The sequence below is a fragment of the Schistocerca serialis genome, chromosome 3 (genome assembly GCF_023864345.2).
Source record: "Schistocerca serialis cubense isolate TAMUIC-IGC-003099 chromosome 3, iqSchSeri2.2, whole genome shotgun sequence".
Taxonomy (NCBI): domain Eukaryota; kingdom Metazoa; phylum Arthropoda; class Insecta; order Orthoptera; family Acrididae; genus Schistocerca; species Schistocerca serialis.
This window is the reverse complement of record NC_064640.1, coordinates 890,736,240-891,889,672: the sequence shown is the minus strand read 5'-3', so window position 1 is coordinate 891,889,672 and position 1,153,433 is coordinate 890,736,240. Positions and strand designations below refer to the sequence as shown.

At 42.6% G+C, this 1,153,433-nt stretch overlaps 3 protein-coding genes, 1 long non-coding RNA gene, 1 other non-coding gene and 2 pseudogenes across 8 annotated transcripts; 1 reads left to right on the top strand and 6 right to left on the bottom strand.

The window, feature by feature from the left end:
* Positions 1 to 93,535: 93,535 nt before the first annotated feature.
* LOC126472215 (5S ribosomal RNA) lies at positions 93,536 to 93,653 on the bottom strand (annotated as a pseudogene).
* Positions 93,654 to 283,547: 189,894 nt separating this feature from the next.
* Positions 283,548 to 283,665, bottom strand: LOC126472363 (5S ribosomal RNA; annotated as a pseudogene).
* Positions 283,666 to 467,422: 183,757 nt separating this feature from the next.
* LOC126471133 (uncharacterized) lies at positions 467,423 to 595,327 on the bottom strand. Its single transcript, XM_050099224.1, has 6 exons — positions 595,187 to 595,327; positions 589,554 to 589,686; positions 581,383 to 581,543; positions 527,797 to 527,915; positions 470,010 to 470,097; positions 467,423 to 469,897 (listed from the first exon to the last, which is right to left on the bottom strand). Exons 2-5 carry the CDS (start codon positions 589,684 to 589,686, stop codon positions 470,073 to 470,075), a joined length of 438 nt encoding a protein of 145 aa, XP_049955181.1. The 5' UTR covers positions 595,187 to 595,327; the 3' UTR covers positions 467,423 to 469,897; positions 470,010 to 470,072.
* LOC126471134 (uncharacterized) lies at positions 467,423 to 697,626 on the bottom strand. The gene is made up of 2 exons (XR_007586294.1): positions 695,700 to 697,626; positions 467,423 to 468,512 (listed from the first exon to the last, which is right to left on the bottom strand). It is a non-coding gene; the product is annotated as an uncharacterized LOC126471134 (long non-coding RNA).
* Positions 594,586 to 594,660, bottom strand: Trnas-cga (transfer RNA serine (anticodon CGA)). Its single transcript has one exon. It is a non-coding gene; the product is annotated as a tRNA-Ser (tRNA).
* Positions 697,627 to 697,743: 117 nt separating the features above from the next.
* Positions 697,744 to 841,550, bottom strand: LOC126471132 (uncharacterized). Of its 4 annotated transcripts, none has more exons than XM_050099223.1 (5): positions 841,326 to 841,550; positions 835,830 to 835,962; positions 819,326 to 819,498; positions 753,806 to 753,924; positions 697,744 to 697,832 (listed from the first exon to the last, which is right to left on the bottom strand). In XM_050099223.1, the coding sequence occupies exons 2-5, from the start codon at positions 835,960 to 835,962 to the stop codon at positions 697,808 to 697,810; spliced, it is 450 nt and encodes a 149-aa protein (XP_049955180.1). In that variant the 5' UTR covers positions 841,326 to 841,550; the 3' UTR covers positions 697,744 to 697,807. The 4 variants fall into 4 exon arrangements, with proteins under 4 accessions (XP_049955180.1, XP_049955177.1, XP_049955176.1 ...); XM_050099220.1 differs by lacking the exon at positions 697,744 to 697,832 and adding an exon at positions 730,701 to 731,405 and having other exon boundaries at positions 841,312 to 841,550; XM_050099219.1 differs by lacking the exon at positions 697,744 to 697,832 and adding an exon at positions 730,701 to 731,405.
* LOC126471131 (uncharacterized) lies at positions 785,982 to 970,965 on the top strand. The gene is made up of 2 exons (XM_050099218.1): positions 785,982 to 786,202; positions 970,318 to 970,965. The coding sequence occupies exons 1-2, from the start codon at positions 786,029 to 786,031 to the stop codon at positions 970,894 to 970,896; spliced, it is 753 nt and encodes a 250-aa protein (XP_049955175.1). The 5' UTR covers positions 785,982 to 786,028; the 3' UTR covers positions 970,897 to 970,965.
* The last annotated feature ends 182,468 nt before the right edge of the window (positions 970,966 to 1,153,433 follow it).

The following is a 1,153,433-nucleotide window of genomic DNA, read 5'->3' as shown; positions in this document are numbered from 1 at the left end:
ATCACACATATTCGGACCTGCGACCGTAGCGGTCACGCGGTTCCAGACTGTCGCGCCTAGAACCGCACGGCCACACTGTCCGGCGGAGTCGAGATGACAGGCATCTTATCCGCATGGCTGTAACGGATCGTACAGCCACGTCTCAATCCCTGACTCAACAGATGGTGAAGTTTGCAAGACAACAACCATCTGCACGGACAGTTCGACGACGTTTGCAGCAGCATCGACTATCAGCTCGGAGACCATGTTGCGGTTACCCTAGACGCTGCATCACAGCCAGGAGCGCCTGCGATTGTGTGCTCTACGACGAACATGGGTGCACGAATGGCAAAACGTCATTTTCTCGGATGACTCCAGGTTCTGTTTACAGCATCATGATGGTCGCATCCGTGTTTGGCGACATCGCGGTGAACGCACATTGGTAGCGTGTATCCGTCATCGCCATACTGGCGTATCATCCGGCGAGATGGTATGGGGTGCCATTGGTTACACATCACTGATAGTGACCGGGTCAAATATCTCACGAAATAAACATCAAGCGAAAAAACTACAAAGAACGAAACTCATCTAGCTTGAAGGGGGAAACCAGACGGCGCTATGGTTGGCCCGCTAGATGGCGCTGCCATGGGTCAAACGGATATCAACAGCGTTTTTTTTAAATAGGAACCTCCATTTTTATTACATATTCGTGTAGTACTTAAATAAATATGAATGTTTTAGTTGGACCACTTTTTTCGCTTTGTGATAGATGGCGCTGTAATAGTCACAAACGTATAAGTACGTGGTATCGCGTAATATTCCACCAGTGCGGACGGTATTTGCTTCGTGATACATTACTCGTGTTAAAATGCACCGTTGACCAATTGCGTAAAGGTCGACATCGTGTTGTTGTATGGCTATTGTGACCAAAATGCCCACGGGCGTGTGCTATGTATGCTGCTCGGTATCCTGGACGACATCATCCAAGTGTCCGGACCTTCGCCGGATAGCTACGTTATTTAAGGAAGCAGGAAGTGTTCAACCACATGTGAAACGTCAACCACGACCTGCAACAAATGATGATGCTCAAGTAGGTGTTTTAGCTGCTTTCGCGGCTAATCCGCACATCAGTAGCAGACAAATTGCTCAAGAATCGGGAATCTCAAAAACGTCGATGTTGATAATGCTACACAACATCGATTTGACTCGTACCATATTTCTATGCACCAGGAATCGCATGGCGACGACTTTGAACGTCGTGTACATTTGTGCCACTGTGCACAAGAGAGATTATGGGACGATGACAGGTTTTCTGCACGCGTTCTATTTAGCGACGAAGCGTCATTCACCAACAGCGGTAACGTAAACCGGCATAATATGCACTACTGGGCAACGGAAAATCCACGATGGTTGCGACAAGGGGGACATGAGCTGCCTTGGCGGGTTAATGTATGGTGCGGCAATACGGGAGGAAGGATAATTGGCCCCCATTTTATCGATGGCAATCTAAACGGTGAAATGTATGCTGATTTCCCACGTAATGTTCTACCGATGTTACTACAAGATGTTTCACTGCATGACAGAATGGTGATGTACTTCCAACATGATGGATGTCCGGCACATAGCTCGCGTGCGGTTGAAGCGGTATTGAATAGCATATTTCATGACAGGTGGACTGGTCGTCGAAACACCATACCATGGCCTGCACGTTCACCGCATTTGACGTCCTCGTATTTCTTTCTGTGGGGAAAGTTGAAGGATATTTGCTGTCGTGATCCACCGACAACGCCTGACAACATGCGTCAGCGCATTGTCAATGCATGTCCGAACATTAAGGAAGGCGAACTACTGGCTATTGAGATGAATGTCGTTACACGTATTACCAAATGCATTGAGGCTGACGGACATCATTTTAGCATTTATTGCATTCATGTGGTATATACAGGTAATCACGCTGTAACAGCATGCGTTCTCAGAAATGATAATTTCACAAAGGTACATGTATCACATTGGAACAACCGAAATAAAATGTTCAAACGTACCTACGTTCTGTATTTTAATTTAAAAAACCTACCTGTTACCAACTGTTCGTCTAAAATTGTGAGCCGTATGTTTGTGATATTACAGCGCCATCTATCAAAAAGCGAAAAAACTGGTCCAACTAAAACATTCATATTTCTTTGCGTACTACACGAATATTTAATAAAAAATGGGGGTTCCTATTTTATAAAACGCAGTTGATATCCGTTTGACCTGCCATCTAGAGGGCCAACCATAGCTCCATCTGGTTTCCCCCTTGAAGCTAGACAAGTTTCGTACTTTGTAGTTTTTTCGTTTGACGCTTATTTCGTGAAATATTTGTCCCGGTCACGATCAATGGACCACCATATGTATTACATACTTCCACGCTAAGTATCCTCCTTCACCACTCAGAAAGAACTTCGTACAAATAGACTTCTATACACAAAATATCGTTTTCGGTGTTATTAATGGTGCTCCCGGTTTCCTACAATTTTTCACTGGGGCGGGAGGTGTCGGAGGGACGTACGAGAGCAATCAGTACTTCTGTTATGGCTGGCACGAGGCGCAAGCGCCTGGCCTCGGCCGGAGGGGTGAGCGTGGGTGGAGCAGGCTGTCTCCATGGTTACGGCCGGTGCGGACGGCTACGGAGGGAGCGGCAGCGCCGGCGAAGGGGTGGAGTCCGCAGGCAGCAGCAGCCGCGGCCAGACGCCTTGCTCGCGCCGCTCTGCAGGTAAGCCACACTCGCAGCCCAAAGTCTGGCCGACAGAACGCACTTCTCCCATTCAGTATTAATTTATCTTTGCGTCGCTTCAGATCGTTTCTTTCGGAGAAATATAGATGCCAAAGGTCGTAGGTAGACTTTCTATTTGGTGCATCAAATCAGTCTGACTTCTAGGTTGCAGCAGCAAAACCGTGATACAGTCTTCGTTTACCGTAGAAGCTAGAAGCAAATTTGACTGAAGTTGTAATACACATAACTTGACAGGTACTTTAAATAGTTAACGATGTTTTGCAATATCTTTAAACGCACAAGGAAATTGTCAGCAAGGAAATCATACTGAAGGGATAATACCTACACTTTTGTTACGCAAAAAGTATCTCAAAATAATTTCATGTTTACTTTTTCACTTCTAAGTCTTAATCCAACTGTCAAGGAAAATTGACCTACTTGTTGATTTATTAAGATCACTAAAGAACTATTTGTCTACACAGCTCCTTGAGTTTTTGTAAATAACTCATGATTTGCTTGACTGATGGTTTCCTACTTGAGGGAAATGCTGTCTTCCTTATAGTAAATAACACATATTTACAAACTGTTGTGTTTCGTTACGTGGGTGTTGTAGGTTGGAGTCACTGCTTGCTCTAAGTGCGAGCTTTCGTGAGTTTTAAAATTGCCACTACTGAGCGAATCCTTCAGACTGACAGAATGTAATCGCGGAAATGATTTAAGGCACATTTAAATGATGAATATGAGATCATACAAGTAAATAATCAAGTTACGATGAGTGTATCAAAAGGTGCATCAAAGTTCACGATGTGAAAACTTTCAGATTGGAATTATGTTGAATATATTCGACTTGTTTGTGCTGTCAAGTAATTCGTGTAAAATGAGCTGCAAATCTTCAAAACTAATCATTTTCATTCGTAAGGTAGTGCGCTACATACCAGATACACAGTGTCAGGAGCTTTCTTGTGTCTTAGGAGAAATACTAGACGGTATGAAGAAAAGTAAGGTCACTGTGAAAGAATTTTTTCTTTCCTTGAAAACATAACTCTCTTATTAAGGAATGCAAATAAATTCATACAATAAATTCGTATAATAAATCCTTGTTCAAAGCAAAAAAGAAAAAAAAATATTTATTTTTTCAGTCAGGTTCTTAATACTCGCAAACAGCTAACACTGCATATATTAATTATTTCTTTGAGTAAAAAGCAGTGGTTTGTTACTTATGGGACTCACTGCTGAAGCCAACGATTATGAGAACGATTTCATAAATTAAAAATTGTAATTTCTGTTAGTACCAAGATAATAAACAATTATTGTTGTTCGTACTTGTTCGCATGCTATTAGCTCAAATTATATCCCATGGCTGCGTAAAACAGGACGTGTTAAAATTTTTCGTACTTACTATTAGATTCTCACTAAAAACAAAACTTGTTTTAGACTGCATAACGTACAGATATTGATTCACATAACAGGTTACAGCTGATAAGGTGTAAAATGAACTTCTAAATAAACAAACCTGACGCAAGATAGATCTGATGTTAAGGGGAATAATTTGTGATATCTCAGACGGTGTAAGCTATCATCTAGTAAACAGTTTGAAAATCTTTGTGTAGAATCAGCAGAGAACTTAGGTTTTATTCAGTCTAATTTCAGGCATATAGAAGTTTTCAACTAAAGACTTGCAGATATTTGTTGCTGATAAACACTAACTGATCGAAAGTATTATTAGGGGTTATTACGGGGTGTGTCCGCCCTTCGTCCTTATAACGGCTTCAGCTCTGCTGGGGACACTTTCAGTGAAGTGAGTCAACGTCTGTAAGGAATGGCAGTCCTCTGCTCCCGAAGGTCCAACACTAGAAAACGTAGTGATGTTGGACACTGGGGCCTGGAGCAAAAGGAACGTTTTAACTCATTCCATTGGTGTCCCATTAGCTTCAAGCCTACATCTACATCTACATATATACTCCGCTAGCCACCAGGCGGTGTGTGGTGGAGGGCACAATTCGCGCCAAAGTCATATTTCCTCCCTTCTGTTCCACTCGCGGATCGCGAGAGGCAAAAACGACTGTCTGAACGCCTCAGTACGAGCTCTTATTTCCCTTATCTTTGAATGGTAATCATTGCGCGATTTGAAAGCTGGTGGTAATAATATATGCTCTACATCCTCGGTGAAGATTGGATTTCGGAATTTAGTGAGCAGCCTCTTCTGTTTAGCGCGCCGTCTATCTGCAAGTGTGTCCCACTTCAAACTCTCTATGAAATTTGTAACGCTCTCGCGATGGCTAAACGTACCAATCACGAATCTTGCAGCTCTTCTTTGGACCTTCTCAATCTCTTGAATCAGACCCAACTGGTAAGGGTCCCATACAGACGAACAATACTCCAAAGCTGGACGAAGTAACGTATTGTAAGCTATTTCCTTTGTTGAAGGACTGCATCACTTCAGGATTCTTCCAATAAACCGCAATCTAGATTTCGCATTACCCGTTACTTATGCAATCTGATCATTTCATTTGAGATCATTTCGAATAGTCATACCCAGATACTTGACGGACGTTACCGCTTCCAAAGACTGGGCATTTATTTTGTACCCGTACATTAATGGGGATTTTCGCCTAGTTATACGCAGTAGGTTACACTTACTACTATTGAGAGATAACTACCAGTCATTACACCACGCATTTATTTTCTGCAAATCCTCATTGATTTGTTCACAACTTTCGTATGATATTGCTTTCCTGTAGACTGCAGAATCATCGGCAATCAGTCCTATCGCATATGTGATCGGATAGACCGTAAGCGCGCATTTTTTGTAGCAAGCGACAGTGTGGAACTGAGTCGAAAGCCTTTCGAAAGTCGATAAATATGGCATCAACCTGGGAGCCGGTACCTAGAGCCTGTTGTATATCATGCGAAAGATGGCCAGCTGTGTCTCGCATGACCGCTGTTTTCTAAAACCGTACTGGTTTCTGCAGATGAGCTTCTCAGTGTCTAGAAAAGTCATTCTGTCTGAACACAAAATATGTTTCATGATTCTACAACAAATCGATGGCAGTGAAATTGGCCGGTAATTGTGTGCATCAGATTTTCTATCCTTTTTATAGATTGATATGACCTGGGCCTTCTTCCAGTCCCGTGGAACTTCCCGCAGTTCCAGTGATCTCGGAACTATAGGCAGAGCAGTCCATTTCGGGAAGGTTGTGTCCAGAAACCATTGTTTCACAGATGCTGCTTTATGACAGGGTGCATTGTCATGCTGATACCAACAATCATCGCCCCCGAACGGTTCCAATACTTTACGCAGTACACAGTGCTGTTAAATGCTTTCATATCCTTCCGCATTTACGTTTTTCTTAGGCCCAAAAGGGAGACCAATCCCATAACCACGAAAAACAGTCCCACACCGTAACATGAAATCCTCCATACTTCACTCTCACACCACACATCAGGTAAGGTTCTCTAGGCATTCGCAAACCAAAACCCTTTCGTCGGGTTCTCGCATACAGCGTGATTCGTGACATCAAATTACTGATTTCCCACCATCCATTGTCCAGTGACAACACTCTTAACACTCAGACACCGCTTGGCATTAATTACAGGAATGAGTGGCTTATGAGAAGCTGCCTGACCATTGTACTACATTCCTTTTAACTCCTAACAAACAGTAACTGTGCCAGTTGGACTGGTGATAGCATTTTTGGACTGATGAGTGGTTTCTTCCACTGACTGTATTAGTTGATTAGTTTTTTTTTTTTTTTTTTTTTTTTTTTTTACAACTACCTTCCATAACGCTTAACGATCACTGTCCGTCAGTGAATTAAGTCTACCTGGTCTCGGTTTAGTTGTGCCTGTTCCCTAACTTTCAACTTCAGAGTACATCGAGATGGGCAGCTTTAGCGTGTACGAAATGTCCCTGATTGATTCGTTACTCAAGTCACACTCAATGAGTAGTCGATGTTCGAAGTCACTGAACTCTCCTGACCAACCCATTCTGCTGTTAGTGCTTCTCTATTGACAATACAATAGTCCCCGCCTCATTTTACACTCTAAGACAGAAAAACGACGCAACTTGAGGAATTATCCGAATGGGACGGAATTTAGTAGGGTTCGGTAAGTATAAAGACGAGTAGGAGAAACTCTCGCCACCTGCCATGAAGAGCAACAAAACGGGGAGTAGAATATCGTCGACGTACCGCTGTGCTTAAGACTGCCACGGATGACAACCGAAGGGGTCCTGCTATGAAGAGACCATCATCCCTGGTTGTCCGGCTGTAAGGCGGGCGACAGTCAGGTCGGTATCCCGCTGGTCACTGCAGCTGGGACATCTCCAAACACGTCTTCGCAGGTCATCAAGACTCCGTTCGAAGCGGGACTCATCACTGAAGACAACTCTACTCCAGTCCATGAGATTACAGGCCGGAGACGTGTCTGGAGACGCCACGGACAGTGGTGAGATACCAATCAGATTGTCGCCCACCGTGCTGTCCGACAACCGTGAGTGATGCTCCGGTGTGCCATTCATTTCACAGCTTGAGATCTTCAGTTGTCATCTGTAGCACTCTTAGAACAAAGCGGTACGTCGACGATATAGTACGCCCCGTTTTGTTGCTCTACATTACAAGAGAACCTGGGCTTACGTTTCAGTAAGCTAATGCCCACACACGGTGAGAGTTTCTACTCCCTGTCTTCACGCTTGCCAAACCTTACCTTTGCCGGCAAGGTCGCCAAATCTCTCCACCAGTTAAGAAAGTCTGGAGCATTATGGGCAATGTCCTCCAACCCAGCTCGGGGTTTTGGCGCTGTAACGAACCAGTTGTACATAATTTGTTGCGATATCCCTCAGGAGGACATTCAACAATTCTGTTAGTCAACGCCAAGACGAATAACTGCTTTCATAAGGCCCAGATGTGGACCAATGCGTTACTGACTTGCTCAGTCTCTGAAGGTCTTTCTGCTGAATAAAGCGTCCAACGTTTTTGAAACAGTAATCATTTGTTTGTGAGTACATGTACTACATTACTTCCACCGATTTCCGTCCCATTTCTTTACAGTTTATATTGGTGTGTCCTCCTCTCGTGCCATCTAACGCTCAGTCCCACATTACCTAGGTGTGTCCGGATACTTTTCGTCTGAAATGTGTAATATGGAGCATTGTCATGTTCAGCAATGCATCCATATCGGAAGTTAGAGGAATGTAATTAGTACAATTAACTGACGTACTTTTTTCTGCTCAAGACATAAACCTTTTGAAAAAATACAGTAAGACCTTTTTGTTTCTATTTTGTGCAAGAGTTTTCTGGTTTGAGTTCGTGTCACTAGTGGCGATTTCTGTGGTGTTACCTACTCCCTACACATCTAAAGATAAAAACGGAAAAGACTCAGCAGTGCACATGAGCAGCCGCGACGCTACGGACTATACCGGCCGCGCGTGTTAGATTACGTCACTCCAGCATTTCCTGCCCCTTGGCAACTCAAGAAGCTAGTTCCAATAAATTACACGAAAACAGTTCTGAATCAACCTAACGGTTTTCATAGTTTGTGTTTTTTTTTTCACAGAGGGAAGTCTTTCTCAGTGCTGTCTTGACTCTAGGAAAGCACAACGTACGACCAGCTGTGTCACTGAGGTAGAGGTCAGTCAGAAGTCAGCTTTCTCTGTAGCTGGCAATGTGCCTCCACTCGTGAACGGGACAGTGGGGCTGGTGAACACTGTTAGGTTTGTCAATGTGCTGCGAAGGATCACATCACGCTTAAGTTCATGCGCTCATTGACACTTCACGGAAGGCAGATGGTCAGCAAACTGGTGTACGTCACAACTACGTCATCCTATAGTTAAGCCGCTACCTTCAGACCCAAAATATTAAAATTCTGCGTATTACTGATCACTGATGACCACTGCGTACAAATTGCGACTCCACACAGTCTGTTTTGCCCATAAACGTCTTTTACGAGGAATAGCACAAGCTCCCCAACACCGTGATACACGAAGTAGTTGGGCACGAGAACATCTCGAATCAAAACTGGAGTAGTGACGTCGAGTTCTCTTGACCGACGAGTACGGTATTTGTATGGCGCCGGATGATCGTCAGTGACGACTGGAGGCGGACAGATATCAATGCCTGTCCCTCAGGTTCTGCATGAAGGTTGGTCAGTCGTGTTATCAGCGGTAAGATGTACGGAGTCGGAAGCCACTTATCACTATTGAGGGTAATTTGAAGGATATGAAGTATTGGGGCGGGATCCTACCACCTCATTTCCAGCGTAACAGGCAACATTTTCGTGATGAATTCGTCTTTCAAAACGGCAATGCAAAAGCGTACAGCGCCCACCTTCCTCAAGGCGTCAGAAGGCAGATGAATGGAATGGCCTGCAATTTCTGCAGTTATAAATACGATTGACCATACTTGAGACCATTGAAACTCATAGCGCTTCTTTGCAAGATCCCTCGACTCACACTGAATGCCGTCAGAAGAGCGTCGAAGAATGGGACATGGTTCAGCAGTAGCATCTGTGCACATTGTGGACAGTATTCCAAGGAGGACATACTCATGTTACAACGATAGTGGCGGAACAAAGCGATACTGAAGTTTCACCCAACAACAAATTTTGATTTCACAGAAATGCGCTTTCGGCTGGACTACATTCATAGATACATATTTTGATTTATCAAAAAACTTAATTTCGTAGTTCCAAAAGGCTTGTGTTTTCATGCTCCCATATACAAATAAAACAGCTACAGGTCGCACACAACCAGATTTTACGCCCGGTTTCACACGTCAAACGCGAGCATCTGTGGGAAACGATTGTCTGATGATGCTCAAGTGTGGCAGCCGAAATCGGTTATAAAACCAAATTTTAGGTGGCTTGTTACTGTTTTATCTGCATATCATTTATAACGGCCGATGTGTCCCCGGCAGGCCATACCTGCATTTACAATATTTTGAATCTCTGTTTCCCTACAATCTAAACACACAAACGCTTTGAGATATGCAGGCAGTGCACACCACATTTGGAGCAGCTGATCTGTCAGCAGTAAAAAGTTTCCAGATGAGCAATACCAGCACTGATCAGTCATCCTGTCGCTGATGGAAATGGAAACTGTTGTAGCATGGGGCACAGTCCGATATTTCTCAGAGTAGCATTTGCAACCTACGTCCTCAATTATTTGCTTGATGTATTCCAATCTCTGCCTTCCTCTACAGTTCTTGTCCTCTACAGCTCCCTCTAGTACCATGGAAGTCATTCTCTGATGTCTTAACATTTGTCCTATTATCCTGTCCTTCATCCTAGTCAGTGTTTTCCACACATTCCTTTCCTCTCCGATTCTACAGTCCATGTGTCACTACCATACAACGCTGCACTCCAACCGTTCATTCTCAGAAATTCCTTCCTCAAATTAAGACCTGTCTTTCATACTCGTAGACTTCTCTAGGCCAGGAATGCCGTTTTTGCCAGTGCTAGTCTGCTTTTGATGTCCATCTTGCTTCGTTCGTCATTGGCTATTTTGCTGCCTAGGGAGTAGAATTCCTTAACTTCATCTACTTCGTGACCATCAATCCTGATGTTAAGTTTCACGCTGTCCTCATTTCTGCTGCTACTCATTACTTTCGTCTTCCTTCGATTTACTCCCAATCCATGTTGTGTACTCATTAGACTGTTCATTCTTTCAGCAGATCATGTAATTCTTCTTCACTTTCACTCAAGATAGTAATGTCCTCAGCGAATCGTACCATTGATATCCTTTCATCTTGAATTTTAATCCCACTCCTGAACCTTTCATTTATTTCCATTATTGCTTCTTCGCTGTAAAGACTTAGCAGAAGGGGCGAAACACTACAACCCTGTCTTACACTCTTCTTGATCCGAGAACTTCGTTCTTGGTCGTCCACTCTTATTATTCCCTCTTGACTCTTTCTCTTGTACTTATTGTATATTACTCGTCTCTCCCTATAGCTTACCCCTCATAATTTCGAACATCTTGCACCATTTTCCAGGTCTACAGATCCTATAAGGGTTTCTTGATTTTTCTTTATTCTTGGTTGCATTATCATCCGCTACGTCAGAACTGCCTCTCTGGTGCTTTTTCTTTTCCTAAAGCCAACTTGATCGTCATCTAACACATCTTGAAATTTCTTTTCCTTTTCTTTTCCTCCTTTAAGAGACTGTAATTTCATCAACATCAATCTTCCGATTGTCATCGTGAGCAATTTCTTGCCATGCCTGAAACACGTGCTGTGTCAGTTCCTGAAGTTTACTAGATGGAGGCTGCTATGAGAGTATATTTCTTTCCATTGCATCCCAGACACTCTGTAAGAATGACTAATCAGAAAACCACGCAGACCATTTGAGGATCCATACGTTTTTCAAGACTTTTATCGAGAGAACTGCGATTTGGGGTCTCCTGTTATCCTGCTGGAATATGCCGTTTGGTACCCTGGCCATAAAGAATATGCCAATGGGTATACATTCTGGCCACGTACTGGCGAACATGTAACCTTCCTTCAGTTATTAAAAAATCAGTCCTTTTGTCATTCAACAGATATCCACACCCTGATTTTAGAAGACTGTGGGGTATGGGTCTCAAGAATCGCCATTTCCTGTGATCTCTCACCAGATCGTCTACGGACATATTGGCGTCTTATTGACAGCCCAAAGAAAAGTGAGACGCATTCCGAACACCACAGAATGTCCCTCTATGCCCCATTTGACTCCCGCTCTAGACAATGTAAGTGTCGATTGTCTCTGATATGGTGTCAAGGCTTAGAGACACATAAGAACTAGAGATCTGATCCCAGCTGTTAGTAATCTGTTCCAGACGGCTCCTGATGGTCTTCTGCCTTTAATTAATGCTCTGATTTCAACAGTTGTCATCCGTCTATTCGTCAAAGCCAGTAATACAATGCTACAATCTTCTCATGATGTAGTCCGAAAGTTAGCTGAGCGTGTCGTCCTCTATGCATGCTGTGTTGTGATCGCTACATGAAACGTTTCAGTAATGTTAGACACACCAAATAGACTTCTTGCACTCACAACATTCTTTATACGAAAAAGAAGTTTTTTTTCGATACTGAAATTAACGAAATTATGCTCCTATGAGGTCGAAATTGTAATCGATATGTCCCACAGACACGTAAATACTGGACGGCCAGTATGGAAACGTTGGGTCAAAATGTTCGTGGTGTAACACTTTCAATTTTCCGCTTTCCTCAGTGCAAATACACAGAACTCTGAGCAAATAAAGTGGAACATATCTCGGCATGGGGTATATTTAACAAAAAAATATATACATAAATTCACTTTTTTATCGTTTATTGTGAATAAACATGAGCTGACATCACTCCTTTATCTGTCGACTCACCGCACAGTTGGTGAAACAAGGGAGGACGGCTGGTGTTAACGGTGTTCTGCGGTAGCTTTAGGATTTGTAGCGACGATGCCGAAACTTGGATGTCCGACGAAATAGTCGACCACAAGAGCTGCAACGCCTGATAATCTCGCCACCTCGGTAGAGTTGCGTTGGCTCTTCTAGTCCAATTGCCGTCGGTGGGTAAATCGTCAGCTGAAAGTCAGAATCTTCATAATTGTTTGGTGTAGTTGCACGTTTATGACGATGAACGAGAAAGAAGCAGTTCAGTTGCGCAAAATAAGAACGTTGGTCGTTGTGAGTATGAAGAAACTAATAGGGTAAGGGGCTCACTATCAAAGCGCGTCGACTCATCTGGAATGCAACGTTAACCTCGCACCACAATGTCCACTAAACGGAATTTCTAAGGCTGAACTTTAGCCTGGTGCGACTTCTCAGTTACAGTTTTTAACTCAACAACGTTTTCCGTGATGTTTCTGTTCTAGTTGCACTGAGAGGGGACATAACCAAAGTCACCACCACCACCACCACCATCATCATCTTCTCCTTCTTCGTCTTCTTCTTCTTCTTCTTCTTCTTCTTCGTCTTCTATTCTCTGCTGAGCGCTTGAAGACAGCGTAGTGTCTGAATTTAAGTCCATCACAGAATCTAGATGATTCTTCCGCGGACTTTCTTTCTTTCCTAAAATCTAAATTTTGGTCAAGAATTCTTTTCTATGGTAGAGATCAATTCCCCAGTCCGGTTTCTTCCCTGAGACCCACTAGCTCGATTTTTTCTCTGTTCAGTTTATTTTGAGAATATATTTGCACTTCAATATTTCCATTCCCTCCAAGTGTTGTATATTATGAATTATTAGGACCAATTTTCACAGCCATGTAACAAAACACTCCAGACAAACATCTTGATTAATTCTTTGTTAATTTTAATACCTGTGTGCCTGCTAGTCAGAAGTTGTTTTTGTCACTGAAGGTCGTTTTAGCAGGGGCAGTTCGCCTACTGATTTTTATGGTGTATCTGTTCTCTTGAGAGACATCACATTCTATCATAACCGACTGCATTGTTTTATGGTTTCATAATCTATCTTGATGTTTGTTTGTTTCTTTATTGGATTTTTTAACTGCCACTGCTATGGCTTCACACGTGTTCATCATAAGTTTGGTACTTTTAGTGGTAATCGAAAACGTCGCAGCATTTTTCTTAGACCCACAAGAAATGTATTCACAGTTCCGAATATGGACTACCATCAGTTGTATAATGGAATGACGTCTATAAAAAATTGAGCCGAACCGGGGCTCGAAGCCGAAGTTCCCGTTTATCGCGAGCGGCCGCCTCACCATTTGACTATTAGAGAACGAATCCTGGCAGACCCGAACGTCCATATGTCGTCAACCATGTGTCTAAGACTTGTACTGGTACGTCCATTATGTACACACATCTAAAAAAAAGTGTTGCATCACCTCTGTTCCGAGAGTTCCGGAACCTGTACAGAAAATTGGAATTGAGGTCAACATAAACATCACTTCCACCCTTTTTACTGCTTATGAAAACCACACATTGCATACTGTACCACCATAGGGCGAGACCTTCAGAGGTGGTGGTCCACATTGTTGTACACACCGGTACCTCTAATACCTAGTGGCACGTCCACTTGTATTGATGCATGCCTGTATTCGTCATGGCGTACTATCCACAAGTTCATCAAGGCACTGTTGGTCCACATTGTCCCACTCCTCAAAGGCGATTCGGCGCAGATCCCTCAGAGTGATTGGTGGGTCACGCCGTCCATAAACAGCCTTTTTCAATCTATCCCAGGCATGTTCGATACGGTTCATGTCTGGAGAACATCGTGGCCACTGTAGTCGAGCAATGTCGTTATCCTGATGGAATTCATTCACAAGATGTGCACGATGAAGGCGCGAATTGTCGTCCATGAACACAAATGCCTCGCCAGTATGCTGCCGATATGGTTGCACTATCGGTCGGAGGATGGCATTCACGTATCGTACAGCCGTTACGGCGATTTCCATGGCCACCAGCGGCGTACGTCGGCCACACATAATGCCACCCCAACACAACAGGGAACATCCACCTTGCTGTACTCGCTGGACAGTGTGTCTAAGGCTTTCAGCCTGACCAGGTTGCCCCCTAACACGTCTCCGACGATTGACTGGTTGAAGGCATATGCGACACTCATCGGTGAAGAGAATGTGATGCCAATCCTGAGTGGTCCATTCGGAATGTCGTTGGGCCCATCTGTACCGCGCTGCATGGTATCGCGGTCGCAAAGATGAACCTCGCCATGGATGTCGGGAGTCAAGTTGCGCATCATGCAGCCTAATGAGCGCAGTTTGAGTCATAACACGACGTCCTGTGACTGCACGAAAAGCATTATTCAACATGGTGACCTTGCTGTCTGGGTTCCTCCGAGCCATAATCCGTAGGTAGCCGTCATCCACTGCAGCAGTAGCCCTTGGGCGGCGTAACCGAGGCATGTCATCGATAGTTCCTGTCTCTCTGTATCTCCTCCATGTCCGAACAACATCGCTTTGGTTCACTCCGAGAAGCCTAGACACTTCCCTTATTCAGAGTCCTTCCTGGCACAAAATAACAATGCGTACGCGATCGAACAACGGTGTTGATCGTCTACGCATAGTTGAACTACAGACAACACGAGCCGTGTACCTCCTTCCTGGTGGAATGACTGGAACTGATGGGCTGTCTAACCCCGTCCGTCTAATAGGCGCTGCTCATGCGTGGTTGCTTACATGTTTGGGAGGGTTTAGTGACATCTCTGAAGTCAAAGGGACTGTGTCTCTGATACAATATCCACAGTCAACGTCTATCTTCAGGAGTTCTGGGAACCGGGTTGATGCAAAACTTTTTTTGATATGTGTATGTTCCCATGCAGGGGATACATTTTACTTGAAAGTCGATTTCCCGGTGACGGCAGATAAATACGATATTGCAGTGCCTGAATTGATTCGAATTACGATCCAAAGTTCCTTTGGACATGCATTCGTGTACCAAGGAACTTTGTGACGTAATTCGGAATAATATAGGCACTACTGTATCATAAATATCGCATTACTTAGTTCCTTCTCCGAATCTGCAGTTAATGCAATGCCATCTGCAAATACTATAGAATGGATTTGCTATCCACTAATTTTGCTGCCTTTCGTCTTTTGCTTGCATTTGATTATGGCCTCCGCAACGAACATGTTGAATGAGTCAGCGGATAGTGCGCAACCTAGTGTCACTCCTCTTGTAATGGAAGCAGTTTTACATTTCCATTAACGTTTGTCTCTACGTTTTTGGTCTTTGTACAGCAACAGAATGAGTCTTTTGTCCCTCCTGTATTTTTCATGGTCTTAAGTAGTTATTTCCAGTTCGTATTATCAAAAGTTTTCTCTATACCCACGAATATTATATATGTCTTCCAATTGAGAGTCAGTCTTCTTTCGAGATTAGTTCTTATTGCTAGAAGAACTTGTTACTTCCCTTTCCAGATGTGACACTGAACTGATCCTGAGATGTATTTTGTTCAATTTTCGTTTTGTAGGAATGCAGAGTCTCGCGGCGATAACATTGAATAAAACATTCTCGGGTTTACAGCGGTGCCAAGTAATTAAAATTACACGAGTTTTCGGCCAAGCACTCCTTGGTCATTGTCAAGTGGTATGACTACCAGTGGGCTTCTGGTGTGCTCCTCATATACACTAGTACACTAACTGCCTGCTGTGACGTCACTGATGCCAGCGGCATCAGCAATATGTTGACTTTGCTTTCGATATGCCCGCTTCAACCACGTGATGGCTGGATCGCACGCCGAGCTGAGCTGCAGGCCTCAGTGTCTATTTAGGGTGTCATCGTCGATTTTTATTTCAATGGATACTTTAGTTCCACAATCGCAGAAGCCGTTTGTGCGAGCCACGATGGATGTTATATCCTATTTAATCCGGTGTCCGTTTTCTAAAGCATGCTCAGCTAAAGCAGATTCCTAGGCGATAAAACCTTTCATGCTTCTTCCTGCGTTGCTCCAGAGAACGCATTGTTTGACCAACGTAAGAGTGGTCACACTCGTAAGATATCTTGTAGACCCCTGGTGTTCTGGGACCTGCTGAGTCTTTAACTGGTCTCACTAATTGAGATATTTGTCGGAGGGCCGAAGATCAATTTGATATTGTGTCGTTTCAGCAGTCGGCTTATCTTCGCCACCACGGAATCACAGAACTGCAAGGAAGCAACTTCCTTTTCCTGCTCGTCGCCGATGGTCTTGTTGTGACTCTTGCTTCAAATCGCTTCATTTATTTGATGGGCGTATTTGTTCCTAAAGGCCTTGCGTAGATGGCCCAGGTCATGGGGAAGGTTATCAGCGTCAGATATCATTCTTGAACGAAGTAACAATGTATGTAATGCACTGCGCTTCTGTGCCGGGTGATGATGGCTGATGGCGTGCGCGTCCATGGTGCCAAGTACAGATCGGTGCAGGTGGGGTTTATATAGACGCTGTGGCTAAGGTATCCACTTCGTTTGCGGTGGACGAGAGCGTCGAGGACAGGCAAATCATCGTCCTTTTCTACCTGCATGTTGAAATGGGTATTACTGTTAATGCCGTTGAGTTGTTCCAAGAACTCGTCAAGTTTCTCACGTCCATGGAGCCAAACGTGTCGTCAACGTATCGAAAGAAACAAATAGGCTAGCTCGACCACTTCACCTTCAAAGGAATGGGACACTAGGTCCAAACAGTCTTTGACAGGTACATTCGTAAACAGCGACACCACATCACAACTGACCATAATGTCACCCTCATTAAGTCGAAGACGGTTAATTCGTTTTCAAAAATCTGCTGACTCTGTAGTATGATGTTCACAGTGTCCCACATATGGAGCGAGGAAATTGGCCAAACATTTCGCCAGCTTGTATGTTACACACGAAATGTATTCGCAGTTGCGAATATGGATAACCATCAGCTGTATAATCGAATGACGACTATGAAAATCCGTACCGGAACGTGACTCGAACCCGTATTTCCCGCTTATGGCGAGCGGTCGCCTTACCATTAGGCTATACGAGCACGACTCACTGTCAGACTCAAATTTCCATATGTCATCAGTCACATGTCTACATCCATTACTCGTTCATTCATTATGTGTATTCCCGTATAGGGATACAGTTCACTTGAAAGTCGCTTTCCCGACATCGGCGGACAAATACGATACGGTAATTGCGAATTACGATGCAGTGTTCCTTCGGATGCCGAGTCAACATATTCCCGAACATAGCGATGGCGCGGGCGTCAGATGCGTCACAGCTGGTTTATATAAGGGGTGTACCAGCAATCCCACTGGCAGTCATACCACTTGACAATGGCCAAGAAATGCTTGGTCGAAAGCTCGTGTGATTTTCGTTACTAGATGCAGCTGGAAAGCCGAGAAATTTTAATTCAGTTTTCATTTTAGTCCGGTTCTTAATTACAATGATCAATGTTTTTGATGCATACGACAACATCGTTAATTTTCTATAATCAGAACACTCACTGACGTATGGCATTTTTGGCCGGCAAGCTCCATGTGAGGGAGTTCGGCCGCCGTATTGAAAGCCTTTTCTTTTCCTTTTTTTCCGGATGTGACAAGACATCTGTTCATGTTGATCGTTGATTCCTCTACTCAGTTTTTTTATTACAGAGGGCGAGCAGCTCTCTGACCGAACACGCTGAGCTACCGTGCCGGCTTTTTAGGTGACGCCACATCGGCGACTTGCGCGTCAGTGATGATGAAGGACACACAACACCCAGTCCCCTGCCGGGAATCGAACCCGGGCCTCCTGCGTGGTAGGCAGTAACGCCACCGCTATGCTATGGAGGCGGACTATCCATTGTAATAGCTTCTTACAACGACGTTGTAAAGTTTTTGCTCAACATTATCTTTTATTCTCTTCAGAAGTGCTGTTGGGATGTTGTCTGTTCCTGTTGCTTTCTTGTCTTTCAACTGCTGAACTGCTGGATCAAATTCTTCTCGTGTGATTATCGGTCTTTTATTATCGTCTTCCACCATATGATCAGGTTAGAGATGGTTGTAATTTCCAATACTTCCTCATAGTAGTTCAGATGGCTCTGAGCACTATGGGACTTAACTTCTGAGGTCATCAGTCCCCTAGAACTTGGAACTACTTAAACCTAACTAACCTAAAGACATCACACACATCCATGCCCGAGGCAGGATTCGAACCTGCGACCGTAGCAGTCCCGCCATTCCGGACTGCTGCGCCTAGAACCGCAAGACCACCGCGGCCGGCAATTAATTGTCCATTCGTATCTTTTATCAGAGTACTTCTTGTTTAAGTATGTGCTGCAGTGGCTTTATTGAGCTATATGCTCTATCTGTCCTTCCTCCCAGTACATCATTCTCTGTTCTTCGCCTAACTTCCGTCATCCATTCTTCTTTGTCCCATTTATATTCTGTCACAACGACATTCAGCATTGTTCTGTATTGCACTTCGCTTTCTTCTGTATTTATTTTCTTATAGTGGTTTCTGTGATATAATACACATAGTATTTCTTCAGTTCGATTTGATCCTTGTTTCAAGATATTTCAATCCATCTCACTATAATTAGCTTCCATGAATGTATTAGTATGCTCCTGCACGTTCTCGTTATGTTTGTTCATTTAGCAACCTGTTAAACTCTCACCTTATATTGTTCTTACTTGCCATCTTTTTTTAAATTTTGCTTTACAAGTGTGTGATCACTGTCTACTTCAGCGCCAGGATATCTGTGGCTCAATTTATTCTGATTTCTTTGGCCAACATGATATAGTCAGGTTGGTATATTTGTTTGTCACCGGGATTTTTTTATGTACGCCTTCTTCTCAAAGGCATTTCAAACATGGTGTCCGTTATTACCATATCTTACTGTTCACAAAAATGTGGTTTGTCTTTCGCCCTCCAGACTTCCTTACTTCAGTTTGGATAGTGCCAGAAGTACTCTGCAGTCACGGGACAAATCACTGATTATAATCTAAGCTGTAGTGAAGAACGATGTCTGTGGGAATCAAAAGTGTTACATGCCCGAACTGAGGTTACAAAATAGACTAGTAAAATTTGATAGCTTTTAACACAAATCTGTTTGCGTTGAAACCATAAAAGAGGTTTCAGTTCATGGGAGAAAATGCAGAGAATTTATAACCTGAACTCTGCTACAATCAGAATTTGTGTTTTATAATTTTAATGTAATACTGTATTGGCAGCTACTTTGAGGAAAATCGGATATTACTTAATTCAAGTCATTGGTGGCTATTATTACGCATGACCTGCACCTTAGAAGCGATTTGAGAACTTGTTCCACAGTTAAAATTTCTACACCAAGAAGAAATGCAGATAATAAAGGGGTATTCATTGGGCAAATATATTATACTTGAACTGAAGCGTGATTACATTTTCACGCAATTTGGGTGCATAGATCTGAGAAATCAGTACCCAGAACAACCACCACTGGCCGTAATAACGGCCTTGATACGCCTGGGCATAGAGTCAAACAGAGCTTGGATGGCGTGTACAGGTACAGATGCCCATGCAGCTTCAATACGATACCGCGGTTCATCATGAGAAGTGACTGGCATATTGTGACGAGCCAGTTGCTCGGACACCATTGACCAGACGTTTTCAGTTGGTGAGAGATCTGGAGAATGTGCTGGCCAAGGCAAGAGTCAAACATTTTCTGTATCCAGAAAGGGCCGTACAGGACCAGCAACATGCGGTTGTGCATTATCCTGCTGAAATGTAGGGCCTCGCTGGGATCGAATGAAGGGTAGAGCCACGGGTCGTAACACATCTGAAATGTAACGTCCACTGTTCAAAGTACAGTCAATGCGAACAAGGGGTGGCCGAGAAGTGTAACCAATGGCACCCCATACTATCACGCCAGGTGAAACGCCAGTATGGCGATGACGAATACACGCTTCCAATGTGCGTTCACCACGATGTCGTCAATAACAGATGCGATCATCATGATGCTGTAAACAGAACCTGTATTCATCCGAAAAAAATGTCGTTTTGCCATTCGTGCACCTAGCTTCGTCGTTTCGTGCACCATCGCAGGCGCTCCTGTTTGTGATGCAGCGTCAAGGGTAACCGCAGCCATGGTCTCCGAGCTGATAGTCCATGCTGCTGCAAACGTCGTCGACCTGTTCGTGCATATGGTTGTTGTCTTGCAAACGTCCTCATCTGTTGACTCAGGGATCGAGAGATGGCTGCACGATCCGTTACAGCCATGCAGGTAAGATGCCTGTCATCTTGACTGCAAGTGACACGAGGCCATTGGGATCCAACACGGCGTTCCGTATTACCCTCCTGAACCGACCGATTCCATATTCTGCTAACAGTCATTGGATCTCGACCAACGCGAGCAGCAATGTTGCGATACGATCAACCGCAATCGCGATAGGCTACAATCCGACCTTTATCGAAGTCGGAAACGTGATGGTACGCATTTCTCCTCCTTACACGAGACATCACAACAACGTTTCAGCAGGCAACGCCAGTAAACTGCTGTTTGTGTATGAGAAGTCGGTTTGAAACTTTCCTCATGTCAGCAAGTTGTAGGTGTCGCCACCGGCGCCAACCTTGTGTGAACGCTCTGAAAAGCTAATCATTTGCATATCACAGCATCTTCGTCCTGTCGGTTAAATTTCGCGTCTGTAGGACTTCATCTTGGTGGTGTAGGAATTTTAATGGCCAGTAGTGTATTTTGACGAGAACATTGCTCGGTTGACGGTTGAACTGATTCTTTGTATCCTCCTCTTTGCCCAAAGTGGGGATGTAGGCAGAGACGAGGATGAGAAAGCTATCACCAGAAACAGGAATTGGAAGAGTCACAATTCTTTTATTGACACAAATAGGGATTAAGCGACGTTGTTCTACTATTTTTGTTTTTAATGCAAATCCTACCCCACGGATGCGTGGTTTTCATGCATCCTTTCCTTTCGAAAAGATGGCGTACCCTGACCTAACTTCTCTCACGTGTTCTTCGCCTGAGAGTCTGGTGCATTTGAAGCCGCAACGTGTACATCTAATCTAGCTAGCTCGTGGTTGATGAGAGTTATTGTTCTTTCTGGTCAGTTACCATTTAAGCCCAGAAGAGTCCTGACATTCCATGTTGCAATAGTCATAGTCATATTGTTCTATCTTGATTTTCGTCCACAATTTATGAGTGACCTTCTGGATGCAGATTCCCAGCTAGGTAAAAGTGCCGCTACCGATGGTTAGACCACCTTTTCTCTTGCCTTCCCCATTCAGGGTGGGCAGCGGTTATCCCAAATAACCCTGCCCATTCACAGGTGCTTGACCAGATACCTGAATAGTCACATGGGTTCTCCGGAAGGCGACCTTCACACCCTTGCCGCTAGTGTGCTGGTCTATATCAATAGCTTCTAGCTTCAATCAAGCCTGCTACCACCGTCTTCATCCCATCGTCACTGGACTTTAAGGAAGATGGCAGGAGAAATTGCCAAACGCGTGGCTTTGTTTAAGGTAGATCTCAACTTACAAGGAAGTAACTCACTCGCTATGATTCTGGAACAATTCATCAGGGCACAGGGATATGAGCTGTGATTTCAGACACCAGAACTACAACGAAGTGCCGTGAACTCAAGGACGGTAGAGCAGTGCGTTCACAGCCAGTTCGTGTGAGAAGTTCTTCTTCCATCCACTTCGCCATTGGGTCCTAGGATGTTGGGGAAAAGGACTGTGGAAAGGGATGCGGAAAAAGATGGGGCATTGTGGGACACACTTTGTCTGGTTCATCCGTTGAGACCTTCAGGCTTGGGAGACCCTGCCAGTAGCTAAGCTACCGCCAGCATAGCCCTCAGTTTGTCATTAACACGCAAACGTCTCTACCCACAAGGACAGTGGTAAAACAATACGGTGTACTTTGAAGAAGGAACGCGTATAGTATCGATGACAATTGCGCATCTTATTCAAAATAAAAGAGGTTCACCACTCACTTCGTTGAAGGCAGGCGATAAATAGTAATTCATCAGCCATTTCTGGAGTGCCTTTTTTTTATACCCACAATTAACAGAAAGTACTTTCCGGTGAAGGAAGGTCGCTCTAATTCCAAATGGGATAAAAACACTGCAGTATCAAAGTAAAAATCTCTTGCAAAAGGGGAGTGGTGAGTGGGATTATGAAAAAAGCATGCAGCATGGCTATGTTTGGTCTGAAAACAGATGGCCACATAATAATCTACCAGTCTGCCTCCCTATATATACCGCAATTGTTAACTGAAATGAAATATAAAAAGAGCATTACAACTGGCATATGCATATGGAAGATCGTAGTACTTTAACCGCAAAATTTTGACAGAAACTCTACGGAACCATCAATGTATGACAAAAGAAAGTGAAAAAAATACTGTAAATATCACGTGAGAAGAACAGAACAGTTCGTTTACTAGTAGCATCCTATTTCCGTATTTCATCCATGTAAAAATAAGTAGCGTGTTTAGTAGGTTCAATGGCAGAATTTTACCGCTTTATTATACCGCAACACGAAATATGGTATAATTTCCGCCAGCAAATCCACATAACATATTTTGGTAAGGTATTTAAGCCTATTTAAAAGACTAAAATTAAATGGAAGAAGCTAAATTTGAGACCAGGAGCACATTAGTAAAACATCAGCCTCGTATTTGCCGTAATGCAAGTTAGTCTATTGCAAAAATGATGTACACTAATGAGCCAAAACATTCTGCCGACTGCCCACTGCAAGGCTGAATGGCTCCTGATGGCGCTGCGGGCACGTGATGCAGTAAGGAAAGAATGTAAGCGGAGGACGCGAATATCGACGATACGGGCCACAAATGCGGAAATCCACTGCTATAAGCGGTTTTCACAAAGGGCACATTGTTGTGGCGCTGCGGAAGGAAACGAGAGTCTCTGAAACAGCGAGGCTGGTTGGCTGTTTGCGTGCTACCGTAGTGAGCACCTTTGGAAAGTGATTGAAGGATGGTGCAATAGCGCATAGGCCGTATGGTACTGGACGTCCACATCTCAGTACAAAACGTAGAGGTCGGAGGATCCCCTACTGTGTAATCCAGGATAGGCAGCGATCTGGGGCAGATGTGACGTCATAGTACAATGCTGGTGCAAGCACAAGTGTTTCGGAGCACATCGTTCAACGGCAAGTGTTGAACATGGAGCTCCACATCACACGGCTCCTACGAATTCCTGTGTTGAGCCAACTACATCATCAGTTACGATTGCAGTGGGGACACCATCACTCGATTTTCACCATGGATCAACAGATATGTTTCGTCTGTCGAATGAATCGCATTTCTTGATACACCTGGTCGATGGCTGGGTCCTTACACGCCGTCATCCAGGCGAATGGCTGCTTGAAACGTGCACCGCGCCACAGTTGCAGGCTGGTGAGAGCAGAATTATGCCATGGGGACATTGAGCTGGGATTCTATGAGACATATGGTAGTACTCGAAGATACCATGACACCAGTGAACTTCTTCTTCTTTCTTGGCTCTACAGCTCATGATGAGGCTTGGCCTCTTCTACAATTTCCTTCCATTTCTCTTAGTCCGTTGCCAATACTCTCCATCTTCCTAAGATTTTCGATTACTCCATCTTCCCATCTGGCTCTTGGTCAACCATGTCCTCTCTGACCTCCTGTCTTTCCTTGTAATATTCTTTTTGGTACTTCTGTATCATTCATGTGAGCCACATGTCTCGCCCACCTCAGTGTGGATGATTTCACTATCCTTCTGATGGGTTGGTCTTTGTATATGATATACAACTCATGGTTTTATCTCCTCCTCCATCTTCCTCTTTCACAGATTGGGCCGATAATTCGTCTAAGTACCTCTCTTTCAAATGCATCCAGTGTTTCAATATCTTTAGTCGTTAATGTCCAGGCTTCAGAGGCATATGTAAGCACTGGTCGTATACGTGATTTATAGATAGTTAATTAGTGCTACGAGTCAGGAGCCTTGAGGATAGAATTCTTGTTAGGGCAAAATAGGCTCTGTTGGCTAGTATTAATATCTGCTTAATTTCATAAGAGGTAGCATTTAGATGTGTAACTGCCGAGCCCAGATACTTGAAATGTTCAACTCTCTCAAATGTATAATTGCCCATTGTTATTGCATTCGGCATATTTTCTCTATGTGCTTTTCCCACTACCATATATTTTGTTTTTCGTTCATTAATAATTAACCCCATGTTCCTACTGGTCTGTTCAAGAGCTGTAAATGTCTCCCATTGCTTTTTGGATTCTTCCTTTTATATCTATGTCATCTGCATAGGTCAGTATCTGCACCGATTTATAGAAGATCGTTCCCCTATTCAGAAGGTTTGGGTTTCTCATCACCTTCTCCAGGTCGGCATTAAAGAGAAGGCATGCCAATGCATCCCCTTCTCGCACTCCATTTTTAATACTCATTCTATTGGACATCATTCCTCGTATTCTTACACTACTTTATGTTTCGCTCATTGTCATTCTCACCAGCCTTATCAACTTTCTAGACATTCCCAGTTCATCTAGAGTTTGATATAACTGCTCTTTATTTATGCTATCATAAGCTGCTTAGAAATCTATAAAGAGGTGATACGTGCCAACTCCGTATTCATTTGTGTTTTCCAGGATTTGTCGTAAGGTGAATATTTGATGTATTGTTGACTTCCCAGGAAGGAATCCGAATTGGTACGGCCCCGTCTCCCTCTGTATGATCGGGAGTATTCTGTCGAATAGTATATTAGAGAGTATTTTATATCCCAAATTAAGTAGTGACAGCAATGAACTACGTGAACATTATTGCGGACCACCTGCATCGGTTCATTCTTGAAGTCTCCCCATACGCCGATGGCATCTTCCAGCAGGAAATTCTCCGTTACACAAGGCCATAATCGTGCTGCAGTGGTTTGAGGAACATGATAATCAACTCACATTAATGTCTTAGCAAGCTAATGCCCTTTATCTGTACCCATTGGAACACATATCGGGCGCCAGCTGTGTGCTCACAAACCACCGTCCCGTAATCTGCGGAAATTGAGAGACCTGTGGGCAGACATCTGGTGTCCCATACATCTGGAAACATAGCAAGGGCTTGCAGAATCCATGCCAAGCAGAATCGCTGCTGCGCTGTGTTTCAAAAGTGGATCAACATGCTATTTAACAGGTGGTCATAATGGTTTGGTTAATCGGTGTAAATCCCAACTATGAAAGTATAACTCAGCCTAACAGCTCAGATTAACCAGTAAGGAGCATAAATGTCTAACGAATAATTTCCAGAACTATCCCATTGTATTACAGACCGAGCCATCGACTTCCAGTAAAAAAAGAGTGCCTTGATAAAAGCACTCTGTCTTGAGGTCACGAGTGGCCTACCGGGACCATCCGACCGCCGTGTCACCCTCAGTGGAGGATGCGGATAGGAGGGGCGTGGGGTCAGCACACCGCTATCCCGGCCGTTATGATGGTATCCTTGACCGAAGCCGCTACTAATCGGTTAAGTAGCTCCTCAATTGGCATCACGAGGCCGAGTACACCCCGAAGATTGGCAACAGCGCATGGCGGCCTGGATGGTCACTCATCCAAGTGCCGACCATGGCCGACAGCGCTTAACTTCTGTGATCTCACGGGAACCGGTGTATCCACTGCGGCAAGGCCATTGCCCACAGTACGTTGATAAAGGCTTCTATTTAACAACAAAATTACCAGATGAACGCAATGTAACTTAATCGTACTGAATCCTAGAAAGATTCTCCATTTTATCATCTTTGATGATGCACAGGCACATCTGCCAGGATTACAATACAGTTCCCTCATTTCCTCTTGAACGGGTCTCATGCTTTCACACGACAGATAGCTTTTACATACACGACGTAAGGAAGATGGAAACCAGCTACAAGCCATTGAAACATTAGTGGTTATGAAAATGGAAGCCCTAGGCACCATCCCCGAAGAATTACACTAACGACTGGAAAATCAAATGTGGAAAAGAATTTACTCACATAGCAGTGAAGAAGAGCTTAACGTGAGAATTACTACAATAGGTACTTCATATCTGACAGAGGCATAACTATAAAAAGTTACAGTGCTTGAGCGAAAGACGCGTATTTCGATAGGATCTATCGCGCGATCCAAAGAAACAACGGACTCTTTCCATGCAACTGCCATATCTCTTCGGACTGTTTCATAGGAACCACATTCTTTGAAAGTACACTGTTGGCCATTAAAATTGCTACACCAAGAAGAAATGCAGATGATAAGTGGGTATTCATTGGACAAATATATTATACTAGATCGGACATGTTATTACATTTTCACGCAATTTGGCCGCATAGATCTGAGAAATCAGTACCCAGAACAACCACCTCTGGCCGTAACAACTGCCTTGATACGCCTGGGCATTGATTCACACAGAGCTTGGATGGCGTGTACAGGTACAGCTGCCCATGCAGCTTCAACACGATATCACAGTTCATCAAGGGTAGTGACTGGCGAATTGTGACGAGCCAGTTGTTCGGCCGCCATTGACCAGAAGTTTTCGATTGGTGAGAGATCTTGAGAATGTGCTGGCCAGGGCGGCAGTCGAACATTTTCCGTATCCAGAAAGGCCCATACAGGACCTGCAACATGCGTTCATGCATTATCCTGCTGAAGTGTCGGCTTTCGTAGGGATCTAATGAAGGGTAGAGCCACAGATCGTAACACATCTGAAATGTAACGTCCACTGTTCAAGTGCCGTCAATGTGAACAAGAGGTGACCGAGACGTGTAACCAATGCCACCCCATATCATCACGCCAGGTGATACGCTAGTATGGCCATGACGAATACACGCTTCCAATGTGCGTTCACCGTGATGTCGCCAAACACCGTCGTTGAGTACACCATCGCAGGCGCTCCTGTTTGTGATGCAGCTTCAAGGGTAACCACAGCCGTTGGGATCCAGCACGGCGTTCCGTATTACCCTCCTAAACCCACCGATTCCTTATTCTGCTAACAGTCATTCGATCTGGACCAACGCGAGCAGCAATGTCGCGATACGATAAACTGCAATCGCGATAGGCTACAACCCGACCTTTATCAAAGTCGGAATCGTGACGGTACGCATTTCTCCTCCTTACACGAGGCATCACAACATCGTTTCACCAAGCAACGCCGGTCAACTGCTGTTTGTGTATGAGAAATCGCTTGGAAACTTCCCTCATGTCAGCACGATGTAGGTGTCGCCACCGCCGCCAACCTTGTATGAATGCTCTGAAAAGCTAATCATTTGCATATCACAGTATCTTCTTCCTGTCCGTTAAATTTCGCGTCTGTAGCACATCATCTTTGTGGTGTAGCAATTTTAACTACCAGTAGTGTAGTTAATAAAAACAAATACATATTAGAAAGAAGTTCAAAAATTCTGATATTCGGCTTGATGATAAAATATATTTTAATTATGTTGCAAAGATATATCTTTCAGCGAATAGGAATTGAAATTACAGAGGGGACTGAAATCGGACGTGAACATGGGCCATCGGACGAAACCAGACATTCAAAATGCTAAAATAGTCACTCATGTTATTGAATGATGGTGCAACATGGTCGAGTATGGAAAATAAATATTAAATGCTAATGAAATTCAGTACTAGATGCGAAGTCTGCAGTAAAACACGATAAAGACAATTCTAGCGTGAGGTAAATTGACAGGAAAAGTATAAATGGTAGTATGACAGAGACAGAAAGTGTTGAGGCGTAATGTCAAGCGCCGGCACACCAGTCGGGAACGTTGGAGCACAGAGGGCTGTGAAGAAAACATCAGCCAAACCGACCCCTCTCTAGGACGACAACCCAACGGCAACGCCCTCGACACGAAGAGGACATATGCGCCACGCCTGCTGGCCGCGGCCCAGTTGAAGATTAGGAGTTCTAAGAGTTCCACAGCGGCGTGAAGAATGGGCACTTGTATAGAAGCGACTTAGGAATTGTATTACTTCTCTTGTATTAAGAATTGTACATACTTGTTTGTCTGCCGTCCTTTGATCGCGACACGTCTGTATCTCACAAAGCTAAATATTGTAATCATTTCCTTTTGTAATAAAATTTACTAACGCGATTTGGTTGAATTGTTGTCTGTCGAACCGAGAAAGTAGTTTTCCTAGGCACCCGATATTTGACGAGCAGACACAACAGAAAGAACAAAAAAGCAATACCAAGAACTGAGTTACGAAAAAATCTGAAGGGATATGAAAGAAACATTCGTCCTTCGAAAGTAACGAATTTGAGAAATGAAGAGAAACTCAGGATAGTACAGAACAGGTCTTTCAGTTAAGTTAATTTACTGTCGTGGCACATATTCCAGCAAACTTTGATAAACTGTACACGTAGATAACATGAAACAGTTTCTTTCAGCAGTAGCAACCGAAAGTACCAAATGACTGATTAAAGCATAATCTGAGACACCAGTGAAAAAGTTGCCATGAAAAGTAACATCAGTGAAAGATTTGCCAATGAAGAAAGAAACTTCAAGTTAAAACGCAATAATGTATATGGCTTCAACTAGACAGGTATCAAAGGGCACAGTATACCATACGTCCCAAAAACTAAAAAACAAGCAGTAATGACATAAATTTCATTTACTGACACAGTGAAAATGGAGATGACTATGAACACTCATTATTATTCAATTAACAAAGAAATGTTCAAATGTGTGTGAAATCTTACGGGACTTCACTGCTAAGATCACCAGTCCCTAAGCTTACACACTACGTAACCTAAATTATCGTAAGGACAAACATACACACCTATACCCGAGGGAGGACTCGAACCTCCGCCGGGACCAGCCGCACAGTCCATGACTGCTGCGCTGCAGACCGCTCGGCTAATCCCGTGCGGCGTTTCAATTAACTTTTCGCGTGGCTCATGCTCAAAGCTTCTATCATAAAAAGATATGTAACTGATGATAAAGAAGCACAATTTCACTAAGGAAAAAATCGAATTAACTACAGAGCATCAAACCGTTAAAGAAAAGGATCGCAGTATTCATTTTTCAAGCTTAGAATACGTCAGAAAAGACATACTTATTAACAAAGAAAAACTGCCTTGGATCCTGCGCTTACCAACTTTGGTCATCATTTTCAAAAAGCGGGTAATACACTGAACCCTCAAAGGAAATGTTATAGGAATGCGAATTCAAATATAGAGAGATGAAACACGCAGAATACGGCGCTGTGGTCGGCAACGCCTATATAAGACAGCAAGTGTCTCCCGCAGTTAGATCGGTTACCGCTGCTGCAATGGCAAGATTTAAGTGAGTTTGAACGTGGTGTTATAGTCGGCGAGAGAACGATGGGGTACAGCATCTCCGAGGTAGCGATGAAGTGGGGATTTTCCCAAACGACCATTTCACGAGTGTACCGTAATATCACGAATCCGGTAAAACATCAAATCCGGTTAACCTCCTTTCGGAAAGTGGGTGCACTCAGCGACTGTTATGTGACTTATAAATTATAGAGTACAGGAATCAGTCGTCCTTATTTTAGATTTTATTGCGCAAATCCAGATTTCGGCTAGTAGCTAGCCAGTCTCAATGCACTATTTTCTATTCTCAATGCACCTAAGTCCCCGTTGTTCGGGCGTCAGTCACAGTTCTATGACTAAATGTAATTGACGCCCGAACGACAGTGACTTACATGCATTGAGAATAGAAAATAGTGTATTGAGAAAGGCTACCTACTAGCCGAAATCTGGATTTGCGTAGTAAAATCTAAAAAAAAAAAAGGACGACTGATTGCTGCGCTCTATAATTTATATATATTTAAAAAATCATCAAATCTCCAACATGGCTGCGGCCGGAAAAAGATCCTGCAAGAAAAGGACCAACGACGACTGAAGAGAATCGTTCAGCGTGACAGAAGTGCAACACTTAACGCAAACTGTCGCAGATTTCAATCCCGGGCCATCAACAATTGTCAGCGTACGAACCATTCAGCGAAGCATCATCGTTATGGCCTTTCGGAGCCGAAGGCCCACTCGTGTACCCTTGATGACTGCACGACACAAAGCTTTATTCCTCGCCTGGGCCCGCCAACCCCGACATTGAACTGTTGATGACCGGAAACACCCTGCATGTCAACAGGGGACTGTTAAAGCTGGTGGAGGCTCTATCACGGTGTGGGGCGTATGCAGCTGGAGTGATATGGGACCCCTGATACGTCTAGATACGACTCTGACAAGTGACACGTACATAAGCATCCTGTCTGTTCACCTGCATCCACTGCGACACCCCACACGTCCAGAATTGCTGCTTCCATTCACCTCGAAATCGATCCAAAATTTTGGGAAACAGTTGCCATTAATATCGACGTTTCACAGGCTATACTAGAGCAAATCCATTTCTTGTTGCTATTTCTCGTTAAAGTTCCTACAACCTTCAAAAAACGTCCACGAATAATTTTCGCCAAATGGCCTTACGTATTTAAGAAATAAAGATTTCTCCTCTATGTTGAGACCACAAAACTCAAGGTAGGGGTCTTAGGCGGTCTCTACCATGACTTAGGTCTTCAAAAACAAGTACTACTGCCGAAGGTACATCGTAATACCATAAAGAAAAGAGCGTTTTTAGAAGTTGCTTCCTCTACTAGAGAGGAACAAAGTTCGAGATTCTTGCTGTGGTAGGTATACAATTTCTTTAGAAACAGTTGGTGAGCAGTATCACTCAACATAAGAAGGAAGCACTAGCGTCGATACATGAAAGATACCGTGTGCCACATTATCCGTAGTCTCGTAACTTACCGATAGTGGCAGAGGTGATGCCTCGACGTACACTACTGGTCATTAAAATTGCTACACCACGAAGATGACGTGTTACAGACGCGAAATTTAACCGACAGGAAGAAGATGCTGTGATATGCAAAAGATTAGCTTTTCAGAGCATTCACACAAGGTTGGCGCCGGTGGCGACACCTACAACGTGCTGACATGAGGAAAGTTTCCAGCTGATTTCTCATACACAAACAGCAGATGACCGGCGCTGCCTGGTCAAACGTTGTCGTGATGCGTCGTGTAAGGAGAAGAAATGCGTACCATCACGTTTCCGATGAAGTTGGGATTGTAGCCTATCGCAATTGCGGTTTATCGTATCGCGACATTGCTGCTCGCGTTGGTCGGGATCCAATGACTGTTGGCAGAATATGGATTCGGTGGGTTCAGGAGGGTAATACGGAACGCCGTGCTGGATCCCAATGGCCTCGTATCACTAGCAGTCGAGATGACAGGCATCTTATCCGCATCGCTGTAACGGATCGCGCAGCCACGTCTCGATCCCTGAGTCAACAGATGGGGACGTTTGCAAGACGACAACCATCTGCACGAAAAGTTCGACGACGTTTGCAACACCATGGACTGTAAGCTCGGAGACCACGGCTACGGTTACTCTTGACGCTGCATCGCGCAGTCCGGAACCATGCGACTGCTACGGTCGCAGGTTCGAATCCTGCCTCTAAGTTCTAGGGGACTGATGACCACAATAGTTAAGTCCCATAGCGCTCAGAGCCACTTTTTTTGACGCTGCATCACAGACAGGAGCGCCAGCGATGGTGTACTCAACGACGAACCTCGGCGCACGAATGGCAAAACGTCATTTTTTCGGATGAATCCCGGTTCTGTTTACAGCATCATGATGGTCGCACCCGTGTTTGGCGACATGGCGGTGAACGCACATTGGAAGAGTGTATTCGTAATCGTCATACTGGCGTATCACTCGGCGTGGTTGTATGGGGTGCATTGGTTACACGTCTCGGTCACCTGTTGTTGGCATTGGCGGTACTTTGAATAGTGGACGTTACATTTCAGATGTGTTACGACCCGTGGCTCTACCCTTCATTCGATTCCGGCCAAACCCTACATTTCAGCAGGATAATGCACGACCGCATGTTACAGGTCCTGCACGGGCCTTTCTGGATACGGAAAATGTTCGACTGCTGCCCTGGCCAGCACATTCTCCAGATCTCTCACCAATTGAAAACGTCTGGTCAATGGTGGCCGAGCAACTGGCTCGTCACAAGACGCCAGTCACTACTCTTGATGAACTGTGGTATCGTGTTGAAGCTGCATGGGCAGCTGTACCCGTACACGCCATCCAAGCTCTGTGTGAATCAATGCCCAGGCGTATCAAGGCCGTTGTTACGGCCAGAGGTGGTTGTTCTGGGCACTGATTTCTCAGATCTATGCACCCAAATTGCGTGAAAATGTAATCACATGGCAGTTCTAGTGTAATATATTTGTCCAATAAATACCAGTTTATCATCTGCATTTCTTCTTGGTGTAGAAATTTTAATGGCCAGTAGTGTATATACCTCCGGACGCACTTACTAGCGCCGGCCGCGATGGCCGTGCGGTTCTTTCGCTGCAGTCCGGAACCGCGGGACTGCTACGGTCGCTGGTTCGAATCCTGCCTCGGGCATGGGTGTTGTGTGATGTCCTTAGGTTAGTTAGGTTTAAGTAGTTCTAAGTTCTAGGGGGCTTATTACCTAAGATGTTGAGTCCCATAGTGCTCAGAGCCATTTGAACTATTTTGAAGTACTTCCAAGCACCTGATGGATTAGCTGCGCACCACCAGACGCGGGACGAAGCTTTACTGCTCTTCTTGTAATCCTGAAATCCCCCCACCTCCACCGAGCGAGGTGGCGCAGTAGTTAGACACTGGACTCGCATTCGGGAGGACGACGGTTCAATCCCGCGTCCGGCCATCCTGATTTAGGTTTTCCTTGATTTCCCTAAATCGCTCCAGGCAAATGCCGGGATGGTTCCTTTCAAAGGGCACGGCCGGCCGACTTCCCTCCCCGTCCTTCCCTAATCCGATGCGACCGATGACCTCGCCGTCAGGTCTCCTTCCCCGAAACAACCAACCAACCCCCACCTCCCCCCCCCCCCCCGGAACGGCGCATCGCTAGTGGAATTCCTTCATGGATGGAGCCACCGCACTGTGCTCCATTTGCTCGGTTGCTGCGCCTACCACGGTGGCTGGTGCCTGCTCCACTCCCTCATGTTATGAGTCAAACTAATGAGTCAATTATTTTCAGATCATATAGCGATCGGAAGTGCTGGGACGCGGCTTCGTTGCAAAGTTGCTTGCATGTTTTTGACAGAGGGTCCAGGCGCATTGCAGCGACAGCACCAGAATCGAATTCACACCTGTAAATTGCGTTATTCAGCCACTGACTCTTTGTTCACAGATTCATTGCCTGACCGGATGATGCAGCCTGCATCCCCTCTGGCTACCTAGATTGCATCGCCAGCACCTGGCGATGAACCTATGGTCCTGGACCCTACAGCTCATCCGACGCCTAGTGTACGGCAGACGTCCACAGGCGTTGGTCCCCTCCACTCCACGGCCGGCCAGGAAGCCGACGCACCAATTCAAGAAGCCGTATCGGTTCGACCACCTGGAGACCTTCCACTAACGCTGGATCCAGAGACGCACATTCCGTCTCGTTTCTCGGCTACCGTTCCGGACGGCGTCAAAGCGAATGCCGGGGCGTGGACAGGTGCTCGGCACCAGCCACAGCCTCGGCTCCTGCCTTCTCATCGCTTCCAGTGTCCAAGCCTCCCGCCCCGCTGTTGCTGCAGTTGTCGTCACTACACGACAATGGAGAGGGGGTTAGAGGGGAGGAGTGTAGTATCGTTGCTTATTGATAGTGACAGAGCTGGTGTCTCGATGAAAAATTCCTGCGGGCGCTGTGAGTGGTGCTTTGAGCACTGTCACCAATAGGATGACTTGACCAATGAAGAACATACAGGCCGCCGACTAACGAAGACTGCCAGGACGGTGTTATAAGCGATGGCCACGTGGGCACTAGTCATCAAGTTCGAGATTAGTTCCGTGCTGCTAGGTGGTACCGAACATTAGATCGAGCTGTTGATAGTTAGCTCTACTGGCAAGTATTCATTGTACATAGACGCACACATCACTGTGCTTCCCTTGGCGACTACTTTTTTTATCGCTTTCTGGATATTTTTGCTTGCGCTTTCACCATTAGTGCTCTTCGATATACACTCCTGGAAATGGAAAAAAGAACACATTGACACCGGTGTGTCAGACCCACCATACTTGCTCCGGACACTGCGAGAGGGCTGTACAAGCAATGATCACACGCACGGCACAACGGACACACCAGGAACCGTGGTGTTGGCCGTCGAATGGCGCTAGCTGCCCAGCATTTGTGCACCGCCGCCGTCAGTGTCAGCCAGTTTGCCGTGGCATACGGAGCTCCATCGCAGTCTTTAACACTGGTAGCGTGCCGCGACAGCGTGGACGTGAACCGTATGTGCAGTTGACGGACATCGAGCGAGGGCGTATAGTGGGCATGCGGGAGGCCGGGTGGACGTACCGCCGAATTGCTCAACACGTGGGGCGTGAGGTCTCCACAGTACATCGATGTTGTCGCCAGTGGTCGGCGGAAGGTGCACGTGCCCGTCGACCTGGGACCGGATCGCAGCGACGCACGGATGCACGCCAAGACCGTAGGATCCTACGCAGTGCCGTAAGGGACCGCACCGCCACTTCCCAGCAAATTAGGGACACTGTTGCTCCTGGGGTATCGGCGAGGACCATTCGCAACCGTCTCCATGAAGCTGGGCTACGGTCCCGCACACCGTTAGGCCGTCTTCCGCTCACGCCCCAACATCGTGCAGCCCGCCTCCAGTGGTGTCGCGACAGGCGTGAATGGAGGGACGAATGGAGACGTGTCGTCTTCAGCGATGAGAGTCGCTTCTGCCTTGGTGCCAATGATGGTCGTATGCGTGTTTGGCGCCGTGCAGGTGAGCGCCACAATCAGGACTGCATACGACCGAGGCACACAGGGCCAACACCCGGCATCATGGTGTGGGGAGCGATCTCCTACACTGGCCGTACACCACTGGTGATCGTCGAGGGGACACTGAATAGTGCACGGAGCATCCAAACCGTCATCGAACCCATCGTTCTACCATTCCTAGACCGGCAAGGGAACTTGCTGTTCCAACAGGACAATGCACGTCCGCATGTATCCCGTGCCACCCAACGTGCTCTAGAAGGTGTAAGTCAACTACCCTGGCCAGCAAGATCTCCGGATCTGTCCCCCATTGAGCATGTTTGGGACTGGATGAAGCGTCGTCTCACGCAGTCTGCACGTCCAGCACGAACGCTGGTCCAACTGAGGCGCCAGGTGGAAATGGGATGGCAAGCCGTTCCACAGGACTACATCCAGCATCTCTACGATCGTCTCCATGGGAGAATAGCAGCCTGCATTGCTGCGAAAGGTGGATACACACTGTACTAGTGCCGACATTGTGCATGCTCTGTTGCCTGTGTCTATGTGCCTGTGGTTCTGTCAGTGTGATCATGTGATGTATCTGACCCCAGGAATGTGTCTATAAAGTTTCCCCTTCCTGGGACAATGAATTCACGGTGTTCTTATTTCAATTTCCAGGAGTGTATCTGCTTCAGACCCGTGCATGCCATTTTCTCTCATTTTTCTTGTTTTGCTGCCACATATTGATTTAGCTTTATCTATTTTTGCTTTGCCATGGCTACCGCATCGCCGCAAGCTAGCCTGCCTCGCAGTTAACGCTGCCACAATTGCAAGCGCCTTTGGCACCAAAGCTCGACCTAACACAGCTTCTTCAGTTATAGACGCCACAAATGATGCAACTTAGTGAGATGATGAAGGGCTTCATTCAAATGCAGACGACAGCGAATGGGAATCATCATCTGACACCACCAATTACGTTAGTGCCACAGCTTACGCAGTCGTCATTAGTGCTTCCGTTTCGCCCATTTCAAGAGGACAAAGAACAGTGGCTTGAGTAACTGACCCAGTTTGAAGCTCATCTATCTGCAGCAATGTCAAGTACAGTTAAACAGTCATTTTTTATTTATTATTTTTATTTTTATTTTTTCAATTTTTTTATTTTATTTTATTTTATTTTATTTTATTTTATATTTTTTACAACGGCCGGTGTGTCAGTTAATAGGATGTGCTGCACATTGTTCCCCCCTTCGCGGCCAGAACTTGTGATCTATGAAGAATTGATCCACGCTTGGAATACATACTATGAAGAGGAATTCCTTATGGTGGCTGCTGGGTTTAAATATTCCAGACTAAAGAAGCAGCCAGGACAGTGTGCGACAGACTTACAAGGACTTACTACGAATCGTTAAGATTAAATGTGACTGTGGCAAGTATTATACTGACCTCATGATATTATTATATCCCAACCAATGGCATAACAGAATGCTTCGTAAGAACGACTGGAGAAAGACAGACTACTAAGCAGGTAGAAGAATGAAGGCATGAAGAAAAGAAATCGACAAGAAGAACATGGAAAACACAGCACGAAGTTATTAAGCTTTCCCTCCGTTAGCCTACAAATATCAAAGAATACTTCCACAGGAAGCCCGTTTAAGAATGCAACAGAATGAGATTTTTGCGTAAATTCCAAATCGGAATGCAAGAAAATTTTGATTCATCATAAAATGCTGGCTGGACTTGTTACCTGACCGGCAGATCCCCAGAGACAGTGACAGAAAGGACGGTATGTTTGCATGATTTGCATGCTACGTTACAGTCTGTTGCGACTGATCTGTGTGCGTTGGAAGTTCCAAGGGTTGTGTGTGGTAATCTCAGCTGATCTGTGTGTGTTGCAGAGCCAAAGAATTTTGTGTTGAAATCTGTCTAGTGATAATATATGAGGGCTGGAACTTAAATAGTGGCAACTATTTATTCACAACCGATACAAAAGAGTTACATGTTTGCACCTGTTACTGTCTTTCAGAGTAGTCACCAGCGGTGTGTAGAACCTGTTGCCAGCGATGTGGAAGGCGTAGTATACCGTTAGCAGAGCCTGTTCTGTTGATGGTGCGAATGGAGCGGTCTACTGCCTGTCGAATCTCTGGAACAGCTCTGAAGCGAATGCCACGAATTGGTTCCTTCATCTTCAGAATCAAATCAAAGCCACAAGGACTTAAGTCCGGGGAATATGGTGGATGGTACAGTACTTCCCAGTCCGATCGACCGAACAGAGTAGCCACATCTTACGCTGTATGCGCCCGCGCGTTGTCGTGCAAAATGATGGGTGGGTTGCGCAGAAAATGTTACCGCTTCTTCGCATAGCTGGTCGCAGGTGATGCTCCAAAAACGAACAGTAATACCGTGCATTGACGGTCTGCAGTGGAGGAACGTAATGCGTTAGGGTAACACCATCTCAGTGGTACATGAGAATCACCATAACTTTAGACTGCTCCATTCTACATCTACATTTATATCCATACTCCGCAAGCGGTGTGTGGTGGAGGGTACTTTGAGTACCTCTATCGATTCTCCCTTCTATTCCAGTCTCGTATTGTTCGTGGAAAGAAAGATTGTCGGTATGCCTCTGTGTGGGCTTTAATATCTCTGATTTTATACTCATGGTCTCTTCGCGATATATACGTCGGAGGGATCAATATACTGCTTGTCTCCTCGGTGAAGGTATGTTGTCGAAACTTCAACAAAAGCCCGTACAGGCTACTGAGCGTCTCTCCTGAAAAGTCTTCCACTGGAGTTTATCTATCATCTCTGTAACGCTTTAGCGATTACTAAATGATCCTGTACCGAAGCGCGCTGCTCTCCGTTGGATCTTCTCTATCTCTTCTATCAACTCTATCTGGTATGGATGCCACACTGCTGAGCAATATTCAAGCAGTGGGCGAACAGGTGTACTGTAAGCTACTTCCTTTGTTTTCGGATTGCATTTCCTTAGGATTCTTCCAATGAATCTCAGTCTGGCATCTGCTTTACCGACGATCAACTTTATATGATCATTCCATTTAAAATCACTCCTAATGCGTACTCCCAGATAATTTATGGAATTAACTGCTCCCAGTTGCTGACCTGCTATATTGTAGCTAAATGATAAAGGATCTTTCTTTCTATGTATTCGCAGCACATTATACTTGTCTACATTGAGATTCAATTGCCATTCCATGCACCATGCGTCAATTCGTTGCAGATCCTCCTGCATTTCAGTACAATTTTCCATTGTTACAACCTCTCGATATACTACAGCATCATCCGCAAAAAGCCTCAGTGAACATCCGATGTGCCGGCCGGTGCGGCCGAGTGGTTCTAGGCGCTTCAGTCTGAAAACGCGCGACCGCTACGGTCGCAGGTTCGAATCCTGCCTTGGGCATGGATGTGTGTGATGTTCTTAGGTTAGTTAGGTTTAAGTAGTTCCAAGTTCTAGGGGACTGATGACCTCAGCAGTTACGTCCCATAGTGCTCAGAGCCATTTGAACCATTTTTGAACTTCCGATGTTATCCACAGGGTCATTTATGTATACTGTGAATAGCGACGTTCCTACGCCACTTTCGCACCATCAACAGAACAGGATCTGCTAACGGTATACTACGCCTTCAGCATCGCTGGCAACGGTTTCTACACAACACTGGTGACTACTTTGAAGGACAGTAACAGGTGCAAAGATATTACTTTTTTGTATCATTGGTGAATAAATAGTTGCCACTATTTAAGTTCCAAGCCTTGTACATTTACATTTCTTGAATGAAATGCAATGTTTTAAATACTTTTAAAAGCTCTAAAAAGAAATATTTATTTTTGGATAATTAGGAAGATTGATACAAAGGGCAGCAGTCGAATCACTGTGGATCTGTCGCCCTGTACTGTCCTAAACCCACGATGAAAAATTTTTTGGCTGTGCATTCATTGCATAAACTGGAAAATAAAAGAGGACCAGCTCCAACAAATTAAAGCGCTTGAAATTTGATAGAAGACTACTTTCAAAAGAAAAAGCGGATAACTGAGTTTACTTTTTAAGAAGAAGAAGATCGTGCACCTGTTCTGCCTGTGTGCATCCACTACAGAGGTACAGCATGCCCAGTGCTGTAAGATGATATGGTCAGCTGCTGTAAGCACGAAATAGGTATCGAGTCTGCTGACCCTAATACTACTATCGAGCTGCAAGCAGCGAGCACGGCCGATCACATACCCTCAAAGAGCGCTGTGGTCGCCCACACCGTCGAGACACCAGCAAGGAAGACAAAGCCGATGCCAAATCAACGTGAGAAGCCCACCAAGGCTTCCCTGTTAAGGCGGAAGCTCACCCTCAGGACCTCGACCCTAAGCCCCATTGCTTCAGGTGCCAGGGAGGGGACCTTGTGGCACAGACTGCCGCAACGCGCCGATATGAGTCAGAAGCTCGCGATGACACGGCCGCGCTTGCAGCCGACACACGGAAAACGACACGTAGACGCAGGAGAAAACCACGACACCAGGAGGCAACAACCCCCCCCCTTCCCCTTAGCGGCCGGAATGTCCCACCAATAGTGGGGAGGACCGGCCGCAAGTGGGAGGGCGGGTACAGAAGCACGGATCTGGGAAGATGCAGCAGCAACAGCAGAAGACCGTCCACATGTGTACCACAATGCGCATTGTCGTCTGAGAAACGACTACGGCCCTCCAAGCCATCATGGCGTAGAGAGGACTTAGTTCTTAGCCACACTGGCTGCACAGAAGGAAAACGCCTTGCAGAAACTGCATCCAGAGTTTCCTCGCGACCTCCGAGCAGGCAGAGTGGTACCAGCCTCCGCCATTGCCATAGAAGCGTCGTAGAAGCTCGCCGCCAAGCAGACACCCACTCCTCATGCCGCCGAAAGCCACTAGGGCTGTCCCTGACGAGGTAAGTGTGATAAGATTGCTGCTGTTCTGTATATACATAAATGATTTGGCGGACAGGGTGGGCAGCAATCTGCAGTTGTTTGCTTATGATGCTGTGATCTAAGGTAAGGTTCCGAAGTTGACTGACTATAGGAAGATACAAGACGACTTAGACAAAATTTCTAGTTGTGTGATGGATGGCAGCTAGCTCTAAATGTGGAACAATGTAAGTAAATGCGGATGAGTAGGGGTGTAAATGTGGAAACCCAGTTTGTTTTTGCTGTATAAAAGAAATGTTTACTTCTCTTTCAGCTTCAAAAATCAGCCAAAGCTAACTCATAATGTTTTAGCAATGAATTAAAATTATGAAACACAAAAACTAAATATGTTAAAAATTAAAAACCGTTTTCTGTTTGCACAACAACTCACTAATTTTTCAAGGAGTGCGAAAATGTGGGAACGCCTTAAAATTGTGGGAAACTGACTACTTCAAACGAAAACTATTGAAAATGTTAGAAACTATTTTATTTTATACTAAACTTAAATTATACAAAAATATTTTTAAACGTAGCTGTATTAGAAAAATGCTTCATAAGCGAAGTTCACTTGCAAAAATCTCATATGTAAATATCTCCTTCATTTCCGGCACACAAAGAGTGACTCCACTCCTCACACACTACACACTTAATCCACAATTCTCCACGAATGGAAAATGCGTCTTCACAAAAAATTCAAATTGCATCTTCTTCAGTAGGTTTTTCTTCCCCAACTGCGAGATCCAAATGTGACTCGCCTGAAGAGACAGTTGGTGCATTGGGCTCTTCACCTGAATCCTCAGATAACTTAAGCCGTTTTTTGGACGGTTTTCTAGGAGGAGCTTCACGTTTTTTCTTGCTTTCGGCAGGTGCCTCAGGAAGCTTCTGTTTACCCTTCAGTAAGGAGTCTTCAAGCCGTGTTTTATAAGGCGAAGATGTCAAAACAGCTGATGAAACTGGCTTACGACCTCTGTTGGAAACCGTCCTCTTTAGAGGAGGGACTGGCATGATATCTTGTGGAGACACACACGTATTTGATGAGGTATTTGACAACGATGTTGACCTTGTGTTTTATCCATTTCAATGAGATACTGTACCAACTGTTTCTCAATAGCATCAGGTAGTACAAGCTTACGTCCAAGTCTCAAAGAAACACGTTCTTCAGGTGACATATCACTATGCACAAACCTTTGAAATGTCATCTGAGATACACTGAAAGGTTTTGCTGCTCTTCTTAGCCCCACCTGCTTTCCCCTGAGGCTATTATAGCCTTAATCATGTTCTGTGCATCCCACTTCTTCACAATAGCTCTTGGTTTCCGATCAGTTAACTTTCGTGGCATCTAGGAACAGACGCTAAACGTATTAGAAGTAATGTATTTGATGGTGGCATTGTGGAAACGTTTCCACAATGCCAACGTATGTATGCTTCCACATTACCTACACAATGGCCACTTTAAATTTCCGTAGATTACATTAAGCAACTATCCATTTAAGGTTGACAAAGGGCTGCTAAAACCTTCTATGCACCTCGCTTTATAAGCTATCAGACGTAAAGAAAGATAACTACAAAATATAGATAAATATTATAGCACAACTTACCTCGAAAAAGGTTTAAAAAATGCGCGAACGTAAATTCATCACTGTCACGGCGTCTCTTGCTCAACTGACTTCTAACCCTCTACCGTGACAAATAGCAACTGTTGCAACAATTTTTGGCTGCCCCACTACAGCAGCACTCTGCAGGCCAGATACTAGACGTTTCCACATTACCCACACGCTTCCACATTTACGCCCCTACCTCTATTACTAGTGTCCTGCTTGACACAGGCAAGTCGTTTAAATATCTGGGCGTACGCTGCAAGACGATATGATATGAAACGTGAATGTGGAAACTGTGGTAGGGAAGGCGAATGGTCGACTTCGATTTACTGGGAGAATTCTGGGAAAGTGTGGTTCACATATAAATGAGACCGCATATAGGACGCTGATGTCATCTATTCTTGAGTACTGCTAGAATGTTTGGGATCCGTACAAGGTCGGATTGAAGGAGACATGGAACCAATTCAGAGGCGGGCTGCTGAATTTGTTACCGGTGGGTTCGAACAACAGGTAAGTGTTACAGAGATGCTTCGGGAACTCAAATGGGAATCCCTTGTAAGAAAGCGGCTTTCATTTCAAGAAACACTATTGAGAAAATTTAGAGAATAGACATTTGAAGCTGTCTGCCGAACGATTCTACTGCCGCCAAAATACATTGCGCGTAAGGACGACGAAGATAAGACACAAGAAATGAGGGCTGATACGGAGGCATAACAGACTGTCGTTTTTCGCCCACTCTCTTTGCGAGTGGAACAGGAAAGGAAGTAACTAGCAGTGGCACAGGGTACCATAGACGCTCTCACGATGGTGACTATAAGTGCTGTCCGATCTTCCTCACCAGTTACCTGGTGGTACGTGGGGGAAGGGGGTGCCCGCTGCGAATACGGCAGCCGAGGAGAAGATGTCGGACGACGACTGCAGTTGCTGCTGCCCCAGTACCGCCGACGCAGCGCAGTGCTAGGATCCCACAACAGCGCACTGTGCTGCCACAAAGATTCGGACAGACCTCATTATGAAGAACAGATGGCTATGACTCGGTGTAGAGCTGCATGATACCCACTATTAACATAACCCACCCCCGCATGATAAGTCGTAGATTGCAAGAAATCCGCTAGTGCTCGTACTAGCCATCCACACTCTAGTAGAAATTTTTTCCCTTTGCACTTGCCTTGGCAGTTTCCTCCATCTGCCCTTAAAACCACTCTTCTTTCAAACGAATTTCGATCACATTCTATCACCCGATGGGCCTGTATTAAGGGGTAATGGGTAATTCCCCGCCCCCCCCCCCCCAATTTATTTTATTTGCCGTTCAGTATTCTCCGGACTCTGGTCACAGCCTTCACCATTTATACTTATATACATATATACTTATATTTCACAAAACAATCATAATTAACTACCGAAATGACACTGTCTAACAACCCACACGTAAGTTCACCATTAAGGGTGGCCCTTAAAAACGGCAACCACTGACCCGTCTTTTCGCGGATCGTACTCATAGCCTTTCCCTGGCCGTTAATAAATTGTCATAATGCTAGCTGCTCCCATTGCGTCTCAACACACTCAACCTTTATGTATCGCTGCTTATCGCAGCGCCAGCAGCCCAAATTACGCACTCCTTAACACCATTCTAGCGAGTGTCGATTATTCTGGTCAGACCTTCCGTGCGCTACCATACCGCACCATTTCAAGTGTCTGTTGTGATTCACACTGGCTGTTCCGTGTCTACCCTGTGTCTCCCTCTGGGTATGAAGAAAGTCTATGGCCTGTGCCTGTCTTAAGATTTCTTCTAATTATGTCAATCCTTTCCGAATTCTACAAATACGGCACATTGCTTAGTTACAGGGTTTAATCCCCCTAAAATATGCTTTACCACCTGCTCCTCCGTATACAGGGGAGCAAAGGCTACCACACTCTTTCTAACCCGTTCCACATATTCTGCTAATCATTCACCAAGGCCTTGTTCACGTTCGTAACACTGGAAAATTAATTCTTGTAAGGGCCGAGGTGGAATTAGCCTAACAATATTCTCGCAAAATTGTTCCCAAGTATTACTTACTTTCATGGTGCGCATTACTTCGCCGCACAACCTATCTTACACCTTAACCGCCATAATTTTTAACGCGTCAACATCATCAATTTGACAAACCTGCATCTTGTCCTGAGACTGAAACGTGAAATAGCACGCCCGACTGACCTCAATGACAATTTAGCACGCTCCAGGACTGTTTCCTGTAAAGTGCTGGGTACTTTATGAAACAAGGTTTCAAGGACGTTTCGCACCACTTCCTTCTCCCTGCAGCTAGGGCACTTGAATATTGCTATTACGTTAGAACTATTCCTGAATCGCATTGCTGTAAGCTTGCAACTGCTAAGCCTGAGTCTTCTCTACTCCGACCAAATCACTCATTCTGTCTAACCAGTGACTGAAACGAGCCTTTAGTCGCCGCATTTAATTGGTAGTAATACCACCTTAACCTTGCAGACCTTCAATGTTTCTCTCAAATGCGTCATAAATAGTGCCGGCAGCAAGACTTACCTCCTTGATGTCCGAAATCGTAAATTTGGGTGGCACATGGCTATTTTGATTTACTGCTTTCATCAGTTCCCGAACAGTACCTTCCGCTTGAAGATTCCTTCTTTAATACTTACCGGTTGTAAACAAGTCCCACCGCAGACATACTGAAATCATAACGACCGAACAGCTTTCAACAAACAATAATACTAAAAATAAATATATTTCCGTAACTGCAATAATTATACCTCAGTCAATCAACCGCACTCTGCTAATAAAGTGTTATGGAAGCAGGGAGTTGTGGTCTCTCTTGGGGAAGATTGATTGAGTATACAATACAAGGTCAAATTCATTTATCAAATTACACAATAGTGAGCTCAAGTATTAATAGCATACGAAGTAAAACGTAACGACTGCAGGTTAATATAAGAATCGCTAACAGCATAAAGCTACTAAAAACCACTACAGCAAAATCTTATCAAAACTTCCGTAATACAGTTTCTGATAATCAAAGACAACAGGATGTTAAGACAAGAATCTTTAAAAACAACAAATACGAAATACAAAATTATTATTTTTATAAAACCATAGAACAATCATCTTGATTTGTGCCTGAACAAATCATAATCGTGGAACCCCCTGGTCTTTCGATCCAGGTTGGAACCTCGTAGGTGAACACCCTTTACAGAAACACAGAAATCTGTAATGAATGCAGAATGATGCTCCCCTTCTGTTGCAGCATGCCAATACCGCTGTCACTATCCTGTCCAGTAATTCAGCAGCACAGGACGTGTATATAGTGTGTTTTCCTTTTACAGAAGCAACCTCCTATGGAGTTCATCGGCGCAGACCGTGCCCGCATATACGTAGTACTTGGACACTGGTTTCTTTAACCTTAATTCAGAAGTCGGTTTCGTGCGTGCTTACGTCACAACAAAAGCAGCTATCACGTTTTCCGATCAAGCACTGACACTTCTGCAATAACACTAATTTAAGCATGGCTCCAAGTACGCCATTGGCCCCGGTCAGTTCCCCCGACCTACCAGCCACTGCTTCCGGCTTGCCCCACTCCAGTTGACAACCACCTCTCTCGCCGCCGACCATCGTACCAGAGAGCCCCCCAGAGCTTCCGAGATAAGCGATTGCCCCTTGATGCGACTGTCGATAAGTGCCAACATTGTACAACGAAGAGAGAATTTTAAATACGTGTGTTGTTGTTGTGGTCATCAGTCCAGAGACTGGTTTGATGCAGCTCTCCATGCTACACTACCCCGTACAAGCTTCTTCATCTCCCAGTACCTACTGCAACCTACATCCTTCTGAACGTGTAAGACGTCATAAAAGTAAAAGACCAAATGCCTTGCTAATGATTTCGTCGTTTTAGATGCTGTCGTTCCATTTTGCATTTCACATCTTGATAGTGTCGCTTATCTGCGATTCATCGGCCTTAGCGAGAAATTCCATCCTGTGAATACTGTATTGCAGATATTTCCAAGCTTCACAGTTCTTCCATTATTAGAATGGGAGGCACAGAAAGACACACACACTTCATCCCAAAGGTATTAAACACTTATCCTTCATCAAGTTTCTGTTTGTAGATTCAGTTGTTTGATAGCCAACAAATTTCTGTTGCCCTCAACATGTATTTGTACAATTTAGTTAGAGTTTGGCATTTGGTCGCCAGTAAACTGCAAACGGTCCAAAGAGCATACGTCTCTACACATGCCTTGAGCATAAGGTAGGAATGTAGGCTCTTGGATTTTGGGTGGCTTACTGGTCCCCCCCTATGGACCCCAGACCTTGCCGAGGTGGGGGGGCTTAACTGTTCCGTCCTCAATAAACCTGACAGTCTCTTGAGGGCTGTACAGGCCTGGGGACGGACCAGGACCAACGAGGGGTTCATAGAAAATCTGTATAGAGAAAGTGTGGCCAACTTTCCGACTGCCGCCATTCTAGGACCATCGTGCTGCTTGTCATACATTGACCACATTGATATTTGAAGAGTGGAAATGAATAACGTTCTAGGTGTCAAATCCTATGCAAAAATTTGAGTGTGTATCCTGTGACTAGTGAAGTTTACTGTGTAAGCAGGCTGTTAAGGTTTTTATGTTGGTAACGCCACGTAGCGCTCTGTATGAAAATCACTGACTGTGCTGTGTGCAGTCTGTGGCTGGTTGGCATTGTTGGAATATTCACTATTGTAGTGTTGGGCAGTTGGATAGGAACAGCGCATAGCGTTGCGCAGTTGGAGGAGAGCCGCCAGCATTGGTGGATGTGGAGAGAGAAATGCCAGAGATTTCAGAGGTCACTATAAGCGGACGATCTGGACGTGTGTCCGCCAGAAAAAGGAAATTTGTAAAAAAAACCATAAGAAAATGCACGGAAGTATGTTTTTTAAATTTATGCGTCCTCCACGTCCTATGAAACGCCCGTCGAACGTGTACCTCACCCCTCATGGTAATATACTTGTGCGTCAGTGAAAAAGACCAATAAAAAGGTGTTAGCATGTGGATGTAATGTGCTGTTCCAGTCTCTTCTGTACCTAAGGTTCATCACCGTTCCCTTTGGATCCCTACGTAATTCGGTGCTCTCCGATACACACGATCGGACAGCGGAGGAGTGGTACTCGAGCGTCAACTTTAGGTTACAATATCTCCGGATGTAATTAACATTTTACAATGGAAGAAACGGCACTGATTATGTATTTGTTTATATGTTCAGATGTGCTAACAAAGCTAACGGGGTTCCAGTTAAAAAAACGTAGGTTTGTGTTAAAAAACATACTTCCGTGCATTTTTTTATGGTTTGTATGGATTGTATTAACCAATTACACTAGCCCCTCTCCTCACGTTCGTTCTTTGGGATCGGTTCGTCAGTATTTGATGTGGTTTACGAAATATAGCCAGCGATAACGTTAGGTGACTCACCCTATATATATATACAGGGTGTTTCAAAAATGACCGGTATATTTGAAACGGCAATAAAAACTAAACGAGCAGCGATAGAAATACATCGTTTGTTGCAATATGCTTGGGACAACAGTACATTTTCAGGAGGACAAACTTTCGAAATTATAGTAGTTACAATTTTCAACAACAGATGGCGCTGCAAGTGATGTGAAAGATATAGAAGACAACGCAGTCTGTGGGTGCGCCATTCTCTACGTCGTCTTTCTGCTGTAAGCGTGTGCTGTTCACATCGTGCAAGTGTGCTGCAGACAACATGGTTTATTTCTTAGAACAGAGGATTTTTCTGGTGTTGGAATTCCACCGCCTGGAACACAGTGTTGTTGCAACAAGACGAAGTTTTCAACAGAGGTTTAATGTAATCAAAGGACCGAAAAGCGATACAATAAAGGATCTGTTTGAAAAATTTCCACAGACTGGGAACGTGACGGATGAACGTGCTGGAAAGGTAGGGCGACCACGTACAGCAACCACAGAGGGCAACGCGCAGCTAGTGCAGCAGGTGATCCAACAGCGGCCTCGGGTTTCCGTTCGCCGTGTTGCAGCTGCGGTCCAAATGATGCCAACGTCCACGTATCGTCTCATGCGCCTGAGTTTACACCTCTATCCATACAAAATTCAAATGCGGCAAAACCTCAGCGCCGCTACCATTGCTGCACGAAAGACATTCGCTAAAGATATAGTGCACAGGATTGATGACGGCGATATGCATGTGGGCAGCATTTGGTTTACTGACGAAGCTTATTTTTACCTGGACGGCTTCGTCAATAAACAGAACTGGCGCATATGGGGAACCGAAAAGCCCCATGTTGCAGTCCCATCGTCCCTGCATCCTCAAAAAGTACTGGTCTGGGCCGCCATTTCTTCCAAAGGAATCATTGGCGCATTTTTCAGATCCGAAACGATTACTGCATCACGCTATCTGGACATTCTTCGTGAATTTGTGGCGGTACAAACTGCCTTAGACGACACTGCGAACACCTCGTGGTTTATATATATATATATATATATATATATATATATATATATATATATATATATATATAATGACTTTTGAAGATTATTAAGGTAAATACATTGTTTGTTCTCTATCAAAATCTTCCATTTGCTAACTATGCCTATCAGTAGATAGTGCCTTCAGTAGTTAGAATCGTTTGTTTAGGTGGCAGTATTGGCGCTCGCTGTATTGCAGATTTCGAGTAACGAAGATTTTTGTGAGGTAAGTGATTCATGAAAGGTACAGGTTATTGTTAGCCACAGCCATTCTTTTGTAGGGATTACTGAAAGTCAGATTCCGCTGGGCTAAAAATATTGTGTGTCAGTTTAGTGATGATCAGAATAAGTAAAGAGAAAACTGTTTGAGTACGTTGAGTTTTGCTCAGCTGTTTGAAAATCAAATAATGTAGAAGTTTACCAGCACAGTCATTCATAATTTTTCTAAGGGGACGTTTCAGCTGTTTTCCGCATAGTTGCAAAAAAGAGGCAAATTAGAAATAAATATTTCATTAATAATTTTATAAATACCATACAAAGAAACTGATCGGTTGTAGGAGCCAACAAGTTGATTCTTGCAAAGAAGAAAACAGCAAGCAGTTTATTTACAGAAATGGCACTGTTACTGGTTTGGAACTGACAGGTTCATCTTCACGCGTCTGTTCATGTTTATATTACATTTATTATTGTTTACAATAGTTGTTGGTTTTCTTTTCAACAACAAATGTAACATAAACGTGGGCAGCTATCGGAGGGTGAACCTCCGGCTAGAAAACGGTACCACGCTATTTGTATGAATAAAAAGCATTATGAACAGTGGCTGGTTACTACGAGGGCCGTTCAGAAAGTAACCTCCGGTTGATTTAAAAAAATACACCAAGTTAAATAAAAATATTTTAATATATACATCTTACAACTACATCGTTGCACTATTTTTCTACATAGTCTCCATAGCGATTGAGGCACTTATCGTATCCCTTCACAAGCTTTGAAATTCCTTCTGCATAAAAATCACCCGCTTTTGCCTGGAGCCAGCCTGTGACCGCATCTTTGAGCTCTTCGTCGTCATCAAACCGCTGTGACCCGAGCCATTTCTTCAAATGCATGAAGAGGTGATAATTACTTCGCGCCAGGTCTGGGCTGTAAGGTGGATGGTTGATAACGTCCCACTTGAAGGACTCAAGAAGGGCCGTTGTTCTGCGAGCAGAGTGAGGACGGGCGTTATCGTGCAAAAAAACGATACCGGAAGTCAGCATACAACGGCGTTTGTTCTGTATAGCCCGTTGTAACTTTTTTATTGTTTCACAGTACACGTCTTGATTAATGGTCGTACCACGTTCCATGAATTCAACCAACAACACCCCTTTGGTATCCCAAAACACCGTTGCCATCAGTTTTCTGGCAGAAAAATCTTGCGAGGCTTTTCTTGGTTTGGTAGGCGAATTTGAATGTGCCCACATCTTTGATTGTTCTTTTGTCTCAGGGTTCACGTACTTAATCCAGGTTTCGTCACCGGTAACGATTCTGTTTAACAATGGTTCTCCTTCGTCCTCATAACGTGACAGAAAGTCTAATGCAGAGGCCATTCTTTGAGTTTTGTGGTGGTCGGTAAGAATTTTGGGCACCCATCGTGCACAGAACTTACGGTAACCCAATCTTGCTGTCACTATCTTGTCCAAGAGTGTCTTAGAAATCTGTGGAAAACCAGTAGACAACTCCGACATTGAGAAACGTCGATTTTCACGAACTTTTGCATCAACTGTCTGAACGAGTTCGTCAGTCACCAATGATGGTCTACCACTCCTCTCTTCATCATGAACGTTTTCTCGTCCACTTTTAAATAAACGTACCCATTCACGGACAACTCCTTCACTCATAACTCTTGGTCCGTACACGGCACAAAGCTCACGATGAATAGCTGCTGCAGAATATCCTTTGGCTGTAAAAAACCTTATGACAGCACTCACTTCACATTTGGCGGGGTTTTCTATTGCAGCACACATTTCAAACTGCCACAAAAACTAAACTAGCGCCGGTACGACTTTCACTCGACCACGGCTTGATGCCGACTGACCTCTTGAATGCGTGAACGCACAAATGGCGTCGCTACTCCCCCCACAACCCACACTGTGACCAATCGGAGGATACTTTCGGAACCGCCCTCGTATTTTGTTCACTGCATGAATCAGCTTGTATTCTGTTCACAACCACAGTCTCAAAAATGTCATTTTTCAACAAAATATCAAGAGGAAAGCATTTGTTCGAAGTGCCGTTAATAATGGGATATAAAGCATTAAGTGTTTAAATGGTAGATCTGTAGTCAATAAAAACCACTTCTCGTATCTATTACATTTTTAAACTCCAGAGGTAAAACCAGCTTGGCACAAAGACCATGCACCATCTACTAATGCATACTTGAAATACTGTTCCCATGGTTTGGCACCTGGATCAGGTCTCGGCTCATGCAGAGTACCGCGAACACAGTAGCTCTGAAAAAGCATTGTGTGAAATAATGGCACGTAGAATGACAAACAGTCTGTTGGCTTGTGTCTCGGGTTCTTTTTCCGACGTTCGTCTGATGATTTTCTTGACATTTTGGCAGCACGAGTGGCTGGCATTGTCGAAGTTTCACCCTCCATTGCTGGTGGTTGACTGGAGCCGAGCTCGCGGCCGCTAACTGTGTGTACCTGGCGCGCCAACGTCCAAGGACTTCCCCGCGGTCATTTCCGGTGCTGTTCTATTGCTACCTGCGACGGTCGTTGGCTGCATTACGGGAAGCCAGGATCCGTTCTTCTTGAGACTTTCTTCTTTCCTGTTGAAGCTGTTCTCGTGTTCGTGTATTTCTATAGCTTGTCTGAATAAGCGAGTGTGATAGTTCTTCCTTACAGCCAGAACTTCCGGCTCTAGGCGCTACGGTCGCAGGCTCTAATCCTGCCTCGATCATGGATGTGTGTTATGTCCTTAGGTTAGATAGGTTTAAGTAGTTCTAAGTTCTAGGGGACTGATGACGTCAGCAGTTAAGTCTCATAGTGCTCAGAGCCATTTGAACCATAACTTCGGTGACAGCAAATTTCACTACGTGGTCGGTGTCCCACAGCCCGTTCTCTGCCACAGCCGATTTCTCCACCTGCCCCAACGTTCAATGTCGCTTATTTTCTGTGAACCTGAGTTGATTAATCGTTTAGTCATTCAAAAAAATGGCTCTGAGCACTATGGGACTGGGATCTGAGGTTATCAGTCCCCTAGAACTTAGAACTACGTAACCTAACTAACCTAAGGACGTCACACACGTCCATGCCCGAGGCAGGATTCGAACCTGCCACTGTAGCGGTTGCGCGGTTCCGGACTGAGGCGCCTAGAACCACTTGGCCACACCGGCCGGCTCCAGTCATTCCAACAGATACATTTCCACTTACGGAAGACCTTCATCAGACATATATATGAACGTTGGTTATATTCATCTGTGTCTTTGTCTTCGTGACATATAATTACGTTTTATTTTTCCAAGCAACATACAGGAATGGTTAACGCTGGTCGAGGACGCTCCCCAGTCATCAGAAGCATCGACGAACAGTGTGACAGAAACAGTCTGAAAAGCTTCTGAGGCTATTGTAGGATAGGTTGTACTGACGAAAAACTGTTAAGAAAAAATTCTGTTTATTGCGCCATTTACGAGTTAATTAGCACTGAAGTTGGCCAACCATGTGTAGCGCTCGCAAATTCAGGCGGCCCGCCAGATACGTTTACTTCATATGGTTTCCTAAAACCGAACAGGGCAGCGATGCAAAAATTGGACGTGCGAGGGTAGTGAGGGTCCAATCCGAGCCAAAGGTTGACCAGTCTCGTGCACTATCATCTACGCTATTAGAACAACTGACACTAATTGTATCTGGCAGTCTCCTTCAATTTACGCGCACAGATGCCTGATTCGGTAACTTCTGTGCTAAATAACTCGGAAACGGCGCAAGGTATCGAATTTTTTTAATAATTGCAGTACAATCTCCCCTGAAATACTTTCACAAGCTTTCCAGACTCTTTGTGACCACTCTGTGTAGACTGCGGTATAACTGTACGCAGGTGTACATGGCTTTTGCGAAGAAAATACTGAAAGTGAACAGTGAGGCACAAAAGCAATTGTCAGTAATAAACACATTAACTGTACTGGGACACGCTTTGCAACGAGAAAAACATAAGACTCTCTTTGATAATACCTGCGTCGTCTTAGCCACGAACGGATACTATCGTCGGCTGTGCACAAAGGCGAGAGAACCAGTAGCTTTAACCATAAAGAGGGAAGGTGCTGATAATTAGTTACGATGACGAAGGGCATCAGTAACTAGTCTTACAATGGTGTCTTCTATCGGTAGTGTTCACAATAACCAATAATGACAAAATGACTCCCTAAATTAAAATGAAGTAACATAACGTCTCTGTGCCGAGATATGTGGCAAATACTATCGTCAGTCAGTACCGAGGCCCTCCTCCATATGCAAAAAAATGTCCCAAACGTGCCATATTCATTTACAACAACAAAATATTTAAAAGCGTGCACTTCAGGTATGTCACTGTGCAGACAACAAATTCAGGAAAAAGTTCGGAACTCATGACACAGACGCTCAGAAATACAGCAAATTAGGGATCTACCAATTAACATGCCACTCTCGTCAGTGTATTTATACAGGCCAGACATGCAGAAACTTCAAAACAAGGTATATGACTATCTCAGAAAGAAGCAACAGCTCACATCCCACGTTTACTGTATGCGCAATGTAACTTGGCACGGTCTGTTGGGAGCGGTCGTAAGAGATTTTGCCTATTACATCCATTACAAAATACTCACAATTATTACACAAAAAAACTAGATGTAGGCTTAACAATACTTCAAACCATGTATAGTCTGTAGCAAAAACTAATCATTCGAGACGATTAACAGTTGAATATCGGACCAGCCGTACACATAACACAAACATACACACGCTGTATTATTAAACTAGTGCCTGCTGAATCAGAGTGCGGCTGATTAACGATATTTACCGTGTTTTGTGGCTGCTTCTCACACGAGAAACACGTGGATGAGAAAAATAACAGAAAAAACGGTATCTACGGAGAAAACGGTCACACAACACTTAGAGGTTGTCAGTTTCATATGTTTGATTCATCTTCCAGAACAATCACGTTGTTGCAGGTGACATGCTATCCAGCCAAAACCAATGAATGTGTTACAAATCGTAAGGTCAAGCTGCCATTTAACCGGAGGTAATATTTTTACAACTTGGTGAGACATATGATATTGTTTTATAAGGTAACATAACATTACCACGTCTGCAACTGGTGGATATGAGGCTACGGAAACAGATGCATTTCTTCAACTGATAAGACAGTGCTACTCTTCCTGGCTTCTCATTGGCTGGGGGACAAGGAAGAGAGGTTTGCGTTAAGCTGAAGAAACACAAAAGTGTGATACTGAAATTGGCAATGGAAGATTGTAGATGCGTCAGGAGCGGTCGCGCTTCTGCGAACAAGGCAGATAAATGTTTACAATTTGGAACAGTACTGTACAATTCCTTTTGTGGACCTGTCAAATTCGTGTGCAGTAAGTGACCAGGGCATTCTGAACAGTTTCATTAATTATTCAGTCGAATTAAGTGTAAAATATCTTGACGTCCTAAACGATTAGTTGAATCATTGTCAGCTGTGACTTAGTTAACTTATAACATTTAACTGTTGTTAGTATTATTAGTACTGTCACACGAAAAAATGACGTGTAGCATTAAAGCCTCCTGTCACACAGAGACAAATATAACACTACCAATGTGTAACCTTCTCTTCTAAGCCGGCCGCGGTGGTCTCGCGGTTCTAGGCGCGCAGTCCGGAACCGCGCGACTGCTACGGTCGCAGGTTCGAGTCCTGCCTCGGGCATGGATGTGTGTGATGTCCTTAGGTTAGTTAGGTTTAAGTAGTTCTAAGTTCTAGGGGACTGATGACCACAGCTGTTAAGTCCCATAGTGCTCAGAGCCTATTAATATTTCAAATCCTGAAGAGATGACTGTATAGAATAGTATTATAGTTAATAAGGGATCGAACCAGAAGCCTTTTCGTTCCAGGACTTTTATTTGATCAAGACTATTAATGAACGGTCGCCAGCCTAAACGAGCAAGAAATTACCTTCTGTGGCTTATTTTAAAGGGTAATTGTGATTTGCTATTTTGTATATGTATTACTGTACTTTAGAAAGCAGAACAAGTTTCTCACGCTTAGCTCAACAGTTAACTTTCATTCTTACTTTGGCAGCTCCAGAGGAATTATAGTACAGCACCCAGATACATTAACACTTTCTCTATTCATTGTGTAGCTAATATTATTCAAGTGTAGACAAAGGAATATAGACCTTGAGGAGTCTCTGCACCTGAGATTTGAAGAACCAGTTATTATTCTAACTTAGTTAATCAAAATTACTATGTTATGATACTAACACAATATTAACACACACTTTGAAATTTATCATTCATTCATTTATGGTCCATCTCAACAATCAGCCAAAACATGGCCCTTAAACTCTACTTTGTGTGAGAATGGTAAAAACTTTCAGCTCTTATGAAATGTTCACTAAATACCATTCAAAAGATAAGACAAACGTAACTGATTAAGTTCTCTTTTGGTTATAGCACTGGAGTTGAGCAGTTTAACCTTTATACCACAGTATAGTCAGACGTATAGTGTCTCTTACACTACCCAATTTCAGTATACTACTTTACTTTATATGAACAGGATATGTAACAAACGAAGTTATTTATCAAAATAGCAGGATTATTTGTTTAAAATAAACAATTTTCCATCGTGTTTTTATTTTCATTCAGCAGATATTTTTCTTTCATTTCATAAAGAAAACATGGACTTCAGCAAAATTGCTTCCAGAAGACTTTAAATTTAATTGCCTGAACGAAATGGCTCTGAGCACTACGGGACTCAACATCTATGGTCATCAGTCCCCTAGAACTTAGAACTACTTAAACCTAACTAACCTAAGAACATCACACAACACCCAGTCATCACGAGGCAGAGAAAATCCCTGACCCCGCCGGGAATCGAACCCGGGAACCCGGGCGCGTTTAAATTTAATTCTCCACAAACAACATTTACTGATTATATAAAAAACGCTTTCAAAATATTTTACTAGAATAACTTTTCAAAATTACAGTTCTTTAAAATTGTAGGATTATCTTCACTCGGATCCTGTCTAGGTATATATCTTAGGAAAATGAATTTCTTTGAACCAGTGTATGGTAGTAACAAATTGTTACTTCTAAAAAGACGCATAAAAATTTAGTGGTTCAAGCTTTTATTAGAGTTCTAAATAAAGTTCTTAACCTTTTGCCGTAGGCGACGAGTATGCTTTTTCAATGTGACGACTACACAACCCTTGCATTAGGAGCCATGGCTCTTGATGTTTTTGGGCTTAATATATTCTTCTTTTGGCGTAGATTTATATATAACATAGCCCAATTGTAAATGCCGTGCTACTATAAAACAGAAGTCTCCATCTGAGACTAATTAGGCAACGATTGATGCATAACCAATTGTCTCGCTAAGCCTACAATGTTGATTCTGTCGTCAGTGCTGCCTACACATCATCCCGCCTTTCCATGCTACCTGAGATTGGAACCACTACCTCTTTTACATTTCATTTATAAAACTCTAATGCCCTCGGGATGAACCTGTTTTGAAATTGACATAATTTCATTTAACACATTTACCTTTTCAGAAATAAGTTTTTTTAAAAAAAAGTTATACAATAATCTTTCACAAATTCATCTTATTACAATTTAGACATAAATGTGAACTACAGTAGTTTTATTAAAAGCTAACAAAATGGTTCAAATGGCTCTTAGCACTGTGGAACTTAACATCTGAGGTCATCAGTCCCCTAGAACTTAGAACTTCTTAAACCTAACTAACCTAAGGACATCACACACATCCATGCCCGAGACAGGATTCGAACCTGCGACCGTAACGGTCGCACGGTTCCTGACTGACGCGCCTAGAACCGCTCGGCCACAACGACCAGCCGATAGCTAACATCTTTCACAGATAAGCTATAATACTTACGACCGATTATTATAAGTTTTAAACAATTATTTTCATCAGAAATTAACATATGCATCAGAGACAATTGTGGTACACGCTATTCGTAGCGATCAACGTGGCATCAAAGGTAAGTGACCTACTAACGGGCGAGCACAGGCTTCCTACTGTAATATAGAATATTGCATGAAGATTCGATGTGAGTGCAAATAAGAAACCCCGCGAGATGTGCCTGAATAGCACATCCCGTGCCAATAATAAAACCATCACAGCCACTGGTACTTTCACTTACTAGCAAGTAATACCATACGGGATAACTGTCTGGAACTGTCACACTGCTACCTTGACGAGCTGTTTCATTCACAAGCAGTAGTCCAACAGTCTCCTTTTCCCCATTTACAGTGTTGTTCCACTACCCGTAATCAGGCATATCTGACTCGAAAATACTAACTAGCGCGCTTTTCGCAAAACGGTTAGTACGGTAGGCTTGGGATGTCAAGTGTGAAATTAATTGTTATCCATTTTTTCACGGCATTCCTTATTTTTCCTTCCATTCATTTCCAGTCCACTTTTACAGTGAAACAACGGACTAACTCTACATGTACAAGAACAGCATTACCTATAGCAGCTGCCAGTTCACACACAACACAGAATGTCACGTGGACGAGAAACTTATAGAATGAATACGAATATAAACTACAGATATGCCAACAGAAGGTTTGCACAATTTTTTGTACAAACGGTGAGGACCGACTCAGCTCTTCTTAAGCTATACTTGCAAGCAATGTATAATTAAACCAACTGCCCATAAGGAATAATTTTATTTTGGTTGTAGAATTTGCTTTGCTATTTGTCAGACTCACATGCCAGAGAGCGAGCAAATAATGATTTTTGTGGCTCACTATTAGGTTCCTTTATAAGACAGTGACAGCTGTAGTAACAACTGATCAAAGTCTTCAGTTCTTTTAGTGTTGAAGCTGTGGACATCACTATTCTTTCCAGGTTGTGAGGGACTCTTAAAGACGAATTTACTTAGTGAAATTGCATTACATGGCGGAGAGTTTAAAATTCCCAACTTACTGACGAAGAGTCTACAAAATTGTTGTCAGTGGATACATGTCTTTTTATTTATTTATTTATTTACACGTCAAGTTCCGTAGGACCAAATTGAGGAGCATATCTCCAATGTCATGGAACGTGTCAGTACATTAAATTACAACATAAAAGTAATAACAGATAAAAATAAATGTTCGTGAACCCGAAAAAGGCCAGTCCATAAGTTTAAGTAAACGCAATCTTCGATACAATAAGAATCAGCGTAATTTTTCAAGGAACTCCTCGACAGAATAGAAGGCGTGACCCATGAGGATACTCTTCAGTTTCGATTTGAAAGCGCGTGGATTGTTGCTAAGATTTTTGAATTCGAGTCGTAGTTTATTGAAAATGGATGCAGCAGTATACTGCAAACCTTTTTGCACAAGAGTTATGGAAGTCCGATCCGAATGCACGTTTGATTTCTGGCGAGTATTAACCGAATGAAAGCTGCTTATTCTTGGGAATAAGCTAATATTGTTAAAAGAAATGACAGTAAGGAGTATATATATATTGAGAGGCCAATGTCAAAATATCCAGACTCATGAAGAGTGGTCGACAAAAGGTTCGTGAACTTACACTACTTACTGCCTGAACCGCCCGTTTCTGAGCCAAAAATTTCCTTTTAGAATGGGAAGAGTTACCTCAAAATATATTACCATACGACATAAACGAATGAAAATAAGCAAAGTACTCTAATTTTCGTGTCGAACGATCACTCACTTCTGATACCATTCGAATAGTAAAAATGGCAGTATTAAGTCTTTGAACAAGATCCAGAAACTGGGCATTCCACGACAGCTTACTATCCATCTGAACACCCAGAAATTTGAAAAAGCCATGAACTTAGGTCATTTAGTGCACTATTTGAAACCGACCCAATGTTGCACACAATATCCTTTACTACAAAGCCAGTGTAATCAGCAAAAAGAAATATTTTAGAGTTACCCGTAATACTGGAGGGAATGTCACTTATGCACTACTGGCCATTAAAATTGCTACACCACGAAGATGACGTGGTACAGACGCGAAATTTAACCGAAAGGAAGAAGATGCTGTGATATGCAAATGATTAGCTTTTCAGAGCATTCACACAAGGTTGGCGCCGGTGGCGACACCTACAACGTGCTGACATGAAGAAAAAAATAAATAAATGGCTCTGAGCACTATGGGACTTAACATCTGTGGTCATCAGTCCCCTAGAACTTAGAACTACTTAAACCGAACTAACCTAAGGACATCACACACATTCGAACCTGCGACCGTAACGGTCACGCGGTTCCAGACTGTCGCCCCTAGAACCGCACGGCCACACTGTCCGGCGGAGTCGAGATGACAGGCATCTTATCCGCATGACTGTAACGGATCGTACAGCCACGTCTCAATCCCTGACTCAACAGATGGGGAAGTTTGCAAGACAACTACCATCTGCACGGACAGTTCGACGACGTTTGCAGCAGCATCGACAATCAGCTCGGAGACCATAATGCGGTTACCCTAGACGCTGCATCACAGCCAGGAGCGCCTCCGATTGTGTACTCTACGACGAACATGGGTGCACGAATGACAAAACGTCATTTTCTCGGATGACTCCAGGTTCTGTTTACAGCATCATGATGGTCGCATCCGTGTTTGGCGACATCGCGGTGAACGCACATTGGAAGCGTGTATCCGTCATCGCCATACTGGCGTATCATCCGGCGAGATGGTATGGGGTGCCATTGGTTACACATCACTGATAGTGACCGGGTCAAAGATCTCACGAAATAAACATCAAGCGAAAAAACTACAAAGAACGAAACTCATCTAGCTTGAAGGGGGAAACCAGATGGCGCTATGGTTGGCCCGCTAGATGGCGCTGCCATGGGTCAAACGGATATCAACAGCGTTTTTTTTTTTTTTAATAGGAACCTCCATTTTTATTACATATTCGTGTAGTACGTAAATAAATATGAATGTTTTAGTTGGACCACTTTTTTCGCTTTGTGATAGATGGCGCTGTAATAGTCAGAAACGTATAAGTACGTGGTATCGCGTATTATTCCGCCAGTGCGGACGGTATTTGCTTCGTGATACATTACTCGTGTTAAAATGGACCGTTGACCAATTGCGTAAAGGTCGACATCGTGTTGATGTATGGCTATTGTGACCAAAATGCCCACGGGCGTGTGCTATGTATACTGCTCGGTATCCTGGACGACATCATCCATGTGTCCGGACCTTCGCCGGATAGTTACGTTATTTAAGGAAGCAGGAAGTGTTCAACCACATGTGAAACGTCAACCACGACCTGCAACAAATGATGATGCCCAAGTAGGTGTTTTAGCTACTTTCGCAGCTAATCCGCACATCAGTAGCAGACAAATTGCTCGAGAATCGGGAATCTCAAAAACGTCGATGTTGAGAATGCTACACAACATCGATTTGACTCGTACCATACTTCTATGCACCAGGAATTGCATGGCGACGACTTTGAACGTCGTGTACATTTGTGCCACTGGGCACAAGAGAAATTATAGGACGATGACAGGTTATCTGCACGCGTTCTATTTAGCGACGAAGCGTCATTCACCAACAGCGGTAACGTAAACCGGCATAATATGCACTACTGGGCAACGGAAAATCCACGATGGTTGCGACAAGTGGGACATCAGCTGCCTTGGCGGGTTAATGTATGGTGCGGCAATAAGGGAGGAAGGATAATTGGCCCCCATTTTATCGATGGCAATCTAAACGGTGCAATGTATGCTGATTTCCCACGTAATGTTCTACCGATGTTACTACAAGATGTTTCACTGCATGACAGAATGGTGATGTACTTCCAACATGATGGATGTCCGGCACATAGCTCGCGTGCGGTTGAAGCGGTATTGAATAGCATATTTCATGAAAGGTGGAGTGGTCGTCGAAACACCATACCATGGCCTGCACGTTCACCGGATTTGACGTCCTCGGATTTCTTTCTGTGGGGAAAGTTGAAGGATATTTGCTGTCGTGATCCACCGACAACGCCTGACAACATGCGTCAGCGCATTGTCAATGCATGTGCGAACATTAAGGAAGGCGAACTACTGGCTATTGAGATGAATGTCGTTACACGTATTACCAAATGCATTGAGGCTGACGGACATCATTTTGAGCATTTATTGCATTAATGTGGTATTTACAGGTAATCACGCTGTAACAGCATGCGTTCTCAGCAATGATAATTTCACAAAGGTACATGTATCACATTGGAACAACCGAAATAAAATGTTCAAACGTACCTACGTTCTGTATTTTAATTTAAAAAACCTACCTGTTACCAACTGTTCGTCTAAAATTGTGAGCCGTATGTTTGTGACTATTACAGCGCCATCTATCAAAAAGCGAAAAAAGTGGTCCAACTAAAACATTTATATTTCTTTGCGTACTACACGAATATTTTGATAAAAAATGGGGGTTCCTATTTTATAAAACGCAGTTGATATCCGTTTGACCTGCCATTTAGAGGGCTAACCATAACTCCATCTGGTTTCCCCCTTCAAGCTAGACAAGTTTCGTACTTTGTAGTTTTTTCGTTTGACGCTAATTTCGTGAAATATTTGTCCCGGTCACGATCAATGGACCACCATGTGTATTACATACTTCCACGCTAAGTATCCTCCTTCACCACTTCTATACACAAAATATCGTTTTCGGGGTTATTTCGGAAACGTATGACAGCAACGAAGTTAATTGGTGTCAATCCCCAGAAAAAAATATTTAGTAGTGACATACCTTACCAAAGCCTGATTATACGGATTAGTTACACTACGAAAGTAAGGTTACCAGCAGTTATGCTTGGGGAGCAACAGCTATCATGTGAACCGACAGAAGTATCTAGAAACTGATACTGTTCTATCACTGCTCTGCTCTAGGCTTGTTACAGCCTAATGGTGCTCCCGGTTTCCTACAATTTTTCACTGGGGCGGGAGGTGTCGGAGGGACGAACGAGAGCAATCAGTACTTCTGTTATGGCTGGCACGAGGCGCAAGCGCCTGGCCTCGGCCGGAGGCGCGTGGGTGGAGCAGGCTGTCTCCATGGTTACGGCCGGTGCGGTCGGCTACTCAGGGCGCTGCAGCGCCGGCGAAGGGGTGGAGTCCGCAGGCAGCAGCAGCCGCGGCCAGACGCCTTGCTCGCGCCGCTCTGCAGGTAAGCCACACCCGCAGCCCAAAGTCTGGCCGACAGAACGCACTTCTCCCATTCAGTATTAATTTATCTTTGCGTCGCTTCAGATCGTTTCTTTCGCAGAAATATAGATGCCAAAGGTCATAGGTAGACTTTCTATTTGGAGCATCAAATCAGTCTGACTTCTAGGTTGCAGCAGCAAAACCGTGATACGATCTTCGTTTACCGTAGAAGCTAGAAGCAAATTTGACTGAAGTTGTAATACACATAACTTGACAGGTACTTTAAATAGTTAACGATGTTTTGCAATATCTTTAAACGCACAAGGAAATTGTCAGCAAGGAAATCATACTGAAGGGATAATACCTTCACTTTTGTTACGCCAAAAGTATCTCAAAATAATTTCATGTTTACTTTTTCACTTCTAAGTCTTAATCCAACTGTCATGGAAAATTGACCTACTTGTTGATTTATTAAGATCACTCTAGAACTATTTGTCTACACAGCTCCTTGAGTTTTTGTAAATAACTCATGATTTGCTTGACTGATGGTTTCCTACTTGAGGGAAATGCTGTCTTCCTTATAGTAAATAACACATATTTACAAACTGTTGTGTTTCGTTACGTGGGTGTTGTAGGTTGGAGTCACTGCTTGCTCTAAGTGCGAGCTTTCGTGAGTTTTAAAATTGCCACTACTAAGAGAATCCTTCAGACTGACAGAATGTAATCGCGGAAATGACTTCAGGCACATTTAAATGATGAATATGAGATCATACAAGTAAATAATCAAGTTATGATGAGTGTATCAAAAGGTGCATCAAAGTTCACGATGTGAAAACTTTCAGATTGGAATTATGTTGAATATATTCGACTTCTTTGTGCTGTCAAGTAATTCGTGCAAAATGAGCTGCAAATTTTCAAAACTAATCATTTTCATTCGTAAGGTAGTGCGCTACATACCAGATACACAGTGTCAGGAGCTTTCTTGTGTGTTAGGAGAAAGACTAGACGGTATGAAGAAAAATAAGGTCACTGTGAAAGAATTTTTTCTTTCCTTGAAAACATAACTCTCATATTAAGGAATGCAAATATATTCATACAATAAATTCATATAATAAATCCTTGTTCAAAGTAAAAAAGAAAAAAATATTTATTTTTCCAGTCAGGTTCTTAATACATGCAAACAGCTGACACTGCATATATTAATTATTTCTTTGAGTAAAAAGCAGTGGTTTGTTACTTATGGGACTATCTGCTGAAGCCAACGATTATGAGAACGATTTCATAAATTAAAAATTGTAATTTCTGTTAGTACCAAGATAATAAACAATTATTGTTGTTCGTACTTGTTCGCATGCTATTAGCTCGATTTATATTCCATGGCTGCGTAAAACAGGACGTGTTAAAATTTTTCGTACTTACTATTACATTCTCACTAAAAACAAAACACGTTTTAGACTGCATAACGTACAGATATTGATTCACATAACAGGTTACAGCTGATAAGGTGTAAAATGAACTTCGAAATAAACAAACCGGACGCAAGATAGATCTGATGTTAAGGGGAATAATCTGTGATATCTCAGACGGTGTAAGCTATCATCTAGTAAACAGTTAGAAAATCCTTGTGTAGAATCAGCAGAGAACTTAGGTTTTATTCAGTCTAATTTCAGGCATATAGAAGTTTTCAACTAAAGACTTGCAGATATTTGTTGCTGATAAACACTAACGGACCGAAAGTATTATTAGGGGTCATTACGGGGTGTGTCCGCCCTTCGTCCTTATAACGGCTTCAGCTCTGCTGGGGACACTTTCAGTGAAGTGAGTCAACGTCTGTAAGGAATGGCAGTCCTCTGTTCCCCAAGGTCCAACACTAGAAAACGTAGTGATGTTGGACACTGGGGCCTGGAGCAAAAGGAAAGTTTTAACTCATTCCATTGGTGTCCCATTAGCTTCAAGCTCATATCTACATCTACATATATACTCCGCTAGCCACCAGGCGGTGTGTGGCGGAGGGCACTATTCGCGCCAAAGTCATATTTCCTCCCTTCTGTTCCACTCGCGGATCGCGAGAGGCAAAAACGACTGTCTGAACGCCTCAGTACGAGCTCTTATTTCCCTTATCTTTCAATGGTGATCATTGCGCGATTTGAAAGCTGGTGGTAATAATATATGCTCTACATCTTCGGTGAAGATTGGATTTCGGAATTTGGTGAGCAGCCCCTTCCTTTTAGCGGGCCGTCTATCTGCAAGTGTGTCCCACTTCAAACTCTCTATGAAATTTGTAACGCTCTCGCGATGGCTAAACGTACCAATCACGAATCTTGCAGCTCTTCTTTGGACCTTCTCAATCTCTTGAATCAGACCCAACTGGTAAGCGTCCCATACAGACGAACAATACTCCAAGGCTGGACGAAGTAACGTATTGTAAGCTATTTCCTTTGTTGAAGGACTGCATCACTTCAAGATTCTCCCAATAAACCGCAATCTAGATTTCGCCTTATCCGTTACTTATGTAATCTGATCATTTCATTTGAGATCATTTCGAATAGTCATACCCAGATACTTGACGGACGTTACCGCTTCCAAAGACTGGGCATTTATTTTGTACCCGTACATTAATGGAGATTTTCGCCTAGTTATACGCAGTAGGTTACACTTACTACTATTGAGAGATAACTACCAGTCATTACACCACGCATTTATTTTCTGCAAATCTTCATTGATTTGTTCACAACTTTCGTATGAAACTGCTTTCCTGTAGACTGCAGAATCATCGGCAATCAGTCCTATCGCATATGTGATCGGATAGACCGTAAGCGCGCATTTTTTGTAGCAAGCGACAGTGTGGAACTGAGTCGAAAGCCTTTCGAAAGTCGATAAATATGGCATCAACCTGGGAGCCGGTACCTAGAGCCTGTTGTATATCATGCGAAAGATGGCCAGCTGTGTCTCGCATGACCGCTGTTTTCTAAAACCGTACTGGTTTCTGCAGATGAGCTTCTCAGAGTCTAGAAAAGTCATTCTGTCTGAACACAAAATACACTCCTGGAAATGGAAAAAAGAACACATTGACACCGGTGTGTCAGACCCACCATACTTGCTCCGGACACTGCGAGAGGGCTGTACAAGCAATGATCTCACGCACGGCACAGCGGACACACCAGGAACCGCGGTGTTGGCCGTCGAATGACGCTAGCTGCGCAGCATTTGTGCACCGCCGCCGTCAGTGTCAGCCAGTTTGCCGTGGCATACGGAGCTCCATCGCAGTCTTTAACACAGGTAGCATGCCGCGACAGCGTGGACGTGAACCGTATGTGCAGTTGACGGACTTTGAGCGAGGGCGTATAGTGGGCATGTGGGAGGCCGGGTGGACGTACCGCCGAATTGCTCAACACGTGGGGCGTGAGGTCTCCACAGTACATCGATGTTGTCGCCAGTGGTCGGCGGAAGGTGCACGTGCCCGTCGACCTGGGACCGGACCGCAGCGACGCACGGATGCACGCCAAGACCGTAGGATCCTACGCAGTGCCGTAGGGAACCGCACCGCCACTTCCCAGCAAATTAGGGACACTGTTGCTCCTGGGGTATCGGCGACGACCATTCGCAACCGTGTCCATGAAGCTGGGCTACGGTCCCGCACACCGTTAGGCCGTCTTCCGCTCACGCCCCAACATCGTGCAGCCCGCCTCCAGTGGTGTCGCGACAGGCGTGAATGGAGGGACGAATGGAGACGTGTCGGCTTCAGCGATGAGAGTCGCTTCTGCCTTGGTGCCAATGATGGTCGTATGCGTGTTTGGCGCCGTGCAGGTGAGCGCCACAATCAGGACTGCATACGACCGAGGCACACAGGGCCAACACCAGGCATCATGGTGTGGGGAGCGATCTCCTACACTGGCCGTACACCACTGGTGATCGTCGAGGGGACACTGAATAGTGCACGGTACATCCAAACCGTCATCGAACCCATCGTTCTACCATTCCTAGACCGGCAAGGGAACTTGCTGTTCCAACAGGACAATGAACGTCCGCATGTATCCCGTGCCACCCAACGTGCTCTAGAAGGTGTAAGTCAACTACCCTGGCCAGCAAGATCTCCGGATCTGTCCCCCATTGAGCATGTTTGGGACTGGATGAAGCGTCGTCTCACGCGGTCTGCACGTCCAGCACGAACGCTGGTCCAACTGAGGCGCCAGGTGGAAATGGCATGGCAAGCCGTTCCACAGGACTACATCCAGCATCTCTATGATCGTCTCCATGGGAGACTAGCAGCCTGCATTGCTGCGAAAGGTGGATATACACTGTACTAGTGCCGACATTGTGCATGCTCTGTTGCCTGTGTCTATGTGCCTGTGGTTCTGTCAGTGTGATCATGTGATGTATCTGACCCCAGGAATGTGTCAATAAAGTTTCCCCTTCCTGGGACAATGAATTCACGGTGTTCTTATTTCAATTTCCAGGAGTGTATGTTTCATGATTCTACAACAAATCGATGGCAGTGAAATTGGCCGGTAATTGTGTGCATCAGATTTTCTATCCTTTTTATAGATTGATATGACCTGGGCCTTCTTCCAGTCCCGTGGAACTTCCCGCAGTTCCAGTGATCTCGGAACTATAGGCAGAGCAGTCCATTTCGGGAAGGTTGTAGTCCAGAAACCATTGTTTCACAGATGCTGCTTTATGACAGGGTGCATTGTCATGCTGATACCAACAATCATCGCCTCCGAACGGTTCCAATACTGTACGCAGTACACAGTGCTGTTAAATGATTTCATATCCTTAAGCATTTACGTTTTTATTAGGCCCAAAAGGGAGACCAATCCCATAACCACGAAAAACAGTCCCACACCGTAACATGAAATCCTCCATACTTCACTCTCACACCACACATCAGGTAAGGTTCTCTAGGCATTCGCAAACCCAAACCCTTTCGTCGGGTTCTCGCATACAGCGTGATTCGTGACATCAAATTACTGATTTTCCACCATCCATTGTCCAGTGACATCACTCTTAACACTCAGACACCGCTTGGCATTAATTACAGGAATGAGTGGCTTATGAGAAGCTGCCTGACGATTGTACCACATTCTTTTTAACTCCTAACAAACAGTCACTGTGCCAGTTTGACTGCTGGTAGCATTTTTGGACTGACGAGTGGTTTCTTCCACTGACTGCATTAGTTGATTAGGGTTTTTTTTTTTTTTTTTTTTTTTTTTTTTTACTACTACCTTCCATAACGCTTAACGATCACGGTCTGTCAGTGAATTAAGTCTACCTGGTCTCGAAGTCACTGAACTCTCCTGACCAACCCATTCTGCTGTTGGTGCTTCTCTATTGACAATACAATAGTCCCCGCCTCATTTTACACTCTAAGACTGAAAAACGACACAACTTGAAGGAATTATCCGAATGGGACGGAATTTAGTACGGTTCGGTAAGTATAAAGATGAGTAGTAGAAACTCTCGCCACGTGCTGGCGGGCGTTAGCCTGCTCAAATGTAAGCCCATGTTCACCTGCCATGAGGAGCAACAAAACGGGGGGTAGAATATCGTCGACGTACCGCTGTGCTTAAGACTGCCACGGGTGACAACCGAAGGGGTCCTGCTATGAAGAGACCATCATCCCTGGTTGTCAGGCTGTAAGGCGGGCGACAGTCAGGTCGGTATCCCGCTGGTCACTGCAGCTGGGACATCTCCAAACACGTCTTCGCAGGTCATCAAGACTCCGTTCGAAGCGGGACTCATCACTGAAGACAACTCTACTCCAGTCAATGAGATTACAGGCCGGAGACGTGTCTGGAGACGCCACGGACAGTGGTGAGATACCAATCAGATTGTCGCCCACCGTGCTGTCCGACAACCGTGAGTGACGCTCTGGTGTGCCATTCATTTCACAGCTTGAGATCTTCAGTTGTTATCTGTAGCACTCTTAGAACAAAGCGGTACGTCGACGATATAGTACGCCCCGTTTTGTTGCTCTACATTACAAGAGAACCTGGGCTTACGTTTCAGTAAGCTAATGCCCACACACGGTGAGAGTTTCTACTCCCTGTCTTAACACTTGCCAAACCTTACCTTTGCCGGCAAGGTCGCCAAATCTCTCCACCAGTTAAGAAAGTCTGGAGCATTATGGGCAATGCCCTCCAACCCAGCTCGGGGTTTTGGCGCTGTAACGCACCAGTTGTACATAATTTGTCGCGATATCCCTCAGGAGGACATTCAACAATTCTGTTAGTCAATGCCAAGACGAATAACTGCTTTCAAAGGCCCAGATGTGGACCAACGCGTTACTGACATGCTCAGTTTCTGAAGGTCTTTTTGCTGAATAAAGCGTCCAACGTTTTTGAAACAGTAATCATTTGTTTGTGAGTACATGTACTACATTACTTCCACCGATTTCCGTCCCATTTCTTTACAGTTTATATTGGTGTGTCCTCCTCTCGTGCCATCTAATGCTCAGTCCCACATTACCTAGGTGTGTCCGGATACTTTTCGTCTGAAATGTGTAATATGGAGCATTGTCATGTTCAGCAATGCATCCATACCAGAAGTTAGAGGAATGTCATTAGTACAATTAACTGACGTACTTTTTCTGCTCAAGACATAAGCCTTTTGAAAAAATACAGTAAGACCTTTTTGTTTCTATTTTGTGCAAGAGTTTTCTGCTTTGAGTTCGTGTCACTAGTGGCGATTTCTGTGGTGTTACCTACTTCCTACACATCTAAAGACAAAAACGGAAAAGACTCAGCAGTGCACATGAGCAGCAGCGACGCTACGGACTATACCGGCCGCGCGTGTTAGATTACGTCACTCCAGCATTTCCTGACCCTTGGCAACTCAAGAAGCTAGTTCCAATAAATTACACGAAAACAGTTCTGAATCAACCTAACGGTTTTCATAGTTTGTGTGGTTTTTTTTTTTCACAGAGGGAAGTCTTTCTCAGTGCTGTCTTGACTCCAGGAAAGCACAACGTACGACCAGCTGTGTCACTGAGGTAGAGGTCAGTCAGAAGTCAGCTTTCTCTGTAGCTGGCAATGTGCCTCCACTCGTGAACGGGACAGTGGGGCTGGTGAACACTGTTAGGCTTGTCAATGTGCTTCGAAGGATCACATCACGCTTAAGTTCATGCGCTCATTGACACTTCACGGAAGGCAGATGGTCAGCAAACTGGTGTACGTCACTGCTACGTCATCCTATAGTTAAGCCGCTATCTTCAGACCCAAAATATTAAAATTCTGCGTATTACTGATCACTGATGACCACTGCGTACAAATTGCGACTCCACACAGTCTGTTTTGCCCATAAACGTCTCTTACGAGGAATAGCACAAGCTCCCCAACACCGTGATACACGAAGTAGTTGGGCACGAGAACATCTCGAATCAAAACTGGAGTAGTGACGTCGAGTTCTCTTGACCGACGAGTACGGTATTTGTATGGCGCCGGATGATCGTCAGTGATGACTGGAGGCGGACAGATATCAATGCCTGTCCCTCAGGTTCTGCATGAGGGTTAGTCAGTCGTGTTCTGAGCGGTAAGATGTACGGAGTCGGAAGCCACTCATCGCTATTGAGGGTAATTTCAAGGATATGAAGTATTGAGGCAGGATCCTACCACCTCATGTCCAGCGTAACAGGCAACATTTTCGTGATGAATTCGTCTTTCAAAACGGCAATGCAAAAGCGTACAGCGCCCACCTTCCTCAAGGCGTCAGAAGGCAGTTGAATGGAATGGCCTGCAATTTTTGCAGTTATAAATAGGATTGACCATACTTGAGACCATTGAAACTCATAGCGTTTCTTTGCAAGATCCCTCGACTCACACTGAATGCCGTCAGAAGAGCGTCGAAGAATGGGACATGGTTCAGCAGTAACATCTGTGCATATTGTGGACAGTATTTCCAGGACATACTGATGTTACAACGATAGTGGCGGAACAAAGCGATACTGAAGTTTCACCCAACAACAAATTTTGATTTCACAGAAATGCGCTTTCGGGTGGACTACATTCACAGATACATATTTTGATTTATCAAAAATATTAATTTCGTAGTTCCAAAAGCCTTGTGTTTTCATGCTCCCATATACAAATAAAACAGCTACAGGTCGCACACAACCAGATTTTACGCCCGGTTTCACCCGTCAAAGGCGAGCATCTGTGGGAAACGATTGTCTGATGAGGCACAAGTCTGGCAGCCGAAATCGGTTATAAAACCAAATTTTAGGTGGCTTGTTACTGTTTTATCTGCATATCATTTATAACGGCCGATGTGTCCCCGGCAGGCCATACCTGCATTTACAATATTTGAACCTCTGTTTCCCTACAATCTAAACACACAAACGCTTTCAGATATGCAGGCAGTGCACACCACCCTTGGAGCAGCTCATCTGTCAGCAGTAAAAAGTTTCCAGATGAGCAATACCAGCACTGATCAGTCATCCTGTCGCTGATGGATATGGAAACTGTTGTAGCATGAGGCATCAGTCCGATATTTCTCAGAGTATCATTTGCAACCTACGTCCTCAATTATTTGCTTGATGTATTCCAATCTCTGCCTTCCTCTACAGTTCTTGTCATCTACAGCTCCCTCTAGTACCATGGAAGTCATTCTCTGATGTCTTAACATTTGTCCTATTATCCTGTCCTTCATCCTAGTCAGTGTTTTCCACACATTCCTTTCCTCTCCGATTCTCCACAGAAACTCCCCATACCTTATCTTATCAGTCCACCTAATTTTCAACATTCGTCTATAGTACCACATCTCAAATGTTTCGATTCTCTGTGTGTTCCGGTTTTCCTACAGTCCATGTGTCACTACCATACAACGCTGCACTCCAACCGTTCATTCTCAGAAATTCCTTCCTCAAATTAAGACCTGTCTTTCATACTCGTAGACTTCTCTAGGCCAGGAATGCCCTTTTTGCCAGTGCTAGCCTGCTTTTGATATCCATCTTGCTTCGTTCGTCATTGGCTATTTTGCTGCCTAGGGAGTAGAATTCCTTAACTTCATCTACTTCGTGACCATCAATCCTGATGTTGTTTCTCGCTGTTCTCATTTCTGCTGCTACTCATTACTTTCGTCTTCCTTCGATTTACTCCCAATCCATGATGTTTACTCATTAGACTGTTCATTCTTTCAGCAGATCATGTAATTCTTCTTCACTTTCACTCAAGATAGTAATGTCCTCAGCGAATCGTACCATTGATATCCTTTCATCTTGAATTTTAATCCCACTCCTGAACCTTTCATTTATTTCCATTATTGCTTCTTCGCTGTAAAGACTTAGCAGAAGGGGCGAAACACTACAACCCTGTCTTACACTCTTCTTGATCCGAGTACTTCGTTCTTGGCCGTCCACTCTTATTATTCCCTCTTGGCTCTTTCTTTTGTACTTATTGCATATTACTCGTCTCTCCCTATAGATTACCCCTCATAATTTCGAGCATCTTGCACCATTTTCCAGGTCTACAGATCCTATAAGGGTTTCTTGATTTTTCTTTATTCTTGGTTCCATTATCATCCGCTACGTCAGAACTGCCTCTCTGATGCTTTTTCTTTTCCTAAAGCCAAACTGATCATCATCTAACACATCTTGAAATTTCTTTTCCTTTTCTTTTCCTCCTTTAAGAGACTGTAATTTCATCAACATCAGTATGAGGTGTGACCTCCACGGGCACGAATACACACTTGTATTCGTTGAAGTATGGAAGCGAACATCTTCCGATTGTCATCGTGAGCAATTTCTTGCCATGCCTTAAACACGTGCTGTGTCAGTTCCTGAAGTTTACTAGATGGAGGCTGCTATGAGAGTATATTTCTTTCCATTGCATCCCAGACACCCTGTAAGAATGACTAATGAGAAAACCACGCAGACCATTTGAGGATCCATACGTTTTTCAAGACTTTTATCGAGAGAACTGCGATTTGGGGTCTCCCATTACCCTGCTGGAATATGCCGTTTGGTACCCTGGCCATAAAGAGTATGCCAATGGGTATACATTCTTGCCACGTACTGGCGAACTTGTAACCTTCCTTCAGTTATTAAAAAATCAGTCCTATTGTCATTCAACAGATATCCACACCCTGATTTTAGAAGACTGTGGGGTATGGGTCTCAAGAATCGCCATTTCCTGTGATCTCTCACCAGATCGTCTACGGACATATTGGCGTCTTATTGACAGCCCAAAGAAAAGTGAGACGCATTGCTGAACACCACATAATGTCCCTCTATGCCCCATTTGACTCCCGCTCTAGACAATGTAAGTGTCGATTGTCTCTGATATGGTGTCAAGGGTTAGAGACACATAAGAACTAGAGATCTGATCCCAGTTGTTAGTAATCTGTTCCAGATGGCTCCTGACGGTCTTCTGCCTTTAATTAATGCTCTGATTTCAACAGTTGTCATCCGTCTATTTCTCAGAGCCAGCAATACAATGCTACAATCTTCTCATGATGTAGTCCGAAGGTTAGCTGAGCGTGTCGTCCCCTATGCATGCTGTGTTGTGATCTCTGCCTGACACGTTTCAGTAATGTTAGACACACCAAATAGACTTCTTGCACTCACAACATTCTTTATACGAAAAAGAAGTTTTTTTTTCTATACTGAAATTAACGAAATTATGCTCCTATGAGGTCGAATTTGTAATCGATATGTCCCACAGACACGTAAATACTGGACGGCCAGTATGGAAACGTTGGGTCAAAATGTTCGTGGTGTAACACTTTCAATTTTCCGTTTTCCTCAGTGTGAATACACAGAACTCTGGGCAAAGAAAGTGGAACAAATCTCGGTAAGGGGTATATTTAACAAAAAAATATATACGTAAATTCACTTTTTTATCGTTTATTGTGAATAAACGTGAGCTGACATCACTCCTTTATCTGTCGACTGACCGCACAGTTGGTGAAACAAGGGAGGACGGCTGGTGTTAACGGTGATCTGCGGTAGCTTTGAGATTTGTAGCGACGATGCCGAAACTTGGATGTCCGATGAACTAGTCGACCACAAGAGCTGCAACGCCTGGTATTCTCGCCACCTCGATAGAGTTGCGTTGGCCCTTCTAGTCCAATTGCCATCGGTGGGTAAATCGTCAGCTGAAAGTCAGAATCTTCATAATTGTTTGGTGTAGTTGCACGTTTATGACGATGGGCAAGAAAGAAGCAGTTCAGTTGCGCGAAATAAGAAAGTTGGTGGTTGTGAGTATGAAGAAACTAATAGGGTAAAGGGGCTCACTATCAAAGCGCGTCGACTCATCTGGAATGCAACATTAACCTCGCACCACAATGTCCACCAAACGGAATTTCTAAGGCTGAACTTAAACTACTTCTCCATATTCTGTAGACAATACTTGACACACTGAGCTACTCACTCCTTCCCTAGGAACTTAATATCAGCTTTAGCCTGGTGCGACGTCTCATTTACAGTTTTTAACTCAACAACGTTTTCCCTTTTGTTCCTGTTCTAGTTGCACTGAGAGGGGAAATAACCAAAGTTACTACCACCACCACCACCACCATCATCATCTTCTCCTTCTTCGTCTTCTTCTTCTTCTTCGTCTTCTATCCTCTGCTGAGCGCTTGAAGACAGCGTAGTGTCTGAATTTAAGTTCATCACAGAATCTAGATGATTCTTCCGCGGCCTTTCTTTCTTTCCTAAATTCTAACTTTTGCTCAAGAATTCTTTTCTGTGGTAGAGATCAAATCCCCCGTCCGGTTTCTTCCCTGAGACCCACTAGCTCGATTTTTTCTCTGTTCAGTTTATTTTGCGAATATATTTGCACGTCAATATTTCCATTCCCTCCAAGTGTTGTATATTATGAATTATTAGGACCAATTTTCACAGCCATGTAACAAAACACTCCATACAAACATCTTGATTAATTCTTTGTTAATTTTAATACATGTGTGCCTGCTAGTCAGAAGTTGTTTTTTGTCACTGAAGGTCGTTTTAGCAGGGGCAGTTCTCCTACTGATTTTTATGGTGTATCTGTTCTCTTGAGAGACATCACATTCTATCATAACCGACTGCATTGTTTTATGGTTTCATAATCTATCTTGATGTTTGTTTGTTTCTTTATTGGATTTTTTAACTGCCACTGCTATGGCTTCACACGTGTTCATCATAAGTTTGGTACTTTTAGTGGTAATGGAAAACGTCGCAGCATTTTTCTTAGACCCACAAGAAATGTATTCACAGTTCCGAATATGGACTACCATCAGTTGTATAATGGAATGACGTCTATAAAAAATTGAGCCGAACCGGGGCTCGAAGCCGAAGTTCCCGTTTATCGCGAGTGGCCGCCTCACCATTTGACTATTAGAGCACGAATCCTAGCAGACTCGAACGTCCATATGTCGTCAACCATGTGTCTACAACTTGTACTGGTACGTCCATTATGTACACACATCTAAAAAAAGTTTTGCATCACCTCTGTTCCGAGAGTTCCGGAACCTGTACAGAAAATTGGAATTGAGGTCAACATAAACATCACTTCCACCCTTTTTACTGCTTATGAAAACCACACATTGCATACTGTACCACCATAGAGCGAGACCTTCAGAGGTGATGGTCCACATTGTTGTACACACCGGTAGCTCTAATACCTAGTGACACGTCCTCTTGTATTGATGCATGCCTGTATTCGTCATGGCGTACTATCCACAAGTTCATCAAGGCACTGTTGGTCCACATTGTCCCACTCCTCAAAGGCGATTCGGTGTAGATCCCTCAGAGTGATTGGTGGGTCACGCCGTCCATAAACAGCCTTTTTCAATCTATCCCAGGCATGTTCGATACGGTTCATCTCTGGAGAACATCGTGGCCACTCTAGTCGAGCGATGTCGTTATCCTGATGGAAGTCATTCACAAGATGTGCAAGATGTAGGCGCGAATTGTCGTCCATGAACACAAATGCCTCGCCAGTATGCTGCCGATATGGTTGCACTATCGGTCGGAGGATGGTATTCACGTATCGTACAGCCGTTACGGCGATTTCCATGACCACCAGCGGCGTACGTCGGCGACACATAATGCCACCCCAACACAACAGGGAACATCCACCTTGCTGTACTCGCTGGACAGTGTGTCTAAGGCTTTCAGCCTGACCAGGTTACCCCAAAACACGTCTCCGACGATTGACTGGTTGAAGGCATATGCGACACTCATCGGTGAAGAGAATGTGATGCCAATCCTGAGTGGCCCATTCGGAATGTCGTCGGGCCCATCTGTACCGCGCTGCATGGTATCGCGGTCGCAAAGATGGACCTCGCCTTGGATGTCGGGAGTGAAGTTGCGCATCATGCAGCCTAATGAGCACAGTTTGAGTCTTAACACGACGTCCTGTGACTGCACGAAAAGCATTATTCAACATGGTGACCTTGCTGTCTGGGTTCCTCCGAGCCATAATCCGTAGGTAGCCGTCATCCACTGCAGCAGTAGCCCTTGGGCGACGTAAGCGAGGCATGTCATCGATAGTTCCTGTCTCTCTGTATCTCCTCCATGTCCGAACAACATCGCTTTGGTTCACTCCGAGAAGCCTAGACACTTCCCTTATTGACAGTCCTTCCTGGCACAAAATAACAATGCGAACGCGATCGAACAACGGTGTTGATCGTCTACGCTTAGTTGAACTACAGACAACACGAGCCGTGTGCCTCCTTCCTGGTGGAATGACTGGAACTGATGGGCTGTCTAACCCCGTCCGTCTAATAGGCGCTGCTCATGCGTGGTTGCTTACATATTTGGGAGGGTTTAGTGACATCTCTGAAGTCAAAGGGACTGTGTCTCTGATACAATATCCACAGTCAACGTCCATCTTCAGGAGTTCTGGGAACCGGGTTGATGCAAAACTTTTTTTGATATGTGTATGTTCCCATGCAGGGGAGACATTTTATTTGAAAGTCGCTTGCCCGGTGACGGCAGATAATTACGATATTGCAGTGCCTGAATTGATTCGAATTACGATCCAAAGTTTCTTTGGACAGTCATTCACGTACCAAGGAACTTTGTGTCGTAATTCGGAATAATACAGGCACTACTGTATCATAAATATCTCATTACTTAGTTCCTTCTCTGAATTTGCAGTTAATGCAATGTCATCCGCAAATACTATAGAATGGATTTGCTATCCACTGATTTTGCTGCCTTTCGTCTTTTGCTTGCATTTGATTATGGCCTCCGCAACGAACATGTTGAATGAGTCAGCGGATAGTGCGCAACCTAGTGTCACTCCTCTTCTAATGGAAGCAGTTTTACATTTCCATTAACGTTTGTCTCTACGTTTTTGGTCTTTGTAATGCAACAGAATGAGTCATTTGTCCCTCCTGTATTTTTCATGGTCTTAAGTAGTTATTTCCAGTAAGTATTATCAAAAGTTTTCTCTATACCCACGAATATTATATATATCTCCCTGTTGATACTCAGTCTTCTTTCGAGATTAGTTCTTATTGCTAGAAGAACTTGTTACTAACCTTTCCAGATGTAACACTGAACTCATCCTGAGATGAATTTTGTTCAATTTTCGTTTTGTAGGAATGCAGAGTCTCGCGGCGGTAACATAGAATAAAACATTCTCGGGTTTACAGCGGTGTCAAGTAATTAAAATTACACGAGATTTCGGCCAAGCACTCCTTGGTCATTGTCAAGTGGTATGACTACCAGTGGGCTGCTGGTGTGCTCCTCATATACACTAGTACACTAACTGCCTGCTGTGACGTCACTGATGCCAGCGGCATCGCCGTATGTTGACTTTGCTTTCGATATGCCCGCTTCAACCACGTGATGGCTGGATCGCACGCCGAGCTGAGCTGCAGGCCTCAGTGTCTATTTAGGGTGTTATCGTCGATTTTTATTTCAATGGATACTTTAGTTCCACAATCGCAGAAGCCGTTTGTGCGAGCCACGACGGATGTTATATCCTATTTAATCCGGTGTCCGTTTTCTAAAGCATGCTCAGCTAAAGCAGATTCCTAGGCGATAAAACCTTTCATGCTCCTTCCTGCGTTGTTCCACAGAACGCATTATTTGTCCAACGTAAGAGTGGTCACACTCGTAAGATATCTTGTAGACCCCTGGTGTTCTGGGACCTGCTGAGTCTTTAACTGGTCTCACTAATTGAGATATTTGTCGGAGGGCCGAAGATCAATTTGATATTGTGTCGTTTCAGCAGGCGGCTTATCTTCGCCACCACGGAATCACAGAACTGCAAGGAAGCAACTTCCTTTTCCTGCTCGTCGCCGATGGTCTTGTTGTGACTCTTGCTTCAAATCGCTTCATTTATTTGATGGGCGTATTTGTTCCTAAAGGCCTTGCGCAGATGGCCCAGGTCATGGGGAAGGTTATCAGCGTCAGATATCATTCCTGCACGAAGTACCAATGTATGTAATGCACTGCGCTTCTGTGCCGGGTGATGATGGCTGATGGCGTGCGCGTCCATGGTGCCAAGTACAGATCGGTGCAGGTGGGGTTTATATAGACGCTGTGGCCAAGGCATCCACTTCGTTTGCGGTGGACGAGAGCGTCGAGGACAGGCAAATCATCGTGCTTTTCTACCTGCATGTTGAAATGGGTATTACTGTTAATGCCGTTGAGTTGTTCCAAGAACTCGTCAAGTTTCTCACGTCCATGGGGCCAAACGTGTCGCCAACGTATCGAAAGAAACAAATAGGCTAGCTCGACCACTTCACCTACAAAGGAATGGGACACTAGGTCCAAACAGTCTTTGACAGGTACATTCGTAAACAGCGACACCACATCACAACTGACCATAATGTCACCCTCATTAAGTCGAAGACGGTTAATTCGTTTTCAAAAATCTGCTGACTCTGTAGTATGATGTTCACAGTGTCCCACATATGGAGCGAGGAAATTGGCCAAACATTTCGCCAGCTTGTATGTTACACATGAAATGTATTCGCAGTTGCGAATATGGATAACCATCAGCTGTATAATCGAATGACGACTATGAATATCCGTACCGGAACGTGACTCGAACCCGTATTTCCCGCTTATGGCGAGCGGTCGCCTTACCATTAGGCTATACGAGCACGACTCACTGTCAGACTCAAATTTCCATATGTCATCAGTCACATGTCTACATCCATTACTCGTTCATTCATTATGTGTATTCCCGTATAGGGATACAGTTCACTTGAAAGTCGCTTTTCCGACATCGGCGGACAAATACGATACGGTAATTGCGAATTACGATGCAGTGTTCCTTCGGATGCCGAGTCAACATCTGCCCGAACATCGCGATGCCGCGGGCATCAGATGCGTCACAGCGGGTGTACATAAAGGGGTGTACCAGCAATCCCACTGGCAGTCATACCACTTGACAATGGCCAAGAAATGCTTGGTCGAAAGCTCGTGTGATTTTCGTTACTAGATGCAGCTGGAAAGCCGAGAAATTTTAATTCAGTTTTCATTTTCGTCCGGTTCTTAATTACAATGAGCAATGTTTTTGATGCATGCGACAACATCGTTAATTTTCTATAGTCAGAACACTCACTGACGTGTGGCATTTTTGGCCGGCAAGCCCCATGTGAGGGAGTTCGGCCGCCGTATTGAAAGCCTTTTCTTTTCCTTTTTTTCCGGATGTGACAAGACATCTGTTCATGTTGATCGTTGATTCCTCTACTCAGTTTTTTTATTAGAGAGGGCGAGCAGCTCTCTGACCGAACACGCTGAGCTACCGTGCCGGCTTTTTAGGTGACGCCACATCGGCGACTTGTGCGTCAGTGATGATGAAGGACACACAACACCCAATCCCCTGCCGGGAATCGAACCCGGGCCTCCTGCGAGGTAGGCAGTAACGCCACCGCTATGCTATGGAGGCGGACTATCCATTGTAATAGCTTCTTACAACGACGTTGTAAAGTTTTTGCTCAACATTATCTTTTATTCTCTTCAGAAGTGCTGTTGGGATGTTGTCTGTTCCTGTTGCTTTCTTGTCTTTCAACTGCTGAACTGCTGAATCAAATTCTTCTCATGTGATTATCGGTCTTTTATTATCTTCTTCCACCATATGATCAGGTTAGAGATGATTGTAATTTCCAATACTTCCTCATAGTAGTTCAGATGGCTCTGAGAACTATGGGACTTAACTTCTGAGGTCATCAGTCCCCTAGAACTTGGAACTACTTAAACCTAGCTAACCTACGGACATCACACACATCCATGCCCGAGGCAGGATTCGAACCTGCGACCGTAACGGTCGCGCGGTTCCAGACTGTAGCGCCTAGAACCTCTCGGCCACTCCGGCCGGCTCCTCATAGTAGTACAAGTCTTCAAGATATACATTCGAACTGTATGTCATATGTTCTCTATCAGTAATTAATTGTCCATTCGTATCTTTTATCAGAGTACTTCTTGTTTAAGTATGTGCTGCAGTGGCTTTATTGCGCAATATGCTCTATCTGTCCTTGCTCCCAGTACATCATTCTCTGTTCTTCGCCTAACTTCCTTCATCCATTCTTCTTTGTCCCATTTATATTCTGTCACAACGACATTCAGCATTGTTCTATATTGCACTTCGCTTTCTTCTGTATTTATTTTCTTATAGTGGTTTCTATGATATAATACATGTGGTGTCACCGTCAGACACCACACTTACTAGGTGGTAGCTTTAAATCGGCCGCGGTCCATTAGTACATGTCGGACCCGCGTGTCGCCACTGTCAGGGATCACAGACCGAGCGCCACCACAAGGCAGGTCTCGAGATACGGACTAGCACTCGCCCCAGTTGTACGGACGACTTTGCTAGCGACTACACTGAAGAAGCCTCGCTCATTTGCAGAGCAGATAGTTAGAATAGCCTTCAGCTAAGTCAATGGCTACGACCTAGCAAGGCGCCATTAGTAACATTGCATTTATCTAAAGAGTCTCACTTGTATCGCCACAATCTCCAGATGTACCAAAAGGATGGATTTAAGTTAAGTATTCCAGCAGCTACGTACTTTTCTTTATAGCATTCATTACGTATCCTGTTTCAGACCTCACGCCATCCAGCTTTAGCTTAGCGCGTGCCTTTCGGCTTCCTCTCATTGTGTCTAGGCTCTCTTGTCTAGACACAACAATACACATAGTATTTCTTCAGTTCGATTTGATCCTTGTTTCAAGATATTTCAATCCATCTCTCTATAATTAGCTTCCTTGAATGTATTAGTATGCTCCTGCACGTTCTCGTTATGTTTGTTCATTTAGTAACTTATTAAACTCTCACCTTATTTTGTTCTTACTTACCATCTTTTTTTAAATTTTGCTTTACAAGTGTGTGATCACTGTCTCCTTCAGCGCCAGGATATCTGTGGCTCAATTTATTTTGTTTTCTTTGGCCAACATGATATAGTCAGGTTGGTATATTTGTTTGTCACCGGGATTTTTTTATGTATGCCTTCTTCTCAAAGGCATTTCAAACATGGTGTCCGTTATTACCATATCTTACTGTTCACGGAAATGTGGTTTCTCATTCGCCCTCCAGACTTCCTTATTTCTGTTTGGATAGTGCCAGCAGTACTCTGCAGTCACGGGACAAATCACTGATTATAATCTAAGCTGTAGTGAAGAACGATGTCTGTGGGAATCAAAAGTGTTACAAGCCCGAACTGAGGTTACAAAATAGACTAATAACATTTGATAGCTTTTAACACAAATCTGTTTGCGTAGAAACCATAAAAGAGGTTGCAGTTCATGGGAGAATATGCAGAGAATTTATAACCTGAACTCTGCTACAATCAGAATTTGTGTTTTATAATTTTAATGTAATTCTGTTTTGGCAGCTACTTTGAGGAAAATCGCATATTACTTAATTCAAGTCATTGGTGGCTATTATTACGCATGACCTGCACCTTAGAAGCGATTTCAGAACTTGTTCCACAGTTAAAATTTCTACACCAAGAAGAAATGCAGATAATAAACGGGTATTCATTGGGCAAATATATTATACTTGAACTGACATGTGATTACATTTTCATACAATTTGGGTGCATAGATCTGAGAAATCAGTACCCAGAACAACCACCTCTGGCCGTAATAAAGGCCTTGATACGCCTGGGCATTGAGTCAAACAGAGCTTGGATGGCGTGTACAGGTACAGATGCCCATGCAGCTTCAATACGATACCGCGGTTCATCAAGAGAAGTGACTGGCGTATTGTGACGAGCCAGTTGCTCGGCCACCATTGACCAGACGTTTTCAGTTAGTGAGAGATCTGGAGAATGTGCTGGCCAGGGCAACAGTCTAACATTTTCTGTATCCAGAAAGGCCCGTACAGGACCAGCAACATGCGGTTGTGCATTATCCTGCTGAAATGTAGGGCTTCGCAGGGATCGAATGAAGGGTAGAGCCACGGGTCGTAACACATCTGAAATGTAACATCCACTGTTGAAAGTACCGTCAATGCGAAGAAGAGGTGACCGAGACGTGTAACCAATGGCACACCATACCATCACGCCGAGTGATACGCTAGTATGGCGATTACGAATACACGCTTCCAATGTGCGTTCATCGCGATGTCGCTAAACACGGATGCGACCATCATGATGCTGTAAACAGAAGCGGGATTCATCAGAAAAAATGACGTTTTGCCATTCGTATACCCAGGTTCGTCGTTGAGTGCACCATCGCAGGCGCTCCTGTTTCTGATGCAGCGTCAAGGGTAACCGCAGCCATGGTCTCCGAGCTGATAGTCCACGCTGCTGCAAACGTCGTCGAACTGTTCGTGCAGATGATTGTTGTCTTGCAAACGTCCTCATCTGTTGACTCAGGGATCGAGAGATGGCTGCACGATCCGTTACAGCCATGCGGATAAGATACCTATCATCTCGACTGCTAGGGATACGAGGCCGTTGGGATCCAGCACGGCGTTCCGTATTACCGTCCTAACCCACCGATTCCATATTCTGCTAACAGTCATTGGATCTCGACCAACACGAACAGCAATGTCGCTATACGATAAACCGCAATCGTGATAGGCTACAATCCGACCTTTATCAAAGTCGGAAACCTGATGGTACGCATTTCTCCTCCTTACACGACGCATCACAACAACGTTTCACCAAGCAACGCCCGTCAACTGCTGTTTGTGTATGAGAAATCGGTTGGAAACTTTTCTCATGTCAGCAACTTGTAGGTGTCGCCACCGGCGCCAACCTTGTATGAATGCTCTGAAAAGCCAATCATTTGCATATCACAGCATCTTCTTCCTGTCGGGTAAATTTCGCGTCTGTAGCACATCATCTTGGTGGTGTAGCAATTTTAATGGCCAGCAGTGCACTTTTGTAGCTCTCTCTCTCTCTCTCTCTTTGCTGGAATATGTCTCTGATAGTCTGTTCAGAGTAGCACGTGCTTCTCTCTCACGTATAACATCAGACAAACTACGATTTATTAAACAGCCGTCCGCAGCTAGTGGTCTCGCGGTCGCGTTCTCGCTTTCCGAGCTCGGGGTACCGGGTTCGACCCCCGTCATGGTCAGGGATATTCACCTGCCTCGAGATGACTGGCTGTTTGTGTTGTCCTCATCATTTCATCATCATTCATTCAAGTGGCGAGATTGGATTGAGCAAAGTTTGGGAATTTGTACGGGCACTGGTAACCGCGTAGTTGAGCGCCCTACAATCCAAAGATCATCATCTTAGACAGCCTGTCTTTGTATCACCTGCGAGCCTGTGATAGAGGTACCACTACGTGTTCAGGTATTCCCGTTTCTCTATGAGTGCAAGTGCCATTGAATGTACAGAGATGACTGTGATACAATCTGTGTCCTGTCAGCATGTGGATCATTCCCTTCGAAAGAATCAGATGAGTCATTTCTACATGTTCCCTAACGTCTGGGGGAGAACCATGAGAACTATATCCGCTTCTTCCGCTATTGCCTACATCCTTATATTGGTTACTATTCATTAGTCAGCCATCATTCTAGAAAATTTCTTGTCAGATATTAGTATATCAGCTGTATACATAGTTTTACCAGTATTGCGTTTTCTGAGAAAATATTCTTCAACCTTTCTTTTGATCTGCATGTCTGTCGGGGAGAGCTCTACCTGGAAGGACGAAGATGGAACTGATACGGACTGAATTCATGGGCTGGTTGAAAGCCAACAGCCTTGTGCAGCGGCCATTCTGACCTGTTTCCCGCAAACCCATGTTGTTTCCCCAGAAACGCACAAACATTTAAATTAAGAAAACACAGAGATTAAGAGCTGACATGTTTTGGTTCAAATGTATCTGAGCTCTATGGGACTTAACATCTTAGGTCATCAGTCCCCTAGAACTTAGAACTTCTTAAACCTAACTAACCTAAGGACACCACACACATCCAATCCCGAGGCAAGATTCGAATCTGCGACCGTAGCAGTCGCGCGGTTCCAGACTGAAGTGCCTAGAACCGGTCGGCCACCACGCGCGGCTGTCATGTTTTGCGGGGCATCTCTCTTTACGTCCTCCTTCAACAAACGCTGGCTTAGTAACGTCATCAAGTGGGCTGCCCGTGGTACATCCACGCACACCACGTTAGTTAGAAAGTAAAGCCATCGTATCTTGTACCGAGCTAAACATATAGGTCAAACAGGAATATGAAAAGCTCAAATTTATGCTAAACGAATAATAATGTAAGTGTGTTGATTAATCTAATTTATTTCATTATATATTTTCCATATGTTTATTTGTGTTAATTATTTTGAAGTCAGAGGACCTTTAGGCAGAGAATAGGATAATAAACATCTGTAATAAACATTTATCATACGGGGGGAGGGGGGGGGGGGACAGTAAGTAGAAGTTGTACAAACAATCGCACATTCAGCCGATATGCTGTCGATAATCCCATTAGGTAATATTTCATACCGATTTTGAGACTGTGAACAAAGTAGCATTTGATTCTTCGTCCTACGTGTGGTGCGGTATGTAAGTTATGTAACCAGATCATTATTTCTGCTACTACTCTAACACTCGACGTAAAGATGTGCAATAGCAGAAAAAATAAAATGAACACGTATCGTAGTCGTCGGCTGATATTCTTACCCGTGTTTTCATTTTTCACCTGTATTTCGTTGATTGCGTCGCATTTCAGATGTCTATGGTGACTTAGTAGCCGGCCAGGGTGGCCGAGCGGTTCTAGGCGCTACAGTTTGGAACCACGCGACCACTACGGTCGCAGGTTCGAATCCCGCCTCGGGCATGGATGTGTGTGATGTCCTTAGGTTAGTTAGGTTTAAGTAGTTCTGAGTTCTAGGAGACTGATGACCTCAGATGTTAAGCCCCATAGTGCTCAGAGCCATTTGAAACATTTTTTTGACTTAGTAGACCAGTCCTGGCATGAAACATGTGGCCACACAGGCTGAAGCGCCAAAGAAACTGGTGTAGGTATGGGTATTCAAATACAGCGATGTGTAAACAGGCAGAATACGGCGCTGTAGTCGGCAACACCTATATAAGACAGCAAGAGTCTCCCGCAGTTGTTAGATCGCTTACTGCTGCTGCAATGACAGGTTATCAAGATTTAAGTGAGTCTGAACGTGGTGTTATAGTCAGCGCACGAGCGATGAGACACAGCATCTCAGAAGTAGGGATGAAGTGGGGATTTTCCCATACGACTGTTTCACAAGTGTACCGTGAATATCACGAATCCGGTAAAACATCAAATCTCCGACATCACTGCGGTCGGAAAGAGATCCTGCAAGAATGGGATCAACGAGGACTGATGAGAATCGTTCAACAGGACAAAAGCGCAACCCTTCCGCAAATTGATGCAGATTTCAATGCTGGGCCATCAACAAGTGTCACCGTGCGAATCATTCAACGAAATAACATGGATATGGGATTTCGCAGCCGATGGCTCACTCGTGTACCCTCGATGACTCCACGCCACAAAGCTTTACGCCTCGCCTGGGCCCGTCAACATCGACATTAGACTGTTTACGACTGGAAACATGTTGCCCGGACGAGTCTCATTTCAAATTGTATCGAGCATATGCACGTGTACGGGTGCGAAGACAACCTCATGAACCCATTGGCCTGCATGTCAGCAGGAGACTGTTCAAGCTGGTGGATGCTCTGTAATGGTGTGGGGCGTGTGCAGTTGGAGTGATATAGGACTCCTGATACGTCTAGGTACGACTCTGGCAGATGACGCGTACGTAAGCACCATGTCTGATCACCTGCATCGATTATGGTCTATTGTGCATGCAGACGGACTTGGGCAAGTGCAGTAGGACAGTGCGACACCTTACACATCCTAAATTGCTACAGAATGGTTCCAGGAACACTTCCGCTGGCCGCCAATCTTCCCAGACATGAGCATTATTGAGCATATCTGGGATCCCTTGCAACGTGCAGTTCAGAAGAGATCTCCACACCCTCGTAATCTTACGGACATAGGGGCAGCCCATCAGGATTCATGGTGTCAATTTCCTGCAGCACTACTTCAGACCTTAGTCGAGTCCATGCCACATCCTGTTGTGGCAGTTCTTCTTGCTCGCGGGGGCTCTACACGATATTAGACAGGTATACCAGTTTCTTTGGCTCTTCAGTGTGTATGATGCATAATAGATCGTGGAGGGCGTGGCTCGGCCTGGTGAAGTTTGCACCTCTAACGTTTTTCATTTTCCCGCCTCCGACGTTCCTGTTCTAAATGTAAGACCGCAGATGAAGTAGTTGTGCGCCAATATTTACCATCATCTGCTACGGCCCACAAATTACTATGGTCAATGGTCAAACTCCTTAAGTTATTCTTGAATTGGTCCTTACAACGCTTGAGACGAGCACCATGGGGCCTTTTACCTGTGCTCACTTCGCTATACAAAATTTGTCGGGTAAGTCTGTTGTTTCTCATCCCTGGACATGCCCAAACTACCTGAGTTGGTGACGATTAACGGTAGCTTCTAAGCTACACATATTTGCCCCCTCAGGAACTGTAGTGTCTGATACGAAGTAACCTCATTTGATGTTCGTGATGTATCTAACCTTCTGTTGATTATTGTGTTCTAGTTTCTTAAGATCACGGTGATATAGTGTCCAGGTTTCGCAACCATAGAGCAGGGCCGAAAGAACAACTGTTCAATCTGCCATCAGTTTCGTTCATAGTGCAAGATCTTTATTCAGGAAGACCCGATGTAGAAGACGTCCGAAAGCAACATGTACGGTATGCAGCCGGTTCTTCACGTCCTTTTCCGATGAGCAATTACTTGATAATATATTTCCTAGTCAGAGAAAGTGCTCTACTTGTTCCAAAAAGATATTGATGGAAATAGAGATACTGAAATCCGGAAAGAACGTTCCAGGAGCAGACTGGTGGCCAGGCCAAACCGTTTATATGCATTACCGAGACAATTTACATACAGTTGCAGCTCTTTGGGTGTGTGAGCTAGAGAAACGTTGTCGTCAGTGTAGTTGAGTTACTTGAGTGTGACTTGTGAACCTTTCCGAGTGCAGTCTGGACTGAGTAAATAGCCCTCCGTCATATCTGTATTTAAGTTCTCCTTCTACGTCGTTTACAACTGATGTCTCGTAAAGCATAGCTCAGACATATCATCATGAAAAGCTTGAATTATTCGAACAAAGTGTTCGTGGCAGCCAAAGCGTTTTAAGACCCTCCGTAAAGCTTCTCTGGGCCTTTTCTAGGTAATAGAACACAAGTAGTAAAGACTTATGTTGTGAACAGCACTTCTCCTGCAGCTGCTGCGGACGGAAAATCTCATCTGTTGATCTTATGGAGGGACGAAATCCGTACTGAGATTAGGAAAGTACTGTCTCTGAAAGTCTGGAGGCGATTCAACAAAATCCTTACAAAAATTTTACCAGTCACGGAGAGCAAGGATATATCAGGGTTATTGCCACGTATGCTTCGGTCGCCTTTTTTAAAGACAGTGACAATTGTGGAGTTTTACGTGTCAGCTGGTACATTACGGGTTCCTCACATTAGAATAAACAGGGAGAAGAGACTGGTTCATAGAGGCAAGCCTCCATTTTGAAGGTCTTCAGGGGGATGCTGTCAGGTCTAGGTGTCTTTCTCGGTTTCATGCTATCTAGAGCCTTGTCGAATTCAAGAATTGTCATTGGGACTGCCATACAAAATTGTGTTGGATGTTGTGGGACATGCTCGAGAAAGTCGGCAGCAGCTGTAGAACTACGATGCAAAAATGAGCTGAAATGCTCTTTCCAGCCGTTTAAGATGTCCTGTTACGGTCAGTAAGGATGGTCATGCTGTCGGCGGCTTTCAGAGTTCCTGATGAGGAACGAACAGGTCCATATTTTTTTTTTTTTTTTTTTTTGTTCAAGCATAAAACCCTGGCAGGTCCCTGGCATCTGACAGACTGAAGTTTCTTGGCTTTTTGTTGTCATTAGTTGTTCCTGATTGCTCTTATTTCACTTTGATATTTCTGCTTGAGGTCTTGGAAGTGTTGGAAATTTGGAAAAATTTTGTAACGTCTTATGGGACCAAACTGCTGAGGTCATCAGTCCCTAAGCATACACACTACTTAATCTAACTTAAACTAACTTACGCTTTGGACAGCACACACACCGAATCCCGAGCGAAGTCTCGAACCTCCAGCGTGGGGGGCCGCATGGACCGTGCAAGGCGGTTGAGACCCCGCGGCTACCCTGCGCGGCTCTTGGAAGTGTGTTTTCTTTTCCAGGGGGGATAGATATTGAGCAGGACATAGAAATGCATCCCGCTCATTACTTATGAGGTCCTTAATCACTTCATTGTTGTCACTAAACCAGTCATTTGTCTACTTCGCATCAAAACCAGTGACCTCCTCTGCAGCCTTCTTGATCGTGCTTGAAGCTGTCAGGTGCTTAAAAAGGAATCCGTTATTCAGCAATAAAAATCTTTCATCATTTGCCCAACAACATAAAGTTTCTGGTAGGTAGCAGATCAAGCTTTAAATCTAGCTAAAAATCATTTCTTTTCGACAACTCCTTCCATTCCATGGACGAGTTTCTGTTTCAGAACTGGTAAAAAAAAAAAGCAGTATTCGTGTGTGTGTATATATATCTTGTAATCTGACTTGTTCCACATCATATCGATAAAATAACTGTAAAAATGATCTACAGAACATGACATAACTAAAGTGGACCATTCCATGCGTCCGGAGGTATATACACTATTGGCCATTAAAATTGCTACACCAAGAAGAAATGCAGATGACAAACGGTATTCATAGAACGAACATATTATACCAGAACTGACATGTGATTATATTTTCACGCAATTTGGGTGCATAGATCCTGAGAAATCAGTACCCAGAACAACCACCTCTGGCCATAATAACGGCCTTGATACGCCTGAGCATTGAGTAAAACAGAGCTTGGATGGCGTGTACAGGTACAGATGCCCATGCAGCTTCAACACGATACCACACTTCATCAAGAGTAGTGACTGGCGTATTGTGTCGAACCAGTTGTTCGGCCACCATTGACCAGACGTTTTCAATTGGTGAGAGATCTGGAGAACGTGTTAGCAAGGGCAGCAGTCGAACATTTTCTGTATCCAGAAAGACCCATACAGGACCTGCAACATGCGGTCGTGCATTATCCTGCTGAAATGTAGGGTTTCGCAGGGATCGAATGAAGGGTAGAGCCTTGGGTCGTAACACATCTGAAATGTAACGTCCACTGTTCAAAGTACTGTCAATGCGAACAAGAGGTGGCCGAGACGTGTAACCAATGGCACCCCATACTATCACGCCAGGTGAAACACCAGTATGGCGATGACGAATACACGCTTCCAATGTACGTTCACCACGATGTCGTCAATAACAGATGCGATCATCATGATGCTGTAAACAGAACCTGTATTCATCCGAAAAAAATGTCGTTTTGCCATTCGTGCACCTAGGTTCGTCGTTTCGTGCACCATCGCAGGCGCTCCTGTTTCTGATGCAGCGTCAATGGTAACCGCAGCCATTGTCTCCGAGCTGATGGTCCATGCTGCTGCAAACGTCGTCGAACTGTTCGTGCATATGGTTGTTGTCTTGCAAACGTCCCTATCTGTTGACTTAGGGATCTAGAGGTGGCTACACGAGCCGTTACAGCCATGCGGATAAGATGCCTGTCATCTCGACTGCCAGTGACACGAAGCCATTGCGATCCAGCACGGCGTTCCGTATTACCCTCCTGAACCGACCGATTCCATATTCTGCTAACAATCATTGGATCTCGACCAACGCGAGCAGCAATGTTGCGATACGATCAACCGCAATCGCGATAGGCTACAATCCGACCTTTATCAAAGTCGGAAACGTGATGGTACGCATTTCCCCTCCTTACACGAGACATCACAACAACGTTTCACCAGGCAACGCCAATCAACTGCTGTTTGTGTATGAGAAATCGGTTGGAAACTTTCCTCATGTTAGCAACTTGTTGGTGTCGCCACCGGCGCCAACCTTGTGCGAACGCTCTGAAAAGCTAATCATTTGCATATCACAGCATCTTCGTCCTGTCGGTTAAATTTCGAGGCTGTAGCACGTCATCTTGGTGGTGTAGCAATTTTAATGGCCAGTAGTGTATTTTGACGAGAACATTGCTTGGTTGACGGTTGAACTGATTCTTTGTATCCTCCTCTTTGCCTAAAGTGGGGATGTAGGCAGAGATGAGGATGAGAAAGCTATCACCGGAAACAGGAATTGGAAGAGTCACAATTCTTTTATTGACATAAATAGGGATTAAGCGACGTTGTTCCACTATTTTTGTTTTTAATGCAAATCCTACCCCACGGGTGCGTGGTTTTCATGTATCCTTTCCTTTCGAAAAGATGGCGTACCCTGACCTAACTTCACTCACGTGTTCTTCGCCTGAGAGTCTGGTGCATTTGAAGCCGCAACGTGTACATCTAATCTAGCTAGCTCGTGGTTGATGAGAGTTATTGTTCTTTCTGGTCAGTTACCATTTAAGTCCAGAAGAGTCCTGACATTCCATGTTGCAATAGTCATAGTCATATTGTTCTATCTTGATTTTCGTCCACAATTTATAAGTGACCTTCTGGATGCAGATTCCCAGCTAGGTAAAAGTGCCGCTACCGATGGTTAGACCACCTTTTCTAGTGCCTTCCCCATTCAGGGTGGGCAGCGGTTATCCCAAATAGCCCTGCCCATTCACAGGTGCATGACCATATACCTGAGTAGTCACATGAGTTCTCCGGAAGGCGACCTTCACACCCTTGCCGCTAGTGTGCTGTTCTATATCAATAGCTTCTAGCTTCAATCAAACCTGCTACCACCGTCTTCATCCCATCGCCACTGGACTTTAAGGAAGATGGCAGGAGAAATTGCCAAACGCATGGCTTTGTTTAAGGTAGATCTCAACTTACAAGGAAGTAACTCACTCGCTATGATTCTGGAACAATTCATCAGGGCACAGGGATATGAGCTGTGATTTCAGACACCAGAACTGCAACGAAGTGCCGCGAACTCAAGGACAGTAGAGCAGCGCGTTTACAGCCAGTTCATGTGAGAAGTTCTTCTTCCATCCACTTCGCCATTGGGTCCTAGGATGTTGGGGAAAAGGACTGTGGAAAGGGATGCGGAAAAAGATGGGGCTTTGTGGGACACACTTTGTCTGGTTCATCCGTTGAGACCTTCCGGCTTGGGAGACCCTGCCAGTAGCTAAGCTACCGCCAGCATAGCCCTCAGTTTGTCATTAACACGCAAACGTCTCTACCCGCAAGGACAGTGCTAAAACAATGCAGTGTACTTTGGAGAAGGAACGCGTATAGTATCGATGACAATTGTGCATCTTATTCAAAATAAAAGAGGTTCACCACTCACTTCGTTGAAGGCAGGCGAAAAAAGAGTAATTCATCAGCCGTTTCCGGAGTCCTTTTTTTTTATACCCACAATTAACGGAAAGTATTTTCCGGTGAAGGAAGGTCGCTCTAATTCCAAATGGGATAAAAACACTGCAGTATCAAAGTAAAAATCTCTTGCAAAATGCGAATGGTGATTGGGATTATGAAAAAAGCATGCAGCATGGCTATGTTTGGTCTGAAAACAGACGGCCACATAATAATCTACCAGTCTGCCTCCTTATATATACCGCAATTGTTAACTGAAATGAAATATAAAAGAAGCATTACAACTGGCATATGCATATGGAAGATCGTAGTACTTTAACCGCAAAATTGTGACAGAAACTCTAGGGAACCATCAATGTATGACAAAAGAAAGTGAAAAAATACTGTAAATATCACGTGAGAAGAACAGAACAGTTCGTTTACTAGTAACATCCTATTTCCGTATTTCATCCATGTAAAAATAAGCAGCGTGTTGAGTAGGTTCAATGTCAGAATTTTACCACTTTATTATACCGCAACACGAAATATGGTATAATTTCCGCCAGCAAATCCACATAACTTATTTTGGTAAGGTATTTAAGCCTATTTAAAAGACTAAAATTAAATGGAAGAAGCTAAATTTGAGACCAGGAGCACATTAGTAAAACATCAGCCTCGTATTTGCCTTAATGCAAGTTAGTCTATTGCAAAAATTATGTACACTAACGAGCCAAAACATTCTGCCGACTGCCCACTGCAAGGCTGAATGGCTCCTGATGGCACTGCGGGCACGTGACGCAGTAAGGAAAGAATGTAAGCGGAGGACGCGAATATCGACGATACGGGCCACAAATGCGGAAATCCACTGCTATAAGCGGTTTTGACAAAGGGCACATTGTTGTGGCGCTGCGGAAAGAAACGAGAGTCTCTGAAACAGCGAGGCTGGTTGGCTGTTTGCGTGCTACCGTAGTGAGCACCTTTGGAAAGTGATTGAAGGAAGGTGCAATAGGGCATAGGCCGTATGGTACTGGACGTCCACGTCTCAGTACAAAACGTAGAGGTCGGAGGATCCCCCACTGTGTAATCCAGGATAGGCAGCGATCTGGGGCAGATGTGACGTCATAGTACAATGCTGGTGCAAGCACAAGTGTTTCGGAGCACATCGTTCAACGGCAAGTGTTGAACATGGAGCTCCACATCACATGGCTCCTACGAATTCCTGTGTTGAGCCAACTACATCGTCAGTTACGATTGCAGTGGGGACACCATCACTCGATTTTCACCATGGATCAACAGATATGTTTCGCCTGTCGAATGAATCGCACTTCTTGATACACCTGGTCGATGGCTGGGTCCTTACATGCCGTCATCCAGGCGAATGGCTGCTTGAAACATGCACCGCGCCACAGTTGCAGGCTGGTGAGAGCAGAATTATGCCATGGGGACATTGAGCTGGGATTCTATGAGACATATGGTAGTACTCGAAGATACCATGACACCAGTGAACTTCTTCTTCTTTCTTGGCTCTACAGCTCATGATGAGGCTTGGCCTCTTCTACAATTTCCTTCCATTTCTCTTAGTCCGTTGCCAATACTCTCCATCTTCCTAAGATCTTCGATTACTCCATCTTCCCATCTGGCTCTTGGTCGACCATGTCCTCTCTGACCTCCTGTCTTTCCTTGTAATATTCTTTTTGGTACTTCTGTATCATTCATGTGAGCCACATGTCCCGCCCACCTCAGTCTGGATGATTTCACTATTCTTCTGATGGGTTGGTCTTTGTATATGATATACAACTCATGGTTGTATCTCCTCCTCCACCTCCTCTTTCACAGATTGGGCCGATAATTCATCTAAGTACCTTTCTTTCAAATGCATCCAGTGTTGCAATATCTTTAGTCGTTAATGTCCAGGCTTCAGAGGCATATGTAAGTACTGGTCGTGTACGTGATTTATAGATAGTTAATTAGTGCTACAAGTCAGGAGCCTTGAGGGTAGAAGTCTTGTTAGGGCAAAATAGGCTCTGTTGGCTAGTATTAATCTCTGCTTAATTTCATAGGAGGTAGCATTTAGACGTTTAACTGCCGAGCCCAGATACTTGAAATGTTCAACTCTCTCAAATGTATAATTGCCCATTGTTATTGCATTCGGCATATTTTCTCTATGTGCTTTTCCCGCTACCATATATTTTGTTTTTCGTTCATTAATAATTAACCCCATGTTCCTACTGGCCTGTTCAAGAGCTGTAAATGTCTCCCATTGCTTTTTGGGTTCTTCCTTCTATATCTATGTCATCTGCGTAGGCCAGTATCTGCACCAATTTATAGAAGATCGTTCCCCTATTCAAAAGGTTTGCGTTTCTCATCACCTTCTCCAGGTCGGCATTAAAGAGAACACATGCCAATGCATCCCCTTCTCGCACTCCATTTTTAATACTCATTCTATTGGACATCATTCCTCCTATTCTTACACTACTTCGTGTTTCGCTCATTGTCATTCTCACCAGCCTTATCAACTTTCTAGAGATTCCCAGTTCATCTAGAGTTTGATATAACTGCTCACTATTTATGCTATCATAAGCTGCTTTGAAATCTATAAAGAGGTGATACGTGCCAACTCCGTATTCGTTTGTGTTTTCCAGGATTTGTCTTAAGGTGAATATTTGATGTATTGTTGACTTCTCAGGAAGGAATCCGCATTGGTACGGCCCCGTCTCCCTCTGTATGATCGGGAGTATTCTGTCGAATAGTATATTAGAGAGTATTTTATATCCCAAATTAAGCAGTGACAGCAGTGAACTACGTGAACATTATTGCGGACCACCTGCATCGCTTCATTCTTGAAGTCTCCCGCTACGCCGATGGCATCTTCCAGCAGGAAATTCTCCGTGACACAAGCCCTCAATCGTGCTGCAGTGGTTTGACGAACATGATAACCAACTCACATTGATGTCTTAGCAAGCTAATATCCCTTATCTGTACCCATTGGAAAACATATCGAGCGCTAGCTGTGTGCCCACAAACCACCGTCCCGTAATCTGCGGAAATTGAGAGACCTGTGAGCAGACATCTGGTGCCCCATACATCTGGAAACATAGCAAGGGCTTGCAGAATCCATGCCAAGCAGAATCGCTGCTGCGCTGTGTTTCAAAAGTGGATCAACACGCTATTTAACAGGTGGTCATAATGTTTTGGTTAATCGGTGTAAATTCCAACTATGAAAGTATAACTCAGCCTATCAGCTCAGATTAACCAGTAAGGAGCATAAATGTCTAACGAATAATTCCCAGAACTATCCCATTGTATTACAGACCGATCCATTGACTTGCAGTAAAAAAAGAGTGCCTTGATAAAAGCACTCCGTCTTCAGGCCACGATTGACCTACCGGGACCATCCGACCGCTTTGTCACCCTCAGTGGAGGATGCGGATAGGAGGGGTGTGGGGTCAGCACACCGCTCTCCCGGCCGTTATGATGGTATCTTTGACCGAAGCCGCTACTAATCGGTTAAGTAGCTCCTCAACTGGCATCACGAGGCCGAGTACACCCCGAAAAATGGCAACAGCACATGGCGGCCTGGATGGTCACCCATCCAAGTGCCAGCCATGGCCGACAGCGCTTAACTTCTGTGATCTCACGGGAACCGGTGTATCCACTGCGGCAAGGCCGTTGCCCACAGTACGTTGACAAAGGCTTCTATTTAACAACAAAATTACCAGATGAATGCAATGTAACTGAATCGTACTGAATCCTACAAAGATTCTCCATTTTATCATCTTTCATGATGCACAGGAACATCTGCCAGGATTACAATACAATTCCCTCATTTCGTCTTGAACGGGTCTCATGCTTTCACACGACAGATAGCTTTTACATACACGACGTAAGGAAGATGGAAACCAGCTACAAGCCATTGAAACATTAGTGGTTATGAAAATGTAAGCCCTAGGCACCATCCCCGGAAATAACACTAACGACTGCAAAATCAAATGTGTAAAAGAATTTACTCACATAGCAGTGAAGAAGAGCTTAACGTGAGAATTACAACAATAGGTACTTCATATCTGACAGAGGCATAACTATAAAAAGTAACAGTGCTTGAGCGAAAGACGCATATTTCGATAGGATCTATCGCGCGATCCAAACAAACAACGGACTCTTTCCATTCAACTGCCATATCTCTTCGGACTGTTTCATAGGAACCACATTCTTTGAAAGTACACTACTGGCCATTAAAATTGATACACCGAGAAGAAATGCAGATGATAAGCGTGTATTCACTGGACAAATATATTATACTAGAACGGACATGTGATTACATTTTCACGCAATTTGGGTGCACAGATCTGAGAAATCAGTACCCAGAACAACCACCTCTGGCCGTAACAACGGCCTTGATACGCCTGGGCATTGTTTCACACAGAGCTTGGATGGCGTGTACAGGCACAGCTGCCCATGCAGCTTCAACACGATATCACAGTTCATCAAGGGTAGTGACTGGCGAATTGTGACGAGCCAGTTGATCGGCCACCACTGACCAGAAGTTTTCGATTGGTGAGAGATCTGGACAATGTGCTGGCCAGGGCGGCAGTCGAACATTTTCCGTATCCAGAAAGGCCCTTACAGGACCTGCAACATGCGTTCGTGCATTATCCTGCTGAAATGTAGGCTTTCGCAGGGATCGAATGAAGGGTAGAGCCACAGATCGTAAAACATCTGAAATGTAACGTCCACTGTTCAAATGCCGTCAATGCAAACATGAGGTGATCGAGACGTGTAAACAATGGCACCCCATATCATCACGCCACGTGAATTGCCAGTATGGCGATGACGAATACACGCTTTCAAAGTGCGTTCACCGCCATGTCCCCAAACACGGATGCGAGCATCATGATGCTGCAAACGAACCCATCTGTTGACTTAGGGATCGAGACGTGGCTGCACGATCCGTTACAGCCATGCGGATAAAATGCCTGTCATCTCGACTGATACTGATACGAGGCCGTTGGGATCCAGCACGGCGTTTCGTATTACCCTCCTAAACCCACCGATTCCATATTCTGCTAACAGTCATTCGATCTGGATCAACGCGAGCAGCAATGTCGCGATACGATAAACTGCAATCGCGATAGGCTACAACCCGAACTTCATCAAAGTCGGAAACGTGATGGTACGCATTTCTCCTCCTTACACGACGCATCACAACAACGTTTCAACAGGCAACGCCTGTCAACTGCTGTTTGTGTATGAGAAATCGCTCGGAAACTTTCCTCATGTCAGCACGATGTAGGTGTCGCCACCGGCGCCAACCTGGTGTGAATGCTCTGAAAAGCTAATCTTTTGCATATCACAGCATCTTCTTCCTGTCGGTTAAATTTCGCGTCTGCAGCACGTCTTCTTTGTGGTGTAGCAATTTTAACGGCCAGTAGTGTAGTTAATAAAAACAAATACATATTAGAAAGGAGTTCAAAAATTTTGATATTCGGCTTTATGATAAAAAATATTTTAATTATGTTGCAAAGATATATCTGTCAGCGAATAGGAATTGATATTACAGAGGGGACTGAAATCGTACGTGAACATGGGCCATCGGACGAAACCAGACATTCAAAATGGTAAAATAGTCACTCATGTTATTGAATGATGGTGCAACAGTGTCGAGTATGGAAAATAAATATTAAATGCTAATGAAACTCATTACTAGATGCCAAGTCTGCAGTAAAACACTATAAAGAAAATTCGAGCGTGAGGTAAATTGACAGGAAAAGTATAAATGGTAGTATGACAGAGACAGAAAGTGTTGAGGCGTAATGTCAAGCGCCGGCACACCAGTCGGGAACGTTGGAGCACAGAGGGCTGTGAAGAAAACATCAGCCAAACCGACCCCTCTCTAGGACGACAACCCGACGGCAGCGCCCCGACACGAAGAGGACATATGCGCCACGCCTGCTGGCCGCGGCCCAGTTGAAGACTAGGAGTTCTAAGAGTTCCACAGCGGCATGAAGAACGGGCACTTGTATAGAAGCGACTTAGGAATTGTATTACTTCTCGTGTATTAAGAATTGTACATATTTGTTTGTCTGTCGTCCTTTGATCGCGACACGTCTGTTTCCCCCAAAGATAAATATTGCAATCATTTCCTTTTGTAATAAAATTTACTAACGCGATTTGGTTGAATTGTTGTCTGTCGATCCGAGAAAGTAGTTTTCCTAGGCACCCCATATTTGACGAGCAGACACAACAGAAAGAACAAAAAAGCAATACCAAGAACTGAGTTACGAAAATATCTGAAGGGATATGAAAGAAACATTCTTCCTTCGAAAGTAACTAATTTGAGAAATGAAGAGAAACTCAGGATAGTACAGAACAGGTCTTTCAGTTAAGTTAATTTACTGTCGTAGCACATATTCCAGCAAACTTTGATAAACTGTACACGTAGATAACATGAAACAGTTTCTTTCAGCAGTAGCAAGCGAAAGTACCAAATGACTGATTAAAGCATAATCTGAGACACCAGTGAAAAAGTTGCCATGAAAAGTAACATCAGTGAAAGATTTGACAATGAAGAAAGAAACTTCAAGTTAAAACGCAATAATGTATATGGCTTCAACTAGACAGGTATCAAAGGGTACAGTATACCATACGTCCCAAAAACTGCAAACAAGCAGTAATGACAGAAAGTTCATTTACTGACACAGTGAAAATGGAGATGACTATGAACACGCATTATTATTCAATTAACAAAAAAATGTTCAAATGTGTGTGAAATCTTACGGGACTTCAACGCTAAGGTCACCAGTCCCTAAGCTTACACACTACGTAACCTAAATTATCCTAAGGACAAACACACACACCTATACCCGAGGGAGGACTCGAACCTCCGCCGGGACCAGCCGCACAGTCCATGACTGCTGCGCTGCAGACCGCTCGGCTAATCCCGTGCGGCGTTTCAATTAACTTTTCGCGTGGCTCATGCTCAAAGCTTCTATCATAAAAAGATATGTAACTGATGATAAAGAAGCACAATTTCACTAAGGGAAAAATCGAATTAACTACAGAGCATCAAACCGTTAAAGAAAAGGATCGCAGTATTCATTTTTCAAGCTTAGAATACGTCAGAAATGACATACTTTTTAACAAAGCAAAACTGCCTTGGATCCTGCGCTTACCAACTTTGGTCATCATTTTCAAAAAGCGGGTAATACACTGAACCCTCAAAGGAAATGTTATAGGAATGTGAATTCAAATGTAGAGAGATGTAAACACGCAGAATACGGCACTGTGGTCGGCAACGCCTATATAAAACAGCAAGTGTCTCCCGCAGTTAGATCGGTTACTGCTGCTGCAATGGCAAGATTTAAGTGAGTTTGAACGTGGTGTTATAGTCGGCGAGAGAACGATGGGGTACAGCATCTCCGAGGTAGCGATGAAGTGGGGATTTTCCCAAACGACCATTTCACGAGTGTACCGTAATATCACGAATCCGGTAAAACATCAAATCAGGTTAACCTCCATTCGGAAAGTGGGTGCACTCAGCGACTGTTATGTGACTTATAAATTATAGAGTACAGGAATCAGTCGTCCTTATTTTAGATTTTATAGCGCAAATCCAGATTTCTGCAAGTAGCTAGCCAGTCTCAATGCACTATTTTCTATTCTCAGTGCACGTAAGTCCCCGTTGATCGGGCGTCAGTCACATTCCAAGACTAAATGTAATTGACGCCCGAACGACAGTGACTTACATGCATTGAGAATAGAAAATAGTGTATTGAGAAAGGCTACCTACTAGCCGAAATATGGATTTGTGTAATAAAATCTAAAAAATAAAAGGACGACTGATTGCTGCGCTCTATAATTTATATATATTTAACAAAATCATCAAATCTCCAACATCGCTGCGGCCGGAAAAAGATCCTGCAAGAAAAGGACCAACGACGACTGAAGAGAATCGTTCAGCGTGACAGAAGTGCAACACTTAACGCAAACTGCTGCAGATTTCAATCCCGGGCCATCAACAATTGTCAGCGTACGAACCATTCAGCGAAGCATCATCGTTATGGCCTTTCGGAGCCGAAGGCCCACTCGTGTACCCTTGATGACTGCACGACACAAAGCTTTATTCCTCGCCTGGGCCCGCCAACCCCGACATTGAACTGTTGATGACCGGAAACACCCTGCATGTCAACAGGGGACTGTTAAAGCTGGTGGAGGCTGTATCACGGTGTGGGGCGTGTGCAGCTGGAGTGATATGGGACCCCTGATACGTCTAGATACGACTCTGACAAGTGACACGTACATAAGCATCCTGTCTGTTCACCTGCATCCACTCATGTCCACTGTGCAGTCCGACGGACTTGGGCAATTCCAGCAGGACAATGCGACACCCCACACGTCCAGAATTGCTGCTTCCATTCACCTCGAAATCGATCCGAATTTTTGGGAAACAGTTGCCATTATTATCGACGTTTCACAGGCTATACTAGAGCAAATCCATTTCTTGTTGCTATTTCTCGTTAAAGTTCCTACAAGCTTCAAAAAACATCCACGAATAATTTTCGCCAAATGGCCTTACGTATTTAAGAAATAAAGATTGCTCCTCTATGTTGAGACCACAAAAATCATCGTAGGGGGTCGTAGGCGGTCTCTACCATGACTTAGGTCTTCAAAAACAAGTACTACTGCCGAAGGTACATCGTAATACCATAAAGAAAAGAGCTTTTTTAGAAGTTGCTTCCTCTACTAGAAAGGAACAAAGTTCGAGATTCTTGCTGTGGTAGGTATACAATTTCTTTAGAAACAGTTGGTGAACAGTATCACTCAACATAAGAAGGAAGCACTAGCGTCGATACATGAAAGATACCGTGTGCCACATTATCCGTAGTCTCGTAACTTACCGATAGTGCCAGAGGTGATGCCTCGACGTACACTACTGGTCATTAAAATTGCTACACCACGAAGATGACGTGTTACAGACGCGAAATTTAACCGACAGGAAGAAGATGCTGTGATATGCAAAAGATTAGCTTTTCAGAGCATTCACACCAGGTTGGCGCCGGTGGCGACACCTACAACGTGCTGACATGAGGAAAGTTTCCAGCTGATTTCTCATACACAAACAGCAGATGACCGGCGTTGCCTGGTCAAACGTTGTCGTGATGCGTCGTGTAAGGGGAAGAAATGCGTACCATCACGTTTCCGATGAAGTTTATTGTATCGCGACATTGCTGCTCGCGTTGGTCGGGATCCAATGACTGTTAGCAGAATATGGATTCGGTGGGTTCAGGAGGGTAATACGGAACGCCGTGCTGGATCCCAATGGCCTCGTATCACTAGCAGTCGAGATGACAGGCATCTTATCCGCATGACTGTATCGGATCGCGCAGCCACGTCTCGATCCCTGAGTCAACAGATGGGGACGTTTGCAAGACGACAACCATCTGCACGAAAAGTTCGACGACGTTTGTAACAGCATGGACTGTAAGCTCGGAGACCACGGCTACGGTTACTCTCGACGCTGCATCGCGCAGTCCGGAACCGCGCGACTGCTATGGTCGCAGGTTCGAATCCTGCCTCTAAGTTCTAGGGGACTGATGACCACAGTAGTTAAGTCCCATAGTGCTCAGAGCCATTTTTTTTTGACGCTGCATCACAGACAGGAGCGCCTGCGATGGTGTACCCAACGACGAACATCGGCAAAACGTCATTTTTTCGGATGAATCCCGGTTCTGTTTACAGCATCATGATGGTCGCACCCGTGTTTGGCGACATGGCGGTGAACGCACATTGGAAGAGTGTATTCGTAATCATCATACTGGCGTATCACTCGGCGTGGTTGTATGGGGTGCATTGGTTACACGTCTCGGTCACCTGTTGTTGGCATTGGCGGTACTTTGAATAGTGGACGTTACATTTCAGATGTGTTACGACCCGTGGCTCTACCCTTCATTCGATTCCGGCCAAACCCTACATTTCAGCAGGATAATGCACGACCGCATGTTACAGGTCCTGCACGGGCCTTTCTGGATACGGAAAATGTTCGACTGCTGCCCTGGCCAGCACATTCTCCAGATCTCTCACCAATTGAAAACGTCTGGTCAATGGTGGCCGAGCAACTGACTCGTCACAAGACGCCAGTCACTACTCTTGATGAACTGTGGTATCATGTTGAAGCTGCATGGGCAGCTGTACCTGTACACGCCAACCAAGCTCTGTTTGACTCAATGCCCCGGCGTATCAAGGCCGCTATTACGGCCAGAGGTGGTTGTTCTGGGCACTGATTTCTCAGATCTATGCACCCAAATTGCGTGAAAATGTAATCACATGTCAGTTCTAGTATAATATATTTGTCCAATGAATACCTGTTTATCATCTGTATTTCTTCTTGGTGTAGAAATTATAATGGCCAGTAGTGTATATACCTCCGGACGCACTTACAAGCGCCGGCCGCGATGGCCGTGCGGTTCTGGCGCTGCAGTCCGGAACCGCGGGACTGCTACGGTCGCAGGTTCGAATCCTGCCTCGGGCATGGGTGTTGTGTGATGTCCTTAGGTTAGTTAGGTTTAAGTAGTTCTAAGTTCTAGGGGACTTATGACCTAAGATGTTGAGTCCCATAGTGCTCAGAGCCATTTGAACCATTTTGAAGTACTTACAAGCACCTGATGGATTAGCTGCGCACCACCAGACGCAGGACGAAGCTTTACTGCTCTTCTTGTAATCCTGCCATCCCCCCACCTCCACCGAGTGAGGTGGCGCAGACACTGGACTCGCATTCGGGAGGACGACGGTTCAATCCCGAGTCCGGACATCCTGATTCAGGTTTTCCTTGATTTCCCTAAATCGCTCCAGGCAATGCCGGGATGGTTCCTTTCAAAGGGCACGGCCGAATTTCTTCCCCGTCTGGACACCTTCCCCGAAACAACCAACCAACCCCACCTAACACCCCCCCCCCCCCCCTCCCCCGTGGAACGGCGCATCGATCGCTGGTGGAGTTCCTTCATCGATGGAGCCACCGCAGTTTGCTCCAGTTGCTCGGTTGCTGCGCCTACCACGGTGGCCGGTGCCTGCTCTACTCCCTCATGCTATGAGTCAAACTAATGAGTCAATTTTTTTCAGATCATATAGCGATCGGAAGTGCTGGGACGCGGCTTCATTGCAAGGTTGCTTTTATGTTTTTGACAGAGGGTCCAGGCGGATTGCAGCGACGGCACCAGAATCGAATTCACACCTGTAAATTGCGTTATTCAGCCACTGACTCTTTGTTCACAGATTCATTGCCTGACCGGATGATGCAGCCTGCATCCCCTCTGGCTACCTAGATTGCATCGACAGCACCTGGCGATGAACCTATGGTCCTGGACCCTACAGCTCATCCGACGCCTAGCGGACGGCAGACGTCCACAGGCGTTGGTCCCCTCCACTCCACGGCCCGCCAGGAAGCCGACGCACCAATTCAAGAAGCTGTATCGGTTCGACCACTAGGAGACCTTCCACTAACGCTGGATCCAGAGACGCACATTCCGTCTCGTTTCTCGGCTGCCGTTCCGGACGGCGTCAAAGCGAATGCCGGGGCGTGGACAGGTGTTCGGCACCAGCCACAGCTTCGGCTCCTGCCTTCTCATCGCTTCCAGTGTCCAAGCCTCCCGCCCCGCTGTTGCTGCAGTTGTCGTCACTACACGACAATGGAGAGGGGGTTAGAGGGGAGGAGTGTAGTATCGTTGCTTATTGATAGTGACAGAGCTGGTGTCTCGATGAAAATTCCTGCGGGCGCTGTGAGTGGTGCTTTGAGCACTGTCACCAATAGGATGACTTGACCAATGACGAACATACAGGCTGCCGACTAACGAAGACTGCCAGGACGGTGTTATAAGCGGTGGCCACGTGGGCACTAGTCATCAAGTTCGAGATTAGTTCCGTGCTGCTAGGTGGTACCGAACATTAGATCGAGCTGTTGATAGCTAGCTCTACTGGCAAGTATTCATTGTACGTAGACGCACACAATACTGTGCTTCCCTTGGCAACTACTTTTTTTATCGCTTTCTGGATATTTTTGCTAGCGGTTTTACGATTAGTGCTCTTCGATATATCTGCTTCAGACCCTTGCATGCCATTTTCTCTCATTTTTCTTGTTTTGCTGCCTCATATTGATTTAGCTTTATCTATTTTTGCTTTGCCATGGCTACCGCATCGCCGCAAGCTAGCCTGCCTCGCAGTTAACGCCGCCACAATTGCAAGCGCCTTTGGCACCAAAGCTCGACCTAACACAGCTTCTTCAGTTATAGACGCCACAAATGATGCAACTTAGTGAGATGATGAAGGGCTTCATTCAAATGCAGACGACAGCGAATGGGAATCATCATCTGACACCACAAATTACGTTAGCGCCACAGCTTACGCAGTCGTCATTAGTGCTTCCGTTTCGCCCATTTCAAGAGGACAAAGAAGAGTGGCTTGAGTAACTGACCCAGTTTGAAGCTCATCTATCTGCAGCAATGTCAAGTACAGTTAAACAGTCATTTTTTTATTTATTTTTTTTATTTTTATTTTATTAATTTTTTTCTTTTTTTTATTTTATTTTATTTTTTTTTTTTCTTTTACAACGGCCGGTGTGTCAGTTAATAGTATGTGCTGCACATTGTTCCCCCCTTCGCGGCCAGAACTTGTGATCTATGAAGAATTGATCCACGCTTGGAATACATACTATGAAGAGGAATTCCTTATGGTGGCTGCTGGGTTTAAATATTCCAGACTAAAGAAGCAGCCAGGACAGTGTGCGACACACTTACAAGGACTTACTACGAATCGTAAGATTAAATGTGACTGTGGCAAGTATTATACTGACCTCATGATATTATTATATCCCAACCAATGGCATAACAGAATGCTTCGTAAGAACGACTGGAGAAAGACAGACTACTAAGCAGGTAGAAGAATGAAGGCATGAAGAAAAGAAATCGACAAGAAGAACTTGGAAAACACAGCACGAAGTTATTAAGCTCTCCCTCCGTTAGCCTACAAATATCAAAGAATACTTCGACAGGAAGCCCGTTTAAGAATGCAACAGAATGAGATTTTTGCGTAAATTCCAAATCGGAATGCAAGAAAATTTTGATTCATCATAAAATGCTGGCTGGACTTGTTACCTGACCGGCAGATCCCCAGAGACAGTGACAGAAAGGACGGAATGTTTGCAAGATTTGCATGCTACGTTACAGTCTGTTGCGACTGATCTGTGTGTGTTGGAAGTTCCAAGGGTTGTGTGTGGTAATCTCAGCCGATCTGTGTGTGTTGCAGAGCCAAAGAATTTTGTGTTGAAATCTGTCTAGTGATAATATATGAGGGCTGGAACTTAAATAGTGGCAACAATTTATTCACAACCGATACAAAAGAGTTACAAAAAATGGTTCAAATGGCTCTGAGCACTATGGGACTCAACTGCTGAGGTCATTAGTCCCCTAGAACTTAGAACTAGTTAAACCTAACTAACCTAAGGACATCACAAACATCCATGCCCGATGCAGGATTCGAACCTGCGACCGTAGTGGTCTTGCGGTTCCAGACTGCAGCGCCTTTAACCGCACGCAAAAGAGTTACATGTTTTCACCTGTTACTGTCTTTCAGAGTAGTCACCAGCGGTGTGTAGAACCTGTTGCCAGCGATGTGGAAGGCGTAGTACACCGTTAGCAGAGCCTGCTCTGTTGATGGTGCGAATGGAGCGGTCTACTGCCTGTCGAATCTCTGGAACAGCTCTGAAGCGAATGCCAAGAATTGGTTCCTTCATCTTCAGAATCAAATCAAAGCCACAAGGACTTAAGTCTGGGGAGTATGGTGGATGGTACAGTACTTCCCAGTCCGATCGACCGAACAGAGCAGCCACATCTTACGCTGTATGCGCCCGCGCATTGTCGTGCAAATGATGGGTGGGTTGCGCAGAAAATGTTACCGCTTCTTCGCATAGCTGGTCGCAGGTGATGCTCCAAAAACGAACAGTAATACCGTGCATTGACGGTCTGCAGTGGAGGAACGTAATGCGTTAGGGTAACACCATCACAGTGGTACACGAGAAACACCATAACTTTAGACCACTCCATTCTACATCTACATTTACATCCATACTCCGCAAGCGGTGTGTGGTGGAGGGTACTTTGAGTACCTCTATCGATTCTCCCTTCTATTCCAGTCTCGTATTGTTCGTGGAAAGAAAGATTGTCGGTATGCCTCTGTGTGGGCTCTAATCTCTCTGATTTTATCCTCATGGTCTCTTCGCGAGATATACGTCGGAGGGATCAATATACTGCTTGTCTCCTCGGTGAAGGTATGTTCTCGAAACTTCAACAAAAGCCCGTACAGAGCTACTCAGCGTCTCTCCTGAAAAGTCTTCCACTGGAGTTTATCTATCATCTCTGTAACGCTTTAGCGATTACTAAATGATCCTGTACCGAAGCGCGCTGCTCTCCGTTGGATCTTCTCTATCTCTTCTATCAACTCTATCTGGTATGAATGCCACACTGCTGAGCAATATTCAAGCAATGGGCCAACAGGTGTACTGTAAGCTACTTCCTTTGATTTCGGATTGCATTTCCTTAGGATTCTTCCAATGAATCTCAGTCTGGCATCTGCTTTACCGACGATCAACTTTATATGATCATTCCATTTTAAATCACTCCTAATGCGTACTGCCAGATAATTTATGGAATTAACTGCTCCCAGTTGCTGACCTGCTATATTGTAGCTAAATGATAAAGAATCTTTCTTTCTATGTATTCGCAGCACATTATACTTGTCTACATTGAGATTCAATAGCCATTCCATGCACCATGCGTCAATTCGTTGCAGATCCTCCTGCATTTCAGTACAATTTTCCATTGTTACAACCTCTCGATATACTACAGCATCATCCGCAAAAAGCCTCAGTGAACATCCGATGTGCCGGCCAGTGTGGCCGAGTGGTTCTAGGCGCTTCAGTCTGGAACCGCGCGACCGCTACGGTCGCAGGTTCGAATCCTGCTTTGGGCATGGATGTGTGTGATGTTCTTAGGTTAGTTAGGTTTAAGTAAGTTCTAGGGGACTGATGACCTCAGCAGTTAAGTCCCATAGAGCTCAGAGCCATTTGAACCATTTTTGAACTTCCGATGTTATCCACAGGGTCATTTATGTATACTGTGAATAGCGACAGTCCTACGCCACTTTCGCACCATCAACAGAACAGGATCTGCTAACGGTATACTACGTCTTCCACATCGCTGGCAACGGTTTCTACACAACACTGGTGACTACTTTGAAGGACAGTAACAGGTGCAAAGATATTACTTTTTTGTATCATTGGTGAATAAATAGTTGCCACTATTTAAGTTCCAAGCCTCGTACATTTACATTTCTTGAGTGAAATGCAATATTTTAAATACTTTTAAAAGCTCTAAAAGGAAATATTTATTTTTGGATAATCAGGAAGATTGATACAAAGGGCAGCAGTCGAATCACTGTGGATCTGTCGCCCTGTACTGTCCTAAACCCACGATGAAAAATTTTTTGGCTGTGCATTCATTGCATAAACTGGAAAATAAAAGAGGGCCAGCTCCAACAAATTAAAGCGCTTGAAATTTGATAGAAGACTACTTTCAAAAGAAAAAGCGGATAACTGAGTTTACTTTTTAAGAAGATGAAGATCGTGCACCTGTTCTGCCTGTGTGCATCCACTACAGAGGTACAGCACAGCCAGTGCTGTAAGATGATATGGTCGGCTGCTGTAAGCACGAAATAGGTATCGAGTCTGCTGACCCTAATACTACTATCGAGCTGCAAGCAGCGAGCACGGCCGATCACATACCCTCAAAGAGCGCTGTGGTCGCCCACACCGTCGAGACACCAGCAAGGAAGACAAAGCCGATGCCAAATCAGTGTGAGAAGCCCACCAAGGCTTCCCTGTTAAGGCGGAAGCTCACCCTCAGGACCTGGACCCTAAGCCCCATTGCTTCAGGTGCCAGGGAGGGGACCTTGTGGCACAGACTACCGCAACGCGCCGATGTGAGTCAGAAGCTCGCGATGACACGGCCGCGCTTGCAGCCGACACACGGAAAACGACACGTAGACGCAGGAGAAAACGACGACACCAGCAGGCAGCAACCCCCCCCCCCCCCTTTCCCCTTAGCGGCCGGAATGTCCCACCAATAGTGGGGAGGACCGGCCGCAAGTGGGAAGGCGAGTACAGAAGCACGGATCTGGGAACATGCAGCAGCAACAGCAGAAGACAGTCCACATGCGTACCACAATGCGCATTGTCGTCTGAGAAACGACTACGGCCCTCCAAGCCATCATGGCGTAGAGAGGACTTCGTTCTTAGCCACACTGGCTGCACAAAAGGAAAACGCCTTGCAGAAACTGCATCCAGAGTTTCCTCACGACCTCCGAGCAGGCAGAGTGGTACCTGCTCCCGCCATTGCCATAGAAGCGTCGTAGAAGCTCGCCGCCAAGCAGACACCCACTCCTCATGCCGCCGAAAGCCACTAGGGCTGTCCCTGACGAGGTAAGTGTGATAAGATTGCTGCTGCTCTGTATATACATAAATGATTTGGCGGACAGGGTGGGCAGCAATCTGCGGTTGTTTGCTTATGATGCTGTGATCTAAGGTAAGGTTCCAAAGTTGAGTGACTATAGGAAGATACAAGACGACTTAGACAAAATTTCTAGTTGTGTGATGGATGGCAGCTAGCTCTAAATGTGGAACAATGTAAGTAAATGCAGATGAGTAGGGGTGTAAATCTGGAAAGCCAGTTTGTTTTTGCTGTATAAAAGAAATGTTTACTTCTCTGTCAGCTTCAAAAACCAGCCAAAGCTAATTCATAATGTTTTAGCAATGAATTAAAATTATGAAACACAAAAACTAAATATGTTAAAAATTAAAAGACGTTTTCTGCTTGCACAACAACTCACTAATTTTCCAAGGAGTGCGAAAATGTGGGAACGCCTTAAAATTGTGGGAAACTGACTACTTCAAACGAAAACTATTGAAAATGTTAGAAACTATTTTATTTTATATTAAACTTAAATTATACAAAAATATTTTTAAGCGTAGCTGTATTAGAAAAATGCTTCATAAGCGAAGTTCACTTGCAAAAATCTCATATGTAAATATCTCCTTCATTTCCAGCACACAAAGAGTGACTCCACTCCTCACACACTACACACTTAATCCACAATTCTCCACGAATGTCTTTGGAAAATGCGCCTTCACAAAAAATACAAATTGCATCTTCTTCAGTAGGTTTTTCTTCCCCAACTGCGAGATCCAAATGTGACTCGCCTGAAGAGACAGTTGGTACATTGGGCTCTTCACCTGAATCCTCAGATAACTTAAGCCGTTTTTTGGACGGTTTTCTAGGAGGAGCTTCACGTTTTTTCTTGCTTTCGGCAGGTGCCTCAGGAAGCTTCTGTTTACCCTTCAGTAAGGAGTCTTCAAGGCGTGTTTTATAAGGCGAAGATGTCAAAACAGCTGATGAAAGTGGCTTACGACTTCTGTTGGAAACCGTCCTCTTTAGAGGAGGGACTGGCATGATATCTTGTGGAGACACACACGTATTTGATGAGGTATTTGACAACGATGTTAACCTTCTGTTTTATCCATTTCAATGAGATACTATACCAACTGTTTCTCAATAGCATCAGGTAGTACAAGCTTACGTCCAAGTCTCAAAGAAACACGTTCTTCAGGTGACATATCACTATGCACAAACCTTTGAAATGTCGTCTGAGATACACTGAAAGCTTTTGCTGCTCTTCTTAGCCCCACCTGCTTTCCCCTGAGGCTATTATAGCCTTAATCATGTTTTGTGCATCCTACTTCTTCACAACAGCTCTTGGTTTCCGATCAGTTAACTTTCGTGCCATCTAGGAACAGACGCAAAACGTATTAGAAGTAATGTATTTGATGGTGGCATTGTGGAAACGTTTCCACAATGCTAACGTATGTATGCTTCCACATTACCTACACAATGGCCACTTTAAATTTCGGTAGATTACATTAAGCAACTAACCATTTAAGGTTGACAAAGGACTGCTAAAACCTTCTGTGCACCTCGCTTTATAAGCTATCAGACGTAAAGAAAGATAACTACAAAGTATATAGATAAATATTATAGCACAACTTACCTCGAAAAAGGTTTAGAAAATGCGCGAACGTAAATTCATCACTGTCACGGCGTCTCTTGCTCAACTGACTTCTAACCCTCTACCGTGACAAATAGCAACTGTTGCAACAATTTTTGGCTGCCTCACTACAGCAGCACTCTGCAGGCCAGATACTAGACGTTTCCACATTACCCACACGCTTCCACATTTACACCCCTACCTCTATTACTAGTGTCCTGCTTGACACGGTCAAGTCGTTTAAATATCTGGGCGTACGCTGCAAGACGATATGATATGAAACGTGAATGTGGAAACTGTGGTAGGGAAGGCGAATGGTCGACTTCGATTTACTCGGAGAATTCTGGGAAAGTGTGGTTCACATATAAATGAGACCGCATATAGGACGCTGATGCCATCTATTCTTGAGTACTGCTAGAATGTTTGGGATCCGTACAAGGTCGGATTGAAGGAGACATGGAACCAATTCAGAGACGGGCTGCTAGATTTGTTACCGGTGGGTTCGAACAACATGTAAGTGTTACAGAGATGCTTCGGGAACTCAAATGGGAATCCCTTGTAAGAAAGCGGCTTTCATTTCAAGAAACACTATTGAGAAAATTTAGAGAATAGACATTTGAAGCTGTCTGCCGAACGATTCTACTGCCGCCAAAATACATTGCGCGTAAGGACGACGAAGATAAGACACAAGAAATGAGGGCTGATACGGAGGCATAACAGGCTGTCGTTTTTCGCCCACTCTCTTTGCGAGTGGAACAGGAAAGGAAGTAACTAGCAGTGGCACAGGGTACCATAGACGCTCTCACGATGGTGACTATAAGTGCTGTCCGATCTTCCTCACCAGTTACCTGGTGGTACGTGGGGGAAGGGGGTGCCCGCTGCGAATACGGCAGCCGAGGAGAAGATGTCGGACGACGACTGCAGTTGCTGCTGCCCCAGTACCGCCGACGCAGCGCAGTGGTAGGATCCCACAACAGCGCACTGTGCTGCCGCACAGATTCGGACAGACCTCATTATGAAGAACAGATGGCTATGACTCAGTGTAGAGCTGCATGATACCCACTATTAACATAACCCACCCCCGCATGATAAGTCGTAGACTGCAAGAAATCCACTAGTGCTCGTACTAGCCATCCACACTCTAGTAGAAATTTTTTCCCTTTGCACTTGACTTGGCAGTTTCCTCCATCTACCCTTAAAACCACTTTTCTTTCAAACGAATTTCGATCACATTCTATCACCCGATGGGCCTGTATTAAGGGGTAATCTCACCCTGATGTACGGGCCTAATCACAGATCTGGCTCCTGTGAACTCCTCGATGTAATTACGAACGGAAGCAAAGGCGCCAGCAGATCTATTGAGATGGTCAGCATGCTAGTGCGGGTCTCGAGGGTCTCCTCTCTTCTGTTAACTTTCCTTCACTCTGTGCTTCCCAGTGTAATTATCCATTGGGCCAAGGATGACATTCACCCCCCTCCTCGTTTCGCACTAAAAGCTACTTGTGTTTTCAAAATTATGTGGAGGGACATCAAAAAGTATATTACACATTATTATGACAGACCGAGTAACTTTTAATGATGCTACACTTCAAAGTGACCCAGAGAAGGCACTATCACTCAACATAGTCACCAAGTCTCTGTAAATAAAGGTCAGGACGTTTTACCAATCATTCAATTCGTCCACGATAGAGATTCGCTTCTTAGTCACGAAGCCATCGGAGAACAGCTGTGTGAGCGTTTTTATTGTTCGAAATCTTTTTCCCCCTGATGTTGTTCCTCGATACCTGGACATAGTCGTCTATAGTCGATGTCAATTGCATTTTTTGACGATCGGCATAACCCACGTCATTGAAACCTGGGTGAAATTGTTGTAACCATTTCACTATGTCTGGACGCGACACATACCGCCAGAATTTCACGTTGAATATGAGCAATTTAGACAACTTCAACACAAGAATCCTACTATCCGCCGTACCCGTACTTCAACTTGGGACTACGTTTCCATTGTATCCACCATCCTCCACTCCCACCCCCCCCCCCCCCCCAATCGCCATCATCCGTTATGCAGTTGTTATCCGTATCCCAGTAGAACTCATGGCAAACTCCTTTGATTTGCTTCCTTAATGCCTCAACCAAGCGAGCCAATTGTTCTTCCAATAGTTCGACCTTACCTTGACCACGCTTTTTGCCCTTCTGTGCCGTGCGTGAGGCAAACACGGTGTACTGTTCATCTGCGCATAAGCACATACTTTGGGGACGAAATTTAAAATAAAAGTTTGGCACTAGACCAACCGAGAATTAATCCTTCCATAGCAATCCAGTCGGCTCCGAGGTTACAACTGGCAACTAAATTTTCTGTCACGTTCGTGTCCACCCTCCAGTCAACTTTCCAACACAGTTTTTAATCTTAACACAAGCATTCACTCATAAATTTATTTTATTTGCCGTTCAGTATTCTCCGGACTCTGGTCACAGGCTTCACCATTTATACTTATATACATATAGACTTATATTTCACAAAACAATGATAATTAACTACCGAAATGACACTGTCTAACAACCCACACGTAAGTTCCCCATTAAGGGTGGCCCTTAAAAACGGCAACCGCTGACCCGTCTTTTCGCGGATCGTACTCATAGCCTTTCCCTGGCCGTTAATAAATTGTCATAATGCTAGCTGCTCCCTTTGCGTCTCAACACACTCAACCTTTATGTATCGCTGCTTATCGCAGCGCCAGCAGCCCAAATTACGCACTCCTTAACACCATTCTTGCGAGTGTCGATTATTCTGGTCAGACCTTCCGTGCTCTACCATACCGCTCCATTTCAAATGTCTGTTGTGATTCACACTGGCTGTTCCGTGTCTACCCTGTGTCTCCCTCAGGGTATGAAGAAAGTCTATGGCCTGTACCTGTCTTAAGATTTCTTCTAATTATGTCAATCCTTTCCGAATTCTACAGATACGGCACATTGCTTAGTTACAGGGTTTAATCCCCCTAAAATATGCTTTACCACCTGCTCCTCCGTATACAGGGGAGCAAAGGCTACCACACTCTTTCTAACCCGTTCCACATATTCTGCTAATCATTCACCAAGGCCTTGTTCACGTTTGTAACACTGGAAAATTAATTCTTGTAAGGCCCGAGGTGGAATTAGCCTAACAATATTCTCGCAAAATTGTTTCCAAGTATTACTTACTTTCATGGTGCGCATTACTTCGCCGCACAACCTATCTTACACCTTAACCGCCATAATTTTTAACGCGTCAACATCATCAATTTGACAAACCTGCATCTTGTCCTGAGACTGAAACGTGAAATAGCACAGATGTGCTATTGCCCGACTGACCTCAATGACAATTTAGCACACGCCAGGACTGTTTCCTGTAAAGTGCTGGGTAGTTTATCAAACAAGGTTTCAAGGACGTTTCGCACCACTTCCTTCTCCCTGCAGCTAGGGCACTTGAATATTGCTATTGCGTTAGAACTATTCCTGAATCGCATTGCTGTAAGCTTGCAACTGCTAAGCCTGAGTCTTCTCTACTCCGACCAAATCACTCATTCTGTCTAACCAGTGACTGAAACGAGCCTTTAGTCGCCGCATTTAATTGGTAGTAATACCACCTTAACCTTGCAGACCTTCAATGTTTCTCTCAAATGCGTCAGAAATAGTGCCGGCAGCAAGACTTACCTCCGTGAGGTCCGAAATCGTAAATTTGGGTGGCACATGGCTATTTTGATTTACTGCTTTCATCAGTTCCCGAACAGTACCTTCCGCTTGAAGATTCCTTCTTCAATACTTACCAGTTGTAAACAAGTCCCACCCCAGACATACTGAAATCATAACGACCGAACAGCTTTCAACAAACAACAATACTAAAAATAAATATATTTCCGTAACTGCAATAATTATACCTCAGTCAATCAACCGCACTCTGCTAATAAAGTGTTATGGAAGCAGGGAGTTGTGGTCTCTCTTGGGGAAGATTGATTGAGTATACAATACAAGGTCAAATTCATTTATCAAATTACACAATAGTGAGCTCAAGTATTAATAGCATACGAAGTAAAACGTAACGACTGCAGGTTAATATAAGAATCGCTAACAGCATAAAGCTACTAAAAACCGCTACAGCAAAATCTTATCAAAACTTCCGTAATACAGTTTCTGATAATCAAAGACAACAGGATGTTAAGACAAGAATCTTTAAAAACAACAAATACGAAATACAGAATTATTATTTTATACCATAGAACAATCATCTTGATTTGTGCCTGAACAAAGCATAACCGTGGAACCCCCTGGTCTTTCGATCCAGGTTGGAACCTCGTAGGTGAACGCCCTTTACAGAAACACAGAAATCTGTAATGAATTCAGAATGATTCTCCCCTTCTGTTGCAGCATGCCAATACCGCTGTCACTATCCTGTCCAGTAATTCAGCAGCACAGGACGTGTATATAGTGTGTTTTCCTTTTACAGAAGCAACCTCCTATGGAGTTCATCGGCGCAGACCGTGCCCGCATATACGTAGTACTTGGACACTGGTTTCTTTAACCTTAATTCAGAAGTCGGTTTCGTGCGTGCTTACGTCACAACAAAAGCAGCTATCACGTTTTCCGATCAAGCACTGACACTTCTGCAATAACGCTATTTGAGCATGGCTCCAAGTACACCATTGTCCGCGGTCAGTTCCCCCGACCTACCAGCCACTGCTTCCGGCTTGCCCCACTCCAGTTGACAACCACCTCTCCGCCGCCGACCATCGTACCAGAGAGCCCCTCAGAGCTTCCGAGATAAGCGATTGCCCCTTGATGCGACTGTCGATAAGTGCCAACATTGTACAACGAAGAGAGAATTTTAAATGCGTATGTTGTTGTTGTGGTCTTCAGTCCAGATACTGGTTTGATGCAGCTCTCCATGCTACACTACCCCGTACAAGCTTCTTCATCTCCCAGTGCCTACTGCAACCTACATCCTTCCGAACGTGTAAGAGGTCATAAAAGTAAAAGACCAAATGCCTTGCTAATGATTTCGTCGTTTTAGATGCTGTCGTTCCATTTTGCATTTCACATCTTGATAGTGTCGCTTATCTGCGATTCATCGGCCTTAGTGAGAAATTCCATCCTGTGAATATTGTATTGCAGATATTTCCAAGCTTCACAGTTCTTCTATTATTAGAATGGGAGGCACAGAAAGACACACACACTTCATCCCAAAGGTATTAAACACTTATCCTTCATCAAGTTTTTGTTTGTAGATTCAGTTGTTTGATAGCCAATAAACTTCTGTTGCCCTCAACGTGTATTTGTACAATTTAGTTAGAGTTTGGCATTTGGTCGCCAGTAAACTGCAAACGGTCCAAAGAGCATACGTCTCTACACATGCCTTGAGCATAAGGTAGGGATGTAGGCTCTTGGATTTTGGGTGGCTTACTGGTCCCCCCCTATGGACCCCAGACCTTGCCGAGGTGGGGGGGCTTAACTGTTCCGTCCTCAATAAACCTGACAGTCTCTTGAGGGCTGTACAGGCCTGGGTACGGACCAGGACCAACGAGGGGTTCATAGAAAATCTGTATAGAGAAAGTGAGGCCAACTTTCCGACTGCTGCCATTCTAGGACCATCGTGCTGCTTGTCATACATTGACCACATTGATATTTGAAGAGTGGAAATGAATAACCTTCTAAATGTCAAATCCTATGCATTAATTTGAGAGTGTATCCTGAGACTAGTGAAGTTTACTGTGTAAGCAGGCTGTTTAGGTTTTTATGTTGGTAACGCCACGTAGCGCTCTGTATGAAAATCACTGACTGTGCTGTGTGCAGTCTGTGGCTGGTTGGCATTGTTGGAATATTCACTATTGTAGTGTTGGGCAGTCGGATAGGAACAGCGCATAGCGTTGCGCAGTTGGAGGAGAGCCGCCAGCATTGGTGGATGTGGAGAGAGAAATGCCAGAGTTTTGAGAGGTCACTACAAGCGGACGATCTGGACGTGTGTCCGCCAGAAAAAGGAAATTTGTAAAGATGGATGTCTGAATTTATATATATATATATATATATATATATATATATGTTTTTTAAATTTATGCGTCCTCCACGTCCTATGAAACGCCCGTCGAACGTGTACCTCACCCCTCATGGTAATGTACTTGTGCGTCAGTGAAACAGACCAATAAAAAGGTGTTAGCATGTGGACGTAATGTGCTGTTCCAGTCTCTTCTGTACCTAAGGTCCATCACCGTTCCCTTTGGATCCCTACGTAACTCGGTGCTCTCCGATACACACTATCGGACAGCGGAGGAGTGGTACTCAAGCGTCAACTTTAGGTTACAATAACTCCGGATGTAATTAACATTTTACAATGCAACAAACGGCACTGATTACGTATTTGTTTATATGTTCAGATGTGCTAACAAAGCTAACGGGGTTACATTTAAAAAAACCTAGGTTTGTGTTAAAAAACATACTTCCGTGCATTTTTGTATGGATTGTATTAACCAATTACACTAGCCCCTCTCCTCACGTTCGGTCTTTGGAATCGGTTCGTCAGTATTTGATGTGGTTTACGAAATATATCCAGCGGTAACGTTAGGTGACTCACCCTATATATATAATGACTTTTTAAGATTATTAAGGTAAATACATTGTTTGTTCTCTATCAAAATCTTCCATTTGCTAACTATGCCTATCAGTAGTTAGTGCCTTCAGTAGTTAGAATTGTTTGTTTAGGTGGCAGTATTGGCGCTCGCTGTATTGCAGATTTCGAGTAACGAAGATTTTTGTGAGGTAAGTGATTCATGAAAGGTACAGGTTATTGTTAGCCGCAGCCATTCTTTTGTAGGGATTACTGAAAGTCAGATTCCGCTGGGCTAAAAATATTGTGAGTCAGTTTAGTGATGATCAGAATAAGTAAAGAGAAAACTGTTTGAGTACGTTGAGTTTTGCTCAGCTGTTTGAAAATCAAATAATGTAGAAGTTTACCAGCACAGTCATTCATAATTTTTCTAAGGGGACGTTTCAGCTGTTTTCCGCATAGTCGCAAAAAAGAGGCAAATTAGAAATAAATATTTCTTTAATAATTTTATAAATACCATACCAAGAAACTGATCGGTTGTAAGAGCCAACAAGTTGATTCTTGCAAAGAAGAAAACAGCAAGCAGTTTATTTACAGAAATGGCACTGTTACTGGTTTGAAACTGACAGGTTCATCTTCACGCATCTGTTCATGTTTATATTACATTTATTATTGTTTACAATAGTTGTTGGTTTTCTTTTCAACAACTAATGCAACATAAACGTGGGCAGCTCTCGGAGGGTGAACCTCCGGCTAGAAAACGGTACCACGCTATTTGTATGAATAAAAAGCATTATGAACAGTGGCTGGTTACTATTTTGTTCACTGCATGAATCAGCTTGTATTCTGTTCACAACCACAGTCTCAAAAATGTCATTTTTCAACAAAATATCAAGAAGAAAGCATTTGTTCGAAGTGCCGTTAATACTGGGATATAAGGCATTAAGTGTTTAAATGGTAGATCTGTAGTCAATAAAAACCACTTCTCGTATCTATTACATTTTTAAACTCCAGAGGTAAGACCAGCTTGGCACAAAGACCATGCACCATCTACTAAAGCATACTTGAAATACTGTTCCCATGGTTTGGCACCTGGATCAGGTCTCGGCTCATGCAGAGTACCGCGAACACAGTAGCTCTGAAAAAGCATTGTGTGAAATAATGGCACGTAGAATGACAAACAGTCTGTTGGCTTGTGTCTCGGGTTATTTTTCCGACGTTCGTCTGATGATTTTCTTGACATTTTGGCAGCACGAGTGGCTGGCATTGTCGAAGTTTCACCCTCCATTGCTGGTGGTTGACTGGAGCCGAGCTCGCAGCCGCTAACTGTGTGTACCTGGCGCGCCAACGTCCAAGGACTTCCCCGCGGTCATTTCCGGTGCTGTTCTATTGCTACCTGCGATGGTCGTTCGCTGCAGTACGGGAAGCCAGGATCCGTTCTTCTTGAGACTTTCTCCTTTCCTGTTGAAGCTGTTCTCGTGTTCGTGTATTTCTATAGCTTCTCTGAATAAGCGAGTGTGATAGTTCTTCCTTACAGCCAGAACTTCCGGCTCTAGGCGCTACGGTCGCAGGCTCGAATGCTGCCTCGATCATTGATGCGTGTTATGCCCTTAGGTTAGTTAGGTTTAAGTAGTTCTAAGTTCTAGGGGACTGATGACCTCAGCAGTTAAGTCCCATAGTGCTCAGAGCCATTTGAACCATAACTTCGGTGACGGCAAATTTCACTACGTGGTCGGTGTCCCACAGCCCGTTCTCTGCCACAGCCAATTTCTCCACCTGCCCCAACCTTCAATGTCGCTTATTTTCTGTGAACCTGAGTTGATTAATCGTCCAGTCATTCAAAAAAATGGCTCTGAGCACTATGGGACTTAACATCTGAGGTCCTCAGTCCCCTAGAACATAGAACTACGTAACCTAACTAACCTGAGGACGTCACACACGTCCATGCCCGAGGCAGGATTCGAACCTGCCACCGTAGCGGTTGCGCGGTTCCGGACTGAGATGCCTAGAACAACTTGGCCACACCGGCCGGTTCCGTTGGTTATATTCATCTGTGTCTTTGTCTTCGTGACATATAATTACGTTTTATTTTTCCAAGCAACATACAGGAATGGTTAACGCTGGTCGAGGACGCTCCCCAGTCATCAGAAGCATCGACGAACAGTTTGACAGAAACAGTCTGAAAAGCTTCTGAGGCTATTGTAGGATAGGTTGTACTGACGAATAACTGTTAAGAAAAAATTCTGTTTATTGCGCCATTTACGAGTTAATTAGCACTGAAGTTAGCCAACCATGTGTAGCGCTCGCAAATTCAGGCGGCCCGCCAGATACGTTTACTTCATATGGTTTCCTAAAACCTAACAGGGCAGCGATGAAAAAATTGGACGTGCGAGGGTAGTGAGGGTCCAATCCGAGCCAAAGGTTGACCAGTCTCGTGCACTATCATCTACGCTATTAGAACAACTGACACTAACTGTATCTGGCAGTCTCCTTCAATTTACGCGCACAGATGCCTGATTCGGTAACTTCTGTGCTAAATAACTCGGAAACGGCGCAAGGTATCGAATTTTTTTAATAATTGCAGTACAATCTCCCCTGAAATACTTTCACAAGCTTTTCAGACTGTTTGTGACCACTGTGTAGACTGCGGTATAACTGTACGCAGGTGTACATGGCTTTTGAGATGAAAATACTGAAAGTGAACAGTGGGGCACAAAAGCAATTGTCAGTAATAAACACATTAGCTCTACTGGGACACGGTTTGCAACGAGAAAAACATAAGACTCTCTTTGATAATACCAGCGTCGTTTTAGCCACGAACGGATACTATCGTCGGCTGTGCACAAAGGCGAGAGAACCAGTAGCTTTAACCATAAAGAGGGAAGGTGCTGATAATTAGTTACGATGACGAAGGGCATCAGTAACTAGTCTTACAATGGTGTCTTGTATCGGTAGTGTTCACAATAACCAATAATGACAAAATGACTCCCTAAATTAAAATGAAGTAACATAACATCTCTGTGCCGAGATATGTGGCAAATACTATCGTCAGTCAGTACCGAGGCCCTCCTCCATATGCAAAAAAATGTCCCAAACGTGCCATATTCATTTACAACAACAAAATATTTAAAAGCGGCACTTCAGATATGTCGCTGTGCAGACAACAAATTCAGGAAAAATTTCGGAACTCATGACACAGACGCTCAGAATTACAGCAAATTAGGGATCTACCAATTAACATGCCACTCTCGTCAGTGTATTTATACAGGCCAGACATGGAGAAACTTCAAAACAAGGTATATGACTATCTCAGAAAGAAGCAACAGCTCACATCCCACGTTTACTGTATGCGCAATGTAAATTGGCACGGTCTGTTGGGAGCGGTCGTAAGAGATTTTGCCTATTACATCCATTACAAAATACAATTATTACACAAGAAAACTAGATGTAGGCTTAACAATACTTCAAACCATATATAGTCAGTAGCAAAAACTAATCATTCGAGACGATTAACAGTTGAATATCGGACCAGCCGTACACATAACACAAACATACACACGCTGTATTATTAAACTAGTGCCTGATGAATCAGAGTGCCGCTGATTAACGATATTTACCGTGTTTTGTGGCTGCTTCTCACACGAGAAACACGTGGATGAGAAAAATAACATAGAAAAAACGGTATCTACGGAGAAAACGATCACACAACACTTAGAGGTTGTCAGTTTCATATGTTTGAGTCATCTTCCAGAACAATCACGCTGTTGCAGGAGACATGCTATCCAGCCAAAACCAATGAATGTGTTACAAATCGTAAGGTCAAGCTGCCATTTAACCGGAGGTAATATTTTTACAACTTGGTGAGACATATGATAATGTTTTATAAAGTAACATAACATTACCACGTCTGCAACTGGTGGATTTGAGGCTACGGAAACAGATGCATTTCTTCAGCTGATAAGACAGTGCGACTCTTCACGGCTTCTCATTGGCTGGGGGACAAGAAACAGAGGTTTGCGTTAAGCTGAAGAAACACAAAAGTGTGAGACTGGAATTGGCAATGGAAGATTGTAGATGCGTCAGGAGCGGTCGAGCATCTGCGAACAAGGCAGATAAATGTTTACAATTTTGAACAGTACTGTACAATTCCTTTTGTGGACCTGTCAAATTCGTGTGCAGTAAGTGACCAGGGCATTGTGAACAGTTTCATTAATTATTCAGTCGAATTAAGTGTAAAATATCTTGACGTCCTAAACGATTAGTTGAATCATTGTCAGCTGTGACTTAGTTAACTTATAACATTTAACTGTTGTTAGTATTATTAGTACTGTCACACGAAAAAACGACGTGTAGCATTAAAGCGTCCTGTCACACAGAGACAAATATAACACTACCAATGTGTAACCTTCTCTTCTAAACCGGCCGCGGTGGTCTCGCGGTTCTAGGCGCGCAGTCCGGAACCGCGCGACTGCTACGGTCGCAGGTTCGAATCCTGCCTCGGGCATGGATGTGTGTGATGTCCTTAGGTTAGTTAGGTTTAAGTAGTTCTAAGTTCTAGGGGACTGATGATCACAGCTGTTAAGTCCCATAGTGCTCAGAGCCATCTTTTTCCTCTTCTAAACGTGGCCTTCTGTCAGTATAATCGGATCAGTAACTTCTATGACAATCCCTATAAAAGTTATTCCAAAGTAGATTCTAAATCTTAAATTTCTTAAGTTAATGTTATCCCTTTTACAGGAATTTTAAAACTTTGTTTGACCATGTAATATATGCCTATTAATATTTCAAATCCTGAGGAGATGACTGTATAGAATAGTATTATAGTTAATAAGGGATCAAACCGGAAGCCTTTTCGTTCCAGGACTTTTATTTGGTCAAGACTATTTATGAACGGTCGCCAGCCTAATCGAGCAAGAAATTACCTTCTTTGGCTTATTTTAAAGAGTAATTGTGATTTGCTATTTTCTATATATATTACTGTACTTTAGAAAGCAGAACAAGTTTCTCACGCTTAGCTCAACAGTTAACTTTCATTCTTACTTTGGCAGCTCCAGAGGAATTATAGTACAGCACCCAGATACATTAACACTTTCTCTATTCATTGTGTAGATAATATTATTCAAGTGTAGACAAAGGAATATAGGCCTTGAGGAGTCTCTGCACCTGAGATTTGAAGAACCAGTTATTATTCTAACTTAGTTAATCAAAATTACTATGTTATGATACTAACACAATATTAACACACACTTTGAAATTATCATTCTTTCATTTATGGACCATCTCAACAATCAGCCAAAACATGGCCCTTAAACTCTACTTTGTGTGAGAATGGTAAAAACTTTCAGCTCTTATGAAATGTTCACTAAATACCATTCAAAAGATAAGACAAACGTAACTGATTAAGTTCTCTTTTGGTTATAGCATTGGAGTTGAGCAATTTAACCTTTATACCACAGTATAGTCAGACGTATAGTGTCTCTTACACTACCCAATTTCAGTATACTACTTTACTTTATATGAACAGGATATGTACACACGAAGTTATTTATCAAAATAGCAGGATTATTTGTTTAAAATAAACAATTTTCCATCGTGTTTTTATTTTCATTAATCAGATATTTTCTTTCATTTCATAAAGAACACGTGGACTTCAGTAAAATTGCTTCCAGAAGACTTTAAATTTAATTGGCTGAACGAAATGGCTCTGAGCACTATGGGACTCAACATCTATGGTCATCAGTCCCTTAGAACTTAGAACTACTTAAACCTAACTAACCTAAGGACATCACACAACACCCAGTCATCACAAGGCAGAGAAAATCCCTGACCCCGCCGGGAATCGAACCCAGGAACCCGGGCGCGTTTAAATTTAATTCTCCACAAACAACATTTACTGATTATATAAAAAACGCTTTCAAAATATTTTACTAGAATAACTTTTCAAAATTACAGTTCTTTAAAATTGTAGGATTATCTTCACTCGGATCCTGTCTAGGTATATATCTTAGGAAAATGAATTTCTTTGAACTAGTGTATGGTAGTTACAAATTATTACTTCTAAAAAGACGCATAAAAATTTAGTGGTTCAAGCTTTTATTAGAGTTCTAAATAAAGTTCTTAACATTTTGCTGTATGCGACGAGTATGCTTTTTCAGTGTGACGACTACACAACCCTTGCATTAGGAGCCATGGCTCTTGATGTTTTTGGGCTTAATATATTCTTCTTTTGGCGTAGATTTATATATAACATAGCCCAATTGTAAATGCCGTGCTACTATAAAACAGAAGTCTCCATCTGAGACTAATTAGGCAATGATTGATGCATAACCAATTGTCACGCTAAGCCTACAATGTTGATTCTGTCGTCAGTGCTGCCTACACATCATCCCGCCTTCCCATGCCACTTGAGATTGGAACCACTACCTCTTTTACATTTCATTTATAAAACTCTAATGCCCTCGGGATGAACCTGTTTTGAAATTGACATAATATCATTTAACACATTTACCTTTTCAGAAATAAGTTTTTTTAAAAAAATTTATACAATAATCTTTCACAAATTCGTCTTATTACAATTTAGACATAAATGTGAACTACAGTAGTTTTATTAAAAGCTAACAAAATGGTTCAAATGGCTCTTAGCACTGTGGAACTTAACATCTGAGGTCATCAGTCCCCTAGAACTTAGAACTTCTTAAACCTAACTAACCTAAGGACATCACACACATCCATGCCCGAGGCAGGATTCGAACCTGCGACCGTAGCGGTCGCACGGTTTCCTGACTGACGCGCCTAGAACGGCTCGGCCACAACGACCAGCCGATAGCTAACATCTTTCACAGATAAGCTATAATACTTACGACCGATTATTATAAGTTTTAAACAATTATTTTCATCAGAAATTTACATATGCATCAGAGACAATTGTGGTACACGCTATTCGTAGCGATCAACGTGGCATCAAAGGTAAGTGACCTACTAACGGGCGAGCACAGGCTTCCTACTGTAATATAGAATATTGCATGAAGATTCGATGTGAGTGCAAATAAGAAACCCCGCGAGATGTGCCTGAATAGCACATCCCGTGCCAATAATAAAACCATTACAGCCACTCGTACTTTCACTTACTAGCAAGTAATACCATACGGGGTAACTGTCTGGAACTGTCACATTGCTATCTTCACGAGCTGTTTCATTCACAAGCAGTAGTCCAACAGTCTCCTTTTCCCCATTTACAGTGTTGATCCACTACCCGTAATCAGGCATATTTGACTCGAAAATACTAACTCGCGCGCTTTTCGCAAAACGGTTAGTACGGTAGGCTTGGGATGTCAAGTGTGAAATTAATTGTTATTCATTTTTTCTCGGCATTCCTTATTTTTCCTTCCATTCATTTCCAGTCCACTTTTACAGTGAAACAACGGACTAACTCTACATGTACAAGAACAGCATTACCTATAGCAGCTGCCAGTTCACACACAACACAGAATGTCACGTGGACGAGAAACTTATAGAATGAATACGAATATAAACTACAGATATGCCAGCAGAAGGTTTGCACAATGTTTTGTACAAACGGTGAGGAACGACTCAGTGTACACACTGTTTGTGAATATGACTACTTGCTGACCGTTTACAGATTACTAATCAGCAGAGCAGCATAAATTTAAGAAGACTGACCATATTACTCTTAAATACTGCTCATTTAACGAGTAATACGCTACAATTCAGCTCTTTTTAAGCTATACTTGCAAGCAATGTATAATTAAACCAACTGCCCATAAGGAATAATTTTATTTTGGTTATAGAATTTGCTTTGCTATTTGTCAGACTCACATGCCAGAAAGCGAACAAATAATGACTTTTGTGGCTCACTATTAGGTTCCTTTATAAGAAGTGACAGCTGTAGTAACAACTGATCAAAGTCTTCAGTTCCTTTAGTGTTGAAGCTGTGGACATCACTATTCTTTTCAGGTTGTGAGGGACTCTTTAAGATGAATTTACTTAGTGAAATTGCATTACATGGTGGAGAGTTTAAAATTCCCAACTTACTGACGAAGAGTCTACAAAATTGTTGTCAGTGGATACATGTCTTGTTATTTATTTATTTATTTACACGTCAAGTTCCGTAGGACCAAATTGAGGAGCAGATCTCCAAGGTCATGGAACGTGTCAGTACATTAAATTACAACATAAAAGTAATAACAGATAAAAATAAATGTTCGTGAACCCGAAAAAGGCCAGTCCATAAGTTTAAGTAAACGCAATCATCAATACAATAAGAATCAGCTTAATTTTTCAAGGAACTCCTCGACAGAATAGAAGGCGTGACCCATGAGGAAACTCTTCAGTTTCGATTTGAAAGCGCGTGGATTGTTGCTAAGATTTTTGAATTCGAGTCGTAGTTTATTGAAAATGGATGCAGCAGTATAATGCACACCTTTTTGCACAAGAGTTATGGAAGTCCGATCCGAATGCACGTTTGATTTCTGCCGAATATTAACCGAATGGAAGCTGCTTATTCTTGGGAATAAGCTAATATTGTTAAAAGAAATGACAGTAAGGAGTATATATATATTGAGAGGCCGATGTCAAAATACCCAGACTCATGAAGAGTGGTCGACAAAAGGTTCGTGAACTTACACCACTTACTGCCTGAACCGCCCGTTTCTGAGCCAAAAATTTCCTTTTAGAATGGGAAGAGATACCCCAAAATATATTACCATACGACATAAACGAATGAAAATAAGCAAAGAACACTAATTTTCGTGTCGAACGATCACTCACTTCTGATACCATTCGAATAGTAAAAATGGCAGTATTAAATCTTTGAACAAGATCCAGGACGTGGGCTTTCCACGACAGCTTACTATCTATCTGAACACCAAGAAATTTGAACTGTTCAGTTTCACTAATCAAATGCTCGTTCTGTGAAATTAAAGCGTCAAGTTTTTTTGAATTGTGTGTTAGAAACTGTAAAAACTGAGTCTTACTGTAATTTGGTTTAGTTTATTTTCTACAAGCCATGAACTTAGGTCATGTAGTGCACTATTTGAAACCGACCCAATGTTGCACACAACATCCTTTACTACCAAGCTAGTGTAATCAGCAAAAAGAAATATTATAGAGTTACCCGTAATACTGGAGGGTATGTCACTTATGCACTACTGGCCATTAAAATTGCTGCACCACGAAGATGACGTGGTACAGACGCGAAATTTAACCGATGGTGGTTGTTGGTATGTTTAAGGGGGACTAAACAGCGAAGGTCATCAGTCCCCCGAAATTTAACCGACAGGAAGAAGATGCTGTGATATGCAAATGATTAGCTTTTCAGAGCATTCACACAAGGTTGGCGCCGGTGGCGACACCTACAACGTGCTGACATGAGGAAAAAAATAAATAAATGGCTCTGAGCACTATGGGACTTAACATCTGTGGTCATCATTCCCCTAGAACTTAGAACTACTTAAACCGAACTAACCTAAGGACATCACACACATTCGAGCCTGCGACCGTAGCGGTCACGCGGTTCCAGACTGTCGCCCCTAGAACCGAACGGCCACACTGTCCGGCGGAGTCGAAATGACAGGCATCTTATCCGCATGGCTGTAACGGATCGTACAGCCACGTCTCAATCCCTGACTCAACAGATGGGGAAGTTTGCAACACAACAACCGTCTGCACGGACAGTTCGACGACGTTTGCAGCAGCATCGACTATCAGCTCGGAGACCATGTTGCGGTTACCCTAGACGCTGCATCACAGTCAGGAGCGCCTGCGATTGTGTGCTCTACGACGAACATGGGTGCACGAATGGCAAAACGTCATTTTCTCGGATGACTCGAGGTTCTGTTTACAGCATCATGATGGTCGCACGCGTGTTTGGCGACATCGCGGTGAACGCACATTGGAAGCGTGTATCCGTCATCGCCATACTGGCGTATCATGCGGCGAGATGGTATGGGGTGCCATTGGTTACACATCACTGATAGTGACCGGGCCAAATATCTCACGAAATAAACATCAGGCGAAAAAACTACAAAGAACGAAAGTCATCTAGCTTGAAGGGGGAAACCAGACGGCGCTATGGTTGGCCCGCTAGATGGCGCTGCCATGGGTCAAACGGATATCAACAGCGTTTTTTTTAAATAGGAACCTCCATTTTTATTACATATTCGTGTAGTACGTAAATAAATATGAATGTTTTAGTTGGACCACTTTTATCGCTTTGTGATAGATGGCGCTGTAATAGTCACAAACGTATAAGTACGTGGTATCGCGTAACATTCCGCCAGTGCGGACGGTATTTGCTTCGTGATACATTACTCGTGTTAAAATGGACCGTTGACCAATTGCGTAAAGGTCGACATCGTGTTGATGTATGGCTATTGTGACCAAAATGCCCACGGGCGTGTGCTATGTATGCTGCTCGGTATCCTGGACGACATCATCCAAGTGTCCGGACCTTCGCCGGATAGCTACGTTATTTAAGGAAGCAGGAAGTGTTCAGCCACATGTGAAACGTCAACCACGACCTGCAACAAATGATGATGCCCAAGTAGGTGTTTTAGCTGCTTTCGCGGCTAATCCGCACATCAGTAGCAGACAAATTGCTCGAGAATCGGGAATCTCAAAAACGTCGATGTTGAGAATGCTACACAACATCGATTTGACTCGTATCATATTTCTATGCACCAGAAATTGCATGGCGACGACTTTGAACGTCGTGTACATTTGTGCCACTGGACACAAGAGAAATTATGGGACGATGACAGGTTTTCTGCACGCGTTCTATTTAGCGACGAAGCGTCATTCACCAACAGCGGTAACGTAAACCGGCATAATATGCACTACTGGGCAACGGAAAATCCACGATGGTTGCGACAAGTGGGACATCAGCTGCCTTGGCGGGTTAATGTATGGTGCGGCAATAAGGGAGGAAGGATAATTGGCCCCCATTTTATCGATGGCAATCTAAACGGTGCAATGTATGCTGATTTCCCACGTAATGTTCTACCGATGTTACTACAAGATGTTTCACTGCATGACAGAATGGTGATGTACTTCCAACATGATGGATGTCCGGCACATAGCTCGCGTGCGGTTGAAGCGGTATTGAATAGCATATTTCATGACAGGTGGACTGGTCGTCGAAACACCATACCATGGCCTGCACGTTCACCGGATTTGACGTCCTCGGATTTCTTTCTGTGGGGAAAGTTGAAGGATATTTGCTGTCGTGATCCACCGACAATGCCTGACAACATGCGTCAGCGCATTGTCAATGCATGTGCGAACATTAAGGAAGGCGAACTACTGGCTATTGAGATGAATGTCGTTACACGTATTACCAAATGCATTGAGGCTGACGGACATCATTTTGAGCATTTATTGCATTAATGTGGTATTTACAGGTAATCACGCTGTAACAGCATGCGTTCTCAGAAATGATAATTTCACAAAGGTACATGTATCACATTGGAACAACCGAAATAAAATGTTCAAACGTACCTACGTTCTGTATTTTAATTTAAAAAACCTACCTGTTACCAACTGTTCGTCTAAAATTGTGAGCCGTATGTTTGTGACTATTACAGCGCCATCTATCAAAAAGCGAAAAAAGTGGTCCAACTAAAACATTCATATTTCTTTGCGTACTACACGAATATTTAATAAAAAATGGGTGTTCCTATTTTATCAAACGCAGTTGATATCCGTTTGACCTGCCATCTAGGGGGCCAACCATAGCTCCATCTGGTTTCCCCCTTCAAGCTAGACAAGTTTCGTACTTCGTAGTTTTTTCGTTTGACGCTTATTTCGTGAAATATTTGTCCCGGTCACGATCAATGGACCACCATGTGTATTACATACTTCCACGCTAAGTATCCTCCTTCACCACTCAGAAAGAACTTCGTACAAATAGACTTCTATACACAAAATATCGTTTTCGGTGTTATTTCGGAAACGTATGACAGCAACGCAGTTAATTGGTGTCAATCCCCAGAAAAAAATATTTAGTAGAGACATACCTTACCAAAACCTGATTATATGGATTAGTTACACTACGAAAGTAAGGTTGCCAGCAGTTATGTTTGGGGAGCAACAGCTATCATGTGAACCGGCAGAAGTATCTAGAACCTGATACTGTTCTATCACTGCTCTGCTCTAGGCTTGTTACAGCCTAATGGTGCTCCCGGTTTCCTACAATTTTTCACTGGGGCCGGATGTGTCGGAGGGACGAACGAGAGCAATCAGTACTTCTGTTATGGCTGGCACGAAGCGCAAGCGCCTGGCCTCGGCCAGAGGGGAGAGCGTGGGTGGAGCAGTAGGCTGTCTCCATGGTTACGGCCGGTGCGGACGGCTACTGAGGGCGCGGCAGCGCCGGCGAAGGGGTGGAGTCCGCAGGCAGCAGCAGCCGCGGCCAGACGCCTTGCTCGCGCCGCTCTGCAGGTAAGCCACACTCGCAGCCCAAAGTCTGGCCGACAGAACGCACTTCTCCCATTCAGTATTAATTTATCTTTGCGTCGCTTCAGATCGTTTCTTTCGCAGAAATATAGATGCCAAAGGTCATAGGTAGACTTTCTATTTGGTGCATCAAATCAGTCTCACTTCTAGGTTGCAGCAGCAAAACCGTGATACGGTCTTCGTTTACCGTAGAAGCTAGAACCAAATTTGACTGAAGTTGTAATACACATAACTTGACAGGTACTTTAAATAGTTAATGATGTTTTGCAATATCTTTAAACGCACAAGGAAATTGTCAGCAAGGAAATCATACTGAAGGGATAATACCTTCACTTTTGTTACGCAAAAAGTATCTCAAAATAATCTGATGTTTACTTTTTCACTTCTAAGTCTTAATCCAACTGTCAAGGAAAATTGACCTACTTGTTGATTTATTAAGATCACTAAAGAACTATTTGTCTACACAGCTCCTTGAGATTTTGTAAATAACTCATGATTTGCTTGACTGATGGTTTCCTACTTGAGGGAAATGCTGTCTTCCTTATAGTAAATAACACATATTTACAAACTGTTGTGTTTCGTTACGTGGATGTTGGAGGTTGGAGTCACTGCTTGCTCTAAGTGCGAGCTTTCGTGAGTTTTAAAATTGCCACTACTGAGCGAATCCTTCAGACTGACAGAATGTAATCGCGGAAATGATTTCAGGCACATTTAAATGATGAATATGAGATCATACAAGTAAATAATCAAGTTATAATGAGTGTATCAAAAGGTTCATCAAAGTTCACGATGTGAAAACTTTCAGATTGGAATTATGTTGAATATATTCGACTTGTTTGTGCTGTCAAGTAATTCGTGCAAAATAAGCTGCAAATTTTCAAAATTAATCATTTTCATTCGTAAGGTAGTGCGCTACATACCAGATACACAGTGTCAGGAGCTTTCTTGTGTCTTAGGAGCAAGAGTAGACGGTATGAAGAAAAATAAGGTCACTGTGAAAGAATTTTTTCTTTCCTTGAAAACATAACTCTCTTATTAAGGAATGCAAATAAATTCATACAATAAATTCATATAATAAATTCTTGTTCAATGCAAAAAAGAAAAAAATATTTATTTTTTCAGTCAAGTTCTTAATACACGCAAACAGCTAACACTGCATATATTAATTATTTCTTTGAGTAAAAAGCAGTGGTTTGTTACTTATGGGACTCACTGCTGAAGCCAACGATTATGAGAACGATTTCATAAATTAAAAATTGTAATTTCTGTTAGTACCAAGATAATAAACAATTATTGTTGTTCGTACTTGTTCGCATGCTATTAGCTCAATTTATATTCCATGGCTGCGTAAAACAGGACGTGTTAAAATTTTTCGTACTTACTATTAGATTCTCACTAAAAACAAAACCGGTTTTAGACTGCATAACGTACAGATATTGATTCACATAACAGGTTACAGCTGATAAGGTGTAAAATGAACTTCGAAATAAACAAACCGGACGCAAGATAGATCTGATGTTAAGGGGAATAATCTGTGATATCTCAGACGGTGTAAGCTATCATCTAGTATACAGTTTGAAAATCCTTGTGTAGAATCAGCAGAGAACTTAGGTTTTATTCAGTCTAATTTCAGGCATATAGAAGTTTTCAACTAAAGACTTGCAGATATTTGTTGCTGATAAACACTAACTGACCGAAAGTATTATTAGGGGTCATTACGGGGTGTGTCCGCCCTTCGTCCTTATAACTGCTTCAGCTCTGCTGGGGACACTTTCAGTGAAGTGAGTCAACGTCTGTAAGGAATGGCAGTCCTCTGTTCCCCAAGGTCCAACACTAGAAAACGTAGTGATGTTGGACACTGGGGCCTGGAGCAAAAGGAACGTTTTAACTCATTCCATTGGTGTCCCATTAGCTTCAAGCCTACATCTACATCTACATATATACTCCGCTAGCCACCAGGCGGTGTGTGGCGGAGGGCACAATTCGCGCCAAAGTCATATTTCCTCCCTTCTGTTCCACTCGCGGATCGCGAGAGGCAAAAACGACTGTCTGAACGCCTCAGTACGAGCTCTTATCTTTGAATGGTGATCATTGCGCGATTTGAAAGCTGGTGGTAATAATATATGCTCTACATCCTCGGTGAAGATTGGATTTCGGAAATTAGTGAGCAGCCCCTTCCGTTTAGCGAGCCGTCTATCTGCAAGTGTGTCCCACTTCAAACTCTCTATGAAATTTGTAACGCTCTCGCGATGGCTAAACTTACCAATCACGAATCTTGCAGCTCTTCTTTGGACCTTCTCAATCTCTTGAATCAGACCCAACTGGTAAGGGTCCCATACAGATGAACAATACTCCAAGGCTGGACGAAATAACGTATTGTAAGCTATTTCCTTTGTTGAAGGACTGCATCACTTCAAGATTCTTCCAATAAACCGCAATCTAGAGTTCGCCTTACCCGTTACTTATGTAATCCGATCATTTCATTTGAGATCATTTCGAATAGTCATACCCAGATACTTGACGGACGTTACCGCTTCCAAAGACTGGGCATTTATTTTGTACCCGTACATTAATGGGGATTTTCGCCTAGTTATACGCAGTAGGTTACACTTACTACTATTGAGAGATAACTACCAGTCATTACACCACGCATTTATTTTCTGCAAATCCTCATTGATTTGTTCACAACTGTCGTATGATACTGCTTTCCTGTAGACTGCAGAATCATCGGCAATCAGTCCTATCGCATATGTGATCGGATAGACCGTAAGCGCGCATTTTTTGTAGCAAGCGACAGTGTGGAACTGAGTCGAAAGCCTTTCGAAAGTCGATAAATATGGCATCAACCTGGGAGCCGGTACCTAGAGCCTGTTGTATATCATGCGAAAGATGGCCAGCTGTGTCTCGCATGAGCGCTGTTTTCTAAAACCGTACTGGTTTCTGCAGATGAGCTTCTCAGAGTCTAGAAAAGTCATTCTGTCTGAACACAAAATATGTTCCATGATTCTACAACAAATCGATGGCAGTGAAATTGGCCGGTAATTGTTGCATCAGATTTTCTATCCTGTTTATAGATTGATATGACCTGGGCCTTCTTCCAGTCCCGTGGAACTTCCCGCAGTTCCAGTGATCTCGGAACTATAGGCAGAGCAGTCCATTTCGGGAAGGTTGTGTCCATAAACCATTGTTTCACAGATGCTGCTTTATGACAGGGTGCATTGTCATGCTGATACCAACAATCATCGCCTCCGAACGGTTCCAATACTGTACGCAGTACACAGTGCTGTTAAATGCTTTCATATCCTTCCGCCTTTACGTTTTTCTTAGGCCCAAAAGGGAGACCAATCCCATAACCACGAAAAACAGTCCCACACCGTAACATCAAATCCTCCATACTTCACTCTCACACCACACATCAGGTAAGGTTCTCTAGGCATTCGCAAACCCAAACCCTTTCGTCGGGTTCTCGCATACAGCGTGATTCGTGACATCAAATTACTGATTTCCCACCATCCATTGTCCAGTGGCATCACTCTTAACGCTCAGACACTGCTTGGCATTAATTACAGGAATGAGTGGCTTATGAGAAGCTGCCTGACCATTGTACCACATTCTTTTTAACTCCTAACAAACAGTAACTGTGCCAGTTGGACTGGTGATAGCATTTTTGGACTGACGAGTGGTTTCTTCCACTGACTGCATTAGTTGATTAGTTTTTTTTTTTTTTTTTTTTTTTTTTTTTTTACAACTACCTTCCATAACGTTTAACGATCACAGTCCGTCAAGGAATTAAGTCTACCTGGTCTCGGTTTAGTTGTGCCTGTTCCCTAACTTTCAACTTCACAGTACATCGAGATGGGCAGCTTTAGCGTGTACGAAATGTCCCTGATTGATTCGTTACTCAAGTCACACTCAATGAGTAGTCGATGTTCGAAGTCACTGAACTCTCCTGACCAACCCATTCTGCTGTTTGTGCTTCTCTATTGACAATACAATAATCCCCGCCTCATTTTACACTCTAAGACAGAAAAACGACACAACTTGAAGGAATTATCGGAATGGGACGGAATTTAGTAGGGTTCGGTAAGTATAAAGACGAGTAGTAGAAACTCTCGCCACGTGCTGGTGGGCGTTAGCCTCCTCAAATGTAAGCCCATGTTCACCTGCCATGAAGAGCAACAAAACGGGGGGTAGAATATCGTCGACGTACCGCTGTGCTTAAGACTGCCACGGATGACAACCGAAGGGGTCCAGCTATGAAGAGACCATCATCCCTGGTTGTCAGGCTGTAAGACGGGAGACAGTCAGGTCGGTATCCCGCTGGTCACTGCAGCTGGGACATCTCCAAACACGTCTTCGCAGGTCAGCAAGACTCCTTTCGAAGCGGGACTCATCACTGAAGACAACTCTACTCCAGTCAATGAGATTACAGGCCGGAGACGTGTCTGGAGACGCCACGGACAGTGGTGAGATACCAATCAGATTGTCGCCCACCGTGCTGTCCGACAACCGTGAGTGACGCTCTGGTGTGCCATTCATTTCACAGCTTGAGATCTTCAGTTGTTATCTGTAGCAATCTTAGAACAAAGCGGTACGTCGACGATATAGTACGCCCCGTTTTGTTGCTCTTCATTGCAAGTGAACCTGGGCTTACTTTTCAGTAAGCTAATGCCCACACACGGTGAGAGTTTCTACTCCCTGTCTTCACGCTTGCCAAACCTTACCTTTGCCGGCAAGGTCGCCTAATCTCTCCACCAGTTAAGAAAGTCTGGAGCATTATGGGCAATGCCCTCCAACCCAGCTCGGGGTTTTGGCGCTGTAACGCACCAATTGTACATAATTTGTCGCGATATCCCTCAGGAGGACATTCAACAATTCTGTTAGTCAATGCCAAGACGAATAACTGCTTTCATAAGGCCCAGATGTAGACCAACGCGTTACTGACTTGCTCAGTCTCTGAAGGTCTTTCTGCTGAATAAAGCGTCCAACGTTTTTGAAACAGTAATCATTTGTTTGTGAGTACATGTACTACATTACTTCCACCGATTTCCGTCCCATTTCTTTACAGTTTATATTGGTTTGTCCTCCTCTCGTGCCATCTAATGCTCAGACCCACATTACCTAGGTGTGTCCGGATACTTTCCGTCTGAAATGTGTAATATGGAGCATTGTCATGTTCAGCAATGCATCCATACCGGAAGTTAGAGGAATGTCATTAGTACAATTAACTGACGTACTTTTTCTGCTCAAGACATAAGCCTTTTGAAAAAATATAGTAAGACCTTTTTGTTTCTATTTTGTGCAAGAGTTTTCTGCTTTGAGTTCGTGTCACTAGTGGCGATTTCTGTGGTGTTACCTACTTCCTACACATCTAAAGACAAAAACGGAAAAGACTCAGCAGTGCACATGAGCAGCAGCGACGCTACGGACTATACCGGCCGCGCGTGTTAGATTACGTCACTCCAGCATTTCCTGCCCCTTGGCAACTCAAGAAGCTAGTTCCAATAAATTACACGAAAACAGTTCTGAATCAACCTAACGGTTTTCATAGTTTGTGTTTTTTTTCCATAGAGGGAAGTCTTTCTCAGCGCTGTCTTGACTCTAGGAAAGCACAACGTACGACCAGCTGTGTCACTGAGGTAGAGGTCAGTCAGAAGTCAGCTTTCTCTGTAGCTGGCAATGTGCCTCCACTCGTGAACGGGACAGTGGGGCTGGTGAACACTGTTAGGCTTGTCAATGTGCTTCGAAGGATCACATCACGCTGAAGTTCATGCGCTTATTGACACTTCACGGAGGGCAGATGGTCAGCAAACTGGTGTACGTCACAGCTACGTCATCCTATAGTTAAGCCGCTATCTTCAGACCCAAAATATTAAAATTCTGCGTATTACTGATCACTGATGACCACTGCGTACAAATTGCGACTCCACACAGTCTGTTTTGCCCATAAACGTCTTTTACGAGGAATAGCACAAGCTTCCCAACACCGTGATACACGAAGTAGTTGGGCACGAGAACATCTCGAATGGAAACTGGAATAGTGACGTCGAGTTCTCTTGACCGACGAGTACGGTATTTGTATGGCGCCGGATGATCGTCAGTGATGACTGGAGGCGGACAGATATCAATGCCTGTCCCTCAGGTTCTGCATGAAGGTTGGTCAGTCGTGTTCTGAGCGGTAAGATGTACGGAGTCGGAAGCCACTCATCGCTATTGAGGCTAATTTGAAGGATATGAAGTATTGGGGCGGGATCCTACCACCTCATGTCCAGCGTAACAGGCAACATTTTAGTGATGAATTCGTCTTTCAAAACGGCAATGCAAAAGCGTACAGCGCCCACCTTCCTCAAGGCGTCAGAAGGCAGTTGAATGGAATGGCCTGCAATTTTTGCAGTTATAAATACGATTGACCATACTTGAGACCATTGAAACTCATAGCGCTTCTTTGCAAGATCCCTCGACTCACACTGAATGCCGTCAGAAGGGCGTCGAAGAATGGGACATGGTTCAGCAGTAACATCTGTGCACATTGTGGACAGTATTTCAAGGAGGACATACTCATGTTACAACGATAGTGGCGGAACAAAGCGATACTGAAGTTTCACCCAACAACAAATTTTGATTTCACAGAAATGCGCTTTCTTCTGGACTACATTCATAGATACATATTTTGATTTATCAAAAAACTTAATTTCGTAGTTCCAAAAGGCTTGTGTTTTCATGCTCCCATATACAAATAAAACAGCTACAGGTCGCACACAATCAGTTTTTACGCCCGGTTTCACCCGTCAAACGCGAGCATCTGTGGGAAACGATTGTCTGATGATGCTCAAGTCTGGCAGCCGAAATCGGTTATAAAACCAAATTTTAGGTGGCTTGTTACTGTTTAATCTGTATATCATTTATAACGGCCGATGTGTCCCCGACAGGCCATACCTGCATTTACTATATTTTGAATCTCTGTTTCCCTACAATCTAAACACACAAACGCTTTCAGATATGCAGGCAGTGCACACCACCGTTGGAGCAGCTCATCTGTCAGCAGTAAAAAGTTTCCGGAAGAGCAATACCAGCACTGATCAGTCATCCTGTCGCTGATGGAAATGGAAACTGTTGTAGCATGAGGCATCAGTCCGATATTTCTCAGAGTAGCATTTGCAACCTACGTCCTCAATTATTTGCTTGATGTATTCCAATCTCTGCCTTCCTCTACAGTTCTTGTCCTCTACAGCTCCCTCTAGTACCATGGAAGTCATTCTCTGATGTCTTAACATTTGTCCATTATCCTGTCCTTCATCCTTGTCAGTGTTTTCCACACATTCCTTTCCTCTCCGATTCTGCACAGAAACTCCTCATACCTTATCTTATCAGTCCACCTAATTTTCAACATTCGTCTGTAGTACCATATCTCAAATGTTTCGATTCTCTGTGTGTTCCGGTTTTCCTACAGTCCATGTGTCACTACCATACAACGCTGCACTCCAAACGTTCATTCTCAGAAATTTCTTCCTCAAATTAAGACCTGTCTTTCATACTCGTAGACTTCCCTAGGCCAGGAATGCCCTTTTTGCCAGAGCTAGTCTCTTTTTGATGTCCATCTTGCTTCGTTCGTTCAAACTGGTTCAAATGGCTCTGAGCACTATGGGACTCAACGGCTGTGGTCATCAGTCCCCTAGAACTTAGAACTACTGAAACCTAACTAACTTAAGGACATCACACACATCCATGCCCGAGGCAGGATTCGAACCTGCGACCGTAGCAGTCGCACGGTTCCGGACTGCGCGCCTAGAACCGCGAGACCACCGCGGCCGGCGCTTCGTTCGTCATTGGCTATTTTGCTGCCTAGGGAGTAGAATTCCTTAACTTCATCTACTTCGTCACCATCAATCCTGATGTTGTTTCTCGCAATTCTCATTTCTGCTGCTACTCATTACTTTCGTCTTCCTTCGATTTAATCCCAATCCATGATGTTTACTCATTAGACTGTTCATTCTTTCAGCAGATCATGTAATTCTTCTTCACTTTCACTCAAGATAGTAATGTCGTCAACGAATCGTACCATTGATATCCTTTCATCTTGAATTTTAATCCCACTCCTGAACATTTCATTTATTTCCATTATTGCTTCTTCGATGTAGAGACTTAGCAGAATGGGCGAAACACTACAACCCTGTCTTACACTCTTCTTGATCCGAGCACTTCGTTCTTGGTCGTCCACTCTTATTATTCCCTCTTGGCTCTTTCTCTTGTACTTATTGTATATTACTCGTCGCTCCCTATAGCTTACCCCTCATAATTTCGAACATCTTGCACCATTTTCCAGGTCTACAGATCCTATAAGGGTTTCTTGATTTTTCTTTATTCTTGATTCCATTATCATCCGCTACGTCAGAACTACCTCTCTGGTGCTTTTTCTTTTCCTAAAGCCAAACTGATCGTCATCTAACATATCTTAAAATTTCTTTTCCTTTTCTTTTCCTCCTTTAAGAGACTGTAATTCCATCAACATCAGTCTGAGATGTGAACTCCACGAGCACGATTACTCTCTTGGCATGGAAGCAAACATCTTCCGATTGTCATCGTGAGCAATTTCTTGCCATGCCTGAAACACGTACTGTGTCAGTTCCTGAAGTTTACTAGATGGAGGCTGCTATGAGAGTATATTTCTTTCCATTGCATCCCAGACACTCTGTAAGAATGACTAATCAGAAAACCACGCAGACCATTTGAGGATCCATACGTTTTTCAAGACTTTTATCGAGAGAACTGCGATTTGGGGTCTCCTATTATCCTGCTGGAATATGCCGTTTTGTGCCCTGGCCATAAAGAATATGCCAATGGGTATACATTCTTGCCACGTACTGGCGAACATGTAACCTTCCTTCAGTTATTAAAAATCAGTCCTATTGTCATTCAACAGATATCCACACCCTGATTTTAGAAGACTGTGGGGTATGGTTCTCAAGAATCGCCATTTCCTGTGATCTCTCACCAGATCGTCTACGGACATATTGGCGTCTTATTGACAGCCCAAAGAAAAGTGAGACGCATTGCTGAATACCTCAGAATGACCCTCTATGCCCCATTTGACTCCCGCTCTAGACAATATAAGTGTCGATTGTCTCTGATATGGTGTTAAGGGTTAGAGACACATAAGAACTAGAGATCTGATCCCAGCTATTAGTAATCTGTTCCAGACGGCTCCTGATGGTCTTCTGCCTTTAATTAATGCTCTGATTTCAACAGTTGTCATCCGTCTATTCGTCAGAGCCAGTAATACAATGCTACAATCTTCTCAAGGATGTAGTCCGAAAGTTAGCTGAGCGTGTCGTCCTCTATGCATGCTGTGTTGTGATCTCTACCTGAAACGTTTCAGTAAAGTTAGACACACCAAATAGACTTCTTGCATTCACAACATTATTTATACGAAAGAGAAGTTTTTTTTTTCTTTACTGAAATTAACGAAATTATGCTCCTATGAGGTCGAAATTGTAATCGATATGTCCCACAGACACGTAAATACTGGACGGCCAGTATGGAAACGTTGGGTCAAAATGTCCGTGGTGTAACACTTTCAATTTTCCGTTTTCCTCAGTGCAAATACACAGAGCAAAGAAAGTGGAACAAATCTCGGTATGGGGTATATTTAACAAAATAATATATACGTAAATTCACTTTTTTATCGGTTATTGTGAATAAACATGAGCTGACATCACTCCTTTATCTGTCGACTGACCGCACAGTTGGTGAAAAAAGGGAGGACGGCTGGTGTTAACGGTGATCTGCGGTAGCTTTGGGATTTGTAGCGACGATGCCGAAACTTGGATGTCCGATGAACTAGTCGACCACAAGAGCTGCAACGCCTGATATTCTCGCCACCTCGGTAGAGTTGCGTTGGCTCTTCTAGTCCACTTGCCGTCGGTGGGTAAATCGTCAGCTGAAAGTCAGAATCTTCATAATTGTTTGGTTTAGTTGCACGTTTATGACGATGGGCAAGAAAGAAGCAGTTCAGTTGCGCGAAATAAGAACGTTGGTGGTTGTGAGTATGAAGAAACTAATAGGGTAAGGGGCTCACTATCAAAGCGCGTCGACTCATCTGGAATGCAACGTTAACCTCGCATCACAATGTCCACTAAACGGAATTTCTAAGACTTGACACACTGAGCTACTCACTCCTTCCCTAGGAACTTAATATCAGCTTTAGCCTAGTGCGACTTCTCAGTTACAGTTTTTAACTCAACAACGTTTTCCGTGATGTTCCTGTTCCAGTTGCACTGAGAGGGGACATAACCAAAGTCACCACCACCACCACCACCATCATCATCTTCTCCTTCTTCGTCTTCTTCTTCTTCTTCTTCTTCTTCTTCTTCGTCTTCTATCCTCTGCTGAGCTCTTGAAGACAGCGTAGTGTCTGAATTTAAGTCCATCACAGAATCTAGATGATTCTTCCGCGGACTTTCTTTCTTTCCTAAAATCTAAATTTTGGTCAAGAATTCTTTTCTATGGTAGAGATCAATTCCCCCGTCCGGTTTCTTCCCTGAGACCCACTAGCTCGATTTTTTCTCTGTTCAGTTTATTTTGAGAATATATTTGCATGTCAATATTTCCATTACCACCAAGTGTTGTATATTATGAATTATTAGGACCAATTTTCACAGCCACGTAAGAAAACACTCCAGACAAACATCTTGATTAATTCTTTGTTAATTTTAATACATGTGTGCCTGCTAGTCAGAAGTTGTTTTTTGTCACTGAAGGTCGTTTTAGCAGGGGCAGTTCTCCTACTGATTTTTATGGTGTATCTGTTCTCTTGAGAGACATCACATAACCGACTGCATTGTTCTATGGTTTCATAATCTATCTTGATGTTTGTTTGTTTCTTTATTGGATTTTTTAACTGCCACTGCTATGGCTTCACACGTGTTCATCATAAGTTTGGTACTTTTAGTGGTAATGGAAAACGTCGCAGCATTTTTCTTAGACCCACAAGAAATGTATTCACAGTTCCGAATATGGACTACCATCAGTTGTATAATGGAATGACGTCTATAAAAAATTGAGCCGAACCGGGGCTCGAAGCCGAAGTTCCCGTTTATCGCGAGCGGCCGCCTCACCATTTGACTATTAGAGCACGAATCCTGGCAGACCCGAACGTCCATATGTCGTCAACCATGTGTCTACAAGTTGTACTGGTACGTCCATTATGTACACACATCTAAAAAAAGTTTTGCATCACCTCTGTTCCGAGAGTTCCGGAACCTGTACAGAAAATTGGAATTGAGGTCAACATAAACATCACTTCCACCCTTTTTACTGCTTATGAAAACCACACATTGCATACTTTACCACCATAGAGCGAGACCTTCAGAGGTGGTGGTCCACATTGTTGTACACACCGGTACCTCTAATACCTAGTGGCACGTCCTCTTGTATTGATGCATGCCTGAATTCGTCATGGCGTACTATCCACAAGTTCATCAAGGCACTGTTGGTCCACATTGTCCCACTCCTCAAAGGCGATTCAGCGCAGATCCCTCAGAGTGATTGGTAGGTCACGCCGTTCATAAACAGCCTTTTTCAATCTATCCCAGGCATGTTCGATACGGTTCATGTCTGGAGAACATCGTGGCCACTCTAGTCGAGCGATGTCGTTATCCTGATGGAAGTCATTCACAAGATGTGCACGATGAAGGCGCGAATTGTCGTCCATGAACACAAATGCCTCGCCAGTATGCTGCCGATATGGTTGCACTATCGGTCGGAGGATGGCATTCACGTATCGTACAGCCGTTACGGCGATTTCCATGACCACCAGCGGCTTACGTCGGCCACACATAATGCCACCCCAACACAACTGGGAACATCCACCTTGCTGTACTCGCTGGACAGTGTGTCTAAGGCTTTCAACCTGACCAGGTTGCCCCCAAACACGTCTACGATTGACTGGTTGAAGGCATATGCGACACTCATCGGCGAAAAGAATGTGATGCCAATCCTGAGTGGTCCATTCGGAATGTCGTTGGGCCCATCTGTACCGCGCTGCATGGTATCGCGGTCGCAAAGATGGACCTCGCCATGGATGTCGGGAGTAAAGTTGCGCATCATGCAGCCTAATGAGCACAGTTTGAGTCATAACACGACGTCCTGTGACTGCACGAAACGCATTATTCAACATGGTGACCTTGCTGTCTGGGTTCCTCCGAGCCATAATCCGTAGGTAGCCATCATCCACTGCAGCAGTAGCCCTTGGGCGGCGTAAGCGAGGCATGTCATCGATAGTTCCTGTCTCCCTGTATCTCCTCCATGTCCGAACAACATCGCTTTGGTTCACTCCGAGAAGCCTAGACACTTCCCTTATTGACAGTCCTTCCTGGCACAAAATAACAATGCGAACGCGATCGAACAACGGTGTTGATCGTCTACGCTTAGTTGAACTACAGACAACACGAGTCGTGTGCCTCCTTCCTGGTGGAATGACTGGAACTGATGGGCTGTCTAACCCCCTCCGTCTAATAGGCGCTGCTCATGCGTGGTTGCTTACATCTTTGGCAGGGTTTAGTGACATCTCTGAAGTCAAAGGGACTGTGTCTCTGATACAATATCCACAGTCAACGTCCATCTTCAGGAGTTCTGGGAACCGGGTTGATGCAAAACTTTTTTTGATATGTGTATGTTCCCATGCAGGGGATACATTTTACTTGAAAGTCGCTTGCCCGGTGACGGCAGATAAATACGATATTGCAGTGACTGAATTGATTCGAATTACGATCCAAAGTTCCTTTGGACATGCATTCATGTACCAAGGAACTTTGTGTCGTAATTCGGAATAATACAGGCACTACCGTATCATAAATATCTCATTACTTAGTTCCTTCTCCGAATCTGCAGTTAATGCAATGTCATCTGCAAATACTATAGAATGGATTTGCTATCCACTGATTTTGCTGCCTTCCGTCTTTTGCTTGCATTTGATTATGGCCTCCGCAACGAACATGTTGAATGAGTCAGCGGATAGCGCGCAACCTAGTGTCACTCCTCTTCTAATGGAAGCAGTTTTACATTTCCATTAACGTTTGTCTCTACGTTTTTGGTCTTTGTACAGCAACAGAATGAGTCATTTGTCCCTCCTGTATTTTTCATGGTGTTAAGTAGTTATTTCCAGTTCGTATTATCAAAAGTTTTCTCTATACCCACGAATATTATATATGTCTCCCTGTTGATACTCAGTCTTCTTTCGAGATTAGTTCTTATTGCTAGAAGAACTTGTTACTACCCTTTCCAGATGTAACACTGAACTGATCCTGAGATGAATTTTGTTCAATTTTCGTTTTGTAGGATTGCAGAGTCTCGCGGCGATAACATTGAGTAAAACATTCTCGGGTTTACAGCGGTGCCAAGTAATTAAAATTACACGAGTTTTCGGCCAAGCACTCCTTGGTCTTTGTCAAGTGGTATGACTACCAGTGGGCTGCTGGTGTGCTCCTCATATACACTAGTACACTAGCTGCCTGCTGTGACGTCACTGATGCCAGCGGCATCGCCATATGTTGACTTTGCCCGCTTCAACCACGTGATGGCTGGATCGCACGCCGAGCTGAGCTGCAGGCCTCAGTGTCTATTTAGGGTGTTATCGTCGATTTTTATTTCAATGGACACTTTAGTTCCACAATCGCAGAAGCCGTTTGTGCGAGCCACGACGGATGTTATAACCAATTTAATCCGGTGTCCGTTTTCTAAAGCATGCTCAGCTAAAGCAGATTCCTAGGCGATAAAACCTTTCATGCTCCTTCCTGCGGTGTACCACAGAACGCATTATTTGTCCAACGTAAGAGTGGTCAAACTCGTAAGATATCTGGTAGACCCCTGGTGTTCTGGGACCTGCTGAGTCTTTAACTGGTCTCACTAATTGAGATATTTGTCGGAGGGCCGAAATCGATTTGATATTGTGTCGTTTCAGCAGGCGGCTTGTCTTCGCCACCACGGAATCACAGAACTGCAGGGAAGCAACTTCCTTTTCCTGCTCGTCGCCGATGGTCTTGTTGTGACTCTTGCTTCAAATCGCTTCATTTATATGATGGGCGTATTTGTTCCTAAAGGCCTTGCGTAGATGGCCCAGGTCATATGGAAGGTTATCAGCGTCAGATATCATTCTTGCACGAAGTACCAATGTATGTAATGCACTGCGCTTCTGTGCCGGGTGATGATGGCTGATGGCGTGCGCGTCCATGGTGCCAAGTACAGATCGGTGCAGGTGGGGTTTCTATAGACACTGTGGCCAAGGCATCCACTTCGTTTGCGGTGGACGAGAGCGTCGAGGACAGGCAAATCATCGTCCTTTTCTACCTGCATGTTGAAATGGGTATTACTGTTAATGCCGTTGAGTTGTTCCAAGAACTCGTCAAGTTTCTCACGTCCATGGGGCCAAACGTGTCGTCAGCGTATCGAAAGAAACAACTAGGCTAGCTCGACCACTTCACCTACAAAGGAATGGGACACTAGGTCCAAACAGCCTTTGACAGGTACATTCGTAAACAGCGACACCACATCACAAATGACCATAATGTCACCCTCATTAAGTCGAAGACGGTTAATTCGTTTTCAAAAATCTGCTGACTCTGTAGTATGATGTTCACAGTGTCCCACATATGGAGCGAGGAAATTGGCCAAACATTTCGCCAGCTTGTATGTTACACATGAAATGTATTCGCAGTTGCGAATATGGATAACCATCAGCTGTATAATCGAATGACGACTATGAAAATTCGTACCGGAACGTGACTCGAACCCGTATTTCCCGCTTATGGCGAGCGGTCGCCTTACCATTAGGCTATACGAGCACGACTCACTGTCAGACTCAAATTTCCATATGTCATCAGTCACATGTCTACATCCATTACTCGTTCATTCATTATGTGTATTCCCGTATAGGGATACAGTTCACTTGAAAGTCGCTTTCTCGACATCGGCGGACAAATACGATACGATAATTGCGAATTACGATGCAGTGTTCCTTCGGATGCCGAGTCAACATATGCCCGAACATGGCGATGGCGCGGGCATCAGATGCGTCACAGCTGGTGTATATAAGGGGTGTACCAGCAATCCCACTGGCAGTCATACCACTTGACAATGGCCAAGAAATGCTTGGTCGAAAGCTCGTGTGATTTTCGTTACTAGATGCAACTGGAAAGCCGAGAAATTTTAATTCAGTTTTAATTTTAGTCCGGTTCTTAATTACAATGAGCAATGTTTTTGATGCATGCGACAACATCGTTAATTTTCTATAGTCAGAACACTCACTGACGTATGGCATTTTTGGCCGGCAAGCCCCATGTGAGGGGGCTAACTTCCGTCATCCATTCTTCTTTGTCCCATTTATATTCTGTCACAACGACATTCAGCATTGTTCTGTATCGCACTTCGCTTTCTCCTGTATTTATTTTCTTATAGTGGTTTCTGTGATATAATATACATAGTATTTCTTCAGTTCGATTTGATCCTTGTTTCAAGATATTTCAATCCATCTCACTATAATTAGCTTCCATGAATGTATTAGTATGCTCCTGCACGTTCTCGTTATGTTTGTTCATTTAGCAACTTATTAAACTCTCACCTTATTTTGTTCTTACTTACCATCTTTTTTTTAAATTTTGCTTTACAAGTGTGTGATCACTGTCTACTTCAGCGCCAGGATATCTGTGGCTCAATTTATTTTGATTTCTTTCGCCAACATGATATAGTCAGGTTGGTATATTTGTTTGTCACCGGGATTTTTTTGTGTATGCCTTCTTCTCAAAGGCATTTCAAACATGGTGTCCGTTATTACCATATCTTACTGTTCACAAAAATGTGGTTTCTCTTTCGCCCTCCAGACTTCCTTATTTCTGTTTGGATAGTGCCAGAAGTACTCTGCAGTCACGGGACAAATCACTGATTATAATCTAAGCTGTAGTGAAGAACGATGTCTGTGGGAATCAAAAGTGTTACATGCCCGAACTGAGGTTACAAAATAGACTAGTAAAATTTGATAGCTTTTAACATAAATCTATTTGCGTATAAACCATAAAAGAGGTTGCAGTTCATGGTAGCAAATGCAGAGAATTTATAACCTGAACTCCGCTACAATCAGAATTTGTGGTTTATAATTTTGATGTAATTCTGTTTTGGCAGCTGCTTTGAGGAAAATCGGATATTACTTAATTCAAGTCATTGGTTGCTATTATTACGCATGACCTGCACCTTAGAAGCGATTTCAGAACTTGTTCCACGGTTAAAATTTCTACACCAAGAAGAAATGCAGATAATAAACGGGTATTCATTGGGCAAATATATTATACTTGAACTGACATGTGATTACATTTTCATGCAATTTGGGTGCATAGATCTGAAAAATCAGTACCCAGAACAACCACCTCTGGCCGTAATAACGGCCTTGATACGCCTGGGCATTGAGTCAAACAGAGCTTGGATGGCGTGTACAGGTACAGATGCCCATGCAGCTTCAGTACGATACCGCGGTTCATCAAGAGAAGTGACTGGCGTATTGTGACGAGTCAGTTGCTCGGCCACCATTGACCAGACGTTTTCAATTGGTGAGAGATCTGGAGAATGTGCTGGCCAGGGCAACAGTCAAACATTTTCTGTATCCAGAAAGGCCCGTACAGGACCAGCAACATGCGGTTGTGCATTATCCTGCTGAAATGTAGGGCTTCGCAGGGATCGAATGAAGGGTAGAGCCACGGGTCGTAACACATCTGAAATGTAACATCCACTGTTCAAAGTACCGTCAATGCGAACAAGAGGTGACCGAGACGTGTAACCAATGGTACACCATACCATCACACCGAGTGATACGCCAGTATGGCGATTACGAATACACGCTTCCAATGTGCGTTCATCGCGATGTTGCTAAACACGGATGCGACCATCATGATGCTGTAAACAGAACCGGGATTCATCAGAAAAAATTACGTTTTGCCATTCGTATACCCAGGTTCGTCGTTGAGTGCACCATCGCAGGCGCTCCTGTTTCTGATGCAGCGTCAAGGGTAACCGCAGCCATGGTCTCCGAGCTGATAGTCCACACTGCTGCAAACGTCGTCGAACTGTTCGTGCAGATGATTGTTGTCTTGTAAACGTCCTCATCTGTTGACTCAGGGATCGAGAGATGGCTGCACGATCCGTTACAGCCATGCGGATAAGATACCTATCATTTCGACTGCTAGGGATACGAGGCCGTTGGGATCCAGCACGGCGTTCCGTATTACCGTCCTAACCCACCGATTCCATATTCTGCTAACAGTCATTGGATCTCGACAAACACGAACAGCAATGTCGCTGTACGATAAACCGCAATCGTGATAGGCTACAATCCGATCTTTATCAAAGTCGGAAACCTGATGGTACGCATTTCTCCTCCTTACACGACGCATCACAATAACGTTTCACCAAGCAACGCCCGTCAACTGCTGTTTGTGTATGAGAAATCGGTTGGAAACTTTTCTCATGTCAGCACGTTGTAGGTGTCGCCACCGGCGCCAACCTTGTATGAATGCTCTGAAAAGCCAATCATTTGCATATCGCAGCATCTTCTTCCTGTCGGGTAAATTTCGCGTCTGTAGCACATCATCTTGGTGGTGTAGCAATTTTAATGGCCAGCAGTGCACTTTTGTAGCTCTCTCTCTCTCTCTCTCTTTGCTGGAATATGTCTCTGAATGTCTGTTCAGAGTAGCACGTGCTTCTCTCTCACGTATAACATCAGACAAACTACGATTTATTAAACAGCCGTCCGCAGCTAGTGGTCTCGCGGTCGCGTTCTCGCTTTCCGAGCTCGGGTTACCGGGTTCGATCCCCGTCGGGGTCAGGGATATTCACCTGCCTCGAGATGACTGGCTGTTTGTGATGTCCTCATCATTTCATCATCATTCATTCAAGTGGCGAGATTGGATTGAGCAAAGTTTGGGAATTTGTACGGGCGCTGGTAACCGCGTAGTTGAGCGCCCTACAATCCAAACATCATCATCTTAGACAGCCTGTCTTTGCATCACCTGCGAGCCTTTGATAGAGGTACCACTGCGTGTTCTGGTGTTCCCGTTTCTCTATGAATGCAAGTGCCATTGAATGTACAGAGATGACTGTGATACAATCTGTGTCCTGTCAGCATGTGGATCATTCCCTTCGAAAGAATCAGATGAGTCATTTCTACATGTTCCCTAACGTCTGGGGGAGAACCATGAGAACTATATCCGCTTCTTCCGCTATTGCCTACGTCCTTATATTGGTTACTATTCATTAGTCAGCCATCATTCTAGAAAATTTCTTGTCAGATATTAGTATATCAGCTGTATACATAGTTTTACTAGTATTGCGTTTTCTGAGAAAATATTCTTCAACCTTTCTTTTGATCTGCATGTCTGTCGGGGAGAGCTCTACCTGGAAGGACGAAGATGGAACTTATACGGACTGAATTCATGGGCTGGTTGAAAGCCAACAGCCTTGTGCAGCGGCCATTCTGACCTGTTTCCCGCAAACCCATGTTGTTTCCCCAGAAACGCACAAACATTTAAATTAAGAAAACACAGAGATTAAGAGCTGACATGTTTTGGTTCAAATGTATCTGAGCTCTATGGGACTTAACATCTTAGGTCATCAGTCCCCTAGAACTTAGAACTTCTTAAACCTAACTAACCTAAGGACACCACACACATCCAATCTCGAGGCAAGATTCGAATCTGCGACCGTAGCAATCGCGTGGTTCCGGACTTAAGTGCCTAGAACCGGTCGGCCACCGCGCGCGGCTGTGATGTTTTGCAGGGCATCTCTCTCCACTTCCTCCTTCAACAAACGCTGGCTTAGTAACGTCATCAAGTGGTCTGCCCGTGGTACACCACGTTAGTTAGATAGTAAAGCCATCGTATCTTGTACCGAGCTAAACATATAGGTCAAACAGTAATATGGAAAGCTCAAATTTACGCCAAACGAATAATAATGTAAGTGTGTTGATTAATCTAATTTATTTCATTATATATTTTCCATGTGTTTATTTGTGTTAATTATTTTGAAGTCAGAGAACCTTTAGGCAGAGAATAGGATAATAAACATCTGTAATAAATATTTATCATACGGGGGGAGGTGGGGGGCAGTAAGTAGAAGTTGTACAAACAATCGCACACTCAGCCAATATGCTGTCGATAATCCCATTAGGTAATATTTCATACCGATTTAGAGACTGTGAACAAAGTAGCATTTGATTCTTCGTCCTACGTGTGGTGCGGTATGCAAGTTATGTAACCAGATCATTATTTCTGCTACTACTCTAACACTCGACGTAAAGATGTGCAATAGCAGAAAAAATAAAATGAACACGTATTGTAGTCGTCGGCTGATATTCTTACCCGTGTTTTCATTTTTCACCTGCATTTCGTTGATTGCGTCGCATTTCAGATGTCTATGGTGACTTAGTAGCCGGCCAGAGTGGCCGAGCGGTTCTAGGCGCTACAGTTTGGAACCACGCGACCACTACGGTCGCAGGTTCGAATCCTGCCTCGGGCATGGATGTGTGTGATGTCCTTAGGTTAGTTAGGTTTAAGTAGTTCTGAGTTCTAGGAGACTCATGACCTCAGATGTTAAGCCCCATAGTGCTCAGAGCCATTTGAAACATTTTTTTGACTTAGTAGACCAGTACTGGCATGAAACATGTGGCCACATAGGCTGAAGCGCCAAAGAAACTGGTCTAGGTATGGGTATTCAAATACAGCGATGTGTAAACAGGCAGAATACGGCGCTGTAGTCGGCAACACCTATATAAGACAGCAAGAGTCTCCCGCAGTTGTTAGATCGCTTACTGCTGCTGCAATGACAGGTTATCAAGATTTAAGTGAGTCTGAACGAGGTGTTATAGTCAGCGCACGAGCGATGAGACACAGCATCTCAGAGGAAGGGATGAAGTGGGGATTTTCCCATACGACTATTTCACAAGTGTACCGTGAATATCACGAATCCGGTAAAACATCAAATCTCCGACATCACTGCGGTCGGAAAGAGATCCTGCAAGAATGGGATCAACGAGGACTGATGAGAATCGTTCAACGGGACAAAAGCGCAACCCTTCCGAAAATTGATGCAGATTTCAATGCTGGGCCATCAACAAGTGTCACCGTGCGAATCATTCAACGAAATATCATGGATATGGGATTTCGGAGCCGATGGCTCACTCGTGTACCCTCGATGACTCCACGACACAAAGCTTTACGCCTCGCCTGGGCCCGTCAGCATCGACATTAGACTGTTTACGACTGGAAACATGTTGCCCGGACGAGTCTCATTTCAAATTGTATCGAGCATATGCACGTGTACGGGTGCGAAGACAACCTCATGAACCCATTGGCCTGCATGTCAGCAGGAGACTGTTCAAGCTGGTGGATGCTCTGTAATGGTGTGGGGCGTGTGCAGTTGGAGTGATATAGGACTCCTGATACGTCTAGGTACGACTCTGGCAGATGACGCACACGTTAGCACCATATCTGATCACCTGCATCGATTATGGTCTATTGTGCATGCAGACGGACTTGGGCAAGTGCAGTAGGACAGTGCGACACCTTACACATCCTAAATTGCTACAGAGTGGTTCCAGGAACACTTCCGCTGGCCGCCAATATTCCCAGACATGAGCATTATTGAGCATATCTGGGATCCCTTGCAACGTGCTGTTCAGTAGAGATCTCCACACCCTCATAATCTTACGGACATAGGGGCAGCCCAGCAGGATTCATGGTGTCAGTTCCCTGCAGCACTACTTCAGACTTTAGTCGAGTCCATGCCACATCCTGTTGCGGCACTTCTTCTTGCTCGCGGGGGCTCTACACGATATTAGACAGGTATACCAGTTTCTTTGGCTCTTCAGTGTGTATGATGCATAATAGATCGTGGAGGGCGTGGCTCGGCCTGGTGAAGTTTGCACCTCTAACGTTTTTCATTTTCCCACCTCCGACGTTTCTGTTCTAAATGTAAGACCGCAGCTGAGGTAGTTGTTCGCCAATATTTACCATCATCTGCTACGGCCCACAAATTACTATGGTCAATGGTCAAACTCCTTAAGTTATTCTTGAATTGGTCCTTACAACGCTTGAGACGAGCACCGTGGGGCCTTTTACCTGTGCTCACTAAGCTATACAAAATTTGTCGGGTAAGTCTGTTGTTTCTCATCCCTGGACATGCCCAAACTACCTGAGTTGGTGACGATTAACGGTAGCTTCTAAGCTACACATATTTGCCCCCTCAGGAACTGTAGTGTCTGATACGAAGTAACCTCATTTGATGTTCGTGATGTATCTAACCTTCTGTTGATTATTGTGTTCTAGTTTCTTAAGATCACGGTGATATAGTGTCCAGGTTTCGCAACCATAGAGCAGGGCAGAAAGAACAGCTGTTCAATACACCATCAGTTCATAGTGCAAGATCTTTATTCAGGAAGACCCGATGTAGAAGACGTCCGAAAGCAACATGTACGGTATGCAGCCGGTTCTTCACGTCCTTTTCCGATGAGCAATTATTTGATAATATATTTCCTAGTCAGAGAAAGTGCTCTACTTGTTCCAAAAAGATATTGATGGAAATAGAGATACTGAAATCCGGAAAGGCCGTTCCAGGAGCAGGCTGGTGGCCAGGCCAAACCGTTTATATGCATTACTGAGACAATTTACAGACAGTTGCAGCTCTTCGGGTGTGTGAGCTAGAGAAACATTGTCGTCAGTGTAGTTGAGTTACCTGAGTGTGACTTGTGAACCTTTCCGAGTGCAGTCTGGACTGAGTAAATAGCCCTCCGTCATATCTGTATTTAAGTTCTCCTTCTACGTTGTTTACAACTGATGTCTCGTAAAGTATAGCTCAGACATATCATCATGAAAAGCTTGAATCATTCGAACAAAGTGTTCGTGGCAGCCAAAGCGTTTTAAGACCTTCCGTAAAGCTTCTCTGGGCCTTTTCTAGGTAATAGAACACAAGTAGTAAAGACTTATGTTGTGGCCAGCACTTCTCCTGCAGCTGCTGCGGACGGAAAATCTCATCCGTTGATCTTATGGAGGGACGAAATCCGTACTGAGATTGAGAAAGTACTGTCTCTGAAAGTCTGGAGGCGATTCAGCAAAATCCTTACAAAAATTTTACCAGTCACAGAGAGCAAAGATATATCAGGGTTATTGCCACGTATGCTTCGGTCGCCTTTTTTAAAGACAGTGACAATTGTGGAGTTTTACGTGTCAGCTGGTACATTACGGGTTCCTCACATTAGAATAAACAGGGAGAAGAGACTGGTTTATAGAGGCAAGTCACCATTTTGAAGGTCTTCAGGGGGATGCTGTCAGGTCTAGGTGTCTTTCTCGGTTTCATGCTATCTAGAGCCTTGTCGAATTCAAGAATTGTCATTGGGACTGCCATACAAAATTGTGTTGGATGTTGTGGGACATGCTCGAGAAAGTCGGCAGCAGCAGTAGAACTACGATGCAAAAATGAGCTGAAATGCTCTTTCCAGCCGTTTCAGATGTCCTGTTACGGTCAGTAAGGATGGTCATGCTGTGGGCGGCTTTCAGAGTTCCTGATGAGGAACGAACAGGTCCATATTTTTTTTTTGTTCCAGCATAAAACCCTGGCAAGTCCCTGGCATCTGACAGACTGAAGTTTCTTGGCTTTTTGTTGTCATTAGATGTTCCTGATTGCTGTTATTTCACTTTGATATTTCTGCTTGAGGTCTTGGAAGTGTTGGAAATTTGGAAAAATTTTGTAACGTCTTATGGGACCAAACTGCTGAGGTCATCAGTCCCTAAGCATACACACTACTTAATCTAACTTAAACTAACTTACGCTTTGGACAGCACACACACCCAATCCCGAGCGAAGACTCGAACCTCCAACGTGGGGAGCCGCATGGACCGTGCAAGGCGGTTTAGACCCCGCGGCTACCCTGCGCGGCTCTTGGAAGTGTGTTTTCTTTTACATGGGGGATAGATTTTGAGCAAGACATAGAAATGCATCCCGCTCATTACTTATGAGGTCCTTAGTCACTTCATTGTTGTCACTAAACCAGTCATTTGTCTACTTCGCATCAAAACCAGTGACCTCCTCTGCAGCCTTCTTGATCGTGCTTGAAGCTGTCAGGTGCTTAAAAAGGAGTACGTTATTCAGCAATAAGAATCTTTCATCATTTGCCCAACAACATAAAGTTTCTGGCAGGTAGCAGATCAAGCTTTAAATCTAGCTAAAAATCATTTCTTTTCGACAACTCCTTCCATTCATGGACGACTTTCTGTTTCAGAACTGGTAAAAAAAAAAGCAGTATTTGTGTGTGTATATACACTCCTGGAAATTGAAATAAGAACACCGTGAATCCATTGTCCCAGGAAGGGGAAACTTTATTGACACATTCCTGGGGTCAGATACATCACATGATCACACTGACAGAACCACAGGCACATAGACACAGGCAACAGAGCATGCACAATGTCGGCACTAGTACAGTGTATATCCACCTTTCGCAGCAATGCAGGCTGCTATTCTCCCATGGAGACGATCGTAGAGATGCTGGATGTAGTCCTGTGGAACGGCTTGCCATGCCATTTCCACCTGGCGCCTCAGTTGGACCAGCGTTCGTGCTGGACGTGCAGACCGCGTGAGACGACGCTTCATCCAGTCCCAAACATGCTCAATGGGGGACAGATCCCGAGATCTTGCTGGCCAGGGTAGTTGACTTACACCTTCTAGAGCACGTTGGGTGGCACGGGATACATGCGGACGTGCATTGTCCTGTTTGAACAGCAAGTTCCCTTGCCGGTCTAGGAATGGTAGAACGATGGGTTCGATGACGGTTTGGATGTACCGTGCACTATTCAGTGTCCCCTCGACGATCACCAGTGGTGTACGGCCAGTGTAGGAGATCGCTCCCCACGCCATGATGCCGGGTGTTGGCCCTGTGTGCCTCGGTCGTATGCAGTCCTGATTGTGGCGCTCACCTGCACGGCGCCAAACACGCATACGACCATCATTGGCACCAAGGCAGAAGCGACTCTCATCGCTGAAGACGACACGTCTCCATTCGTCCCTCCATTCACGCCTGTCGCGACACCACTGGAGGCGGGCTGCACGATGTTGGGGCGTGAGCGGAAGACGGCCTAACGGTGTGCGGGACCGTAGCCCAGCTTCATGGACACGGTTGCGAATGGTCCTCGCCGATACCCCAGGAGCAACAGTGTCCCTAATTTGCTGGGAAGTGGCGGTGCGGTCCCCTACGGCACTGCGTAGGATCCTACGGTCTTGGCGTGCATCCGTGCGTCGCTGCGGTCCGGTCCCAGGTCGACGGGCACGTGCACCTTCCGCCGACCACTGGCGACAACATCGATGTACTGTGGAGACCTCACGCCCCACGTGTTGAGCAATTCGGCGGTACGTCCACCCGGCCTCCCGCATGCCCACTATACGCCCTCGCTCAAAGTCCGTCAACTGCACATACGGTTCACGTCCACGCTGTCGCGGCATGCTACCAGTGTTAAAGACTGCGATGGAGCTCCGTATGCCACGGCAAACTGGCTGACACTGACGGCGGCGGTGCACAAATGCTGCGCAGCTAGCGCCATTCGACGGCCAACACCGCGGTTCCTGGTGTGTCCGCTGTGCCGTGCGTGTGATCATTGCTTGTACAGCCCTCTCGCAGTGTCCGGAGCAAGTATGGTGGGTCTGACACACCGGTGTCAATGTGTTCTTTTTTCCATTTCCAGGAGTGTATATCTTGTAATCTGACTTGTTCCACATCATATCGATAAAATAACCGTAAAAATGATCTACGGAACATGACATAACTAAACTAAAGTGGACCATTCCATATGTCCGGAGGTATATACACTATTGGCCATTAAAATTGCTACACCAAGGCGAAATGCAGATGATAAACGGGTATTCATTGGACAAATATATTATACTAGAACTGACATGTGATTATTTTTCACGAAATTTGGGTGCATAGATCTGAGAAATCAGTACCCAGAACAACCACCTCTGGCCGTAATAACGGCATTGATACGCCGGGGCATTGAGTCAAACAGAGCTTGGATGGCGTGTACGGGTACAGCTGCCCATGCAGCTTCAACACGATACCACAGTTCATCAAGAGTAGTGACTGGCGTCTTGTGACGAGCCAGTTGCTCGGCCACCATTGACCAGACGTTTTCAATTGGTGAGAGATCTGGAGAATGTGCTGGCCAGGGCAGCAGTCGAACATTTTCCGTATCCAGAAAGGCCCGTGCAGGACCTGTAACATGCGGCCGTGCATTATCCTGCTGAAATGTAGGGTTTGGCCGGAATCGAATGAAGGGTAGAGCCACGGGTCGTAACACATCTGAAATGTAACGTCCACTATTCAAAGTACCGCCAATGCCAACAACAGGTGACCGAGACGTGTAACCAATGCACCCCATACAACCACGCCGAGTGATACGCCAGTATGACGATTACGAATACACTCTTCCAATGTGCGTTCACCGCCATGTCGCCAAACACGGGTGCGACCATCATGATGCTGTAAACAGAACCGGGATTCATCCGAAAAAATGACGTTTTGCCATTCGTGCGCCGAGGTTCGTCGTTGAGTACACCATCGCTGGCGCTCCTGTCTGTGATGCAGCGTCAAAAAAAAATGGCTCTGAGCACTATGGGACTTAACTACTGTGGTCATCAGTCCCCTAGAACTTAGAGGCAGGATTCGAACCTGCGACCGTAGCAGTCGCGCCGTTCCGGACTGCGCGATGCAGCGTCAAGAGTAACCGTAGACGTGGTCTCCGAGCTTACGGCCCATGCTGTTGCAAACGTCGTCGTTCTTTTCGTGCAGATGGTTGTTGTTTTGTAAACGTCCCCATCTGTTGACTCAGGGATCGAGACGTGGCTGCGCGATCCGTTACAGCCATGCGGATAAGATGCCTGTCATCTCGACTGCTAGTGATACGAGGCCATTGGGATCCAGCACGGCGTTCCGTATTACCCTCCTTAACCCACCGAATCCATATTCTGCTAACAGTCATTGGATCCCAACCAACGCGAGCAGCAATGTCGCGATACGATAAACCGCAATTGCGATAGGCTACAATCCCAACTTCATCGGAAACGTGGTGGTACGCATTTCTTCTCCTTACACGACACATCACGACAACGTTTGACCAGGCAACGCCGGTCATCTGCTGTTTGTGTATGAGAAATCAGCTGGAAACTTTCCTCATGTCAGCACGTTGTAGGTGTCGCCACCGGCGCCAACCTGGTGTGAATGCTCTGAAAAGCTAATCTTTTGCATATTACAGCATCTTCTTCCTGTCCGTTAAATTTCGCGTCTGTAACACGTCATCTTCGTGGTGTAGCAATTTTAATGACCAGTAGTGTACGTCGAGGCATCACCTCTGCCACTATCGGTAAGTTACGAGACTACGGATAATGTGGCACACGGTATCATTCATGTATCGACGCTAGTGCTTCCTTCTTATGTTGAGTGATACTGCTCACCAACTGTTTCTAAAGAAATTGTATACCTACCACAGCAAGAATCTCGAACTTCGTTCCTCTCTAGTAGAGGAAGCAACTTCTAAAAAAGCTCTTTTCTTTATGGTATTACGATGTACCTTCGGCAGTAGTACTTGTTTTTGAAGACCTAAGTCATGGTAGAGACCGCCTACGACCCCCTACGATGATTTTTGTGGTCTCAACATAGAGGAGAAATCTTTATTTCTTAAATACGTAAGGCCATTTGGCGAAAATTATTCGTGGATGTTTTTTGAAGCTTGTAGGAACTTTAACGAGAAATAGCAACAAGAAATGGATTTGCTCTAGTATAGCCTGTGAAACGTAGATATTAATGGCAATTGTTTCCCAAAATTTCGGATCGATTTCGAGGTGAATGGAAGTAGCGATTCTGGACGTGTGGAGTGTCGCATTGTCCTGCTGGAATTGCCCAAGTCCGTCGGACTGCACAGTGAACATGAGTGGATGCAGGTGAACAGACAGGATGCTCATGTACGTGTCATTTGTCAGAGTCGTATCTAGACGTATCAGGGGTCCCATATCACTCCAGCTGCACACGCCCCACACCGTGACAGTGCCTCCACCAGCTTTAACAGTCCCCTGTTGACATGCAGGGTGTTTCCGGTCATCAACTGTTCAATGTCGTGGTTGGCGGGCCCAGGCGAGGAATAAAGCTTTGTGTCGTGCAGTCATCAAGGGTACACGAGTGGGCCTTCGGCTCCGAAAGGCCATAACGATGATGCTTCGCTGAATGGTTCGTACGCTGACAATTGTTGATGGCCCGGGATTGAAATCTGCGGCAGTTTGCGTTAAGTGTTGCACTTCTGTCACGCTGAACGATTCTCTTCAGTCGTCGTTGGTCCTTTTCTTGCAGGATCTTTTTCCGGCCGCAGCGATGTTGGAGATTTGATGATTTTTTAAAATATATATAAATTATAGAGCGCAGCAATCAGTCGTCCTTTTTCTTTAGATTTTATTACGCAAATCCAGATTTCGGCTAGTAGGTAGCCTTTCTCAATACACTATTTTCTATTCTCAATGCATATAAGTCACTGTCGTTCGGGCGTCAATTACATTTAGTCATAGAACTGTGACTGACGCCTGAACAACGGGGACTTACGTGCATTGAGAATAGAAAATAGTGCATTGAGACTGGCTAGCTACTAGCCGAAATCTGGATTTGCGCAATAAAATCTAAAATAAGGACGACTGATTCCTGTACTCTATAATTTATAAGCCACATAACAGTCGCTGAGTGCACCCACTTTCGGAAAGGAGGTTAACCTGATTTGATGTTTTACCGGATTCGTGATATTACGGTACACTCGTGAAATGGTCGTTTGGGAAAATCCCCACTTCATCGCTACCTCGGAGATGCTGTACCCCATCGTTCTCTCGCCGACTATAACACCACGTTCAAACCCACTTAAATCTTGCCATTGCAGCAGCAGTAATCGATCTAACTGCGGGAGACACTTGCTGTTTTATATAGGCGTTGCCGACCACAGCGCCGTAATCTGCGTGTTTACATCTCTCTATATTTGAATTCGCATTCCTATAACATTTCCTTTGCGGGTTCAGTGTATTACCCGCTTTTTGAAAATGATGACGAAAGTTGGTAAGCGCAGGATCCAAGGCAGTTTTGCTTTGTTAAAAAGTATGTCATTCCTGACGTATTCTAAGCTTGAAAAATGAATACTGCGATCCTTTTCTTTAACGGTTTGATGCTCTGTAGTTAATTCGATTTTTTCGTTAGTGAAATTGTGCTTCTTTATCATCAGTTACATATCTTTTTATGATAGAAGCTTTGAGCATGAGCCACGCGAAAAGTTAATTGAAGCGCCGCACGGGATTAGCCGAGCGGTCTGCAGCGCAGCAGTCACGGACTGTGCGGATGGTCCCGGCGGAGGTTCGAGTCCTCCCTCGGGTATAGGTGTGTGTGTTTGTCCTTAGGATAATTTAGGTTGCGTAGTGTGTAAGCTTAGGGACTGGTGACCTTAGCAGTCAAGTCCCGTAAGATTTCACACACATTTGAACATTTTTTTGTTAATTGAATAATAATGCGTGTTCATAGTCATCTCCATTTTCACTGTGTCAGTAAATGAACTTTCTGTCATTACTGCTTGTTTGCAGTTTTTGGGACGTATGGTATACTGTACCCTTTGATACCTGTCTAGTTGAAGCCATATACATAATTGCGTTTTAACTTGAAGTTTCTTTCTTCATTGGCAAATCTTTCACTGATGTTACTTTTCATGGCAACTTTTCACTGGTGTCTCAGATTATGCTTTAATCAGTCATTTGGTACTTTCGGTTGCTACTGCTGAAAGAAACTGTTTCATGTTATCTACGTGTACAGTTTATCAAAGTTTGCTGGAATATGTGCTACGACAGTAAATTAACTTAACTGAAAGACCTGTTCTGTACTATCCGGAGTTTCTCTTCATTTCTCAAATTCGTTACTTTCGAAGGAAGAATGTTTCTTTCATATCCCTTCAGATTTTTTCGTAACTCAGTTCTTGGTATTGCTTTTTTGTTCTTTCTGTTGTGTCTGCTCGTCAAATATGGGGTGCCTAGGAAAACTACTTTCTCGGATCGACAGACAACATTTCAACCAAATCGCGTTAGTAAATTTTATTACAAAAGGAAATGATTGCAATATTTAGCTTTGTGAGAAACAGACGTGTCGTGATCAAAGGACGACAGACCAAGTATGTACAATTCTTAATACAAGAGAAGTAATACAATTCCTAAGTCGCTTCTATACAAGTGCCCATTCTTCATGACGCGGCCGCGATGGCCGTGCGGCTCTGGCGCTGCAGTCCGGAACCGCGGGACTGCTACGGTCGCAGGTTCGAATCCTGCCTCGGGCATGGGTGTTGTGTGATGTCCTTAGGTTAGTTAGGTTTAAGTAGTTCTAAGTTCTAGGGGACTTATGACCTAAGATGTTGAGTCCCATAGTGCTCAGAGCCATTTGAGCCATTTTGAAGTACTTACAAGCACCTGATGGATTAGCTGCGCACCACCAGACGCAGGACGAAGCTTTACTGCTCTTCTTGTAATCCTGCCATCCCCCCACCTCCACCGAGTGAGGTGGCGCAGTGGTTAGACACTGGACTCGCATTCGGGAGGACGACGGTTCAATCCCGCGTCCGGCCATCCTGATTTAGGTTTTCCTTGATTTCCCTAAATCGCTCCAGGCAAATACCGGGATGGTTCCTTTCAAAGGGCACGGCCGTCTTCCTTCCCCGTCCTTCCCTAATCCGATGCGACCGATGACCTCGCCGTCTGGTCTCCTTCCCCGAAACAACCAACCAACCCCCACCTCCCCCCCCCCCCCCCCCCGGAACGGCGCATCGCTGGTGGAGATCCTTCATGGATGGAGCCACCGCAGTTTGCTCCAGTTGCTCGGTTGCTGCGCCTACCACGGTGGCCTGTGCCTGCTCCACTCCCTCATGCTATGAGTCAAACTAATGAGTCAGTTTTTTTCAGATCATATAGCGATCGGAAGTGCTGGGACGCGGCTTCGTTGCAAAGTTGCTTGCATGTTTTTGACAGAGGGTCCAGGCGGATTGCAGCGACGGCACCAGAATCGAATTCACACCTGTAAATTGCGTTATTCAGCCACTGACTCTTTGTTCACAGATTCATTGCCTGACCGGATGATGCAGCCTGCATCCCCTCTGGCTACCCAGATTGCATCGCCAGCACCTGGCGATGAACCTATGGTCCTGGACCCTACAGCTCATCCGACGCCTAGCGGACGGCAGACGTCCACAGGCGTTGGTCCCCTCCACTCCACGGCCGGCTAGTAAGCCGACACACCAATTCAAGAAGCCGTATCGGTTCGACCACCAGGAGACCTTCCACTAACGCTGGATCCAGAGACGCACATTCCGTCTCGTTTCTCGGCTGCCGTTCCGGACGGCGTCAAAGCGAATGCCGGGGCGTGGACAGGTGCTCGGCACCAGCCACAGCTTCGGCTCCTGCCTTCTCATCGCTTCCAGTGTCCAAGCCTCCCGCCCCGCAGTTGCTGCAGTTGTCGTCACTACACGACAATGGAGAGGGGGTTAGAGGGGAGGAGTGTAGTATCGTTGCTTATTGATAGTGACAGAGCTGGTGTCTCGATGAAAATTCCTGCGGGCGCTGTGAGTGGTGCTTTGAGCACTGTCACCAATAGGATGACTTGACCAATGAAGAACATACAGGCCGCCGACTAACGAAGACTGCCAGGACGGTGTTATAAGCGATGGCCACGTGGGCACTAGTCATCAAGTTCGAGATTAGTTCCGTGCTGCTAGGTTAGATCGAGCTGTTGATAGCTAGCTCTACTGGCAAGTATTCATTGTACATAGACGCACACATCACTGTGCTTCCCTTGGCAACTACTTTTTTTTATCGCTTTCTGGATATTTTTGCTTGCGCTTTTACCATTTGTGCTCTTCGATATATCTGCTTCAGACTCGTGCATGCCATTTTCTCTCATTTTTCTTGTTTTGCTGCCACATATTGATTTAGCTTTATCTATTTTTGCTTTGCCATGGCTACCGCATCGCCGCAAGCTAGCCTGCCTCGCAGTTAACGCCGCCACAATTGCAAGCGCCTTTGGCACCAAAGCTCGACCTAACACAGCTTCTTCAGTTATAGACGCCACAAATGATGCAACTTAGTGAGATGATGAAGGGCTTCATACAAATGCAGACGGCAGCGAATGGGAATCATCATCTGACACCACCAATTACGTTAGCGCCACAGCTTACGCAGTCGTCATTAGTGCTTCCGTTTCGCCCATTTCAAGAGGACAAAGAAGAGTGACTTGAGTAACCCAGTTTGAAGCTCATCTATCTGCAGCAATGTCAAGTACAGTTAAACAGTCATTTTTTTTTTTTTTTTACAACGGCCGGTGTGTCAGTTAATAGGATGTGCTGCACATTATTCCCCCCTTCGCGGCCAGAACTTGTGTGATCTATGAAGAATTAATCGACGCTTGGAATACATACTACGAAGAGGTATTTCTTATGGTGGCTGCTGGGTTTAAATATTCCAGACTAAAGAAGCAGCCAGGACAGTGTGCGACAGACTTACAAGGACTTACTACGAATCGTAAGATTAAATGTGACTGTGGCAAGTATTATACTGACCTCATGATATTATTATATCACAACCAATAGCATAACAGAATGCTTCGTAAGAACGACTGGAGAAAGACAGACTACTAAGCAGGTAGAAGAACGAAGGCATGAAGAAAAGAAATCGATAAGAAGAACATGGAAAACACAGCACGAAGTTATTAAGCTCTCCCTCCGTTAGGCTACAAATATCAAAGAATACTTCCACAGGAAGCCCGTTTAAGAATGCAACAGAATGAGATTTTTGCGTAAATTCCAAATCGGAATGCAAGAAAATGTTGATTCAACATAAAATGCTGGCTGGACTTGTTACCTGACCGGCAAATCCCCAGAGACAGTGACAGAAAGGACGGAATGTTTGCAAGATTTGCATGCTACGTTACAGTCTGTTGCGACTGATCTGTGTGTGTTGGAAGTTCCAAGGGTTGTGTGTGGTAATCTCAGCTGATCTGTGTGTGTTGCAGAGCCAAAGAATTTTGTGTTGAAATCTGTCTAGTGATAATATACGAAGGCTGGAACTTAAATAGTGGCAACTATTTATTCACAACCGATACAAAAGAGTTACATGTTTGCACCTGTTACTGTCTTTCAGAGTAGTCACCAGCGGTGTGTAGAACCTGTTGCCAGCGATGTGGAAGGCGTAGTATACCGTTAGCAGAGCCTGTTCTGTTGATGGTGCGAATGGAGCGGTCTACTGCCTGTCGAATCCCTGGAACAACTCTGAAGCGAATGCCACGAATTGGTTCCTTCATCTTCAGAATCAAATCAAAGCCACAAGGACTTAAGTCCGGGAAGTATGGTGGATGGTACAGTACTTCCCAGTCCGATCGACAGAACAGAGCAGCCACATCTTACGCTGTATGCGCCCGTGCATTGTCGTGCAAAATGATGGGTGGGTTGCGCAGAAAATGTTACCGCTTCTTCGCATAGCTGGACGCAGGTGATGCTCCAAAAACGAACAGTAATACTGTGCATTGACGGTCTGCAGTGGAGGAACGTAATGCGTTGGGGTAACACCATCACAGTCGTACACGAGAATCACCATAACTTTAGACCGCTCCGTCCTACATCTACATCTACATCCATATTCCACAAGCGGTGTGTGGTGGAGGGTACTTTGAGTACATCTATCGATTCTCCCTTCTATTCCAGTCTCGTATTGTTCGTGGAAAGAAAGATTGTCGGTATGCCTCTGTGTGAGCTCTAATCTCTCTTATTTTATCCTCATGGTCTCTTCGCGAGATATACGTCGGAGGGATCAATATACTGCTTGTCTCTTCGGTGAAGGTATGCTCTCGAAACTTCAACAAAAGCCCGTACCGAGCTACTGAACGTCTCTCCTGCAAAGTCTTCCACTGGAGTTTATCTATCATCTCCATAACGCTTTAGCGATTACTAAATGATCCTGTAACGAAGAGCGCTGCTCTCCGTTGGATCTTCTCTATCTCTTCTATCAACTCTATCTGGTACGGATGCCACACTGCTGAGCAATATTCAAGCAGTGGGCGAACAGGTGTACTGCAACCTACTTCTTTTGTTTTCGGATTGCATTTCCTTAGGATTCTTCCAATGAATCTCAGTCTAGCATCTGCTTTACCGACGATCAACTTTATATGATCATTCCATTTTGCATCGCTCCTAATGCCTACTCCCAAATAATTTATGGAATTAACTGCTTCCATCTGCTGACCTGCTATATTGTAGCTAAATGATAAAGAATCTTTCTTTCTATATATTCGCAGCACATTACACTTGTCTACATTGAGATTCAATTGCCATTCCATGCACCATGCGTCAATTCGTTGCAGATCCTCCTGCATTTCAGTTCAATTTTCCATTGTTACAACCTCTCGATATACTACATCATCATCCGCAAGAGCCTCAGTGAACTTCCGATGTGCCGGCTGGTGTGGCCGAGCGGTTCTAGGCACTTCAGACTGGAACCGCGCGACCGCTACGGTCGCAGGTTTGAATCCTGCCTTGGGCATGGATGTGTGTGGTGTTCTTAGGTTAGTTAGGTTTAAGTAGTTCCAAGTTCTAGGGGACTGATGACCTCAGCAGTTAAGTCCCATAGTGCTCAGAGCCATTTGAACCGTTTTTGAACTTCCGATGTTATCCACAAGGTCATTTACGTATATTGTGAATAGCGGCGGTCTTGCGCCACTTTCGCACCATCAACAGAACAGGATCTGCTAACGGTATACTACGCCTTCAACATCGCTGGCAACGGTTTCTACACAACGCTGGTGACTACTTTGAAAGACAGTAACAGGTGCAAAGATATAACTTTTTTGTATCATTGTTGAATAAATAGTTGCCACTATTTAAGTTCCAAGCATCGTACATTTACATTTCTTGAGTGAAATGCAATATTTTAAATACTTTTAAAAGCTCTAAAAAGAAATATTTATTTTTGGATAATCAGGAAGATTGATACAAAGGGCAGCAGACGAATCACTGTGGATCTGTCGCCCTGTACTGTCCTAAACCCACGATGAAAAATTTTTTGGCTGTGCATTCATTTGCATAAACTGGAAAATAAAAGAGGACCAGCTCCAACAAATTAAAGCGCTTGAAATTTGATAGAAGACTCCTTTCAAAAGAAAAAGCGGATAACTGACTTTACTTTTTAAGAAGAAGAAGATCGTGCACCTGTTCTGCCTGTGTGCATCCACTACAGAGGTACAGCACGCCCAGTGCTGTAAGATGATATGGTCGGCTGCTGTAAGCACGAAATAGGTATCGAGTCTGCTGACCCTAATACTACTATCGAGCTGCAAGCAGCGAGCACGGCCGATCACATACCCTCAAAGAGCGCTGTGGTCGCCCACACCGTCGAGACACCAGCAAGGAAGACAAAGCCGGTGCCAAATCAGCGTGAGAAGCCCACCAAAGCTTCCCTGTTAAGGCGGAAGCTCACCCTCAGGACCTGGACCCTAAGCCCCATTGCTTCAGGTGCCAGGGAGGGGACCTTGTGGCACAGACTGCCGCAACGCGCCGATTTGAGTCAGCAGCTCGCGAGCACACGGCCGCGCTTGCAGCCGACACACGGGAAACGACACGTAGACGCAGGAGAAAACGACGACGCCAGCAGGCAGCAACCACCCCCCCCCCCTTGCCCCTTAGCGGCCGGAATGTCCCACCAATAGTGGGGAGGACCGGCCGCAAGTGGGAGGGCGGGTACAGAAGCACGGATCTGGGAAGATGCAGCAGCAACAGCAGAAGACCGTCCACATGTGTACCACAATGCGCATTGTCGTCTGAGAAACGACTACGGCCCTCCAAGCCGTCATGGCTGCACAGAAGGAAAACGCCTTGCAGAAACTGCATCCAGAGTTCCTCGCGACCTCCGAGCAGGCAGAGTGGTACCTGCACCCGCCATTGCCATAGAAGCGTCGTAGAAGCTCGCCGCCAAGCAGACACCCACTCCTCAGGCCGCCGAAAGCCACTAGGGCTGTCCCTGACGAGGTAAGTGTGATAAGATTGCTGCTGTTCTGTATATACAAAAATGATTTGGCGGACAGGGTGAGCAGCAATCTGCGGTTGTTGGCTTATGATGCTGTGATCTAAGGTAAGGTTCCAAAGTTGAGTGACTATAGGAAGATACAAGACGACTTAGACAAAATTTCTAGTTGGTGTGATGGATGGCAGCTAGCTCTAAATGTGGAACAATGTAAGTAAATGCGGATGAGTAGGAAGAACAAATCTGCAATGTTCGGATACAGTAGAGGTAGGTGTGTAAATGTGGAAACCCAGTTTGTCTTTGCTGTATAGAAGAAATGTTTACTTCTCTTTCAGCTTCAAAAATCAGCCAAAGCTAATTCATAATGTTTGAGCAATGAATTAAAATTATGAAACACAAAAACTAAATATGTTAAAAATTTAAAAAACATTTTCTGCTTGCACAACAACTCACTAATTTTTCAAGGAGTGCGAAAATGTGGGAACGCCTTAAAATTGTGGGAAACTGACTACTTCAAACGAAAACTATTGAAAATGTTAGACACTATTTTATTATATATTAAACTTAAATTATAGAAAATATTTTTAAACGTAGCTGTATTAGAAAAATGCTTCATAAGCGAAGTTCACTTGCAAAAATCGCATATGTAAATATCTCCTTCATTTCCGGCACACAAAGAGTGACTTTACTCCTCACACACTACACACTTAATCCACAATTCTCCACGAATGTCTTTGGAAAATGCGCCTTCACAAAAAATACAAATTGCATTTTCTTCAGTAGGTTTTTCTTCCCAAACTGCGAGATCCAAATGTGACTCGCATGAAGAGACAGTTGATGCATTGGGCTCTTCACCTGAATCCTCAGATAACTTAAGCCGTTTTTTGGACGGTTTTCTAGGAGGAGCTTCACGTTTTTTCTTGCTTTCGGCAGGTGCCTCAGGAAGCTTCTGTTTACCATTCAGTAAGGAGTCTTCAAGGCGTGTTTTATAAGGCGAAGATGTCAAAACAGCTGATGAAACTGGCTTACGACCTCTGTTGGAAACCGACCTCTTTAGAGGAGGGACTGGCATGATATTTTGTGGAGACACACACGTATTTGATGAGGTATTTGTCAACGAGCTTGACCTTCTGTTTTATCCATTTCAATGATATACTGTACCAGCTGTTTCTCAATAGCATCAGGTAGTACAAGCTTACGTCCAAGTCTCAAAGAAACACGTTCTTCAGGTGACATATCACTATGTACAAACCTTTGAAATGTCGTCTGAGATACACTGAAAGCTTTTGCTGCTCTTCTTAGCCCCACCTGCTTTTCCCTGACTCTATTATAGCCTTAATCATGTTTTGTGCATCCCACTTCTTCACAATAGCTCTTGGTTTCCGATCAGTTAACTTTCGTGGCATCTAGGAACAGACGCAAAACGTATTAGAAGTAATGTATTTGATGGTGGCATTGTGGAAACGTTTCCACAATGCCAACGTATGTATGCTTCCACATTACCTACACAATGGCCACTTTAAATTTCGGTAGATTACATTAAGCAGCTTTCCATTTAACGACTGCTAAAACCTTCTATGCACCTCCCTTTATAAGCTATCAGACGTAAAGAAAGATAACTACAAAGTATATAGATAAATATTATAGCACAACTTACCTCGAAAAAGGTTTAGAAAATTCGCGAACGTAAGTTGCATCACTGTCACAGCATCTCTTGCTCAACTGTTTTCTAACCCTCTACCGTGACAAATAGCAACTGTTGCAACAATTTTTGGCTGCCCCACTACAGCAGCACTCTGCAGGCCAGATACTAGACGTTTCCACATTACCGACACGCTTCCACATTTACACCCCTACCTCTATTACAAGTGTCCTGCTTGACACAGTCAAGTCGTTTAAATATCTGGGAATCCCTTGTAAGAAAGCGGCTTTCATTTCAAGAAATACTATTGAGAAAATTTAGAGAATAGACATTTGAAGCTGTCTGCCGAACGATTCTACTGCCGTCAAAATACATTGGGCGTAAGGACGACGAAGATAAGATACAAGAAATGAGAGCTGATACGGAGGCATAACAGACTGTCGTTTTTCGCCCACTCTCTTTGCGAGTGGAACAGGAAAGGAAGTAACTAGCAGTGGCACAGGGTACCATAGACGCTCTCACGATGGTGACTATAAGTGCTGTCCGATCTTCCTCACCAGTTACCTGGTGGTACGTGGGGGAAGGGGGTGCCCGCTGCGAATACGGCAGCCGAGGAGAAGATGTCGGACGACGACTGCAGTTGCTGCTGCCCCAGTACCGCCGACGCAGCGCAGTGGTAGGATCCCACAACAGCGCACTGTGCTGCCGCACAGATTCGGACAGACCTCATTATGAAGAACAGATGGCTATGACTCGGTGTAGAGCTGCATCATACCCACTATTAACATAACCCACCCCCGCATGATAAGTCGTAGACTGCAAGAAATCCGCTAGTGCTCGTACTAGCCATCCACACTCTAGTAGAAATTTTTTCCCTTTGCACTTGCCTTGGCAGTTTCCTCCATCTGGCCTTAAAACCACTCATCTTTCAAACGAATTTCGATCACATTCCATCACCCGATGGGCCTGTATCAAGGGGCAATCTCACCCAGATGTACGGGCCTAATCACAGATCTGGCTCCTGTGAACTCCTCAATGTAATTACGAACAGAAGCAAAGGCGACAGCAGATCTTTTGAGATGGTCAGCATGCTAGTGCGGATGTCGAGGGTCTCCTCTCTTCTGTTAACTTCCCTTCACTCTGTGCATCCCAGTGTAATTATCCATTGGGCCAAGGATGACATTCGCCCCCTTCCTCGTTTCGCACTAAAAGCTACTTGTGTTTTCAAAATTATGTGGAGGGACATCAAAAAGTATGTTACACATTATTATGACAGACCGAGTAACTTTTAATGATGCTACACTTCAAAGTGACCCAGAGAAGGCACTATCACTCAACATAGTCACCAAGTCTCTGTAAATAAAGGTCAGGACGTTTTACTAATCATTCAATTCGTCCACGATAGAGATCCGCTTCTTAGTCATGAAGCCATCCGAGAACAGCTGTGTGATCGTTTTCATTGTAAGAAATCTTTTTCCCCCAGATGTTGTTCCTCGATACCTGGACATTGTCGTCTATGGTCGATGTCAATGGCATTTTTTGACGATCGGCATAACCCACGTCATTGAAACCTGGGTGAAATTGTTGTAACCATTTCACTATGTCTGGACGCGACACATACCGCCAGAATTTCACGGTGAATATGAGCAATTTAGACACATTCATTACAAGAATCTTACTATCCGCCGTACCCGAACTTCAACTTGGGAGTACGTTTCCATTTTATCCCCCCCTTCCCCCACTCCCCACTCCCCCAATCCCCCCCCACCGCCATCATCCGTTATGCAGTTGTTATCCCTATCGCAGTAGAACTCATCGCAAACTCCTTTGATTTGCTTCCTTAATGCCTCAACCAAGCGAGCCAATTGTTCTTCCAATAGTTCGACCTTACCTTGACCACACTTTTTGCCCTTCTGTGCTGTACGTGAGGCAAACACGGTGTACTGTTCATCCGCGCATAAGAACATTGTTTGGGGACGAAATTTAAAATGAAAGTTTGACACTAGACCAACCGAGAATTAATCCTTCCATAGCAATCCAGTCGGCTCCGAGGATACAACTGGCAACTAAATTTTCTGTCACGTTCGTGTCCACCCTCCAGTCAACTTTCCAATACTGTTTTTAATCTTAACACAAGCATTCACACATAAATTTATTTTATTTGCCGTTCAGTATTCTCTGGACTCTGGTCACAGCCTTCACCATTTGCGTATATACTTATATTTCACAAAACAATTATAATTAACTACCGACATGACACTGTCTAAGTCTAACAACCCACATGTAAGTTCCCCATTAAGGGTGGCCCTTAAAAACGGCAACCGCTGACCCGTCTTTTCGCGGATCGTACTCGTAGCCTTTCCCTGGCCGTTAATAAATTGTCATAATGCTAGCTGCTCCCTTTGCGTCTCAACACACTCAACCTTTATGTATCGCTGCTTATCGCAGCGCCAGCAGCCCAAATTACGCACTCCTTAACACCATTCTTGCGAGTGTCGATTATTCTGGTCAGACCTTCCGTGCGCTACCATACCGCACCATTTCAAGTGTCTGTTGTGATTCACACTGGCTGTTCCGTGTCTACCCTGTGTCTCCCTCTGGGTATGAAGAAAGTCTATGGCCTGTACCTGTCTTGACATTTCTTCTAATTATGTCAAGCCTTTCGGAATTCTACAAAATACGGCACATTGCTTAGTTACAGGGTTTAATCCTCCTAAAATATGCTGTACCAACAGCTCCTCCGTATACAGGGGAGCAAAGGCTACCACACTCTTTCTAACCCGTTCCACATATTCCGCTAATCATTCACCAAGGCCTTGTTCACGTTCGCAACACTGGAAAATTAATTCTTGTAAGGTCCGAGGTGGAATTAGCCTAACAATATTCTCGCAAAATTGTTCCCAAGTATTACTTACTTTCATGGTGCGCATTACTTCGCCGTACAACCTATCTTACACCTTAACCGCCATAATTTTTAACGCGTCAACATCATCAATTTGACAAACCTGCATCTTGTCCTGAGACTGAAACGTGAAATAGCACAGATGTGCTATTGCCCGACTGACCTGAATGACAATTTAGCACACTCCAGAACTGTTTCCTGTAAAGTGCTGGGTAGTTTATCAAACAAGGCTTCAAGGACGTTTCGCACCACTTCCTTCTCCCTGCACCTAGGGCACTTGAATATTGCTATTACGTTAGAACTATTCCTGAATCGCATTGCTGTAAGCTTGCAACTGCTAAGCCTGAGTCTTCTCTACTCCGACCAAATCACTCATCCTGTCTAACCAGTGACTGAAACGAGCCTTTAGTCGCCGCATTTAATTGGTAGTAATACCACCTTAACCTTGCAGACCTTCAATGTTTCTCTCAAATGCGTCATAAATAGTGCCGGCAGCAAGACTTACCTCCTTGATGTCCGAAATCGTAAATTTGGGTGGCACATGGCTATTTTGATTTACTGCTTTCATCAGTTCCCGAACAGTACCTTCCGCTTGAAGATTCCTTCTTTGATACTTACCAGTTGTAAACAAGTCCCACCCCAGACATACTGTAATCATAACGACCGAACAGCTTTCAACAAACAACAATACTAAAAATAAATATATTTCCGTAACTGCAATAATCATACCTCAGTCAATCAACCACACTCTGCTAATAAAGTGTTATGGAAGCAGGGAGTTGTGGTCTCTCTTGGGGAAGATTGATTGAGTATACAATACAAGGTCAAGTTCATTTATCAAATTACACAATAGTGAGCTCAAGTATTAATAGCATACGAAGTAAAACGTAACGACTGCAGGTTAATATAAGAATCGCTAACAGCATAAAGCTACTAAAAACCGCTACAGCAAAATCTTATCAAAACTTCCGTAATACAGTTTCTGATAATCAAAGACAACAGGATGTTAAGACAAGAATCTTCAAAAACAACTAAAACGAAATACAAAATTATTATTTTTATAAAACCATAGAACAATCATCTTGATTTGTGCCTGAACAAATCATAATCGTGGAACCCCCTGGTCTTTCGATCCAGGTTGGAACCTCATAGGTGAACACCCTTTACAGAAACACAGAAATCTGTAATGAATGCAGAATGATGCTCCCCTTCTGTTGCAGCATGCCAATACCGCTGTCACTATCCTGTCCAGTAATTCAGCAGCACAGGACGTGTATATAGTGTGTTTTCCTTTTACAGAGGCAACCTCCTATGGCGTTCATCGGCACAGACCGTGCCCGCATATACGTAGTACTTGGACACTGGTTTCGTTAACCTTAATTCAAAAGTCGGTTTCGTACGTGCTCACGTCACCACAAAAGCAGCTATCACGTTTTCCGATCAAGCACTGACACTTCTGCAATAACACTATTTGAGCATGGCTCCAAGTACACCACTGTCCCCGGTCAGTTCCCCCGACCTACCAGCCACTGCTTCCGGCTTTCCCCACTCCAGTTGACAACCACCTCTCTCGCCGCCGACCATCGTACCAGAGAGCCCCCCAGAGCTTCCGAGCCCGAAGATAAGCGATTGCCCCTTGATACCACTGTCGATAAGTGCCAACATTGTACAACGAAGAGAGAATTTTAAATACGTGTGTTGTTGTTGTGGTCTTCAGTCCAGAGGCTGGTTTGATGCAGTTCTCCATGCTACTCTACCCTGTGCAAGCTTCTTCATCTCCCAGTACCTACTGCAACCTACATCCTTCTGAACGTGTAAGACGTCATAAAAGTAAAAGACCAAATGCCTTGCTAATGATTTCGTCGTTTTAGATGCTGTCGTTCCATTTTGCATTTCACATCTTGATAGTGTCGCTTATCTGCGATTCATCGGCCTTAGCGAGAAATTCCATCCGGTGAATACTGTATTGCAGATATTTCCAAGCGTCACAGTTCTTCTATTATTAGAATGGGAGGCACAGAAAGACACACACACTGCATCCCAAAGGTATTAAACACTTATCCTTCATCAAGTTTCTGTTTGTAGATTCAGTCGTTTGATAGCCAATAAATTTCTGTTGCCCTCAACATGTATTTGTACAATTTAGTTAGAGTTTGGCATTTTGTCGCCAGTAAACTGCAAACGGTCCAAAGAGCATACGTCTCTACACATGCCTTGAGCATAAGGTAGGGATGTAGGCTCTTGGATTTTGGGTGGCTTACTGGTCCCCCCCTATGGACCCCAGACCTTGCCGAGGTGGGGGGGCTTAACTGTTCCGTCCTCAATAAACCTGACAGTCTCTTGAGGGCTGTACAGGCCTGGGGACGGACCAGGACCAACGAGGGGTTCATAGAAAATCTGTATAGAGAAAGTGTGGCCAACTTTCCGACTGCCGCCATTCTAGGACCATCGTGCTGCTTGTCATACATTGACCACATTGATATTTGAAGAGTGGAAATGAATAACGTTCTAAGTGTCAAATCCTATGCAAAAATTTGAGAGTGTATCCTGAGACTAGTGAAGTTTACTGTGTAAGCAGGCTGTTTAGGTTTTTATGTTGGTAACGCCACGTAGCGCTCTGTATGAAAATCACTGACTGTGCTGTGTGCAGTCTGTGGCTGGTTGGCATTGTTGGAATATTCACATTTGTAGTGTTGGGCAGTTGGATAGGAACAGCGCATAGCGTTGCGCAGTTGGAGGAGAGCCGCCAGCATTGATGGATGTGGAGAGAGAAATGCCAGAGTTTTGAGAGGTCACCCCATTAGTTTTGTTAGCACATCTGAACATATAAGCAAATACGTAATCAGCGCCGTTTGTTGTATTGTAATATGTTAATTACATCCGGAGATACTGTAACCTAAAGTTGACGCTTGAGTAGCACTCCTCCGCTGTTCGATCGTGTGTATCGGAGAGCACCGAATTACATACGCATCCAAAGGGAACGGTGATGGACCTTAGGTACAGAAGAGACTGGAACAGCAAATTACGTCCACATGCTAACACCTTTTTATTGGTCTGTTTCACTGACGCACATGTACATTACCATGAGGGGTGAGGTACACGTTCGACGGGCGTTTCATAGGACGTGGAGGACGCATAAATTGGCCAGCCCGTTCTCCTGATCTTACACCTCTGGACTTCTTTCTGTGGTGTACGTTAAAGGAGAATGTGTACCGTGTTGTGCCTACAACCCCAGAGGATATGAAACACTGCATTGTGGCAGCCTGCGGCGACATTACACCAGATGCACTGCGGCGTGTACGACATTCATTACGCCAGAGATTGCAATTGTGTGCAGCAAATGATGGCCACCACATTGAACATCGATTGACCTGACATGTGGGGACACACTCTATTCCACTCCGTAATTGAAAACGGAAACCACGTGTGTACGTGTACCTCACCCCTCACGGCACGTGTGTATGTGTACCTCACCCCTCATGGTAATGTACATTTGTTTATATGTTCAGATGTGCTAACAAAGCTAACGGGGTTCCATTTAAAAAAACGTAGGTTTGTGTTAAAAAACATAGTTCCGTGCATTTTTGTATGGTTTGTATTAACCAATTACACTAGCCCCTCTCCTCACGTTCGGTCTGTGGAATCGGTTCGTCAGTATTTGATGTGGTTTACGAAATATATCCAGCGGTAACGTTAGGTGACTCACCCTATATATATATATATATATATATATATATATATATATATATATATATATGTGGCAGTATTAGCGCTCGCTGTATTGCAGATTTCGAGTAACGAAGATTTTTGTGAGGTAAGTGATTCATGAAAGGTACAGGTTATTGTTAGCCGCAGCCATTCTTTTGTAGGGATTACTGAAAGTCAGATTCTGCTGCGCTAAAAATATTGTGTGTCAGTTTAGTGATGATCAGAATAAGTAAAGAGAAAACTGTTTGAGTACGTTTAGTTTTGCTCAGCTGTTTGAAAATCAAATAATGTAGAAGTTTACCTGCACAGTCATTCCTAATTTTTCTAAGAGTACGTTTCAGCTGTTTTCCGCATAGTCGCAAAAAAGAGGCAAATTAGAAATAAATATTTCATTAATAATTTTATAAATACCATACCAAGAAACTGATCGGTTGTAAGAGCCAACAAGTTGATTCTTCCAAAGAATAAAACAGCAAGCAGTTTATTTACAGAAATGGCACTGTTACTGGTTTGGAACTGACAGGTTCATCTTCACGCGTCTGTTCATGTTTATATTACATTTATTATTGTTTACAATAGTTGTTGGTTTTCTTTTCAACAACTAATATAACATAAACGTAGGCAGCTGTCGGAGGGTGAACCTCCGGCTAGTAAACGGTACCACGCTATTTGTATGAATAAAAAGCATTATGAACAGTGGCTGGTTACTATTTTGTTCACTGCATGAATCAGCTTGTATTCTGTTCACAACCACAGTCTCAAAAATGTCATTTTTCAACAAAATATCAAGAAGAAAGCATTTGTTCGAAGTGCCGTTAATACTGGGATATAAAGCATTAAGTGTTTAAATGGTAGATCTGTAGTCAATAAAAACCACTTCTCGTATCTATTACATTTTTAAACTCCAGAGGTAAGACCAGCTTGGCTCAAAGACCATGCACCATCTACTAAAGCATACTTGAAATCCTGTTCCCATGGTTTGGCACCTGGATCAAGTCTAGGCTCATGCAGTGTACCGCAAACACAGTAGCTCGGAAAAAGCATTGTGTGAAATAATGGCACGTAGAATGACAAACAGTCTGTTGGCTTGTGTCTCGGGTTCTTTTTCCGACGTTCGTCTGATGATTTTCTTGACATTTTGGCAGCACGAGTGGCTGGCATTGTCGAAGTTTCACCCTCCATTGCTGGTGTTTGACTGGAGCCGAGCTCGCGGCCGCTAACTGTATGTACCTGGCGCGCCAACGTCCAAGGACTTCCCCGCGGTCATTTCCGGTGCTGTTCTATTGCTACCTGCGACGGTCGTTCGCTGCAGTACGGGAAGCCAGGATCCGTTCTTCTTGAGACTTTCTTCTTTCCTGTTGAAGCTGTTCTCGTGTTCGTGTATTTCTATAGCTTCCCTGAATAAGCGAGTGTGATAGTTCTTCCTTACAGACAGAACTTCCGGCTCTAGGCGCTACGGTCGCAGGTTCGAATCCGGCCTCGATCATGGATGTGTGTTATGTCCTTAGGTTAGTTAGGTTGAAGTAGTTCTAAGTTCTAGGGGACTGATGACCTCAGCAGTTAAGTCCCATAGTGCTCAGAGCCATTTGAACCATAACTTCCGTGACGGCAAATTTCACTACGTGGTCGGTGTCCCACAGCCCGTTCTCTGCCACAGCCGATTTCTCCACCTGCCCCAACCTTCAATGTCGCTTATTTTCTGTGAACCTGAGTTGATTAATCGTCCAGTCATTCAAAAAAATGCCTCTGAGCACTATGGGACTTAACATCTGAGGTCATCAGTCCCCTAGAACTTAGAACTACGTAACCTAACTAACCTAAGGACGTCACACACGTCCATGCCCGAGGCAGGATTCGAACCTGCCACCGTAGCGGTTGCGCGGTTCCGGACTGAAGCGCCTAGAACCACTTGGCCACACCGGCCGGATCCAGTCATTCCAACAGATACATTTCCACTTACGGAGGACCTTCATCAGACATATATATGAACGTTGGTTATATTCATCTGTGTCTTTGTCTTCGTGACATATAATTACGTTTTATTTTTCCAAGCAACATACAGGAATGGTTAACGCTGGTCGAGGCCGCTCCCCAGTCGTCAGAAGCATCGACGAACAGTTTGACAGAAACAGTCTGAAAAGCTTCTGAGAATATTGTAGGATAGGTTGTGCTGACGAATAACTGTTAAGAACAAATTCTATTTATTGCGCCATTTAGTGTTAATTAGCATTGAAGTTAGCCAACCATGTGTAGCGCTCGCAAATTCAGGCGGCCCGCCAGATACGTTTACTTCGTATGGTTTCCTAAAACCGAACAGGGCAGCGATACAAAAATTGGACATGCGAGGGTAGTGAGGGTCCAATCCGAGCCAAAGGTCGACCAGTCTCGTGCACTATCATCTACGCTATTAGAACAACTGACACTAATTGTATCTGGAAGTCTCCTTCAATTTACGCGCACAGATGCCTAATTCGGTAACTTCTGTGCTAAATAACTCGGAAATGGCGCAAGGTATCGAATTTTTTTAATAATTGCAGTACAATCTCCCCTGAAGTACTTTCACAAGCTTTTCAGACTGTTTGTGACCACTCTGTTTAGACTGCGGTATAACTGTGCGCTGGTGTACATGGATTTTGCGAAGAAAATAGTGAAAGTGAACAATGGGGCACAAAAGCAATTGTCAGTAATAGACACATTAGCTGTACTGGGACACGCTTTGCAACGAGAAAAACATAAGACTCTCTTTGATAATACCAGCGTCGTTTTAGCCACGAACGGATACTATCGTCGGCTGTGCACTAAGGCGAGAGAACCAGTAGCTTTAACCATAAAGAGGGAAGGTGCTGATAATTAGTTACGATGACGAAGAGCATCAGTAAATAGTCTTACAATGGTGTCTTGTATCGGTAGTGTTCACAATAACCAATAATGACAAAATGACTCCCTAAATTAAAATGAAGTAACATAACGTCTCGGTGCCGAGATATGTGGCAAATACTATCGTCAGTCAGTACCGAGGCCCTCCTCCATATGCAAAAAAATATCCCAAACGTACCATATTTATTTACAACAACAAAATACACTCCTGGAAACTGAAATAAGAACACCGTGAATTCATTGTCCCAGGAAGGGGAAACTTTATTGACACATTCCTGGTGTCAGATACATCACATGATCACACTGACAGAACCACAGGTACATAGACACAGGCAACAGAGAATGCACAATGTCGGCACTAGTACAGTGTATATCCACCTTTCGCAGCAATGCAGGCTGCTATTCTCCCATGGAGACGATCGTAGAGATGCTGGATGTAGTCCTGTGGAACGGCTTGCCATGCCATTTCCACCTGGCGCCTCAGTTGGACCAGCGTTCGTGCTGGACGTGCAGACCGCGTGAGACGACGCTTCATCCAGTCCCAAACATGCTCAATGGGGGACAGATCCGGAGATCTTGCTGGCCAGGGTAGTTGACATGCACCTTCTAGAGCACGTTAGGTGGCACGGGATACATGCGGACGTGCATTGTCCTGTTGGAACAGCAAGTTCCCTTGCCGGTCTAGGAATGGTAGAACGATGGGTTCGATGACGGTTTGGATGTACCGTGCACTATTCAGTGCACTATTCGACGATCACCAGTGGTGTACGGCCAGTGTAGGAGATCGCTCCCCACACCATGATGCCGGGTGTTGGCCCTGTGTGCCTCGGTCGTATGCAGTCCTGATTGTGGCGCTCACCTGCACGGCGCCAAACACGCATACGACCATCATTGGCACCAAGGCAGAAGCGACTCTCATCGCTGAAGACGACACGTCTCCATTCGTACCTCCATTCACGCCTGTCGCGACACCACTGGAGGCGGGCTGCACGATGTTGGGGCGTGAGCGGAAGACGGCCTAACGGTGTGCGGGACCGTAGCCCAGCTTCATGGAGACGGTTGCGAATGGTCCTCGCCGATACCCCAGGAGCAACAGTGTCCCTAATTTGCTGGGAAGTGGCGGTGCGGTCCCCTACGGCACTGCGTAGGATCCTACGGTCTTGGCGTGCATCCGTGCGTCGCTGCGGTCCGGTCCTCGGTCGACGGGCACGTGCACCTTCCGCCGACCACTGGCGACAACATCGATGTACTGTGGAGACCTCACGCCCCACGTGTTGAGCAATTCGGCGGTACGTCCACCCGGCCTCCCGCATGCCCACTATACGCCCTCGCTCAAAGTCCGTCAACTGCACATACGGTTCACGTCCACGCTGTCGCGGCATGCTACCAGTGTTAAAGACTGCGATGGAGCTCCGTATGCCACGGCAAACTGGCTGACACTGACGGCGGCGGTGCACAAATGTTGCGCAGCTAGCGCCATTCGACGGCCAACACCGCGGTTCCTGGTGTGTCCGCTGTGCCGTGCGTGTGATCATTGCTTGTACAGCCCTCTCGCAGTGTCCGGAGCAAGTATGGTGGGTCTGACACACCGGTGTCAATGTGTTCTTTTTTCCATTTCCAGGAGTGTATTTAAAAGCGTGCACTTCAGATATGACGCTGTGCAGACAACAAATTCAGGAAAAAGTTCGGAACTCATCACACAGACGCTCAGAAATACAGCAAATTAGGGATCTACCAATTAACATGCCACTCTCGTCAGTGTATTTATACAGGCCAGACATGCAGAAACTTCAAAACAAGGTATATGACTATCTCAGAGAGAAGCATCAGCTCACATCCCACGTTTACTCTATGCGCAATGTAACTTGGCACGTTCTGTTGGGAGCGGTCGTAAGAGATTTTGCCTATTACATCCATTACAAAATACTCACAATTATTACACAAAAAAACAAGATGTAGGCTTAACAATACTTCAATCCATGTATAGTCTGTAGCAAAAACTAATCATTCGAGACGATTAACAGTTGAATATCGGACCAGCCGTACACATAACACAAACATACACACGCTGTATTATTAAACTAGTGCCTGATGAATCAGAGTGCCGCTGATTAACGATATTTACCGTGTTTTGTGGCTGCTTCTCACACGAGAAACACGTGGATGAGAAAAATAATAGAAAAAACGGTATCTACGGAGAAAACGATCACACAACACTTAGAGGTTGTCAGTTTCATATGTTTGAGTCATCTTCCAGAACAATCACGTTGTTGCAGGTGACATGCTATCCAGCCAAAACCAATGAATGTGTTACACATCGTATAACATTACCACGACTGCAACTGGTGGATTTGAGGCTACGGAAACAGATGCATTTCCTCAGCTGATAAGACAGTGCGACTCTTCCTGGCTTCTCATTAGAGTTCTAAATAAAGTTCTTAACCTTTTGCTGTAGGCGACGAGTATGCTTTTTCAATGTGACGACTACACAACCCTTGCATTAGGAACCATGACTCTTGATGTTTTTGGGCTTAATATATTCTTCTTTTGGCGTAGATTTATATATAACATAGCCCAATTGTAAATGCCGTGCTACTGTAAAACAGAAGTCTCCATCTGAGACTAATTAGGCAATGATTGATGCATAACCAATTGTCACGCTAAGCCTACAATGTTGATTCTGTCGTCAGTGCTGCCTACACATCATCCCGCCTTTCCATGCCACTTGAGATTGGAACCACTACCTCTTTTACATTTCATTTATAAAACTCTAATGCCCTCGGGATGAACCTGTTTTGAAATTGACATAATATCATTTAACACATTTACCTTTTCAGAAATAAGTTTTTTTAAAAAAAGTTATACAATAATCTTTCACAAATTCATCTTATTACAATTTAGACATAAATGTGAACTACAGTAGTTTTATTAAAAGCTAACAAAATGGTTCAAATGGCTCTTAGCACTGTGGAACTTAACATCTGAGGTCATCAGTCCCCTAGAACTTAGAACTTCTTAATCCTAACTAACCTAAGGACATCACACACATCCATGCCCGAGGCAGGATTCGAACCTTCGACCGTAGCGGTCGCACTGTTCCTGACTGACGCGCCTAGAACCGCTCGGCCACAACGAACAGCCGATAGCTAACATCTTTCACAGATAAGCTATAATACTTACGACCGATTATTATAAGTTTTAAACAATTATTTTCATCAGAAATTAACATATGCATCAGAGACAATTGTGGTACACGCTATTCGTAGCGATCAACGTGGCATCAAAGGTAAGTGACCTACTAACGGGCGAGCACAGGCTTCCTACTGTAATATAGATTATTGCATGAAGATTCGATGTGAGTGCAAATAAGAAACCCCGCGAGATGTGCCTGAATAGCACATCCCGTGCCAATAATAAAACCATCACAGCCACTCGTACTTTCACTTAATAGCAAGTAATACCATACGGGGTAACTGTCTGGAACTGTCACATTGCTATCTTGACGAGCTGTTTCATTCACAAGCAGTAGTCCAACAGTCTCCTTTTCCCCATTTACAGTGTTGTTCCACTACCCGTAATCAGGCATATTTGACTCGAAAATACTAACTCGCGCGCTTTTCGCAAAACGGTTAGTACGGTAGGCTTGGGATGTCAAGTGTGAAATTAATTGTTACCCATTTTTTCTCGGCATTCCTTATTTTTCCTTCCATTCATTTCCAGTCCACTTTTACAGTGAAACAACGGACTAACTCTACATGTACAAGAACAGCATTACCTATAGCAGCTGCCAGTTCACACACAACACAGAATGTCACGTGGACGAGAAACTTATAGAATTAATACGAATATAAACTACAGATATGCCAACAGAAGGTTTGCACAATTTTTTGTACAAACGGTGAGGAACGACTCAGTGTACACACTGTTTGTGAATATGACTACTTGCTGACCGTTTACAGATTACTAATCAGCAGAGCAGCATAAATTTAAGAAGACTGACCATATTACTCTTAAATACTGCTCATTTAACGAGTAATACGCTACAATTCAGCTCTTTTAAAGCTATACTTGCAAGCAATGTATAATTAAACCAACTGCCCATAAGGAATAATTTTATTTTGGTTGTAGAATTTGCTTTGCTATTTGTCAGACTCACATGCCAGAGAGCGAGCAAATTATGATTTTTGTGGCTCACTGTTAGGTTCCTTTATAAGACAGTGACAGCTGTAGTAACACCTGATCAAAGTCTTCAGTTCTTTTAGTGTTGAAGCTGTGGACATCACTATTCTTTTCAGGTTGTGAGGGACTCTTTAAGACGAATTTACTTAGTGAAATTGCATTACATGGCGGAGAGTTTAAAATTCCCAACTTACTGACGAAGAGTCTACAAAATTGTTGTCAGTGGATACATGTCTTGTTATTTATTTATTTATTTACACGTCAAGTTCCGTAGGACCAAATTGAGGAGCAAATCTCCAAGGTCATGGAACGTGTCAGTACATTAAATTACAACATAAAAGTAATAACAGATAAAAATAAATGTTCGTGAACCCGACAAAGGCCAGTCCATAAGTTTAAGTAAACGCAATCATCAATACAATAAGAATCAGCTTAATTTTTCAAGGAACTCCTCGACAGAATAGAAGGCGTGACCCATGAGGAAACTCTTCAGTTTCGATTTGAAAGCGCGTGGATTGTTGCTAAGATTTTTGAATTCGAGTGGTAGTTTATTGAAAATGGATGCAGCAGTATACTGCACACCTTTTTGCACAATAGTTATGGAAGTCCGATCCGAATGCACGTTTGATTTCTGCCGAGTATTAACCGAATGAAAGCTGCTTATTCTTGGGAATAAGCTAATATTGTTAAAAGAAATGACAGTAAGGAGTATATATATACTGAGAGGCCAATGTTAAAATACCCAGACTCATGAAGAATGGTCGACAAAAGGTTCGTGAACTTACACCACTTACTGCCTGAACCGCCCGTTTCTGAGCCAAAAATTTCCTTTTAGAATGGGAAGAGTTACCCCAAAATATATTACCATACGACATAAACGAATGAAAATAAGCAAAGTACTCTAATTTTCGTGTCGAACGATCACTCACTTCTGATACCATTCGAATAGTAAAAATGGCAGTATTAAGTCTTTGAACAAGATCCAGAAAGTGGGCTTTCCACGACAGCTTACTATCTATCTGAACACCCAGAAATTTGAACAAGCCATGAACTTCGGTCATGTAGTGCACTATTTGAAACCGACCCAATGTTGCACACAACATCCTTTACTACCAAGCTAGTGTAATCAGCAAAAAGAAATATTTTAGAGTTACCCGTAATACTGGAGCGTATGTCACTTATGCACTACTGGTCATTAAAATTGCTACACCACGAAGATGACGTGGTACAGACGCGAAATTTAACCGACAGGAAGAAGATGCTGTGATATGCAAACGATTAGCATTCACACAAGGTTGGCGCCGGTGGCGACACCTACAACGTGCTGACATGAGGAAAAAAATAAATAAATGGCTCTGAGCACTATGGGACTTAACATCTGTGGTCATCAGTCCCCTAGAACTTAGAACTACTTAAACCGAACTAACCTAAGGACATCACACACATTCGAACCTGCGACCGTAGCGGTGACGCGGTTCCAGATTGTCGCCCCTAGAACTGCACGGCCACACTGTCCGGCGGAGTCGAGATGACAGGCGTGTTATCCGCATGGCTGTAACGGATCGTACCGCCACGTCTCAATCCCTGACTCAACAGATGGGGAAGTTTGCAAGACAACAACCATCTGCACGGACAGTTCGACGACATTTGCAGCAGCATCGACTATCAGCTCGGAGACCATAATGCGGTTACCCTAGACGCAGCATCACAGCCAGGAGCGCCTGCGATTGTGTACTCTACGACGAACCTGGGTGCACGAATGGCAAAACGTCATTTTCTCGGATGACTCCAGGTTCTGTTTACAGCATCATGATGGTCGCATCCGTGTTTGGCGACATCGCGGTGAACGCACATTGGAAGCGTGTATCCGTCATCGCCATACTGGCGTATCATCCGGCGAGATAGTATGGGGTTCCATTGGGTACACATCACTGATAGTGACCGGGCCAGATATCTCACGAAATAAATATCAAGCGAAAAAACTAGAAAGAACGAAACTCATCTAGCTTGAAGGGGGAAACCAGATGGCGCTATGGTTGGCCCGCTAGATGGCGCTGCCATGGGTCAAACGGATATCAACAGCGTTTTTTTTAAATAGGAACCTCCATTTTTATTACATATTCGTGTAGTACGTAAATAAATATGAATGTTTTAGTTGGACCACTTTTTTCGCTTTGTGATAGATGGCGCTGTAATAGTCACAAACGTATAAGTACGTGGTATCGCGTAACATTCCGCCAGTGCGGACGGTATTTGCTTCGTGATACATTACTCGTGTTAAAATGTACCGTTGACCAATTGCGTAAAGGTCGACATCGTATTGATGTATGGCTATTGTGACCAAAATGCCCACGGGTGTGTGCTATGTATGCTGCTCGGTATCCTGGACGACATCATCCAAGTGTCCGGACCTTCGCGGGATAGTTACGTTATTTAAGGAAGCAGGAAGTGTTCAGCCACATGTGAAACGTCAACCACGACCTGCAACAAATGATGATGCCCAAGTAGGTGTTTTAACTGCTTTCGCGGCTAATCCGCACATTAATAGCAGACAAATTGCTCGAGAATCGGGAATCTCAAAAACGTCGATGTTGAGAATGCTACACAACATCGATTTGACTCGTACCATATTTCTATGCACCAGGAATTGCATGGCGACGACTTCGAACGTCGTGTACATTTGTGCCACTGGGCACAAGAGAAATTACGGGACGATGACAGGTTTTCTGCACGCGTTCTATTTAGCGACGAAGCGTCATTCACCAACAGCGGTAACGTAAACAGACATAATATACACTACTGGGCAACGGAAAATCCACGATGGTTGCGACAAGCGGGACATCAGCTGCCTTGGCGGGTTAATGTATGGTGCGGCAATAAGGGAGGAAGGATAATTGGCCCCCATTTTATCGATGGCAATCTAAACGGTGCAATGTATGCTGATTTCCCACGTAATGTTCTACCGATGTTACTACAAGATGTTTCACTGCATGACAGAATGGTGATGTACTTCCAACATGATGGATGTCCGGCACATAGCTCGCGTGCGCTTGAAGCGGTATTGAATATCATATTTCATGACAGGTGGACTGGTCGTCGAAACACCATACCATGGCCTGCACGTTCACCGGATTTGACGTCCTCGGATTTCTTTCTGTGGGGAAATTTGAAGGATATTTGCTGTCGTGATCCACCGACAACGCCTGACAACATGCGTCAGCGCATTGTCAATGCATGTGCGAACATTAAAGAAGGCGAACTACTGGCTATTGAAATGAATGTCGTTACACGTATTACCAAATGCATTGAGGCTGACGGACATCATTTTGAGCATTTATTGCATTAATGTGGTATTTACAGGTAATCACGCTGTAACAGCATGCGTTCTCAGGAATGATAATTTCACAAAGGTACATGTATCACATTGGAACAACCGAAAGGAAATGTTCAAACGTACCTATGTTCTGTATTTTAATTTAAAAAACCTACCTGTTACCAACTGTTCGTCTAAAATTGTGAGCCGTATGTTTGTGACTATTACAGCCCCATCTATCAAAAAGCGAAAAAAGTGGTCCAACTAAAACATTCATATTTCTTTGCGTACTACACGAATATTTAATAAAAAATGGGGGTTCCTATTTTATCAAACGCAGTTGATATCCGTTTGAGCTGCCATCTAGAGGGCCAACCATAGCTCCATCTGGTTTCCCCCTTCAAGCTAGACAAGTTTCGTACTTTGTAGTTTTTTCGTTTGACGCTCATTTCGTGAAATATTTGTCCCAGTCACGATCAATGGACCACCATGTGTATTACATACTTCCACGCTAAGTATCCTCCTTCACCACTCAGAAAGAACTTCGTACAAATAGACTTCTATACACAAAATATCGTTTTCGGTGTTATTTCGGAAACGTATGACAGCAACGCAGTTAATTGGTGTCAATCCCCAGAAAAAAATATTTAGTAGTGACATACCTTACCAAAGCCTGATTATATGGATTAGTTACACTACGAAAGTAAGGTTGCCAGCAGTTATGTTTGGGGAGCAACAGCTATCATGTGAACCGGCAGAAGTATCTAGAACCTGATACTGTTCTATCACTGCTCTGCTCTAGGCTTGTTACAGCCTAATGGTGCTCCCGGTTCCTACAATTTTTCACTGGGGCGGGAGGTGTCGGAGGGACGAACGAGAGCAATCAGTACTTCTGTTATGGCTGGCACGAGGCGCAAGCGCCTGGCCTCGGCCGGAGAGGAGAGCGTGGGGGGAGCAGTAGGCTGTCTCCATGGTTACGGCCGGTGCGGACGGCTACTGAGGGCGCGGCAGCGCCGGCGAAGGGGTGGAGTCCGCAGGCAGCAGCAGCCGCGGCCAGACGCCTTGCTCGCGCCGCTCTGCAGGTAAGCCACACTCGCAGCCCAAAGTCTGGCCGACAGAACGCACTTCTCCCATTCAGTATTAATTTATCTTTGCGTCGCTTCAGATCGTTTCTTTCGCAGAAATATAGATGCCAAAGGTCATAGGTAGACTTTCTATTTGGTGCATCAAATCAGTCTCACTTCTAGGTTGCAGCAGCAAAACCGTGATACGGTCTTCGTTTACCGTAGAAGCTAGAAGCAAATTTGACTGAAGTTGTAATACACATAACTTGTTGCAGCAGCAAAACCGTGATACGGTCTTCGTTTACCGTAGAAGCTAGAAGCAAATTTGACTGAAGTTGTAATACACATAACTTGACAGGTACTTTAAATAGTTAACGATGTTTTGCAATATCTTTAAACGCACAAGGAAATTGTCAGCAAGGAAATCATACTGAAGGGATAATACCTTCACTTTTGTTACGCAAAAAGTATCTCAAAATAATTTGATGTTTACTTTTTCACTTCTAAGTCTTAATCCAACTGTCAAGGAAAATTGACCTACTTGTTGATTTATTAAGATCACTAAAGAACTATTTGTCTACACAGCTCCTTGAGTTTTTGTAAATAACTCATGATTTGCTTGACTGATGGTTTCCTACTTGAGGGAAATGCTGTCTTCCTTATAGTAAATAACACATATTTACAAACTGTTGTGTTTCGTTCCGTGGATGTTGTAGGTTGGAGTCACTGCTTGCTCTAAGTGCGAGCTTTCGTGAGTTTTAAAATTGCCACTACTGAGCGAATCCTTCAGACTGGCAGAATGTAATCGCGAAAATGATTTCAGGCACATTTAAATGATGAATATGATATTATACAAGTAAATAATCAAGTTATGATGAGTGTATCAAAAAGTGCATCAAAGTTCACGATGTGAAAACTTTCAGATTGGAATTATGTTGAATATATTCGACTTGTTTGTGCTGTCAAGTAATTCGTGCAAAATGAGCTGCAAATTTTCAAAATTAATCATTTTCATTCGTAAGGTAGTGCGCTACATACCAGATACACAGTGTCAGGAGCTTTCTTGTGTCTTAGGAGAAAGACTAGACGGTATAAAGAAATATAAGGTCACTGTGAAAGAATTTTTTCTTTCCTTGAAAACATAACTCTCTTATTAAGGAATGCAAATAAATTCATACAATAAATTCATATAATAAATCCTTGTTCAAAGCAAAAAAGAAAAAAATATTTATTTTTTCAGTCAGGTTCTTAATACACGCAAACAGCTAACACTGCATATATTTATTATTTCTTTGAGTAAAAAGCAGTGGTTTGTTACTTATGGGACTCACTGCTGAAGCCAACGATTATGAGAACGATTTCATAAATTAAAAATTGTAATTTCTGTTAGTACCAAGATAAGAAACAATTATTGTAGTTCGTACTTGTTCGCATGCTATTAGCTCAATTTATATCCCATGGCTGCGTAAAACAGGACGTGTTAAAATTTTTCGTACTTACTATTAGATTCTCACTAAAAACAAAACCGGTTTTAGACTGCATAACGTACAGATATTGGTTCACATAACAGGTTACAGCTGATAAGGTGTAAAATGAACTTCGAAATAAACAAACCGGACGCAAGATAGATCAGATGTTAAGGGGAATAATCTGTGATATCTCAAACGGTGTAAGCTATCATCTAGTAAACAGTTAGAAAATCCTTGTGTAGAATCAGCAGAGAACTTAGGTTTTATTCAGTCTAATTTCAGGCATATGGAAGTTTTCAACTAAAGACTTGCAGATATTTGTTGCTGATAAACACTAACGGACCGAAAGTATTATTAGGGGTCATTACGGGGTGTGTCCGCCCTTCGTCCTTATAACGGCTTCAGCTCTGCTGGGGACACTTTCAGTGAAGTGAGTCAACGTCTGTAAGGAATGGCAGTCCTCTGTTCCCCAAGGTCCAACACTAGAAAACGTAGTGATGTTGGACACTGGGGCCTGGAGCAAAAGGAACGTTTTAACTCATTCCATTGGTGTCCCATTAGCTTCAAGCCTACATCTACATCTACATATATACTCCGCTAGCCACCAGGCGGTGTGTGGCGGAGGGCACAATTCGCGCCAAAGTCATATTTCCTCCCTTCTGTTCCACTCGCGGATCGCGAGAGGCAAAAACGACTGTCTGAACGCCTCAGTACGAGCTCTTATCTTTGAATGGTGATCATTGCGCGATTTGAAAGCTGGTGGTAATAATATATGCTCTACATCCTCGGTGAAGATTGGATTTCGGAATTTAGTGAGCAGCCCCTTCCTTTTAGCGGGCCGTCTATCTGCAAGTGTGTCCCACTTCAAACTCTCTATGAAATTTGTAACGCTCTCGCGATGGCTAAACGTACCAATCACGAATCTTGCAGCTCTTCTTTGGACCTTCTCAATCTCTTGAATCAGACCCAACTGGTAAGCGTCCCATACAGACGAACAATACTCCAAGGCTGGACGAAGTAACGTATTGTAAGCTATTTCCTTTGTTGAAGGACTGCATCACTACAAGATTCTTCCAATAAACCGCAATCTAGATTTCGCCTTATCCGTTACTTATGCAATCTGATCATTTCGTTTGAGATCATTTCGAATAGTCATACCCAGATACTTGACGGACGTTACCGCTTCCAAAGACTGGGCATTTATTTTGTACCCGTACATTAATGGGGATTTTCGCCTAGTTATACGCAGTAGGTTACACTTACTACTATTGAGAGATAACTACCAGTCATTACACCACGCATTTATTTTCTGCAAATCTTCATTGATTTGTTCACAACTTTCGTATGAAACTGCTTTCCTGTAGACTGCAGAATCATCGGCAATCAGTCCTATCGCATATGTGATCGGATAGACCGTAAGCGCGCATTTTTTGTAGCAAGCGACAGTGTGGAACTGAGTCGAAAGCCTTTCGAAAGTCGATAAATATGGCATCAACCTGGGAGCCGGTACCTAGAGCCTGTTGTATATCATGCGAAAGATGACCAGCTGTGTCTCGCATGACCGCTGTTTTCTAAAACCGTACTGGTTTCTGCAGATGAGCTTCTCAGAGTCTAGAAAAGTCATTCTGTCTGAACACAAAATACACTCCTGGAAATGGAAAAAAGAACACATTGACACCGGTGTGTCAGACCCACCATACTTGCTCCGGACACTGCGAGAGGGCTGTACAAGCAATGATCACACGCACGGCACAGCGGACACACCAGGAACCGCGGTGTTGGCCGTCGAATGGCGCTAGCTGCGCAGCATTTGTGCACCGCCGCCGTCAGTGTCAGCCAGTTTGCCGTGGCATACGGAGCTCCATCGCAGTCTTTAACACTGGTAGCATGGGGTATCGGCGAGGACCATTCGCAACCGTCTCCATGAAGCTGGGCTACGGTCCCGCACACCGTTAGGCCGTCTTGCGCTCACGCCCCAACATCGTGCAGCCCGCCTCCAGTGGTGTCGCGACAGGCGTGAATGGAGGTACGAATGGAGACGTGTCGGCTTGAGCGATGAGAGTCGCTTCTGCCTTGGTGCCAATGATGGTCGTATGCGTGTTTGGCGCCGTGCAGGTGAGCGCCACAATCAGGACTGCATACGACCGAGGCACACAGGGCCAACACCAGGCATCATGGTGTGGGGAGCGATCTCCTACACTGGCCGTACACCACTGGTGATCGTCGAGGGGACACTGAATAGTGCACGGTACATCCAAACCGTCATCGAACCCATCGTTCTACCATTCCTAGACCGGCAAGGGAACTTGCTGTTCCAACAGGACAATGCACGTCCGCATGTATCCCGTGCCACCCAAGGTGCTCTAGAAGGTGTAAGTCAACTACCCTGGCCAGCAAGATCTCCGGATCTGTCCCCCATTGAGCATGTTTGGGACTGGAAGAAGCGTCGTCTCACGCGGTCTGCACGTCCAGCACGAACGCTGGTCCAACTGAGGCGCCAGGTGGAAATGGCATGGCAAGCCGTTCCACAGGACTACATCCAGCATCTCTACGATCGTCTCCATGGGAGAATAGCAGCCTGCATTGCTGCGAAAGGTGGATATACACTGTACTAGTGCCGACATTGTGCATGCTCTGTTGCCTGTGTCTATGTGCCTGTGGTTCTGTCAGTGTGATCATGTGATGTATCTGACCCCAGGAATGTGTCAATAAAGTTTCCCCTTCCTGGGACAATGAATTCACGGTGTTCTTATTTCAATTTCCAGGAGTATATGTTTCATGATTCTACAACAAATCGATGGCAGTGAAATTGGCCGGTAATTGTGTGCATCAGATTTTCTATCCTTTTTATAGATTGATATGACCTGGGCCTTCTTCCAGTCCCGTGGAACTTCCCGCAGTTCCAGTGATCTCGGAACTATAGGCAGAGCAGTCCATTTCGGGAAGGTTGTAGTCCAGAAACCATTGTTTCACAGATGCTGCTTTATTACAGGGTGCATTGTCATGCTGATACCAACAAGCATCGCCTCCGAACGGTTCCAATACTGTACGCAGTACACAGTGCTGTTAAATGATTTCATATCCTTAAGCATTTACGTTTTTCTTGGGCCCAAAAGGGAGACCAATCCCATAACCACGAAAAACAGTCCCACACCGTAACATGAAATCCTCCATACTTCACTCTCACACCACACATCAGGTAAGGTTCTCTAGGCATTCGCAAACCCAAACCCTTTCGTCGGGTTCTCGCATACAGCGTGATTCGTGACATCAAATTACTGATTTCCCACCATCCATTGTCCAGTGACATCACTCTTAACACTCAGACACCGCTTGGCATTAATTACAGGAATGACTGGCTTATGAGAAGCTGCCTGACCATTGTACCACATTCTTTTTAACTCCTAACAAACAGTCACTGTGCCAGTTTGACTGGTGGTAGCATTTTTGGACTGACGAGTGATTTCTTCCACTGACTGCATTAGTTGATTAGGTTTTTTTTTTTTTTTTTTTTTTTTTTTTTTTTTTACAACTACCTTCCATAAAGCTTAACGATCACGGTCCGTCAGTGAATTAAGTCTACCTGGTTCCGGTTTAGTTCTGCCTGTTCCCTAACTTTCAACTTCACAGTACATCGAGATGGGCAGCTTTAGCATGTACGAAATGTCCCCGATTGATTCGTTACTCAAGTCACATTCAATGAGTAGTCGATGTTCGAAGTCACTGAACTCTCCTGACCAACCCATTCTGCTGTTAGTGCTTCTCTATTGACAATACAATAGTCCCCGCCTCATTTTACACTCTAAGACTGAAAAACGACACAACTTGAAGGAATTATCCGAATGGGACGGAATTTAGTACGGTTCGGTAAGTATAAAGACGAGTAGTAGAAACTCTCGCCACGTGCTGGCGGGCGTTAGCCTGCTCAAATGTAAGCCCATGTTCACCTGCCATGAGGAGCAACAAAACGGGGGGTAGAATATCGTCGACGTACCGCTGTGCTTAAGACTGCCACGGGTGACAACCGAAGGGGTCCTGCTATGAAGAGACCATCATCCCTGGTTGTCAGGCTGTAAGGCGGGCGACAGTCAGGTCGGTATCCCGCTGGTCACTGCAGCTGGGACATCTCCAAACACGTCTTCGCAGGTCATCAAGACTCCGTTCGAAGCGGGACTCATCACTGAAGACAACTCTACTCCAGTCAATGAGATTACAGACCGGAGACGTGTCTGGAGACGCCACGGACAGTGGTGAGATACCAATCAGATTGTCGCCCACCGTGCTGTCCGACAACCGTGAGTGATGCTCCGGTGTGCCATTCATTTCACAGCTTGAGATCTTCAGTTGTCATCTGTAGCACTCTTAGAACAAAGCGGTACGTCGACGATATAGTACGCCCCGTTTTGTTTCTCTACATTACAAGAGAACCTGGGCTTACGTCTCAGTAAGCTAATGCCCACACACGGTGAGAGTTTCTACTCCCTGTCTTCACGCTTGCCAAACCTTACCTTTGCCGGCAAGGTCGCCAAATCTCTCCACCAGTTAAGAAAGTCTGGAGCATTATGGGCAATGCCCTCCAACCCAGCTCGGGGTTTTGGCGCTGTAACGCACCAGTTGTACATAATTTGTCGCGATATCCCTCAGGAGGACATTCAACAATTCTGTTAGTCAATGCCAAGACGAATAACTGCTTTCATAAGGCCCAGATGTGGACCAACGCGTTACTGACATGCTCAGTTTCTGAAGGTCTTTTTGCTGAATAAAGCGTCCAACGTTTTTGAAACAGTAATCATTTGTTTGTGAGTACATGTACTACATTACTTCCACCGATTTCCGTCCCATTTCTTTACAGTTTATATTGGTGTGTCCTCCTCTCGTGCCATCTAATGCTCAGTCCCACATTACCTAGGTGTGTCCGGATACTTTTCGTCTGAAATGTGTAATATGGAGCATTGTCATGTTCAGCAATGCATCCATACCAGAAGTTAGAAGAATGTCATTAGTACAATTAACTGACGTACTTTTTTCTGCTCAAGACATAAACCTTTTGAAAAAATATAGTAAGACCTTCTTGTTTCTATTTTTTGCAAGAGTTTTCTGCTTTGAGTTCGTGTCACTAGTGGCGATTTCTGTGGTGTTACCTACTTCCTACACATCTAAAGATAAAAAGGGAAAAGACTCAGCAGTGCACATGAGCAGCAGCGACGCTACGGACTATACCGGCCGCGCGTGTTAGATTAAGTCACTCCAGCATTTCCTGACCCTTGGCACCTCAAGAAGCTAGTTCCAATAAATTACATGAAAACAGTTCTGAATCAACCTAACGGTTTTCATAGTTTGTGTGGTTTTTTTTCACAGAGGGAAGTCTTTCTCAGTGCTGTCTTGACTCTAGGAAAGCACAACGTACGACCAGCTGTGTCACTGAGGTAGAGGTCAGTCAGAAGTCAGCTTTCTCTGTAGCTGGCAATGTGCCTCCACTCGTGAACGGGACAGTGGGGCTGGTGAACACTGTTAGGCTTGTCAATGTGCTGCGAAGGATCACATCACGCTTAAGTTCATGCGCTCATTGACACTTCACGGAAGGCAGATGGTCAGCAAACTGGTGTACGTCACAGCTACGTCATCCTATAGTTAAGCCGCTATCTTCAGACCCAAAATATTAAAATTCTGCGTATTACTGATCACTGATGACCACTGCGTACAAATTGCGACTCCACACAGTCTGTTTTGCCCATAAACGTCTTTTACGAGGAATAGCACAAGCTCCCCAACACCGTGATACACGAAGTAGTTGGGCACGAGAAAATCTCGAATGGAAACTGGAATAGTGACGTCGAGTTCTCTTGACCGACGAGTACGGTATTTGTATGGCGCCGGATGATCGTCAGTGATGACTGGAGGCGGACAGATATCAATGCCTGTCCCTCAGGTTCTGCATGAAGGTTGGTCAGTCGTGTTCTGAGCGGTAAGACGTACGGAGTCGGAAGCCACTCATCGCTATTGAGGGTAATTTGAAGGATATGAAGTATTGGGGCAGGATCCTACCACCTCATGTCCAGCGTAACAGGCAACATTTTCGTGATGAATTCGTCTTTCAAAACGGCAATGCAAAAGCGTACAGCGCCCACCTTCCTCAAGGCGTCAGAAGGCAGTTGAATGGAATGGCCTGCAATTTCTGCAGTTATAAATACGATTCACCATACTTGAGACCATTGAAACTCATAGCGCTTCTTTGCAAGCTTACTCCTCATTATTTCGAACATCTTGCACCATTTTCCAGGTCTACAGATCCTATAAGGGTTTCTTGATTTTTCTTTATTCTTGGTTCCATTATCATCCGCAACGTCAGAACTGTCTCTCTGGTGCTTTTTCTTTTCCTAAAGCCAAACTGATCGTCATCTAACACATCTTGAAATTTCTTTTCATTTTCTTTTCCTCCTTTAAGAGACTGAAATTTAATCAACATCAGTATGAGGTGTGACCTCCACGGGCACGAAAACACTCTTGTATTCGTTGAGGCATGGAAGCAAACATCTTCCGATTGTCATCGTGAGCAATTTCTTGCCATGCCTGAAACACGTGCTGTGTCAGTTCCTGAAGTTTACTAGATGGAGGCTGCTATGAGAGTATATTTCATTCCATTGCATCCCAGACACTCTGTAAGAATGACTAATCAGAAAACCACGCAGACCATTTGAGGATCCATACGTTTTTCAAGACTTTTATCGAGAGAACTGCGATTTGGGGTCTCCTATTATCCTTCTGGAATATGCCGTTTGGTTCCCTGGCCATAAAGAATATGCCAATGGGTATACATTCTTGCCACGTACTGGTGAACATGTAACCTTCCTTCAGTTATTAAAAAATCAGTCCTATTGTCATTCAACAGATATCCACACCCTGATTTTAGAAGACTGTGGGGTATGGGTCTCAAGAATCGCCATTTCTTGTGATCTCTCACCAGATCGTCTACGGACATATTGGCGTCTTATTGACAGCCCAAAGAAAAGTGAGACGCATTGCTGAACACCACAGAATGTCCCTCTATGCCCCATTTGACTCCCGCTCTAGACAATGTAAGTGTCGATTGTCTCTGATATGGTGTCAAGGGTTAGAGACACATAAGAACTAGAGATCTGATCCCAGCTGTTAGTAATCTGTTCCAGACGGCTCCTGATGGTCTTCTGCCTTTAATTAATGCTCTGATTTCAACAGTTGTCATCCGTCTATTCGTCAGAGCCAGTAATACAATACTACAATCTTCTCATGATGTAGTCCGAAAGTTAGCTGAGCGTGTCGTCCTCTATGCATCCTGTGTTGTGATCTCTACCTGAAACGTTTCAGTAAAGTTAGACACACCAAATAGACTTCTTGCACTCACAACATTTTTTATACGAAAGAGAAGTTTTTTTTCTGTACTGAAATTAACGAAATTATGCTCCTATGAGGTCGAAATTGTAATCGATATGTCCCACAGACACGTAAATACTGGACGGCCAGTATGGAAACGTTGGGTCAAAATGTTCGTGGTGTAACACTTTCAATTTTCCGTTTTCCTCAGTGCAAATACACAGAACTCTGGGCAAAGAAAGTGGAACAAATCTCGGTATGGGGTACATTTAACAAAAAAATATATACGTAAATTCACTTTTTTATCGGTTATTGTGAATAAACATGAGCTGACATCACTCCTTTATCTGTCGACTGACCGCACAGTTGGTGAAACAAGGGAGGACGGCTGGTGTTAACGGTGATCTGCGGTAGCTTTGGGATTTGTAGCGACGATGCCGAAACTTGGATGTGCGATGAACTAGTCGACCACAAGAGCTGCAACGCCTGATATTCTCGCCACCTCGGTAGAGTTGCGTTGGCTCTTCTAGTCCAATTGCCGTCGGTGGGTAAATCGTCAGCTGAAAGTCAGAATCTTCATAATTGTTTGGTGTAGTTGCACGTTTATGACGATGAACAAGAAAGATGTAGTTCAGTTGCGCGAAATAAGAACGTTGGTCGTTGTGAGTATGAAGAAACTAATAGGGTAAGGGGCTCACTATCAAAGCGCGTCGACTCATCTGGAATGCAACGTTAACCTCGCACCACAATGTCCACTAAACGGAATTTCTAAGGCTGAACTTTAGCCTGGTGCGACTTCTCAGTTACAGTTTTTAACTCAACAACGTTTTCCCTGATGTTTCTGTTCTAGTTGCACTGAGAGGGGAAATAACCAAAGTCACTACCACCACCACCACCACCATCATCTTCTCCTTCTTCGTCTTTTTCTTCTTCTTCTTCTTCTTCGTCTTCTATCCTCTGCTGAGCGCTTGAAGACAGCGTAGTGTCTGAATTTAAGTCCATCACAGAATCTAGATGATTCTTCCGCGGCCTTTCTTTCTTTCCTAAATTCTAACTTTTGCTCAAGAATTTTTTTCTATGGTAGAGATCAATTCCCCCGTCCGGTTTCTTCCCTGAGACCCTCTAGCTCAATTTTTTCTCTGTTCAGTTTATTTTGAGAATATATTTGCACGTCAATATTTCCATTCCCTCCAAGTGTTGTATATTATGAATTATTAGGACCAATTTTCACAGCCATGTAACAAAACACTCCAGACAAACATCTTGATTAATTCTTTGTTAATTTTAATACATGTGTGCCTGTTAGTCAGAAGTTGTTTTTTGTCACTGAAGGTCGTTTTAGCAGGGGCAGTTCTCCTACTGATTTTTATGGTGTATCTGTTCTCTTGAGAGACATCACATTCTATCATAACCGACTGCATTGTTTTATGGTTTCATAATCTATTTTGATGTTTGTTTGTTTCTTTATTGGATTTTTTAACTGCCACTGCTATGGCTTCATACGTCTTGATCATAAGTTTGGTACTTTTAGTGGTAATGGAAAACGTCGCAGCATTTTTCTTAGACCCACAAGAAATGTATTCACAGTTCCGAATATGGACTACCATCAGTTATATAATGGAATGACATCTATAAAAAATTGAGCCGAACCGGGGCTCGAAGCCGAAGTTCCCGTTTATCGCGAGCGGCCGTCTCACCATTTGACTATTAGAGCACGAATCCTGGAAGACTCGAACGTCCATATGTCGTCAACCATGTGTCTACAACTTGTACTGGTACGTCCATTATGTACACACATCTAAAAAAAGTTTTGCATCACATCTGTTCCGAGAGTTCCGGAACCTGTACAGAAAATTGGAATTGAGGTCAACATAAACATCACTTCCACCCTTTTTACTGCTTATGAAAACCACACATTGCATACTGTACCACCATAGAGCCAGACCTTCAGAGGTGGTGGTCCACATTGTTGTACACACCGGTACCTCTAATACCTAGTGGCACGTCCTCTTGTATTGATGCATGCCTGTATTCGTCATGGCGTACTATCCACAAGTTCATCAAGGCACTGTTGGTCCACATTGTCCCACTCCTCAAAGGCGATTCGGTGCAGATCCCTCAGAGTGATTGGTGGGTCACGCCGTCCATAATCAGCCTTTTTCAATCTATCCCAGGCATGTTCGATACGGTTCATGTCTGAAGAACATCGTGGCCACTCTAGTCGAGCGTTGTCGTTATCCTGATGGAAGTCATTCACAAGATGTGCAAGATGGAGGCGCGAATTGTCGTCCATGAACACAAATGCCTCGCCAGTATGCTGCCGATATGGTTGCACTATCGGTCGGAAGATGGCATTCACGTATCGTACAGCCGTTACGGCCATTTCCATGACCACCAGCGGCGTACGTCGGCCACACATAATGCCACCCCAACACAACAGGGAACATCCACCTTGCTGTACTCTCTGAACAGTGTGTCTAAGGCTTTCAGCCTGACCAGGTTGCCCCCAAACACGTCTCCGACGATTGACTGGTTGAAGGCATATGCGACACTCATCGGTGAAGAGAATGTGATGCCAATCCTGAGTGGCCCATTCGGAATGTCGTTGGGCCCATCTGTACCGCGCTGCATGGTATCGCGGTCGCAAAGATGGACCTCGCCTTGGATGTCGGGAGTGAAGTTGCGCATCATGCAGCCTAATGAGCACAGTTTGAGTCTTAACACGACGTCCTGTGACTGCAAGATTCAGAATGTCGTTGGGCCCATCTGTACCGCGCTGCATGGTATCGCGGTCGCAAAGATGGACCTCGCCTTGGATGTCGGGAGTGAAGTTGCGCATCGTGCAGCCTAATGAGCACAGTTTGAGTCTTAACACGACGTCCTGTGACTGCACGGAAAGCATTATTCAACATGGTGACCTTGCTGTCTGGGTTCCTCCGAGCCATAATCCGTAGGTAGCCGTCATCCACTGCAGCAGTAGCCCTTGGGCGGCGTAAGCGAGGCATGTCATCGATAGTTCCTGTCTCTCTGTATCTCCTCCATGTCCGAACAACATCGCTTTGGTTCACTCCGAGAAGCCTAGACACTTCCCTTATTGAGAGTCCTTCCTGGCACAAAATAACAATGCGAACGCGATCAAACAACGGTGTTGATCGTCTACGCTTAGTTGAACTACAGACAACACGAGCCGTGTGCCTCCAACTGATGGGCTGTCTAACCCCCTCCGTCTAATAGGCGCTGCTCATGCGTGGTTGCTTACATCTTTGGGAGGGTTTAGTGACATCTCTGAAGTCAAAGGGACTGTGTCTCTGATACAATATCCACAGTCAACGTCCATCTTCAGGAGTTCTGGGAACCGGGTTGATGTAAAACTTTTTTTGATATGTGTATGTTCCCATGCAGGGGAGACATTTTACTTGAAAGTCGCTTGCCCGGTGACGGCAGATAATTACGATATTGCAGTGCCTGAATTGATTCGAATTACGATCCAAAGTTTCTTTGGACATGCATTCATGTACCAAGGAACTTTGTGTCGTAATTCGGAATAATACAGGCACTACTGTATCATAAATATCTCATTACTTAGTTCCTTCTCCGAATCTGCAGTTAATGCAATGTCATCTGCAAATACTATAGAATGGATTTGCTTTCCACTGATTTTGCTGCCTTTCGTCTTTTGCTTGCGTTTGATTATGGCCTCCGCAACGAACATGTTGAATGAGTCAGCGGATAGTGCGCAACCTAGTGTCACTCCTCTTCTAATGGAAGCAGTTTTACATTTCCATTAACGTTTGTCTCTACGTTTTTGGTCTTTGTACAGCATGAGTCAGAATGAGTCATTTGTCCCTCCTGTATTTTTCATGGTCTTAAGTAGTTATTTCCAGTTCGTATTATCAAAAGTTTTCTCTATACCCACGAATATTATATATGTCTCCCTGTTGATACTCAGTCTTCTTTCGAGATTAGTTCTTATTGCTAGAAGAACTTGTTACTACCCTTTCCAGATGTAACACTGAACTCATCCTGAGATGAATTTTGTTCAATTTTCGTTTTGTAGGAATGCAGAGTCTCGCGGCGATAACATTGAATAAAACATTCTCGGGTTTACAGCGGTGCCAAGTAATTAAAATTACACGAGATTTCGGCAAAGCACTCCTTGGTCATTGTCAAGTGGTATGACTATCAGTGGGCTGCTGGTGTGCTCCTCATACACACTAGTACACTAACTGCCTGCTGTGACGTCACTGATGCCAGCGGCATCGCCATATGTTGACTTTGCTTTCGATATGCCCGCTTCAACCACGTGATGGTTGGCTCGCACGCCGAGCTGAGCTGCGGGCCTCAGTGTCTATTTAGGGTGTTATCGTCGATTTTTATTTCAATGGATACTTTAGTTCCACAATCGCAGAAGCCGTTTGTGCGAGCCACGACGGATGTTATATCCAATTTAATCCGGTGTCCGTTTTCTAAAGCATGCTCAGCTAAAGCAGATTCCTAGGCGATAAAACCTTTCATGCTCCTTCCAGCGTTGTTCCACAGAACGCATTATTTGTCCAACGTAAGAGTGGTCACACTCGTAAGATATCTTGTAGACCCCTGGTGTTCTGGGACCTGCTGAGTCTTTAACTGGTCTCACTAATTGAGATTTTTGTCGGATGGCCGAAGATCAATTTGATATTGTGTCGTTTCAGCAGGCGACTTATCTTCGCCACCAAGGAATCACAGAACTGCAAGGAAGCAACTTCCTTTTCCTGCTCGTCGCCGATGGTCTTGTTGTGACTCTTGCTTCAAATCGCTTCATTTATTTGATGGGCGTATTTGTTCCTAAAGGCCTTGCGTAGATGGCCCAGGTAATGGGGAAGGTTATCAGCGTCAGATATCATTCCTGCACGAAGTACCCATGTATGTAATGCACTGCGCTTCTGTGCCGGGTGATGATGGCTGATGGCGCGCGCGTCCATGGTGCCAAGTACAGATCGGTGCAGGTGGGGTTTCTATAGACGCTGTGGCCAAGGCATCCACTTCGTTTGCGGTGGACGAGAGCGTCGAGGACAGGCAAATCATCGTCCTTTTCTACCTGCATGTTGAAATGGGTATTACTGTTAATGCCGTTGAGTTGTTCCAAGAACTCGCCAAGTTTCTCACGTCCATGGGGCCAAACGTGTCGTCGACGTATCGAAAGAAACAAATAGGCTAGCTCGACCACTTCACCTACAAAGGAATGGGACACTAGGTCCAAACAGTCTTTGACAGGTACATTCGTAAACAGCGACACCACATCACAACTGACCATAATGTCACCCTCATTAAGTCGAAGACGGTTAATTCGTTTTCAAAAATCTGCTGACTCTGTAGTATGATGTTCACAGTGTCCCACATATGGAGCGAGGAAATTGGCCAAACATTTCGCCAGCTTGTATGTTACACATGAAATGTATTCGCAGTTGCGAATATGGATAACCATCAGCTGTATAATCGAATGACGACTATGAAAATCCGTACCGGAACGTGACTCGAACCCGTATTTCCCGCTTATGGCGAGCGGTCGCTTTACCATTAGGCTATACGAGCACGACTCACTGTCAGACTCAAATTTCCATATGTCATCAGTCACATGTCTACATCCATTACTCGTTCATTCATTATGTGTATTCCCGTATAGGGATACAGTTCACTTGAAAGTCGCTTTCCCGACATCGGCGGACAAATACGATACGGTAATTGCGAATTACGATGCAGTGTTCCTTCCGATGCCGAGTCAACATATGCCCGAACATGGCGATGCCGCGGGCATCAGATGCGTCACAGCTGGTGTATATAAGGGGTGTACCAGCAATCCCACTGGCAGTCATACCACTTGACAATGGCCAAGAAATGCTTGGTCGAATGCTCGTGTGATTTTCGTTACTAGATGCAGCTGGAAAGCCGAGAAATTTTAATTTAGTTTTCATTTTAGTCCGGTTCTTAATTACAATGAGCAATGTTTTTGATGCATGCGACAACATCGTTAATTTTCTATAGTCAGAACACTCACTGACGTATGGCATTTTTGGCTGGCAAGCCCCATGTGAGGGAGTTCGGCCGCCGTATTGAAAGCCTTTTCTTTTCCTTTTTTTCCGGATGTGACAAGACATCTGTTCATGTTGATCGTTGATTCCTCTACTCAGTTTTTTTATTACAGAGGGCGAGCAGCTCTCTGACCGAACACGCTGAGCTACCGTGCCGGCTTTTTAGGTGACGCCACATCGGCGACTTGTGCGTCAGTGATGATGAAGGACACACAACACCCAATCCCCTGCCGGGAATCGAACCCGGGCCTCCTGCGAGGTAGGCAGTAACGCCACCGCTATGCTATGGAGGCGGACTATCCATTGTAATAGCTTCTTACAACGACGTTGTAAAGTTTTTGCTCAACATTATCTTTTATTCTCTTCAGAAGTGCTGTTGGGATGTTGTCTGTTCCTGTTGCTTTCTTGTCTTTCAACTGCTGAACTGCTGAATCAAATTCTTCTCGTCTGATTATCGGCCTTGTATTATCTTCTTCCACCATATGATCAGGTTAGAGATGGTTGTAATTTCCAATACTTCCTCATAGTAGTTCAGATGGCTCTGAGCACTACAGGACTTAACTTCTGAGGTCATCAGTCCCCTAGAACTTGGAACTACTTAAACCTAGCTAACCTACGGACATCACACACATCCATGCCCGAGGCAGGATTCGAACCTGCGACCGTAGCGGTCGCGCGGTTCCAGACTGTAGCGCCTAGAACCTCTCGGCCACTCCGGCCGGCTCCTCATAGTAGTACAAGTCTTCAAGATATACATTCGAAGTGTATGTCATATGTTCTCTATCAGTAATTAATTGTCCATTCGTATCTTTTATCAGAGTACTTCTTGTTTAAGTATGTGCTGCAGTGGCTTTATTGCGCAATATGCTCTATCTGTCCTTCCTCCCAGTACATCATTCTCTGCTCTTCGCCTAACTTCCTTCATCCATTCTTCTTTGTCACATTTATATTCTGTCACAACGACATTCAGCATTGTTCTGTATTGCACTTCGCTTTCTTCTGTATTTATTTTCTTATAGTGGTTTCTGTGATATAATACATGTGGTGTCACCGTCAGACACCTTACTTACTAGGTGGTAGCTTTAAATCAGCCGCCGTCCATTAGTACATGTCGGACCCGCGTGTCGCCACTGTCAGGGATCACATACCGAGCGCCACCACAAGGCGGGTCTCGAGATACGGACTAGCACTCGCCCCAGTTGTACGGACGACTTTGCTAGCGACTACACTGAAGAAGCCTCGCTCATTTGCAGAGCAGATAGTTTAAATAGCCTTCAGCTAAGTCAATGGCTACGACCTAGCAAGGCGCCATTAGTAACATTGCATGTATCTAAAGAGTCTCACTTGTATCGCCACAATCTCCAGATTTACCAAAAGGATGGATTAAAGTTAAGTATTCCAGCAGCTACGTACTTTTCTTTATAGCTTTCATTACGTATCCTGTTTCAGACCTCACGCCATCCAGCTTTAGCTTAGCGCGTGCCTTTCGGCTTCCTCTCATTGTGTCTAGGCTGCCTTGTCTAGACACAACAATACACATAGTATTTCTTCAGTTCGATTTGATCCTTGTTTCAAGATATTTCAATCCATCTCACTATAATTAGCTTCCATGAATGTATTAGTATACTCCTGCACGTTCTCGTTATGTTTGTTCATTTAGCAACTTATTAAACTCTCACCTTATTTTGTTCTTACTTACCATCTTTTTTTAAATCTTGCTTTACAAGTGTGTGATCACTGTCTACTTCAGCGCCAGGATATCTGTGGCTCAATTTATTTTGATTTCCTTGGCCAACATGATATAGTCAGGTTGGTATATTTGTTTGTCACCGGGATTTTTTTATGTATGCCTTCTTCTCAAAGGCATTTCAAACATGGTGTCCGTTATTACCATATCTTACTGTTCACAAAAATGTGGTTTCTCTTTCGCCCTCCAGACTTCCTTATTTCTGTTTGGATAGTGCCAGAAGTACTCTGCAGTCACGGGACAAATCACTGATTATAATCTAAGCTGTAGTGAAGAACGATGTCTGTGGGAATCAAAAGTGTTACATGCCCGAACTGAGGTTACAAAATAGACTAGTAAAATTTGATAGCTTTTAACACAAATCTGTTTGCGTAGAAACCATAAAAGAGGTTGCAGTTCATGGGAGAAAATGCAGAGATTTATAACCTGAACTCTGCTACAATCAGAATTTGTGTTTTATAATTTTAATGTAATTCTGTTTTGGCAGCTACTTTGAGGAAAATCGGATATTACTTAATTCAAGTCATTGGTTGCTATTATTACGCATGACCTGCACCTTAGAAGCGATTTGAGAACTTGTTCCACAGTTAAAATTTCTACACCAAGAAGAAATGCAGATAACAAACGGGTATTCATTGGGCAAATATATTATTCTTGAACTGACATGTGATTATATTTTCATGCAATTTGTGTGCATAGATCTGAGAAATCAGTACCCAGAACAGATGCCCATGCAGCTTCAATACGATACCGCGGTTCATCAAGAGACGTGACTGGCGTATTGTGACGAGCCAGTTGCTCGGCCACCATTGACCAGACGTTTTCAGTTGGTGAGAGATCTGGAGAATGTGCTGGGCAGGGCAACAGTCAAACATTTTCTGTATCCAGAAAGGCCCGTACAGGACCAGCAACATGCGGTTGTGCATTATCCTGCTTAAATGTAGGGCTTCGCAGGGATCGAATGAAGGGTAGAGCCACGAGTCGTAACACATCTGAAATGTAACATCCACTGTTCAAAGTACCGTCAATGCGGACAAGAGGTGACCGAGACGTGTAACCAATGGCACACCATACCATCACGCCGAGTGATACGCCAGTATGGCGATTACGAATACACGCTTCCAATGTGCGTTCATCGCGATGTCGCTAAACACGGATGCGACCATCATGATGCTGTAAACAGAACCGGGATTCATCAGAAAAAATTACGTTTTGCCATTCGTGCACCCAGGTACGTCGTTGAGTATACCATCGCAGGCGCTTCTGTCTGTGATGCAGCGTCAAGGGTAACCGCAGCCATGGTCTCCGAGCTGATAGTCCACGATGCTGCAAACGTCGTCGAACTGTTCGTGCAGATGATTGTTGTCTTGCAAACGTCCTCATCTGTTGACTCAGGGATCGAGAGATGGCTGCACGATCCGTTACAGCCATGCGGATAAGATACCTATCATCTCGACTGCTAGGGATACGAGGCCGTTGGGATCCAGCACGGCGTTCCGTATTACCGTCCTGAACCCACCGATTCCATATTCTGCTAAGAGTCATTGGATCTCGACCAACACGAACAGCAATGTCGCTATACGATAAACCGCAATCGTGATAGGCTACAATCCGACCTTTATCAAAGTCGGAAACGTGATGGTACGCATTTCTCCTCCTTACACGAGACATCACATTAACGTTTCCCCAAGCAACGCCGGTCAACTGCTGTTTGTGTATGAGAAATCGGTTGGAAACTTTTCTCATGTCAGCACGTTGTAGGTGTCGCCACCGGCGCCAACCTTGTATGAATGCTCTGAAAAGCCAATCATTTGCATATCACAGCATCTTCTTCCTGTCGGGTAAATTTCGCGTCTGTAGCACATCATCTTCGTGGTGTAGCAATTTTAATGGCCAGCAGTGCACTTTTGTAGCTCTCTCTCTCTCTCTCTTTGCTGGAATATGTCTCTGATAGTCTGTTCAGAGTAGCACGTGCTTCTCTCTCACGTATAACATCAGACAAACTACGATTTATTAAACAGCCGTCCGCAGCTAGTGGTCTCGCGGTCGCGTTCTCGCTTTCCGAGCTCGGGGTACCGCGTGCGATCCCCGTCGAGGTCAGGGATATTCACCTGCCTCGAGATGACTGGCTGTTTGTGTTGTCCTCATCATTTCATCATGATTCATTCAAGTGGCGAGATTGGATTGAGCAAAGTTTGGGAATTTGTACGGGCGCTAGTAACCGCGTAGTTGAGCGCCCTACAATCCAAACATCATCATCTTAGACAGCCTGTCTTTGCATCACCTGCGAGCCTTTGATAGAGGTACCACTACGTGTTCAGGTGTTCCCGTTTCTCTATGAATGCAAGTGCCATTGAATGTACAGAGATGACTGTGATACAATCTGTGTCCTGTCAGCATGTGGATCATTCCCTTCGAAAGAATCAGATGAGTCATTTCTACATGTTCCCTAACGTCTGGGGAAGAACCATGAGAACTATATCCGCTTCTTCCGCTATTGCCTACGTCCTTATATTGGTTACTATTCATTAGTCAGCCACCATTCTAGAAAATTTCTTGTCAGATATTAGTATATCAGCTGTATACATAGTTTTACCAGTATTGCGTTTTCTGAGAAAATATTCTTCAACCTTTCTTTTGATCTGCATGTCTGTCGGGGAGAGCTCTACCTGGAAGGACGAAGATGGAACTGATACGGACTGAATTCATGGGCTGGTTGAAAGCCAACAGCCTTGTGCAGCGGCCATTCTGACCTGTTTCCCGGAAACCCATGTTGTTTCCCCAGAAACGCACAAACATTTAAATTAAGAAAACACAGAGATTAAGAGCTGACATGTTTTGGTTCAAATGTATCTGAGCTCTATGGGACTTAACATCTTAGGTCATCAGTCCCCTAGAACTTAGAACTTCTTAAACCTAACTAACCTAAGGACACCACACACATCCAATCCAGAGGCAAGATTCGAATCTGCGACCGTAGCAGTCGCGCGGTTCCGGACTGAAGTGCCTAGAACCGGTCGGCCACCACGCGCGGCTGTCATGATTTGCAGGGCATCTCTCTCCACGTCCTCCTTCAACAAACGCTGGCTTAGTAACGTCATCAAGTGGGCTGCCCGTGGTACATCCACGCACACCACGTTAGTTAGAAAGTAAAGCCATCGTATCTTGTACCGAGCTAAACATATAGGTCAAACAGGAATATGGAAAGCTCAAATTTACGCTAAACGAATAATAATGTAAGTGTGTTGATTAATCTAATTTATTTCATTATATATTTTCCATATGTTTATTTGTGTTAATTATTTTGAAGTCAGAGAACCTTTAGGCAGAGAATAGGATAATAAACATCTGTAATAAACATTTATCATACGGGGTGAGTGGCGGGGGGGGGGGGGGGTACAGTAAGTAGAAGTTGTACAAACAATCGCACATTCAGCCAATATGCTGTCGATAATCCCATTAGGTAATATTTCATACCGATTTTGAGACTGTGAACAAAGTAGCATTTGATTCTTCGTCCTACGTGTGGTGCGGTATGTAAGTTATGTAACCAGATCATTATTTCTGCTGCTACTCTAACACTCGACGTAAAGATGTGCAATAGCAGAAAAAATAAAATGAACACGTATCGTAGTCGTCGGCTGATATTCTTGCCCGTGTTTTCATTTTTCACCTGCATTTCGATGATTGCGTCGCATTTCAGATGTCTATGGTGACTTAGTAGCCGGCCAGGGTGGCCGAGCGGTTCTAGGCGCTACAGTTTGGAACCACGCTACCACTACGGTCGCAGGTTCGAATCCTGCCTCGGGCATGGATGTGTGTGATGTCCTTAGGTTAGTTAGGTTTAAGTAGTTCTGAGTTCTAGGAGACTCATGACCTCAGATGTTAAGCCCCATAGTGCTAAGAGCCATTTGAAGCATTTTTTTGACTTAGTAGACCAGTATTGGCATGAAACATGTGGCCACATAGGCTGAAGCACCAAAGAAACTGGTGTAGGTATGGGTATTCAAATACAGCGATGTGTAAACAGGCAGAATACGGCGCTGTAGTCGGCAACACCTATATAAGACAGCAAGAGTCTCCCGCAGTTGTTAGATCGGTTACTGCTGCTGCAATGACAGGTTATCAAGATTTAAGTGAGTCTGAAAGCGGTGTTATAGTCAGCGCACGAGCGATGAGACACAGCATCTCAGAGGTAGGGATGAAGTGGGGATTTTCCCATACGACTGTTTCACAAGTGTACCGTGAATATCACGAATCCGGTAAAACATGAAATCTCCGACATCACTGCGGTCGGAAAGAGATCCTGCAAGAATGGGATCAACGAGGACTGATGAGAATCGTTCAACGGGACAAAAGCGCAACCCTTCCGCAAATTGATGCAGATTTCAATGCTGGGCCATCAACAAGTGTCACCGTGTGAATCATTCAACGAAATATCATGGATATGGGATTTCGGAGCCGATGGCTCACTCGTGTACCCTCGATGACTCCACGACACAAAGCTTTACGCCTCGCCTGGGCCCGTCAGCATCGACATTAGACTTTTTACGACTGGAAACATGTTGCCGGGACGAGTCTCATTTCAAATTGTATCGAGCATATGGACGTGTACGGGTGCGAAGACAACCTCATGAACCCATTGGCCCTGCATGTCAGCAGGAGACTGTTGAAGCTGGTGGATGCTCTGTAATGGTGTGGGGCGTGTGCAGTTGGAGTGATATAGGACTCCTGATACGACTCTGGCAGATGAGGCGTACGTAAGCACCATGTCTGATCACCTGCATCGATTCTGGTCTATTGTGCATGCAGACGGACTTGGGCAAGTGCAGCAGGACAGTGCGACACCTTACACATCCTAAATTGCTACAGAGTGGTTCCAGGAAAACTTCCGCTGGCCGCCAATCTTCTCAGACATGAGCATTATTGGGCATATCTGGGATCCCTTGCAACGTGCTGTTCAGAAGAGATCTCCACACCCTCATAATCTTACGGACATAGGGGCAGCCCAGCAGGATTCATGGTGTCAGTTCCCTGCAGCACTACTTCAGACTTTAGTCGAGTCCATGCCACATCCTGTTGCGGCACTTCTTCTTGCTCGCGAGGGCTCTGCACGATATTAGACAGGTATACCAGTTTCTTTGGCTCTTCAGTGTGTATGATACATAATAGATCGTGGAGGGCGTGGCTCGGCCTGGTGAAGTTTGCACCTCTAACGTTTTTCATTTTCCCGCCTCCGACGTTCCTGTTCTAAATGTAAGACCGCAGCTGAAGTAGTTGTGCGCCAATATTTACCATCATCTGCTACGGCCCACAAATTACTATGGTCAATGGTCAAACTCCTAAAGCTATTCTTGAATTGGTCCTTACAACGCTTGAGACGAGCACCGTGGGGCCTTTTACCTGTGCTCACTTCGCTATACAAAATTTGTCGGGTAAGTCTGTTGTTTCTCATCCCTGGACATGCCCAAACTACCTGAGTTGGTGACGATTAACGGTAGCTTCTAAGCTACACATATTTGCCCCCTCAGGAACTGTAGTGTCTGATACGAAGTAACCTCATTTGATGTTCGTGATGTATCTAACCTTCCGTTGATTATTGTGTTCTAGTTTCTTAGGTTCACGGTGATATAGTGTCCAGGTTTCGCAACCATAGAGCAGGGCAGAAAGAACAACTGTTCAATACGCCATCAGTTTCGTTCATAGTGCAAGATCTTTATTCAGGAAGACCCGATGTAGAAGACGTCCGAAAGCAACATGTACGGTATGCAGCCGGTTCTTCACGTCCTTTTCCGATGAGCAATTACTTGATAATATATTTCCTAGTCAGAGAAAGTGCTCTACTTGTTCCAAAAAGATATTGATGGAAATAGAGATACTGAAATCCGGAAAGGCCGTTCCAGGAGCAGGCTGGTGGCCAGGCCAAACCGTTTATATGCATTACCGAGACAATTTACAGACAGTTGCAGCTCTTTGGGTGTGTGAGCTAGAGAAACATTGTCGTCAGTGTAGTTGAGTTACCTGAGTGTGACTTGTGAACCTTTCCGAGTGCAGTCTGGACTGAGTAAATAGCCCTCCGTCATATCTGTATTTAAGTTCTCCTTCTACGTTGTTTACAGCTGACGTCTCGTGAAGCATAGCTCAGACATATCATCATGAAAAGCTTGAATCATTCGAACAAAGTGTTCGTGGCAGCCAAAGCGTTTTAAGACCTTCCGTAAAGCTTCTCTGGGCCTTTTCTAGGTAATAGAACACAAGTAGTAAAGACTTCTATTGTGGCCAGCACTTCTCCTGCAGCTGCTGCGGACGGAAAATCTCATCTGTTGATCTTATGGAGGGACGAAATCCGTACTCAGATTGAGAAAGTACTGTCTCTGAAAGTCTGGAGGCGATTCAACAGAATCCTTACAAAAATTTTACCAGTCACGGAGAGCAAGGATATATCAGGGTTATTGCCACGTATGTTTCGGTCGCCTTTTTTAAAGACATTGACAATTGTGGTGTTTTACGTGTCAGCTGGTACATTACGGGTTCCTCACATTAGAATAAACAGGGAGAAGAGACTGGTTTATAGAGGCAAGCCACCATTTTGAAGGTCTTCAGGGGGATGCTGTCAGGTCTAGGTGTCTTTCTCGGTTTCATGCTATCTAGAGCCTTGTCGAATTCAAGAATTGTCATTGGGACTGCCATACAAAATTGTGTTGGATGTTGTGGGACATGCTCGAGAAAGTCGGCAGCAGCAGTAGAACTACGATGCAAAAATGAGCTGAAATGCTCTTTCCAGCCGTTTAAGATGTCCTGTTACGGTCAGTAAGGATGGTCATGCTGTCGGCGGCTTTCAGAGTTCCTGATGAGGAAGGAACAGGTCCTTTTTTTTTCTTTTTTTTTTTTTTGTTGCAGCATAAAACACTGGCAAGTCCCTGGCATCTGACAGACTGAAGTTTCTTGGCTTTATGTTGTCATTAGTTGTTCCTGATTGCTCTTATTTCACTTTGATATTTCTGCTTGAGGTCTTGGAAGTGTTGGAAATTTGGAAAAATTTTGTGACGTCTTATGGGACAAAACTGCTGAGGTCATCAGTCCCTAAGCATACACCCTACTTAATCTAACTTAAACTAACTTACGCTTCGGACAGCACACACACCCAATCCCGAGCGAAGACTCGAACCTCCAATGTGGGGAGCCGCATGGACCGTGCAAGGCGGTTGAGACCCCGCGGCTACCCTGCGCGGTTCTTGGAAGTGTGTTTTCTTTTCCAGGGGGGATAGATTTTGAGCAAGACATAGAAATGCATCCCGCTCATTACTTATGAGGTCCTTAATCACTTCATTGTTGTCACTAAACCAGTCATTTGTCTACTTCGCATCAAAACCAGTGACCTCCTCTGCAGCCTTCTTGATCGTACTTGAAGCTGTCAGGTGCTTAAAAAGGAGTACGTTATTCAGCAATAAAAATCTTTCATCATTTGCCCAACAACATAAAGTTTCTGGCAGGTAGCAGATCAAGCTTTAAATCTAGCTAAAAATCATTTCTTTTCGACAACTCCTTCCATTTCATGGACGAGTTTCTGTTTCAGAACTGGTAAAAAAAAGCAGTATTCGTGTGTGTGTATATATATCTTGTAATCTGACTTGCTCCACATCATATCGATAAAATAACCGTAAAAATGATCTACGGAACATGACATAACTAAACTAAAGTGGACCATTCCATGCGTCCGGAGGTATATACACTATTGGCCATTAAAATTGCTACACCAAGAAGAAATGCAGATTGTGGTGTCACCGCCAGACACCACACTTGCTAGGTGGTTGTTTTAAATCGGCCGCGGTCCATTAGTACATGTCGAACCCGCGTGTCGCCACTGTGTGATCGCAGACCGAGCGCCACCACAAGGCAGGTCTCGAGATACGGAATAGCACTCGCCCCAGTTGTACGGACGACGTAGCTAGCGATGCACACTGACGAAGACTCGCTCATTTGCAGAGCAGATAGTTAGAATAGCCTTCAGCTAAGTCAATGGCTACGACCTAGCAAGGCGCCATTAGTAACATTGCATGTATCTATGGAGTCTCACTTATATCGTCAATAGCGATGTACCAAGGATGATTTAAAGTTAAGTATTCCAGAAGCTACATACTTTTCTTTATAGCATTCATTACGTATCCTGTTACAGAGCTATCTCTTGCCTGCGTGAACTAAACGCGTGCCTTTCGGCTACTTCCGTGGCGTGGTTGTCTTGCTACGCCACAATACAGATAACAAACGGTATTCATAGAACGAATATATTATACCAGAACTGACAGGTGATTGTATTTTCACGCAATTTGGGTGCATAGATCCTGAGAAATCAGTACCCAGAACAACCACCTCTGGCCGAAATAACGGCCTTGATACGCCTGAACATTGAGTAAAACAGAGCTTGGATGGCGTGTACAGGTACAGATGCCCAAGCAGCTTCAACACGATACCACACTTCATCAAGAGTAGTGACTCGCCTATTGTGTCGAGCCAGTTGTTCGGCCACCATTGACCAGACGTTTTCAATTGGTGAGAGATTTGGAGAACGTGTTAGCAAGGGCCGCAGTCGAACATTTTCTGTATCCAGAATGACCCGTACAGGACCAGCAACATGCGGTCGTGCATTATCCTGCTGAAATGTAGGGTTTCGCAGGGATCGAATGAAGGGTAGAGTCACGGGTCGTAACACATCTGAAATGTAACGTCCACTGTTCAAAGTACCGTCAATGCGAAGAAGAGGTGGCCGAGACGCGTAACCAATGGCACGCCATACTATCACGCCAGGTGAAACGCCAGTATGGCGATGACGAATACACGCTTCCAATGTGCGTTCACCACGATGTCGTCAATAACAGATGCGATCATCATGATGCTGTAAACAGAACCTGTATTCATCCGGAAAAAATGTCGTTTTGCCATTCGTGCACCTAGGTTCGTCGTTTCGTGCACCATTGCAGGCGCTCCTGTTTCTGATGCAGCGTCAAGGGTAACCGCAGCCATGGTCTCCGAGCTGATAGTCCATGCTGCTGCAAACGTCGTCGAACTGTTCGTGCATATGGTTGTTGTCTTGCAAACGTCCCCATCTGTTGACTCAGGGATCGAGACGTGGCTACACGAGCCGTTACAGCCATGTGAATAAGATGCCTGTCATCTCGACTGCCAGTTACACGAGGCCATTGGGATCCAACACGGCGTTCCGTATTACCCTCCTGAACCGACCGATTCCATATTCTGCTAACAGTCATTGGATCTCGACCAACGCGAGCAGCAATGTTGCGATACGATCAACCGCAATCGCGATAGGCTACAATCCGACCTTTATCAAAGTCGGAAACGTGATGGTACGCATTTCTCTTCCTTACACGAGACATCACAACAACGTTTCACCAGGCAACGCCAGTCAACTGCTGTTTGTGTATGAGAAATCGGTTGGCAACTTTCCTCATGTCAGCAAGTTGTAGGTGTCGCCACCGGCGCCAACCTTGTGTGAACGCTCTGAAAAGCTAATCATTTGCATATCACAGCATCTTCGTCCTGTCGGTTAAATTTCGCGTCTGTAGTACGTCATCTTGGTGGTGTAGCAATTTTAATGGCCAGTAGTGTATTTTGACTAGAACATTGCTCGGTTGACGGTTGAACTGCTTCTTTTTATCCTCCTCTTTGCCTAAAGTGGGGATGTAGGCAGAGATGAGGATGAGAAAGCTATCACCGGAAACAGGAATTGGAAGAGTCACAATTCTTTTATTGACATAAATAGGGATTAAGCGACGTTGTTCCACTATTTTTGTTTTTAATGCAAATCCTACCCCATGGGTGCGTGGTTTTCATGTATCCTTTCCTTTCGAAAAGATCGCGTACCCTGACCTAACTTCACTCACGTGTTTTTCGCCTGAGAGTCTGGTGCATTTGAAGCCGCAACGTGTACATCTAATCTAGCTAGCTCGTGGTTGATGAGAGTTATTGTTCTTTCTGGTCAGTTACCATTTAAGTCCAGAAGAGTCCTGACATTCCATGTTGCAATAGTCATGGTCATATTGTTCTATCTTGATTTTCGTCCACAATTTATAAGTGACCTTCTGGATGCAGATTCCCAGCTAGGTAAATGTGCCGCTACCGATGGTTAGACCACCTTTTCTAGTGCCTTCCCCATTCAGGGTGGGCAGCGGTTATCCCAAATAGCCCTGCCCATACACAGGTGCATGACCATATACCTGAGCAGTCACATGAGTTCGCCGGAAGGCGACTTTCACATCCTTGCCGCTAGTGTGCTGGTCTATATCAATAGCTTCTAGCTTCAATCAAGCCTGCTACCACCGTCTTCATCCCATCGCCACAGGACTTTAAGGACGATGGCAGGAGAAATTGCCAAACACGTGGGTTTGTTTAATGTAGATCTCAACTTACAAGGAAGTAACTCACTCGCTATGATTCTGGAACAATTCATCAGGGCACAGGGATATGAGCTGTGATTTCAGACACCAGAACTGCAACGAAGTGCCGCGAACTCAAGGACGGTAGAGCAGCGCGTTTACAGCCAGTTCGTGTGAGAAGTTCTTCTTCCATCCACTTCGCCATTGGGTCCTAGGATGTTGGGGAAAAGGACTGTGGAAAGGGATGCGGAAAAAGATGGGGCGTTGTGGGACACACTTTGTCTGGTTCATCCGTTGAGACCTTCAGGCTTGGGAGACCCTGCCAGTAGCTAAGCTACCGCCAGCATAGCCCTCAGTTTGTCATTAACACGCAAACGTCTCTACCCGCAAGGACAGTGCTAAAACAATGCGGTGTACTTTGGAGAAGAAACGCGTGTAGTATCGATGACAATTGCGCATCTTATTCAAAATAAAAGAGGTTCACCACTCACTTCGTTGAAGGCAGGCGATAAATAGTAATTCATCAGCCATTTCCGGAGTGCCTTTTTTTATACCCACAATTAACAGAAAGTATTTTCCGGTGAAGGAAGGTCGCTCTAATTCAAAATGGGATAAAAACACTGCAGTATCAAAGTAAAAATCTCTTGCAAAAGGCGAGTGGTGAGTGGGATTATGAAAAAAGCATGCAGCATGGCTATGTTTGGTCTGAAAACAGACGGCCACATAATAATCTACCAGTCTGCCTCCCTATATATATACCGCAATTGTTAACTGAAATGAAATATAAAAAGAGCATTACAACTGGCATATGCATATGGAAGATCGTAGTTCTTTAACCGCAAAATTGTGACAGAAACTCTAGGAACCATCAATGTATGACAAAAGAAAGTGAAAAAATACTGTAAATATCACGTGAGAAGAACAGAACAGTTCGTTTACTAGTAACATCCTATTTCCGTATTTCATCCATGTAAAAATACGTAGCGTGTTGAGTAGGTTCAATGTCAGAATTTTACCGCTTTATTATACCGCAACACGAAATATGGTATAATTTCCGCCAGCAGATCCACATAACTTATTTTGGTAAGGTATTTAAGCCTATTTAAAAGACTAAAATTAAATGGAAGAAGCTAAATTTGAGACCAGGAGCGCATTAGTAAAACATCAGCCTCGTATTTGCCGTAATGCAAGTTAGTCTATTGCAAAAATGATGTACACTAATGAGCAAAAACATTCTGCCGACTGCCCACTGCAAGGCTGAATGGCTCCTGATGGCGCTGCGGGCACGTGACGCAGTAAGGAAAGAATGTAAGTGGAGGACACGAATATCGACGATACGGGCCACAAATGCGGAAATCCACTGCTATAAGCGGTTTTCACAAAGGGCACATTGTTGTGGCGCTGCAGAAGGACACGAGAGTCTCTGAAACAGCGAGGCTGGTTGGCTGTTTGCGTGCGACCGTAGTGAGCACCTTTGGAAAGTGATTGAAGGATGGTGCAATAGCGCATAGGCCGTATGGTACTGGACGTCCACGTCTCAGTACAAAACGTAGAGGTCGAAGGATCCCCCACTGTGTAATCCAGAATAGGCAGCGATCTGGGGCAGATGGGACGTCATAGTACAATGCTGGTGCAAGCACAAGTGTTTTGGAGCACATCGTTCAACGGCAAGTGTTGAACATGGAGCTCCACATCACACGGCTCCTACGAATTCCTGTGTTGAGCCTACTACATCATCAGTTACGATTGCAGTGGGGACACCATCACTCGATTTTCACCATGGATCAACAGATATGTTTCGCCTGTCGAATGAATCGCATTTCTTGATACACCTGGTCGATGGCTGGGTCCTTACACGCCGTCATCCAGGCGAATGGCTGCTTGAAACGTGCACCGCGCCACAGTTGCAGGCTGGTGAGAGCAGAATTATGCCATGGGGACATTGAGCTGGGATTGTATGAGACATATGGTAGTACTCGAAGATACCATGACACCAGTGAACTTCTTCTTCTTTCTTGGCTCTACAGCTCATGATGAGGCTTGGCCTCTTCTACAATTTCCTTCCATTTCTCTTAGTCTGTTGCCAATACTCTCCATCTTCCTAAGATCTTCGATTACTCCATCTTCCCATCTGGCTCTTGGTCGACCATGTCCTCTCTGACCTCCTGGCTTTCCTTGTAATATTCTTTTTGGTACTTCTGTATCATTCATGTCAGCCACATGTCCCACCCACCTCAGTCTGGATGATTTCACTATCCTTCTGATGGGTCGGTCTTTGTATATGATATACAACTCATGGTTGTATCTCCTCCTCCATCTTCCTCTTTCACAGATTGGGCCGATAATTTATCTAAGTACCTTTCTTTCAAATACATCCAGTGTTTCAATATCTGTAGTCGTTAATGTCCAGGCTTCAGAGGCATATGTAAGCACTGGTTGTATACGTGATTTATAGATAGTTAATTAGTGCTACGAGTCAGGAGCCTTGAGGGTAGAAGTCTTGTTAGGGCAAAATAGGCTTTGTTGGCTAGTATTAATCTCTGCTTAATTTCATAGGAAGTAGCATTTAGATGTATAACTGCCGAACCCATATACTTGAAATGTTCAACTCTCTCAAATGTATAATTGCCCATTGTTATTGCATTCGGCATATTTTCTCTATGTGCTTTTCCCGCTACCATATATTTTGTTTTTCGTTCATTAATAATTAACCCCATGTTCCTACTGGCCTGGTCAAGAGCTGTAAATGTCTCCCATTGCTTTTTGGGTTCTTCCTTTTATATCTATGTCATCTGCGTAGGTCAGTATCTGCACCGATTTATAGAAGATCGTTCCCCTATTCAAAAGGTTTGCGTTTCTCATCACCTTCTCCAGGTCGGCATTAAAGAGAAGGCATGCCAATGCATCCCCTTCTCGAACTCCATTTTTAATACTCATTCTATTGGACATCATTCCTCCTATTCTTACACTACTTTGTGTTTCGCTCATCGTCATTCTCACCAGCCTTATCAACTTTCTAGAGATTCCCAGTTCATCTAGAGTTTGATATAACTGCTCACTATTTATGCTATCATAAGCTGCTTTGAAATCTATAAAGAGGTGATACGTGCCAACTTCGTATTCGTTTGTGTTTTCCAGGATTTGTCTTAAGGTGAATATTTGATGTATTGTTGACTTCCCAGAAAGGAATCCGCATTGGTACGGCCCCGTCTCCCTCTGTATGATCGGGAGTGTTCTGTCGAATAGTATATTAGAGAGTATTTTATATCCCAAATTAAGTAGTGATAGCAGGCGAACTACGTGAACATTATTGCGGACCACCTGCATCGCTTCATTCTTGAAGTCTCCCCCTACGCCGATGGCATCTTCCAGCAGGAAATTCTCCGTAACACAAGTCGTCAATCGTGCTGCAGTGGTTTGAGGAACATGATAACCAACTCACATTGATGTCTTAGCAAGCTAATACCCCTTATCTGTACCCACTGGAACACATATCGAGCGCTAGCTGTGTGCCCACAAACCACCGTCCCGTAATCTGCGGAAATTGAGAGACCTGTGAGCAGACATCTGGTGCCCCATACATCTGGAAACATAGCAAGGGCTTGCAGAATCCATGCCAAGCAGAATCGCTGCTGCACTGTGTTTCAAAAGTGGATCAACACGCTGTTTAACAGGTGGTCATAATGTTTTGGTTAATCGGTGTAAATTACAACTATGAAAGTATAACTCAGCCTATCAGCTCAGATTAACCAGTAAGGAGCATAAATGTCTAACGAATAATTCCCAGAACTATCCCATTGTATTACAGACCGAACCATCGACTTCCAGTAAAAAAAGAGTGCCTTGATAAAAGCACTTCGTCTTCAGGCCACGAGTGGCCTACCGGGACCATCCGACCGCCGTGTCACCCTCAGTGGTGGATGCGGATAGGAGGGGCGTGGGGTCAGCACACCGCTCTCCCTGCCGTTATGATGGTATCCTTGACCGAAGCCGCTACTAATCGGTTGAGTAGCTCCTCAATTGGCATCACGAGGCCGAGTGCACCCCGAAAAATGGCAACAGCGCATGGCGGCCTGGATGTTCACCCATCCAAGTGCCGACCATGGCCGACAGCGCTTAACTTCAGTGATCTCACAGGAACCGGTGTATCCACTGCGGCAAGGCCGTTGCCCACAGTACGTTGACAAAGGCTTCTATTTAACAACAAAATTACAAGATGAATGCAATGTAACTTAATCGTACTGAATCCTACAAAGATTCTCCATTTTATCATCTTTGATGATGCACAGGAACATCTGCCAGGATTACAATACAATTCCCTCATTTCCTCTTGAACGGGTCTCATGCTTTCACACGACAGATAGCTTTTAAATACACGACGTAAGGAAGATGGAAACCAGCTACAAGCCATTGAAACATTAGTGGTTATGAAAATGGAAGCCCTAGGCACCATCCCCGAAGAATTACACTAACGACTGGAAAATCAAACGTGGAAAAGAATTTACTCACATAGCAGTGAAGAAGAGCTTAACGTGAGAATTACATCAATAGGTACTTCATATCTGACAGAGGCATAACTATAAAAAGTTACAGTGCTTGAGAGAAAGACGCGTATTTCGATAGGATCTATCGCGCGATCCAAAGAAACAACGGACTCTTTCCATTCAACTGCCATATCTCTTCGGAATGTTTCATAGGAACCACATTCTTTGAAAGTACACTACTGGCCATTAAAACTGCTACACCAAGAAGAAATGAAGATGATAAGTGGGTATTCATTGGACAAATATATTATACTAGATCGGACATGTGATTACATTTTCACGCAATTTGGGCGCATAGATCTGAGAAATCAGTACCCAGAACAACCACCTCTGGCCGTAACAACGGCCTTGATACGCCTGGGCATTGATTCACGCAGAGCTTGGATGGCGTGTACAGGTACAGCTGCCCATGCAGCTTCAACACGATATCACAGTTCATCAAGGGTAGTGACTGGCGAATTGTGACGAGCCAGTTGTTCGGCCGCCATTGACCAGAAGTTTTCGATTGGTGAGAGATCTGGAGAATGTGCTGGCCAGGGCGGCAGTCGAACATTTTCCGTATCCAGAAAGGCCTTTACAGGACCTGCAACATGCGTTCGTCATTATCCTGCTGAAATGTAGGCTTTCGTAGGGATCTAATGAAGGGTAGAGCCACAGATCGTAACACATCTGAAATGTAGCGTCCACTGTTCAAGTGCCGTCAATGTGAACAAGAGGTGACCGAGACGTGTAACCAATGGCACCCCATATCATCACGCCAGGTGATACGCCAGTATGGCGATGACGAATACACGCTTCCAATGTGCGTTCACCTTGATGTCGCCAAACACGGATGCGACCATCATGATGCTGTAAACAGAACCTGGATTCATCCGAAAAAATGAAGCTTTGCTATTCGTGCACCCAGGTTCGTCGTTGAGTACACCATCGCAGGCGCTCCTGTTTGTGATGCAGCTTCAAGGGTAACCACAGCCATAGTCTCCGAGCTGATAGTCCATGCTGTTGCAAACGTCGTCGAACTGTTCGTGCAGATGGTTGTTGTCTTGCAAACGATCCCATCTGTTGACTCAGGGATCGAGACGTGGCTGCACGATCCGTTACAGCCATGAGAATAAGATGCCTGTCATCTCGACTGATACTGATACGAGGCCGTTGGGATCCAGCACGGCGTTCCGTATTACCCTCCTAAACCCACCGATTCCATATTCTGCTAACAGTCATTCGATCTGGACCAACGCGAGCAGCAATGCCGCGATACGATGAACTGCAATCGCGATAGGCTACAACCCGACCTTTATCAAAGTCGTAAACGTGATAGTACGCATTTCTCCTCCTTACACGAGGCATCACAACATCGTTTCACCAAGCAACGCCGGTCAACTGCTGTTTGTGTATGAGAAATCGCTTGGAAACTTCCCTCATGTCAGCACGATGTAGGTGTCGCCACCGCCGCCAACCTTGTATGAATGCTCTGAAAAGCTAATCATTTGCATATCACAGTATCTTCTTCCTGTCCGTTAAATTTCGCGTCTGTAGCACATCATCTTTGTGATGTAGCAATTTTAACTGCCAGTAGTGTAGTTAATAAAAAGAAATATATATTAGAAAGAAGTTCAAAAATTTTGATATTCGGCTTTATGATAAAATATATTTTAATTATGTTGCAAAGATATATCTTTCAGCGAATAGGAATTGATATTACAGAGGGGACTGAAATCGGACGTGAACATGTGCCATCGGACGAAACCAGACATTCAAAATGCTAAAATAGTCACTGATGTTATTGAATGATGGTGCAACATGGTCGAGTATGGAAAATAAATATTAAATGCTAATGAAATCCAGTACTAGATGCGAAGTCTGCAGTAAAACACGATAAAGAAAATTCGAGCGTGAGGTAAATTGACAGGAAAAGTATAAATGATAGTATGACAGAGACAGAAAGTGTTGAGGCGTAATGTCAAGCGCCGGCACACCAGTCGGGAACGTTGGAGTTCAATGGGCTGTGAAGAAAACATCAGCCAAACCGACCCCTCTCTAGGACGACAACCCGACGGCAGCGCCCTCGACACGAAAAGGACATATGCGCCACGCCTGTTGGCCGCGGCCAAGTTGAAGACTAGGAGTTCTAAGAGTTCCACAGCGGCATGAAGAATGGGCACTTGTATAGAAGCGACTTAGGAATTGTATTACTTCTCTTGTATTAAGAATTGTACATACTTGGTCTGTCGTCCTTTGATCACGACACGTCTGTTTCTCACAAAGCTAAATATTGTAATCATTTCCTTTTGTAATAAAATTTACTAACGCGATTTGGTTGAATTGTTGTCTGTCGATCCGAGAAAGTAGTTTTCCTAGGCACCCCATATTTGACGAGCAGACACAACAGAAAGAACAAAAAAGCAATACCAAGAACTGAGTTACGAAAAAATCTGAAGTGATATGATAGAAACATTCTTCCTTCGAAAGTAACGAATTTGAGAAATGAAGAGAAACTCAGGATAGTACAGAACAGGTCTTTCAGTTAAGTTAATTTAGTGTCGTAGCACATATTCCAGCAAACGTTGATAAACTGTACACGTAGATAACATGAAACAGTTTCTTTCAGCAGTAGCAACCGAAAGTACCAAATGACTGATTAAAGCATAATCTGAGACACCAGTGAAAAAGTTGCCATGAAAAGTAACATCATTGAAACATTTGCAAATGAAGAAAGAAACTTCAAGTTAAAATGCAATAATGTATATGGCTTCAACTAGACAGCTATCAAAGGGTACACTATACCATACGTCCCAAAAACTGCAAACAAGCAGTAATGACAGAAATCTCATTTACTGACACAGTGAAGATGGAGATGACTATGAACACGCATTATTATTCAATCAACAAAATATATGTTCAAATGTGTGTGAAATCTTACGGGACTTCACTGCTAAGGTCACCAGTCCCTAAACTTACACACTACGTAACCTAAATTATCCTAAGGACAAACACACATACCTATACCCGAGGGAGGACTCGAACCTCCGCCGGGACCAGCCGCACAGTCCGTGACCGCTGCGCTGCAGACCGCTCGGCTAATCCTGTGCGGCGTTTCAATTAACTTTTCGCGTGGCTCATGCTCAGAGCTTCTATCATTAAAAGATATGTAACTGATGATAAAGAAGCACAATTTCACTAAGGAAAAAATCGAATTGACTACAGACCATCAAACCGTTAAAGAAAAGGATCGCAGTATTCATTTTTCAAGCTTAGAATACGTCAGAAATGACATACTTTTTAACAAAGCAAAACTATCTTGGATCCTGCGCTTACCAACTTCAGTCACCATTTTCAAAAAGCGGGAAATACACTGAACCCTCAAAGGAAATGTTACAGGAATGCGAATTCAAATATAGAGACAATTTTGGTAAACATTTTTGGAAAGCAGTGATCAATTAATTGTTATATTTTGACTAAAGTTCAGTCTTGATCACGTCATGTATGTTTTAATGATACAGGTAACCGGTTTCGGTTCTTTCTACAAAACCATCATCAGACCTGTGGATAAATTTTAAGAAATACTAGATACCAATCTTTAAATAAGATGAAAGTGTCTAATGATATCAAAATTTAACTAGATAAAATAAAATTAATTATACCCATGGCTCCCTTAGAATGGTAGGCATATTTAAGCCCGTGCTCAGCACTCATAACCATCAGTTGACTGTGTAGCAGCGAGGAGAGCTCCGCCTACCATCCTAAGGGAGCCATGGGTATAATTAATTTTATTTTATCTTGTTAAATTTTGATATCATTAGACACTTTCATCTTATTTAAAGATTGGTATCTAGTATTTCTTAAAATTTATCCACAGGTCTGATGATGGTTTTGTAGAAAGAACCGAAACCGGTTACCTGTATCATTAAAACATACATGACGTGATCAAGACTGAACTTTAGTCAAAATATATCAAATATAGAGAGATGTAAACACGCAGAATACGGCGCTGTGGTCGGCAACATCTATATAAGACAGCAAGTGTCTCCCGCAGTTAGATCGGTTACTGCTGCTGCAATGGCAAGATTTAAGTGAGTTTGAACGTGGTGTTATAGTCGGCGAGAGAACGATGGGGTACAGCATCTCCGAGGTAGCGATGAAGTGGGGATTTTCCCAAACGACCATTTCACGAGTGTACCGTAATATCACGAATCCGGTAAAACATCAAATCAGGTTAACCTCTTTTCGGAAAGTGGGTGCACTCAGCGACTGTTATGTGACTTATAAATTATAGAGTACAGGAATCAGTCGTCCTTATTTTAGATTTTATTGCGCAAATCCAGATTTCGGCTAGTAGCTAGCCAGTCTCAATGCACTATTTTCTATTCTCAATGCACCTAAGTCCCCGTTGTTCGGGCGTCAGTCACAGTTCTATGACTAAATGTAATTGACGCCCGAACGACAGTGACTTACATGCATTGAGAATAGAAAATAGTGTATTGAGAAAGGCTACCTACTAGCCGAAATCTGGATTTGCGTAATAAAATCTAAAAAAAAAGGACGACTGATTGCTGCGCTCTATAATTTATATATATTTAAAAAATCATCAAATCTCCAACATCGCTGCGGCCGGAAAAAGATCCTGCAAGAAAAGGACCAACGACGACTGAAGAGAATCGTTCAGCGTGACAGAAGTGCAACACTTAACGCAAACTGCTGCAGGTTTCAATCCCGGGCCATCAACAATTGTCAGTGTACGAACCATTCAGCGAAGTATCATCGTTATGGCCTTTCGGAGCCGAAGGCCCACTCGTGTACCCTTGATGACTGCACGACACAAAGCTTTACTCCTCGCCTGGGCCCGCCAACCCCGACATTGAACTGTTGATGACCGGAAATACCCTGCATGTCAACAGGGGACTGTTAAAGCTGGTGGAGACTCTATCATGGTGTGGGGCGTGTGCAGCTGGAGTGATATGGGACCCCTGATACGTCTAGATACGACTCTGACAAGTGACACGTACATAAGCATCCTGTCTGTTCACCTGCATCCACTCATGTCCACTGTGCAGTCCGACGGACTTGGGCAATTCCAGCAGGACAATGCGACACCACACACGTCCAGAATTGCTGCTTCCATTCACCTCGAAATCGATCCGAAATTTTGGGAAACAGTTGCCATTAATATCGACGTTTCACAGGCTATACTAGAGCAAATCCATTTCTTGTTGCTATTTCTCGTTAAAGTTCCTACAAGCTTCAAAAAACATCCACGAATAATTTTCGCCAAATGGCCTTACGTATTTAAGAAATAAAGATTTCTCCTCTATGTTGAGACCACAAAAATCATCGTAGGGGCTCGTAGGCGGTCTCTACCATGACTTAGGTCTTAAAAAACAAGTACTACTGCCGAAGGTACATCGTAATACCATAAAGAAAAGAGCTTTTTTAGAAGTTGCTTCCTCTACTAGAGAGGAACAAAGTTCGAGATTCTTGCTGTGGTAGGTATACAATTTCTTTAGAAACAGTTGGTGAGCAGTATCACTCAACATAAGAAGGAAGCACTAGCGTCGATACATGAAAGATACCGTGTGCCACATTATCCCTAGTCTCGTAACTTACCGATAGTGCCAGAGGTGATGCCTCGACGTACACTACTGGTCATTAAAATTGCTACACCACGAAGATGACGTGTTACAGACGCGAAATTTAACCGACAGGAAGAAGATGCTGTGATATGCAAAAGATTAGCTTTTCAAAGCATTCACACCAGGTTGGCGCCGGTGGTGACACCTACAACGTGCTGACATGAGGAAAGTTTCCAGCTGATTTCTCATACACAAACAGCAGATGACCGGCGTTGCCTGGTCAAACGTTGTCGTGATGCGTCGTGTAAGGAGAAGAAATGCGTTCCATCACGTTTCCGATGAAGTTGGGATTGTAGCCTATCGCAATTGCGGTTTATCGTATCGCGACATTGCTGCTCGCGTTGGTCGGGATCCAATGACTGTTAGCAGAATATGGATTCGGTGGGTTCAGGAGGGTAATACGGAACGCCGTGCTGGATCCTAATGGCCTCGTATCACTAGCAGTCGAGATGACAGGCATCTTATCCGCATGGCTGTAACGGATCGCGCAGCCACGTCTCGATCCCTGAGTCAACAGATGGGGACGTTTGCAAGACGACAACCATCTGCACGAAAAGTTCGACGACGTTTGCAACAGCATGGACTGTAAGCTCGGAGACCACGGCTACGGTTACTCTTGACGCTGAATCGCGCAATCCGGAACCGCGTGACTGCTACGGTCGCAGGTTCGAATCCTGCCTCTAAGTTCTAGGGGACTGATGACCACAGTAGTTAAGTCCCATAGTGCTCAGAGCCATTTTTTTTGACGCTGCATCGCAGACAGGAGCGCCAGCGATGGTGTACTCAACGACGAACCTCGGCGCACGAATCGCAAAACGTCATTTTTTCGGATGAATCCCGGTTCTGTTTACAGCATCATGATGGTCGCACCCGTGTTTCGCGACATGGCGGTGAACGCACGTTGGAAGAGTGTATTCGTAATCGTCATACTGGCGTATCACTCGGCGTGGTTGTATGGGGTACATTGGTTACACGTCTCGGTCACCTGTTGTTGGCATTGGCGGTACATTTCAGATGTGTTACGATCTGTGGCTCTACCCTTCATTCGATTCCGGCCAAACCCTACATTTCAGCAGGATAATACACGGCCGCATGTTACAGGTCCTGCACGGGCCTTTCTGGATACGGAAAATGTTCGACTGCTGCCCTGGCCAGCACATTCTCCAGATCTCTCACCAATTGAAAACGTCTGGTCAATGGTGGCCGAGCAACTGGCTCGTCACAAGACGCCAGTCACTACTCTTGATGAACTGTGGTATCGTGTTGAAGCTGCATTGGCAGCTGTACCTGTACACGCCATCCAAGCTCTGTTTGACTCAATGCCCAGGCGTATCAAGGCCGTTATTACGGCCAGAGGTGGTTGTTCTGGGCACTGATTTCTCAGATCTATGCACCCAAATTGCGTGAAATGTAATCACATGTCAGTTCTAGTATAATATATTTGTCCAATGAATATCCGTTTATCATCTGCATTTCTTCTTGGTGTAGAAATTTTAATGGCCAGTAGTGTATATACCTCCGGACGCACTTACAAGCGCCGGCCGCGATGGCCGTGCGGTTCTGGCGCTGCAGTCCGGAACCGCGGGACTGCTACGGTCGCAGGTTCGAATCCTGCCTCGGGCATGGGTGTTGTGTGATGTCCTTAGGTTAGTTAGGTTTAAGTAGTTCTAAGTTCCAGGGGACTTATGACCTAAGATGTTGAGTCCCATAGTGCTCAGAGCCATTTGAACCATTTTGAAGTACTTACAAGCACCTGATGGATTAGCTGCGCACCACCAGACGCGGGACGAAGCTTTACTGCTCTTCTTGTAATCCTGCCATCTCCCCACCTCCCCCCCCCCCCCCCCCCGGAACGATCGCTGGTGGAGTTCCTTCATGGATGATGGAGCCACCGCAGTTTGCTCCAGTTTTGCTCGGTTGCTGCGCCTACCACGGTGGCCGGTGCCTGCTCCACTCCCTCATGCTATGAGTCAAACTAAAGAGTCAATTTTTTTCAGATCATATAGCGATCGGAAGTGCTGGGACGCGGCTTCGTTGCAAAGTTGCTTGCATGTTTTTGACAGAGGGTCCAGGCGGATTGCAGCGACGGCACCAGAATCGAATTCACACCTGTAAATTGCGTTATTCAGCAACTGACTCTTTGTTCACAGATTCATTGCCTGACCGGATGATGCAGCCTGCATCCCCTCTGGCTACCTAGATTGCATCGCCAGCACCTGGCGATGAACCTATGGTCCTGGACCCTACAGCTCATCCGACGCCTAGCGGACGGCAGACGTCCACAGGCGTTGGTTCCCTCCACTCCACGGCCGGCCAGGAAGCCGACGCACCAATTCAAGAAGCCGTATCGGTTCGACCACCAGGAGACCTTCCACTAACGCTGGATCCAGAGACGCACATTCCGTCTCGTTTCTCGGCTGCCGTTCCGGACGGCGTCAAAGCGAATGCCGGGGCGTGGACAGGTGCTCGGCACCAGCCACAGCTTCGGCTCCTGCCTTCTCATCGCTTCCAGTGTCCAAGCCTCCCGCCCCGCTGTTGCTGCAGTTGTCGTCACTACACGACAATGGAGAGGGGGTTAGAGGGGAGGAGTGTAGTATCGTTGCTTATTGATAGTGACAGAGCTGGTGTCTCGATGAAAATTCCTGTGGGCGCTGTGAGTGGTGTTTTGAGCACTGTCACCAATAGGATGACTTGACCAATGAAGAACATACAGGCCGCCGACTAACGAAGACTGCCAGGACGGTGTTATAAGCGATGGCCACGTGGGCACTAGTCATCAAGTTCGAGATTAGTTCCGTGCTGCTAGGTGGTACCGAACATTAGATCGAGCTGTTGATAGCTAGCTCTACTGGCAAGTATTCATTGTACATAGATGCACACATCACTGTGCTTCCCTTGGCAACTACTTTTTTTATCGCTTTCTGGATATTTTTGCTTGTGGTTTTACCATTAGTGCTCTTCGATATATCTGCTTCAGACCCGTACATGCCATTTTCTCTCATTTTTCTACTTTTGCTGCCACATATTGATTTAGCTTTATCTGTTTTTGCTTTGCCATGGCTACCGCATCGCCGCAAGCTAGCCTGCCTAGCAGTTAACGCCGCCACAATTGCAAGCGCCTTTGGCACCAAAGCTCGACCTAACACAGCTTCTTCAGTTATAGACGCCACAAATGATGCAACTTAGTAAGATGATCAAGGGCTTCACTCAAATGCAGACGACAGCGAATGGGAATCATCATCTGACACCACCAATTACGTTAGCGCCACAGCTTACGCAGTCGTCATTAGTGCTTCCGTTTCGCCCATTTCAAGAGGACAAAGAAGAGTGGCTTGAGTAACTGACCCAGTTTGAAGCTCATCTATCTGCAGCAATGTCAAGTACAGTTAAACAGTCATTTTTTTATTTATTATTTTTATTTTTATTTTTTTAATTTTTTTGTTTTATTTTATTTTATTTTTTTTTCTTTTACAACGGCCGGTGTGTCAGTTAATAGGATGTGCTGCACATTGTTCCCCCCTTCGCGGCCAGAACTTGTGATCTATGAAGAATTGATCCACGCTTGGAATACATACTACGAAGAGGTATTCCTTATGGTGGCTGCTGGGTTTAAATATTCCAGACTAAAGAAGCAGCCAGGACAGTGTGCGACAGACTTACAAGGACTTACTACGAATCGTAAGATTAAATGTGACTGTGCCAAGTATTATACTGACCTCATGATATTATTATATCCCAACCAATGGCATAACAGAATGCTTCGTAAGAACGACTGGAGAAAGACAGACCACTAAGCAGGTAGAAGAATGAAGGCATGAAAAAAAGAAATCGAAAAGAAGAACATGGAAAACACAGCACGAAGTTATTAAGCTTTCCCTCCGTTAGCCTACAAATATAAAAGAATACTTCCACAGGAAGCCCGTTTAAGAATGCAACAGAATGAGATTTTTGCGTAAATTCCAAATCGGAATGCAAGAAAATTTTGATTCATCATAAAATGCTGGCTGGACCTGTTACCTGACCGGCAGATCCCCAGAGACAGTGACAGAAAGGACGGAATGTTTGCAAGATTTGCATGCTACGTTACAGTCTGTTGCGACTGATCTGTGTGTGTTGGAAGTTCCAAGGGTTGTGTGTGGTAATCTCAGCTGATCTGTGTGTGTTGCAGAGCCAAAGAATTTTGTGTTGAAATCTGTCTAGTGATAATATATGAGGGCTGAAACTTAAATAGTGGCAACTATTTATTCACAACCGATACAAAAGAGTTACATGTTTGCACCTGTTACTGTCTTTCAGAGTAGTCACCAGCGGTGTGTAGAACCTGTTGCCAGCGATGTGGAAGGCGTAGTATACCGTTAGCAGAGCCTGTTCTGTTGATGGTGCGAATGGAGCGGTCTACTGCCTGTCGAATCTCTGGAACAGCTCTGAAGCGAATGCCACGAACTGGTTCCTTCATCTTCAGAATCAAATCAAAGCCACAAGGACTTAAGTCCGGGGAGTATGGTGGATGGTACAGTACTTCCCAGTCCGATGGACCGAACAGAGCAACCACATCTTACGCTGTACTCGCCCGCGCATTGACGTGCGAAATGATGGGTGGGTTGCGCAGAAAATGTTACCGCTTCTTCGCATAGCTGGTCGCAGATGATGCTCCAAAAACGAACAGTAATACCGTGCATTGACGGTCTGCAGTGGAGGAACGTAATGCGTTAGGGTAACACCATCACAGTGGTACACGAGAATCACCATAACTTTAGACCGCTCCATTCTACATCTACATTTACATCCATACTCCGCAACCGGTGTGTGGTGGAGGGTACTTTGAGTACCTCTATCGATTCTCCCTTCTATTCCAGTCTCGTATTGTTCGTGGAAAGAAAGATTGTCGGTATGCCTCTGTGTGGGCTCTAATCTCTCTGATTTTATCCTCATGGTCTCTTCGCGAGATATACGTCGGAGGGATCAATATACTGCTTGTCTCCTCGGTGAAGGTATGTTCTCGAAACTTCAACAAAAGCCCGTACAGAGCTACTGAGCGTCTCTCCTGAAAAGTCTTCCACTGGAGTTTATCTATCATCTCTGTAACGCTTTAGCGATTACTAAATGATCCTGTACCGAAGCGCGCTGCTCTCCGTTGGATCTTCTCTATCTCTTCTATCAACTCTATCTGGTATGGATGCCACACTGCTGAGCAATATTCAAGCAGTGGGAGAACAGGTGTACTGCAACCTACTTCCTTTGTTTTCGGATTGCATTTCCTTAGGATTCTTCCAATGAATCTCAGTCTGGCATCTGCTTTACCGACGATCAACTTTATATGATGATTCCATTTTAAACCACTCCTAATGGGTACTCCCAGATAATATATGGAATTAACTGCTTCCAGTTGCTGACCTGCTATATTGTAGCTAAATGATAAAGGATCTTTCTTTCTATGTATTCGCAGCACATTATAGTTGTCTACATTGAGATTCAATTGCCATTCCATGCACCATGCGTCAATTCGTTGCAGATCCTCCTGCATTTCAGTACAATTTTCCATTGTTACAACCTCTCGATATGCTACAGCATCATCCGCAAAAAGCCTCAGTGAACTTCCGATGTGCCGGCCGGTGTGGCCGTGTGGTTCTAGGCGCTTCAGTCTGGAACCGCGCGACCGCTACGGTCGCAGGTTTGAATCCTGCCTTGGGCATGGATGTGTGTGATGTTCTTAGGTTAGTTAGGTTTAAGTAGTTCCAAGTTCTAGGGGACTGATGACCTCAGCAGTTAAGTCCCATAGTGCTCAGAGCCATTTGAACCATTTTTGAACTTCCGATATTATCCACAGGGTCATTTATGTATACTGTGAATAGCGACGGTCCTACGCCACTTTCGCACCATCAACAGAACAGGATCTGCTAACGGTATACTAATTCTTCCACATCGCTGGCAACGGTTTCTACACAATACTGGTGACTACTTTGAAGGACAGTAACAGGTGCAAAGATATTACTTTTTTGTATCATTGGTGAATAAATAGTTGCCACTATTTTAGTTCCAAGCCTCGTACATTTACATTTCTTGAGTGAAATGCAATATTTCAAATACTTTTAAAAGCTCTAAAAAGAAATATTTATTTTTGGATAATCAGGAAGATTGATACAAAGGGCAGCAGTGGAATCACTGTGGATCTGTCGCCCTGTACTGTCCTAAACCTACGATGAAAAATTTTTTGGCTGTGCATCCATTGCATAAACTAGAAAATAAAAGAGGACCAGCTCCAACAAATTAAAGCGCTTGAAATTTGATAGATGACTACTTTCAAAAGAAAAAGCGGATAACTGAGTTTACTTTTTAAGAAGAAGAAGATCGTGCACCTGTTCTGCCTCTGTGCATCCACTACAGAGGTACAGCACGGCCAGTGCAGTAAGATGATATGGTCGGCTGCTGTAAGCACGAAATAGGTATCGAGTCTGCTGACCCTAATACTACTATCGAGCTGCAAGCAGCGAGCATGGCCGATCACATACCCTCAAAGAGCGCTGTGGTCGCCCACACCGTCGAGACACCAGCAAGGAAGACAAAGCCGATGCCAAATCAGCGTGAGAAGCCCATCAAGGCTTCCCTGTTATGGCCGAAGCTCACCCTCAGGACCTCGACCCTAAGCCCCATTGCTTCAGATGCCAGGGAGGGGACCTTGTGGCACAGACTGCCGCAACGCGCCGATATGAGTCAGAAGCTCGCGATGACACAGCCGCACTTGCAGCCGACACACGGAAAACGACACGTAGACGCAGCAGAAAACGACGACACCAGCAGGCAGCAACCCCCCCCCCCCCTTTCCCCTTAGCGGCCGGAATGTCCCACCAATAGTGGGGAGGACCGGCCGCAAGTGGGAGGGCGGGTACAGAAGCACGGATCTGGGAAGATGTAGCAGCAACAGCAGAAGACCGTCCACATGTGTACCACAATGTGCATTGTCGTCTGAGAAACGACTACGGCCCTCCAAGCCGTCATGGCGTAGAGAGGACTTCGTTCTTAGCCACACTGGCTGCACAGAAGGAAAACGCCTTGCAGAAACTGCATCCAGAGTTTCCTCGCGACCTCCGAGCAGGCAGAGTGGTACCTGCCCCCGCCATTGCCATAGAAGCGTCGTAGAAGCTCGCCGCCAAGCAGACACCCACTCCTCATGCCGCCGAAAGCCACTAGGGCTGTCCCTGACGAGGTAAGTGTGATAAGATTGCTGCTGTTCTGTATATACATAAATGATTTGGCGGACAGGGTGGGCAGCAATCTGCGGTTGTTTGCTTATGATGCTGTGATCTAAGGTAAGGTTCCAAAGTTGAGTGACAATAATAAGATACAAGACGACTTCGACAAAATTTCTAGTTGTGTGATGGATGGCAGCTAGCTCTAAATGTGGAACAATGTAAGTAAATGCGGATGAGTAGGGGTGTAAATGTGGAAACCCAATTTGTTTTTGCTGTATAAAAGAAATGTTTACTTCTCTTTCAGCTGCAAAAATCAGCCAAAGCTAATTCATAATATTTTAGCAATGAATTAAAATTATGAAACTCAAAAACTAAATATGTTAAAAATTAAAAAACTTTTCTGCTTGCACAACAACTCACTAATTTTTCAAGGAGTGCGAAAATGTGGGAACGCCTTAAAATTGTGGGAAACTGACTACTTCAAACGAAAACTATTGAAAATGTTAGAAACTATTTTATTTTATATTAAACTTAAATTATACAAAAATATTTTTAAACGTAGCTGTATTAGAAAAATGCTTCATAAGCGAGGTTCACTTGCAAAAATCTCATATGTAAATATCTCCTTCATTTCCGGCACACAAAGAGTGACTCCACTCCTCACACACTACACACTTAATCCACAATTCTCCACGAATGGAAAATGCGCCTTCACAAAAAATACAAATTTCATCTTCTTCAGTAGGTTTTTCTTCCCCAAGTGCGAGATCCAAATGTGACTCGCCTCAAGAGACAGTTGGTGCATTGGGCTCTTCACCTGAACCCTCAGATAACTTAAGCCGTTTTTTGGACGGTTTTCTAGGAGGAGCTTCACGTTTTTTCTTGCTTTCGGCAGGTGCCTCAGGAAGCTTCTGTTTACCCTTCAGTAAGGAGTCTTCAAGGCGTGTTTTATAAGGCGAAGATGTCAAAACAGCTGATGAAACTGGCTTACGACCCCTGTTGGAAACCGTCCTCTTTAGAGGAGGGACTGGCATGATATCTTGTGGAGACACACACGTATTTGATGAGGTATTTGACAACGGTGTTGACCTTCTGTTTTATCCATTTCAATGATATACTGTACCAACTGTTTCTCAATAGCATCAGGTAGTACAAGCTTACGTCCAAGTCTCAAAGAAACACGTTCATCAGGTGACATATCACTATGCACAAACCTTTGAAATGTCGTCTGAGATACACTGAAAGCTTTTGCTGCTCTTCTTAGCCCCACCTGCTTTACCCTGAGGCTATTATAGCCTTAATCATGTTTTGTGCATCCCACTTCTTCACAATAGCTCTTGGTTTCCGATCAGTTAACTTTCGTGGCATCTAGGAACAGACGCAAAACGTATTAGAAGTAATGTATTTGATGGTGGCATTGTGGAAACGTTTCCACAATGCCAACGTATGTATGCGTCCACATTACCTACACAATGGCCACTTTAAATTTCGGTAGATTACATTAAGCAACTATACATTTAAGGTTGACAAAGAACTGCTAAAACCTTCTATGCACCTCGCTTTATAAGCTATCAGACGTAAAGAAAGATATCTACAAAGTATATAGATAAATATTATAGCACAACTTACCTCGGAAAAGGTTAAGAAAATGCGCGAACGTAAATTCATCACTGTCACGGCGTCTCTTGCTCAACTGACTTCTAACCCTCTACCGTGACAAATAGCAACTGTTGCAACAATTTTTGGCTGCCCCACTACAGCAGCACTCTGCAGGCCAGATACTAGACGTTTCCACATTACCCACACGCTTCCACATTTACACGCCTACCTCTATTACTAGTGTCCTGCTTGACACAGTCAAGTCGTTTAAATATCTGGGCGTACGCTGCAAGACGATATGATATGAAACGTGAATGTGGAAACTGTAGTAGGGAAGGCGAATGGTCGACTTCGATTTACTGGGAGAATTCTGGGAAAGTGTGGTTCGCATATAAATGAGACCGCATATAGGACGCTGATGCCATCTATTCTTGAGTACTGCTAGAATGTTTGGGATCCGTACAAGGTCGGATTGAAGGAGACATGGAACCAATTCATAGGCGGGCTGCTGGATTTGTTACCGGTGGGTTCGAAGAATATGTAAGTGTTACAGAGATGCTTCGGGAACTCAAATAGGAATCCCTTGTAAGAAAGCGGCTTTCATTTCAAGAAACACTATTGAGAAAATTTAGAGAATAGACATTTGAAGCTGTCTGCCGAACGATTCTACTGCCGCCAAAATACATTGCGCGTAAGGACGACGAAGATAAGACACAAGAAATGAGGGCTGATACGGAGGCATAACAGACTGTCGTTTTTCGCCCACTCTCTTTGCGAGTGGAACAGGAAAGGAAGTAACTAGCAGTGGCACAGGGTACCATAGACGCTCTCACGATGGTGACTATAAGTGCTGTCCGATCTTCCTCACCAGTTACCTGGTGGTACGTGGGGGAAGGGGGTGCCCGCTGCGAATACGGCAGCCGAGGAGAAGATGTCGGACGACGACTGCAGTTGCTGCTGCCCCAGTACCGCCGACGCAGCGCAGTGCTAGGATCCCACAACAGCGCACTGTGCTGCCGCACAGATTCGGACAGACCTCATTATGAAGAACAGATGGCTATGACTCGGTGTAGAGCTGCATGATACCCATTATTAACATAACCCACCCCCGCATGATAAGTCGTAGACTGCAAGAAATCCGCTAGTGCTCGTACTAGCCATCCACACTCTAGTAGAAATTTTTTCCCTTTGCACTTGCCTTGGCAGTTTCCTCCATCTGCCCTTAAAACCACTCTTCTTTCAAACGAATTTCGATCACATTCTATCACCCGATGGGCCTGTATTAAGGGGTAATCTCACCCAGATGTACGGGCCTAATCACAGATCTGGCTCCTGTGAACTCCTCGATGTAATTACGAACAGAAGCAAAGGCGACAGCAGATCTATTGAGATGGTCAGCGTGCTAGTACGGGTGTCGAAGGTCTCCTCTCTTCTGTTAACTTCCCTTCACTCTGTGCATCCCAGTGTAATTATCCATTGGGCCAAGGATGACATTCGCCCCCCTCCTCGTTTCGCACTAAAAGCTACTTGTGTTTTCAAAATTATGTGGAGGGACATCAAAAAGTATATTACACATTATTATGACAGACCGAGTAACTTTTAATGATGCTACACTTCAAAGTGACCCAGAGAAGGCACTATCACTCAACATAGTCACCAAGTTCAATTCGACCACGATAGAGATTCGCTTCTTAGTCACGAAGCCATCGGAGAACAGCTGTGTGAGCGTTTTTATTGTTCGAAATCTTTTTCCCCCTGATGTTGTTCCTCGATACCTGGACATTGTCGTCTATGGTCGATGTCAATTGCATTTTTTGACGATCGGCATAACCCACGTCATTGAAACCTGGGTAATATTGTAACCATTTCACTATGTCTGGACGCGACACATACCGCCAGAATTTCACGTTGAATATGAGCAATTTAGACAACTTCATTACAAGAATCTTACTACCCGCCGTACCCGTACTTCAACTTGGGACTACGTTTCCATTGTATCCCCCATCCTCCACTCCCCCCCCCCCCACCCCCTCCCCTCACCACCACCATCATCCGTTATGCAGTTGTTATCCGTATCGCAGTAGAACTCATCGCAAACTCCTTTGATTTGCTTCCTTAATGCCTCAACCAAGCGAGCCAATTGTTCTTCCAATAGTTCGACCTTACCTTGACCACGCTTTTTGCCCTTCTGTGCCGTGCGTGAGACAAACACGGTGTACTGTTCATCCGCGCATAAGCACATTCTTTGGGGACGAAATTTAAAATAAAAGTTTGGCACTAGACCAACCGAGAATTAATCCTTCCATAGCAATCCAGTCGGCTCCGAGGATACAACTGGCAACTAAATTTTCTGTCACGTTCGTGTCCACCCTCCAGTCAACTTTCCAACACTGTTTTTAATCTTAACACAAGCATTCACTCATAAATTTATTTTATTTGCCGTTCAGTATTCTCCGGACTCTGGTCACAGCCTTCACCATTTATACTTATATACTTATATTTCACAAAACAATCATAATTAACTACCGAAATGACACTGTCTAACAACCCACTCGTAAGTTCCCCATTAAGGGTGGCCCTTAAAAACGGCAACCACTGACTCGTCTTTTCGCGGATCGCACTCATAGCCTTTCCCTGGCCGTTAATAAATTGTCATAATGTTAGCTGCTCCCTTTGCGTCTCAACACACTCAACCTTTATGTATCGCTGCTTATCGCAGCCCCAGCAGCCCAAATTACGCACTCCTTAACACCATTCTTGCGAGTGTCGATTATTCTGGTCAGACCTTCCGTGCGCTACCATACCGCACCATTTCAAGTGTCTGTTGTGATTCACACTGGCTGTTCCGTGTCTACCCTGTGTCTCCCTCAGGGTATGAAGAAAGTCTATGGCCTGTACCTGTCTTAAGATTTCTTCTAATTATGTCAATCCTTTCCGAATTCTACAAATACGGCACATTGCTTATTTACAGGGTTTAATCCCCCTAAAATATGCTTTACCACCTGCTCCTCCGTATACAGGGGAGCAAAGCCTACCACACTCTTTCTAACCCGTTCCACATATTCTGCTAATCATTCACCAAGGCCTTGTTCACGTTCGTAACACTGGAAAATTAATTCTTGTAAGGCCCGAGGTGGAATTAGCCTAACAATATTCTCGCAAAATTGTTCCCAAGTATTACTTACTTTCATGGTGCGCATTACTTCGCCGCACAACCTACCTTACATCTTAACCGCCATATTTTTTAACGCGTCAACATCATCAATTTGACAAACCTGCATCTTGTCCTGAGACTGAAACGTGAAATAGCACAGATGTGCTATTGCCCGACTGACCTCAATGACAATTTAGTACACTCCAGGACTGTTTCCTGTAAAGTGCTGGGTACTTTATCAAACAAGGTTTCAAGGACGTTTCGCACCACTTCCTTCTCCCTCCAGCTAGGGCACTTGTATATTGCTATTACGTTAGAACTATTCCTGAATCGCATTGCTGTAAGCTTGCAACTGCTAAGCCTGAGTCTTCTCTACTCCGACCAAATCACTCATTCTGTCTAACCAGTGACTGAAACGAGCCTTTAGTCGCCGCATTTAATTGGTAGTAATACCACCTTAACCTTGCAGACCTTCAATGTTTCTCTCAAATGCGTCAGAAATAGTGCCGGCAGCAAGTTTTACCTCCTTGAGGTCCGAAATCGTAAATTTGGGTGGCACATGGCTATTTTGATTTACTGCTTTCATCAGTTCCCGAACAGTACCTTCCGCTTGAAGATTCCTTCTTTGATACTTACCAGTTGTAAACAAGTCCCACCCCAGACATACTGAAATCATAACGACCGAACAGCTTTCAACAAACAACAATACTAAAAATAAATATATTTCCGTAACTGGAATAATTATACCTCAGTCAATCAACCGCACTCTGCTAATAAAGTGTTATGGAAGCAGGGAGTTGTGGTCTCTCTTGGGGAAGATTGATTGAGTATACAATACAAGGTCAAATTCATTTATCAAATTACACAATAGTGAGCTCAAGTATTAATAGCATACGAAGTAAAACGTAACGACTGCAGGTTAATATAAGAATCGCTAACAGCATAAAGCTACTAAAAACCGCTACAGCAAAATCTTATCAAAACTTCCGTAATACAGTTTCTGATAATCAAAGACAACAGGATGTTAAGACAAGAATCTTTAAAAACAACAAATACGAAATACAAAATTATTATTTTTATAAAACCATAGAACAATCATCTTGATTTGTGCCTGAACAAATCATAACCGTGGAACCCCCTGGTCTTTCGATCCAGGTTGGAACCTCGTAGGTGAACACCCTTTACAGAAACACAGAAATCTGTAATGAACGCAGAATGATGCTCCCCTTCTGTTGCAGCATGCCAATACCGCTGTCACTATCCTGTCCAGTAATTCAGCAGCACAGGACGTGTATATAGTGTGTTTTCCTTTTACAGAAGCAACCTCCTATGGAGTTCATCGGCGCAGACCGTGCCCGCATATACGTAGTACTTGGACACTGGTTTCTTTAACCTTAATTCAGAAGTCGGTTTCGTACGTGCTTACGTCACCACAAAAGCAGCTGTCACGTTTTCCGATCAAGCACTGACACTTCTGGAATAACACTATTTGAGCATGGCTCCAAGTACACCATTGTCCCCGGTCAGTTCCCCCGACCTACCAGCCACTGCTTCCGGCTTGCCCCACTCCAGTTGACAACCACCTCTCTCGCCGCCGACCATCGTACCAGAGAGCCCCCCAGAGCTTCCGAGATAAGCGATTGCCCCTTGATGCGACTGTCGATAAGTGCCAACATTGTACAACGAAGAGAGAATTTTAAATACGTGTGTTGTTGTTGTGGTCTTCAGTCCAGAGACTGGTTTGATGCAGCTCTCCATGCTACACTACCCCGTACAAGCTTCTTTATCTCCCAGTACCTACTGCAACCTACATCCTTCTGAACGTGTAAGAGGTCATAAAAGTAAAAGACCAAATGCCTTGCTAATGATTTCGTCGTTATAGATGCTGTCGTTCCATTTTGCATTTCACGTCTTGATAGCGTCGCTTATCTGCGATTCATCGGCCTTAGCGAGAAATTCCATCCGGTGAATACTGTATTGCAGATATTTCCAAGCTTCACAGTTTTTCTATTATTAGAATGGGAGGCACAGAAAGACACACACACTTCATCCCGAAGGTATTAAACACTTATCCTTCATCAAGTTTCTGTTTGTAGATTCAGTTGTTTGATAGCCAATAAATTTCTGTTGCCCTCAACATGTATTTGTACAATTTAGTTGGAGTTTGGCATTTGGTCGCCAGTAAACTGCAAACGGTCCAAAGAGCATACGTCTCTACACATGCCTTGAGCATAAGGTAGGGATGTAGGCTCTTGGATTTTGGGTGGCTTACTGGTCCCCCTCTATGGTCCCCAGACCTTGCCGAGGTGGGGGGGCTTAACTGTTCCGTCCTCAATAAACCTGACAGTCTCTTGAGGGCTGTACAGGCCTGGGGACGGACCAGGACCAACGAGGGGTTCATAGAAAATCTGTATAGACAAAGTGTGGCCAACTTTCCGACTGCCGCCATTCTAGGACCATCGTGCTGCTTGTCATACATTGACCACATTGATATTTGAAGAGTGGAAATGAATAACGTTCTAAGTGTCAAATCCTATGCAAAAATTTGAGAGTGTATGCTGAGACTAGTGAAGTTTACTGTGTAAGCAGGCTGTTTAGGTTTTTATGTTGGTAACGCCACGTAGCGCTCTGTATGAAAATCACTGACTGTGCTGTGTGCAGTCTCTGGCTGGTTGGCATTGTTGGAATATTCACTATTGTAGTGTTGGGCAGTTGGATAGGAACAGCGCATAGCGTTGCGCAGTTGGAGGAGAGCCGCCAGCATTGGTGGATGTGGAGAGAGAAATGCCAGAGTTTTGAGAGGTCACTATAAGCGGACGATCTGGACGTGTGTCCGCCAGAAAAAGGAAATTTGTTAATATGGATGTCATGAATTTATATATATATATATATATATATATATATATATATATAGGGTGAGTCACCTAACATTACCGCTGGATATATTTCGTAAACCACATCAAATACTGACGAATCGATTCCACAGACCGAACGTGAGGAGAGGGGCCAGTGTAATTGGTTAACACAAACCATACAAAAATGCACGGAAGTATGTTTTTCAAATTTATGCGTTCTCCACGTCCTATGCAACGCCCGTCGAACGTGTACCTCACCCCTCATGGTAATGTACTTGTGCGTCAGTGAAAAAGACCAATAAAAAGGTGTTAGCATGTGGACGTAATGTGCTGTTCGAGTCTCTTCTGTACCTAAGGTCCATCACCGTTCCCTTTGGATCCCTACGTAATTCGGTGCTCTCCGATACACACGATCGGACAGCGGAGGAGTGATACTCAAGCGTCAACTTTAGATTACAATATCTCTGGATGTAATTAACATTTTACAATGCAACAAACGGCACTGATTACGTATTTGTTTATATGTTCAGATGTGCTAACAAAGCTAACGGGGTTCCATTTAAAAAAACGTAGCTTTGTGTTAAAAAACATACTTCTGCGCATTTTTGTATGGATTGTATTAACCAATTACCGTAGCCCCTCTCCTCACGTTCGGTCTTTGGAAATCGGTTCGTCAGTATTTGTTGTGGTTTACGAAATATATCCAGCGGTAACGTTAGGTGACTCACCCTATATATATATATATATATATATATATATAAAATGACTTTTGAAGATTATTAAGGTAAATACACTCCTGGAAATTGAAATAAGAACACCGTGAATTCATTGTCCCAGGAAGGCGAAACTTTATTGACACATTCCTGGGGTCAGATACATCACATGATCACACTGACAGAACCACAGGCACATAGACACAGGCAACAGAGCATGCACAATGTCGGCACTAGTACAGTGTATATCCACCTTTCGCAGCAATGCAGGCTGCTATTCTCGCATGGAGACGATCGTAGAGATGCTGGATGTAGTCCTGTGGAACGGCTTGCCATGCCATTTCCACCTAGCGCCTCAGTTGGACCAGCGTTCGTGCTGGATGTGCAGACCGCGTGAGACGACGCTTCATCCAGTCCCAAACATGCTCAATGGGGGACAGATCTGGAGATCTTGCTGGCCAGGGTAGTTGACTTACACCTTCTAGAGCACGTTGGGTGGCACGGGATACATGCGGACGAGCATTGTCCTGTTGGAACAGCAAGTTCCCTTGCCGGTCTAGGAATGGTAGAGCGATGGGTTCGATGACGGTTTGGATGTACCGTGCACTATTCAGTGTCCCCTCGACCATCACCAGTGGTGTACGGCCAGTGTAGGAGATCGCTCCCCACACCATGATGCCGGGTGTTGGCCCTGTGTGCCTCGGTCGTATGCAGTCCTGATTGTGACGCTCACCTGCACGGCGCCAAACACGCTTACGACCATCATTGGCACCAAGGCAGAAGCGACTCTCATCGCTGAAGACGACACGCCTCCATTTGTCCCTCCATTCACGCCTGTCGCGACACCACTGGAGGCGGGCTGCACGATGTTGGGGCATGAGCGGAAGACGGCCTAACGGTGTGCGGGACCGTAGCCCAGCTTCATGGAGACGGTTGCGAATGGTCCTCGCCGATACCCCAGGAGCAACAGTGTCCCTAATTTGCTGGGAAGTGGCGGTGCGGTCCCCTACGGCACTGCGTAGGATCCTACGGTCTTGGCGTGCATCCGTGCGTCGCTGCGGTCCGGTCTCAGGTCGACGGGCACGTGCACCTTCCGCCGACCACTGGCGACAACATCGATGTACTGTGGAGGCCTCACGCCCCACGTGTTGAGCAATTCGGCGGTACGTCCACCCGGCCTCCCGCATGCCCACTATACGCCCTCGCTCAAAGTCCGTCAACTGCACATACAGTTCACGTCCACGCTGTCGCGGCATGCTACCAGTGTTAAAGACTGCGATGGAGCTCCGTATGCCACGGCAAACTGGCTGATACTGACGGCGGCGGTGCAGAAATGCTGCGCAGCTAGCGCCATTCGACGGCCAACATCGCGGTTCCTGGTGTGTCCACTGTGCCGTGCGTGTGATCATTGCTTGTACAGCCCTCTCGCAGTGTCCGGAGCAAGTATGGTGGGTCTGACACACCGGTGTCAATGTGTTCTTTTTTCCATTTCCAGGAGTGTACATTGTTTGTTCTCTATCAAAATCTTCCATTTCGTAACTATGCCTATCAGTAGTTAGTGCCTTCAGTAGTTAGAATTGTTTGTTTAGGTGGCAGTATTGGCGCTCGCTGTATTGCAGATTTCGAGTAACGAAGATTTTTGTGAGGTAAGTGATTCATGAAAGGTACAGGTTATTGTTAGCCGCAGCCATTCTTTTGTGGGGATTACTGAAAGTTAGATTCCGCTGCGCTAAAAATATTGTGTGTCAGTTTAGTGATGATCAGAATAAGTAAAGAGAAAACTGTTTGAGTACGTTGAGTTTTGCTCAGCTGTTTGAAAATCAAATAATGTAGAAGTTTACCAGCACAGTCATTCATAATTTTTCTAAGGGGACGTTTCAGCTGTTTTCCGCATAGTTGCAAAATAGAGGCAAATTAGAAATAAATATTCCATTAATCATTTTATAAATACCATACCGAGAAACTGATCGGTTGTAAGAGCCAACAAGTTGATTCTTGCAAAGAAGAAAACAGCAAGCAGTTTATTTACAGAAATGGCCCTGTTACTGGTTTGGAACTGACAGGTTCATCTTCACGCATCTGTTCATGTTTATATTACATTTATTATTGTTTACAATAGTTGTTGGTTTTCTTTTCAACAACTAATGTAACATAAACGTGGGCAGCTGTCGGAGGGTGAACCTCCGGCTAGAAAACGGTACCACGCTATTTGTATGAATAAAAAGCATTGTGAACAGTGGCTGATTACTATTTTGTTCACTGCATGAATCAGCTTGTATTCTGTTCACAACCACAGTCTCAAAAATGTCATTTTTCAACAAAATATCAAGAAGAAAGCATTTGTTCGAAGTGCCGTTAATACTGGGATATAAAGCATTAAGTGTTTAAATGGTAGATCTGTAGCCAATAAAAACCACTTCTCGTATCTATTACATTTTTAAACTCCAGAGGTAAGACCAGCTTGGCACAAAGACCATGCACCATCTACTAACGCATACTTGCAATACTGTTCCCATGGTTTGGCACCTGGATCAGGTCTCGGCTCATGCAGGGTACCGCGAACACAGTAGCTCTGAAAAAGCATTGTGTGAAATAATGGCACGTAGAATGACAAACAGTCTGTTGGCTTGTGTCTCGAGTTCTTTTTCCGACGTTCGTCTGATGATTTTCTTGACATTTTGGCAGCACGAGTGGCTGGCATTGTCGAAGTTTCACCCTCCATTGCTGGTGGTTGACTGGAGCCGAGCTCGCGGCCGCTAACTGTGTGTACCTGGCGCGCCAACGTCCAAGGACTTCCCCGCGGTCATTTCCGGTGCTGTTCTATTGCTACCTGCGACGGTCGTTCGCTGCAGTACGGGAAGCCAGGATCCGTTCTTCTTGAGACTTTCTTCTTTCCTGTTGAAGCTGTTCTCGTGTTCGTGTATTTCTATAGCTTCTCTGAATACGCGAGTGTGATAGTTCTTCCTTACAGCCAGAACTTCCGGCTCTAGGCGCTACGGTCGCAGGCTCGAATCATGCCTCGATCATGGATGTGTGTTATGTCCTTAGGTTAGTTAGGTTTAAGTAGTTCTAAGTTCTAGGGGACTGATGACCTCAGCAGTTAAGTCCCATAGTGCTCAGAGCCATTTGAACCATAACTTCGGTGACGGCAAATTTCACTACGTGGTCGGTGTCCCACAGCCCGTTCTCTGCCACAGCCGATTTCTCCACCTGCCCCAACCTTCAATGTCGCTTATTTTCTGTGAACCTGAGTTGATTAATCGTCCAGTCATTCAAAAAAATGCCTCTGAGCACTATGGGACTTAACATCTGAGGTTATCAGTCCCCTAGAACTTAGAACTACGTAACCTAACTAACCTAAGGACGTCACACACGTCCATGCCCGAGGCAGGATTCGAACCGGCAACCGTAGCGGTTGCGCGGTTCCGGACTGAGATGCCTAGAACCACTTGGCCACACCGGCCGGCTCCAGTCACTCCAACAGAAACATTTCCACTTACGGAAGACCTTCATCAGACATATATATGAACGTTGGTTATATTCATCTGTGTCCTTGTCTTCGTGACATATAATTACGTTTTATTTTTCCAAGCAACATACAGGAATGGTTAACGCTGGTCGAGGACGCTCCCCAGTCATCAGAAGCATCGACAAACAGTTTGACAGAAACAGTCTGAAAAGCTTCTGTGGCTATTGTAGGATAGGTTGTACTGACGAATAACTGTTAAGAAAAAATTCTGTTTATTGCGCCATTTACGAGTTAATTAGCACTGAAGTTAGCCAACCATGTGTAGCGCTCGCAAATTCAGGCGGCCCGCCAGATACGTATGGTTTCCTAAAACCGAACAGGGCAGCGATGCAAAAATTGGACGTGCGAGGGTAGTGAGGGTCCAATCCGAGCCAAAGGTCGACCAGTCTCGTGCACTATCATCTACGCTATTAGAACAACTGACACTAATTGTATCTGGCAGTCTCCTTCAATTTACGCGCACAGATGCCTGATTCGGTAACTTCTGTGCTAAATAACTTGGAAACGGCGCAAGGTATCGAATTTTTTTAATAATTGCAGTACCATCTCCCCTGAAATACTTTCACAAGCTTTTCAGACTGTTTCTGACCACTCTGTGTAGACTGCGGTATAACTGTACGTAGGAGTACATGGCTTTTGCGAAGAAAATACTGAAAGTGAACAGTGAGGCACAAAAGCAATTGTCAGTAATAGACACATTAGCTGTACTGGGACACGCTTTGCAACGAGAAAAACATAAGACTCTCTTTGATAATACCAGCGTCGTTTTAGCCACGAACGGATACTATCGTCGGCTGTGCACAAAGGCGAGAGAATTAGTAGCTTTAACCATAAAGAGGGAAGGTGCTGAAAATTAGTTACGATGACTAAGGGCATCGGTAACTAGTCTTACAATGGTGTCTTGTATCGGTAGTGTTCACAATAACCAATAATGACAAAATGACTCCTTAAATTAAACTGAAGTAACATAACGTCTCTGTGCCGAGATATGTGGCAAATACTATCGTCAGTCAGTACCGAGGCCCTCCTCCATATGCAAAAAAATGTCCCAAACGTGCCATATTCATTTACAACAACAAAATATTTAAAAGCGGCACTTCAGATATGACGCTGTGCAGACAACAAATTCAGGAAAAAGTTCGGAACTCATGACACAGACGCTCAGAAATACAGCAAATTAGGGATCTACCAATTAACATGCCACTCTCGTCAATGTATTTATACAGGCCAGACATGCAGAAACTTCAAAACAAGGTATATGACTATCTCAGAAAGAAGCAACAGCTCACATCCCACGTTTACTGTATGCGCAATGTAAATTGTCACGGTCTGTTGGGAGCGGTCGTAAGAGATTTTGCCTATTAATCCATTACAAAATACTCACAATTATTACACAAAAAAACTAGATGTAGGATAACAATACTTCAAACCATGTATAGTCTGTAGCAAAAACTAATCATTCGAGACGATTAACAGTTGAATATCGGACCAGCCGTACACATAACACAAACATACACACGCTGTATTATTAAACTAGTGCCTGATGAATCAGAGTGCCGCTGATTAACGATATTTACCGTGTTTTGTGGCTGCTTCTCACACGAGATACACGTGGATGAGAAAAATAACAGAAAAAACGGTATCTACGGAGAAAACGATCACACAACACTTAGAGGTTGTCAGTTTCATATGTTTGATTCATCTTCCAGAACAATCACGTTGTTGCAGGTGACATGCTATCCAGCCAAAACCAATGAATGTGTTACAAATCGTATAACATTACCACGTCTGCAACTGGTGGATTTGAGGCTACGGAAACAGATGCATTTCTTTAGCTGATAAGACAGTGCGACTCTTCCTGGCTTCTCATTGGCTGGGAGACAAGAAACAGAGGTTTGCGTTAAGCTGAAGAAACACAAAAGTGTGAGACTGGAATTGGCAATGGAAGATTGTAGATGCGTCAGGAGCGGTCGCGCATCTGCGAACAAGGCAGATAAATGTTTACAATTTGGAACAGTACTGTACAATTCCTTTTGTGGACCTGTCAAATTCGTGTGCAGTAAGTGACCAGGGCATTGTGAACAGTTTCATTAATTATTCAGTCGAATTAAGTGTAAAATATCTTGACGTCCTAAACGATTAGTTGAATCATTGTCAGCTGTGACTTAGTTAACTTATAACATTTAACTGCTGTTAGTATTATTAGTACTGTCACACGAAAAAACGACGTGTAGCATTAAAGCATCCTGTCACACAGAGACAAATATAACACTACCATTGTGTAACCCTCTCTTCTAAGCCGGCCGCGGTGGCCGTGCGGTTCTGGCGCTGCAGTCCGGAACCGCGCGACTGCTACGGTTGCAGGTTCGAATCCTGCCTCGGGCATGGATGTGTGTGATGTCCTTAGGTTAGTTAGGTTTAAGTAGTTCTAAGTTCTAGGGGACTGATGACCACAGCTGTTAAGCCCCATAGTGCTCAGAGCCATTTTTTTTTCTGTTCTAATCATGGCCTCCTGTCAGTATAATCGGATCAGTAACTTCCCTGACAATCCCTATAAAAGTTATTCCAAAGTAGATTCTAAATCTTAAATTTCCTAAGTTAACGTTATCCCTTTTACAGGAATTTTAAAACTTTGTTTGACCATGTAGTATATGCCTATTAATATTTCAAATCCTGAAGAGATGACTGTATAGAATAGTATTATAGTTAATAAGGGATCAAACCAGAAGCCTTTTCGTTCCAGGACTTTTATTTGGTCAAGACTATTTATGAACGGTCGCCAGCCTAATCGAGCAAGAAATTACCTTCTTTGGCTTATTTTAAAGGGTAATTGTGATTTGCTATTTTGTATATATATTACTGTACTTTAGAAAGCAGAACAAGTTTCTCACGCTTAGCTCAACAGTTAACTTTCATTCTTACTTTGGCAGCTCCAGAGGAATTATAGTACAGCACCCAGATACATTAACACTTTCTCTATTCATTGTGTAGATAACATTATTCAAATGTAGACAAAGGAATATAGACCTTGAGGAGTCTCTGCACCTGAGATTTGAAGAACCAGTTATTATTCTAACTTAGTTAATCAAAATTACTATGTTATGATACTAACACAATATTAACACACAATTTGAAATTTATCATTCTTTCATTTATGGACCATCTCAACAATCAGCCAAAACATGGCCCTTAAACTCTACTTTGTGTGAGAATCGTAAAAACTTTCAGCTCTTATGAAATGTTCACTAAATACCATTCAAAAGATAAGACAAACGTAACTGATTAAGTTCTCTTTTGGTTATAGCACTGGAGTTGAGCAGTTTAACCTTTATACCACAGTATAGTCAGACGTATAGTGTCTCTTACACTACCCAATTTTAGTATACTACTTTACTTTATATGAAGAGTATATGTAACACACGAAGTTATTTATCAAAATAGCAGGATTATTTGTTTAAAATAAACAATTTTCCATCGTGTTTTTATTTTCATTCAGCAGATATTTTTCTTTCATTTCATAAAGAACACGTGGACTTCAGCAAAATTGCTTCCAGAAGACTTTAAATTTAATTTCCTGAACGAAATGACTCTGAGCACTATGGGACTCAACATCTATGGTCATCAGTCCCCTAGAACTTAGAACTACTTAAACCTAACTAACCTAAGAACATCACACAACACCCAGTCATCACGACGCAGAGAAAATCCCTGACGCCGCCGGGAATCGAACCCAGGAACCCGGGCGCGTTTAGATTTAATTCTCCACAAACAACATTTACTGATTATATAAAAAACGCTTTCAAAATATTTTACTAGAATAAGTTTTCAAAATTACAGTTCTTTACAATTGTAGGATTATCTTCACTCGGATCCTGTCTAGGTATATATCTTAGGAAAAAGAATTTCTTTGAACCAGTGTATGGTAGTAACAAATTATTACTTCTAAAAAGACGCATAAAAATTTAGTGGTTCAAGCTTTTATTAGAGTTCTAAATAAAGTTCTTAGCCTTTTGCTGTAGGCGACGAGTATGCTTTTTCAATGTGACGACTACACAACCCTTGCATTAGGAACCATGGCTCTTGATGTTTTTGGGCTTAATATATTCTTCTTTTGGCGTCGATTTATGTATAAGATAGCCCAATTGTAAATGCCGTGCTACTATAAAACAGAAGTCTCCATCTGAGACTAATTAGGCAATGATTGATGCATAACCAATTATCACGCTAAGCCTACAATGTTGATTCTGTCGTCAGTGCTGCCTACACATCATCCCGCCTTTCCATGCCACTTGAGATTGGAACCACTACCTCTTTTACATTTCATTTATAAAACTCTAATGCCCTCGGGATGAACCTGTTTTGAAATTGACATAATTTCATTTAACACATTTACCTTTTCAGAAATATGTTTTTTTAAAAAAAAGTTATACAATAATCTTTCACAAATTCATCTTATTACAATTTAGACATAAATGTGAACTACAGTAGTTTTATTAAAAGCTAACAAAATGGTTCAAATGGCTCTTAGCACTGTGGAACTTAACATCTGAGGTCATCAGTCCCCTAGAACTTAGAACTTCTTAAACCTAACTAAACTAAGGACATCACACACATCCATGCCCGAGGCAGGATTCGAACCTGCGACCGTAGCGGTCGCACGGTTCCTGACTGACGCGCCTAGAACCGCTCGGCCACAACGACCAGCCGATAGCTAACATCTTTCACAGATGAGTTATAATACTTACGACCGATTATTATAAGTTTTAAACAATTATTTTCATCAGAAATTTACATATGCATCAGAGACAATTGTGGTACACGCTATTCGTAGCGATCAATGTGGCATCAAAGGTAAGTGACCTACTAACGGGCGAGCACAGGCTTCCTACTGTAATATAGAATATTGCATGAAGATTCGATGTGAGTGCAAATAAGAAACCCCGCGAGATCTGCCTGAATAGCACATCCCGTGCCAATAATAAAACCATCACAGCCACTCGTACTTTCACTTACTAGCAAGTAATACCATACGGGGTAACTGTCTGGAACTGTCACATTGCTATCTTGACGAGCTGTCTCATTCACAAGCAGTAGTCCAACAGTCTCCTTTTCCCCATTTACAGTGTTGTTCCACTACCCGTAATCAGGCATATTTGACTCGAAAATACTAACTCGCGCGCTTTTCGCAAAACGGTTAGTACGGTAGGCTTGGGATGTCAAGTGTGAAATTAATTGTTATCCATTTTTTCTCGGCATTCCTTGTTTTTCCTTCCATTCATTTGCAGTCCACTTTTACAGTGAAACAACGGACTAACTCTACATGTACAAGAACAGCATTACCTATAGCAGCTGCCAGTTCACACACAACACAGAATGTCACGTGGACGAGAAACTTATAGAATGAATACGAATATAAACTACAGATATGCCAACAGAAGGTTTGCACAGTTTTTTGTACAAACGGTGAGGAACGACTCAGTGTACACACTGTTTGTGAACATGACTACTTGCTGACCGTTTACAGATTACTAATCAGCAGAGCAGCATAAATTTAAGAAGACTGACCATATTACTCTTAAATACTGCTCATTTAACGAGTAATACGCTACAAAAATGGTTCAAATGGCTCTGAGCACTATGGGACTCAACTGCTGTGGTTATCAGTCCCCTAGAACTTAGAACTACTTAAACCTAACTAACCTAAGGACATCACACACATCCATGCCCGAGGCAGGATTCGAACCTGAGACCGTAGCAGTCGCACGGTTCCGGACTGCGCGCCTAGAACCGCGAGACCACCGCGGCCGGCAATACGCTACAATTCAGCTCTTTTTAAGCTATACTTGCAAGCAATGTATAATCAAACCAACTGCCCATAAGGAATAATTTTATTTTGGTTGTAGAATTTGCTTTGCTATTTGTCAGACTCACATGCCAGAGAGCGAGCAAATAATGATTTTTGTGGCTCACTATTAGGTTCCTTTATAAGACAGTGACAGCTGTAGTAACAACTGATCAAAGTCTTCAGTTCTTTTAGTGTTGAAGCTGTGGACATCACTATTCTTTTCAGGTTGTGAGGGACTCTTTAAGACGAATTTACTTAGTGAAATTGCATTACATGGCGGAGAGTTTACAATTCCCAACTTACTGACGAAGAGTCTACAAAATTGTTGTCAGTGAATACATGTCTTGTTATTTATTTATTTATTTACACGTCAAGTTCCGTAGGACCAAATTGAGGAGCAAATCTCCAAGGTCAGGGAACGTGTCAGTACATTAAATAACAACATAAAAGTAATAACAGATAAAAATAAATGTTCGTGAACCCGAAAAAGGCCAGTCCATAAGTTTAAGTAAACGCAATCATCAATACAATAAGAATCAGCTTAATTTTTCAAGGAACTCCTCGACAGAATAGAAGGCGTGACCCATGAGGAAACTCTTCAGTTTCGATTTGAAAGCGCGTGGATTGGTGCTAAGATTTTTGAATTCGAGTGGTAGTTTATTGAAAATGGATGCAGCAGTATACTGAACACCTTCTTGCACAAGAGTGATGGAAGTCCGATCCGAATGCACGTGTGATTTCTGCCGAGTATTAACCGAATGAAAGCTGCTTATTCTTGGGAATAAGCTAATATTGTTAAAAGAAATGACAGTAAGGAGTATATATATATTGAGAGGCGAATGTCAAAATATCCAGACTCATGAAGAGTGGTCGACAAAAGGTTCGTGAACTTACACCACTTACTGCCTGAACCGCCCGTTTCTGAGCCAAAAATTTCCTTTTAGAATAGGAAGAGTTACCCCAAAATATATTACCATACGACATAAACGAATGAAAATAAGCAAAGTACTCTAATTTTCGTGTCGAACGATCACTCACTTCTGATACCATTCGAATAGTAAAAATGGCAGTATTAAATCTTTGAACAAGATCCAGATCGTGGGCTTTCCACGACAGCTTACTATCTATCTGAACACCCAGAAATTTGAACTGTTCAGTTTCACTAATCAAATGCTCGTTCTGTGAAATTAAAGCGTCAAGATTTGTTGAATTGTGCGTTAGAAACTGTAAAAACTGAGTCTTACTGTAATTTGGTTTAGTTTATTTTCTACAAGCCACGAACTTAGGTCATGTAGTGCACTATTTGAAACCGACCCAATGTTGCACACAACATCCTTTACTACCAAGCTAGTGTAATCAGCAAAAAGAAATATTTTAGAGTTACCCGTAATACTGGAGGGTATGTCACTTATGCACTACTGGCCATTAAAATTGCTACACCACGAAGATGACGTAGTACAGACGCGAAATTTAACCGACAGGAAGAAGATGCTGTGATATGCAAATGATTAGCTTTTCAGAGCATTCACACAAGGTTGTCGCTGGTGGCGACACCTACAACGTGCTGACATGAGGAAAAAAATAAATAAATGGCTCTGAGCACTATGGGACTTAACATCTGTGGTCATCAGTCCCCTAGAACTTAGAACTACTTAAACCGAACTAACCTAAGGACATCACACACATTCGAGCCTGCGACCGTAGCGGTCACGCGGTTCCAGACTGTCGCCCCTAGAACCGCACGGCCACACTGTCCGGCGGAGTCGAGATGACAGGCATCTTATCCGCATGGCTGTAACGGATCGCACAGCCACGTCTCAATCCCTGACTCAACAGATGGGGAAGTTTTCAAGACAACAACCATCTGCACGGACAGTTCGACGACGTTTGCAGCAGCATCGACTATCAGCTCGGAGACCATGTTGCGGTTACCCTAGACGCTGCATCACAGCCAGGAGCGCCTGCGATTGTGTACTCTACGACGAACATGGGTGCACGAATGGCAAAACGTCATTTTCTCGGATGACTCCAGGTTCTGTTTACAGCATCATTATGGTCGCATCCGTGTTTGGCGACATCGCGGTGAACGCACGTTGGAAGCGTGTATCCGTCATCGCCATACTCGCGAATCATCCGGCGAGATGGTATGGGGTGCCATTGGTTACACATCACTGATAGTGACCGGGCCAAATATCTCACGAAAAAAACATCAAGCGAAAAAACTACAAAGAACGAAACTCATCTAGCTTCAAGGGGGAAACCAGATGGTGCTATGGTTGGCCCGCTAGATGGCGCTGCCATGGGTCAAACGGATATCAACAGCGTTTTTTTTAAATAGGAACCTCCATTTTTATTACATATTCGTGTAGTACGTAAATAAATATGAATGTTTTAGTTGGACCACTTTTTTCGCTTTGTGATAGATGGCGCTGTAATAGTCACAAACGTATAAGTACGTGGTATCGCGTAACATTCCGCCAGTGCGGACGGTATTTGCTTCGTGATACATTACTCGTGTTAAAATGGACCGTTGACCAATTGCGTAAAGGTCGACATCGTGTTGATGTATGGCTATTGTGACCAAAATGCCCACGGGCGTGTGCTATGTATGCTGCTCGGTATCCTGGACGACATCATCCAAGTGTCCGGACCTTAGCCGGATATTTACGTTATTTAAGGAAGCAGGAAGTGTTCAGCCACATGTGAAACGTCAACCACGACCTGCAACAAATGATGATGCCCAAGTAGTGTTTTAACTGCTTTCGCGGCTAATCCGCACATCAGTAGCAGACAAATTGCTCGAGAATCGGGAATCTCAAAAACGTCGATGTTGAGAATGCTACACAACATCGATTTGACTCGTACCATATTTCTATGCACCAGGAATTGCATGGCGACGACTTTGAACGTCGTGTACATTTGTGCCACTCGGCACAAGAGAAATTATGGGACGATGAAAGGTTTTCTGCACGCGTTCTATTTAGCGACGAAGCGTCATTCACCAACAGCGGTAACGTAAACCGGCATAATATGCACTACTGGGCAACGGAAAATCCACGATGGTTGCGACAAGTGGGACATCAGCTGCCTTGGCAGGTTAATGTATGGTGCGGCAATAAGGGAGGAAGGATAATTGGCCCCCATTTTATCGATGGCAATCTAAATGGTGCAATGTATGCTGATTTCCCACGTAATGTTCTACCGATGTTACTACAAGATGTTTCACTGCATGACAGAATGGTGATGTACTTCCAACATGATGGATGTCCGGCACATAGCTCGCGTGCGGTTGAAGCGGTATTGAATAGCATATTTCATGACAGGTGGACTGGCGTCGAAACACCGTACCATGGCCTGCACGTTCACCGGATTTGACGTCCTCGGATTTCTTTCTGTGGGGAAAGTTGAAGGATATCCGCTGTCGTGATCCACCGACAACGCCTGACAACATGCGTCAGCGCATTGTCAATGCATGTGCGAACATTAAGGAAGGCGAACTACTGGCTATTGAGATGAATGTCGTCACACGTATTACCAAATGCATTGAGGCTGACGGACATCATTTTGAGCATTTATTGCATTAATGCGGTATTTACAGGTAATCACGCTGTAACAGCATGCGTTCTCAGAAATGATAATTTCACAAAGGTACATGCATCACATTGGAACAACCGAAATAAAATGTTCAAACGTACCTACGTTCTGTATTTTAATTTAAAAAACCTACCTGTTACCAACTGTTCGTCTAAAATTGTGAGCCGTATGTTTGTGACTATTACAGCGCCATCTATCAAAATGCGAAAAAAGTGGTCCAACTAAAACATTCATATTTTTTTGCGTACTACACGAATATTTAATAAAAAATGGGGGTTCCTATTTTATAAAACGTAGTTGATATCCGTTTGACCTGCCATCTAGAGGGCCAACCATAGCTCCATCTGGTTTCCCCCTTCAAGCTAGACAAGTTTCGTACTTTGTAGTTTTTTCGTTTGACGCTTATTTCGTGAAATATTTGTCCCGGTCTCGATCAATGGACCACCATGTGTATTACATACTTCCACGCTAAGTATCCTCCTTCACCACTCAGAAAGAACTTCGTACAAATAGACTTCTATACACAAAATATCGTTTTCTGTGTTATTTCGGAAACGTATGACAGCAACGCAGTTAATTGGTGTCAATCCCCAGGAAAAAATATTTAGTACTAACATACCTTACCAAAGCCTGATTATACGGATTAGTTACAGTACGAAAGTAAGGTTGCCAGCAGTTATGTTTGGGGAGCAACAGCTATCATGTGAACCGGCAGAAGTATCTACACTCCTGGAAAGAACACATTGACACCGGTGTGTCAGACCCACCATACTTGCTCCGGACACTGCGAGAGGGCTGTACAAGCAATGATCACACGCACGGCACAGCGGACACACCAGGAACCGCGGTGTTGGCCGTCGAATGGCGCTAGCTGCGCAGCATTTGTGCACCGCCGCCGTCAGTGTCAGCCAGTTTGCCGTGGCATACGGAGCTCCATCGCAGTCTTTAACACTGGCAGCATGCCGCGACAGCGTGGACGTGAACCGTATGTGCAGTTGACGGACTTTGAGCGAGGGCGTATAGTGGGCATGCGGGAGGCCGGGTGGACGTACCGCCGAATTGCTCAACACGTGGGGCCTGAGGTCTCCACAGTACATCGATGTTGTCGCCAGTGGTCGGCGGAAGGTGCACGTGCCCGTCGACCTGGGACCGGACCGCAGCGACGCACGGATGCACGCCATGACCGTAGGATCCTACGCAGTGCCGTAGGGGACCGCACCGCCACTTCCCAGCAAATTAGGGACACTGTTGCTCCTGGGGTATCGGCGAGGACCATTCGCAACCGTCTCCATGAAGCTGGGCTACGGTCCCGCACACCGTTAGGCCGTCTTCCGCTCACGCCCCAACATCGTGCAGCCCGCATCCTGTGGTGTCGTGACAGGCGTGAATGGAGGGACGAATGGAGACGTGTCGTCTTCAGCGATGAGAGTCGCTTCTGCCTTGGTACCAATGATGGTCGTATGCGTGTTTGCCGCCATGCAGGTGAGCGCCACAATCAGGACTGCATACGACCGAGGCACACAGGGCCAACACCCGGCATCATGGTGTGGGGAGCGATCTCCTACACTGGCCGTACACCACTGGTGATCGTCGAGGGGACACTGAATAGTGCACGGTACATCCAAACCGTCATCGAACCCATCGTTCTACCATTCCTAGACCGGCAAGGGAACTTGCTGTTCCAACAGGACAATGCACGTCCGCATGTATCCCGTGCCACCCAACGTGCTCTAGAAGGTGTAAGTCAACTACCCTGGCCAGCAAGATCTCCGGATCTGTCCCCCATTGAGCATGTTTGGGACTGGATGAAGCGTCGTCTCACGCGGTCTGCACGTCCAGCACGAACGCTGGTCCAACTGAGGCGCCAGGTGAAAATGGCATGGCAAGGCGTACCACAGGACTACATCCAGCATCTCTACGATCGTCTCCATGGGAGAATAGCAGCCTGCATTGCTGCGAAAGGTGGATATACACTGTACTAGTGCCGACAATGTACATGCTCTGTTGCCTGTGTCTATGTGCCTGTGGTTCTGTCAGTGTGATCATGTGATGTATCTGACCCCAGGAATGTGTCAATAAAGTTTCCCCTTCCTGGGACAATGAATTCACGGTGTTCTTATTTCAATTTCCAGGAGTGTAGAACCTGATACTGTTCTATCACTGCTCTGCTCTAGGCTTGTTACAGCCTAATGGTGCTCCCGGTTTCCTACAATTTTTCACTGTGGTGGGAGGTGTCGGAGGGACGAACGAGAGCAATCAGTACTTCTGTTATGGCTGGCACGAGGCGCAAGCGCCTGGCCTCGGCCGGAGGGGTGAGCGTGGGTGGAGCAGGCTGTCTCCATGGTTACGGCCGGTGAGGACGGCTACTGAGGGCGCGGCAGCGCCGGCGAAGGGGTGGAGTCCGCAGGCAGCAGCAGCCGCGGCCAGACGCCTTGCTCGCGCCGCTCTGCAGGTAAGCCGCACCCGCAGCCCAAAGTCTGGCCGACAGAACGCACTTCTCCCATTCAGTATTAATTTATCTTTGCGTCGCTTCAGATCGTTTCTTTCGCAGAAATATAGATGCCAAAGGTCATATGCCCGCATCTCGTGGTCGTGCGGTAGCGTTCTCGCTTCCCACGCCCGGGTTTCCGGGTTCGATTCCCGGCGGGGTCAGGGATTTTCTCTGCCTCGTGATGGCTGGGTGTTGTGTGCTGTCCTTAGGTTAGTTAGGTTTAAGTAGTTCTAAGTTCTAGGGGACTGATGACCATAGATGTTAAGTCCCATAGCGCTCAGAGCCATTTGAGCCAAAGGTCATAGGTAGACTTTCTATTTGGTGCATCAAATCAGTCTGACTTCTAGGTTGCAGCAGCAAAACCGTGATACGGTCTTCGTTTACCGTAGAAGCTAGAAGCAAATTTGACTGAAGTTGTAATACACATAACTTGACAGGTACTTTAAATAGTTAACGATGTTTTGCAATATCTTTAAACGCACAAGGAAATTGTCAGCAAGGAAATCATACTGAAGGGATAATACCTTCGCTTTTGTTACGCAAAAAGTATCTCAAAATAATTTGATGTTTACTTTTTCACTTCTAAGTCTTAATCCAACTGTCAAGGAAAATTGACCTACTTGTTGATTTATTAAGATCACTAAAGAACTATTTGTCTACACAGCTCCTTGAGTTTTTGTAAATAACTCATGATTTGCTTGACTGATGGTTTCCTACTTGAGGGAAATGCTGTCTTTCTTATAGTAAATAACACATATTTACAAACTGTTGTGTTTTGATACGTGGATGTTGTAGGTTGGAGTCACTGCTTGCTCTAAGTGCGAGCTTTCGTGAGTTTTAAAATTGGCACTACTGAGCGAATCCTTCAGACTGACAGAATGTAATCGCGGAAATGATTTCAGGCACATTTAAATGATGAATATGATATCATACAAGTAAATAATCAAGTTACGATGAGTGTATCAAAAGGTGCATCAAAGTTCACGATGTGAAAACTTTCAGATTGGAATTATGTTGAATATATTCGACTTGTTTGTGCTGTCAAGTAATTCGTGCAAAATGAGCTGCAAATTTTCAAAATTAATCATTTTCATTCGTAAGGTATTGCGCAACATACCAGATACACAGTGTCAGGAGCTTTCTTGTGTCTTAGGAGAAAGACTAGACGGTATGAAGAAAAATAAGGTCACTGTGAAAGAATTTTTTCTTTCCTTGAAAACATAACTCTCTTATTAAGGAATGCACATAAATTCATACAATAAATTCATATAATAAATTCTTGTTCAAAGCAAAAAAGAAAAAAAATATTTATTTTTTCAGTCAGGTTCTTAATACAAGCAAATAGCTAACACTGCATATATTAATTATTTCTTTGAGTAAAAAGCAGTGGTTTGTTACTTATGGGACTCACTGCTGAAGCCAACGATTATGAGAACGATTTCATAAATTAAAAATTGTAATTTCTGTTAGTACCAAGATAAGAAACAATTATTGTTGTTCGTACTTGTTCGCATGCTATTAGCTCAATTTATATCCCATGGCTGCGTAAAACAGGACGTGTTAAAATTTTTCGTACTTACTATTAGATTCTCACTAAAAACAAAACCGGTTTTAGACTGCATAACGTACAGATATTGATTCACATAACAGATTACAGCTGATAAGGTGTAAAATGAACTTAGAAATAAACAAACCGGACGCAAGATAGATCTGATGTTAAGGGGAATAATTTGTGATATCTCAGACGCTGTAAGCTATCATCTAGTAAACAGTTTGAAAATCCTTGTGTAGAATCAGCAGAGAACTTAAGTTTTATTCAGTCTAATTTCAAGCATATAGAAATTTTCAACTAAAGACTTGCAGATATTTGTTGCTGATAAACACTAACTGATCGATAGTATTATTAGGGGTCATTACGGGGTGTGTCCACCCTTCGTCCTTATAACGGCTTCAGCTCTGCTGGGGACGCTTTCAGTGAAGTGAGTCAACGTCTGTAAGGAATGGCAATCCTCTGTTCCCCAAGTTCCAACACTAGAAAAAGTAGTGATGTTGGACACTGGGGCCTGGAGCAAAAAGAACGTTTTAACTCATTCCATTGGTGTCCCATTAGCTTCAAGCCTACATCTACATCTACATATATACTCCGCTAGCCACCAGGCGGTGTGTGGCGGAGGGCACAATTCGCGCCAAAGTCATATTTCCTCCCTTCTGTTCCACTCGCGGATCGCGAGAGGCAAAAACGACTGTCTGAAAGCCTCAGTACGAGCTCTTATTTCCATTATCCTTGAATGGTGATCATTGCGCGATTTGAAAGCTGGTGGTAATAATATATGCTCTACATCCTCGGTGAAGAATGGATTTCGGAATTTAGTGAGCAGCCCCTTCTGTTTAGCGCGCCGTCTATCTGCAAGTGTGTCCCACTTCAAACTCTCTATGAAATTTGTAACGCTCTCGCGATGGCTAAACGTACCAATCACGAATCTTGCAGCTCTTCTTTGGACCTTCTCAATCTCTTGAATCAGACCCAACTGGTAAGGGTCCCATACAGACGAACAATACTCCAAGGCTGGACGAAGTAACGTATTGTAAGCTATTTCCTTTGTTGAAGGACTGCATCACTTCAAGATTCTTCCAATAAACCGCAATCTAGATTTCGCCTTACCCGTTACTTATGCAATCTGATCATTTCATTTGAGATCATTTCGAATAGTCATATCCAGATACTTGACGGACGTTACCGCTTCCAAAGACTGGGCATTTATTTTGTACCCGTACATTAATGGGGATTTTCGCCTAGTTATACGCAGTAGGTTACACTTACTACTATTGAGAGATAACTACCAGTCATTACACCACGCATTTATTTTCTGCAAATCCTCATTGATTTGTTCACAACTTTCGTATGATACTGCTTTCCTGTAGACTGCAGAATCATCGGCAATCAGTCCTATCGCATATGTGATCGGATAGACCGTAAGCGCGCATTTTTTGTAGCAAGCGACAGTGTGGAACTGAGTCGAACGCCTTTCGAAAGTCGATAAATATGGCATCAACCTGGGAGCCGGTACCTAGAGCCTGTTGTATATCATGCGAAAGATGGCCCGCTGTTTCTCGCATGACCGCTGTTTTCTAAAACCGTACTGGTTTCTGCAGATGAGCTTCTCAGAGTCTAGAAAAGTCATTCTGTCTGAACACAAAATATGTTCCATGATTCTACAACAAATCGATGGCAGTGAAATTGGCCGGTAATTGTGTGCATCAGATTTTCTATCCTTTTTATAGATTGATATGACCTGGGCCTTCTTCCAGTCCCGTGGAACTTCCCGCAGTTCCAGTGATCTCGGAACTATAGGCAGAGCAGTCCATTTCGGGAAGGTTGTGTCCATAAACCATTGTTTCACAGATGCTGCTTTATGACAGGGTGCATTGTCATGCTGATACCAACAATCATCGCCTCCGAACGGTTCCAATACTGTACGCAGTACACAGTGCTGTTAAATGCTTTCATATCCTTCCGCCTTTACGTTTTTCTTAGGCCCAAAAGGGAGACCAATCCCATAACCACGAAAAACAGTCCCACACCGTAACATCAAATCCTCCATACTTCCCTCTCACACCACACATCAGGTAAGGTTCTCTAGGCATTCGCAAACCCAAACCCTTTCGTCGGGTTCTCGCATGCAGCGTGATTCGTGACATCAAATTACTGATTTCCCACCATCCATTGTCCAGTGGCATCACTCTTAACGCTCAGACACTGCTTGGCATTAATTACAGGAATGAGTGGCTTATGAGAAGCTGCCTGACCATTGTACCACATTCTTTTTAACTCCTAACAAACAGTAACCGTGCCAGTTGGACTGGTGATAGCATTTTTGGACTGACGAGTGGTTTCTTCCACTGACTGCATTAGTTGATTACTCTTTTTTTTTTTTTTTTTTTTTTTTTTTTTTACAACTACCTTCCATAACGCTTAACGATCACTGTCCGTCAGTGAATTAAGTCTACCTGGTCTCGGTTTAGTTTTGCCTGTTGCCTAACTTTCAACTTCACAGTACATCGAGATGGGCAGCTTTAGCGTGTACGAAATGTCCCTGATTGATTCGTTACCCAAGTCACACTCAATGAGTAGTCGATGTTCGTAGTCACTGAACTCTCCTGACCAACCCATTCTGCTGTTAGTGCTTCTCTATTGACAATACAATAGTCCCCGCCTCATTTTACACTCTAAGACAGAAAAACGACACAACTTGAAGGAATTATCGGAATGGGACGGAATTTAGTAGGGTTCGGTAAGTATAAAGACGAGTAGTAGAAACTCTCGCCACGTGCTGGCGGGCGTTAGCCTGCTCAAATGTAAGCCCATGTTCACCTGCCATGAAGAGCAACAAAACGGGGGGTAGAATATCGTCGACGTACCGCTGTGCTTAAGACTGCCACGGATGACAACCGAAGGGGTCCTGCTATGAAGAGACCATCATCCCTGGTTGTCAGGCTGTAAGGCGGGCGACAGTCAGGTCGGTATCCCGCTGGTCACTGCAGCTGGGACATCTCCAAACACGTCTTCGCAGGTCATCAAGACTCCGTTCGAAGCGGGACTCATCACTGAAGACAACTCTACTCCAGTCAATGAGATTACAGGCCGGAGACGTGTCTGGAGACTCCACGGACAGTGGTGAGATACCAATTAGAATGTCGCCCACCGTGCTGTCCGACAACCGTGAGTGACGCTCTGGTGTGCCATTCATTTCACAGCTTGAGATCTTCAGTTGTCATCTGTAGCACTCTTAGAACAAAGCGGTACGTCGACGATATAGTACGCCCCGTTCTGTTGCTCTTCATTGCAAGTGAACCTGGGCTTACGTTTCAGTAAGCTAATGCCCAAACACGGTGAGAGTTTCTACTCCCTGTCTTCACGCTTGCCAAACCTTATCTTTGCCGGCAAGGTCGCCAAATCTCTCCACCAGTTAAGAAAGTCTGGAGCATTATGGGCAATGCCCTCCAACCCAGCTCGGGGTTTTGGCGCTATAACGCACCAATTGTACATAATTTGTCGCGATATCCCTCAGGAGGACATTCAACAATTCTGTTAGTCAATGCCAAGACGAATAACTGCTTTCATAAGGCCCAGATGTGGACCAACGCGTTACTGACATGCTCAGTTTCTGAAGGTCTTTTTGCTGAATAAAGCGTCCAACGTTTTTGAAACAGTAATCATTTGTTTGTGAGTACATGTACTACATTACTTCCACCGATTTCCGTCCCATTTCTTTACAGTTTATATTGGTGTGTCCTCCTCTCGTGCCATCTAATGCTCAGTCCCACATTACCTAGGTGTGTCCGGATACTTTTCGTCTGAAATGTGTAATATGGAGCATTGTCATGTTCAGCAATGCATCCATACCGGAAGTTAGAGGAATGTCATTAGTACAATTAACTGACGTACTGTTTTCTGCTCAAGACATAAACCTTTTGAAAAAATACAGTAAGACCTTTTTGTTTCTATTTTGTGCAAGAGTTTTCTGCTTTGAGTTCGTGTCACTAGTGGCGATTTCTGTGGTGTTACCTACTTCCTACACATCTAAAGATAAAAACGGAAGAGACTCAGCAGTGCACATGAGCAGCAGCGACGCTACGGACTATACCGGCCGCGCGTGTTAGATTACGTCACACCAGCATTTCCTGCCCCTTGGCAACTCAAGAAGCTAGTTCCAATAAATTACACGAAAACAGTTCTGAATCAACCTAACGGTTTTCATAGTTTGTGTTTTTTTTTTTCACAGAGGGAAGTCTTTCTCAGTGCTGTCTTGACTCTAGGAAAGCACAACGTACGACCCGCTGTGTCACTGAGGTAGAGGTCAGTCAGAAGTCAGCTTTCTCTGTAGCTGGCAATGTGCCACCACTCGTGAACGGGACAGTGGGGCTGGTGAACACTGTTAGGTTTGTCAATGTGCTTCGAAGGATCACATCACGCGTAAGTTCATGCGCTCATTGACACTTCACGGAAGGCAGATGGTCAGCAAACTGGTGTACGTCACAGCTACGTCATCGTATAGTTAAGGCGCTATCTTCAGACCCAAAATATTAAAATTCTGTGTATTACTGATCACTGATGACCACTGCGTACAAATTGCGACTCCACACAGTCTGTTTTGCCCATAAACGTCTTTTACGAGGAATAGCACAAGCTCCCTAACACCGTGATACACGAAGTAGTTGGGCACGAGAACATCTCGAATGAAAACCGGAGTAGTGACGTCGAGTTCTCTTGACCGACGAGTACGGTATTTGTATGGCGCCGGATGATCGTCAGTGATGACTGGAGGCGGACAGATATCAATGCCTGTCCCTCAGGTTCTGCATGAAGGTTGGTCAGTCGTGTTCTGAGCGGTAAGATGTACGGAGTCGGAAGCCACTCATCGCTATTGAGGGTAATTTGAAGGATATGAAGTATTGAGCCAGGATCCTACCACCTCATGTCCAGCGTAACAGGCAACATTTTCGTGATGAATTCGTCTTTCAAAACGGCAATGCAAAAGCGTACAGCGCCCACCTTCCTCAAGGGGTCAGAAGGCAGTTGAATGGAATGGCCTGCAATTTCTGCAGTCATAAATACGATTGACCATACTTGAGACCATTGAAACTCATAGCGCTTCTTTGCAAGATCCCTCGACTCACACTGAATGCCGTCAGAAGAGCGTCGAAGAATGGGACATGGTTCAGCAGTAACATCTGTGCACATTGTGGACAGTATTTCAAGGAGGACATACTCATGTTACAACGATAGTGGCGGAACAAAGCGATACTGAAGTTTCACCCAACAACAAATTTTGATTTCACAGAAATGCGCTTTCTGGTGGACTGCATTCATAGACGCATATTTTGATTTATCAAAAAACTTAATTTCGTAGTTCCAAAAGGCTTGTGTTTTCATGTTCCCATATACAAATAAAACAGCTACAGGTAGCACACAACCAGATTTTACGCCCGGTTTCACCCGTCAAACGCGAGCATCTGTGGGAAACGATTGTCTGATGATGCTTAATTCTGGCAGCCGAAATCGGTTATAAAACCAAATTTTAGGTGGCTTGTTACTGTTTTATCTGTATATCATTTATAACGGCCGATGTGTCCCCGGCAGGCCATACCTGCATTTACTATATTCTGAATCTCTGTTTCCCTAGAATCTAAACACACAAACGCTTTCAGATATACAGGCAGTGCACACCACCGTTGGAGCAACTCATCTGTCAGCAGTAAAAAGTTTTCAGAAGAGCAATACCAGCACTGATCAGTCATCCTGTCGCTGATGGAAATGGAAACTGTTGTAGCATGAGGCATCAGTCCGATATTTCTCAGAGTAGCATTTGCAACCTACGCCCTCAATTATTTGCTTGATGTATTCCAATCTCTGCCTTCCTCTACAGTTCTTGTCCTCTACAGCTCCCTCTTGTACCATGGAAGTCATTTTCTGATGTTTTAACATTTGTCCTATTATCCTGTCCTTCATCCTAGTCAGTGTTTTCCACACATTCCTTTCCTCTCCGATTCTGCGCAGAAACTCCCCATACCTTATCTTATCAGTCCACCTAATTTTCAACATTCGTCTGTAGTACCACATCTCAAATGTTTCGATTCTCTGTGTGTTCCGGTTTTCCTACAGTCCATGTGTCACTACCATACAACGCTGCACTCCAACCGTTCATTCTCAGAAATTCCTTCCTCAAATTAAGACCTGTCTTTCATACTCGTAGACATCTCTAGGCCAGGCATGCCCTTTTTTCCCAGTACTAGCCTGCTTTTGATGTCCATCTTGCTTCGTTCGTCATTGGCTATTTTGCTGCCTAGGGAGTAGAATTCCTTAACTTCATCTACTTCGTGATCATCAATCCTGATTTTAAGTTTCTCGCTGTCCTCATTTCTGCTGCTACTCATTACTTTCGTCTTCCTTCGATTTACTCCCAATCCATGTTGTGTACTCATTAGACTGTTCATTCTTTCGGCAGATCATGTAATAATTCTTCACTTTCACTCAAGATAGTAATGTCCTCAGCGAATCGTACCATTGATATCCTTTCATCTTGAATTTTAATCCCACTCCTGAACCTTTCATTTATTTCCATTATTGCTTCTTCGATGTAGAGACTTAGCAGAAGGGGCGAAACACTACAACCCTGTCTTGCACTCTTCTTGATCCGAGCACTTCGTTCTTGGTCATCCACTCTTATTATTCCCTCTTGGCTCTTTCTCTTGTACTTATTGTATATTACTCGTCTCTCCCTATAGCTTACCCCTCATAATTTCGAACATCTTGCACCATTTTCCAGGTCTACAGATCCTATAAGGGTTTCTTGATTTTTCTTTATTCTTGGTTCCATTATCATCCGCTACGTCAGAACTGCCTCTCTGGTGCTTTTTCTTTTCCTAAAGCCAAACTGATGGTAATCTAACACATCTTGAAATTCCTTTTCCTTTTCTTTTCCTCCTTTAAGAGACTGTAATTTCATCAACATCAGTATGAGGTGTGACCTCCACGGGCACGAATACACTCTTGTATTCGTTGAGGCATGGAAGCAAACATCTTCCGATTGTCATCGTGAGCAATTTCTTGCCATGCCTGAAACACGTGCTCTGTCAGTTCCTGAAGTTTACTAGATGGAGGCTGCTATGAGAGTATATTTCTTTCCATTGCATCCCAGACACTCTGTAAGAATGACTAATCAGAAAACCACGCAGACCATTTGAGGATCCATACGTTTTTAAAGACTTTTATCGAGAGAACTGCGATTTGGGGTCTCCTATTATCCTGCTGGAATATGCCGTTTGGTACCCTGGCCATAAAGAATATGCCAATGGGTATACATTCTTGCCACTTACTGGTGAACATGTAACCTTCCTTCAGTTATTAAAAATCAGTCCTATTGTCATTCAACAGATATCCACACCCTGATTTTAGAAGACTGTGAGGTATGGGTCTCAAGAATCGCCATTTCCTGTGATCTCTCACCAGATCGTCTACGGACATATTGGCGTCTTATTGACAGCCGAAAGTGAGACGCATTGCTGAACACCACAGAATGTCCCTCTATGCCCCATTTGACTCCCGCTCTAGAGAATGTAAGCGTCGATTGTCTCTGATATGGTGTCAAGGATAGATATCTGATCCCAGCTGTTAGTAATCTGTTCCACACGGCTCCTGATGGTCTTCTGCCTTTAATTAATGCTCTGATTTCAACAGTTGTCATCCGTCTATTCGTCAGAGCCAGTAATACAATGCTACAATCTTCTCATGATGTAGTCCGAAAGGTAGCTGAGCGTGTCGTCCTCTATGCATGCTGTGTTGTTATCTCTACCTGAAACGTTTCAGTAATGTTAGACACACCAAATAGACTTCTTGCAGTCACAACATTATTTATACGAAAGAGAAGTTTTTTTTCTATACTGAAATTAACGAAATTATGCTCCTATGAGGTCGAAATTGTAATCGATATGTCCCACAGACACGTAAATACTGGACGGCCAGTATGGAAACGTTGGGTCAAAATGTTCGTGGTGTAACACTTTCAATTTTCCGTTTTCCTCAGTGTAAATACACAGAACTCTGGGCAAAGAAAGTGGAACAAATCTCGGTATGGGGTATATTTAACAAAAAAATATATACATAAATTCACTTTTTTATCGGTTATTGTGAATAAACATGAGCTGACATCACTCCTTTATCTGTCGACTGACCGCACAGTTGGTGAAACAAGGGAGGACGGCTGGTGTTAACGGTGATCTGCGGTAGCTTTCGGATTTGTAGCGACGATGCCGAAACTTGGATGTCCGATGAACTGGTCGACCACAAGAGCTGCAACGCCTGATACTCTCGCCACCTCGGTAAAGTTGCGTTGGCTCTTCTAGTCCAATTGCCGTCGGTGGGTAAATCGTCAGCTGAAAATCAGAATCTTCATAATTGTTTGGTGTAGTTGCACGTTTATGACGATGAACAAGAAAGATGTAGTTCAGTTGCGCGAAATAAGAACGTTGTCGTTGTGAGCATGAAGAAACTAATAGGGTAAGGGGCTCACTATCAAAGCGCGTCGACTCATCTGGAATGCAACGTTAACCTCGCACCACAATGTCCACTAAACGGAATTTCTAAGGCTGAACTTAAACTAGTTCTCCATATTCTGTAGAAAATACTTGACACACTAAACTACTCACTCCTTCCCTAGGAACTTAATATCAGCTTTAGCCTGGTGCGACTTCTCAGTTACAGTTTTCAACGCAACAACGTTTTCCGTGATGTTTCTGTTCTAGTTGCACTGAGAGGGGACATAACCAAAGTCACCACCACCACCACCATCATCTTCTCCTTCTTCGTCTTCTTCTTCTTCTTCTTCGTCTTCTATCCTCTGCTGAGCGCTTGAAGACAGCGTAGTGTCTGTATTTAAGTCCATCACAGAATCTAGATGACTCTTCCGCGGACTTTCTTTCTTTCCTAAAATCTAAATTTTGGTCATGAATTCTTTTCTATGGTAGAGATCAATTCCCCCGTCCAGTTTCTTCCCTGAGACCCACTAGCTCGATTTTTTCTCTCTTCAGTTTATTTTGAGAATATACACTCCCGGAAATGGAAAAAAGAACACATTGACACCGGTGTGTCAGACCCACCATACTTGCTCCGGACACTGCGAGAGGGCTGTACAAGCAATGATCACACGCACGGCACAGCGGACACACCAGGAACAGCGGTGTTGGCCGTCGAATGGCGCTAGCTGCGCAGCATTTGTGCACCGCCGCCGTCAGTGTCGGCCAGTTTGCCGTGGCATACGGAGCTCCATCGCAGTCTTTAACACTGGCAGCATGCCGCGACAGCGCGGACGTGAACCGTATGTGCAGTTGACGGACTTTGAGCGAGGGCGTATAGTGGGCATGCGGGAGGCCGGGTGGACGTACCGCCGAATTGCTCAACACGTGGGGCCTGAGGTCTCCACAGTACATCGATGTTGTCGCCAGTGGTCGGCGGAAGGTGCACGTGCCCGTCGACCTGGGACCGGACCGCAGCGACGCACGGATGCACGCCAAGACCGTAGGATCCTACGCAGTGGCGTAGGGGACCGCACCGCCACTTCCCAGCAAATTAGGGACACTGTTGCTCCTGGGGTATCGGCGAGGTCCATTCGCAACCGTCTCCATGAAGCTGGGCTACGGTCCCGCACACCGTTAGGCCGTCTTCCGCTCACGCCCCAACATCGTGCAGCCCGCCTCCAGTGGCGTCGCGACAGGCGTGAATGGAGGAACGAATGGAGACGTGTCGTCTTCAGCGATGAGAGTCGCTTCTGCCTTGGTGCCAATGATGGTCGTATGCGTGTTTGGCGCCGTGCAGGTGAGCGCCACAATCAGGACTGCATACGACCGAGGCACACAGGGCCAACACCCAGCATCATGGTCTGGGGAGCGATCTCCTACACTGGCCGTACACCACTGGTGATCGTAGAGGGGACACTGAATAGTGCACGGTACATCCAAACCGTCATCGAACCCATCGTTCTACCATTCCTAGACCGGCAAGGGAACTTGCTGTTCCAACAGGACAATGCACGTCCGCATGTATCCCGTGCCACCCAACGTGCTCTAGAAGGTGTAAGTCAACTACCCTGGCCAGCAAGATCTCCGGATCTGTCCCCCATTGAGCATGTTTGGGACTGGATGAAGCGTCGTCTCACGCGGTCTGCACGTCCAGCACGAACGCTGGTCCAACTGAGGCGCCAGGTGGAAATGGCATGGCAAGCCGTTCCACAGGACTACATCCAGCATCTCTACGATCGTCTTCATGGGAGAATAGCAGCCTGCATTGCTGCGAAAGGTGGATATACACTGTACTAGTGCCGACATTGTGCATGCTCTGTTGCCTGTGTCTATGTGCCTGTGGTTCTGTCAGTGTGATCATGTGATGTATCTGACCCCAGGAATGTGTCAATAAAGTTTCCCCTTCCTGGGACAATGAATTCACGGTGTTCTTATTTCAATTTCCAGGAGTGTATTTGCACGTCAATATTTCCATTCCCTCCAAGTGTTGTATATTATGAATTATTAGGACCAATTTTCACAGCCATGTAACAAAACACTCCAGACAAACATCTTGATTAATTCTTTGTTAATTTTAATACATGTGTGCCTGCTAGTAAGAAGTTGTTTTTTGTCACTGAAGGTCGTTTCAGCAGGGGCAGTTCTCCTACTGATTTTTATGGTGTATCTGTTCTCTTGAGAGACATCACATTCTGTCATAACCGACTGCATTGTTTTATGGTTTCATAATCTATCTTGATGTTTGTTTGTTTCTTTATTGGATTTTTTAACTGCCACTGCTATGGCTTCACACGTGTTCATCATAAGTTTGGTACTTTTAGTGGTAATGGAAAACGTCGCATCATTTTTCTTAGACCCACAAGAAATGTATTCACAGTTCCGAATATGGACGACCATCAGTTGTATAATGGAATGACGTCTATAAAAAATTGAGCCGAACCGGGGCTCGAAGCCGAAGGTCCCGTTTATCGCGAGCGGCCGCCTCACCATTTGACTATTAGAGCACGAATCCTGGCAGACCCGAACGTCCATATGTCGTCAACCATGTGTCTACAACTTGTACTGGTACGTCCATTATGTACACACATCTAAAAAAAGTTTTGCATCACCTCTGTTCCGAGAGTTCCGGAACCTGTACGGAAAATTGGAATTGAGGTCAACATAAACATCACTTCCACCCTTTTTACTGCTTATGAAAACCACACATTGCATACTGTACCACCATAGGGCGAGACCTTCAGAGGTGGTGGTCCACATTGTTGTACACACCGGTACCTCTAATACCTAGTGGCACGTCCTCTTGTATTGATGCATGCCTGTATTCGTCATGGCGTACTATCCACAAGTTCATCAAGGCACTGTTGGTCCACATTGTCCCACTCCTCAAAGGCGATCCGGCGCAGATCCCTCAGAGTGATTGGTGGGTCACGCCGTCCATAAACAGCCCTTTTCAATCTATCCCAGGCATGTTCGATACAGTTCATGTCTGGAGAACATCGTGGCCACTCTAGTCGAGCGATGTCGTTATCCTGATGGAAGTCATTCACAAGATGTGCACGATGGAGGCGCGAATTGTCGTCCATGAACACAAATGCCTCGCCAGTATGCTGCCGATATGGTTGCACTATCGGTCGGAGGATGGCATTCACGTATCGTACAGCCGTTACGGCGATTTCCATGACCACCAGCGGCGTACGTCGGCCACACATAATGCCACCCCAACACAACAGGGAACATCCACCTTGCTGTACTCGCTGGACAGTGTGTCTAAGGATTCAGCCTGACCAGGTTGCCCCCCAACACGTCTCCGACGATTGATTGGTTGAAGGCATATGCTACACTCATCGGTGAAGAGAATGTGATGCCAATCCTGAGTGGTCCATTCGGAATGTCGTTGGGCCCATCTGTACCGCGCTGCATGGTATCGCGGTCGCAAAGATGGACCTCGCCATGGATGTCGGGAGTGAAGTTGCGCATCATGCAGCCTAATGAGCACAGTTTGAGTCATAACACGACGTCCTGTGACTGCACGAAAAGCATTATTCAACATGGTGACCTTGCTGTCTGGGTTCCTCCGAGCCATAATCCGTAGGTAGCCGTCATCCACTGCAGCAGTAGCCCTTGGGCGGCGTAAGCGAGGCATGTCATCGATAGTTCCTGTCTCTCTGTATCTCCTCCATGTCCGAACAACATCGCTTTTGTTCACTCCGAGAAGCCTAGACACTTCCCTTATTGAGAGCCCTTCCTGGCACAAAATAACAATGCGAACGCGATCGAACAACGGTGTTGATCGTCTACGCTTAGTTGAACTACAGACAACACGAGCCGTGTGCCTCCTTCCTGGTGGAATGACTGGATCTGATGGGCTGTCTAACCCCCTCCGTCTAATAAGCGCTGCTCATGCGTGGTTGCTTACATCTTTGGGAGGATTTAGTGACATCTCTGAAGTCAAAGGGACTGTGTCTCTGATACAATCTCCACAGTCAACGTCCATCTTCAGGAGTTCTGGGAACCGGGTTGATGCTAAACTTTTTTTGATATGTGTATGTTCCCATGCAGGGGAGACATTTTACTTGAAAGTCGCTTGCCCGGTGACGGCAGATAAATACGGTATTGCAGTGCCTGAATTGATTCGAATTACGATTCAAAGTTACTTTGGACATGCATTCATGTACCAAGGAACTTTGTGTCGTAATTCGGGATAATACAGGCACTACTGTATCATAAATATCTCATTACTTAGTTCCTTCTCCGAATCTGCAGTTAATGCAATGTCATCTGCAAATACTATAGAATGGATATGCTATCCACTGATTTTGCTGCCTTTCGTCTTTTGCTTGCGTTTGATTATTGCCTCCGCAACGAACATGTTGAATGAGTCAGCGGATAGTGCGCAACCTAGTGTCACTCCTCTTCTAATGGAAGCAGTTTTACATTTCCATTAACGTTTGTCTCTACGTTTTTGGTCTTTGTACAGTAACAGAATGAGTCATTTGTCCCTCCTGTATTTTTCATGGTCTTAAGTAGTTATTTCCAGTTCGTACTATCAAAAGTTTTCTCTATACCCACGAATATTATATATGTCTCCCTGTTGATGCTCAGTCTTCTTTCCAGATTAGTTCCTATTGCAAGAAGAACTTGTTACTACCCTTTCCAGATGTAACACTGAACTGATCCTGAGATGTATTTTGTTCAATTTTCGTTTTGTAGGAATGCAGAGTCTCGCGGCGATAACATTGAATAAAACATCCTCGGGTTTACAGCGGTGCCAAGTAATTAAAATTACACGAGCTTTCGGCCAAGCACTCCTTGGTCATTGTCAAGTGGTATGACTACCAGTGGGCTGCTGGTGTGCTCCTTATATACACTAGTACACTAGCTGCCTGCTGTGACGTCACTGATGCCAGCGGCATCGCCATATGTTGACTTTGCTTTCGATATGCCCGCTTCAACCACGTGATGGCTGGATCGCACGCCGAGCTGAGCTGCAGGCCTCAGTGTCTATTTAGGGTGTTATCGTCGATTTTTATTTCAATGGATACTTTAGTTCCACAATCGCAGAAGCCGTTTGTGCGAGCCACGACGGATGTTATATCCGGTGTCCGTTTTCTAAAGCATGCTCAGCTAAAGCAGATTCCTAGGCGATAAAACCTTTCATGCTCCTTCCTGCGGTGTTCCACAGAACGCATTATTTGTCCAACGTAAGAGTGGTCACACTCGTAAGATATCTTGTAGACCCCTGGTGTTCTGGGACCTGCTGAGTCTTTAACTGGTCTCACTAATTGAGATATTTGTCGGAGGGCCGAAGATCGATTTGATATTGTGTCGTTTCAGCAGGCGGCTTATCTTCGCCACCACGGAATCACAGAACTGCAAGGAAGCCACTACCTTTTCCTGCTCGTCGCCGATGGTCTTGTTGTGACTCTTGCTTCAAATCGCTTCATTTATTTGATGGGCGTATTTGTTCCCAAAGGCCTTGCGTAGATGGCCCAGGTCATGGGGAAGGTTATCCGCGTAAGATATCATTCTTGCACGAAGTACCAATGTATGTAATGCACTGCACTTCTGTGCCGGGTGATGATGGCTGATGGCGTGCGCGTCCATGGTGCCAAGTACAGATCGGTGCAGGTGGGGTTTATATAGACGCTGTGGCCAAGGCATCCACTTCGTTTGCGGTGGACGAGAGCGTCGAGGACAGGCAAATCATCGTCCTTTTCTACCTGCATGTTGAAATGGGTATTACTGTTAATGCCGTTGAGTTGTTCCAAGAACTCGTCAAGTTTCTCACGTCCATGGGGCCAAACGTGTCGTCAACGTATCGAAAGAAACAACTAGGCTAGCTCGACCACTTCACCTACAAAGGAGTGGGACACTAGGTCCAAACAGTCTTTGACAGGTACATTCGTAAACAGCGACACCACATCACAACTGACCATAATGTCACCCTCATTAAGTCGAAGACGGTTAATTCGTTTTCAAAAATCTGCTGACTCTGTAGTATGATGTTCACAGTGTCCCACATATGGAGCGAGAAATTGGCCAAACATTTCGCCAGCTTGTATGTTACACATGAAATGTATTCGCAGTTGCGAATATGGATAACCATCAGCTGTATAATCGAATGACGACTATGAAAATCCGTACCGGAACGTGACTCGAACCCGTATTTCCCGCTTATGGCGAGCGGTCGTCTTACCATTAGGCTATACGAGCACGACTCACTGTCAGACTCAAATTTCCATATGTCATCAGTCACATGTCTACCCGACATCGGCGGACAAATACGATACGGTAATTGCGAATTACGATGCAGTGTTCCTTCGGATGCCGAGTCAACATATGCCCGAACATGACGATGCCGCGGGCATCAGATGCGTCACAGCTGGTGTATATATGGGGTGTACCAGCAATCCCACTGGCAGTCATACCACTTGACAATGGCCAAGAAATGCTTGGTCGAAAGCTCGTGTGATTTTCGTTACTAGATGCAGCTGGAAAGCCGAGAAATTTTAATTCAGTTTTCATTTTAGTCCGGTTCTTAATTACAATGAGCAATGTTTTTGATGCATGCGACAACATCGTTAATTTTCTATAGTCAGAACACTCACTGACGTATGGCATTTTGGCCAGCAAGCCCCATGTGAGGGAGTTCGGCCGCCGTATTGAAAGCCTTTTCTTTTCCTTTTTTTCCGGATGTGACAAGACATCTGTTCATGTTGATCGTTGATTCCTCTACTCAGTTTTTTTTTATTACAGAGGGCGAGCAGCTCTCTGACCGGACACGCTGAGCTACCGTGCCGGCTTTTTAGGTGACGCCACATCGGCGAGTTGCGCGTCAGTGATGATGAAGGACACACAACACCCAGTCCCCTGCCGGGAATCGAACCCGGGCCTCCTGCGTGGTAGGCAGTAACGCCACCGCTATGCTATGGAGGCGGACTATCCATTGTAATAGCTTCTTACAACGACGTTGTAAAGTTTTTGCTCAACATTATCTTTTATTCTCTTCAGAAGTGCTGTTGGGATGTTGTCTGTTCCTGTTGCTTTCTTGTCTTTCAACTGCTGAACTGCTGGATCAAATTATTCTCGTGTGATTATCTGTCTTTTATTATCTTCTTCCACCATATGATCAGGTTAGAGATGGTTGTAATTTCCAATACTTCCTCATAGTAGTTCAGATGGCTCTGAGCACTATGGGACTTAACTTCTGAGGTCATCAGTCCCCTAGAACTTGGAACTACTTAAACCTAGCTAACCTACGGACATCACACACATCCATGCCCGAGGCAGGATTCGAACCTGCGACCGTAGCGGTCGCGCGGTTCCAGACTGTAGCGCCTAGAACCTCTCGGCCACTCCGGCCGGCTCCTCATAGTAGTACAAGTCTTCAAGATATACATTCGAACTGTATGTCATATGTTCTCTATCAGTAATTAATTGTCCATTCGTATCTTTTATCAGAGTACTTCTTGTTTAAGTATGTGCTGCAGTGGCTTTATTGCACAATATGCTCTATCTGTCCTTCCTCCCAGTACATCATTCTCTGTTCTTCGCCTAACTTCCGTCATCCATTCTTCTTTGTCCCATTTATATTCTGTCACAACGACATTCAGCATTGTTCTGTATTGCACTTCGCTTTCTTCTGAATTTTTTTTCTTATAGTGGTTTCTGTTATATAATACACATAGTATTTCTTCAGTTCGATTTGATCCTTGTTTCAAGATATTTCAATCCATCTCACTATAATTAGCTTCCATGAATGTATTAGTATGCTCCTGCACGTTCTCGTTATGTTTGTTCATTTAGCAACTTATTAAACTCTCACCTTATTTTGTTCTTACTTACCATCTTTTTTTAAATTTTGCTTTACAAGTGTGTGATCACTGTCTACTTCAGCGCCAGGATATCTGTGGCTCAATTTATTTTGATTTCTTTGGCAAACATGATATAGTCAGGTTGGTATATTTGTTTGTCACCGGGATTTTTTTATGTATGCCTTCTTCTCAAAGGCATTTCAAACATGGTGTCCGTTATTACCATATCTTACTGTTCACAAAAATGTGGTTTCTCTTTCGCCCTCCAGACTTCCTTATTTCTGTGTGGATAGTGCCAGAAGTACTCTGCAGTTACGGGACAAATCACTGATTATAATCTAAGCTGTAGTGAAGAACGATGTCTGTGGGAATCAGAAGTGTTACATGCCCGAACTGAGGTTACAAAATAGACTAGTATAATTTGATAGCTTTTAACACAAATCTGTTTGCGTAGAAACCATAAAAGAGGTTGCAGTTCATGGGAGCATATGCAGAGAATTTATAACCTGAACTCTGCTACAATCAGAACTTGTGTTTTATAATTTTAATGTAATTCTGTATTGGCAGCTACTTTGAGGAAAATCGGATATTACTTAATTCAAGTCATTGGTTGCTATTATTACGCATGACCTGCACCTTAGAAGCGATTTCAGAACTTGTTCCACAGTTAAAATTTCTACACCAAGAAGAAATGCAGATAATAAACGGGTATTCATTGGGCAAATATATTATACCTGAACTGACATGTGATTACATTTTCATGCAATTTGGGTGCATAGATCTGAGAAATCAGTACCCAGAACAACCACCTCTGGCCGTAATAACGGCCTTGATACACCTGGGCATTGAGTCAAACAGAGCTTGGATGGCGTGTACAGGTACAGATGCCCGTGCAGCTTCAATACGATACCGCGGTTCATCAGGAAAAGTGACTGGCGTATTGTGACGAGCCAGTTGCTTGGCCACCATTGACCAGACGTTTTCAATTGGTGAGAGATCTGGAGAATGTGCTGGCCAGGGCAACAGTCAAACATTTTCTGTATCCAGAAAGGCCCGTACAGGACCAGCAACATGTGGCTGTGCATTATCTTGCTGAAATGTAGGGCTTCGCAGGGATCGAATGAAGGGTAGAGCCAAGGGTCCTAACACATCTGAAATGTAACATCCACTGTTCACAGTACCGTCAATGCGAACAAGAGGTGACCGAGACGTGTAACCAATGGCACACCATACCATCACGCCGACTGATACGCCAGTATGGCGATTACGAATACACGCTTCCAATGTGCGTTCATCGCGATGTCGCTAAACACGGATGCGACCATCATGATGCTGTAAACAGAACCGGGATTCATCAGAAAAAATGACGTTTTGCCATTCGTATACCCAGGTTCGTCGTTGAGTTAACCATCGCAGGCGCTCCTGTTTCTGATGCAGCGTCAAGGGTAACCGCAGCCATGGTCTCCGAGCTGATAGTCCACGCTGCTGCAAACGTCGTCGAACTGTTCGTGCAGATGATTGTTGTCTTGCAAACGTCCTCATCTGTTGGCTCAGGGATCGAGGGATGGCTGCACGATCCGTTACAGCCATGCGGATAAGATACCTATCATCTCGACTGCTAGGGATACGAGGCCGTTGGGATCCAGCACGGCGTTCCGTATTACCGTCCTGAACCCACCGATTCCATATTCTGCTAACAGTCATTGGATCTCGACCAACACGAACAGCAATGTCGCTATATGATAAACCGCAATCGTGATAGGCTACAATCCGACCTTTATCAAAGTCGGAAACGTGATGGTACGCATTTCTCCTCCTTACACGAGACATCACATTAACGTTTCCCCAAGCAACGCCGGTCAACTGCTGTTTGTGTATGAGAAATCGGTTGGAATCTTTTCTCATGTCAGCACGTTGTAGGTGTCGCCACCGGCGCCAACCTTGTATGAATGCTCTGAAAAGCCAATCATTTGCATATCACAGCATCTTCTTCCTGTCGGGTAAATTTCGCGTCTGTAACACATCATCTTCGTGGTGTAGCAATTTTAATGGCCAGCAGTGCACTTTTGTAGCTCTCTCTCTCTCTCTCTTTGCTGGAATATGTCTCTGATAGTCTGTTCAGAGTAGCACGTGCTTCTCTCTCACGTATAACATCAGACAAACTACGATTTATTAAACAGCCGTCCGCAGCTAGTGGTCTCGCGGTCGCGTTCTCGCTTTCCGAGCTCGGGGTACCGGGTTCGATCCCCGTCGGGGTCAGGGATATTCACCTGCCTCGAGATGACTGGCTGTTTGTGTTGTCCTCATCATTTCATCATCATTCATTCAAGTGGCGAGATTGGATTGAGCAAAGTTTGGGAATTTGTACGGGCGCTGGTAACCGCGTAGTTGAGCGCCCTACAATCCAAACATCATCATCTTAGACAGCCTGTCTTTGCATCACCTGCGAGCCTTTGATAGAGGTACCACTACGTGTTCAGGTGTTCCCGTTTCTCTATGAATGCAAGTGCCATTGAATGTACAGAGATGACTGTGATACAATCTGTGTCCTGTCAGCATGTGGATCATTCCCTTCGAAAGAATCAGATGAGTCATTTCTACATGTTCCCTAACGTCTGGGGGAGAACCATGAGAACTATATCCGCTTCTTCCGCTATTGCCTACGTCCTTATATTGGTTACTATTCATTAGTCAGCCATCATTCTAGAAAATTTCTTGTCAGATATTAGTATATCAGCTGTACACATAGTTTTACCAGTATTGCGTTTTCTGAGAAAATATTCTTCAACCTTTCTTTTGATCTGCATGTCTGTCGGGGAGAGCTCTACCTGGAAGGACGAAGATGGAACTGATACGGACTGAATTCATGGGCTGGTTGAAAGCCAACAGCCTTGTGCAGCGGCCATTCTGACCTGTTTCCCGGAAACCCATGTTGTTTCCCCAGAAACGCACAAACATTTAAATTAAGAAAACACAGAGATTAAGAGCTGACATGTTTTGGTTCAAATGTATCTGAGCTCTATGGGACTTAACATCTTAGGTCATCAGTCCCCTAGAACTTAGAACTTCTTAAACCTAACTAACCTAAGGACACCACACACATCCAATCCCGAGGCAAGATTCGAATCTGCGACCGTAGCAGTCGCGCGGTTCCGGACTGAAGTGCCTAGAACCGGTCGGCCACCACGCACGGCTGTCATGTTGTGCAGGGCATCTCTCTCCACGTCCTCCTTCAACAAACGCTGGCTTAGTAACGTCATCAAGTGGGCTGCCCGTGGTACATCCACGCACACCACGTTAGTTAGAAAGTAAAGCCATCGTATCTTGTACCGAGCTAAACATATAGGTCAAACAGGAATATGGAAAGCTCAAATTTACGCTAAACGAATAATAATGTAAGTGTGTTGATTAATCTAATGTACTTCATTATATATTTTCCATGTGTTTATTTGTGTTAATTATTTTGAAGTCAGAGAACCTTTAGGCAGAGAATAGGATAATAAACATCTGTAATAAACATTTATCATACGGGGGGAGGGGGAGGGGCACAGTAAGTAGAAGTTGTACAAACAATCGCACATTCAGCCAATATGCTGTCGATAATCCCATTAGGTAATATTTCATACCGATTTTGAGACTGTGAACAAAGTAGCATTTGATTCTTCGTCCTACGTGTGGTGCGGTATGCAAGTTATGTAACCAGATCATTATTTCTGCTACTACTCTAACACTCGACGTAAAGATGTGCAATAGCAGAAAAAATAAAATGAACACGTATCCTAGTCGTCGGCTGATATTCTTACCCGTGTTTTCATTTTTCACCTACATTTCGTTGATTGCGTCGCATTTCAGATGTCTATGGTGACTTAGTAGCCGGCCAGGGTGGCCGAGCGGTTCTAGGCGCTACAGTTTGGAACCACGCGACCACTACGGTCGCAGGTTCGAATCCCGCCTCGGGCATGGACGTGTGTGATGTCCTTAGGTTAGTTAGGTTTAAGTAGTTCTGAGTTCTAGGAGACTGATGACCTCAGATGGTAAGCCCCATAGTGCTCAGAGCCATTTGAACCATTTTTTTGACTTAGTAGACCAGTCCTGGCATGAAACATGTGACCACATAGGCTGAAGCGCCAAAGAAACTGGTGTAGGTATGGGTATTCAAATACAGCGATGTGTAAACAGGCAGAATACGGCGCTGTAGTCGGCAATACCTATATAAGACAGCAAGAGTCTCCCGCAGTTGTTAGATCGGTTACTGCTGCTACAATGACAGGTTATCAAAATTTAAGTGAGTCTGAACGTGGTGTTATAGACAGCGCACGAGCGATGAGACACAGCATCTCAGAGGTAGGGATGAAGTGGGGATTTTCCCATACGATTATTTCACAAGTGTACCGTGAATATCACAAATCCGGTAAAACATCAAATCTCCCACATCACTGCGGTCGGAAAGAGATCCTCCAAGAATGGGATCAACGAGGACTGATGAGAATCGTTCAACGGGACAAAAGCGCAACCCTTCCGCAAATTGATTCAGATTTCAATGCTGGGCCATCAACAAGTGTCACCGTGCGAATCATTCAACGAAATATCATGGATATGGGATTTCGGAGCCGATGGCTCACTCGTGTACCCTCGATGACTCCACGACACAAAGCTTTACGCCTCGCCTGGGCCCGTCAACATCGACATTAGACTTTTTACGACTGGAAACATGTTGCCCGGACGAGTCTCATTTCAATTTGTATCGAGGATATGGACGTGTACGGGTGCGAAGACAACCTCATGAACCCATTGGCCCTGCATGTCAGCAGGAGACTGTTCAAGCTGGTGGATGCTCTGTAATGGTGTGGGGCGTGTGCAGTTGGAGTGATATAGGACTCCTGATACGTCTAGGTACGACTCTGGCAGATGACGCGTACGTAAGCACTATGTCTTATCACCTGCATCGATTATGGTCTATTGTGCATGCAGTCGGACTTGGGCAAGTGCAGTAGGACAGTGCGACACCTTACACATCCTAGATTGCTACAGAGTGGTTCCAGGAACACTTCCGCTGGCCGCCAATATTCCCAGACATGAGCATTATTAAGCATATCTGGGATCCCTTGCAACGTGCTGTGCAGAAGAGATCTCCACACCCTCATAATCGTACGGACATAGGGGCAGCCCAGCAGGATTCATGGTGTCAGTTCCCTGCAGCACTACTTCAGACTTTAGTCGAGTCCATGCCACATCCTGTTGCGGCACTTCTTCTTGCTCGCGGGGACTCAACACGATATTAGACAGGTATACCAGTTTCTTTGGCTCTTCAGTGTGTATGATGCATAATAGATCGTGGAGGGCGTGGCTCGGCCTGGTGAAGTTTGCACCTCTAACGTTTTTCATTTTCCCGCCTCCGACGTTCCTGTTCTAAATGTAAGACCGCAGCTGAAGTAGTTGTGCGCCAATATTTACCATCATCTGCTACGGCCCACAAATTACTATGGTCAATGGTCAAACTCCTTAAGTTATTCTTGAATTGGTCCTTACAACGCTTGAGACGAGCACCATGGGCCTTTTACCTGTGCTCACTTCGCTATACAAAATTTGTCGGGTAAGTCTGTTGTTTCTCATCCCTGGACATGCCCAAACTACCTGAGTTGGTGACGATTAACGGTAGCTTCTAAGCTACACATATTTGCCCCCTCAGGAACTGTAGTGTCTGATACGAAGTAACCTCATTTGATGTTCGTGATGTATCTAACCTTCTGTTGATTATTGTGTTCTAGTTTCTTAAGATCACGGTGATATAGTGTCCAGGTTTCGCAACCATAGAGCAGGGCAGAAAGAACAATTGTTCAATACGCCATCAGTTTCGCTCATAGTGCAAGATCTTTATTCAGGAAGACCCGATGTAGAAGGCGTCCGAAAGCAACATGTACGGTATGCAGCCGGTTCTTCACGTCCTTTTCCGATGAGCAATTACTTGATAATATATTTCCTAGTCAGAGAAAGTGCTCTACTTGTTCCAAAAAGATATTAATGGAAATAGAGATACTGAAATCCGGAAAGGCCGTTCCAGGAGCAGGCTGGTGGCCAGGCCAAACCGTTTATATGCATTACCGAGACAATTTACAGACAGTTGCAGCTCTTTGGGTGTGTGAGCTAGAGAAACATTGTCGTCAGTGTAGTTGAGTTACCTGAGTGTGACTTGTGAACCTTTCCGAGTGCTGGACTGAGTAAATAGCCCTCCGTCATATCTGTATTTAAGTTCTCCTTCTACGTTGTTTACAACTGATGTCTCGTAAAGCATAGCTCAGACATATCATCATGAAAAGCTTGAATCATTCGAACAAAGTGTTCGTGGCAGCCAAAGCGTTTTAAGACCTTCCGTAAAGCTTCTCTGGGCCTTTTCTAGGTAATAGAACACAAGTAGTAAAGACTTATGTTGTGGACAGCACTTCTCCTGCAGCTGCTGCGGACGGAAAATCTCATCTGTTGATCTTATGGAGGGACGAAATCCGTACTAAGATTGGGAAAGTACTGTCTCTGAAAGTCTGGAGGCGATTCAACAAAATCCTTACAAAAATTTTACCAGTCACGGGGAGCAAGGATATATCAGGGTTATTGCCACGTATGCTTCGGTCGCCTTTTTTAAAGACAGTGACAATTGTGGAGTTTTACGTGTCAGCTGGTACATTATGGGTGTGTCACATTAGAATAAACAGGGAGAAGAGACTGGTTTATAGAGGCAAGCCACCATTTTGAAGGTCTTCAGGGGGATGCTGTCAGGTCTAGGTGTCTTTCTCGGTTTCATGCTATCTAGAGCCTTGTCGAATTCAAGAATTGTCATTGGGACTGCCATACAAAATTGTGTTGGATGTTGTGGGACATGCTCGAGAAAGTCGGCAGCAGCAGTAGAACTACGATGCAAAAATGAGCTGAAATGCTCTTTCCAGCCGTTTAAGATGTCCTGTTACGGTCAGTAAGGATGGTCATGCTGTCGGCGGCTTTCAGAGTTCCTGATGAGGAACGAACAGGTCCATATATTTTTTTTTTTTTTCCAGCATAAAATCCTGGCAAGTCCCTGGCATCTGACAGACTGAAGTTTCTTTGCTTTTTGTTGTCATTAGTTGTTCCTGATTGCTCTTATTTCACTTTGATATTTCTGCTTGAGGTCTTGGAAGTGTTGGAAATTTGGAAAAATTTTGTGACGTCTTATGGGACCAAACTGCTGAGGTCATCATTCCCTAAGCATACACACTACTTAATCTAACTTACACTAACTTACGCTTTGGACAGCACACACACCCAATCCCGAGCGAAGATTCGAACCTCCGACGTGGGGAGCCGCATGGGCCGTGCAAGGCGGTTCAGACCCCGCGGCTACCCTGCGCGGCTCTTGGAAGTGTGTTTTCTTTTCCAGGGGGGATAGATTTTGAGCAAGACATAGAAATGCATCCCGCTCATTACTTATGAGGTCCTTAATCACTTCATTGTTGTCACTAAACCAGTCATTTGTCTACTTCGCATCAAAACCAGTGACCTCCTCTGCAGCCTTCTTGATCGTGCTTGAAGCTGTCAGGTGCTTAAAAAGGAGAACGTTATTCAGCAGTAAAAATCTTTCATCATTTGCCCAACAACATAAAGTTTCTGGCAGGTAGCAGATCAAGCTTTAAATCTAGCTAAAAATCATTTCTTTTCGACAACTCCTTCCATTCCATGGACGAGTTTCTGTTTCAGAACTAGTAAAAAAAAGTAGTATTCGTGTGTGTGTGTATATATATCTTGTAATCTGCCTTGTTCCACATCATATCGATAAAATAACCGTAAAAATGATCTACGGAACATGACATAACTAAACTAAAGTGGACCATTCCATGCGTCGGGAGGTATATACACTATTGGCCATTAGAATTGCTACACCAAGAAGAAATGCAGATGACAAACGGTATTCATAGAACGAATATATTATACCAGAACTGACATGTGATTATATTTTCACGCAATTTGGGTGCATAGATCCTGAGAAATCAGTACCCAGAACAACCACCTCTGGCGTAATAACGGCCTTGATACGCCTGAGCATTGAGTAAAACAGAGCTTGGATGGCGTGTACAAGTACAGATGCCCATGCAGCTTCAACACGATACCACACTTCATCAAGACTAGTGACTGGCGTATTGTGTCGAGCCAGTTGTCGGCCACCATTGACCAGACGTTTTCAATTGGTGAGAGATCTGGAGAACGTGTTAGCAAGGGCAGCAGTCGAACATTTTCTGTACAGGACCTGCAACATGCGGTCGTGCATTATCCTGCTGAAATGTAGGGGTTTCGCAGGGATCGAATGAAGGGGAGAGCCACGGGTCGTAACACATCTGAAATGTAACGTCCACTGTTCAAAGTACCGTCAATGCGAACAAGAGGTGGCCGAGACGTGTAACCAATGGCACCCCATACTATCACGCCAGGTGAAACGCCAGTATGGCGATGACGAATACACGCTTCCAATGTGCGTTCACCACGATGTCGTCAATAACAGATGCGATCATCATGATGCTGTAAACAGAACCTGTATTCATCCGAAAAAAATGTCGTTTTGCCATTCGTGCACCTAGGTTCGTCGTTTCGTGCACCATCGCAGGCGCTCCTGTTTCTGATGCAGCGTCAAGGGTAACCGCAGCCATGGTCTCCGAGCTGATAGTCCATGCTGCTGCAAACGTCGTCGAACTGTTCGTGCATATGGTTGTTGTCTTGCAAACGTCCCCATCTGTTCACTCAGGGATCGAGACGTGGCTACACGAGCCGTTACAGCCATGCAGACAAGATGCCTGTCATCTCGACTGCCAGTGACACGAGGCCATTGGGATCCAACACGGCGTTCCGTATTACCCTCCTGAACCGACCGATTCCATATTCTGCTAACAGTCATTGGATCTCGACCAACGCGAGCAGCAATGTTGCGATACGATCAACCGCAATCGCGATAGGCTACAATCCGACCTTTATCAAAGTCGGAAACGTGATGGTACGCATTTCTCCTCCTTACACGAGACATCACAACAACGTTTCACCAGGCAACGCCAGTCAACTGCTGTTTGTGTATGAGAAATCGGTTGGAAACTTTCCTCATGTCAGCAAGTTGTAGGTGTCGCCACCGGCGTCAACCTTGTGTGAACGCTCTGAAAAGCTAATCAATTGCATATCACAGCATCTTCGTCCTGTCGGTTAAATTTCGCGTCTGTAGCACGTCATCTTGGTGGTGTAGCAATTTTAATGGGCAGTAGTGTACACTCCTGGAAATTGAAATAAGAACACCGTGAATTCATTGTCCCAGGAAGGGGAAACTTTATTGACACATTCCTGGGGTCAGATACATCACATGATCACACTGACAGAACCACAGGCACATAGACACAGGCAACAGAGCATGCACAATGTTGGCACTAGTACAGTGTATATCCACCTTTCGCAGCAATGCAGGCTGCTATTCTCCCATGGAGACGATCTTAGAGATGCTGGATGTAGTCCTGTGGAACGGCTTTCCATGCCATTTCCACCTGGCGCCTCAGTTGGACCAGCGTTCGTGCTGGACGTGCAGACCGCGTGAGACGACGCTTCATCCAGTCCCAAACATGCTCAATGGGGGACAGATAAGGAGATCTTGTTGGCCAGGGTAGTTGACTTACACCTTCTAGAGCACGTTGGGTGGCACGGGATACATGCGGACGTGCATTGTCCTGTTGGAACAGCAAGTTCCCTTGCCGGTCTATGAATGGTAGAACGATGGGTTCGATGACGGTTTGGATGTACCGTGCACTATTCAGTGTCCCCTCGACGATGACCAGTGGTGTACGGCCAGTGTAGGAGATCGCTCCCCACACCATGATGCCGGGTGTTGGCCCTGTGTGCCTCGGTCGTATGCAGTCCTGATTGTGGCGCTCACCTGCACGGCGCCAAACACGCATACGACCATCATTGGCACCAAGGCAGAAGCGACTCTCATCGCTGAAGACGACACGTCTCCATTCGTCCCTCCATTCACGCCTGTCGCGACACCACTGGAGGCGGGCTGCACGATGTTGGGGCGTGAGCGGAAGACGGCCTAAAGGTGTGCGGGACCGTAGCCCAGCTTCATGGAGACGGTTGCGAATGGTCCTCGCCGATACCCCAGGAGCAACAGTGTACCTAATTTGCTGGGAAGTGGCGGTGCGGTCCCCTACGGCACTGCGTAGGATCCTACAGTCTTGGCGTGCATTCGTGCGTCGCTGCGGTCCGGTCCCAGGTCGACGGGCACGTGCACCTTCCGCCGACCACTGGCGACAACATCGATGTACTGTGGAGACCTCACGCCCCACGTGTTGAGCAATTCGGCGGTACGTCCACCCGGCCTCCCGCATGCCCACTATACGCCCTCGCTCAAAGTCCGTCAACTGCACATACGGTTCACGTCCACGCTGTCGCGGCATGCTACCAGTGTTAAAGACTGCGATGGAGCTCCGTATGCCACGACAAACTGGCTGACCCTGACGGCGGCGGTGCACAAATGCTGCGCAGCTAGCGCCATTCGACGGCCAACACCGCGGTTCCTGGTGTATCCGCTGTGCCGTGCGTTTGATCATTGCTTGTACAGCCCTCTCGCAGTGTCCGGAGCAAGTATGGTGGGTCTGACACACCGGTGTCAATGTGTTCTTTTTTCCTTTTCCAGGAGTGTATTTTGACGAGAACATTGCTCGGTTGACGGTTGAACTGATTCTTTGTATCCTCCTCTTTGCCTAAAGTGGGGATGTAGGCAGAGATGAGGATGAGAAAGCTATCACCAGAAACAGGAAGTGGAAGAGTCACAATTCTTTTATTGACACAAATAGGGATTAAGCGACGTTGTTCCACTATTTTTGTTTTTTATGCAAATACTACCCCACGGGTGCGTGGTTTTCATGCATCCTTTCCTTTCGAAAAGATCGCGTACCCTGACCTAACTTCACTCACGTGTTCTTCGCCTGAGAGTCTGGTGCATTTGAAGCCGCAACGTGTACATCTAATCTAGCTAGCTCGTGGTTGATGAGAGTTATTGTTCTTTCTGCTCAGTTACCATTTAAGTCCAGAAGAGTCCTGACATTCCATGTTGCAATAGTCATAGTCATATCGTTCTATCTTGATTTTCGTCCACAATTTATGAGTGACTTTCTGGATGCAGATTCCCAGCTAGGTAAAAGTGCCGCTACCGATGGTTAGACCACCTTTTCTAGTGCCTTCCCCATTCAGGGTGGGCAGCGGTTATCCCAAATAGCCCTGCCCATTCACAGGTGCATGACCAGATACCTGAGTAGTCACATGAGTTCTCCGGAAGGCGACCTTCACACCCTTGCCGCTAGTGTGCTGGTTTATATCAATAGCTTCTAGCTTCAATCAAGCCTGCTACCACCGTCTTCATCCCATCGCCACTGGACATTAAGGAAGATGGCAGGAGAAATTGCCAAACGCGTGGCTTTGTTTAAGGTAGATCTCAACTTACAAGGAAGTAACTCACTCGCTATGATTCTGGAACAATTCATCAGGGCACAGGGATATGAGCTGTGATTTCAGACACCAGAACTGCAACGAAGTGCCGCGAACTCAAGGACAGTAGAGCAGCGCGTTTACAGCCAGTTCGTGTGAGAAGTTCTTCTTCCATCCACTTCGCCATTGGGTCCTAGGATGTTGGGGAAAAGGACTGTGGAAAGGGATGCGGAAAAAGATGGGGCGTTGTGGGACACACTTTGTCTGGTTCATCTGTTGAGACCTTCAGGCTTGGGAGACCCTGCCAGTAGCTAAGCTACCGCCAGCATAGCCCTCAGTTTGTCATTAACACGCAAACGTCTCTACCCGCAAGGACAGTGCTAAAACAATGCGGTGTACTTTGAAGAAGGAACGCGTATAGTATCGATGACAATTGCGCATCTTATTCAAAATAAAAGAGGTTCACCACTCACTTCGTTGAAGGCAGGCGATAAATAGTAATTCATCAGCCATTTCCGGAGTGCCTTTTTTTTTATACGCACAATTAACAGAAAGTATTTTCCGGTGAAGGAAGGTCGCTCTAATTCCAAATGGGATAAAAACACTGCAGTATCAAAGTAAAAATCTCTTGCAAAAGGCGAGTGGTGAGTGGGATTATGAAAAAAGTATGCAGCATGGCTATGTTTGGTCTGAAAACAGACGGCCACATAATAATCTACCAGTCGTCCTCCCTATATATACCGCAATTGTTAACTGAAATGAAATATAAAAAGAGCATTACAACTGGCATATGCATATGGAAGATCGTAGTACTTTAACCGCAAAATTGTGACAGAAACTCTAGGGAACCATCAATGTATGACAAAAGAAAGTGAAAAAATACTGTAAATATCACGTGAGAAGAACAGAACAGTTCGTTTACTAGTAACATCCTATTTCCGTATTTCATCCATGTAAAAATACGTAGCGTGTTGAGTAGGTTCAATGTCAGAATTTTACCGCTTTATTATATCGCAACACGAAATATGGTATAATTTCCGCCAGCAAATCCACATAACTTATTTTGGTAAGGAATTTAAGCCTATTTAAAAGACTAAAATTAAATGGAAGAAGCTAAATTTGAGACCAGGAGCACATTAGTAAAACCTCAGCCTCGTATTTGCCGTAATGCAAGTTAGTCTATTGCAAAAATGATGTACACTAATGAGCCAAAACATTCTGCCGACTGCCCACTGCAAGGCTGAATGGCTCCTGATGGCGCTGCGGGCACGTGACGCAGTAAGGAAAGAATGTAAGTGGAGGACGCGAATATCGACGATACGGGCCACAAATGCGGAAATCCACTGCTATAAGCGGTTTTCACAAAGGGCACATAGTTGTGGCACTGCGGAAGGAAATGAGAGTCTCTGAAACAGCGAGGCTGGTTGGCTGTTTGCATGCTACCGTAGTGAGCACCTTTGGAAAGTGATTGATGGATGGTGCAATAGCGCATAGGCCGTATGTTACTGGACGTCCACGTCTCAGTACAAAACGTAGAGGTCGGAGGATCAACCACAGTGTAATCCAGGATAGGCAGCGATCTGGGGCAGATGTGACGTCATAGTACAATGCTGGTGCAAGCACAAGTGTTTCGGAGCATATCGTTCAACGGCAAGTGTTGAACATGGAGCTCCACATCACACGGCTCCTACGAATTCCTGTGTTGAGCCAACTACATCATCAGTTACGATTGCAGTGGAGACACCATCACTCGATTTTCACCATGGATCAACAGATATGTTTCGCCTGTCGAATGAATCGCATTTCTTGATACACCTGGTCGATGGCTGGGTCCTTACACGCCGTCATCCAGGCGAATGGCTGCTTGAAACGTGCACCGCGCCACAGTTGCAGGCTGGTGAGAGCAGAATTATGCCATGGGGACATTGAGCTGGGATTCTATGAGACATATGGTAGTACTCGAAGATACCATGACACCAGTGAACTTCTTCTTCTTTCTTGGCTCTACAGCTCATGATGAGGCTTGGCCTCTTCTACAATTTCCTTCCATTTCTCTTAGTCCGTTGCCAATACTCTCCATCTTCCTAAGATCTTCGATTACTCCATCTTCCCATCTGGCTCTTGGTCGACCATGTCCTCTCTGACCTCCTGGCTTTCCTTGTAATATTCTTTTTGGTACTTCTGTATCATTCATGTGAGCCACATGTCCCGCCCACCTCAGTGTGGATGATTTCACTATCCTTCTGATGGGTTGGTCTTTGTATATGATATACAACTCATGGTTGTATCTCCTCCTCCATCTTCCTCTTTCACAGATTGGGCCGATAATTCATCTAAGTACCTTTCTTTCAAATGCATCCAGTGTTTCAATATCTTTAGTCGTTAATGTCCAGGCTTCAGAGGCATATGTAAGCACTGGTCGTATAAGTGATTTATAGATAGTTAATTAGTGCTACGAGTCAGGAGCCTTGAGGGTAGAAGTCTTGTTAGGGCAAAATAGGCTCTGTTGGCTAGTACTAATCTCTGCTTAATTTCATAGGAGGTAGCATTTAGACGTGTAACTGCCGAGCCCAGATACTTGAAATGTTCAACTCTCTCAAATGTATAATTTCCCATTGTTATTGCATTCGGCATATTTTCTCTATGTGCTTTTCCCACTACCATATATTTTGTTTTTCGTTCATTAATAATTAACCCCATGTTCCTACTGGCCTGTTCAAGAGCTGTAAATGTCTCCCATTGCATTTTGGGTTCTTCCTTTTATATCTATGTCATCTGCGTAGGCCAGTATCTGCACCGATTTATAGAAGATCGTTCCCCTATTCAAAAGGTTTGCGTTTCTCATCACCTTCTCCAGGTCGGCATTAAAGAGAAGGCATGCCAATGCATCCCCTTCTCGCACTCCATTTTTAATACTCATTCTATTGGACATCATTCCTCCTATTCTTACACTACTTTGTGTTTCGCTCATTGTCATTCTCACCAGCCTTATCAACTTTCTAGAGATTCCCAGTTCATCTAGAGTTTGATATAACTGCTCACTATTTATGCTATCATAAGCTGCTTTGAAATCTATAAAGAGGTGATACGTGCCAACTCCGTATTCGTTTGTATTTTCCAGGATTTGTCTTAAGGTGAATATTTGATGTATTGTTGACTTCCCAGGAAGGAATCCGCATTGGTACGGCCCCGTCTCCCTCTGTATGATAGGGAGTATTCTGTCGAATAGTATATTAGAGAGTATTTTATATCCCAAATTAAGTAGTGACAGCAATGAACTACGTGAACATTATTGCGGACCACCTGCATCGCTTCATTCTTGAAGTCTCCCCCTACGCCGATGGCATCTTCCAGCAGGAAATTCTCCGTTACACAAGGCCTCAATCGTGCTGCAGTGGTTTGAGGAACATGATAATCAACTCACATTGATGTCTTAGCAAGCTAATGCCCTTTATCTGTACCCATTGGAACACATATCGGGCACCAGCTGTGTGCCCACAAACCACCGTCCCGTAATCTGCGGAAATTGAGAGACCTGTGAGTAGACATCTGGTGCCCCATACATCTGGAAACATAGCAAGGGCTTTCAGAATCCATGCCAAGCAGAATCGCTGCTGCGCTGTGTTTCAAAAGTGGATCAACACGCTATTTAACAGGTGGTCATAATGTTTTGGTTAATCGGTGTAAATTCCAACTATGAAAGTATAACTCAGCCTAACAGCTCAGATTAACCAGTAAGGAGCATAAATGTCTAACGAATAATTCCCAGAACTATCCCATTGTATTACAGACCGAGCCATCGACTTCCAGTAAAAAAAGAGTGCCTTGATAAAAGTACTCCGTCTTCAGGCCACGAGTGCCCTACCGGGACCATCCGACCGCCGTGTCACCCTCAGTGGTGGATGTGGATAGGAGGGGCGTGGGGTCAGCACACCGCTCTCCCTGCCGTTATGATGGTATCCTTGACCGAAGCCGCTACTAATCGGTTGAGTAGCTCCTCAATTGGCATCACGAGGCCGAGTGCACCCCGATAAATGGCAACAGCGCATGGTGGCCTGGATGGTCACCCATCCAAGTGCCGACCATGGCCGACAGCGCTTAATTTCAGTGATCTCACGGGAACCGGTGTATCCACTGCGGCAAGGCCGTTGCCCACAGTACGTTGATAAAGGCTTCTATTTAACAACAAAATTACCAGATGAACGCAATGTAACTTAATCGTACTGAATCCTACAAAGATTCTCCATTTTATCATCTTTGATAATGCACAGGAACATCTGCCAGGATTACAATACAGTTCCCTCATTTCCTCTTGAACGGGTCTCATGCTTTCACACGACAGATAGCTTTTACATACACGACGTAAGGAAGATGGAAACCAGCTACAAGCCATTGAAACATTAGTGGTTATGAAAATGGAAGCCCTAGGCACCATCCCCGAAGAATTACACTAACGACTGGAAAATCAAATGTGGAAAAGAATTTACTCACATAGCAGTGAAGAAGAGCTTAACGTGAGAATTACAACAATAGGTACTTCATATCTGACAGAGGCATAACTATAAAAAGTTACAGTGCTTGAGCGAAAGACGCGTATTTCGATAGGATCTATCGCGCGATCCAAAGAAACAACGGACTCTTTCCATTCAACTGCCATATCTCTTCGGACTGTTTCATAGGAACCACATTCTTTGAAAGTACACTACTGGCCATTAAAATTGCTACACCAAGAAGAAATGCAGATGATAAGTGGGTATTCATTGGACAAATATATTATACTAGATCGGACATGTGATTACATTTTCACGCAATTTGGGCGCATAGATCTGAGAAATCAGTACCCAGAACAACCACCTCTGGCCGTAACAACGGCCTTGATACGCCTGGGCATTGATTCACACAGAGTTTGGATGGCGTGTACAGGTACAGCTGCCCATGCAGCTTCAACACGATATCACAGTTCATCAAGGGTAGTGACTGGCGAATTGTGACGTGCCAGTTGTTCGGCCGCCATTGACCAGAAGTTTTCGATTGGTGAGAGATCTGGACAATGTGCTGCCCAGGGCGACAGTCCAACATTTTCCGTATCCAGAAAGGCCCTTACAGGACATGCAACATGCGTTCGTGCATTATCCTGCTGAAATGTAGGCTTTAGTAGGTATCTAATGAAGGGTAGAGCCACAGATCGTAACACATCTGAAATGTAACGTCCACTGTTCAAGTGCCGTCAATGTGAACAAGAGGTGACCGAGACGTGTAACCAATGGCACCCCATATCATCACGCCAGGTGATACGCCAGTATGGCGATGACGAATACACGCTTCCAATGTGCGTTCGCCATGATGTCGCCAAACATGGATGCGACCATCATGATGCTGTAAACAGAACCGGGACTCATCAGAAAAAATGACGTTTTGCCATTCGTATACCCAGGTTCGTCGTTGAGTGCACCATCGCTTGATGATAAAATATATTTTAATTATGTTGCAAAGATATATCTTTCAGCGAATAGGAATTGACATTACAGAGGGGACTGAAATCGGACGTGAACATGGGCCATCGGACGAAACCAGACATTCAAAATGCTAAAATAGTCACTCATGTTATTGAATGATGGTGCAACTGTGTCGAGTATGGAAAATAAATATTAAATGCTAATGAAATTCAGTACTAGATCCGAAGTCTGCAGTAAAACACGATAAAGAAAATTCGAGCGTGAGGTAAATTGACAGGAAAAGTATAAAAGGTAGTATGACAGAGACAGAAAGTGTTGAGGCGTAATGTCAAGCGCCGGCACACCAGTCGGGAACGTTGGAGCACAGAGGGCTGTGAAGAAAACATCAGCCAAACCGACCCCTCTCTAGGACGACAACCCGACCTCAGCGCCGTCGACACGAAGAGGACATTTGCGCCACGCCTTCTGGCCGCGGCCCAGTTGAAGACTAGGAGTTCTGAGACTTCCACAGCGGCATAAAGAATGGGCACTTGTATAGAAGCGACTTAGGAATTGTATTACTTCTCTTGTATTAAGAATTGTACATACTTGTTTGTCTGTCGTCCTTTGATCGCGACACGTCTGTATCTCACAAAGCTAAATATTGTAATCATTTCCTTTTGTAATAAAATTTACTAACGCGATTAGGTTGAATTGTTGTCTGTCGATCCGAGAAAGTAGTTTTCCTAGGCACCCCATATTTGACGAGCAGACACAACAGAAAGAACAAAAAAGCAATACCAAGAACTGAGTTACGAAAAAATCTGAAGGGATATGAAAGAAACATTCTTCCTTCGAAAGTAACGAATTTGAGAAGTGAAGAGAAACTCAGGATAGTACAGAATAGGTCTTTCAGTTAAGTTAATTTACTGTCGTGGCACATATTCCAGCAAACTTTGATAAACTGTACACATAGATAACATGAAACAGTTTCTTTCAGCAGTAGCAACCGAAAGTACCAAATGACTGATTAAAGCATAATCTGAGCCACCAGTGAAAAAGTTGCCATGAAAAGTAACATCAGTGAAAGATTTGCCAATGAAGAAAGAAACTTCAAGTTAAAACGCAATAATGTATATGGCTTCAACTAGACAGGTATCAAAGGGTACAGTATACCATACGTCCCAAAAACTAAAAAACAAGCAGTAATGACAGAAATTTCATTTACTGACACAGTGAAAATGGAGATGACTATCAACACGCATTATTATTCAATTAACAAAAAAATGTTCAAATGTGTGTGAAATCTTACGTGACTTGACTGCTAAGGTCACCAGTCCCTAAGCTTACACACTACGTAACCTAAATTATCCTAAGGACAAACACACACACCTATACCCGAGGGAGGACTCGAACCTCCGCCGGGACCAGCCGCACAGTCCATGACTGCTGCGCTGCAGACCGTTCGGCTAATCCCGTGCGGCGTTTCAATTAACTTTTCGCGTGGCTCATGCTCAAAGCTTCTATCATAAAAAGATATGTAACTGATGATAAAGAAGCACAATTTCACTAATGAAAAAATCGAATTAACTACAGAGCATCAAACCGTTAAAGAAAAGGATCGCAGTATTCATTTTTCAAGCTTAGAATACGTCAGAAATGACATACTTTTTAACAAAGCAAAACTGCCTTGGATCCTGCGCTTACCAACTTTCGTCATCATTTTCAAAAAGCGGGTAATACACTGAACCCTCAAAGGAAATGTTATAGGAATGCGAATTCAAATATAGAGAGATGTAAACACGCAGAATACGGCGCTGTGGTCGGCAACGCCTATATAAGACAGCAAGTATCTCCCGCAGTCAGATCGGTTACTGCTGCTGCAATGGCAAGATTTAAGTGAGTTTGAACGTGGTGTTATAGTCGGCGAGAGAACGATGGGGTACAGCATCTCCGAGGTAGCGATGAAGTGGGGATTTTCCCAAACGAACATTTTGTGGTGTCACCGCCAGACACCACACTTGCTAGGTGGTAGATTAAATCGGCCGCGGTCCATTTAGTACATGTCGGACCCGCGTGTCGCCACTGTGTGATCGCAGACCTAGCGCCACCACAAGGCAGGTCTCGTGATACGAACAAGCACTCGTCCCAGTCGTACGGACGACCTAGCTAGCGACTAGATGTACGAAGCCTTTCTCTCTCATTAGCCGAGAGACAGAATAGCCTTCAGCTAAGTTAATGGCTACGAACTAGCAAGGCGCCATTAGCCTTACAGTGATTGTAATTAAAGTCTCCTGTGTATAGTCAAGAGCCATGTACCACAATGATTGATTAAAGATAAGTATTAATCCAGCTACGTACTTTTCTTCATAGCATTAATTACGTAGCCTGTTCCAGTACTTCACGCCCGTCTGCGTTAGTCTAGCGTGCATTTTCAGCCATGTCGATCTACAAGGTGTTGGCCCAGCTGCCGACACATCACATTTCACGAGTGTACCGTAATATCACGAATGCAGTAAAACATCAAATCAGGTTAACCTCCTTTCGGAAAGTGGGTGCACTCAGCGACTGTTATGTGACATAAATTATAGAGTACAGGAATCAGTCGTCCTTATTTTATATTTTATTGCGCAAATCCAGATTTCGGCTAGTAGCTAGCCAGTCTCAATGCACTATTTTCTATTCTCAATGCACCTAAGTCCCCGTTGTTCGAGCGTCAGTCACAGTTCTATGACTAAATGTAATTGACGCCCGAACGACAGTGACTTACATGCATTGAGAATAGAAAATAGTGTATTGAGAAAGGCTACCTACTAGCCGAAATCTGGATTTGCGTAATAAAATCTAAAAAAAAGGACGACTGATTGCTGCGCTCTATAATTTATATATATTTAAAAAATCATCAAATCTCCAACATCGCTGCGGCCGGAAAAAGATCCTGCAAGAAAAGGACCAACGACGACTGAAGAGAATCGTTCAGCGTGACAGAAGTGCAACACTTAACGCAAACTGCTGCAGATTTCAATCCCGGGCCATCAACAATTGTCAGCGTACGAACCATTCAGCGAAGCATCATCGTTATGGCCTTTCGGAGCCGAAGGCCCATTCGTGTACCCTTGATGACTGCACGACACAAAGCTTTATTCCTCGCCTGGGACCGCCAACCCCGACATTGAACTGTTGATGACCTGAAACACCCTGCATGTCAACAGGGGACTGTTAAAGCTGGTGGAGGCTCTACCACGGTGTGGGGCGTGTGCAGCAGGAGTGATATGGGACCCCTGATACGTCTAGATACGACTCTGACAAGTGACACGTACATAAGCATCCTGTCTGTTCACCTGCATCCACTCATGTCCACTGTGCAGTCCGACGGACTTGGGCAATTCCAGCAGGACAATGCGACACCCCACACGTCCAGAATTGCTGCTTCCATTCACCTCGAAATCGATCCGAAATTTTGGGAAACAGTTGCCATTAATATCGACGTTCCACAGGCTATACTAGAGCAAATCCATTTCTTGTTGCTATTTCTCGTTAAAGTTCCTACAAGCTTCAAAAAACATCCACGAATATTTTTCGCCAAATGGCCTTACGTATTTAAGAAATAAAGATTTCTCCTCTATGTTGAGATCACAAAAATCATCGTAGGGGGTCGTAGGCGGTCTCTACCATGACTTAGGTCTTCAAAAACAAGTACTACTGCCGAAGGTACATCTTAATACCATAAAGAAAAGAGCTTTTTTAGAAGTTGCTTCATCTACTAGAGAGGAACAAAGTTCGAGATTCTTGCTGTGGTAGGTATACAATTTCTTTAGAAACAGTTGGTGAGCAGTATCACTCAACATAAGAAGGAAGCACTAGCGTCGATAAATGAAAGATACCGTGTGCCACATTATCCGTAGTCTCGTAACTTACCGATAGTGCCAGAGGTGATGCCTCGACGTACACTACTGGTCATTAAAATTGCTACACCACGAAGATGACGTGTTACAGACGCGAAATTTAACCGACAGGAAGAAGATGCTGTGATATGCAAAAGATTAGCTTTTCAGAGCATTCACACCAGGTTGGCGCCGGTGGCGACACCTACAACGTGCTGACATGAGGAAAGTTTCCAGCTGATTTCTCATACACAAACAGCAGATGACCGGCGTTGCCTGGTCAAACGTTGTCGTGATGCGTCGTGTAAGGAGAAGAAATGCGTACCATCACGTTTCCGATGAAGTTGGGATTGTAGCCTATCGCAATTGCGGTTTATCGTATCGCGACATTGCTGCTCGCGTTGGTCGGGATCCAATGACTGTTAGCAGAATATGGATTCGGGGGGTTCAGGAGGGTAATACGGAACGCCGTGCTGGATCCTAATGGCCTCGTATCACTAGCAGTCGAGATGACAGGCATCTTATCCGCATGGCTGTAACGGATCGCGCAGCCACGTCTCGATCCCTGAGTCAACAGATGGGGACGTTTGGAAGACGACATCCATCTGCACGAAAAGTTCGACGACGTTTGCAACAGCATGGACTGTAATCTCGGAGACCACGGCTACGGTTACTCTTGACGCTGCATCGCGCAGTCCGGAACCGCGTGACTGCTACGGTCGCAGGTTCGAATCCTGCCTCTAAGTTCTAGGGGACTGATGACCACTGTAGTTAAGTCCCATAGTGCTCAGAGCCATTTTTTTTGACGCTGCATCACAGACAGGAGCGCCAGCGATGGTGTACTCAACGACGAACCTCGGCGCACGCATGGCAAAACGTCATTTTTTCGGATGAATCCCGGTTCTGTTTACAGCATCATGATGGTCGCACCTGTGTTTGGCGACATGGCGGTGAACGCACATTGGAAGAGTGTATTCGTAATCGTCATACTGGCGTATCACTCGGCGTGGTTGTATGGGGTGCATTGGTTACACGTCTCGGTCACCTGTTGTTGGCATTGGCGGTACTTTGAATAGTGGACGTTACATTTCAGATGTGTTACGATCTGTGGCTCTACCCTTCATTCGATTCCGGCCAAACCCTACATTTCAGCAGGATAATGCACGACCGCATGTTACAGGTCCTGCACGGGCCTTTCTGGATACGGAAAATGTTCGACTGCTGCCCTGGCCAGCACATTCTCCAGATCTCTCACCAATTGAAAACGTCTGGTCAATGGTGGCCGAGCAACTGGCTCGTCACAAGACGCCAGTCACTACTCTTGATGAACTGTGGTATCGTGTTGAAGCTGCATGGGCAGCTGTACCTGTACACGCCATCCAAGCTCTGTTTGACTCAATGCCCCGGCCTATCAAGGCCGTTATTACGGCCAGAGGTGGTTGTTCTGGGCACTGATTTCTCAGATCTATGCACCCAAATTGAGCGAAAATGTCATCACATGTCAGTTCTAGTATAATATATTTGTCCAATGAATACCCGTTTATCATCTTCTTCTTGGTGTAGAAATTTTAATGGCCAGTAGTGTATATACCTCCGGACGCACTTACAGGCGCCGGCCGCGATGGCCGTGCGGTTCTGGCGCTGCAGTCTGGAACCGCGGGACTGCTACGGTCGCAGGTTCGAATCCTGCCTCGGGCATGGGTGTTGTGTGATGTCCTTAGGTTAGTTAGGTTTAAGTAGTTCTAAGTTCTAGGGGACTTATGACCTAAGATGTTGAGTCCCATAGTGCTCAGAGCCATTTGAACCATTTTGAAGTACTTACAAGCACCTGATGGATTAGCTGCGCACCACCAGACGCGGGACGAAGCTTCACTGCTCTTCTTGTAATCCTGCCATCCCCCCACCTCCACCGAGCGAGGTGGCGCAGTGGTTAGACACTGGACTCGCATTCGGGAGGACGACGGTTCAATACCGCGTCCGGCCATCCTGATTTAGGTTTTCCTTGATTTCCCTAAATCGCTCCAGGCAAATGCCGGGATGGTTCCTTTCAAAGGGCACGGCCGACTTCCTTCCCCGTCCTTCCCTAATCCAATGTGACCGATGACCTCGCCGTCTGGTCTCCTTCCCCGAAACAACCAACCAACCCCCACCTAACCCCCCCTCCCCCCCCCCCTCCCGGAACGGCGCATCGCTGATGGAGTTCCTTCATGGATGGAGCCACCGCAGTTTGCCCCAGTTGCTCGGTTGCTGCGCCTACCACGGTGGCCGGTGCCTGCTCCACTCCCTCATGCTATGAGTCAAACTAATGAGTCAATTGTTTTCAGATCATATAGCGATCGGAAGTGCTGCGACGCGGCTTCTTTGCAACGTTGCTTGCATGTTTTTGACAGAGGGTCCAGGCGGATTGCAGCGACGGCACCAGAATCGAATTCACACCTGTAAATTGCGTTATTCAGCCACTGACTCTTTGTTCACAGATTCATTGCCTGACCGGATGATGCAGCCTGCATCCCCTCTGGCTACCTAGATTGCATCGCCAGCACCTGGCGATGAACCTATGGTCCTGGACCCTACAGCTTATCCGACGCCTAGCGGACGGCAGACGTCCACAGGCGTTGGTCCCCTCCACTCCACGGCCGGCCAGGAAGCCGACGCACCAATTCAAGAAGCCGTATCGGTTCGACCACCAGGAGACCTTCCACTAACGCTGGATCCAGAGACGCACATTCCGTCTCGTTTCTCGGCTGCCGTTCCGGACGGCGTCAAAGCGAATGCCGGGGCGTGGACAGGTGCTCGGCACCAGCCACAGCTTCGGCTCCTGCCTTCTCATCGCTTCCAGTGTTCAAGCCTCCCGCCCCGCTGTTGCTGCAGTTGTCGTCACTACACGACAATGGAGAGGGGGTTAGAGGGGAGGAGTGTAGTATCGTTGCTTATTGATAGTGACAGAGCTGGTGTCTCGATGAAAATTCCTGCGGGCGCTGTGAGTGGTGCTTTGAGCACTGTCACCAATAGGATGACTTGACCAATGAAGAACATACAGGCCGCCGACTAACGAAGACTGCCAGGACGGTGTTATAAGCGATGGCCACGTGGGCACTAGTCATCAAGTTCGAGATTAGTTCCGTGCTGCTAAGTGGTACCGAACATTAGATCGAGCTGTTGATAGCTAGCTCTACTGGCAAGTATTCATTGTACATAGACGCACACATCACTGTGCTTCCCTTGGCAACTACTTTTTTTATCGCTTTCTGGATATTTTTGCTAGCGCTTTTACCATTTGTGCTCTTCGATATATCTGCTTCAGACCCGTGCATGCCATTTTCTCTCATTTTTCTTGTTTTGCTGCCACATATTGATTTAGCTTTATCTATTTTTGCTTTGCCATGGCTACCGCATCGCCGCAAGCTAGCCTGCCTCGCAGTTAACGCCGCCACAATTGCAAGCGCCTTTGGCACCAAAGCTCGACCTAACACAGCTTCTTCAGTTATAGACGCCACAAATGATGCAACTTAGTGAGATGATGAAGGGCTTCATTCAAATGCAGACGACAGCGAATGGGAATCATCATCTGACACCACAAATTACGTTAGCGCCACAGCTTACGCAGTCGTCATTAGTGCTCCCGTTTCGCCCATTTCAAGAGGACAAAGAAGAGTGGCTTGAGTAACTGACCCAGTTTGAAGCTCATCTATCTGCAGCAATGTGAAGTACAGTCATTTTTTTATTTATTATTTTTATTTTTATTTATATATATATATATATATATATATATATATTTTTTTTTTTTTTTTTTTTTTTTTTTTACAACGGCCGGTGTGTCAGTTAATAGGATGTGCTGCACATTGTTCCCCCCTTCGCGGCCAGAACTTGTGATCTATGAAGAATTGATCCACGCTTGGAATACATACTATGAAGAGGAATTCCTTATGGTGGCTGCTGGGTTTAAATATTCCAGACTAAAGAAGCAGCCAGGACAGTGTGCGACAGACTTACAAGGACTTACTACGAATCGTAAGATTAAATGTGACTGTGGCAAGTATTATACTGACCTCACGATATTATTATATCCCAACCAATGGCATAACAGAATGCTTCGTAAGAACGACTGGAGAAAGACAGACTACCAAGCAGGTAGAAGAATGAAGGCATGAAGAAAAGAAATCGAAAAGAAGAACATGGAAAACACAGCACGAAGTTATTAAGCTTTCCCTCCGTTAGCCTACAAATATCAAAGAATACTTCCACAGGAAGCCCGTTTAAGAATGCAACAGAATGAGAATTTTGCGTAAATTCCAAATCGGAATGCAAGAAAAGTTTGATTCATCATAAAATGCTGGCTGGACTTGTTACCTGACCGGCAGATCCCCAGAGACAGTGACAGAAAGGACGGTATGTTTGCAAGATTTGCATGCTACGTTACAATCTGTTGCGACTGATCTGTGTGTGTTGGAAGTTCCAAGGGTTGTGTGTGGTAATCTCAGCTGATCTGTGTGTGTTGCAGAGCCAAAGAATTTTGTGTTGAAATCTGTCTAGTGATAATATATGAGGGCTGAAACTTAAATAGTGGCAACTATTTATTCACAACCGATACAAAAGAGTTACATGTTTGCACCTGTTACTGTCTTTCAGAGTAGTCACCAGCGGTGTGTAGAACCTGTTGCCAGCGATGTGGAAGGCGTAGTATACCGTTAGCAGAGCCTGTTCTGTTGATGGTGCGAATGGAGCGGTCTACTGCCTGTCGAATCTCTGGAACAGCTCTGAAGCGAATGCCACGATTTGGTTCCTTCATCTTCAGAATCAAATCAAAGCCACAAGGACTTAAGTCCGGGGAGTATGGTGGATGGTACAGTACTTCCCAGTCCGATCGACCGAACAGAGCAGCCACATCTTACGCTGTATGCGCCCGCGCATTGTCGTGCAAAATGATGGGTGGGTTGCGCAGAAAATGTTACCGCTTCTTCGCATAGCTGGTCGCAGGTGATGCTCCAAAAACGAACAGTAATACCGTGCATTGACGGTCTGCAGTGGAGGAACGTAATGCGTTAGGGTAACACCATCACAGTGGTACACGAGAATCACCATAACTTTAGACCGCTCCATTCTACATCTACATTTACATCCATACTCCGCAAGCGGTGTGTGGTGGATGGTACTTTGAGTACCTCTATCGATTCTCCCTTCTATTCCAGTCTCGTATTGTTCGTGGAAAGAAAGATTGTCGGTATGCCTCTGTGTGGGCTCTAATCTCTCTGATTTTATCCTCATGGTCTCTTCGCGAAATATACCTCGGAGGGATCAATATACTGCTTGTCTCCTCGGTGAAGATATGTTCTCGAAACTTCAACAAAAGCCCGTACAGAGCTACTGAGCGTCTCTCCTGAAAAGTCTTCCACTGGAGTTTATCTATCATCTCTGTAACGCTTTAGCGATTACTAAATGATCCTGTACCGAAGCGCGCTGCTCTCCGTTGGATCTTTTCTATCTCTTCTATCAACTCTATCTGGTATGGATGCCACACTGCTGAGCAATATTCAAGCAGTGGGCGAACAGGTGTACTGTAAGCTACTTCCTTTGTTTTCGGATTGCATTTCCTTAGGATTCTTCCAATGAATCTCAGTCTGGCATCTGCTTTACCGACGATCAACTTTTTATGATCATTCCATTTTAAATCACTCCTAATGCGTACTCCCAGATAATTTATGGAATTAACTGCTCCCAGTTGCTGACCTGCTATATTGTAGCTAAATGATAAAGGATCTCTCTTTCTATGTATTCGCAGCACATTATAGTTGTCTACATTGAGATTCAATTGCCATTCCATGCACCATGCGTCAATTCTTTGCAGATCCTCCTGCATTTCAGTACAATTTTCCATTGTTACAACCTCTCGATATACTACAGCATCATCCGCAAAAAGCCTCAGTGAACTTCCGATGTGCCGAGTGGTTCTAGGCGCTTCAGTCTGGAACCGCGCGACCGCTACGGTCGCAGGTTCGAATCCTGCCTTGGACATGGATGTGTGTGATGTTCTTAGGTTAGTTGGGTTTAAGTAGTTCCAAGTTCTAGGGGACTGATGACTTCAGCAGTTACGTGCCATAGTGCTCAGAGCCATTTGAACCATTTTTGAAATTCCGATGTTATCCACAGGGTCATTTATGTATACTGTGAATAGCGACGGTCCTACGCCACTTTCGCACCATCAACAGAACAGGATCTGCTAACGGTATACTACGCCTTCAATATCGCTGGCAACGGTTTCTACATAACACTGGTGACTACTTTGAAGGACAGTAACAGGTGCAAAGATATTACTTTTTTGTATCATTGGTGAATAAATAGTTGCCACTATTTAAGTTCCAAGCCTCGTACATTTACTTTTCTTGAGTGAAATGCAATATTTTAAATACTTTTAAAAGCTCTAAGAAGAAATATTTATTTTTGGATAATCAGGAAGATTGATACAAAGGGCAGCAGTCGAATCACTGTGGATTTGTCGCCCTGTACTGTCCTAAACCCACGATGAAAAATTTTTTGGCTGTGCATTCATTGCATAAACTGGAAAATAAAAGAGGACCAGCTCCAACAAATTAAAGCGCTTGAAATTTGATAGAAGACTGCTTTCAAAAGAAAAAGCGGATAACTGAGTTTACTTTTTAAGAAGAAGAAGATCGTGCACCTGTTCTGCCTCTGTGCATCCACTACAGAGGTACAGCACGGCCAGTGCTGTAAGATGATATGGTCGGCTGCTGTAAGCACGAAATAGGTATCGAGTCTGCTGACCCTAATACAACTATCGAGCTGCAAGCAGCGATCACGGTCGATCACGTACCCTCAAAGAGCGCTGTGGTCGCCCACACCGTCGAGACACCAGCAAGGAAGACAAAGCCGATGCCAAATCAGCGTGAGCCCACCAAGGCTTCCCTGTTAAGGCGGAAGCTCACCCTCAGGACCTCGACCCTAAGCCCCATTGCTTCAGGTGACAGGGAGGGGACCTTGTGGCACAGACTGCCGCAACGTGCCGATATGAGTCAGAAGCTCGCGATGACACGGCCGCGCTTGCAGCCGACACACGGAGACGCAGGAGAAAACGACGACACCAGCAGGCAGCAACCCCCCCCCCCCTTTTCCCCTTAGCGGCCGGAATGTCCCACCAATAGTGGGGAGGACCGGCCGCAAGTGGGAGGGCGGGTACAGAAGCACGGATCTCGGAAGATGCAGCAGCAACAGCAGAAGACCGTCCACATGCGTGCCACAATGCGCATTGTCGTCTGAGAAACGACTACGGCCCTCCAAGCCATCATGGCGTAGAGAGGACTTCGTTCTTAGCCACACTGGCTGCACAAAAGGAAAACGCCTTGCAGAAACTGCATCCAGAGTTTCCTCGCGACCTCCGAGCAGGCAGAGTGGTACCTGCCCCCGCCATTGCCATAGAAGCGTCGTAGAAGCTCGCCGCCAAGCAGACACCCACTCCTCATGCCGCCGAGAGCCACTAGGGCTGTCCCTGACGAGGTAAGTGTGATAAGATTGCTGCTGTTCTGTATATACATAAATGATTTGGCGGACAGGGTGGGCAGCAATCTGCGGTTGTTTGCTTATGATGCTGTGATCTAAGGTAAGGTTCCGAAGTTGAGTGACTATAGGAAGATACAAGACGACTTAGACAAAATTTCTAGTTGTGTGATGGATGGCAGCTAGCTCTAAATGTGGAACAATGTAAGTAAATGCGGATGAGTAGGGGTGTAAATGTGGAAACCCAGTTTGTTTTTGCTGTATAAAAGAAATGTTTACTTCTCTTTCAGCTTCAAAAATCAGCCAAAGCTAATTCATAATGTTTCAGCAATGAATTAAAATTATGAAACACAAAAACTAAATATGTTAAAAATTAAAAAACGTTTTCTGCTTGCACAACAACTCACTAATTTTTCAAGGAGTGCGAAAATGTGGGAATGCCTTAAAATTGTGGGAAACTGACTACTTCAAACGAAAACTATTGAAAATGTTAGAAACTATTTTATTTTATATTAAACTTAAATTATACAAAAGTATTTTTAAACATAGCTGTATTAGAAAAATGCTTCATAAGCGAAGTTCACTTGCAAAAATCGCATATGTAAATATCTCCTTCATTTCCGGCACACAAAGAGTGACTCCACTCCTCACACACTACACACTTAATCCACGATTCTCCACGAATGTCGTTGGAAAATGCGCCTTCACAAAAAATACAAATTGCATTTTCTTCAGTAGGTTTTTCTTCCCCAACTGCGAGATCCAAATGTGACTCGCCTGAAGAGACAGTTGGTGCATTGGGCTCTTCACCTGAATCCTCAGATAACTTAAGCCGTTTTTTGGACGGTTTTCTAGGAGGAGCTTCACGTTTTTTCTTGCTTTTGGCAGGTGCCTCAGGAAGCTTCTGTTTACCCTTCAGTAAGGAGTCTTCAAGGCGTGTTTTATAAGGCGAAGATGTCAAAACAGCTGATGAACCTGGCTTACGACCTCTGTTGGAAACTGTCCTCTTTAGAGGAGGGACTGGCATGATATCTTGTGGAGACACACACGTATTTGATGAGGTATTTGACAACGATGTTGACCTTCTGTTTTATCCATTTCAATGATATACTATACCAACTGTTTCTCAATAGCATCAGGTAGTACAAGCTTACGTCCAAATCTCAAAGAAACACGTTCTTCAGGTGACATATCACTATGCACAAACCTTTAAAATGTCGTCTGAGATACACTGAAAGCTTCTGCTGCTCGTCTTAGCCCCACCTGCTTTCCCCTGAGGCTTAATCATGTTTTGTGCATCCCACTTCTTCACAATAGCTCTTGGTTTCCGATCAGTGGCATCTAGGAACAGACGCAAAACGTATTAGAAGTAATGTATTTGATGGTGGCATTGTGGAAACGTTTCCACAATGCCAACATATGTATGCTTCCACATTACCTACACAATGGCCACTTTAAATTTCGGTAGATTACATTAAGCAGATATCCATTTAAGGTTGACAAACGACTGCTAAAACCTTCTATGCACCTCCCTTTATAAGCTATCAGACGTAAAGAAAGATAACTACAAAGTATATAGATAAATATTATAGCACAACTTACCTCGGAAAAGGTTTAGAAAATGCGCGAATGTAAATTGCATCACTGTCACGGCGTCTCTTGCTCAACTGTTTTCTAACCCTCTGCCGTAACAAATAGCAACTGTTGCAACAATTTTTGGCTGCCCCACTACAGCAGCACTCTGCAGGCCAGATACTAGACGTTTCCACATTACCCACACGCTTCCACATTTACACGCCTACCCCTATTACTAGTGTCCTGCTTGACACAGTCAAGTCGTTTAAATATCTGGGCGTACGTTGCAAGACGATATGATATGAAACGTGAATGTGGAAACTGTGGTAGGGAAAGCGAATGGTCGACTTCGATTTACTGGGAGAATTCTGGGAAAGTGTGGTTCACATATAAATGAGACTGCATATAGGACGCTGATGCCATCTATTCTTGAGTACTGCTAGAATGTTTGGGATCTGTACAAGGTCGGATTGAAGGAGACATGGAACCAATTCATAGGCGGGTTGCTAGATTTGTTACCGGTGGGTTCGAACAACACGTAAGTGTTACAGAGGAGCTTCGGGAACTCAAATGGGAATCCCTTGTAAGAAAGCGGCTTTCATTTCAAGAAATACTATTGAGAAAATTTAGAGAATAGACATTTGAAGCTGTCTGCCGAACGATTCTACTGCCGCCAAAATACATTGCGCGTAAGGACGACGAAGATAAGATACAAGAAATGAGGGCTGATACGGAGGCATAACAGACTGTCGTTTTTCGCCCACTCTCTTTGCGAGTGGAACAGGAAAGGAAGTAAATAGCAGTGGCACAGGGTACCATAGACGCTCTCACGTTGGTGACTATAAGTGCTGTCCGATCTTCCTCACTAGTTACCTGGTGGTACGTGGGGGAAGGGGGTGCCCGATGCGAATACGGCAGCCGAGGAGAAGATGTCGGACGACGACTGCAGTTGCTGCTGCCCCAGTACCGCCGACGCAGCGCAGTGCTAGGATCCCACAACAGCGCACTGTGCTGCCGCACAGATTCGGACAGACCTCATTATGAAGAACAGATGGCTATGACTCGGTGTAGAGCTGCATGATACCCATTATTAACATAACCCACCCCCGCATGATAAGTCGTAGACTGCAAGAAATCCGCTAGTGCTCGTACTAGCCATCCACACTCTAGTAGACATTTTTTCCCTTGGCACTTGCCTTGGCAGTTTCCTCCAACTGCCCTTAAAACCATTCTTCTTTCAAACGAATTTCGATCACATTCCATCACCCGATGGGTAATCTCACCCAGATGTACGGGCCTAATCACAGATCTGGCTCCTGTGAACTCCTCAATGTAATTATGAACAGAAGCAAAGGCGACAGCAGATCTTTTGAGATGGTCAGCATGCTAGTGCGGGTGTCGAGGGTCTCCTCTCTTCTGTTAACTTCCCTTCACTCTGTGCATCCCAGTGTAATTATGCATTGGGCCAAGGATGACATTCGCCCCCCTCCTCGTTTCGCACTAGAAGCTACTTGTGTTTTCAAAATTATGTGGAGGGACATCAAAAAGTATGTTACACATTATTATGACAGACCGAGTAACTTTTAATGATGCTACACTTCAAAGTGACCCAGAGAAGGCACTATCACTCAACATAGTCACCAAGTCTCTGTAAATAAAGGTCAGGACGTTTTACCAATCATTCAATTCGTCCACGATAGAGATCCGCTTCTTAGTCACGAAGCCATCCGAGAACAGCTGTGTGAACGTTTTCATTGTTCGAAATCTTTTTCCCCCTGATGTTGTTCCTCGATACCTGGACATTGTCGTCTATGGTCGATGTCAATGGCATTTTTTGACGATCGGCATAACTCACGTCATTGAAACCTGGGTGAAATTGTTGTAACCATTTCACTATGTCTGGACGCGACACATACCGCCAGAATTTCACGGTGAATATGAGCAATTTAGACACCTTCATTACAAGAATCTTACTATCCGCCGTACCCGAACTTCAACTTGGGAGTACGTTTCCATTTTATCCCCCCCTCCCCCCACTCCCCCCCTCCCCCAATCACCCCCCCCCCCCCGCCATCATCCGTTATGCAGTTGTTATCCGTATCGCAGTAGAACTCATCGCAAACTCCTTTGATTTGCTTCCTTAATGCCTCAACCAAGCGAGCCAATTGTTCTTCCAATAGTTCGACCTTACCTTGACCACGCTTTTTGCCCTTCTGTGCTGTACGTGAGACAAACACGGTGTACTGTTCATCCGCGCATAAGAACATTCTTTGGAGACGAAATTTAAAATAAAAGTTTGGCACTAGACCAACCGAGAATTAATACTTCCATAACAATCCAGTCGGCTCCGAGGATACAACTGGCAACTAAATTTTCTGTCACGTTCGTGTCCACCCTCCAGTCAACTTTCCAACAATGTTTTTAATCTTGACACAAGCATTCACTCATAAATTTATTTTATTTGCCGTTCAGTATTCTCCGGACTCTGGTCACAGCCTTCACCATTTGCGTATATACTTATATTTCACAAAACAATCATAATTAACTACCGACATGACACTGTCTAACAACCCACACGTAAGTTCCCCATTAAGGGTGGCCCTTAAAAACGGCAACCGCTGACCCGTCTTTTCACGGATCGTACTCATAGCCTTTCCCTGGCCGTTAATAAATTGTCATAATGCTAGCTGCTCCCTTTGCGTCTCAACACACTCAACCTTTATGTATCGCTGCTTACCGCAGCGTCAGCAGCCCAAATTACGCACTCCTTAACACCATTCTTGCGAGTGTCGATTATTCTGGTCAGACCTTCCGTGCGCTACCATACCGCACCATTTCAAGTGTCTGTTGTGATTCACACTGGCTGTTCCGTGTCTACCCTGTGTCTCCCTCAGGGTATGAAGAAAGTCTTTGGCCTGTACCTGTCTTAACATTTCTTCTAATTATGTCAAGCCTTTCGGAATTCTACAAAATACAGCACATTGCTTAGTTACAGGGTTTAATCCTCCTAAAATATGCTGTACCAACTGCTCCTCCGTATACAGGGGAGCAAAGGCTTCCACACTCTTTCTAACCCGTTCCACATATTCTGATAATCATTCACCAAGGCCTTGTTGACGTTCGCAACACTGGAAAATTAATTCTTGTAAGGTCAGAGGTGGAATTAGCCTAAAAATATTCTCGCAAAATTGTTCCCAACTATTACTTACTTTCATGGTGCGCATTACTTCGCCGCACAACCTATCTTACACCTTAACCGCCATAATTTTTAACGCGTCAACATCATCAATTTGACAAACCTGCATCTTGTCCTGAGACTGAAACGCACAGATGTGCTATTGCCCGACTGACCTCAATGACAATTTAGCACACTCCAGGACTGTTTCCTGTAAAGTGCTGGGTACTTTATCAAACAAGGTTTCAAGGACGTTTCGCACCACTTCCTTCTCCCTCCAGCTAGGGCACTTGTATATTGCTATTACGTTAGAACTATTCCTGAATCGCATTGCTGTAAGCTTGCAACTCCTAAGCCTGAGTCTTCTCTACTCCGACCAAATCACTCATTCTGTCTAACCAGTGACTGAAACGAGCCTTTAGTCACCGCATTTAATTGGTAGTAATACCACCTTAACCTTGCAGACCTTCAATGTTTCTCTCAAATGCGTCAGAAATAGTGCCGGCAGCAAGACTTACCTCCGTGAGGTCCGAAATCGTAAATTTGGGTGGCACATGGCTATTTTGATTTACTGCTTTCATCAGTTCCCGAACAGTACCTTCCGCTTGAAGATTCCTTCTTTGATACTTACCAGTTGTAAACAAGTCCCACCCCAGACATACTGTAATCATAACGACCGAACATCTTTCAACAAACAACAATACTAAAAATAAATATATTTCCGTAACTGCAATAATCATACCTCAGTCAATCAACCACACTCTGCTAATAAAGTGTTATGGAAGCAGGGAGTTGTGGTCTCTCTTGGGGAAGATTGATTGAGTATACGATACAAGGTCAAATTCATTTATCAAATTACACAATAGTGAGCTCAAGTATTAATAGCATACGAAGCAAAACGTAACGACTGCAGGTTAATATAAGAATCGCTAACAGCATAAAGCTACTAAAAACCGCTACAGCAAAATCTTATCAAAACTTCCGTAATATAGTTTCTGATAATCAAAGACAACAGGATGTTAAGACAAGAATCTTTAAAAACATCAAATACGAAATACAAAATTATTATTTTTATAAAACCATAGAACAATTATCTTGATTTGTGCCTGAACAAATCATAACCGTGGAACCCCCTGATCTTTCGATCCAGGTTGGAACCTCGTAGGTGAACACCCTTTACAGATACACAGAAATCTGTAATGAATGCAGAATGATGCTCCCCTTCTGTTGCAGCACGCCAATACCGCTGTCACTATCCTGTCCAGTAATTCAGCAGCACAGGACGTGTATACAGTGTGTTTTCCTTTTACAGAAGCAACCTCCTATGGAGTTCATCGGCGCGGACCGTGCCCGCATATACGTAATACTTGGACACTGGTTTCTTTAACCTTAATTCAGAAGTCGGTTTCGTACGTGCTTACGTCACCACAAAAGCAGCTATCACGTTTTCCGATCAAGCACTGACACTTCTGCAATAACACTATTTGAGCATGGCTCCAAGTACACCATTGTCCCCGGTCAGTTCCCCCGACCTACCAGCCACTGCTTCCGGCTTGCCCCACTCCAGTTGACAACCACCTCTCTCGCCGCCGACCATCGTACCAGAGAGCCCCCCAGAGCTTCCGAGCCCGAAGATAAGCGATTGCCCCTTGATACCACTGTCGGTAAGTGCCAACATTGTACAACGAAGAGAGAATTTTAAATACGTGTGTTGTTGTTGTGGTCTTCAGTCCAGAGACTGGTTTGATGCAGTTCTCCATGCTACTCTACCCTGTGCAAGCTTCTTCATCTCCCAGTACCTACTGCAACCTACATCCTTCTGAACGTGTAAGAGGTCATAAAAGTAAAAGACCAAATGCCTTGCTAATGATTTCGTCGTTTTAGATCCTGTCGTTCCATTTTGCATTTCACATCTTGATAGTGTCGCTTATCTGCGATTCATTGGCATTAGCGAGAAATTCCATCCGATGAATACTGTATTTCAGATATTTCCAAGCTTCACAGTTCTTCTATTATTAGAATGGGAGGCACAGAAAGACACACACACTTCATCCCAAAGGTATTAAACACTTATCCTTCATCAAGTTTCTGTTTGTAGATTCAGTCGTTTGATAGCCAATAAATTTCTGTTGCCCTCAACATGTATTTGTACAATTTAGTTAGAGTTTGGCATTTGGTCGCCAGTAAACTGCAAACGGTCCAAAGAGCATACGTCTCTACACATGCCTTGAGCATAAGGTAGGGATGTAGGCTCTTGGATTTTGGGTGGCTTACTGGTCCCCCCCTATGGACCCCAGACCTTGCCGAGGTGGGGGGGCTTAACTGTTCCGTCCTCAATAAACCTGACAGTCTCTTGAGGGCTGTACAGGCCTGGGGACGGACCAGGACCAACGAGGGGTTCATAGAAAATCTGTATAGAGAAAGTGTGGCCAACTTTCCGACTGCCGCCATTCTAGGACCATTATGCTGCTTGTCATACATTGACCACTATAGTAAGTTAGCAGTTTCTGCTGAAGGAGCTCCACTAACGCACATTTTCCTAATACAGAGCAACAGGTTCAAACCAAACGTTTTGAATCTTCAGCAACAGAAATGTAAGTAAAATGTGTCGAAAAATATATTTTGTGATGAGGATGATCCCCAGTTTTCACGTTACTAATATTTGAAGAGTGGAAATGGATAACGTGCTAAGTGTCAAATCCTATGCAAAAATTTGAGTGTATATCCTGAGACTAGTGAAGTTTACTGTGTAAGCAGGCTGTTTAGGTTTTTACGTTGGTAACGCCACGTAGCGCTCTGTATGAAAATCACTGACTGTGCTGTGTGCAGTCTGTGGCTGGTTGGCATTGTTGGAATATTCACTATTGTAGTGTTGGGCAGTTGGATAGGAACAGCGCATAGCGTTGCGCAGTTGGAGGAGAGCCGCCAGCATTGATGGATGTGGAGAGAGAAATGCCAGAGTTTTGAGAGGTCACTATAAGCGGACGATCTGGACGTGTGTCCGCCAGAAAAAGGAAATTTGTAATGTTCTATGTCATGAATTTTTATATATATATATATATATATATATATATATATATATGGTGAGTCACCTAACGTTACCGCTGGATATATTTCGTAAACCACATCAAATACTGACGAACCGATTCCACAGACCGAACGTGAGGAGAGGGCCTAGTGTAATTGGTTAATACAAACCATAAAAAAATGCACGGAAGTATGTTTTTTAACTCAAACCTACGCTTTTTTAAATGGAACCCCGTTAGTTTTGTTAGCACATCTGAACATATAAGCAAATACGTAATCAGCGCCGTTTGTTGCATTGTAAAATGTTAATTACATCCGGAGATATTGTAACCTAAAGTTGACGCTTGAGTAACACTCCTCCGCTGTTCGATCGTGTGTATCGGAGAGCACTGAATTACGTACGCATCCAAAGGGAACGGTGATGGACCTTAGGTACATAAGAGACTGGAACAGCACATTACGTCCACATGCTAACACCTTTTTATTGGTCTTTTTCACTGACGCACATGTACATTACCATGAGGGGTGAGGTACACGTTCGACGGGCGTTTCATAGGATGTGGAGGACACATAAATTGGCCAGCCCGTTCTCCTGATCTTACACCTCTGGACTTCTTTCTGTGGGGTACGTTAAAGGAGAATGTGTACCGTGATGTGCCTACAACCCCAGAGGATATGAAACAATGTATTGTGGCAGCCTGCGGCGACATTACACCAGATGCACTGCGGCGTGTACGACATTCATTACGCCAGAGATTGCAATTGTGTGCAGCAAATGATGGCCACCACATTGAACATCGATTGGCCTGACATGTGGGGACACACTCTATTCCACTCCGTAATTGAAAACGGAATCCACGTGTGTACGTGTACCTCACCCCTCACGGCACGTGTGTAAGTGTACCTCACCCCTCATGGTAATGTACTTGTGCGTCAGTGAAAAAGACCAATAAAAAGGAGTTAGCATGTGGACATAAAGTGCTGTTCCAGTCTCTTCTGTACCTAAGGTCCATCACCGTTCCCTATGGATGCGTACGTAATTCGGTGCTCTCCGATACACACGATCGGACAGCGGAGGAGTGGTACTCAAGCGTCAACCTTAGGTTACAATATCTCCGGATGTAATTAACATTTTACAATGCAACAAACGGCACTGATTACGTATTTGTTTATATGTTCAGATGTGCTAACAAAGCTAACGGGGTTCCATTTAAAAAAACGTAGGTTTGTGTTAAAAAACATACTTCCGTGCATTTTTGTATGGTTTGTATTAACCAATTACACTAGCCCCTCTCCTCACGTTCGGTCTGTGGAATCGGTTCGTCAGTATTTGATGTGGTTTACGAAATATATCCAGCGGTAACGTTAGGTGACTCACCCTATATATATATATATATATATATATATATATATATATATATATATATATATATATATATATAAAATGACTTTTGAAGATTATTAAGGTAAATACATTGTTTGTTCTCTATCAAAATCTTCCATTTCGTAACTATGCCTATCAGTAGTTAGTGCCTTCAGTAGTTAGAATCTTTTATTTAGGTGGCAGTATTGGCGCTCGCTGTATTGCAGATTTCGAGTAACGAAGATTTTTGTGAGGTAAGTGATTCATGAAAGGTACAGGTTATTGTTAGCCGCAGCCATTCTTTTGTAGGGATTACTGAAAGTCAGATTCCGCTGCGCTAAAAATATTGTGTGTCAGTTTAGTGATGATCAGAATAAGTGAAGAGAGAACTGTTTGAGTACGTTGAGTTTTGCTCAGCTGTTTGAAAATCAAATAATGTAGAAGTTTACCTGCACAGCCATTCATAATTTTTCTAAGAGGACGTTTCAGCTGTTTTCCGCATAGTCGCAAAAAAGAGGCAAATTAGAAATAAATATTTCATTAATAATTTTATAAATACCATACCAAGAAACTGATCGGTTGTAAGAGCCAACAAGTTGATTCTTGCAAAGAAGAAAACAGCAAGAAGTTTATTTACAGAAATGGCACTGTTACTGGTTTGGAACTGACAGGTTCATCTTCACGCGTCTGTTCATGTTTATATTACATTTATTATTGTTTACAATAATTGTTGGTTTTCTTTTCAACAACTAATATAACATAAACGTAGGCAGCTGTCGGAGGGTGAACCTCCGGCTACAAAATGGTACCACGCTATTTGTATGAATAAAAAGCATTATGAACAGTGGCTGGTTACTATTTTGTTCACTGCATGAATCAGCTTGTATTCTGTTCACAACCACAGTCTCAAAAATGTCATTTTTCAACAAAATATCAAGAAGAAAGCATTTGTTCGAAGTGCCGTTAATACTGGGATATAAAGCATTAAGTGTTTAAATGGTAGATCTGTAGCCAATAAAAACCACTTCTCGTATCTATTACATTTTTAAACTCCAGAGGTAAGACCAGCTTGGCAAAAAGACCAAGCACCATCTACTAACGCATACTTGAAATCCTGTTCCCATGGTTTGGCACCTGGATCAAGTCTAGGCTCATGCAGAGTACCGCGGACACAATAGCTCTGAAAAAGCATTGTGTGAAATAATGGCACGTAGAATGACAAACAGTCTGTTGGCTTGTGTCTCGGGTTCTTTTTCCGACGTTCGTCTGATGATTTTCTTGACATTTTGGCAGCACGAGTGGCTGGCATTGTCGAAGTTTCACCCTCCATTGCTGGAGGTTGACTGGAGCCGAGCTCGCGGCCGCTGACTGTGTGTACCTGGCGCGCGAACGTCCGAGGGCTTCCTCGCGGTCATTTCCGGTGCTGTTCTATTGCTACCTGCGACGGTCGTTCGCTGCAGTACGGGAAGCCAGGATCCGTTCTTCTTGAGACTTTCTTCTTTCCTGTTGAAGCTGTTCTCGTGTTCGTGTATTTCTATAGCTTCTCTGAATAAGCGAGTGTGATAGTTCTTCCTTACAGCCAGAACTTCCGGCTCTAGGCGCTTCGGTCGAAGGTTCGAATCCTGCCTCGATCATGGATGTGTGTTATGTCCTTAGGTTAGTTAGGTTTAAGTAATTCTAAGTTCTAGGGGACTGATGACCTCAGCAGTTAAGTCCCATAGTGCTCAGAGCCATTTGAACCATAACTTCGGTGACGGCAAATTTCACTACGTGGTCGATGTCCCACAGCCCGTTCTCTGCCACAGCCGATTTCTCCACCTGCCCCAACCTTCAATGTCGCTTATTTTCTGTGAACCTGAGTTGATTAATCGTCCAGTCATTCAAAAAAATGGCTCTGAGCACTATGGGACTTAACATCTGAGGTCATCAGTCCCCTAGAACTTAGAACTACGTAACCTAACTAACCTAAGGACGTCACACACGTCCATGCCCGAGGCAGGATTCGAACCTGCCACCGTAGCGGTTGCGCGGTTCCGGACTGAAGCGCCTAGAACCACTTGGCCACACCGGCCGGCTCCAGTCATTCCAACAGATACATTTCCACTTACGGAAGACCTTCAACAGACATAGATATGAACGTTGGTTATATTCATCTGTGTCTTTGTCTTCGTGACATATAATAACGTTTTATTTTTCCAAGCAACATACAGGAATGGTTAACGCTGGTCGTGGCCGCTCCCCAGTCGTCAGAAGCATCGACGAACAGTTTGACAGAAACAGTCTGAAAAGCTTCTGAGGCTATTGTAGGATAGGTTGTGCTGACGAATAACTGTTAAGAAAAAATTCTGTTTATTGCGCCATTTACGAGTTAATTAGCATTGAAGTTAGCCAACCATGTGTAGCGCTCGCAAATTCAGGCGGCCCGCCAGATACGTTTACCTCGTATGGTTTCCTAAAACGTAACAGGGCAGCGATGCAGAAATTGGACGTGCGAGGGTAGTGAGGGTCCAATCCGAGCCAAAGGTTGACCAGTCTCGTGCACTATCATCTACGCTATTAGAACAACTGACACTAATTGTATCTGGCAGTCTCCTTCAATTTACGCGCACAGATGCCTGATTCGGTAACTTCTGTGCTAAATAACTCGGAAACGGCGCAAGGTATCGAATTTTTTTAATAATTGCAGTACAACCTCCCCTGAAGTACTTTCACAAGCTTTTCAGACTGTTTGTGACCACTCTGTGTAGACTGCGGTATAACTGTGCGCAGGTGTACATGGATTTTGCGAAGAAAATAGTGAAAGTGAACAGTGGGGCACAAAAGCAATTGTCAGTAATAGACACATTAGCTGTACTGGGACACGCTTTGCAACGAGAAAAACATAAGACTCTCTTTGATAATACCTGCGTCGTCTTAGCCACGAACGGATACTATCGTCGGCTGTGCACAAAGGCGAGAGAACCAGTAGCTTTAACCATAAAGAGGGAAGATGCTGATAATTAGTTACGATGACGAAGGTCATCAGTAACTAGTCTTACAATGGTGTCTTGTATCGGTACTGTTCACCATAACCAATAATGACAAAATGACTCCCTAAATTAAAATGAAGTAACATAACATCTCTGTGCCGAGATATGTGGCAAATACTATCGTCAGTCAGTACCGAGGCCCTCCTCCATATGCAAAAAAATGTCCCAAACGTGCCATATTCATTTACAACAACAAAATATTTAAAAGCGTGCACTTCAGATATGATGCTGTGCAGACAACAAATTCAGGAAAAAGTTCGGAACTCATGACACAGACGCTCAGAAATACAGCAAATTAGGGATCTACCAATTAACATGCCACTCTCGTCAGTGTATTTATACATGCCAGACATGGAGAAACTTCAAAACAAGGTATATGACTATCTCAGAAAGAAGCTACAGCTCACATCCCACGTTTACTGTATGCGCAATGTAACTTGGCACGGTCTGTTGGGAGCGGTCGTAAGAGATTTTGCCTATTACATCCATTACAAAATACTCACAATTATTACACAAACAAACTAGATGTAGGCTTAACAATACTTCAAACCATGTGTAGTCTGTAGCAAAAACTAATCATTCGACACGATTAACAGTTGAATATCGGACCAGCCGTACACATAACACAAACATACACACGCTGTATTATTAAACTAGTGCCTGATGAATCAGAGTGCCGCTGATTAACGATATTTACCGTGTTTTGTCTCTGCTTCTCACACGAGAAACACGTGGATGAGAAAAATAACAGAAAAAACGGTATCTACGGAGAAAACAATCTCACAACACTTAGAGGTTGTCAGTTTCATATGTTTGAGTCATCTTCCAGAACAATCACGTTGTTGCAGGTGACATGCTATCCAGCCAAAACCAATGAATGTGTTACAAATCGTAAGGTCAAGCTGCCATTTAACCGGAGGTAATATTTTTACAACTTGGTGAGACATATGATATTGTTTTATAAGGTAACATAACATTACCACGTCTGCAACTGGTGGATTTGAGGCTACGGAAACAGATGCATTTCTTCAACTGATAAGACAGTGCGACTCTTCCTGGCTTCTCATTGGCTGGGGGACAAGAAACAGAGGTTTGCGTTAAGCTGAAGAAACACAAAAGTGTGAGACTGGAATTGGCAATGGAAGATTGTAGATGCGTCAGGAGCGGTCGCGCACCTGCGAACAAGGCAGATAAATGTTTACAATTTGGAACAGTACTGTACAATTCCTTTTGTGGACCTGTCAAATTCGTGTGCAGTAAGTGACCAGGGCATTGTGAACAGTTTCATTAATTATTCAGTCGAATTAAGTGTAAAATATCTTGACGTCCTAAACGATTAGTTGAATCATTGTCAGCTGTGACTTAGTTAACTTATAACATTTAACTGTTGTTAGTATTATTAGTACTGTCACACGAAAAAACGACGTGTAGCATTAAAGCGTCCTGTCACACAGAGACAAATATAACACTACCAATGTGTAACCTTCTCTTCTAAGCCGGCCGCGGTGGTCTCGCGGTTCTAGGCGCGCAGTCCGGAACCTCGCGACTGCTATGGTCGCATGTTCGAATCCTGCCTCGGGCATGGATGTGTGTGATGTCCTTAGGTTAGTTAGGTTTAAGTAGTTCTAAGTTCTAGGGGACTGATGACCACAGCTGTTAAGCCCCATAGTGCTCAGAGCCATTTTTTTTTCTCTTCTAAACATGGCCTCCTGTCAGTATAATCGGATCAGTAACTTCTCTGACAATCCCTATAACAGTTATTCCAAAGTAGATTCTAAATCTTAAATTTCCTAAGTTAACGTTATCCCTTTTACAGGAATTTTAAAACTTTGTTTGACCATGTAGTATATGCCTATTAATATTTCAAATCCTGAAGAGATGACTGTATAGAATAGTATTATAGTTAATAAGGGATCAAACCAGAAGCCTTTTCGTTCCAGGACTTTTATTTGGTCAAGACTATTTATGAACGGTCGCCAGCCTAATCGAGCAAGAAATTACCTTCTTTGGCTTATTTTAAAGGGTAATTGTGATTTGCTATTTTGTATATATATTACTGTACTTTGGAAAGCAGAACAAGTTTCTCACGCTTAGCTCAACAGTTAACTTTCATTCTTACTTTGGCAGCTCCAGAGGAATTATAGTACAGCACCCAGATACATTAACACTTTCTCTATTCATTGTGTAGATAATATTATTCAAATGTAGACAAAGGAATATAGACCTTGAGGAGTCTCTGCACCTGAGATTTGAAGAACCAGTTATTATTCTAACTTAGTTAATCAAAATTACTATGTTATGATACTAACACAATATTAACACACACTTTGAAATTATCATTCTTTCATTTATGGACCATCTCAACAATCAGCCAAAACATGGCCCTTAAACTCTACTTTGCGTGAGAATGGTAAAAACTTTCAACTCTTATGAAATGTTCACTAAATACCGTTCAAAAGATAAGACAAACGTAAGTGATTAAGTTCTCTTTTGGTTATAGCACTGGAGTTGAGCAGTTTAACCTTTATACCACAGTATAGTCAGACGTATAGTGTCTCTTACACTACCCAATTTCAGTATACTACTTTACTTTATATGAAGAGTATATGCAACACACGAAGTTATTTATCAAAATAGCAGGATTATTTGTTTAAAATAAACAATTTTCCATCGTGTTTTTATTTTCATTAATCAGATTTTTTCTTTCATTTCATAAAGAACACGTGGACTTTAGCAAAATTGCTTCCAGAAGACTTTAAATTTAATTGGCAGAACGAAATGGCTCTGAGCACTATGGGACTCAACATCTATGGTCATCAATCCCCTAGAACTTAGAACTACTTAAACCTAACTAACCTAAGGACGTCACACAACACCCAGTCATCACGAGGCAGAGAAAATCCATGACTCCGCCGGGAATCGAACCCGGGAACCCGGGCGCGTTTAAATTTAATTCTCCACAAACAACATTTACTGATTATATAAAAAACGCTTTCAAAATATTTTACTAGAATAAGTTTTCAAAATTACAGTTCTTTAAAATTGTAGGATTATCTTCATTCGGATCCTGTCTAGGTATATATCATAGGAAAATGAATTTCTTTGAACCAGTGTATGGTAGTAACAAATTATTACTTCTAAAAAGACGCATAAAAATTTAGTGGTTCAAGCTTTTATTAGAGTTCTGAATAAAGTTCTTAACCTTTTGCTGTAGGCGACGAGTATGCTTTTTCAATGTGACGACTACACAACCCTTGCATTAGGAACCATGGCTCTTGATGTTTTTGGGCTTCATATATTCTTCTTTTGGCGTAGATTTATATATAACATAGCCCAATTGTAAATGCCGTGCTACTATAAAACAGAAGTCTCCATCTGAGACTAATTAGGCAATGATTGATGCATAACCAATTGTCACGCTAAGCCTACAATGTTGATTCTGTCGTCAGTGCTGCCTACACATCATCCCGCCTTTCCATGCCACTTGAGATTGGAACCACTACCTCTTTTACATTTCATTTATAAAACTCTAATGCCCTCGGGATGAACCTGTTTTGATATTGACATAATTTCATTTAACACATTTACCTTTTCAGAAATAAGTTTTTTTTAAAAAAAGTTATACAATAATCTTTCACAAATTCATCTTATTACAATTTAGACATACATGTGAACTACAGTAGTTTTATTAAAAGCTAACAAAATGGTTCAAATGGCTCTTAGCACTGTGGAACTTAACATCTGAGGTCATCAGTCCCCTAGAACTTAGAACTTCTTAAACCTAACTAACCTAAGGACATCACACACATCCATGCCCGAGGCAGGATTCGAACCTGCGATCGTAGCGGTCGCATGGTTCCTGACTGACGCGCCTAGAACCGCTCGGCCACAACGGCCAGCCGATAGCTAACAACTTTCACAGATAAGCTATAATACTTACGACCGATTATTATAAGTTTTAAACAATTATTTTCATCAGAAATTTACATATGCATCAGAGACAATTGTGGTACACGCTATTCGCAGCGATCAACGTGGCATCAAAGGTAAGTGACCTACTAACGGGCGAGCACAGGCTTCCTACTGTAATATGGAATATTGCATGAAGATTCGATGTGAGTGCAAATAAGAAATCCCACGAGATGTGCCTGAATAGCACATCCCGTGCCAATAATAAAACCATCACAGCCACTCGTACTTTCACTTACTTGCAAGTAATCAGGCATATTTGACTCGAAAATACTAACTCGCGCGCTTTTCGCAAAACGGTTAGTACGGTAGGCTTGGGATGTCAAGTGTGAAATTAATTGTTATCAATTTTTTCTCGGCATTCCTTATTTTTCCTTCCATTCATTTCCAGTCCACTTTTACAGTGAAACAACGGACTAACTCTACATGTACAAGAACAGCATTACCTATAGCAGCTGCCAGTTCACACACAACACAGAATGTCACATAGACGAGAAACTTATAGAATGAATACGAATATAAACTACAGATATGCCAACAGAAAGTTTGCACAATTTTTTGTACAAACGGTGAGGAACGACTCAGTGTACACACTGTTTGTGAATATGACTACTTGCTGACCGTTTACAGATTACTAATCAGCAGAGCAGCATAAATTTAAGAAGACTGAGCATATTACTCTTAAATACTGCTCATTTAACGAGTAATACGCTACAATTCAGCTCTTTTTAAGCTATACTTGCAAGCAATGTATAATTAAACCAACGGCCCATAAGGAATAATTTTATTTTGGTTGTAGAATTTGCTTTGCTATTTGTCGGACTCACATGCCAGAGAGCGAGCAAATAATGATTTTTGTGGCTCACTATTAGGTTCCTTTATAAGACAGTGACAGCTGTAGTAACACCTAATCAAAGTCTTCAGTTTTTTAGTGTTGAAGCTGTGGACATCACTATTCTTTTCAGGTTGTGAGGGACTCTTTAAGACGAATTTACTTAGTGAAATTGCATTACATGGCGGAGAGTTTAAAATTCCTAACTTACTGACGAAGAGTCTACAAAATTGTTGTCAGTCGATACATGTCTTGTTATTTATTTATTTATTTACACGTCAAGTTCCGTAGGATCAAATTGAGGAGCAAATCTCCAAGGTCATGGAACGTGTCAGAACATTAAATTACAACATAAAAGTAATAACAGATAAAAATAAATGTTCGTGATCCCGAAAAAGGCCAGTCCATAAATTTAAGTAAACGCAATCATCAATACAATAAGAATCAGCTTAATTTTTCAAGGAACTCCTCGACAGAATAGAAGGCGTGACCCATGAGGAAACTCTTCAGTTTCGGTTTGAAAGCGAGGGGATTGTTGCTAAGATTTTTGAATTCGAGTGGTAGTTTATTGAAAATGAATGTAGCAGTATACTGCACACCTTTTTGCATAAGAGTTATGGAAATCCGATCCGAATGCAGGTTTCATTTCTGCCGAGTATTAACCGAATGAAAGCTGCTTAGTCTTGGGAATAAGCTAATATTGTTAAAAGAAATGACAGTAAGGAGTATATATATATTGAGAGGCCAATATCAAAATATCCAGACTCATGAAGAGTGGTCGACAAAAGGTTCGTGAATTTACACCACTTACTGCCTGAACCGCCCGTTTCTGAGTCAAAAATTACCTTTTAGAATGGGAAGAGTTACCCCAAAATATATTACCATACGACATAAACGAATGAAAATAAGCAAAGTACTCTAATTTTCGTGTCGAACGATCACTCACTTCTGATACCATTCGAATAGTAAAAATGGCAGTATTAAGTCTTTTAACAAGATCCAGAACGTGGGCTTTCCACGACAGCTTACTATCTATCTGAACACCCAGAAATTTGAACTGTTCAGTTTCACTAATCAAATGCTCGTTCTGTGAAATTAAAGCGTCAGGTTTTGTTGAATTGTGTGTTAGAAACTGTAAAAACTGAGTGTTACTGTAATTTGGTTTAGTTTATTTTCTACAAGCCATGAACTTAAGTCATGTATTGCACTATTTGAAACCGACCCAATGTTGCACACAACATCCTTTACTACCAAGCTAGTGTAATCAGCAAACAGAAATATTTTAGAGTTACCCGTATTACTGGAGGGTATGTCACTTATGCACTACTGGCCATTAAAATTGCTACACCACGAAGATGACGTGGTACAGACGCGAAATTTAACCGACAGGAAGAAGATGCTGTGATATGCAAATGATTAGCTTTTCAGAGCATTCACACAAGGTTGGCGCCGGTGGCGACAGCTACAACGTGCCGACATGAGGAAAAAAATAAATAAATGGCTCTGAGCACTATGGGACTTAACATCTGTGGTCATCAGTCCCCTAGAACTTAGAACTACTTAAACCTAACTAACCTAAGGATATCACACACATCCATGACCGAGGCAGGATTCGAACCTGCGACCGTAGCAGTCGCGCGGGACATGAGGAAAGTTTCCAACCGATTTCTCATACAAAAACAGCATTGACCGGCGTTGCCTGGTGAAACGTAGTTGTGATGCCTCGTGTAAGGAGGAGAAATGCGTACCATCACGTTTCCGACTTTGATAAAGGTCGCAATGTAGCCTATCGCGATTGCGGTTTATCGTATCGCGACATTGCTGCTCGCGTTGGTCGAGATCCAATGACTGTTAGCAGAATATGGAATCGGTGGGTTCAGGAGGGTAATACAGAACGCCAGGCTGGATCCCAACGGCCTCGTATCACTAGCAGTCGAGATGGTTCAAATGGCTCTGAGCACTATGGACTTAACATCTGTGGTCATCAGTCCCGTAGAACTTAGAACTACTTAAATCGAACTAACCTAAGGACATCACACACATCCATGCCCGAGGCAGGATTCGAACCTGCGACCGTAGCGGTCAGGCGGTTCCAGACTGTCGCGCCTAGAACCGCACGGCCACACTGGCCGGCGCAGTCGAGATGACAGGCATCTTATCCGCATGGCTGTAACGGATCGTACAGCCACGTCTCAATCCCTGACTCAACAGATGGGGAAGTTTGCAAGACAACAACCATTTGCACGGACAGTTCGACGACGTTTGCAGCAGCATCGACTATCAGCTAGGAGTCCATATTGCGGTTACCCTTGACGCTGCATCACAGCCAGGAGCGCCTGCGATTGTGTACTCAACGACGAACCTGGGTGCACGAATGGCAAAACGTCATTTTCTCGGATGACTCCAGGTTCTGTTTACAGCATCATGATGGTCGCATCTGTGTTTGGCGACATAGCGGTGAACGCACATTGGAAGCGTGTATCCGTCATCCCCATACTGGCGTATCATCCGGCGAGATGGTATGGGGTGCCATTGGTTACACATCTCGGTCACCCCTTGTTCGCATTGACGGCACTTTGAACAGTGGACATTACATTTCAGATGTCTTACGACCCGTGGCTCTACCCTTCATTCGATCTCTGCGAAACCCTACATTTAAGGAGGTTAATGCACGACCGCATGTTGCTGGTCCCGTGCGGGCCTTTGTGGATACAGAAAATGTTCGACTGTTGCCCTGGCCTGCACATTCTCCAGATCTCTCACCAGTTGAAAACGTCTGGTCAATGGTGGCCGAGCAACTGGCTCGTCACAATACGTCAGTCACTACTCTTGATGAACTGTGGTATCGTGTTGAAGCTGCATGGGCAGCTGTACCTGTACACGCCATCCGAGATCTGTTTGACTCAATGCCTAGGCGTATCAAGGCCTTTATTACAGCCAGAGGTGGTTGTTCTGGGTACTGATTTCTCAAGATCTATGGACCCAAATTGTGTGAAAATGTAATCACATGTCCGTTCTAGTATAATATTTTTGTCCAATGAATACCCGTTTATCATCTTCATTTCTTCTTGGTGTAGCAATTTTAATGGCCAGTAGTGTATAAATAAGGAAGAGGAGCGGCCACAACACTGAACCCTGGGGCACCCCCCACTTGATAGTACCCCAGTCAGACCCCCCATCACAGCCGTTATCAACATTGTGAATAATGACCTTCTGTTGCCTTTTGCTAAAGTAAGAGGTGAACCAATTGTGAGTTACTCCCCATATTCCGTAATGGTCCAACTTCTGGAACAATATTTTGTGATGAGCACAATCAAATGCCTGAGTTAAATCAAAAAATATGCCTAGCGTTCTAAACCTAAATGATGAGCTACCACAGGAAATTATTTTACTCGCCTCGGGACATTAGGAGTATGCGTTATAAACGAACTCTGCTCTGACCGGCTCCTGTGCAAAACGGGCAGTGAAATCTAGGGTAATGTCTTGTGCTACCGGACGGGTCAGCCACGTGTCACTCGCGCCCACGCGGCGAGGCGCAGCAGGGAGGGGGCTGGGTCGGCAGCGCCACACGTGGCGGGTCAAGGCCAACTCGCACCCCTCGCCGCAGCCCCTCTATCGGAAAATCAGAGGTTCACTCTTGGCAGCATTGATGACCCACGAGTATAGTGTTATTCCCAAAGGGAACACATAATTTACACTACAACACTTAAAGACAGGTTGCCAGTACCGCAGGGGCGTTCACGCTAATGGTCTGTAGACCATGGATATTGTTCTTTGCTCCTTGATGTACTGGGTCTGACAGTATGAACACTCATTGCCTGAAGACACATAATGCAGTCACACGTGTGTCTTCAAATATGTCATGCGGCGCACGCTGCGCGGAAGTTCATTCTATCGCCGAAGATGTTGTGAATTAATGGACTCTGTAGCAGTCGGTTCACACATAAAAACGTCCCTCACTGTGCCACTACCACAACGTGTGGAATGGGTCTTGCTATTTGTCTCCACCCCACGTCACAGGCATTCACATATAAGCTTCGCTTCGGAGCACACACACGTCGCGTGCTATTTAGTCATACAATAGGCATGGCGGCACAGTATTCGTTTGAAGAACAACGAGATATATGTTTTGTTTATGGTCTAGCTGACAGTAATGCGCATGAAGATCGACGGTTGTATGAGGAACGGTACCCAGCAAGACGCCACCCACACCCGCAAACGTTTACAGCAATTCACCGGCGACTTGGTGAAACAGTTTCGTTGGCGGAATATCATGGTGATGCTCGAAGACCTCGAACACGACAGGATGCTGCTTTTGAAGAGACTGTTCTCGAGCGCTTCGATAAAGCACCTACGACAAATACTCGAGCGATTGGACACGACATGGGGGTCATTCATCGATTACTGTGGGAGGTTTTGAGGAATGACGGTCAGCATCCATTTAGTTTCTACCCTGACCAAGACCTAAATCCTGTGGTGCACTATGAACACAGGCTAGAGTTTTGCCGGTGTTTTCTGCGACGTGTTGCTCGAGCTCCCGACATCCCCGCCGTTCTGTTGTTTACCGACGAGTGCACCTTCCATCGGGATGGCCTTTACAACACTCACAACGTTCATTACGGGGCAAGGGCCTTACGTCACGTCACGTACGTCCACTGACACCAGGAACGATTTTTGCTCAGCATTAGGGCAGGCATTGTGGGTGACCATCTGATTGGGCTGGTCCGCCTAACTCCTCCACTTACTGAGGAAAATTACCTTCATTTTTTGCAAGAAACTATACCCGGCCTGCTGGAAGATGTTCCCTTGGACATACGGCTACGCACGTGGTGGCAGTATGATGGGGCGCCCGAACTTAACAGACGTGTTGTGTGCGGATATTTAAATGAACTCTTCGACGGCCGGGTAATTGGCAGAGTTGTCGGAGAACACGGCCCCCGCGATCACCAGACCTCACGCCACAGAACTTTTTCCTGCTAGGATTCTTCGAGGTTCTAGTTTACCCACCCGGAAGCGAACCATCTAGAGAAGAAGAAGAATTAATGGATTACATTTAACATGGCGCCAGTCACATCATGGTAATGCCAGGAACCTTTGAAAGAGTTCGGCAAAACACCGTTCGAAGTTACCAAGCTTGTATCGCGTTAGAGGGTCGCCAGTTCGAGCACTTGCTTTAAGTAAACAATGTCCTAGCTACAAAAAGGCCCTCTTCAGAGCCGACACAATTTGTAAAAGACGCTCTGTACGTGAACTAACAGCTGTTGACGGGTTTCTTCCCGGTACGTCTTATCATTAAACTACACTATTGGCCATTAAAATTGCTACACCAAGATGAAATGCAGATGATAAACGGGTATTCATTGGACAAACGTATTATACTACAACTGACATGTGATTACATTTTCACGCAATTTGGGTACATAAAAAGATGATTCAAATAGCTCTGAGTGCTATGAGACTTAACATCTGAGGTCATCAGTCCCCTAGAACTTAGAACTACTTAAACCCAACTAACCTAAGGACATCACACAAATCCATGCCCGTGGCAGGATTCGAACCTGCTACCACAGCGGTCGCGCGGTTCCAGACTAAAGCGTCTAGAACCGCTCGGCCACAGCGGCCGGCTTTGGGTACATAGATCCTGAGAAATCAGTACCCAGAACAACCACCTCTGTCGTAATAACGGCCTTCATGCGCCTGGGCATTGAGTCAAACAGAGCTTGGATGGTGTGTACAGGTACAGCTGCCTATGCAGTTTCAACACGATACCACAGTTCATCAAGAGTCGTGACTGGCGTACTGTGACGAGCCAGTTTCTCGGCCACCATTGACCAGACGTTTTCAATTGGTGGGAGATCTGGAGAATGTGCTGGCCAGGGCAGCTGTCGAACATTTTCTGTATCCAGAAAGGCCCGTACAGGACCTGCAACATGTGGCCATGCATTATCCTGCTGAAATGTAAGGTTTCGAAGGGATCGAGTGAAGGGTAGAGCCACGGGTCGTAACACATTGAAATGTAATGTCCAATGTTCAAAGTGCCGTCAATGCGAACAAGAGGTGACCGAGACGTGTAACCATTGGTACCCCAAATGTGCGTTCGCCGCGATGTCTCCAAACACGGATGCGACCATCATGATGCAGTAAGCAGAACCTGGATTCATCCGAAAAAATGACGTTTTGTCATTCGTGCACCCAGGTTCGTCGTTGAGTACACCATCGCAGGCGCTCCTGTCTGTGATGCAGCGTCAAGGGTAACCGCAGCCATGGTCTCCGAGCTGATAGTCCATGCTGCTGCAAACGTCGTCGAACTATCCGTGCAGATGGTTGTTGTCTTGCAAACGTCCCCATGTGTTAACTAAGGGATCGAGACGTGGCTGCACGATCCTTTACAGCCATGCGGATAAGATGCCTATCATCTCGACTGCTAGTGACACGAGGCCGTTGGGACCCAGCACGGCGTTCCGTATTACCCTTCTGAACCCACCGATTGCATATTCCGCTAACAGTTATTGGATCTGGACCAACGCGAGTAGCAATGTCGCGATGTATTAAAACGCAGTCGCGATAAGCTACAATCCGACCTTTATCAAAGTCGGAAACGTGATAATACGCATCTCTCCTTCTTACACGAGGCATCACAACAACGTTTCACCAGACAACGCTGGGCAACTGCTGTTGGTGTATGAGAAATCGGTTGGAAACTTTCCTGATGTCAGCACGTTGCAGGTGTCGCCACCGGCGCCAACCTTGTGAAAACGGTCGCAAGTTCGAATCCTGCCTCGGGCATGGATGTGTGTGATGTCCTTAGGTTAGTTAGGTTTAAGTAGTTCTAAGTTCTAGGGGACTGATGACCACAGATGTTAAGTCCCATAGTGCTCAGAGCCATTTGAACCACTTGAACCTTGTGAAAAGCTAATCATTTGCATATCACAGCATCTTCTTCCTGTCGGTTAAATTTCGCGTCTGTAGCACGTCTTCTTCGTGGTGTAGCAGTTTTAATGGCCAGTAGTGTACAATAGATGTGTCGGGACCCAGGAGGATTCGCTTCCAGGCCCCCGGAGTGGAAGGCTGGCGCACTACCACAGAGGGTGCGGGCCGCCTTGGATACATCGTGATATCCGGCAGGCAAAGCATTCGCGTTCATGTGTTGTCCAGAGCATCCGGCAACACGGCAATACCCCTGCCAATCGGAGTGCGCGGCGCCAAGTTTCCGTAGTTTTATAGGATGGAGAAAAATTGCGTCACGAAATTTTTATCCTGGTTAGCTGATGGCAGTAGGAACCAAAATTACTAATGTTGTGTACATCGACAACGCACAAATTTTAAACTACGGATACTTGGCGCCGTGCTCTCGGATTATATATACCTGTGCGTGTGTGTGTGTGTGTGTGTGTGTGTGTGTGTGTGTGTGTAAACTAAAATCACCCTTTCGCGTCCATCTGTATGTGCAGGCAAATCTCAGGAACTGGTGCAGGCATTTTGATCCGGTTTTCATTAATAATTACACTAATTTATGAGGAAGATGTTTGCAACTAATTTATAAATATTTCGTACAAACAGTCTGAATTACGGGAATTAAATTTTAGTTATGAAAGCGACGTCATTGCCGTCCAGCGAGCAGCCGTCGTAATTCTTGATAGGAGCTGTTCCTTGAGACGTCGCGATAAGTAACACAGTTCATATACAGTTTGGTAGTCTGGTGGCCCGGCAAGGTAGCTCAAAGTCTGCATTAAAAAGAAGTGAATGAAATATTCAACGATGGATTTGAAGGGGTGTCATGTGACTTCTGCCCAGACCAAATGATAATAACAATGACAAACAAAATCAAGAAGAAAAAAAAGGATGTATAGTGTGTGGCTAGAAACAGAAAGCTTGTAGGATCGAATCTGTCTGCCTCACTTCTTATCACTTTGCCTTTTAACCTGACATTCACCTCTCAATCATATAGAGGTTTCCCAGAAACTAAATGTGACTCACATTTCACGTTACCTGGTAGCTCCCCCTGCTTAGTTGGAAAACTAGTTAGGGATGTGCAAGGCTCCCAAGTGAAGTCCAGGTGATTGCCATCGTTTCTGGACAACAGCATAGTGAAAATGACATGTGAATCCAAAACCTGTGGTATTCAACTCTTTATGCATAAATTAAAACGCAGCATGGGATGTAGATTTGCTTCATTCATATAAAGAAGGTTTCACAGCAGAGCAGCATATGACACACCGTTCACATTTCTGCTTTCCTTGAGTCAAACGTAGATGTAAACACGTTTCTCTGCATCGTGTGACGAAAGATATTATTTGTATGGACACTTTCAAATTATGCAGAAGACTTATAAACCAATCTGTACAGGTGACGCATTTAGAAATGTGATGATAATTTCAGACAGCCATTTTATGCTTCCTTCACTTTAGCAATCGCAGCTCTCATTCTAATTCACCACCGTCTGGAGCCGCGCGACCGCTGCGGTCGCAGGTTCGAATCCTGCCTCGGGCATGGATGTGTGTGAGGTCCGTAGGTTAGTTAGGTTTAAATAGTTCTAAGTTCTAGGGGACTGATGACCTTGGAAGTTAAGTCACATAGAGCTCAGAGCCATTTGAACCATTTTAATTCACCGCAAATCATTCGAACAACGGGCAGTGAGTTCCTCGGTCTTCAAGTATTCTAATAAATATGACCAATACCAAAAAGACAACTACCTCATCATGTAATGTGACCCTTACAATTCCAGATAATAAAATATTTTTAATCAACAGAATCCCTGCATTCGTTTGCGTAGCGAAAACCATGCGAATCCGAAATATGCCGTTTGTAATTTTTTACGTTAAAACTGACCGTTTTCCGAAAACTTACTTCAGCAACTTTGCTTCATTTACATGCACTACGTTACTTTAGTATCGCAGCAGATGACTCAGCTTCCGGCTTTCCTTAAATCAAACATAGATGTGACAAATTCTTTGCGTGGCACGGCGAAGAAATCTGCCATAAAGTGCGCACGACAAAGAATTGCGGCAATGACTCTCAACAATGTATCACAGTGCGTATTAAGCTTCACAAGAGGTCTGCTGTAACACGAGCTAAACATGTACATCATGCGTCTTTTTTTATTTTTTTCATTTATTTGTGCCACCTCAGCCAGCCTTCGATACATACTGAATCAATCATCCTCGCATATATTCGTGATTGCACGACAATATTTACATTGGTTTGAAACATATTACTTGCATCACAATATGCTCCAGTCATTACCATGGGATGTCGCTCCAAACACATTCCATTCTGTATGGAACACATAAAATTCATGCCTCCAGGCAACTCTCCTGGCACGCACTGCTTACATCGCGTGGTTTTATGAAAGTTATGATATTTATTTTCTCTGAATAATTTTATTCGTGGCCTTCAAACTAAATACACTACGTCAGTCGAGTCGTCCGGCTCTACAAACTTAACGCTACCCGTAGGAACGTGGGCCGGATGGCAAATCATCATAAAGTAACAGAAACAATTGCAAGTAAACATCATCATTAAATACACGCCTGACAAGAAAAGGGATGCACCCAGAACACATGCTCGGATGTCAATGTAGCTTTGGACACACACAAACCATTACTGGGTAAGTAAATTATTAGAGTTGCAATTTTCTGTGACAGGTAGAAGAGCCACCGCAGTGCATTAGCGTTTTTTTTGCGTTTAATGTTGTTGCCACGCCTGGTAGGATATACAGTATAAGGGGCATGAACAGTCAGACGTTGAGTGATCTCTATGAGCGGCAAGAGATTCAACGTACTGGTGTGAGAAAGCGTAATCTGCACCTGACGGTTTTCAAGGGAGTCTTAGTGTGAGTCTTCATTTGACCGGCTAGTCGAATCGTGCGCTAGCTATATCTGCGGGGCATACGGATGAAACAGTGGCCTGATGCTGGACTCCAAGAAACCGTGAAGGCAACACCACTCATCGTGAAGGTTGCGACACACCATTTCTGACCATCACAAGGGAGGATCGCCATATTGTGCACCAAGGACATCGTAACCCTTTCACACCTTCTCGTGGCATGTGACAACAAGGAAGGTACTCCCTGCAACAGTATGCCGTCCTGTACCACTAGTCGGAGTATGATGGACTTACTCTCTCAGATGCTAACTGCTGTTAACACCAGGAGGCAGATGGCTGCGTTTGGAGTGGTGCCCTGACCGGGAAGCATAGATTGCTCATGAATGGCACCGCATTGTGTTCAGCAGTCAATCGTAGTTCCGCACTAACCCGGATGACTATCATCGGCGAGTCTGGTGGCGACCTGGGTAGCATAAGACTGCAAATGTTGGGAAACAGTTGTGGGCAAAATTCTCCGCCGCTGTTAAAATACAATCCATAATGAAGTCGCCCTCGGAACATGGTTTCTAATCAACAGTTATCTTACGAAAAATTTTGTAGCTAATTATGATTGCAGAGTCTCTTTTTGTGATATTAGTAGCCTACAAAAAGCTGTACATCTTTCATCAAAACGCATCAGTTCCGAAAGCTCAACAAACTAAGTCGCCATTGTTGCAAAAGCGAAAAATGGATTTATTTCATGCTATTGCCTTATCAAAATGACCTATTTTTAACTTACGTGGTACTTTTCTTCATTCAATGGGCAGGACGGTGTTGGCGACCGTAGCGGATTCCCACTACTCATAGCGGAGTTTTTTTACCTTTACAGCGAAGCGGCGAAACACAAAACTCGATAAAAATGCAGCTTAGTTTATCCTGCTTTGGCTGAATGCAAACCCTCCCAAATCTCCATCCGAAAGCACAAAACAATATTCAATTCACTGTTACGTTATTTGAAAAACTATAGTAATTTTCAAAATTACGACACCTAGATGACTTGTAAATAGGATGAGCTTTTATAGTTCGTAATTTTTCTATGTTCAGGTGGGTATAGAATAACGATGATAAGATGTTGGGGATCTGTAGTACTTGTATCTAGCTTGGGTACACACCACATCGCACGCATTTCCACCGAATGCTCAAAACACGGTCCTGTTGTGGTAACTCAGCTCGATCTGTTTCTACACGGGTTGCAGAAGGTGTTTGCTATGTCTTTCTCCGACTTAAATTGGAACTAGCACTTGTGAAAAGCTGTAGAAATGGGTGCGACTGGAGGATGTGTAGAATGTGATTAAAAGGAGGTTGTAATTTTACTGTAGGAGACAGATTCGAGGAAGGTGACTCGTTTAGAGACATGAGAGTGCGTGAAATACACTCCTGGAAATGGAAAAAAGAACACATTGACACCGGTGTGTCAGACCCACCATGCTTGCTCCGGACACTGCGAGAGGGCTGTACAAGCAATGATCACACGCACGGCACAGCGGACACACCACGAACCGCGGTGTTGGCCGTCGAATGGCGCTAACTGCGCAGCATTTGTGCACCGCCGCCGTCAGTGTCAGCCAGTTTGCCGTGGCATACGGAGCTCCATCGCAGTCTTTAACACTGGTAGCATGCCGCGACAGCGTGGACGTGAACCGTATGTTCAGTTGACGGACTTTGAGCGAGGGCGTATAGTGGGCATGCGGGAGGCCGGGTGGACGTACCGCCGAATTGCTCAACACGTGGGCGTGAGGTTTCCACAGTACATCGATGTTGTCGCCAGTGGACCGCAGCGACGCACGGATGCACGCCAAGACCGTAGGATCCTACGCAGTGCCGTAGGGGACCGCACCGCCACTTCCCAGCAAATTAGGGACACTGTTGCTCCTGGGGTATCGGCGAGGACCATTCGCAACCGTCTCCATGAAGCTGGGCTATGGTCCCGCACACCGTTAGGCCGTCTTCCGCTCACGCCCCAACATCGTGCAGCCCGCCTCCAGTGGTGTCGCGACGGGCGTGAATGGAGGGACGAATGGAGACGTGTCGTTTTCAGCGATGAGAGTCGCTTCTGCCTTGGTGCCAATGATGGTAGTATGCGTGTTTGGCGCCGTGCAGGTGAGCGCCACAATCAGGACTGCATACGACCGAGGCACACAGGGCCAACACCCGGCATCATGGTGTGGGGAGCGATCTCCTACACTGGCCGTACACCACTGGTGATCGTCGAGGGGACACTGAATAGTGCACGGTACATCCAAACCGTCATCGAACCCATCGTTCTACCATTCCTAGACCGGCAAGGGAACTTGCTGTTCCAACAGGACAATGCACGTCCGCATGTATCCCGTGCCACCCAACGTGCTCTAGAAGGTGTAAGTCAACTACCCTGGCCAGCAAGATCTCCGGATCTGTCCCCCATTGAGCATGTTTGGGACTGGATGAAGCGTCGTCTCACGCGGTCTGCACGTCCAGCACGAACGCTGGTCCAACTGAGGCGCCAGGTGGAAATGGCATGGCAAGCCGTTCCACAGGACTACATCCAGCATCTCTACGATCGTCTCCATGGGAGAATAGCAGCCTGCATTGCTGCGAAAGGTGGATATACACTGTACTAGTGCCGACATTGTGCATGCTCTGTTGCCTGTGTCTATGTGCCTGTGGTTCTGTCAGTGTGATCATGTGATGTATCTGACCCCAGGAATGTGTCAATAAAGTTTCCCCTTCCTGGGACAATGAATTCACGGTGTTCTTATTTCAATTTCCAGGAGTGTATGATTTACTTGTGGGTGTGAGCCTATGCAAGTATGTACTTGAATGGATGTGCGTAAGGCTAGAAATCTGAGAAGTGGGTGCATATTTTTCTTCTTAGGACCTCAATCAGCACATCTTCTACTACTGCTGTCTGTCATCGCCTATAACTCAGCAGATATATCGCGGAATGTCTGATATGGTCTCGAGACAGAATGCGTTGCAAAAACTAATGAATTATGCAGTTGCGTGCGGTGTGATGGAGTCGCAAATAGCCTTTGCGTACGATGTTCCTTAGCTGAATGTCTTTCAAACTTCATTGAGTTTATCACGAGGTTGCATCGTTGGCTCTCAATACACGTTTCTACGATCACCGACAGGGTATTTGTCCGGAAAACACCACCTCATTCAGAGGTAATGTCGAACCTCGATTCGTAAAGCGGTTAAATGTTTTAACATGGATGTGCACCTGTAGTACGACAAGTGCTTGTGAGAGTAACATGCAGTAGTTGTTGGGATCGAGATTTTTTCTTTAACACGTGCTCGATTACGTCTATGACACGGTGGTAAGACTCGCATGAAGAACATAAGACATGCACACCCATCGTTGATTTTCGGTCGGTATTATTTGGTATCGTATGCATCTAGTTATTGAGGAGGTAATGTTATACTTAGTATTAGTACTGGGTGTGTAATATGTTCGCATTTGAGCATCAGGTTTATAAAGTATATCTGTTTGTGTAAAGGAAATGTCTATGTACTGTTGTAAGGAGGATATGGATTTGACTTGGAGTACTGTGATAGCGAAGGGAAGACTTTGTCTAGTGGTAAGGAAAGTACAGGTATTTCCAGAGCCACAGCGTTCAACAGAGTGTATTTCCAATACTTCGCTCATTGCCGAATACCGTTTAGTTCAGACCGCGATCGTAAGATTTAACTGTAAGTGAGGGGTTTTGTAGAATGTGTTCGTGTATGAGAAGTCTGTGATGGTATTGATTCGCGTTCCTATGTTAATGGTAGCAGTCTTCCGAATGCAGAGGCCTGTTGAAGTGTAGGAATGTATCATAGTTAACTTTACCATCTTCTAGACGACCGAATAGCGAACTAATACTTAGTGTGTAACGGTCAGCTTTGGTGATCAGGTGTAACTTTGAGAAGATGGTGCGTTTGCGGTGGAGCGTTATTCCCTTCCACGTAAATCGTTCGGTCGACTGCTTCTGTACATTTGGTGCCTTTATTTAGTTGAGGGAATATCGATTGTGGTGTGTTGGAGACACGTTTGCCTGTTGTCTAGACGCGGGACAGACCGTAGTTGGTTTGTAAATAATATTGATCATCTGGATCTGTTACATCACCGACTTCGGTATTAGAGAGTGCAAATATAAGTTTACTGCATTTTTTTCTAGTTAGTCAATGGTTTACAGCATGCTGCACCTCGCTAAAGTTTGGTGTTTGTGGAGAAATAATTTACAGTCTATATCTCGTGCTTTATGTCGTGTTAGTGATCGGGAGGCTACTTCTGTCTGCTTGATATCGAGAAGTACGGCGAAAATTGTATAATATTATGACGAAAATATGGTTGTTCTTTTAATCGAGGAGTATGGAGATGTCTGTAGAAATGCGAGCAGGAAAGCGGAAACAGTAACGCGTTTGTGCCGGGGTGAAACGAACCTGCCTTTGCACATCAGTTCTGAGAGAGTGACTTCGGTTCGCTGATGTATAGGGGATGATTTGGTATGGCGGGGGATATGAATTGCATGTTTACTAGATCGAGACAGTACTCGGTGATATATTCCCTGGTTGGAGATCGGTTTGACGCTCCAATATTCTTGCAAGTATCGTATGTATTTGATGACCTGTAGACAATTTTGCGATGTTTAGTTTCGGTGCGAAATGGTGATCAGTGTATAATAGGGTATTACCACTGAGTGTAACGTCTGTAGAAAGAAAGAACAGGTTGGGGGTGTATAGATTGAGGGAACTGTCATTGCAGTTAACAATCTTTGCAAAATAACGACAGAAAGCCCTAGAAAGAAAATGCTCGATTGATTGTGGTGTGATATAGGAGCGGTGAGAACATTTGCGTATGTTGAGAGCAGGAAGGCTATCACGTTATGTCCAGGAGGAAGACTGGATTCGGCGATATTTTGGTAAACAGGTTCTGTTAGGGCAGGAATTTTGGCGCATGCAAGCTGAGACAGCAAGAAAGCGAGCGTTAACTATTTCTGAGGCACTATAAAATTACGGAGAGCTGGACTTAGCTGATTTTTTTTTTTTCCACGAAGCTATGTGATGTAAGAATTACATTGAGAATGTTTCAGATGGCGATGTGTCAGTCAAGATGGGGCAGGTACGTGCGGTTGAACATGTGTGTCAACACGCTCTGTGGATTTCTGCCTTCAATGGTAAACACAAGTGGCGGCTGGAGATGCCTCGAATATGACACTGGCGTCAACGTGCTTTGGAATGCTATGACAGTATAATGGTGACTGTGTAGAGCCATGCAACTTTCAACGGTGTTCGACGACGCCATCTCGGGGACTGTGACGGAGTGCGCGAGACCCGAACTGCAGCTGCCTCACTTCGCATGTGTTGTGGCGTGCGGCCCTAAATGGAGGTCTGTGAGTGCTTTGACAGCTGACGTCAGCGTCGGCTATACGTGCAATTGCGTCATCATCGGTGTCTAGCGGATAGGAATTTCTCAGGTGTTACGTATGAATGAGGGTGCCGCCACCTCATGCTTGCAGAAGCCGAGCACGGGCTGTGCGCAGTTTGACATCTGACTGATGCATCACTTATCGCTACCTCCTGTGTACTCTACTCTGCTTGTGCGCGTTGATTGCATTATTTCGCGAGTGGCTCTGTAGGCCCTGCTATGTGCTATTTGGACAGTTAACGAATACTGAGGGTGTGTACACATCAGTGTGAAAAATTATTTAGGAGCAGTTTGTTATTGTGTACTGAAATTACGAGTTGGTTGCGTGTCTGTGGGCTGTGCAACATGGCCCCAAGCACATCAGGGTGGATCTTTTATATCAGTGTGATGCATATACTCTATTGTTAAAGAAGTCGTTTGAAAATAAATAGAGTGCACTCCATACTTACTCTCCCCAGCAGCCCAGAGCAGGCTGAGTCTTTTTGCCACCATTTTCCCACACCATCTTGGTTTACATCACGAAAAGGACGACAGCGTCCTCTGCTGGTGGTACTGAGCATCAGACCTCGTGGAGAACATACGGTTTGCCGCCATCATGGATAAGTGTACTTGTCTCATCAGCTGGTGTTACGGAGGCGTCCTCTGGCGGCGACGAAATGTACTAAGACAGTTGGGGTCTGGAGCTCGTGGTGAACCCACTAGGTGGCGCCATCTTAGACCACGCTACTTGCGTCATCACCTGACGTCACTACAGCGTCCTCTAGTGGCATGGATATGAACTAAGTCAGTTGGGCTATGGAATCAGTGGCGAATATACTTGGTGGTGGTACTGCTGCCTCTAATTCTTTAAAAAAAAGTTTGTGTATGATTTCGACAGTTGACGATTAGCAAGCAGAGTCTTTTAGATGGATTATTATTTTGACAATTTACGAATTGTTTGGCTATCTGGACGTAAATGCTTTTCATTATTTACTAGTGGCTCACATGTCTGCAGGTTGTGCAATGTGTTATTTTTGACGGTTTACAATTAGCAAGTGTGTGTGTGTGTGTAGAGCATTATAGATGAGTTATGTAGGAGTAGTCTGCTGTTCTGTATGATGTGGGGCATGTCTGAGCGTGTGTTCCGTGATACATATACTCCACCACTAAATAAATTGCTTCCACATAAATAAAGTACATTCCTTCCTCTCTCCATCAGCCTAGTGCAGGCTGAGTCCTTTTACCAGCAACCCCTACGAAGAGGTTGCACTCTGGAGGCTTGAGTTAGTGGTGGTGAGCTTCGTTTGCAACAGTTTTCTTAGGTTGATGGCGAAAGCGCAACTGACGTTTCTTTACTGCCAGAATTCAAACTCCGCGGCGGCTCCTAGGAAGTGGTGGCGGTGTGGACCTTGAAAAGTAGTTGAAACTTGGTAGTTGAAAGTATAGTGAACATCTTTTCGTACCTATATGAAGTCAAATCACGTGGCCAATAAGAGTGCAGCATTCTTGGGGGGGGGGGGGGGCTAGGTCATGAAGGAACACCGCGCCCCTAGTGGGAAAATGTGAAACTTGTCAGTTGTTCATTGAATATCGAAGTGGTAAATTAAAATTTAAATGGAATAAGTACTTGGGCAATTCATACGTTAGATGCGGGATGTGAGTGTTAGAATATTTACGAAAGACTATGTCCAGAGCGTGTATGGAGGGAGCGCTCGGCCGTTCGCGGGTCTGTGATGTCAAGAGATGACTGAGGATCGTCAGCTTTCTCTCTCGCACCGCGTCACGGTGGTGTCCTCTGATGGCACGGATATGAACTAAGCCAGTTGCAGTCCAGACTCAGTGGCGAACACATCTGCTTGAAACTGGTTAAATCATAAAGACAAGTCCCTTTTTCTCGCCATTATCGTACTCGAATTTGAACTTCCCACCATATCTGGGGTGGGGGGGGGGGGGGCTAGGTTAGTGGAGGTAGGCCGTATCTTCTCGCAAAAATCCACCATCTTGGATGACATCACGGTGGCGCTCTGTGGTGGCCATGATATGAACTAAGTCAGTTGGAGTCCAGACCCAGTGGCGAACACATGTGCTTGCAACTGGTTAAATAATAAAGACAAGTCCATTTTTCCCGCATTTTCCTAGGTGTGACGCATTATCAAATTGGAATTTGAAATTCGTGCCATTTTTCTGGCCGAGGGGAGGGGGGGGCGTGGCACTTTCCCGCTAGAATTCAAACTTCCCGCTAAAATCCACCATCTTGGATGACGTCATCGCCGCCATCTTGGATAACGATACTTTGGAATAAAATCGGTGTTGTTTCAATACCAACCTTTTGCACATAATCTATCTTTAAAGCAGTTAACTTTTCTCTCAGAATTCTGCTTCACACAATAAACCCACTTACATCCAACTGCCTTGTAGTTGTGTGGTAATGGTACTAGATCCCAAGTTTTGTCCTTCATGGATATCATTTCCTCTTCCATTGCTTGTTTCCACTTTGATGACTCTTCTGATGCCATTGCATCTTCAAAAGTTTGAGGTTCATAGATAATGGCAGAACAAGCTATATCTTCGTCCCGAAAACGAGCAGGTGCATCCCCTTCGGATTCCTGTCGAAAATATTTTTGATTTTTTTTCGTTTGTTCACCAGTATCATCCTCTTCAAATCCCTCTTGAATGTCTTCTGCAGCATGGTCTCCCAGGTAAAATTCAGTATATCTTTGTTCTATGTTTAAGCTATGGGTTTGTTCTTCACCGAAAAAGACATTGCAGGAGATTGTAATTTTCTTTGTCTCAGGATCGTAGAGGTGATAATTGGTATATACCCATCACAGCCAACCATGATCAATTTCTTTGATTTACTATCCCACTTTGATCTAAATTTATCAGGAATGTGTACGTAATGTGCTGATCCAAACTTCCTCATGTGTCCTAATGAAGGAGGTTTCCCAAACCATTTTTCATATGCCGTAACATTGTCGTTTGCCCTATATGTTCAGCGATTTAAGATATATGCAACACAATTTGCTGCCTCTGCCCACAATTCGTGAGACAAGTCAGTCCTTAATAACATAGTGCGTGCACACACAGCAATGGGCCTGTTTTCTGGTTCAATTTGGCCATTCTGATGAGGTGTATAGGGATCTATTTTCTCATGTATTATACCATTTTGCTTGAAATAATCTTCAAATTGCTTATTTATGAATTCGGTTTCATTGTCATTTCTCAGAACTTCGATCTTGCTTACAGTTTGTCTTTCAATCAGTCTCTGAAATTCCAGAAACACAGGGAAAGTATCATGCTTACTTTTAAGAAAATACACGAACCGGTATGAAGTGGAATCATTCTTGAAAACTATGTACAAATGGGCACCTCCATGAGACGGTTTACTCATCCATCCACTCAGAAACACGTGAATAAATCCTCCAGTAACTTTCAGTTTTGATTCCAAGTTTGAATTGAAAGATTTTCTTTTCATCTTGCCATTCTGACACGCTTCGTAATGAAGATTTTCAACTTTCTTCATATTGAACCCAGGTATTAAGTCAGATCAACCATATTCTTGAGATCACGTAAATGAATGTGCCCAGGTCTCTCATGCAAGATCATGGTGGAATTCGGGGAAGTAGGATTTGCCTGTAGTACATCTGGACATTTAAACAACATTTGATAATACTGATTGTCCATCTTAATTCCTGCTGCCATTAGACCTGAACTGCGAAATTCCATTCTCTTGTCGTCAGAAATAACTTTTATTCCTCTTTTTGTGACTGCTCCCACTGAAAATAAATTCTCTTTAACTGAGGAATATATATATAATGTGTTTTCCAAAGTGCGGAGTTGCCATTTGCCCTCAACTAATGACAATACTTCAATTGATCCAATGCCTTCTGCTTTGACGATCGAATTGGTTCCAATCTGGACAAATGAGTCATCCGACTGAATTGGCTTAAATGTGTTGAACCACTCTTTGTGTGATGTCATATGTTTTGACGCAGCACTGTCAGCTAACCAAATGTTTTCGCAGCCTGGAGCAAAAACATTCGCATGTTCTGCACTGAAAGCTTGGTGCTCAGACGTATCACTATTCGTATTAAGTTTTGCTAAAAGTTTCTTGCAATCCGATTTAATGTTATTACTTTTGTTTTCAGATATGTAACTCAGAGAAAGAGCAAAAGAATGCTACAGTGGCTGACAGAAGACTGGATTCATCAGTGAAAAAAACAGTAATTCAGAGTCGCGCAAAATGCACAAGCATTGTTAAGAATGCACTCTCAGCAAATATTAGGGACGAGTTAAGTAACGGTCTAAGAAACAACGCATTTACCATCCTTGTAGATGAGAGTTTAGATATCAGGAATATCAGGTTAGTGAGAATCTTAGTGAGATACATAGACAATTCTGAAGTCAAAACAACTTTTTGATGTCATTCCCATAGGTGGAGACGAAGGTCTGTACAACATTTTCAAAAACTGTACAGAGAGGTTCAAGTTATCTGTTGATGATGTTGTTGGGTTTTGTGCTCATAATGCACACGTCATTTTAGGTAAGAATCAATAAGCGAAGACTTCGACATAACTGTCAACGGTTGTTTTTGCCACTCAGTTAATTTGGTTGCCATAACTGCTTCACAAGAAATCCATAGCTATGTCGAATATTTACAGCTTTTTCTCGCCTCCAAAGCGCCAGAATATATTAGAAGATTTTCAGAAGTCCATGCGTTCTCCTCAATCAAAAATTTAAGGCCCAAGGTATGTAGCACGTTCGAACTGTGTTAATCATGCACGGCAACACTGGGACGTTCTTGTTGAGGTATTTATGGTACCGGCATTCGAGAATACGAATGTTGTAAAGAAAAATATATTTTCTGAACTTCAAAATCCCTACAGAAAGGCTTCTCTTCATTTTTTTTAAACCACGTACTTGCACTCATTAATCAGTTCAATGCGACGCTTCAGTCACAGGAAGTTTCTGTGCAAGAAAAATGTGCAGAGAGTAATAGATTTATCATAATTTTTGAGGTCAGTTTTATCAAATGTTCGTTTCTAAGAAAGAACGAGAAGTTACAGAATTTAAATCTATATGACCCTTAAGTATGGCTCGGTACTGAAGAAGTTAAGGCACTGAAAGATTCTACTGGGAAGGACAAAATGCCTTTTGGGCTAGATTGTGGAAATTTTAGCAAAAGTGTGTGAGTGATGCCTACAAGAGATTTCTAGTAAACATCAGTTTTTATAAGAACATGACATTTGTGAATTCAAAGAAATTATGAAATATAGGGGAACAGGGGGCGGAATGGGATACTTAACGTTTAACAATTTTGGAATTGTAAAGGAACACTTCTTAGAGGTATAAAAATAACGTTGTAGTGTACCCTAACATTCCCTACTTGAAAATCACTTAAAACTCTATGTTATGTACTTTTTCACATTTTGCAAAGAAATGTTTGCGTGTTTCCAATTCTGCTCCACCCATGGATCAGATTGACACAAGGCAGTTTTGTTTTGAAATTATTGCATGGATGTTGAAATACTTAGGAATATCACCTTAAAACTAAGACATTAAGTTTTTTAATGAACAGCTTATTATTAGGAAAAAGAATCTTCAATAAATAGTTAACAGTAAGAAAACATTGTAATGCCATTTTTAAAAATGTCCTGGTTACTATTACTTTTCCTGTTACTTTATTGAATACCACCACTCACGCACCAGGTGTACTTTATATCTTACAGATAGACAATTTAAGCTCCATCGTACTAACTCATATATCCCAATCCTGCCCAGCTAGACAAGTTTCTTTGTCCAATCTGTATGGTAAGCGAATACTATCTGCTAGTCGTTTTGTTAATGATGTCAATATGATATGTTTCATCGTTGGACACAAGAGTCTGCTCTCTATTGACTACAGTTATGCTATCAGATCGTATTCGTGTTCTGCTGTGAACACATTTTTAAATTTTACGCTTGATTTGTCAACTCTTTAGTTGATAACATTCTTAGATTTACGAAAGCATCACTCGAAAGTTAATTTGGGTATGTTAAACCCCTTGGATGCTTCTAAAACTCCAATTTCAGAAGATAAAACGAACGGAACTGCAATTTCCACTGATTTAATATTAGTCTTTCCAGTTTAAGTTCACACTATCTGGAAAAGCTAAGAGGAAAACAGAAAGAAATAATCTGAAATCTACTAACATCAAAAAATAACTGAGCAGAACGGGAAATTACCCCAGTCTGACCTGTCCCGTTACGTCCCAAAAGCGCTTTTCAGGTTAGAAGCTGTTATGGAGCATATAACTCACTAACTGAAACATATTATACAACTAACACACAGTGAATGGCATTCACTTTAAGATTACATTTCATTTAGGAGCTTACAATTAACATTTAATAGCTTATCTTGAGTTAAAATTCACCAAAAGTTATAAAAAAGTAATTGAAATCGTGAAGGACAACCGTTCGCTTACAAATAGCTTTCCAGATCAAGTCAAAATGGCTCTAGCACCTTTCCTTCCATTCAGAGACATAACTACATGTCACTATAATAGGTCACAGCAGTCTCAAATTTAGAAAACAACACAATCCCGTTATTGCCCACTATCCCATTGTGCTCCGAGTTCTCCTAACAGTAGGGGAACATGAGGTGGAGCGAAACAAATAATATATATTTAGTTGTAAATACATTTTGATTTATTACAATAACAGTGTAATATATAGGATAAACAAATACCTGTTAGCACATTATAGAATACAACTTTCAAAGCAGAGAAATTTTTCTATCTGCAATTATAATTTTAAATCAATCTTAAATTTGTTTCACTGCGTCCCATGTATGGGCTACACTGAAACAGGTGATGGACACGGCAATACAACCATTTTAGCATTTAAATTTGTATCATTTATCCGGTTTTCCCAGAAACACATTAGCATAATAATTATTGGACATTATCACCTAAAAAACTACACTATTAACCCTGAAATGATATAGGCTACCTTGGGCTTTGTATATAAAAACTTGATTGACTCGCTGTAGTAAACCAAAAATATCCACAACTACGAAATTAATACTCAAATGGCTCAAATGGCTCTGAGCACTATGGGACTTAAGATCTGAGGTCATCAGTCCCCTAGAACTTAGAACTACTTAGACCTAACTAACCTAAGGACATCACAAACATCCATGTCCGAGGCAGGATTCGAACCTGCGGCCGTAGCGGTTGCGCGGTTCCAGACTGAAGCGCCTAGAACCGTTCGGCCACTCCGGCCGGTGAAATTAATACAAAACTTGAATAACTTTAAGGAAATACTCATTGAGATTTGTCCCATATTTACAGAAGGTAAGTCGTTTCTAATTTATAAGTAATCCTTGTGTCTTATTGTTTGCCCACACAGAATAGGTTTCGGGAGAATCATTTTTATTTGACTATCACGCATTGATACTACGTCTTCAACACGCGGTTTGGCACTGGCAGGAACGTATGTTAACTGTGACATTGCCTAGCAGAATTTCCACTCCACTGGCCCTAGTTCTGCTCGGTGTTGTTGTGCGGTTTTTATACAGAAGAGATTATCGTGAACGCGTCTGCAAACTGCCTGAACCTATTAATACCCGAGTGCCCGCCACGAGGCAACAGCTAGTAAAGCTTGGAGTCCCCCCCCCCCCCCCCCATTACATACGCATGGATAGGTATGAGATTATTAATATGAAGTGTTTTTAAAATGGGACACTTAGTTTTAAATCAGTACCGTTGTACCTAAAACTAAACTCTAAAGTACGTCAGAATAGGCCTTGGAAGGCCCAACGGTACCGACGGCCGCCGTGTCACCCTCAGCCCACAGGCGTCACTGAATGTGGATATGGAGGGGCATGTGATCAGCACACCCCCTCTCCCGGCCGTACGTCAATTTACGAGACCGGAGCCGCTACTTTTCAATCAAGTAGGTCCTGAGTTTGCCTCACAAAGGCTGAGTGCACCCCGCCAGCCAACAGTCCTCGGCAGACCGGATGGTCATCCATCCAAGCGCTAGCCCAGCCCAACAGCGCCTAACTTCGGTGATCTGACGGGAACCGGTGTTACCACTGCGGATAGGCCGTTGGAACCTTTGTACCCAGTGGAAAAAAATTAGGTTCATATTGTCAGTAGCAAAGAAAAGACTAGTTTACAACTTAATTACTACTAGTTTTCTTCCGTCACTGGTGGAAGTAATGTAACCTCAGGGGAAAGCACGGCTATTGCATGTAACTCATTTCATTTTGTAAACGCTCCCCCTGGGTCTCTTAGTATTAATCACCAGATGGTGTGCTGCAGTTTTGGGGACTTTTCTTGCCGTGACACCATCTAGGGCATACACCACGACAACTGTGCAGCTCAGCTACGCCCTGCGGCCATACACAGAGGCCTACCTCGCAGCTGTGTCCACTGCACCTGTGCAGCATCGCCCCTACACGCAATGCTCTCCCCGCTGCCGCTAGCACTAGCTAGCCGTCGACCAGACCAACCATCTGAGCGTTTGAGGTAAGACGTGGCAAGGCCAAAGTTTTGTAATCGAATGAAAAAACAAGGCAAGGAGACCCAAAAGATGTAACAAAAATAAACCGATTGTAACCATTACCGTCGACTTTTCTCAAAACATTGTGTCAAATGTATGAAGCTATACAATACGCCCGCTATTTATTTTTAATGCGATAATAATAATGATACCCCCACCCCGTTAGTACACAACGCCCTGTTCCCACACTGTCTGTCCAAGGAAGCCATAATATTCAGTCATTAAACTTTGTTAAACATTGATACTCGGGGAAAGAGTGTGCAGGGGCCACCCGCTCGATGAAGGTAGAGACAGTAATTTTTTTCTTAAACTCGCTTTATTTGTTCATGAGACCCAGAAAATATTAGATACAGGCTCCCAGGTAGATGCCATTTTCCTTGACTTCCGGAAGGCGTTCGATACAGTTCCGCACTGTCGCCTGATAAACAAAAACACAGCATATTGTTCTCAATGGAGAGACGTCTACAGACGTTAAAGTAACCTCTTGCGTGCCACAGGGGAGTGTTATGGGACCATTGCTTTTCACAATATATATAAATGACCTAGTAGATAGTGTCGGAAGTTCCATGCCGTTTTTCGCGGATGATGCTGTAGTATAAAGAGAAGTTGCAGCATTAGAAAATTGCACCGAAATGCAGGAAGATCTGCAGCGGTTAGGCACTTGGTGCAGGGAGTGGCAACTGACCCTTAACATAGACAAATGTAATGTATTGCGAATACATAGAAAGAAGGATTCTTTATTGTATGATTATATGATAGCGGAAGAGACACTGGTAGCAGTTACTTCTGTAAAATATGTGGGAGTATGCGTACGGAACGATTTGAAGTGGAATTATATAAAATTTATTGTTGGTAAGGCGGGTGCCAGGTTGAGATTCATTGGGAGAGTCCTTAGAAAGTGTAGTCCATCATCAAAGGAGGTGGCTTACAAAACACTCGTTCGACCTATACTTGAGTATTGCTCATCAGTGTGGGATCCGTACCAGGTCAGCTTGACAGAGGAGATAGAGAAGATCCAAAGAAGAGCGGCGCGTTTCGTCACAGGGTTATTTGGTAAGCGTGATAGCGTTACGGAGATGTTTAGCAAACTCAAGCGGCAGACTCTGCAAGAGAGGCGCTTTGCATCGCGGTGTAGCTTGCTGTCCAGGTTTCGAGATGGTGCGTTTCTGGGTGAGGTATCGAATATATTGCTTCCCCCTACTTATACCTACCGAGGAGATTACGAATGTAAAATTAGAGAGATTCGAGCGCGCACGGAGGCTTTCCGGCAGTCGTTCTTCCCGCGAACCATACGCGACTGGAACAGGAAAGGGAGGTAATGACAGTGGCACGTAAAGTGCCCTCCGCCACACACCGTTGGGTGGCTTGCGGATTATAAATGTAGATGTAGATGTAGATATTGAGATTTCGTAATTCTTTGCTACAAGCTTGGATGCTGGGCAGACCACCCACAGTCTCCCATGGCTTCAGAGCATGGGGCCGACCTGCTAAGGTTCTCACAGTAATGATCACTAAAAAAGGGACTCTTTTAGTGGACTTTGGTCACTCTCCACGGTCAACGGAGTCGCGTGGTGCCTGCATGGGCGGAGTGAAGACGCTACACTCTCTTGTTCGCCGGCGCTTGACCACCGAACATGTTGCTTTGCCACTCTCCCAAGCCATCCCAACATTTTGCTCTTAGTGGCCACCTCTCGAGACAGTGGTTGGTTCCATAAGTGCCTCAAATGTATACCCTTCGGAGTGTTTTTTTATTTTATTTTTTAAATCGCTCCAGAAAAACGCCGGGATGGTTGCCTTGAAAGGGCACGACCGATTTCCTTCCCCCATCCTTGGCACCATTCGATCGGGTGCTCAACTCTAATGACCTCGATGTCGACGGTACGTTAAACACAATCTCCCTTCCTTCGTTTCTTCTTTATGCTTATGAAGCTATTGAAATACAGCTTCAAAGTGCCAAAATTTCCTTAACCAAACCTTTAAAGGTCTTAACGATTTTGTCAACTGAAGTGACAAGTGTTCGTCTGGGCAGCCCTGGGAACATAGTTTAATGCTGCTTTAATTCATATCAGCTGTCCACCGAAAAATTCAGCCTAATGAATCCATAGGAAACATTTACGTCAACCTCTTTTACGATTATACAAGGACTTACCTCACAAATATTGAAACAAAGACTTTTGAATTCTGAATTAGAGTGATGTGGGCCGTTACGCTGCAGCTTAGATGACTTGCGGCCCTGTTTTTATATGTGAGGATATATAGGTAACCATAGATTTTTACAATGGGACAATGTAACCTTTTAAAGGGTAATCGACAGCTGGTGAAGTTAGAATTCGTATGGGTCTGTATCAGCGTAAGTGACAAAAATGACAGGTTTATTTTTTAATAACAATGGGCTTTCTCTTACGTTACCGACCTATCTTGTCCTTAGTTGCTCGTTTAATAGTGCTCTGTTTCATGGTGCCTCCGCAACAGCAACTGCATTAGCGTGTTATTGTTGGGCTGTTTTGTAATCTCCTCTGTGTTTTGGTAAAAGAAATAAAATTTTACACGAAGCCACGATTTCAAACATCGTCACTTATTCTGCTTCTCTGAAAGAATAATAGGTTAACAAGTCAAGTGAAATTACTCTAAATCTCTCCATCGATTGTAATTCCGGTGTAATACTGTAACTCAGTGTGTTTTTAACAATGAACGTCTGGAATTCAAACGCACCCAAAGATTTTCTTTCTACACCTCAGTGATTCAACAAAAATGAAAAAAATCACACCAGGTATTGTACCTTGTCTTTGTTCCTTCTTCTTACAGAGTAAGGGTCTGAACGTACTCACCTCAAACTTCGTTCAGTTTCTCAAAGATACTGATAACCTTTTTACCTGAATAGGTAGTCGCCAGGGTTCTGCAAGTTATCACAGTCACCACAGTTACAGAACTACGTTTCTCGGACTAAAAAGCAGCATAGTTCCATTCGAAAAAAACATGACTGATTCGTTTCACGAGCCACTTGCAACTACTATCCTAGAGGAAAATTTATTATATATTTTACCATTGTGGGGTCAGGACGTTATCCTTACGGTGACTAGATAATGGCTGATAGCAACCCAGGATGGAGAGCCGTCTTCCCACATGCACATGGGCTGTGGGTGTTGCGGTGACTGCACTCATACAACCAACCATGAACGTACCATCCGTGGTTGTAATAACATTTTATTCATGAAAGTTACAAAGATAGAGTAGTCTCAGTCACATACACTATGTGATCAAAAGTATCCGGACACCTGACAGAAAATGACTTACAAGTTCGTAGCGCCCTCCATCGGTAATGCTGGAATTCAATGTGGTGTTGGCCCACCCTTCGCCTTGATGATAGCTTCCGCTCTCGCAGGCATACATTCAATCAGGTGCTGGAAGGTTTCTTGGGGAATGACAGCCCATTCTTCTCGGAGTGCTGCACTGAAATGTATCAATGTCGTTCGGTAAGGCCTGGCACGAAGTCGGCGTTCCAAAACATCCCATGGTGTTCTATAGGATTCAGGTCAGGACTCTGTGCAGGCCAGTCCATTACAGGAATGTTATTGCCGTGTAACCACTCCGCCACAGGCCGTGCATTATGAGCAGGTGTTCGATCGTGTTGAAAGATGCAATCGTCATCCCCGAATTGCTCTTCAACAGTGGGAAGCAAGAAGGTGCTTAAAACATCAATGTAGGCCTGTGCTGTGATAGTGCCACGTAGAACAACAAGGGGTGCAAGCCCCCTCCATGAAAAACACGACCACACCATAACACGACCGCCTCCGAATTTTACTGTTGGCACTACACACGCTGGCAGACGACGTTCACCGGGCATTTGCCATATCACACCCTGACATCGAATCGCCACTTTGTGTACCGTGATTCGTCACTCCACACAACGTTTTTGTACTGTTCTTTCGTCCAATGTTTATGCTCCTTACACCAAGCGAGGCGTCGTTTGCCATTTACCGGCGTGATGTGTGGCTTATGAGCAGCCGCTCGAACATGATATCCAAGTTTTCTCACCTCCCGCCTAACTGTCATAGTACTTGCAGTGGTTCCTGATGCAGTCTGGAATTCCAGTGTGATGGTTGGATAAATGTCTGCCTGTTACACATTACGACCTTCTTCAATTGCCGACGGTCTCTGTCAGTCAACAGACGAGGTCGGCCTGTTGGCTTTTGTGCTGTAGATGTCCCTTCACGTTTCCACTTCATTACCACATCGGAAATAGTGGATCTAGGAATGATTAGTAGTGTGGAAATCTCACTTACAGACGTATGATAAAAGTGCCACCCAGTCATCTGACCACGTTCGAAGTCCGTTAGTTCCGCGGAGCGTCCCATTTTGCTCTCTCACGACGTCTAATGACTACTGAGGTCGCTGATGTGAAGTACCTGGCAGTAGGTGGCAGCACAATGCACTTAAAATGAAAAACGTATGTTTTGGGGGTGTCCGGATACTTTTGATCACGTAGTGTAGGATGCCGTAAGCGCATGGCGAGTTGGTGTTAGCGTTTCGTCTGCTGGCAGGCAAACTGCACGACAAACAGCTGCTGCTGACGTTCGCGCTGCCGTGCAGCCTTGACGCCTAATGCCTTCACACTGGTACGGGAAGGTTATGATCGCTCGGCGGCCCCAGCGACAACACACTGTAACTGAAAGTGTGGTATCCAGCATGTCCGATGTCGAAGGTCCGATGCTTGCAGTGGTCGGCAATCAGTAACAACGATGGCCCAGAAAGAGAAATGAACAGCAGCAGTGTAGCTCGGAAGCCCCTAGCCCGGGCTCGAGCCCATGAGCCGCCAGCGACACGATCACCAGAAGAAGGAAGTCACGCAGAAGGTTAACCCAATGATGCGAAGACGCTAAGTTGTCTGCACACAAACTCCAGCTCAGGCGGACATGTGCAGCTATTGGAATCGAAGTCAATAGAATTTGTCTGTTTGCTTCGTTTGGTCTTCGTGTCGAAGTTTACGGCTGGCGTAGGCTGTGATGTTCTGCATCACTGAGACCCCTGGATACCACCTGGAAGCATTCGACAGGGGAATGGTCTAATCCGACATGCCGAAACCGACCCTAACATTTTTCATGCAGGTGGAATACAGCTAAGGAAATGCAATGCCAAAATTTTAGCTGCTAAGGCGCACTGAAAGTACTTTTAAAAATATTAAAGTTTCTCATTTTGTCATACGAAAAAGAGCCTACAACAGCCATTGTTTCTACAGGCATTCCTGCCCAGTGTACGAACCGGCGAATAAGCAGACGCAGTCAAGACAACAGGACGCTGTGTGAAGCACAAAGTGCACCCACGTTAACTTAAGCAGTCAAACAATTCCAAAAATGTCTCAGATCATTAGTTTTTTTTATAACTTGAAGTTCATATCGACTGTCAAACTGTTTCAGAGGTGTGACTGTCATACAATTGACAGTTTGAATAATAATTTGTTGATATCAAACATTTTCTAACGGTTTCTGTAGCAGTGTGAATATTCTGTATTTTGCTAGCAATGAAACAGTTTGTTGTTCATTCCCTGTAGTCATCACAAAAACGAGAAGTGTCTACTGATGACAAAAACAAGTATTTTTCGTACACTAGGCACACCTGATAAAACAAAAATCAATGCATTTCAGCACTTCACAGTAATTACTGGTGTTTTATTTAGATAGAACGGGAATGTAGTAAGAAATGGTAGTGGCCGTTGTTCTGCATATTGTGCAGCGTACCAGGCAGACGTGATCAAATTCACGAAGTGTGACGATGCAAATTGACAATGCAGAGGTGACTGAAGTTTAACAATAGTGTTCCGCTGATAAATCTAAAATGACGAATATCTGTCTGAAGTTATATTGTCCGTCAATTATCTGAAAAATGCTTAACACTGTTGAAAGCTTTTTTTTTTTTTTTTTTTTTTTACTGAGAGGCTGAATCACTCTATTAGCTCGGCCGAATTATATTTCGTCGTCATCCTAAAGACCGAGGTTTCCTTTTGTCCAGGACAAGAGTCCATCAAAAGCAATGAACTATTTTCTGCAAACGGTAAGATTAAGTTTCGGATGTAACACTGAAAATTATTCTTTCCCATTTTTCCAGATTTTGCAACGTCGATTTCAAGACTTTTGCAAGTAGATAGTCCTTTGTCTTAATTTTTTGTCCTAATTCACCTTGATGCTCCTGAAGACAGAGATAAAGTTTCGGAAACAGTAACCCAGTGATACTTATCACTGACATTGTTGTATACAAATGTGTCATAGCATTCATTGACTGCAACGTGATTCTGTCTTTTTTCGCTTAAAATGATAAGGTGCAGCTTGCATTTAATTCTTGAACGAAACCTGACTGATCGGCTTCAAACGCAACATTTTAGAGGCTAACAACAAGCTTCCGGCCGGCCGGTGTGGCCGTGCGGTTCTGGGCGCTACAGTCTGGAACCGCGTGACCGCTACGGTCGCAGGTTCGAATCCTGCCTCGGGCATGGATGTGTGTGATGTCCTTAGGTTAGTTAGGTTTAAGTAGTTCTAAGTTCTAGGGGACTGATGACCACCGATGTTAAGTCCCATAGTGCTCAGAGCCATTTGAACCATTTGAACAAGCTTCCTCTTCACACCAACCACGAATTTTTCTATAGTATTACCTCTTCACGACATCTTTTCTAGATGAAACTTCCTGGCAGATTAAAACTGTGTGCAGGCCCGAAACTCGAACTCGGGACCTTTGCCCATCGCGGGCAAGTGCTCTACCAACTGAGCTACCCAAGCACGACTCACGACCCGCCCTCACAGGTTTAATTCCGCCAGTACTTCGTCTTCTACGGACAGGTCGTGACTCGTGCTTGGGTAGCTCAGTTGTTAGAGCACTTGCCCGCGAAAGGCAAAGGTCCCGAGTTCGAGTCTCGGACCGGCACACAGTTTTAATCTGCCAGGAAGTTTCATATCAGCGCACACTCCGCTGCAGAGTGAAAATCTCATCTTCTCTAGATGTTTACTCTAAGTAAACTCGTAATTTCGTGACATATTTTCCGTATAGTTTCCAGAATCTGTTTAACTAGATTAAAGAAGCCTGATAATCAGTAATGTCATCTCATTTTCAATTCAGAGAGCCCATTCTCATAGATCTCGCTCAATAACATTGCGTTGACTCTCACAAGAATTTCTAAATATTTAGAAGAGTTTTCCTTTCAAGTTTTTGCGAGTTTCATTTTGGTGCATATTTCATAGTTCATGGAAACCTTTCTTCCATTTATAGAATTCAAGTCCAGATTTTACGAAACGAAACCGGCTTTGCGTACTGCTTAAGTGTAAGCGTCTTCTCCCTCCTTTGTTTAACCAAAAAATTTACTGCCTTCTTTTGTCACTCTCAGCTATTACTCTAACGTTTCATCTGGCCTAGGAAGGTACTATATTTTGGTTCTGGACTTTAATTAACACAACAGTCACTGTTCTAACCACAATCCACGAAATCTTCCGACTTATTTACTGTTTCCACAGCTTCTAGCGAAACGTCGACATCATTGGAATGAATGTCCAATTCACTTATATAGGTCTTCAGGTGAAGTAGGTGGTTTCGATTGCATACTGAATTCTTCATATTTCATCTTTGCAAGGTTGAAAACATTAATTGGGGTCCACATTATTGTGAAACTCTTGAAGCTACGCAAAGACAGGTGCTATTAGCAAGCATACGTCAAGAAATAACAAAGAAAATTAATTCAGTTTTATCTCTGTTGTTAACATTTAGTGATACCGCGAAGGCAACTGCTAATTATAACAAATATTAAATGAGGTGGAAATCCGAGAGAATAGTAACTGTGAATAAATGTGTCAGAGAAACTTCCAACGGAAACTGAAATTCCCTATGCAGATTACGATCACATTGTGCTATGTTAGCTGTTCACCGACGTGCCGTCAACCAAGTACATGTACCCACGGTTTGCACATGCTGCGTGTGCTGCAGCTACGGCAGGGGTGTACGTGTCTCCAGCCGCCTGCGAATTTGACAAGTTTCAAAATTTTTAATAAAACAAATACTTGCAGTGTGCCTTAGCAGCTAAAATTTTGAGACTGGGTTTCTTTCGGTGTATTCTTCCTGTATATAAAGTTTCAGAACATGTTTCATCATGTCGGATTGGTCGGTTCGATTGTGAGAGCATCTGAGACTGAGGGTCTGATTTGGTGGTATAGACACTGATCAGCCAAGACATTACGACCGCCTATCTAATAGCCGGTATGTCCACCTTTGGCACGGATAACAGTGGAAACGCGTCGTGGCATGGAAGCACTGAGGCCTTGGTAGGTCGCTGGAGGGAGTTGGCACCACATCAGCACACATAAGTCACCTGATTCCCGTAGATTCCATGGAGAGGAGCGCTGAGCTCTGATGCCACGTTCAATCACATCCCAGATGTATTCGATCGGTTTCAGATCTTGCGAGTTGGGAGGCCAACACGTCAACTGGAAATCGCCATTGTGTTGCTCGAACTACTCTATCACATTCCTGAACTCGTGACATGGCGCAGTATCTTGCTGAAAAATGCCACTACCGTCTGGAAACATGATCGTCATGAAGAGGTGTAAGTGGCCTGCAACCAGTGTACGATACTCCGTGGTTGTCATGGTGCCTTGCACGAGCTCCACTGCATCCTTGCATGCCCTCGTGCCGGCCGTGGTGGCCGAGCGGTTCTATGCACTTCAGTCCGGAACCACGCGACATCTACGGTCGCAGGTTCGAATCCTGCCTCGGGCATGGATGTATGTCATGTCCTTAGGTTAGTTACGCCCATTTCATTCGTAGTTGCCGATGTCGTGGTATTGGTACATACATGGGTCGTCGGCTGCGGAGGCCCATTGTTACCCACACTTGTACTCTGCTCAGCATTAAAGTCTGATCTTAGTTCAGCCACAGTTCGCCACATGTCCTGTTTTACCAGTCTGCCCAAACTACGACGTTTGACATCTGTAACATGGGTGGCCGCCAACCCCACGACGTCTGCACGTGGTCTCACCTTGGCTTCGCCACGTGTTGATGACACTCACCACAGCGCTCCTAGAACACCCGAAAAGTCTTGTAGTTTCCAAAATGCTCGTGCCGAGCCTTCAGTCTGCACTCGGTAAGAGCCAATTGCATCGCACGTCTTCCCCATTCTACATACGGACAGCACTCGCACTGATACCACATGCCCCTTGTGTGTGTGTCTGACTAGGAGTCATTCTTCTCCAGGTGACGTTGCTGTCGCTTGGGCGGGTTTATAAAAGGCTCTGAGCACTATGCGACTTAACTTCTGAGGTCATCAGTCGCCTAGAACTTAGAACTAATTAAGCCTAACTAACCTAAGGACATCACACACATCCATGCCCGAGGCAGGATTCGAACCTGCGACCGGAGCGGTCGCTCAGCTCCAGACTGTAGCGCCTAGAACCGCACGGCCACTCCGGCTGGCGGCGGGTTTATATCGATAGCAGGCTGATTATCTGAGCCAGTTACTGAGTATTTCTCCAATGCTTACACTTCCATCTCGTATCTCGTATCGGACTGAAGTGGCAAGGCGGCGACACTGGACGGTGATGACTTCATTTGATCTAGTCTTCTTGTTTGGCCAGATGCTCCAGAATCCTGTAAGATATCCCAACATTGCCTTTCAGAGGTACTGATCGGCGCTTTCTGCACTGTCAATGTCCTGAATGAGTGTTCCCGCGCTCTGAATACACAGTCTTGTGAAACAGGATCTAGACATCGCGCTGACGACTGCTCCCTCCTCTATGACGTCGTTTTACTGATCGCTGAAGGAACAGTACATAGCCGCTGCCGAAGTCATGGTGCAACAACATATCAAAACATTTTTTAGGTTAGTTTAGGAATTCACGTTAAACAGGGATGTTAACAAAAATATTATGCGTTATGTGCTGCGAATGGTTGTCATATTTTTTTAATTATTAAAGAATGGAAATTATATTCGTTGGTAGATTTCAGTTGGAGACGTTCAGTATTAAAATATACTTCGTTACAGGATTCCGACGAAATTGTAACAAAAAAAGCGATTAGCTTCCGCAGACTTCGTACCTATTTCCTCTTCAGAAAAGTGTCATCAGTGGTGAGAATGAAGTGACACCTACACTTTTCTTATTGTCATGCTAAAATTTACTTCTTTTCCCAAAACACAGCAGAATTTCCCAGACGTAACGTGTTAATGCTGTTGTAACCGCGGTACAATTCAGAAGAAGTGTGTATTATTTCTTCTGTCCTATTCAGTATAAATAGAATACAGTATATGATCATCCGCACTGAGTGTGATGCAGAGGCCGAGGAATACACATTCGATTCCTGCGGTCAGAGTTGACAGAGTTCATAAGGGGAATGGTTCCTCATAGGTGAGGTGCAACCATGTAAAATTTCAGCCTTGCTACGCCCATTTACAGGCGTGGACCGGTAAGTTGAGAGTAAGCTTGTAAGTGCTTCCCTAGAGTCTGCTGTCGTCATTATATCGCGCGTCTGCGATCTGAAGATCCTGACCGTAAACTTCACTCTTGAAATTGACGCTGGATGGAAAGGGACGGTACTCGGGTTGTAACGTGTTACTATCTTTACGACGTTTCTCATCGAACCATATACGTTATCTCGCATTTCTCGTTGCTTCTCTCACACAAATAATGATAAACATTCAAAAATTCAGGGTCGCCACCATCCCAAGCCCTTCCTAACCATTTAGAAAAAACGGAACTGGAAAATTATTAGTTTAATTACTTTAATAATTTAATTGCAAGTATGCAAATTTCTTTAAGTAGCCAGATAAATAGCACTCTATGTCGTGCATGAAGCAACTTGATTAATTCAGGATTGGAAATCGGAGTAAGTAGGTAAGATCAACACCACAGAATTTATCTTTCAAGTAGATTATTTATTGTATCTAAGTATTTGATTGCACATCCTAACTACACAGAACTGGCGCTTGACTAGAAATATTTAAGTTAGAATTACAAATTGACAAAATATTAATAAATATTATTATAACACACTGAATGACAGTATACAGCAACTGCATGATGTATGAGTATTTACACGGAGGGCGGAATAGGGGGTGGGTTGGTGGGTCCTGCCCGGACGCCCCAGCGCGCTGCTAAAGAGACTACAGCGCATACGGGATAACACATTTTGACCAAAAATAAATTTCATAATTTCCAAAAACTAATATCGGCATGTATCCTTTATTTTATTTGCTCATTCACGTGGGAAAGTTTATTTTCATTTAAACTAATATTTACTATTACTTTGTAGTATAGTAGTGCACGCCAGCGGAACCATTCCGCTGTCACCTCTCTCTGCAACAGCATTGAAGCAATATGCCTCGTCGTCGTGTGTATCGTCAACGTCGTCACTGCATTCCTGTCTACAAACATATCATTATCCTTGAGAATAAACTTGGAGGAAATGGAACAGTCCAAGCTGTTATACTGAATGGACCTATATTCTTCCGTGGCTGCAGGATGAATTTTACTTTGGATGTCGCTACAGGAAATTCTGGTTGTGATTGGTTTACCCTAGGCATTGTACGTTGTGGAAACGCTTCACTTCCTGGAATTGAGTCGTTCGCCGATCGAGATGTGGGAGACAATGATACTGTCATCTCCTTTGCGTTCATACCATAAAAGTATCTCACTGAGAATCGCATTATGATTCTACGCATGCACTATTCTGTACAGAGGTTTAAACAATGCACGAAGTTGTGCGATAATTATTCAACATACTAACTGCGTCTGCTGCTTGCCAACGGCCGAACTAGATCACGTGGTGCATTCCGAATCAAACTGTTGTGCTGCTTTGTAGAAAGCGCACGAAAGAACAGATATTCTTACAGAAATTATCGACACAAAAAGACAAATGCAGCTTCAACACTTTTAACTCAAACACGAAAAAATCGCCTATTTAAAGCAATATAATTATGGCACATTCGGAAAAATAACTCGCTTCACACGCTTCAGTTAAGCTGAAGTTCTTAAGTATTTCAACAGTTAAACATAACGAAGTCCTAACTCAAGTTGCTTCCTATCACCTGAAACCCCCCTTAAGAGCTACGATCCGTGCTCACTAAGCGTTCACCGAAGAGTGCCCCTTTCTCTTTCGAGATTACCTAGCTCCCCGTGCAGCGGAAGCCACCAGAGGGGTAGCCCTCCGTCACCAACCTCACACACAATAACAGCGTTCGACACAGCCTTCGACTAAGATAAGTAAACCTCTCTGTTCAGGTATTGGAAACCTAAGTTGGTCATCCTGTGCTTTCCTTCGAACGAGAAGCAACATCGTCTGCTCCCAGCAGGCGATGACCAACTCATCGTTTCCCACAAAACAAAACCCCACATTAAAACATACATAATATTCAATAGGCCTTATTTGAGTACTCAGTCTTTCTGGAAGAGTTCATGAATTGAGCTAAAATCTGGTAGTAAAGTGAATAAGTTGTACGGAATTTGACAAGCGTCTTATGAAACGACTTCACAGAGACGTTTCAAGGTTCTCAGTGCCGTTGTGTTTATAAAACAACTCAGACGCAGATACCGTTCCATGAAAGCTGTTGGAAATCAGGGTGGAAAGCGCTCCTTCTGTTGTAAATATGATGGAGAAGGGACGGATGATAATTGATGTGGTGGCGGTAATTATCCGTGCCTTATATGGAAAGTAAAGAGGAGGTCAGCTACTAGCAACCACACTGATCCACAGAATGGTCCTACGAAACGAATATGTACTCTTTTTCCAGGAATGGTCAGGGCATGTCGATGAGTTTCAACATCGCGCCGGGGCTGACTCACTGTGAACACAGGCCTAGCTGTTCCAGTTCGTTTGTTATGTTTCCCATCAAGTAAATAAGGGAACGGAATAGTGGAATTTTCCAAGTTCGAACAGAACTGTATTGTTCAAGCAAACGGAAGTACCAAAACGAGGTTGCTGCTAAGCACAAACAGTTCGACACAGTCTGTCACTGGAGCGAGGCATCGACACTTCTGTGTATAAGTGCGAGCGAGCTGAGTGGGACACTGTTTGACGATTGCCGACCAACCTCTCGTGGCAAATTGTTAGATGACTGCAGACCAACCTACCTCCGCTACTCTCGTAGTTGTATGTAAGAAACGCTAAGGACGCAACAACACATATCAGCGGTTGCAGTTTAAACACTAAAACAAATTGGTTAAGCAAATGTAACATAACGGAAGACCGCTGACAACTGTTAAAGAGCAGAACCGATTCGGTCATGACGAATGACATCAAAAAGCAGACCCTCTCCTTGATGTCATAAATACTCCGCCTCATTAGGCTACAGTCAGGCGATCAGTAGGAGCGATGGCTTTTGGTTGTTCGCACGCGATTCTCTGATTATTGTCCTGTGACATCTTGCGTATGAGATTGTTCCAGTACTGGTCATACTCCTGCCGTCTTACGAGATGACCACTGATCCGTAGCCATGGATGATAGAAGACAGCTTCCAGTACCAGTAGCCACTAAATGGTAGTCCAGAGGCATACCGGCACCGTGCCAGCATGGGGCACAAACTTCTCTAATCCCCAGCGTCGCTTGAAGCAGTCGGCCTACCGAACTGGGGGCTAGGATTATCATTCTACATGACCTCATGGCATCCGACATCGTAGTCCATCTGATGGGACAATACGGGCAGTGACCTGGGAGGGACAGCGGATGGCAACCAGCTTACTAGAAGTCACCGGTCTATGCAAAAGTCTGATGCAGCGAACTACAGCAACCTGATTTAGCCGCTGGATTCTTTAGATTATTTGCTGGCTTGGAAAGCCACAAGTCACCGCCGAAGATACAGAAACGAGCTGTATACGGAGAAATAAATGAAGTAATATTTAATTCCCTTTTATTGCGTCTACCGACGCCACATAGGTTCTTCGACCTTCATCCTGGAAAAACAGTAGGGGTTTCCAGCCAGGGAGTGGGCGGCCCCTATAGCTATGTGGTGGCATCAACACTGATCCAATATACATGATACCACATTATAGCCCTCATTCTGTACTCTCCCCAGTGTGCAGTGTGGAGGAACTTCAGCATGTGGCAGCGAAGTGTGGGATGAATTACCACCTTAAATTGAGATTCGTCCGTGAGTAAAATAAGATATCATCAATTGCGTTAGCTGGTATTGTAATGAAGAAAGTGTGTAACGTGCCAGGTCTATGACCTTAGGCAAGTGCTCAGGCCGAGCCCGCTGTACAGCGGACGGCACTCTGTGTAGCAACCGACCATGGCCTATGTGTGTTGCTACTTTGCAGGCCGGAATTGAAAATTCGTCGAAGGTGTGTCACTGTCTGGCGTCTGAGGCAAAAGAACCGTACAATATGCCTTTTTCCTTAAATTAAGTGGGCCGTGTTGGGAATAAATATCATATAATAATCAACTTCGTCCAGGAACGACTATTGCGTCCACAAGGTCCTACATGGGAGTGGGCCCATCTTTACTTAATATACACTCCTGGAAATGGAAAAAAGAACACATTGACACCGGTGTGTCAGACCCACCATACTTGCTCCGGACACTGCGAGAGGGCTGTAGAAGCAATGATCACACGCACGGCACAGCGGACACACCAGGAACCGCGGTGTTGGCCGTCGAATGGCGCTAGCTGCGCAGCATTTGTGCACCGCCGCCGTCAGTGTCAGCCAGTTTGCCGTGGCATACGGAGCTCCATCGCAGTCTTTAACACTGGTAGCATGCCGCGACAGCGTGAACGTGAACCGTATGTGCAGTTGACGGACTTTGAGCGAGGGCGTATAGTGGGCATGCGGGAGGCCGGGTGGACGTACCGCCGAATTGCTCAACACGTGGGGCGTGAGGTCTCCACAGTACATCGATGTTGTCGCCAGTGGTCGGCGGAAGGTGCACGTGCCCGTCGACCTGGGACTGGACCGCAGCGACGCACGGATGCACGCCAAGACCGTACGATCCTACGCAGTGCCGTAGGGGACCGCACCGCCACTTCCCAGCAAATTAGGGACACTGTTGCTCCTGGGGTATCGGCGAGGACCATTCGCAACCGTCTCCATGAAGCTGGGCTACGGTCCCGCACACCGTTAGGCCGTCTTCCGCTCACGCCCCAACATCGTGCAGCCCGCCTCCAGTGGTGTCGCGACAGGCGTGAATGGAGGAACGAATGGAGACGTGTCGTCTTCAGCGATGAGAGTCGCTTCTGCCTTGGTGCCAATGATGGTCGTATGCGTGTTTGGCGCCGTGCAGGTGAGCGCCACAATCAGGACTGCATACGACCGAGGCACACAGGGCCAACACCCGGCATCATGGTGTGGGGAGCGATCTCCTACACTGGCCGTACACCACTGGTCATCGTCGAGGGGACACTGAATAGTGCACGGTACATCCAAACCGTCATCGAACCCATCGTTCTACCATTCCTAGACCGGCAAGGGAACTTGCTGTTCCAACAGGACAATGCACGTCCGCATGTATCCTGTGCCACCCAACGTGCTCTAGAAGGGGTAAGTCAACTACCCTGGCCAGCAAGATCTCCGGATCTGTCCCCCATTGAGCATGTTTGGGACTGGATGAAGCGTCGTCTCACGCGGTCTGCACGTCCAGCACGAACGCTGGTCCAACTGAGGCGCCAGGTGGAAATGGCATGGCAAGCCGTTCCACAGGACTACATCCAGCATCTCTACGATCGTCTTCATGGGAGAATAGCAGCCTGCATTGCTGCGAAAGGTGGATATACACTGTACTAGTGCCGACATTGTGCATGCTCTGTTGCCTGTGTCTATGTGCCTGTGGTTCTGTCAGTGTGATCATGTGATGTATCTGACCCCAGGAATGTGTCAATAAAGTTTCCCCTTCCTGGGACAATGAATTCACGGTGTTCTTATTTCAATTTCCAGGAGTGTATGTCCTAGGAAATTACAAAAAAAACGGCTCTGAGCACTATGGGTATTAACATCTGAGGTCATCAGTCCCCTAAAACTTAGAACTACTTAAACCTAACTAACCTAAGGACATCACACACATCCATGCCCGAGGCAGGATTCGAACCTGCGACCATAGCAGTCGCGCGGTTCCAGACTGAAGCGCCTAGAACCGCTTGGCCACCCCGGCCGGCAGAAACTTTACACTTGACTCAAAGATACTCCATTTTTTTACATCTACATCCACACTCCGTAAGCCACCTGACGGTGTGTGGCGGAGGGTACTTTGAGTACCTCTATCGGTTCTCCCTACTATTCCAGTCTCGTATTGTTCGTGGAAAGAAAGATTGTTGGTATACCTCTGTGTGCGCTCTAATCTCTCTGATTTTATCCTCATGGTCTCTTCGTGAGATATACTTAGGAGGGAGCAATATATACTGCTTGACTACTCGGTGAAGGCATATTCTCGAAACTTCAACAAAAGCCAGTACCGAGCTACTGAGCGTCTGTCCTGCAGTCTTCCACTGGAGTTTATCTATCATCTCCGTAACGCTTTCGCGATTACTAAATGATCCTGTAACGAAGCGCGCTGCACTCCGTTGGATCTTCTCTATCTCTTCTATCAACCCTATCTGGTGCGGATCCCACACTGCTGAGCAATATTCAAGCAGTGGGCGAACAAATGTACTGTAACCTACTTCCTTTGTTTTCGGGTTGCATTTCCTTAGGATTCTTCCAATGAATCTCAGTCTGGAATCTGCTTTACCAACGATCAACTTTATTTGATCATTCCATTTTAAATCACTCCTAATGCCTACTCCCAGATAATTTATGGAATTTACTGCTTCCATTTGCTGACCTGCTATATTGTAGCTAAATGATAAAGGATCTTTCTTTCTGTGTATTCGCAGCACATTAGACTTGTCTACATTGAGATTTAATTGCCCTTCCCTGCACCATGCGTCAATTCGTTGCAGATCCTCCTGCATTTCAGTACAATTTTCCATTGTTACAGCCTTTCTATATACCACAGCATCATCCGCAAAAACCCTCAGTGAACTTCCGATGTTATCCACAAGGTCATATATGTATATTGTGAATAACAACGGTCCTACGACACTCCCCTGCGGCACACCTGAAATCACTCTTACTTCGAAAGACTTCTCTCCATTGAGAATGACATGCTGCGTTCTGTTTTCTAGGAACTCTTCAATCCAATCACACAATTGGTCTAATAGTCTATATGCTCTTACTTTGTTCATTAAACGAATGTAACAACGCTTAAAGTCGGTTTGAAATCGTTCACACGACTACTGCATATGTTGCAGGTGCTGCTCCGACGTGGTCCCAGTAATTATCAAGTCACCGAAATAATTAATACAACTGGTGATACCTTGCAAGATTTGATCAAGGTACCTCTGAAATACTGTGCGAGCACTTGTGACCACAAATGGCATTTAACTATTATGATACATGGTGAATAACATACTCGTCACTAAATACTGTTCTGTCTAATCATCTAGAAATAACTGAAAACAAACATCAGCGAGATGTATTTTAGAAAAATAATGGCCTCCAGGAAATCTTGCCAACAGTTCCTCTACCTTGGAAATTGGATACGGATCTATATTAGCCAGAGCATTAATGGTAGGCTTGTTAACTACTACCAAGGGGATTGTTCACTGGTTAGATGATACTGTGGATATTATTCCCATATTTTGTAATCTTCGTAGTCCTGCTTTAACTTGATCACATATGGCGAAAGATACGGCACGTGCTACACAAAACTTAGGCGCTGCTGATTGCTTTAAGGACATGTAGCCTTGGAACGGTAATGTAGGCTGCTTATTTTGTAAACATAACGTGTCAAGTTCCTTGAATGGGAATACGACTGAAACGAGGTTAAGTCTGTCTTTAATTTGAAAGCAAAAAAAAAATTGCAAAAATGTCTAAGCCAAAAATGTTAATTGACTTCCAAAAGTTTACTACCAGCACGGTTATTAGTTGCATGGTGCCCACGCTTTCCTGACCTATTTACACTACTGGCCATTAAAATTGCTACACCACGAATATGACGTGCTACAGACGCGAAATTTCGCCGACAGGAAGAACATGCTGTGGTATGCAAAAGATTCGCTTTTCAGAGAATTCACACAAGGTTGGCGCCGGTGGTGACACCTACAACGTGCTGACAAGAGAAAAGTTTCCAACCGATTTCTCATACACAAACAGCAGTTGACCAGCGTTGCTTGGTGAAACGTTGTTGTGATGCCTCGTGTAAGGACGAGAAATGCGTACCATCACGTTTCCGACTTTGATAAAGGTCGGATTGTAGCCTATCACGATTGCGGTTTATCGTATAGCGACATTGCTGTTCGTGTTGGTCGAGATCCAATGACTGTTAGCAGAATATGGAATCGGTGGGTTCAGGACGGTAATACGGAACGCCGTGCTGGATCCCAACGGCCTCGTATCCCTAGCAGTCGAGATGATAGGTATCTTATCCGCATGGCTGTAACGGATCGTGGAGCCATCTCTCGATCCCTGAGTCAACAGATGAGGACGTTTGCAAGACAACAATCATCTGCACGAACAGTTCGACGACGTTTGCAGCAGCGTGGACTATCAGCTCGGAGACCATGGCTGCGGTTACCCTTGACGCTGCATCAGAAACAGGAGCGCCTGCGATGGTGCACTCAACGACGAACCTGGGTATACGAATGGCAAAACGTCATTTTTTCTGATGAATCCCGGTTCTGTTTACAGCATCATGATGGTCGCATCTGTGTTTAGCGACATCGCGATGAACGCACATTGGAAGCGTGTATTCGTAATCGCCATTCTGGCGTATCACTCGGCGTGATGGTATGGGGTGCCATTGGTTACATGTCTCGGTCACCTCTTGTTCACATTGACGGCACTTTCAATAGTGGACGTTACATTTCAGATGTGTTACGACCCGTGGCTCTACCCTTCATTCGATCCCTGCGAAACCCTACATTTCAGCAGGATAATGCACGACCGCATGTCGGGCCTTTCTGGATACAGAAAATGTCGACTGCTGCCCTGGCCAGCACATTCTCCAGATCTCTTACCAATTGAAAACGTCTGGTCAATGGTGGCCGAGCAACTGGGTCGTCACAATACGCCAGTCGCTACTCTTGATGAACTGTGCTATCGTGTTGAAGCTTCATGGGCAGCTGTACCTGTATACGTCATCCAAGCTCTGTTTGACTCAATGCCCAGGCATATCAAGGCCGTTATTACGGGCAGAGGTGGTTGTTCTGGGTACTCATTTCTCAGGATCTATGCACCCAAATTGCGTGAAAATGTAATCACATGTCAATTCTAGTATAATATATTTGTCCAATGGATACCCGTTTATCATCTGCATTTCTTCTTGGGCCAGTAGTGCAGATACAGAGGGGGTTCATCTGTTGCCCTGGCTAGAACGTTGTCCACGTCTGTCACAGACTCAAGACGTCTGGTCGTGGGTTGCCGAAAGACTGGCATACCATCACTTCCCAACCACTACGAATGACGAATTCTTGCGAAGACCTGAACCAGAATGGAATGATGTAGCGGTATCTGTCGTCCAAGCTCAGTTCGAGTTAGAGCCATTGTTGCCGTGGGAGGTGTCAACTCTGTACTACATTTCATACCGAGTATGTCATCAAATCACCGGCTATTTGAATCGTTTATTCTTCCTACTGTACTGTACATGTAGAGTGAATAACATTTTGTTACTTGCTATCTTCTTGGTGTTGTGATTTTCATGGTCAGTAGTGTACCATCACATTATAATTTAGCTAGATAACGTGCAAACTTACATGCATTCCGTTTTATTAAACAGAGGATATTTTTTTAAAAAAAGTATGTGGAAAGATTTTAACACAGAATGAATGAATTGGTTGACAGCGACTGAGGCAGGAAAGTAACCGGGAGGAGCAAGTGGAGGTGCAGAGACGATCGGCGGCTGCTGCGCAGTTTCTGGGTTTGTCGATAATCTGGGACGCTCCATGGTAGGGGGAGGCTGGCAGCCACAGGTGGCCAGACCAGCCGTACCGACGTACGGAGGACTTGGAGAATCTGGCACTCGGAAAGGAGACAGGCACAGAGAGGGCGCAAAAACTGACGGTGGAAAAAAAAATTAACACAATTAACACAGAGAGCTACGTGAGTTCTCTTACCCTCGTGCTCCTATCTCCTGCTTACGAAAAGAAGTCATTTTCCCTCACCCGCGATCGTAAAAGCGCGCTGTTGTCGCAGTCTCATTTCGTCCAGGTAGAATCATAAGAAAACGACAACTACCGAATAGATTTCTACCGCTAACACGATTTCCGTGGCAACGGTCTGCTCGGTTCATAGCTGCCACCCGCATATCTCGCTCTTGCTCAACAGCGGAGTTCTTGCTGCTACTTCGTTGTTGTTCTGTAGGACCTGAAAGGTCGCCGAGCGCGTGTTGGATCAAATATGCTATTTGACCGGAGTCTCCCGATTTTTGTCGATTCCTGCCGACTGAGTTCTGCAGCGAGGCGCGACGGTGAGGGAAGCAAGCATAAAAAGTAGAAGAGATGTGTGGTTTACTTGTCCCCAGGAAAAGGCAGCTCCGCATGACAAACTTGTCAACGACTCTATTCTACGGCCGCTAACGTTAGTTCTACGGAGATGTATCGCTTCACGGTGGCTAATTAATGTCTTTCGTGGCAAATTTATTTTCAAATTGTGACGTACTGATGACAAATGACATTGAAATGAAACTTATTTTTCTTTCAAGCTAAGAACATGGCGTAGCTAAGAATGAAACATGATATTACTTACGATTGTTGCAGCATTATGATGAATGCCGTTTTCGGACGAAGTTTAAATTGACATAAACTTGTATTTCGTGACCATTTTATTCACACGTTTAACACGGAATTACTGGATGTCAACGAATATTACTTATTTTGTTTCACTAAAGCGTGGATGTCTGATACCACTTTCTGAGGACAAGCAATTCGAAGATAATTTTTTAAGGCGAAGTCTGTTTGAGCCTCTGTGGGTAGATTTCGTTCTCTTCTTGAAGAAAAAAGTTGTTCGCATAAGTCGAACAATCGTTGCCGCAAACCTGTAAAGGTGGGAATTTATGTCAAGGATAAAAGTATACGACACATATTTTATTATCAAACTTACCACGCAACTACTTCTCAATGTATGAGTATGTAAGTTCTAACAATAGCTAGGCATCTTACACCGACATGTTGTAAACTGATGTTGCCATGTCTGAACTCTCTTTGAAGTTCCTAACCCGGGAACTGTACTGTTCACCATCAATTTAAAATAAGTTACTATACACTTCAAGCACTACACCATAAATACACTCCTGGAAATGGAAAAAAGAACACATCGACACCGGTGTGTCAGACCCACCATACTTGCTCCGGACACTGCGAGAGGGCTGTACAAGCAATGATCACACGCACGGCACAGCGGACACACCAGGAACCGCGGTGTTGGCCGTCGAATGGCGCTAGCTGCGCAGCATTTGTGCACCGCCGCCGTCAGTGTCAGCCAGTTTGCCGTGGCATACGGAGCTCCATCGCAGTCTTTAACACTGGTAGCATGCCGCGACAGCGTGGACGTGAACCGTATGTGCAGTTGACGGACTTTGAGCGAGGGCGTATAGTGGGCATGCGGGAGGCCGGGTGGACTTACCGCCGAATTGCTCAACACGTGGGGCGTGAGGTCTCCACAGTACATCGATGTTGTCGCCAGTGGTCGGCGGAAGGTGCACGTGCCCGTCGACCTGGGACTGGACCGCAGCGACGCACGGATGCACGCCAAGACCGTAGGATCCTACGCATTGCCGTAGGGGACCGCACCGCCACTTCCCAGCAAATTAGGGACACTGTTGCTCCTGGGGTATCGGCGAGGACCATTCGCAACCGTCTCCATGAAGCTGGGCTACGGTCCCGCACACCGTTAGGCCGTCTTCCGCTCACGCCCCAACATCGTGCAGCCCGCCTCCAGTGGTGTCGCGACAGGCGTGAATGGAGGGACGAATGGAGACGTGTCGTCTTCAGTGATGAGAGTCGCTTCTGCCTTGGTGCCAATGATGGTCGTATGCGTGTTTGGCGCCGTGCAGGTGAGCGCCACAATCAGGACTGCATACGACCGAGGCACACAGGGCCAACACGCGGCATCATGGTGTGGGGTGCGATCTCCTACACTGGCCGTACACCACTGGTGATCGTCGAGGGGACACTGAATAGTGCACGGTACATCCAAACCGTCATCGAACCCATCGTTCTACCATTCCTAGACCGGCAAGGGAACTTGCTGTTCCAACAGGACAATGCACGTCCGCATGTATCCCGTGCCACCCAACGTGCTCTAGAAGGGGTAAGTCAACTACCCTGGCCAGCAAGATCTCCGGATCTGTCCCCCATTGAGCATGTTTGGGACTGGATGAAGCGTCGTCTCACGCGGTCTGCACGTCCAGCACGAACGCTGGTCCAACTGAGGCGCCAGGTGGAAATGGCATGGCAAGCCGTTCCACAGGACTACATCCAGCATCTCCACGATCGTCTCCATGGGAGAATAGCAGCCTGCATTGCTGCGAAAGGTGGATATACACTGTACTAGTGCCGACATTGTGCATGCTCTGTTGCCTGTGTCTATGTGCCTGTGGTTATGTCAGTGTGATCATGTGATGTATCTGACCCCAGGAATGTGTCAATAAAGTTTCCCCTTCCTGGGACAATGAATTCACGGTGTTCTTATTTCAATTTCCAGGAGTGTATATCTGCTTGTAAGGCTAATGGCACACTAGGCGATTTTCGCGCGACCGCTACGGTCGCAGGTTCGAATCCTGCCTCGTGCATGGATGTGTGTGTTGTCCTTAGGTTAGTTAGGTTTAAGTAGTTCTAAGTTCTAGGGGACTGATGACCTCAGCAGTTAAATCCCATAATGCACAGAGCCATTTGAAGCATTTGAACTAGGCGATTTTCTCCCCTCGATAATAATCGCTGCTGAAATAGTCGCCTAGGGTGCCACACTTCAAACGATTATAATCGCGGCGGATGAAGTCGCGCAGACGTAACTGTGTGCCGCACTAACGACAAAAATCGGTGACTTCTGCAGTTGTGTTGTAACCAGCCACGAGAGACACCATGCATAATGACCTGTCATTCAAAACTGAAATATTTAGCTGCAGTAGCATTATATGTCGTTCGACGTCGCAGAAGGCGTAACCGCCAACGAAAATGATGGATCCATTCAATTATTATGAATCGTCCTAGTGAAAGGAAGTTAGTGTTGTTACACAAGAATTTAAGGAGTTATCCGGAGAAATTCATCAGTTATTACCGCATGTCCGTAACACCTTAAGACTTACTGCTCTCGAATATAGAAACTAAGTTACGAAAGAAGGTAACCAAGTTACATGACTGTGTTGGTGTGGAAGGAAAACTTGCAGTAATGTTGAGGTACGTTTTTTAATTAAATAGAGTAAGTAATTCATGGCCATGAACATACACTTAACATAACGTTAACATAAACTAGGTTAGAATGAAAGAGTTTACATTAGATGGTCATGTCAGCTGCCTAATAACTGTTAACATTCTTCAAATGAAAAGACAGAGTCTTCATCCGGAGGTACTGTAACTGGTGAAAAGTAAGTGATAAGACTCTCAGGTGTAAGGCTTTGTGTGCTTGTCGATGTCAACGCATCCGACGGCGAAGTATTTATGGAGTCAGTAGTAGTGCTGCTCTCTACAGTTTTTGGCTGTAAGATTTTATTAATTGTAATGTTTTTATTTGAAAGTGTAGTTTATCGTAGGTAGTCATTTATTTTAATTAATGCAAAAGAGATGTCAGAAACAAATGATCAGGATCCTCTTGTGGTACAGCACAAGTTGAACTATGTGTCAAAACTCTTATCAACTCTCTTTCAAATGGGTCCTGAAATTGCTTTAGCAGTGGAAGACTTAGCAGCAGTGTTAGGTGGCGGTGCACTGTCTTCATGATGCTTTTCTGCTTCATCATCCTCAAGAATAGAGGCATCAGTCATATTTACTGAGGTCCTGAAATTAAAAGAAACATTTTTGGAAAAACCCACATGCCACTTGTAATGTGCAAGTATATATGATGTGATACATATTTAGTAAGTCGATATTAAGTTGGTAATTAACTACCATATCTATTGGAAATACGTTTAAATGTTACAAAACTAAAGAAGAACGCTTTTACTTACTGCCTCAATACCATGGCTTCTTGGAGAAAAGATATCTACAGAGTGTATACATGGACAAGGAAAAAAATTCCCGGATTTCCCGGTTGAAAATACACTTTTTCCGTCTTAAGTGACAGTTTACTTTTCCTCGGCGCTGTAAAACTTATCAATCCTCAGAATGTTTATGGTTTTCTACACAAACGTAGAATTTTCCGGCATTTTAGAAAACGAAACCCAGAGGGGAAAAAAACACGTTTTGGAAAGATCTTTGACGTGCAGCAACATGTACGCTGCATTTTTCCTTGTTACGGAGGTATAAATTCGAATTCCACCAAACACTGCATGTTACTTTCCGAAGCAATGAAATCGAGATTGCAACGCGCTTTTGTAAGCCAGTCATAGCTCATGTCACGTGATCTCGCCAGCTGATGACAGCATAGGACACGTGATGTAGTCAACCAATAGCAAGATTACTCTTAAGTAGCGCGAACGCACAAAAAAGAAAAGTTAATGGTTTCAATTAATATACATAGTGTTGCTACAAGAAAGACAAAGCTTTCACAAATAATATTGGTCTCGAAGATTAATAAGCTGCAAGAGAAGCTAAGCTTCCACATATAATGCTGATCATTTTTGCGCGTGTTACACTTTAAGATACATCACACAAATGTGCCAGTAAAATTTTTCATAGCGACGTAAATGTCTGATCTTCTGGGCTCGAAATTCTTCTAGATGGTCGTCCTCAAAGAGTTGATTTTTAAATGAGTGTCAAACGCTCTGTGATTTAAGAAAGTCATCGTACATTCTCGCACATATGGTAGTTCATCTTGCCTAAAAGGAAATTTACTTTGAAAGTAACACTTTTCAAACCACCATTCACAACATTTTCCCGTGAACTGTTAGAAATTGGTTCGTTTCAGCAGTGGCCAGAGAGCGCCAGATAACAGCCGTCACTGCGCTTGCGTAGCTACGATGACGCAGGAAGCCCGCATGTTCGTACGTGTAAAACATAAAAAGATCTTGTATTATGTCATAAAAGAAATAAGACATCAAAGGACACTTCAAGAGCATCGGAATTTCGTGAACCATACCAAAATGCATAATTCGGCTTTAAGTGCACAATCCTGTGTCCAGATTCGGATGTAAATTTTCTTGAGTACCATGTTTGGTTCTTTATTATGGCATAATGCCATACGAACTAGAAGATAGAAAACGTGCACTTGAAATGCAGCGAACAGTTGAAACTAGCCAACAGTGTGAAATTAAACACTTCATTTCAAATAAATTGACTGCCTCAGCGCAAAAGATTAATAAAAGGCAAATCTCTTTAGCAAACCGACAAAAATAACTTCATTGTTCTGCAAGGCGATTAATGCTTTACTGTCAGAAAGGTGGAAATAAAACCTGAAACTAACAACATATTTTAGCCTTCCGTAATTATGAGAACGTATTTTAATTCATTTGGTAGCTCCCGGCCACAGAAATCCGTTTTGTTTTCATTTAATGTGAGAGCAATAAACGAAGAGGAAACAGCAAAATCACCGGAGACTACCCACCTCCCCACTATAACTCAGACTGCTCTGTGCATCAGGTCCGGATCTACGATATTTCCGAACCGGAGCAATTTAGATAGTGGCGCCCAGCCACACCACATCTGTAGCCAGAAGCGGGAGAAGGTACTACTCATACGCGACTCAACTGCGCATGCGCAAGAGCCCGCCCGCAACTGCTCAAATGAATCTAATGTAAAAAGCTGTCACGTCACGCTCATCAGAGGCAATTTGTTGTTAGGAAGCACTGCATATTCTTCCTAAAGCCTTTGACGCACTTTGGTTGGCAGACGCTTGTATGAGCACTGTGTTTTGTTGTTGTGTATGGGGCATTTCCTTTGCGACTTAAGTTTTATTTTCGTTTTTTTTCTCTCGTTCATATTTTGTTGCTGCAGTATTATTCTGCAGAAGCGGGATACAGTAATATCCTTGGTTAGAGTATTGGTTCTTACCAGTCAAAATCACAAAAATTTAACTGGTTACTAAAACAATGAAAAATTCCCGGAATTCTAAAAAGTTCCCGGGTTTTTCCCGGTTTTCTCCCGGACGAAAAATTTCCCGGGTTTTTCCCGGATCTCCCGGATGTCCCGGGTCGTATACACCCTGATCTATCTATAGTAGTCATAAGGTTTTTTGTGATCGTACTGCCACTCTTTATTTTTTTGTAATACTTTCAGGCTGCCGCTGTATGCATCACGCGTATTTTTCCATCGTTTTTGTACTTCTTTTCCTGTAGGAAGGTTAAAAATAATTATTCTTACATCTGCTCGTTGAAATTAATTAATTTCCATCAACCTGATATTGTGTTTTATACTCCACTTATTTATAACATGTATCTATCGACGGGGTGCTCCATGAAGTCTCTGCACTTTGAGTTTTTACTAGGACACTCAACTACTGCATCCATAATTGAAGATACATGCAGAGAAATTTGGAACTGCTTACAGCCAAAGTACATGCAAATGCCAAAGAAAAAGGACTTACAAGAAATAGCTCTGAATTTTGAGAAAACTACAAATTTTCCTCACTGCATAGATGCCATTGACAGTAAGCATGTGCGGTTGTTGAAGCCCTGGAAGTGAATTTTTTTGTCATAAACTGTAACATTCCGTACTGCTTATGGCAGTTGCGAATTGTAACTATTGCTTCCGATACATTGATATAGGAGGATATGGACACAATGGTGATTCACATATTTTAAAAGGAACTAACTTCGGAAGAGCATTTTACAATGGATGATTAACTTTTCCAGACGTCAAACATTTGACTAATGAACTAAACAATCAAAACGTGCCTCTCGTATTTATAGGAGACGAAGGTTTTGCTCTTGATAAACACTTGATGTGGCCTTTTGCAAGAAAATCACTCACATTCTCAAAGAGGGTGTTTAATTATTGGCTGAGTAGGGCAAGGGGTGTAGTAGAATGTTGGTTTGCATCCTTGCTAGCAAGTGGCGAATTTTCCACTGGGCCATAGATGTTAATATTAACTTGGCTGAAAGTATTATGAAGATGGCGGCATGTAGACTTGGCAACAGCGCATGATGTCATCCAAGATGGCGGCTTTTGGCGGGAAAATAGGCCAATTGTGGTACGTCCACTAACCTAACCTCAAGAAAAAATGGCGGGAAGTTTGAATTTTGGCGGGAAAATAGACCACTTGGGCTACGTCCACTAAACTATGCCTCCAGAAGAAAAAATGGTGGGAAGTTTGAATTCCAACACGAAAATGCATGTAAAAACCGTACTTGTCTTTCTTAATATTGATTATCATTTATTAACATTAATTATCATTTATTATTATTTATTATCATTTATTATTGTTGACCTGCCTCTACTAGAAAATTGCGCCAAATTCAAATTCCAACACGATAATGTCTCGAAAACTGTACTTCTATTTATTATTATCATTTATTATTTATTCAAGATGTCCGATTTTATCAGCAAGAAAGCCATTTTCCTTACATCCATAACAAAAATCTATCACAACTTCAAATCCCAACACCATAATTGATCACACGTACAAACTTTCTCCGTCACTTATCTTTTTTGACTGGTGGCCTATCATAATCGCATCAAATAATAAACTGCTCTTATACTAACATAAGTCACATCCTTTGATTTTGCAGGGGGGAAGGGACTGAAGACTTTATTTCAAGCAGTGCGGTCATCACTTGTTCTCCAACACAGTCAGCACACACATCTTTGATATCGCAGTGCAGTCACCACAATGTCCGCGCTCCAACTGAATTAGTTCAAATTCTTGCCACCCCCTGGCCAGCGCGCGGAGACACTGCCGACGCCTGTCACGTGAGGCTGCCGCCCGCGCGCGTCATAAACATGTTTTCGCTGGACATGCTGGAACTTGCCCAGTTTGATGTCACAGCGGTCCCTTGTCCACTCACCACGTGTATTCGTCGCCTCCACACGTTTCCCGCCAAATTTGTTTGCCTCGGAGCTGAATCACACAACGGTCAGCTGTTCCCTGCCACACTTTTGGCGCCAACGTTGTTTTCCTGGGCACATTCAAACCTGTTGATGCTGGCCGCCACCGCCCACCACATGTCCCTGTGCGAGCGAGAATGCAGTGGTACACTTTTGGCAGCAAAGTTTGCTCAACAGTGGAATCCGCCATGACTATATAACAGCATGTTTGGACTGCACTAGAACACTTGCTAATTGACTCTCCCTCGTGCGCGCGTAATAACTGTACAATCGCTGTGCCGCCACCCCACATACATCACACACCCTCCATACACGCGACGGACCTAGTCTTCTGTAAATACCTAAGTACTTAATTCCATTTCGATTTTAATCATATTAAATAATTCAATTTACAATTTCATATACATATGCAAAGGTGTTCAACTATCTAATTTCAACTACTTTTCGAGGACCAGACAGCCATCTGTTCCTAGGAGTTTGAATTGTGGCAGTAAAGAAAGGTCACTTCTGCTTTCTCTACCAACCTAACAAAATTGTTGTAAATAAACGGCACTTGTACTAACCTCAGCAACCCGACCGCCATGTCCTCCTAGGAACCAGCGCCAAGTTTGAAATCTGCCATTAAACAAAGCTCACTGGCGCTTCCGCCACCAACCTAAGAAAATTGTTGCAAACCAAGCTCATCACCGCTAAACTAAGCCACCAGCACTCAACCTCTTCGTACACGCTTCGGGTAAAAGGACTCACCCTGCACTAGGCCCATGGATGGAGAGACCAATTTACTTTATTTAGGAATGGAGTATATGTATCACACCGACATGCTCCACACCATACAGACCTGCAAAACACTCCTACATAACTCACTTATAATGTTCTAGACACACGCTTGCTAATTGTAAACAGTTAAAAACTCATAGCCCAGCCTACAGACATGCGAACCGCTCGTAAGTAATGCAAAACATTTACGTCCAAATAGCCAAACAACTACTAATTTTCGGAAATAATTTCAGTGCATAGGCTGATGGAAGGAGGAACAATTATACTTCATTTATTTGCGACATATCTTTTTGAAACTTTTACTTCTCATAGGTTTCGACATGTAAGGTTGACCTAAGGCAATTTCTGAACTCCAGTAGTGCACTACACTTGGCAACACAACCACACCCATCAAGACATTCATTCCAATCCAGACCTGTAACTCCTCTACAGATAAATTTGTCCAGTTATTTGTCTACTCACTCACATTCTGACCAGATTGCCGTTATTGCCCAAAAACAGCTCAGACTGTGCTGTGCTGTTCGGGGAAGTAAAGAAGTCTGACGCGCCCAAACACCCCCAGCTGCCAAACCGACCAAACGCCCCCCCCCCCCCACCCCACTCCAAACATGACCATAACACAGTCGCATTCGTGCCTAACACCGGGGAAATTGATATCGCCTATGCACCTTAGATTACGCTCCAAGGCAGGCGGGAGAGAGGGTTCCAGAGACTCCACCCAAGTTGCTTCCGCGCTCGCTCGTGACAGCCGACCAGAAAGGGCAATTCACGCGCCATAATCTCTGGAAAACCGTACTTCTATTTATTATTGTTATCATTTACTATTATTTATTAGCATTTATTATTGTGGTGTCACCGCCAGACGCCACACTTTCTAGGTGGCAGCCTTTAAATCGGCCGCGGTCCGTAAGTATACGTCGGACCCGCGTGTCGCCACTATCAGTGATTGCAGACCGAGCGCCGCCACACGGCAGGTCTAGAGAGATTTCCTAGCACTCGCCCCAGTTGTACAGCCGACTTTGCTAGCGATGGTTCACTGACAAAATACGCTCTCATTTGCCGAGACGATAGTTAGCATAGCCTTCAGCTACGTCATATGCTACGACCTAGCAAGGCGCCATTACCAGTTACTATTGATGCTGTAAAATATGTACCGTCAAGAACGATGTTCACCAATTATGGATTAAAGTTAAATATTCCAGCATCTACGTACGTTTTTTGTTAGTCTCATTTCCTTGACCTTTTCCAGACCTCACGCCAGCCTGCGTGAGCTAAAACGCGTGCCTTTCGGCTTCCTCTCATAGTGGGTTGGCTGTCTTGCCAATCCACAACAATTAACATTTATTATTATTTATTCAAGATGGTCGATTTTTGCGGCAAGAAAGACAATTCCCTTACAACCATAACAAAAAATCTCTCACAAATTCAAATTCAAACACGATAATCTGTCACACCTACGAAAAAAAAATAGATCAATTGGGGCCATGTGCACTAACCTAAGTCCACCTCATCCTACGAAGTTCGAATTTTTCGCCCCCACTTATTTTTTCACTCCTAAGCTATGAAAATCGCATCAAATAGTAATAAAGTGCACTTTTACTAACGTAAGTCACCTCCTGTGAATTCGTAGGAAAAGGACTGAAGTCTTTACTTCAAACAGTACCGTCATGACTTGTTCTCCGATACATTTAGTACACATCTTAGATCGCAGTCTAACCGCCACGAGGCCCCCAGTCCAACTGAATTAGTTCATATGGTCGCTGCCGACCGGCGCGCCACCGGCAAGCCAGAGGTGGCCTCACGTGACGATCTTCAGCTGCGTCCGCCCCGCTGCCCGTCCAGCGGCCCGCCCACGTCACAGCCCACTGCCGCCGACTCGCGTCACAGGCCTGCGCTGGTCCAGCGATGTTAACATGTTTTCGTGGACAGTGGAGTCCACCCCCACCGACCAGTTGGCGCCAAAGCTGTTCGCTGGACAAGTTGGAATCTGCCGATTTCATAACGGTCGGTCGGTTGATCCAGCACCTGGTTGACAAAGAATGCCCTGCCGCACGACTGACGCCAAAGTTTGCTCGAGAGTGGAATCCGTCACGACGTCACACATGTGGTCCAGCACATGTGCTCGCCACGACGTCCCTCGCTAAGTTAATTGATCAACCGACTCTCATTATTCAATCCACATTCTGCACTTACCTAATCGAACATCGTCACGAAAACACACGCCCGTACACGTGAACCTTCGCGCGCGCCGAGCTTAGTACCTCCGCAAGTGAATGTCACAAAGTTCCCATCACTACTTAATTAAATTGATCAATTAATTAACCTCTCTGATGCGGAAAACTGCCACGTCCACCTAGACCGGGAATCAATTTTCCACCAGCACCACGCCCACCTGGACTCGGAATGAAATAGTTAAAGCCCCTACCGACCACCACGGCCCCTTACCGACCCATGTTCGTCGGCTGACATGTACTAATGTGTACTGCCGTTTACTAACGTGCACCAACCTACATTAACGTATATCACATTTTTTCTATACAAATAAGCCAAGTTTGATTTCTGATGGTCAGTTCGTGTTTCGCTACCAACACAAGAAAATTGTGGCAAACGAAGCCACTAACCTAAGTTACCTGTGATGATTCAAAATCGTCTGCTTTGCCTCTCTCACACATCACGAGCGCGAGACTGCCCACGTCACAACCTGGACCTTTATACTCGCGTCGCACACACTCCTCTGTAAACATTCTAGCTAACTATTACGCGAATACTGTTGTTCAATCCACACGGTCTAGGACATGGCCAGAGCACACTTCCAGTACCCAAGCCGAGAACATCGCTCGCCCCACCTGTAGGTAACCGCTGAGAGTTGGAGATATGCTGCAATCACATCCCTCGCGCTCTCGTAGCTACTTGCATCAGCAATTCCATCTAACAAAACCTCCAAGTAGAAAAAAATAATAACCAACTCTCTCATATTCTATATCATCCCACAAATACTTAACCTACATTTTATTTAGTCATCGAGTATATCTATCATTCTCAAACAAAAAACACTCTCCCTGACGGACCTGGTGTCATGTTGCACAGACACGCAAACAACACCTAATTTCAGTGCACAGTATCAAACTGCTCCTACATAGTGCAGTACACATAACAGTAAACATCATCAGTACTCGTAATCTGCCCAAATAACGCACAGCAAAATAACTCAATAAACGCGCGCGTTGAACCTGTCCCACACTAAGTCACACGTCCGACAGCTCTCAGTTCGCTCAAAGGTCTCTGTTCGAACCCTCAAACATGACTTGATGACAGCCACATTCACACCTAACACCTGAGAAATTCATATCACCTAGACGCCGAACATGACTATCCAACCCAGGCCACGCGCGTCGTCTGTCACCGTCCTAACTCAGTGCAATCCAACACACATGTTAAGGCCGCATTGCACTGCTTGCCGGCCTATTTGCGACACATCTCCATATTCACGTCTGTTGTCAGAATAGCCGAGAGCGAGTTCACACACACACACACACACACACACACACACACACACACACACACACCATCCACACACATTCCAGTGCTGCCCTCCCCTCACAATCTAAAACGATCATCATACTATGGAAAAAAAAGTAAGAGCCCAGTCAACCTCTCCGAAATTGTATATTACCCCCAGAAATAGTTAACGCTCGCTTTCATGTTTTCTCAGCTTATTTGTAAATTCAAATTCTTACCCTAACAGAACTTGTTCACGAAAATAATACTGAATGCGCTCCTAACCTCCTACCCTTCCAGCTCTCAACATACGCAAATGGTCTCAACCCTCCTATATCCCAGAACAACCGATTAATCATTCTTATTCCTTTTTAACGAGTTTACAGGTCTAATTTCCTAAGGACCCGTTATCGAAGTAGCATACTGCTTTTCTTTCTGAGGCTTTCTGTGCTTACTTTTACAGAGATAGCTAAATTACCTCCACAGCCCCCTCAATACACACACACACACACACACACACACACACACACACACACACACACACACACAAACACACAGACACACACGCACACGGTCATCCTCTCTACTCATCCCATAACATAATTAATACTAACTTTACAAGCCGTTATATACAAACCCTACACAATGTAAGCCACGGTAATTTTACAATACCGACTATATGCCCCAATGCTCTCCATTCCTAAGGAAGCGCTGTGAACGTGCTATTTCTTTCTACACACGTGACACTCAGCGGTAATCAGCCCTTCTACATCAACGGACAGAAGCCCCTCTCAGAATTGTTGCGTTACTTTCTCTTCTTCCTTGCCTTCTCGCTTTCTTTTTTTTTTTTTTTTTTTTATACAAACATGTCCAGACTCATAGACTACAAGAACACACCAAAATTTTTCGAAGTACAGTATCCTGTAAACCACTCTCGGCTATTCTGACAACAGACGTGAATGTGGAGATGTGTCGCAAATAGTCCGGCAAGCAATGGAATGCGGCCTTAACATGTGTGTTGGACTGCACTGAGTTAGGACAAACAAGTCATGTTTGAGGGGTCGAACAGAGACCTTTGAGCGAACTGAGAGCTGTCGGACGTGTGACTTAGTGTGGGACAGGTTCAATGCGCGCGTTTGTTGAGTTATTTTGCTATGCGTTATTTGGGCGGATTACGAGTACTGATGATGTTTACTGTTATGTGTACTGCATTATGCAGGAGCAGTTTGATATTGTGCACTGAAATTAGGTGTTGTTTGCGTGTCTGTGCAACATGACACCAGGTCCGTTCAAATGGTTCAAATCACTCTGAGCACTATGGGACTCAACTGCTGTGGTCATCAGTCCCCTAGAACTTAGAACTACTTAAACCTAACTAACCTAAGGACATCACACACACCCATGCCCGAAGCAGGATTCCAACCTGCGACCGTAGCAGCAGCGCGGCTCCGACTGGAGCGCCTAGAACCGCACAGCCACCGCGGCCGGCCCAGGTCCGTCAGGGAGAGTGTTTTCTGTTTGAGAGTGATAGATATACTCGATGACTAAATAAAATGTAGGTAAAGTATTTGTGGGATGATATAGAATATGAGAGAGTTGGTTATTATTTTTTCTACTTGGAGGTTTTGTTAGATGGAACTGCTGATGCAAGTAGCTACGAGAGCGCGAGGGATGTGATTGCAGCATATCTCCATCTCTCAGCAGTTAGCTACAGGTGGGGCGAGCGATGTTCTCGGCTTGGGTACTGGAAGTGTGCTCTGGCCATGTCCTAGACCGTGTGGATTGAACAACAGTATTTGGGTCACAGTTTAGCTAGAATATTTACAGAGGAGTATGTCCGACGCGAGTATAAAGGTCCAGGCTGTGACGTGGGCGGTCTCGCGCTCGTGGTGTGTGAGATAGGCAAAGCAGACGATTTTGAATCATCTTTATTACTTTATTACTATTTGATGCGATTTTCATAGCTTAGAAGTGAAAAAATAAGTGAGGGCGGAAAATTCAAACATCGTAGGATGAGGTGGACGTAGGTTAGTGCACATGGCCCCAATTGATCTGTTTTTTTTTTCAGAGGTGTGACAGATTATCGTGTTTGAATTTGAATTTGTGAGAGATTTTTTGTTATGGTTGTAAGGGAATTGTCTTTCTTGCCGCAAAAATCGACCTTCTTGAATAAATAATAGTAAATGATAATAAATGCTAATAAATAATAGCGGAAGCAACTTGGGTGGAGGCTCTGGAACCCTCTCTCCCGCCTGCCTTGGAGCGTAATCTAAGGTGCAGAGGCGATATCAATTTCCCTGATGTTAGGCGCGAATGCGACTGTGTTGTGGTCATGTTTCTGGGGGGGGGGGGGGGGGGGGGCGAGCAGAGACTCCTCTACCAAGCAAAGGGCTTGAAATAAATAGAGTGCAGTCCTTCCTTACTTCCCCGAGCAGCACAGCACAGTCTGAGCTGTTTTTGGGCAATAACGGCAATCTGGTCAGAATGTGAGTGAGTAGACAAATAACTGGACAAATTTATCTGTAGAGGAGTTACAGGTCTGGATTGGAATGAATATCTTGATGAGTGTGGTTGTGTTGCCAAGTGTAGTGCACTACTGGAGTTCAGAAACTGCCTTAGGTCAGCCTTACATGTCGAAACCTACGAGAAGTAAAAGTTTCAAAAAGATATGTCGCAAATAAATAAAGTACACTCGTTCCTCCTTCCATCAGCCTATGCACTGAAATTATTTCCGAAAATTAGCAGTTGTTTGGCTATTTGGACGTAAATGTTTTGCATTATTTACGAGCGGTTCGCATGTCTGTAGGCTGGGCTATGAGTTTTTAACTGTTTACAATTAGCAAGCGTGTGTCTAGAACATTATAAGTGAGTTATGTAGGAGTGTCTTGCTGGTCTGTATGGTCTGGAACATGTCAGTGTGATACATATACTCCATTCCTAAAGAAAGTAAATTGCTTCCTCCATCCATTGGCCTAGTGCAGGGTGAGTCCTTTTAGCCGATGTGTGTACGAAGAGGTTGAGTCCTGGTGGCTTAGTTTAGCGGTGATGAGCTTGGTTTGCAACAATTTTCTTAGGTTGCTGGCAGAAGCGCCAGTGAGCTTTGTTTAATGGCAGATTTCAAACTTGGTGCTGGTTCCTAGGAGGACGTGGTGGTCGGGTTGCTGAGGTTAGTACAAGTGCCGTTTATTTACAACAATTTTGTTAGGTTGGTAGAGAAAGCAGAAGTGACCTTTCTTTACTGCCACAATTCAAACTCAGCGCTGGTTCCTAGGAAGAGATGGCTGTCTGGTCCTCGAAAAGTAGTTGAAATTAGGTAGTTGAACACCTTTGCATATGTATATGAAATTGTAAATTGAATTATTTAATGTGATTAAAAACGAAATGGAATTAAGTACTTAGGTATTTACAGAAGACTAGGTCCGTCGCGTGTATGGAGGATGTGTGATGTAAGTGGGGCAGCGAAGCAGCGATTGTACAGTTATTATGCGTACGCGAGAGAGAGTCAATTAGCAAGCGTTCTAGTGCAGTCCAAACGTGCTGTTATATAGTCAATGCGGATTCCACTGTTGAGCAAACTTTGCTGCCAAAAGTGTAGCTCTGCATTCTCGCTCGCACAGGGACACGTGGTGGACAGTGAGCGGTCGGCATCAACAGGTTTGAACGTGTGCAGGAAAACAACGTTGGCGCCAAAAGTGTGGCAGGGAACAGCTGACCGTTGTGTGATTCAGCTCCGAGACAAACAAAATTGGCGGGAAACTTGCGGAGGAGACGAATACACATGGTGAGTGGACAAGGGACTGCTGTGACGTCAAACTCGGCAAGTTCCAACATGTCCAGCGAAAACATGTTTATGACGTGCGCGGGCGGCCGCCTCACGTGACAGCCGTCGGCAGTGTCTCCGCGCGCTGGCCAGGGGGTGGCAAGAATTTGAAATAATTTAGTTGGAGCTCGGACATCGTGGTGACTGCACTGCGATATCAAAGATATGTGTGCTGACTGTGTTGGAGAACAAGTGATGACCGCACTGCTTGAAATAAAGGCTTCAGTCCCTTCCCCCCTGCAAAATCAAAGGACGTGACTTACATTACTATAAGAGCAGTTTATTATTTGACGCTATTGTGATAGGCTACCAGTGAAAAAAGATAAGTGATGGAGAAAGTTCTCTCGTGTGATCAATTATGGTGTTGGGATTTGAAGTTGTGATAGATTTTTGTTATGGATGTAAGGAAAATGGCTTTCTTGCTGATAAAATCGGACATCTTGAATAAATAATAAATGATAATAATAAATAGAAGTACAGTTTTCGAGACATTATCGTGTTGGAATTTGAATTTGACGCAATTTTCTAGTGGAGGTAGGCCTATAATAATAAATAATAATAATAATAAATGATAATGAATGATTATAAATGATAATGAATGATAATAAATGACAATGAATGATAATGAATGTTAATAAATGATAATGAATAATATTAAACACAAGTAAGGTTTTGTAGCCATTATCGTGTTGGAATTTAAATTTGGATGGAATTTTCTAGTGGAGGCAGGTCAATAATAATAAATGATAATAAATAATAATAAATGATAATAAGTAATAATACATGATAATGAATGTTAATAAATTATAATCAATAATAATAAAGACAAGTACTGTTTTTGCATGCATTTTCGTGTTGGAATTCAAACTTCCCGCCATTTTTTTCTTCTGGAGGCATAGGTTAGTGGACGTAGCCCAATTGGTCTATTTTCCCTCCAAAATTCAAAATTCCCGCCATTTTTTCTTGAGGTTAGTTTAGTGGATGTACCACAATTGGCCTATTTTCCCGCCAAAAGCCGCCATCTTGGATGATGTCATGGGCTGTTGCCAAGTCTACATGCCGCCATCTTGGATGACATCATCGCCGCCATTTTGAATAAATTTGGCAACAATGGAGAGTGTGGTTTCACAAACCTTGCCCTACTATGTATGTCGGTCTAGTAATGGCTTCTGCCGGTAACATCTTGAAAATGGGGGTGCGGCATCTGTCCCTATGAAAACGGACAGATGACGCACTATTACTGTGGGACAGATGCCGCAATGCTTGCAATGCTAACAGGAGTCCATACGTTTTTCTTTTACAGGAAAATGCTGAGAAAACGCATTAGGACAACAGAGAGGGGAAAATGGACCGCAGAACATCTATTAGAGCCAGGGAAACTAGTCGAAGAGGAAAGTTATGCTAATAGGAAGGCAGCTCGAATGAAAAACATACCAGAAGTAACATTAAGGAGAAGACTTGCTACGCATAATTTCATGAAAGCAGTGTGTGCACCATCATCATACTTGGGTGAAGATGCATAAAGGAAATTAGTTGCCCATATAAAGAAATTGCAATCATGTGGCTTTGTTCCCAAATCGTTAGACGTCAGGCAAATAGCTTTCAATTTAGCTGATCAGATGGGACTGAAAAGCAAATTCAACAAGGAAAAGAAACTTGCTGGGAAAAGATTGGTTTCTCTCATTTTTAGAACGTAATGAGGGCTTAAGCATCAGAAAAGCGCAAGGGTTTTCTGTAGCCAGAGAGACTGGAATGAAGAGAGACCAAAGCATCAGAAAATCGCAAGGGCTTTCTGTAGTAGCCAAAGCGATAGGAATGAACAGAGACGAAGTCAGTTCTTACTTTGATCTGTTAACACAAACGTTGACCGAACATGGGCTTTTGGATAAACCAGGTGGTATCTGCAACGTAGACGAAACTGGTCTACAGTTAAAGAATGAGCTTGAGAATGTTGTTGCGCCAAAAGGAAGCAGATATGTCCATGTCATCATTTCTTCTGAAAGAGGAGAGACAATAACAGTTATTGCATGCTGTAATGGCGAGAGAAATTTCTTACCACCTTACTGCATCTACAAAGGAGTGAATAAAAAACAAGACGCTGAAGACAACATGCCTCCAGGATCAGTTGTTGTTATGGGGAGAGAATCCGCTTATGTCAACAGTGATATTTTCATGGATTGGTTCAAAAACCATGTCCTTCCTAGAAAGGCGCCTGGCCCTGTTCTGCTTCTGTTTGATGGTCATGCCTCTCATATGACTTGTGTCACCCTTTTGGATATAGCTGTTGAAAATGAAGTGTTGATAATTTGTTTGTCTAGCCACACGACACCCTTTTTACAGCCACTAGATCGATCATTCTTCAAGCCGCTGAAATCCTACTTTAAAGAGGCTTGGCATTCATGGATTGTAGGTAATACAAGTACAGGTAGAAGTATTACAAGGCAGCAATTTTGAGAGATTCTCTTCAAAGCACTGACTCGTGCTGCGACTGTCCAGATTGGTGTATCCGGATTTAGAGCTACTGGAATTATCCTGCTGGACAAAGCAGTAGTTCTAAACCATGCCTTTGTTTCAGACATTAATAATACTTAACTCCCAACTACTGCAGATGTCTCTAATGATCTGACTCCAGGTGAGCCATCAACATCAAGGTCTGAAATAAATGTGTTGAGAGAACACCCTCTGGCCTGCAAACCTAGCACAAATTTGGCTACTCATCGACCAACTGATCAAGGCAGCTGCTGTGTAAATGACAAGTCAGTGACACCTCATGGAGAGGCTCCATCAAAATTGCTGAAAAGATTTCACCTGTTCTTATACTGCCAGAGATAAATCAATCAAAAAGAAAACAATCAGCAACAGATATAACATCCGACGATTTTATGTCAACGAAAAGAAAGAAAATCACCGAAAGAAGCAATAAAGGAAACGCTCTTGCCCACAAAAATGTAGCAGCTAAAAGAAATCAAATCCCCAAAACCAGAGGGAAAAAACCGCCAAAGAGGCGTCTGTTTGAAGACTCAGTTTCAGAAGAAGATGATGATGATATTTCCCCAGACAGTAGTTCCTCCGATGAATTAAATTTCGAAGAAAACGAATGTGTAGAGTGCCTTGAACTTTATCAAGAAACAACGCCTACCTCTGACTGGATTCATGTGTAGGATGTTCTAGGTGGCTTCATGAATCATGCACTCTCTATGGGAACGTGTCTCGTTTGTGTGGATGACTTAAAAATAAACTTGAAAAAAAAAACATCAAAGTGAATTTCATTTTCAATGTATTTTGCCATTGGGCATCTGTCCCTCCCTTCTGCAGCATCTTGCCCGCCACTTAATAATTAATTGAAATTTACAAACCTTTGTACATCATAAGAATGTTCCTTTGTTATAAAGTTTTTTGCAATCCGATGCCATCTATAATAAAATACAATGTTCAAACCATCAATCTTGTCTTATTTTATTGTGATTTAAGTCTTTATATATTGATAAAAATTAATTTGAAAGAATGTGCGGCGTCTGTCCCGCCTTTACCTTATAGAAAACGTAGGACTAAGAGGTAGCGACCGTGGTTGTGACATGAGAAATACATTTTGGAACTACATCTGCTCTGTGGAAGGATCAGTTCCTTGACAAAATGCATACATTGTCGGCAAAGATAATTAGAGGTCTGCAGATGAGGATGTAATTGTTGTCATAAGCTGTACTTAATAGTTGATACATTTCATTTGGTTTATGACTTCAATACATAATGCTACGAATACGTTCCGCATCTACATATACACTCTGTTAGCCAACAAGCGGTGTGTGGTGGAGGGCACAATTCGCGCCAAAGTCATATTCCCCCCCTCTGTTCCACTCGCGGATCACGCGAGGGAAAAACGACTGTCTGAACGACTCAGCACGAGCTCTAATTTCCCTTATCTTTGAATAGTGATGATTGCGCGATTTTAAAGTTGGTGGTAATAATATATGCTCTATATCCTCGGCGAAGATCGGATTTCGGAATTTAGTGAGCAGCCCCTTCCGTTCAGCGCGTCGTCTATCTGCAAGTGTGTCCCACTTCAAACTTTCAATGAGATTTGTAACGCTCTCGCGACGGTTTAATGTACCAGCCAATAATCTTGCCGCTCTTCTTTGGACCTTCTCAATCTCTTGAATCAGACCCAACTGGTAAGGGTCCCATACAGACGAACAATACTGTAATATTGGATGAACTAACGTATTGTTAGCAATTTCCTTTGTTGAAGGACTGCATCGCTTCAGGATTCTACTAATAAACACCAACATAGAGTTCGCCTTGTGTAATCTGATCATTCCATTTGAGATCATTAATACAGTCACACCCAGATACTTGACGGATGTTACCGCTTCCAAAGACTGGGCATTTATTTTGTGCTCGTACATTAATGGCGATTTTCGCCTTGTTATACGCAGTAGGTTGTGTTGTGACTTGGCAAGACAGCCAAGCCACTAGGAGATAGCCGAAAGGCACACGTTTAAGCTCACACAGGCTGGCGTGAGGTCTGGAACAGGTAAAGTAATTATACTAGCAAAAGAAGCTACGTAGCTTCTGAAATACTTAACTTTAATCCATAATTGGTGAACATCGGTCTGAAGGTACATGCATCACAAGATAAATAGCAAATGATAATGGCGCCTTGCTAGGTCGTAGCAAATGACGTAGCTGAAGGCTATGCTAACTATAGTCTCGGCAAATGAGAGCGTAATTTGTCAGTGAACCATCGCTAGCAAAGTCGGTTGTACAACTGGGGCGAGTGCTAGGACGTCTCTCTAGACCTGCCGTGTGGCGGCGCTCGGTCTGCAATCACTGATAGTGGCGACACGCGGGTCCGACGTATACTAGCGGACCGCGGCTGATTGAAAGGCTACCACCTAGCAAGTGTGGTGTCTGGCGGTGACACCACAGGTTGCACTTACTAATATTGAGAGATAACTGCCAGTCATTACACCACGCATTTATTTGCATTGATTTGTTCACAACTTTCGTGTGATACTACTTTCGTGTAAACTACAGCATCATCGGCAAACAGTCTAATGCCGCTGTCAATACCATCAACCAGATCGTTTACGTAAATCGTAAACAGCAGCGGACCTATTACACTACCCTGGGGCACACCTGAAGTTACGCTTGTTTCTGTTGAAGTCATCCCGTTCAGGACGACATACTGCTCTCTGTCTGTTAGAAAACTTTCTATCCAAACGCATATGTCATCGGATAGACCATAAGCGCGCACTTTTTGGAGCAAGCGACAGTGCGGAACTGAGTCGAACGCCTTTCGAAAGTCAAGGAATATGGCAAACTGGGAGCGGGTATCTAGAGCCTGTTGTATATCATGTACAAAGATGCTCGCATGACCGCTGTTTCCTAAAACCGTGCTGGTTTCTGCAGATGAGCTTCTCAGAGTCTAGAAAGGTCATTATGTCTGAACACAAAATATGTACCATGATTCTACAACAAATCGACGCCAGTGAAATTGGCTGGTAATTATGTGCATCCGATTTTCTACCCTTTTTTATAGATTTCTGTGACCTAGACCTTCTTCCAGTCCAGTGGAACTTTCTGCTGTTCCAATGATCTCTGATAGATGATGGATCAGAATGGTGCTACATTTGTAGCATAGTCGACATATAATCTTACGGGGATACCGTCTGGGCCAGATGCCTTCCTGGATATTAACTATTTTACATTCCCAGATACACTAACCACTATGTCAGCCATCCTTGCATTTGTTCGATAGTTGAAAGAGGGAATGGAAAGCTAGGTTTAGAATTTCGGCCTTCTGTTTATCATCCTCCGTTACGTTATCCGTACTGTCAGCAAGAGAAGGTATTGAATTATTTGTAACGTTCCAAGATTTTACGCACGACCAAAATTTTTTGGGGCTATTTTTTTGAATTTGCAGATAAGATTTTGCTTTCAAATTTGTTTAAAAAATCTCTCATTGACCTTTTGACAGCTGCTTTCATTGCGCATAATTTCTGTTTGATAGCGAGGCAGTGACTATGTTTAAAACGACTGTGCAAAATTCTCTGCTTTCTCAGCAACTTCCTAATATTTTTGTTTTACCAAAGTTGACCTTTCCCTCCCCTATATTTTTGCTAGGCACATACTTCTCTAGCCCGTGGTCGACAATACCTTTAAATTCCAACCAAAGATACTCAATATCTTTGTGTCCCGGGGAGAATGCTTGGAACTGACTATGAAGATATTCATTAATGACACTTTTATTTGCTTTCCCAAACAAGAAAACTCTACGTTCACAAGAATACCGTTCTTTCAAACAAACAACCCTTTGTAGTTTCCCTTTTAACTTTTGAAATAACTTAGTCCATCAAACCCTTAGTTTTCGATGTTTTTCAACTGTATCCTCATAACTGTTATTTTTTACCTTAGGCAATATTATGTTAAGATATTAGTAAGAAAAATTTGTGCAAATTCAGAGTATTTATTTTTCTGATTTTTTTAAAATATTGAAAATAGTCTGAAAATACCTCTTACCTCTAAAAACATTATATTAAGTCGTACAAAGTTTCAACACAAGTAATTTCATTGTTTTGGCGCAGCAAGTTTGTATGCATGCCAAACTATTAGATGGAGGAGGAAAAATAAAAATTAAATTACTTTTTTAGTATTTGTCTACGTGAAAGTTACGCCAATTGTCATGAAACTTTGCATGCTCCTATATACAAGTATGTACCTATATCATCTTACCTACTGCATTTTGTGCATCCAGTGATAACGAGCTCCACTTCTCAGCCCCAGCAACATCTGCACACACCTTCTTTCATGCGTCTGCCTTCAGCAGACGATGTTTATAACCTTGCGATTTTATGTTGTAGGGACAGGGATGTTTCTCCACCTCAATTATTATCAGTTCACTGTCCAAATGATACTTTGGAACGACATTCACAAAGTTTTCGGACATTGCCACACACAGACGAAACAGAACTGAGTGCAGTATCCTCGTGGCTGCTGTGCGATTGGCGATAATAACAGTCTGTTGTAGCAGGGGTACTGATGATTATTGCCGCCCCAAAAACAGGCCCTGAACCATTCGACAGCGACAGCTGCGAGCGACAATTACAGCCCAGTGTGGCACCTTCCGTTTGGAGCATGGAGATCCATTTCTAGGGCGACAAAAATCGTTGACCTTCAATGGAGAAAATCACCTAGTGTGGCATTAGCCTAAGGCTACGGCGAACCTAACATAGTCATTCCTCTGAAAGCTGCGCATGGTTTGCCCTTCCCCTGCGCTATGTAATGACGTCTGACCGCTCAATTTTACAACGTACGCTCATTTTTCCGGATGTGCCACATGAACACGCCTGCAGTTTTGTCGACATTTGTCTGCTTTATTTATTAGAGGTCAGATCTGATTTGAGTACGGAAGTGCCGCTTTCTATGTCCGGATGGAAAGTTAGCTGTTAATTGTTCAAAGTTCTGATAACTTGTTTTAATTCTGTAGTGAACGGAACTCGTCGTTTCATCTTTTTAGTTTTACTGGTAAGGTTTCCAGGTATAAGTATTGAAGTAATTGTCTTCATTTTCAGGTTTTATAATCGAACCATATCTAATGCACTGACATCATCGTTGACCCTGAATTACAGTATCTGACAGCTAGTTTTGCAGTACGCTGTTCAGTAATGATTGACACGTTTACAAAAGATTTAAATCTCGTACAACTTGACCAAGCGAAATGCTTTCCTGGAGTGTCAATGGCGTATTTTCGATATAGAGTCAGTTGCGCAGTCTGCACGAGTACATCATAGACGACAGTTGAAGCAGTCAGCGGAAGAAAGTGCTAACCCGCAACAACTTAATTTGAGATGTTCCATGTTATGTATTTGGTTAAACTGAAAAACAATCTTTCTAGCAGCACATGTGGAAAAACTTGTTACTAGCATGAGCTCCATTCGAAAATACAACATAATAAACTGAGGCTCAAAGAATCTAGCATAGGCATGTGTAGTCATATACAGAGATACGTAAACAGGCAAAATACGACACTGCGGTTGGCAGCGCCTGTGTAAGACAACAAGTGTCTGGCGCAGTTGTTGGATTGGTCACTGCTGCTACAATGGCAGATTACAGAGGCCAACGATGGAAAATTTTTTTGCTGAAAACACCTTAATCCTATGTTTTTTAGGGTGGGAAATCCAAATATGATACTTAAAAAATAACAGCTCTTATGTAGTTGAAATTATTTTAAAAGGAGGTGTAATGAATGTAGATGATGTTGGTAGCACTGCTCAAAAACATTTGCTGGCAAAAAAAGGTCGATTCTATTTTTGTGTTAACAGACGGTGTTTTGTTTACTGTCAACCTAACCTCACTTTCCCATTTCCTGTACATGTGCTCAGTACAATATCTACTTGTGGTTGTAAAAACTCTGCTGACAGTTTTTATTATATTTGTGGTGAATTTGTGAATAAAAAACACCAAAGAAACATTACACACGTTGTGAAAAGGTTTATCTATCATACTTTGGATCTAAACTTGGTGATCAAGATAAATCTTGGGCGCCGCATAAGGTATGTTATGTGTGTGTTCACGATCTGAGAAAATGGTCCAAAAAGGAGAAAAAAGCCTTTAGATTTCCTGTTCCTATGATATGGAGGAAGCCAAGAAATCATTCTGATGATTGCTACTTTTGCAGTGTTTATATTACTGGTCACAATTCGAGAAATACACTCCTGGAAATGGAAAAAAGAACACATTGACACCGGTGTGTCAGACCCACCATACTTGCTCCGGACACTGCGAGAGGGCTGTACAAGCAGTGATCACACGCACGGCACAGTGGACACACCAGGAACCGCGGTGTTGGCCGTCGAATGGCGCTAGCTGCGCAGCATTTGTGCACCGCCGCCGTCAGTGTCAGCCAGTTTGCCGTGGCATACGGAGCTCCATCGCAGTCTTTAACACTGGTAGCATGCCGCGACAGCGTGGACGTGAACCGTATGTGCAGTTGACGGACTTTGAGCGAGGGCGTATAGTGGGCATGCGGGAGGCCGGGTGGACGTACCGCCGAGTTGCTCAACACGTGGGGCGTGAGGTCTCCACAGTACATCGATGTTGTCGCCAGTGGTCGGCGGAAGGTGCACGTGCCCGTCGACCTGGGACCGGACCGCAGCGATGCACGGATGCACGCCAAGACCGTAGGATCCTACGCAGTGCCGTAGGGGACCGCACCGCCACTTCCCAGCAAATTAGGGACACTGTTGCTCATGGGGTATCGGCGAGGACCATTCGCAACCGTCTCCATGAAGCTGGGCTACGGTCCCGCACACCGTTAGGCCGTCTTCCGCTCACGCCCCAACATCGTGCAGCCCGCCTCCAGTGGTGTCGCGACAGGCGTGAATGGAGGGACGAATGGAGACGTGTCGTCTTCAGCGATGAGAGTCGCTTCTGCCTTGGTGCCAATGATGGTCGTATGCGTGTTTGGCGCCGTGCAGGTGAGCGCCACAATCAGGACTGCATACGACCGAGGCACACAGGGCCAACACCCGGCATCATGGTGTGGGGAGCGATCTCCTACACTGGCTGTACACCACTGGTGATCGTCGAGGGGACACTGAATAGTGCACGGTACATCCAAACCGTCATCGAACCCATCGTTCTACCATTCCTAGACCGGCAAGGGAACTTGCTGTTCCAACAGGACAATGCACGTCCGCATGTATCCCGTGCCACCCAACGTGCTCTAGAAGGTGTAAGTCAACTACCCTGGCCAGCAAGATCTCCGGATCTGCCTCCCATTGAGCATGTTTGGGACTGGATGAAGCGTCGTCTCACGCGGTCTGCACGTCCAGCACGAACGCTGGTCCAACTGAGGCGCCAGGTGGAAATGGCATGGCAAGCCGTTCCACAGGACTACATCCAGCATCTCTACGATCGTCTCCATGGGAGAATAGCAGCCTGCATTGCTGCGAAAGGTGGATATACACTGTACTAGTGCCGACATTGTGCATGCTCTGTTGCCTGTGTCTATGTGCCTGTGGTTCTGTCAGTGTGATCATGTGATGTATCTGACCCCAGGAATGTGTCAATAAAGTTTCCCCTTCCTGGGACAATGAATTCATGGTGTTCTTATTTCAATTTCCAGGAGTGTAGAATTCTAACCTTCTGTCCGCCATACGACCATTAGGGCATGGTGTAGGTCTGCCAGTTCCTGAACCACCAGATGATTTAAATTCTATTCCAACAGATGTATTTTCTGATGTACAATCTGATTTTGATGAACCAGATGATGATGAATTCCATTGCAATACAGAAAGTCTAGAGCCCAAATTGTTTACTCAGACCAAACGTAACGATTTGGTTAGGTATCTGGGCTTAACGAAAGAAAAAGCTGAATTGCTTGGTTCTAGATTAAAAGAAAAGAACTTATTGGCAGTTGGAACCAGCATATGCATGTATAGAAAGAGAGAGCAGCAATTTTCTAAGTTATTTCAACAAGAAGGTGATTTAGAGTACTGCTCAGACATTCCAAGTATGGTGAATGAGTTTGGCATTGAATACAGAAACGAAGACTGGAGGCTGTTATTGATTCATCCAAAACTAGTTTAAAGGCTGTTTTATTACACAGTGGTAACATGTATGCATCTATACCCGTTGGACAGTCTGCACATATGAAAGAAAGCTTTGAAAATCTAGAAGTAGTGCTAAATCAAATAGGCTATTCTGCTCATGGTTGGATGGTATGTGGCGATCTAAAAGTAACATGCATGCTCCTTGGTCAGCCGAGGTGGCTTTACCAAGTTTCCATGTTTCTTGTGTGAATGGGAAAGTAGGGCTAGGGATCAACATCGGTGCAGAAAGAACTGGCTTGTGAGGGAGTCTTTAAAACCTGGTGAGAAGAAAATTCTACGCAGAAACCTAGTAGATTCAAAAAACGTCCTCCTACCACCTCTGCATATAAAGTTAGGCCTACTGAAACGTTTGTAAAGGCTTTGCCTAAGGATGGGCCATGTTTTAAGTATCTCTGCCAAAAGTTTCCACACTTTCCAGAAGCAAAACTAAAAGAAGGCGCCTTTCTCGTATCTGATGTTAGAAAATTGATGTTCAATGTTAACTTTGAATCCACAATGAACTTACATGAGAAATACGCATGGGCATCATTCAAGCAAGTCGTTACACAGTTCTTAGGACATTAAAAAGACCCAGAATATGGTTCTATTATAGCTACAATGTTAAAGAAGTTTAAAACTTTATAATGTTTAATGAGCCTGAAAGTTCACTTTTGAACAGTCACCCAGACGATATGGGAGACGTTAGTGAGGAGCAAGGAGAGAGTTTTCACCAGGACATTTAAGTGATGGAAAAACGCTACCAAGGCTGCTGGAATACCAACATGATGGGGGGCTACTATTGGTCACATCACCAAGCCGAGACGTTCAGCAAGCAACTCATCGTAGAAAAAGCAACATAAGAAGCTTCAAAGAAAAAAGAGAAAGAAAATGCAAACTAATTCCAGCTGACAAGTGAAATCTCTATTAACACATATCATGGTTTTATGTAGCTTACTGTACAAACAAACCATGCATATACTGTAACAAAGCGTTTCATTAATTTCACTGTTTACTGTATAGCATAGGATTTTTATACTATATAGTGAAAAACATATTGCTCGAAAACTATGGGTCATACAAAAAACTAAGGCTAGATTTGGATTCAGCTCATAAAAATCTATAAAGATCAGCTCTCAAAGTAAAAAAAAATTTTTCAAAAAGAGTTTTAAAAAAAATTTTCAAAAAAATTTTTCGTTGGCATGTGTCATCAAGATTTAAGTGGGTTTGAATGTGGTGTTATAGTCGGCGAACGAGCAGTGGGGCACAGTATCTCCGAGGTAGCGATGCAGTGAGGATTTTCTCGTACGACCATTTAACGAGTGCACCGTGAATATCAGGAATCAGGTAAAACATCAAATCGTCGACATCGCTGCGGTCGGAAAAAGATCCTACAAGAATAGGATCAACGACGATTGAAGAAAATTGTTCAATGTAACAGAAGTGCAACCCTTCCGCAAACTGCTGCAGATTTCAATGCTGGGCCATCAACAAGTGTTACCGTGCGAACCATTCAAAGAAACAGCATCGATATGGGCTTTCGAAGCCGAAGGCCTGCTCTTGCACCCTTGATGACTGCACGATACAAAGCTTTACATCTCGCCTGGGCCTGTCAACACCGACATTGGACTGTTGGAAAATAGTTCAAATGGCTCTGAGCACTATGCGACTTAACTTCGGAGGTCAACAGTGGCCTAGAACTTAGAACTAATTAAACCTAACTAACCTAAGGACATCACACACATCCCTGGCCGAGGCAGGATTCGAGCCTGCGACTGTAGCGGTCGCCCGGCTCCAGACTGTAGCGCCCAGAACCGCACGGCCACTCCGGCCGGCATTGGACTGTTGATGACTGGAAACATGTTGCCTGGTCGGACGAGTCTTGTTTCAAATTGTATCGGGTGGATGGACGTGTACGCGTATGGAGACAACCTCACGAATCCATGGACCCTGTATGTCAGCAGGGGACTGTTCAAGCTCTTGGAGGCTCTGGAATGGTGTGGGGTGTGTGAAGTTGGAGTGATATGGGACCTCTGATAAGTCTACATACAATTTTGACAGGTGACACGTACGTAAGTCTGATCACCTGCATCCATCCACGTCCATTGTGCATTTCGATGGACTTATATCTGGGATGCCTTGCAACGTGCTGTTCAGAATATATCGTCACTCCTCGTACTCTTACGGATTTATGGACAGCCCTGCAGGATTCATGGTGTCATTTCCTTCCAACACTATTTCAGACATTAGTCGAGTCCATGCCACATCGTGTTGCGGCACTTCTGCGTGCTCAGGGGGGCCCTACACGAAATTAGGCAGATGCATCAGTTTCTTTGCCTCTTCAATGTAGTATGATCACTCTAATCCTTACATTGATGGTTAGCACTTTCTTCAGCCGATCCCTTCAATTATGAGCTCTCTGCGCATGGGGGAACAAACACGAAGATTCAGCATAATCATTCTCTATTTGTTCTGCCCTCAAAAGTATTTGTCTAGCCATCACTTATTCTTTCGTTCAACGTTGCTCCTTATGTGTTTCGATTTGACTCTTGAGCAATATCTTTAATATTCTGATCCTATCCGTTCTTGGCACATGTTCCTTCCATTTTCTTCCGTATTTTATTATTTTTTCATGGACGTTAAATGCCTTCAGTTGTCCTCCAAGATCCCCCAGCAAAGTACAACCCATCACACTTCTAAGGTGGCTTATTTCTTAGTGTACGACCAGAATGCACTTCCACAAAGTAGTAGTGGCACTGCCGTTACTTTGTGAAATTTTAGGAGAGTCTCTTGTCTGATATTCCGAAAGTTCCACTTGACTGTGCCACACAAATCTGAAACAAAAGTTTTGAAGTGATTTCACGATATGATGATTAGGTAACGCTGTAACTCTTTGTTGCATATAAGAACTTGTTGAACTGCTATACTGTTTTGTTGTTTTAACTATGCTGGTCTGCACTGGCTCACTTTCTCTGAATGCCATCACTTTGGTCTTTGTTGCTAAAATGTTATAATTATATTCCCTGCTACCTTCATAAGTATCTGCAGCCTTCGTTGGAAATCGTCCTCTGAGTCCACTAAAATCACTTGGCCAACTGTAGAAAGCGTTGTGTTTAAGAGTGATGTCGTTAATTTTAAAATATGTACCAATTTTCTTTTGCCAGTCATTAATGTCATCAATAAAAAAATAAAATAGTGTGGATGACGGAGGTCACTTTTCTAATGCCATTGGTTGTCTCAGCTTATGGGTGTCATCTAGACTTACGATATTAGTTTTCTTGTACTTGCTTTCTGTTTCTTTTACTAAATGTTGTGAGAGACTTATTCACTAAGACGTTACTCTTTTTACTCTCACGAATGCTTGTTCATGATAAGTTTATTGAAGTACATTTGACATTGCTATGTACATTGGCAAATAGTATTCTCCATGTGTTTTGTTAACTGTGCCAAAGTGAATGAACAGACTGCGCACAATCTCTCTTTGGGAAGCCATTCTGAGTATCATTTTTGAGTGCTTTGAATTACCGTACAGTGAATCACCAAAAATTAAACATTTACCTTTAGTATTACTGTATACATATATTATTTCCTCTTCAATAAATCGTTTTCAGTAATACCAAGACTCTTGTGTTACACATATGTATTCCTTCTTTGCAATGGAGAATAAAACGAACTGTTCTATTTTTCGTTTTCACTGAGTTCTCGGCTAGCTCTTTCTCTACCTCGCTGCCTCACAATGCGTCACTGTGCTGTCTCCATGCACACACTTCGTTTGGACAAGATGTACTTCTATTTCCACTTACATACTTCTTCAAACATCGCCTGTGAGTATTTTGTCTTCACCAGAAGATCCACAGAGAGTAGCCCCGTAACGTCGGTCACAGTGCGATCTTAAGCGGCATGAAGATTTCATTACGGTTAGTACTACTCAACCAAGCGATCTGTGGATGCGGCCACAGTGGGATCTGACCACGTCGCTATGCTTCGTGCAGCCACTTCCTGTTAGAAGCATTGCGCGTTGTCAAATCGCTTTACAAATAGGAAAGTCTTTGGGGTCAGGCATCGGAATTTGCTGTCCATGCCGTTACATTTATAAAAACGAAGGAAGATTAAGATTTAACCTCTTGTCAAAAACAAGGTCACTAGAGATGGAGCAGAAGCTCGGATTAAGGAAGGATGGTTCAAAGGAACCATCCCAGAGTTTCCCTTAAGCGATTGGCAGAAATCACTGGAAACCTAAATCTGAATGGCCGGAAGGTGTTCTGAACTGCAGTCCTCCCGAATACGAGTCCAGTGTCTGACCACCGTGCGATCTTGCTTGGTTTTAAATTTGTTGATGATGAGCAGAAGGCGAAAGTGCCGACAGAAAAGGTGACGAACAGCCAAGGAAAAGTTTCAATCAAATAAGTCGATACACTTCTCTCCGTTGCGGAAGCAAGCAGCAGACACAGGTGTATGATTTGTGACACAGGCATAATCGTCGTTGGAGGCATGTAAAGCCTTCGAAATTTAGAGTGAAGAAATTGCTTATAGAAGTCTAAGTGTGTTATTTTATGACAGAAATATTATACCATAAAGAGAGAAAATATTTACTGTCATCACAGTGCGGTGAGTATTATCGATTGTGGTTGATGCTGAAACGAATTTATCAGATGGACATGCCTCAGCACATCTTCACCAACACTTGCACGTTTGCACCGCCTGATCCGTGTCACCATAGAGAGCGCCCATGGCGACGTAATAGAGCGTCTCCTGCCGAGAGGGCCTTTGAGAGAGCACTCGTTAATTACATAAATTCGCCAGTCGGATTACATGCTGTTATTACTCCGTTTCTCTCTTTCTCAGCTACAAATACGACTTCCCTGTCAACATGGTCAGATCTAAAGTTTGCTTAGCCAGGTAATATTCATTACTATGTAAGCTGTTATTACCCAAACTTAATAATTTCCCGTGCTGGCGTTGTGTTTCGGTTTTGGCTACCCCACCCACCTGTCACCATCTGGGTGTAATGCAGTTTACTTATAAGATACAAACTTATTGTATTCTAAATGTATTCAACATTGACATTTCAACTGGGCATACATTTTTCGTTGGCACTTAAAGAAAGTTCCTTGCGTGCAAATTCTCTATTCAATTGAAAATTGATAATGGTATAAAATGTTCAAGTTTGCATTAACCATAATCTTGACTCTGAACATTTCAAAATAGGGTGAACTGTATTGGAAATAGCAAAACAAAAACTTTAAACTCCCTTCTTAGCCCCCCCTTCCTCCCTCTGACATGTGTTTCAAACTGTCGAATAACGCAGTTTTTAAACTCAGGAACTTACAAACAGAACAAAATTTCGTAACCCTAGGTAGGTCGTGTGGATATGCAGATGGTTATTTTTACGTTCTATTACAAATTGGTTTCTTTTCAGGAACGGGCCCAAAAAGACCTTCTGGCTGTCAAATTAGTAACACCAAAAGAAAAACATAGCAAAAAACTATCATTATGGCTTGAAAATTGCCTGCTGAATGAACAAAAGAAGAAACAGATCTGTTAGAAGTAAATCGAAACAACAGTACTGTTTTACAAGAACAAGATCATAAGACTGAATCGGAAGAACAAGCACAGACAGATTGTTCCAACTGACGTGGTCACCAACTATGAAGAAGGAAGTGAATCTGAGCTAAGACATGTTAGAATGGCTGCACACATTGGAAAAGTCTCCACATCTAAAGTAAATTATAGATTTAAGTCAATTAATGAGGGAATACAAATAATCTATGATGATAACAAAAACTGGCTGGCAAATTTTCGACCCAACACAGTAAGTCGTAAACGAGGTGAATGAGGCCCACAAACGATTGAAATATATAATTACACATTTACCTACATATCTAAGGAAGGCACTTTCTCCGAAATGGTTTTCTAAATTCTACCAAACAGTGAAAGGTAAAGAAAGGTAATGGATGGTGTACAGTGAGTCTAAGGCCATGTTATTTTGTTTCCTTTGCCTGCTTTTATTCAGAAGACGACAAATCCTCATTTTCTGATGTGGGGAAAGGAGTCAATGATTGGAAACACTTGAACCCCTTCGTTCATGCTCACAGGACATCGCCAACTTACTGAAACTCGCACGTCAAGTGGAAAGAATTAGGGAATGGAAAGGAAACGGGTACTTCTCTTGACACTGACTTCCACAAGCGCATACTATCTGAACGAGAAAAGTGACATTGTGTTCTCAAATGTGGCTAGGATTTAAATCTTTATTGTTCCAGCAACAACCCGCCTTCAAGAGGAGGTTTAGAATCCATCAGTGACAACAGATGTGGTGTATTTTTGAGTACTTTGGAGCTTATTAGTCACTACAATCCTCAAATGTCTGAACACAAACAAAAAGTTAGAAGAGAAAAATATGTTCCAAGCTAATTTTTTCCTAAAATTCAGGATGAGGCTATACAGATTTTGGAAAATTAGGTTCGATAGGAAATAATGAGCAAGGTAAAAAATGCTAAGTACTTCTCTGTTATTTCTGATTTTACCACAGAAACAGCGAACTTAGAACAGAGGAGTCTACATTAAGGATGAGAAATGTTTGTTAATTTAATTAAAGGCCATCAAAACGCTGGAAGAGGAATATCGGAAGAAATAGTGAGGAAGCTGAGCAGTGATGGCTTGCACATTCAAAACTGTTTAGGCTAAGGTTTTGATAACGATTCGCACTTGATAGGAAAATATGAAGGCATTCAAGCACATATATGCCAAATAAACGACCTTGCTAAATTTATGGCTTTTGCAGTGCACAGTCTAAATCTTGTTGGCGTGCACGCCACGGAAATGTCTCTCCTAATGATAACTTTCTTGGAAGAATTCTGCAACTGTTCAACTATTTCTGGAACCCAACTTTCAGGGGGAAGGCTTTACCTAATTGTCTTAAAACGACTCTCAAGAGACAATGCGATAAAAGGTGGTACTCTAGGTGTCAAGCTGAACATCTCTTCAGAGGTATTTAGTGTCTGTGCACAAGGATATGACCAACAGAGACAAACGGATCTCTGAAACAACTACAGGTGCTACAGTCCTTCTTAGAGAACTTAATTATAAATTTGTGTGTCTTTGAGAGTGACCATCTGATATATTAATAAAAGTGGACTGTACTAACAAATCGCTGCAAGGAAAGAGTGCTACCTTTGGTGCAGCATTGAGGTTTCTATCTTACTTCATTTACAAAGCGATTGTAACACAATAACATGTATTAGTTAACAAAAGTAAGTTATTTTAAAAATTTTAAACTGTGAACATACGTAAGTTAATTAAAATGTATGACTTAACTAAGATTATTTTAAACATTTTGCATTGTGAATGTAAGTAAATTAATTAAAATTTATTAGTTAACAAAGTACATTATTTTAAAAATCACATTGTGAACATAAGTAAATTAATTCAAATGTATTAGTTGATAAAAGTAAATTATATTAAAAATTTCATTTTTTATTTTTTCTAACTTTCTTAAATTTTTCAGAAATGTATATAAGCATGAAGTTAAAACTTTTATAAATTTAATAAGTTTCTCATTCATTTTAATAAAAGCAAATGTTAATAATTAAAAATTTGAGTAAGTAATCTATGTTCTGCATCATATGAAAGATTCTTCTTACCATCATTATTACATAAGCAAATGTATCGTTTGGAATTTTATCATTAAAAGTTGCACAAAGTTTCATATTTGTTTTTGTGTAGTTATAACACTCTTTCTATGTTTCATATTGATTTCATAATTTGGATAATTAGTTATAAAACTAAATGGATTAGTATCAACATCTGATTTTACTAAAGTAATTCTTTTAAAATCAAGAAATGTATCATATGCTTTTAGAAAATTGTTTGCTGCATTAACATTCCACATTTATTGAGGAAAAACATCATTTTTACTACTTTGAATATATATTTTGTAGTTTAACATGATCAAAAATTAAGACTCAACTAACTGATTATTTTTATGATTTGTTTGAAATACAACACAAACAAAATATGGCATATTAAATTGTGTAGAGTTGTAGTAATTTGTTATATCTAATTCAAAATTGTTTTTACCAGAGAATCCAGACACTTTTTCTGTTTGAAGTTCATAAAAGGAAATAAGAGTTTCAGATTTTTTAAAATATTTGTACATTGTTGAAATTCGTAGTTTGCTTCATATTTAACAACTTTTACACGTATTTCCATAGATTCTATACCTACTTTACCTTCTTTAGGAAGTGTATCTTTTATTTCAACACCAGCATCACTTTCCTTCAAACATAATTTATTTATAATCTTAACAAAATCCACCAAGCTTTGACAATGTATAAAGTAATTCATTTATTTTACTATTTATTTTTCCTATATTGAAAATAAATCCTTATAAACTTATTTTGTCAGTAACAGATGAAGTCGGATGTAGTAAAACTGTTGATGAAATAAGAGGATGTTCAAATCTCGATAATATATTACTTCCTTTTTTATTATTATAAACTCATACAATTTTGTTACAAAATTATCAATTAATTTTCTGTTGATTTTCCATCATAAGTTGGATAATCTGTACCATCTATTCCAATAATACTAGAATTCATGTACAATTGTGCATGATTTGGATGAAGCCAACTATCACAAATACTTATGTCAATTTCTGTGTTTTTCTTGGGAACATTTAAATTATTTTTAGTTTTTTCATTAACAGGAAATGAACAAAACCGATAACTTTGAATTTAATCAGGATTGTTTCAGCAATAACTTATTTATTAAGGAAAAAATTTATTATGATATTTCTAAAATAACTATTACAGTAGTGCCATTAAAGTAAATTGAATTATCCTTTCATCAGTTATAATAACATCTAAAACTTCAATTGTATTAAAAATAAGAACATTTACAGGATAATTTGGTTCATAAATTATTGGACCACCAAACGCTGCATTATGTTTAAATGAAGTAATAATGTTAGTTTCTTTATGAAAATGTACATTATGTTTTACATACATTATATCAGCAAGATTGCAATAATATTGAATAATTCAAATGTAATTATTTTAGATTCATCTTTAGCTACAGCTTTTTCATTAGCTTGAACAAATTCATTATTAAAATCAAGTAAACTTAAATACTAACTGCTATTGTCATATACAATTTTACATCACATTCAATAACAATTCTGTTTAAAATTTCATCTGCTTTAATGTGTATATTGGGTTTTTTCAAAGGTATAAATTTTAAAAATTTTTTTAACTATGTTGAACTATAGGAATTTCTATTGTTTCTCCATCACCATAAAGTTTATTATTTTTTGTTGTAATATTTGGTGTTAAAAAAGTTGAATAAAACCCAACTAATGAAACATTAGTATAATATTCACATTTTGGAAGAATTAATCGTTTTCCAGGTATAGATGCTTAATCACTAAGCTGAAATAACCTACTCACTTACTACTGACAAATTATTAATAAGTGAAACATGATTAATAAATGAAAACATTATTAATTAATGAAAAATAATTAATCAATGAAAAAGTATAAATAAATGAAAAATTATTAACAAAAGAAGAAATTATTTGCAAATGAAAATATTTATTAATACATGAACAAAACAGATTTGGATACTACAGTAAGAATTCCAGAAGTTAAGTTAAAAATAAATTATTGGAGACTTCTATCAATTTCTATAAGATGTCCAATAATTTGACCAAGTAGTTGTCGAAAAAAGTATTAAAGATTGATAATTATATTTTAGCTACAAAATGGTTGAATTGGAATAAATTTAAATATTTGTATGTTTATTCAAAAAGTTTAGAACAGCCGAAATATCAAGAATTGTTAAAACAATGTAAAAAATTGAAGATAAAATTAATAAACGAATTAATAGTTTTATTGAAAATAAAGAACAAATTATTCCAGTAGATGAATGTAAAATAATTAACTTGTTGCAGTTGATGATTACATTCTAGAAAAGCAAGATATTACTGGAAATTATTTTACTAGAGGTAGACACAAAGGTATAGAATGCTTTTACTTAGCGAAAACTTATCCAAAAATACGAAAACAAATTTTAAAATATTTTTAGACAAGATGATACAAATTTAAATCATACTTACCACGAGTTTGTTGGTGCATATTTAAAACCTGATAATTTTAAAGAAATGTGTATTACATGTTGGAATGATGAATTTGGTTTTTCAACAAAAGGTATGTGTAGAAAACGAAATGAAGGTAAATTTAGAAATAAAATACATTTTGTAGAAACATAAACATTATACAAAAACAGTAAACATTAATAATAACATTGAAATTAACTTTAACATTAACTGTAACAATAATTTAAACATTAATTTTACCATTAACATTAAACTACAGCATTAAACATAAATATAAACATAAACATAAACATTAAACATAAACATAATTAATGTTTTTTCCTCATTAATAAACATTTGCAAAGTATGATGAGAAAGTTGTTAAACAATCTAATCAAAAGAGGAAGAAATTTAAAGAACTTAAAGAACAATTCAAGTTATGGAAAACGCAACAATAACAGAATATAAGAATTATAAAAAGAGAGATCAACCTGTTATTAATCTTATTAAAAAAGTAAAACAAGGTATTGAATGTTTATGTGATAATGTTTTAAAAGCAATTGAACAAAACAGAGAAATTGAAAAAAAAAATCCATATAGTCATCATATAGAAGCGTTTGGAGATTTACCACCAATTAAACAATTAACAGATTGGTGTGATGATATTCCTGGAAAATATGATTATACATTAAGTGAAACAGAAATACAAGATGTACTGAATATATATGAAGAAGAAAATGAAAGTAAAAAGATAAATGAAACAAAAAAGATAAATGTTAGTGAAAGAATGTTAAAGTATATTAATCATAGTAAAGATAAAGTATTTGGTTTAAAACCTGTTGGTATATTTAAATATGTTAGTAAATTACCTATAGAATTCAATGGTGATAAATTAACAATAGGTAAAAAAACATATGAAAGTATACGTGGATTAATGAGACTTTTAACTGTAAAACAATTTACTATAGAAGATTAAAATGAAATGTGTAATGGTGAAGATCTATCAAATTATGCAGATATATTATTATATTCAGGAACATTATATTCTGATAATAATACAAATAATAGAAGATCAAGTAAATGTAATAAATATAAAGATTTAACAAAATCAATTGTTGATGATTATTTTCCAAACTTAAGAAGAACAACAATAGAGGATTCAGATATTAGTTCTCCTGAAAAACAAAACACAGGTGAAAGTTTGGTTAAAAAATGTAAAGATAAAGCAATTTAATATGTTTTGTCGACTGATGTTAGACAATTCATTGTTAGATTACCAGTAATTCATTGTGAAGAATTAGCTGAAAATAACAGTTCTCATAATGAAAAAGTTAGTACTGCACAAATGTTAACATATAAATTTAGTGATTTTATAAATGATAATAGAAAAGGTATTACATATTAATTTAGATGTTCCACATACATTTTCGAAAAGTGATAAATATGGAAAAGGATTAGTAAATACTTTAATTAACAAATTACAATTTGATATGTATCTTCCAGGTTATAAATTTTGAGGTCCAGCTACAGAATTAGAAGAGAGATTAGCTAAAGGTGGTGAGGTATAAATCCATTAGATGAAGCTTGTAAAAACCATTATATTGCTTACAGAGATACTAAAGATTTAGAAAAGTACATATAGCTCATAATAAACTTCAGTTACCTGCAAAAGAAAAAATGTATGAAAATGATGCTTCATTTTGTGAAAAAGTTGCAGTAACAGCTGTTAGAGAGACAATGTATGGAACAAGATAATTAGTTATAAATTTTTAGTTTATAAATTTTTAAAACATATAAAAAATCTTAATAAAATCTTGAACTAATTAAAAAGCCTTCACAAAATTTTTAACTACATAAAAACCATTATACATTTTGAACTACATAAAAAAATTTATAAATTTTTAACTATATGAAAAATCTTTATCTATTTTTAAATATATATAAAAAATCTATATAAATTTTTAACTATATAAAAAAATCCTTACAAAATTAATAAACTAAAAAAGTTTTTAACTATACAGATAACCATTATAAAATTTTTAAATTATATGAAGAATCTTTACACATTTTTAATATATATAAAGTCTTTATAAATTTTAATCTATTTAAAAAATCTTTATAAATTTTTAAATATGTAAAAAAATCTTTATTAAATGTTTCAATTGATGCAAAATATGTAGTTAGCAAACAATACTAAGAAAAAGAATATCTTCCAAGCACATTCAGTTATTATGATAATAAAGAGGATTATAACCAGATTCTTTCAGATTTAAAGCAAATATATGGTACTATGGAGTGTTATGGAATATAATACTAAAGAAATAAACAAAACGATAAATAGTCTCCTTAATGCATTATTTAAAATTGATAAGTAGAAAAAAAGGGTAAATCAGTAAAATCTCAAATTAATAAAAACATAGACAAAAATGTAGACGAAATTCTAAAAGTATTGGAATCATTAGATTAATTTCAACTTTTAAAAAATTTTTAATATATAAATTTTTATCTATATAAATTTTTTATATACAAATGGAAAATCATAGTTCTCATTTAGTTCTTAAAGAACATCATATTTATTGTATCAAATGTAAAAAGTTTACAGAAACACATATCCACATAGAAGAACAACTAAAAATAAAAGACAAAATATTGAAGATATTTGTACAATTTGTAAATCTAAAAAGATCAAATTCATTAAAAAAATTGTAGATGTTGACAGTTTAAATAATATTCGTAAAAATATAATTAATGAATTATGTAAAAAAATTAAAATGAATTTTAGAAGAATAAATATTGTTTCACTTGATATACATGATTTATGGCAAGTTGATTTCGTTTAACTGCATTCAGGTAACTCAAAAGGTATTTCTAAAATAAATAAAGGTTATAAATATATATTAACAATAAATGATTTTTTTCAAAATATACATTTGCTGTGCCTATTACAGATAAAACAACTGAAAATATAGTTGATGCTTTTCAAAAATTTTAGAATTTTGAAAGCCAAATAATTAATAACAGATAATGGTAAAAAATTCCAGAACAAAGAATTTAAAGAATTAATGAGAAAATATAACATTAATCATTATTCAACTTTTTCAAATTTAAATGAATCTTTTCTTGAACAATTTAACAGAACACTTAAAGAAAAATGTGGAACAAATTTGCTTTACAGCGAAATTATAAATGGTAAACTTAGTTATAAATCTAATTAGTGAATACAATAACACCAAACATTCTACAATAATAATGAAACCAATAGAAGTTACTAAAAAAATTTGAAAATAAATAACATTCTATCTAAAGAAAATGCTACATTTGAAAAAGGTGATAAAGTAACAATTACAAACATAAAGGTCTTTTTGAAAAGGATATACAGCTTATTGGTTAACAGATATAATTGAATATGAACCCAATTACGTTTAAATTGAAAGTTATAAAAGCAAATTTTTATGATCAAGAACTATACAAAACAAAATATCCAGATTTATACTTAGTTGAAAAAGTTTTAAGAAACAAAAAAATCAAGTTTATGTTAATTGTTTAGGTTCTGATAACTCACACAACAGTTGATAAATGAAGGAATAGTAATTTTATAATGAGAAACAATTTTATAAAGAATTAGTTTATTATTTAGTTTAACAATTACTTTTTAAACGATTAGTTTTTAAGCAAATTAGTTAATTATTTCGTATACTATTTAGATAACAAGTTTTTGAACAATTAGTATTTAAAAGAATTAGTTTAATATTTAACTTTAAAATCAATAAGTTTTTAATTAAGTATGTAATATTTTCATCAAATTTGGAATTTCAACCTATTTTGTTTTTATTATTTCATCTTTTACGTTAATTCTTTCATCATGTACTTTAATACTTTCATCTTTGATTTTAATTCTTTTGCTTTAATTATTTCATTGTTTATTTTATGCAATGTTTATAGTTTTTGTATACAAAAATCTTCGTGTTTTATATATAGAAACATTTTATATATATAAAAACTTTATTAATTTTATATAGAAAATTTTTATAAATTTTGTATGTAAAAAATTATATTACATTTTTAACAACTTATAATGACCATATGGTAAAGTAACAATATTATTTTCCAATACATATCTTCCATTATCATGAGGACTTAGTGCTTTTTTATTGACCTGAATTGTTTATACTTTATGTTTTTCAATTTTAATTAAATTAATTTTTCTGTATAGTTCTATATTGTTAAACAAACAATCTTTGCAATCTTCTAAACTTACTTTGTTTTTAACAACATATTTCTTAGTATCTTCAGATTTTTAATATATTGTCACCAATTCTATAAGCATATATTTTTCGATTACTGTTCCATTACATTCATCTTTCAGTTTACCAACAACTTTTTTGTTAACATGTGGAACATTATATATATTATCTGTTGGATAATGTATCAAAGTAATCGATAATTGATTTTATATCTTCATTACCTACCTCCAGTTTTAAAATAGTAAATTTAAAAATCTGTACCTTCATAAAATAATTCAATATTTTCTCCATATTTAGGTTATATAATTCTACAGTGAAAATCGTATATTAATTCTTTAGATATATATTATGTATACTTAATCAAACATAAATAGGATTATCAAATGTAATTTTTAGTGTTATACATATGAATAGCAGCTAGATTTTCATTAAATATAGTGCTACACTAAAAATTTGGTTTACCTATAAGTTTATCAAATACTATACTATTTAAAACCAATTATATATCTTGTCTATTTTTTAGTTTCTCCATTGTCTCACCATATACAGAATTATTTATTAGAAATCTTTTTCACAATCATTTGTATCTTTAGTTCTCAACTGTTTGTTTAAAACTATATACTTCTTTAACCAATTAGATTGTTTAAATTCGAAAACTTTATGTATTTTTGTAAGTGGCATTCCTAGAGACATATATTGTTCAAGATTCTATAATGTACTACATAATTATGATTTTTATCTAAAGTAGTTATTAATTTACTTTCACTTGTACCTGGAACAAGTTTTGATAAGGAGGCAATGCCAAATGTTTTTGAAAATCATGTACATTTTTTGGATTTTCTAGATCTACTTCGAATATATAACCATTTTCACATGTTTTTCTAAACTTTCCAAAAACATCTTGTAACAATAGTACATCAGATTCAAATCATGATATTCACCAAGATTTTTTATACTGAATTTTTATCAAATGAAGTACCTATAAATTTAAATGTATCAAGAAATCAATTTTTTAATTTTTTGTATGTTTACCAAAAGTAATGTATTTATTTTCATTGTTTGGTATTAGTTCTATTTCTTTATTATCACTACTGAAATCTTTTACAAAAAGATGTGTATCATAACCAGATTAATTATGTAAATAAATAGGTACAAAATCAGGTTGTTATAGTTATAAATTACAATTGTGGCGCAATGGAGCAATATATTTTCCAGTTAGATGATCATGACAATGAATTTCTTTTGTTATTTATTTATAATGATATCTTCATAATATACAGAATTTAGAATTATTATGTAGTTCGTTTTCGTCAAATGTAACTGGTTCTATTTCTTCAATTTCAGAATAAATTATTCCAATTTCTTCAACTTCTTGTTTTATAAATTAAATAAATTTTGTATGACAATTTGATCATCTACAAACAACAGGATGTTTATAATTTTCATACTTGTATTTTATGTATTAACGTAATCAACTTGGTTTACATTTTCGATATTTCATTGCATACGATTTTTCTGGATTTTGTTCACAATTGTCCATATTTAAAAGTAAACTTTCAAAATCACCATAAATTGCAAATGGAACTTTGTGTGAATATTGATAATTTTTAAAATGTAGACATTGTCCTCTACTTGGCATTTCAGCTTTTATTGGTTTTTTTAGTTAAACAATTTTGTTTAAGATTATCTTATTTTTCTTTAATATTGAAATGTAGTAAAAATAAAGCAAAATAAATTTCCTATTTGTATTATATTGATCTGACTTGATACCAGTCTAGACAAATTTTTTATGAAGCAATAGTGTGAATTATGTCTTTCTTTTTTTCCTTTTTACATTTTACTGCATACGCTTTATATTTTTCATCATCAAATGTAAAAACATATTTAGACACGCTAATTATATTTTTTATTTTCGGAATATGATCAGCTAATACAGGAAATTCAATATTGTCAAGATTTTTATCAAGAATAAGACCAACCTTTTTTATATTTTGTTATTCTTTCAGCATCTTTATCTACAGGAAACAAAGCTGCTTTTATAGACCATAAAAAACATCCTTATTTTGTACATTAATACAAGCTTTCTTTTATTCCAATAGATAAATCAATGTAAGATGATCCTTTTAGTTCAATATATTTTATTATTTGCTAGTTGTAAACCAATAATATTATTTAATGTGCGTCCTGATAACTTGTGCTTCAAAATTAAATATTTTTGTTAAAATATCTCTTTTACCTTGTGCAAATATTTTACTAAAATCTATTTCGGTCATAATAGTGTAATTTCGTGTTTTTGTCCAAATTCTTGAAGTTTTTCAATTATTTCACTTGTTTGTAGTTTATATTCACAATATAAACTAAAATTTCTCTTTAAACTTCGATCTACTTTCAAATAGTCTTTAACAATTTCAAAAGAAGTTTTTTACTGCAGTTAAGAAATGATTAGGATCAAGTATATCTATAATATATTTTCAAAATTAATACTTTGCAATCTGTTTTCAAATGCGTTTTGGCCTAAGTACTCTTTAATTGTTTTTCTATGTTTCATTTCAGTTTTACAATTATATTTGTATAAAATGGAAATATTCTTTTTACTGGTTTATCTTCTTTAGTTAGGAAACCGCCATCAATATTATAATATGATAACTTTTTCCAAAGATTGTCATTTACTTCAGGTGTATAATTTCTAACAATATTTGTATGATTTTCACTTACTCCAAGTGTATAATTTGTAACAATATTTGTGTCATTTTCTCTTACTTGAGGTGTATTATTTCTAACAATAATCGAACAATTTCTAATAATAAATCTAATTAAATCAGCTAATGTAAATTTGAATATCAATGTAAATTATTTATTCAGTAAAATTCACATAGACTTGCAACAGTAAATTGTTGTAGTTCATAAGTAATGTTTCCATGTTGTTCTTTTATTTATTTCAACAAAAATTTCTTTACATTTGTAAAAAATATTTTTTAACAAAATGATATTTCTTTAATAGATGGATTAAAGATTATTTTTAATAGATATTTAATCAAAAAGAAAATTAGTTTATAATTTAGTTTAACAATGAATTTGTTTGTAAACAAATAGTTTTTATAAAAGGATTAATTTATTATTTATTTTAACAATCATTTAGATTACTATTTAGTGTAGCAATCAATTTACTTTTAATAATTTATTGAATTAATCATAAAGGATTATTATTTAATAGATAATAAATCTTAAAGTTAATGCTTTCTTGTTCTTAATATATTCTGAAGTACACTTCTTACATTTATTGTTATGTTTATCTTTATGTGAAGGATTTATATAAAAACAATTTAAATTTCTAATCTCTTGACAACTTTTACATTTCTTTGTATGTGTAGTTATTTCTTCAGTTACAACATCTTCGTTATTCATTGTAGATGTAGATTTTTCTTCACTATTAATTATTAATAATATTTGTGAATGATCTTCACTTGGATTTCATCGTTCATTAAGATAATATTTAGCAATACTTTTGCACATAACCAGGAATTCGATTTTTATTGTAATTTTTTACATGATATTTACTAACACATTGTCTACATATAGTTCTATAACCATATTGTATATATCTGTAAAGTAAAATTATCAGTTGATCACTCTGTATTACAATATTCACAAAATTTAGATTTCACAGAAAACTTTTGTTGAACTTGTTCCATTTATATATATAAAAATTAATTACACTTTTGAGAAAGCAAATTTTTACAATTTTTTTAACATAAAAATATAAATAATCACCATAGTATGATGCTTCATCTTGAGCATCAAACAAAACAAAAATATTAATCATTTTAACTGTGTCTGGTACATATTTTTAATAATAATTCTCCAATGTCCAGAATTTTCTTTTCCCTTTAACCATTCATCAATACATTTTTTATGAAAAATTTGATAAAAATTTGTTTTAACAAATTGATTATTATTTTCATTACTTAAACAAATAGGAAAATCAATATCTTTTTTGGATTGCTCAATTAGTTCATAAGTTTCTTTTAGTTTAGTTTGCATTTCGTTTAGGTTCTCCATTTATAAGAAATAATTTTTATTAGATTTATAACAAATAAAAAAGAACTATTTTTAGTGTATCATTTAGTTATACATTCAAAATTACAATTTTTTTTAAAAAGATGTTGAATACAAACTACAAATTTATTTTTGTAAAACTAATAAAAATTTTTTCTACATAAATGGAAACTAGATTTAATCAAGAAGCTCAACAATATAAGTCTCTCCAAAGAAATAAAAAAGAAAGTGAGCTAGAAATAAATGATTTATATAATATTCCGATTTGTGAATATTTAAATACTAGATATGGAGAACAACTTTCTCTGGAACTCAATAATGATTTTGAAGTAATTTTACCAAATAGATTTTCTAAATTAATTGATGATTTTGATTTTGAAATAATTAAAAAATGGCAAATTATATTGAAATACAAAGGAATGAAGAAACTTACAAATAGAAATAATGAATTTCATGATACAGAATTCACAATGTTAAATTTTTAAAATAATGTACTTTTGTTAACTAATAGACTTTATTTATTTAATTATGTTCACAATGTAAAATTTTTAAAATTACTGACTTTTGTTTTAACTGACACATTTTATTCTTTTACAATCACATTGTAATATTTTTATAATTTACTTTTCTTAACTATCAATGTTAATTATTTACTTACATTCACATTGTGATTTTTTTTAAATAATGTTCTTTCTTAACTAATAGATTTTATTTATTTACTTACATTCACAATGTGATTTTTAAAAAATAATGTACTTTATTTACTAATACTTTTTAAATAATTTTTTAAAACAATGTACTTTGTTAACTAATACATTTTAATCAATTTACTTACATTCACAGTTTAAAGTTTTTTAAAAATAACTTACTTTTGTTATCTAATACATGTTATTGTGTTACAGTCATGTTGCAATTGAAATAATGAAGTTAAAAATCAGTGGGTTATTATAACCATCATGCATATCTTGTAAATGACTTCCTTCAGATGGTGGCATCACTCGACTAGAGTTGCCACGTTCTTCTCCACATATGAACCCTATCACATACTCCTGGAATAGATTGAAAAGGGCTGTTTATGGACAATGTGATCCACCAATCCCTCTGAGGGATCTACACTGAACTGCCATTCAGTAGTGGGACAATGTGGACCAAAAGTGCCTTGATGAATTTGTTGATAGTATGTCATGACGAATACAGACATGCATCAATGCAAGAGGACATGCTACTGGCTTCAGAGGTATCAGTGTGTTCAGCAATCTGGATCACAACCTCTGAAGGTCTTGCTGTATGATGGGACACCATGCAATGTTTGGTTTTCATGAGCAATAAAAAGGGTGGAAATAATGTTTATGTTGATCTCTATTCCATTTTTCTGTACAGGTTCCCAAACTCTGTTAACTGAGGTGATGCATAACGTTTTTTATATGTGTATGTGCAGAAATACATAACCACAGTTAAAGACATTTGTAATTTTATGTCCATCAAATGGAGTTTTGCTGCTAGGAGATTCAGATAGACGAAGGGGATGACTCGAAGATGCTGCATGGGCTGCACATTTGACTTGTGCTGTGAAAGTGTTTTAGGTAAAATGCTGCAAAGTGTATGATAGATTGATAAATCAGATTTCTCATATATCACACCATTTTGTCAGATTTTAATTTCCCATCAGAAAATGCAGTAAATGAAAACTCTATATTGTGTCCAGAAAAATGTGCAGCCTTCAAGTTCCAGCTCAAAGGGTTGTTTAAGGACATTGACACAGCATCCTGTTTAGATATCTTGTGGGTTTCTTCCAAATATATCTCCTGAAATGCTTATACCAACATTAAAATTATCTTAAGGATATTTTTGACAGTATCTGCAGGTCTTGGCTACAATAAGATAGTAAATCAGTTTGTTTCGCTCAAAGCAAGGAAATGCAGAATACAGTTGTAATAAGAACACAGATCCTGAAAGGAATGTTTTCTGAACTCTTAATTGTATCTTCTTTTATTCATGATTGGCAGTTTATCGACTATCAATAATGTATGAGAAGCAAATCAAATATTTTTTGTATTATAAGTAAAAATAAAATCCAATGTGATACAATGATACATTTAATTTGTAGTGTCCAACATGTCTCATCAATACATTTCATTTGAGTAATATTCTTCAATAATGCTTCATTATTGTAAAGGTAGTTATAAAATTATAAAATATGCTTAACCCATGTAGAAAAAACTGCAGAGGAAAAAACGGGACAAAGATAATCTGATAGGTTGACTTTGAGGGAGGAGTAGGGGTGGGGGTGCAGCTTTGGCAGTTCCGCAAGGGGCGCAGGATTACCTGGGTACAGCCCTGAGCTTGGCTGATGCAGGTGCTGTACATACTCTGCATCCTGCAATGCACATCATCAAACCATCTTGTGCTCACTTTCAGGACTGTTCGTACTGTGTTTTTCCTCAATCTTCCTCTGCAGGCCAGTCACGGACCTCATTTACAGAGCTTACAAAGAGAGGTCGCCTACTCGTTATCGCCGAATTCGTTCAAATTGATGGTACATGTAGGGTGTGATGAGACATGGAGGTGCCCCAAATGGGAACTTCAGCCAGCTGCTGTGGCCGAGCGGTTCTAGGCGCATCAATCTGGAACTGCGCGACTGCTACAGTCGCAGGTTCGAATCCTGCCACAGGCATAGATGTATGTAATGTCCTTAGGTTAGTTAGGTTTAAGTAGTTATAAGTTCTAGGGGACTGATGACCTCAGATGTTAAGTTCCATATTGCTCAGAGCCATTTGGGAACTTCAGATGGCCAAGTGTTTAGGAAATACAAGGAATTATGAAACGGATCTATCGTCATGTGCACCGGTGTCTGGCTCAGCGGTAAGAGAACGGTTTCGTATTGAAAGAGTTGTGGGTTCGACTACTCCCAGTGGCAAATGTTTTTGTGCTCCTTGGCAAATATACGACGAACTGTTCCAAGATGAAGACGGATTGCCAACATGCAGTATCAAAGCAATTCCTCCAAAATGTACACCACTAGTGCAACTCTGCCATTTGCATTTTTATCATCATATAAAAAAACCTAATAAAAATGTCAAAACTGCACTTATCTCATCGAGAAAGAAGGAGAAATCACTTCCTGAGAAGCTTGTATCAAACTACACTCCATTATACACCACCAGCTATCCTCGCACGTATTGAGTGACATGCTGCATTACGCGTGGTTCGCTGATAGCCTGTGCGATGAAAGAAGCATTTTTCAGAATGTCAATCAAGTTTCTTTTTCTGTGGAGACATAAAAAAACAGTCACTGCAAAAAGGCAGCCTTTATAACATGCACAAGATGTGGTCAAAATTATTGCTTACCTCCTTTTTGTGCTTATATAAATTAATAAAATAACCTATACAATGTTGTGGTGAATTGTGATGTCAGGAGGGTACGCATTGCCAGGGGAAAAAATATATTTGCTACTCGGCGGAGTCGAGCCTGTGAGGCTTTCAATGCGAATGCTATCTCTTACCACTTCTTTTTTTTATTTTGTTCGTTATTTTTCGATCTGTTTGTTCGGGACGGACGTCCCATGACACTTGTTCTAATTCATCATTGATCCATTGCCTCATTCTTTTTCTTTCAGAGGGCAGCTAACTCTCTGACGAATATGCTGAGCTACCATGCCGGCACTGCGCCATCACCGCTTCCTAAACACATTGTCACAGCGACAATTGATAAGGTGCACATGGTGAAAGATCCAAATCAAAATTCCATTTATTTCCTAAACGCTTGTCCATCTGGGGCACTTTCTTGTCTTACCATGCACCACATGTACCATAAATTTGGATGAATTCAGCGATGACGAGTAGGCGTCCTCTCCTTGTTAGTCAGACAGATAGTTTCATCAACGCTCCTTCAACTGATAATTTTTTTCCGTAACTACTCAGCGTCTAATTACATATTCAATAACGCCCCTTTTTACGTTATCATAAAAGTGGTGCATCGTTCGAAGTTCTCCCACTATAACTCGCCCCTTGTTGTATGAGATCACTTCTGCTAACGAGCACTTTCCTTAGCTTGGGTTTAACGGTCAGTTAGTCACATGTTTCACGGATCGTTTGCGTGACACAAAAATGTGGAAGCAATCAGGTTACAAACTACCACAGCAATTCGTTTTTTAGGTGTGAGTAAATGCTGCTTAGTTACAGACTGGTAAAGACAAGCAACTAGCATTAAAAATGGCTCTGAGCACTATGCGACTTAACTTCTGAGATCATCAGTCGCCTAGAATTTAGAACTAATTAAACCTAACTAACCTAAGGACATCACACACATCCATGCCCGAAGCAGGATTCGAACCTGCGACCGTAGTGGTCAACTAGCATCAAAAATGGTTCACAAGCTCTGAGCACTATGGGACTTAACATCTATGCTCATCAGTCCCCTAGAACTTAGAACTACTTAAACCTAACTAACCTAAGGATGTCTCACAAAACCCAGTCATCACGAGGCAGAGAAAATCCCTAACCCCGCCTGGAATTGAACCCGAGAACCTGGGCGCGGGATTTCGACTTTCAGCACGCCTTTTTAATTAAGATTAGCAACGCTAAGTACACACTCCATACTTTGAAACGGTCCTGTAGCCACCTTTCATTAGTCCGGTAGCCCATTTTCACTAGTATGTCTCTTTTCTTCCTTGTTTCTCTTTTCTCGTAATTATCATAGTGGTGTGATTGAATGAATGTGGTTGTGTGTCACATTGCTAGATGGTGGTGTAGTCTGCTGCAGAAAGTCTGCGATAGTCGTACAGATTCAGCAGCATTTGTACAGAATAGCCACCTCTGGTAGTGGTCAAGTAGGCAAAGAGGTTTTCGCTACTTGTAAGAAATCCACCTGCGTTAGGTTGGTGGCGGAAATGGCATCTTTGGGTTTTCCGGGCCATGCAGAGCGTGGAAGAGGCTGGAGAAGAAGCGGGAGGCAGTCTGCCGCCACTACGGGAAGCGTCCACAACTGTGCTCCAGTCGAAGAAGGGCGAGTTAGACTGACCGCGTGGCGCGTTGTTACTTGGCGAGGGGAGAGCTGTTAGCTTTTGGTCTCGCTTTTCAACTCTGAAAGATTGCGTTGCCTTGTCGCAGCGAGGAATGCAAAACTTTGGCAGATTTTTCTTTTAGTAAATTTCTGTAGCAGACTTGGATCCACCGGAAGAGCGCCACACAAAGGTGTTGATAAGAAGTGAGCCCTCGCTTCTGTATGAATGTCTGTTTGCCTTCAGCTGTGGCTGAATAAGCTTTCAATTTCCTTGCTTTATGTATCTTTCGTCCATGGAGAGCCGACCACGTGGTTCAACATTAAAGTTTTGTTGGGCTACCGTCATCACTAACTGGACGGTCTCATGTTTGTTTTAAAGAACGTTAACTCTTCATGATTGGGTGATGTGATATTGTTGCAACTTGGCCACGATACCTAGAAATTGTGTCTCCACAAATCACATGGGCATGCGGGTGTACTGCGAAACGTGTACCGTTTCACGAGTTATTGCGATCAGTTATCAGGCAACAGCAGTTGTATGAATGATTCTCACCAATGATTTTAGTTGTAGATTATAGCGGTGAACGTATCGACGCTTTTCTTTGATGTTTTAGGAATTAATGTTATCAGGAATTGTGTACATGCCTCACATCCTTATCTTAGGAATAAATGATTTTATCTACAATTTTCTCTTGTGTTCCGAGATTACGTTTTTGCACCTAAGCCCCTCACCTCGTAGCTTTCCTGTTAGCTCATCCAACGCGTTTCCTGATACACAGGTCCAGTGATTAGTCTCCCCCTGTATTTTATAACAAATGCTTTAGATTAAGTCTTATTTTCAGGTGTGCTGCTGGGAGTTGATCTTATGCAGTTTTCATGCATTTTCTATTTTATTTTAAATGTTTGATTGTCGTGAACAATGCACAGGCGATACTATTAATTACATCGTATCCGCTATGAGCGACATCACAATATATGCATTTTTGTGAGTCTTTGGTCTGTGATCAAATTAATTCATTTTCCGACTCGACAAAAACTTCGATTAATTGTATGGTTAGAGTCGGTGGCGACCCTAATCTTCTCACGTTAACTTCACAAGTAATAAGTATTTACATCCCCAATAATAACGTAATAACCCGTAGAAACAGGTTAGTTATACATGGCTTACCCTGCTCACGGATGTCGGTTAACCAGAGATCTTCTGATGCGCACTGAGGATTAGTTATTTTCGGTTGGATGTGCTAATTGGTTTATTGTCTTTCTGTTATAGAGTATTTACGGGAATTTATGATATAGGTGTGCATTTTCTTACATGTTTTATCTTGTTTATGTATTACTGTATAGGCATTGTGATTTAGTATTCAATTGTGTTACAAGAGTGGGTTGATTCTCGTCCTGTGGCGTGTATCAGTGTCATACAGTAAATCTTGGGTGCTTTGTGGGGACTGTGAGTCCATTAGGAGACTTTGGCATTATTCTTGTTCTATTTTGGAGCACAGAGTAACTGTCCTTATTATGGAGACGCGTAGCTGTTCAGGGAGCCGCGATCGGAAAAACCAGCCAGACAATAACCCTGAAGAAGGACGAGCTCAAAACGTCGAGTCCGACCAGGAGCGAAACGCGGAAAACGCAAGTACAAGTGTTGTCCATCCTGAGCCCACTGTAGTGATTTAAAATCATTCAATAGATGCAAATTCATTACAGACTATGCTACGACAATTACTAGACAGTAATAGGAGACATATCGAGGAAGTGAATAAAAAACAAGCAGAAGAAAATAGGAGGCATATCGAGGAAGCAAATAAAAGATTGACTAGTGAAATAGTACAGGGTGTTTGGGAGGAACTGGCGATCATTGACCAACGCATCTCCGCCTTTGAAGAGGGGCAGCAAGTCATTAGCAAGCAGGTGATGGAGCAAGAAGAAAGGTGCGCGGGGAATGTACGTATGCTAGCAGAACAATGCCAGAGTGAACAAGCGGCTCTTGAGTCCGGAGTAGGACAAAATTCCTCCAGGGATCTCCACGCGTTAGCATAACAATGCCAGAGTGACCACGCGGCTCTTGTGTCCCGAATAGAGGATACTGCGGCTAAGTGCCCGGTCCACCTTAGCGCGCACGTAGAAACCCTCAGCCAGGCGATAATAGCTCTCGAGCGAGAGCAAGGGCTTATGCAAACACAACAAGACACAGCCCATCTAGAGATGCGAAAAGAAATAGCCAGAATCTCAGATGCAGTGGTGCGTAAGTCTGACAATAATAGGGAAACGATTACCTCGTCATCAGCGGATGCAGACGAAATACCGTCGATAACGAAATGCCCGCATGGTCAGTGTGAAATAAATATACAACAAAGACGGGTTACCAAGGGACTATGTGAGCGCATGGCCCGTATAGAACTTCACCTAAAAGGGTTAATGGCCCATGAAGTTGAAAGAAATGAACGAAAGGGCCATTATTCCGACGATGATTCCGGGAACGATGGCGAATTTGATCATCGTCACGATCATGGATCTCGTACCAGGTGGGAACGGCGCTGATACCCTCAGGAACGTTCGCCAAGGGAGACTCAAGAATTTGACTTTAAACATTTTCTGACGGTGAGGAAGTTCGAAGTCTTCCGTAGCTCGGCTACGGGGATTCACCCGCGGGCCTGGTTACAGCAGTTCGAGTTCTCCCTTCCTCCTATATGGCCCAGTGCGCACAAAATAGAGTATATGTGCGGCCACCTCGAAGGTTAGCCAGCGGTGCGGATGAGGTCAACTGCACGCAATTGCTACACTGTTGGGGAGTTTCGACAACACTTCCTGTCGATCTATTGGTCAGTGGCAGCGCAAAGTCGCGTAAAACACGGACTCATTATGCTACCAGAGTTAAACCGGTCGAAATTCTCCAGCCCTGTGCAGATGTTCGAGCACATGCTGCAGGCGAATGAACATCTTGATGATCCTTATGGACCTGCGGAAATTATTCGTATTTGCCTGGGAAAGTTTCCAATGCAGTTGCGGCACGTTATCCTTGCAGCACGATGTAAGGATGACGTAGAGGGGTTTCGCAATTTCCTTTTAGAGCTTGAGTGCGATGCGAATGGCACCACGCAGAATTGCGGTCAGAGCGCCTACGAGCAGCGGCCGCGCGAGCGAAGCCGCAGCCGTAGAGACAGGTGGCACTCCAGACGTTACGGGTCGCCTGATAGTTACAGAGCGCACGAGCGTTGGCAGCGTCGCGACTCCTCACGGAATGCGGGCAGAATAAAACGATGCCAATGGTCATCATTCGCCGAGAGTAAATCAGAGACACCCCGGGCAGTTTAGAAGATATGGTAATGAGCAGAGATTTAGGCGCAATTATAGCAGACCTAGGAATGGTAGTCGTGATCGACAACAGAATAATTATCGAACAAGCAACAACAGGGGTGCCGTAAACAGTACGGGTGGTCCGCCAGTGGGTGTTGAAATTCGTCCCGCAAACCCGCGTCACAATCCGTCACATGATCCTAATCAAAGGGATCAATGACTAGCGGCTGACTCGGTTAGCGTCAACTTAATGAGGACCAGTGATATTGATGTGCATTTGATAGAGGAAGACGATATTAGGGAAGATTTGTTCAGGGAGGGCCACAGTATTGGTGTGCCTGAGGTAAACCCAGTCGTGTCTGTTTAGTAAAATTACAGTGTATATTTTCCAATGTTTTGATTCACTCTGGTGTGATTAAAATTAAAGTGTTTATTTTCTATGAGTTGTAAGGGGTTCCCCAATATGTGTGTAGTTATTTCTTCTTCTCAGCAGAAAGGAGTAGTGTTGTACAGCTTCAAAACGTCTGAATGTGAATGATTATGAGGCTCATATGAAGCGTTTCCTATTACAGTAAGATGGCTTTCGTTTTTGATGACTAAAATGGTATCGGGTGTGTTGGCGTGGCGAGTCATTGGACGTAAGGTAAGTCTTTATGATAAATTACAGTTGTAATGTTCTTATTCCCCTTAGGTGAGCATGATTCAGTGAGATTTTTCAAATGTACTGCGATGTTGTTGAAGCGACTTGGTGACTTGTAGGCGAAGGATTTGTATACAAAGGGAGATTAATAGTGTTTGATTTTCAGAGTTGCCATCTTATAAGATATTTGGAAAGTGTAACTTGCCGCCACATACTACTAGGTATGGTTGAGGGCGCCAGAATGTGAAACCCCAGAAGACGTATATGGAAACAGCTTATTAACTCAAGCAACTTGATATTTAATAGAGAATCTGTGCGACTACCTCCAAGCTGAAATAACATGACGGTAGGTGAGGACGCCTGGAGACATGTGGTGAGTAATTGTGTAATCATTATGAGTATCTTATGACAGCAGTAAGTTGGGTACTCATGGCCCTGGAAAATGGATTTCTTTTGACAGTCTTTTTTGTGTACTTATAGGACGAAGTGTTTTTGTGTTTGCTAATAGGATAGGATGATTTTTATTTCCATTTTTATGCCCACTGACCTTTTGGATTAGTCTGATGAATAGATGTTGAAACATTTACCATTCCAGATGTGACTTGAATGAACCTTCTGTGTCTCATTAATCATAACTTTTATTATGCAATGTCCATAGCAAAGAAGTCTCGGAAATTTTTCACAGATCAGCAAATGTGTACTGCAAACCTTGGAGGAGCAGTCAATGAACAACGATATGGGTATTGGTGTTGAAAGGAATATTTTGTCTATATGTGGGAATTGTAGTCAGGCTATATGGTGATGGTGACTAGTACGAGCTGTGTAGATTGTGTGTGAGAGTGAAGTAAGGAGTAGGTAGAGTTTTGTGTGTGTAGTTAGCAGCGGCGCCAAATCCTATCCAAATCCTGACCAAATCTTGTACAAGGTCTGCCCTGAATGATTGACAGCAGATGTAATGCTGGAACTATATTTTATAAAAAGGATTTTTTGTGTATTTGAATATTGGTTATATAATTTTCCTCATCTTTTTTTGGGTATTGTTTACAAGGCCCTTCTTGTCAAGTTAATTTTGGGCAATATTCCACGTATTGATCAGGAGTAAGAAACTCCACTGATTTTGTGGTAATCTGTACACATGATATTTTGTAACGATCTCTGTGAGTGCAGTTCTTAAGTGGGAGCAAGGCCGCCTAGGGAGCCTCCACGTCAGAAAGCACAGGGCTTGGTCCACCGGCAGGAGTTGCAGAACCCTGCTATCAATGGCGAGGCAGTGGTGCGGCGAGCGGTCACAGCTGTTTCCTCGTCAGAGGGGAGGGGATGCTGGTCTTCCCCCAAGCCCAGGCTCACACCGGGGCCCGCAGGCGTGTCACCACGGCAGCGCCAGCTGATGGCTGGCGTTCCACTCCATGCGCTAGTCATCTGACAAGCGAAAGGGAAAGTATGACGCACGCCAGGCGAGGCCGCCGATCCCTGAGCGCCGCTAGTCCAGACGGCCGCTGCGGTGAGGTAACGCCCACTGCCCGGAGGGACACGGGTCCCACCACTGACGCATCAGCTGAGACGGTGCAAAGAGGCGATTAGCGGGTCTCAAGCCCGACACCCGCACGAGTTTACGTCGACCTCGATGCGACGGAGAAGAGCACGTGTCTCCCCATTGACATGACAGGAGACAGGAGCATGTGTCGTAAAACAAGGACGACGACCGCCAAGCCACCTGCTTGATGATGAGGCAGGGCCCACAAGCGGCGATGTCCCGCAAATCTGCAACGTCGAACCATCCTACAGTATGGACGCAGAGGGTGGAAACGGGCACGAGGCAACGTCGCGGGGTGCTGTCTAGGATGAACAACCTGGGTTACAACGGACGTTACAATCAACGCCTCTGCGAACTCCCCAGTTCAGTGTTGTGGTCCCCTAGTAGCTTATCCTCCAAGTCGCCTTTAGAAGAGACGCCCACCCCAGCACCTAAAGAGAATACCCAGTGAAACTACCATGGGACGAAACTGAAAAATGACAGCGTGTCAACGAGCTGGTTTCTGGACGTGTTTTTGTACTCATGTCTCATTTTCCATAGGTGATTATTTACCAGCTGTCATTCCACTGGGTTCATTAATGATTTTGTACCGCTGTATTTGTTGTGCACGTTGTGTTTTGCACCTTCACTTAGATTTTTTTATATATGTCACCACCAGCTGATACTGCTTTGGTCTGTGGTGTTTTTGCATCATTTTATTTGTTTATATATGTATATATATTGTCTACCTGTTCATCTATGTCACTATGTTAACTTTTGATAATTGGTTAAAGCAATTTTAAAATAATATCTCATGTTTGTGGTCGTAGTAGGTCAGATGACATGATGTTAGCGTACAATATCACACTTAATTTAATTTGTTTTGTTTGCCTTGCGGACCACATGAGGTCACAATTATTGACTAAGGTCAGATAAAACTCATTTGGATATAAGAGATCAATCAATTCTTTTGTGCTGCTGTTTGCCTGTTGCAATGGTTGCTTGTTAGGGTATGTTTGTTTCGAAGACTGTTGGCGAATCTCCTAGTAAGGCGAGAAAATTCGCGGCACAGTCTTCTCCGGGACGTTTGGGGTGATGAAAGGGTCTTGTAGACACCTTTCATTAGTCCGGTAGCCCATTTTCACTAGTACTTCTCTTTCCGTCCTTGTTTCTCTTTTCTCATAATTATCATAGTGGTGTGATTCAATGAATGTGGTTGTGTGTCACGTTGCTAAACGGTGGCGTAGTCTGCTGCAGAAAGTCTGCGATAGTCGTATAGATTCAGCAGCAGTTGTACGGAATAGCCACCTCTGGTAGTGGTCAAGTAGGCAAAGAGGTTTTCGCTACTTGTGAGAAATCCACCTGCGTTAGGTTGGTGGCGGAAATGGCATCTTTGGGTTTCAGGGCCACGCGGAGCGTGGAAGAGGCTGGAGAAGAAGCGGGAGGTAGTCTGCCGCCGGTACGGGAAGCGTCCACAGCTGTGCTCCAGTCGAAGAAGGGTGGGTTAGACTGACCACGTGGCGCGTTGTTACTTGGCGAGGGGAGAGCTGTTAGCTTTTGGTCTCGCTTTTCAACTCTGAAAGATTGCGTTGCCTTGTCGCAGCGAGGAATGAAAAACTTTGGCAGACTTTTCTTTTAGTACATTTCTATAGCAGACTTGGATCCACCGGAGGAGCGCCACACAAAGGTGTTGATAAGAAGTGAGCACTTTCTTCTGTATGAATGTCTGTTTGCCTTCAGCTGTGCCTGTATAAGGTTTCATTTTTCTAAATATTAATAGCTTTGCCTTCTCGTAAATTTTCCTTGCTTTATGTATCTTTTGACCATGGAGAGCCGACCACGTGGTTCAACATTAAAGTTTTGTTGGGCTACCGTCATCACTAACTGGCCGGTCTCATGTTTGTTTTAAAGAACGTTAACTCTTCATGATTGGGTGATGTGATATTGTTGCAACTTGGCCACGATACCTAGAAATTGTGTCTCCACAAATCACGTGGGCACGCAGGTGTACTGCGAAACGTGTACCGTTTCACGAGTTATTGCGATCAGTTATCAGGCAACAGCAGCTGTATGAATGATTCTCACCAATGATTTTAGTTGTAGATTATAGCGGTGAACGTATCGACGCTTTTCTTTAATGTTTTAGGAATTAATGTTATCAGGAATTGTGTACATGCCTCACATCCTTATCTTAGGAATAAATGATTTTATCTACAATTTTCTCTTGTGTTCCGAGATTACGTTTTTGCACCTAAGCCCCTCACCTCGTAGTTTTCCTGTTAGCACATCCAACGCGTTTCCTGACGCACAGGTCCAGTGATTAGTCTCCCCTTGTATTTTATAACAAATACTTTAGATTAAGTCTTATTTTCAGGTGTGCTGCTGGGAGTTGATCTTATGCAGTGTTCATGCATTTTCTATTTTATTTTAAATGTTTGATTGTCGTGAAAAGTGCACGGGCAATACTATTAATTACATCGTATCCGCTATGAGCGACATCACAACGTATGCTTTTTTGTGAGTTTTTGGTCTGTGTTCAAATTAATTTATTTTCCGACTCGACCAAACCTTCGATTAATTGTATGGTTAGAGTCGGTGGCGGCCCTAATCTTCTCACGTTAACTTCACAAGCAATAAGTATTTACATCCCCAATAATAATGTGATAAACCGTAGAAACAGGTTAGTTACAACTTTTACATTAAGTAACAACGCAGGTAGGTCATTTCAAAGGCACACCATCTAATGTTTTTGCTGTGACTTCATTAAGACGTTTTTAGTTAATGGTAACTTCAGAGAAGAGTAATGATTACCGTCGTCATTATGGTCAAGAGTACCTTAGCCAAACAGTCTTGCAAATTACACAGACAACAGTATTTTGTGCTCCAAATGGAAGGTACGTTAATAGGATTGCAGGGCCGGTGCAAGCAGAGATAATGATCTAATCACATCCAATGTCATGTGTCATATCCGGTGTCAGGTCACACACTTGGGCTCCTTGATGCCCCCACTCCTTCTCCACTGGGGAACCACAGGGAATGCACCAAGGTCCCACAGGGGAATCACCCAGGCCGTTGTGCTACCCTTAATTCAAGGTCATGACGTAATTCTATAATACTCACGAGTCACAAAAATGTCGGGAACTACCTTTGCCTTCCCCTCGCCTCCAGTCCCCACCCCTTCCCTTTCCCTGTACCAATGACAGCTGGTACATTTGATTGGGAGGGTTTATTCTGGAACTGGACAGCATAGGGAGAGGATGTGGTTGATAACAATATTACGTGTCTTTGGCAGATACAACGCCGTCCTGGGTAGCCTAGCGGTCTGAGGCATCTTGTCACGGTCCGCGCGACTTTCCCCGTGGGAGCTTCGAATCCTCCCTCGTGCATGGGTCGCCCTTCACGTAAGTTAGTTTAAGCTCAATTAAGTTGTGTGTAAGCTTAGGGACCGATGACCTCAGCAGTTTGGTCCTATAAGACCTTACCACAACTTCCCAATTTTTTTGCAGAGACCACATTCAGGCAGATATGTAGGTAAACTCATTTTAACGTGATATTCACTATTTTCCTCAAGTTTAGTGTATTTACCGGTTTTTTCTATTTTATAACTGTGGAGGGAACTCTGAAGCTGAGATACATGAGGAGAAGTAGAATCTATATGTTAACAACAAATTACGGCACTCTATGTCTATTTGTCAATAACAATTTAGTGCTACGTAGTACCAGCAGAGACCACTCCAAGGCAGATATGTAAGTACTTTCGTAATTCCATATTTTCAAGTAGTTTACACATTTTTCCCATTTTAGAATTTTGTCCAATCATGCAATATCTGCCCCTCTGTTCCAGTCGTTATGATGCACCCAGACAATTTCGGCACTGTAAGTGTCTCAATCAGATATCACTGATACTGAGACACACCGTGAAAGTAATTCTTTCTACTAGTGTCGTCATTATAGTCATAAGTACCTTTGCCAAACAGTCTTTCAGATTCCACTGTATGTTTCTGTATACATCTAAACTGTACATACAGAGTGTTGTACATCTCCTCTTAAAAGCTGCTAGGTACTGTAGAGCGGACTTGTAGATAAACCTCTGACAAGGAACCCGTGTCCGGAACCATACCGTTTGCATCTACAGGGTGTTCCAAAAATGACCGGTATATTTGAAACGGCAATAAAAACTAAACGAGCAGCGATAGAAATACACTGTTTGTTGCAATATGTTTGGGACAACAGTACATTTTCAGGTAGACAAACTTTCGAAATTACAGTAGTTACAATTTTCAACAACAGATGGCGCTGCAAGTGATGTGAAAGATATAGAAGACAACGCAGTCTGTGGGTGCGCCATTCTGTACGTCGTCTTTCTGCTGTAAGCGTGTGCTGTTCACAACGTGCAAGTGTGCTGTAGACAACATGGTTTATTCCTTAGAACAGAGGATTTTTCTGGTGTTGGAATTCCACCGCCTAGAACACAGTGTTGTTGCAACAAGACAAAGTTTTCAACGGAGGTTTAATGTAACCAAAGGACCGAAAAGCGATACAATAAAGGATCTGTTTGAAAAATTTCAACGGACTGGGAACGTGACGGATGAACGTGCTGGAAAGGTAGGGCGACCGCGTATGGCAACCACAGAGGGCAACGTGCAGCTAGTGCAGCAGGTGATCCAACAGCAGCCTCGGGTTTCCGTTCGCCGTGTTGCAGCTGCAGTCCAAATGACGCCAACATCCACGTATCGTCTCATGCGCCAGAGTTTACACCTCTATCCATACAAAATTCAAATGCGGCAACCCCTCAGCGCTGCTACCATTGCTGCACGAGAGACATTCGATAACGATATAGTGCACAGGATTGATGACGGCGATATGCATGTGGGCAGCATTTGGTTTACTGACGAAGCTTATTTTTACCTGGACGGCTTCGTCAATAAACAGAACTGGCGCATATGGGGAACCGAAAAGCCCCATGTTGCAGTCCCATCGTCCCTGCATCCTCAAAAAGTACTGGTCTGGGCCGCCATTTCTTCCAAAGGAATCATTGGCCCATTTTTCAGATCCGAAACGATTACTGCATCACGCTATCTGGACATTCTTCGTGAATTTGTGGCGGTACAAACTGCCTTAGACGACACTGCGAACACCTCGTGGTTTATGCAAGATGGTGCCCGGCCACATCGCACGGCCGACGTCTTTAATTTCCTGAATGAATATTTCGATGATCGTGTGATTGCTTTGGGCTATCCGAAACATACAGGAGGCGGCGTGGATTGGCCTCCCTATTCGCCAGACATGAACCCCTGTGACTTCTTTCTGTGGGGACACTTGAAAGACCAGGTGTACCGCCAGAATCCAGAAACAATTGAACAGCTGAAGCAGTACATCTCATCTGCATGTGAAGCCATTCCGCCAGACACGTTGTCAAAGGTTTCGGGTAATTTCATTCAGAGACTACGCCATATTATTGCTACGCATGGTGGATATGTGGAAAATATCGTACTATAGAGTTTCCCAGACCGCAGCGCCATCTGTTGTTGAAAATTGTAACTACTGTAATTTCGAAAGTTTGTCTGCCTGAAAATGTACTGTTGTCCCAAGCATATTGCAACAAACGGTGTATTTCTATCGCTGTTCGTTTAGTTTTTATTGCCGTTTCAAATATACCGGTCATTTTTGAAACACCCTGTAAAATCAATTTGAAGATCGCATCACTTCCACGATACGCTCTCATAGGAGACAGTAAGCGGTGACTCTACAGGAGTCCATCGTACGGGCAGTGTTTCGAATACTCGTCGTTGGGATTTCTCCTACGAAACAGAGTACGTTCTCTAGGGTGCGGCGCGTCTATGGAGTACCACAGTCAACCATGCTAGCTCTAACCATGCTAATTTCTCGCGGCCGTTATTACTGACGGACGAACATGGTATATGTTGTCATAATTACAACAGAGAGTGACGACGGCGCCGTCTTCTCAGTTCGTGTGCGTAACACGAAGCGGGAGTTTTGAAAGCGATACGATCTTCAAAGTTATTTTACATTGCCTGACAGAAAGAAGTGATGCACCCAGAAATCGAGAAGGAAACGAAATGAAATTTCACGTCCAGAGAAAGTATGTTATGTTATTTCAGTGATTGCAAATTCGCGTCATATTTAGAAATAACTCGGAAGGTTGAGCCAACTTATCAGTATGACGTGGCTCCCCTCTCTGACTGCGACGCTTTCAGTGATTCGTTTGGGAAGGGTATCATTTCTTTATATCCTCCTTCAGATAAGCTGGTCCACAACTGTTGCAACTTGTCCTTGATATTCTCAATACTTGTACGTGGATGAAGTTGACGCCCAAGCTGGTACCACATATGCTCCACCGGGGACAAATCTGGGGATCTCGTGGTCCACGGATGTACTCAACATAACACAGGCAGTTCATGTAGACACGTGCCATATACAGGGTGTTACAAAAAGGTACGGCCAAACTTTCAGGAAACATTCCTCACACACGAATAAAGAAAAGATGTTATGTGGACATGTGCCCGGAAACGCTTAATTTCCATGTTAGAGCTCATTTTTGTTTCTTCCACCTACGCTCAATGGAGAACGTTATCATGATTTCATACGGGATACTCTACCTGGCTGCTAGAACATGTGCCTTTACAAGTACGACACAACATGTGGTTCATGCACGATGGAGCTCCTGCACATTTCAGTCGAAGTGTTCGTACGCTTCTCAACATCAGATTCGGTGACCGATGGATTGGTGGAGGCACACCAATTCCATGGCCTCCACGCTCTCCTGACCTCAACCCTCTTGACTTTCATTTATGGGGGCATTTGAAAGCCCTTGTCTACGCAACACCGGTACCAAATGTAGATACTCTTCGTGCGCGTATTGTGGACGGTTGTGATACAATACGCCATTCTCCAGGGCTGCATCAGCGCATCAGGGATTCCATGCGACGGAGGGTGGATGCATGTATCCTCGCTAACGGAGGACATTTTGAACATTTCCTGTAACAAAGTGTTTGAAGTCACGCTGGTACGTTCTGTTGCTGTGTGTTTCCATTCCATGATTAATGTGATTTGAAGAGAAGTAATAAAATGAGTTCTAACATAACATATTTTCTTTCTTTGCGTGTGAGGAATGTTTCCTGAAAGTTTGGCCGTACCTTTTTGTAACACCCTGTATGTACGTACATTGTCCTGTTTAAAAATGGCAGCAAGATACTGCAAGGTAATGCATGAGGACGCAGGGTGCGTGGGACGTACCGTTGCACCGCCAGATCTCCTCAGTTACTGCAGGTATGACCTGAAGCCATACCCGAAGGGTCCCTATACCGGGCCGCCAGGCGTATCATTGCTGTGCTCTCCAAACATGGTACTTCGTCGACTGGAACCTTAACGTCGAGGATACTTGCCTTCGCGTTCGCATGCAGTCCAACATTGGGCCACTGTCGCATCTAAATGCCCCACAAATCCGGATATTACACGATTCGAGCAGCCAGCCAAATCAGCACCCACAACGAGGTCACTTACAAATACCGACAGCTATTACACGAGTACGTGGCATCTTCATGTCCTTCACAGTAATCTCTCAAAATTTGACGCTGTTCACACCCTTATATATCCTACCAAGCCTGGTGGCAACATTATACATGAAAACCACTAATGCGTACTGGTGGCCGCTCTACTTGTCACAGAAAATTGCAGTTCTTATCACTTACATACACGCCGAAGATGTATACTTTAACGTACGTACAATGGCATCCGACCATGTCTTCGTCGTGGTTCACTTTTTTTGTCAGCAGTGTCAGCAGCGTGTATGCTAACGGTGCAATTCCGGATATGGGGTCCTTATCAAAATTTTAGCTGTTAAGTCTGTAAAACACCTAGAATAACCCCTGGAACCGTATTTAATGTTTTCGTATCTTAGAATGATTCATACTGTTTATGTGAGTCGGGAGAAAGAATCGAGATCAATATCCACCAGAAAGTAATGAGCAGACAATGTGGAGCAGAAGACACACTCAATTAAACTGGGAATCGGAATCCATCACTTGTCAACTCATCTTTTGTTTCCAAGAGAGCGTTGCTACACTACACTATCTGAGTAGATACAAGCATGTTGACCGCAAAACATAGTACCCCGTAGTAAAACTCAGAAACAGGGAAGGAAAACTAGAATAATCTGAAAACAACATGTTATTGTTACCAGTAGATAGTATATAGTTATTCGATTGGGTAGTTTGTAGCACAATAATTTTTCTTATATTATGTGAGATATCTGCAGTTATTTTAGTGTCGTATGATTATCGCCACCGTATCGAACTACTACCATTCGAAACTATATTCATAAAGACTAAGAGTGATTAATATCTTTCCCTTCTGTTAATATTTAGCCATTTAAACCCCCCAGAACCTGCACTGAGGTTTAACTTACATTTACTCATTTGTTCTGATACGTTTTGTGACCATAGCTTTGTCTGATATCTTTTTTCCAAGATTTGGGAGGAGGAAAGTGAATCTTGTTCCCTAATCCCTTTCAGATTTGTGATGTCTTGTCCACGATTCTAAGGTTTTGTCAGCTACATAATCTAAACAATTAACATGTTCCATTAGGAAACACGGTTGACGCACTCACATTTAATATTTCCGTAATTATCAACCGTCAAGTCAAGGGTGGCACTACTCAATAGTTAGTGATTACACTGGCCAACAGAAAAACTATTTTTGAATGTTTCCTGCACTTCATGAGTAAATTCTTACTAATTTTGGGTCGAGAAAAACGAATATGACATTGAAAAATTTTCCTTAGCTCTAGTTTCTGTGATACATACTAGGTGGAAGTATTTCATATTAACGGATTAAGAGAAAAAGATACATTTTGATTTCGTGTGCTAACAACATCGAAAGGGTATTTGAATTTTTTTAAATGGTAGTTACATTTCAGTTGCTGGAAGAATACCTCGCAGATGGTTGGGTCTGAAGAGAATCACGTAGTGGCTGCTGAGATCGTCTTTTAGCCTGCCTCTTGTAACGGAGTTCCGGAGCATCCCTACACAAAGTCCCATAGTAATCTGCAAGCAATGCTTCATTCCAATGGTCCTGATATCTTTGTCCCATAACAGAAATGTCCTGATGGAATCTTTCTCCATGTTCATTACTGACGGCTCCACAACTACGAGGGAAAAAATCTAGGTGGCAGTGGCGAAAATGGATTTTAAGGGACATGTTGCATCCAAGATTACGGTGTCTTTGCAGGAGCACTGTCACCAACTTTGTGTAGTTATAATCTATTCTTCTTTTATGTTTTTATTTATTTATTTATTTATTTATTTTTGTTTAAAAATCCACGAAGAACTCCATTGAAGGATTCCCAAGGTTTCTTTTCCTTACCCTCCAAAACTTGGTCAAATGCAGTATCCTTTACAAGTTCTCGGATTTGTGTCCCGATAAAAATACCTTCCTTAACGTTTGCATCACTTAATTTCGGAAATTTCTCTCTTATATACTTAAAGTCACGTCCTTCTTGTTTCATACCTTTGACAGAACCTTTCAACCAAACCCAGATTTATATGCAGAGGTGGAAGAAGTACATCTTTTGGGTCCAAGAGAAGCTCGGCAACGAGATTTTTCTCGCTAAGATTAAGATTTATTGCAGGCTAGTCTGATTTAATATAGTGCGATTTCCTATCCATACTGCCCCACATACATAAGAAGCGGCAAGTTTTTTGTCCCGTTGCATCCCTAAGAGTATGGCAATGACTTTTTCATCATCGCAGACTTTCCATTTGTGTTTATGGTATTTGATTGAGTCCATGAGGGCTGTCATATTTGCATATGTCTCCTTCATGCGAACTGCATGAGCTATGGGACTAGTAGGAAGACGGCTGCCATTATGTAGCAACACAGCTTTCAGACTAAACGTGGAGGAGTCTATGAATAGCCTCCTTTCAGTAGGATTATCGTTAAAATTCACAGATTTCATCTAGTCATTAATGTTGCAGCAAACAATAAGATGGTTTTCTTCTCCAAAAAGGAAAGCAGTTTCAGCTGACGTTTTCTGTTCTGTGATACTGTGACATCACATTAGTGAAGAGTCCATTGCTGTAGTCGAGACCCAAGAATATCTGCCTTTTCCTTTGACAGGTCAAGGTCTCTAATGAGATCACTCAATTCCGCTTGGCTCAGTCTGTACGGATTATCATCTTTCCCTCAAAATCAGGGTCACGGGATGTGGAAGGCTTGTTTAGTTCTTCTTCTTCCTCTTCTTCTTCTTCTTCTTCCTCATCTTCCACATTATCGCCATTTTCTACTTCAAACACGCAATTTTCGGGTGGAGTAGGAACTAGTAAACTATCTGAATACGGAATGGGTCGATTAGCAGATCGAAGATTCGGGTACTGACCTGTTCTTTTCTTCATAGACAAACCTGCCTTTATGAGCAGAGTCAAGCAGAAATAGCAGTCATCTGTATGGTTTGTAGGCTCCCGACAAACAATAGGCACAGCAAGAGCCATAGAGCGTTTCTTATTTCCCAGCCATTCTTGCAGTGTAACTGAACATGCGTTGCAACATATACGCGGAGCCCAAGATTTATCCTTGCCCCCTACTTTGATACCGAAATAATGCTGATAGGCACTCTTCACAAGAGGCATCAGATTACGTTTCTGTGAAGAAAATTTTATCTCAACACAAAAATTATTCATCTTATTTACACATTTTCGTGGCATTTTTACAAATTTTACACTACAAAAGCACTCTCAGACCAGAAATTCAGCTTTAATTACAGCAGAAATTATATGAAACTCACAGCCACAGCAGTAGTATCTATGTTTATGTTTTACAAACAGCTTAAAAACATTTGTGTTTTGTTATTGGATACTGAGAAAACAAAATTTCGTCCAAACTGAAAATGTTGGCTATAAGAATGGAATGTCACTTTTTCTCCAAAGCAAGAGCTAATATGTCATTTTTATGGTGATTTCTTTGATTCAACAGATAGAAATACATAAGAATTAACTATTTTTGAGCCCATAACATTGTCATTGTTGGCCAGTGTTATACGAAGGCTCTTTTTGGCCTGCAGGCGTTTTATTCACTGAATTTCCGAATGTGAAAATGTAATGTTCTACGACATTGTTGACTGAGATATCTGACGGGGTGGGTTCAGCCGCCTGTCGGAAAAGGTGTTCTTCCCCCGCGTACATTGGGACCTATCTATGTGTATATGTGACAGTTGTGTCGTATGTGTCATTGTAGAGTGCAGATGCATGAAGGGATGGATATATAGTGTGATCTTCATGTTTTATGATGAAAATGATGATTATGATAATGATGAGACAAGCATAGGCTGAAACCCATGCCAGCACATAGCCTTTTAATTTCGAATAACACCAAGGCGGCCACAGAGCCTTACGTCCCTATCCGATGGACAGATCACCATCAGGTATCACAAGCCCTCACTTCATGTGATACTACAAAGAACTTTGGTCTTTAATAGAGCACTTGCGGTCAGAAATTTTACACCGCCACCTCTCCTCCCCTTACCTGTCAAATACTGCAGCTAGAATTTGATCCACCACTAGGATTCGAAGCGGCCTACCTCCGAGTCGAGCGCCCCAGCAGAGGGGTGCGCTAGCGACCATGGCTAAGGAGATGGATAATCGATCCATCCAACGCCGAGAGTGTACTTGCACTCCATATTCTACGGTATTTTCCCATTCTGACAATGTATGAGTGATCAAATAAGGCTCTTTGTAACAAACTATATGTCGTTAATATTTATGACCGATTATACTTTTGCAGCAGACGTTTTCCTCTCTCGGTAAATGCTCTGTGCTTTTCAGCATGAGCCATAAACACACGCATCGAATCTGCACGGAACCAGACACGCCTTCAGTTGGTCGGGGAGAGTAGCTGGGACCTGTGCGGGGGTGTCGGCGGGACGCATAGCAACAATCAATACTTCAAATAGGGCTGGCCCGTTGCACGTCACCTGGCCACGGCTGGAGGGGTGAGCGTGGGTGGGGCAGGTGGCTGTCTTCATGGTTACGGCCGATGCAGATAACTATTGAGCGCGCATCAGCGCCTGTGGAGGGAAATCTTGTCTTCCTTACAATAAATAATGTAATATACTCAAAGTACACTGCCTTGTAACGACTGACGTAGGTTTGAGTCCCTCCTTGATCACAAGTGTGAGAATTAGAATTTCCACTACTGAGTAAATCCTTCAAGCTGGCAAAAAGTAATCACGGAAATGATCTGCAAATGTATTTAAGGAACGAATATAGGACTATACAAGTAAATAATCAAGACTATAACGTAGTGACTACAATTTATGATGAGTGTATGAAAAGGTGTGCTGTCTGCATGACCGAGTAGCGAAAAGTCTATTTTAGATAAATATAATTTTAGAAGCTACTGTGTGCACACGAAAGAGAGTAGCCGAGGGCATTTGGCTCACTATTCAGATTAGAATTATGTTGAAGTTCTTGTTTCGTCTGTGAAATAATTTATGCAAAATGAGCAGGAAATTTTCAAAGTTAAATTTGTAAGGTAATGTGCTACACACCAGATATACAGCGTCAGGAACTTTGTTGATTCTTAGGGACAAGACTAGCACGGTAAATAGAAAAAACAACGTCGCAGTGAGGGACTTTTCTTTTCTTGCAAAACGTCACTCCATTTATGAAGTAAAGCAAACAGAAAACACTACATACGAGGATTGGAACTTTAATAGTGGCAACTATTTATTTACAGCTCGTACAGAATAGATAAGTGTTTCAAAGTTTTACTGACCTTCAAAGTAGTCACCAGCGTTGTGTATAACCCGTTTCCAGCGATGTGGGTGTCGTAGGATACTCCTAGCAGTGCAAATTGTGTTTACAGTTCTGAAGCGAATGACGTGAAGTGTTACCTTCAATTTAGAAATCGAGTTGGACTTACGAGGGCTTAAGTCCGGGGAGTGTAGTAGGTGGTATAGAAATTAGCTGCCCCACCAGTCAAACAAACCACTAACAGCTTGCACTGTACGTGCTTGAGCATTGTCCTGCAAAATGATGGTCACGTTCTGCAGAAAATGTCATCACTTCTGTTTCTAAGCTGGTCGTAGGTTGTGTTCCAAAACTGAACGGCATAGAGACAGAAGTGATGACACTTTCTGCTGGGTATTAGAGGTACCAGTGTCTACACGAATCTGGACCACTACCTCTGAAGGTCTCGCTGCATGGTGGTACAATATGCAATGTGTGGTTTTCATTAGCAATGAAAAAGGCGGAAATGATGTTTATGTTGATCTCTATACTAACTCCAAGTTCTGGAACTCTCGGAACCGGGGTGATGCAAAACTTTTTTTGTTGTGTGTGTAGATTTATTATTAGTCTCCTCAAAACTTTAAACACTTGAAAACAGATAGAGTTCAGGAAACTTTAAACAAACTTTGATAACCAGCATTAAATAATATTATTAAGTTTACAACTCTGATTGGGGACAGTAAAATAATTTTGACAACGAGTTCCAAGAAGCTTCAAGTATGTCCTTTTCTCCATAAAATAATTACACCTCGTAATTTCACAAATTACTAACTCGAGAAATCGCTCAAGACAATCAATTAAACAACAGATATAATCATTGCGATTCCATTCACAACCAGGGGATAAACAGCAGTACTTATTTGGGGGGGGGGGGGAGGGCTTATGCGCCACGATATTGGTTTTAGTCTTACAAATGGTAGGTCCTGCAGTGCACTTGCTGGTGTTTCTCTTTACAATAGTCCATGTTAGTACCAGGCATAGAAAAGAAGTCATAAGGCTTAATTAAGATGTTTAATAACGACAACCAACTTACGTAATCCCACGCACGCACACACACACACACACACACACACACACACACACGCACACACACACACACACACACACACACACACACACACACACACACACACACACACACACACACACACACACACACACACACAGTTCGCAATGAAAAGCACTTACAAGTATTAGAATTATCTCTTGGCATTAAACGCCCCAAACCCACTTAATTTAATCTTTTAATTTAGCTGTCTGTGAAAGAAGCAAATAGATGATTGCTGGATCTGATAAAAAGTTACGAACCCAACAATCTGAATGTCTTCCAGACAGTCAAGTAAGAAGTAACTACTTGACCAATGCGGACAAGAACACTCGACTTAATGAAACAACTACGGATGAACAGCAGTGCAAACAGTTTAAGCCAATACTCATATTCCACACACACCTATTTGGTCAACAGCTATTTCACAAATACCTCCTCGGTTTACGAGAAGCAACAGGGTCAGTCCACTTAGTCGTACTAGAATTATAAACAATCCAGTGATCATCCACCCAGCTAAACTATACGTAATGGTTGAGTAAAAGGAACTCTTTAAAGCACAAAATATCTGAAGTACACTAAAACAAGAAAAACAGCACATGATATTTCTTTAAATATGCACACCGTACTAAACTACAGCCAGCTGAACTTAAGCCAGTTCTTAACAAGCAAGAGAAACTTGAACAGTACAACATGGGCAAATTACCAATATTAAATCACTTAGACCAACCAGCTGTTTCATAACATAAATGCTCAGTAGAGTAATCAGGTCACAGAAGAGTACACATATAAACTACTGGCCATTAAAATTGCTGCACCACGAAGATGACATGCTACAGACGCGAAATTTAACCGACAGGAAGAAGATGCTGTGATATGCAAATGATTAGCTTTTCAGAGTATTCACACACGGTTGGCACCGGTGGCGACACCTACAACGTGCTGATATGAGGAAAGTTTCCAACCGATTTCTCATACACAAACAGCAGTTGACCGGAGTTGCCTGGTGAAACGTTGTTGTGATGCCTTGTGTAAGGAGGAGAAATGCGTACCATCATGTTTCCGACTTTGATAAAGATTGGATTTTAGCCTATCGCGATTGCGGTTTATCGTATCGCGACATTGCTGCTCGCGTTGGTCGAGATCCAATGACTGTTAGCACAATATGGAATCGGTGGGTTCAGAAGGGTAATAAGGAACGCCGTGCTGGATCCCAACGGTCTCATATCACTAGCAGTCGAGATGACAGGCATCTTATCCGCACGGCTGTAGCGGATCGTGCAGCCACGTCTCGATCCCTGAGTCAACAAATAGGGACGTTTGCAAGACAACAACCATCTGCACCAACAGTTCGACGACGTTTGCAGCAGCATGGACTATCAGCTCGGAGACCATGGCTGCGGTGACCCTTGACGCTGCATCACAGACAGGAGCGCCTGCGATGACTCAACGACGAACCTGGATGCACGAATGGCAAAACGTCATTTTTTCGGATGAATCCAGGTTATGTTCACAGCATCATGATGGCCGCATCCGTGTTTGGCGATATTGCGGTGAACGCACATTGAAAGCGCGTATTCGTCTTCGCCATACTGGCGTATCAGCCGGCGTGATGGTATGAGGTGCCATTGGCTACACGTCTCGGTCATCTCTTGTTCGCAGTGACGGCACTTTGCACAGTGGACGTTACATTTCAGATGTGTTACGACACGTGACTCTACCCTTCATTCAATCCCTGCGAAACCCTACATTTCAGCAGGATAATGCACGACCGCATGTTGCAGATCCTGTACGGGTCTTTCTGGATACAGAAAATGTTCAACTGCTGCCCTGGCCAACACATTCTCCAGATCTCTCACCAATTGAAAATGTGTGGTCAATGGTGGCCGAGCAACTGGCTCGTCACAATACGCTAGTCACTACTCTTGATGAACTGTGGTATCGTGTTGAAGCTGCACGGGCAGCTGTACCTGTACACGCAGGCCAAGCTCTGTTTGACTCAATGCCAGGCGTATCAAGGCTGTTATCACGGCCAGAGGTGGTTGTTCTGGGCACTGATTTCTCAGTATCTACGCACCCAAATTGCGTGGAAATGTAATCACATGTCATTTCTAGTATAATATATTTGTCCAATGAATACCCGTTTATCGCCTGCATATCTTCTTGGTGTAGCAATTTTAAAGGCCATACACTATTACCATACACTATTGTCCCACGAAAGTCAAATAAAGAATTACTTCTATGTTTGTGTGGGCATGTGTGTGTGGGGGGGGGGGGGGAGGAGGAGGTTGGGGAGGGAAGGAGTATGGTCGTGAGGAAGACGAAGAGGAGTGGCAGGCGGGAGGGATCAAGAATCATGTTCAATTAAGTGCCCAATCAAAATGTCAAATAGATCCTGTTTGAGAATATGCAGGAATAATATAATCGCGGATAATGCCTGAAGGTCGTGCAGTGAGGGTGCTAGTAGTGACTATAGCGCCACACCTGGGTAAAGGGTGGAGGGGTTGTCTGCAAACCAGTTCTTGTAGGGTACAGCACCTAGAGTTAAATTCGGTTGGATCGGGTCAAAATTTGATAAAATGTAAATAAAAGACACATTTTCATATGATAAAATTTTGGAAATTTGTGGTAAGTTCCTTCGGGACCAAACTACTGAGGTCATCGGTCCCTAGGCTTACACACTACTTAATCTAACGTAAACTAACTTACGCTAAGGACAACACACACACCCATGCCCGAGGGAGGACTCGAACCTCCGACGGGGAGAGCCGCGCTAACCGTGACAAGACGCCCAAGACCGCGCGGCTACCCTGCGTGGCTTCGTATGATCAAATTTTAATTGTAAATACTTAAGTTGTTTACAAATTCATATTAACACTACGTGAATGTTGTTCATAGTCTCACAAAATTAATCTGAAGAATGAGGTGCATGACCCTATTCGCATTCTTCAAGTAAGGCGAATCGGGTTATAAATCTTCGTCCCCACCGAACCAACACAGTTCTCATGGTACCATTCCCTGCCATTGCCTTGACACTGAATCCAGTCACCAAGTTTCGCCGATATTGGATCGCTTTATTAATCTTGCAGAGTTCACAAGACGTGTCATTACCGTCATCTGTTTCTTCGGAGGATTCTGATGAACCTGACCTTGATGATTCATGGTGTAGGTGTTCTCTGTTTTAACCTGGTGTTTCTTCAACTGTTGGGCTGGGATGGAATTTTTCTATTCTTCTCCAATCTTTTTTTTTTTTTTTGCATTTTTATTTCCTGTGGATGTAAAAGAGAAGGTAGTGCTTTCTGTTTCCTGACAGAAGAGTTTTCTGTAGTCTTCTTTGGAGACGGCAACAAGTCTTGGAATGAAACAGAAGACTTTGGCGTGTCATTGTTTGGCCTTTCATGAACTTGGCTAGTTGAAGGAGACACAGACTGAAGTTCAGTTTCCTATGGTGTGTTTTCTTGGGCTCGACAATATACTAGTCGATGAGAACTCATATTGAGCCACCGCGTTTTCATTTGACAGAAAAACACCATTTGAACGAAATGCATTTTCTGCAATCGTTGGTGTTATTGCTTTCATCCATGCAACCTTGAAAATGTTTCCAAATGTGACATTGTTGATATTCATTGTCCCTCTTGTGTTACGAATGAAGTTCATACACTCACTGTCATAATATGACTTTAGTGGCTTAAAAAACGACCTGTCTAATGGCTGTAGGCGGTAAGTTGTGTGGCTTTGTAGGCATATCGTATATGTTATTCTCTTCGCAAAATTAGAGCGCTTCTAAAGTTTTATGAGACGCATGACAAGCCACAAGTAAAATGCAGTGCCCAGGAATGGGCGCCGACTTATAAATAATATTGGGGGGGGGGGGAGGGGGAGGGATGGGAGAGGACATACTGGGGGTCTTTCTAAATTTTAGATGAAAAACAGTGAGTTTTAAAGTTTATTTAAGCCTTTTAGAGTCATGTGATCAACATTAGAACCCCGAGAACTGGACTCTCGATAACTTGACACTCCCGAAAACTGGTAAAGCCTGACATTTTTTGGCTTTTAAAAGAGAAACAAAACACAAACACACACGGTATTTTCGTAAAAAGATAATTTAATTCACAGTGATAATCATGCTTATAGAGTATTACAGAGCAGCGGATATATAGCTCTGAAAAGACTAAAATTATATTTAAATAAATCCTATACTATCATTAAAATATAAAACATAAAATATTGCTGTCACACAGTAATAGCACTTCGATTAATAAGTGAAATAGTAAATTTAAGGTTACTCTGATTATTCAAAGGGTTCATTAAATAAAAACAATATCTCAAAGTTAATGTTGTAATACAGTTAATAAAGTTAATACACTATGCCTAATACTTTCAGTCAAAAAGTATGTGTATAGTGGATTTTAATTTGGTCTTACACCCTAAAAATATTTAAGTATTTGAAAATAACTGTTGTAATATAGCAATACGGTACTAAACTGGTACTAATATTCGAAATTGAAAATTTAACATTATGTATGTATTTAATTCCTAATTTTATAAAGATTTTTAATATTGCTCTAAATGCCATTATTAGTCTAGAATGTCTTTAGAAAGGTGCAAATGTCGACCGTCTGACTGGATTACTGAATATAAAGTCGTTGATGACTGGTCGGATATCCAATTCACCCAAAACATCTCGGTGGGCATGAAGAACAGCCAAGCTATTCAATCGCTTCTGTCCCATGTAAGAGGTATGCGCTGCCTGCGATATAGAATCGCTGACCAGAGAGCAGTGTTGACTGCAGTACAAACTGTGGAACTGTAGCACTTAGTTGTTGCTAGTCGCTTGTCTGAGGTTGTCTGCGCTTGTCTGCAGTCTGCTCTGGTCGGCAATCTGGAGATGGAGTATTATTGGATAAGGTAAAGAAGCAGCATCGCGCATATCTAGTAATGTATCTGAACTGTCATCCAAATGTTTTAAAAATGTCCTAATAATAATTTTTGGTAATATAAAGTAATTTTTTTTAAAAGAAAGCATTCATTTTTAAAAAAATCAGTTGCTTCCTTTCACAAATCACAAATGTATAGGCCAGCATTGCACGGAGCTGTGCCAAAAAAATTTTTAGGTAAGAGCAGATATATTCGCCGTTTTTTTTTTATTGAGGTAAGAATTTTTGCTTTTATTCAGAATGATCTTACAGGGCCACGACGCAGCACTGCTGTCGTCCAAATTTTACCAGGTTACTGAATTTATTTTTATTATGAGGTTTAGGAACATTTCTGTTTCGAGCTTACATTAAATGAGAAAAGAATTTTGTGGGTACATTAAATGTGGATGCATTTGTGCACGGAGATTATAAATGGGAACCAATTTTGTTCTGAGGTCACACAAAAATTAGAATCGCTATCCATAATAATTATTTAATTTCAATTTCATTTATCTGTGGGGAGGTTACACTTGGCGACATCCGGCCAGGATCGGATTTCCTTTGTGAATTTCTGAGAAGTAGTCATATATCTGCTCTTATTTACTTAAATGTAGTTTGCATCTGGCGCAACGCATTTACTAATTTGTCACTCTTGCTTTCACAGATCATCGGCAATTTATTGCTCTTTGTTGTAATTGTGTTTGTTCCATTTTTGCTTTGTCTTTGTTTCATTTTGTGCTTAATTTTGATTTGTGAAAAATGCCGCGAAAAACTGTAACAGTACATCGCGATGTGCAATGAGTGAAATAGCCGACTCGAATAATTTGACCGATAATACTTGCGACACTCAGTGTCTTAATGATAGTCCTCCATTTACAGACAATCAGTGCGTACCAATCACTAATAATGATTTTAATGCTAATTATGAGCAAAGAAATTCAATTGTGTCCTCTGTTAATTTAACGACATTTGATGACGCGGCACGTTCTGATACAATGAACGCTGCCCAGTTTGACACGCCTAATTTGCAAAATTTGAATAGTGAACAGATAAATTTTTCTCACAAAGATGAACAATGTAGTCAAAATACGTCAGATTTATTTGATTCCGGTGTAGTGACCAACTGTGCACATCTGATTAGCAAACATTTTCAAGAATCACAGAATAACCAAATGGTTATACAAAGCGTGACACATGCAGATACACCATCACACAGTACAGAGAATAGAGTCGGTAATTTTGGCTTGGATCAAATTATGGCAGTATTGCTACAGTTTAAGAAAGAACAAGACGACAATTTTAAACAACTTAATGAATCGTGCAAACAATTTAATGAAAGTTTCAAACAGTCGAACGAAAAACACGACAACCCTAATGAACAGAACAAACAACTTAGTGAACAGATTATAGCCGTTACCGTGCAACGTCATGATACTAAAGAACAAGTATGTGAGGAAATTAAGGCTTGTGCTAGTAACAGTAGTGAAGAAATTAGATCTGTTGCACAAGAATTAAGTAATACACATGCAGCCGTAACAGAATCACTTAGAGATGAAATTAATGCAGTCACTGAACAATGTTCAGAAAACGCAAGCCGGCCGAAGTAGCCGTGCGGTTAAAGGCGCTGCAGTCTGGAACCGCATGACCGCTACGATCGCAGGTTCGAATCCTGCCTCGGGCATGTATGTTTGTGATGTCCTTAGGTTAGTTAGGTTTAACTAGTTCTACGTTCTAGGGGACTAATGACCTCAGCAGTTGAGTCCCATAGTGCTCAGAGCCATTTGAACCATTTTTTTTTTTGAAAACGCAACACAGATACGCGACGAGTTTAAATTAATGTCAGCAGAAGTTTCACGCACTCGGGATACGGAAGTCGATAAGGAATTTGAACAACAGAACAGCCAAATTGACGAACTTTTTAAAGTGACAGAAATGAAAAGTGTTTCAGTCACTAACACATCACAGCATACGCCACATTCCGAACATTTCTCACAGTCACACAGCCAGTATAATTTAGGTAATTTACAGAGACCACGCGACTTAGAATCCGAAGTGACACAGACAAACAGATTCTCATGCAATCCTAAAGCTGTTTACACATTCAGAGACGATAACATTGATTACAAGCAATTTTTATCCGCAAAAAAATCTAAAGTATTTAAAAATGACAGAGCACAGGTACACGCTTTGGACTGGATACGACAATTTGCTTTTCTATTTTCATCAGCATTGCCTGTAACGCAGAAACTGAAATTTATTTGCAGTGCGTAATAGACCTCAGGGGATTCATTACACTTCGATGAATATGTGCCATAGCGTGCACAGGGGCCCAAGCCGTAGTAGTGCTATATCATCTTTAGTTTTCTGCACTGCTGCCTTCTCTTCTACTATCCTTTATATCTGTCAAAACAGCTCTTCAACTATCGATCTATCTAGAATTAGGAATGAGTAAAGAAAACCTGATATGACAAGTTTTATCTGAAAGTGACATTTATCATTATACGCTCCCGAAATGAAAAGAAATACCACCAGAATTTTAATATCAGACAAAATTTTAATCATCAGTATGTACAAAATTTTCAGCGGTCGCAATCACATTTTTGTAACAATAGAGGTTTTTGCCAACAACAGCAACAAAACCAACCGGTTAGCATACCTAACCAACAATGTAGTCTACAAGGTCAACCAAGCTTTAATGTTTCGCCACCTACACGTATAGAGTCAGCTCCAACAAATAGTAACGCACAGCAACAAGGAAATCAGTACGTACAGAAAACACACTATTTCAGCTCATATCGCAATGCACCGTATAGAAATGACTATTATGACAGACGTAAAAATAATGACCACAATTTTTAGCGTACGTTTAATAACAGTCGGTCTTACCAACAACAAAATCATCCGCAACAACAAATTATCATGAATGAACCAGACAGTAGATATCATCCAGAACGTAATACGTCAGGAAGAAATAACAGAACAGTACAAATAGTTGAAATGCCACAGCATCCTCCCGAAAATAATAGCACGTCAGATGGAATTTGACTAGATACAGTACAGGTTGCATCTTCCAGCAACGCAAGCAATACTTCAGATACGCAGAATCTTGTCCACGAAAATGTTATTACTTTTGACGACATCCGATACACACTTTTGCATTAAAAGACAGAATCACAACATATGTAGACGACATTCTTATTGCAGAAGCTAACTGGTCTGAACACAATCTGATTCTTGAACAACTGTCACAAACTTTTCGTGCACAAGGACTCACAGTTAATCTCAGTAAATCGCACTTTGCCAAAACTTCTATAAAATTTCTTGGACATGTAATTTCAGCAGAAGGCATTGCGCTTGACCCGGAAAAACTTCAAGCTTTAAGTGACATTACTGTTCCTACGACGAAGAAACAACTACGCAGCTTTTTGGGTTTAATTAACTTTTTTCGTAAATTTATTCATTACTCTGCTTTAGACACCCCTAGATTATGTCAATTGACGGGTAAAAACACTATTTGGTCCTGGGATAGGCAAGCACATTCTAAATTTATGAACCTGAAAGAAGCTTTGTTGAATGCACCACCTTTATCACATCCAAATCTTACTAGAAATTTTTCCATTGCCACCGACAGTTCTAACACCGCTTTAGTCGTACACATTTTTCAGGAAATTGAAGAAGATGGCACTACAGTAATTAAAAACATCGCCTTTGCAAGTCGCATTCTGTCACCTGCTGAACGCAATTATTCTGTTACAGAACTTGAAACACTATGTGTTGTTTGGGCATTTACGAGATTTCGGCATTTTCTTTATGGAAGACACACTACCGTTTACACAGATCATAGAGCTATACAGTTTTTACTTTCCGCTAAATTTACACACGACAGATTAAGCAGATGGAAACTTTATTTACAGGAATTTAATTTTACAATTGTTCACATTCCCGGCACACAAAATATTGTAGCAGACGCACTATCCCGTTCTCTCAGCAACAATCAGCAAGACATCGCAACCAACTTCTGCAAAGCAAATTTCATGGTCATGTACATTCAACAAGTTGCATTTGAAAATTTCATTTCGTTGTCATTACAAGACATAGCACAAGAGCAGAGTAAAGACAACGTATGGAAAGAAATTAAACACCTTTGGCATGGTAGGAATAATGTTACTATTAGAAACCATTACATTGTACGGAATAATATTCTGTTTCGCCGCTCTCACCCTGACAGCAACAATTGGTTATTATGTATTCCTGACGAGCTTGTTAACAAATTAATTTGGTATACTCATTTAAGTTACACACATTACGGAGCCAGAAAATGTTTTCTTATACTGAGACAGAACTGTTATTTTACCAACATGGAGAAACGTATTCGACGAGATTTAGCGTCATGTAAAATCTGCCAGAAAGCTAAGTCAGATACGACTTCACATATTCCTCCGTAACATCCCATTGTACCTGTGAAATTGAGACACATGGCCGCTGTAGACATTTTTGGTCCGATTCCCAGAACTAATAGAGGTTTTTGCTACATCTTTGTCGCTGTTGAACTCACTTCAGAATTTGTTACCTTCACTCTGTTACGCAAAGCTACTGCTAAAACTGTTTCGAAAGCATTTGTAAAACATTTTCTATTCCATGTAGGGCATGTATTGAAAGTAATTTCCGACAATGGATCACAGTTTCGATCTGCTATATGGACACATATGTTACGAGCTAGAAACATTTCTCCGATCTATATATCCAGGTACCATGCTTCTTCGAGCCCTTGTGAACGACTAATGAAATAAATTGGTAAACTATGTAGAATATACTGCCATAAAAAACATATTGATTGGGACACACACATACTCTCATTCCTAGATGTAATTAATTCCATACCACATGAATCTACTATGCTATCTCCAACTGTTATACTGAAAAATGTTGAACCACCTAACAAAATTAAAGAATTAGTAACCTTTCCTACATCTCGTCGACTACGACACCATGAAATAATTGAAATTGCGCTGAAAAACATCAAACGTGCCGCAGAGCGCCGGAGAAGATAGCAAGGACAGGTTTGTACACGCCGTGATTTTCACATTGGACAGAAGATATTAGTACGCACACATTATTTATCCAACAGAGGAAAGAATGGGTGTAGTAAATTTCAGCTTCTATACGCAGGTTCATATCGAATTCGCAGCATTCCTCACCCCAATGTAGTACACGTCGAAGCTTTGAGAACCAGAAAAAGTAAAGGCAATCACCATGTCTCCAATATTAAACCCTTTATTAAATTAATGTACTTTATGATTTATCACATTGTAATGCCATTTCCTGATTTTTATATGACCAATGATGCAATTATATTTATGTGACTACTTACTGATGATTATCGTATTTTTTCTCGGCAAGTGCCCGGCGAGGTAAGGTTAGCAGGTCGCTTTTCTTGTCGTTACACATCAGACCGTGCACATTTTCCATTCTTCATGTATGTATGATTGTTTTCCTGTTTTGTTCGTATGCACTATGAAATATTTAAGATATAACAAACACCAGTTGACTTTGACATTTTGCCTTATGATATCTCAACATCGTGACTATTTTACATTTTTTTTTTTTTTTTGCTGCTACAGTGTGATACTCTGTGTACATTTTTGCACCTGCACACTGTCTATGTTTTTGACATATTACGTCTTCTGTCATGCTATGCTGTATGCTCAATTATATCACTAGAAACCAGTTTTTATTTAATGGGTATATGATTTAAATGCAAGACATTAATCATTGTTCATCATTTTCAGAAAGCAATAACGTGTCAAAGAAATAAATTAAACAAACCACAGTGGATTACTATGAAATCGGAATTTCACCTTCGGAATGAACGGAAGAAGATGCAATACCTCGTCACGAAGAGTAAATGGATCAGAATTAACAAGCATTAACAAGAATATACTATACACATCGTATGATAGCGCTCTTAACTAATTTTTTCTTTCAGAATACGAGGCGATTGATGCAGACTGTCAGACAGAACTACACATCTTAGTCTTAGTGATGAAATATGCTAGAAATAAGGAACTCTATACTATGAATAGTTGTATGATGAAGTGTCTTTTTGCAGATGATAATGAATGGTGATGAATAGTGATGAAGAATATAGTAATATGAATAATGAAGTTTTTCTTTACAGGTGATGATTATAATGGAGTTATGGTGATATGAATAATGAAGTTTTTGTTTACAGGTCTTGATAGTGATAAACTTTATCTGGCCACTAAACGCACCACTTTTAAGTTTTTCTTTGCAGATGAGGATAATAATGAAGTTTATGTATTTATGCTATGTAGTTATTTAAGTATTTGTTGCAGTTCGTTTTGACAGTATGTCTTATGTCGAATGGTATGATGACTGAAGGTTTTGGAAAGGACAGCTAGAGAACATATATATTTAATACACATTTCATTACCTGTTAATTCGAAGTTCATTACTTTTCAGCATAATATGCGTTTCTTCTTTCAGCTTAATAGTCCATTTTGTATTTTTTTTAGGAGAAGCTATTCATGAAATTGATGTACTATAGGCAGTTGGTCATTAAACCTGGTCTAGTACTTGCATTTTTTTACCCATTTGTGTATGTCATTCATGAATGTGATCACATATACTTTATTTGTTTCATAACCTTGCTACAGCTGACTCATGACGAATGACGTTACCTATCCTCATTTGCAGCAATAAGTCAAGAGTAAATATTGTTATGCCCCAGCAATTAAATATCGATCCCAAGGCAATGCATTGCTAATATAAAAAAAATGTATTAACAGTCGCAAATAATGCTACCAGATTAAGAGAGTTGTGAGTAATACTGAATGATGTTTTTCTAATCACAGACCTTGCGTAATAGTTACAGTGTGTTACATTTTAAATATGTCATATGTCACTTGAATGATGAGTTCTGAGTAATAGTGAATGATATTTTGTAATAATGCATACATACTCTACACTCATTAACTCCTGTTTTGAAGGATGACTTCTGATGTTTTGTAACTGGCCAATGAGTGCCAATAATTATTTTAAATATGTCATATGTCATTTGAATGATGAAAAACGTTTTGTAATATTTAATACTTGCTATATGTTTAGTAACTGGCCAATGAATGCCACTGTTTCTTATATTTGTACTATGTCACCTACATGCTATTATATATGAATACCAGTAGCTTGATGCTACACTAATTAGCTCCTGTTTTGAAGGATGACTTCTGATGATTTGTAACTGGCCAATGAGTGCCAATAATTATTTTAAATATGTCGTATGTCACTTGAATGATGAAAAATGTTTTGTAATATTTAATACTTGCTATATGTTTAGTAACTGGCCAATGAGTGCCAATAATTATTTTAAATATGTCGTATGTCACTTGAATGATGAAAAATGTTTTGTAATATTTAATACTTGCTATATGTTTAGTAACTGGCCAATGAGTGCCAATAATTATTTTAAATATGTCGTATGTCACTTCAATGATGAAAAATGTTTTGTAATATTCAATACTTGCTATATGTTTAGTAACTGGCCAATGAATGCCACTGTTTCTTATATTTGTATTATGTCACTTACATGCTATATATATATGAATACTAGTAGCTTGATGCTACACTCTTTAACTCCTGTTTTGAAGGATGACTTCTGATGGTTTGTAACTGGCCAATGAGTGCCAATGATTACTATAACTAGCTGAATTATGTAAATAGTATGCCACTAATTAACTCTTGTTGAATGATCACTTTTGAATAATGCATAAAATAGTTTGCAACTGGGCAATGAGTGCCAATGTTCACTATAATCAGATGACTTATGAACATTATTCTGTAATACTTCATACATAGTACAGAAATGTTCAGTAACTAGGCGATGAGTGCCACCAATTACTCAAATCAGTTGATGGACTAGTGTAATTCTCAATGATGACTGGCATAAGACTTAATGTCCTTCACCTTCTGACCTAATTACCAGGAATTACTGCAATATCCGTTTGTCCTGTCTACGCTCATGATCATGGAGCACTATATTTGGTTTTTGCACTAATTCTACGTTGGTGTACCTTAAAAGAACGTGGTGTCCACCACCTTGAGCGATGGAGATGTTATTATTGTCCCACTGTTTGGTGTACCTAATGTACTACCACAATGATAACTTTGAATATTAATATGACATTTCAGTGTCTTGGATACACTGGTTAATACTTCAGGGAAGAGAACTTCAGATTGTCTCACTTGGTGTTGTGCTTCTGTAGAAAGATATGGACTTTCAGTGCAGCTACGTGCAAGCTACTGTGCTACAACCATGATGCAATCCTTCCCTTTCCTATCCTAGTTCTTGTAAAATGGTAAAAAAAAATACTACAGTGTGTATGCACTTTATGTCAGTTATTAATATGATTTGTACTCATTGCATATATATTTTATGATTTATTGATATGTTCTGTACTACAGTGTGTGTGCACTTTACGTCATTTGTTAATATGTTTTGTACTCATTGCGATTACATTTTGTCATTGCCTGATATGTTCTGTACTCAGTGCATGTGCACTATATTTTATTTCATGTTCTGCACTTATATATATGTATATATTCTGTGACTGTAAACTTAGTTAATTAAGAAAAATTTGTTACTCATGGCAAGTCCAATTGACTGACCATCGCTGCCAAATGTTTGCCCCCCCCCCCCCCCCCCAGTGGAGGATTATGTAAGAGGTATGCGCTGCCTGCGATATAGAATCGCTGACCAGAGAGCAGTGTTGACTGCAGTACGAACTGTGGAACTGTAGCACTTAGTTGTTGCTAGTCGCTTGTCTGAGGTTGTCTGTGCTTGTCTGCAGTCTGCTCTGGTCAGCAATCTGGAGATGGAGTATTATTGGATAAGGTAAAGAAGCAGCGTCGCGCATATCTAGTAATGTATCTGAACTGTCATCCAAATGTTTTAAAAATGTCCTAATAATAATTTTTGGTAATATAAAGTAATTTTTTTAAAAAAAAGCATTCATTTAAAAAAATCAGTTGCTTTCTTCCACAAATCACAAATGTATAAGCCAGCGTTGCACGGAGCTGTGCCAAAAAAATTTTAGGTGAGAGCAGATATATTCGCCGTTTTTTTTTATTGAGGTAAGAATTTTTGCTTTTATTCAGAATGATCTTACAGGGCCACGACGCAGCACTGCTGTCGTCCAAATTTTACCAGGTTACTGAATTTATTTTTATTATGAGGTTTAGGAACTTTTCTGTTTCGAGCTTACATTGGGATCCGTACCAGGTCGGTTTGACGAAGGAGATAGAGAAGATCCAAAGAAGAGCGGCGCGTTTCGTCACAGGGTTATTTGGTAACCGTGATAGCGTTACGGAGATGTTTAATAAACTCAAGTGGCAGACTCTGCAAGAGAGGCGCTCTGCATCGCGGTGAAGATTGCTCGCCAGGTTTCGAGAGGGTGCGTTTCTGGATGAGGTATCGAATATATTGCTTCCCCCTACTTATACCTCCCGAGGAGATCACGAATGTAAAATTAGAGAGATTAGAGCGCGCACGGAGGCTTTCAGACAGTCGTTCTTCCCGCGAATCAAACGCGACTGGAACAGGAAAGGGAGGTAATGACAGTGGCACGTAAAGTGCCCTCCGCCACACACCGTTGGGTGGCTTGCCGAGTATAAATGTATATGTAGATGTAGATGTAAATGAGAAAAGAATTTTGTGGGTACATTAAATGTGGATGCATTTGTGCACGGAGATTATAAATGGGAACCAATTTTGTTCTGAGGTCACACAAAAATTAGAATCGCTATCCATAATAATTATTTAATTTCAATTTCATTTATCTGTGGGTAGGTTACACCCATTGTTGATCGGAGATATGACTCCAGATGTTTAAGGGCGCTAAATGATCGTTCTGCTGTTACTGTCGTCATTGGAACTAAATGGTTCAAATCGCTCTGAGCACTATGGGACTTTACATCTGAGGTCATCAGTCCCCTAGAACTTAGAACTACTTAAACCTAACTAACCTAAGGACATCACACACATCCATGCCCGAGGCAGGATTCGAACCTGCGACCGTAGCGGTCTCGCGTTTCCAGACTGTAGCGCATAGAACCGCACGGCCACTCCGGCCAGCCTCATTGGAACTACCGGGAGATGCTAAATGCACTTCACTACTTCACATAACATTCCTCCAACTGCAAGCTCTTGTGTAATGTACTTTCTTACATCACCAGTTGTTTTTTTATTAGCAATATCGGCTAACATAAAATGAATATTATTCAAGCGATAGCCCAGTCTCTCAATGTCTAGGTCATTTTTGAAAAACTCAATTGATTTTTACAAATTTGTTTCACCTCTGTTTACTAAAAGCAAGCACTCTTGTTCAAATGCAATGACATGTGTGATTCCAGTTGAAGCAAACCGCTCAGTAACGCAAGATTGCACCATTTCACAGACTTCAATGTAAATAGCTTTCAGTATTCCTTTGAGGTTTTGAAAGTATGCGGTGAGTTAGCTTCTTTGTTTTCATACTTCTTTGGTATACTTCAGTTACGAGGAAGCGAAGGATCATCAACTTGTGAAGGTTTTTCTTTCAAACACAATTCCCAAAAGTGTTCAAAACTATCACGCCTTCCATTCAACATACAAATCAAGCCCTCATATATTTTTTTCCTGATCAGCAACACTTCTCACATTCGAGGCACCATCATTGTCCTCTTAAGTTATCCATTGACAAGTCAAGACAAGCAAAAACGTCGTTTAAAATACTAAACAGAGTTTGTGCTTCAGTGTTAGGGGTCTCGTATAAGCCAATAAAGTCTTGTTGATGATTAAGAAATCATCGACAGTACGAACACAAAATGACACTTGTTCGTGAATTGAAGAATCACTTGTTTCGTCAACCATAATAGAAAAATGTTCAGTCTTCTTGACTGAAGCCAATACCTTTCTCAACACAGGCTTTCCTAGTAGATCAATGATATCATTTTGAATATCGTGGGACGTCCACTTATACCCCGAACGCCCTAACCAATCTTTAAACTCAGGTATGTTATTCTTTCGGAGTTCCGACAACTGAAAAAAAATTGAATTTACATCTTCATGCCTTCTAATTGCTAGTCCTTGCTGGCATAGAAATTGCACGGTAGTAAAAATTGTCTCAAGAGTTAACCGGCATTTCTTCATATCACTCTGTAACCGTTCATTCAATTTGGAGGCCACACTTCGGTTAGTGATAGAATTAAGTTTCAGAACACCTTCTTCATGCGTAAGCGTATTTCCATGAAGACGGAACTTTTCCAAAGCCTTTTTCCAGTTTGGAAACCCTACGAAAGTAAATGCAACTTCTTTTTTTCTTTTAAGAAAGTTGTAATAGATTTTTAGCATCTGCCTCTTCGCATGTTTTGCAAAAAACTTTTTCGGTAGATGCTTCATATTTTAGTCATGTATATGAAGTCATCTTCCCTTACCGGATTGTCCAGGTTTCGGCTGTGAACGGTTCTCACCTAAAGACGACGAAGCAATTGGCGACACAGTAATTGTTGGAGGTTGACTTGGAGAATCATCAACTTCCAAGCGCGCCCTTTTGGTAACAAATTTATCCATTAGAAAACTTAATTCACAATATACTAAGAGACTAAAGTAAACGAATAAAATATAATCATATAAAATAGTCCAGTAGACAATAATGTCGGAACACTAAACACGTATGCAGCATGCACTGAACGAAACTATACACAGTGAATGACTGCGACAGCAGGGTGAGCTTTATGTAGCCACGGCGTCGTAATGTCTCGAAGCGTCAAGGCGACGTGAGGCAAAGCGTTCCAGGCACTTCTGCTCCAGTCCTTTTGATGTTGCTGCGCACCAGCACAAATTCTAAGTGTACCTACAGCACCGTGACATTATCACACCACTCATTTTCAGTTAACCTGCTTACTACCGTAATAATTATTTGTTTTAACTCATTACTGAATGTACTTTAAAAGATAACTATCGTCAAACAAGGAAAATAAAAAAATTCCAACATAATTTTGTGATTTTACAAAACATTATATAACTAATAATTACCTTAAATTATTGGGGGGGAGGGGAGGGGGGTGGCTCCACATGCATGTCATACCTTCCCACCGTGAGACAGACGCAGTTCCAAGGGGAGAAACGAGAACAGAAGCCGAGAGCAGAACCGTGTTAAGCTAGAAGGCCCTACAATAAGGGATGGACACCCACGTCGCCAGCTAACTGCTAGGACCACCCCCCAGCCCATGTTAAAAGCTAGAGCCCTTCAGAAGAACAGTATAGATCTTACGATAACACCGGCCGCGGTGGTCTAGCGGTTCTAGACGCGCAGTCCGGAACCGCGCGGCTGCTACGGTCGCAGGTTCGAATCCTGCCTCGGGCATGGATGTGTGTGATGTCCTTAGGTTAGTTAGGTTTAAGTAGTTCTAAGTTCTAGGGGACTGATGACCACAGATGTTAAGTCCCATAGTGCTCAGAGCCATTTGAACCATTTGAATCTTACGATAACACTAAAAGGGCCACCCCAGCCGCAAGTTTTAGCGTGAGACTTTTTCGCGTCTCTGTTACGTCAGGACCACCCCCCAGCCCATGTTAAAAGATAGAGCCCTCAAGAAGAACAGTATAGATCTTACGATAACACTAAAAGGACCACACCAGCTGCAAGTTTTAGTGTGAGACTTTTTCGCGTCTCTGTTACGTTGCAAACTTTAAAAACATTGCCCCACCACGAAAAGTATAACGTTTCTCATTGGATAGACAGAATTTTTGTAGGCGGAGCTTAAGGTTAACATTGAGACCCTGATTGGTCAGATGATAACACAGCCAGATAGTTTTTTTAAACCAACTTCGATAAATTGTAGTAAGGAGAAGTTAGGAGAGAGTTGCTTCCGAGACGGCGAGGTGAGCGGAGCTGTGCTGTCCGCCGCCCCCTGACGAACACTGACAAGGTAATGAATGAACGCATGTGATTACGCATAACAGCGCATAAAGCTTCACTCAGAACTGCAGAAGTCTCATCTGTTACACTCCCTTTTTGCGTAATACTAGTGTCGATCGTCTATTAAAGCTCATGGTGTTTACATTTACCACTTGAAGTAAAAATCTGAAACGCGATGATTTTTCTGTTATATAGTATTGAGAAGCCACATCAGCCACTGTAATTTACAAGTTAGATAAGTAATTAAAGATGATTGCTGGTCACTGTAGACCATTTTGATAGTTTTCTCTCTTGTGAAACTTAATTTAAACCTAAATTATAGATGTGATATGGCATAGGTCATCCTTCGATACATTGTAGAACTTGGAAACCCATTCAGGGAATATTCTTTCACATTTTTGTTGAACGCAGTTGGTTTTTACCATCCTGTATTAAAACATTTCCTTTTATCAATAGTGCAATTTATAAACAATGTTTTGTGAGTAGAATAAAATTTCCAATGGTAAACTTAACTGCTTTTCCGACGTTATTTTACCAGCTAACTAACAATAGGAAAGCCTTGAACACCTTCCACTAAATTTAGTTAGTATTAAGATTCTATTACAGGTAGTGCAGTGGAGCTGACGCTGAAATCATTAAGTATTTGGTTATATCATCGCTAGTCTCACTGAACTCTTCTGAACTCTACATGTCATGTGTGGTCTGGCGTCTCCTTACCAGCAACAGGTCCCAGGTTCAAACTAGTCAATTCCCTAAAAAACACACTCAGAGCGTCGTTGCGCGAAAGTGGTAGGGAGACACGATGTAGAACAAACAGACACCACGCAGACTGTTAGAAGACATCTGTACATAAACAGCTTTGCTCCCATTTTCAGCAAAACCTTTTCTTGTGGACTTGTTGTTCATTTGGCAACAAGATCTATCTGGAGAATCTTTTCCATTTTGCAGTTGTCTTTGTAGACAGGAAATTTTTTTTATTTGGAAATTTGTGGTAAGTTCCTATGGGACCAAACTGCTGAGGTCATGGGTCCCTAGGCTTACACGCTACTTAATCTAACTTAAACTAACTTATGTTTAGGACAAACACACATCCATGACCGGAGGAGGACTCTAACCTCCGACGAGGGGAGCCAAAGGCGCGTCAGATCGCAGGGCTACTCCGCGCGGCTGCAGACAGGAATGTGACACCCCCAAGCACTTCCCCTGCATAACGCTGACTCCTACCCTCACGGTGAACTATAATCGCATTTTGCAGGTGATCCTCGGTCCACAAAGTAACAGAGTTTTCTTTATACACTCCTGGAAATTGAAATAAGAACACCGTGAATTCGTTGTCCCAGGAAGGGGAAACTTTATTGACACATTCCTGGGGTCAGATACATCACGTGATCACACTGACAGAACCACAGGCACATAGACACAGGCAACAGAGCATGCACAATGTCGGCACTAGTACAGTGTATATCCACCTTTCGCAGCAATGCATGCTGCTATTCTCCCATGGAGACGATCGTAGAGATGCTGGATGTAGTCCTGTGGAACGGCTTGCCATGCCATTTCCACCTGGCGCCTCAGTTGGACCAGCGTTCGTGCTGGACGTGCAGACCGCGTGAGACGACGCTTCATCCAGTCCCAAACATGCTCAATGGGGGACAGATCCGGAGATCTTGCTGGCCAGGGTAGTTGACTTACACCTTCTAGAGCACGTTGGGTGGCACGGGATACATGCGGACGTGCATTGTCCTGTTGGAACAGCAAGTTCCCTTGCCGGTCTAGGAACGGTAGAACGATGGGTTCGATGACGGTTTGGATGTACCGTGCACTATTCAGTGTCCCCTCGACGATCACCAGTGGTGTACGGCCAGTGTAGGAGATCGCTCCCCACACCATGATGCCGGGTGTTGGCCCTGTGTGCCTCGGTCGTATGCAGTCCTGATTGTGGCGCTCACCTGCACGGCGCCGAACACGCATACGATCATCATTGGCACCAAGGCAGAAGCGACTCTCATCGCTGAAGACGACACGTCTCCATTCGTCCCTCCATTCACGCCTGTCGCGACACCACTGGAGGCGGGCTGCACGATGTTGGGGCGTGAGCGGAAGACGGCCTAACGGTGTGCGGGACCGTAGCCCAGCTTCATGGGGACGGTTGCGAATGGTCCTCGCCGATACCCCAGGAGCAACAGTGTCCCTAATTTGCTGGGAAGTGGCGGTGCGGTCCCCTACGGCACTGCGTAGGATCCTACGGTCTTGGCGTGCATCCGTGCGTCGCTGCGGTCCGGTCCCAGGTCGACGGGCACGTGCACCTTCCGCCGACCACTGGCGACAACATCGATGTACTGTGGAGACCTCACGCCCCACGTGTTGAGCAATTCGGCGGTACGTCCACCCGGCCTCCCGCATGCCCACTATACGCCCTCGCTCAAAGTCCGTCAACTGCACATACGGTTCACGTCCACGCTGTCGCGGCATGCTACCAGTGTTAAAGACTGCGATGGAGCTCCGTATGTCACGGCAAACTGGCTGACACTGACGGCGGCGGTGCACAAATGCTGCGCAGCTAGCGCCATTCGACGGCCAACACCGCGGTTCCTGGTGTGTCCGCTGTGCCGTGCGTGTGATCATTGCTTGTACAGCCCTCTCGCAGTGTCCGGAGCAAGTATGGTGGGTCTGACACACCGGTGTCAATGTGTTCTTTTTTCCATTTCCAGGAGTGTATTATCCTATCTACAATAAAAAGACAGCAAAATAATAAAAGACAAAAAAGTATAATAATTGCAATGAATCGAAGTAAAAGTATTGACCCTTTTCACCCAGACTGTATTGACGCGATTCGACGAAAGCGCATATTATCTTTCCCCATATTGGTAGTGTTGCAGAAGCTTATTTACGCGCCGGTAACACCATAATCTCCTCTCTAGTATATAAATTTGTGTAACGAATACTTAACAAATTACTAAACGAATTACCGCGCGGAATTTGCCGAGCAGTCTTAGGCGCTGCAGTCATGGACTGTGCGGCTTATCCCGGCGGAGGTTCGAGTCCTCCCTCGGGCATGGGTGTGTGTGTTTGTCCTTAGGATAATTTAGGTTAAGTAGTGTGTAAGCTTAGGGACTGATGACCTTAGCAGTTAAGTCCCATAAGATTTCACACACATTTTTGAACTGAACGAATTATCACAGATATATTAATCTGAATCCGTAGCTATTTTACAACGCAGAATATTTTCAGAAAACTTAAATCGCATTTTGCAGGTGATCCACGGTCCACAAAGTAACAGAGTTTCTTTTATATTATCCCATCTACAATAAAAAGACGACAAAAAAATACAAAACGTAAAAAGTATAATAATTGCAATGAATCGATGTAAAAGTATTGATCCTTTTTACCCAGACTGTATTGACGCGATTCGACGAAAGCGCAGATTATCTTTCCCTACATTGTTAGTGTTGCGGAAGCTTATTTACGCACCGGTAACACCATAACCTCCTCTCTAGTATATAAACTTCTTGTGTAACGGATGCTTAACAAATTACTAAACGAATTATCAGGGATATATTAATCTGAATCCGAAGCTATTGCCGGCGGTGTGGCCGAGCGGTTCTAGGCGCTTCAGTCTGGAACCGCGCGACCGCTACGGTCGCAGGTTCGAATCCTGCCTCGGGCATGGATGTGTGTGATGTCCTTAGGTTAGTTAGGTTTAAGTAGTTCTAAGTTCTAGGGGACTGATGAACTCAGATGTTAAGTCCCATAGTGCTCAGAGCCTAAGAAAAACAAGCAAAAAACAAGGGCCCAAGCTATTTTACAAAGTAGAATATTTTCAGAACTTGCCACAAACAGCACAAATTTTTACGCAGCAGCGAACACACCTGACAATGTTTTCCACTTTCTAACTCATACACCTGGTTCGAACATTCACCGCCATGTGGCAGCACTTCCTACACCACTTCGTATGTGACGATTACGTCGGAATTTGTAAAATTTACCAGATTCCTCTGCCGACTAGATTCGGCCGACCTTACATTATTCAATACGTTGTTGTTTCATCGGCTGTATTAGTACATTCTACTGTGAAATCTCCATGCTGAGCAACAGTACGAGACAACGTCGGTATTTTGGTAACTTTCTTCCCCCATACTTTCAAGACCAACCTGTATTACTGATTTTTAAACTTCGTAATATACACTGAAACGCCAAAGAAACTAGTATAGGCATGCGTATTTATATACAGAAATATGTAAAGAGGCAGAATACGGCTGTGCGATCGGCAACCCCTATATAAGACAACAAGTGTCTGGAGCAGTTACTAGATCGGTTACTGCTGCTACAATAGCAGGTTATCAACATTGAAGTGAGTTTGAACACGGTGTCATAGTCGGGGGCTCGGGCGATAGGACACAGGATTTCCGAGGAAGCGATGAAGTGGGCATTTCCCCGTACAACCATTTCACGAGTGTACGGTGAATATCAGGAATCGGGTAAAATATCAAATCCCCGACATCGCTGCGGCCGGAAAAAGACCCATCAAGAACGGAACCAACGACGACTGAAGAGAATCGTTCAATGTGGCAGAAGTGCAACCATTCCACAAGTTGCTGCAGATTTCAGCGCTGGGCCATCAACAAGCATCAGCGTGCGAACCATTCAACGGAACGTAATCGATAGGGATTTCGTAGCCGAAGGCCCACTCGTGTACCCTTGACTACACGACACAAAGCTTTACGCCTCTCCTGGGCCCGTCAGCACCGACATTGGACGGTTGATGACTGGAAACATGTTGCCTGGTCGGACAAGTCTCGTTTCAAATTGTATCTAGCGGATGGACGTGTACGGGCAGGGAGTTAACATCATGAATTCATGGACCCTACATGTCAGTAGGGGACTGTTCAAACTGGTGGAGGCTATGTAATGGTGTGTGGCGTGTGCAACTGGAGTGACATGGGACCTAATACGTCTAAATACGACTGTGACAGGTGACAACTACGTAAGCATCTTTTCTGATCATCTGCATCCATTCATGTCCATTGTGCATTCTGACGGATTTGGGCAATTCCAACAGGACAATGCGACACCCCACACGTCCAGAAGTGCTACAGAGTGGCTCCAGGAACACTCTACTGGGGGGCTGGCCACCAAACTCCCCAGACATGAACATTACTGAGCATATCCGGGATGCCTTGCAACGTGCTGTTCGGAAGCGATCACACCCCCCCCCCCCCCAATCCCACCCCCTTACTCTGACGGATTTATGGACAGCCCTGCAGGATTCATGATGTCAGTTCCCTCCAGCACTACTTTAGATATTATTCGAGTCAATGCCACGTCGTGTTGCGGGATTTCTGCGTGCTAGTGTGGCCCTACACGATATTAGACAGGTGTACCAGTTTCTTTGGCTCTTCAGTGTATTAAGATATCGCAGTCTCTAAGCTACTTTTAAATAACTTAAGGTTGTGCACTTACTTTCTCCCAGTCTTCTACAGCAATGTACCTTATTCGATCTAATTTCAGGCGTATCAGAGTTCTCAGCTAAGGACTGGCAGATATTTGTTGCTGGTATACACTATATGATAGAATGTTTTGTTAGTGGTCATTATGGAGTGTGTCCACCCTTCTCCTTTATGACGGCTTGAATTCTGCTAGGGACTCTTTCAATGAACCGTGACAAGGCTTCGAAGGAATGGCAGGCCTTTCTTTTTCTAGATCGAAAACCAGAGAAGTTGGTGATGGACGCTGTGGCATGGAGCAAAGGCAACGTTTTAACTCATTCCAGTGGTTTTACATTGGGTTCAAATCGGGACTCTGGACAGACTAGTCCATTTCAGGTATGTTATTGTCCTCAAATCATAGCCTCACAGACTTTGGGTTATGACGCGGTGCGTTGTCTTGCTGATACAAACAATCATTGTCTCTAAACTGCTCTTCTACAGTACACAGAACACACTGCTGTTAAATGTGTTCATATCCTTCCGCATTTACCGTTTTCCTAAGCACAATAAGAAGACCAAAACGTAACCACGAAAAACTACCTTACAAAGAAAAACCGCCTTCTCCATACGTCACTGTTGGGTCACTGTTGGCACTATGCATGAGGCAGGGAACGTTCTCAAAGCATTCATACAATTCAAACCCTTCCATCGGATTTCTACATATGGCGTGATTCATCACTCCAGTCACCCGTTGTCAAGTGACGACGCCTTTACGCCACCTCAAACGTGGCTTGGCATTCACTACAGCAACGAGTGGCCGACCATGGTACCTCAATTCTTTTTAGCTCCCTACACACAGTCATTGCGCCAGTTGACCTGATAGCAGCGCTTGAGAGCGCATGAGTTTTTCCTCCCACTGATTTCATGCGTTTTTTACGACCACATTCCACAATGCTTGACGGTCCCTTTCCGTCAGTGCATGAGGTCTGCTTGGTCTAGGTGTGGTTGTTCCTTCACTTTCAACTCGACAATCACATCTACTTGGACAGCCTTAGAAGAGTTGAAAGGTCCCTGTTGGATTTATTCCTGGTGACATTCAGTGACTAGTCCACGATCGACGTCACTGAGCCCTCCAGACCGACCCATTCTTCCGTTAACGCTTCTCTACTGACAACACAGCCTCCTTCTGTATTGCTGGGTCCACCTCTCGTGAAATTTAGTAGAAAAAATTGGAAATTTGTGCCAAGGACTGTGGGACCAAACTGCTGAGGTCATCGGTCCCTAGGCTTATGCACTACTTAATCTAGCTTAAACTAACTTATGCTAAGGACAACACACACACCCATGCCCGAGGGAGGACTCGAACCTCCGACGCGGGCAGCCGCGCGAACCGCTACAAGACGCCTTAGACCGCACGGCTACCCAGCGCGGCTGACATTTAGTGGTCAATTCCGCATTACGTAAGGGTGTCCAGATACTTTTGATCAGATAGTAATTGCTGTCAGTTCTCGACTGCTCGTACCTTCTGTCACTCAGATGGTGTTTTTGTCAATCACGACAATGTATTTAATTTTTGGGAAGTGACGATGGGAGTGTCATTTTAGTCAAATGTTTAATATGGAGCATTGTTATGTTTAGCAATGCACCCATACAGGAAGTGTCAGGTACGTATTTGATACAATTATATGACGTAATTTGTGCTATTCTCTCAAACGCCCGTTAAAACGAAGTAGTGAGGCATTTCAATTTCTATTATGTACGAGGGTGGTTCAGAAAATAAGTTCCGATCGGTGGCGAAATGGAAACCACTGTGAAAATCCGATGAAGTTTTACACAGATGTGTTTGGTAATGTCTCTAGTATGCCCGTCGATCGCAGCACGTCGCTCTTTTCAATTCTGAGAGCATAGTGAACATAAAAAACTGCCTAGAAAATAATGTCCCCCGCCAAGTATGAGGACCTGGTGTGAGATTTCGCCTGATGTCCTGCAACCCACATTACACAACTGTCATTCTTGGCCGCACTCTGAAGGGGCAATATAGATCCTACTGCAGCGTTTTCGGTGGGAAGTGTTTGATCATCCACAATACAGTCTGTAATTTGGTCTTCCTGAGTTTCAGCTCTGCTGAAATGAACCGCTAGCTATGAGGATCACATTTTGGCACAGACAACGAGCGTAGAGGATTGGCGGGAAGTACAGGCGGCTGCCTTCTATGACGAGGGTATTGAAAAGTTGATACAACGCTACGACATACGCCTAAGTCGGAGCGGCGGCTACGTAGAAAAGCAGCTGTAAGGTGTAACTAACTATTGCAAATAAAATATTTTTGATTTTCGCAGTGGTTTCCATTTCGCGAACGATCGGAATTTTCTTTCTGAATAGCCCCCGTACACGAGTTTTCTGCTTTGAGATCGTATTACTAGTCGCGATTTCTGTGGCGTCTACTTCCTGCATATCTAAGGAGAAATACAGACGAGAATCAGCAGTGCACATGAACAAGAGCTGCGCTACAGACTATAACGGCCACGCATGGGTTGGTACGCCACTCCCCCATTTCCTGGCCTTCGTCAGATAGTTCCAATAGACTACACAAAACAGTTCTGAATTATCTTAACGGTTTGCATAGTACGTGTGTTTTTCATAGTGGGAACTCTTTCTCAATGCTTTATTCACTCCAGGAAATCACTATGTACCACCTGTGTCACTGAGGTAAAATTAAGTCATCGTTCTCAGCAGCGGGAGCTGTGTCTCCAGTCGTGAGTCGACAATGCGTCTTATGAACATTGTTCAGTTTGCGAACAAGCCTCGATGGATCATTTCATGCTTAATCCATACGCACGTTGCCACTCCACGGAAGGCGGATGGCCAGCAAAGCGGCGTACATCACAGCTATAGGCAAACCATTATCGTGAGACACAAAACGTTAAGATTCTGTCTCTTAGTGAACGCTGATGACCACTATCAACAAATTATTCCTCGTAGATACCCCGAGGAGAAGGCAACGTAAGTACCCCCTGCCATTTTGAACGCAACTAAGATGGCTGTATCGACTCAAACAGCACGCAACCATCTCCGTAGGACAAGCTTTGCCTTTAAAGGTCTTTACGAACCATAGTGTAAGCATTCTTACAACGAATGCATGAAAGAGGTAGGCAAGAGAACATCTCAAATGAAAACTGCAATAATGGCATCTTCACCGACGAGTATAGGACTGGTCTGACACCTGATGGTCGACTTTGGAGTCAGATCTGCATCAATGAACGTCTTACAGTTTCAGCATTAAGTTGGATCAATCGTGTTTTGGGCGATAACATGTACGGATATCTGAATCAAATGGTTCAAATGGCTCTGAGCACTATGGGACTCAACTGCTGAGGTCATTAGTCCCCTAGAACTTAGAACTAGTTAAACCTAACTAACCTAAGGACATCACACACATCCATGCCCGAGGCAGGATTCGAACCTGCGACCGTAGCGGTCTCGCGGTTCCAGACTGCAGCGCCAGAACCGCGCGGCCACTTCGGCCGGCTGATATCTGAATCCACTCATCGCTATCGAGGGTAAATTGAGTGACTTGCAGTATTGGGACTGGATCCAAACACCTCATGTCCAGCACTAAAGTCAACATTTCGGTGATGAACTCACCTTACAAAACAATGCAAAATCATACAGCGACCATCTTCCTCCAGGAGTCGGGAGGCTGCCGAATGGAGTGGTCTGCGGTATCTGCAGACATAAATACGATTGACCATACTTGGGAGCCGTTGAAACTAGTAGTGCGTCATCGCAGGGACCCTCCTCTCACACCGAATGCCGCCAGAAGAGCCGTCGAAGAATGGGAGAGGCTTGAGCACTAATATCTCGATGACATTGTGGACAGCATTCGATGGGGGATCTAAGTATGTTAAAACGCACAGAAGTGTCACCCAGCAACAGATTATGATTTCACAGAAGTGCGCTTACGAACGGACTAAATGCATATCTTTATTCAGTTTCACAAAATAATTATTTTCCTAGTTTCACAAGGCTTGTATTTTCATTCCCTACCATACAGATAAAACATTTACAGGCTGCAAACAATAATGCAATTTTACCCGTCAACACGAGCATAATCAGACAATCTTCGCTCGGATGGCAACTCGTTTGGGTGTTAAAATTACGCTTCAGTAAAACAGTCACACTGTTTATCTATACTACCGATGGATACTTTTAACTCCCCTAACGGGCCACCTGGGCTCGTATTGCCGAATGACGTTCGCGTATGGCGAGGGAAACCGGTTATAAAATTAAGTTGTGGATGGCTTCTAGTTGATTTATCTGCGTGTTGGGTGATGGATCCACGGTAGGTCATGCCTGCATTTACTAAATTTTCAATCCCTGTTCCCTTCAAATCTAAGCACAGAGACGCTCTCAGGTATCTGGTGGTGCACATCGCGCCTGGAGAAATCATTTACAGCCAGTAAAGATGTATCAGACCAACAGTACAAGCACTCATCATTCATCCTCATGACATACAATGACAGAAAAGAAAGCTGATAGAACATAAGGCACCAGACCCGTATTTACGAAACTTTTGCGAGGTGTTCATAACATAACAGGTTTTAAGTGATTGAACGTTCATCAACATCAGTATGAGGTGCAACCCTCACGTGCACGAATACACTCTTGTATTCCGAATGTCATCTAGAGGAATTTCTTGTTATGCCTTGACACATTCTGTCTCAATTCTTGAAGACTGCTGGCTGGAAGTGGCTAAGAAAGTATACATCTTCTCATTGCATCCCAGACGCTCTGTAAGAATGACAAATTACAACCCAGGCATACAAATGTATGGGTTTATCGAGTGAACCAAGAATGTCATTTGGTACCCTGGTCATGAAAGATATGACAACAGGGTATACCATTCTTGCCACCTCTTGGCGAGCAAATACACTCCTTTCAATAACTCCCAAATCAACCGTCTTATCGTAGCCAAGAGCTCCCCACAAGATGATTTCAGGAGATTGTGAGTTGTGGATCTCGAGAATCGCCACTTCCTATGACCTCTCAGCAGCTCGTCTACTTACACATCGGCGTCTGACTGCCACAAACAGAAGTGAGACTCATTGCTGAACACCACAGAATGTCACTCAATGTCCCATTTGAATCTCGCTGTTGACGATGGTACTGCTTCCCTGTGTCCATCTCGTGATCGCTCCTTCTGTAGCCATTGCATTGTCTGTGCTATCTGTCGGTATAATTGTAATATTCCCTTGTCTACATGTCATCTTTCCCGAAGTCCGAAAGAGATCAATAAGCTAAGTGTGCCGTCATCAGCGCATATTGTGTCGCGACCTCCACCTGGGAAGTTTCAGTCAAGTTTGACACATCAAATAGCATTCTTGTACTCACATCATTCTTCATCTACAGAAAATATTTTTCTCTATACTGAAAATAAAGAAAATGTGCTCTCACAAAGATGAAATTGGAATCAGTATGTCCCACAGGCACATAAAGGTTATATGGGAGCCCGCCCGGTTGGCCGTGCGGTCTTACGCACGGCTTTCCGGGCGGGAAGGAGCGCCTGGTCCCCGGCACGCATCCGCCCGGCGGATTTGTGTCGAGGTCCGGTGAACCAGCCAGTCTGTGGATGATTTTTAGGTTGTTTTCCATCTGCCTCGGCGCATGCGGGCTGGTTCCCCTCATTCCGCCTCAGTTACACTATGTCGGCGATTGCTGCGCAAACAAGTTCTCCACGTACGCGTACACCATCATTACTCTACCACGCTAACATAGGGATCATACTCGTCTGGTGTGAGACTTTCTCTGGGGCGTCCACCGGGGGCCGAACCGCACAATAACACTGGGTTCGGTGTGGGGCGGAAGAGGGGTGAAGTGGACTGCGATAGTCGTCGTGGGGTTGTGGACCACTGCGGCTGAGGCGGGGACGCAGCCTCTCCGACGTTTCTAGGTCCCCGTTTAACATACAATACAATACAAGATTATACGGGAAGTCGCGCTTTTTATCGATTACGGTGAATAAACAATAAACTGACTTCACTTCTTTATTTGTCGATGGGCCATACAACTGGTGAAACTACGGACGCCCGCTGCTAGCGGTGTAGAGTGGGACGTCTAAGAACCCAGAGGCCGAGCGTCAACACTCAGTGACGGATGTCTAGGGCTGTCACGCCACTGTGTATAGCTACAGCCGGTAGTGCACCGTCCGACCACCCAGCGGTCCCGATTGGAGTCCGGCGGCGTGCCAAGAATAGAGGAACAAGGATCATCTAAACTCTAGTTTTTAACACACGAACATTTTCTGTGTTTTTTCTAGTCTAGAGGCAATGAGAGGTGAAGGGACCTTTTTTTCTTTTCAATCTTGAATAGTACCAGGATACTTCGTAGTCACAGGACAAACCACTTATCATAATCTTCGTTGTGCCGAAAAACGATGTACATCATAAAAATCTCTTTTCAGTCAAAACGATTGCAGATTCGAACTGATGTTGAGAATCTCATAAGCAAAATCTGATAGCTTGTTTACCATTTATAAGTAGTTATCTGTACAGCCGAAGTCCAACATTCTATCACAACTCTGAACTGTAGTTGATGAAAATAAATTGAACCAGAGATGGGGGAAGGATAGATGTGAAAGAGCGAATAAGGCTGGGAAGGGCAAAGTACTATCCAACTATAAACTAATGTCAAAAATAATGATTAGATGTTACTAGTATTGGCAAAAAAGGTTAAAGTGATTAGTTAGATACTACTGGGCATTACTAATTGTGCATGATGCTGTTATTGTTGAAGCTACGCATCATGAAAAACAACCCACTAATCGCAGTCCATGGCTCCGTACCCATAGCGCTGCACTCGTTGTCGGACTCGGCAAAAGTCGCCTCCTTGGTTCTGGCAGTGCTCTCGTTGGTCTTCACGCTTTGGAACGTTGGGTGTACACTTTATGGAGCTATTGACATGTGGCGCAGTCTCCCCTTTCTCTGGCAAAGTGCGCACCAAGCCAGGACTGGTACTCAGAACAAACTCAGGAGTCACGATCTTGGTACGCCTGGGAATGTCATGCTTTCCATACCTAGTACTGATGTCAGTCATAATTTACTTGTTTCCTCTGATGCTGGGTAGACATTGATGGAGCGCTGTTACTCATTACAAAAGTTCATGGTCTCTTCCTCTTTAAGGCTTAAGTAACACTACCCAGGAAAATACGTCTGGTAGTCTGTTCAGAACATCACATGCTTCTATATAACGTAAAATATCATACTGACTCTGACCTCTTAAAAGACCTGTCTCTGCATTACCTGTGAACATTTGATCGAGGCACTCACTAACTGAGGTGGGACAAGGGCGGCATCAGTGCAATTTGTTAGTGCGGGTGGTCTACATCAGAGGCAAGTATACATTAAGGGGCAAACCTGCTGTTCTCCTTTGAATGACAGGTCCATAACACGTTCGCTGCCAATGTAATTGGCCTTGTGTTGCCACATAACCAATTCTTTTTTTAATAGAATCTCTAACTGTATTGCTAAAATTAATATAAAATGTATTTATTTTATAAGTAAAAGATGAAATTTACTCTTGGGAGTCAAATTTCTTTTGGGGTGCACTAAGGCGTCAGTGGCATATTAGGCCACATTCTGTAGTGGGTGGTCATGGATGCGCTAGTGCGTCTCGTTTATTTTTGCTGAAAATTGTGACAGTTTAGAGTATTAGACTTCTATTTTATATTCAAAAATAAAACGAAACATCCTACTGACAAACGATATATTTATTGAACAAAAAATATAATAGAAACATCATTCAAAAACAAACACAAGATCTTGAAGAAACTTTTGAAATACAATGTATGTCAAACCTCAGAAAAGATACAATCAAGAACTTTACCGATTACACTCAAACAAATAAAATAAATACAAAGTTCAAGAATAGTACCTACACATAACTGTCGAAAAATGAATGAACAACGAAAGTGCTATCTGCCTTTAGAGGTGGTGAATAACACAACAGGCTGGCCGAAGTGGCCGTGCAGTTAAAGGCGCTGCAGTCTGGTACGGCAAGACCGCTACGGTCGCAGGTTCGAATCCTGCCTCGGGCATGGATGTTTGTGATGTCCTTAGGTTAGTTAAGTTTAACTAGTTCTAAGTTCTAGGGGACTAATGACATCAGCAGTTGAGTCCCATAGTGCTCAGAGCCATTTGAACCATTTTTTTAACACAACAATTCAAACAATACCCTACCTTATTTGAGCAATCTGGGCACTCTTAAATCGTGTCTGTTCAATGTCCTCAGCTGGCGCATAATCTGCACTCTTTTCTCGGTGTTTTTGATTTTCAAGTTGATTCTCGTTTTACATGTTGGGGATTTGTGACTGGCCGTTCTACCTGCTTTTGTGGCAATAGTGCTCCTATTACACTGAGTCTGAATTTTTGGAGGGGCATTTTTGTGCCAGAATATTTATTGTGTAGGGCATCATTTCCATAACGTGGATAAAAAGTTTCTTGTACCAGCGTATGGTTTTTCGTTCCGAGAGGTAATATGATAACATCTGATAGGGCCGATCAACTCCCGACATAAATTTATGTTAGTTTATAATGGCCATGGGCTTAGATTTCTTCTCCTTTCTTTTGTTTTCAACCTCAACCATTTAATTTGTAAATGCATTAGAAATGTACCAAACCTCCCTCTTATAATGTCACTTATCTATCATAACTCCTTCCACAAATCTGTTAACGTCTTCACCTTTTCGTAATTTTGCATTCTGTATTTCTTGGGTGTATCCTTCCTGTTCGCCCTCAGAGTTCCCGCGCAGTAAGTCTTCTTATCCAGGAGCAACTTAGCCAATGTGAAGCTATTATAGTAATTGTCCATGTACAAGTGGTGACCAGCATTCAACTTTTCATCCAGCAAATGAAGAACAATTTTTTGCGCATGGCCTCTTCCTCCTAAATCGTCCAGCATGCCAGTGTATACAGCGAATTTTAGGACCATTCCAGTGGGAATTGTCAAAATATATAGCTTTATGCCATATTTGTGTTTTTTATTTTTGATGTATTGGCGGAAAAGTAATCTTCCACGCCAAAGGATCATTGATTCGTCCAGTGACAGTTCCCGTCCACGGTAGTGCACTTGGTACATCCTTTCATTGAAAAAATTGATAACTGGACGTATTTTATACAACCTGTCGTATGGTTTTGGTTCGCCCTGTTTTGGATTTTCAGAAAAATGCAATGAACGTAGTTTTAGAATAATACGATTTCTTGAAATACCATCGCCAATTCCTTTCACGTGAAATAAGGATCCTTTTTCCAATAGTCCTGCAACTTCCTCATCTTTACATTTCCCATGTGCAGGAAAACTCCCAAGAACACTAACAATTCGCCAACCGTCACATCTTTCCAACAATTTATTCGTGATTGTTCTTTGGTTCCCACAGAAAGGAATAATTCAATTGCGTTTCGATTTGTTCCTTCTACAACTTTCAATAGGAATTAATTCGTCAGCAAAAGACGAAAATAATCTAAGAGAGTGCTTCCCGTTGGTTGAATTAGCAGTCCCTCATTTCTTATAAACGGGCAATTTAGCATTCCAACTGGCTCGCTTTCCCATGCAACACTTGTATCAGCTACGTTACCACTTGTTACCACTTCTTACCTCCCCCAATGAACCATGGACCTTGCCGTTGGTGGGGAGGCTTGCGTGCCTCAACGATACAGATAGCCGTACCGTAGGTGCAACCACAACGGAGGGGTGTCTGTTGACAGGCCAGATAAACGTGTGGTTCCTGAAGAGGGGCAGCAGCCTTTTCAGTAGTTGCAGGGACAATAGTCTGGATGATTGACTGATTTGGCCCTGTAACACTAACCAAAACCGTCTTGCTGTTTTGGTACTGCGAACGGCTGAAAGCAAGGGGCAACTACAGCCGTAATTTTTCCCGAGGGCATGCAGTTTACTGTATGATTAATTGATGATGGCGTCCTCTCGGGTAAAATATTCCGGAGGTAAAATAGTCCCCCATTCGGATCTCCTGGCGGGGACTACTCAAGAGGACATCGTTATCAGGAGAAAGAAAACTGGCGTTCTATGGATAGGAGCGTGGAATGTCAGATCCCTTAATCGGGCAGGTAGGTTAGAAAATTTAAAATGGGAAATGGATAGGTTAAAGTTAGATATAGTGGGAATTAGTGAAGTTCGGTGGCAGGAGGGACAAGACTTTTGGTCAGGTGAATACAGGGTTATAAATACAAAATCAAATAGGGGTAATGCAGGAGTAGGTTTAATAATGAATAAAAAAATAGGAGTGCGGGTAAGCTACTACAAACAGCATAGTGACCGCATTATTGTGGCCAAGATAGACACGAAGCCCACGCCTACCACAGTAGTACAAGTTTATATGCCAACTATCTCTGCAGATGATGAAGAAATTGATGAAATATATGATGAGATAAAAGAAATTATTCAGGTAGTGAAGGGAGATGAAAATTTAACACTCATGGGTGACTGGAATTCGACAGTAGGAAAAAGAAGAGAAGGAAATGTAGTAGGTGAATATGGATTGGGGCTAAGAAATGAAAGAGGAAGCCGCCTGGTAGAATTTTGCACAGAGCATAACTTAATCATAGCTAACACTTGGTTCAAGAATCATAAAAGAAGGTTGTATACATGGAAGAACCCTGGAGATACTAAAAGGTTTCAGATAGATTATATAATGGTAAGACAGAGATATAGGAACCAGATTTTAAATTGTAAGACATTTCCAGGGGCAGATGTGGACTCTGACCACAATCTATTGGTTATGAACTGTAGATTAAAACTGAAGAAACTGCAAAAAGGTGGGAATTTAAGGAGATGGGACCTGGATAAACTGAAAGAACCAGAGGTTGTACACAGTTTCAGGAAGAGCATAAGGGAACAATTGACAGGAATGGGGGAAAGAAATACAGTAGAAGAAGAATGGGTAGCTTTGAGGAATGAAATAGTGAAGGCAGCAGAGGATCCAGTAGGTAAAAAGACGAGGGCTAGTAGAAATCCCTGGGTAATACAAGAGATACTGAATTTAATTGATGAAAGGAGAAAATACAAAAATGCAGCAAGTGAAGCAGGCAAAAAGGAATACAAACGTTTCAAAAATGAGATCGACAGGAAGTGCAAAATGGCTAAGCAGGTATGGCTAGCGGACAAATGTACGGATGTAGAGGCTTATCTCACTAGGTGTAAGATAGATACTGCCTACAGGAAAATTAAAGAGACCTTTGGAGAAAAGAGAACCACTTGCATGAATATCAAGAGCTCAGATGGAAACCCAGCTCTAAGCAAAGAAGGGAAAGCAGAAAGGTGGAAGGAGTATATAGAGGGTATATACAAGGGCGATGTACTTGAGGACAATATTATGGAAATGGAAGAGGATGTAGATCAAGATGAAATGGGAGATATGATACTGCGTGAAGAGTTTGACAGAGCACTGGAAGACCTAAGTCGAAACAAGGCCCCAGGAGTAGACAACATTCCATTAGAACTACTGACAGCCTTGGGAGAGCCAGTACTGACAAATCTCTACCATCTGGTGAGCAAGATGTATGAGACAGGCGAAATACCCTCAGACTTCAAGAAGAATATAACAATTACAATCCCAAAGAAAAAACGTGTTGACAGAGGTGAAAATTACCGAACTATCAGTTTAATAAGTCACAGCTGCAAAATACTAACGCGAATTCTTTACAGACGAATGGAAAAATTGGTAGAAGCCGACCTCGGGGAAGATCAGTTTGGATTCCGTAGAAATGTTGGAACACGTGAGGCAATACTGACCCTACGATTTATCTTAGAAGAAAGTTTAAGGAAAGGCAAACCTACGTTTCTAGTATTTGCAGACTTAGAGATAGCTTTTGACAATGTTGATTGGAAATTCTGAAGGTGGCAGGGGTAAAATACAGGGAGCGAAAGTCTATTTACAATTTGTACAGAAACCAGATGGCAGTTATAAGAGTTGAGGGACATGAAAGGGAAGCAGTGGTTGCGAAGGGAGTGAGCCGGGTTGTAGCCTCTCCCCAATGCTATTCAATCTTTATATTGAGCAAGCAGTAAAGGAAACAAAAGAAAAGTTCGGAGTCGGTATTAAAATCCATGGAGAAGAAATAGAAACTTTGAGGTTCGCCGATGACATTGTAATTCTGTCAGAGACAGCAAAGGACTTGGAAGAACAGTTGAATGGAATGGACAGCGTCTTGAAAGGAGGGTATAAGATGAATATCAACAAAAGCAAAACGAGGATAATGGAATGTAGTCGAATTAAGTCGGATGATGTTGCGGGAATTAGATTAGGAAATGAGACACTTAAAGTAGTAAAGGAGTTTTGATATTTGGGGAGCAAAATAACTGATGATGGTCGAAGTAGAGAGGATATAAAATGTAGACTGGCAATGGCAAGGAAAGCGTTTCTGAAGAAGAGAAATTTGTTAACATCGAGTATTGATTTAAGTGTCAGGAAGTCGTTTCTGAAAGTATTTGTATGGAGTGTAGCCATGTATGGAAGTTAAACATGGACGATAAATAGTTTAGAGAAGAAGAGAATAGAAGCTATCAAAATGTGGTGCTACAGAAGAATGCTGAAGATTAGATGGGTAGATCACATAACTAATGAGGAGGTATTGAATAGAATTGGGGAGAAGAGGAGTTTGTGGCACAACTTGACTAGAAGAAGGAATCGGTTGGTAGTACATGTTCTGAGGCATCAAGGGATCACCAATTTAGTACTGTAGGGCAACATGGAGGGTAAAAATCGTAGAGGGAGACCAAGAGATGAATACACTAAACAGATTCAGAAGGATGTAGGCTGCAGCAGGTACTGGGAGATGAAGAGGCTTGCGCAGGATAGAGTAGCATGGAGAGCTGCATCAAACCAGTCTCAGGACTGAAGACCACAACAACAACAACCACTTCTTCTGCCCTTTCCCTGTCGCTTGGATTCACAGCCATTTCTGCAGTCTCATCTAAAGCAAACTCGGCTCCGTCAGACTCTTCACTGGATTATCACCAGTCCTTCACACTGGCCAATTCCGTTTCCGAATCGCTTTCTTCCAATATTCGTAATAATTCCGCATCTGTTGGTTTTTGCACGTTTATTGTGTCCCGTATTTTACGTTTCATAGGTTCTGAAGGGCCCGCCGTGTCACGATTGTTTTCCATTTTCAGTCCCACAACAGAGAAAAACTGTAGGGAAAAAACGCGAACCGCACCCGTAAAAACTGAAAACAATACGTTCTTAGAGTGCCTGCGCAATAAACCACACCGAACGGCTGTAACCGACTACACCGTGGTGCTTCGCAACAGCTGAGTCTCTCGCCGCGCAGGCGAGTCCACGGCATGTGCACCAGTATCGGCCGGGCGCACTGGTGCGCCGATGGTAGCGAACGTGTTAACCGGTTGTTCTGCTAATAGGATTAAGAACCCCAGGGGATAATCCATCCTTTTGATTGACAGGTTATGATCCCCTGCGGATAATCCTTCCTTTTGATTGACAGGTCTTCAAACTACTGTTCCCTCATCCCTCTCCCTCCTCCACCATCCCCTCCACCTCCTCCTCCATCAATCAGGGAACTTCCCTCGTCGATACAAGCACACTTTTGAAATCAGTTTGATTGACTAATTCATTAAATCGATCAATTAATTAAATCCACCACCTGGGAAACCCCATAGCACTCCCCCTCCCGGAAATTGGTGGGAAAAAGAGTCAGTTGATCGGTCATTTAGCGGGAAATCGATTAAAGTGTACGGAATATTGTTTAAACAATTTAGATAATGTGTGGAAAATCGTGTATTTAAACAATTTATTGCATTCAAGGCGGTGTATGAAACATAGGTTATTGATTTAGATAAATAATTTGTCAGGAAATCGATTGCAGTGTATGGAGCATTGTTTAAACAATTTAGGTAATGTGTGGAATATTGTTTATTTAAACAATTTACGTCATACCAGGCGATGTTGCGAAAATAGTTCATTTATTTAGTTAAAGAATTTGTCAGGAAATTGACTGCAGTATATGGAATACTGTTTATTTAAACAATTTACAGAATACAAGATGGTGTACGGAATATAGTTTATTTAAAGAATTTGTCAGTAAATCGGTCACAGTATGAAATATTTAAACAATTGCGGCGCTTTTTTATTCTGAGCCCGCTTGGAAACGCTGAGTAGGCTTAGTTTATATTTGCTGCCAGAGTCAGGGATGTTAAGGCTCTTATTATTAATCTTCCTCAGCTTTCAAAGCACACTGGTGTCCTGGTGTCCAAGCACAGATGGGAAAATCAGAACTATTACACTTCTGAAAGTTCATGACAGGTTTCGAAACCCACTGTCACTTTCTGCACATGGACAAATTACTAGAATTTCAGCGGCATTTTTTTTTTTTTTTTTTTTTGTAACTTCAAGAAACATACAGCAGTCATGTTGTACTGACAGTGCAAAAGTGGTCTACAGATCATGAAAAGATGCCTATCGTCAGGGCACTGCAACAAAGGCTAAAACCGCCCAGTGTCCTAATTACAGATCACGATAGTAAACACCACCGAGAAAGGACCACATATTGGCATCCTTTGATCTCGAGGCCTCCAAACAAAGCATCAGGTGGCGGTATTCTGTTGATCGTGAAATACCAGACTCGTTTCCTGTTTCTGTCTTTCTCATGAAGCCACTCCCTGATTATCTGTGTGACCCAACGTTTCGAAACATTCAGATGGACGTTTGCATCTCTCCTCAGAATACAGTGTTCCTATTGGCTGATACTGGAGACAAAGGGAGAGCTCATGTAATTCCGACATCAAAAATAGAGTGAAATAAGCCACTTGCATTACCCTTTCAAATTAACTGCTTAACAATTTACAGGAGTCAAATAGCTCGCTTGAAACACTCACCTCCACCTTACAATGATCCTTCTTCGTAATAAAACATGTTTTCAAAGTTTGAGTATCACACAAAAACATTATGCAAACCAAGTAATAGCATTTCCACAAGATTTAGATTGTGGCGCTAAATATATCCGAGATCTTGCACGGAGCAGCGTTTGAGTGCACAAACACCCTCCTCCACCACGACGTTCATCTAAACGTATCTCATGGAAAAAGAATCCTACCGATCATATAAATTAGCGATCGCGAGGCGCGCGCCGTTCACCGTCTACAGTGTAGCCTCCGTCCGCACCGCCCGGGAGAGGGACTCACAACCGAACGCATTACAACTATCAGTAACAATAAATTGATCAATCGGGAATCTGACGTCGCGACTGGGTTTTTCAAGCACTATAGTCGACAGAGATAGTCATGAATTAGGAATCTGATGCCGTGATTGGGAGTTTTCGAGTACAATAGAATTCCTAGATTGGTTCTCTTCGATATATCAGGCAGAAGGAGGATGAGGATGGTTCTAGTGCGCGATAGGATAAAGACAACAGCAAATATCACCGCAAGTCAGAGTGCACTGCGACGTATTTAGAAGCTCTAAACACGACACACTTAAATCACGATCCAATCCGTAGTGGTATTAGTTGTCGTGGTTAGATGTCGGAGATAGTTGAAAACACTCGCACATTCTGCGTGCTCCTGTCCCGAGGTCCCCACACAGCGCGCCCGCCCCCATGTACGCCGCCAGCGATAAAGAAGTCGGTGAAAATTACCGCTGCACCCGCTGACGCAGTCGTGGAGGCACATGTATGACAGAGTGCTTAACCCCCGGCTATGGAGAGCATCCGGGGATGATTGGAGTGGTAGGAATTCGAATGTTATCAATTGTAAGTAGGCTGTTTAGGTTTTTATGTTGGTAACGCCACGTAGCGCTCTGTATGAAAATCACTGACTGTGCTGTGTGCAGTCTGAGGATGGTTTGCGTTGTTGGAATATTTGCTATTGTAGTGTTGGGCAGTTGGATGTGAACAGCGCGTAGCGCTGCGCAGTTGACGGTGAGCCGCCAGCAGTGGTGGATGTGGGGAGAGAGATGGCAAAGTTTTGAGAGCGGACGATCTGGACGCGTGTCCGTCAGAAAAAGGAAATTTGTAAGTCTGGTTGTCATGAACTGATATATATATATTATGACTTTTGAACACTATTAAGGTAAATACATTGTTTCTTCTCTATCAAAATCTTTCATTTGCTAACTATGCCTATTAGTAGTTAGTGCCTTCAGTAGTTAGAATCCTTTATTTAGCTGGCAGTATTGGCGCTCGGTGTATTGCAGATTTCGAGTAACGAAGATTTTTGTGAGGTAAGTGATTCATGAAAGGTACAGGTTATTGTTAGTCGCAGCCATTCTTTTGTAGGGATTACTGAAAGTCAGATTCCGCTGGGCTAAAAATATTGTGTGTCAGTTTAGTGATGATCAAAATAAGTAAAGAGAGAAATGTCTGAGTACGTTCAGTTCTGCTCAGCTATTTGAAAATTAAATGACGTAAGGGGTTTACCAGCACAGTAATTCATTTAAAATTTTTCTAAGGGGATGTTTCATATGTCGACCCTTAACCGAGGATAGCTCACTGGAATCTTCTGATGTTTTCTTGTAGTTTGTGTAATTAGTGTAGCTATTGTTTATTGCTAGAGCGTAATTGTAGAGAGAATTTCCTTTGTAGTTGTAGTTTTTCATTGTTGTACTAAAACAGTTGTGGCATGCATGTAGATTTGCACCAAGTATTTCGCAGCTGCGCTTGCAATTAACTATATATTATTTTCAGTGCTATGTTAATGTGTTTTCCTATTTTTCCTCTTCAGATTGTTCTTTTCTTGTTATCATGTGAAATACGTGATAATTATCACTTGTGAAAAACGTGACACTAGGCTCCAAAGTAAATTGAGAAATTATAATGACGACGAGCGTAGCTTGTCAGCACCTCCGTGTAACAGACATTCAAAGTAGTAATTTGGTAATTGTGCATAGGGAAATGGAGAAGGCGGCAAATAATGGTGTAGACAGTGAAACAATTAGTGAACAGGGAAGCATTACCGATCGATCGGTCGGCAACAGCTCGCCTCAGGATTCCGAAATGAGACGACACAATCTTGCAAATACTGTAGATTCAGGCATTGTGTCCTCACCGTTTTCTCAAATAAGTCAAGACACAAGTCAAGACACATTGTTGTGGAGCTGAGCAAAGACACATCAAGAGAGGAAATAGTAGATGGCGTTTTGCTGAAACTTACTGAATAGTTTTGCACAAATGGGTTAACATTGAACTTTAAAAAATGCTGTACTTTCAGAGCCAGTTTTGTACTGTCAAAAATATACTACCTCCTATTAATCTAGTATAGCAAGAAGTAATAAAAAGGGTAGAAAATTTGTAAGTACTTAGATGTGCATGTAGATTAAACTTTAATTGGAAAAAAAACATATACTAGATCTGCTAAAATATTTAGGTTTTGTGGCAGTTGCCATAAGATTAATTGCCAACTTTGGGGATAGACGAGTCAGTACATTAATGTATTTTAGATCTTTCACTCATTTATGTTTCATGTGATATTATTCTGCGGTAGGCGAAACTAATAATATTGTTGCTGTCTCATATAGGTTTATTGCAAATTAATCCATAATACATTTAACTCTCACTGCGTATCAACATGAAAGTATTAATAACTCCACAAATGATTACTCTGAAAATAATAATAGTAATAAAATAATAACAAAAACAATAAAATATTTACAGAACGTTAAAGCACACAGTTTCTGGCATCCCAGTAATATTTTCAGAAACACATCATGAGCCAAAACAATGCTATATTCAAAGACCTTTTATACAATGTTATTTTTACGTGCTACAAACTTATTTCGGTTCCATGCTCTTTATCAGGCTATTTTCATAGCACATTGTTAATGCAGTCACTGTCTGATTTTCCGATATGAGAGCATTTTATTTTATTTCCAGTTTTGCTATTTCACATATGTGAAGTAAATGTAGTAGCGCTGCAGTATGTATAGAGTAAGGAGGGAGTGGTAGGTTCCCATGCTGGCTATCAGAAGTGGTTGGCCATCTGGCACTTTCAGAGCCAATGGGATGAGATGCCAATGTTAAAATTTATCATAGTGTGAAAAATTTAGAAACTAAAAAATTTTGTGTGGAGCAACATATAGAAGAATGTGTGTGTGAGCTTAAACTAAATAATGGTACCTATATAATTGTAGCTGTGTATAGTTCCTCACTGGGAAATATTCAGTTATTTTTGAAAAACTTGGATTTTTTGTTGTGCTATCTGTCAGACAGAGGGAAGCAAATTATAGTTTGTGGTGATATCAATGCAGATTTACTGATAAAGTCCAGTAGAAAGCATGACCTTGAAATATTACTTGGTTCTTTCACTTTGACATCAGTCATTGATTTTCCTACTTGGGTGGTACAGGAAAGCAGCATGCTGATAGATAATGTTTTTAAGACCAAGATAAATTTTCTCTTAAGAATGGTCTGTCTGATCTTGATGCACAGCTAGTTATAGTATATGACATAACTCAAAGAGTAATTCAATACATTCCTCCAAAATAGTGTGTTCAATTAACGATTTCAGAATTGCAGATTTCAGGGAAAGCTTCCAACAGTTGGATTGGGATGAGGTGTACAGGGAACCTGAGGATACTTTAAAATTTGACCTATTTCATGATACTTTTGTGAATATATCTGAAAATAGTAACCCTAAGAAAACAGTGAAATTTAATTGTAAGAAACTGTCAAAAAATCCATAGCTTACTAAAGGGATAAAAATTCTAGTAAAAAAAAAAGAAAAGTGTATCTTACAGCTAGAAAGAGTAATAATCCAGAAACAGTGAAACATTATAAAAACTACTGAACTGTATTAAGGAAAGTTACTGAAAAGTTCAGAAGTGTGTACATTATGTTTGAGATAAGCACCTCTGACAATAAAATTAAAGCAATTTGGAATATTGTTAAAAGGGAACCAGGGCAACTGAGTGGGACAGTGCGCAATTGTTTGAATTCATATCTAACTGGAAAAATGCAGAAGGTTTAAATTAACAGTACAGATAGTCTGCAAAAATCAGCAGAGACCTCTAACTGAGGAGGCGTCAAGAATGTTGTTGCACGGGGTTCAGTCTTGGGTTCCTTTTGTTCTTAATATATATCAATGGTTTGCCGCTCTATATTCATGAAGATGGAAACCTAGTTATTTTTGCTGATGATACGAGTATAGTAATCATACCCAACAAACAAGAATCAGATGAGGAAATTGTAAATAATGTCTTTCAGAAAATTATTAAGTGGTTCTCTGCAAATGGACTCTCATGAAATTTTGAGAAAACACAGTACACTCAATTTTGTACAGTAAATGGCATAACACCATAGATATACATAGACTTTGAACAGAAGTCTTTTGCTAAGGCAGAATATTAAAAATTACTGGGTGTGTGCACTAATAATAAATTGAATTGGAAGAAACACACTGATAATCTGCTGATGTGGTTAGGATAATAAAGCATCTTTGAATATAGCAGCATTTAGGCTAACATGTAAAAATTGTAAAATTTGCAGTTGAGACAGAGGTTGTGGCTGTTGCCAGTAGAATGGTGTTATGGATACAGTTATAATTTTTAACCAAATGTGTGTTGTTACACTAATTTTTATGAAGACAGGAATTAATTGAAATATTTCTAAAAAGAAACACCTGGTAAGATTTATGATGTCTTTCACTTCCAAAGGAAAGTACCTGATAAATTCAGTTTCACTAGTGAATTATGAAAAACATTTAAGTTATTAAAGCATTAAGTATGACTGCAGCTTAAAGGTACCTGATGAATCTGACATCTGACATCTGGCATTCTGTTATTCCAGAACTGATATTTTTATAAAGCATTAAAACATCAATAGCTTATGAATATTAATAGCAGATAACACACAACTGTGAAACACTTCAGATGGCTGAGCTTTTTGATCTGTGATGACAGTGGAATTTAGACTTATGTCAGTAAACCCATACTTTTGCTGAAGGGGACGAAGCTGACTACGTGACACTATATGTATCCTGTAACAAAAAACGGAATAATAATTTGGTACCAGTTCTTACACACACGAAATTCAATGTAAGAAAATAATATTGTCACTGTAACTGCCAATGACTTTTGTTGTATACTTACTATGAGGGTTCTCTTAAATTATAACAAGTTGTGTATTTCACTTCAAATGCTCCTCCTCTTAATTTATTTTCTGTTCACCTCCGAAAACCTGTAACAAAAATATGCAGTTAAAATCAAGATACTGACTTTATACAGAAAACATGTAGTAACTAAATGTCTTGTATACTTCCATAAATGGTTCCTATAAAAAAGGAACACATAATTAACGTGGGTTAGTGGTCGTCGAGGTGCAAGTTGTGCTTGTGCCAATGTGCATGTGTTTTCTACATCTGAAGAATGTCTTTTGGTCAAAATCTAAGATGTATAGCAGTCTTTTCATTGTGCCTATATGCGACACAGTGTCTTCTCTATACAGTGCATAGCAATTTATCCTTTCATAGTACTGTTACACTAAGGTCCTCGTATTCAGTGTTGAGTATAATATAAAATTGAAATCTGAAATGTGTAATGTTTGAGAATAGGACCACATTTTAAAGGTGAGAAATTAAGGGGAGTTAGAACATTAAAAAAAATCACACATTTTCGGATTTTATAAATTTATATTTTATTATAAAATTTGCAATTTTCCGAATAAAATGATATATATATGTCACTTATAAACTCACATGGGAAATATTTTATGTTATATTTTAAATATAACATACATAACTTGAAAATGATAAAATTTTTACGTGCATTACTTCAAGATCTAATAAAATCGGTAATTTTTTATATATAGAAGACTGTGGATTTCTGTGTTATAAAGATAAAATTACGTGTTTGTATTGGTAGAACTGTCAAAAACAGTATCGCATCGTATCATAGTATAAACACGCGTTGTATGTCGAAGTGCTAACGTTTTTCTGAGGAAGAGTGACGAATAGATTGATAAATCTCTCAAAAAGTAAAGTATGACACCAAAACGATGTGTTTTTAAGAAACTTGGGTTTACTGGTAATAAATTTTCGAATAAATGGAAACACTGGAAACACTGTGTTCAACATGTGGCATGTGAAGTTACAGACAATGAAATACAGGCAAACTCATCGCTATTAGTTCTTTGAAGATTAAAGTAAAACGGTGTGATACACAGTTTTCTCAAAACTAAAGTGATGTAAATGGTAGGATACGTTACGTTCTGATAGGTTTACACACCCTAACAATGGTGTTAGGTGAATGTGTGTGTTGTAAAATATGTGGAGGGCCAGTTACTTTACATGACGACAGTAAAGTATCAAATGGACTACCCAGGAAACTTATCATTAATTGCGCCAGTTGTAAATATACGCATTCATTTTGGAATTATGATAAGTGTAAGATAATTATTTTGAAGCAAATGTTAGGTGGTTTTATGGATTGCGAGCTATTGGCAAAGCACATACTGCAGCAGAAACAATGTGTGCCATGATGAATATGCCACACCCACCTTGTCAAATCGACAAGTATGCAGGATTTATTGGAGCTGCTATGGAATCTGTTGCATGATAGTCAATGAAGGGTGCTGCAAACGAAGCTGTTGAAAAAAATGATGGTATGACTGACATACCAGTAGCTTTTGATGGCATTTGGCTGAAGTGCAGCTACAGTTCTGAGAATTCTGCTGCTACAGTGGCCGACGTGGATACTGGAAAGGTAAGAGATTTCCAGATTTTAACCAAACACTGTTATAAGTGTAAATCAGGGAATGAAGAAGGGCATTATCTGTGACAGAAATTTTGAAGGAACAAGTGGTGGTACGGAGGCCTCTGCAGCTATTGAAATTTTTAGTCGATCTGTGAAGGAAAGGGGAGTGTGTTACACTACGTTCTTAGGTGAGACTCAAAAGCATATAACAGTGTAATTGCCGCTCAGCCTTATGTTGAGAAGATTATCACAAAACTGGAATGTGTTGGTGACGTCCAGAAACGGATGGGCAACATGTTGAGGAAGTTGAAACCAAGTTTGATATACAGGAAACTTTCTGATGGTAAAACCATAAGAGGCAGGCTAACAGACAAAATGATTGATGAACTACAGCAGTTTTATGGGATGGCCATTAGAAATAATACTGAGGATTTGTTAAATATGAAGCAGGCATTATGGGCTACCTTGTTTCACAAACTGTCAACTGATGAAAAACCAGTACACCACCTTTACCCTCCTGGACCTGATTCATGGTGCTATTACCGCAATGCCCAGTACTCAAATAGTTCATACAGCCATAAACATTCCATCCCAGCAGCAGTCATGGATATGATAATACCCATTTACAGAGACCTGGCAAATCCTGAATTACTGAAGAAGTATCTGAATGGTCAGACTCAAAATCCCAATGAGTCGTTCAGTAATCTTATATGGACTCGCTTACAAAAAATGTTTTTGTTGGAATGAAGACACTAAACTGGGGATCAGTGAAGCTGTTATTGCTTTTGATGACGGCAACATAGGTAGGGTGAAAGTGCTACAGCGTATGGGAATTAATCCTGGATCAAACTGCATCAGAGAACTTGAATGGATGGACAAGTTTCGCATTGATAAAGGAGAATGTGCAGCACCACTAAGGAGTCCAAAAAGAAGGAAAAAAATGCAAAAAGATCAAGAGAATGATATACAGTATGGTTCAGGGTGCTTCTGAGATACTAAAAATAAAAAATTAAGCATATATTAAGTGAGTTACAGTCTTTTGGAACTTTAGAAGCTCTTCCTGAAAATTTACATTTTCTGTTGGATTTTCCCCTAAATCTCAGAAACCACTTTGAGTAGAGTATTCAAATTTTCATGGAGTAATAACATACATATTCTGAGTCTACTGAACTACAAGAAGAACATAATGTTATGTATAACTAAAATTATTTATGATAACGTACAAAAAAGCACCAAAAATTTTAACTGTGTAATAAAAAAATTGTATTTGCAAAATCAGTGACTGAAATGCAATTATTGTACTTCAGTAGACTCAGAACATACAGTTTAATGTCGAGTAAAACTTCCATGTCAAAGGCTACAGTGGTTCCTAAAGACAACAATACACAAAATTTAACATTGTCAGGATAGGGCGTTCCAACTCGCCTTAAAGTGAATAATTTACAGGGAAGTGAAACATAAGTAAAACAGTATGACTGATCTGCCAAGGCCAACTGATTAAGAGGACAGTAGAACAGAAAAAACTGTGTGAGGACAACACAAAAGGGAAGAGAAAAGGCGAATAAAAAGGAAAGAGATCTGGAAGATGGCATTCTACAATGGGAATGCACATTACCTAATGGGCAGTGAAACACATAGAAGTCAGTCAGCAATAATCGAACTGTTAGACTTCTCTGTCACAAGTTTGTAATAATACCTGCTATTTTTCGTATTGACCTCTTTGACCTAGCCCTTTCCTTGGCAGCTAAATGTCAATATTTTACAAACGACTTGAAGTCTTTAGTTAAAGAAAATGATTTACGTTTTCCTTGCAGAACTCTTTTTCTTAGCCTGTATAAAACTGAAAAAAACATATTAAATACCGCCAAAAAGAATGCACTGCCACTGACTGATCTCAAAATTAGCTACAATGGATAACTGACAGACAGTGAATTTGTTGCTGAAGTTACATATGGTTCACATATACTGGGAGATAACACAAATGTGTGACTTTTAAAAAAAGGATTTACTGGCAAAGAAAATGGAAAGAACAGCAATCGATCACAAAACCTGTCATTTTATTACATCAGATCGATATCTCAACTATAACATCGTCATCTTCAGTATTAAAAATTGCTCTGCAAAACAGGATAATAAGGAACAAATATAAGATAGTTGACAATGTATCATAAAAACAAACATCAGCACTACACAGTTGCACACACACACACACACACACACACACACACACACACACACACACACACTCCAGACACACTGCTGGCCATCCAAAGTGCAACAACAAGAAGGGCTGGAGGTATCACAGGCAAACTGATTTGGGAGGTAATACATGGTACAAAGATCACATGACTGAAAATACAGCCCAATGTGAAGTGATAAAGATGATGAAATCAGCACTGTGTGTTACCACCATTTCTGTTTATAACTGCCGCTACATGCCTTGGCATTGAACGAAAAACAGGCTCTGAATGTGTTGGGGTATAGCAGTCCATGCTGCTTCCACATATTTCCAAAGCTGATCTAGTGTAGCAGTAGATGATGTATCCCAGGCCAGTCGCTCCAAATCATCGAAAAAACGTTTTCGATGGGCGAGAGATCAGGAGAACAGGAAGGCAGAGGTAGCAGTGCAATCCAGTGGGCAATGAAGAAGTCCTGAACATTGCATGCCACATGTGGTCACCCATTATCCTGTTGCAATGTAGCTGTCAGCTAGCTCTGAAGGTATCAGAGGACAACAGGCTTCCACATTTCAGAGATGTAACGCTGGCTGGTTAGTGTAGTGGCAATGCATACTAGGGTGTGGTGGGAGTGGAATTCAGTACTACCCCAAACCTTAATATTGGGCACAGGACCAGTATGGCAATGCAGAAGGCAACAGTTCGACAATGTCTCACAGTGTCTCCAGGCTCTAATTCGGGGAGAATTGGGATTTGCCAAAAAAACAAAGTTATTCTATTCAGTTGTCCATGTCTGTCGTTCATCACACCATTGCAGGCACAATTACTCAGTGGTAAATGCAGCAATGGATGCCTTGTGGACAGCCTCCTCTGCTGCAAACAACATTGAATGGTACACGTGGAGACTGTTTGTTGTGCAACATACTGAATTTGTTGTGATATGATTATTATGTGGCAGAGTGATACATCAATGTCTAGCAGACAATATGCCTATCAACATGTCTAGGGGTGCAATGAGGTGGATGCAATCAGTCCCATCGGTTTGTGATTCCTCCTGTATCCAGCAATTACAGATCTGCATCCCACAGTTGCTTGGTTCCGACCGACACGATCACTGACTTCTCTGAACTATTCTTCCTTGGCAGAACTCCAAAATGTGCTCGAAAGACACTTGCCGTCTTCTGCAAAGTATACTGAAGCTGCTTACGCAAAAAAACAACACTAAAGAACAATTCCAGCATGTCCACACAGTTGTCTGTTCTCCCTTTCTATAGCGCTTGCAGGTGGTACTACTGGCAACCATAATGTGTGCCTGCACTGAAATGCTAATCCTGTGCATCCCTCACTACCACAGTTGTATGCTGCAAATTTCAGCTGATTTGGATGCTTCCGTCTGTGTGTTGCATTTTCGGTGGCCAGCAGTGTGTTTGGTGTGTATGTTTATATAAAAAAGAGAAATATTGCTAGCAAAAATCTAAAAAAGTTTTCACCAATTTACTTCAGATTTCTAATAAATGTTCGGACAGAATTTGGCTACATATATTTAGGGGTAAACGTTGTTAGCAAAGATCTTGAAAGGTTCTATGGATAAAGGCCACATTGGAGTATGTTGTTAGCAAATATCTCGAGAAGTTCTTGACCAATTTACTTCATATTTTTAAATGATAAAATATGTATAGAATCTATAAAGGCAAATTTTGTTAGGTAAACACTCAAAAAGTTCGTGCCTTATGTACTTCAAATAGTTACAAAATACGCTAATAACTGCATGGACAGGTGCGCATATCTATCTATCTATCTATCTATCTATCTATCTATCTATATATATCTATATATCTATATATATATATATATATATATATATATATATATATATATATATATATATATATGTGTGTGTGTGTGTGTGTGTGAGTGTGTGTGTGTGTGTGTGTGTGTGTGTGTGTGTGTGTGTGTGTGTGTGTGTGTGTGTTTTCTTGATTAGTATTTTCACTTGACACACTAGTAAAAAATTTGGACAGACACTGGCATGAACAGGTCCCTTACAGAGAAATATGTATAAAGAATCTAGCAAGAATGGGTTTCAAAATACATATTTTAAGAGCTATGAACACTTGTTCACTTTTGTTAGTGTGAAACACATCTACTGAACAAGTGCTCATAGCTCTTAAGGTATACATTTTAGACCCAACAATTACTGGACTTTTTCATTGTTTTGGTCCGTACGATCTCTCCCCAAAATATGAAAATTAAAGAGCTGTGTTTCATATTACCCAGATGAAAAAGTTTCTAATATCACTTAAGGTATGTGCTTTAGAGCTCTTATTTACGTTAGAGCCCTTACTTACGACTTTTTATTCTTTTTTTGGTGTAAGGAACCTGCCCCTAAGCTTTGTCACTGTTTCTTTGGGGCTTCCCATTATAAACTTCAAGGGCTCAGAGAGGGGAGTGAGTAAATAATATTTTGAACAGGAACCCATGTCCGGAAATTTATCGTTTCCTTGCTAAGCTGTTTGGAAACATGTCTGCTAGGAAGGTTTACAACAGGGTAGTCATGGTGGGAGGTGATTACATCAGATAGGTTCTAGCAACATGGATTTTATGGATGCCTTAGTTTACGCCCAGAGGAGACACACCATGATTTATTGTACTATTGTCACTGCTTTAAATTGTAAATATTTTGCTACATTAATTTAACATTGCACTTTTCGTGTTACATGGAACTGTAAATGGATCTTCTTCCACTGATCTGAAATGCAAAAACATATAACAGACTGTCCTGTACATAATGTCATTGAATGAGATATACTTATGGTCATGGACATATATAAGGTAGGAGGGGTTCAGGTGGTCTGGACACCCTCTCCAGCCATCCCCTTAACTTGCGCAGAAAACGCGAATGTTACCCGAATATCCACTTTGTGAAACCCCATGTCCCAAGTTAGTAGTCATGCACCACAGTTGGTTGAGATAGAAACAAACCATAGAGTTGTGATGGAACAAACGATAGCTGTGCCCTGAACTGGGGTTTCTCTTCCCCCCCCCCTTCCCACCACCACACCCCTCCCACACACCCTCCCTCCCCATCACTATGCGCGCCACGGACTGAAGGCAGTCGGATGTGTAGCTTCCTTTGGGCAATCAACAATTAACGGCGAAAGTTTCGGGCGTCGTGAATCAGCCGAGCATAATCTTCGCGTGCGCGTGTTTGACTACTCACGAACTAAGAAATGGACAAATCAGAAATCTCTCTTCGTCTTTTATCCTAAAAACAGAGACCGAATTCTCATGAACTTATTTGAAAAGAAAGTGGCGTGGTTCCACGTGATGCGGAATCCCACCATGAAGAATTAGTGGCAGCGGGCCCATCCAGAAAACCTGACAATGAAGCAAACAAAAGTGAATCTCTTATTTACCACTGAACGTTCATTTGATTTTGACCCCTAATTCTGTAAGAAAAAAGCTTATTTCTCCATTACCTTTTCATCTAATCTGTTGTTTATAGGTATTTCAAGTTGTAATGATTAGTTTTTCGAGTATTGTGCAGAGTAGTTTGTTCAGAAAGTATGGGTTTGCTTTGAAGATCTTTTTAGTGGTAATCTTGAAACTACAACCAATGAGACTGTACAGTGTGATACGGATTTTATAAAGAGTAATATTGAAGAGTCGTTGTGCGAACACTGGACTGTGCTGAAGCAGCTCCATGCTTTCTGCGTCAGGGCTCTGCATAAGAATGCTGAGTGTCTGGTGGCTGAAAACTATCAGTGAAAAAGTTACAGGCAAGTTAGACGATAATCAGTCCAACTTTTCTTGAGAGATGACACTTGAACTGTGCGCTATGCAGAGATGGAAGAGTTAAGAACCTTTAGAGTTGTGAATGTTGTGTGGGTGGGGAAAGATCTTCTTCAGTCCTGAAGCTGGTGATACGTTCTGACCACCTGCTGTGATTGGAATGATGAGCAGACACAACAATGTTTCTTGACAGTGGATTGCAACGATATTCACTGTAAGACGTCAGGATGGCAGGTCAGCATGGGAGGCCAGAACGGTTGGCCAAGTTGGTGGGGAAAGCCACAGCATGGACAACAGCCAACCCAGCTTGAGAGGGGGCCGGTCCATGGAGACAGCCAGAACAGGCACAGCAGTCAGTCCCGCTTCAGCGGCAAACATCCAGTGCCTTCCAAGAAAGAGGAATCGTGTGATGGCTGACTACCGCAGCCACAGCGTCGATTTGCATAGCTAAAAAATTATGCAGTTGTGTACAAAGAAGAACTATTATAACTGAAGCCAATACCCACACCGAATCATTCATAACACGTAAGGAGCTGTGTATCTTGAATTCACGCGTTCAGTACAGCAGTGAACAGCTGTATGACTTCTAGTTCATGAGTAACACAGCTTTTTACAACTGCCACTTGACAAATATATTAAGCTAAACTATCGATAAATGAATACAACTACACCCTTCCCTGACGAGCCAAATTCTAGCACTTAGATACTCTGAATGCATAGTAACTTGGTTTACATGAAACTCAAATGATATGAGAGTAAAGATTATGTTAATTAATACGATTAAAATGAATCAGAGCTCAAAATAATTCACAGAAACTCGTAGCATGGCATCAGCTTGTGTTCTATCCCAAGGAAACAAATAGAAATGAGCGTTTGGCGTCATTGGCCAGGAGGCCCCTTGCAGGACAGGTCCGGCAGCCTTGGTCCATTCCAAGAGCTGCGAGCGCAGCTGAGTCTGCTAAGCACCCCCGTCGCCCACCACTCTGATATTCCGACCAGGTGCATGACTCAGACGCCCATAAGCTGAAGGTTGCACACACGGGAATCTTTGGATGATGTGTTTGCAACACTACTTCTAAGAGGTGAATATTGCAGCATACTTTTATAAGTAGGATTTGATCATGTGTATTTATTTTCATCTTTTTATTTTTCTACGAAAGCAATATCTTTTGTTACAAGATTAAATATTAGCCAATATGGTACGCAAAACCACAAAAAATTTTACATACAGGAATTTAACATTACTTTGTGATGTTTATTAATTTACACATTTTATATTTTAGAATATGTAATACATCATCGTCAAATGTGGCTAGTGATAAAGTCAAACGCATGGAGTTACATATATTAAAATCTATTAAACCCAAGAATCTCAAATGCTGGCGGAACTATCACAGTTTCATAACAGAAAAAAAGTTCTCACACGTGTTGAAGGAAACACTGAATAAACATTAGCGGATCGTCAGTGCGGTCTAGGACATTGCTCCTGGTGTAACATTTTATAAAAGAATGGTTAAACTCCTGGATTGAACAAACTGGTCGTTGAATGGGGTGTTACACTGTACATCTATCAACTCAAGCTGGAAGTAATGAGGTACATTAGCAACCGGACAGCCGGACACGAGAGCAGGCTGACAAATAAATCGAAAACTGTGTTCAGTTGTGTATTGTTCTAGATGTTCTTTGAGAATGGCTGGGTGACCGTTGCTCTAGTAAGTTGTCCTAAAGTAGAAAAAGTACCAGGACTCGAATTATGTAACAGTCGTGACGTCATCGCATATCGCATATCGCACATTTCAGGTTTGTGAAGTCTACAACAGAGACATGGGAAAATCGTATTACATGTCTATCCCACAACTGACTGCCATAAGTTAAGGGAAATGTTCCACGTCTTGAATGTAAAGCTGCTTAGAACTCCTTCTGTTTGATAGCATCAATCTGGTCTGCCGTATCTGTTACCGGATGATTATCCTCTTGCATAGAGATTTTTATCGACTTCAAATAATTGGTGATGTTGAAAACAAAAGATTTTGTTACATTCTGCTGTCCGGTTGCTAATGTACCTCAGTACTTCCAGCTAATGTCTTGTATGTCTTCAGTTCAGCGATCATTCACTGTCGTTCATCAGAAAACAAGAGCATCTTATCATATTTGTCGACAAGTGCTTATACGCAATAGTATTCCTAATGGAAAACGTAAATCTTTTTTAACGAGAGTAGTATTGTCAGCAAATTGCTTCGCGTGTGAAAAACCGACTGTTTCTCTCTGGTAGCTTCCAACTGCAACCTTTATTTTCATCTTTCTCCTCTCCCGTCAGCCCTACTCGCTCCTGCGCTCGGAGCGCTGGGCAGGAGCATGGCCAGAGCACTCTAAAACGTGGAGCGTTGTTTGGTCGGAGCTGTAGCACAACCTTTAACAATTTTCTAAATATAATTAATATTAATTTTAAATGGCAATTATGTGTCAAATTATGTATGATGGTAGTGGAGTGAAACAGTGCTTTATGTAAATCGGCCATAATCCAAATACGATGTATGTTACCTATGAACTATGTGTGTCACAATATCGAATAGCAGAGTGTCTTCCTTTTTGATGTGGCACGGTCATTTATATGCATATATTTCTTCATTGCTATTCATTCTAGACTAGTGTATGACGGCACCACTCAAATGGCTATTGCCACAAGCAATCATCATCAACGACGTTTTTATTGATAACTTTTATGATATTCATGTTAGATTGGTTTGCAAGGTGAGAGTAATCAGCGTGAGAAGACGCTCATGGTGATATGCTTTACGGGAAATGAAATCCACGTAATTGTTGATGATGATAATTTAGCAGTTCAGAAACAAGTCGTGAAAATGAGAGATGTGGTCTGGATTCCGAGCTTTGAAATAGGTAGCCCCGGAGCGCCTATGGGTCTTTTGGTTTGGCAGCATACACTGGAGACGGACAATGCTGACTCGCAGTTTTCAAAACGTTTTGACGCGAGTAGGATTTGGTTTCCCTGAGCAGTTCAGAAGCGCTCTTCCAACGTTGGAGGGTGTGGTTATCACACTGCTTTCATATGTTGGGTTATATATCGCAATGAACGTTTACGAATAGTAATGCAAATAACTGAGGGAGGTTCCCCGTCCCATTTCGCTGGAATGTGAACTTTGAGATTACAACTGGATTAGTGGAACTGGAATGTATGGGGGACTGCCACATAGTTCGCTATCTTACGCGACTTCGCAGCACTCACTGCACTTTCGAACATTCTGCTTGAGGCGGAACAGACATGCTTGTAATAGTCTCACGTTAAGGCCATTATCATATATGAGTTAGTTTCTTTTTTGGCAATACAGTATCTCAGTTTTAATCAATTTCTATACTGTGCTAGAGTACGTTATTCAGTCATCTGCCCATCTATTTTTTCAAATGTGTTACAAGCGTTTTATCGATTATTTATTTTTATTTGTAATATTGCCTGACTTCATTTATGTGTGATTGATGCTTGCCTGTAAAACCTTTCGAGTACACAGTGGATGCTGTGAAGAGGGTAAAAAGCAGTGTGGCGTGCATTCCACCCTTCAGCTACAGGAGTAAGTAAAAATGGATGACACAATATGTCGGCAATATTGCTTGTAGAAATGGTTCAAATGGCTCTGAGCACTATGGGACTTAACATCTATGGTCATCAGTCCCCTAGAACTTAGAACTACTTAAACCTAACTAACCTAAGGACATCACACAACACCCAGTCATCACGAGGCAGAGAAAATCCCTGACCCCGCCGGGAATCGCACCCGGGAACCCGGGCGCGGGAAGCGAGAATGCTATCGCACGATATTACTTGTAGAGAGTACCACTGTATTCAACTCAGTTTAATCTTAGGCAACATAGAAAGAAATCTTATTGATTTCGTGTTAGTTCTCCAAGTACGTTCCCTCTAAAATGCCTGTTTTGAGGTGTAGGAATTTACAGCATTAGTAGGATGAAGTTACAAAAATTCTGATATCTTCTACGTAAAATTTGATTTTGATTAATTCACACTGCACAAGCCGAATTACAAAATGTTTTAAGACCAATGTTACCAAAATTTTAACATTGCCCTTCCACATAATCATGTTGGAATCCTTGAACATAAAAAAGAAAGCAGACTTTCTCTGTCTTGAACAGGGAATTACGAACAACTCATATGAAAAATGAATACAAATTATATAAAGATATCATGAAACATATTTTATTGTAGTACAACCGTCGTCATTTCTTTAAGAAGAGCTATACAGCTATTTCTATTGCCAATTTCGTGGTGCTCATTCTGGGTGATCCCGCCAATAAAACTCAAAGCACATTAATGCTGGATGTTAATAGAGGACCCATACGACTGTCACATTTACAGTCAGTTGCAGTTCAGTCACTGGCATTATTTTTGACACAGGCCGCCTGGAATAGGTATGCTCTACCCTGTGAGAGAGTCATATGTATTTAGTATAAAGTGTGTCACAGACATATTCGTAAGACAAAAATATCCATGATAATGTAGCACACTGTGGTTTATCGACCATTGCTCTAACTAGCTGTACAAAAACAAAAATGGATGCATGTTATTCTAGTGTTTAATATTAATTCTTATCTTTCTTTTACTGCCAGGGTGGATTTATCTGTGTCTACGTCCATGATTTATGATACTGGGAGGTATGTTGGTCATCCACCAATCAATGATGAGGAAAACAGGACATCTGTCAATTTGATGTTTACATAGGGATTGCAGTACCTCACAAACACGAGCCACTAACTTAGAGTCATCATAGTTATGAAAATGAACTCTCGATTTTATGACCCAAGATACGGCAGGGCAATGGGATGTGTCACATAAATTTTTGTTCGTCCAGAGGAGGGCGCAGAAACAGGACAGATGTGAGTAGGGAGACTAAGTATGTGCCAGGCCACGCTGCATTGTTGCCAAATTTATTCAAGATGGCGGCGATGACGTCATCCAAGATGGTGGCATGTAGACTTGGCAACATCACATGACGTCATCCAAGATGGCGGCTTTTGGCGGGAAAATAATCTTACTGTGCTATGTCCACTAACCTCACCTCAAGAAAAAATGGCGGCAAGTTTGAATTTTGGCGGGAAAATAGCCCAATTGTGCTATGTCCACTAACCTACGTCTCCAGAAGAAAAAATGGCGGCAAGTTTGAATTCCAACACGATAATGCATGCAAAAAACCGTACTTTTCTTTATTATTATTGATTATCATTTATTAACATTCATTATAGTTTATTATAATTTGTTGTCATTTATTATTATTTATCATCATTTATTATTATTTATTATCATTTATTATTATTTATTATCATTTATTATTATTGACCTGTCTCCACTATAAAATTCCCCCAAAACCAATTCCAACACGATAATGGCTGCAAAACATTACTTTTGTTTATTATTATTCATTATCATTTATTAACATTCATTATCATTCATTGTCATTTATCATTCATTATCATTTATTATCATTCATTATCATTTATTGTTATAGGCCTGCCTCCACTACAAAATTGAGCCAAATTCAAATTCCAACACGATATTGTCTCGAAAACTGTACTTCTATTTATTATTATCTTTTATTATTTATTCAAGATGTCCAATTTTCTCGGCGAGAAAGCCATTTTCCTTACATCCATAACAAAAATCTATCACAATTTCAAATCCCAACACCATAATTGATCACACGTACGAACTTTCTCCCTCACTTATCTTTTTTCACTGGTAGCCTATCATAATCGTGTCAAATAATAAACTGCTCTTATAGTAACGTAATTCACGTCCTTTGATTTTGCAGGGGGGAAAGGACTGAAGACTTTATTTCAAGCAGTACGGTCATCACTTGTTCTCCAACACAGTCAGCACACACATCTTTGATATCGCAGTGCAGTCACCACGACGTCCGTGCTCCAACTGAAGTAGTTCAACTCCTCGCCACCCCTTGGCCAGCGCGTGGAGTCACTGCCTACGCCTGTCATGTGAGGCGGCCGGCCACTAGCGCGGGAGGGGAGCCCAGCAATCGCTCCCACGTCGTAAACATGTTTTCGCTGGACACACTGGAACTTGTCGAGTTTGACGTCACAGTGGCCCCTTGTCCGCTCACCATGTGTATTCGTCGCCTCCACACGTTTCCCGCCAAAATTGTCTGCCTCATAGCTGAATCGCACAATGATTGGCCGTTTCCCTGCAACACTTTAGCCCACGTTCAAACCTGTCGATGCCAACCGCTCACCGTCCACCACGTGTCCCTGTGCGAGCGGGATCACAGTGCTACGCGTTTGGCGGCAAAGTTTGCTCGACAGTGGAATCCGCCATGACTATATAACAGCACGTTTGGACCGCACTAGAATGCCTGCTAATTGACTCACTCTCGCACGCACGTAATAACTGTACAATCGCTGCGCCGCCGCCCCACTTACGTCACACACCCTCCATACACGCGACGGACATAGCCTTCTGTAAATACCTGGAAAATTACTTTTTATTTCAGACATTATGGTCATGCAGGTGTGTTCCAACTGACTTCTCCATGCTCACACAGCGAAACTCCAGAGCGCAGCTGACGTACGCGCGGCCGGCTGAGCCCGCTCCATCGACAGCTCCCTGGCTGGCTGATGTCAAGCGACCGGTGGTGCCCGCACACCCCCACGGCCAACGCGCCAGGTAGGCGGCCAGCGGCGTCTCAGAGTCCGACTACGTAAACATCTTTCCGTGACCGTGAGCACTTAACATCGGACACGATGGAACCTGTCGACCGCGTGCCGGACAAAGGATACGTTTGGCGCCAGAGTTTGACCGACAGTGGAATCCACCATGACCATATAACAGCGTGTCTGCTCCTCCCGAGAACGCTCGCTAATTCACTCTCACCACCTCGCTATATTAAATAATTGAATTTACAATTTCATATGCATATGCAAATGTGTTCAACTCCGTAATTTCAACAAGCATAGATGAGTATGCATTTATCTTCACCCATCTGCTCAATTTAAGTCAGAGAAAGACATATCTATTACCTTCTGCAACCTGTCTATAAACAGAACGATCTCAGTTACTACAACAGGAGCTTGTTTTGACCATTCGCCGGAAATGTGCGCAATGTTGTACGCCTCAAACTAGGTACAAGTACAACAGATCCTCAACACCCTATCATCTTTATCCTCTACCATCAAACAGTGATAAAGTCACGAAGGTACTAATGCGATCCACCTCCAGCGCAGACAAACGGAATTCACAATAACCCCCTCGAATAACTCAGAGTGCAACCATCCAAGAATTCCTAACAGCTCACCAAATCCAACACCTCAAACTACAGATGCTTATATGAACAAGATCATATTAAATCTACACACATGCTGCAGAGACTCCTTTAAAGTTTGATCACCCATACTCTAAGCGAATGAGAAGCTGCCTCTGGCCCTTGTTCAAACAGTGTTTTCAAACACGCTTTTGCATACTGCCGAGCATTTCGTCTTTCTGCCGCTACTTCGAAGTCATTGTCTGATTCTTAATAGACATTAACATGAACTGATGCACGGTCTCTCACAGGAAACTATACGTTGCGCCTTATAAATCATATTCTTACAGTCGATAGCACAACATTGAAGGATTTTAAATAAAGGACAGCCACAACACAACGAAAATAGAAGAGCCTGCTGGCGTTGAAGCGATTTCCCTCGAAAGTGATTGACCACCTCTACATTTAAACTTATATGTCGCAGTGACCAAATAGTTTATAACCCTGCATTCCATTTCTAGTGATTGGTCATTTTTGCACACAAGTACAGGATCACCGTTTTCGGTGCTAGCAACCCTGGAAGTTGCAGTCCATCAACCAAAATTTCTCCCCCAACTCAAGCAAGCATTGTCAGTCAATCATTATGCCATACCCAATGCACAGATGCGATGGATAAGAAACCACCAATCTACTGTAAAATTATCCATCACAGCTGATATCGTGAAAAATTTTACAGTAAGTCCAACACTGGCCAATCATGTGACAGCTTGTTTTCTTAATTTCAGTATCATAGCTAAACCATACATCCTCTACTTTGCAAGTATCATTGCGACCATTCATAGATGACTGCTCAGCGCGTCCATTCACACTTAATTCTCGAACGCATAAAGACAATCAAATTATACCAGACAACGCTATACATATTTCTAAGACCTCGCGCATAGTACCCAATCAGTCTCTCTGTGTATGGTGGTCACAGAGATATCTAGTCCTCTTACGTTAAAAGACCATCCTCACCTTGGCATTGACCTACCTACCCCGCAACATCGCTACCCAATTATTCCTCAACTGAGCAGATGAATACAGCTACACTCCACCTCTCTTGACTGAATAGAGCTATCCTAGTCCTAACCCATCCAACTGCATCACATTTCTCTAAATGTAACCAAGTCTTGGAGCTTAGCACACCATATCGATATATAGTAACGGATCTCAAAGTGCCTTAATTTAATAGCATACAGTTAACAAGAAGAAGGAGAACGGAGCGATATTTATACACAACATAGTTCGATAGGTTTTTAAGCAAATCATCCAATCTATCATGTGTAAAGTATTGTTCTAGAGTCCATGATCAGTGCATCGAAGGTTCCGGTAGGAGAGAGAGAGAGAGAGAGAGAGAGAGAGAGAGAGAGAGAGAGAGAGAGAGAGAGAACATAAACACATACTCCTAAGACTACAGCGTTCAGCACTTAAAAACGGGCAATAACCTTAGATCGCTTACTTTTCCGTCCTGTCAGACATACATCCTTCTCCCTGGTCACCCTATGCTGAGCTATCTCTATCCCAATCGTAAAACTTTTCCTTTCTATGATACGAGCCCAATATAGCCCTGTGGACACGTCTCGTGCCCAATGATCACACCAGATCACAAGTCAGAAATAATACTATTACTCCATCAGCTCTATATAAAAAATGATAGTTATTAGCAGCCGGTACATCCTACAAGCAAACAGATACATATAACAGCAGCGTCCAACATGTGAAAATTACAACTCATCCCATCTCTTGGGTGTGTACACAATGATTACAGCCCCTCACAAATACCCACAGCTAACTTACTTATTACGTTGAAGTCTCGATTTTATACCAAGCATGCGACAGGGTGGGGATCGCGTAAATCAAAGTACGTTTAGAGGATTGTGTCAACTTTCGTCACACATGAGATGGAAGTCCTCTGATGACCGACGGGGTTCACCGTTAACGATCGCAAGTAGACAGCGCTTTAAACCACATACCGAACACGTACCCACATACAACTAGAATGCTGGCTATATCACGTGACTAAAGCATCCAAATAGAATACTCGAAAAAAAAATCTACCATCAGCAACTTGTCCTTCTCTAGAATAAATGAGTCAACGTTTGAATCGTACCTAGTTGCAGCTCTGTCTCAATCGATCATCCCGTACACCCTCTGTTATCATTTAACACAGATGTGAGAAAGTTTAGACGTGAATGATTCTCTGTCCTCCTGAAAAGCAGTATTCAACTCGCGTGTATCACTGCTACCTCAGTAGACATACACTATAATACGAACTCAACGAGAAAAAATTGACTGCCTTCCTTATTCGGCTCGCTTCAACGTGATCGTTTTCCTGCATTCTCCTTGTTGCCTCATACTTCACTCCATGTAAAAATTCCCCCCTGCGAACCAGAAGATAAGGAAGTATGTTCTCATTTTCACCGCATTTCGGTGTATATTAGGTTAGTTTATATCTATGCGAAAATCAGTTTTCGCATTTGTTTCGATTTTATGTCAGATCCATCCATGCGACCGCAAGGCGTATCCAGTCACCTCCACATTCAGAGAGCACTTGCTCTGTTTTCTGTATCTCTATGTACATGCATGTTAATCAAGTGTGTCAACGAGCTATGAGCTATTCTGAGAATAGACATGAAGGCAGGTCCAGACCTGAGACGCCGGCGGTATACATGAGAAGAACAATGCAGCTTTCACATGTGTCGGCTGTCACGAGCGCTTGGAAGCTGAACTTGGCTGGAGACTCTGGAATCCGCTTCCCCGCCGACCGCACGCGCGCGAAGCCTGCCTTGGAGCGTAATCTAAGGCGCATAAGTGATATCAATTTCTCCGGTGATAGGTGCGAATGCGACTGTGTTGAGGTCATGTTTGGGGGAGGCCGAGCAGAGACTTTTGGTCGATTTGGTAGCTGGTGGTGTTTGGGCGCGTCTGTTACACTATTTTGCGAGCATGTCTGTGCACTGTGCGGTGCTTTATTTGGAGAGTTTAAGAGTACAGAGCTCGTCTGCTGATATTGTGTACTGCATTATTTAAGAGCCGTTTGCTATTGTGTGGTGAAATTAGGAGCTGTTTACGTGTTTGTGGGCTGTCAGATGTCCACAGTGGGATCAGTGCGGGTGATTTGTGACAAATATACTCCACGACTAAATAACAGGGCTGCAAATAAATAGAGTGCAGCCCTTCCTTACTTCCCCGAGCAGCACAGCGCAGTCTGAGATGTTTTTGCGCAATAACGGCAATCTGGTCAGAATGTGAGTGAGGAGACAAATAACTGGACAAATTTATCTGTAGAGGAGTTACAGGTCTGAATTGGAACGAATATCTTGATGGGTGTGGTTGTGTTGCCCAGTGTAGTGCACTACTGGAGTTCAGAAACTGCCTTATGTGAGCATTACATATCGAAACCTATGAGAAGTAAAAGTTTCAAAAAGATATGTCGCAAATAAATAAAGTACACTCGTTCCTCCTTCCATCAGCCTATGCATTGAAATTATTTCCGAAAATTAGCAGTTGTTTGGCTATTTGGAGGTAAATGTTTTGCATTATTTATGAGTGGTACGCATGTCTGTAGGCTGTGCTATGAGCTATTTTTAACTCTTTACAATTAGCAAGCGTGTGTCTAGAACATTATAAATGAGTTATGTAGGAGTGTTCTGCAGGTCTGTATGATGTGGGATATGTCAGTGTGATACATATACTCCATTCCTAAATAAAGTAAATTCGTTCCTCCATCCACGGACCTAGTGCAGGGTGAGTCCGTTTACCAGAAACGTGTAGGAAGAGGTTGAGTGCTGGTGGCTAAGTTTGAAACAATTTTGTTAGGTTGGTAGGGGAAGGGAAATGAGCTTTGTTTATTGGCAGATTTCAAACTTGGCGCTGGTTCCTAGGAGGATGAGGTGGCGGTCTGGTCCTTGAAAAGTAGTTGAAATTAGGTAGTTGAACATGTTTGCATATGTATATGAAATTGTAAATTCAGTTATTTAATATAGTGGGGTGGTGAGAGTGAATTAGCGAGCGTCCTCACGACGAGCACACGTGCTGTTATACAGTCATGGTGGATTCCACTGTCGGTCAAACTCTGGCGCCAAACATATCCTTTGTCCAGCACACGGTCGACAGGTTCCATCGTGTCCGATGTTAAGTGCTCACGGTCGTGGAAAGAAGTTTACGTACTCGGACTCTGAGACGCCGCTCGCCATCTACCTGGCGCACTGGCCGTGGGTGTGTGCGGGCACCGCTGGTTGCTTGACATCAGCCAGCCAGGGAGCTGCCGATGGAGCGGGCTCAGCCGGCTGTGTGTAAATAAGCTGCGCTCTGGAGTTTCGTTGTGTGAGCATGGAGAAGACAGTTGGAACACACCTGCATGACCGTAATGTCTGAAATAAAGAGTAATTTTCCAGGTATTTGCAGAAGGATATGTCCGTCGCGTGTATGGAGGGTGTGTGACGTAAGTGGGGCGGCGGCGCAGCGATTGTACAGTTATTACGCGCGTGTGAGAGCGAGTCAATTAGCGGGCGTTCTAGTATGGTCCAACGTGCTGTTATATAATCATGGCGGATTCCACTGTCGAGCAAACTTTGTTGCCAATAGTGTAGCACTGCGTTCTCGCTTGCACAGGGGCACGTGGTGGACAGTGAGCGGTTGGCATCGACAGGTTTGAACATGGCGCCAAAAGTGTTGCAGGGAGATGGCCAACCATTGTGCGATTCAGCTATGAGGCAGACAATTTTGGCGGGAAACGTGTGGAGGCGACGAATACACATGGTGAGAGGACAAGGGGCCGCTGTGACGTCAAACTCGACAAGTTCCAGCGTGTCCAGCGAAAACATGTTTACGACATGGGAGCGATTGCTGGGCTCGCCCCCCTGCGCTAGTGGCCGGCTGCCTCACGTGACACGCGTAGGCAGTGTCTCCGTGTGCTGGCCACGGGGTGGCGAGGATTTGAACTAATTCAGTTTGAGCACGGACATCGTGGTGACTGTACTGTGATATCAAAGATGTGTGTGCTGACTGTGTTGGAGAACAAGTGATGACCGTACTGCTTGAAATAAAGTCTTCAGTCCCTTCCCCCCTGCAAAATCAAAGGACATTAATTACGTTACTATAAGAGCAGTTTATTATTTGACACGATTATGATAGGCTACCAGTGAAAAAAGATAAGTGAGGGAGAAAGTTCGTACGTGTGATCAATTATGGTGTTGGGATTTGAAATTGTGATAGATTTTTGTTATGGATGCAAGGAAAATGGCTTTCTTGCCGAGAAAATTGGACATCTTGAATAAATAATAAATGATAATAATAAATAGAAGTACAGTTCTCGAGACAATATCGTGTTGGAATTTGAATTTGGCGCAATTTTGTAGTGGAGGCAGGCCTATAACAATACATGATAATGAATGATAATAAATGATAATGAATGATAATAAATGACAATGAATGATAATGAATGTTAATAAATGATAATGAATAATAATACACAAAAGTAATGTTTTGCAGCCATTATCGTGTTGGAATTTGATTTTGGGGGGAATTTTCTAGTGGAGACAGGTCAATAATAATAAATAATAATAAATGATAATAAATAATAATAAATGATAATAAACTATAATAAATTGTAATGAATGTTAATAAATGATCATCAATAATAATAAAGAAAAGTATGGTCTTTTGCATGCATTATCATGTTGGAATTCAAACTTGCCGCCATTTTTTCTTCTGGAAGTTTAGGTTAGAGGACATAGCGCAATTGGGCTATTTTCCCACCAAAATTCAAACTTGCTGCCATTTTTTCTTGAGGTTAGGTTAGTGGACGTAGCACAATTGGCCTATTTTCACGCCAAAAGCCGCCATCTTGGATGACGTCATGTGAAGTTGCCAAGTCTACATGCCACCATCTTGGATGACGTCATTGCAGCCATCTTGAATAAATTTGGCAACAATGCAGCGTGGCCTGGCACATACTTAGTCCCCCTACTGACGTGTTTCATCATCATCACACATGAGTTGGAAGTCCTCTGGTGACTGAGAGGTTTGCTGGTAACGATCGCACGTAGATAACGCTCTAAGTCGCCCACACACAGAACACACAGTTGTATTTGAGTTCAACGCAAGTAATGCCACACCATTGATACACCCAGACAGAACAACGACAAAAATGGTTAAATGACCTGCAGCAACATATCCCTCTTTCTAGAATGCATCACAGTCTACCAATATGCCGGATCCCAAGCCCAAATTTGATTCCAAAGTTACTGGCAACCATGTTACAGATTTCTATAAAGTGTCCTTAGCTAAAGAGCGTTGCATTACCAGCTGTGGGACTGCAGTGTACAACTACAGAATGAATATCATGTTTGATCCTGTGCAGGACTGATTAAATGTTTTAAACCCTAACAAACGGTATTTACAATGAGCTTCTCTGTACTCTCCGCCAATCACAACTTTGCAGTGTCAGCTAACAAACAGTTATTGTATGGCAACATTCTACTGTATGTCTATTAAGGTAACAGTGACACATGCGAGTTGACTGCTATCTTTGATGTATTCCTGGAAGAAAGAGAGCCCTCTGCCTCTATACTGAGTTTCATCTACCTTAAAGGATGACAGAAAGTGATGGAGTGATCGGTTGAGATGTGCTTGTAACAAGGCAGACCGATGAAGTATTCTAGAGAGAGAGGGAGATGTTGAAGCAGGTCATTTAACCATTTTTTCCGTTGTTCTATCGAAGTGTATCAGTTTTGTGGCATAACATGCATTCAACTCCTATACAACTACGCGTTCTGTGTGCAGGTGTCATCGAACACTATCTACCTGTGTTCCTTAACAGCAAACCTCTCAGTCATCAGAGGACTTCAAACTCATGTGGGATTATGATAAAACATGTCCGCTTTGTTTTGGCACCCTCCTCTACATAACTAGAGATCTATGTGATGTAATCCATTCCCCTGCCACATCTTGAATCATAAAATCAACGCTTCAGTTTCGTAACTACGGCGATTCTAAGTTAGTGGCAGGTGTTTTGGAGGTACTGCAGTCCTCGTGTATACATCTGCCTGATGGATGTCCTGTTTATGGAGTTGGTGGTAGCATGGTGTGCAATTGCACATGTCAACGCTGCTGCTATGCAGGCATTCTCCATTAATGACGATCATTTCATACAGGACTGATGCAAGCATAGTATAATTTCTCAACTGTTATCGAATGTAAACAGTGAACGCTATGCACCTCTCGAAAGTTATATTGTGCTTGTATGATAAACACTGTACATGTTTTTTCTTTAGTGTAGATGGAAGTGGTTTTATCTTCTTACAGTTGGTCACCATAGTGAGTGAGATAGAAGACTTGCAGGGTGAATGTATGTCAGATGCTGAACATTTATTAAAGTGCATGTGTTTATGTTCTTCGATCATTTCTGTCTCTTACCAGTACCGTCTTGGTGCTGAACCCACACACTAGAACAATACTTAAGAATTGAAAGCACAGTTGATATACGTAAGATGCTTCAAACTCCATCTGTCTGAAGCTTCATCATGCATAAAACCACGCGGTTTCTTCTTCTCAACCGTCTGTTATATCATCACAATGCTTTCATATCTAGTACATGCTGATAAGGGGTGCTAATTTCCTTAACGTCCACACATCTGGAGAGATTTTGTACACTTGGATGGGTGATGAACAGTCTTCGCTGAACAGCAGTTAAAGACTCGGCTCACTCTGTTGCTTCACAAGACGTGGAATGTAGCAGTCTACTTCTGGTCAGCTGCAAATTAAATCGTTGGCAGTGCTGTAATGAGGGTTGGTCAAAGACAATGCTAGATGATCTTTTAATCTGTAACTTTATTCTAAGGATGCGAGAATACTCTGTAACAGCCGTCCATATAGGGAAAGATGGACAATCGTAATCATAAATCCTGCTTTGTGATCAAAGTGCTGCAAATATGTAGATCGGTATAGGACACAGGCCGGTATACTTTGGTGTATATCTTCGAGAATTAACAATGAAGGACATACTGCACAGTCATCTATCTACATTCGCAATCTATTATATAGGGAAAGATGGACAATCGTAATCATAAATCCTGCTTTGTGATCAAAGTGCTGCAAATATGTAGATCGGTATAGGACACAGGCCGGTATACTTTGGTGTATATCTTCGAGAATTAACAATGAAGGACATACTGCACAGTCATCTATCTACATTCGCAATCTAGTATATAGGGAAAGATGGACAATCGTAATCATAAATCCTGCTTTGTGATCAAAGTGCTGCAAATATGTAGATCGGTATAGGACACAGGCCGGTATACTTTGGTGTATATCTTCGAGAATTAACAATGAAGGACATACTGCACAGTCATCTATCTACATTCGCAATCTAGTATATAGGGAAAGATGGACAATCGTAATCATAAATCCTGCTTTGTGATCAAAGTGCTGCAAATATGTAGATCGGTATAGGACACAGGCCGGTATACTTTGGTGTATATCTTCGAGAATTAACAATGAAGGACATACTGCACAGTCATCTATCTACATTCGCAATCTAGTATATAGGGAAAGATGGACAATCGTAATCATAAATCCCGCTTTGTGATCAAAGTGCTGCAAATATGTAGATCGGTATAGGACACAGGCCGGTATACTTTGGTGTATATCTTCGAGAATTAACAATGAAGGACATACTGCACAGTCATCTATCTACATTCGCAATCTAGTATATAGGGAAAGATGGACAATCGTAATCATAAATCCCGCTTTGTGATCAAAGTGCTGCAAATATGTAGATCGGTATAGGACACAGGCCGGTATACTTTGGTGTATATCTTCGAGAATTAACAATGAAGGACATACTGCACAGTCATCTATCTACATTCGCAATCTAGTATATAGGGAAAGATGGACAATCGTAATCATAAATCCTGCTTTGTGATCAAAGTGCTGCAAATATGTAGATCGGTATAGGACACAGGCCGGTATACTTTGGTGTATATCTTCGAGAATTAACAATGAAGGACATACTGCACAGTCATCTATCTACATTCGCAATCTAGTATATAGGGAAAGATGGACAATCGTAATCATAAATCCCGCTTTGTGATCAAAGTGCTGCAAATATGTAGATCGGTATAGGACACAGGCCGGTATACTTTGGTGTATATCTTCGAGAACTAACAATGAAGGACATACTGCACAGTCATCTATCTACATTCGCAATCTAGTATATGGTACTCACAAGGTAGTTTAGCGATGATATAGAAATTGAGAAGCATGCAGCTGTGTCACTGGTTGGCGTTGAAATGGCAGAAAAACTGGGAAAATTGCTAAAATTGATCGCATTATCAAGTGTAACGCATATTACAGTACATCGATGGTGTCTTTTCCATCCCATCCGTCCCCTGGTATTCTGTTGATTACCACATAATGATTGACTGACATCGCTTGTTTGAGACACAGAAAGAGTACTGGTGGATGACTAGCACTGAAACAGTGTCTGCAACATGAGGAATCAATTGAGACAGAACACCGTGATATCAGCTAACCAATCAATGTGAAAGATGAGTTTAAATGTAGAGATCGTCAGCCATCTTTGGACAGCTGTTTGGAAATGCTTCAAAATGCCGCAAAACTCTTACAACTTCCATATGTTTCCACTGTCTTTTATTTTTACCATCCTGCGTGTGTGATGTAGGAGGAGCAGCATAATTTACACCATGCGATATCCAGCTATCAGTCAGAGCGAGTGAATGAAAAGTGTTAATTTCAGTTTAGAACCTGACACAGGCCTCACAGTCATGATGGAAAAAACAAAATGCGTGGTGGTGTGCAAAGCTGTAGTCATACACTGCTTGGATGTGTTATAGCACCAGAAAAAACAATGTATCAAACAACAAAAAAGGAACCTCTCTTGCAGCTGATAGTCTGTGGGGTATGGTTCTCATACAGGGGATGAATACCTGTGTATTTAATAGGATCGCCACATATGCTCAATGTCAGCACACAGATGGTATTTGTTTTCGATATTATATATATATATATATATATATATATATATATATATATATATATATAACGATGATAGAGACAACGTTTGGGTGACAGACATGACTGCACTGTGAGAGACGCAAATCTCCTTTGGAATGCAGGAGCTCTGTGTAGTTTGGACACACATTGCAATGCAGTAGCAAAATCCTCGTCCTTCTCCCAGTTCCTATAACTGCTTGTACTGTCTTTTTCTACTGCTACCTCGTGTTGCAGGAGAAAGCTTTGTTGGCAATGGCCTTACACGACGTAAACAGTTAGCAGAGTGGCCAAAACATGGTCCTGTCGCATTAACTCAGCTCACCCTGTTTCTATATGGGTTGCAGAAGATGATAGATATAGTGCTCACCGACTTCTGCTCAGTTCCATCTTAAATTGGTACGATCACATGGAAAAAGCTGCAAGGATGGGCAGGAGGGGGGGGGGGGGGACAAGAGACTGGGGAAAAGTTACAAGACGCAGAGGGACTGTCTAAAAATCTATGTTAGAGTTTTACTATAACAGTTTCAAAAAAAGGTGACTCGTTTCGAGATATGATAGTGCCACCAATATGATTCACTAGTGACTGTAATCATTAAAAGATATCTCCATACGGACCAATGCAGGTATGTGATTGAATGGAAAGACATGATTATAAATCGCAGACAGCATTTCTACCAGAAAGCATAACACTACAGGTCTGAAAAACCAGTGTATTGGTCATAGGATTTTGGACATTTCTTATGACCTCAATCTAGTGTTACATTTTTTGAAGTGATAGCACATAGCCTATAACGCAGTGGGTATTTTGCAGAACCTCTGATAAGGCATGAGGATAGAATGTGTTACAAATATTGTCTGTTAGCGTGAGAAATATCTAACGGCGGCATGAGGGAGTTGCAAATACCTGCTTTATACAACATTCCTTAGCCGAATTACTTTCTGAATTCGGTGATTTTATTACAAGCTTACACCGCCGGCGACATGCTCTCACACTTTTGGTCTGTTAATAAACACCGCAGCAAACACTGTCTGTATTCCATGTCACGGTATTTGTGTGGAAAACCACTTCATTCATAGGTAGTGCCGTATCTCGATTTATAAAGCTTGTACAGTTTATAACATGAATATCGTTAGTGATACTTGTATATAGTGGTAGAACCAAGACCACTTTTTATGCAGGGTGGCACAAACATAACCAATGCAATCGTGATTTTAACAGCTGGTTGCTTATAGGACGATTACATCTCTCTTCCTAAGACACACACGTAACATTCACAAGAAAAACAAATCAGGCATGTCCATTTATCGCGGATTTTCACTCAGTATTGTTTGGTGTCACCAGCAAACAGTTACGTAGTTGGGTGTGTGTGACAGATTCACTATGATCAGCAGGCTTATAAAGTATGTGGACTGTGATCAGTGTTCTGATATGTGCAAAGAAATTGACTGTCTTAAGGAAGGTATGGATTTGACATGGAATACTGTGATTTCAACACATCAATAGCTATAAGTGGATGAAATATTCTTTTACGTTGAAAATTATGTCCAGTCATAGGAAGAATATAGAGATTTGTATTTCCACAGCCACTGGTATCACGAAGCAATATTTCCGATACTTCGCTTATTGTTGAATGTCTTCAGATTGAGGCTGCAGTCGTTAATATTTAATTGTAAGTACAGTGATTAATATGTGGCTGGTTTCCTAGGACGGTTCTGACTGGGTGCTGGGAGCCTGTGGCCAAGTTAGCCTGTGGCCAGATTTATTGACATTTATGGCTTATGGTGGGAGCCACCCGGACTGGAGAGGTTGGAGTACAAGAATGCACCTGACCTGTGTCGCGCTCTAGGCAGGTGAATGGTAAACTAATACTCAGTATGTGTTGCGTAGCCTTCATGATCAAGTATGTTCTCCGTGAAAATTTGAGAAGATTCAATATGGACATGTGTTTGCACTGGGCAATTATTTCTTCCCATGTAGAATGACTGGTTGACTGCTTCTACACATTTCCCGTCTTTATTTGGTTGAGAGAATATCAGTTGTGGTGCATGCTGTGTGCATCTAGAGGGTGAAAAATAGGTGGAAGAAACATTTGCAGGTTCTCCAGATATGATAAGCGCCTTAGTTGATTTTGTAAAGTACAAGGATGATTTGAAATCTGTTATATCATTTCTTAAAAAATACAAGTGGAACTAACAGACTCCCCTATATTTTTCGAGTTTCCACTTAAGGATCTTCACAGATGAGCTAAGTTTCTAGTTACTTAGTAGTTTGCAGCATGTCCCACCTCGCTAAAATTTTGGGTTTCTAGAGACATAATTTCCACTCTTTATCTTCGCAAATATACTGTGCATGAGATCGGTAGCATACTGCTATGCGGCTAATATCGAGAACTATCGCGTAAATGGTATGATATCTGGAAGTCTCTTCGGGTTTGCTGCCGGATCCTAAAATCAACTTGACTCGATATTTCGGCGATCCAACTGGTCGCCATCTTCAGGAAAATGCTACTTCTGCTGATGAGTCCCGCTGAGAACTGACGCCAGGTTGCAAATCGACGTCCTGTATAGGCCACCGTTCAGTACACGGCGCATGCGCCGCCCATCACGGTTTCTGCCTTCCAAAACAGGGAGGTGGCGCCGTCTTTAGTGAAACACTGCTGGCAACCATATATCGCAATCAAGGCAGGACCGAAGAACGTTCAGTTTTGATGCGAGATAATACAGGATTCCACGTTTTGCTAAGAGGAAACCCATTGTCTCTGTTGATTAAATTATCAGCCAACCTAATTTCAATCGCCTCTTTATAAACACTGTTCCAAAAACCGGAAATGTTGGCAACCACAACAGTTTCCTCAAATTTCATTTTGTGTCCCTCATTTAGGCAGTGTTCTGCTACCGCAGATTTTTCCGGCTGTTGTAGCCTCGTATGACGGCGATGTTCCACACACCTGTCATGCACTGTGCGAATAGAACGGCCAACGTAAGTTTTCCCACATTGACACGGAATTTTGTACACCCGGGTTTCCTAAGCCCCAAATCATCCTTCACAGAACCTAATCTTAGAAGGTGGTCGGAACACACTATAAATGTTAAAATTCCTTAAAATTCGTCCAATCTTAAACGATAAGCATCCAGCATAAGGAAGAAAGGCCACAGATCTATGTTTCTCTTCGTACACCTCCGGAGATGGTCCAAACTCCATAGCCCGACGAATCTGCTTCTCGGTGTATCCATTTTCCTTAAAAACAGTCATCAAATACTCAAGTTCTTGGGTTAAGCTGTCTGCGTCGGAAATGGCATACGAGGTGCGGCTAGAAAAAAACCGGACTGATGCTGGAAAAAACATTTATTTACAATTATTTACAATTTCATGTTATCTCCTTCAATGTACTCTCCTCCTCGATCTCTACACCGCTCCATACGAATTTTCCACTGTTCTTAGCAATGCTGCAGATCATTTTCGGTAAGTCCATACATTACTTCCGTCGCTTTTTCTTTTACTGCTTCAACAGTCTCAAATCTAGTTCCTTTCAAAGCTGACTTGACTTTAGGGAAAAGAAAAAAATCACAGGGGGCCAAATCAGGTGAGTAGGGTGGATGATCTAAGATGGGAATGTTGTGTTTTGCCAAAAACGTCTTCACTGACAACGCACTGGGAGCTGGGGCATTGTCTTGGTGAAGGATCCACGACTGTTTTCTCCACAAATCGTTCCGTTTTCTCCGTACTCGCTCACGTAGGGTAGCCAGGACGCTAATGTAGTAATGCTGATTCACTGTTTGTCCCTCTGGTACCCAATCAATGTGCACAATCCCTTTGATGTCAAAAAAAAACAATCATCATTGCCTTCAATTTCGATTTTGACATTCGTGCTTTTTTTGTCGTGGAGAACCAGGAGTTTTCCAATGCATCGATTGGTGTTTAGTTTCGGGATCGTAAGTAAAAAACCACGATTCATCGCAAGTAATAACATTTTGTAAGAAGGTGGGATCACTTTCAATGTTTTCCAGGATGTCAGAACAAATCACTCTTCGGCGTTCCTTCTGTTCAATTGTGAGACACTTTGGAACCATTTTTGAACACACTTTGTTCATGTTGAAACTTTCATGAAGAATCTGCCTAACACTTTCCTTGTCAACTCCTGTTAACTCAGACACTGCTCTGATTGTTAAACGGCGATCTTGCCGAACAAGTTTACCGATTTTTTCAATGTTTGCATCAGTTTTTGCTGACAATGGTCTGCCAGTGCGAGTGTCATCACTGGTGTCTTCGCGGCCATCTTTAAATCGTTGAAACCACTCAAACACTTGTGTTCGCGATAAACAATCATCGCCGTACACTTGTTGTAACATTACAAACGTTTCACTTGCAGATTTTCCTAATTTGAAACAAAATTTGATGTTAACACGCTGTTCTTTCTGTACACTCAACATTTTCCGACGCACAGACAAAACGTCAACTACTTAAAACAGACGCCACGGGCAGACTGAGTGCAGGAGGCAGATGAAACTCGAGCAGTAGGCGGAGCGAGATTCACGTGACAGGCCACGCGACTTTCAGCCTTATTGCATTCGTTTTATTGTTTCACCAGTACTAGTCCGGTTTTTTTCTAGCCACACCTCGTATGCTCTCCGTGCCAAGACTTATTACGCCGGGAAAGCCTACGTAATCACGGTATGGTATCTGGTAAACCATGGGAAACTACATATGTTCTCGTAATCCCATAGTCTGGAGATGCCTGTAGAAAGAATGGCAGTAAGCAAGGAAGCAAGTCAGGGCTGCAAACAATAATGCCTTTGTGCCAGAGGAGCTAGCCCATTACCAGTTCAGAAAGTGACCACTATCCGTGGAGGGTACACTGATTGTGCATGAGACCAGCGTGTCAGCAAGCAGTTATCTTGTGACCGTTGACCGCGGTGGATGGCCGACCGACCTTGTGGGAAATATCTAGATCTGTAACTATATATATGGTGAATACGCTTATGTTTTTGGGATCTGTCTGTATTCGCGATATATGTACGAGTGTTTGGTGGTCGATAGCTGTATACAGGATGCAGAAGTGACAATTTTGTATGGTGAAGGATACGAATTGTGTTTACTAGATCGGTACTGTTTGATGATAGAATCGTTTGTGGTGATATAGCTCGGTTGGAGAGCGGTTTCACACCAAAAAATTCAAGCTTTCCTCAACATTAGCAGAGCAGTGTAATTGAGGAAGTGTTTTTGGCGATAGTTTCCGTATTTCAAGATCTGAAGACCACTTTTCAGGGTTTAACTATCAGTGCAATATGATTGCTGTATGTTGTTTCGATCTGTACAAAATAGTTTTGCCGCTAAAAGTCTCTTAATTTGTCCGTCTACAGAAAATGGCAGACAGTGCTACCACAACAGCAGCGGTAGCAGTTTGACTGGTGAGTTCAGTAGGAACCAATCAGAATGCTGCATTCACAGGAAGTCCCACGATGTAAGAATCACATGACATCCTCTGTGCAGGGCATAGGAGCCTCTACAGATTGGTTTGAACAAGAGAGGGGTTAGGTATCTATGGAAAGTTCCATGACCTCTGAGAGTCATGCAGTGTCTTCTTTGCTTGTTTATTTGAGTGTTCAGAGATAAGTCCAAGCAGATCATCCTCCTTTGGTTTGGACAGGCGGGATGCTGTCCCTCCTCCCATTGTCGTGGCTTTAGAGCATCTCTAGGCCAGAACTGTAGGACATTGAAAATTCACCGGAAACACCAACCATTTTTCTCATCTGTAGGACACTGCTTCGAATTCCGATTGTGTTCTTTTCATGATCTTTTGTGGGATTCGAAATATGTCATGAACTGGTAACTGTTCTGGTTTTCCCATCTGTACTTAAACACCAGTGTGTGCTTCGAGAAGTGAGGAAAAAGGAAAATAACATCCCTGACTCCAGCAGCAAAAGATAAACTAAGCCCACTCAGCATTTCAGAAAAGTCACGAACACCACAGTATCTGTAGGACTCAGAAATTTCTCTCTCTCTCTGGTAGTGCATTCAAACAAGCAGCGTTAACTCGAAAAGTGGTGAGCGTCCAGTTTTTAGAGTTACAGAGAGACATTTATTTCGACTTCCATATATCGTCGTTTTGATGTGTAAAATAGTATATTGCAGCTGATATCGGTTTTGGGATCTATTTCCGGAAAAAGCAGGTGAAGTGTCTCAAGCAGGTTTCACAAGTGTGCAGCTATCTTTTTAGGGTCTGAGTTCAAGTGTGGTGGTATACATTGCAAAAATGAAGCAAACTACTTTGCAGCAATCTTTTTGCAAATGTATTTAGAGACATATTCAATTGGATTTAATAACTCCTGAAGCAGGTGCTCCTCAAAGACAAGGTAAGGCTGTGGCATTTCTTACAAAAGGGCGCAAAGTGTCTCAGGGATGGCTTCACAAGTGCGCTGCAATCTATTTTTGTAGAGTCTATGTTCAAGTGCGGTGGTGGTGGTATTCCTCGGAATAAGACGTGTAATTACATCACAAATTGTTTAAATATTCTTGCGTCATCTGCAAAGCTCTCTCTCTTTGTGCAGTGGTACATCTAGTTCGTTTGACATATTCAAGTTATGTACAGTATGTGACAACATTCCGCACATTGCTTAAACACCAGATGTACTAACTCCTGAAAGAGTTTGTGTTCAATGACAAGAGGTGTCCGTGCACCAGGGGTGAGAAGAGAAAGGCTGTGGGTATTTCCAGTGGAGCAGGGAGCACTTAGTGTAGCCGCCCTGCAGCTACCACGTTCCAGCACGTGGCAGATGTTGAGACTCCAGGGTGAATGCCTTGCCTCTTGCACTTGGAAGACTAACCGGATTTTTATCGAATGATCTTCAGTTACAGATCACGCATTTATCAACATGAGTTATGAAGTGTAACTTAGCCCTATCCCGCTACATCTTCATTATTTGATGAAGCGTATTCATCTCCTTCATACATTCATCAAATATAATTCCTTTCCAAACCTTATGTAGGTGGCTACAGACACACTGCTCAGCTGCATGATTACAGCTAACATACCCATCGAACTCACCCTTCTCCTGCACAGACATATCATCCATTGAACACATAGTACACACAGTAAACAAGTACATCTGTCCTCCCAGTCCAGCAGCTAGACACACGGATTATGTTACAGGAAGGGAGGGGATGGAAGGAGGAAGGGCCAACAGTGCCCTCTGGTGATGGTGTTGTGAACTAAGTCAGTTGGACTCCAGACCTCAAGGTGCACACATTGGAGGAGCTACTGTCAATGACAAATCAAATCATTTAAATAAACAATGCATAAAAAATACTTATGTCCATCCTGTCTGGCAGCCCAGCACAGACTCAGTCCTTTTCCCACCAATTTCCTGATGGAGAATGGAGAGGAGGGGAGGAGGCAGGAGGGCGGGGGGTTGAGTTAGGTTAGTGGAGGTAGCCCAATTGACTTATTTTCCCGGCAAAATTTCAAATTCGCGTCATGACATCACTGCGACGTTGCCTCATCTATATCTGTCATCTTGGATCCACCATCTTGAATAAATCTAGCAACAAGCAGAGTGAGGTGACACATAGGTTATCACACTACTCAGAATACCTCTTCAGGAATTCAAAATGATATTATTGAATTTTGTGCTAATGCCAGTCAATCACAAGTCTTTAAAACGGTCATAGAAGCAGGTTTTTTTACTGTACTGGCTGATGAAACAGGAGTCATAGCAGGATGAGAGGAACTAGTGTTGTGTTTATGATACATAAATTCCTCATCTGGAAAATCGATCACCAGGGAGGATTTTCTTGAATTTATTTACATAGAAGACGTTTCTGCCCAAGCACTAGCAACAACGATTATAACGCACTTCATATCTTATAACTTGCATATGAACAGATTTACTGGGCAAGGCTTTGATGGCGCTGCAGTGATGAGCAGCTTGTTATGTAGTGTGAGATCAATACTTGCAGAGTGATACCAAAAAGCGCAATTCATACACTGTGTGGTGCATGCTCTTGATTTAGTTCTAGCGCGTTCATGTGAGATATGTATGAAACGGAACTGATCGGAACTATAAAAATTGCAGTAAACTTTTTTCGACAATCTCCACTTGGAGACAAAATTTTGAAGAAAGTTACAGAACAAATTAACTCTTCTCGAATCGTTTTTACCCTTTTATTGAACATGTGATTACAGAACTCAATTCTCGTTTTAAACTACATGAAGAAATGATGGACGGGATTCACATGCTTTTCCCTGAGAAAACTAGTAATGACTCCAGGACAAAAGAAATTCTTAAAAAGATAGCACTAATATTTCTGGGTGAAAATGCAAGAACAGTATTTCTGAGTGAGTGTAAGATATGGCAAAATCACTGGAAAACTTAAGACCAAAAACCTGCCACTGCAATAGAAACTATTGATCAGTGCAATGAACATTTTCTCTTTGATAAAAAGGGTTCTCATCATTTTACCCACATTCCAGTGTCTACTGCGACCTCAGAAACATGTTTCTCCACTCTAAACAGGCTAAAAACTTCCATCATAAAGAAAATGAAAGATGACAGCCTTACTGGTCTTGCTATAATGAGTGTTCATTTCGATCTGGCAGTGCTACTACACTCTGAACAAATTATAAATAAGTTGGCAATACAATGTAAAAGGTTAAATACTTGAAAGTAAAACCTTTTTTGTTATTTATTAAATTACAATAACTTATGACCTATAATTATACCCAAACGACCGAGTGTCACAAACTTAAATATAAACAAATCGTACCATAACAATACTGTAACATTTTGTTACATAATACAATTAATTGTATAATTTAATAACATATAAATACTTACAATTTTAGATTTGTTTCTTTGGTCATCCATAAGTACCTTATTACATACATTACATATTTTTTATCTGAAGGCGCCTGCATTAATTAGTGCTATTTAGTGGTAGTTAGTCTATATAGGTCGCCAGATGGTGATGTAAATTTGTTTATTGAAAAATGTGAATTAATACTTAAAAAGATATTGAAAAGTAAGACAAGAATTGCTATGAGTGGTGATTTCAACATAGAAATGGCAAACACACAGAGGCCAGTTGTTCGGACATTTTTGAATATGCTAAGATCATTAGACATCTATTGTGCAAAAACCACGCCACATGTAAGAATGCCTGCATAGACAATATAGTTGTGAATTTCCATAGGGATGATTTTACAGTCAGCTTGCAGGAAGAGGACTTGCAGATCATGAGCCACTACTCCTTACACTCTGTAAGGGGCAGCCAGTTAAAATTGAAGAACCTAAAGTAGTAATGGTATGAGGACAAAAGGAAGAGTTCATTAGTATGTTTGTTGATAGATTAGGAAGTGCAGATTGGGACTTTATATATAATTGTCAATCTGTAAAAAGGGAAGCTGAAATTACCTTTGATAACTTCTTTAAAAAGTCCACATATTTATGGCATTCTTGTTCACCAGTAAAAAAAAATTAGATATCCATATGAAATCAAAAAGAAAAGTCTGAACTGGTCTACAGAAGAGCTAGCAGAAATTAGAGGAAACATGCATATACTGTACCAGATGCATACGCAAGCCACTAACCATGGAGCAGAACAGAGTGTGAACATTCATAGATCATATCTGAAATGCAAAAAATTCTACAAAGCGAAATTTCTTCTGGCAAAAAAGCAAGCAGTGGAAAACTACATAGAAAGGGCTCCCAATAAATGCAAGACAGCATGGCAAATAATAAAACAAGAGAATACACCAAAATGCACAGAAACAGCTCTGCTTGAACCTGAGGAACTAAATCAGTACTTTTCAAACTCAGATAAAGAAATAAGTATCAGTATTAAAGCGACAAATTCATCTGCAATGGACCTTGTTGGACCACCACTGCCTGTTAACCTGGTATTTCAATGGAGGGCTGTCCCACCTGCTGATGTTATAAAAGCTGTATCCAAATTTTCTGATTCTAAAAGTATGTACTGTTATTGGTTATCAAATAACATAATTAAAAAGACAATACACTCTATCTCCAAACCTTTGGAGTTTTTTCAGATGCATTTAAGGTAACAAAAGTTGTCCCAGTTTTTAAAAAAGAGGACAAACATCTTCCCCAAAGCTACAGACCAGTCTCCATTGTTCCAATATTCTCAAGGATATTTGAGGCACTGATACACACACAAATAAGCAGCTTCTTTGAAAAACACAATATCCTGTGTAACAATCAGTTTGGTTTTCGCAAGGAGAAAAACACAAAACACAACAGGGGCCATCTTGGAAATCACTGGCCAAACCTTAACAGCTTTTGAAAACAATAATACGGTATCACTGGTATTATGTGCCCTAAGTAAAGCTTTCGATTACATTCCTGTTGATGTACTACTGGGGAAACTAGAGTTTTATAGGGTGAGAGGGAGTATTTTAGCTGTGATAAATTCTTATTTACGTAACTGAAAACAATTCGTTTCAGCGAGAAATGTAAATTCTTCCGTAATGGAAATCAGCACAGGTGTACCACAAGGGTCTATCCTTGGGGCCCCACTTCTTCATTGTAGCTATTAATTAATTTCCTTAAAACATACCCCACCTGTCGTGTGTTATACTGATGATACAACACTACTTACCCCGCATCAGAACATTTCAGACCTGAATAGCCTAACAAAAGAAACATTTGATACGGCCCTGGACTGGTTTGCAGCCAATAAGCTCCTGTGCAATCCTGATGATGGGAATATCAAATGAAGTAGGCAATAAGTCGGTAAAACTCTTAGGTATTCACATTGACTCAAAACTCTATTGGGAGGAACATGTCAATGACATATGTGAAAAAATATCTTGGATGGCATACCTCATCTTGAAACTAAGGGAGGTAGTCAGCTTGGCATACCTTATGGTGACATACTTCGGGCTATTCCAGTCACATATTACATTTGGTCTGATTATATGGGGGCACTCCCCTCACATAAAGAACATCTTGAAATTACAACAAAAAAAGTCTTACTCATAATATGTAGAAGAGGTCATAGGGAGCACTGTCGTCCTCTTTTTTCCAGACTCAGAATACTCACAATTATAAATTTATACATCTATTTGTCTGCACTATATATTAAAAATAATATTTTAGAATTTATTGGCAGAGGGGAAATACATGAACACAACACCAGGGCTGAAGGTAATTTAGACATACCGTGCCACAGATTAGCAAGAACAGGAAATTCCCACAAAGTAAACCTGCTCTAAATGTTCAATAAACTGCCAATTCATGTTCAGTCTATGGATATAATTTCTTTTAAAATTAAGTGGTACAGATGTCTGTCATTGTCTGTCTACGACATTGAAGAATTCTTTGAGATGACTGAGGACGATATTAGCATCTAAAATTGTTTGTAGTTAAACATATTATTGTGTTCTGTGGTTACTTGTGTGTAATTACATAGTGTACACAATAAACAATACAATACTATATTATATTATAATACAGTATAGCTTACTGCATTAACTTTTGGAAACTATCCTGGTGTAATTTGGTACACTGTCATTACTCTATAATGTACTGACACTAGTCTATCTCATTATTCTGTATGTACTAGTACATCCTCTATGACGAAGCCAATATCATTGTAAAATGACCTATGGTGAACAAAATTTTGGATTCTTGATTCTTAACTGCAGCTTTACTTGCATGTTATGTGGATTGTAATGTGCTTACGGGATTTTTTAATTTCTAGTTGACTGATTTTATTGGGGGTAGACAACAGCATCTTTTTACATCATGAACGAAGTTATGGGCAAAATATACTTCACCTTCCTAAAGTGCAGTGATGGACCCCCCCTTTCGAAAGCTATAGATACATCACTGCTTATGGCTCTATGCATGTGATTAGTTTTCCATGGTTTAATCATTGCCCATGGTTTTATTGTTCAGCACATTTCAATTTTTTTAAGAAAATTATGATGCTTTACTATTATTTAACTATTCACTGGCACCTTGATAGAGGGCATGACACTGTTCTGACATCACATTTTCTCTCTGGTCAACCATGTAAGCGATGGCTTCAGTTCATGTTAAATTCCTGTATGCTCTACACCAGGAGTGACCAACTTGTTTACAGCCATGATCTGCTGTTTACTGAAGAAACCCAGTTCGATCTACCACTTACATATTTCTTGAAATTTTAAACGAAACAGTTCAGTTCAGTATATAGTTATGTAGTATTTTTTTATTTTATTAAGAGAGAAAACATAAAACTGAAAACTATTCTTACTAACTACTTGTTCATAGTAATGTGAGCACTGTGTCTGAGCATCTTCCGCTAGATTATCAAATCATGTTTGTAGCTGGATACTGTCAACCTTAAAGAATCCAATGTATGAGCATCTGTGAAGTGATAACAGTGTTTACTTTTTGTTTGTTTTACATACGAAAATGCTGATTCACTTAAATATGTTGAACCAAAACAGGAATATCAGTTGTTCAATACATTTCTTCAAATGTGGATATTCCTCGTTGGAAACCAATGCCCAGAAATCTAGACCAAAGGACAGCTTTGTTTTTAGAAATATATCACAGTGCAGAGTAATAATTTCCTTTGCCGTATCATGGGGTCAATTTGAAAGATAACTGCAAATTTTTTGCCATTTTATAGATGTCACTATGATAAATGGAATTATTAAACGGATAACTGATGAATTCCATTAACTTCTCAATTTTTTTTTCAATTCACTGAAGCGAATTTCGAAGTCTGATACCATTGCCGTAATTTCCTCATGTACTTGTTAGAAATGAAACGGTAGGTAGGATGTTTTTCTATATGATCCTTGACGTTTACAAGTTGTTGAAAGTTTTTCTTTCTCGATGGCAACTATCATAGGCGCTGTTTGACTTTGGAACGCCACAATAGAACTCAACATTTCTGCTACTGTTTTATTCTTGCCTTGTGATTCCAGATTTATTGTGATCAGTTTTCTGGTAAAATCTGCTGAAAATGCTAAATCACAGCAGTCTAAATCTCGCAGTTGCTGATAATAATCACTTCTCTCCTCACGAAATTTTATTATTTTGTCCAATAGATCTCGAAATCTTTGCAAAATCTTGTTTTGACTCAGCCACTTCATCTCAGTGTGCAATGCCAAATCTGGTTCCTTCATATCTAATTACTGCTTAAAGAGCCACCTTTGGAGAGATTTTTCCTTTTATGGAATTTACAATCTTGAAACAAATATCCATTACATGTTTTGTATTTGGTATCTTATTAGCCTGTACTTGTTGATGAGTTATACAATTGCAGATAATGAAGACTGAAAAGTTTTCCTCATTGTGACAAAGAGCAATAAAACCATAATGGATACCTGTCATTGTAGGAGTTTGTACAAAGGTAGCTTATCTTGCTAATACACTCCTGGAAATTGAAATAAGAACACCGTGAATTCATTGTCCCAGGAAGGGGAAACTTTATTGACGCATTCCTGGGGTCAGATACATCACATGATCACACTGACAGAACCACAGGCACATAGACACAGGCAACAGAGCATGCACAATGTCGGCACTAGTACAGTGTATATCCACCTTTCGCAGCAATGCAGGCTGCTATTCTCCCATGGAGACGATCGTAGAGATGCTGGATGTAGTCCTGTAGAACGGCTTGCCATGCCATTTCCACCTGGCGCCTCAGTTGGACCAGCGTTCGTGCTGGACGTGCAGACCCCGTGAGACGACGCTTCATCCAGTCCCAAACATGCTCAATGGGGGACAGATCCGGAGATCTTGCTGGCCAGGGTAGTTGACTTACACCTTCTAGAGCACGTTGGGTGGCACGGGATACATGCCGACATGCATTGTCCTGTTGGAACAGCAAGTTCCCTTGCCGGTCTAGGAATGGTAGAACGATGGGTTCGATGACGGTTTGGATGTACCGTGCACTATTCAGTGTCCCCTCGACGATCACCAGTGGTGTACGGCCAGTGTAGGAGATCGCTCCCCACACCATGATGCCGGGTGTTGGCCCTGTGTGCCTCGGTCGTATGCAGTCCTGATTGTGGCGCTCACCTGCACGGCGCCAAACACGCATACGACCATCATTGGCACCAAGGCAGAAGCGACTCTCATCGCTGAAGACGACACGTCTCCATTCGTCCCTCCATTCACGCCTGTCGCGACACCACTGGAGGCGGGCTGCACGATGTTGGGGCGTGAGCGGAAGACGACCTAACGGTGTGCGGGACCGTAGCACAGTTTCATGGAGACGGTTGCGACTGGTCCTCGCCGATACCCCAGGAGCAACAGTGTCCCTAATTTGCTGGGAAGTGGCGGTGCGGTCCCCTACGGCACTGCGTAGGATCCTACGGCCTTGGCGTGCATCCATGCGTCGCTGCGGTCCGGTCCCAGGTCGACGGGCACGTGCACCTTCCGCCGACCACTGGCGACAACATCGATGTACTGTGGAGACCTCACGCCCCACGTGTTGAGCAATTCGGCGGTACGTCCACCCGGCCTCCCGCATGCCCACTATACGCCCTCGCTCAAAGTCCGTCAACTGCACATACGGTTCACGTCCACGCTGTCGCGGCATGCTACCAGTGTTAAAGACTGCGATGGAGCTCTGTATGCCACAGCAAACTGGCTGACACTGACGGCGGCGGTGCACAAATGCTGCGCAGCTAGCGCCATTCGACGGCCAACACCGCGGTTCCTGGTGTGTCCGCTGTGCCGTGCGTGTGATCATTGCTTGTACAGCCCTCTCGCAGTGTCCGGAGCAAGTATGGTGGGTCTGGCACACCGGTGTCAATGTGTTCTTTTTTCCATTTCCAGGAGTGTATGTTTGTATGCTCTTTGTTTCTTTTGCCCCACACCAGTATCCTTCGCGGTTGGGTGTCATCAGTAAATTGTGAACGTAGCTATCTAAAAGACGTTTTCAACTATCTAAAACATATTATCAATGACAAACGATATCTTAAAGTGTGTGCACTTATTTTTGATAGTATGTCAATTAGGAAGCAGCTTGTGTGGAAAAACAAAAAAGTGTATACTGGGTATGTTGATCTGGGCAACACTATGAATACAGAGGCAAAAAACTGGCTACTGAAGCTTTAGTTTTTCAGACAGTGTCATATACTGAAAAGTTTCTGTGCCCAATTGCATATTTCTTTGTGAAACCTGAACCAGATATAATGACTGAAATTGTGAGAGTTTGTATACTGAAACTATTTTCTTTAGGTATTCTTGTGAGGTCAGTGACATGTGTCCACCCCCAGTAGCTGAGTGGTCAGCGTGAGAGAATGTCAATCCTGACGGCCCGGGTTCGATTCCCGGCTAGATTGGAGATTTTCTCCACTCAGGGACTTGGTGTTGTTGTCCTAATCATCATCATTTCATCTCCATCGACGCGCAGGTCGCCGAAGTGGCGTCAACTCGGAAGACCTACACCCAGCGAACGGTCTACCGAATGGAAGGCCCTAGCCACACGACATTCATTCATTCAGTGACATGTGATGGTGCTGCTATCAACATTCAGACACTGACGGATCTTGGGTGCTGACTGAATCTGGAAAATTTTGTCCCTTACCGCAAATATCCTGCCAATGACAGTAATATCCATGCAATTCTTGATCCATACCTTAAGCAAATTGATTCATAATACTTTAGCTGAAAAGGAAATTACTAACTGTGAAGCTGGAGATGTGTAGTGGGGATCTATTTTGAAGTTACATTATCTGCAAGAATGTGAATTTTTAAAATTTACCAGTTCATTCTCTGGTTCACATGTGAAGTTCTATAATAAGAAAATTAATTTCTCTTTAGCAGCCCGGACAATGAGCCCCAGTGTTGCTGATGCCATTGAATTAGTGTTCCTGGCACCCAGATTTTCAGGACCCCTCTGCCACTATAGAATTCATCAGAATTATGGAGAAACTCATTGATGAGTGCTACTCTAGGAATTTTCATGCTAAGGACTTTTAACAACCATTGAGAACTGAAAATTTAAATTATTGGATTGAATTTCTTTGTCATGCAGAAAACTTCCTTCAAACATTGAGGACTGATGGTGTGTGTGCATTAGTACATCCACGAAAACATTTGTGCTGAGACTTTTGATGTGCAAAAATGGTGTTAGAAGCCTCTATTTTAGGATACTGAACCTCTAAAGTATTTTTTAACATACAAACCCTCTTAAGAACTTCTAGACCTTTTTTCCCTTGCATCAGATCTAGGTTTTGTTGGTACAATAATCCCACTGCATTACAGTTACAATCTGCTCTGAGAAAAATGTTGCCCAAGAACAATGTTACTCTAAGTGACAAGTAATGTAGATGATGTGTTCATGAATTCATTTGCCATAAGAAGCATAATGATAAGTTCCCTGATGATGGTGAAGATACTAGTTACTCTAAGGGTCTTGATTCAACACTACACAGAGAAGGCCACGAGAACATTACGTAGAAAGATATGCTGTGAGAGAGATTATGCAAATGTTAAGATATTCTGAGTGGAAAGAACTTACTAATGTTCTCAACATGTACCCAAATGATCACACTTACTGCAAGACTCCTGTGGCAAAACCAGCTGCCTTTACTATGAAGATTGAGAAAGGTGGTTTGCTTCATCCATCTGTAGCATTGTTTAAAATAGTACAGCATACAGAAATATGCTTTCATTTCACTCTAGTGAGATTTGCTTTAAACTCTAACCCTTTTTAACAGGTTTATTAAGTCTGTTTGTTGTTTCTTTAGTAAACAAGCCAGTGTGTTTGGCAATGTCCATATGCTAGTCTCTACCACTGAGTGTGAAGATGTGCATGAGTCACAGTTCATACAACGTATTGCTGCTGTGTACCTTCAGATTAGAATAAAGGCACACACTAAAAAAACAACAACTGCTGCACAGGGTAACTATTCTGGCATGAGGCAGAGGTTGGGAAGCTAATTACATTTTTCAATGTTTGACATTGAATGAAGCAAAACAATAAACAAAAATTAAAATTTGATGTTCATGTGTTGCCAGTTTGACCACTTCTGTCCTTTCCCAAAACTCTTGCTTGTAAATTGGTAACATAACAACCTGTAAAGTGATATTAACATTGCAGATTTTCCTCTGTTAGCAGCTGAAATTTGCAACGAAGCAATGGTTTAGCAGTTTTGTTACCTAATGATGTGTAAAGATATCTTCTCGTTAGGTTCAGAGAGAAATGCACTTTGCATCAAATGTGTTATTGTGTGAAAGTTCGCCACATGTCAGATTAAGAAACTATAATAAGAAATTTTTCATGTCAATATTTTGGTCATTTTGTATCACTCTATAGTTTCTTCATACAGGAAATAAAATGCGAAAAGTGAAAGCAAAAAATCTCTTGCACATAGGTAAGATTTTTGAGAAATATAATTTGTCAACAGCCTTAGCGGCGGCATGGAAATTACATATGTAAATGCAGCAGACTAATTGCAAAATTGATCTTGCAATGAAAGGTTACAAGGTACGCCAACGTGAGTAACTTACAAGTAGATATCCTTCGAGTAGTGGAGTAACTTGCATCACTAAATAAAAGCATGTTTTCCAGTCCAGACAGTTTACCAATTAGGTTCCTTTCAATGTGGATGCAAGGGCCCCATACTTAACATCTACATCTATGTGATTACTCTGATATTCACAATAAAGTGCCTGGCAGAGGGTTCAATGAACCACCTTCATGCTGCCTCTCTACCGTTCCACTCTCGAACGGCATGCGGGAAAAACGAGCACTTAAAATTTTGTGTACGAGCCCTGATTTCTCTTAATTTTATCGTGATGGTCACTACTCCCTATGTCGGTGGGTGCCAACAGAACGTTTTCGCAATCGGAGGAAAAAACTGGCGATTGAAACTTCATGAGAAGTTCCCATCGCAACGAAAATCGCCTTTGTTTTAATGACTGCCACTCCAATTCACATATCATGTCTGTGACACTATCTCCCCTATTTCGCGATAATACAAAACGAGCTGCCCTTCTTTGTACTTTTTCGGTGTCACCTCCAAGTCTCACCTGATGTGGAACCCACACCACACAGCAGTACTCCAGAATAGGGCGGACAAGCGTAGTGTAAGTAGTTTCTTTGGTAGACCTGTTGCACCTTCTAAGTGTTCTGCCAATGAATTACAGTCTTTGGTTTGCTCTACCCACAATATTATGTATGTGAGCGTTCCAATTTAGGTTATTTGTAATTGTAATCCCTAAGTATTTAGTTGAATTTACAGCCCTCAGATTTATGTGACATATCGCATAATCAAAATTTAGCTGATTTCTTTTAGTACTCATGTGAATAACTTCACACTTTTGTGTCTATTTCTATAAATTTGTGAGAGTTTTGCATTATTATTATTATTATTATTATTATTATTATTATTATTTCTTATTTCTTTCCTAAATGAAAAGGTGAATGCTAGGAATAGCTATATAAGGTAAAATTAAATATAGTATGCTCATAATGATCCAGGTAACAGACAACCCAAGACTGCAGAGATAGCAGGAAAATATAGATTATCATAAAATAAACATTTTTACCAAAAATTGCTATTTACTGCATTCACAAAACATGCTTCACATCACATGTAAATGCCCAGTGCATTACTTATATGGTACTTGCCAGATACTGACAACTTACTTACAAAACTAGATGTGGTGCACAATATTTCGTATCATTCACCTTCAGCTTACTTTTAAGAACTACACATCCAGTTTTTTCTATCTCTGTTTTCTTGATCACCTAATGTTTGCTGTCTTCCTCTATTGGACACACTTGTTCACTGTATCCACATCACTCAGCTCCTCAAATCCTGGTTCACAGTCATCACCAGTTAACCATTTCTGGATTTTTCATCATCCACTGTATGTCTTCACAAAAAACCTTTTTCATCAGTCCCAGTATCTCATTCATCGCTACTAGAATCTTCAAAGCCACTTACAGCAGAAAGTGTTTCAGTTTTCTTCCACAAGCAAACAATGGTCGTTTTGTTAACATTGTCTCAAACCTTGCAAATACCTTGTGGTTATAATTAAACTTTCCCTATTTAACACATTATAACATGGAAACTAATTGCTGTATGAGTACCAAACTTGGTACCATTAATGTCAAGGACATGGGGAAGAGAAGTAATGCAGAATTAATTCATCTGAAACACTTTTAATGTGCTGCTATGGTACATCATAACAATACATACCAGTACCATTGCTGCTACAAAAGGGGCTCAATATGGCGCCCATCAGTGTCCAAAAGAGCCTGTAAGTACAGGATTGCATTTTGCACAGCAGAACAAAGCATGTCCGTAGGTATGCAAGCTACCTCTCTTGATATGCTGTGCTTCAGATCAGCATATGTGAATGTTCCCCTGGTAAAACCTGTGCTTCAGGTACCCCCACAACCAGAAATCACAGGGAGTGAGATGAGGCAATCGTGCCGGCCAAGCATTTGGAAACAATCAGCTAATAGTTCAGTTGTTTCCAAATGTTTTTCGGAGAAGCAGGTGAACCTAATGAGCGGTGGACCGACATCTTGCACGAAACCTGTTGAATTCAATGCATCTCTCTCCTGTAGGGTAGTTATGACATGAGGCAAAGCATATTGCAATAATGCTGGCCAGCCGCGCTGCACACCTTTGGTCCTTGAGCGCCAACCTGTTCAAAACAGAATGGGCCCATGATGAATATAGCTGTGAACCCACACAATACCGTGACACATTCGCCATACAGAGGAACTTCATACATAGTGACCTGAGGTGAAGATCCCAACACTCAGCAATTCTGTGTGTTCACCCCACTCATCAGAGAAAAATGAGCTTTGTCTGTCCATAGGATGGTCCAGCCATCGTAAACTCCAATCCTTGTGGGAAAATGAAGGGTGAAGTGAACATGTCGTTCTGCATCCTGTGGTGCAAGCTGCTGTATGATATGGATGTCGTACGAATATCATTTGAGAATGGTTCGAAGAACCTTCCATACAGTGGGCCACAGGATGTTCAACTGTCATGACACAGCACCCCACTGCCTGACGATTGGTAATTTCCTGCAGCATTGTATGTCATAGCAATAGCAATTTCATCCACCACCAGTCATCGCCCTCCTCCCAGAGTGACATCCAGTTCTCCAGTTGATTCAAACTTTTTCATCGTGCTCCGCACAGCAGGTGGAGAAAGAGGACCCTTCTGTAAGCCTGTCAGCCAGTGATATTCTCAAAACGGAGGCGCAACATTACTGTTGTTTTGATAGTAGAGCTTCACCAAAAATACCCTGTTCCTTTTGTCCAAGCTCATGTTGACACATCAAGAAGTGCACTGTGACTGGTCAGGTGTGTGAGACTGTGAATAACGATGACTGATCATGGCACCTGGTGGCCATAATTGGAACTGGACACTGGCGCTGTGACAGATGGAAGTCATGCACCTCATACTCTTGACATTAACGCTACTAAGTTTGGTACTCATGCAGTAAATAGTTTCCATGCTATAATGTGTTAAATGGGGAATGTTTAATTACAGCCACCTGGTATTGTGAATTGCACCAAGCACATTCAGGAGTTACTGGTAACTGAGGGTATCTGAGCCTTCTTGCACAAGCTGTTTCATGATATTTGATAGGTAATGTTGTTTCGCAGCTGCTAGCATCTTTTGTCCATTGTCCATACTAGTGATGTAATGTAAGGTACCTCACAAAAATTATTGTCATCTTCTCCAGGATGACAAGGTGCATTGTCTAGTTAATCAACAACTCTCTTAGGTAGTGAATATGCCTCGTATGTTTTCCATGTCTTTGGAGAGTGGAGGATTTGAAGTTTACGATAAATGTTTTGGGACAAATATTTGTTATATATGAGATGGATTGTAAATGCAATTGTATTGTTTTCAAGTCAATACAAAAAAAAAGGGAAGAAACTTCATTTTAAGGAAGAAATCAAAATTTAGCATGCTTTTCTTTACAGCCAATCACTGGATAATTTCTTAAAAAGCCAAATGCGGTTGTGAAACTAAAGATAAGCTTAAATAAATAATAGCCCAATTGGAAAATCTCGTGTTCAGTTATTAAGCATATTGCTACGGTACGCTTGATGAAGAAATCTTTCAGGTAAGCCTTCCCCTCGAAACATATATGAACAACAGGAACAAATGTAGAACGGAACCAGTCTCTGAAGATAGCAGTATATCTACACTATACATCTACACTGTGCAAATCACACTTAAGTGCTTGGCACGGAGTTCATTGAACCACCTTAACAATAATTCTTTATTATTTCAATCTCAAACAGTTTGTGGTAAAAACGAACATGTATATCTGTCTGTACGAGCTCTGATTTCCCTTATTCTGTTATGAGTTTCTCCCTATGTAGGTCGATGTCAAAAAAAAACATTTTCGCATTCGGAGGAGAAAGTTGGTGATTGAAATTTCGTGAGCGGCTCTCCCTATGTAGGTCGGAGTCAACAAAATATTTTCGCATTCGGAGGAGAAAGTTGGCAATTGAAATTTCGTGAGATGATTCCACCACACCGAAAAATGCCTCTGTCTTGATGTCCACCCGAAGTCCTGTATCATAACAGTGACACACTCTCCCCTATTTCGTGATAGTAAAAAATGTGCTGCTCATCTTTGAACTTTCTCGATGTACTCCGTCAATCCTATTTGGTAAGGATCCCGCATGGTGCAGCAGTATTCTAAAAGAGGATGGGCAAGCATAGTGTAGGGAGTGTCTCTTTAGTAGATCTGTTACATTTTCTAAGTGTTCTGCCAATAAAATGCATTCTTTGATTTACCTTACCCACAACATTTTTTGTGTTCTTTCCAATTTAAGTTGTTCGTAATCGTAATTGCTAGATATTTAGTTGAATTTACCGACTTTATATTTGACTGATTTATTGTGTAACCGAAGTTCAACAGATTCCATTTAGCACTCATGTGGATGACCTCACACTTTTCATTATTTACTATCAACTGCCAATTTTCGCACCATACAGATATCTTTTCTAAATCTTTTTGCAATTTGTTTTGATCTTCTGATGGCTTTACTAGACGATAAACGACAACGTCATCTGTAAACAACCTAAGACAGCTGCTCAGATTGTCTCCCAAATCATTTATATAGATAAGGAACAGCAGAGGGCCTGTAACACTTCCTTGGGGAACGCCAGAAATCACTTCTGTTTCACTCGATGGCTTTCCATCAGTAACTACGAACTGTGACCTCTCAGACAGGAACTAACGAATGCAGTCACACAACTGAGATAATATTCCGTAAGCACACAATTTCACTACGAGCAGCTTGTGTGGTATAGTGTCAAAAGCCTTGTGGAAATCCCTTGTCAGTAGCGCTCAACACTTTGTGTATGTAAAGACCTAGTTGTGTTTCACAAGAACGATGTTTTCTAAATCCGAGTTGACTGTATGTCGATAGACCATTTTCTTTGAGGTCATTCATAATGTTCGAACATAATATTACTCCTATTACCTTTTTTGAATAATGGTGTGACCTGTACAACTTTCCAGTCTTTGGGTACGGATCTTTCGTCGAGCGAACGCTTGTATATGATTGTTATACAGTGTCAGTTAGACCGTCAGCGAGAGCGCACCGCTAGTTCCTGCTACTAATAAGCCGAGTACACCGTTCGCTTGTTACATATTTTTACGTTCTTCAAACAGGAGCGACTTATTTTCAGTTATCTGTGTAGTTACTAGTTTATTTTTGTAATTTCTTGAGTGTTTGAGTGCTTACTAGGCACAACCTTTTATTTATATAACAGTGTAGTGTAAAGTACCGCCGTTGCTATCGACCGTTGTATCGACTCTCATATCGTGCAGGCTTCTGTTTGTTTGGTTAGAACAGTCAGAGTCGGTTAGACCGTCAGCGAGTTCGCACCGCTAGTACCGGCTACTACTAAGGCGAGTACACCGTTCGCTTGTTACATATTTTTACGAGCTTCAAACAGGAGTGACTACAGTAATGGATAGGAACTGTGATTGTCAGCGAGTTCGCACCGCTAGTTCCGGCTACTACTAAGGCGAGTACACCGTTCGCTTGTTACATATTTTTACGAGCTTCAAACAGGAGTGACTACAGTAATGGATAGGAACTGTGATTGTTGTGTACAGATGCGAGCTGAGCTGGCGACCCTTCGCTCACAGCTTCAGGCTGCGTTGGCTTGCGCCACACAGCTTGAGGTTGCTGCCAAGGGGCTTCACTGTGGGGGATCGGACGCGTGGAAGCGAGGGACATCGAGCACGTCCCATGTGTCCTTTGATCGGTCCACTGCTGTGACCTCCCTGGATACTGCCTGAACTGAGGTTGACCCCTCACCTGTGGTCGAGTGGGAGATCATTCCAAAGTCTGGCAGGCAGCGAAAAACTTTCCGAGGGGCCGATCGTAGGGCCTCCCCGGCTCGTTCGACGAACAGGTTTCAGGCGTTATCTTTGGCTAACGATGTCTCTCAGCCGGATGCAGTCGTCCTCCCTGTTCCAGACGAAGCTTCTCGGCCCGCAAGGTCTGTGCATTCACAGAGGGTAGGTTTGCTGGCAGTTGGGAGCTCCAACGTTAGGCGCGTAATGGGCCCCTTAGGATTGGATTGTTTGGGGGAAGAGACCAAACAGCAAGGTCATCGGTCTCACCAGATTAGGGAAGGATGGGGAAGGAAGTCGGCCGTGCCCTTTCAAAGGAACAATCCCGGCATTTGCCTGGAGCGATTTAGGGAAATCACGAAAAACCTAAATCAGGATGGCCGGACACGGGAGGGTCCCTTAGGAAAATGGCTGCCAAGGAGGGGAAGGAAGCCAGTGTGCACTCCGCGTGCATTCCAGGGGGAGTCATTCCGCATGTGGAAAGGGTGCTTCTGGATTCCGTGAAGAGTACAGGGTGCAGCCAACTGCAGGTGGCTCATGTCGGTACTAATGGTGTGTGTCGCTTTGGATCTGAGCAGATTCTGTCTGGTTTCGGGCGGCGTGCGGAAATGGTAAAGACTGCCAGTCTTGCTTCCGAGATTAAGGCGGAGCTCACCATCAACAGCATCGTCGATAGAGCCGACTGTGGTCCTTTGGTGTAGAGCCGAGTGGAGGGACTGAATCAAAGGCTCAGGCGGTTCTGTGACAGTGTAGGCTGCAGATTCCTTGACTTGCGCCATCGGGTGGTGGGTTTCCGGGTTCCGCTTAATAGGTCAGGAGTCCACTACACACAGGAGGCGGCTACACGGGTAGCAGGGGCTGTGTGGTAGGGACTGGGTGGTTTTTTTAGGTTAGACGGTCTCAGGGATCCACAGAAGGGGCGTCCGTCTAAAAGTAGGCAGGTAAAACACAATAAGGTAGTAGTAGAAACGATTGGTATTGTAGGTGTAAATTGTCGTAGCTGTGTTGGGAAAGAACCAGAGCTCGAAGCCCTAATGGAAAGCACTGAAGCTCAAATAGTTGTAGGTACAGAGAGCTGGCTAAAGCCGGAAAGAAGTTCAGCCGAAATTTTTTCAAACGATCTAACAGTGTTCAGAAAGGATTGATAAATACAATTGGTGGTGGAGTATTTATTGCTGTCAGAGGTAGTTTGCCTTGTAGCAAAATTGAAGTAGATAGTTCGTGTGAAATAGTATGGGTAAAAACTTGAGTCTCATTTCAAATAAGTACCCCGCTCATACAATTATAGTCGGTGGTGACTTCAATCTACCCTCAATATGCTGCAAAAATTATACGTTTAAAGCCGGTGGCAGGAATAAAACATCATTCGAAATTGTAGTGAATGCTTTCTGAGAAAATTTTTGAACAATTAGTTCATGAGCCCACTCAAAGCGTAAATGGTTGCGAAAGCATACTTGACCTTTTAGCAACAAATAATCCTGGACAAATAGTGAGTGTTGTGATGAATACAGGGATTAGCGACCACAAGGCAGTTGCTGCTAGGCTGAATACCGTAGCACCTACAACCATCAAAAATAAACACAAAGTATATATATTTGAAAAAGCTGATAAAAATGCTCTTAACGCCTTTTTAAGAGACAGTCTTCACTCCTGCCCATCTGATAATGTAAGTTTAGAAAAGTTGTGGAATGTTTTCAAGAGAGATATATACCACATAAATTAAAAAGTGATGGTACTGATCCCCCATGGTACACAAAACGGGTCAGATCGTTGTTGCAGAAGCATCGAAAAAAGCATGCCAAATTTAAAAGAACGCAAAAGCCCCAAGATTGGCAAAGTTTTACACAAGTTCGAAATATAGCGCGTACTTCAATGCGAGATGCTTTTAATAATTTCCACAACGAAATTCTGTCTCGAAATCTGGCAGAAAACTCAAAAAGATTCTGGTCATACATAAAGCACACCAGTGACAAGACGCAGTCAATACATTCACTGCGCGATAACAACGGTGAAGTCACTGATGACAGTGCCACTAAAGCAGAGTTATTAAACACGGTTTTCCGAAACTCGAAGTAAATATTCCTGAATTCCGATCAAGGACAACTGCCAAAATGAGAAACATAGAAGCTTGAATCACTTAATAAAGGCAAGGCCTCCGGGCCAGACTGTATACCAGTTAGGTTCCTCTCAGAGTATGCTGATAAAATACCTCCATATTTAGCAATTATATACAACCACTCGCTCATAGAAAGATCTGTACCTAAAGACTGGAAAATTGCTCAAGCCACACCAATACTCAAAAAGGGAAGTAGGAGTAATCTGCTGAATTACAGGCCTATACCACTAACGTCGATTTGCAGTAGGGTTTTAGAGCATATATTGTATTTGTACATTTTGAAGTACCTCAATGAAAACAATTTATTGACATATAGTGAGCAAGGATTCAGAAAATATCGTTCTTGTGAAACACAACTAGTTCTTTATACTCATGAAGTAATAAGTGCTAACGACAGGGGATGTCAAATTGATTCCATATTTTTAGATTTCCAGAAGGCTTTCGATACCGTTCCTCACAAGCGTCTTCTAACCAAACTGCGCGCCTATGGAGTATCGCCTCAGTTGTGCGACTGGATTTGTGATTTCCTGTCTGAAAGGTCACAGTTCGTAGTAACAGACGGAAAGTCATGGAGTAAAACAGAAGTAATATCTGGCGTTCCCCAAGGAAGTGTTATAGGCCCTCTAGTGTTCCTGATCTATATTAACGACATAGGAGACAATCTGAGTAGCTGTCTTAGATTGTTTGCAGATGATGCTGTCATTTACCATATTCTATAGTCATCAGATGATCAAAACGACTTGCAAAATGATTTAGATAAGGTATCTGTATAGTGCGAAAAGTGGCAATTGACCCTGCGTTGGCTTCCGTCACACAGCTTGAGGTTGCTGCCAGGGGTTTTACCAGGGGAACATTCACATATGCTGATCTGAAGCACAGCATATCAAGAGAGGTAGCTTGCATACCTACGGACATGCTTTGTTCTGCTGTGCAAAATGCAATCCTGTACTTACGGGCTCTTTTAGACACTGATGGGCGCCATATTGAGCCCCTTTTGTAGCAGCAATGGTACTGGTATGTATTGTTATGATGTACCATAGCAGCACATTAAAAGTGTTTCAGATGAATTAATTCTGCATTACTTCTCTTCCCCATGTCCTTGACATTAATGGTACCAAGTTTGGTACTCATACAGCAATTAGTTTCCATGTTATAATGTGTTAAATAGGGAAAGTTTAATTATAACCACAAGGTATTTGCAAGGTTTGAGACAATGTTAACAAAACGACCATTGTTTGCTTGTGGAAGAAAACTGAAACACTTTCTGCTGTAAGTGGCTTTGAAGATTCTAGTAGCGATGAATGAGATACTGGGACTGATGAAAAAGGTTTTTTGTGAAGACATACAGTGGATGATGAAAAATCCAGAAATGGTTAACTGGTGATGGCTGTGAACCAGGATTTGAGGGGCTGAGTGATGTGGATACAGTGAACAAGTGTGTCCAATAGAGGAAGACAGCAAACATTAGGTGATCAAGAAAACAGAGAAAGAAAAAACTGGATGTGTAGTTCTTAAAAGTAAGCTGAAGGTGAATGATACGAAATATTGTGCAACACATCTAGTTTTGTAAGTAAGTTGTCAGTATCTGGCAAGTACCATATAAGTAATGCACTGGGCTTTTAAATGTGATGTGAAGCATGTTTTGTGAATGCAGTAAATAGCAATTTTTGGTAAAAATGTTTATTTTATGATAATCTATATTTTCCTGTTATCTCTGCAGTCTTGGGTTGTCTGTTACCTGGATCATTATGAGCATACTATATTTAATTTTACCTTATATAGCTATTCCTAGCATTCACCTTTTCATTTAGGAAAGAAATAAGAAATAATAATAATAATAATAATAATAATAATGCAAAACTCTCACAAATTTATAGAAATAGATTTCCTCTTGTAAAAAGAAGTGGGAAAGTTTTAAACACAGGTTATCCTGAATGTAAGACAAAAATCTAATAAATAAATGCAAGCCAGGTGGTACATAGAAAAATGAGAAATGAAAAATACACCAATGTTTTGCACAGGTATCTGAGATATACTATACAATTACAGTGTAGTAAAAAGCAGTAACTGGAGATGTCAGTTATGCATGTATATAAATATCTTGTCTGCAGTGCACCCTATTTAGTTAATTTACATTGATGCATGTGGTTTAACTCAAGGATACAGACAAATATAACCAAAAATGGAAGGGAAATTATTTTTTTTATAACAAGCAGCTCTGCCATTTCCTCTATTGTCTGCACGATAAGGTACAATTCACCAGATCTTGCATGCACTGCTGCTACACTTAAATGCAAGTTCAAAATGGTCACGTTGATTCCAAATCCCATCTGTACCTAGTGTGTACTGTGATAGACCACTGGGGCTACAATGATCGATAGCGAAACCTGTGTAGTTCTTGATACCAACTGGGAGTGTGAGACAACCAGTGGGATGACACACAACAATACAGAAGTTACAAAACTCAAATTAATTCTGCAAAACTGAGTATATTTAAGAGCACTTATAGTTGGATTTTTGCCTTATAGTCATACCACCCATACTGATTTATATTGTGAGATGTTGCAAAAAAACTACACAAAATTAATAGTTGGGAACACTGTACTCAGAATTTTTCATCTTGGAGAGTTTAAATGCATGCATCACAAGATGAAAAGAAGTGACTGTACTTTTAAAGCAATCTCACATTTTTGTGGGTAAATAAGTAAAAACAGAGTACAAACAAAAATAAAAATGCAGGGCACTTCTTCCAAAATGAGTTCAACGTCTCTCTTGAAAATCAGGTGTGTGTGTTACCTAGTTCGTTGAAACTTGATACAAAACTCTATTTTCAAAAATTGCTATTGCACACAATTCTAGAAACAATTTATAAAAATACCCAATACAGGAGAGGGCAATGTGACAATGTTCAGCTACACACGGCATATCCTCCTTTAAAGTATGTTTTACAGTATTCAAACAAGAAGTCTTTCATGACTCACAGAATTACCTGAGGCTGGTTTTTTGAGTCTGAATGATTTGAGAGCTCAAGAAGCTATCACAAATATAACTGACATCAGATGCTTCATAATAGTTTTTCACTCCTATTTTGTGTACAACGGTACTATTCTCTCTCTCTCTCTCTCTCTCTCTCTCTCTCTCTCTCTCTCTCTCTTTACATTGTGCTGGCTGACTATGTGGTAGCTGGGACAATGTGTAGCAATACATGTTACAAGAGAGAAAGAGAGAGATAGATAGGGGGAGGGGGGGGGGGAGAGAGAGAGAGAGAGAGAGAGAGAGAGAGAGAGAGAGAGAGAGAGAGAGAGAGAGAGAGAGAGAGAGAGAGAGAGCTTCTTTTTTCTTTTCCAAAAAGAATTTGTCCAAAATCTAGCTATGTTTTCTCTCTTGTGTATCTACCTACATGGCTACTCTGCAATAGACACTTGAAAGGGGCACTGCAACCTTTGAGGTTATGAAGTAATGATACTTTATTGCTTACTCATCGACTTCTGGAATTTTTGATGCTGAGTGCACTTTTTCTCTGGAGGGGACATTGTCTTGCTATTTAACAACACCAATGGTCCAGCACATTATCTACGTGATGCTTTCAATTTACATAGCTTGTAACTAATCTCTAGGTGTTTGGTTTAATCAACAACCTTTAAATTGTGATTTATCATGTAGCCAAAATTTAACAGATTGTTTTAGTATTCATTACACGGCATTATACTTTACTGTTGGGGTCAACTGCTGCTTTTTGCACCCAGCATATATCTTGCCTTTATGTGCTTTGACAGCTCAATGCCAGTACTACTGGGTGAGATTTTAGCTTTACCCCTTAAATTATTTACATTCCACCAGGACCTTCCATTACCATATTTAAATAGTAATTTGTTCATCTTAGGTATCATAGCTGTTGACAAATTCTGATTACTCCTAGTAGAAGAAACCAACAAAACTGATAGGAATGTGTTTACATTTTTTACATCACCAGTACTAGTATTGGGCTATTTTCCACTGTTTTGGCGACCATTGGCAAGGTAAGAAAATGATCCAAGATACAATACAATCTAAAAACCCAATCATTATAAGGTAATTAGAAATATAAATATTAATTATAGAAAGACAGGAAATGGAAAAAAGATAAAGATATGAAATAAATAAAACTAAAAGCCTATTTTGATGGTTTTTGTTCACAAGAAATGGTTTCTGTTCATAAGAGCTATACATTCAGAAATCTAGTTATGATATTGAGACATCATTAGTGGAGGAGAACAGGCAATGTCAAACATCCTCAGCAAAGCTGCTGATGAAATTAAATGGGGCACATGCTTCATTTTGGCTGGATTCCATTTACAGAGTTTTACACCACTTCAGCACAAAGGACTCTCGCATTCACTAATTGCAAGCATGCTGCACTACATCTGTTTATGGTTAACAATAAACAAATTTGACAAGATTTGGCTGCCTCTGTCACCTACAGCTCCACTCACCTTTAGCAGTGACCCCCTCCCTCCCTTCATTGTCCTCAGCACCATTACAATTTACTGCCCAAGCATGTAACGTGGTGCAAGACTGGTGTGATGTTCATTGTCATCTTTCTCACCTGTCCCAACAACATGATTTTGCAATAGCACAGCATTACCTTAGCACAGAATGCCGTGTGATGTATGAGAAGAGAATGAGTGTATCCTCAGTTTCATTCTCCTGGGACTGTGTGATAAAAGAGGTGGATAACTATCAACTTTCCAGTTAAGTACAGTCTAGAGCCCCACATCTGCAGCTATTATAATTTCAATAGTTTGACCAGAACATATTGAAGAGCCCACCTAGTAACCAACTTCGGTTTGGCTCATGGTCACAGTGACACTCAGCAGCAGCTCCCAGTGCACATGCGAAAGGCCACTGCTCTGTTTGCAGTAGGGGCTCTGGAAACCCTACTACCATGCACTTGGGAGTAACTCTGCCACACACACACATTACTTCTGAATAGGGCTTCCATAAGAAAAGTGCCACAGTGTGGACACTGGCAGGTGCTACTTGTCTGCAGTAACCTGCAGCAACCACTCGAAACGTCAAGCATTTATTTCAAAGGAATTCTGTGGAATTTGCACAATGTGATCTGGTGGCAGATCAGCAGTAACCTGCAGCAATCACCTGAAATGTCAAGCATTTGTTTCAAAGGAATTCTGTGGAATTTGCACAATGTGATCTGGTGGCAGATCCAGCTGCCACATATTCATCATATCTCAAAAATCTTGGAATGAAAATAAGTTTCATGGGATTTATACAAACACAACAAAACACAGAAAAATAACAATCAGGCTTTGCCTCCCTGTCTAGAACTAACAGCAGAGTTCACTATTCCAGTGCAAACATCTCCAATACAAAAACAAGAAACTGAAAATACCGATAAATTGAAAACAAAATTAAAATAGTGTATTACTAACAATTTCATCAATAAACCATCTGATTAACTAGATTGAATTATTGAATTATCCTGTTAGCTGTGTGACAAGTAGCAATGACAACTGTAAATGAATATGTTGTTCCACAAACTGACAAATATTGTAGTTGTCAGGTAGAAGTTAGCTAGCAGTACAGAAGGCATCACCTACTTAATGTCTGACAAAATGAAGGTAGCACATACTTTTTTTTCTCTGAAGTAGTGGTATTTGTAATTTTAGCTTAGATATTCACAAATAAATGTAAATTAGTCATGAAACTGAAAGTTGGTTAGAACAAAAAAGTGCTTTTATAGATCACATATTGGTAGAGGCAGAAGGAGTGGATGAGGCTTAACAAGAGGAAGCTGAATTTCTACATGCCTCACATATCTGCAGTTCATAATAAGCCACACAGGTTTGCAGCAGCCTCTTACAGTGCAACTAATAGCATACAATAATCTCTTTCAGCCACAGTAGATGTTAAATATGCCTCAGTATCTCAGGATTCTTCCAGGTGGTGAAGCTCTGTTGGTAAGATAAGAATGGTACATTCTAGTAGTCTGAACATTAGCAAGTAGGTTCATTGCTACAAGCTATTATGACTTTACAGTTAACCACCTGTAAACCGTAGAGGCAAAATTACCAGGCATTTATCTCCTCAGGACAGAAATGGAACCAGTTTCTCGAAACAACTCGGGAAACTGTTTAAATTCAACTCATTTATGAATGAAAATTGTAGTTACAGTGGAGCCAGACTGGAGAGAACTGTGGAAGTTCTCTGGTCCAGGAGCAGCTGGGGACATATTTTGGAATATGATCCTACACTGACAATAAATATCTGCAATAGCAGAACTGATAAAATGACTTATGTTGACATGGCTGTTTCGTAGAATGCTCAGCCACACAACAACAGCAGTGGGCTGAACTGTGGCTGCTAGGAGTGACAATTGAGAACCAAATGAGCAAATCAAATCAAGGCATTTTGATTTGCTCATGTTTTGTGGCAAGCAAGTCCTGACTCATGTTACCAATTCAGAAATAGCAATTGGTTCACAGCTATGATGGAATTCAGCCTAACACATTGTTTAGCCTCTATATTTACATGTTTCATCCGACCATTGGTCCCTATCATGACTTCCCTGCATGAGCGTAAGCATTACTGGTCAGTGGGTTTTGAGTTAGCCTGTGACTCAGGTATCCTTGCACTTTGAAAGTTAGAATTTAAAGAGGGATATCATTTGAAATAAAAAGCATAAAAATGAAAACAAAGATAGTGTCGTTAGAGGATTCAGTGTAATTTACTACGCATGGTCTTATTGGGGGCGGTATGCCATTGCCTCCCTCTGACCTTTGAACTGACTTACCTGACCAATTAAAGGGGTAACTACAGTTGATTTTGGATTCTAAACTAGAGTGTCACTTATTTTTCCCATCAACAAACATCGCTAGAGGTGAAAGCAGCGATGAACACAAGAGCTGCATAAGATGTAGTGTACCTCAAATGCAGGATTACTTCTACATACAGTCCATCCTCAATGAAATTTCTAAAGCAATTAACCCTGAAACACATATGGTGTTTAATTTCACCAGATCTGTACAGTGACATTATTAAATAGTCGTAGCTAATGGACTGTAGGAGTAGAAGAACAACACTTACTATTATTGTCTTAATTCGAATCCTTAAAACAAATATCTTTATGTTTCCATTAAGATTTACACCCCTCGGTATGCAGTACAGTACAGCTGCACCAACAAACCTGTTTTGTCAATGGCGCTATTCCCACACATATAGTGAATAAACCTCTGGGTTTTGAAGTTGTAAGAGGGAAACATCAGATACACTGAAATGGAGCTGTGGCCAGGCCATTTCATTGGTTATAGCAACAGCTCACGATAAACATATCTGTAATTTAATTCTGGTCTGGCACAAATTCAGTTATCATAGGTAAATAATATAGAAGTAAAAAAACAAATCTATGATTTCAATATAGGTATATAGCTTACCGATTTTTGTAATCTTGCAGTTTGGCAGTACCATCATTTAGTTCTGCCACACTTTGCTCAAGTATTGAAATTCCTGTAAGACAGCATTTTTCTATTTCTTTTTCTATAAGAGCATCAACCTGGAAGAAAAGTTATGATTAACAAATCTGCAAATGAAAAAGACTGCTTATGATAAGTACTGAACATTAATTTTTTTACTGAAAAATCAACAAAAACTTGCCACACATGATATAAAAGGGTGTTTACATCACTTTCTTTTGAAGAACAGAAGAAGAAAATGCAGACAATAAATGCAAGAAAAATAAATGTACCGAAAAGTAATGCCTCTGAATTTTTAATTTGAAACTCTAAAAGCGTTTCGTAAATAAAACGAATGCTGTTAACACTCTACATCTTTATTCATCATTTCTACATATTTGCAGCCTTCTGCCACTAGAAGGGCTCCAAACTGTAATGTGTAACGTTAACTGTTGCTACATTGAGTTTCGAGTAGTTCATCCACATATGGAGCACTCTCTCCTTCAGCATGACAATGCCAGAACACACACAACCAATTCTGTTGTAACAGGGACCAGAATGGTCGCGGGGTTGATGTGATGGAAAGTGCAGCAGGACCCGCAGAGCGGCCCGCGCACAACAACACAACGGGAGAGGACAGACACGAACAACAAAGGACAGAATGAACAACAAGAAGATTGAAACAACGGAGTCACAAGAATACCTAACAACCACATCCACTCATATACATAACAAGAAAGTAAAGAAGCTGTCTAAGGTGAGGCGATGTGCCCAGAGACGTACGCAAGATTAGACTAGCTGGCTGAGCAAGAGGCAGGTGCTTAAATACTCTATCGGGGGCGCCGCTATTGGCTGCTGGAACCACGTGTTCCACTGTGGCACACTCACACTAAATGTGGGCCAGGAGGCGCACGCCACCACAGCTTACGGCGCGATGGTGCAGAGACCTCTTGGGGTCTTCGACGTCCATGATGTCTGGTGGGGATTCAAATTCTGCACCGCACGGTACCAGATCCCTCCCCTGAAACTTGCGCGTAGGGGCCGAAACGTCCCGAATGGTGCTGAGCTGGGCGGTAGTGGGAGGGGGAGCCAGGCTCATCAACCACTATTGGAAGGGATGCCCAAGGTATTCATGACAGCCATGACAGCCGATCCAGAGTCCAGGGTGGGGGAGCGAGCCGCCGATCCACCCGTAGGTGGATAGGGCTGGTGGCAGGCCTGTGCCAGGAGCAGGGATGGTGACTCGAGGACCACGTCCACACCTGAAGGAGGTAGGGAAAGAGGTGGCAGCAAGAGTCCCGTATTGGCATCTGGGTGGTGCTGATTATGATGGTGGTGCTCTGACCCTGTTGACGTCTGCACTGATGTCACAAGCTGCCCATGGGCCGCAACGACTGTGGCGTGTGTCCAACCCACCTTGCGCCCATACTTGCGAGCCCACACCGCTGTGCCAGGGGCATACCGCTGCAAAGACTGGGAGCAGGGGTGGGAGGAGGATGGCATCAGCAAATGGATCAGGGTCCGTGGCTGTCGCCCATGAAGGAGCCTGCTGGACTGCGTCCATCAATTGGCATAGTGTGGTAGGTGCTCAAAAACAGGGTGAGGGCCGACTTGGATGGAGATGTATAGACCGCCTTAGTCAACTGGTGTTTAAAAGTGCGGTCAAGCCTCTCCGCCACGCCATTGGAAGAAGGGTGGAAAGGGGGGCTACGGATATGTTTTATACCATTGGCCTGACAGAAGTCGTGGAAGGAGGACACTGTGCTTGTACTTATACAATCCGAAAGGCATGTTGATAACCATGATGTTCTGAGATTCGGCATCCAAGGGCAACTGGTGGTATGCCTCAGCCAGGTTGATCTTTGAAAAATACTCTCCCACAACAAGCTTGGCAAGAAGGTCTTCCTTGCAGGGAATGGGGTAAGTGTCAACGAGAGACTGAGCATTGACTGTAGCGCCGAAGTCCCCACACAGCCGAAGGGACCCATTGGGTTTCCGTATGACCACCAGTGGTGTCGCCCATGCACTGTAAGTTACAGGCTCCAGCATGGCAGTGACCTGGAGCTGATCAAGTTCCTGCTTGACCACTGGCTGCAAGGACACCGGAAGAGGCCGGGCCCAGAAAAAGCAAGGCTGTGCATCCGGCTGTAGGGTGATGCTTGCCTGAAAGCTGGAAGCACATCCGAGATCCATTGCAAACAATGACGCAAAAGCGACGCATAGATCGTCCAAGTCCTGAAAAGGAACAGCCATGGAAACGACCTTAACTTCGACGGTAATTAAAAAGCCAAACAGTTGAAATGCATGCAGGCCAAAAATATTCAAAGCCAATGGATGGTCGATGACAAGGAGGGTAAGGAGCTGGGGAACATGCTTGTACGCTGCCTGGATGACGAACTGCCCACAAAAGAGAATGGAACCGTCTCCATAGGCGACCAAACGGCGAGAGGGAGGTGACAATGCACGAGAGCCCATTTGGGTATATGTCGCCATATTAATCAGGGAGATGGTGGCCCCAGTATCGACCTGAAAACTGACTCCTCAGTGAAACTGTGGAGCATGAGGAAAAGCTTCTGTGCTGACGGGTTGTCCTGTGCGACAATTGATTGCAGAGCATGGACTGTATCTTGAGGCCCACGAGGGGCAGGACTGGAGCGAGATGAGTGACTATGACAGACTGATTGGACATGGCCCTCCTTGTTACACAGCGAGCATGTTTTCCAGTGGTGGAGACAATCAGCCCGCAAATGGGTGGTAAAGCACTGTGGGCAAGATGGAAGTGGGCCGCTCGACAGGTGACGAGGGACGACCGAAGGTGCCGATGCCATAGAGACGTCGGACAATGAGGAGTCCCGACAGCACTGGCCTCTGTCGGACAGGCCACATTGCGAGGGTGGAACCCGCTGTGAAGCCACGATTGCCACCACCTGCAGTTGCGCAATACGATGCTCGTTAGCTGCTTGAGGAATTTCAAAGGAGCGGGCAATGGGGAGAATCTCTTCCAAGGAGGGATTGTCAAGTTTCAACGCCGCAGTACAGAGCTCAGGATTGGGAGCCAGCTGAACCACCACATCCCGGATCAGGGAGTCCACATACGAAGCCTTACACTGCTGACTGGTGCACGTAAAATCGCATTGACGGCTGAGACCCTGCAAGTCCATGACCCAGGAATGATATGATTGACCAGGTTGTTTATGGTACTGGTGGAACTCCAGCCAAGAGGCGACCACATGGTAGCACTGGGAATAATAGTTTGTCAGCAAAAGGCATATCTCCTGGAAAGAGAGAGCCACAGGATCAGACAATGGTGCCAACTTGCGGAGAAGAAAGAACATGTCTGGGGAGGCCCAAGACAAAAACAACGAGCACTGCAAGGAGTTGTCTGTGACTTGAAAAGCTGTGACATGTTGTTTCAGCCAGTGTAAGTAGGTTTGCCAGTCCTCTTTAGCGTCATTAACGGGTGGAAACGACAGCGGATGTGGGAAAGCATCAGACACCTGAGGACTCTCAAGCTGTTGTGGTAACATGTCCCGGGCATCGACTTCGTCCGTTAGCAACTGCAGCAACTTTTTTAAGATGTGTAACTGGAGCTGCTGCTGCTGCTGCATGGGCTGCTGCTGTTTCTCCAACAGACAGACCAACTTCGTCTCCATACCAACGATGACCACCATTTACCTCGTCGCCAAAATGTTGTAATGGCGACCAGAACGGTCGCAGATTGAAGTGACAGAAAGCGCGGTGGGACCCGCAGATTGGCCCATGAACAACAGCACAACGGGAGAGGACAGACACGATCGACAGACAGAATGAACAACAACATCGAAACAACGGAGTCACAAGAAAACCTAACAACCACGTCAACTCATACACAGAAAAGGAAATTAAAGAAGCTGTCTAGGTTAGGTGATGTGTCCAGAGATGTACGCAAGATTTAGCTGGCTGAGTGAGAGGCAGGCGCTTAAATGCTCTATTGGGGGCGCCGCTATTGGCCGTTGGAACCACGTGTTCCACTGTGGCACCCTCACACTAAATGTGGGCCAGGAGGTGCACGCCGCCACAGCTTATGGTGCGATGGTGCAGAGACCTCTACGGGTCTTCGATGTCCATGACGTCTGGCGGGGATTCAAATTCCGTGGCGCGCGGTGCCAGAAATTCGACACCTGCAACAATCCAACACCCTGGGTTTTGTTATTGATCATCTTCCATACAGTCACAACTTGGCTGCTCTATCCAATTTTCATCTGTTTCCAAAACTTAAAGTACAGCTTCAATGACTTCATTTTGATAATGATGGAAGCAGTGCAAGCAGAGGTGAGGTTGTGGCTCTACCAACAAAGTGAAACATTCTATAGTGACGGTACCAACAAATTGGTCTCTCAATGGGAGAAATGTGTTTGTTGCAAGAATGACTGTTGAGAAATAAATATGTAGATACGAAGACTAAAGATATAGAGGGTTAAAATCAATTGATTTACTTAAAAACCTTAAAGTATTTTCACATGAAAAGTTCAGAGGCATTACTTTTCAGCATGTCCTCACAGACCAAAGGAATATCCAGCTTTTAGGCAGAGTTGACATGTCATTATTTCTTTCTATGATAGTATAGTTGACAAATCAGTTAATGACTTGTCTTGGCATTGCCTCAAAGGGTTTCATCCCAAATATCACATGGGGGAGTAATAATTATTGGCTGCATGCCTGAAAACAGACAGTATATGTCTTTCCTTGAGGAAACTTCATGAATTACAATAGGATACAGATATTGAATAAGATTGTATAAGGGATTTAAAATAAACTGCATTCAGGTACAAATATTTATGAATATGATTTACAGCACTAAATATTACACAGTACCAAATTTTGACACAAGTACAAGAGTAGAGCTAAAAAAAAGTATATATGCAAAGTTCTTGCAGCACATAAAAAGATGTTGATTGTTTTAATTCTGGACAAGTGTATTTGTATGAGCTTCAAACACATCTGAGTACACAGCAAACATACAAGCGGGGACCAAAAAATAACCGGAATTTCTTTCTAGAAAGTATATACTTTACTGTTTTCAAATACAATCCTAATCTCCTTCGAAGTACTCTCCATTAGCATTAATACACTTGTCCAAACGTTCATTCCAGTGTTCGAAGCACCTTTTAAATTCGTCCTCTTTGATACCTGCTAGCACTTTCATGACATTGTGTTTTACGTCTTCCATATCCGCAAAACGCTTCCCTCTTCCCTCTCAAGTCTCTTTTCATCCTCGGGAATTGGAAAAAGTCCGAGGGTGCTAAATTTGGCGAACAGGGCGCGTGGGTCAAGGTAGTCATCTTTGTCGAGGCCAAAAACTGGCGAATGCTGAGAGCCGTGTGTGCGGGAGCATTGTCGTGATGCAGGAACCACAGTCCAGAATCCCACTAAGCCAGACATTTTCACGACAGACTTCTGCGAAGCCATTTCATAGCCTCCAAATAGAATTGTTGGTTTACTGTCTGGTTTTCAGGGACAAATTCAGAATGTATGATCCCTTTGACGTAAAAAAAAAAAAAAAAAAAAAAAAAAAAAAAAAAAAAAAAACAGGTCAACATAGCATCATGACTCATCACCTGTAATGATTTTGTTGAAAAAATGTGGATCATCTTTGAACGCATCCTTGTTTTTGAGACATTCTTGAACATGACGATCCCTTTGATCTCTGATAAGAAGCTTCGGCACGAATTTTGCTGCCACTCTTTGCATCCCCAAATCAACGGTCAAGATGCGCTGAATTGAGCTCCAAGATAACCCGGACAAGTTCTCGAGTTGGTCGATTGTCCTGCGTCGATCTTCACTGATGAGATCACTGATTTTGTCGACGTTGTCTTTGCTTCGAGAAGTTGAAGGTCGACTGTAACAGGGCTGATCTTCAACCACCATTTCTCCTTTTTTAAACCGAGAAAACTATTCGTACACTTACGTTTTACTAATAGCATGGTCTTTGTAGGCTGTCTGAATCATCGCTACAGTTTCTGCTCCGTTCTTGTCGAGCAAGAAACAAAACTTCACTGCCGCACATTGTTAGTAAGAACTAGCCATTTCCTCGCGTCACATCTGCACTGTACACACACTCAAAGAACTGCCAAAGAAACCACACTTCTCACTGTTTGATGATGCTACGTGGCAGAATGACTCAGCAGAGCTCCTACTACAACCCTCTGGCGGCGCAATATGTTACTACAAGTACACGATGTGCAGCATAACGATTCCAGTTACTTTTGGGTTACCCCTCGTAGATAGCAGAAGCAAAGATCAATGGACACACTGGGAGAGACTTCATGAGTGAAGTTCATTGGTACCCACATGGATAATAAACTGTGGCGGCAACAATATGTGGATAAGTTAAGTGAAGAAGCTCAGTTCGGCCTGCTTTGCACTCTGAAATCTCTCCCAATGTGTTGATCTGCATACAGAATTGCTAGCATATTTTCAGTTCTATCCTATGCTATAATCTTCAGGGACGTTGCAGCTAAGGTTAAAAAACGCTATTTACTTCAAAAAATGGCTCTGAGAAGTATGGGACTTAACATCTGAGGTCATCAGTCCCCTAGAAATTAGAACTACTTAAACCTAACTAACCTAAGGACATCACACACATCCACGCCCGAGGCAGGATTCGAACCTGCGACCGTAGCGGCCACACGGTTCCAGACTGAAGCACCTAGAACCACTCGGCCACTCTGGCCACCAATACTATTTATTCTACAGAGGCACATACTAAGAATACAATTTGATGTTGATATTCTTCCACGTACATGACAGTACATATACCTCATAATCAGGTTTGTGGTTAATAACAAGACTGAACTTAGAATGAACACAGCTGTTTACAAATGCAATAACCTGAAGTAGAAATAATTTCTATAAGGACTAAATGTATCTCTCTAGGATTCAAAAAGAAGTATTATACTCTGGGGCAAAAAATCTCCAGGAGGTTATCAGGCAGGAAATTTAAAACCCACAAATATTTAAACACAAAGTAAAAGAATACCACATTAGCCACTCCTACAATTTACGTGAGTTCAGGAATATACACTCTTACATCTCCAATGATATATGTATCGGATAGCTTCTAACATTGACAGTATTCCTGAACCTTAAAAAAACTGACAAACAGGGATGGATGCCTGACTGGAAATGGAGGAAAACAGGTCCTATGAACATGTGTCCAGAAATGCATTTTTGACACGGTAGATGTTGTGGATGAATGGAAGTTCCTCTGACCACATGCCATGTGTTCCTTGAGTGTTTCAGGTTATGTGGTTCACACCACATACTGTAAGTAGCAGAATGGTCTAGTATTCATGTCGAGAAGTCAATGTGGTGTTTCTGTATGTATGGCCAAGCAGATGGAAACTGTCAAGAAGCTGTACCCTGGACTAAAACAAGTACCCTCACATACACCAATTAAATCACATTTAAGTGCCTGGCAGAGGGTTCATCGAACCACCTTCACAATAATTCTCTACTTTTCCTATCTCGTACAGCATGCAGAGAAAAAACGCCTATATCTTTCCGTGAAAGCTCTGATTTTCTTTATTTTATTACGATGATCGTTTCTCCCTATGTAGGTTGGTATCAACAAAATATTTTCGCATTCAGAGGAGAAAGTTGGTGATTGAAATACCGTGAGAGTATTTCGCTGCAACGAAAAATGCATTTCTTTTAATGATGTCCACCCCAAGTCCTGTATCATTTCAGTGACACTGTCTCCCTTATTTTACGATAATACAAATTGTGCTGCCTTTCCTTGAACTTTCTCAATGTGCTCTGTAAATCCCATCTGGTAAGTATCCCAAATCGTGCAGCAGTATTCTAAAAGAGGACGGACAAGCGTAGTGTAGGCAGTCTCTTTAGTAGCTCTGTTACATATTCTAAGTGTCTTGATAAATAACACACAGGCTTTGTTTAGCCTTTCTAACAACATTTTGTGTGTGTTCCTTACAATTTAAGTTGACCATAATTGTAATTTCTAGGTATTTAGTCGAATTTATGGCCTTTAGATTTGTCTGATTTATCGTGTAACTGAAGTTTAATGGATTCCTTTTAGCACTTGTGTGGATGACCTCACACTTTTCGTTATTTAGGGTCAACTTCCAATTTTCGTACCATAAAGATATCTTTCTTAAATTGTTTTGCAATTTGTTTTGTTCTTCTGGTGGCTTTACTAGTTGATAAACGGCAGCATCATCTGCAAACAACCTAAGACAGCGCTCAGATAAATCATTTATCTAGATAAGGAACAGCAAAGGGCCTATAACACTACCTTGGGGAACGCTAGAAATCATTTCTGTTTTACTCAATCACTTTCTATTAATTACTATGAACTGTGACCTCTCAGAAAGGAAATCATGAATGCCAGTTACGTAACTGAGACGATATTCCATTAGCATGCAATTTCACTACTAGCTACTTGTGTCGTACAGTGTCAAAAGCCTTCTGTAAATCTAAAAATATGGAATCAATTTGAAATCTCTTGTCAATAGCACTCAACAATTCTAGCCCTGTTTGGTAATTTATGTGACTGTGGGCCCTTTCAGACAGATGAAATATGCAGGGAGGCGGCAGATTGCGTGCAGCAGATTTGGAGGACCAGGTTGTACAGGGTATTGAGATGAATCTTAGTATTAGCTCCAGGCAAGTGGCCGACATGAATGGTGTATGCCAAAGTAAGATGCAACAGGTGAATGAGTGCACTGCATCCCATGGAGGCCACTTTGAACAACTGTTGTAAGGTGGATGCACTGTAATACGTTCCAGGATGATTAGTTCTTGTTGTACACGCATGTCTCATTTCTGGACACATGTTCATAAGAACTTTTTCCTCCATTTCCAGTGAGGAATCTGTCCCTGGAGTTTGTCGGTGTTATCAATGTTCACCCTGTACAGACAGTTAATAGTGCTCTATGTAATGTTAAAATGTTTCGTTTGAAGTGTTAGATAATAGCAGCTTAGAAGTGTACAAGGTGAGTCTCTTGCCATTCTATGAGGTACGATCTCGTGTGGTGGTGTGGAGGTGGAAGTGGGGCTTTCACACTTGCTATCTGGTTGACAGCCAGCTGTGATCTGGAAAATAATACCTAACACTGATTAAATGTATACCTAGGATACATCTCAAGAAGGGATTGGCAGTTCCAAAATCAATCACGTAATAACTTTTTAAAATCACTGCTGCTGCCACAGATTATTTTATTTATAATTACAAACAACAGAAACTCCAGGGTGGAATAAAACTGTATTATGAAAAGGGCAGATAGAGTGCTCCTCACCACATTGAGTTGAAGACAGGCATACTGAAAGAACTGTTACACACTGAGCTTTCAAAGCCTTCTTCAGAAGAAAACACACAAATACATATTTGCACAAGCAGGCATACCTCAAGCACACAAGACCACTATCTCTAACTGCTCTGGCCACACTGCAACTGTTGTATTGAATGAAAGCAGGAATCTGTAGTGGGGCAAGTAAGGGGAGAGATAGTAGGCTATGAGTGATGGGAGAGAAGAGTGTTATCTGGTGGAGCAAGCAGGGATTAGAATGCATTGGGAGGGGGGAGGGGGGGAGGGAATGGAAAAGAAAAGGAGCAGAAAGGGAAATAAACTGATGGGTGTGTTGGCAGAGAGCAATGCACAGTGTGGGTGAGAGGATGTAATCTGGGAGTAAGTGATAGGACAGAGAGGGCAGAACTATTGGGTGCAGGGTGTTGGCCCTTAGGTTATTGTAGGTTGAGGCCAGACTAATCTCAGAAGCAAAGAATGCGTTTTAAGGGTAACTATCATCCATGCAGTTCAGAAAAGCAGGTGGTGGACAGGAGGATACAGATGGCCCAATTTGTGAAGCAGTCATTGAAATCAAGCATGTTATGTACAGCTGCATGTTGGCCTTAGGGTGGTCCGCTTTGCTCTTGCGACAGTCTGGCAGTGGCAATTCATTCTGGTGGACAGCTGGTTGGTAGTCATAGCAACACAAAAAGGTGTGCAACGATTGCAGCTGAGCTGGTATATGACATGGCTTCTTTTGGGTGGCTCAGTCCTTGATGGTGGAGGATCTCCCAAGTTCACAAGTCTGCATTCCGAAGTATTTATATCTCTCGCAACCACGTGCAAACCCCTCCACACTCCAAGGCTTTCCCGCAACTGTGCGTCCCTCGCGACGTACCATCCCGGCACTTCCCGTGTCGTCTACGACTGTCCAGGAGTGCCTCCTGCTCAGAACTACCTCGTAACCTCTCTGGAAACTCGCTTCCATCCAGTCTGCCCATTCACGAACGCTGTGATCGGCTAGAGCACTCGCGCCATGTCTTCATGCCAACGCAGTCACAAACATAATGAAACATATTCCAAATACTGGATTTACAATTAAATACTTAAAATTAAATAAATATTCCTAAGGCTGGACCATAAACACGCTCTAACACACATTATTAAATACATAAACAATTAAACATATATCAAAAGAAAAGAAGCAAAAGGTAGGCCAGTAGCCTAATGACTAGGTACTTTCTAAAACACAGTAAATATTTAACCAATTTCTTCTTGAACAGCATATATCGGATATTAACAAAGACATGGATGAATCAATATATTTATAAGAATGCTGCTACCGTTTTTTCGTATAACTGTGGAGTACTTATGGCCTGACGCCATCGATAATAATCGGCCACTTTGACCTCAAATAACTCATGTACTTTTCAAGTTACATGCCTGTAATTTATACCAATTTAGGTTAACACTAACAGCTTTCTAAAGACACGGCGATCGACAAATCAGATGAAGAGTTAATATTTTAGAAATTCGTCGCTGGGTGTTACCTGTATAATTTACCATCAGATACTAAACTTTAAACTAATAAAGATATTGAAAATCTGATTACACCATTGGAATCATCGTGAAAATAATAGTAATGTACATGTTTCTTTTTGAGGTATAATGATTCATCTGCTACTATTAATTTCTATACAAACTGTGAAATGTCTGCCATTAAGGTTTCACAAAGTCCGCCATCTTTGGCACTCCTGGCAAAGACATCTCCTTCATTGACACAAAGCACCAACCTCATCACAGTGGAATTCCCAGCCACATGGGTGGACGATGCACTGGGGCTACCCCTCTCGTCCGGTTAACGTTTGCCACCACATGTTTGCTGCTGGGACCTGGCTTTGATGAGCGCCTGTGCGGCCGCCCCTATTCCGAACATATGATATTTCCAGGGCGCCACAACTCGCCCGTTACCTCACAAGGGGGACCAGAAAACAGCAAAATCGTACATAAATAAGGAGCACTGTAAAGGACTCATTATTGTACAGTTGATACTGTTGATGGCTATGGAAAAGGGGATAACATTAAAACACTGTCTCGAGGGGCACCTTCTCCTGCTCAAATCAACCAGACAGCGTGTTACCAATTCGGTCCTAAAAAACCCCTGAGACAGGAAAGACCATACGAAGATTGGGAGGTAGCCATGAAAGCCCCATTCATGCAGCTGTATGAGAATACAGAGTCTCCAAGTAGTACTGTATGTGTTATTTATATTGAAGAAAATGACGATACAGTGAAGCTTACAGAGGAAAGCCTGCTGAATAGCCGCCTCTAGGAGGGTCAGGTCGTCGGCAGTGGACCAAAATCTTCAGAACCCACACTGAGAGCAGTTAAGAAGTTGACTGGTTTCTAACAACCAGACCAGATGACAGTTAACCTGTCTCTTGATGGTCTTTCCTACACAGCTCGTTAAGGCAATGTTCCGATAACTACTGGGACATGAGCGGTCCCTTCCTGGTTTGAGGAGAGGTATCAGAATTTCATCCCTTCACGAGTTGGGGAAGTTGCTTGTCTGCCATATTAGATTAAAACATCCAAGGAGGATTTCCTTTGATGTCTCTGGCAAATGTCGAAGCATGCAGTACCAGATGTGGTTGCGACTGGGTGCAGTGTCATAATTCTCAGTCTGTGCCAATTTGAGCTCCCACATGGAAAAACGGGAGTTGTAGGCCTCAGAACGGTTGGACCTAAAGCCCAATTTTTCCCTCTCTACAGTCATACGGTAGCTATGAAACACCGGATCCTGGCTTGCACTGGCAGTAGTTTGTGCAAAATGCTCAGCCACCATCTGAGCAATGTCTCTGGTGATATCTGGAGGCACCCCTGTTTCAGCACTGCAACTATTGGTAATCAGCTGTGTTTATCAGAAATCCTCCAGATAACTTCCCATACTTTTGTGCAACAAGTGGAACAGTTCAAAGAGTCCAGGAACTCTTGACATAACCATTTCTTTTGCTCTCTTTAATGACACAGTGAACCTTGGCTCTCGCAGTTTGAAAGGTGGTGACATTGTCCGCTGTTGGGTGGCATTTAAACCGTCATAGAGCTGCACGCCTGTCCCAGATGGCTGAATGGCACTTGTCTGTCCACCAAGGTACAGGTTGCCTCTTAAGAGGGCTGAAAGACTTTGGTATGGATAGGTCGGCAGCATGACGGATCACATTCCTGGACATTGTCACAGTGTTCAAACACAGCCAACTGGCTGAACAGCATCCTGTTATCCCTGCCAGTCATCCATGTTGGTGGCTTCTGTTCCAGCAACACGCCATTCAGTAGGTGAATGAAGATGGGGAAGTGGTCGCTGGAATGATGGTCGTCCATGACATCCCAGTGAACAGAGTCAGCGATGGCTGGAGAGCAGAGAGATAGGTCGATGGTGACCCAGTAGCATCACAGAAATGAGTCTGAGTACCAGTGTTTAGAGGTTGAGCCCAAAGGACGTGATGGGCATTGAAGTCTACCGGGAGCAGAACTGGTCAAGGGAGTTGTTCCATACAATATGTGAGAGCCTCAGAGTCTCCTGCATCCAGTGGAGGTAAATAAAGAGGGGAAACTGTAAGCCTCTGACTTGCATGAATTTCAACTGGAACTGCTTGCAGGTCAGTATCCACGAGAGAGCAGAGGAGGGGGACCCATTATTGACAAACATGGCGACCCCTAATTTGCCCCTTGACCCAGTCATGTCATCCTTGAGATACAGCATATAGCCCCACAGTATGAGCACCAGATACTTTTAAATGAGTTTCCTGTAAACACAAGCACAGGGGGCGCATGTGTCCTGAATCAATTCATGTTCCACTGTATAATGGGAGCCATCTATCAGGGTGGTAGTACCCTCATCTTGATCTTTTGACAAGGAGGTGAACCCACAATGGGTGGAGACTCAGTTCTATGCCAACATGATTGCCCCAGTGCAACATCAACCTCCATAATATTTCTCCAACTCTAGGCTCTTGTGCAATGTACTTTCTTACAACAAGCATGTTTTTTAAGACCAGCTGTTTTTTATTAGCAATATAGGCTAACATATTCATGTGTAAGCACAGTCTCTCAATGTCTACGTCATTTTTGAAAAACTCAGTTGACTTTTCCAAATTTGTTTCACCTCTGTTTACTAAAATCAAGCGTTCAAATGAAATTACCTGTGTGAGTCCAGTTGAAGCAAACCACTCAGTAATGTAAGATTGCACTATTTCACAAACGTCAATGTAAATAACTCTGTAGTATTCCCTTGGGGTTTTGAAAGTGTGCAGTGAGCTAGTTTCGTTGTTTTCATACTTCTATGGTATACGTCAATTCCAAGGAAGCAAAGGATCATCAACTTGTGAAGCTTTTTCTTTTAAACACAATTCCCAAGTGTTTAAAACTATCACGCCTTCCATTCAATATACAAATCAAGCCCTTATATATTTTTTCCAGATCAGCAACACTTAGATCAGGGCACTGAATTTTTTCATTGACATCCTCTACTGGAGTCACTGCATGGCAATAAAGACATAAAAAGAAATAAGTCTTGAATTGTAACATTGACTCAAGGTAGCCTGCACATTTGTAACCTGCCTCTGTTTTTTCCTCTGCAGAAAATGTTTCAAAAATCTCTAGAAGTTCTACAAAGTTTCTCAATATTCTCAAGGTACTAGAAGCTCGCATAGTCCATCAAGTCATGCAAAGAGGTCGTAGACTAGCTCAGTTGTTGGTGCTCAGACAGCGTATGCTTCTGAGAAGTTCCATCCTTTTGTTGGGTTCCCTTACGGTGTTTATTAAGTCCTTGGCTACAGCCACAATATCCCCCACAGACGTAAGATGGTGAGGACTGTCTACAACTGCCAAGTTTAAACTGTGAGCAGTGCAGTGCACATAATGTGCTTTGGGTTGTGTATCCAAAACTAACTTTGTTATTCCTTTGAACTTACCTCTCATATTCGAGGCACCATTATAGAACTGTCCTCTTAAGTTATCCACTGACAAATCAAGACGATAAAAACGTCTTTTAAAAGACTAAACAGAGTTTGTGGTTTAGTGTTGGGGGTCTCGTATAAGCCAATAAAGTCTTTGTTGATGATTAATGAAGCATCAACAGTATGAATACAAAATGACACTTGTTCGTAAATCGAAGAATCACTTGTTTCTTCAGCCATGATAGAAAAATGTTGTCTTCTTGATTGAAGCCAATACCTTTCTCAACAAAGACTTTCCTAGTAGGTCAATGATCTCGTTTTGAATATTGTGGGACATCCACTTATACCCTGAACGCCCTAACCAATCTTTAAACTCACCTAGGTCATTCTTTGGTAGTTCCAACAATTCAAAAAAAAATTGAGTTTACCTCTTCGTGCCTTCTAATTGCTAATCCTTGTTGGTATAGAAATTGTACAGTAGTAAAAATTGTCTCAAGAGCTAACCGGCCTTTCTTCATATCACTATCTAACAGTTCATTCAATTGGGAGGCCACACTTCAGTTAGTGACAGAATTTAGTTTCAGAACACCTTCTTTACGCGTAAACGTATTTCCATGAACACAGAATTTTTTCAAAGCCTTTTTCCAGTTAGAAAACCCTACAGATGTAAATGCATCTATTTTTGAAGAAACTTGTAATAGATTTTTAGCATCTGCCTCTTTGCAGGTTTTGCAAAAAACTTTTTTGGTAGATGCTTCATATTCTAGCCATGTATATTTGATCAACCGAGACTTCTAAAAGAATCCTCCCTTACCGGATTGTTCAGGTTTCGGCAGTGAATGGTTTCCGCCTGAAGATGACGAAGCAACTGATGACACAATAATTGTTGGAGGTTGACTTCAACTTCCAAGCATGCCTTTTTGGTAACAAATTTATCCATTGCAAACTTAATTCACGATACACTAAGAGACGAAAGTAAACGAATAAAATATAGTCATATAAAATAGTTCACTAGACACTAAAGTCGGAACACTAAACATGCCTGCAGCATGCACTGAACGAAACTATCCACGACACTGAATGACTGCAACAGCAGGGTGGGCTTTATATAGCCACGACGTCGTAATGTCTTGATGCATCGAGGTGATGCGAGGCAGAGGGTTCCAGGCATTTCTGCTCCAGTTCTTTATTAAGTTGCTGTGACCGAAGTGCTGGCCCAGTGGCATCAAACTTTACCCGAAGGTTCACACACTACAAAAAATTCTGTGTGTACCTGCAGCATCGCAACACCATCATCATTCACACCACTCGTTTTCAGTTAACCTGGTTAATGCCATAATAACTATTTGTTTTAACTCATTACTGAATGTATTTTAAAAGGTAACTATCGTCGAACAAGGAAAATAAAAAATTCCAACATAATTTTGTGATTTTACAAAGCATAACATAACTAATATTTTTCTTTAATTATTGGGAGGGGGTCTGCCCCCCAAACGAATTTTTGAGGGGGCTTGGGCTCCCTCAGGTCCCCTGGAGTCAGCATCTGTGAACGCATCTGAAGAAGATTCGAGATACGACAGATAGAATGGCATTGACATCATCGGACTGTGTATCTCCTGTCTCCTTCAGCAGGCGAGTCTTTGATTTCGATTTTTTGGACTGAGGCGGCTTTGGACCCACAATCTCAGAAGTGACAAGAAGTGTAGCAATGCTAGGCAGTGCACAAGACTTGACCTATGGAGGGGTAGGAAGGTTCATGATGTCAGCAACCACAACCTTTTCTGAAGTTAGAGGGGAAGGGGCAGGTTCTAAAGGAACCGCAGCAGCACATATGCATTAACAAACGCAGATGCTAGTGCTTACATTAGCAACCTCTGTTTGTGTAGCGGCATTAGTTTTCAGGATAGGCTGTTTCAGAATGGAAGAAAAGGAGGCAGCGAATGTGGGTAGCTGCACGGACTTGCATAACTTCTTGGCTTCACCATATAGGTTGAGCTTTGTCGTTTTGATCTCCTGGATCTTCCACTCCTCAAGAAAAACTCTGCAGTCCCTGCTCCACACAGGGTGAGTCCCAAAGCAGCCGACACACTTTTGAGAGGAGCAACCAACTCCCTCCTGGGCAACTTTACCAAATTTCCTGCAAGTGGCTTCTCCCTCACAGCCAAGAGCAGTGTGCTCAAACTGCTGGCATTTAAAACACCACGTTGGATTTGGGTAACAAGGTTGTACACTGAGGCGTAGGAAACTTGTCTTCACATGCTCTTGTAGTTTGATACTTTTAAATGTGAGGATAAACGAGTCTGATTTTACGAGATTGCCATCCATCCATTCCACAATATGTTGCACGTCGACAACCCCTTCTTGGGACCATTTTGCTTCAGTTCTTCTCCAGGAATGTCAACTAATTACCTGCAAGTCACAACACTTTTGCTGTAGTTAGAGGCATTGTGCAATTCAGTTTCTATCGCATACTCCCTGAGGCACTGAGCATTCTGAAGTTTCTTGACCTGTTGGGAGCTAGATGTTTCAACCAACAGGGTCCCATTTCGCAACTGCTTGACAGATTTTAAGGTGACAGTAATGCCTTCTAAGCCTTTCTGTATGTAAAATGGCGGAACTTTTTCAAAACTTCCCTCTTTTCTTTTAACTATAAGAAACACATTCTCCAAAGTGGCATGCATTCTGTTATTACTGACTGAATCAGGACTGGCTGCATGAGCGCTCTTGTTAGACTGGGTGTTGGTACCTTCCAGTGGCCCACCCTTTCCACTGGGAGGGGGTAAAGAAAATTTCAGCGGATCTATTTTGGGCCCACATGGAGCTAGAAAAATAAAGGTCCACTCAGACAGAGCCCTGCGTGCCTGAGTAAGCCTTATACAACTGAGGTGTGGCAGGTTTCCCTAAGGTTGCCCGCTAATGACTATTCCACTTCAACAGCCGTGCATCCCATCAGCGCGCATCGCACCTTGAGGTTGAGGGCTTTTTATAGAGGTTTGTTCTGTCCTTGCAACCTAGGCGGTCAAGCCAAGAGCCCTATACCCTGAGACACACAACATTCCACCACCGCACCACACAGTGGTAACTGAAGCATGCCCAGAGCTTATGGTGACAGAGGACTGGTGGCGCTTACCAGTCCCCAGCTCAGGAATCGCGGGGTCGCCAAGCCCATACTCAGCAAACAAATGCTGAGCCTCTGTGGGCGGCGTGAGTGGAAAGGGAGAGGTGAAAGGAGACAGGAGAAAGGGGTAAAGACTTGCAGGTGGCCAGAATAAAAGATGTGTGTAGAGCCGGAGAGGGAGCATGGAAGGGGACAGGTAGGTCAAGGAGGGCACAACTGTGAAGGGTGAAGCTGGCGAGGTGGGTTACATGAACAAAGGATATGTTGTAGGGAGAGTGCCCACCTGTGCAATTCAGAAAAACTGGTGTTGGTAGGAAGTATCCAGATGGCACAGGCTGTGAAGCAGACATTAAAGTGAAGCACATTGCCTTTGTAAATCATACGGCTGCTTTCAAGGGTAGTCAGAGACAGTGGTCATCTGTGTGTGTGTGTGTGTGTGTGTGTGTGTGTGTGTGTGTGTGTGTGTGTGTGTGTGTGTGTGTGTGTGTACAGCTTGAGTGCATGTATGTCTTTTTTTTATTTCCAAAGAAAGTCTTTTGGCTGAACACTTTCATGATTAGCAATCTTCCCATTGTCTCTGTCTATAACTCATCACCACATTCATGTGGTGGGTAGCAACGTATCCTTTTCATAATATTGTTATTTATAATTACTAACCCTATATAGCTGCATTACCACCATCCTCTACAATGGATAGCCAAGATTTATGGGAATCGTGTGGCCTATGCACATACGTTTTGTGCCACATACCCTCGAAACCTATGAAGTACTTCAATCCATGCCACAAAGACTCACTACTGTATTGCGTACCAAAGGTGAACCAACATACTATTAAGAAGGTGGTTATAATGTTTTGGCTCTTCAGCCTATATCACTCATTTTTCCCAATGGGACATTTGAACATGAAACTCATCATTTCTGCTTTTGCTTTGCTACTGTCAGCTTCAGTTCCTGGGTCATCCATGTGTGTCTGGACACTAACTTTCATGCCAGTGACAGCCTTTATACACGATCAGAATTTCTTTGGGTTCTACATCTACATCTACATCCATACTCCGCAAGCCACCTGACGGTGTGTGGCGGAGGGTACCTTGAGTACCTCTATCGGTTCTCCCTTCTATTCCAGTCTCGTATTGTTCGTGGAAAGAAGGATTGTCGGTATGCCTCTATGTGGGCCCTAATCTCTCTGATTTTATCCTCACGGTCTCTTCGCGAGATATACATAGGAGGGAGCAATATACTGCTTGATTCTTCGGTGAAGGTATGTTCTCGAAAGTTCAACGAAAGCCCGTACCGAGCTACTGAGCGTCTCTCTTGCAGACTCTTCCACTGGAGTTTATCTATCATCTCCGTAACACTTTCGCGATTACTAAATGATCCTGTAACGAAGCACGCTGCTCTCCGCTGGATCCTCTCTATCCCCTCTATCAACCCTGTCTGGTACGGATCCCACACTGCTGAGCAGGATTCAAGCAGCGGGCGAACAAGCGTACTGTAACCTACTTCCTTTGTTTTCGGATTGCATTTCCTTAGGATTCTTCCAATGAATCTCAGTCTGGCATCTGCTTTACCAACGATCAACTTTATATGATCATTCCATTTTAATTCACTCTTAATGCGTACTCCCAGATAATTTATGGCATTAACTGCTTCCAGTTGCTGACATGCTATTTTGTAGTTAAATGATAAGGGATCTTTCTTTATATGTATTTGCAGCACATTATGCTTGTTTACACTGAGATTCAATTGCCATTCCCTGCACCATGCGTCAATTCGCTGCAGATCCTCCTGTATTTCAGTACAATTTTCCATTGTTACAACCTCTCGATACACCACAGCATCATCCACAAAAAGCCTCAGTGAACTTCCGATGTCATCCACAAGGTCATTTATGTATACTGTGAATAGCAACGCTCCTACGACACTGCCCTGCGGCACACCTGAAATCACTCTTACTTCGGAAGACTTCTCTCCATTGAGAATGACATGCTGCGTTCTGTTATCTAGGAACTCTTCAATCGAATCACACAATTGGTCTGATAGTCCATATGCTCTTACTTTGTTCATTAAACGACTGTGGGGAACTGTATCGAACGCCTTGCGGAAGTCAAGAAACACGACATCTACCTGTGAACCCGTTTCTATGGTCCTCTGAGTCTCGTGGACGAATAGCGCGAGCTGGGTTTCACACGAGCATCTTTTTCGAAACCCATGCTGATTCCTACAGAGTAGATTTCTAGTCTCCAGAAAAGTCATTGTACTCAAACATAATACGTGTTCCACAATTCTACAACTGGTCGACGTTAGAGATATAGGTCTATAGTTCTGCACATCTGTTCGACGTCCCTTCTTGAAAACGGGGATGACCTGTGCCCTTTTCCAATCCTTGGGATCGCTGCGCTCTTCTAGAGACCTACGGTACACCGCTGCAAAAGGGAGGCAAGTTCCTTCGCGTACTCTGTAAGTTTAGGAAATCTTCCAATGAGATTCTACTATGTTGGTTACTGAATGCTGCACACATCGCCCTCTTGACAGCCAAATGCATTTCATTCAGCATCTCTACAACTGGTAAGTAGTACTACTATCGAAAATGGCATGACATAGGAAATCGTACCCCTTATGCATCACTGGTTCTCTCAAACTTCCTGTGACAAGTGTGTGTTTTTTTTTTTTTCAACATGAGCACTGTCTCGTCATTTTATGTTCAACTACGCTAAGCATTAAAAGTCATGCACTATAATGCAAGGAGTCATTGTTAGGGTTGCACAAAAATTATTTTAGCAGTTTACTGATGTGACACAATATGAACCTGGATGTTTTCCATCAATTGGTAAGGCAACAATGAGTAAGGATCCTGTTTATTTGTGGAGGATGTGAATAACTACACACAAAATCAGTGAATCTAGCAGTATTGACGTTTTCAGCTAGTAGCATCAATTGTCAGTACAGTATTACTTGAACAGTTACGAATACCACCATGGACTGTCAGAGCAATAGACTTTTTTTGGGAAAGTCATACAGAAATGGGCAAACTTCAGCGTGGAGGTGGAAATTTAACTATTAATGTAAGCATGGTTGGATCTAGGCATTGAAGCAAGTGTGTTATTTGCATATTCAATAAATAAAGTAAAATGATATATGTTTCAATGCAACATTTTTCAATCTTAATAGGAGGATCTTTAAAATTGATTAAGTAAAGAGGGACATATCGTTTTAGGTAACGCAGTCATACTTCAAAACGAAGTAGATTCTTTCTGTCACTCAAGTGTGACAGCCACAAACAATAATTTGAAATGAATAATGAGGTAAAAAGGGGGGATGGGGAAGTTACAAGCCCTGTAGTTTGTTTTACAGCTTCTATGCACCAATCACTATTTCTGTAGTAGTTTCTTTACAGTGACTGTACACCATGGGGTGCCCTATCATGAACTGTTCCATTATGTACATATCTATCAAAAAATGGTTCAAATGGCTCTGAGCACTATGGGACTCAACTGCTGAGGTTATTAGTCCCCTAGAACGTAGAACTAGTTAAACCTAACTAACCTAAGGACATCACAAACATCCATGCCCGAGGCAGGATTCGAACCTGCGACCGTAGCGGTCTTGCGGTTCCAGACTGCAGCGCCTAGAACCGCATGGCCACTGAGGCCGGCGGGGAAGTTTTCAATTTCACATTTATGAAATCATTCACCCAGGAGAATCGTACAAATATACCATCGTTTGACCACATGGATGACATACTAATAAGCATCTATGACATAGAGAAATGACGACTGAAAGAGTTGAAAATAAATACGTCTCCAGGTCTGGATGGAATCCCAATTCAGATTTACAAAGGTACGCTACAGCATTGCCCCTTACTTAAATTGCATTTATCGTGAATCTTTCATCCAGTGTGAATCCCCAAGGGATTGGAAAAAACGCAGGTGACTCTTGCATACAAGAAGGATAAAAGAACAGACCTGCAAAATTACAGAACAGTATCCCTAACACCGATCTACTGTAGAGTCCCTGAACGTACTTTTGGTATGAATATAACAAATTTCCTTGAGGTTAAGAAGCTTATGGTCACAGATCAGCATGGTTTTAGAAAGCATTCCTTACCCTTTACTCACAAGATACACTGCGAACTATGGATGAAGGACAACAAGCAAATTCTATATTTCTAGATTTCCAGAACGCATTTGATACTATGAGCAACTGCAGACTGTTAATGAGGGTAAGAGCAAATGGAAAAGGTTGCCAGATATGAGAGTAGCTTGAAAACTTCTTAAGTAACAGAACCCAGTACCTTGTCCTTGATGGCCAGTGTTCATCAAAGGCAAGGGTATAGGCAGGACTGCCTCAGGGAAGTGTGACAGGACCACTGTTATTTTCTGTATACATAAATGATATGGCGGACAGGGTGGGCAGCAATCTGTGGTTGTTTGTTGTTTGCTGACAGTAATGTCGTGTATGAGAAGGTATCAAAGTTGAGTGACTGCAGGAGGATAGAAAATTTCTAGTTGGTGTAATGGGTGGCAGCTAGCTCAAACTGTAGAAAAATGTTAATTTAAAGTGGATGAGTAGGGAAAAATAAACCTGTAATGTTTGGATACAGCATTACTAGTGTTCTGCTTGACACAGTCATGTTGTTTAAGTATCTGGGCATAAAGTTGAAATGGAATGAGCATATGAGGATTGTGGTACCGGAGGTGAGTGGTCAACTTCGGTTTATTGGAAGAATTTTAGGGAAGTGTGGCTCTTAAAGAAGACCACATAGAGGACGCTAGTGTGACCTATTCTCGAGTACTGCTCAAGTGCTTTGGATTACCAGATCAAATTAAAGGAAGACATCGAAGCAATTCAGAGATGGGCTGCTATGTTTGTTACCAGTAGGTTAACTGGTAACTGGCAGGTATTACAGAGATGCTTAGGGAACTCAAATAGAGATCCCTGGAGGAAAGGCTATGTTCTTTTTGGGGAATGACATTGAGAAAATTTAGAGAATTGGCATTTAAAGCAGATTGCAGAAAGATTCTACTGCCACGAACATACATTTTGTGTAAGGACCACGAAGATGAGATATAAGCAGTTAGGGCTCGTATGGAAGCATATACTCAACGGTTTTTCCCTTGTTCTATTTGTGAGTGGAACAGTGCAGGAAATGACTTGTACTAGTACAGGATATCCTCTGTCATGACCGTGTGGTGGCATGTGGAGTATTATGCAGATGTAGATACAGGTCAGGACTGTATGTAGGTCACAGTAATGTGAGTGGTCCCCAACTGCCCATTATAGCAATAGAAACCCCAAATGCATCTCACACCTACCAACCTGATGAAGTGCAAAGACAGTTACGAGCAAAGAATGCCTTGTAATCAGGAAATTCAGAACAGTAAACGTGAGAAGGCTAAAGCGGTTACAAGTTCGTGGAACCCTCCATCGGTAATGTTGGCATTCAGTATGGTGTTGGCCCACCCTTAGCCTTAATGAAAGCTTCCACTCTCGCAGGCATACGTTCAATCAAGTGCTGGAAGGTTTCTTGGGGAATGGCTGCCCATTCTTCATGGACTGCTGCATTGAGGAGAGGTGTCGATATCGGTTGGTGAGGCTTGACACGAAGATGGTATTCCAAAACATCCCAAAGGTGTTCTATATGATTCAGGTCAGGACTCTGTGCAAGCCAGTCCATTACAGGGATGTTATTGTCGTGTAACCATTCCACCACAGGCTGTGCATTATGAACAGGTACTCAATCGTGCTGAAAGATGCAACCGCCATTCCCGAATTGCTCTCAGCAGTGGGAAGCAAGATGGTACTTAAAACATCAATGTAGGCCTGTGCTGTGATAGTGCCACATAAAACAACAAGTGGTGCAAGCCCCCTCCATGAAAAAAATGACCACACCATAAAACCAACACCTCCGAATTTTACTCTTGGCACTACACACGCTGGCAGAAGACATTCACAGGGAATTTGCCATACCAACACCCTGCCATTGGATTGCCACATCGTGTACCGTAATTCGTCACTCCACACAATGTTTTTCGACTGTTCAATCCTCTAATGTTTACGCTCCTTACACCATGCAAGGGGTCATTTGGCATTTACCGGCGTGATGTGTGGTTTATGAGCAGCCTCTCGATCATGAATTCCAAATTTTCTCACCTCCCACCTAACTGTCACAGTACTTGCAGTGATTCCTGATGCACTTTGGAATTCCTGGGTGATGGTCTAGACAGATGTCTGCCTATTAGACATTACAACCATCTTCAACTGTCGGCGGTCTCTGTCAGTCAACAGACAAGGTCGGCCTGTACATGTCCCCTCACGTTTTCATTTCACTATCATGTTTGAAACAGTGGACCTAGGGTTGTTTAGGAATGTGGAAATCTCACGTAGAGATGTATGACACAAGTGACACCCAATCACCTGACCATGTTCAGTGTCCGTGAGTTCCACAGAGCGCCCCAATCTGCTCTCTCACGATGTCTAATGACTGCTGGGGTCGCTGATATGGATTACCTGGCAGTAGGTGGCAGTACAATGCACCTAATATGAAAAACGTATGTTTTTGGGGGTGTCTGGATACTTTTGATCATATAGTATAGGTATTTGCGTACAGAAGCAAGCAGACATACATGAAACTGGACATATTTCCTTGTTGGTTCTTTCTTGTTTGTATTTGACAAAAATTCTCGAAAATGTCTGGCTATAGGAAGACGAATTTTGATGTCAGAGATGGGCATCCACCTCATAACCCTTGTTGCAGAGAGGATGCAGCCAACTCTACCCCAAGATGAATCACAAATTCTATTTCTTTTTTCTACATACAGAACACAGGCACTGAAGCATACAAAATCCAATAAACGATGAAAAATCATTTGATAACATTTTTACAGTCTGCTCATGGTCATTTTGTAGCTTTGTAACCAAGAATCACTCCTACTGACCCCTCCTCACCCCACCCCCATATCTACTCATATGTTACTAAACCACTACCAGAGAATCCACAACCAGCAGCAGGTTGCCTACCTAACGGCTTCCAGGGGCTACAAAAATTTGATTTTTAATATTTGGCTCAGATACTGATCAAATTTAAAATGCTGCCATAATCTACTAATTAAGATGTATAATCATAAATTAAAAATTTAACACAATAAGACAAGTATTACAGTTACAAACTACGTGTGTGTGTGTGTGTGTGTGTGTGTGTGTGTGTGTGTGTGTGTGTGTGGTGTGTGTGTGTGTGTGTGTGCGCGTTTTTCTGAGGCACCATAACTGATGGCGTGGACAACACACCTGGACTATATTCATCCACTCTTGGGGAACGAAAGCACTTTGAGACTTCCAAAAAACTTAACGTACAATTTAAACCTTTTGAAACTTTTCTCGCAATATCCTCCACAAAATGATGGAAGGTGAACAGTTTATCACTTACTACATTTCCACAGATCACGTTGTAAAACTTCAGCATGTGTTGTGATTTATTATTTCATTACTACCGACTGTTCCAAACACAGTTTGCAGACAGTGTCCAAATACACCACTGAATGTACATGTCAAATTTCGTCATTGTATAACACATGGTTCAAGAGAGATGACTCCATGTGCATTTTGATGGATGAGAAACTAGGTTTTGCTTAAAATGGAGTGCAAATTTCCAAGACCATATTCATCTAGTGTTTTATAACGAGACTACTTAGCAACTTCCAACTAACTTTAAGCATAATTTCAAACTTTTCCTCACTTGCATGTTAATAGGAAAAATTTAACACATTAACTCATTCGTAAAATAATCAGATGTTAGAAGCTGTTCTGTGCCTGGGAGTTAGATTTTTTAAGGAATTGGGGGTTTTCTGGTTCTTGTTGTGATCCATGACAACACTTGGTTTTTGCACAAAGCCAATCTTGCTTCTTACTTCCTTTAAATGCATCATCACAGGATGTGCAGCTCTTCACGTTCTCTCTCTTTGAAGAGAGACATCCAACTGATGTGCAGAATGTGAATCAAACACCACTGACATAAATTTTGGTATTCCACAGGCGTCAATATTAGGACCACTTCTTTTTATTATCTATGTAAATGATATTCAGTCCATAACAAACCATGCAACAGCTATCTTATATGCAGATGATACCACGTTAATATGCAGCAATCCAAGTTATTCACAGCTCGAAGTTGAAACCAATACTGCAGCAGGCTTAATTCTGCAGTATTTTAATGAAAACAAACTAAAATTAAACACAAATAAATCTTTCTATATTGAATTTGATCTTGAAAACCAAATCTTAATGGGTGACGAATACATTAAAAAACAATACTCGACCAAATTTCTTGGCCTGACACTAGATGCAGAGTGAAACTGGTCTAATCATGTGAATGATATTTGCAAAAAGCTATGTACTACCATATATGTCCGAAGAAAACTAACACCTTTTTGTAACATCACCACTCTGAGGCAAATATATTTTGCACTATTTGAATCCCGTCTAAGTTATGGGATAGAGGTATGGGGATCCAGCAGTGAAGGTAATATGAAAAGTGTACTTACCTTAGAAAAGAAGGCACTTAGAATTATGGGAAAGAAATATGCCAGGGAGTCCTGCAGAAATTTGTTTAAAGAATTTAAAATACTAACTGTTCATAACCTGTATGTGCTAAAGATGATCATTATGGCAGTAAAAAGTAACAAAACACTTAATAAAGAAATACACGATCACAACACTAGAGGTAGACAGAGACCCCACATCATCTCTCATAGAACACCACTTTATGAGAAAAGCCCTCACTATGCAGGCATAAAACTACTGAATTGCTTCCATCCTAATATCTCCAAATTGCCCATTACAAAACTAAAAATGAAATTAAAATTATGGCTCCTAAACAATCCTGTATATTCAATAGATGAGTTTCTAGATTTAGTACACTCATATGATGATAGACCATCTATCTAAAAACATATGTAATCTCAGATCTTAGACTGTGTCACAAACTGTAAATATCTGAATGTCAGATATGAATACTGTGTTTCAAACTGTAGATTCCTTAATCTAAGTATGGCAACAACATTTTTTATGTATAGTCCATATATGTAACTCTGTTCTCTCAACTAAATTTAGAAAAAGTTGTGTAGATATAAGTGCCAGCCAATAATATGTAACCCTAGTAAGTAAGGCTCTGACTTATCCAGAAGACTGGAACAAAAAAAAAACTTTTTTGTAATCAGTTGATGTTGGATCAAAATAAAATAAATAAATAAGTACCTTCTGTGCAGTGCAATGTTTTAAAATATTTCACACAGAAAACAATATGTAATTAAATCAAATTTTCATCCAGTCTTTAATACATTATACTCCACTTTATTTTTGTCCATTAATAAAAATCAAGAAATAAATGATTTAACAAGTGTGCAAGGTATGTGGCACAACTGCGCCGACCAGCGTTATGGAATTACCCTCGGAGACACAGGACAGTTCACAAAAAATATCCACTTACCCCCTATAAGTAAAGTAAAGTAGTCACCAATCAAGTAAAGTAGTAGTCAGTGGTTTAGTAGGCATGGTCCCGCTCGAGGTGCTATGTCCTTGCCTTCCTATAGCCTTTGAAATAACTGACCCAGCCAGTTATAAGGGGACCTACTAAGCACTGACACCCACCTACAAACATTCAATTAACCCTTTAACTACTCTGGATGTGTTAACGCGCACCTGTCTACCTGTCCCTGTGGGCTCTGAACGTATTTACGCCCGCCATCAGTCCTTCTAACTGGTACCCTGAACGTGTTTACGAGCGCCGCCTTAAGCCGTCGGCACATGGACCGTGCATCCGAACGTTGAGCGTGCAGAGTTTCTGACGTCATAGCGTGGAATAGCACGTTCGGGACTCTTTCCGAACGTGCAGAGCAATATCTGGCATGTCAGATATTCTGAGCGTGCGCCTGAGCGTTGACCAATGAGATGGCACAACGCTAACTACGTCACACGCACGCCGCCTCACTTCAGTACAGAGTTGTGAGGCGCCATATTGCCATTCATTTCAAGCCTATATGTATATATGCCGTTTCTGAGCATCAGCAAATTGAGAATCACTGCAAAACCCATTGTTAACTGTGTGATTCGTTCCAATAAAATAATGAGAAACATCATATTCGTGGCAAAGGAATTATTGTAACTTGCGTATTATGAGAGTAGGCTATTTGAAGGCACTGACACACTGAAGATCCACCCAAAACGCATTGTTCTTGGTACAATTTGTTTTAATTAAATTTCAATTAGTAACATATCTACGATTAAGGTTTTCAGCAAAGGGTAACTAAATATGATTAGTGAGAGAACCTGTGATGTTGATTTAGCGTAATAAGTAGCGTTTCAATCCTGAAATGAGTTGTTGGATGGGGGGGGGGGGGGGGGGGGTGGTTCGCATCTTTTTCCCTAACATTCGCGTTTTTATTAGGTTATGATACTTATTAGTTTAATATAAGTATATACTATAATATTTGATGTTATGTAAACGTAAGTTCACCTTTTCTTGAGGGGTGACTTTGTTCGACTGGCTTAATCTACAGGACAGCTTGCGCTACTTGTATAAAGATATTTTGCTCCTTTTTCTTTTACGCTTCGTAATTCACATGTTGCAAAGATTCTGCTACTGGGTAGGAACAGTGATCAAGTAAGACTGACCTTGGGGTTTTACTAAAATGTGGAAACGATGAAATAATGTTTATCTTATGTGGAAAAGAATTCCAAATTTTTAACGCACTGTTTGTAATGGAACTTATATAAGCCTGTGTCCTTATTGATGGTACTTTCCTTTTTGTGCACGATGGAAGAAATATGCGTTTTAATAGAGCTAACGTGGGAATTTTACGCGCGCCCATTGTGTAAACAGTGTGATTTACGAACTAGAAACATACCTCAACTGCCACCTGAGTGTGTTGCGTTCGCGTATACCACGTTGGGGCCCACGTACCGTATGCGCAAGTCGCATCGTTCCTGAGCGTTCAGCTGCACGTTGAGCTTGGCACGTTCAACGCTAACATTCGACAGCGCGGTCCGTGTGCCGACGGCTTTAAGTGTCACCTGTGTGCTCCTGACGTACTGAGATGGGCTGCCGCTTCTTCCGCCGTCGCCTCTGGCCGCGTTAACGCGCCCAGCCGTATATTCGTGCCGAGCGCCTAGTAGCTCTTCAGCGTTCTGCCGGCACGGTTGAGTTGGGTTGTTTTGGGGAAGGAAACCAGACAGCGAGGTCATCGGTCTCATCGGATTAGGGAAGGACGGGGAAGGAAGTCGGCCGTGCCCTTTGAAAGGAACCATCCCGGCATTTGCCTGGAGCGATTTAGGAAAATCACGGAAAACCTAAATCAGGATGGCCGGACGCGGGATTGAACCGTCGTCCTCCCGAAAGGGCACGGTTGAAGTCTCATGAGCGTTTGCTCCTGTGTTCTTGTGTTGCAGTTTTCGTCTGTGCATTTACTGACTGTTGACGCCGTTACCGTTTTGAGAAGAAAATGACACGCTAAGGTGATTGTACAGACGAAGAAATCATCGAAATTTTCACTAGAAGAGACAGTGAGAATGAAATTGTCGACAGCGATGGTAGAGATTATTCTTCGACTGAATTTCGAAGTAACAGTCCTGTGCCGTGTACTTCAGCTGGAACAACGCATCTGTCAACAAGGGAGGGATATCATTCAGAATCTTATCAGTCTGAGAGTGATAGTGAAGTGCCATTGAAAAGAGCTCGCCTCAGCGACACGTTTGATTGAAAGAAAAGTGATTTTCGTCCATCTATGCATGCGCTCGATGCTTCAGCTTCTGGACACAACAGTGGTTTAGGGCCAGATGCAAGTGCTTTATCATATTTCCTAGTATTTTTAACGGCAGAATTGATGAAAATTGTAGCAGATGAAACCAACAGATATTTTCTCATTTGTCCAGATGGAAAGAAACGGGTTTCGAGGAACTGCATTCCTTCGTCGCTGTTTTTATGCTAATGGCTCGTGCGAAAAACCTGAAAGTCAGTGACTACTGGTCCACAGACATACTCTTGAACACTCCTGTTTTCCCCGAAATTATGCCCGGGGACCGTTTTCTGTTAATTTTAAGAATGCTTCACTTCAGTGACATCTATGTCAGCAATGAAGGAGACAGGTTATTTAAACTGAGGTATATTGTTGATAAAATTCGCGCAATATTTCGCAGCACATTTCATCTATATCAAAAGCTCTGCATTGACGAAAGCCTCTTGTTGTTCAAAGGGCGATTATCGTCCAATCTGTACATTCCCTCCAAAAGAAGTAGGTTTGGAATAAAAACATCTGTGCTATGCGACTGCCAAACAGGTTAAAGCCTGGATTTCATTGTTTACACGGGCACAAATACTGCAACTGACGTCCACAATCTGGGGAAAAGTGGCGACATAGTAAAAACATTGATGAAACCATTTTTAGGAAGGGGACATATGATCTATGTCGATAATTGGTACTGAAGCCAAGACCTGTTGCTTTGGCTCCGTAACCATGGAACAAACGCATGTGGTACTGTTCGCAGAAACAAAATGCCAAAATTAGAAAACAAACTAAAACGAGCAGAAATACAATTTATGTCCACTGACACAATCCTTGCCATGAAATGGTGTGACAAAAGAGAAGAATGGGTGCTGGACACCTTTAATAGTGCAGAAATGGTTGAGATGGAAAAGACAAACAGAAATATAGGGGAAAGATTAAGGAAACCACATTTTGTTGCAGATTACAAGAGTATGGGTGCTGTTGACCGCTGTGATATGCTGCTGAGTTCAGTGCAATCAATACGAAAGACTGTCAAGTGGAACAAAAAGTTCTTTTTCCACGTACTGGATCTGTGTATTTTAAATGCCCATGCTCTCCACACAGTAGTAACAGGACGAAAAATGCAACTAGCGGAATTTCGTTTGTGTCTGGTAAGAGAGCTTGTTGAAACTTACGCAAAATAACGGAGGAAAGCTGGCAGAGGAAGGCGCTCTGAAGACGAGAATCCTCAAAGATTTACTGGGAGGCATTTTCCAAAGGCCATTGAGATGGAAAACTCTAAGAAACTTACGCCAATGCGTCGATGCACAGTATACTCGAAGCAGAAAGTGCGCCGAGAAACGAATACAAATGTAGAGCATGCAACATACCACTGAGGCCTACCACACTAAACAAAACTATTAACCGTCTGTAATCACTTAGAAGAGAAGAAGCGACATTAATAACTTTCTAAAAGCAAAGGATAACAAAAAGGAAATAAATATAAAAAATACAAAAATTGTATACAAAAAATATATTTTTAACTTCGCCAGTGCCCGTCCAAAGCCTGGATCGAAAAGAAGGATGGAAAATGTATTCAGAAGCTGTAAAAGATACTCCAACACTTCTAATTTCTGACTTTGAAGCCATTTTACAGAATTGTTAATGCACTCTCAAAAACACGAACTGCATTTCTCAGATGTCATTAAATCTATGACATACGTTAAGCATAAAATTAAAACAAGCATAGTGCTACATTGCTGATTTAAACAAACATAACGTTTGTTTGCATGGCCATCTTCCGCAGCAGCTCTGACAATTAATTATTGTTAGCACTGACGTCTTAATCTTACTGCAATTAATGAAGAAGAATTTCACATTAGACGCGTTTCGCTTTTATTTACAAAGCATCTTCTGTGTTCACTGGTTTTCCTGCTTCATGTCAACCTCCGCTAACGAATAGAGGGAAAGCAATGGTGGGCAAAGGATGTAGACATGAAGCAGGAAAACCAGTGAATACAGAAAGTACTTTGTAAATAAAAGCGAAACGCGTCTGGTGTGAAATTCTTTTTCATTAATTGCAGTAAGCTTAAGACGGCAAAGCTAACAATAATTAATTCTACATATAGTTTATTATAGTGGTTCTTAGCAACACAAGCAGTTTCAATGCACATCATGTGTGTCCAGTAATTCATCTACAGATTCACAGTCGTGGAAAAAGTATCGAGATACATCGCGTCTCAGTGATCACACGCAGAAGGTGAGACGGCCGTGGACGCACTGGATCGAGAAATATTCAGCACAGATCGTGCTTGGCCAAGCGGCGAGCTCAGCCGCAGACAAAGGAAGGTCCGTGGGGAAAGCCATTAGCGCAGGTACCAGGATTAGGCGGCCTCAACGGCGCGCTCCACCCTGCTAGATGGATGCACGGCTGCAGGAGCCAAAGGGTTAAGAAAGGTAAATGGTAAACTTGCAACATTTGTGCAACGAGGATGTCCTATATTACACACAAACCAATTTTAGTTTCATCCATTTTGTACGTGAATAACAAAGTTTTAGCCTTCACAAGATGGGCACATTTCATTGATAAATCACAACAAATTTATGACATAGTGAGATTAATGTGTATGTCAAAGAAGCGAACTGTCTTGTCATGGTTCTGTTGTTGTCTTCAGTCCATAGACTGTGTACCTCGTTCATTTTTGTGTAACTACTGCAACCTACATCCATTTCAATTTGCTACATGTAGTCAAATCTTGTACTCCCTCTACAATATTAACATCTCCACCTCCCCCCCCCCCCCTCACTAAACTGACAATTTCTTGACACCTCAGGATGTGCCTTATCAACCTGTATCTTCTTTTAGTCAAATTGTACCTTAAAGTTATTTTCTGCTCGACTCAGTTCAGAGCCTCTGATGCAGCCATCTAATCTTCAGCATTTTCCTATGGCATCACATTTAAAAAGCTCCTGTACTCTTTTTGTGTGAACATTATCAAACAAGTTTCACTTTTCTACCAAGTTGGACTTCAGACATATACCTTTAGGAAAGGTTTCCTAAGACTAATGTTATGAAATTTACCTTATTCAGAAATGCTTTTCTTGCTAATGCCATGTACTCTACTTTGGCCATCAACAGATTCTATAGCTGATTGGCTAGTGTTGCTGTCCTTGATGCAGAAGGATCCCAGTTCTAATCCTGGTACCACCTCAGATTTTTTTCTGAGACAGGAAAATCTGGAACAGGGCCCACATGAAGCCATATGGAGAGTTGCTCAACTGAAGAAACATCAGGATTCATCTATTGGCAATAACCGCCAATCACACATCCCATGACCATGTGAGCAGCAGCTGGACACGCCTAAGGCCTAATCTATGAGGGGTATTTACGTTTACTTTGACCATCAGTTACTTTGCTGCTCAAATAGCAAAACTGATGCACCACTTTAAGAATTTTAATTCCTCCTCTGTTTCCCACAGAACTGGCTGTTTTAATATGACTACATTCCTTCATTCTTGTTTTACATTTGTTGATATTCCCCTTACCAACTCTTTCCAAGACACAGATCACATATCATTGGGGATAGCTTACAACACTGTCTCATCCCTTTGCAATTACTGCTTCCCTTGCAAATCCTTTCAACTCATAACAGCTGCCTCATTGTTTTAAAACCTATAGACAATCTTTTCTCCCTGCATTTTATCCCTATTACCTGCAGAATTTCAATAAGTATTTTCTCATCAGCCTTGTCGAAAGAATCATCTAATTCTACAAATGCTATAAATGTAAATTTGCCTTTCTTCAGCCCATCTTCTATGATAAGTCACAACATCATTATTACCTTCCGTGTTCCTACATTCTTCCAGAACCCAAACTAGTCTTCCATATAGTCAGCTCCTACAAGTCTCTCCATTCTTCTGGAAGTGATGTGTCTCAGATTGTTCTGTATGCCGTTACTCCAAAGTGCCAGTTCTCACTTATGGTTCAGAGCACAGGTGGGCAACTGGAGGCCTGCGAAGAAGATCTAGCCTGCAATTGGTTTGAATCTGGCCCATGGATGAAATTCGCAAAATTACTCCTAACTGTTTGTTAGCTGAGATTTCCTATTGCCTTTCTGTATTTTGTTTTTTATTCTTTCTTGTATTAACATTAGTAAATAATTCATGTCCTTTGTATATGTATTACAAAACAGCAACACTTGAAACTGAAGGTAATTTATAATAAATTAGCTGCATACAATTGCTGTTATAGGCGTTTATTTTTACATGATAATTTTTAAGATGCCTGGAAACCTATCTTCACATGTTTACACTTATTTGTGTGTCGTCAACTATTGTTTCTTTATTAACGACGTAGAAAAACTTTGTAATGGAAGTCTTTAAGACAGCCATTGTAAAATGTTGAAAGTAAAGATACAATGTCCATGATGCATAAATCAGTGTAAACCTCTGAAGATGGGATGAACATAAAATGTACTGTCAAAAACATTGTTTTGAGGCATTATTTTTTGAAATGGCATGTTGGTTTCAGGGGACGGTATTCATACTGGTGTGTTAACTTCATAAAAGCTATAGTTGTCAGTTTATGCACTAGGAGTGCTGCTGTCACATCGTGTGTTCATTGCGGTGAGTACCTTGTACCACTGAGTCATTTCCTTTCTCGTTCCTCTCATGAATGGATTAAGGGGAAAATTATGGCCTATATGCCTCTGTACTAGCCCTAAATTCTCTTCTTTTGTCTTTGCAGTCCATCCATGAAATTTATGTTGGCAGCAGTAGAATCATTCTGCAGTCTGCTGTAAATGCCAGTTCTATAATTTTCTGAATAGTGTTTCATGAAACAATGCCATCTTCTCTCCAGGGACTCCCATTTGAGTTCATGAAGCATCCCTGTAATACATCTGTGTTGATCGAACGTACAAGTAATAAACCTAGTGGCATGCCTCTGAACTGCTATGATGTCTTTCCTCGATCTGATCTGGTGGGATTTCCAAGCACTCAGGCAGTACTGAAGAATGTGTTGCACCAGTGTTCCATATGTGATCTCCTTTATAAATGAGTTACACTTTCTTAAAATTCTCCCAATAAACAGAAGCCAAATACTCACCTTTCCTACAGCAACCTTTCACGCTTGTTCCATTTCATATCATTGTGCAACATTTTATGCCTAGATATTTTCTGTATTCTAACATGGAATTTTTTTGTGTTTATGTGCATTGATTTCGATTTTTATACATTTAGAGCAAGCTACTATTCACTAGAAATTCTGTCCAAGCCATTCTGTACATCCCTACAGTCACTAAACGATGATTCTTTCCCATATACTAGATCACTGCCAATAGCTGTTCACCCTACCCATCACATCATTTACATACATAGATACCACAAGCAGTTGTATCACACTTCCCTGGGGCACTCCTGATGATACCCTCATCTCTTATGAACACCAATCATCCAGGACAACACACTGGGTTCCATTACTTACTAAGTCTTCAATTCACTCACATTTCAAGGAACTTATTCTGTATGCTCAGACCTTCATTCATAGTCTGCAGTAGGGCATAGCATCAAACACTTTCTGGAAACCTCGTAATATTGTTATCTACATCTTCATCTATGGTCTGTAGGGTATTGTAGTGCATCAACTGTGTTCAGGCAAAGAATACATCAGAGCGAAGTGAGTTGCAACAGATCCTGCCACATGTGGGTGACAGTGTTATGCATTGCAAAGCAAAATACAGCAGACTGGCAACATCAAGTGGAGCCAGGTGGGTGTGGTACAGCAACAGCCAACACTGCAATCCACTAGTGGAAGGATGGAAGCCTTTCCTTGCTTGCCTCCATGGAAGTGTTTAGAGTATGTGCCTTAAGCCCTAAATGAACATAGTCAGGAGCATATATGTACTCAGCCATTTGTGTATTAAATGAGTCTCATCTCAGTATCACAGCCCACATCACGAGCCTGTAACACTCATAACGGCATCCTGGAATGCAGAACGGGGTCTGCTATTCAACCAAAAGATAGGACAGCCTGCCCTGAGTCATGAGGGAGTTGCCCACACACTGGAGGAAGATCATCGTCATAGTCAGCTGCGCTGCCATGCTGTCATCACGGTCGCAACTGAAGACATCGCTGACAGCAGCAGTCGAGTGACGCCATGCTTGGTCCCACTCTTTGCACTGTCAGCAATGCCGGACGTCTATTATTTTGCATAAGAGGAAACTGAACATCTCCACCAAGCTGTTCCTGATGCACTATAGCTGAGGCCCAGAATAAACAAATTAATTGAACAAATCTACTGTTGTCCTGACGTCTCATTTCACTCTCCATGGGTAACAATGTAAAGGTCATTTCACAGTATCATGTGAGAAAAAGGCACATCAAGTTTCAAATGAGTGAAGTTTTCTAAATTTGTGCCAATTTGCAGATGGAAGCTTTTCTACCTCATGGACATTTAAGATATTTGAACACAGAATACGTTTAATAATTCTGCTGCAACACAATGTTAAGGATATTAGCCTGTAATTTTCAGAGTCTGTTCTTTCACCCTACAGGAGTCACCTGCACTTCTTTCAGTCACTTGGAACTCTGGACAGAGCAAGAGATTTACATTAAATGCAAGCCAAGTAAGGGGCCAATGCCGTATAGTTTTCTGTAATGCCAAACTGTGATTTTATTCGGATCCATAAAACCGAATTGGGATTCCATCTGGGCCTGGCAAATTATTTGCTTTCAACTCTTTCAGTTGTTTCTCTACATCAGAGATGCCTACAACTGTGTCGTCCATATGTGATTCAGTCTAAGGGTATCTATATAATCATCCTGCATGAATGAATTCTTAAATGCAAAATTTACAACTTGTTTTCCTTTTGCTGTTTTCTGTTGCCACACCACACTTGTAGGTGCCCAACTCGACAGAGGCTTTGGACCTGCTTAGTGATTTTACATATGGTCAGAATTTTCTCAAGTTCTCAGCTAGATCTTTTGCTAAGGTATGATGCTGGAAGATTATGAATGCATCGGGCATCATTCTTTTTACAAATATATGAATATCTATTAACGTTTCCACATGCTTTTTTGAACGGAGACTGCAATAATTTCTGCTTCCTCTGTTTTGTTATAGAATTACGATGGGTCTTTTTTATCCACTTACTCAGGCGCATACTTTTCTAGAGCGGGATTTACAATCAGTTTAAACTTTACCCATAATTCCTCTACATTCACCATATTGGAACTAACTAATGTCCATTCATTGTATAAATAGGATGCTAACAACTGCATATCTGCTCTTTCCAGCATAACAACTCTCCTAGACTTTTTGATGGGTTTATTAACATTAGTAACCAATGTCACTCTGACACCATGAACACTAATCCCTGTCTCTATAGTGACACTGTTGATAAAGTCAGGTCTGCTTGTACATACAAGGTATAAAATATTTCCAATGTGTGTGGGTTGCATAACTGGCTGCTCAATAATTTTGAGAAAATGTGTCCATACCACTAGCAATGAATCCAAGTGCCCCAGTCTATACTCTGGAGGTTTTATCTGTCCATACTACTGGCAATGAATCTAAGTGTTCCAGTCTATATTCTAAAGGTTTAAGTCTCCCGCACAACTGGGCGTGGACTTTCCTTGAATCATTCTATGACTTACAGTGAAACTGGGTGGCTTGTAAGAACTTCCACTGATTAACTTGAGTTCACTTAGGCCAGTTAGTTGTGTCCAGGTACACTATGTGATCAGAAGTATCTGGACACTCCAAAAACATATGTTTTTCATATTAGGTGCGCTGTGCTGCCACCTACTGCCACGTACTCCATATCAGTGATCTCAGTAGCCATTAGACATCATGAGAGAGCACAATGGGGCACTCTGTGGAACTCACGGACTTTGAAAGTGGTCAGGTGATTGGGTGTCAATTCTGTCATACATCTTTATGTGAGATTTCCACACTCCTAAACATCCCTCGGACCACTGTTTCTGATGTGGTAGTGATGTGGAAACGTGAAGGGGCACACATAGCCCAAAAGCAAACACGCCGACCTCGTCTGTTGACTGATAGAGACCACCGACAACTGAAGAGGGTCCTAATGTGTAATAGGCAGACATCTATCCAGAACATCACACAGGAATTCCAAACTGCATCAGAATCCACTACAAGTACTATGACAGTTATGTGGGAGGTGAGAAAACTTTGATTTCATGGTTGAGCGGTTGCTTATAAGCCACACATCACACCAGTAAATGCCAAATGACGCCTCACTTGGTGTAAGTAGTGTAAACATTGGATGACTGAACAGTGGAAAAAATGTTGCGTGGAGTGACAAATCATGGTACACAATGTGGTAATCTGATGGAAGTGTGTGGATATGGTGAATGCCCGGTGAACGTCATCTGCCAGCGTGTTTAGTGCCAACAGTGAAATTTGGAGGCAGTGGTGTTATGGTGTGGTCGTATTTTTCGTGGAGGGGGCTTGCACCCCTTGTTATTTTCCATGGCACTATCACAGCACAGGCCTACATTGATGTTTTAAGCACCTTCTCGCTTCCCACTGCTGAAGAGCAATTCAAGGACAGTGACTGCATCTTTCAACATGATCGAGCACCTGTTCATAATGCACAGCCTGTGGTGGAGTGGTTACACGACAATAACATCCCTGTAATGGACTGGCCTGCATATAGTCCTGAGCTGAATCCTATAGAACACCTTTGGATGTTTAGGAATGCAAACTTCGTGCCTGGCCTCACCGACCACCGTCGATACCTCTCCTCAGTGCAGCACTCCATGAAGAATGGGCTGCCATTTCCCACGAAACTTTCCAGCACCTGTGAGAGTGTAAGCTGTTGTCAAGGCTACTTCACAGTCGGACTCAATTTTGACCTGGATAGATAATATTTTTTGTCAATTGCAATGAACACTCCCCTTCCTATGGCATCTAATGTCTTTTCAATATACGTTCCATGCGCCATTAAATATTTTGGAGTTCTCTAATATGGGTTTCATCCAGATCTTAGTTTTGGGATAATCTGTGTGTGACAATTTCCTGGACAACATTGGATTCGGGAAATTTGTTATGAGTGATTTGGCAATTTACTGTTAAAATTTTTATAGCCAAAGTATCTTTACTTTATATGTGATCTGATTTCACTATCTGTGAATTGATACTCCATAGATGAATATCTTAACAGACTGTTAACCCAGCTTAAGTGAAAATATTGGTTAGATTTCAGTTCTGACAACACTTGGTCACAACAGTCAAGATTAGGTATTTTGTGTATGATAAATTTATTAACATTGCATAACAGTGTTTCATTCTGACGGCGTGTTAATTCTGTAAATATTAGCTGTTCCAGTTTACTGCACTGTGTTAATCTATTTCGACTATCTCCTGACAAATGATCAGGGTAGTATGTTTTTATGTTATACTTTCTGACATGTTCCACACCCATGAGAATCATCTCATTTTTTTGGGTATATGGAACGAAAACTGAATCTAATCTAATTGCTAAGCATTCAGAGGACTTCAAACTATGGCCTTGCATAAGGAAAAAACCATGTGCACTCTGCAAGTACTCTGCTAGCTTTGCTGCTTCCTTTGTGTAGTGCATCCCTGCTGTATGAAGGGGAGTCCTACAATTCTCCAATCCATAACACATTCCCAGAAATCTAAAGCCCAGATCGTCACAGAATCAATGGAACCTATGGTTCAGACCCTCCACTTGCCTCCAAGCCAAAGGACACCTGTCAGTTTGGGTACAATAATGTAAATCATAATCACTGCTTGCACCCCACAAACAAGGCTAGAGCCTTCACAACTTACATCAGCTGCCAGTATCGACTGAAGATGGCCTCAAAACTCTAGCAACAGGCATCGCCAGTGCCAACATGATCCAGAACTTACAGATGACTGCACCCTGTACCCTCGACAGATACATGTAGGGCTGCCTGCACATTTCAGATGAGGCCCCACTTACTTCCAGCTCTGGACACTATTTTCTAAGGGGCTCCATAACATGTCTAACATTGGAGCTCCTGATAATTAGCAATGATCTTCCCGTGTACCTGCTTGAACTCTGCTGAAGGAGTGGCCACTTGTCCACTCACAGGGTGAAGGGGCAAAACCAAATATTCAATCCCCATATTGAATCTGCACCTAAAGCAATGCTATGTGCTACAACTTTCCATTCACTTGATGGTGAGTGCAGATCTCCTGTATTGGGTACACTATAAGGTGCTAGGTAGCACAGCCCGTGGGTAAACCAAGTGACATCTGATGTGTCCCATGCGATGTGCCAGATTATCCACTGCCACTAAACTTGAGGCGGCAGCCAGCCTATGGTTGACCATGGGCCAAAGAAGTCTTCAGCTATTCGCAGACTGCAGCCAGATTCAATCTGTACACAGCATGCTCACATTCATTCATCCAACTATCACTAATTTAAGAATTAAACTATAAAAACACATAGATAAAACTAATTATGTAAGTTGCTGCTCTTCTGGTGGGGAGAAAACTGCTAAATAACTAGAAAAGACAAGACCAAAAATGAGGTCAACAGGAATGTAGCCACCATCAAATTCCAGACTGCTATGTAATAAAGAAATGCAGACTGCAGTGTTATGGGAATATTATGAGAATGGGTGAGGAAAGATCAGCCAGGAAATATAGTGTTCCAAGACAAAAGACCATGTGGAAGGATTAGAAAACACTCAATAAATCAAGTGAAATCAGATGTGGAAGAGGGTACACCTTCAGAAACAGAAGACCAATTAAAACAAGTGGAGATGGTGAGTGCTTTTACATCACACCTGGGAAACTGGAGCTGGGAAATGATGCTGATGACCCTCAAAAGATCTTAATGACTCAGAGAGATTGTCATCTACCCCCAAATTTTTCTCACAGTATCATATCTCATCTTTATTTACTTCCTCTTCTATTTCCATTATACTGTCTTTGAATCTGTTTCCTTTGTGTAGTCTCATATCTTCTTTTCACCTTTCAGCATTCGTTTCTTTGCTTAATACTGGACTGCCATTCAACCTCTTTATAATTGCTTCTCTTTCCCCATACAATTTCTTTGATTTTTGTAGGGGCAGCATCTATCTTTCCCATCTTGCATGCTTTTGCAACTTTTTGCATCTCATCATTCCTCCTTTGTCATTTTGCACACACTGTTGATTTTTTTAATTCCCTTTTGCCTGCATCATTTTTGTGTTATCTGCTTTTGTCAATTGAATCTAATCTATCACCAGGATATCTACTGGGTCTGGTCTTAGTGCACATTTGATCCTCAGCTGCTCTCACTGTTTCATCTCTCTAAGCTGTCTGCTATTGTTTTCCTTTCCTCATTTCAGTCACCCGTGGACTGATGCTCCAAAAGTCATAAAACCTAGTAGTTCTTTTAATACATCCATACATCATCTGCTCAATGTCCCACCTTTCTGTATTTTTTTAGTTTTAATTAGTAGTCCATAACCAATTAATTGGGCACAGGAAATGACTTTGGGGGGGTGGGGGGGGGGGGGGAGGGGGGGGGGGGGGAGGGTCTCTGCAGACACCATGAGACTCTGGCATAAAATGCGGGTGATACACGATTACAAGAACCCAGCAAGACAGTTCTCACAGCCTCTGTCACCTCAATTCTCCAACTTCCTACCTACACGTGGTGCCCCTGTTAAGCTGAGCAACTCAGCAGAAGGTTGGGTAACCAACCCCAGCGGGGAAACTGAGTCGGTGAGCAGATAGGAGTTGGAGGACAGTGGATGGCAACAGGAAATCACCACTGAACTATCCCAAGGAAACCCCATGGCTTCGCTCAGCTCAAAATGTTCCGGAGTTTCAAGTTCCCCGATCGGATCTCCGGGGGGAACCAGGTTGAGAGGAGCTTCATGAAGAGTAAGATGGTGCAAAGAGAAGCACTGCATAGGAACATGGAATGTAAGATCCATATATCTAGGAAAACTAGACATAGTGAAAAGAGAAAAGGAGAAAATTAACATTGACAGATTGGGAATAAGTGAAATGAGGTGGACTGGCATGGCAGAATTTGCTTCGGATGGCCATATGGTGTATTATTCTGGACACGATAACAACAGAAGTAATGGAGTAGCCTTCATAGTTAGTGATAAAGTGAGAAAAGTTGTAATGGGATGCAAATATAAAAATGATAGAATTATGTCCATCAGACTTCAAGGTCAGCCCCTCAACATCACAGTAATTCAAGTTTATGCACCAACAACCAATGCTGAAAAGAAAATTATTGACCAGTTCTATGGAGACTTACAGGAATTACTACTGTCAACACCAAAATAGGATATCGTCTTCATAGTTGGAGACTGGAATGCAAAAGTGGGAAATCAAGCTGTAGAAGGTATAACAGGGAAATATGGTCTTGGTACAACAAATGAAGCAGGACAGAGGCTCCTAGAATTCTGCCAAGAAAATTCATTGATAATTACTAATACGCTGTTTCAACTACCAAAACGACACCTATATACCTGGACTTCGCCAGATGGCCAACACCGGAACCAAATTGATTACATACTTTGTAATCAGAGGTGGAAGAGCGCGGTTCAGTCAGCTACAACAAGACCTGGGGCTGACTGTGGATCAGATCATGAGCTCCTGATTGTAAAATTTTGGCTGAAACTTCAGAATGAAGCAAAAAGTATCCCAACTTGCAGATACGACCATAACTCTATACCCTCCGACTACACAGTAGAGGTGCAAAACAGATTTAATGTATTAGAGCTGGAGGACAAAAGCTCACAAGAGATGTGGACAGAACTAGCTAATACTGTCAAGGAGGCCGCAGAGAAACACATTCCCAAGAAAAGGAACAGCAAGAAGGCTAGATGGCTATCAGTTGAGGCACTGCAAGTTGCAGAAGAATGAAGGAAAGGAAAAATCAAGGGAGATAGATCAGCTATGTTTGAATTAAACAAAGATTTTCAGAAATTAGCTAGAAGAGATAAAAATATATTCTTTAATGAATAGTGCAAGGATGTTGAAGAGAGTAACAGAATGGGGAAGAAAAGAGATCTTTATAAGAAAATTAGAGAAATTAAAGGAAAATTCCAGGCAAAAATTGGAATGATAAAAAGATAGAAACGGGAAAAATCTGAGTGAAGCAGAGGATGTTAAGGAAAGATGGGCAGAATATGTAGAAGACCTATACAAGAAAGAACTGCATAATGACAGGGCTCCTACTGCTGATGTTAATGTTAATTTAGAACTAGAGTCAGATATTTTGGAGAGCGAAATCCAGTGGGCCCTTGAAAATATGGCTGATAACAAAACTAGTGCACATGATGAAATACCAGCAGACTTGTTTAAATTCACTGGAAAGGATGCATTGAAAGTGCTGCACTCAATATGTCAAAAAAATATGGATCACGCAGCAGTGGCCAGAAGACTGGAAAAGATCAGTATTCATCCCCATTCCAAAGAAGAGAAGTTCTAAGGAATGCTCAGATTACTGAACAATCGCACTTATCTCACATGCTAGCAAAGTCATGTTGAAAATCTTACAAAATAGACTTCGCCAATATCTAGATCGAGAGCTACCAGAAGAACAAGCTGGATTTAGGAAAGGAAGAGGAACTGGAGATCAAATTGCTAACATTCGGTGGATTATGGAAAAAGCAAGAGAATTCCAGAGAGATGTGAACCTCTGCTTTATTGACTACGCCAAAGCCTTTGACTGTGTCGATCACAACAAATTATGGAATGTACTGAAAAACATGGGTGTACCAGATCACCTCATTCATCTGATATGGAGTTTATACCTTGACCAAGAAGCCACGGTGAGAACTATGTATGGAACAACGAAATGGATAAGGATTCAGAAAGGGGTCCGGCAAGGCTGCATACTGTCACCGTACTTATTCAATCTGTATGCAGAACATGTTATGAGGAATGCAAGGCTAGATGATGGAGAAACAGGAATTAAAATAGCTGGAATAAATGTAAACAACCTCAGGTACGTGGATGATACAATCTTGTTGGCAGAAAGTGAAGAAGAATTGAGAACACACTTGCTGAAGGTGAAAGACGAAAGTGAAAAGGCCGGTATTAGGCTGAATGTGAAGAAAAAGAAAATTATGGCAACTACACCTACCAATTTGTGGGATATTGCAGGAGAAACCATGGAGGTAGTGACCACATTCAGTTAGCTCAGTTCCCAGATCTCTGCTGATGGCAACTGCAGCACGAAATCCGGAGATGCCTGTTGCTCGGTAGACAGGCGATGTCAAACCTTGACAAGGTTATAAGGTCCAGAGATATAAGACTAGTAACAAAGATCCGTATTGTGAGGGTTATGGTCTTTCCAGTTGTGATGTATGGATGTGGACCTGGACCACTAGAAAAACTGAACGGCGAAGAATTGACTCCTTCGAATTGTGGAGTTGGAGGAAACTTCTTAGAGTTCCATGGACTGCAAAGAGAATGAACAGATCAATATTGGAGCAAATAAAACCAGATTTCTCCCTGGAAGGTCTAATGCTACAACAAAAGCTGACCTACTTTGGACACACAATGTGAAGGCATGCCTCACTGTAAAAAACATTAATGCTGGGGAAGATTGAAGGAACTAGAAGAAGAGGATGTCAGAGGATGAGATGGATCGATGGCATCACAGAAGCAATGTGTTCCAACCTGGAAGGTCTATGGGAGACAGTGCAAGACAGGAAAAAGTGGCGTGATTTGGTTCATGGGGTCACGAAAAGTCGGAACAGACTAAATGAATAGAGAGAGAGAGAGAGAGAGAGAGAGAGAGAGAGAGAGAGAGAGAGAGAGAGAGAGAGAGAGAGAGAACCAATTAACTATGGTTAGGCTCTTTACTTGTCTTGTCTGGCAGTTTAAAATGTAGTTTTGAAACCTCTATCTGAACGTCTTGCAGGATTCTTTCATGTATATACCCTACTTTCAAAATTCTTGAGTTCCAACTACTTTGAAAGCTCACAGACTTCTACTGTTTGCCAGAAAAAGCACATGCGCTAATGGTGTCAGTCTGAGCTGAAACTTAAAACCATTTCTGATACTGATTGGCGGTTTGTGGCACAACAGGCACAGCTCTAACAAAGTATGAAGGTGCTTCAGTATGTGATCCAACTCATTTTTTTCTCAGGGCAGGATTGTTTTATTCACAGTTTAAATACTACACATTATTCCCCAATTGTATGGTTATTAACCCTGCTTTTCATGTTAATCTCCTTCCAATTCTACGGCCTTACACTACCTTCATGTGGGAGCCTGTTTGCCACCATTGTTTGCTCTACTGGTCTTCATCTCAACTATGTTCTTCCTGCATCAATAACTTCCACATCATTTCTTTACTGCTTGTTGTGGAGTCAGTCCTTCACTGGGTCAAAGAGATGGAAGTTAGAAGATGCAAACTCCAAGCATTATGATGGATGAGGAAGAACAATCCCACTAAGTTTTGTGATCCCCTCCTGGATGCACAGACTTGAATGTGGCCTTGTATTATCATGGAAAAGGAGAACTGCATTCACATTTTAGTGGCCACAAACATGCTGCAATCATTTCTTCAATTCCCTATGAGTCTCACAGAAGACATTGGAGTTGATCATTTGACCACAAGAGAGGAGATAATAATTCCTACAAAATCCCACAACACTGTAGCCTTGACTATCAGCTGAGGATACTGTTCTCAACTACTTTTTTGAAGGAGACAATGTGTGGTGTCACTCCATCGATTGCAGTTTTGTTTCAGGTTCAATGTGGTGAAGCCATGTTTCACTGCCTGTGACAATGTTTGATGAGAAATTGTCACCATTAGTGTCATAATGAGCAAGCAACTCAGTACACATTTTCCTTCATTCCTCTTTATGCTCCTCAGTTAGGCTTTGAAGAACCCAGTTGGCACAAACCTTTGAATACACTAACTGGTGGACAAGTGTGTCAGCACCAACAACACGGATGTCATGTCAAGCCCTGCGTCGCACAATTGTTATTTGTTAATGACATCAAGTGTACTGAATCACCTAAAGTGGTAACTATATAATAAATAAAACTGAAACAATGGCTGCAGGTGTTCCATTTTATTACATACTCAAGTAAGAGAGTCTGCACGCTGCATCACTACAGGCCTTCCAGTTGTGTGGGGACAGCCTGCACATAGGAGATTCGATAGATACATAGTTTAGCTAAAATCGGATAAAATAAAGTTGAAGGGTGACATGGTCACTCTGAAGGTGACAGCAATCCGAAGTTACACACTACTGGCCATTAAAATTGCTACACCACGAAGATGACGTGCTACAGACGCGAAATTTAACCGACAGGAAGAAGATGCTGTGATATGCAAATGATTAGCTTTTCAGAGCGTTCACACAAGGTTGTCGCTAGTGTTAACACCTACAATGTGCTGACATGGGGAAATTTTCCAACTGATTTCTCATACACAAACAGCAGTCGACCGGTGTTGCCTGGTGAAACATTGTTGTGATGGCTTGTGTAAGGAGGAGAAATGCGTACCATCACATTTCCGACTTTGATAAAGGTCCCATTGTAGCCTATCGCGATTGCGGTTTATCGTATTGCGACATTGCTGCTCGCGTTGGTCGAGATCCAATGACTGTTAGCAGAATATGGAATTGGTGGGTTCAGGAGGGTAATATGGAACGCTGTGCTGGATCCCAACGGCCTCGTATCACTAGCAGTCGAGATGACAGGCATCTTATCCGCATGGCTGTAATGGATCATGCAGCCACGTCTCGATCCCTGAGTCAACAGATGGGGGCATTTGCAAGACAACCACCATCTGCACGAACAGTTTGACAACGTTTGCAGCAGCATGGACTATCAGCTTGAAGACCATGACTGCGGTTACCCTTGATGCTGCATCACAGACAGGAGCGCCAGTGATGGTGTACTAAATGCCAAACCTGGTTGCACGGATGGCAAAACGTCATTTTTTCAGATGAATCCAGGTTCTGTTTACAGCATCATGACAGTCACATCCATGTTTGGCAACATCGCGGTGAACGCACATTGGAATCATGTATTCGTCATAGCCATACTGGCGTATCACCCGGCGTGATGGTATGGGGTGCCATTGGTTACACGTCTCGGTCACCTCTTGTTCGTATTGACGGCACTTTGAACAGTGGACGTTACATAATCCAAAACCAGTCTATGTTCAGAACTAAGAATTTGCAGTGAAATAGCTACACTGATTGATAGCAATGTCAACAACCCTGCTGTGATGGAGACCGCAGAACTAGCACCACTGCTGTGTAGACAATGCTATTTGTAAAAACATGTAACATTGAAAATGTGCCTCATAATGGTGTGTGTATATGTGTGTGTGTGTGTGTGTGTGTGTGTGTGTGTGTGTGTGTGTGTGTTTCGTTATCTATGTTTGATGAATGATTTAAATTAGTATCTGAGACGTATAAAAAAAATAGAGGCACAACACCACAGAAATTTCTCTCAAATTCTATAGAGCATTCACCTATATGGAGCATTTTTAACAAAGCTGTTTTTGAAGATTATGCAGTTCATATTTTGTTTCTTTCTCAAGACTATAACAACATTCTATCTCAACATGAGAAACTCCATGTACACCACTGTTCTCAAACTGAAACATCTCGAGCTCCAGATTAGGTTCCTCAACATAGCATAAAAATTGCAGGGGCCTTTGGATGATTTTCAAATAAAAATAGAACAATAAATACAGAAATAGTGTTGGTAGCTGGCTATGTTTGGAAAGATTGTAGGAAGTGCCAGAAAAACAGTCTACAAACATTTAATACTCTTTATTAGTGTATCCTGCCACTGTCCAGTACAGAATGCCACAACTTGGATAAGGAATTCTGCTGTCTCAGGTGTTGTTCATTCCCAGGATTACTGACGGAGTGTGGCATCAGTTGACAGTTGCCTTCATGACACAACCTCCTCCGCCAGTGGCGCTACTTTGTTGTCAGCAGCCGCAGCAAGGCCCCTCATGTTGTGGCAGCATGTTCCTCACCTCCTCACAGTGTCGGGAGGCAACTGACCAGTGACTTGGCACTGACCCCCAAGACCAGTGCTGGTGGTCATAGCTGCTATCCTGGGTCAGCGTTGGTCCACTGCAGCAGCAATTCCATGATCAAACAGCTTTAGGGCAGGTTGCCCAGATGTACATGTGAACTGTGGTCCTAGATCAGCATCCAATATGGTGGTCAGGTGACACAGCCCCATTGTAGTAGAGCTGTGGTACTGACAGAAGTGATTTTAGAACAGCTAGCTTGGGTATATATACTCATCCGTGCTATGCATGTTCGGCCTGTGCTAAGCCTTTTGGCACATCCCTTAAACACTTCAGCAGCTGCCAGTATGGAAAAGCTTCTGACACCTTACTGCTTGAGTACTGCTGTACTATTTCCAGTGAGTATTAGGCAGGGCCGCCTCACAACATTGCAATGGCTACATTATATTTCATAAAGCACAAGACCTGTGTTCGCCTGTGGATGGCGCTGCTGTCATCCTCTTCTCTCTTTCTAACTTAGTTCATTTATGAGCAAATATGATTGGTGCACTTCATTGCCCTGTCTAACACCAGGATCCAGTCCCTTGGATCTTCTGAAAACTATCTTCCATTCATACGCTCTAAAGCAACAAGTTCTCTGGTAGCTGGCCTAAATGCACCTATTATGCTTTCACCTCAGTTTTAGTCTAACCACTATTATTTTCTTATGCACTACTTATCCTAAGCTCCGACAGTTTCTTCTTGGCCTCGTCGGGCCCATCCACAATCTGCTTAACCTGCATTTACAATTTCCTCTGTTGCCTCCTATGATCTAGGAATCCAGTCCATTGGCATTTAAACAGTAGTTGGTTCTGTCCATCATTTCACTTCTTGTACATTAAAATAAAGACTACGCACAACAGTGTAAGTGTTGCTCTGGCACTTGGTACGACAATAGTCAAAGTGGTCCCCTTTTGGTACTGGTCATTTCATTGTATCGCTCTACATGCTCTATAAACATCTCCACAAAGATTCATCCCAAATGCTTGTTAATAAGTTTTAAGTATGGAATGAATTAACTCTGGTCTCTAAGTCTGATTTAGGATAGTGAAATTCATGTCTGGTAGCACTTCTACAGGCTCCTCTGGCAATACAACTGAGGCTGAGAAATGCTCAGTTGTGTCATTCCTGAGATTGTGGCACGTAGTCAGAGAGTAGGTCCCACAACTTCACATGACGCCCCATTTATCACTAATGCACTCCAGTTCCATTCCATCCTTTCTGCTGCACTACTCAAGGAACTGGCTACTGCTATTATTTTATCGTAAATAGAGTACAACCAGCGTGCCTCAGTCTGCTGGAAGTGCAACTCATGCCTGAGTACTTCTTTCATACAATCTTTCGCTCTTTTTCTGTCCCAACAATAATTTCAATGCACACACATTCTGGCCATCCCTCACAATGCTGTTTGGACACACTGCGATCTTCCCCCACAGCACATCTGCAACTCTACTTCTTTCATTTCTGCATACCTGATTTTATTCTCCGAAATTAATGGCAACTGCTGCATCTTTACATGGACAAACTTCTTCATCAGTCCTCATTTGACTGGATACACATCAAACAAGAGCAAAGGGATTTTTATTACCCTTTCCTCCCCCTCAAAAACCCTGCTGCAATCCATTTCGCTTGGACTACAACAATGTATCACACTTATACAAAAGAAACCATACACCTTCTCTTATCTCCTAGGTCTAAACACATAAGAGCCCCCTCGCCTCAGCTCGTTCGCATCTACCTGCTCGTCTTCCACATCTTCCTTTTCCTTTTTCCCAGTTATACAAATGGAATATGCTTTGGACTTCTCTCAAAATGTTTCAGTCATCCCATATGTAAAATCATCATCATATATGACTGGATCTCAATGTTTACTGATGACACAATTTCTACAACCTGATATCCCTGATACTCCATAATGAATTTTTTCATCATCCCTTTCAGAGTAAAAGGAGGCCAACATGACCCACTGCAGCACTCTTGTACACAAAACTACAATTTCTTACAACACTGTTTATAACTGTCATCCATCCTCTGTACTGCTTGCCACTCCATAAGTTCATTACCTTCTTTCTGTGAACCCATCACTTTTTTACTTTATTCATCCTCATTTCCATGATTTTCCCCAGGTCTGTATCATAATATATCTCACTCAACTGTACAGCCATTGTATCAGTCTACTAGATGGATGCTTCAAACCCAGCAACCATTTCAACACTACATGATCCGTTATGACTCTATACCTCCTCCCACAGATATAACACAAAGTAAGGGATTCCATACACACATAAGATTCAACATTTCTTTTTCTTTTCTGGAGTAATTCTCTTCCACTGTATACATATGTCTCAATGCATAGGCTACTGTATGTTCCACACACTCAACTTCTGGAGTCAACACACAACCAAGTGCACTGTTGGACACATCACATGACAGAATAAACTCCTTGAAATTAGGAAACACCAAAATTGCGTCTTACCATCATATCTTCTTTCAGTTCCTCAAATGCTTGCTGACAACACAGATTCTGAACATTTCTTCTAATTGTGTTAATATCTACAAATCTTTTTACAAACCTCCCATAGTAATTTGCATCTCCAAGAAATGATTGCAGTTTCTTCACCAATTAAGGCACAGGAAATTCATGCATGGCCTTCACTAACCTCGGGTCTATCTTACCCCATCTTTACTAATTATGTGACCAAGATACACCACCACTTCTAACACAAAATCACATTTCAATGTGAAATTAGTGGCCCTAAATCTCAAGAATACCTCCCTTAAGCACTGTCTGTGTTGCTCTATGTCACTCACAAATTTCATCCTGCTACAACATACACTGAAACTCTTTTAAATCTCTTAGGACCCCATCCAACAATCTCTGAAGCATGACAGGTGTGTTTTTCAATCCAAAATGCTTCCTCCTGAACTGATAATGTACCCATAGTGAAGAAAATGCTATCTTGGGCCGGTCTTCCAGAACTGCTTCTAGAAACATATTTCTATTGACTCCAATGGTCTGACATCACTAATCCGCATAACCTATACTGTGGTGGGTTCCACTGTTTCTGTTTCACCACATCTCTACTGGCAATGACAAATGTGCCCTGTGTCTCCCAACATCCTGCAATTCTTCTCTCCCACTAATCGTTCCATCACACAATTCATCTCTGTATATGCCTTCAAAGCCCCTAATTTTACTATGAATGTCCATAGATGGACTTTGGGTCCCCTGCAGCATTTAACATGTTTTTCCCTGATCCACTACCCCTGAAACACTGACACCTGCCTTTACTTCGATTGTTTTGTGGCTGGCGACATTGCCTCCACAGGCCCTGTCCGCCCTTATATCAGCTAAAAATACTCCACACCTGCATTCTATTCTGGTCAACAATCAGTTTCCTTGCATTCTACTGCTAACCTAACGGCTGCATGCAAATAAACCAGAACTCCTGTTTGCACTGTTTTCAACCACTCTGAAGGTAAACCCCTTAAAAATGTACCAAGCACCCTTTGCTCAGCCTCCTGTAAGATTACTCCTGCCACTACTGCATCCTACCCAGCTCTTATGTACAAGGTTTGTTCAAAAAATTCTGGAACTTGGTATGTCTCTTGCTGGATCAAGCGAAGCATTGTCTGCAAATTTTCTATTATCTCATCTATCACTGCAAATCTTCATCCTTTCAATGGGGTTTTCAGTTTTGGAGACAAAAAGAAATCCACAGGAGCCAGCTAGGTCTGGAGAGTACGGAGGTTGAGGCAGCACAGTGATTTCATTTTCTGTGAAATAGTCATGCAGCAACAGGGATGAATGTGAGGGTGTGTTATTGTGATGAAAGAGCTATGAATTGTCTCGTCACATTTCAGGCTGTTTTCTTCTCGCATTTTCTTGTAGGTGTCGTAACACGTCCCAATAGTACCACTGATTAACAGTTTGCCCTGTGGCACGAATTCATGATGAACTAATCCTCCAAAGTGAAAGAAAACTAACAGCATGGCTTTGACATTTGATCTGACCTGGTGAGCTGTTTTGTATCTTGGGGAACCTTTCTCGATCCACTGTGAACATTGAATCTTGGCTTCAACATCATAACCTTAGGCCCACGTCTCATCACCGGTTATGATTCTCTTAAGGTACACCTTGCTCTCATTTGTGCACTGCAAAGGCTCTTTACAGATTGTGAGGCGATGGTCTTTCTCCTTGTGGCCTGTGGGACAAACTTGGCAGCAACACAATGGAGTCTGAGATGCTGTGTCATGATTTCATGACATGATCCAACTGAAATGTTAATGTTACCTTCTTCTGCAATCTCTTGGACAGTCAGTCTTTGATTGGTACCCACAATTTTGTTCATATCCTTGACATGAGCATCATTGGTAGACGTTGAAAAGTGTCCCGAATGAGGGCCATTTTTAATTTATGTCCAACCATAAACTGTGTGCACCATTCGTAACACCAAGTATGGCTTAAGCACTCATCATCGTAGGCTTCTTGCATCATTTGGTGCCTTTTTGTGAAGCTTTTTTATAGTTTTTAATAAAATTTAATGCAGACACATTGCTCCTCTAACTCTGCCATGTTAAAATTCACAAACTGTACGACGTGACATTCTACTCAATCAAACATGGAACAATGACTAACAGACATACAACAATGAAACTTCTGGCAGCTACACATTACACACAGGCATGAGCAGGGATGCCAATTGTATTTTGCTCCAACACATCATTGGCACAAAATTATGATTAAAATCTCCACATCAGTCCAACCTTTCTCCATCTCTGCCAAATTCTTAAGAACACCAACAAATGCTTGCTCATGCTTGGTCGATTTAGCAGAGAAAGGCGCAACTAGACATGCAACTGACAGATCTACACCTCACTGTGGTGATTGAGCTTCCAGTAGACCATGCATCTCTCTATTAAATACTGTTAATTGTGCTAACTTTTCCAACAACATATGCACTGGCTTTGTCAGTGACACTCCTTGCATCCCTGTTGCTGCCATACCATTGCCTGTATCTTTACTCATTTTGTAAAACCAATTAATTATAAACACAACCGAACAAAGCATAACAACTTAATTCTTGCATTTAATCATTAACCATTTTCACCCCTGTCTTTATCTAGCCATGCACCCATAATGTTTGCATATGAAATGTAACACTGCTACTGACTGTACATAGTGCTGAATAATACAGCAGGAAATTGCACTGCTTACATCTGACAGGTACTAACAAACCCTGTTTACCATTACCTCTAAGGCCTGGTACATCCACAGATACCTCACTTTTAACCAAACTAACTCCCCACATAGCGTGGTAGTCAAGCTCTTTCCATGACAAATACACTCTCCACAATACACAATCAAATCTCTTGACTCACAACATAGGCTGTAGGTTTGGACGTCATGCTGAAAAGACAACGCAGTGCTCTGACACCACATATACAGGTGATGGCAGCTGGATATGGTGGAATGGACACCAGGTAATGCCAGAGAAATTGTCTACAAATACTTAATTCTATTTTTCACTGCATCTTGCTGCACCCCAGTCAAGGTCGGCAGAAACTTGGATGAGGAATTCTGCTACCTTTGGTCTTACTGATGCCCAGGATTGCGGATGGAGTATGGCATCATGACACAATCTCCTCTGCCAGTAGCAATACTTCATGCTCAGTAGCCCCTGCAAGGTCCCTTGTGAGGCAGCAGTGTGTTCCTTGCCTCATCTCCCAACGGTGTCTGAAGGTGGCTGACGTGATGTAGTGGGCAGTGGCCCACTGCCCACCAACTGGTGGTTGCAGCTGCTACTCTGCAAATGCATTGGCTCCAGGACTGAACAGCTTCAGGGAGGGCTCATCCAGCATATATGCAAATTGTGGTCCTTAATCAGCATCCTTTACAGTGGCCATGTGATACAGTCCCATGGTGGTACAACTGTGGTACTGACAGAAGTTATTTTAGTACAAATGGTTTGTGTATACATACTTTTCTGTGCTGCACATGTTTGGCCTGTGCTACACCTTTTGGCACATACTTTAAGCCACCAGTGTATAAAGGCTTTTGACACCTTGCTACTTGAGTACTGCAGCAATAACTATTTGACACAGTGCCAGACAGGCCCCTCATGACACTGCAGTGACTACATTTTATTTCATGAAGCACAACACCCATGCTTGCCTGTGACTGACACAGCTGCAATCCTCTTCCTAACTTCGCACTTTTACGATTGAACATGGTTTGTGCACTACAATACATTAGAATTTCCACTGCAACACACAAAACCGTGTAAGGATTGTGAATCCTATCATAATGGATTAAAGCATTTTCTCACATCTGCATCTGCCTCAACAAACAATACTCACACATTCGATCAGCTGTATGTCGCACACAAGTTTATTAAAATACCTGTCAAACAAACCTCTTTTTTAAGTTTTGATGTTTTTCCAACTTTTGTGGATGAGGTTTCCTTCCATGATGAACGTGACTGCTCATCCACATTTGTTATCTCTTTCAGTTCCACAGTCATTTCTTGTCCCTCTGGTCCCTGAATCTCTGGTTCTCTTTTATTGTTAGACTCCTCTGAAAAGAAACAAATTAAGTTACTAAATAATGAAAGTCCGGGAGGGAATAACAACAACAACAAAAAACACACACACACACACACACACACACACACACACACACACACACACACACACACACACACACAGTAGTCTCCAGGTGCTGAGGCACGACTGCAACTGCATCAGACGTGATGAGTAGCAATCTAGGCTGGCATGGGTGGTGAAGGTAAAGAAGAGGCATGGGGCATGGATAGCAGGAAAGAGGTGATGAATATGCTAATGCTGTCTGTGATGGGACTGTCCAAGGGCACGGTGGGGAACAGGACAGAGTTGCTAGGCTAACAATGTCAGTTTGGAAGGCTGTGCTGGCTGTGGGGAGGGATGTAAAGTGTGTAGTACTGGAGTGAGAGCATGGAAAGGGTTAGACAAGTGGGGGACAGGCACTAACAAATGTTGAGGCCAGGGGGGTTACAGGAATTAAGGGTATGTTGCAGGGAGATTTCCCATCTGTGCAATTCAGAAAAGCTGGTGCCGTTGGGAAGAATCCAGATCATACAGGCTCGGAAGCAGTCATTGAACTGAAGCAGATCGTGTAAACAAAGCTTGTTAGTTGTGCCTGTATAGAATGTGGCACAGTGGGTGCAGCTGCATTGGTAGATAACATGGCTGTTTGCACAGAAGGCTCTGCCTGTGATGAGGTAGGAGTGGCTGCCCAACCCCACGACGTCTGGATGTGGTTTCACCTTGGTTTCGCCATGTATTGAAGACACTCACCACAGCACTCCTCGAACACCTGACAAGTCGTGCAGTTTCCACAATGCTCATGCTGAGCCTCCAGGCCATCACAATCTTCCCTTAGTCAAACCCAGATAGACTGCACATCTTCCCCATTCTACACACGGACAGCACACTCATTGATATTACATGCAGTGTGTGTCTGACTAGTAGTCATTCCTCACCAGCTGATGCTGCTATTGCCTGGATAGGTTTATACTGATAGAAAATCACTGGTCATAATGTTCTGGCTGATCAGTGTACATAACAGAGTGTATATAGCTAAAATATGCTGCCCTCATGATCTTTCATAACTAATATGAGGAAGTATTCTTAAAGCAAAAGCATCTCTTGACACTGAAGTATGTGAGGTTTTCAGTTCAGTTTTCAGTCTAAGTGAAGGCACTATCTATTCTCTGTACAGTCTGCTTGTTACTGAAGGTCACTGTACATTCTACTAGGTCTTTACAACTACAGCAAAACTAGATAATGTGGGTCTTGCTTAGGTTGGCTGAAAAGGAAATGGTGGTAACCCATTTAAACACATTGGAAAGGTGGTCACTTTTTAAGATTACACTGGAGTTTTATTAGATGGTGCAAGAATCTATAACAGGTTGCCAGTTGGCAGCAGAACAGGAAATTCCAAAGTACAATACATCTTCATTAGTCACCACTCCTACAATTTATAAGAATATTTGGGCTCCGGGATATAAATTTTGGTGAACACTAATGTTCATATTAAACAGGCTTTTAATTTTTCAGGTATAATGGTCTCTGATAACAGTATAGTAACATAAATGTCTAGTATGAAGTAATAGATAAATCGGCATCCAAATTAGGGAACAGTGGATTTTTCACTGCAGCCATTTTTCACCTCAAATAAATATATGAAGTAATCTAAAAATATTACAAATAACTGGGGGTCTACGTGGATGTGGATATCTGCACACATTTCCACATTAACAGTTTGTTGCGTATAAAAGCTTGTGGGAATGGATACTGATGGGCCCATCTGCGGATATCCTTAAATTATGGCATCCATATGTAAAATGTTACAAAGACTGTGTATGAAATTTCTTCTCAGCAATAGTCGTTTAACATCAACAAGGAACAAAAATGTTTTATGACACTTTTTCATGCAGAAATTAATCAATTTAAATTTGATATGACTGAAACTGTAGCACGTCCACCCATAAATTCGCAACAAAGCTTCATAGCCGACAAGTGTGGACTTCAGTAGATGAAAATTGTTCTGAATGCACTGAAGGGCTTTATGAAACATTAATATCCATTAATGTCCATCAAAGACTTACAGATGTGGTTGCAAATAAGAGGTTTGCACAGGCCTGTACATGAAATGTAGAGTACACCAATGTGAGTACACTAACACTAGTCACAATCTGTTGTTAGTATGCTTTACAGAACTAGCCCACAGTGGATTCTTCTAATTGTTAATAAATAACATGACTTGTTTCAGACCCTGAAGACATTGCTTCATGACAGGACTTACATAACAACTAAACAAATGGTTGCTGCCATCATCTGCAACATTGATTATTTACAACAATGAGCCTCAAAAAATCATTCAGTTGGCACAGAATAGCTTTAATATGAATATTTTGATTCCTGATTATTATTTCACAGGGTCAACTGACTGCAATGAAGCCACCATGAAGCTTGCAAATAGGTACAGAGAAAGAAATAGAGATGGAGATAAGAGCACCAGGACAACTGAAAGCAGATACTGCAGTCTGTGTAAGTTTACTATGAAATGGAAGAATAATCAGATGCCTTACAGCCTACTGGGTGAACAGGACAGCTACAGTATGAAAATAAATATAGCTCAAATGGAGGAAAAGGCATCCAGTTCTTCAACTGTACTTTTAAAGATATCTAATAATTAAATAAAATTGTTAGAATGTATGAAGTTTCAGAAAGTTGCTTCCTCCTTCACCAACTTATTTACCTAAGCTTCCTGCTAATGTAAACAGCAAAACATGATGCAAGTACAATGGAAGAAAAACAAAAAAAATGGGATCAGGTAGCTATCACAGAGAGGGAAAGACTAATTCAAAATAGAAAAAAATGCTGAATAAAAAAAACTATCTGGAACATCTTTTACTAAAGAATTTGGTAACAAACAACTGGAAGCAACAGCAGTACAAAGAAAATGGGATGCAAAAAACAACAAATTATGATGGCTAGTTGACACGAAGAAGGACACTGAAGTTGCTGTTGACCAGTGGCAACTACAAAACTGGCATACAGACAGAAGATTAATACTCATAAGTTTACATCCATCCAACTAATAGAAGGAAGTCAAACTAAAAGTGCATAGAAACTAGACTGATAGACTGGATTAACAATTTTTGGGAAGAAAAGGATGGGAAAACTAAAGCTAACAGGTGGTTCTACATGACTGTTAAGGGGTCAAACAATATGATAGCAAACCAGGCCTCAGCCTACAGTAAATTACTGTCCCACATGCCCCACCCACCAGTTTCCACCCTCTCATCCTATCACCTCCTTCCTTTTCACATTCCCTCACCCTCTGTGAATATATTTGCTTGTCCTTTCCCCTTCCCTGCTCCTTTTCTTTTCTGCTCCACATCCCCCCCCCCCTCCCCACCTCCGGACTCTGCACCTGGCAATCTCTAGTCCCTGCATGCCCCGCCAGACAGCACTCTCTCTCCTCCCACCCATACCCTGCTATCCCACTGACTCCAGATTGCTTTTCACACGAGAACTATAATGTGTCTTTTTGTCATGCCTGTCTGCAACTCATGATGTCATCTTTACTTTGAGTGGCAATATATCCTTTTCCTGATATTGTTAATAATACAGAAGATTATATTCAGTGTAATGAATCAAACTCAGGTAGATAATAATGAAAATAAAGATTTCCTGGAAGTTACACCATATGAGTTGTATAAAGCCATTTGAGGAAGTCACCAGGAGATGGTGTTTCAATAGAGGTGATTGCAGCTAGAGGAAAAATACTACAGTATGAACCTACAAAGTTATTTACAGAATGCCTGTACAGCAGGATAAAGGACCCCCCCCCCCCACACACACACACATATACACTTGAAGAATCTACTATACTTCCCAAGAATGGAGACACGCACGATATAGGCAACTGGCCAGTCAGTCTTATCTCCAAAATGTAAGCGATATTTACAAATTCAATGAAGCAGGCTTCAGAATTTGATCTAGTACAATGGATTATATGATAGGTAACAACACATGATACTTTGAATTGGATTGTGACTGTATCTCATCACACGAACAATTTCATTCCTGCTATGGCCAGGTTACAACTTCATCTTGCCAATTACTACGTACTGGCCAGCATGAATGAATCTTTCAGTCTGAAGTGGAGCACTTGATGTTCTAGAACTTCTTGCCTGGGAGTGTCAATATTTATGTATGCAACACTATAATTATTCATCTATTCCACAACATTTACATTAATTCAGAATGACAATATATTTCACACTATACCAACTGCAATAATAATGATGTATGCTCAGCAGTCTTATTCAGTGTTTAGTTTAGTTTCAAATAACGCTTATCCAATGTATAACTGCTTATAAATATTCAATCATAATAATGGTAAAAATAGCTATACTGAATGCATCATTTAATGGTATCTCACAATCAAAAGGTGTCTAATTTATTGTTCCATGCACTAATCAGCATAAAAACATACAAAAAACTTCATTACCCTTTATTTTTAAGTGTATTAGACAGTTTTATGAGGAAAATACTGGACTGACAACATGCAGAATATATCCCTAAAAGGTATAATGGGCCATTCTGCCCATGCATTTAAGTAATTTGAAACGTCTAAAAGGCAGTATACAGAAAGTCCTAGTAACAGGACGCAAAAATCCCATTGTCACATTCACTGATCACCATGGACATCAAAGCAGGTGAGTGGCGCCATGCAATGACACTGACACCACTGCTATGTCAAATGGGCACACAAAGAAGGTAACATGAAGACACTACATAGCATTAAAACCCCTACAATCTGTGAAGTCAAGCTTAATATTACTATAAGCATTTATTGCCTTGTATATTTGAACTGACTGTAAAACAAGTCAAGATTTAATTCTTGAAATGTTATGGCAGTAGAAATGCAGAGTTGTTTAGCAATATACCACTCTTTAAAAAATCAAACTCCACATGTAAAACAGCTTCAAATGTATGATTACTTCGCAAATGAGTTAATGTGTTAAATATTTGACATTAATCATGTAAAACCTTTATTGATGAAGATACAAAACCCTAATTGTGGTAATTTTATTAGTTTCAGATTATTTACCCAAATACTAATAACGAAAAGTCAAAACCAAAACTGGGTGAATATTGTCTGGGCAGTTTGTACTCCATTTTAATAAAATCTAGTTTTTCACGCACGTCAATGTTTGAGATGCCATAACTCCAGAACTGTGTTTCATACAATTATACTTTTGCAGGTACATTCAGTGGTATAAGTGGATATACTGTCTGCAAAATGTGTTGCAAATACTTCATACTAAGGAGAAATTAAAATGTCACTAACACAGAAGTTTTACTGCATCAACTGTGAAAATGTAAGTGATAAACTTATTTCTCCTTTTATTATTTTCTGTGTGTGTGTGTGGGGGGGGGGGGGGGTGACAGTGAGAAAAAGTTTCTGGTGTAAAGTTTGTTGGATGTGAACTGGCTAAGTGCTCTCATTCACAAATACTGGACGAATGTAATCTCAGTAATTTGCGTGCTGTTACATTGCCTCAAGACAATATACACCGTTTATAACTTCAATACTTGCCTTGTAGTGTTAAAATTTTAATGCAATATTATCCCTCTTAATGGGTATCTTATGTCAGCATTCGAAATTTATAAGTTCGGACAATAATTATAAGAAATATTGAAACTCAAACTTTTTGTTTCTCCTAGAAGCCATTAGAGAGGCAGCCTGCAATGGGTGCTTGTGCCATTTTAGCCATATATTATGAGAGGTTAAGAATCAAGATGTCAGTGTAAGGTTCCATGTCCAGCACTAACTTTTCAAAGTAGGGGAACATTTGGTTCAGTTCATGAAGGTTTCTTCTACTATCTTTCTATTTGCCTTTCCATTCTTCTACTTTTAGTGTCATTGTGTTCTTGGATAAAAGTTTTTTTTTCCTATATCTGTAAGTTATTTTCAAATAAATAGAGTTTCTATTTTTGTCAATTCTTTCATCAAAATTTTGAAATCACAATTCAGTATGTGTGTTAAGACAACAAGCCAAACGTTAAGTAATAAATGAAATGAATTCACCTTGTATGCAATATAATAATGAAGAAAACAAAACAAAAATCTATCTGTATCAGCTCAACTACTGCAATACATATCAAAAGAATGACACAGTAACAAAAATAACAGACAGACAAGATGGTTGGACAGTACTTACTCTTCAGCAGGTGAAATTCCAGTAGTGTCAATAAGAGCAAAAATGTTAAAAACATTAGTTATAACTTTTGGAACTGTTAGAGGTGTAGGTTAGGAAGGAGTGACAGCTCACTCAGAGAGACGCACAGTTTATGTGTTCCTGACTGAATGTGAAAGACATTTATGTACATAATCTATGTGCCATTTACACAATATTAAACATGGTCCAGTCACATTAATGTGACCACGACCAATGTTTGATGGCAACAAGCAATAACCACTCATTGACAGCAGGTGGTAGCACTAGCAGTTGAGGCCACATAAAGTGTGTCTGGGGGACTCGGAAAACAGTGCAGTCGTTGTCATAATGCAGAAACAGAGCACATTATCTATCATCCAAAAGAGCATGAACATTGGCTTTTGGACCAAGGCAGGAAGCATTTCCAAAATGGTTAAGTTTGTGAACTGTTCATGTACCACTGTGGTTAAAGTATACCTTGCATTGCAAACTGGCATATCCAAAACTGGTGCTGAGACAACTGCGGTGCACCATGGGCCAAAGATAACACGGGTGAATGACTGAATGACTGCTGCAGCGATGTGTACAGGTGAATAGACATGCAACTGCTGAGCAACTGACCCCAGATGAACCATGGGACTACCAACAGCCTCTCCTCAATGTCCATTCATGTTGTGTATGGATCTCCACAATAGGAGCCTGATTCATGCACACACGCTGAATGCTGCTCATTCACTACAAAGGCTTGAATCTAGATGCCAATACTGCTACTGTATATCCTCTGGATGGGTACAGGTGGCCTTTTGAGATTAATCACATTTTATACTCCATTTTACACTATGGCCATTGGTGTGTACGGTCCTCCAACAATCGTCGGAGGACACAAGGGGTAGCATTATGCTGTGGGGAATATTTTTACAGCATTCCCTGGGTGATCTCCGCCATCCTGGAAGGCCCACTGCATTAACAAAAGTATACATCTATCCTTGGAGACCACGCCCATCCCAACATGCAGTTTGTTTTCTCCTTGGCACCAGGGCATCTACCAGCATGTGAATGCAGTGTGTCACACAGCTGCCAGTGGACGTGCATGGTTCAAAGAAAGCCAGGATTAGTTTCACTTACTCCCCTGCTATTAAACTCCCTGAATTTAAACCCAATTGAAAATTCTGTGGGACCATCTCGATCGGGCTGTTCGTGCCACAGATCCTAATCAAAGAAATCTAGTACAGCTGGCAAAGGCACTAGAGTCATCTGACTCCATATCCATGTAAGTACTTTCCAGAACCTCACCGACTCTTATTGCACATCCGTGTTGCAAAAAGTGGTTATTCAGGCACATTAATGTGACTGGACAATGTACTTCAGTACTAGTTGAAATAAGCAGTATGTATACAATTTCCCTTTTTGTTGTACAGCTAATACAGTTAATATCCACAAGGGTTCCACGATCATGGTACTTGATCGTCGGGAGTGTGAGGCTGAGGGACTGCGTCAGCTTTCAGACAACACTACATACAAAGTTTGCCAAGGTAATCCCATTCCTGATGTCCAGGCGGAGCTTCAAGGAATCCTCAGAACCTTAGGCCCCCTACAAAACCTTTCACCTGACTCCATCAACCTCCTCACCCCACCGACACCCCGCACCCCTACCTACTTCCTAAAATTCACAAACCCAATCATCCCGGCCGCCCCATTGTAGCTGGTTACCAAGCCCCCACAGAACGGTCTGGTATTTGGCATTACCCCTAATATCCACTTTTATTACTCTCACTACAGCCACCTGTGAGAAGAATATGGATTTTACTTACCAAGTAAATGTAATTCAGTTTTTGTATTTTCAATCTGGGTTTCCATTTCTTTTTTTTCATTTTTTGTTTTGTCTGTTGTCAACAGTGGTGTATCCTCTTTATAATATATCTTTCTCTCCATTACTTTTGGCATCTAGAATAAAAGTGTGTGAAAAATATTTTATTAGCTATAAAGAAACACACATTCAAGTTCTCTTGTGAAAACATCCAATAAATCAGAATGCTATAGTCCAGCACCAAACAGTTGCAAAAAAATTAGAACAAAGTATTCTGCAACTGAGAACTTCACGTAGGTAGGTCAAATTGAGGGCAGACATTATGTGCTAAGATTCATTTCACATCACACATGTAATGATTACAATACCTTTCTAATCAGAGTGATTTCATTTACAATAAATAAATAAATAAATAAAATGAAAATTAAGGGCATGTGGCCTAAATTATTTAATAATTAAAATGTTATTTATTTAATAAAAATGCTGCAGAATGTAATGCCAGTAGTTCATCCCTTCTGCTTCTAGTTTTCTCTCATACTGAGAGAGTTGCAGAGCGAATAGTCAATGAAAACTCTGGAGAGATGGTGGAAAGTCCATCTTACTACTATTATTTTTTTTCATGTTCCAATATTTATATTTCTCATGGGTCTGCAGCATTGTAAATCTGTTGTAAAGACTTTTAACCAATAACTCTGCGGTGATAGTATTTTATTCAGCTGTTCTTATGGCTATGGGCTAATTTCGACACCATGGGCATTTTCAAGGTATCTGCAAAACTTATAAGTTGTTGGTGCATAACTTTTGTATGTTTTCATTAAGTATACATTGTGATACAATTTTAACATTACAATTTGGAAGTACTTGCAACCTAGCACATTTTTATGGTTTGTGCTGTCAAAATTTATTATATGTTAATAAGTTGATGGAGTTTTATTTATCACACATCAAGCAACAGAAATTAAAGTAGATAAAGCGAACAGCCTTGTCATAATGAAACATAATGATTACATAAATAAAATACAGAATTTTTTGCATGTGACAATATCACATAAATAAACAAAAACTCAACTAACAAACATACTGCCAAAAACAAAAATGTAATAAAGACCTGGAACACAATCATCACCGATTTTGAGAAAACGAAATACATCTCCATGAACCCAAGAACACCCCCCATTAGACGGATAACCTAAGATCCACAAACCTCAAATTTCTATATGTCCTACAGTCAATTATGTAGATAGTCCAACATACCTTATCATCAGAAAATTGAACAATATGTTAAATAAATACTACACTTACCAAAAATATATATACAATAAAAAATTCCAACAATACCAAAGATATAAAAATACCCGTAAACAGTGAATTTGTATCCTTATGTGCTATGCACCTACATAACAACAATCCACCTAGAGTCAGCTGCCTATGTACTATTTAATGGAGAGTGTGTAGATAAACATAAATTCGGCACTGGTTTTGTGATTAATGACAAAGTAGGAAATTTGGTTCAATAATTTAAAGCTGTTACCAAAAGAATATCCTACACAGTACTTGGAAACCAAGTGTCAGAATCACACTTATCTTTGTTCAAACCCTGACAGAAGATAAAACAGATGAGGAAGAGTTTGATGACCAACTGGAAATCATAACTGAGAACACATAGACTAGAAATACCAAGATAATCTGGGATATTTTAACACAAAAGCCGGAAAAGAATGATAGAAAGGTGCGGATTGCATGACAAGAATGATCAGTGGATGATTAACTTAGCTGTCTCAAAGAATCTGAGTGTAAAATCTTAAATATTGCTGCAATTCTGCAACTGTATAAATTTGAAGAGGTTGAAAAAATCAGCCAAACAGTTGCAAACCAAACGTTTATTCAGCCCTTGACGTAAGCTTCAAAATTTATAAAAAATATCTTCTTCAGAAGAAGTGGGCCTTGTTACATCAAATGGTGGTAAATTAGATTAGCTTAAGCCAAGTGACACGTGTCATATATAAAATTTATATAAAAACCAGAAACATCACATGCCATGGCTCTTAAGATAGCAGCTAGATTACACTCATCACATGCCAGAATAATTCCAAACTTTATTTGCCCACTGGCAAAGGCTCTTGTCTATATAAATTTGTAATAGGAGTCCAAAGAATACTTATGCAAGTATTTGCATAACATAAGTATTTACCATGCAAGAGACAAAGGCCAATGAGATATATTCCATCTTGATGGTCCAAAGCAGCTGTCACAGAGTCATGAATATCAGGAGGCCGACTGTGCATCAGGCCTTTTCCTTGATGCATGTAGACTTAAACTGATGTACATCTGTATGTATAGGAAGAAGAAGAAAGGGACAATAGAACCTGCTTTGAATGTTGGGAAACCGTGAGAAATTACAATTAAAGCTCAATATACTTTATAAATCAAAAACCATTTTGAGGCCCTAGAAAATCTAGAAGCAAGAGAAAATGTACAGGAAAAGTGGAAGAAATAAAGGCCAGAGTACTAAGAGTAGTGGAGAATACTTTGGGAAGAAAGATGAGAATGAAGAGGAGAGGATGGTTCTATGAGACAAGTCAGAAGGAAGATGTGGGAGGAGTGGCTGGCTGACAGGAAGAACCAGCAGAAAAGGAAACATTTTCTTGATACCAGATGGCAGACAAAGTGAATCCCGAGAACAGAGCTAAGCAGTCTATTAGAACAAGTTGCGGCAGAGAGCCACAAAAGAATTCAAGACAATTTTTCCAACACATAAAAAATCACAAACATGGACTTCAGAGTCCAACCTATCACATTGGAGATAAGAACAGCAACTTGATAAATGACCAGAAAAGAATTGTAGACAGATGGCACTAATACTAATCAGAACTCTTGAATTGTCCAGACCCAGATGAGATGCTACCTGCAGACACCACAGAAGAAAGGAAAGGTGAAGAAGAGTGGGAAGTGACTGAAGGTGTGAAGACCACAATCAAAACAGTCAGAAAAAACACGGCCTCATGGGTGGGGGCAGATAATTGGAGAATTAATCAAAGCGGGAGGTCAGAGCTTGCACTTAGAAATATATCAACTGGTCCAGCTGAAATGAAAGAATGAGACACTGCCAGAAGAATGGAATTTGGTCATAATATGCCTATTATACATGAGGGGAAAGAAAATGGACTGTGGAAACTATAGAGATGTCAGTATACTTAATGTAACCTACAAGGTAGTGTCTGTCATTATCTTTGGAAAATTACAACCACTCATAGAGAACAACATACAGAAATACCAAGCTGGCATTCAACCACAACAGTCAACAATATATCACATTTTCACCCTAAGACAACAGTCTGAAAAACACTTGAGAAAATGATAAATATATCCATAGCCTATTCGTCGATTTTCAACGTGTGTACAATAGTATCTATAGGAATAGCCTAACAATGTAGGCCTACTGCATGATTACAGAATCCCTGAGAAACTACTGAGAACTGTGCAATCTTGTATGGTTGGATCAAGGGCAGCACTGTGTTTCTAAGAGTCATGTCAGTAAGATTCAAGATAGAGAAAGGTATCAGACAAGGGGATATTCTCTCATATGTTCTGTTCAATGTCATCTTAAAAAAAGTAATAAGGGAATTGTAGGCAACAAGAACAGGCTAGAGTACAAATGGGTGGTAACTTCAATTTCCTCCAATATGCAGATAATATAGTACTGCTAAGTGAGTCAATCCATGAATTGTAGCAAATGTACCAAAAAGTGACAACAGTGCACAGAATATTGGGCTAAAGGTGGATCAAGACAAAATGGAGCTCATGCAATTAGAAAGAAGGTTCAAGGGAGTTTACCAGTTCAAATACAAGCAATCTTAGTTTATCAGCAACAACAGCATAGAAATGGACGTCAAGGAGAGAACAGCTTTTGGAATGAAATGCATGTAATCATTCAGGGAGACACTCAACTCAAATTCAGTACCAGCGAATACTAAGATGAGATTCTATAACACAGCAATAGGCCCTGCAGGCATGTACGGTTCTGAAACCTGGAACATGACAACATGCATAAAGGAAAAACTATTAATATTTGAAAGAAGACCAATGAGGAAAATATGGGGACCAATTGTAGATAAAGGGAAATGGAGAAGGAGCATGAATGGGGACGTCTACCACTCTATGCCACAACCAACAATACTACAGAAGCAGAAGAGGAAAAGAATACAGTGGGCTGGCCATGTATCCCAGATGGCAAAAGAAAGACAGGCAAAAAAAGCATCTGAGTGAAAACCAAACACCAGATGCCCCACAGGAAGACCAATGAAATGCTGGATGGGTGACCTGGCAGTCCTAAAGACAGCTGGAGGAACTGTGCACAAAACAGAAAGAAATGGAGGCAGTTTGTGGAGGGAGCATGTGGTCTGCGGGCCCTGCGATTGCTGGATATGCATATATGTATGTAAGTATGAATACATCAACATACCAATAAATGAAGCAATTGATATCATAGAAAACAACCTACTACAATATTGAAAATTGCCAATCTCAGGAATACAAGAAATAACAGAACTACTAAAACTGGTACTCAACCAGAACTATTTAGAATTTAATAACAAATTATACAATCAGAAAGATGGAGTCGCAGTGGAGCATAGTACTGCAGGTAACTTCGCCAACACTTTACTCGAAACCTTTGGAGAAAAATTATTCAGCCCCATGGTTATTAAGAAAATCATATACTAATTTCGTTATGTAGATGACACATTGCTACACAGACATACAACGCATCCATGATATACTAAAAAATCTACACAGAAACATGAAATTCATCCTAGAACTAGAAAATAACAAAGCAATTAAATTCCTAGACTTAATAAAAAAAATATAGTCCTACACAACGAGTATGTATTCGAAATTTACAGGAAACATACTACAACAGACAATATCATAGACTCACACTCTTGCCTTCCCAGAATACACAAAAATGCATAATTCCACACCATGTGGGACAGATTAACAAAGTTTCCATTTGAAACTTCCTGGCAGATTAAAACTGTGTGCCCGACCGAGACTCGAACTCGGGACCTTTGCCTTTCGAGGGCAAGTGCTCTACCAACTGAGCTACCGAAGCACGACTCACGCCCGGTACTCACAGCTTTGCTTCTGCCAGTACCTCGTCTCCTACCTTCCAAACTTTACAGAAGCTCTCCTGCGGCCACCTATACGAAAAATACACTTTGGCCAGCACACAACTCAATACACGATGACATAAAATTGGCAAGAGAAACAAACAACAAGCTAAAATTCACCTACATACCACAAACATATATAGAAGTCATGCCTGATAAGCTGAACACTATAGTTAAGAAAACCACTGTACGGTTTGTGTTTTGCACCGCACACAACATTAAAACACAAATCCGAAATGGAAAAACAAAACCACCAATCCAAACACACGCCGGTGTATATAAAATCAATTGTAACGACTGTGAAAATTTCTACGTATACCAAACGGAAAGGATCTTCAACATAGATATCAAGAGAACATCTAAATTTACTGGAAAAAATATAAATTTACATTCATACGCGCAAATACCCGAACAAAATCTTAAACCAACAAACTGAATTACGACATAAAAATTACATGGACAACTTTACCGTAATTACAGAAAACGATCCAGGAAAGTAACGTAGGCACAGATAAATTCCACCAGTAAATACACAGACTGCTTGTCAGTAAACAAAACAATGTTTGTGCACACAGATCAATACACAGCCAGAACTTCTGTCGTCTGCGAATCAATAAAATAACAAACCAGAGATGTAACCATAGTAAATCCTTAATACAGAGACATACCAATTAACGACACTTACAACACTTCGCCACCGTTCTGTTGCCTACTGCGCCAGTAGCGCGCCAAGTAAATCTATTGAGTTCGGCGCGACCGTGAAAGCGAATAGTAGTTTTTTATTTTGCTTTGTACAATTGTTTTTACCAGCGGGAGCTTCTGCAGCGCAATAAATTGCAGCAATAAGAATAAGAAGACACCTCATCTGCCTGTTTGTGGGTTTCCTAAGGACCGTGAGAGGTAAATACCATCATGTTACTAAACTATATCGCCAGGATTCGCATGCAAACTACGTGTGTGTTAATGATTAATGTTTCGTTTTAGGAGCAGAAAATGGCTAGTGAATAGCAGACGAGAAGATCTTCAGAAAAACGACTCTGTTTACCTTGTCATGTAATGCTAAGTTTTTTTCGCTACACTTCGAATAAAACCAGTTCATGAATGCAGACAATAATAAACTCGTGTGGAATGCAGAGCCCACACTGTTTGACATCCCAAATAAGCCACCTCAACTCATGACAAGGAGGATACTGCCACGAAGGTTCGACAATTCGTCTAAAACTGTAAAATATTCCTACGGTGCAGAAGCAGCCATTTAAACTCCATATCTCAGTGCCAGATTCATCTGAATCGTCAACACAGACCTGCTTTGACGATGAAGTGGTTAGCTTAAGTGCAGCTATTTGTGTCTCGCAAAAGCGCGTGAAGTGTCAGAATATGCAGATCGCTAGACTTCGCGCAAAACTATTACGGGGCCTATAATTTTAAGTACAGACAGCAACAGAAACTGTATCAGAAGTATCAAGTGAAGGACAAACAAATTTTGAAGACTATAGGATCGCGATCTTTAAAAACAGATGCCCTTGACTTGTTAATCCAGATTAGGATGCCACTGAAGGATAAACGTGCTGCAAGATTGAAAGACGAAAATAAGCTGTTTGCTCTAAATTTATTTTATTACAGCCTCTCAGGCATACAGGTTTTGTCAGAATGTTTTATGCTTCGATCAGAGCATACATTACAAAGGGGTGTGGGAGGCAGACAAATGAAATGGGTGGAAGTGACAATGTATTCCACTTTTTAAAGCAGAAGGTACAACATTTTTCCAACACTGATAAACTAGTGAATATGTCACTGAATAAAATTTCTCTACTGGCTTATGACTGCATTTCTGACAGTGTTATTGGCTTTGAGAACTTGGGATTTACACTCACTGCATATAGCTCCCACTGTTGGCTGTTGCTTGTCCCATTTAGGATAATATAAACATGAAGGTTGTATTAGTGGCAACAGGTGACAATGACTATCATTTTTAGAAACATATATGTCTTCCGATATTACACAAACTCTTGGAGGCTATAAAATAATTCAAATATTTCTTAAATCATGTCGGAAAGGGATACAAAACAAACATGCTTACGACGCATCTGACGTTCTCCTATATCGCCGCTTGGAGCAATAGTGTCGCTCCAGCAGTGAAACTGTAACAACTTTTACAGCAGGGAGTGTCGCGACTGTTATGTTAGACTCTGAACATACCAAAGTCTAATAAATACAGTCGCGACACTCTCTGGAGCGAAAGTTGTTACTGTTTGATACCTGCAAGATCTGGAACAGCTGGAACGACATTAGCGCTCCAATCGGTGATGAAATAGTCACAGAGTCGTGAGGATAACGTTTGTTTTTAACTATTTTATACTCAATTAATGGTAGAGTTGTTACATTTGTGCGTTTCAAGCGTTAGTAAGTTACTAAGAGACAGGAATTATCACGAAACACATCTAAAACAGCCGAATCACACTGATTCAATGTCATAAGCTATAACTCATTAATGAAGAAATACTTTCGAATTTGTCTATATTTGCTGCTTATTCCACCGAAAACAAGAGAAGCATATATTTGTGTTGTCTGTTGTTATTATCGTAGGCACTTTTCTTGACAGTTAAAATTTTTTTACGGAGTCCAATGATTCGCCCTTTCTTACACGTCACTTGACTTTCTAATACACGAAAAATTTTGAAAATGTAATTCCTGTTTCATGAAAAGCGAATGTGTTAAAGATTCATGCCGAGTTATGATTTTGTAATATTTGTTTCAGAAGAGCTAGATTTAGCAACAATTGTGGAATTTGTTTCCCCCATGCTGAGAAACAGCCCTATGCTCTTGAGGATTTATTGTCATTTCTGTGTGGTTTTCCCTTATGCTACAGCTGTGGTGGCTTATTCGATACATTGAATAGTATAGGTATTATATTCCATGTTGGTTTCTTAAGTTACACATTGACTGATGTGGCTGAAAGTGTAGCGAACAAAATTCTGCTTTGTTGGATAGATGTATGACGTCTTTCTGTAAAAGGTCAGGTCTTTTGGTGTCTACTAGCAATTTTTTGTTATTAAAGGAAGCAGACGTTATTCAGTAAATGTCTGTATGTTACACAAGTATCTTAAATAACCTGTCCTGTAATTCACCGTTTCGTATCTCCCATCGTCCTTAGGAAACTAAATAAACACAAATGTGGCGTAATTTTTTTAGTTATTGTTGATTTCTGTGGCACTATATATACAATCTTTTATAAAAACTGTGTTACAAGTCAATACAAACGTTAGTATTTGAACTCCTACGATAGTGTATTCAGAAGCGTCACTTGCTGGCTGCTTGGGGCGCTGCTATCGCTGGAGGTAACGAAAGACGAGATGGAGTGTCATGACTATTATGTTAGACTGTGGACATACTGTCTGCAAGATAATACATAGAGTATGTGTATGTATAGAGTGAGCATAGTCCTGTGTGACAGCCTCCTAAACAGTCTCCTTCTTGAAGGATGCCGTACTAGTGCGCATGTTCTCTACATGAAACCGGGCTAGTCATGTGATTTTAGGACGACACTGGTTGTCTACAATTTGTGGTAATAGCGAAACTTAAATATTATACGTATTCACCTTGTTTTATAAACGTTTCTGCAGGTTTTACTTTCAGTAATAGCAATGGTGCAGTGTTGTTGTTCCTATGGATGTAAAGAGAAGTGTGTGAAGGGAGGGCCAGTTTCTTTTCATAAGTGTTTACGACAAATGTCTAATTGTAAATGTCACATTTAATGTGAGACACTTTATCTGTTGAAAAACACCGACACAACGTTATAAACTCACGTATTATAGAGATAATTTGATGCGTTTTTTTAGTTTCTGGTATTTGTAAAACGCAGTGAAATTAGCAAAAGTCAAATTGGTATTGCCTCATGTCAATGGCCTCACACTTTTGTGGGACCTGTATCTGACAGAAGCGAGATCGACAGATACACAGTTCAGAGAGAGTGGCCAGATCATAGGTAACTTGTGCTTGCCCAAAACAATCGCAAGTCACTGTTAAATGATCTGCAAATAATCTGAGGGACATGTTTTGCTTATACCAGAAAGAAATTAATGGCTGAAGCATTCAGCACATTGTGTCTCTTTGCCATGATCTGCTGAGCTCGCAATTCCAGCTAGCTTTTCTGAAACAAATGTTACAAAATCATAATTTGTGTACAACCAATAATTGCAGGGAGAACCTTTAATTATAAATGACAACAAGAATATTACAGTTTTTAACGTATTTAAATATAAATGAAATCTATATCCACTATGGAAATACTTACACAAAATAAGTCAGCTCTGTTTGAGGGAAAAAAGTACACATATTGGTGCTATGTTCATATGCAAATAGAATTTATACATGACAGTCTGTTTAGTTTGCACTAGTTTATGCAAGTTTTCAAACCCTTATGTGTATCTAAATATTTCTGCATGAGACAGTTTCCTATAGTGTCATTCTTATTAATTGGAACTATGTCGACAATATGAATCAGTAAAACAGAAAACCTAAAAATATATTGTTAGCAGTCAATTCTTATATTAGCCTACTTTAAGATTTCAGCATTGATCTTTTTTTTTTTTTGTGCATAGTATATGGTTTTACTTTTCTGATGAGATGGCAGAAAAATGTTATAGATATTTTAACTGTCCATAAAAATCAATGAAGTAAACAAAGAAAAATTTAAAATTATAATGGGCAAGCAGGTGGTGGAAATCGTTTACTGTATTTACTGTAACAGTTTCATGGTTCCAAATGAATTGTTCCTTTGTGACACTTTGACGCCATCTACAGTGTCGTTGTAATGTAATTAGTTAGAACAGAAATGATGTTCTCCATGTAATGCTTCAATGCCCTCTTAAAAACTTGAAGCCATTGTGTAGCTATCTTGAAGGCTTCAACAAAACTTTTGGAAAACATTCATTAATTTGAGTTGAATTTAAAAAATTGTCTTTCCATTGCAATGTTTGATTATTAGTTGTGTGGGGTATGCTTACTTTTAAATATTTGATATTACTTTCGTACTAAAATTAGTGACAATTACGTTTATACATGTGACAAATGAAAACAGTAATTTTCATAAAGATACATATTGCTTGACTTTATAAGTTGATACATACTGAATTATTGGCAAGTAAACAATCTTTTCTTTTTTTTTTGTTAAGAGTTCTTTCATTTGACTTTATAACAAATGGTGAATAGTTCACTCAATTTTGTTTCGTTTTTGGAAATGTATAGAGTTTTGAATGGTCTTTTGATTATGCAATGCTATGCAGACCCCATGAATCCAGATGGTAGATGGGTTTACAGTTAATTGGTGAGACATTTAGGTTTCCTGTGGGTTTGTTATTGCTTTGACATTCCAGGTGCCACACAACCTGTAGCCGGGCAGTTGGCATTGGGAATTCGCCAGTACGTGAGTGGATCAGCTGTCATAGGTTGCATTGACATATGACAATCAGTGATACACAGGCATGCTACACTAATGTTACCAATCCCTCCATTGACATCTGTATTTGATTATGAAAAGATGAAACAGCAGTATCAGTTGTATGACAATGGTTGTAAACCACTAATCTGCCAACACAGATATCATTGTAAAACTGTTTATGAGGTAAGATAATGATGTGATCATGATGTGCGGGTGTGGGCACTAGTGTTCTACACAGATTCAAAGTTGGTATTGGCTTGTGCCAGTGGATTCATAAAATACATCTTTCAAACTAAATCTGTTAGTTTTGTTGCATCAGCAGTTGATTATTTAATGTTTTCACTTCAAAATAAACTAATTTCTGCGTGTACATGAGTGTTTTGTCCTATATACATTGTCACCTGAATACAGATAAGTGGTTTAAATTCAAAAAGACACTTAACACCACACTCTAACAACAAGTTCCTGTAGCAGAGAGCAGTATTGGCGGTGGCAATTTACACCAGATATCTCTCACAGTTTTACTATATATGCATTGGTGCAAGTGCAGAATTTGTGTCTGCAGTTGCATCATCTTAGCGATTCACAGGCTACTGTGATGTCGACTTCATCTGTCGTTTCTATTCATCACATCTGAGCAGAGGTGTGTAACTTTTACAACAGATGTTCACGTTTTTTTAATTTCACTAGCCTGACTTGTTTCACTTTGGTAACACAGGTTGTCATATTAAAATATCTTGGTTGTGCATTTTTTTTCTGTAAGTGCATTTCCTATTTACACTGTCTGTGCATTTACACACTAAACTTTGATTTTTGTGAGGAACTAGTACCGTTTTTGTTATTAGACCAGATTATAACAATTATTTACAGGATACAATTCACTGTAGAGGTTTTTGTATCTACTACAACGATAGGATACAGTTTGTTTTCTTGAATCTGAATATTCACATATTTATAGTTCTTCAGGTGTGGAACATTTCGGCCAGATACTTTTGTTTTGGCCTAATTCTCTACATGCTAGATTTATTTACATGGAAATGGTTAGGACACAGGTTCCGCAGACCAGCCAATAGTGTCATACTAAGCTCCTATCAGTATGAAACAGAAAAATCAGAATATCAGCAAAACCAAATGTCACATGGCTTACCTTTGCCTATGATACCATGGATACACATACATACACAAATAAATGCAATGAAATTGTAGAAAAAGGAACAAGTCATATCTTGTATCTAACATAGTTTAATGAAAATTGATAATCTTAGGGCCGATTGTATAAAGCATTTAACCTTAGGTTAAGAGAGAAAATGACCTTAGCTCAATCTCAACCTGGAAATCTGCTTTGTATAAACTTTAATTCTACATCATCATCTCATCCCCATCAACACGCAAGTCGCCAATGTTGCGTCAACTAAAAAGACTTGCACCAGGTGACTGGTCTACCCGACGAGAAGTCCTACCCACACTACATTTCATTTCACCATATTTGATGAAAATGCTCAGTTGAATGTCAGGTTCACCTCTGATTTGTCAGCTTATAGTGTAGTCGCAATACGGTTCATCGCTTTTGTTTCCAGCTGATACCAGCTGAAATAATAAAAAAGTTGTGATTAAAAAGATGTGGCAAGTAAATATCTGACTACGGCATTCCCCCGCCGCCGATGCTCAAAATACTTTTTTTCGATCTGGAAGGTTAGGTTAAGGAGATTACTGGCTAAGGTGTGTACTTAATGATCAATCTCATAACAGCCCTTGGGAGACAACTCGTAATTTACGTGATTGGTTCAAAAACATTTGTGGTAAGGTATTATGGGACCAAACTACTAAGGTCATCAGTCCCTAAGATTAAGCACTACTTAATGTAACTTAGAGTAAATTACACTAAGAACAACACACACACCCATGACTGAGGGAGGACTCAAACATCCAACGGAGTAGCCTCCCGGATCGTGACAAGACGCCTCAGACAGTGCGGCATGTTTAGTTCAGAGGCATTTTATAGACACTCAGCAGCAGAGCAAGAAAGGAAAATTCGAAACATTTGCAGTGAACGGTTAAGTATGGGAATTTTGAAAGCAGCCAATAACGATTTAACATAACTTGTATGTGTTCTCTTTGAAGGAGCAATAACTATGCAATTCGCATTGAATTTTTAACTAGTGGACACGTCCTTACGCTGCTATGACAATTCCACGTCCGTTAATAAATAGAACATGAGCAAGAATGTTGAAGAATGTTTCATGGCGACAGTCGATGTTCCCCATTGCAAGAAAGGGTGTGATCACAGCTCGACCGCTCAAGACGAACATGTTCAGATACTGTAAGAGCAGTGGCGTCACCTGCAGTTGCTGCGATGGTAGCGTTATTGGAACTGTAGACATGGTGTACATTAGTGTCAAATTATGTTCTTTATGTTCAACAGCACAATCGTCTGCATATATATTACTGTATTACGACCCGTTAAGGAACAAGTACACTCTTATGATTGCTGTGAAGTATTCAGTACCCTTCACGCTCATATAATAAATTTACAGGTATATTTCAGCCTTCGCACACACACACATTAAAGTAATTACACAGTTCATGGAAAACTCGTTTTTAAATGTTTACAGGCGATCACTTTCTGAATAACCTTGTTTTAATAAGGCACATTGTATATTTTTTGTTATATACCCTACATATTTCCTAGATTTCGAAATTTCAGTATTTTCTCAATAGTGGCCTGTAGAATACAGAAATTTAATGAGAAGCTTATCCCACAGGTGATAGGAGGAGGATAGCTACACGAGATATCAGCCTGAATACAGAAAAACAGATTCTGGATAACCAATAGACTGGATGACAATTTTAATTAGTAATATTTATAAGAAGAATTCGTTTCTGACAGAGGAAATGTCTAGCTAAGTATCTCAGTGTTAGGCCCAATTGTGGCATTATTAAAATACAGTAAACTTCAAGTGTCGCTATACAAAGACAGTGAAGGAGCCACACTGAGCCACGTATGTTCGTTCAGTAATGTGGTAAGTACATCAGTCTATTCTTAGATATAATTTAGCTGAGACCTCAATGTTTGCTATGAGCATAATCGTTTTCCATTTTCGGTCTAGTCATGTTTACTGACAGCCAGTTAGTGAAGAGATGTTCGTAGTTTTAATTACAGTGAATGCACCAGGATGGCCTCCAGATTTTACCATCTCTTAGTGGTAGTAATCTGCAGTACTGTCATAAGCCGCCACACTTCATTAGTTTGCAGTATGAAAAGTGGCCGAGAGTCAGTCGGAATGAGCTGCATGGTCAAAATGGTAAGAGACTGCGCTATCTGATCAGAGGCATCTGGATACCCTTGTAAAATACATAAATGAACATTGTTGATTGGCTGGTTGATTGGGGTTGAAGGGACTAACGAGCAAGGTCATCAGTCCCTCGTTTCAAAGGTGGTCCATTTGGACTGATTTACATCTCAGAAGAGTCATAACAATAAAAGGTAAAAGGCTAAAAAACGTAAAAGTGCAGTTGCATTGTCAATGGTGAAAACAAAAGTAGAGAAGTCAGCAGGTGGGCAACCCCAAGGATATGCTAGGGGCAGGAAATATACCACCTCTGATGCAGTACAGGCAAGACCACCCACTATTCAAAAGGGTTCAACCAACAGAATGTAAAAGTGCCTATTGTAAAAGGAAAATAATCAAATCTAATAAACGATAAAAACAGAGTAAAATGGAGAGAAAAGAGGATCTTGGCCAGGGAGGGGAGTCAGGAATCTCCAAACACAGCTTACAGTGGGAGACACTCCAACTGTCACCGCCCTGTCCCAATCCAGAGGGAGATTAAAAACCTCAGAACTGGAAATAAAAACCACTTTCACGGAGAAAACTGAGAACCAGTTCAACAATCAGGAAATCGTCTGCCAGTATTAAAGGTAAAGTGCGGGGAAGTCTGTACCTAGTACACAGAGCCAATAGAAGGGGGCTTTCCACCGAAATGTGGGCAACTGACTGGAAGGCTCCACAACCACAAAGTGGGGGTGGATCATTACGCAAAAAAAAATCGTGGGTCAGCCTGGTATGGCTGATGCAGAGGTGACACAGGGTGGTCAAGTCCTTTCGGGAGAGGTGGAAGGAAGAATGCCATGGAGCAGGTGTCTCCTTAATTGCATGAAGTTTATTAGACAGGGAGGTAGCCTCCCAAGAACTGACCCATGATTGTGCGACGTGGAATTTGATATGAAGCCGTAAATCCACCGCAGGAGGGGTGACAGAGAAGGGGTGGGGGTAAGTGACTGCTCCCCAGCCAAACGATAAGCAAGTTCATTACCTGGGATACCCACATGGCCAGGGACCCAAAGGAACTCAAAGGAACAAGCAGCACAGCGAAGATCAGCGAGATGATCATGGTTGGCCAAGACCAAGGGATGGCGGGAGAAACACAGGGCAATAACCTGAAGGCCACTGATTGAGGCCATACATAACAAAACGCATTTGAGTTGGGACTGTTTAATAATGGTAAGGGCTTGGGAAATTGGCATAAATTCCACAGTAAATACCCCACATGCAGTTGGCAGGAGATGATTTTCCATGCCAACAGAGGACGTTAAGGCATTTCCCACATGTTCAACAGATTTAGAGCCATTGATGTAAAAAACAACAGCATCGCAAAACTCCCACAAAATTCGGCGGAAAAACAACGGAACACAATCAGGGGAACAGAATCTTTTGGACCTCGGTGGAGATCCATCTGATTCTGGGGCTGAGGAACTAACGAAGGGGAGGGGGCTGTTGGGGAGGGAACATGGGAGACAGGACAAAGAAGGAAGCTGCAAATCACGGCGAACAGACGCAAGGCAGGGCCCAACCGGTAAACCTGCCCAAGGGCAGGAATCAGGTGGTCGACGTCCTTGGTCTGGGAACAAGATAGAATAGGAAGGATGAGTGGGAGAGGAACGGACAGCGACTGCATAAGAAACCAGAAGCTGGGATCCCAGCTTCAACCAGGAGACTATCAACGGGACTAGTAGGGAAGGCACCGGTGGCCAAATGGAGACCACGATGGTGGACCGGATCCAGGAGGTGCAGTGTGGAAGGAACAGCTGAACCATAAACTGGACAACCATAGTCCAAGTGAGACAGCACTAAAGCCCGATAAAGGTGGAGAAGAGTGGAACTATCCGCACCCCAAGGGGTATGGGCAAGGAAGCAAAGAACACTGAGTTTACGGAAACATCCTATCTTCAGAAGTCGGATATGAGGCAGCCAAGTGAGCTTGTTGTCGAAAAGAAGACCCAGGAAACGAAACTGTGGGATCACAGGTAATTGTTGTGCATCGAGGTAGATCTCCAGATTGGGGTTGACCGTACTACAGCAACAGAAGTGGACCACCTGCGATATTAAAGGAGAGAAGTGAAACCCGTGTGAGAGGGTCCATACAGAGACATGCCATATAGCACCCTGGAGCTGCCGCTCTGCAGAGACCATCGAAGAGGAACTAACCCAAATGCGCCGGCCGGTGTGGCCGAGCGGTTCTAGGCGCTACAGTCTGGAACCGCGCAACCGCTACGGTCGCAGTTTCGAATCCTGCCTTGGGCATGGATGTGTGTGATGTCCTTAGGTAAGTTAGGTTTAGGTAGTTTTAAGTTCTAGGGGACTGATGACCTTAGAAGTTAAGTCCCATAGTGCTCAGAGCCATTTGACCTATAGCCCAAATGCAAAAATCATCCACATACAGTGCAGGGGTGTCCAAAGGACCGATGGAGGCCACAAGTCCATCTATAGCAATGAGGAAAAGAAGTACACTCAATATGGAACCTTGTTGGATGCCATTCTCCTGGGTCCACGGAGAACTAAAAACAGTACCAACTTGAACCCTGAACGACCGATGGAACAGGAACTGGCGGATAAAAATCGGGAGTGGACCCCGAAGACTCCACCCATGAAGTGTAAGTAAGATAAGATGGCGCCAAGCCATGTCATAGGCTTTGTGAAGGTCGAAAAATACTGCAACCAAATGATGGGTCTGAGAAAAAGCCTTCCAATCTGCGGATTCCAACTGAAGTGAATCATCGATCAGAGACCATCCCTCTCGGCAGCCACACTGGTAAGGGGACAATAGATCCTGAGATTCGAGGACCACCATCCATTCAAGTAACTTGCAAACAACGTTTGTCAGACTAATTAGCTGATAGCTTTCGACAAACAGGGCTTTCTTACCAGGATTAAGGACGGGAACCACGATGCTATCCCTCCATTGAGAAGTGAAGTCAGCCAGGAGCCCCATACGGTTAAGCACTCGGGGAAGATTCGTCGTTGTGGAGTACTGAGACGTTGAAGCAATCGGTTATGGAGGTTATGGAATCTGGGCCAGAGGCCGTATCATGAGAATAAGAAAGTGCAGAAAGAAGTTCCCATCCAGTAAAAGGTTCGTTGTAAGATTCTGACTGACAAGGGATAAAACATAAGGCAGAAGCTTCAGCCCGCTCTTTCTGGTGAAGAAAAGCTGCCGGATAGGAGGTTGATGCTGATGCTGTTGCAAAATAGGTCGCAAGATGTTCTGCAAGAATCAACGGGTCCATGCAAAGGCCATCTAGGAGGGCAAGGCCGAGGAGGGTAGACTGCCAATGTCAACCTTGAAGAGAGTGAAGTGAAGCCCATACCTGTAACATAGGGACAGCAGAACCGAGGGAAGAAACAAAGCGTTCCCAACACACCAGTTTCCTCCATTTGATTAAGTAACGGGCTTTGGCGCAAAGGCGTTTAAAGGTAATAAGACTGGCAGTGGATGGATACCCCTTGAGGTGTTGCAAAGCTCGACGGCGATCACGGATGGCAATGGCAATGGCCGTACTTCACCACGGGACTTGCTGGCGGCGAAAACGTCCAGATGAGTGTGGGGTAGCAAGCCTAGCAGCGCGAACAATCTCATCAGACACGTCACATAGGACGTCATCAATACAAAATGGCTCTGAGCACTATGGGACTTAGTCATCAATACAACCCTACAAAGAGGGAGAAAAAACGACCTGTGCAGTATATAGAGGACAATTGGCCGCTTGGAAAGACCAACGAGGTAACCTGTCCATCGGGAAGCGGGAAGGGAGCTAGAGAATCAACGGGAATTGGTCACTATCACAAAGGTCGTCGGGTGTGGCGACCAGTGTAATGAAGAGAGGAGGGAGAGAGAAGAAAGCAGAAGATCAATGGCAGAAAAGGTACCATGACTGGCACTGAAATGGGTAGCAGAGCCATCATTAAGGTGGCACAAGTCGTGGTCTGCAAGAAACTGGTCTATGAGAACTAGATGGAAATGCACTGCTCCACAAGGGATGATAAGCATTAAAATCCCTGGGAAGGAGGAAGGGAGGAGGAAGTTGCTGAAGAAGGGCAGTTAAGGCAGAGTCCTGTCAGGAGGCAGTTAAGCAAACTGTGACCCCAGAGTCCAGGTCGACCCTAACAGCAACTGCTTCCAATGTGGTTTGAAGAGGAATCCACGTGCTAGCAATGTCCGTATGGACCAACGTACAAACGCCACCAGAGGCCCACAGGAGGCCAGCCTGATTTCGGCAAAAAGCATAGAACCCATGGAAGGTCAGTGAGTTATCATCAGCAAAATGATATTCATGTAGAACCACACAAGCTGCAGAGTAAAACGAAATGAGGGATTTCAACTCCGGAAGGTGATGGTAATATCCATTGCGACTCCATTGGATAACCACAGAATGATGGTTGGTTGGTTTAAAGGCGGGAGAAGGGACCAAACTAGGAGGTCATTGGTCCCTTGTTCCTAATAAAACAATGCTAAAAGCGTGAGAATAAAACAGACGAAACATACACTCCTGGAAATTGAAATAAGAACACCGTGAATTCATTGTCCCAGGAAGGGGAAACTTTATTGACACATTCCTGGGGTCAGATACATCACATGATCACACTGACAGAACCACAGGCACATACACACAGGCAACAGAGCATGCACAATGTCGGCACTAGTACAGTGTATATCCACCTTTCGCAGCAATGCAGGCTGCTATTCTCCCATGGAGACGATCGTAGAGATGCTGGATGTAGTCCTGTGGAACGGCTTGCCATGCCATTTCCACCTGGCGCCTCAGTTGGACCAGCGTTCGTGCTGGACGTGCAGACCGCGTGAGACGACGCTTCATCCAGTCCCAAACATGCTCAATGGGGGACAGATCCGGAGATCTTGCTGGCCAGGGTAGTTGACTTACACCTTCTAGAGCACGTTGGGTGGCACGCGATACATGTGGACGTGCATTGTCCTGTTGGAACAGCAAGTTCCCTTGCCGGTCTTGGAATGGTAGAACGATGGGTTCGATGACGGTTTGGATGTACCGTGCACTATTCAGTGTCCCCTCGACGATCACCAGTGGTGTACGGCCAGTGTAGGAGATCGCTCCCCACACCATGATGCCGGGTGTTGGCCCTGTGTGCCTCGGTCGTATGCAGTCCTGATTGTGGCGCTCACCTGCACGGCGCCAAACACGCATACGACCATCATTGGCACCAAGGCAGAAGCGACTCTCATCGCTGAAGACGACACGTCTCCATTCGTCCCTCCATTCACGCCTGTCGCGACACCACTGGAGGCGGGCTGCACGATGTTGGGGCGTGAGCGGAAGACGGCCTAACGGTGTGCGGGACCGTAGCCCAGCTTCATGGAGACGGTTGCGAATGGTCCTCGCCGATACCCTAGTAGCAACAGTGTCCCTAATTTGCTGGGAAGTGGCGGTGCGGTCCCCTACGGCACTGCGTAGGATCCTACGGTCTTGGCGTGCATCCGTGCGTCGCTGCGGTCCGGTCTCAGGTCGACGGGCACGTGCACCTTCCTCCGACCACTGGCGACAACATCGATGTACTGTGGAGACCTCACGCCCCACGTGTTGAGCAATTCGGCGGTACGTCCACCCGGCCTCCCGCATGCCCACTATACGCCCTCGCTCAAAGTCCGTCAACTGCACATACGGTTCACGTCCACGCTGTCGCGGCATGCTACCAGTGTTAAAAGACTGCGATGGAGCTCCTTATGCCACGGCAAACTGGCTGACACTGACGGCGGCGGTGCACAAATGCTGCGCAGCTAGCGCCATTCGACGGCCAACACCGCGGTTCCTGGTGTGTCCGCTGTGCCGTGCGTGTGATCATTGCTTGTACAGCCCTCTCGCAGTGTCCGGAGCAAGTATGGTGGGTCTGACACACCGGTGTCAATGTGTTCTTTTTTCCATATCCAGGAGTGTATAACACAAAATGGAAAGAAAGAAAAAGTCACATGAACGAAGGGAAGGCAAAGAACACTAAAAGGAACAAAAGAGGACAAGAAAACAACAGAGAGACGCTAGAAACAGAAGAGAGTAAAACATGGAAGCAGATTACAGGTGGCTGGCCAACTACGAGAATAAAAAGAGAAAGCCAGCCACTCTGCTACACAATAAACCTCCACCCTGTAAGCACTTGGATGGAGGACACAGAGGGACAAAGGATATGCACTAAAACCTACTCTCATTGATAAAACGTAAAACTAAAGCTGCTGTGGAGGCATTGTCGCTCAACACCGAAGGCAGGGTGCTGGGAAAGTAAAAAGTATGCTGCAGATCGGCTAAAAGTGGGCAGTCCATCAAGAGGTGGACGACTGTCATTTGGGAGCCACAGCAACACTGAGTTGGGTCCTCGCGACGGAGTAGGTAACCATGCGTTAGCCACATATGGCCAATGCAGAGCCAGCAGAGGGCAACTGATACCCCGCGAGAGGCTTGCACGGAAGACTTCCACAAATTCATAGTCTCCTTAATGACACGCAGTTTGTTGTGCATGCTGCTATGCCATTCCATCTCCCAAAGCTGGAAAACCCTGCGGTGTAAGACAGAACACAGGTCAGCTTCGGAGATACCTATCTCCAGAAGCGGTTTCCGCTTCGCCTGTTTGGCCAGCCTCTCGGCAAGTTCGTTGCGGGGATTCCAACGTCTCCTGGGGTCCACACAAACACCACGGAACGGCGGGACTGTTCCAGGGCATAGATATAGATGGACCCCTGAATGGACGCTACCAGAGGGTGGCAAGGGTAGCAATGGTCGATAGCTTGTAGGCTGCTCAATGAGTGAGTACACGGGAGAGATGACTCGCCAGGGCATGAGCGGATGTACTCACGAGCACGAGAAATGGTCGCCAGCTCTGCAGTGAAAACACTGCAGCCAACTGGCAAGGAGTGCTGTTAAATATGTCCTCCATGAACATATGCGAAGCCTATGGGACCATCAGTCATTGAGCCGTCGGTTTAAACCGCTTCAGAGCCCCGGAACACGTCAAGAATCGAGATAAGTGACAGTGGAGAGCGGCAGGGTTAACGGAGTCCATAGGGCCATGCAAAAGGTCCAGACGAAGCTGCAGCCGGGGCGACACCATGGAGGCGTGCGTGAACAGACCGCAAGTACAGGTGGTAAAGGGAAGGACTCCAGTTCGGAGAGAAGGGACTGCACGCGAACCGCAATTGTTAGCCCCAATCTGGGCCACCAATGTGGGAGATTGCCTGCCGCGGGCGGGAAAAGGAGACGGTTATTCGGGTGCTCAGGGGAACTATGAATGTGTGCTGCGTAACTGGCGAGCAGTTGCGCACGTCTGATCTGCAGTGGAGGGACACCAGCCTCCACGAGTAAGCTGGTCACCGAAATCGTCCTAAAAGCTCCTGTCGCTAATCGAACTCCACAGTCGTGCACAGTGTCGAGTAAATGCTATGCTGAAGGCGCTGCCGAACCATAAACCACATTCCCATAGTCAATTTTGGATTGGAAAAGGGCTCTGTAGAGCTGCAGCAGCGTACAGCGATCTGCACCCAAATTGGTGTTGCTTAGGCAACAGAGAGCATTGAGGTGCTGACAGCACTTCTACTTAAGCTGACGAAGATGAGGGAGCTAAGTTAATCGAGCATCGAAAACCAGTACTAGTAAATGATATGTCTCCACTACAGTGGGTGGATCGTCATTAAGGTAAAGTGTGGGTTCCAGATGAACGGTATGACGCCGACAGAAGCACATGACACACGACTTTGCAGCTGAGAACTGGAATCCATGACTGTGGCTCCCTGGAGGTGCCACTCAGCAACAACAGCACTGGAGCAGCAGTAGGAAATGCAGAAGTCGTCTGCATACGGAGAAGGTGAGACAGAGGGCCTGACAGCGGCTGCTAGACCGTTATCGGCCACTAAAAATAGAGAGACACTCAATACAGAGCCCTGCGGGACTCCATTCTCCTGGATAGGGATGAAACTATGGGAGTCACCAAGAAAAGGCTGTTCGGATGGCAGATTTGATGAACACAAGATTATCAGTGGTAGAGCGACCCCGGTGGATCCCACCCTGACATGGAGCCAGCAAGCCACGTGACTCCAGGACCCAACCCAACTGCTGGCATACCATACATTCCAGCAGATTACAAAGAACGTTGGTCAGGTAGATGGGTCGGTAGCTATCCACATCAAGCGGGTTTTTACTGGGTTTGAGCACCGAAATGATGGTGCTCTCCTGCCATTGCGATGGAAAGACGCCATCGCACCAGAGCCAGTTGAAGATGATGAGAAGATGTCGCTTGCAGTCAGATGAGAGATGTTTAATCATCTGGTTGTGAATGCGATCAGGCCCATGAGCTGTGTCGGGGCAATGTGCAAGGGCACTGAGCAGTTCCCACTCTGTAAATGGGGCGTTTTAGGCTTCACTGCAGCATGTAGTGAATGAGAGGACGTTCCCTTCTAGCTGCCGTTTGAGTGTGTGAAAGGCAGAGGCTCGAGCAAAGTGCTCAGCAAAGTGCTAGGCAATCGCATTTGCGTCAGTACATTACTAGCCATTTATGGTAACATCAGGGATAGCTGTTGGAGCCTGGTACCCAAAAAGACGTTGATCTTTGCCCAGACTTGGTAAGGTGACGTGTGACACCCAATTAGGGAGACATATCTCTCCCAAGAGTCCTTCTTCCGTTGTTTGATAAGGTAGTGAACATGCGCAGAGAGCCGTTTAAAGGCTATGAGGTGCTCAAGGGAAGGTTGCCGCTTATGCCGCTGTAGAGCTCATCGAAGCTCCTTAATTGCTTCAGAGACTTATGGCGACCACCAAGGGACTGCCTTACGCCTCGGGCACCCTAAAGAGCAAGGGATCGCGTTTTCTGCTGCTCAACCATCACATCGATGTTACCGTGTGGGGGAGACTCATCGGTGACAGCAGAGGTGAAAGTTCCCCAGCCCAACTTGTTCAATGCCCATCTGGGCAGGCGTCGGTGTGCTTGATGCTGGTGACAGGAAGATGGGGAAGTGGTCACTATGACACTGGTCGTCATGTGCTCTCCAGTGGACAGATGGGAGAAGTCCTGGGCTGGAAATTGATAAAGGAATGGCCAAGTAACTACAATGAGCCACACTGAAAAGTGTGGCGGCCCCAGTATTTAAGAGACAGAGGTCGAATTCCGTCAGTGAAGTTTCGACATCTCTGCCTCGGCCAGTAAGCATGGTACCACCCCACAAGGGGTTATGGGCATTAAAATCTAACAGAAGTAGGAAAGGTTTAGGGAGTTGATCAATCAGTGTAGCTAATACATTCAAGGGTACTGTACCATCTGGAGGAAAATATACATTGCAGACAGTTATTTAGTGTGTCGACCTTATTCTGACAGCCACAGCCTCAAAGGGGGTTTGAAGGGGCACATGTTCACTACAGACTGAGTTTAGGACATAAACGCAAACTCCACCTGACACATAATTATAGTCACTTCGGTTCCTGTAATATCCCTTATAGCCACGGAGGGCAGTGGTCTGCATTGCTGGGAACCAGGTTTCCTGGAGGGTAATGCAGATAGCAGGTGTAAAGCTTAACAGTTGCCGTAGCTCAGCCAGGCGGTGGAAAAAACCGCCGCAATTCCACAGGAGAATGACGTCGTGAGACTGAGAAGGCATGGAACATTCAATGAGGCAGTTTATGCCTCAGAGTCACCTGCTGCCACCGATTTATTGCCTGAGCAGTCTATATCCATTGAGTCTGAGGGTCTGGTGAGATCTAGGTTGTCAGTGGACGCCAAAATCTCCACCCCATCCTCAGCCGCAGAGCTTGTAGCTAGCGGTGGTGTGGGTGCCATGGCAATTTCCTTGGTCTTAGGGGTTTTCTTTTTGGATTTCTCTCGCTGCTCCTTGAGTTTCCCTGGCTGGGAGGACTTCACTGGCTCAGTCTCTGGCACTGAGGATGAGCGTGGAGCCCTATGACCAGCTGCTTTTGGGCTCTTCAGCCACTGATGGGTGTCGTCTTTCCCACTAGAAGAAACCTTGGAAGGGAGTGAGCCAAGGGACCCCTTCCTAGCGAGAGAAGCCAAAGAAGACCTACGCTTCTCTGGCTTAGAAGTGGGGACGGACGTCCCCGATGGTTGGAGGGGGTGTTGCTCCTGAAGTAGATGATGCAGGAGCAACAGGGAGGGAAATGCCCCCCACCATCAAGGGGGCAGGGGTAGTCTTCCAGCTCTGAGCTGTTACCTGAGTTGGCGGAGCTGATGGTGCCAGAACTGTAATAGCGACGGCGTAAGACGATATCATATGCACAGGATGCAGGCATTCAAATTTTCTCTTAGCCTCAGTATAGGTCAGTCGGTCCAGGCTCTTGTACTCTATGATTTTCCTTTCTTTCTGGAGGTTGCTGCAGTCAGGCGAGCAAAGCGAATGATGCTCTCTGCGGTTGACACAGATGGGAGATGGGGCACATGGAGTATTGGGATGTAATGGGCATCCAAAAGTGGAGCTGGAAGGTACAGTGGCATGACATATGGCCGAACTTCAGGCACTTAATGCACCGCATCGCAGAAGTGATATAGGGCTTTACACCACCTTGACCTTCTCTGGCAATGTATCAGCCTCGAAGGATAAGATGAAGGCACCAGTAGCAACCTGATTATCCCTCGGACCCCGGTGGACATGCCGGACAAAATGTACACTTCGCCACTCTAAATTGGTTCACAGCCTATCGTCAGACTCCAAAAGAAGGTCCCTGTGAAATATGATACTGTGGACTATATTTAAGATTTTATTGGGCATGATGGTTACAGAAACATTCCCCAGCTTGTCACAAGCGAGTAACGTCCATAACTGGGCAGAGGAAGCGGTTTTGATCAAGACTGACTCAGAGCGCATTTTGGAAAATCCCTCTCAAAACTTGTCCTCTAAATGCTCAACAAAAAACTGAGGCTTCATTGTCATGGAAGATTCCCCACAAGCTCTTGAACATATAAGGTACTGGGGTGAGTACTTTGAAGGACTATGCTTCATCGTGTATCATCCACCCTGATGCCACCCACTCTGATGAGGAGCTCTCCCCACGGGAGCCACCCAGCCGCAGCTATAAGGCCAACTGGCCGGATGGCCATTGCCAGGAGTCCTGATGCCCTATGGGGATGGGCCTCTACCCCTTGGCATATGTGGGGAGTTAATGGCGCAGGCATCAGCAGAGTGATCCCTGTATGGTCAGGGGGCTACAACCAATAGGGTATATGGCGGCCCCACCACAACAGACTGGTGGCTACTGTGCTGGATATCAGGTGCAAAGATTTCCACAGTCATCTTCGACGCAGAAATCGACACTGAATAGTGCATGGTGGAAAACGTACCCAGGAAGGTGTCCTGACCCAAGAGATGGAGAATGGGCAGGACTGCAATGTGACGACGAGAAAGTGGGCTAAAGATCTCAATGCACAATGGACACGATGCACCTTGTAAGGCGCCCTTCCCCAACTGGCTCGCACTTCCGGAAAATTTTGAAGAATGGAAGTGAAACCCTACAGGGGACCACCACATAAGGGCCGAAACGTGTGGAACTTCTCTTAGGCGCCTCGTACGACAGGCAGGAATACCTCGGGCCTATTCTAACCCCCAGACAAAAAGGGGTCAGAACGATGATTCAAACAGGGGGTGAACAGGATAAAGCCAGTCATGCTGCTGGGTCACCATCCATCACCAACTAGGAGGGGGCGACATCCGTGAACACCAGGTCAGAGTCAGGTTGCAAAGGTGGGGATGGGACTACTGGCGACACCACAGGCTCCTTGTCGCAGGACTTACGTTTCTTCTTCTTTCCTGTTTGAGATCGAGGAGGGCTGTGCTGCAAAAAGGAGCCAGCTGCAGCAAGATCTTAAACAGAAAGAGAGTGGGCCACCTGGGGCCCACAGACTGTGGTTCGTTTGGTCATCGTGTGGCAGCAGACCTTTGGCCTGGAAGATGCCAGGAAGGGGGGTCCTGGGAGAGGCGCACTTGACTGGCAGATGCTGAAGAAGTGAGACACTTCTCCGGCTGGAAGGGAGAGTGGCACCCAAAGGGGAGGGTGTGGGAACTGAGGAGGAGGGGGAGAGGAGAGGGGTTTCGGACTTGGGTAAGGAAGGGAGGAATGAGTGAAGATGTAACTAAAGCATAGCTAGACATCATTGACACAGGATGAAGATGTGCATAAGTCTTACGAGCCTCAGTGTAGGTTAGATGATCAAGGGACTTCTGCTCCTGTATCTTCTTTTCCTTACTATAAGCCGGGCAGTCTAGTGAACGTTGAGAATGATTGCCATGACAATTAACACACACAGGAGTGCGAACACAGGAACTCCCCTCATGGAGTGGACGTCCACAGTCACCACAGAGAGGGGTCTGTGAACAGTGGGAAGAATGTCCAAAACGCAAGCACTTAAAACGTCTCGTAGGTAATGGGATGTACAGCTTCTCATCACATTGATAAACCATAATCTTGACCTTCTCAGGGAGGGTATCCCCTTCAAAGGCCAGAATAAAGACACCAGTGTCAATACGATTGTCCTTTGGGCACTAGGAAGTGAACACTCTGCCATCCGATATTGTCCCTAATTTCCTTATCAGCTTGAATTATGAGGACCCTGTGGAGAATTACACTTCAACCATATTCAAAGACTGGTGGGGGGGGGGGGGGGGGGTAATGGACACAGGAATTGTGCCAAGATGGTCACAGGCATGAAGGGCCGCAGACTGGTCAGATGAAAGTTTTGATGAACAACAAATCCGACCGCATCTTGCTCAGAGAGTTCATTTCACCAAAGTTATCTTCAATGTGTTCCACAAAAAATGAAGTTTTGGTAGTGGTGAAAGTCTCCCATGAGTCCTGGTGCAAACCAGATAGTGGGGGAAAGGTTTCACCCCTAGCCGACGAGCTTGACCCCTCCTCCCAGGGGTAGCCATGGAAGAGAAGACCAAAGGGGCAGAAGAAGCAGCACCAAAAGAATCATTTCCATTCAAAGAGACGACCATATAAGAATGGCCAGAGTTCTGCACCCTTATGCATTTCATTTGTATAGCATCCACCCTGATACCACACACTCAGATCAGGGGCTCTCCCCACGGGCGCCACCCAGGCACAACAAGGGCTGTCTGGCACGGTGGCCATTGCTAGGAGTTCCAATGCTCCAGGATGACCAGCAACCACTCCTAGGCTTACGTGGGGAGGTCACAGCTCAGGCATCAGAAGTGTGATTCCTGCGTTTTCAGGGGACTCAGCCAAAAGGGTAGATGGCGACCCCACTACACAGTCTGGCTATCATGCTTGCTATGTACCCTAGCATCAGACAACAGCGTGAAGGAAAAGATGGAAGAGACTAGGAGGACACATGCCGGAGACACTTGGTAAGGTGCTCTTCCCCAAATGGCTCACACTGCGGAATAGAAATTTAGTAACAGAGGTCAAACCACAGAGGGGGACCAGAGAATGCCAAAAGGATAAGGTAATTACCCAACAAAACCAAATCCCAAAGCCAACATAACCAGGAGGATAGCAGGGCCAACATAAACAAGGACACCAAGAGAGGGAGAGGAGATGGCGGAGAAGAAGGAGTAAGGACAGGAAACGAGGGGAAGGGAAAGGAGATGCAGCCCAGGAAAAGGAGGGCTGCAAATAGCTTGGGGCCCCGTGCTCACCACACACATATGAAAGAACCTTGAGCCCCAGCGGGGGGGGGGGGGGGAATGACCACTGTACGTGGTGCGAGGCAGTGCCATCTGTACAAAAGGATTCGAGCAGTATTGTGTTCCGAGTAGACAAGCATTAACAGTAGAATGGATTCGTCAGAACACCTCACTGACTTCGAACATGGACTGGTTGTCACTTATGTAACAAATCCAGAAATCCATCAGAGACATTAAAACCTTTCTGAAGTTGTCCAAGTCCATCGTTGGTGATGTGATATGGGAACACGAAGGAACAACTACAGCTAAACCAACCACAGACAGACTTAATGTAGACTACTGACGAGCAGTGACCGTCGAGAATCGCGGAGAGTGGTTGAGAAAAATTTAGTACATGAACAGAAGGAGTCATTCGTGCATTCCATCATGCTATCAGAAGACCAGCTAGTGCAGTGACTATGCATTTGGAGTTAAAAAGAATGAAGTAGAAGGGTGGAGCCACTCCTCGTGAGCCACTAATTTCAGTATTCAGTACTAAGCGATGGTTGCGGTGGTGTAAAGGACGACGCCAATGGGCAGTGTTTAATTGAAAACAACTGATTTTGAATGAAAAATCACACTGTACCCTGCGTCAATCCGCAGAAAGGGTTTGGGTTTGACGAATTTCTGGAGAACGTTACCTGCCATCACGTGTAGTGACAATAGTGAAGTACGAAAGAAGTGTTTTAGGATAGGGGTGTGTATTTTATGGTTAGGGTGTGATCCCCCACCGGGATTAAGAAAATGCTAAATGGCGACGAACATCAACATATTTTAGAGTATTGCATACTGCATACAGTAGAGAAACAGTTACTAGACAACGACTGACTATGAGGATGTGAACACACCCATTTATAAAGCAGCATCTGAGAGAGAATTGTTTTGTAGACAATAAGATCCCCGAAAGATTAGCCTCCCCAAAACCCCATTTGAAACCAGTGGCACTATTCTGAGATGGGTTAGAACGTTGACCTCGTTCCAGAAGGCAGTGTCCAATGTCATCACCACCTCTGGTGGTAAAATATAGGCACTGAAGGCGGCACTGATGCCAAAGATGGGAAATAAACAGAAGTATGTGGGTCAAGCTGAGACATAGGTCGGAGACGACGTACAGAATGGCGCACCCACAGACTGCGTTGTCTTCTATATCTTTCACATCACTTGCAGCGCCATCTGTTGTTGAAAATTGAACTACTGTAATTTCGAAAGTTTGTCCTCCTGAAAATGTACTGTTGTCCCAAGCATATTGCAACAAAGGGTGTATTTCTATCGCTGCTCGTTTAGTTTTTATTGCCGTTTCAAATATACCGGTCATTTTTGAAACACCCTGTATATGCCCATAATGAAAGTTGCAGTTTGAAAACGCTGTAGAAACAGAACAATTACTAAGAATGACGTCCAATTTGACCAGCATATTTTTAAAAAAAAATTCTTTATTGACACAACAATACTAATCATACATATTTGGCCCACCTCCTAACATGATTAGTGGGCCATTAATTGTTACATAAAACTAAGTTATTGCAGCTTAATATTACAATTATGTTAGTGAACTACAGTTTAAGTTACTAAAGTATGGTTAGATTCCTATTACAACAATGGGCAGTTTAGTTTAGTTTTACCTACTTATAACCTAGAAATGACTACTAACTGCAGCGTCACAGGTGTGCCAGTAAAATACAAACCTACTTAGAGTGGCCAGGCTCCTCGAGCTAACCCCGGGGAGCATGCCCCTGGCACTGGGCCAGCTAAGGTTAGTATTCGCTGCAGTTTCCTATGTTAGTGTTCTAAACTAAGTCCTACTACTACTAACTTATCCTATGTCATCATTGGTGCTTTAGTCGCAATCGGTGTGATTGACCCCCCCCCCCCCTAATCCCGCACGTGGCGGTTTCCAACTGATGGAAGTCGGCCATTCCACGCACAGGCGGTATGGGAATGGGATCAGGTCTTAATCGGTTGGTTTATGAATTTGGTGTCTATTCTTGGTCCCTCAATTATTCTATTAACACTTTTCGCGATACCTCATCTGCCAGAACATTCAAAGTATGGAAAGTGTCTTCTTGTCTTAGGAGATTGTATGTCTCGTTGTTTGGAAGTCTGTGTCGGAGTGTTGTCGCAACGTCGTTGAAGAGAGGGCACTCGAAAACCACATGATCAGGAGTTCCTTCCACCGCGCCACAGTCACACTCGGGGGTTGCCCTTTTCCCAAACTGACATAAGTATGTCGGATAGGGTCCATGACCAGTGAGAAAGTGGATGAGTCCTCGTGTAGGTTCAAAATATTTCATGGCCCCGCGTTCTTTAACGTCAGGTAAAAACTGGAATGTTCTTCTCCCCGTTTCATCTTCCTCCCAATCCCTCTGCCACAGTTCCTCCCCTCTGTTTCTTATTTCCCTCTTATCCTCTACTCTCACACCCATGATATCTATTATTTTCTCCCCATTCCCCTTTTTAGCCCAGTACCTTGCCGCTTGTTCACATATCTTGATATCTAACGGGCAGAGCCCCATTATGACTAACAGAGCTCCCCCTGGTGATGTCCTGTAGGCCCCTGCTGATCTTAGAATCATGTTTCTTTGGACTCTTCTCACTATCATGGCGGGCACGACCCGCGTGAGCCTGTGCACCCAGACTCCTGAGCCGTAACCCACTACTGAGGTCATGATACTATTGTGATAGAGTTTGATGAGATGAGGGGGGAGATGAAATCGTTTATGTCCAATGGAAATGAGATTATTTAATAATTAGAGGGCTCTCTGGGTTACGGTTTCTATGTGTTTTCCAAAGTTCCATCTCTCGTCAATTATGACTCCCAGATACCGCGCCTCCCATCGCTGAAGAACTGGTGAGCCATCGATTCTGACAGTGGGATTCCTGATAAGCTGACCTTTTAGCAGTAAGTATGTGGATTTACTCGGAGATATTTTCATCTTCGTGTTAAGGCATCATTGGTGCAGTTTTTCAATGGCCCTTTCGATCTTTGGCTCGATGTCCTCTCGGCTACGACCGCCGACCAGCAGGAGGAGGTCGTCTGCATAGGCTATCACCTCTACCACTTCTTCACTTTGTTGTTGTCCGTCTAGTAATGGTTCCATATGGATATCCCAGAAAAGGGGCCCCAGAACAGAGCCTTGGGGACACCCCTTGGTAATTACTTTTCCAATTCTCCCGCCAGGGGATGATAGCCAAACCTCCCTGTCCTTACAATAGCTCCTCAGACACCCATAAAGCGGCCCTGGACACTCCTTCTCCCGTAAACAGGAGAAGAGCGAAGGCCACCACGGGTTGTCAAAGGCGCCACTGACATCCACCATGATGCCGACGACGTACTTATGTGGGGTTGAGCCGCAGACCTCAGCCGCCAGAGCGATAGCATCAGATGCCGACCACACCCGCCTAAAGCCAAACTGCCTGCTGCTCATCCCATACAGAACCTGGTGAGCCGTCAATCTGTCAGCCAGCAGTTTCTCCAGAAGCTTCCCGAACAGGTCCAATAGGCAGATTGGCCTGTTAGATTTAACTTCGGCTGGATCTTTTTCTGGTCCTTTTTTTATTATTACCACACTCGCGGTTTTCCACCTCTTGGGAAACCTCCTTTTTCTAAGACACTCGTTGAATAGGTGGGTCAGTGGTGCGACTAACTGGGGTGCCAGAAATTGCACCACCTCAGCCACAATGCCATCTGGTCCTGGAGCTTTCCCTCTTTTTAGGGATCTTATTTGTGCAGCCACCTCCTCTTCCGAGAATGGGTAGACTGCCGTGTTGTTATTGTAATCTACTAGATATGCGTGTCGCAGTTGCTTCTGGCTTTCGGTTTCTCCATCTGCATTGTCGTCAGGCAGCAGGGATTGGAGAAGGACCTCAGCAGTTTCCTGCCAAGATTCTGTCATCCCATCCCCCTGCCTGACTGTTGATAGCTCCAGGGGAGAGCGGATTTTTTCCCTTACTAATTTATAAGGGAGACCCCACGGATCTAAAGCCAACTGGTTCAGCACGTAGCTTTCCCAGCTACGCATTCTCACTTCGCGTAACTCCTTCTGGAATCTCTGCTTGGCCTCCCTATATCGCAACTGCCATCTTTGCCTTTCCAGCCAGACGACACTGCTCTGGTAGTTCCTCCTTAGCCTTCTGACAGATTGACGTAATTCCTCTAATTCGGCCGACCATGGTGACGGCGAGACCGCCACGGCCTTCCTCCTGGTTGGTACAGCGGCCCTCACCGCTCTATGTACTGCACCCACCAGTTCCTCAGCTCTTTCGTCTACGTCTAGGTCTTGATGTACATCACCTTCCGGTAAGGCAGGAATGTCGCACTCCCTTGCTAGTAGTTCCCAATTCGCTTTGTTGTAGTTAAATTGTACATCCCACCCCATGGTCCAGCGGCACTCTCTTTCACCTAAAGTGAAGATTATTAAGTTGTGGTCACTCGTGGTGGCATTGCTTACGACTTTTCAACTCTTTATAAGGTTTGCTGCATTATGTGATGTTAGGGTTACATCTATATATTCGTGCCTTGTCCTCCTCCTGCTGTGTAGGTAAGAGGATTGCGCGGCCTGTTGGCCACCACGAGCTGCGAAGCCATAAGAAAATCGTCCACTTTATCACCGTTTGTGTCTCTGGTGCCGCTGTACCACAGGGGGGGGGGGGGTTTGCATTGATGTCAGCGGTTATGATTATCTTCCGTCCCCGCAACGCCGCGGTAACTCTTGCCAGGTGTTCTAGGTGTTGTTCAATCTCGTCTCCGTATTGAAAATACATATTTATGAGAATAATTACTCCCATCAGGGACTGAAGGTCCACGACGTTGCAGTGACGAGTTTAAATTGTGAGAGCGTGGCTACCCTCAAGAGTTTGTTTGTAACTACTATTGCCGCTCTAGGGTCCTCACCTCTGCTGACAATCTGCCAAGTTGTGGCAGCAAAAGCTATTTTTCCAGCTTGGGAGTACGGCTCCTGTAGGCAGAGCACGTCCAGTCTCCTCTCCTCCACCTCTTTGCGGAGCTCCTGCATAACAAGTCGGCTGTTGTGCGTATTTAATTGTCCAATTGTTATCTCAGTCGTCATGGGAGGTATGTGTGTATGTGGTCATCCGGCCAGGTCTTACTCCAGTCAAAAGCAATTCGTCTGTTTGCCAGTATGGCCTGTTCATAAATGTCCTGAAGGTCAAACTTCTCACCACGTCTCTCTAAAACTTTTTTTCAGTAGGTCCCGCAGGGCTTCGAAATCAGTGGGGAGATTCACTGACTTGAGCTGAACTCTGTCCACAGCCTCCATTACCGAGAAGGTTACCTTTCTACCCTCTTCATGTCCTACACGGACCACATGTCGTAAGGCAGTGGCCAGGGTAATCGGCTCTTCCAGCCTGGCCTGTTGCATTGTGTACTCGATGTTGGGGTACACCTTTACCGGGTCCACAGGTGGCAATCTGACCACTGGAGTGTTCCGCGTAGTGGACTTCAGGCTTGTGCTTGTGACAGCATTGTCTTGGATGGGTTGGCTTTCTTTGAATTTTGTCGGGGTTGTTGCAGTCATAGGATGCCCTTGCCGCTTCCGATGGACTGTCGGCATCGTTTCCTGGCGTTGAAGGGCGGGATCTGTGCTCAGTACGGGGAAATCTGTTTGTATAATTATATCAATCATATAAGGCTCTGTTAGGATGGCCTTGTCTGTTGTTACTGTCTTAGTGGCACCCGAAAGCGCCATCAAGAAGTTCTTAAACCTGGTTGCCCTCATAGCGTCCCGCCTCCTCTTGCTCGGGGATTTGCGCTTTGGCATCCTCTTTGGTGGGCTGTGATCAGCCATAATCGATTTTGGAGATCAATCGTTGTTCTAACATTCTATATGTTGGGCAATTACGTCCCGTGGCTCCACATGACTTTTTCCCGCGGCTTTTGCAGGGAATACAGACCGTTGCTGCTTTGCAGTCTTTGTGGTTATGTCCATTAGTGCCACACTTCGTACAAGCCGACTCCCTGGTACAAAGCCTTAGGATGTGGTCCAGGTCACCACAATTGTGGCAGCGAGGTACCACGATGTAGTCTCTGACGTTGACTGAATGGAATCCTACATATAGTCTGCCCATTGCTGTGATCTTCCTCCACATTGGTGCCGTGATCTCAGCAACGTGATGAACCACATCACGCCCACAAGGCCCTGTCTTGAATCTCAATTTGAAGCTATTCCGAAATTCCTCCTAATTTAGATCAAAATTTTGTTCTTTTATTGTGTTCGTCAGTTCGTCATCAGTCATTATAGTGGGCACGTCATAAAGGATTACTAAAGGATTTCTTTTCTTTGGAGGTTCACAGTTTACTAGTGAGTTTAGTTTTTGATTGTTTAATAATTTGTCTTTGTCTTCCTCCGATGCTACTTCCACAATTACCGAGTTTCTGCTAGGTTTAATTCTCTTTATCTTAAGTTTATCTTTAGCTGGGTTTATTGTTTTTGTGAACAGCTCCTGGATTTTCTTTACGCTGGTGTCTTGCCCAGGCAGTGTCCTGAGAAAGACCGCAGTGTCTGTTCTTTGACTACTTTATCTATGGTTTCTTTGGTTGTGTGCGGCTTGGTTGGCACTTGCGCAGCCACCGCCGCCCAGGTCTTGACCGGTTGGTTCCTCAGTCTACTGTTTTCTTTCTCTAACTCTTCCACCTGGCCTTCAAGTTTTGCATGGGCGATAGCCCATGCTGTGAGTTCATTTTTAGTGATTGACAGAGCCGCTTGGCTTATTTTACCATTTTTGACATTCTGCTCTAGGAGCAGTGAAATTCTAGCGTGTCTCTGCGTTACAGATTCGCCTCCTGCCTGTCCCAGCTCGTCCTGGGGAGAGGGATCAGGCGCAATAGAAGCGCGTTTGGACGCACAAGAATCACTCGTTTCAGTTGCCGCCATGATGAGTAAACGAGTGATAAAAGATGGGAGCCCGTCTCTTGCCTCGGACCGGCTCCTCTGGCATGGGAGGGGGGGTGGGGGACATGAGGCAGCTTGCCCACCGGCCTATTATTGATGCAGTGAGAAACTTCATGGACGAAAAAAATTTCGCAATAGCTCGCGCGGTGACGTCAGAATATGCAATACAACAGACGCGCGGCACACGGCTGTTAAGAGTTTGCGTCTGAGACGCCCAATATTAGTGTCTCCACGAAGGATCACGTGCTGCTGGTAATGCGCTTTTATAACAACAGTGACTGCGCCAGTAGCCCCCCATAAACTCTGGACAGTCAAGGGTACGAATAAAGATGTTGTCCCGATGTCTGCTAAGGGTGTGGAGAAAATGTTAACAAAATTTGAAATTACAGGATGTTTTGAGCAGCAGTGTGGCAGAGGGAGGAAAACGGTTGATCCGACGTCTGTCGAAGGTGTGGCCACAGCAATGCAGGAGAGGTCGAGGGGTGGTGTGCAAACAAGCACTGCATGAGGATTGCCCGAACGTTGGAAATGTCTGAGAATACGGTGCATGAAATCCCACTAAACATCCTGCGCTGTTATCCACACAAAATCCTTCATGTTCAGTAGCTGCTTCCTGCTGACCTGCCAACAAGACAAACTTTCGCTCTGGAATTTCTCGCTCGAATGGAAGTGGACAACGAACGGTCATGGAACACACTGCGGACAGGCTTCATTCAGAAAAAGTGACTGTAGTGCTGGCTGACGGCGTCGTTTTTCATAGGGCCGTAGTTTTTCGAGTAGATAGGTCCTCCAGGTCCCGTTACCTGTACCATTACTGATAAACTACAACGTGGAGGCGTGGAAGGATCATTTTTATGCAAGATGGTGCTCTTCCACACATGAAACAGCAAGTGAAGAGGCTTCTGCAAAGGCCTTTTGGAATTACTAGGATTATCAGCCGTCATTTCCCTACAACCTGGTCGTCCAGATCACCTGATCTTACTCCGTGTGACCTCTGGAAGATGTGCTCAGTGCTCTGATTACAAACTTAGTTGAACTGAAGAGAGACACTGGGCAACGCATTCTGAACGTGAATCGAGAGACAATCCATGCTGTTGTGGAATATACTGTTTCTGTGTTTCAATTTGCGGCAGATAACGGTGGACAGCATACTGAACAGGTCTTGTATCAGTCTCAAGACAATTACAAACCGATGTCCTTATGCTTTTTGTGCGGTTTTTGGCCTCAGGACAATCAGTAACCGATTGCTCCCATTCGATGTGGTACGGCCTTGCTTATGGATGGGCTTACCTAACAGTGCCACAACTGTTGATTGCCGAACGTGTGCAGTCATGCACAATGAACATTACAGATGTGCAACTCAAACCACAGCCGTTGTATCGCGATTCGGTTGTTATTTGTAGCCGACACCATTTACCTGAAGAAGCTTACACCACTAACAACTGGTAAAATTTTCGTTAAATTTTTTGTTTCATGACGTTTCCCCCAGTGCCTATAATACGCTGTACAAATATGATGTCATTCTGAGTACTGGTTCTATGTCTACAGGGTTTTGAAACAGGAACTTTAAACACCCTGTATTTTTGCAATGAAAACTTCAATTGTTAGTGCAATATATAATTAGAAATAAGGTGCTTTTCGTGTAACTGATAATTGAACGTGTGTTAATTAGCGCAAAGATGACGAATTTTATGTTGACGTGACATTTGTATTAGAATTGATAGCAAAAAGTTCGAAAAAATAATGACCGAAAGAACACCCCAACAAGCTGTTCCGATCTCGAGCAGATTAATTTCTTTTTTTCATCTCCATGTATTTTATGCATCATGGAAATGCTCGTAAAGCCTGCACCCATGTATAAAAATGTGCATCGGCTGAAAATCGAACCTGGGCTGTCCACCGTGAAGAAGCGAATTTTAACACTGCGGCACTTGGCCCATCAAAAATTGACCTAGCTTTAGCGAATTCAAGGTGCTCGGAAAGCTCCAAAGTCAATAATTCCCAGAATTTTCGGGAGTTGTAGTGAGTTTCTTTGGCTGATTCATATTTCAAATGGTTAAAATGGCTCTGAGCACTATGGGACTTAACTTCTAAGGTCATCAGTCCCCAAGAACTTAGAACTACTTAAACATAACTAACCTAAGGACATCACACACATCCTTGCCCAAGTGAGGATTCGAACTTGCGACCATAGCGGTCGCGCGGTTCCAGATTGTAGAGCCTAAAACCACTCAGCCACACCGGCCGGCATTGATATTTCAGTTCTGAACTTCACGGACCATAATATAAATAAATTACGAAAGTGCTTTTGTCGTGTTGGCTCCATGTTAGTAACTTTACTGGATGCCAGGATGCCCAAACTCAGTTACGTAACATACACATTTCTTCACATTTCTTCAGCTCTGCGCCAGGTGAGATGTGCTAGTTTTGTGTACTCACAAGTATAAGTTTTACCTTGTAAATACTCTTAGTTCAGTATGCAGCACATATTAAAATCGTCTGCTAGTTAATGTCTTAAACCTCCTATTAAACGTTTCCGCTTATTTATTGCTGGAGTAATCGAGTAGTTAGATTTTGTAGGTTCTGGATCCCTAGACCAAGACCTATAAAAAATTACTCGTTAACACTCGTAATTTTTTGTTTTCCATAAGATTGATCTAATGATCCAGAACCTACAAAATCTAACTACTATCCCTTTTACCTAATAATAATATAATATAATATAATAATAACTATAATAAAAAATCATTTATCTTGCATACATTTCCCACGGGGGAATGTAATGTAAATAAATAAATTAGCTAATTAACTATTATTTTTTAAAAATGCATTTTTATAACATTTTCTTAGCCCCAAAAATGTCAATTTTCGACTTTTGTGAAAGACGTGTTTTTTAAAATTATATTTAAAACAAATTTTCAAAAAAGCATTTTTTGGAACATTTTCTTAGCCCCAAAAATGTTCTATTTTCGACTTCTGTGAAAGAATAAGTATATATAATTATTTTCTTTCTGGTTTAGCAGCCATAAAATTATAATGAACTGTTAATAAATGTTTTTTGAAGGAAGATTTATTTACAGTTCTGCCACATTTACAAGTAACTTTAATTTTCTGACGTTCATTCTAACATTCTTTACATACATAAGAATGTCCACCAGTTCGATATTTATCTTTATATAACTCTACAATACTTTTTTAAGTTATACATTCACTACACTGTGGCTTCGCACAGCATAAAGATTGCTTTAGCTGTCGCTTAGTGTTGTTCATTTAAATAAAATAAAATTAATGAGAAAAAATAATTTTTTAAAAATTTCACATCGTGAATTCTATATGATGAAATTCATTATTTCTACTTTTAAGTTTCTTCATTCCTTTATATTTCAGTTTCATTTGTCCTTTTTTAATTATTTCAAGTTCTCAAGGATCAATTAATGTGTAATATCTATCTGGTAAAATAACTTTAAAATCATTATTAAGTTCCATACATATTTTTTTCTCCATATCTAGTATTTAAATATTCACAGTCAGTAACATTATATAAAACATTAGTCTCTAGTTCAGTTATTTTTCTAATCTCTTTCAAGACACTAACACCATTGAATTTATTGATTATAGTCTCCATTTATATAGAAAATTTTTTATTAGATTTATACATAATAATTATTTATTAGATTTTCAGTAATGAGTAATGACCATATGGTAATGTATCTATTCTAATTTCTAAAACACATCTTTTATTATCATGAGGACTTAGTGCTTTTTGTTTACTTGAATTGTAAATATTTCACGTTTTTCACTTTTAATTAAATTAAATTTTCTATATTGTTCTATGTTATTAAACAAGCAATCGTTATAATCTTCTAAACTTATTTTGTCTTTAAGAAGACATTTTTTAATTCCTTTATATTTCTTTTCTATTTTGTCACCAGCAGTATAAGTGTACATCTTTGTTGTTAAACCGCAAAATTCTTCCATTATTTTTCCATTACATTCATCAACAACTTTCTTGTTTACTAATGGAATATTATATATATTATCTGTTGGATAATCACTTCTATCAAAATAATCCATCATTGATTTCATATCTTTGTAGAAATCTTCAGTTTTAATATGGTAACTATAACTATCTGTATGTTGAAAACATAATTCATTGTTTTCTCCATATTTAGGTTTCATAACTTTGTAGTGAAAATCATACATTAATTCTTTAGATAAATCAAGTATACTTAATCAGACATAAATAGTTTTTTAAATATTATTTTAGTTTTATTCATATGAATAGCAGCTAGATTTTCAGTAAATATAGTTCTATGTTTAAAGCTTGGCTTAGCTACAAGTTTATCACATACTTTACTATCTAAAACTAATTTATTATCTTGTCTATTTCTTATATTTTCCATAGTTTTACCAAATACAGAATTAATCATTAATTTATAGAAATCTTTTTCAAAATCATTTGTGGCTTTTGTTCTTATCAGTGTGTTTAGATCTATATACTTCTTTATCCATTTAGATTGTTTAAATTTTAAAATTTTATGAATTTTTGTAAGTTTCATTCCTAAAGCTAAATATTGTTTAAGATATCTATAATGTACTACATAATTATGTTTTTTATCTAAAGTAGTTATTAATTTACTTTCATTTGAACCTGGAACACATTTATATTCAGGAGCTAGCGGTAAATCTTCATGTAAATCTTGTAATTCTTTTGGATATTCTAGATCTACTTCAAATATATATCCATCTTGACTATTGTTTGACATTTCACTTATTTTTGTAGAATTAAAATTATTCGGTTCGTCCCATTTAAATCCACCATATGTTGGTTAATAACATAACTATATAAATTATTTGCATCTAGATACATTGTATAATATGATATTTCTTTATTATTATAATCTTTTAAATATTTATTATTTGCTTTTGCATATCTTTTACAACATTGTGAAATTCAACCTCGTATTCTCTTTTCAACTACTAGCAGCATATGATAGTCATATAATTATTCAAATTTTTGATTAGTAATTATTAACATTGCATCCCAAGATAAACCTGGTGCTGTAAAATATCAAGATCGATCTAAATTGTATGTATTTATACATGTTTTTCTATCATTTTCAAAAACATCACTTAACAACAATACGTCAGTTTTAAGATAAAAATCATGATATTAGCCAAGATATTTAATATTGAAATTTTCCCAAACTAATTTTGCATATTCATAATCTTCATCACTTATGTCACAACCATTTAATTGAATATGAAATTTATCTTTTGTTGGTAAATGTGTTTCTTCAAATTTTTTCCAAGAATCCATGTAATCATATGGATAAAAACCTTTTCTAATTACGAAGTTAAATAATTCTGGAGAAACATGCTTCTTAATATTTTTTTACTGATTTTTCTTTAAATTTGATGAAAGTTTATCACGTGAAAAGCCATAAATCTAAATGTATCAACAAATCTCATTTTTAAAGGTTTTTTATGTTTACTAAAAGTAATATATTTATTTTCATTATTCAGTATTAATTCTATTTCTTTATTATCATAACCAAGTTCCTTTACGAAAAGATGTAAATCATAACCTGATAAATTATGTAAATAAATAGGTACAAAATCAGGTTGTCATAGTGTTAAATTACACATATTACATAATGGAGCAATATTTTTTCCTGTTAAATGATCATGATGATATACTTTATATTCTTTTTTGCATAAGGACATTTACATAGTGTACAAACTGTAGACTTATGAAACATTGTGTATTCTTCAAGTGTAACTGGTTTCATTTCTTCAATTTCAGAATAAATACTTCCAATTTCTTCAACTTCTTGTCTTATACATTCTATACATTTTTTATGACAATTTGGTCTTCTATAAACAACAGGATATTTATAATTTCCGTATATATTTTTAATATAATAACAAAATCCACTTGGTTCATGTTGTTGATATTTCATTGTATATGGTGTTTTTGGATTCGGTTCACAATTATCCATTTTTAAAAGTTAACTTTGAAAATCAACATAAATTACAAATTGAAATTTTTGTGTAAATTGATAATTTTTGAAATTTACAGATTCTCCTTCACCTGGCATTTGAACTGTTAATGGTTTATTAGTTAAACAATTTTTTGTGTGTTCATCTAATTTTTTCATTACTATTAAAATGTATTTAACATAAATCACAAATAAATTTTACTGTTTCATGTTTGGTAATTTGACTTGATACAAGTTTAGATTAATTTTTTATATATCAACAATATGAATTATTACCTTTCTTAAAATAAAGCAGCATTACATGTTTGTCATTTTTAGATTTTGTTATTTTTAATGGATACACTTGATAATTTTCATCTTCATCATCAAATGAATAAACATTAATAGATACATTAATTATTTTTTCTAGTTTTGGAATATGATCAACTAGTACAGGAAATTCAATATTTTCAAGTTTTTTTATCAAGATCAAGACCAACACTTTTATATTTTGTTATTCTGTCAGAATGATCATCTACAGGAAACAAAGCTTATTTTATAGACCACAGAAAACATATTTGATCATTATTTTTCATATTGATACATGCTTTTTTTATTTATAATATTATCTGGTAAATCAATGTAAGATGATCCTCCTAGTGGAACACATTTGTTAATTGCTAATTGTACACCAATTATTCTATTTAATGACCATTCAGATCCCGGTGCTTAAAAATTAGACATTTTTTCTAAAATATGTCTTTTACCATATTTGAATTTTTTATTAAAATCTTTTTCTGTTGCAATTGTGTAGTTTGGTGTTTGTTGTCCAAATTCTTGAACTTTTTCATTTGTTTCATCTGTTTGTAGTTTATATTCAGAATATAAATTAGAATTTATCTTTACACCATGATGTACTTTCGAATAATCTTCAACAATTTAAAAAAATTTTGTTTTTAAAGCATTTAAGAAATGATTAGAATCAAGTACATCTATATTATATTCTAAATTTTTAGTTTGTAATCTGCATCCAAATGCCTTTTCAACTAAGTAATCTTTAATTGTTTTTCTATCTTTTCGTTTTACAAATATATTTCTAGAAAATGGAAATATTCCTTTTAATGGTTTGTCTTCTTTAGTGAGAAAAAAATCATAAATATCTTAAATGGTAACTTTTACCAAAGATTTTCACTAGGTTCAGGTTTATTATTTTTAACAATATTTGTTTGATTATCACTTCTTCAGTGACAGCTGTCACAGTCTTAGTACTGTGCTCAAGTATATAAATATTAATGATATTTTTATATTTTTACTTACTTCAGCTAATAATTTTTATGATTTTCACTTATTTTACACATATTACTTTTAACAATATTTGTATTATTTTCACTTACTACAGGTGTATACTTCTAACAATATTATAATGATTTACACATATTACTTTTAACAATATTTGTATTGTTTTCACTTACTACAGGTGTATTACTTCTAACAATATTATAATGATTACTGATAATAATTGAATGATTACTAATAATAAATCTAATTAAATCAGCTTTATGTAAACTCGAATATCCTTGAAAATTGTTTATTCTACAAAATTCATGAATTCTTCCAACAGGAAATTGTTGTAGTTGATTAGCAAGTTGTTCTTGTTGAGCAGCAACGTTACTTTCCATTTAGTTCTTCTATTTATAACAAAAAAATTTAATTGGTTTGTAAAAATTATCTGTATTAATATATTGAAAAAGATTTAATAGATAGATAAGGATTATTATTTAATAAATAATTAATCAAAAAGAGAATTAGCTTATTATGTAGTTTAACAATCAATTAGTGTTTAAATGATTTGTTTATTATTTAGTTTAACAACCAGTTAAATATTAAACAAGTAGTTTATTATTTAATTTAAGAATCATGTAGTTTGCTCTTCTATTTAATACAAAAAATTCATTATATTTGTAAAAATTATTTTCATAAAATAAAATGATAATTCTTTAATAGATGGATAGATAATTAATCATTAAAGATTATTATTTAAAGCTAAAGCTTACTTATTCTTAATATATTCTAAAGCACATTTCTTACATTAACTACTATCTTTATACTTATGTGATAGATTTATATAAAAAATTTAAATCTTTAATTCGTTGACATTTTTCACATTTCTTTTTTTCTTCCCTTATAACTTCTTTATTATTCATCATAGATTTAGATTTTACTTCATTTTCCATTTTTGTACGTACTTCAGTTGGATTTTGTTTTAAATGTTCTTTAAAAGAATATTTAGCAACACTTTCCACATACACAAGGAATTCGATTTTTATTATAATTTTCTACATGATATTTATTTAAACATGGCTTACATATAACCACCTCTTGTAATTTTCTACATGATATTTATTTAAACATGGCTTACATATAACCACCTCTTGTATACTTTTGTAAAGTGAATCGTCAATTGATTTCTCTGTATTACAATATTTACAAAATTTAGTTTTTGGGGAACAATTTTGTTGAATTTGAATGTGCTTCATTTATATAGAAAAAATTTATTAGAATTGTAAAAAAGCAATTTTCTTATATTTTGAATTATTCATATAAATTATTTTAAAACTAAACATCACCAATTATCATTATCTTAATCATCATCAGATTCATAGTCCTTATTTCTAAATGGTCGATTTACATCAAATAAAGGATTAAAGAGCTTGTAGTTATTGGTAAAGAATCAAGTGCAGCTAATATATTTTTAATGTTGGTACTTTATTTTTAATAATAGTTCTACAAAGTGGACAACTTTCTTTTTCCTTTAACCATCATCAATGCATTCTTTATGAGAAATATGGACCTTGTTTTGACAAATTGATTGTTATTTTCATCACTTTAACAAATCAATATCTTTTTCACATAGCTCAATTATTTGAGAAGAATCTTTTTCTTTAACTTGCATCTTTTTGGTTCTCTATTTAAAAGAAATAATTTTAATAGATTTATAAAAAAGTTAAATTTTCTAATTTAATTTAATCTTAAATACAAACTACAAATTTCACATAATGTTTATTTTTTGCAAAACTATTAAAAAATATTTCTCTTAAATGGTATCGATTGGAGATCTGTCTAACAACAAGCTTACATACAACAATAAACAAGATTTTCTGATAATTGATGAAGAAAATAATCCATGGTTTAAAGCCAAAGACGTTGCTATACTTTTGGAATATAGTCAAACACATAAAGCTTTTAAGCATATTGATGAAGATGATAAGAAAACATTTGGTAAATTAAAAAAAATTTCAGATACAAACAAACACATACAAAATCGTACATTGTTCATTAATAAAAAAGGCGTAAATTCATTAGTTCAAAAACATAGGACAATTACTTCAAAAAGTGAAATAGAAAAACTTGTGAAGGAGTTTGATATGAAACTAAATTTAGTTTCGCGAACAAAAGAATAAGAATTCATTAGCATTATCATCAATTGTTTCAAGAATGAAAAATTTGAAACACAATCCCTATTGGATTATACAGAATTGATTTATATATCTCAGAATGTAGAATTGCAGTTGAATGGGACGAAAATGGTCATAATGACCGAAGTATAACAGAAGAAACTAAAAGACACAAATTCATAGAAGAGCAATTAAAGTGTAAATGTATTCGATTTAATCCTGATGGAGAAAATTTTAATATTTATGATGTCATCAATGCAATACATAAAAATATTTTATAAAGAGTGAAGATGAATAAATGAAACTTGAAAAAAATAAATGTCAGACAATAAATATTTTTCTTAAATGGGGTCAATTGTAGATCTGTTCAACAACAAGCTTACATACAAAAATAAACAAGTTTTTATGATTATTGGCGAAGAAAATAATCCATGGTTTAAAGTAAAAGAAGTTGCTGAAATTCTTGAAAACTATCAGAGTAAATGTAGATTCAGATGATAAAGCTTAATTTGAAAAAATTGTTAGACCCCTATGCCATAAGGGTCCAACTTATCACGAAAAAAGAACGATATTTATTATTGAAGCAGGACTATATTCACTAATCTTATCATCCAAGAAAGAAAAAGCAAAACAATTTAAAAGATGGGTTACTCATGAAGTTTTACCATCAATTAGAAAACATGGTGAATATAAGATTAGAAAAGATATGATTGATGCTTGTAAATATCATATAACACACAAAGATAATTGTATACAACAACTACAACAATTGAATAAATTGAACTCAGAAATAATTCAATTAAAAGATGATAGAATTAAATGAATTTGAGAGAAATAGTTAATATTGTTTCGGAAATAATAGGTAAAAGAAACGAAGAAATAAATAATTTATAGCCACATGTAGTATCTAAAACAATTAATGAATACTTAAGACCAACATTCATTCTTTTTAAATTATTTGATGATGAATGTGAATATGTTTATTATGTCAATAGAACACTACGAAAACATTTACAGAAACAACTATATAAAATCAAAGATAGACATCCACATTGTGATGTAATCTTAAGATTGAATTATAATTCTAATTCAATAAATCTGTATCAAAGAAAATTTAAGGATCGACTGTCTTACGATCTGTTTCAATATTTCGAATAACTATTCACAAGAACATTTGATTCCTGATATAATTAGTCTTAATCAAACTGAACTACTATACAATAAATTTATCTTTATTTTCCCAACTGTAATGCGAATTATCAAAACCCAACCAATCAACATGAACTTGATTATCTTCTTTCTTAAAACTTTTTCAACTAAGTATACATCTGGATATTTCGTTTTCTGTAGTTCTTGTTGACAAAAATTTCCTTTTATATCTTTTATTTGATATGTAATTGGATTAGAATGAATAAAATCTTCAATTTCAAATACCTCTGTTGACCAGTTAGCTGTATAACCTTTATCAAAAATACCTTTAAGTTTACTAATTCTAACTTTATCACCATTTTCAAATTTAACTTGTTCATTAGACACAATGTTACCTATTTTTTAATTTTTTTCAGTTACTTCTATAGGCTTCATTTTTATTGTAGAATGTTTTGTGTTATTATATTCATCAATTAGATCTTTAACTAAATTTATCCATTTATAATTTCCTTGTAAAGAAAATTTATTAAACATCTTTTCTTTAAGTCTTCTGTTAAAATGTTCAACAACAGATACTTTTAATTCTGAAATAGTAGAATAATGATTAACGTTATTTTTTTTGTTAACTCTTTAAATTCTTTTTTATTGAATTCTTTGCCATTATCTGTCTGTAAATTAAGTGGTCGTCCATCTATAAAATTTTTTTGAATAGCATCAACTATAATTTTAGCTATTTTATCTTTAATAGGAACAGCAAATGCATATTTAGAAAAAACATCTATTATTGTCGATAAATATTTATATCCTTTATTTATTTTAGAAATACATTTTAAATTACCTGAATCCATTTCAACTAAATCAGCTTGCCAAAAATCATCTATACTGAAAGAAACAACATTTCTTCTTTTAAAATTCTTTATCATTGGTTTATGTAATACATTAATTATTTCTTCACGAATATTATTATTATTTAAACCATCACCATCGACTGCCTAAGCAGGTGCCTTCTTCATCTACAAATTTTTTTTGACAAATTTACTCTTTTTAGATTTACAAACTGTACAAAGACCTTGAATTCTTTGTCTTTCATTTTTAGTTGTTGTTCTATGTGGATTACGTGTATTAGTAAACTTTTTACACTTTAAACAATAAATATGATAGTTATGCACAGTATGATTTTCCATTTACATAGATACAAAATTTATTAAAGTTTAAAATTGTAAATTATTTCACCAAATACAATTATATTTACATCTACAGGAACAGTTTTAACAGAATCGTTCAATATTACAGTTAAAAAATTTGATTAATGTACCATTATTCTTGGAATATTATTATTTATTTTCTATAGTTTATCAGCTACATTGACTGTTATATCGAAATCATCGAAGTTCAAATCTCTATTTATTTTTTTACCAACAATAATAATTACTTAAGTATCCAACCATATTCAAAATTGTACATTTCTTGTTCACCACCTATTATAAAAGTAAATTCAATTATTTGTTTATCAAATACTTCTTCTTTGAGATTACTTAACTGTTCTAAGTATGGAGTTAAATCTATTTTTGTGAAATTATCTGAAAAAGCTTTTTCTACTTCGTTTTTTGTAAACAAATTCTTGAAAGTGTTGTGGTTATCTTGATGAATCTGATTAATTTTTTCATTAAACTGTGTATTGGTAACATAGTTATTTAATTGTGTTAGAATGCATATGTGTTCTGGTTTAGTAACATATTCTTTTTCTAAGTATTGTTTGTTAACTACATCTTTTGCATCAATTGGATCATTTACATTAGCAAGTCTTCTATTTTTAAAACCAATATATCCTTTAGTTACTTTAAAAATAGCATTAAATTCCTTTTGAAATTGTTTAATTGCATTAGTTTTCTTTGAATCAAATAGTTCAATCATATTTTCAATTTTTTCTAGATCGAATGTAGATGTATTAACTACATGTTAAATTTTTTAAATAAGTGTATCTTATTTCCAAAAATGTCTATTTATTAAATCTAAAATATCATTAAAAATTATAATTTTCACAAAGCAAATTTAAAACAATAAGACACAAATGATCACATATTACTTCATTAAGATTTTGTGTTCTTTCTGTATTGTAATATAGTTCGTTTTTTCCTAAATAGTTAACTAATTGTTTTGGTATATTACTACCAAATGAATCAAAAACAAATGTTTTATCTTCATTTTTATAGTAACAAATCCAATGTGTACCAGGATTATCAGATGTATCTAAATTAACTATACCACATTCAATTTTAAATGGCTTACTTGGTAATACATCAATCATATTTACACAACTAAAGTGTTTAATTTTTAATTGTTTAGTAAGTTTTTCTATATGAAAATTATGTAATGCATTAAGATATTTATTAATTACTTTTTCGAAATTTTTGTGTTTTTCTTTATTCCATTATCACCTTTTTTCTCCATTTCTAAGTTATGTCTTTCTTGTTCTTCTAATTCTATATCAGCTTTCTTTTTGTTTATAACTGTATTTGCAATTGCTGCAGATCCACCAGCTAAAGATCCAATTGTTGCTAAATATGGTAATGCAGCTGATAATAATGGTAAAAATACGCCTTCATGTTGAGTTAGTCCTTTACCATCTTTCTTTTTTGTTAAATATTCAATAATTTTTTAACAACAGGAATACCTAATGTAATAAGTAAATTTCCATCAACTTTCATTTCTTTTTTCCTTTTTTGAACCTCGGTTACTTATGGTTCAATTGCATTTAATTGTTCATTATTTAACTTTAATTTAATTGACTTTGGTTTGTTTTGCCACTAGGCAGCAGAGTATAATCAGTTGTAAAGTTATTCATTTGTATAGTTAAAAATTTTAATAAAGATTTCTTATATAGTTTAGAAATTTATAATCCTCAACCATTTTCATCAACACTAATTCCCATACCTAACTTTCGTTTTCTATACATTATTCTTCTAACTGCTGTTGCTGCAACGTTTTCACCAAATGAGCATCATTTGCATACATTCTTTCTCTTGCAGCTAACTGAAGTTCTTTATCAGCTATATGTCTTTTTTCTAAATATTTATTGTCTCTCTAAGCAATATCATGTTTTTTACAAGCTTCATCTAATGGATTTATACCTTTATTTCCTTTAGCTTATCATTCTTCTAATTTTATACTTGGACCACAATAATTATAACGAGGAATAAGGATTTCAAATTGCAATTTGTTAATTAAAGTATTTACTAATCCTTTTCCATATTTATCACTTTTCCAAAATGTATGTGGAAGATTATTTAAAAATCTAATTATATATGGAATTCCTTTTGGATTATCGATTATAAAATCACTAAATTTATTTGTTAACATTTGTGCAATACTAATTTTTCATTATGCTAATTCTTATTTCCAGCTAGTTCTTCACCATGAATAACTGCAAATCTATCAATTAGTTGAAACTTCCTGGCAGATTAAAACTGTGTACCCGACCGAGACTCGAACTCGGGACCTTTGCCTTTTGCGGGCAAGTGCTCTACCATCTGAGCTACTGAAGCACGACTCACGCCCGGTCCCCACTGCTTTACTTCTGCCAGTATCTCGTCTCCTACCTTCCAAACTTTACAGAAGCTCTCCTGCGAAACTTGCAGAACTAGCACTCCTGAAAGAAAGGATATTGCGGAGACATGGCTTAGCCACAGCCTGGGGGATGTTTCCAGAATAAGATTTTCACTCTGCATCTTGTCTAAAGATATTAAAAAAATTTAGATTGTCTCTAAGTAACTATTTAGGAATTTTCGAATAAGTCTGAGCTAAATAAATGCAATCTATACCTTCGTGTCTACCTCTAGTAAATTATTCTCTTACAATATCTTGATTTTCTAAAATGAAATCATCAAATACCACAACTGAATTATCTTCACATTCATCTAAAGGAATAATTTCTTCGTTATTTTCAATAAAACTAATAATATTTTCATTAATTTCAGGAGAGCTTCTGTAAAGTTTGGAAGGTAGGAGACAAGATACTGGCAGAAGTAACGCTGTGAGGACTGGACGTGAGTCGTGCTTCGGTAGCTCAGTTGGTAGAGCTCTTGCCCGCAAAAGGCAATGGTCCCGAGTTAGAGTCTCGGTCGGGCACACAGTTTTAATCTGCCAGGAAGTTTCATATCAGCACACACTCCGCTGCAGAGTGAAAACCTAATTCTATTAATTAGTTGTCTGACATTATTCATCCAAACATATTCAATTGATTTATCTGTATATTAAATTTGTCATTCATATCATCTATAGTAATTAGTTTTTTAGTTAAAAGATTCATTAATCCATCCGTACCTTCATACACTACTGGAAATGGAAAAAAGAACACATTGACACCGGTGTGTCAGACCCACCATACTTGCTCCGGACACTGCGAGAGGGCTGTACAAGCAATGATCACACGCACGGCACAGCGGACACACCAGGAACCGCGGTGTTGGCCGTCGAATGGCGCTAGCTGCGCAGCATTTGTGCACCGCTGCCGTCAGTGTCAGCCAGTTTACCGTGGCATACGGAGCTCCATCGCAGTCTTTAACACTGGTAGCATGCCGTGACAGCGTGGACGTGAACCGTATGTGCAGTGACGGACTTTGAGCGAGGGCGTATAGTGGGCATGCGGGAGGCCGGGTGGACGTACCGCCGAATTGCTCAACACGTGGGGCGTGAGGTCTCCACAGTACATCGATGTTGTCGCCAGTGGTCGGCGGAAGGTGTACGTACCTGTCGGCCTAGGACCGCACCACAGCGATGCACGGATGCACGCCAAGACCGTAGGATCCTACGCAGTGCCGTAGCGGACCGCACCGCCACTTCCCAGCAAATTAGGGACACTGTTGCTCCTGGGGTATCGGCGAGGACCATTCGCAACCGTCTCCATGAAGCTGGGCTACGGTCCCACACACCGTTAGGCCGTCTTCCGCTCACGCCCCAACATCGTGCAGCCCGCCTCCAGTGGTGTCGCGACAGGCGTGAATGGAGGGACGAATGGAGTCGTGTCGTCTTCAGCGATGAGAGTCGCTTCTGCCTTGGTGCCAATGATGGTCGTATGCGTGTTTGGCGCCGTGCAGGTGAGCGCCACAATCAGGACTGCATACGACCGAGGCACACAGGGCCAACACCCGGCATCATGGTGTGGGGAGCGATCTCCTACACTGGCCGTACACCACTGGTGATCGTCGAGGGGACACTGAATAGTGCACGGTACATCCAAACCGTCATCGAACCCATCGTTCTACCATTCCTAGACCGGCAAGGGAACTTGCTGTTCCCACAGGACAATGCACGTCCGCATGTATCCCGTGCCACCCAACGTGCTCTAGAAGGTGTAAGTCAACTACCCTGGCCAGCAAGATCTCCGGATCTGTCCCCCATTGAGCATGTTTGGGACTGGATGAAGCATCGTCTCACGCGGTCTGCACGTCCAGCACGAACGCTGGTCCAACTGAGGCGCCAGGTAGAAATGGCATGGCAAGCTGTTCCACAGGACTACATCCAGCATCTCTACGATCGTCTCCATGGGAGAATAGCAGCCTGCATCGCTGCGAAAGGTGGATATACACTGTACTAGTGCCGACATTGTGCATGCTCTGTTGCCTGTGTCTATGTGCCTGTGGTTCTGTCAGTGTGATCATGTGATGTATCTGACCCCAGGAATGTGTCAATAAAGTTTCCCCTTCCTGGGACAATGAATTCACGATGTTCTTATTTCAATTTCCAGGAGTGTATTATTTTGCACGAACTTTTAATCTATCACCATTAAATATTACAGGTAATTTACCAACAAATTTAAATGCTCCAACAGGTTTTTATCCGAAAGTTGGATCTTCACTATGATTAATATACTTTAACATTCTTCCAGTTACGTCTATTAACATTTTTTAACATTTGCTTGTGCTTCATCAACATTATCATTATCATAATGTACCTCTTTAATTTTTGTAGCATTATCAGATGGTTTCACTTCTGTTGTTTTCCTTTATTTTTTCTCATGTTCATATTTATCAAATATATCTTTAACTTCTGATTCACTTAATGTATAATCATATTATCCAGAAATATTATCATCAGACTTATCTTTTATAGTTTAATTGGTTATACATCTGCAAACTCTTCTATATGATGACGATATGGAATCATTTGATTTTCAACTCTGTTTTCTTCAATTGCTTTCAGAACATTATATCCTAATCCTTCAATACCTTGCTTTACTTTTTCAATAGCGTCAATAGCAGGTTGATCTTCCTTTTTATATTTTTCGTATTCTGTTCTTGGTTGCTTTTTCGAAACCTTTAATTCTTCTTTTAATTCTTCAGATTTCTTTTTATTTTGTTTAACTTGTTTAACAATTTTTTCATCATACTTTGCAAACATTTATTAAGGAAGAAGAAACATTAATTATGTTTGTGTTTGTGTTTAATATTTATGTTTAATATTTGATGTTTATGTTTATATTTACATTTATGCTTAATGTTTATGTTTATGTTTATGTTTATGTTTATATTTATAAAAATTAATAAGGTAACACATTTTCCTTATACATTTATCATAATAATAACAACAAGTGTCTGGTCCAAATGTAGCATTATTGTTAGACCATGAACAATTTGTATAATTTTGACAATAAATTAATTTTTTACATAATCAAGAGCTTATTTAATTCATTTATATGTTGAGGTAAAGCTCTATCATCATGGCCTAATAGATACGTAATTTATTATAGATAAAAATATTTAAAGATATATAAAATGTTGTATTTTATTTCTAAACTTACCTTAATTTGGTTTTCTAGACATATCTATTGTGAAAAATCCAATCTATTCATTCCAACATTTATTACATATTTCTTTAAAATTATCAAACTTTAAATCTCCACCGAAAAATTCTTTATAAATATGATTTAAATTTCTATCACCTTGTCTAACGATATTTAAAAAATTTAGATTGTCTCTAAGTAACTATTGAGGTATTTTCGAATAAGTCTGAGCTAAATAAAAGCAATCTATACCTTCGTGTCTGCCTCTAGTAAAATATTCTCTTATAATATCTTGATTTTCAATAATGAAATCATCAAATAGCACAATTGAATTATCTTCACATTCATCTAAAGGAATAATGTCTTCGTTATTTTCAATAAAACTAATAATATTTTCATTAATTTTATCTCCAATTTTTTACATTGTTTTATAAATTCTTGATACTTTGGCTGATCTAAGCTTTTTGAATAAACATAAATGATAAATTTTATTCCAATTTAACCATCCTGGAGCTAAAATATAATTATCAGTCATTAATGTTGTTTTTGCATAACCACTTGGTCCAATTATCGCACATCTTATAGAATTTGGTAACGGTTTACCGTGTTTGTTTTACAACATCTTTTCTGGAATTCTTACTTTAGGTTCCCAATATGTTTTATTCATTTATTTAATAATTTTTCAGTAGTAAATGAGTATATTGACACAGTCTAAAAACGGCTTTGGCTGTCACTTATTTCAACTTAGTGATACATCTTCAATACTTAGAAAAAGATTAACTGGTCCAATATAAGATAGTTATACTAACGTTTCAGTAGTTGGTTTTTATTCAACTTTCTTAACACCAAATATTACAACAAAAAATAATAAACTTTATTGTGATGGAGAAACGCCATAAATTCTTATAGGTCAATATAGCTTTAAAAATTTAGAAAAATTTATTCGTTCGAAAAACCTAATATACATATTAAAGAAGATGAAATTTTAAACAGAATTGTTATTGAAAGTGATGTAAAGTTATATATGGATATAGAAGATAGTATTAGAAGTTTACTTGGTTTTAGTAATCAAATCATTTTATGTAAAAAAAAAGCTGTAGCTAAAGATGTTTCTTTTCAGTTAATAAACATAAATTTTAATCTTAATGATGGAATGTATGTAAAACATAATTATCAGATTCATAAAGAAACTAATATTATTGCTTCATTTAAACATAATGCAGAATTTGGTGGACCAGTAATTTATGAACCAAAATATCCTGTAAATTTTCCTTTTTTGTGATACAATTCAAGATTTATAAGTTACTATAACTGATGAAAATTAGAATTTAATTGTATTCAATGGTGCTACTGTAACACTTGTTTTAGAAATATTTTAATAAATTTTTTCCTTAATAAATAAGTAACTGCTAAAACAATCCTAGACTGTGTCATGAATAAAATTGGAAGTTATTAGTTCTATTCATTCCCTGTGAATGAGAAAACTAAAAATAATTTAAATGTTCCTAAAAAGATTCAGAAATTGAAATAAATGTTGCTGATGGTTGGATTCATTCAAATCATGCACAGTTATACATGAAGTTTAGTATTGGAAATGATGGCACAGATTATCCAACTTATGATGGAAAATCAAACAAAAAATTAATTGATAACTATGTAGCAAAACTTTTATCTGGAATTGAACATCCTTTTATTTCTTCATCTTTTTTACTTCATCTAACTTCATCTTTTACTGACAAAATAAGTTTTGAAGGACATATAATTAATACAAGAAATATAAATAGTAAAAGAAATGAAGTACTTTATCCGCTATCATTACTTGATGGATTTTTTAAAGATTATAAAGAAATTATGTGGGCAGGAGATTTGAGTGTAATTTTTACACGTAATTGATCTTCTGGAGATGTAATTCTTCGTTGGTCAGATAAAAATGATGCTGGAATTGAAATAAAAGATACTCTTCCTAAAGAAGGTAAAATTATTATAGAATCTATGTAAATTCGTGTACCAGTTGTTGAATATGAACTTGACCAACGTGAAATTATTCTTAAAAATCCGAAAATTCCGATTTCTTTTTTATGAACTTCAAACACAAGAAGTCGCTGGTTTTCTGGTAAAAACAGTTTTGAACTAGATATTACAAATTACTATAACTCTACAGAATTTGATGTGCCATACTTCATACTTCGTTAAATAATCAATTAGTTGATTCCTCATTATTTGATCATGTTAACCTACAGAATATGTCTTTAAAAATGGTAGAAATGAAATTTTTCCACAAGAAATGTGGAATCTTAATCCGCCAAATAATTTTCTGAAAGCATATGATGCATTTCTTGAGTTTAAAAGAATTACTTTATTGAAATCAGATATTGATATTAGTCGATTTAGTTTTATAAATAATTATCCAATTTATGTAATCAATATGACATGCAGAAAGAATGTTGTAGCTACACAGAAAACTACTATGAAACTTCGTGCAACTTTTAATGATAAAATTCTAAATGATACCTTTGCTTATGTAATTATGTATGGCAAAAAGAATTTTACATACGATGCACAACATAGATTATTTACTGAAAATTTTTAATTATTAACATTTGCTTCACTAAATGAATCAGAAACTTAAAAAATTTATAAAAGTGTTAACTTCTTGCTTATATACATTTCTGAAACACTTTAAGAAAGATAGAAAAAATAAAAACTGAAAATTTTAGTATCTTACTTATTAAATGATTTCCGATTTGTTTTATTACATTTTTTCTAGATAGCTCTTTTTATGTAGATTATGTTAGCACTTTGAATTTTTAAAATCGGTTAATATTTGACTGAGAAATTGTCACTTAATGTAAAGTCAAAAAGTGCTGAGGCACGAAAATCAACGTTTTTGTTTATTAAGTTATTTTGATGAAATTCGGAATACAGCCTACTGTGACTATGGGACAAACGTATTTGAAGAAAAAAATCAGTTTGTTGCATTTTAAAACAAAAAATTGGGTTTGTTGCATTTTATATGTTTAAATCTGTCCACTTGTTGCATTTTATATGTTTTGAGCTGTACTTTGAGACCTGTAGAGACGTCTGTGAAAAGTAGTTTGAACTAACTAGATTCCAACTTCTGTCAACAGATAGCACTGGTGTATGTTCAATTGAAAATAACTTGGGAACATACTTCACTTTAGATGTAAGTTTCTCTATTTTTTGGATCTAATTTTGTTGTTCGAATCACATTAATCAATTGTTCAGGCTTGTTCTCCAATTTTAAAATGGAATAATGTTAAGAAAATAATGAATTTGAGCCATAAATATATTGATGAAGACGTTGATTATTAAAAGATACTTTGTTAGTATAACTCCAACTATATATGCATTCTTCATGCTCCTGTACTTCAGCCAAACTTAACACAATCGTCATTATAATGTATTTGTGTGGAAAGTGCTAGCCATTTGGCTAAAATATCCAACACACTCGCCTATGTACTTAAAAACAGCCCAAATAAAAGAAGCAGTTCTGTTAATTCAGCGCTGTGTACATAGGGTCAGAAAAGTCCGAAATACAGAAAATGTGTAGGACACTGTGTTGGATGTTTTGCAATTTTCAGATAGTGAAAAAAAATTTATATTCTTTAAATGAACAACACTAAGCGACAGCTAAAGCAGACTTTAGGCTGCGCCAAGCCACAATTAAGACAGTGTAGTAAATGTATGATTAAAAAAGTATTGAAGAATTTTATAAAGATATATATCGAACTGGTGGACATTCTTATGTATGTAAAGAATGCTCGAATGAACGTCAGAAAATTAAAGTTACTTGTAAATGTGGTTGGACTGGAAATAAGTCTTCATTCAAAAAACATTTACAAACAACAGCTCATAATTACATATACTTATTCTTTAATATAACTTTTAAGAAACATGTTTTTCACAGAAGTCAAAAATAGAACATGTTTTGGGGCTAAGAAAATGATATAAAAAATGCTTTTTTAAAAATTTGTTTTAAAAATACTTTTAAAAAACACGTTTTTCACAAAAGTCGAAAATAAGACTTTTTGGGGGCTAAGAAAATGTTATAAAATGCTTTTTTAAGAATAATAGTTAATTATGTAATTTATTTATTTACATTACATACACCTATCGGAAATGTATGCAAGATAAATGATTTTTTTATTATAGTTATTATTACATTATATTATTATTAGGTAAAAAGGATAGTAGTTAGATTTTGTAGGTTCTGGATCATTAGATCAATCTTATGGAAAATAAAAAATTGCGAGTGTTAACGAGTAATTTTTTATTTTTTATAAGATTGGTCCAGTGGTCCAGAACCTACAAAATCTAACTACTTAACGTGTTATGTTGCCTGTTATGCTAAACTGACACCGAACCTAAATGTCATTCTTTCACTCATTCATTCACTCATTCCATGTAGGAGGCCCGTAAAGTTACATTACGAGTAGTGGAGTTGAGTATGTATGCAAGTACAAGTATTACAATGATTCAAAATCCTTTTAGTTTCTCTTATTTCACACAGAAGTGCTTTCTTTCTGCTAACAACATAGGCGAGCTGCCGTGGGACATTTCCAAGCAACAGGCGCCATACGCTATCATAAATGTGTTTCTTTCTGGAAACTCAGAAGAGGCAGTCGTTGCAATTTTGTCCGAGGGAGACTGCCTATATCCAGAGGTCGCAACAAGAGGCAGCGCCCTGGCGAAACGAGGAGACTGCCAAACTTCAGAGCCGCCCTGAGTTTTAGAAACACTTTTTACATAGATACAGATCTTCAGTGTGGGGAAAACACCAAACTCCTTGGAAGCCAGAAACGTTGTAGTAGCGAGAAAGGAGGAAGGCAGATGTTCTTAAACTTGTAAAACAAATTCCGAATGGTTCAAGAAAATTGTTTCGGTAGTCGGAGGAAAGACTTGCATGTATAATATGTACATGGCTACCCTGTCATTGGCCAAGGGAGAAAATCACGCGCTAGGCGAATGAGAAACCAGAACTCCTGCCCCCAATTTTAGAAATGGTTAACATCATTGGGTAATTAGGTACAAATACATAAGGGAAGGGATTTTTGTAACATATTTTTGAATTTTTCGTTGGGCGGAGCTCGCAGTCCTCACCATAATTTGCTGGGGCGTTTCCAGCTCTGGAATAGCCAACACAATTTCTATAACAGTGAACAGAGAACTCTACCTGTTGGGCAGACAGAGAAACAATTCATCTGAGGCGGGCACTGAGAACACCGTCTTACGAAGGTCAGCAGCCACCTTTACCTCCATATTTAAGAGTTTGGACTCCGTCGCAAAATGGATGCAGATGTCATGACCATACTTTAAATGTTTTTCCACCCACTCACACCAAGGTCTTAAGGGGGGTAGCCCTCTTCGAACATGTCAAAACACCGATTTTTTTTGCTTAAAATGTTCTCTGAGATGTCTCCTTTTATTGTAGCACTCATCCAAAGTTCGCCAGAAATTTTGTTATTGAGTTGCACGACAGTTAGTGCAAAAATGTCTCCGAAAACTATCCGGAACGGGAACAAAAAGGTCAACATGTATTTGCTGTGATGACCTGACAGACCCTACGGAAATTATAAACGTGCTCGAATTTGTGAATGTACGAGCCGATTATAAATGCTGCTCAAAAGCGGACTGAGAACATATCAAGTGAGCAGAACAGTGGAAGACAGAAGCTGCCGAAAAGGCCCGCAGGACCTCCTTTTGGATTTCGAAGGATTGGGACTCGATCAAGGATCGCTGACAAGAGGTATGTTTAAGTTTATCCCAAATTTTAACCAAAGACTTTAAACGCTTTTTCTGGAATATTTTTTTTTTTCAAATTAGCAGAAAACTTAACTTGAGAATGGTACACACGAGTTTGATCGGAATTTGACGACAGCACTCTAAACTGAATTTTCTATCAGCGTGCATAGCCATTTCGCGATATATTCGAAAGCCTATTTTCGACGCATGCTTTCGTCTCAACTATACGGGCAAGAAAAAGATGTTTGTTACAACATGTCACCAATTTGATGGATCTTAATTTTGAATTATCCTCGTGTGCTGATAGAAAACATACTGCAAATGACATACAAAACTATTTTGTACAAGTCCAAAAGGAGGGATTGGAGAAGTGACGCGAATGACCAGTATTCCGGCTGCAAGGGGTCTTTCCACATACTACAGCGGCTACATGGAGCACTCGCCGTGGACAAAAAATTGATTTCTCAATGACTAAAATGAAAGGAATGGAACTCTATAATCAGATTTAGTGTTACTTTTTCATTTAGTTGAAAGAAAATCTCTAAGATCACATTTTAATTAGTTCAAAGTTAATATGTCCTTTCGTGAATCTGTTTGAATCCCTGTGCCTTCTATGCCGACCCTAAATACAATCCGTGTTTGTTAACATACTTCTGCATTTATATGATAGACTGAATTTTGTGTGAGGTTTACCTTCGTTTGGTAGCTTTAATGTTTCTATGCGAGCTATTGACCCATGTTATGTTTGTGAGCGCCACACCTTTTTGCACTCCAAATTGCAGTAGTTACTGTTTCTCGATATCTTGTTAATTTCACATGATTTCATGCTTGAGGTGAACTGTTTGGTGATTATTTCACCAGCTACAAGGGCTACTAGTATTATAGGGGGGTCTTCGGAGCGCCCAGACGTAGTCTCAAGCTGTTTTGCTTTGTTTTTTTTTAAGGTTTTTTGACTATGAGTTTTAGTCGTTTTTCCTTTGCAGCATAATTATTTGAATCTTGCCACTTGATTATTTTGTTCGTATTTTCCAAAGGTAGTGTAAGTTTTGATTTAACAGTCAGCTGATTTGCACAGGTAGTCTGCTTAATATAGCTATTCATGGGCCAGAGTCGCAAGTTTCTTCTTTCCCAATAGTTTACTTATTCTTGACAAATCATACTTTATGAGTGAGGAGGGCCAGCTTGTAGTAGAATTCTTGGATCTGGGATATAGCGTCACCCCCAAGTACCTTTATCCAAGATGACGGCTTGTAGATTTTTACACAGCGCATGACGGCATCCATGATGGCGGCCGTGAGTTAGGCTGATGAGGCGAGTACCGTTATCCAAGATGGTTGTCAACATGGCTACCTCTACTAACTTACAAAAATGGCGGGACACAAGGTCACTTGTGCTAACTCCACTAACCTAAGTCACCTCTTCTTAGGAACTGGTGAGGAAAGGACTCAGCCTGTGCTGGATGTGTGTCTTTATTTAAACAATTTGAGGGAGTACCTTCATGGATATGTGTGATGTCCTTAGGTTTGTTAGGTTTAAGTAGTTCTACGTTCTAGGGGACTGATGACCACAGATGTTAAGTCCCATAGTGCTCAGAGCCATCATAGTACCTCCATGCAGTGTGTTCATCACGAGGTCTGGAGTCCACCTGACCTAGTACACAGTACTGCCACCAGAAGGCACTGTCGCCCCTTCCATGACGTAATCCTAGATGGCGTTCTGGGGGGGGGGGAATATGGTGGGGGAAAGGACTGATCCTGTTCTGAGCTGCTGGAGAGAGGAAGATGTGTATTTATTTTTGGAACAATGTATTTAGGGATGGATTTGACATAGTATATTTATTTGACTGATACAAAACACTCGCCATGCCATGTTCGGAGTCACAATACACAGTCTGTAGACCTGCAGACTACTCGTAAATAATGCAGTACACTGATGTGCAGACACTCAAACAACTCCTAAATATTCAAAATAACGCATGTAAAACGCTCTGCAGGCACGCTCCCTACTAGTAAACTGTCCAAATAACGCATAGGATAGCCTACAGACCTGCTCACAAAGTAATGTAACAGACACACAAAAACTCATAAAAAAAGGCTCCAGTATGTGCACTCATCACCCGTCGCCCCCTGTCTACTGGACCGCACTGGACGCTACCGCACATATTCCCAGTATTCAGGATGCACTGGCAGCCCCCACAAAGTGACGACGCGGCCATTTTGACTTGGGCACATATGACCCAAGTTGTTTTTTTGCGCCCTAGAAAACAATAAACGAACTGTTACCTCAATAGATGTACAGTAGAATTCTGCCTCGATGGAAAAAAGTGACAGTTTCCCGGGTTCCCTTCGCTTCCATGTCGACGTTTTCTTGGAGTCCTCTTGGTGTAGCATACTTGTTCCCATGAAGAAAGACACGCAAGTACATAATTTCCCCACATTTCGGTGTATATTTCTTCAATTTATGTTTTTCCCAAGTCTATAGAGTTTTCTTTTTGTCAGTTCTACCCATGCTATCATGACAACCTCTGGTTGTGTGTTCTAAAATTGCTTGTAAATGTAGTACAGCTGCCAACACCTAGCGCAAATGCACTGATCGGGAGGTGTAGTTGAGCACTGTACTCGACTGCATCCAGTTACCTCTGTTCTCTGTATGTCTGTTTATGTGTCGTAGGTGGCTCCAAGGACACGCAGTAGACTCGAGTAGACCCGAGTTAGTGTTAGCGGGTGGATCCGCCATGTGTTATATCCGGAGCAATGTTGGGTTGTGGATCCACAATGCGCCACATCTGGGACAGGGTTTGCAGGTGGATCCGCCACATAGAATTTACAGAGCGATGTTGGGATGCAGATCCACATTATACCACATGCAGGTTAGCGTTAGAGTGTGGATCTGCCATGCACTATATATCCAGACCGATGTTCAGAGGTGGATCCACCACACGTCACATCTGGGATCAGGTTGCATGTGGACCAACCACACATTCAGTCCGAGGACGTGTTCTATATTCGAAGTTGGGTCTAACAGTGTCAGGACCTGAGGAAGGATGTATGTCATGCACTTGAAATATATTTCTTACATTGGAACATTGGAATATTAAGAGCGCTACTTTCCATACAATTGAAAGGTCAGAAGCGCAAGCGATCTAACATTGTAGCATGTTTTAAGTATGGAACGTTGTAGCCTTAGGAGTGCGTGTGTTTATGTTCTCTCTCTTACATATACCTTCAAGGTACTGATTCTGGACGCTGGAATAATGCTTTAAAACTTATAGCTTGGTTGATTTAGGTAAAAATGATTCGAACTCCATCCATCTGGAGCTCCATGGCACATAAAAATCACCCGTTCCTTGTTCTTCTTAACCGTCTGCTATCACATCAGAACACTTTCAAATCTGTCACTATACACCGATAAGGAGTGCTGAACCCCTCGACATGGGCGCATCTCGAGAAATCTGGTGCACTTGAATGGGTAAGGACTCGGGAAGCTCCATTCATTCACGAGATGTGGAATGTAACAGTCTACTTCTGGTTGGCTGCAGATTAAATCGTTACCAGCGCTGCAGGGCAGCTTGATGAATGACCGTGTCAGGGGGTCTTTCAGTCTTTCATTTTACCCTAAGACTCTGAGAATGCTCTGTGACTCCCATCAGCATAGCGATAGACTGTAAATGAAGCACTATGCTCAAAGTGTTAGAAATATGTAAAGCACTGTCGGATATACTTCTATGATGTATGTGTTCGAGAATTAACAATGAATGGACTTCCTGCACAGTCATATATCTACATTTGCAATGATACTTGCAAAGACGAGAAGGGGTGATTTAGCTGTGATACTGAAATTGGGAAACATGCTGCCACATCATTGGTCAGTGTCGAAATTACTGTAAAATTGCTAAAATTGTTCACACTATCAACTGTAATGCATACTATTTCAGTACATCGGCGGTGTCTCTCCCATCCCATCCGTCCACTGCCATGCTGTTGGTTACCACATAATGACTGACTGACAATGCTTGTTTGAATTGGAGAAAGAGTTTTATGGAGGGATGACACCTTCTGGGGACGGCTAGCACTGAAACAATGATCGCGAACATGACTGCAATATGAGGAATCAGTCGAAACGGAACACAGACCCATAAGCCTGGGCTTAACAACTGGCTGGTTTTGAGCGCGAGTACTCGCGTCTGCTCAGGCACGTGCTCGCGAGCAGGTGCAAGATCGTGGAGTAGGGAAGCAGGGGAGGGAGGGGAAATGCGCGCGCACGTTTGAATAGGGCCGCAGCATGCCTATTGAATTAGCACCGACTGTGTAACGCTTAAAGTACTACGATCAGCTCTAACAGTCACTTCGCTGGTTAAGAATCATGTCAAGTCGCCGTTGTGTAACCTCAATCATGCTTTCGCAGTTCAACCCCCATTGGGAGGTATTGTATCTGTTTACATAAAAAGATGGAGTTGCAAAATGTTTAGTATGTCACAAAACGCTGAATTCTTTTAGGAAATTTAATTTGCTGCGACATTATATGTCGTACCACGCGAAAGACTACGGAAGTGGAAAATGTGATGGACCAGATCGTGCACAGGAAGTTATTAAACTTAAAAGGAAGCTATCTGAAGAAGATCTGGACGACGAAGAAAAATCAACTGAGGCAGCTCTCAGAGTGAGTTACAAAATTGCTTTGCTTTTAGCAAAATCCCTGCGCCCCTTCACTGATGGCGATTTAATAAAAGAATGTTTGGTAGCTGCAGCGGAACATTTGTGTCAATCTCAAGTTGAACAGTTTCTGATTGTGCCATTATCTAACATGACTATTATGCGTCGCATACAGGCCATGGCAGACGACGTCCAGAGCCAGCTTGCCAATGTCTGTAAAGATTTTATGGCGTATTCTCTAGCTCTGGACGAAAGTGTTGATATCACTGGAACAGACAGCTTGCCATATTTATTAGAGGTGTTAATACAGATCTTCAGGTGAGGGAGGAGCTCCTCGATGTAGTAGTCATAAAGAACACTGCAACTGGAGGTGATATTTTAAGTAGTGTTGAAGAAAGTGTTGAAAATATAGGATTGTCGTGGAATTCTTTAGTTTCAGTGTCTACAGACGCTGCACCAGCGAAGACAGGGAAAAAATCAGGTTTCGTTGCGCTGTTGAAGGAGAAAATGCAAAAACTGACTGTGCCGAATGAAATAAGCGGCGTTCACTGTGTGGTCCACCACGAAAACTTATGTGCAAAGAGTATCACTCTAAAAAAGTGATGAGTGTTGTTGTTCGTACAACCAATTAATATAAGGAAGCATGGGCTGCAACACAGACAATTTAAAAGCTTTCTTGAGGATGTAGAAAACCAGTATGGTAGCCTGCCTTATTACAGCGAGGTCCGCTGGCTTAGTCGTGGCAAATTATTAAATCGATTTTTTTTGCCTATTAGATGAGATAAATATGTTCATGGAAATAAATAACATGTGTGTTCCTGAATTGAAAGAGGCTTCATGGAAATGTGATCTCGCGTTCTTAGCAGATTTAACTAGCCATCTGAATGCTTTGAACATTTCACTACAAGGTAAAGATCTGCTAATTACTCATTTCATAGATCGAATACGAGCTTTTAAAATGAAATTGACACTTTGGGTGAGTCAGCTGGAAACAGGAAATCTAGCTCATTTTCCTAAATTACCAGCCATGCAAGATGTTCACAAAAACTGTGAACGTTATTCACATAGTTTAATTGCCCTTAAGGAAGAATTTGATCAACGCTTTCAAAATCTGACAGCACTAGACAGTGATTTTGATCTGTTCTCCTCTCCATATTCAGCGAATATTGAAGAGATTCGTCCTGAGCTGCAACTAGAAATTATTGACCTGCAGTGTGACAGCGAATACGGAGACAAATTTCAAAACAAGAAAAACATTTTGGAATTCTACAGACACTTCCCTCAGCATAGATTTCCTCGTTTGCACAAACTGGCGGCTACAATAATATCAATGTTTGGTTCCACGTATGTTTGTGAACAACTGTTCTCTGCAATGAAATGTAACAAGACGCGCCTGAGAAACTCATTTTCTGATCGAAATTTAAACTGCACGCTACGCCTACAGTGCACAAGAACAATTACTCCGAACATAAACGCAATTGTAAAGGGCAAAAAGTACAAAATAACCGAGAATCTCACACTTCAGTGACACCTTTTATTGTGTAACAGTTCACAAATTAATACGAATGTAGAGGCATACACTAAGCTAATAAAATTATCTGGCACATGTACATTCTCCTTTATTTGTTTCATTTGTCGAAGTATAATTCGTGAGTGATATCCCTGCAAGTGGCTGCGGATTTACATTGACTGGCGGAAGCTGTTGTGTGCCTTGCATGACTCTCCTCACTCTCCGCTCTGGTCCGGTAGTGAGGGTAGCGTGCTCGCGCTACTCCGTGCTCGCGTCTTGCTGCTCACAGCTTGCTCCGCGAGCACGTATGTTGTGAAGCCCTGCCATAAGCTATTCTGTCACTGTGACAGATGAGTTTAAATGTAGAGCTCGTGAATCACATTCGGACTGTAGTTTGGAAACCTCCCCACAACGCCACAAAACTCTTCCAATTTCCTTATGTTGTAATTGACATTTATTTACAATCATCCAATGTGTGTGGTGTGTTATGGTAACAGCAGTAACAACATGATTTTTGCTGTACGTTGTCTAGTTTCCTGCTAGAGGCTGCAGATAAGAACATGTTAATGTCAGTTTAGAAAATGACACAGACCTTGAAGTCGTGGCGGAAAAACAAAATTTATGTCAGTGTACAAAGCGTGTTAGAGAAGAAAAAGAAACAATATTTCAAACAACGAGACAGGGTCATGGGGCATGTGTCTTGTGATGTACAGTATAGTCCGTGGGATACGATCCTCCTCCTACAGTGCAGGTGACAAAGCTTTAAACTGGTCTGAGCAGTTGAGCAATACCAGTATGTTTAATAGGATCGTCACATGTGCTCGATGCCTGCACACATGCGGTATTTATTTCGACATATGGGAGGAGAGAGATGCGATAAAAATCTTAGAGTTCTCTATTAGATGACGTTAGTGGAGCTTTCATATTTGGTAATGTTTCTCTGTTGGATGGTGCAGAATAACGAAGGTAGCATGTTGGAAAGATAGATGTGAATGGACATGGGTCTGTAGTATTTGGATGTTGTCTGGGGACGCACCACAGTGCAATAGCAAAAATCTTTGTCCTCCTACCAGTTCCCATTTCCATCGAATAGTCAAAACACACTCCTGTCGCAGTAACGCAGCTTAGCCTGTTTCTACATGGGTTGCAGAAGGTGGTAGATATATTTTCCTCTGACTCCTATTCAGTTTCAACTTAAATTGTAACGATCACATGTGTAAAGCTGGAGAAATGGCAGCAGCTGCAAGATACATGGGAGCTACCTAAAATGAGGTTGGAATTTTACTGCAGCAGATAGGTTCGAGATAGGTAACTCGTTTCAAGATATGAGAGTGCCAGAAATATGCTTCACTAGTGGCTTTAATCAATTAAGGACTTCTCCATAGGATCCAACACAGGTATGTGTTTGAAAGGGAGGACTTGATTCCAAATCCCAGAAAATATTTCTAGGAGATAGCGTAGCACTAGAACTCTGAAAAGCTAGTGTACATTTCTTACAACCTCAATCAGCATGGCATCCACTGTTTGTGATCCTTCTCAATCAAGCATCGCCTATAGCCCAGTCGATATATCACTGAACCTCTGACATGGCATCGAGACAGAATGAGTAACAAATGCTGGAGAAACATCTAGTGGCGGTGGCGTGAGGGAGTTGCAAATACCGGTTCCATACCACATTCCTTAACCACATCATTTTCTAAATTGGGTAATTTTATTATGAGGTTGCACTGTCGGCGACGTGTAAGTGCACTGTTGGTCTGTTACTATATACTCCAGCAATCACCGTTTATATTCAATGTTACAGTCTGGACAAAAGAACCACCTCATTCAGAGGTAATGTCGTACCTCGATTTGTAAAATGGGGATAACTTTTAACATGGATACTTGTATGCACCTGTAGAACCAAGACCGCTTGTCATGGTAATATGGTTGTGATTTTTAACATCTCGCTGTTTTTAAGACGATTACGCCTCTCTTTCTAGGATACAGAGGTACCACTTGCAAGAAAACTTATTAGACATCTCCACTCATTGTTGATTTTCGGTCAGTGTTATTTCGTATCGCCGGTAATCAGTTATTGAAGAAATATTATATTTAGTAGTAGGGAATGTGTCATAGGTTCGCATTGAGCATCAGACTTATAAAGTATATGTTTGTGTTCAGACATGTCCAAAGGAAATGACTATGTCCAGTCGTAAGGAAGGTATGGATTTGCCATGGAATACAATGATGGCGAAAGAAGGCGTATGACAAGTCATAAGGATGGCACAGATATTTCTATTTCCAGAGACATAGCTGTCAGTAGGGTGTATTTCCGATACCTCACTCATTGTCGAATGTCATTCAACTGAAACAGCAATCCTAACATTTAATTGTAAGTATAATGGTCAAATATATATGTGACCAATTTCGTAGGATGATTCTGTCTATGTGTGGCCTGTGCTGGGAATGATTCACGTTTCCCACTGAAGGCAGGGACCATCCGAATGGAGAGACCTGTTCCATTGTGGGAATGTTGTTGACTTAACCGTGTAGTCCTCTAAATGAGCGAATAGCGAACTAATACTTAGTATGTGTTGGACAGCTTTCGTAATCAAGTGGAAATCTGACAAAATTCAATATGGACGTGTGTTTGCACTGGGTCATTGTTCCCTCCCATGTAAATTTTTCGGTTGGCTGCTTCTTCACATTTCGCGTCTTTATTTAGCTGAGAGAACATAGAGTGTGGTGTGTGCATCTAGCAGGTGAGAGACAAGTGGCAGACATTTGCTACTTCTCTAAACATGGGAAACACGTTAGTTGACTTTGTAAATTATAGGGATGATTTGGAATCTGTTCTGATAATGACTTCGATCCACTGAGAGCACTCCATCCACGCACTGGGAGTGGATGACTACCCGACGTCGCGGGAAATATCTAGTGCCGTGAGTATACCTACAGTGCATGTACTTATGCTGTCTGTCTTCGTGATATATGTAGGAATGATGTAAAAACATGGTACTCAGTGATACATTACTGGGTTGGAGATTCGTTTCACGCTCCAATATTCAAGCTCCTGCCGTCAGTGGGAGAGCAGTTTAATTGAGTAAGAGCCTTTCCGTATTTGATGATATGTAAGGGCACTTTGAAGTGTTTAATTGTTGGTGCAATATGGCTATCAGTGTAAAATGTTTTTTTGCCACTGAAAGTCTTGTCTGCAGAAAGAAAGGAAAGGTGGACAGTGCTTCCACGTGGGTGGCATCAGTAATGGCTCTATTCACATGACATCATTTGTGCTGGGATATAGGAGTCTCTATGTAGTGGTGAGAACGTTTGCATATGTTAAAAGCAGGAAGAGTAAGACGTGATGGAATGGGTGCAACGCTAGGACCGTGAGGAAGAATGCATTCGACGTTATTCTGCACTATTTTCGTAAACAGGTTCTGTTAAGGCAAGAATATCCATGCAGACATGCTGAGAGATCACGAAAGCTCCTCCAAAAGAGAGCGTTAAATATTTCTGGGACACTATAAAATTTCCAAGAGGTGGACTTGGTTCATATTTTACATAGCCATGAGACATCAGTATAAGATGGAGAACCTTTCTAAATGCACTTGCGATGGTGTGCAGGTACGCGCACGCATTTCGCGGCTATGCGTCAGCCACGCTGGGCAGGTAAGCACGCGTGCACGGCAGGACGTAGCTAGAATATCCCATTAGGATTGCGAGGAAGAGAAAGTAGCCTATACTATTCTGGGAAGTAATGGGATGGATTTCTGCAGCATTTGCGAGGGTGAATCCCTCTGCAATTAGGTCTTTGCTCCCATCCTCAGTGACTGAGCATTGTAATAGAGTAAGATTCTTTCCATATTTGACGATATGTAGGGCTCTTTTTCAGGATTTAACTGTCAGTGCAATACGGCGATCAGTAAAAAAATAGTTTTCTGCAACTGAAAGTTTCGTCTACAGAAAACAATGGTAAACTGTGCTCCCACACTCGCAGCAGTTTGATGGGTAACTTCAGTGATGAATGGACTGTACCATTAGGATCGCTGTCGAACATATTTCTATAGCGCGACCTGTGACGTCAGTATAGTATTGCAAACCTTTTGGCTGCTATGCAAACATTTCTCTCGGTGCTGAACCGGCACTGCAACTATGCATCATCGCGTCAGGAACAGTGCCTAGGTAAACACGTGTTTCAGCAGAAATTTCTCACGTGTCAAGTATGAAAGGGATGTCACTGCCTAATGGTTACGGGACCCAAATGGGCACTTGTGCATGGCTTGGCAGCTGACGGCTGCGTCGTCACTTTGTGGGGGCTGCCACTGCATCCCAAATACTGGGAACATGTGCAGTAGTGTCCTGCGTGGTCCAGTAGACGGGGCGGCGGGTGGTAAGTGCGTATGTTGGAGCCTTTTTTTATGGGTTTTTGTGTGTCTGTTGTATTACATTGCAAGCAGGTCTGTAGGCTATCCAATGCATTATTTGGACAGTTTACTAGTAGGGAGCGTGTCTGCAGAGCATTCTACATGCGTTAATTTGATTATTCAGGAGTTGTTTGCGTGTCTGCACATCAGTATACTGCATTATTTACGAGTAGTTTGCAGGTCTACAGACTGTGTATAGTGACTCCAAGCATTGCAGGGCGAGTGTTTTGTATCAGTCAAATAAATATACTATATCAAATCCATCCCTAAATACATTGTTCCAAAAATAAATACACTTCTTCCTCTCTCCAGCAGCCCAGAACAGGATCAGTCCTATCCCCCACAATATTCCCCCCTCATCGCCATCTTGGATTACGTCACGAGAGGGGGTGTGGTGCCTTGTGGTGGCAGTACTATGTACTAGGTCAGATGGACTCCAGACCTCGGGATGAACACACTGCATGGAGGTGTTGTTGTTGTGGTCTTCAGTCCTGAGACTGGTTTGATGCAGCTCTCCATGCTACCCTATCCTGTGCAATTTTCTTCATCTCCCAGTACCTACTGCAACCTACAATCTTCTAAATCTGCTTAGTGTATTCATCTCTTGGTCTCCCTCTACGATTTTTACCCTCCACACTGCCCTCCAATGCTAAATTTGTGATCCCTTCATGCCTGAGAACATGTCCTACCAACCGGTCCCTTCTTCTCGTCAAGTTGTGTCACAAACTCCTCTTCTCCCCAATTCTATTCAATACCTCCTCATTAGCTATGTGATCTACCCATCTAATCTTCAGCATTCTTCTGTAGCACCACATTTCAAAAGCTTCTATTCTCTTCTTGTCCAAACTATTTATCATCCATGTTTCACTTCCATACATGGCTACACTCCATACAAGTACTTTCAGAAACGACTTCCTGACACTTAAATCTATACTCGATGTTAACAAATTTCTCTTCTTCAGAAACGCTTTCCTTGCCATTGCCAGTCTACATTTTATATCTTCTCTACTTCGACCATCATCAGTTATTTTGCTCCCCAAATAGCAAAACTCCTTTACTACTTTAAGTGTCTCATTTCCTAATCTAATTCCCTCAGCATCACCCGATTTAATTCGACTACATTCCATTATCCTCGTTTTGGTTTTGTTGATGTTCACCTTATATCCTCCTTTCAAGACACTGTCCATTCCATTCAAATGCCCTTCCAAGTCCTTTGCTTTCTCTGACAGGATTACAATGTCATCGGCGAACCTCAAAGTTTTTATTTCTTCTCCATGGATTTTAATACCTACTCCGAATTTTTCTTTTGTTTCCTTTACTGCTTGCTCAATATACAGATCGAATAACATTGGGGAGAGGCTACAACCCTGTCTCACTCCCTTCCCAACCAATGCTTCCCTTTCATGCCCCTCGACTCTTATAACTGCCATCTGGTTTCTGTACAAATTGTAAATAGCCTTTCGCTCCCTGTATTTTACCCCTGCCACCTTTAGAATTTGGAAGAGAGTATTCCAGTCAACATCGTCAAAAGCTTTCTCTAAGTCTACAAATGCTAGAAACGTAGGTTTGCCTTTTCTTAATCTTTCTTCTAACGTAAGTCGTAAGGTCAGTATTGCCTCACGTGTTCCAATATTTCTACGGAATCCAAACTGATCTTCCCCGAGGTGGGCTTCTACCAGTTTTTCCATTCGTCTGTAAAGAATTCGTGTTAGTATTTTGCAGCTGTGACTTATTAAACTGATAGTTCGGTAATTTTCACATCTGTCAACACCTGCTTTCCTTGGGATTGGAATTATTATACTCTTCTTGAAGTCTGAGGGTACTTCGCCTGTCTCATACATCTCCTCACCAGATGGTAGAGTTTTGTCAGGACTGGCTCTCCCAAGGCCGTCAGTAGTTATAATGGAATGTTGTCTACTCCGGGGACCTTGTTTCGACTCAGGTCTTTCAGTGCTCTGTCAAACTCTTCACTCAGTATCGTATCTCCCATTTCATCTTCATCTACATTCTCTTCCATTTCTATAATATTGTCCTCAAGTACATCGCCCTTGGACAGACCCTCTATATACTCCTTCCTTCTCTCTGCTTTTCCTTCTTTGGTTAGAACTGGGTCTCCATCTGAGCTCTTGATATTCATACAAGTGATTCTCTTTTCTCCAAAGGTCTCTTTAATTTTCCTGTAGGCGGTATCTATCTTACACCTAGTGAGATAAGCCTCTACATCCTTACATTTGTCCTCTAGCCATTCCTGCTTAGCCATTTTGCACTTCCTGTCGATCTCATTTTTGAGACGTTTGTATTCCTTTTTGCCTGCTTCATTTACTGCATTTTTATATTTACTCCTTTCATCAATTAAATTCAATATATCTTCTGTTACCGAAGGATTTCTACTAGCCCTCGTCTTTTTACCTACTTGATCCTCTGCTGCCTTCACTACTTCATCCCTCAGAGCTACCCATTCTTCTTCTACTGTACTTCTTTCCCTCACTGCTGTCAATTGTTCCCTTATGCTCTCCCTGAAACTCTGTACAACCTCTGGTTTAGTCAGTTTATCCAGGTCCCATCTCCTTAAATTCCCATCTTTTTGCAGTTTCTTCAATTTTATTCTGCAGTTCATAACCAATAGATTGTGGTCAGAGTCCACATCTGCCCCTGGAAATGTCTTACAATTTAAAACCTGGTTCCTAAATCTCTGTCTCACCATTATATAATCTATCTGATACCATTTAGTATCTCTGGGATTCTTCCATGTATACAACCTTCTTTTATGATTTTTGAACCAAGTGTTAGCTATGATTAAGTTATGCTCTGTGCAAAATTCTACCAGATGGCTTCCTCTTTCATTTCTTCCTCGCAATCCATATTCACCTACTATGTTTCCTTCTCTCCCTTTTCCTACACTCGAATTCCAGTCACCCATGACTATTAAATTTTCGTCTCCCTTCACTATCCGAATAATTTCTTTTATCTCATCATCCATTTCATCAATTTCTCCGTCATCTGCAGAGCTAGTAGGCATATAAACTTGTACAACGGTAGTAGGCGAGGGCTCCGTGTCTATCTTGGCCACAAGAATGCGTTCAGTATGCTGTTTGTCGTAGCTTACCCGCACGCCTATTTTTTATTCATTATTAAACCTACTCCTGCATTACCCCTATTTGATTTTGTATTTATAACCCTGTATTCACCTGACCAAAAGTCTTGTTCCTCCTGCCACCAAACTTCACTAATTCCCACTATATCTAACTTTAACCTATCCATTTCCCTTTTTAAATTTTCGAACCTACCTGCTCGATTAAGGGATCTGACATTCCACGCTCCGATACGCAGAACAGCAGTTTTCTTTCTCCTGATAACAACGTCCTCTTGAGTAGTCCCTACCCGGAGATCTGAATGGGGGACTATTTTACCTCTGGAATATTTTACCCAAGAGGACGCCATCATCATTTAACCATACAGTAAAGCTGCATGCCCTCGGGAAAAATTATAGCTGTAGTTTCCCCTTGCTTTCAGCCGTTCGCAGTACCAGCACAGCAAGGCCGTTTTGGTTATTGTTACAAGGCCAGATCAGTCAATCATCCAGACTGTTGCCCCTCCAACTACTGAAAAGGCTGCTGCCCCTCTTCAGGAACCACACGTTTGTCTGGCCTCTCAACAGATACCCCTCCGTTGTGGTTGTACCTACGGTACGGCCATCTGTATCGCTGAGGCATGCAAGCCTTCCCACCAACAGCAAGGTCCATGGTTCATGGAGGTACTCCCTCAAATTGTTTAAATAAAGACATACATCCAGCACAGGCTCAGTCCTTTCCCCACCAGTTCCTATGAAGAGGTATCTTAGGTTGGTGGAGGTAGCACAAGTGACCTACTTTCTCGCCATTTCTTTAAGTTAGTGGAGGTGGCCACGGTGTGTTGCATTGTCCTGATGGAATTTGAATTTACCGCCAGGGGGCGTGGCAGAGGGCATGGCACTTCCCCACCAAAAACCGCCAACTTGGATAACAGTACTCGCCTCATCAGTCTAAGTCACGGCCGTCATAATAGATGATGTCATGCACTGTGGCGAAGTCTACAGGCCGCCATCTTGGATGATGTCATCGACGCCATCTTGGATAACGGTACTTGGGGGTTACGCCTGCCTTGTCCCCCTACTTCCCAGATCCAAGAATTCTACTACAAGCTGACACTCCTCTCTCATAAAGAATGATCTGCCAAGAATAAGTAAACTATTGGGGAAGGAGAAATTTGGACGTGAATTTTGGTCTGTGAACCGCTATATTAAGCAGACTACCTCTGCAAATCAGCTGACTATTAAATCAAAACTTACACTACCTTTCGAAACTACGAACAAAATAATCAAGTGGCATGATTTAAATAATTATGCTGCAAAGGAAAAAAGAATAAAACTGATAATCCAGAAACCTTAAGAAAAAAAAGCAAAACAGCTTGAGACTACGTTTGGGTGCTCCAAAGACCCCCTTATGATACTAGTAGCCCTTGTAACTGGTGACATAATCAGCAAACAGTTCACCCCAGGCATGAAATCATGTGCAATTAACAAGCAATCGAGAAACGGTAACTACTGCAATTTGGAGTGAAAATCGATGTGGCCCTCACAAACATAACACGGGTCCATAGCTCGTATAAAAACATTAAAGCTACCGAACGAAACTAAACCTCACAAAAAATTCAGTTTATCATATAAATGCAGAAGTACGTTAACAAACACGGATTGTATTTACGGTCGGCATAGAAGGCACAGGGATTCAAACAGATTCACCGAAGGACATATTAACTTCGAACTAATTAAAATGTGATTTTAGTGATTTTCTTTCAAATAAATGAAAAAGTAACACTAAATCTGATTATATAGCTTCATTACTTTCATTTTTGTCTTTAAGAAATCAGTTTTGTGTCCACATCGGGCGCTCCATGTAGCCGCTGTACCAGGTGAAAGGACCCCTTGCAGCCGGAACACAAGTCATCGGCGGCACTTCTCGAATCCCTCCTTTTGGACTTGTACAGAATAGTTTTGTATGTCATTTTCAGTATGTTTTCTATCAGCACACGAGGATAATTCAAAATTAAGATCCAACAAAATGGTGATGTGTTGTAACACATATGTTGCCCATAAATTTGAGACGAAAGTGTGCATCGAAAATAGACTTTCGAATATATCGCGAAACGGCTATGCACGCTGATAGAAAATTCAGTTTAGACTGCTGCCATCAAATTCCGATCAAACTCGTGTCTACCGTTCTCAAGTTATGTTTTCTGCTAATTTGAAAAAAAAACTGTTCCCAGAAAAGCGTGTAAAGTTTTTGGTTAAAATTTGTGCTAAATTTAAACATACCTCTTGTCAGCGTTCCTTGAACCATGTATCATCCTTCGAAATCCAAAAGGAGGTCCTGCGGGCCTCTTCGTCAGCTTCTGTCTTCCGCTGTTCTGCTCACTCGAAACGTTCTCAGTCCGCTTTTGAGCAGCATTTGTAACAGGCTCGTCCAATCACAAATTCAAGCACGTTTATAATTTCCATAGTGTCTGTCAGACCATCGCTGGAATTACATGTTGACCTTTTTGATCCCGTTGCGCATAGTTTTCGGAGACATTTTTGCACTAACTGTCTTGTAACTCAATAACGAAGTTTGTGGCGAACTTTGGATGAATACTACAATAAAAGGAGACATCTCAGAGAACACTTTAAGCCAAAAAAATCGGTGTTTTGATATGTTCGAAGAGGGCTACCCCCTTTAGGACCTTGGTGTGAGTGGGTGGAAGTAACATTTAAAGTAAAATTATTAAAAGTACCCACGTAACGTCTGGTCATGGCATCTGCATCCATTTTGCGACAGAGTCCAGACTCTTAAAGACGGAGGTAAAGGTGGCTCCTAACCTTCGTTAAGTCGGTGTTCTCAGTGCCCGCCTCAGATGAATTGTTTCTCTGCCTGCCCAACAGGCATAGTTCTCTGTTCACTGTTATAGAAATTAGGCTGGCTATTCCAGAGCTGGAAAAGCCCCAGCAAATTACGGTGAAGAGTGCGAGCTCCGTCCAACGAAAAATTCAGAAATATGTCACAAAAATCACTTCCATTATGTATTTTTACTTAATTAACCAACGATGTTAACCATTTCTGAAATTGAAGGCAGGAGTTCTGTTTTCTCTCTCGCCTAGAGCTTGATTTTCTACCTTGCCCAATGACAGGGGAGACACGTACATATTACACATACTAGTCCATCCTCCGACTACCGAAACAATTTTCTTGAAGCATTCGGAATTTGTTTTACAAGTTTAAGAACATCTGCCTTCCTCCTTTCTCGCTACTACAACGTTTTTGGCTTCCAAGGCGTGTCGTGTTTTTCCCTCACACTGAAGATCTGTATCTATGTAAAAGCGTTCCTAAGACTCAGGGCGGCTCTTAAGTATGACAGTCTCCTTATTTCACCAGGGTGCCGCTTCTTATTACGACTTCTGGTTATAGGAAGTATCCCTCGGCCCCAATTGTAACGACTGCCTCTTCTGAGTTTCCAGAACGAAACACATTTATGATAGCGTATGGCACCTCTTGCTTGGAAATGTCCCACGGTAGCTCGCCTAACTTGCTGGCAGAAAGAAAGGACTTCTGTATAAAAGGAGAGAAACTAAGCCGGCCGAAGTGGCCGTGCGGTTCTAGGCGCTACAGTCTAGAACCGAGCGACCGCTACGGTCGCAGGTTCAAATCCTGCCTCGGGCATGCATGTGTGTCATGTCCTTAGGTTACTTAGGTTTAATTAGTTCTAAGTTCTAGGCGACTGATGACCTCAGAAGTTAAGTCGCATAGTGCTCAGAGCCATTTTTTTAGAGAAACTAAACGGATGTGGAATCATTGTAATAACTCGTACTTGCGTACATACGCAACTCCACTACTCGTAATATGACTTTACGGGGCCTCCTACATGGAGTGAGTGAATGAATGAATGAATTAATAAATGACATTTAGGTTCGGAGTCAGTTTGGCATAACAGGCAACATAACACGGTTTCACGATTACTCCAGCATTAAATAAGCGGAAACGTTTAATAGGAGGTTTAAGACACGATTTTAATATGTGCTGCATACTGAAGGTAATTTGCAAGGTAAAAAACGTAAATTTGTGAGTACACCAAACTAGCGCATCTCATATGGCACGGAGCTTCCGACTGAAGAAATGTGTACGTTACGAGGTTAATTCAAGTTCTAAGGCCTCCGTTTTTTTTTCTAATTAACTACTCACCCGAAATCGATGAAACTGGCGTTACTTCTCGACGTAATCGCCCTGCAGACGTACACATTTTTCACAACACTGATGCCATGATTCCATGGCAGCGGCGAAGGCTTCTTTAGGAGTCTGTTTTGACCACTGGAAAATCGCTGAGGCAATAGCAGCACGGCTGGTGAATGTGCGGCCACGGGGAGTGTCTTTCATTGTTGGAAAAAGCCAAAAGTCACTAGGAGCCAGGTCAGGTGAGTAGGGAGCATGAGGAATCACTTCAAAGTTGCGTAACATTAGCTCGATGTGCGGGTGCGCTGTCTTGGTGAAACAGCACACGCGCAGCCCTTCCCGGACGTTTTTGTTGCAGTGCAGGAAGGAATTTGTTCTTCAAACATTTTCGTAGGATGCACCTGTTACCGTGGTGCCGTTTGGAACGCAATGGGTAAGGATTACGCCCTCGCTGTCCCAGAACATGGACACCATCATTTTTTCAGCACTGGCGGTTACCCGAAATTTTTTTTGTGGTGGTCAATCTGTGTGCTTCCATTGAGCTGACTGGCGCTTTGTTTCTGGATTGAAAAATGGCATCCACGTCTCATCCATGGTCACAACCGACGAAAAGAAAGTCCCATTCATGCTGTCATTGCGCGTCAACGTTGCTTGGCAACATGCCACATGTTCGTGGCACCCACCTGGATGACACTTTTCGCATTTTCAGGTCGTCATGCAGGATTGTGTGCACAGAACCCACAGAAATGCCAACTCTGGAGATGATCTGTTCAACAGTCATTCGGCGATCCCCCAAAACAATTCTCTCCACTTTCTCGATCATGTCGTCAGACCGGCTTGTGCAAGCCCGAGGTTGTTTCGGTTAGTTGTCACACGATGTTCTACCTTCATTAAACTGTCGCACCCACGAACGCACTTTCGACACATGCATAACTCCATCACCACATGTCTCCTTCAACTGTCGATGAATTTCAATTGGTTTCACACCACGCAAATTCAGAAAACGAATGATTGCACGCTGTTCAAGTAAGGAAAACGTCGCCATTTTAAGTATTTAAAACAGTTCTCATTCTCGCCGCTGGCGGTAAAATTCCATCTGCTGTACAGTGCTGCCATCTCTGGGACGTATTGACAATGAACACGGCCTCATTTTGAAACAATGTGCATGTTTCTATCTCTTTCCAGTCCGGAGAAAAAAAATCGGAGGCCTTAGAACTTGAATGCACCTCATACATCAGTGATTTTGGGCTTCTGGGCATCCAGTAAAGTTACTAACATGGAGCCAACACGATCAAAGGACTTTCGTAATTTCTTTATATTATGGTCTGCGAAGTTCAGAACTGAAATATGAATCAGCCTAAGAAAGTCAATACAACTCCCAAAAATTCTGGGAATTATTGACTTTGGAGCTTTATGAGCATCTTGAATTAGCTAATGCTAGGTCAATTTTAATGGGCCACGTGCCGCTGTAGTAAAATTCTCTTCTTCACGGTGGACAGCCCAGGTTCGATTTTAAGCCGACGCACATTTTTAAACACAGGTGCAGGTTCAAAAGCATTTCCACGAAGCGTAAAATACATTGAGATGAAAATAAGAAATTAATCTGTTCGAGATAAGAACCGCTTGTTGGGGCATTCTTTCTGTCATTATTTTTTAGAATTTTTTGCTATCAGTTTGAATACAAACGTCACTTAAAGATAAAATTAATCAGATTTACGCTAATTAACACACGTCTATTATCAGTTACACGGAAAACTCCTTATTTCTTATTGCACTAATAATTCAAGTTTTCATTGCAAACATACAGGGTGTTTAAAGTTACAGTATGAAAACCCTGTAGACATAGAACCACTACTCAGAACGACATTAGATTTGTACAGCATATTATTGACACTGGGGGAAACGTCAAGAAACAAAAAATTTAACGAAAATTTTACTAGTTCATAGTGGCGTAAGCTTCTTAAGGTAAATGGTGTCGGCTACAAATAACAAACGAATCGTGATACGACAGCTGTGGTTTGAGTTGCACGTTACACCATCCCTAATGTTCACTGTGCATGACTGCACACGTTCGGCAATCAACAGTTGTGGCACTGTTAGCAAAGTCCATCCATAACAGCAAGGTCGTACCACATCGAATAGGAGCAATCGGGTTTTTGATTGTCCTGAGGCCAAAAACCGCACAAAAAGCAAAAAAGGACATCGGTTTGTAATTGTCTTGAGACTGATACAAGACCTGTTCAGTATGCTGTCCACCGTTTTCTGCCGCAAGTTGAAACACAGAAACAGTATATTCCACAACAGGCTGGAGTGTCTCATGATTCACGTTCAGAATGCGTTGCACAGTGTCTCTCTTCAGTTCAACTAAGTTTTTAATCGAAGCACTGAGCACATCTTCCAAAGGTCACTCGGAGTAAGATCAGGTGATCTGGACGGCCAGGCTGTAGGAAAATGACGGCTGATAATCCTAGTATTTCCAAAAGGCCTTTGCAGCAGCCTCTTCACTCGCTGTTTCATGTGTGGAGGAGCACCATCTTACATAAAAATGATCCTACCACGTCTCCACGTTGTAGTTTACCAGTGACGGTACAGGTAACAGGAGCTGGAGGACTCGTCTACTCGAAAAACTACGGCTCTAGGAGAAACGATGCCGTCAACCCGCACTATAGTCACTTTTGCAAAATGAAGCCTGTCCGCAGTGTGTTCCATGACCATTCATTGCCCACTTCCATGCGAGCGAGAAATTCCAGAACGAAAGTTTGTCTTGTTGGCAGGTCAGCAGGAAGCAGCTACTGAACATGAATGAATTTGTATGGATAACAGCGCAGGATGTTTCGTGGGATTCCAGGCACCGTATTCGCAGACATTTCCAACTTTCAGGCAATCCGCGTGCAGTGCATGTTTGCACATCACCGCTTGACCCCTCCTGCATTGCTGTGGCCACACCTTCGACAGACGTCGGATCAACTGCTTCCCTCCCTCTGCCACATTGCAGCTCAGATCCTGTAATTTCAAATTTTGTAAACATTTTCTCCACACCCTTAGCAGACATCGGGGCAACGCCTTTTTTCATACCCTTGACTGTCCAGAATTTCTGGAGGGCTACTGGCGCAGTCACTGTTCTTATAAAAGCCCATTACCAGCAGCACGTGATCCTTCGTGGAGACACTAATGTTGGGCGTCTCGGACGCAAACTCTTAACAGCCGTGTGCCGCGCATGTGTTGGTTTGCATATTCTGACGTCACAGCGCCAGCTATTGGTCAAATCTTTTTCGTCCATGATGTTTCCCACTGCATCAATAATATGTTGGTCAAAATGGACGTCATTCTTACAAGGGAACCTCCCCATCACACCCCCCTCAGATTTAGTTATAAGTTGGTACAGTGCATAGGCCCTGAAAAAGTGAACACAGATCAAAAGAGAAAACAGGAAGAAATTGTGTGGAACTATGAAAAATATTAGTAAAATATACAAACTGAATAGTCCATTGGCAAGATAAGCAACATCAAGGCGAATGTGAGATCAGGAGTGCCGTGGTCCCGTGGTTAGCGTGGGTAGCTGCGGAGCGAGAGGTTCTTGGTTCAAGTCTTCGCTCGACTGAAAATTTTGCTTTCTTTATTTTCGCAAAGTTATGATCTGTCCGTTCGTTCATTGACGTCTCTGTTCACTGTAATAAGTTCAGTGTCTGTGTTTTGCGACCGCACCGCAAAACCGTGCGATTAGTAGACGAAAGGACGCGCCTCTCCAATGGGAACCGAAAACATTTGATCGCAAGGTCATAGGTCAACCGATTCCTCCACAGGAAAACACGTCTGATATACTCTATACGACACTGGTGACGGCAAGTGCGTCACATGATAGGAATATGTTGTCGACCCATCTAATTTGTACACTTAGTGAATAAGTAAAAAGATTCTTCTACCTCGCCCGATTTAGGTTTTTTTATGGATGTGATAACCACTCCCAAAAAAGTGATGAAAACATAAGAGTTTGTCACATAAACTGAAAATAAAGAAAGTAAATTTTTTACTTGAGGGAAGACTTGAACGTAGGACCTCCCGTTCCGTAGCTGCTCTCGCTAACCACGGGACCACGGCGCTGCTTAACTACAATTCTCCTTGATGTTGCCCATCTTCGCATAGACTACTCAGTTTGTATATTTTACTAATTTTTTTCATAGTTCCACACAACTTCTTCCTGTTTTCTCGATTGATCTGTGTTCAGTTTTTCAAGGGCTATCCACTGTGCCAACTTATAACTAAATCTGAGGGGGGGTGCGTTGGGGAGGTTCCCTTGTTAGCAATGGTTCTGTTTCTACAGCGTTTTCAAACTGTAACTTTCATTATGGGCACATTGTAAATACTTAAATACCGACATGTTATAAAATGTGCGAATTAAAAAATTATTTAATAATTTTTTTGTCTTTGTGATTCACGCTTCATGGAAATGCTCATAAAATATGCATCTTTGTTTAATAATTGGTATCAGCTGGAAACCGAACTTCAGCCACCAGCCACCGACAAAGCAATCGAGAGCATTCTAGAACAGATCCCCCACCGAGTTTCATCGAAAACTTAGGATGATTGCTATTTCAGTTCCGAACTTCACGTACTATAAATATAAAAAAATTACAAAAACCTAATTGCTGCGTGGTCTTCCTGTAAATGAAAAGGTGTCCCTGCTTCAGTCTCACTAAGGATAACTAATACTCATACCAAAAGCGTTAAAATCTTGTTTGTGTATACACTTCGATCATCTAGAGAAAAACTGAAATTCTTCGGAGGAGCTGCATGTTAATTTACTTAATAAAATTGTTATAAATTGACAGTGATCACGAAATTACATTAATTTTAAGAATCCCAAGCGAAGTATTTCAAAGTTTGAGTTGAGACGTGCTGCTTAGTGGCTCTGTAAAACGCGCAGCCTTGGCGAATCAAAAAGCACTGTTAGCAACTTTGTGATGGGATAGACAGGGTGAGTCACTAACTGTTGCCACCTAGAATAACTCCGAAAGTATGACAGTAGCTGAAACGTTTGTCGGACAGAAGTTGCATGGTACAATGGGGGCCATAATATGAAATTTGTATTTTGTTGCTAGGTGGAGGCGCTTCAGAGATATGAAGGTCAACTTTGTTTTTTTTTTCTTTTTTTTTAATGGTATGCTGTAGTCTGATGCTTATATTCTGATGGCGGCTATCGAGACGACTCCAATGAAGTGTTACAGTAAGGTCTTTGAAGGTCAACGAAGATCACAAAGGTGGCATGAACGTCCATTTACATAAGGTGATACCATTGGTATCAATGCAGTGCTGCAATCTTCTTATCACGGACTGAGTGGCATTCCTTTTCACATCGGCACTTATCGAAGCACATGCTCAGACAATTGTCTCGCTTATATCGTGCAAATAGCAAATATTCGCCGAATACGGCGTATCCATCTAACGTGACATTGACATGCAAACACCATTCGACGGTTTCGCAATACAAAATTAATAGGAACGGTAAGACGAGAATCGTCGAATCAAGTGAATGTGAATGATGTATTCCTTCGAAGAACAAGTCGAGTTGTTTCTCATTTACGGAGAATGCCAACGAAATTCAGTGAGAATTGGAGTCTTATACGCTGAAAGATATCTTCAACGTACTCGCCCTACACGTCGTACATTTAAATATGAGTATGATAAATTGAGAACTGGATCTGAACCACATCGACAATGTATCCGGTAAAGGAAAGCTACTAACCAGGAAATGGAAACTGGTACTCTTGCCACAGTGGTTAGAGATCCTTGTGTTAGCGTCAAATCACAAGTGAATCTGGTATGAGCCAGAGTAGTATTGTTTGTGCTCTGCATCGCCATAAATATCATCCTTACCATATCAGTCTCCACCAAGAATTAACTGGTCCGCACTGCATGCGTCGCTTTGAATTCGGCCGATGGGCTCAACTTCAGATTCAGAGGGATCACACAGTTATCAATTTTATTTTATTTACTGATGAGGCTACATTCACGAACCATGTAAATGTTAATTTGCATAACATGCATTACTGAGCAACTGAAAATCCATGTTGACTGTGGCAAGTTGTATACCACAAACCGTGGTAAGTGAATGTATGGTGTGGTATTCTGGAGGACAGAATTATAGGCCCCTGTTTATTCGAAGGAAATCTTAATGGTAGGAAGTACACCACATTGCTGCAAGAAACATTTTGCTGTCATCGGAAGAAATACCTTCGGGAACAAAGAACAGAATGTGGTGTCAACACAGTTGGTGTCCGCTACATTTTTCACTGATGAACAGAAATGAGTTGCAGAGACAATTCCCAAATCGTTCGATTGGACGCGGAGCAGATGTGTCGTGGCCAGCTCGTTTGCCAGACTTGACGCCTCTGGATTTTTCTTGTGGGGATTCGTAAAAGACATTGTTTATAAAGACATTCCAACTACACCTGAAGATATGCGAGAGAGAATTGTCAGATCATATGCTTCGATAAGTGTCTATGTGATAGGGAATACCATTCAATCCGTGATAAGAAGATTGCAACACTGCATTGATATCAATGGTCATCACTTCGAATACCTTCCGTAAATGGACGTTAATGCCACCTTTGTTACCTTCTTTGACCTTCAAAGACCTTACTGTTACACATCATCGGATTCGTCTTGATAGCCACTATCAGAAAATAAGTACCAAACTATAGCACCCCATTTAAAAAAACAAAGTTAACCTTCATATCTCTGAAGCGACTCCACCTAGCAACAAAAAACCAACGCATATTATGGTCCCCGTTGTACCATGCAACTTTTCTCCCACCAACTTTTCAGATCCTACCATACTTTCGGAGTTATTCTTGGCGGCAATAGTTAGTGACTCACGATGTATATAAGTGCATCTATGATGAAATTCGCTTGGTTTGCCAGCTCTCCATTGATCTGTTAGCATCATCAGTAACATGGTGGCAGTCGCATGCCTGTTAAGCACAAGATATACGTAAAGTATAATCTCACGACGGGCAACATAGTTCCAAATGATCAGTGTCAATCTTTATTGACTCGTCGAAAGTTGGGCGTTCTCGGGGATCAGGGAGGGATTGATCAACGTTTGAGATCTGTGTTTTTACAAGTGAAGTTCGTTCTTAGCTTGTCCGGACGCACTGGGATACTTAAAAAAAAAAACAAAAAAAAAAACACTTCTCCCCATTTTGAGACATGTACCTGAACCTCAAATACCGAACTTGTTTAGCGGTAAAAAGTTTATGTAGAAGTACGATACTGCAGTGCTTGTGCTGTTAACAACACCGATGCAATGTTCCTTCTTACATGCATGCATGCATGTCTGAAGGAACGGGCACTGTGTCGACTACGGTCGTTTTGAAATACATGAAACGTATTGCGCAGTTGAGAATATAGACAACCATCTGCTGTATAGTGGAATGACGACAGTGAAAATATGTGCCGGACCGGCACTCGAATCCGGAATGCTCGCTTTACACGAGCGGTCCCTTAACCACTGTGGCTATACGTGCACCACTCATAGCCAGACCCAAAATTCCATACGTCATTGTTCGTGCATCACAACCTGTACTCGTACAAACGCTATGTAATTCGCGAACGGGAGGACATTTTAATTGAAAGTAGCAATATCTTACTCATCCACTGATACCAGGCAGCCGCTAAAAATTACAATGTCCTCCCCTGTACGGGAATTACGTCATGTGTGTAAGAGTACAAGATGGGACGCAGGCTCTGGCCGTGAGTCGTGCGTCGATAGCCAAAGCGGTTTAGGCGACCGGTCGCGTAGAGCGGGAAATCTGGGTTCGAGTCCCGATCTGACAAATTTTCACTGTCGTCGTTCCGTTATACAGCTGATGATTGTACGTATTCCCAACTGCGAATAAGTCTTGTATTATGATACAAAGACATTAATGTGACTTCAAAATGGTTCAAATGGCTCTGAGCACTATGCGACTTAACTTCTGAGGTCATCAGTCGCCTAGAACTTAGAACTAATTAAACCTGACTAACCTAAGGACATCACACACATCCATGCCCGAGGCAGGATTCGAACCTGCGACCGTAGCGGTCACTCGGTTCCAGACTGTAGCGCCCAGAACCGCACGGCCACTCCGGCCGGCTAATGTGACTTCTTACTGATTGTAACTCACTACATAAAAAGCTGGTTACTTCGTACTGTCACATTCTGTCGTGGTCGTGGTCGTGGTGAGTCCGAAGATCGGATTGATGCACCTCTCCACGCTGATCTATCCTCATCTCTTCATGATCACTGCACACTACATCCATTTCAACACGTTTACCGTATTCAATTCTGGTCATCCTACAGTTTTTACCATCGCACACTCACTTCCAGTAATAAAGTTGTGATTCCTTGCTACTTCAGGATGTATATTCTCAACAGATTCCTTCCTCTATTTGAACAGTGCCATTAATTTCTTTCCTCCCCAATAGATTACATACCTCTTTATTAATTATATGATACTCATCTAATCTCCAACATTATTCTACATCACCCCACTTAAAAAGGTTCTATTCCTTCCTTGTCTAAACTGGTTATCGGCCACGTTTCATTTACGTACAGGGTTACACTGCGAACCATTACATTCAGAGACGACTTCTTAAAACTTCAATCTATATTAGACGTCAACAAATTTCTGTTCAGAAACGGTTTTCTTGTCATTTTCAGTCAACATTTTATAAACTCTCTGCTTCGGCCATCGTTAGCTCTATCACTGCCCAAATAACCAAACCTCCTCCGCCTTTGGTGTCTTATTTCCTAATCTAATTCCCTCAGCGTCGCCTAACATAATTAGGCTTCATATAATTACCATTAATTTGCTTTTATTAATGTTCATCGTATCTCTCTTCAACCATTCTCTAAGAACGGCACAAGGCGGCAACCCTATTGCGCGCAATCTGACCGTTTTGGAGTGTTAGCGCGACGCCAATTTTTGCTGTGTTATACAGGATGGAACCACTAGGCACCGTTCAAAAACATTCTACAAAATTTGAACGTGACCCAAAGCAGCAACGCGCGCTCTTGTGTGGCAATCATGCAGGGGCGAATCCCTGGAACGTGTGTGAATAAAACGGCAAAGGATCCCTCTAAGAGACCACAGTCCGGCAACACCCCCAGTGCCACAGGAGCATCTTTGTTGAGCACTACAAAATGTTCATGTATAGAAACTTCTACACTCATTCAGATAAGTGGTGCATCTCCTGTTGCTCTAGTGTCTGCATGCTAACACGCATAATCTAAGGGATGTCGAAAGGGTTACATGACCTCAGAACAGCTTAGCTAGGTGCGTCGGTGCCACTGCTGAGTGTGTTACAGAACAGGGAGATCTGAGAGTGACCCTTTGTACCATTTTAGTGGCGCAGGTGTCAATGTTGAACTCCCTGCTCACACCCCTCTCCGAGAAACATGCCATAGAGGGGGGGGGGGGGCGGGGGGTCGAAATAGGTAGGCTCAGAAAGCATAAACACCCTTTAGTTCTTGATGTTGTTGTTGTTGTTGTGGTCTTCAGTCCTGAGACTGGTTTGATGCAGCTCTCCAGCTCTCCATGCTACTCTATCCTGTGCAAGCTTCTTCATCTCCCAATAACTACTGCAACCTACATCCTTCTGAATCTGCTTAGCGTATTCATCTCTTGGTCTCCCTCTACGATTTTCACCCTCCACGCTGCCCTCCAATACTAAATTGGTGATCCCTTGATGCCTCAGAACATGTCCTACCAACCGATCCCTTCTTCTAGTCAAGTTTTGCCACAAATTTCTCTTCTCCCCAATCCTATTCAATACCTCCTCATTAGTTATGTGATCTACCCATCTAATCTTCAGCATTCTTCTGTAGCACCACATTTCAAAAGCTTCTATTCTCTTCTTGTCCAAACTATTTATCGTCCATGTTTCACTTCCATACATGGCTATACTCCATACAAATACTTTCAGAAACGACTTTCTGACACTTAAATCTATACTCGATGTTAACAAATTTCTCTTCTTCAGAAACGCTTTCCTTGCCATTGCCAGTCTACATTTTATATCCTCTCTACTTCGACCATCATCAGTTATTTTGCTCCCCAAATAGCAAAACTCCTTTACTACTTTAAGTGTCTCATTTCCTAATCTAATTCCCTCAGCATCACCCAACTTAATTCGACTACATTCCATTATCCTCGTTTTGCTTTTGTTGATGTTCATCTTATATACTCCTTTCAGGGCACTATCCATTCCGTTCAACTGCTCTTCCAAGTCCTTTGTTGTCTCTGACAGAATTACAATGTCATCGGCAAACCTCAAAGTTTTTATTTCTTCTCCGTGGATTTTAATACCTACTCCGAATTTTTCTTTTGTTTCCTTTACTGCTTGCTCAATATACAGATTGAATAACATCGGGGAGAGGCTACAACCCTGTCTCACTCCCTTCCCAATCACTGCTTCCCTTTCGTGTCCCTCGACTCTTATAACTGCCATCTGGTTTCTGTACAAATTGTAAATAGCCATTCGCTCCCTGTATTTTACCCCTGCTACCTTCAGAATTTGAAAGAGAGTATTCCAGTCAACATTGTCAAAAGCTTTCTCTAAGTCTACAAATGCTAGAAACGTAGGTTTGCCTTTCCATAATCTAAGATAAGTCGTATGGTCAGTATTGCCTCATGTGTTCCAATATTTCTACGCAATCCAAATTGATCTTCCCCAAGGTGGGCTTCTATTAGTTTTTCCATTCGTCTGTAAGGAATTCGCGTTAGTATTTTGCAGCCGTGACTTATTAAACTGATAGTTCGGTAATTCTCACATCTGTCAACACCTGCTTTCTTTGGGATTGGAAGTATTATATTCTTCTTGAAGTCTGAGGGTATTTCCCCTGTCTCATATATCTTGCTCACCAGATGGTAGAGTTTTGTCATGACTGGCACTCCCAAGGCTGTCAGTAGTTCTAATGGAATGTTGTCTACTCCCGGGGCCTTGTTTCGACTCAGGTCTTTCAGTGCTCTGTCAAACTCTTCACGCAGTATCATATCTCACATTTCATCTTCATCTACATCCTCTTCCATTTCCATAATATTGTCTTCAAGTACATCGCCCTTGTATAAACCCTCTATATACTCCTCCCACCTTTCTGTTTTCCCTTCTTTGGTTAGAACTGGGTTTCCATCTGAGCTCTTGATATTCATACAAGTGGCTCTCTTTTCTCCAAAGGTCTCTTTAATTTTCCTGTAGGCAGTATCTATCTTACCCCTAGTGAGATAAGCCTCTACATCCTTTCATTTGTCCTCTAGCCATCCCTGCTTAGCCATTTTGCACTTCCTGTCGATCTCACTTTTGAGACGTTTGTGTTCCTTTTTGCCTGCTTCATTACGCTAAGAGTAAATGGAAGAAGCTAAATCTGAGACTAGGAGGATAGTTATAAAACAGCCTCACAAGAACTAAGATTATCCATCATATTCGCTGTAATGGAAGATAGTTTGTAAAAAAATGTACAAGATCGAAATCCGGCATAAGAGCATAATGCGTCCTAACAGCTCAAATTAGACATTAAGGAGCAGACATTTACAACCAAAAATTCTCAAAATTTTCCTGTTGGCTTGCAAACTGAACCATTGACCTCCAGGAGAAAAGAGGTGCATCGAATAAGGGCTTCCGTTTAATAACTAAACTGCGAAATGACTGTGATGTAACTGAATTCTTTACTGAATCTTCTAACAGCTCTCCATTTCAGCTTATTTGAGAAAGCACAGGAATATTTACCACATACATGTTACTGCGTGATTCATATTTTCATAAAGCAGGTAAAGTCTAAATAAATGAGCTAAAGAAGATGAAACCTGGTCTAAGATATTAAAACATCAGTAGCTTTGAGAATGGTAGACGCAAAAACTCATCCACAGAGAAACAAATTACTTGAAGACTGAAAAGTCATATATCAAAATAATTTACTAGAAAACACAGTTACGGAGAGGGTAAAATGAGACCAACAACGATAGAAACTTCATATTTCATAGACGCACAACTATAAATTATTAAGGTGATGAACTTAAATACACATATTTTGAAATAAACATTTATACGATGCAAAGGAACAATGTACTCTGTCTGTTCAACTGTCACGTTTCTTAGGACTGAAGAAACAGCATAGAACCACATTGTATGAAAATAGTTAATCAAACAACCTACATACTAACAGAAAAAAGTTGCAGAATATTAATGTTCTGATTAAGGATTAAGAATGTTTTCATGATGTTTAAAATGTAATGGAAATTGATATCACAAAGGTGATTGAAATCAGGCATCAACATAGGACTTCAGACGAAACAAGACTTTCAAAATCGTAACATAGTGCCGAATAGCACTCATTTTCTTGTATAATGGTGCAATGGTTTTCAGGCATAATAAATAAATAATAAATCCAAGGTAAATTTAGCTCTGGATAGAAAGTCTGCAGTAAAACACGATTAATGAAATGGGTGTGTGGAGTAAATTGAAAGTAAAAGTAAGAACATGGTATGATAAGCACAGGAGTTAAAAAGAAAAGCAATAACAAGAACTGAGTTATTGAAAACCTTAAAGGATATGAAGGAAGTATTATTTCTTCAAAACACTGCTGTCGTGCCTCGTAAAGTAACGAAGTAAAAAAATTAAAGGGAACTCAAAGAAACCAAATTATTTTCGGTGATTCAGTTGACTCACAATGTGAGGCTAGTACAGAACAGATGTTTCATACAAGGTAATTTCCTGTTGTAGCAAATATTCCAGTAAATGGTGATGAACAGTATGCGTACACAATATGAAGCGTCTTCTTTCAATAAATGCAACGAAAAACGATAAATAAAATGATATTAATGGTAAGAGTACAGCATAGTTGTTACAATACCTCATATTAATTCCATGCAGGTACAGATGAATTTATACATCCAGTATGATTCTTTTGAAAAGTTGAAATAGAAATAGGATTTTCAATGAACAGTTATGTAATTTTGTCATAAAAATCTCAAATGACTGTTTTAATAAATGTGAAATATCAACGAAACAGTTGCAGTGAAGAGAGAAACTCTAAGCTAAAAGATAACAAGGCGTATAGCTTCAACTGGAGAAGGTATAAAAGATAGGAAGAGGTATGTTTGTTCCATAAACTTTTCCCATGACTGACGTTGCAAAACTTTTATCATAAAAGGACAAGATTTTGTTCAATGTAAAAAAGTATAATTTCGTTAAGGAAAAAAGTAATTAACCACAAAACACAAAAACGTTCAAGAAAAGAATCGCAATAGTTATTTGTCAACCTTAGACATACGATAGAAATTACATGCGTTGTACCAATGCAAGGCAAAACAATCTTGGATCCTAATGTCATCGACTTCAGTCATCATTTTAAACCACTAGGAAATGTTAATATAGCATCTCAAAACTTTAGACGATCTGCAGAACAATCTAAAACAAGTAAGATGGACAGCTGAGTAGACAGGAAACGTTTTTGCTGCTTACGACTTGTATTCATCACGAAAATGATACAAATCTGAAGGAAGCTGAATTTTTGGATAATCTCCTCGTTTCACAAGCTCTGTTCTGAAAGATTTATTCCTTATCATTATTTTTAAAATTTACAAATTATCATCAAAGGACATTAATGTGGTTTATCAGAAATTTATCTCAAGTGCAAAATTATTTCTCGAGCTAGATGCTCGTCTTGCTTCATGCATTGCATGTAACATATTAACGTTAAAGTTCATATATCTTTCTCAACACAGCCGTGAATAACGCTTTTCTGCAGATTTCTACTTGATAATATTTTTACCGGACTTTCTTCTGTGTATAAGAAATTAAGATTTTATATATCTTGTGTACGTTGAGACCATAAAACTCATTGTAGAGGCTTATAGCAGGCAACTACGGTGGCTTAGGTCCTCAGAAACAAAAACTAGTACTGAAGGTACATTGTGGTGCCATAAAGTGAACGAGAGCCTTGCGATGCTGCTTCAACTTGTAGAATATTTAAAAAATCGTTATTCTTGCTGTTTTAGGTGTTCCATTTCTTCAGAAACTGACAAATGCTTTAAAACAGTTACCGATCCCCTTCAGGCAGTATAAGAAACAAGCATTAGCGTCAATACTTGAAGCATTGTGGTACCTAACTGGAGATAAAAAATATTTTCTGAAGCAATAGGTTCATGAGAAGTGTTGAATTTAGTCACCACTATTGCATATACGTATGTTTCTTTCAGTTCAGCACCATAATATTTTACAGTTGTGGTTCTATTAAATATGAAGTTTCTATCGCTGTAGTTCTCATTTTACCCTCTCCATAACTTTGTTATATGGCTTTAAAGTCTTCAAGTAATTTGTTTCTCCATGGATGAGTGTTTGCATCAACCATTTTCAAAGATACTGATGTCTTAATGTCTTAGACCAGGTTTCATCTTCTTTAGCTCATTTATTTAGACTTTACCTGCTTTATGAAAGTATGAATCACGCACAAAGCGAAATGCAGTAACATGTGTGTGGTAAATATTCCTGTGCTTTCTCAAATACGGTGAAATGGAGAGTCGTTACAAGAGTCAGTACAGAATTCAGTTTCTGAAGCAATGGGTTCAGTTTCTGAAGCAATAGGTTCGTGATAAGTGTTGAATTCAGTCGCTAATATGGCATATATGTATGTGTCTTTCATTTCAGCACCATAATATTTTCAGTTGCGCTTCTATTAAATATGAAGTTTCTATCGCTGTAGTTCTCATTTTACTCTCTCCATAACTGTGTTATATGACTTTAAAGTCTTCATGTAATTTGTTTCTCCATGGATGAGTGTTTGCATCTATCATTCTCAATGTTTTAATGTCTTAGACCAGATTTCATCTTCTTTAGCTCATTTATTTATACTTTACCTGCTTTGTGAATGTATGAATCACGCACAAAGCGAAATGCAGTAACTTGTATCTGGTAAATATTCCTGTGCTTTCGCAAATACGGTGAAATGGAGTGTCGTTACAAGATTCAGTACAGAATTCAGTTACATCACAGTTGTTGTTTTTGGGGGAGGAGACAAGACAGCAAGGTTATTGGTCTCATCGGATTGCGGAAGGATGGAGAAGGAAGTCGGCCGTGCCCTTTCAAAGGAACTGTCCCGGCATTTGCCTGGAGAGATTTAGGGAAATTACGAAAAACCTAAATCAGGATGGGCGGACTCGGGATTGAACCGTCGTCCTCCCGAATGCGAGTCCAGTGTGCTACCCACTTCGCCAACTCGCTCGGTTATTACATCATAGTCATCGCGCAGTTTAGTTATTAAACAGTAGCCCTTATTCGATGCACCTCTTTTCTTCTGGAAGTCAATGGTTCAGTTTGCAAGCCAACAGGAAAATTTTGAGAATAATTGGTTGTAAATGTCTGCTCCTTAATGGCTAATTTGAGCTGTTAGGACGCATTTCGATCTTGTACATTTTTTTCACAAACTAACTTCCATTACAGCGAATATGATGGATGATCTTAGTTCTTGTGAGGCTGTTTTATAGCTATCCTCCTAGTCTCAGATTTAGCTTCTTCCATTTACTCATAGCGTTTTACGTAAGTCCTAAAATTTCAGACTTCTACAAGGAACATTTTGAAGTGTATGAGTCGTCTGGGTAGAACAGCTTGCACACGTCATATTAGGTTTAGGTGCTCTGAGGTGGACAGAGGAACTGTGACAGTGCAAACAAATTAGTGACACATAAATGTACATTTTATTGCGCTATAATACTTAATTAAAGTTGTACAGCAACTCGTTGGATCTACTTGCGGATAGATACAACTAAGCAGTGGCCTGTCAAGAAGGCATGCTTTACTGGATACAATGTCAACAAGACTATGAACATCCAGGCCGCCACTTCGTCAGCCATTGCTGTAAACACTTGTAGCTATGCGAAGACTATAGGTGACCCCACTTGTAGACAAGGTCTCGCAGGCTGACCTCCACTACGAACTGTAGCTTTAAACTGCAACCCTGTAGCTCTGTACTAGAATTGTCGTATGTCGACGCCGAGTATGAACACCCTTGCCACCTGTTGCCGCCGCTTGTCACGACACGGAAGTCCTGTCTCACTGGCGACAACACGGAGGTTGTCGATTGGGCCTCGCTTGTGGTTGGTGGTGAACTTCAAAAGCGGCTTTCGTGGCGCCAATCGAAAACTGTCTCAGCCGTCCAGCTCCGGTTGCGTCCATTGGCGAGGACACAACACTCCTCCCCAGACCTCCTCACTGTCATGTAATGTCGCTTGCTGCTATGACGAGGGGTGGTGGTGGCAGCAGGTGTGGATTGTGGATGCAGCAAGTGATAAGTGAATGGGAGCCGCGTCCTTATTCGTTGCCTAGCCCCTGTTTGTGCCCCGGCATTCGCCTTGTGACTGCCCCTCAACTCCAGCCAAGAAATGATGATGATTATGAGAAGTATTGTGAGAAATATAATGAAGTTGGTAGTGGGGGTTAATTTCTGTGAAATGCAGTGGAGTGTATTCATTAAGTCATATGAATTTTATTTACAGAGAAGTGCAATTAATTTGTGAGATTAATTAAAGGTACGATTAGTGAGAAGGTGGAGTTTAACGTAATATCTGTGGATGTGTTGATTTTGGTGATAGTGAGTAGTTACATTGCTTAAAATGTTAACTTAATAATGATTGCAAGAATGTGGTATAATGAATAATAGTGATTAACTGGAGTAATTAATAATTACTCTATAATTATTAATGATGATGTTACTGTATATTATAGAGTACCATATTAAAGTAAGGTATAAACCAGTTCTGACAGACAAAAAGTTAACTGCAATTAAGATAGTGACTGATGCGTCAGTGGAGTGTTATGAAAAAGAAATCCCTTATTATCATGGATTCATTTAGATGACCTTATTATACAATTTCGCTAAGCAACAACATTTTATGGCATTTATTGAGGTCATTGTTGATGATTTGGCTACAACTTGCTTTCATATTTAGTATATATTTGCAGTTAATTGGCATTTGTGGGATTAGTCTTGCTTAAGGCTTCTTCAATTAGTGGCCATACCAGTAAATCCCCCAATTCTTTAAAGAATCGTATTCCCATGTGTGAAACAGCTTCAAACACCTGATTAGTTTACAAATGTGTTAATAAGTTAAATCATGAAGTTAAGGAAAGTTTTGAAATTATGTGTAATCCTTATTGGACGTCCTCATATTCTCTCATTCTCAAATACTCTATGAAGTAAAACCTGGGTATTAGAGCACCATTAGTTACATAACCTCAAGACAAAAATAGTTACCAACTGTAATACTTGTCTTACTGTGTTAAATTTTAATGTAAGATTATATCTCTTAAAGAGTGGATTATGACAGCATTTTAAATCCGGTCAGTAATTACATGAAATACAAAAGATCACATTTTTGTTGTCCCTGGAACCTGCAGGATAATGGTAGCTTGTATCGTGAATGGGTTAGCCGTCTAGTAAGACAGATGTACATATGATGCACTTAGGACTTCTATAGCTCTCTCAATAAGTCAATGAAAGAGCTATTGCTCATTAATTTTGTGAAGAACTGCCTTTTCTATGAAATGATTGATGAGGGAGTAATTCTGATAATAAATGTATACACTAAGAATTAATATCGACCAATTTAATGCCGAATACTGATGAATTTTTCATTCCTTTGTTACTAATGAACATACTAATCAGTAATTTTAATTCTGTAGAATAATCTGTGTATGAATCTCACCTGTAATCCTGGTAGTAACTATGATTCTATTCCAACACTCTAATGACAGTACCTAAGTGCTGGAGAGATGCTGTTGTTTGCTCACATCCTGACACACATACCACCCACAATTGGCATAACCCGTCAGTCCAAAAAGTTTCAAGACTGGATTAACAATAAGTACAGACAAGTTAAGATGATGGTGTTCTAGTAAAAAACTTAGAACTTTCATACAACCATGTGAAACTGCCAGAAAAGTCTTTCTTTGGGATGCTGTTCAATTCAAGCATCACAGTCGCAACTTCTTTGATCTTGGCAAACCATAAGAGATCCATCCTGCACATTATTGTTTGTGGTAGGTTTGTATTGATAACAACAAGTCTCAACACCTGTGATGATTTCTTTCCAGAAAAGAATTGTCCACAACTTTCATTTCAATACTTCTGCTGCAGATGCCTGAACATTGTTTTTGTTCAGGAATCAAGGTGTGCATGACAAACTTTATGCATTCTTGTCTCTTCTTCAAAACAATGATAGAGATCAAAATGGTAGTATGCTGCCAAAAAAGGAGGAAACGAAAGAAGGAGGAAGCTTAATGTATTTCACGAAAAATAAAAATGTACAAGTAACTATATAGTGACATGACTTTACTTGTTCTTCAAACCTTTATCCAAGTAATTTCACACTTCTCTCTCATATATATGATTCTGGTTTTTCCCTATTCATTCTTCTGATTTATAAAATGTGGTATTGTGTTATGAAAAGTATAAAGTTTATACTAATGTCAAATCACACTATGTAAAATTTTTCTACTACAAAACTTTCAAGGCAGTTACTGAAATGGACGTTATGTTCACAAAGCACCTTTCCCTTCCATTACTAATTTTTAAGACCACTCAAAATGAGGATACACATTTTGCAAATCACAAGCACTGACATACAAAATTCAAGCAAAACATACAAGAAATGGCACATGATCAAACAATGAATTAAATAGCTATAGACATGCCTGGACCAAGTTCAATCAGGACACCAAAGTTTAAATCTAAACATAATGAGAAACACATGCATACACAGATTGACACAATGAAAAAATCACTGTTTGGGGCAGGGACACAACTTGGCTATGGGCCTTTTAAACTTACCCCTTCACCACCTTCACTAACACCACATGTACACACTTGTCAGGACCAGGAAATAGCTCGATGATGACACCCAGCTTTCACATCAGGGGTCTCAAGTTGTCTTCCTTGATTAACACATGGTTGCCGATCTGTGGTTGCCAGGCTGTCTCCGAAGTCCATTTAGTGTCCTGTTGCAGGTTGTGTGTGTATTCTGTTGACCACCTCCTCCAGAATGATTGGTACAATTGCTGTGTGAGTTGCCACCAGAGCAACCGGTTGGCAGGTATTTTCAGGACGGAAGGTTCATGGCAAATACAAAGAGGTTGATCAATTAGGAAGTGAAAAGGAGTGAATGCAGCAGGAGAATCAGGATTTTCAGAGAGAGAACATAATGGCACTGAGTTCAAGCATGCTTCTATCTGGCTCAGTACGGTGGTTATTTCTTCAAACGTTAAGGACGCATTGCCAATGACATGTTTCAAGTGCGACTTCATTGATTTGACTCCTGCCTCCTACAGTCCGCCAAAGTGAGAAGCGGAAGGTGGAATGAACTCCCAACTAATCCCTTCTGACGTCGAGAAATTCACCACATCCTCAATAGTGCTTTTATTGGAGAAAAACCGTTTGAGCTCATTGTGCACTCGCACAAATGTAGTGCCATTGTCGCTGTATAGGTGAGAGGGCTTGCCTCGCCTGGAAATGAACCTTCTCAAAGCCGCTATGAACGAGTTGCTTTCCAAATCACTTACTACTTCTCAGTAGATGGCCTCGGTTGCCATACAGACAAATAATGCAATACAAGCCTTGGTGGTGACCTTACTTCGTCAGCCACCATGCTTCACAGTTATGGGACCTGCATAATCCAATCAACAATGTTGGAAGGTGCGTGACTGATTGATTCTAGCAGCAGGTAGCTGACTCAATAACTGAAGTGCTCTCTTGGCCTTAAATCTAAGACACCTTAGGCATTTCTGATGATTCCGTTGACGATGTTTCATCCACTTGGGATCCAAAATCTCTTACGTAACATAGTCAATACGAGTTGTGATCCACCATGTGACAGATGCTCATGCTCGTAGTTTATGTTAAGCCTAGCTAGGTGATGCTTAGGCGGTACAATGATTGGGTGGCGCTCGTCATAAGGTATGTTGGCATTCATCAGTCTCCCTCCCACTCTCACTATGCCGACGGCACCAATTATGTGATGTAGGTTGTTCAGTTTGTTGTTGTGTGGCAGAGGTGAGGTGGCCTTCAACAGAGAGATTTCGTCACCATAAGCACCGAGTTGCGCAATGCCAAAGGCCTTATTAATAGCCCTTTGGCATTCTCGAGGGGTTCTGTTAACTAGCAAACGCCTAGCATTACTGACAAATCTCAGAACATAAGCTAATATCCTAAATGTCCTTTTAAATGAGAAATACCTGCAAAAAAGTTCATCATCAAGTGCAATCACTGACGCCAAGGTTACTTGCGTACACCTCCTATTTGGCAGTTCTTCTGATTTCTGGGGCATGAAAGCTGTGTAGTCAAGGTCAATACTAGGTAGCCATGACGGACCAGACCACCATTGGGCAAGCAAGCTTAAAGCACTTAGATATATGCCACATGACAAGTGGTCAGCAGTGTCGTCCTCAGACCTTATGTGACTCCAGTTAGCAACTGAAGTCAGTTCTTGTATCTAGCGACTCTGTTGGCCACAAAGGTTTTCCAGTGACCAGGATCACGGTACAACCAACAGAGGACAGTCGTCGAGTCTGTCCGCAAATGGATGTCACAAGCATTGATGATACCCAACGCACTAGCTACCCTCTGAATGAATCATGCTAGAGGTTGACAACCACATAATTCCAGTCGTAGCAGTGTCTGCTGTTTTATGGGAGCAGTCCTGGATTATGCTGTTACCAAAGAGAATTACACATCTTCATTGGCGAACACACACCTTGTGTATATACATGCACCATATGCCAACTGTGAGGCATCACAGAATTCATGAATTTCTAATTTGACAGAATGTGGACTAGGAATAATCTTACGACTAATTACAATGTCATTTAAGAGGGCCACTGCTCAGCAATATCATTCCATTCCTCAATCAAACTTGATGCAAGAGCTTCATCCCAGTCAAGGTTTGATTGCCAAAAACGCTGCATATACAATTTACATTTCACTACTGCTGGGCCTAGCAGTCCCAGTGGGTCGCAGATTGCTGCTTTTACAGAGAAGACATTACGCTTTGTAATGTTAGTCAGCTGATGACTCTTCAGTTGCACCTCACACTGGGAGGTATCAGAATCAGGATGCCAGTATATACCCAAGGTTTTTTTTTGTTTGTTCCCCAGTAAGGTGGCACTACTGAAGACCACAACAACAACAAGGTGGCAGGGCAAGGACGTTTCTCTGTCCTGCGCTGGAATGGTTTCCATAACCCATTGACTGTTCGAACACCACTTCCTCACTGGAAATCCTCACGACGTGAGTAACTCTGTTAAGTGAGTTTGCAGTAGATGAGCTTCAGCTTCCGTATCAGACCCCCCGACACCTGTATGTACATTTTGGCTATGTCAGCTGACAAGGCCACATTGAAGGAGCGAAACCTTAAAACAATGGAAAGTAAGTCTGGCTGGACGGTGGGACCAACCATCAACATGTCGTTGATAGAAACTCCCGTGGAAGTGGCGGCAGAGCCATCAAACACTACTTTCAAACTTGTAGTGGAGCTGCATTCTTTGAAAACAGTGTGATGTGGAAGATAGAACATTGAACCAACCACATCTGGAGAGTTACAAATCTCCATATGTCCTAGTTCAGCATATTCACTCATGAACACAGAATATTCCCCTTTCAAATTCGGCTGCCGCTCAATCGCCTCTTTAGATGCTCCAACCTACGAGAGGCCTGCTGTCGTGATTCACCCAATGGTTTGCAGTCAGATTTAAAATGGCTCTGAGCACTATGGGACTCAACTGCTGTGGTCATCAGTTCCCTAGAACTTAGAACTACTTCAACCTAACTAACCTAAGGACATCACACACACCCATGCCCGAGGCAGGGTTTGCAGTCAGGTTTCACTAGCAGTAGTACTACAGATCTCCCTTCTTCATTACGTGTTGTGTGGCACTGGAAGTGAGCCTCACACAACTTGTCCTGTTTACTCAATGCCTTCTAATTCCCAAAACCTTTGCAATTTGGTATCTAGATCATCATCTCTCACAAAGCAAGGTGTCATAGTGGAAGAAGGCATGTTGCGTGGAGTAGCCGGTATTCATCTAGACAAAATCCAACCAAACTTTGTCTCAAAGAGTGATGGATGATTTGGCTGCACCAACCTTTCACTAGATAACACGTCAAAGAAGACTTCTGCTTCAAGCATTAAGTCTGTGGGGGCAGGTCTGTTGAATTCCGGATCAGCAAATCGAAGCTGACACTGAATATTCCAGGCAACTTTGTTTATATAGCTCGCTGGTAGGTTGTTAGTAACATTATCTACAACGACACAATTAGTTTTAACATGAAAATCACTAAACCTAGATGACAATTCAACATTACAAGTATGTGACACTGAAGCTGCAAAGGCATTGTTTATGCCATTTACGGGAAATGACTGTTTGTTACGCTTTAGTTTCAAATTATCTGCCAAACACTTAATATGAATGATAGCAGACTTGCACTGTCGAGCAAAACCCTGCAAGAGTGCTGCCTGCCTTGATGACGATAGCCGTTGCCAACAACGCATTGCAGTGGGTGTTTGTGTTTGCATTTATAGTTTGGTGGGCTACATACTTAATTGTAGCTTCACCGTTTTTACCGTGTTTAGGATCAGCGGCTTGGTGGAGCAGGACATTGTGCCTTCCCTTGCAGAACTTGCAAACGGGAAGCTTGCAATTGCGCGCATAATGACCACTAATGCAGCACAGGGAACAAAACCTTAATCATAGTTACGTGATCGCCTCTCTCACTGACTCTTAATTCAATAAATCGTTTGCAGTCACTGAGTGTGTGATGCTTATTACAATAATTACAAGTCACTTCGGTATCAGGGGACTGATGACCACAGATGTTTAGTCCCGCCGGCCGGTGTGGCCGTGCGGTTAAAGGCGCTTCAGTCTGGAACTGCGTGACCGCTACGGTCGCAGGTTCGAATCCTGCCTCGGGCATGGATGTGTGTGATGTCCTTAGGTTCGTTAGGTTTACGTAGTTCTAAGTTCTAGGGGACTGATGACCACAGATGTTAAGTCCCATAGTGCTCAGAGCCATTTGAACCATTTGTTAAGTCCCATGGTACTCAGAGCCATTTGAACCACTTTAACTTCAGTATCAGCATTGGCTAGATGAGCTCTACTTACATGTTTCACTTGATTAGCACTGCTCAGATCACTCCTGAACTCCTTAGGTGTAGTGTCCCTAAATATGATCAATTATAAGGCTTGACATTTTGTCTCTAAGAAATCTACGAGCTGCTTCAATGTGGTGAACGTCTACCCAGACATGTTTACTTCCCACTCCTGACGATCTTTGGGATTCATACCAGTCAAGATTTGTTCCGAAAGGATAACCTCATGAAGTGGCACATCGGGTTTGAGAGCTTCTAAAGCTTTCAAATGGCTACATACAAAGTTGATCAACTGTCGACAATCGGATGACGTACCGTGCCTGATGGTTGGTAAGTTTGACAAAGCCTTAGCATGTTTGGCTGCGACTATCTTAGGATTATTGTACCTTTGTGTGATAAGTCCCCAAGCTATTGACGAATTTTCTGACATGACCAGTATATGTTTTAAAAGGTCCCTTGCTTCACCTCGCGAAGTCGAATTTAAGTAATGAAATTTCTGAACATTGTCAAGCGAGTCATAATTCATTATTAGACTTGAGAACGTATCTCTGTAGGAAGGCCATTGGAGGTAATCCCCTTCAGAGATTGGCAAATTGATGGAGGGTAATTTCAGACTGCTAACGCTGCCTGACGGATTCGAATGAGCAGGCTCAGACTCTTGAGCGTGCCTCTTCATTAAACGTCCCATTGTACGTTCAACGATTTTACATGACTTCTCAAAATCCGTCCTGCCAACACTTTGATCAGTTAAATCATCCTCCATTTCGAGTTGGCACTAGGGCGATTCAAATTCCGCTTGGATTTGCGTCAATTTGTTTAACCTATACTCTAAGGTTTCAGTGCTAAGAGTCTCTGCATCCTTCACTGAATTATTTAAGTATGAAATCCACGCACTGACGCCATTACAGTTTGATTCTTCCTTGTTTGCGTTGTGTACTGAGTGTTTAAAATGCCTCCGATAATCGCGATTCCCCCCTACTGTGAAGTACGGGCTGTTATAAGATTTCTTAGTGCTAAAGGGCTATATGCGATCGATATTCATAGTGAGATCTGTGCAGTTTACGGAGAAAACATAATGAGTGATGGAATGGTAAGAAAGTGGGCGAGAGCATTTAAAGATGGCCGCACAAATGTGCATGATGAACAACGGAGCGGGCATCCTTGGGTCGTTAATGAAAGTTTGGTGCAGGAAGTGGACAATAAGGTGAGAGAAAACAGGCGCTTAACGATTTCCTCCTTGCGGGATGACTTTCCCAATGTTTCTCGTAGTGTTCTGTATGGCATTGTGACAGAGCACTTGAATTACCGAAAATTGTGCGCACGTTGGGTACCGAAAATGTTGACGGATGTACACAAAATAAATCGTTTAGACAGTGCATTGACTTTCCTTGAGTGGTGCCATAACGACAGTGATGATTTCTTAAGCCAAATTGTTATGGGCGATGAAACATGAGTGGCCTATGTCACACCAGAATCAAAGCAACAGTCCATGGAAATTGAGCAAGGGCATCGTTTTGCTGCAAGACAATGCCCGTCCGCATATGGCGAATCAGACCAAATATCTCATCACATCTTTTCGATGGGAAAGTCTACATCATCCTCCGTACAGCCCCGATGTTGCGCCCAGTGACTACCATCTGTTCCTGCACTTCAAGAAACACCTGGACGGTCAGCGTCTTCAAGACGCTGACGAAGTCAAAACAGTGATGAAGCAGTGGTTAACAAGTCAGGCGGCAGACTTCTATGAGAAGGGTATTGAAAAACTGGTACAACGTCATGACAAGTGCCTCAATATTGACGGAAATTATGTAGAAAAGTAGTTTAAGGTACAGGCTTTTATGTAAAAATAAAATTATTGAGATATCTTAGGACGTCTATTTTTAATTTCAAAATGGTACTTACCTAAAAAAACACGCCTCGTAATGACACTGTGATTGCTAATCCCCGTTTCTACACGATAAGGTCCGGTGTAATTGTAGCTACAAGGTCTAAGATATTTCTATTGTGTGTGGGCTGCCGAGCCAGCTGTGCAAGACAGTTCTCATAAAATGCGTTCGAAAGTATTTCACATGACTGTCTGTAGGCCCCACAATGAATCCATAGACATCCCTGTCTATAACTCGATAGGCTAAAGTCGTCTCCAACTAGGACTGCAAGATCTGGGATTTACGCGATATTGACCCTAGAGTTTCTTTGAATGACTATAACTGTCACAGCAGAATCAAGTGGCCGGTAAAAACATCCAACAGTTAACTTCGTTCCACCTACAACTGATATACGCAACTAGATAATTTCAATGTCACATTCAACTTTGACGGCCGTTGTGACCGTGCGGTTATAGGCGGTTTAGTCTGGAACCGCCCGCCATTACGGTCGCAGGTTCGAATCCTGCCTCAGGCATGGATGTGTGTGATGTCCTTAGGTTAGTTAGGTTTCAGTAGTTGTAAGTTCTAGAGGACTCATGACCTCAGATGTTGAGTGCCATAGTGCTCAGAGCCATTTGACATTCAACTTTGACCTCATTAGATACAATGTTTTTGTCAATTGCAATGAAGACTCCCTTTCCTACGGTCTCAAATCTGTCTTTCCTATACACGTTCCACGACTCGCTAAATATCTCAGAGCTTTCCACTTCGGGATTCAGCTAGCTCTCGGTCCCAATTTGAGGGCGAGAATTTTCCTGGAGGACAGTAAATTCGGCAAATGTGTTACAAATTCTTCGACAGTTTACTGATAAAATTATGTCAGTCGAAATGTTTTTATTCTGAACGCTTCCCCTGTTGCATATCGATTAGCGAATGTTCATCAGAGAACCTGAAACTACTGCCTAGCCTAAAAGCCCCTCATGTGCACTCCACAAGTACTCTGCTACCCGAGAACCTGCTTCCTTTGTGTAGTGCACACCTGGCCTGTCAAGAGGTGTCCTACACATAGCCGCATGATAACGCAGGTCTATAAACCTGCAGCCAAGACCGTCACAGAGTCGACGAAGCCTTTGGTTGACACCATCCACTCGGCTCCTAACCAAAGGACCCGTAATAGATGAAACTGAATATATAAATAAAAAGAGCTGTTCAATGGGAATAACATTACTGACATAAATAAAGATGTAACTGTAGAAACACAAAGAATTACTGGAAAACTGAAGAACTGCAACAAAATTTTTCTCGCCAAAAGGAAATTATCACCTACAGGCAACGAAGCCATGCACTCACATACTTACAGCTCAGGCAAAGGTCTATCAGGAACATATGCAATTTGCCCAATAGTGAAGAGTAGAGGTGGACCCTTTCATAAGGTATCTAGTAAATGCTTTGATTTTTATAAAAAGCACTTTTTATTCCGCCAACAATATTCAATGGAAAATGGCTGAGAGTTGACACAAAAAAATAAGATGTGACAGTGCCTAACGACACGAAATTTATCTCGTTAGACGTTACCAATTTATACACTAATATTTCGATAAATGAAACTACAAAGATTATTAAATAACACTTTCTAATGCAAAATATACAGTCTAATGATGAAGTAAGAGAATTTCTTGAGGTGCTTACACTAATTTAGATTACAACTACTTTAAATTCAAAGGAGAACTATTCTTACAAGAAGATGGTTTAAGTATAGGTAGCCTACTATCAGGTTTCATAGAAGGTATTTTTATCAATTTATTGGAAAACAAATTGTTTCAAGATAGTCCAGAAGCGGCAAACAGACTTATATTTTACCTTATGTATGAAAATGATACATCGCTCCTTGTGAAAAGTGATGACAATGACACCAAAATGATTGTCAACAGGTTTATGACTTACATATGAAAATTGGGTTTACTTGTGAAATGAATTCAAACAGATCCATAATTTTCTAGACTTAACCACCAGTATTTGTGGTGGTAACCATGATAACCATACCTTTGCTAGCTATAGTAAAAAAAAAAAACAGATGTACTGATAAAATTATCAACTACACCTCAAACCACCCAAGCCAACATAAGTAGGTCTTTTTCCATTCTAGATTTAAGTTGTTAATTAGAGCCCCACTTTCTAATACAGAATAAAAATCCGAGTTGAACATAATAAAATATATTGAGAAAGACAACAATTACCCACACAATTACATCAGTAACATCTACAATAACACAGTTAAGAGAAGTAAAGTTAAGTGTTTCTAGGGCTGATGATAGTGCTCACAATAAATTTGTCTAGCCTGTTATGGAAAAATTGGTGGCTGAATTGTTCCAGTTAAAAAAATACAATAAAAACATGGTATTTTCAGCCACAGATAATCTGGGCTTAATCTTGCCTGCCAGGGATCTGGTGTATACAAGACTGAATGTGCAGACTGTGGGAGAGACTGGCAGATGATTAGAGGTTATATTTGGCAGGAATGTCGCTCTGGAGCAGAGTGGTGCGACTGATAGGTCAAATTTCGCTTCCTATCTGATTTCAGGTACCCATGGTGTGCTTATGAAGTCCTCACACATGAGGATGTTCCATCCATGTAAGAGGTTACACATATGGATTTGTTGAAAGGTGTTGAGACTTTTCACCATCAAGCATCTCTATATGGGACACTACACAATGGGCAGGTAACCATGAGAGCTTCCCATTTTTGGGAACCATTTTAAGATCTGTGGCAGTTGACCAAAAAAGGCGAGCACTGAAGACGAATGGATATGGCATGAATGTCACATGTAAAGCACAAACATCTAAAAATCAGTTCACATCTGTGTTATTATGGATCTTTCTCTGTCCACTGCCAACAGCCAACATCAGAGTGCTTACAGCCTGACGATGGTCTAAATTATACACCAAAACTGGATGCCAATCAAAATAAACATATGTTGCAACCAAGACTGCTTTTACTGAATTTTAATATACACAGCTATTCACCTGAAATACTATTTATGATTATGTGTTCTGTGAGCTTCCAGAATTGAATTTTTATGCATTTAAGTAGTTTATCTAATAGTTTTCTATTTATAACATTAATTAGTACCATAATGGCCTGCACCCCTATATTAGTTTGGATGGGAGGACATCTTATCTCATATAAGCACTTGCTTAGCTCAGCAACTAGCTATCATTATGCTCACTAATTAGCTTTAATAGCATTTTGTTCCATTATTTATTAAACTGGAAATAATGTACTTTAAATCTATATCTATTTGGATCTTATGTTTGTTTTAGAACTGGATGTGCAGTATTTCTAGATACATTTATACATAATGTACTTCTTTGATACAATATGAGCAGCATTTGTGTAAACATCAATATCAAGCTACACAAAGTGGTTTACATTACTTCTGCTTTGACTGTAACGAGTTTTTACCACTTTAACATCAGTCACCATTGTATTCACTTCTATTTTACATTGGTAAAAATGTTTTCCTTAAAATGTAACAACATTACTATGGGGCAGAATGCAGTACATAAATATAGCATTTTTTCCTGGAGTTGTTGCAGCCTATCTGTGCCACCATCTCTACATTCACATAGAGCTGCTTATGGAAGTCAACTGTGTGGAATTCCACTTACTGATGTTTATATATAATCGACAAATGTACCAGTTAAACCTGCCTATAATTTGATCAACAGACTCTGCCCAAAGACACCACCGCCTACTGCACTGCTCTGCCAGTATAACATGAAGCTGCCGCCCTCTCTATTATTTCATTACAGTTATTCTACTGAGTCATCTAATTATATATTCACTGGACACACAATAAAATCTTAAATGAAAGGCATCACCAACTGGTATCTTCTGGGACTTATCAATGGCATTTGATTGTATCAGTCACGATATTCTATTAGTGAAGTTAAGTTTTTATGGAATACATAATTCACATGTGCCTGGTTTAGGTCTTATTTAAAAAACAGAATGCAGAAAGTTGTCCTTGGCTGTGCAAAAAACATGAAGAGGGATGCCATGCCATCATCTTGAGGAGAAATTACAATGGGCTCCCAGAAGGTTCGATCATTGGCCCACTGCTGTTTTTGCTTTACATTAATGATCTGCCACTTTATTTGAATCAGGAGGTAAAATTAGTCCTGTCTGCAGATGATAAAATCGTTGTTGTTGAGCTGAGCAAAGACACATCAAGAGAGGAAATAGTAAATGGCGTTTTGCTGAAACTTACTGAACAGTTTTGCACAAATGGGTGAGCATTGAACTTTAAAAACTGCTGTATGTCCAGAGCCAGTATTGTACAGTCAAAAACATTCCACCTCATATTAACCTAGTATACCAAGAAGTAATAAAATTGTAAGTTCTTAGCTGTGTATGTAGATTAAACTTAAATTGAAAAAAAAAAAACATTTGCTACCAGATCTGTTAAAATATTTAGGTTTTGTGACAGTTGCCATAAGATTAATTGCCAACTTTGGGGATAGAGGAGTCAGTACATTAACGTAGTTTAGATCATTTCACTCATTTATGTTTCATGTGATATTATTCTGCGGGAGGCGAAATTAATAATATTGTTGCTGTCTTATATAGGTTTATTGCAAATTAATTCATAATACATTTAACTCTCACTGCATATCAACATGAAAGTATTAATAACTCAACAAATGATTACACTGAAAATAATAAAAACAATAAAACATTTACAGAAAGTTAAAGCATACAGTTTCTGGCATCCCAGTAATATTTTCAGAAACCCATAATGAGCCAAAACGCTGCTACATTTAAAGTCTTTTTATTACAATGTTATTTTTTCATGCTACAAATTTATTTTGGTTCCATGCTCATTAGCAGGCTATTTTCATAGCACATTGTTAATGCAGTAACTGTCTGATACCTTTGTAAGGTACCCTGTTATCGGATAAGAGAGCATTTTATTTTATTTGCAGTTTTGCTATTTCACATGTGTGAAGTAAATGTATTAGAGCTGCAGTATGTATAGAGTAAGGAGTGAGTAGTAGGTTCCCATGCTGGTTAGGAGAAGTGGTTGGCCATCTGGCACTTTCAGAGCCAATGGGATGAGATGCCAATGTTAAGATTTATCATAGTGTGAAAAATTTAGAAACTAAAAAATTTTGTGAGGAACAACATATAGAAGCATGTATGTGTGAGCTTAAACTAAATAATGGTACCTATATAATTCCCCATTGGGAAATATTCAGCTATTTTTGAAAAACTTGGATTTTTTATTGTGCTATCTGTCAGACAGAGAGAAGCAAATTATAGTTTGTGGTGATATCAATGCAGATTTACTAAAAAAGTCCATTAGAAAGCTTGACCTTGAAATATTACTTGGTTCTTTCACTTTGACATCAGTCATTGATTTTCCTACTTGGGTGATACAGGAAAGCAGCACACTGATAGATAATGTTTTTAAGACCAAGACAAATTTTCCATTAAGAATGGTCTGTCTGATCGTCATGCACAGCTAGTTACAGTATATGACATAACTCAAAGAGTAATTCAATACGTTCCTCCAAAATAGTGTGTTCAATTAACGATTTAAGAATTGCAAATTTCAGGGAAAGCTTGCAACAGTTGGATTGGGCTGAGGTGTACAGGGAACCTGAGGCTACTTTAAATTTTAACCTATTTCATGATACTTTTGTGAATATATCTGAAAATAGTAACCCTAAGTAAACAGTGAAATATAATTATAAGAAACTGTCAAAAAATCAATGGATTACTAAAGGGATAAAAATGTCTACTAAAAAGAAAAAGGAAGTGTATCTTACAGCTAGAAGGAGTAATAATCCAGAAACAGTGAAACATTATAAAAACTACTGAACTGTATTAAGAAAAGTTACTTAAAAGTTCAGAAGTGTGTACATTATGTCTGAGATAAGCACTTCTGATAATAAAATTAAAACAATTTGGAATATTATTAAGAGGGAACCAGGGCAACTGAGTGGGATAGTGCACAAATGTTTTAATTCATATTTAACTAGAAAAATGCAGAAGGTTGAAATTAACAGTACAGATAGTCTGCAAAAATCAGCAGAGACCTCTAACCGGGGAGGTGTCAAGAATGGTGTTGCATGGGGTTCAGTCTTGGGTCCCTTATTGTTCTTAATATATATTAATGGTTTGCCACTCTATATTCATGAAGATGCAAAGCTAGTTGTTTTTGCTGATGATACGAGTACAATAATCATACCCAACAAACAAGAATGAGCTGAGGAAACTGTAAATAATGTCTTTGAAAAAATTATTATGTGGAAATGGACTCTCATCATTTGAAAACGTCATATTCATGGCCTATGGAACAAGTGTTAATGTAATGTAGAAATTGCTCACGACATCAGCAAAGAGATACATAGGGAAAGTATATTTATTGTAGTGCAAATCAAGTAATAATTATTACGAAATATTTGCTAACAGAAATCGCCTTTTGCTACTCAGATATTAGGAGGAGTCCATAGGTCATAAATACTAGCTTTCAGTAATTTTCAATTCCAGGAAACGTTGATACTGATAAATAAATGAATAACTATAGCATAACTGAAGATGTATGATTTCATGCAAGGTTCAGTACGAGTGGTGGGTTCTTGCACCTTCTACTGCTGCATTTTGTAGATGTAGCACAGACAAAATTTTACATGTGTAATGTCACTGCTGTGGAATTCGTTGCTGAGCATTATTCGTTAATACTGTTTAATTTTTTTTTTACAGCTTCAGTTGATAGCTAAGTCAACAGTGTTACATCTTTTTTTCATGTTCAGTTTTGGTTGTAAATCATATTAAACGCCCTTATGACGTAATTTTTGTTCATCAGTTGTGAAGTTGATATCCATTACATGCGGTTCTTGTGTGGAACTGGAAAGGCGATGTACGTGTCTGTTTGTCTGCACTACATCCATGATACACAGCAGCAGCAGGTCCCAGACAGTGACAGTGTTGACAGTTTACTATGGAAAGAGCTCGATAATGGCCATAGAGCCTAAATATGCTTATAGCACGAAAAAGTAACAGGATAATAAGACATCTTTGAATATAGCACCGTTTTGGCTACCTAAACATGTAAAAATTGTAAAATTTACAGTTGTGACAGAGTGTGTGGCTGTTGCCAATAGAATAGTGTTATGGATACTGTTATAATTTTTAACCAAATGTGTGTTGTTACACTCATTTTTATGAAGACTCGAATTAATTTAAATCTTTTGAAAAAGGAACATCTGATAAGATTTATGATGTCTTTCACTTCCAAAAGAAAGTATCTGCTAAATTCAGTTTCACTAGTGAATTATAAAAAACATTTATGTCAATAAAGCATGCAGTATGGCTGCAGCTTAAAGGTACCTGATGAGTCTGACATCTGGCATATTGTTATTTCAGAACTGATATTTTTAAAAAGCATTAAAACATCAATAGTTTATGAATATTAATAGCACATAACACAAACTTTTTACTACTGTGAAACACTACAGATAGCTGAGCTTTTTGATCTGTGATGACAGTGGAATTTAGATTTATGTCAGTAAACTGAAGGGGATGAAGTTGACTATGTGACACTACAGGTATCCTGTAAGAGAAAACGAAATAATAATTTGGTACCAGTTCTTACACACAAAAAATGCAATGTAGGAAAATAATATTGTCACTATAACTATCAATGACTTTTGTTGTATGCTTACTCTGGGGGCTCTCTTAAATTATAACAAGTTGTGTATTTCACTTCAAATGCTCCTCCTCTTATTTTATTTATTTTCATCTTCAGGACACCTGTAACAAAAATATGCATTTAAAATCAAGATACCGACTTTACACAGAAAACTTGTAGTAACTAAATGTCTTGTTTACTTCCAGAAATGGTTCCTATAAAAAAGGAACACATAACTGACATGGGTTAGTGGTCGTCTATGTGCAAGTTGTGCTTGTGCCAATGTGCAAGTGTTTTCTACGTCAGAAGAAGGTCTTTTGGTCAAAAGCTAAGATGTATAGCAGTCTTTTCATTGTGGCTATATGCGACTCAGTGTCTCCTGTATACAGTGCATAGCAATTTATCCTTTTCAATGTACTGTTTCTCTAAGGTACTCATATTCAGTGTTGAGTATAATACAAAATTGAAATCTCAATTGTGCACTGTTTGAGAAAAGGATAACATTTTAAAGGAAGTTAAGGGGAGTTAGAACATTAAAAAAATTCCACATTTTCGGATTTTATATATATATATATATATATATATATATATATATATATATATATATATATATATCACTTATAAACTCACATAGGAAATATTTTATTTTATATTTTAAATATAATACACACTAATTGAAAATGATAACATTTTTATGGGCATTACTTCAAGATCTAGTAAGATTGGTAATTTTTTTATTTAGAAGGCTGTGGATTTCTGTGTTATAAAGATTAAATTACGTGTTTGTACTGGTAGCACTGTCAAAAACAGTATTGCATCGTTTCATAGTATAAACACATGTTGTATGTCGAAGTGATAACGCTTTTCTGAGGAAAAGTGACGAATAGATTGATAAATCTCTCAAAAAGTAAAGTATGACACCAAAACGATGTATTTTTTAGAAACATGAGTTTCCTGGTAATAGAGTTCGAATAAAGGGAAACACTGTGTTCAACATGTAGTGTGTGAAATTCCAGACAATGAAATACAGGCAAACTCGTGAGTATTAGCTTTTTGAAGATTAAAATAAAACGTTGTGAGACACAGTTTTCTCAAAACGAAAGTTATGTAAATAGTAGGTAAGGCTCTATTCTGATAGGTTTACACAACCTAAAAGGGTGTTAGGTGATGTGTGTGTTGTAAAATATGTGTAGGGCCAGTTACTTTACATGAAGCCAGTGAGGTATCAAATGGACTAGCCAGGAAACTTATCATTAATTGTGCCAGTTGTAAATATATGCATTCATTTTGGAATTATTATAAGTCTAAGATAGATATTTTGAAGCAAATGTTAGGTGGTTTTATGGGTTGCGAGGATTGCGAGCTACTGGCAAAGAACACACTGCAGCAGAAAGATTGTGTGCCATGATGAATACGCCACGCCCACCTTGTAAAATCTACCAGTTTGCAGGATTTATTGGAGCTGCTGCGGAATCTGTTTCATGTGAGTCAATGAAGGGTGCTGCAAACGAAGCTGTTGAAATAAATGATGGTATGACTGACATACCAATAGCTTTTGATGGTACTTGGCAGAAGTGACGCTATAGTTTTAAGAATTCTGTTGCTACAGTGACCGGTGTGGATACTGGAAAGGTAATAGAGTTCCAGATTTTAACCAAACACTGTTATAAGTGTAACTCAGGGGATGAAGAAGGGCATATCTGTGACAGAAATTTTGTAGGAACAAGTGGTGTTACAGAGGCCTCTGTAGTTACTGAAATTTTTAGTCGATCTGTGAATGAAAGGGGAGTTTGTTACACTAAGTTCTTAGGTGAGACTCAAAAGCATATAACAGTGTAGTTGCCGCTCAGCCTTATGTTGAGAAGATTATCACGAAACTGGAATGTGTTGGTGTTGTCCAGAAACTAATGGGCACCATGTTGAAGAAGTTGAAACGAAGTCTGATGGACAGGAAACTTTCTGATGGTAAAACCATAAGAGGCAGGCTGACAGACAAAATGATTGATAGATGGACATTAGAAATAATGCTGAGGATTTGTTGAATATGAAGCAGGCAGTATGGACTACCTTCTTCCACAAACTGTCAATTGATGAAAAACCAGTACACCACTTTTACCCTCCTGGACCTGATCCATGGTCCAATTACCGCAATGCCCAGTACTCAGACAGTTCATACAGCCATAAACATTCCATCCCAGCAGCAGTCATGGGTTCAAAATACCTATTTTCTGAGAGCTGATAATTCCTGAATTATTGAAGAAGTATCTGCATGTTCAGACTCAAAATCTCAATGAGTCGCCCAGTAATCTTATATGGACTCGTCTATAAAAATGTTTTTGTTGGAATGAAGACACTAAACTGGGGGTCAGTGAAGCTGTTATTGCTTTTAATGATGGCAACATTGGTAGGGTGAAAATGCTACAGCGTATGGGAATTAATCCTGGAGCAAACTGCATCAGAGAACTTGAATGCATGGACAAGGTTCGCATTGATAAAACAGATTGTGCAGCACAGTTGGCCACTAAGGAGTCGAAAAAGAAGAAAAAACTTGCAAAAAGATCAAGAGGATAATATACAGTACGGTGCAGGGTGCTTCTGAGAGACTAAAATTAAAAAATTAAGCATATATTGAGTTACAGTCTTTTGAAACTTTAGAAGCTATTCCCGAAAATTTACATTTTCTGTTGCATTTTTCCCTAAATCTCAGAAACCACCTTGAGTAGAGTATTCAGATTTTCATGGAGTAGTTACATACATATCCTGAGTCTACTGAACTAAAAGAACATAATGTTATGTATAATTAAAATTATTTATGATAACGTACAAAAAAGCACACAAAATTTTAACTGTGTAATTAAAAAATTGTATTTCCAAAATCAATGGCTGAAATGCAATTATTGTAATTCTTTAGACTCAGAACATACAGTTTAATGTCCTGTAAAAGTTTCATGTCAATGACTCCTAAATACAGGGTAGCCAAGATACTAAATTTAACATTGTTAGGATAGGGCGTTCCAACTCGCCTTAAAATGAATAATTTGCAGGGAGGTGAAACATAAGTAAAACAGTGTGGCTGATCTGCCAATGCCAACTGATTAAGATGACAGCAGAACAGAAAAAAAGTGTCTAAGGACAACACAAAAGGGAAGAGTAAAGGCGAATAAAAAGGAAAGAGATCTAGAAGACGGCATTCTACAATGGTGTTGCACATCACCTAATGGGCGGTGAAACACATAGAAGTCAGTCAGCAATAATCGAACTGTTAGACTTCTCTGTCATAAGTTTGTAATAATATCTGCTATTTTTTGTACTGACCTCTTAAGTTTGAATGACTTTTATGACTACAACAAGCTCCCAATTACCAGGTGCAAATTATCCAGTTTGTGCAATATGCATGTACAGATGATCAATTTTGAAAATATGAAAATTACAGGCTGAAATTTTCTGTGGTAATTACATTGATTAGAACATGCATGTGTCATGATTTACCTCAGTAAGACGATGCAGGACCCAATAGGACTGTTGGACAGAGCTGAAATATTTTTCCAAATTTTGTTAATTCATTTTCAGGTAAAAGCAAGACTCTAACCCTGTAACATGTATACAGGTGATTTCCTGTCTGTATAGCTGCCTAGCCTTTTCCTTGGGAGCTAAAAGTCAATATTTTACAAATGACTTGAAGACTTTAGTTAAAGAAAATCATCTACGTGTCCCTTGCAGCACTCTTGTTCTTTGCCTGTTTAAAACTGAAACAACCTGTTAAATACGATCAAGAAAATTAGCTACAATTGGTAAGTGACAGACAGTGAATTTGTCTCACATATTACTACTTGTTGCTGAAGTTAGATATGGTTCACATGTACTGGGAGATAACGCAAATGTGGACTTGGAAAAAAAAAGGAGTTACTGGTAAAGAAAATGAAAAGAACATCAATCGATCACAAAAACTGTCATTTCATTACAGAAGATCTAGATTTCAACTATAAAATCGTCATCTTCAGTGTCGAAAATTGCATTGCAAAACAGGATAATCAGGAACAAATATAAGATAGTTGACAATGTATCATAAAAGCAAACATCAGCACTACACAGTTACACACACACACACACACACACACACACACACACACACACACACACACACACTCCAGACACACTGCTGGCCATCCAAAGTGCAACAACAAGAAGGGCTGGAGGTATCACAAGCAAACTGATTTGGGAGATAACACATTGTACAAAGATTACTTGACTGAAAATCCAGCCCAATGTCAAGTGAGAAAGATGATGAAATTAGCACTGAATTTTACCATCATTTCTGTTTATAACCGCCGCTACATGCCTTGGCATTCAATCAAACAGGCTCTGAATGTGTAGTTGGGGTACAGCAGTCCATGCTGCTTCCACATATTTCCAAAGCTGATCCAGTGTAGCAGCGGATGGTATATCCCAGGCCAGTTGCTCTAAATCATCAAAAAACGTTTTCGATGGGCGAGAGATCAGGAGAATGGGGAGGCTGAGGTAGCAGTGCAATCCAGTGGGCAATGAAGAAGACCTGAACACTGCATGTCACATTTGGTCACCCATTATCCTGTTGCAATGTGGCGGTCAGCAAGCTCCGAAGAGGACAACAGGCTTCCACATTTCAGAGATGTAACGCTGGTTGGTTAGTGTAGTGTAGTGGCAATGTGTACTAGGGCGTGGTGAGAGTGGAATTCAGTACTACCCCAAACCTTAATATTGGGTGCAGGACCAGTATGGCAACGCAGAAGGCAACAGTTCGACAATGTCTCCAGACTCTAATTTGGAGAGAATAGGGATTCGCAAAAAAAAAAAAAAAAAAAAAAAAAGAAATCCACTCTGTTGTCCATGTCTGTGGTTCATCGTATCATTGCAGGCACACATACCTCTGGCACTGACTCAGTGGTAAATGCAGCAATGGATGCCTTGTGGACAGCCCCCTCTGCTGCAAACGACATTGCATGGTACACATGGACACTGCTTGTTGTGCAACAGACTGAATTTGTTGTGATATGATAATGATGTGGCAGAGTGATACATCAATGTCTGGTGCACTATATGCCTACCAACGTGCCTAGGTGCCTAGTGGTGGAATGAGGTGGGTGCAATCAGTCCCGTCAGTCCGTGATTTCCTCCTGTATCCAGCAATTACAGATCTGCATCACAGTTGGTTGGTTCCGACCGACACGATCACAGACTTCTCTGAACCATTCTTCCTTGGTAGAACTCCAAAACATGTTCGAAAGACACTCGCTGTCTTCTGCAAGGCATACTGAAGCTGCTTACTCAAAACAACAACACGAAAGAACAATTCCAGTATGTCCACACAGTTGTCTGTTCCCCCTTTGTATAGCGCTAGCAGGTGATACTACTGGCAGCCATAGGGGTACCTGCACTGAAATGTTAATCCTGTACATCCCTCACTACCACAAACACATGCTGAAAATTTCAGCTGATTTGGATGCTTCTGTCTGTGTGCTGCATTTTGGGTGGCCAGCAGTGTATGTGGTGTGTATGTTTATATAAAAAAGAGAAATATTGCTAGCAAAAATCTAAGAAACTTTTCACCAATTTACTTCAGATTTCTAATAAATGTTTGGACAGAAATTGGCTACGTATATTTAGGGGTAAAAGTTGTTAGCAAAGATCTCGAAACGTTCTATGGATATAGGCCAAATGTTTTAATATGTATTTAATGTATAAAGGGGGTATGTTGTTAGCAAATATCTCGAGAAGTTCTTGACCAATTTACTTCATATTTTTAAATGATAAAATATGTATAGAATCTATAAAGGCAAGTTTTGTTAGGAAAATACTCAAATAATTAGTGACCTATGTACTTCAAATATTTACAAAATACGCTAATAACTGCATATATATATATATATATATATATATATATATATATATATATATATATATGTGTGTGTGTGTGTGTGTGTGTGTGTGTGTGTGTGTGTGTGTGTGTGTGGTATCCAAAAAACACAGCAGCAAACTTTATGAACAGTTCCCTTACACAGAAATATGTAAAAAGAAATCTAGCAAGAATGGGTTTTAAAATACATATCTTAAGAGCTATGAGCACTTGTTCACTTTTGTTAGTGTGAAACACATCTACTGAACAAGTGCTCATAGCTCTTAATGTATACATTTTAGACCCAACAATTACTGGACTTTTTTCATTGTTTTGGTCCATACGATCTCTCCCCAAAATATGAAAATTAAAGAGCTTGCAATAGTAGAGATGTGTTTCATATTACCCAGATGAAAAAGTTCTCATATCTTTTAAGCTATGTGCTTTAGAGCCCTTATTTACGACTTTTTTTGGTGTAAGGAACCTGCCCATAAACTTTGTCAGTGTTTTTTTGGGGCTTCCCATTATAAACTTCTAGGGCTCAGAGAGGGGAGTAGGTAACTAATATTTTGAACAGGAACCCATGTCGGGAAATTTATCGTCACCTTGCTACAGCTGTTTGGAAACATGTTTTCTAGGAAGGTTTGCAACAGGGTAGTCATGGTGGGAGGTGATTACATCACATAGGGTGATGCCATTTGACGACTATTCTACCTCTCTCACCTGGTTCGTGCCTCATTGTTGGAGCGACACAGATTTTTTGGATGCCTTAGTTTATGCCCAGAGGAGACACACCATGTTTTATTGTACTATTGTCATTGCTTTAAATTGTAAATATTTTGCTACATTAATTTAACATTGCACTTTTCGTGTTACATGGAACTGTAAATGGATCTTATTCCATTGCTCTGAAATGCAAAAACATATGACAGACTGTCCTGTCATTGAATGAGTTATATTTATGGTCATGAACGTTTATAAAGTAGGTGGGGTTCTGGTGGTCCAGACACTCTTCCAGCCACCCCCTTATCTTGTGCAGAAAACGCGAATGTTACCCGAATATCCACTTTGTGAAACCCCATGTCCCAATTTAGTAGTCATGCGCCTCAGTTGGTAGAAATAGCAACAAACCATGGAGTTGTGGTGCAACAAACGATAGCTGTGCTCTTAATTGGAGTTTCTCTTCCCCCCCTACCCCCACCCCTCCTGCACCCCCTCCCACCTCATCGCTATGCACACCATTGACTGAAGGCAGTCGGATGTGTAGCTTCCTTTGGACAATCAACAATTAACGGCGAAAGTTTCGGGCGTCGTGAATCAGCCAATCCAGAAAACCTGATAATGAAGCAAACAAAAGTAGGTCTCTTATTTACCACTGAAGGTTTATTTCATTTTGAACCGTAATTCTGTAAGAAAAAAGCTTATTTCTCCATTACCTTCTCATCTGATCTGTTGTTTATAGGTATTTCAAGTTGTAATGATTAGTTTTTCGAGTATTGTGCAGAGTAGTTTGTTTTGTGATTGTAATTTGGTTGTGATAAGAAGATGGATTGTTATATTATGGGTACGGACATTGGAGTTTAGTCTTTAATTACAAGCGAATGAGTTAGAGAAATATTTTTCTTGTTTATTTATGCATGAGAAAATTTGGTTTTTACGTTCAATAACTATTTTTATGTACGATTGTAGCAAGAGCAGTGTGGGTTTTGGGTGTCTACGAATGTGGCTACTCACTTCGAAACTCCTGTTAAGGATTGGTGTGGTGTTAATGAAATTTTAATAGTTTATAGGCACATGTATTACTAGAGTCAATCTCAACTTACAAAATTTTTCAATCATCAGAAAAAGGTTTTATAATTTTTCTAAAGTAACCTTTTCTTAGCCCAATACAAAAGTATAAGAGAAAGAATGGGTTTGCTTTGAATCTCTTTTTAGTGGTAATTTGGAAACTACAACCACTGAGACTGTACAGTGTGATACCGATTTTATAAAGAGTAATATTGAAGATTCGTTGTGACAACACTGGACCGTGTTGAAGCAGCTCTGTGCTTTCTATGTCAGAAGCTCTAGAAAAGAATGCTTAGTGTCTGGTGTCTGAAAACTATCATTGAAAAAGTTACAGGCAAGTTAGACGATAATCAGTCCAACTTTTCTTGAGAGATGACACAGCTGTGCGCTATGCAGAGATGGAAGGGGTAAGAACCTTTAGAGTTGTGAATGTTGTGTGGGTAGGGGAAGATATTCCTCAGTCCTGAAGCTGGTGATATGTTCTGACACCTGCTATGATTGGAATGATGAGCAGAAACAACAATGTTTCACATTGCAGTGACATTCACTGTAAGACATCAGGACGGCTGGTCAGCATGGCCAGAACGGCTGGCCAAGTTGGTGGGGAAAGTCAGAAAAGGGACAACAGCCAACCCAGCTTGAGAGGGGGCCAGTCGGTGGAGACAGCCAGAACAGGCACAGCAGACAGTCCCGCTTGAGCGGCAAACATCCGGTGCCTTCCAAGAAAGAGGAATCGTGGGATGGCTGTCTATCACAGCCACAGCGTTGGCTTGCATAGCTAAAAAATTACGAAGTTGTGTACAAAGAAGCAGTATTATAACTGAAGCCAGTACTCACGCAAAACCATTCATGACACATCAGAAGATGTGCATCTTGAATTCACGCGTTCGTTATAGCATTGCACAGCTGTATGACTTCTAGTTCTTGAGTAACACAGCTTTTTATAACTGCCACTTGACAAACATTTTAAGTTAAACTATTGTCTAATGATCACAGCTACACCCTTCCCTGATAAGCCAAATTCTAGCACTTAGATACCGTAAATGCCTAATAACTTGGTTTTTATGAAACTCAAAAGATATGAGAGTAAATATTATGTTAATTAATACGATTAAAATGAACCAGAGCTCAATGTAATTCACAGAAACACGTAGCATGACACCAGCTGGTGTTCCATTCTACGAGCTGCGAGCGCAGCTAAACCTGCTAGGCACCCCGGGCTCCCACCACTCTGCTATTCCGACCAGGTGCGTGAATCAGACGCCCATAAGCTGAAGGCTGCACACACGGGAAACTTTGGAAGATGTGTTTGCAACACTACTTCTAAGAGGTGAATATTGCGGCATACTTTTATAAGCAGGATTCAATCATGGGTATTTACTTCCAACTTTTTATTTTTCTATGAAAGCAGTATCTTTTATTACACGATTAAATATTAGCCAATACGGTAAGCAAAACTACAAAAAGTTTTACAAACAGGCATTTAACTTTACGTTCTGATGTTTATTAATTTATACATTTTATACGTTAGAATATGTAATACATCGTCGGTAAATGTGGCTAGTGATAAAGTCAAAACGCATGGAATTACACAGATTAAAATCTGTTAAGCCCAAGAATCTCAAATGTTGGCGGAACTATCTCAGTTTCATAACAGAAAAAAAGTTCCCACACGTGTTGAAGGAAACATTAAACAAACTTCAGCGGATCGTCTGTGCAGTCTAGGATATTGCTCCTGGTGTAACATTTTATAAAAGTCTAGTAAACTCCTAGATTAAACAAACTTGTCGCTGAGTGGGGTGTTACACTGTACATCGATCAGCTCAAGCTGAAAGTAATGAGGTACATTAGCAGCCGAACAAGAGAGCAAGTTGACAAATAAATCGAAAACTGACTTCAGTCGTGTATTCTCCTAGAAGCTCTTTGAGAATAGCTGGGTGAGCGTTGCTCTAGTACGTGGTCATAAAGTAGAAAAAGTACCAGGACTCTGATCATTTAACAGTCGCGACGTCATCGCATATCGCACATTTCAGATCATTGAAGTCTTCAACAGACATGGGAAATCGTATTACATGTCTGGTCCACAACTGACTATTATAAGTTAAGGGAAATGTTCCATGTCATGAATGTAAAGCTGCTTTTTCCATATGACTACCTTTTGTTTGATAGCATCAAACTGGTCTGCCATATCTGTTACCGAATGATTATCCTCTTGCTTCGAGGTTCTTATTGACTTCAAGTAATTGGTGATGTTGACAACAAAAATTTTGTCACATTCTGCTAACAGATAACTGAGATTTTTCTCTAATGTCTTCAGTTCAGCCATCATTCATTGTCGTTCATAAGAAAACAAGAGCATCTTATCATATTTGTGGACAAGTGCGTATACGCAATAATATTCCTAATGGAAAACGTAAATCTTTTTTAACGAGAGTGCTATTGTCAGCAAATTGCTTCGCGTGTGAAAAAGCGACTGTTTCTCTCTGGTGGCTTCCAACTGCAACCTTTATTATCATCTTTCTCCTCTCCTGTCAGCCCTACTCGCTCCTGCGCTCGGAGCGCTGGACAGGGGCATGGCCAGAGCACTCTAAAACGTGGAGCGTTGTTTGGCTGGACCTGTAGTACAACCTTTAATCATTTTCCAAATATAATTATTATTAATTTTAAATGATAATTATGTGTCAAATTATGTATGATGGTAGTGGAGTGAAACAGTGCTTTTTGTAAATCGGCCATAATTCAGATATGATGTATGTTACCTATAAACTTTGTGTGTCACAATATCGAATAGCAGAGTGTCTTCCTTTTTGATGTGGTACGGTCATTTATATGCATATATTTCTTCATGTGCTATTCATTCTAGACTAGTGTATGACGGCACCACTCAAATGGCCGTTGCCACATGGAATCATCATCAACAATGTTTTTGTTGATAACTTTTATGATATTCATATTAGATTGATTTGCAAGGTGAGAGTAATCAGTGTGAGAAGACGCTCACAGTGATATGCTTTACGGGAAATGAAATCTACGTGATTGTTGATGATGATAATTTTAACAGTTCAGAAACAAGTCGTGAAAATGACAGATGTGGTCTGGATTCCGAGCTTTGAAATAGGCAACCCTGGAGCACCTATGGGTCTTTTGGTTTGTCAGCATACACTGGAGATGTACAATGCTGACTCGCAGTTTGCATAACGTTTTGACGCGAGTAGGATTTGGTTTTCCTGAGCAGTTCAGCCGTGCTCTTCCAACGTTGGACGGTGTCGTTATCACACTGCTTTCATATGTTGGGTTGTATATCGTAATGAGCGTTTACGAATAGTAATGTAGATAACAGAGGGAGGATTCCGGTTCCATTTCGTTGAAATTTGGACTTTGAGATTACAACTGGGTTAGTGGAATTGGAATGTATGGCGGACTCTGCCACATAGTTCGACATCTTACACGACTTCACAGCACTCACTGCACTTTCGAACATTTAGCTTGAGGAACAGACATGCTTGTAATAATCTTACGTTAAGGCCATTATGAGATTTGAGTTAGTTTGTTTTTAGACAATACAGTATCTCAGTTTCAATCAATTTCTATAATGTACTAGAGTACATCTGTCCATCTATTTTTTCAAATTTGTTACAGGGGTTTTATCGATTATTTATTTTTATTTGCAATATTGCCTGACTTTATTTATGTGTGCTTGGTGCTTGCCAGTAAAACCTTTCGAGTAAACAGTGGATGCTGTGACTAGGGTAAAAAGTAGTGTGGCGCTCATCCCACCCTTCAGCTAAAGGAGTAAGTAAAAATGGATCACACAATATGTCAGCAATATTGCTTGTAGAGTATTGATTTCGTGTTAGTTCTCAAAGTACATTCTCTCTAAAATGCCTGTTTTGAGGTCTAGGAATTTACAGCATTAGTAGAATAAAGTTGCAAAAATGGATGCATGTTATTCTAGTGTTTAATATTAATTCTTAACTTACTTTTACTGCCAATGGTTTATAATACTGGGACGTATGTTGGTCATCCTCCAATCAATGATGAGGAAAAGCTGAGAGCACTAAAAGAGCCTTGGTCCCCATCAGATACCTTCACATTTCAAATCTCTGGCAAGGACAAGCTTTCTTCCCAACGTCATCGGAATACTAGGCACTCATGGCTTGTGTATTCAGATGTCATGCAGGGAGCATTTTTCTAAGTATGTGTTCAAAAATGGTTTAAATGGCTCTGAGCACTATGTGACTTAACTTCTGAGGCCATCAGTCGCCTAGAACTTAGAACTACTTAAACCTAACTAACCTAAGGACATCACACACATCCATGCCCGAGGCAGGATTCGAACCTGCGACCATAGCGGTCGCTCGGCTCCAGACTGTAGCGCCTAGAACCACATGGCCATTCAGGCCGGCTAAGTATGTGTTTTGTTTGGTAAAATACAAGGTGGTTGTGTCCATCAGGGACTCAGAACTTTGTTAGAAAGCCATTTACTAACTGGAAGAAAGCCTTAAAGAGGTTTTATCACCATGCAGATACAAAAAATTATAAATTAGTGCCAAGCAGGGAGCAAGTTTTGTAAACGTTGCAAACGGCAAAGTACTTAATGTTACTGAGTCCATCAGTGTGGAAAATAGTAAAATAGCTGAAGAAACAGAAAAAGGTTAAAAGCTATAGTGGAAACAATTCTTCTGCATGGAAAACAGGAAATTGCCCTGGGAGGATCCCATGATTCTGGAGATGTTGGAATAAATGAACCCGCAGATAATGATGGTAATTTTAGAGCATTACTTTGTGTTTGTGCTCGATCCAATGATGAAGCATTTAAGAATCACTCCTTTGCACAAAATATCCACAGTAGCAGTGTGTCACCTCACTCTGCATTGTTGCCAAGTTTATTCAAGATGATGGATCCAACATAGTAGCCATAGATGTGGCAACATTGCAGTGACGTCATGGCGCGAATTTCAAATTTTGGCGGGAAAATAGGTCAATTGGCTTACCTCCACAAACCCAACCCCACACCCTCCCCTCCTCTGCCTCCTCCCCTTCCCTCCATTCCGCCAACTGTAAATTGGTGGGAAAAGGACTCAGTCTGTGCTGGGTTGCCAGATAGAATGGACATAAGTCTTTACTTTTTATGTGTTGTTTGTTTAAACAATTTGAGTTGTCATTGACAGTAGCTCCTCCAATGTGTTCACCTTGAGGTCCAGAGTCGAACTGACTTAGTTCAAAAACCACCACCAGAGGGCACTGTTGGCTCTTTCCCCTCCCCTCCCCTCACTTCTCGTAACATAATCCAAGATGGTGGTCTGGGGAAAAATTAGTGGGAAAATCTCTCAGTCTGTGTCGAGCTGCTGAACTGGGAGGGCAGACATAGTTGTCTACTGTGTGTAATATGTGTTCAATGGATGAGATGTCTGTGCTGAAGACAGAGGAGTTCGATGGGTATATAAGCTGAAATCATGCATGTGCTGTATTGTGCCTGTTACCACCTGCACAATGTTTGGAAAGGAATTACATTTGGTGAATTTATGAAGAAGACAAATACGCTTCATCAGATAATGAAGATGCAGCAGGATGGGGCTAAGTCACACTTCACAACTCGTGCTGATAAATGTATGTTCTGTAACTGCAAATTATTTGATACAAGTCCAGTCAGTCTTCCGAAATGCAAGGGTGTCTATGTGTGCTGGTAGAAGCAATGTGCCGGAGTGCGGTAGCTGCAGGGTAGATGCGCTAAGTGCTCCCTGTCGTGTTGGAAATACCCACACACTTCCTCTTCTCATCCCTGGTGCATGGATATCCCTTGTTGTTAAACTAGAACTTTTTTGACATGACAGTGAGCTTCCCAGTTTCTGTTTCATGACTCAACCACCCTTCCACTACTTTGCAAATACCATACACTAGATTGCGAATGTAGACAGATGACTGTGCAGTACGTCCATTCATTGTTAATTTTAGAACATATATACCAAAGTATACCAGACAGCATATTATGCCGATCTATACATTTCTAGCACTTCGATCATAGGGCGTAATTTACGTTTATGATTGTTCATTATGGAGACAAACTTCAAAAAGATAAAACTACTTCATTCTCCACAAGAAAAAAAAACACTTAGTGTCCCTATACATATGGGAGTCACAGAGCATTCTTGCATCTTTAGGATAACGTTAGAGATTAAAAGATCACCTCTCATTGTCTTTGACCAACCCTCGCTGCAACGCTGTCACCAATTTGATTTGCAACTGGCCAGAAATAGACTGCTACATTCCACATCTTGTGAAGGAACAGAGTGAGCCAAGTCCTTAACTGCTGTTCAGCAAAGACTGTTCTGCACCCATCAAAGTGCACAAAATCTCTCCAGATGCGTGAATGTTGAGGAGTTTAGCACCCCTTATCAGTGTATAGTAGACATGAATATGTTGTGATGATATAACAGACGCTTAGGAAGAACACAACACGTGGTTTTATGTATGATGAAGCTCAAGATGGGCACAGTTTGAAGCATTTTACACAAATCAGCTGCACTATCTGTTCTATGACGTACACCCACACCACAAGCTTTTTATCCCACTCACTATGGTGACAGACTTTAAGAAGATAAAACTACTTCCTTGTATGGCAAAGATAAAACACATAGACTGTTGGTCATAAAACCACAATATAGCTACCCAGCGTCCACTGTTCACATCCAATCATGGTTAAGAAATTATAGTATGATCGCATCAGTACTATATAAAATGGTCGTCAGCAATGCAGAATGGCTCTTACAAGGAAACAGACAAACTCATAACAGCAGTGTTTCACATGTACAATTGCATGCCATACTATCACTAATTCCGTAAACAGGACATCTGCCAAGTAGATGTTTACACAAGGATTGCAGTACCTCACAAACGCCTGCCACTAACTTAGAATCGTTATAGTTATGTAACTGAAGCCTCGATTTTATGACCCAAGACGTGGCAGGGTAATGGGGTATGTATTTTTGCTTGTCCAGAGGAAGGCGCAGAAACAGGACAGACATGTTTCATCATCATCACACATCAGTTGTAAGTCCTCTGGTGACTGAGAGATTTGCTGTTAACGATCGCAGGTAGATAATGCTCTGAAGTCACCCACACACAGAACACACAGTTGTATTCGAGTTCAATGCAGGTTATGCCACACAGTTGATACACCCAGACAGAACAAAGAGAAAAATGGTTAAAGGACCTGCAGCAACATCACCCTCTTTCTAGAATGCATCACAGTCTACCATTCAATCATACCTCATTACAAGCCCATCTCAACAGACCATTTCATCAACTTTCTGTCACCTTTTAACGCAGATACAAATCAATTTACAGGCAGATGGTTCTCTTTTTTCCAGGGAAGCATCAAAGACAGCAGTCAACTCGCAAGTATCACTATTACCTGAATAGAAATACTGTACAATGTTTTCAAACAGCTACTATTTGTTAGCTGACACTGCAGGTTTGTGATGGACGGAAAGTACAGAAAAGCATATTGTAAATACTGCTTGTTATGGCTCAAAACACCCAATCAGTCCTGCACAGGGTCAAAGATGCAATACATCTGTAATTGCATATTGCTGTCCCACAGCAGGTAATACAACACTCTTTAGCTAAGGACACATAGCAGCCAGCCGTTTGCTGGGTGGTAACACGCATTGGCTGCCACGTCACACAACACTGGCAGAGCCTGAAAAGTAGTGGCAGGCTTGGGCATGCATTAATCCTAACCACACTTCATGTTGTGCACGCAATACCTCAGACATTCCCTCTCTGTGGCACACGAACCACGCCACGTGAAGTCAACAGCAGACCTGAAGCCACACTGCCTTTCTCCATGGGCCATCCATGACACACGCACAGACACACAGAAAGGAGAGCAAATGCACTGCATCTGGAGAATATGTGATTGAATGTATTTGAGTACAGTGCTATTCTATACTGTCCACCAGAAAAAATAGTGTATTTTCGATAGATGTTGAGTGCTGTACTACGTACACTTACAAGCAGCTTTAGAATACGTGGCTATAAGTGATGACATGATCGCATGGCCACAAGTGACATAAAATTGCGAAAAAATTGACAGAAAAGTACGTATTAATTGAGGGAAAATACTCCGAAATGCTAGAGTACTTGCATATCTTTTGCTCGGTGCAGGACAGTTCTTGTATGTGAAAGCAAGAAGAAGAATACGAGAAAAAGTTTACATGGAAACACCAAGAACTAGGGAAAAAAGTTTGTTTTTTCTTCGACAGCGATACGACGGCTGGAATAGAATATTTAACGTGATTCACCACCAAATGTAGAGTAATACGCCGGATCACAAGCCCAAATGTGACCCCAAAGTTATCGGCAACCACCTTACAGATTTTTATAAAATGTTCTTAGTTATCCTTAGCTAAAGAGCGTTGCATTACGCGCTGTGGGACTGCAATATAAGACTGTAGAATGAATAGCATGTTTGATCCTCTGCAGGACTGATTAGATGTTTTAAACCACAACAAACAGTATTTACAATGAGCGTCACCGTACTCTCCGCCAATCACAACCTTGCAGTGTCAGCTAACAAACAGTTATTGTATGGCAACATTTTACTGTATGTCTATTGAGTTAATAGTGACACATGTGAGTTGACTCCTCTTTGATGTATTCCTGGAAGAAAGAGAGCCCTCTGCCTCTACACTGACTTGCATCCACCTTAAAGGATGATAGAAAGTGATGGATTGATCGGTTGAGAGGTGCTTGTAACGCGGTAGACCGATGAAGTATTCTATAGAGAGAGGGAGATGTTGAAACAGGTCAATTTAACCGTTTTTCAGTTGTTTTATCGGGTGCATCAGTTTTGTGCCATAACATGCATTCGACTCCTATACAATTGCGTGTTCTGTGTATGGCTGACTTAGAACACTACCTACCTGTGTTCCTTAACAGCAAACCTATCAGTCATCAGAGAACTTCAAACTCAGGTGGGATTATGATAAAACATGTCCAACCTGTTTCGGCACCCTCCTCTAGATAACCGAAGACCTATGTGACGTACTCCACTTCCCTGCCACATCATGGGTTATAAAATCAAGGCTTCAGTTTCATAACTATGGTGATTCTAAGTTAGTGGCAGGTATTTGTGAGGTACTGCAATCCTTGTGTATAGATGTGCCGGAGAGATGTCCTGTTTATGGAGTTGGTGGTAGCATGGTGTGCAATTGCACATGCCAGTGCTGCTGCTATGCATTTATCTGTTTCCTTGTAAGAGGCATTATCCATCAATGACGATCATTTCATACAGGACTGATGCAATCATAGCATAATTTCTCAACTGTGATCGGATGTAAACAGTGAACGCTATACACTTCTGGAAAGTTATACCATGCTTGTATGACAAAGACTGTATGTGTTTTTTCTTTAGTATAGAAGGAAGTAGTTTTATCTTCTTACAGCTGGTCACCATAGTGAGTGAGATAGAATACTTGTGGGGTGAATGTATGTCAGATGCTGGACATTTATGTCCTGCATTAGAGTGCATGTGTTTATGTTCTTCTATCATTTCTGTCTCTTAACAATACCTTCTTGGTAGTGAACTCACACACTAGAACAATACTTTAGAATTGAAAGCAGTTGATATACGTAATATGCTTCAAACTCCATCTGTCTGAAGCTTCATCATGCATAAAACCACACGTTTTCTTCTTCTTAACTGTCTGTTATATCATCACAATGTTTTCATATCTACTACACGCTGATAAGGGGTGCTAATTTCCTTAACATCCACACACCTGGAGAGATTTTGTACACTTGGATGGGTGCAGAACAGTCTTTGCTGAACAGCAGTTAAGGACTTGGCTCACTCTGTTCCTTCACAAGACATAGAATGAAGCAGTCTACTTTTGGTCAGCTGCAAATTAAATTGTTGGCAGTGTTGTAATGAGGGTTGGTGAAAGACAATGCGGGATGGTATTTTAATCTGTAACTTTGTCCTAAGGGTGTGAGAATGCTCTGTGGCTGCCATCCATATAGGAAGAGATGGGCAATCGTAATAATAAATTATACTTTATGATCAAAATGGTACAAGTATATAGATCGGTATAGGACACGGTCCGGTATACTTTGGTGCATATGTTCGAGAATTAACAATGAAGGTCATACTTCACAGTCATCTATCTACATTCGCAATCTAATATATGGTACTCACAAGGTAGTAGAGGAGTAGTTTAGCGATGATACAGAAATTGGGAAGCATGCAGCTGTGCCACTGGTCGGCATTGAAATTACTTAAAAACTAGTAAAATTGCCAAAACTGATAGCATTATCAAGTGTGATGCCTATTACAGTACATCGATGGTGTCTTTTCCATCCAATCTGTCCCCCGGTATGCTGTTGATTACCATAAAATGATTGACTGACAGCGATTGTTTGAGACAGAGAAACAGTCTTGGTGGATGACTACCACTGAAACAGTTACTGCAGTATGAGGAATCAATTGAGACAGTACACCGAGACATCAGCTATCCCATCACTGTGAAAGATGAGTTTAAATGCAGAAGTTGTCAGCCATCTTTGGACAGCTGTTTGGAAATGCTCCACAATGCTGCAAAACTCTTCCAGCTTCCATATGTTTCCACTGTCTTTTATTTTTATCATCCTGTGTGTGTGATATGGGAGCAGCAGCATAATTCACACCATGAAATATCCAGCTATCAGACAGAGCCAGTGAATGAAATCGTGTTAATTTCAGTTCAGAACCTGACACAGACCTCAAAGTCATGGCGGAAAAAAACCAAATGCATGGTGGTGTGCAAATCTGTGGTCATACATCATACACTGCTTGGATTTTTTACAGCAGCAAAAAAAAAAAAAAAAAAAAAAAAAAAAAAAAAAAAAAAAAAAAAAAAAACAATGTATCAAATAACAAAACAAGGACCATCTCTTGCAGCTGATAGTCTGTGAGGTATGGTTCTCATACAGGGGATCAATACCTGTATATTTAATAGGACCGCCACATATGCTCAATGACAGCACACAGATGATTTTTGTTTTCGATGTATATCAGAAGAGAGGGATGTGGTAATATCTTATCGAGTTCTCTACCAGATGATAGTGGAGTTTTTATAGTTCATGATTTTCTTTTCGGTTGGATGGTACAAAATAACGACGATAGAGAGAATGTTTGGGTGATAGACATGAGTGCACTGTGAGACACACATATCTCCTTCAGACTGCTGTAAAAATGGTTCAAATGGCTCTGAGCACTATGGGACTTAACATCTATGGTCATCAGTCCCCTAGAACTTAGAACTACTTAAACCTAACTAACCTAAGGACATCACACAACACCCAGCCATCACGAGGCAGAGAAAATCCCTGACCCCGCCGGGAATCGAACCCAGGAACCCGGGCTTCAGACTGCTGTACCTCTGTGTAGGTTGGACACACATTGCAATGCAGTGGCAAAATCCTCATCCTTCTCCCAGTTCCTATAACTGCTTGTACTGTCTTTTTCCACTGCTACCTCGTGTTGCAGGAGAAAGCTTTGTTTGGCAATGGCCTTACACATTGCAAACAGTTAGCAGAGCTATGACATGCTCCCATGTCCACCGAGTGGTCAAAACATGGCACTGTCGCATTAACTCAGTTCACCCTGTTTCTATATGGGTTGCAGAAGATGGTAGATATAGTGCTCACCAACTTCTGCTCGTTCCAACTTAAATTGGTACGATCACATGGAAAAATCTGCAGGAACGGGGGGGATGGGGGGCAGAGACTGACGAACAGTTACAAGATACAAAGGGACTGTCTAAAAAACTATGTTAGAGTTTTACTAAAACAGATAGTTTCAAAAAAGGTGTCTCGTTTCGAGATATGAGAGTGCCATCAATATGATGCACTAGTGACCGTAACCATTAAAAGATATCTCCATACAAAGAAATGCAGGTATGTGGTTGAACGGAAAGACAGGATTCCACATCACAGACAGCATTTCTACCAGAAAGCGTAACACTATAGGTCTGTGTATTGGTCATAGGATTTTGTACATTTTTTATGACCTCAATCCACTGTTGCATTTTTTAAAGTGATAGCACACCATCTACCGTATGTGGTCATTCTCAATCAACCATCATCTTCCCTTGCCTATAATGTGCAGTGGGTATATCGCAGAACCTCTGATAAGGCATCGGGATAGACTGTGTTACAAATACTGTTTTTTAGCGTGAGAAATATGTAGCGGCGGCATGAGGGAGTTGCAAATAACTGCTTTATACAACATTCCTTAGCCGAATTACTTTCTGAATTCGGTGATTTTATTACAAGCTTACACCGCTGGCGACATGCACCCGCTCCTTTGGTCTGTTAATAAACACCCCAGCAATCACTGTCTGTATTCCATGTCACGGTATTTGTGTGGAAAACCACTTCATTCAGAGGCAGTGCCATATCTCGATTTATAAAGCTTGTATGGTTTTTAACACGGATATTGTTAGTGATACTTGTATATGCTGGTAGAACCAAGACCACTTTTTATGAAGGGTGGCAGTAACATAACCATTACAATCGTGATTTTAACAGCTGGTCGCTTATACGACGATTACATCTCTCATCGTAAGACACACACGTAGCACTCGCAAGAAAAACAAATGAGACATGTCCATTCCTCACGGATTTTCGCTCAGTATTGTTTGGTGTCACCAGCATTCAGTTACTGGCGAAGTATTATACTTAGTAGGGTGTGTGTGAGAGATTCATTGTGATTAGCAGGCTTATAAAGTATGTGGACTGTGGTCAGTGTTCCGACATGTGCAAAGAAATTGACTATGTAGTAAGGAAGATATGGATTTTATATGGAAAACAGTGATTTCAACACATCGATAGCTGTAAGGGAATGAAACATTCTTTTACGCTGAAAATTATCTCCAGTCGTAGGAAGAATATGGATATTTGTATTTACACAGACAGTGTCGTCATAAAGCAGTATTTTCGATACTTCGCTCATTGTTGAATGTCTTCAGATTGAGGCTGCAGTCGTTAACGTTTAATTGTAAGTACAATGATTGATATGTGGCTGGTTTCCTAGGACGAGTCTGACTGGGTGCTGGGGGCCTGTGGCCAAGTTAGCCAGTGGCCAGATTTATTGACATTTTTGGCTTACGGTGGGAGCTTCCCAGACTGGAGAGGTTGGAGTACAAGAATGCACCTGACCTGTGTCGCCCTCTAGGCAGGTGAATAGTTCAAATGGTTCAAATGGCTCTGAGCACTATGGGACTCAACTGCTGAGGTCATTAGTCCCCTAGAACTTAGAACTAGTTAAACCGAACTAACCTAAGGACATCACAAACATCCATGCCCGAGGCAGGATTCGAACCTGCGACCGTAGCGGTCTTGCGGTTCCAGACTGTAGCGCCTTTAACCGCACGGCCACTTCGGCCGGCTCAGGTGAATAGTAAACCAATACTCAGTATGTGTTGGGCAGCCTTCATGATCACATATGTTCTCCACGGAAATCTGAGAAGATCCAATATGGACATGTGTTTGCACTGGAAAATTATTCCTTCCCATGTAGACTGACTGGTTGAATGCTTCTTTATTTGGTTGAGAGAACATCAGTTGTGGTGCGTGCTGTGTGCCTCTAGAGCGTGAAAAACAGGTGGAAGAAACATATGCTGCTTCTCCAGACACGAGAAGCGCCTTAGTTGATTTTGTAAAGTACAAGGATGATTTGAAATCTGTTATATCATTGACATAGGTATTCGTTAAAAAATACAAGGGGAATTACCAGTCTCATCTATTTTTTTTTTCGAGTTTCCAAGTAAGGAGCTTCACAGATGAGCTAAGTTTCTAGTTACTTAGTGCTTTGTAGCATGTACCACATCGCTAAAGTTTTGGGTTTCCAGAGATATAATTTCCACTCTTTATCTTCGTAATTACACTGTGCAAGCGATCGGTAGCATATTGCTGTGTGGTTAATATCGAGAACTATCGCAAAAATTGTATGATATTCTGGCAAACCATGGGAAACTACATATGTTCTTCTAATCCCATAGTCTGCAGACGGCTGTAGAAAGCATGGCAGCAAGCAAGTAAGCAAGTCAGGGCTGGAAACAATAATGCCTTTGACCAGAGTAACTAGCCCAGCAAGTGTACACTAGTTCAGAGAGTGACCACTATCTGTGGTGGGAGCTCTGATTGCGCATGAGACCAGCGTGTGCGGCAGGCAGTTATCTTGTGACACTTGACCACGGTGGATGGTCGAACAACCTTGTGGGAAATAACTAGTGCTGCAACTACATATACGATGAATATGCTTATGTTTTGGGATCTGTCTGTATTCGCGGTATATGTACGAGTGTTTGGTGGTCGATAGCTGCATGCAGGCTGCATAAGTGACAATTTTTTATGGTGCAGGATACGAATTGTGTTTACTACATCGATACTGTATGGTGATACAATCGTTTGTGGTGACATAGCCCGGTTAGAGAGCGGTTTCACTCCGAAAAATTCAAGCTTTCCTCAACAGGAGCAGAGCAGTGTAATTGAGGAAGTGTTTTTGGCGATAGTTTGCATATTCCAAGATCTCTAGACCACTTTTGCAGGGTTTAACTGTCAGTGCAATATGATTGCTGTATGTTTTCTTGATCTGCACAAAACAGTCTTGCTGCTCAAAGTCTCGTAATTTGTCCGTCTACAGAAAATGGCAGACAGTGCTCCCACACCGGCAGCAGCAGCAGTTTGGCTGGTGAATTCAGCAGGAACCAATCAGAATGCTCAATTCACGGGCAGTCCCACGATGTAAGAGTCACAAGACATCCTTTGTGCAGGGCATAGGAGCCTCTACAGATTGGTTTGAACAAAAGAGGGGCTACGTATCTATGGAAAGTTTCATGACCTCAGAGAGTCTTCTTTGTTTGACTGTTCAGAGATAAGTCCAAGCAGACCATCCTCCTTTGGTTTGGACAGGCGGGATGCTGTCCCTCCCCCCACTGTGGTGGCTTCAGAGTATCTCTAGACCAGAACTGTAGGGCATCGAAAATTCACCGAAAATATCAGCCATTTTTCTCGTTTTTAGGACACTGCTTCGAATTCTGCTCGTATTTTTTCCATGATCTGTTGTGGGATTCGAAATATGTCATGAACTGGTAACTGTTCTGGTTTTGCCGGCTGAAGTGACCGTGTGGTTCTAGGTGCTGCAGTCTGGAACCGCGAGACCGCTTCGGTCGCAGGCTGGAATCCTGCCTCAGGCATGGATGTGTGTGATGTCCTTAGGTTAGTTAGGTTTAAGTAGTTCTAAGTTCTAGGGGACTAATGACGTCAGAAGTTGAGTCCCATAGTGCTCAGAGCCATTTTGTTCTGGTTTTCCCATCTGTACTTAAACACCAGTGTGTGCTTCGAGAAGTGAAGAAAAAGGAAAATAACGTCCCTGACTCCAGCAGAAAACATAAGCTAAGACCACTCAACATTCCAGAAAAGTCATGAACACCACAGTAGCTGTAGGACTCTGAAATTTCTCTCTCTGGCAGTGCCTTCAAACAAGCAGCGAAAACTGGAAAAGTGGTGAGTGTCCAGTTTTTAGAGTTACATAGAGATATTTATTTCGACTTCCAAATATCGTCGCTTTGATGTGTAAAATAGTATATTTCAGTTGATATCGGTTTTAGGATCTAATTCCCACAAAAGCATGTGAGGTGTCTCAGGCAGGTTTCACAAGTGTTCAGCTATCTTTTTAGAGTCTGTGTTCAAGTGTGGCTGTGTACATCGCAAAACTGAAGCAAACTACTGTGCAGCGATCTTTTTGAAAATGTATTTAGAGACATATTCAATTGGGTTTGGTAACTTCTGAAGCAGATGCTGCTGTGGCATTTCCCACAAAAGGGCACAAAGTGTCTCAGGGATGGCTTCACAAGTGTGCTGCGATCTTTTTTTTTTTTTTTTTTTTTTTTTACAGTCCGTATTCAAGTGCGGCGGTGGTGGTATTCCTCGCAATAACACGCGTAATTACATCACAAATTGTTTAAATATTCTTGTGTCATCTGCACAGCTCTCTCTCTCTTTGTGCAGTGGTACATTTAGTTCCTTTGGCATCTTCAAGTTATGTACAGTACGTGAGAATATTCTGCACATTGCTTAAACACCAGATGTACTAATTCCTGAAACAGTTTGTGATCAATGACTAGAGGTATCCGTGCACCAGGGGTGAGAAGAGGAAGGCTGCGGGTATTTCCAATGGAACAGGGAGCACTTAGTGCAGCCGCCCTGCAGTTACCACGTTCCAGTACATGGCCTCTACAAGTAGATGTGGAGACTCCAGTGTGAATGTCTTGCCTCTTGCACTTCAGAAGACTGACTGGATTTTCATCGAATGATCTGCAGTTACAGAACACACATTTATCAGCATGAGTTATGAACTGTAACTTAGCCCTATCCTACTACTTCTTCATTATTTGATGAAGGGTATTCATCTCCTTCATGCATTCATCAAATATAATTCTTTTCCAAACATCGTGTAGGTGGCTACAGACACACTCAGCTGTATGACTACAGCTACCATACCCATTGAACTCATCCTTCTCCAGCACAGACATCTCATCCATTGAACACATAGTACACACAGTAAGCAATTATATGTGTCTTCCCACTCCAGCAGCTAGACACATGGATTATGTTACAGGAAAGGAAGGGAGGGGAGGGAGGGAGGAATGGCCAACAGCTCCCTCTGGTGATGGTGTTGTGAACTAAGTCAGTTGGACTCCAGACCTCAAGGTGAACACATTGGAGGAGCTACTGTCAATGACAAATCAAATCGTTTAAATAAACAATGCATAAAAAATACTTATGTCCATCCTGTCTGGCAGCCCAGCACAGACTCAGTCCTTTTCCCACCAATTTCCTGATGGAGAATGGAGAGGAGGGGAGGAGGCAGGAGGGCGGGGGTTGAGTTAGGTTAGTGGAGGTAGCCCAATTGACTTATTTTCCCAGCAAAATTTCAAATTCGCTCCATGACATCACTGCGACATTGCCACATCTTTAGCTGTCATCTTGGATCCACCATTTTGAATAAATCTGGCAACATGCAGAGTGGGGTGACCCACAGATTGTCCCAATACTCAGGATACCTCTTCAGTAATTCAAAATGAAATTATTGAAATTTGTGGTAATGCTATTCAATCAGAAGTCCTTAAAACGGGCAAAGAAGCAGTTTTTTTACTGTACTGGCTGATGAAATAGGAGACATGACACGATGAGAGGAACTAGTGTTTCGCTTATGATATGTAGATTCCTCATCTGGAAAATCGATCACCAGGGGGATTTTCTTGAATTTATCTACATAGAAGATGTTTCTGCTCAATCACTGGCAACAACGATTACAACGCACCCCATATCTTATAACTTGTATATGAATAAATTTATTGGGCAAGGGTTTGATGGCGCTGCAGTGATGAGCGGCTTGTTATAGTGTGACAACAATACTTGCAGAATGATACCCAAAAGCGCAATTCATCCACTTAGAGACTACATTTTGAAGAAAACTGCAGAACAATTAACTCTTCTCATTCGACGCTTACCTCCCTTTTTGAGATGCAGTGAACTGAAAATCATTTGGCTGTTGAAGGGTTTGCAGAAATGCTTCCAAATTACACGCAATACTTGAGACACTTCAAGACGCTGCTAGTACAGATGTCGCCACTCAAGCAGACCAACTGCAGAACACCTTAGAAAACAGCCAGTTTACTGTGTCGTTAGCTATATTAAGAAAGGTTTTCTCACAGAGCAATGCATGAGGTCATTGTGAACTTCACCAACACTTGAAGCTAAGCGAAAACAATAAAAACTACTTTGCAAAACATTTGGAATGAAAGTCATTTCTCAATCATTTGCGAACAGGCAAAACAGAAAGGTCCAAGTGACAGTTGCTCCAAGATTGACTGGAAGACAAACCCAGGTTCAAAAAAAAATGGTTCAAATGGCTCTGAGCACTATGGGACTGAACTGTTGTGGTCATCAGTCCCCTAGAACTTAGAACTACTTAAACCTAACTAACCTAAGGACATCACACACATCCATGCCCGAGGCAGGATTCGAACCTGCGACCGTAGCGGTCGCGCGGTTCCAGACTGTAGCGCCTAGAACTGCTCGGCCACTCCGGCCGGCAGACAAACCCAGGACAAACTGCCAAAATGTATTACCGCCGAATCGTTCTCTAGCCTTTTATTGAACATGTGATTACAGAACTCAATACTCGTTTTAAACCACATGAAGAAACGATTGAAAAGACTCACATTCTTTTCCCTGAGAAAACTAGTGTGACTCCAGGCCAAAGGAATTTTTAAAAAGATAGCACGAATATTTGTGTGTGAAAATGCAAGCACAGTAATTCTGTGTGAGTATCAGATATCACTGGAAAACTTTAGACCAAAAACCTGCCACTGCAATAGAAACTATTGATTAGTGCAATGAACATTTTTCTCTTTGATAAAAAAGCTTCTCATCATTTTACTCACACCCCACTGCCTACTGCGGCTAAAAACTTAAATCAGAAAGAAAATGGAAGATGACGGCCTTACTGCTCTTGCTCTAATGAGTGTTCATTTCGATTTGGCAGTGCAACTCTATTCCAAAAAAATTATAAATAAGTTGGCAATAAGATGTAAAAGGTTAAATACTTTAAAGTAAAGCCTTTTTTGTTATTTAATAAATTACATTAACTTATGACCTAAGGTTATACCCAAATGATGACATGTCACAAACTTAAATATAAACAAATCGTACTGTAATAATATTGTAATATTTTCTTATATAATACAATTAATTATATAATTTAATAATATATAAATACTTACAATTTTAGATTTGTTTCTTTTGTCATCCATAAGTACCTTATTACATACATATTTTTTATCAGAAGGTGCCTAGATCAATTAGTGCTTTTTAGTGCTAGTTAGTCTAAATAGGTCGCGAGATGGTGATGTAAATTTGTTTATTGGAAAATGTGAATTCATAGTTAAAAAGATATTGAAGAGTAAGACAAGAATTGCTATCTGTGGTGATTTCAACAAAGTAATGGCAAACACATACAGGCCAGTTGCTAGGACATTTTTGAATATGTTAAGATCATTAGATCTCTATTGTACAAATAACCGTGATACATGTAAGAATGCCTGCATAGACAATATTGTTGCAAATTTCCATAGGGAAGATTTTACAGTCAGACTTGCAGGAAGTGGACTTGCAGATCATGAACCACTACTCCTTACACTCTGTAAGAGGCCTAAAATTGAAGAACCTAAAGTAGTAATGCTATGAGGGCAAAAGGGAGATTATATATGTACGTTTGTTGATAGATTAGGAAGTGCAGATTGGGACTGTTTATATAATTGTCAATCAGGAAAAAGGGAAGCTGAAATTATCTTTGATAACTTCTTTAAAAAGTACACAGATTTATGGTATTCTTGCTCACCAGTAAAAAAAAATAGATATCCAAATGATATGAAAAAGAAAAGTCTGAATTGGTTTACACAAGAGCTAGCAGAAATTAGAGGAAACACACATATGCTGTACCAGATGCAAAAGCAAACCGCTAACCAAGGAGCAGAACAGAGAGTGAACATTCATAGGTCATATCTGAAATGCAAAAAAAGTCTACACAGCAAAACTTCTTTGGGCAAAAAAGCAAGCAGTGGAAAACAATATAGAAAGGGCTCCTGGTAAATGCAAGGCAGCATGGCAAATAGTGAAAAAAGAGAATACACCAAAATGTACAGAAACAGCTCTGCTTGAACCTGAGGCATTAAATCAGTGCTTTTTAAACTCAGTTAAAGAAATAAGTAACAGTATTAAAGCAACAAATTCATCTGCAATGGACTGTGTTGGAACACCACTGCCTGTTAACCCGGTATTTCAACGGAGATCTGTCACACCTGCTGATGTTATAAAAGCTGTATACAAATTTTCAGGTTCTAAAAGTATGGACTGTTATTTGTTATGAAATAACATGAATAAAAAGACAATACACTCAATTGCCAAACCATTAGCTTTTATTTTTAATAAATGTGTAGAATCTGGAGTTTTTCCTGATGCACTTAATGTGTCAAAAGTTGTCCCAGTTTTTAAAAAACGGGACAAACATCTTCCCCAAAGCTAAAGACCAGTCTCCATTGTCCCAATATTCTCAAAGATATTTAAGGCACTGATGCACACACAAATAAGCAGCTTCTTTGAAAAACACAATATCCTGTGTAACAATCAGCTTGGTTTTCGCAAGGAGAAACACACAGCAGGGGCAATCTTGGAAATCGTTGACAAAACCTTAGCAGCTTTTGAAAACAGTAACATGTTCTAACTGGTATTATGTGCCCTAAGCAAAGCTTTCGATTGCATTCCTGTTGACGTACTACTGGGGAAACTAGAGTTTTATGGGGTGAGAGGGAGCACTTTAGCTGTGATAAATTCTTATTTACGTAGCTGAAAACAATTCACTTCAGTGAGAAATGTAAATTCTTCCGTAATGGAAATCAGCACAGGTGAACCACAAGGGTCTATCCTTGGACCCTTCTCCTTCATTGTAGCTAATAATGAATTACGTAAAAACATAGCCCACCCCATCGAGTGTTATGCTGATGATACAACACTACTTACCCCACATCAGAACATTTCAGATCTGAATAGCCTTTCAAAAGAAAGACTTGATAAGGCCATGGACTGGTTTGCAGCCAATAAGCTCCTGTGCAATCCTGATAAAACCCAACAACTTTAAATAGGAATATCAAATGAAGTAGGCAACAAGTCAGTAAAACTCTTAGGTATTCACATTGACTCAAAACTCTATTGGGAGGAACATGTCAATCACATATGTGAAAAAAATATCTTGGGTGGCATACCTCATCTTGAAACTAAGGGAGGTAGTCAGCTTGGAGCATCTTAGGGTGACATACTTTGGGCCATTCCAGTCAAATATTTCATATGGTACTCATGAGGGTACTCCCCTCACATCAAGAACATCTTGAAATTACAAAAAAAGTTTTACACATAATATGTAGAAGAGGTCATAGGGAGCACTGTTGTCCTCTTTTTTCCAGACTCAGAATACTCACAATTATAAATTTATGCAGCTATGTGTCTGTACTCTATATTAAAAATAATATAATATATTAAATAATATATAATTATTATTAAATATAATTATTATAATTATTATTAAATAATAATATAATATATTAAAAATAATATTTCAGAATTTATTGCCAGAGGGGAAATATATGAACACAACATCAGGGCTAAGGGTAATTTAGACACACCGTACCAAGGATTAGCAAGAACAGGACATTCCCACAAAGTAAACCCACTCAAAATGTTCAATAAACTGCCAATTCATGTTCAGTCTATGGATATATATTTTTTAAATTAAGTGGTACAGCTGTCTGTCAGATCATCCATTCTATGACATTAAAGAATTCTTTGAGATGCCTGAGGACGATATTAGCATTTAAAAGTTGTCTGTAGTTAAACATACTATTGTGTGCTGTGGTTAATCGTGTGTAATTTCATAGTGTACACAAAAACAATACAATACTATACTATATTATATTATATTATAGTATAGCTTATTGCATTAAATTTTAGAAGCTTTCCTGGTGTAATTTTGTATACTGTCATTCTTAAAATGTATTCTACAATGTACTGACACTAGTTTATTTTATTATTCTGTATGTACTAGTACATCCTGTATGATGAAGCCAATATCATTGTAAAATGATCTATGATGAATAAAATTCTTGATTCTTACCTGCACCTTCACTTGCATGTGATGTGGATTCTGATGTGCTTATGCGATTTTTTTTAAATTTCCAGCTGACTGATTTTAGTGAGGGTAAACAACAGCATCTGTTTACAGTGTGAACGAAGTTACGGACAAAATATACTTTACCTTCCTAAAGCCCAGTGATGGACACCTCCCTCCCCCTTTTGAAAGCTATAGGTACATCACTGCTTATGGCTCTATGCATGTGATTTGTTTTCCATGGTTTAATCAGTACTTGTGGTTTTACTGTTCAGCACAAGTCAATTTTTTTTTAAATTATGTTGCTTTACTATTATTCAACTATTCACAGGCACCTTGATAGAGGGCATGCCACTGTTTTCACATCACATTTTCTCTCTTGTCAACCATGTTAGCAATGGCTTCAGTTTACCTTAGATTCCTGTAAGCTCTACACCAGGGGTGGCCAACTTGATTATACCCATGAGCTGCTGTTTACTGAAAAAACGTAGTTCCATCTACCACTTACATATTTTTTGAAATTTTAAATGAAACAGTATAGCTCAGTGTATAGTTATGTAGTATTTTTTATTTTATTAAGAGAGAAAACATAAAACTGAAAACTGTTCTTACTAACGTCTTGTTAATAGTAGTGTGAGCACTGTATCTGAGCATCTTCTGATAGAGTGTCAAATCACATTTGTAGCTGGATATTGCCAACCTTAAAGAATCCAATGTATGAGCATCTGTGAAGTAATAACAGTATTTACTTTTTGTTTGTTTTACATAGGAAAATGCTGATTCACTTAAATATGTTGAACCGAAACAGGAACATCAGTTGTTCAATACATTTCTTCAAATGTGGATATTCCTCGTTGGAAAAAAATGTCCAGAAATCTAGAACAAAGGACGGAAATGTTTTTAGAAATATATCACAGTGCAGAGTAATAATTTCCTTTGCAGTATCATGTGGTCAGTTTGAAAGATAACTGCCAATTTTTTAGCCATTTTATAGATGTCAGTATAACAAACGGAATTATTAAACGGATAACTGGTGAATTCCACCAACTTCTCAATTTTTTTTTCTATTCTCTGAAGCAAATTTCAAAGTCTGATACCGTTGCCTTAATTTCTGCCATGTACTTGTTAGGAATGAAACTGTAGGTGGGATGTTTTCCCGTATGATCTTTGATGTTTACAAATTGCTGAAAGTTTTTTTTCTTGATGTCAACTATCATAGGCGCTGTTTGACTTTGGAATGCCGCAGTAGACCTCATCATTTCTGCTCCTGTTTTATTCTTGCCTTGTGATTCCAGATTTAATGTGCTCAGTTTTCTGGCAAAATCTGCTGGAAATGCAAAATCACGGCAGTCTAAATTTCGTAGTGGCGGATAATAATCACTTCTCTCTTCACGAAATTTTATTATTTTGTCCAATAGATCTCGAAACCTTTGCAAAAACTTGTTTTGACTCAGCCACCTCACGTCAGTGTGCAATGCCAAATCTGGTTCATTCACATCTAATTGCTGTTTAAAGAGCCGCATTTGGAGAGATTTTCCTTTTATAGAATTTACAATCCTGAAACAAATATCCATTACATGTATTTGTTTGGTCTATTACTAGCCTGTACTTATTGACGAGTTATGCAGTTGCAGCTAATGAAGTCTGAAAAGTCTTCCTCTCTGTGACAAAGAGCAATAAAAACACTATGAATACCTGTCATTGTAAGAGTTTCTATAAAGGTAGCTTAATCTTGCTAATATATGCTTTGAATTCCGTGAATATATCAAGGCCACGAGTTTTTCCATTGAAGGAAATCATTTTTAGTACTTGTTCTTTCATTGACAAATCTTCAAGGACCATCCGATTAAATACACTCCTGGAAATTGAAATAAGAACACCGTGAATTCATTGTCCCAGGAAGGGGAAACTTTATTCACACATTCCTGGGGTCAGATACATCACATGATCACACTGACAGAACCACGGGCACATAGACACAGGCAACAGAGCATGCACAATGTCGGCACTAGTACACTGTATATCCACCTTTCGCAGCAATGCAGGCTGCTATTCTCCCATGGAGACGATCGTAGAGATGCTGGATGTAGTCCTGTGGAACGGCTTGCCATGCCATTTCCACCTGGCGCCTCAGTTGGACCAGCGTTCGTGCTGGACGTGCAGACCGCGTGAGACGACGCTTCATCCAGTCCCAAACATGCTCAATGGGGGACAGATCCGGAGATCTTGCTGGCCAGGGTAGTTGACTTACACCTTCTAGAGCACGTTGGGTGGCACGGGATACATGCGAACGTGCATTGTCCTGTTGGAACAGCAAGTTCCCTTGCCGGTCTAGGAATGGTAGAACGATGGGTTCGATGACGGTTTGGATGTACCGTGCACTATTCAGTGTCCCCTCGACGATCACCAGTGGTGTACGGCCAGTGTAGGAGATCGCTCCCCACACCATGATGCCGGGTGTTGGCTCTGTGTGCCTCGGTCGTATGCAGTCCTGATTGTGGCGCTCACCTGCACGGCGCCAAACACGCATACGACCATCATTAGCACCAAGGCAGAAGCGACTCTCATCGCTGAAGACGACACGTCTCCATTCGTCCCTCCATTCACGCCTGTCGCGACACCACTGGAGGCGGGCTGCACGATGTTGGGGCGTGAGCGGAAGACGGCCTAACGGTGTGCGGGACTGTAGCCCAGCTTCATGGAGACGGTTGCGAATGGTCCTCGCCGATACCCCAGGAGCAACAGTGTCCCTAATTTGCTGGGAAGTGGCGGTGCGGTCCCCTACGGCACTGCGTAGGATCCTACGGTCTTGGCGTGCATCTGTGCGTCGCTGCGGTCTGGTCCCAGGTCGACGGGCACGTGCACCTTCCGCCGACCACTGGCGACAACATCGATGTACTGTGGAGACCTCACGCCCCACGTGTTGAGCAATTCGGCGGTACGTCCACCCGGCCTCCCGCATGCCCACTATACGCCCTCGCTCAAAGTCCGTCAACTGCACATATGGTTCACGTCCATGCTGTCGCGGCATGCTACCAGTGTTAAAGACTGCGATGGAGCTCCGTATGCCACGGCAAACTGGCTGACACTGACGACGGCGGTGCACAAATGCTGCGCAGCTAGCGCCATTCGACGGCCAACACCGCGGTTCCTGGTGTGTCCGCTGTGCCGTGCGTGTGATCATTGCTTGTACAGCCCTCTCGCAGTGTCCGGAGCAAGTATGGTGGGTCTGACACACCGGTGTCAATGTGTTCTTTTTTCCATTTCCAGGAGTGTATAAATAATGGCGCGGTAGCAGTGGTATCTGTTGGATCATCAAGTTGTAGAGAAAAAACAATGCAGTGGACGATATCTCTTCGTAGTTGTTTGTTTATGAATTCACTCATCGTTTCGATATGGCACATCACAGTATTTCAAGACAGTTGTAAACCATGAACAGTTTTTTAATTTAATTTTTATTTCTGAAATTGACAAACAGCGAAGCTGACACTTCTTCAAAAAATTTCCTTGATGTATTCTCCATCAGAAAAAAGTTTGCACTTCAGTGCAATTCTGTTACTAACTTGGAAAGAAGCTTCAGTTGCAGACTTACATTGTTCAATATGCCTAAAAACATATTTTCTTCGACTGATAATGGCGATTCCAATGCTTGCAATTTACTCTTCTTTATTTTGCTGCTATGTGAAGAGTCTGTCTGATCATCATCATCATTTTCTTGGGCCTTTGTCCCACTTCAATGTGGGGTGGGCCCTGTTACTATGGATTTGGCAATGTTAGTGTCAGAGGATGCCCAGATGCCCTTCCTGTCGCCACCACATACTCCCGGGATGGAAGTAGTGCACCCCAGCTGTCTGTGTCTAGTGTAAGTCATGAAATAGTACAAACATTATCAAATGTCTGCGAGCCATGAAACTGAGGCGAAACATGGGTACCAGCCCAGTATTCACCTAGTGTGATGTGGAAAACCGCCTAAAAACCACATCCAGGCTGGCTGGCACACCAGCCCTGGTCGTCAGTCTAAATGGGGAAGGCACGTCTACCCAAGTCCCTCGGCTAACCTGGCAGGTGTGAAGAGTCTGTCTGATATTTACTATGAATTGTGTTCAAATGTTGCTCTAAATTTCCTTTTTTTAGTATGGCCACAGATGTATTGCATATTAAGCAGCAACAGTCTTCTTTCACCATAGTAAAGAAATAATCCAGTTCCCGTCCTTGGTGAGAGTGATAAGTTTTTGATTTCTTTGGATCACATTTTTCGAGGATCTACAAAAATAAAATGTCAGTAAGATAATTTGTATAATAATAAAAGTAGAGATATACTACCACTAACTGTGCATTAAATTTCTTTTAGTAATGATGGCAAAAACTTAGCGAGTGAGAATTATTTCTAAGTTTTTATTTCTTTGCACTTTTGGTCAAAAAGGACGATTTAGAACACAGGGGGGATTTCGGACAGTATGGCTTATCTTCTCACTCCCACTGCATAGCACCAAATTGTTGCTGTTACCTTCATGCACTGCTTATTTTAAGCACGAGACTGCATTTCCCGCGTTCCACGACTTGTATGTTGGCACGATTGTTAACCTACTAATTATCTGATGAACAGTCTGACTGTTGAAAGTTTACACAGTATAATGAAATGGAAATTTTCTGTTGTTGTGGCCAGTGAAAAAGTATTGTAGCTGGAGTTGTCAACTACATCGGTGGCCTAGGGTAAAGTGGCAATTGCTGTAGAAGTTTGTCAAGATTTTGGTGTAAAGTTATAAAATAACAGAGGTTTCTACAAGATGGTGGGCTGTGAAGGGTTATTTCGTTATACATATACACCACTACTTCTGAAACAAACATAGGTAATACAACAAAACCTGTGAAAGTTAAGGCGAAAATAATCTGAAAACCGTCTGAAATCACCCCATTTGACTTAGTAGGTAGGTAATTCACCTGATCCACCGAGTAAAATAACACTGAAAATATTGTCTTACTTTATCTGATGAAAAGTATTTCTTTCTTCATTTGAAGTTCGTTCAGTGGTTCTCTTCAACCACTTACCCATAGCGTATGTGGCATGATGAAGAGTCTGACCCTGATTTACACGGGAAGTCGCTGATGTCATAACTCCGCTAGTCCCTGTCGTCATCTGACGGATTGAAACCAGCCCCACCCCGCGTCCCAAATGCTTCCCGCCTACTTCTAATGTGTGCCGCAAGCAAAGGAGAGGTACTGCGTGGAAGAGAGGATAAATAACGTGACGGAACGGGTACTGAAAAATGATACACAAGATTATTTGCACAGCAGTTGGTGATTACATTGTGCAGTATGCTCTATGTACTTTTTACGTGTAACTATTATCATTAGGTATATTAAACTTACTTCTTTTTGCCTTTCCACAGTCGGTTGAACTAACAGCCGCGATCGAATAGTCAGTTGCAATCGACCAGTTGACCACCTCTGCTCTACATCAACCAAAATTTATTACGCTCTTCACGGGTATGCTGCCAGATATGCTCGTCTTCAGTACACGATATTTCGGCGAGCCATCTGACCGTCATCTTCTGGTGCGACTGCTGAGACACCATCACGCCGGCACTGAATGAACATCAGAAACGGCGGCTCCTTTATACCCCAGGTCCAGGCCGCTGTGCCTGCACGAGAAGCAGAAGAGCTGCCCCCTGCGAATCGAAGAATTGCAGCGCCGATGGCGGTAGACACTGGCGAAAGTGATAAATCGCAAATTAAAACGTAGCGGGTCGGAAACCAGCCCGTTGTTGTTTTATATCAGACCAAATAGGGTTACATATCTTGCTTAAAGGAAAACTTCTGTCTCTATTAATAATGTCATCGGATAATCGTATTTCGATGGATTCCTTGAGTACACAATCCCAGTAACGAGAAGGCAGAGCAACAATTTGCGTCTCTTTAAACGACATGTTATGTCCTTCGTTGAGACAATGTTCGATGACGGCAGATTTTTCAGGCTGGAGCAAACGCATGCGACGCTGATGTTCCACACATTGGTCGTTTAAAGAGACGCGAACTGTTGCTCCGGCTTCTCGTTACTGGGACTATGTACTCAATGAAGTCATCGAAATACGATTATCCGATGACATTTTTAATAGTGACAGAAGTTTTCCTTTAAGGAGGTGTGGAACCCTATTTTATCTGATATAAAACAACAACGGTCTGGTTTTCGACCCGCTACATTTTAATTTGCGATTTATCACTTTCGCCAGTGTCTACCGCCATCGGCGCTGCAATTCTTCGATTCGCAGGGGGCAGCTCTTCTGCTTCTCGTGCAGGCACAGCGGCCTGGACCTGGGGTATAAAGGAGCCGCCGTTTCTGATGTTCATTCAGTGCCGGCGTGATGGTGTCTCAGCAGTCGCACCAGAAGATGGCGGTCAGATGGCTCGCCGAAATATCGTGTACTGAAGACGAGCATATCTGGCAGCATACCCGTGAAGAGCGTAATAAATTTTGGTTGATGTAGAGCAGAGGTGGTCAACTGGTCGATTGCAACTGACTATTCGATCGCGGCTGTTAGTTCAACCGACTGTGGAAAGGCAAAAAGAAGTAAGTTTAATATACCTAATGATAATAGTTACACGTAAAAAGTACATAGAGCATACTGCACAATGTAATCACCAACTGCTGTGCAAATAATCTTGTGTATCAATCTGTCGTTATATGGTATTTAACTGTGTCATCAACTAGCTTATGGCAACGGCCTTGCCGCAGTGGATACACCAGTTCCCGTGAGATCACCGACGTTAAGTGCTGTCGGGCGTAGTGGGCACTTGAATGGGTGACCATCCACGCCGCCACGTGCTGTTGCCATTTTCCGGGGTGCACTCAGCCTCGTGATGCCAATTGAGGAGCTGTTCGACCGATTCGGTCAAGAATACCATCATAACGACCGGGGGAGTGGTGTTCTGACACCACGCCCCTCCTATCCGCATCCACCTCTGAGGATGACACGGCGGTCGGATGGTGCTGGTAAGTCACTCGTGGCCTGAAGACGGAGTGCTTTTGTCAACTAGCTCATATTTGTTACTGATTCTCCAGTTTTGTAGTTTTTGGCACTGAAGATGATTATGTAATAGTTGAAATCTAGATCTGCTGCAATAAAATAACGGATTTCGCGATCGATTGCTGTTCTTTTCTCCACTGTCTATATTTGGCTATCGCTGCACACAGTGGGATCATGTGGATTCCAATCAGATTAAGTGCCAGCCGGTGTGACCGAGCGGTTCTAGGCGCTACAGTCCGGAACCGCGCGACCGCTACGGTCGCATGTTCGAATCCTACCTCAGGCATGGATGTGTGTGATGTCCTTAGGTTAGTTAGGTTTAAGTAGTTCTAAGTTCTAGGGGACTGATAACCTCAGCAGTTAAGTCCCATAGTGCTCAGGGCCATTTGAACCATTTTTTCTGATTAAGTTACTGATAAGTTGCAAATGGGAAACAATGCAGAAATACTTTCTCAGGATTATGGGATAGGCATACTAACAGTTAGATACTTGAAGACAACTAAATAAAAGCTCTTAAATTTTGCAACCAAAGCTGACAGTAAAGCTGGACTGTCTAAGCTTAACTGTCTGAAACTTACACAGAACTTGATGTAACACTGCAATTGTGGTTCCAGAAGAAGAGAGCAGGAGGAGTTCCCATAGCAGATACGATGGAAATAGATAAATCAGGAAGGTTTCATGAAACTATGAAGACTGACGAGAAATTTCATGTATTTTCAGGATGGCTGACTATTCAAACATCCCAAATATTGTTACCGCTGACAAAGGCAAAGCTGAAGATTTTTGTGATAAATTCATTAGTTAAACTGAGCAGAACAACTTTCTCTCAGAGCAGATTTACAATGCTAACAAAACTGAAATGGGAGGAAATGCTCACACAAACGTTTGCCTCTCTGGCTGAAGAGCCTGCTACTGGACATAAAGCTAGTAAAGAAAGCCTAACTAGTTTTTTCTGCGCAAACTGAACGGATGGTCACAAACTGAAATCACTCAGTATTGGAAAATCCAAAAGACCACATGCCTCAAAGGAATAACAAACTTATATCTTTATTACCATGAGCGTCTGCAGAAAATTTCACAAGAGGGGCAAAATTTTAAAATTTACACTCCTGATGTAACTGTTTCGGTTGGTCTGAAACTGTGTCGCCCTCACGGATTAAATCTGAGAAGTACATAAAACATATTGCATGTCAAATGATTGATAGTTATCTCCTTGGTACATCGTGCTAGAAACCTTCACGCCATGGTGCCAGACTAGTCCCTTTCCGCATGTCAGTAAGTGTCGTGTGACAGAGAAAAGACTGAGGACACTATCTCAACACTGTTCCGTAAAGATTGACTGCAGAGAGCGCTGAAACTGCCATCGCACCAAGCAACTGGTAAAATTTCCCACGGACAACGTGACAACCAAAAATGCCCAAACAAGAAGTGACTGCTAAATTAACTGTACGAGATCTGTTCAAAAAATTCCGAAAAATTCGTAATTTCACGCCAGTGGTGTGTTGGAGCGAATTGCAGTTGGAATCCCTACAATGCCTGTGTTTAATGTGTAACTGCGGAAGTTTCATTGTTGTATTCCTGTTAATTATTGTTCAGTGCTGAATTGAGTAGAACGTTGTCTCACACAGTTTGGGAATTTCGAGGTGGCAGAGTTAGAGGAGCAACGCGTTTACATTAAATTTTGGGTGAAACTCAAGAAAACCTTTACTGTGACTCACCAAATGATGCAGGAAGCCTATGGTGATGAGTGCTTAAGCCGTACACGGTGTTACGAATAGTTCATCCCACAACTCACAAGTCAAGAACAGAAAGACATCCGCCTCGCAATCCGTGAAGACCTTTTGGATCGCGCAAGTGAAAACTAGATGTTCCTTAAGAGAATCATAACTGGTGATGAGACGTGGGTCTACAGTTTCGATGTTGAGACCAAAGTTCAGTCTTCACAATGGGTCGGGAAAAGTTCCCCAAGACCCAAAAAAAAAGGTTGTCGGGTCAGATTAAATGTCAAAGCCATGCTGACAGTGTTGAGTTTTACGAATTAGTTCATCATGATTTCGTTCCACAGGAACATACTATTAATCGATGGTACTATTGTGACGTCTGCGAGAAAATATGAGAAGGAAACGGCCTGAAATGTGGCGAGACAATTCATGGCTCTTGCATCACGATAACGCAGCCACACATTCATATCTGTTGGTGCGTAACTATTGCACAAGAAACGAAATCACTGTGCTACCTCACCCTCTGTACTCTCCAGACCTGGCCCCTGTGGCCTTTTTTTTTCATTTTCAAAATTGAAAACCCCGTCGAAAGAACGAAGATTTGCAACGACAGACGAGATAAAAGAAAATTCGCAGAGGGCGCTTCACGCGATCCTACAAGAGGCATACCACAACAACTGCTTCCGGAAGTGGGAACGGCGCTGGGATGGTGTATCAATTGTAGAGGAGAGTATTTCGACGGAGCCATGCACGATAAGTAAAAGGTAAGCATAGAAAAACTTAGTAGACAAAGTTCCGGAGTTTTTTGAATAGTCCTCATATTTCCCGTAGTGCTCACCAATATTAAATCTGTAGGTGCCCTCTCTTGCCCCTCATTGTGGATGCCTCTGTTTATTACATGCATTAGCAGGAAGACTCACGCAATTACAGTTGGTGATGAATTTTAATTTACCGTTGATATGTTGGCGAAAATAGATGTTAATTCCGCAGGTAAGCATAAAACATCATCCATAATTGTGCTAAATACAAACTCTAAAAATGATTTCGAGCAGTTAGTTCATGAGCCCACGCGAATAGTCAACGGTTGTGTAAACACATTTGACCTCTTAGCAACAAATAATCCTGAACTAATAACGAGCATTAACCCGGTTACAGGGATTAGTGATCACAGGGTTGTCGTAGCGAGACTGAATATTGAACCCTCATATGCTCCAAAAATAAGCGGAAAATACACATTTTCAAAAAAGTTGATAAAAATTCACTTGACGCCTTCCTCAGAGAATCTCCACTCCTTCGAAATTAACAATGTAAGTGTAGACCAGATGTAGCTTGAATTCAAAGAAATAGTGTCGACAGCAACTGAGATATTTATATGAAATAAATTAACAAACGACGGAGCTGATCCCCCTTGGTACACAAAACGGGTCAGAACACTGCGGAAAAAAAGCCAAATTCAAACGAAAGCAGAATTTCCAAGATTGGCGGTCTGGTACAGAAGCTCGAATTTCGAAATTTAGTGCGGACTTCAGTGCGAGATACTGATAATAGTTTGCGCAACGAAACTTTGCCTCGAAACATGGCAGGAAATCCAAAGAGATTCTGGTCGTTTATAAACCTATTGTACCGGCAAGACACAACCAATGCCTTCTCTGCGCGATAGCAATGGAAATACTATCGACGACAGAGGTCAATACTAAGGCGTTTTTGCCTAGAAAACCGTGAAGCTGTTTGATGGAGCCCCATGTTGCAAGGGAACGGTAGTAATTCTTGTCGTTCTTCTGCTTGTGACTTTAAAGTCATTGTTTCTTTTTTTTTTAACAAACATGATCCGGAGTTGTGTTGCATACGGATGCAGTAACCGACGGACAACAGGATGTGGTATTCAATTCCACCTGTAAGTTACATAACCTGTAATACATGGGAAAGGAAATAGTGTTCGAGAAATTCAAATAATGTAAAAAGATATCCAAAATCTTTTAAGTTTTCCTCTCTCGCGTCCAGAACTTTTAATGAAATAGGTGCCAGAAGTACGAAGGGAATACTGGACTCCATCGAAACGTAATGTCATTTGTAGCTCTTATTTTACAAAAGACACCTGCAAGTTTCGACTAGGAGCTGATACATAGCTGCTGAATGATGACGCTATACCCAGTTTATTCAGTTTTACAGGCTATTCGCAAGTGAAAATCATTCAGGGTTTTTTGAAGTAAAACCACAGTCTAACACAACGTTAGCCTGTGGTAAAACCATGTATTTATCTAGCAACAAAAATACACAATGCTCTTAATGTATCTTCTTGAATTTCTAGTAGTAACTTGTAATTGTTGCTGATGGGTTCTTTTAATTTTGTTTCAAGAAATAAATGAGATCCAAACGACAGTTACGGTGTGTGAATCCGATGACAACCATGAGAACTGTGTTGCCAGTATTCAGACTGTTGTGCGTCAGAGAACTGTGACCCTTAGGAAAAGAGAGACAATTGCTGATTAAACTGAAGCGGCGTGAAAAAAAGATGGAAACAATGGCAGAATTGATAACAGTGCTGAAAGAAAAGAAACTGTGTAAATGACAACTTGGAAAGTGTGTTTCAGGAACATTTTGGTGGCCTTTCCTTAGACTTTGTCACGCAACTGAAAAACAGTGGGGCGAAGAAGCAATCCAGGCGATACAGTGAACTGACCAAAAATTTACCCTCACTGTGCACTGCATACAGATTTTTATGCCCTGTGTTTCTTTTGCCCCGCAACAGTATTCTTCATGGTTGGGTGGTATCAGTAAATTGTGAACGTAGCTATCTAAAAGACGTTTTCAACTAAATAAAACATATTATCATTGACAAACTATATCTTAAAGTGTGTGCACTTATTTTTGATAGTATGTCAATTAGGAAGCAGCTTGTGTGGAGCAACATAAAAGTGTATGCAGGCTACGTTGGTTTGGACAACATTATGAATATAGATGCAGAAAAATTGGCTACTGAAGCTTTAGTTTTTCAGACAGTGTCATATACGGAAATGTTTAAGTGCCCAATTGGATATTTCTTTGTGAAAACTGTCATCAGATGTAATGACTGAAACCGTAGGAGTTTGTATACTGAAGCTATTTTCTGTAGGTGTTCTTGTAAGGTTAGTGACATGTGATGGTACTGCTGTCAACATTCAGACACTGAACAATCTTGGGTGCTCACTGAATGTGGAAAATTTTTCCCCTTACCTCGAGCATCCTGCCAATTACAGTAATGTTCATGCAATTCTTGATCCATACCTTAAGCAAATTAATTCGTAATACTTTAGCTGAAAAGGAAATTACTAACTGTGAAGCTGGAGATGTGAAATGGGACTTTATTTTGAAGTTACATTATCTGCAAGAATGTGAATCTTTAAAATTTGCCAATTCATTCTCTGCTTCACATATGATTTTCTATAATAAAAAAATTAACTTCTCTTTAGCAGCCCAGGCAATGAGCTCCAGTGTTGCTGATGCCATTGAATTAGTGTTCCTAGCTCCCAGATTTTCAGGACCCCTCTGCCACTATAGAATTCATCAGAATTATTGATAAACTCTAGGAATGTTCATTTAACAACCAATGAAAACTGAAAATGTAAATTATTGGATTGAATTTCTTTGTCATGCAGGAGACTTCCTTCAAACATTAAGGACTAATTGTTTGTGTGCATTAGTACATCCACAAAAACATTTGTGCTGGGATTTTCGACGTTTAAAAATGGTGTTACAAGCCCCTATTTTGGGATACTGAAACTCTAAAGTATTTTTTAACATAAAAACTGTCACAAGACCTTCTAGAACTTTTGTCCCTTGCATCAGATCTAGATTTAGTTGGTACAATAAACCCACTGCATTACAGTTCCAATCTGCTCTGAGAAAAATGTTGCCCAAGAACAATGTTAGTATAAGTGACAAGAAATATAGATGATGTGTTCATGAATTCATGTGCCATAAGAAGTGTAGTGATAAGTTCCCTCATGATGGTGAAAATACTATTTATTTATTTATTTAATCCTTCAAATCCTACATGTATAGAATACATACAAGGATATTGGACATGGTTTGGTCTTTACAAGATAAAATACAGTTTGTATTGCATTCCTAACGAGAAGATATTGAAGTAATTTGGCAAATAATCATATATACAACAAACATTAGAGGCAACATACAAAGTAGAATATTCATAATGCATCTCTAGTTTTGTTGTATGGTTTCTAGGTACTCTGTCAGACTGTAAAAGCAATGATCAATTAAATATGCCTTTAGTTCAGCCTTAAAACTACTGAGCTTACTTACTTATTTAATATGGTTAGGCAGATTATTGTAAATTTTTATCCCAGTATGTAGAGTGTCTTTTTGACACAGTGATGTTCTCACCTGTTTCATATGAAGGTCAGATTTTTACCTGGTATTGTATGCATGTATATCTTCATTTTTTAATAAGATATCTGGGTGCCTATCAATGTATTGTTTGATGAGAACTGATGTTTAACAGATAAAAATTCAAGAAAGAGGAAGACCTGACAGTTTTTTGAATATTGGTCTGCATGATTTCGTATTGTTTACCCTTTCAGTAATTCTTAATATTCTCTTTTGCATCCTGAAAAGTTTAATATTTGTTGTTGCATTGCCCCAGAAGATTATGCCATATTTAATTACAGAATGCACATAGGAGCAGTATACATTTAACAAGCTGGCTTTGCTGCAACAAGTTTTTAAGATCCTTACCGTGTAGCAGGGTTTCGTTAGTTTTCTTTGCGAATATTCAATGTGTACCTCCCGTTTTGTGTTGTTCTGGAGCCAGACTCACAGAAATTTTGTGCTGTCAACACTTTCAAGAACTCTGTCTCTTAGTTCTATTTCTGTGTTTGGGTTGTGTCTTCCTTTTAGATTATATAAGTTCAGTGCTACTGTCTTTTCTTTGTTTATAATTAGCTTGTTATAGCTGAAACACTGTTCTACACTGTTCATTGTTTGGATAGCGGAGTATTTTAGTTTTTCTTCTGTTTTATCAATAATAAGGAAGCTTGTATCGTTGCAAATTGGAGGATAGTTTGGCAATACTTGTTGTACGTAAGAACAATGACATGGAGGAGAAACAGAATGGGTCCTAATACTGATCCTTGAGGGACGCCCTATTTCACATTTTCACATCCTGAATAGTAGTTGCTGATTTTGTTATGGTCAGTATATTGCACTTCAACCACTTGTTTGCGACCCCATGGGTATGTCCTGAGCCACTCATTGGATATACCTCTAATTCCTAATAGGTCAAGCTTCTGTAGTAGGCCATTATGGTCAATGATGTCAAAAGCTTTGGATAAATCAAGACATATGCCCATCACAAACTCACTTGCATCCAGTATAGTATAGATTTCATTAATAAATTCAAATATTGCACTTTCAGTTGAATAGCCTTTCCTGAAACCATACTGTGAGGGAGAGAGAATTTTATTTTTATTTAGGAAATCAGACAATCTCTTATAAAAAAAAATTCTAAAATTCTTGAAAATACAGGCAGTAGGGCTATTGGTCTATTATTTGAAACACATCCTGGATTTCCTTTTTCGAGCAGTGGTTTCAAACTTGCTGTTTTTAAGCAGGAAAGGAAGATTCCTGATGCCAGTGAGCTGTTGCACAAGTGTGTCAAGGGTTCATCTAAGGCAAGAAAGCGTTTTTTAATAATTGCATCTGGTATTCCATCAATCCCACATGAGTACCCTGTTTTCACAGTTTTTATAACTGATAAAATTTCTTCAGTATTTGTGAGTGAAAGGAGCAATGAAGTACACACATTTCTCACACTATTGGATGATGGAGGTGATATTTTGTTGTGTTCTTCCAGTCCACTCATCAACTGTTCTCTTATGTTTGTAAAATATTTGTTGAAGGTCCCTGCAATTTTTGTTGGGAATAGTGACCATAACAAAATCAGCAACTACTATTCAGGATGTGAAAATGTGAAATATGGCGTCCCTCAAGGATCAGTATTAGGACCCATTCTGTTTCTCCTCCATGTCATTGTTCTTACGTACAACAAGTATTGCCAAAATATCCTCCATTGTTTCCTTCATAATACAAGTTTATATTTTTATATAGTTTAGTTTCAGTTGTTTGATTTTTTTTTGTAACTTCCCATACAGCTTTAGATTAGTTTTTTTAATTTTCAATGTATTTGTCATTTGCCATCGTTTTAGCTTTCCTTACAACATTTTTGAGGACCCTCTTGTAATTTTTCAAGTAAAAATGAAATTCATGAGGCATGTTCTGTGTCTATGCTATATGGTGTAATCTTCCTTTCTCTGCACAAGAGGTTCTAATACATGATGTAATCCATTTGTTCTTTTGGAAGTTAGGTTGACAGTTTTTTTTAATGGAAATGCAGCTTCAAAGTATGACATGAAGATTTCCATGAAGTTTTCAAACTTTTTGTTGGTATTTTCACAAGTATACACTTCATACCAGGTTTCTTCACTTAGTCTCTGTATAAAAACGTTTATTTGTTTGTTAGTGAATTTTCTTGTTTCTTTTACTCTTTCTCATTTGTTTCACATGGGGTGTGTAAAGCAATAAACTGTGCATAGTGATCACTGAAGCCAGTATTAAGATTTCCAGGACAGAAATTGTGATTTACATTTGTGTTTATTAATATCTGATCGATTGTTGAGCTAATTGTTGGTGTAACCCTTGTAGGAGAATCTATGGTGGCTTTTATGTTATATGTTTCCAGTATGGGCATTAAGCTTTGCACGTCTTTTGAGATTTCTTAAAAATCAAAATTAAAATCTCCACAAATGATCACTGTTTTGTTGAACTTTTTTCATAGTATTTAAAGCTGCTTCTAGTTGATGACAGAAATCATTTAAGTTCCCATCAGGGCTCCTATATACACAGATGATTATTAATTTTAATGCAGAGAGTTCAATTGCACATACTTCAAAAACTTTCTCTTTAGTTAACAGTTCAATGGGTTTTATGTTACAATAATCAATACCAGTTTTAACAAATATACATGACCCTCCATGACTGGATGCAATTCTAGAGAATGATGATGAAAGATTGAAGTCTGCAACTTTTGTGACTGACATTGCAACTTTAGGCAGCCAGTGTTCAGTTACATTACAGAAGTGTTTTTTAGCTCATCAGTACATAAAATTTCAAGTTCACCTAATTTGTTTAGCAATGATTGGACATTTTGATGAATCAGTATGAAATTAAAAGATTTGTTAGACTTTGGATTATTGTCAGACTTTGGCATATTTAATTGATCACTTACCTTTATCTTATCAATAAAAAATCATTCAGGTGTGCTGGAAGTACTGCTTTTCCTTTCCTAACTGCACTTATTCTTCTATTATCATCTGCAGCAGAATTTTCTTCTGTGTCAGGCTCCCCTGTTCCAGTTGTTGATTCTGCTGCTGATCCTACTGTTGATAACATTGCTGCTGGTGTTAGAGCTGGGTCTGCAATTGGTGGAGCGGTTACTGCATTCATTGTTGTTGCTGTGCCTAAATATTGGAGGCACCTTGTTCCTTCTTTTGTTGTTGTTGTTGATGTTGGTAAGTGAGGTGTTGCTGGCATTGTTTCCTTCGAAAATGGGGGGGGGGGGGGGGGCAATCCAGGATGATTTTGCTTTTGAGTGTTTAATGCCTCTAGTTGATAATCTCTTTAATTTTTCCAACAAACAGTTTTTTTCCCATGTTGTTAACGTGCAATCCATATAACGCGTGGATTCTGCGCACAATATTGTTAACATTTACGAGTTCTACATTTTTGAAATGTTTGCAAAGTAATGAAATTTGTTCATTGGCATTGATTATTTCTTTATTCATGAATGACCAAGATGGTAGTAAGTCATGCCGATGTGGGATGTTCAGCACTAAACCATTTGTGTATGTCAACTGTCCTAAGCACCTTTTTAGTTCTTGTTTTGCTTTGTGAGTTTCGTTTTTCTACACGTCATTTGACCCACCAAATTGCACAACAAAATCTTCAGAGGATAAGTCAGCAACATCTGTGGATCGTACATCCTTGCAAACTTCCGACATAGAAGCACCTGGCTTTATATAAGCGATTGTTTGTCCACTGGACTGACCGCTCAGAAGGTGAGCAAATCCACGACCATGACTGTCTGCAATCACAACTGCTCTTCTTTGTTTAGGTTTCTTTGCATATTTAGAAGGGCCACTGACGTTATAGCTAAAAAATTTAGTATCAGCGCTGGACAAACACGCAAGTGTTCATGTCTTTCAGATTCATTTTCTTTCATAACAGTAATTGAGTTGTTAGGCAATCTTTTGGGTGTATCACTCCGCGTGTTTGTAGTTTCATATTCAGCTCGGAAATTAGTTTTATCACATGCAAAATGTTTCTTATCTTCCACAGCTGATTGCACACTGAAACTGCTTGTAAACATGATATTAGATTCATATAATAAGCTTCGTTGAGAATGTGGCACTTTGTTTTTCACTTTGCCCAGAATTTCGAGGTTATTGTGAGGCAAGTTTGCTGTCGGTTAATACTTTCCGGATATAAGTTTTTTTAGTTCGCTCATCAGAATATTAATGGTTAGTTGCAGACTACTTACACGATCATTTAACTTTCTGATTTCATCATTACAATTCGTGCACAGGCTGTTTTTATCGGTATAATTTTAACTTTTTTTCGCATGAACACTATGTATATCAACACTAGCTGACATGTTTTTGTTGCCACCTAGTTACTCTGAGCCACTTGATTCAACATTACACAGTCAAGGCCAGGAGAATATTATGTAGCAAGATATGCTGTGAGAGAGATTACACAAATGTTAAGATATGCTGAGTGGAAGGAACTTATTAATGTTCCCTACATGTACCCAAATGATCACACTTACTGCAAGACTCCTGTGGCAAAACCAGCTGCCTTTACTATGAAGTTTGAGAAAGGTAGTTTGCATCACACATCTGTAGCAATGTTTAAAATAGTAAAGCATACAGAAATATGCTTTCATTTCACTCTAGGGAGATTTGCTTAAAACTCGAACCCTTTTTGACAGGTTTATTAATACTGTATGTTGTTTCTTTAGTAAACAAGCCAGTGATTTGGCAATGTCCATACGCTAGTCTCTGCCACTGACTGTGAAGACATGCATGAGTCACAGTTAATACGACGTATTGCTGATTTGTACCTTCAGATTAGAATAAAGGCACACCCCAAAAAAGCAACAGCTGCTGCACAGGGTCACCATTCTGGCAGGAAGCAGAGGTTGGGGAAGCTAATTACATCTGTCAGTGTTTGACATGTGAATATATATTGAATGAAGCAAAAAAATAAACAAAAATTAAAATTTGATGTTCACATGTTGCCAGTTTGACCACTTCACTCTTGCCTGTGAATTGGTAACATAACAACCTGTACAGTACAGATTTTCCCCTGTTAGAAGCTGAAAGTTGCAACAAAGCAATGGTTTAGCAGTTTTGTTATCTAATGATGTGTACAAAAATCTTCTCGTTAGGTTTAAAGAGAAATGCACTTTGTATCAAATGTGTTATTGTGTGAAAGTTCGCCACTTGTCAGAGTAAGTAACTATAAGAAATTTTTCATGTCAATGTGTTGGTCATTTTGTATCACTCTATAGTTTCGTCAGACAAGAAATAAAATGCCAAAAGTGAATGCAAAAAATCTATCGCACACAGGTAAGATTTCTGAGAAGCATAATTTGTCAGCAGCCTTAGCGGCTGCATGGAAATTACATGTGTAAATGGAGCAGACTAATTGCAAAATTGATCTTGCAGGGAAAGGTTGGAAGGTATGCCAACATGAGTAACTTAGAAGTAGATATCCTTGGAGTCGTGGAGCAACTTGCAACTTAATAAATTCATGTCTTCCACTTTACCAATTAGGTTCCTTTCAGGCTATGCTGATGCAATAGTCCCATACTTAACAATCATATACAAGTGCTCGCTTGACGAAAGATCCCTACCCAAAGACTGGAAAGTTGCACAGGTCACGCCATTATTCACAAAATGTAATAGGAGTAATATTATGATAGAACATTATGAATAACCTCAAAAAACCATGGTCTATCGACATACAATCAACTCGAATTTAGAAAACATAGTTCTTGTGAAACACAACTAGCTCTTTACACACACACACACACACACACACACAAAGTGTTGACTGCTACTGTCAAGGAATTTCCACAAGGCTTTTGACACTATACCACACAAGCGGCTCATAGTGAAATTGTGTGCTTTTGGAATATTACCTCAGTTGCGTGACTGCATTCGTTATTTCCTGTCTGAAAGATCACAGTTCATAGTAATCGATGGATAGCCATCGAGTAAAACAGAAGTGATTTCTGGCGTTCCCCAAGGTAGTGTTACACGCCCTCTGCTGTTCCTTATCTATATAAATGATATGGGAGACAATCTGAGCAGCTGTCTTAGGTTGTTTACAGATGACGTTGTCGTTTATCGTCTAGTAAAGCCATCAGAAGATCAAAACAAATTGCAAAACGATTTAGAAAAGATATGGTGCGAAAATTGGCAGTTGATTCTAAATTATGAAAAATGTGAGGCCATCCACATGAGTGCTAAAAGGAATCTGGCTAAGCCATGTCTTCGCAATATCCTTTCTTTTAGGAGTGCTAGTTCTGCAAGGTTCGCAGGAGGGCTTCTGTGAAGTATGAAAGGTAGGAGATGAGGTACTGGAAGAAGTAAAGCTGTGAGGACGGGGCATGAGTCATGCTTGGGTAGCTCAGTTGGTAGAGCACTTGCCCACGAAAGGCAAAGGTCCCGAGTTCGAGTCTCAGTCCGGCACACAGTTTTAATCTCCCAGGAAGTTTCATATCAGCGCACACTCCAATCAAATATAAAGTCAGTAAATTCAACTAAATACCTAGGAATTACAATTACAAACAACTTAAATTGGAAGGAACACAGAAAATGTTGCGGGTAGGGCAAAACAAAGAATGCATTTTATTGGCAGAACGCTTAGAAAATGTAACAGATCTACTAAAGAGACTGCCTACACTATGCTTACCCATCCTCTTTTAAAATACTGCTGCACCTTGTGGAATCCTTACCATATGGGATTGACGGAGTACATCGAGAAAGTTCAAAGATGAGCAGCACATTTTGTATTATCACGAAATAAGGGAGCGTGTGTCACTGATATGATACAGGATTTCGGGTGGACATGAAAACAGAGGCATTTTTCGTTGAGGTTGAATCATCTCACAAAATTTTAAACACCAACTTTCTCCACTCAATGAGGAAATATTTTGTTGACACTGACCTACATAGGGAGAAACTGTCATCATAACAGAATAAGGGAAATCAGAGTTCGAACGGAAAGATATACATCTTTGCACAGATGTGTTGCACAGTGTCTTTAGTGTGCCTGTCAATTGCTTCACATTGCTCTTTTTAGTTCAGAGTGCAAAATGATCACAGAAATTCCTGAAACAACAGAGTCTCTCGACAAATATGTGGATCTGGTGAGAGATTTCGCCTGAGGCTATGCAGCCCACAAAACATAAATGTCATGCATTTCTTTCTTCAAGACAATTCTCAGCTGCATTCTGCAGGGGCAATGAAACTCCTGCAGCATTTTCGATGGGAAATGTTTGATCGCCCGCAATACAGCCCCTAATTAGCTCACTCTGATGTTCATCTCTGCTCACATGAACCACTGCCTATGAAGACAACATGTTGGCACAAACAACAAAAGGCAGACCAGCATAGAGAACTGGTGGAAAGTGCAGGTGGCTGATTTCTGTGATGAGGATACTGGGAAGTTTTTACAACACTACAACAAATGTCTAAGTCAAGCGTCAACTATTTAGAGAGGTAGCTGGAGGGTATGGCTAGCTCTTCCAAAAAAGAACTTTTTGATTTTCACTGTGGTTTCCATTCTGCAACTGATCTAACCTTACTTTCCATACACCCCTCGTTTTTATTCTCTGGTCAATGTTTTATCTTTGCACTTTTCCTGTCGCATGTGCACCAATTAACTGTCAAAACACAAACAGCTAAATTTGTAAACCAAATCAAATGGAAAAACAAAATGTGAATACACTGTCATTTTTCAGCGTATGGCAACTCCTCTAGGAAAGTCCTGTTAATTTATTTTCACATCATTATGTTCCCATTTCGAATTGGTAATATAATGTGTGTTTCTATATAGTTAATCACGGTAATGGCTTAAACAGCCAAAATCACTTGTAAAACATAGAAAAAGTCAAAATAAATATTATCCTGAGTGTAAAAGTGCTATATTTATTTACCTAAGAGAGTTGCTGATTAACTGGACAATGCACCTTGTCATACTGGAGAAGATAACAATAACTTTTGTGAGGTGCCTTACATTACGTCATTAGTATAGTCAATGGACAAAAATAAGATAGCAGCTGCAAAACAACATTGTCTATCAAATTTCATGAAACAACTAGTGCAAGAAGGCTCAGATATCCTCAGTTTCCAGTAACTCCTGAATGTGCTAGATGCAATTCACAATACCGGGTCATTGTAATTAAACTTTCCCTATATAACACATTATAGAGTACCAAGCTTAGCAGCATTAATGTCAAGAGTATGAGGTGTGTGATTTCCATATGTCACAGTGCCACTGTCCAGTTCCAATTATGGCCACCAGGTGCCATGATCGGTTATCGTGATTCACAGTCTCACACACCTGTCCAGTCACAGTGCACTTTTTGACATGTCAACATGAGCTTGGACAAAAGGCGCAGGGTATTATTGGTGAAGCTCTACTATCAAAACAACAGTAATGCTGCAGCTCCATTTTGACAATATCACTGACTGAAAGGATTAAAGAAGGGTCTTCTTTCTCCACCTGCTGTGTGGAGCATGATGAAGAAGTTCAAATCAGCTGGAGAATTGGGTGTCACTCTGAAAGGACGGTGATGACTGGTGGCACCACAGGTGGTTGATGAATTCGCTATTGCTATGACAGACAATGCTGCATGCAATTCCCAATCATCAAGCTGTGGAGTGCTGTGTCACGACAGTTGAACATCCCGTGGCCCTCTGTACAGAAGGTTCTTTGAACCATTCTCAAATGCTGTTCGTACATACAAGATCCATATCATACAGCAGCTTGCACCACAGGATGCACAACGACGTGTTGACTTCACTCTTCACTTTCCCACAAGGATTGGAGTTTATGAGGGCTGGCCCTGGACCATCCTATGGACAGACGAAGCTCATTTTTCTCTGATGGGTGAGGTGAACTCACACAATTGCTGAGTGTGGGGATCTTCACCTCCGGTCACTATATATGAAGTTCCTCTCTATGGCGAATATGTCACTGTATGATGTGGGTTCACAGCTACGTTCATCATGGGCCCATTCTGTTTTGCACAGTCAAGGACCAAAGATATGCAGTGTAGCTGGCCAGCAATACTGCGATATCCTTCAGCAGCATGTCATATCCACCCTACAGGAGAAAGATGCATTGAATTCTACCACTTTTGCGCAAGATGGTGGTGCACCGCACATCGCTCATGAAGTTCACTTGCTTCTCCAAAAAATATTTGGAAACAATCGAATTATTAGCTGATCGTTTCCAAATGCTTGGCCGGCACAAATACCTGATCTCACTCTCTGTGATTTCTAGTTTTGGGGCTATCTGAAGCACAGGGTACATTTGCATGTGCTGATCTGAAGCACAGCATATCAAGAGAGGTAGCTCGCATACCTACGGACATGCTTTGTTCTGCTGTGCAGAATGCAATCCTGCACTTACAGGCTCTTGTGGACACAGAGGGGAGCCATATTGAGCCCCTTTTGTAGCAGTAATGGTACTGGTATGTAGTGTTATGATATCCGTGTTTCAACCACATCTTTATAATCACCGAATTTTGTTCTTGATTTTCGTCCTTGGATTATGGCAACCCTAAGATGAGTCATGTGGATATAGTGAACAAGTGTGTTCAATAGAGAAAGACAGCAAACATGAGGTGATCAAAAAAGTAGAAAAAGAAAAAACTGGATGTGTAGCTCTCAAAAGTAAGCTGAAGGTGAATGACACGAAATATTGTGCAACACATCTAGTTTGTAACTAATCTCTAGGTGTTTGGTTTAGTCGACAACCTTTAAATTGTGATTTATCATGTAGCCAAAATTTAACAGATTGTTTCAGTATTCATTCCAGGGCCTTACACTTTACTGTTGTGGTGTCAACTGCTGCTTTTTGCACCCTGCATATATCTTGCCTTTATGTGTCTAGACAGAGTTTTACACCACTTCAGCACAAAGGACTCTCACATTCACTAATTGCAAGCATGCTGCACTACATCTGTTTATGGTTAGCAATAAACAAATTTGACAACATTTGGGTGCCTCTGTCACCTAAAGTCCCACCCACCTCCAACAGTGATCCCCCTCCCTCCCTTCACTGTCCTCAGTACCATTACAATTTACTGGCCAAGCATGTAACATGGTGCAAGACTGGTATGATGTTCATTGTCATCTTACTCACCTGTCCCAACCACATGAATTAGCAATTGCAGACCATTACCTTAGCACAGAATGCCGTGTGATGTATGAGAAGAGAATGATTATATCCTCAGTTTCATTCTTGTGGTGGATCACTATCAACTATCCAATTAAGTACAGTCTAGAACCCCCCATCTGCAGCTATTATAATTTCAATATTTGACCAGAATTTATTCAAGGGCCCACCTAGTAACCAACTTTGTTTTGGTTCATGGTCACAGTGACACTGCAGCAGCACCCAGTGCACATGCGAAAGGCCACTGCTCTGTTTGCAGTACGGGCTCTGGAAACCCTACTACCATGCACTTGAAAGCAACTCTGCCACACACGCATTACTTCTGCGTGGGGCCTCCATAAGAAAAGTGCTACAGTGTGGACACTGGCAGGTGCTACTTGTCAGCAGTAACCTGCAGCAACCACCTGAAATTTCAAGCATTTGTTTCAAAGAAATTCTGTGGAATTTGCACAATGTGATTGGGGGGCAGATCCAGGAACCACATGTTCATCATATCTCAAAAATCTTGGAATTTTAGCCAATCCATCCACTTCTGATTGGTATTTGTTGCTACTGATGAAAATAAGTTGCATGGGATTTATACAAACACAACAGAACATAGAAAAATAACATTCAGGCTTTGCCTCCCTGTCTAGAACTAACAGCAAAGTTCACTATTCCAGTGCAAACATCTTCAATACAGAAACAAGAAACTGAAAATATCTATAAATTGAAAACAAAATTAAAATAGTGTATTACTAACAATTTCATCAATAATCCATCTGATTATCTAGATTGAATGATTGAATTATCCTGTTAGTTGTGTGACAAGTAGCAATGACAACTGTAAACAGTTATGTTGTGACACAAACTGACAAATATTGGAGTTGCCAGGTAGAAGTTAGCTAGCAGCAGAGAAGACATTAGCCACTTAATGTTTGACATAATGGAGCAAGCACACACTTTTTTTCTCTGAAGTAGTGGTATTTGTGATAATTTTAGCTTAGATATTCACAAGTAAATGTAAATCAGTCATCAAACTGGAGGCTGACAAAGAGTGCAAATGTTTTTTATTCCAGTCTTTGATCACAATATGAAATCTTTAGACAATGACCGGTTTCAGTCCGTAATGACCATCCTCAGATCTTTCTTACACCATGTCCTAAAGTGAGTTGCGAGTTGCAATAATGACTGTGTGGATGATGCGGTCTATTCTACACCCTATTTTAGATCTATATGACGATGCTATGATGATTATATTTATGTGTTTTGATGATGCCATTATGGCCTTATCACTTTAGGACATGATGTGAAAAAGATCTCATTACAGACTGAAACTGGTCATCGTCTAAAGAATTCATATTGTGATCAAAGACTGGAATAAAAAACATTTGACAGTATTGGATCACTGTTTGTATACGTGACCATGTCGCAGTTGGTGAAACAAAAGAGTGCTTTTATAGACCACAAATTGGTAGAGGCAGAAGGAGTGGATGAGTCCTAACAAGAGGAGGCTGAATTCCTACATGCCCCACATATTTTCAGTTCATCATAAGTGGCACAGGTTTGCAGTAGTCTCTTACAATGCTACTAACAGCATACAATAATCTCTTTCAGCCACAGTAGATGTTAAATATATCTCAGGATTCTTTTAGGTGGTGAAGCTCTGTTGGTAAGATAAGAATGGTACATTCTAGTAGTCTGGTAGATAGGTAGGTTCATTGCTACAAGCTATTACAACGTTATAGTTAACCACCCATAAACTGTAGAGGCTAAATTACAGGCATTTATCTCTTCAGGACAGACTTGGAACCAGTTTGTCAAACCAACTCGGGAAACAGTTAGATTCAACTCATTTATGAATGAAAATTGTAGTTACAGTGGAGCCAGACTGGAGAGAACTGTGGAAATTCTCTGGTCCGGGAGCAGCTGGGGAGGTATTTTGGAATAGGATCCTACACTGCCAATAAATATCTGCGGTGGCAGCTCTGATAAAATGACTTATGTTGACGTGGCTGTTTCATAGGATGCTCAGCCACACAACAACAGCAGTGGGCTGAGCTGTGGCTGCTAGGAGTGACAATTGAGAACTAAATGAGCAAACGAAACCAAGGCATTTCCATGTGCCCATTTTTTGTGGCAAACAAGTCCTGAATCATGTTACCAATTCAGAATCACCAATTGGTTCACACGTATCTGCTATGGTGGAATCCAGTCTAACACGTTATTTAGCCTCTATATTTACATGTTTCACCTGGCCATTGGTTCCTATCATGACTTCCCTGCATGAGCATGAGCATTACTGATCAGTGGGCTTTGAGTTAACCTGTGACTCAGGCATCCTTGCACTTAGAAAGTTAGAATTTCAAGAGGGATATCACTTGAAATAAAAAGCATAAAAATGAAAACAGAGATAGTGTGGTTAGAGGTTTCAGTGTAATTTACTAGGTATGGTCTTACTGGGGGTGGTATGCCATTGCCTTCCTCTGACCTGACTTACCTGATCTGTTATAGGGGGACCTACAGTTGATTTTGGATTCTAAACTAGAGTGCAACTTATTTTTCACTTCAACAAACATTGCTGGAGGTGAAAGAAGTGATGGATGATGGATTAAAATCTTAGGACTGGCTAAGAATCAAACTCCAGAGTTTTGGATTCATCATCTGGCACTTAAACACAACATTTATTGCAATTTAACAACAGTTATTACTTTTTTAGATTGTAACAGCTAGTTCACATTGTTACTGTATACCTTGGTCAAGGGAATGTGATCAGTTAATGAATAAACCAACAGACACATACTAATAATTTAAAATTACATGTTTTTGCAACATAAGTACACTGTTTTGTTATGGTTGCATGTAAGCATCTAGTCACTAGCATGGACTGAACATACTACACAAGAGCTGCATAAGATGTGGTGTACCTCAAATGAAGGATTACTTCTACATACAGTCCATCCTCAATGAAATTTCTAAAGCAATTAACCTCAAAACATGTATGGTGTTTAATTTCACCAATAACATTATTAAATAGTCATAGCTAATGGACTGTAGGAGTAGAGGAACAAATCCTTCAAACAAATATATTTATGTTTCCATTAATATTTACACCCCTCGGTCTGCAGTACAGTACAGCTGCACCAACAAACCTGTTTTGTTAATGACGCTATTCCCACACAGATAGTGAATAAATCTCTGGGTTTTGAAGTTGTAAGAGGGAAACATCAGATACACTGAAATGGAGGTGTGACCAGGCCATTTCATTGGTTAAAGCAACAGCTCACGATAAACATATCTGTAATTGAATTCTATTCTGGCACAAATTCAGTTATCATAGGTAAATAATATAGAAGTAAGAACACAAATGAACCAATATCTTTGATTTCAGTATAGGTATATAACTTACTGTTTTTTGTAATCTCCCATTTTGGCAATAGCATCATTTAGTTCTGCCAGACTTTGCTCGATTATTGAAATTCCTGTAAGACAGCATTTTTGTATTTCTTTTTCTATAAGTTCATCAACCTGGAAGAAAAGTTATAATTAACAAATCTGCAAATGAAAAATATTGCTTATGATAAGTACTGAACATTAATTTTTTTACTGAAAAATCAGCAAAAATGTGCCACAAATGAGATGAAAAGGTGTTTACATCACTTTCTTTTGAAGAACAGAAGAAGAAAATGGAGACAATAAATGCAAGAAAAATAAATGTACAGAAAAGAAATGACACTGAATTTTTTTATCTGAAACTCTAAAAGCTTTCTTAAATAAAATGATTGTTGTTAACACTCTACATCTTTATTCAGCATTTCTACATATTTGCAGCCTTCTATGACTAGAAGGGCTCCAAATTGTAATGTGTAAGACAGCAGTGTGGAATGTTAACTGTTGCTACATGGGAAACAGTGAGCTGTAATCGAGTTTTGACTAGTTCATCCACACATGGAGCACTCTCTCCTTCAGCATAAAAGTGACAGAACACACACAAGCAATGCGACATCTACAACAATCCAAGACCTTGGGTTCACTGTTATTGATCGTCCTAACTTGACTGCTCTATCCAATTTTCCAAAACTAAAAGAACACCTTCAATGACTTCACTTTGATGATGATGGAAGCAGTGCAAGCAGAGGTGAGGTTGTGGCTCTACCAACAAAGTGAAACATTCTATAGTGACGGTACCAACAAATTGGCCTCTCAGTGGGAGAAATATGTTTGTTGCAAGAATGACTGTTGAGAAATAAATATGTAGATATGAAGACTAAAGATGTAGAGGGTTAATAGCAACTGATTTACTTAAAAACCTTAATGTATTTTCACATGAAAAGTTCAGAGGCATTACTTTTCAGCATGTCCTCATAGACCAAAGGAATAGCCAGCTTTTGGGCACAGAGTTGACACGTCATTATTTCTTTCTATGATAGTATAGTTGACAAATCAATTAATGACTTGTCTTGGCATTGGCTGGAAAGTTCTTGCAACAAATAAGAAAGATGATGATTGTTTTAATTCTGGACAAGTGTATTTGTATGAGGTTCAAACAAGTCTGAGTACACAGTAAACACAGATACCAGAAGCAAAGATCAATGGACACACACTGGGAGAGACTTCAAGAGTGAAGTTCATCGGTACCCACATGGATAATAAACCATGGCGGCAACAATATGTGGATAAGTTAAATGAAGAAGCTCAGTTCGCCTGCTTTGCACTCTGAAATCTCTCCCAATGTGTTGACCTGCAAACAGAATTGTTAGCACATTTTCAGTACTGTCACATGCTATAATCTCGAGGGACATTGCAGCTAAGGTGAAAAAAATACTATTTACTCTACAGAGGCACATAGTAAGAATACAATGTAATGTTGGTAACTGGACACCTTGTAGAAGCCTCTTCAGGGACCGATGGATTCTTCCACTTACATGACAATACATACACTCCCTAATCGTGTTTGTGGTTAATAACAAGAGTGAACTTAGAATGAACACAGCTGTTTACAACTGCAATACCTGAAGTAGAAATAATTTTTATAAGGACTAGATGTATCTCTCTAGGATTCAAAATGGAATATTATACTCTGGGGCAAAAGTCTCCAGGAGGGTATCAGGCAGGAAATTTAAAACCCACAAATATTTAAACACAAAGTAAAAGAATACCTCATTAGCGACTCCTACAACTTACGTGAGTAAAGGAATATTCATTCTTACTATCTCCAATGATATATGTATCAGATAGCTTCTAACATTGACAGTATACAGGATGAACCTTAATAAAGCTGACAAACAGGGATGGATTCCTGACTAAATGGAGGAAAACAAGTGCTATTAACATGTGTGCAGAAATACATTGTTGGCACGGTAGATGGTGTGGATGAATGGGAGTACCTCTGGCCACATGACGTGTTCCTTGTGTGTTGCAGGTTGTGTGATTTACACCACATACTGTAAGGAGCAGAATGGTCAATTATTCATGTAGAGAAGCCAAGATGATGTTTCAGTATGGCGAAGCAGATGGAAACTGTCAAGAAGCAGTACCCTGAAGTAAAACAAGTACCCTCACAGACACCGGATAAATCACATTTAAGTGCCTGGCAGAGGGTTCATCAAACCACTTTCACAATAATTCTCCACTATTCCAGTCCCGTACAGCATGCAAAAAAAAAAACACCCTATATCTTTCCATGCGAGCTCTGATTTTCCTTATTTTATTATAATGATCATTTCTCCCTATGTAGGTTTGTATCCACAAAACATTTTTGCATTCAGAGGAGAAAGTTTGTGACTGAAATGTCTTGAGAAGATTCCACTACAATGGAAAATGCATTTGTTTTAATGATGTCCACCCCAAATCCCGTATCATTTCAGTGACACTGTCTCCCTATTTCGTGATAATACAAAACATGCTTATTTTCCTTGAAGTTTCTCAATGTACTCTGTCGATCCTATCTGGTAAGGATCCCAAATCGTGCAGCAGTATTCTTAAAGAGGACAGACAAGTGTAGTGTAGGCAGTCTCTTTAGTAGCTCTGTTACATTATCTAAGTGTCTTGCTAATACCACACATCCTTTGTTTAGCCTTTCCTACAACGTTTTCTGTGTGTTCCTTACAATTTAAGTTAACCGTAATTGTAATTCCTAGGTATTTAGTTGAATTTATGAGCTTTAAATCTGACTGATTTATTGTGCAACCAAAGTTTAATGGATTCCTTTTAGCACTCATGTCGATGACCTCACTTTTCATTATGTAGGGTCAATTTCCAATTTTTGCACCAAACAGATATCTTTTCTAAATCGTTTTGCAATTTGTGTTGACCTTCTGATGGATTTACTAGTCGATAAATTGCAACGTCATCTGGAAACAACCTAAGACAGCTGCTCAGATTCTCTCCTAAATCATTTATATAGATAAGGAACAGCAAAGAGCCTATAACACTACCTTGGGGAACACAAGAAGTCATTTCTGTTTTACTCTTTGACTTTGCATTAATTACTACGAACTGTGACCTCTCAGACAGGAAATCGTGAATCCAGTTACATAACTGAGACAATATTCCATTAGCATGCAATTTCACTACAAGACGCTTGTGTTGTACAATGTCAAAAGCCTTCTGGAAATCTAGAAATACAGAATCAATTTGAAATCTCTTGTCAATAGCACTCAACACTTCAAGCCCTGTTTGGGCATTTATGTGACCATGGGCACTTTCAGGCAGATCAAACACGCAGGGAGGCTGTGGATCATGCATACACCATATTTGGAGGACTGTGTTGTGCAGGGTATTGAGACAAACGAACCCTAGTACAAGCTCGAGGCAAGTGACCCACAAGCATGGTGAATGCCAAAGTATGATGCAACAGGTGAATGTGTGCATTGCAGCCCACGAAGGCCACTTTGAACATCTGTTGTGAGGTGGATGCACTGTACCATGTTCCAGGATGATTAGTTCTTGTTGTACAAACACTGTCTCATTTCTGGATGCATGTTCATAAGAACTTTTTCCACCATTTCCACTCAGGAATCTGTTCCTGGAGTTTGACAGTTTTATGGATGTTCACCCTGTATAGACAGTTAATAGTGGTCTATGTAAAGTTAAAATGCTTCATTTGAAGTGTTAGATAATAGCAGCTTAGAAGTGTACACGCCGAGTCTCTTGCCAGTCTATGAGGTATAATGTTGTGTGGTGGTATGGAGGTGGAAGTGGAGCTTTCACACTTTCTATGTGGCTGACATCCAGCTGTGATCTGAAAAATAATACCTAACACTGATTAAATGTATACCTAGGATACATCTCAAGAAGGGATTGGCTGTTCCAAAATCGATCACCTAATAACTTTTTAAAATCATTGCTGCAGCCAGAGATTATTTTATTTATAATTACAAACAATAGAAACTCCAGGATGGGATAAAAACTGTATTATGAAAAGTACAGCTAGAGTGCTCCTCACCATAAAGATGACACATTGAGTTGCAGACAGGCATACTGAAAGAACTGTTAAACACTGAGGTTTCAGTCAAAGCCTTCTTCAGAAAAAAAAAAGAAAACACACACACCCAAATATTTGCACAATCAGGCATACCTCAAGCACACAAGACCACTATCTCTAACCACTCTGGCCACACTGCAACTGTTGTATTGAATGAAAGCAGGAATCTGGAGTAAAGTCATAAAGTCATGAAGAAGAGGGATAGCAGGGTATGAATGGTGGGAGAGAAGAGTGCTGTCTGGTGGAGCAAGAAGGGATTAGAATTCTTTGGGGGGGGGGGGGGGGGAATGGAAAAGAAAAGGAGCAGAGAGGGAAAAAGGGAAGAGAAGAGTGCTGTCTGGTGGAGCAAGCAGGGATTAGAATTCATTGGGGGGGGGGAGGGGGGGGGGAATGGAAAAGGAAAGGAGCAGGGAGGGAAAAAGACTGCTTGGTGTGCTGGCAGAGAGTGATGCACAGTAAGGGTGAGAGGAAGTAAACTGAGAGTAGGTGATAGGACAGAGGGGGCAGAAACTATTGGGTGGAAGGTGTTGGACCTTAAGTTATTGTAGGTTGAGGCCAGGCTAATTTCAGAAGCAAAGAATGTGTTTTAAGGGTAACTATCATCTGTGCAGTTCAGGAAAGCAGGTCGTGGACAGGAGGATACAGATGGCCCAGTTTGTGGAGCAGCCATTGAAATCAAGCGTGTTATTTTCAGCTGCATCTTGGCCATAGGGTGGTCCACTTTGCTCTTTGACACAGTCTGGCAGTGGCCATTAATTCTGGTGGACAGCTGGTTTGTAATCATAGCAATACAAAAATGTGTGCAACGATTGCAGCTGAGCTGGTATAGGGTGTGGCTGCTTTTTGGTGGCTCAGCCCTTGATGGTGGAGGACAAGCCTGTGACAAGACTGGAGCAGGAAGTGCTTAGTGGGTGATTGGGTAAGTCTTTCATCTGGGTCTTCCACAAGGATATCATCCCTGTGGCAAGGGGCTGGGATTGGGAGTGGCATAGGGATCGACTAGGATGTCATAGAGTTGGTGAGCACGGAACATCACTTTGGGAGTGATGGGAAGAATCTTGGGTAGGATGTCTCTCATTTCAGGGCACATACACGATCAAAGCCCTGACAAAGAATGTGGTTTAGATGTTCCAGTCTGGGGTGGTACTGATTGAGAAAGGGAGCACTCCTTTGTAGCTGGTTCTTTGGGGTGGGGGAAGAATGAAGGTGCATGGGGATATGGAATGGGAAATCTGTTTGAAAACTAGGTCTGGGGTAGAGTGCCTGTCTGTGAAAGCCTTTGTGAGACCTACAGCGTACTGGGCAAGGGTGTTGTTACTGCAGATATGCTGCCCCCAGGTGGCCAGGATGTATGGGAGGGATGTTTTTGTGTGAAATGGATGGCAGTGGTCGAAGTGCAAGTACTGTTGGGGGCTGGTGGGTTTAATGTGCACAGAGGTGTGGATGGAGCTATCAGAGAGGAGGAGGGCAACATCCAGGAATGTGGCACACAGGGTTTAGGAGGACTGGTGAAGAAGCTGGGAGAGAAGGGATTGAGGTTGCGAAGGAATGAGGATATGGTGTCTTGACCTTGAGTCCAGATCATGAAGATATCATCAATGAACCTGAACCACACTAGGGTTTTGGGGTTTTGGGAGACTAGGAAGATTTCCTCTAGATGGCCCATAAACAGGTTCACATAGGATGGTGCCATGTGGGTGCCCATGGCTGTGCCACAGATTTGTTTGTATACCTTTCCTTCAAAGGAAATGTAATTGTATGTTAGTACAGGGTCTGGCATAAAAAACTCCCCGATTACAAAGTAACGTGCAGCGGACAGTAGAAGGAGCAGAGTGGTGGGGGGCGCGTCGTTAAGTAGCTGCCTACGTGCCGTTTTCAGTGTACGCCATGGCGTGGTCTGGTGAACATCGTGCCTTCGTAGTGGAAGATTTTATTCAAAATGGCGAATCGCCTATTAATACTCAACGTGCTTTTCGCGTTCGCTTTGCGCTCGGACGACGGGACCCTGTTCCCGATAAGAAAACAATTTATTCTTGGGTTGCTAACTTTCGTGAGATAGGTTCCTCATTAAAAAGGAAACCACCTGGACGACCACGGACTGCAACAGGCCCCGGAAATGTTGATGCAGTTAGAGCTTCAGTTCAACAATCTCCTCGACGATCCGCTAAAAAGCGTGCGGCAGCATTACGGATATCTGATCGAAGTGTGAGAAGAATCTTGCATCGAGATCTTAAAATGCATCCTTACAAACTTGTAACTACGCAGGAACTGAGTGAACGAGACTGTGGTGTCCGTGTAAGTTTGTGCCAAGACCTTCTTCGGAACATTCGTCCCAATGATATTGTGATTTTTTCTGATGAAGCACACTTTCACCTTGCCGGAACAGTGAACAGCCAAAATTGCAGGTACTGGTGTGAACACAATCCCCAAGAACTTCATCAACGACCACTTCATAGCCCTAAAGTAACAGTATGGTGTGCTGTTTACAATTCCGGAGTGATCGGTCCTCACTTTTTCAAAGAAAATGACAGGAATTTAACCGTCAACAGTGAACGCTATTGTGCCATGCTCCACGACTTTCTCCAACCGCAACTAAGGGAGCTTTTTGGTGAAATAGAGAATGTGTGGTTCCAGCAAGATGGTGCTACAGCCCACACAGCGCGGCAGTCACTGGCATTGGTGAAGGAAATGTTTCCTGGACATGTGATCTCGTTGCGTGGAGACATTGGCTGGCCCCCACGATCGCCGGACTTAACGCCCTGTGATTTCTTTCTTTGGGGCTATTTAAAAGCAAAAGTTTATGAATAACGTCCACAATCTTTATGAGCCCTGAAAGAAGCAATTACACAAGAGGTTGAAGCTATTCCACCTGAAATGACTCAAAGAGTAATGAATAACTTCAGGGAAAGACTCAATCAGTGTGTCGACAGTGCAGGAAGCCATTTAAGGGATGTTTTATTTAAAAAGTAAGACCATAAGAGTATTTTCTAAAATGGCATAATATGTACTTTTATTTAGTATAAATAAAATTGTTCTACCTTATTTGGTTTTGTTTTTATTAGCTTTCCTTAAAGGGGAGGTTTTTCTGCCGGACCTTGTATAAAGGTACTAAGGTGTATCAGGAATGAGGTAGTGGGTTTGGGTTCTGAAAGATGTTGGGGGAGGTAATGTCCAATAGTGGTAAGATCATGGGCATGAGGGATATTCGTGTATAGGGAAGTGGTGTAAACAGTGATGAGTAAGTGTCCATGAAGTAAAAGATGGGGATGGTGGAGAGTCAGTGAAAGATTTGGTTGGTATCTTTGCCCTTGCGGGCTAGATTTTTGGCACTTGGTTGGAGGTGCTGATAAATGAAGACCAAAATTCTTTCAGTGGGAGCACAGTAACCACCTATTGTTGCAGTGTCCAGGAATGTTGGTTTGGTTGGTTTTAGGTAGCTTGTAGAAAGCGAGTGTGTGGGCTATCATAGTGGTGAAAAGGAAAATGGATTCATGGGAGAGGTTCTGTCAAGGATCTAAGGCTTTAAGTACGGGTTGCAGGTTATGTTGAATTTCTGGGATGGGGCTGGCCGGAGTGGCCTAGCGGTTCTAGGCGCTACAGTCTGGAACCGGGCGACCACTACGGTCGCAGGTTCAAATCCTGCCTCGGGCATGGATGTGTGTGATGTCCTTAGGTTAGTTAGTTTTAAGTAGTTCTAAGTTCTAGGGGACTGATGACCTCAGCAGTTAAGTCCCATAGTGCTCAGAGCCATTTTTGAATTTCTGGGATGGAATCAACATGGCAGAGGTTAAACGTGGAGGAGTCATACGATTGGCAGAGATCTTCTGCCAGGTAGTCACTGTGATTAATAGTGACAGTGGGGGAACCTGTGTCTGCAGATAGGATGATTAGGTGAGGATCTGTTTTGAGGATGTGTATAGCTGTCATTTCTTCAACTGAAAGGCTAGTGTTCTTAGGAAGGGATTGGGGAAGGATGGTGAGACCAGATTGGATGTAAGGAATTTGTGGAAAATGACCAGGGGGTGATTAGGTGGAAGGGTGGAGGGAGGATCATGATTGGATGGTGGCTTGGACTAAGACAGACAAGATCCAATATTGGGATTAGGCTTGGTTTCGCTGGAGGGAGTGTTTCCATTGCAAGGATTAGGAGAATGACAGTATGTCTTTGACAAGTTCTATGTGGTTAAATTTGGGTGTAGGCTGAAAGTGAGGCCTCTGGATAGGACTGAAACTTCCATGGGGCTTCAGATTTTGGTGGAAGGGTTATCAACAGCTTTCCAGAATTTTTCTGGCTCCAGATTTAGTGGAGTGTTGGTAGGGAGATTTGGGGGACGTGGGAAGCTGAAGAGGTCAGCTAGTCAGTTTCTGGATGCTATAAGGGGTTGATGATGAGGAACACTGTGGGTAGGACATGAGTTGGATAGTGGTGCTCAAAGCGGCAGCAGGATGTCAGCAGGTTGGATAACTTATGAAGTTGGTGTCTGGAATGCTCTTGCAGGTGCTATAGAGAAAGGGATTCAGTTTCAGATATATGGTGTACATAGTAGGGACCGCACAGTACCACTATCTTGTGGAGGTAGTAGAGGTGGTTCTGGGATGCCTGTGCCATGGAGATATGTTTCTGTAGCACCAGGTTTGTGAAGGACAAGAACTGGTGGACTCTGAAAATGTAAATGTCATTATGAAAGAAGAGCTGACATCAAGAGAAAGGAATTTGTATGGTTAGGCCGTTTGATGGGGAGGGGGGAGGATAATATGGTTTAGGCATCATTTAAGGAACAGGGTTTGGGACTGGGTTTTGACCAGGGAAAGGGAATTTTTCTGAAGCGATACAGAAAGATCGATCTGCTGTTCATTGTGGAAGGGATGACGTTGAAGAAACGGGGTAATGACGTAGGAAATGGGAAACTGAAGGCATTAGGTAGTTGTGAGGGAGGCTGGATAACAGAAAAAGGCGTGTGAAAATACACACAGTCATACACAAATACGTAAAGATGTGCAAAAATATGCAAGAATACACACAAATAGGTGCAAATATGTAAAAACACGCGCAAACAATACGTAAAAAACCTGGGAAAAAAGTATGGAACAGTTGAGGTATGGGAATATGCACGTGTTGGGATAAGGGAAGAGAGAGATTCTGATGCTCTTTGAATGACGTGTATACACTGCAAGCTGTGCGACACATCGCTCTGTCCTGCTGGTGTTGCCATCGTGCCAAGGAAAAGCAAACTGAATTTAGGGGTTGACATGGTCACTCTGAGAATGCCAAGAAAATTTTCCTATTCTGACGATTCTTGCAGGGTGTTTGCATTCAGACATTTCATGTTGTACATTCTAACAGCCATCTAGCTTATGGAACATAAAACGTGATTCATCTGAAAAGGCCACCTGTCACCATTTAGTGGACTTCTAGTTGAGGTACTGGCATGCAAATTCTGGCCTTCGTCGCCGATGATCAGTCATTATCAAGCATGAATGAGCCACACACCTGCTGTGGAGGCCTATATGCAGCAAGGTTTGCTGAATGGTCATTAAGAAGTAACTGTAGGTAGCCCCTTGGTTCATCTGCCGGTCAGTTGCTCAACAGCTGCATGTCTATTCGCCCATACACATCTCCATAGCCATTGTTCAGCCATCATCTATGGTCTGTTGTGCACCACAGTTGCCTTTGAATCTAGACATGCTTTATATACTTTAGGTACGGTGGCATGTGAACAGTTTACAAACTTAGCCATTTTAGAAATGGTTCCACCCTTGGCCCAAAAGCCAATGATCATACACTTTTCCACATCTGATAAATCACTCTATTTCCTCATTCTGACAACGACTGCATGGTTTTTTTAGACACCCTGCCATGCTTCATGCATTTTCCACTGCTGGTGCTGCCACCTGCAGTCCGAGTGGTTACTGGATATAGATATGAAACTTACCCAATGGTCACATTAATGTGATAGGACATTTGCAAAACACACACACACACACACACACACACACACACACACACACACACACACACACACACAGCAACTATCTCCAACAGTTGTGACCTGACTGCAGACTGCAGCTACATCTGATTTGAACAGCAATGCTGGGTGGGTGGGGGGGTAAGGAGAAGGCATAGGGTAGGAGGGGGAGGGATAACAGGGTAGGGGTGAGGGAAGGTGGTCTCCTGCCTTTGAGAGTGTGCAGGGACATGGATGAGTTAGAGACAGGATAGGGCCACTAGATGCAGAATTAGGAGCCTGTTCTAGTAGTGGTGTGTGTGTGTGTGTGTGTGTGTGTGTGTGTGTGTGTGTGTGTGTGTTTGGATCGTATGGGTGCCCAATGGCTAGGTCATCAGCGCCCTTATTAAAACTAACAAATGTGGTGATGAACTAAAATTGTTGTACATGCATGCACTCGAAATGACCACACAGTCACTCTATCTCACATGCACTCTCGCATGCACTAAAACCAGTTAGGAGGGAAGATAGCTAATCAAGAAATTAAAACCAAACACAGGCGAGCTAAGAGAAAAGCACATGGAATGTGACTGGCTGACCACTTACAAAAACCTTGAGTCAGCCAACCACCTTGTTGACATATTGAAAACATCTCCCTAGAATCTTGTTAAAATTGTTGGACAATTCACAAAACTTTAAAACTCGAACCACATTCATTTGATCACTACAAAAAAGAGACTGCAGATCCGCTGGCAAATCTGCTGCAGTCCATTAGTCAGCACATAAAATTCAGTCCAACAAAATGTGGCGCACCGTGGTTTGCACGCCACAGGCACCACACATTGGAGGGTGTTCTTGCTGAAGTAAGAACCCATGCATCATGGGGCTGTGGCCTGTGTGAAGATGAGTAAGAAGGATCTCGTCCTGTGGCTGGGAGAAAGTACTCCACTGCCGAGTTGTGGGATTTACTACACAGAGGTTGTTCTCAGTCACTTCCAGCCACTCATCTTCCCATTGCCACAGGACTTTATACCTCAACAGCAGGGTGAGAGCGCAGAGGGATAGCACACTGAAATAACTGAGAATCATGACACACCTCCTTGGCTGTTCGATCCACCCTTGCCCCACAATTCCCATGTGCCCTGGTACCCAGCAGAAATACACCTCCTTCCCCAGTCATAGTTGGAGGAGGGCATCCTGGATATTCTTGCCCAAATGGCATTGTGGCTCATGGATGGTTGGAAAAAGGCACTCCAGAGGCAGGCAACCAATAGTATGGTGTGCGAATGAAGTTGGAACTGTGAGGAACTTACACACCTGCCTCGCCATGAGGAGCTGGTGTTGGATGGCAAGTGGCAGTTCCCCCACCTCAGCACAGAGGCTGAGTACAGGACTGATCCAATAAGTGGCCATGGACAGCTGAATTCCTTCATGGTGGACAGCATCAATGACCTGTAAATAAGAGCTGGCTGGGGTGGCCGAGCGGTTCTAGGCACTTCAGTCTGGAGCCACAAGACCGCTACGGTTGCAGGTTCGAATCCTGCCAAGGGCATGGATGTGTGTGATGTCCTTAGGTTAGTTAGGTTTAAGTAGTTCTGAGTTCTAGGGGACTGATGACGTCAGAAGTTAAGTCTCATAGTGCTCAGAGCCATTTTGTAAGTAAGAGGGCCTCACTGACCCATACACCGTTCACATAGTCCAGCCATGAACGCACAAAAGCCCGATAAAACTGGAGGAAATCCACCATGTCCGCTCCCCAAGACCCTTGGCTAACGCACTTGATGATGTTCAGTGCCTTCAGGTCTCACAGGTGTGACAATCTTGAGAATCTGGAGTCAAAAATGAGGCCTAGAAGCCGCACTATATGACTAAAATGTAGGATGTTGTCCCCCATATTCAAGGCAGGCAAATTAAGAAGACAATGAGAATGATTAAAATGAACACACAAACACTTATCTGCAGAAAACCGAAAACCCGTCCTAGCAGCCCACTCCTTTAACCTCCGCACTGGAAGTTGCAACTGACGGTTCGCCATTGCAACACTGGAGGGGGAACAGAAAACAGCAAAATCTTACACAGATAAGGAGCACTGTACGGGACTCCTTACCGTAGACATGATACTGTTGATAGCTATGGCACAGAGGGTAACACTTAAAACACTGTGCTGTGGGACACCATTCTTCTGCTCAAATCAATCAGACAGTGTGTCACCAACTTGGTCCTAAAAAACTGCTGAGACAAGAAAGACCTTATGAAGATTGGGAGGTGGCCATGAAGCCCCACTGATGCAGCTGTACGAGAATACAGTGTCTCCAAGTAGTATTGTATGCGTTACTTATATTGAAGAAAATGCCAATACAGTGATGCTTCCAGAGGAAAACCTGCTGAATAGTCGCCTCTAGGAGGGTCAGACTGTCAGCAGTGGACCGAAGTCTTCAGAACCATCACTGAGAGCAGCTAAAAGTTGAATGGTCTCTAACAACCAGACCAGATGACAGTTAACCTTTCGCTCCACGGTCTTTCCTACACAGCTTGTTAAGGCGATGTTCCGATAACTACTGGGACGTGAGCAGTCCTTTCCTGGTTTGAGGAGAGGTATCAGAATTGACTCACTTCATGAGTTGGGGAAGTTGCCTGTCTGCCATATTAGATTAAAACATTCGAGGAGGATTTCCTTTGACGGCACTGGCAAATGTCAAAACAGGCAGTACCGGATGTGGTTGTGACTGGATACAGTGTCATAAATTTCAGTCAGTGCCGATTCGAGTTCTCACATGGAGGAAGAGGAGAGGTAGCCCTCAGAACTGTTGGACCTAAAGTTCAATTTTTCTCTCTCTACAGTCGTATGGTAGCTATGAAACACCGGATCCTGGCTTGCATTGGCAGTAGTTTGTGCAAAATGCTCAGCCAGCATCTGAACAATGTCTCTGGTGTTGTCTTCAGGCACTCCTGTTTCAGCACTGATGCTATCGGTAATCAGCTGTGTTTACCATAAATCCTCCAGATGGCTTCCCATGCTTTTGTGGAGCAAGTGGAACGGTTCAAAGAGTCCAGGAACTCTTGCCATAACCGTTTCTTTTGCTCTCTTTAATGACACAGTGAGCCTTGGCTCTCGCAGTTCGAAAGGCGGTGACATTGTCCGCTTTTGGGTGGCATTTGATCCGTCATAGAGCTGCACGCCTGTCTCAGATGGCTGAATGGCACTCGTCTGTCCATCAAGGTACAGGTCGCCTCTTAAGAGGGATGAAAGACTTTTGTATGGATAGGTCAGCAGCATGATGGATCACATTCCTGGACGTTGTCACGGTGTTCAAACACAGCCAACTGGCTGAACAGCATCCAGTTATCCCTGCCAGTCATCGATATTGATGGCTTCTGTTCCAACAACACACCATTCAGTAGGTGAATGCAGATGGAGAAGTGGTTGCTGGGACGAAGGTCGTCAATGGCATGCCATTGAATAGAGTTGGTGAGGGCTGGAGAGCAGAGAGATAGGTCGATGGCCGAGACTGACCCAGGAGCGTCACAGAAATGAGTCTGTGTACTAGTGTTTAGGATGGACAGCTCTTGAGATGTCAGAAGGCTCTGTAAAACTTGACCCCGAGGGCAAGTAGAGGTTGAGCCCCACAGTACACAATGGGCATTGAGGTCTACAAGGAGGAGAACTGGTCAAGGGAGTTGATCCATACGATCTCTGAGAGCCTCAGAGTCTACTGCATCCAGTGAAGTTAAATAAAGAGTGCAAACTGTAAGCCTCTGACGTGCATGAATTTCAACTGGAACTGCTTGCAGGTCAGTATCCAGGGGAGAGTAGAAGAGTGGTGCCCATTATAGACAAAAATGGCCACCCCTCCCATGGCCCTTTACCCAGTCAGGTCATCCAAGCGATATAGCATATAGCCCCACAGTATAGGAGCATCAGATACTTTTAAATGAGTTTCCAGTAAACACAAGCACAGGGGCCGTTGCTGTGGTGGTAGTACCCTCATCTTGATTTTCTGCCAGGGAGGGGAGCCCACAATGGGTGGAGACGCAGTTTTAGTTCGATATGATTGCCCCAGTGCGACATCAACCTCCATCACCTGCAGGGGAGCCGAATTATAAAAAATATTGGGGAGGGGATGGAGCATACTGGGGGTCCTGCCCTGGGAAATTTTCTATGTTTTAGATAAAAAATAGTGAGTTTTAAAGTTGTTTTAAGCATTTTAGAGTCATATGTTCAACATTAGAACCCCGAAAACTGGACTCTCGATAACTCAACACTCCAGGAAACTCGACAAACCTAACACATTTTTTGGCTTCCAAAAAAGAAACAAAACATAAACACGCACAGTATTTTCGTAAAAAGCTAATTTAATTTACAGTAATAATCATTCTTATAAACTACTACAGACAGTGAATATATAGCTCTGAAAAGACTGAAATTATATTTAAATAAATCCTAAACTATCATTAAAAGGATAAAACATAAAATATTGCTGTCGCATAGTGATAGCACTTTGATTAATAAGTGAAATAGCTAATTTAAGCTTACTTTTGCATAAGGCTTAGGGTTCATTAAATAAAAACAATATCTCAAAGTTAATGCTTTAATACAGTTAATACAGTATGCCTAATACTTTCAGTTGAAAAGTATGTAAATAGCGGGTTTTAATTGGGTCTTACACGCTAAAATATTTAAGTATTTGAAAATAACTATACAGTACTATAGTAATACTGTACTAAACTAGTATCAATATTTCGTAACTGAAAATTTAACATTATGTTGTATTTAATTCTCTATTTTCTAAAGATTTTTAATATTGCTCTAAATGCCATTATTAGGGCTAGAGTGTCTTTAGAAAGGTGCAAATGTCGACCGCCAGACTGGAATACTGCATATGAAGTCGTTGATGACGGGTCAGATATCAAATTCATCATAAACATCTCGGTGGGCATTAAGAACAGCCAAGTTGTTCAATCGCTTCTGTCCCATTGTTGATTGGAGATATGACTTCAGACGTCTAAGGGCGCTAAATGACCATTCTGCCATTGCTGTCGTGATTCGAACGACTTGGAGAAGCTTAATGCACTTCACTACTTCACATAACATTTCTCGAAATGCAGGCTCTCGTGTAATGTACTTTCTTACATCAAGCATGTTTTTAAGACCAGTCGTTTTTATTAGCGATATTAGCCAACGTGTAAGGGCAGTCTCTCAATGTTTAGGTCATTTTTGAGAAACTCAGATGATTTTTCCAAATTTGTTTCACATCTGTTTACTAAAAGCAAGCGTTCAAATGAAATGATGTGAGTGTCCAGTTGAAGCAAACCGCTCAGTAATGCAAGATTGCACCATTTCACAATCTTCAATGTAAATAACTTTCTAGTATTCCTTTGGGGTTGGAAAGTGTGTGGTGAGCTAACTTTATTGTTTTCATACTTCTTTGATGTACGTCAATTCCAAGGAAGCAAAGGATCATCAACTTGTGAAGCTTTTTCTTTTAAACACAATTCCCAAAAGTGTTCAAAACTATCACACCTTCATTCAATGTACAACTCAAGCCCTCGAATATTTTTTCCAGATCAGCAACACTTAAACGAGGGCACTGAATATTTTCATTGACATCCTCTACTGGGTTCAATGCATGGCAATAAAGACATGAAAAGAAATAAGTCTTGAATTATAACATTGACTCAAGGAAGCCTGCACATTTGTAACCACCGAGCGAGGTGGCGCAGTGTTTAGACACTGGACTCGCATTCGGGAGGACGACCGTTCAATCCCGCGTCCAGCCATCCCGATTTACGTTTTCCGTGATTTCCCAAAATCACTCCAGGTAAATGCCGGGATGGTTCCTTTCAAAGGGCATGGCCGACTTCCTTCCCCATCCTTCCCTAATCCGATGAGTCCAATGACCTCGCTGTATGGTCTCCTTTCCCAAACAACCCAACCCAACACAACCCATTTGTAACCTGCCTCTGTTATGTCCTCTGAAAAAAATGTTTCAAAAAACTCTAAAAGTTCTTCAAAGTCCTTGGCTAAAGCCATAATATTCCCCATAGACGTAAGATGGCAGAGACTGTCTGCAACTGTCAAGTCTAAACTGTGAGCAGTGCAGCGCACATAACGTGCTTTTGGTTCTGTATCCCAAACTAACTTTTTTATTCCTTTGAACTTACCTCTCATATTCGAGGCACCATCATAGCACTGTCGTCTTAAGTGATCCATTGACAAATCAAGACGAAGAAAAATGTCTTTTAAAATACTAAATAGAGTTTGTGATTCAGTGTTGGGGGTCCCATATAAGCCAATAAAGCCTTTGTTGATGATTAATTAATCAACAGTATGAATACAAAATAAGACTTCTTCATGAATCGAAGAATCACTAGTTTCGTCAACCACGATAGAAAAATGTTCAGTCTTCTTGATTGAAGCCAATACCTTTCTCAACACAGACTTTCCTAGTAGATCAATGATATCGTTTTGAATATCGTGGAACATCCACTTATACCCTGAACGCCGTAACCAATCTTTAAACTCAGCTATGTCATTCTTTCGGAGTTCCAACAATTGAAAAATATTTGAGTTTACATCTTTGTGCCTCCTAATTGCTAGTCCTTGTCGGCATAGAAACTGCACGGTAGTAAAAATTGTCTCAAGAGCTAACCGACCTTTCTTCATATCACTATCTAACAGTTCATTCAATTGGGAGGCCACACTTCAGTTAGTGACAGAATTTAGTTTCAGAACACCTTCTTTACGCGTAAACGTATTTCCATGAAGACGGAATTTTTGCAAAGCCTTCTTCCACTTAGAAAATACTACGGAAGTAAATGCAACGCCTTTCTGTGAAGAAAATTGTAATAGATTTTTAGCATCTGCCTCTTCGCAGGTTTTGCAAAAAACTTTTTCGTTAGATGCTTCATATTCTAGCCACGTAATTTGATCAACCAAGACTTCTGAAATAATCCTCCCTTACCGGATTGTCCAGGTTTCGGCTGTGAATGGTTCTCGCCTAAAGATGATGAAGCAATTGATGACAGAATAATTGTTGGAGGCTGACTTCAACTTCCAAGCGCGCCTTTTTGGTAGCAAATTTATCCATTGCAAACTTAAGTCGCAATACACTACGAGACTACAGTAAATGAATAAAATATAGTCATATAAAATAGTCCACTAGACACTAAAGTCGGAACACTAAACACTTCTGCAGCATGCACTCAACGAAACTATCCACACTGAATGACTGCGACAGCAGGGTTGGCTTTATATAGCCGCGTCGTCGTGAAGTCTCAAAGCATCAAGGCGATGCGAGGTGGAGGGTTCCAGGCACTTCTGCTCCAGATCTTTTGATGTCGCTACGGCCACAGCGATGGCCCACTGGCGCCAAACTTTACCTGAAGGTTCGCGCATTGGGACAAATTCTAAGTGTGCCCGCAGCACCGTAACACCGTCATTCACATTACTCGTTTTCAGTTAACCTGGTTACTACAGTAATAATTGTTTGCTGTAACTCATTGCTGAATGTATTTTAAAAGGTAACTATCGTCAAACAAGGAAAATAAAAAATTCCAACATAATTTTGTGATTTTACAAAGTATAATATAACTAATAATTTTCTTAAATTATTGGGAGGCTATGCCCCACCAAACGAATTTTTGAGGGGCCCCAGATCCCCTCAGATCCCCTGGAGTTGGCACTTGTGATTGTCTCTGAAGAAGATTCGAGAGAGACGTCAGATAGAATGACATTGACATCATCAGACTGTGTACCTCCTGTTTCCTTCAGCAAGTGAGGTCTTTGAGTTCGATTTTTTGGTCTCAGGTGGCTTCGGAGCCACAACCTCAAGAGTGATAGGGCGTGTAGCAGTGCTGGGCAGTGCACAAGACTTGAACTGTGGAGGGGCAGGAAGGTTCATGATGTCAGAAACCACAACCTTTTCTGAAGTTAGAGGGGGGAGGGGCAGGTTTTAAAGGAACTGCAGCAGTATATGTGCACTGACAAATGCAGGTGCTAGCGGTGGCATTGGCAACCTCTGTTTGTGTAGCAGCATCAGTTTTCAGGATTGGCTGTTTAGAATGGAAGATAAGGAGGCAGCGAATGTGGGTTCTTGGCTTCACCATATGGGTTGAACTTTGTAGTTTTGATCTCCTGGATCTTCCAGTACTCAAGGAAAACTCTGCAGTCCCTGCTCCACGCAGGGTGATTCCCAAAGCAGTCAACACACTTTTGAGGAGAGGAGCAACCAACTCCCTCCTGGGCGACTTTACCAAATTTCCCACAAGTGGCTTCTCCTTCACAGCTGAGAGTAGTGTGCCCAACATGCTGGCATTTAAAACACCACGTTGGATTTGAGTAACAAGGTCGTACAATGAGGTGTAGGAAACCTGCCTTCACATGCTCTGGTAGTTTCGTGCTGTTAAATGTGAGGGTAAACGAGTCTGATTTTACGAGATTGCCATCCATCCATTTCGCAATGTGTTTCATGTTGACAATCCCTTCTTGGGACCATTTTGCTTCAGGTCTTCTCTGGGAATGTCAACTAGTTACTTGCAAGTCACAAAACATTTGCTGTAGTTCAAGGTGTTGTGCAATTCAGTTTCTATCACATACTCCCTGACGCATTGAGCTTTCTGAAGCTTCTTGACCTGTTGGGAGCTAGATGTTTCAACCAACAGGGTCCCATTTCGCAACCGCTTGACGGATTTTAAGGTGCCAGTAACGCCTTCTAAGGCTTTTTGCATGTAAAATGGCGAAATTTTTTCAAAACTCCCCTCTTTTCCTTTAACTATAAGAAACACTTTCTCTGAAGCGGCTTGCATTCTGTTACTACTGACTGAATCAGGAGGACTGCCTGCATGAGCCCTCTTGTTAGACTCACACCTTCAGATTGAGGGCTTTTTATAGAGGTTTATTCCGTCCTCGCGACATGGGCAGTTAAGCCAAGAGCCCTGTTTCCTGACACACACAACGTTCCACTGCCACACCACCCAGTGGTTGCTGAAGCATGCCCAGAGCTTATGGTGACAGAAGACTGGTGGCGCTTACCAGTCCCTGGCTCGGGAATCATAGAGTCGCCAAGCCCATACTCAGCAAACAAATGCTGATCCTCTGTGGGTGGCGGGAGTGGAAAGGGAGAGGGGAGAGGAGACAGGAGAAAGGGGAAAAGACTTGCAGGTGCATTGCCAGAATAGAAGATGTGTGTAGAGCTGGAGAGGGAGCACAGAAGGGGACAGGTAGGTCAAGGAGGGCATAATTGTGAAGGTTGAAGCTGGGGAGGTGGGTTACATGAACAAAGGATACGTTGTAAGGAGAGTTCCCACCAGTTCAATTCAGAAAAACTGGTGTTGGTACGAAGTATCCAGATGGCACAGGCTGTGAAGCAGTCACTGAAGTGCAGCACATCTCCTTTGTAAATCAGATGGCTGCTTCCAAGGGTAGTCATCTGTGTGTGTGTGTGTGTGTGTGTGTCTTTTTTTATTTCCAAAGGAAGTCTTTTGGCCAAACACTTTCATGATTAGCAACCTTCCCATTGTCTCTGTCTGTAACTCATCACCACATTCATGTGGTGAGTAGCAACGTATCCTTTTCATAATATTGTTATTTATAATTACTAACCCTATATGGCTGCATTACCACTATCCTCTACAATGGATAGTCAAGATTTATGGGAATTGTGTGGCCTATGCATATACGTTTTGTGCCACATACCCTCGAAACCTATGAAGGACTTGAATCCATGCCACAAAGACTCACTACTATATTGCATACCAAAGGTGAACAAACATGCTATTAAGAAGGTGGTCATAATGTTTTGGCTCTTCAGCCTATATCACTCATTTTTCCCAATGGAACATTAGAAGATGAAATTCATCATTTCTGTTTTTGCTCTGCTACTGTCAGCTTCAGTTCCTGGGTCATCCATGAGTGTCTGAACACAAACTTTCATGCCACTGACAGCCTTTATACACAATCAGAATTTCTTTGGGTTTAGGAAATCTTTCAATGAGATTGTGCTATGTTGGTTACTGAACGCTGCACACATCGCCCCCTTGACTGCCAAATGCATTTCATTGTGCTATGTTGGTCACTGAACGCTGCACACATCGCCCCCTTGACTGCCAAATGCATTTCATTCAGCATCTCTCAATCTACAGCTGGTAAATAGTACTACTATCGACAGTGGCATGACATAGGAAATTGTACCCCTCACGCATCACTGGTTCTCTCAAACTTTCTGTGTCTAGTCGTTTTACGTTTAACTACCCTAATCATTAAAAGTCATGCACTGTCATGCAAGGAGTCATTGTTAGGGTTGCACAAAAAATATTTAAGCAGTTTCCTGATGTGATGAAATATGAGCCTAGATGTTTTGCATCAATTGGTACGGCACCAATGAGTAATTATCCTGTTTATTTGTGGAGGATGTCCGTAACTACACACAAAATCACTGAATCAAGCAGTATTGACGTTCTCAGCTAGTAGCATTCACTGTTAGTACATTATTCGTTGAACAGTTACGAATACCCCCATGGACTGTTACAGTAATAGAATTTTTCTGGGAAAGTCATACAGAAGTGGGCAAACTTCAGTGTGGAGGTGGAAATTTAATTGTTAATGTAAGCATGGTTGGGTCTAGGCATTGTTAGCAAGTGTGTTATTTGCATAATCAAAGTAAAATGATGTAAGTTTCAAATCAACATTTTTAAATCTTAATTGGAGGATCTTTAAAATTCATTAGTAGGCAAAGAGGGACATTTCGTTTTAGGTAACACAGTTAGACTTCTTAAAAACGAAGTAGATTCTTTGTGTCACTCAAATGTGACAGCCACAAATAATAATTTGAAATGAAGAACGAAGAAAAAAAGGAGGGATAGGAAAGTTACAAGCCCTGTAGCTTGTATTACAGCTACTACGCACCAATCATTATTTCTGTAGTAGTTTCTTTATACTGACTGTATAACACGAACTGTTCTAAAAGGTACATATCTATCCAGTCCATGGTCAACTATTCTTCTATACTTGAGTCACTGCGGCTCTGAATGCTCCTGACCAGAGGTAAGCGTTCTGATGGTTGTTTGGAGTTAATGGATTAAACAGTGAGGTCATAAAACCCTTGGTCCACGGATAGTTCATCTGGAGTTAGTGACATCCATCAGGAAAGTTTTCTGATGGTGAAAGTAAATTAGTGCATTAAAATCGAGTTATTGGTGGCAATACCGATGCCAGAGCCTAGAAACAATGTATGGAGAAGTACACTACTCGCCATTAAAATTGCTACACCAAGAAGAAATGCAGATGATAAACGGGTATTCAATGGACAAATATATTATACTATAACTGAAATGCGATTACATTTTCACGCAATTTGGGTGCATAGATCCTGAGAAATGAGTACCCACAACAACCACCTCTGGCCATAATAACAGTCATGATACGCCTGGGCATTGAGTCAAACAGAGCTTGGATGGCGTTTACATGTACAGCTGCCCATGCAGCTTCAACACGTTACCACAGTTCATCAAGTGTAGTGACTGGCGTATTGTGATGAGCGAGTTGCATGGCCACCACTGAGCAGACGTTTTCAAATGGTGAGAGATATGGAGAATGTGCTGGCCAGGGCAGCAGTCAAAAATTTTCTGTATCCAGAAAGTCATTTACAGGACCTGCAACATGCGGTCGTGCATTATCCTGCTGAAATGTATGGTTTAGCACGGATCAAATGAAGGGTAGAGCCACGGGTCATAACACATCTGAAATGTAGCGTCCACTGTTCAAAGTGCCGTCAATGCGAACAAGAGGTGACCGAGACGTGTAACGAATGGCACCCCATACCATCACGCCGGGTGATAAGGCAGTATGGCGATGACGAATACACGCTTCAAATGTGTGTTCACCGCGATGTCGCCAAACACGAATGCGACCATCATGATGCCGTAAACAGAACCTGGATTCATCTGAAAAAATAACGTTTCGCCATTCGTGCACCCAGGTTCGTCGTTAAGAACACCATCACAGGCGCTCCTGTCTGTGATGCAGCTTCAAGGGTAACCACAGCCATGGTCTCCGAACTGATAGCAGATGCTGCTGCTAACGTCGTCAAATTGTTCGTGCAGATGGTTGTTGTGTTGCAAACGTCCCCATCTGTTGACTCAGGGATCGAGACGTGGCTGCACGATCCATTACAGCCATGCAGATAAGATGCCTGTCATCTCGACTGCTAGTGATACGTGGCTGTTGGGATCCAGCACGGCATTCTGTATTACCCCTCCGAACCCACCGATTCCATATTCTGCTAACAGTAATTGGATCTCGACCAACGCGAGCAGCAATGTCGCGATACGATAAACCGCAATCGCGATACGCTACAATCCGACCTTTATCAAAGTCGGAAACGTGATGGTACACATTTGTCCTCCTTACACGAGGTTCAAATGGCTCTGAGCACTATGGGACTTAACATCTGAGGTCATCAGTCGCCTAGAACTTAGAACTAATTAAACCTAACTAACATAAGGACATCACACACATCCATGCCCGAGGCAGGATTCGAACCTGCGACCGTAGCGGTCGATTGACTCCAGATTGAAGCGCCTAGAACCGCACGGCCACTCCGGCCGGCCCTTACACGAGGCATCACAACAATGTTTCACCAGGCAACAACAGTCAACTGCTGTTTGTGTATGAGAAATCAGTTGGAAACTTTCACCATGTCAGCAAGTTGTAGGTGTCGCCACCGGCGCCAATCTGAATGCTCTGAAAAGCTAATCATTTGCATATCACAGCATATTCTTCCTGTCCGTTACATTTAGCGTCTGTAGCATCTCATCTTTGTAGTGTAGCAATTTTAATGGCCAGTAGTGTATATACAGATCTGCACACCTGTGAAAAAAACTGTGTGTGAAGCATACAACAACTACCACCCTCATATCTTAGTAAAATATCTGGTTGAGATGCCTGGAAAATTCTGGTACTATGTAAAATCGCTAAGCAACTGTGGGGTTTCACTTGTTGGTCAGACTGGTGTGGCAGCTGAAGATAGGCGAAGTTTTCAATTTCGCATTTACGAAATCATTCACCCAGGAGAGTCGTATAAATATACAATCGTTTGACCACTTGGATGACATACTAATAAGCATGTATGACATAGAGAAATGACTGAAAGAGTTGAAAATAAATCAGTTTCCAGGTCTGGATGGAATCCCAATTCAGATTTACAATGAGTGCTCTACAGCAATGCCCCCTTACTTAGACTGCATTTATCATGAATCTTTCATCCAGTGTGAAGCCGCAAGGGATAGGCAAAAAATGCAGGTGACTCAAACAAGAAGGATAAAAGAACAGACCTGCAAAATTACGGACCAGTATCCTTAACACCAATTTGCTGTAGAGTCCCTGAACATATTTTTGGTAAGAATATAACAAAATTCCTTGAAGCCATGAAGCTTATGGCCACAGATCAGCACGGTTTTAGAAAGCATTACTTGTGCAAAACTCAGCTTATCCTTTCCTATATGATACACTGCGAACTATGGATGAATGGCAACAAGCAGATTCTATATTTCTAGATTTCCGGAACGCATTTGACACTGTGAGCAACTGCAGACTGTTAATGAGGGTAAGAGCATAAGGAATACGTTACCAGATATGTGAGTACTTTGAAAACTTCTTAAGTAACAGAACCCAGTACCTTGTCCTTGATGGCCAGTGTTCATGAGAGACAAGGGTATCGTTAGGACTGCCACAAGGAACTGTGACAGAACCACTTTTATTTTCTGTATACATAAACGATCTGGTGGACAGGGTGAGCAGCAATCTGTGGTTGTTTGCTGATGGTACTGTGGTGTATGGGAAAGTGTCAACGTTGAGTGACGGTAGGAGGATACAAAAGAAGACTTAGACAAAATTTCTAGTCGATGTGATGAATGGCAGCTAGCTCAAACTGTAGAAAAATGTTAATTTAAAGTGGATGAGTAGGGAAAAATAAACCTGCAGTGTTTGGATACAGCATTAGTAGCGTTCTGCTTGACACAGTCATGCTGTTTTAGTATCTGGGCATAAAGTTGAAAAGTGATATGAAACGGAATGACCATGTGAGGATTGTGGTAGCAGAGGTGAATGGTCGACTTCGGTTTATTGGAAGAATTTTAGGGAAGTGTGGTTCATCCGTAAAGAAGACCACATAAAGGACGCTAGTGTGACCTATTCTCGAGTACTGCTCAAGTGTTTGGGATCACCAGGTCAGATAAAATGAAGACACCGAAGCAATTCAGATATGGGCAGCTAGATTTGTTACCAGTAGGTGCAAACAACTGGCAAGTGTTACAGAGATGCTTTGGGAACTCAAATAGAAATCCGTGGAGGAAAGGCGATGTTCTTTTCAAGGAATGGCATTGAGAAAATTTAGAGAATTGGCATTTAAAGCAGACCGCAGAACGATTCTACTGCCACGAACATACATTCTGTGTAAGTACCACAAACATAAGATACAAGAAATTAGGGCTCATACGGAAGCATATACACAATTGTTTTTCCCTTGTTCTATTTGTGAGTGGAACAGTGCAGGAAATGACCTGTAGTAATACAGGATATCCTCTGTCATGACCGTGTGGTGGCATGTGGAGTATTGTGTAGACGTAGATACAGGTCAGGAATGTATGTAGGTCAGAGTAAGTGAGGGATCACCAAGGACTCATTAATGCAATGGAAACGCCACATGCATCTCACACCTATGAACCTGATGAAGGGCAAAGACAGTTACGAGCAAAGAATGTGTTGTAGTCAGGAAATTCAGAACTGTAAAAGTGATAAGGCTAAAATGGTAATAAACATTAGTTCGACCATTAACAATACATACACTATGTGATTTGTATCTGGACACCTGGCTGAAAATGACTTACAAGTTCGTGGCACCCTCCATAGTTAATGCTGGCATTCAGTATGGTGTTGGTCCACCCCTTAGCCTTGATGACAGCTTCCAATCTCGCAGGCATACGCTCAATCAGGTGCTGGAAGGTTTCTTGGGGATTGGCAGCCCGTCCTTCAAGGAGTGCTGCACTGAGGAGAGGTATCGACGGCGGTCGGTGAAGCCTGGCACGAAGTCAGAATCCCAAAACATCCAAAGGTGTTCTATAGGATTCAGGTCAGGACTCTGTGCAGGCCAGTCCATTACAGGGGTGTTATTGTCTTGTAACCACTTCACCAAAGGCTGTGCATTATAAACAGGTACTCAACTGTGCTGAAAGATGCAATGCCATCCCCGAATCGCTCTTCAGTAGTGGGAAGCAAGAAGGTGCTTAAAACATCAATGTAGGCTTGCGCTGTTATAGTGCCACATGACACAACAAGTAGTGCAAGGAACCTCTATGAAAAACATGACCACACCATACAACCAACACCTCCGAATTTTACTCTTCGCATTACAAACGCTCGCAGAAGACATTCACTGGGTATTAGCCTTACCAACACCCTGCCATTGGATCGCCACATCGTGTACCGCGATTCGTCATTCCACACAATGTTTTTCGACTGTTCAATCCTCTAATGTTTACACTCCTTACACCACGCAAGGGGTCGTTTGGCATTTACTGGTGTGACGTGTGACTTATGAGCATCCGCTCGGATCATGAATTCCAAATTTTCTCATCTCCCACCTTACTGTCACAGTACTTGCAGTGAATCCTGATGCAGTTTTGAATTCTTGGGTGATGGTCTGGATAGATGTCTGCCTATTAGACATTACAACCCTCTTCAACTGTCGGTGGTCTCTGTCAGTCAACAGACGAGGTCGGCCTGTACGCTTTTGTGCAGTACATATCCCTTCATGTTTCCATTTCACTATCACGTTGGAAACAGTGGACCTATGGATGTTTAGGAGTGTGGAAATCTAACATATAGATGTATGACACAAGTGACACCCAATCACCTGACCACGTTCGGTGTCCATGAGTTCCGCATAGTTCCCCAATCTGCTCTCTCACGATGTCTAATAACTGCTGAGGTCGCTGATATGTAGTACCTGGCAGTAGGTGCCAGCACAATGCACCTAGTATGAAAAATGTACGTTTTTGGGGGTGTCTGGATACTTTTGATCACATAGTGTAGGTATCTGCGTACAGAAGCAAGCAGATGTAGACGAAACTGGACATGTTTCCTTGTTAGTTCTTTCCTGTTTGTGTTTGAAAAAAATTCTCGAAATTGCCTGGCTATAGGAAAACGAATTTTGGTGTCAGAGATGGACATCCACCAGATAACCCTTGTTGTAGAGAGGATGCAACCAACTCTGCCGCACGATGAATCACAAATTCTAATTCTTTTTTCTACATACAGAACACAGGCACTGAAGCATACAAAATCCAATAAACGAAGAAAAATTATTTATAACATTTTTACAGTCTGCTTGTGGTCATTCGGTAGCTTTGCAGCCGAGAGTCACTCCTACTAACCCCTCCCCACCCCACTCCCATATCTACTCATATGTCATTAAACCACTATTCCAGAACCCACAACCAGCAGCAGGTCGCCTATCTAATGGCTTCCAGGAGCTACAAAAATTGAGTTTTAATACTTGACTCAGATATTGATCAAATTTAAAATGCTGCCATAATCTACTAATTACGATGTATAATCAAAAATTAAAAATTTAACACAATAAGACAAGTATTACAGTTAGAAACTAAGTGAATGTGTGTGTGTGTGTGTGTGTGTGTGTGTGTGTGTGTGTGTGTGTGTGTGTGTGTGTGTGTGTGTGTGGTTTTTTTCTGAGGTCCGTAACTGATGGCGTGGACAACACACCTGGACTATATTCATCCACTCTTGGGGAATGAAAGCATTTTGAGACTTCCAAAAAACTTAACATACAATTTAAACCTTTTGAAACTTTTCTCGCAACATCCTCCACAAAATGATGGAAGAAAAACAGTTTATCACTTACTACACTTCCACCGTTCACACTGTAAAATTTCAGCATGTGTTGTAATTTATTATTTCATTACTACCAACTGTTCCAAACACAGTGTTTGCAGACAGTGTCCAAATACATCACTGAATGTACATGTCTAATTTCATCATTGTATAACACATAGTTCAAGAGATATGACTCCATGTGCATTTTGATGGATGAGAAACTAGCTTTTGCTTAAAATGGAGTGCAAATTTCCAAGACCATATTCATCTAGTATTTTATAATGAGACTACTTAGCAACTTCCATCTAACTTTAAGCATAATTTCAAACTTTTCCTCACTTGCATGTTAATAGGAAAAATTTAACACATTAACTCATTTGTAAAAGTAATCAGATGTTTGAAGCTGTTCTGTGCCTGGGAGTTAGATTTTTTAAGGAATTGGGTGTTTTCTGGTTCTTGTTGTGATCCATGACAACACTTGGTTTTTGCACAAAGCTAATCTTGCTTCTTACTTCCTTTAAATGCATCATCACAGGATGTGCAGCTCTTCACGTTCTCTCTCTTTGAAGTGAGACATCCAGCTGATGTGCAGAATGTGAAGTGCCTTCTGCCCAGTGCAATGTTTTAAAATATTTCACACAGAAAACAATTAGTAATTATGTGGAAATCAAATTTTCATCTAGTCTTTAGTACATTATATTCCACTTTATTTTTGTCCATTAATAAAAATGAAGAAACAAATGATTTAACAGGTGTGCAAGGTATGTGGCAAAACTGCGCCGACCACCATTAGGGAATTACCCACAGAGACACAGGAGAGTTCACAAAAAATATCCACTTACCCCCTATAAGTAAAGTAAAGTAGTCACCAATCAAGTAAAGTAGTAGTCAGTGGTTTAGTAGGCATGGTCCTGTTCAAGGTGCTATGTCTTTGCCTTCCTATTGCCTTTGAAATAACTGACCCAGCCAGTTATAAGGGGACCTACTAAGCACTGACACCCACCTACAAACATTCAATTAACCCTTTAACTACTCTGGATGTGTTAACGCGCGCCTTTCTACCTGTCCCTGTGGGCTCTGAACGTATTTACGCCCGCCATCAGTCCTTCTAACTGGTACTCTGAACGTGTTTATGAGCGCCGCCTTAAGCCGTCGGTATACGGACCGTGCATCCGAACGTTGAACGTGACGAGTTTCTGACGTCATAGTGTGGAATAGCACGTTCCGGAGTCTATTCGAACGTGCAGAGCAATATCTGGCATGTCAGATATTCTGAGCGTGCGTCCGAGCGTTGACTAATGAGATAGCACAATGCCACCTACGTCACCTGCACAAAGCAGTACAGAGTTGTGAGGCGCCATATTGGCATTCATTTCAAGCCTATATGTATATATGCTGTTTCTGAGCACCAGCAAATTGAGAATCACTGGAAAACCTGCCGTTAGTTGTGTGATTCGTGTGGTGTCACCGCCAGACACCACACTTGCTAGGTGGTAGCTTAAATCGGCCGCGGTCCATTTAGTACATGTCGGACCCGCGTGTCGCCACTGTGTGATCGCAGACCGAGCGCCACCACAAGGCAGGTCTCGAGATACGGGATAGCATTTGCCCCAGTTGTACAACGACTTTGCTAGCGACTACACTGACGAAGCCTTTCTCTCATTTGCCGAGAGACAGTTAGAATAGCCTTCAGCTAAGTCCATGGCTACGACCTAGCAAGGCACCATTAGCCTTACATAGTTTGATAGTTATCGTATGAAATGTCTCATCAAGAACGTTGTAAACCAAAGGACTAGATAAAAGTTAAGTATTCCCAAAGCAACATACTTTTCTTGCTACCATTCACTACTTATCCTGTTCCAGAATTCACGCCCGTCTGCGTTAGATAGCGTGCATTTCGGCCTCCTCTATCTACAAGGTGTTGGCACATTTGCCAACACATCATTGGCGACGAGGATGGGATTGTGCGTTTGAATGTGACTGTGGCCTTCCTTATTCAGATACAATGGTATGTGATGCAATTGCACAGAACGTTTCTGATGTTCGTATACGGGAGCAAATTTTGAAACTAGTTAATCCCTCCCTTCAACAAGTGATAGACATATTGGATAGACAAGACACACTTGACTGTGCTCAGGAATCTTTTGAAACTTCGCCAGCAGTGTGTAACATTAACCGGCACGCCGGGCGCGCTGCGCGGCCCGGTAAACTGCCCTCGCGCGCGTCCGCGCAGCTGCCGCCACGCTCTACACCAGGTGTGCCGCGCCAGCACACAAATGCAGTGAAATCATGCCCGCGGTGTGCAACTAGACATTCGCGTGACAATTGCCCGTCACGCCAAGCTATTTGTTTTTACTGTAATAAGAAAGGACATGTTCAAAGTGTTTGCCAGAAAAAGCTCCGATCACACAATCATAATCATTCCAGGCCTTTTGCTTCGCGCCGGAATCGAACCAAGGACACTCAGGCTCGTGGACCTTCCCCCATGGACATTCATGTAGTTAATTCCGCTTCGTCCAGTGCCACTTTCTCTAACAGTGACTGTGTTCGTCCCACAAAAAGTGTGCGTCGACGTCGCCGGAAATCACGTCAATTAGCAAGTGCTGCTGTACCTGTATCAGTTCAAATTGCACGAGACAGTCGCTCTTGTCGTCCGCAGGACAATAAACTTTTTGTAGATTTGGACTTTAATGGCAAGGTCATACCATTCCAGCTCGATACCGGAGCTGCAGTTTCATTGCTCAATCACGACACGTACAAACAACTGGGCAAACCTCCGTTGCGTGCCGCAAATGTTCAGTTAAAAAGTTATTCAGGACAGCAGATCCCTGTGTTAGGACAGTGCACTCTTCTTGCAACATAGAAGGGCCAAACAAAACTTGTGTCATTTTACGTTCTTTGACTGCAGTGAACTTGTTTGGTTTAGATTTATTTCAATTGTTTAACTTGTCTGTAGTAAATCAGGTCCTATCAGTGAACCAGACTGTGCCTTCAGACAGTGTTTCTCGGCTATGTGAAGAATTTGCAGACATTTTTGCACCGGGCTTAGGTTGCGCTAAAAACTATGCAGCACATTTGGAACTGAAAGTCAACGCGCAACCGAAAGTTTTCCGAGCGCGCAATGTTCCTCACGCATTGCGTGATGAGGTCGCAAGAACATTAAACGATTTAGAATCACAAGGTGTAATTGAACGTGTGCAAGCTTCTCTCTGGGCCTCACCCTTAGTAATTTTGCCAAAACCTTCCGGAAAACTGAGACTTTGTGTGGACTTCAAGGCAACAGTGAATCCACAACTCGTGATTGCAACTTTTCCCTTACCCTGCCCGGAAGATCTTTTTGATAAACTGTGCCCGGGTCAATACTTTTCCAAGTTGGACCTAGCAGATGCGTAATTGCAAATCCCAGTGGACGCAGAATCCCAGCGCGTCTTGGTGGTTAACATGCATCTGGGTTTGTACCGATTCAAAAGACTGCCATTCTAATGTGCATCTGCCCCTGCATTGTTTCAGCAATATTTACAAACTATCTGTGCATCGGTCCCTACTGCTGCGAACCATCTGGACGATATTGTGATCTCCGGAAAGACGGCAGACGAGCATTTAACACACCTACGAACATTATTTCAGGTTTTGCGCCAACATGGTCTTCGCTTGCGGAAGGACAAATGTGTGTTTTTTGCTCGTGACTTACCGTACCTGGGCCATGTCATCAATGCCCAAGGCATACATCCGAGTCCAGAGCACCTCCGTGCCATACAAGATTTGCCTTCGCCACAGGATATGAAACAGCTACAGAGTGTATTGGGTAAAATTAACTATTATCATCGCTTTCTGCGCAATGCCTCTTCTATTTCAGCTCCGCTTCATAGCTTACGCCGTAAGGGTGTTCCGTTCGTCTGGACGACGGAATGCGAACGCGCCTTTCGCCAGTTGAAATCGGCGTTGCTTTCTAATGCTTACCTTACGCCATTCGATCCCCAGAAACCCCTTTTGTTGATGGTAGATGCATCGGATTTCGGGATCGGTGCTGTGCTTGCGCACAAAGTTGGCTCGCATGATCGCCCTATTGCCTTTGCGTCCAAATTGCTCTCATCTGCGCAAAGAAATTATTCACAGATAGAGAAAGAAGCTTTGGCTCTCGTGTTTGGTGTTACTAAGTTCCTTGATTTCGTGTATGGTCGTCGCTTTACCATCATCACAGACCACAAGCCTTTGACATCGCTTTTTCATCCGCACAAGCCTGTACCTTCGCGTACAGTGCAGAAATTCATTCGCTGGTCTATTTTCCTCTCGCAGTACCGCTACGATATCTTGTATCGGTCCACTGCTAAGCACGGAAACGCCGATGCGTTGTCCCGTTTGCCTGTTGCTGAGGATAAAGCATTCGATTCTTCCGAACTTGCTTGCATGTTCATTGATTCGGAAACCGATGAAGTGGTCGAATCGTTTCCGATTGATTTTCGTCGAGTAGCTACAGCCACAGCTGCTGACCCTGTCCTTGCTACCGTTTTGCGTTTTGTTGCTACGCAATGGCCTTTGTCAAAGTCTCGGATCGATGATCCGTTGGTTCGCCGATTTTTTGCTCACAAGGAGAGACTTTTTGTTCAACGTGGTGTTTTGTTGTTGCGTTCTGATAATGATCAGTCCAGAGTCGTGGTCCCACGTTCGTTACAGTCCTCTGTTTTACGGCTTCTTCACCAAGGACATTGGGGTATAGTGCGAACGAAACAACTTGCTCGTCAGCACTGTACTTGGTTCGGAATCGATGCTGCGATTACGACTATGTGTTCTTCTTGCATGGCGTGTGCCAACCAACAATCCGCACCGCCGCAGAAAGTCTTTGCATGGCCAAAAGCCACTTCCCCTTGGCAACGCTTGCATCTAGATTTTGCTGGTCCATTCTGGAATGCTCGATGGTTGGTTCTGGTAGATGCCTTCAGTAATTTTCCTTTTGTTGTCCGGATGTCTTCCACGACGTCCTCTGCCACCATCCAAGCATTGTCTGCTATCTTTTGCATTGAAGGTCTTCCGCAGACTATTGTTTCCGGCAATGGCCCACAATTCATGTCCGCAGAATTTCAGTCATTCTGCCAGGCCAATGGTATTCAACATCTGACATCCGCGCCGTTTTCGCCTCAGTCAAACGGTGCCGCTGAACGATTGGTCTGGACTTTCAAGTCACAGATGTTGAAGTTGAAAGAGTCGCATTCTCGGGAGGACGCGTAGTTGCTCTTTTTGTCTTCGTATCGCTCTCAGCCCCGAGATGGTCGCTCGCCGGCTGAGTTGTTCCACGGTCGTCCTCATCGAACCTTGATGTCTTTGCTGCATCCGCCGCATCAGGTTCCTGTGCAGCGGCAGAATCCTGCTTTTGCTCCAGGCGACGTTGTATTTTATCGCAACTATCGAGGTTCACGGCGTTGGCTCGCAGGGCGCATTCTTCGCTGCCTCGGCCGCGCGATGTATTTGGTTTTGGGGGCCTCTGGTGAGGTGCGTCGGCATCTCAATCAGCTGCGCCTCTGTCGTCGCATGGGTTCTGCCGCTCCCCGTCTGCTTTCAGCGACGGTGCCGTCCGGTCAGCGCCCTAGGGACCCATCTACTGGCTCGCCTCATCCCCAGGTGTTACCAACGATGCCTTCCATTTAGCCCCATGGCGACGCGCCGCCACAGCCGCCGCCTGTTCTCCCGCCGGCGCCGCCCGCATTCGACGCTTCGCTGCACCCGCCAAGCGCCTCCCTGGGTCACGTGCCGCCGATCGCTTCCCGTGACCAGCTGTCCTCCGCCATGGAACTCTTGCCCGCTCCGGACCACATGATGTCATCGCACGTCGGGTACCCCGACGCAATGGAGGTCGACCCTTTGGCCCCTCCTGGCTCTGTACGGGCGCATACACCGCATGTTGACATGCACCCTGGACTAGGTTTTCAGGCGTTTCCTAGCTCCCCTTGGACCGAATGGCCGGGTGCGGGTGGCACAGCCTCGCCTGTTGTTAGGCTCCCCACCTCATCGCATACGTCAACATGGGGTCCTCCCCACGGCGGGCGGAAGCCTTATCACACGACCGTTCGCCGATTTGCGGGGGAGGAATGTGGTGTCACTGCCAGACACCACACTTGCTAGGTGGTAGCTTAAATCGGCCGCGGTCCATTTAGTACATGTCGGACCCGCGTGTCGCCACTGTGTGATCGCAGACCGAGCGCCACCACAAGGCAGGTCTCGAGATACGGGATAGCACTCGCCCCAGTTGTACGACGACTTTGCTAGCGACTACACTGACGAAGCCTTTCTCTCATTTGCCGAGAGACAGTTAGAATAGCCTTCAGCTAAGTCCATGGCTACGACCTAGCAAGGCACCATTAGCCTTACATAGTTTGACAGTTATCGTATGAAATGTCTCATCAAGAACGTTGTAAACCAAAGGACTATATAAAAGTTAAGTATTCCCAAAGCAACGTACTTTTCTTGCTACCATTCACTACTTATCCTGTTCCAGAATTCACGCCCGTCTGCGTTAGATAGCGTGCATTTCGGCCTCCTCTATCTACAAGGTGTTGGCACATTTGCCAACACATCAATTCGTTCCAATAAAATAACGAGGAACATCATATTCGTGGCAAAAGAATTATTGTAACTTGCGTATTATGAGAGTTGGCTATTTGAAGGCAGCGACACATTCAAGATGCACCCAAAACGCACTGTTCTTGGTACAATTTGTTATAATTAAATTTCAATTAGTAACATAATTATCTACGATTAACGTTTTTAGCAATAGTAATATAATATGAGTAAGTACAAAGAGCGTGTTGTTTGTTTAGCGTAATGAATAGCGTGTCTATCCAGCAATGATTTTTTGTTGGGGCGGTGGATCGCGTCTTAAAACTCCCAATTTTTTCTCCTAACATTCGCGTTTTTATTAGGTTCTGATACTTTATTATTAGTTTAATATAAGTATATGCTATAATATTTGATGTTACGTAAATAAAAGTTCACCTGTTTTTGAGAGGTGACTTTGTTCGATTGGCTTAATCTGCAGGACAGCTTGCGCTACTTGTATAAAGATATTTTGCTCCTTTTTCTTTTATGCTTCGTAATTCATATGTTGCAAAGATTCTGCTACTGGTTAGGAAGAGTGATCAACTAAGACTGACCTTGGGGTTTTACTAAAATGTGAGAATGATGAAATAATTATCTTATGTGGAGAAGTATTCCAAATCTACCGCACTGTTTGTAATGGAACTTTTATAAACCTGTGTCCTTATTGATTGGGCATGGTACTTTCCTTTTCGTGGACGATGGAGGAAATGTGCGTTTTAATAGAGCTAACGTCGGAATTTTACGCGCACTCGTTGAGTAATCAGTGCGATTTACGAACTAGAAACATCCCTCAACTGCCGCTGGAGTGCGTTGCGATCGCGTATACCACGTTGGGGCCCACGCACCGTATGCACAAGTCGCATCGTTCCTGAGCGTTCAGCAGCACGTTGACCCGGGCACGTTCAACGTTAACGTTCGACAGCACGGCCTATGTGCCGACAGCTTTAGTGGCACCTGTGTGCTCCTGACGTGCTGAGATGGGCTGCCGCTTCTTCCGCCGTGGCCTCTGGCCGCGTTAACGCGCCCAGCCGTATATTCGTGCCGAGCGCCTAGTAGCTCTTCAGCGTTCTGCCGGCACGGTTGAAGTCTCGTGAGCGTTTGCTGCTGTGTTCTTGTGTTGCAGTTTTCGTCTGCGCATTTACTGACTGTTGACACCGTTACCGTTCTGAGAAGAAAATGGCACGCTGTCATGGTTGTACAGCCGAAGAAATCATAGAAAGTCTCGCTAGAAGAGACAGTGAGAATGAAATTTTCGACAGTGATGGTAGTGATTATTCTTCGACTGAATCTCGAAGTAACAGTCCTGTGCCGTGTACTTCAGCAGGAAAAACGCATCTGTCAACAAGGGAGGGATATCATTCAGAATCTTATCAGTCTGAGAGTAATAGTGAAGTGCCATTGAAAAGACCTCGCCTTAGCGACACATTTGACTGAAAGAAAAGTGATTTTCGTCCATCTATGCATGCGTTCGATGCTTCAGCTTTTGGACACAACAGTGGTTTAGGGCCAGATCCAAGTGTTTTATCATATTTCCTAGTATTTTTAACGGAAGGATTGATGAAAATTGTAGCAGATGAAACCAACAGATTTTTTTGTATACGAAAGAAAATACGCCAAAATAAGAGCATTCTCGTTTGTCCAGATGGAAAGAAACGGGTTTAGAGAAACTGTATTCCTTCGTCGCTGTTTGTATGCTAATGGCTCGTGCGAAAAAGCTGAAAATCAGTTATATTGGTCCACAGACATACTCTTGAACACTCCTGTTTTCGGCGGAATTACGCCCAGGGACAGTTTCCTGTTAATTTTAACTCTGTCAGCAGTGAAGGAGACAGGTTATTTAAACTGAGGTATATTGTTGATAAAATTCGCTCAAAATTTCGCAGCACATTTTATCCATATCAAAAGCTCTACATTGACGAAAGCCTCTTGCTGTTCAAAAGGCGATTATTGTTCAAACAGTACATTCCCTCCAAAAGAAATAGGTTTGGAATAAAAACATCTGTGCTATGCGACTGCCGGACGGGTTATATCCTGGATTTCATTGTTTACACGGGCACAAATAATGCAATTGACTTTCACAATCTGGGGAAAAGTGGTGACATAATAGCAACATTGATGAAACCATTTTTAGGAACGGGACATACGATCTACATCGATAATTGGTATTGAAGCCCAGACCTGTTCCTTTGGCTTCATAACCATGGAACAAACGCATGTGGTACTGTTCGCAAAAACTGACGCAATATGCCAAAATTAGAAAACAAACTAAAACGAGCAGAAATACATTTTATATCCACTGACACAATCCTTGCCATGAAATGATGTGACAAAAGAGAAGTGTGGATGCTGACCACCTGTAACAGTGCAGAAATGGTGGAGATGAAAAAGACATACACAAAGATAGGTGAAGGATTAACGAAACCACAATGTGTTGCAGATTACAACAAGAGTATGCGTGCTGTTGACCCCTGTGACATGCCGCTGAGTTCAGTTCAATCAATACGAAAAACTATCAAGTGGAACAAAAAGTTCTTTTTCCACGTACTGGATCTGTGTATTTTAAATGCCCATGCTCTGCACAGAGTAGTAACAGGACGAAAACTGCAACTAGCGGACCTTCATTTGTGTCTGGTAAGAGAGCTTGTTGAAACTTACACAAAAGAATGGAGGAAAGCTGGCAGAGGAAGGCGCTCTGAAGACGAGAATCCTCTAACATTTACTTGGAGGCATTTTCCAAAGGTCACTGAGATGGAAAGCTCGAAGAAACTTACCCCAATGCGTCGATCCACAGTATGCTCGAAGCAGAAAGTGCGCCGAGAAACGAGATACAAATGTAGAGCATGCAACATACCACTACGTGTAGTGCCATGTTTTGAGGCCTATCACACTAACCAAAAATATTAACCGTGTATAATCACTCAGAAGAGAAGAAGCGACATTAATAACTTTCTAAAAGTAAAGGACAACAAAAAGGAAATAAATATAAAAAATACAAAAATTGTATACAAAATAAAATAAAAACAAAAAAATATATTTTTAACTTCTCCAGCGCCCGTCCAAAGCCTGGATCAAAAAAAAGGATGGAAAATATATTCAGAAGCTGTAAAAGGGACTCCAACACTTATTATTTCTGACTTTAAAGGCATTTTTCAGTAGTGTTACTGCGCTCTCAAAAACACAAACTGCATTTCTCAGATGCCATTAAATCTATGACATACGTTAAGCATAAAATTAAAACAAGCATTGTGCTACATTGTTGATTTAAACAGACAACACGTTTGTTTGGATGGCCGTCTTCCGCAGCAGCTTTAACAATTAAGTATTGTTAGATTTGCTGTCTTAATCATACTGGAATTAATGAAGAAGAATTTCACACTAGACACGTTTCGCTTTTATTTACAAAGCATCTGCTGTGTTCACTGGTTTTCCTGCTTCATGTCAACCTCCGCTAATGAAGAGAGGAAAAGCAATGGTGCGCAAAGGATGTAAACATGAAGCAGGAAAACCAGTAAACACAGAAGATGCTAAAAATAAAAGTGAAACGCGTCTCGCGTGAAATTCCTTTTTATTAATTTCAGTAAGCTTAAGACGGCAAAGCTAACAATAATTAATTCTACATATAGTTTATTATAGTGATTCTTAGCAACATAAGCATCGCGTTTTAGTACCTGAATAGTGTACATTCGCGTAGTCGTTTGTCTTCTGTTTTCGTTTTGGACCGCCAGTGTCGGTTGGTCACAGTCAGTGTGCTCCCTGTCGCCATTGGATAAGCAGCTGCAGCAGCAAGTCGTATACTCCTAGCTCACTCATTTGTTACATAGTTTAATTCTTAATTTCTTTGCGTGTTTTTGGTATTTGCATTGTTTAATTCATAAATTTCGGGCGTATTATAGTATTTGAGAGTTGTAGCATCGCGTTTTAGTACCTGAATAGTGTAAAATCGCGTAGTCTCCTTCCGCCGCCGAGCAGTGTGTCAGCAGTGCGCAAGTAGCAGCATTACTGCATTTACTAGGCAATCTTGTATTTTAATAACCATTTAAATTTTGTGTCGATTTGTTTGCGCTCTCTGTAGATTAGTTCAGACGTTCTTTGCACAACAGTTTTTAGCATGGATAGGGACTGCAACTGCTGTGTTCGCGTGCAGGCTGAGTTGGCATCCCTTCGCTCCCAGCTTCAGGCAGTGTTGGCTTCGGTCACACAGCTTGAGGCTGTTGCCAATGGGCATCACTGTGGGGGTCCGGATGGGGGTTTGTCGGGGATGGCCAGCTCGTCCCACGCATCCCCCGATTGGACTACAACTGTGGTTGCCCGGGATACTGCCCGCATTGAGGCTGATCCCTCACCTGTGGTAGAGTGGGAGGTAGTCTCAAGGTGTGGCAGGGAGCGAAAGATATTCCAGAGGGCTGAACGGAAGGCCTCTCCAGTTTGTCTGACGAACCGGTTTCAGGCTATGTCTCAGGCTGATACTGATCTTCAGCCTGACATGGCTGCTTGTCCTGTTCCCGAGGTTACCCCTTAGTCTGCAAGATCCGGGCAGTCGCGGAGGGTGGGCTTACTGGTAGTTGGGAGCTCCAACGTCAGGCGCGTAATGGGGCCCGTTAGGGATATGGCAGCAAGAGAGGGGAAGAAAACCAATGTGCACTCCGTGTGCATATGGGGGGGGGGAGTCATTCCAGATGTGGATAGGGTCTTTCCGGATGCCATGAAGGGTACGGGGTGCACCCATCTGCAGGTGGTCACTCATGTCGGCACCAATGATGTGTGTTGCTATGGATCGGAGGAAATCCTCTCTGGCTTCCGGCGGCTATCTGATTTGGTGAAGACTGCCAGTCTCGCTAGCGGGATGAAAGCAGAGCTCACCATCTGCAGCATCGTCGACAGGACTGACTGCGGACCTTTGGTACAGAGCCAAGTGGAGGCTCTGAATCAGAGGCTGAGAAGGTCTGCGACCGTGTGGGCTGCAGATTCCTCGACTTACGCCATAGGGTGGTGGGGTTTCGGGTTCCGCTGGATAGGTCAGGAGTCCACTACACGCAGCAAGCGGCTACACGGGTAGCAGGGGTTGTGTGGCGTGGACTGGGCGGTTTTTTAGGTTAGATGGCCTTGGGCAAGTACAGAAAGGGCAACAGCCTCAACAGGTGCGGGGCAAAGTCAGGACATGCGGGGACCAAGCAGCAATCGGTATTGTAATTGTAAACTGTTGAAGCTGTGTTGGTAAAGTACTGGAACTTCAAGCACTGATAGAAAGCACCGAAGCTGAAATTGTTATAGGTACAGAAAGCTGGCTCAAGCCAGAGATAAATTCTGCCGAAATTTTTACAAAGGTAGAGACGGTGTTTAGAAAGGATAGATTGCATGCAACCGGTGGTGGAGAGTTCGTCGCTGTTAGTAGTAGTTTATCCTGTAGTGAAGTAGAAGTGGATAGTTCCTGTGAATTATTATGGGTGGAGGTTACACTCAACAACCGAGCTCGGTTAATAATTGGCTCCTTTTACCGACCTCCCGACTCAGCAGCATTAGTCGCAGAACAACTGAGAGAAAATTTGGAATACATTTCACATAAATTTTCTCAGCATGTTATAGTCTTGGGTGGACATTTCAATTTACCAGATATAGACTGGGACACTCAGATGTTTAGGACGGGTGGTAGGGACAGAGCATCGAGTGACATTATACTGAGTGCACTATCTGAAAATTACCTCGAGCAATTAAACAGAGAACTGACTCGTGAAGATAACATCTTGGACCTACTGATAACAAACAGACCCGAACTTTTCGACTCTGTATGTGCAGAACAGGAAATCAGTGATCATGAGGACGTTGCAGCATCCCTGAATATGGAAGTTAATAGGAATATAAAAAAAGGGAGGATGGTTTAACTGACTACCTAACAGATCAAAACGAAAATTTCTGTTCCGACACTGACAATGTTGAGTGTTTATGGAAAAAGTTCAAGGCAATCGTAAAATGCGTTTCAGACAGGTACGTGCCGAGTAAAACTGTGAGGGACGGGAAAAACCCATTGTGGTACAACAACAAAGTTAGGAAACTACTGTGAAAGCAAAGAGAGCTTCACTCCAAGTTTAAACGCAGCCAAAACCTCTCAGACAAACAGAAGCTAAACGATGTCAAAGTTAGCGTAAGGAGGGCTATGCATGAAGGAAGCGTTCAGTGAATTCGAAAGTAAAATTCTATGTACCGACTTGACAGAAAATCCTAGGAAGTTCTGGTCTTACATTAAATCAGTAAGTGGCTTGAAACAGCATATCCAGACACTCCGGGATGATGATGGCATTGAAACAGAGGATGACACGCGTAAAGCTGAAATACTAAACACCTTTTTCCAAAGCTGTTTCACAGAGGAAGACCGCACTGCAGTTCCTTCTCTAAATCCTCGCACAAACGAAAAAATGGCTGACATCGAAATAAGTGTCCAAGGAATAGAAAAGCAACTGAAATCACTCAACAGAGGAAAGTCCACTGGTCCTGACGAGGTAGTTCCAGTTTTCAAGAAGGGTCGTCGAGCAGATGCGCAAAACTATAGGCCTATATCTCTCACATCAATCTGTTGTAGAATTTCAGAACATGATTTTTGCTCGCGTATCATGTCATTTCTGGAAACCCAGAATCTACTCTGTAGGAATCAACATGGATTCCGGAAACAGCAACCGTGTGAGACCCAACTCGCTTTATTTGTTCATGAGACCCAGAAAATATTAGATATAGGCTCCCAGGTAGATGCTACTTTTATTGACTTCCGGAAGGCGTTCGATACAGTTCCGCACTGTCGCCTGATAAACAAAGTAAGAGCCTACGGAATATCAGAGCAGCTGTGTGGCTGGATTGAAGAGTTTTTAGCAAACAGAACACAGCGTGTTGTTATCAATGGAGAGACGTCTACAGACGTTAAAGTAACTTCTGGCGTGCCACAGGGGAGTGTTATGGGACCATTGCTTTTCACAATATATATAAATGACCTAGTAGATTGTGTCGGAAGTTCCATGCGGCTTTTCGCGGATGATGCTGTAGTATACAGAGAAGTTGCAGCATTAGAAAATTGTAGCGAAATGCAGGAATATCTGCAGCAGATAGACACTTGGTGCAGGGAGTGGCAACTGACCCTTAACATAGACAAATGTAATGTATTGCGAATACATAGAAAGAAGTATCCTTTATTGTATGATTATATGATAGCGGAACAAACACTGGTAGCAGTTACTTCTGTAAAATATCTGGGAGTATGCGTGTGGAACAATTTGAAGTGGAATGATCATATAAAATTGTTGGTCAGGCTGGTGCCAGGTTGAGATTCATTGGGAGAGTCCTTAGAAAATGTAGTCCATCAACAAAGGAGGTGGCTTACAAAACACTCGTTCGACCTATACTTGAATATTGCTCATCAGTGTGGGATCCGTACCAGATCGGGTTGATGGAGGAGATAGAGAAGATCCAAAGAAGAGCGGCGCGTTTCGTCACAGGGTTATTTGGTAACCGTGAAAGCGTTAGGAGATGTTTAACAAACTCAAGTGGCAGATTCTGCAAGAGAGGCGCTCTGCATCGTGGTGTAGCTTGCTCACCAGGTTTCGAGAGGGTGCGTTTCTGGATGAGGTATCGAATATATTGCTTCCCCCTACTTATACCTCCAGAGGAGATCACGAATGTAAAATTAGAGAGATTAGAGCGCGCACGGAGGCTTTCAGACAGTCGTTCTTCCCGCGAACCACACGCGACTGGAACAGGAAAGGTAGGTAATGACAGTGGCACGTAAAGTGCCCTCTGCCACACACCGTTGGGTGGCTTGCGGAGTATAAATGTAGATGTAGATGAAGCAGTTTCAATGCACATCATGTGTGTCCAGTAATTCATCTGCTGATTCACAGTCACGGAAAAAGTATCGAATACTTTGTGTGTCAGTGATCACACTCTGAAGGCGAGACAGCCGCGGATGCCCTCGCTCGAGAAATATTCAGCACAGGGCGTGCTTGGCCAAGAGGCGAGCTCAGCTCCAGGCAACGGTCCGTGGGGAAAGCCATTAGCACAGGTACCAGGATTAGGCAGTCTCAACGGCGCGTTCCACCCTGCTACATGGATGCACGGCTGCAGCAGCCAAAGGGTTAAGGAAGGTAAATGGTAAACTTGCAACATTTGTGCAACAGGGATGTCCTATATTACACACAAACAAATTTTAGTTTCACCTATTTTGCACATGAATAACAAAGTTTTAGACTTCACAAGATGGGTACATTTCATTGATAAATCACAACAAATTTATGACATAGTGAGACTAATGTGTATATCAAAGAAGCAGACTCCCTTGTCATGGTTCTGTTGTGGTCTTCAGTCCATCGACTGTGTACCTCGTTCATCTTGCGTAACTACTGCAACCTACATCCATTCCAATTTGATAAATGTAGTCAAATCTTGTAGTCCCTCTACAATATTAACATATCCACCTCCCCCCATCAAACTGGCAATTTCTTGACACCTCAGGATGTTGCTTATCAACCATTATCTTCTTTTAGTCAAATTGTACCTTAACCCTTCGGTGGGCACGCCTGCGGCAGATAGCCGCAAGATTTAGTTTTCTGTTAGTATCACAGATAGTGTTATAGTTGCGTCCACGTCCAGATACGTATTTGTTGTTCTCAACGGATGTTACCACTTACTATATTTGCGCTATTCATGCTTTCAGCAGTTTGGTCGCTATTGTTGTTTGAAACGCGAGTGTTGCGTTTGCAGTGTTTTTGCCGCTATGTGCCTTGTGATGTAAGTATTTTCTATACTTGTGTTTTTCTTTTGCCTCAAGGCAATCTTTCTTTTATATTAGTATATAATGAATATTTGAATCAAATCAAAGTTCCCATATGCCATTTTCATTACTTTTTACACTCTTGGATATTGATTTGCTACAATATATTACTTTCACAAAAACATGTGTTTCATTAGGTCTCATAAAAGCGTGGAAATGGAGAAAATGAAGGCATTTGAAAGGCACCGTCTACTTGTATGTCCTGAAGAATATGAGAAAGTACTGCGTGAATTGTCAGAAGACGAATTACAATAACTGTCAGATTCATGTGAATCTGAGTCAGAAGAGGAACTTATTGAAGAAGAAAACCACAGCAGTGACTCCGAAAATCAACAGAGGAAACACATGACCACCTGATTGGAGAGGGGAGATAACACACAGAGGATTACCGATTTTATGTAGGAAAAGATAAAGAAACTATTTGGATAAGTGAACCGCTACCTTCTTCTCCTAAAACCAGTGCCAAGAACATTCTAAAAGGTTTGCCAGGTCCAAAAGCAAGTGCTGAAATTACAGAAAAAGAAATTGATGCATTTTACCTATTTATTACTGATGGGATGATTATTTTTCCTTAGGTTAAAAATGTAAAAGTAATTGCGGTGCAAAAGCTGCAACGCAACCACTCATGGAAGTATGAAAGCCGTGCCACCGAAGGGTTAAATTTATTTTCTGCTGAACTCACTTCAGAGACTCCTATCTGATGCAGGCATCTAATCTTCAGCATTTTCCTGTAGCATCACATTTAAAAAGCTCCTCTTTTTGTGTGAACCTTATCAAACAAGTTTCACTTTTCTACCAAGTTGGACTTCAGACATATACCTTTAGGAAAGGCTTCCTAAGACTAATGTTATGAAATTTACCTTGTTCAGAAATGCTTTTCTTGTTAATGCCATTTACTCTTCTTTGCCCATCAACAGCCTCTGTAGCTGATTGGCTATTGTTGCTGTCCTTGGTGCAGAAGGATCCCAGTTCTAATCCTGGTGCCACCTCAGATTTTTTTCAGAGGCAGGAAGGTCTGGAACAGGGGCCACTCAGCCTCATGAGGCCATATGGAGAGTTGCTCGACTGAAGAAATATCAGGATTCATCTATTGGCAATAACCACCAATCACATATCCCATGACAATGTAAGCAGCAAATGGTCAGTTGGACACACCTAAGGCCTAATCCATAAGTGGTATTTACGTTTACTTTGGCCATCAGTTATTTTGCTGCTCAAATAGCAAAACTGATGCACCACTTTAAGAATTTTAATTCCTCCTCTATTTCCCATAGAACTGGATGTTTTAATATGACTACATTCCTGCACTCTTGTTTTACATTTGTTGATGTTCCCCTTAGCAACTCTTTCCAAGACACAGATCACATATCATTGGTATAGGCTACAACAGTGTCTCATCCCTCTGCAATTACTGCTTCCTTTGCAAATCCTTCAACTCATAACAGCTGCCTCATTGTTTTAAAACCTACAATCTTTTGCTCCCTGCATTTTATCCCTATTATCTGCAGAATTTCAATAAGTATTTTCTCATCAGCATTATCAAAAGAATCATCTAATTCTACAAATGCTATAAATGTAAATTTGCCTTTCTTCAGCCTATATTCTGAGATAAGCCACATCATCATTATTACCTTCTGTGTTCCTACATTCTTCCAGAACCCAAACTGGTCTTTCACATGGTCAGCTCCTACAAGTCTCTCCATTGGTTTGAATCTGGCCCATGGATGAAATTCGCAAATTACTCCTAACTGTTTGTTAACTGGGATTGCCTACTGCCTTTCTGTTTTTTTTTTAAATTCTTTTTTGTATTAACATTAGTAAATAATTCATGTCCACTTCGGATGTATTACAACACAGAAACTCTTGAAACTGAAGGTAATTTATAATGAATTACCCGCAAACAATTGCTGTTATAGGCGTTAATTTTTACATGATAACGATTAAGATGCCTGGAAACCTATCTTCTGATTTTACACTTATTTGTGTGTCATCAACTATTGTTTCTTTACTAACGACATAGCAAAATTTTGTAATGGAAGTCTTTAAGACAGCCATTGTAAAATGTCGAAAGTATAGAGACAGTGTTAATGATGCATAAATCAATGTAAATCTCTGAAGATGGATGAACATAAAATGAATGTACTGTCAAAAACGTTTTGGATAGTACCTTGTACCAATGAGTCATTTCCTTTCCTGTTCCTCTCATGAATGGATCAAGGGGAAAACTATGGCCTATATGCCACTGTACAAGCCCTAAATTATCTTTTGTCTTTGCAGTCCCTACATGAAATTTATGTTTGCAGCAGTAGAATCATTCCGCAGTCAGCTGCAAATGCCAATTATCTAAATTTTCTGAATAGCATTTCATGAAACAATGCCATCTTCTCTCCAGACATTCCCATTTGAGTTCATGAAGCATCCCTGTAACACATCTGTGTTGATCGAACGTACTAGTAATAAACCTAGTGGTATGCCTCTGAACTGTTATGATGTCTTTTCTTAATCTGATCTGGTGGTATTACCAAGCACTCAGGCAGTACTGAAGAATGTGTTGCACCAATATTCCATATGTGGTCTCCTTTACAAATGAGTTACACTTTCTTAAAATTCTCCCAATACACTGAAGCCAAACACTCACCTTTCCTACAGCAACCTTTCACGCTAGTTCCATTTCATATCACTTTGCCACATTATGCTTAGATATTTAATCAACTGACAGTCTAGCAGCACACCACTAATGCTGTATTCTAACATCAAGGAATTGTTTTTCTGTTCATCTGCATTTTGAATTTTATACATTTAGAGCAAGCTAATATTTGCTGGAAATTCTGTCCAAGTCATTCTGTACATCCCTAGAGTCACTAAGCGATGATCCTTTCCCATACACTAAATCACTGCAAATAGCTGTTCACCCTACCCATCACATCATTTACATACATAGATACCACAAGCAGTTGTATCACACTTCCCTGGGGCACTAATGATGATACCCTCATCTCTTATGAACACTCATCATCCAGGACAACATACTGGGTTCCATTACTTACTAAGTTTTCAATCCACTCACATATATCAAGGAACATATTCTATATGCTCAGACCTTCATTAATAGTTTGCATCAAACTCTTTCTGGAAATCTCATACTATTGTATCTACCTGTTGCCATTCATCTATGGTCTGTAGGGTATCGTAGCGTATCAACTGTGTTCGGACAAAAAATACATCAGCGTGAAGTGAGTTGCAACAGATCCTGCCACATGTGGGTGACAGTGTTATGCATTGCAAAGCAAAATACAACCAACTGGCATTGTAAAGTGGAGCAAGCTGGGTGCAGTACAGCAGCAGCCGACGCTGCAATATGCTAGTGGAAGGATGGAAGCCTTTCCTCACTTGCCTCCATGGAAGTGTTTAGAGTATGTGCCTTAAGCCCTAAACGAACATTGTCAGGAGCGTATATCTACTCAGCCATTTGTGTACTAAATGATTCTCATCTCAGTATCACAGTCCACATCACGAGCCTGTAACACTCAGAGCGACATCCTGGAATGCACAACGGGGTCCGCTCTTCAACCAAAAGATAGGACAGCCTGCCCTGAGTCATGAGGGAGTTGCCCACTCACTGGAGGAAGATCACCGTCATAGTCAGCTGCGCTGCCATGCTGTCATCACGGTCGCAGCTGAAGACATCGCTGACAGCAGCATTCGAGTGAAGCCATGCTTGGTCCCACTCTTTGCACTGTCAGCAATGCTGGACATCTATTGTTTTGCGTGAGAGGCAACTGCACACCTCCACCAAGCTGTTCCTGATGTACTATGGCTGAGACACAGAATAAACAAATTAACTGAACAAAGCTACTGTTGTTCTGACGTCTCATTTCACTCTCCATGGGTAACAATGTAAAGGTCATTTCACAGTAACGTGAGAAAAAGGCACACCCAGTTTCAAATGAGTCAAGCTTTCTAAATTTGTGCCAATTTGTAGATGGAAGCTTTTCTACCTCATGGGCATTTACGATATTCGAACATAGAATATGTTTAATAATTCTGTTGCAACACAATATTAAGAATATTAGCCTGTAATTTTCAGGGTCTGTTCTTTCACCATAGAGGAGTCATCTGCACTTCTTTCAGTCACTTGGAACTTTGAACAGAACAAGAGATTTACATTAAATGCAAGCCAAGTAAGGGGCCAATGCCATATAGTTCTCTGTAAAGCCAAACTGTTATTCCATTTGGATCCGTAAAACTGAACTGGGATTCCATCTGGGCCTGGTAAATTATTTGCTTTCAACTCTTTCAGTTGTTTCTTTACGTCAGAGATGCCTACAACTATGTGCTCCATATGGGAGTCTGTCCAAGGGTATCCACACAATCCTCCTGCATGAATGAATTCGTACATGAAAAATTTAAAACTTGCTTTCCTTTTGCTGCTTTCTGTTGCCACACCAGACTGGTAGGTGCCCAACTCGATTGAAGCTTTCGACCTGCTTAGTGATTTTACATATGGTCAGAATTTTCTCAAGTTCTCAGATAGATCTTTTGCTAAGGTATGATGGTGCAAGATTATGCATGCTTTGAGCATCAATCTTTTCACAGATATATGAATTTCTATTAACATTTCCACATGCTTTTTCGAATGGAGACTGCAACAATTTCTGCTTCCACAGTTTTGTTATAGAACCACAATGGGTCTTTTTCATTCACTTACTCTGGCACATACTAGAGTGGGATTTACAGTCAGTTTAAACTTTGCCCGTAATTCCACTACATTCACCATATTGGAACTAACTAACGTCCATTCATTGTCTAAATAGCACGCTAACAACTGCATATCTGCTCTTTCCAGCAAACAACTCTCCTAGATTTATAAACATTAGTAACCAATGTCACTCTGACACCATTAACACTAATCCCTGTCTCTATATTGACGCTGCTGATAAAGTCAGGTCTGTTTGTACAAGGTATAAAATATTTCAATTGTGTGTGGGTTGTCTAACTAGCTGCTCAATAATTTTGAGAAAATGTGTACATACCACTTGCAATGAATCCAAGTGCCCAATCTATACTCTGGAGGTTTTACCTGTCCACACCACCGGCAATGAATCCAAGTGTCCCAGTCTATATTCTAGAGGTTTAAGTCTCCTGCAGCTAACATCGACTGAACTGGGTACTTCTGTAGAACTGGATATGGACTTTCCTTGAATTATTCTATGACTTACAGTGAAATTGAGTAGCTGGTAAGAACTTCCACAGATTAACTTGAGTTCACCTAAGCCAGTTAGTTGTGTCCAGGTACACTATGTGATCAGAAGTATCTAAACACCTCCAAAAACATACGTTTTTCATATTAGGTGCATTGTGCTGCCACCTACTGCCGGTACTCCGTATCAACGATCTCAGTAGTCATTAGACACCATGAGAGAGCAGAATGGGGCACTCTGCAGAACTCACGGACTTTCAAAGTGGTCAGGTGATTGGGTGTCACTTCTGTCATACTTCTTTACGTGAGATTTCCACACTCTTAAACATCCCTAGGTCCACTGTTTCCAATGTGATAGTGAAGTGGAAACATGAAGGGGCACATACAGCACAAAAATGAACAGACAAACCTTGTCTGTTGACTGACAGACACCACTGACAGTTGAAGAGGGTCCTAATGTGTAATAGGCAGACATCTATCCAGACCATCATACAGGAATTCCAAACTGCATCAGGATCCACTGCAAGTACTATGACAGTTATGTGGGAGGTGAGAAAATTTTGATTTCCTGGTCGAGCGGTTGCTCATACGCCACACATCACACCAGTAAATGCCAAATGACGCCTCACTTGGTGTAAGGAGCATAAACATTGGATGATTGAACAGTGGAAAAACATTATGTGGAGTGACGAATCACAATACACAATGTGGCGATCTAATGGCAGGTTGTGGTTATGGCGAATGCCTGGTGACCGTCTTCTGCCAGCTTGTGTAGTGCCAACAGTGAAATTCAGAGGCAGTGGTGTTGTGGCATGGTCATATTTTTCATGGAGGGGGTTTGCAACCCTCGCTATTTTGGATGGCACTATCACAGCACAGGCCTACTCTGATGTTTTAAGCACCTTCTTGCTTCCCACTGCTGAAGAGCAATTCGGGGATAGTGATTGCATCTTTCAACATGATCGAGCACCTGTTCATAATGCATGGCCTGTGGCGGAGTGGTTACATGACAATAACATCCCTGTAATGGTCTGCCCTGCACAGAGTCCTGATCTGAATACTATAGAACACCTTTGGATGATTTGGAATGCCAACTCCGTGCCAGGCTTCACCGACCACTGTCAATACCTCTCCTCAGTGCAGCACTCTGTGAAGAATGGGTTGCCATTCCCCACAAAACCTTCCAGCACCTGATTGAACATATGCCTATAAGAGAGGAAGCTGTCATCAAGGCTAAGGGTGGGCCAACACCATACTGAATTCCAGCATTACCGATGCAGGGTGCCACAAACTTGTAAGTCATTTTCAGCCAGGTGTTCAGATACTTTTGATCACATAGTGTAACTTCGCAGATGGTTACTCACATCCAGATAACTTCACAGTCGGACTCAATTTTGACCTCAGTAGACAATATTTTTAGTCAATTGCAATAAACAGTCCCCTTCCTATGGCATCTAATCTGTCTTTTTGATATACGTTCCACGCACCATTAAATACTTTGGAGCTCTCTACTATGGTTTCATCCACATCTTGGTTCCAGGAAAATCTGTGTGTGACAATTTCCTGGACAATACTGAGTTCAGGAAATTTGTTACGAGTGATTTGGCAATTTACTGTTAAAATTTTGATAGGCAGAGTGTCTTTACTTTATATGTGATCTGGTTTCACTATCTGTGAATTGATTATCCATAGATGAATATCTTAACAGAGACTGTTATGCCAGCTTCAGTAAAAATATTGGTTAGATTTCAGTTTTGACAACACTTGGTCACAACAGTCAAGATTAGGTATTTTGTGTATGATAAATTTATTAATAGTGCATAACAATGTTTCATTCTGACAGCATGTTATTTCTGTAAATATTAGCTGTTCCATTTTACTGCAGTGTATAATCCTATTTTGACTATCTCCTGACAAATGATCAGGGTAGTAAGTATTATATTCACATGTTTTATGTTATACTTCTGACATGTTCCACACCCACGAAAATCATCTCATTTTTTGGGTCTATGGAACAACAAGTGAATCTTGTCTAATCTAATTGGTAAGCATTCAGAGGACTTCAAACTATGGCCTAGCGTAAAGAAAAAACCATGTGCGCTCTACAAGTACTCTGCTAGCTTTGCTGCTTCCTTTGTGTAGTGCATCCCTGCTGTATGAAGGGGAGTCCTACAATTCTACAGTCCATAACACATGCCCAGATATCTACAGCCCAGATCGTCACAGAATCAATGGAGCCTATGTTTCAAACCCTTCACTTGCCTCCAAACCGAAGGACACCTATCAGTTTGGGTACGATAATGTAAATCATAATCTCTGCTTGCACCCCACAAACAAGGCTAGAGCCTTCACAACTTCCATCAGCTGCCAGTATCGACTGAAGATGGCCTCAGAACTCTAGCAACAGGCATCACCAGTGCCGATATGATCCAGAACTTGCAGATGACTGCACCCTGTACCCTCGACAGATACATTAGGGCTGCCTGCACATTTCAGATGAGGCCCCACTTACTTCCAGCTCTGGACACTATTTTCTAAGGGGCTCCATAACATGTCTAACATTGGAGCTACTGATAATTAGCAATGCTCTTCCCATGTACCTGCTTGAACTCTGCTGAAGGAGTGGCCACTTGTCCACTCACAGGGTGAAGGGGCAAAACCAGATATTCAATCCCCATATTGACTCTGCACCTTTAGCAATGCTATGTGGTACAACTTTCCACTCACTTGGTGGTGAGTGCAGATCTCCTGTATTGGGTACACTACAAGATGCCAGGTAGCACAGCCCGTGGGTAAACCAAGTGACATCTGACGTGTCCCACGCGATGTGCCAGATTATCCACTGCCACTAAACTTTAGGTGGCAGCCAGCCTACGGTTGACCATGGGCCAAAGAAGTCTTCAGCTGTTCGCAAACTGCAGCCAGCTTCAATCTGTACACGGCATGCCCACATTCATTCATCCAACTATTACTAATTTAAGAATTAAACTATAAAAGCACATAGATAATACTAATTATGTAAGTTGCTGCTCTCCTGGTGGGGAGAAAACTGCTAAATAACTAGAAAAGACAAGACCAAAAATGAGGTCAACAGGAATGTAGCCACCATCAAATTCCAGACTGCTATGTAATAAAGAAATGCAGACTGCAGCGTTACAGGAATATTATGAGAATGGGCGAGGAAAGACCAGCCAGGAATAAATCAAGTGAAATCAGATGTGGAAGAGGGAACACCTTCAGAAACAGAAGATCAATTAAAACAAGTGGAGATGGTGAGCACTTTTACACCACACCTGGGAAACTGGAGCTGGGAAATGATGCTGATGACCCCAAAAAGATCTCAATAACTCAGAGAGATTGTCATCTATCCCCAAATTTTTCTCACATCATCATATTTCACCTTTATTTACTTCCTTTTGCATTTCCATTATACTTTCTTTGAATCTGTTTCCTTAGTGTAGTCTCCTATCTTCTTTTCACCTTTCAGCATTCCTTTCTTTGCTTAATACTGGATTGCCATTAAAGCTCTTTATATTTACACAATTGCTTCTCTTTCACCATACAATTTCTTTGATTTTTGTACGGGTAGCATCTATCTTTCCCATCATGCATGCTTTTGCAGCTTTTTGCATCTCATCATTCCTCCTTTGTCATTTTGCACACACTGTTGATTTTTTAAATCCCCTTTTGCCTGCATCATTTGCTGCATTTTTGTGTTATCTGTTTTTGTCAACTGAATCTAATCTATCATTAGGATTCCCACTGGGTCTGGTCTTATTGCGCATTTGATCATCAGCTGCCCTCACTGTTTCATCTGTCTAAGCTGTCTGATATTGTTTTCCTTTCCACATTTCAGTCACCCGTGGCCTGATCCTCCAAAGTCCTAACTAGTGGTTCTTTCAATATATCCATACATCATCTGCTCAATGTCCCACCTTTCTGTATTTATTTAGTTTCAATTAGTAGTCCATAACCAATTAATTATGGTTAGAACCTTTACCTGTCCTGTCTGGCAGTTTAAAATCTAGTTTCGAAACCTCTATCTGAATGTCTTATGTATATACCCTCCTTTCAAAATTCTTGAGTTCCAACTACTTTGAAAGCATTCTGCGCCTCTTCCATCTTCAAAACGCATATAAGGGACGCTCATAGACTTCTCCCTTTTGCCAGAAAAAGTACATGTGCAAATGGTGTCAGTCTGAGCTGAAACTTAAAATCATTTCTGATACTGATTGACAGTTTGTGGCACAATGGGCAAAGCTCTAACAAAGTATGAAGATGCTTCAGTATGTGATCGGACTCATGTTTTTCTCAGGGCAGGATTGTTTTATTCACAATTTAAATACACCACATTATTCCCCCAATTGTTTGGCTATAAAGCCTATTTTTCAAGTTAATCTCCTTCGAATTCTATGGCCTTACACTACCTTCATGTGGAAGCCTGTTTGCCACCATGGTTTGCTCTACTGGTCTGCATCTCAACTATGTTCTTCATGCATCAATAACTTCCCCATCATTTCTTTACTGCTTGCTGTGGAGTCAGTCCTTCAGTGGGCCAAAGAGATGGAAGCTAGAAGATGCAAAATCCAAGTAGTAGGATGGATGAGGATGCTCAGACTTGCATGTGGCCTTGCGTTATCATGGAGAAGGAGAACTGCATTCACATTTTAGTGGCCACAAACATGCTGCAATCATTTCTTCAGTTCCTTGAGTCTCACAGTAGACACTGGAGTTGATCATTTGACCACAAGAGAGGAGATTGGACAGAATAATTCCTACAACATCCCACAAGACTGTAGCCATGACTGTCAGCTGAGGGTACTGTTCCCAACTACTTTTTTGAAGGAGACAATGTGTGGTGCCACTCCATTGATTGCAGTTTTGTTTCAGGTTCAATGTGGTGAAGCCATGTTTCACTGCCTGTGACAATGTCTGATGAGAAATTGTCACTATTAGTGTCATAATGAGCAAGCAACTCAATACATATGTTCCTTCTTTCCTCTTTATGCTCCTCAGTAAGGCTTCGAAGAACCTAGGGGGCACAAACCTTGCAATACACTAACTGGTGGACAAGTGTGTCAGCACCAACAACATGGATGTCATGTCAAGCCCTGAGTTGCACAATTGTTATTTGTTAATGACATCAAGTGTACTGAATCACTGAAACTGGTAGCTATATACTAAATAACATCAAAACAATGGCTGCAGGTGTTCCATTTTATTACATACTCAAGTAACAGGGTCTGCACACTGTATCACTGCATGCCTTCCAGTTGGTGGGGCCAGCCTGCACATGGGAGATCCGATAGATTTCCTCCTTGTTCTGTTGATGACAGAAACTTCACAGAGCCACTTGCCATGCTTTTATCTACACATCCCACTACCTGTAGACATTCTGTAAATGTCTGTGAAAGTTTGTGATCATCTGGTTTGCTGCAAAAAGAAATTCAAGAACTGTTCTTTGCTTGGAATGCACCTCTGGTGCAGGTGCTATCTTGAAGACTTGTTCATACACTGCCATCTATCAGGAGTTAATGAAAATACATGAGACAATATGGGATGTTTAAGGATGACGTAAACAAAATTTTTAAAAGTTTAACTAAAATCAGATAAAATAAAGTTGAGGGGTGAAATGGTCACTCTGAAGGTGACAGCAGTCCGAAGTTATAAAATTACGTAAGAACCACAACAGTCTCTCATTGCAAATGTTTGTTTATTCAATTACCCCTCGTCACTCATAAAGATCATCTTCAGATTGATCTAAAGAAGAGTGATTATGTTTATGAGAGCACATAACAGGCTAAAGGCTATAAACATTACAAGGAGTATTGCAGTTCACACAGTCTGGAAAGCTAACAAACATACTTGTCTTCATGAAGTTAACAGAGTATGCAAATAAAATATAGTGTCACATAACAGGCATCGCCCCATAGATTAAGAACATGATAAAATAGTAAACACTCATGACCCATAATGTCATGGCATGGTTAGCACAATGTGCTTATCGCTACAGTACAAACCGCTGAGGGGGCTTGTGCACTAGGTCTCGCTGACAGAAAACAGTTTACAATTGTGTAACACGGGGCTTGTGCACTAGGTCTCGCTGACAGAAAACAGTTTACAATTGTGTAACACAAAGTCATGAATGTGATCTTATACATTCTGCATAAAAAAATAGGATACATTAAAATGCAGTTGGTCAGTCAGATTTTAAACATGGATCCACAGTAAAATATTAATTCAGATTATAAAAGCTAGCTCCAAATAAAGTCTGCAAAGTATACAGTACACAACGAAGTGAACTGAAAGCAGCATATCAAAGAAAACAGCTGTGCACACAGCGGGTTCATCGAATCAGAGTGAATAAAATGTGGGCAGCAAAGGATCAGGGCAGAAACCAAATAAGCAGATACAGAGCATAATGATGAGTGGAGTCTTTTGCAATGGCAAGGGAAGACTGCCGGCATCAGGATTCAACCTGCTGCTCTCTGTCAGAAGTCTGGCGCTGTGGTAGTAAGTCCTGGGGAGGGACCTCAGTGCTGGCGGCCACAAATCTCGACAGCTGGTTGGCATGAAATCCCATGAGGAACTTAGTGCTGGCTGAGACATGTGCAACCCGGTGTCATACCCATGCTGGTGATGCCCAGTCGTATCATCGTCTTGCATAGTCCTGACATCGTGGTGGTGCAGCCAGACAACGGTGATGAAAAGTGTCCCTGCCGCAAAATTCAGACATTTACATTACTCCAAGGTTCATATGATTCACTAAAACCTAGCACCTAGTCACTTTGCCCGTAAAAATATACTTGCACTGGTGTTGCAACATCAGTCCACCCGCTATGGTCATTACTGCTGTGCAGTGCAGTTTTCCATTGAGCACGGCTAGCCTTGTCTTGCAATCCTCTTATGTGTATGTTATTCTGACACACGTCACCACATTGCGGCTCTAACTGCCTGTGGCTGCTAATGCGATACTTCATGGCGGCTTTCCAACTACTATTGTTACTTCAGCTACAAGATTCATTGCTTTGCTAAAAGACATTACTTTTGCTAAAAGATTATTTATTACTTTTGCTAAGAGACTTGTTAGCAACATTACAATACGACAGACCTATAACAGCCTGTTAAACAATGAAAAATAGGCTATGTGTGTAAATTCATTTTGTTCATTCAGAAGTTAAGTAGAGTGGCAATTCCTATTACCGTAAATGCATATTTCTTCCACAAGGTTCAGTAGATGGCACAATGGCACAGTGTGTATGACTGAAATATTGTAGTGTATGTTGGTTACAGTATGCTTGTGCGCAGTCAGATGTTGTCCAAATGCAGTTTTGTTTTGTGCATGGGTGTGTTCCCTAACCCTGTGTTAAAATTCCTGCCTGTCAGTCCAACGTAAAACTTCACACAGACATCGGAATGTATTTTACAGATGCCCAAATTTAAAACTTTTTTACTTTTGTCAACTATCCTGTGTCTGAGCTGCAGTTTCAGAGTATTACTTATTTGAAAACTACATCTGATGGTTGTGTCCTGTAATTGCTTTTCTAGCCGTTGAGAAATTTTTACATAATAAGTCATCTGGGCAAAATTACTGTTTTGAAAAGGTCAGGTCCAGACTAGTTGCTTAGCTAACTATACTTTGTAAACATATAGCATCAGAGTAAGTGAGCTGTCAGTTAAATGTCAAATTGTACTTTATAGTAAATGAACTTTTAAGCAGGTGACAAAATGTATTCCACGCATTTGTAATTACTACATGTCACCTAATCTCTATGAACTAGATAATGACAGTTTACTATTTCTGCAATATGGATGTCAAATCAAACTAGATGTAAATGTTGTTGTTGTGTTCTTCAGTCCTGACACTGGTTTGATGCAGCTCTCCATGCTACTCTATCCTGTGCAAGCTTCTTCATCTCCCAGTACTTACTGCAACCTACATCCTTCTGAATCTGCTTAGTGTATTCATCTCTTGGTCTCCCTCTACGATTTTTACCCTCCACGCTGCCCTCCAATGCTAAACTTGTGATCCCTTGATGCCTCAGAACATGTCCTACCAACCGGTCCCTTCTTCTTGTCAAGTTGTGCCACAAACTCCTCTTCTCCCCAATTCTGTTCAATACCTCCTCATTAGTTATGTGATCTACCCATCTAATCTTCAGCAGTCTTCTGTAGCACCACATTTTGAAAGCTTCTATTCTCTTCTTGTCCAAACTATTTATCGTCCATGTTTCATTTCCATACATGGCTACACTCCATACAAATACTTTCAGAAACGACTTCCTGACACTTAAATCTATACTTGATGTTAACAAATTTCTCTTCTTCAGAAGTGCTTTCCTTGCCATTGCCAGTCTACATTTTATATCCTCTCTACTTTGACCATCATCAGTTATTTTGCTCCCCAAATAGCAAAACTCCTTTACTACTTTAAGTATCTCATTTCCTAATTTAATTCCCTCAGCATCACCCGATTTAATTAAACTACATTCCATTATCCTCGTTTTGATTTTGTTGACGTTCATCTTATATCCTCTTTTCAAGACACTGTCCATTCCATTCAACTGCTCTTCCAAGTCCTTTGCTGTCTCTGACAGAATTACAATGTCATCGGCGAACCTCAAAGTTTTTATTTCTTCTCCATGGATTTTAATACCTACTATGAACTTTTCTTTTGTTTCCTTTCCTGCTTGCTCAATATACAGATTGAATAACATCGGGCATAGGCTACAACCCTGTTCACTCCCTTCCCAACCACTGCTTCCCTTTCATGTCCCTCAACTCTTATAACTGCCATCTGGTTTCTGTACAAATTGTAAATAGCCTTTTGGTCTCTGTATTTTACCCCTGCCACCTTCCAAATTTGAAAGAGAGTATTCCAGTCAATATTGTCAAAAGCTTTCTCTAAGTCTACAAATGCTAGAAACGTAGGTTTGCCTTTTCTTAATCTAGCTTCTAAAATAAGTTGTAGGGTCAGTATTGCCTCACGTGTTCCAACATTTCTACGGAATCCAAACTGATCTTCCCCAAGGTCAGCCTCTACCAGTTTTTCCATTCGTCTGTAAAGAATTCATGTTAGTATTTTGCAGCTGTGACTTATTCAACTTATAGATGTAAATACCAAAGTACTATTCCAATGTATAATTATATGCATGGGCAATCACCATATCTACAGATCATTTCACCAATGTTGTATTCGCAGGTTACTTAAGAATGGAAATAAAACCAAAACAGCTGTCACAATAAAGAATATTAAACTTATTGCAGCTAGTCTGGACGTTTCCTTTTCTAAACAAGAATTTTGTCAGGATGACATATTATGGAAAAATTTCTCAACAGCTACAGAAGCAATTAAAGAACAGAACCATCAAAAACAGTTTTCAACTAAATAATACTATGAAACTGCAGTTTAGACACAAGATGGGCGACATATGTGTTAAATTTTAAAATTAGAGAATCTATTTAAAAAAAGGTTGTGATGATTGCGAGATGTTTTATGTTGGGCAGACAGGCAGGAATTTTAATATTAGGTTTAGGGAACACACAATCCACAACATCAAACTGCATTTGGACAACACCTGACTGCACACGAGTATACTGTAGCCATACATATTACAACATATAAGTCATACACACGGCGCTGAAGTGCTGTCTACTAAACCTTATGGAAGAAGTAGCCATTTATGGAAACAGGAAAGGCTACCTTACTAAACTTCTGAATTAACAAAATGAATTTACATCCAACACCTCCTTTTCATTGCATGAGCAGCTATTGCAGGTCTTGCACATCATGATGCTCTTTATCTGCCAATACGCTTTGTACCCTGGCCCTGTGGCACCCACATTGTCTTGGCTCTGATTTGATAAGCCTGCTGTGCCTACAGCTTTTATTGTGTTTTGATATGCTGCTTTCATTTCACTTCACTGTGTACTGTATACTTTGCAGATACCTGGTTAGAGCTAGTTTTTATAATGTGAACTAATGTTTTACTGTGGATTCATGTTTAAAATCTAGCTCTTTAAATAATTGCATTTTAACGTAACCTACTTTGTTTTATGCAGAATTTTTAAGATCATATTCCTAACTTCGTATTATGTCACTGTAAACTGCTTTCAGTCAAAATCACCTAGTGGCCAAGATCCCTGAATTGTTTGTACTGCAGTAATAAGCACACTGTGCTGACAACACAACATTATGGGTCCTGAGTGTTGAGCATTTTATCATGTTTGTAATCTACGTGATGATGCCAATTATGGTCATATATTTTAATTGCTTACTCTGTTAACTTCTTGAAGACTGGTATGTTTGTTAGATTCCTAGACTATGTGAATCACGATACAACTTTTAATGTTTATAACCTATTATTACGTACTTTTTCATAAACACGCACATTCTCTATTTTAGATCAATCTGAAGATGGTCACTGTGGCTGAAACTGGTAATTGAATAAACTAATATTTCCAAACAGAGAATATTTTGGAAAAAAGTGTTGCGTTACTTACTGAAAGCCCCTTCTAGATATTGGAAGATGAGAGGAACAATGATGGAATTGTGAAACCACACAGGGTACCTGGATGTGTAAGATGTTGTCCACAGTTGTTTTTCTCCATACCAATATGTGAATTTCTCCTTTTGAAACAATGGAATCCAAAACCAGTGTATGTTCAGAACTAAGAATTTGCAGTGAAATAGCTACACTGATTGATAGCAACGTCAAGAACCCTGCTGCAATGGAGACAGCAGAACTAGCACCACTGCTGTGTAGGCAATGCTATTTGTAACCACATGTAACATTGGCCATGTGCCTGCCTCATAACGGGGTGTGTGTGTGTGTGTGTGTGTGTGTGTGTGTGTGTGCGCGCGCGCGCGCGCGCGCGCGCGCAAGCATGGGGAGGGGGGGGGGAGGAAGGGTGTTTCGTTATCTATGTTTGATGAATGACTTAAATTAGTATCTGAGACATATAAAAAAAACAGAGGCACAATACCACAGAACTTTCTTTCTCTTAAATTCTACAGAGCAGTCTCCTAGATGGAGTGTTTTTAACAAAGATGTTTTTTAAGATTATGCACTTCACATTTTGTTTCTATCTCAAGACTATAACAACATTCTATCTCAACATGAGAAACTCCAGGTACATCACTGTTCTCAAACTGAAACGTCTCGAGCTCCAGATTAGGATCGTCAACATAACATAAAAATTGCAGGGGCCTTTGGATGATTTTCAAATAAAAATAGAACAATAAATACAGAAATAGTGTTGGTAGCTGGCTATGTTTGGATAGATGGTAGGCAGTGCCAGAAAAACAGTCTACAAACATTTAATACTCTTTATTAGTGCATCCTGCCACTGCCCAGTACAGAATGCCACAACTTGGCCAAGGAATTCTGCTGTCTCAGGTGTTGTTTATTCCTAGGATTACAGATGGAGCGTGGCATCAGGTGACAGTTGCCTTCGTGACACAACCTCCTCCGCCAGCGGTGCTACTTTGTTATCAGCAGCCTCAGCAAGGGCCCTCGTGTTGTGGCAGCATGTTCCTCACCTCCCCACAGTGTCAGCAGGCGACTGACCAGTGACTTAGTTGGCAGTGACCCCCGACACCAGTGCTGGTGGTTGTAGCTGCTACCCTGGGCCAGCGTTGGTCCGCTGCAGCAGCAATTCCATGATCAAACAGCTTTAGGGCAGGTTGCCCAGATGTACACGTGAACTGCGGTCCTAGATCAGCATCCCATATGGTGGTCAGGTGACACAGCCCCATGGTAGTAGAACTGTGGTACTGCCAGAAGTGATTTTAGTACAAATAGCTTGAGTATATATACTCATCCGTGCTCTGCATGTTTGGCCTGTGCTACGCCTTTTGGCACATCCATTAAACACTTACAGCAGCTGCCAGTATGGTAAAGCTTCTCACACCTTACTGCTGTACTATTTCCACAGAGTATCAGGCAGCGCCATCTCACAACACTGCAATTGTTACATTATATTTCATAAAGTACAACATCTGTGTTCGCCTGTGGCTGGTGCTTCTGTCATCCTCTTCTCTCTTTCTAAATTAGTTCATTTATGACCAAATACGACTGGCACACTTCATTACCCTCTCCCACAGCAAGATCCAGCCCCTTGGACCTCCTGAAAACAATCTTCCATTTGTACGCTCTAAAGCAACAAGTTCTCTGGTAGCTGGCCTATATGGATCTATTTTGCTTTCAGCTCAGTTTTAGTCTAACCACTATTATTTTCTTATGTGCTACTTATCCTAATCTCCAACAGTTTCTTCTTTGCCTCCTCTGGCCCATCCTCACTCAGCTTAACCTGCATTTACAATTTCCTTTGTTGCCTCCTATGATCTAGGAATCCAATCCATTGGCATTTAAACAGTAGTTGGTTCTGTCCATCATTTCACTTCTTGTACATGAAAATAAAGACTACGCATAACACTGTAAGTGTCACTCTGACACTTGGTATGACAATAGTGAATGTGGTCCCCTTTTGGTACTAGTCATGTCATTGTATCACTCTACAGGCTCCATAAGCATCTCGACAAAGATTCATCCCAAATACTTGTTAATAAGTTTATGTACGGAATGAATTAACTCTGGTCACTAAGTCTGATTTAGGATAGTCAAATTCATGTCTGATAGCACTTCTACAGGCTCCTCTAGCAATACAGCTGAGGCTGAGAAATGCTCAGTTTTGTGTCATTCCTGAGATTGTGGTAAGTAGTCAGAGGGTACGTTCAACAGCTTCACATGAGATCCCATTTATCACTAATCAACTCCTGTTCCTCTCTATCCTTTCTGCTGCACTACTCAAGGAACTGGCTATTGCTATTATTTTATCATAAATGGAGTACAACCAGTATGTCTCAACCCACTGGCAGTGCAACTCATGCCTGAGTACTTCTTTGATACAATCTTTCCCTCTTTTTCTGTCCCAACAATAATTTCATTACACACACGTTCTGGCCTTCCCTCACAATGCTGTTTGGACACACTGTGATCTTCCCCCATAGCACATCTGCAATTCTGCTTCTTTCATTTCTGCATACCTGCTTTTATTCTCCGAAATTAACGACAACTGCTGCATCTTTACATGGACAAACTTCTTCAGCAGTCCCCATTTGATTTGATACACATCAAACAAGAGCAAAGGGATTTCTATTACCCTTTCCTCCCCCTCAAAACACTGCAGTAATCCATTTCGCTTGGACTACAACAATATATTACACTTATATAAAAGAAACCATACACCTTCTCTTATCCTCTAGGTCTTAACACATAAGAGACCCCTCGCCTCTGCTCATTCGCATCTACCCGCTCGTCTTCCACATCTTCCTTTTCCTTCCTTCTTTTTCCCAGTTACAAACTGAAATAAGCTTTGGACTCCCCTGAAAACGTTTCAGTCATGCCATATGTAAAATTGTCATCCTTATAGATCACTGGATCTCGATGTTTACTGGTGACACAATTTCTACAACCTGATACCCCATAATGAATTTTTTCATCATTCCTTTCAGAGTAAAAGGAGGCCAACATGGCCCACTGCAGTACTCTTGTACACAAAACTACAATTTCTCACAAAACTGTTTATAACTGTCATCCATCCTCTGTACTGCTTGCCACTCCATAAGTTCATTACCTTCTTTCTGTGACACCATCATTTTTTTTACTTTATTCACCCTCATTTCCACAATTTTCCCCAGATCTGTATCATAATATATCTCACCCAACTGTATAGCCATTGCATCAGTCTACTAGATGGATGCTTCAAACCCAGCAACCATTTCAACACTAGATGATCCGTTATGACTCTATACTTCCTCCCACAGATATAACACAAAGTAAGGGAGTCCATAAATAAGATTAAATATTTCTTTTTCTGTTCTGGAGTAATTCTTTTCCACTGTATTCATATGTATCAATGCGTAGGCTACTGTATGTTCCACACACTCAACTTCTTGAATCAACACACAACCAAGTGCACCGTTGGACACATCACATGACAGAATAAACTCCTTGAAATTAGGAAACACCAAAATTGCACTTAGCATCAAAACTTCTTTCAGTTTCTCAAATGCGAAAGCACACAACTCTGAACATTTCTTCTAATTGTGTTAATGGTCTGGCAATATCCACAAATCTTTTTACAAATCTCCTATACTAATTTGCAACTCCAAGAAATGATTGCAGTTCCTTCACCAATTCAGGCATAGGAAATTCATGCATGGCCTTCACTAACCTCGGGTCTATCTTACCCCATCTTTACTAATTATGTGACCAAGATACAGCACCTCTTCTAACACAAAATCAAATTTCAATGTGAAATTAGTGGCCCTAAATCTCAAGAATACCTCCTTTAAGCACTGTCTGTGTTGCTCTATGTCACTCACAAATTTCATCCTGCTACAACATACACTGAAACTCTTTTAAATCTCTTAGGACCCCATCCAACAATCTCTGAAGCATGACAGGTGTGTTTTTTAATCCAAAATGCTTCCTCCTGAACTGATGATGTCCCCATAGTGAAGAAAATGCTGTCTTGGGCCAGTCTTCCAGAACCACTTCTAGAAACATATTTCTACTGACTCCAATGGTCGACATCCCCAATCCACATACTCTATACTGTGGTGGGTTCCACTGTTTCTGTTTCACCGCATCTCTACTGGCAATGACAAATGTGCCCTGTGTCTCACAACATCCTGCAATTCTTCTCCCCCACTAACCCTTCCATTGCACAATCCATATCTGTATATGCCTTCACAGCATTTAATTTTACTGTGAACACCCATATATGGACTTTGGGTACCATGTAGCATTTAACATCTGTTTTTTCCCTGATCCACTACCACTGAAACTACTGCTATTGTTATATTGACACCTGCCTTTACTTCCGTTGTTTTGTAGCTGGTGACATTGCCTCCACACATCCTGTACGCCCTTATATTAGCTAAAAATACTCCATACCTGCCTACTAATCTGGTCAACAATCAGTTTCCTTGCATTCTACTGCTAATCCAACAGCTACATGCAAATAAACCAGAATTCCTGTTTGCACTGTTTTTGACAACTCTGAAGGTAAACCCCTTAAAAATGCATCAAGCACCCTTTGCTCAGCCTCCTGTAATATTACTCCAGCCACTACTCCATCCTCCTCAACTCTTATGTACAAGGTCTGTTCAAAAAATTCTGGAACTTGGTATGTCACTTGCTGGATCGAGCAAAGCACTGTCTGCAAATTTTCTTTTATCTCATCTATCATTGCAAATCTTCATCCTTTCAATGGGGTTTTCAGTTTTGGAAATAAAAAGAAATCCACAGGGGCCAGTCAGGTCTGGAGAGTATGGAGGTTGAGGCAGCACAGTGATTTCATTTTCTGTGAAATAGTCATGCACCTGTAGGGATGAATGTGAGGGTGCATTATTGTGATGAAAGAGCCATGAATTGTCTTGTCACATTTCAGGCTGTTTTCTTCTCGCATTTTCTTGTAGGCATCGTAACACGTCCCAATAGTACCACTGATTAACAGTTTGTCCCTGTGGCATGAATTCATGATGAACTAATCCTCCAAAGTGAAAGAAAACTATCAGCATGGCTTTGACATTTGATCTGACCTGGTGAGCTGTTTTGGGTCTTGAAGAACCTTTCTCGATCCACTGTGAACATTGAATCTTGGCTTCAACATCATAACATTAGGCCCACGTCTCATCACCGGTTATGATTCTCTTAAGGTACACCTTGCTCTCATTTGTGCACTGCAAAAGCCCTTCACAGATTGTGAGGTGATGGTCTTTCTCCTTGTGACCTGTGGGATGAACTTGGCAGCAACGCAATACAGTCAGAGATGCTGTGTCAGGATTTCATGACATGATCCAACTGAAATGTTAATATTACCTTCTTCTGCAATCTCTTGGACAGTCAGTCTTTGATTGGTACCCACCTTTTTGTTCATATCCTTGACATAAGCATCATTGGTAGACACTGAAAAGCGTCCCGAATGGGGTCAGCTTTAATTTCTGTCCTGCCATTTTTAAACCATGTGCACCACTCGTAACATTATGTACGGCTTAAGCACTCATCATCGTAGGCTTCTTGCATCATTTGGTGTCTTTTTGTAAAGCTTTTCTTGAGTTTCTAACAAAATTTAATGCAGACACATTGCTCCTCTAAGTCTGCCATGTTAAAACTCACAAACTGTGCAACATGACATTCTACTCAATCAAACATGGAACAATAACTAACAGACATACAACAATGAAACTTCTGGCAGTTACACATAACACACAGGCATGTGCAGGGATGCCACTTGTATTTTGCTCCAACACACCATTGACACAAAATTACGATTAAAAGTGCCACATCAGTCCAACCTTTCTCCATCTCTGCCAAATTCTTAAGAACACCAACAAATGCTTGCTCATGCTTGGTCGATTTAGCAGAGAAAGGTGCAACTGTACATGCAACTGACAGATCTACACCTCACTGTGGTGATTGAGCTTCCAACAGACCATGCATCTCTCTATTAACTGCTGTTAAATGTGCTAACTTTTCCAACGACGTATGCACTGTCTTTGTCAGTGAGACTCCTTGCGTCCCTCACGGTGCCATATCATTGCCTGTATCTTTACTCATTTTGTAAAACCAATCAATTATAAATACAACAGAAAAAAGCATAACAACTTAATTCTTACATTTAATTATTGACCATTTTCATTTCTGTCTTTATCTAGCCATGTGCCCGTAATGTTTGCATATGAAATGTAACACTGCTACTGACTGTACATGGTGCTGAATAATACAGCACGAAATTGCACTGCTTGCATCTAACAGGTACTAACAAATCCTGTTTACCATTACCTCTAAAGCCTGGTACATCCACAAATACCTCACTTCTAACCAAACTAACTCCCAGCATAGCATGGTAGTCAAGCTCTCTCCATGACAAATACACTCTCCACAATACACAATCAAATCTCTTGACTCACAACATAGGCTGTAGGTTTGGACGTCATGCTGAAAAGACAACACAGTGCTCTGACACCACATATACAGGTGATGGCAGCTGGATATGGTGGAATGGACACCAGGTAGTGCCGGAGAAATTGTCTACAAATCCTTAATTCTATTTATCACTGCATCTTGCTGCACCCCAGTACAGGTCGGCGGAGACTTGGATGATAAATTCTGCTATCTTTGGTCTTATTGAAGCCCAGGATTGCTGATGGAGTATGGCATCACGACAAAATCTCCTCTGCCAGTGGTAATAGTTCATGCTCAGTAGCCCCTGCAAGGTCCCTTGAGTGGCAGCGGTGTGTTCCTTGCCTCATCTCCCCACAGTGTCTGAACGTGGCTGACGTGATGTAGTGGGCAGTGGCCCACTGCCCACCTGCTGGTGGTCGCAGCTGCTACTCTGCAAACGCATTGGCTCCAGGACTGAACAGCTCCAGGGAGGGCTCATCCAGTGTATATGCAAATTGTGGTCCTCAATCAGCATCCTTTACAGTGGCCATGCGATACAGCCCCATGGTGTGAGAACTGTGGTACTGACAGAAGTTAGTACAAATGGTTTGCGTATACATACTTTTCTGTGCTGCACATGTTTGGCCTGTGCTACACCTTTTGGCACATACTTTAAGCCACCAGCGTATAAAGGCTTGTGACACCTTGCTACTTGAGTACTGCAGCAATAACTATTTAACACAGTGCCAGACAGGCCCCTCACGACACTGCAATGACTACATTTTATTTCATGAAGAACAACACCCATGCTTGCCTGTGACTGACACTGCTGCAATCCTCTTTCTAACTTCGCACTTTTACGACCGAACATGGTTTGTGCACTACAATACATTAGGATTTCCACAGCAACACACAAAACCGTGTAAGGAGTGTGAATCCTATCATAATGGATTAAAGCATTTTCTCACATCTGCATCTGCCTCAACAAACAATACTCACACATTCGATAAGCTGCATGGCACACACACATTTATTAAAATACCTGTCAAACAAACCTCTTTTTTAAGTTTTGATGTTTTTCTAATTTTTGTGGATGAGGTTTCCTTCCGTGATGAACGCATCAACTCATCTTCTTTTGTTCTCTCTTTCAGTTCCACAGTCATTTCCTGTATGCTGCATAGTCCCTCTGGTCTCTGAATCTCTGATCCTCTTTTATTATTAGGCTCCTCTGAAAAGAAACAAATTAAGTTACTAAATAATGAAAGTCCAGGAGGGAATAACAACAATGTGTAAAGGATAGACTTCTATTTACGACACAGAGGTGGTCTTGGGTCACAGATAGGCACAATGGAAAAGAGCACTAGAAATACCCAGATTTCAGACACACACACACAGTAATCTCCAGGTGCTGAGGCATGACTGTTACTGCATCAGAGGTGAGTATCAATGTAGGCTGGCATGGGTGGTGAAGGTAAAGAAGAGGCATGGGGCATGGATAGCAGGAAAGAGGTGGGGAATATGCTAATACTGTCTGTGATGGGACTGTCCAAGGGCACGGTGGGGAACAGGACAGAGTTGCTAGGTCAACAATGTCAGTGTTGGAAGGCTGTGCTGGCTGTGGGGAGGGATGTAAAGTGTGTAGTACTGGTGTGAGAGCATGGAAAGGGATAGACAAGTGGGGGACAGGCACTAACATATGTTGAGGCCACGGAGGTTACAGGAATTAAGGGTATGTTGCAGGGAGATTTCCCTTCTGTGCAATTCAGATAAGCTGGTGCTCTTGGGAAGAATCCAGATCGTACAAGCTGTGAAGCAGACGTTGAACTGAAGCAGACTGTGCAGACAAAGCTTGTTAGTTGTGCCTGTATAGAATGTGGCATAGTGGGTGCAGCTGAATTGGTAGATCACACAGCTGTTTTCACAGAAGGCTCTGCCTTTGATGAGGTAGGAGATTCCTGTAACAGGACTGTAGAAAGTGGTAGTAGGAGAATGAAGGGGATAGATCTCGCATCTAGGTCTATTGCAGGTGTATGAGCCATGAGACAAGGGTTGTAAGCAGGAGTGGAGTACGGACAGACAAGGATATTGGGTAGGTTGGACAAGTGCAGAATATTATGGTGGGAGGAGTGGGGCAAATAGTGGGAAAGATATTTCTCATTTCAGGGTAAAATGAGAGGTACTCTAAACTTTGGCAGAGAATATGATTCAGGTTCTAGATTTCCAGGTGATACTGAGTCACAAGAGAGGTGCTCCTTTGTGGCATGACAATGGGTATGTGGCAGAAGGTAGGTGACTGGGAAGACAAGGCACGGGAGATCAGTTTCTGGACAAGATCAGGACGGTAATTTTGGTTTATGAGGGCCTCACCTCAGTGAGACTCTTGATATATTTGGAGACGGGCAGCTTGTCACAACAGATACGATGCCTACAGGTACCTATCCTGTATGGAAGGGCCTTCTTGGTGTGAAATGGGTGACAGCTGCCGAAGTGGAGGTACTGTTGGTTGTTGGTATGTTTGATGTGGATGGAGGTATTGATGTAGCCATCCTTGAAATGGAGCTGACATTGAGGAAAGTGGCTTGTTGGGATTAGGATGAACAGATGAAGCAAATGAGGGAGAAGCTATTGAGATTCTGGTGGAATGTGGATAAGCTGTCCTTACCTTAATTTCAGACAATGAAGATGTCATCAATGAATCTCAGTACGGTGAGGGGTTTGGAATTCTGGATGGTTAGAAAGGACCAGTAAACCCCTGATTCTTTAAAGAATTGAACTCTCAGGCTCCCATGTATAGAACAGCTTTAAATGTCTGATTACTTGACAAATGAGTTAATGTATTAGATATTCGCCTTTAAGCATGTAAATCAGAAAAGGTTTAGGAAAAGTTTGAAATTATGCATAAATTTAGTTGGAAGTCACTATGTCCTTTCATTATGAAACAATGGATTAACTGGATTAATATGGTACCTGGAAAGTTGTGCTCCACTTGAGGCAAAAGCTAGTTCTTCACACATCACAATGTTTATGACATATTATCTCCTGAATTGTGTGTCATACAACAGAGTCAGTAGTAAAGAACTGATAAATTAAAACGTCATGTCTCATGGTATACTTCATGAATGGTGAGAGTTTAGTAAGTGATAGACTTTTTCTTTTCATCATTTGGTGTGGGGGCTCGAGTGTGGGGAGGGGAAGTTGTTATACTGTAGGGTAGAGGGAGGTGGCATTGGCAGTGACAAGCAGGTGCCAGGTGGTCAGAAAACAAGAACTGTGGAGAGTTCATAGAGAAAATGGTTTATGTCTTTTACATAGGAGGGTAGGTTACAGGCAAGGTGGGGGAGGGGGGAGGGGGGGGGGCAGGGAGACTCAGGGGAGCAATGTGGGATGAACCTAAAGATTTAAAGAAGGGCTGGAGATCCTATTGGATTTCTGGAATAGAGGAATAGTCATGGTGGCAGGGTTTCCAGGTGGATGTATCTGATAGCTGGCAGGGTCCCTCCACCAAATAACCCCTATGGTTCAAAACCACAGTGATGGTGCCTTTGTTATTAGGGAGGATTATAAGGTCTGGATCAGTATTTAGATGGCAGATCATGGTTCTTTCTGTGGATGTGAGATTGGTTTTCATGTTGAGAGATTTGGGGAATGATGGTGAGACAAAGTTCAAGGTTAGAAAATTCTGGGAAGTTAACATGGGCAATGTCGGCAAGTTGGGGGCAATGGGGGTGGGATCATTGTTAGATGGAGGACTAAATGGAGTCAAGAAGGATTCAGTATTGGTTTTGGATTGAGACTGAATTATGGGGTTAGTGGCACTGTGGGCACCAGAAGGACTTCTGCAAGCTCTGCATGAATGAATTTGGGAATGGGTAAAAAGGTAAGGCCTTTGGAAAGGGCTGAAACTGCAGTGGGCCTGAGGCTTTTGGAGGACAGGTGCCTGCCTGTGTTGCAGGTCTGTTTAGGCTCTGGGTTTGGTAGGGTGGGAAGGGAGTTTCTGAGGGTCTGGTAAATGTAATACACCTGCAATCAGGGTTTGGGGGTTAACCTGCAAGCAGGGTTTGGGGGTTAAGAGAGGATGTGGGGGAGGTTTGATGAGGGATCTTGTAGAGGTGGTGGATTGTGGTAGTCCAAGGCGGGAGTTTGAAATGAATAAATTGGACACTTTTATGGTGGTGTCATAACTGCTGCTCTAATTCCTGGAGGGAAAGGGTTTTAATATGGGAGCTGGAATGTGGGAATTTGGGATTGCAGAGCAGAATTTTATGGATGGGTAATGGGTAGTGCAAGGTGGTTTGTGTCTGATTTATATGGTTTTGCAGGACTACCTTGGTGAGGACTATGGTCTGACAAAATCTGAAGAAATAAAGGTCATTTTGGAAGATGGGTTGCAGCTAGATATTGTTAATTTGATCATCGGGCCATTTGGGGGGATTCCATGAAGTAGGCAACACTGCAGGAAAAGTATGTTGGACTGTGTTCTGGCTAGGGATAGGAAAACTTAACTATTTGCACAGATGGATGGAGCAAGGATCGACAGCAGAGAATAAAAAACTCATTAAAATGTAAAATCATGTAAAAATACACCCTGAGACAACAGTGGTCATGCGTGTGTTTTCTACTTCTGTTGAAGGCCTTACACCCAAAGCTGAATGTTTCTAGCATTAATTTTAATTATGCCTTTCTGCAACTCATCGCCTCCTCTAAATTAAGCTCACTGCATATAAAAGCCCACAAGGGCTGATTGGCATTAAAATCCCCACCAAGGAGGAAAGGAGGTGTGAGTTGCTGAAGGAGGGCAGTCGGGGCAGCAGGCGTAGGTGGCCTGCAAGATCCATGTACCAAAAACGTCCATACAGATCAACATGCAAACACCACCGGAAGCCTTCAAAGGATCAATCCAGTTCCAAAAGAAAGCACAGAACTCATGAAGAGTCATTGAGTGAGCATCTGTAAAATGAGATTTCTGAAGAATGACACACACTGTGGAGTAAAAGGAAATAAGGGACTGAAACTCTGGAGGGTGACAGTAGTATCCATCACAATTCCATGGAATAAGTGTGAAACTGGGATCAAAGTGTCAAATGAATTGACCTAAGTTGGTCATGCTGCCAGGTCACCTTCCATCATCAACAAGTACGGGGTGACATCCATAAACAAGAGGTCAAGCTCTGGTTGTGAGGGAGGAACGTACAGCTTCACATCACACCTATAAATCACAACCTCCACCTTCTCCATGAAGTTATCCCCCTCAAATGGCACAATAAAGGTACTGGCATCAATGGCATTGTCCTTATGGCTTTTCTGAACATGCCGAGCAAAATGAATAACCTGCTATTCCAGACTGGCCCTGAGATTCATTAGTTTGAAGGATGAGGACCCTATGACAAATGACACCTTGAACCATACTCAAAGAATGGTGATGAGTAATGGACACCAAAATGCCATCAAGATGGTCACAGGCATGAAGGGCTGCAGACTGTGTGGCAGAAGTAGTTTTGATTAATGGCAAACCTGACCACATCTTACTCAGAGCGTCCACTTTGCCAAATTTGTCATTGATAGTTTCCATGAAAAATAACAGCTTGGTGTTGATGAAAGTATCCCTGTCAGGCCTGGTGCAGACCATGTAATGGAGAAAGGGTTTCACACCAAGCTGGTGAGCCTGGCACTCCTCCCAGAGGAGTAGTTAGGGAAGAGAAGGCAGCAGGGTCATAAGAAGCAGCATTAAAGGATCCATTCTGCTTCATACACAAAGTGCCCACCCTTATACCACCCACTCCAATCAGGAGCTCTACCCATGGGTGACACCCAGCCACAGCAAGGGCCGTCTCGCACAGTGGACACTGCCATGAGTTCCCCTGCTCAAAAATGACAAGCAACCACGCCTAAGAATATGCGGGGAGGTAACAGTTCAGGTATCAGAAATGTGAGCTCTCTGTCGCCATGTGGCTCAACCAAAAGGATACATAACAATGTCACCACACAAACTAGCTAACATGCTGGCCACATAGTGTTAACGGACAACAGTGTTGAGGCAAAGACGGATAATGTGGTAAGTCTACACATCAACACATCTACATTAGGCATCCTTGCCCAGTTGGCTCACTATGGAGACAAAATGCTTTAAGGGGCTGTAAGACCAAAAATGCTGCAAGGGGCAGCAGTGCCAATGTAAGCAAGGACACTGAGAGAGGGAAAGAAGTGAGGAAAGAGAGAGAGGGGCATGGGGAAGAGTATGCAGCCTGGGAAGGAAGATAGGGTTGCAATAGCTCGGGGAACCACACGTGCCACACAAACTTGTGAGCCCCCTGGGGGAAATTTTGGCATCAGCTTAATACTTATTTGCTTTAATTACACTTGTTTTAATTCATGGTGGATATCGTTCTTGTGTCTGGTGTTGTGCATGTAGACCTTTAAATTGTTGTCAGACAGTAAATTCTATAAAATGAAGCATGTGAAAGAAAGGACATATTGAGAGGTAGTGATACGTGTTTCCAACTTACTCTACACATTATTGTAATCACTCACTTCTGGGCAGTGTTTGTAATGAAAATAGTAATGACTCACTCAAAAAATAAAAGTTGCATGATATACTGATCAGCCACAACATTATGATCACCTACCTAATAGCCAGTATGTCCACCTTTGGCACACATAACAGCAGTGATGTGTCATGGCATGGAAGAAAGGGAGTTGGTACCACATCTGCACAAACAAGTCACCTAATTCCTGTAAATTTCTGAGAGGAGAGCGATGACCACTGCTGCCAAGTTCAATCAAATCCCAGCTGTGTTTGGTGGGTTCAGATCTGACGAGTTGGGACGGGGGGGGGGGGGGGGGGGGGGGGCAGAACATCAACTGAAACTCACCACTGTGTTCCTTGTTCCTTGAACCACTCCATCACACTCTAGGCCTTGTGACATGGCGCATTATCTTGTTGAAAAATGCCGTTGCTCTGGGAAACATGATCATTACGAAGGGGTGTATGTCCATAACCAGTGCACAATACTCCTTGGCTGTCATGGTGCCTTGCATGAGCTTCACTGGGCCCATGGATGCCCACGTGAATGTTCCCCAGACCATAATTGAGCTGCCACCAGCTTGTCTGTGTCTCACAGTACAGGTGCCAAAGGAGCTGTTCCCCTGGAAGACAATGGATTCATACCCTTCCATCAGCATGATGAAGAAGGTATCAGGATTCGTCAGACCATGCAATGCTCTTCCACTGCGCCAATGTCCAGTGCCAACAGTCGTGTGCCTTTTCAGTCATAGTTGCCGATGTTGTGGTGTTAACATTGGCACATGCATGGCTCACTGGCTGTGGAGGCCCAGTGCAGTGCATGTTCAGACACACTTTTACTCTGCCCAGCATTCAAGTCTGATGTCCGTTGTGTCACAGTTTGCTGCCTGTCCTGTTTTATCAGTCTGCCCAACCAATGGTACCTGACATCTGTAACGAGGGGTGGCTGCCCAACTCCATGACGTCTGGATGTGGTTTCACCTTGGTTTCGCCATGTATTGAAGACACTCACCACAGCACTCCTCAAACACCTGACAAGTCATGCAGTTTCCACAATGTTCATGCTGAGCTTCCAGGCCATCACAATCCTTCCTCAGTCAAACCCAGACACATTGCACGTCTTCCCCATTCTACAAAGGGACAGCACACTCACTGATATTACATGCACTGTGTGCCGGACTAACAGTCATTCCTCACAAGCTGATGCTGCTATTGCCTGGATAGGTTTATATGATAGAACAACAGTGGTCATAGTGTTCTGGCTGATCAGCGTACACAACAGAGTGTGTATTAGCTAAAATATGCTCCCCTCGTGACCTTTCATAACTAATACAAGAAAGTATTCTTAAAGCAAAACCGAGCGAGGTGGCGCAGTGGTTAGCACACTGGACTCGCATTCGGGAGGACGACAGTTCAATCCCGTCTCCGGCCATCCTGATTTAGGTTTTCCATGATTTCCCTAAATTGCTTCAGGCAAATGCCGGGATGGTTCCTTTGAAAGGGCATGGCCGATTTCCTTCCCCATCCTTCCCTCACCCGAGCTTGCGCTCCGTCTCTAATGACCTCGTTGTCGACGGGACGTTAAACACTAATATCCTCCTCCTCCTCCTTAAAGCAAAAGCATCTCTTGACACTGAAGTATGTGAGGTTTTCAGTCTAAGTGAAGGCACTATCTATTCTCTGTACAGCCTGCTTGTTACTGAAGGTCACTGTACATTCTACTGGGTCTTTACAACTACAGTGAAACTAGATAATGTGGGTCTTGCTTAGGTTGGCTGAAAAGGAAATGGTGGTAACTCATTTAAACATATTGAAAAGGTGGTCACTTTTTAAGATTACACTGGAGTTTTATTACGTGGTGCAAGAATCTGTAACAGGTTGCCAGTTGACAGCAGAACAGGAAAATGATTTTGAATTCCAAAGTACAATAAATCTTCATTAGTCACCACTCCTACAATTTATAAGAATATCTGGACTGTTGGATATAAATTTTGGTGAACACTAATGTTCATATTAAACAGGCTTTTAATTTTTCAGGTATACTGGTCTCTGATAACAGTAAAGTGATATAAATCTCTAATATGAAATAATAGAAAATTGGCATCCAAATTAGGGAAAAGTGGATTTTTCACTGCACCCATTTTTCTCCTCAAATAAATATATGAAGTAACCTAAAAATATTACAAATAACTGGGGGTCTGGCTATTCATCAGCCAGGGTCTCCTCATAGATCAGTTTTTGTGGACCCCAATCTGTGTATCATTAATGCTGCTTATGGCACTTTCTCAGCCATTAATCTTTTGCTCACTTCCCCACCCCTTCTCCTTTCACTACACTTATTGCCACACGATGACCTCTGTGGTAGTGACCACTTCCTATTCATTCTGTCATGCCCTTCCCGCCTCCCGATGGCAAGCTTATCCCACTGGGCTTTCCATCAAGCTGATTGGCCTCTTTATACCTCCAGGTCTTTTTACCCTCTCTTTGTCAATTTGTATTGATGAAGTCATCAGTGACGCGTCCAATATGAGTATTTGCACCACTGGCATTGCCGTCCCCCTTTCGATTGGCCCCTTTTTCTGCTGGCTGATTCCGGTGGTGGAGCACAACCATCACTATCCATGATTGCCACTGAGCCATGCAATGCCTGAAGTAGCACCTGTCCTCTGCTGGACTTACAACCTTTAAACGTATTTGCACTGTGCCCATTACTTAATTAAACAGAGCAAGCAAGACTGTTTGTCTCCTGACCAGTATGGCTATCAGGATGGATGGTTTCAGATCGATCATCTGCTTCAACATAAAATCACAGTTCGGCAGAGCTTTTTCTCTGCTCCACCATCTTGTTGCAATTTTCTTCAATCTCCATAAGGCGTATGACATTGCTTGGTGCAATCACATCTTAGTTACACTCCAATCTTTATTTGGCCGTTTCTGTCCCACCAGTTGTTACCAGTTTGGGTTGGCACTGTTATCAGCTCTCCACTAATCCAGGAGAAAGACATTCCAAAATATTCCATAGTAAGTGAACTTCAGTTTGTCAGAATTCTGTCTGCGGATAATTTTTGTATCTAGGCTAGTTCCCATTCAGCTGTGGAGTGACAGCTCCAGTGTGCCATCTGTGGACTCTCTCACAAGATTTCAGTTATGTCCCCTTAAATTGCAAGTGATGCATTTCTCTTGCCGTACTACCGTCAATCCTGATCTGGAGCTCTAACGTGACAGCTGGCTGTGGTTCACCACTTCTGTACCTTGGGTCTTCTTTTTGACAATCAACTTACTTGGTTGCCTCATATCCACCTTTTCAAGAATGGCTGTTTCTGTAAACTCTGTGTCCTTCACTTCCTGGCCCACATCTCTTGGGGTGCAGATCGTTTGACATTTCTCTGCCTTTATCAGGCCTTAGTTCTGTCCCATCTGGACATTGGTTGTCAAGTTCACAGCTCAGCTGCCCCTTCCACAGTACTCCTCTTAGACGGATCCACCATTGTGGTATCTGTTTGGCCCTCCATGCCTTTTGCAATAGCCCTGTCGGTAGGCTTCCAGTTGATGCTGGGATCCTCCCCCTTTTGGTTTGATGGTCCCAGCTCCAGGTTTCCTGTGCCATTACTATCCACTCTTTTCCTGCTCAACTCTCTCATTAAATTCTTTTTGTGGCTTTGGTACATGACCTGCTCACTGCCTGCTCTCAGGTGGTTTTACTGGTTGGGTTCTGCCTCACTTCTTTTTGCTGCAATTTCCATCTTCCCCCTTTGTCATGATCCTCACAATCTCTCCGGAACACTATCCCCCCTCTGTTAGTTTCTTGGCACTAGATTCGGATAGATCTCTTCTGGCGTCCGAATTCCTCCATCACTCAAATGATATTCTGTTGTTTGTTTCGCCCACTCTTCTGGGAGTTTTGGCATGCTGTTGTCTTTTACACCAATGGCTCTAAATCTGCCGGTCATGTGGGATGTACCTTTACATCTTCTTTTGGCACAGAACGTCTCTTGCCTGCCATGTGTGGGGTATTTACTGTGGAACTGATGGCTGTTCCCCGGACCTCTGCTTTATTAAACTGTCCTCCCTCAGCTGAGTTTTGTTGTGTTTGACTCAGTGAATGGCCATCAGGCTATGGGCCATTGTTTACCCTGTCACCCCTTTGGTCTGTGCCATTTACGACCTTCTAGTCAATCTTGACCATGCTGCTTGCTCAGTTGATCTTCTTTGGATTCCTAGCTATGTGGGTATCCTCGGAGGCAGATTTCTGGCTTTACATCAAATTCCTTTTCATTCTGTCATGGGCAAACTCTTGAGCGGGGCCCACGCCATCTAATAAATTTTGTGTGACTAAGGGTACTCCTGCCCGCAGTGATCTTCCATCCTTTCTTATTTTCGTATTGGCCATACCAGGTTGATCCATGAATTTGTCTTCCCATATTTACGTACCTGAATTTCCTTCCAGAATTGAAGTTCCTTGGATGGCATCGACATTGACTTGGGTGGCCTTCAGCCATTCCTCCATGCTGGCCAGCTTTCCCCTTTCCTTTTTCCCTATGTTTGGTCTGGTCTTTTGTCCCATTTTGTTTCCTTTTTTCTTGTGCCTCCTTTCCCTGGTGGTGTCCACCTTGTGTCATGACCATTGTATGGTGTGGGGATAAGGATGGGTCAACGGTGGAGCTGGAGCCGCCTCACGCCTCTGGGGTGCCCCCTGTTCTCGCCCCTCTGCCTTCCTGTTCCATACTCTTCCTGCCACACTGATGTTCCTTCTGCTTCTGTGTTTGCTTGTTTTACTTTCCCATTGACTGGATTGTGCTGGCAGTGTTGTTGCTCCCTTAGTCTCTGCCATCTTGGATTATGGGACCAATGATGTTGCATATAAAAGCTTGTGTGGATGGATACTGATGAGCCCATCTGCGGATAGCCTTAAATTATGGCATACATATGTAAAATGTTACAAAAACTGTGTATGAAATTTTTTCTCAGCAACAGTCGTTTAACATCAACAAGGAACAAAAATGTTTTATGCCACTCTTTCATGCAGAAATTAATCAATTTATATTTGATTATGCTGAAACTGAAGCACATCCACCCATAAATTCGCAATGAAGCTTCATAGCTGCCAATTCGGACTTCAGTATATGAAAATTGTTCTGAATGCACTGAAGTGCTACATGAAACATTAATATTCACTAATGTCCATCAAAGAGTTACAGATGTGGTTACAGATAAGAGGTTTGCATAGGCCTCTACATGAAATGTAGAGGACACTAATGTGAGTACACTAACACTAGTCACAATCTGTTGTTGTACACTTTACAGAAGTAGCCCACAGTGGATTCTTCTACTTGTTAATAAATAACACGACTCTTTTCAGACCCCGAAGACACTGCTTCATGATAGGACTTAAATAACAACTAAACAAATGGTTACTGTCATCATCTGTAACATTGATAATTTACAACAATGAGCCTAAAAAATCATAGAGATGGCACAGAATACATTTAATATGAATGTTTTGATTCCTGATTATCATATCACAGGGTCAAATGACGGCAATGAAGCTTGGAAATAGGTGCAGAGAAAGAAATAGAGATGGAGATAAGACCACCAGGACAACAGAAAGCAGATAGAGCAGTCTGTGTAAGTTTACTATGAAATGGAAGAATGATCAGATACCTTACAGCCTACTGGATGGACAGAATAGCTGCAGTATGAAAATAAAGATAGCTCAAATGGAGGAAAAGGCATCCAGTTCTTCAACTGTACTTTCAACAACATCTAATAATTAAATAAAATTGTTAGAATGTATGAAGTTTCAGAAAGTTGCTTCCTCCTTCACCAACTTATTTACCTAAGATTCCTGCTAATGTAAACAGCAAAACATGATGCAAGTACAATGAAAGAAAGAAAAATAATGGAATCAGGCAGCTATCACAGTGAGGGAAAGACTAATTTAAAATAGAAAAAATACTGAAAAAAAACGACGTGGAAAATCTTTTACTAAAGAATTTGGTAACAAACAACTGGAAGCAACAGCAGTACAAAGAAAATGGGATGCAAAAAAACAAACTATGATGGCTAGTTGACACCCAAAAGGACATAGAAGTTGCTGTTGACCATTGGCAACTACAAAAATGGCATACAGACAGAAGACTAATTCTCAGAAGTTTACATCCATCGAACTAATAGAAGGAAGTCAAACTAAAAGTGCATTGAATGATAGACTGGGTTAACAATTTTTGGGAAGACAAGAATGGGAAAACTAAAGCTAACAAGTGGTTCTACATGATTGTTAAGGTCAAACAATACGATAGCAAACCAGGCCTCAGCCTACAGTAACTTACTGTCCCACATGCCCCACCCAACAGTTTCCACCCCCTCATCCTATCACCTCCTTCTTTTTCACATTACCTCATCCTCTTTGTTTGCCACCCTCTGTGAATGTACTTTCCTGTCCTTTCCCCTTCACTGCTCTGCATGCCCCACCAGACAGCACTCCTCCCCCCCCCCCCCCCCCCCAATACCCTGGTATCCCACTGACTCCAGATTGCTCTTCACATGACAGTCCCATTATGGTTGGAGCTGGTGGTAGTAGTGGTCACGTTTGCACGAATTGTGCTTGCTTGCTTTTGTGTGTGTGTGTGTGTGTGTGTGTGTGTGTGTGTGTGTGTGTGTGTGTGTGTCCTCTGCTGAAGAAGGCTTTGGCTTTGGCTTTGGCCAAGAACTAAACTATAATGCGTCTTTTTGTTATGCTTGTCTGCAACTCATGATGTCATCTTTACTTTGAGTGGCAATATATCCTTTTCCTGATATTGTTAATAATAAAGAAAATGAGACAGAAGATTATATTCAGTGAAATCAAATTCGGGTAGATAATAATGAAAATAAAGATTTCCTGGATGTTATACCATATGAGTTGTATAAAGCCATTTGAGGAAGCCACCAGGAGATGGTGTTTCAATAGAGGTGATTGAAGCTAGAGGAAAAATACTACATTATGGACCTACAAAGTTATTTACAGAATGCCTGTACATCAAGACAAAGGACTCCCCCCCCCCCACGCACACACACACATATACTTGAAGAATCTACTATACTTCCCAAGAATGGAGACAGGCACGATATAAGAAACTGGTCCAATCAGTCTTCTCTCCAAAATATAAGCGACATTCACAAATTCAATGACGCAGGCTTCAAAATTTGATCTAGCACAATGGATTATATGATAGGTAACAACACATGATACTTTCAATTGGATTGTGAATGTATTTCATCACACGAACAATTTCATTCCTGCTATGGCCAGGTCACAACTTCATCTTGCCAATTACTATGTACTGGCCAGCATGAATGAATCTTTCAGTCTGAAGTGGAGCGCTTGATGTTTTAGAACTTCTTGCCTGGGAGTGTCAAAATTTATGTATGTAACACTATAATTATTTATCTATTCCACAACATTTACATTAATTCAGAATGACAATACATTTCACACTATACCAACTGCAATAATAATGATGTATGCTCAGCAGTCTTATTCAGTGTTTAGTTTAGTTTCAAGTAACGCTTATCCAATGTATAACTGCTTATAAATATTCAATTGTAATAACGGTAAAAATAGCTATATTGAATGCATCATTTAATGGTATCTCACAATCAAAAGGTGTCTAATTTATTGTTCCATGCACTAATCAGCATAAAAACATACAAAAAACTTCATGACCCTTTATTTTTAAGTGTATTAGACAGTTTTATGTGGAAAATACTGGACTGGCAACATGCAGAATGTATCCCTAAAAGGTAAAATGGGCTATTCTCCCCATGCATTCATGTCATGAGGAAGGTCTAAAAGAGAGTATATGGAAAGTCCTAGTAACAGGACAGCAAAAATCGCATTGTCACATTCACTGATCACCATGGACATCAAAGCAGGTGAGTGGCGCCATGCAATGACACTGACACCACTGCTATGTCAAATAGGCACACAAAGAAGGTAACATGAAGACACTACATAGCATTAAAACCCCTACAATCTGTGAAGTCAAGCTTAATATTACTATAAGCATTTATTGCTTTGTATATTTGAACTGACTGTAAAACAAGTCAAGATTTAATTCTTGAAATGTTATGGTAATAGAAATGCAGAGTTGTTTAGCAATATACCACTCTATAAAGAATCAAACTCCACGTGTAAAACAGCTTCAAATGTACAATTACTTTACAAATGAGTTGATGTGTTAAATATTTGACGTCAATCATGTAAAAGCTTTATTGATGAAGATACAAAATCCTAACTGTGGTAATTTTATTAGTTGTTTCAAAGAATGGTCAAATGAGTGTGAAATCTTATGGGACTTAACTGCTATGGTCATCAGTCCCTAAGCTTATCCTAAATTATCCTAAGGACAAACACACATACCCATGCCCGAGGGAGGACTCGAACCTCCGCCGGGACCAGCCACACAGTCCATGACTGCAGTGCCTTAGGCCGCTCGGCTAATCCTGTGTGGTTGTTAGTTTCATATTATTTATCCAAAGACTAATAAAAAAAAGTTAAAATCAAAACTGTGTGAATATTGTCTGGGCAGTTTGTACTCCATTTTAAGAAAATATAGTTTTTCATGCATGTCAATGTTTGAGATGCCATATGCCGATACGTTCAGTGGTACAAGTGGATATACTGTCTGTAAAAAGTGTTGCAAATACTCCATACTAAAGAAAAATTAAAATGTCGCTTCTGACACAGACGTTTTACTGCATAAACTGTGAAAATTTAAGTGATACACTTGTTTCTCCTTTCATCCTTTTCTCTGCGTGTGGATGGGTGGGGAATGACAGTGAGAAAAAGTTTCTGGTGTAAAGTTTGTTGGATGTGAACTGGCTAAGTGCTCTCATTCACAAATACTGGACGAATGTAATCTCAGTAATTTGCGTGCTGTTACATTGCCTCAAGACAATATACACCGTTTATAACTTCAATACTTGCCTTGTAGTGTTAAAATTTTAATGCAATATTATCCCTCTTAATGGGTATCTTATGTCAGCATTCGAAATTTATAAGTTCGGACAATAATTATAAGAAATATTGAAACTCAAACTTTTTGTTTCTCCTGGAAGTCATTAGAGAGGCAGCCTGCAATGGGTGCTTGTACTGTTTTAGCCATATATTAAGAAAGGTTAAGAATCATGACGTCAGTGTAAGATTCCATGTCCAGCACCAACTTTTCAAAGTAGGGGAACATATGGTTCAGTTCATGAAGGGTTCTTCTACTATCTTTCTATTTGCCTTTCCATACTACTACTTTTAGTCTCATTGTGTTCTTGGATAAAAGTTTTTTTTTTCTATAAGTTATTTTCAAATAAACAGACTTTCTGTTTTTGTCAATTCTTTCATCAAAATTTTGTAATCACAATTCAGTACGCCTACATGTGTTAAGACAATGAAATGAAGAAATGAAACGAATTCACCTTGTATGCAATGAATTCACCTTGTATGCAATATAATAATGAAGAAAACAAAACAAAAATCTATCTGTAGCAGCTTAACTATGGCAATACATATTAAAAGAATGACACAGTAACAAAAATAACAGACAGACAGTAGTGTCAATAAGAGTGAAAATGTTAAAAACATTAATTATAGCTTTGGAACTGTTAGAGGTATAGGTTAGGAAGGAGTGGCAGCTCACTCAGAGAGACCTACAGTTTGTGTGTTCCTGACTGAATGTGAAAGACATTAATGTATATAATCTATGTGCCATTTACATAATATCATACATGGTCCAGTCACATTAATGTAACCACGACCAATGTTTGATGGCAACAAGCAATAACCACTCACTGACAGCAGGTGGTAGCACTAGCAGTTGAGGCCACACAAAGTGTGTCTGGGGGACACGGAAAACAGTGCAGTCGTTGTCATAATGCAGAAACAGAGCACATTATCTGACATCCAAAAGAGCATGAACACTGGCTTTTGGACCAAGGCTGGAAGCATTTCCAAAATGGTTAAGTTTGTGAACTGTTCATGTACCACTGCAGTTAAAGTATACCTTGCATTACAAACTGGCATATCCAAAATTGAAAACTGGTGCTGAGACAACTGTGGTGCACCATGGACCACAGATAACATGGGTGAATGACTGCTGCAGAGATGTGTACAGGTGTAGACATGCAACTGACACCCCCCCCAGATGAACCACATGACTACCAACAGCCTCTCCTCAATGTCCATTCATGCGGTGTGTGGATCTCTGCAATAGGAGCCTGATTCATGCACACACACTGAATGCTGCTCATTCACTACAGAGGCTCAAATCTAGATGCCAATATCGCTACTGTACGTCCTCTGGATGGGTACAGGTGGCCTTTTCAGATTAATCACATTTTGTGCTCCATTTCACACTATGGCTGTTGGTGTTTACGGTCCTCAAACAATCGTCGGAGGATACAAGGGGTAGCATCATGGTGTGGGGAATGTTTTTACAGCATTCCCTGGGTGATCTCTGCCATCCTGGAAGGCCCATTGCATTAACAAAAGTATACATCTATCCTTGGAGACCATGTCCATCCCAACATGCAGTTTGTTTTCTCCTTGGCACCAGGGCATCTACCAGCATGTGAATACAGTGTGTCACACAGCTGCCAGTGGACGTGCATGGTTCAAAGAGAGCAAGGATTAATTTCACTTACTCCCCTGCCATCAAACTCCCAGGATTTAAACCCAATTAAGAATTCTGTGGGACCATCTCGATCGGGCTGTTCATGCCACAGATCCTCAACAAAGAAATCTAGTACAGCTGGCTAAGGCACTGGAGTCATCTCACTCCATATCCATGTAGGTACTTTCCAGAACCTCATCGACTCTTATTGCACATCCGTGCTGCAAAAACTGGTTATTCAGGCACATTAATGTGATTGGACAATGTACTTCAGCACTAGTTGAAATAAGCAGTATGAATACAATTTCCCTTTTCGTTGTACAGCTAATACAGTTAATATCCACTTTCATTAGTCTCAATACAGCCGCTTGTGAGAAGAATATGGATTTTACTTACCAAGTGAATGTAATTTATTTTTTTTATTTTCAATTTGCCTTTCCATTTCCTTTTTTCCATGTTTCGTTTTGTCTGTTGTCAACAGCGGTGTATCCTGTTTATTACATAACTTTCTCTCCTTTACTTTCGGCATCTAGAATAAAAGTGTGTGAAAAATATTTTATTAGCTATGAAGAAACACACATTCAAGTTCTCTTGTGAAAACATCCAATAAATCAAAATGCTATAGTTCAGCACCAAATAGTTGCAAAAAATTAGAACAAAGTATTCTGCAGCTGAGAATTTCACGTAGGTAGGTCAAATTGAGGGTAGACATTATGTGCTAAGATTCATTTCACATCACACATGTAATGATTACAATACCTTTCTAATCTGAGTGGTTTCATTTACAAAAAATAAATAAATAAATAAAGTGAAAATCAAGGGCATGTGGCCTAAATTATTTAATAATTAAAATGTTATTTATTTAATACAAAGGCGGCAGAACGTAATGCCAGTAGTTCATCCCTTCTTCTAGTTTTCTCTCATACTGAGAGATACAGAGTGGACAGTCAATGACAACTCTGGAGATATGGTGGAAAGTCCATCTTACTACTATTATTTTTCTCAAGTACCAATATTTTTATTTCTCATGGGTCTGCAGCAATGTTGCAAAGACTTTTAACCACTAACACTGCTGTGATAGTATTTTATTCAGCTGTTCTTATTACTATGGGCATTTTCAAGGTATCTGCAAAACATATAAGTTGTTGGTGCATAGCTTTTGTATGTTTTCATTAGGTATACATTGTGTTACAATTTTTACATTACAGTTTGGATGTACTTATAACCTAGCACATTTTTATGGCTGGTGCTGCCAAAATTTATTATATGTTAATAAGTTGATGGAGTTTTATTAATCACATATCAAGCAACAGAAATTAAAGTAGATAAGGCGAACAGCCTTGTCATAATGAAACATAATGATTACATAAATAAAATACAGAATTTTTTGCATCTGACAATATCACATAAATAAACAAAAACTCAACTAACAAACATACTGCCAAAAACGAAAAATGTAATAAAGACCCGGAACACAATCCACACCGATTTTAAGAAAAAGAAATACATCTCCATGAACCCAAGAACACCCCCCCCCCCCCCCACCTAAGATCCAAAAACCTCAAATTTCTATGTCCTATAGTCAATTGTGTAGATAGTCCAACATACCTTGTCATCAGAAAATTGAACAATATGTTAAATAAATACTACACTTACCAAAAATATATATACAATAAAAAATTCCAACAATACCAAAGATATAAAAATACCCATAAACAGTGAATTTGTATCCTTATGTGCTATGCACCTACATAACAACAATCCACCTAGAGTCAGCTGCCTATGTACTATTTAATGGAGACTGTGTAGATAAACATAAATTCGGCACTGGTTTTGTGATTAATGACAAAGTAGGAAATTTGGTTCAATAATTTAAAGCTGTTACCAAAAGAATATCCTATACAGTATTTGGAAACCAAGTGTCAGTATCACACTTATCTTTGTTCAAACCCTGACAGAAGATAAAACAGATGAGGAAGAGTTCGACAACCAACTGGAAAACATAACTGAGAACACACAGATTAGAAATACCAAAATAATCTGGGAGATTTTAACACAAAAGCACGAAAAGAACTATAGAAAGGCGCAGACTGCATGACAAGAATGGTCGGTGGATGATTAACTTAGCTGTCTCAAAGAACCTGAGAGTAAAATCTTAAACATGGCTGCAATTCAGCAACTGTATAAATTTGAAGACATTGAAAACAATCAGCCAACCAGTTTCTAACCAAAGGTTTATTTAGCCCTTGACCTAGGCTTCGAAATTTATAAAAATATCTTCTTCAGAAGAAGTGGGCCTTGTTACATCAAATGGTGGTAAATTAGATTAACTGAAGCCAAGTGACTCTTGTCATATATAAAATTTATATAAAAACAAGAAACATCACATGCCATGGCTCTTAAGATAGCAGCCAGATTACACTCATCATACGTCAGAATAAATCCACAACTGTATTTGCCCATTGACAAAGGCTCTTGTCTATATAAAATTATAACAGGAGTCCAAAGAATAAAATATTTGCATAACCTAAGTATTTACCATGCAAGAGACAAAGGCCAATCAGATACATTACACCTTGATGGACCAAAGCTGCTGTCACAGATTCATCATCAGGTCATATAGAGAGGCCGACTGTGCATCAGGCCTTTTCCTTGATGCATGTAGACTTAAACTGATGTACATCTGTATGTATAGGATGAAGAAGAAAGGGACAATAGAACCTGCTCTGAATGTTGGGAAACTGTGAGAAAGTACAATTAAAGCTCAATATGCCATATAAATCAAATGCCATTTTGAGGCCCTAGAAAATCTAGAAGCAAGAGAGAATGTACAGGAAAAGTGGAAGAAATAAAGGGCCAGAGTACTAAAAGTAGTGGAGAATACTTTGGGAAGAAAGATGAGAATGAAGAGGAGAGGATGGTTCTATGAGACTTGTCAGAAGGAAGATGTGGGAGTGCTGACAGGGAGAATCAGCAGAAAAGGAAACATTTTCATGATGCCAGATAGCAGACAAAGTGAATCCTGAGAACAGAGATGAGAATACAGCTAAGCAGTATATTAGCACAAGTTGTGGCAGAAAGCCACAAAATAATTCAAGACAATTTTTCCAACACATAAAAAAATCACAAACATGGACTTCAGAGTCCAACCTGTCCAATTAGAGATAAGAACAGCAACTTGATAAATGACAAGGAAAGAATTGTAGACAGATGGCACTAATACTTCTCAGAACTCTTGAATTGTCCAGACCCAGATGAGATGCTACCTCCAGACACCACAGAAGAAAGGAAAGGTGAAGAAGAGTGGGAAGTGACTGAAGGTGTGAAGACCACAATCAAAACAGTCAGAAAAAACACGGCTTCATGGGTGGGGGCAGATAATTGGAGAATTAATCAAAGTGGGAGGTCAGAGCTTGAACTTAGAAATATATCAATTGGTCCAGTTGAAATGAAAGAATGAGACACTGCCAGAAGAATGGAATTTGGTCATAATAGGCCCTATGCCTATTATACATGAGGGGAAAGAAAATGGACTGTGGAAACTATAGAGATGTCAGTATGCTTAATGTAACCTACGAGGTAGTGTCTGTCATTAACTTTGGAAAATTACAACCATTCATAAAGAACAACATACAGAAATACCAATCTGGCATTAAACCAAAACAGTCAATAATATATCACATTTCCACCCTAAGACAACTGTCTGAAAAACACTTGAGAAAATGATAAATATATCCATAGCCTATTCGTCGATTTTCACCGTGTGTACAATAGTATCTATAGGAATAGCCTAACAATGTAGGCCTACTGCATGATTACAGAATCCCTGAGAAACTACTGAGAACTGTGCAATCTTGTATGGTTGGATCAAGGGCAGCACTGTGTTTCTAAGAGTCATGTCAGAAAGGTTCAAGATAGAGAAAGGTATCAGACAAGGGTTCTCTCATATGTTCTGTTCAATGTCATCTTAAAAAAAGTAATAAGGGAATTGTAGGCAACAAGAACAGGCTAGAGTACAAATGGGTGGTAACTTCAATTGCCTCCAATATGCAGATAATATAGTACTGCTAAGTGAGTCAATCCATGAATTGTAATAAATGTACCGAAAAGTGACAATAGTGCACAGAATATTGGGCTAAAGGTGGATCAAGACAAAATGGAGCTAATGCAATTAGAAAGAAGGTTCAAGGGAGTTTACCAGTTCAAATACACGAAATCTTAGTTTATCAGCAAAAAAAGTATAGAAATGGATATCAAGGAGAGAACAGCTGTTGGAATGAAACACATGTAACCATTCAGGGAGACACTCAACTCAAATTCAGTACCAGCGAATACTAAGATGAGAATCTATAACACAGCAATAGGCCCTGCAGGCATGTACGGTTCAGAAACCTGGAACATGACAACATGCAAAAAGGAAAAACTATTAATATTTGAAAGAAGAGCAATGAGGAAAATATGGGGACCAATTGTACATAAAGGGAAATGGAGAAGGAGCATGAATGAGGAAGTCTACCATTCAATGCCACAACCAACAATATTACAGAAGCAGAAGAGCAAAAGAATACAGTGGGCTGGCTTGTATCCCAGATGGCAGAAGAAAGAAAGGTAAAGAAAGCATCTGAGTGAAAACCAAACACCAGATGCCCCACAGGAAGACCAAGGAAATGCTGGATGGGTGACCTGGCAGTGCTGAAGACACCCGGAGGAACTGTGCACAAAACAGAAAAGAATGCAGGCAGTTTGTGGAAGCAGCATGTGGTCTGCGGGCCCTGTGATTGCTGGATATGTATATATGTATGTAAGTATGAATATATCAACATACCAATAAATGAAGCGATTGATATCATAGAAAACAACCTACTACAATATTGAAAATTGCCAATCTCAGGAATAAAGAAATAACAGAACTACTAAAACTGGTACTCAACCAGAACTATTTAGAATTTAACAACAAATTATACAATCAGAAAGATGGAGTCGCAGTGGGGCGTAGTACTGCAGGTAACTTCGCCAACACTTTACTCAATACCTCTGGACAAAAATTATTCAGCCCCAAAAACATGGTTATTAAGAAAATCATTTTGTTATGTAGATGATACACTGCTACACAGACATAGAACACATCCATGGTATACTAAAAATCTGCACACAAACATGAAATTCACCCTACAACTAGAAAATAACAAAGCAATTAAATTCCTAGACTTAATATAAAATACAGGCCTACACAACGATTATGTTTTCGTAATTTATAGGAAACGCACTACAACAGACAATATCATAGATTCACACTCTTGCCTTCCCAGAATACACAAAAATGCATAATTCCACACCATCATGAACAGATTAACAAAGTTTCCATTATAAAATTTCGCAATAAAAAAAGAACTAGCAACTCTCAAATACATAGGATACACAAGCAAACTTTAACCCCACTATAATCGACCACCTATATGAAAAATACACAAAGCCAGCACACAACATAATACATGATGACATAAAACTGGCAATAAAAACAAACAACAAGCAAAAGTTCACCTACAAACCACAAACATATACAGAAGTCATGCCTGACAAGCTGAACACTATATTTAAGAAAACCACTGTACAGTTTGTGTTTTGCACCGCACACAACATCAAAACACAAAATCCGATATAGAAAAACAAAACCACCAGTCCTAACATACGCCGGTATATATAAAGTCAATTGTAACGACTGTGAAAAGTTCTCCATATACCAAACCGGGGAGGAGCTTCAACATAGATATCAAAGGAACATCTAAATTTTCTGGAAAAAATATAAATTTACATTCATATGCGCAAATACCCGAACACAATCTTAAATGAACAAAAGGAATTAAAACATAAAAATTACATCGACAACTTTACCGTGATAACACAAAACGATCACGGAAAACAACGCAGGTACACACAATCTACCAGTACCACCAGTAAATACACCGACTGCTTGTCAGGGGACAAAACAATGTTTGTACACACAGATCAATACACAGCCAGAACGTCTGTCGGCTGCGAATCAATACAATAACAAACCAGAGATGTAACCATAGTAAATCTTTAATACAGAACAACAGGTGCGACACTTCGCATCAGTTCCGTTGCCTACTGCGCCAGCAGCGCGCCAAGTGGCCAGTAAGTAAATCTGTTGAGTTCGGCACGACCGTGAAAGTGAATAGTAGGTTTTTATTTAGGTTTCCTTTTGCAATCGGGAGCGTCTGCGGCGCTATAAACTTCAGTAATAAAAATAAGGAGGTACCTCATCTGTCTTTTTGTGGGTTTTCTAAGGACCCTGAGAGGTAAATACCACCATGTTTCTAAACTATATCGTCAGGATTCGCTTGCAAACTACGTGTGTGTTAATGATTAATGTTTAGTTTTAGGAGCAGAAAATGGCTAGTGAATAGCAGACGAGAAGATCTTAAGAAAAAAGACCCTATTTACCTTTTCATATAATGCTAAGTTTTTTTCGCTACACTTCGAATAAATCCTGTTCATGAATGCAGTCAATGATTAACTGGTGTGGAATGCGGAACCCCCACTGTTTGACATCCCAAATAAGCCACATCAACTGATGACAAGGAGGATACTTCCACAAAGGTTCGACTATTCATCTAAAGCTGTAAAATAGTCCTATGGTGCAGAAGCAGCCATTTAACCTCTCCATATGTCAGTGCCAGATTCATCTGAATCGTCAACAAAGATCTGCTTTGACGATGAAGTAGTTAGATTAAGTGCAGATATTTTTGTCTCGCAAAAGCACGTGAAGTGTCAGGATGTGCAGATCGCTAGTCTTCGTGCAAAACTATTACATGACAAGGAAAGTGCCCATCATTTTAAGTACAGACAGCAACAGAAACTGTATCAGAAGTATCAAGTGAAGGATAAACAAATTTTGAAGACTATAGGATCCCGATATTTAAAAACAGATGCCTTTGACTTGTTGTTAAGCCAGATTAGGATGCCACTGAAGGAAAAACGTGCTGCAAGATGGAAAGACGAAGATAAGCTGTTTGCTCTAAATTTATTGTATTTCAGCTTTCATTATCCAACGTCAAAAGTGTTTCTCCATGAATGTGTTGAAGCTTGCCACTGGATTCATGATTTCTTATCCCAACTTGTGCTTATTTTAGAATCATTTTTAGAAACATCTATGTCGTCTGATATTTCACAAACTCTGGCAGACAATAAAATAATTCAAATATTCCGTAAATCACGTAGGAAAGGGATACAAAACAAACATCATGTTTACAATGCGTCTGACGTTCCCCTTTCTCGCTGTTTGGAGCCCTAGTTTCGCTCCAGCAGTCAAACAGTAACAATTTTTACAGCAGTGAGTGTCGCGAGTGTTATGTTAGACTCTGGACATACCAAAGTCTAATAAATACAGTCACGACACTCTCTAGAGCGAAACCTGTTACTGTTTGATATCTCCAAGATCTAGGACAGCTGGAACGATACTAGCGCTCCAAGCAGTGCTGAAACAGACAGTCACAGAGTCGTGAGGATAACGTTTGTTTTTAACTACTTTCTACTCAATTAACGGAAGAGTTGTAATATTTGTGCGTTTCAAGCGTTTTTAAGTTACTGAGAGGCTTGAATTATGAAATATATCAAAAACAGCCAAATACCACTGATTCAATTTCATAAGCTATAACTCACTAATGAAGAAATACTTTCGAATTTGTCCATATTTGTAGCTTATTCCGTCGAAAGCAAGAGAAGCATGTATTTGTGTTGTTGTGTGTCCTTCTTATCATAGCCACTTTTCTTGACAGTTAAAATTTTTTCACCGAGTCCAATGATTCGCCCTTTCTTACACTTCACTCGACTTTCTAATACATGAAAATTTTTGCAAATGTAATTACTTTTGCTTGAAAAGCGAATGTGTTAATGATTCTTGCCGAATTATGATTTTGTAATATTTGTTTCAGAAAATCTAGATTTAGCAACAACTGTGGAATTTGTTTCCCCTGTGTTGAGTAACAGCTTTATGCTTTTGAGGATTTATTATCATTTCTGTGTGGTTTTCCCTTAAGCTACAGCTGTGGTGGCTTATTCGATTCATTGAATAGTGTAGGTATTATATTCCATGTTACACATTCACTGATGTGGCTGAAAGTGTAGTGAGCAAAACTCTGCTTTGTTGGATAGATGTATGATGCCTTTCTGAAAAAGGTCAGGTCTTCTCGTGTCTACTAGCAATTTTTTTTATTAAAGGAAAACGACGTTATTCAGTAAATGTCTGTATGTTACACAAGTATCTTAAATAACCTGTTCTGTAATTGACCGTTTCATATCTCCTAGGGTCCTTAGGAAACTAAATAAAGACAAATCTGGCGCAATTTTTTAGTTATTGTTGATTTCTGTGGCACTATATAAACAGTCTTTTGTAAAAACTATGTTACAAGTCAATACAAACATTAGGATTGGCACTCATCTGATACTGTATTCAGAAGCATCACTTGCTGGCTGCTTGGGGCGCTGCTATCACTGCAGGTAACGAAAGACGAGATGGAGTGTTGTGACTTATGTTAGACTGTGGACATACTGTCTGCAAGATAATATATAGAGTATGTGTATCTATGGAGTGAGCATAGTCCTCTGCCACAGCCTCCTAAACAGTCACCTTCTTGAAGGATGCCGTGCTACTGCGCATGTTCTCTACATCAGACTGGGCTAGTCATGTGGTTTTGGGACGACACTGGTTGTCTAAAGTTTCTGGTTATAGCGAAACTTAAATATTATACGTATTCGCCTTGTTTTATATACGCTTCTGCAAGGTTTACTTTCAGTAATATCTATGGTGCAGTATTGTTGTTCCTGTAGATGTAAAGAGAAGTATGTGAAAGGAGGACCAGTTCCTTTCCTAAGTGTGTACGACAAATGTCTAATTGTAAATTTCATATTTATGTGAGGCCCTTTATCTCTTGAAAAACATCGGCACAGCATTATAAACTCATGAATTGTAGAGATAATTTGACGCGTTTTTTTTAGTCTCTGGTATTTGTATAACATAGTGAAATTAGTAAAAGTCAAATTGGTATTTACTCGTATCAGTGGCTTCACACTTTTGTGGAGCCTGTATCTGACAGAAGCTAGATCGACAGATTCACAGTTCAGAGACAGTGGTGAGATCATAGGTAACTTGTGCTTGCTCAAAATAATCGCAAGTCACTGTTAAATGATCTGCAAATAATCTGAGGGACATGATTTGCTTATACCAGAAAGAAATTAATGGCTGAAGGGAATTACATTCAGCACATTGTGTCTCTTTGGCATGATCTGCTGAGCTCGCAGTTCCAGCTAGCTTTTCTGAAACAAATATTACAAAATCATAATTTGTGTACAACCAATAATTGCAGGGAGAAGTTTTAATTATAAATTGCAACAAGAATATAACAGTATTTAGGATATTTAATTATAAATGAAATCTATATCCACTATGGAGACACACAAAATAAGTCAGCTCAGTTTGAGGGAAAAAAGTGGGGATGTTCAGTTTGTTGAGAGGAGTTTCATTCCTCGATTTTCCTAAAGCATATGAAAATACAATTCCTCTGATTCCTTTCAGCTATAGGCTGATTTCTTCTAATATCATTGATATGAATTTACAGTTCATACACTTTAATTATATTTTTTGTAGGCAATGTAAAATAGTTTTTGATAAAAGAGCACATTCACACAGAAAAATACTTTGAAGTAATCCATACATAAAAGAGATGACATGCTTCAAGTTATGCTTCAAATTTCTGGATCTTATGGCCATATGTATATGAGACGAAGTACTAGACAAATTTGCAAGTGTGCTTCAGTAAACTGTCAGTCAGTGTAGACATATTGGTGCTATGTTCATATGCAGATAAAATTTATACATGAAAGTCTGATTAATTTCCACTAGTTTATACAAGTTTTCAAACCCTTATGTTTGTCTAAATATTTCGGCATGGGACAGTTTCCTATCATGTCATTGTTATTAATTGGAACTAATTCGACAATATGAATCAGTAAAACAGAAAATTTAAGAGAATATTGTTGGCAGTCACTTCTTATATTATTCTAAGATTCCAGCATTGATCTTTTATTGCTGCACGGGATTAGCTGAGCAGTCTAAGGCGCTGCAGTCATTGACTGTGCGGATGATCCCGGTGGAGGTTCGAGTCCTCCCATGGGCATGGATGTGTGTGTTTGTCCTTAGGATAATTTAGGTTATGTAGTGCGTAAGCTTAGGGACTGATGACCTTAGCAGTTAAGTCCCATAAGATTTCATACACATTTGAACATTTTTGATCTTTTATTTTTTTATTTTTTGTGCATATTATATGGTTTAACTTTTCTGATGAGATGGCCGAAAGATGTTATAGATATTTTAATTGTACATAAAAATCAGAGAAGTAAACAAAGAAAAATTTAAAATTATAATGGGCAAGCAGGTGGTGGAAATAGTTTACTGTATTTACTGTAACAGTTTCATGGCTCCAAATGCAGTGTTTTTCATGACACTTTGACTCCATCTACAGTGTTATTGTAACATAATTAATTAGAACAAAAATTCGACAATTCAAATAAAGGGGGTCACACATGAAAAGAGATGATGTTCTCGATGTAATGCTTCAGTGCCCTATTAAGAACTTGAAGCTATTTTATACGTATCTTGAAGGCTTCTTTTGGAAAATGTTCATTAATTTGAGTTGAGTTAAAAATTTGTCTTTTCATTGCAATGTTTGATTATTAGTTGTGTGGGGTATGCTTACTTTTAAATATTTGGTATTACTTTTGTACTCAAATCAGTGACAATTACGTTTATGCATGTGGCAAAGGAAAACAGTAATTTACATAAACATACATATTGCTTGATTGAATAAGTTGATACATACTGAATTATTGGCAAGTAAACAATTGTTTCTTTTTTTGTTAAGAGTTCTTTCATTTGACTTTACAACAAATGGTGAATAGTTCACTCAATTTTGCTTCGTTTATGGAAATGTACAGAGTTTTGAATGGTCTTTCGCTTATGCAATGCTATGAAGACCCCATGAATTCAGACGATAGTTGGTTTTACAGTTAATTGGTGATACATTTTGGTTTCATGCGAGTTTGTTATTGTTTTGACGTTTGAGGAGCCACACACCCTCTAGTCGGGCAGTTGGCATTGGGAATGTGCCAGCATATGAGTGGATCAGCTGTCACAGTTTGAATTGACATCTGACAATCAGTGATACACAAGCATACTACACTATTGTTACCAATCCCTCCATCGACATCTGAGTTTGATTATTAAAAGATGAAACAGTAGTGTCAGTTTTATGACAATGGTTATAAATCACTAATCTGCAAACACAAATATCAATGTCAAACTGTTTATGAGGTAAAATAATGATCTATAGGCTCGTGCCAGTGGATTCATAAAATACATCTTTCAAACTAAATCAGTTCGTTTTGTTGCTTCAGCAGTTGATTATTTAGTGTTTTCACTTCAAAATAAACTAATTTCTGCATGTAAATGAGTGTATTGCCCTGTATATATTGCCACTCGATTACAGATAAGTGGTTTAAATTCAAAAAGACACTTAACACCGCACTGTAGCACAAAGCAGTATTGGCGGTGGTAAGTTACACCAGCGGTCTCTCACAGTTTTACTACATATGCGTTAGTGCAAATGTTGTAGAATTTATGTCTGTAGTTGCTGCATATTACCGATTCACAGGGTACTGTGATTTCGAGTTCGTCATTCGTTTCTACTCATCACATCTGAGGAGAGGTGTGTAACTTTTTCAATACATGTTCACATTTTTTAATTTCGCTAGCCTGACTTGTTTCACTTCGGTAACAGAGGTTGTCATATTAAAATATCTTGGCTGTGCATTTTTTTCTGTAGGCTAAGTGCATTTCTTATTTACACTGTCTGTGCATTTACACATTCCACTTTGATTTTTGTAAGAAACTAGTACCGTTTTTGTTATTAGACCAGATTGTAATAATTATTTACAGGATACAATTTACTGCAGAGGTTTTTGTATCTACTACAACGATAGGATACAGTTTGTTTCCTTGAATCTGAATGTTCACATATTTATAGTTCTTCAGGTGTGGAACATTTCGGTCAGATACTTTTGTCTTGGCCTAATTCTCTACATGCTAGATTTATTTCCATGGAAAAGGTTAGGATACAGCTTCTGTACACCAGCCAATAGTGTCATACAAAGCTCCTATCAGTATGAAACAGAAAAATCTAAATGCCAGAATGTCAGCAAAACCGAATGTCACATGGCTTACGTTTGCCTATGAAACCATGGATACACATACATACACAAATAAATGCAATGAAATTGTAGAAAAAGGAACAAGTCATATCTTGTATATAACATAGTTTAATGAAAATTGACAATGTTAAGGCCGATTGCATAAAGTATTTAACCTTAGGTTAAGAGAGAAAATGACCTTAATTCAACCTCAACCTGGAAATGTGCTTTGTATAAACCTCAATTCTATATCATCATCGCATCCCCATCAAGACACAAGTCGCCAATGTTGCGTCAACTAAAAAGACTTACAACAGGTGACCACTCTACCTGACGAGAGGTCCTTCCCACACTACATTTCATTTCATCATATTTGATGAAAATCCTCAGTTCAATGTCAGGTTCACGTCTGATTTGTCAGTTTATAGTGTAGCAGCAGTACGATTCATCGCTTTTGTTTCCAGCACATACCAGCTGAAATAATAAAAACGTTCTCATGAACACAAAAAATGGCAAGTAAATATCTGACTACTGCAGTCCCACTCCGTTGATGCTCAAAATACTTTTTTTCGCTCTGGAAGTTAGGTTAAGGAGATTACTGGCTAACGTGTGTACTTAATGCTCAATCTCATAACAGCCCTTCGGAGACAACTCGTAATTTACGTGATTAGTTCAAAAACATTTGTGGTCAGGTCTTATGGCACCAAACTACTAAGGTCATCAGTCCCTACGCTTATGCACTACTTAATCTAATTTATGCTAAATTACGCTAAGAACAACATACACACCCATGACCGAGGGAGGACTTGAAACTCCGACAGGGTAGTAGCCTGGACCGTGACAAGACGCCTTAGACCGCGCGGCTACCCCACGTGGCGTGATGAGTCAAAGGCATTTTATAGACACTCACAAGGGAACCTCCCCATCGCACCCCCCCTCAGATTTAGTTATAAATTGACACAGTGGATAGGCCTTGAAAAACTGAACACAGATCAATCGAGAAAACAGGAAGAAGTTGTGTGGAACTATGAAAAAATAAGCAAAACATACAAACTGATTAGTCCATGAACAAGATAGGCAATATCAAGGACAGTATAAACTCACGAGCGCCGTGGTCCCGTGGTTAGAGTGAGCAACTGCGAAACAAGGGGGCTTGGGTTCGAGTCCTCCCTCAAGTGAAAATTTCACTTTCTTTATTTTCGCAAAGTTACGATCTGACCGTTCGTTCATTGACGTCTCTGTTCACTGTAATAAGTTTAGTGTCTGCGTTTTGCGACCGCACCGCAAAACCGTGCGATTAGCAGACGAAAGGACGTGCCTCTCCAATGGGAACCGAAAACATTTGATCACAAGTTCATAGGTCAACCGATTCCTCCACAGGAAAACACGCCTGATATATTCTATGCGACACTGGTGACGGCATGTGCGTCACATGACAGGAATATGTTGTCGACCCACCTAACTTGCACACTAGGCGAATGGGTAAAAAGATTCTTCTACCTTGCCCGATTTAGGTTTTCTTGTGTATGTGATAATCACTCCCAAAAAAGTGATGAAAACACAAGAGTTTGTCACATAAACTGCAACAAATGAATACAACAGTTTAACAGTCGCACAGTTTTCCCTGTGCTCTGTCAAAACATATGTTTTTTACGTTTTCAAATGTTTCCGTGTGTAGACCGTAAAACTGTGCATATGTCCAAGCAAATCTGAACACGCCCTGGAATTTTGAAGAGCGAAGTTAATTATGTGTGAGAGCCTGAACTTTGATAATTGTCTGAAAATAAAAAATGAAACTTTTCTCTCGAGAGAAGATTCGAACCGAGGATCTCTCGTTCTGCAGCTGCTCACGCTAACCACGGGACCACGGCGCTCGTAAGCTGGCACTCTCCTAAATGTTGCATACATTGCGCATGGACTACTCAGTTTGTATATTTTGCTTATTTTTTCATAGTTCCACACAACTTCCTGTTTTCTCGATTGATCTGTGTTCAGTTTTTCATGGCCTATCCCTGTGCCAACTTATAACTAAATCTGAGGGGGGTGCGATGGGGAGGTTCCCTTGTCAGCAGCAGAGTAAGAAAGGAAAATTCGAAATATTTGCAATGAACAGTTAAGTATGGGAATTTCGAAAGCAGCCAATAACGATTCAACATAGCTTGTATATGTTCTATTTCGGTTTAAGAAGCAGTAAGTATGCAATTCGCATTAAATTTTTAACTACCGAACACGTCCTTAAGCTGCTATGACAATTCCACGTTCGTTAATAAATAGAACATGTGCAAATATGTTGAAGTACACGAACCACATAACGCTTCTTCATTGACTTCAGTGGCTCAGATTGTGCCGGCATGGTACCTCGGCATGTTTGGTCAGAGGGCTGTATGCCCACTGTAATATAAAAGCTGAGTAAAGGAATGAACGATCAACCTGAACAGATGAAACTTCCTGGCAGATTAAAACTGTGTGCCGGACCGAGACTCAAACTTGGGACCTTTGCCTTCTGCAGGCAAGTGCTCTACCATCTGAGCTCTCCAAGCACTACTCACGACCCGTCCTCACAGCTTCAATTCCACCAGTACCTCGTCTCCTGCCTTCCAAACTTCACAGAAGCTCTTCTGCAAACCTTGCAGAACAAGCACTCCTGGAAGAAAGGATATTGCGGAGATATGGCTTTGTCACAGCCTGGGAAATGTTTCCATAATGAAATTTTCACTCTGCAGCGGAGTGTGCGCTGATATGAAACTTCATGGCAGATTAAAACTGTGTGCTGGACCGAGACTCGAAATCGGGACCTTTGCCTTCCGCACATGATCACACAAACGCCCACAAAGAGCTTGAAATGTTGTGTGATCGTTAGTGTCTGTGAGGATACTTGTTTCGGTATAGCCATACTATCTCTCGACTTGGTCCATCTGCTTAGACATGCACAAACACCATCTTGGCTGTTCCCTACATGAATACTGGGCGATTTTGCTGTTTACAGTATGCTGCATCAGTCACATAGCATGCAACATACAAGGAAGATATGCCACGCAGTCAGAGGAACTTTCATTCGTCAGCACCATCTGTCATGGCAATGATGCATTTCGAGACACATGTTCATCTGACCTTTTTTTCCTACATTTCCAGTCAGGAAATGCAGTTCGTCGGTATTGTTAATGTTCACCCTGCATACATATGTAAGATTTACAAAATAAATTGTCATTGACAGGTTTCTTTATTTTAGGAAGATACCACTTTACTCGATATAACTTTTTAGATCTCAGTGATGGTACAAGTCTTTGATCTTGTTAGAGTTGGGATATGCTAACAAGAATTTTAGCGAGCTTGAATGGATTGTTGTACAGTAACTGTCATTTCTTCTTATTAAGTTTGTCCATACATAGTTTGGGATGACTTTTAAGTAAAACAAATCTCCTGCACAGTATTTTTCAATGCAAGCTAACCATCTGTTATAAGCATTTTTCCTTTTCGCACACATGCGTTTAAGGAAATTATTGTTTGATGTATCTTGTCTTGAGAAGATATTGGTTGTATTTGAGAAGCGCATCTACCCATTCATTTCGTTGTTCTTTGCACAACACAAGCTTGTCTGTGGAAGGGTGTGGCAAACCATTCATGATCTGTTCAAAGAGATTGACAAATTCTACCCTTTTGGTTTCTCAATTAGGTGTATATGTAGGTATAAACTGGTTAAATTTTTGTAAAATCCTTTCAGTCGGGTTTGTTTCTGGATAAAAGAGGGATATTTAAAATCTGTTTAATTTCATCTTCCTTTAGGAAAGTTCGTCAGGTTTTAGTAGCAAAATTTGAGGCATTGTCAAACAGAACAGCCTTGGGCGCATCAAATCGTTGGAAACAGTCTTCTTTCAAGCTTTTGACAATAGGTGTTGGTTTTGTTTGTTTTGTAGTGTATAAGCATAAACGTTTCGTGAGCAAATCGTGTACCGCCATATGTCCTCTACATGTCCTCTACATTGAGGTGCATCATATACCTTAATGTGAAATGGTAAGCTACACAAGCTAATGGGTTCATACCCCATTTATAGAGGTATCAATCCTCTCCTTTTTAATGACCAACAACTCTACAAAACTTCTCTTCCTATCAACATTAATGATAGGAACGATCCTGTCCATTTCATCAAATTCCTGATTTGGAGTTGATCGAGCAATGTCATTAGCCATTATTTCCCCAGGTTTAGTTGTCAGAATGGGGTGCAGCAGTATCTTGGTAGATATGTCTATTGACTTAGCTCTTTCACAGATGTAGTAGGGCCTCAACAATTGGTGTACACGTCTGTGTATATTTGAGTGATAATAATACAATCCTATTTTTTATTTACTGTTCTATACTTGCACATGCCCCCCACACCAAGAGCATGTATCAAATGGGTTGTTCTTCATGTCCTGTGGTATACAAACATGCCAAAATTCAGATTTGGCATTAATATGATGGAACAAAACATTATTGTATAACCTATAAAGTTTCTGTTTCTTGTGGTTGTGCTGATATTGAATGATGAATTATCTTTTTCCATCTGGGGTCCGCATTCTGTAAAGCACTCATGTTTTTACACATCTTACAATACTACTTGTGGTGTTCTGTGGCTTTTATCAAGTGCATTTTCCAATCACTTATGTCTTCTACTAGTTCAGCAAATGCAGATAGCTCTTGGGACAACCTGGAAAGTGCATCAGCTATATTTTCACTACTTGAATATAAACAATTTCAAAATCATATTCCTGGAAGAAGAGAGACACTCTATTTAAGCTTTGATGAATCAAATTACATGTTAGCAAAAAACTCAATGCTTTGTGATCACAGAAAACTTTTATGTGATAACCATAGATGTAATAATTGAATTTATGAAACGACCACACAGCAGCAAGTGCCTCTAATTCTGTTTCTGAGTAAGCTCTTTCACACTCATACAACACTCAGTTCACAAAGCAAGTCATATGTATCTCAGTCTTCCATCCATTCTCTATTATTAGAAAGAGGCATGAGCCAAGTTCTGAGCTGGAAGCATCTGACACAGTACAAAAGTTCTTACTCATGTCTGGATGGTGAAGTATTTTGGAAAATACTAATACCTTCTTGATGCTATCAAAAGCTTCCTGGCATTTTTCTGACCATTCCCAGGGAACATTTTTCTTCAACAAATTTAATAGTTCCTGATTGTTCAGCCGCTGATTAGGAACAAATTTCCTGAATAATGATGTGAGGCTATAAAATCCCTTTAATTGTCTTTTTTTGTAGTAGTAGGAGGAAAGATTTTATCACACATATTCTTTCTGGATCAGGTGTGATACCAGAAGAAGACGTGGCATGGCCTAAGAATTTTATTTCTTTCATGGCAGTATTTTTTCTGGATCAGGTGTGATACCAGAAGAAGATATGGCATGGCCTAAGAATTTTATTTCTTCTGTGGCAAATTTAGATTTGTCAAGGTTGACAGTGACATCTGATTCTGAAAGTTTTATAAGTTCTCCTTTGAACAATAAAATATGCTCTTCCTATGTAGGCACAGTGATCAGTAAATCATCAAGCTACACTGGTAATTTGTGTAACAAATCATGCTCTAAAATGGTGTCAAGGGCTGCAATAAACACCCCAAGACTAACATTTAATCCAAAAGGTAGTACTTTGAACCGATAAAAAGTCCAGAAAAATGAATGGAACATTCTTTCATGATTCTTCCGATAATGCAACCTGCCAAAACGACAATCGCAGATCGATTGTGCATAAGTATTTTACTCCTTTGAATCCCTGAAGTTATTCTTTGAGCACTCCTGGTCTGGTAGTAACTGGTATCATGGTATTATTTATGTTGCAAGCATCCAAAACTAAACACACACGTCCTCCTGATTTAGTGAGTGCTAACAATGGACTGCTGTACGATGACATCAAAGTTTCTATGATGTTACAAGTTAGCATATTGCGTATTGCCTGTTTCAATACCTCCTCCTGCACCCACAGATTGGAATAGGTTGTCAACTAAAAGTCTCATGGGGAATGACATTCATCTTGTATACATAACCTCTGATGAATCCCAGTCTATGGGAAAATACATTTACAAATAATAATATTAATAATATTAATAATAATAATTCAGGCAGTTTAGTGAGATTCTTGTGTCTTAGCGAGAATTTCATGTGTATCAGATAAACATGAATTTACATCAGTTGACATGCATTCGCCATTTCCATACTCAACAAGATCAGACTGCCTACAGCCCCTTGCTGGCTTTTATCTTTAGTTTTACGTTCAGTCAAAATTTGCCTTGGTGTGCCTTAGTGCGTATAAAATTCAAAATTATTTCTTTCCCCCGAACATTCAAATGGCGTGTCCCACTCTGGAGGTCAACTGATGCACCGCTCCTTCGTAGAAACTGAATATCGAGTATGTAGGACACAGGTGAATCCTTAACTATGAAAAACGTTCATTCTATCCCTCCGCTTTCAAACGACACGTCAATTTGTGCCTGCTTTTCAACCCTTTGTGTTTCTGTAAAGAAGTGGCTCCTCAGACAACAGAATTTTGCACTGCAAAGTCGGAACCTTTTTTTTTCTTCACATACTTTACTGAAAAATGTGAGGCAAGAACATTTAATGTAGCCACTGTGTCAGTAACAATGGTGGTTAGTATATCTCCCACTACAGCGTTTACTGATGCCTGCACTTGTCTTCATAACACTCTGCAGTTGACATAGAGTAGTTACATAATTCGTCTCTTATGTCCACCCCCCCCCCCTTTTTTTTCAGCCAGTCATGTTGGTCACTGCATTATTTGTTTCGCCTCCATTCCATTCCGCAGCAGGATAGGACCACCTCTAGTTTAGGGCCTGATTCGTGGGTTGAGGTCGCTCTTCCGTTGTCTCAATCAAACGTACTGGTTCAGTGTGATGTTGTTGCTCGTTTTGCCAGTCGAGAGGTGGTTGAAAATAGTCTGTCGTTTGTAGCCCCCAAAAATTTGGTTGCGACTGAATCCCGTTTCCTATTTTGTTGCCTTCAGTATCGTTGATTATAGGTATGTCTATTATTCTGATACCCAAGCTGATTCCGGTTATGATTATTTTTGCAACCAGAAATCTTGTGATGATGATTTTGCTCGTTGTCAGTTCTGTAATCTGCAGTATACTACCAGTATGATTCCGTTCATTATTGTGTTGACTTGTGGAATGCTGTGTGTTCGCGCCACCATTGCCATTCAAATGTTTTGCGTCTTCTTGAATTAAATCAAGAGAGTCTACAACTGGTAGAAATGAGTTGCGTGGGTGAGATTTTCTCGAATACTAATAGGCAATTTGCCTTTTAGTATTCCAATTACATCCTTATGCACTATTGGATTATCCCAATAGCGTGTTTTTCCTAAAAAATTTTCGAAGTACTTCCTGAGACATTATACGCCCCAGGATTATACACTTCTCTCCTCAAACGCACTTGAATATGAGACGACAAATATTTGTTTAAGAATGCCTGTTCAAATTATTCAAATGTTGAACAGGATTCTGGTGCAGCCACTGTACACGACGCAGATTTGTCTTGCATGTACGAGACTGCTAATTGAATCATTGGTCTTTTTAGCAAATATTCCTTTTAAAACTGCGAATGAAAATCACTAGATTGAAAATTTCTTCTCAGGTATATACACACAGAATTCCTGATGATTCAGAATACTGTCTTTTAGAAGTACAGCTGCCAATGTGGGTGTCGCTGCCGCAGAATCATAGCTACATCTTGCACATGGGCTCCTAGGTCCTAAATCGATCGAAATGCGCTGATTGTATGGTGGAACATTTTCGTACGTTTGTGTCATGTGTGTGGGACTGTATGTTGTTTTACACGGTGTGTTACTTACTTGTTTTAGCTGTTGGTTTAGGTCTGTTACCTAGTTGTCAAGCTCTCTGCGCCACTATGGTAATTCACCTGATAAAACCTGTCTTATTTGACCAAATTCTGTGCGAACATTTCCGCCTCTGGTTCTTGGTTCTGATACTAGTTCATCAGTAACGGCCTGGACCGCTGCGTGTATCTCTTTTTCCGCCTTTTTCGTAATATCTGTGTTTTTCTTAGAAATCCACTCGTCAAAAGTCTCACTAAATTTTTCACCTCGAGCTTTCAGGCTCTGAGATAGTTCTTAGTTTGCTCGACTGACAATATTTTGACTTCATGGGTAAGATTTGATATGTTAGATTCTATTTCATTTTGTATGGTTTTTAACTTTTTCACATCATTCCATAACCAACAATACCTGCTATTTTACGATATGTATCGGTTAAATTGGAAATTTCTGTTGTGACCTCATTTAATGTCATAGTTATCTGTGTTTTAATGTCTTTTACCATGGTATCTAATTTGTTAGTCGTTCTTACCAATTGTACCTTGGAAAATTGACGTACCAAATTTTCTTTCATTTTATCTTACTGCTGCTTGTAAATTTGAGCAAAATTTTCTTTCATTTTATCTGATCGTTCTCTTAACCTGTCTTCCATTTTCTCAGACTGTTCTTTTAGAATACGAGTAAAATTCGCAGTTATTCGCCTAATAACTCATCGAGTGGTGTTAATGGTTGTGTCGATGGCATAACTTCCGCGCAAATTTGCGGTTGTATGCCTGCTTCTTCAAACAAATCGCTTACATTCACGACGCCAGATTCTGACACTTCAGTACCGGAATCTGTCATTTCTTTAGTCGGCTAGACTGTACTGCCACCACCGACTGGAATTTGCTTTTCTGTGTCTGGATCCATTTCCATTTTCACCAGTTTTCCGAGCTTCGTCTTATTATTACAAATGGATCACTGAATTTCAGTACTGTTTTGCGAATTAAAAAAAAAAGGCTAATCAGTGACTCCATGGAACACTGAAATGCATATGCAACGCAACACTGTTACATAATCTAATATGACTTAATGGACCCTCATTTGAAAGTTAGAAGAATGACTAGCAATATATCTTATCGGTGTATTGCTTCATACGGCCATGTTGGACAATTTAAAATTTCACTGTTGTGCGAGTTCACGGCCTCAACGTGCTTTGAGAGTGAAAACACGATCCATGCAGGCTTTATTATTTTGTTCTTTATTATTACTGTCCATGTAATTTGCCATGTGTAGCACAAAAACAATATACTACTGCACATGGTTACGTCTATTAGCTGACACCAATATTAAAGATATGTGCTTGAAAATGATCAAAGGTCGAAATTAGAGAGTGGATCATGTTTTCATTCTCAACACATGTTGGACAACTGCAGTTTTAACGATGCTTTGTATAATTTACTATTTAAACATAATAAATAGATGTTCATAAACTTTAAAAGACTGAGCCATACTTAATTACGCGAATTTTGTCGAACACGCTAAGTTAGGGCTATCTGTGCTAGTGTGCTTTACCTTTTCTTTACAGTTTATTTTCAGGCTAATAATAGATTTTCCTTTCAGTTATGTGTCCATCTGACATCAAGATTCTTATCTGGACAACAATAGCTTCATATCTGACTTTTGTTTCCACAGTTTGGATACACGAGAATGAAAATACAACGTATATTAGAAGTACTAATTTTGGTATCGTGTCCCACGTTGGTCGCCAGAATAACAGTCTTTAACGGAGTTAGTTCTTTTGTCATTAAGCAAAGGAGCAACGGTCATAATTGCTGGTGGCACCCATTCTTCTTACTGCCTCTCATACGGATCTAAAAATAACGCAATGATTTCAGAATAAAATTAGCTCCTGAAATTTTACCATGTACGAGGCATAGTAATTTAACACCACCATCACTTTTGTGGGGCCTGTATCTGACAGAAGCGAGAGCAGCAGATTCACAGTTCGGAGACAGTGGCCGGGCCATATATAATTTGCGCTAGCTGAAAATAATTGCAAGTCTTTGTTAAATGATCTACAAATGATCTCAGGGACACGCTTTGCATATAGCAGAATGAAATCAGTGGCTGAGAGCGGATTGCATTCGGTACATTGTATCTATTTGACATGATATGCTGAGCTCGTGGTTTCACCTAGCCTTACCGAAACAAATATTACAGAGTCGGAATTCGTGTACAACTTCATAATTGCGAGGATAGCTTTTAGTTATAAATGATAACAAGAATTTAAACCGTTTTTAACATATTTAATTATCAATGAAATATTCTCTGAAGAGCCAAAGAAACTGGTACACCTGCCTAATATTGTGTAAGGCCTTCTCGAGCGCGCAGAAGTGCCGCAACACGACGTGGCGTGGACTCGATTATTTTCTGAAGTAGTGCTGGAGGGAACTGACACCATGAATCCTGCAGGGCTGTCCATAAATCCGCAAGAGTACGAGGCGGTGGAGATCTTTCTGAACACGACGTTGCAAGGCATCCCAGATATGCTCAATAATTTTGATGTCTGAGGAGTTTGGTGGACAGCAGATGTGTTTAAACTCAGAAGAGTGTCCTGGAGTCACTCTGTAGCAATTCTGGGTGTGTGGGGTGTCGCTTGTCCTGCTGGAATTGCCCAAACTCCGTCGGAATGCACAGTGGACATGAACTGATTCAGTTGATCAGACAGGATGCTTATATGCATGTCACCTGTCAGAATCATATCTGCATGTATCAGGGGTCCCATACCACTCCAACTGCACACGCCCCATACCATTATAGAGCCTCCACCAGCTTGAACAGTCCCCTGCAGACACAGATTCATGAGGATGTTTCCATACCCATACACGTCCATTTGCTCAATACAATTTGAAACGAGACTCTTCTGACCAAGCAAAATGTTTCGGCTCTGAAAACCCATATCAATGATGCTCTGTTGAATGGTTCCCCTGACACTTGTTGATGACCCAGCATTGAAATCAGCAGCAGTTTGTTAAAGGATTGCAATTCTGTCACGTGGAATGATTCTCTTCAGTCGTCGTTGGTCCGTTCTTGCAGGATCTTTTTCCGGCTACAGCGATGATGAGGATTTGACGTTTTACCGTGTCCTGATATTCATGGCACACTCGTGAATTGGTCGTATGGGAAATTCTCCACTTCATCCTACCTCAGAGATGCTGCGTCCCATCACTAGTGTGCCGACTATAACATGACATAAAAATTCATTTATATCTTGAAAAACCTGCCACTGTAGCAGCAGTAACCGATCCAACAACTGCACCAGACACTTTTTGTCTTATATAGGTGTTGCCGACAGTAGTGGAACAAAGTGGCCATGACCGCACTCTCCACTGTTGAGAGATGTATCCAAGATGACGGCGATGACGTTATCCAAGATGGCGGCATATAGACTTGGCAACAGTGCATGACATAATCCAAGATGGCAGCTGTAATGTCATCCAAGATAGCAGATTTTGGCGGAAAGATAGGTCAATTGGGCTACCTCTACTAACCTTATCCCCCTCCCCTCCACTACCACAGAAAACTGGCGTGAAGTTCAAATTCCAACAGGATAATGAATCACACCTCTACTAACCTAAGAAAATATCGGGAAGATAGGTCACTTGGGCTACCACCACTAACCTAAATCATCCAACCGCCACCTCTTCCCAGGAACTGGCGCCTAGTTTAAATTTTGGCAGTAAGAAAAGTCAATTCGCATAGCTCTACTAAGCTAAGAAACCGTCTTGAAAGAAACGACACTTGGACTAACATAAGTCACTCGACCGCCATCTCCTACTAGGGATTCATTGAAAAAGGACACAGCCTGCACTAGACTGCTGAAGAGAAGAAGGAGTGTACTTTATTTACTTTTGGACAATTTATTTAGGGATGGAGTATATTTATCACAATGATACAGAACATACACTCTGACATGCCACACAGCATACAGACCTCAAAACTACTCCTAAAAAACTCATGTATAATGCTCTGTCAAAATAACACATTGCACAGTGTAGAGACATGCAAACCACTCATAAATAACGCAATACATTTCCCTCCAGAGAGTCAAACAACTCGTAAATTGTCAAAATACTATTCCATCTCAAAAACTCTGCACACATTCTTGCTAGTCATCAACAGTCAAAATCATGCACCAGTCTTTACATAAACAATTTGAGTCACTACCACTATCCAGTGTGCCCACCACAAGGTACAGAACCCAACTGCCCTAGTACACAATATCACCACCAAAGGGCGCTGTTGTCCATTCTGTGACGTAATACAATATGGCAGCCATGATGTCAGCTGATGATGCAACTACCGTTATCTAAGATGGTGACAAATAGTGTGTTCACCACAAGATCTAGACCTAGTACACAGTATGACTACCAGAGACAGCTGTCGTCTGTTCAGTGATGTAATCCAAGATGACGGGGGAAAATCTCTTCACCAAGAGATCTGGAGTCTAACTGACCTAGTACACAGTACTGCCACCAGAAGGCACTGTCGTCTGTTCTGTGACATACCCCAAGATGGCGGTCTGGGGTGGGGGACAATGGTGGGAAAAGGAACCTGCCTGTGCTGGACATGAGTATTTATTTTGCAAGCAGTCTCTCCACCATGAGATGTAGAGTATAACTGATCTACTACACAGAACTGCCGTTAGAGGGTGCTGCCATCCCTCCTGTGACATAATCCAAGATGGTGGCTCTGGAGGGGAAAATGGCACGAAAATGACTTGTTGTGCACTGGGCTGCTGGGAAGAGTAAGGAAGGAGTGTACTCGATGTATTTTGGAAATTTTTTTTTTAGGAATGGAGTATATTTATCACTCTGATACAAAACTCCGCCATTGCCGGTCCCAAGCCCGGATGAGAAAGGAGGAGGGTTAGAGGATGGGCCAACCCCCCATCCTCTGTAAAAAAAAAGATTCTGGTTAAAGAAAAAGACAAAAGGAAAAACTGGACGGATCAAAATGGTGACGAAACTGGATACGTAAATGGATTTTCTGGATTTAGAATTGGAACATGGAATGTAAGGTCAATCATGACGGGGGGAATGAAACAACTTGGAGGAGAACTGAGTAAATATCAATGCATAGTGGCAGCAATTCAAGAAACAAGACTTCCTCAGGGTGTTATGAAGATTGGAGATACTCACACGCTCTTTAACAGCAATGAGCTAAGCCCAGCCTGGACTTCTGGAGTTGGTTTTGCTGTACACAATAAAATGATATCGGCTGTCAACAAATGGTCTCCTGTAAACGACCGAATCTGTTGGATGATTTTACACGCTAAACCATATAAGATCTGCCTAGTCAACTGTCATGCCCCATCAGAGGATGCCGATGAAGAAACAAAGAATAACTTCTATCTAGAACTAGAGAATGTAGTAGACAAACTCCCAAGACACTCAATTCAGTTGATAATGGGAGACTTCAATGCCCAAGTGGGAAGAGAAGTGCAGTATCGTCCAACGATAGGGCCTAATAGTATCCATGAAACAAGCAACGAGAATGGTATCAAATTAATTAACCTTGCCGATACAAGGAGAATGATCGTTAGAAGCACATACTTCCCCCGCAAAGCAGTGCATAAAGTAACCTGGATATCCCCAGATGGAAGTACGATGAACCAGATCGATCACGTTCTTGTTGACCGAAGACATCATTGTAGTGTCGAGCATGTAAGATCCTTTCGCGGGGCAGATATGAATTCAGACCATTTCTTAGTGGTAGTCAAACTACGTCTGAAACTTTCAACCATGTGGAGAAGAAATTCTGAAATGATGGTCCGCTTCGACAAGAATAAGTTGAAAGATGTAGAAGTGAGACAGCGCTATCAAGAAAAAATTGCAGAACATCTCACAATAACAGAGAACCCTACCAGTGTGGAGAACGCATGGATGCTGCTGAGGAATGCAGTGTTAGAAAGTGCAAATGAAGAACTAGTTTGCGATGCAAAACGAAGAAGTAAACCTTGGTTCGATGAACAATGTCGAGAATCTGTTGAGATTAGATCAGCGAAGAGGATAAAATGGCTACAGCAACTCTCGGAAGAAGCAAGGGTAGCTTACTACGAAGCGAGGCGTAACACGGACCAACTCATGAGAAAGAAGAAACGGGACCACCACAAAAGTCTGTTGATTGCAGTCGAAGAAGCAAAGTCGTCACGCTCGTTTTTCCAGGCCTCAAGATTCGCCAGAGGCGCATACAGACAACGTACATTGGTCCTAACGAATGAGACGGGTGAAGTTGTACCGCCAGAAGAGCAAGCAACCCTATTTAAAAAACATTTTGAAAACCTATTGAATCCCGACAACCCACCAGTAGGGACAACACAGACGGATGCCCGTTTTGACAGAGTTGAAGTCCCTGAACCATCTGAGGAAGAAATCAGTGTTGCCCTAAAAGCACTCAAGAACAACAAGGCTCCAGGAGGTAGTGGTATCACAGCTGAGATGCTTCGCTTGGGAGGGGAAACACTGGTGGGTGCTTTGAAACGATTAATTTCTACCATCTGGGAAGCAGAAGTTATTCCTGAGGAATGGAAGGGAGCAATCATATGTCCCATATTCAAGAAGGGAGATGCTACTCATGTATCCAACTACCGAGGGATTTCGTTACTTGAAATTGGCTACAAAGTTTTTACAACACTGCTACTAAACCGCATGAAACCACTGGCTGAAGGAATTGTAGGGACCTATCAATGTGGGTTCGTTGCTGGACGATCGACAATTGATCACATATTTACTCTGAGGCAGTTGATAGAAAAATTCTACGAATTCAATAAGGATCTGCACCTCATCTTCATCGATTTTCGACAAGCTTATGACAGCATTGACCGCGCCACGTTATGGGAAACGTTAGAGGAACTTGGCATCCCATCAAAATACATCCGCTTAATTGCTGCTTGCTACTCTCAGTCTACGGCCCAAGTGCGGTTTGGTAATCAACTATCACCATCATTCAGTATACAAAATGGATTGAGACAAGGAGATCCATTGGCGCCAATATTATTCAATTTGGCCCTGGAAAAAGTAAGCCGTGACACTTGTCGAACCAGAGAGATGGAGATGGTGGGAGCAGACACAATCTTGGCATTTGCTGATGATGTTGTGATCCTTGGCGACACTCTAGAGCAAGTACGCAGGGATACTTCCCGATTCCTCCACAATGCAGAGAAAATTGGGCTGGTGGTGAACGAGGAAAAAACTAAATATCTTGTTGTATCACGCCGCCGAGATCTCCCTCCTTCCATTGATGTCGACAGGCATACCTTCGAACGAGTTGAAGAGTTCAAGTACCTGGGCTCCATACTAACAAATAGAAGTGAAGTAACGAAAGAAGTACAGCAACGTATAACAAATGCTAATCGCATGTTCTTTAGCCTGAACAATCTTTTCAGATCTCGGCTGATATCGCAGAAGAACAAGATCCACCTATACACGACACTGGTGAGACCAGTACTTTTATACGGCTGTGAAACTTGGGCAACATCAGCAACAGCAGAAGAAGCAATATGTGCATTTGAAAGGAAGGTACTTCGGAAGATATATGGACCCATCTACAATGCCATGGAAGGTAAATGGGAACGAAGAAAAAAAGAAGATTTATACCAGCGGTATGGAAAGCCACACATTGGACGAATATTGGCGCAGAAGAGACTCCAATGGTTTGGCCACATCCTACGGGCAGACGGATCCCTTCCAAACAGAGTCCTCCACTCTCAACCCACAGGAAAACGCCCTAGAGGACGCCCAAGAACTCGATGGAAGGATAGGATAACAACGATCCTGAAAGAAGTGGAACCAGCAGCCGTGGAGGAGGACGCCAACGACCGGATGAGATGGACTGCCATCTGCAACAGCTCCCTCCTCTCGTGTAATTGACAGACACTGCGTGTGTGTTTTTTTTTTTTTTTTTGTTTTTTTGTTTCTGTAATGTATCCCTCTTGCCTTTTAAACCTTTGATTGAATGCCCTGTTTATTTTTTCGTTTTTCTTTAAGCTGTAATGTACATATGTAACTTTTACTACTGTATAGAGTACTTTTGTAAGTCTTTTTGTCTTTACTTTTCCTTTTGTTCTTCTTGCTGTAGGCCTTAAAGGCCCGATAAGGCAATAAATGATGATGATGATGATGATGATGATACAAAACACATGCTCTGACATTCTTGGGGTCACACCACACAGCCCACAGATCTGTAAACTACTTCTAAATAATGCTCTGCAGACATGCAAATAATTCCTAATTTACCAAAATAATTTCAGTACAGACATACAGACTTCTCCTAAACAATACAGTATACTGATGCGCAAACACAAAATCGTAAACTGTCCAAATAGTTCATAGCATAGCCTACAGACCTGCTCGCAAAATAGTGCAACAGACAGGCAATCAACGTGTGCAAGCACCCTCTGCCACCCCCTGTCCACTAGACCGCACATGAGGCTTCAGGCAGCCCCAGTGAAGTGATGCAGCTGTCAGCTGTCATACGGCGCACGGCTGCCTCCCAAGCATGAGGCAGCGACATCCCTTTTATACTTGATACCTGAGAAATTCCTCTCGAAATGCGTGTTCACCTAGGCACCATTGTTGACGTGAGCAGACGGGAGTGAAGACTTATTTCCAAAGTGCAGATGCTCCAAAGTGGGCCGTAGGTCCATGTGTTCGCCGCTGCTGGTGTGAACCTGCCCTCTACTTGCGGTCCGGCGAGGAACTAATTGCCAAGTGACGCTGCAGAAATCCGTTCCAGAATATCACAAGCTGCTATCCCCCTAGCAATTCTAAAGGGCCATGCATGATGTGTGCCTGACGCATCGCTGCGCATAGCTATATAGCAGCGCAAGTGCATCTAACGATGTTCTAAATGCCATACTGATATCACACGGCTATGTAAAATAAGAGCCAAGTCGACCTCTCGAAAATTGTATAGCGTCCCAGAAATAGTGAACGGTCGCTTTAGTAAGAGCTTTTCTGATGTCTCGTCTTGTATGGCTGGAAAAACAAAACCTGTTTACAAAAATAGGGCATAACAACCCAGTCCATCACGTATTACCCTTCCTGCTCTCAACATATGCAAACGTTCACACCACTATGAAGAGACCCCTATATGCCAGCACAAAGAATGTCTTGTGAATGAATCGAGCATTATGATCCATCCACTTTTTCTTTCTTTCTGCAGACGGGACTTTCAGCAGTAAAATTATTTTGCACAGATTGCTAAAGCGCATTGGCACTTAAACCTCCAAGTTGTCTACAGAGCATCAAATACATACGAGACTCACAAGAATATGGGGAGCCAGGAACATATTTGCCAGTGTAACTACAATTAAATATTACGATTGCTGCTACAGTCTGAAACCGATCGATGTACATGTAATGTCTCCTCTTGACGACTGTGCTTCTGGAACAAATCTCACTATCTATAACGCACATAATTTTCCTCATAAAAAATCTCTTTCATGCCCTCACAGTTATTGATGTGCTGAATCTATACATCCCTCTCGATAGGACACGCAATCATCCTCTCTTGTTATGCCACAATACAATCTGCAGTAACTTTACAATGCAATGTATACACATTTTACACAACATAAGCCAGAGTAACTTTCCAATACAATATATACACATTTTACACAAACACAGCAGTCATCTTTTATATCTGTACAGCACCTGAAAAATGCATACACTCACACCGTCTATATGTCACGATGCTCTTCAGTCCTAGGGAAGCACTGTCAGCCTTTTCTTTCTTCCTACAGACGTGACAGTCAGCGGCAATAAACTATTTTACACTGATCACCATATTGCACGGACAACTAAACCTCGCAAAGTGCCATACATATCGTCAAATATAGAAAGACTCTTACTCAATTACACTGCTCTCCCAGTGAGGACAGGAGCTTGAATATTAGAGTGTGAAACCGATCTCCAACCCAGCAATATATCACTGCATACCATGTCGATGTAGTAAACATACAATTCGTATCCTCTGCCATACAAAATCATCCCTTTTACATCGGAAAGCCATCAATGGATCGAACTAACTCTCAGAACTATTGTGCAAATACTGGCTCATTCTCGTCCACCCACTCCCCCCCCCCCCCCCTGCTTGGTACAAACGCATTACTGTTTCTGGTACAGACCTGCCTGCATGCCCGCGTTTCTATACCCATCTCCAGACTCTGGGTTTACAAGAATATATCTAATTTCGAATGGTTCGCACACAGCAGTATCCTACCGATCGCTCACACAACATAATTCCAAAGATATATTCGTAGACTGGGAATTATTTCTGTACAACCCAAAACTTGAGCTAGGTGGAGCATGCTCTAGACCACAGAGTAACTAGAAACAAATAGACGAAAAATGATATTTCCACCCATGAATGCAGATCTCGGAGATGTAACAGATTCTAAATCATCCCTATAATTTACAAGGTCAACTAAGATGTTTATCATGTCCAGAGAATCGGCAAATGTGTATTCCGCATGCTAGATGCACACTCCAAAATAGATCTTTTCTCAAGTAAATAAAGGGGCGAAATGTGCAGAAGCAGTCAACTGAACAATTTACATGGGAGGGAATAATGGTCCAGCACAAATGCACCACCATATTCATTCTCAAATTTCCACATGATCACGAAAGCTATCCAACACATACTAAGTATTAGTTCGCTATTCAGTAGTATAGAGGACAATACCTTAATTCATCTACATTCCTACACTCCAACGCTGGCTGGTGTGGTCAAGTGGTTCTAGGCACTACAGTCTGGAACTGCACGACAACTACTGTTGCAGGTTCCAACCCTGCCTCGGGCATGGATCTGTGTGATGTCCTTAGCTTAGTTAGGTTTAAATAGTTCTAAGTTCTAGGGGACTGATGACCTCATAAGTTAAGTCCTATAGTGCGCTGAGCCATTTGAACAGCCTACACTCCAACAGGTCTCTCCATTCTCAGAGCACCTACCGTTAAAGGGAAACGTAAATCACCCCCTCACAGGTCACTGACATTGCAGGCCGAGCATGCACAGGTAGAATCAATCATCCTAAGAAATCGTTCAAATATATATTTCATCCCTCCACTTACAACTAAATGTTTTGATTGCAAGCTCAGCTGAACGACATTTGACAATGAGTGAAGTGTCCAAAATACACCCTGTTGATGGCTATGGCTCTGGAAATAGAATCATCAGTACCATTCTTACGACTTGACATACTCTTCCCTTTGTTGTCACAAGTGGTCTTGGTTCTACAGATGCATACAAGTATCAATGTTAAAAGCTATACCCGCTTTCCAAATCGGAGTATGACATTACCTCTGAATGAGGTGGTTTTTCCAGACAAATACCGAGACGCTGATTGTAGGAATGTGTATTATCAGTCCAGCGCTCCGGTTACGCGTAACCCATGATGCAACCTCGTGATAAAATCACTGAATTTTGAAAGTGATTCCGCTAAGGAACATGATATGTAAGCGGTATTTGCGACTCCCTCATGCCCCCCCCCCCCCCCCCAAGCTTGATATTTCTATAGCACTTTTAACGTATTCTGACTCCATATCAGAGGTTCTGTGATATATCCACTGTGTTATACTTACTTTCTAGGTATCGATCCTAGACTGCAGAACAATACTTTCGAGTTGATATCATGGTTGATTTACGTAAAAATGCGTCGAACTCCATCCGTCTGGAGCTCCATCACGCATAAAAATCATTCCTTTATTGATCTTATTAACCATCTGCTATTTCATCATGACACTTTGAAATCTGTTACTATACATAAATAAGGAGTGCTAAGCATCTCGATATGGGCACATCTTGAGAAATCTCATGCACTTGGATGGGTGAGGACTTGGAAGCCTCCATTCATTCACGAGACGTGGAGCATAACGTTATACTTCTGCGGTGCTAGGTGCCTAGGTGAACACGTATTTTGAGAGGAATTTCTCAGGTATGAAGTATGAAAGGGATGTCGCTGCGTCACGCTGGGGGGTGGGGGTGGGGGGGGGGCAGTTGTGCGTGGTTTGACAGGTGACGGCTGCGCCACTTCGCTGGGGTGATTGGTGTTTTGTGATAGCATGATATATACACTGTATGGTTAAATTAGTTGTTCGAAATAAGTAGAGTGTTCTCAATGATTACATGCGTCTGCAGCGCAGTCCAGAGTGATTGGTTTTCCGTCACCATCTCGGTTGCATGCGAGTAGTAAATTATTTTCCCAGCCGCGTTAATCGTGTGTGTCATCGAGCTATCAGCTATTCTGACAATAGACGTGAAGGCAGGTCCAGACCTGAGACGCCTGCGGTATACATGAGAAGAGCAATTGAGCTTTCACATGTGTCGGCTGTCACGAGCGCTCGGTAGCTGAACTTTGCTGGAGACTCTGGAACCCCCTTCCCCACCGACCGCACGCGCGCGAGATCTGCCTTGGTGCGTAATCTAAATCGCATAGGCGATATCAATTTCTCAGGTGTTAGGTACGAATGCGACTGTGTTGAGGTCATGTTTGGGGGAGGCCGAGCAGATACTTTCGGTCGGTTTGGCAACTGAGGGTGTTTGGGCGCGTCTGTTACAATATTTTGCGAGCATGTCTGTGCACTGTGCGGTGCATTATTAGGAAAGTTTAAGAGTACAGAGCTCGTCTGCTGATATTGTGTACTGCATTATTTAAGAGCTGTTTGCTATTGTGTGGTGAAATTAGGAGTTGTTTACATGTTTGTGACCTGTGTCAGATGACCACAGTCGGATCAGTGTGAGTGTTTTGTGACAAATATACTCCACGACTAAATAAAAGGGCTCCAGATAAATAGAGTGCAGCCCTTCCTTACTTTCCCGAGCAGCACAGCGCAGTCTGAGTGGTTTTTGCGCAAAAACTGCAATCTGGTCAAACTGTGAGTGAGTCAACAAATAAATGGACAAATTTATCTGTAGTGGAGTTAGAGGTCTGGATTGGAATGAATAGCTTGGTGGGTGTGGTTGTGTTGCCACGTGTAGTGCACTACTGGAGTTCAGAAGCTGCCTTATATCGAATCCTATGAGAAGCAAAAGTTTCAGAAAGATATGTCGCAAATTAATAAAGTACACTCGTTCCTACTTCCATCAGCCTATGCACTGAAATTATTGCGGAAAATTGGCGGTTGCTTGGCTATTTGGACGTAAATGTTTTGCATTATTTTCGAGCGGTTCGCATGTCTGTAGGCTGTCCTATGAGTTATTTTTAACTGTTTACAGTTAGCAAGCGTGTGTCTAGAACATTACAAATGAGTTATGTAGGAGTGTTTTGCAGGTCTGTATAGTGTGGGACATGTTGGTGTGATACACATACTCCATTCCTAAATAAAGTAAATTCGAAATGGCTATGCGACTTAACGTCTGAGGTCATCAGTCGTCTAGAACTTAGAACTAATTAAACCTATCTAACCTAAGGACATCACACACATCCATGCCCAAGGCAGGATTCGAACCTGCGACCGCAGCGGTCGCTCAGTTCCAGACTGTAGCGCCTAGAACCGCACGGCCACTCCGGCTGGCTAAGTAAATTCGTTCCTCCATCCATGGACCTAGTGCAGGGTGAGTCCATTTACCAGAAACTTTTAGGAAGTGATTCAGCTCTGAGGCAGACAATTTTGGTGGGAAATGTGCGGAGGCGACAAATACATGTGGTGAGCGGACAAGGGGCCACTGTGATGTCAAACTCAGCAAGTTCCAGTGTGTCCAGCGAAAACATGTTTACGATGTGGGAGCGATTGCTGGGCTTCCCCCCCGCACTAGTGGCCAGCCGCCTCACGTGACAAGCGTAGGCAGTGTCTCTGCGTGCTAGCCAGGGGGTGGCGAGGATTTGAACAAATTCAGTTGGAGCGCAGACGTCGTGGTGACTGCACTGCGACATCAAAGATGTGTGTGCTGACTGTGTTGGAGAACAAGTGATGACCGTACTGCTTGAAATAAAGTCTTCAGTCGCTTCCCACCTGCAAAATCAAAGGACGTGAATCACGTTACTGTAAGTGCAGTTTATTATTTGACGCGATTATGATAGGCTACCAATGAAAAAAGATAAGTGACGGAGAAAGCTCGTACATGTGATCAATTATGGCGTTGGGATTTGAACTTGTGATAGATTTTTGTTATGGATGTAAGGAAATTGGCTTTCTCACCGAGAAAATCGAACATCTTGAATAAATAATAAATGATAATAATAAATAGAAGTACAGTTTTCGAGACGTTATCGTTTTGGAATTTGAATTTGGAGCAATTTTCTAGTGGAGGTAGGCCTATAATAATAAATAATAATAATAATAAATGATAATGAATGATACGAGGGCAGTTCAATAAGTAATGCAACACTTTTTTTTCTCGGCCAATTTTGGTTGAAAAAACCGGAAATTTCTTGTGGAATATTTTCAAACATTCCCGCTTCGTCTCGTATAGTTTCATTGACTTCCGACACGTGGCAGCGCTGTACGGAGCTGTTAAAATGGCGTCTGTAACGGATGTGCGTTGCAAACAACGGGCAGTGATCGAGTTTCTTTTGGCGGAAAACCAGGGCATCTCAGATATTCATAGGCGCTTGCAGAATGTCTACGGTGATCTGGCAGTGGACAAAAGCACGGTGAGTCGTTGGGCAAAGCGTGTGTCATCATCGTCGCAAGGCCAAGCAAGACTGTCTGATCTCCCGCGTGCGGGCCGGCCGTGCACAGCTGTGACTCCTGCAATGGCGGAGCGTGCGAACACACTCGTTCGAGATGATCGACGGATCACCATCAAACAACTCAGTGCTCAACTTGACATCTCTGTTGGTAGTGCTGTCACAATTGTTCACCAATTGGGATATTCAAAGGTTTGTTCCCGCTGGGTCCCTCGTTGTCTAACCGAACACCATAAAGAGCAAAGGAGAACCATCTGTGCGGAATTGCTTGCTCGTCATGTGGCTGAGGGTGACAATTTCTTGTCAAAGATTGTTACAGGCGATGAAACATGGGTTCATCACTTCGAACCTGAAACAAAACGGCAATCAATGGAGTGGCGCCACACCCACTCCCCTACCAAGAAAAAGTTTAAAGCCATACCTTCAGCCTGTAAAGTCATGGTTACAGTCTTCTGGGACGCTGAAGGGGTTATTCTGTTCGATGCCCTTCCCCATGGTCAAACGATCAACTCTGAAGTGTATTGTGCTACTCTTCAGAAATTGAAGAAACGACTTCAGCGTGTTCGTAGGCACAAAAATCTGAACGAACTTCACCTTCTTCATGACAACGCAAGACCTCACACAAGTCTTTGCATCCGAGAGGAGCTCACAAAACTTCAGTGGACTGTTCTTCCTCATGCACCCTACAGCCCCGATCTCGCACCGTCGGATTTCCATATGTTTGGCCCAATGAAGGACGCAATCCGTGGGAGGCACTACGCGGATGATGAAGAAGTTATTGATGCAGTACGACGCTGGCTCCGACATCGACCAGTGGAATGGTACCGTGCAGGCATACAGGCCCTCATTTCAAGGTGGCGTAAGGCCGTAGCATTGAATGGAGATTACGTTGAAAAATAGTGTTGTGTAGCTAAAAGATTGGGGAATAACCTGGTGTATTTCAATGCTGAATAAAACAACCCCTGTTTCAGAAAAAAATGTGTTGCATTACTTATTGAACTGCCCTCGTAATAAATGAAAATGAATGATAATAAATGGCAATGAATGATAATGAATGTTAATAAATAATAATGAATAATAATAAATAAAAGTGAGGTTTTGCAGCCATTATCGTGTTGGAATTTGATTTTGGAGGGATTTTTCTAGTGGAGGCAGGTCAATAATAATAAATAATAATAAATGATAATGAATGATAATCAATAATAATAATAAAGATAAGTACGGTTTTTGCATGCATTATCCTGTTGGAATTCAACTTCCCGCCATTTTTCCTTCTAGAGTGTTAGGTTAGAGGATGTAGTCCAACTGGTCTATTTCCCCACCAAAATTCAAAATTCCCGCCATTTTTTCTGGAGGTTAGGTTAGTGGACATAGCATAATTAGCCTATTTTCCCACCAAAAGCTGCCATCTTGGATGACGTCATGCGCTGTTGCCGAGTCTACATGCCGCCATCTTGGATGATGTCATCACCGCCGTCTTGAATAAATTTGGCAACAATGCAGCGTGTCTTGATGCGAAGGTTGTCCCACTACTCTGGGCTACCTCCACTAACGTGAATCATCTGACCGCCACCTCTTCCTAGAAACTGGCGCCAAGTTTGAATTTCAAAAAGGTCAATTTGCGTATCTCTATTAAGCTAAGATAATGCAGCGAAAGAAAGTACACTTGGACTAACCTAAGTCACCCGAGCACCACCTCCTCCTAGGGACTCTTGGGAATAGGACACAGCCTGCACTAGACTGCTGGAGAGAGGAAGGAGTGTACTTTATTTTCTTTTGGACAATTTATTTAGGGATGGAGTATATTTATCACAGTGATACAGAACACATGCTCTGACATGCCACACAGCATACAGACCTGCAAACTACTCCTAAAGAACTTATATATAATGTTCTACATACACGCTTGCTAATTTTAAACTGCCAAAATAATGTATTGCACAGCATACGGACATGCAAACCACTCATTAATAATGCAACATGTTTATGTCCAGAGAGCCAAACAACTCGTAAATTGTCAAAATAATAATCCATCTAAAAAACTCTGCAAAAATGCATGATAATCGCTATTTGTCAAAATCATGCACCAGTCTTTATTTAAACAATTTGAACCACTACCACCATCCAGTGTGGTCGCCACGAGGTCCAGAGCCCAACTGACCTAGTACACAGTACCACCAACAGAGGGCGCTGTCATCCATTCCATGACATAATCCAAGATGGCAGCTTTGATGTCAGCTGATGAATCAAGTACCATAATCGAAAATGGCGGCAAAAAGTGTCTTTACCACGAGGTCTAGACCTAGTATACAGTACCACCACCAGAGCCGGCTGTCATCCATTCAGTGACGTAATCAAAGATAGGGGGGAAAAGTGGTGGGAAACAGTGCCTTCACCAAGAGATCTAGAGTCCATCTGACCTAGTACACAGCAGTGCCACCAGAAGGCACTGTCATCTGTTCTGTGACATACCCCAAGATGGTGGTCTGGGGTGGGGGACAATGGTGGGAAAAGGAACCTGCCTGCACTGGACATGAATCTTTATTTTGCAAGCAGTGTCTCCATCACGAGATCTAGAGTATAACTAATCTATTACACAGAACTGCCATCAGAGGGTGCTGTCATCCCTCCTGTGACATAATCTAAGATGGCGGTCTGGAGCGGGAAAATGGCGTGAATATGACTTGACCTGCACTGTGCTGCTGGGAAGAGTAAGGAAGGAGTGTACTCTATGTAATTTGGAAATTTTTTTTAGCAATGGAGTATAGTTATCACTCTGATACAAAACACATGCTCTGACATGCTTAGGGTCATGCCACACATTCCACAGATCTGTAAACTACTTCTAAGTAATGCTCTGCAGATACGCAAATAATTCCTAATTTACCAAAATAATTTCAGTACAGACATGCAGACTTCTCCAAAATAATGCAATACACTGATGTGCAAACGCTAAATCGTAAACTGTCCAAATAATGGATAGCATAACCTACAGAACTGCTTGCAAAATAATGCAAACCAATGTGCACAAGCACCCTCCGCCACGCCATGTCCAGATGAGGCTTCAGGCACCGCAGCGAAGTGGCGCAGCCGTCAGCTGTCAAACCATGCACAAATGCCCCCCCCCCCCCCCCCCAGCGTGATGCGGTGACATCCCTTTCATAATTGATAGCTGAGAAATTCCTCTCAAAATACGTGTTCACCTAGGCACCTAGCGCCGCAGAAGTATAACGTTATGCTCCACGTCTCGTGAATGAATGGAGGCTTCCAAGTCCTCACCCATCCAAGTGCATGAGATTTCTCAAGATGTGCCCATACCAAGACGCTTAGCACTCCTTATTTATGTATAGTAACAGATTTCAAAGTGTCATGATGAAATAGCAGATGGTTAATAAGATTAATAAAGGAATGATTTTTATGCGTGATGGAGCTCCAGACGGATGGAGTTCGACGCATTTTTACGTAAATCAACCATGATATCAACTCGAAAGTATTGTTCGGCAGTCTAGGATCGATACCTGGAAAGTACGTATAACACAGTGGATATATCACAGAACCTCTGACATGATATGGAGTCAGAATACGTTAAAAGTACTATAGAAATATCAAGCTGGGGCGGCATGAGGGAGTCGCAAATACCGCTTACATATCATGTTCCTTAGCGGAATCACTTTCAAAATTCAGTGATTTTATCACGAGGTTGCATCATGGGCTACGTGTAACCGTTGTGCTGGACTGATAATACACATTCCTACAATCAGCATCTCGGTATTTGTCTGGAAAAACCACCTCATTCAGAGGTAATGTCGTACCCCGATTTGGAAAGCGGGTATAGCTTTTAACATTGATACTTATATGCATCTGTAAAACCAAGACCGCTTGTGACAAGAAAGGGAAGAGTATGTCAACTTATGAGGTCATCAGTCCCCTAGAACTTAGAACTACTTAAACCTAACTAAGCTAAGGCCATCACACAGATCCATGCCCGAGGCAGGGTTCGAACCTGCAACAGTAGTTGTCGTGCGTTTCCAGACTGTAGTGCCTAGAACCACTTGGCCACAGCAGCCGGCGTTGGAGTGTAGGAATGTAGATGAATTAAGGTATTGTCCTCTATACTACCGAATAGCGAACTAATACTTAGTATGTGTTGCATAGCTTTCGTGATCATGTGGAAATTTGAGAATGAATATGGTGGTGCATTTGTGCTGGACCATTATTCCCTCCCATGTAAATTGTTCAGTTGACTGCTTCTGCACATTTCGCACCTTTATTTACTTGAGAAAAGATCGATTGTGGAGTGTGCATCTAGCATGCGGAATACACATTTGCCAGTTCTCTGGACATGATAAACATCTTAGTTGATCTTGTAAATTATAGGGATGATTTAGAATCTGTTACATAACCGAGATCGGCATTCATGGGTGGAAATATCATTTTTCGTCTATTTGTTTCTAGTTACTCTGTGGTCTAGAGCATGCTCCACCTAGCTCAAGTTTTGGGTTGTATAGAAATAATTCCCAGTCTACGAGTATATCTTTGGAATTATGTTGTGTGAGCGATCGGTAGGATACTGCTGTGTGCGAACCATTCGAAATTAGTTATATTCTTGTAAACCCAGAGTCTGGAGATGGGTGTAGAAACGTGGGCATGCAGGCAGTTCCATACCAGAAACAGTAATGCGTTTGTACCGAGCAAGGGGGGGGGGGGAGTGGGTGGACGAGAATGAGACAGTATTTGCACAACAGTTCTGACAGTGAGTTCGATTCATTGATGGCTTTCCGATGTAAAAGGGATGATTTTGCATGGCAGAGGATACGAATTGTATGTTTACTACATCGACATGGTATGCAGTGATATATTGCTGGGTTGGAGATCGGTATCACACTCTAATATTCAAGCTCCTGTCCTCACTGGGAGAGCAGTGTAATTGAGTCTTTCTGTATTTGACGATATGTATGGCACTTTGCGAGGTTTAGTTGTCCGTGCAATATGGTGATCAGTGTAAAATAGTTTATTGCCGCTGACTGTCACGTCTGTAGGAAGAAAGAAAAGGCTGTCAGTGCTTCCCTAGGACTGAAGAGCATCGTGACATATAGGCGGTGTGAGTGTATGCATACCATAATGTTTTCAGGTGCTGTACAGATATAAAAGATGACTGCTGTGTCTGTGTAAAATGTGTATATATTGTATTGGAGAGTTACTGTGGCTTACGTTGTGTAAAATGTGTATACATTGCATTGTAAAGTTACTGTGGTTTGTATTGTGGCATGACAAGAGAGGATGATTGCATGTCCTATCGAGAGGGATGTAGTGGGAAGGTTCACACCAGCAGCGGCGAACACATGGACATGCAGCCCACCTTGGAGCATCTGCACTTTGGAAATAGGTCTTCACTCCCGTCTGCTCACGTCAACAATGGTGCCTAGGTGAATACGTATTTTGAGAGGAATTTCTCAGGTATCTAGTATAAAAGGGATGTCACTGCCTCATGCTTGGGGGGCAGCTGTGCACGGCATGACAGCTGACGGCTGCATCACTTCACTGGGGCTGCCTGAAGCCTCATGTGCGGCTCAGCGGACATGGGGTGGCAGAGGGTGCTTGCACACATTGATTGCCTGTCTGTTGCATTATTTTGCGAGCAGGTCTGAAGGCTATGCTATGAACTATTTGGACAGTTTACGATTTTGTGTTTGCGCATCAGAATACTGTATTGTTTAGGAGACGTCTGCATGTCTGTACTGAAATTATTTTGGTAAATTAGGAATTATTTGCGTGTCTGCAGAGCATTATTTAGAAGTAGTTTACAGATCTGTGGGCGTGTGGTGTGACGCCAAGAATGTCAGAGCGTGTGTTTTGTATCAGCTTGATAAATATACTCCATTGCTAAAAAATTTTTCCAAAATGCATATAGTACACTTCTTCCTTACTCTTCCCAGCAGCGCAGTGAAGGCTAAGTCATTTTCGTGCCATTTTCCCCTCCAGAGCCACCATCTTGGACTATGTCACAGGAGGGATGGCAGCACCCTCTAATGGCAGTTCTGTGTACTAGATCAGTTATACTCTAGATCTAGTGGTGGAGAGACTGCTTGCAAAATAAATACTCATGTCCAGCACAGGCAGGTTCCTTTTCCCACCATCGTCCCCCACTCCAGACCGCCATCTTGGGATATGTCACAGAATGGACAACAGTGCCCTTTGGTGGTGGTATTGTGTACTAGGGCAGTTGGGCTCTGGACCTCATTGTGGGCACACTGGATGCTGGTAGTGGCTCAAATTGTTTATATAAAGACTGGTGCATGATTTTGACAGTTGATGATTAGCAAGAATGTGTGCAGAGTCTTTTAGATGGATTATTGTTTTGACAGTTTACGAGTTGTTTGACTCTCTGGACGGAAATATATTGCGTTATTTGTGATTGGTTTGCATGTCTGTACACTGTGCAATGTGTTATTTTGACAGAGCATTATACATGAGTTTTTTAGGAGTAGTTTGGAGGTCTGTATGCTGTGTGGAATGTCAAGGCGTATGTTCTGTACCACTGTGATAAATATACTCCATCCCTAAATAAATTGTCCAAGAGTAAATAAAGTACACTGCTTCCTCTCACCAGCAGTCTAGTGCAGGCTGTGTCCTTTTCCCACGAATCCCTATTAGGAGGTGGCAGTAGAGTGACTCATGTTAGTCCAAGTGTCGTTTCTTTCGCGACGGTTTCTTAGCTTAGTAGAGCTATGCGAACTGACTTTTCTTACCGCCAAAAATTAAAGTTGGCGCCAGTTCCTAGGAAGAGGTGGCGGTCGGATGACTTAGGTTAGTGGGGGTAGCCAAAGTGATCTATCTTCCTGCGATTTTCTTAGTTTAGTAGAGGTGTGACGCATTATCCTCTTGGAATTTGAGCTTGCCCCGATTTTTCTGGTGGAGGGGAGGGGAGGGGGATTAGGTTAGTGGCGGTAGCCCAGTTGACCTGTTTCTCGCCAAATTCCGCCACCTTAAATGAGGTCACAGCCGCCATCTTGGATACAGCTGGCAACAATGGAGAGTGGGGTGACAACCGATTTGTTTCACTACTGCAGACCTCAGCGCCGTCTCCTACCTGTTTGCATGTCTCTGTATTTGAAAATGCTTGCCTATACCAGTTTCTTTGGCGTGTCAATGTATATCTACTACCTATATACTTATACAAAATACGTCTGCTCAGTTTGATGGAGACAAGAGGGGAGATTCAGTTTGAGAGAAGCTTCACTCCTCTCCTTTTCTAAAGCATATGAAAATACAATTCCTCCGATTCGTTTCAGCCACTGGCTGATATCATTAATCTGAATTTACAATTCACACAAGTTTTATTATATTTTTCATAGACAATTTGGAATATTTCTTAAATAAAAGAGCACACATGCACACAAGAAAAATACTTTAAAGTAATTCAAACATAAAGAGAGCTGACATGCTTCAAGTTATGCTTCAAATTTCTGGATGTTACGGCCATGTGTTTACGAGACAAGTGCTAGACAAATTTGCAAGTGTGCTTCAGTAAACTGTCAGAAAAGCTAAAAAAATATTGTAGGCAGTCTCTTCTTTTATTACTCTAAGATTCGAACATTGATGTGTTTTTGTGCATAGTATATGGTTTTACGTTTCTGATGAGATGGCGGAAAGATGTTATAGATATTTTAACTGTCCATAAAAATCAGAAAAGGAAACAAAGAAAAATTTTAAATTATAATGCACAAGCAGGTGGTGGAAATCGTTTACTGTAGTTACTGTAACAGTTTCATGATTCCAAACGCATTGTTTTTTCGTGACACTTTGGCTCCATCTACAGTGTCATTGTAACGTAATTAATTAGAACAGAAATTACACAATGCGAAGAAGTGCAATAGAAAAATTAAAGATATACTGTAGGCTGTCACTTCTTACCCCTTACTGAAAAAAAACGTAAATCTAGTGGAATCTGATCTATAATTCTGTGGCGAAAAAGCATGGTACTATTACTCTTCACATCTTTCAGCCAACTTCTGTTCCTGATATCATATTGTTAAGATGGCTGTAAAAAGCTTATACAAAATTTGAAGGTACTTTTGAAGGTGATCTGTCTGTAGCAACGAGGTAATAACATTCAAAATACGCTAAGCACCATGTGGGCTAAAATTCACCATCCCAAAATCACGTGACTTGAGCTGCAGGTGATGATATGGACGAATTCTTCTTTTGTGCATATTAATGTTCACTCCATAAATTACTCTGTGACATAATACCATCGGTAAGCAATAGAAAGATAATAATATCAGACAAAAATCCACAGATTAATAAACCAGAGATGTAACCACTGTGCCCAGTCAAGGAAGACAAAAAATGGCGATTAGGAAAAAAAATTCGTGTAGTAGCAAATTTTTGTACAGTGTTAGCGGAGAGTGTCATGAACAGCACACTAAAAATCCTGACCTGTAGGGTGTGAGCGTTGGGGTGGGGGAGCCTTTGAAGTTCACTTTTTTACGTTATTCTTGATAACTCGAAAACATGGCTTCTAGAGAAAATGTTTTCCAGTAAAAAATTAAAGTGCCCTGAATTACCTACAAACGAGGTCTAGTCAGCCTTTCTCTAGGACCAATAGTTTTCACGTTACAAGGGGTGAAAAATAGCAAATTTATGAAAACAATGTTTTAATGTTATAAAATTAATGTTTATTGTTAAATGAAGTTGACCAAGACCAAATATTAAATGGCTGTAACTCGTTTATGTACAGTTGAACAGTACTGAGGGATAAATTTTCTTCTGGGGATGCGACAGGTGGCAGCGGGTGAGGGTGGGGTTTGTGGTGGTGGTGGGGGGGGGGGGGGGGGCGCTAGAGGGTAGAAGAGGATTGAAGGCATGACGTGGAACGATGTCGAACACTTCCCGAATTTTTGCATCTGCAAAACGATGAGCGAATTAGTGAGTCCTCACTCCACCAACCCATTACGTTGCAAGAAGCAACTACAGGATGTTTTAGCAAGCTAGACCGACCCTCCCACAGTGCATCTCGTAAATCACTGGCGACGCAGTGCGCGGACACACCTGGAGATTTTTGATATTTCACAAAATGCGTTGTACGAGGACTCGTTAGAAGTTTTTATTTTCCACAAATGTATTAACCAAAAGAGAATACAGATATTAATTATTAATAGAACTACACATACGAACAGATTCTGCGTACATCTCTGCACACCACCATGCACCGGTAGGCTGGAAACTGATTGCTGGAGACACTGTACGTTTGTTGTGGCTTTTTTCTGGGAAAGGGCTCTTCCTCCACCACGAGAACGGCTCGCTCTTCGATGTACACACGGCATTTTCTGTCCCGTTCTGTTATGTAAGTAGGCAAAACAACTTCAGTGTTGTGCGAGGTGAGTGGTTCCCTCTACCTTTATAAGGTATGTTTGTGCCTCACTCTTTTATTTATTCTGCCATTTAATGGTTTAGATCGGTTCACGAATCAAAAGGATCATGGAATAATTACGTCATCACCTGTTGCAGTTTATGTGATGGTATGGTAAGAGCAAGAAACGCGTTATTGATTATTAAATATTGCAGCAGAGGCTGGTAAGAAAATTTTTCTTGAAATGTATCAAGCAAATGAATATCAGCAAGATTTAAATAAGCCCTGATATGAAGCATTCTTAAAGGCGTCAACGAAGCCAAAACCAGACCTTGCCTCACTACTGCCAACTATAGGAGCTGCACACCAGCACTCTTTTATAGTCTATTAACAGGTAAATTAATTTTGTTAATTGTCTGTTTTTATATAATAATTTTTACAATACCATTTCTTGTTACTTACTGATGTTTGGTTACTTACAGATACAACAGTGGCTCAATAGCCCCCTACTGCCGACTGAATGGGGATGGAAGCGAAGGGAGGACGGATCGCTCCATTTACTGACTACCAAAGACACATAGCACCTGAAGCTATACTGAACGACTTCTTTTCCCGGTGTTCTACTGGGTGTGGGGGACGATGTGGGTGCCGAAAAGCAGGAATAATATGTTCAATGGTTTGCGGAAAGTGCCATGGTATGTGTACAAATGGTGCACCGTTGTTTGATCTGGAAGATGATGACGATGATGATGATACAGCTGTTGATTCTTGAAAGGCACAAATTTAAGATAAGATGTTGCTTTATAATAAACGATGTATATTTTCTGTTATTTACAAGTTCATCGGGCATTAAACATTAATTTTATGACATTAAAATTTAAAAAAAAAACAATTGTTTCATTTACACTCCTTGTAACGCGGAAACTATTAGTCCTAGAGAAAAAATTAATAGGACTTTGTTTATAGGAAATTCAACGTACTTTAATTTTGTACTGGGAAACAGTTTCGCTGGAGGCCATGGTTTTCTAGTTATTCAAGGAAACGTGAAAAAGCGCCCTTTAAAGGCTCCCAACCCAACGCTCACACCGTAGAGGTCAGCATTTTTAGTATGTTGATCATGACACTTCGACCTACCATTGCACAAAAATTTGCGACTACAGGAACTTTTTACCTTAATTTTCCTTCTTTGACTGGGCTAATAGTACATCGTTACCAAGCTGTCGAGAGAAGCTGACAAACCTAAAAACGAATCAAACATTTTGAAAGGAATGCTGAGCAAATGCAGATTAATAAAACTCCATCAACTTATTGACCTATTACAAATTTATACAGCAGCAGAGATAACGATGTGTTAAGATTTAAGCATTTCCAAATTGTAGCATAAAAATTATATCTTAATTTATATCTAATGAAAATGTAATAAATCATGTACCAACATCTTATATGTTTTGCACATAGCTGCAAAATGACCATGGTGTCAAAATGATCTCATAACCATAAGAACAGCTGAACAAAATACTATTACAGCAACGTTAATGGTTAAAATTATTTAATGTCTTTGCAAGAGGTAATTACTAAACGGATTAAGTGCTCACGAATTACGCAATACTTTTGGTGACTACAAACACCTTTCATGTCCACAATGCAGGAGGGCCTCTTTGAAGTTGGAAAGTAGGAGAGGAGACACAGGTATATTGAAACTTTGAGTTGGACTGATACGTTTGGCTTAAAATTCCCAGAGTTTGAGTTCTAGTATTTGGACGCAGTCTTGATTTGCCAGCAACTATTGACTTTCCTAAGCAATCTAATAGTCCATTTCATCTACTTGGGTCCCAATTTAACGAAAACCTATTGTAGTGAACTCGAGAAAGTATTTTGTGACATCAGATACCATGAAAATTACCAATCAGGTCGCCCACTGGGCGCCAAAATGTAGTGAACTGTGAATTCTTCTCTCTGCCGTCGGATGTGAAATGTGTCCCTCCATGAGCGAGGCGAGGGCATCCACTCAGTCTCCCGCTGTGTCCTTGCAAGAATGAGCGCGGTGTTCTCTCCTCGGGTCTAACCCCAGGGTATCCGACTCCCTTCTCCTCGGCCGCTCGCGGCGAGTTGGCGAAAGTGGCCGTGGTCGGATGTATTACACAGCTCCTTGTCATGACTATTAAGCTTCTGATATGGATGGTTGAAAGTCATGGCAAAGTGGCACATCTATGTTCACTTGGCCTATAGCACACACACTTCAAAGAGAAACTAAAGTCTTCACTCCCTAACAGTTACAGTAGCACTTCAGTCACTGATGTGGGTATCGTGGGGATATTACGTTTTCAGTTGCGCCATAGCGTGATACACCCAGTCGACCCTTACGTATATGGCTGCCATTACTAAAGACGTACAAGACATGTACACATAAAGAAACTTTCTGTTCATGAAGAACATCGTTACATTGAACGTGATGATAATGTCGCAAGACATGCACAAATGAATGAAGATCAAAATATGTAAATATTACATGAGGAACGCAAATAACATTGAACACAGTGAATGTGATAATGTCATATATGTACATTAGACAAGACAGGCACAAATATATGAAGATCAAATCAAGTAAACAATTTGTAACACAAATAACATTGAACACAATGAACGTGATAACGTCATAGACGTACACAAGATGTATACAATATAAACATATATTCAAGACGAGTGAAAATCAAAAATAAACTGTTCGCAATAATCCTGTTTATCACATCACAGATGTGATCTAGACTACACATAGTCTAAAGACATGTGAAACAAATGTGCACTTTACACAGTAATAATGTTTATAACAGACTTATTTGTCAGTAATGCCATCAACATGGAAATTACACAAGACAGAATTAAGGCAAGTGACATAAGAGTTGGCCTTAAGTGGCATTGTTCATAGAAGAGCTCTATAACATCGATAAAGAATAGATGTCAGTTCAAACATTTGGTGACACAAAACAATAAATTTTCCGATGACACACTTTGTTGAACTGATAAGGATATGATAGATAGGATGGGACGGGTAGCATCTTCACATTTTCTTCAACTGTGCACATGTTTTTTTACCTTGCAGGACGTACAAATTTGTACAGATTTCTAACTTTTCTTCTTCAACAGAACCCACAATCAATATGTATAAAGTACTCCTCAGTGAGCTTTGGGAGGTCTCCTTCTCATTTACTAAGTTGCATGGTGTCAAGCAAGGCCAGCCGCGTGGACTGACTCAAATGTCAAGAAAAAGAAATTGCTCATGTACTTAACTTTCTAGTTCCTTAACTTAAGCATGCAATTTTCTTAACTGCACTACTGGCCATTAAAATTGCTAAACCAAGAAGAAATGTAGATGATAAACGAGTATTCATTGGACAAATATATTATACTAGAACTGACATCTGATTACATTTTCACGTAATTTGGGTGCATAGATCCTGAGAAATCAATACCCAGAACAACCACCTCTGGCCGTAATAACGGCCTTCATACACCTGGGCATTGAGTCAAACAGAGCTTGGATGGGGTGTACAGGTACAGCTGCCCATGCAGCTTCAACACCAGACCACAGTTCATCAAGAGTAGTGACTGGCGTATTGTGGAGAGCCAGTTGCTCGGCCACCACTGACCAGACGTTTTCAATTGGTGAAAGATCTGGTGAATGTGCTGGCCATGGCAGCAGTCGAACATTTTCTGTATCCTGAAAGGCAGTACAGGACCTGCAACATTCGGTCGTGCATTATCCTGCTGAAATGTAGGGTTTCACAGGGATTGAATGAAGGGTAGAGCCACGTCCACTGTTCAAAGTGCCGTCAATGCGAACAAGAGATGACCGAGACGTGTAACCAATGGCACCCCATACCATCACACCGCGCGATACACCAGTATTGCGATGACGAATACACGCTTCCAATGTGCGTTCACCGCAATGTCGCCAAACACGGATGCGACCATCATGATGCTGTAAACAGAACCTGGATCCATCCGAAAAAATGACGTTTTTCCATTCGTGCACCCAGGTTCGTCGTTGAGTACACCATCGCAGGCGCTCCTGTCTGTGGTGCAGCGTCATGGGTAACCTCAGCCATGGTCTCCAAGCTGAGTCCATGCTGCTGCAAACGTCGTCGAACTGTTCGTGCAGATGGTTGTTGTCTTGCAAACGTCCCCATCTGTTGACTCAGGGATGGAGACGAGGCTGCACGATCCGTTACATCCATGCGGATAAGATGCCTGTCATCTTGACTGCCAGTGATACGAGGCCGTTGGGATCCAGCACGGCGTTCCGTATTACCCAACTGAACACACCGATTCCATATTCTGCTAACAGTCATTGGACCTCGACCAACGCGAGCAGCAATGTCGCGATACGATAAACCGCAATCGCGATAGGATACAATCCGAACTTTATCAAAGTCGGAAACGTGATGGTACGCATTTCTCCTTACACGAGACATCACAACAACGTTTCACCATGCAACGCCGGTCAACTGCTGTTTGTGTATGAGAAATCGGTTGGAAACTTTCCTCATGACAGCACGTTGTAGGTGTCGCCACCGGCGCCAGCCTTATGTGAATGCTCTGAAAAGATAATCATTTGCATATCACAGCATCTTCTTCCTGTCGGTTAAATTTAGCGTCTGTAGCACGTCATTTTCGTGGTGTAGCAATTTTAATGGCCAGTAGTGTAAGTTCAATAGAGTCAGCTGTGCGAACCGTGCTGACGCCTAGATTGTCTATAATCTAAAAACAAATGTTTTGAGTACTTTACTTTGTACACTTTCGATATTTTTCCCAATCCTTAAACTCTAACATGCAGACTAATCCTAACATGCTGCAATCACCCTATCATGCGCTACTTTGCAAAGGTAAAATGTCTTCTGCGCCAACTGCAGGGTAGCTTTGTTGTGCCTCTGTAGGCTGCAACAGAAATCTCATCAAATATTTGTGCGTGTCTGGTTTTCACCTTTCACACTAGTCATTACCCTGAACACCTCGCATGGTAATACAATAAAACATTGATCCATCGCACTGCGTTACAATTAAGTATACACAACAAACAAAAATTGAAAGACATGGAAATGGCAATGCGATTGCTTGAGCTGCATGATAATCCCGCCCTATGGGAAGCACCATACTGTCGATTGCGAATTGCTCCTCTCAGCCTTGCGCTGCACGTCGTGACAGCGCACGGAACCCATGCACACACACATGCAACAGTCATATCATCTCTCCACGTTCACACAAAGTGGCTCACTGTCCAAACACACTCAAGAATGACAATCTAAGCACAGAAACTACGTATTAATTATTACAACAGAAAGTCTATTCACAAAATACGACGTGTTATTAATAGTCATCAACAATATTATTCGGCAGTGCCAACATACGAGTATGCTCTCAGGCTGCGCTCTCAAACGTCATAAACAACATCAGAAATCGTTGTTTTCTGCAGCCTCCCTTGCTTCCGAGCGTGACGTCAGTTTTTCTCGCTACATGGATGCATGGAAACAGCTGCAGTCCTCCGAAAACCGTCTGACTTGCACATATTGCGACCGTGGAGGGAGCAACATTGTCTTCTACTTCTGGCGAGTGGGCGTTTATACTTCTGTGGTGCACTTCACAGTGCTTCTCTTTCGCTTTTTATACTCCGCATGAGCTTCTCTGTTGCTGTGGGGGCTTCACCTTCAACGTTTTTCATTGTCTCGGCGCGCTTGTCGCCACGGCATTTGACTGTGGTTTCGCTCTGCATATTATCATGTTCCTTTTTGAGCGTGTCACCAGTAACCGCATGGGCTGCTTGCGGTATCACGGGAGCGTACTCATTTACGGCCTCTGGCCTTTCTAAGCCCTAATAAAACACGTGCGAGGGTCTCCAACCCACGACCAATCGCATCATGTCCGTCAGATTCACTTTTGTCGGCTGTGTGCGTGTAATTCTCATCACGACTTGCGGATGGCAAACTGACTTCACCTGGAACCCCTGTTCCTTCTAATAAATCGCCTTTTAGCTACCGTGGCCTATCTATGAAAATTTCCTCGTTCTTCCCACTTTTTTAAAATATAAATTAACTGTGCCTTTTGTGCCCTCTGAACCCTATGCGACTGGGTCTTCGAATAAACTGACCATGGTTTTAGTGGTCCAAACCATGACCACCGCTCTACTCGGGAGTATGCCATTCCTGATTATAAAATCGAGGGACAACCCACAGGTCACAAGTGCATTCACCTGGAAGGTACTTCTTTCTTCGCTTAACGACACCAAGACCCGTTTCTCTACCTTCTTTCTTTTCGCACCAAAAGCGGGAATTAGTGAGATTCCTTTTACGGCTATCTCAGCTAATTTACTGCCACTTTCTACCAGCTTTGAGTAAAAAGACGTTGAAAGTGCTGTCACTTCCGACCCAGGATCCAGACATGCTCTCGTCTTAATTCCTTTCACGGTTATTTCAGTGAGGGGGTACCGATGGTCCGCTTTTTCCGGCAGCTCTGGGTCATCACAGTACTGGTCAACGTCGTCTTGCATTTGTTATTGCCAGTACCTCACATTGCATATGTGATGGCCTTTCTCTACCGTGGTGTCCCCTGCAATATCTCATTTTCTCTTATCATTCATTTGCGTGATCTCACGCTCCTCTGCCTGAGGTGGGGGTCAGAGGTTGTGAACCTGCATTGTTCTCACTGTCTCTCCCATAATGAGACGCTTACACGCAGTTGGTTGGCACTTTTTTCCTGCTTTGTTCTCCATGGTGTGGACCATGACGTCTATCTCGCTTTCGCATATTCCCGTCTTCTCTCCTTCGTCCGTTATTGTGCCAATTCTGTCTGTCGTTGCAGTGCACAATCCCTTGCGGTGTCCCATTTTCTGTCCTAATTGCGTGTCCATTTGCTGTCCTTTGATTCTCCTGCTCTTCGATTTCATCCAAGGACCTTAAAATACCGAGGAGCTATTCTCTCGACATTGCCCTGACGAGTGCACGTTGTACATGAGCAGGAAAAAGTGAACTCATCGCGCTGCACCATTCCTCATGTGCCATTTTGTCATCCAAGTATCCTGCCAGAACGACAAAGTGAGCAGTGTAGGTTGCCATGGATTGGCGTGACTGTGGCACATACACACCCCGATATACAGGGTGGTCCATTGATCGTGACCGGGCCAAATATCTCACGAAATAAGTGTCAAACGAAAAAACTACAAAGAACGAAACTTGTCTAGCTTGAAGGGGGAAACCAGAAGGCGCTATGGTTGGCCTGCTAGATGGCGCTGGCATAGGTCAAACGGATATCAACTGCAATTTTTAAAATAGGAACCCCCATTTTGTTTACATATTCGTGTAGTACATAAAGAAATAGGAATGTTTTAACACTTTTTTCGCTTTGTGATAGGTGGCGCTGTAATAGTCACAAGCATATGGCCCACAATTTTAGACGAACAGTTGGTAACAGGTAGGTTTTTTAAATTAAAATACAGAACGAAGGTACGTTTGAACATTTTATTTCGATTGTTCCAATGTGATACATGTACCTTTGTGAACTTATCATTCCTGAGAACGGATGCTGTTACAGCGTGATTACCTGTAAATACCACATTAATGCAATAAATGCTCAAAATGATGTCCGTCAATCTCAGTGCATTTCGCAGTACGTGTAATGACATTCCTCTCAACAGCGAGTAGTTCGCCTTCTGTAATGTTCACACATGCATTGACAATGCGCTGACGCATGTTGTCAGGCGTTGTCGGTGGATCACGATAGCAAATATCCTTCAACTTTTCCCACAGAAAGAAATCCGGGGACGTCAGATCCGTTGAACGTGCGGGCCATGGTATGGTGCTTCGACAACCAATCCACCTGTCATGAAATATGCTATTCAATACCGCTTCAACCGCACGCGAGCTATGTGCCGGACATCCATCATGCCGGAAGTACATCGCCATTCTGTAATGCAGTGAAACATCTTGTAGTAACATCGGTAGAACATTACGTAGGAAATCAGCATACATTGCACCATTTAGATTGCCCTCGATAAAATGGGAGCATATTATCCTTCCTCCCATAATGTAACTACAGTTTTTCAGAAGGGATGGATGAATTTTTTTAAATAGAATTTAATAACATGTGGAATGAGAAGTTAAACCGATGCTAATTTGCTGGTATGTCATAAGATGTAATTTGCTAAGTATCTAGAGCTATTGATTATTGCCTTTGGTAAGTAACAAACGTTTTTTTCTTTATCTAGTGCACTTTATTGATTCAAGACGCGTTTCGCCTTTTACTTTAAGGCATCTTCGGTGGAATCTAGAATGATTCAGTCTTGTTTTGATATGTGATACTTGCAGATTATAAAACAGTTCACATCTTTTTTTTTTACGTGAATAACTGCTTACTTACAGTGAATGGAGTTTTTGGCGGACATCTGCGTTTCCCCTCACCTGCTGGATGTTGAACTAAAACTTAGATTATGGAACATAAGCACATTTTCATGTTCGCTCTTTTTTCTTCTGTCACTATCTGTAGACATTTTACCGAAAACGCCGATTTGAAGTCGTAACTACAGTGTGTTCACTTCATGTCCTTTCCTGTTTGGTTTGTTTATGTACATGATGCCAACCTAAAGAATTATATGCTGAAAACTAATGTTTGTTTATTTCTGTTCTCCTTATATCTGTATGTGTGTGTGGCTAGCCAGTGATAGTTGAAAGTGAATGCAGTAGTTGTCAGACAGTGGTTGAAAGATTTGGTGTTCAGCTGATTTCAGTTTTGGTTTAAATCTTTTGTGGAGGATTGCATGGAAGAGTAAATTCACTGCTTACATTAATAGATAAAATAGTAGAATAGCATTTCAACAGATGATTATTATCAGAATACTACCCTTTGTCCTCACTCTTTGACGCCTCATAATATGTCCTGTCAACTTACCCCTCTTGTAGTCAAAGTCTTTCCGTAATTTCCTCTTCCTCCTCTATTTAATTCCGTACCTCTTCTTTAGTTACACGATCCTCATATCTAATCTTCAGCATTCCTATTGATCACCACGTTTTGAAAGCGTCCATTGTATTCTTGGCAGAACTGTTCATCGTCCACGTTTCACTTACATACAAGGCTGCACTCCATACAAATACCGCACTCCACACAAATACCTTAGTAAAAGGGTATGCAACCATTAGAGTTTATATTCGATGTGAACAAATTTTCTTTTTCAGAACGCTTTTCTTGCTATTCACAGTCTTCATTTTATATCCTCTCTCCTTCTGCCTTCTCAATTACTGCTTCCCTTTCAAGTCATTGAAGTCTTAGAAATGCAGTTTGGTTTCTGTACAAGTTGTAAATAATCTTGTGGCCCTGTGTTTTATCGATGACATCTCCAGAGCTTCAAAGAATGTTTTAATTAAGATTGTCAAAATCTTTCTCTAAACATGCAAATGCTATAAACACAGTTTCGCAGTTCTTCAGTGTGTCTACTTAGCTAAGTGGTAGGATCAGTATTGCCTTGCGTGTCCAGACATTTCACAGGAATCTAACATTGTGCTTATGTTAGTTTGTACAACCCCTCCCCCTCTCCTCTCTACATATTCCTTCCACTTTCTAGCCTTCTCTTATTTGCTTAGTTCTGGCTTGCCAAATGAGTTCTTGACAGTTGCTTCTCCTTTGAGCAAAGTTTTCTTTCTTCTTTCTCATTTTCATTCTCCTATGTTTTCCAAGTTCAAAATTGCGTTGCAATTTTGATCTTACTGTCAATCTCATGTTTAGACATTTCTATTTCCCATGGCCTGCATTTTTATATTTTTCCCTCTTGTCAAATTCAATATACCGCGTTTTATCTAACGATTTCTACTGCATCTTTTTCCCGTTCACATACTCTGCTGCATTCACCACTTCTTCTCTCAAAGATATCCATTCGTATTCTAGCGGATTCCTTCCTCTGTCGTGCATTACGGTCGATGCATTATGGTAACTTTAAGATTATCGAAAAACTGTGGGTCTAGACTTACTCAAGTTCCATCTCCTTAATTTGTACCGTTTACTGTCTCTTTAGTTGTAAACTGCAGCTCGTAACCAATAAATTATTGTAGGTTTGCTTCTGCACCGGGAAATGTCTTATAATTTGAAATCTGGTTTCGAAAACTCTGTTCCAAATATATACTATTCTTTCGTGATTCTTAAGCAAGGTGCTGGCGATGATTACATTATGCTCTGTGGGAAATACTATCAGGTGGCTTCCACTTTCATCCCTTCCCCCTAGCTTTTGTGTTCTTACTGTTTTCGTATACCTGCTATCGTATCAGATTTTAAATTTTTGTCTTGCTTAACTATCTGAATAATCTCTCTTATCGTTTATTGTTTCATTGTGTCAGGAGATAGTGAACAATCATGAACGGTAGTCATGAAATCTGTTTATGGTGAAATGAGAAAACATGAATAATGAAATATGTGAAAGAGTACATTGTACAGAAAATGAAAAATTGGTATGTCTTCACCCAACTTCGTCTTTCCTTCGTGTAGGAGTAAGATCAAACGCACCGGGCGTTTCAGTGGGTCCCTCCCCGTACGTCAGTGGCTGTCCGTCATTGGCTACCGCTAGCGTCTGCCGCTTCCAGATGATAACGTCAATTCCGCGAGCCGCCGCGTCAAAGCGGAAAACGCTTGCCGCTGCCGTTACCGCACACCGCTCTGCTGCGCTCTAGTGGGAACCGGTCGTAAAGCGTTTCTTGAGGTACACCTTCGGGTGAGTGCTGCGCGTGCGGCCGAACTTGGACAGGGACAGTGGTGTGTCCACCGCATGCATCGGAAGTGCGGCCTGCAAATTCGTTGGCGTGACGTGCGTTACAAGGAAATTACTTTGTCGCATTGTATACACTTCTTCCTCGAGGACTGACACTCGTGCCTGTGTTTCCTTGGATGATTTACTTTCCTCATCTACGCGCACAGAGATATCAGTCATCTTTGCGTTTACCCGCGTTTCTAAGTTGTCAACCTTCGTTTCACACTCTTTACTCACCTCGTCCAGTCTGTTGGTGACCTCCATCGGTACCGTTTCCGTTTCGGTCTCCAATTCGTGCCTAACTTCAGTGATCTGCGGTTCAAGCTTTTGACTGCAAAGCTTTAGAGCAGTTTCTAATCTTTCAAACCGTGTTTTACTCTCCTCACTTATGGCTGTTAACTCTGATGTGCGGTTCTCTAACATCGCGAAAATTCGACTTAGTGGACTCTGACTTTGCGTATCTCCCATGAATGTGCCTTGTGTTTCCTCGCACTCCCCGGAACTTTACACAACTGGCTTGACTGTTTACATATTTATCAGTCTCCCAGACCTCAGTTGCATGAAGAACGAAAGCTAAAAAGTAAAGGCAGTCCAACGAAGGAACAGAGGCAGTACAACGCTGATGACAACCCTGGTAACAGCGAACAGAACAACGGAAATCGTGGAGCAGAATTTTCACAACAACAAACAACACATTCTACAACTACATAAAAAAAAAGGAGGAGGCTGTGGGAACCAAAACTGACTACAGTAGCTACCGCTATATCCACTTTATATGCTCATTTGCAACGCACTTAGCACACAAACACACCATCCGTGCGCCTGACATTTCATACAATGAGGTTAACATATGCTAATAATGGAATGGGGATTCTTCCTGAGTTGCGGAACATGGAAGTTCTCATCCTAACAACAATATGAGAATGAAATCAGATCGAAGCCCAGCGTTGGTCGCCAAAAATGTAATGAACCCGAGAAATTATTTTATGACATCAGATACCATGAAAATTACCAATCAGGTCGCCCCACGCTGGGCGCCAAAATGTAGTGAACTGTGAATTCTTCTCTCTGCCATCGGAAGTGAAGTGACGAGCAGATGACTGATGTGATTGCCCCACGTTAGGAGCCAACAATTAATTGACAGAAATAATTAAATGAAATCAAACGCAAAGGGTTCAAAATTAAGGGGTTCATGTATGAATATAAGAGACTGCTTATATGATCAAAACATGAACGAAATGTATTTATTTACGTGCTGTTTACACAAATCAACCCCGGGTTCGATTCCCGACGGGGCTAGGGATTTTCTCTGCCTCGTTATGACTGGGTGTTGTGTGATGTCCTTAGGTTAGTTAGGTTTAAGTAGTGCTAAGTTCTAGGGGACTGATGACCATAGATGTTAAGTCCCATAGTGCTCAGAGCCATTTGAACCATTTTTGAACACAAATCAAAACAAAATTATAAATCTCAAGGCCGATTTGACTGGACGTGGACACAACTCAGTTATGAAGTGGAAGGAGGAGGGAATGAATCGTCTCACCATTCTTCGTTATCGTTGGCCGTATACTGCGTCGGTACGTCGCTTCGCCTCGGAGCTGTGCAGCGCGAGTTGGCTGTTCTGATCAGCAATCGCAGCGCTGCGGCGGGGCCCAGGTACGATCTCCGCGTTCTCTCACTGTTTTCGGTCTCGTGGCCGAAGCTGTGCTATGACGGTGTCAGAAGGCGGATGTTGACGATGGTGGAAGAGCGCCCATGTCTTCTCGCTTCTGCGGTGTCTCCACGACTCCTTTATCAATTCTCCTCCTTCTCTCAGCTCAATTTCTCTTCGATATATTTTTGTTTTCGGCGTTGTCACTGGGGGGGAAAAAATTTTCAATGCAACCCAATCACAGATCGCCGTTTCACAGCCAAGCCTGTCCGTGTGGGGTGAAAATTTCGTATTTGGCGTGGGCTGACGTGTGGCTCGTAGTCGACATCTTTCTCACGATTTCACATTCTGAAGATGTTTTCCTGCATTCCGAGGCTGTTGGGAGTGCAGCTACACAACACTTCTTTATAACCGCCCTTTGTGCATGATGCGTGGACAGACTCACGTTTGGGCTCCGTCTCAAAAGCTGCTGGCGTCCGTGATGTATAAGGAATGTCCTCACTGAGGAGGAGAGCATCTTCTTAACAACGCTGACTTCTTTCACACGCCCCCCTGCGCCAATTCCCCGCTCTTTGTGTACGATCCTCGCTGTGCCCGTGGGGTGGTGGAAATGTTGGCACATTTCTGCTTTCTAAGGCAGGTATAATGATTGCCGCCAGGCAAGAAGAACTCAGATGCTTTCGCGCATTCTTGGCATTCCGTCGTAATGGCTGCAGATGTCCATCAGTTGTCGGCACACTTCTCATTGTCAGATGTGAGCCTTGAGCAGCCGCTGGTGAAGTATCAGTGCAGTAGCGAGTCGCATATTTAGCTTTCATATTTGGTTTGTAGTTTGATTCTTAATTCCTTTGCGATTGTTGGTGCGCTTGCATATTTAATTACATAAAATCTGATGTGTTGGCAAATGTGCCAACACCTTGTAGATAGAGGAGGCCCAAATGCACGCTATCTAACGCAGACGGGCGTGAATTCTGGAACAGGATAAGTAGTGAATTCTAATAAGAAAAGTATGCAGCTCCTCCAATACTTAACTTTTATCTATCCTTGTTGTATACATCGTTCTTCTTGTTGAGACATTTCATACGATAACTATCAAACTATGTAAGGCTAATGGCGCCTTGCTAGGTCGTGGCCATGGACTTAGCTGAAGGCTATTCTAACTGTCTCTCGGCAAATGAGAGAAAGGTTTCGTCAGTGTAGTCGCTAGCAAAGTCGTCGTACAACTGGGGCGAGTGCTATCCCGTATCTCGACACCTGCCTTGTGGTGGCGCTCGGTCTACGATCACACAGTGGCGACACGTGGGTCCGACATGTACTAAATGGACCGCGGCCGATTTAAGCTACCACCTAGCAAGTGTGGTGTCTGGCGGTGACACCACAAAATCCTTGCGTATTCTCGTATTTGAGAGGAGTAATATTGCTTATTGATAGCTGTAGAGTATAAATTCGCGGAGTCGTTAGTCAGTTGTTTGTTTTGGACAGCCAGTGCACTTTTGACACAGCTCAGTGAACATTGAGCAGCCGCTGGTGAGGTATCACTGAAGGAGCAGTGCAGTAGCAAGTCGCATATTTAGATTTCATATTTGTTTTGTAGTTTCATTGTTAATTTCTTTCCGAGTGTTTGTGCGCCTGCATATTTAATTACATAAAATCCTAGCGTATTCGCGTATTTGAGAGGAGTAATATTGCTTGTTGATAGCCGTAGAGGATAAATTCGCGGAGTCGTTTGATATTAGCAGTAGGATGGACAGGGTGTGTGCGTGCTGTGTGCGGGCGCAGGAGGAACTGGCCGCGGTTCGCGTGCTGTTGGCGACGGTCAGCCGCCTTCAGGCTGCTGCCTCGAGGTGCAGTGACGGCGGAGGGTCTGGCGCGTCGCTTGAGACACCCCAGGTGTCGCTTGCTGCGTCCGCTGACTCAGCCGCCGAGGCACCTTCTAGTGTACCCATCGCGTTGGGGCCGCCCTCACCTCAGGGTGGTTGGCGGACTGAAACGCGTTCGCGTCGCTCGAGGCGGAGGGCCAATGTGGAGGCTGGCCGGCTGGCCAGCTGGCCTCGCCCGTTCATCTTGTCAGTGGGCAGGTGGCCGCTCCTTCAGCAGGGCCCGAGCAGGCACACGGGGGCAAAGGCATGCTGGTTATTGGGAGCTCCAACGTTAGGCGAGTGATGGAACCCCTTAGGGAAATAGCATAAAGGGCTGGAAAGAAATCCAACGTGCACTCGGTTTGTCTGTCGGGGGGCCTGATCCAAGATGTGGAGGCGGCCTTGCCTGCAGCTATCGAGCGTACAGGGTGCAGTCGTCTGCAAGTAGTTGCTCACGTTGGCACCAATGACGCCTGTCGCTTGGGTTCTGAGGCGATCCTCAGTTCGTACAGGCGGCTGGCGGATTTGGTGAAGACCGCTGGCCTCGCACGCGGGGTGCAAGCAGAGCTCTCTATTTGCAGCATCGTTCCCAGAATGGATTCCGGTCCTTTGGTTTGGAGCCGAGTGGAGGGTCTCAACCAGAGGCTTTGTCGACTCTGTGACGGTCTTGGTTGCAGATTTCTAGACTTGCGCTATTGGGTGGGGAATTGTAAGACGCCCCTACATAGGTCAGGGGTGTACTACACAAAGGAAGTGGCTACTCGGGTAGCAGAGTACTTGTGGCGTGCACATGGGGTTTTTTTAGGCTAGGCAGTAGTGCGAGGTGTCCTGATGAACACTCACCAGTCGACGTGCAGGCAGGGAAATCAGGACGCGCTCAGTGTAAAGACACTTCAGCTATCAAGATATTAGCAATAAATTCTCAGAGTGTTTGGAATATAGTTCCTGAATTTACTGCCCTCCAGGAAGCGTGTGGCGCGCAAATTATTCTCGGGACTGAGACCTGCCTGAACCCTGAGATAGGAAGTTCTGAAATATTTAGTGAAGGTTGAAATGTGTATCGGAAAGACAGATTAGACACAGTCCCACTACTTTGGGCTACCTCCACTAACGTGAGTCATCTGACCGCCACCTCTTCCTAGAAACAGGTGCCAAGTTTGAATTTCAAATAGGTCAATTTGCGTATCTCTATTAAGCTAAGATAATGCCGCGAAAGAAAGTACACTTGGACTAACCTAAGTCACCCGAGCACCACCTCCTCCTAGGGACTCGTGGGAATAGGACACAGCCTGCACTAGACTGCTGGAGAGAGGAAGGAGTGTACTTTATTTACTTTTGGACAATTTATTTAGGGATGGAGTATATTTATCACAGTGATACACAACACATGCTCTGACATGCCACACAGCATACAGACCTGGAAACTACTCCTAAAGATCTAATGTATAATGTTCTACATACACGCTTGCTAATTTTAAACTGTCAAAATAATGTATTGCACAGCATACGGACATGCAAACCACTCGTTAATAATGCAATATGTTTACGTCCAGAGAGCCAAACAACTCGTAAATTGTCAAAATAATAATCCATCTAAAAAAACTCTGCAAAAATGCATGATAATCGCTATTTGTCAAAATCATGCACCAGTCTTTATTTAAAGAATTTGAACCACTACCACCATCCAGTGTGGTCACCACGAGGTCCAGAGCCCAACTGACCTAGTACACAGTACCACCAACAGAGGGCGCTGTCGTCCATTCCATGACATAATCCAAGATGGCTGCTTTGATGTCAGCTGATGAATCAAGTACCATTATCGAAGATGGCGGCAAACAGTGTCTTCACCTCGAGGTCTAGACCTAGTATACAGTACCACCACCAGGGCCGGCTGTCATCCATTCAGTGACATAATCAAAGATAGTGGGGGAAAGTGGTGGGAAACAGTGCCTTCACCAAGAGATCTAGAGTCCATCTGACCTAGTACACAGCAGTGCCACCAGAAGGCACTGTCGTCTGTTCTGTGACATACCCCAAGATGGTGGTCTGCGGTAAAAGGAACCTGCCTGCACGGGACATGAATCTTTATTTTGCAAGCAGTGTCTCCAGCACGAGATCTAGAGTATAACTAATCTTTTACACAGAACTGCCATCAGAGGGTGCTGTCATCCCTCCTGTGACATAATCTAAGATGGCGGTCTGGAGGGGGAAAATGGCGTGAAAATGACTTGGCCTGCACTGTGCTGCTGGGAAGAGTAAGGAAGGAGTGTACTCTATGTAATTTGGAAATTTTTTTTAGCAATGGAGTATATTTATCACTCTGATACAAAACACATGCTCTGACATGCTTGGGGTCATGCCACACAGCCCACAGATCTGTAAACTACTTCTAATTAATGCTCTGCAGATACGCAAATAATTCCTAATTTACCAAAATAATTTCAGTACAGACATGCAGACTTCTCCAAAATAATGCAGTACACTGATGTGCAAACGCTAAATCGTAAACTGTCCAAATAATGGATAGCATAACCTACAGAACTGCTTGCAAAATAATGCAAATCAACGTGCACAAGCACCCTCCGCCACGCCATGTCCACATGAGGCATAAGGCACCCCAGCGAAGTGGCGCAGCCATCAGCTGTCAAACCACGCACAACTGCCCCCCCCCCCCACCCCCACCCCCCAGCGTGATGCGGCGACATCCCTTTCATACTTGATAGCTGAGAAATTCCTCTCAAAATACGTGTTCACCTAGGCACCTAGCGCCGCAGAAGTATAACGTTATGCTCCATGTCTCGTGAATGAATGGAGGCTTCCGAGTCCTCACCCATCCAAGTGCATGAGATTTCTCAAGATGTGCCCATATCGAGATGCTTAGCACTCCTTATTTATGTATAGTAACAGATTTCAAAGTGTCATGATGAAATAGCAGATGGTTAATAAGATCAATAAAGGAATGATTTTTATGCGTGATGGAGCTCCAGACGGATGGAGTTCGACGCATTTTTACGTAAATCAACCATGATATCAACTCGAAAGTATTGTTCTGCAGTCTAGGATCGATACCTAGAAAGTAAGTATAACACAGTGGATATATCACAGAACCTCTGATATGGAGTCAGAATACGTTAAAAGTGCTATAGAAATATCAAGCTGGGGGGGGGGGGGGGCATGAGGGAGTCGCAAATACCGCTTACATATCATGTTCCTTAGCGGAATCACTTTCAAAATTCAGTGATTTTATCACGAGGTTGCATCATGGGCTACGTGTAACCATTGTGCTGGACTGATAATACACATTCCTACAATCAGCGTCTCTGTATTTGTCTGGAAAAATCACCTCATTCAGTGGTAATGTCATACCCTGATTTGGAAAGCGGGTATAGCTTTTAACATTGATACTTGTATGCATCTGTAGAACCAAGACCGCTTGTGACAAAAAAGGGAAGAGTATGTCAACTTATGAGGTCATCAGTCCCCTAGAACTTAGAACTACTTAAACCTAACTAAGCTAAGGGCATCACACAGATCCATGCCCGAAGCAGGGTTCGAACCTGCAACAGTAGTTGTCGTGTGGTTCCAGACTGTAGTGCCTAGAACAACTTGGCCACACCAGCCGGCGTTGGAGTGTAGGAATGTAGATGAATTAAGGTATTGTCCTCTATACTACCGAATAGCGAACTAATACTTAGTATGTGTTGCATAGCTTTCGTGATCACGTGGAAATTTGAGAATGAATATGGTGGTGCATTTGTGCTGGACCATTATTCCCTCCCATGTAAATTGTTCAGTTGACTGCTTCTGCACATTTCGCACCTTTATTTACTTGAGAAAAGATCGATTGTGGAGTGTGCATCTAGCATGCGGAATACACATTTGCCGGTTCTCTGGACATGATAAACATCTTAGTTGACCTTGTAAATTATAGGGGTTATTTAGAATCTGTTACATAACCGAGATCGGCATTCATGGGTGGAAATATCATTTTTCGTCTATTTGTTTCTAGTTACTCTGTGGTCTAGAGCATGCTCCACCTAGCTCAAGTTTTGGGTTGTATAGAAATAATTCCCAGTCTACGAGTATATCTTTGGAATTATGTTGTGTGAGCGATCGGTAGGATACTGCTGTGTGCGAACCATTCGAAATTAGATATATTCTTGTAAACCCAGAGTCTGGAGATGGGTGTAGAAACGTGGGCATGCAGGCAGGTCCATACCAGAAACAGTAATGCGTTTGTACCGAGCAAGGGGGAGGGGGGGAGTGGGTGGACGAGAATGAGCCAGTATTTGCACAATAGTTCTAAGAGTGAGTTCGATTCATTGATGGCTTCCGATGTAAAAGGGATGATTTTGTATGGCAGAGGATACGAATTGTATGTTTACTACGTCGACATGGTATGCAGTGATATATTACTGGGTTGGAGATCGGTTTCACACTCTAATATTCAAGCTCCTGTCCTCAATGGGATAGCAGTGTAATTGGGTCTTTCTGTATTTGACGATATGTATGGCACTTTGCGAGGTTTAGTTGTCCGTGCATTATCGTGATCAGTGTAAAATAGTTTGTTGCCGCTGACTGTCACGTCTGTAGGAAGAAAGAAAAGGCTGACCGTGCTTCCCTAGGACTGAAGAGCATCGTGACATATAGACGGTGTGAGTGTATGCATACCATAATGTTTTTAGGTGCTGTACAGATATAAAAGATGACTGCTGTGTCTGTGTAAAATGTGTATATATTGTATTGGAAAGTTACTTTGGCTTACATTGTGTAAAATGTGTATACATTGCATTGTAAAGTTACTGTGGTTTGTATTGTGGCATGACAAGAGAGGATGATTGCATGACCTATCGAGAGGGATGTAGAGGGAAGGTTCACACCAGCAGCGGCGAACACATGGACATGCATCCCACCTTGGAGCATCTGCACTTTGGAAATAGGTCATCACTCCCGTCTGCTCACGTCAACAATGGTGCCTAGGTGAACACGTATTTTGAGAGGAATTTCTCAGGTATCAAGTACAAAAGGGATGTCGCTGCCTCATGCTTGGGGGGCAGCTGTGCACGGCATGACAGCTGACGGCTGCATCACTTCACTGGGGCTGCCTGAAGCCTCATGTGCGGCTCAGCGGACAGGGGGTGGCAGAGGGTGCTTGCACACATTGATTGCCTGTCTGTTGCATTATTTTGCAAGCGGGTCTGTAGGCTATGCTATGAACTATTTGGACAGTTTACGATTTTGTGTTTGCGCATCAGTATACTGTATTGTTTAGGAGACGTCTGCATGACTGTACTGAAATTATTTTGGTAAATTAGGAATTATTTGCGTGTCTGCAGAGCATTATTTAGAAGTAGTTTACAGATCTGTGGGCGTGTGGTGTGACGCCAAGAATGTCAGAGTGTGTGTTTCGTATCAGCTTGATAAATATACTCCATTGCTAAAAAAATTTTCCAAAATACATAGAGTACACTCCTTCCTTACTCTTCCCAGCAGCACAGTGAAGGCTAAGTCATTTTCGTGCCATTTTCCCCTCCAGAGCCACCATCTTGGACTATGTCACAGGAGGGATGGCAGCACCCTCTAATGGCCGTTCTGTGTACTAGATCAGTTATACTCTAGATCTAGTGGTGGAGAGACTGCTTGCAAAATAAAGACTCATGTCCAGCACAGGCAGGTTCCTTTTCCCACCATCGTCCCCCCCCCCCCAGACCGCCATCTTGGGATATGTCACAGAATGGACAACAGTGCCCTTTGGTGGTGGTATTGTGTACTAGGGCAGTTGGGCTCTTGACCTCGTTGTGGGCACACTGGACGCTGGTAGTGGCTCAAATTGTTTATATAAAGACTGGTGCATGATTTTGACAGTTGATGATTAGCAAGAATGTGGGCAGAGTCTTTTAGATGGATTATTATTTTGACAGTTTACGAGTTGTTTGACTCTCTGGACGGAAATATATTGCATTATTTATGAGTGGTTTGCATGTCTGTACACTGTGCAATGTGTTATTTTGACAGAGCATTATACATGAGTATTTTAGGAGTAGTTTGGAGGTCTGTATGCTGTGTGGAATGTCAAAGTGTATGTTCTGTATCACTGTGATAAATATACTCCATCCCTAAATAAATTGTCCAAAAGTAAATAAAGTACACTGCTTCCTCTCACCAGCAGTCTAGTGCAGGCTGTGTCGTTTTCCCACGAATCCCTATTAGGAGGTGGCAGTAGAGTGACTCATGTTAGTCCAAGTGTCATTTCTTTCGCGACGGTTTCTTAGCTTAGTAGAGCTATGCGAACTGACTTTTCTTACCGTCAAAAATTAAAGTTGGCGCCAGTTCCTAGGAAGAGGTGGCGGTCGGATGACTTAGGTTAGTGGGGGTAGCCAAAGTGATCTATCTTCCTGCGATTTTCTTAGTTTAGTAGAGGTGTGACGCATTATCCTCTTGGAATTTGAGCTTCCTGCGATTTTTCTGGTGGAGGGGCGGGGAGGGGAGGGGGATTAGGTTAGTTGCGGTAGCCCAGTTGACCTGTCTTCCCGCCAAAATCCGCCACCTTAAATGAGGTCACAGCCGCCATCTTGGATACATCTGGCAACAATTGAGAGTGGGGTGACAACCGATTTGTTTCACTACTGCAGACATCAGCGCCGTCTTCTACCTGTTTGCATGTCTCTGTATTTGAAAATGCTTGCCTATAACAGTTTCTTTGGCGTGTCAATGTATATCTACTACCTATATACTTATACAAAATACGTCTGCTCAGTTTGATGGAGACAAGAGAGGAGATTCAGTTTGAGAGAAGCTTCACTCCTCTCCTTTTCTAAAGCATATGAAAATACAATTCCTCCGATTCGTTTCAGCCACTGGCTGATATCATTAATCTGAATTTACAATTTATTATATTTTTCATAGACAATTTGGAATATTTCTTAAATAAAAGAGCACACATGCACACAAGAAAAATACTTTAAAGTAATTCAAAGATAAAGAGAGCTGACATTCTTCAAGTTATGCTTCAAATTTCTGGATGTTACGGTCATGTGTTTACGAGACAAGTGCTAGAGAAATTTGCAAGTGTGCTTCAGTAAACTGTCAGTCAGTGTAGAAAATCAGTAAAACAGAAAAGCTAAAAAAATATTGTAGGCAGTCTCTTCTTTTATTACTCTAAGATTCGAACATTGATGTGTTTTTGTGCATAGTATATGGTTTTACGTTTCTGATGAGATGGCGGAAAGATGTTATAGATATTTTAACTGTCCATAAAAATCAGAAAAGGAAACAAAGAAAAATTTTAAATTTTAATGGACAAGCAGGTGGTGGAAATCGTTTACTGTAGTTACTGTAACAGTTTCATGGTTCCAAACGCATTGTTTTTTCGTGACACTTTGGCTCCATCTACAGTGTCATTGTAACGTAATTAATTAGAACAGAAATTACACAATACGAAGAAGTGCAATAGAAAAATTAAAGATATACTGTAGGCTGTCACTTCTTACCCCTTACTGAAAAAAAACGTAAATCGAGTGGAATCTGATCTATAATTCTGTGGCGAAAAAGCATGGTACTATTACTATTCACATCTTTCAGCCAACTTCTGTTCCTGATATCATATTGTTAAGATGGCTGTAAAACGCTTATACAAAATTTGAAGGTACTTTTGAAGGTGATCTGTCTGTAGCAACGAGGTAATAACATTCAAAATACGCTAAGCACCATGTGGGCTAAAATTCACCATCCCAAAATCACGTGACTTGAGCTGCAGGAGATGATATGGACGAATTATTCTTCTGTGCATATGAATGTTCACTCCATAAATTACTCTGTGAGATAATACCAGCAGTAAGCAATAGAAAGATAATAATATCAGACAAAAATCCACAGATTAATAAACCAGAGATGTAACCACTGTGCCCAGTCAACGAAGACAAAAAATGACGATTAGGAAAAAAAATTCGTGTAGTAGCAAATTTTTGTACAGTGTTAGCGGAGAGTGTCATGAACAGCACACTAAAAATCCTGACCTGTAGGGTGTGAGCGTTGGGGTGGGGGAGCCTTTGAAGTTCACTTTTTTACGTTATTCTTGATAACTCGAAAACATGGCTTCTAGAGAAAATGTTTTCCAGTAGAAAATTAAAGTGCCCTGAATTACCTACAAACGAGGTCTAGTCAGTCTTTCTCTAGGACCAACAGTTTTCACGTTACAAGGGGTGAAAAACAGCAAATTTATGAAAACAATGTTTTAATGTTATAAAATTAATGTTTATTGTTAAATGAAGTTGACCAAGACCAAATATTAAATGGCTGTAACTCATTTATGTACAGTTGAACAGTACTGAGGGATAAATTTTCTTCTGGGGATGCGACAGGTGGCAGCGGGTGAAGGTGGGGTTTGTGGTGGTGGAGGTGGTAGTGGGGGGGGGGGGGTGCTAGAGGGTAGAAGAGGATTGAAGGCATGACGTGGAACGATGTCGAGCACTTCCCGTATTTTTGCATCTGCAAAACGATGAGCGAATTAGTGAGTCCTCACTCCACCAACCCATTACGTTGCAAGAAGCAACTACAGGATGTTTTAGCAAGCTAGACCGACCCTCCCACAGTGCATCTCGTGAATCACTGGCAAACGCAGTGCGCGGACACACCTGGAGATTTTTGATATTTCACAAAATGCGTTGTACGAGGACTCGTTAGAAGTTTTTATTTTCCACAAATGTATTAACCAAAAGAGAATACAGATATTAATTATTAATAGAACTACACATACGAACAGATTCTGCGTACATCTCTGCCCACCACCTTGCACCGGTAGGCTGGAAACTGATTGCTGGAGACACTGTACGTTTGTTGTGGCTTTTTTCTGGGAAAGGGCTCTTCCTCCACCATGAGAACGGCTCGCTCTTCGATGTACACACGGCATTTTCTGTCCCGTTCTGTTATGTAAGTAGGCAAAACAACTTCAGTGTTGTGCGAGGTGAGTGGTTCCCTCTACCTTTATAAGGTATGTTTGTGCCTCACTCTTTTATTTATTCTGCCATTTAATGGTTTAGATCGGTTCACGAATCAAAAGGATCATGGAATAATTACGTCACCACCTGTTGCAGTTTATGTGACGGTGTGGTAAGAGTACGAAACGCGTTATTGATTATTAAATATTGCAGCAGAGGCTGGTGAGAAAATTTTTCTTGAAATGTATCAAGCAAATGAATATCAGCAAGATTTAAATAAGCCCCGATATAAAGCATTCTTAAAGGCGTCAACGAAGCCAAAACCAGACCTTGCCTCACTACTGCCAACTATAGGAGCTGCACACCAGCACTCTTTTATAGTCTATTTACAGGTAAATTAATTTTGTTAATTGTCTGCTTTTATATAATAATTTTTACAATACCATTTCTTGTTACTTACTGATGTTAGGTTATTTACAGATACAACAGTGGCTCAATAGCCCCCTACTGCCGACTGAATGGGGATGGAAGCGAAGGGAGGACGAATCGCTCCATTTACTGACTACCAAAGACATATAGCACCTGAAGCTATACTGAACGACATCTTTTCCCGGTGTTCTACTGGGTGTGGGGGACGATGTGGGTGCCGAAAAGCAGGAATAATATGTTCAATGGTTTGCGGAAAGTGCCATGGTATGTGTACAAATGGTGCACCGTTGTTTGATCTGGAAGATGATGACGATGATGATGATACAGCTGTTGATTCTTGAAAGGCACAAATTTAAGATAAGATGTTGCTTTATAATAAACGATGTATATTTTCTGTTATTTACAAGTTCATCGGGCATTAAACATTAATTTTATGACATTAAAATTTAAATAAAAAACAATTGTTTCATTTACACTCCATGTAACGCGGAAACTATTAGTCCTAGAGAAAAAATTAATAGGACTTTGTTTATAGGAAATTCAACGTACTTTAATTTTGTACTGGGAAACAGTTTCGCTGGAGGCCATGGTTTTCTAGTTATTCAAGGAAACGTGAAAAAGCGCCCTTTAAAGGCTCCCAACCCAACGCTCACACCGTAGAGGTCAGCATTTTTAGTATGTTGATCATGACACTTCGACCTACCATTGCACAAAAATTTGCGACTACAGGAACTTTTTACCTTAATTTTCCTTCTTTGACTGGGCTAATAGTACATCGTTACCAAGCTGTCGAGAGAAGCTGACAAACCTAAAAACGAATCAAACATTTTGAAAGGAATGCTTAGCAAATGCAGATTAATAAAACCCCATCAACTTATTGACCTATTACAAATTTATACAGCAGCAGAGATAACGATGTGTTAAGATTTAAGCATTTCCAAATTGTAGCATAAAAATTATATCTTAATTTATATCTAATGAAAATGTAATAAATCATGTACCAACATCATATATGTTTTGCACATAGCTGCAAAATGACCATGGTGTCGAAATGATCTCATAACCATAAGAACAGCTGAACAAAATACTATTACAGCAACGTTAATGGTTAAAATTATTTAATGTCTTTGCAAGAGGTAATTACTAAACGGATTAAGTGCTCACGAATTACGCAATACTTTTGGTGACTACAAACACCTTTCATGTCCACAATGCAGGAGGGCCTCTTTGAAGTTGGAAAGTAGGAGAGGAGACACAGGTATATTGAAACTTTGAGTTGGACTGATACGTTTGGCTTAAAATTCCCAGAGTTTGAGTTCTAGTATTTGGACGCAGTCTTGATTTGCCAGCAACTATTGACTTTCCTAAGCAATCTAATAGTCCATTTCATCTACTTGGGTCCCAATTTAACGAAAACCTATTGTAGTGAACTCGAGAAAGTATTTTGTGACATCAGATACCATGAAAATTACCAATCAGGTCGCCCCGCTGGGCGCCAAAATGTAGTGAACTGTGAATTCTCTCTGCCGTCGTATGTGAAATGTGTCCCTCCATGAGCGAGGTGAGGGCATCCACTCGGTCTCCCGCTGTGTCCTTGCAAGAATGAGCGCGGTGTTCTCTCCTCGGGTCTAACCCCAGGGTATCCGACTCCCTTCTCCTCGGCCGCTCGCGGCGAGTTGGCGAAAGTGGCCGTGGTCTGATGTATTACACAGCTCTTTGTCATGACTATTAAGCTTCTGATACAGATGGTTGAAAGTCATGGCAAAGTGGCACATCTATGTTCACTTGGCCTATAGCACACACACTTCAAAGAAAAACAGAAGTCTTCACTCCCTAACAGTTACAGTAGCACTTCAGTCACTGATGTGGGTATCATGGGGATATTACGTTTTCAGTTGCGCCATAGCGTGTTACACCCAGTCGACCATTTACGTATATGGCTGCCATTAGTAAAGACGTACAAGACATGTACACATAAAGAAACTTTCTGTTCATGAAGAACACCGTTACATTGAACGTGATGATAATGTCGCAAGGCATGCACAAATAAATGAAGATCAAAATATGTAAATATTACATGAGGAACGCAAATAACATTGAACACAGTGAATGTGATAATGTCATATATGTACATTAGACAAGACAGGCACAAATATATGAAGATCAAATCAAGTAAACAATTTGTAACACAAATAACATTGAACACAATGAACGTGATGATAACGTCATAGACGTACACAAGATGTATACAATATAAACATATATTCAAGATGAAGTGTAAATCAAAAATAAACTGTTCACAATAATCCTGTTTATCACATCACAGATGTGATCTAGACTACACATAGTCTAAAGACATGTGAAACAAATGAGCACTTTACACAGTAATAATGTTTATAACAGACTTATTTGTCAGTAATGCCATCAACATGGAAATTACACAAGACAGAATTAAGGCAAGTGACATAAGAGTTTGCCTTAAGTGGCATTGTTCATAGAAGAGCTCTATAACATCGATAAAGAATAGATGTCAGTTCAAACATTTGGTGACACAAAACAATAAATTTTCCGATGACACACTTTGTTGAACTAATAAGGATATGATAGATAGGATGGGACGGGTAGCACCTTCACATTTTCTTCAACTGTGCACATGTTTTTTTACCTTGCAGGACGTACAAATTTGTACAGATTTCTAACTTTTCTTCTTCAACAGAACCCACAATCAATATGTATAAAGTACTCCTCAGTGAGCTTTGGGAGGTCTCCTTCTCATTTACTAAGTTGCATGGTGTCAAGCAAGGCCAGCCGCGTGGACTGACTCAAATGTCAAGAAAAAGAAATTGCTCATGTACTTAACTTTCTAGTTCCTTAACTTAAGCATGCAATTTTCTTAACTGAACTACTGGCCATTAAAATTGCTAAACCAAGAAGAAATGTAGATGATAAACGAGTATTCATTGGACAAATATATTATACTAGAACTGACATATGATTACATTTTCACGTAATTTGGGTGCATAGATCCTGAGAAATCAATACCCAGAACAACCACCTCTGGCCGTAATAACGGCCTTCATACACCTGGGCATTGAGTCAAACAGAGCTTGGATGGGGTGTACAGGTACAGCTGCCCATGCAGCTTCAACACCATACCACAGTTCATCAAGAGTAGTGACTGGCGTATTGTGGCGAGCCAGTTGCTCGGCCACCACTGACCAGTCGTTTTCAATTGGTGAAAGATCTGGAGAATGTGCTGGCCATGGCAGCAGTCGAACATTTTCTGTATCCAGAAAGGCCGGTACAGGACCTGCAACATGCGGTCGTGCATTATCCTGCTGAAATGTAGGGTTTCACAGGGATTGAATGAAGGGTAGAGCCATGTCCACTGTTCAAAGTGCCGTCAATGCGAACAAGAGATGACCGAGACGTGTAACCAATGGCACCCCATACCATCACACCGCGCGATACACCAGTATTGGGATGACGAATACACGCTTCCAATGTGCGTTCACCGCAATGTCGCCAAACACCATCATGATGCTGTAAACAGAACCTTGATCCATCCGAGAAAATGACGTTTTTCCATTCGTGCACCCAGGTTCGTCGTTGAGTACACCATCGCAGGCGCTCCTGTCTGTGGTGCAGCGTCAAGGGTAACCGCAGCCATGGTCTCCAAGCTGAGTCCATGCTGCTGCAAACGTCGTCGAACTGTTCGTGCAGATGGTTGTTGTCTTGCAAACGTCCCCATCTGTTGACTCAGGGATGGAGACGAGGCTGCACGATCCGTTACATCCATGCGGATAAGATGCCTGTCATCTTGACTGCCAGTGATACGAGGCCGTTGGGATCCAGCACGGCGTTCCGTATTACCCAACTGAACACACCGATTCCATATTCTGCTAACAGTCATTGGACCTCGACCAACGCGAGCAGCAATGTCGCGATACGATAAACCGCAATCGCGATAGGATACAATCCGAACTTTATCAAAGTCGGAAACGTGATGGTACGCATTTCTCCTTACACGAGACATCACAACAACGTTTCACCATGCAACGCCGGTCAACTGCTGTTTGTGTATGAGAAATCGGTTGGAAACTTTCCTCATGACAGCACGTTGTAGATGTCGCCACCGGCGCCAGCCTTATGTGAATCACAGCATCTTCTCCCTGTCGGTTAAATTTAGCGTCTGTAGCACGTCAGTTTCGTGGTGTAGCAATTTTAATGGCCAGTAGTGTAAGTTCAATAGAGTCAGCTGTGCGAACCGTGCTGACGCCTAGATTGTCTATAATCTAAAAACAAATGTTTTGAATACTTTACTTTGTACACTTTCAATATTTTTCCCAATCCTTAAACTCTAACATGCAGACTAATCCTAACATGCTGCAATCACCCTTTCATGCACTACTTTGCAAAGGTAAAATGTCTTCTGTGCCAACTGCAGGGTAGCTTTGTTGTGCCTCTGTAGGCTGCAACAGAAATCTCATCAAATATTTGTGCGTGTCTGGTTTTCACCTTTCACACTAGTCATTACCCGGAACACCTCGCATGGTAATACAATAAAACATTGATCCATCGCACTGCGTTACAATTAAGTACACACAACAAACAAAAATTGAAAGACATGGAAATGGCAATGCGATTGCTTGAGCTGCATGATAATCCCGCCCTATGGGAAGCACCATTCTTTCGATTGCGAACTGCTCCTCTCAGCCTTGCGCTGCACGTCGCGACAGCGCACGGAACCCATGCACACACACATGGAACCGTCATATCATCTCTCCACGTTCACACCAAGTGGCTCACTGTCCAAACACACTCAAGAATGACAATCTAAGCACAGAAACTACGTATTAATTATTACAACAGAAAGTCTATTCACAAAATACTACGTATTATTAATAGTCATCAACAATATTATTCGGCAGTGCCAACATACGAGTATGCTCTCAGGCTGCGCTCTCAAACGTCATAAACAACATCAGAAATCGTTGTTTTCTGCAGCCTCCCTTGCTTCCGAGCGTGACGTCAGTTTTTCTTGCTACATGGATGCATGGAAACAGCTGCAGTCCTCCGAAAACCGTCTGACTTGCACATATTGCGACCGTGGAGGGAGCAACATTGTCTTCTACTTCTGGCGAGTGGGCGTTTATACTTCTGTGGTGCACTTCACAGTGCTTCTCTTTCGCTTTTTATACTCCGCATGAGCTTATCTGTTGCTGTGGGGGCTTCACCTTCAACGTTTTTCATTGTCTCGGCGCGCTTGTCGCCACGGCATTTGACTGTGGTTTCGCTCTGCATATTATCATGTTCCTTTTTGAGCGTGTCACCAGTAACCGCATGGGCCGCTTGCGGTATCACGGGAGCGTACTCATTTACGGCCTCTGGCCTTTCTAAGCCCTAATAAAACACGTGCGAGGGTCTCCAACCCACGACCAGTCGCATCATGTCCGTCAGATTCACTTTTGTCGGCTGTGTGCGTGTAATTCTCATCACGACTTGCGGATGGCAAACTGACTTCATCTGGAACCCCTGTTCCTTCTAATAAATCGCCTTTTAGCTACCGTGGCCTATCTATGAAAATTTCCTCGTTCTACCCACTTTTTTAAAATATAAATTAACTGTGCCTTTTGTGCCCTCTGAACCCTATGCGACTGGGTCTTCGAATAAACTGACCATGGTTTTAGTGGTCCAAACCATGACCACCGCTCTACTCGGGAGTATGCCATTCCTGATTATAAAATCGAGGGACAACCCACAGGTCACAAGTGCATTCACCTGGAAGGTACTTCTTTCTTCGCTTAACGACACCAAGACCCGTTTCTCTACCTTCTTTCTTTTCGCACCAAAAGCGGGAATTAGTGAGATTCCTTTTACGGCTATCTCAGCTAATTTACTACCACTTTCTACCAGCTTTGAGTAAAAAGACGTTGAAAGTGCTGTCACTTCCGACCCAGGATCCAGACATGCTCTCGTCTTAATTCCTTTCACGGTTATTTCAGTGAGGGGGCACCGATGGTCCGCTTTTTCCGGCAGCTCTGGGTGATCACAGTACTGGTCAACGTCGTCTTGCATTTGTTATTGCCAGTACCTCACATTGCATATGTGATGGCCTTTCTCTACCGTGGTGTCCCCTGCAATATCTCATTTTCTCTTATCATTCATTTGCGTGATCTCACGCTCCTCTGCCTGAGGTGGGGGTCAGAGGTTGTGAACCTGCATTGTTCTCACTGTCTCTCCCATAATGAGACGCTTACACGCAGTTGGTTGGCACTTTTTTCCTGCCTTGTTCTCCATGGTGTGGACCATGACGTCTATCTCGCTTTCGCATATTCCCGTCTTCTCTCCTTCGTCCGTTATTGTGCCAATTCTGTCTGTCGTTGCAGTGCACAATCGATCGTGACCGGGCCAAATATCTCACGAAATAAGTGTCAAACGAAAAAACTACAAAGAACGAAACTTGTCTAGCTTGAAGGGGGAAACCAGAAGGCGCTATGGTTGGCCTGCTAGATGGCGCTGGCATAGGTCAAACGGATATCAACTGCAATTTTTAAAATAGGAACCCCCATTTTGTTTACATATTCGTGTAGTACATAAAGAAATAGGAATGTTTTAACACTTTTTTCGCTTTGTGATAGGTGGCGCTGTAATAGTCACAAGCATATGGCCCACAATTTTAGACGAACAGTTGGTAACAGGTAGGTTTTTTAAATTAAAATACAGAACGAAGGTACGTTTGAACATTTTATTTCGATTGTTCCAATGTGATACATGTACCTTTGTGAACTTATCATTCCTGAGAACGGATGCTGTTACAGCGTGATTACCTGTAAATACCACATTAATGCAATAAATGCTCAAAATGATGTCCGTCAATCTCAGTGCATTTCGCAGTACGTGTAATGACATTCCTCTCAACAGCGAGTAGTTCGCCTTCCGTAATGTTCACACATGCATTGACAATGCGCTGACGCATGTTGTCAGGCGTTGTCGGTGGATCACGATAGCAAATATCCTTCAACTTTTCCCACAGAAAGAAATCCGGGGACGTCAGATCCGTTGAACGTGCGGGCCATGGTATGGTGCTTCGACAACCAATCCACCTGTCATGAAATATGCTATTCAATACCGCTTCAACCGCACGCGAGCTATGTGCCGGACATCCATCATGCCGGAAGTACATCGCCATTCTGTAATGCAGTGAAACATCTTGTAGTAACATCGGTAGAACATTACGTAGGAAATCAGCATACATTGCACCATTTAGATTGCCCTCGATAAAATGGGAGCATATTATCCTTCCTCCCATAATGTAACTACAGTTTTTCAGAAGGGATGGATGAATTTTTTTAAATAGAATTTAATAACATGTGGAATGAGAAGTTAAACCGATACTAATTTGCTGGTATGTCATAAGATGTAATTTGCTATGTATCTAGAGCTATTGATTATTTACTTTGGTAAGTAACAAACGTTTTTTTCTTTATCTAGTGCACTTTATTGATTCAAGACGCGTTTCGCCTTTTACTTTAAGGCATCTTCGGTGGAATCTAGAATGATTCAGTTTTGTTTTGATATGTGATACTTGCAGATTATAAAACAGTTCACATCTTTTTTTTTTACGTGAATAACTGCTTACTTACAGTGAATGGAGTTTTTGGCGGACATCTGCGTTTCCCCTCACCTGCTGGATGTTGAACTAAAACTTAGATTATGGAACATAAGCACATTTTCATGTTCGCTCTTTTTTCTTCTGTCACTATCTGTAGACATTTTACCGAAAACGCTGATTTGAAGTCGTAACTACAGTGTGTTCACTTCATGTCCTTTCCTGTTTGGTTTGTTTATGTACATGATGCCAACCTAAAGAATTATATGCTGAAAACTAATGTTTGTTTATTTCTGTTCTCCTTATATCTGTATGTGTGTGTGGCTAGCCAGTGATAGTTGAAAGTGGATGCAGTAGTTGTCAGACAGTGGTTGAAAGATTTGGTGTTCAGCTGATTTCAGTTTTGGTTTAAATCTTTTGTGGAGGATTGCATGGAAGAGTAAATTCACTGCTTACATTAATAGATAAAATAGTAGAATAGCATTTCAACAGATGATTATTATCAGAATACTACCCTTTGTCCTCACTCTTTGACGCCTCATAATATGTCCTGTCAACTTACCCCTCTTGTAGTCAAAGTCTTTCCGTAATTTCCTCTTCCTCCTCTATTTAATTCCGTACCTCTTCTTTAGTTACACGATCCTCATATCTAATCTTCAGCATTCCTATTGATCACCACGTTTTGAAAGCGTCCATTGTCTTCTTGGCAGAACCGTTCATCGTCCACGTTTCACTTACATACAAGGCTGCACTCCATACAAATACCGCACTCCACACAAATACCTTAGTAAAAGGGTATGCAACCATTAGAGTTTATATTCGATGTGAACAAATTTTCTTTTTCAGAACGCTTTTCTTGCTATTCACAGTCTTCATTTTATATCCTCTCTCCTTCTGCCTTCTCAATTACTGCTTCCCTTTCAAGTCATTGAAGTCTTAGAAATGCAGTTTGGTTTCTGCACAAGTTGTAGATAATCTTGTGGCCCTGTGTTTTATCGATGACATTTCCAGAGCTTCAAAGAATGTTTTAATTAAGATTGTCAAAATCTTTCTCTAAACATGCAAATGCTATAAACACAGTTTCGCAGTTCTTCAGTGTGTCTACTTAGCTAAGTGGTAGGATCAGTATTGCCTTGCGTGTCCAGACATTTCACAGGAATCTAACATTGTGCTTATGTTAGTTTGTACAACCCCTCCCCCTCTCCTCTCTACATATTCCTTCCACTTTCTAGCCTTCTCTTATTTGCTTAGTTCTGGCTTGCCAAATGAGTTCTTGACAGTTGCTTCTCCTTTGAGCAAAGTTTTCTTTCTTCTTTCTCATTTTCATTCTCCTATGTTTTCCAAGTTCAAAATTGCGTTGCAATTTTGATCTTACTGTCAATCTCATGTTTAGACATTTCTATTTCCCATGGCCTGCATTTTTATATTTTTCCCTCTTGTCAAATTCAATATACCACGTTTTATCTAACGATTTCTACTGCATCTTTTTCCCGTTCACATACTCTGCTGCATTCACCACTTCTTCTCTCAGAGATATCCATTCGTATTCTAGCGGATTCCTTCCTCTGTCGTGCATTACGGTCGTTGCATTATGGTAACTTTAAGATTATCGAAAAACTGTGGGTCTGGACTTACTCAAGTTCCATCTCCTTAATTTGTACCGTTTACTGTCTCTTTAGTTGTAAACTGCAGCTCGTAACCATTAAATTGTTATAGGTTTGCGTCTGCACCGGGAAATGTCTTATAATTTGAAATCTGGTTTCGAAAACTCTGTTCCAAATATATACTATTCTTTCGTGATTCTTAAGCAATGTGCTGGCGATGATTACATTATGCTCTGTGGGAAATACTATCAGGTGGTTTCCACTTTCATCCGTTCCCCCTAGCCTTTGCGTTCTTACTGTTTTCGTATACCTGCTACCGTATCAGATTTTAAATTTTTGTCTTGCTTAACTATCTGAATAATCTCTCTTATCGTATATTGTTTCATTGTGTCAGGAGATAGTGAACAATCATGAACGGTAGTCATGAAATCTGTTTATGGTGAAATGAGAAAAAATGAATAATGAAATATGTGAAAGAGTACATTGTACAGAAAATGAAAAATTGGTATGTCTTCACCCAACTTCGTCTTTCCTTCGTGTAGGTGTAAGATATAGTTTATCAAACGCACCGGGCGTTTCAGTGGGTCCCTCCCCGTACGTCAGTGGCTGTCCGTCATTGGCTACCGCTAGCGTCTGCCGCTTCCAGATGGGAACGTCAATTCCTCGAGCCCCCGCGTCAAAGCGGAAAACGCTTGCCGCTGCCGTTACCGCACACCGCTCTGCCGCGCTCTAGTGGGAACCGGTCGTAAAGCGTTTCTTTATTTACGCCTTCGGGTGAGTGCTGCGCGTGCGGCCGAACTTGGACAGGGACAGTGGTATGTCCACCGTATGCATCGGAAGTGCGGCCTGCAAATTCATTGGCGTGACGTGCGTTACAAGGAAATTACTTTGTCGCATTGTACACACTTCTTCCTCGAGGACTGACACTCGTGCCTGTGTTTCCTTGGATGATTTACTTTCCTCATCTACGCGCACAGAGATATCAGTCATCTTTGCGTTTACCCGCGTTTCTAAGTTGTCAACCTTCGTTTCACACTCTTTACTCACCTCGTCCAGTCTGTTGGTGACCTCCATCGGTACCGTTTCGGTCTCCAATTCGTGCCTAACTTCAGTGATCTGCGGTTCAAGCTTTTGACTGCAAAGCTTTAGAGCAGTTTCTAATCTTTCAAACCGTGTTTTACTCTCCTCACTTATGGCTGTTAACTCTGATGTGCGGTTCTCTAACATCGCGAAAATTCGACTTAGTGGACTCTGACTTTGCGTATCTCCCATGAATGTGCCTTGTGTTTCCTCGCACTCCCCGGAACTTTACACAGCTGGCTTGACTGTTTACGTATTTATCAGTCTCCCAGACCTCAGTTGCATGGAGAACGAAAGCTAAAAACTAAAGGCAGTCCAAAGAAGGAACAGAGGCAGTACAACGCTGATGACAACCCTGGTAACAGCGAACAGAACAACGGAAATCGTGGAGCAGAATTTTCACAACAACAAACAACACATTCTACAACTACATAAAAAAAAAGGAGGAGGCTGTGGGAACCAAAACTGACTACAGTAGCTACCGCTATATCCACTTTATATGCTCATTTGCAACGCACTTAGCACACAAACACATCATCCGTGCGCCTGACATCTCATACAATGAGGTTAACATATGCTAATAATGGAATGGGGATTCTTCCTGAGTCGCGGAACATGGAAGTTCTCACCCTAACAACAACATGAGAATGAAATCAGATCGAAGCCCGGCGTTGGTCGCCAAAAATGTAATAAACCCGAGAAATTATTTTGTGTCATCAGATACCATGAAAATTACCAATCAGGTTGTAACCTCCCCCTCACTTATCGACCTTAATGACAGTGAAAAATGAAACCGCGTGTACCTAATGGGAATTTTGGAAAAGCAATCGTCACCGAAGTTAACCTGTCGGTAAAGAGGGAGGAAAGGGTTACATCTAAATGAAAGGAAAAATACAAGTCAAACTGGTGGAAATTAATTTTGAAATAGGGATAAAGTTAATAAAGGAAGTAAATGTGCGGCCGTTACGTTAACAATCAACTAGTGGTAATTAGATATTTGAGATTTGGGGGAAATTACGGTCGCCAGTCCTATGGACAATTACTATAATAACTGAAAAAGAAAGGTTATTACACATATAATTAGCACTAGAAGCGTGGCAACTAAAGGTTGACACGTGTAGTGTGAAAACTGAAAGTTTGTCAGAAGTAATAAATTTCGCTACACTTAATTTAGCAAAAGAATTAATGAAACCGGAAAATCGAAAGTTAATTTAGTGACTGAAGTTAATAGTGAGCTTTCTTTCTGAAGCACATCGAAATACAGTTAGTCTTGGACTACCTCAACAATCATTTCTAAAGCTACTTGAATCTACGCAATTTAGAAAGAAGGGATTTAACTTTGAACTTGAATTAAACGATTCTGAACAATTAACAATAGTAAAATTTAGTACGTACCAAGCTGAGCTGCAGTCACAGGTAAGCAAAAATACGGTAACAAAACTCGCACTCTTAATTTGTGCTTGTGTAATCTAACTATTGTAGCCAGCTATGAATACTTAAATTGAACTTTGAAATTAAAGCAGTGAAATGGAATTATGCTGGCGTTTGAATTTCAACGACACTCGGGTTCATTTCGGAAAAGGAAGGGACCCTGCTTGGCAATGCAATTGGGACAATGAGCAACAAAGGTTCATGCTAAGTTGCTGTAATTTTGCGAGGCAAATGGAACAATTTGAAAAGCTGAGGTCTGCCATACAGTTCTGAAACTTTACGTGCTTTTAGTCTTCCTTGTTGGTTGATTGAAGGTTTGAAGCCGTCGATCGAGGAGGTGGCGACAGTCACTCATTGTCGGCCGTCGCTGTTGCAGAAGCTGGATGTTGGCGCGCCTTCTTCTCGACACGGTCACCAGGCGAAACGGGCTCTTGATGTGCGCCAGCTAATGCTTCCCGTCCGAGACACCATGTCAGAAACTATCATCGCGAGTCGAGCGCAATTACATGCTGCCAAACCCCGAAAGCGCGGCAACTCGCGGGAGCGACACACAACACACCTGCTCCACTCGCTACTCCAGCCAGACTCCCTCTCGCACTGCCCGCGCTCCACGGGACGATGCTAAGTTCACCGGACTTGGATACGATGTGACGTCATTATGACGTATACACGCTACATCGAAAACGATAGAAACCGTATATCGACTATTCGACTTTTGTGAACTTTCGAGAGGTTGTGACAGGGTAGCGCTGTGCTCTGCGCCATTCGTTTAAATGTGCTTTGCGCTCCTTGCGTTTAAATCATGTATTGTACTGTGCTTGTGTCCTGTGCGTTGTTTTTCGTTTGCTCGTCTCTAATTATGTGTTCAGCATTCGAGAGACTAATGAGAGAAAATCTGAAAGAGTTCAGCATCGATGACGACGGGCAATTGCGTGGTTATTGTGAATCTCAAGCAGAAATTGATGTACTTCTGACCCAGCTGAAGTGCGTCGGTTATTCGTACTCAGAGCGAAGAAGCACTCAGCAGCCAAAATCTTTAGATGCGTCAAGACACTAACCTTTGGTTAAGATTACATTGAGAAATCCACTTCCCCTCATATTTCATCTCCGGTCGACGATTTTTCTTCAACAATGCCTCATATTTTTCTTTTTAAGTTCGAAATTCAATCATTCTACACACCAGTCATTACTGGACACTAAGGTACCTGTCTCTGCGGTCCGAGTGTAAAATTACTTGGAATTATGGTTGATAAGAGACTATCTTGGGATGGACATATAAATTACTTAGCTAACAAACTTGCACGAGTTCTCTTTCAGCTATATAAATTAAGAAAAAAAAGTCAGCAAGAGTATGCTGCTACAATGTAATATGTACTGACAAGACCAATTGTATGAAACCATACTAAAATATTGATAATAAATAAATATTATTTTCGATGTAAGCGTTTAACACAACAATCACACAATCAGATCTGGTCGGGACATAAGAAGACTTCACTTTTTTACGAAACGTATTGTCTGTGGTGTTTTCAAGGCCACAGTCAGGAATATTTCTATTAATATCCAGCTCTTTTATTTTGGCGAAATACATATACGCTGCCACACTGAGCTGTTATCAGACTCGCACGTGTCAAAACAAACCACTAGCTGACGACAGTTTAGAATCTCGAACGTTCGTAAAAGTCGATAGGTGTGTTAATCGACTAAAGCGTATATACGTCATAATGACGTCACATCATATCCAGGTTGGGTGAACTTAGCATCCTTCCGCTCCACGCGGCAGAGTTCACTACCAAAGATCCTACACACTGAGTCTTCACACGACCTATCGATGTAATCGTTCGATAGCAGTTTTCCCTAGGCAAGACCCAGCGTAAAAATACAAATAATATTTCCGAAACAAACCAATTATACATCGACATAAATGCATAAATATATATATACAAATAGTAAAACAATTACAATATGTAAAGACACAAATGTCATATATTCAGGTAACAAAAATAAGGAAAACAAATTATAGTACAATAGATGGAAATAGGAGGATATGCATTTCCGGCGTTACACGTGCCCCACATTGTCTGAGGATGTTCGTGTAATGTAAACAGACTCAGAAAATGTCCAAAAAAAAAAAAAAAAAAAAAAAAGAAACAGCGGAAATGCATATGCTCAAAACATCAACAAAATTTAGCATTCGCCTAATTAACCATAAACCAATTTTTCGACGATAATAATTGAGTGGAGACACTCCTAATCTTATTCCACTCTGTCATCTTGTTCAAAATAAAACAGGTTGACAACATATTAAAATTCATAGAAAACATAGAAAATGGTTTAGCTATTCTAAAAATCTAAATTCCTAGCAGTATCAAGAAATGGAATACTATTTACAAAATTAATCAGATTACATGGTCATAGATAACAGGTATATCAAAATACGCAAATTAATAATTAATTACATAGAATTCGTATTTTATATAAACTTTTCATAATTAATATTCTCGTTATGAGTGTGCACTTAACGCTAAACAAGAAAATAATATACAGCAGATCGACAAAAACATAAATATTGACAACAGAATTCTTTCATATCAGCTGTCCGGGAAGAAAAACAACTCCGCCTTCCGTACTCGCAAGTACAAAGAATGCCGACAGCGGCACAAGGGCCGACAGCGGCACAAGAGCCGACAGCGGTTCCGCCCCGCCAGTATTGTTGCGCCCGCCTGTGCGGCACGCTTGATCTCTCTCGCCCTCTTTCCAGAACGTCCGTTTCACTGAATTCTTTCGGTAAAACTCACTCCCGAGTAATCTCAAGGAGTCCATAAACACTATCACGGTGGATAACTCAACACTGTCCATCATCGCCGGCCGGTGTGGCCGTGCGGTTCAAGGCGCTTCAGTCTGGAACCGCGTGACCGCTACGGTCGCAGGTTCGAATCCTGCCTCGGGCATGGATGTGTGTGATGTCCTTAGGTTAGTTAGGTTTAATTAGTTCTAAGTTCTAGGCGACTGATGACCTCAGAAGTTAAGTCGCATAGTGCTCAGAACCATTTGAACCATTTGTCCATCATCACACGCATGTACTAGCCTGAAACTTAAAACAGCGTCTAAGTACATCGGCAATGACTAGTAAATCACATATTTATGGAATCTTACAGCTATTTACAAAATCATATTTACATTCCTTAATCTACTGTGATTCAGCTGAAAACTTAAACTAGCAGCTTGGAATTTCAGTTGAGTAGATCATGATTAAATTGATTAAAATTAACTTGATTAATCAAAATTAATTACTTATTAATTACAACTTCTTTAATGACCGTGGTCAGTCAAAAGAATGGCAATCTAGCAAATCGTTAAATCTTACACACTATTTTACATTCTGTACAAATTACCCATGCTGTGGTGTTAATCAATCCTAGGTTGGTACAATTTCAGGTCTACAGTGTTCCGTATACCTAATAGTTTTCCAGAGCTTGGATACTCTAAGCAATAAGCATTTGTGTGAGGTATACCAATGACTTTATATGGTCCATTATAAACAAACTTAAATTTAGAGATTTCATTGTCTATCTCGCTCGATTTCTCATGAGCTTTTACAAGTACTAAGTCTCCGATTGCAAACTTAGCAAAACGCGCTTTAGCTTCATGACGACGTATGCGAGCATCGGCTTTAAGCTTCATTACTTCTCGCAAACGATCTTTTTTCACACCAATATTAATGTCAATCCGTGGAGGGAACTTGATTATCTCTTCCACTAAACTTTTACTTCTGTCATCCAACAGGATTTCCTCTGGAGAAAATCCCGTCGATTCATGTCTCAAGGTGTTCATAATTCTCTCAAATACTGCCACATATTTACCCCATGCCCTATGGTTGTGATGGCAATAGGTACGGGAAAGTCGGCCTCGTCTTTGTTCGTGTGTTACGTTTGACACACCGTCTACAACACTGTCCAATTCACTTTCTACATTATCGTCAATGCCGAGATTCTTCACATTACAGTAGTTCAGATTCATACCTACGTCAATACCATCCGGCCAGTTAACAATGTGTATAGGCTGGTATTGCCTATGCACACCGTCTCCTGCCTCGTCAAAACTAACTACTATTGTTTTATCTTGTGACGTACATGTCAAAGTTTTGCTTTCGCAATTAATCACTGCACGGTACTTTAATAGCCAATCTAAGCCAATAATTACTTCCGTAGTTAAGTCTGGCACGACGACAAACTCTTGTTCAAATGGTGTCCTACCTATCTCGAAGTTGACAAAAATCTGTTTTGTGACCGGTTTACTGGCCTTCCCAGTAGCACCGATAATTTTCACTCCTGTTACTGGCATAACTACGATGCCAGGTCTGTCTTTCAGTAACTCAAATATTTTCCCAGATACAGCACTCAATTCTGCACCAGTGTCAATCAACACGTTTAGTTGTAGGTCGTGCATATTAACAGACACTACTATCTGTCTACACTTGTCCTCGACTGTTTCTTTATTTTCCCACAGTAAATCCTCGCCTATACCCAGGTCATTCCAGAAAAAACCATCCGGCTTTGATCCTAAATCCGGGTTTATCTGGCGGCTTTTTCAGCCTCTGTTCACATACAGTTTTAATTTCAACACGTTTGTCCTGAGGCTTAGTCTCTAGCTTCGCCTCCAATACCGAAACCTTTTCCTGTAACTCGTCAACTAGTGAGTGTTGCTTTGCTATCAATTCACTAATTGTCACCTTCGTTGATTCCACTTTGGTCAGATTGATCTCATCTGCCAATCTACCTGGAGGAATGTACCCAGTAGTATCTGCAATTACTTCCTCTAGATCTGCGCAACCCACACTTCTATCGTCTGACCGTATAATGTCAGCTTTAACCTCATACACGCTGTAATCTACGTGCTTTTCTGCCAATCGTGTCCGGCTATCACCAAAATTTCCGTAATCCGTTTCCTTAATACTCTCGCAATGTTTAAACTGGAGGTTTGCGTCGGATGGGTCGGCTACTTCTACCACTATAACTTTCGGTAAAGTCTGCCGGTTAGGGCCAGAACTTTCCGTTACTACTTCAACATCCAACTCTTGCGGGACGAAACCCGACGAATCTGACTCGTGCTCCCCATTAACATCAATTATTTCTGGTAAAGTCTGCCGGTTAGGGCCAGAACTTTCTATCACTTCACAAACACTACCTTCCTGCGGGACGAGACGCGGCAAATCCTGCCCGCGCTCCCCATAAACACTTCTCCCGTACAGGCCCCTATAATCTCTTAGTTCGTCGTATAAGCGACCGAACTGCCTTAACCAGACCTCATCCCTCTCTGCATCTCCTCGCTCGATGACGGACGTGTTATCCGACATCTGATCTTCTCTCAACAATTGCGAATCATTCTTAAACTCAATCTCCAGTTCTGCTGTGGGTGTTACAGCTGCCACTTTATAATCTATTTCCGGAACACTACTTACATTGTTCTCACTTACTGTGAATATATTTTCTACTGCCGTGTCTACAGCTGATCTACTACTTGTGGACGCACTCCTTTCTCCTAACACTGGCACACTCTCCCGCCGTTGATTATTCCACACGGAATTTTCATAACGACGATACCTGGGTTTTCTCCTGTTATTGGGCCGCCAAAATTTCTCCACGCCCGGTCGGCCCCTCACCGGCGCGGCTAATGGTTTCCCTGTCTCGTCCCAGCAGATCTGCTCCCCGAATGCTGCTGAGGCGGCTTATCGCACCCTCTGGCGTTATTACTATCCTGTGAAGCCCGTATCACGTTAGTATGGTACTGGTTTCCGTCATTCCTGTTATTATTTGCATTGTACCGATTGTTATCACGGTCCGAACCACTATTGTTATTGCTGCCAAAGTTGCGGTATGCATTATTCCCATGGTTATCGTTGTTGTGGTTGCTGTGGTACCCGTTGTTGTTACCACGGCCTCTACCACTGTCGCGATTATTGCGCCAATTGTCCTCGTCCTCAACTCTTTCCAGGAAATCATTGATTGTCCTGTAATTGCTTCCTATGTAGCGTTTTGTATCATCTGGAAGCTTCTTGTAGAGTTCCCAGACTATTTCGGATTCCGTGCGGCGATCACGCAAATATTCCAACTTGCGGATCCAGCCCTCACAGAACTCCTTCATCGAGCCGCGCGAATTCGCATCGAAAGGCCTCGATACGACAAATTCGCGCCAGACACTTTGCTGTTTTTGCTCTGACCAGTATTCAGCCAGAATCAAATTTTTAAACTCGTCAAAAGTCATGTTCGTAATGTTGAGGTTTAAGCCCCAACGCTTGGCATCACCAGCCAACACATCAATAACCGCATTAATTTTTCTCTCATTAGTCCATGATCTGGGTAAAACTCTTTCACAATTCTTAATGAAATCCGTCGCGTGTATACCGCCTTTTTTCAAGGGGTCGAACCGCTCCTCTTTCGTCAACAATTCCGAACTATGTGCATAGATTGGCACATAGCACCTTTTTTTTCGTCAAGTTTCTTTTCTAATTCCGACACTCTCGTAATTACTTGGCAAGTGGTTGTCGCAAGCGTTTCTACTTCCCTTTTTTTCTCTTCGCAGGTATTAGCCTGCTTCGTCACTTTGGTATCTACTTCGGATACTAAAGCCTTTAATGTTTCCACCTTCTTTTGATCCTCTTTTTTCACTAATTGAATTTGTTCCGTCACCTTATTCTCGATGATCGGAGCAACTGATTCTCCTACACTTTTCTCGATTCTATTAATCACAACAATATCTTCTTTGATTTTATCAACTTTTGTGTTAACAACTCCAACATTGTTAACAACATTAATAGTTTTGTTGTGACTGTCTAGCTTTCGTTCAATTTTTTTCAGACTGAGCTTATTGCTTGGCCGATTGACTCTTGATTTCGTTAATCAAAACAGTCAATAAATCAGTTAAATTCCCGGAAACTACCGGTTTTACTTCCGTAGCGGCTCCCTCTTTAATTGTCCCCCCGTATTCGTCATCAAGGGATTCGCATTTGATTTTCACTTCCGACTCCGAAACATTTTCTAAAGTGTGGAATTCCATTTCTGCTCTTTGTTGCGTTTCGGCGGTCGCGTCTTTCATGCTGGCCGCCTGTCCCTGAACAATGGGTACCGCGGTGCGCGTTCCCCACTGTTCGACCGATTGTTCCTTATCCAAGCCTACCAAATTTTGGTAATTGTTGCCTTCACTCATTTTAATAATTTTCAATATAAATGCCAAATCTCAAATCTAATTAGGATTCCTCACACTAATATTCTCGCTGACATATCGACCATTTCGTAACCAGTACTTTGTTACGAGATTTGTACAATGCAAAATTCGTGTCCAGAACAACCTCAAATTTGAAGATTGTCCTGTCACCAGGTCGCCACGTGTAACCTCCCCCTCACTTATCGACCTTAATGACAGTGAAAAATGAAACCGCGTGTACCTAATGGGAATTTTGGAAAAGCAATCGTCACCGAAGTTAACCTGTCGGTAAAGAGGGAGGAAAGGAAAAATGCAAGTGAAACTGGTGGAAATTAATTTTGAAATAGGGATAAAGTTAATAAAGAAAGTAAATGTGCGGCCGTTACGTTAACAATCAACTAGCGGTAATTAGATATTTGAGATTTGGGGGAAATTACGGTCGCCAGTCCTATGGACAATTACTATAATAACTGAAAAAGAAAGGTTATTACATATATAATTAGCACTAGAAGCGTGGCAACTGAAGGTTGACACGTGTAGTGTGAAAACTGAAAGTTTGTCAGAAGTAATAAATTTCGCTACACTTAATTTAGCAAAAGAATTAATGAAACCGGAAAATCGAAAGTTAATTTAGTTCCTGAAGTTAATAGTGAGCTCTCTTTCTGAAGCACATCGAAATACAGTTAGTCTTGGACTACCTCAACAATCATTTCTAAAGCTACTTGAATCTACGCAATTTAGAAAGAAGAGATTTAACTTTGAACTTGAATTAAACGATTCTGAACAATTAACAATAGTAAAATTTAGTACGTACCAAGCTGAGCTGCAGTCACAGGTAAGCAAAAATACGTTAACAAAACTCGCACTCTTAATTTGTGCTTGTGTAATCTAACTATTGTAGCCAGCTATGAATACTTAAATTGAACTTTGAAATTAAAGCAGTGAAATGGAATTATGCTAGCGTTTGAATTTCAACGACACTCGGGTTCATTTCGGAAAAGGAAGGGACCCTGCTTGGCAATGCAATTGGGACAATGAGCAACAAAGGTTCATGCTAAGTTGCTGTAATTTTGCGAGGCAAATGGAACAATTTGAAAAGCTGAGGTCTGCCATACAGTTCTGAAACTTTACGTGCTTTTAGTCTTCCTTGTTGGTTGATTGAAGGTTTGAAGCCGTCGATCGAGGAGGTGGCGACAGTCACTCATTGTCGGCCGTCGCTGTTGCAGAAGCTGGATGTTGGCGCGCCTTCTTCTCGACACGGTCACCAGGCGAAACGGGCTCTTGATGTGCGCCAGCTAATGCTTCCCGTCCGCGACACCATGTCAGAAACTATAATCGCGAGTCGAGCGCAATTACATGCTGCCAAACCCCGAAAGCGCGGCAGCTCGCGGGAGCGTCACACAACACACCTGCTCCACTCGCTACTCCAGCCAGACTCCCTCTCGCACTGCCCGCACTCCACGCGGCAGAGTTCACTACCAAAGATCCTACACACTGAGTCTTCACACGACCTATCGATGTAATCGTTCGATAGCAGTTTTCCCTAGGCAAGACCCAGCGTAAAAATACAAATAATATTTACGAAACAAACCAATTATACATCGACATAAATGCATAAATATATATACACAAATAGTAAAACAATTACAATATGTAAAGACACAGAAATGTCATATATTCAGGTAACAAAAATAAGGAAAACAAATTATAGTACAATAGATGGAAATAGGAGGATACGCATTTCCGGCGTTACAAGGTCGCCCCACGCTGGGCGCCAAAATGTAGTGAACTGTGAATTCTTCTCTCTGCCATCGGAAGTGAAATGACGAGCAGATGACTGATGTGATTGCCCCACGTTAGGAGCCAACAATTAATTGACAGAAATAATTAAATGAAATCAAACGCAAAGGGTTCAAATTTATGGGGTTCATGTATGAATGTAAGAGACTGCTTATATGATCAAAACATGAACGAAATGTATTTATTTACGTGCTGTTTACACAAATCAACCCCGGGTTCGATTCCCGACGGGGCTAGGGATTTTCTCTGCCTCGTTATGACTGGGTGTTGTGTGATGTCCTTAGGTTAGTTACGTTTAAGTAGTTCTAAGTTCTAGGGGCTGATGACCATAGACGTTAAGTCCCATAGTGCTCAGAGCCATTTGAACCATTTTTGAACACAAATCAAAACAAAATTATAAATCTCAAGGCCGATTTGACTGGACGTGGACACAACTCAGTTATGAAGTGGAAGGAGGAGGGAATGAATCGTCTCACCATTCTTCGTTATCGTTGGCCGTATACTGCGTCGGTACGTCGCTTCGCCTCGGAGCTGTGCAGCGCGAGTTGGCTGTTCTGATCAGCAATCGCAGCGCTGCGGCGGGGCCCAGGTACGATCTCCGCGTTCTCTCACTGTTTTCGGTCTCGTGGCCGAAGCTGTGCTATGACGGTGTCAGAAGGCGGATGTTGACGATGGTGGAAGAGCACCCATGTCTTCTCGCTTCTGCGGGGTCTCCACGACTCCTTTATCAATTCTCCTCCTCCTCTCAGCTCAATTCCTCTTCGAAATATTCTTCTTTTCGGCGTTGTCACTGGGGGAAAAAATTTTCAATGCAACCCAATCACAGATCGCCGTTTCACAGCCAAGCCTGTCCGTGTGGGGTGAAAATTTCGTATTTGGCGTGGGCAGGCGTGTGGCTCGTGAATCGACATCTTTCTCACGATTTCACATTCTGAAGATGTTTTCCTGCATTCCGAGGCTGTTGGGAGTGCAGCTACACAACACTTCTTTATAACCGCCCTTTGTGCATGATGCCTGGACAGACTCACGTTTGGGCTCCGTCTCAAAAGCTGCTGGCGTCCGTGATTTATAAGGAAAGTCCTCACTGAGGAGGAGAGCATCTTCTTACGAACGCTGACTTCTTTCACACGCCCCCCTGCGCCAATTCCCCGCTCTTTGTGTACGATCCTCACTGTGCTCGTGGGGTGGTGGAAATGTTGGCACATTTCTGCTTTCTAAGGCAGGTATAATGATTGCCGCCAGGCAAGAAGAACTCAGATGCTTTCGCGCATTCTTGGCATTCCGTCATAATGGCTGCAGATGTCCATCAGTTGTCGGCACACTTCTCATTGTCAGATGTGAGCCTTGAGCAGCCGCTGGTGAGGTATCAGTGCAGGAGCAGTGCAGTAGCAAGTCGCATATTTAGATTTCATATTTGTTTTGTAGTTTCATTCTTAATTTCTTTCCGAGTGTTTGTGCGCCTCCATATTTAATTACATAAAATCCTAGCGTATTCGCGTATTTGAGAGGAGTAATATTGCTTGTTGATTGCCGTAGAGGATAAATTCGCGGAGTCGTTTGATATTAGCAGTAGGATGGACAGGGTGTGTGCGTGCTGTGTGCGGGCGCAGGAGGAACTGGCCGCGGTTCGCGTGCTGTTGGCCACGGTCAGCCGCCTTCAGGCTGCTGCCTCGAGGTGCAGCGACGGCAGAGGGTCTGGCGCGTTGCTTGAGACACCCCAGGTGTCGCTTGCTGCGTCCGCTGACTCAGCCGCCGAGGCACCTTCTAGTGTACCCAGCGCGTTGGGGCCGCCCTCACCTCAGGGTGGTTGGCGGACTGCAACGCGTTCGCGTCGCTCGAGGCGGAGGGCCAATGTGGAGGCTGGCCGGCTGGCCTCGCCCGTTCATCCTGTCAGTGGGCAGGTGGCCGCTCCTTCATCAGGGCCCGAGCAGGCACACTGGGGAAAAGGCATGCCGATTATTGGGAGCTCCAACGTTAGGCGAGTGATGGAACCCCTTAGGGAAATAGTATACAGGGTTGGAAAGAAATCCAACGTGCACTCGGTTTGTCTGTCGGGGGGCCTGATCCAAGATGTGGAGGCGGCCTTGCCTGCGGCTATCGAGCGTACAGGGTGCAGTCGTCTGCAAGTAGTTGCTCAAGTCGGCACCAATGATGCCTGTCGCTTGGGTTCTGAGGCGATCCTCAGTTCGTACAGGCGGCTGGCGGATTTGGTGAAGACCGCTGGCCTCGCACGCGGGGTGCAAGTAGAGCTCTCTATTTGCAGCATCGTTCCCAGAATGGACTCCGGTCCATTGGTTTGGAGCCGAGTGTAGGGGCTCAACCAGAGGCTTTGTCGACTCTGTGCCGGTCTTGGTTTCAGATTTCTAGACTTGCGCTATTGGGTGGGGAATTGTAAGACGCCCCTACATAGGTCAGGGGTGTACTACACAAAGGAAGTGGCTACTCTGGTAGCAGAGTACTTGTGGCGTGCACATGGGTTTTTTTTAGGCTAGGCAGTAGTGCGAGGTGTCCTGATGAACACTCACCAGTCGACGTGCAGGCAGGGAAATCAGGACGCGCTCAGTGTAAAGACACTTCAGCTATCAAGATATTAGCAATAAATTTTCAGAGTGTTCGGAATATAGTTCCTGAATTTACTGCCCTCCAGGAAGTGTGTGGCGCGCAAATTATTCTCGGGACTGAGACCTGGCTGAACCCTGAGATAGGAAGTTCTGAAATATTTAGTGAGGGTTGAAATGTGTATCGGAAAGACAGATTAGACACCGTAGGAGGTGGTGTCTTCATTGCAGTTGACAAAAATATTGTGTCTACTGAGGTCGAGGTAGAGTGTGATTGTGAAGTTATCTGGACACGTTTAACAGTGCTAGGGGAAATAAAGTTAATTGTGGGGTGTCATTACCGGCCACCATGTTCCACCGCGACATTTCGAGAATCATTCAAAGGAAGTCTACATTCTGATCGCAGAAGGACTCGGATCATGCTATATTAGTCGGAGGCGACTTCAACCTACCTGGTGTAGACTGGGATGTCTATGGATTCATTACAGGTGGTACAGATAAGCCGTCGTGTGAATTACTTTTGAACACATTATCCGAAAACTGTCCTGAGCAGCTAAATTGACAGCCAACGAGTAATGGAAATATTTTAGATCGGGTGGCCAAGAACAGACCAGACCTCATCGACGGTGTCAGTGTTGAGACAGGGATTAGTGATCATGATGTTGTCATTACGACTATGGTTACGAAAGTTAAAAAGTCGGTCAAGAAGGCTAGGAGAGTATTCTTACTAGAAAGAGCAGATAAGCAGTTGTTAGCATCCCACTTAGTAAATGAATCGACTTCATTTACTTCCGGTACGATGGACGTGGAAGAATTATGGGCAAATTTTAAACACATTGTAAATCACGCATTGGACAAGTATGTGCCAAAAAGTGGGTTACGGACGGAAAAGGCCCACCGTGGTTTAACAGCGCAATTCGGAGAATGCTCAGGAAGCAAAGGCAGTTGCACTCGCGGTACAAGAAAGATCGGGAGAATGAGGACAGGCAAAAGTTAGTAGAGATTCGTGCTGCTGTAAAAAGAGCGATGCGCGAAGCATTCAACCACTACCACTTAGCAAAAGATCTTGCTGAAAACCCAAGGAAATTCTGGTCTTACGTAAAATCGGTAAGCGGGTCGAAGGCTTCCATCCAGTCACTCATTGAACAGTCTGGCCTGGCAACGGAAGACAGCAAAACGAAAGCTGAAATTTTAAATTTAGCATTTGAGAAATCTTTCACGCAGGAGGATCATAAAAACATACCGCCGTTTGAGTCTCGTACAGATTCCCGTATGAAGGACATAGTGATAGACATCCCTGGGGTGTGAAGCAGCTGAATGGGTTGAAAATAAATAAATCGCTAGGTCCTGATGGGATTCCAATTCGGTTTTACAGAGTGCTCTACTGCATTGACTCCTTACTTAGCTTGCATTTATCGCGAATCTCTTGCCCAACGTAAAGTCCCGAGCGATTGGAAAAAAGCGCAGGTGACGCCTGTATATATGTAGGGTAGAAGGACAGATCCTCAAAATTACAGACCAATATCCTTAACATCGGTTTGTTGCAGGATTCTCAAACATATTCTCAGTTCGAATATAATGAATTTCCTTGAGACAGAGAAGTTGCTGTCCATGCATCAGGATGGCTTTAGAAAGCATCGCTCCTGCGAAACGCAACTCGCCCTTTTGGCACATGGTATCATGTGAACCATGAATGAAGGGTATCAGACGGATGCCATATTCCTTGACTTCCGGAAAGCGTTTGACTCGGTGCCCCACTGCAGACTCCTAACTAAGGTACGAGCATATGGGATTGGTTCCCAAATATGTGAGTGGCTCGAAGAGTTCTTAAGTAATAGAACCCAGTACGTTGTCGTCGATTGTGAGTGTTCATCGGAGGTGAGGGTATCATCTGGAGTGCCCCAGTGAAGTGTGGTAGGTCCGCTGTTTTCTATCTACATAAATGATCTTTTGGATAGGGTGGATAGCAATGTGCAGTTGTTTGCTGATGATGCTGTGGTGTACGGGAAGGTGTCGTCGTTGAGTGACTGTAGGAGGATACAAGATGACTTGTGATTGGTGTAAAGAATGGCAGCTAACTCTAAATATACACTCCTGGAAATTGAAATAAGAACACCGTGAATTCATTGTCCCAGGAAGGGGAAACTTTATTGACACATTCCTGGGGTCAGATACATCACATGATCACACTGACAGAACCACAGGCACATAGACACGGACAACAGAGCATGCACAATGTCGGCACTAGTACAGTGTATATCCACCTTTCGCAGCAATGCAGGCTGCTATTCTCCCATGGAGACGATCGTAGAGATGCTGGATGTAGTCCTGTGGAACGGCTTGCCATGCCATTTCCACCTGGCGCCTCAGTTGGACCAGCGTTCGTGCTGGACGTGCAGGCCGCGTGAGACGACGCTTCATCCAGTCCCAAACATGCTCAATGGGGGACAGATCCGGAGATCTTGCTGGCCAGGGTAGTTGACTCACACCTTCTAGAGCACGTTGGGTGGCACGGGATACATGCGGACGTGCATTTTCCTGTTGGAACAGCAAGTTCCCTTGCCGGTCTAGGAATGGTAGAACGATGGGTTCGATGACGGTTTGGATGTACCGTGCACTATTCGGTGTCCCCTCGACGATCACCAGTGGTGTACGGCCAGTGTAGGAGATCGCTCCCCACACCATGATGCCGGGTGTTGGCCCTGTGTGCCTCGGTCGTATGCAGTCCTGATTGTGGCGCTCACCTGCACGGCGCCAAACACGCATACGACCATCATTGGCACCAAGGCAGAAGCGACTCTCATCGTTGAAGACGACACGTCTCCATTCGTCCCTCCATTCACGCCTGTCGCGACACCACTGGAGGCGGGCTGCACGATGTTGGGGCGTGAGCGGAAGACGACCTAACGGTGTGCGGGACCGTAGCCCAGCTTCATGGAGACGGTTGCGAATGGTCCTCGCCGATACCCCAGGAGCAACAGTGTCCCTAATTTGCTGGGAAGTGGCGGTGCGGTCCCCTACGGCACTGCGTAGGATCCTACGGTCTTGGCGTGCATCCGGGCGTCGCTGCGGTCCAGTCCCAGGTCGACGGGCACGTGCACCTTCCGCCGACCACTGGCGACAACATCGATGTACTGTGGAGACCTCACGCCTCACGTGTTGAGCAATTCGGCGGTACGTCCACCCGGCCTCCCGCATGCCCACTATACGCCCTCGCTCAAAGTCCGTCAACGGCACATACGGTTCACGTCCACGCTGTCGCGGCATGCTACCTGTGTTAAAGACTGCGATGGAGCTCCGTATGCCACGGCAAACTGGCTGACACTGACGGCGGCGGTGCACAAATGCTGCGCAGCTAGCGCCATTCGACGGCCAACACCGCGGTTCCTGGTGTGTCCGCTGTGCCGTGCGTGTGATCATTGCTTGTACAGCCCTCTCGCAGTGTCCGGAGTAAGTATGGTGGGTCTGACACACCGGTGTCAATGTGTTCTTTTTTCCATTTCCAGGAGTGTAGATAAATGTAAATTAATGCAGATGAATAGGAAAAAGAATCCTGTAATGTTTGAATACTCCATTAGTAGTGTAGCGCTTGACACAGTCACGTCGATTAAATATTTGGGCGTAACACTGCAGAGCGATATGAAGTGGGACAAGCATGTAATGGCAGTTGTGGGGAAGGCGGATAGTCGTTTTCGGTTCATTGGTAGAATTTTGGGAAGATGAGGTTCATCTGTAAAGGAGACCGCTTATAAAACACTAATACGACCTATTCTTGAGTACTGCTTGAGCGTTTGGGATCCCTATCAGGTCGGATTGACGGAGGAGATAGAAGCAATTCAGAGGCGGGCTGCTAGATTTGTTACTGGTAGGTTTGATCAGCACGCGAGTGTTGCGGAAATGCTTCAGGAACTCGGGTGGGCGTCTCTAGAAGAAAGGAGGCGTTCTTTTCGTGAATCGCTACCGAGGAAATTTAGAGAACCAGCATTTGAGGCTGACTGCAGTACAATTTTACTGCCGCCAACTTACATTTCGGGGAAAGACCACAAAGATAAGATAAGAGAGATTAGGGCTCGAACAGAGGTATATAGGCAGTCATTTTTCCCTCGTTCTGTTTGGGAGTGGAACAGGGAGAGAAGATGCTAGTTGTGGTACGAGGTACCCTCCGCCACGCACCGTATGGTGGATTGCGGAGTATGCATGTAGATGGGCCCTTCGCAATGTGTCCCTCCTTGATCGAGGCGAGGGCGTCCTCTCGGCCTCCTGCTATGTCCTTGCAAGAATGACTGCAGTGTCCTATCCTCGGGGGCTTGCACCAGGATGTCTGGCTCCCTCCTCCTCCTCAAGGTGAGTTGGCGAAAGTGGCCGTGGTCGGACGTATTACACTTTGCAACTCGCTTCACATGTGCTAGACTGGTGACCACAATTTATGATGAATTCGCACCATTTGCACAACCACCAGGGTCCTGAGAGTGAGTGAGACACATTTAGACCTCCAGAGAGTAAACTGCTAACTATTTATGCAAAGTAACATTTCTTCAAACACAATGAGAGTATATCGACTCTTATAGAATGTTCTCGTCAATTTTTTTTAAAATACAATGTGTTCCATTTATCTGATGACCACCTGCCGGGGTATTGCAGGCCGGCCATGGAAGTCACACCTGCCAGTCCAGTGGGCCCCGTAGAACCGCAATTTGCCCTCCTTTCTTCTTGCGGGTTTTAGCCTGAAGGCCGTACAGACATACGCGCCTTGTCGACCAGTGTCATTCGAGCAATGAAACAGGCATCACGAGTGCAACAGCGAAGTTTGCTAACGTAACAATGGCCATCGCGAATTATTCAATTCCACAATGAGTGTTTATTTACGATACATATGTGCGCACAGAGTCTGTTTGTACTGTTCAGGGATTGTTTGAATAGAAGTTTCCAGGTGCTCGAGATCAGAGTCGTGGTGCAGTTCACAAATTAGTGAATAAATTTCGTGAAACATGGAAGCAGTCAAGACAAGAAGCGTAAATGACGATGTACAGTGTTCACAGAAGCTCGTCTCACTGACATTACATACCACCTGGAAAATTCCGCTAAAAAGTCTGTTAGACGTCTTTCGCAGCAAAAGCAAATATTGTACACATCTGTACAAAGAGGTGCTGAGATGGTTGGGGTAAGGCCCTATAAAGTATCAGTAATACAAGAACTTCGACCTGCTGATCCTGCACACAAGGTTAAGTTTTGCGAATGGGTTTCAAAACAAGTGCATGACGATGAAGTGGATCCTTACCTCATTCTATTTACAGACGAGGCTTGGTTCCATTTACAAGGGTATGTTAATTCCCCAAACTGTTACCATTGGGGGGCAGATAGACCTGTTGTGTTTCATGAGGAAACCCTTCATGATCAGAAAATATGGGTTCAAATGGTTCAAATGGCTCTGAGCACTATGGGACTTAACATCTGAGGTCATCAGTCCCCTAGAACTTAGAACTAGTTAAACCTAACTAACCTAAGGACATCGCACACATCCATGCCCGAGGCAGGATTCGAACCTGCGACCGTAGCGGTCGCTCGGTTCCAGACTGTAGCGCATAGAGCCGCACGGCCACTCCGGCCGGCTAGTGAGGTTAACATATGCTAATAATGGAATGGGGATTCTTCCTGTGTCGTGTCTCGAAACTTAGAAGTTCTCACACTAACAAAAACGTGAGAATGAAATCGAATCGAAGCCCCACGTTGGTCGCCAAAAATGTAGTGAACCCGAGAAATTATTTTGTGACATCAGATACCATGAAAATTACCAATCAGTCGCCCCACGGTGTGCGCCAAAATGTAGTGAACTGTGAATTCTTCTCTCTGCCGTCGGAAGTGAAATGACGAGCAGACGACTGATGGATTGCCCCACGTTAGGAGCACACAATTCCAGACTAGCGCCTAGAACCGCTCGGCCACTCCGGCCGGCAAAATAGGGGTGTGGTACACAGTTAATGCTGACAGAATAATAGGCCCAATTTTTTTAATGACCCAGTTACAAGTGAAAGATGTGTGCAAAACATTTTGCGACCATTATTTAATGAACCGAGTGAAAGAGAACGAAGCTTCACAATTTTCCAGCAGGATTCGGCAAGGGCTCATAGGGCCAATGTTTCTTGGCACGCAGTTCACGATGTGTTCGATGCAAGAGTGATTAGTAACAATATCTGGTCCACTAGAAGTCCTCATTTAACTCTCTGGCATTTTTATTTGGAGGGTGCACTGAAGGACAATGTGTACACAAAAAATCCTCACATGAGAGGGTAACTCAAGGGTAATATCCGTGTATCAATTAGTTCAGTATCTGAGAGAGAATTACATAGTGTGGTTAATAATTTCTTGAGTAGATGCCAGAAATGCGTGGAAAATAATGGCAGGCAGTTTCAGCATCTATTTGCATGACATGGGCCAGTACAAAATTTATTTGCTTATGTCTTAAATGCAGTCATGTCGTACCGCAGGAGTAGATGGGCGACAGAGCATCTGATCACTGGGCAATGGAGCGCTCTCTGTCCAGCATCTACTGCGTCGCACAGACGGTCATCCAGTAAGTGGAACCCCCCGTATATGAAATATTTTGAAAATCGTGTGTGTGTGTGTGTGTGTGTGTGTGTGTGTGTGTGTGTGGTAAATACCGTTTTCCATGTATAAGGGGCAACGTTCAGGCATCGTTCAGTCTCGTTCGACAGAAGAGAAGTGCAAAGTGCACCATATCGCCTTTGTGGCTGGTGTCGTAATATGTTCGAATCAATGTTTTACCAGCTCATAATAGTGTGACGGCCTATCAACCGCGTTGCGTGACCTTCAAACTATACAGAAAGCAGGGTATATCTTCAGCATTGAATGATTTGGCTTCTCCACCGTTTTGTTTTTTATTTTTTTTTTATTTTCTTTTGGGACATATGCGTAGTCGCCATGATATGCCTAATGCAGAACGTAAATATAATTTAATACAAATGGTATTGTTAGCGAACCGTGACAAACCTCGCTCTAGCGGTGTCTTCACTGCAGCCTTTTCCTATTCCTCCTCACTTCTTACTCCAACTCGCCGTTGCGCCCAGAGTGCAAGGCAGGACCATGGCCGGAGTCCTCGTGGAGCAGTTTGGCCAGACCTACTGTACATTGAAGATTTAATCACAGAAAATTTGCCACCGAGCCCAAAATTTGAACACTTTAAAGCAAAAAGCTGCAACCTAACATCATTAGAAGATACATGAAGATACCCGTTTCTCATGTGTGGATGTTAAGCTTATAGAAAAGCAATATAACTGAAGTTTATATGTATATTATAAACACCATATCTACGAAAAACACGAGCATGTAGCCGAGGCACTGAGTGGTCTGTAGGCACATTAATAAAGGTGAAAATCTTGCTTAATTTTCAGACAAACCCTTTTCAGAGTTATGTAATACAGAACACACATACAGATATATCCGCCATTGAAGAAACAATTCCATGTAACAGAATTCTATAATTTTCCCTATTTCGGATAGTTACCATACTCAACTCAGCACACTTTCTACTACTGTAAAATTTTTAGGAAATCTGTGATGAGGTCATCGGTCCCTAAGTTTACACACTATTTAGTCTAACTTAAGCTCACTTATGCTAAGGACAACACATACACCCATGCCCAAGTGAAGACTAGAATCTGTGACGGAGGGAGCAGCGCGGACCGTGACAAGGTGCCTGCGACAAGGCGCCTATTACTCTGAGAATGAGGAAGTTTCATTATTTGTAATGAAAATGAAGCCGAAAGATTGCAGCATAAGTAAAAGAAATGTAAATTACACGGAAGTGCAAAAGAAAGAAGTAACGCATAACTGCCAGGCGGGGTGGGCAAGCGGTTTTAGGCGCTACAGTCTGGAACCGCGCGACAGTTACAGTCGCAGGTTCGAATCCTGCCTCGGGCATGGATGTGTGTGATGTCCTTAGGTTAGTTAGGTTTAAGTAGTTCAAAAATGGTTCAAATGGCTCTGAGAACTATTGGACTTAACATCTGAGGTCATCAGTCCCCTAGAACTTAGAACTACTTAAACCTAACTAACCTAAAGACATCACACACATCCATGCCCGAGGCAGGATTCGAACCTGCGACCGTAGCGGTCGAGCGGCTCCAGACTGTAGCGCCTAGAACCGCTCGGCCACTTCGGTCGGCGTTTAAGTAGTTCTGAGTTCTAGGAGACTGATGACCGCAGCAGTTAAGTCCATAGTGCTCAGAGCCATTTGAACCATTTTTAACGCATAACTGAGGTGTACTCTGTGAAGCTGTCATCAGACGATGATATTGTCTATAGGGAGGTCACAACATCAGAAAACTGCTCCAAAATGTAAGAAGAATTTCAGAGGAATGACAATTGGTGCAATGGCTGGCAGCTGTCAATCATACTCAGCATCCGATCTCCACTTACATACGCTACTTTCAAGTGAGTAATGACTTCTTACTCAGTGGTATGACCCTGTTTTGAAACTCCATCAGTTTCCACCAACGAAAGTGTCGACTCGTGAATTGGTTTCCAACATGGAGAGATACGTAACAAGCAACAACGAATTTCTCTCTTGTTTATTTGCTTCTGCCTCTCAACCACTCAGTCTGAACTAGGAGGTGAGATGTTACCTTACTGCTTCCATTATTAAAGTGTCATTCAATTTGATAGGGAGGGACTTTGCACAAAAATGGTTACATTCACGTTTCTGTTCACATTGAAACAAATAACAAGCAGCAATACATTCTTTATGACTGTTGCCTCTTCTCTAAGCAACTGTTTTGTCTCTTCAGTTGGCTTAGTTGCAAGTGGATCTATTTAAAAATGAATATCCTAAGAAACGACGCTCCCCAAACAAAATGGCTCTACCGGATCCCAGTTATTTCCAAAGTAAAAATCAATGAATATTCCTCTGTTAGCAAAATTCCAGCTAAAATAAGGACTGATTAATCAGCTTCTATGCCATGGGTATGACTACAGTATGATACAGATTACCTTACCACCTCATCATGCATCAGACTTGCCTTTTGTCATTCACGTAATAGCAGTATATTACTTCTCAAGTCCAGTGACGTGCCTAAACCTACTTCCCCATCCCACTGCTCATGTAAGTGCCACAAGGGAGCCATTAAGCGCTTATCCAGTGTCACTGGAACTCTCAAACAAACTGAATGGCAATAGAAACATTTGACGTATAAACTGAAGGGCTGCATGATATCACATTGCTAAATCTATTCAGGAGTGCATGAGTAAGAGCCCAGTTGCCTGTCTCTTCAAACATGTTTTGTTTGGCTCTGCGTTTTCAATACAATCATTTATGACGTTTGAACTATTTGTACGTAAAATACACAAAGCGGCAGATTATTAGGTACTCCACTTCTCCAGGAGACACCAGCTTGTTGAAGTAACTATAGTGTGAGCAGAGAGGCTTGTGTGTTCGTATTAAGCTGAGACTGGAAGGATCTCTCATGCTGGACAGGCCTCAGCAGATGAACCAGATGAAAATAGTCCAGCGCCCCATCTCTCTCACATCCACTTCTATAGTCCTTCCCCAATTCCCCAGATACTAAACTAAAGGTGTGAAGTAATCCATGTTGAGGTGTATATGGCAAATGGGAAGATGTGTCATTAATGGAGTCTCAGGGATACTGGGTGACCTCCCTGAGTAATTACCCTTGTGCAGCATTGGGTTCTATGGTGTCTACTGAATGGATCCCCAATTTTCGGAGAACCAAAATGAACACAGAAAACAAAAGAAAAACTGAGGGACTTGAGTCCTAAACACCCAAACCTCAGGGTTGGAAATTATGGAAGCTGTTGCCACATTTGGATCAGGTGCTAGATCAGTCCCAGAAGTGGAAACTGTTACTTCGAAGTTGGACCAGGGCAAGATGAAATTGTTGTCTTGGACTTAGAAGACGAAACTTCTCCATAAACAAGAAGAAATGGAAGTTAAAGAATGGCTTCATAAACATAAATGGAGGGTACTAAAAGGTCTTGAACCTAAAACCTCCAAAAAAGAAAGACTACCTTGGAGTGAAGGGTGTAATCAGACCCATTCTACCTCCAAGACAGGGAATAAGGGAACCAGCGAGGCATCTAATACTTACACTCCTCATGATGAATGGATCGAGAAAAAGCTGAAGCTGGAAATATGGAAACAGACTTATAGTACTACAGTCTCTGTTTTAAGGATAGTGATTATCCAACAGGGACATACACTGGTCAACATCATTCTGCAGCAGATGGAAATGGTTCAGGTGGCTCTCTGTGAGAAAATTGGGAGGACAACTCCAGGATTTGGCTGCACACAAGTTTGCGAGCCTACAATAATGGATGAAGTAAGTAGTTGACAAAAATGTCAAGACTTTAAAAGAGGCTGCTGTTAGGATGATCTTGATGAAAATTGAAATGACAGACCAAGTGCTCAGACAGACGAATTATGCAAGTGCACAAAAGACTGAGGTCTGATCAACATGTTGGACGCACCACTACTTACACGACTGTCACAGAAAGTAAACTTTCGCCAATTAACTAGTGCACAAAGTGAGTACCACAAATGGTCACTGATTGACAAAAAGTGCAATGTTAAGTGGGCAAGCGTTTGTGGACCACTGTCGACATGATGGAGATATCTGTATTTTTACATTATGAGGGTCACGGTACGTGGATACCTTACGTCAATGCAGAATGACCTCAGCCAATAACTCTGAAATAAAAAACTCCAGAAATCATCTTACTTAGGTTAAAAATTGATGGCTACTGTTTCCTGGGATGCAAAATGGTGAACTTTTAGCTGATTTCATGAAACATGGGTCAACAGTTACAATAAATGTTCACTTGAATACACTCAGTCAGCTGAGACGTGCCATCCGGAATATAAACAAGGAACTGCCTCTACTGCGAAAACAGGCATCGACATATCACTGCTTGTACATTTTTTACGCTGGTAACGTTCCAAATAATCCACCCCTCAGTTGCCTTATTGTCAGTAGTTATCAACACTTCTATTAGCTCTGAGCTATTAGCTCAACAGGTTCTTAAAGATGGTAAAACAGACAAATGTGGTGAAGAACCCAAGATTCAGAGGCAAGAACACATAGAAACGAATGAGCTCTCTACTCCACCTGCCGGAAAACAGCTGCAAAAATTTATACAGCAGAGTAAGAAAATCAAGGCAGCTGGCTTGGATAACATAAGAATACAGTAGATAAAAATATTCCAAAAAATAGGGAGGCAAACTAAGATAATTGCTATGTTGAAACTGATAGAGTTATTAGCCTCCATCATTATGCCATCTTTATAAGAGATTTGAAAGGATGATTTTTAACTGTGTCTCCGAAGACTAATACCTTATTTGCACCTCAACAGATATGTTTCTATGTTACTATGCCCATATTAGCATGCCCAGCTAGCCGTGCGATCTAACGCATTGCTTCCCTGGCGGGAAGGCGTACCGGTCCCTGGCACAAAACCGCCCGGTGGAGTAGTGTCGGGGTCCTGTGTGCCGGCCAGCCTGTGGGTGGTTTTTAAGGCTGTTTTCCAACTGCCTCAGCGAATGCGGTCTGGTTTCCTTTATTCCGCCTCAGTTACACTGTGTCGGTGATTGCTGTTCAAACATTGTCTCCACGTACGCGTACCTCATAATTACTCTACTGCGCAAACATTGGTGGTTCCACCCGTCTGGAATGAGACGTTCCCGAGGTGGGGGGGGGGGGGGGGGGGGAGTCCACTGGGGGCCGAACCCCACGATAACCCTAATAACTCTGGGTTCGGCGTGGGGCGGAGGTAGAATGAGTGGACTGCTGTAGCCTGTTGTGGGGTTGTGTTTCTAGGTCCCCAGTTCAAATCATACATACATACATTCATACACGAATGCCCATATTTGTTCACTGTTACAAACTTGGAATCTCGGTTACAGTAACAAAATGGGATTATTTTCCTGTACATGGTAAATTTCTGTTCCTGTATCAAAATTCCAACCAGCCATAAATTTTACATTACAGAATATGAAGTTTAACATGAAAACATACTCGGTTTCTTAACTTCCAAATCCAAACTGCCTCCACTGCCTGAACGTACTAGTGCAGATACGGCAGACTTGTCACACAAACTAATATGGTCAACCACCAAATCCAACATCCCAAGAACACTTGGCCAGGAGTTTTTTTGCATAGACTGAAATTATATATGATACTCATCATTTAACAAATTAAATACCATTAATTTCAGTCAGTGGTGGTCTACAAGCCAACGGCCTTGCCGCAGTGCTAACAATGGTTCCCATCAGATCACCGAAGTTAAGCGCTGTTGTGCTGGGCTAGCACTTGCATGGGTGACGAACCGGTCTGCTGAGTGCTGTTGGTAAGTGGGGTGCACTCAGTCCTTGTGAGGCAAACTGAGGAGCTACTTGATTGAGGAGTAGTAACTCTGGTCTCAGAAACTGAGATACGGCCGGGAGAGGGGTGTGCTGACCACATGCCCCTCCATATCCGCATCCAATGACGCCTATGAGCTGAATGACATGGCGGCCGGTCAGTACCGTTGGGCCTTCATGGCCTGTTCGGGAGGAGTTTAGTTTCAGGTAGTCTACAACTGCAGTCAAAGTGAAGAGTACTGCTACAACTTTAAATAGTAAAATCAGCATTGCCCATATCACAGTATTTGCTTATAATGAGACATGATTATTTTGTCATCAAATTACATAGTTTTCGTTTGAAATTTTTAAATGGCATGGATTGAGCAGAAAGGAAATTTGTTAAAAATTGATAAAATTTACTGTTCTTACTAGCCTGTGGCATGAAGCGTCAATGTTTGCCTTATTTTTGGTATCGAGATTGAGAATAGCTACCCTGGCACCACATTCTTTAATGTTGCTCTTAACAGAGTGCAGAGACATAGGTAGATTCACAACTGTTACTATTCCAAGCCTGGTAAAAAGGTGACAGAGCTCCATAAGACCAGTCTTGGACATTATATGGACAAACTTTATTTAAGTTTTTAAAATATTGTTGATACGAGGGGAAAGTCATCACATGAGTAAGTCTGAAAGAACCTGAAATACGGTGTGCCATATGGAAATGATTATTACTAACTACATCTCTCAGTTTCCACATGAGGTAGGACACTCATGACTTGGTTGGCAGACTAACCCCAATTCAGTTCGGTGTCAATGCGAATTCCTAAAAGTATGAAACATTATTCTCAGGCAAATGTAACATAAGCTACTGCATTTTGTCTGGATTACAAAAAAAAATTACTAGCTTTAGATCAATTTAATGCTGAGTCAAGTCTTTCTCACATGCACTGTAATCTTGTCGAGAGCTGGGATGTCACGATACAAAGTAAAGTTTTATCATGTGCATAAACTAACAGTCTGAGATACACAATGAGGCAGGTCACTGGTAGCTACAATGAATAACATGTCCCTGTGGGGCAGCAATACAAATGCTTGCTGACGACTAATATCTATTTCTAAGTGAGAAACGGCCTTCTGTTCTGCAAGTTGGAGAATTGAGTTAGACTGATGGGGACCAAACTACGAGGTTATCAATCCCTCCATTCAAGACGGGAAGATTTCTTAGAGAGGAAGGACACAGAATAAAAACCTTGATGTGCCCGATTGTAACAGAGAATTGGCAAAACCCAGTGACAGAAGCAGGTAGACGTGAGAGAGGGTTAAGAGGGAGCAGGTGCGTGAGTTGCTTCACCCAGAAAGCAGCTGTAAGCCTCCAGAACATGTTACGCAATAGGAGACACTGAAACGTCCCCTTAGAAAAATTGTACATGACTGTGCTTAAACTGACACACAATATTTTTAGCGCAACGGAATCTGACTTTCAATAATCCCTACAAAAGAATGGCCCTGACTAACATTAACCTATACCTTTCACAAATCACTTACCTCACTTACCTCACAAAAATCTTTGTTATTCAAGCTACTGCAATACAGCGAGCGCCACTACTGCCAGCTAAATAAAAGATTCAAACTACTGAAGGCACTAACTACTGATAGGCATAGTTAGCAAATGAAAGATTTTGATAAAGAACAAACAATGTATTTATCTTAATAGTGTTCAAAAGTTCATGATATCCAGTCTTACAAATTTACTGTCTCTGTCCAGATCATCCGCTCTCAAAACTCCGCCATCACACTCCCCACACCCACCACTGCTGGCGGCTCACCTCCAACTGCGTAACGCTACGCGCTGTTAACAGCCAACTGCCCAACACTACAATAGCGAATATTACAACAATGCTAACCAGCCACAGACTGCACACAGCACAGCCAGTGATTTTCATACAGAGAGCTAGGTGGCGTTGGCAATATAAAAACCTAAACAGCCTACTTACAACACATCCTCTTCATGCAACTGATATTTCCTCATCCTACATTACCACAAAAAAAACTTACAGCGTGGACAAGTTGATAAATGGCTCTGAGCACTATGGGACTCAACTGCTGAGGTCATTAGTCCCCTAGAACTTAGAACTAGTTAAACCTAACTAACCTAAGGACATCACAAACATCCATGCCCGAGGCAGGATTCGAACCTGCGACCGTAGCGGTCTTGCGGTTCCAGACTGTAGCGCCTTTAACCGCACGGCCACTTCGGCCGGCCAAGTTGATAAAATCTCAGGAAAAAAAAGTTCAAATGTGTGTGAAATCTTATGGGACTTAACTGCTAAGGTCATCAGTCCCTAAGCTTATACACTACTTAACCTAAATTATCCTAAGGACAAACACACACAACCATGCCCGAGGGAGGACTCGAACCTCCGCCGGGACCAGCCGCACAGTCCATGACTACAGCGCCCTAGACCGCTCGGCTAAGCCCGCGTGGCTCAGGAAAGAGATCAATAGAAACTAGACAATACACCAATGAAAGATGTAAAAGAATAAGAATAATTTAAAAGTGGGAAGTCAGGACCCAGGCCGGACCACTGAGCAAGGTCAGCCATGGACCCCCTGGATCAGGGCAGGTTACTGGGCACCCCTCATAATCCCTCAAACATCCGACAAAGCCAATGTACCCTACCTCACAGAGAGAAGAAACTACCTTCAATGGTAAAACGTAAAACCAAAGCAAACACTTTGGCATCGTCCGCTAACCCCATTGTCAAAAGCTTTCTCTAAGTCTACAAATGCTAGAAACGTGGGTTTGCCTTTTCTTAATCTACTTCTAAGATAAGTCGTAGGGTCAGTTTTGCCTCACGTGTTCCAATATTTCTATGGAATCCAAACTGATCTTCCCCGAGGTCGGCTTCTATCAGTTTTTCCATTCGTTTGTAAAAAATTCGCATTAGTATTTTGCAGCCGTGACTTATTAAACTGATAGTTCGGTAATTTTCTCATCTGTCAACACAACTTCCATGTGGAATGACTTTCCTGGACTCTACCATAAACTGATAACCTTAGGTCTCACCTTAAGTGAAACTCACAAAGATTATTCAATGGTAATGACATGTAAGATCAAGTGAATTTAGCAGGACGATTCTGCTCCATCCAGCAAGTAACTATCGTCGGTCGCACATTTACCAAATTTATTCACTGTTGTTGCCAAGATTCAGTTATACTACCTGCAGGAAGAATACTAGGCAATGTGTGCCTTGAGTGGGCTTGGAAGTGATTAGGCTTACAGCTTACGTTTCATAGACGTGGCTGCTGAGGGTCATAATACCAAAAGTATATTTCATTGAGTTTTATTGACATCTCTGTTAAAATGGTTCAAATGGCTCTAAGCACTATGGGACTTAACTTCTGAGGTCATCAGTCGCCATCTCTGTAACTAGCTTCAGGGACTAGAGTGAAATCTCTTATTATACTTAGGCGCACAAACTGCAAATTAAAAACAATAAAATAATAAGATTTAACAACTATTTCTGCTTTTCTGCCTTAAGTGCAATGAATAGCGGAAACATCAGTCACAGTTGTGGAGAATTCTAGTGGTTATAATGTAAACATTGTGAGTAGGCAACACGTCTTTTGATCATTATACACGCCAAAACCCCCCATGAACCACAGACGTTGCCGTTGGTGGGGAGGCTTGCGTGCCTCAGCGATACAGGTAGCCGTACCATAGGTGCAACCACAACGGAGGGGTATCTGTTGAGAGGCCAGAAAAACGTGTGGTTCCTGAAGAGGGGCAGCGGCCTTTTCAGTAGTTGCAGGGGCAACAGTCTAGATGATTGACTGATCTCGCCTTGTAACACTAACCAAAACGGCCTAGCTGTGCTGGTACTGCGAACGGCTGAAACAAGGGGAAACTATAGCCGTAATTTTTCCTGAGGGCATGCAGCTTTGCTGTGTGGTTAAATGATGATGGCGTCCTCTTGGGTAAAATATTCCGGAGGTAAAATAGTCCCCCATTCGGATCTCCGAGCGGGACTACTCAAGAGGACGTCGTTATCAGGAGAAAGAAAACTGGCGTTCTACGGATCGGAACGTGGAATGTCAGATCTCTTAATCGGGCAGGTAGGTTCGAAAATTTAAAAAGGGAAATGGATAGGTTAACGTTAGGTATAGTGGGAATTATCGAGGTTCGGTGGCAGGAGGAACAAGCCTTTTGGTCAGGTGAATCCAGGTTTATAAATACAAAATCAAATAGGGGTAATGGAAGAGTAGGTTTAATAATGAATAAAAAAATAGGAATGCGGGGAAGCTACTACAAATAGCTTAGTGAACGCATTATTGTGGCCAAGATAGACACGAAGCCCAAGCCTACTACAGTAGTACAAGTTTATATGCCAACTAGCTCTGCAGATGACGAAGAAATTGAAGAAATGTATGATAGATAAAAGAAATTATTCAGATAGTGAAATTTAATATTCATGGGTGACTGGAATTTGACAGTGGGAAAAGGAAGAGAAGGAAACGTAGTAAGTGGATATGGATTGGGGGTAAGAAATGAAAGAGGAAGCCGCCTGGCGGGATTTTGCACAGAGCACAACCTAATCATAGCTAACACTTGGTTCAAGAATCATAAAAGAAGATTGTATACATGGAAGGCGCCTGGAGATACTGACAGGTTTCAGATAGATTATATATTGGTAAGACAGAGATTTAGGAACCAGGTTTAAAATTGTAAGACATTTCCAGGGGCAGATGTGGACTCTGACCACAATCTATTGGTTACGAACTGTAGATTAAAACTGAAGAAACTACAAAAAGGTGGGAATTTAAGAAGATGGGACCTGGATAAACTGACTAAACCAGAGGTTGTAGAGAGTTTAAGGGAGAGCATAAGGGAACAATTGACAAGAATGGGGAAAGAATTACAGTAGAAGAAGAATGGGTAGCTTTGAGGGATGAAGTAGTGAAGGCAGCAGAGGATCAAGCAGGAAAAAAAAGACAGAAGAAATACTGAATTTAATTGATGAAAGGAGAAAATATAAAAATGCAATAAATGAAGCAGGCAAAAAGGGATACAAACGTCTCAAAAATGAGATCGACAGGAAGTGGAAAATGGCTAAGCAGGCGTGGCTGGAGGACAAATGTAAGGATGTAGAGGCTTATCTCACTAGGGGTAAGATAGATATTGCCTACAGGAAAATTAAAGAGACCTTTGGAGAAAAGAGAACCACTTGTATGAATATCAAGAGCTCAGATGAAAACGCAGTTCTAAGCAAAGAAGGGAAAGCACAAAGGTGGAAGAAGTATATAGAGGGTCTATACAAGGGCGAGGTACTTGAGGGCAATATTATAGAAGTGGAAGAGGATGTAGATGAAGATGAAATGGGAGATATGATACTGCGTGAAGAATTTGACACAGCATTGACAGACCTAAGTCGAAACAAGGCCCCGGGAGTAGACAACATTCCATTAGAACTACTGACAGCCTTGGGAGAGCCAGTCCTGACAAAACTCTACCATCTGGTGAGCAAAATGTATGAGACAGACGAAATACCCTCAGACTTCAAGAAGAATATAATAATTCCAATCCCAAAGAAAGCAGGTGATGACAGATGAGAAAATTACCGAACTATCAGTTTAATAAGTCACGGCTGCAAAATACTAATGCGAATTTTTTACAAACGAATGGAAAAACTGGTAGAAGCCGATCTCGGGGAAGATCAGTTTGGATTCCATAGAAATATTGGAACACGTAAGGCAAAAGTGACCCTACGACTTATCCTAGAAGTAGATTAAGAAAAGGCAACCCCACGTTTCTAGCATTTGTAGACTTAGAGAAAGCTTTTGACAATGTTGACTGGCATACTCTCTTTCAAATTCTGAAAGTGGCAGGGGTAAAATACAGGGAACGAAAGGCTATTTACAATTTGTACAACCAGATGGCAGTTATAAGAGTCGAGGGACATTAAAGGGAAGCAGTGGTTGGGAAGTGAGTGAGACAGGGTTGTAGCCTATCCCCGACGTTATTCAATCTCTATATTGAGCAAGCAGTAAAGGAAACAAAAGAAAAATTCGGAGTAGGTATTAAAATCCATGGAGAAGAAATAAAAAATTTGAGTTTCGCCGATGACATTGTAATTCTGTCAGAGGCAGCAAAGGACTTGGAAGAGCAGTTGAACGGAATGGACAGTTTCTTGAAAGAAGGATATAAGGTGAACATCAACAAAAGCAAAACGAGGATAATGGAATGTAGTCCAATTAAGTCGGGTGATGCTGAGGGAATTAGATAAGGAAATGAGACACTTAAAGTAGTAAAGGAGTTTTGCTATTTGGGGAGCAAAATAACTGATGATGGTCGAAGTAGAGAGGATATAAAATGTAGACTGGCTATGGCAAGGAATGCGCTTCTGAAGAAGAGAAATTTGTTAACATCGAGTATAGATTTAAGTGTCAGGAAGTCGTTTCTGAAAGTATTTGGAGTGTAGCCATGTATGGAAGTGAAACGTGGACGATTAACAGTTTAGACAAGAAGAGAATAGAGGCTTTCGAAATGTGGTGCTACAGAAGAACGCTGAAGATTAGATGGATAGATCACATAACTAATGAAGTATTGAATAGAATTGGGGAGAAGAGAAATTTGTGGCACAACTTGACTAGAAGGAGGGATCGCTTGGTAGAACATGTTCTGAGGCATCAAGGGATCACCAATTTAGTATTGGAATGCAGCGTGGAGGATAAAAATCGTAGAAGGAGACCAAGAGATGAATACACTAAGCAGATTCAGAAGGAAGTAGGTCGCAGTACGTGCTGGGAGATGAAGAAACTTGCACAGGATAGAGTAGCGTGGAGAACTGCATCAAACCAGTCTCAGGACAGAAGACCACAACAACAACAACAACAACAACAACGCACTTCAAAAATATTTTACTTAAGAATGCTGTCATTGGCTCTATTCTCGAAACAGAGGAACACAAATGAAAAGATAACAACATACCAGTGACTGCAAAATGTAAACACCCACATAGAGATTTCTTATTTTATGAACAACAATGTTCGATACCAAGTAGTCTGCTGTGCATTGAAACCACACGTCATGTCAGCAAAACGGGGTCTCCAGAAAGAGTGGTGACAATTAAACCAACTAAGGCGAATGGAGGCGTAGTTGTCACCAGAACATGGAACAAGGAACACAGAATGCTGACAGTAATGTCTGGAATAAGTCATCGTTAAGCAAAACCGTCACTCAATCTATAAATACTGAAAGAACGAAAAAAAATTATCTACTTGCAATGACTACAAAATGGTTCAAATGGCTCTGAGCACTACGGGACTTAACATCTGAGGTCATCAGTCCCCTAGAACTTAAAAGTACTTAAACCTAACTGACCTAAGGACATCACACACATCCATGCCCGAGGCAGGATTCGAACCTGCGACCGTAACGGTCGCGTGGTTCCAGACTTTAGCGCCTAGAACCGCTCCACCGCACCGGCCGGCTGCAATGATTACAATATACTAGTTCTGATTCTCAGCCGAAAAAACCAAAAAGCGTCTATACTGAAGAGGTTTTCAACTTGCATTGCATTTGGGACAGAACCCAAAGTAACAACTAGTTCACCAAGTTGAGATTCTACACAGCGTCTGTACAGAGTTTTAATAATTTAGCCCTTGATATTAGTAGGTATTCCAAAAGAGTTCAAGTGTAAAGCGTATCACAGACGATGTCATCGATGAATCGTCGATGAGTGATGGGTTTTCCTTACAAAGGTCAATTTCCCTATGTATAGAATGATGGGAAATCCAAATCTGGCCAGAACATTCAAAATATGTCGGGGAAATTAAGTAAATAGCCCAAGTGCGCTAGTGTGGAAGTAGGGTTGTTGTCCTAAGGATAAATTGGTGGGAAATTGGAAAAGTCATGTTGTCATTCTGCTTAATTTGGAATACTGGTAAAGGGAATCTGGGACTTGGAATACTAGTGCAGTCTTGCTGTGACGTCAGAATACAAGGCGTTGCAAGATCGCAGATGGGAATAAAACATGGGTGACACAGTGTGGCTGACCTGGAATTTTGTACAGTATTAGTATAACAACACAACCCAAGACTTGGCACACTGTCACAGCCCTGCTATGAGATGAGAAAACAAGACGGTGACGCAAAATGGCAGATTTGGAATACTTGGGGAGGAAATTCAAGACTGGAACAGACTCTATGATGTCAGAATCCAAGATGGCCGACCTGGAATACTGGCCCAAAGAAGAGATACTGCGCTGGTTCTATGACATCACAATCCTACTCAGACCTATTGTGAAATCCGTAAGAAAGTGGAATTCCAGCATACTGGCCCAGACCTGAGATACTGGGACAGTTCATGTGACGTTAGAAACCAAGTTCCAGAATACTGGCATACGACCTCTGAGATAAAGGATGATTGTGCAGGTCCAGTCCCGTCTGCCAACCTATTTGACATGTTTTCCTTGGCTACTATTCACTCACAGGTGGGTGTGTGGCCATTGTTTCTCTTCATTCTAAGTTAAGTTCCTCCCACTTTTCACTTTAACATCATACTGGGAGTGAAATTATATCACGTAGAGGTGTATGCCTACTAATAGAATTCCTGTGCACTGCTCCCCCTAACTCCAATTTCTCTATCTCGCCCTGAAGGTGCACAGGTGACAGCTATATCCACAGAGATGTCATGTGTATACTGTTCATTCAACTACCTTACACGAAGTGGAGTAATCCTTGCAGCCACACCCCTTGTTCTAAATTCAACTCTGCATGTGCTTTGTTGAAAAAAACTTCAAGGAGTACGATAGTACAATTCATCGTTGTTTAAACAAACAAATACCAGGTTAGGGAGAAGTCCCCTGTTTGTGATCGCAATGATCTTGATAAAGAAGTCCGCCCACGGCTGCTAAGAGCCACATCACTGCACGCTACTGCTGAGGCCGGAAGCCAAGGTTGCAGAGCCTGATGTGCTGTGTTAGCCAAGAAGGTCCCGAGTTAAAATGAAGGAAAACTTGGAAACACTTGCACTTTAACCCAAGTGACAGGTAAGGGGGTAACAGCAAGTTTTCTTTTTTTTTTTTTGGGTTTAGGGCGCACAACATCAACGATCATTGGCGCCCAGACTAGGTTAGGAATGCACCGCGATGCACAAGTTTAAAACAGCAACTAAAAGGGAAAACACGATAAAAGATCGACAGGCATAGGATTAAAAAAAAAACAGCATAAGTAAATGTCCGTAGACAGGTTGGTCAATTTGATAAAACGAAGAACGCGAGCAGCTGCTCCTGGGTCATCTGCTAAAATGGCATCGAGAGTACATGGCAGGCCAAGATCAAGACGCAGTGTAGTAAAATCCGGACAGGACGTTAAAATGTGGCGGACCGTCAGCAAGTGCCCACATGGGCAGAACGGCGCCGGCGCAGCCGTCAGCAGATGGCGATGGCTGAACCGGCAGTGTCCAATTCGTAACCGGGCCAAAACTACCTCCTCCCGCCGAGAGGGGCGTGAGGAGGACGTCCAAGCCGCGGGAAGAGGTTTCAAGGCCCGAAGCTTGTTGTCCGTAAGTGCAGCCCATTCAGCATGCCACAGTGATAAAATGCGCCGACAAAGGACCCTGCTACAATCTGATAAAGGGACACAACAAAAACTGTCCGAGGCTGGAGGACCGCAGCCTTGGCCGTGGCATCTGCAGCTTCGTTCCCAGGGATACCGACATGGCCAGGAACCCACATAAAACTAACCGGAGATCCGTCGTCCACCAGCTGCTGAAGAGAGCGTTGGATCCGGTGCACGAAAGGGTGAACTGGGTACGGATCACTGAGGCTCTGGATGGCGCTCAGGGAATCGGAGCAGATGACATAAGCAGAATGTCGGTGGCGGCAGATGTAAAGAACAGCCTGGTAGAGGGCAAAGAGCTCAGCTGTGAAGACCGAACAATGGCCATGGAGCCGGTATTTGAAACTTTGTGCCCCGACAATAAAAGAACAACCGACCCAGTCATTGGTCTTAGAGCCATCTGTATAAATTAAGGTCATATTAATGAACTTTGAACGAAGTTCGACAAAACGGGAGCGGTATACCGAACCGGGGGTAACCTCCTTTGGGAACGAGCTGAGGTCAAGGTGAACGCGAACCTGAGCCTGGACCCAAGGTGGCGTGTGGTTCTCGCCCACTAAGGGTTGCAGGGAGTGAAAAATCAAGGTGTTGAAGGAGGCGACGAAAGCGAACTCCAGGGGGTAGCAGGGCAGAGAGATACAACCCGTATTGACGATCGAGGGATTCGTCAAAAAAGGAACGATAAGACGGGTGGTCGGGCATTGCCAGTAGCCGACAGGCATACCGACAAAGCAGTATATCGCGCCGGTAGGGCAGTGGCAATTCACCGGCTTCAGCATGAAGACTCTCGACGGGACTAGTATAAAATGCTCTGATCCCAAGACGTAAACCCCGATGTTGTATGGAGTTGAGGCGGCGTAAGACGGACGGCCGTGCAGAGGAGTATACGAAGCTCCCATAATCCAGCTTTGAGCGGACGATCGACCGATATAGGCGAAGTAGGACAGTTCGATCCGCTCCCCACGACATACCACTGAGAACACGGAGGACATTTAGTGACCGGGTACAACGGGCAGCCAAATAAGACATATGTGGAGACCAGCTAAGTTTCCTGTCAAATGTAAGACCTAAAAATTTTGTTGTCTCCACGAATGGGAGAGCAACGGGACCGAGTCGAAAGGACGGTGGGAGAAACTCTTTGTAGCGCCAGAAGTTAATACAGACCGTCTCCTCAGCAGAAAAACGGAAGCCATTGGCGACACTTCAGGAGTAAAGATGGTCAAGAGAACGCTGAAGACAGCGCTCCAGGAAACACGTACGCTGTGCGCTGCAATAGATGGTAAAATAGTCCACGAAAAGGGAGCCTGATACATCAGCTGGGAGGCAATCCATTATTGGATTGATCGCTATGGCGAAGAGAGCGATGCTCAAAACTGAGCCCTGTGGCACCCCATTCTCCTGGCGAATGGTGTCCGACAGGACAGAACCCACACGTACCCTGAACTGTTGATCCATTAAAAAGAAACGAATAAAAAGAGAGAGGCGACCGCGAAGGCCCCATGTATGCATGGTGCGGAGAATGCCCGCCCTCCAACAGGTGCCGTAAGCCTTCTCCAAATCAAAGAACACAGCCGCGGTCGGGCGCTTCCGCAAGAAGTTATTCATAATGAAGGTCGACAAGGTAACCAGATGGTCAACAGCAGAGCGGCGCCTACGAAATCCACATTGTACATTGGTAAGTAGGCGTCGAGACTCGAGAAGCCAAACCAAACGAGAGTTAACCATTCGCTCCATCACTTTACAGACACAGCTGGTAAGCGAGATGGGTCGATAACTGGAAGGCAAGTGCTTGTCCTTCCCCGGCTTAGGAATCGGTACAACAATAGACTCACGCCAGCATGCGGGAACATGCCCCTCAATCCAGATGCGATTATAAGTACGAAGAAGGAAACCTTTACCCGCAGGGGAAAGGTTCTTCAGCATCTGAATATGAATAGAATCAGGCCCTGGAGCGGAGGACCGTGACCGGCCAAGTGCATTTTCGAGTTCCCGCATGGTGAAAGGGGCATTATAACTTTCACGACTCGTGGATCGGAAGTTAGGTGGCCTAGCCTCCTCTGCCTGTTTTCGGGGGAGGAAGGCAGAGTGGTAATGAGCGGAGCTCGAAACCTCTGCGAAAAAGTGGCCGAAGGCATTGGAGACATCCTCAGGGGCCACAAGGACGTCATTCGCGACCGTCAAGCCAGAAACTGGTGAGTGGTCCTTAGTGCCAGATAGACGGCGCAGGCTACCCCAGATAACAGAAGAAGGAGTAAAACTGTTGAAGGTGCTTGTGAAAGCAGCCCATCTGGCTTTCTTGCTTTCTTTAATAATACGACGGCACTGCGCACGTAATCGTTTATAAGTGATACAATTCGCCACTGTAGGGTGGCGTTTAAAGGTGCGTAAAGCACGTCGACGAGCACGTAAAGCGTCTCTACATGCTGCGGTCCACCAGGGGACTGGTACGCGACATGGAGAAGAAGTAGGGCGAGGGATGGAATATTCAGCAGCAGTGAGAATGACTTCCGTGAGGTGTGCGACCTGACGATCGCAGCTTGTGAAGATTTGATCCTGAAAGGTCGCCCTGGAAGAGAAGAGCCCCCAGTCTGCTTTGGAGATGGTCCAACTAGATGACCACGGAGAGGGGGTATGCTGCAGGAGATGGATAACACACGGGAAGTGGTCGCTCGAATATGTATCAGAAAGTTCATACCACTCAAACCGGCGTGCAAGTTGGGTAGTACATACAGAGAGGTCTAAATGGGAATAGGTGTGAGATGTGTCCGAAAGAAAAGTAGGGTCGCCAGTATTGAGGCAGATAAGATTGAGCTGGTTGAAAAGGTCTGCTAACAGGGAGCCCCTAGGGCAGGATGCTGGAGAGCCGCAAAGGGGATGGTGGGCATTGAAGTCTCCAGTTAACAAAAATGGTGCAGGTAGCTGAGCAATAATTTGCATCATGTCTGCCCTGGTAACGGCAGACGATGGAGTGTAAACGGTACAAATAGAAAATGTAAAAGTGGGAAGAGTAATTCGGATGCAACTGCCTGCAGGCTGGTGTGCAATGTGATGGGATCGTAGTAAATATCATCCCGGACCAGCAACATAACCCCTCCATCAGCTGGAATACCTACCACAGGGGATAGGTCAAAACGCACAGAGGTGTAGTGTGCCAAGGCAATTTGATCGCATGGGCGTAGCTTCGTTTCCTGGAGGGCTACGACGAGCGGACGGTGCAAGCGGAGCAGCAACTTCAAGTCCTCTCGGTTGGAGCGAATGCTGCGAATATTCCAGTGAATAAGTGCCATCGTGAGAAAAGGAAGATGAAAGAAGGGGTCACCTCGAAGGCCGCTGAGGGCCTGGCTTCGAGCGAGCACTGCCGCCGCTATCAGTAGGCGGACAGTCATCGTCCATTGGTTCTATAGGTTCGTCGGCCATCTCGTTAAGATGGCCGGGAGGAGCAGCTTCCTCCGCCGGTGGACGGCCAGATGTTCGGCTACCAGCGGTGCGGCCAGGCGAAACGGATGACGGCCTGGGGCGGCAACCGCTGGGTGGCGCAGGAGAAGAAATGCGCCGTGGAGGAGAAGGAGAACTGTGCTTCCTATGAGCCTTCTTGGAAGGTCTTTTAGTGGAAGTACTGGTCGACGGCTGGGAGTGCGAGGTACGTAGGAAGTCTGCACGGGACGGTTCCTTCTTGAAGGCCCGTGCATCTGATTTCTGGGTCTTCGTCTTGGCAGAAGCTGATGAAGGTGCTTGTGTTGGAGGGGTGACGGGAGGAAGAGAAGACGTCGACCGCGCGATCTTAGCACTGGCCGAACGGACGACCGTGGTGCCGAAGGTCAGATCGCATGTCTGCGTCGCCACCTCCCTGGTAGTCCGCGGAGAGGCGAGGACAGTACTGTACTTTCCCGCTGGGAGCAGCGCGGGCTTCCTACTAGCAAATTGCTTGCGAGCAGCCGAGGTGGACACTTTCTCTTTGACCCGAATTTCTTGGATACTGCGTTCTTCCTTGTATATGGGACAGTCGCGGGAGGACGCTGCATGGTCACCCCGACAGTTCACACAACGAGGAGATGGAGGTGGACAGTCACCGTCATGGGCATCCCTGCCACAAGTGACACATTTAGCTGCATTGGAACAAGACTGGCGAGCGTGATTAAAACGCTGACACTGGTAGCAGCGCGTAGGTGTCGGGACATAGGGGCGAACAGAATTAACCTCTTAGCCCGCTTTGATATGCGACGGCAGCTGAACACTGTCAAAGGTCAAGAAAAGTGTCCGGGTCGGTACAAGGTCATTGTTGACCTTTTTCATGAACCTATGGACAGCCGTCACGCCCTGCTCAGCGAGGAAAGACTGAATCTCCTCGTCAGTCAATCCGTCAAGTGATCGAGTATAGACCACACCACGAGACGAGTTCAAAGTGCAGGGAGCCTCCACCCGGACAGGGAACGTATACAGGAGTGTGGCCCGAAGCAGTTTTTGTGCCTGAAAGGCGCTCTCAGTTTCTAGTAATAAGGTACCGTTACGCAACCTGGTACAAAATTTGACAGATCCGGCTATGGCATCTACGCCCTTCTGGATAACGAAAGGGTTGACAGAGGAAAAATCCTTTCCGTCCTCAGATCGAGAAACGACGAGGAACTGTGGGGCCGGCGGTAGTACTTTTGTCACTGGTGGCTGGTCAAGTTTCCGTTTTTCGGCAGAAGTCAAGAGAGATGGAGAGAAATCCATTGCGGAGGAATCCCCCACGATTGCCAGCGTCTCCGATGGCGCGCTCCTCCCTTGTGGGGACCCTCGCAGAGGGCACTCCCGCCTTAGGTGAATGTTTACACCTCAGGTCACACCTCCCGAGAAACAGACGGAGGGACCAATCTGCATGGTCAGAAGGTATCAGCTCAGGCAATCACCCCTCCCTGGGCCTGGCCTTTACCAGGGGGTACGTGCGTGCCTTACTTGTCTACCCAGGGCGGGGAATTACGCGTTACCCCGTCACCGGCTACACGTGCGAACGCGTGGGTCGGCCTTCAGGCGCGCACAGGGAGGAAGGAAGAAGAGGAAAAAGAAGAGAGAGGGAGAGAGAGGACAGACTGTCTCAAACGCCGAGGCAGAGACCAGAGAAGGCAAGGAGAAGGAGGCAATGAGAAGACAAGGAGAAGAAGACAAGGGAAAGAGTAAGGAAGACAGTGAGATGGAGAAGAGCAAAGAAAGGAACCAACCAAAGGAAGGAAGAAACGAGAAGTGAAAAAGCAAAATGACCGCAAATAGAGGTCGTGGAACCGTCCGTCTCCAGACGCAGGCGCTAACTACCCCCTTGAGGGGGAGGGACTCCTTTTAGTCGCCTCTTACGACAGGCAGGAATACCTCGGGCCTATTCTAATCCCTGGACCCGCAGGAGGGGGGGGGGGGGTAACAGCAGTGAGAATGAGAGAGGAATGCTGGGATTGAGAAGCACTTGAGAGTCGTTCCAGCCAAGTCTATGGAATAGATGAGAGAGAAATGCAGCTATTGTGAAGCACCAATAATCTATAACCCACGCATACATACACGTACATACATCATTCATACACACGTTCTGGATGGAAACTGAAAATCAAGAAATGGATATTCGTCCTCCCGAGGACTGACACTTGTGCCGAGGCTCTGGGAGGAAAAAACTGTGCATATAACATTCACCACAAAAATAAATTGTGTATGGGATGTAGTGTGGCTATTTACTGACAATAACATAAACAACATCAACCAGCTGTCAGACATGCAAATTTATGTAAGGAAATCATGTAGCATTGACAATTGAGGATGAAACACCTCTACACTTATTTACAACCCATCAAAACGTGGCAAATAGAAATGATGAAGAACAGTGGCATATTACGAGAGTTACCGCCTGTACCCTTCTTTTCTTCGGAATTTCAACACGTAAAACCATCACTAGTTTCAGATGCTAAAGGATATGGTCCAGAAACTAAAGGTGAATCGAGCCTTCATTCATTCGTGTAGCAGGGAAGTATGACGCTCCCAGAATACTTCGAATATGAAGCACGTGGTACAGCACGGAGTGCTTGTGGGTGGATCTATCAGAGCGTATTCACAGGCTTCCTCGCGACTGCCAGAGAGCAACAGTTTACGATATACCTTATGCACTGAATAAAGACCTGCAGAATATAACGTCACACGTCCTACTGGATCTTTATGTCGGGCGACGAAAGGACCACGAGATAAGTCGTATCGTTTCCACAGAAGTCACTGAATTTTAACGTCGGTTTTATAGTGAAATAAAAAGTCTTATGGTGAAACCAACGAATAACATGTAGAAAGTTACGATATCTAGGATCGCCAACAGACAGAGTGCGTTCCTCACGTTTACGAAAAACATAGTATTTGCTAGGAACTCATCACTTCATTCATAATTACCGCATAAACATCCAGCATTTTGCTCATGTTGTAACACCTTGGAGCTCAACACTGAATTAGTGTGTGTTGGTACACCTCTTTTCAGTGCCGTGATTCTGTGCTACACAGGTTAAACAGCTCTTAATAGCCTGAAAGAGAAGGAATACATATTGATTTTATCCTGTCTCCAGAAAGGGCTTGATGTCCCGCAAAACTGAATAGCTGACTAGCTCTAGCAATACAGACCTTTGGATGTTTCAATCAACTCGATGATATTTCGCACAGTACATTTCACATTTCTATTATTACTTCAAACACGTAGAATAGGTGTGGCTCTGACATATAGCAGCGCTATCCATTGATTTATCACATTAAGGTATTGGCATTTCTACCACAGGCCGGAAACCACCACAACTTGGTGGCTGATAGTTCCATACATATTACTAATAGGCAGCACAAACTATTTATCAGGCAAAACATGGTCTACGTCATGGAGCTTTCGGACTGAGGGAGAAATGAAAGAAAACCAGGCAAATGAATATGTACACGTACACACACATAAAGAATATTAATTGTTGAGAGAGATGAATGGCTTAATGCTTATAATTCTGTGTGCGAGCCAGTTTCTTCTGCCTTGACATGTTAGATCTCAGATACTGCTGCTCATCATCATCACCACATCATCATCACCACATCATCATCACCACATCATCATCACCACATCATCATCACCACATCATCATCACCACATCCTCATCACCACATCATCATCACCACATCATCATCACCACATCATCATCACCACATCATCATCACCACATCATCATCACCACATCATCACCACATCATCATCACCACATCATCATCACCACATCATCATCACCACATCATCATCACCACATCATCATCACCACATCATCACATCATCATCACATCATCATCACATCATCATCACATCATCATCACATCATCATCACATCATCACATCATCACATCATCACATCATCACCATCACCATCACCATCACCATCATCGGGAGGGTAGATGGTCGAAGTGCAATGGTAACGGAAGCAACTGTTTTGGACTGCATTCATATCCTGACGTCAGACATCTTGGATTCTGGCGTCATCAAAGACGTTATGGATTATATACTTAGCACCTGCAGAGTGACATCATGAAAAAACCGTTACTCTGCTCAGTGCCTTACTATGTTGGAAAAACAGATGAGAATAACATATTAGAAATTCATAGCAGAGACTTCGTTCTTGATGGGTAATAAACCTGGACAATGCAGGTGAGTAGTGAATGGAAATCTGCTGGAAATCTTAGATATCCTATCTACAATGCAAAACACTTATAATTTATTTGAGAAATCACTTTAAAATGCAGTGGCAGTTGGACATGAGATCACATTCGGTTTATAGGAAGGATGGTTGGAGTTTAACGTTCTATCTTCATCCATATCAAATTTCCACCACACTAAGGCATGTCTACAACGAAAATCGGTGTTAGTTAAAAAAGTTATACTGCTATCCATCAAAAAAGAGTGTATGGATCGCTACGATACAGCTGGCTGGGAACATGCAGTTAGTCGAAAACCTATTGCAATCTTAATTCGTCATGGGGTCTACGTTTTAATCTATTAAATCTACTACTACACATGCTAGTATGGTACCATACTAACAGAGCCAAAGCTACCCACACATTTGCATGAACTGTTACAGCATATTTTTTCTATACAGACACCCTTACAATTCATCAGAAATGAGACGTGCGATATGCGGTGTCTCGTGTGTGTGTGTGTGTGTGTGTGTGTGTGTGTGTGTGTGTGTGTGTGTGGTATTAAAGACTTTGATGCTGTCTTGCTCCAGCATATTCTTGATGGTTAGTATGCCTGTATATAACAAAATATGGAGATTATCTTGTACCACTACTAGCTGGTCTTGTTTTCTATTCCACTTACGTAGCGAGCAATGGGAGAAGGAGTATGTGCCTCTGCTAAGTAACTTAAAGCGTTCAGTTGTGGTGAACTTGTGTGACTTGTGCTCTAAAATGTAGGTCGCTATGGGGAGACTCAACCTTTGGTGGTCATGCACTATGTGATCAAAAGTATCCGGTCACCCACAAACACATACGTTTTCCATATTGCGTGCATTGTGCTCCCACCTACTGCCAGGTACTCCATATCAGCGACCTCAGCAGTCATTAGACATCGTGAGAGCAGAATGAAGCGCTCCGAGGAACTCACGGACTTCGAACGTGGTCAGGTGATAGGGTGTCACTTGTGTCATACGTCTGTATGCGAGATTTCCACACTCCTAAAGATCCCTAGGTCCACTGTTTCGGATGTGATAAAGAAGTGGAAACGTGAAGGGACACATACAGCACAAAAGCGTACAGGACACCCTCGTCTGTTGACTGACAGACATCGCCGACAGTTGAAGAGGGCCGTAATGTGTAATAGGCAGACCTCTATCCAGACCATCACACAGGAATTCCAAACTGGATCAGGATCCACTGGAAGTTCAAATGGCTCTGAGCACTATGGGACTTAACTGCTGAGGTCATCAGTCCCCTAGAACTTAGAACTACTTAAACCTAACTAACCTAAGGACATCACACACATCCATACCCGAGGCAGGATTTGAACCTGCGACCGTAGCGGTCACGCGGTTCCAGACTGTAGCGCCTAGAACCGCTCGGCCACAATGGCTAGCCCACTGGAAGTACTATGACAGTTAGGCGGGAGGTCATAAAACTTGGATTTTATGGCCGAGCGGCTGCTCATAAGCCACACATCACACTGTTAAGTGCCAAACAACGCCTCGCTTGGTGTAAGGAGCGTAAATATTGGACGATTGAACAGTGGAAAAACGTTGTGTGGAGTGACGAATCACGATACACAATGTGGGGATCCGATGGCAGGGTGTGGGTATGGCGAGTGCCCGGTGAACGTCTTCTGCCAGCGTGTGTAGTGCCAACAGTAAAGTTCGGAGGTGGTGGTGTTATGGTGTGGTCGTGTTTCACATGGAGGAGACTTGAACTCGTTGTTTTGCGTGGCAGTATCACAGCACAGGCCTACAATGATGTTTTAAGCACTTTCTTGCTTCCCACTGTTGAAGAGCAATTCGGGGATGGCGACTGCTCTTTCAACACGATCGAGCACCTGTTCATAATGCACTGCCTGTGGCTGCACAGAGTCCTCATCCGAACCCTATCGAACACCTTTGGGATGTTTTGGAACGCCGGCTTCGTGCCAGGCGTCACCGACCGACATTGACATCTCTCCTCAGTGCCTAACATTCCCCAAGAAACCTTCTAGCACCTGACTGAACGTATGCCTCCGAGAGTGGAAGCTGTCATCAAGGCTAAGGGTGGGCCAACACCATATTGAATTCCAGCATTACCGATGGAGGGCGCCACAAAATTGTAAGTTATTTTCAGCCAGGTGTCCGGATACTTTTCATCGTATAGTGTATTTTAAATACTCCTAGATATGTTGCCAAGTATTCGTTAGAACACGAAGTAAGCATTCCTGACTTGTGGCCAGTGTTAAATACACTGAGTGCTGTGGTCTGCTGACGGTTTTCGTGTTGTGCTGTGTGGTCTAGCACTGGTGACTGTTGTTCGAGTTGAAATGTCTTGGATTATAAGGGAACAGACTATTGCTAAAGTAAGACGTCGCTGTTTCATCGCATACGTTTACCATTGTTGACGATCATTTTGTAGGGTATAATGTGAACACGTCACAATTTACGAACTGTAATCAGATATGCTTTTCATAAACAGTTACAGTTATTCACCCTCGGGAAACCTATAAATGGGTTCTGCCAGCATCTTTGATGTATGTCGCGTCCTAGGTAGTAATTCCACATTCTTAAAGTTTACGACTCTTGTGTGTGGAACTTACTAGGTTCATGTATCATTAAGGACTTTTGGATGGCCTTAAATTACCTTCAGCATTTTCGCACTGTGCGTGATCTGCACACCCAGCTTGTGTGGTTAGTCTGATTCTCAAGAAAGAAGAAGAAAATGGTCTACCGATTCGAAAACTGCAGGAATGTGTATTGAATGATCAGCTTCCAAGTTGTTATGGTTTCCGGTCTGCTGTACGAGGGCGAATACCTCAACATCATAGTTAAATGATTAGTACTACTATACACCAGAACTACACCTATTCTACAAGTTTGAAGTTAAAGCAATAGTGTAAAATGTGTTGTGCGAAATATCATCGAGTTGATTCATACAACTGATGGTCTACATGGCTAGCGCTAGTCAGAAATTCAGTTTTGGACAATGTCTTACGCTTTTTATGGAGACAGATCAATATGCGTTCGTTCCCTTTCAGCCTATCAAGAGCATGTTTAATGAATCACGACGCTGAAAAGAGGTGGACCAACACAGCAAAATCCAGTGTTGAGTTCAGAGCTTTTACAACATGGGCAAAATAATAAATGTTTATGCGGGAATTATGAGTGAATTGATAAGTTCTAGCGAATATCATGTTGTTCTTAGAGGCGCAGTGCTCGCCGTGTTGGTTCACAATCCTGAATAGCGTTCATTGATTTTACCATAAAACTGACGTGGAAGTTCAGGACTTGCTTTCTAAATTCTCTAGGAACTGTATCGGTTAGAGTGCAGTATTTCGTTGCCGAACTTAGAAATCTAGGAGCAAGTCTGATGTCATTATACTCTGCAAGTCTTTATGTGGTGCATATAGAATATATTGTAAACCGCAGCTGGCTCGCAGTCGCGAAAGAGACGGCGAGCGCTCCACTTCCTTTTTTCTTGGTCTTTTCTTTATTGTTATGTCGGTTCCCCACGACGAGGACGAGCTGGCAGCAGACAAAAGCAGCTCTTCAGCCCAAGGTAACCAAAACTGTATTTGAAAGTGGTTAAAACATATAAAATGTGGCAATAACACGATTTTGTAAAAAATACATATGTGGACGATAGTGACGATTTAAAGAAAAAAGTGACAATAAACGACGAGGATTTGTGAAATACTCGTAGATGACAATACCGATAGTTTTAAAACTCGTTTGACGGTTTTAAATTACTGTTAAAATACAGTCAACTCCTGAACATGAAGGATATCATAGTGTAATGGTGATGCGAGGTGACACACGAAAAAATTGTCGTGATGAAAGTGCGATGATCAATATGACGATGGGGCCTTGTAGAATCGTTGGTAGCAACAGAAAGTCGGCAGGGTGGGTAAAGGGGGAAGGAGAAAATTGAAGGATGGTGTGAGGTGGAGCGTTGTGATTAGGGCTGGGAAGAGGGGTCTATCTTGGGGCGGATTTCATCGTTGGGGAGGGAGAGTTGGTTAAAATTACCACGGGAGAGGATGGGTAAGGCATGGAGGTGCGTGGAAGGTGGAATATAGGTGTAGTGGCGCAGCAGGGTACCTTGAGTGGGTGCCGGAACTGAATTTTGCTATTAATGTATCGGATCCGAAGGTGCTCTAGGAAGAGAAGACGGTGTGGGAAGTGGATGAGTTGATACAGGATGCGCGTTGGGGAAAATACGCGGATGCGGAACCTGAGGCGCAGTGCGTAACTTTCCAGGATTTCAAGTGACATAGAATTTAGGTGAGGCAGAGATACAGGAAACGTTAGCATAGGTTAGGATGGATTTATGCTTGAGGAGAATGGTAGAAGGATGTAGACCCCAGGTCTGTTAGTAGATTTAGCAATTTTAGTCAGTTTCGGGGTTTGTGTTGTGTTGGAGATGTGTGTTCCATGATAGTTTCCTGTCGAGAGTTAGGCCGAAATACTTTACTGTGTTAGAGGGATGGGCGCTCCGCACTGCACTGCCTGATTTATACGTGCAGTATGGGAGCATCATACCTCCCCGTTACACGAAGGGTCAGGGCTCTATTCGCTTGTAGTTTCTGGACCATATCGACAGGATGTGCTGTGTTCTAGCGTCTGAAACTGGTAACAGTTTTTCGTGTTGAAATGGCGTGAATAATGCTACGCGCCCTTTCACTCTCGTAAGATGTCACTGTTCTTCATCATTTATATTTGTCACGTTGTCATGGGTACAACTCGCGTTGTAAATAACTATAGGTGTGTTTCATTCTCAATTGTCGATGCTACATGGCTTCTGCACGTAAGTTCGCATGTTTGACAGCAGGGTGTTTGTTTTGTATTGTTTAAGGGCGCAAAAAGAACTGGCGTCATACACGCCTAAGTCCAAATTATAGAACACAAAGACAGACAGGAGTTAAGAGACGAGGACTGACGTATGATGACCGCAGCTTTGGCAGCAGCGTAAGAAGCCTCGTTTCCTGGCAGACCGACATGACCAGGAACCCACATAAACATCACAGTGGCTCCACCAAGAGTGAGAAAGTGACAGTTCTCGTGGACAAGTGGCACTAAGAGATGGGCTGTGTACAGTGCACATAGACTTTCAAGCACGCGGAGAGAATCTGAGCAGAAGACACAACTGTGTCGCCGGATGTACTTCGTGGTCTCATACAGTGCGAAGAGCTCGGCTGTAAATACTAAGCAGTTTGCCGGAAGCCGATATCGAAAGACGTGGGCGGCAATGACGAAGGCACATCCGACACCACTGTCAGTCTGAAAACCATCAATGTACACAAAGGTATTGAGACGGCTTAGCAGGGACGGACTGCAGACGCAGAAACAAAGCACACACAGTCTAGTTTCGAACGGACAAGGGACTGGTACAAACGGAGGAGGGCGGTTTCATTTGCACCTCAGGAAATATCATTGAGGACACGTAGGACACTGAGGCACCGTGTACAGCGGGCTGCCAGGTAAGACATATGGGAGGGCCAGAAGTGTTTCCTATCGAGCATGAGCCCCAGGAACTTCGTAGTTTCAACGAACGGAAGAGCAACAGGCGATAGCAAAGAGGACGACGCTCAGGACGCACACCGGTTTCCTGGATAATGATGTCCGACAAGGTAGAACTCACACGCACATTCAAAACTTGGTCTTTCAAAAATTCCTGACGGAAACAGTGCAGGTGGCCACGAAAACCCCATGTATAAAGAGTAGGGAGGGTACCAGTTCTTCAGCAGGTGTCGTAGGCCTTCCACAAATCTAAAAACACGGCCACAGTCTGGGATTTTCGCAGAAAACCATTCATGACATGGGTGGACAAAGTAATGAGATGGTCAACTAAAAACGGTGCGCTCGAAATCCACACTATGCAGTCGTTAGTAAATTGCGAGACTCGAGCCGCCATACCAGCCAAGCATGATCATACATTCCATAACCTTGCAAACACAGCTGGTGAGAGAGATGAGACGGTAGCGAGAAGGAAGGTTTTCATCCTTACCGGCCTTAGGTACGGGTATGACGGTGGCTTCACGCCACCGTCTGGGAAATGTGCCCTCTGACAAGATGTGGCTTTACGTGTTAAGGAGAAAGTGATTGACTGCAATAGAAAAGTGCTGCAACATCTGAATGTGGACAGCGTCTGGCCCTGAGGCAGGGGTGAACTGTGAGCATGATCTAGCTCCCTCATAGTAAAGGCGGTATTGTAGCACTCACGATTCTGGGAAGAGAAGGGTATCGCCCAAGCGTCCTCCGTTCGTTTCCGATGGAGGAAGGCAGGGTCATAGTGAGAAGAGCTCGAAAGTTTCGCAAAATGGCGGACCAAGGTGTTAGAGGTAGCAATAGGGTCCATGATGACATCGTCTGCTACTGTCAGGCCAGAAATTGGCGAACGGCTCTTGGTCCTAGAGAGCCGCTAGAGATTGGTCCACATGATATAGGAAGGGGTGGAACTGTTAGAAGAACTAGTGAATGAAATCCAGCTACCTTTTTTGCTACCCCAAAGAACGCGACGACACTTTGCACGCATCCGTTTATAATTAATGCAGTTTTTCATCGTAGATGATGGTTAAAAACACGGAGAGCACGTCTCTGCGTGCATTGCATCGTGGAATGCTTCAGTCCACTAAGGGGCTGGGACACGGTGCGGTAAAGAGAAAGTGCAAGGAATGGAATGTTCTGCAGCAGTAAGTATATCGTTTGTGAGATATTCCACCTGGTCATCACAACTGAGGAAATCTTGTTCTTCGAAGGTCGCCAGGGAGGAGTAAAGCAGTCAGTCAACCTTAGTAAGCTGCCATTTGGGTGTGCACCCAGGTGGGGTAGAAGTCATCAAACGGATAGCACATGGGAAATGGTCGCTCGAGTAGGTGTCAGAAAGAATGGACCACTCAAGACGACGGGCAAGCTGGGCAGTGCATAAGGATAGGTCCAAATGGGAATAGGTGTGTGAGGAGTCAGAAAGGAATGTGGGTGCTCCAGTGTTAAGACAGAGGAGGTTGAGCTGATTACGAAGATCAGCCAAGAGGGAACCTCTGTGACAGGTTCTGGGAGAACCTCAAAGGGGATGATGCGCATTAAAGTCACCTAGTAGCACAAATGGCGGAGGTAGCTGCCCGATAAGCTGATGGAAGTCCGCCCTGGTGACATCGAATGATGGAGAGACATAAATGGTACAGAGGGAAAAAGTCAGGTAAGGAAGGAAAAGGCGAACTGCAACAGCTTGAAGATGGATAGTCAGGGAGATGGGTTGACAATGAACGTCATCCCGTATGAGCAGCAAGACGCCTCCATGAGATGGAATACCTGTCTCAGGGGGAAGTTGAAAACGAACCGGTAAGAAATGTGAAAGCTCAAATCAGTCGAGAAGACGCAATTTTATTTCCTGAAGGCAGAGTGCAAGGCGATACTGCGACACTAAAAGCAGCCGTAAATCCTCTTTGTGGGACCGAAGGCCACAAACGTTCCATTGGAGGAGAGTCATAAGGAGGAAGATATGAAAGGGTGTCACATCGATGGCTGCCTTTGTTGGACTTCGAGCCTTTTGGTTAGCAGAGGAACACTCAGGTGTTGTTTGGTTGGAGGGATGTAGGAGTGGCTTCGCCCCTTGAGGCGACAGTTTGATGGCTTGTTGCACAGCTGGATGAGGTATTGGCAATGCTACCTCGACACTGGGCGATTTCACAACTTCAGAGCTGAATTTGAGCGAGCAGTAACAAGAACAGAACTACAGGGTTATTACAAATGATTGAAGTGCTTTCACAGCTCTACAATAACTTTATTATTTGAGATATTTTCACAATGCTTTGCACACACATACAAAAACTCAAAAAGTTTTTTTAGGCATTCACAAATGTTCGAGATGTGCCCCTTTAGTGATTCGGCAGACATCAAACCGATAATCAAGTTCCTCCCACACTCGGCGCAGCATGTCCCCATCAATGAGTTCGAAAGCATCGTTGATGCGAGCTCGCAGTTCTGGCACGTTTCTTGGTAGAGGAGGATTAAACACTAAATCTTTCACATAACCCCACAGAAAGAAATCGCATGGGGTTAAGTCGGGAGAGCGTGAAGGCCATGACATGAATTGCTGATCCTGATCTCCACCGCGCCGAAAATTCAAAGCGTTTGACTTTGTCATCGGGTGTCAGGGCTTGTAGCAATTGTAAACGGTAAGGCTTCTGCTTTAGCCTTTTCCGTAAGATTTTCCAAACCGTCGGCTGTGGTACATTTAGCTCCCTGCTTGCTTTATTCGTCGACTTCCGCGGGCTACGCGTGAAACTTGCCCGCACGCGTTCAACCGTTTCTTCGCTCACTGCAGGCCGACCCGTTGATTTCCCCTTACAGAGGCATCCAGAAGCTTTAAACTGCACATGCCATCGCCGAATGGAGTTAGTAGTTGGTGGATCTGTGTTGAACTTCGTCCTGAAGTGTCGTTGCACTGTTATGACTGACTGATGTGAGTGCATTTCAAGCACGACATACGCTTTCTCAGCTCCTGTCGCCATTTTGTCTCACTACGCTCTCGAGCGCTCTGGCGGCAGAAACCTGAAGTGCGGCTTCAGCCGAACAAAACTTTATGAGTTTTTCTACATATCTGTAGTGTGTCGTGACCATATGTCAATGATTGGAGCTACAGTGAATTTATGAAATCGCTTCAATCATTTGTAATAGCCCTGTATAAGTACCACATTGGAGAACGCAGGGTTTTCGACTAGCCAATAACTTGCGAGCGGCTGGGTATGGCACCTTTTACTTTATCCGGGTCTCCTGTTCAGCCCACTCATCAAGATACACAGGAAAATCCCGAGAGGAGGTGGCATGGCTGTCATTGCAGTTGATACAGCGGGGAGGAGGAGGTAGTCAATGGCCTCGTGCGCATCCCTACCAGAGGTTACACATTTGGCTGGGTGGCGACAAGATGTTCTAGTGTGTGTGAAACGAAGACACTGGTAGCAGCGCATCGGGTTTGGAATGTACAGTCGGACTGTGATAATTTCATAGCTTGCTTTGATCTTGGATGGACGCACTACTCTATCAAAGGTGAGCACAAGAATGCAGGTGGGCACTAAAGAGGAATCTACCTTTTCCAGCATCTGATAGACAGGAATGACACCATGATCAGAGAGGTAAGATAGGATTTCGGCCTCGATCAGACGTCGAGCAGCCTAATGTAAATAATAGCATGGAAATAATTCAGAGTTCTATGGGCCTCGACACTAACAGAATAGGAGTGGAGAAGTGAAGTGACAAGCAGTTGTTGTGCTTGAGAATCAGAAGTAGTCTCCAAAAGCAAAGTGCCATTCCATAAACGAGAGCAGGATTTCAGAGGGCCGGCAATAGCATCAGCACCTTTCAGAATAAGAAAGAGATTTACAGTTTTGAAGGACTGTGTCAGCAGTACGTGAAGCCATCAGGAACGATGGTGCAACTGGAAGAGTCTTTGAATCGTTAGCCTCATTCCATTTATGTTTCGTAGACGTTGAGTGTGAGAATGATTGGCTCATTGCGAGAAAATACCCCATGATTGCCAGTGTCTCCAATGGCGCACTCCTTCCGACTGGGGGTCCCATTCACAAGGGACCAATCAGCAATTTGGGAAGGTAGTCTCCCTGGGCCTGGTCTGTACCAGGGGGTACGTGCGAACCCTACCTGTCGACCTGGGGCTGGGAATTACTCGTTACCCAGTCACCTGTTACGTGTCAGACGTTTCGGCGAGCTGTCAGGAGCGCACAGGAAGGGAGAAGAAAAAGAGGAACCTCAAACGGCGAAGTGGAGAAACGACAGGAGAAGGGAAACAAAGAAAGAAAAAGGGAACGAAAAAACAGGGGTGAGGCTATACTTATGTCATTGACCGACAATGTGGAAGATGAAACTGTGTGCCGGACCAAGACTCCAAAACGGGACCTTTGCCTTTTGCGGGCAAGTGCTCTACCAACTGAGATACCCAAGCACGACTCACGCCTCGTCCTCACAGCTTTACTTCTGCCAGTACCTCGTCTCCTGCCTTCCAAACTTTACAGAAGCTCTCCTGCTAACCTTGCAGAACTAGCACTCCTGAAAGAAAGGATATTGCGGAGATGTGGCTTACCCATAGCCTGGGGGATGTTTCCAGAATGAGATTTTCAATCTGCAGCGGAGTGTGCGCACACTCCGCTGCAGAGTGAAAATCTCATTCATGAATGTGGAACATTGCCAATAATACTGTGGTGTCACCGCCAGACACCACACTTACTAGGTGGTAGTTTAAATCGGCCGCGGTCCATTTAGTACATGTCGGACCCGCGTGTCGCCACTGTGTGATCACAGACCTAGCGCCACCACAAGGCAGGTCTCGTGATACGACCAAGCACTCGCCCCAGTTGTACGAAGACCTAGCTAGCGACTAGATGTACGAAGCCTTTCTCTCTCATTAGCCAAGAGACAGAATAGCCTTCAGCTAAGTTAATGGCTACGAACTAGCAAGGCGCCATTAGCCTTACAGTGATTGTAATTAAAGTCTCCTGTGTATAGTCAAGAGCGATGTACCACAATGATTGATTAAAGATAAGTATTAATCCAGCTACGTACTTTTCTTCATAGCATTAATTACGTAGCCTGTTCCAGTACTTGACGCCCGTCGGCGTGTGTGTGTACGCGTGCCTTTCTTTCGGCTACCCGTCACTGTGGACTGGCTGCCTCGTCAGTCCACTTCATTGGCGACGAGTTAAAGTATTCTTTCTGATTGCTTACATTTACTTGTGTCATGGCTTCGCCAGATGTACTGTCCGAAATTTATCGCTTGCAGAATCAGCAGACGCAGGCGTTATTGGATGCCCTTGGACAGTTCGTCCAGGGTCAACGTGCCATTCAAACCGATGCGGCCGCCGCCGCTTCACCGATACCGCAGCCACAACCTGCCGTTGCACCGCCTTTTAGGCACTACGACCCGAACCACGAGACTTGGCGGGAATGGTCCCGCCAGTTTGCCATCCACCTCGCCGCATACAGAATTCAAGGTAATGAGCGGCAGCCGTTTTTGCTTTCTTGTGTCGGTGTGTCCACCTACCGTGTGATAGTGAAATTGTTTCCCCGACGCGACGTAGCAACTCTGTCCTACGAGGAAATTTTGTCTGCTTTAGATGCCTATTTCAAAGAAACAGTTAATGTGGTTGCAAAACGGTATACGTTTTTTCGTACAAAACGTACGGCCGGTCAAACTAATAGGGAGTGGGTAGCAACGTTGCAAGGACTTACTAGGGACTGTGCCTTTGACTGTGACTGTGGTCTTTCTTATTCAGATACAATGGTGCGTGATGCAATTGCACGGAGCGTTTCTGATGTTCGCATACGGGAGCAAATTTTGAAACTAGTAAATCCCTCCCTTCAACAAGTGATCGACATATTAGATAGACAAGACACACTTGACTGTGCTCAGTAATCTTTTGAAACTTCGCCAGCAGTGTGTAACATTAACCGGCCCGCCGGGCGAGCTGCGCGGCCCGGTCAACTGCCCTCGCGCAAACAAGCGCAGCTGCCGCCGCGCGCTAAGCCAGATGTGCCGCGCCAGCCCACCAATGCAGTGAAATCATGCCCGCGGTGTGCTACTAGACATTCGCGTGAACATTGCCCGTCACGCCAAGCTATTTGCTTTTTCTGCAATAGGAAAGGACATGTTCAAAGTGTTTGCCTGAAAAAGCTCAGATCAGACAATCACAATCATTCCAGGCCCTTTGCTTCGCGCCGGAATCGAACCAAGGACACTCAGGCTCGTGGACCTTCGCCCATGGACATTCATGTCGTTAATTCCGCTTCGTCCAGTGCCACTCTTTCTAACAGTGACTGTGTTCGTCCCACAAAAAGTGTGCGTCGACGTCGCCGGAAATCACGTCAATTAGCAAGTGCTTCTGTACCAGTGTCTGTTCAAATTGCACGAGACAGTCGCTCTTGTCGTCAGCAGGACAATAAACTTTTTGTGGACTTAGACTTTGAAGGCAAAGTGATACCATTCCAGCTCGATACCGGAGCTGCAGTTTCATTGTTCAATCACGACACGTACAAACAACTGGGCAAACCTCCGTTGCGTTCCGCAAATGTTAAGCTAACCACATATTCCGGACAGAAAATTCCTGTGTTAGGACAGTGCAGCCTTCTTGCAACATACAAGGGACAAACAAAACTTGTGTCATTTTACGTTCTTCGTTCTTCTTCTGCAGTGAACTTGTTTGGTTTAGATTTATTTCAGTTGTTTAACACGTCTATAGTAAATCAGGTCCTATCAGTGAATCAAACTGTGCCTTCAGACAGTGTTTCTCGCTTATGCGACGAATTTGCAGACATTTTTGCACCGGGCTTAGGTTGCGCTAAAAACTATGAAGCACATTTGGAACTGAAAGTAAACGCGCAACCGAAATTTTTCAGAGCGCGCAATGTTCCCCACGCATTGCGTGATGCGGTCGTACGACCGTTAAAGGATATAGCATCACAAGGTGTAAGTGAATGTGCGCAATGCCTCTTCCATTTCAGCTCCGCTTCATCGCTTACGCCGTACAGGTGTTCCGTTCGTCTGGACGACGGAATGCGAACGCGCCTTTCGCCAGTTGAAATCGGCGTTGCTTTCTAATACTTGCCTCACGCCTTTCGATCCCCAGAAACCCCTTTTGTTGATGGTAGATGCATCGGATTTCGGGATCGGTGCTGTGCTTGCGCACAAAGTAGGCTCGCATGATCGCCCTATTGCCTTTGCGTCCAAATTGCTCTCGTCTGCGCAAAGAAATTACTCGCAGATAGAGAAAGAAGCTTTGGCTCTCGTGTTTGGTGTTACTAAGTTCAATGATTTCTTGTATGGTCGTCACTTTACCATCATCACAGACCACAAACCTTTGACATCGCTTTTTCATCCAAACAAGCCTGTACCTCCACGTACAGCGCAGAAATTCATTCGCTGGTCTATTTTTCTCTCGCAGTACCGCTACGATATCTCGTATCGGTCCACTGCTAAGCACGGAAACGCCGATGCGTTGTCCCGTTTGCCTGTTGCTGAGGATAAAGCATTCGATTCTTCCGAACTTGCTTGCATGTTCATTGATTCGGAAACCGATGAAGTGGTCGAATCGTTTCCGATTGATTTTCGTCGTGTAGCTACAGCCACAGCTGCTGACCCTGTCCTTGCTACTGTTTTGCGTTTTGTTGCTATGCAATGGCCCTTGTCAAAGTCTCGGATCGAGGATCCGTTGGTTCGCCGATTTTTTGCTCACAAGGAGAGACTCTTTGTTCGACGTGGTGTTTTGTTGTTGCGTTCTGATAATGATCAGTCCAGAGTCGTGGTCCCACGTTCGTTACAGTCCTCTGTTTTACGGCTTCTTCACCAAGGACATTGGGGTATAGTGCGAACGAAACAACTTGCTCGTCAGCACTGTACTTGGTTCGGAATCGATGCTGCGATTACGAATATGTGTTCTTCTTGCCCCGCGTGTGCCGAACAACAATCCGCACCGCCGCGGAAAGTCTTTGCATGGCCAAAAGCCACTTCCCCTTGGCAACGCTTGCACATTGATTTTGCTGGTCCATTCTGGAATGCTCGATGGTTGGTTCTGGTCGATGCCTTCAGTAATTTTCCTTTTGTTGTCCGGATGTCTTCCACGACGTCCACCGCAACCATCGAAGCGTTGTCTGCTATCTTTTGTATTGAAGGTCTTCCGCAGACTATTGTTTCCGACAATGGCCCACAATTCATGTCCGCAGACTTTCAGTCATTCTGCCAGGCCAATGGTATTCAACATCTGACATCTGCGCCGTTTTCGCCTCAGTCAAACGGTGCCGCTGAACGATTGGTCCGGACTTTCAAGTCACAGATGTTGAAATTGAAAGAGTCGCATTCTCGGGAGGACGCATTGTTGCTCTTTTTGTCTTCGTATCGCTCTCAGCCCTGAGATGGTCGCTCGCCGGCTGAGTTGCTCCACGGTCGTCCTCATCGCACCTTGATGTCTTTGCTGCATCCGCCGCATCAGGTTCCTTTGCAGCGGCAGACTCCTGCTTTTGCTCCAGGCGACGTTGTATTTTATCGCAACTATCGAGGTTCACGGCGTTGGCCCGCAGGGCGCATTCTTCGCTGCCTCGGCCGCGCGATGTATTTGGTTTTGGGGGCCTCTGGTGAGGTGCGTCGGCATCTCAATCAGCTGCGCCTCTGTCGTCGCACGGGTTCTGCCGCTCCCCGTCTGCTTTCAGCGACGGTGCCGTCCGGTCAGCGCCCTGGGGACCCATCTACTGGCTCGCCTCATCTCCAGGTGTTACCGACGATGCCTTCCATTTTGCCCCATGGCGACGCGCCGCCGCAGCAGCAGCCGCCGCCGCCGCCGCCGCCGCCTGTTCTCCCGCCGGCGCCGCCCGCATTCGACGCTTCGCTGCAGCCGCCAAGCGCCTCCCAGGGTCACGCGCCGCCGATCGCTTCCCGTGACCAGCTGTCCTCCGCCATGGAACTCCCGCCCGCTCCGGACCACATGACGTCATCGCGCGTCGGCTACCCCGACGCAATGGAGGTCGACCCTTCGGCCCCTCCTGTTTCTTTACGGGCGCATACACCGCATGTTGACGTGCACCCTGGACTAGGTTTTCAGGCGTTTCCTAGCTCCCCTCGGACCGAATGGCCGGGTGCGGGTGGCACAGCCTCGCCTGTTGTTAGGCTCCCCACCTCATCGCATACGTCAACATGGGGTCCTCCCCACGGCGGGCGGTAGCCTTATCTTACGACCGTTCGCCGATTTGCGGGGGAGGAATGTGGTGTCACCGCCAGACACCACACTTGCTAGGTGGTAGTTTAAATCGGCCGCGGTCCATTTAGTACATGTCGGACCCGCGTGTCGCCACTGTGTGATCACAGACCTAGCGCCACCACAAGGCAGGTCTCGTGATACGACCAAGCACTCGCCCCAGTTGTACGAAGACCTAGCTAGCGACTAGATGTATGAAGCCTTTCTCTCTCATTTGCCGAGAGACAGAATAGCCTTCAGTTAAGTTAATGGCTACGAACTAGCAAGGCGCCATTAGCCTTACAGTGATTGTAATTAAAGTCTCCTGTGTATAGTCAAGAGCGATGTACCACAATGATTGATTAAAGATAAGTATTAATCCAGCTACGTACTTTTCTTCATAGCATTAATTACGTAGCCTGTTCCAGTACTTGACGCCCGTCGGCGTGTGTGTGTACGCGTGCCTTTCTTTCGGCTACCCGTCACTGTGGACTGGCTGCCTTGTCAGTCCACTTCAAATACCCCAGACATGTTCTCCATGGGAGGGTAAAAAGAGTAACAAGAGGACAGACATGCATCATGGAAGGGCCAAGATGCTCAAAAGGCTGGGACCTCGTGGTAGCCAAGCATGAACCCGCCAAATAGTGGCAAGCCTCCTGGGGGGGGGGGGACACATGGGGAACATGGGGTTTTGATGGTTACGTTATTGTCAGTTAACAGGAATAGTCCAATCAACCCACAATTTACACAGTTTATTTTTGTGGTGAATTTTACAAGCATGGCACCCGAAATAATAATAATCATCATCATTATTCTATTTTTTTTGTTGCTTCAGAGCCCATGTGCAAGTATCTGCCGTCAGGACAACAAATGTCCATTTTATTTGTTTTTATTTCCATCCAGTGGTTCTCACTAGCTGTCCTAGCATTCCTCTCATTCCTTATTGAGTAGAGTTGGCTGGGGCTACTCTGAAGTGAGTCTCAGCATTCATCACTCATTTCCACTTCTGTTACCCCTTGCCTGTCAGTTTAAAGTACGAGCGTTTTCATGTTTCCCATCATTTTTAATGCGAGACCCTCATGGTCTATGCAGCACGGCAAGCCCTGCGATCCTGTGTTTCGACGTCAGCAGTGGTGCGGGGGGAGTGGGAGGACTTCTCAATCATGAACGTGGCTACCACTCTCAGACCTGATATGTTTGCTTCAACGAAGATGAATTCTTACCATCTTACTCTCTGCAGTTGTTTTAAACATAGCACATGCAGAGTCAAACTTAGACAAGGGGTGTGGCTGCACCGATTACTCCACTTAGTGTGACGTAGTTGAAGGAACGGTATACATATGAGGTCTTTGTGGACAGAACTGTCACCGGTGCAACTCTACGGCAAGTTAGATGAATTGGAGTTAAGAGAAGCAGTACGCAGAAATTCTGTAAGTAGCCATACACCTCTGTGTGAGAGCATTTCGCTCCCAGTGTGATGTTACAGTATAAAGTGGGAAGAACTAAACCTAGAGTTAGGAGAAGCAGTGACCACAGAACCCTGAGTGAATAGTAGCCGAGGAAACCATGTCAAGTAGCTCAACAGATAGGACTAGACCAGCACAAACATCTTTTGTCTCAGATGTCATAGTGCAAGTATTCCGGAACTTGGATTGTGGCCAATCTGCCGGAATTCCACACTGTTAAAAATAGCACGACAGTCTGAGCAGGATTGAGATGTCATAGAACCAAGGCGAGTATCCCAGCTCTGGGCCAATATTCCAGGTCGGCCTAGATGCCCGGATTCAGGATTCAGATGTCATAAAGCCTGCCCCAGTATTCAGAGTTTTGGATTTCCTCCCCCTACTGTTCCAGGTCGGCCATCTATTCTGACGTCATAGCAACACTGCACCAGTATTCGAAGTCCGAGACACTCTGTCCTAGCACTACAAGTCAAGCAGCGTGACAATGCATCTTCTTGAATCTCCCCCCTCCCCCCGCCGTTTTACTTAGGACAACAATAACCCTACTTCCACAACAGCTCAATTGGTCAATTTGGAATTCCCCACCAATATTTGAATGTCCCGCCATTTTATACATATGAAAATTGGTCTTTGTTAGTGTGTTCAGGGGTGGGGGTATGTGGAAAACTCTTGATTCATCGATTATGATACTGATGACATACTTTGGGCCAGAACTCTCCTCGAATACATCTTGACATTTTCACATGAACGATGCCTCTAACTTACCAAAACATTCAGACGCGAATTATCGAGTTATAAGAAGACAGCATAGGTGGGAAGTCGGCTGGAGAATTTGCCAAGACTGTCCGTATGCTGCTCATTCTTAAACAACAACTACTACTACTACTACTTGAGAGTATAACGCAATGTTTGCCTGTGAAAGAATTGCTGAACTTCAGGTGAGCAGCACCAACACCTCTGTACCTCACTCACAACACAGACCCATTAGATGACAATCGCAGTGAAATGCTCTATGCTTTTATCTTTGTGCCAACAACTTAATTTCTTTCGCAGCTATCTATCACCCCATTGTAGAGGCGTGGAACAAGTGTTATGATCTACCACACCATCGTGTTCAAGCCTATTCTTCCTCCTCCCCCCCCCCCCCCCCCCCCCGCTCCCCACATCCACGGTGGGTGCCTCATAACTTATTTTTACCTACACGGCGATTCCGTGATGATGGTACAAACTTTCAGAAATGATGGAGAAGAGTAAGTGTATGAAATTGAGGTAAGGGACCCTAGTCGAAATTTATAAGCGAAAATCTTTGACACCTCTAAGAATGGGCCAGTAACAATAGGCTTGAAGTCAGGGCAATGAGTACTTTTTCATCCTTGATACTGTGAAACACCTCTTCCACTAAACAAGTCTTCAATAGCTCTTACGGTATGCACTTTAGACAATTTTTTCTTGTTTCGGTTCGTACTACCACCTCCTAAAATAAGAAAAGCAAAGAGATTGCAGTGAAAGACGTCCAATGTCAAAGGTATCAGAGCTACTTTCGCTTATAACTTACGACTGACGTTTCAGGAACAGGGTCCTTTACCCTCAGATTGTTACATTTACCTTTCTCCATCATCGCCGAAAGTTTGTACCATTATTACAGTATCACTCTGTAAGTAGGCTGTTTAGGTTTTTTTATTGGTAACGCCACCTCTGTATGAAAATCACTGGCTGTGCTGTGTGCAGTCTGTGGCTGCTTTGCATTGTTGTAATACTCGCCATTGTAGTGTTGGGCAGTTGGATGTGAACAGTGCGTAGCGTTGCGCAGTTGGAGGTGAGCCGCCAGCAGTGGTGGATGTGGGGAGAGAGATGGCGGAGTTTTGTAATTTGTCATGAACTGCTATATATATTACGACTATTGACGTAAATACATTGTTTGTTCTCTATTAATATCTTTCATTTGCTAACTATCCCTATCAGTAGTTAGTGCCTTCCGTAGTTTGAATCTTTTATTTAGCTGGCAGTAGTGGTGCTCGCTGTATTGCAGTAGTTCGAGTAACCAAGATTTTTGTGAGGTAAGTGATTTGTGAAACGTATAGGTTAATGTTAGTCAGGGCCATTCTTTTGTAGGGATTTTTGAAAGTCAGATTGCGTTGCGCTAAAAAATATTGTGTGTCAAGTTAAGGACAGTCGTGTATAATTCTTCTAAGGGGACGTTCCCATATGTCGACCCTTAGCCGAGGATACCTCACTGGAATCTTCTGATTTTTTCTTGTAGTTAGTGTAATTAGTGTAGCTTTTGTTTATTGCTAGCGCGTAATTGTAGAGAAAATCTCCTTTGTAGTTGCAGTTTTTCATTGTTGTACAGTAAAACACTTGTGGCATGCATGTAGATTTGCACCAAGTATTTCGCAGCTGCGTTTGCAATTAACTACATATTATTTTCAGTGCTATGTTAATGTGTTCTCTTATTTTTGCTCTTCAAATTGTGCTTTTCTGTGTTATCGTGTGAAATAATGTGACAATAATGGCGTGTGAAAAACGTAATACTAGGCTCCAAAGTAAACTGAGAAATGACAGTGAAGACGAAAGCAGTGTGTTAGCGCCGCAGAGTAATGAATTAACTAATGTTCAAAGTAGTAATTTGGTAATTGTGCATAGGGAAATGGAGCGGGCGGCAAATAATGGTGTAGACAGTGAAACAAGTAGTGAACAGGGAAGCATTATCGTTCGATCGGTCGGCAACAGCTCGCCTCAGGAATACGAAATGACAGGACACAATCTTGCAAATACTGTAGATTCAGGTTTTGGGTCCTCACCGTTTTCTCAAATAAGTCAAGACACATTTTCTGCTTGTCAAAATGTGAATGTTGCCGGTGCAAATGCACTGCCGAAAAGCATAGAGGAACAGATTCCAGACACTAATACATTATTATTGCAATTAATGCAACAAATGAAACAAAATCAGAGTCAAACACAGCAAAAGCTACAAAAGTTAGACAGAATGGAACAAAATCTTCAAAAGTTAGACACAATGGAACAAAATCAGAGACAAACACAGCAAAAGCTTCAAAAGTTAGACACAATGGAACAAAATCTTAAAAAGTTAGACACCACGCTTGAACAAACACGTGAAGATTTAACTACTGAGTTACATAACATCGAATCGAAATGTCAAAAAGTCTGTAATGACGTAAAAACACAAATTTGTGAGCATTTCCAACCTATTTTTTCGCGTCATGAAAATGCATTACAGAATCATGAAGCAGCCATAAAAGAACTGCAAACTATTGTTCATGAAAATCACGACACCTTGCAAGCTAAAATTGACTCAGTTGCATCTACCGATTCGGTTACGCAAATTGCAAAAACTCAAGAGAACTTAAAGGACACAGTAGATACGATTTCAACACAAATGGACACTCTGAAACTTGGTTCAGAAAAACACACTGAGGAAATAAGTACACTATCGGAGAAAGTAGCCGAACTTTCGGATCAGTTCACTAACTTATCTACGAAGGTAGATGATAATCTGAATGACACAAAACCGGTAGTCTTTAATGACACAGAAGAGAGCGAACAAATTAGGAAACTGAAACAAAATCTGAATCAAATTAATACGCAACACCATAGAGAAATCCGGGAAGTACAAGACCAGCTGACACAGGTAATACAAGAATTACGTATTTCAGAGGACACTCGCGCTCCAAGACGGGAAGAGGGACTTAGAAATATGGAAAAGCCGCAAAATAACAACACAGGGCATTTCGGAAATTATGAAAGAAATTGGCAAGGTGCACCGAATTTTGAGATGGAACCGCCGAAACGACGTAACAATGACCGATATGCGACTCGCCGACATGATGACTTTGACTATAAGCTGTTCATTACTACACATAAATTCAAAACATTTAAGAATTCTGGCAACGACATTCATCCACAAGCATGGCTCCATCAATTTTTTCATGGTTTTCCTCCCAACTGGTCATTGGAGCACAGGTTAGAATTTATGTGTGGCTACTTAGAGGATGAACCAGCTGTAAGAATGCGATCGGTCATTCACGATTGTCACAGTGAAGGAGAATTTTACCATGCCTTCCTCTCAGGATATTGGTCTCAAGCTACACAAGACCGAGTAAAACATAGCATCATGATGATGAAACACTTTGAACAATCTGAATTTTCCAGTCTTGTCAAATATTTTGAAGACATGTTGCATAAGAATCAGTATCTTTCAAACCCATACAGCCCCTCAGAACTCATCCGCATTTGCTTAATCAAACTGCCTGAACATTTACGACATATTATTTTAGCAGGACGTTGCAAAGACGACATTGAAGCTTTTCAGGGACTGTTACAAGAACTGGAAATTGACACTGACAATCGCGGAACGAGAAAACAGGAGTACAACAATTACAGGTCACATCTGTCACAATTCCGCGATGACAGAAATAATAAATGGACACGACAAGGCTATTCTTACAATGTAAATCGTGACCAAAACAGACAGCACCCGTATGAAAACCACTGGCAGAGTAATAATAGTTACAGAGAAAGATCGCGTTTCCGTAGTAATGAATGTGACAGACACAAGCATAGAAACAGACAATATGGTAACCAGAACTATTATTATCGAGGGAGGCAGAATACTTTCAGACGCAACAGTTCAGCGCGCAGTTACGATTCAGGGAGGAATTCTCCACCACATGACCGACAAACAAGAAACTATTTAAACTACCAACAAAACGACAAACCTGAATTCCATCAGAACTGGCGAGCTTCAAACAGGGCAGGGCCCTCTCGTCACGGTGAATTTTTAGAAGTTCGGTCTCCTAATCCCAATAACGGCGCGCGCCAACAAAGAGACAGACAATGACTCGCACCGCAGGCAGCCGCGCGCGCTGGCTGGCTCAGAGAAAAATAACATAGACGCTAACCTTGAGAAGAAAAATTCCACTATTCTTTACCGATGTATACCACATGATAATTGCGTTAAAGTTGAAACTCTGCGTACTAGGAAGAGTAAAGGTTTACACCACATTTCACATGTAAAACCATTTATTGAAAGATAATCTGCTTTTTAACTTTGTCTTTGCCATATAACTTTTCACTTTACATTACTAGTATGCATTGTCAGACTTAGAAACTGTTACCATGCAACAATGTTTGAAGTTAAATATCCAATCAAGAACCAAGAGAACTTATTTAAACAGAAATTAAGAATGCATTGTTATTGTGAACAAACACAGTGTTATTGTGCGTGTAGATTCTTGCTTGTTAGTTGCTCGATTACGTAACGACCATAAGGCTTACATACTTAGAACATGTACTGCTAATGAGATTCTAATGCAACATTTTGGTTTACTTGAAAATACATTCTGGATTTAAAGTACTTTCTGTGAGATACCAGATGAGACAGTGGTTAGTTTATGTGACAGCTACACGATTTTATCACGACGCTACTAATGAGTGACGATTTACAATGTTGCTTTTGCGCTGTATCTGTTTTATATCTGCACAGATTTTCAGAATTATTCTGGAAAGTAAAACATGTTTTAGTAGTAACTTTTGTGGTATAGCTACAATGAGACAGCCTTTTCCGTAGCACAACAATATGTTACAGCACAGTAATTTCTTCATCACAACAATAAGCGTAATAACTAAGATATCTATACGCAAAGCATTTCACTTTTGTTTATCATGAGGTAAGTACATTGACTTCTGCAGAACTCAGCTTTCGGAGGACAACAACTACGACACTTGCACAGAGATTATCTTACAACAAGATGCACATTTAGCGCTACAGGACACGTATTTGAGTGATTACTTTTATACTTAAAACATTTATTTTTAAAGGTTTTTGAATTACAAAGAAAGTTTTCCGTGATACATTTTATTCCATTGCAATAATCTGTAACACCTGAGGGTATAATTACATTAATCCTCAGGGAGGTACACACTCACTTTGTGTACCATGTGTTTGGCAAGCACAAGGAGCCCTAGCTAATATGGTATTTGCTTATACAACTTTACACATCGGTACCATATTTCACTAACACAGAATTACACAGCTATCTGATTATTTGACAGAGAAACAAACATTCTTTTTACTACATCAGTGACAGATGTTTACACAATTACACAGTTGGATAACTTCACACTTATGAAACTGTATTTTGTCTGTACTTTGTAAACTGTTCATATTTTTTCAGAACCATTGTAATACTAAGAGAGCTTTGAATGATGTATTTGGTATGGGATCATGATTTTTAAAGTGCGTTTGAGGCAGATGACACTTTTGACATGAGCAGAGAATTTTTTTAGGTTTTGAAATTATTGCATAAAGCTATGACGTTTTTGAGATTTGACCGAGGTGTTTTGATGTTATTTTTACGACGACGAATATGTATATGTGTAATAAGGTAAGGACTAATGATTAGTGTTTAGGGACTCTGATATGTGAAAAAGGGTGTTGTAAACCAAGAATCGTACTTTAAGAGTTATGAAATGTGTGTAAATGCGTGAATGTATCACAATGCCAGCGAAAATTGTTTGAACACTGTTATATTCATAGGATTTTGTTTCTACACATTTGTAACGCAAATTATCAACCTGATTTTTTTTTTGTATGAGACTGTCACTGTAGCGAAAACTGCTGTCGTAAATATTTCGGTAAGAAAGTTAAGTGACGACCTGCACCTAATGCGTCGTGGGCACCCAGCTGGGCGACAGTCGCCTTGAAAAAAGCCATTCACGTGTGCCTTCCAAAGGCACAGGTGGAAAAAAAAAGCCATTATCCTCGATATTGACGTTCCTTTGTAGAAAGAATCGAAAAAACGACACTGTCGAACTTGATAACATATGATTACACTGTGGAGCTCTTAATTTACGATTTACTGAAATGCCTAATGAAATGACGAGAAATATTTTTATGTCTATACACCTGATTGTGACTACTGTGTCTCTAGTTGAGAGATTTTTCTACTAACTTATGAAATGCATAATGACTACTGAATGATGTGCCTATGCTTTACTTTGTACATTGCTTATTTCATTTGATATCTAGTTTCTAGCTGCACTGCAGCAGTGGTTAAAATAAAATTTTATAGATGTACTAATATAAATATTTTCTGTCTACAGATCGAGTAAATAATATTTTTCAAAAAAAAATGAGCACAAAACGACATTTATCTTCACAGGAACTGCATTCATAATTTTCTTTTCAAGTACTTGGTAATTTCTTTTGTAGAATAAATTGTGATGCCTCACTCTAGTATTAAGATGTGACATAGGTATTAGACATGGCCATTTTTAGTGTACTATTTTTTCTGCTTGAGCTATGTCATATTAGGTATTTCATTTTCTGCTGCTGTTTGCCAGGCATAGTGCTACTGAATTTTAATTTGTGTTACTTTAAGCCAGTTTACTACCGATTTATTTTCTTGTTTGTTGCTCATTGCCTCATATTAGTTGTAATATTGCAATTGGTCTGCTAATTTATGCTGCTTGCTTTGGCATTTGTATTTTTGTCATTGCTGTTTGTGTTAATTGTTTTGTGCTGCTGCATTGCCTCGTCCCTTAGTTTAGCATCTGAGCTCAGTAGATTTAAGTTATCTTAAGAGGGGGTAGACTATATAAGAGAATGAGTTGCGATGAATTGGAAGAAACGCATTGAGAAGATATAAGAAACAGATTTGGCAAAAATGAGTATTGTGCACTGAGAAATAATTATTTTGAAAGAAATACGAAAAAAGTACAGAAAGCAGGTATAGATAGGACTTTTGGGAATAATGATGAACCAAGGGAGATCTCCATGCAAAATACTGCAGTACAACAAACCCTGTCCTTTCCTTTTGTATTATCCCGCTATATGTTTGTGTACCCTTGTGTGTGATCATCCTGTCTTTATGTGTTTATCTGATACGATTTAGGTTGTAGAATTTTTCTAATACTCAGCTACATTCACTATGAGGAGGAATACCGTTATCCTCAAATACAATTTGCATTAATATGTTATTTACTTTGTAAAGATGTTTAGACATTTATTCTGTTTTGTTTTAATGCTCATGTGTAAAGTTGATGTTTCAAAAGTTATTCTGATCTTTTATGTATTTACTTATGTCATAATTCCTGTAACACTGATGCATATGTTTATTTCTATTCTTTTGTAAAGCCTGCATTACCACAAATGTTATCTGTATTGTTATGCTCGTTAATGATGTATTTTGTGCCTTTGTAATTGTATTTTCATGTCGTAAATTTATAATTGTATAGACACCAGTTCTTCAAATTAAGTTACATTTCACTGCACACGTTTCTGTTGGTCATAGTCTATGAACAATATGCGAGAAGTAGGGACTGATAGTGTTTGCACATGTGTTAATAATTCAGCAAGGGACTGGATAACAGCATTGCTGGTTCTAAGGACATTTCCAAAAACTTTGTGAGTGCACAAGTGGTGGTTATGGACTTGCTACATTATCCGCAAGACTCTTCAATGGTGATTGTGCACTTGCACAGTCACAACAGATGGCTGCTAGCCATCTCTTCGAGGACTACAGTGGGTCTGCATCTTTGATGACCCACCAGTACCATTATCTCTACAAGGACTACAGTGGGTCTACATCTTTGATGATCCATCAATACCATTATTTCTACAAGGACTGCAGTGGGTCTGCACCTCTGGTGGCCCACCAGTACTGTAATCTCTGCCAGGACTACAGTGGGTCTGCTCTGTGATGACCTACCTACCAATATTCTTCAAAACTTCGACTGACTCCGCTGTGGGTTTGCTCTGTTGTGGCCCATTATCTGTCTGCATGTCAAGAGTCAGTACTGTCTTTCCGTTTGAAGGACACTACTTCAAGACTGTGTGGAAATTCACTACTTCCGTGTGCATTTTCTTTTACTGCTCAGACTTTGAGAAAAAACACTGCTATTTTACTGTAATAAACGATCGGGACTGTTTTATGGACTGAGAAAATTTTAGCTTTTGACCAACATTGTATCAATAAGTGTGTGCATTTGATATCCTTGTTATTGTAATTATGAAAAATTTTTTTCAAATCTGTATTGGCCACTGCCCAAACCAATTTGTAAAATTTTTTTGAGGGGGCATGGGGGCTATGTAATTAGGCTGTTTAGGTTTTTTTATTGGTAACGCCACCTCTGTATGAAAATCACTGGCTGTGCTGTGTGCAGTCTGTGGCTGCTTTGCGTTGTTGTAATACTCGCCATTGTAGTGTTGGGCAGCTGCAGCTGGATGTGAACAGTGCGTAGCGTTGCGCAGTTGGAGGTTAGCCGCCAGCAGTGGTGGAGGTGGGGAGAGATGGCGGAGTTTTGTAATTTGTGATGAACTGCTATATATATTACGACTATTGAGGTAAATACATTGGTTGTTCTCTATCAAAATCTTTCATTTGCTGAGTGATGTGGTAGCCTGTAACACTTGATTCTTGCCTCCACAACGGGGTGACAGTCGGCTGTGAAAGAAATTAAGTCGTTGGCAGAAAGATGCACGCACAGGGCATGTTGCTGTGCTTAACTGGCATATAATGGGTCTGCGTGACACGTGGGGTGCAGGGGTGTTGATGCTACTCATCCACTGTTGTGTACTTTCGTCGCTGGCAGAAATAAAGTTTGGGATATAACCCAATGCAGTGGCAGTTTGATGTCATGAATCAGCAGGGTATGGATAGTCTGAGAACTCTAGAACCGTCTGCCCAATCTGTGTCATTGCCTTACAACTTCGTAATTCTCATGTGAAATTTCTGGTAGCTTAGAGGCATCGTTCAAATGAAACGGCGGCTAAATTAATAACACACTGCACAGGCGCTGCATGTAATCTCAACACCACACTTGGCTTGATGATTCTGTTGTCACTTCGGGTTCTCCCTGTTGTAAGCATACTGGACATCGAAAAGCTCGTCAACGTAGGCACTTTTTGCTTTTGGCAGTGCATCAGCAGCGGATATATTGTACTCATAACGAGTAGATGATACTTGTTCTTTGAATATTTATAGATTGAATGCCAGTTTTGCTTGAGAATGACATATCGTAAACATTGTCAGCATTTTGCGTTTCTTGTTGCACGTTTTGATAACTGCTTCTTAGACGACTGCTTATTGGAAAAAGCTGGAATAGAATGTGGACTGAAAATATTCATTTGTTTCGCTCGCAATGGATTTTTGAGCCCAGGATTCCTGTCACTGCATATGGCTTCCTGCACAGTAGCCTGTCTTGCTTCGGAACTTTATTTTGTTCGTAGCTTACGAAGTTCACTGTGTACATTCATGTTTTGGGGTCGGATCCGTGTTTTTCTGTCTGTATTAGGGCGGTTCTCTTTTAGGGATAGTATTGATTCATGAGTGTGTACTAATTTTTCTATCCACGGCTACCAAACACTATCACTGTAACTGTAACATGCTCTGTATGTATCACAGATAACAGTAAAGTATCAGGTTTTTATTATTATAACGTAAGGCAAAACGCATTGCGGATGAAGTAAAGAAATTTTAACTGACTCATATTTAAATATTTCCTTTGTTAAAATTCACAAGATAAATGAATGACGAACATACCCTTAACGCACTCTATAAAGCCACTGCTACATTTTTTGTGGTTCTCGGTAACTGCGTTATTCCTGTTCCTAAATTGGTCCCATTGGTCCCTTTGCTCCCCAAACCAACCAAATATGGCTTATAGTCCGGACTTCCGCGTTTGTCAGCTATCGCTTGACATGTTACTGACTTGACAAGACTAACTGAAAGAGTTAGTAAATTGATATGAAAATTACGAGTATTTTGAGTAATTCAAATAGCTAAGGTATATTTTAGTCATAGGGTAGTTTTATTACTGCTAAGAGTAACAATGACTTTGTTGGGGACACCGCTATTGAGAATGAAGTTATAGAGCTCGCGTACAACACACTAGTGGATGCGAGTTCCGTAGTATCAGACGTCACACACCGGTACTCTAGGTGTTCCTGTCGAATGCCTTTAAAGTACGTAAGTCGAATGTAAATCGATTCAACATGGGCTTAAACGCAAGACAAAAAAATGCCAAAACTACAGAAAAATCCACAAGACGTCAGTAATTATTTGCTGGGTCTCATTCACATGCTCTTCTAGAGGATTTATTAAAGGGATCTGCTGTTCTATTGCATATACATGGTCGTAAAAAAAAGTATGCGGAACGAAAGGAGGAAACGCAATCAAAAGGATGGAGTTTACGTCCATGCTGGTCTCACACATGTTCTATCAGGGACATATTTAGGTATCTTTCTGGGCACATGAGTACGTCAACACATGCACAGTTCAGAGAGGCACGTGCCTTGGATGGAGGAACATTTTCCTGTGAAAAAATGGCAGCATGATACTGTAGCACGAGGGGTAATACAGTGTGACGAATATTGAACTATATGAAATAAAATCGTCATAACTTCTGAACGGTTTGCATTAGGACATTCAAACTGCATGGTTGGTCGTGGGCTATTATAGGAGTTAGTATGGTTTGGTTTAGCAACGAAGTCCACTTTCATTTGGATCGGTTTGTCAATAATTGGTGTAGCTGGGAGACAGAGAATCCGTATTTCGCGATGGATAAGTCTCTTCACCCTCAACCGGCGACTGTGTGGTGTGCAATGTTCAATCACGGAATAATCGGTGTGATATTCCTTGATGGCACGGTGACTACCGAATGGTACATGGTGGTCTTTTAAGTTGATTTCATCCCAATTATCCATAGTGACCCTTATTTCGACAATGTGTGGTTCATGCAAGACGTAGCTCGATCCCATAGAAGCAGGAGTGTGTTTGATATCCTGGAGGAGCACTTTGGGGACCACATTGTGGCTCGGCCGCAATATTCTCCGGATCTGAACACATGCGACTCCTTTTTGTGAGGCTTTAATAAAGACAAGGCGCACAGCAGTAACACTAAAACCATTGCTGATCTGAAAACAGCCATTCAGGAGGTCATCGACAGTATCGATGTTTCGACACTTCAGCGGGTCATGTAGAATTTCGCTGTTCATCTGCGCCACATCATCGCCAGCCTATCGAACAAGTCTACCTAAATCCGAATATCTGTAATGACGCTTACATGTTGAATAAAGCGTGTGCACGCTGTAGTTTGTAACTAATTTACGTTTTTTGTTCATATAGTTTAATAATTCACATGTGGACGCAGGATGTACTTCACGTATCGTTGGTGCCATCAAAGTTCCGTCAGTCACTACCAGCCATAACCAGCCATAACCAGAAGTCATGCCAAATAGCTCCCCCACTCCATGACGCGAGCAGTAATTCCACTGGACTTCTCCAAAACATTTGAAGAATGGGATTTCTCGACCCGGTCGTCGCCACACCTCGCACACGACGGTCAACCATTGTAGTGCAGAAACAACATTCCTCGCTGAACACAATGAGACGCAATTCTACATCTACATCTACATCTATACTCCGCGAGCCACCTTACGGTGTGTGGCGGAGGGTACTTATTGTACCACTATCTGATCCCCCCTTCCCTGTTCCATTCACGAATTGTGCGTGGGAAGAACGATTGCTTGTAAGTCTCCGTATTTGCTCTAATTTCTCGGATCTTTTCGTTGTGATCATTACGCGAGATATATGTGGGCGGTAGTAATATGTTGCCCATCTCTTCCCGGAATGTGCTCTCTCGTAATTTCGATAATAAACCTCTCCGTATTGCGTAACGCCTTTCTTGAAGTGTCCGCCACTGGAGCTTGTTCAGCATCTCCGTAACGCTCTCGCGCTGACTAAATGTCCCCATGACGAATCGCGCTGCTTTTCGCTGGATCATGTCTATCTCTTCTATTAATCCAACCTGGTAAGGGTCCCATACTGATGAGCAATACTCAAGAATCGGACGAACAAGCGTTTTGTAAGCTACTTCTTTCGTCGATGAGTCACATTTTCTTAGAATTCTTCCTATGAATCTCAACCTGGCACCTGCTTTTCCCACTATTTGTTTTATGTGATCATTCCACTTCAGATCGCTCCGGATAGTAACTCCTAAGTATTTTACGGTCGTTACCGCTTCCAATGATTTACCACCTATGGCATAATCGTACTGGAATGGATTTCTGCCCCTATGTATGCGCATTATATTACATTTATCTACGTTTAGGGAAAGCTGCCAGCTGTCGCACCATGCATTAATCCTCTGCAGGTCCTCCTGGAGTACGTACGAGTCTTCTGATGTTGCTACTTTCTTGTAGACAACCGTGTCATCTGCAAATAGCCTCACGGAGCTACCGATGTTGTCAACTAAGTCATTTATGTATATTGTAAACAATAAAGGTCCTATCACGCTTCCCTGCGGTACTCCCGAAATTACCTCTACATCTGCAGATTTTGAACCGTTAAGAATGACATGTTGTGTTCTTTCTTCTAGGAAATCCTGAATCCAATCACAAACCTGGTCCGATATTCCGTAAGCTCGTATTTTTTTCACTAAACGTAAGTGCGGAACCGTATCAAATGCCTTCCTGAAGTCCAGGAATACGGCATCAATCTGCTCGCCAGTGTCTACGGCACTGTGAATTTCTTGGGCAAATAGGGCGAGCTGAGTTTCACATGATCTCTGTTTGCGGAATCCATGTTGGTTATGATGAAGGAGATTTGTATTATCTAAGAACGTCATAATACGAGAACACAAAACATGTTCCATTATTCTACAACAGATTGACGTAAGCGAAATAGGCCTATAATTATTCGCATCTGATTTATGACCCTTCTTGAAAATGGGAACGACCTGCGCTTTCTTCCAGTCGCTAGGTACTTTACGTTCTTCCAGCGATCTACGATAAATTGCTGATAGAAAGGGGGCAAGTTCTTTAGCATAATCACTGTAGAATCTTAAGGGTATCTCGTCTGGTCCGGATGCTTTTCCGCTACTAATTGATAGCAGTTGTTTTTCAATTCCGATATCGTTTATTTCAATATTTTCCATTTTGGCGTCCGTGCGACGGCTGAAGTCAGGGACCGTGTTACGATTTTCCGCAGTGAAACAGTTTCGGAACACTGAATTCAGTATTTCTGCCTTTCTTCGGTCGTCCTCTGTTTCGGTGCCATCGTGGTCAACGAGTGACTGAATAGGGGATTTAGATCCGCTTACCGATTTTACATATGACCAAAACTTTTTAGGGTTCTTGTTTAGATTGTTTGCCAATGTTTTATGTTCGAATTCGTTGAATGCTTCTCTCATTGCTCTCTTTACGCTCTTTTTCGCTTCGTTCAGCTTTTCCTTATCAGCTATGATTCGACTACTCTTAAAAACCTATGATGAAGCTTTCTTTGTTTCCGTAGTACCTTTCGTACATGATTGTTATACCACGGTGGATCTTTCCCCTCGCTTTGGACCTTAGTCGGTACGAACTTATCTAAGGCGTACTGGACGATGTTTCTGAATTTTTTCCATTTTTGTTCCACATCCTCTTCCTCAGAAATGAACGTTTGATTCAGCCGCAGTGTCTGCTTCCTGGTCATACCACCACTCCAAGCGTAGCCTTTCTCGTGATGTTAATGGCAGCCTACGCATGTGTCTTAACTGTTTAATCTGGCTGCTGCTTATCTTCGACCTATGATGCGGGATGACAGGTAATAATGTAAGGTGTCAATTACTTATTCTCGGATGGCAAGCACAGATGTAAGCTGTTACGACGCGCTTTGTGCAAAACGCGGCAACTTCTGTTGTGATCATTCTTAATGAATAGGAACCTTAATGACGAGTACTACTGCCCCCATGCAGTCGAAAATCTGGCCACTGTCACAGCCGAATACCGCACAGATCTAGATACTGCAGCATTCGACCGCCCGGCCAAGGAGCCAGTGTGAGGCCCGTTAGAGACTTTCTGGTGCCGACAACGCTGCCTCTGAAATGTACGCAGAATCTTACTGGCGTTCACAGTGATCACTTATCTGACTCTGCTCACACCACTTACCTACCGTACCAGCCCTTGAACTAACACTAACAGCACAAATGCATTCTGGTGGCTGTTCTGTATAATCATTTACATATTCGCCAACGGTATATACGTCTGCCCCCCCATGAACCATGGACCTTGCCGTTGGTGGGGAGGCTTGCGTGCCTCACCGATACAGATAGCCGTACCGTAGGTGCAACCACAACGGAGGGGTATCTGTTGAGAGGCCAGACAAACGTGTGGTTCCTGAAGAGGGGCAGCAGCCTTTTCAGTAGTTGCAAGGACAACAGTCTGGATGATTGACTGATCTGGCCTTGTAACAATAACCAAAACGGCCTTGCTGTGCTGGTACTGCGAACGGCTGAAAGCAAGGGGAAACTACAGCCGTAATTTTTCCCGAGGGCATGCAGCTTTACTGTATGATTACATGATGATGGCGTCCTCTTGGGTAAAATATTCCGCAGGTAAAATAGTCCCCCATTCGGATCTCCGGGCGGGGACTACTCAAGAGGATGTCGTTATCAGGAGAAAGAAAACTGGCGTTCTACGGATCGGAGCGTGGAATGTCAGATCCCTTAATCGGGCAGGTAGGTTAGAAAATTTAAAAAGGGAAATGGATAGGTTGAAGTTAGATATAGTGGGAATTAGTGAAGTTCGGTGGCAGGAGGAACAAGACTTCTGGTCAGGTGACTACAGGGTTATAAACACAAAATCAAATAGGGGTAATGCAGGAGTAGGTTTAATAATGAATAGGACAATAGGAATGCGGGTAAGCTACTACAAACAGCATAGTGAACGCATTATTGTGGCCAAGATAGATACGAAGCCCACGCCTACTACAGTAGTACAAGTTTGTATGCCAACTAGCTCTGCAGATGACGAAGAAATTGAAGAAATGTATGATGAAATAAAAGAAATTATTCAGATTGTGAAGGGAGACGAAAATTTAATAGTCATGGGTGACTGGAATTCGAGTGTAGGAAAAGGGAGAGAAGGAAACATAGTAGGTGAATATGGATTGGGGGACAGAAATGAAAGAGGAAGCCGCCTGGTCGAATTTTGCACAGAGCACAACATAATCATAACTAACACTTGGTTTAAGAATCATGAAAGAAGGTTGTATACATGGAAGAACCCTGGAGATTCTAAAAGGTATCAGATAGATTATATAATGGTAAGACAGAGATTTAGGAACCAGGTTTTAAATTGTAAGACATTTCCAGGGGCAGATGTGGACTCTGACCACAATCTATTGGTTATGACCTGTAGATTAAAACTGAAGAAACTGCAAAAAGGTGGGAATTTAAGGAGATGGCACCTGGATAAACTAAAAGAACCAGAGGTTGTACAGAGATTCAGGGAGAGCATAAGGGAGCAATTGACAGGAATGGGGGAAATAAATACAGTAGAAGAAGAATGGGTAGCTTTGAGGGATGAAGTAGTGAAGGCAGCAGAGGATCAAGTAGGTAAAAAGACGAGGGCTAGTAGAAATCCTTGGGTAACAGAAGAAATATTGAATTTAATTGATGAAAGGAGAAAATATAAAAATGCATTAAGTGAAACAGGCAAAAAGGAATACAAACGTCTCAAAAATGAGATCGACAGGAAGTGCAAAATGGCTAAGCAGGGATGGCTAGAGGACAAATGTAAGGATGTAGAGGCCTATCTCACTAGGGGTAAGATAGATACCGCCTACAGGAAAATTAAAGAGACCTTTGGAGATAAGAGAACGACTTGTATGAATATCAAGAGCTCAGATGGAAACCCAGTTCTAAGCAAAGAAGGGAAAGCAGAAAGGTGGAAGGAGTATATAGAGGGTCTATACAAGGGCGATGTACTTGAGGACAATATTATGGAAATGGAAGAGGGTGTAGATGAAGATGAAATGGGAGATATGATACTGCGTGAAGAGTTTGACAGAGCACTGAAAGACCTGAGTCGAAACAAGGCCCCCGGAGTAGACAATATTCCATTGGAACTACTGACGGCCGTGGGAGAGCCAGTCCTGACAAAACTCTACCATCTGGTGAGCAAGATGTATGAAACAGGCGAAATACCCTCAGACTTGAAGAAGAATATAATAATTCCAATCCCAAAGAAAGCAGGTGTTGACAGATGTGAAAATTACCGAACTATCAGCTTAATAAGTCACAGCTGCAAAATACTAACACGAATTCTTTACAGACGAATGGAAAAACTAGTAGAATCCAACCTCGGGGAAGATCAGTTTGGATTCCGTAGAAACACTGGAACACGTGAGGCAATACTGACCTTACGACTTATCTTAGAAGAAAGATTAAGGAAAGGCAAACCTACGTTTCTAGCATTTGTAGACTTAGAGAAAGCTTTTGACAATGTTGACTGGAATTCTCTCTTTCAAATTCTAAAGGTGGCAGGGGTAAAATACAGGGAGCGAAAGGCTATTTACAATTTGTACAGAAACCAGATGGCAGTTATAAGAGTCGAGGGACATGAAAGGGAAGCAGTGGTTGGGAAGGGAGTAAGACAGGGTTGTAGCCTCTCCCCGATGTTGTTCAATCTGTATATTGAGCAAGCAGTAAAGGAAACAAAAGAAAAATTCGGAGTAGGTATTAAAATTCATGAAGAAGAAATAAAAACTTTGAGGTTCGCCGATGACATTGTAATTCTGTCAGAGACAGCAAAGGACTTGGAAGAGCAGTTGAATGGAATGGACAGTGTCTTGAAAGGAGGATATAAGATGAACATCAACAAAAGCAAAACAAGGATAATGGAATGTAGTCTGATTAAGTCGGGTGATGCTGAGGGAATTAGATTAGGAAATGAGGCACTTAAAGTAGTAAAGGAGTTTTGCTATTTGGGGAGCAAAATAACTGGTGATGGTCGAAGTAGAGAGGATATAAAATGTAGGCTGGCAATGGCAAGGAAAGCGTTTCTGAAGAAGAGAAATTTGTTAACATCCAGTATAGATGTAAGTGTCAGGAAGTCATTTCTGAAAGTATTCGTATGGAGTGTAGCCATGTATGGAAGTGAAACATGGACGATAAATAGTTTGGACAAGAAGAGAATAGAAGCTTTCGAAATGTGGTGCTACAGAAGAATGCTGAAGATTAGATGGGTAGATCACATAACTAATGAGGAAGTATTGAATAGGATTGGGGAGAAGAGAAGTTTGTGGCACAACTTGACCAGAAGAAGGGATCGGTTGGTAGGACATGTTCTGAGCCATCAAGGGATCACAAATTTAGCATTGGAGGGCAGCGTGGAGGGTAAAAATCGTAGAGGGAGACCAAGAGATGAATACACTAAGCAGATTCAGAAGGATGTAGGTTGCAGTAGGTACTGGGAGATGAAAAAGCTTGCACAGGATAGAGTAGCATGGAGAGCTGCATCAAACCAGTCTCAGGACTGAAGACCGCAACAACAACAACAACATATACGTCTGCAAAGTTACATTGGCATCTTATCATGTCTTCTGGGTGCTTCACTTTGTCTGGCAGTGTAATTTAGATCTACAGTGATATTTCTTGTACTGGAGACTAGAGCGCCGCATGTGGGCGGTGTCTCGATTAATGTATAACCTGATACCAAGTAAACTCAAAGGTCGTATTGGCAAAAAATCAAATAGCTCCAAGCACTTAGGGAATTGACATCTGAGGTCATCAGTCCCCTAGACTTAGAACTACTTAAATCCAACTAACCTAAGGACATCACACACATCCACGCCAGAGGCAGGATTCGAACCTGCGATCGTAGCAGCAGCGCGATTCCGTACTGAAGCGCCTAGAACAGCTCGGCCACAGCGGCCGGCTCGTATTGTCGGCTCAGCAATAATGCAGTAGTGAAGTTTTATATCTGTATTATCTGTCGTGGTCCTGTCAATGATCAGTTAATTTTCGACACTTTAAAGCAAACATGTGATCGTAAAATACACAATATAAATTGAATTGTGTGAAGTTCCTTTTGTCGCAACACGATTTTTTTTGTGGTTTTAGGGCGCACAACTTCAACGGTCATTAGCGCCCAGACTACGTTAGGAATGCACCGCGAGTCAAGTTTAAAACAGCAACGAAACGGAAAACACGATAAAAGACAGACTGACAGGCATAGGATTAAAAAACAGCATAATCAAATGTCCTTAGAGAGGGTTGTCAAATTGATAAAATGAAGAACGCGAGCAGCTGCTTGTGTGTCATCCGCTAAAATGGCATCTAGAGTACATGGCAGGCCAAGATCAAGACGCAGTGTGTTAAAATCCGGACAGGACGTTAAAATGTGGCGGACCGTCAGCAATTGCCCACATGGGCAGAACGGCGCCGGCGCAGCCGTCAGCAGATGGCGATGGCTGAACCAGCAGTGTCCAATTCGTAACCGGGCCAAAACTACCTCCTCCCGCCGAGAAGGGCGTGAGGAGGACGTCCAAGCCGCGGCAAGAGGTTTCAAGGCCCGAAGCCTGTTGTCAGTAAGTGCAGCCCATTCAGCATGCCACAGCGATAAAATGCGCCGACAAATGACCCTGCTACAATCTGACGAAGGGACACAACAAGAAGCTGTCCGAGGCTGGAGGACCGCAGCCTTGGCCGCGGCATCTGCAGCTTCGTTCCCAGGGATACCGATATGGCCAGGAACCCACATAAAGCTAACTGGACAACCGACGTCCACCAGCTGCTGAAGAGAGCGTTGGATCCGGTGCACGAAAGGGTGAACCGAGTACGGATCACTGAGGCTCTGGATGGCGCTCAGGGAATCTGAGCAGATGACATAAGCAGAATGTCAGTGGCGGCAGATGTAAAGAACAGCCTGGTAGAGGGCAAAGAGCTCAGCTGTGAAGACCGAACAATGGCCATGGAGCCAGTATTTGAAACTTTGTGCCCCCACAATAAAAGAACAACTGACCCCGTCCTTGGTCTTAGAGCCATCTGTATAAATGAAGGTCATATTAATGAACTTCGAACGAAGTTCGACAAAACGGGAATGGTAGACCGAACTGGGGGTAACCTCCATTGGGAGCGAGCTGAGGTCAAAGTGAACGCGAACCTGAGCCTGGAGCCAAGGTGGCGTGTGGTTCTCGCCCACTCGAAAGGTTGCAGGGAGTGAAGAATTAAGGTGTTGAAGGAGGCGACGAAAGAGAACTCCAGGGGGTAGCAGGGCAGAGACATACAACCCGTATTGACGGTCGAGAGAGTCGTCAAAAAAGGAACGATAAGACGGGTGGTCGGGCATTGCCAGTAGCCGACAGGCATACCGACAAAACAGTATATCGCGCCGGTAGGTGAGTGGCAATTCACCAGCGTCAGCATGAAGACTCTCGACGGGACTAGTATAAAACGCTCCGATCGCAAGTCGTAAACCCCGATGTTGTATGGAGTTGAGATGGCGTAAGATGGATGGCCGTGCAGGGAGTATACAAAGCTCCCATAATCCAGCTTGGAGCGGACGATCGACCGATATAGGCGAAGTAGGACGGTTCGATCCGCTCCCCACGACATACCACTGAGAACACGGAGGACATTTAGTGAACGGGTACAACGGGCAGCCAAATATGACATGTGGAGACCAGCTAAGTTTCCTGTCAAATGTAAGACCTAAAAATTTTGTTGTATCCACGAATGGGAGAGCAACGGGACCGAGTCGTAAGGACGGTGGGAGAAACTCTTTGTAGCCCCAGAAGTTAAAACAGACTGTCTTCTCGGCAGAAAAACGGAAGCCATTGGCGACACTCCGGGAGTAAAGACGGTCAAGAGAACGCTGAAGACAGCGCTCCAGGAAACATGTACGCTGCGCGCTGCAATATATGGTAAAATCGTCCACGAAAAGGGAGCCTGATACATCAGCAGGGAGGCAATCCATTATTGGATTGATCGCTATGGCGAAGAGAGCGACGCTCAAAACTGAGCCCTGTGGCACCCCATTCTCCTGGCGAAAGGTGTCTGACAGGACAGAACCCACACGTACCCTGAACTGTCGATCCATTACAAAGGAACGAATAAAAAGAGGGAGGCGACCGCGAAGCCCCCATGTACGCATGGTGCGGAAAATGCCCGCCCTCCAACAGGTGTCGTAAGCCTTCTCCAAATCAAAGAACACAGCCACAGTCGGGCGCTTCCGCAAGAAGTTATTCATAATGAAGGTCGACAAGGTAACCAGATGGTCAACAGCAGAGCGGCGCCTACGAAAGCCACATTGTACATTGGTAAGTAGGCGTCGAGACTCGAGCAGCCAAACCAAACGAGAGTTAACCATTCGCTCCATCACTTTACAGACACAGCTGGTAAGCGAGATGGGTCGGTAACTGGAAGGCAAGTGCTTGTCCTTCCCCGGCTTAGGGATCGGGACGACAATAGACTCGCGCCAGCATGCGGGAACATGTCCCTCAATCCAGATGCGATTGTAAGTACGAAGAAGAAAACCTTTACCCGTAGGAGAAAGGTTCTTCAGCATCTGAATATGAATAGAATGAGGCCCTGGAGCGGAGGACCGTGACCAGGCAAGTGCATTTTCGAGTTCCCGCATGGTGAAAGGGGCATTATAACTTTCACGACTCGAGGATCGGAAGTTAGGTGGCCTAGCCTCCTCTGCCTGTTTTCGGGGGAGGAAGGCAGGGTGGTAATGAGCGGAGCCCAAAACCTCTGCGAAAAAGCGGCCGAAGGCATTGGAGATATCCTCAGGGGCCACAAGGACGTCATTCGCGACCGTCAAGCCAGAAACTGGTGAGTGGACCTTAGTGCCAGATAGACGGCGCAGGCTACCCCAGATAACAGAAGTTGGAGTAAAACTTTTGAAGGTGCTTGTGAAAGCAGCCCAGCTGGCTTTCTTGCTTTCTTTAATAATACGACAGCACTGCGCACGTAATCGTTTATAAATGATACAATTCGCCACTGTAGGGTGGCGTTTAAAGGTGCGTAAAGCACGTCGACGAGCACGTAAAGCGTCTCTACATGCTGCGGTCCACCAGGGGACCGGTACGCGATGTGGAGAAGAAGTAGGGCGAGGGATGGAATATTCAGCAGCAGTGAGAATGACTTCCGTGAGGTGTGCGACCTGACGATCGCAGCTTGTGAAGGTCTGATCCTGAAAGGTCGCCCTGGAAGAGAAGAGCCCCCAGTCGGATTTGGAGATGTTCCAACTAGCTGAGCACGGAGAGGGGGTATGATGCAGGAGATGGATGACACACGGGAAGTGGGCGCTCGAATATGTATCAGAAAGTGCATACCACTCAAACCGGCGTGCAAGTTGGGTAGTACATATAGAGGGGTCTAAATGGGAATAGGTGTGAGATGTGTCCGAAAGGAAAGTAGGGTCCCCAGTATTGAGGCAGACAAGATTGAACAGGTTGAAAAGGTCTGCTAACAGGGAGCCCCTCGGGCAGGATGCTGGAGAGCCCCAAAGGGGATGGTGGGCATTGAAGTCTCCAGTTAACAAAAATGGTGCAGGTAGCTGAGCAATGATTTGCATCATGTCTGCCCTGGTAACGGCAGACGACGGAGTGTAAACAGTACAAATGGAAAATGTAAAAGTCGGAAGAGTAATTCTGACGGCATCTGCCTGCAGGCCGGTGTTCAATGTCATGGGATCGTAGTAAATATCATCCCGGACCAGCAACATGCAACTTCAAGTCATCTCGGTTGGAGCGAATGCTGCGAATATTCCAGTGAATAAGTGCCATCGTAAGAAGAAAAGGAAGATGAAAGAAGGGGTCACCTCGAAGGAAGGGGGGGCAAAGAAGAAGGCAGGGGGGGCAAAGAAGAAGGCAGGGGGGGCAAAGAAGAAGGCAGGGGGGGCAAAGAAGAAGGCAGGGGGGGCAAAGAAGAAGGCGGGGGGGGGCAAAGAAGAAGGCGGGGGGGGCAAAGAAGAAGGCGGGGGGGGCAAAGAAGAAGGCGGGGGGGGCAAAGAAGAAGGCGGGGGGGGCAAAGAAGAAGGCGGGGGGGGCAAAGAAGAAGGCGGGGGGGGCAAAGAAGAAGGCGGGGGGGGCAAAGAAGAAGGCGGGGGGGGGCAAAGAAGAAGGCGGGGGGGGGCAAAGAAGAAGGCGGGGGGGGGGCAAAGAAGAAGGCGGGGGGGGGCAAAGAAGAAGGCGGGGGGGGCAAAGAAGAAGGCGGGGGGGGCAAAGAAGAAGGCGGGGGGGGCAAAGAAGAAGGCGGGGGGGGCAAAGAAGAAGGCGGGGGGGGCAAAGAAGAAGGCAGGGGGGGGCAAAGAAGAAGGCAGGGGGGGGCAAAGAAGAAGGCAGGGGGGGGGGCAAAGAAGGCAGGGGGGGGGGCAAAGAAGGCAGGGGGGGGGCAAAGAAGGCAGGGGGGGGCAAAGAAGGCAGGGGGGGGCAAAGAAGGCAGGGGGGGCAAAGAAGGCAGGGGGGGGCAAAGAAGGCAGGGGGGGGGCAAAGAAGGCAGGGGGGGGCAAAGAAGGCAGGGGGGGGGCAAAGAAGGCAGGGGGGGGGGCAAAGAAGGCAGGGGGGGGGCAAAGAAGGCAGGGGGGGGGCAAAGAAGGCAGGGGGGGGGCAAAGAAGGCAGGGGGGGGGCAAAGAAGGCAGGGGGGGGGGCAAAGAAGGCAGGGGGGGGGCAAAGAAGGCAGGGGGGGGCAAAGAAGGCAGGGGGGGGGCAAAGAAGGCAGGGGGGGGGCAAAGAAGGCAGGGGGGGGCAAAGAAGGCAGGGGGGGGCAAAGAAGGCAGGGGGGGGCAAAGAAGGCAGGGGGGGGCAAAGAAGGCAGGGGGGGGCAAAGAAGGCAGGGGGGGGGCAAAGAAGGCAGGGGGGGGCAAAGAAGGCAGGGGGGGCAAAGAAGGCAGGGGGGGGCAAAGAAGGCAGGGGGGGGGCAAAGAAGGCAGGGGGGGGGCAAAGAAGGCAGGGGGGGGCAAAGAAGGCAGGGGGGGGCAAAGAAGGCAGGGGGGGGCAAAGAAGGCAGGGGGGGGCAAAGAAGGCAGGGGGGGGCAAAGAAGGCAGGGGGGGGGCAAAGAAGGCAGGGGGGGGGCAAAGAAGGCAGGGGGGGGGCAAAGAAGGCAGGGGGGGGCAAAGAAGGCAGGGGGGGCAAAGAAGGCAGGGGGGGGGCAAAGAAGGCAGGGGGGGGGCAAAGAAGGCAGGGGGGGGGCAAAGAAGGCAGGGGGGGGCAAAGAAGGCAGGGGGGGGCAAAGAAGGCAGGGGGGGGCAAAGAAGGCAGGGGGGGGCAAAGAAGGCAGGGGGGGCAAAGAAGGCAGGGGGGGGGGCAAAGAAGGCAGGGGGGGGCAAAGAAGGCAGGGGGGGGCAAAGAAGGCAGGGGGGGCAAAGAAGGCAGGGGGGGCAAAGAAGGCAGGGGGGGCAAAGAAGGCAGGGGGGGCAAAGAAGGCAGGGGGGGCAAAGAAGGCAGGGGGGGCAAAGAAGGCAGGGGGGGCAAAGAAGGCAGGGGGGGCAAAGAAGGCAGGGGGGGCAAAGAAGGCAGGGGGGGGCAAAGAAGGCAGGGGGGGGCAAAGAAGGCAGGGGGGGCAAAGAAGGCAGGGGGGGGCAAAGAAGGCAGGGGGGGGCAAAGAAGGCAGGGGGGGCAAAGAAGGCAGGGGGGGGCGGCAAAGAAGGCAGGGGGGGGCGGCAAAGAAGGCAGGGGGTCGGCAAAGAAGGCAGGGGGGGCGGCAAAGAAGGCAGGGGGGGCGGCAAAGAAGGCAGGGGGGGCGGCAAAGAAGGCAGGGGGGGCGGCAAAGAAGGCAGGGGGGGCGGCAAAGAAGGCAGGGGGGGGCAAAGAAGGCAGGGGGGGGACAAAGAAGGCAGGGGGGGGCAAAGAAGGCAGGGGGGGGCAAAGAAGGCAGGGGGGGCAAAGAAGGCAGGGGGGGGCAAAGAAGGCAGGGGGGGGCAAAGAAGGCAGGGGGGGCAAAGAAGGCAGGGGGGGCAAAGAAGGCAGGGGGGGGCAAAGAAGGCAGGGGGGGGCAAAGAAGGCAAGGGGGGGGGCAAAGAAGGCAAGGGGGGGGGCAAAGAAGGCAAGGGGGGGGGGCAAAGAAGGCAAGGGGGGGGGCAAAGAAGGCAGGGGGGGCAAAGAAGGCAGGGGGGGCAAAGAAGGCAGGGGGGGGCAAAGAAGGCAGGGGGGGCAAAGAAGGCAGGGGGGGCAAAGAAGGCAGGGGGGGCAAAAAAGGCAGGGGGGGCAAAAAAGGCAGGGGGGGCAAAAAAGGCAGGGGGGGCAAAAAAGGCAGGGGGGGCAAAAAAGGCAGGGGGGGCAAAAAAGGCAGGGGGGGGCAAAAAAGGCAGGGGGGGGCAAAAAAGGCAGGGGGGGGCAAAAAAGGCAGGGGGGGGCAAAAAAGGCAGGGGGGGGGCAAAAAAGGCAGGGGGGGGCAAAGAAGGCAGGGGGGGCAAAGAAGGCAGGGGGGGGCAAAGAAGGCAGGGGGGGGCAAAGAAGGCAGGGGGGGGCAAAGAAGGCAGGGGGGGCAAAGAAGGCAGGGGGGGGCAAAGAAGGCAGGGGGGGGCAAAGAAGGCAGGGGGGGGCAAAGAAGGCAGGGGGGGGCAAAGAAGGCAGGGGGGGCAAAGAAGGCAGGGGGGGGGCAAAGAAGGCGGGGGGGGGCAAAGAAGGCAGGGGGGGGCAAAGAAGGCAGGGGGGGGCAAAGAAGGCAGGGGGGGCAAAGAAGGCAGGGGGGGGGGCAAAGAAGGCAGGGGGGGGCAAAGAAGGCAGGGGGGGGCAAAGAAGGCAGGGGGGGGCAAAGAAGGCAGGGGGGGGCAAAGAAGGCAGGGGGGGCAAAGAAGGCAGTGAGATTGAGAAGAACAAGGAAAGGAACCAACCAAAGAAGGAAGAAACGAGAAGTAAAAAACCAAAAAGACTACAAATATAGGTCGTGGGACCGTCCGTCTCCGGACACAGGCGCTTACTACCCCCCTGAGGGGGATGGACTCCTTTTAGTCGCCTCTTACGACAGACAGGAAGACATCGGGCCTATTCTAACACCCGGACCCGCATGGGGGTCGCAACACGATGTGTAACACAAGTACTTCTGCATTTCCTGTTGAACAAATTATTAGCATTTGTGTGAGCGAGGGCTTATTTTTGTGTCATGTACTGATACGTCACATACCTGATGGACACAAAATGGAAATTTCAGTCGTCTGAAATGCCGATATCGGCACTATTTCTGTGAGGGTTCTAATCGAGATTTAAAAAATCACTGCTGTTAGATTGTGAAGGTACAATGACAACAGCAAGTCCCCCATCTCCTCCAGAATAAAATTTTTATATCAAAGGACGTAAAATTTTTGTCAAGAATCCTGCCATAATCTGTACATGTGGGGTAGGAGAACGGGTGTCGTCGATGGAGCCTTTCTCCCTTCTTTAGTGAGCTCTTTGTACTGTACACGGTAGTAAGGGCAAATTTTAGTAGCATTGTTTTGGCTCTGTTAGCAACTAAAACTCACCAGATCCAGAGACTGAAGCAGCAAGTTTTTACAAGCGTGTGTTTCACCAACCGGAGATTTTTCAAAACGAAGATTGTCTACAGGTAACGAACTTTTGCACGCCGAGAGTGTAAATGGAACAATGGTTTGTTGTAAAGTGTCTATATTTGTAAATATTACTGGCATTTTATGTTTAATATGTATCACCGTTGATGGAAATAACACTTTAGACAGCCTGCAAATATGACTAACTTCATAAAAGGTAGATGATGTAGGCGTGAGCGCTTATGGAAGGTGACAGCTTACTGACTAATTGGAACCACTCTTAATACTGCATCACGGATTTCGAAATATGAATATGTGAATATTTCTTATTTCGGACAGACCTGAGTAACCTAAACGACAGATTCTCACTTGCCTCTTAGTACTACTGTGCTGTGGAATAACGCACTTTGATACAGATTGTTGTCTAATGGATGAACAATTTTAGTCATTAGCCTGAAGCCTCTTGTGAGTATACAGTTGATAATTGATTTTTGTCTAATGAAATTAACAGGAATTACTGGGAAACTGTCATTGATTTAGAATAACAGCGACAAGAACCACAGGAAGGAGGGACTGCCACATGGCAGCTGCCCACTATTACCCCATCGTCACCAGAACCCAACGTTTCCTTTCCTAGCACCAAGATACATTATTTTGAGGTGATGTACCACCAGAACAGGTTCATACAAATCAACTTAACTAGGTCTTTAAGCTGTTTTATTGGCATTAAAAATCCGCCTAGCTATAATAAAATACATTGCCTGCAATGAAATATTTCTTAGTTTAATTTAAATTATAAAGTAACAGTTATAAAAGTCGATAAAAATATCTAAATCAGTGAAATTTTTAAAACACAAAGTAGCTTAATAACTAAAATTGAAGAACAAAATTTTCATAAAGCTGTCACTCTTAGACCAAATATTCTGCAGTGAAGAGTCTGCTTTTCCTCTTGATATGAAAAGCCGGAGCCTTATATAATCACATTTTAAAATTTCGTATTTTTTGCATCATACATTCTATTTTTTGATACGTTAGTGCAATAGCTCCAGTCCAGCCTCAGATTGGTAGCTGCTGTGCGGCTGCTGACCATCCGTTTCATGGCGTTAGTCGATGTTTCCCATTGGAGGAAAGGGTGTGATCACAGCTCGACCTCTCAAGACGAACATGGTTACATACTGTAAGAGCAGCGGCGTCACCTGCAGCTGCTGCGATGGTAGCGTTATTGGCACTGTAGACAAGGTGTACATTAGTGTCAAATTACGTTCTACATGTTCAACAGCACAATCGTCTGCATATATATTACTATATTACGACCCGTTAAGGATGAAGTACAATCTTAAAACTGATTGTTGTGAAGTATTCGATGCCCTTCACGCACATGTAATACATTTACATATATATTTCACTCTTCGCACACGCACACATTAGAGTAATTACACAGTTGATGAAAAACTGTTTTTAAATGTTTATGGGCGATCACTTTCTGAAGAACCCTGTTTTAATCGGCCGGCCTCTGACCAAGCGGTTCTAGGCGCTTCAGTACGGAATCGGGCGGCTGCTACTGTTGCAGGTTCGAATCCTACCTCTGGCATGGATGTGTGTGATGTCCTTTGGTTAGTTAGGTTTAAGTAGTTCGAAGCCTAGGGGCCTGATGACTTCAGATGTTAAGTCCCATAGTGCTTGGAGCCATTTGAACCATTTTGTTTTAATCAGGCGCATTATATATTTGTTGTTATATACCCTAGATATTACCTAGAGTCATAAATTTCAGTATTTTCTCAGCAGTAGCTTGTAGAATACAGAACTTTAATGAGAAACTAATCCCACAGTTGTTAGGAGGAAGATAGCTATACGAGATATCAGCCTGAATGCAGAAAAACTAATTCTTGATGACCAATAGACTGGACGACAATTTTAATTACTAATATTTATAAGAAGAATTCGTTTCTGACAGAGGAAATGTCTAGCTAAGTACTCAGTGTTAGGCCCAATTGTGGCATTATTAAAATACAGTAAACTTCAAGTGTCGCAAAACAAAGAGTGAAGGAGCCACACTGAGCCACGTATGTTCAGCAAGTGCATCAGTCTACTCTTAGATATAATTTATCTGAGACAATGTTCGCTATGAGCGTAATCGTTTTTTATTTTAGATCTAGTCATGTTTACTGACAGCCAGTTAGTGAAGAGATGTTCGTAGTTTTAATTACAGTGAATGCACCAGGATGGCCTCCAGATTTTTCCATCTCTTAGTGGTAGTTATCTGCAGTACTGCCATAAGCCACCACACTCCATCAGTTTGCAGCATGAAAACTAGCTGAGAGTGAATCGGAATGAGCTGCAGCGTCGAGATGGTAAGATACTGCGCTATCTGATCAGAGGCATCTAGATACCCTTGTGCAATACAGAAACGATCACTGATGGTTGATTGAGGTTGAAGGGGCCAAACAGCAAGGTCATCAGTCTTGTTTCAAAGGTGGTCCATTAGAACGGATTTACATCTTAGAAGAGCCATAACGATAAAAGGTAAAAGGCTAAAGAAGGAAATTGTAGTCATATTGTCAATGGTGAAAACAAAAGGAGGGAAGTCAGCAGGTGGGCAAGTCCAAGGCTATGCCAGAGGCAGGAAATATCCGACCTCTGATGCATTACAACCAAGACCACCTGCTATTCAAAAGCGTCCAACGGCTAGAATGTAGAAGTGCGTATTGTAAAACGAAACTAACCGAATGAAGAAAGCGATAAAAAACAGAGTATAAGGGAGAGAAAAGAGGATCTTGGCCAGGGAGGGGAGTCAGGAATCTCCAAACAGTGGGAGACACCCCAACCGTCACCACCCTGCCCCTACTCCAGAGGGAGATTAAAAACCTTAGAACTGAAAATGAAAACCACTTTCACGGAGGAAACAGAGAACCAGGTCAACCATCCAGGAATCGTCTGCCAACATTAAGGGTAAAGTATGGGGAAGTCTGTACTTAGTACACAGAGCCAAAAGAAGATGGCATTCCGTCAAAATGTGGGCTACTGACTGGAAGGCTCCACAACCACAAAGTGGGTGTGGCTCATTACACAAAAGAAAACCATAGGTCAGCCTGCTATGACCGATGCCGATATGACACAGGGTGGTCGAGTCCTTTCGGGAGAGGGTGAAGGAAGAACGCCACAGGAGGTGTCAACTTAATCTCACCGAATTTATTAGACAGGGATGTAGCCTCCCAGGAGTTGGCCCATGATTGTGCAAAGTAGAGTTTGATATGACGCCGTAAATTCGCTGCAGGAGGGGTGACAGAAGGGGAGCAAGTGACTGCTCCTCCAGCCAAACGATCAGCAAGCTCATTGCCTGGGATACCCACATGGCCAGGGACCCAAAGGAAGTCAACACAACAAGCAGCATGATGATGATCAGCGAGACGGTCATGGAGTGCGGGGACTAAGGGATGCCAGGAGAGACACCAGGCAACAGCCTGAAGACCACTCATTGAGTCCACACATAACAAAATGTGGTTGAGTTAGGACTGTTTAATAAAAGTAAGGGACTAGGAAATTGGCATCAATTCCACAGTAGACACCCCACATGCAGTTGGTAGAAGATGATTTTCCATGCCAACAGAGGACGTGAAGGCGTATCACACATGATCAGCAGATTTAGAGCCATTGGTATAAAAAAAACAACAGCATCCCGAAACTCCCATAAAATTCAGTGGGAAAAACCACAGAATATCAGGTGAATGGAATTTTTCAGACCACTGCAAGAGATCCACCCAAATATGGGGCCGAGGAAATAACCAAGGAGAGGGGGGGGGGTGTTGGGGAGGGAACATAGGAGACAGGACAAAAAGGAAGCTGAAAATCATGGCGAAGCGACGCAAGGCAGAGCCCAACAAGTAAACCCGCCCGGGGGCGGGAATCACGCGGGCAACGTCCTTGGTCTGGGAACAGTATAGAATAGGAAGGATGAGTGGGAGAGAAATGGACAGCGATTGCATAAGAAACTAGAAGTTGGGGCCGCCGAACAGAAAGGGGGAGGGGGATCCCAGCTTCAACCAGGAGACTATCAACAGGGCTAGTAGGGAAGGCACCGGTGGCCAAACTGATACCACGATTGTGGACTGGATCCAGCACGTGAAATGTGGAAGGAGCAGCCAAACAAACTTGACAACCATAGTCCAAACGAGGCAGCACTAAAGCCCGGTAAAGGTGGAGAGGAGTGGAACAACCAGTCCCCCAAGAGGTGTGGGCAAGGAAGCGAAGGACATTGAGTTTACAGAAACATCCTATCTTCAGAAGTCTGATATGGGGCACCCAAGTGAGCTTGTTGTCGAAACGAAGACCCAGGAAATTAAACTGTGGGACCACAGGTAATCGTTATGCATCGAGGTAGAGCTCTAGATCGGGGTGGGCCATAGTACAGTGACAGAAGTGGACCACCCGCGATTTTAAAGGAGAGAATTGACACCCATGTGAGAGTGTGAGAGGGTACATGCAGAGGCATGCCATATAGCACCCTAGAGCTGCCGCTCTGCAGAGGCCATCGAAGAGGAACTAACCCAAATGCACAAATCATCCACATACAGAGCAGGGGTGACCAAAGAACCGACAGAGGCAAGAAGTCCATCTATAGCAATAAGTAAAAGTAGACTCAATACAGAACCCTGTGGGATGCCGTTCTCCTGGGTCCATGGAGAACTAGAAACAGTACCAACCCAAACCCTGAACGACCAATGGAACAGGAACTGGTGGATAAAAATCGGGAGTGGGCCCCGAAGACCCCACCCTTGAAGGGTAAGTAACATATGATGGCATTAAGCCATCTCATAGGCCTTGTGAAGGTCGAAAAATGCTGCAACCAAATGACGGCGCTGGGAAAAAGCCTGCCGAACTGTGGATTCCAAGTGAAGTAAATGATTGGAGATTGTCCCTCTTGGAAGCCACACTGGTAAGGGGACAATAGATCCCGAGATCTGAGGACCCAATTGAGCCAACGGGTTACCATCCATTCAAGTAACTAGCAAACAACGTATATCAGACTAATTGGCCGATAGCTTTCGACAAACAGGGAGGTCTTACCAGGCTTAAGGACGGGAACCATTGAGAAGGGAAGTCAGCCTGGAGCCAAATACTGTTAAGCACCCGAAGAAGATATTGTCGTTGTGGAGCACTGAGATGTTTAAACAATTCATTATTGAGTCTGGGCCAGGGACCATATCATGAGAAAAAGAATGTGCAAAAAGGAGTTGCCACTCAGTAAAAGGTTCGTTTTAAGATTCTGACTGACAAGGGGTGAAACAAAGCAGAAGATTGGCTAGCTGTTTCTGGTGAAGGAAAGCAGCCAGATAGAAGGATGATGCTGTTGCAAAATGGTTTGAAAGAAGTTCCGCAAGAATCAACTGGTCCACAAAAAGGCCATCTGGCAGGGCAAGGCCCAGGAGGGTAGACTGACAATAGCAACCTTGAAGAGAGTGAAGTGTAGCCCATACCCGTAACATAGGGACAGTAGAACCGAAGTAAGAAACAAAGCCTTCCCAACACACCAGTTTGTTACTTTTGATTAAGTAACGGGCCTTGGCGTGAAGGCGTTTAAAGCTAATAAGATTGGCAGAGGATGGGTGCCTCATAAGGTGTTGCAAAGCTTCACAGCTATCACAGATAGCAATGGCAATGGCCATACTCCACCACGGGACTTGCCGGCGGCGAAATGGTCCACATGAGGGTGGGATAGCATGGCTAGCAGCGCTAACAATCGCATCAGACACGACACATAGGACGTCATCAATACAACCTGACAAAGAGGGAGAAAAATCGACCAGTGCAGTATATAGAGGCCAACTGGCACGTTGGAAAGACCAACTAGGTAAGCTGTCCATTGGGAAGCGGGAATGGAGTGAGAATCAACGGGAATTGGTCACTATCGCAAAGGTCATCATGTGGCGACCAGTGTAATGAAGCGAGGAGGGAGGGAAAAGAGAGAAAGATCAATAGCTGAAAAGGTACTATGACTAGCACTGAAATGAGTAGGGGAGCCATCATTAAGAAGGCACAAGTCGTGGTCTGAAAGAAACTGGTTTACGAGAAGACCTGGACTAGATGGAAATGCACTGCCCCACAAGGGATGATCATTAAAATCCCTGAGAAGGAGGAAGGGAGAAGGAAGGAGGAAGTTGCTGATGAAGGGCAGTTAAGGACGCAGGTGTAAGAGTCCTGTCAGGAGGGAGATAAAGATTGCAAACCGTGACCTCAGAGTTCAGGTGGACCCAAATACCACCCAATTCCAATGTAGTTTGAAGATGAATCCATTTGCTAGCAATTTGTGTGCAGACCAACGTACAAAAGCCGCCTGAGGCCTACAGTCGGGCCAGTCCGATTTCGACAGAAAGCACAGAACCCATAGAAGGTCGGTGAGTGATCAGTAAAATGAGATTCCTGTAGAACCACACAAGCTGCAGAGTACAACGAAATAAGGGTTTTCAACTCTGGAAGGTGATGGTAGTATCCATTACAATTCCACTGGATAACCACAAAACGATGATTCAAATAGGGGTGAATAGGCTAAAGCCAGTCATGTCGATGGGTCACCATCCATCACAGACAAGGAGGAGGCGACAACATCCATGAACAGCAGGTCAGAGTCAGGCTGCGAAGGTGGGGATGGGACCACTGGCAACACCAAAGGCTCCTTGTCCCGGGACTTACGTTCCTCCTCCTCCTCCTCCTCCTCCTCCTCCTCCTCCTCCTCCTCCGAGATCGAGGAGGGCTGTGCTGCAAAAAGTAGCCAGCTGTGGCAAGATTTGGAACAGAAAAAGCGTGGGCGACCTTGGGGCCCACTGAGCTTGGTTCTCGTGGTCGTCGTGTGACTTTGAAGGTGCCCCGGGAAGGGGGAGAGGATCCCTGTAGGGGCGTCCTTGACAGATGCTGAAGTGGGACACTACTCCAGCTGGCAAGGGGGAGCGGCACCCAGAGGGGAGGGTGTGGGAACTGCAGCGAAGGTGGGAGGAGTGGAGTTTGGGACTGAGTTAAGGAAGGGGAAGAACAGGTGAAAATGTAACTACAGCATAGCTAGATCTCATTGACACAGGATGAAGACGTGCATACTTCTTACGAGCCTCAGCGTAGGTTAGACGATCAAGGGACTACTGCTCTTGTATTAACACAAACAGGGGGGTGGGAAGGGGGGTGGGAAGGGGGGTGGGAAAGCTGAAATAGCTCGGGGCCCTGTGCTCGCCACACACGTACTCATGAAAGAATGACCTGTCATCACCACCTCTAGCGGTAAAATATACGCACTGAAGGCGGCACTGATGTCAAAGATGGGAAATGAACAGAAGTAGATGATGGGTCAGGCCGATACATAGGTCGGAGCAGACGAGGAATCTGCGCAAGTCTCGATCATGGCGAGAGAAACACTACCAATTCTGACCACTGCTAACCTGATGAAAGGCGAAGGCAGTTGCAGAAAAGAATGCCTTCTACTGGGGAGATTCAGAACAGTGGAAGTGAGAATGCTTAAGACGTAACTGGCAACAGTATGACTACAAATGATGAAAACGAGATGAGAGAAATAGGTGAGGCACCAAGTGGGGGTCCCTAGGACGTACATGCAACGGTAGTCGTCCCACCCACAGCTGTCCCACCCTTGATCCTTCATAATCAATGTGTTAAAGAGCAACTATTCAACAGAGTGCTACTCCTAAAGTGAGAGATGGTGTGGGGGAGAAAGTGAGATGAACTACAGCTAAAAACAAAAAATAATAGGATGAAAGAGTGAGGTGTCAACAAAGTAGAGTCAGGCTCCCCCACATCCAGCATAAAGAGAGAGATACCCCTACCGCAGTCACCCTGCCCTTGCCCCAAAATTAGCTAAAAACGATCTATAACATAATGAAAACCACTTTCAGGGAGAAAGCAGTGAACCAGTTCAACCGTCCATGAATCATATGTGAATATTAGAGGCAAAGAATTTGGAAGACCATGCTTAGCATGGAGGGGTAGATAAGGCGGCCATTTCACCAGGATATGAGCTACTGTGTATAAGGCTCCACAGCCATAATGTGGGGGCAGGTCCCTCCCTACACAAGACAGATCTAGGGCTTACACTGCTATGACAGATGTGAAGGCGACGTAAGATGGATACCTTCTGGGAGGAACAGAATGAAGATCGCTGTGCAGCGGTTGTCTCTGACAATGCGGATTTTATAGGAGCCCATGAGTTGTTCCCTCTCTGACAGAGAGGTCTTACAGAACCCACAAATCCGGTAATTGCCTCAAAGTTCAGAGAGGTGGTCATGAACACAGGTCACAGGGTGACAAGAGTAACATCAGTACATGGCCAGGATATGGCTCATTGAGTCACTATGTAATAAAATGCGATCAAGGAATTTCCGTTTAATAAAATGAACAGCACTTAACGATTGTAAAATCGCCCATAAAGAGTACATGTTCCTGGCAACGAATGTTTTTTCTAACGGGCGGGAGATATAAAAACACATCTCATCTTGCCCACGGTTTTGAAGTGGTCTGTGTACAAGATGCTAGCACTCAAAAATCCTCAACTGATCACAACACATGACACTGTCATAGGGGGCGACTGGAACTTTAGGACCTTTAAATAGATTGGTCCTAATTCGTGGCTTTGGTACCAATCAAATAGAGATGCCCAAGAAAACACGGAGAGTAAAGGAGGAGAGGCGGTGGTCCTGGCCGATGGCTGTAAGGCGCAGCTCAACTAGTAATCCCACTCTAGGGCAGATAGCAGGGGCTGATGGCTCTCGTATGCAAAAAGAATGGTATACGCTGGACGACCAGGAATTGTGTTAAATGCCTACTGTACAGGAAACCAAGAGGTTGATTGGTTCGAGGGAGGGGACCAAACAGCGACAGACCAACAGGTAGTATCGTAGGAACTGAAGAGGGAAGTTGCCAGTCCAGAAAGCACCAGTAGGTAGGTATCGAGAGTGATGGACTGGGTCTAACAATTTCAGAGTTGAAGTTTTTTTTTTTTTTTTTTTTTTTTTTTTTTTTTTGTGGTTTTCGGGCGCACAACTTCAATGGTCATTAGCGCCCTGACTACTCTAAGAATGCACCGCGAGGCACAAGTTGACAACAACAACTAAAAGGGAAAACACAATAAAAGACAGACTGACAGGCATAGGATTAAAAAACATCATCAAATGTCCTTAGCGAGGTGTGTCAAATTGATAAAACAAAGAACACGAGCAGCTGCTCGTGGGTCATCCGCTAAAATGGCATCGAAAGTATTAGGCAGGTTAAGATCGAGGCGCAGTGTGTTAAGATCAGGACAGGACATTAAAATGTGTCTAACCGTCAGCAAGTGCCCACATGGGCAGAACGGCGCCGGCGCAGCCGTCAGCAGATGGCGATGGCTGAACCGGCAGTGTCCAATTCTTAACCTTGCTAAAACGACCTCCTCCCGCCGAGAAGGGCGTGAGGAGGACGTCCAAGCCACGGGAAGAGGTTTTAAGGCCCGAAGCTTGTTGTCGGTAAGTGCAGCCCAATCGGCATGCCACAGCGACACAACGCGCCGACAAATGACCCTGCTAAAATCGGACGAAGGGACACAACAAGAAGCTGTCCGAGGCTGGAGGACCGCAGCCTTGGCCGCGGCATCTGCAGCTTCGTTCCCAGGGATACCGACATGGCCAGGAACCCACATAAAGCTAACCGGCGTACCGACGTCCACCAGCTGCTGAAGAGAGCGTTGGATCCGGTGTACGAAAGGGTGAACCGGGTACGGATCACTGAGGCTCTGGATGGCGCTCAGGGAATCTGAGCAGATGACATAAGCAGAATGTCGGTGGCGGCAGATGTAAAGAACAGCCTGGTAGAGGGCAAAGAGCTCAGCTGTGAAGACCGAACAATGGCCATGGAGCCGGTATTGGAAACTTTGTGCCCCGACAATAAAGGAACACCCGACCCCGTCATTGGTCTTAGAGCCATCTGTATAAATGAAAGTCATGTTGTTGAACTTCGTTCGAAGTTCCAAAAAACGGGAGTGGTAGACCGAACCGGGGGTGACCTCTTTTGGGAGCGAGCTGAGGTCGAGGTGAACGCGGACCTGAGCCTGGAGCCAAGGTGGCGTGCGGCTCTCGCCCACTCGAAAGGTTGCAGGGAGTGAAAAATGAAGGTGTTGAAGGAGGCGACGAAAGCGAACTCCAGGGGGTAGCAAGGCAGAGACATACAACCCGTATTGAAGGTCAAGAGAGTCGTCAAAAAAGGAACGATAAGACGGATGGTCGGGCACTGACAGTAGCCGACAGGCATACCGACAAAGCAGTATATCGCGCCGGTAGGTGAGTGGCAATTCGCCAGCGTCAGCATGAAGACTCTCTACGGGACTGGTATAAAATGCTCCGATCGCAAGTCGTAAACCCCGATGTTGTATGGAGTTGAGGCGGCGTAAGATGGATGGCCGTGCAGAGGAGTATACGAAGCTCCCATAATCCAGCTTGGAGCGGACGATCGACCGATATAGACGAAGTAGGACGGTTCGATCCGCTCCCCACGACATACCACTGAGAACACGGAGGACATTTAAAGAACGGGTACAACGGGCGGCCAAATATGACACATGTGGAGACCAGCTAAGCTTCCTGTCAAAGGTAAGGCCTAAAAATTTGATTGTCTCCACGAGTGGGAGAGCAACGGGACCGAGTCGTAAGGACGGTGGGGGAAACTCTTTGTAGCGCCAGAAGTTAATACAGACCGTCTTCTCGGCAGAAAAACGGAAGCCATTGGCGACACTCCAGGAGTAAAGACGGTCAAGAGAACGCTGAAGACAGCGCTCCAGGACACGTGTACACTGCGCGCTGCAATAGATGGTAAAATCGTCCACGAAAAGGGAGCCTGATACATCAGCTGGGAGGCAATCCATTATTGGATTGATCGCGATGGCGAAGAGAGCGACGCTCAAAACTGAGCCCTGTGGCACCCCATTCTCCTGGCGAAAGGTGTCGGACAGGACAGAACCCACACGTACCCGAAACTGTCGATCCATTAAAAAGGAATGAATAAAAAGAGGGAGGCGACCGCGAAAGCCCCATGTATGCATGGTGCGGAGAATGCCCGCCCTCCAACAGGTGTCGTAAGCCTTCTCCAAATCAAAGAACACAGCCGCGGTCGGGCGCTTCCGCAAGAAGTTATTCATAATGAAGGTCGACAAGGTAACCAGATGGTCAACAGCAGAGCGGCGCCTTCGAAATCCACATTGTACATTGGTAAGTAGGCGTCGAGACTCGAGCAGCCAAACCAATCGAGAGTTAACCATTCGCTCCATCACTTTACAGACACAGCTGGTAAGCGAGATAGGTCGATAACTGGAAGGCAAGTGCTTGTCCTTCCCCGGCTTAGGAATCGGGACAACAATAGACTCGCGCCAGCATGCGGGAACATGTCCCTCAATCCAGATGCGATTGTATGTACGAAGAAGAAAACCTTTACCCGCAGGAGAAAGGTTCTTCAGCATCTGAATATGAATAGAATCAGGCCCTGGAGCGGAGGACCGTGATCGGCCAAGTGCGGTTTCGAGTTCCCGCATGGTGAATGGGGCATTATAACTTTCACAATTCGAGGAGCGGAAGTCAGGTGGCCTAGCCTCCTCTGCCTGTTTGCGGGGGAGGAAGGCAGGGTGGTAATGAGCGGAGCTCGAAACCTCGGCGAAAAAGCGGCCGAAGGCATTGGAGACAGCCTCAGGGGCCACAAGGACGTCATTCGCGACCTTCAAGCCAGAAACTGGGGAGTGGACCTTAGTGCCAGATAGCCGGCGCAGGCTACCCCAGACAACAGAAGAAGGGGTAGAACTGTTGAAGGTGCTTGTGAAAGCAGCCCAGCTGGCTTTCTTGCTTTCTTTAATAATACGACGACACTGAGCACGTAATCGTTTATAATTAATACAATTCGCCACTGTAGGGTGGCGCTTAAAGGTGCGTAAAGCACGTCGACGAGCACGTAAAGCATCTCTACATGCTGCGGTCCACCAGGGGACCGGTACGCGACGTGGAGAAGAAGTAGGGTGAGGGATGGAATATTCAGCAGCAGCGAGAATGACTTCCGTGAGGTGTGCGACCTGACGATCGCAGCTTGTGAAGGTTTGATCCTGAAAGGTAGCCCTGGAAGAGAAGAGCTCCCAGTCTGCCTTGGAGATGGTCCAACGAGAGGAGCACGGAGAGGGAGTATGCTGCAGGAGATGGATAACACACGGGAAATGGTCGCTCGAATATGTATCAGAAAGTGCATACCACTCAAACCGGCGTGCAAGTTGGGGAGTACATATAGAGAGGTCTAAATGGGAATAGGTGTGAGATGTGTCCGAAAGAAAAGTAGGGGCGCCAGTATTGAGGCAGACAAGATCGAGCTGGTTGAAAAGGTCTGCTAACAAGGAGCCCCTCGGGCAGGATGCTGGAGAGCCCCAAAGGGGATGGTGGGCATTGAAGTCTCCAGTTAACAAAAATGGTGCAGGTAGCTGAGCAATAAGTTGCATCATGTCTGCCCTGGTAACGGCAGATGACGATGGAGTGTAAACGGTACAAAAGGAAAACGTAAAAGTGGGGAGAGTAATGCGGATGGCAACTGCCTGCAGGCCGGTGTGCAACGTGATGGGATCGTAGTAAATATCATCCCGGACCAGCAACATAACCCCTCCATGAGCTGGGATACCTACCACAGGGGGTAGGTCAAAACGCACAGAGGTGTAGTGTGCCAAGGCAATTTGATCGCATGGGCGTAGCTTCGTTTCCTGGAGGGCTACGACAAGCGGACGGTGCAAGCGGAGCAGCAACTTCAAGTCCTCTCGGTTGGAGCGAATGCTGCGAATATTCCAGTGAATAAGTGCCATCGTAAGAAAAGAAAGATGAGAGAAGTGGTCACCTCGAAGGCCGCTTAGGGCCTGGCTTCGAGCGAGCACTGCCGCCGCTATCAGTAGGCGGACAGTCATCGTCCATTGGGTCTACAGGGTCATCGGCCATCTCGGGAGGATGGCCGGGAGGGGGAGCTTCCTCCGCCAGTGAACGGCCAGATGTACGGCGACCAGCGGTGCGGCCAGGCGAAACGGATGACGGCCTGGGGCGGCAGCCGCTGGGTGGCGCAAGAGAAGAAATGCGCCGTGGCGGGGAAGGAGAACTGTGCTTCCTATGCGCCTTTTTGGAAGGACGTGTAGTGGAAGTACCGGTCGAAGGCTGTGAGGTCGAGGTACGGAGGAAGTCTGCACGGGATGGTTCCTTCTTGAAGGCCCGTGCATCTGACTTCGGTGTCTTCGTTTTAGCAGAAGCTGAAGAAGGTGCTCGTGTCTGTGGGGTGATGGGAGGAAGAGGAGACGTCGACCGCGCGATCTTAGCACTGGCCGAACGGACGACCGTGGTGCTGAAGGTCAGATCGCATGTCTGGGTTGCTACCTCCCGGGTAGTCCGAGGAGAGGCGAGGACAGTACTGTATTTCCCCGCTGGGAGCAGCGTGGGCTTCCTACTAGCCAATAGCTTGCGAGCAGCCGAGGTGGACACTTTCTCTTTGACCCGAATTTCCTGGATACAGCGTTCTTCCTTATAGACAGGACAGTCGCGGGAGGATGCTGCATGGTCACCCTGACAGTTCACACAACGAGGAGACGGAGGTGGACAGTCACCCTCATGGGCATCCCTGCCACAGGTGACACATTTAGCCGCATTGGAACAAGACTGTCGAGTGTGATTGAAACGCTGACACTGGTAGCAGCGCGTAGGTGTCGGGATATAGGGGCGAACAGAAATAACCTCGTAGCCCGCCTTGATGCGCGATGGCAGCTTAACACTATCGAAGGTCAAGAAAATTGTCCGGGTCGGTACAAGGTCATTGTTGACCTTTTTCATGACCCTATGGACAGCCGTCACGCCCTGCTCAGCGAGGAATGATTGAAGCTCCTCGTCAGTCAATCCGTCGAGGGAGTCAGTATAGACCACACCACGAGACGAATTCAAAGTGCGGTGGGCCTCCACCCGGACAGGGAACGTGTACAGGAGGGTGGCCCGAAGCAGTTTTTGTGCCTGAAAGGCATTCTCAGTTTCCAGTAATAAGGTGCCGTTACGCAACCTGGTACAGGATTTGACAGATCCGGCTATGGCATCTACGCCCTTCTGAATAACGAAAGGGTTGACAGAGGAAAAATCTTTTCCGTCCTCAGTTCGAGAAACTACGAGGAACTGTGGGGCAGGCGGTAGTACTTTTGTCACTGTTGGCTGGTCACGTTTCCGTTTTTGGGTCGAAGTCGAAAGAGATGGAGTAGAATCCATTGCGGAGGAATCCCCCATGATTGCCAGCGTCTCCGATGGCGCGCTCCTTCCTTGTGGGGACCCTCTCAGAGGGCACTCCCGCCTTAGGTGAATGTTTACACCTCAGGTCACACCTCCCGAGAAACAGACGGAGGGACCAATCGGCATGGTCAGAAGGTATCAGCTCAGGCAATCACCCCTCCCCGGGCCTGGCCTTTACCAGGGGGTACGCGCGTGCCTTACATGTCTACCCAGGGCGGGGACTTACGCGTTACCCCGTCACCGGCTACGCGTGCGAACGCGTGGGTCGGCCTTCAGACACGCACAGGGAGGAAGGAAGAAGAGGAAAAAGAAGAGAGAGAGGGAGAAAGAGGACAGACTGTCTCAAACGCCGAGGCGGAGACCAGAGAAGGCAAGGAGAAGAAGGCAATGAGAAAGCAAGGGGAAGAAGGCAATAAGAAGGCAAGGAGAAGAAGGCAAGGAGAAGAAGGCAATGAGAAGGCAAGGAGAAAAAGGCAATGAGAAGGCAAGGAGAAAAAGGCAATGAGAAGGCAAGGAGAAAAAGGCAATGAGAAGGCAAGGAGAAAAAGGCAATGAGAAGGCAAGGAGAAGGCAAGGGAAAGAGTAAGGAAGACAGTGAGGTGGAGAAGAGCAAAGAAAGGAACCAACAAAAGGAAGGAAGAAACGAGAAGTGAAAAACCAAAAGGACCACGATGATAGGTCGTGGAACCGTCCGTCTCCGGACGCAGGCGCGAACTACCCCCGTGAGGGGGATGGACTCCCTTTAGTCGCCTCTTACGACAGGCAGGAATACCGCGGGCCTATTCTAATCCCCGGACCCGCAGGGGGTAGAGTTGAAGTTGTCATCGAGCCATACACCTGACACTCATAATCCTGTCAGGACGAGACCAGAGCGTGGTAAAGAGAACAATAACATGATCCACACTCCAGGAATAGCGAACAAGGAAGCAGAGCGGCAGGCCTCCACATGCAATTTGTCCTTTGTTGACGAATATGGGGCAGCTAAATCAACTTTTTATGAAAAAGGATACCAAAAAGTGGTTTGTGGAACAATGTCGACGTTCTAGGTACCCAAGCAGATTTGCATGTGATACGATGGCAGAAATGCAAGATCCGAGTTTTTGTAGGAGGGACCTGGAAAGCAGGAAAGGGTACAAGCAGAGACCCTTGCGGTTGGTGTCTTGGAGCCGGCGTTCAGTCTAGGTTACTGAGTGCAGTCTGTAACAAGTGCAGTCCTTAACATACATCCCAGTAGTGACCAGGGGCTGGGGAGAAGTCACTAGCTCACTTATGGCGATGAGTAAGAGTGACACCACAGAGCTCTGTCGGAATCTCTCTCGCCGACACATGGAGAGCCGAGTGCAGCACCAACTCTAAGCTGGAACAACTCAATGGCTAAAAATTTACGTATAAAAATTGTTAGGGAGCCTTGGAAAACCTTGCCATGGAGGGCAATAGAATGTGACTATTTCAAGCGGCGTCATAATCCTTACGTAGGTCAAAAGAGACTGCAATGAGGAAATTCAATTACTTTATATTTCATACAAAATGGCCCTGTCTTTTTTCTGTAGGATTAACAGTTTTAGCATAACGAGCCTGGGAATATCAAATCTTGTGTGTGGTATTTGAAGGTGGTGTGGGCTGCAATAGAACCCAGTGCTAGGGGTAGCCGAATCACTGTGCATAATTCAGTTTGGTGACGGATGAAACTTTGGGGGACGACTAGCGTGTCATTTCTTCCTTAAAAAGGTAGCCAGGTAAGTAGATGGCGCTGACATTGTAGCGAAATGGGTTGCAAGGTGTTCATCAAGAACTGATACATTGGTACAAAGACCACCCTGAAGTACAAGATGCGGAATAGTTGTAGATCGTTGGTGGTTCAGAAGACAGAGCTTGGCCCACACCTGGGATGAACAAGCAAACCTTCCCAGAGAGAAGAGAGTTCCCAGCATTCCTTTGTACAGCATTCAGTGAGTCTTAGCATGCAGTCGCTTAAACGTGAGGAGAGTGGCCGGCGAAGGAGACCTTGCAATGCCCTACGATGATTTGCACAGTTGTTGCAGTGTCTAGTCCGCCATGGGACTGGCCGGCGGCTGAGCCGGTCTGGAAGTCACAGGGTCACCACGAAGTGGACGCGGTCGGAAAGATCGTGGAGCGACTAATGTAGCGAAGCAACGGGAGTGGATTGAGAAAGATATCGCAAGGACGACTTTCTTCAAGTGATCGTCCATTTCAGCATTTTACGTCTGCTGTGCTGTGTTATAGCATACGACCAAAGCGTAAACATCGGAAACAGTGCTTGAGCGGCGGGGCATAAAGTTTCACGTCACACCTGTACTCTATGACAAACTTCTTAGATGAGATCATTTCCTTCTGAAGTTACGATGAAAGCGCTTGTATGCGTACTGTTAGTTTTGAGCCTTTTTGGTACGTATCAGACGAAACGTACACCTCTCTGCTCGAGACTGGCACGTAGCTCCTCATCTGCTTAAGTATCACGTCCCTGAGAGACAGCTCCTTGCACAATGTGGAGCAGTTATTACTGGTATGTCACTTAGCCGTTCACATGTCCGAAGGGCTTGGGATTGTGGAGAAGAGGTAGCCTTAATAGGTATCGGTTTCGTCGTCGCAAACTTATCACAATCTGTTCTGATGCAGACCTGGTACTGAGTAAAGTATTTCGCTCCAAATCGCATGGCTTGTCCCTCTTCCCATAGGTTAGCTAGGGTATGGAAAGCAGGAGGATTTTAACTACCTGCGTTGGAATCTCGAAATCTGCAAAATGAGAACGGCCATTATGTTGGTGCTATCAAGTACGTTTCACTTTCGAAATGTCTACCCTGATTCCACCTACTCAAATCTAGGGATGCCTCCATAGGTGGCATCCAACCGAAGCAAAGGCCATCCGGCGCGATGGCCGTTATCACGAGTCCTGATGCCACAGAAGATGGGTATGTACTCTTCGCTATACTGAGGAGCTATTAGCTAAGGCACTAGAAGTGTTGATCCAAGAGTTGTCAAGGGGCTCCGCCGGGATATATAACGGCTTCATTGCATCGGACTAGCTAACGCACTTGCTTTTAGGTGCATATATAAGGCTATGCAGATATTTTGCACAGTGGGCCGTCAACACAATAGGCAGTAGGCGCCATTTAAGGCGTTCATCGCCAGTTGGTCTACACTATAGAAAAATTTTGAAAATGGAGGTGCAGTCCACAAATGGGCCAAAATTACTTCAGCCAAAAAGTGATTTAAGGTAAATGGCTGAAGAAGTTTACGAAAGACCTAAGGAAATAGCTAGCTAAACAATGGGTGTTGCCACGAGAAAGAGAAGGGTGTATATTAGCAGACGGGATATCAGGACAAGGAAGGAAGTAGGTGCTGCAGTAGCTTGGGGTACAGTGTTCGTTGAGCACTTGAGAAAGAACAGTGAGCCCCAACGTTGTTTAACAGAAGGAGTAGGGAAAAACCAAGGAAGAGCAGTGCGTATTGTTGCAGGTTCATTTAGTAAGGGCGAAAGCACCACAGAGATACTTAATGGACTCCAGTGGCAGACACTAGAACGAAGGTCTTGAGATCACAGAGTCTATTACCGATAAAATTCAGAGATCGCATTTACCTAAAGTCAACTGATACACTGCTCTATCGCCAAGTTGTAGAAAACCAACATACACTCCTGGAAATTGAAATAAGAACACCGTGAATTCATTGTCCCAGGAAGGGGAAACTTTATTGACACATTCCTGGGGTCAGATACATCACATGATCACACTGACAGAACCACAGGCACATACACACAGGCAACAGAGCATGCACAATGTCGGCACTAGTACAGTGTATATCCACCTTTCGCAGCAATGCAGGCTGCTATTCTCCCATGGAGACGATCGTAGAGATGCTGGATGTAGTCCTGTGGAATGGCTTGCCATGCCATTTCCACCTGGCGCCTCAGTTGGACCAGCGTTCGTGCTGGACGTGCAGACCGCGTGAGACGACGCTTCATCCAGTCCCAAACATGCTCAATGGGGGACAGATCCGGAGATCTTGCTGGCCAGGGTAGTTGACTTACACCTTCTAGAGCACGTTGGGTGGCACGGGATACATGCGGACGTGCATTGTCCTGTTGGAACAGCAAGTTCCCTTGCCGGTCTAGGAATGGTAGAACGATGGGTTCGATGACGGTTCGGATGTACCGTGCACTATTCAGTGTCCCCTCGACGATCACCAGTGGTGTACGGCCAGTGTAGGAGATCGCTCCCCACACCATGATGCCGGGTGTTGGCCCTGTGTGCCTCGGTCGTATGCAGTCCTGATTGTGGCGCTCACCTGCACGGCGCCAAACACGCATACGACCATCATTGGCACCAAGGCAGAAGCGACTCTCATCGCTGAAGACGACACGTCTCCATTCGTCTCTCCATTCACGCCTGTCGCGACACCACTGGAGGCGGGCTGCACGATGTTGGGGCGTGAGCGGAAGACGGCCTAACGGTGTGCGGGACCATAGCCCAGCTTCATGGAGACGGTTGCGAATGGTCCTCGCCGATACCCCAGGAGCAACAGTGTCCCTAATTTGCTGGGAAGTGGCGGTGCGGTCCCCTACGGCACTGCGTAGGATCCTACGGTCTTGGCGTGCATCCATGCGTTGCTGCGGTCCGGTCCCAGGTCGACGGGCACGTGCACCTTCCGCCGACCACTGGCGACAACATCGATGTACTGTGGAGACCTCACGCCCCACGTGTTGAGCAATTCGGCGATACGTCCACCCGGCCTCCCGCATGCCCACTATACACCCTCGCTCAAAGTCCGTCAATTGCACATACGGTTCACGTCCACGCTGTCGCGGCATGCTACCAGTGTTAAAGACTGCGATGGAGCTCCGTATGCCACGGCAAACTGGCTGACACTGACGGCGGCGGTGCACAAATGCTGCGCAGCTAGCGCCATTCGACGGCCAACACCGCGGTTCCTGGTGTGTCCGCTGTGCCGTGCGTGTGATCATTGCTTGTACAGCCCTCTCGCAGTGTCCGGAGCAAGTATGGTGGGTCTGACACACCGGTGTCAATGTGTTCTTTTTTCCATTTCCAGGAGTGTATGATCCCGCCTCACAATTATGTTCTTACATCCATCAAATAACACTACAGGACTAACACAATCCACACACTAACTGTTGGTCCTGTATGTAGTATAAATTATCTCAAAGTAAATGAAGCAAATTGTTGCTTAGAATGTATGACATGACTTTCTTTAAGGACGCACCAAACGGGGTGCAGAGGAATTTTATCTATTGTGGCCACTCACCCCACTTTTTACTTTCTTTTAATCATCGTGAAACTACTGAGTGAAGAGAACACATCTAAGTTTAAACTGTATTATCCTAGCAAATTCTTGCGGGTAAGGAATGAAGATTTGTTCAGTTATGTCAAGCGCACCTGCTGAACACAGTATGAAGTTCCTGCACAGTTTTCTTCAATGAATTGTACGTTCAGGTAGTCCTTAGCGCAGTAGTCATTTCTTTCGAATAGCCAGCCCCACACCTCATTACAGCGTCAACGTCCACTACTGGCACGTCAGATGGGTAGCAAATCATGTATCTAGGTTTCCATCTGCTTTTATAGTTTACTTATTCAGTTAATCTTGCTAGCATGTTTGGGTGTGTGTGAATAATGTGTGCGGATGCAGGAGAAGTGGGAAACAGTTCCTTAACAGCTCAATGCACTTCTGGTTACTGTCAGCCTCAGGGTGTAGCGGTGTCTGAAAATCCGGTCCGTTGCATGGCACACCTAAGATGTCTCTTGGTTTGGGCACGGGCTCTGATGCCAAGTCATCTACTGTATCCAACGCGGTGAGTCTGCCCTCGCAGCAGGGCGCGTGGCGGGTGCTAAATCGTTCGCGTCGCTCGAGAGAGGGGAGGGGGGGGGCAGTGTGGAGACTAGCAGTCGGGCCTCTCCTGTTCGCTCTGAGTGGACAGGTGGACAGGTAGACAGGTAGACGTTCCTACAGCAGATGCAGAGAAGGCATACTAGTGCAGGGGCTTTATCGGGAGCTCCAACGTTAGGCACTTTATGGAGCCCCGTAGGAAGATAGCGGAAAGAAAGCCGATGTGCACTCGGCATCTGTTAAATAATGCAACCCAGTACGTTGTCCTCGACTGCGAGTGTTCAGAGAGAGGAGTATCGTCATAAGTGCCCAAGGGAAGTGAGACAGTACTATTTGTTTCTATACCTATGAAGGATCTGACAAATAGGGTCAGCAGCAATCTAGAACTGTTTGGTGGTGATGCTGTGGTGCACGGAAAGGTGTCGTTGAGGGACTGTCGGAGGATACAAGATGACTTAGACAAAATTTCTAGTTGGTGTTGGTTGGTTGGTTTTGGGGTTTGATGGGGGCTAAACATCGAGGTCATCAGCCCCCATTTCCAAACAGACATATTTGTAAAAGGCCTATACAGTAAAAGCGTTACCACTGCACCCAGAGGGAGGGAACACCAAGGGGTACAGAGCTAAAATGAACACCGCAGTAACACAAAATAGGGGACACTTAAAAGGAGCAGAGCAAATAGTTGACTAGAGCAGAACAGACTACAGTGGTTGATGGATCAGGTAAAAGGTCAATCTCTCAACTACAAATGAAGAACCGCTAGCTGGAAAGCGTTTATAGAGGTACCAACACAACTTTTTACCATTAAAGACACTATTTTGGTATCCATGTCACAAAAGTCGCTGGAGTGGGTGTAGCCTGAGAAATCATGCGAGAGCACCCAAACTAGAGCGAGTGATAAAACTCAGCTGCATGGATAAAACGTAAAACCGTCAGCAACAGAGACATCACCTAGAATTAACGGAAGTGCAGCTGATAAAGTAAAGGACTGCCGCAAGGGGGCTAAAAGGGGGCAGTCTACCAGAAGATGGACCACTGTCAGCCCTGCATCACAGTGACACTTGGGCAGGTTCTCACGACGAAGGAGATAGCTGTGGGTCAAACACCTATGTCCAATTTGGAGACAGCTGAGAACAACTGAGTCCCTACGCGTGCGCCTCAGGGATGAGTTCCATACGGTCGTGGACGACTTGACCATGCGGAGCTTATTTGGCGTGTTCAAGACAGATCATTCAGAGCTCCAGACATCATGGACATTGCAATGTAGGGCTGACCAGAGGTCTCTTTCCACGAGACCAAGCTACAGGAGTGGCGAAGTGGTGGCCTGCTTGGCCAACCAATCGATACGTTCATTAACTGGAATGCCGATGTGGCCCAGGGTCCACACAGACGTCGCTGAACGACCACACTCCGCGAGAGCAAAAGCAGCATCTTTAATGCCGCGCACCAAAGGGTCCCGACAAAAAAACTGGTTGAGTGCTTGCAATCTACTCAGGGAGTCACTGCATATGACAAATGACTTCCCAGGGCAGGAGGAAAGGTGAGTGAGTGCACGATAAAGAGCAACCAGCTCTGCAGTGAAAACACTGCTCCCACAAGGCAGGGAATGCTGCTCAACGTAGACGCTGTGGATGAAAGCAAACCCAGTACGTCCATCGACCACAGAACCATCGGTGTAGACTACATCTGCATCGCGAAATGAGGCAAGAAGAGCCAGGAATTGTTGTTGAAGACTGGCAGGTGGAACAGAGGACTTGGAGTCGCAGGACAAATCCAAGTAAAGCTGCAAGCGAGGGAGGGACGAAGGATGGAGGAAGGGGAAAGGACTCTAGTGACGAGAGAAGGGAATGATCGTGGACCGCGATCCGGAGACCCGACCTGGACCGCTGTCGTGGGGAGGGGAGCGCATAAGGAGGAGAAAGGAGCCTGCGGTTTGGGTGGTCAGGCGAGGCATGGACGCAGGCGATGTATGACACAAGCAACTGTTGTCGGCGTGATCGTAGGGGTGGGATTCCAGCTTCTACAAGAAGGCTAGTCACTGGACTAGTGCTGAAGGCACCTGTCACCAGTCTGACGCCACAATGGAGAATCAGGTCAAGGATCTGCAACATTGAAGGTGCTGCTGAGTTGTAAACCATGCTCCCATAGTCGAGACGGGACTGGACTAAGGCCTTTTAAAGCTGTAGGAGGGTTGTTCGTGCAGCCCCCCCAAATGGTGTGCCTGAGGCGGCGAAGGATGTTGAGGTGCCGCCAGCACCATTGTTTATGTTCGAAGATGAGGTGTCCATGTGAGCTGAGCATCGAACAGCATGCCAAGGAAGCGATCCATCTCCTCAGTACGAAGGAGTTCATTGGCAAGGTAGAGCTCTGGATGGAGGTGGACCATGCGACGACAACAGAAATGCATCACTCGGGTCTTGGAGGCCAAGAACTGAAAACCATGGTTGGATGCCGAAAAATGTGACTTAAGGATAACTCCCTGAAGCTGCCGTTCAGTGAAACTGATGCTTGGGGAACTGTAATAAAGACAAAAGTCACCGGCATATAGAGAGGAACAGACCGATGAGCCCACCGCGGCCACAAGACAATCGCCACCAAAATGAGGGGAACACTGAGAACCGAGCCCTGTGGGACACCATTCTCCTGAATATGAACAGAGCTAAAATATGTGCCAATACAAACCGGAAAGGAGCGATTGGAGAGAAAATTCCGTAGAAAAATCGAAAGTGGACCCTGTAAGCCCCATTCGTGCAGCATAGCAAGGATATGACGACGCCAGGTGGTATTGTATGCCTTCTGAAGATTTAAGAAAACAGCAACTAGATGTTGTATAGCTGACTCTAGCGAGACAATTGTCGATCGCTGAGCGGCTCTGACGGAAGCCCCCCCTGTTGCTGGGTTAGGAGGCCCCGAGCTTCGAGGATCCACATGAGGCGCCAACTCACCATCCGTTCCAGGAGTTTGCACATAACGTTGGTAAGGCTGATAGGGCGATAGCTATCAACCAACAGCGAATCCGCACCAGGTTTCAGCACCGGAATGGTAACACTATCCTGCCAACGAGTTGAGAAAACGCCCTCTGTCCAGATACGGACAAACAGGGCCACTAATTCACCCTGACAGTGCTCCAAGAGATGGCGAAGAAATTGGTTGTGAATTCGGTCTGGACCTGGAGAGGTATCGGGGCAAGCTGTAAAGGCACTTTGGAACTCCCATTCACTGAACAGGGCGTTGTATCATTCCCAGCGGTGTGTGATAAACGACAACCGTGTACACTCAGCCTGCTCTTTAATGGCGCGGAATTCTGTGCTGTAGCCTGCTGTCGCGGAAATACGAGCGAAGTACTCTGCTGTTCGGCGATGGCGACTGGGTCAGTACAAAGTGTACCCGAAGAGAAAGGCAAGGGACAGACGCATGAGGGTGAAAGCCAAAGATTCGCCAAACCCGCGACCGCACCTGAGATGGGGAGGTGCAAGAACCTAAGGTGGCAACATATCGTTCCCAGCAGTCCTGTTTGCTCTGCCGGATTAACCGCCGAGCCCAGGCTCGCAGCCATTTAAAGGCAACCAAATTATCTAGGGAAGGATGACGCCGGTGTTGTTGCAGGGCTCGCCAGCGGTCCCGGATAGCTTCTGCAATCTCTGGTGTCCACCAAGGGACTGACTTACACCTTAGAGTACTTGAACAGGGGACAGTTGCTTCAGCAGCAGAGACAATGGCCATAGTGACCTCGTCCATGGCAAAATCAAAGTCACCAGGAAGCAGAGCAATGGCCATAGTATCTGAGGTGTAGGCTGCCGAATCAGCTCCACAAAGAGACCATCATGGCACCTGGTCAGTGTGTTGGGATTGAAGAAGAGAAACCAAGATAGGAAAGTGGTCGCTACCACAGAGGTCGTCGTGGACCCTCCAACTGAGGTATGGAAGAAGACCTGGGCTACTTAGAGAGAGGTCAATGGCCGAGTGTGTGCGCCATGAGTCAAGCTAAAATATGTGGGAGCATAAGTGTTAAGAAGGCAAATGTCCTGCTGTGCCAAGAGAGCCTCAACATTCCTACCCTGGCCCGAGATCTGGGCCCCACCCCATAAAGGGTGGTGGGCATTCTAGTCCTCCCGAAAGGAGGAATGGCGGGGGGGAGCTGGGCGAACAAGGCAGCTAGGTCTGCAAGAGGGACAACGTCATCCAGGGGAAGGTAGAGGGAACAGATGGTAAGCTCCATTCTTGCTCAGATTCTAACAGCCACAGCCTCAAGAGCCGTGTGAAGTGGCACTGGGGCACTAGGAACAGTGGCAAGAACAAACACAGACACAGACACCACCAGACACCCTGTCTTATTCAATGCGGTTCTTATAAAAAGCCTGGTAGCCACAGAGGGATGGGGTCCGCTCAACAGGAAACCAGGTTTCCTGTAGGGCCAGACAAGTGGTAGGGAAGCAGCACAAAAGCTGTTTCAGCTCAGCAAGGTGGTGGAAAAAACCATGGCAAATCCATTGAAGGATAATGGTATCTGACTGAAGACAAAGAACCTGGGGGGGCGGGAGGGGGGAATAGGTCACGCCTTATAAGTGCTCACCACCACCAATTGCGAAGTAGCCTGATCAACTTCCATAGGAGCTGCGGGTCGAGCAACATCTAGCTTCTGAGTGGACGCTAGATGCTCCACATCATCTTCAGGTGCAGTGGTGAACTCTTTCTGTCTCTATGTCCTTTTGCTTTTTCTTCTTTTTGGTAGGGTCCCATTTGTCCTTCGGTTTATCAGGCTGGGTGGGCTTTTCTGACCCAGTCTCATGGACCGAGGAGGAACTGGAAGCCCTACAGTCCTCTGGTGGTGGCTTTTTCAGCCACTGGCTGACATCTGGAGGGGCAGTAACCATGGAAGGGAGGGCACCAAGCGATCTCTTCTGTGCGAGGGGAGCCAGAGGAGGTGGGCACTTCTCTGGCTCAGAGGTGGGGACTGAAGTCCCTAAAGAAGGAGGGATTGTTACAGGGCCAACAAAAAGCGGCTGAGCTTGGGGACACATCGCCAGGGACGGCGACATCGAAGCTGCTGCAGCATACGGCGATGAAAAGCGAACTGGGTGAAGTCAGTCGTACTGGCACTTAGCCTCTGTGTAAGTGAGCCTGTCCAAGGTCTTTTACTCCATAATCTTCCATTCTTTTTGATAAACCGCGCTGTTTGCCAAGCAAGGTGAATGTTTCTGTCCGCAGTTAACACAAACAGGGGGGCGGCGAACATGGAACATTGGGGTGGGAGGTACGTCCACAATCCAGACAGGTAGGGTTGGCGTCACATCTCGATGACATATGCCCAAACCTCTAGGACTTAAACCATGGGAGGAGGGATGTAAGGCTTAACATCACATCGATGTATCACCACCTTGTCCTTCTCGAGCAGGGTGTAACCCTTTAAAGCCAAGATGAAGGCGCTGGTGGCGACCCTACTATCTTTAGGTCCCCTGAAGACACATCGTACTAAGTGGACTCCACAGCGTTCCAGATTTGCACGGAGCTCGTCATCAGACTGCAACAACAGGTCACAATGAAAAATAAGTCCCTGAACCATATTGAGGCTCTTATAAGGTGTAATGGAGACTGCAACATCACCGAGCCTCTCACAAGCAAGCAATTCCCGTGACTGTTGGGGATGCTGTCTGTATGAGGACTGCTCCAGACCTCATTTTAAACATGCCCTCAACTTCTACAAACTTGTCCTCTAAATTTTCCACAAAAAACTGAGGCATTGTAGTCAGAAATGAGTCCCCATCTGTTCCACTGCAAACCAGAAATCGAGGAGAATACGTCTCACCAGGTAATATAGACCGCCGTTCCTCCCCTGGTGTGGGCAGGGAAGGGAAAGATTGGGGGTCATACTTTAAAGCATTGAACTTTCCTTTCTTAGAGACTCGTGCTTGCACACTATTCGTATTTCTTTTCATGGTGGTCACACGAGCAGCTAGGGAAAGGAATGTCCACCCAGACAGAGCCCCACTTGCCTGGGTAAGCCTAATACAATGGGGTGGGGGGGGGGCGGCTGGTTCCCCAGAGGTCGCCCGCTAGCAACTGTTCTACCTCAACAGCCATGCGTCTCCTTCGGCCGCAGCACACCTTGACATTGAGGGTCTTTTTATAGAGGTTTATAACATCCTCGTGACCCAGGCAGTTAAGCCAAGAGCTCCAGGATCTGTACCATACAACGTTCCACCGTCACGCCTTATGATGGTTGTTTAAGCACGCTCGGAGCTTACTGTATTGACGACTGGTGGCGCTTCCGAGTCCCCAGCTCAGGGAACCCGACCGAACCTCTGACATGGCATCGAGACAGAATGCGTTACAAATGCTGCAGAAACATCTAGTGGCAGTGGCATGAGGGAGTTGCAAATACCGGTTTCGTACCACGTTCCTTAGCTGAATCACTCTCCGAATTGGGTAATTTTATTACAAGGTTGCACCGTCGCCGACGTGTAAGTGCACTGTTGGTCTGATACTATATACCCCAGTGATCACCGTCTATATTCACTGATATATTATTTGTCTGGACAAAAAACCACCACACTCAGAGGTAATGTCGTACCTCGATTTGTGAAGTGGGTATAACTTAACACGCATACTTGTATGCACCTGTAGAACCTAGACCGCTTGTGATTGTAATATGGTTGCTTTCTAACATCTCGCTGTTTGTAAGACTATTACGCCTCTATGACATAGTGGTACCACTCCCAAGAAAACTTATTAGACATGTCCACCCATTGCTGATTTTCGGTCAGTATTATTTGGTATCGGCGGCAATCGCTTATTGACGAAGTATTATACTTAGTAGTATGGGATGTGTGATAGGTTTGCCTTGAGTATCTGGCTTACAGTGTATGTATTTGCGTTCGGACATGTGAAAAGGAAATTACTACGTCCAGTCGTAAGGAAGGTATAGATTTGACGTGGAATACTGCGATGGCGAAGGGAGGCATATGTTAAATCATAAGAATGGTACAGATATTTCTATTTCCAGAGACATAGCCGTCAGGAGGGTGTATTTCCGATACTTCGCTCACTAATGTCATTCAGCTGAAACCGCAATCCTAACATTTAATTGTAAGTATAGCGGTTAAATATGAGACCAATTTCGTAGGATGATTCTGACTATGCGTGGCATGTGGTGGGAATGATTGTTTCCCGCTAACGGCAGGGACTGTCTAAATGGAGAGGCCTGTTCCAATGCAGGAATGTAGTTGACTTAACTGTGTATTCCTCTGGACGGCCGAATAGCGAACTAATACTTAATATGTCTGACAGCTTTCGTGATCAAGTGGAAATTTGAAAAGATTCAAAATGGACGTGTTTGCGCTGGGCCGTTTTTCCCTCTCACCTAAATACTTAGGTTGACTCTTCACATTTCACGTCTTTATTTAGCTGAGAGAACGTACATTGTGTGTGCATCTAGCAGGTGAAAGACAGATGGAAGAGACATTTGCTGGTTCTTTAGACATGAGAAACACCTTAATTCACTTTCTAAATTATAAGAATGATTTGGAATTAGTTACATCACCGAAATCATTCTCGAGTGGAAATTTGTTTCCTCTGTTTTTTTTCTCTTTCGAGTTCTCATGTAAAGGTCTTCACAGATAGGAGAAGTTTCTAGTTACTCAGTGGTTTACAGCACACTCCACCTCGCTAAAGTTCGGGTTTGTAGATAAATAATTTCCAGTCTATATCTTCGGAGTTATGTTGCGTGAGCGATCGATAGGATACTGCAATGTGCTTGATATCGAGATGTATCGCATAAATGGTATAATATTATGGCAAACCATGTGAAAATACATGTGTTCTTGTGACCCCAGAGTCTGGAGATGTGTGCATAAAGACTAACAAGCAAGCGAGCAGGTCGGGTCCAGAAACAATACGGCGTTTGTGCCGAGGGGAAACGAGACCGTCTTTGCATAACAGTTCTGAGAGTGACTTTGATCCACTGAGGGCGCTTCAGTCACGCTTTGGGAGTGGATGACTACACGATCTCACAGGAAATATCTAGTGCCGCAGGTTGGTTGGTAGTTTGAGGTTAAAGGGACCAAACAGCAAGGTCATCAGTCCCTTGTTTCAAATAGACTCCATTCTGCTAACGGGACATCTCAGAAAAGTCATAACAATAAAACGGAATAAGGGGAAACGTAAAAGGGCAGTCACGTTGTCAATAGTAAAAACAAACGAGGGAAGTTGGCAAGAGAACGAACCCAACACTATGCTGAAGCAGCATAGGCAAGACCACCTGTGACTTAAAAGGTACAACTGCTATAATGCAGAAAGTACGTATGGGAATAGAAAAACTAACCAAGCCTTAAAAAGAAGGGGTAAAAACAGAGTAAAAGGGAAAGAAAAGAGGATTCCGGTCAGGGAGGTGAATCGGGAATCTCTGAACTCTGCCTACAGTGGGAGACACCCAAACACTCACCGCCCTGCCCCAACACCAGAGGGAGATTAAAAACTTTAAAACTGAGAATAAAAACCACTCTCCCGGAGGAAACCTAGAACCAGAGAGACCATCCGGGAATTGTCAGCCAACATCAAAGGTAAAGTGTGGGGGAGTCTGTACTTAGCACGCAGAGCCAAAAGAAGAGGGCATTCAACCAAAATGTGGGCCACTGACTGGAAGGCTCCACAACCACATAGCGGAGGTGGCTCATCACGCAAAAGGAAACCATGGGTCAGCCTAGTATGGCCAATGCGGAGACGACACAGTGTGGTCGAGTCCTTGCGGGAGAGGCGAAAGGAAGAACGCCATGGGCCTGGATTCACCTTAATGGCACGAAGTTTATTAGACAGTGGAGTAGCCTCCCAAGAATTGGCCCATGACTGTGCAAAGTGGGATTTGATGTGAAACAGTAAATCCGCTGCAGGAGGGGTTACAGAAAACGGAGGGTAAGTAACTGCTCCCCCAGCCAAACGATCAGCGAGCTCATTACCCGGGATACCCACATGGCCCGGGACCCATAGGAAGTCAATGGAACAAGCAACATGGTGAAGATCAGCGAGATGGTCATGGATGGCAGAGACCAAGGGATGGCGCGAAAAACACCGGTCAATAGCAAGAAGGCCACTCATCGAGTCCGTACATAACAAAACGCGGTTGTGTTGGGATTGTTTAATAAAGGTAAGGGCCCGGGAAATTGCCATCAATTACGCAGTAAACACCCCACATGAGGGTGGCAGTAGATGATTTTCCGTTCCAACAAAGGACGTGAAGGCATACCCAACATGATCAGCAGATTTAGAGCCATCAGTGTAAAAAACAACAGCATCCCGAAACTCCCATAAAATTTGGCGGAAAAAGGAACGGAACACCACCGGGGGGATGGAATCTTTCGGACCGCGGCGGAGATCCATCCGAAGTGGAGGCCGAGGAACTAACCAAGGAGGGGTGGAGGGGAGGGAGCGAGGAAGACAGGACAAAGAAGGAAGCCGAAAATCACGGTTAAGACACGCAAGGCGCAGTCCAACCGGTAAACCCGCCCGAGGGCGGGAGTCAGGCGGGCGACGTCCATGGTCTGGGAATAGGATAGAATAGGAAGGATGAGCGGGAGAAGAACGGATAGTAAGGGCATAAGACACCAGAAGCTGGGACCGCCGAACAGAAAGGGGGGGGGGGGGGATCCCAGCTTCAACCAGGAGACTATCAACAGGGCTAGTAGGGAAGGCACCGGTGGCCAAACGGATACCACGATGGTGGACCGGATCCAGCACGTGCAGCGTGGAAGGAGCAGCTGAACCATAAACTTGACAACCATAGTCCAAACGTTACAGAACTAGAGCACGATAAAGACTGAGGAGGAGGGAACGGTCCGCACCCCAAGAGGAGTGGGCAAGGAAGCGAAGGACATTGAGTTTACGGAAACATCCTACCTTCAGGAGTCTGATATGGGGCAGCCAAGTGAGCTTGTTGTCGAAAAGAAGACCTAGGAAACGAAACTGTGGAACCACAGGCAATCTGTGTGCAGCGAGATAGAGCTCCGGATCAGGGTGGACCGTAGTACGGCGACAGAAGTGGACCCCCCCCCCGATTTTAAAGGAGAGAATTGAAACCCGTGTGAGAGGGTCCATGCAGAGGCACGCCGTATAGCCACCTGGAGCTGCCGTTCTGCAGATGGCATCGAGGAGGAACTAACCCAAATGCAGAAATCATCCACATACAGGGCAGGGGCGACCAAGGGACCGACAGAGGCCACAAGTCCATCGATAGCAATGAGGAAAAGGACACTCAAGACAGAACCCTGTGGGATGCCCGTCTCCTGGGTCCGTGGAGAACTAAAAGCAGTACCAACTCGAACTCTGAATGACCGATGGATCAGGAACTGGCGGATAAAAATCGGGAGTGGGCCCCGAAGACCCCACTGATGAAGGGTTAGTAAGATGTGATGGCGCCAGGCCGTGTCATAGGCCTTGCGAAGGTCAAAAAACACTGCAACCAAATGGCGGCGCTGGGAAAAAGCCTGCCGAACTGCGGATTCCAAGCGAAGTAAATCATCGATTGGAGATCGTCCGTCTCGAAAGCCACACTGGTAAGGGGACAATAGATCCCGAGATTCGAGGACCCAAGTGAGCCGACGGGCTACCAGCCGTTCAAGTAACTTACAAACAACATTGGTCAAACTAATTGGCCGATAGCTGTCAACAGATAGGGGGTTCTGACCAGGCTTAAGGACAGGAACCACAATGCTATCCCTCCACTGAGAAGGGAAGTCACCCTGGAGCCAGATACGGTTAAACACCCGAAGAAGATGGTGCCGTTGTGGAGCACTGAGATGTTGAAGCAGCTGGTTATGAATGGAATCTGGGCCAGGGGCCGTATCGTGAGAAGAAGATAGAGCAGAAAGAAATTCCCATTCAGTGAAAGGTTCGTTGTAAGATTCTGACTCACAAGTGGTGAAACATAAGGTGACAGCTTCAGCCTGCTGTTTTTGATGAAGGAAAGCAGCTGGATAGGAGGCCGACGCTGATGCCACTGCAAAATGGGTCGCAAGATGTTCTGCGAGAACTAATGGGTCCGTACAAATGCCATCTGGGAGGTGAAGGCCTTGGAGGGTGGACTGCCGATGGCAACCTTGAAGAGAGTGAAGTGTAGCCCATACCCGTGACAGAGGGACAGTGGAACCAAGGGAAGAAACGAATCGTTCCCAACATATCCGCTTGCTCTGTTTGATTAAATAACGGGCTTTAGCGCGAAGGCGCTTAAAGGCAGAAAGGCTGGCTACAGATGGGTGCCTCTTAAAGTGTTGCAAAGCTCGACGGCGATCACGGATGGCAATGGCAATGGCCGTACTCCACCACGGGACTTGCCGACGACGAAATTGTCCAGATGAGCGCGGGACAGCAAGGCTAGCAGCGCGAACAATCGCTTCAGACACGTCACGTAGGACGTCATCAATACAACCCGACAAAGAGGGAGAAAACTCGACCTGTGCAGTGTATAGAGGCCAATCGGCGCGGTGGAAAGACCAACGAGGTAACCTCTCCATCGGGGAGCGGGAAGGGAGCGTGATAATCAACGGGAAATGGTCACTTTCACAAAGGTCGTCGTGTGGCGACCAGTGTAATGAAGGGAGGAGAGAGGGAGAAGAAAGAGAAAGATCAATGGCAGAAAAGGTACCATGACCAGCACTGAAATGAGTAGGGGAGCCATCATTAAGAAGGCACAGGTCGTGGTCTGCAATAAATTGGTCTATAAGAAGACCTCGTCTAGATGGAAAGGCACTGCCCCACAAAGGATGATGAGCATTAAAATCCCCAAGGAGGAGGAAGGGAGGAGGAAGTTGCTGAAGAAGGGTGGTTAAGGCAGCAGGTGTAAGAGTCCTGTCAGGAGGGAGATAGAGATTGCATACTGTGACTGCAGAGTCTAAGTGGACCCTAACAGCAACCGCTTCCAATGTAGTTTGGAGAGGAATCCACGTGCTAGCAATGTCTGTACGGACCAACGTACAAACGCCACCAGAAGCCCGCAAGGGTCCGATCCGATGTCGACAGAAAACACGGAACCCACAGAGGGTCGGTGAGTGAGCATCAGTAAAATGAGATTCCTGGAGAACCACACAAGCTGCTGAGTAGGACGAAAGAAGGGATTTCAATTCCGGAAGGTGACGATAGTAGCCATTACAATTCCATTGGAGAACCACAGAACGATGGTTTAAATGAGGGCTGAACATGCTAAATCCAGTCATACCGCCGGGTCCCCACCCGTCACCGACAAGGAGGGGGCGACATCCATAAACGACAGGTCAGAATCCGGTTGTGAAGTCGGAGAAGGGACCTCCGGTGACACCAGAGGCTCTTTGTCCCGGGACTTTTGTTTCTTCTTCTTTTCAGGCTGAGATCGAGGAGGGCTGTGTGGTATAATGGAGCCAGCTGCAGCAAGATCAGGAACAGAAAGAGACCGGGCGACCTGGGGGCCGATAGACCGCGGCTCTCGCGGTCGCCGCGCTGCAGCAGACCTTTGACCTGGAAGGTGCCGGGAAGGGGCATCCCGGGAGAGGTGCCCTTGACCGGCAGACGCCGAAGGAGTGGGACACTTCTCCGGCTGGGGAGGGGGAGCAGCGCCCAGGAGAATGTGTGGGAGCCGCAGGGGAGGGGGGAAGGAGAGGGGTCCGGGATGGGGGTAAGGAAGGGGGAGGAAGGGATGAAGATGTAACCAAGGCGTAACTAGATGTCATGAACACAGGGTGCAATCGTGCATATTTCTTACGGGCCTCTGTGTAGCTTAAACGATCAAGGGACTTATACTCCTGTATCTTTTTTTCTTTCTTATAGACTGGGCAATCTGCTGAACGTGGAGAATGACTACCATGACAATTTACACATACAGGAGGGGGAACACACGGACTCCCCTCATGGAGTGGACGTCCACAGTCACCACAGAGAGGGTCCTGGGAACAGCGAGAAGACATGTGGCCAAAACGCAAGCACTTAAAACACCGCATAGGAGGTGGGATGTACGGCTTCACATCACAGCGATAGACCATAATCTTAACTTTCTCAGGAAGGGTATCCCCTTCAAAGGCCAGGATAAAGGCACCAGTATCAATACAATTATCTTTAGGAACCTTCTGAACACGCCGAACAAAGTGAACACCCCGCCGTCCGAGATTGTCCCGAAGTTCCTCATCAGTTTGAAGGATGAGGTCTCTGTGAAAAATCACACCTTGTACCATATTTAGAGACTGGTGAGGGGTAATGGACACGGGAATTGTGCCAAGATGGGTACAGGCACGAAGGGCCGCAGATTGGGCAGCCGAAGCAGTTTTTATCAGCAACGAACCCGACCGCATCTTGCTCAGGGAGTCCACTTCGCCGAACTTGTCTTCAATGTGTTCCACAAAGAATAAAGGTTTGACACTGGTGAAAGTATCTCCATCAGTCCTGGTGCAAACTAGATAACGGGGGAAAGGTTTTGCCCCTAGACGACGGGCCTGACCCTCCTCCCAGGGGGTAGCCACGGAAGGGAAGGCCGAAGGGGTAAGAGAAGCAGCACTTGAGGAATCAGTACCACGCAGAGAGACGGCCGCAGAAGAGCGGCCAGAGTTTTGGACCCGTATGCGTTTGATCTGCATAGCGTCCGCCCTGATACCACCCACTCCGATCAGGGGCTCTCCTCACGGGTGCCACCCAGCCACAGCAAGGGCCGTCTGGCACGGCGGCCATTGCCAGTAGTTCCGATGCTCCAGGATGACGAGCAACCACTCCAAGGCATGCATGAGGAGGTCACAGCTCAGGTATCAGAAGTGTGATCCCTGTGTGTTCAGGGGGCTCAACCAAAAGGGTACATAGCGACCCCACCACACGGGCTGGCTACCGTGCTGGCTATGCACCCTAGCATCAGACAACGACGTAAAAGAAAAGGTGGAATGTACTAGGAGGGCACACGTCGGAGACACTAGGTAAGGTGCTCTTCCCCAAATGGCTCACACTACGGAAGAGAAATTTTGGAATGGAGGTCAAACCCCAGAGGGGGACCAAGGAATGCCAAAAGGAGGAGATGATTACGCAACAAAGCCGGAGTGTAAAACCAACAGCACCAGGAGGATAGCGGGGGCCAACATAAGCAAGGACACCAATAAAGGGAGAGGAGAGGGCGAGGGGAAAGGGGTATGGAGGGGAAAGGAGGGGAAGGGAAAGGAAATGCAGCCCGGGAGAGAAAGAAGGCTGCAATGGCTCGGGGCCCCGTGCTCGCCACGCACGTATCCACAAAAGAGTTGTGGACCCCCTGGGGGGTAGTGCCGCAGGTATACCATTGGTGCATGTGCTTATGCGGTCTGTCTTCACCGTATATGTATGAATGGTGTAGAAGGGGTGTTTTTGTATGGTGAAGGATACAAATTTAATGTTTACTACACCAATGCGGTACGTGGTGATTTATTTCTGGGTTGGATATCAGTTTCACATTTTAATATTAAGGCTCCTGACCTCAGTGGGATAGCAGTGAAATTGAGTAAGTGTCTTTCCATATTTAACAATATGGAGGGGCACTTTGCAGGGTTTGTCGGTGCAATAATGCAATCTGTGAAAAATAGTTTGTCACTGAAAGTCTCGTCTGCGGAAAGAAAGAAAAGGTGGATATTTCTTCAACACCGGCGCCATCAGTAATTCGGCGGGTAAATTCGAGTCAATCATAATGCTCCATTCACATGGCATGCTTTGTGTTGGGATACAGGAGTCTCTACATAGCAGTGAGAACGTTTGCGTACGTTGAATGCAGGAAAGGTAAGACACGATGAACAGGGTGCCACATTAGGACCGCTAGGAAGAATGCATTCGACGTTATTCTGCGCTATTTCCATAAATAGGTTCTGTTAGGGCAACAATTTCCATGCAGACAAGCTGAGACATCACGAAAGCTCCGAGAAAAGCGCACGTTAACTATTTCTGGGACACTATACAATTTGCGAGCTGTCGAGTTGGTTCTTATTTTAATAGTCATGTGACATCAGTATAACTTTGAGAACCTTTTTTAGATGTGCTTGCGATGGTGTGTAGGTACACGCGAGCGTTTCGTGGCGATGCGTCAGCCACGTTGGGCAGGCAAGCACGTATCCATGGTTAGACTCATCTCGAATGTCCCATTAGGACTGCAAGGAAGAGAAAGCAGCCCGTGCTATTCTGGGAAGCAATGGAACGGAATGCTGCAGCGTTTGTGAGGGTGTGTCACTCGGCAATTAGGTCTTTGCTCCCATCCTCAGTGGCGGAGCAGTGTAATTTATTAAGGGTCTTTCCGTATTTGACAATACATAGTGCTCTTTTTCAGGGTTTAACTGTCAGTTAATATGGCGATCAGTAAAAATATTTTTTTGCCGCTGAGTCTCATATGCAGAAAACAATGGTTGATGGTGCTCTCACACCGGCTGCAGTTTGGGTAAATTCAGTGATGAACGGACTATCCAGTTAGGATCGCTATAGTATGACCTGTGATGTCAGTACAGCATTCTGAACCTTTTAGCTGATATGCAAATATCTCTCTCTGTGCTTGACCTTCACTGCCACTATGCATAATCGTGTCAGGAACGGTGCCTAGGTGAACACACATTTTGACAGGAATTTCCCACGTGTCAAGTCTGAAAGGGATGCCACCACCTCATGCTTGCGAGACCCGAACGGGCACCTGTGCGTAGCTTGGCAGCTAACTGCCACATCTGCCGGTGTATCCCAACTTCTGGGAGTGTATGGGGTAACGTCCTGTGCAGTCCGGTGGACAGGGGGTGGTTGGCAGAGCGTGTGCACGTTGGAGCCTTTTTGCATCTTGTTTGTGCGTCTGTTGCATTATTTGCAAGCTGGTCTGTAGGCTGGTTACGTATTATTTGGACTGTTCACGAAAAGTGAGCGTGTCTGCAGATTGGTTTACGTGCGTTATTTTGATAATTTAGGATTTCAGATAGTTCAAATGGCTCTAATCTCTATGGGACTTAACATCTGAGGTCATCAGTCCGCTAAAACTTAGAACTACTTAAACCTAACTAACCTGAGAACACACATATCCATGCCCAAGGCAGGATTCGAACCTGCAGCTATAGCAGCACCATGCTTCTGGACTAAAGCGCCTAGACCCGCTCGGCCACAGCGGCCAACAATTTAGGAGTTTTTTGTCTGTACATCAGTGAACTGCATTATTTACGAGTAGTTTGTAGGTCTGCAGACAGTGTAATGTGACACCAAGCATGTCAGGCCAAGTGTTTTGTATCAATGTAATAAATGTACTATGTCAAATCCGTCCCTAAATAAATTGTTCTAAAAATGAATGTACACTCCTCTCTCCAGCAGCCCAGAACAGGCTGAGTGTTTCCTGCCATCTCCCCCCCCCCCCCCAAGACCGCCATCTTGGATTACGTCATGGGGGCGACGATGGCGCCCTCTATTGGCAGTAGTGTGTACTAGGTCAGTTGGACTCTGGACCCCATGGTGAACACATTTGATGGTGGTACTAAGTGTGTAAATAAAGACATGTCCAGCACAGGCTGAGTCCTTTTCCTCGCCAGTTCCTAGGAAGAGGTGGTCGGGTGGCTTAGGTGAGTGGAGATAGTCCTAGTGACCTTTCCCACCATTGTCTTACGTTAGTGGAGGTAGCTGTGGTGTTTTGCATTGGCCTGATGGAATTTTAGCTTCCCACTGGTGGGGCGTGGCAGGGTCATGGTACTTCCCCGCCAAAAGCCGCCATATTGGCCAATGGTACTCTCATCATCAGCGGACGTCACGGCCGCCATCTTGGACATCATGCGCTGTTGCCGAGTCTACAGGCCGCGATCTTTTATGACAACATGGCAGTCATCTTGGATAACAGTACTTGGGGATGACGCCCGCCTTATCCCCCTACTCTGGGATACGATGTGAAGCACGTTAGGTTTTTTAGGTTTGACCGTAGGGTGTGAGAATTGGGCAAGTAAGTAAGTCCCTTCAGTGTTTCTGCTGGGTAGATAGTGAGGACTAAAAGGTAGTAAAAGAGGGAAAAACAGATGCTTAAAGGTTGGGGTAGATAGGGCTGTGAAAGGTCTGGACATTTTCGGGAGAGAGGATGGTAAAGAAAGATGGAAAGCAGCAGAGATAATAGGAATGGGCTTCAGACTATTTTGCCCATAACGGATGCAGCTGAACTCCGATTATTCCTTTATAGGGTGCAGAATAGTAACTGCTGCCAGTAACAACAGAAGGCTATTTTATGTACAACACGACAGGTTTCTGGGTTGTGCTCATGTTCAGGTGGTTTACATTCATGTACAAATTCTCATACTCGTGTTGGTGATCAGTGTTTAAACAAAAGCAATCGATATCATGATGACCAAGCAGACACAAATGAAACACTTGGAGGTGGCTACGCGACCTGTCTTGTGGAAATAATATTGATATACCAGCTACATCTAAGTACTGTAATATTTTACAACTCCTGTCGCTTAGCCACTTCCAAATGTTTCAGCTGTGTGCATCTAGACATCACATTATTTGTTTTTGACTTAAACAGAGACCTCCAGCACTGAATATGGTACCGTGACAATGGATGTAAACTATGCGAATGTGAAACTTGCTGGCAGATTAAAACTGTGTGCCGGACCGAGACTAAATCTGGACCTTTGCCTTTCGCGGGCAAGTGCTCTACCAACTGAACTACCCAAGCACGACTCACGCCACGTCCTCACAGCTTTAGTTCCGCCAGTACTTCGTCTCCTACCTTCCAAAATCATTCTGGAAACATCCCCTAGGCTGTGGCTAAGCCATGTCTCCGCAGTATCCTTTCCTTCGGGAGTGCTAGTTCTGCAAGGTTCACAGGAGAGCTTCTGTAAAATTTGGAAGGTAGGAGACGAGGTACTGGCAGAAGTAAAACTTTGAGGACGGGGCGTGAGTCGTGCTTGGGTAGCTCAGTTGGTAGAGCACTTGGCCGCGAAAGGCAAAGGTTCCGAGTTCGAGCCTCGGTCCGGCACACAGTTTTAATGTGCCAGGAAATTTCATATCACCGCACGCTTCGCTGCAGAGTGAAAATCTCACTATGTGAATGTGGACACAAGCCCAAAACTGGTCGTTTGTTAAACGAAAAAAAAAAAGAAAAAATCACCTACGGTGGCTGGTAGTGGTTATTGTTCTACACTACACAGGTGAAACTCATCTTTCGACAACTTTTCGGTAAATGAGAAAAATACGTTTCATCTGTTGATTCAGTTAGAAAGGCATGGGCCTGACGGTTATGCAGAGTGTAGACAGGGTGTAACATATCCGCATAAGACAAAGGTAAGACTCCGAAGTAGTCAAGAAATACAGAATTCGTTGATAGACTGATATCTCGCTACAAGTACAGAATTAACTAAGACCAGAACGCCAGGTAATGAGTCTGGTGATTGAAGATGTACTAGGATTTTACGCAGGTTTGACTAAGCGAGGTGATATTGTCACAGTGGGTGGGTCGGGCATTGTACTGAACCCAATACACCAGGTGGCCCACGCAAGCCGTCCTCTGTAGTTCAGTGTTTCCCACAAGCGCTAGTGCGAGAAGGGTCGCCTCGTCACTGCTGTCGAGAGGGGAGTGGATGTACAGGAGAAACTCCACAGAGCTTAGCCGCCATCTGCGTGCGTTTTCCTTCTGGTTGTGCTTTGATAAGTTCGCGTGGCGTCTGTGACGCCACCGTCGGGCACGATAATGCTTCAAGCAGCAATGTGTCGAGACGTATGAAAGAAGGCCACAACGCAGAAGATTATGTGACATATAAGGTAAACTTATACTGGCACCAAATTTCACCACAATCCTGCCAATGCCATCGAAGACCTTACACACAATCTGAAGTGTCGTCACACCCCATTTCACCTATTTTGACGCTGTGCGATGGTGGTCAGAACCGCGACGCCCAGCGTTTAAATCACGAGTTTGTGTGTGGGCCAGGGAAACATTCCAGACATACCGCCGTTCAGAATCGGTACGGGAAGACCGTAGTTGGTGGCATAAAGGGTGTCAGTGTAACCACTTCTTTCCCTGGTCCGCTGATTGCCACACATATCGCGGTCGGAAACGACAGTTCGCATTGCGATGGCCAACAGGAAGACTTTATTCACAACCTTTGGCACGGACACCCTCGGGCATTTCAACCCTTCTGTAAGGCCACTGTGGTGCCGCATTACCATCGAATGTGATCGTGCCCGTTGACGCGAAGCCTGAATTAATTTTTACTCTTGCGTACAAATTGTGAACACACAGGACCGTTAGAAACCGTTCAACGAAATTTTAACGGGATACGAAACAGCTAAGGCTTGTTATGCTTTTTCAGCACTGCTATTTTTGTGTCGTCCTGCGGCGGAAACACGGAGGAATACGGAAGAGCTGCGAAGAGCTCCTCCAAGACCCATCAGTTTGATAAAATCCTCGGTGGCATCCACCCACCTTTTGACCCTCCAGGTTAGCCGAGCACGCTAACGCGCTCCTTCCATGACTCCTTCCGGGACTAGGATCGAATCCGCCCGGCGGATTAACGACGAGGGCCGGTGTGCCGTCCCGCCTCATGGTTCGCATACATCTGAACACTTTCGCACTATTCCATGGCTTACACTAGTCGCAGACTGTTTGGGTACACTAATCCCTTCCCGGGAGGTACGGGGTGGCGGCAGGGAGTGCATCCGGCCACCCTTTCAACTAACATTGCCACATCCGATTAATCATGCCGACCCTACGTATACGCAGGAAAAACGGCACAAGCAAAAGAAAAGAATCCGCCCACCTTTTATAGATAATTTTAAAAATATATCTGTACCGACAGGATCCATGACGACAGCTTAGGTACTTGCGGACTAGCTATGCCTTCCAGTTTCCTATTCCGGATGACCTATCAGGTATAAGAGCAACAGTGTTGCGATGAAAGAGCAGTAACGTAGCCTGCCCGCAGACACACTGTACTCTTGTGGGTTCTTTCTGTACAGATACGTTTTTAGGGTGTTCAGCGAAGGCGGGTGGGTGCAACGGAGGGTTTTGCCGAACTAGGGCTCCTAGAAGGATCCTTTGCCATACCATTCACACATGTGTCAACATCGCGCACCCTGTGAACATTTCACAGGTTCGTTGGTTAATTTGGTGGAAGAAACCAAACAGCGAGGTCATCTGTCTCACCGAATCAGGAAAGAATGGGTAAGGAAGTCGGTCGTGCCCTTGCAAAGAGCCATCCCGGCATTTGCCTGAACCGATTTAGGGAAATCACGGAAAACCTAAATCAGGATGGCCGGACGCGGGACTGAACCGTCGTGCTCCCGAATGCGAGTTCAGTGTGCAAACCACTGCGCCACCTCGCTCTGTAATGCCACAGGAGCACGCGGAATAGGAGTGATGAGAAAACAAATACCTCCTCTGCTGCTTCAGATCACTTTCGTATTTCGTGGAATGTTGAACGGTCCCTAACGTTTCCAAGAGAGTAAAAACAGCGGTCGCAGTGCACTCTAAAGGAGTTAGATCATGTTAAATAGATGTGCAGTCCCACGAAATACTTATAAAGGTTAGAATCGTCCAGGGGTTATAAGCAGCATCATAGGCTGTCAAGAATGTCGTTCTATTGCTCATCGCACTGTGAACTGTCGTTTTCTGCCACGAAATTGGTGGGAACCAACGCCACAGAGAATGGATGGTTTGATTGTCGACTTTCATGCCACCTCCTAAGGCCTTTTAGTGTCGCTTCTGAGTGGCTGTTTGAAATATTTTCTTCGGCCACCCACAGCAGCACAACGTGATTTCAACGCTAGGCATCTGTTCTGACCTCAATCGAGAAGTCAAAAGAGGGGTGAAATGCAGGTAAGAAGTAGTTTGACGACCTTCCTATCATGTGACATATCCACGTTAGCTTTGGGCAGAATTTCGGCGAAATTTGGTGCCAGTGTCTTAATGCTCCTTACACGTCACATGACCTTCTGAACTCTTTCTTGGCATGTATCAACACATTACATTTTGATCCTCGTCTACCACCACCGTTGTTATTGCTTCTTGTCGATAAATCGCCAGTCATATTAGAGACAGAAGTGTTTGGAGGAGGATTCTAAGGTAAAAAGGGCAAACTATGAAATTTTAAAGCAGTGCAATTTGGATTCTAAGCTGCTACCTCAGCCCATTGCCCAAACGCTACTTCTCGATAGCTGTTCACATCTGGTATTCAACAGGCTAGTAAAATATTGTATCTCTACTTCTCGGAAGTGCTTGAAGCACATCGTCTCAGAGCAGCATTTTCTACAGTGAAGAACGAACTACAACTATACGAAAATGAACAAATTCGGTGACACGTTTGGTGCATACTTAGTTTGTAAGACGAGCCTAAAGAAATTATTAGTGACAACCTCATACTCTTTATCAATTTGTTAGAGGAACCAATTAAAACATATGATTAATGACATAACATGAGTGTTGTAAAAACGGATTTTTGCGTTTCTTGAGAGCTGCAATGTTTTTAGTGTAAACTAATGTTCAAAATGCTTATAAAATTTATGACGCGTAGTCCAATAGATTAAGAATTACAGCATACACCTCAATGAGTTACGCAGCTACTCATCTTATGGCAAGTTGGTTATTACCTTGTAAACGAAAATATGTTTAAGGTAGTTTTGATATACACACACCCAAAGATTTGGTTTAGCACTTGTGGATCAAATGGTTCAAATGGCTCTGAGCACTATGGGACTTAACTGCTGAGGTCATCAGTCCCCTAGAACTTAGAACTACTTAAACCTAACTAACCTAAGGACATCAAACACATCCATGCCCGAAGCAGGATTAGAACCTGCACCGTAGCGGTCGCGCTGTTGCAGACTGTAGAGCCTCGAACAGCTTGGCTACCTCAGACAGCGTTGTGGATCAAACTGGTTTAACACTTTCTTTTAAGTGTGTCTGAAGTATTCTTGTTTTGTGTGTTATATATCCTTGAGGCTCTCATAACCATGGAGTTATGGAGCAAAATGTCTATATTTCTTAATGTAATTCAGACAAGCCTACAGAGGTCACATGATATGTGATAACATTTGCCTTAACAAGTTAGCTGTGATATTAAAGGTAAACTTTCTAGACTACACACACACACACACACACACACACACACACACACACACACACAAAGAAACAGCCGAAATATTAGTAAACAATACAAACATAATCGTTACCGTTGAAAATTGACAGATGCTGCAGCAGCTACATCCGTCGCTGTGGTGAAATCTTTGACGTTGGGTGTCCTGTGACGGCCTGCACTTTGTACTCTGTTCTCACAGTCGTCGTCGTTGCAACACTGCGGTGTATAGCTACAATACTGTGCTTTGGTTTCAGACCTGTGTTGTGTCCAGATGTCTGTGACTGCAGACTCGAATTTGGAACCTGTGGCAGTGATATATGTGGTACTGGTTTGATGCTGTGGCTCCGCTTCGAATGGTTGCCCTGTATCGACTGTGACCGCTTCGAGTTGTCGCCCTGCATCGACTGTGGCCGCTTTGTGCTACTGGCCAGTGACGACACCGAACACTTCGACGGGTCGGCCTGTGTTGAATGTGACCACTTCGAGCGGTCGCCCTGCATCGACGGCGACCGTTTTGTGCTACTAGCCAACGACGACACTGACCACTTTGATGGGTCATCCTGCATCGACTGCAACCACTTCGACGGGTCATCCTGCGTCGAATGCAACCGCTTCGTGCTACTGCCCTTCGACGACAGTGACCACTTTGTTGTACTGCCCTGCGACGACAGTGACCACTTGGTGGGATCCGCCTGCGATGACAGTGACCACTTGGTGGGATCCGCCTGCGATGACAGTGACCACTTGGTGGGATCCGCCTGCGATGACAGTGACCACTTGGTGGGATCCGCCTGCGATGACAGTGACCACTTGGTGGGATCCGCCTGCGATGACAGTGACCACTTGGTGGGATCCGCCTGCGATGACAGTGACCACTTGGTGGGCTCACCACGAGAGGATAGCGAACACTTAGAGCGATCATCCTGTGAGAGTGATTTCCACATTGAACTGCACTGGCAGAGTGATTTCTTCACTGAATCACTCAGCGGCAGTGATTTCCACATCTCATCACACTGGCAGTACCGTTCTGAAGCAGACTCGCGGTGTGAGGATGGTAGGTATGAACTCCGCTGTGTTGTTGAAGTTTTAGGCGCTGCTGGCTGCATTGTTGACGTCCGTAAGTGTTGAGATGTCTCCTGGAACAGAGAATTCAACAACATTTTACTTTGCTAAATGTCCCTTCAGTGTCACAAAAAACCAGTCAGAACATTTATTTTATGGCGTATATCAGTGATAAACATACTAAGAACTTATATTTTCTTTGCGAAATACACGCATGACGCCATCTTGAGTGAAAGAAGATATTTTAGTTTACGTTAATCTATTTTAATGCTGTTACAATTTCACATTCTGACTTTCTCTTGGAACTTATGACAAATTCGCCACAAAGTAAACCCATTTTATAGCAGTTTGAATGAACAAAGTAACCAAATACAAATGACAAGGTGATGAAATTTGAGTGTTCAATTAACTGTATCAGCTGTTTAGTTAATATTAATGTCCGCATTTTATGTACTAATCACTGAGGTGTTTCATTACGAATAAGGAATTCTACAATGAACTATTTTATTAGTTTTGATACAAAATATGGTTTCATTGTTTTGGAGGATGTGAAGGGCTGCCCTCCCACGTAAAATCTCTGCAGCGAGATTATACCCGGGAATGCCGATAGCCATCGGTTTCGTACTGTCTCAAATTAAAAATATTGCCTGAGCGAGCCTAAAACACACAAAATGTTTAGTTTCTCGATAATTAACGTCATAAGTAATTTAGAGTAAGTAGTACATAAAAATTAAAATATGAATATAAATAATTATACTTGACCGTAAATGGTCAAGCCCAAGTCCACACAGCATTTTAGTAGTCCCAACAAAAACCATTACTTCGTGAAATAAAGTTTACTTCGATAAAAGCACTGAAACTGTCCGCACTCAAGTTTCTGGCTCACCACTGTTATTAAAGATAGAAAGGCGCGAGCTACTCAGTCGATGATCTGCTCTGTTCGAGCACTGATTCATCACAATCTTTTAAAATCCGTACTACACTCTTACAATCATCGCTCAATATAGAGGAAATAATGTCCTCAGTTCAGCCTACAAATAACATTTAAAATATGGCTCACTGTTTACTGACGCCACATTCTTGGGGATATTCGTAATATAGTTAGTTCGTTAGTTACTTGTTCCACTGATCAATCTCACGGTAACCGTTATGATGTGGAATGTGTGAAGTGCATAAGAAATGCAAACATGAAGGATTTTTAAGAAAGCTTAAGGTCTTTGTCACTTACCCCATGCCGTTAGATAGCACAAAATACATCTCATAGTTATAGATTTACCTACTCCTATTCAAAAATTCATCTATGGTATAGGAGTTGTCAGATATAGTTTCAATTTAATTTTAAAACTGTTACTGATGTTTGTCAGACGTATAAAATAATTTCTGCTACCCAATATAGATTCCCGACTCCATACAGATAGCCCTGTTAATTTATGTTTGCGAATTTTTATAGCTACGAAAAGACGGAACTTATAACGTAAGATGTGGGACGCGTGCAACATTATATTTAGGTGGTGGACTATTCACGCGCTGGTTATATATTGCATGCACCTCACGGTTTGTTATAAATCTTAGAACTATTGTTATAGCTATTAAAATTTCACAACCACAGATTTTTAAGACTGTATGATGCTAGCAGATATATATATTACTTTTTAGTGCGATTTAAAAACTTTTATTACGAAAGTTCTCTTTGAATTACACTATTCAACAGCCATTTTGCATCTGGGATGTGATACATCAATTGGTATATATTTTGGTGTGTAGAATCCCAATATACCTTTGAAAGTGTTCTAGCACGTACCATTTTTGAGCGTTTAAAGGTTTTATTTTTCGTATTGAGCAATTCGCTTTTTTCTGTTCTGTTTTGATGTTTAATTGCTTGTTTTTGATTTGCAGAGGAGAGCTAGAAGATCTACAAATCATCAGTAAATGGTTGGTGTGGTAATCCAGTGGTGTGTAAGATCTTCAGAGTTTCCTTTGAAAGACAGTGCAAACGTTGTTAGTTTAAAACTGGCACTAAGAAAAATGGCAACTAGTAAATCTCGTTGCTGTCTAAACCACCCTGACAACTTTTGTTGTGTGTGGGAAATTTACTTCAAAAGCCCAAATAAAACCAATCACTCATTTGGTTAAGAAGACATATAAACTGTGTTTTGATTGTTCTGTTGTTGATCAAGATAAAAATTTTGCACCTCACATTGCCTGCATAACCTGCACTACAACCTTAACCGAGTGGTTGAAAGGAAAACGCCGAGCCATGCCATTCGCTGTTACGATGGTGTGGTGTGGGCATGAAGAAACTTATTCAGACTTACTTCTGTCTAATAGAGATTTCGGGACATTCAAGCAAAACTAGACACAAAGAATCCAAACTTATCTTCAGTGCATTTGTCTGTGCCGCAGGATGCGGGGTTGCTTGTTCTTGTAGAACTTTAAAGCCACGGAACCAGACACCATGTCAAGTGAATCGAAAAGTATTGAACATATAGAAGAGTACTGCCCTCAGTATCATGACACTTCGCCTCAGCTCTTTAATGAAAAGGAACGATTTGGTTCGTGATCTAAAACTTTCAAAACAGCAAGCTGAACTCTTGCGGTCGAGACTGCAACAATGGAACCTTCTAGCTCCAAGGACAAAAATTTCCTGTTTCAGATCAAGAGGTGCTTCCTTCGCTCAGTATTTCGATATGCAGAATTCAATGTGTGCATGTAGAGATGTCAATGGTCTGATGATGCAGCTAGGTGTACAACATAAGTCACAGAAGTGGCGACTACTTATGGACTCCAGTAAAACCAGTTTGAAAGCATTACTACTGCATAATGGCAACGCATTTCCAACGGTACCTTTGGCTTACGCTGTAGACATGGAAGAGACTAATGAAACCATGGATTTGCTGCTAGAGGCAATCAAATATGAGGATCATGAATGACAGCATTGCTGTGATTTAAAAGTTGCTGCACTCCTTACAGGTTTACAGGCTGGATTCACAAAATACTGCTACTTTTTGTGCCTTTGTGACAGCCGTGACACCAAAATCCACTGTGCAATCCAGGCATGGCCTGTAAGGAAGTTCTATGTTCCTGGAAACGCAAATGTGAAAAATACCCTATTGGATGAGGCCGATAAAATCCATTTTGCCTCCCCTTCATATCGAGTTGGGCATTATCAATAACTTTGTAAAAGCTCTTGATAAAGAAGGTGAGGTCTTCAATCACTTAAAAGAAAATTTTTCCAAATTAAGTGAGGCAAAGCTGAAAGAGGGTAAGTTTGTTGGTCCATAAATAAGAAAATTGCTGGAGGGATGGAGGAAGTCTTCTCGGGAGTTGTTACCAGACTCACATACGCAATTAGCTGCTTAGTCTTCTTTTAAAGCAATTGAGAAGAACTTTTTGGTTAACAGAAAAGACAAAAACTGTTACCCTTGTGAATCTTTTGGACACTATAAGGGGTGTAAAATGTCGCTTAAAATTCACTTTTTACATTCTAGCCTTTATTTCTTCCCAGAAAATTTGAGAGCCGTAAGTGATAAGCATGGTGATCGCTGTCACCAAGACATTCTTACCATGGAACACCTTTACCAAGGCCACTGCAACACTTCGATGATGGTTTTTTTTGTTGGGTTTAAGGGCGCTCAACTGCTGAGGTCATTAGCGCCCAGTCACTGTTGTTAGAGCACATGGAATCTGTTAAAACTCAAGGGGATGGGGGGACACTAGAAGGACCTGACAAAGATGCAGATAAAATAAGTAAAAAGGTTAAATGTCTTTGGACAAGCCAGTTAAAGTTATAAAACGCAGAATACGAGCAGCTGCTCGAGTGTCATCAGCTAAAACATCTGGTAAAGTAGATGGCAGGGACAGGACAACACTAAATTGACTAAAACGGGGACACGACAATAAAACATGGCGCACTGTTAATTCCTGACTACAAGGGCACTGCGGGGCCGGGTCACCGGAGAGCAGGTAGCGGTGGCTAAACCGGCAATGCCCAATCCGCAACCTGGTCAGAAGGACCTCCTCACGCCGAGATGGTCGGGAGGATGTTGTCCAAGCAGTTGGGAGCGGTTTTACTGCCCGGAGCTTGTTTCCTCGGAGGGATGACCAAGCATCCCACCACAACGACACAAGCCTCTTACATACATCCCCACGAACGTCAGATGACGGGACACAGTGGGAGGCTGGCCGAGGCAGGAGGACTGCAGCCTTGGCTGCAGCATCCGCAGCCTCATTCCCAGGCACTCCTACATGTCCGGGAACCCATAGAAAGCTGACAGAACCACCATTATCAGCGAAAGAATGGAGGGACTGCTGTATCCGTTGAATCAAGGGATGGACCGTATACGGAGCTCCAAGGCTCTGAAGAGCACTGAGTGAGTCAGAGCAGAGTATATACGATGAATGGCGGTGGCGGCGGGCACACTGAACGGCCTGATGGAGAGCAAAAAGCTCGGCCGTAAAGCTCGAACATTGGTCGAGGAGCCGGTATTTAAAGGTGGCGGCCCCGACGACAAAGGCACAGCCGACACCATCGTCAGTTTTGGAGCCATCGGTGTAAATAAAGGTGTGACCGGCAAGGCGAGCACGAAGTTCGACAAACCGTGAGCAATACACTGCAGCCGGAGTACCCTCCTTCGGGAGTGAGCTGAGGTCGAGATAAATATGACCCGGAGCCTGGAGCCAAGGTGGTGTCGGGCTCTCACCCTCTCTGAAGGTGGTAGGGAGGGCAAAATCCAATTGTCGAAGCAGGCGACGGAAGCGGACTCTGGGGGGCAGCAGGGCAGACACATACAACCTGTACTGACGGTCGAGAGAATCGGCGAAGAAGGACTTGTAAGAGGGGTGGTCGGGCATAGACAACAGCCGGCAGGCATACCGACACAGCAGTACGTCGCGCCGGTAGGTCAATGGTAATTCGGCAGCTTCAGCATAAAGATTCTCGACAGGACTAGTGTAGAAGGCTCCGGTCGCAAGACGTATCCCCCGATGGTGGATGGAGTTGAGCCGGCGTAAGAGGGATGGCCGAGCGGACGAGTAGACGAAGCTCCCATAATCCAGCTTCGACTGGACTATGGACCGATACAGGCTCAGCAGGACAGTGCGATCCGCTCCCCAAGATGAACCGCTAAGAACTCTAAGGACATTAAGGGAACGTGTACAACGGGCCGCCAAATAAGAGACATGTGGAGACCAACACAGTTTCCTGTCCAACGTGAGCCTTAGAAACTTAGTTGTGTCCACGAATGGGAGAACAACAGGACCGAGATGTAAGGATGGCGGAAGGAACGCTTTATATCGCCAAAAGTTGATACAAACTGTCTTCTCTTCAGAGAACCGGAAGCCATTTGCCACGCTCCATGAGTAGAGGCAGTCTAGACAACGCTGAAGGCAGCGCTCCAGAAGGCATGTTCTCTGGGCACTGCAGTAGATCGCGAAGTCATCGACAAAGAGAGAGCCTGAGACATTAGGTGGAACGCAATCCATAATTGGATTGATCGCGATGGCAAAAAGGGCTACACTCAAGACGGAGCCCTGAGGCACTCCGTTCTCCTGGAGGAAGACGTCGGACAATACGGAACCCACACGTACCCTAAACTTTCTATCCGTTAAAAAGGAATCAATAAAAAGGGGCAGGCGACCGCGTAGGCCCCACCTGTGCATAGTGCGGAGGATACCTCCTCTCCAACAGGTATCATAAGCCTTCTCCAAGTCGAAGAACACGGCTACCGTTTGGCGCCTTCGCAAAAGTTGTTCATGATGAATGTCGACAAGGTCACAAGGTGGTCAACAGCGGAGCGGCGGCGACGAAAGCCGCATTGGACATTAGTAAGTAGTCGTCGAGATTCAAGAATCCAGACTAATCGAGCATTAACCATGTGCTCCATCACCTTACAGACACAGCTTGTAACAGAAATGGGGCGGTAACTAGAAGGAAGGTGTCTATCCTTCCCGGGTTTGGGTATAGGAACAACAACGGCGTCACGCCAACACCTGGGGACTTGACCGTCGGTCCAGACGCGATTGTAGGTACGAAGAAGGAAGCTTTTGCCCGCCGGAGAAAGGTGTGCCAGCATCTGAACGTGAATGGCATCTGGCCCCAGAGCAGAGGATCGGGACAGTGCAAGCGCACATTCGAGTTCCCGCATAGTAAAGGGGGCATTATAAGTTTCTAGATTCAGCGAGTGGAAGGAAGGTCGCCGAGCCTCTTCTGCCTCTTTCCTGGGAAGGAAGGCAGGGTGGTAATGGGTGGAGCTTGAAACCTCCGCGAAAAAGCGGCCAAAGGCGTTGGAGACAGCCACAGGATCAACAAGGACCTCATTACCTGAGGTCAGGCCAGGTACCGAGGAGTGGGCCTTAATGCCCGACAGCCGGCGCAGGCTACCCCAAACGACGGAAGAGGGAGTAAAACTGTTAAAGGAGCTGGTGAAAGAGGCCCAACAAGCTTTTTTGCTGTCTTTGATGATTCTACGGCATTGCGCTCTGAGTCGTTTGTATTCAATACAATTCGCCAATGTAGGATGGCGGCGAAAGGTGCGTAAAGCACGTCGTCGAGCACGGATAGCGTCCCTACAAGCCTCGTTCCACCAGGGGACGGAAACGCGACGTGAAGAAGAAGTAGTACGAGGAATGGAACGTTCGGCAGCATTGATAATAACAGCCGTGAGGTATTCGACCTGACTCTCACAACTGGGAAAATCGTGGTCCGGAAAGGTCGCCAGGGAGGAGTAAAGTCCCCAGTCAGCTTTCAGTATGTTCCAGCTCGAAGGACGTGGGGATGGGGTGTGGTGCAGGAGACGAACGACACAGGGGAAGTGGTCGCTCGAATAGGTGTCAGAAAGGACATACCACTCGAACCGACGGGCAAGAGTGGTAGAGCAGATCGAGAGGTCCAAGTGGGAGTAGGTATGAGTAGAGTCCGAGAGGAAAGTCGGGGCGCCGGTATTGAGGCAGACAAGATTGAGATGGTTGAAGACATCCGCCAAGAGTGAGCCTCTTTGACAGGATGCAGGAGAGCCCCAAAGGGGATGATGGGCATTGAAGTCGCCAAACAATAAGAACGGCGGGGGAAGCTGAACGATCAGGTGCATCATGTCAGCCCGACTAACAGCAGATGACGGTGGAGTGTAGATGGTACAAACTGAAAAAAGTAAAAGCAGAAAGAGTAATGCGGACAGCTATTGCTTGGAGTGGGGTGGTCAATGGGATGGGATGGTAATAGACATCGTCCCGAACGAGCAACATGACCCCACCATGAGCTGGGATACCGTCCACAGGGGTGAGGTCATACCGCTCCGAGGTATAGTGGGTAAAGGCAATATGGTCAGTCGGGCGCAACTTGGTTTCCTGGAGACCAAGGACGAGCGGACAGTGCAGGCGGAGGAGCAGTTGTAATTCCTACCGATTAGATCGAATACCTCTTATGTTCCAATGAAACAACGCCATCGCTAGTCAAAAAGTTGGGGGAACGAGACGGGGGAAGAGCTGGTCACCTCGACGGCCGCGGAGGGTCAGGTTGCGAGGGAACAAGGCTACAACCGACGGGATGCGGATCCGGTTCCATCGACTCGTCGCCAGCTGTGGCCGCTGTCCCTGATTGTGTAGGAGAGGCCGCATCATTTGCCGACGAAAGGCCGGCGGAGCGCCTGGCAGCAGAGCGTCCCGGCGAAACTGAGGACGGCCGGGAGCAGCGACTCACGGATGAAGCGTCAGACGAAACGTGCCAGGGTGGAGAGGGGGATAGAGACTTCTTGGAGGCCTTCTTGGAAGGCCGAGGAGGCACAGGGATGGTGGGCTGTGCCCGATAAAGGTCCTCACGCGCGGGGTCCGTTTTGGAACGCCGGACCTCAGAAGCTGGGGTCCGGAACGTTTCCCCGATGGACGCCTGAGAAGAGGATCGCTTCTCAGGTGGCGTGGAGGGAGGAGGAGGAAGGGTAGCCCCTGGGGCAGAGGGGGTGGGGGCCACGGGGGAGGAGGATTTGGAAGTGAGGGATTTGGGAGGCAGAGGCAGAGCCCCATGATGGGCGGAGGGGGGACAGGATAGGGGTGAGGATACCGCAGAAGGAGTGGACACAGCTGAGGCAAACGAAGTGGTCAATAGCACGGGATGAAGGCCGTCATATTTCTTCCTGGCCTCAGAATAAGAGAGCCGATCCAAAGTTTTAATTTCTTGTATCTTCTTCTCCTTCTGATAGGCGGGGCAGTCTGAGGAACTAGGCGAGTGTACGCCAGGACAATTAATGCACCAAGGTGGTGGGGTGCATGTATGTTCCTCACGAAGAGGACGTCCACAATCGCCACAAAGGGGCTCAGCCTCACACTGTGACGACATGTGCCCAAAGTGCAAACACCTAAAACAGCGCATAGGAGGCGGGACGTAAGGTCGCACGTCGCACCGGTAGCACATCACCTTTACCTTCTCCGGGAGAACGTCCCCCTCGAAGGCGAGGATAAAGGCCCCGGTGTCGATGCGACGGTCTTTGGGGCCGCGCTGGACTCGCCGGACGAAATGCACGCCGCGGCGCTCCAGGTTGGCCCTGAGCTCATCAGATTGTAGCAGGAGGTCACGATGAAAAATAACCCCCTGCGTCCTATTTAGTGCCAGATGTGGGACAATGGATACTGGGGTGTCCCCTAGGCGGTCGCACGCCTGGAGCGCCGCCGACTGTGTGGCGGAGGTGGTCTTGATAAGAACGGACCCGGATCGCATCTTGCTGAGAGCCTCGATTTCCTCGAAGACGTCCTCAATGTGCTGAACAAAGAACATGGGCTTGGAGGTGGCGAACGTCCCCCCATCGGTTCGAGAACAGACCAAATAGCGGGGGAAGTACTTCGCCCCAAGCCGGCGGGCCTGTCCCTCCTGCCATGGAGTGGCCAAGGGGGAAAGGGCAGGAGAACCAGAACTAGAAACAGTACCTTTTCTTTTGAAAGACTCGGCCGCAGAGCGACCTGATATGTGTTGACGTTTCATCTGCGAAACGTCCGCCCCGATACCACCCACTCCGACCAGGGGCTCTCCCCACGGGCGCCACCCAGCCGCAGCAAGGGCCACCTGGCAGGATGACCATTGCCGGGAGTCCTGATGCCCCAAGGAGACGGGCATCTACTCCTTGGCCAACGTGGGGAGGGTGCAGCTCAGGTATCGGCAGTACGATCCCTGTGTTGTCAGGGGGCTACAACCTAGAGGGTACATGACGACCCCACCACAACGGGCTGGCTACCGTGCTGGATTTCTGGTGCCATGGAAAGTCCATCATGATCGTTGGTGCAGATGGAGATGCACTATGGGCGTAACTTGGACAACCCATCAGGCGTTTAGGCCCAATTTGAGGAATAGTGGGTATGGTTACAACGCCGGTGCAATGCTGAGTGCCAAGGTCTTAGTGCACTTAGGACCAGTGGTACACCATGTAAGGTGTCCTTCCCCAAAAGGCTCGTACTTCTGTAGAATTTTGAAAAATGGAGGTCAAACCCCAAGGGGGACCATCACATAAAAGGCCGAAACGGTTGAAACTCCTTTTAGTTGCTCTTACGACAGGCAGAAATTCCTCGGGCCTATTCTTACCCCAGACCCGCAGGGGGGTCGATGATGGGTGTCTACTGCTGGGATCTTGTTAGGGGTAGTGATGAAACGGCAAACAAAAGAGCAGCTCCGTCGTCGAATTTTTCAAAAACCAAAGACGATTAAAGTTAAATATCTTCTGAACTAATTTGGACCTTTTATTGGCATCATGCCCATATATACATACAAAATAGTGTTTATTTCAAACGTTCTGAATGTATTTTTGTTTGACTTAATTGTGTCAATTTTCGTTATTACCATTTTTTATTCTGCTGTGTATACAGGAAACGTGACGTCATAGAGAAAACTGATTTTTCCAGAGTATTCAGCACCCCAGAATTAGGTAAATCCACCCATTTACAAACCAAATGCAGAAAAAAGTTTAAATTTGTTACCTAGTGTTATTATCACGCAAATGAACTAATACTTCATCACTAAATTTACAGACATGATTAAGTAATGCATTCAAGGATCAAAATGAATACGTTAATGGAATACATTCTCCTTCAACAGGCCTTCAAGCAATGTTGTAGCACGTCTGCCCGCGGAGCGGCCGTGCGGTTTGAGGCGCAATGTCACGGACTACGCGGCCCCTCGCCGAGGAGGTGAGAGTCCTCCCGCGGGCATGGGTGTGTGCGTTGTCCTTAGCGTAAGTTAGTATAACTAGTGTGTAAGTCTACGGACCGATGACTTCAGCAGTTTGGTTCCTTAGGAATTCATACATATTTGAACATTTTGTACCACGTCTTCCACTTTATCTGCTATTGCTATGGAGCCTACCTATGTTAATATTACAGCCAAGTCTACAAAGAATTTATTCGGCAGTAACACAATGGTACAAGCTCACAAGAACGATATCATCATAACAACCAATGAAGCTGCGATGCTAGAAGATTCTAAAAACACTTTTCGCAGTTGCTGCAACACTGTCAGCAAGGGAAAATTGGGCTAAAAACATGAAACGAGTGGCAGTCCATATGAAAAAACTAATTCGCACAGCGGAAATAATTTTACCGAGCACAGGACAAGCGACTTTGTGCCAGCGCAAATCGGAAGAGGGAACACACAAATGCATGTCTTTGGAAGATTGATCAACACAGGGGAAGACAGTTTAGTGTATTCAGCCACTCAACTACAAACGCATGATACGCAACAACGCCATCCGCTAATACACGTTCACAGGAAAGATTGAGCAGCGATATGGTGACGGTGCAGTCCTTGCGGGAAAAAACTACAGATTATGACCACAGAACCACACTGCATTCAAAGCAGACCGATTGCATCCGTCGCTGATCTTTTCTTTTGCAAGACAATCTCTTCGCATCAGTAACTGGCCGCTGAGGAATTTTGCAGTGCGAAGGACATCGCCCTAAACTGTATCCGAAACAGATGTTTTGTAACAGCATTTGAAAAAATTACGAAATTTAAACGGCCACATAACTACTCCACAACACTTCAGAACGTCGTTTTATACACTTCTTGTAATGAAAGTATGTCATTTAGTAGAGGAAGGATGATTAAAAATCTTAATTTGATACTTAGTTTTATCGAGAAAATTATAAATGAAAACACCACTGAATGAAACTTGAGTTCTTCCACCTGCCTGTAGAAATACAGGGTGAGCACGAAGTCTTGCTCTGATAATTTATTACAGAATAACCGTTTGACATAATTTACATTTGATGTTACATAGGTTAGTGTTACTATGTTTTTCTTTTTAAGACCACTTACGTTAGTAAATCTCAACATGTGCTCCCTTGGTAGCTCGGATAATGTTGAGGTGGTATTCCAGTTCCCGCAAGGTGTTTCGTAACATGTGTTCTGCCACAGTACCCACAGCTGCTTGTATCCTAGCCTTCAGTTCGTCAACGTCAGCAACTGGTGTGACGAAGACTCTGTCCTTGATATAGCCCCAGAAAAAAGTCAAGGGGCGTAATGTCCGGATTGGTGGATTGGAAGGAACGGCACTAACACCCTGGTCACCCCGCTCTCCAGACATTACGCCTCTTGACTTTTTTTCTGGGGCTATATGAAGGACAGGGTCTTCGTCACACTAGTTGCTGACGACGAATTGAAGGCTAGGACACAAGCTGCTGTGAGTACTGCGACAGAACATATGTTACAAACCACGTGGCAGGAACTGGAATACAGCCTTGACATTCTCCGAGCTACCAAAGGAGCACACATTTAAGTTTACTAACGTTAGTGGTCTTAAAAAAACTAGTTAGGCTAACCTATGTAACGGCATCGAATTTAACTTATATCAAACGGTTATTCTGCTACAATTTTTATAATCAGGGCAAGACTGCTCACCCTGTAAGATAATCATTCCCAAAAAAAATATTTTTATGTACATGCCACCTAAATATTAAGAACTCTCAGAAGAAAGATCTGATATCTAGGCCAGGCCACCGTTCAATGTAGTAGACTAACAGCCGAACAATACATTCTTATGAGAGATGTTACGAAGTACACATCCATTTGAAAACAATAGCATTCATAAATATAACGCCATGCACAAAAATGGCCTCCACTATCGCAAAGAAAGTACATTGCGCAGGCACCTACTTTTGACCATCTCCCTTGTGAGTTAAAGGTGCTGGCAGACAAAATAGTTTAACAACAAATTTAGACTTTCTGCTTGACAACTCTTCCATAGATGATTTTTCTGAATAGATAATACTTGTGTGGTATAGTTACAGTTATTAAATTTTACTGTAGAGTCACAATGTAAAATGCGACTAGTGTTATGGATAGCTCATAATATCACCACGAAAGTTAGATTGTAAAACCTAAGACGTCCCATATCACAGTTGCCTCAGATGTGACTAAAGGAAGATTGAAACAAATTATTTGAATAGAGCGCTCAGCATCGTGGTTACTTGCGCCTTTGCTGGACATCGACCACACGCATTTAGTCAATTGAATAAAGAAACATGTGCGCCTCGCCACCTATTCTGCTGAACAAGGCTTAGTATAGCAACGGGCCGTAACCACCTTGAAATATCCCAGTATCTGCAAAAATTATTTAGAAAAAAAACAAGGAAACTTAAATCTTGATGTTTGGACAGAGACGAAGCTGGTATTCGGAAAACAAACGGACCCACGATCGTGACCAGTACGCCGTGTCGCACTCTGCGTTCCTCAAATATCAGTCATGCAAGAAACCGTCCTGCAAGTGTAACAAATAATGTTTTACAGTCCGGCCAGTAAGTATGCGGCGAATTTTCGAAAATTTACTTTAACAATTACTACTGTACCATGGTAACCTCGCTAACAAATTTTTCTATAACTCCACGAATCATTCACTATGTTTTAGTGTTGCATAGAGTAATTTTTTCCGTCTGGCACAGACACCGTTGATACCAATTTTCGTTATGGTGGTAAACGTTTCTCAAATGTGAAAGATCCGCGTATGGTTTGGTGCTCAGTGCATTTACAGAGTTTACCAGTTCCATTCAAATTGAATAACTGGAATGCGCTTCCCGACCATATGGCTTCTGGTCAACTGAAATTAATTCTAACTAATGTTTACAACGCATCAGATTCATTTTCAACAACGGTGCGGAAGGCTTCTCTTCGAGAATCCACGTGAAGGACATAGTGTAGCTTTAATCATACATGAAAATATTTGGAAAACGCTTGATGTGTTAATCGCCGCCAAGTAACGCTTCATGAAATAGATGAAACCGTAGAGTGACATAACAGAACGGCATATTGCAATGAATTTACGAGTAAGCTTTGTATAGGACAGTACATTTGTTTAATGCTGACCAAAAACACATGCAAAACCCAATTCTGAACAATGTTTGAACAATTAAAAAAAATACGTGCCGAGTTCTTACTACGGATGTGATGAGTTCAAACCAGAAATTATACAGCGAAGCTAAGGCTTAAAGCCAATGGCATGCCTCGAAACAGCAAAATCTAACCATTCTTTGGTTGTAATTCGATCAGGTTATGTCAAAAGTTTTCTCGAATGCATAAGTATAACAAATTACCGATACCAGGAAACGACGCGGTACCATGTGGATGAAAATTTAATAGAAAGACCTCTTTGTAGGTATGCAAGGCTTGCTTTGGCAATGTTGAAACTGACGTGTCTCAAATAAGAATTATTTTAACATCCACCATAATCAGATCTGGCGATATGACACACTTGCTGGGAAATCTCAACAGACCTATTTCTGAGCAACGGTTCCCAAAAAAGGAGGAACAAACTTAGGGGTAGAAGTATTATGTACTTTTAATGTTTCGTCTTCAAACCCGTCCAGATAACCGCGCTCGTTAGCATGCAACTTTCGGGATTCGGGGAACAGCACCGGCCCCGCATCGAATTCGCCCGACGGATTAGTGACGAGAACCGATGTGCTGGCCAGCCATGATGTGGTTTCCAGGCTATTCACCGTATCCGACTAGACGAATACTGGCCTAGTACCCAAATCCAACCTCAGTTACACTATTCGGAAGCATTCCAAACCGTTTTCTCACTTTCTTGTGAGACGACACTAGATGCACACGGTTGCAGTACATAAATTCCGTCCCAAGGGGCCGGGGGAGGTTTTGACGTAGGGGTGACTACAGCAAGGGCAGTGGGCTACCCTGCCAAATCAGGATTAACATATCGACCGTCAGGAAACGAGATAAGTCCAGAAAAAAAGTTATCAACGAAATTTGTGTGTGATTTTTCCCCTCGGCCTCTGTCCCATTGTAGAGCAATGTTCATTTCTTAGCATATTATCTTTCATCTAGGGCAACATATAGGCTATTAAGTGGTAACTCGCGCAGTGGACACATTCCGTTGTCAGTAGAGTCGCGCTTCTTCACTGTAACTAATGGAAGTACAACAACCATAGTTGTGAAGTGATAATTGAACATTAATTCAAAAGGTGATTCCACAAAGAGGTGAACAGGAACTGTCCATTTATCAACTGAACAATTACTTAAGGTAGGTTTGTCATTGCAGTTCGGAGAAGGAATGTACTACAGTTTTAGTTGGCTACAGAAGCGTCAGAAAGATAACTATAAACCGTTCATCGTAAGAATGAACCTGATGTAAACATTGCACTATGGATTCTTCCGTGTTTGCTGGAACCTCATTAGATTTCAGTTTTACGTGGGACTGCAGCCGAGCTGTCTCGAGTACTGTCAAGTACGATAATAAGGGTACGTTTTGTGCTGTGCGTTACGCGCACATCGACTCAGCGATAATACGGGACAACAGCTTTACCGGGGCCATTTAACTTTAGTAGCATTGGCCGGTCAGCTGGTACAGCCAGCCTTCAGCGACGTGGTCAGCTGCAGTTCACACGTAAAGAGACAAGCAGAGGAGCAATACAGCTTCGAATATCATTTAATTTTTAAGCAGAATGAAATAATACACTGAAAATCTCCCACAATACGATCCTTAGACGGCTAGACGAAAACCGCAACACGTTATCGTTCTTCAGCTAACGTACAACTGTAATTAAAAACAATAATGATAAATTCCTGACTTAACCACAGGGTAATTTTTCTGCACAAGCTGTGTGTAACTTAAGAGTATTAAGGCATTTCACCGAATAGCTAAATATTGAAGACACTGAAGGTATTACAGTCAGTCGTCGGGTAATCTCTCAGCTCCTTCCTTATCCGAATCCGAGAAATACGTATCATTTCTGGATGTCACCTGGTACGTGATAATGAGCCTATCAACAGAATCCACGAAGCCAACCAGGTGCAGTATTTTCTATTCTTGTTTTATGACGAGCCGTTCTATATCTCGGCAGTGACGTGTGAAAAAGCTGCGTGCTTCAGTTCCAGTATGTCCGGCAGCTTAACCGTCTTGTTAGTTCTCGGGCCAAATCTCGCAGCTTGGCGCCAGATCAGTTACATTGAGTTCATATTGTAAAGGTACAGTTGTTCTTGTGGTCTTCAGTCCAGAGACTGGTTTGATGCAGCTCTCCATGCTACTCTATCCTGTGCAAGCTGCTTCATCTCCCAGTACCAACTGCAACGTACATCCTTCTGAATCTGTTTAGCATATTTATCTCCTTTGTCTCTACGATTTTTACCCTCCACGCTGCCCTCCAATACTAAACTGGTGATCCCTTGATGCTTCAGAACATGTCCTACCAAGCCATCCCTTCTATTCAAGTTGTGCCACAAATTCCTCTTCTCCCCAATTCCCTTCAATACCTCATTAGTTATGTGATCTATCCATCTAATTTTCAACATTCTTCTGTAGCACCCCATTTCGAAAGCTTCTATTATTCTTGTCTAAACTATTTATCGTCCATGTTTCACTTCCATACATGGCTACACTTCATACAAATACTTTCAGAAACGACTTCCTGACAAATCTATACTCTATGTTAAATTTCTCTTCTTCAGAAACGCTTTCGTTGCCGCTGCCAGTCTACATTTTATATCCTCTATACTTCGACCATCATCGGTTATTTTGCTCCCCAAATAGCAAAACTCTTACTATTTTAAGCGTCATTTCCTAATCTAATTCCTCATCATCATCCGATTTAATTCGACTACATTCCATTATCCTCGGTTTGCTACTGTTGATGTTCATCTTATATCATCCTTTCAAGACACTGTCCATTCCATTCACCTGCTCTTCCAGGTCCTGTGCTGTGACAGAATTACAATGTCATCACTGAACCTCAAAGTTTTTTTATTTCTTCTCCATGAATTTTAATTCCTACTCCGAATTTTTGTTTTGTTTCCTTTACGGCTTGCTCAATATACAGATTGCTTAACATCGGGGAAAGGCTGCAACCCCGTCTTGCTCCCTTCCTACCCACTACTTTCCTTTCATGCCCTTCGACTCATAACTGCCATATGGTTTCTGTACAAATTCTAAATAGCCTCTCGCCCCCTGTCTTTTACCCCTGCCACCTTCAGAATTTGAAAGAGAATATTCCAGTCAACATTATCAAAAGCTTTCTCCAAGTCTACAAATGCTAGAAGCGTAGGTTTGCCTTTCCTTTATCTTCGAAGATAAGTCGTAGGGTCAGTATTGCCTCACGTTTTCCAACATTTCTACGTAGTCCAAACTGATCTTCCCCGTGGTCGGCTTCTACCAGTTTTTCTATTCGTCTGTAAGGAATTCGTGTAAGTATTTTGCAGCCGTGGCTTATTCAACTGATAGGTCGGTAATTTGCACATCTGTCAACATCTGCTTTCTTTGGGATTGAAATTATATTCTTCTTGAAGTCTGAGGGTATTTCGCCTATCTCATACATCTTGCTCACCACATGGTAGAGTTTCGTCAGGGCTGGCTCTCCCACGGCTATCAGTAGTTCTAATGGAATGTTGTCTACTCCCAGGGCCTTGTTTCGACTCAGGTCTTCGGTGCCCTGTCAAACTCTTCACGCAGTATCGTATCTCCCATTTCATCCTCTTCCATTTGCATAATATTGTCCTCAAGAACATCGCCCTTGTGTAGACCCTCTATATACTCCTTCCAACTGTCTGCTTTCCCTTCTTTGCTTAGAACTGTGTTTCCATCTGAGCTCTTGACATTCATACAAGTGGTTTTATTTTCTCCAAAGGTCTCTTTACTTTTCCTGTAGGCAGTATCTATCTTACCCCTAGCGAGATAAGCATTCTTAAATTTGTCCTCTAGCCACGCCTGCTTCGCCATTTTGAACTTCCTGTCGATCTCATTTTTGAGAAGTTTGTATTCCTTTTTGCCTGCAATTACTGCATTTTTGTATTCTCTTTCATCAATTGAATTCAATATTTCTTCTGTTACCCAAGGATTTCGATCAGCCCTCGTCTTTTTACCTACTTGATCCTCTGCTGCCTTCACTACTTCATCCCTCAAAGCTACCCATTCTTCTTCTTCTGTATTTCCTTCCCCAATTCCTGTCAATTGTTCCCTTATGCTCTCCGTGAAACTCTCTACGACCTCTGGTTCTGTCAGTTTATCCAGGTCCCATTTCCTTAAATTCCCACATTTTTGCAGTTTCTTCAGTTTTAATCTACAGTTCGTAACCAATAGATTGTGGTCAGAGTCCATATCTGCCCCTGGATATGTCTTACAATTTAAAACCTGGTTCCTAAATCTGTCTTACCATTCTATAATCTATCCGAAACCTGCCAGTATCTCCATGCTTCTTCCATGTATACAACCTTCTTTTATGATTCTTGAACGAAGTGTTAGCTATGATTAAGTTATACTCTGTGCAAAATTGCACCAGGCGGCTTCCTCTTTCATTTCTTACCCCCCATCCATATTCACCTACTACGTTTCCTTCTCTTCCTTTTCCCACTGTCAAATTCCAGTCACCCATGACTTAAATTTTCGTCTCCCTTCACTATTTGAATAATTTCTTTTATCTCATCATACATTTCTTCAGTTTCTTCGGCATCTGCAGAGCTAGTTGGTATATAAACTTGTACTACTGTAGTAGGAGTGGGCTTCGTGTCTACATTGGCCACAATAATGCGTTCACTATGCTGTTTGTAGTAGCTTACCCGCACTCCTATTTTTTATTCATTATTAAACCTACTCCTCCATTACCCCTATTTGAGTTTGTATTTATAACCCTGTATTCACCTGACCAAAAGTCTTGTTCCTCCTACCACTGAACTTCATTGATTCCCACTATAACTTTAACCTATCCATTTCCCTTTTTAAATTTTCGAACCTACCTGCCCGATTAAGATATCTGACATTCCACGCTCCGATCCGTAGAACGCCAGTTTTCTTTCTCCTGATAACGACGTCCTCTTGAGTATTCCCGCCCGGAGATCCGAAGGGGGGACTATTTTAAAAATGGCTCTGAGCACTATGGGACTTAACATCTATGGTCATCTGACTATTTTACCTGCGGAATATTTTACCCAAGAGGATGCCATCATTTAACCGTACAGTAAAGCTGCATAAACTCGGGAAAAATTACGGCTGTAGTTTCCCCTTGCTTTCAGCCATTCGCAGTACCAGCACAGCAAGGCCGTTTTGGTTAGTGTTACGAGGCCAGATCAGTCCATCTTCCAGACTGTTTCCCCTTCAACTACTGAAAAGGCTGCTGCCCTCTTCAGGAACCATGTGTTTGTCTGGCCTCTCAACAGATACCCCTCCGTTGTGGTTGCGCCTACGCTACGGCTATCTGTATTGCTGAGGCAAGCAAGCCTCCCCCCCCCCCTCCCCACCCACGGTAAGGTTCGTGGTTCATGACGGTACAGTAGTAAATGTAAAAACGCAGTATTTGCATGTGCTCCATGCTGTGAAAATGTTTTTCATGTTTCTGCGATACTTGTCTACCTCTGTGGTATAAAACGATGGACATAGTCCAAATAAAGATTTGGTTTTTCAGTTTTGCCTTAAAAATTAGACTTATGTTTCCTAATGTAAACAGCTTATCAACAGTGTTTCATAAAACATCGATAATTAAAAATTTGTATTTGAAATGGAAACAGGAATTTTGCGTCCAGTATGTAATCAGAAACAAGACGACGTGCATTATTCATAAAACATGACAAGTTTTATAATTACGACATGTAGGTATTTCAAATTGAAAGAAAAACTGATGACGGGAGATTTGATCCGAAGCACGTATAGCCGCATTTGGTTCTCTGTTGCGCTACCGACTGCGCTACACGTTCAGTAACTAATAATTTATAACTGCATTATATACACCGCTGGGAAAACTTAAAAGCCGATTATCTCCATAAATTTATGAAAAACCCTAACAGCAGCCTATTTCTCGGCACTTTTTAACCGTGTTCCACGCCGGAGCCAAAACAGCCGCAGCCATTTTTGTACTGGCGTTAACAGCGCTGCAATCAGAGCACAACGATACCGATGCTGGGACTGTACTACAAAGACTACGTAGCTAAAACGTGATTAAGAAAAACATGGATGGCTGTTAATACATTTGAATATGTTAAAGTTTCATTTAACGTAACTTAGTAATGATATATCCAATACTTAAGTAGGATCTACTTCCAAGAGCGCAACGACCAGTGTACGTGTGCTACGGCTTCTGAACAATCATCGCGTTTGCGTTTACAACAGGTTTCTTCTTATGATGAACGGATTGTAGTCTCGCATACTAACGGTAAATCTAGCGTAACACTAGAAGGCATAAGCTGGCTCAAGCCACAAGTGAATACCAACGAACTTTTAAATTCCAATTAGACTGTACATCGCAAAGATAGGGAAAACATCATTGGTGGAAGGAGGTTTATAGCCGTAAATAATACGATGTCTGGACGTGAATTTCACTGGAAATAGGTATAGAAGGTAGTTCAAGCACGGTGATTTTGTGTTTATAGACCCACCCCTCAGCAGCCAAAGTACCGGAGTATTTCGGGAAAAACTTCGAGAATGCTGCAAATATATCTCCTGGTCACCTTACGGTACTAGCGCAATATTTTAGTTTGCCAGATAGAGACTGGCTGGTTACAGTGATTACTGCAGATAATGCTGATCCATGTGATTACTATAATATCTTACCCGAGAATTACTTTGAGGAGCATCTTGTCTGGCTCCGAAACTAAAGACCATATATGGAAGGCCAAAATAATAATTCCCTTCTCCGAAAGGGTTTACTGAGGAGGCTCGTACTATGGTTCCTCCTTTCAACCGTCGCGCCGATCATTAAAATGATATCTGTGTGTTAATGGCATAGGAACTCTTATTATCGCTCAGAAGAGGAAAGGTGGCTCACGAATAGGAGACCAATACGAATTAACAAATACTAAATAACTCTTCTACTAGCAGAATTCTAATTATCCTATTTTACGGAAGGGAAGTCCAAATGCGCCCACAAGTACAGTTTTATACGGATTACGAAAATTCGTTGCAAAACACTGGAACACGTTTTTTACTCACGTATTATACTCTTCCTAGGGTACTAAACTTCCTCTACAGGAATCTATGTGGACTGCGGAAATACCGGTCCTGTGAAACTTCATTCTTTACATCAGACCCAAAAGGTTGTAACTTCTGGCATCCAGTTTGTGTTCACTGGCTGCTAGAATGCATTCAATACAGTTCCTCAGTGTGAATAAAATACAAGCTTTGTATTTATAAGTTTTTAGCAAATGGAACAATATATAGTTTGACAAATCTTCAGACATGATAGCAGCTGCGAGTATACCCCATTCGAGTGTTATGCGACCATTATTCTTAACACTACACATGCATGACCTAGAAGATAACGCCGGAAGCTCCACGAGAATGTCCGTGGTTGCTGCTGTTTTATGTAAAGAAGTTACTGCGCTTGAAAATTGTAGGGAAATGCAGGAAGGCCTAAAGAGGATCGACGCTTCGTGCAAGCACTGCTAGCTTATCCTTAAAATTAACAAGTGTAGTGCATTTCGTATAAAGATGTAGCTTGGCGACACTACTGAATCACTAAACGATCGCAACCGTTAAATAGTTAGGGTTATACGAACGGAATGGTTTAAAGCAGAACGAACACACAAAAATAATCGCGCGGAAGTCAAATACCGAACAGATTCTTTGTAATAATCCTCACTAAGGAGGTAGTTTCAGAAGTGTCGTTCGACCATTACTTAGGTGTTGCTCCTGTCGGGGTCCCCCTCTCATATAGGACTGATACGGGAAATAGAGCGTCTACAAAGAAAAACAACGCCTTTCGGAAAGGTTTGGTTCAGTAAACACAAACTGTCACAGCGATGCCCTTTCAGTTGCATTGGCAGACACTACAAGAGGCGTTGTCCATCAGGGTGTGGTTTACAGTTAATATTCAGAGAGCCTGCGTTCCTAGACAAATCTTGAAAAGGTACGAAGGTAAAATTAGACTCCACATGAAATAACAGTCGTTCGTCCCGCGTATCACTCACGACAAACAGCAAAGGTTGTCAGTGCGAGCAATACACCTATTACCCCCCTCCATATTTTATTTTTATTTTCGGACGTATTACACCAGTTTTAGAAGGGCGCGTTTCGTTTCACGATGACGTGGAAGAGGAATAAAGTTAACCATTGTACATTCTACAAAATATTTTGATCAGGTGATCAACTGATGACCACATTTATGAAATAAAAAACCGCTTCAGGTGCTGGTAATTTTTATTCCAGGACCTGTTTCGAAGCTGCTTCTTCTCATAATTATCTGGGGACACCTGAAGGTGAAGCCGCCTAGTCATTGAATAAATTAAAATTACTAGCAATGGAAGTGGATTTTTATTCTGTAAATACTATTCAAGTACAGCGATATGGGCGTGCCGGGATAAGTGGCAAGAACGACCCGAAAAACAAACGGGAGCCTTTAAGATGTCGAAAAAACATTCGTAAAATGAGGAAGTAAGCATGCTACTGTATTTTACACGATGTCCCAATAGTCACTTTTTCATAAAAGTGACAAAAGTCGATAATAGGAGTTTAATATATGTTAGAACCAATATTTCATGAAAATATGTGAAAAAATTTAAATTGTTCCTTTATTTTGCTTTTTCAACTACATCAAAACAATTCGAAGAAAGATTAAACTCTAGAGATTATGTGCAGTTGATGGTTGGTGTGGGTGGGGGGGGGGGGGGGGGGGGGGGGGGGGAAGGGGGGGAGGAAGAGTTGGGCTCAGAAGTGCGCACCACTAAATCAGCCAGTGGTTATGACTGCTGTACACAGGTACTTCGCACACCTTCCAGGTCCTACAGTCCAAGAGAAGAATCTGCTCAGTAGAAAAACGCGGGACAATGCAATGACGTAAGAAATGAGTACATCCAAAATAAATACTCCTTCCCCTGTACATCAATTATGAAAGTAAAATGTAGCAGAAAGGTTTGTATTTGAAATACGTACCATATCTTAAATTAACCAAAAGTCTTTCACAAAAAAATATGCAGTCGCGAACGCCATAGGCACAGGTGTAAGTTCAATAACAGTGTAAAACTCTAGAATCAAATAGAAAGTAGAAAGGGGCCACAGAAGTTCGAAATAAACTATGTCAACGTAAGTCATTTTGGGCAACAATTAGTCTCAGACGTGGACGTGCAGGAAATCCCGATACCTACCTAAAGCATTGTATTGCTACACACCCGCATCTTCAGATGTACTGCGGACGTTAAGCGCTCCCTAAGAGTTGAAGATACGCAACGCACAGAATGACACCTAGAAACTGCAGACACGCTGCATCTATTTACGTTACAAACTGCAGTTTCGATGAAAACTGACAAACGGCAACAGAAAGAAAAATTTCAATTTACGCTCTGGTTGCAGTAAGTATGCAACAGTATTTATGGTAATTCGCTAACCTTTCAGAAGCGCCTCAGAAAACGCTATTCCATTTCTTATCAGAATTCACAGATATCAGCCAAGGACGTGAACCGCATCTTGAAATGTTTGTAGTTAGAACCTGCTACACTTGCCACTTTAACAGGAATGGAGCTTAACAACCAGCAACAAATCTAGGCATAACGAGATTAACTGAAAATTTAGGTTATTAGCCTTTTTGTAAAAATTGGCACCGAGTGCTATGTGCTGCTTTATACACTGCCAAGTATTAAAAAATAAAGTTGGTTAGTAAATGGAGACCATAGCCCAATACATAGACATCAACTCTTAACACCACACTCCACGAGATAAAAAAACTGCTATTCATGCAGAAATATGGCTCAGTACTGGAGATGAACACACAACTTACGAAATATTACTTTCTTCGGATCTACGTTCTCCCTTGGATTACACCGGACTTCCAAGACGTTGGATTGAATATAAAGCCTTATTTTTACAGTAAATGATATTAGGCGGAAAACATTCCTACAGAAGAACACAGTTTACCTCAAGGATGCAGTAATATTCCGTCCGTTGTGAAGCGTTTACAGCTCTCTCTCACAGCAACAAACACCTTTTCCCTTGTTGACTGGAAGTAGGTATCATCAAAGATTATCAATACCAGGCACTCTTAAGGCAAAGATTATAATTTGTCTTTTAATCAGACCTCATTCGATAGTTCACTTTATCTTTGTAGGCATGAGGTGTTTCGTAGTTATAAGCAACGTGACAGCTCATACACATAAATATGTCAGTTTATTTATTTTCAAAGTATCACATAGCACACGTTATTTACAAGAACAATACTATTATTCCTATTAACTACTACGACGGTTTCAAAAGCTACTGAGAATTTAACAAATGGCTGTCCTCGTTAAGAACACCCAGAAAGTTTTTCAAATTATTTACAGAATCAGTTAAAGTATTTTCCAGGAAAGTATTCACCCCATAGGCATGGTGGCGAATTCACAGTGACGCTGAGCGTTCGACACTAAGATAACCCATTCAAAAAGTGGAAGGAAGGATATTTATGGGTAAATTCCAATCGACGAAGCATAAGCTGAGGAAAATCATATGGCATTAAACAAGTAACGCACATTTAATAAGAAACGTAGCGGCATTCGCCTTATCTGGTTTAAGGACAGAAAGGAAAATGTTGGTATTTGTGACTGGATGGGTTTTGGAGGCCACTCCTTACGAATACACTCGTACGCCTTACCCACAGCGTCGTCTCGGTAGGGAAAGCACGTATAATTACTAGTGCTGGAAGCAATATTTGGTTTCAATGTCAAGGAGAGTGCTGCAGATTTTGCTTGTTTCTTCTATGGCCTACTTCAAGTTATCGAATTAATCTCTTTGAGCGATCTCATTGCATGACCAGACAGGCAGTTCACATCTTTGGGAGGTCAGTCTGGCCATCAGAGACAGGGAAGCCTACACGATTTTCAGACCACGGCTTCTTCCTTGTTGGAGGGCGCATTCACCATTTTGTTTACCTACTTCTGTTCTGCTTGGAGTTCTTTTTGGTTTGAGAGGAGGTCGCACTACGTTTGATGTCGGTGCGAGCTGCTTTGGAGTTTGTACAGTGATCCAGAAAATGGGTATGGCCTTTTCATTTACTTACCATGGTAAGTATTATGCGCATGTGTAGGTTATTTTGGGAGTTCGTTCTAAATTTCTGGACAGTTTACTTTTGATTACCCCACTTTCAGACTTGTTGAGATGTCCTTCCACATGATGAAATGAAGGCCCATAGGTTGCTCATTTTTTTAAAATGGAAATTGATTATAGGAGTAAACATTGTCTTTTGAATCCATCATGTTGTCAATTCTATTATGCTGATTACACTTTGTGAGATTTACCTTTGAATTTGCTTCTCAGAGAACACGTGTGATTTAGTGGTAATTAATTCCTAATATACCTTGTCACATTTAGCTGACAATGAATACGATATCTGAAACCAACTCACAGCAATGGTATTCTGGAAAGTAGTTTTTCTGTTGACTGGTGTTATTTACACTGTGTTATCTTGTATTACACTGTAAAATGAGTATTTCGTTAAACTTTTTTTGTAGTTCAGAGGTGAGCACTATATGGTGAAGTTGGGACAGAATTAATTTTCATCTGTGATTTAAAAGAGGAGTGCCGGTTAGTAATGATCAGTTGACATTACTTGTGAAATGAAGCGATATAGCCAGGAGCATTGGTTAAATATTCTGGAATTGCTGTGTGATTAGAATTTTTTGTTTGAAATTTAAATATACAATCGAAAAGGATCTTTTATTTGGAAATACGTGCTAAATGAATGGGAGACAGCTGTCAGGCCATTACAGGATGAAATAATGCTATTTTCTTGTCGAATACTGCATAGCATTGTAAGATGTGTTTTGCAGGGTGTTGAAGTAGGAACTTTGCGCTTTGACGCCTATCTTTTCTTGCAGTGTTGTTTATTATTTCTCACTGATGTATTTGACCAATATGGATCTATACACTGCTTGACAATTGCTAAGGACAGAGACATTTCTATACAGGAATAATAACAGACAGTGATTGGTTTGGGGACCAAACAGCGAAGTCATAGGTCCCATAGGATTAGGGAAGGATGGGGAAGGAAGTCAGCCATACCCTTACAAAGGAACGATCCCGGCATTTGTCTGAAGCGATATAAAGAAATCACAGAAAACCTAAATGAGGCGGGCCGGACGCGTGTTCGAACCGTCGTCCTCCCGAAAGCGAGTCCAGTGTGTTAACCACTGCTCCACCTCGCTCGGTAACAGGCAGTGGTGAACTACATGAAACACAGATACGGATTTCGCCACATGGTACAGCAGACATAAATAACATTCATGTTTGTCACAGACTCCCAACATAATGATCGATATCGGGTTCTCAGTGAGGAATATGACCTCTTAGGGCACTAATGCACATTTTGTACGTGTTTTCATGATGGCTGTCAAAATGCTGATGAGTCCTTGGGGGATATTGTTCCACTGCTCTCTGAAAGCGGATTTCAATTCTTGAATGATTCTGAAAGCGGGCGTGCGTTGAGAAAACACTTCTGCTTATAGTAACCCAGGAGTGAGACCATCACTCTAGACCACTGTCGCTGACCCCAACCAACATGCTCCCTACACCAACGAATCCTTTCTCGACGATGGAGTGCTTGAAGTGGGCTTACTAGCAGAAAAATCAGTCTGATTTAATCACCGCGAAATGGTTCTGGCAGAGACACGTGTACTGGTAGCGGTTGCAAGGTATGCAACGATCTGCCTATGAGTGACATATCTGTTCCTTTTCGTCTCTAGGGCTATGTATCGATTCTCTTGCAGTATGGTGGTCGGTCTACGACCACCGGCATGTTTCGCATAGCATTTCTACCTTCAGCGGCCTTTTTAAAACGCGAGATGGCACTTTTGGATACACCCATTGCTGTGGCCACAGTAGCAATACTTTGAGCAGCTTCGAGCCAGCCCTCGTCCAAGATCGTAAGCAGTGGAATGATGTCTTGCAGAAATGCTGCCCTATCATATGAAATGTCGCACTAATAGGTTGCAGAACAACCGTCGTCGAACACCATACTGCATGAACTGTCAAATGAATACAGAGCGTAATGCACCGGCTTCGCTGCAGTTAACACGCCCAGCCTTATACATTTCCTTTTACAATCACTAATCGGTTGTTCCATAGCCATAGTCGGTTGCTCTTTAGCAATAGGCAGTTATTCCTTAGCAAGTGTCAGATGTTCCTAGAAACTGTCAAGCATTGTATTTTCAAGTGTAGCTTTTGTTCACTGAAATTATATTTTGTTGGGAGACGAAAATTGTGGAACTGCTATTTATTTTGTTCAACTTCGTGATTTACATGTTAATAAGGAGCGGTAGATCTGGAATTTCTCTTGCGTCATATAGCAACTACACTGAAACACCAAAGAAACTGGTATAGGCATGCGTATTGAAATACAGAGATGTATGAACAGGCAGCTTCCCCCATGAACCATAGACCTTGCCGTTGGTGGGGAGGCTTGCGTGCCTCAGCGATACAGATAGCCGTACCGTAGGTGCAACCACAACGGAGGGGTATCTGTTGAGAGGCCAGACAAACGTGTGGTTCCTGGAGAGGGGCAGCAGCCTTTTCAGTAGTTGCAAGGGCAACAGTCTGGATGATTGACTAATCTGGCCTTGTAACAATAACCAAAACGGCCTTGCTGTGCAGGTACTGCGAACGGCTGAAAGCAAGGGGAAACTACGGCCGTAATTTTTTCCAAGGGCATGCAGCTTTACTGTATGATTAAATGATGATGGCGTCCTCTTGGGTAAAATATTCCGCAGGTAAAATAGTCCCCCATTCGGATCTCCGGGCGGGGACTACTCAAGAGGATGTCGTTATCAGGAGAAAGAAAACTGGCGTTCTACGGATCGGAGCGTGGAATGTCAGATCACTTAATCGGGCAGGTAGGTTAGAAAATTTAAAAAGGGAAATGGATAGGTTAAAGTTAGATATAGTGGGAATTAGTGAAGTTCGGTGGCAGGAGGAACAAGACTTCTGGTCAGGTGACTACAGGGTTATAAACACAAAATCAAACAGGGGTAATGCAGGAATAGGTTTAATAATGAATAGGAAAATAGGAATGCGGGTAAGCTACTACAAACAGCATAGTGAATGCATTATTGTGGCCAAGATAGATACGAAGCCCACACCTACTACAGTAGTACAAGTTTATATGCCAACTAGCTCTGCAGATGACGAAGAAATTGAAGAAATGTATGATGAAATAAAAGAAATTATTCAGATAGTGAAGGGTGACGAAAATTTAATAGTCATGGGTGACTGGAATTCGGTAGTAGGAAAAGGGAGAGAAGGAAACGTAGTAGGTAAATATGGATTGGGGCTAAGAAATGAAAGAGGAAGCCGCCTGGTAGAATTTTGCACAGAGCACAACTTAATCATAGCTAACACTTGGTTTAAGAATTATGAAAGAAGGTTGTATACATGGAAGAACCCTGGAGATACTAAAAGGTATCAGATAGATTATATAATGGTAAGACAGAGATTTAGGAACCAGGTTTTAAATTGTAAGACATTTCCAGGGGCAGATGCGGACTCTGACCACAATCTACTGGTTATGACCTGTAGATTAAAACTGAAGAAACTGCAAAAAGGTGGGAACTTAAGGAGATGGGACCTGGATAAACTGAAACAACCAGAGGTTGTAGAGAGCTTCAGGGAGAGCATAAGGGAAAATTGACAGGAATGGGGGAAAGAAATACAGTAGAAGAAGAATGGGTAGCTTTGACGGATGAAGTAGTGAAGGCAGCAGAGGATCAAGTAGGTAAAAAGACGAGGGCTAGTAGAAATCCTTGGGTAACAGAAGAAATATTTAATTTAATTGATGAAAGGAGAAAATATAAAAATGCAGTAAATGAAGCAGGCAAAAAGGAATACAAACATCTCAAAAATGAGATCGACAGGAAGTGCAAAATGGCTAAGCAGGGATGGCTAGAGGACAAATGTAAGGATGTAGAGGCTTATCTCACTAAGGGTAAGATAGATACTGCCTACAGGAAAATTGAAGAGACTTTTGGAGATAAGAGAGCCACTTGTATGAACATCAAGAGCTCAGATGGAAACCCAGTTCTAACCAAAGAAGGGAAAGCAGAAAGGTGGAAGGAGTATATAGTGGGTCTATACAAGGGCGATGTACTTGAGGACAATATTATGGAAATGGAAGAGGATGTAGATGAAGATGAAATGGGAGATACAATATTGCGTGAAGAGTTTGACAGAGCACTGATAGACCTGAGTCGAAACAAGGCCCCCGGAGTAGACAACATTCCATTGGAACTATTGACGGCCTTGGGAGAGCCAATCCTGACAAAACTCTACCATCTGGTGAGCAAGATGTGTGAGACAGGCGAAATACCCTCAGACTTCAAGAAGAATATAATAATTCCAATCCGAAAGAAAGCAGGTGTTGACAGATGTGAAAATTACCGAACAATCAGTTTAATAAGCCACAGCTGCAAAATACTAACACGAATGCTTTACAGACGAATGGAAAAAACTAGTAGAAGCCGACCTCGGGGAAGACCAGTTTGGATTCCGTAGAAATACTGGAACACGTGAGGCAATACTGATCTTACGACTTATCTTAGAAGAAAGATTAAGGAAAGGCAAACCTACGTTTCTAGCATTTGTAGACTTAGAGAAAGCTTTTGACAATGTTGACTGGAATACTCTCTTTCAAATTCTAAAGGTGGCGGGGGTAAAATACAGGGAGCGAAAGGCTATTTACAATTTGTACAGAAACCAGATGGCAGTTATAAGAGTCGAGGGACATGAAAGGGAAGCAGTTGTTGGGAAGGGAGTAAGACAGGGTTGTAGCCTCTCCCCGTTGTTATTCAATCTGTATATTTAGCAAGCAGTAAAGGAAACAAAAGAAAAATTCGGAGTAGGTATTAAAATCCATGGAGAAGAAATAAAAACTTTGAGGTTCGGCGATGACATTGTAATTCTGTCAGAGACAGCAAAAGACTTGGAAGAGCACTTGAATGGAATGGATAGCGTCTTGAAAGGAGGGTATTAGATGAACATCAACAAAAGCAAAACGAGGATAATGGAATGTAGTCGAATTAAGTCGGGTGATGCTGAGGGAATTAGATTAGGAAATGAGACACTTAAAGTAGTAAAGGAGTTTTGCTATTTGGGGAGCAAAATAACTGATGATGGTCGAAGTAGAGAGGATATAAAATGTAGACTGGCAATGGCAAGGAAAGCGTTTCTGAAGAAGAGAAATTTGTTAACATCGAGTATAGATTTAAGTGACAGGAAGTCTTTTCTGAAAATATTTTTATGTAGTGTAGCCATGTAGGGAAGTGAAACATAGACGATAAATAGTGTAGACAGGAAGAGAATAGGAGCTTTCGAAATGTGGTGCTACAGAGGAATGCTGAAGATTGGATAGGTAGATCGCGTAATTAATGAGGAGGTACTGAATAGAATTGGGGAGAAGAGGAATTTGTGGCGCAAGTTGACCAGACGAAGGGATCAGTTGGTAGGACACGTTCTGAGGCATCAAGGGTTCACCAATTTAGTATTGGAGGGCAGCGTGGAGGGTTAAAATCGTAGAGGGAGACCAAGAGATGAATACACTAAGCAGATTCAGAAGGATGTAGGTTGCAGTAGGTACTGGGAGATGAAGAAGCTTGCACAGGATAGAGTAGCATGGAGAGCTGCATCAAACCAGTCTCAGGACTGAAGACCACAACAACAACAATGAACAGGCAGAATACGGCGCTGCGGTCGGCTACGCCTACGTAAGACAACAAATGTCTGGCGCAGTTGTTAGATTGGCTACCGTTACTACAACGGCAGGTTATCAAGATTTAACTGAGTTTGAATGTGGTGTTATAGTCTTCGCACGAACGATGGGACACAGCATCTCAGACGTAGCGATGAAGGGGGGATTTTCCCGTACGATCATTTCGCGAGTGCACCGTAAATATCAGGAATCCGGTAAAGCATCGAATGTCCGACATCGCTGCGGCCGGAAAAAGATCCTGTTAGAAAGGGACTAACGATACTGAAGAGAATCATTCAACGTGAGAGAAGTGCAACCCTCTCACAAAGTGATGCAGATTTCAGTGCTGGGCCATTAACAAGTGTCAGCGTGTGAATCATTCAACGAAACATCACAGATATGGGCTTTCGGAGCCGAATAACCACTCTTGTACCCTTGATAACTGGAAGACACAAAGCTTTACGCCTCACCTGGGCCCATCAACACGGACGCAGGACTGTTGATGACTGGAAACATGTCGCCTGGTCGCACGAGTCTCGTTTCAAATTGTGCCAAGCGGATGGACGTGTACGGGTAGGGAGACAACCTCATGAATCCATGGATCCTGCTTGTCCAACAGCGGACTGTTCAAGCTGGTGGAAACTCTGTAATGGTGAGGAGTGTGTGCATCTGGAGTGATATGGGACCCCTGACACGCCTAGATACGACTCTGACAGGTGACACGTACATAAGCATCATGTCTGATAACCTGCATCCATTCATGTCCATTGTGCATTCCGACGGACTTGGGCAATTCCAGCAGGACGATGCGACACCGACACGTCCAGAATTGCTACAGAGTGGCACTGGGAATACTCTTCTGAGTTTAAACATTTCCGCTAGCCACCATACTCCCCAGACATGAACATCATCGAACATATTTGGGATGCCTTGTAACGTGCTGTTCAGAAGAGATCTCCCCCTCCTCGTACTCTTAAGGATTTTCTTTGGCTCTTCAGTGTGTTTATGCTGTTAGCTGTGTAGTGATGTAATTTTGTTGGTGATTCAGCTTTTGCAACTTGTGGAACAGAGTCGGAAACCTATCCCCCCCCCCCCTCATCCCCCTCCCTCCTGCCCCTGCAAATACAGTCTGGTAAGGGAGTTGTGTCACGATGTTGAGTGAGGAGACATTTTCACTTGATAAAAGGGTTTCAAGTTCATAGAGCAAACTGTAATTTACCTCATTTATTTTTTACCTATGGAAAATACATGCTTATGACTTCTGAGTAAAACTGAAACTGAACTGAAATGATCTGGTCTAGTGTTGAGCATACTGAGGAAAAATTAAGATTATTTGAGCTTTTTTGATCATTCACATGATGCTTCTGGTGAATGATTTCCTGTGTTGTTTCACATATTTGATTTCTGATATGCTATTTTATTGAATACTGAGTGTTTATCATATCATATTTCCTTTGACTGAATTTCTCGCTCTGGAACTGTTAGGTGGTATTGAGGGCGAGTGGTAATCTTTGTCTTGAGCTAATGGAGATTTCGTGGAAGATTGTTGATTTTTGAATTAGATTTGGACTTGTGAATCTTTTTTTCAGTGTTAAATTTGCCGACAGTTGCACAACTAATGATCGAAGGGATCGCTGCGTCAAAAATCTACGGATACCAGTCACTGAATGCTGGCCCATATTTTAACTGGACCAGTCGGTCAGAGGGCTGAAGATGGCGTGACATAGCACCGAAACTGGTTGCTTAAATAAAACAGCTGGAAATTTAGACGACTGAAAGGCGTTTTGATTTGACATTTTGTACAGAAATGTTTTCAAATGTAATGGATTAGGAATGGGAGGTGGGTAGAAAATGTCAGACAAGCGAGATTGGCATAATTTTGATTTTATTATTAACTACTTAACACAGTTTTTTTAATATGAGCACCAGAGAAGTAGACGAGATGCTATACAGCGTCAGACTTGGAACTAATTTTTTTCCAGCTTGAATTAGTTCTGCATTAACACATTAACATATCTACCAAGTTCTGCTGTTACAGATAATTACAGACTACACTGGATTTCTATAAGTAGCTGTACTTTAATTATAGCCTCTTGGTAGATGTGGATAATGATTAGTTTTTCCTTGAGTGATGGAACTGGAGACAAATAAAATATATTACTCGAGAATTAGTAAGTTGCTAATTTGGGATAACATCCTGAGTATTCTTGAGGAGGTATCTATGGAGTCTTTCTACTTGCGTTGTGGAACCAAAGTGGCAAAAGATAGAATACAAAGCTCGGGTTCTTAATACTGAAGGAAGATTCGCCCTCAGTTTGGAAGTGTTTAGCAGCATTGTAATCTTCATGAGATCTGTTTAGCAGAGAGTTTCCAGTGTTTTCTATTTGTATAAAAATTAATAGCTTGTCTTTTAGTGAGCGCAATTAGGCAGTATACTCGTGGTTTTCCGCGAGTGTTGTAGTTAAGAGTTGTTGTGAGCATCCACACCGTTTTCCCATATTCTTCTTGTTATTTGTTTCATCGTGTGGTAGGCTTTTTGGGGATGTTGAGGCACTTATCAAGTGTTTGATACTGAACTAGTCCATGGAGATAACATACAGGAAGTGAAGGTGCGTAGCAATTTTCAGGTAATTAGGTTTCTTGTCAAGGATGCACTTCCCATGTGTTCTTCTGTGTCCCTTTAGTGCTAGCGTTTTATTCCTGATAAGGTGATTTGCTGTGTGCTTCATACCACTTCTTCTCTGTTGGTGTGTGTGATGTCTGATATGATGAAAATCAATGCCACTACTTATGGTGTCTGAGGTTCTGGTAAGCTTGCATAAGTGTTTGTTTCTTGATGAATGTTTTCCATGCAGTGACAGCTGGTCTGAGTATTTTGTGAGACGGTGAGTTGGTACGTAATGATTAAGATGTTTCCTGTTTCTGAACATCTGATAGGTGATCGCAGTAGGAGGTTTCTTCCACCCACTGTAGTGTAACCCTTGTTGGATACTGAGCGATAAATAATAACTGCTTGTGGCAGTGTACGATTGTCTTTGTGTGTGAATGTTGAGCATGGTTTGACAGTGTACTGACCGCAGTATTAATACCATATTTGTCCCTCAAGGGTGCATATAATCTGAACATGTCACGGTCTTCGGAAGCACAAGGTGCTCTAGCTGCAACAGAACATACTTAATCTTCAATTATGTGCTGTTTCTTTCTGTTGTTATATCCTATAAAGAGCAGTCAAATGCAGATGAGGCAGAAGAAAAACAAGTTAGTAAACTGTATATTATTTCAAAAGCAAGCACCATAACTGTTAATACATTCATCCCATTGTGAGACAAGAAAGTCAATGCTTTCATGGAAAAATGTTTGCGGCTGCCTAAGGATTGTACCAAGGCGTGCATATCTTCGTTTGAAGCAGATCGATGAGTAGGGATGTCTTTCTTCAGGGGCCCAAAAATAAGGAAGCCGTGTGGGGACACAGCGCAAATGTATAGAGAATGTGTTGGATCTTCACAGTATACTTGAAATAACCTCGGCAACATGTGGGCGGGCCCTGAAGAAAGACATTCGTGGCCTTCAATTTGCTTTGGACGAAGAGGTGCATGCCTGGATACAATCGTGGTTCCGTAGGCAACTACAAACATTTTTCCAAGAAGGACTGACGTCTTGTCTCATACTAGCATAAATTTATTATTAGTTACGGTGATTATTTTTGAAATAATAAATAGCTTGAATGGAATTTTCACTATGCACCCGAGTGTGTGCTGATATGAAACTGTGTGACGGACCGAGAGTCGAACTTAGGACCTTTGCTTTTCGCGAGCAGGTGCTCTACCGTCTGAGTTATCCGAGCATGACTCAAGCCCCGTCCCCACAAGTTTACTTCAGCCAGTACCTCATCTTCTAACTTCCAAACTTCGCAGAAGCTCTCCTGCGAACCTCGCAAGACTAGCACTCCAGGAAGAAGGGATACTGCGGAGATGTGGTTTGGTCACAGCAGGGAGGATGTTTCCAGAATGAAAATTTCACTCTGCAGCGGAGTGTGCGTTGATATGAAACTTTCTGGAAGATTAAAACTGTACGCTGGACCGACACTCGAGCTCGAGATCTTTGCCTTTCATGAGCAAGCTTACTTATTTGTTTCACACTTGTCTTGTTTTCATTTAACTACCCCTTATACATGGTGGTCCATTGAGTGTAACCGGGCCAAATATCTCACGAAATAAGCGTCAAACGAAAAAATTACAAAGAACTAAACTTGTCTAGCTTGAAGGGGAAAACCAGATGGCGCTATGGTTGGCCCGGTAGATGGCGCTGCCATAGGTCAAACGGATATCAACTGCGTTTTTTTAAAACAGGATCCCCATTTTTTATTACATATTCTTGTAGTACGTAAAGAAATATGAATGTTTTAGTTGGGCCACTGTTTTCGCTTTACGACAGATGGCGCTGTAATAGTCACAAACATATGGCTCACAATTTTAGACGAACAGTTGGTAACAGGTAGGTTTTTTAATTAAAGTACAGAACGTAGGTACGTTTGAACATTTTATTTCGGTTGTTGCAATGTGATACATGTACCTTTGTGAACTTATCATTTCTGAGAACGCATGCTGTTACAGCGTGATTTCCTGTAAATACCGCATTAATGCAATAAATGCTCAAAATGATGTCCGTCAACCTCAATGCATTTGGCAATTCGTGTAACGACATTCCTCTCAACAGCGAGTAGTTCGCCTTACGTAATGTTCGCACATGCATTGACAATGCGCTGACGCATGTTTTCAGGCGTTGTCGGTGGGTCACGATAGAAAATATCCTCCAACTTTCCCCACAGAAAGAAATCCGGGGACGTCAGATCCGGTGAAAGTGCGGGCCATGGTATGGTGCTTCGACGACCAATCCACCTGTCATGAAATATGCTATTCAATACCGCTTCAACCGCATGCGAGCTACGTTCCGCACATCCATCGTGTTGGAAGTACTTCGCCAGTCTGTCATACAGTGAAACATCTTGTAGTAACATCAGTAGAACATTACGTAAGAAATCAGCATACATTGCACCATTTAGATTGCTATCGATAAAATGGGGGCCAATTATCCTTCCTCCCATAATGCCGCACCATACATTAACCCGCCAAGGTCGCTGATGTTCCACTTGTCGCAGCCATCGTGGATTTTCCGTTGCCCAATAGTGCATATTATGCCGGTTTACGTTACCGCTGTTGGAGAATGACGCTTAGTCGCTAAATAGAATGCGTGCAATAGAATTTGTCATCGTCCCGTAATTTCTCTTGTGCCCAGTGGCAGAACTGTATATGACGTTCAAAGTCGTCGCTATGCAATTCCTGGTGCATAGAAATATGTTACGGGTGCAATCGATGTTGATGTAACATTCTCAACACCGAAGTTTGTGAGATTCCCGATTCTCGCGCAATTTGTGTGCTACTGATGTGCGGATTAGCCGCGACAACAGCTAAAACACCTAATTGGGCATCATCATTTGTTGCAGATCGTGGCTGACGTTTCACATGTGACTGAACACTTCCTGTTTCCTTAAATAACGTAACTATCCGGCGAACGGTCCGGACACTTGGATGATGTCGTCCAGGATACCGAGCAGCATACATAGCACACACCCGTTGGGCATTTTGATCACAATAGCCATACATCAACACGATATCGACCTTTTCCCCAATTGGTAAACGGTCCATTTTAACACGGCTAATGTACCACGAAGCAAATACCGTCCCACTGGCGGAATGTTACGTGATACCACGTACTTTATACGTTTGTGACTATTACAGCGCCATCTATCACAAAGCGAAGAAAGTGGTCCAACTAATACATTCATATTTCTTTACGTACTACACGAATATGTAATAATAATGGGGATTCCTATTTTAAAAAATACTCAGTTGTTATCCGTTTGACCTATGGCAGCGCCACCTAGCGGGCCAACCATAGCACCATCTGATTTCCCCTTTCAAGCTAGACGAGTTTGGTTCTTCGTAATTTTTTCGTTTGATGCTTACTTCGTGAGATATTTGGCCCGGTCACTATCAATGGACCACCCTGTACATTTCAATGAATGTGTAACTTCTTCTATCAGTATGGTTGATGTGAAGGTGTTGTGAAGTGAGCCATTGGTGAGTAAGCGCATCTGAGTTTGTGTTTAGAATACGTAAAAGGTTTTTGTTACTGATGAATGTGGTTAGCGATTGGAAATTTTGAACTGATTGTTTGATTTCTAAGTTCATGTTTTGTGATTTTGTAATGAAATGCCAAGAAGAAATAGTTACTAACATCCAAGGATGTACACTCTTTTCCAATAAGGTTGTTCCTTTGTGTAATTGGCGGTTATGTAAAGATTTTGGTGCGAAGGAATATTTGCGAAGTGGTTTTTAAAAGTGAAGTTTGTGTGTGTTTTACTGATTCCCTGTAAGTGAAGATGATACTGTAATTCCGTAGTTATGCAGTGTTATTTAAGAGTTTATTATGTTTTGTGGATTAATACACACATCAGACCTTTGACAGTCATCGGGCCAACGCCTTTTTTCATACGCTTGACTGTTCGAAACTTCTGCACAGATACTGGAGCACGGTCATCGTTCTCGGAAAAGAGCTTTACTAGCAGAGCGGGATCCTGCTTTGACACAATCGTGACCAGCTTCTCGGAGGCAAACTCAGGAACAGCCGTGTACCCTGCATCTTTTATTCTACATATACTGTCGCTTACAGCGCAGTCTAGTGATAAAATTTTGACATTTTTTTCATAATGTTTCCACCTTCGTCGATAATATTCCGTTCAAATTTGACGTCGTTCTGAGCAGTGGTTCTTTCTTTACACCGTTTTGAAACTGGAACTTTAATTACAATCACCTCGTATACCATTTTATTTAATTTTGTTTGTTAGGTTTATGCTGTTCAACAAATGAATGTTATGCGATGATTTACTGTCTTCCGTAGTAGTATATTACAGAGGAAAATATCATGTACTGACTGTGATTTTCGAGGACGAAAGAGAGGTGTAGGATTGCATCAATGATAAACGTAAAATGTTTATTAACATAGTTTTCGTTGCAATATGGATAGTGTTCAAAGGAGATGGTTGTATCAAGTATCTGTACAACTCTGACCAAATCTTATGCACTTTTGTGTTGGTACATTGTTTGCTTGATATTTGAAAGTAATCTACAGGCAAAGAAGAATCCGCATGGATTCTACTGACGCCCCAAAGAAGTTGGTATAGGCATGCGTATTCAAATACAGAGACATGTAAACAGGCAGAATACGGTGCTGCGGTCGGTAACGCCTATGGAAGAGAACAAGTATCTGGCACAGTTGTTAGAGCGGTTACTGCTGCTACAACAGCAGGTTATCAAGATTTAAGTGAGTCTGAACGTGATGTTTTGGTCGGTGCACGAGTGATGGGACACAGCATCTTCGAGGTAGCAAAGAAGAGGGGATTTTTCGTACGACCATTTCACGAGTGTACCGTCAGTATCAGGAATCTGGCAAAACATGGCTGCAGCCGGAAAAAGATCCTGCAATAAAGGGACCAACGACGACTGAAGAGAATCGTTCAACATGACACGAGTGCAACCCTTCCGCAAGTTGCTGCAGATTTCAATGGTGCACCGTTAACCAGGTGCCAGCGTGCGAACCGTTCAACGAAACATCATCGATATGGGCTTTCCGAGTCGAAGGCCCACTCCTGTTCTCTTGATGATTGCACGACACAAAGCTTTATGCCTCGCCTGGGCCCGTCAACACAGACTTTGGACTGTTGATGACTGGAAACATGTTGCCTGGTTGGACGAGTCTCGTTTCAAATTATATCGAGCGTATGTACGTTTACGGGTATGGAGTCAACCTCATGAAGGCATGGAACCTGCTTGTCAACAGCGGACTGTTCAGGCTGGTGGAAACTCTGTAATGGTGTGGGCTGTGTGCAACTGGAGTGATATGGGACCCCTGATACGTCTAGATACGACTCCGACAGGCAACACGTACGTAAGCATCGTGTGTGATCGCCTGAATCAATTTACGTCCATTGTGCATTCCAACGGGCTTGGGCAATTCCAACAGGACAATGCGACACCCCACACTTCCATAATTGCTACAGAGTGGCTCCAGGAACGCTCTTCTGAGCTTAAACACTTGCACTGGCCACCAAACTACCGAGAAATGAATATTATTGAGCATATCTGGGCATCCTTGCAACGTGCTGTTCAGAAGAGATCTCCACCCCCTCGTACTCTTACGGATTTATGGACAGCTCTGCAGGCTTCATGGCATCGGTCCCTTGCAGCACTACTTCAGGCATTAGTCGAGTCCATTACATGTCGTATTGTGGCACTTGTGCGTGCTCTAGGGGGCCTTACACGATATGAAGCAGGTGTATCTGTTTCTTTGGCTCTTTAGTGTAGAACAAGCGGGCTGTAAATTATGCTGGAAGTAGCAACGAGTAGAAAAATTTGATATTTGTGTAGGACAGAAGTAGCAGTTGTGGTTAATGAAGAGAATTTGTGTGGTGGAAATAAGCCATGTATAGTGGGTAGAAGGATGTTTAATGATTTCATGGATCACTGACTAACCACTTATACCACGAATATTATTTTTTGTTTCTGTGTAAGATGATACAAAGGTACCAACAAATCATGGATATTGTTTATTTTGTTTTGATTTAATATGAGATCTATCTTCATTTACGTGATTAGGGTGCTAGTTAAGAGTATGTATAACGATTATTATGTTTACTGTTATGAATTAAAGAGGTTTGCCAGATCTGAGAAGGAGTGGAGTAGCTATTGGTGTCAAATATTGGACATCTGAATTTAGTACATGATATGTATTGATTATGCATATTTTGATATGCCAATAAGTCAATTTTCTGTGTAAATTTTCATGTATCAATCTATGGGATGGATGACATGACCAGGCTGAGACATTACTGCACAAAATGTGGGCTGACTTATTATCTATTGGTTGAGGCTGCAGGTGATTCACTTCAACAGAGTGTACAGAGGATAATGAATCTGCCAAGAAGAATGACACACGTCACATACCAAGCATTTCATTGGCCACATGATGTGCAAGCTGCATGGTTGGCGCAAACAGAGGACTATAAGGTATTGCATCCCTCTAAAACTTCAGCAAGTCTGCAGTACCTCAGTCATGAACAGTGTAGAAAACAGTGGAATGGATAGCTGGTACAATACATCAAACATATACATCTGACAAGATTCCATTGTTCCAATCTTTACCGCCGGTCGGGGTGGCCGAGCGGTTCTAGGCGCTACAGTGTGGAACCGCGCGACCTTTACGGTTGCAGATTCGAATCCTGCCTCGGGCATGGATGTGTGTGATGTCCTTAGGTTAGTTAGGTTTAAGTAGTTCTAAGTTCTAGTGGACTGATGACCTCAGTAGGTAAGTCCCACAGTGCTCAGAGCCATTTTGAACCAATCTTTACCACCACAGCTAATAATTTATTGGTTTTGAGAGAAAACAACCATATGAGTGTGTGTTCCAGGTTGCATAATCCAGTAACAGAACAGTCTAGCCTCAGTATCAAATATTATGTAATGTAAATCGCCCAGAAAGAGATATTTTGATTATTTAAAAATTTTTTACTAGAAATTTTTGGGAAAATCTCATGTATGAAATATAACTTGATGCACACAGAAATGAATCTGAAATAGTTAAGGAGAAATCAGCCAAACCACATTTAAAATGTATCATCTTATATAAACTCTCAACAGTGAAAATGATAAAAAATAACTTTTAGGATTGCTTTGACTCTAAATATCTTTTGATAAATTTTTGTGGTGCTTTAATACTTTTGCCAATTTTTACGTGTATTTTGGTGTTATTGATGAAACAGTTTAATATGATGCACTATCACTGCACTATCTTAATGGTAAGTAATTCCAGTCACAAGTTAAAAACATAATTTTAAACCATTGAACTAGAGGACTTGTCATCACTAATTCTCTTAAAACAACAAAATCTTATTTCTAAAAATTATGATGTTCACATACATATATGTAAAACATTTACATAAGATGATGGTTAGTATAGTATCAATGGTTGATGCATAGGATAGTATTAAGGGCCAATTTAATTTTTACATAAAGGTTATTTGTAGGATGTTGTATGTATGTTCTTTGCAATTAATTTTATTAAAAAGAATGAATGTTTTCTATTATCATTTTTAAGTGTTAAACTGAAATTTCGCTCACCAGATGTATTGGACAGATATCTAAGATAATTAGCTTCTTTCAATGTTAGACAGCTCATTTTGAGCATATTCTCTTCCAAATACATTTAATTCATGTTTTCGTATTATTTTTCATTGGTTCCTTTTAAGTGAAATGAAAATATGGATAAAAAGAAATATCGACTAACTTTTGTAATATCTGACTTGAAAGTCTTGCCATGATGTTAGTCAGGTAACACATTAGACTCACGAAGAGGAAAATTGGAAACTCATGTCTTGGTATTGTGTAACATCAAGCCAATAGGCTCTTCCATGAGGTCTCATTGACTTACTTATTTTAAAAACAATTTTAATTAGGTTTTACATCATTATACAACTTTTATTTATTTGAATTGTGTCAGGGTATCATGTACCAACATGTAATGTCCTGTGGTGGTCCTCTTCGGAACACATTAGAAACCTATTCAAACAGACAAGGAGGGAGTGATGAAAGTACCCTGGTAGTTTGATATTTCATTTTTTGGAAACTATATTTTTCATTTTACTGCATGTTTCTGCTTGGTGAACCTAGACTGTTCGAAATCAGCTCTTTGATCAATCTCTCTGCATGTCCACTGAGGCATTCTGTATATTTGGGAGGTTGGTTTGGCCATCCGATGATGGAATGTCTTTGCAGTTTTTAAACAATGAGGTCTTCCTTGTCTGAAGTTGCATTACCATTCTGTTTACCTGATTTCTTTCTGCTTGGAGTTCTGTTTGGTTTGAGAGGAGGTAGACTTTGTCTGATGTTGGTTTAAGTGGCTTTAGAGTTTGAACAATAATGATTAGAGTAAGTGAGATATTTTCAGTTTCTTGCCACAGTGAATAATAGGTGAGTGCGTTGGCAGTTTCAGGAATAAATTCTAAATTGCTCCCTAGTTTATTTGTGATTACTCCGTGTTCAGACTTGCAGTAATATCTTTCCTCATGGATTGGATTAGATTAGATTAGTACTTGTTCCATAGATCATGAATATGACACTTCGTAATGATGTGGAACGTGTCAGGTTAATAAAAGGTGTCTATACAAGATATTACATTACACAAAATATTACATGACACTTAATATCTTTAATTTTTTTACGGGGGTTGGGGAAATTACCCATTACTATATCCAAAAATTCATCTAATGAGCAGAAGGATTTGCCATTAAGAAATTCTTTTAATTTCCTTCTGTCAATCCTGTTGATGCTATTATGTAAGTGACCAAAGACTTTTGTGGCAGCATAATTTACCCCCTTCTGAGCCAAAGTTAGATTTAACCTTGAGTAGTGAAGATCATCCTTTCTCCTAGTGCTGTAGCAGTGTACTCTGCTATTACTTTTGAATTCGTTCGGATTGTTAATAACATATTTCATAAGTGAATATATATATATTGTGAGGCTACAGCGAAAATGATAATGGAATGTAGTCGAATTAAGTCGGGTGATGTTGAGGGAATTAGATTAGGAAATGAGACACTTAAAGTAGTAAACGAGTTTTGCTATTTGGGGAGCAAAATAACTGATGATGGTCGAAGTGGAGAGGATATAAAATGTAGACTGGCAATGGCAAGGAAAGCGTTTCTGAAGAAGAGAAATTTGTTAACATCGAGTATAGATTTAAGTTTCAGGAAGTCGTTTCTGAAAGTATTTGTATGGAGTGTAGCCATGTAAGGAAGTGAAACATGGACGGTAAATAGTTAGGATAAAAAGAGAATAGAAGCTTTCGAAATGTGGTGCTACAGGAGAATGCTGAAGATAAGGTGGGTAGATCACGTAACTAATGAGGAGGTATTGAATAGGATTGGGGAGAAGAGAAGTTTGTGGTACAACTTGACCAGAAGAAGGGATCGGTTGGTAGGACATGTTCTGAGGCATCAAGGGATCACCAATTTAGTATTGGAGGGCAGCGTGGAGGGTAAAAATCGTAGAGGGAGACCAAGAGATGAATACACTAAGCAGATTCAGAAGGATGTCGGTTGCAGTAGGTACTCGGAAATGAAGAAGCTTGCACAGGATAGAGTAGCATGGAGAGCTGCATCAAACCAGTCTCAGGACTGAAGACCACAACAATAACAACAACAGCGAAAATCTCTAGTTCTTTAAATAAGTATCAGTAGGATGACCTTGGATGAGCTCCGGCAATTATTCAGATTACACACTTTTGTGCAATGAACACTCTTTTACTCAATGATGAGTTATCCTAGAATATGATGCCATACGAAAGCAGAGAATGAAAATAGGTGTGGTAAGCTAATTTACTCAGATGTATATCGCCAAAATTTGCAATGACCCTAATAGTATAAGTAGCTGAATTCAAACGTTTTATCAGATCCTAAGTGTGTTTTTTCCAGTTCAACCCCTCATTAATGCATACACCTAGAAATTTTGTATATTCTACCTTAGCTACCGATTTCTGAATGAAGTCTATATTTATTAATTGCGTCATTCCATTTACTGTGTGGAACTGTATATACTGTGTTTTGTCAAAGTTTAATGTGAGCCCATTTGCTGAGAACCACTTAATGAATTTCTGAAAAACATCGTTCACAATTTCACCAGTTAATTCTTGTCCATTGGGTGTAATAGCTATACTTACATCATCAGCAAAAATTACCAGCTTTGCATCTTCATGAATATAGAATGGAAAGTCGTTAATATGTATTAAGAACAGCAGAGGACCCAATACCGAACCTTGTGGCACCCCATTCTTGATTGTTCCCCAGTTTGAGAAATCACCCGTTTTTTGTATATTATGTGAACTGCTTATTTCAACTTTCTGCACTCTTCCAGTTAGGTATGATTTAAACCATTTGAGCACTGTCCCATTCATACCATAATACTTGAGCTTATCTAGAACTATTCCATGATTTACACAATCAAATGCCCTTGAGAGATCACAAAAAATCCCAACGGGTGACTTCAGGTTACTCAGAGCATTTAATATTTCATTAGTGAAAGTATATATAGCATTTTCCGTTGAAAAACCCTTCTGGAAACCAAATTGACATTTTGTTAAAATTTTATTGTTACAAAGGTGTGAAGCTACTCTACACTACATTACTTTTTCAAGAATGGTGAAATGGATCCTCATATGTTGTGCACATTTTGTGAAGTGGAAGGTGATTATAGGAGCAAACATTATCTTTTCGGTCCTTAATGATGTAAATTCTAAGTTACAATCCTCTCCTGAATTATAAAAGAGCTGTTGTCTTGTTTAAAGTTGACTATTGAGATCATATTATTCTAATTGCACTTTGTGTGATTTACCTTTGTGTTTGCTACTCCGGTAAACAAACGTTGGTTTGTAAATCAACTGCATTCTTTTGCTAATAATATATATTTATCAATGCTATTCTTCTCAGAACTGTTTCATCCATAACCAAGTCATATCACTGCTACTTTGTACAGCAGCACGCTGCTATACCACCATATTGCTACAACTTGTTGACGCCGTCTGTCACGTAAATATTCTGATGTATTAGAAACAAATAACTCCATTAGGTGTATGATTGCAAACCACTAGCTGTAAGTTCTATTTCTTTCCATGACATTAGGATTCAGATGGTGTAAGTTGGGTCTTGAGCTACTGTTACAGACGAGCTCTACTTTCTAAATATACTGCTGAGTGCTGTAGCGTATTAGTGAGATGTATGGCGGCATACATGATAGTGAGGTCTTGTTAACTATGATAGTAGGTGGGAATTAAACTCTGAACTTGTGTTCTACTCTTACTAATTCAAGAAACCATTAGTTCGGTTATTCTCTCAAATTTAGAGTCAGTGATCACATACCCGAGAAAAAAATGTTCAAATTTGTGTGAAATCTTATGGGACTTAACTGCTAAGGTCATCAGTCCCTCACCTTACCTAAATTATCCTAAGGACAAACACGCACACCCATGCCTGAGGGAGGACTCGAACCTCCGCCGGGACCAGCCGCTCAGTCCATGACTGTAGCGCCCTAGACCACTCGGCTAATCCCGCGCGGCTACTCGAGAAAACATCCAAAGCTTCACTGCTTGGACGTATAAGACGAAAGCAAACATATTATTAAATTTTTAGCCAGTTTCTTAGTGAATCTTCATTTGTTATTTAATTTTGGAGAAGAGCTGTATAAAGTCTATTTTTCGTTACGCTTACATTATGTAAGCACATTTGTCTGTGACTAATCTATTAAATATTCGTCGTCAGTGTGCGTGTCCAGTTGGTCTCAGGTAGTATTTCAGTTTTTACCATACAACGAGAGACATGATGACAACACCCACTACAGTAGTACAAGTTTATATGCCACCTAGCTCCTCATGTGATGAAGAGATTGAAATAATGTAAGATGAAATAAAAAGAATCGTTCAGATAATTTGGGGAGACGTAAATTTAATTCTGGTCATGTATGGGGTTCAGTAGTAAGAAGAGGAAGAGAAGGAAAAGTATTGGGAGAACGTGGACTGACGGAAACAAATGAAAGAGGAAGCCTCCTGATACAATTTTACACAGAGCGAACTTTAATCATCGTCGACAACTGTTTTAAGAATCATGTAAGAATTTTGTATAAGTGGAAGACCCATTGGGACACTGGAAAATCTCAGCTAGATTTCATGATGGTGAGACAGAGATTGTAAAACAAGGTTGTGAATTGTAAGACATTTACAGGAGCAGTTACGGGCGCTGGCCATAATGGATTAGTCATGAACTGCTGATTAAAACTGAAGATATTGCGAAAGCTTCGGTGTCAAAGAGATGAAACGTAGATAAAATTAAAGAACCAGATATTAATAAGAGGTTCAGGGAAACCTTAGGAAACGATGGGAAACTTAAAGGAGGGATGAATATATATAAGGGCGATAAAAGGGAAGAACTTGAAGGCGGTATTATAGAAAGGGAAGAGGAAGTGGAAGAAGATGACCTGCGAAATATGATAGTTAGAAGGATTTGATAGCGCACTGAAAGATCTAAATAGAAACAAATATCGTGAAGCAGACGTCATTCCCACATAATTACCGAGATCAATGGGCGAGAAAATCATGACAAAACTACTCCAACCGGTGTGCAACACACGTGAGACAGGGGAATTAACCTCAAACCTCAAGTAGAATGTAACAATTACGCTACCAAAGAAGGCAGGTACAGGCTAGTGAGAATGTCGCAGGCCTATTAGCCTAAAAAGTCATAGTTGCAAAATACTGACACGAATTATTTACAGAAAAATGGAAAACTGGTAGATACTGAACTAGCGGAAGATCAGTTTGGGTTGCGGAGAAATGTAGAAACAAGCGAGGCAATGCTGATCCTACGACTTACAGGGACTGGAAAGAAATGTACAAACACCAAAAACACAACGCATTACCATGTGTAATGTTGTTGTTGTGGTCTTCAGTTCAGAGACCGGTTTGATGCAGCTCTATATGCTACTCTGTCTTGTGCAAGCTTCTTCATCTCCGAGTAACTACTGCAACCTACATCCTTCTGGATCTGCTTAGTGTATTCATCTCTTGTTCTCCCTCTACGATTTTTACCCTTCACGCTTCACTCAAATACTAAATTGGTGATCCCTTGATGCCTCAGAACGTGTCCTACCAACTGATCCCTTCGTCTAGTCAAGTTGCGCCACAAATTCCTCTTCTCCCCAATTCTATTCAGTACCTCCTCATTAATTACGCGATCTACCTATCCAATCCTCAGCATTCCTCTGTAGCACCACATTTCGAAAGCTCCTATTCTCTTCCTGTCTACACTATTTATCGTCTATGTTTCACTTCCCTACATGGCTACACTACATACAAATATTTTCAGAAAAGACTTCCTGTCACTTAAATCTATACTTGATGTTAACAATTTCTTCTTCAGAAACACTTTCCTTGCCATTGCAAGTCTACATTTTATATCCTCTCTACCTCGACCGTCATGAGTTATTTTGCTCCCCAAACAGCAAAACACACCTACTACTTTAAGTGTCTCATTTCCTAATCTAATTCCCTCAGCATCACCCGATTTAATTCGACTACATTCCATGATCCTCGTTTTGCTTTTGTTGATGTTCGTCTTATATCTTCCTTTCAAGACTCTGCCCATTCCGTTCAACTGCTCTTCCAGGTCCTTTGATGTATCTGACAGTATTACAATGTCATCGGCGAACCTCAAAGTTTTTGTTTCTTGTCCATGGATTTTAATTCCTACTCCGAACTTTTCTTTTGTTTCCTGTACTTCTTGCTCAATATACAGATTGAATAACATCGGGGATAGGCTACAACCCTGTCTCACTCCCTTCCCAACAACTGATTCCCTTTCATGCCCCTCGACTCTTATAACTGCCATCTGATTTCTGTACAAATTGTAAATAGCCTTTCGCTCCCTGTATATGATCCCTGCCACTTTTAAAATTTGAAAGAGAGTATTCTAGTCAACATTGTCAAAAGCTGTCCAACTGAGTACACTGAAGGAACTTCTCGATCACTTTATGCCCTAGTATTGACATGTCGTCTGATTACTATCCTCGCCAGCAGCGCAGTAAGACTTCGCTGCAGCGTCAGACACTCATCCATCGGCTTACGAAGTTTATAGTTTTGCATTTTCCATCGATACCTGTATTAGTATCAGTTTGTGAGAAATTTGTGTATCTCCTTGGTGGTGCGTCTTTTTATTTTGGTCGTAGAGTGTACAGAAAGCACTGCAAATCTGCAGACACCATTCCGCTGCCGATTACAACAATATGATGGTGTTAAAAAGAACACATTTCAAAATTTCATGTGAAAAACCTTAAAAGGCTGTCAATAATTTAATTCACATCTACATCTATATCATACCTAATGGTGTATGGCGGAAGATACGTTTTGTACATTCAACTGAGCTCTAGAACCCTATTCCACTCGCTAACAGCACTTGAGACGAATGATTGTCTGTAAGTCTCTATATTGACTCTAATTTCTCTTTCCTCTTCCCGGAAAGTGCTCTCTCGAAATTTCAATAGTAAATCCCTCCGTGATGCACAAGGCCTCTCTTGTAACGTCTGCCAATAGAGTTTATGGTGTAGCTCCGTAACGCTCTCGTGCATACTAAACGATCATGTGACAAAACGTGGCGCTCTTCGTTGGATCTTCTCTATCTCTTATATCAGTCCCATCTGGTAGTATCCCAGATAGATGAACAATACTCAAGAATCCGGCGAACAAGAGCCTTCGTGGACGAGTTACATTTCCTTAAGACTCTTCCTATGACTCTGAGTCTGGCATATGATTTTCCCACTATTTGTTTTATGTGGTCATTCCACTTTAGGTCGCTCTGGATAATTACTCATAGATATTTTACGGCAGATACTGTTTCCAGCAGTTTTTCATCAGTAGTATAGCTTTACAGTAGAGGATTTGTTTTCCTAGGTATGTGCAGTATGTTACATTTATTCAGGTATGGAGTCAACTGCCAGAACCTGCACCATTCATCGGTTCTCTGGAGGTCATTCTGCAAATTGTTACTATCTTCTGCGTTGCTACGTCGTTATAGAAACCGCATCGTCCGCGAACAGCCTTACAGAGCATCAAGCGCTTTTTGCTAGATCATTTTTGTATATTGTAATTATCGTAAACAGTAATGGTCATGTCATACTTCCTTGGGGTAATCCGGAAATTAGCTTCACATCTGTCGATTTTATTCCATTAAGAGATAAGTGTTGAGTTCTGTCTGCAAGGGAGTCCTGAATCCAGTCGCAAATCTGCTCCGATACTCGATAAGTACATATTTTTTTCACTAACGGCACTACGGGACGGTGTCAAATGCCTTTCTGAAGTCAAAGAACACGTCATCAACTTGAGGGTCATTGTCTACGGCGTTGTGGATCCCATGGAGGAACAGAGCGAGCTGAGTTTCGTAGGATCTCTGTTTGCGGAATCCATGTTGATTTTTATAGAGGAGATTTTGCTTCTCCAGAAACGTCATGATTCTCGAGCATATGACACATTCCATAACGCTCACAACACATTGACGTCAACGACAGAGGTCTATAATTGTGTGCATCTTTCCTATGGCCCTTCGTAAAAACAGGAATGACGTGCTCTTTATTAAAGTCGCTAGGTACCCTTCGTTACTGAAGCGATCTACGATAAATTACTGCTAGAAGGAGAGTAAGTCCTTTCGCATAATCTTTGTAGAATCTTACTGGTATCTCATCTCGTCCTAACGCCTATCCACTATTCAGCGATTGTAACTGTTTTTCTATTCCGTAATCGGTTATCTCAATATCTGCCTTTTCGACGTTCTTACGATGACTGAAAGGAGGGACTGTCTTACGATCTTCCGCGGTGAAACAATTTTGGAAGACCGAATTCAGTATTTCAACCTTCGCTCTGTTATCTTCCGCTTCTGTGCCAGTATGATCACTGAGTGAATGAATATATGATTTTGACCCACTTAACGATTTTTCATGCGACCAGACCTCTTACGGATTTTACTCAGATCGGTTGACAAATTTTTACTTTAAAAGTCATTGAACGCTGCTCTCATTGCTCTCCTTATACACATTTTCGCTTCGTTCAGATTTTGTTTTGACATGAAGTTCTCTTTGTTTATGTAGCACTTGTCTAACGTGGCTATTAAACCATGGTGGGTCGTTCCCATCCCTTAAGACCTTACTCAGATCATATGTGTCTAGGGCATTTTGCACGATTCCTTCGGATGTTTTCCATTTGTTTTCCACGTCCTCGAATCACCGAATATTTGATGCTGACTGGTTAGACACTCTGAAATTTGTATCCCGTCACTCTTGGTAAGCAAAAATATCTTCCTACCTTTCTTAACATTCTTTGTCAGACCCGTTGTCATAGATGCTATCACAGGCTTATTTATGGTCTCTGTTACCTTTCTCTAAGTTAACTGTTTCTTTAAGTTCCGGTCTGTTTGTTGCCAGGAGGTGCAAGACGTTACCCTCAAGAGTTGGTTCTCTAACTATATGTTGAAAGTAATTTTCAGTCAAGACATCCAGAACAATTTAAAACGAATTCCTGTCTCAGGCACTGGTTTTGATAGCATGACACTCCCAGTCTATGCCTGGTGAGTTGAAGTCGTCCCCTATTACAGCAGCATGATCAAGAAAATTATTGATGATATTCTGCAAGCTCTGTCTGAAGCGCTCTACCACTAGAGTTCCTAAGCCAGGCGGTCTATAAAAGCATCCGATTGCCATATTTGACCGATCTTTGATACATAGCATCATCCAGATTAATTCACAGTCGGAATCCGTGATAACCTCGCTAGATTTTATCGAATTCTTTACTGCAATAAACACGCGTCACCATTGGCGACTAACCCATCCTTACGATAATTATTCCCATCTGAACTTAGAATTTCGCTGTCATTAACATCTGGTTTCAAGCAGCTTTCTGTTCCTAATACGATCTGTACATTATAACTTTCGGTAAGCGATACTAATTTTTGGACCTTTCATGGGATGCTCCTGCAGTTTACTAAAATCACGTTAACCTCTTCTATCTCTGAACTGCGACGACGAACATTCCCTGAGGACACTGTAGCTAATTTATCAGGCAAATCGTCTTTGATCCAAAGGGAGGGTTTCTCTAACATAAAAAGGCTCCATGTGCACGACACACGTATTCCGCAACGCTAGTAGCGACTTCATGCGTGTAATGCATACGTGATCTATTTAGGGGAACCCTAAAATTCTGCACCTGATAGCGAAAGTCGAGAAAGTCGCATCCGTTATCGTCGCAGAGTCGTCTGAGCCTCTGGGTTAGATATTCCACTCCGCTCCAAACCAGAGGACCGCGATCAACCCTGGATACAACGCTACAAATATACAACTTAGCGTGCACCCCGCATGCGATGCTAGTTGCCCTCACGAAATCAGCCATCCACCGAAAACAGCCGAGGATGCGCTCAGAACCCAAGCAGAAGACGTCTTTCGTGCCGACAAGTGCCACTATATGTAGCCAGCTGCACCCAGTGTGTTCGATAGCCACCATCAGGGACTCCTCCACATCATGGAAGAGCCACACTGGCAGACATACCGAGTGCACACTAGCATTCCTTCCCGCCTTGGCTGCTATTTCCCTAAGGGGCTCCATCACCTGACTACAATGAAGCTCCTAATAACAAGCACACCGACCCTCTGTACTTGACCGGACTGAGTAGAAAACTGGTCGTTGGCCCAGCAGGAGAGGTATCTCGTGGTGTCTCAGAGTTATCAACAGTGGATAGCACCTCGTACCTGTTGCTAAGGCGCAGGGAGCCAGTCACACGACAGGCCTTGCACCCAGTGACACGCAAACCCGCAACTGTCTGCACGAACTTTCGAGTGAGCACGGACTAGTTAGATGTTGCGTATCATAGCATTCTGCGACACACGGGTCACCATAGGATTCGAAAGGCACCAAAGGTGTCGCAGGTTGCGTCACCGCGCCCCGATGTCTCCGCAACTTTTGGAGCATTAGCCGGAAGCATGTTGACGGTAGCCAACGCTGCTTTCAGCTGTTTACGAAGACTGAGAAACTGAAAATGATTAAATCAAATACCGAACGGATGCTATGTATAGTAAAGAGAATCCCACTATGTGGTCGAGAAGATATAACTTTAAGAGGCCACCGAGATGAACGTACTTGAAGAGATGAAATCGGCCAAGAAAATTTTCGAGCAATTTAAAATTTCATAATGAGTCAGGCGATTCGCCTCTCCAAAAACATTTAGAAACAATGCCGAGAAATTGTATACAGGGTGAGTCACCTAACATTACCGCTGGATACATTTCGTAAACCACATCAAATACTGACGAATCGATTCCACAGACCGAACGTGAGGAGAGGGGCTAGTGTAATTGGTTAATACAAACCATAAAAAAATGCACGGGAGTATGTTTTTTAACACAAACCTACGTTTTTTTTAAATGGAACCCCGTTAATTTTGTTAGCACATCTAAAATTATAAACAAGTACGTAATCAGTGCCGTTTGCTGTATTGTAAAATGTTAATTACATCCGGAGATATTGTAACCTAAAGTTGACGCTAGAGTACCACTCCTCCGCTGTTCGATCGTGTGTATCGGAAAGCACCGAATTACGTAGGGATCCAAAGGGAACGGTGATGGACCTTAGGTACAGAAGAGACTGGAACAGCACATTACGTCCACATGCTAACACCTTTTTATTGGTCTTTTTCACTGACGCACATGTACATTACCATGAGGGATGAGGTACACGTACACACGTGGTTTCCGTTTTCAATTACGGAGTGGAATAGAGTGTGTCCCGACATGTCAGGCCAATAGATGTTCAATGTGGTGGCCATCATTTGCTGCACACAATTGCAATCTCTGGCGTAATGAATGTCGTACACGCCGCAGTACATCCGGTGTAATGTCGCCGCAGGCTGCCACAATACGTTGTTTCATATCCTCTGGGGTTGTAGGCACATCACGGTACACATTCTCCTTTAACGTACCCCACAGAAAGAAGTCCAGAGGTGTAAGATCAGGAGAACGGGCTGGCCCTGCAGATGCTTCTCGCCGACCGTGGCCCGTGTTTGTTACAACACGCAACTGAACGTCGGAGGTTTCAAGCGTCGACTTTAGGTTACAATATCTCCGGATGTAATTAACATTTTACAATGCAACAAACGGCACTGATTACGTATTTGTTTATATGTTCAGATATGCTAAGAAAACTAACGTGATTCCATTTTAAAAAAAAGTAGGTTTGTGTTAAAAAACACACTTCCGTGCATTTTTGTATGGTCTGTATTAAACAGTTACACTAGCCCCTCTCCTCACGTTCGGTCCGTGGAATCGGTTCGTCAGTATTTGATGTGGTTTACGAAATATATCCAGCGGTAACGTTAGGTGACTCACCCTGTACATCTGAGCAAACCAACTAAGAATTAAGTGATTGATTGTTGCCTTTCTGTCGTAATGAGAAAGGTACTCAACAAAGTCAAAGAAGAAACATGTTATGCTGTCCTTGGCAATGAAACAACTGATGGCAGTGGTACAGAAAAATTCCATGTATGTATCAAGTACCTGGATATATAAAATAGCACAATACACGAAGAGATCATATGCCTTCCGTCTCCAGCTGACTTGACTGGTATTGCATTAAGCCATCAAATAGTTCAGGACTTAAATCAAGTAGACCTACAATTTGAGAAATTGAGATATCATGGTTATGGCGAAGGTACCAACATGTCTGGAAAGTTTTATGTCGTATAATCCTCAATGAAGCAGCTCAAGTAGCTCTAACAGGTAGCGACTTTTATGCATTCTGCAGCACATAAACTAAACGTAGCTATCATCAACTTCTACAGCGTGTCTAGTGTTCGCAATATGGTGGGAGTTGGCAGTAGTGTTATCAGCTATGTGTGTGAGTCAGCAAAATGGTTGGAACTTATTAAGGGAGCAATCCTTGAAACACACACAGTGGCCAAATCGTTACAGCCTTAGTGATACACCTCGTCTTGAAAGGTCTGATGCACTCCTGCAATTCAAAGAGCTCTTTGACTCTATTGCATAGTTCCTTGATGAACTAGACAAAGCTTCTCGGTCATTGGAAAGTGCAAGTCTTCTGGCTTCTATTCACCGCTTCGACTTTTCTTATATTTGACGGTAACCACCACTGTATTTGAGATTACTTTTCGCTTTAAGTTGCATTAGATCTTAACATTTGCTTTCAGATAATAGTGTAATAAGAGTGGAAGGGTGCAGAGAAACTAAATATAAAATAAATTTCCAAGAGGCGTGTCGTATTGCAGAACCTTTGGAAATTCGAGTGCAGGCACCCCACAAGCGCCTAACGTTCAATTCATCGCCCCAATATGGAAGCATCAGATGCTAAGGAATACTACACATGAAATAAACCCTTTTTGCTAGATGCAGCATTTCTCTCTTTTCTGTAACGAAAATAATGTCATGACGCGTTTAGTTTCTCATGGAATGTATTTCTTCCTGTCATCGATTTTGTATTGGGACTGTTGAGGAGTCGCTTTTTCGAAGCATAGCACTCTTCAGTTCTCGACCTGTTCCCCTTTTTATCAACTGCCATGTTAAAGACAGAAAATCTGAACTCGGTACTGGTAGCTGCAAGTGTTTACATTAGCTACTTGCCTTATCCTCTCTCTTTATTAGGAGAAATACCTCGTTGGAAGGAGTTTTGGAGAGACGTGGAACGTCTCCCCTAATCAGCAGCAGAGGTGTGTCGAGAGGCAAATGAGTTTATCCCAGATATAAAAATTCCTTTACAAAATTCTCGCCACATTACCAGTACCCACTCCCAACTTGGAGCGCAGTTTTTCGTTGCTTAAACTAATATAATTGCTCCTTTTTACGACAGTGACTGAAAACAGATTGAACGGTTTGTCTGCCATTTATAACTATGGCAGCCTACAGCGTCGAAGTCATCGAAGAATTGGCAGAAAGTTATACGAGGAGACTTGCTACGCGTTAGATGAACATAATAAAACCTGTGTGCTTTTTTAGTGTTGACGTTGATAGAGCCTATCCTCAGCTGGGTCAAGACCCTTCCAAACCAATTCCGGGATCCTCCACTGCTCCAACGGGCACGGCAAGATTTTCATGTTGTACTGAGTAACGTAATTTACAATAACTGGTTACTTCAAGCTTATATGAATGCAATCATATAACTGACTCGTCCCAATGGGCAGTGAATCCACGACGTTTAGTGCGCATGCACAGTTCCGTCCGACCTGCTGCGCGAATCTCAAGGTAGCGACCATAAATTCACGACGTTTAGTGCGAATTCACAGTTCCGTTCGACCTGCTGCGCGAATCTCAAGGTAGCTACCATGGAGACTGCGACCGGGCACTGCGGATATGTGGCAATGGGTGGGAGTGTTGGTTGACCGAGAACTGCGCCGAGATATTCCATGCAATTGTGATAAATTGTGTTCGGGTGGCACAGTGATTAAGTCAAATGCCTAGTAAGCAGGAGATCTCGGGTTCGAACCCCAGTCTGGCACACATTTTCACTCGTCTTCACTGATTCCGCATAAAGTACTGATGCAGCTGACATCAATAGTCCCTCTTCTTTCCTTTCCATTCTCCTCCCTCCTGCTTTAACTTACATAACACTTCAAGCTTAAATGCGGTAGAGATACACTACTGGCCATTAAAATTGCAACACCAAGAAGACTTGCAGATGATAAACGGGTATTCATTGGACAAGTATGTTATACTAGAACTGACATGTGATTACATTTTCACGCAATTAGAGTGCATAGATCCTGAGAAATCAGTACCCAGAACAACCACCTGAGCCGTAATAACGACCTTGATACGCCTGGGCATTGAGTCAAATAGACCTTGGATGGCGTGTACAGGTACAGCTGCCCATGCAGCTTCAACACGATACCACAGTTCATCAAGAATAGTGACTGGCGTATTGTGACAAGCCAGTTGCTCGGCCACCATTGACCAGACGTTTTCAGTTGGTGAGAGATCTGGAGAATGTGCTGGCCAGGGCAGCAGTCGAACATTTTCTATATCCAGAAAGGCCCGTACAGGACTTGTAACATGCGGTCGTGCGTTATCCTGCTGAAATGTAGGGTTTCGCAGGGAGCTAATGAAGGGTAGAGCCACGGGTCGTAACACATCTGAAATGTAACGTCCACTGTTCAAAGTGCTGTCAATGCAAAAAAGAGGTGACCGAGACGTCTAACCAATGGCACCCCATTCCATCACGCTGGGTGATACGCCAGTATGGCGATGACGAATACACGCTTCCGATGTGCGTTCACCGCGATGTCGCCAAACACGGATGCGACCATCATGATGCTGTAAACAGAACCTGCATTCATCCAAAAAAATGACGTTTTGCCATTCGCGCCCCCAGTTTCGTCGTTGAGTACGTCATCGCAGACGCTCCTGTCTGTGATGCAGCGTCAAGGGTAACCGCAGCCATGGTCTCCGAGCTGATAGTCCATGCTGCTGCAATCGTCGTCGAACTGTTCGTGCAGATGATTGTTGTCTTGCAAACGACCCCATCTGTTGACTCAGGGATCGAGACGTGGCTGCACGATCCGTTACAGCCATGGGGATAAGATGCCTGTCATCTCGACAGCTAGTGATACGAGGCCGTTGGGATCCAGCAGGGCGTTCCGTATTACCCTCCTGAAACCCACCGATTCCATATTCTGCTAACAGTCATTGGATCTCGACCAAGGCGAGTAGTAATGTCGCGATGCGATAAATCGCAATCGCGATAGGCTACAATGCGACCTTTATGAAAGAGGGTAACGTGATGGTACGCATTTCTCCTCCTTACACGAGGCATCACAACAACGTTTCACCAGGTCAACTGCTGTTTGTGTATGAGAAATCGGTTTGAAACTTTCCTCATGTCTCCACGTTGTAGGTGTCGCCACTGTCGCCAACCTTGTGTGAATGCTCTGAAAAGCTAATCATTTGCATTTGACACCATCTTCTTCCTGTCGGTTAAATTTCGCGTCTGTAGCGCATCTCCGTGGTGTAGCAATTTTAATGGCCAGTAGTGTATATAACTAAGCACCATTGTTTAAAGATTACGGTAGTTTTCATTCTGTATGAACAGCATTGGAATAGTCTGTGAAGTTGCTCATTTGTCGTGTAGTGGGGCCTCATACCGTATCGCATTGGATCTGTGTTAACTCTCGCGACGTAAGCTCGAGCTACTGAAGAAAGTCTCGACGAAGTTGTCAGTGGCATGTACTAGCCGTAGATTCGTCATTTACCTACGAATAATTGTGGGAAAAATTACGGAAGCAATGCATTTTGTTTTGGTTGCGAAATATTTAACGTGTTTCTTTCGCATATCTAAGTCGGTTGCTTTAGCATTTTTCTGCTTCTTGGTGCGTTTTTACGGTTGATCCACGGTAATGTCAAATGTAAGGCGGGTAGTCCCATATCTCTTTGTCATTCTGATTTTCCTCTTTTTGTGTGAACCTAAATTTTTCAGTTAAACAATAGATGGTGAATTGTACTATTAAGCCATGAGAATGTGTCCAAAAAATTCTAAAGGCGTTACTAAACTTTTGTAATAGTAAACAGGCGTTTCGACTGGTTTCCAACAGATATAGCACTTTAAATGTTGAGATCAAACGACTTGGTTCATCCAGCAGCGATATAAATTTTTGTAACATACTTTCGGCAAAGGTATAGTTATAAACTGGAAAAGGGGACTTATATTCCAGAATAATTGTAAGCATTCCACAATGTGCATATGAGCATGCAGGGTGAGGGGGTGGCAGTGCGGGTTCATTTCGGTGTGATTGGTGACCAGGTGACAAGTCTGTTGCGCTGCAACATCTCAGCTGGGATACAGTGTATTGCATCCCGAATTCTCTGTTTTAACTCATCCAGGGTTCTTGGTCGAGTCATGTAGACTTTGCTCTTGAGGTAGTCCCAGAAGGAAATATCACAAACGGATGAATCTGGCGATCTAGGTAACCAGGTAATGTTGCCGAACGTCAGACCACACGGTTGCCAAACGATTTTCGCACATATGCCATCGATTGCCGTGCAGTGTGTGATGTCGCTCCGTCCTGTTCAAACCAGGCTTCCTGAACGTTTGGACAGTTGTTGAATGCAGGTGTAACGAAAGTTCGTAAAGTCTCCACGTGACGATCGGTATTACAGTTATTGTGTTTCCTTGTTCATTTGAGAAAAAATACGGTCCGATATTCCCATGAGATAAAACACCACACTATACTGCCACTTTACTAGCGTGACAAGGGTGTTCATGAACGTCATTAGGATTTCTATTTTCCTAGGAACGTTAGTTCTGTTTATTCACATAACCTGTGAGATGAAAATGTGCCTCATCTGACATTCACAACTTGTTTAGAAATCCATTCAAATGGTTCAGATGGTTCTGAGCACCATGGGAATTAACTGCTGAGATCATTAGTCCCCTAGAACTTAGAACTACTTAAACCTAACTAACCTAAGGACATCACACACATCCATGCCCGAGGCAGGATTCGAACCTGCGATCGTAGCGGTCGCGCGGTTCCAGACTAGCGCCTAGAACTAGAAATCCATCGTCATTGTTTATTTTTGCTATCATTTGATGACAGAATCCTAATCGTAACCGGCAATCGTCCTCAATTGTTGCACCATCTGTAGTATGTGCGGTTACAACTTAAAAGCAAGAAGAAGAATTCGGTGACCAATCTCCCGGGACGTTCCAACCACTGCCGCTTATTTACGAATTGAGCGCCATGGGCTCCGCAAGACAGACTCGCGTACAACATCAATGTTCGCTGAAGAATGCACACTTCTTGGTAGTTCTGCTGGTTTCTACTTGATGGCAGATCCAGTCTCTTCAGAGTTATTAATCCAACATTTTATAGCGTGTTTCGACGAAACGGCATCATGGTGTCCTAAACTATAAAAACGTCCAAACTCCCACAGCGCCGCTACCAAACTGTCATTGTTTTTATAAAACATTTTTATTGCTAACACCCGCTGTTGTCCGTTCCACTGATCCATGATTACTGAAACGGTGGATTGTTTACTAGCTAACTGTCACTAACCCGCAGAGCTGCCACCTGTCCATGGCTGCCACTACTCATTCCAAACGTTCCCGCTGTTCTGTGTCACCCTGTACATCGATTCCTAAAGAGCAAATGTACTTGGCGTATCATGCGATACCAATATATAAGAGTAGCACGACATTCCCGTCAGGTGGCCATACAATCTACACTGAAGCTACGTGAATAGTATAAAGCTTGGGGCTTTTGCAATTCAGATAGTTCGGATATTTTTGCTCATGGCAGTACAATGAAAAACTGTATTAAATCTGGCTTACTCAGTGCAGTGTGTACGTCTGCTTCTTCCTCTGTACTTTGCAGTGTGCTAACATATAGGCCACATAGCCGACAAGATTTTCAGGCGAGTTTCAACTGAATGAACTTCCAGCAATGTGAGCGATACTGCAGAAATAGAAATCCAAGTCTAAAGGTCTCCCTTTATTCAGCACAGGCTTTCTTGCATTAGTCCTGTACAGCCAATTGAGGAGCATGGTTGGAACTGTCGCTACCCATTTCTGTAGATGTTCCAATCAGGGTTCCTCAACAACAAACCGATAGCGATTGCATCCCGAAGAAAATGGTTGCTTTTGCTTCTAACTATTGTTATTTGAAGATTCCTGATTGCGGACAAGTGGGCGAAGAATTATCCTCCATCGAGCCGGGACGCATTGACGTGTAAACGTTGTACGCAGTAATTAGGAGGCTGGTGGTGATTTGAGGTGACGGGCGCTCAACATCATGGTCATCAGCGCCCTGACGAACAGTCATATCCAACCTCATACGTGCGAACTGTCCCCACACGCAGAGCAGTTTATATTGTATTAAAGTTCTCTTCCTCACCGATTTCGAGATGAGCCCTGACAGTTCAGAAACTTTCACCACTCTTGCAACAATGGAATCAGTGTCGACGACGGTGGAAGGCAGATATCCATCGAGACTGAAGGCTGCCCTAGTATTAGTATGCAAGGTGTTACAGAAAGGTACGGCCAAATTTTCAGGAAACATTCCTCACACACAAAGAAAGAAAATATGTTATGCGGACATGTGTCCGGAAACGCTTACTTTCCATGTTAGAGCTCATTTTATTACTTCTCTTCAAATCACATTAATCATGGAATGGAAACACACAGCAACAGAAAGTACCAGCGTGACTTCAAACACTTTGTTACAGGAAATGTTCAAAATATCCTCCGTTAGCGAGGATACATGCATCCACCCTCCGTCGCATGGAATCCCTGATGCGCTGATGCAGCCCTGGAGAATGGCGTATTGTATCACAGCCGTCCACAATACGAGCACGAAGAGTCTCTACATTTGGTACCGGGGTTGCGTAGACAAGAGCTTTCAAATGCCCCCATAAATGAAAGTCAAGAGGGTTGAGGTCAGGAGACCGTGGAGGCCATGGAATTGGTCCGCCTCTACCAATCCATCGGTCACCGAATCTGTTGTTGAGAAGCGTACGAACACTTCAACTGAAATGTGCAGGAGCTCCATAGTGCATGAACCACATGTTTTGTCGTACTTGTAAAGGCACATTTTCTAGCTGCACAGGTAGAGTATCCCGTATGAAATGATGATAACGTGCTCCATTGAGCGTAGGTGGAAGAACATGGGGCCCAATCAAGACATCACCAACAATGAATGCCTGCCCAAACGTTCACAGAAAATATGTGTTGATGACGTGATTGCACAATTGCGTGCGGATTCTCGCCAGCCCACACATGCTGATTGTGAAAATTTACAATTTGATCACGTTGGAATGAAGCCTCATCCGTAAAGAGAACATTTGCACTGAAATGAGGATTGACACATTGTTGGATGAACTATTTGCAGGAGTGTACCCGTGGAGGCCAATCAGCTGCTGATAGTGCCTGCACACGCTGTACATGGTACGGAAATAACTGGTTCTCCCGTAGCACTCTCCATACAGTGACGTGGTCAACGTTACCTTGTACAGCAGCAACTTCTCTGACGCTGACATTAGGGTTATCGTCAACTGCACGAAGAATTGCGTCGTCCACTGCAGGTGTCCTCATCGTTTTAGGTCTTCCCCAGTCGCGAGTCATAGGTTGGAATGTTCCGTGCTCCCTAAGATGCCGATCAATTGCTTCGAACGTCGTCCTGTCGGGACACCTTCGTTCTGGAAATATGTCTCGATACAAACGTACCGCGCCACTGCTATTGCCCCGTGCTAATCCATACATCAAATGGGCATCTGCTAACTCCGCATTTGTAAACATTGCACTGACTGCAAAACCACGTTCGTGATGAACACTAACCTGTTGATGCTACGTACTGATGTGCTTGATGCTAGTACTGTAGAGCAATGAGTGGCATGTCAACACAAGCACCGAAGTCAAGATTACCTTCCTTCAATTGGGCCAACTGGCGGTGAATCGAGGAAGTACAGTACATACTGACGAAACTAAAATGAGCTCTAACATGGAAATTAAGCGTTTCCGGACACATGTCCACATAACATCTTTTCTTTATTTGTGTCTGAGGAATGTTTCGTGAAAACCTTTTTGTAACACCCTGTATAGGAGACACGTTGCCAAAATATGCACATGAAGTGGCACACCGCAAAATTTGGAGTGGTGGATCCTCCCGCCGGAGGAGGTAGCCATGTTCTAAAGGGCTATGCCTGATGCGCAGCCAGGTTAGCAGAACCTCATTCCAGCGGCGCGGCTGACATGAAGTGCGCCATGCCCGCGTGGTCGATTTGAGCGACAGCAGTTTTTTTGCTGTCACCTTCAGCCTTGCGGTCTCCCAGTCACGCATGATGCGTCTATCAGAAAATGAGATGATGGTGTGCAACGGTAGGGGACACTGACAGACAGCACCATCCTGACATGGTTCCTTGGCTTTAGCTGCTTTGTCGGCCACGTCGTTTCCGTGAATCCCGATGCGGTTAGGTAATTAGGAGGGATTGACCTGCAGTGCGTTGAATCTGGTAGCATCCTGGTGATACGCATGTGGCTAAGCCAGTAACATTTTCCAGAGGTGAGGCTGTCCGAGGTCAGGAATTTAAATGTTCCTTTATTAACTCTGAAACACAAAAACCCGTCATGTTACGTACAAACGAGAGGGTCCCTAACTACGAGACACAGACCGAAGTGTCGCAGTGGTTGGCACACTGGACTGGCTTTCGGGAGGGCGACAGTTCAAACCCGCGTCCGGCCTTCCTGATTTGGATTTTACGGAATTTCCCTAAATCGCTTCAGGCAAATACCGGGATGGTTCAGAGCACGGCCGATTTCCTTCCCCATCCTTCCCTAATCCGATGGGACCGATGACCTCGCTGTTTGGTCCTCTCCCCAAATCAACCAACTATGAGACGGAATATGTTTAACATCTTCAGTACTATTGCAGCTTTACAAAATGTAATCCTGTCAATCTATGTTTCAGTTCCTGTTATTTAATTTGACAAAATTTAGTGGAATTATACCAAAATTTACTGAAATGATAATTTCAAGTCGTATTTGTCAATTTAGGAAGTGTCTCTACACTGGTGGTAAATTATAAAAACCTATAGCTTCAGTAGATTTATACAGAAATGTGATGACATACACGCGATACTGCACCAAGAAAACCCTGAAGAAAGAAAAAAAAATAGCACCACTGACCGCCGCCCCATCCCCATCACTTCACACGAAAAAGTGTATTGTTGAGAATAACTTCGTGTTTCTTTTCAGAAGGTATATTTAGATCTATTTGTTACGCAACATTTATGCATCATGTTAATAGTAACATACAATGATCAAGTTAAAAATACGCAGCCAGCGACTACCCACTAACCAGATAGATGAGACGCATGCGCCTTATTTATTAGCTCATAGTGTATACACGGATGAATGGCTGGTTTTTAAGGATTTCCTAATATCTCCCATATACAGACAGTGCAGAAGCATAAAACTGATCTAAGGCTTACGTCAACAAGCCTACTGTTATATGCAGCCAGTCACATGTAAAATTTGAACCGGGTCTGCTATGATTTCCCTTAATTCTGGACACCTAACCAATCATCAGTTATCTGCCCTTGAAACGTCAGGTAGACAAAAATTCTTACCTACATTTTGCTTATTTCCATTTCTTCCTTTCAGAACGTGTCGTTTCTGTAAATTGTATAATGGTATGTCGTATACGAGTCATTTCTACGTGATATACAATTGATCCATAGTAAAGTACACCGTTATGTAAGTTGCTAACATGCTTTAACGTTACGAGTATGTGGGCGAGTTATTCGCCCACCTAGGGCTGGTGTTTAGGAGCTGAATTTGCTGAGTGAGTCGACGGGACGAGGACGTCACACATCCGTCCCAGGCGAGCTAAATTGCAGAGGCAAGGAGCATGTCGCTGGAAATGCTTAAATCCTAAAGCTGTGAATTTGGACGGCTGATGGTCGCATGGCCTTTGTGCAGGAGTTGCACCAAGGATGACGGAGTATCAGACAAGCTAAAAGATGGCTTCTTTCAGCTCTTTGAGAGTTGTAATTTACAGTCAAATATTAATGTAATCCGAATACGTCAGCAGCCCCAGAAAAATGAGGCACAAAAAATGAAAATTTCAATATCTTTGAAACAGGAGTCAAAAATTTACATTGACTATCATTTCACAATAAATCTCTGAATCAATTTTTAAACCCTCCACACGATTTCAACGAACGCTATCTCAGATGATAGCATTACGCGATACTGTCATCCCTGAAAGCCACTCCTCGATATAATTTTGTAGTGGTTTATGATGTGTTTTACATCTTTATCACATGCTTGTCAGAACTTCGTATCCTCCACAATTACACAGTCAATGAATACAGCATGAATAACTCACTGTCACATTTGTTTAATGGACTGTTACTATTTTGCCAGGAACTTTATTCAAATGTTGATTGCAGCCGGGCGGGATTAGCCGACCTGTCTACGGCGCTGCAGTCATGGACTGTGCGGCTGGTCCCGGAGGAGGTTCGAGTCCTCCCTCGGACATGAGTGTGTGTGTTTGTCCTTAGGATAATTTAGGTTAAGTAGTGTGTAAGCTTAGGGACTAATAACCTTAGCAGTTATGTCCCATAGGATTTCACACACATTTGAACATTTTTTGTTGATCGCAAGTGCTATTAAGAAATGTGCTATTGTGGAAGTAGTTAATCGCATGTATTAGCGGACAAGATTGAAAAGGTAACTGAAAGACGCTTCTGTAAAGGCGGCATAACTGTTTACACAAAATTTAACTACTCGTTATTTTACGAGAGTGCGCTTGTGCAAGTACACTAGCTTATTTATTTAGGAAAAAATCTTTATTTGTAATTGTTAATGATCTGAGTGTGACAATATTTATAAAATTTCTTTATTTAAGCGTTGTAATATATTAGTTTTGTTCAGGAAGAGGTAATGTTCGGTCAAATTAGGTCTGCAGAGTTTAAGAACGATGTATTTCTGGTGAGGACAGCCTGCAGCCAGTGGAAAAGCTAAGTAGCTGAACACTGCGGGAGTCAAGTGGAGACGGACTTTTCGAATGAAGAGGTGAAGGGAGCTATTCTAGGCACTTAACGCTTGTTCTTTAAGGAGGCAGACCTACGTGTGGTACCACGTGATTCTTGGCAGTGTACGGGTGCTACCATGTTATAACTTCTTAAGGGACTATATTCCGGGAAGTCTGAATGTGCTCCAGTGTGGAATTACCTTTTTCCGTTTGTATTATGGAACTGATAATGAGCAGTGTATGAGTTACTGTTATTTGTGTCGCTTTTGTTAATTTGTGAATCATCATGTTGAAACGTTTTGACATCATGAATGTCTCGTGATTAAGAAATCGACATAGGTTTCGCGTATCTGATCACAGTTTAGTTTGGGGTTTGATTTTGCTACCATTCTCGTAAAGCTCTCAATATAACTTTAATGCATTTGATAGGAGTATTTACTGTGTATATTTTAACTGAGCATCGTAGGAGCACTTCCTGTTTGACACGTCCTTTCTTGAATAAACATTCAACTTAATTCTGTCGTCTACATCAGACATTAGAGTAGAACCCTTGTTCTTTTAACATTTATTTTCTATTTTTGTGTATTTTATTAATTATAAATTGTAGCCAAAACATCTAATGTACTGGCCATTAAAATTGCTACACCACGAAATGTGCTACAGATGCGAAATTTAACCGACAGGAAGAAGATGGTGTGATATGCAAATGATTAGCTTTTCAGAGCATTCACACAAGGTTGGCGACAGTGGCGACACTTACAACGTGCTGACATGAGCAAAGTTTCCAACCGATTTCTCATACACAAACAGCAGTTGACCGGCGTTGCCTGGTGAAACGTTGTTTCGATGCCTCGTGTAAGGAGGAGAAATGCGTACCATCACGTTTCCGGCTTTGATAAAGGTCGGATTGTAGTCTATCGCGATTGCGGTTTATCATATCGCGACATTGCTGCTCGCGTTGGTCGAGATCCTATGACTATTAGCAGAATATGGAATCGGTGGGTTCAGGAGGGTAAAACGGAACGCCGTGTTGGATCCCAACGCCCTCGTATCACTAGCAGTCGAGATGACAGGCATCTTATCCGCATGGCTGTAACGGATCGTGCAGCCACGTCTCGATCCCTGAGACAACAGATGGGGACATTTGCAAGACAACAACCATCTGCACGAACAGTTCGACGACGTTAGCAGCATGGACTATCAGCTCGGAGACCATGGCTGCGGTTACCTTTGACGCTGCATCACAGACAGGAGCGCCTGCGATGGTGTACTCAACGACGAACCTGGGTGCACGAATGGCAAAACGTCATTTTTTCAGATGAATGCAGGTTCTGTTTACAGCATCATGATGGTCGCATCCGTGTTTGGCGACATAGCGGTGAACGCACATTGGAAGTGTGTATTCGTCATCGCCATATTGGCGTATCACCCGGTGTGATGGTATGGGGTGCCATTGGTTACACGTCTCGGTCACCTCTTGTTCGCATTGACGGCACTTTGAACAGTGGGCGTTACATTTCAAATGTGTTACGACCAGTGGCTCTAACCTTCATTTGATCCCTGCGAAACCCTACATTTCAGCAGGATAATGCACGACTGCATGTTGCAGGTCCTGTATGGGCCTTTATGGATACAGAAAATGTTCGACTGCTGCCCTGGCCAGCACATTCTCCAGATCTCTCACCAATTGAAAACGTCTGGCCAATGGTGGCCGAGCAACTGGCTCGTCACAATACGGCAGTCACTACTCTTGATGAGTAGTGTTGAAGCTGCATGGGTAACTGTACCTGTACACGCCATCCAAGGTCTGTTTGACTCACTGCCCAGGCGTATGAAGGCCGTTATTACGGCCAGAGATGGTTGTTCTGGGAACTGTTTTCTCAGGATCTATGCACCCAAATTGTGTGAAAGTGTAATCAAATGTCAGTTCTAATATAATATATTTGTCCAATGAATACCCGTTTATCATCTGCATTTCTTCTTGGTGTAGCAATTTTAATGTCCAGTAGTGTATTTACTGCTGCTGGAGTCAGAAAGAAAACAAAAATACTGTACAAAGAATTAGAAGAAATCTTAAAAGCAAAAACTGGAAAAACGAAGATGTAGCCTCGAAGATTTAGGAGAAATGCAAGCATATCTTAGTACTAAGATTAATAAACATGAGTTAGAAATCAATACAAAAATTATTAAACATGAATTAGAAAAAAAGAAATAGATAACAAACAGAAAATTTAGATAAACAATTTCAGGAATAATTAGATAAAATTTTTCAGGCAACTAAGACCCTTTTTTGTTACAAAAGTTGAAGACAAGTAGAAGTGAGTGATCGAATTATCGGTTGTAATGCTGTCACCAAATATTATTTAGTAATAGAATTTAAAAATTTTGTAACTAAAGCTGAATATACAAGCATTCTAGCACAATTTAATAACTTTATTACTAAACAATTAATAGAAAAAGAATTAAAATATATTTTAACAAATTTTTGTAAAGGAGATGTGTGTTGTAGAGTTAAAGTCTATGATAAACAAATTGAATTTTAATTCACATCTACATCTACATCTACATCTATACTCCGCAAGTCACCTGACGGTGTGATGGGGGGTACTTTGAGTACCTCTATCGGTTCTCCCTTCTATTCCAGTCCCTTGTTGTTTGAGGAAAGAAAGGTTGCCGATATGCCTCTGTGTGGACTCTAATCCCTCTGATTTTATCCTCATGGTCTCTTCACGAGATAAATGTAAAAGGGAGAAATATACTGCTTGATTCCTCGGTGAAGGTATGTTCTCGAAATTTCACCAAAAGCCCATACCGAGCTACTGAGTGTCTCTCCTGCAAAGTCTTCCACTGGAGTTTATCTATCATCTCCATAATGCTTTCGCGATTACTAAATGATCCTGTAACGAAGCATGCTGCTCTCCATTGGATTTTCTCTATATCTTCTATCAACCCTATCTGGTACGGATCCAACACTGGTGTGTAATATTCAAGCAGTGGGCTAACAAGTGTACTGTAACCTTCTTCCTTTGTTTTTGGATTGCATTTCCTTAGGATTCCTCCAAGGAATCTCAGTCTGGCATCTGCTTTAGCGATGATCAACTCTATATGATCATTCCATTTTAAATCACTCCTAATGGCTACTCCCAGATAATTTATGGAATTAACTGCTTCCAGTTGGTGATCTGCTATAGCTAAATGATAAAGGATCTTTCAATCTACATATTTGCAGCACATTACACTTGTCTACTACTGGATAGGAACAAAAACACATTACTTTGCATATTAATTGAAACTTGCAAAAGTTGTAGCTATTGGCAAACTATGGATAAAAATTTATCATTAAATGTTTCTCATATTTTGTGAGTGTGTTTGATAATTTTCATGAAATGACAACTACTAACAAATTAAAGTACTTCATAAATCAAAATGTCTAGCTACAAAATTAAAAGATAAAGTTAAAACTGTTCCAGTAGATGTCAAAATAATTTTATTTGGTGAAATTTAATTTATAGAAATGAATAACCTTAATCACTCTTGAGACAATTAAATTTGGTTTTTTAAAAGTAAAAATTTAACACCATGCATAACTCAGATAAAAAAAAGAAAAATTGGAACATAAACAACTGAAAGAGTTTGATCGATTTGTCAAACTAAAAAGAGAAAATTTATTAAAAAATATTTGTAGGTACTAATATTCATGAGGAAATAACTACTGAATTATATAAAGCAATAGGATAAATGTTTAACAAAGAAATGTAATGTCCTTTTCTGTAGATGATTTATGGCAAACACTTTTAGTAGAAATGGACTTAGATAATTTAAAAGGAACTTTGAAAAATAGGAGATAAATATTTATTAACTATATTTGATGTTTTCTCCAAAATATAATAGGAATATTTCAAATACAGAAATAACAGGAAAAATATTTCAGAAGCTTTTGAAACAGAATTTAAAATATGAAATCCAAAAAGTCTACAAACAGTTAATGGTAAGGAATTTTATAATAATATTTTCAATAATTTATGAAAAACTATGAAATTAATCATTATATAATTTTTACAGAATTGGAAGCATCCTGAGTTGAACGATATAATAGAATACTTTACCAAAAAATATGGGTAAACTTTAACTTACAAGGAAATTATAAATGAATGATTTAGTTTTTAAATTAATTTATGAATATAATAACATAAAGCACCCAACAATAAAAAGAAGCCAAAAGAGGAAAGGAAAGAAAATGAGAAAATTTAATAGCAAACTGTTTATGCAACAAATTTTGATGATATTAAGCCTAAATATAAAATAGGTGATAAAGTAAATTAAAAGAAATTTTTGACAAATGCTACACAGCTAAATGGTCTAACCCAATCACATTTAAAATTAAAAGGATTACATGGAGAAGAAGTCAAAGGAAATATTTATGGACAAGAACTACAAAAAAACAAAATTTACTGATGTATACCTTGTTAAGAAGTTATAAAAAAGAAAGATGGTAAGGTTCCTGTTAAAGGGTATGGTTTTTAAAATTCTCATAATAGTTGGGTATCAAAAAATAATGTTATACTATAATTTTAATCTTTATACATTTTAACATTTGTAAACAAACAGAATTGAAAGCTATCAATTTTATTTTTGTCTAATTAATGATAAAAGTGTAAATGATTTTAATATTTCTGATAAAGATGTAGATATTAACAAAAATATTGTGATGCCCAGTAATATATGACTTTCGAAATCATTCAAATTCATGGTTCAGACTTTCCTACAAATAATGGAAAAAATCTACTAAAATGTAATTCATAACTGTGTTGCAAAATTTGTTTGATTTTCGAACTATAAAAAAGAGAAATAATATTTTCTGAAGAACAGAATATCCCTTTATTTCTTTGTTAGTTTTATTATATTTAACTTTGTATCTATCTGATAAAAATTTGTATGGAATGACATGTACTTAATAATGGTAAAATAAAAAGTAAGGAAAATGAGATATCCATTAGAAATGTTTGGTGGATTTTTAAAGATTACAAAGAAGTACTGTGGGAAGGAGCTTCAAGTGTTATTTATACTTTTACTTCAAGTATATATGATTATATTCTTAGATGGTCTGAAAAAAATGATGGTTTAGGCAAAATAAAAGATACAGTACAAAAAATGGAAAAATAGTGTTTGGAAATATGGAAATTAGAGTACATATTTTTAAATATGATGCTGATTATGAACTTGAATTACAACAAGGACTAGTAAAAAATCCTAAAATAGCAATAACTTTCTTTGAATTAGAAACTACAGAAATAACTTGTCTGAGTAATAAAAATAATTGATATAACAAATCATTATGATTCAGCAGAGTGTGATAATCTTATATATAATTTTTGTTATCTTTCAAACAAAAAGAACAAATAATTAAATAGTACATAATGAATTATTTGATAATTCGATGAACGAAATTTTCCCAGATAAATGTGGAATTTAGATCCCCAAATAATTTTTTAAAAAGCTTATGATTCATTTCGTTATTTTAAAATGGATATTGATAAAAATCCATATACTTCCATTACATGTTATCCTATTCATATTATAAATATGACTAGAATAAAAAATATTATGGCAACAGAGAAAACATATTTGAAATTACTTTTAATGACAACATTCTAATGATATTTTAGCCTCTACAATTTTTCATGGAAAAAATTTAACTTATGGTATTCAAATTGAATATTAATTGAATTTTTTAAATTTTTATATCTTTCAATCAGAAACAGTGTCTTCATCTTCAGATAATAATAAAAATTTGAATTCCATATAAATTCCATCATCATATTGTTACTCAAATTTTTTGGTTAAATTTTGATTTATATACATAATTCTCCCATCTACATAATATTCAAATTGTATTAGAAAATTTTCTGATAATTTTTGATATTCACAAATACAACACCAATTTACTTGGACTTTGAATTCCTTAGTAAATTTTTTTCATAGTTCTTTTCGTCATAGCAATATAAAACCAATCTACGTTAACTTTAAATTCTATAATAATATCTTTTTGCAGTTACTGATATTCTGAAACATAAATCCAATTTACTTTATCGTTAAATTCCCTTATACAATTTTCAGATAATTTATAAGCAAAACAAATAACACTCAATTCACCTTCATTTTCAAATATTTTTTTATGTATTATTAAAAATTAATAATATGCCATTATTATGATTAACGATTTTTTCTATAAGATTATAATTATTATGTTTAAAAATCCTTTAATTTTTAATTCTTTTACTCTGGATTTTAACTCTTTCACTTTTAGGTTTTTCATGTTATCTGTTTATAACATAACAAATTTGTTATAAAATACAAAAATGAGAAACATATTTATATTTTTAAAATCTCATCTCTAAAGTAGATTTTTTAAAATGTTTTTGTAATTATGAAATTTATGATTAACTTATTACCTGTCACTTCCAAATTCAGGTAACATTTATGATTTTTCTGATTTGAGAACTCTTTTTTATTTTCTTCAATTTTATAGTTCTTTATTTATTTTTATTGAAGAAATTCAGTTTCTTTTCATTTTTTTCATAGTAAAAATGGTCTGATTGAAATTGTTTTGGATTTCAGTTGCTTGTAGAAATAAAATGGGGGCCCCACACAGAAATGTGTTCATGCTTCAATTTTATTTGTACTACTCACTTCATGTCTATACCTAGACGTTAGACACTAATACATCAAGTTGGGTCTTCACAAAACATTAAATTTTTTAAGTCAGAGATCATTTACAGCACTGTACTCTCTGGTATAAAGTTCATCTGAGTATCATTCAAGGCGTTCCATGCACATTAATGCCAGACGTACAAAAAATAAGAGATAGGCACAAGGGAAATGTAGTGATTAATAGCATTTGACTGATGGGAAGCGTAACTTATTGGATACCATTACCCATAAATCCTGTCAAAATGCGTACAATGTCACTGCTTCAGTTCTTACGATTAGTATAAGCTTCAATGTCAGTTATTACCCCAGTTCTCTAAAATGCCCCAAAACCACTTGCTCTCAAGAAAAAATTTAATTTTCTAGTGTAAAACTTAATCTGAGAGAGTTGTTCCCTTATTAATTATTAATTGATTAACATAGTTAAAACTACTGTAGAAGACATTCTAACACTCTGCTCAGTGGAGTAAATGGAATGCTAGACTTGTGTTCACAGCATGGCAAGATACAATTCGGTCTCTGTAATAGGTATTTTTCGTGCTTTTATTACAGTACTCCAATCGAATGCCAGAAGATAGTTTTCAGCGATGCCAAATTACAGAATGACTCAGTTTTTACAGATTCTAGGGCGCAATTCAATAAAAATTGATTTTTTTTTGTTACATAGAATGTGCATATGATTAGTGAGACAGAACAGTTCAAATTCCTAGGCGTTCAGATAGATAGTAACATGATGTCGAAAGCCCATGTTTGATATCTTGTACAAAAACTAAATGCTGCTTTATGTACCATTAGAACAGTATCTGAAATAAATGAAAATTCAATATGAACAGTAGTCTACTTTGTTTATTTTCATTCGCTTATGATTACTCCTCTGATTTAAAAAGGGTACTTTTGGCTCAAAAATGGGCACTTTGAGCAACATGTGGTGTAAGTTCGCCAACCTCTTGTCGACACCTGTTCAGCAGTCTTGAAATTCCAACATTGGCCTCTCAATACATATTTTCATTAATGGTGTTCATTGTTAACAATATCAGATTATTCCCAAGAGTTAGCAGCTTTTATTCAGGCAATACTAAGCAGAAATCGATTCTGGATTTGGAACACATCTCCTTGACTCTTGTGCAAAAGCCGCACAGTACTCTGAAGCATCCATTTTCATTGATCTGCTACAAGAATTCAAAAATCTTAGCAATAATCCACGCACTTTCAAGTCAAAACTATAGATTTTCCTTATGGCTTACTCCTATTCTGTTGAGAAATTACTGGAAAAATTAAAAAAAATTAAATTTGTTCCTAAGTTACATCGTTGATCATGCTGACTTAAACTTATGGATTGTCGTCTGCATAGGATTTATATGCATTTCGCTGATCTGTTTTTATCTATTTTTAATCTTCTCTTATAATTCCATGTACTGACTCATTCAATGACCATGGAGACTTCCTCCTCAATTTGGTCCAATGTAATCCAACACATAAAATAAAATAAAAATAAAAAATCGTTCCTGTATTCTTTTTCAGCAGATGACAACTTAAACAACTCTAACGATCACACCACAAAACGATTAGTACGTCCATCCTTGGAGCATAAGTGAAGTTGCATGAATGTGTACCTGTGATGTGGCCAAAATCTAAATGATAATCAACTGATCTGACTGGAAACATTTATTGACATACCTGGATTGAATCCCTGCTTAGTTTCACATACACCGTCAGGCTAAATAAGTGTCCCCAACCTCGTCTGACCTGCTATATCACTAATCAATGCCTTTTAGCAATCCAGATACTTTCAAATGAGTCCCAGATCGAACCACAGGATTGGGAAACTGGCACTAAAAACAGTCAGACACAATCTCACACTGGTTGCTAGCCTCCCCCCATTGATAATCTCCACAAGCAAACTAGAGTAATAGGTCAAAGTCGAAAACGAGAGGAAAACACTTACAAAAAAGTCACGTTTTGTGGGGCGGCGGTTAATTTGTAAAATTATATTGCTGTATAAATGCTTGCATGTTGAATCAGTTTCTGGCTTTTAGAATGTTGTTAATGCTGTCTTTCGCCGTTCTCAACACTGGCTCTCTATTTACTTTTTAGCACCCAGAAAGTGATTTAACAAAACGTGAAGCCTGTAACTATAGTTCCTAGTGGCCACTTCATCAGAGAATACCATTATAGCTGCAGCTTATAGCTCTGAGGAATTAGGAGATTGTCCGGGATTTCTAATCAAAAACGATTTTCCAAAATAGTTGAGTATATTCTGAAATTCACTGATAAAAAACACAAGTATCCCTACAACCTAACTAACAGAGCAGTTCAGAGTCTAATGCGCTGATGCAACTATAAATGTCCGAATTAAATGTTGAAATGAATGCTCGCCATAATTTGATGAGAGTATTTCATCAAACGCCACGCTAAATAATTGGTAGAATGTCTGTCCCGCGACGGCACGTGAAAACACGACAATACGCAAACTGAAGCTAGTTAATGAAAATCATCCCAGAATTAACACTTCACTTGAAATGATTTCATGGTTCCGCGTATCTCTAGTAACTTAATACGGCACCCGAGGCTGTTTGTAGCAGTGATACCGATGCGACGCGACTCCCGACACAGATGGAGTGTCATTCAGCATCTGCAGAGAACTGGGGCCGCCCTTCCTCGCGCAACATTCTTATATATATAGACGCGGTGCGGACGGCTAAGGGAACGCCTGATCAAATCGGCTCTCCCGACTAGCCGCTGGGCTAGTAACGCACCACTTCAAGTTACATAATAATTTATAGCTTCTTTTGCTGATGGCCGATGAAGCTCTTAATTTAAACGTGCATTCAGCACGCAGGTAAGTATTGATAATAAAATTTTGACGTGGCTAAGTTAAATATTTTGGGCGAGAGAATTAATTAAATTATACTGCACGCAGTAGATGAGCTCTGAACTGGCCCTTTTGAGATCCGCTATCGCTATAATTTTATAGGTATTCAAAAGAAACTTTTCACATCTTCATAGTCATAGCGGACCTCCAACCTATTTAAATCTAAACATCCTAGCCTTGTTTATTAGCCTACTTAATCTATCTTGCTTCCTTCAGTTTTGAGACGAAAACCAGAAAATCATGAATTTCCACTAAAATCTTAATTTGTGAAATCCAAAGTACTGTTTTTATTAAATCATTATGAAAGATGAATCTAAATATAAATTTTGAAGTCTCTAGCTCTTTTCTGTTGCGCCAATGATTTTTTCAGAAAAACGTCCAAATTTCGAAAATGGCTGAAGTTATCGAACTGATATTTAACACACATTAATTTAGTATTATTCCTGACATGCTAGAAAAGTTTTAGGTCAGTTGCTTGATTTTTAAGGTATTCCACAACATTTATGACGTCAGAGCTAGTTACAGCAGACTGGCTGGCACACAATGGAAAATGATGTGAATTTACCACAGCGTGAGTAGGCTGCTTCCCTACAGTTTCATGTTCCCAGCAGAACAAGTGAATTTATTGTGTCCACATAGACTGCCTTGTTTGTAAAGCAACAGATACCTAATGACTCCACGCTCTGTATGTAACCACTTCCTACAACGCCCGTATGTGCCCAGTGAACTCAACACATTTCATAAAAGCAGACATGTGACTAAGCCGATACCCACAGCTACGGACAGGAATAGACATGTGTACTTTTTCAAAATTTCTTGAAATGAAAAAACAGCTCTTTGATCACAAAGAGTCCCTGTCTATGGACAAACGAATACATTCCACAGCACTAATACTTCCTCAGATGGCACAAAACTTGCCCCTGCACCTCATGATAAATCATCAGTTGGACAAACTAATTGCTATTTAGTAATGAAAGTCTCGTGTGGAGAAAACCTATCAGAGAAATTGCTGAAATTCGTAAAAATATTTTACGTTTGAGTAAGAATGCAATGTGGATTCAAGATAAACATTCATATTTGACCTTTGAATTGCCTACTTGCAGAGGCAGATCAATAATATCACAATCCAAAGCGGCAGTAAGACAAGTTCCCCAGTTCTAACACTTGTTCCTTCTGCTTGGAAACAAGAGAGTCAAAGAGCTCCCACATCCATGTTAAGATCTCCTGATTACATCCTATCGTTTTACCGGCCATTGAAACGAAACAGCCAATTGCACTGCAGTACTGTAGTAGCCATTAAAACAAAACAGTTAAACACGTGGTAGTTACAGACCTACCACCTTGGGCAGGTATCTGAATGATCAGAATTTTTGTGAAATGTTCTAAATTATTTGAAAGACCAGTATTATTTCTCAAAATTTTGTCTCTGAAATAATTGACAGCTTACACTGCACTTATCAGCGTATTGTCTGCTTAGCCGATTATTTTTTTCAAATTTTACAGTTTACCAAACGTAAGTTGATATGTGGAAATAAAAGGAAGATGATATTCTCGGGTATGAAGAAAATCATATAATACAAGGTTTGGAGGCTGTCAAAATTGGGATGCCCGTACCAAGTGCAGAGTTCCCAAAACAGCTCTGATGTATAAAAATTGTGGCCATACTCAGTTCATGGACAGATTTCGTCATTATGTGTACTCAGTGAACAATCAGAAACTTGGTTCACTATTGGTAGAAGTCAACTAATATAGGATGTCCACAAACTTATTGCAAAGCTGAAGCTTGTTGTTCCAACTCTGAAAAGATGGAAAACTTCGAAGAAATTCGTAGAACTGTGGTTTTTAAAGATACCCAGGCACTACACAAAGAATTCCAGATACAAAGAAGTCATCGAGATGCAGCATACCGATAAAGGACCGAGAAATGAACGTACACCATTTTCCATTTGCTGGGACACTAAGACCTTCCAAACAGCATTGTGAAAAGGAGATACTACTATTGTGTTTGGTAAAAAAAATTCAGAATGTATGAAAAATAGTTAAAGGTGAATAACATAGACTTTTTATTTGTGTACATCTATATGCAATTGTCAGTAAACAATTTACAGTGATGCTTGTTATATTTATAACCTTCCTGTCCCCCTCCAAGTCCCCTTTGCAAAGAGGCCATCTGGACTTCAAACACAGTATTTTGGAACCACATGTGTTTTGCACTGACACATTAGGAAACTATACATATTTTGAGAAATAATACTGTCACGGAAAATAAGGTGTAATTAGATGAATGGCGAACACTAACGTCACTTAACGACGGTTTATTCAGCACTTGCACATACAAGAGCGTGGAGTGAACTGTCTCCGGCCAGAACACATACGTTATATATACAGTTACAGAACATTGTAGTGCACTGATTCCTGACGTTTGTGGATACTTTTAGAATGTACTTGAACCGAATACAGAAATTGAAATTTTACACTTGTACCATAACCACCAAAGCACTCTGGCTATTCACCTTCCTCTGTGGCAATACAGCTAGTTTTGCGGTTGTTTTAAAGTGTAGTTCAATGATTTAACTAGTCTCGTCCACAAGTGCACTTTAAGCTGCAAGTTACACTGACAGTAGGGCCATGTGTGCCTTTTAATATTGTAGACAAAATTTTTAAATATTATGATAAATAACACACATAATTTTTGATTCCTTTACAATGTAGTACAAAAACTGAAATAAGCTTGTCACAGTTTATAGCTTAACCAGTGAGTTATATCAGTGGCGTTAATATTGGAGCCATGTGTATCTTATGGAACACATAAGCTGTGTGACACTGAATTGTACTCGAAATCTTTATTTTGATAAATAATATAGACACTTTTATTTATGTGTAATGATCGAATTTTAGTTAGTGTTCACAGACCTGTAGATACACTTGTGTATTCGAAAATCAACCTGCATGTATTTTATACTCGAAATCATTATATATTTGAATAAATAATTTAATTTTTGTGCAATGATAATGTTTTCAAGATATTGAACTTACTTTTCTGTGTGGAAGCTTGATCCAGCTTTTCCTCAGACCACGCTGTGTATTGTGGTGCGCGTACTGTAAGACCTTTGGTACACACACCATCAGATTATTTGACTTGTTCGCTCTAACGAAGTAGGCAAGTGTCAGCAATATGTCTCGTGGTCTTATTGTGGCGTGTTTATCTTTTGCCGTTAGGTCAGACAATAGAAATGCCACTTGCACGCTTAGAGTAGCAGATTGACGGCGACCAACTTCAAACAGAATTTGATTAATTTTCTCACATATTTATTAAAATAATAACAAACATAAACATTATGTAACTTGATTCTGAATGCTATTTACAATTGACAATCTGAAGTGCCTTTGGTCTGGTTACCTTAATCTTATTCTCACATATCTCTGATACTTGACAAAGTGTCTATACATTTATCTTCATGGCTATGTACAGGAATATGGTAATCTTATTAGGCGCAGACTGAAACTTGACTATAGACTGGTACAGACTAATGCAGACTCATACAGACTGCTGCAGACAAAGGCAGACAAACTAATCGGAGGTCTGTACACTCGTTATAATACCTCGCGCGTTCAGGTATCACTGCATGAGTGTGAACCGCTAGGAGAAAAGGTTCTACATTAGCAGCAATCTCATTGGCTGCGTTACATACTAATACGCGAATAGGCGGAAGCAGAATTTGGTCCATCTCTAAGGCAGCGCCATCTCGTAGTTCAGAGATGGACAAGCGCTGCACCTGCGCTGTTGTGCTTAGCGGGGCGCATCCTAGTGGGAAAGTTGTGTACGCGCTGACTACGCGGAACTATGTACACAACATGTATGTATTTCATATTTGATACATTTCGAAGTTAAACTTGTGTATTACAGAAACACGTATTATAAGTGATACAACATATGAAAGTGCTAAGTAAAATGCTCTATGTTTAGTTTAATTTGTTGTGTAAGAGTGGCAGAGTGTATAACATCAGAGATTAAAGATGTTACCACAAGTATGTCTATGATCAAAAGTAATAAAAATATTTCTATGTCGACTTGTCGATAACATTATTAATATCCTCTTTATGTGTTATCATCTTCCCCCTGAATATGTTGCTTTGTGATTTCCTTTTTGTAATATAACCTCATTTAGACCTAACATTAAGTGCAAATTATTAATGCAGCATGTTATTTTAGCAGAGTATGTGTATTTGTACTTTTACATATAATTTAAGAAATGGAAATAATGTTAAGGCACTTAGTTTGAGTGTCCAGAGTAATGTTTTATGCATCAATTTAAGTTATATGATAATAGCGCTCTTCCAGTAGCTGTCACATTACTTAGCTAACATTAGATTCAGAGAAAAATAATGCTGACATTTTATACATGGTAACAATTGACATTATATTTTTCGTGATGCATTATCTTCTCCCCCCTCCACTCACCTCTTAAAATGTTCCTTAGTCAGTACGTTTTTGTAACAAAGCCTCATTTAGGCCTAGGTGCGAGTGTCAACTATTTCTGCACCACATTAGTTTTAGCTGCACATATTATTTAGTGTTACATGACAATTTGACTGTGGAATTATTATTGATGAAATTAATTTGAGAGTCTACAGTCATGTTTTAGGCGGCAAAGGTAAATTACACAATAGCTACAGTCTCCCTATGGCTGAAATCTTGTTTTAGCGATCATGTGTTTTAAAGAACAATAATACAGAAATTTTAGACTTGGTAATAACACTGGTATAACTGTTGCGTGTATACTTAACTTTTTTGATAAATAATCGACCGTTTTGATACTACTGGTATCGCAGCTTACTTAGGCTTAGGAGCAAATGTCTACAATTACTACAGCATTTTATTTTTAGATGCATGTGTTTCTGTTGTTATAGAACAATTGATACGTGAAAATATTTAATTTGGTAGTCCATTGTGCTTTACAACAAGTGTGGTACAACAATTGAACTATGCTCATTGATAACTGCATGTTAGCCTGTACGCTATACCCATAACATATTTTTGATAAATATTACAGGGCGTTCAAATACTTTTGCACATGGTGCTAAATTCAGATCATTCCTACACCTATTTACATGGCCAAACTGTGACTCTGGGGTTACATTGGCTACTCAGTTTCGTTTTAATAGCTATAAAAAAACTGAGCTCTGATTGGCTCTTTTACTTCAGTGACAGTTACAGTATTGGGATGTAATTTCGTGTTTCATTTAGCCGCCGCCAAAATTGTGCATTGTGATAAGAAGGTCCATGGGTGTGGAGCTCTATAATGGGCATACTCCAAAAAAAAGGCAGTTGGCTTAGGAAAGGGAGACGTGGCTTACTGCTGCCTTGGACTGTGATATCGTTGCCTGCAACCCAAAAATCAAAGGTGAATTTGTATCTCGAATCCCTATTCAATTCCTTCTCATTTGCCATCGACGTTTTTTGTGTTTTGGACTTACTACCAAAGTCTTCCTTTTGATACTGCCCTCAAACCTTTATAATGTGGATGGACTGGTATCTCGAAATATTTGTTATTCCTATTTTGGGTGTGTTATTTGTTTTAAGTTTTAACTGTTTGGACAATATAATGTGATGGACTGTTATTCTTTTTCACACAGTGGATTCGTCTAAAGAATTTCTATGGATTTGTTATCTGTGAGTGTGATAATGTTTCTGAGCATTGTAGTTTGAAAGACCTCCATCTGTATCAGTTGTCATACTGAATTAGACGTAGTGAAAATTTGTTTTCCTTGGAGTGTCAGTGAAGATGTTAATATTGATACCACAACACAAACTTAACTTGGCTCTAAAAGGACTGAGCTAAACACAGTGCTAACTGTTCATGGGTCTGTAGTTTGGAATGGGAGAGCTGTAGATGAAAATAATTAATTTCGCACCCATACACTCCTACACAACTCCTAAATATTTGCCCTCTCAGTGTTTTGGTACCATACCGACATTTTAAATGAAACATTACATGTACATAGATGGTTGGTCCTGCCATTTCCAAGCTATATGCTCTATCCTAAAGAAACCCTTAATATTTTCTCTATATAAAAATGATTGTCACAAATATATATACCGTTAGATTCGAGGTGAATTAACAGTTCATGTGCTTCCATAGGGATTCTACATATTTCTGATGGAAAAATCTCTCTAGGTCCTTGAAATGTAACGCCGTATTCCACACTCAAGTGGCCTCCTTTAACTAACGACATCACCTAACTGATTTCAGCCTATGAAATGTGTAAGCCTCTTACAATCTGTCGTCAAAACTCGGCCTTAAGTGACCCCAGGTTGATCCACTTTGTTATCACTTTGGTACTGATCGTGGCGCCACACCGGCCGTCAAAGCAAATGTCACTGTGTATAAAGGACTTACACAATACCCCTTACTCCCATGTCACTGGACTGTTTTGGTATGAAAATGCATGTTTCTTGGATCAACCTACCAACATCAATATCTGTTGCTAAGGATATATTAACTTTGAACACAAGAACAATTATTCTGGACAAGAAGTGTTTCTGACATAACCAACACCGCTATAGCAAGACGTAATACGATGAGTTACAACTTGTTACCTTGTAGATAATAATTGTAGGTGGCTATATTCGGTCTTCCTAAAATTTTGATAAGAATGATGTTGGACAGTCACTGATAAACAAGATGCTGTTATAAGAAGATCTGTGATTATCTAAAAAAATTATAGTTGTTGACGGCTGTAACGTGGAATATTATATTGGATGGAGAAAGTTCAACGCAAACGAAAGTAACATTGGCTATTCAGATGGGGCCAGAAGTGCTCCAATATTATTGCCTGACTACGCTGGTGTCTGCGGGAACGTAGTGTCACGGAATTATTGTAACGAAATTGAAAACGAAATGATGTCGAAAGAACTCAGGGCCGGAAAAGTAGCATAAAAGAGTAGTGTAGCCTACCCAAAAGGGCAACTTTATTGAGAATATTAGGTACAATGAAGATTTGTATGATAAATCGAAAACCGCTGATCGATGTACACCGTGGAGAGATCAGACTACTCTCAGCGATTACTTCGCATAAGAATAATGTTAAGGTAATGAGGATTAAGGTGCATACGGAAGCATACAGTCAATGTTTCCTCCCGCCGTACGACAGTTTACCAGGAAATAAATTGGTTAATATTGGTGCGAAGTACCTCCACCACGCGGTAAACAATGGTTTACTGGATTCATATGTAAATGCAGATGCCACCTGCAGCTACACGTTCCTCGACTCTGGAAGCAGGACATTCCCTCCACCGTGAATACTCATACTGTCTTCCGCTAACGAGACAGCAGAATGGGTTGTGCTGTGATCACATTCATGACGAGTTGATTTCAAATCCGGAAGTGGCCATACATATTTAGATTTTCCATGGTATTCCTAAATCTGTTAATGAAACTTCTGTGAAATTATTTATTAAAATGAGTCGACCTGTTCCCTTCCCTATTATTGTCTTTTGTGAGCGTCTGCTCCATCTCTAATAACGTTTTCGTCGATGGGAATTAAACTCGTAAGGCCCCTGCAGTTTACCGGCCAACCGACTGTTTTCTCAGCGATTAGAGCGCCGCCCTGCTGTTGTCATTTGTTCATCTTACGTTCATTGTGTTTATATTCTACGAGATCCTGCTTAGTTTTTAGGCAGAAACAAAAACGGGTTTTCCTTGACTGTTCTGGAGGTAACTAGGCCAAAAAATGCCGAGAGTAATCTGTGGGCAAAGATGTGGCCAATGAAAGGGAAGAAATTGACCCACATTCTGTTACTTAAGCAACTTGGATCCGATGATTTTCGTAATTATCTAGGAATGGATGGCTCATGCATTCCGGAGCTGCTGAACATCGTTAAACCATTCTTAGCGAAAAAGAGTACTGTCACGACGGAGGCTGTAGGCTGCGAGGATAGGCTGATAGCTACATTATGATTTCTAACCGCTGGCAGAACTTTGACACAAAGCCTTTGATTCCATGACAAGATTGGAGTGATGATGGCCGCAGGTGATTAAGTTGTTTTATGTTTTACATCAGGTGGTTGAACTTTAAGTGTGGTGAAACTTGTCGTGTACACAATAAAAGATTGTGAATTCAGCAACTGTCCTGCGGTTTCTTCATTTTTCATAATGGCAGAAGTTAAGAGGACCTCAAATTCAGTGGAGTTGTATCCCCACATTATCAACTAAAGTGATTCCTGAAACTTGCAACATGATTTATAGTACATTGAGGAAATACGTCACGGTAAACAAAATAAATAAAACAGACATTCATGTAAACGTTACTAATTTATTTTTGTATGTAGCATAAAAAATGACCTGTAAAATTAAGGAATGCATTTCGGATTCGAAGAAAAACGACTAACACAGTGGTAGCGCACATCATCTAATAAATAGCACAACAGATACATAAGAAATGAAGCATTTAACACCTGTTCGGGCTGTAATTAAATGCCACACTTTGCTCGTCCTAGTAGAGGACTTTGAATAGGCAAGACCTTTTTAAAACTTATAACAGAGAACCAAGCATGTTTTATAATTAATGTCCATTGAACGTTGATATTTCAGTTTCTAAATTTAGTTTTCGATAAGTATCTGAAATAAAACGTAGAAATAGAAATGCAGAAGATCAATGGACTTTAATTCTCTCTATGTGCCACACGAAACTTTTATGGATGCGCTAAAAAATTATAAAAAAATGCTTGATACCTTGCATCTACATTGTTATGGTCCTGTTATACTCCTCTCGCGACATGTCGCACAAACATCTGTAGTCTTTAAATTTCTCCAGAAATTCTGTCCTAGAAGTTTCATCCGCTGACACCTTGTCATGTACTGTAGGCCTATAGTAGAACAGCCATTTAATCACGCGCGTAGGGACAGAAGATGAATTTTTGTCAGGCGATTGGCACGACAGATCTACCCACACTACAATTTGTTGCGTGGAGTGGGGAGTTACGGAATGTCCGTCTGTCGGCCAGTCGGTGAAAGAGCCTACACACGTTCAATTTTTCGGTCGGTCGGTTGGCCTTACTAACACCTCTGGACCGAAAGCACAGCTATCATCACCCATCGGTAGAGAGAAGACTATACTTTATAAGAAATAATGTCACAACGACTCCTTTAAATAATCTGAAATACTGTCTGGATGTTTTTAAAGCATTACACCTTTCCTGAAATTCCCTGTGACTTTTTAAAGTCTTTGGATAGCAAATTGGTATATCAGTGTGGTTGTGGTAAATATTATCGACTTTGTAATACAGAAGTAATAAGTAATCTGACATACGTACGTTTGTCAGTAGTGACGTTGTTTGTAATTACGAATTAGATCATGCTCACTAAGATAAACTAAGCTATAAAATCAGGTGTGTTGAAAATACAAACTATAAACTTTGCCTCAAGAGCGCCTCCTTAAGGTAATCTTTGGCAATACCTTCCTTCAGTCAACAAGGGAGACGTTGTCAGTTGCTGCAGAGGCGGAGTTGGAGACTCGTCTTTCTTGTGAGGAAGTTAGTTTTTGTAGTGGTAAGTCCTGTTTACAGGAAAGTGAGTTTAGTGTTATTTCAGGTAGAAAGTTTTCGCTGTTCATTGTAAGGCTGTATAATTCCTTTGGAATGCGAGGGGAATGTACTTGGGGACAACCTTGTATCTCATTAAGTGACGGCGTTATTTCTCGAATTAATCTTTCTATTTAGGTGAACGATGGAAATGGTCCCCTTCACGTTGATACGTGTTAATTGCAGGGATTATTTGAACGAGCATTAAATGGAAAAATAAATTGTAAGCGTGTATTACGTATCATGATGTACCAACTGTCAGGAAGAATATTAAGTAGCGTAGCTTAAATGTTTAACGAACATAGCCATTTCTTATTTTAATACCGGAGGTAAAACAGCGTTCAATTTGACGCTATTGTAATGTAGTGGGGAGTATTACAGTAACAATCCTGAAAAATGATTTTTTTTCCTTCAATGATTGCTGCGAATACTAGTAAGAAAAGGAAGCTCTATATTCTGAGAACCATGAACGATTTCAAAGGCTTTTTAAATGAAAAAGTATATATGTTGCACCTAGGACGTGCTATGGAAGGCGTCACTGTAGTGTCTATTTCCAAGTTTCACGGAAGCTGCAGATAATGATGTGAAAGTAAAGCAGTGTAGTTTCTAGGTGTCGTGTTAGTTTTCTCTACTTCGTGAAGAGACGTAATTTTTGCGTGGCATGCAGGAAGAGGGTCTGCAGTAATAGCTTTCCATGAAGGCGATGATACAGGTAGTTTTCAGTTACAAGTAACTAACCGGGTCTGTTCTAGAAAAGACTGGAAAGTTAAAAGAATGTCATGGCCTGTTCTACTGCTTCGTTGGCAGTGATTTGTAAAGGACCGTACTAGACAAATGGACGCGAAATTACTGTAACCGTGGAGTAAGTAAATATGAATTAACCTTACCGAAATCACTGTAAAATCCACGTTAAGGCCAATGTTGTATTGAGTCACTTAACTCGTACATTTCATAACTGTTTTATAAATGATTCGCTTAACTGATTTTAATCCTAATAAAATGTGAAGTAAATTAGAACCCCTTGCAGTGTAATGACAGCTCACGCTGGAAGGATCCAAAGCGGCGCTAGCTGTTTCGCTCGTCGTAGTAACCTGTTAACTTTCCAACCAGCGGTGTACAGTGGAACTGAGGGGGATCTATAGTTATAAATTTGTGCCGTAGTACTCGGAAACAGTGCCAACTGAATTTTTCCAGAAACTGTAATACAGCTAATTTTTCTTCGTTGATTTAGCTGTCCCGTTGGCTTAACTGGATTTAAGTTCGAGAAACTAGGATGCAATGATTCATCATTCTCAGTTAACTTTCAAGTAACAGTCGGCTTGATATTGTTTTTAGGGCATTTGAAAGTGAATAGATTAGATATAAACATTAATTTCGCTTGTATTTAGAATGTAGGGTGTGGTGTCATTGTGATCTGGGGTAGAGGTTGTACAATGGTGAAAGATTGGTTGTTGGAGCCGACAAATATCTTGAAGCAGCTCGGATAGCACGACCATTCAGAAAAAAATCTGAGGTTTCAAACGTTTCAAGCTATTCTTTCACGAACCTCATGTGGTAGATTAATCGCGGTTTCGTATACTATGACCTTCAGCAACTGTTTCCAATTAAAGGATTAGTAACGTTAGTTAAGACTTTATCAATAGGTACAACATTTTGACATGTTAAAATGATTACTAGTTTCTTGTTAACTGCTGATCTATCAGAATTTTCGTCATTACCTCCATGAAGCAGTGTTCAGAAAAAAATCATTACAGCAACAAGCCTTTCCTAGCTACGTGGGGAGAAAATCGTGAAAAGAAAATTTCATACTGGGTCAGCTGTACCACGTAAGCTGATTAGTTTCGGCTTATATTGTCAAAAACTGAATAATGGCATTTTGGGCCATATGGTCAACTAATTCGAAGCGCTTGTGCTACCCTTATTTGATAGGTTGGTTAGAAGAGGCCAAAGATCGCGTTGGGTGGAAAGCAATAAGTGGTCCCCATTCTCCAATGGGACTGGCACTGAGGACATGAAAATATTTCAGACACACTGACACTACACTGTATTCTAATTGCTGTGGTTAACATGTACACATCTACGCAGCATTTTCGCGGATGGGGAAGTTTTGTTGCTCAAAGTGCTCCAACCAAACACCTTCGGTGAACTGTTTCCTAGACAAATACTTAGGAATATATGGTAGCTCATAAATGTGATTATGGTAGATGCTGAAACGGTTAGCTCTATTTCCTTGCTAAAAGCATTTTGGAGGACGTTAAGTTGCCAGGAATGCCGATATTCCTCAAATTTTCCTTTCACGTTATCCCAGAAAGATAACTCTATTCATTCATTTGGGCCTTTTGTTGGTAAGACCTTTTCGTTCTAACGAACTCAGGAAAGCTTTCTGTATTAGGAAGAAAACGATAGTTCAAGTAAGAGCTTCCGTTCTTCGAAGACTGCCACTGGTTTCTATAGTATCTCAACTGCTTCCGTGGGGTAATGTTACCTCCGAAGAATAAATCATAACTAATTCGTTTCCTTGAATTGTTCAAACACTGAGAAACTGCGTGTCCAATCTGACTTGCACAGATATTATCCTGTGGTTGCCGTTTAAAAAGGCCTTCACCTCTATTCCCTAGAAGAGCTGCCTACTTCTTCGGTTGAAAATTATTTTTATAAAGTTCTTTCAATAAATTTAAATTGGACAGAAGCCAAATAGAGAATATAACGTGATCGCTTTCAACTTTTTCTCCATTTCAGATTCAGCAACAACATAAATATATGTACAAAGCTATTCCCAGGTAATTTACAACTGGGGAACGTGTATCACTAAATATGAGACTTCCATGTGGGAGCTTGGAGATTCGTCCGTGAGATATTATAGGACGGTAAATGATGGATTGAATTCTAGGAAACAGTTTGGGGATCACTAGCAGAGCGGGAAAACGCAGGGGGCTTACTATCTAAAAGTTTAAATAGTGTTAAAATTTTAATATTCATTGATAATACTTCAGAGAAGGCTGTTTCCCTTGACTGTCGGGTAGCAACACAGTGATAAGACGCAGTGTAACAATGCTGATTTGGTTTTTAATCGTGGCTCGTTTCTGCAAAGACGCAGGTTTTTTCTCCGCGTTTACCGTAAGTCACTGTGATTACCGGAGCTTGGTTTAGTAAGACATGGGCCGTCACTATATTAAGCAACACACAACCTACTGCCAACTCGTGTAAAGGAAATGAAAATATCGCCTTCGTTATAGGGCACTTGACCCAGACATCCCCACTATGTAGAAGTGACGTAATAAGCCTATGTTGTACGTTGTAGCTATGCATGTATTTTCACTGCATTTCTGCCCAGCAAGGCTACTGATAGGATAAAGGAGCAGTGGTGTTGGTCGGTACAGTAAATGAACACTGACGTAGAACCAGGGGACAGTTACGTCGTGTTCAGCCATCTATTTAGTGATGGTGACTGAATAATAAGAGTGAAGTACGTTCTGTTCTACGGAAATTCAAAATTCCGTATGATACTAATAGTAAGTTAACATTACGGTAATGTTTTAGTGAAGTTAATCCCTACGCTTAAAATGTTTTACAATGTTGATTTCCAAAAAATGGAAAACCACTACACCGATACTAGATGCGAAATTACGGAAGTAATGACAACCAAGGAAAATTGAAACTTTGATGCGTTTTTGTCTGCCAGAACTTCCCTAAAGAGGCAGATGGCGTTGCACCTGCAAAATTTACTGTTCGTGTAATAGTCGTCGCTATTTGCCTCTAACATTTAAGGATGCTGTTACTGGCAAACTCGCTGCTTCGTTATATGCTTAATAAATGTGCTAGATAAAGGATGAGTAATGCGTAACATTGCAAATTTGATGCACTTAATCCCTAATTGGGAACAGTAAGCAAACATGATACTTAAATTACTGAAATAAGCTATTACACGTGGAGTAAACGGTAATACAGGTTCAAGTGCAATAATCTATCCAGTTCTGTTAAGTATCCACACATATTTACTTTCACAAATTTCCTTTACCCCATACTCCACTGTTAATGACAGTCCGCACTGCAGAGAAGTGAATGGGCAAGTTAAATCTACTTTGAGAAAAACTTGGTGACAGACAATTCATTCTTTGTGTAGTTCTGTGCCTTGTATTTGTTGCTATTACAGTTACAGGGTCAGCAGGGATAAAAACTTCTGTTAGAGAAGTTGTACATACACCGTGTGGAAGGCCAGTAGGAATTTGTCCCCACTCAGATGAATCACCTGGAAAACAGCATGAGATCGTCCACGGTCTTCTGGTAGCTTAAATGTGAAGTGAACCACTTACTATTGTCTTGGAAGATAGATTCTGTACCTCTAAACGAATTCTAGAACTTCAAAAGCAGAGTGCATCACCGATTATAAAATTAGCGGTAAATGAGAAATTACTCCGAAGTCTTAATACATAACCGTTAGAACAGTGAATGGCATGTTCTACAGAAACCTACCAGAATCCCTTACGAATTTCAGCTTGCGCGAAGGCTACGCCATCCTAAATTTTTACCTTCTACAAAAATTTTTGAAACTTCATTGTAAAACGGGTCGATAGTAACGGATGTCACACTACCTTCCTTTGGCATCTGAGAATGCCATACGTTGGTATTGATAGAACGTGAAACAGCCCATACGTAGCAGGGTACATAAACTATATCAAAATTCTGTTATTTTGTTTGAAATATCATTCCCCTTGATAATTTCTGTGAAGAGTTAATATGATCCAGTAATGAGTACTATGAAATTCAGTTATTGCGACACTGATTCACGTGCATTCTGTCTCTCTTGCTCGGTGACGCCATGTGTGTCGCGTACTGCAAGGGAAGTTACCACCTCGAACGTGAGGCCCACGAAGCAGACTGCGGTGCGTACGTCACAGCACGTGGCATTACAGGGCTTGTGAGATGCTGCCACCGTCTCCAGCGGGAAGTGTTGGTGTTCGTGAATAATTCATTGCTTCGTAGCTGCACGTTCACACACGCTATAGATCACACATCAGTTTGGATGTCATTCATTGACACATCCCCTACCTGGCCCCAGATGTAGGCGAGCGTTCCTGATGTTCGCAGAGGGGACTTCTGTGAGGACAGAAGTCTGTTACAGAGCCAGTATTTCCCGTAGTCCCTGCTGGAATAATATGTAGCCTCAGTGCACGTTGCTATTCAGGTTCATGAAACATTGTCTACGTAGTTAGCGATTGTGCTAAATATTATCAAGTAAAGTAACATCGAAATGAAGGCAGACAGTCAAATCGCAAACCGTCAGGTTATTTCCCTATTGTCACAGCTTTTGCGTAGTCTCGAAATACGCAGTAACTACCTCAACCAACATGCGAATTAAAAAAACTTGACAGCTACTCCCGAGATGTACATAGCTACCAGACGGCTCCACTGTCTAGTAGCCGATTGAGTTTTGCAGCTCAACGCTAAATCGGCTGTTGTCTTCTGTAAAATTCACAAATAACGGCCTTGTCGGTTATGACGGTCCTTTCGCATATCTACAACATTCCGTGATAGCCATCGCCATTCTGCAGTTCATAGTATTGAATGCTGTGCAATTCATCGGTCTCAAATTAGTTACCACAATCTTGGATGCTGTATCGAGAGTTGAAACGTCCATACATTGTTTACTAAACTTCGAAAACACAGATAACCTTCAAATTAAGTAATATGTAATTGACAAATTTATTTAGAGACAAAGAAACGCGGCTCACGAGCACATGTAAAATACTCAAATTTGTAAATTAACAACGTAAAGCTTTTGTTGTTCATTGGTTGAAACGTTTCGGAATAGGGAAAAATAGCTAGAACGCTGTTTCACACAGTCTCACCGAGGAAATAAACTGGTCACTTTAATCGTAAAAGTGTATTCAGTTTGACTAATTCCGTCTATACATCGACTGATTTTTTTCTTCCATGGTCTCTAAAAGTTAACGTAAAATGTTTAATTTACCAGCTACTTTGTGAGAAGGTGCAGATTCTTCAGTGAGTGGTTATATTTTCTGTGCTATTTATCATTTTTCTCCTTGTAAATTTATTGAAATATTGCCAAAGTATAGAAACACTAGAGTGAATTGTGTGGTGGTTTAGACGGTGAAGTCTTCCCATCAAGTATCTGGTCTTCGTTAGGTGTCACTGTCAAAAGCAAAAGGCTTTGATCTGCTTGCCGTAGCAGAAATGCCCTTTAAAGGATTTTGTCAAACCAAACATGCGAAACAGATGACAGCATTGGTTGGATGGGTTCATCATAACTTATCAGTTATCGATATTACATCATCTGGCCTTGGTTTCTTAATACTTAAGAATCTCTTCATAATATGTCCAACTGGCTTTTTAAGCAGTGTTGATATCCTGCCAAATAATGGAATGACGGCCATGTTCTTCCATCTTTAAACGCTGTCTACTACAAAATCTGAAAGTTCTGGTAAGGCTGAATTTTTAACGTTTCGTATTCCACAACGAGGAGCATAAACACGACAAATCACTGTCGTAGACTTCGGCGAAAGACACTGTACCTTAATTTTCCATCCGCTGCAAATAATTTCCATGGAAGATGTAGCTTTACTCATTTAGTTGATGGTATGTCCCAAACATCTCGTCCAAAATAAGTATACGTATTTTTTTCAAAAAGGGTGTTCCTCTGAAACAGCCAGTACCTACCAAGTTAAACGAATGCGGCGGCGGCAGCAGCAGCAGTGTGACGGAAAGCAAAATTTTTCTGTGGATAACTTCCTTCCATCAGTGAAATCCTGCCATGCTCACAAACATGACAGTGCTTCAAAAATTGTGAATATTGTGAATTGTCAGCTTCATACTATCAGAAAACATTCTTCAGCCTTCTACCTTAGAGCAGTGTTTGAACATTTACAGTCCACTCTGTAGATTTCGCAATAGCATAATTATTAAATTATTCTGAATCCATGATTGAGAGGCTGTTGTGAATGCAAGGTGCCATCTAGACGGTCAGGAATTTCTTGGGAAAATACCTGCTACGAAGAGATACATGGGGTATCCTGGCGACTTCAAGGTACAGCATCTGGAAACAAATCCCAACGCAAGTTTGCGGATTAAACTTACTATACTTGTCTTATTGATGTGTAACAAAGGGGTGCAGGATCACTATCAATATAGCAACAAAAGTAAAGCGTACTTAACGTTAATGCAAAGGATGTTCTTAATGGTGAACCAATTTTGGCAGTCCTAAGGTGCCATAAGGAGTGCTATAGTCCTTCGGTCGTACATAGTGGTGCTACTTCATGTGTATGTACTGAGATGCGCTTCGCTTACAAATCCTCCTGCTATGAGATTTGATGTTAACTGAATAGACAACTGATGAGAGCACTGCATTGGCACGTTACATAATGAATTGTTATAGTAATGCTTAACATTTTTGTGGCAGTATTAAAAAAGATGAAGGTATATTTGCACATATTTGTGGACTACTTACTGAGGACTCAGTCTTACGTATGAACGACTGAGATGAAGCTTAGTTTGATTTTCGTAAGGTGGAATGTAAAAAAAATTATGGGACGGTTCTCACGTCCATTAAAAAGAACACTTGCGTGTCACTTCGAATCGGTAATACTACTCAGACGCGAGTGTCATAATCGCATCGAACGAGTTTCCACAAAAAATAACTGCAGGGATTACTAAAGAGACTCAGCCTTAGCCGCGTACCTGTGACGTAAAACCTTTCGGGCATTCGAATATACGCCTTGTTTACAAGTGGCGTTTGATCAGTCCGTGTGAATACAGAATTAGAGTTGCTGCAGTAGGAGAGTAAAAAAAAATGAACCCTAGCAGCTACTTAGATGTTATTAGCTTTAGCTTGACCTGACAATTTAATAAAACTGCTTTTAAAGACACAGCGTTAGGATTTTCCCATAAGCTTCCAGACAGTACAGCAACATCGTAACTTCGTTCCATAGTTTTCTGGAATCTTTAGTTAAATAATAAATGTCAGAGCCCTGATAAACACCACTGCGAGTCAAGGATTATTTTGATGCCGCAGGCGAAGTTACGAAGAGGCTGTATCGGAGGAAATTTTAAAATGATCATGGATCTAAAAATATCGAATCCAGGATTTGTATGTATGGGACAGCTTTAAAAATTATTGGCCGAGATTTGGCAGCTCCTTGTCTAGTATTTTAATTATTGTGACAGCTAAGTAACACCTAAAATAAGAAAGTAACGGGCGTGCAGATCAGAAATCCGGCTTTGTGTGACTGATACAAAAACTTCGGACTTCGTCTTTACATTGACATAAGCATTGTCGTTTATTTTCGCGAGTATGTAAGTGTGATAAAGTCTGAGTCAAAGGAAAATACAATAGTGTTCCTAAGATGCCTTCCGTTTCTTGATAAGTGGATAGACATGCGGAACGTCAATATGCACAGTGACAATGCCTTAAAATTACTTCCTTGTTAGATTGGAATCGACCATTAAAGTAGTGCGATATTTCCAGATTCACATCGCCAGGAGACAACTGGTCAGCCCAACAGGATATAGAAGATGCAGCATTCATCCGCTTGCAGTCCATTGTCATCAACACTGAGAGATTCCATCCTTCAGTGCAGCCCTATTCGGAAATCGTGCTGCCAGTGCGATTCGCCGTGGAGAGCGCTGTCCCAGGCGGATTCAGGGCGGAATTCGTGCTGCCAGTGTCGTTCAGTGCGGAAATCGCCTTCGCACCGCGATCATTCGCGCAGTTCGTTCTCTCAGCACGGCCACTCAAGAACATCGGCATTTCAGTGCGAACTGTCGATGATATCGCCCTCCCGTCGCGATTCGCAGTGCGGACAGCCTTCACATTGCGGTTGCTCGAAGTCACGCTTCAGCTTCGAACCAGTACGACAAATGTCTCTCGTGCCGCTCAACAATTCGAGTAGACAGTGCCAGGCAATGGGATTCAACGCCCCTACGAGCCCTCAGTTCCAGGTGATCAGGCAGCACAGAGTGGAGAAGACAACTACGACGACTGCAGAATATCAGATGATGACGCTGTTTGAACAAACCTCCGTACAGATTTCGCCGCGGCAGTGGATGTAATTTCTGCGGACTTCTTGGCTTTCTGCAGGTAATGAATGATCTTAGATCCGTTTCTTAACTGTGTTTTCTTGGTGATGGCAGGCAGCTATGTGCCTGCTTTGGCGTTGGACGTATAGCAATGAAAGGGTGGTGGTGGTGGTGGTGGTGGTGGTGGTGGTGGTGGTGGTGGTGCAGTAGGGGAATGTCACATTACAATCAGCCATCACATTTTATGGCTAGAGCGTGTAAAAACTTTAACAATGATTACGTTATGTAAGGTCTGCTCTTTTTACGGAAATTGGCAACATACCAAAAGCACTATTGCATTCGATTACTCAGCACTAAGCAAATGAGAAATGATTGCTAATCAAATGCTACGGTGTGCTAACTAGTGGTGGTCTTAGCTCATATTGGCAGACACTTTTCACGAATTTTGTAAAACAAGTCATCTGATTCTGTGATGGAAAATGACGAAAATGAATGAACCTATATAAAGGAACCGCTTCAAATACACCTGACCAATCGTTGCGGTAAACTTAAAGGAATTGCCATAAAAGTGAAAGTAATCTAATTCGGATATTTTGCAGAGGCCCTCATTATCGCGTAAAATAAGAGCATTCCTCTAATGTTTCGCTTCGGTGGGTGTGGAACGGGAATGGGAAACACCTATCAGTTCATCAGACCTTTCTTAATAAAACATTTAAGGGTCGTAAATATTAACAATGTACTTCTCTAGCTGTGGCTGCTCTATGTGCAATATAGAGCGACATGAGTAAACTAGTACATTCGCCTCGGGATAGGTTGACACTGAATCTACATCTATCGCGAATACTCGCGAGACCTCGTATTACAAAGAACCCAATAATATTCGTGTTGTGCTGCAAATTACCGATCACGTAGTTAAAATGAAATTGGGCGTACAATTTCAATATCATTTCGATGTATGTATGACTGTGCATGCTGCTTCTGTCTCAAACAAAAATGAGAATAAAAGAATTAAAGCCAGACTCTTCAGTATATCAAAACAGTAACCAAGAATCCAATCTGTGGTAAGATTGGCTGAGCGATGTAGGGCAGTCGTTAGCACACTGGCCTCGCATTTTAGGACGACGCTGCGAATCCCTTGTACGGCCATCCAGATGTGAGTTCTGTGATGCTTCTTAGTCTCTGCAGGCAAATCCCGTGATGGCACCTTGGACAAGCGCACGACCGATTTTGTTCTCCACGCTCTCGTTACCGGAGCTTATGCTCACTGACCTCTGTTGAGGGCAACGTTCCTTCCTTCGATAGGTTAAGTCTCCAGTTTTCTCCAGACTGCCGGCGTTGGCTACTGTACGCTAACAAAATGAGCAGCCCTTTCTTCAGAGGAAGTTTGATACAGAAAGTTCTCGTTTGCAAGGACTGGTGCTTGGCGGACAGGAAACCTGGGAACGAAAGCATCACCTTTCCTGTATTCCAGCAGGTGCAACTTTCATCCGCTGCCTTCCTTAGCGTTTGGCGGATTTTTACATATCAGCTTAGTGAGTGCCGGTCACTCGGAAGTCATTAAAACTCAGGGACGCGGCAGTTCTGGCCCCTTCTTCTGCAGTGCCGTTGAACAGCACATTCAGAAGACGTCATTGATTACCGAACTCTACTGCAGGCACTTGCCAAACATCTACTTAAGTGTCTGTTTATTTCCCTTACAGATAATTGTAACACCTTGGTGGATGCTGCAAGCCACGCCATGTAATAAACAAAGCAACCACCCACCTTTGGCGCCCCGACCAAAATGTGTGCGATGATCTCTCGTTTATAAAGCAACCTAGCTCCATTTGATGTACGATGACACTTCTCTCGGTATGTCCACATCAAAACTCTACGTAGAAATGAGCGAGAGTAAGTTAAATGTTGATACACGAAATAGTTATGAATGGCACAAGTGTTCGTTAATGGTTCCACATGTCACGTAGACTGATCGGTGAATGCTGTGTGTTGCGATATGATGACTCAATTGATCTGAACGTTGCTTCTTAATGACTAAAAAGTAGAAAGTAGCCTACAGAAAATTCTTTGAAATATGTTCAAACAACTACCACAGAAGAAATTCAGGCTGTTAATGCATGTACAAGGAAAGTCGCCTTAATATGTGCTTCTTTTATGGTAAAATAAACTATTTCGTAGGAGTGGTAGGCAGGCTTCATCCACATCATTAGGATTTACACGAGTCCTCGGTCTCGAAACAGTCGATAAGCTCACGGTACAAAAGATTGACCACTACAGAAACAACAAACAGCATTTAATAATATAATTCCTCGCCTGGGATAGGTGACGGTGTGGATCCGCCAGGCTGTGAAGGTATGACATTTATTCGAAATCTGCCTACAGTGGTACATGGTACAGGGCTGAACTTCTTCAAACTGTTCGAACAGAACACTTCCTTCCTTTTAATAATTTTTAAGGATGTAACTTAACCTGAGATGTAGTCGCTCGACTTTGACAAAACTGTCACGAAAGGCCAGCAGGTAAGGCAGTAACGCAGTTTCCTTGGTGTTGGAACTTCGCGGGGCAGTTACATCCACTTCAATATAATTTTAATTGCATCCAAGGCTGCTACTCAGTGCAGATGGCTACTCAGTGCAGATGGACACAATAAGTCACAGTAGCGGCATTTTACAGACGGGAGAAAATCCCTTACAAAGGTAATTTAGAACCGCAGTGTGGTCAGTTGCTGTTCGTAGCAATTTAAAGGCAGGATGATCTTGTCGGAAGAGAACGGAGACGTCCAACGCAGCAGCTTTAGGCCCACATCTGCTTTACCCATTACTGGCTGCTAGAACACTCAGTGTGATATGCAGCCTTTATATGCACAGACTTCACAGAAGTAGCTTCAATTCCGGAAAAGAAATTTCTGGCAGGCAGAAATGTGTTGAGCATCAGTGGATTCGTCTATTTTCCATCTTAAGCTTCTGTTACAGGAGTCTGTAAAGGCAGTAATTTAGAGGCGGCACCATATAGGCGCGAGAAGTTTCCGGTGAACAGCATAAAAATGTCCTTCTCTTGAAATTAGTAGTATGGCATGTACTCCAGGAAGCGGTCAGCCACATTCTAAATGAATAGCTGAGTAGACAACTAAACCAGGTAAGTTATTCGAATCGAAAATTGGCATTATCTTAAAGTTGACTGGTGCGATGGGCTTAATCGTTACTCAGTGGGAGATGTACAGAACACTGCAACAAGATTGATGCTACCCCTTCGTTGCACAGCTGCTTCGGGCGTTGGAAAACAGTGCGAATTGCTGCGCCGGCGTCAACACTGACCATGTGCAAGATTGCCTGTAACAGTACCTGGTCTGTAGCTAAAGGAACTTACATCGTATCAGACATAAATATTTTCCAACAAACCTGATTTCTGAGACCCCGCATTTCTTGATATCGAAGTGACGCAACGTTTGTGGTATCAGTAGACTTAAGGCACGACATGTTAAATGGTATTTGCTGGCTTAATAGCATTATAAGAAATAAACTCGTACGCTGCTGGAATCCGTGTATTACTTGGCAGTAAAACTACGTGAGTCACATAGGGCAGGAAGCTGTTTTTTTGTAGTAGGTGGTAACGTATTGGTTCCACAGCCCCGCTAAATAAGCTTTCTGGCATATGTACCCTATTCATCCGCCGTCCACTGCCACGGGATTTGCTCCTGACTGAAAAAAATTCTGCAGAGTAGTGAAATGAACTAGCGAACATCCTCACTTGGGGCAGACATGAAGTGTTGGTCAGAACGACACGGCTGTGATGCAAATTAATAGTTAAATAGGGCTTACGAAGACGATCAGAGCACCCGCTGTTTCAGTATTCATTACATTACCATTTGTGACTCACATCTCCTAAATATTTCTGCGGGTATCGTTTATTTAAAATGAACAGATTGACAGAAAACTTCTTTGTTGAATGTAATTGTCGAAACGATCGTGAGACAAACCCTAGCAGTGATATGTTATGTCGGGGTCGGAAGAGGTGACATAACTGCGTATGTCTCGTTGATAGCCCATACTTACGTTAGAGAGAACGAAGTAGTTCCCCATGGCTACCTGCTTCTACGCGTAAGGTGAGGTTAGTTCAGCTCGGAGCTAACATCGTGACCAAGCGTTTAATCCAATCTTTTGGTTCTCAGGAAGTCTTTGGTGATTGTTGGTGTCACTATGCTGCATAATGAGTCTTCTAAGATTGAGAGTAGTCACAAATTGGTTGTCATGTGCTGTTCATTATTAAACTCAATGAACATCACCCTAATCAACTTAGATCAGTCAGCACGAGCAGCACCAAAACCGAAAAGGTACAGTCCTCAACAGGGAGACATCAGCTGGATCTGTGTAAGCGCCATTGATGCACCTTGTACTGTTTAAGGCCATTGATGTTGTGGAGACACTAAACGCGTCTTTGGTTTAGCGTAACTTGTAATTTACTGCATTGCAATAAATAGACAATTACGACCAGGCGCTACCGCTTCCCATGACACTTCCTGTATCATTACTTAGAATTCTGATCGTCATCCCCAATGAGTCCACGTAAGATACTTTCTCCCACAGTGTACTGCTTCATACCACCGACGATTACATAGCCACCATTGTTTAGCGGCACATGTGCTGCAAGGTAACTCTCATTATAGATGCAAAAGCCATTGCACATGGAAAATACTGAAATGCCAGAGAAACAAGGAACATACGTAACGGCCCTGTTAAAATCAAAAACTGGTCTCTCTTTAAATGCTTAATATTTCAACAGATAAATTCCATATGCAAAGACAAATGTATTTTCAAATTTTGCAATGTTTCAATGGTATTGACACTGCGAGAGGTATACTAACCCATACGATATCTGCAGCGCCAGAAACAGAGGCCAGCAACAAGTGACGTCACTGCTGCGCAGTATGGAGACGTCCTCGGCCTGCGGTAGACCCCGACCAACGCCAGGAGAGACGACGACGACTCGTAACCCATGGCGAACATCCTGTGCCCAGTGTGAAACAACGGTGCTAGTTTATTAAAATTTAGTTTTTAAATGTGCTTTCGACACAAGGTCCCAAGTTTCTTTTGACAAGAGTAAAATGGCAAGACTGCAATAGAGAATAATTAGTGATAATTGTATGAATTTTTAATTTTTAAAAATTGCTTCTGCATATTTAAATTTTAAGCTCTGATGTGATACTGTAAGTACTAGCTCTGATTTTCATGTAAGTTAAGATAAAAAACAATTCATTGCAGGCAATGTATTTAATTACAGTTAGTGTTCTGGTCCAATAAAGTTACTTAGAATTTTAGTTACGCCGTTTGGTGTGAACTTACTCTACTCCATATTACTAAAACTTCTCAATGCATACTCACAGAAACGAAACGTTCTTCCATTATGATTGAACAATGCTAAGTAGAAGCTATATGGCAGTCCCTCTCCTGTTTCCTTCTGAAATTGTAATAAATGACAATTGTCCTAATAAGATAACTAATAACTCCTCAGTGGTTTAGTCTGAACAATGTAGCTAATAGTTCAGCTCTACCAAAACTACGGTTGGATAGTTTCGGTACACTACATAGACGACGCAGTAAGTGGTAGAATTACCGGTAGTATTGGTAGCATTGGCATCGAAGGAAACGTAAATGAATGTGTAAGAGAAAAAGGAGCCGAAGACTTATGTTTCGTTTCTTCACATAACTGCACAGGACAATCGATAGTGTATTTAATATCCTTACAGAATATGAACTGAGTTTTATAAGTAATAAAAATAAGATTGCGTAACTCCGACACTTCCACATAAGAGTAATCATTTTTGAATTACGTACAGCTTACACGTGCAAACATAGAATATATATTCTTAATTACTCAACAGAGCGTTCTCCATGATCAGAGGTATGAGCAACAGAAAAATACTTTAGATCAATTCGACAAGTTGTTGATGCGATATTTGAAAAATTTGTTTTGCAGGGTTATGTTTTACATTTTGGCTGAGAAAACATTTCTTAGCGCTGTGGTACATCTGTATTTTTGAAACATCGGTCTGTTTAACGTTACAAACAAGGTTTTAGACTAAAATCTGTATTAAACATGGCCAGTCTCAATTTGGCTACAAATGCTGTTCACTTTTAAGTAACAGAATAAAAATGCTCTGTAGGTTTCCCAGTTCTTTATATATCCTCACTGTTCCTAGGCAGTTACCTGCTTCAGGTTTTTAAAGAAATTTGACACAGTAATCGCATACGCAGAATACGGGATTGATATGAGGTATTGTCAGATACGTATGTAACACTCGTAACTTGTGGGGAACGTGGGTACGACCGTAACTGCCTAGATCTACTAGGAAGACTACCGTAGGTTACACTTAAGATAATCTACGGTAATCTACGGTAGTTAAATATCTCGGTACTAGGTCAATCTATGAAATAAGATATTTCAAAGAACGCCGGCTGTTCCACAGAGTGCTTGATTCTCACTATAATTCAACATAACAGAGCCTAGCAGTTAACTCCGGCAAAATGAACAGAAAACATTGCTCTCTGCAAAATTTCAACGCGTATGTTCAGTGAACGAAATATGGGGAAACTACCATCATAGCTTAAAGGGATTCATAAAGGACTCTGAAACACAGTAAAATTAGAAACATCGTAAAACTGACTTCGCTTGCTTATCACTAAACCAGTTTCGATGGATTCGCTGGGTATAATACACGCCTTGTTCTCTGCAACTCGAGACTTCGGTAAACTGGATTGTAATTTCTGGGGAAAGATAGAAACAGAATGTTGAACGCGGTTCGTAGTGGTTTTCTGCTGCAGTCGAAGTGTTTGTAGTATGGTATATTAGCACCAGCTGCTACTGCTACCGAAGACCAAAGGAGCACATGCCATGTTGATAAGATGTCCTGAATTAAACATTGCAGGTGGAAAGTAATTTCAAATATTAGACATAATCACAGGGTTCCCAGAATAGCCGAGAAGTCATCAGATGAACCATTTGGAAATAAAATACGTTAAGAGGAGAAAATCACACACACCCTAAACTACCTGTAATACTATCTGAATCGACGAATGAGTGACGGTGAAGTAGACACACATGCACGGATGGCAAGGAAACATTATTAACTGCATGTTTAGATAGCTCTGACTGCTGCTGAGGCCTAACATTCTACAAATGGTACACGGTTAAACCAGAAAATAGTTAAAATATAATTGTACAAATGTAGCGAAAGCAATACATGTAATCCAAACCACCTGTAAGCTGCAGCTAAGAAATGCCTATCTAATCCACAATGCAGTGTGGTCTTCTACAAAAACCTGAGCATACAGGGGACGTGTAGATAGCCTCAATGGCTCAGAGCCTAGGAAGGAATTACTTTGTCTGGGTGCATGTGAGTCAGCTGAACTGTAATCAAGGGGCCTAGCGACGAGACCGATTGATAAGGCTCTGTTCAAACTTTGGCTTTCAGATAGTATCCATAACCGAAGGTAAGACTGCGCTAGCAGGTGAAAGTATGGAATAGGATTTTAACCAAGCGAGTGATTGGCAAGTCGTGGATTTATATAGAATAGGAAGTAGTTTCTAACACGGCTGCCACCACACTCGCACTGGTATTAACTGTCTGGAATGGATCCTGAGTGTCATTTACTGGAAGACACACCAAAAAAGATATTAAATACCAATATATCAACACAGATGAATCAAAATATTGATCTCACCACATAGATAACGATTGCTTCAGCCCTTTGTAGCCCGCTGTAGTACATTGTCTCACATTAGAAAAGCCGACCAGTACCTTGAAATTAGATCTTTACTGGATCTTCATTAGCCAGTCTCTTGAGGAACCGCTAACACAAATATTTTGTCGTTAGACCTTCAGTGCCTGCACTGAAGGATTGAAATACATAAAAGTACACAAATCAATACAGTAGAAAAACAATCGCCTATTAAATCAATGTCGTTATCTAGCAAATTTCGACGCAGTTTCCGCAAATTCCATTGGATAAATTGTAAGTACTTAGAGAATCAAATGTCCTAACCTGCTTATCAAACTTGCAACTAGACTGAATATTAACGTACCACAAGTAGAAGGCAGACCTCACAGCTTCGACGCTTTCAATTACCAGGTTTTATTTCAATAAAATTGCCCAGTCGATGATACAGTATGTAAAATCTAGTATCGTCGATCAGTAAATATTTTTTTCTAATTGGTCGTGAACTCTGTTGGCGAAACCGTTCAGTTTGATCTGAAAAACTGCGTTGAGAAGGAAAAGTACTTCTCGCCAACCTACACTGTATAACACAAACCCATACTGACACATTCACACTTGTTGGAACCACAACGCCAATCGTACGTAAGATCGACCATAGAGCAGTAGGTTAACTAGATGCAGCGTTTACTTACGTGTGGATACTAGTCCGTAGACATTTTCGGAAAATGAAAGGAACAATACTGGAGCTCGATCACAATCTAGCACAATCTGATCACAATTTCCTAATATTTGTATTCATGAGAAAAGATGTTGGAAACGTTTATTATACATTGAAAAATGAAATTCGTGTACGTAAAACTACCACTGCATTTATAAATACAGGGGTACATTCCAGTCAACATGTCCATGAGAGAACAGAACATATACTTTACAAATAAAGCATAACATTTACGTCACATGAAGACAAAATATTTACACATGACCAAAATAAACGATAAGTCCGAACTTCATATTTATCAGACCGAAAGTGATAAAGGTAATACAGTAAAATTTGACGCACAGACCAAATTTCGAGTATTTTTTGTCATTTAGTGCACGTTTGTTGTAATTTACAGTTGTCCTCACCTCGACGCCTGCTCATGTGGGTTCTTCCCAAGGCTGAATGGAACACTTTCACATCCGCTACCAACATAAAATATCCTTTGCATGCCACCATCGATGGCCAAGAGATTCTAGGCGTTACAGTCTGGAACCGCGCTACTGCTACGATCGCAGGTTCGAATCCTGAATCGTGCATGGATATGTGTGATTTCCTTAGGTTACTTAAGTTTAAGTAGATATGTCTAGGGGACTGATGACCTCAGATGTTAAGTCCCATAGTGCTTAGAGCCTTTTGAACCATTTTTGAACGACCATCGATGAAGTGATCTATGTCGTCACTAATACCATTGTTTCCACAGCTCAATCAGCAATCCCTCGCTCATCCGGTTGCCCCCGGCGGAAGTCAGTGCCTTGGTGGACGCCTGAAATCGCTGCGGCCATTAGAGATCGTAGGCAGGCCCTCCAACGGCATAAGCGCCACCCCTCCTTGGAAAACTTTATTGCCTTCAAACGGCTCCGAGCGCACATTCGCCTCCTCATCAAACGAAGGAAGCAGGAGTGTTGGGAACGCTATGTCTCCTACACTGGAACAGGAACCTTCCCCTCCCAGGTTTGGACCAAGCTTCTCCGACTTTATGGCTATCAGGACTCTGCAGGTGTACCTGAAATGTACAAAAGTGGAACTGTATCCGCCGATCCCTACCTAATGGCAGAGCATATTGCTGAGCATTATGCTCGCATCTCTGTATCGGAAAATCATCATCCCACCTTTCGTCTCCTCAAACAGTGCGTGGAGCGACAACTCCTTTCTTTTGCTCCACACCGCCCTGAGCCTTATAACGCTACCTTTAGTGAGTTGGAGTTCCTCAGTGCCCTTGCCGACTGTCCTGGCACATCCCCTGGTCCTCGACGCATCCATTCGCAAATGCTGAAACATCTGTCAGTGGATTCCCAACGCCGCCTCGTTGCTGTTCAACCATATTTGGATCGATGGCGACTTGCCATCGCAGTGGCGGGAAAGTGTAATAATTCCGGTGCTAAAGCCTGGGAAGAATGCACTAGATCTTGACAGCTATCGTCCCATTAGCCTCACCAACGTTCTGTGCAAGCTGCTTGAACGTATGGTGAGCTGGCGGCTGTGTTGGTTCCTTGAGTCTTGGGACCTTCTGGCTTCGTCCCAGGGTGGGTTTCGCCAAAGACGCTTCATCATCGACAACTTGGTGTACCTGGAGTCTGCCATTCGCTCAGCTGTTTCCCGGCGACAACACGTCATTGCCGTCTTTTTCGATCTCACGAAGGCCTGCGATACCACTTGGCGACACCACATTGTCGCCACTCTGCATGAGTGGAGTCTTTGGGGCCCACTCTCTTACACTGCCGATGCGCCACGGAAATTGCTTTGCGATTCCATACTACAGGCTCAGTGCCTTCGTGATTAAAAAGTGTTACCGCTCTCAGGAGCCTAGTAGCTGCCACGGAGGAACTGCTGTGATACTCGCACCCTCACACTGACGATGCCACACAGAATAGCTTCGCGATTGAATACTACAGGCTCGCTGCCGACGTATCTCGAAAGGACTAATACCGCTTTAAGTACTATAGTAGCTTGTAACCAATGAACTGTTGCGTCTTTACGGCGACCCTCGCACACTCACACTGACGTTGCGAGACCAAAATTGCTTCGTGATTGCATACCACAGGGTTCCTGACGACGTATCTAAAAAAAAAAAAAAAAAAAAAAAAAAAGAGTCTAACATCGCCCTCAGGTCTCTAGTAAGTTGTAACCGATGTGCTGCTTCTCCTTTACGGTGATTATCGCGCCGCCGGCCGCAGTGGCCGAGCAGTTCTAGGCGTTACAATATGGAACCGCGTGACCGGTACGGTCGCAGGTTCGAATCCTGCCTCGGGCATGGATGTGTGTGACGTCCTTAGGTTAGTTAGGCTTAAGTAGTTCTAAGTTCTAGGGGACTGATGACCTCAGAAGTTAAGTCCCATAGTGCTCAGAGCCACATCACATTTCCGCACCCTCACACTGACGATGCGACACAGCAATTGCTTCGCGATTACATACAGGAGTCACATTGCCTACGTATCTCCAGGAGACTTATACTGCCTTCAGGAGTTTAGCAGCTTGTTTCCGACGAACTGCTGCCCCTTTACGGTGATCCCCACCGCCTCACATTGACGAAGCTACACGGAAATTGCTTCGCGATAACACAGTGCAGGCTCCCGGAATACGTATCTAAAAAGAGTCTAAAGCATCCTCAGCGCTCTAGTAGCGTGTAACCTACACTACTGGTCATTAAAATTGCTACACCACGAAGATGACGTACTACAGGCGCGAAATTTAACCGACAGTAAGAAGATGCTGTGACATGCAAATGATTGGCTTTTCAGAGCATTCACACAAGGTTGGCGTCGGTGGCAACACCTACAACGTGCTGACATGAAGAAGGTTTGCAACCGATTTCTCAAACACAAACAGCAGTTGACCGGCGTTGCCTGGTGAAACGTTGTTGTGATGCCACGTGTAAGGAGGAGAAATGCGTACCATCACGTTTCCGACTTTGATAAAGGTCGTATTGTAGCCTGTCGCGATTGCGGTTTATCGTATGGCGACATTACTGCTCGCGTTGGTAGAGATCCAATGACTGTTAGCAGAATATCGAATCGGAGGTATCAGGAGGGTAATACGGAACGCCGTGCTGGATCCCAACGGCCTCGTATCACTAGCAGTCGAGATGACAGGCATCTTATCCCCATGGCTGTAACGTATCGTGCAGCCACGTCTCGATCCCTGAGTCAACAGATGGATACGTTTGCAACACAACAATCATCTGCACGAACAGTTCGACGACGTTTGCAGCAGCATGGACTATCAGCACGGAGACCATGGCTGCGGTTACCCTTGACGCTGCATCGCCTGCGATGGTGTACTCAACGACGAACCTGGGTGCACGAATGGCAAAATGTCACTTTTTCGAATGAATCCAGGTTCTGTTTACAGCATCATGATGGTCGCATCCGTGTCTGGCGACATCGCGGTGAATGCACATTGCAATCGTGTATTCCTCATCGCCATACTGGCGTGTCACCCGGCGTGATGGTATGGGGTGCCATTGGTTACACGTCTCGGTCACCTCTTGTTCGCATTGACGGCACTTTGAACAGTGGACGTTACATTTCAGATGTGTTACGACCCGTGGCTCTACCCTTCATTCGATTCCTGCGAAACCCTACATTTCGGCAGGATAATGTACGACCGCATGTTGCAGGTCCTGTACGGGCCTTTCTGGATACAGAAAATGTTTGACTGCTGCCATGGCCAGCACATTCTCCAGATCTCCCACCAACTGAAAACGTCTGATCAATGGTGGCCGAGCAACTGGCTCGTCACAATACGGCAGTCACTACTCTTGATGAACTGTGGTATCGTGTTGAGGCTGCATGGGCAGCTGTACCTGTACACGCCATCCAAGCTCTGTGACTGAATGCCCAGGCGTATCAAGGCCGTTATTACGGCCAGAGGCGGTTGTTCTGGGTACAGATTTCTCAGGATCTATGCTCCCAAATTGCGTGGAAATGTAATCAGATGTCAGTTCTAGTATAATATAATTGTCCAATAAATACTCGTTTATCATCTGCATTTCTACTTGATGTAGCAATTTTAATGGCCAGTAGTGTATGAAGAGCTGCCTATTTACGGTGATCCTCCCAACCTCACACTGACGATGCGACACAGAAATTGCCTTGTGATTAGATACTACAGGTTCCCTGCCGACGTATCTACAAAGAGTCTAATAACTCCCTCAGAACTGTAGTAGCTTGTAAACGATGAACTGCTGCACCTTTACGAAGATCCTCGCCCTATCACAATAATCATGCGAGACAGAAACTGCTTCACGATTGCTCCCTGACAACGTAACTAAAAGGAGTCTAATTCCGCCGTCAGGACTCTAGTAGCTAGTCACCGAAGGACCACGGCACATTTCCTGCTATTCTCGCAGCCTGACACTGACTGCAGGCTCCTTGCTGATGTATCTAAAAGCAGTATAATACCGTCCTCAGGACTCTAGCAGCAAGTAACCGATTATCTGCTGCCCCGCTACGGTTATCCCCGCACATTTACACTGACGATGCGGCACAGAAATTGATTCGCGGAAACATACAGCAATTTCGCTGCCGAAGTGTCTAAAAAGAGTCTAATATCGCCCTCAGATTTCTAGTAGCTTGTAACCGATGAGCTGCTCTCTAGTGTTTATCTCGCAGACAAAAGTTGACGTTGCTTCACTGTAATTGCATTGCCATTGCATACTGCAGGCTCGATGTCTACGTATCTAAAAGAGTCTAATATCGCCCTCTGCACTCAAGTAGCTCGTAACCACTGTCCCTTTACTATTATTCTCGAACCCTCACACTGACGATATGACACAGAAATTGTATCGCGATTGCTTACCACAGGTTGCCTGATGACGTATCTAAATAGCGTCTAATACCGCCCTCAGGACTCTAGTAGCTTGTAACAACTGTTAGTTTACTGTTATTGTCGCACCCTCACGTCGACAGTGCGACACAGGAACTGCTTCGGGATTGCTTATTAAAAGTTCCCAGCTGAAGTATCTAAAAAGAGACGTAATACGGCACTCAGGACTCTAGTAGCTAGAAAGCGATGACTGCTTCCTCTTTACGGTGATCCTCACACCCTCATACTCACGATCTGACATAGCAATGCTTCGCGATTGCATACTACAGGTTCCCTGCCGACGTATCTGAAAAGAATCTAATACCGCATCACGACTATAGAAGGTAGTAACCGATGAACTCCTACCCCATTACGGTGATTCTCGCACCTTCTCACTGACGATGCGACTGACAAATTGCTTCGCGATTGACTACTTCCCGACGTACCGCCAAGATATTATTGCCGCACACAGGACTGTAGCAGCTTGTAACGGATTCACCGCTGCCCCTCATCTGTAGCACTCCCAACGTCACAGTAAAGATGCAACAAATAAATTGCTTCCCGATTATATACTACATGGTCGCTACGGAACTATCTCCAAGAGAATAATACCGACCTCAGGGCTAGAGTGCTTTGTATTCGACGAATCGCTGCCTCATTACTGTGATCCTCATAGCCTCACACTGACGATGCGACGTATAAATTGCTTTGCGATTGCATAGTACAGAGTCCCTGCCCACGTTTCTCTAAGAGACTAATACCGATATCATGTCCCTAGTACCTTGTAACTGATGCACCACTGCAGTTTACTGTAATCCTCTCACCCTCACGCTGACGATGGCACACAGAAATTGCATCGAGGTTGCATACTACAGGCTCCCAGACGAAGTATGTGAATGAGACTAATAATTCCCACAGGAATCTAGCAGCTTGTCACCGGAGAACGGCTGCCCCTTTACTGCGATCCTCGCATCCTGACACAGACGATGCAACACAGAAATGGCTTCGCTATTGTAGACTTTAGACTCTCTGCCGACTTAATTCCAAGAGGCTAATACCACCCTCAGGACTCCAGTAGCTTGTAACTGATGCACCGCTTTCCCTTTAATGTGATCCTAGCACCCTCACACTGACGATGCGACAGAGACATCGCTTCGTGATTGCAGACGACAGACTCCCTGCCGAGGTATGTCCTAGAGACTATTACTTCCCTCAGGACTCTAGTAGCTTGTACACGATGAACCGATGCCCCTTTACTGTGATCCTCACTCACTCACACTGACGATGCGACACAGAAATTGCTTCGCGATTGCATTCCACAGGGTCCTCGCCGACGTATCTCCAAGAGACTAATACAGCCCGTATGACTCTAGTAGCTTGTAACCGATGAACGCTGCCCTGTTACTTTAAACTTCACACCCTCACATTGACAACGCAATGTATAAATTACTTTGCGATTGCATACAGAAATCTCCCTGCCGACGAACCTAAAAGAGACTAATATGTCCCTCAGGACATTAGTAATTTGTAACTATTGCACCGCTGCACTTTACTGTGATCCCAGCACACTGGCGCTGAAGATGCGGCACAGAAAATCCTTCACGATCGCATACGGCAGACTCTCTCGGACGTGCCCCCAAGAGACTAATACACAACTCATGACTCAAGTAGCTTGTAACCGATGATCCACTGTCCGTTTTCTGTGATTCTCGTGTCCTCTCACTGGCGATGGGACACTCAAATTGCGTTGCGAATGCATTCTGCAGGGTCCCAGCCGACACAATTCTAAGAGATTATTACTGGCCGCAGGACTCTAGTAGCCTCTAACAGATGAACTGCTGCCCATATACTGTAAACCTCGCACCCTCACACTCACTATGCGAATGAGAAAGAGCTTCGCTATTAAGTACGACAGGCAACTTGCCGACGTATCTCCAAGAGACTAATGCCACACGCAGGGGTTTTGTAATTTGTAAATGATCCACCACGGCCAATATACTGTAGCACTGCATCCTCACACTGACGACGAAAAACAGAAATTTCCACGCGATTGCAGACTACTGGCTCCATGCCACGGAATTTCCAAGAGACTAATACCACCCTAAGGTCTCTAGTAACTTGTGCCTGATGCACCAATGCTACTTTACTGTAGTCCTCTCTCCCGCACAGTGACGATGCGACACAGAAATTGCTTCCCAGTTGCATACTACAAGGTCCCTGTTGATGTATCTCCAAGAGAGCAGTACCACCCTCATATTCCTAGTAGCATATAACTGACGCACCACTGCAACTTTATTGCAGACCCCGTACCATCACACTGATGATGCGACATTGTAGTTGCTTCGCGACGTATCTAAAAGAGCCTACTAGTACCCTCAGGTGTCTAGCAGCTTGTAACGGATGTTCCGCTGCTACTTTACTGCAGTCCCCGCACCATCACACTTTCGACGCGACACAAAAATTGCTTTCTGACTGCATACTACAGGATCCTTGCCGAAGTATCTCGAAAAGACTAATACCGCCCTCAGGGCTCTAGTAGCTTGTAACTGATGCACCGCTGACACTTAACTGTAGTCTCCACACCCTCACACAGACGCCTGACACAGAAACTGCTACGTGACTTCATACTGCAGGCTCCCTGCTAATGTGTCTGCAAGAGACTGATATCGCCCTGCGGTCTCTTGTAGCTGTAACTGATTATTTAGTGCTACTTTAGTGTAGTCCCAGCGCACTCATACTAAAGATGCGACACAGAAATTGCTTTGCGATTGCATACTACAGGCTACCTGCCGACGTATTTCCAAGAGACCAATACAACCTCCAGGTTTCTCCTAGTAATTAATTGATGCATCGCTGTCACTTTACTCTTTGCCCCACAATCTCACACTTACGAAATGACACTGAAATTGCCTTACGATCGCATACTACAGACCCTACCGACATATTTCCATGAAACTAATACCGCCATCACAAATCTAATAGCTTGCAACTGCATACCGCTGCCACTTTACTGTAGGTTCTGTACTCTCACAGTAAGCATGCGACACATAAATTGCTTCGTGATTACATACTTCAGGCTCCCAGTTGACATATCTCCAAAGCAGGACTCTAGTAGCATGCAACTGATGCACCGCTGCACACTTCACTGTATTCTCTGCATCCTCACAGTAAATATGTGACACAGAGATTGCAACGCAATTTCATACTACGGGCTCCCTTCCAATGTATCTCTAAGAAACTAACTCCGCCCTGAGTCTCTAGTAGCTTGTAACGGATGATCCGCTGCAAATTAACTGTAGTCCCCAACGCTCACACTGATGATGCGACACAGAAATTGTTCGCAATTTGCATACCACAGGCTCCCTACCAAAGTATTTGCAAAAGACTTTTACCGCCCACAGTTATGTTGTAGCTTGTAGATGATACACCACTGCCACATTAATGTTGTCCCCACATCCTCATGCTGACGATCGGACACAAAAAATTGCGCCGCTTTTGCGTACTACAGGCTTCCTGCCAACGAATCTACAAGAGGCTAATACTGCCTTCAGGACAATTGCAGTTTGTACCTGATGCGCCGCTGTCACTCTACACGATTGCACATGCATGCTGCCTGCGGATGTATCTCCAACAGACTAATACCACCCTCAGTTCTCTAGTAGCTTGTAACTGATGCACCGCTGCCACTTTGCTGTAGTCCCTGCAACCTCACACAGATGAAGCTACACAGAAAGTGCTTAACAACTGCATACTACAGGCTCCTTGACGACGTATGACCAAGAGACTCATACTGCCTTGATGTCCCCAGTAGCTTGCAACTGATGCATCGCTGCCACATTAGGGTAGTCGCCGCACACTCTCATTAACGATGCAACACAGAAACGGCTTTACGACTGCATACTACAGGCTGCCTGCCGACGTACCTCCAAGAGACTGATACTTCCCTCATGACTCTGGTAGCTTACAACTGATGCACATCTGCCACTTTGCTGTAGTCTCTGCACTATCACACTAAACATGCAACACAGAAATTACTTGGTAATTGCGTACCACTGGCTCCCTGCCGACGTATCTCTAAGAGAGTAATAAACCGTCAGGTATCTACTAGCTTGTAACTGGTGCATCATTGTCACTGTACTGTATTCCCCACACCCTCACACTGACGATCTGACACAGAAATTGTATCACGTTTGCATACTACAGGCTGACTGCCGATGTATCTCCAAGAGAGTAATACCACTGTCAAGTGACTAGTAGCTTGTAACTTATGTAACACAGTAGACCCCACACCTTCACACTAACGATGCGTCACAGAATTTGCTTCACGACTGTATACTGCAGGCTACCTGCCAATGTATCTCCAAGAGACAAATACCACCCTCAAGTCTCCAGTAGCTTGTAACGGACGTCCTGCGGCCAGTTAACTGTAGTCCCTGCAACCTCACACTGACGATGTGACAGAAAAATTGCTTCATGATTGCATTCTACAGTCTTAATGCCGACATATCTCCAAGAGACTAACACCGCCTTCAGGACTCCATTAGGTTGTAACTGATGCACCGTTGTCACTTGACTGTAGTCCCCACGCCCTCACACAGAAGATGCGACACAGAAATTGCTTCACATTCACATACTACAGGCTCCTTGCTCTCCTATTTCCAAGAGACTAATACCACCTTCCAGAATCTAATAGCTTGCAACTGAACACCGATGCCACTTTACTGTAGGTTCCGCACCTTCACAGAGTGGATGACGTAAACTGCATCTTGATTTCATACTACAGGGTCTCTCCGGACGTATCTCAAGAGACTAATGCCATAATCAGAACGCTAGTACCTCGTAACTCATTCACCTCTGCCACTTCAATGATGTCTCCACAGCATCACACTAACGATGCAGCACGGAAATTGATTCACGATTCAGTACTGCAGGCTCCCTGATGACATACCTCTAAAAGAATAATACCACCCTCAGATCTCTAGTAGCTTGTAACTGATGCATCTCTGCCAGTTTAGTCTAGTCTCTTCACCCTCACACTGACGATGTGACAAAGAGATTGTTTCGCAATTGCGTGCTGCAGCCTCCCTGTCGATGTATCTCTAAGAGACAAATACTACCCTCAAGTCTCCGGTAGCTTGTAACGGATCACCTTGCTTATCAATTGCATTCTACAAGATCTCAGCCGACGTACCTCCAAGAGACTAATACGATTCTCAGGTCTCTAGTAGCATGTTACTGTTGTACCTCTGCCATTTTACAGTAATCCCCGTACCCTAGAACTGATAATGCGAAACAGAAATTGCTTCACGATTGCACACAACAGGCCTCATGTCAACGTATGTTCAAGAGAGTTATACCACCTTCAGGACTATAGCAGCTAGTAACTGATGCACCGCTACCACTTTATTGTAGTCCCCACAACCTCACTCAGCATACGAGACACAGAAATCGCTTCGCGATTACATACTGCAGGCTCCTAGTTGACATATCTCCAAGAGACTAATACCGCACTCACGTCTCTATTAGGTTGTGACTGATGCGATTGACGCACAGCTGCCATTATACGTAATTGCCAAACCCCCACAGGGACAATGTGCCACAGAAATTACTTCGCGATTGTATACTGCTGAGTCCCTGACAAAGTATCTCAAGAAGCTAATACTGCTCTCAGGACGCAAGTAGGTGAAAACTGATGCACCGCTGCCACTTTAATGATGTCCCTGTACCCTCACACTGACAACGCAGCACAGAAATTGCTTCACGATTACATGCTACAGGCTTACAGCCGACACGTCTCCAAGAGACCAAAACCGCTTTCTAGGCTCTAGTAGCATGCAACTGATGCACCACTGCCACTTTACTGAATTCTCACAGTGAATATATGATGCGGGGATTCCATCGCCATTTGATACAAAAAGCTCCCCTCTGATGTATCTCAAGAGAATAATGCCTCACTCAGGATGGTAGTAGCTTGTAATGGATGCACCATTGCCACTTTACGGTATACTGACAATGTGACACAGAAATCGCTTCACGATTCGTTAATAAGGCTCCTTACCGTCGTATCTCCAAGAGAATAATACCACCCTTAGGTGTCTAGTAGCTTGTAACTGATGTACCACTGCCACTGTACTGTTGACTCTGCACTCTCACACTGACGATGTGATACTGAAATTGCTTCGCAATAGCATACTACATACTCCCTGACGATGTATCTCCAAGAGACTAATACCGCCATCGCGTCTCTCATACCTTGTAACGGATCTTCCGCTGCCAATTAACAGTAGTCCCCGCATCCTCACACTGACAATGCATTAAGAAATTGCTTGGCTCTTCGATACTACAGGCTCCCTTCTGTTGTATCTCCAAGAGAATAATACCACCCTCAGTTGTCAAGTAGCTTATAGCTGAGGTACCGCAGTCATTTTACTGTATACCCCGAACCATCACACAGACGATGCGACACCGAAATAGCTTCTCGATTACATACTACAGACTACCTGCGGACGTTTCTCCAAGATACTAATACCACTGTCAGGCCTCTAGTAAGCTTGTACTGCAACTTTACTGCAATCTCCATGGCAACGTGTCTCCAAGAGACTAATACCACCATCATTTTTTTAGTAGCTTGTAACTGATGTACCGCTGACACTATGCTGTTGTGCCCACACCCTACCAAACACGATGCGACACAGAAATTACTTTGCAATTGCATATTATAGGCTCACTGCCCACGTATCTGAAAGAGATGAATACCGCCC

Excerpts from the sequence above, each read along its gene's own strand:
- LOC126471133 (XM_050099224.1), bottom strand. The coding sequence starts at position 589,686 with ATGCCAAAAGTAATGGAGAGAAAGATATATTATAAAGAGGATACACCA. Across the intron at positions 527,916-581,382 it reads CATCAAAACTTAAAAAAGAG|GTTGATGCTCTTATAGAAAA; the intron begins GTTTGTTTGACA and ends CTTTTCTTCCAG. Across the intron at positions 470,098-527,796 it reads CTGCAAGATTACAAAAATCG|GTTTTCGGAGGTGAACAGAA; the intron begins GTAAGCTATATA and ends TTTTTGTTACAG.
- LOC126471131 (XM_050099218.1), top strand. The coding sequence starts at position 786,029 with ATGTCTTTGCTGCATCCGCCGCATCAGGTTCCTGTGCAGCGGCAGAAT. Across the intron at positions 786,203-970,317 it reads TTTTGGGGGCCTCTGGTGAG|GTGCGTCGGCATCTCAATCA; the intron begins GTGCGTCGGCAT and ends GCCTCTGGTGAG.
- LOC126471132 (XM_050099220.1), bottom strand. The coding sequence starts at position 835,962 with ATGCCGAAAGTAAAGGAGAGAAAGTTATGTAATAAACAGGATACACCG. Across the intron at positions 819,499-835,829 it reads AAATAAATTACATTCACTTG|AGGAGCCTAATAATAAAAGA; the intron begins GTAAGTAAAATC and ends GTTTCTTTTCAG. Across the intron at positions 731,406-753,805 it reads ATGGGAGATTACAAAAAACA|ATCCTCGAAAAATGTGATCC; the intron begins GTAAGTTATATA and ends TTATTTTTGTAG.